At 46.8% G+C, this 1153433-nt stretch overlaps 1 protein-coding gene and 1 long non-coding RNA gene across 2 annotated transcripts; both read right to left on the reverse strand.

Annotated features, from left to right (window-relative positions):
- Positions 1-49933: 49933 nt before the first annotated feature.
- On the reverse strand, positions 49934-51973 carry LOC138504217 (nuclear apoptosis-inducing factor 1-like). The gene is made up of 2 exons (XM_069624543.1): positions 51144-51973; positions 49934-50819 (listed from the first exon to the last, which is right to left on the reverse strand). Exons 1-2 carry the CDS (start codon positions 51562-51564, stop codon positions 49978-49980), a joined length of 1263 nt encoding a protein of 420 aa, XP_069480644.1. The 5' UTR covers positions 51565-51973; the 3' UTR covers positions 49934-49977.
- A 118749-nt stretch (positions 51974-170722) lies between these two features.
- LOC138504218 (uncharacterized) lies at positions 170723-752051 on the reverse strand. The gene is made up of 5 exons (XR_011279807.1): positions 751971-752051; positions 751757-751845; positions 643216-643308; positions 171818-171983; positions 170723-171588 (listed from the first exon to the last, which is right to left on the reverse strand). It is a non-coding gene; the product is annotated as an uncharacterized lncRNA (long non-coding RNA).
- Positions 752052-1153433: the final 401382 nt, after the last annotated feature.

The raw sequence follows: 1153433 nt of genomic DNA on the forward strand, positions 1-1153433 counted from the left end.
AGGCCAAACTGAGAGGACCAACCAGACCTTTGAGCCGTATTTGCGGTGCATGCTGCACCATGAATTAAGAGATTGGAAGGATTTACTGTGGATAGCCAAGTACGCATATCACAACTCTGTACATTGTAGCACAGGCCAAACTCCCTTTTACACCTTGTATGGCAGACATCTACGTACGTCAGAACTGGACCTTCCTGCCAGCTTGGAAATGCCCACAGTAAAGACTCTTCATACAACCATCACTCAAGCGTTCAGAAAGGCAAGGGAACATCTTATTCATGCTAAAGAAAAACAAAAGCACTTCGCCGATCAGCATCGGAAAAAGGCTTCAGACTATCAAGTAGGAGACCAGATTTGGTTAGCCGCCAAATACGTCCCCATCAAAGGGACCCAGACCTTCCAACCTCGATATTTGGGACCCTATACCATCAAGGCAATTATCAACCCAGCAGCTGTCAAGTTAAATCTACCACCTAATCTACAAATCCATCCGGTATTCCATGTATCCCTCTTAAAACCAGTACAACCCGGTACACAAATCAAAACACCACCTCAACCTATAGTAATAGATGGAGAACCAGAATTCGAAGTCAAAGGCATCCTGGAGTGTAAGTACTCTAGAGCCAAATTGTACTATCTCGTCGACTGGAAAGGATTTGGGACTCAAGATAGGTCCTGGGAACCCAGTGAAAACATTCATGCACCACGTCTGATCAAGAAGTTTCATCAAAACTTCCCAACCAAACCTGGACCAGGCAGAAGACACACCTTGGGAGGGGCCTTGGTGGGGGAGTGCTGTCACGACCCTCAGCCCTGACCCCCATTGGCAAGCCCACAAGCCAGGTAGAATTAGGGCTTGGATCTTTAATAAGGCCAGACTTCCACTTTTCAAGCCCTCTTGGGGCCAGTCCTGGCACCTTTGGCGCCAGGCTCATCAGTTGGTAGAGGCATCTGCTTAAGGGACTACTTTATTAAGGCTTTCAGCCAACATGGAGGCATCCACATAGCTGGGTTCCTAGAACCAAGCTACGCGCTCCAGTGCTTTGGGTGTGGTGGCCTAGGGACTACTTTACCTGGACTACTTTAGAGTGGCTATTTAAACCACACCCGAACAGGAACACACGCTTCGCGTTACTTTGCTTCTAGCAACGTGACGATCACCATGTCCAGCTTCTCGCGAACCCGACGAATTCCAGACCTGCAGAAAAAACAAAGAAACATCGTTAGCAGCAGAATCTTACCTGCAATCTTCATCCATCTCTGCTCACAGCTCCTGGGCATCTCTGTTGGAGGAGTTTGCCGCCCGGATCGAGGGACCTGAGAAAAGGAGAAAGACATTATTAACAGAGGTACTAGAGACATTACAACCATAAAAGCGCTTAAAGACTTGCCTGGCCGGTTACTTTTCGACCGGCACTGCTCAGGAAAACCCATCTGCGCTGGGTACTCTCCGTAACCTACGAAAAGGGAAAAACACAGGTCAGTGAGGACAAGGCATCGCTGCGCTACGCAAAGCGCCTCCTTACCGCATCATAGCGCTATAGCACGCCATCATCTCCTGGTGAGAACCAGCACATCCCGTTCTCCGAGTGGACACTCCACACCCCTAGAGGAGATAAAAAGAGACATTAGAACAGACAAAAGGCATGCAAGAAACACGACGCCATTAATTGCAATAAGACCTACCTGAAAGACACTACAAGGGCCAGAGTCAGTGAAGTAACTGGACCGCCAGCACCCACAAAAGCCAACGCGCCCCTGCCCAGAGAGCAGGATGGAGAGCCCACTGATTCCGGCAACCAGGTGAGAAGAGAACCTGGAGGGGCTGGAAATATAATAAGGTGGGGGATTAAACTGCTTATCTTGGTCGCCCAGTCCTGACATAGGGCCTCATTACGACCCTGGTACTAATGGGTTAACGGCGCCGTAAAAGGCCGAAGCGCGGTTAACCCATTAGCACCTGATTACGAGGTCCCTTTGCGGGACCCGACCTTAACGGCTGGTCTGCACCAACCGTTAAAGTAGGGACCCCCAAAGGGACCTTGGTGCTAAGTACGGTACCGCAATTTGCGGTACCGTACTTAGCGCCTTTCCCCATTCCCATTGAGCCCTATGGGCCAAAAATGGGATTGGGGAAGGGCCATGGAGGAAGGGGGAATTACCGTCCCGCCAACCTTGTAATGGGGTGGTAATTCCCCCTTTCTCCATGGCGGAGTTGGTAAGTTACCGGCATGGACCATGGTCCTATTAGCACCATAGGTTTCCGCCTGGGTCGTAATGAGGCCCATAGTCTTCATTTTCCAGGCAGAATTCCCTCGACACCGAGACCACAGGGGAACCATCAGGAAGGGCATCAGCGACTAGCTGGCTGGGTGGCGTCCCCGTGGATACCAGGTGAGCGTAACACCTTGTTGGGCATCATCAGTGAGGTGGAGCTGTGCCTCTCTAAGAACAGTGAGCAAGGGGTCCACGTCTGGATCGCCCTGGTAACTTAGGGTGAGACCCAAAGTTAATTGTTCCATTTGATGATACCCCTCTGTCTGAATCAACTTTAGAGGAGTTTATTAGATTGGCTCAAGTGGCAAAGGGGTCGTTAGAATCTAGGATCTTGGTTGGCAAAAATTCAATGGAAAAGGATAAGATGGAAACAAAGGATGAAGAGGTAGAATGGATAGATGCCGAAAGACAGAATCACCAAAGAAGGAAAAAACTGAAGAGGAGGGTAGCTAAGAAGAAGAATCAAATGGCTTCTTCTCTGATTCATAAGAAAAAATTGAAAAACCAGAAGAAATTTAAAACTAAGAAATCAAAGGTGACCTCATTCTTGAAAACATTATCAACACAAGATCCTGAATCTCGAGTATTAGTGGACTGACATCGCATGTCTAACCGAGAACAAAGTGATGGGGACCCAAAAGGGCCATCTCACTTGAAACAAAATAAGAAGAGCATACAGAAACCCCAGCAGATCTCACCTCAAATTCCCATAAGAGAGGAAAATCATTTAGCTGATATAGTGAGTGCAAGCATAGGTCTGCAAACAAATAATATTGACGACTTTTCTTCTAAGCTGCCTAATACTCAAGATGGAGCAGGTTGGGATAAGGCGAAGAGAATTGACCTGTCAGAAGAAAAACTTAGCCCATTGCAAATGTCTTCCTCAGTAGAAATGATACAATGGGCACCTATATTCTTAAAGGGAAAAAATGTGTCTAAAAAGATGATGCAAAATACCCAATTACCAACACAAGATACATAAGCAAATGAAATAAAAATAGCATCAATCTTTCTAACCCAAGGAAATCAAAACCCGGAGGTACCAAAGGCCACCAATAATATCTCCAGCAATCGGATTCATTTACCAGACCAGCAGATTCAACCTTTGGGACCCTGGAAAAAAATGGTATGAGTAAATCATATGAAACTGTAACTCGGATAATTAAGCATGAAATAGTTAAAAAAGAAAGAGAAGGTGATTCATTACTCGAGAAGAGGAGAGAAGAGGACATTAATGCTTTCGCGATTCCGAGAGTTTGGCTTAAGGCCTCAACAAGGAACATACAATCTAACTCCTTAAACAGAGGAGCAATATTGGAAACTTTTAAGAAGGTCCCAAATCTCTATCTTTTTTAGAAATAATGACATCATACTTTTCCAAGAAACGTGGTTGGTTAGCCCCATTGAAATTGAGGGTTTTACTATAAGTCACCAAGCCTCCCAACAAAAAGCAAAGGGGAGGCCTTTAAAAACCAGCTGTGGAAAAAATTCCCTGATGGAAAGAAGAGACAAAACTTTTCAAGGCTGTGATTAAATCTGATACAGACAGGCGAAGTTCTCTCTAAACAAGGGAAGGGGGACTTGGCCGTAAAAACTGTGTACAATCTGTTTGACCCCTCAGAAACAAAATTTAAAACACATTCTAATGGAATGTGAGGGTACCTGGCTTTTAAGAACAGCTTTACTTCACAAACATGTGGTTAATGCCGAGGGAATACTCACTGATACATTTTGGGAAAGAATGATATCAGGAAGAGAACTGATCCTGGCGATAAAAGTAACACAGGTCTTGGAAAGTGTAAACATCTGTGTATAGAGTTAGAAGGGTATCTTCTCAGAATTTCGCACTGATTTAAGTAAGTTGGTTTTCTAATGAAATGGTGTTGGAACTACATCAGAAGCGAATAACTCAAACGTGAATTAATTGTGGGAAATGTTCTCAGGTACAGAGTTTTATTTTTTCTCATTTCTCCTTTCTCCGTAAAATTTTTATGATCTTAATTTTTTTTTCTTTTTTTCTTTCTTTTTTATATAGGGGGACTAAATGGACATTTTTAAAGAATGAATGAGAATGAAATGTGTTGAGTTATAATATATGTTTTTATCTGCAATATCTTGCTAAATTCTATTATTTTTTTGTAAAGGTTAATTGTAACCATAATCAAATGAAAAAAAAGTGAAGAACTTGGAAGTGTCAAGCCTTTTTCTGACATGTGGGTTATAGCTCCTGTGGTGGTGGAAAGGCATGGGCTAGTATTATCCTGGACATTTTCTCCTTAAAAGCAGCTGATGTCCGACTGCAGTTTAGGTTAGTAGGTGTGAAAAGGGACTTGGAGGCTTTAGGTTTTTCGAAGGATTTCAACATTTCAAAAGCTTTCCATTCGAGTTTGAAGACTGTTGAATTTGGGAATTAAAAAATGTTTCTTTGTGTCTAAAATTAGTTTTATATGATTTATCCATATGTTTCCACTCTGTCCTGAAGGCGTCTGAAGGATGTTTTATCCAGTGATGTTCCAGCACACGTTTTTTCTTTTTCAAGTCTCCTAACTCTGGTGTGAACCAATTTTGGTGCCTTGGGTTGTCTCTAACTGATTTTCTTTTGTTGGGAGCAGTAATATCTAACATTTTGATGAAGGTGTTAGTAAAAGAGGACATTAAGTGATCCACTTGATCAGTGGGGGAAGAGTTAGACATAATAGACTGTAAACAGAGCTGGAGATCGGAGGGACATACCTTTTTAAAATTTCACCCTGTGACAAGTTTAATGGTGTTAATAAGCCTGGGCAACGGTTCCGGGAGTTGCAATGTCTTGATTATGTGGAGAGCTATGTCTACCTTGGTCTTGAGATGAGCAATAAGAAAGAATACATTGACATAATTGAGACCAAGACAAGAAAGGTGAGACAACTAACTTTGCTCCTGCGTAAGTTCATTAAGAAAGACGAAAGCAGGCTATATCATTAAGGGAACCCTAATACTTTACAAGCAGTGCTTCAGCCGCATGCTATTATACGGTCTGGAGGCCTTGACTATTAAGGATATTGCCTGGCTGGACCGTTTAGAGGGTCGCCCTACGTTAAACTTAGCATCCTTAGTGTCCATGGAATATTTGAGGCTTGTACTTGGGATCGTCTCATGGAGTAACCAACTAAGGAAAAAAAGAAGAGCGTTATACATAAAGTCTAAAACAAATCTACAATACCCTCTTTTAAAGAAACAGGGGGACAACTATGAATATGAGTGTGGGTCTCAAGGGAAGAGCTTTGAAACACTTAAATTGGACTTCTTCCAGGATATTGATTGGTCACAACAGCAAGATTCTCGGTGCAATTTTGAGGTGGTAAAGACCTCCCTTTTCCATAAGGCAGACCTATGGGATTGGGCCAAGAACTATTCTCACTTGGCAACATTACATACCATAAGGCCGGTAACCAGGTTCATGCATATGTACAAGAAGCACCAAAGGTATTTAATGCTCTGTCCCAATCCGGTCGTTCATTATTTTATGCTGAGACTTAGGACTAACCAGCTCCCGCTGTTGACAATCAGAGGCACGCTCTGGGGGATCCCGAGGGACTCAAGGAATTGACGATTGTGTCAATCCCCTGGTTGTCTAGAAACAGCGTGACATGTTATAACCAAGTGTCGTGCCCTTGGGTCCGTTTACATGTGCTTGATGGGGGACAGAGTTAACAATTATGAAGCAATTCAAACAGAGGACTTCTGGATGGATTGGGCCTAATCACGAGTTGGGCTGTAACGCCGGTGCTATTAGCGCCGGCGCTAATAGCCCTACCGCAAAACCCCCTGGCGCTTTTAGCGCCGGATCACGGGTTTGGCAGAAGGGTTATTGCCCATTCCCCATTGGGCCCATTCGGGAATTCCTCATTCCCCATTGGGCCCAATGGGGAAAATTCGCACTGTTACAGCTCAAAGCTGGGGGGAAATACGCCAAGGCCATGATCTGGCGGACCCTTAAATGCAGCGGTAATAGCGCTACCACCTGTTTTTCAGGGTTACCGCCAGACTCGTGATGAGGCCCATTGTCTGAACTCAGAATCCAATGAAATGCACTTGGCCCTTTACTGGGTTTGGAAACGAGCGAAAAAAGATTTGAAGACAAATGAAATCCTGAATTGAGTACCAATATGGATAAGCTGCTACTTTCAAGCATTGGGCTTTGACATTCAAAAAAGGATGATCTTAGAGTTTTACATGGGGTTTTTAGAGTATAGTGGCTACATTTCTGGACGTATATGTATGAAATGATGTTTGTATTTATTTATTTATTTATTTATTTTTTTATTTACTTGTGTATAATCAATATTAAAATGATTTTTACAAGAAGTTGCTAATAGCAGTTACTGTACATCAAAAAGGAGAGTACACAGGGAAAAGTCTCAAAGTATTGAGTTCACAGATGTTCACAGAAGGGATGGCCATTAAACATCCAAGACCGGCCGGTCGCTTTCAGTTGCGCCACCAAGTTTGAGGAAGGCTGCTTCCAATATTTTAGCCGTGACTACCGCCCATCGGGACTTTTCGCCAGATATCAGACGGCACCACCACGTATACTCATCAATCTGAACCGACTCCAGCCCTAGTGGTATCAAAAATGGGGCACGGATTCCATTCAAAGTCGGGCAGTTTAGGAGAAGGTGTCGGATGTTCTCCACGGAATCAGGGTCATTACACAGTCTGCATGTGGTTAAGCTGACCAGCCGTCTTCTCCCTAAGATTTCTTGAGTGTGGAGCAGATTTAAACGAGCCCTTAAGAATATTGAGCGCAATTCTTTATCTGGAAATCTTAGACAGTATGCCATAGGAAGTTTTAATTTGTTGTAGGTTGGAGGGAGATGGCTTGAGCACTTGAAGGACGCTGCTTTGTCAATAGTATTAATCCAATCCTGCAGTTTTAATTTTTCACTTACTCTTTGTGGGTTAGTTATCAAGTCGTTGAGTGAGCATTGCAGGTCTTCTAATTTGGCTTTTTGACAGTGAACCCATTTTAGGACCGTCTTGTTGTTAGTTGATTTTAATTCCTGCCCAATAATTTGAAAGATTGGCAAGCTGTCCTTAATTAAGGTTTTCCTGAATAGGGCAAGTGCGGCCCCACTGACGGTGGCGCTTAGCGACAGAAGACCCAACTCTCGTCTGATCACTTCAATAGGGATTGCATTTGGAAGGCCTAAAAGAGACTTCCATATATAGGCCTCTAGTTTACGCCATAGTTGGAAGGGTACGCTGAACATGGCATCCATGCCGTAGGTCAATGTGGGCACCATTTTTCCCTTATAAAAATTAATGGCCGGCAATAATGAGAATTTGCCGAACTTCCTGTCAAGAGCTCGTAGTTGGGCGGTCAGTTGTTTCGTTTTAGCCCAAAGATGTTCCTGCATTTTGAGTTCTTTGGATGACCCATCTATGAGCACGCCTAGATATTTAAATTGTTGGACCACTTCGATTCGAGTTTCGCACAGTGACCAAGGCCGGATAGTTTTCGGAGGGTGTCGAGAGGCAGACAGGACCATTATTTTGGTTTTGGACCGATTTATTTGAAGGTTGTTGGAAGTCATGTAGGTTGCCAAATTGTCCAGCTGCCTTGGAAGACCAATCGGAGTTTGGTCAAACAGAATCATATCGTCGGCGTACAGAAGGCGGGACAAAGGAGAATTGCCGAACTTCGGCGGAAAGCTGCGGACCATACCTTCTGAGTCATTGTAGTCCCCCAAAAAAGCCACAAAGAGTGCTGGAGCCAGAGGACAGCCTTGTTTAACACCTCTATACGTTTGGATATTTCTGGACAGAGCACCTTGTTTGTTCAGTCGGACATTAAGTGAGGTATTGATGTACAGGGCAATTATTGGCTGCAATACAGGGGCTGGGCACTTCCAGTTTTCCAACTTTCTCCACAATCTTGTCCGGTCCACTTTATCAAAAGCCTGAGAGAGGTCGATAAAAGCTACATACACCGTAGGGGCACCCTGCTTTATATTAGCTTTTAAGATGGTAAGTATGAAGATATTCAGTGCGGTGCTGCCATTTTTCTTGAAACCCAGTTGGTATGGGTCGCTGCAGGGAGCAGTTTTCTCCCAGTGGTGGAAATGATCTAACAGAAGAGTGGCGAAAAGTTTACCCATAATGTCCAGAAGGGCAATTGAGCGATAATTTTCTGGGGCTTCTCTGCTTCCATGCTTGAAGATTGGAATGATGGTTGCTTTACACCACGATGCTGGGATCTGTCTGGTAGTTCTACAGTGGTCAAACAAAATGCTCATAAAGGTAGCACATTCATGACTATGTTTCTTTAAATCAGTGTTCGACAAGCCGTCCGGGCCCGGAGCTCTTGATGATTTTAGCTTTTGGATGGCTATGCTTATATCTGATATTGAAGAAAGATCAATCCAAGGGGCTGCGGGCGATTCACTGGACGAGCTCGGCTCCTGGGTCGGGATGGCGAACAGGTTGGTGAAGAACGTGACCCAGACTTGTTCCGGAACTGAATTGCTCATGTTATAGGTTGTGGAACCTTGCGAAGCATTTACCAAGGACCAAAAATCCACAGTTTTTTTTGCAGTTAGGACTTTCATCATTGATTCAGCGTCTTGTTGGTATAGAACAGCTCGACGTGCCCTGATCCATGATTTATAGGTTTTTTTTGCAGTTCTCCAGCGATCCCATGCCGCATCGGTGTTGTCAGCCTTAGCACGCCTTCTGAGAGTTCTCAAAACGTTTTTCTTCCCAGCTATTTCCTTATCGTACAGATGTTTCCGTGGTTTGGGGATAAAAGATCCCGCTGCCGAATAATTCCTATATTTTAGGAGCATGGGAAGGTAATCCGGCCTAGTCGGTGGAGCAAGAGGTTGATCAATCCTAAAATCCGCCACGTACTGAACGGTGATAGATCTAATATTGTCCACCGTCAGTCGAAGGCGTGAGTATTGGGGATTTGTTTCAACCGATGGTAGATAATAATTTGTAGTTCTCGCAGAAGAGCTCCAAGAAGTAGTGAGCATGTTGTGATCGCTGGATACCGTTTTAACCACTTGGAAGTCTTGAATAGCTGCACAGAGAGCTTGTGAAGCAAAAATATAGTCCAAAGTAGCTGTCGACCGGCCCCTCTCCCAAGTCGGGAGCTGGGACTGCCCTTCACGGATCCATGCAACATTGTGTAAATTCCTGGATGACATGAGAGACACCCATGCTTGTCCTCTCTGTTCTGCTTCTGATACCTCTGTTGAATTTTTTGAGACTATCTTCTGCTGGACGCACTTCGCATTGAGATCACCACAGACGAGAATGAAGGGAGTGTTCCATTCAATAAGGATCTCGTCAATGATCTCTGCCATGGTTTGGCAAAAAAGTGGCGTGGTGGTTCTTTGCGGATTCCAGTATGTAGTGATCAAGGCGAGTGGCGGAGGTGAAGATTGCTTTGATCGTTGATTCGACAGTTCAGAAGCGGGGGTCCATTCAATTAAGACCGCCAGTACCCCATATGATCTGGCTATTGTCCTGATCAATTTTAAATTTTGATCTGACCGTACTCCGATGAGAAGCCCTGCTGAAGGACGGCCTAAAAGCCCTTTTACCGCTGGCGAGATCACAATATCATACCCATCCATTGAGGGTGTGTCCTGTAGCCAAGTTTCTTGTAAACAGAAAATATCGAAAAGACCCAGGTCGAGAGTGTTAGGATCAGTCAGATGCATATGGCCTCTGGTATTCCAAGAGGCCAACGACAAGGGTTTTTGCCACTGGTGAATGTCGGCTTCTTTTGGTAATTGCTATCTAAGGCGGTGTGACAATAGAGCCCCCTTTATCCATTCCCAAGGGCCAGTTTTACGCGCTTTTTTTTTATAAACTGGCGATGATGGTAGTTCGAATTGCCCACCAGAGCTGTGGGTTATATAGTCTCTACGTGGGGATTGGTCTCTCCAACTTGGCTTTCTATGAAGCGTGCGGGATCGCTGATTTGGAGAGTACCACAGGCGATGTCTAACTGGTTCTTGCGTGTATTTCGGCCGCTGGAAGGTTTGCGTTTCTTTTCGGGGTGGGTCAGGAGAGCCCCCGGTGGAACTTGTTGGGCATTCTGGTGAGTCTTGCCGCGGCTTCCGGCTTCTTGATGGATGAGAAAAGTGCGCCTTCAGTATATCTCTTCGATCACTTAGACGTTGAGAAGGACTGTGGACACCAGTTCTTCCTACTTTAGATTCTCGTTCCTGGATGCGATTCTTAGGGTCCAGAGACTTTATTTCAGAGAGCAGCAGGCCTTGTGTTTTGAGTTCCTTGCAGGCTAAGCGGCATATATCTTGAATTGAAGACGAGTAAATGTGCAAATATGCTTTAGCTTTGTTGTCTTTATGATAAGGCTCAACCCATTTAAAGTCTTCTGAATTTAGTTTGCTTAGCGAGGGTGTAGCCGCTGTGATCTTTAACACAGTTCTTCTATTCAAGATGATGTACTTTTCTTTGCTGGAGATTTGTTCAATTTTAAATAGGCGCGTAGAATTTCCCCTCAAACAGCCAGTAAGTTTTACTGTTCCAATTTTGGCTGGCCGCGTCTCTTGCTGGAGCGGCCTGGATGACTGCATTCTCTCCCTCAGTCTAATTTGGGAATCCGACGAGTATCTTGCTGGCTCTTCAGTATGTTGAGTCAGAGCCGATTTATTCAGCTCCGGGGCCTCCATTGGGCATAAGGGTGGGTCCACTCTGGAGTTCAAGACACGACTAGAGGGGGGAGTTGTCAAAGTCGCACGAGAGATTGGACCTTTCTCGGGAATGGCTTGCACTTTGCCCGGCGACATTGCCACTAATAAGCCAGAGTTTCCACCGGCTTCTGTAGATCTAGGGGACTGGGTAAGGTCCATCACAGAATCTGAACGCGTAAGATTTTGAGCCATGCTTCCGGGAACTCCGGAGTTTGAAGGCCGGCCCTCCCGAGGGGGGCTGCGTTGATTTGATGTATAGGCTGAGGGCATAGATTGGTCACTCCCGGCTAATTTCAAGACTTTCTTTCCGTTAATCGGATTTTGGGGCGGGCCCGAGCTACTTGCCAAGGCCAGATTTGAAGTCGGTATAGTCATGTTAGCCGTTTGAGGTAATTTTGCTTTCTGTAAAAATACTGGAGCAATTTCGTTTAGCTGCTTTGACTGGGTTGTCTGTGTAGATTTATGCACTGTCGATGATGGTAACGAGCCTTTTGTTGTTGAAGATGCCATGGCGATGTCTGGGGCTAGGGCTGCCACCTCTTTTGTCAAGTGTGCAGTTTCATACTTCAGATCAATGGCTGTTATATAGCCTTCCAGGTAGGATAACTTCGACTGTATCGTTTTTAAAATAGTCGTGTTATCTTTAGCAACGTCGCTTAGCGTTTCGTACAGCTTACAAAAGGGGGCCATAGAGATGGTAATTGCCGACATAATTGTTGTCAGATCTTTTCTAGTGTTAGGTGAGTCTTTCTGAGATGATGAGGCGAGGTCCGATCTGCCGCTCACTGTCGACTCCCTGGCTCCTAGAGCCCCAGGATTCGCCAGTGAGTGCCTACGCCTGTAGTTCCCGTCTCCGGGGTCCAGCATGCTGAAAGGCCTTGGAGTTGGGTCCCTTATTTGGGTCCTAGGATCATCAAGATGAACTGAATGAACCACGGCATCTTGGTGCCTCGCCTCAGGGAACACAGTCAATGGGTGATTCTTTGCCCAGCGTTGAGGAGACCTTTCTATCTGTGTGGCCACTTTGGGCTGCAGCAAGTCAAAGATGTCCGAAAGAGGCTGATATGAGTCCCTTATATTACTTAATGGAATGCTCGTTGTGCGAGCCTCCAGCCTTGGAGGCGGTAACAATGGAGCCTTGTCCTGATGGTGCTCTGGTATAGTTAGAGAATGGTCCTCCCGCCTTGACGTGGCTAGCGGCAGTGTATTCGATTGAACGACTGCTGGGACTGTAGGGGTCAAAGTGACCCGATGATCAAGTTCCAGATCAGGCCGCGGAGGGGAATTAGGTAGAAGTCCCAGGGGGGGTCTGGCTGGGGCCCAGACTTGATTGTCTAGCGGAACTTGAGGGTTGGCGGGGCTGGTAATTTTCCTGGCCTTAGAGACCAGTGGCGTCTCATCCACAGCTTCAAGGATTTCCGCATCCGAAAGTTCCGAGTCAATGGAAAGTTTCCTTTTGCCTTGCGTCTGAAAAAAGTTCAGCAAAGCGCTGGACAGAAGTGGAGTAGGTAGAGAAGATTTTGTGAACCTCTTCTTCTTTTGGCCTTGTTGTAAAACAGCCTTTTTGGTCTGTCTATAGGCTTTTGACGCGGGAGCTGACAGATACAGCTGTTTTCCTGTGGTGGCAGCCATGGGTTTGGCTGTGGAATGAGTTGCTAGGGACTTGAGTATGGAATTGCCCTTTTTGGAAGTTGATCTTTTTTTCCTTTGATGTGGAATCACTTTGTGGCCACCCATGTCCGAGGATGCACTGCCAGGGTCGGACTCTATCTCACTAAGCTCCTCTGCCAGAGGGTTCGAGGAGATTGAGTGGTTGAGCAAGGCTGGGGACGATGTATCAAACTCCCTTGTTTCCCCGGTGTCTGAAATGTTGCTGGGAGGGGCTGGTGCCACAGCTGACCCAATTGCCGTACGAGCGTCCCCAACAGATGAGTGGATGGCCTCATCCGGCGTAGCAATAACCGGTGGATTCCCTGGAGGCCCTGCACCAACGTGGTCAAGGTTGCCTGGTATACCCGCCACAGCCGGGTGTATCAAGACCCTGATGGTCTGGGCGGCTGGAATGGAGTGGGAAATAGAGGGCTGGGCCTGGGCAGATGAATTGACAGCCAGGTGAAGAGGATGGTGTACGACTTGGGCTTGCTGAGACAAATTGGAGGCAGATGTACTTTCTTGGGAGTTGGTTGGCGGTCTGGGATCCAGGACGGCGTCCGGAAGTGAACAAAGATGAGACGTGCGTGTAGCTCCACTTGCCGCTGGGCCCTCCCCCAAACCCCCTGGCGGGGGCCCTCCGGCCCCCGCACAGGACTGGTCACTCGCCGAGGCGGAACGAGGGCGGGCGATAGCGGGTTCTGTTGTCACAGACTGACAGTGACCCACGAGACCTCCAAGGGCTCTGCCTTTGGGCTCCTGTAAAGACTGAGAAGTCCGTGGTTCCCTAGACAGGGAACAAGGAGGTGCTGCATGCCTGCTATCTTGGGCCGCCGAGTGGGGTACTGGTGTTTGCCCGTAGTCAGTGCCTCTCCCGGACAATGTCAATTCTTTAAAAACCCCAGCATGAGGTTGGTCCAAGTTTGCTCGAGGGAGCGAGGTAGTGTTCTCTGAAGCACTCACTGGAGACAGTAGCGGGACGGAACCCGCGGCACTGCCATACCTCAACGAAGGCGCAGTCAATAAAGTTTTCTTTGTGCGGCTCCTTAGGAGACGCTGATCCAGATCGTCCTCCATCGCAGGTACGGTGGGGAAAAGAGAAAGGGGGGGGGAGGGAGAAGCAAACAGCAGGTCAGCGGTGAGGCAGGAAAGAGCGGGGTCGGAGGTAGGATAACAGTAAAGTAAGAGAGGGGGAAAAGGGGTAGGGACGGAAAAGGGGGGAGTTGGCGGAGGTAGAAAAAAAGGGTAAGGGGGTAAGGGAAAGCGAAGGTAGAGCGAGGAGAGGAAAGAAACAGAGTCAGTTGCTGGCCGCTAGGTAGATTGTGGGCCGCCGATTCACCGACACAAGTATCCGGGAGGCTCAAACCAGGAGGGTCAGAGATGAAACTGCCTGCTAATCACCGGCTTGCCAAAAGATGCCAATCGTCACAAGAAAACGCCAAAGAGCCTACCTCTTGGACCCTGAGTGCACGATTAGCACAGGATGCCTCTTAAGTCCTTGCGGGTCTTGAAGTTCTTGATGGAGCCGTCAGCCGACACCCCTCAGCTCCCGTGGCAGACTGGGGCAGACTGGAACTCAGCTCGGAACTCCGCGCGCGCTCCGCGCGGCCACAAGCTTTTTAAGGGCCCGTTGGGCTTGTTTTCTTTAAAGGTGTACACCACGCACACAGTAGATGTGGATCACCGCCACAGCAAAACACGTCCTCTCACAGCAGAGCTCTGGGGCACACTGGAACTCAGCTCGGAACTCCGCGCGCGCTCCGCGCGGCCACGAGCTTTTTAAGGGCCCGTTGGGCTTGTTTTCTTTAAAGGTGTACACCACGCACACAGTAGATGTGGATCACCGCCACAGCAAAACACGTCCTCTAACAGCAGAGCTCTGGGGCAGACTAGAACTCAGCTCGGAACTCCGCGCGCGCTCTGCGCGGCCACGAGCTTTTTAAGGGCCCGTTGGGATTGTTTTCTTTAAAGGTGTACACCACGCACACAGTAGATGTGGATCACCGCCACAGCAAAACACGTCCTCTCACAGCAGAGCTCTGGGGCAGACTGGAACTCAGCTCGGAACTCCGTATTTATGGCTGATTGTGTACTAATCTTGTGAAAGAATGATGTCAACGTTTACTGTTTTATTGTTCATTCAAAAGTTTGTTAAAGTTTGTTGAAGTTCTTTTGAACTATAAACAAATAAAGATAAATAAAACAAATAAAGGATTTATGATTTTTGAAATGCTTAAAACTGCTATCGAGAGCGAAATCTGTTGAACCCTAAGAATTATATTCCAGAACTGTTCTGTCTGTAAACTTGTCTCATTGTGTACACATTTCATCAACCATTGTTAATGCTTTGCAGATAAAACACATTCAATAAGTAAATGTTCAAGAGTCTCAGTAAGAATGTTTTCCGGCGCCCAGGAATGGGCAAATACCGGGTCCGGCAATGCCGTAATGACCCGGTTATTGCCGAATCCTGGGTGCCGAATAAATAAACTAACGGCGGCAGCTACTACCGCCAGCCTCCTAATGAGGCCCATTGTATGTTGGCACTAGGGATCCTGCTTCTAGCAACTATGATTTCATTCGTTGAAAATAAATGCATTTTTTTGTCCAATAAACACGTTTCTAAAAACTTGGGACTGGTATCGAAGAAGATAGCAGGAAATCCCATTAAAAGGTTTCACTTCAGCCAAGGAATGATAAAACAAAGGATATCTCATAATGCACTCTCTATTATCAATCCAGTCTCGTAAACACATTTTTAGTTTGACTTTATTTGAATTTGGAACTAATTCCTCCACATTAGAATCAATATAAGATAATTTGTTGGAGCAAACCACAACCCTAAATTGAATAGTCAACAGGATGTGTTTGTCAATTAAACCTGAAGGTCCACAAAAAGTATTTTTGAGGGAGGGGATAAAAGCTTATAAAATAACAACATCCTTTTCCAATCTACCGAAGGTTGTATAGATAAGAGGCTGAGATCCTGCCTAATTACAGTGATAGGAACCCCATTTGAGGCAGCTAACCATCTCTGCCATTTCAGGGCCTCAAATGTTCCCTGCTCCATAGATGAGGACAAGGTTTCAACCCTATAAGTTAAACAAAGCAGTATTTTCAATGCACAGAGTCTAATTAGCGGAAGAATGGAAACAACCCCGATCCGTCTGTCTACCGTTTCATTCTCTCCACTTCACAGTTGGAACTGCGACCTCGCCTCTCAGGGTGCGGCAGCGTAGGAGCCGCTGATATTCACACTTCAGCGACAGCCACGTTGCTTGTTTGGTTGGCATTTTGTTCAGTGGTGTAATGGCGCCCTGTACAAGGCATCCAGTGCTTCCGTCGGCCTGATAACTACGTGGATGATTTGATGATGCAAAGAAACGGTTTATTCTGGAAGAAAGATTTCTTATGTGATACCTTTGGGAAGTGATGTTCTAAGATGCATGCTTTGACCCTGCTGCTTTAAATATTTTCGTGGGAGGCTGTTAAGAATCTACCCTCGCTCACTATACTTTGGGGTGGGTATTTACAGGCCACCAATTTGGAAGTTCGTAAACGACTTCAAAATTGTCAGAATTGGAGGACATGGAGCCGGTAAGATAGCTCAGCGGGTTGAGTGCTCGCTGCTGTGATCTATGTGTGATGTACAGGTCGCAGGTTTGAATCCTGGCTAAATCAACTCAGTCTTTGTTCCTTTTGAGGTCGATAAATGAGTACCAACTTCTGTTGGGATGTTAAGTGTATATAAATAGGTTATTTGTAAAGTGCTTTGGTTTAAGGTGCTGTATAAATAACACATAATTATGGAGCATGATTGTAATGTGATTGGCAAAACGTTTGTTATTAACTGTGTGCTTCAAATTAAAAACAAACCCTTGTAACACCACTAACCCCCAACAGTTTAACCTTACGGCCTTTCGCAAACACACCTTTTGTTATGTAGGGTACCCTGTGTCTTTATTCCTTGCTTAAGATCCACAATGCATTTTCTGGCATTGCACTTTCATTTCTTCTTCCTGCACAGCAACCAATAGACAGCAACCAATAGACTGTGGGGGTCATTCCGAGTTGGGCGGTAGCCATGGTGCTATTAGCTGAATGGCAACTTATCGGGTCATTCCGACCCTGGAGGACCCGGTAAATCCACATTCAACCAACCATTCCCCATTCCCATTTTAGCCCCCATAGGGCTCAATGGGAATGGGGAAGGCGCTAATAACGGGCCAGCGAATAGCAGGCCCGTTATTAGTGCCGCGGTCCCTTAGCGGGACCCATAAAGACGTGTGGTCAGACCACACGTCCTTTACGGTTCCCGCTAAGGGACCTCGGAATTGGGCGTAAGGGATTACCGGCACCAGTCTCCCTACCGGTGCCCGGTATCCCTTACCGCCCAACTCGGAATGACCCCCTATGAGCTTGAGGTGGAAAAGCTCCAGCTGCGAGCGTGCTGTCAAAAGAAAGAGTGATTTAGTTTGCCACTTATAATTATAGGTATATGTTAGTTTATAAGAATTGCGACTTAAAGTTGCATCATCTGCTCTTAATCTGCTCTGCATCCTGCCAAGCAAGTTTGCAACCGTGGCCAGATTTGCCAGTAGCACGAATCTGAGTATTGCCAGCAGACAGCAAGGGAGCCACATTTAAAGGGAACGAAAACATCCCTGTCTCTACCCTGTGATGAAACCGTTGACTCAGGGGGCCAGTTGCCATCTCTAGCCAGTGGGCCCACAGGTGGCAGGGGGCAATATAGGTGACATTGCAGACCTAGCCAAAGGGCCCTACTGGGAACCAAAAGAGGCCCTGGAAATCATTTTGTAAGTCGCCCCATTTTGCACATTTGCAGTAAGACCAAATCATTTTGTAAGTCGCCCCATTTTGCACATTTGCAGTAAGACCAACCCTTTTCCTAGTAGACAATTTGGAAATACCACACGAAAGGGGCCCAGGGTAGAGGCCTACCGGGAAATCTCCAGAGTTCCCTACAGGGCAATCCACCCCTGTGAGTGCCACATATACAATGTCTCAAGTTCATGGCGTTCCAACTGAGCATGGCATCATGCAGAAATGTAACCAAATTATTGTCTCCTGGCTCAGCGTTCTTCACATACATATTTTTAATTCAAAAGGGAGCTCATTTTGCTCCTGTGCGTAATTTGTTAGTGGGGACCCGTTACGTTTACACTCTAACGTAAGAGGATCCCCGGCTGTCAAATTTTAATCATTTGCACTGCAGGATATGATATGATATGGCATTTATCACGCGCCTATACACAAGTGTTTCAAGGCGCGACGAGACAAGGGAGGGGAAAACAGTGGAAGACAGACAACGATCCTACTATGCCATGTATCATTCAGATTGCGCAAGTGCGAGGGAAGGGGAAAAGGGAAGAGTTCCAGGGGAAAGGGGAAAGTGCAGTACATGGGATAGAAGAATAAATATGCTAAATAAGACGGCCTGATGGTGGCAAGTGCAAGGTAAGAGCAGACATAAGTGCTGGGAGGGGGACTGTAGGGATACAGAACCAGTCCCTAAGTGCAGGGGGTTGCCAGGGAGGCAGGGCAGGTGTGCAAAAGGTGGGACCTGGCCCCAAGATCAGAAAGGGTGGCCAGATAACCAGTCCAGAATCAGCAGGGAATTTCAGCAGGGGAGAGGGGCAGAGAAAGCAGAAGCAAAGAGGAAGGTTTTGAGGTGTTTTCGGAACCGGAGATGGTTCTCCTCAAGTTTCAGGGAGGCAGGAAGGCTGTTCCAGAGGGAGGCCCCTGCCGAAGAGAGAGATCGACCACCAACTCGTTGCTTGGAGAAACGGCTAACCCTGAGGGAGTTGGAGGCAGATGAGCGAAGAGCCCGAGAAGGAAGGTATTTAGGAAAAGAGAGTTGAAGGTAATGTGGCCCCAGGCCCCAGAAGGTCTTGTGGATAATGCAGAGGGTTTTGAACTTAATCCTTGCAGCCACTGGGAGCCAGTGCAGAGATTTCAGTCCTGGAGAGATACAACCTCATTTGCAAATGTAAAGGGCAAAAGGCGGTGTACCTGCTTATATGCCGCCTTTTGCCCTTCATATATGCACTCTACAGTGCAAAGTGTGTACACGCTGCCTGGCATGCCGTGTTTACTTTCCATTGTGAGCACTGCTTGCCATTCTTGCATGGAAAGCAGTGCTCGGTTAAGCAGTTTTCCCAATTGAAATGCTAGCATGTTGGGGAGTGTTTCATTTTAATTGTACACACTCCGATTGTGTAGAATGGATCCCTACGGGCGCCTCCTGCTTTATGCTGGTGCTCTGGAACACTCTGAAACACTTGTGTCCGAGCGCGATAGAAATAAAATATCAATAGGGAACTGAAGCATTTGCCCCAGAATGAAAATGCATGCCGGAGCAGATGCTGGAGCATTTGTATGGCGGAGAGTGTGGGATACGCAACTTGCATTACTCCCCTCCTGTCCGCCATGCAAATCCTTGAAAATGAGCCATGCCGTGAATGTAAGGCATTAAACACTACTCAAGGCTTGCATTCACCTTACAACTCAATTGAACAGGAGCCCCAAAAAGTGTTTACCAAGCACTTAATACAAACACTGGAGGATAGTAAACTCTGGGATAGTGAGTACCTGCACTTCTCAGTTTCCATTAAAAGCATTGTGTAGCAACAGGAGGAAAGAGTGAAAGTCAAGCCTAAAAGTCCATATTCAGTGTGTAGTGTGGTGAAACTCAAAGGGGAGGAAGGATTGACATCAGAGGCCAGATGTGTTACAGAGGATGTAGTAACAACAGGTGGAAATAGTGACCCAGAGTAGGTGGAGGGGTAGTGAAGGTGTTCCAGAGGAGGTGGGGAGTGCAACATTGAGAGAAGAAAATACCCTGGAAGCCCAGGGTTCCAATTTCATCGGCAGTAATTTACAATGAAGTAACTTTCTTTGAAATTTTACTTCACATTTATATTTTTTTTATTTTGGGGGCGTCCCCCGCGTTCCCTCCCTTTTCCTCCATTACTACCCCTCCTGAAAACTCTCCCCACACCCTTGTTACCCCTTAACCCTTAAAAAAAGTACATTTCGAAGTAAATATTTTGTAGTAAATAAGCACTAAGTAATTACTGTCGATGACTGAACGGGATACCAAGCCCAGATGAGCAGGAGGTTTGGAGGTCCTAACACCAGGCAGAGAAGGTGGAACAGACCAGAGGGTGACAACACGAGAGGAGGAGGACAGGGTAACATTAGGAGGACTAGTAAAGGCAGACTGGGGAACATCAGTTAGCAAAGGAGGGACCAAGGATAAAGTGGAGAGCAGTCTTAGAAAGAATAGGAGATTCCAGTGGACCCAGTTGGCCATAGGCTTGACCAGATGGTGGGAGGTGGACACGACTGGGTGGCAGTTGAATATCTTAAGATAAAACAGAGAACAAATCAGGAAAAAGCCCAGTCAAGGCAAAAGATTGAGTGCCCTCTCCAGCTCTCCCTGCCAGCTACTCACAATGACCCGTCTGCTTGAAAGACTTGATGCTCGAGTGAGTCTTGGGGTATGGGATCCAGAAAACCTGCATCTGGGCCCACTCCAAAGGAAAGCTTTTGGCATGGGCGTAATTATAAGGGTGGATGGGGGAAGGCCCCCCCAACTTTTGTGACATGCCTTTTTGTCTCCCCCATCTTTTGGTGGGATGGCCGGGGGGGGGGCACATTTTGGTCACATTTATTGATCTTGTAATGGGACAGCTTGAGCCTGGCTGAGGTGCCCAGCCAGGCTTGCGCTGTCTCATTACATAATTTGCATATGGATTGCACCAACAGTAGTGACTTCACAGAAAAGGACATTGCAAGGAGCATCATTAGTCTTTGATACGTGGAGGCACCATGGAAGTGACTTTAGAATAAGTTGCAATAAGTAAGCCAAGTGGCAAATAACTTTGTGGTGTACAATACCTACATTGCACTAATGTTATATATGGAGCAACTCGATAGTGATTAGGCTTTTTTTTTATAATAGCATGAGATATTACCATGAGCTTTGAAGTTAATCAGAATCATGTACAGAGCTTCAGATAAGACACAATGGCCCTCATTCCGAAGTTGGCGGTAAGGGATACCGGGCACTGGTAAGGAGACTGGTGTTGGTAATCCTTTACCGCCCTACTACAAGGTCCCTTAGCGGGTCCCTCCAGTAACGCCTGGTCTGACCAGGCGTTATGGACGGGACCCGCTAAGGGACCAGGGCGCAAATAACGGGCTTGACATGCGCGAGCCCGTTATTTGCGCCCTCCCCATTCCCATTGAGTCCTATGGGGGCTCAAATGGGAATGGGGAATGGTTTGGTGAATTGGGACTTACCGGTCCCGCCAAGTCGGACTAGACCGGTAAGTCCCCATTGCACCAATCCGGACACGGTACCGTTATTGGTGGCAGCCTTTGCGCAAATAGCGCCATGACTACCACCAAACTCGGAATGAGGGCCAATGTGATTAAATGAATTGCCCAGGATCACACACTTTGGTTAAATGGTGAAACTGATTTAAGCAACTGTGCACATCTTCCCAGGTTTAGTTGATATAGATTTTTATTGAGGTTTTGCTTTACATTTCATGTGCTTAAATAGTTATTTCTGCCAATGCCTTGGAATCAAACCACATTACATAATAAGCTAGCCTTTCATAGTGAAGTAACTGTACACTACATACATTGGGCCTCATTACACGTTGTGTGCTAAAAAACTCAAATTACCGGCATGGCGCTCTTAACGTGTCCGCCCTCGCAAGAGGGCGCTAATAGCGTACCATTACGAGTATGCGGACACGAGCATAGCGCCATGCCGGTAATGACCCGACCGCTATGCCGCTAAAGACCCCAAAAAGTCTCTTACCGCCTTCGACGAAAGTGCAGATAGCACCTCCGCCCTCACGCTGCATGCAAATAGCGGTCACCGCTATTAGCGGTGATCGTTAAATTGCGGAACCGGAAATAGCGTCAACGCACAGGAACGGGAAAGAGCACGGCGGCCATCTTTGAAAACACAATCCATTGCCATCCTCTGCCCCCTGGACCTGTTTGGAGTAGCTTGCAGTTGGAAATCACCAGGGACACCCTCAACATACCCAAGGCATTGAAAAAAAACACGGACCGGTAGCGGAAAGAAAAATTCTCCTCAGAGGAGCTTATCATGCTGACCCAGACCATAGCTGACAATGCCGCCGTGGTCTTTGCCTGCGACATGCGGCGGGAGAATCTCATGAAAAAAAAGGCAATCTGGGCTGAGGTTGCATTAAAAGTCAGTGCTGTGGGCACCACCACCCGCAATGTGTGTGAGTGCCGAAAGAGGTGGGATGACCTGAGACTCCGGGTGAGAAGCATCCTTGCCGAAAACCTCCAAATTGACACAGCAGGTGGATCTGGGTTGCCCATAAAACTTAAAGAATGGGAGGAGACATGCGCCAACCTCATTGGCGTGGAATGCATAGAGGGAGTTGGCACGATGGAGCATGGCATGGCAACCACTTCAGATGGAGGTGAGTGTACACATGAAAGCATGCAATGTGAATCTACTGGTCCCCTCAAATGTGAGCCCAGAATCACCTCATGGATGGGCAAACATCCACACATGCATCACACCCTGCCCATGTCAGTGTCAGACCCAAACACACACACATGCACACATCACCAGAGACAAGTGCCACACACAACCATGCATGGATGAGCCACTGCACTGACACATCACCTGCATCCTTTACAATGTAGTCCAAATGCCCACAACTGCATCATTGATGTATACTGCATTACGTACATTGAACCGTAACCAATAACATCCCCCTTCTTGTCCCCGACAGGCTCAGATACAGACAGCGAGGATGCTGGCAATGCATCACTAGCACCCCCTGCACATAAGAAACAAAGGGCTTTGGACACAGAGGACACCCCCACAACCTCAAGTGGCAAAGGCAGAAGGGTCCAGAGGCAGAGTGCGAAACACAAGTTGCCACACCACCAACAACTGCCCCACCTCCGGTGGTTAACCCACCACCACCGATCCCGGCCACAGAGGGCCCACCCTCAGCTCCAGCTAGTTCATCAGGAGAGGCGGCAGCCACTGCCCCACTATCAGATGTGGAGGACCCCACCGTCTTCCACATGGAGATGCACACCCCAACCCCCCCTGGAACCTCTGAGCCATCACCTCAGCACACACCTGGGTCAAATGTCACTGGCGATGAGAACATGGGAGCTTTTAGTAGCCCCCCGGTGGCTTCATCTGTTGACCTGGTCCCATCACAGGCCACAGCAGCCACACCACCAGGACCCAACACTGCCCTCGACCTGGCCAGCATCAGCCAGCGGCAACAAGAAATAACTGTGCTGGTTGGGCAGCATGTTGAGGGGGCTGCCCGTCTCAGGACAGACATCCCGGAGACAGCAAGGCACTTCAGGGAGGGGATAGAGGCATGTACAGACAGGCTGTGTGGGGAGATCATCCGAATCAGGGAGGTCCTCACACGGATAGCGGACGCATTGGACCGCCAAATTCCCACCACCAGGACAGTGTGCCACATCCTCATCTGCCAGCTCGAGGCAGACAAGCCCCCTCCGCCGCTCCTCACGCACCACCAGGCGCACCTCTAGTCAGCCTCCCAATGCTGGTGTTGGCAATGGCCAATAGGGAGTGCATGGTGAAGCCTCTGCGTGCATGGCTGGAGGGAAACATTGTGCAAGACACATGTGGAACTGTTTTGGGGGGTGGGGGGAAGGGTGTTATGGGACTGTTGTGAGGGTGGGGGGAAGGGTGTTATGGGACTGTTGTGGGGGGTGGGGGGAAGGGTGTTATGGGACTGTTGTGGTGGGGGAGGGGAAGGGTGGTGGGATGTTTGGGGACATGCACTTTTTCTTCTTTACGTTCCTTAATAAACTGGTGTTTGAACAAAACACAGGCTTGTACTTCTTCATTGTGTATGTGTACTTTATTGACGCCATGGTGCATTGTGCGCTTCCAAACAGACACCAGTGCACTACTACCCATATCCATGTGACAGTATGAAACCATGTTACTCAGAATATTTGGTTGATCAGATGCTGTCTCACAGCACGTCCCTCCTGGCCATCCCCTCTTGCATGACCTGCATCCCCTTCACCTCCGTCCTCATCACCATCATCATCCTCATCAGGTGCTTCTATTTCAACGTCAGGGAGCAGTGGCACATTCCGTCTGATACACATATTGTGCAGCATGACACATGCCATGGTGATCTTGGCCACCTTCTCATGGCCATACAACAGAGCGCCACCAGACCTGCTAATGCACCTAAACCGTGTCTTCAAAAGGCCAAAAGTCTGCTCGATCACAATGCGGGTACGGGTATGTGCACGATTGTATTCCTCTTCGGGCCTGTTCTGTGGGTTCCGTACAGAGGTGAGGAGCCACCTCTTCAGGGGATAGCCGGCATCACCTGTATGGGGGGACGAATGGGGTCCTGTTTCTGTTCAACTCAAGAGCAGCCTGCTCATATCAAACAAATGGACTTTGCATTGTGATTGAAGTACACAATTAACAGCATACATACAGATGGTCTGTGTGACTGCAATGTGCAAAGGTGAGCTCGACCATGCAAGTAGACATGCCCCATGAATGCCTCCAACAGTGATTGACATGTCCTGGGTGAGGCCAGGTCTCGGGTGTCCCTGGGCCCAGGCAGATTTGGTACCACACTGCTGGTGTGATGCCATTCCAACATTGATGTTCTCATTCTGCGAGGCACCACTTCAGTGGTGCTATAGGTGGGTGGTGCTATGCTATGGTTAGGGGTGATCCCTTTACATGCTTTCAAGGGCACATTGCATTATTGTTGTGTGCTGGACTAATTCTGTATGACTATCTTGACGGCATGTATGACATTTGTGTATTTGGTGGCGTGGAATGTTTTGCAATGTGGATGTGGATGGATGTATAAGGTTTGTAGACCTGGATTGTCATCTATGTTGTGTAGCTTATACTTGCATGTCCATTCATCTGAAGTACGTTGCGGGCTTCCCAGATGGACATTGGCGTACATCTGTATGTGCATTCGTCCGACGGATGACAAGCTACACCCATTTCGAGTATGTATATCCCCCCCCAATCGCACCCAGTTGGAGTATGTATCCCCCCCCCCCCATCACAATGACATGTGCTTGTCCTGCAACTCACCAAGTAGCCACAAACGTTGTCCGGCTTGTCGCTCCATGTAGCGGGATAGTGGGATAGTTGAGTTCCGCAGGACCATGGAATCATGGGTTGATCCGGGAAAACAGGCACAACAATGTGTGATTACCTTGTTGGCATCACATACCATTTGGACATTGATGGAGTGGAATTGCTTCCTATTTCCGTAGACTACTTCATTGTGATGTGGTACAACCAATTCCACATGGATACAGTCGATGGCCCCGATGCAACCTGGGATGCCTGCCAGTGAATAGAAGCCAACTTTGGTGTTTGCAATCTCCTGGGCAGTCCGTGGCATGAATATGTGTTCAGGTGCATGCTTCAGGAGGGCATCGAGTACCTGGTTCAGCGTGCGTGAGAATACTGGTTGTGAGATGCCATGCATCTGGCCCACTGTATGCTGGTAGGTGCCTGTGGCCAGGAAGTGAAGCACAGTCACCGCCTTGAGTAGAGGGGGATGGCAGTTCTGATGTCTATGAGGCTCACAATGTCGTTGTGTATCATGTCCACGATGCTGGTGATGGTATCCCGGTCCAGACGGTACAGGGTGTGTATCTGCTCTGGGGTTAGATTGAATGAACTGGCTCTGATCCTGGGGATTGGTGGGTGCCTCTGTGGTATGATTAGGTGCCGTGGTGGTGCTTGCTGTGGCTGTCTTGCCCTCCTCCTCCTCCTGCGTCTCCTCTTTGCTGGCTGTTGTTGTTGCTGCTGCGCTGCAATCATGTCCTCCAGCCCATGTAATGCTGCAACTATTGGAACCATCTTGGTGTGGGAAGGGGTGTGGTGTGCTCTTTTTGGGCTGCCACAGTCTCCATTGCCTCCACCTGTGCTGATTGTGTCCACCTGTGGCAGGTGGGAACCCTGCTCAGTTCTCTTAATGGGTGGTTCGCGATGGCGATATTAGCGCAATGGCGGTAAGGGGTTTTGGGGGCTTTACCATGCCGCTATTGGCATGTCCGCTCTCCTTGTGATGCTGTGCTATTAGCGGCATGGCGTTATTTACGGGATGGAGGGTTGCGCGCACGCGGACTGCCCGCTATTAGTGGCACCGTACTTAGCGGTGCCGCTAATAGCAGTGAGCCGGGTCGTAATTAGCATGGGGATTTAACGTTACCGGTATTCCATTACCGGTAACGTTAAATCCCTACCGCCTACCGTGTAATGAGGCCCATTATCATAGAAATATGTTGAGGACTGAAAGTATGGCTTTAGTTTTATTCTCCCCATCCTGAATGCAAAGTCAAAGTAGCATCATGCAGATTAACGTAAGCCTCACAAACCCCCCTTGGGGTTTAAAAACATTGGGCCTCATTACAAGATGAACGGAATGGGTTTAACGGTGCCGGTAATGGTGCCGACGCCGTTAAACCCACTCCGAACAATTATGAGGTCCCCTCGCGGGACCCGCTCTGGACGTCTGACCCGCTCTGGACGTCTGGTTTTACCAGACGTCCAGAACGGGTCCCGCGAGGGGACCAGGGAGCTAACAACGGGCTGGTCGTAATCGGCACCCTATGGGGGCTCAAACGGGAATGGGGAAGGTCTGGGCCCAGGTTCCTTGAAGAAGGAATTACCGGGCCCTCCGAACTCGGAATGGCCCAGTAATTCCCCATTCAGAGAACCCGGACACGATTTTGGAGGCAGCCATGGCGCCAATAGCACCATGGCTACCTCCAAAGTTGTAATGAGGCCCATAGTCATTAGTTCATAAAAAATGCAACATTATGCACCCTTTTCACTTCTGATGACTCCCTCCCATACACATTTCTAAAGGGACAAAAGTCCCTGCTAATAGTCACCCCCTCCGTCTCATCAATGACTAGTGGCTCACAGTGTAATGCTCTGTTAACACAGAGCAATGTAAGGACCCTCTGCTTGCTAAAGCTCCTTGGAACCTTGTTTTAGCAGCGGGACACCTGTACCGTCTGGAAAGGATAGGGGGCCTGTTGCCAGGACAATAAGCGTGCTGAGAAGGAATTGCTTGGCACACATTGTCCTACCAGTTGGACACCTTTTCCGTTGGACACCCCCTTTTGAGGTGCCGAACGGGAGTGGCATCCCACTGACCAATGTCCCGTCTGACCTTCTGCTCGGTGCGCTACTGTTTGGGGTTGTTTGAACACAAGAAAACATACCTTAATATTAATGAGTCAGATTGTTGCAAGTAATTAATGAAATCAGAATAAGCAACCTAACGTGTTGTTTTAAAATCTTGCAGGCATCCATTTTGTATCCATTTTGTATTATGTCTATATGCTTGTTTGAGTCAGTGCCCTGGTGGCAATAATCAAACACCAGCTCCCTTCAGGCTGCTTGCAGACCCTCTTTAGGTAGGGGGGCAGAGGCTTTTGTACTGTTGTCAATGCAGTGAATTCTAAAGACTAACTGTAGTGTTATATGTTTCAGAAGACTGGAGTGTCTGTAGAATTGAATTTTAAAGATACGCCACCAGTCTTATGACATTTTTAACAGAGCGTCAACAATGGACTGGTGTAGTAGTTTAGTGTTCTCCCTCAGAGCCACCGTTCGCCCTTCCTCTCCTCCAACTGGCTCCTTTCTTTCATTTGTCATGTCCTCCCCAACATTTTCAGCAAAGTTACTCCACTGGCTTTTGATCACTGAGAAGTCCAGGAAGATGTCAGAACCCCTTTTTGAACTGTACGAACTAATAACTGGGACAGGCAATCCAGGGGCCAGGAAGTCCAATTTACCTGAGAACGATGTAAAGGACACTGTGAAGTTGGGTGGGTTAGCAGAAAAACAATCCTGGCCATTGATTTTGAAGTATGGACATGCTGACATTCATAATTCCATCTAGGTGCAGCATTAGCTAAGCTTCACAGTCCTGTCTAGATGTGACTCAGGCCAATGCTCACAATTCTGTTCAAGTGCAGCACATGCTATCATTCACAATTCCATCTAAGTGTGGCACATGCTAACAATCAAAATTCCATATAAGTGTGGTGCATGCTTACAATCAAAATTTCCATTGAAGTGTGGCACCGGCTATCATGGACAGTTTTATCGAAGTTTAGCGCATGCTAACCTTTACATTTCTATCTAGATGCGACATAGGCTAATGTTCAAGATTCCCTCTAAGTGTGGCACCGGCTATCATGGACAGTTTTATCGAAGTTTAGCGCATGCTAACCTTTACATTTCTATCTAGATGCGACATAGGCTAATGTTCAAGATTCCCTCTAAGTGTGGCACCGGCTATCATGGACAGTTTTATCTAAGTGTAGCACATGCTGACCTTTACATTTCCATCTAGATGCGACGTAGGCTAGTGTTCACGATACCATCTAAGGGTGGCACTTGCTATCATTCCCAATTCCATCTGAGTGTGGGGCATGCTAGCCTTCACATTTCTATCTAGATGCTATGCAGGCTAATGTTTATGATTCCATCTGAGTGTGGCACATGCTGTCATTTGGAATTACATCTAAGTATGGCATAGCTAACCTTCCCATTTCTATCTAGATGTGACTCTGTCTAATATTCACGATTCCATCTGAGTGTGGCACATGCTATCATTCACAATTCTATCTAAGTGCGGCATATGCTAACATTCAAAATTCATCTAAGTGTGGCACATGTTAACAATCAAATTCCATCTAAGTGTGGCGCATGCTAACCTTTACATTTCTATCTAGAAGCAATGTGGGGTAATGTTCACAATTCCACCTGATTGTGGCACATACTGTCATTCGGAATTACATCTAAGTGTGGCATTGCTAACCTTCACATTTCTATCTAGGTGTGACTGAGGCTAATATTCACAGTTCTATCTAAGTGTGGCATTTGCTAACATTCTGAATTCTATATACGTGTGTCACATGCTAGCTTTCACAGTTCCATCTAAGTGAGGCACATGTCGACATTCACAATTTCATCTAAGTGTAGTGTTTGCTGACCTTTACATTTCTATCTAGGTGCGACGTGGGCTAATGTTCACAATCTCATCTAAGTGTAGCGCATGCTAACCTTTACATTTCTATCTAGATGCGACGTAGGCTAGTGTTCACGATTCCATCTAAGGGTGGCACATGCTATCATTCCCAATTCCATCTCAGTGTGGGGCATGCTAGCCTTCACATTTCTATCTAGATGCTACGCAGACTAATGTTTACGATTTCATCTGAGTGCGGCATATGCTGTCATTAAGAATTACTTCTAAGTGTGGCATTGCTAAACTTCACATTTCTACCTAGGTATGACTCGGGCTAATGTTCATGATTCCATCTAAGTGTGGCAAATGCTATCATTCACAATTCTATCTAAGTGCGGCATTTACTAACATTCAAAATTCCATCTAAGTGTGGCACATGCTAACAATCAATTTTCAGCTAAGTGTGGCACATGTTAACAATCGAATTCCATCTAAGTGTGGCACATCGTATCATTCAGGATGTCATCAGAGAGTGGCTCATGCTAACCTTTACATTTCTAGCTAGATGCGACGTGGGGTAATGTTCACGATTCCATCTGATTGTGGCACATGCTGTCATTCGGATTTACATCTAAGTGTGGCATTGCTAAACTTCACATTTCTACCTAGGTATGACTCGGGCTAATGTTCATGATTCCATCTAAGTGTGGCAAATGCTATCATTCACAGTTCTATCTAAGTGTGGCATTTACTAACATTCTCAATTCTATGTAAGTGTGTCACATGCTAGCATTCACAGTTCTATCTAAGTGGGGCACATGTTGACATTCACAATTTCCTCTAAGTGTAGCGTATACTGACCTTTACATTTATATCTAGGTGCGACTTGGGCTAATGTTCACAATTTCATCGAAGTGTAGCGCATGCTATCCCTTACATTTCTATCTAGATGCGATGTAGGCTAGTGTTCACGTTTCCATCTAAGGGTGGCACATGCTATCATTCCCAATTCCATCTCAGTGTGGGGCATGCTAGCCTTCACATTTCTATCTGGATGCTACGCAGGCTAATGTTTATGATTCCATCTGTGTGTGGCACATGCTGTAATTCGGAATTACATCTAAGTGTGGCATAGCTAACCTTCACATTTCTATCTAGATGTGACTTGGGCTAATGGTCACACTTTTATCTGATGTGGTACTTAATAACCCTCAAAATTCTATGTAAGTGTGGATCATGCAACCATGCACAAATATGTCTAGATGTGATGTAAGGCAAAATTACAATCCTGTCTCGGATAGACTTAGGCTAATGGTCACAATTCTATCTAAGTAAGAGTTTTGTAAGTGATGTTTGCCTGGTGGTCTATATTTGGTAAGGTAATGTAGAGTGGCAGGGCTTTTTGGAGTAGAGTGATTGCTTTACTCGCCACCCATGCCACACTTACTTATTTTTGCGTTGTTGGTTGGTGGCTGACTTCGATGGCTTCCCCTGCTGACACCTGCAGACACTTTCTGGAGCCCCCAATGTGGGGGCCACCCTTAGCCTTGGGGCCCTTCGCTGCAGGGGCTGTCCGGCAGAGGGCTGCCCTTGGAGAGTCCATTAAAGCCAGAGAGCTAACCAATTACGGATGGAGGAGCTCACAGGAAGGCACACATCCAATCACAGGTGGAGGGAGGGTTGGGAGGTGGACGGAGGGAGGGGAAAGGGACAAAAGGAGCTGGGAACCAAGGTTAAATGCAGGGGCTGGGGGCAACCGGCAACGCAGCCACAGATATATTTGGGCCCACAGGGGTCAAGGCACCCAACACTGATCACCTGGTGGATGCCGGATGGAAGTGGCACTCTCCCACGGTGCAGCAGTACGAAGGAACTCCCAAAGAGGCACACAGCCAATCACGGGTTGAGGGAGGGTTGGAAGGCGGGTGCAGGGAGGGGAAAGGGATGAAAGGAGCCAGAAGCAAGGTAACACGCGGGGCCTGGGGGCCACTGGCAATGTGGCCACAGATATTTTTGGGCCCACAGGGGTCAAGGCACTCAACACTGCTCACCTGGGGTACGCCATCATTCAGGCATGCACCTGGGCGGCACTGGATATGGTGCCAGGGGGAAGGGAGGATAAAATACAGTCACGCTGACCCAGACATTCAGGTCTTCATTGATACCGCAGTTCCCGCACTGAAGGTCTCCACCCGGGGTTTTGATCTTTAATTTATCCCTCCCAATACGCAAGAGACATATTTTCATGCTTGAAGCAATACAACCACGCATGCCTATATCTTCTGTGTACTCTTGATTTGTGTTGGGACAGGGGAGTTGCTTGCTTACCAGGGAATGCAACGGTGTGGAGGTCGGGTCAGTGATGTGGGGATGTCTCCGGACTGACTGGGTGGGGGTTAGAGGCCTATTGGCAGTTTAGTGGAGATTAATGGATGCAGCGCAGATTCTGATGTTGTCTCATGCTCTTGCAGGGCACATTGCTCTGAAAGATACTAAATGTTTTCAACAGTGAAGCAACAAAGGGGAAGTGAACTTCTGTGAAAACTGGCTATGCGGATTCATTCTGTTTTACTGAGATTGGGCCTAGTGAGCTGGGTTCGCAGATAGCACAATCGTGTAAGCCTAGGCTTTTTAGGCCTAATACAAAATGTAGTCATATGCTGCATGTTTTTCTAATGCTGCGCATCTACTATTAATGTTACAGTGCTTCTACATGGTGTTTACTGGTGCGGTTTTGCTCCCCTCTTATACACTACATCACCTCATATGGTGTTTGCATCACCTGAAAGCGCCTATGGGGGTGCAATAGGCTAATTTCCATCCCAACATTCCCCTCTTTTGTTACTTCTACAGTAACAAATTCACCCCCACCATATTTACGCTCATTTGCATGCTTTTCCAATTCGTCCCATGCAGATGGTCCCTTGATTGGCATCCATGCTCTGCATATGTGCTGTAAACTCTCTCCCCTCTGCGCATACTGCTCTGGGGTACATATCATGTCGATGCACTCTCCCCCACCTGCCAGGTCCACCCACACTTCTGTGTAATTCTCGGGATCAGGGGGAGGAACAATGGTCGTGTGGTACAAGTTATCTACTACATCGCCAATAGGGATTGGGACCATGTTGTGAACAGGGCGGTCATTTTGCTCAGTTTTTATTTCCACTACCTTTCTATCACGAGGTACCTTATTATTTACAATACTGACCATCATCATCGCGCTATTAGGCACAGCTTTGGCACAACATCGGAGACACCATTGGCACATGCAAAAGATCACTAGGATAACCACGATGATAGGGACTATCATTTTCACCAATGTTCCTAGCAGCATTATGGGACCCAGCTGATGGCTAGGGTAAACCAGACCTCTTCTTGGACCCCAGCTTCTTTTTTTCATTATCACCCCTAGTTCATGTACCACAGCAATGACATGTGACAATGTCCCGTTTTCAGCGTCTTCAAAAAGTATGAATGTGCAACATGAACTGCTGATCTTTTCGCAAACACCTCCTTCCCGAGCGGTCTGGAGGTCTAACACGTAGCGGTTCTGCATTGTCATTATTCTGAGGGCTCTTAGTTCCACCTTTATGCCGCTGTCTCCTTGTTCCGTATCATTAGCCAGCTAGATCAGCTCCCATCGAACTATCTGGAGCCCTTTGGCATTGGCTCGTGTCTTGATGCTGGATACTAAGGTTGCAAAAAATGTCTCTGCTGAATTGTAGAGTTATATTCTTCAGGTATTTGTGCAAGCAGCTCGTAAGAGTCATTGGCTATGTAATTCAATGCCATTTTTCTTCTACGTAGTTGGTCATAAGGCTCTTTTTCAGGGAGTATGCAAAAGTTTGGTGGTGGCACCAGTGCTTTAAGTGGGCCGGGGCCTGCCGGGGCCGGGCCCCAGCATTCTCCAGAAAGTGGGGCTGAGCCGGGGCCCAGCCGGGGCCCCCCCGTCCCACACAACATTGCGGGATGCATTATCCCGCCGCAGCCGCGACGGGAGATGCGCCCGTCATTATGTTGGCCAAGCTGACAGAAGTGCCAGCCAGCCACAGCGACGCTGAGGCTGGCGGCACCTCTGTCAGTTAGTGTAACTCCCTCTGATGACCCCTCATCAGGGTCATCAGAGGAAGTTACTGTCCCTTTGTTTTCCCTCCCCAGGTCACTGACCCCCGTGGGCTCCGTGATCTAATATGCAGATTAAATCATGGAGCCCGCGGGTTCGCAGAGGGTGAAAGACACCTCGGGCTCAGTGATAGCAGATAGATCACAGAGCCCGAGGTGCCTTTCTCCGTCGGCAAAGCTTTATAAAAGATGCCTTGAACTGTGTACGTTTCAAGCCATCTTTTATAAAGGTAGAAATATTTCTATGTTTATAAAAGACGGCTTGAAACGTGCACAATTCAAGGCATCTTTTATAAAGCTTTGTCGACGGACAAAGCCACCTTGCGGTTTGTTTTGTCCGTCATGCCTTGAATTGTTTACGTGTCAAGCCATCTTTTAGAAACATATAAACATGTTACAAATATCTATGTTTATAAAAGGTGGCTTGAAACGTACACAAACCATAGTAAGGTAAGCACACAAGTGTGCATAACTTACTATGGTTTGTGCACTTTTCAAACCACCTTTTATAAACATAGGAATATGTAACATTGCTATGTTTATAAAATATGGCTTGAAAAGTACACACACCATAGTAGTACGCATACAAACATATAAATGCTCACATACATTTATATATTTGTTTGCGCACCTTACTATGATTTGTGCACTTTTAGGCCACGCCCACAATGAAAGCCACGCCCCCAAACGAGGGCCCCCCCTCAATTTCTTACCCCACTTAAAGCACTGGGTGGCACTGTGTGTAGGAGTAGGAGTCCCCCCTACAGGTGCTCTTCTGCTACAATCAGCAGGGTGAAGTGCAGTGTTGCTCGCAAACAATAGCCCCTCCAAGAAGGCAGGAGGTGCAAATACGCTTGCTGGCTGCAGATCAAGTAATAATCCATCAGCACAGCTGTACCTTTCTTGAGGTTGGGTACTATGACAGTTAGATTACAGTGTTCGTTTGACCCAACAGCCACTGTTCCTTCACTGAAAAAACAAAGTTCGTAGGATTTCTGCTGGTGCACCTTTACTGGTCGCTCTAAGGCCACAATCCAAGTCAGTTTTGTGATATGTTCTGCCCATGTTTGCTCACATGTTTTTTCTACGAGTGTTGCACATTTCTCAGACAGCCCTAGAAGTCCTTCAGCCTTGCATGTATGTTTTGTTTCTTGCCACTCGTTGTTGACATATCTCACCCCTTCAATTACTAGATGCGGTTCTTTGAGGCAGTTGGGGTTATTAGAACTCGTTTTGCACTTTCGGTGGTCAGGATTGTTGAGTTCTAGATGAACATTGCATTGCCTGGAAAGTGCCTTTGATCCTACATAACGAAAGATGAATTGGGCATTGGGTCTCTATCATGGGTACTTCTTGTGGAACTAAGATCTTGGGTGCCCTGATGTGTGCAGTATTAAGGAACAAACGTAGCAACTCCCATTAGTCGTTCGCCTTCCCACTGCACTCAGAGTACCAACTGTTGGATTGTTCAGGGTGATGAATATCTTCCACTGCATATAGTGCTAAACCATGATATGCATATATATTTGTATTGGCGTGCTTGCCGTTGCCTTCTGCTACTACGTACTGCATACCTTTTCATTATTGTACTTCTACTGCCAGTGATATTTACATTATTACACAAGTTTTTTACATTCAACATTAACATATGAAATATTTTTCAAAAAAGGTAGCAGGCGCCCCTCTCCAGAAATAACATGGCATTATAACCTGTTCTGTGGTTTTTCCCACTTTGAGAGTTCGCAGTCATCGCTTTTTGCTCACTTTGCCTTTCACAGATGGGAAATATCAGTCTTTGTCCCGCCCACATGGGCAGTTCAGCACCAAAATCCTATTACAATTCCCTTCTGAACAAGAGTACCAACAGCAACCGCATACACGTGTATCAGCCTTGCGGAGCCATTTGTTTCGCAATACTCCTTATTGCACATGTCAGGTGGGACAGGTATTGGTTTGAATTCTTCCCCTAGAATTGCTGCAGCTCTATGAGCATCTGATGCTCTTCATGCTGGTGACAGGGGGGGTTGCATATATCGGCCAGTCACTGTTTCATGGGGGGCAGGTGGGGGTCCTTACTGGGCTGTGTGCGCGAAAGAAACCGAGCCAGGGGCAGTCAGAACATCCAATTCTTTTTCAGGGTGTTGCATAGTTTGTAAGTCTGCTTTTAAGGAAGCCATTGATACTCTCAACCTCTCTATTTGCTTGTGATAAATGGAGCACATACAATGTTTAATTCCTAACAGGGTGGTTATTTCTTTGAACAGTTTGTTGAATAAATGTGTGCCATTATCTGACCTTAAGACGTCACACACTCCCCAGCGGGGGAAGACCTCTCTGATGAGGAATTTTGCAGCGCACTTGGCATCTGGGTGGGCACACGGACCAGCCTCAACCCACCTTGAGAATGTACACACCACCACAATCAAATACTGTGCCCCATTACATAGCTCTCCCTGTCTGCATAGTCAATGTGTAGCTCACAGAATGGACCGATGGGGTGGGGAAAATTCCCTCTTAGTGTTCAGTGTCATTTCTGTACATTGTTGCAAGGTCCTCTTGTAAATTTGGGATGAACCAATCTTCCTAAGGTCCACTGCAATGTGTTGTTTAGAGGTATGGGATGGGAAATACAATTATTCGACTGCTGTATGCAGCAGTTCCACGGGCATTACTACTTTGTCTGTGCTCTGCTGTCTCCACAAGGGATCTGTGGGTGATGCACCCATGTTTGAGCCATAAACCCTGTTCTTTTGGGGGTGCTCTGCGCTAAGTTCAATGATTTGTGCTATAGGGAGTGCTGTGTATGCATCTGTGTCTGCCTCATGTTGGCGTGGTTCATGACGTATTCTGCTGATGATGGGGTTGGAAGATATGCTGCATCCTTTACTGCCATGTCGGCGGCTTCCATGCGTCTGTATTGGGTTTATGTGCTGCGCATTTGACAACCGCCACCACAGAGGGTTCTGCAAGGGCGGACATCAATGTGTTGAGTAGGGCAATGTGCTGTACTGGTGAGACATCTGCTCTTCTGAACCCTCTCCTTCTCCAGCGCAACAGACCCGCATGCACCGTTGTGGTGATGTATGCAGAGTCTGAGTAGATGGTAACACAGCACCCTTTAGAGACCCACAGGGCCTCTATGAGCGCTACTAGTTCAGCTGCTTATTCAGAATAGTGCAGGGGTAGTCTTTTCATGACCAGTGTTTCATATTCTCCCTCTTATAGGAGCACCACTGCTGCCCCAACATGTCTTTCCCCTGGTCCCTGATCAATCGACGCTGACCCGTCAATGAAGAGCACTTCTCCCTCTTCTAGGGGGCTATCTTTAGCTTGGGGATATCATCATCTCCCCCTTCATATGATGCACAATCATGTTGCTGTAAGTCTTCAGTCGTGCATGGCTGAGTGAGAAATGTGGCAGGGTTTACCATCTTGCACCTTACAACATGGCTGTTGGGACTAGAACATATGATCTCATATGCTGATGCTCTTTGTGTTGTGAGTGTGGACTTGGAACGGTCTAATACTGCAAAAAGTGAGTGCTCCACGTATAGTGTTACAAAGTACCCCATGACAATTGTTGAGCTCTTTTCAATCGCAAAGGCTGCAGCAGAAAGAGCTTGTTCGCAGGCAAATTGTCCCTGCATGACAGAATCAAGTGTACCACTGTAATAGGCCAGTGGTTTATGACCCATTGTGTTCTTCGTGTACAAGCTTACAGTTTGAGTGGAAGAAAATGTAAAATGCTTGTGTGTAATCAGGGGTGGCAAGAACAGGAGCTGTTGAAATTACCTCTTTTAAGTCATTAAAACTAGTTATCATCTCTGCTGTCTACTCGATTTTGTTGATCTCCTTTTGGGCTTCCTTGAGGCTCTGTAGGAGTGGTCTTGTGAATGCTGCATAATCTAAGATCGAAGCTCTGCAATAGTTGCATAACCCTAGGAACTTTTGCATGTCTTTCACTGTGAGTGGTTTGGGAGAGGTACGTACTGCAGCTGCCCGGTTAGGAATTATATGCTTACCATCTCTGGTAATGAGATGCCCTAAGTAAAGTACTTCCATTTGGTAGTAGTGGAGCTTGGCCTTGTCCATTTTGTACCCTTTTCTTGCTAGTCGGTGCAGTGGAGTCCCTTCAACAGTTCTGCTTGCTGTTGCTGCAGACCAGTATGTCATCTATGTATTGAATTATCATGCTGGGCACTTGGATGTTCCCTAGATCTTCATGTAGTATCCTGTTAAAAATACAGGAGCTCTCACAGTACCCCTGGGCAGGTAACAATGTTCATACCTTTTTCAGGGTGAATGCTGTAAGGTACTGCGAGTCTGGATGAAGGGGTGCTGAGAAGAAGGCATTTTTGAAATCGAACCACAGTGAAATGGGTAGCCTCCTTCGTGATACGACACAAAATGGATGCCAGGTTAGGACAAGTGGAAACTCTTTCTGTACAATATCATTAAGGGGTCGTAAATCCTGGATCATCCTCCAACTGCCCCTGTTGCCTTTTTAATGGGGTAAATAGCCGTATTGCATGGAGAGGTGGAGGGCACTATGATCCCTTGGTGCAATAGGGTCTGCAGTGTTTCTTGAATTACCTCCTGCGCCTCTCTCAACAGGGGGTATTGTTTCTCTCATGGGGGTATTGCTCCTAGTTTGAGTGTTATTTTTATGGGGTTACCTCGTGCAACATCCCTACATCGTGCGGCTTAGTTGTCCATAAGTGTATGGGGACGTATTGCAGATCTGTTTCTGTTACGCTCACCTGTTACGCCCACCGGGGATGCCATCCAGCCGTATGGACACTGGTGTCCATCTCTGCGGTTCCCAGATGTGGCCAGTGGGGGAGATTCTGCCTGTAATACAGGAGGGCTATGTTCAAGACTGGCCAACTGGGGTAATTAGCCTCCCACCACCCCGTATGACTTCAGCCCCCTGGGGCCTCTCCTCACCTTATTGTTGATTCAGGTGTGCTCTCCGTCCTGCCTTCATGTCAGGGGTGCATTGTCCTTTGTGGGCAGATGCGATCTAGTTACTTCACTGATGCCGGCCCGTTTTAAGTCTTTCAGGTAGGTTTTATTGCTGTTGTATATTGTTGTTATTCCTGCATGCCTTTCTTGGTTTAATAATGTCTCTTTCTCTTCCTTAGATGTGCGGAAGTCCAGCATGGTGCATTGGCTGAATTGGGTCTCACCGGTAAATGATGGCGTCTAATGACCACTATGATGCGGTAAGTAGGCGCTATGCACAGCGCAGTGATGCCTTGCCTTTGCTAACCTGTTTTCTTTTCTTTTCCCATAGATCGCGGTGTTCAGGGTGTGGAATTCCGAGGCAATGCTGGTCGAGGGACGACCTGCTAGGTAAGCTTTTCGGCACAGTTCGTTATGTTGTAATGTCTCTAATACCTAGTTTCTTTCCTTTTTGCAGATCCGTCGGTCTGGGAGACGTGCTAATACTAGGAAGCTGTTTGGAGGAGCTTTGGGCAGCTAAAGATGAAAATTGCAGGTAAGATGCTGCTGCTAACAATGTTCCTTTTGTCTCCTTACAGGTGCTGTTTCTCCGAGGTTCACGGGTATAGCTGGATACGGTGACCATCACGTTGCTGGATTGCAAAGTAACGCGAAGCGTGTTATCCAAGTCAGGTGTGGTTTAAATAGTTTCAAGAAAGTAGTCCAGGTAAAGTAGTTCCTGGGCTACCATACCCAAAACACTATACCGCATAGATTGGTTCCTAGAAGCCAAGCTATGTGGATGCCTCCATGTTGGCTGGCAGCTTCAAAATAAAGTAGTTCCCCAAACACATGTCTTCGCTGTGTATGAACCTGGTGCCATAGGCGCCAGGACTGGCTCCAAGAGGGCCTAGGCAGTGGATGCCTAGGTTTATTGGAGACCCGAGCCAAGACCTCTCCTGGCCCATGGGCTTGCCAGAGGGTTTTTTGGATGTGGGTCGTGACAGTTTCATTGAATGGAGTGGTGCCACTGACAACTCCATGAGGGGGCTCTGCACTTTCCTGTATTGCACCATTATATCACAAGGTACACAACTCTCGAGTATTATTTCTCCATCATTGTAACCATCCACAAAAAGCTCTTCGTCAGACAATTCTCACATTGGGATTGATACACAACACAGTGTGCCAATGGCACCTGTGCAAGTCTGTGCCCAGCACTACAATCCTTTTGGCAGACACAAGCAGCCCTTCCAAGTCTAAGGATAAATTGGCGCCAGTCACTATCTCAGGGAGCACTACAAGTTGGAAAATAAAATCAGTGGGTAACCTCCACTATTTTTGTGTAATTTGGGGCACCGCTGGGCCAGTACCTTGATGCCATAAATTAACATGTTGGGGTTGACAGGGATACCGCTCACTGCCACTTCACTGGCCACTACATGTAATACTATATTTACTCTTAGAGAGAACATGCCAGGTGTGGCGCAGATAATTCCTCTGTCTGTGAAAGAGATTGTCATGTTCAACTTGCTAAGCAGATCTGTACTGAGCAAGTTGACAGGAGAATCCTCTGAATAGAGGAGGGGAGCTTGTACAACCTTCCCTCCAACCTTGACGTCTAGATCTTTTGTGTACGGAACAGTCAAAACAGCCCCAGAGAATCCCTGCGTGTCAAGAGTTTTTCCTGATAGCAGGAAGTTTCCCTCACTAATGCACGACTTCTCTGCTCCTGGGTCCACCATGAAGATGAATTGTTTGTTCCCCATCTCTGCCCCCACCAGTGGTTCCTCTTCTGGATGTAAAGTCATTGACAGGACTGGACACACAAGTGCTCTCAGTGGGCTGTCCTAGTCAGGGTATGTGTCTGTCCCTGGGAATGCGAAAGGCTTTCCCCCTACCACTGTTGCTTCTTGATATGGGGCCGCTGCTCCATAGGGTGCAGTTGCGAAGGGGTGTCTACTCTCGGCATGCAGCAGGTTGGGAGGGGGCTGGTGTGACTGCATTGCTTGTTGTTGGTGTGGTGGGTGGTAAGGGTTAGATATTTGGGGAGGTAGATGCGTATAGGACTCTTAAATCTGATATGGATTTGATGACATTACCCGAGCAGACCCTTGGGGAGTTACCTGGGTCCATAGGCTTGTTGATTGTAGTTATAATTCCGTCCCTGCCTCCTGCAACATTATCTTTAAAAGTGTCCCCACCTCCCGCAAGACCAGCACTGTCCTTGTCCGCCACCCCTCAGTCCTTGGCCTCCATACCACCTCCCCATGAGCCATGAAACCCAACAAATCCTCGTTGTTGCCCTCCTTGCCACAGGGATCCAGAGAAATGCTGGTTTCCTCTCCACTGTCCTTGTCTGCCGTCAGCCCACACGGCTGCTATTCTTGCCTGGGTCGTAATTGAGGCGCACCCCTCCTCTTCTGTCTGCTTTTGCGGCAGCCCTGTCGATACTGCTGCGACTTTCACTAGTTTATTTTGAACTAGTTTTGCTTCCTCTGCCTGTCTCCTCTGAACTGTTTCCTTCTCTTGCTCTTTGATCCTCCTACAATAGTGCACTGTGATGCTTTGAATCTTGGGCCACCCCTTTGCTTCCACTCTAGCTATTTTATCAAGCGCTTTCTGCACTTCTTTGGGGAGTCCCCTTTTTACAATAAAATAAAACAATGATGTTGATCGATCCCAGGCGCTGCCAGTTTCTGCTCTCCACATCTCTTGAACTCTGAGATTATACTGTACATCATCTTCCTCATCCCCAATGTACATTGCATTATTCATTGTAAGTCTGGATGTCTGGGAAAGTGTGTTGCAGCGCATCCCATACTTGCACTCAGATCTTGTTGAATGATGCTCCATCATGGGCATTGTTACTCAGTGTTACTCCCGGTTACCCAGATTTAATCCACACCGTTTCTGCCTGATCTTCCACCGCTGCTACCAACAAGCTCTTAATGTCCCCTGTGGCTAAGGGTACCCCTGCTGTATTTTTCTCAAATGTATAGATCCATTTCCCCGCCCTAGCTGCGAGTTGTGGGAGGGCTTTAAGGAGATTATATTTGTCCATTTGTGCCCAGGGGACATAATGTGGTTGCCATGCGCCCTTCTGTATTAAAGGCATTTGTGTTTTCACCATACCTTTCCAGCTCCTACTAGCACTTCCCTTCTTCTGCACCAATGCTATCCTCCCAAACCTATCCCTTAATCCTCCGTCCCATAAGCGCTCTACTCTCTGTCTAGTCAGGGGCGCTTGTTTGGACCCTCCCTCTGCATCATTTTCTGTGTCATCAAAGTCATTCCAATACTCCTCGTCCCCTCTCTGGGACCCTACATTCTCATATCCATACTGTCTGTCTCCCCGTCCTTCTCCACATGAACTGTTCTCATGGGTTTACTGTCTATTCTGACCAGGAAGTCGCCTGACTTCCATTCATCCCCAGCTGGCTGTGGAGGGGTTCCTGCGGGCAACATCGGAACCTCTGGCACCCTTGTTGCTTCACAGGCTGCCCGTAATCTCGCAAGTTCTGTGCGCGTTGAGGCTAGTGCTACCTCTAGGTCACTTGCGCTCACCCCAGTGTGGCCCGATACCTCTGGGGTGAGACGTACGGTGGGTTGGGGCCGTACCTGCGGTGGCCACAATAGTGCCCGCCGACACATAGGTTGGGTTTGTATACCCTTCTGCTGGGCGTTTTGCAAGGGTGTATTTACCTTTTTTGGGTCCCCTCCTTTCCACTCTCCTCTATATTTGTTTTATGTTGCTGTCAGATGTTGCCTCATCCCCTTCTGGGACCTCTGTTTCTTCAAACATTCTCCAGAGGTCTAATGTATCCCTTCTGTTTTGCAATGGTCTCCCCTTATACCTAGCTGTAAAATACGTGGAGATATGGACCAGGGCACATCGGTCAAAGACTCATGCTCTGGCCAAAAGTGGGGCATTGCTTCCCCTTTTGCCTCTGTCACCCATTGATTGTGCTACTTTTTAATTTTCTCACAGTAAAGGGGCAAGGCTTAACATATATGGACTAGGGGTGTTCCTGTCCCCATAGTCGTGTCCGGAAGGTTTCAGGTATCAGGGTTATGCTTACAGTATTATGTCACAGTCAAAACAAAATTCGTACAAGCTAGTTAAAACATTTGTAACTTGCTTGTGTCTTTAGCACCAAATCAAAGCTATCAATAATTTCACAAATAAATCATCAAATTAATGTTCCTCCTCCTCTCCAAGCCACATGCTTCCCTGATGTACTCACACACACACTGTACATGCCCCTCCTGTGCCTCATCAGTACATGTTAAAATACACCAAAATAAAAACTGAAATAACAAGCTAAAATAACAATCACTACTCTTCCCAAGCTCTCTAATTATACAGAGCTCCTATATTTTTCTACTTGTATTTATCTCTCTCACTGGTCGAGACTGTGCAATGTGGCACCACCCTCTGGGCATAAAAAACCTCCATCTAAAAACCACCATACACTCGCACTTGCATTTGCTGCATGCTGACCCTTTTCACACTGCTCTATGCATCAAACCCTGTTTTGTTATCTCTTGAAGGCTATACTCACGTGTTCACATTCTTCCAAAAGCCTCCGTTCATGGGGAATCCACAACCAGCCTGGGCCTCTCCCTGGGGCCCTACACCGCTTCAACGAGCAGGCTGGAATTCTGCAAAGACGGCTCTCCCAAGGGGCACTCAGTGTATGCGTTTTGGGACTGGTCACCGTAGATGGGCACTGCCCTTCCGGAGAGGCCACCTGGATACCTCCACAAATACGGGTTCGATGGAATCACGTTACAAGGGTCACCAAATGAAGGCAAGTCCCCTTTTTACGCACACGCCAGAATAAAGACATCCCTCTAAGGAAATAGGCCAGGAGATAGTGTTGCAAGGATAACAATGTTTAATTGTACAGAATATAAATATCAGCAAAGGACTCTGCTGCCGAGAGCGCTCTGGCTCTTCCTGATACAAACAAGGGCTTCAAAAACCCCAAAACGTCATTACATAAAGTACTAACTGGTGGCACCCTACACATAGACCTGATCCATGGGGGATGCCAGGCTACAATTGGTTGGCTCTTTCCCGTCGATCAGGATACACGTGGGTCAGCTAGGCTCATTCTCACGGTGAAGGTCAGGGAAAACGTATACAACATTGTTTCTTTCTAAACTAAACATGCTAAGCCTAGTTTCAATATCATTGTGGCATGCACCTGGGCGGCACAGGAAATGGTGCCAGGGGGAAGGGAGGATAAAATACAGTCACACTAACCCACACAGTCAGGGCTTCATTGATACTGAAGTTCCCGCACTCATGGTCTCCACCCGGAGGTTTTAATCTTTAATGTATCCCTCCCTGTACCTTGTGTTACAAGAGACGCGTTTTCATGCTTGAAGAAATTCGGCTGCGAATGCTTAGATCTTCTGTGTACTCTTAATTTGTGTTGGGACTGAGGGGTCGCTTGCTTTCCAGGGAATGCATAGGTATTGGGGTCACGTCAGTGGTGTGGGGCTGACTTCGGAATGACTGGGTAGGGCTTAGAAATCTATTGGCAGTTCAGTGGAGATGAATGGCCGCAGCACAGATCCTGGTGTTGTCTCACGCTCTTGCAGGGCACATTCCTCTGAAAGATACTAAATGTTTGCAACAGTAAAGGGACAAGGGGGAAGTGAACTTCCGTGAGAACTGGCTATGCGGATTCTTTCTGTTTTAATGAGATTGAGCCTAGTGAACTGGGTTCGCAGACAGCATGATCGTGTAAGCCTAGGCTTTTGAGGCCTAATACACAATGGAGTCATAGGCTGTGTGTTTTCCTAAAACTGCACATCTACTATTAATGCTACAGTGCTTCTAAATGGTGGTTACTGGTGCGGTTTTGCTCCCCCCTTATACACTACATCACCTCATATGGTGTTCGCCTCACCTGAAAGCACCTACGGGGGTGGGATAGGCTCTTTCCCATCCCAACATATAACACAAATTATTTGTAAATAGAAAGACGTTAACTGCTGCCTGATGTCTATCAGTTATAATACATTGTTAAACCCATTGTTATATTTCATGTTGTGCATGCCCTTGAATAATCTACAAAATAAATGTTAAAAGTAAGTTGGATTTCTCTATTACAGAAAATGCATCTGCAGTGTAATTTGGACTATTAGCCATTTTGAAAACTAATCATGCAGTTCTTGGATATATGAGGGGACCATGTAACTGTTGGTTGTTCACAGTGCATATTAAATGTTTTTTCTTAAAACACAATGTCAAGCTATGGGAAAAGACCACCTAGCTGGTTCACTTTTGAGTGTCCACTTGTTGAGTTTTCCTTGTGGCAACCTGAGATTTGCTGTAGGATGGCTCTGCCTTTCTGTGGGAGGAGACCTAGATTAGAGCCATGACATCATGCTGAGATACTTTTCCACATTTTGTTTTAGAAAAATGCAATGGTTGGTGTGGTTAAGGGATTAGGACATGTCAATTCTCAATGTACGCACCAAAGGGGATAACCCGGCGAGGCCGACTTGGGCAGGTGGTTGTAAAAGTGCTACCTTTGATTATTTTGCCAGTAACAACAGGTCGTTTTGAATGTGTTAAAGATCTGGTGATCAGGCCCACAGATTTTAGTGACCATGCAATGTAAATCCTGGAGTTAGAGTAGGAGCAGGCTGAGTTGAATGTTCCCAAATGCTGTTACGTTTCTATAAATTAAGCAGGTAACCGGTTGAGTTGGTCTAACAGGCATAATGATAAGATCTGTTTGCGCCTATTTGAGGAAGGTGAAGAGGAAAGGATCTTGACTCCTTTATGCACAGCCAGTCAGATTGAGGATGGGCTTTGCTATTGGGCCTTTAAGGTGGGGCGTATTGCAGCCCAGGTGGATTTGGTGTCGGGTGCACACCACATTAAATCATTTGACATTAACACCTGTGACACTAAATGCATGATCCGGAGGGAGGTGCGTAGGGCGATGAACAAATCAGAATCAGCGAGTGCTGTAATGCAATCACTAATGGGATCAAAAGGGAGTATCATAAATGGTTAATGTGCTATAAGCGGTCTATCAAAAAGGGTAACTGGCAGCATTTTGTGAGGGCAATGTGAAGTCGTAATACCGCGAGATTTGGCAAATTCGGGGCTCCGTTAAAGGGGACAAGGGAAAAAGCCTGATAGACCCAATTTCCAAAGAGTCCTGGTTGAGCTTTATAACTTCCACTAAGTTTGATGCCACCTTGATTAATGTGTATGGTGGAAAAGATTTGGTTCCCTGGGATCTGACGATGGGGCTAGAGGAGATAGTGGGGGCTATAAATAATTTGAGAAGCTCATGTGCCCCTGGCCCAAACGGTCTTGCCAATGTGATTCTGAAAAGAGACCCAGACCATTGGGCTCATATTTGATGCCATCTGTTTACGAAGGTCTGCAAAAAAGGAGGATCCCTTCCTCATGGCAGCAGATGGTCTTGATACCGGTTCACACAAAAGGTGTTCTTTTTTGTACTCAGAACTACATACTACTGTCATCATTAGATGTGACGGGAAAGATCTTCACATCCCTGGTACTGAAAGAACTCCAGAAATGGGTGTTACAGCATGATGTTCTGTATCAGTTTCAGGCTGGCTTTCGTGCTGGGTCTACCACGGTGCATAACATCAGAGCACTCGATTCTGGTATTCGTGGAGCTTGGAGGAAGAGCAAGGGCTTGAAAAGCTCACCCCTGTACATCACTTTTGTCGATTTCAAAGCCGCTTTTGATCTGGTAAACAGGTACAGTTTATGGGGCAAATTGAAAAGACTGGGCTGCCCCCTCTGCCTATTATAGATAATCATGGAGTTTTATAGTAATAATGAAGCGTGTGTGCACCTGAATAACTCAGGCAGTGTCTTGGAACTGGCGCTGTTCCATAGGAGGATCAAACAAGGGTGTGTTTTGGCTCCCCTTTTGTTTAACTTATATCTAGTGGATTTACCCAGGTGTCTGAGAGAAAAGGCCAGTTGTCCTCCAAAATTGGAAGAGACACTGTTAGCAGCCATGCTATACGCTGACGATTTGGTGCTATTTGATCAAACCTTCTTGGGTGTGGTGAATATGTTGAATTAATTGGCTGCTTATGTCGCAGAGAATTAATTGATAATAAACATAGCTAAAACAAAAGTCATGGTGGTATCCAGTAAGAAAATGAATATGTCTTTACTGAAGACAGTACTGGGAGAACTGGAATATGTGGACCGTTACCTCCATCTGCGTCTGGAGATGGGATGTGATGGCACATATAGATATATCATTGAGATGAAAACTAGAAATGTTAAGGTTATTATTGCACTGGTATGTACATTCTCTGCTGGAAATGCTGGTTATTCTCCTGAAAGTGTACTAATGATATATAAGCAATGCTACTGCCCAATGATCCTATGTGGGATTGATGCCCTTACTATGGGTGACCTAACCTGGTTAAATAGCCTTGAGGTAATGCTTTGGTGGAGATGTTTAAGATTGCTTCAGTTATTCCCCATGGAGTACCTTAGGCTCGAACCGGGGCTCATTTCCTTACATGGAATGGCGTTAAGGAGAAGGGGAGGCTACATATTAAATTGGCACTCCATCCTGGTTGCCGTTGTTGGTCAAATTGTTTGAGCGCCACGAGACCAAAACGTTTTGTAGAAGGAAAACCTTCAAAGCTTTGAAGATGGAACTGTACAAATTGTACTGTACAAACTATACGGAATTGGTTGGACTCGCAGTTTAGCACTAGGTGGGTGTTATATTGCTACCAAATTGGTTTTTGACAAGAAACTTTAAAATTGGGATTGGGCCAATGATTATGTTCATCTTTCAGGTCTTAAATCATATTTGGCAGTAACATTTGTGACACACCAATTCAAAAGGCTCAACCTTACCTACGTTTATGCCCCGATACGTGTCAGAATCCGTGGCAGTTGAACCCGAAGTGTAGCCGTCGAGTTCCTTCTACCAATGTACCCCTGTGAACACACAAAGTTAAATACAGAGGAGTCAATTAGTAAAAAGATAGAACACAACACAAAAGGTCAGGCACTGCAAGGGAACACAGGTTAGGTTACTTGGAGAGGCAAGTCAAAGACACAATGAACAAGAAATATTGATAGGACACTGACCAGTGGTAATACAAATCTTTCTATCTGGCCCGAGGCTAACTCCTAAGTCCAGCTAGTTGGGTAAACAAGAGGGTACTCTAAGGAAACATAACATGAGCCATAAGACTAGAGAACAAGACTAAGCATCAAAACACAATGAGGATCAACAAACTACTGGCACTTGCCCAGGTGGAAAAATTGATACGAGTCTGGAAACCAACGGGGCACCCAGTGTATTCCGATTCTAGCCCTATACACAACAGCACACGGACACCTAGGCGGATACCAGCAGTCTCTAGTCTAGTTCATACCCTGACGGAATGAGGACGCCTAATGGAATACACTGGTGCAGTGTTGATTTCTTTTGGATCTTGAGGATGGTGGTAATACAGGTCCGGACTGGACTTGAAGCATAGAAGAGCAGCAAAATAACAATCCAGAAATATTGTAATATTGTGGTGAGTGTTCCATATGGAGTTCTGGTCAAAAGAGTGGTCAAGGAGCATTCCGGCTTTGGCTTTGTGCAGGCAGAACAGAGGTTTCAATCAGCAAGCGGAGGCATAGAGCCTCATTACGACCCTGGCGCTAAGCGAAAAACGATGGCGGTAAATGCTTACCGCCATCGTTTTCCGCCAGGTCCGATCATGACCCGTGACCGTTAACTACGATGCCAATAGCGGCATCGTAGTTAACGCTGCCGCAAACTGCGCTAAGGGTGCGCGCACGCGACCGCCCACACCGTACTTAGCGCCATGGCGGAAAGGCACGCAAATGCCGACCCAAGCGGACATGCACCTAACGCCATCATTGAGGCCGCTAAGTACCTTACCGCCATGGTGCAAATAACGCCATCGCGAACCAACCGTAAAGGGCCAATTCAAGTGAATGCAGCTGCCACAGGTGCACAGAAACAGCACAGGTGAAGGCAATACAGACTCAGGGGAGTATAAAAAGAGCACACCCCACCCCTACCCACACCCAGTCACACTCCACAATGATGCCAATACGACTAGCAATGTTGGGGCTGGAGGACCTGATAGCAATGCATGTGCTACTACAACAGCAACAGCAACAACAACAACAACAGGCAGCACAGAGGAGACGCAGGAGGAGAAGGAGGGCAAGGCAGGCCCAGCAAGCCCCACCAGCACAGCCAGTGCCACCACGCAGGCAGCCCCCAATCCCACGCATCAGAGCCAATCCAAACAACCTCACTGCTGAGCAGATCCACACCCTGTACCGTTTGGACAGGGACACCATCACCGCCATCGTAGACATGACACACAACGACATCGTCAGCATGATAGAAAGTCCAACCGCCATCCCCCCCCTACTGAAGGTAGTGGCTGTACTCCACTTCCTGGCCACAGGCACCTACCAGCACACAGTGGGGCACCTGCATGGCATTTCACAACCATTATTCTCACGAACACTCATCCAAGTGCTCGATGCCCTCCTCAAGCACACAGACGACCACATCTCATTACCACGGACTGCCCAGGAGATTGCAAACACCAAAGTGGGTTTCCATGCACTAGCCAGCATACCCGGTTGCATTGGTGCCATCGACTGCACCCATGTGGAATTGGTGGTTCCACGTGCCATGGAGGTACCGTACCGCAACCGGAAACAGTTCCACTCTATCAACGTGCAAATGGTCTGTGACTCCAACAAGATCATCACACATTGTTGTGCCCGATTCCCCGGATCAACCCATGATTCCATGATCCTGAGGAACTCCACAATACCACGCTACATGGAGCGACATGCAGGCCCAAGATCCTGGCTACCCGGTGAGTGCTATGTCATGGAAGTGGGCATGGGAATGACGTACCAGTGCATACTCCACCTGGCAGAAAGGGGGGGGGGGATGATGCATACTCCACCTGGCTGAAAGGGGGGGGGGGATGATGCATACTCCACCTGGCTGAAAGGGGGGGGGGGATGATGCATACTCCACCTGGCTGTGAGTAACACAGAGAACGGATACAGAGGAAGGCCACTCACAATGCACTAAACCCCTCTGCATACATAGGGTGATGGCATGCTAAACAGGCCATGGCAGCAATGGGCATATACTGGTTGCATAGTGTGAATCAATTAGTGCATGTAGAAGTGAGCCAAGGTAACAGTTCCATGCCAGCCATGGTGGGACATCATGTTCCTGGACAGACAACATGACTGACACATACATTCTCGCCTACATACAGGTGATGCAGCCTACCCCCTGAAGAGGTGGCTCCTCACGCCAGTCCGGAACCCGCAGAACCAGCACGAGGAGGACTACAACCGTGCACATACACGTACTCGTGTGGTCATAGAGCAGACATTCGGCCTCCTGAAGGCACGGTTCCGAAGCCTCAGCAGGTCTGGTGGGGCACTCCTGTATGGCCATGAGAAGGTGGCAAAGATCGTCATGGCATGTGTCATGCTGCACAATATGTGCGTCAGACGGAATGTGCCCCTGCCCCCTGACGCAGAACTGCAACCACCTGACGATGAGGATGAGGATGAGGAGGGTGCAGAAGGGGCGCCACCACATGGAGGAGGCGATGCACAGGAGGGGCGTGCCATGCGCCAAAGTATCATCAACCACTGCTTCTAGCACACACGGCTGGTGTTCATCGCATGGAGACAGCACTTGGGGCACTGTGTGACTCTGGGGCATGCACACTGAGGACTGGACACCAATAAAGCACACATACGCAATGAAAATGTCCACACGTTTCCTTTTGTAAAACGAATAAATTGTATTTGAACTATGTACTGTCGTGTCACACCCCCTCCCACCTCCCACCTCCCCCCTGCACACCCCCCCCCCAAACTCCCCCCTTAACTCCCCAACACACCACCCCGCCACCCCCCTGCACACCCCAACACACCCCCTCCCACCTCCCACCTCCCCCCTGCACACACCCCCCCCAAACTCCCCCCTTAACTCCCCAACACACCACCCCGCCACCCCCCTGCACACCCCAACACACCCACTCCCCCCTCCACCCCCCCCCCCCCCTGGAATCCCAACAAAGGTGTGAGTTGGTCTGTGCAGCAGTGTCAGTAGTAGGATTCCTACACTGTCCGGCCACTATTGGCAGCCCCCTCCACTGGCCCCCGGGGCACCCCTGCCTGTGCTGCGGAGGTTCCTCCCCGATCGGCGGATGGGGCTGCTCGGTGTCGAGCTGGCAACCGAGGAGGATCCTGCCTGCTCATTTGGACGCATGGCCCGTATTGTCTGCACAAGGTCAGTGATGGCGTGCCGCACAGCAGCTAGTTCCGCGCAGATGTCCTTTGTGGACGACTCTATAGCTGCCTTCACAGTCTCAGCACATTTATCCATTGCTGCACTTGACCCCCCACATTCAGCAACATGTTCTTCGAGCAGCGAGGAAAGTTGCTGCTGCCGGGTGGCAATCGCCTCCAGAGAATGGTTGGGATTCTGGGCCATGGCTAATGGCAGTGGCATTCCCATTGGGCTGATCTGCCCCTGCAGCGGGGATGGAGTGGCTGGCCAATCGTCATCCTCTGGCTGACCCTGTGTGGCATCCACATGCGGGCTGCTTAGGGACAGGTAGGGGGAATGAGGGTGGCCTGTGGGGCTCCTGACATCACTCTCCTCAAAGGTCCCTGCTTCACTATCGGAGGAGGCAGCAATGGCAGCAGTCTCCCCAAGTGTGCTGCTTGCAGCAGAGGCTGTGGCTTCTGTGGGCATGATTGGTGTGATGTCTGCTGCTGCTGCTGCTGCTGCTGTACTGCCTGCTGGGGTGGCTGTCTGTGCCCTGTCCTGTTTCCCTTGCATGGATTTTGCCTGCTGTGGTGTTTTCCTCGGGACGACAGAGGTGGAGGGTTGTGGCGTTGGCACAGTTGGCCTGGCCCTCTTGGTGGGTGTGGAGGCTGTGGTGTCCTCTTCCTCAAGGTCGGAATTTGAGCCTGTGGTGGGACAGAGGAGGGAGAGTGTTATTGATGGGTCTGCGGACATTGGCCGGGCATTGTGGCGACTGGCATCTCATCAGTTAGTACATGTGGCACATTTCATGCAGGGGAAAAAAGTTGACTCCCTTTTGTGTGGAAGTAGCATGGAGGTATGTGGGTGCCTGCAGTTAGGGTGTGCATGCTGCATGTGTACAGGGTGCAGATCGGATGTATCTGTGGGCAGTCTCCTGCTGATGTGTTGCATTCACACTATGGGCCAACATTGTACTTCACATGAATGGACTTAGGTGAGATTTGCATGCCTTGATTTGAGCCACCTACCTGCATCGCCCGATGTCGGGGCTCCTCTCTCCATTCCTCCTACTCCTTCAATGCTCTGCATTCCGATTGTGGAGGCACAGATTTCCTCCCATGGCTGCAATTTTATAGGGGACTCCGATCCTCCCCCAGTTGCCATTGCCAGGTTCATGTTGGCTGATAGTATGCTCCTGACTCTGAGCCGGAGATCGTCCCACCGCTTGCGGCACTGTTTGACATTGCGGGGTGTCGTTCCCACGGCACTGACCCGCTGAGCTACCAGTGCCCATATGGCCTTCTTCTTGGTTATGGCCGGTCTTGTCAGTTGGTTGGAGAATACCACTGCAGCGTTCTCCTGTAGGGTCTCCGCTAGAATGGTGAGCTCCTCTCTGGAGAAGCGGTCTTGCCGCTGGCGGTCACAGGCTTTTTTCAAAACTTTAGGCATCTTCCTGCAGGTAGAAGGTTGAAGCCGGTATTGGCGGGGTCTCAGGCTCGGATGTCCAGTGGTTTCGGAGGATGGCAATGGATTGTGTTTTTAAAGATGGCCGCCGTGCTCTTTCCCGTTCCGCCGCGGTGACGCTACTTCCGGTTCCGCTTATCTACGGTCAACGCTAATTGCGGTGACCGCTAACTACGGTCACCGCTATGTACGGCGGTGGCGGTGGTGCACCTTGCGCCGCATACGATGCCGGTAGGTGCCGTTTTGGGGGCATTACCGCCATGGCGCTGTTTACATTACCGCCATGGCGTAATGCTCGTGCGCGATGGGTCGTAATGTGGCGCACTTTACACCATCGTCCCACGGCGTTAACGTTCATTACGCCATGGCGGTAATGACGGCGGATTACCGCCAGGGTCGTAATGAGGCCCATAGTCCGATACCGTTCCAGGTCAGTTAACGTTCAGGTAAATTCAGGGATTAAATGAGCAGGCAGAAGAGTAATCAAGTAACGTACCAGGTTTGTTCACGTGTAAACAGTTCAAGATTTAAATCAGCAAGAAGAGGCGTAGTCAGATAGCGTTCTGGGTTATTGTTGAGTCACAAGGGTTTCAGGAGGTAGAGGCAAGGGCAAGAAGTATGGGGCAAGAACAAAGCGAAAACAAGAGTGAAGCCACGATTTAATTCAGAAGCAGCGCCCAGAGCAACCCGGAAGTGTTTTATAGGGTTGTCATGGAAATACAAATCTGCCACTCCCGGCGTCATGCTCTGCAGCGGTAGTGTAATGGACGCCAGAGTTGCCATGGCAACCCGCATCCATGGAAACTAAGAGGTCGGGTGAGACAGAAATGGGGATAATTACTGGAATATCGTGATATCAAACCCCTCCCAGTATGTAAACATTGCCCTAAACTTGGATTCGTTTTCCTGCTTATTGATGAAGGGTTCGGCCGGAACCCAATCCTGACAAAACGTCAGTTCGACATTTGGTGTTACTGCTACAAACTAATCACTTACCTTTGCTGGCTGTGAGAGGTGCTCAACTTAAACGGGCAAGAGATGAAAGATTTTGTCGTATATGCAGACTGGGGCATGTCCCGGAGACTGCGAGACATATTTTTACAGAGTGCATGGAGCTTGGCTCAGTTTAAATGTGGACGTTGGGGCACCTGGTGCATTACTATGAGGCAATCAGATCGGCAGATTATTGGCACTATTACCTAAATTCCAGACTCACTTCAGTCCATACGGTCTTATATTGGCTATGGTGTATAATAGAGAAGAGGCTAACTCTAGTTGAGGACATGATTTGGTAATTGGTTCACATAGTAGGCTGCTGGCAGTATACAATTGGACTGTTAAGTGAAACCTGTATTCTGTGATGAAATGGTTTGCACAATAGTACATTTATAATTATATGTATGATGCTTCTTCTTTTTTTAATAATTGTATTTGTATTCATTTTTTTTGTTGAAATTCCATTTTTATTGATTTTACAAAGAAGACTTCAACATTTTCATACATACATTACCTCCAGAACATAATATGAAGATTGAGGTGGCCTCATGTATATTACAAAATATAAATCGAAATATATATAACTTAATACCCGACCCCCCTCCCCTTCCTGTATGTCCGTTGGCGAAGCAGGAATATTTCTCTTGATTCGCGTTTCGGTCTTCAGTGGAACCTTGTCCTTGTGAATAGACAGGGGCGCTTGTAAAAAAGCAGACAACTTTTACAGGCACAGTCAGCAAGTTAGTAGCATATTTCGGATCATTTTGGCACATTATGCACACATTTGTTCATGTCTTATATTTGGCACGGAATTGGGACCATTCGTTTTCAAAAGAAGTGCGGTCTCCATGAAGGGCGGCTGTGAGACTTTCCATTCTAAAGATATTGCGGGCAACGCTTATCCATTCAGTTTTGGTGGGAAGGGTTGGTCTTTTCCAGGACATCATGAGGCAGGCCCTTGCCGCTAACAGTAATCCCAAGACCTTTTTAGGAGCTCTAAGGATTGTCTCTTCATCTTCAATTAGGCCGAATAGAGCCAGGTATTCATTTTTAATATCTGTAATATATATGTACGGTTTATGAAATGTGTGAAAAGTTCAAATTGAACTAAAACACAATAAAGAATAATATTAATATTTTTAGATGGACTGGACTATTACCATGAAATGCATCTCTTCATTTATTTTATAATGTGAAGCCGAAACATAGCAATAAACTGAACTAAGCCGAACCTATAAAAGACCACTTAAAGTAATTCTTGCGTCTAACATATCCAATATTAATAAAAATAATACAAATCATTTGAGTAATAAAAAAATAAACCTATCTTCACTAGCAAGAATCTTATGTGCATCTCTGAACAAGGTTTGACAAAGACAATAGGTGCATCTGACTTTTTTCCTAGTGTGGCACTTTCGTGCATAGATGTTTTCCTTTTTCAGCCACACACAGGGGCCTCAGATTTCCCGCGCCCTATTACATGGACCCAAAAAGTTTGTGGACTCAGGGAGGCAATGAATCACAATTAGACCAATAATTAGAGGAAAATGGCTTGTTACAGGCCCTTTATTCACACCCAATACACATACACACAACTAAAACATAACATAGAGTCAATTATACATTAACACAGAAAAAGAGCATCACCGTCAGTATGGTTGCAGAAGACACCTTCATTTCAGCCAACACAACACTGCTTAGTCCCAGAGCAGGTAAGCAGAGAGATCACTCGTGCTAATGGGGTCTGGAGCGTGGCGTCCTCCCTCTCAGCGAGACTGCATCACCCAGGGTCCAACTCTGTCTGTTTTCCATGAGGAATGCCTCTTCTCTTTATGGGGAAATCCCCGCCCCTTCATGGTTACCAGACTGCCCTCGGCCGAAGGGCAGACAGCAAGCATTGGGAGCAAAAGGTGGAAAAATCGAGCTAGAAGTGGAAAAACCCAGCTTCTCGCGCTCGCCTTCGATTCCCAGCACCCCTTATCACTGCACCTGCAAAGCTTCGACACCCTTTTTGGATCGTCCTTCAGCAGACAATACAACTATCCTCCACAGTTAGCTCATCTAACATCATTATGTGACCTCACAACCATTGCAAAAGTCATGTTTGCTGAGCCCACGAAAACATAGGCTTTCATTGTGGTAATGGAAGTGAATGTCCAAAATCCCTGCGCACCGGCAGCATGCTATTTAGCTAATTTTCGCACACGCACTACAGTAGAGTAGGGAGATGTAACATGTATTTGTAAGATGGTGTAAGGGAGGACATTGATTGACTGAGCATCCGTTCTGACCAGTTATTTTACACTCATGGACATTTTAACACTGTTGGCACATTTTTCACAATGTTTCCCAAAGGTAGGTGAGTTTGGGAGTCACATAGCCATCACAAACCGCCACCCATTTATGTACACCCGCGTGGTCGTGCGCAAATTAAGGTAGCAGAAGGGTTACATTCACACTGGTACGAAGTGGGGCTACTAACACTTATTGGGGCGGCTACCATAATTTAACTAGGATAGTAACTGCAGTTCCCATTATGGCTACTATAGTTTTAATAATGCAGTACCAACACTTCTCAATGGGACGTGAACTTTTACTGGGTTGTTGCCAGCGCTTCTCAGATACTTTCAGCACATCTCTGCCAGGCTTCACATCCTTTAATTGGGTGGCTCTTGCACAGCTCAAAATGGGAGTAATGGAGCATGCTTGAAGAACTACTTTATTTTTATTGGAATCATGACACCTTATTGGGGAAGAAGTTCATGAAGGTGAATGTTTCTTTTGTATTGTTATGCTGCCAAGATAAGGTAAACTGTGTGAAGATGATTGGTATGCAAAGGGTCTGCCAGCTATTACTCCTTTCTGCAAAGGACCCTGGCACAGACTTTAACTCCTCTACCACAGTTTCCAGGCCAGCAACGTTTTTTGTGCAGTGATTTCTCTATTGCAAAACTTCATGCGAACTTGGACAATTCAGAAAGAGAACTGAGGAGCAGTGTAAGTTTGTATGCTATGTTATGGTATGGCATTGTGATGCTGGAAATGCATAGGGGGACAGGGCCTCCGCATCCTTGTCCTTTACTGCTTTTTATCATGTGTTCTGTCGTGTTTTCCACGCAGGCGTTCATGTGGGACTCCTGGCAGTGCAGCTCTCTCGTTTGGTTTGGTGTACAGACCCATGGGATACCCTTATGGCACCCATGGGTGGGGGTACAACCCTATGCACTAGTGTATGTTTTTGGGCACCTGTGTGTTGCCCACAGAGCAGGGTTTGGGCTGGTGGCAGCTCCATGCTGAATTGACAGGTGCCCTGAGCGTCCTCCATTTTGGGATGCCCAGGCCCTGTCATTGGAATCAGTAGATTCCTGATGGAAACAAGATGGCCCCCGTGGGCTCTTGCCTTCCATCGCCTGTTACCTTGGTTTTCACCAAGTCCCAGGAAGCCCTGACTCTGTCCCTTCCCCCTGACTGTGTTGGGTGGGAGTTCCATATATGGTAGTATGTGGAAGTGCCGACCAGACTGTCTGAAGCCTTCCCAACGACCGTATGTTGTGGGTACGCCTGTGGGTGAGACCAGGGTGAGTGGAGTGTGTGACGAATACGCATTCTATGTTGTGGATGTCTAGTATCTGGTGTTTGACACAATGGCCCTTATTATGACCCTGGCGGTAAGTGGCAAACGATGCCGGTAAAGGATTACCGGCATCGTTTACCGCTCCGGCCGATTATGATGACTTGACAATGCGCTATTAACGGCACCGTAATTAGCGGTGCCGCTAAAAGTGCCAAGGGCGCTGGCACGCAACCTCCCATACCGGCATGGCGCAAAGTGGGGAACATCACGAGTCGGGTGGACATGCAATTAACGCCATTGTGAAGGGTGTAAAGTACCTTGCCGCCATGGTGCTAATACCGCCATCGCGGACCAACCGTAAACGGCCATGTGCAGTGTTCCCAACTGCCACAGATGCACACAATCAGCACTGGTGGAGGCTATACAGACTGGGCAAGCACAAAAGGAGCACACCCCACCCATTCCCACACCCAGCCACACTCCACAATGATCCCAATACTACTAGCAATGCTGGGGCTGGAGGACCTGATTGCAGTGGAAGTGCTACAACAACAACAAGAACAACAACAACAGGCAGCACAAAGGAGACGCAGGAGGAGAAGGAGGGCAAGGCAGGGCCAGCATGCCCTACCAGCACAGCCAGTGGCACCACGCAGGCAGCCCCCAATCCCACGCATCAGAGCCAGTCCATTCAACCTAACCGCTGAGCAGATCCTCACCCTGTACCGTCTGGACCGGGACACCACCATCACCACCATTGGGGACATGATGCATGATGACATTGTCAGCCTGAATGAAACACGCAGCGCCATTCCACCCCTACTGAAGGTAGTTGCTGTGCTCCACTTCCAGGCCACAGGCACCTACCAGCACATAGTGGGGCACTTGCATGGCATTTCACAACCATTATTGACACGTACGCTGAACCAAGTGCTTGATGCCCTCCTCAAGCACACAGATGACCACATTTCCTTACCACGGTCTGCCCAGGATATCTCAAACACCAAACTAGGTTCTCACTCACTGGCTGGCATACCTAGTTGCATTGGCGCCATCGACTGCATCCATGTGCAATTGGTGGTCCCACATGCCATGGAGGTAGCGTACAGCAACCGTAAGCTATACAACTCAATCAATGCGCAAATGGTATGTGACTCAAACAGGATCAGCACACATTGTTGCGGCCGATTCCCCGGATCTATCCATGATTCAATGATCCTGCGGAACTCGACAGTACCATGCTACATGGAGCAACATGCAGGGCAGAGATCCTGGTTTATCGGTGAGTTGCATGTTGCCCATGGTAATGCAATGTGGGTAGGTGATTGACGTATACATGCATACTTCACCTGGCTGCGAGTGCCAGAGGTTATGGAGCATGCTCATGCCCCAAAGCAGCCCAGACTGGACCTGGCACATGACCACATAATTCAAGATGTAAGCAGCCCTACCATGTAAATGAAGCAGTGTCACAACCATTCCACAGCCATCTGCATGTGCACTGTACGAAATCAGATTGCATCCCCCTCATCAAAATGCAGCTACAAGCAATAACAATGGCCAATACACAGCACCAAGCACCATCAACTGAAAGGACAGTCCCCATTACTGCGTACAAAGGAGTCACATGAGGTTCAAAAACATCAATACACCACTACACTGACACAGAGGCCCAACTGAATTGAACAACACCTTTTGTTGTGCGTAGTGAGAGCATCATGAGGCTGACATCAACGGTGCCAGGATGAAAGCAAACAAATCACCGGACATCTGCAACATCACAGAAACAACCACTGTGGACTAACACAGTGCATGGGCACTCACAAGGAACTTGACCCCCCTGCGCCCACTAGTAGATGGCATGCAAACCAGTCCATAAGAGGAATACACACATAGCAGTCACATCGTGCGTCTCCATCCATGCATGGAAATGGGCTTGAAAATAAGAAATACATACATGCCATGTTGTCACTCAATGAGGTAAAATATGATGTGTTAACTTACACATGCATCGTTGGCCACATGCAGATGATACAGGCTATCTCTTGAAGAGGTGGCTCCTTACCACAGTCCGGAACCTGCAGAACAGGCACAAAGAGGACTACAATCGTGCGCATACACGTAGCCGTGTGTTGATTGACAGACATTTGGCCTTTTGAAGGCACGTTTTCACTGCCTCAGCAGGTCTGGTGGGGCACTCCTGTACGGGCATCAGGAGGTGGGCAAGATCGTCATGGCATGTGTCATACTACACAATATGTGCATCAGACGGAATGTGCCCCTGCCCCCTGACGCTGAACTGCAATCACCTGACAATGAGGATGAGGAGGTTGGGGATGGGGCAGCACCTCAGTGACGTAACGATGCACAGGAGGGACGTGCCATGCGTCAGACTCTGATCAACCAATGTTTCTAGCAGACATGGACGTGGGGGGTTACATGGAGATGGCACTCGGGGCACAGGGTGTGTCCGGGACATGGACACTATAGACTGTTAACCAATTAAGCACACATACGCAATAAGCAATGTCCACACATGTGAATTCTGATTAACCAAAAAGTGTATTGAATAAACAAAACTAACTGAACAGGCTCTTCACCCCACACACTCACACCCCCCTCCCCCCTCTACTCCCCAACACACCCACTCCCCCCTCCCCCCTCAACTCCCCAACACACCCACTCCCCCCTGCCCCCTCTACTCCCCAACACACCCACTCCCCCTCCCCTCTCAACTCCCCAACACACCCACTCCCCCCTGCCCCCTCAACTCCCCAACACACCCACTCCCCCCTCGCCCCTCTACTCCCCAACACATCCACTCCCCCTCAACTCCCCAACACACCCACTCCCCCTCCCCCCTCAACTCCTCTACACATGGTGTGCAGTACTGTGCACCAGTGGACTACCTGCACCAGTACACAAGGTTGTGCCTACTGGCATCCCCCTCTTCCAGCACCAGGTGCACCCCTGTCTGATCGCCGCAGGTTCCTGCCCGACCTGCGCACGGGGCTGGTTCTGGTGGAACTGGCAGCCGAGGATGTACTTGGTTGCTCGGATGGACGCATGTCCCGCATTGCTTGCACCATCTCGGACAGTTACGTGCCGCACTGCGGCCAGTTCTGCGCGTATGTCCTTTGAGCTGGACTCAATTGCTGACCTCAGGGAAGCAGCACATTCACGCATGTCCTCCCTTGCACTACCACATTCTGTAATGTGCTGTGTCAAGAGGCCAGTGAGCTGCTGCTGGTGCCTTATAATGTCCTGCATCCCCTCTTGGGTGTTTTGGGCTGGGGTGGATGGTTGAGGGGTGGCCAAAATACTGTGTTCCGCCTACACAGGTGTGGTTGGGCTGGGAGTTGCCGGCCACGAGCTTGCCGGAGATAGCCCGTGTATGCTGGTGTCGGGCAGGCTGCATGGGGACAGGTGGGGGTATTGCAAGGGGCCAGTGGGGGGAGTATCAACATGCAGCACATCCCCTTCCTCGTCATCTGAGATTGCTGCTGTGGCAGCTGTTTCCCCAATGGCGCTGCTTGCAGCCGATGCAGTTCCTTCGGCCACCAACACTTGGCTGATGCTGGCTGTTGTTGGTGCCAAAGGTGTGGACGTGGAGCACATTGGTGCTGTGGCCTGTGGTGTGCTCTTGGCCATTTCGTGTCATAGGGGTTTCCTTATGCCCCTTGAAGTGGAGGGCCGGTGTTGTCCCTCTTCGGCCCTGGCCTTCTTAGCTGGGGTGGCACCGGTGTCATCATCAGCGCTGTCTGATTGTGTGCCTGTGGGGGACCAAAGGAGGGAGAGGGTTAGTGATGGGTATACGGGCATTGAGCATGCATTGTGGTGGCTGCATTGATATGGATCGGTGGATGAGTCACATTGGAGGGAGTGACATACAGGCTGTCTCACTCTTGGGTGGGTGATGCATGGAGGCATGTGGGTAGCAACAGAAATGGGGTGCATTATGCATGTGGACAAGGTGATGCTCTGCACTGCCTGTAGGCAGTCTTGTGCTTATGTGTCTGGTGGACCCTGATATGCATCATTGCACTTCCCATTCATCTGGACATGATTGTGGTGGTATTGGCATAGTTAGATCGGAGACACCTACCTGCATCGGCTGATGACGGGGCTCCTCTCTCCATGTCCCCAACTCCCTCTATGGACTCTGTGCCTATGGTGGAGGCACATATCTCCTCCCATGGCTGCAGTTTTAGGGGCGACTCAGCACCTCCACCTGTCGCCATCCCAAGATTCCTGTTTGCCGCCAGTATGCTCCTCACGTGGAGACGTAAGTCGTCCCATCGCTTGCAGCATTGTTTTGGGGTGTGGGATGTTGTGCCGACAGCACGGACCCTCTGGGTGACCATTGCCCAGATCTGCTGTTTCCGCAGCAGCGCAGGTCGGGTCATCTCTGTTGCAAACACGACGTCTGCATGCTCCTGAAGGGTTTCAGCCAACATGATCAGCTCCTCTCTTAATAAGCACTCCTGGCGCAGCCGATCTCCACTTTTCTTCACAACTTTTGGCATCCTGATGTCAGACAGGTGGTGGTTGAGGTGTGTGGGAGTTATGGGGGTCAGATGTCTCCTGGTTGTGGTGGATGGCAATGGATTGTGTTTTTAAAGATGGCCACCGTGCTCTTTCCCGTTCCTGTGCGATGATGCTACTTCCAGATCCGCCTATTTACGGTCACCGCTAATAGCGGTGACCGCTAATGCCGATAGCTAGGATGCCGGAGGTGCTATTTGCACTGCATACGATGCCGGTAAGTGGGAATTTTCGGCCTTTAGCGGCATGGCAGTGATTTCATTACCGGCATGGCGCAAAGCTCGTGCCCGCGAACTCGTAATGGGCCGCTTTTAGCGGTCTATTGCCAGCACGGACACGATAATTGCGCCATGCCGGTAATGACTGATACTTACCGCCAGAGTCGTAATGAGGGCCAATGACTGAGACAGCCCTGCCCGAAACTGGTATGAATGCAGTGTGTAGTGTTGAATGCCGTGGTACTTGTCCGAATCCACATCCGGTGTTGTGAGTATCTGGATGGAGAAGAATGGCCTGAATGCACCATGCGCCTAATTGGCTGACTGCCTGAATGCCCTTCTGAATGATTGGTTGCCTGAGTGTGACCCAGTAGAGTGAATAGGAGATCAACTAGTATATCTGGGGGCCTCTCACTGCTAGAAATTGTTCAGAAGCTGGAGTTGAAACTGACATTGAAACTTAATCTTGAAGCCCTGCTGGAAGAGAAGTATTGCTGTTGCTATACCTCGTTGATCTGAAAGCTGCTGTGTCTCCGAGAACTGATCCAGAGTGGATCTGCGAGGGACCATCGTGCACCGCTAACCTTCACAGGAGCGCCCTGGAAGTTTGCCTATGAAAGACTGTCAGCCGGAGACGGTGACCGCCGACAAGAAACGAAGAGAAGCACCGGACACCCGTCCACTGTTGTCGACCAGGTTTAGCAGATTTGCTATAACCGCTAGAGGCCCATTGAAGCTAGTTGCCCAGAAGTGGGGACTGCTTGACGCTGTGCTGTCGATGACTGGAGCCACAACGCTGCTTTGCCTAAGACATTTGATTCCCGGACTCGCTCGTCCGTATCGACGACCGCCTTATACCGCTGGAGAAGGCCAGGGTTTCGATGCACCAAGGAGCATCTGCCGGTGGTTCTCCCGCCACCCAAAGACCATAGAGGCGCCGGACGACTCAACGCCCTTGCTGGGACACAGTTCTTCACCAACTCTTTGCGGTCCTGAACTATTGACATTGAGATGCCCCGCACACCTCATCCTTGCAGGACGCCTTCGACTCGTCGTCGACCAGCACTGTCAGGATCGAAGCTGCTACCTCGACGGCACCAAACTTTCCATCGACGATCATCGACGCCAAGTTCACCTTCTTCAAGGCCCATCGACGATCCGTGGCTCTTGCTTTAAAGGGAGTCACTCAAGAAGGATCCATCATCGCCTCCTCGCGGAACTCTGCTATTCCGGGAACATAGGGGTAGTAGAAACAATTTAGAAGGAAATAAGACTCATTGAACAATATCTGGACTGGGCTTGTAGTATATCTTTATTTTACAAGTTGCCCAGGTGGGGGGATGTCTACACAGAACTGTGTCTAGTGGTAGGGGCTAGTATTCTTCCAATTGTTCTAACCAACTGCTTTCTTCCTATGTCTATTGTTGGTTACCTTTATTAATTGATTTGTGTGACATTTGACCAGAGTACAGTTGATGCACTTTAATGAAATCTGATAATAATTGTGGTACCACTTAGAATTGTATATATTTGCCATTGTAGATTAACTGAGCACAAAGTGAGTTATTGTGATTTTTTATATAACCTTGAACCTTAATTATATAAAGACTGTGTTTTAACTAATACAGTGTGCGGACATACCTTTGTGGGTGCTTGGGGACTACACTGTACTTAAGAGCCAGCCTGCATCACCTCCTCAGAAGTTAGGCCTTGATTGCTCGTCCATTGCTACCATAATAGAGAATCTTGGCTGGGGTCCTCTGTGCCTCTCCTCTACCATATAGAGAGCAGAAGTACAGACACCCCCTTTACAGGCATGTAACTAGGTTTTATGGCGCCCAAGGCTGACATTTCCTGGTCTCTTGATGCTCTGGTAGATTCCGAAAAAGATGGGGAAGGGTTAGGTTAGTGGGTAGAGAGCGAAAACGCAAGATAGCTTTACTTTTGTGTTGATGTGTAGAGTTCAGAAGTGACTGGGGACTATGTGCAGGTCTGTTTCTGGGTGTGTTTGGCCAATGGCATTGAGGCATGAGGGACATTTGAAAAATAAGTTGGGTGTCATCTGCCAAGTTATAGCAAGTGAGGGTGTGTCTTTTTATGCAACTCCCAAGTGGGGCAATGCATTTGATATTTGATGAAGAACAGATTTGATCAGCTCGTTCCTTATGGTAGTCCACATGATATGTTGAACAGGTTTACTCTCTTCGTGTAGACAAGACAGCTCTGTCCTCTCTGTATGGAGTGGCCTTGTCCTCTCCTGCATAGTGTTGCACAGTCCTGCTTCCTGGAATCTCTTGATTCGGGAAGTGTGGTTTACTGTCTGTAGTGCTGCTATGTTGTCCAAGAGTATTGGGGCCCCGTATTGACCTTAAGGTTGTTCTATATGGCCAGGAACATAGATTCTGTTCCTCCTATTGGTCGGAATTCATTAATTAATGTATTCATTTTAATCATGTTTATTTCAGACGTATTCCACAAATAAGTCGATACAAAGAGTATTCCAGGTAATTACATTTATTTAAAACATAATAAAACTCGTCAGTTCCATAGAACAAATACATAATGCAGTTTACAACATATACCAAGAAGATATTACAAATAATACATAAATCAACAATATGAGCTAGCACACATTCAATCCAAACTGACACTTCAAATAAAAAGGCAACAATGGATTAAATGGTGCTGTGATAAATCATGCATAGTGCATGATATACATACATACCTCCTTAAACATGTTATCAGTGCAATTACATTCTGAGATACTTTTAAATTCAAACTATATAGCATCACTTTATTAAGATAAAATGGGTCAATTCTACATCCTTATGTCTTATTGTCGTTGCTGACCAAATGGTGAATTTGCCATCAATAAACAATGCCAGATTGGCCTACAGTGTGCAAATCCAGATCATGTAATATAGGTAGAAGTGTATTCTTTCATATTTTTGCATATGCTGGTCAAAAAAGATTAAAGTGCATCCAGTTTTCATTTGCATCCTTACACTTTGGGCCATTCGTGTGCAATGTTGCACTATTCTTCCAAATTGCATAGCAGCTCCCAACGGTAAGGATTCAAATCAAATCGTACTCCAGTGATAAGCACCTTTTCATGTTTTAAAATTTTCTGTGAAAAATAATTCTGCACACCTCCTGTCACCCAGAGTTCATGTGCTCGGTTTGTTTGCTTCTGTAGTTCTCTAGATTCCATTTCACTGAGGGGATGTTCCATTCGTTGTTTTGGTATCCAGTGTGAGAAACATGATGGTGTCTCCCTAACTAGCCCACGGGGATCTGTCATCCAGGTGGCCAGGCCATGGCCATCGCTATTGGATCGAGTTCCTGGGGTTGGACCAGTGCGGGAGGATCAGCTGGATGGGGGGGTCCTCGGGGAGTGGAGCAGGAACACCGGTGAGATACAGGTGAGATACGGTATTCCTCTTCTAATATCTCCTCTTCCCCATCCTACTGCAAAGGATACTCAACCTCTCTACCCCCCAATGTTTTATACAAACACTTGTGCACACCACGAGAGACAACAGACTAACATTAGGGCCCTTTATCTGATATGTCCCAACACAAGGGTCAGGCAAAGTCAGGCAATTGACCAGAATCACTCACACCTGACAGCCCTTTCCCTTCCCCACAGGGATGAAAGGTGGAGCACGAGTGCATAATACGAGCAAGGCAGACAGCACAACGAGAGAGCAATACCAGGGCGGCAGTACAAGAGGTGGAGAAAGGCGGGAAGAACCAAAGGGGTGACAAGGAGAAAAGCGACCTTGCCTTTTCTGACCCAGCCCCGCGATTCCTCTGTGGAAGAAATCATAAGACTGTGAACAAAAGCTAACGTGTGCTGCAACAGATGTCCACGGAACATGGAGCGCGCCTACACTGATAAGCAGGAGAACAGAAGGTGCTTGCTACCGTGGTACTGTCCTTGACTCCCGATACAAGGAAAGCCAAGTGGTTATTCACAGTCGGTGAGTCGAGGGGAGAACCGATGAGAAAACGAACGGTGTTGAATGAAAGTTGCAAGTTAACGAAAGTTCAAATAACTGTGAAAGTCGCAGGGGAAAGCCAGCTGAAAGGGTCCAGCACCATGTGGGTGTACGGTGAGAGACTCTAGTTGGTCCCCCATGTTTGTTGAAACTACCGCTATCAGAAGGCCGTGTGAGGGCCGTGAGAAGAGTGTCAAAGTGGTCAGACAGAGGTCTAGCAATATCCGCTGTACAGTCGAAAGTCTTTCATCAGCAAATAATGGAAAGCTAAGGAAAATGAATACTGCATCGTAACGAAGTAAGAGAAATTGTGTGATTGGCAAAAGTTGGCAAGAGTGAACCTGACAGAGGGATGCCGATGGAAATGGGCGAAGCCTAAAGTCCTGATGAATAGTGTGTTGACAAAGGTGAACCCGGAAGAGGGATGTCCACAGTGAACTGTTTAAAAAGATATTGAGATTTGAGAAGGGTCTGAACCCGGAAGAGCGGGATCCAAGGGTGAAAAGTCATCACCCAAAGATTTATGGAGAAAGCATGTGAATGAGAGCCATAGTGAACCCAACAGAGGGAGGCAAACATCCGAGAAGGGTCTAAGCCCGGAAGAGGGGGATCAAATAGGTGAAACAACATCATCCAATGACACTTGAATGTAGCAGATGAAATCTTTTGAATTCAAGCTATGGTGAGCCCAACGGAGGGAGGCTGACATTCAAGAGGGGTCTGAGCCCAGAAGAGGGTGACCAAGGGGTGAAGAATCATCACGCTAACAGAAATCGGAAAGGAACTTTTTCTTTATTATTTTGAACCTATCGGGCCCTCGGAAACAAGAAACTTAACCACCAAAGGTCCTGATATCGCAAATAACTTATGTGGAACTGAGCCTGGAAGAGGGGGATCCAGGGCGTGAAAAGCCGTCACTCAAAGTACATTTAGGATGGTACTTTTTGTTTGTTATTTTGAAAACATCAGGACCTCGGAGGCAAGAGACTTTTTGTAGAAAAGAGACTTCACCACTGAAGGTCCTGATATCTGGAAACAGAATTGTTGTCTCATGCTGGGAAATCTCAAGAGTGTGCTGTGCTCAGGAGCCCTACCGTGTCCCGTGCTCAAAACATGGGGAAGGGAGCCCCCGGCTACCACATCCTGGCTTATCATTTGTAAACACTTCTTTCTTTCTCATGAACATTATCCCACACTCTTTTGTATTTAGTTGTAAGGATTGGCAATAGGTTTTTCTTAGTATAGGCCCTTTTTATTTGACAAGACACCACTAGGACTGCCTTATTATTATTTGATGGTTGTTGCTTGCTCCCATCTTAGATTTAGGTTTAGATTAAGCATTTTTCCAACCCATTTTTACAGTTCAATAAACACCTTTGAACTGTTATCACTTCTGTCTGTCTTTACTGTTGCCTCCATGAGTTCCTTACATATGGTGTCAGTCGTGGGATATGATTCAACTGATAAAAACTGAAACCCATGCTGATAATTGTGGTACCTCAAGAAGGGGAAAACAGAATTGTTGAACTCCTCGACTATAACCACGTATTCGCACTGAAAGAGGTGTTGTTCTCACAATTACATATCCCTACTGGTCAGCAAGATCTGTTCTTTAAGACTCACGTATTTCTAGACACATCCAGCAGTGGGATCGAATAATATTGAAGGTTCGACACATTTTTTCTTTTGTTAGACCTAGTGGCCTGAACCCTCCTCCCTTTGAACCTTTTTTTTTGGTACCCAATCACCATCCATCGCAGGGCCATCAGGGCTGGAGATTTACCTACTGAAGTCCATTCTTTCGGCAGATTCAGACTCAGAAGAATCTGGAGATTTTGAGACTTTATCCGAAGGGTTTGAGACTTGTTTTTTTCTGATTCAGAGCCATCCACAGAAGGGACCCTTACACCCCTGAAGGAAATGGCCGATCCAACCGTCATTGCCCAGTTCGCGGCCCATCAGATACAAGTTGAGATTAGACTCCAAGAGAATTTTTCTAAACTAATTGAGTTGCAAGTGAGGCCCTGACTACCACAAGGGGTACTTCAACCGTATCTGAAAGGTGAAGATTTAGGAATTTTGTTTCTAAACTACGAGCATCTAGCGGCACAACTGGGATGGGAAGAGAACCCTAAAAGATGTTATTTGAGCCCTCTGTTGAAAGGCGAACTATAAACCTCATATCAACTACTGAATCTTGCCCAAGGGGCCACCGTCCTATCTATCAAAGAGGGGCTGTTGAATAGAGTGGGGCAAGGTGTGGCCAGCAGCGCCATCGATGTGGCTGCTCTGCTAATGGTCCCCGTCTGAAGCCCATCCAAAAGCGAGGAAACAGCATTCCAATCGAAGCACTGAAGCACCTCTACGCTCGCATCTAGAGCGGAAGATAAGGGGAACAGAATGCGCTAACTCTCACCATCAGGCAGCCTGGAATTCGTCCCTGAGCAGTGGCAGAGCAGCCCAGCGGGATGCAACATCCCCATAAGATGGCGAGCAGTGGCAGCGGAGAGCCCCTGTCTGACACCGTCTGCTCGTAGTGTTCCGTTTCGCCTGTCGTGGGTTTGGTTTGTTCTCAGGACTTTTGCCAGTCAGTAGTGGAGCCCCCCCCCCAGTCAGTCCCAGCCCATCCAGAGCCTGCGTAGGACACTTGCAGGTGTGACCAGTGTTTGCCCTGGTACGGGGCCGAGGGAATGCTTGGTGCAGTGTTTCATATGTTTACAGTGAGACTGTGAGTGACCTCAGCCCCTCCCTCCACCCTGCAGCATTCATTACGGTAGGTGAAGCCTCTTGCCCCTGAATCTCTTTCTGCCCAGTGGCCTTTTCCTGACCGGTGACTCCACAGCGGGAGGAGAGGCGAAGCCCTGCCTTGCCTGCAGCTCCTTCGTGGGAGCAGAACTACGCAGCCATTGGCCTGCCTCCAATGTAGCGGGCTCTCTAACGTGGCTCCACAGAGACGTCCTGGCAGTCCCATCACAGACAAGTGTACACTGAGCCCTATGGCCCCCTTCTTGCAGGGGCATAACATATGTGCAACACTGCTTCTACACCCCACTAGGAAGTAAACTGGGGAGAGGAAGATCTGCAGCTACTCCAGCTACTTGGGACAGAATTGGGTGTGTCCAGATTGGAATGCTTCTCGGCAGTGGAACTGTGGTGGCCAGCCCCCTGGATCCAGCTTCGGACCCGTGCCTGCTCTCCTCGAAGCGGGATGTGCCTAGTCCTGGTAGCCCATTTAGAGGATATCAGGTATTGAACAGCATAGCCCGGTCTGGTGTGCAGGGGTGATAGTATTTCGGGAAACGCAACACCACTTCAAGTGACTCTCTGACGTAAAGTCATACGGAATCTCCTGGCCATTAGCCCTACTCTCCAGTGTGCTCACAGAACTGCTTTCTACCATGGCTAAACACGTAAAGGCATTGAAAAGTGGTGACATCACCACCATGCTGCTCCCGGCTGAGAACGGGAAGAGACAAGAAACGGCGAAATCTCCCTCCCCAAATCGCCCAGGTTCATCGGGGCAACTAGCCACCAAGGATGATATTCAAGCATTCATGCTTGATATCAAAGCATAATTCTGCAGCTGCATGACCGTGCTAACATCCAAAATCGATCATACGGATCAACGAGTTACGGAGATGGAGCAAAGACTGGAGGACCTGGAGGATCAATCCCGGGAGCATGCTGGAAGTCCAACAGAAGGTCCGAACCTTATCGAATCAGAATGAGATCCTGGAGTATAAGCAGGAAGATCTGGAAAACAGGGCTAGGAGAAATAACCTCCGGATTAGAGGGATCCGCCATCGGTTCAAGATCGGGAGCTGCCAGAGTACGTGAGGGGGCTGTTCCAGTCCCTTCTCCCACATTTGGAGAGGCCACATCTGCAGCTTGACTATACCCAAAGACTATGCCCTCAAAGAGGTCCAGACCTCGACAACCCACCAGACGTCATTACCAGGGTCAATTTTTACACCATGAAGCAGGAGATCCTTTCGGCGGGTCGGTCTCAAGAGGAATTGACGTTGCAAGGATCCCCCTGCAGATCTATTAAGACCTGGCGACAGATACAATGCAAAAGTGGAGATACAGTCTACTCCTGACTCTCTTCATCCAGGACCGGAAGATCAGGTACTGCTGGCTGCTTCCCACAACAGTACAATTCTCCTAGAAGGGGATGTCCCAATCCATTGCACGCTTGGAGGGTGCAGAAGAGATCCTCAAACCTTCCTGCCCTGGGGAGGGGGATGTCAGTTCACCCCAGGACGCTCCGACGGCCAACAAAGATCCCCCACCGAAGGCAAAGTGGCCACTGTGGTCTAAGGTCCACAGGAGTCAGAACTTCAGCAAGCCACCTGCTCACTCCTAAAAGGCAGGCACTGAGTGATACGAGAGTGTAGCCTCCAAATGCGGGAAACATGGCAGATAATAGAATTTCAAGGAACAGAATCTACAATGGCAGGATGGGCTTCACAAGGCCCAAGCCTGGCTCCTAGGTGGATGACATCTATGATCCCTTGGGGTGCTATCCTGACAGTGTGTGGCAGTTGGACAGTTCGGAGTCCATGGTTGGGACTCGGTCCACATAGTTCACAGTTGAGTTTGGGTTATAAAGTTAAAACCTCGGTTGGAGCTGATCTACAGCTTTCTGCAGTCTTGGGATGGCAGCCTTTGCTCACTTGACCCGGAGACTTCCCAACACAGTTCTTGGCCTTGGGAGGTACTAAAAAGGGGGGCTGAGCTATGTGAGGGGGCTGTTCCAGTCCCTTCTAGGCCGCAGCTGCAGCTTCACTATACCCATAGACTGTGCCCTTGAAGAGGTCTAGACCTCGACAACTCACCAGACATCATTACCAGGGTCCATTTTCACACCACGAAGCAAGAGATCCTTTCGGCGGGTCGCTGACGAGGGATGTTCCTTTTGAGGAGTTGGACACGATCAAGGATCTGGCAGGTTGATTCATTGGGATAAAGGGACTACTTTATGGCCAGCTGTACTCCTTAGTGTCTTTTTATGCACCAAATGAGGTCCAGGATCCTTTTTTGACGGCCTGATAGCTTCTCTTCTTCCCTTTCTAGAAGGCCTGATTGTGATTGTGACTGCACCCGGGAAGACAGGGATTTCACGTTCTTCTCTCAAGTTCACTGTTCTTCCTCCAGAATTGACTTGATCCTCGATTCTCCCCAATTACTGTCCTATACAGATGAGGTAATTATTGCCCCTAAGGTTCTCTCAGATCATGCTTCAGTATGCCTGCAGCTCAGGACCTGGAACCCGGCCCCGGTACCCAGACCACAGTGGCGGTTGTACAACCTGATTTTGCATGACATGGCCATAAGGGTTGAAGTGGCCACAGCTATCCAATTCTACTTCCGAGAGAACCCTGCAGAACTCACCTCTCCAGTGATTACTTGGGACGCCATTAAGGCGGTCATTAGGGGTATCCTAACCTCACACTCATCATCCTACCACAGTCGAAAGAAACAGACAAGGGAGCGCATGGAACCTGGAAATCTGCAAGCTCGAGAGCAAATACAAACTGGGTTGGTCACCCAAAACTCATTCTGCGCTTCGTATTACCCGGATCAAACTAGAGGCCCTCTACGCCGAGGAGACGGCACACTCTTTATCAGCGGTCAAACAGGGCTATTATGCAAAAAACAATAAGGTCAACCAACTCCTCACCAGGAAATTAGCGCAGGCAAAAAGGCGGAACATTATCATAGGCCTCAAGGACCGGCACAGAGTCATTCAATATGGGGAGCAGGACAAACTCCGACTGGCGCAGGAACATTTCTCGTAGGTCAGGGGGAAGTCCGGCTGGATGATGTCAGCACAGACGAGATATGTGGCAACTGCGGCTTTACAGCATCTTTCTAATGAAGACATGGAGACACTGGAAGACACTGGAAGCCCCTATTCGTCAAGAGGAGGTGGAGGCAGTTATTAAAGCTCTGTCACCCAGAGCCCCTGGCCCAGATGGTTTCTCCCCCAAGTTCTACAAGATCTTCAGTGCCCAGCTGGTTCCCCATCTGAAGGCCCTTTTTAATTCATTTGGTGCAATAGGTAATGTGACTCCATCCATGCAAGCCTTGGTTGAGATTTGGATTTCGAAACCAGGTAAAGATGCCAAAGACTGTGCCTCCTACATGCCTATTTCAGTTCTGAACATTGACGCTAACATTGACTCAAAGGTCCTGGCAAACCGGTTAGCCCCCCTTCTGCCTACTCTAATAGACACCGATCAAACAGGGTTTCTCGTGGGGAGAAAGATCGGGGACAATATTAGGCGGGTGTTGAACCTCATTGGAACCACAATGCGGAGTAATGGGAAAATGGCCCTATTAGTGTTAGATGCAACAAAGGCCAATTGATAAAGTTGACTGGTCCTTTTTGCACCTAACATTAGAAGCAGTTAATTTTTGTCCCCAATATAGGAGCATGACCTTGGCTAATTATTCTTCCCCAAGCACCTGCCTACAAGTGAACCAGATGCATTCACCCCAATACCCTTGACATGTGGAACACGTCAGGGTCAGATTTGCCCCTTCTTCCCCCTCTTATTCGCCCTACTTATAGAACCGCTGAACCAGCACATCCGACCTAACAGCCCGATCCAGGGGGTCGAGACCTGGGTCGCCTCGCATAAGGTAGCTCTTTATACTGATGACGTGCTTCTCACCATCACTAATGTCCAATCATCTCTTGAAGTGGCCCTTCAGGAGCTCCAAATATTTGGTGGTGTAGCAGGCTTCGAGATAAACTATGGAAAGTCAGTTGTCTTGGGGGGTGGGACTAACTCCGCAGGACATCTCTTCCTTCCAACCTATGTGCCCGATTCATTGGGATACTAATGCAATTGAATATTTAGGGGTCTGGCTTACGGCTTCACTGGCGGACCTCTACGCAGCCTACTCCCCCTCTTTAAGCAGCTTGAGAAGGATCTAGATAGATGAGCTAAGCAAGAGATATCCTTAATGGGCCGTATTACGGCTGTAAAAATGAACCTGCTCCCTCACCTATTATACTTTTGTGCCTCCCTCCCGGTGGTTATCCCAAAACAGCTCAAGACCAATTACAACGGAAAGTCTTTAAATTCAGCTGGCGGAGTAAAAAAGCTAGAATCCCCAGAAAAGTTATGATGGGAGGAGCCCGACTAAGGGGCCTGGGGGTGCCTAATCTACGAAAATACACAGAGGCAGCTCAACTAATACATCTAATGGCATGGACATCTGGAGCCTCACTGCCGAAATGGATTGAGGTCGAGCAATCACAATGCTCTCTCCGCCTCCGCTTTCTAACATTCGTCCCGCAAATGGTGCGTAAACAATGGCCACTCCTTCTTTCCTCGATGAAGGTGACCCTGAAATTTGGGACGAGTCCCTAAAGGGGAAGAAAATACCAAGGGGTTTAGGGCCACTCTGCTCTATCTTTGGCAATCCATCCTTCACTCCGGTATGTCCTTAAGGGCATTCGGGAATTGGAAACAGGGAGGGCTGCAAACGTCAGCTCAATTGTATGTGGGAGGACAACCCCGCACTTTTGAGGAGTGCAAGAGTGAATTACACCTATCTGAGATGGACAGGTTCTCTTATCTCCAGCAGCACTGGATTACAAACCCTGAGATTAAACAAAAAGCCTTGCGCACGTTAAGCCCGCTGGAACTGACAATCGGGAAGAATGGGAACAAAGGGGGCATCTCGAAACAATATAAACTCTTGGGGGTGAATCTTTTAACCCCCCACAGACCAGACTTTATGCCTCGATGGGAGACGGATTTAGGCCAGCAATTGGGCAATACAGAATGGTTAAACATTTGGTCAAGAGCCCAGTCATCTTGCAGATGTGTTACGAATACTGAATGTGCCCTAAAACTTCTATTTCGATGATACTATTCCCTGACACAGATTCATCATTTTCAGGCATCTTTCCCCTCTACCTGCTAGTGGAACCATGGGACACAAGGGACATATTTCCAAATGTTGTGGAGCTGCCCCCGGGTCCACATGTACTGGGAGGCCATTGTGGGCTTGATAGAAGACATAACTGGAAGCAAACACCCGATGTTGTCCTAAAACCATACTGCGGGGGTCCCCAGTGGAGGGTGTTTATCCCAAGATCGGGGCTCGAGCCAAATTATTGACACAGCTGCTCTTAGCAGCACGCATTACCATGGCGTGACTCTGGAAAGCCTTGGAAAGCCTAGATATGATGTTATGGTGGGTAAAGGTTTGGGTTGTCCTGGTGTCGGAGAGAGTGACCACAGCAAGGGAGGGGAGGTTCCACCTATTCCACAGGATTTGGGCACCCCTTCTGGAATATGATAACAAATATCCAGCCCTAAACTTTAAACCATGGCTGGCACGGCTATAGCTGGGTCTGGTTGAGTCGAGAGATCGAGATGAAGAGGATGATGTGTGAGGACTACACGTGCAGAAGGGATTTGAACGTAATGGGGGAAGGGGCATGATTTACAATGATTGTCTCATCTATGATGTTGCCCTCTCATGATGCTATGTTACTGTATTATGCGTCAACCGTTTAGTAAAGATATGTTTTAAAAAAAAAGAAAAGAATGGGGCAAACCTGCAATTTTTATCGGCAGACGTTAAAAACTATTAAATTAAGTACAGGAGAAACCCCCTTAGAAATAGGTGAACGGGTTAAAAATAATTTGGCTCTGTGGAGCAATGGGAAAACCAGAGACGAGCTAACGGAAATGATCACCCTGGAACAGTGTACTCATCACATACCCCCATTTCTGCAAAAAGCTGTTCTACAGTTAAATCGACCTACCCTGGCTATGGCCATTGAGACTGCGCAAAACCACTCAGGCGCAGCTAAACATTTCCATTCGGCCCATCGTTGGGAGGAACGAAAGGATCATAGACTGATCCACCAACCTCATCCTCAGGGAATAGAGAAGCCAGGGGGATCATATAGAGGTAAAGAAAGGCTACTACGAGAAAGAGTAGCCATCAAAAGAATTGACCCCCAAGATGAAAGAAAAAATGAGGAAACAAAAGGGAGCAGACCATCTCCTCCTATCTGTTTTTCCTGTAGAGGAACAGGACATGTGGCATGACACTGTCCAAAGAATCGAAGGGATGAACCTATGGAAATAGATTGCCTAAAGGGTGAAGAATAGGATGAACCCAAAGAAGAGATAGAAACCTTTAGTATCTGTTTATGTCAATCATCTACAGATTTTACATACGAGAAGGCTTGGATATACGGAAGACAAGTAAAGGCCTTGATCAACTCGGGTATAAGCAAACTGCTATCTCAGCCGATTTAGTTCCAACCAAGGGCCTAGAAAATGCGACCCTTGTTAGAGTCACCTGTGTGCATGGCAATAACGAAGTACACCCCAAAATACGTGAACACGTTAATATTCGGGGTGAATCTTGTGAAATATGGCCAGCTATAATATCAGGGCTCCTCGAAGAGGTTATCCTGGGACGGGACTTCCCTACTTTGTCAAAATCTCTTACAGGAAAGCCCACCTCCATTTGGAGATTTTCTACCCCAGAGTAGCTGGAAAACAGACTATTACTCCCAAAGTTGTCCAAAATGGGACTGGGAGAATGTAAAGTCTATGAAACCTTAAATCCAAGTTCATAGGCTACTGTAGAGAGACCAGTAAAACCTATAGCCGTCTACACAGACCAACCAGTGCCAAACAATGGGATATGCGAGAATTCATGGATATCTCTCGTCCCTGTTCTCTTCCAGGTCTGAACAACTTGGAACCTGGACAAAGAACAGATATATTCATCCCACATAGGGGAAGGGTATGTGAGAAACCTAACAGTGTCTTTCTAACTAGTCCCCGGGGATCTGTCATCCAGGTGGCCAGGACACAACCATTGCTATTGGATCCAGTTCCTGAAGGTGGACCAATGCAGGAGGATCACCTGGATGGGGGGTCCTTGGGGAGTGGAGTGGGAACACTGACGGGTGAAATGCGGTATTCCCATTCTAATAACCCCTCTTCCCTATCCTACTACATAGGATACTCAACCTCTCTACCATCCCCCCGTTTATTGATATGAACACTTTTGCACACCATGAGAGACAACAGACTAACATTAGGGCACTTTACCTGATGTGTCCCAACAGAAGGGTCAGGCAAAGTCAGGCAATTGACCAGAATCACATACACCTGACGGCCCTTTCCCTTCCCCACAGGGATAAAAGGTGGAGCACGAGAGCACAATAAGAGCAAGGCAGACACCACTACGAGAGAGCTATCGCAGGTTGGCAGTACAAGAGGAGGAGAAAGGTGGCGAGAACCGAACGGGTGACAAGGAGAGAAGTAACCTTGCCCTTTCCGACACAGACCTGCAATTCCTCTGTGGAAGAAATCGTAATACTGTGAACAAAAGCTACCATGTGCTGAAGCAGATATCCATGGTACACAGAGCGCGCCTACACTGATAAGTAGGGGAACAGAAGGCGCTTGCTACTGTGGTGCCGTCCTTGACTCCCAATACAAGGAAAACTAAGCGGTTCATCACAGCCAGTGAGTCGACAGGACAACAGATGAGAAACTGAACTGTATTGAATGAAAGTTGCAAGTTAAGGAAAGTTCAAAGAACTGTGAAAAGCGCAGGGAAAAGCCAGCTGAAAGGGTCCTGCACCATGTGGCTGTACAGCGAGAGACTCTAGTTGGTCCCCCATGTTTGTTGAAACTACCGATATCAGAAGGACGTGCAAGGGCCGTGAGAAGAGTGTCAAAGTGGTCATACAGAGGTCTAGCAAAATCCGCTGTACAGTCAAACGTCTTTTACCAGCAAATAATGGAAAGCTAAGGGAAGTGAATCCTGCATTGTAATGAAGTAAAAGAAATTGTATGATTGGTGAAAGTTGGCAAGAGTGAACCCGACGCATGGATACAGATGGAAAAAGCAAAGTCTAATGTCCCGATGAATAGTGTGTTGTCAAAGGCGAACACAGAAGAGGGATGTCCACAGTCAACTGTTTAAAAAGACATTGAGATTTGAGAAGAGTCTGAACCCAGAGGAGCGGAATCCAAGAGTGAAAAGTGATCACCCAAAAATGTATGGAAACAAAAAGGAGAAAGCATGTGAATGAGAGCCGTAGCTAATCCGAGGGAGGGAGGCAAACATTAGGGAAGTGTCTGAGCCCGCAAGAGGGGAATCCAAGGGGTGAAAAGCCATCATCCAACGACACGTGAATGTAGCAGATGAAATCTTTTGAATTCAAGCCATAGTGAACCCGGTGGAAGGAGACTGACATTCGAGAGGAGTCTGAGCCCGGAAGACGGGGATCCAGAGATGAAGAACCATCACCCTAATGGAAATCAGAAAGGAACTTTTTGTTTATTATTTTGAACCTATCAGGTCCTTGGAAACAAGAAACCTAACCACCGAAGGTCCTGATATCGGAAATAACTTTTGTGTGGATCTGAGCCTGGAAGAGGGGGATTCAGGCAGTGAAAAGTCGTCACCCAAAGTACATTTAGGAAGGAACTTTTCGTTCGTTATTTTGAACACATCAGGTCCACAAGAGACTTCACCACCGAAGGTCCTGATGGCTGGAAACAGAACTGTCATCTCGTGCTGGGAAAGCTCCAGTGTGTGCTGTGCTCAGGAGTCCCGCCTTGTCCCGTGCTCAAAACATGGGGAAGGGAGACCCCGGTTACCACATCCTGACTTATCACTTGTGAACACTTCTTTCTTTCTCATGAACATTATCCCACACTCTTTTATATTTAGTTGCAAGGGTTGGCAATAGGTTTTTCTTAGTATAGGCCCTTTTTATTTGACAAGATGCCAGTAGGACTGCCTTATTGTTATTTGATGGTCGAAGCTTCCTCCCATCTTATATTTACATTTAGATTAGACGTTTTTCCAACCCATTTATACAGTTTAATATACACCCTTGAACTGTGATCACTTCTGTCTGTCTTTACTGTTGCCACCATGAGTTCCTTAGACCAGTGATAAAATTGCTGGGGAAAAGGTTGCCACGGGGTAACATTTTCCCAACGGTGCACTCTTAATAAAATCAATCACTTTCCCCAAATGGTTTAGAAGATGGAATACTAAATAAAACCATTCCTAGAATATGTTGGGAAAGGGTTTTCCCCAATGACTGTTTCACACAGAACTGTTGTTTTTTTATTAACCTATGGATCTCATGATTGCATAACTCTGGGTTAACAAAATACTGAAATGCATTAATTTTCTCCCAAACATTCTGTACATGCCTTAACCATGTGACAGCAAGATGGTTTGTAGAATTCAATAAATGCTGAAGAATTCCCTATGTTTGTGTAAATTATTTGTTTCCCCAAATTCGCATCCATAGCAAATTGGCACAACAAATAGTTCATCTTCTAAGAAACACATACCAACTTCTCAATGGGTTACAGATTTGGGGGCGGACATTGGCAAATCCAACAGTGTTCTAAAGCATGTATTTTCTTGGGTTTGCAATGATGCAGTGTTAGTGAATGCCCAAATGGCAGGTAGGTCTATAGCTAACCACTGTGTTTGCCTTTCCTTCACATACTCTCAACAGTTGTCCACTTTTTGTTCCCAAAGCGTGTAGTACCCTCAAAAGCTTGGGACATTTTCAAAATTGGCCTTGCCACACGCCCTCCCCCCTTCAATCTAGTGCCGAATGTTACACCCAAATAATCAAATGTTGATGTCACTTTAATCATCTCATTATCTACATTGAAAGCTGGTAACTTCACTTTTTTGTTGCTTTTTTGAGTGACACATCACTGACTTAGAATCGTTTACTTTTAAATATAGGTTTACAATAAAGTTTGTATAAATATCAATCAGATTTTGGAGGGAATTTGGTGTTCTAGCAATGAGGACGGCATTGTCTGCATAAGCCAAAACCGGTATCTATGCCCCTGCTAAGCAGGGAACGTCACCCCCTACTTGGGCATGGTCAAGGATGTTGTTAAATGCTGTGTGTTTCAGGACCTGAGTATGAACACAGATTTCTAGGATTCATGTGTTGGAGACGGGCCAGTAGCTTGTGTGGTCTTTCGGGTATCCAGTAGTATTTTTGAGCAGTGTTTTAATGTAGCTCGTCTTGAAGTATCAAGTTACTATTCAAGTTGCCAGGGATTCATTAATTAGTTCCAGGTAGAGATTGGCCAGTGTTTCGTTGCTAAGATTGCCTTTTTCGATGTCTGGTGGGCGGGGTTTTTTGGCAGGCAATTCCTCTGCAGAATGTGTTTGAATTGGTTAAGCATCTGTGTGGCTGGTACAGGTTCATTGGGAAAAAGGTCTTCTTTCCTATGTATTTGTGCTGTGCATATGGCCTGCTGTATGTTCTGGACCTCCTTTTGAAAGTGGTTGGTGATGTTACTGTATAGTGTTTGGAAGGGTATCAGTGTTCGAATTTCTTAACTCACAGATTGTGAATCTCTTTTTGCAGATGTGTTGCCCTTATGATGTGTACGGGGAAGCCTCATTCCTTTGCACCTGGGACGACTGGGTAGTGTTGGAGATATCACTTATATGCTGCTTTGTTTTAATAACTCTAATGTTTCCTCTATGCTTCTTCCACTTTCTGGTTTGTATCGTTCAGGTCAGTGGGACGTATTGGTGCACTATGAGATGCAACACATGCTTTGTAGGGTTGCATGTATGTCAATGATCTAATGAGGGGGTTTTCTCTGGGATGAGCTGGACCTGTGGGCTGAGGTCCAGAGGTAACAACAGAAAAGATATATGGCAGGGGGTAGGATACAGAGGGGCACAGAGGAGGAGTATAGCTGAACGGGGTGGTGAGGTGGAGAGCGAGGATGACGTCTAGGCAGTCAGGTGGTGTGGGGGGCCACATGAAAGCCTAGGTGTTGAGGAGGAGAGACTTCTTGAAGAGGTGGGTCTTGAGTTCTTTTCTGAATTGTAGGAGCGTGGGGGTGAGTCTGATGCTGACAGGGAGGAGGTTCCATAGTGTTGGGACTTAGGCAGAGAAGCTTGTTTTCTGGTCCTTTACTTTTTTCAGAGGCGGATTTCAAGTCTGCACATGTCCTGGCTTCTGGTGGTGCGCTGCCCGCCAGCGATGCAGTGTTTCTTCATGAGGTAGCTGGGTGACTTGAGGGTAACTGCCTTATAGATGATGCAGCAAGACTTGAAGGTGATTTGTGCATGCAAAGAGAGGCAGTGAAGGTCAATGAGGGTCACATTGATGTGGTTGTATCTATGTAGACACTTTTCTGGGGCACAAGGGAGGATAACGTGAGGCATTTGAGGAGGGCATTGTCCCCAGGTGCGATAGGACCAGTGCTTGAAAGGTGGATCTCAATCAGTCCGGACGGGGTAAGGGCTTGACTTTCCACAGGAGGGAGAGCTTATACCAACCCATCTGAGTTTTCTTAGTTATAAGTGTCTAGAAGGAGAGGTGTTTTTTTTATGTGGATCCCAAGGGACTTGGCGCAGGAGATGAGCTTGGGTGTGAAGCCCTCAGGGTTCATGGCTGATAGCCAGGTCTGCATGTATGGGTGTTCAGTGATGGTGGCGAGGAGTAGGAATTTGGTCTTGGAGGAGTTGAGCTTCAAGTATGCACTGGACATCGAAGACTGGATCAGCCAGGGATGGGTTTTAAGCCTGTGGATGTCCTAGATGGATTTGATCTTGAGGTATAGCTGTGTGTCATTGGTGTATTGGTGGATGTGGATGTTGTGTGTGGCTAGGAGGGCTTTCAGTGGCTCAATGTATAGATTGAAGATCACTGGGGAGAGGATGGAACCCTGCAGGACTCCACAGGTGATGGGTATGATATGGCATTTATAACGCGCCCATATACAAGTGTTTCAAGGTGTTTCAAGGTAGCACTGGCGATCAAGTGGAGTCCATCTGGACAAACTGCTGGCGGTTGGCGAGGTAGGACTTGAACCAGCGTAGGACAAGGTTGCTGATTCCCTTCTTGCCAATGTAGGGTGTCCGTGAGCGCCTTGTGGTCTACTGTGTCGAGAGGTCGAGTAGAACCAGGAGGCAGGTATGGCAGGGAGGCAGGGAGGCAGGGATGACTGTCATCAAGGATGTTGAGGGCGTAGCCAACCACCTGTATGGTTGCTGTCTACATGCTGCATCTGGGTCTGAACCCGAATTGGTAGGTTTAGAGGAGATTGTTCATGTTGATGTGTTGCTGCAGTTGCGTGGCTACCTCTTTCCTGATGATATTACCTAGGAAGGGAAGATGGGTGATAGGTACCTAGGCTGTCGGGATACAAAGTGGGTTTCTTTAGTAGAGGGAGGATTTGTCCTGTTTTTGGGGTTAATGGGAAGGTGCCTTTAGTTGGGGAGCTGTTGATGATCTCCAGGTAGGGAAGGAGATCTTCTGCTGAGAGGGTCTTGAGGGTGGATGCTGGGAGGATATCGCCTGTATGCCATGTGGCTTTTAGGGCGGCCAGGGTTTCTACCAGGTCCTCTGTATAGAGTGTCTTAAATGTTGTCCAGGGTGCATAGATTCTATGAGGATGGATGTGAGATGGGTCTGTGGATGCAGAGCTGGAGTCTATGTGGTGAAGAATCTTGCTGATTTTGTTGATGGTGGTGGATTTTTCGATGGAGTGTGGTATGTCAGGGTCGGGTAGCAGGTTGACGCAGTTCTTGACCGCTTTGAAGAGGGCTCTGCTTTTGTTGTCGGCTTCTGCTATCGTGTTCTGATAGTAGGAGGCCTTGACTATATTGATTAGTTGTCAGCGGGTTGCTCGAAGTTCCTTGAGGAGCGCCAGGTCGGATGCGATCCTGGAGCAGCATCAGATTTTCTCTTGTTTGCTGATGACTCTTTTGCTGAGGTTGAGTTCTTGCGTGTACCATGGTGTTGACGGTTTCGGTTTGCAGGTGCGTTGTTTCAGAGGCACGTGTCGGTCGATGGCAGCTGAGACATGCTATTGAGTGCTTCTAGTTGAGAGTTGCAGTTCGGCTGGGGCTGTTCGGTCTATGTGAGGTGGAGGTTGGCGAGGTCTTCTGTGAGGACTTCCGCTGGGAAGTTTTTGAAGGACCTGAAGGTTTATCTGCTGGGTTTCTGCTGTTAGTGCTTGACTACGGGTGTGTGCAGGATGTTGAAAGGCACTGCCAGACGGTCAGACCATTCAAGTGGGAGAGGAGAGCTGTAGTGGAGGCAGGGCAGTGCAGTGATGATTAAGTCAAGGATATTACCTTTCTCTTTTGGGTCTTTTGTGTGCCGAATGAGGCGGAGGGTGTCGAGAAGGCCAGCAAGAGCTTACTTCATCAGTTTGGTGGTCTTGTTGTCTGGGAGGTTGAAGTCGCCTAGGAAGATGTTGTTGGTGTGCATGATAGACATGGCGGTGGGCAGGTCAGTGAAGTCTCTGATCAGGCAGTATTAGATTTGGGTGGTCTGTAGATGATATATAAGGTGAATTTGTCTGTCTGGGAGAGCGGGACGTGGCAGGAGAGGACTTCAAAGGAGCCAATGTTGTCAACATCCAGTGTGGTGCAGGGCCACACGGTCATGTGCATGATTGCAAGGCCTCTGCCTGTCCTTTTCAGCCAGTCTCTGCATTGGATGATGTAGCCATTGGGAACATGGATGTGCAGGACTTGGGTGGAGGTGGGTGTCTGCCAGGTTTCTACAATGAAGATGGCGTCAAGGTCGTGTGTTGTGATGAGGTCGGCGATGTCTGCTGCATGGCTGATAGCTGAGCAGACTTTGGTGAGCATCGACTTCCACTGTTGTGGATGGTGAGGGGGTGCTGATGGACTTGAGGCTGATGTGGGTGAGGTTGCTGCATTGTGGAGTCCATGCTTTAGAGGAGGGGTAATGTTGGAGGTGCCTTGTGATGGTGGGGATGGCCTGTGCAGACGGAGGGAGAAAACACATGTCGGCACGTGCTTCCCAATTGTCTGAGCAGGGGTTCATGCCCTGGGTCCTCCCGATCCGAACAGGAATTGCCCTTTTCTTCATCTGCCCTTCAGTTCGGACACACGGGCGAGAGACACCCTTGATCTAAGAGTTAAGAGCAGAAAGGAAGAAGCAGTTCTAAGAAGGTGGGTACGGTTTAGGCCATGAGACGTAAATCCACTTGCACCTGCTCACCAACTACAAAGAAACAGAGGCTGCAGGGCTGCTTAAGTAGGGAAAAATAGCAGGAAGGCACCAACAGTAGCAGTGATTGACAGGTGGGGTGTGGCTTAGGCCATGTGACCTAGATCCACTTGCACCTGCTCACCAACCGCAAGGAAAAAGAGGCTTGATGGCTGCTTAAGGGGGAGGCAAAACAGGAAGGTGCCAACAGTTTAGCAGTGATTGACAGGTGGGTGGGTCTTAGGCCACGTGACCTAGATCCACCTGCACCTTCTCACAACTGAATTTCACAATGGTTCTGAAGATAGCTCAGTGTGTTAAGCATGCCAGATGATGGCTCTGTGTTTGTATGCTGGATCAGAGTTACAAATCGCAGCAAGGCAGACCTAGCCTTTTTTCTCTGAGGTTGATAAACTTGAGCATATCAACGTTGATGATAGTAACACCTACCTTGCCACTACAAAAATGTGCATGTACCAGAAATGGCTAGTTATAATAACACAGCACCTAGTGTCTAGTGATTGGTGCCACCAGACTAGATATGTAATCACTGGGAAGCCACCCCCAATGAAGATCATAATGTACTAGTCAGAATAGGTGATGAGATGCCAATTAGAGACAGTGGAGCAAAGTGACAAGTCTCATATCTAGCTTTGCCACAGGACTATACTGTGATCCTGGACAGATCACTTTATCTCGGTGTATAGTACTCTGTTGTCTTCGGTGGAAGAGTTTGCTTTCTCACATTCTGACGGCATTGTTTAGCTCATAGACTGCACTTTCTTCTCATGTAGGCAATTTGAATGAAAATAAAGGAGAGAGTTAACCAAACGTCGCAGGGCTCTGGGAAGCTTATTCTAAGATCAACTGACTAAAAACAGCTTTCTTTTTCTGCAACTTTAAAAGTTCTTCTTCAAATCATAAATAACAATTTGCTGGTCTGTGCCAAACAATGAATTTAAGCAGGTAAACCTATCACAAATGTTCTTTCAATGGGTGTGTTTAAATCTTTAAAATACAGCAGACAACCCAGACAACATCTTTTAGGTTCACATCACATAGTATTCTGATACTTGCAATGCTTCCATTTATGATTGAGAAAATAAAGCTATAATTGGTACCCCTTTTGCGTAGCATGTTTCTACACAGCTTTTTTTAAAAATAGTATCATGTTGGTTCATCCTGTGATTTATATGCTTTCCGAGTCCGGTCTACAAAAAGAGCATTATTTTTAATTCATTAAAGTTAAACACTCAAAAATAATTACACCCTGTCCTTTGACAGCAATTGGGAAATAATGTGGTTAAGTGTGGAAATTGCAGACTCGGGTTAAGTGTGTGATCCTGGACAACTCATTCAATCCCCTAGTATCAAAATTGCCAGTCCCTAATATTTTTAAATTGTCAGTCCCTAAAAGTAGTTTAGTTCTCAGCGGAAACACTCACAGTTAAATTTTGCTATTGTGTTGTTTCATATATATTAATAGCTCCCATTGGTATATTGCACACTAAACCACTCCCAAATCCCTGTCTTCTTCTAACTCAGTCTATGTTCAGGTACATGCACCTTTCTGGTAGCCTCTGATCTTCATGCTATCTCTAAGCTGCAGCATTTGTACATTGCTTTTTGCTTCCACCCCTTCTCCTTCATCCATGCTTCAGCAGTTGTACATTTATTCTTGTATGAGTGCTTTAAAGCAACTTAATTCTGACCTCTTCCAGCTTTTAAACACTGGGCCATGGGTCAAACTTGTGTAGTACAGCATCACCTTGCTCCCAAAGTGAGCGTGTTACCCTCCTGAACTATCCTTCCAGCCTAATTTGGTTAGGAAGCATATCTAAGTTCTATACCTGGGATGTGGTATGAGTACGTTTGTCATAACGGCTACTGATCTGTGTCCTTCATCTATACTATAGGCTGTTAATGTTAAATGGTGTCCTTTATCTATGCTAGAACACAAGTACCCTTGTGACCAGTTCATCTTGCCCTTGTAATGCCAATTTGTTAATTATTCTCATTCCCAAATGGAGGATGGGGTAAGTGAACTTCAAGGGAGCTCCCACACTTATTTGAATCAGTAGCCAGGCAACCTATCAAGCTATCGGTTGTGAATGTGATGAAGGGGTTGGATGAGCGGATAAGCTGAGAGTCCTGGGTCCCTTCATGTTTTTAGTTCTGGGGTACCCCAAAGTTGTCTGTATCCCAGGCCCCGAAATACATTAAGATGGCCTGCATTAAAAAGGTCAGACACAAACTCACAGGGAACAGAGAACAGGCCGTGACAGGAATAAACCATCTGAGTCCCATCTGCACCAGGGCTCAGTCTGGAGTTATGTTCTCCAGGAGGTGAAATCAAATCATTGCACCAGAGTCTATCTGATTCTGTCTGTATCTGATTCAAAAGAATTGTTCTCACTCCTAAAAGAATTGGATAATCCAGCCCCAGCCACTAACTCTACCAACACCAGCAAAGAGTGGTGCACTACGATCCAAAATGCTCTAGCTGCCAAGATTGACTTACTTCAAAACAAAATGATGACCAAAAAACAACTTCTAGCAAATAAGACTGTCATGGACAATCACCTACCCACCCTTAATGTGAACACCAAGCCCACATTCTATTTCACTCCTGTATCACAAGAATTAGTGCTCAACACTATATCTAAGCTCAAAGCATCTAACTGCAAAGAAGACTCTGTCCCAGCTAAAGTAGTCAAATCATGTGCCCATACACTGACACCCATCATAACTAAATTAATAAATGCATCCTTCAATACCAGTCGGCTTCCTGCCAGCTTCAAGCAAACCTGGGTCACACCTCTCCTAAAAAAAACACCCTCGATCCCACTGTACCCACCAACTACAGGCCAATAACAACAGTTCCGTTTCTACTCAAAATTCTTGATAAAATAGCATACAACCAAGTCCAGGCACACCTGGAACAGAACCAACTCCTGGGCACAAGACAATCTGGTTTCCGTCGTCCTAACCACAGTACGGAAACAGCCCTCCTAGATCTCAAAATCCAGATGGATTCCATTAGAGACTCAGGAAAACTCTGCATCCTCCTCCTCCTGGACCTATTCGCAGTGTTCAATCTTGTTGATCAAAACAAACTCTGCTCCACACTGGCCAGAGACTTCAACTTCTCCTAGGACGCAACCACGTGGATCAAATCCTTCATTGCGGATCGGACTTCCAGAGTGTCCATAGGCAAAGAGGCCACAGACTCCATACCAGTCCCTATCATTGTTCCTCAGGGGTCCTTGACCCCACACTCTACAAAGCATACACAAAACTGCTCTTCACAGCACTGAATGACATGGGTGTCATCTACACCAACTTTGCTGATGACACTCAGATCCTTATCCCACTCTCAGGGAACTACACCCAAGATACCCTGACCATCAATAAAATCTTGGATGGCATTAAATAGCCTTTGCCTCAATGATGAGAAGACAGAGATTCTCATCGTGGACCCCCAATCCAAAATAAGCACTCTTCATCCTGACTATTCTGCCATCAGCATAGATGGCACCACAATACCAGTACTGAAACATGTAAAAATGCTAGTAGTTTACTTGGACACAAACCTCTCCATGACTAAACATATCAACGCCCCCTCATCCTCCACCTCCTACACCTCTAAACTTATCCCTCTCAGTCGTCAATTCCTGACCCCTACCAACTGCATCACACTAGCCAGGTCTTTGATATTAACAAGGCTCGACTATTGTAACATTTTATTACTAGGAACCTCCACTTCCAACATCAACAAATTACAACTCATACAAACCTAAGCCCTTCGAGCCACCCTCGGAATAAGAAAAACGGACCACATATCCAAAACAAGAAGAGAGCACCACTGGATTCCTATCAAAGCTAGAGTGATCTTCAAAACTCTGTGTATCACTTTCAAATGTCTCCACAAAAATGTGCCCACCTACTTAAACCATGCTATTGCCAAAAAAGAAATCACCAGATCCCTAAGATCTAACAACCAGTCGCTATTAGCTATTCCCCGGTACAGAAACTCCAGAGGAGGGGGCAGCAGCTTCCAATACCTAGCCCACAAACACTGGAATTCCCTTCTGCTCAACATTAAAACGAGGAAACATTCACAGGCTTCAAAAAACTGCTAAAACTATGGCTATTCAATCTATATTAACAACTAGCTGTCCCCGGCCATGCGTTGCTGTTGTTCAGTCTGGTTAAATGGAACAGAAAGAAAAGAGAAAGCGCAAAACAACCCCCCCATAATCCAGGAGTCAGGTATATAGTCTTTCCCCCTCTCAGTGGTGCCAGTGGCGTAGGCAGAGAGTGCAGTTCCATTCCCTCCTTGCTTGTTGTCTGGGTTTTGTGCCCCCGCTTATCCGTCTTCATGGGTCAGAGTTTGCATTGTACTACCTTGCCTGCTGGAGGATACACACAGCATGGAATGATAATTAGCTCAGTTAGTGTTCCTCATCCCTCTGCCATGAGCATTATAGCTCTTGGCAGTTGCTGCACCCATCAGCCAAATTAATACATTCTTAAATGAGATGCGCGTGATAGGCGTGCTCGCAACCGTGCATCCTCAAGTCTGGCTGCACGTCGCTTTGCTGCTTCCTCGGCACGTATTTCAGCCATTATAAATCGGAAACATTGAAATGGAATCGTAAAATATTTAGTATAGCGTGTGTTGCTTTTACGTCCAACAGATGGTGCTGTTTTTCCCAAAAAACATGCTTTTACCTGTCACAGGTGTGACATCTATGTATAGTAGGTATATAAAAAGACACACCTATTCGAAGGCAACGTTGTGTCAAAATTTCAAAGCAATCGGTGAAGAACTTTCGGAGATTTAAGATTTTGAAGAAAAGAACATTTACATTTTTATTATATAGATAGCAGCCAGCAGAACATCTGTAAATATTTCCGTAATTGTATATACCTCTCTGTATTGTAAATAACTGTTCCTCTTCTCTCTTATACACTTTTTTCCTGTAATATCTATTAATGTAACTGATTGAATGTATGCCTTATTAAGCTGTCTGTAACCTCGCCGTGATACCTAAGGGTTGTAAGGATATTTGGCGTGTTACAGCACAGAGTACAGCACTACTGCACAGGTAGCAATTTTTTTTTTGATGCAGCACCACCACATGGGTGTGGTGCATTGCTATATGTGTTGCCAGATTAACATGGACATATAAGTAAAAACAGGCTATTCAGTCAAAAACGATTTTTACATATAAGATGCAAATCTATTTTCACAGTTAAAAGCACACGTGCCCATTCAAAAATGCACACTATTTTTCACCTGAAATGCCTATGGTGCAAGAGACACATTTGAAAATTAATAACTAACCTTATTAATAACTAACCTCACTAATAAATCTGCATTTAACATAACCCACTAATAAAAATGTGTCTCCACTGCAGAATTAGGCCTACTCTGAAAGTGAACTTTTAAACGCACATTCATTTTTTTTTTCTTTTTCGCTGCTGCTCTGTCCACATAACTACAGGAAGCAAAGGGCTCGAAGGAACAGGAAATCAGTTGGTTACAAATGGTTACTGCAGAAATGAGCCATTGTGTAGTGAGGGAGGAGATGGCATGATTGATTCTGATTGGAGCAGCATCATAGCAAGTATCATGCTAGAGGCAGTGATTAGAGTTTTGCTGGGGGAGCTTGAGGAGAGGGGGAGAACAATCGAGATTTGGCAGAGCTGGGAGAAGGACCTGTTTCCTGGCTGAAGCATTCCTGCTGCAAAAGCTGAGAATTCCAGGCAATAACCCCGGTTTGAGAACGAAAGACGCTTGTTTTCACTGGGGTTAATCTTCAAGGGAGCCAAATCCAGAAAGAGAACAGCTGGAGAAAACTCATGCTGAACAGAAGTGTGGGGGCTGAGTGTGTATGAGAATATTCAGTCAGTGTAGGAAAAGAGATTCCTGTGCTTTACTCACATGTTTAATGTTGCAAATTGAGTTCTTGTCTCCGCCACTCTCTTTTCAGTGTATCACAGACAATGCTGTTACTGTGCTATTTTAATTATTTCTGTAAAGAGTGAGATCGTGTTTAAATGCAACTTTTATAATACACAAAAATATTTGAAAGCAGACGGGTGGTGTGTTTTATATTTACCAATACAGTGCTGATGATGTGGGGAGATGTTTAGACAGTGCAATTGTCATTTTCAAGGTAGCTAAACATCAAATTTGGCTGCAGCTGTGTGCACAATGTAATTCAGTATGAGCAATTATAACTAACTGTGTGTGTTGTAGTTTGTCGGAGGTCTATGAGTCGGCAAAAAGGGAGGCTCGGGACATAGTTCACTACCGTATATAAGATAGTGAAAATACCACATGATAGCTCGCTGCCATAGATAAGAGAGAGAAATTGCCCATGGTGGCACACTAAAAATGAAAATGTGGTGTTCCTGAAATGCAAGCCTGAGGTCTCTCTAGTGATTACACGAAAAATCTAAACAAAAATAAGGGGTTCTGGATATTGGGGCCACAAATAAAACAAGGGAATTATGCTCACCAAAATACCACCAACCACGCATACCAACCACGCATACCAAATATGCATGTTTGTGTGCTGAAATAATGCATGTCCACTGTATTATTGTTGTACATGGCCCAATCTGAATACAAGGAGTGATTGTTGCTAAGTTATTTTTCGGCGGTAAGAAAATACCGTCAGGCCCCAAATCTCCACAAAATACCCTACAGGGTCTGGGCATGTAACAAATGCAATAAATAATAAAATAAATATGCCATCCATGTTTACAAATGGAGCCTGGGAACAGAAGTACACATCTTGTTAGGAAGTATTTCCCTTCTCTGGCTGCAGGGTGTCATGCTGCAATGTACAAGTATGCACAGCAGCTGCACATCCATTTTAAGAGCCATTTCCTGCCAGGAGTCCTCAATCATAAAGGAAAACACACCATATTGCTAATGCAAACACAAATAAAGCCCAGTAATACCTGTTACATTCCCAGCTCTGACCCAAGCAGGAGGCTTTCACTCACCATCTGTTGTTAGGGAGTTAACACTTTTTTTCACAAATGCTGTGTGTAATATGCACAGTACCAAAATGCTTGCTTGCGCCAAACAATAACTACAAGCAGGATACTATCACACAGACTCTTCCGGGTTGTAAGTCTGGAAGAAGTACAGCCATACGTGGGGCATTTGGCAGAGATCTCATGTTGCGCCATGTCAAATGTGAAATAATAAACCAGTTCGGACTATCAGGTTCACTTCGGATCATTCAGCAGTTACTGTGCACGCATTTTACTGCTCTGCACCAGAAAAGAACGTGTGTGCATGCATGAATTCTGCCAGATCCAACTCTTTCTTGTATCTTTACATGAGTACGATGTAGTTGGGTAGTAATAGCATGCATTATTTATAATGTTATGAAGATGGCGTTCACTTTGATGGAATGACTTTTACACCTTTGTCTGTGACAATTCTTTCTAGAGAATTTTAATGTTTGAGTTGTTTACGCTGCAGTGGGTGAACTGCTTTCAAGAACCCTTTAAGAACTCTTGTAGTCAAAAACAAAGAAATTGAATAGCAAAGTAAACCCTCTTTCCTTTTGCTTCAGCACTTCGAATGTGTAACACAACACACAACAACAAGCTCCATGGTCTTGTTAATCGCTACAAGCAGGTACCCTTATCACACTTTATTTTAATGTGAGTACAGTCTTGCAACTCAGAGGGCGATGTAAGTGGCTATTTGGTTGAATTGCATCTTTTAACTTCAGTATTCAATGGACTAGAATGGCTGAAACGTTCCCATGGTTTTTGGAAGCATCTCAAAGAAAACACCCTAATAAAGGAAATGTCCTTTAGTTGCGAGGGCCAGCGCCTTGGGCCAGAATGTATGATGTGCATGTCCGCCCTGGAAAGACATCCTGGCTACATCACTGGCCAGGAGGCAAGGGTGCATTTAGCGCAGTGCAAGCAACTTTCCCGGGGGGATCCCTGAATAAGGTCACTTCAGAGCTTCTGAATGCTTGAATAAATGAGCAAGAAGAGCCTGTCCCTCTGGGAAGGAAAATGAGTCCAGGAGTGAGGTTAGAATATTTCAATGTGCTGCCCAGTATGGGTCATGTAAGCGATGTGTACTCTAGCATGAGTGTTTCGTTTGTGTGTCCTATTTTATTTATAAGAAGGCACTTTGATGTTCTCTCCTCTTGCCCCTCACCCCCCTCCGCCCCCACTCAGGGAATGCAAGAGGTTGTCCCGCCAGCAATTAGATTTCTAGCCCACTCAGACAGCCATCAATGCCAAGAGGTCCTTCAAATGGGACATGTTGCACTTTCCAACGTACATATTATACGATGACCAATCTTAGGAACTTGAGGTGGTGGATATGTCAGTGGCTGGAGCATTTCACCTTGTGCCAGTTTAACCGCCAGCAGCCTGACATCCATCGAAACTGGTGTGAGACATCACACAGGTCTGACTCTAGAACAACACACTGTTAAAGGATTGTCTAGGGCACCACCGGAAGAGGGCACCACATTAACTGTGCGTGCAACAAGTGTTGCTAATGTGGCAGATAAATGAGCAGCATAATGCCACTTTGACTAGGTCGATAAGTCCCTTCCCTTACCGCGTGCCCAATTCTAAGGCTAGCAATCAGATGGCTGGCTGGCGGTCCAATTTGCATCTAGGTACGATAGGAGGCGTTTTTGCTAAGGACATCGAAGCTTTATATACATGTTCTTTTCATCCATTTGTCTTTATTTGGGGTGCCTATGTTTTCTTTGCACTTAGTAAACTGTTATTTAGGCACAGCACTGCACATTTGGGCACGTCCCACATCTCTTATTTATGAATGTATGGAATTGATGATTTTCTAAATGTAGAATAATATTTCCGCAAAGATTTGTTTTTTCATAGTAAAAAAAATATATATATATATAATAATTTATTGTGATTTAGTCCAAATATTAGAACTTTACACAAGGAAACATTACAGAATTCCAAGACAATAAAATAATAAAACACATCTTCCATAATTATACAAAATTACAAAAGTACAAAACTTCATGATTCTTCACACTGAGAAAAACCTAAAAGTAATATAATACCAAGAAAGTTATGGTGGATTTAAAAAGGTTTGAAAAAAAAACCTTTCACTTGAAATGTGAAAGTAGGAAAGTCCATTTGAGCTAAGTCACACATTCCACAACATCACCTAGTAGCCATTGCTGGAAGTTCACCTCCAGTTCTGAGTCACAACAGCAAGGCATTGTGGGTATGCAAATTGCACAATGCATTTCTGCTGTGACTCAAAACTGAAGGTGAACTTCCAGGGATGGCTGCTATGTGATGTTGTGGAATGTGTGACTTTGCACTTTGCCACTTTTGCATTTCAGGTGAAAGTTTTTTTTTTCCAAACCTTTTTAAACCCACCATAACTTTCTTGGAGTTGTGAAAACATGGCCAAATTCTCCAACCACAGGGCTGTCAGACTATACTGCACTGATGATCCCTAATAAGGGAATGTAGTCGTCCTGGGCTAGCAGCCTTGCAAATGTCTGTCTGGGGTTGAATAAGCTATATATAAATTAGCACTGCCCTCTTAGAAAAACACAATTTCCTGGAGAAAAAGGTTTGCAGTTGAGCTAATTTGCATACCAACAATGCCTTGCTGTTGTGGCTCAGAACTGGAGGTGAACTTCCAGAAATAGCTACTAGATGACGTTGGGGAATGTGTGACTTGGCTCAATTGGACTGTCCTACTATATCTATATATCTATCTCTCTCTCTATATATATATCTATATCTATATATATATATATATATATATATATATGCAACGTGTTCGAGTGATGAATGTATAGGCTGAAAATCTGCTCTCACATGAAGAATTGTACAGCAGCCTACTTACTGCCTGCCTATCTACTGTGGTGGCATATATCAAAGCCAATTGTGTTAGCAGCTAGTAGCCAGCTGCCTGTATAACATACGTGCAGAAACCACCACTAGTAAAGCAGAAATCACACCAGGGGCCAGCTATCTGCCTTTTATGCTGCCAGAGACGGTGTTTGCTAGCTATACCTTTAACATACAAATGCAAGTACTTTGTTAATCGTTTTAGATTCTGGAAGGTTCAGACACTGGTACTTGAAGAAGAAGTCGTTCAAAGGCATATCCCTGGGCTCTAAGTACCTGTCTGACCACGAGCTATGTCCCAGTCAGGAACCTCAGGCCGGCAACTGGAGGTCTACTGCCCCATACTGGGCAAAGAAACAACAATGTGAGGTGAAATTGTTATCCCACATTGGCCATGGTACGTGCCCAAGACGTCAGGATAGCATCTTCAGTTCGAGAAGTACTATTTTAGCAATCCTTCCAGGACGAACATGGGGTTTTATCGAGGGCTGGGCACTGAGAGGAAGGCCCCTTTCCATACTCTATTCTTGGAATATCCTAAACTCCCAGACATTCTCAAGATCACCACAACAGATCCCTTTACCTGCAGCACATACTACAAAGTTTACACAAAGTGTGTACTTTGTGGATTGGAATGCGACCAAGAGTATTGCTGTGATAGATGCCTGCTCCTTACTCCCTGCACTTCTCCCTTTGGCTTATGCAAATGGCTCAGACACCTGTGCCACGTCACAGATCACCAATCAGATAATTGTATGTTATTATGTTTAGCATGACCATAATGGATCTACCGTTGTGTAGGTTAAGACTCTCTTTGAGATACCGGCTTATTATCAAAGGCTGATCTAACACATTCGCTCTTGCTGTGTTGCTCTCTGCCACTTTGTCTACGATCTCTGTTTTGCTATCTGTCCCTCTCAATGTCGCTGTCTCTTTCTGTGGCGGTGAGAGTGTGTTATCAGGTGCGTTTTTCCTCGAGCCACCCCGGCCGGGGGAAAAACAGAGGGGGCGTCAAGGACACTATGTTTTTTTTTTTTTTTGCAAAAGAAGCTATTGAAAAAATAAAAAGTAAAGGATTTCATTGTATTAACGTTAGTAACAGCCTCTTTTTTACATTTTACAATGTTCATTATTTAATTATCACTTCCAGTATATATTTTAGTTATAATGAGAATGTTACATGTGTTTTGCTGAGTAAAGCACATTAACAACAAATTGAATAATGATATAAATTGTTTTCTGGTAGAAGTTTAAGTTATTCCAAGATGGGCAGTCTAGTAAACGCCTATTGTATTCTTTCAAAAAATACCCCTATGAGAAGAAGGAAGGGGCCAAATAACACCTGTGAGGATTTCTGGCTGCTTTGCATAAAATTAAAGACCATTATGTGAACATAAGAATGACCACAGACCTTCAAATCCTTCACATATGTCGGCAATAAAAGAGTTGTATGCTTAAGTCACTGCATCACTCAAGTACATAATGACCTGGGATTGGTGCTCATTTCATTTTTCACAACAGCACCCACATCAGTCCTGAGAGTTAGTTGTGGCTCTGTTGGGGGCTACCTCAATTGGTACAGCTCAGGATGGCCAAAATAAAAAATAAAGCTGACTCGTAGTAAACGTGTTTAATGTTTGCGCGAACGGCAAGCTCGTTTGTGGCCAAGCCCATGCTTAATTTATTGGCTGAGTATAGTTGTTTGCATTCTGCCTCCGAAAATAAATTTGAGTCCCGGTTGTTCGGTAGCTAATGATTTCTCGCCCCCAGGCTGATCCTGCTGCGCCTGTCTCTATCCTTGTCTTCTGGAGTGCCACCAAGGACACGTCGTGTCCCGATGAATGCACGCGGCCGTGGGTCACGGGGCTGGGGATGTGTCGCGAGGTTTGTTTTGGAAGTTGATTCAGGTGGTGTTTGTTAGTCACCGGTTAAACCGTGTGACCAGCGCTGGGAGAGAAGGCGTGCGTCCACACGGGGCAGCAGAGGCAGCAGTCTAGCTCTAAAGTTAGCGAGACGCACCTGAAACTGGTGTCTGTTCCGAGAGGCACGGGGCTCAGCGCATGCGTGCTCTTTATCATGAGTCAAACGCACACCTCTTTGACTTTCCATGTCGGCTCGCTTTGATAGGTTGACTGGGGTCAGTTCAGGCTGCAGCTTGATTAGTGACAATGGCGATAAAAGTCCACATTTTATATTATGATGGCGGCATTTTCATAGCGCGCAGCTAATGGCTCTCACATGGGCAGTACAGCTACAGTGCTTCCTTTGCACTCCCTCCTTGGGTGTCCTGCTTTGCCACTCGCCTTTTCTTGCTAGCCCCTGCTCTCCAATGGGTATGTTACCCTTCCCTCAGACGTGAGGTCTCGTCGCAGCTCCTCCAATCCTACCTGTAACCCCCTTTCACCCATGCTAGTTCGAGGTAGTGCTATGCTTTGGGGTGCTTCTATGACCAGTCCATATAATGTTCTAGTGCTTTGCTATAGGACAGAGTATCCTCGTCCCTCTCCTCCTGATTAATGTCCTATTTCCTGTGAGCTTTTATGCAATTAGGGGGGAATCGGCCAGGATGAGGGGAGGGCATTGGCCCAGGATAGGGGCGATCAACGTTCCTCTCTTCGCCAGGGCCATCTTAACCGTTTCTGGGACCCAGGGCACAGGCAGCCTTCACCCCCCGCCCCCTTCGAAACTGCTGTCCTACTCCCACCACCCTCGAAATCCATGTCACCTTAGCGGGGGCATCCCAGTGCCGCCCCCCCTCCATTGACTTGTTCCCTCAGGCCACCGCCCCCCCACCCCCACCCCCAGCGCTACCCCGACCCAGTAGAGGTTTGTCAGCCAGAAATAACACACCAGACACTTTGTAAAGTTGGAAGAGTAAATGCCACAGCAGCTTTATTTGCATAAAGTCTTGGAGTTATCTTACAGGCGATCCGTAATTCACCACACCACCGGTTCTTCTATGCCGTGTGGGGTTACCTAGGTTACCCTTGCCCTCCCCCACCCCCTCCCTTACCGTCCTCGTCCGGTGGACGCCTCGGGTAGAGCCCAGCCCTTGCTAGCAACCTCTCTCTACCCCTGGCCATTTGATGCTTCCCGTTTGTCATACTTCCCGCCAATATTCCTTATACATTCTGGCCGACACCGCCCTCCGGTGCCCCTATGGGCCTGCCAGTTCTTTGCTAAAGGGATCGACCTGTGACTCCTCCAAGACTCTCTGCTGGCTGCCGGCGGCGGAGAGTTCCCCCCAAGCATCCACAGGACGCTCCCTTTCCCGTGCTCCTATACCCTGTGCGTCCCTTAGCGGGCCGCCCCCCCTGCCCACGGCGGCCTGTAGCCACCGACGCGTGCACACTACTATGTACCCACGGCTTGGCCCCCCGAGCACCCCGCTCCCCAGCAGCTTTCTGCTCAGGGTGAGGGGGCTCCCAGCGTGTGGTGTTGCTTCCAACCGGGGTAAAGCGTCCACCAGCCGTGTTGTAAACAGCACGCGCCAATCGTTAACAGCCATCCCCCATGGGCGGAGACCAAGGACCGAGGCATCTGAGCACACTGTGTGCTCCCAAAATGTCCTCCCACCAAGTCCAACAGCAGATCCTGTCCCTGGCCTAGCATACCATTGCCCATGCCTGGGCCCTGGCGATAATAGAGTGTGTTCCCTTACCACGCCACCATAACTACTCTGTAATCACAACTTTAACTCCGACAGGCTTGCATGTCTCTTTTGGGGAGGTAGTAAGTAAATGGATTATGTAGACTAGTGAGGCCATCACTTACTCTTTCTTCTGTGTCAAAGTGTAAACATAATCTAATATTACAAGTCAATTTTATCAATTCGATTCTCTCCATGAAAGGGTCATGACTATGGTGGAGACGTGTGTAAGTCCCTTTTGTAGAACCTTCTTTCTACATCACTCGGTTCTCTTTGACAATTTGACCGCTAATTGTTTTGTAGAGCAAAGTGCTGTCTCCGTCCCCAAGTAATGCTTGAAGTCACCATGTCCCAATTTTGGCCACTTCCTGCTCAAACCCTGTCTCCGATTAAAACGGGGGCATTGTTGTTATATACGACTCCCAAGAAGTGAACAAAATGTTAGCATCCACTTACTGATACTGTTGGAATATTAACATTTTGGATGATACTTTTATGAGGGAAAACATACTACAGGTTTATTGACGAGCTAGTAAGACTTGAGGACATGCTTGAATTTAATAAAATCATTATCTACATTTCTAACAGATCCAGGGCTTAAACTTGTAACAGTTATGGCCCACCAAGGAACTGTGCTTTATAATCTGTGGGAGCAGGACCACAGACACACTAAATGCTTCTTGTCCTGATGCAGGCAGCTAGAATTGTTCTCGCACTGCTGAAACCGGTAGACCTCCCATTGAAAGCCATTGTTTTTACCTCTGGGCTATGCTTTTAAGCATGAGGGATGCTCACTGCTAGCAATTTATACCTACATTTCCGGCAACTTTCAAATAAACCACCTCGTTTTATCAATGCTACTTAGCATGTTCAGAGTTTGCAAATGATGACTTGCTTGGTAATGATAACTCATAGGCAATAACTGTTTGCCACAAACCCTGATGCCCCTGAATACCCCAGCACCTGTGGGGTTCCACCAATGGGATGTGTTACTCAAGTGGCACACCACTGCAACGTATGGAAAATCTTGTTTTCTGCCCTGGGGCGTTTTGCTGTCACATCCCTGTTCGTACCCTCCTCAATATGAATACTTGTGGCTTAGAAAATGTCACCCGGCCAATCATAAATGGTTCCTACTAGATCCACTTGATAGTATATGGGTTTTTGAAGCTCTACTTAACTACAGTGGAGTAAATTGCTTTCTAAAGACATTTATTACTGAGCTGGGTACCAAAAAGACAGAGGCTCATGCGAGCTGCGTTTATATTCCCTTTAGAATTTTAAACTACTAATTCTACTCACACAGTTTGAAAATAGCAGCATCTGCTTGGCAGCCTGTGGATATGTTTCATTGGCAAGATATGCATTTTGCGAATACATTAGGTACAGGTTCATTTTTTTTTTTTTTTGGATAGTATCTGTTCTCACTACTACTCCTCTTGCATTCTCCTCATTGCCATCAGTCCCCCCTCTTCACCCCTCCTCCGTATTCCCCCTCCTTCTCCTCACTGTCACACCCTGTTAATCAATCGAGCATCCACTAAGAAGGGGTGTTTCTGCCTCGGCTTTCCTGCGAGCTGGTAATCTAACACTGGAAGCAGGAGGGGGCCCGGGTGATGTCACAGGAAGCGCGGGTGCTTCCTTGCTGCGGATCTGCCAAGAGCACTGATTCCAGTCACGGCGAAAGCCCTCTCTGCGCCCGCGGCTGGAAGGCAGGCAGCCCGTTCCCATCTCCTCAGCGCCAGCCCCCGAGAGCGGGTTCACTTCCAGCCAACGGGATCCAGTGACAGCCCCTCTCGTCGCTCCTCACGGACCGAAATAAACCCCACAGGCAGGGACAAACATGCCTTTTCCCACTAATGTGCTATGCTTGGCTCAACACGGCATGATTGATCGTAACCAAACTACATGCCCCATAATGCACTACATATTGGAGTCCTTTGATTATCCACACCCCCCCCGCCTGTGACCGCGTTACATCATCGCTGGAGTAGCCACATGGCCTGCGGCCAGAGTCTCCGGAGGAGACCGTGCCCCATTGCATGCGCATTCATGATTGATGCTAAGGCCCGTCCTATAGATGCAGGCAACCCAACCCCATGTAAATGTTTCAACACGTTGATACGTTCCTAATTGCTTGCATCAGCCTGTTCCCTGACCTACTTCCATGCGCCCCCCCGCTACCCATAAGCCCCTTATATGTACAAGTTAGTCCATATTGCCCAATTGATATACCCCTGCATACTGCCACCGTGGTTTCCTTATATGTACAAGTTAGTCCATATTGCCCAATTGATATACCCCTGCATACTGCCACCGTGGTTTCCTTTTTAAGTCGTGTCCCGAGTTGCCAGGCCTCCTTCGTAGGCGCGTTCGCCCGCCATTCCTCCCCCAAAACCAATGCCCCCATCCAATCTGAAAAATGATGGAATTACATACCCATAGCTCTCAACTCACACGCGTTTGGCGGGTGTGACCCGCCTTGTAAAGAGATGACTTAACCGCCAAGCCTCCTGCACACTCATTAATTTCAATGGGCTCTCACCCGCCAAAAACAAAATTAGGCGTTTTCACCCGCTTTTGCGACACAAATGGTTGAGAGCTATGCATACCTTGAATCAAATTCAACAGATACTTGTCTAAGCTTTAAATGGATTATCTAGTTAAAATCTAAACATTGCACCTGTTTCCCCAAGAGGATGCTTTATTAACAGCATTTACAATTAGCTTTTTTCGAAGAATATTTTGTAACATGGACGCTTATGTCCACCAGCGGAACACTCAGTGCCGCGGCCCAAGATGCTGCTGATTTCCTCTGAATGATGGGTGGCAATGGCTGGCCCACCTCTTCGTATATTGTGGAGATGGCCACACAAATGCAGCGACACCAGATGCTAATGCCAGTTTACACCCTCTCTTTTACTTGACAAAAATGACAAACAAGTTGTCCCATGATCTGACGGATGCAGTTCTCTTTACATAATCGAACACTGTCTTCAGTACATTTAAGAGAAAGAGTTCCCTCTCCTCTGGCTGGGGACCCATCTGCTGAACCCAATGCTGATGAAAGTCAAATCCTCATCTAGGTGCAATTTGGAACAAATATTGAGTAGGAACCGGACCCAGCCTGAGCACCAGTGCTTGCGGCATGATTCTCAGGTAGGCGGTACTGAAAGGGCATTTTTGACATAAGTGGAATATAATTCACACAGTGTCATTCTGCTATCCGTAGAACATTCATGAGATTTCAATTAGCCATGACTGGAATATCCACAGATTGGCAGCTTCTTGGTTATTGATTTAAAGTCAATATGTAACACCAGTGGCACCAGTGCAGAGATCAGTGAGAGGACATTAGTGGGCCACAAAAGGGTCAACAAAGGTAGTTAGGTGCAGAGTTAACTCTCAAATTGGCCATTAATGGTCCATACATGGCCCAACACAGACAGCGAGGAAAGGGTAATTAAGAAATATTTATGGAGCTGTCCCCGACAGTCGTGAAAAGGGGCAACACTGTGGCCCATTAATTGGACAGCGCTGGGCTGCACTACAATGCCCATAAGCAATGCAAGAGAGCATCTCTGACTGCCCCACTTGCAATACCTGGCTCATACAATGAAATGCCCCCCAGCTGGACAGAGATCAAAGATTAAAATCCTGCCCAAACACCCAATTAGTGGAACGTCAACTGTCCTTTAAGTAACCATCATTCAATAGAGCATTGCCTTACCAGGAATGGAGATTCAATGGAATAGGCATTGGCCATCCATGACACTCGACCCCAAGTTCCTATCTCAATGCACAAGCGATGTGTGGATAGCAGTAGCATTAATTCATGCACATGTAGAACGGCCTGCCCGCCTCATGGGATGCAGCCATTGTTTTCCTATCAACAGGCCGTGTTGGGTGCGTTTCTCACTGGGAGAGATCTTGGCACACACTCAGAACTTCAGAAGACTTAAAGACATTCCGTGGGGTTAGGCCAATGCCATGGGAGGCAATGAGTCCTGTAAAGGTGAATCGGTCGTTATTGTAAATTATATTTGTTACAAAGTGGAAACCTTTACATGCCATTTCTTAAAGCGCACCAAAGCGCATACAATATGAAGGAACACCAAGAGCAGTGTTAGTAGTACCTGTTAGGGGAGTTTTACTAAAGTCCACGTGAGGTAAGACTTCATAAAACTACCCCAATGGTATACATGTCTCCAGCTCTTATTATCAGTCTGTACTACTCATGGAACCTTGGTAGAGTGGCAGAGCAGTCAGGCTTATCAGAAGAGGAAGATGTGAGCTGTAGGTAATAAACTGAACCGAGATAGTAAAGCAGATCAAAGAAACACAAAAATACATTTATATAAAATATGTATTTCTTATATTTATATAATGAATGTTTCAAAATGCTAAGATAACTTAACCAACATACAAAGAAATACGTTTAGAGGCTTTTCAAAGGCCACTGCATATTTGGTAATTGCTTGCGGTTACAATTGGGACAGAGTTTTTATTAAACGTGTTTTTATTTGCATTTCTTAAACATAAACATTGGGACTATACCATCGTCCTTCCCCCCTTCCCTCCCTCACCCCACCCTCTTCTCCCCACCTCCGGCCGCTGCATTCTTATTATTCCTTTGGTATTCCCTTAGGGTCTTAGCCTCTTCATGTGAACATGTCCAAAATTCGTATTTGGTGTGGGCACCATTGCAGCATATAGTCGCTTTGTAGGTATTCTAACGCCATTCCCCATCCGTAATGAAGTTTTGGCGAGCCCCCTGTATGTTATATGTGATGTGCTCCATCGCTATATACGACCATACTCTCTGCAGCCATTCTAAATTGGACGGAGGCGTCTTCTGTTTCCATTTTTGGGCTATAGCTAGCCAGACAGCTATAGAGAAGCCCATGAAGTTCCTCTTCTGTGTCTTTGTTACTGTCCTGTCTGTGGGATTCTACATTCCACACATCCATACCTCTTCTCCCAGGTCTTCTATGCCTGTAAACATTTCCAGCATTTGGGCCTTTATCTCCCCCCAGAGGTTTTGTCATTTTGGACAGTCCCATCATATATGTCTCCAGTTGCCCTGCGTGTTACAGCCCCTCCAGCATTGATTTTGTGTGGTTTTATACATACTGTGTATTCTTTTCGGGGTGTAGTGCCATTGGATTATTATCTTTGTCCATGCTTCTCTTGTCTGGATCGCCCTGGTCCACTTCGAAATTATTTGCCATATATACTCTTCTCTTGTGATTTCTCTTCCTAGTGTCGTTTCCCATTTCTTCGTTTCCCATTTCTTCATATAATGCCATTTTGTTTCTTCTGTTTAGGCATTTAGAAAGTTATGCATTGTTGAGACACATTTTTTTGTCCCAGGTTGTGTCATAATATATGATTCAATTGGGGTCAGGGCTCTGGTTGCCGCTTGTGTTATTCTCTGGGTGGATAGCCAGTGGTGAAGTTGTTCATATTTGAATCTGTCCTTTTCTGTGTGGCCTAGGAGTTCGGTGCATTCCTTGTACGTTCTGATGCATGGACCTTCGTACATGTCCCCCACCTTTGTGCAATCTGCCTCTTGCCATCTCTGGAATGCTCCTGTCTCCGTGCCCAGTGGGAATTCTGGGTTCTCGAATAGTGGCATGAACGGGGCAGGGCCTTTTGTCAGCGTTTCTTGTTTGGTGGCATTATTCAATACTTCCTGGGTGGCGCTCAGGATTTTGCTTATCCAAACGTTCAGGTGCCTGTGTTGCGTGCTTAACCAGAGTAGGTGTTGCAGGTTTGTCCTTGCCACTGCTCTGTCTTGTGCTTCCCATAGTTTCTCTGATGTTTTCAGAATCCATTCCTTCAACACCCACAGTTGGGCAGCCTCATAATATTTCCGAAAGTGTGGGAGTGCCATGCCTCCCATTGATTTTTGTGTTGTGAGAACTAGGTTTGAAAGTCTTTGTGTTTTGTTCTGCCATATGTATTTAGAGATCATTTTGGTGAGTGCGTTGAAGAACAAGGGTGGGATTCGTATCGGGAGCGCCTGGGAGTAGTAGAGTAGTCTGGGTAGGATTGTCATTTTGATGACCGTTATCCTGCCCCACCATGTGATTGATAGCGGGTTCCACCTTTCTAGGTCTCTTCTAACCCTTTCTGGGAGGTTCGGGTAGTTCCATGCATATAAATCTTTGATTTTGCTGGTCATGGTGACTCTGAGGTATTTAACCCCTTCTTCCTCTACCCGCAGCTGTAGTTGCACTGCTCTCCTGTGGATTTCAGTTTTGTCTTCGGCTAATACTATTACCATTGATTTTTGCCTGTTGATCTTGAGTCCTGAGATGGCTCAGAATTTTTCTATTTCTTGAATGAGATGGGGGAGTGTTCTCACCAGGTCCGCCATGGTCATCATCATGTCGTCGGCATATGCTGCGGTTTTATGGGAGATCCCTTCCATTTTTATTTCTTTTATGTCGGGTGATTCTCTTACTTTTATTAGCAGTGGCTCTAGGAAGACTGCGTACAGGAGCGGGGACAGGGGGCATCCTTGTTTTGTGCCTCTTTCTATTCTGATTGTATCTGACAGTTCTCCATTCACCGCAATCCTGGCCTAAGGCGACTTGTAGTTGGCGCGTATCATGTTGATATATGTTTCCCCCATGCCCATTTTCTTCATTGTGCCGAATAACACTGACCACTCGACTCGGTGGAATGCCTTTTCGGTGTCTATCGCTAATATTGCTGCTGGGATGTTTGCGATTCCCACCTTTTCGATCAGATTGGTAATTCATCTGATGTTGTCATGTGTTGTTCTGTTTGTGATGAAACCTGATTGTTCCTGATGTATCAGCTTGGGGAGTAGCAGTGTGATTCTATTAGCTAATATTTTGGTATACAGCTTGGCATCCAGATTTATCAATGCTATGGGGCCATATGCGCTCGGACTCTCCGGGTCTTTTCCTTTCTTGTGGAAGACCAGTATCTTTGCTTCATTCATCGAGTTTGTGATGTTGGCTGTGTTTTTGAAGGTATTAAAGAGGTCTGTTAGTATTGGAGATAGGGAACCCGCATAGGTTTTATAGAATGCAGCCGTGTAGCCATCCGGTCCCGGGGCTTTGTTTTTGGGCAATTCTCTGATTGCTCTTGTTACCTACTCTTTTCTTATTGGTTCGTCTAGTTGTTGTTTCTCCTCTGGTGTTATGGACGGGAGTGTTACATCTTTCAAGTAGGTTCTCTGTTCCTCTTCCTTTGGTTTGCCAGATGAATACAGTGTTTGGTAGTAGTCTCTAACTATTTCTTTTATATCCTTTCATAGCGTTCTCGTCTGATTGTCTTTGTCTCTCAGTGCTTTTACTGTTTGCCTTTGTTGTTTTCCTTTTATTTGCCTTGCCAGGAGTTTGTCTGCTTTATTGGCTTTCATTGAATACCAGTGTTTCATGTGGATCAGTTGGTTCTCTGCTCTCTTGGTTCGGATGGCTTCTAGCTGTCCCTGTACATGTCTGTAGGCTCTTTTAATTTTAGGGAGTGGTTGTTTGACATTTCCTCCCTGATCTCTGCTATGTTGTTTTCCAGTTCGTCTTCCCATTTTCTGGTTTGTCTATCCTTCTGTGCTTTAACGCAATCATCTGTCCCCGTAATACCGCCTTGAAGGCTTACCATATTGTGGATTTCGTCATTTCTGGTGTGTTGTTCTGATCAAAATATTCCGCCATCTGATCCCTGATTGTCTCTCGCATTAATGGGTCTTGTATTATTTCTTTTGGTAGTATCCATCGCCATAGGCCTGATTGTTTGCGGAGCGTTGGAAGTGTTATCCATATTGGGGCATGGTCTGATATTGATATAGCCCCCACCTCTGCTTTCTGAATCTCCCCTTTTAGACTCACTGATACCCATATGTAGTCTATTCTAGAGCTCGTACCATGTACATGAGAGTGGTATGTGTAGCCCGGAGTCGAGCCCCTAATTCTCCGCCATACATCTTCTAGCGCCAGCTTTTGCATAGCTTTTCTTAGTGATTGTGTCAGGGACCCCTGTTGTGGCTGCTTAGGGTTTGAGCAATCTTCCCTGAGGTTTCATGCCATGTTGAAGTATCACTTCCTCTTTGGTGAAGTTTTCTAATTTGTTCAATATATCCTTCACAAATCCATCCTGACCTGTGTTTGGGGCATAGATTGTTGCAAGTGTCAGTGGGTGGTTCTCGAGCTGTATTTTGAATAAGAATCGGCCTTGTTTGTCTGATTGCGTTTCCCGGATTTGCACATGGAGTGAGTTGGCGAATGCGATCAGGACCCCTTTTTTATTTTCTCTGTCGTTGGCTTGTAGTATCTGGTTGAATCCTTTCAAGTGGAGCTTCTCCTTTCCTTGTTCCTTTATATGTGTTTCCTGAAGCATTATTATGTCATACCTCTCCTTGTGCAGGAAGTGTTCCATTTTTTTCCTCTTGACAGGGGAGTTTAATACCCTGACGTTATGTGTTAATATTTTCAGCCCCATCCTGTTCTTTGTGCCTCGTTTCTTTTGTGTCTCTTTTGGGTTAGTTTGTCCCTTTGGTCGTGAGTGCCAGAGGTTTCCCTTTTTCCCTCTTGTGATTGTCCTGTAACTTCCCTCCCCATTTCTCCCATCCCTCCCCCTTCCCGACTTTCCCCTCAACATACTCCCTTGACCCCTGAACTCCCCCCTTTCCCTCTAACTTCCCTGAGGAGGGCACTGGGCCCTATGATCGCTATGGCGTATTGCCCTTCGCGTCATGCCCTCTTCGACACAGGTAGAACTTGGTTGTGGGGAATCCTAATCCCCACTTGAAGGTCTCTGGAGATCCTTGGGCGATTCCCAGCTGTCTCCGCTCTGTGTATTTGCCGTCGACCACTTCTTCTTATTTTATATTTTTTCATCGGTTCCTGGTGGATTCTTTCCTGCTTTTTCTTCACATTGAGGATGGTGTCTACTTGGTTTCCTGATTCTTGGTGGTGCGCTTTCCTTTGGAGTGTATAGTTTGCCATCCTCTCGGGGCTCTCTGTCTTTGTGAATAGTCTCCATCCCGGGCTTTCTCCCCCCTCTTCCTGTTGTATATTCATGATTCGCAGGCCTTCCTCGTACGTGGTGATTCCCTGTTGGTTGCCCTCCCATGTGAAAAGAAGGCCAAATGGAAATGTCCATTTGTATCGGATTTGTTTAATTGTGACAGAGTTTGACACTAATGACAGTTGTACTGTATTATCGGTAATAACATGCACTCACACACAGACAAAGATATACAGTAATTGTATTTAGTTAGCAAATCTACATAAGATAACGTCTTTTAGGAAGGAAACCAGTTAGTTTGTCAAGCAGTAGCAGAGCTTAAGGTTCTAGAAGCAGTTTTTGTGCAAGTTAAAACTTTAAATGTCCGATCCCCAAATATATGCAACTGTCAGTTTGGAGAGGGCTCGAAGTCTCACGAAGCAGCAGAACAGCAAATGTTCCTGTGGATACTTTCAGTCTCTAGGTACGGATACTAGAAAAATAACTCAGTGGTGGAGACCCTGTTAAGGACTCGCAAAAGAGGTACAAGCTGGCAGCTTAGGTGAGAGGTAAGAGTGGATACCCCAGACACCTCTACGTGCACTCCACCACTCTGGAGCGACTTCTTGGATTAAGGTAAGCAATACCTTTTCTCCCCACACTACCTTAGATTAGAAGACATGTTTGTGGCTGCATTCCCCTCTGGATAGCAGCACTGGACCCGGTCTCCGGATTCCTGATTGCCTGATGACAAAAGGCTGGACAGTGATCATGATTTGTCAGCAGCAGTCCTGTTGGAGGACCTCTGGCACAGATTTCTTCAGCTTATTTGGCCAGTCTGCGATTTTCTTTTTCGATTCCTGGAGGCCTGCACTCTGATGAAGGGACTTGGAAGAGTCGGATTGTGTCCCTGGAGGTTCACCTGGAGCTCACCAAAGACTTGGATGGATTCAGCTTTAGCAAGATGATGCACTACGATTGGGTCAGAGGTCTCTTGGTATTCGTGGTTTGTAGCTCTGGAACACCAGAGCACCTCAGGAGATAGCTCAGATTGTCGTTCGTGTCAGGGCTGGTTGGTCCCACTAGCCAAAGGGAAGGAGTTCTTCTGTCGCATAGATAACAGGGTCAGGACAGCAGTGTTCGCTTCGCAGTGTTGTAAATGGTGTGCAAGCATCTCTGGTCATCTTCTTCTTCAGCTGCTTCAGTTTCCAGTGGTTGACTTGCCTTTCACTTCAGGAACGCACCTTTTATTCAGTTTCAGCACACACTCATCTGTATCTCTGTCAGCAGTTTACAGAAAAGGGCGGGTGGCTGTCCAATCAGTGGGAGCTGGTCCCATTCAGGCACTCAGGCAGACAAAGGACAGGGGTGTGAAACTCTCCTCCCCCACTTCCTGCCTGCCCAGACACACTGGAGCCTAGGCGGGGACACCCAAGGGTTCCCGCCAAAGGCAAACACACACACAGATCTCCCACTTCCAGAATGGTAGAAGAAGGGCTATCAAAGAACAACCACACTAGAAATGGCAAAAACAACAAAGGAGCCACCAGGTTAGTACTTAGTTGACCCTATTGTGCACAACCGGGACTGTGAATACAGTCTGCGGTAAAATATAGCACAATATTTGGTAGAACATGCCCACTGCCACCATCCTTAACTAGAAGGTTGTCTATGTGACTAAAAAGTCACAGGATCAGAGGCGAGGGGGATACTAGCTATGCCCTTGGCACTCCACATAAGGTGGTGTGTGCCATTCTCCCAGAATATGTATCCCCCTATCTTTAAGAACAGTAGATTGTAAGGATAAAGAAAGAATCTCAAAGGAGAACACAAAGGGTTCCCAGCTACACCGCCCATAAGGAGCCGTGTGCTGCAATAGTAAAATACAGATATGGGGGAAAGTAGACTCCATAGTAAAGGTTGAACACGGAGAACAGAGTTCCAAAAGACAAGAGCCCATAAGAATGAATGAGAGGAAAAAGGCTCCACTCATTCAGCATGTAATGAAAAAGGTCCAGAAGTCCAGCAAAAAGTGCTGGGGGTCCCACTAGGAGAAGGAGTGAAGCATAACAATGATAAATCTCCCTAACAGTACCAAGAGCAGAAAAGAGGTTTGGGGGTCACTGCGATTGCACAGAGTTTTAAAACAAATGGAGGTGGCAGGACACATGCATCTAGCCCACTTGCACAACCACTTGCAGCTTTGTCAGGGCAAGTACTGTGCTCCAGGACAGCAGGGACTGAGCCTTGTATCTCAATTCACCCTCATGTGTAGGGTCACAGTTACTCAGCTCCCTGCCTGTCCTGGCTGTAATGTCTGTGGAAGACTCTGTGGTTTATGGGGCGGAGCATTGGCATAATGCTCCGCCAGTCTTCCCAAGAGCCACTGTCCGTGCCTTCCACAGACTTTACAGCCAGATGCATATATCGCGTCTGCCGGGTAAATTGCACCCTGGAGCCTCTTTGTACTTAGTACACAGTTCCGCCTGAATCGAATCCTAGAGCAAGAAGCTTATTCGCTTGGCATGGAATATACCAAACCTGTCCTCAAACAACCTCAGTGACCTCCTACCGGCCCCTGGGGAAAACATTATGGAGCAGCGGTACTACGTGTGACAAGATACCTTCGACTTACATAACCAGCCACACACCTAATGATAATAGTTAGAAGATAAGCTCCTCAAAATTCTAATTCTGCACATTGTATGCAATTTGAATATTTTGCTATGGTTGTATCTGTTTTTATATTCATTTTTTATTTATCTGGTGGTTTTGCTCTTGTAATGCCCTTATTGGCACATCGCTGCAATACTCATGGGCATATATCACTGAGTGAATAGCACACGGGTTAAGTGCTACCCTCAGACAAGCTGGCAAGACTGCACTTCGCAAAATGTAATGCCGGCAGAACCGACTCAGCCCCTTCATCCCTCAGAGATCGATAAATTGAGCACCATTACATAGAGTGACAATAGTAGGCTTTATTACAGCTGTTAGAAAAGTGAAAGGAGTCTGGTATGGAACCCCTATATTACAAGCTATTTTTATTATACATTGTGTGTCAAAAAACATTGCTTTCACAAATTAACTGACCAGGGTCCTCACATTCATGCATGCCCGAAGAAAATGAAGAGAGATTAGAATTTCTAAAATACCAATGAAAAAGAACAGCTTTTTTGTTTATTCGTTTTTTCAATTGAAGATTACGTGAACGCTAAGTAAATATGGGCATGTTTGTGTGTGTGTTTCCCTATTCAGGTGCTTCACAAGGACTCGTTGTAGATAGCACTATAAAACAGGCCAAAATAAATAAGCGTAGGGGCAAGAGCGCGCATTCCAATAAACATCTTGAGTGTGCATCACTATCGGAACTAGGGCTGGAGGAAAGTGCATGTTTGTGTGAAGTGAAAGTCAGGTTAAAGTTCTGAAAGTGCCGCCATTTTGCCACACAGCGAACCAGTGCATTTACCTCAGCTCTAAATCATCAAAAAGCCAATCGCTCCTTTTTTTTAAACAAACACATGCATTTTTGTAGAAAAATCATGTTTTTTGACGAATCGTTTTGTTTCCACAACAGGGTCACTCGTTTTAGGTCTTCTCCCCGTCCTGACCCCCCTCCAAAGTGGCCGGGGGCCCCCTCAAAGGATCGCAGGATGAGGTCCCGGGACGTAAGCCCAGTTTGCCCTCCCAAAAAGACGTCACTGTGCTTCCCCCTTCCTAACTTCAAAATATCAGGCTTAATAGTTATGCTGCGTACTACCCTCATGGACAAGCAAGGCAGCTAACTCCTGTATGGAAGGAAGTCCGCTCGTTGGGATTAGAATTTGCCAACTTGTATTAATACCTCATAAATAGTGCCTTTCACAAATACAGGTTGCATAAGTCATGGCTTTGTTCTTTCTGTACGGAGAATGTTGTACAATTGTATCACTTCATATTGTGTTCAAACTAACATCTCTTTCACTCTAGGTAGAGCCCCAGAGCGATGAGTGTGCAAACTCATTGGCGCATGCAACCAGTGGACCAGCTGCAACTTGCATAACCTGATTTTAGAACAAGAAAGCCATTATACCCCCGCCCCCTCTCTCTCTCTGCCTTTAACCCCTTGCATTCTACCTCTCTGTGTCGTTCCCTACTCTCCATCCTCCCCTGATGCTCTCCTCCCAACGCTGTCCTGCCTGGAACCTTCTCAATTAAACCTGCCATCTTTCCTAACAAACAACAGCCACAATAAATAAGTGTGTTGCTCCAGTGTTTTGTTATTCTTCCCCAACTTCTATCCTGGGGGGCCCCTCGTCCCTCCTCTTCTCCATTGTCCCCATATGATTCGGAAATACCTGAACCGGGCCATTCCCATCCAGAAGTGAAGGGGGAGAGCAAGGACTAAGAGCAACAGAATGATCGCGAGCGTCATTTTTCTTCCTTTGTCCCATGGGGTAGGCAATCGCTTCTGCCAACTTACTGATTTTTTTTACGTGGCCCTTCTTTTTCATTGGTTTGACTCACTTCGGTCATTCGAAGTCCTGTGCAAGTGAAAAATTAGTAAAGAATATCACGATTGCTAATTTAAAAATGCATCAGCCCTGCAATGTGACTGCACGAGTAAAACAAAGATATATCTGTGGTGTGGTGCCCTTTGTGTGTTGGGTTGAGCAAACAACCTTCCCCCGCTTCCCCACTGATGTGGTGTAATTTCATGTCGGTGTATTGCTTCACAAATAATGTTCACAAACATTCTTAGTAACGGAAACAGAGTGTTCCCAATAAACAAATGCCATATTGTTCTACGGTGCCTTCATAAACAGATCTCAGAAGCAGCAACCATCCTTCAAATCAATTTCTAATGTTTGCGGTTTTTCAACTGAAGTTAGTCTAAGTTGACAAGAGAGAAACCGGAAATTATGGCTTCATAACCAATAATCTTGAGTGGCATTATACTCACACACACACACACACACACACACACACACACACACTGGTGGTGGTGGAAGGTGTTGCTGCAAATCCCCTTTCAATTTAGCCCAAACACACATCCATGCTGTGCTGTACCGCATGTGTTATAAATAGCACACACAAGATGCATGTTCTGGGACAATAATCTTGCGCGTTGGCATTATGCGCAACTTGTCCCATTCTTGTTGGGGGTGGTAGGTGCTTATTCGCCTCCCCTATCAACCACATACCAAACATACACACATTTTGTGCCGCAATGTCCGTGATTTGAAGACCATAAAAAGATGTATGTTCGGGGGGCTACTTCAACACCTGGGCCAGGCGCTCTCTATATAACGTGTCATTTCTGCAATATATGTCCAACCTACCTTTTTTACAAACTGTCAATCTTAACTGCCTTGTGAAAGGCAACAACCTGGACCTACAGTTCCAGTTAGAACCATCCTTTACAAAATCTAACCCTGCAAAAGCCGTTGGACAGATGGTAAACAGTTCTCTCCCAAATACAAAAGCTGCCTGAATAAGACAAGTGCACTCCCTATTGAACTTATCCCTGCATGGCCCTGCCAACAGAACACTTTGATCCCTGCTTCTCTTCCCTTCTTCCACAACTTCTCAGCAGCCTAAAATACACACCTTAGCAATATAAGTATTTACCATTCCACCAACAGCCCTAGATCAGTTCTACCCAGCAAAGAAAATCCCATAAATCAGGATTTCACCCACCACCAACATGCAAAGCCTAGTAAGAAGGAATGAAAAGAACTTGGAGGACAGATGGCTTACTTCATCGCTTCCCTTGAAAGGCTTTAGGACTTGCAAATAAAAATGTTGGGTACCCAGGCCAATCAGCCAATAAAACAGCCAATTAAAACCTATTCAGTTCCCAGTACCTAACCACACTTTAGTGGGTTGTGTCCTCAAACACCCTAATTCAAAACCTCTGTGATAATCCTATCAACTCCTGTACCCAAATGTTGGAAGCACTTTGAGTACATTTGAACTCTGAGGACCAATGCAAGAAAAAAATCCTGAAATCAATAAACAGATCAATTCCACTCTATTATTCAACTTAGTTGACCATTAGAAAAGGGATGTGCAAAACAGACGTCACCTCCGCCTTCTGATTGAAAGACTACCACAGAATTCTTCTCTGCTACCACAAAGGTAAATTCCATCCATCCTCAATCCCAAGTCTGTGGCTAATTATAGACAGTTATTGCAAACATAATGGAATCGCAACATATGATCACTCTCTCTCTCTCTCTCGGACCGGGAGGGAAGTGCAGGACAACTGCTATCAGCAGGTCAACAAGGTGCTCCTTTAAGGATAGGGCCTCCCAGTCCTTGCAGTGCAGAAGGGTCAGGGCTAATCTGATGTCAGTATGTCATTCCAGAGTCTGGGCGCATTACAGGTGAAGATCAGTTTTCTGGTTCTTTCCTTAAGTGTCTCTTAGATTCTAGTCTGGTAATGATGTGGCTTCTAGTTCTGTGGTGACCCCCCAGTGACATTGAGCATTTCAGCCAGTTAGGACTAGACTTTGTCTGTCATACATAACCTTGTTTGTGATGCAGGCTATTTCCAAGGTGATGCAGGGTTGAAGAAGTTAGCAATGTAGTTCTATGAGCATGGTGGCAATGAGGTCATATTTCTTCAATCCTTGTGATGGAGCCCCATGTTTAATGATAATAATGTGTTATTTATATAGCGCCTTAATCCAAAGCACTTTACAGAGCACATATTTACATACAATATCACCCAACCGAAATTGGTACTCATTTATCAACCTCAGAAGGATGAAAGGCTGAGTTGGCCTTGCCGGGATTCAAACCTGCGACCTGCAGATCACGCTCAGATCGCAGCAGCGAGCGCTCAACCCGCTGAGCTATCTTACTGGCCTGAGGCTTTAAATTGGAAGGATCTTACTAGGGATACCCTGGTGGCGGGGGACCACCACTACCTTCATTATATAGACCATGGAGGAGGTATATGATGGATCCCACAAGCACCCGAGTCTATCCCTAGCCTAATGTGTCTTCCACACCATCCTGTCACCAGACCCACTTTGGAGCAGCAGGGTATTTTACAATGGAAAACCTATGAGAAAGGCAAACAAAGATCATGCAATTTGCAAAGCCACTAACTCGGTAGTCCACAGATTGTCTAAGAGTGAGGTGTGGTTTGCTAAACAGCAACAGTTTGCGAGCATGGCTCGCTCCAGGGCCTATGCAATGCTTTCTTGTGCACCATGAATGCAATTAGAGTCACTATGGAAAGGAGAGAGAGGTAGGCTCTGAGCCACAGACACGGCAGTGACAAGCCATGTACAGAAAGTAGAACACACTGTTTCAGTGGAGGGATACATAAGAATGAGGCTCACAGGAACCAAGGGTGTGAGGATTACAGAGAGCACAGGAATTTTGGAAGCATGTTGGTGCTGCAAGCAGGGCTGAGAGCGAGAGTGAGGCAATGGTGGAGAAGGGAGAAAGCAGAGCAGAGGTGGGAGGGAAAAAAGCAAACAGGTGGATAGAAGAGAGTGGAGCTATGGCCTGGAGCTTAAATCTGACAAATTGTGTACATTTTTTAACAGGATTGAGGGCACCATTTGGAGGCAAATTCTTGGGGTCCCTAATGCGGTACCTCTACCAGCTATCTGCTATGAATTGAGGATTGTTTCCCTTTGGGCGCGGGTACAATGGGCTTGCCTGTCTTTATATTCGAAAATTAAGGCCCCTATCCCTAACTCTCTGTACCATTTAATGGGAAGGAATCTAAATCACTCTCATGTACTATCTACCCTGAGAGCAAGATCAGAACATGTCCTCAATGAAATTGGGGTGACTTTGCAGACCCTGATTATGAATCTGATGAAGGCTAAACAATCTCTATTTCATTTAGCTTGGGCTTAGACCACTGATGACTTCCACTCGTATTCTTCCCTGAGTCATTTGAAACATGAACACAGGCGCAGAGGGACCCCAAAGAAAATTCTGCTTCAATTCCCAAATCCATTCTATAGAGGCATCCTTCTTAGGGTATGGTGGAACCTGCTCCCTACTAGGGAGATTCAATGAAGGAGGTCATTAATTCTGGTGGAAGCAGCCTGCCTGCTGTAGGTTCTGTATGGGGAAATTGGAGTCCTTAAGGCACCTGGTTGTTCAGTGTGTAGCTATAGACAGCCTAAGAGCTAAGTACCTGGTGCCTTTGGATGTAAATTCAATAACGTGTGACAAAGACCGGATATGGAACGCTGCCTTGATATGCATAATATTCACGAGGGGCTGGCTCTATCAGGCTTTATTAAATGTTTGAATCTGTAGATTTGGAAATATTTACTGTCTACTTCGGGGTTGATGCTTATGGAATATGTAATGTGTATCTTATTTTCTCTTTTTTTAGATTATGCTACCATTTTTTGTATTAAATATCCTTTAAATGTGTGAATTGTATTTCTCTTCTTTTTAATTATTAGATTGGTTTTATTGATGTACTTATTTCTGACTTTTGTATTTGTAAAGGTTTACACCGAATACAATAAAAAAAAGAGAAAAGAATAGAGAGGGGAAGAAAAAGGAAAAAGGAACATAGATGGAGGGAGAAGCAGAAATGGGAGAACAAGGAGTGGAGGTGGAGAAAGGAGCAGCAGTTGGTAACAAATAAGCAGAGGTGGCGGATGAGGAAGCCACGAGAGAGAGCATGAGAGAGAGAGGAGCAGGGAAAGAACGAGCAGATAAGGTCAGAGGTGACAGAAACAAGGGGAAAGGGGGATTGAAGGTTACTGGGTACATTATTTGGGAGGATCAAAAGGAGGCAAGAAATAGAGTGAGGAGGAGGGGGGGGTGAACAGATGCAGCCTGAGGGAAGAGATAGGAAGGAATAATGAAAAAAGAGGAGTGGAGGAGGAAAGGAGTGAATATGAGAAGAGAGGGGAAGAGGGAAAATCCCCAGAAGCCACCAACCCCCAGCAGAATCATGCAATGGTAGAAAAGGGTAAGGGGGGCACGTGAATGCCTGGAATAAGAGCCGAGTCAAGGCCGTACCACCGATACAGGGAGAGAAAAAAGCTTGCCAATCCTGAGATTTAACAACAACAAAAGAGTCTCATGCCTGATTCAAAACAAGGGATGGTGGTGACAAGCAGTTCAGAAGTCCACATAGACCAACACAACACCCTGACCAACCGAAGCCAAGAAAGAAGTGTAGGTTACTTAAAACCTAACGTACTGTGACCAACTGCTTACTGCCAAGAAGGTGTATGGGTGCAAGGGAGAAAGGCTGAGGACCATTGCTCTAAGGAAAGAAGTTAATTTGACCCTATTCCAGAATCCCACTTGTAAGTTCAATCAAACCTAATACTCTTGGTAGTCTGTTATATCCAATAAAGAAAGTGAACTAATACTTTGGGGTTAAGTTTTCTGTTCATCCTTCAGCTGTGACATCCTGTAAAGAGATGGGCTGAGGCTTAGCGGAGAGCATTCAGGGGCTGCTCTTCAACTTCCATCAACTTGCAACTCTGTTGATTATGGTCTTTCTGGGCAGAATGACAACATCAGTTCACATCTCTGAAAGAGCCTAGTCTAAAGATGGGCTTTTGCCAAATGATAAAAAGACATCCGTGCTATGTTCAAAAAATGTTCTACTATCTGCATGTCTTAATCATTCAACCTAGGTTAGTATTTTATCAGTGTTGGCAAGGGCTTGTGTTTCTACATTCAAATTTACATAAACGAATTTGAATGTGGATATATTTTTGAATTCTTTGTGTCCTCTGCTGGTTTATTGTAATAATAGTTCATTGAAGTTGCACCACGGTCATTAAAACACTGCACAGTGATTGTTTTGAAAATAATGCAGCAAACTGGAATACGTTTGCTCATAAATGTGTTGCTTATGCAATTTCTTCTCTTATAGATGTAGCATAAAAAGAAAGAATGTGTTTCGTAAACGCACCAAGATTTAGGTTTCTGGTGAATACAATGCATTCTGAAATGTTTCAGTAATGTTCCCTATATTTCAAATTGTGTTTGAGAAGTGTATGCTGGCAAAGTCAATATTTGGAATGTGCATCTGTGAAATATATCTCTGTTTAACAGGAATGTTTCATATATGACTACAGGCTGATGTGGCCTGGCTTGGCATTTACAGTATTTTCATATTATAGGCCTTTAATGCAGTTTATGATATCTCCCCATTGCAACTCTATTGTGCGCATTATAAGTACCCTGGTATCCCGCCGGTAATTCCAGTGGGATACCAGGGGATTCCACTGTGAAGGATCCGGCCACAGTGCGGCTGACAGTGTGAGACTTAATAGAAGAAAATCTGAAGGAGGAGATACAAGAAATCTTTCATCTAGTGTCTCATGGTCCAGAAATAAGCAAACGGGTCAACTAGATATCTGTGAACTCAGAACATGGACAATCATCCTACCAAAAATTAAAAGAAGCTGGGATGCTCTAAAACAGCCCACCTAAGGGATTTAGGAACACAGGAATTCATTAATTCGACTTCACCATCAAAATACCTTTACTGTCTTGATGAAGGTCGTCCATACTTGGTGCACATGAACTGCTCATTATAGGCTGAAACACAGTGTGTCAACTGTTTGTTTTGGTTCCAAGGAAATACATTGTATAATAGATATAAGTGTGAGAATAAGAAATACATTTGGAAACCCAGGAACCAGAAAGGGTCGTCAACTACGATGTAATCCAGCGTATGGCTTTATGCAAACTTATAGTTTAGTTTAGTTTATTATTTGTATAGCGCCGCCTGGCCCTAGGGCATCCGGGCGCTTGCGATGAATACAGCAAGAATAATGAATACAACAAGAATAATGCAGCAGAAATGTACAAATCGATTACATATTTACAAATTTACAGTCTTGGTGCATGCTTATGCAAAGGTAATTTCATTTTTCCTGTCTGTATATATGTCATCCAGTAGATGGGCTGGTGATTGTGTTGTATTTTTAGTGTTCTATTTATGTTTATTTAGTTTCCTGTTTGATATGTTATTACACTATGTGCAATATACATGTGATTAGATATTGTTTTAATTATCTTCATTTAATAAAATGAACATGTATTTTTTGATACTCAGTCGTATGGGTGTAACATAATCGAACTACAGTACCCAGGTCTATCTGAATTGCGGGCCCAGATCACTTGCTCATGCTGTATTTTATTATAATGTATAATGTATTCTATTTTCTTTTATAATGTGGCTTACTTGTTTTAGTTCCCTTTCCCACGTATTCCCCACTGTAATATTTTGGTGCTCACCTTTTGCACAGATGCCAGTTGCAGTCCAAGATGCTTCTTCAACCTCCACATCATCCCACATGACCATACACAGAGTGAAATGCCATTACCAATGGCATCATATTGACTGTGGTGTTACAAATGAAATGAATTAACTTTGGCACAGTTTGACATTGTGGAATGTCTTTTTCTTAAGGGCGTTGTACCAGTGCTAATTCGAAATTAAATATATTTTTTTTGGGGTACATCTTTTGTTTCCTCTACCTTGTATTGGGTGCTGCCACTGTGACTTTCACCTCTTACCCTGTGCTTGTTTTCCCTCTGTGCTAAGCTAGCTGTTTTATGTTCTGCTAGCCACCATATTATCTTATTGCTTATTGCTTTGCATACCTCTTACGGCAAGCACCATGTCAACCAGGCGCCCACCGCATGTCTGCCACCCTTGCTTGCAAAATTATCAACCAGGTCAATGATGCACCATTCCGAACGATTTGGTGTCATTGGGCCAGAAGCACAGACATCCAAACTAGCTAAAGGAGAAATGAGAGAAGTGATGCCACTAGAATATTAAACGGTGTCTATGGTGAGGAAATGCAAGATAAGAAGTTCCATGGGCATAACTGCCATCTGCCATGGTCCCCCCCCTAAGTGCCAAGGCCTTTTTTGGTGATTTTGGTATTTCGCCATTCAATGCCTTCTAAGGTTTCTGTTTCATTAAGCAGACAGTTGGTAATGGTGTCTCATGCTCCCGGAAATGGGATCTTCTAACTCCTTTTTCTTTCACCATTCAATGCCAGTGAACTTGACCCTGACTTTTCCAAGACAATCCTTATTTTGGCCACATTACATGCGCTCTGTGTACATTATAAGAAACAGGACTGTGAGCAAATTAGCTGCATCTGCTTAGTGAATCACCAACTCCTCTGAGGGTTTTTCTTCTTTGTGGGCATCAGTGCCACCTGCGAAAAGCATCATAGTCACACCTCACATCTGGGGGCCATTAATAAAAGGCCTGCCCTGCTGGATGCAGACAGGGAATAAGATAGTACTGCTCCTGAATAGTTGTGTCAAGTGACTCCCTAATCTATATGAAGCCTGTATACTGCATAACTGGTGACAACGCGGTTGGTATCCCACTTAAACAGAGATATTGGACCTTCGCCGCTCCCATCACCAGGGCAAGCATTCTGCAAGTGATGTTTTCGCTGAAGACAAGGAGAAACATATTTTGGCATTGTTCGGTAGGCCCCTGGTCCTGTTCACCTGTGAAGATGCTGCCAGCTCTCATCCTCACAAGAGGTGATGCTTGTGCGTTAGCTCATAGTGAAGTACATCTTTCCTCCTCCCCCACTGCAATTGGAGGTTTCTTTGTGACTGGCACTTACCTGGCTTACTTCCCAGCTCCCTAACCTGAGTGCCTCTGCACACCTAAAGAGCTCCACATGATATCCATTGCTGAGCGCATCTACTCCACACAGTGGCCCATCTTTCATCTGTGAGCCTCATAGCATCATGGACAGTGAAGGCCTAGGTGGTGACAACATTGTGTCTTCATCATTGGCACGGGACAGGAAAAATAGAAGTATGACCTCCCCAGTCCCCAGGTGATCTCTAATGACCTTTTAAGGTAGACTAATGTCAGAGTTTGGTGTAGGGCACTCCAGTGACTCAAGGCCTCCGCTGGGAACTCTATTCAAGATAGTGTGAGTAATCTGATAGTACCATCCCTCCTTTCCCGTTGGTGACCTCCTCCGATGTGGCCAGGGGATGGCAACTGATACCTGATCCTGGGGGCTGCTACATGAGGGAGGAGCACATGGAGGGAAACAATCTCCGGGAGGGGGTGATGGTATTAGAAGGTGAGACATGGTATCCCCTTTCCCCTTGCAGCATGAACCTCCCATTTACAACACTCCAATGGCCTATTGTAATACATCCCCTTGTCCCTCCATAGAGGATATTGAATCATTTTTGTTATAACCTATAGACCAACTCTCAAACATGGACTTGCCTTGTAAATCTGCTAAATCCATCTGCCATAACTCCACATACCAATCCTCCATGACTGACTTGCCAGCAAAATCCATTTTGGACATTCATCTAACGTTTTCATGCAAGTTGCAAAAAAGGGACTATTGTTCCCATAAACACCACAATGGTGCGACGAGGAAGAGGAGTGGAGGAATGCAGAGCAAGAAAAGCTCCGAGCACAGTCAGTGCTCTAGTTGCTGGGAGCACACAGCTGTGCCTGGGACATTTAAATCAGGACTGCAAGAAACACAGGGAGACTGCTGGTGGGAGCGGGCTTGTTTGTTTCTTTTATTATTTGTTGTTTCTTTTATTATTTGTAATGCGCGGTCATTCCCTCAGGTACCAGTGCGCAGCATTTAAAAGAGATTGCGAGGCTTAGTTACAGCAGCAAAGAAAAGAAATTATACATATACATAGTAAAGTAATAACCGGAAAAATATACATATATAAAGATGGGCAATAAGTATAACAGTAAGTACAATCAGTAAGCATTGCATTATATACACCTGGCAGTTTGGAGGTGATTCATAGGCCTACGTTTTCAGCCATAAAACGACCTTAGAACAGAAATTCTGAAAGGGAAGGTCCATTCTGAGAGTTGGCAGAAGGGGGTTCCACAGTTTAGCTGCTTTCACTGGGAAGCTGTTACCTCCTATAGTGGAACGTTTGAAGTTGGGGACTGAAAGGCAGTCTTTGTAGGCCAATCTTATGGGTCTCAGAGAAGTCTGTCTATGAAATCTGTCGATCAAATAGATAGGGGCAGCGTTTTTGAGGGATTTGTGCATGAGAGAAGCAGTTTTTAAGAGAATTTTGTCTTTGATAGAGAGCCAGTGATTCTGTTGGGAATGTACTGTAATATGCTCTCTTTTGGAGATGCCTAGTGCTGCTCTAAGAGCGTTATTCTGGAGAGTTTGCAGTTTGCTGGTGGTGGCTTTGGAGAACCCGAGATAGAGAGCGTTACAGTAATCCAGACGGGACAGTATGAGGGCTCTAGCCATGGTTAAGCAACTAGTGTCGGATAGAAAGGGTTTGGCTGCACAAATCAATTTGCACGTGTAGGCCATGGAGGAGGCTAGAGAGTTCACCTGTCTGTTGAAGGAAAGGGTAGAGTCCAAATAAAGGCCTAGTGTTTTAACCTCTTGTCCTACGTTGATGCTATGGCCATCGAACGTGAAAGAACAATAGCCAGGGCCTAATTTCTTTAGGCTGGTGGTAGTGCCTAAGATGATGAGCTTCTCCTCTCTGTGCGATCAACGGGCTGGAAAATGGTTGGTGGAGCCAACCGGTGCAAGAACTCAGAAGATAACACATTGCAGGAACGCCAGAAGTCAGTGAAGGACTCCTGGGCATTTGCCAGTGTCGGAAAGCAGCAGTTCACTTACCGGAGCCCCGTGTGAAGCAGGCAAGCCCAGCTGGAGCTCGGGAAGCAGAAACACGAAAAGCAAATGGTCTTGTATTTGTAATTTATTTTATATAGCGCCTTACACCAAATCGCTTTGAGGAAGAAAACATCTGAATACTGTTACTGGCGGGCTGTGAGATGAATAAGGAATGGCACAAAGAGCTGGTGAGTCAATGCTGGGACAGAGGGAACACCGGGGCGTATATGCGGCCATGCCAAATTTGAATAATTAAACAAAACCGAACTGATAGAGAAAGAGAGCTGTTTACAAAACCTGAGAGAGAGAAAGTGAAAGTGCATTTTCTAAACAAGGGAGACTTGGAACTTTGAAAGTATGTGCCACATATGCAAATAAGAAATGCTAAACAGGCAATATACAAGGGCCAGAGTGTTTTAGTCAATAAGGCTAGCATGGAGAACTATCAAGAGTGGAAGTGTGAGCCAAGGCACATCATTAGATCGTCCTGGCAGGAGAGTACACCAGCAGGTACAAGTGGAAACATACCAGGCAAGGACAAATTGAGGAATATATAAGAACAACCAAAGGGTAGTCTCAGAGACTAAGCCAAACAAACCTGGCAGGAATGTACATGAGGTATCCTGACAAGATAAAAAGGCCAACCAATTTTTGTGTATGATTTTGTTGTCGATCATGAGAATCATGAGGAAAAACAAGAACTGTTATGTGTAAGAAAACGTGAAGAATACAGGGCAAGGGAGGCACCCTCTGGAGCAAGGAGCCATTTTCTTGAGAGACTTTTTGTTGGAGTTACCAATTTCATTACCATTTGAACATTTCTAGAATAATGAAGGCCAAAACCATCGAGCCTCATTACGAGTTCGGAGGCTTTTCAGAGGTAAATCCTCAGAGATACCACCAAACAGATTTACAGTTACCACCACTTGGTCCTGTGGATCTACCACGAGATTACAAATGGAGGTAGGCAGTGTAAATCCCCATTTTCTGGAGTCCATAAGACTCCATTGGGGAGTTTTGGTGGAATTACCACCGGCAGAATTATGAGTGGTAATTCTGCTGATATTTGAGAGGAAAAGTGGAGAATTCACCTCCAGCATCCTCCACTGTTCCTCCAACAATCGGTGGAATTACCACTCATAATTCCACCACTGGTAATTCCTCCACTTTTTTCTGCACCCCCAAACTTGTAATGAGGCCCATTATCCTTTTCATCTTAGAGTTCATTTCTTTAGAATGTAAGGGTCAGAATAGTACATTGGGCACAGCATGGTTTTGTTTTGTACGTTCTGACATTGACAGATCCCTAGTTTTGAGTTCAGGTAGGGAAACAGCTCTAGTGCAGGGACAGCAAGGAATTTTCCCAACTCCTTTTTATTTATCAATAAAAGTATTTTGTCAGAATCACTGTCTGAATCAGGGGTAGTAGCCTTTCTTATCTCTTTGTCATGAACCATCGGACGCGTCCTTTCTGGACTTCCTGGTCCCTGACCCATAGGGGCTTGCACTCAGCAGTCCTCCCAACATGGCCGCGGAACGCTGTTTACCAGTTTCCGTGTCATACACACTACGTTCTATAAAGCTGACACGCCCCCGCAACCCTGCGCATCTCAATGCTACCGCTTGCAGTGGCTAGATGTGTGCTGCCGTAGTTCGTTCTGCAAATTCCTTTGATTCCTGGTTCCCGGTCCCCTAAATTCCTCCTCCTTCATACCTTCCCTTTTGTCCTCTGTTGCTTCCCGGATCTCCTTTCACTCATTCCCCGAGTGCACTTATAGCCGTTTCCTGGACTTTTCCCAGACATCTGAACGTTCCCAGGAGACGGGACGCTGAACGCACGCTGGAACCCGAGGACCTACGCACAGGGTTATACAAGACCCAAACTGTGCGCAAGAAGACTCCATCGAAGAACTCCGACAAACAACACAGACAGGTGAGAAGGGGGAAACCTGTGACACTCTTGCTTCCTGCAACTCTTAGTTTCGAAGAGGTAGGGTCTATCTCTTGAGGTGGCTAGGCTGACACCCGTGACCAACTCATAAGATGCAAAACGAGGCCACTAATAAGGTAGATTGGGATTCCAGAGGGGAAACCCTCTGGGGTAGAAAACCCCTCTGGGGATGGAACACAAGGACCACGCTCTCCAGATGTCTGAGGAAAGTAGTAGCAGTAGGTATATTGGAGAGGAGGAGCCACAGTAAAGTATGGTTCGTAGGAAGCTGATATCAGAATACAAGAACAAACAAGAAGAGCAGAGAGGGGATGCACAGAAGCAGGAAGACAAGAAAAGGCACTCGAAGTGTCAGCAGGAGATACGGACCACACCCTGTAGCGGAGAGGGCAAGGAGGGAAGAGTCAACCTGGTACAGAAACAGAGCTGGTCGGAGAAATGAATTAGCGCCACTACAGCTTAACGAAAAGTTGCGACGCGAGGACTCCAGTGATTGCAAGCTCTAATGTTTCGGGGTCTGCAGTTGTAAAGCGCAGGGATTGGCTGCCACAGTTCCAAAAACTAGACCATCAAACGCGCCTTCCCCACACAGCGAGACGGTACCATAAAGCACAACGAAAACATTGCGCTCAATGATTCATGGCCTCTTTGGCCAAAACCATGTTTAACTTGTGTCTGAGTTTCATTCCTGACTCCTTACAATAGATAAATTACATTTTTTGGTGCCACCAGAGAAACGGGCGATGCCTTAAAGAAATCCATGCATCTCTTTCTCACCAAGGGCCCTGTGCAAAACATTTACAAAACCATATCTGCAGGCGATGGCTCATCAAATGCAACAAAGAAGTTATCTTATGTTATATGGTATTTCTATAGTGCCTGTGAGGTTGAACGCCCTTTGGAAGATCATAGTCATTGGATTTAGAGGTGAGGAAGGAGTTGTAGAATGTGTGTGGACATTTGTAGTCCACTGGCTCCCCATCAGAGAAAGGATCAAAATCCTTGCCATCTCCCATCGATGCCTCACGAACACAGCACCAAATTACCTATCCCAGAGACTGACAAAACCTGTCACCACCAGACCAACTTGATCAATCTGCAGCTATCGCCTCACAGTTCCCTGGTTCAAGCATTCCAAAGCTGGTGTGTCCAGATTCCCTGTCAACGCCACCCCATTGTGGAACTCGCTTCCTCTATTACTACGAGCAGAGCCATCCTACAACACCGTCGGGAAGCAACTACAAATTGTCCTCTTTAACTAACTTTCCCCATTCAGTCCCTCTCTCCCCCCTCTATCTGCAACTAGAGCCTGAACGCCCACGGGTTAAGTGTACTTCTACAAATGCCAAAATAAATACATAAAATAGCCACTACGAATGTAGCTAGATTGGGAGTGGTTGCATCCCTGAAAGCAGTCTGTGAAATGATAGAGGGGGGACTGGTGCTATGCAAAGTATCAGAAAAAGCCAGAAGAGCCGTAAGAGACAACCAATGTGACCCGCTGGACCAAATATAGCATGGGAGTTGGCTGTATTCTATTAGAAGAACCACTCTGGCGGATGGTGATCTATCTGTAAAGTGGATGTAGTCTTGCAGTGTGTATTGCAGTTGTTTGTGGCTGTATGTTACAAGCCTCCGGAGGGACACAGCTGTATTCCTTGGGATGCAGTGCATGAGGGTCTGGTGGCGAAAGACCAACACCTAGTTGGATTTAGTCATGCAGAGCATATCATAGGCCCTGTTAGGAAGTGCTTTGTCATACTTGTATGTTTCTCCTCTGCGCCCAGTTTCCTCGAGGTGTGGGTGAATAGTTTGGGCCCGAGAAGCGATCCATGCTATGTCCTTTAGGGTAACGATGATAAGAGACAGGTTTTGAGAGCCTTCCTGAAGGCGAGGTGGACTGCTATGCAGCGGATAGTTAATGGGAGTGAGTTCCAGATGGCGGGTGCTTGGACTGGGAAGGAGGATCCCCCCCAAAGGGGTTGATTTTGTTGCAGGACAGAGGAGGAGAAATGCTGCGCCTGATCTGAAGTTTCTGTTAGGCCTGTAGTGTATAAATGTACTCTGCAGGTATTCCAGTCTTTGGTGTAAAGGGCTCTATGGGTGATGCACATCGCCTTGAAGGTGGATCATCTCCCGATCAGAAGCCAGTTTAGCCCGAAGGACTGCTTCAGCCTGTTCACCTTTGCAGGTTATGAGAGGGTTCTACTCTGCCAGATGAGCCAAAGTACCCAGGAAATACTCAATTCTTTCTACACCCATTTACGGCACCTGGCCATGTACTGCATGCTTAATGATGAGGAAGAAAAAGGAAAGGCACTGTTGAGCCAGAGATGGTCTTACAGTCAACTACGCCGTCAAATCTGGTGGCAACCCAGCATCTCCCTCTAGGGCATCCACGAATTTGGCAGGTTTCACAAATTGGCTTCTGCCAGAGCCTCACACATGGAAGAGACATTCAAGTCTTTACAGGAGGAGTTCATGAAGTTCACGCTGTCAAGAACAAGACAACATCAAGAGGCTGTTCAAGAGGTGCCAGTGGGCCGCAATACATAACGCAGGTCAAGTCAATCGAATAGAGGACTGTGCGACTTGTGCAGTGGCTTCTTTCCTCACACCAAATGTTGTCCAGCAAAAGGTCACACATGAGGCAACTTTGGAAAATTCAGCCACTTCTTTAAAGTGTGTCGAGCACCATGGCCTGCCACGTCTAATAAACTGACAAATCAAACACAGGTGTGCTCTACAAGGGTGGGAGCACTCACAGAGAAGGCCCCCACTGACTAAGAAGAAAACATTTCATCTCAGTCATCTGCCAAGAACAGAAAGCAAAAGTTGACAGCCTCCGTGCACTGTCACAGTGCAATCTGAAAGATCCTGTGTTAACAGACATTGGGGCGTCAGTCAACATTATCAACACTGACCAATTCCTTTTCCTCACGGCACGCCCAAAACTGGCGCGCTCCAAGATACACATGTACACACATAGTGGCACTCACCTGAATGGTGCATTCCACACCAGGGCATTCTCTATGTGATAGGGATACGAAGGTCACATACACTTTGGGCCTCATTCCGAGTATGGCGGTAAGGGATAGCGGCCACCGCTAACGAGAGCGGTGGCGGTAATCCCTTACCGCCATACTCCGAGTTCCCTTTGCGCCATGGAGGTTTTAACACCTGCTTTTAGCAGGTGTTAAAAACCATGGCGCTAAGGGACCTTGATGTTAATTACGCCACCGTAATTTACGGTGGCGTAATTAACGCCTTCCCCACTCCCATTATGCCCTATGGGGCAAGAATGGGAATGGGGAAGGGTAAATGGGGATTGGGGAATTACCGCCCCGCCAACCTTGGAATGGGGCGGTAATTCCGCCATCCACCAAGGCGCTGCCGGTCCGGGTACGGCGTCAACCAAGGCGTTAATAGCGCCATTGGTTAGCGCCGTACTCGGAATGAGGCCCTTTGTGTTCGGTGTAAAGCAAGATGAAGTGGAGTCTCTGTTACTGGAGAGCCGTGACCTGTTTGATGGTTTCAGCTGCCTCAACAGGCATGAAGTAAGACTTCATATAGAGCCGACAGTCCAACCAATAGCTCAAAGGCATCGGAGGATACTTTTCCACATGCACTAGAAGTTGGAACAGGAGCTCTGAATGTTGGAATCCCAGGACATCATTAAAAAGGTAATGTTTCACCCACACCATGGGCCTCCCCCATCTCCATTGCCTTTGGGCACCACTGTCAGTGAATACGTCAATATGGCTCTTGGGTGGTTTATGTCTGATGACTCTCTAATTAATATCCAGAGCGAAGCTCCCGCTTACATATCCATTGCCTGCTCTTTGCCACTGTCTGGGACACTACCCCAGTATTGCCATTTATAATGCAAAATTGGATGATTTGCATGTCACACAGTCCTTTGTAATGTCCACTTTTCACACAGATTTATAACATCTGCGCGCTCAAGTTACGCAGTTGTACGTAATGTACGCTCACATAACAATGGCCTATTAAACATTCTTTACAACTTTTTTGGTTCATGAATTGTGAGGGCTTTACGCATTCACACTTTACCACTTATTCGCGGGATATTGGGCCTCCCTATGAGTTTGGCGGTATTTTGGCTGTAAATCCACTGAAATACTGCCAAAACCGGTTACCGTTACTGACATTTGCTCCTGTGGATTTACTGTGGGATTACAAGTGGTAGTAAAGTGGTGTAAATCCGCATTTATCGAGTCCATAGGACTCTGCAGGGATGTTGGCAGAATTACGGGGACGGTAATGCTGATCATTTTTAACATGAAAGTGGAGGATTTACCTCTAGCATGATGCTGGAGCTAAATTCTCCACTTTTCCTCCAAACTCGGAATTCGGTGGTGCGGTAAAATTACCACGTCACCACCGTACTCATAATAAGGCCCTTTGTCTTTTGGGGGAGCACTTTATGCGTTTGTGATGCGCCCCTTGGTGTTTAATCCGTATTGCTTTTCTAAGCTATCAGTTGATGAGAATCCTTCTCTGCAAAATAATGTATTCATCTTTGTATGATCCGTCATGCAGGATTTATCACTTCTTGCTGAGAAATGCGGCGTGAAAACAATCACAGGTGCCCGAAGGCACTTGATGAAGAATCAAACAATAATCTATTTTTTCAAAGCCGAGCTGTTTTCACGCTTTTATTACTGTCTACCAGGGCTTACAAACATCATGAGGTAGAGACGTGTGTTGCCAACATTATTGAACACAGCGGTACTTGATTTCAAAATGAGATGGTTGACTCCTAGAAATCTAAATTAATATTTCAATCATTACTACATTTGATTACAAAACATACTGCCCTCGATACTAATGCTTCGAAAGTTAAGAAGCGACTCGGATATTCAATGTTCAAAAACAGAAGCAATCATAGCAGTCACAAGGGAAATAGACGAGGAGTGGACAGCGCTGACATCGTATGACTCTGTGCTAAATATGCAGGGGAGGGCAATGTCTGTTAATGTTCCAGCTGCTACTTATTAAATGACAAAGTTACAATAATGACGAATAGAATCAAATGCCGCAATTGTTCCCCAGCCATAACTTGCTGCACAGACACACACCTCTGACCTTCCTGGAACATGACCCTAGCTCAAAATCGAACGAACTTCAAATTGTCCCAATTCCAAGCGGACTACCCTAAACTATCAAAACTCCTACAAGCCCCTAGTGATATACTAATGACCAATGAGAGTATCGCCAGGCTGCTTGGCCTAGGCAGCTTGGAATGCAGTAGCAAAGGATGTCGTTTCCTAGATGTTCTTGCACTAATGTATGTTCCGACCTGCATCGGCTCCAGGTTCAGGTGTAGACTGTAAAGAAGAAGACGAGGAGAAGGTTTCCATATATACTCGAGACATCTTGTGTTTTCTTCATTCTGGCTTGTGTTTCTGTAAGCAATAGTTTAACTGTAAAACCAAAGTTACCAAATCGGCAAAACTTCTTGGTCGAGGAACTCGAGCCAATTTGTCCTTTAATTCCTCGTGCAAGCCTCTTCAAAATAGGGTGGCTCGTTTTTCTTCAGGCCATCCTGTTTCGTCTGCCAGCTGGTTGAATTGAGTCACATATGCCATGATGTCTAAGGACCCTTGTGCAAAGTCCAGTAAATGCTCCTGGGCGGTGTAAGCAGTCTCTGGTATCTCAAACGTTCCTTTCATCAGAACCAAAAAGGTATCAAAATTATCCAAAGCCGGATTTCTTGACGTAACAAGTGAGGTAACCCAAGCCAAGGCGCTTCCAACCATGTTTGTAGGTACATAGCCCACCCTTGCACAATCAGAAAGGAAGTGCTGTGGACGAAATGTGAACTGAATAAAACAGGGATCCAGAAACTCCTTCAGTTTCCGAGGGGAGCCATCATACTTCATGGCACCATGGCCGCTTGATGGAATATCCAAGGAACACCTCCACGTGCGACGAGTGCCTGTCGTGTTTGGTTTTCGTGGCGAAGAGCCTGGACTTCAGCAGTGAACTTTTGTACTGCTTCCATGACTTCCTGTAGTTGAGCAATTGAACTCTGTGGTGGTGGGCATTGCAAACTGTCAGAATCACTGTCTGAATCAGGGGTAGTAGCCTTTCTTACCTCTTGCTTCCTGCGACTCTTAGTGTCAAAGAGGTAGGGTCTATCTCTTGAGGTGGCCAGACTGACACCCCGACCAACGCACAAGGTGCACAACCACGCCACTACTAAGGTTGATCCGGACTCCAGAGGGGAAGCTCTCTGGGGTAGAAAACCGGCGATGGAACACAAGGACCACGCTCTCCATTTGTCTGGATGTCTGAAGCAGTAGTAGTAGTAGTAGGTAGATTGAAGAGGTGGAGCCACAGTAAATTATGGTCTGTAGGAACTGAAATCAGAATACAAGAATGAACAAGAAGAGCAGAGAGGTGAAGCACAGAAACGGAAAAGCAAGAACAGGCTCTCGGAGTGTCAGCAGGAGATACGGACGACAACCAGTAGCGGAGGGGGCGTGGAGGGAAGAGTCAAACTGGTACAGAAACAGAGCTAGTCGCGAAATGAATTAGCGCCACTACAGTTTAAAAGTTGCGATGCGAGGACTCTGGTGATTGCAAGCTCTAATGTTTCTGGGTCTGCAGTGGTTACGCGCAGGGAAAAACCATATCCGCAGGCGATGGCTCATCAAATGCAACAAAGAAGTTATGTTATGTTATATGGTATTTGTATAGTGCTTGTGAGGTTGTACACCCTTTGGAAGATCATAGTAATTGGATTGAGAGGTGAGGAAGGAGTTGTAGAATGTTTGTGGGCATTCGTAGTCCACTGGCTCCCCATCAGGGAAAGGATCAAAATCCTTGCCATCTCCCATTGATGCCTTACGGTGGGAGATGTACCTCTCCCAGAGACTGACAAAACCTGTCACCATTAGACCGACTCAATCAATTTACAGCCATCGCCTCACAGTTCATAGGTTCAAGCATTCCAAAGCTGAGGTGTACAGCTTCCCTGTCACCGCCACCCCATTGTTGAACTCGCTCCCTCTCTTACTGAGCAGAACCATCCTTCAACGCCTTCAGGAAGCAACTAAAAACTGTGCTCCTTTCCCCCTTCAGTCCCTCTCCCCCCTATATCTGCAACTAGCGCCTAAACGCCCACGGGTTAAGTGTGCTTCAACAAATGCCAAAATAAATAAAATAAATTAATAAAATAGCCATTACAAATGTAGCTAGATTGGGAGTGACTACGTCCATGAAAGCAGGCTGTGAAAAGACAGAGGGGGAACTGGTGCTATGCAAAGTATCGAAAAGAGCCAGAAGAGACATAAGAGACAAACAATGTGACTCGCTGGACCACATCTTGTGTGGGACTTAGCTGTATTCTATTAGAAGAACCACTTGGACGGATGGTGATCTTTCTGTAAAATGAATGTAGTCTTGCAGTGTGTATTGCAGTTGTTTGTGGCTGTATGTTACAAGCCTCCGGAGGGACACAGCTGTATTCCGTGGGATGCAGTGCATGAGGGTCTGGTGGCGAAAGACCAACACCTAGTTGGATTTAGTCATGCAGAGCGTATCATAGGCCCTGTTAGGAAGTGCTTTGTCATACCTGTATGTTTCTCCTCTGCGCCCAGTTTCCTCGAGGTGTGGGTGAATAGTTTGGGCCCGAGAAGCGATCCAGGCTACTTCCGTTGGATGACGATGGTAAGAGACAGGTTTTGAGAGCCTTCCTGAAGGCGAGGTGGACCGCTATGCAACGTATAGTTAATGGCAGTGAGTTCCAGATGGTGGGTGCTTGGAATGAGAAGGAGAAGCCCTCCCCCCCCCCCCCAAAGGGGTTGATTTTGTTGCAGGACTGACAAGGATAAATGCTGTGCCTGATCTGAAGTTTCTGTTAGGCCTCTAGCGTACACATTAACGCTGCAGTTATTCCAGTTCTTTGTTGTGAAGGGCTCTATGGGTGATGCACATCGCTTTGAAGGTGGATCATCTCCCGATCGGAAGCCAGGTTAGCCCAAAGGACTACTTCAGGCCGTTCACCTGTGCGGATTATAAGAGGGTTTCACTTTGCCAGATGAGCCAAAGTCCCCAGGAATCACTCAAAGCTTTTTACACCCATTTACGGCAGCTGGCCATGTCTTGCATGCTCAATGATGAGGAAGAAAAAGTAAAGGCACAGTTGATCATCTAGCGATGTTCTTACAGTCAACTACTCCATCAAATCCTGTGGCGACCCAGCATCTCCCTCCAGGGTATCCTCGAATTTGAAAATAAAGAGATGGATCCAATTATTTTGTGCCAGAACATAATTTATTGGACTTAGTTGTCTGAATTTTACATAGATTGTCAAGCTTGTTTGTTGTAATTAATCAAACATTAACTTCTTTTGGAAAGTCCAGTGCTAAAGGAGGCTGGTGAAAACATTGAAGATGCAATAACAATAAAGTAACATCACATGTTGGATAAACCAAAGTAAACAGACAAATTACATATCAATGCAAACTGATTATAAACAATGGCGCATCTCCATATCTGTGTTTATTCCTGTAGAGCAACTGTCCATTAGACAGATTCATGATGCTTCTTTGCATCAAACTAGCTTTTGATGATTACCCCCTCTTGGGGGCATAGATACCTTTTCTAATCCAAGAAATCTGATTTTGTCAATAGTTACATCATTGGGCCTCATTACGAGGTGGGCGCAAAGGGATACCGGGCACCGTTAAGGACATTGGTGCCAGTAATCCCTTTGCGCCCTATTCCGAGGTCTCTAAGCGGGTCCCTTCCTTAACGCCTGGTTTTACCACGCATTATGGAAGGGCCCGTTAAGGGAGTTCAGAGCTAATAACGGTACCGCAATTTGCGGTACCGTTATTAGTGCCTTCCCCCTTCCCATTGAGCACTATGCGGGCTGAAATGGGAATGGGGAATGGCTTTTTCAATGGAGACTTACCGGTCCCGCAAAGATCGGAATACACCGGTAAGTCCCCATTGAACGAGGACGGACTTGGTACCAGTATTGGAGGTAGTCATGGTGCTAGTAGCGCCATGACTACCTCCAACCACGTAATGAGGCCCATTATGATAATGTTGAAAATGAAAAGCTAATGGGAAACATATATCTTTGTTTTTAATCGACCTTAAATGTTCTCCTATTCTGGTTTTGAGAGATCGAATGGTGCTACATATATATATATATTGGAACAAATGCATTGGATACCGGAAACCACATGTTTTGTGTTGCAGTTAATAAAATGTTGAATCTTCAGTATATCACTGTTGGGCATCTTGATGTCTTTCTTTCCATTTTCTGAGAAAGGACACATTTGACATTTTCCACATTTAAAGTTTCCTTGCAATGGTGTTTGTGTCCATATTTGTGTGAGCCCAGTGTGTTTTTGTTTTAATAAAAAATTAGATGGACTTTGAGATTTTGGGCCTTCCTAAAAGTCAAACTCAGTGCGGTATCCAAAAGTTGTAAATCTGCATCTAGTTGCAATATGTTCCAGTGTTTGGCTAGAATTCTCCTAATCATCTTTACATTTGAGCTGTAGGTAGTTAAAAATCTTACTTTGTCATGTTCCACCCTCATGTAAGGTCGTTGTTGATTAGTAAGCAAATCTAATCTGTTTCTAAACTTAGTTTTTTGGTATATTTTTGTCAAGTGTTTTTTGTTGTATCCTCTGTCTTGAAATTTACTAATTGATGTTTCAGCATGTTTCTCAAATTCCATAGTGTTGGTGCAGTTTCTTTTCATCCTTAAGAGTTCTCCATATGGAATATTAGAAATCACATGTTGCGGGTGGTTACTTGTAGCGTGAAGGATGCTGTTTACTGCTGTAGGTTTCACAAATAGTGTTGATTGAATAGTGTTGTTTTGTATATACAAATGTAAGTCCAGGAAATCTATTTCTGAGATACTTTCTTGGAGGGTAAATTTGAGGTTGTAATTGTTCACATTGAGATATTGATGAAATTCTTGAAGTTGTTGTTGAGTTCCATTCCATATTATGAGTATATCATCAATATACCTTCCCCAGTAAACTATGTTGTTGTCACTAGTGAAAGCTGGGTGTTTCCAGGCAAATTCTGTCTCAAAGTGACCAATGTACAAATTAGCATAGGGTGGTGCACATTTAGTCCCCATGGCTGTGCATGGCTGTTGGCGATAGAATTGGTTATTGAATATGAACATGTTGTTATGCAATGTGAAATTGAACATTTCTGTTAACATCAGATTGCGCTGGTAGAAAGAAACTAATGTTGTTTTATGAAAGTGATAAGTGGTATCTATACACTTCTTATGTTGAATACTTGTTTGTAGGGCAGACACATCTAGAGTCACAAGTCTATAGTTGGGTTACCATATGACCAATTCCAGTTATTGGATCACATGTTTTGTGTCCTGTATAAATAATGAAAGACCTGCAGCTAAGGGTTGTAAGTGTTTGTTAATGTATTCTGAGATCGGTTCTGTGAGCTATCCTATTCTGTTAATGATGGGTCTGCAGGAAGGTAGAGTATGATAAGGCTTATGTATCTTAGGAATTAAATAGATTGTTCCTACAGTAGGATATGTTCATAAAGTTATGTTCTTCTTCAGTGTTAAGACCAGTTTCTTGCCAATGAGTGCTCATAAGCTTCCAATCTTGTATGAGTTTCGTCAAGGGATTAGTTTTTAGTTTTTCATAACATAATTCGTTATTTAGATGCTCTTGTGCCATTTTGATGTAATCAGAGGTGTTACCTCCTTTATCAGCAATTTTCGCTGTTATCGCAGGGTTGTGTCTTAGTTCTGTTAATGCACTTTTCTGTTGTAGTGTCAAATTGTGGCAAATTTTTGGTTTGGTTCCTAGCATGTGTTCTTTTCTTAGGTTTTGTTGTACCACTTTGAAGAACATATGTAAATTGCATTTTCTGTAGCTAAACTTGGTATAAACTTAGATTTTTGTCTTAATGTTGCCTGTTCAGAGAGATCCACTGTGATATTAAGGTCAGTTGCAAGTGTTGGTATAGTATGGATATCTTGTGGTTCTTTTATGTTAAGTAATGTCACTGTATCTTCTGCATGTTCGACTGACAAGTCAGAAGGTTTTTCCGGAGTTGGTTTTCTTTTACTAATAGCCATGTTGGAGAAATATTTGTTCAATTTTAGCCGATGGCAAAATTGAAAGACATCTATGTTTGTGACAACGTAGTCTGATACATTAGTTGGACAAAAAGATAGGCCTTTCTTCAGGGCTGTAGACAATTCTGGTGTGAGTTGCACATTTGTGAGATTGACTACTAAATTCTCCTGTTGAGGGTTATATTCCTTGAGTGGGTTTGCATCCCTTTGTTTCTTATTTCTTGATTTGGAGCGGCTGTCCCTCCTTCTCCTCCTTGTCCTCTTCCTTTGGTAGGGGGACATTGTTGTTGACCAGGTCTCTGTTGGTTCCTTGATTGTTGAGGTTGTGAGATAATTCTTGAGTTTTTGTGCTTTCTGAATTCTTCTAAAAAAGAAGAACTGAATTCTTGAATATCTTTAGTTATTGAACACTCCATTGTAGCTGTTTCTTGATCAGTGTCACTTGCTGACTCAACATCAGATGATTGTGGGGAAATTGGTATTTGTGGTGGTGGGGTAAACTTAGTTTGAGTTGTTTGTTTGGCAATTCTCGTGGTTTGAGATATTTGAAAAGAGTATACTTTTTTAAATTTATAGTCCATTTCGTCTCTGACCAATTTTCTTTGTTTTTTATTTTTAATTCTGCATTATAATTTGATATGATGTAATCCATAATTTCTGGAAGGTTAAGGAAATCCAAGTGGTTCCTCCCATTCTTTTAGGCCTGTCAGGTCTTCATCAAAGGGAGAGAAAATACAAATCATTGGTCCTCGTGGAATTCGGCACACTTTTTTCCAAAGATGTTACCTCCCACCACTTAGAGAGTTCATTTTTGTGTAATTTTTCTAATTGACAAATAATTTGCGTAAACATTTATTATTGGTGTTGTTGGTTGTAGATGAGGGAAGTGTTTGCCCTGAGAATAGCTGTTCAGCCTCCTTTTCTCAAGTTTGATAGTTTTTTAACATTTTGGACAATTTGTTGTAAAGTAAAGGTATTGATGCCAGAATGTTTACTGGTTTGGAATCGGTCTCAGCTGTGTGATACTCAAGTAGACAAAATGGACGTACAACCTTAAGGCAGCTGTTGGCGAATCCCAATTTTTTAGATGATTGTGGAGGCAGCAATGTTGGATCCTATGTTGCTGAGGCTGTCCAGTACCTAATTTATTGGACTTAATTATCTGGATTTTATATAGATGGCCAAGCTTGTTTGTTGTAGTAAATCAAACATTAACTTCTTTTGTTGAAAATATTGATAAACATTATTAATTCTCTTATTCCCTCAACTTGTGTTTCCCTGTCCCTTAGTTATTGATGGTTCATCAGGAGGGGTTTAAAACAGAGATTTTGTATGTAGAGGTGTTTACCTGAAACCAAATGAATATAGAATAATATCAGTGCGCGTGCTACCAGATCTCAAAATGGTAAGAGTAAGTTATTAATTCAAAATATTTAGAATTGGATTTGCAAAAAATGGATACTCACTTGTGATTTATAGATAGAACATTCTCTATATTCTGAATTTCTGTACACAGTCTTGTCCTCTGTGAAATAGTTAGACTGACATTCATAAGTTTGGTGTGCTGAGATTTTCTTTCTAGAACAGAAACAATAGAAAGATACCCCTTATCTCTGTTAGAAATTGGTATAAATTGTCTAAGTATGCCACCTAACCGTTAGTTTCGGCATCCATATTTTTCTTTTAAAAATGTTACCTTGTTTTGATTTCTGTTGTGATTTCTCATTGCTTTCGCAGTATCCTCGCGGCATTTCGGCCGCGGACAAAACCAAAATGGCTGCTTTATGTATGTACGTGTAGGGGAAACGCAAATATGTCATGAACTGTTCTCCATTTTGTATTGGGGGATTAAAGATAGACTGAAATTAGTACGCATATATCATAATAATTCCTCGAATTTGGCGGGTTTCACAAATTGGCTTCTGCCAGAGCCTCACACATGGAAGAGGCATTCAAGGCTTTACAGGTGGAGTTCATGGAGTTCACACAGTCAAGAAGGAGACGACATCAAGAGGCTGTTCAAGAGGTGCCAGTGGACCACAATACATAACCCAGGTCAAGTCAATCGACAGGAGGACTGTGCGATTTGTGCAGAGGCTTCTTTCCTCACACCAAATTTTGTCCAGCAACAGGTCACACATGAGGCCACTTTAGAAAATTCTGCCACTTCTTTCAAGTGTGTCGAGCACCATGGCCTGCCACGTCTAGTAAACTAACAAACCAAACACGGGTGTGCTCCACAAGGATGGGGGCACTCACAGAGAAGGCCCCCACCGACTAGGAAGAAAACATTTCATCTCAGCCATCTGCCAAGATCGGAAAGCAAATGTTGCCAGCCTCAGTGCACTGTCAAAGTGCAATCTGAAGGGCTCCTGTGTTAATAGACACTGTGTCGTCCGGCAAAATTATCAACACTCATCAATTCCTTTTCCTCACGCCACAAATGAAACTGGCACACCCCAAGGTGCACAGGCACACACATAGTGGCACTCACCTGAATGGTGCATTCACACCAGCGCAAGCTCTATGTGATATGGATACCAATGCAACTCTGCTAAGCTGTGACACAGTAAGGAGAACTGGGTCTCATACACTTTGTGTTTGTTGTATAGCAAGATGAAGTGGAGTCTCTGTTACTGGAGGGCTATGACCTGTTCGATGGTTTCAGCTGCAGCAACAGGCATGAGGTAAGACTTCATATAGAGCAGACAGTCCAACCAGTGGCTCTAAAGCACCAGAGGATACCTTTCCACATGCATTAGAAGTTGGAACAAGAGCTTTGAATGTTGGAATCCCAAGACATCATTGAAAAGGTAACGGATCACCCACACCGGGGGCCTTCCCCATCTCCATTGCCTTTGGGCACTGGCAGTGAATACGTCAATATGGCTGTTGAGTGGTTTATGTCTGATGACTCTCTAATTAATATCCGAAGCAATGCTCCCGCTTACCGCTACTCTCACTGTGCAACATATAACAAACATATACATTGCCTGCTCTTTGCCACTTTTTGGGATACTACCCCAGTACTGCCTTTATAATGCAAAATTGGATGATTTTCATGTCACAGTCTTTTGTAATATCAACTTTTCACACAGATTTATAATATCTGCGTGCTCAAGTTCCGCAGTTGTACGTAATGTACGCTCACATAACAATGGCCTATTAAACATTCTTTACAACTTTTTCGGTTCATGAATCGTGAGGGCTTTATGCATTCACACTTTACCCCTTATTTGCAGGGCATTGGGCCTCGCTATGAGTTTGGCGGTATTTCGTCTGTAAATTCACCCAAATACCGCCAAACTCGGTTACTAGTACCGACACTTGATCCCACGGATTTACTGCGGGATTACAAGTGGTAGTAAAGTGGTGTAAATCTGTATTTATCAAGTCCAGTGGACTCCGTGGGGATGTTGGCAGAATTACCGGGATGGCATTGCTGATAATTTTTAGAGTAAATGTGGAGGATTTACCTCTTGCATGATGCTGGAACTAAATCCTCCACTTTTCCTCCAAACTCGGAATTCGGTGGTGCAGTAAAATTACCACCACACCGCCGTACTCGTAATGAGGCCTTTTGGGGGAGCATTTTATGCTTTTAGTGGTAGGCCCCTTGGTGTTTAATCCTTATTGCTTTTCTAAGCCATCAGTTGATGAGAATCCTTCTCTGCAAAATAATGTATTCATCTTTGTATGATGCGTCATGCAGGATTTATCACTTCTTGCTGAGAAACGAGGTGTGAAAACAATCACAGGTACCCGAAGGCACTTGATGAAAAATCAAACAATAGTCTGTTTTTTCAAAGCCGAGCTGTTTTCACGCTTTTATTACTGTCTACCAGGGCTTACAAACATCATGAGGTAGAGACGTGTGTTGCCAACATTATTGAACACAGCGGTACTTGATTTCAAAATGAGATGGTTGACTCCTAGAAATCTAAACTAATATTTCAATCATTACTACATTTGATTACAAAACATACTGCCCTCGATACTAATGCTTCGAAAGTTAAGAAGCGACTCGGATATTCAATGTTCAAAAACAGAAACAATCATAGCAGTCACAAGGGAAATAGACGAGGAGTAGACAGCGCTGACATCGTATGACTCTGTGCTAAATATGCAGGGGAGGGCAATGTCTGTTAATGTTCCAGCTGCTACTTATTAAATGACAAAATTACAATTAAGAAGAAAAGAATCAAAAGCCGCAATTGTTCCCAAACCATAACTTGCTGCACAGACACACACCTCTGACCTTCCTCGAAGGAACTTCTAATTGTCCCATTTCAAAGCGGACTACCCTAAACTATCAAAACTCCTACAAGCCTCCAGGGGTGCCCTTGTGACCAATGAGAGTGCCACCAGGCTGCTTGGCCTAGGCAGCTTGGAATTCAGAAGCAAAGGATGTCGTTTCCTAGATGTTCTGCCACTAATGTATGCTCCCCTGCATCCAAAAAACGTGTTTATATCAGGTCTTGAAAATATAATAACTTGCAGCAGAGAAAACAAGAAACAAGTCCACTAGTTCACTGAAAAGCCAAGTAAATAAAAAGACAGCAGAGAAGAAGGACCAGGTATGAAAAGAGAGAAAAAGAAGACGTTGGAAAACTAGATAATAGATATTGGCCCCTTTTGAAGAAGAGACAATATAACACTTTTGGGCTGTAACTACGGTTACCACCACAGGGCTCATCATCGACTAGTTCGGGGAGACACCCACCCAGAAAGTCACGCCTCTGACTCCAGGAACCACCATGCAGGGAACTATGTTACATGTCTCCCCCTCTTCCCTTTGACCCCCTATCGGGCTCTCATTGGAGTTCTGACTTAAATAGTCTACATTATCTTGATGTCGACCCTCTTGATGTACTTCAGAGAAGGTATATTACTGGAGGATTAGGAGCCATGTTACCATCTTCTAGTTTGTGTCTTTTGCCCTCTCCCACCAAGTGAGTGGATTACAATCCAAGGCAGAGGACATTTTGTTTCCTGTCAAATAGTCCTTTTTTAAGGAATCCACTGCCCACCACTGATAGGCTAGACACTCTTATAACTCAATTGTGACATAATTCCCCTGCAGGTTGGAGCTTCCTACTGATGAAAAATATTGGCTGCTTGACTCCATGTCTAACCCGTTACAGGTCTTCCCTCAGACCCATGTGTGATGCATCCATCTGAAGGATGAAAAGGCATAATCAGAAGGTGATTTTGGTATAGGAAGCACTTTAGTACATACACAGCCTTCTGAGTATTCTAAGTCCATTGAATTTGATCTTATTGAATGTGGACCTTTTTAGCGGATCTTTATGCTGTCCGGCCATTGGGGTTGGGGGGCTAGTGTAAATAAACCGCAGTAATAACCATCCAGGCCCAGAAAGGCTGTCAATTCTTTCATGGTCTTGGTACAGAGATTATTATTATTATTATTAAGGTATTTATTGAGTGCAAACCTAGCTTTGGGAAGCAACAGAATGCTATACAATCATAGGGGGAAGAATAGGGTTAGGGAGCAAAGAAACAAGGGAGTGGGGAACTAACAACAAGAGAGGGAGGGCAATAGTCAGCAATGGATCTACAAGTAACCAGGGGAGGAAAGTTGGGATCAGATTGCCCAGTCTCAAGTTAGGTTGGGAGTGGATGCTGCATGGATATAGGTGTTAGGGAGGAGCCATTACTTGAAGAGGAGGGTCTTGAGCGCCTTCCTAAACTGTAGAATTGAGGGGGCAAGAGGGATGTTGATGGGGAGGAGGTTCCAGAGTCTTGGGGCGTAGACTTTAACAGCCTGTCTTCAGTTTTTTTACTTCCTGGACCAACAGAGTTAAAGTCCGCACATGTCCTTACTTCTGGTGGATTGCAGGTCTCCGGAGATGCTGAGTTTCTCAATGAGGTAGCTGGGGACTTCAGGGTGACAGCTCTATAGATGATATAGCAGGAGCCGGTGCAGATCGAGGAGGGTCGGGTGATGTGGTCAACGGATGTTTTGTATGCTGTGAACCTTAAGCGCCTGTGGTCATGTGGCTACCTTTCTACGGGGAAGCTCAAGAACTTGACCAAAGACAATGCCAGCCATCATTTGGCTGGATTGCAGTGAGACCAGCTGTCCGAAGACTTCAGGTCACCAGCTACAAGAGCTTCACATGGTCAGGTAAATATTGATGTCATCCAAATGATCCCCACTTAAGGCTTGATGGGGTGCAGGACAACATCCAGGTATCTGGGGTACCATGTAGGCCAAAGGGGAACACTGTGATCTTGAATAATCCAGGAGTCTGAAAAGGGCTGGCTGGTCTTAGTCTTCAGGAGCCAAAGGAATTCACTAGTATCCTTTTGTAATGTCCACGGTGGAAAGCTATTTAGCCAATATGTTCTATCAATTCAACTCTTCTGAGAATGGGTTAGGCATCAAACGGGGAGGATTCAGTAACTTTATGGATATCAATCCAAAATAGTTTCCATTGGGCTTGGAAAACCAGCACAATGGATAAAAAACAATGGGGCTCATTCCAAGTAAGGTTACCGTCACCAGTGTTTCTGGACCGGCATACTGCGAGTCTGCCTGCCAGAGCCGCTGTGCCCAACAAAGCAGACCCTGCCAGACACAGCATCCATGGTAGGCAGACCGTCACGGAAGCACCGTCACCGTTAATAACGGTGCCGGTGCTTCTGTGGTCCCGATACCTGTGGAGTCCTCTGGGACTCCATGGGAATGGGGACTTACAATTTACCGTTGCCTGACTTTCCGGAACGCCAGGGTTGTAATATCCTGGTGTTTCCAGCAAGTCTGGTGCCGGTAAATATTTACGGGTCCGGCGGCAACCTGCCGGTACTACCGGCATGATTAACAAAGGGTTTACAGGATCACATGTGACTTGAGGGAGTTCTGGCTGAGGAGGCGGGGCTGAGCCCTTCGCTGGATTCCTAAGTTAGCTTTGGGATGATAGAGAGGCTAAAACCTCGCTTGAGCCCTCTCCATATCCCCAAGCTCGGGTGTCTTCTAATGTTTTGCAAGGGTGTACTGCTGACACATTAACTAAGAAATGAGGAATTGGACCATAACTGATAAATTGTCACTGTGATTAGAGAACCTTGACTACCCCTCTATAGTCCTGGACTGTGACAACTGCCCCCATGTCGATTCCACATTGTGCTGCCAATCCAGACTTAGGATAAAAGCCACTGGAAATGAAGGGCTGTCCCTTTCTGCGGCAGTCCACCTAGACAGTACTGTATAAGTCCCATCCCATGGGCCCTGGGGAGGCTTGGTAGGTAGGTGAGCCATGGGAATGGTGCAAACTGTTTTTAAAAATAGGATGGGGCAGACTTCCATGACATTCATTGTACATCCCACTCTGACACCATAGACCTTGTGGAATGTACAAAAAACTTGACATGACAATATGTTACAAAATACTAGTTTTATTCACACCAAACAGGATAGAAGGATAAGGCATACCCAAAGTTCAGACCAAAAAAGAGTCCCTCTCACTGATTGGACGAATGTCTCACTTCCCAGGGGTGTTGCTGGTTTCGGTGTGTTGCTGGTTTCGTAGGATTTACCCAACTCGTACAGTCTTAAGAAAGTATTTTATGCAGTCCATATAGTGAAACAAAATACAGGCTGACTCATTTTACATGGCATGTGAATTGCATACTGGGGACCACCAACACTAGCACGTACCTGTTCATGGCTTCCCTGCTTGCAATTCCAACACTCACGAGGCAGAGAGGGAAAAGAAAGAGTCAAAGTGAGGCAAAGTCGCTTTTACGCTTCAATTTCCCCCGTCTCATGAACAGGTAAGTGCGCAGGCAAATTACGTTTTGCAGACAGCATTTAATAACAGATTCCTAAGGACTCCTTCTGGTTTTGAGCAGGTGCAAAACGGTGGTGGATCAGTAGCAGTCCATTTGTTTTATGTCTGCAAGAAAATCTCAAGGCGGCGTAAAACAAATTGTCCATACAAGGCTGAGTAGGAAAGTGTGGTGAAGACCTTATATTCGCTCCATTCCTTTCCTCTGCCTTGCGTAAGCACGGAAATAAAATGGAGAGTTTAATGGAGGTGTAAAAGCCATGCGTTTCCTCCTCCATTAAAACATACCCATTTTAAAGTGAGCCAGATAGACTCTACTTTAGTCACCCAAAATCAAATGTGCTATGTGTACAACCTAAGCATGGTCCATGCATGCTGCAGGAGGGGGAGGTGGGGTATACCCTGGATTCGGTTATCACATGTGAGTAGCCTTGCCAGTGCATGCAGCCTGGTGGTGCAGGTACTCTTGACGTCTTCCCTGGCTGCTAGTAGCAGCAACTGTCTCACCGCAGACCATAGGTAAATGCAAGGCTATGTATAACAAACGCTCTTTGTTCTTTCAACCATTTCTGCCATTCTACGTTGACGGATTACATGATTGTGGCTTAATTGGGGAGTTCAATATGCACACATGTATTATTCTTTCACATATAACGACTAACGTCGCTTGACTTCCTTTTACCGTTTTGATTATTGCCTTTTTGTTGTGTTATTATCAGGATGTTTAGACACCATGATGTCGAACTATCGGGGTAACGTACATCCTTTCTTACATTTCACATGTGTTCTCTTGTTCTATGTAGTCTTTATATTCATATTTCTTTTGTTTCTTGCAGGACATTTTCATTACGAGTTAGGCAGAATTTCGGAGGTAAATCCTCAAAAAAATACCCGTCAGAAGTTACTGTTACCGACGCTTGGTCAGGCGTAATTTCCGCCTGATTACAAGTGGCGGTGGCAGTGTAATTCCCCATTTATTTGAGTCCATTGGACCCAATGAAGCTTTTTTTGTGGAATTACAGCTGCAGTAATTCCACCAATTCTGCAGATTTTCTGCAGCTGAGTGGGAAGATTTCCCTACAGGGTTTTGCTGGAGGAACATCCTCCACTCAAAACCAAAACTCATAATTTGGTGTAGTTACCCCAATTTGACCACTTACCACCAAACTGGTAATGAGGTCGATTTTTTGTTGATTTTCTTTTCTGCTCAGATGCAGATACATTCAACTAAGAAGGACAGGTGTGATCTACTCACTGTCATTATTGTTGAGGGGGACCACTTTAGCTTGTACTTTTCTTATTTGTTTTAGATTTGCCCTGATTAAGGATTTTGAATCCGAAATGCACTGGCCATTTTTATTTGACTGCTCCTACATTTGAATAATGGAGGTATGGATAATTAAAGACTTATTTTGGAATTCTGAGTGTGTGTGTGTGTGCGCGTGCGCACGCGCGATTTGAGTTCCCCAGAACCAATGTGGAAAAAAAACAATTATCATTAGTCTGTTGAAATCGCATAGTCAAAATGACCCTGCTGGGCATAAAATAAGCATAATGTGCCAGTGGGGGTTTATTCAGGGACAGTTGTTTTCTCTTCTAAAGCAGGGTTGGGCTGGCCTATGGGGAACTCTAGAGATTTCCCGATAGGCCTCTGCACCCTCATCCTCTTTTGTGTGATATTTCCCCTTTTTCCCATAAGAAAAGGGTTGGATTTGCTGAAAATGTGTACCATGAGGCCACTTTGACATTTTTTCCAGGGCCTCTCTTGGTTCCCATTTCACAGCTGTGTTAAAGTATGTTTTCATGTCAATCACCAGAATGGCTAACATTAATTCCAGATAGTAAAATGATGTGACCGGTCGCATGATCTTCTTGCCAGTGACAATACATTTCTTCTTAGGTTTAGGGCCCAAAAACGTGTTCTTGGGTTTGTAGTATTTGGCTTCCGGATCCAGAGAATGTATTTAGCTCGTGGATATATCTATCATTTATTGTTAACCTTAAGGCATTCTTGACGTCCGCACTGCACCATCCACCTATAATAAAATGGTCACTAGGCACGTGGGCGGGTGCATACGGGCATGTGGGATGAGTGAGCGCATTTGCACTGGAGAGCCAACACTGAGAATGCTATGTTGTACATTCCCGCCTTTGGACGGGAGGTAAGAATGGAAAGAAGAATGAACATTCTCTTTGGCAGAGGCCTGCAATGCCTGCAGTGTTTGAGGAGGCCACTGGCAGCATCGGCCTGCACTTGGCTTCTGTCAGGGAAGACCAGACGCAGGGGAATAAGCATTGAGACTGCTGCGTCTCTTTATGATGCTCCGCTGATTTATGAATCAGTGGTGCGCTTTCATCTGCAGTAGCCGCTGCCCACATCAGGCTGGGGCGTTGCTTAACAACAGGGAATCTGTATGCACATAGACATGTGAGCCTGCATAGTCACTTTGATTGAGTATGTGTGTTTCCTCTTCATGCATGTGCCCTGCAAACATGCAAGTGGTGAATCCTTAGTCAATTGGCCCCTTATCTGGAGCGGCACCTGCTGTCATATGCATATATTTCTGTTTGACAATAAATATGTTGACTTTTTTTGCATACTAACCAATTTATTCTGTGGCAGATTTATCAACAGATTATTTCAAAATGCACTTACTTCATACAGCATTTATCTGTTCACTCCATAGGACTGTGCCACAATATAGGTGATTCTGTGGAATTCAGGGTGGCCATGGCAGAGTTGTTTGAAGTACACCTCGGTTTGTCCTGTGTTCTGGGTGGTGCTTCCCAGTCGAGATCCTGGGAAGGACTGCCCAGAACAGAGGAAGAAACAATAATAAAATGCTACCAAGCCAAAGCAAACAACTCTCCTGAAGGAAATACTGATCAAACTGTCAGAGGACAAGATGTAGAATATGTAACAAGGAGACGTGGTTTACAGCCTGCCCAAATCACCCAATATGTGTAATTCTGTGCACATCGCATTATTTCTCTTTCTCTGCTTCAACCCACTTATCTGGCAAAATTGAGTTGCTTAAAACAGTGACCGTTATACTAAAGAAGGGCTAAATATAAACTGGAAAAACTGCTCCATGTTGTTCTGCCTTAAATTATGTATGGGTAGTTCAGTTTACTATGCTGAACGATGGGGACGTCTCCTCACCTTCTTGTAGCTCTTTCTAATGAGCCAGATTTGTACGGGGAACACTGAGGATACTGAATGTGGTTGTACAAGGGTTCCAAACTCTGAACAGACGACAGCATTGGGGCCACTTATATCATGAAGATTTAAGCCAAGGACGAGGTACCTCGTCCTTGGGATTACCTCCCCAGTGCCAAGGACGAGATAGCTCGCCCTTGGCACTTAAGGGGTTAATGAAGGAGAACATGTTAGAAGGCTTTGAATGGTGAAATGCCGAAATAACCATAAAAGGCCTTGGCACTGGGGGAAAACCCATGGCAGTTAAAAGGTTAAATAATACTGATTAATTATGGATAGGCCATGCCTCTCTCGTATGAAGTGCCACCCCCTGCACGATGCTTAGGGTCCTCCACCTTTTCATTCCGCTTATAGGACTGAGAAGGTCCGTCCATTTAAGAGCAACAATCCGTTTTATTCCTACTTTTTCATTTTGTCTATGACCATGATAATTTTGTCTATTTGCATTTATTTGATTGCAGCGTCTCAAAATCAGTTATGGCCTCAACATCTTAAGTGGATACTTAAAAATCATTAGGTCACCACATGTTTCTAGTGTTGGAATTCTAGGCAGTTGTACATCCTTTTAAAATGTGCATTAGTAGATACGTGTTTTTCCCACTGACAGAGGATGCTGCTGTTCAGGGCACTACAGAGTTGCCTGCATGCCTCATTACTGAAATAGCAGGGGGTGCTGAAGGTCAGGTTTGGGGTGCATTGTTAGAGATGTGTGTTGTTTCCAGTGCTGGAGCAGAAAAGGCTGGAATATTATCAGAGGGAGTTACCTGTAGAAAGCCCTATTTGATTGGCTCTGTACACCTCACCATTGGCTTTTTAACATTGACACACAGACACACACACCATACTGGATGTCATTGTTTTGCGGTTTTGGAAAATAGCTGTCCCTTTAGCGGCACTTAGTGGAGCAAAAGCTGATGGTATGGATAGTGGTAAATGATAAACGTGTATATGAAGATAAACTGTCTTAGTGACCTGTCATTATTCCACCTTTTTATTTTTGCTGGAGTTGTGATTTGATGAAATGTGAAGAATCTATATGGGCGGTGACAAATCCAGGGAATTCGTCCCCTCTCTCCCTTGGAGGAGCCAACACCTTTGGGACTAGGGAGGTAAGCCTGCTAAGCTTAACACCCTCTAGGGGACAGGGCAAGTTGGATACCCCCCCCAAACCCCCTAGAGGACAGGCAATCTCTAAACAGGAATATGTGATATCCTCCCTTCTCTCAGGAAGCTAATAGTTTTGTTGGTTATACGGGAGCTAACTTATATAATAACTTACAACTTCCTACCCAAAGGGCTGGTATAGTTTCTGACTCTTTGCAGGCACCGCCCCAAATCGTAATGGAGTAGTCTTCGTTATTTCATTTCATTGTGTAGTCCCTCCACCTCACTTTGGTACTTTATGACCCCAACCAATGAGGTGGCAGGGCTTAAGCTCCGCCCAGGACAGCCATCTTCAGATTTTGAACCGTAGGAATTACAGTATGATGGAAGCTGAGCGTAGGAGCAGCCTCTGAGGGGAAGCAGGGGTGCATATGTGAATCTATGAAAGATACCAATGCTGGAGAAATACAGTTACAGGTAAGTAACTAAGACTTCTCCAGCATTGGATCTTTTATGGATTCAGATGCTTGAATAGAATACCAAGCAGTTAAAAACATGCCACCATCATTACATATATGCATAAATACAGAACACATATTTCTGATCTAACCCTTACCATGCAGCAACACAACAGTTACATACTCAGGGAAAAGTGGGAAAGGGAGGCTGGTCCTACCTTAAGCAAAGAGATGGTGGAGCACTGCCTGTCCAACTGCTGTTTCCTTGTTAGTATCTTCAGCCAGGCAGTAGTGTTTAGCGAACGTATTTAGGAAGGGTGTCGCCTTTCGTTTGATGGCTGTGGGTGATGCAAGAAGAAAGCCAGCGCGCCAGACCTTGCTTGGAAATATGCTGGCCCATTGAGTGGCCAGAGAAAGCGATGAACAGTCTATTCAAAGAATGGAACTCCCTAGTTCTTTGCAAATAAAACTTTAGTACTCTTGCTATGTCCAGGGAATGCAACGTTCATTCTGCTTCCGAAGAATGATTCTGGAAGAAAGTTGGCAGGACAATGCGTTCTGTGAGTGCCATTTCCGATACTACCTTCGGAAGGAAGTTAGGGTGTGGTCTTAAAATGACACTGGCCCTCATTACGACCCTGGCGGAGAGGGGTTTACGCCAGCGTAATGCATGGCGTACCTCTCCGCCAGATTCCGACTTCCCGTAGCGCCATGGTGATTTTTACGCCTGGATTTTCCGGGCGGAAAAATCCATGGCGCTACGGGACCTGTTGTTAATTACGCCACCGTAATTTACGGTGGCGTAATTAACGCCTTCCCCACTCCCATTATACCCTAAGGGGCAAAAATGGGAATGGGGAAGGGTAAATGGGGATTGGGGACTTACCGCCCCGCCAAGGTCGGAATGGGGCGGTAATTCCGCCAACCCCCATGGCGGAGTTGGCAGCTCTGCGCCATGGACCATGGTGCAAATTGCACCATGGTCCTCCGCCAGGGTCGTAATGAGGGCCACAGCGTTTATGGAACAATGTAAAGGGAGGTTCAGAAGATAAGGCTTGTAACTCACTGATCCTCCTGGCAGAAGTAATGGCTGAAGTAATGGCTATCAAGAAAGCCGTTTTCCATGACAAGAATTTTATGTCGCACCTGTTGATGGGCTCGTAAGGAGCCTCCATGAGGGCTGTTAGCACACTGTTCAAGCTCCAGGTTGGAACCAGCATGGGCATAGGTGGGTATGTACACAAAATTCCTTTAAGAAAGTCCTTGACCGCCAGAAGGGAGAGGAAGGACTGCGTCTCCGGGGCCGCCGTGTATGCGGTACTGGCTGATAGGTGAACCTTGATCGAAGACAGTGGGGGGCCATTATGAGTTTGGAGGCAGCCATGGTGCTATTAGCACCATGGCTGCCTCCAAACCCGGGTCCGGTCTGACTGAATGGGGATTTACCGGGTCATTCCGACCTTGGAGGACCCGGTAAGTCCCCATTCTGTAAACCATTCCCCATTCCCATTTGAGCCCCCATAGGGGAAGGTGCTAGTAACGGGCCCGCAAATTGCGGGCCCTTGGTGGTCCGCAAGATGAGCACCCCCAGCCCGAAAGAGATGCGTCCGTCCTCAAGAGAAGGGTTAACGTTGGTGCTTGAAACGGCATCTCTTGTAACAGGTTCTGCAGAGCGTTCTACCATCGAAGAGCCTTGTGCAATGTCACTGGAATCTGGACGATGTCCTCCCAGGAGCCGAGAGCTTGTTTCCATTGGTGGTCCAGTGCCTCCTGGACAGGCCTCATGCGAAGCCTGCAATTTGGAATGAGGAATATACATGAGGACATCATGCCCACGAGGGATTTGTAAGAGCGCACCAATGTCGTCTCTCTCACTAAGAACCACGAGGTCAAGCGGAGAATTGCTGCTGCTCTTTCTGCCGACGGTCTCACCCTGGGAATGTTGGTATCTAGTTCAGCTCCCAGAAAAGAAACTGTCTTGCTGGGAACTGGGCAGGACTTTGCGTTGTTTATGGAGAAACCTAACCCTCTTAGGAGATTTGTCATCTTTGCAACTGCCAAGCGTGCGCTTGAGGCGGAACTTGCTCTTATCAACCAGTCATCCAGATGTGGAAATACTTCTGTTCCTGTCCTCCTGAGTTTTGCAGCTACTGGTGCAGGCATTTTGTAAACACTCTTGGTGCTGATCTCGGACCGAACGGGAGCACTCGAAATTGAAAATGAAGATCGCCTACAGTGAACCTGAGGAATTTTCTGTGTGCTGGGTGGATTGGTACGTGGAAGTATGCGTTCTCGAAGTCTAGAGTGGCTAAAAAATCATGCATGTTTAGCCAAGGGAGCACTCCTTGCAAAGTTATCATCTTGAATTTGATGCGTTTGATATATTTGTTCAGCGCCCTGAGGTCCAAGATGGGTCGCCATTGACCATTCTTCTTTTTGATGAGGAAGAAACGGGAGAAGAAACCCTTCACCCTTAGAGAGTAAGGTACCTGTTCTATTGCTGCTTTGTGCAGCAGTTTTTGGATTTCGGACATGATTTGCTTTACCATGTGCACCTTGCACAGAGTCGGGGGCAGGGAAGGGGGCTGGACTAGAAATTCTAAGGTGTGTCCCTCGCAAACCACCTGTAACACCCATTTGTCTGACGTTATTGACTGCCAGTGTTGAAAGAACTGGCTCACCCTTCCCCCCACCGGGGTGTGACGTTGAGGGGGAGGAGCTGGACTGTCAGTTTTGTTTGCTCTGTGATGTCCCATGAGTGGAGCCCCACCTCCCTCTCTGGGAATACTTGTTGAAAGACTGTACTTGGTGTCCTGGTATGAACTACCTTGCAACTTCTGACCGTAGGAAGAACGGTTAAATTCTCTGTACTTTGAGGATGAACCTCGAAAAGGACGAAAAGACCGGCGATCCTTGTCTTTATCTTTCAAGGAGCTGATGGCACGTGACGTGTCCGTGTCCATTTTGATTCCTTTGAGGTGGTCATCAATCTTTTTCCCTAAGAGTTCTTGACCATCAAAGGGCATGTCCAATATCTGAGCTTGGACCTCAGGCCTGAAATTGGTAGACTTCATCCAGGCCTGTCTTCTCAGCACTGTGCCGTGGGCCATCTGTCTGAAACCCGACTCCTCCACATCAACTGCTGTGTCAATCATATGATCCGAAGCTGCTTCCCTATCGGCGATAATCGACCTGGCTTCTTCCTGGAGTTCTACAGGTAGCTGTTTGGCCAGCTTGGACATGCAGAGTCAAAGCTCACAGTCAAATCTCGCCGTCATGGCCAGCGCATTACCCGCTCTAATTGTAAGCGATGCTGATGCAGACACTTTCCAGCCCATAGCCTCTAGTTTGCGACCGTCCTTGTCCGGATAGAGGTGATGCTGGATTGGTCAACTTTTCCTGGCTGCTACCGTGATGACCGAGTCCGGATTTGTATGACCTCGTAGACAAAGAGGTGCAGACTCAGGAGCCTTGTCTTCTCAGGCCTGGAAGCTCGAGCCGGAGTGGATAAAGGTGTGGCCAATATCTTGGGTTCGGACTCCCAAATGGTGTCGAGGAGAGGAATGGTAGTAACAGTTCTCCTACGTTTATCCATGTGCTCATAAAGCACCGAATTCTTCTCCTCTGATGTGACCTGTAACTGGAACAATTCTGCAGCATTGCTGATGATAGTATGAAAAGATACTAGATCATCCGGCGGTGAAGAGCCACCCAGGGAATCTTTCTTTCTGGGCTTTTCAACAATGTAATCATCCCATTCACTAGTATCAGGCTCTTGCATGATCTCGCTTTCTTCCGGTTCAGAAAATTCTCTGAAAGGATCTTCCTGCCAGTCTGAGACCGAAACAGAAGATGGCACCATCGTTGGATCTCGAGCTGGAGATCTTGTCCTATGTGACAATACTGGAGAAGGGACCCTTGTCGGTGAAGCACTGAGTGTCCTGCTTCAGGACCTGCGCGGTGGCTCCGGTGAATGCACTCTTTTCTCTGGCCTACTCCTGGAAGGTGAATGTCTTGGCATGCTTTGTCGAGGTGAAAAATCCCTCTGCAGAAGGTTTGGCTCCCTCTGCACAGCTGATTTGCTCTTTTCATTTTGATGTCTGTTGAACTCCTCAATGATCTTTTGCATTGATAACATGAGTACAGGGTCATAAGGATCAGCTGGTACCTCTGTAGTAGGTTGCCAAGGAGGGCTGTGTTCCTTAGGTGTAAGACAATGCTGTTCTTCAACTAACTCAGTGTCTGAAAACTCCTCCTGTAGGATGACGTCAGGTAGCTCTGGCATTTCTCCTAAGGGAGATAATTGTGTTCTCTGTGGTTCAAGAGCATCTACAAACTGAGGCGATGCTTCCATAGACTCAGGAAGACTGCCTTCATTGGATGGCGTAACAGTGGCGTCAGCGAGGGGCGTTTTTGGGCCCTAATTCTTCTGTCAGTAAAGACGCTTGTGGTGCCATCGGTGAATGTCTCATGGACGAGTGTTTTGTGGACGAGTGATGAGCTTCCTGCGTCGACGATTGCTTCTTGGATGATAAACTCGCCGATGAGGACTTAGTCGTGGACGATGCGGTTTGTCGAGCGGTGGTCGTCGATGAGGGTTTCGTCGACGTCTTGGCGGATGACGGGCCTCTATCATTACTGCCGCCCGTAGACGGCTTCTCCATGGACGACTGCTCCCCCCCAGTTTTTTGCAAACTCCTCCTTACCTTTGGAGGTAGTTTTTGCCATAGAATGCTTCATCTTATGGCTTGTAGAGTCCAGGGGAGGTAGGAAAGGTATAATTTCCAGCTTCCTCTTACTCTTGGTGTGGGAGAGGAACTCCTTTCCACTGAAGAGGCCCTTCTTTTAGAAGTCTGCTTCTCAGATGATTTGCTGGAGTGAACAGGGGCTGTCTTTGCAGATTCCTCGCCAGAAGAAAGTCCTTTGGCTTCCAAATGTAGAAGAAGTCTTCTATGTCTGTCCTGTAGGGTCTTAGTCAAAAAAGACTTGCAAATGTGACATTTGTGGATGTCATGGGGACATAGACAGTATATGCAGTGATCATGGGGGTAAACCACCTTTCTCCTGTACCTCGTGCAATCCCTGAATAGAGAAGGCTTCTTGGTAGCCTGAAGTTCAGCCATCTGAAGAGAAAGTTCACTCGACGAATTCTGGGTCAAAATAAGTTTTTTGAAAACCCCACAAACTAGTGGAGGAGCCGCTAGCCAGGGTAATGTGGAAGAGTATATTAAAAATATAAACTACTGTTGGAAATATAAGAAAAATCTAAAAAGCTCAGAGAGCTTGAGGATTCCCTGTGTCAATTAGACTGCAGTGTAAAATCTGAAGATGGCTGTCCTGGGCGGAGCTTAAGCCCTGTCACCTCATTGGTTGGGGTCATAAAGGACCAAAGTGAGGTGGAGGGACTACACAATGGAATGTCTCATAGGCCATAATGGACTATGTACATGTAGTTCTATGTAACAATGCCAATGCATGAATATTGAAAAAAAAAAAATCATAATTATTTTATCACTGAGGATTCCCAGTCTGATGACGGGGAATATTCAAGCATCTGAATCTATGAAAGATCCAATGCTGGAGAATTGGAAATAAACCCACCCCCTCATTGCATGGAAGATAGAGACCAAATCAAGCTGGTACCTGGGGAGGAGAGAAGACTGGAGAGTTTCAGAGGAGGAGAGACCTCCTCCTGGTAGGTGTGCAAAGGAAACCAAATACAGGCGCGGTGTGGTGGATCTACCCATGGCCAACCCCATGGAATGCTCAACCATCCTGCTGGCACCAAGACCAAAGAAAGTGGGCCATGAGAATCTCCAGCAGCAGAGAATGCCTAAGCGGCGAATGGGTGGTGAAATGTGGATCTGGCACCGAAGCCCAGCAGGAACACAGCTGGAAGGGAGCACCAGCATATGTGGAACATCTGGAGGACACCAGAATAGAGAAACCACATTGGTCGCTCCAGGGAGCTGGAAGAAGGGCGAAAAAGCCCATCCAGACCCCAAAGCAGGGTTACCTTCTCTCAGCTCAGCAGAAGTGATTGTGTCTCTCTCTGCCAACCTCTTTCAGTGTTTCCCAATCTAATGCAGTACAGTGATAGTATTTCACAGATACCCGGCAGGTGTAAGCCGTGGAATGCCCTGACAAGCTAAACACCATCTGTTTCTTATGGGAGCCGAAATAACTGCTTTTGGTGCCTTGCGGAATTCAAAACAGTAACTAAAAACAATCCTTGACCCAGGCAAAACTGGCCTAGGCAAAACCAATTATATGTTTCCAGTGTTTCCGAAAATGCTGACGGTGCTCAGAACGAAGCTTTCACTGAGGCTTGGCGTCAAATGTACACTGCTGCACCCAGCATGCATTTCACAGAGACTCCATATATGAGTCAAAGACATTACATTCTTAAATGCATTGCATTCCACCCTTGGACATTTGACTTCCATAGACCAGTGGCACTATATTTGGCTTTTGAAATCTACGAAGCATTATAGCTAAGCTAGAAATACATTGCAAACAACAATAAAATAGAATCAAAATAATAAACATGCAAGCAAGGGCATAATATAGGGTTTCACCAATGTTTGGGATCCATGAAAACAGCTAATCTCACTAGTTCCCAGAATGATAAGAAGTAAACTCCTTTGTTAAATCCTTCAATTACTTTTATGGGGTTTTGCACAGACTCTGAATGGTCACTCAGGTTAAAGGAACACATTCCTTCAAAAGCATTGCACCCTAAATTATGCTTCAATAAAAAGTAATCAATAGCAGCTCTATTGTGAAAAACTGCTCTTCTCATATGCTAGCTAAACCCAATTCTTCTAAGGCTTGAGAGGTATGATTCAACCCTTTCACTACTAAACATGCTAACTTAATTAGGGATTTATCGCCCCCAGCAGCTAATCACCAGACTCCCACCAAAGAGTAAGCAAGAGCTAATACTTCAGATTCAAACAATAACCTTACATTTAAATAACAATGTGGGTGTAGCCCTATAGATTCAAAAATGTATCTCTTTACTCTAGGTAATTCTGGCTGCAAAGGAAACAAGGTAAGTGCTAATCGTGTAACTGCACATGGACCTCCAGAGACGTTAGCAGGAATGTAGGTAAAAGTAGTATTCCCAAAGGAGAACAGCCATCCTACTGGAAGTTTAACATGGTTCAAATCAATAGCCGCTACAAGTGTATGATTACAAGTCCATGGGCCTCATTATAAGGGTGGCAGTGACGGTATGAATGCAGGGCCATCTTAAGCACTTTTGGGGCCCGGGGCACGGACACCTTTGGGGCCCCATGCACCAAACCAAAGGGATTGAGGGATACAAATATCTGTAACGCTCACCTGATTCCCACAGAGGCGCAGGTCTGGCTTCGAGTGCTGATGCTTCTTCAATGGTGAAGCGCAGGACTCTAAAGATGGACAGGAAAGGCCCCTCTAATCTGGCTTCTCTGGCTCGCAGGAATATTCCCCTGTGCGTGAAAAGGGAGTATTACCTACTGACTGAGTTATGCTCAAGCCTCCCACTCTCTTCCAACCCTCCACGATTCCCTGTGAAGTCTCACCTTAGGGTCAGGAAGGATGAGCTCTCCATCCTGCTTCTGATGCAGGGGCGCGTTGAAACCCAGTTACTTCACTGGATTGAGGATTGATGGGAGTTCAGGTAAGCTTGACTATTCAGGTAAGGCGCTGCAAAAGTTCTGCTGCAAGTTCAAAAGTCCAAGCTTAATAATAATGTTCATTGTCTTGTTGCAGCAAGCGCTAATGCTTATGTCTTTTTCCCCTTAGGGGCCGGGGTTCGGAATGCCGGAGATATGGCGCCGACCCAAAGTGAAACGTGCAGTTCCAGTAAATGACAGGTAAGTTCTGGATGAGCGCTCGGGTAATGTCTTTGCATTCACTCATTCAATGTCTTTGTCTTTTTTCCCCATAGGGGCCGGGGTCCGGAAAATGCCTGGAAGCGGCAAGACCCGAAATGAAATGGGAATGACCCAACAGGTAAGTCTTAGAAGGAAACTGAGCTTTTCCTATTCCTTTCCTTCTCTCACCTTGTTCTTGTCTTTTTCTCTCTAGGCTCTGGGAAGTGGCTGTGGATCCGGATGATCGCTGCTGAAGATGGAGGCGTCCAGGATAGGTGAGTGAAATGCAGCGCTGCAGCGATCGTAGCGAAATGCTTTTAAAAATTATGTCTTCCTTTTCAGGATCGTCCGTGTGATGTCACCGTAGTGCTGATTTAGCAGGTAAGGTCTTTTGTCTCCCTTTGCAGGTGACCCAGGATACTGACAAGCGTGGCTGAGGTCCAGATGCAGGAGCTGACACGGTGAGCGTCCAGCGGAGCAGAACAACGCGAAGCGTGAGTTGCTGATCGGGTGTGGTTTAAATAGCTTTGGTAGAAGTTCCAAGTGTGTATCCTTCCACCGATCAGGTATGTATCCTTCCCCGACCACACCCGGGTGGAAAGTAGTCCCACAGGTAAAGTAGTTCCATTCAGGCCTCAAGAGGGCCTGGATGTAGCAGCATGGTCTGCATCAGGTAAGTGCACATTAAAACACTTGAACACATGTCTAGCTTTATGAGCCTGGCGCCTAAGGCACCAGGACAGGGGTCCAACATGAGCCTGGCGCCTAAGGCGCCAGGACTGCGTCCAAAGGGCCCCAGCTTGGGCCCGCTGGCACTCCCCTGGGGGAAATGATGCCTGCCTCTGGGGTTGCTGGGTCCGACCTGGCTCCTTGGAGGTAGGCATCATGACAATATCCGGTCACATCCCTCTCGCGATGACCACCCATAGCTTGATATGCAGGCTTGCAGCGATCAAAATAAGCATGGTTAATCCCTTTATCCTCTACAGTCTTGCTGTAATAAGACCAATTTCTGGACCCTCACCATATTGATGCTGTGTTTGTTTTTATATTGGCCACTATCTGGTGCAGGTACATTTCTGATAATAGCACCTGATGTGCTACCAAACAAAGTACATATAGATGCTGGTTGTCAACCTCAGACATAGGAACGTCTAAATTTGCCTTCATGGAACTTGGTTTTGTAATCTTGCATATGAACAGAGATCTCTGCAATGAGTGCTTAACACACTGAGCTATGTTCTGAACCATCCCAGCAATCGAATGTATCAATATGCATTTCAACTTTGGCTATTGCACATGATCACTATGATCCCCACAAAAAGGTCAGAATGCTACAGGAGTTGTGCAGTAGTGAATGCACAAACTATGTATACCACAGTGAACACAGAAAGCATTAGAGAATTAATTAATCCTAGCAGAATGTAACTGTCAACAACAGACAGGCAATAGGTTTGGCCTCAGCAGCATGCCACAAAATATCCCGATGTGTATCATTTATGTTCGGTGAACGGAAAAGGATTTCTTTACATCAGGCAGCCTTGAGGGGCCCCTCTCCAAGGTGGGGGCCCGGGGCAATTGCCCCTTTTGCCCTCCCTAAAAGACGTCTCTGTATGAATGGTGCCGGTAAGGCACCAGCACTGTTCATACCGTCCCACTGCATTACGAATTTTGCTTGCGGGTTCCTGAGAGCCCACCAGGTCTTACCTGGCGGGCTGTGCGGCATCTGCGAGCATAACTCGTAATTGCGCTGGCACCGTTATCAACGGTGCAGGCGCAACCATGCTCCCCACCCCCATTCTGCCCAATTGGGCAGAATGGGGATCGGGAGCCCGGCAATACTGCCACCCACGAATGGTCAATTACCAGCCCATTCATCTCGTAATGGGCCGGTTATTGCCCAATCGTGGGAGGCGGTGCCGGTAGCGAGCATGGCAGTAGCCATACCTGCCATACTGGCACGGCTACCATCATGCTCGTAATGAGGCCCCATGCTTTGGTCACATTGGTGCATATGCTTCAGGCACATGCACATAGTTGTTCTTCAAACACAGTCTGGTTGATTTCTTTATTTATATTCAATTGCTGTCGTTTGCCAACCTCCTCTGGCAGACAAGTTAATAAAAAGCAGATATCTCCTTTAGCAATATTATAGGTGTGGATTTTAAGGAGGTTTTTCCATGTGTCATGGTCTCCTGACAGAGCTTAAAATATTCATAAACCGAGAATAACTGATGGACATCATTATTCACTGCTGAAGAGTCGTTATGCATCACACTAAAAATATGTCTCAAAGTTGAAGCAGGTATTGGCACTGCTACCTGACAGGTTGTCAGTAGGCCCATTCCATTACGTGAGTTTGATAAACAAAAGTAAGCAATATTTAAAATTTACTGAGCCGGGTAAATCCAGACATTTTCTGTTTGAGCAGTTTGTATTTGGGTGATCCTCAAGGCTTTCCAAATCAATTTCTTCATGCCTGCTTTGGCTGGTATATCGGTGTCGGCATCAAGGAACTAACAAACATCATTCCTCATCATCCGACTCCCAGTGATTGGCTGCACAAACATGTCCCTTTGCTTTTGCTTGGTGTCGTTTTACTCGTTCAAAGGGAGTCCATTTAAAATGACACTCACATCAGCCAGGCACAGAATCTGTAAAGCAAACCCAGAAAAAGCATATCAGTGTTGCTAATCATTCTCTTGAGTAAATTTTTCAACAGGAACAAAGTACAATTTTTCCTTGCCAGGCTCGATTACGAACACCACTTGGTCTCTTACTCATGCTATGACATCTGCGGTACAGGTGGGCCACTAGGCTTCTCTACCCACACTTTTGCACCCGGTACAATGCGGTCTAATAACCCAAAAGCATGCCCCCCCTCGAGTAGTTAACATTATAGGGGGTTCTCCCTTTTTGATCATGGACAGTTTAACAGGTAAGATAATCAATTGGGCTATCCTGTCTCCTACATGGATAGGCAATATCTGATCTCCACTGTTCCTTAAAATGACTTTGATCTCTTCTTGATAGTCAGCATCTATCACTCCTTCCAGTACTTGGATGCCCTTCAATGCAAATCCAGATCTAGGGGGCAATCAATCCCATGTGTTCTGAGGGAATGTGTACTCCAATATACTTCTGGGTTCTAATCTGCATGCAAATCTACTCATGCAGATTCTGGAGTTGCTCGGTAAGGAGCTAAGCCACCTGGCATAAACTCCCGCTACAACAAGGTTTCTGTAGCTGAATTAGGTTGCATCTGGCCTATTATTCAACATTTTACAGTATCAAACACAGCTTACAGCAGCCTACCAGGCTCCCATTCCCTGTCTTATGCAATTGTTCTTTCAACAACCCATTAATTCTCTCAATCAGGGCCGCCCCTTGTGGATGGTACAGGACATGTTACAGCCACTCAAAATTGATCTCTTGACAACACTCCAATTGATGTTGCACACTGTGCTTATCTTTGCCCTAAATCAGATTATCATCAATGTAATGTGACATTTGTATGTCAGGCTTGCATGGTATTTTGTCTTAGTGTTGTTTTACCACCAGCAGGTGGCAGAGTGGGACTATGCATGTACCCCATAGGCAATCTTGTGAAGGTGTACTGACGCCCAACCCAAGAGAATGAGAACTGCTCCTGGCACTCTTCGGCAATTGTCACAGAGAAAAAAAGCATTTGCCAAATCTAGTACAGCGTACCAGGTTCCCTCAAACTTCTATATGTTCTCAGTCAAGGTATTAGTATCTGGCACTGCAGGAACTAAAGGGAAAGTGTGTTTATTTAACTCTATTGTCCACAGTCATCCTCCAGCTGCCAACCTCTTTTTTAAGTAGCCAGATGGAATTGATCCAAGTAATAGAGTATGTCCTCAATACTCCTCCGTCTACATATTCTTTGATTGTGTCTCAAATGTCCTTATTTCCCCAGGGAGTGGAGTATTGTTTCATTGACACACGTTTCACGGCCAATGGAACATGCACCAAAGGGATCTTCAATTTGCCTACAATAACTGGTGTGCAAGTCAATGCATTCACTCCAAATTGACAGGTTTTACCTCCTAACCCTTAAGTCAACCCTACCAAAACGTCAAATTCAATAATATATTCAGGTATCAAAACAATCAACACTTGATATTTCTGTTTTTTTTAAATTGCCTATCTTCATTTCCACACCTGTCTGTACTGCAGGTGTCTCTTTTGCACCCAGTCCAGAAATGGTAAAATGCCGACCTTTAAATCTTGAAGGATTTCCATGAATTAATGAAACCTCCGCCCCGGTGTCAATTAAAGCTCAGACCTCCTGTATGTTCACAGGTTTCCAAAATATCTTTACATTAACATGAGGTCATCTGTCAATTTTTTATGCAAGCTGACACTGCCGGTCATAATCCTATTCAAATTTAGAATGGGTGTGCCCAGACTCAGCCTCCAACATTGCACTCACTGTTTTTCTCAACTCAGCATACGTTAGCTGGTTTTGGGAAGGAATCCCCATAGATTTTTATCCCTGCTCATCCTCAGGAGGCGCTGAAGGTGAAGTGTCACCAATCTGCTTAGACACCACCTGTCTCTCGATTTGTTTATAGCGCTCTTTCCCAGCAAGCCGTCTCTTTTGTACAACTCATACATTTCTCTGGTTTCAATACCATCAATTTCTTCCCGTGGGACACCATTGATATTGATATTTATTTGTATTGTGCTTGTACACAAGTGTTTCAGAGCGTGACAGGGCAAGGAAGAGGAACAAGGGAGAACAAAAACAACAAATTTACTAGACCCAGTGACATTGAGAATGCACTAGCGCACGAGAGAGGGAAAAGGAAAAAGTGCATGGAAGAGGGGAGAAGTGGAAAGTGCGAAGCAAAGGACAACAGATACATATTAAAATAAATAAATAATAAAAGGCAACAGTGGTAGTGCAGCCAGCAAGTGACAAGTGCTGGGTTTAAGGCAGCAGACAGGGTATGTCTGATAACTGCTGGAAAAGGGGGGGGGCTGTGTGGTTACAGATACAGACCCCAGTGCAAGGGATTGCCCAAAGGCAGTGCGGGTGGGTGGCAGGGTGAGCAGGTACCTGGGCCCGGAAGACAGAGGGTAGGCCAGGTGCATGGTGCATAGAGAGAGAAGATCAGCAGGGGAGAGGAGGGGCGAAGGCAGAAGCAACGAGGAAGGTCTTGAGGTGCTTCCGGAACCAAAGATGGTTCTCCTCAGGTTTCAGAGTGGCAGGGAGGCTGTTCCAGAGAGAGACCCGAGCCAAAGACAGAGATCTACCACAGCTTGTTTATTTGAATAATGACTGACCCAGAGGGAGTTAGAGGTAGAGGAGTGAAGAGCTCAAGAGGGGAGATATTTACGGAGGGATAGCTGGAGGTATTTTGGACCCAGGCCCCAGAAAGCCTTGTGGACAATGCAGAGGGTTTTGAATTTATTCCTTGCATCCACTGGGAGCCAGTGGAGAGATTTCAGGGCTGGAGAGATACAATCCCAGGGCTTGAAATAAGGACAAGTCTTGCAGTCCTGTTCTGGATGAGTTGCAAAGAGCGGACAGTAGAGGCAGGTATATTTAGAAAGAGGCTGTTGCAGTAATCCAACCTAGATAGAACCCGGGCTCGATAGACAGTGAGCTTCTGGGGGAAGGAGAGGAAAGGCAGAGTACCTCTGAGGAGGTGCAGTAGGAAGTTTGACTTTTTAGAACCTCAGAGATGTGGGCAGAGAAGGAAAGTGTAGAATCAAAGATGACCCAGAGGTTCTTAGTTTCACAGGTGGGGATAGGAGGAGGGCCAAGGGAGGCCGGCCAGAGAGTGAGGGGAAAGGAGTGTGACGGTGTGCCAATGAGGAGGATCTCTGTCTTGCTGGCATTCAGGCAGAGATTATTGGCGGCACACCAACCTTGAATGGAATCAGAGATGAGAGAAGCAGAGGAAGTGGCCGAGGGAAGCCTGAAAGTGAGTTGAGTGTCATCAGCATAGCACTGGAAATTGGAGCAGAAAATGGCAATGCAGTGGGCTTAAGTTGGCAGTTATTGGTTGAAAAGCCATGGCGAGAGGTTAGACCCCTGGGGAACACAACTGGTAGAAAGAGAGATAGATGAAGGAAGGACCCAACTTGGACCTGGGAGGGTTGATCAGAGTGGAAAGAAGTCAGCCAAGCCAGAACCTGATCGGTGATACCCAGGTTGTCATGGAGACGGTTGAGCAGGCAGGTATGGCTGACCGTGTCGAAAGGCAGAAGAGAGATCAAGTAGGATGAGGACAGAGGGAATGTTAGAGTCAAGGTTGGAGAGCAGATCCATCTTTCAACAATGCCAAAAACATGTCTATCCTGTACACCCGGGAAACTCTGCTATCTTGCCTCCTGCCCTCTGTTTTCCTCTCACTGCACCCTTCCCTCTCTCGAGAGAGGCTTGTCTTCATCTTTGTCCCATTCACCAAGATCTGACAATTGCCGTATAGCATCCACCACTTCATCAGTGGGTTTGCCCATCATGCATACCAGTTAAAGCATTGGATACTTTTATATGTGGGTGGAGCAGTTCTGATAACCATATTTCTGGTAGACACTGACAGTGGTGCCACCCCCATATGCCCTGGCTCCTCTACATGTAATGCTTCTTTCATAGAATGTTCATTATATTTTGTACTGCCTCTTTCAAAACATACCAGTTCTTCTTCTCAGTTGGCCAATCGGTTGTAATAGGATGCTTCCTGTTACACCCCTGTGCTGCTAGGTGCAACAAAGATACCTGAGAGGCCTTCCCTTTTGCATCTGGCAGCAGCCCAGCTCCCAACACCTCCTGAATATTAGTATAGATGGACAAAGGCAAGAAGCACGGGAAGTCAGTGGAATCAACTAACAAGCCTCCAGCTCTGCCATCATACTGCGCAACATCCAAGCCAATAAAGGCGCACCTGACTTCTACCTCAATCTAGTGATCATTTCCCCCACTTTCTGCTAAGTATTTTCCTCCAGTGTGGTTAAATTCACAACACAACCCACTGGATTATGCGGATGCTGGCCCGCACCCCACTTAGTAACCGGCTTAGCAGTAACCTTCGTCCCATCTTGTTTCACTACAAATTCTAACATCAATTAATGGCTAGAATCAGAAGAGGAATGCCAAATATTCGCATTCCAAAAATCTATATTCCAATTTGCATCCACAGTAGAAATGACAGTAGCCATTTTGCATTTGTCAACCCATCCTGTGCATTTTCTATATTTAAATTGAGCCACCATAATTGCTGCTTTCTCTGCAATATCCTTTTCACTCAACATCTTTAATTGCAACTGTTGCATCAAAGAAGCTCGTCTCTCAGCTGCTAATTCCCTTTCCAAACGCAACACGTCTGCTTCTAACTGTACACTCTTTTGATGCTTCCTCTGGTAAGCATGAAGCAAAATCCAGCCTCTTCTCCCTAAAGCAGCTGCCTCACTCTGTTTCAAAATGGTGACTTTCTGTAAACAAGACATTACATCAGCAAGCTCTGCCCTGAGCAGTGAATCATTCCATGGCTCACACAGACCGGATGTGCAAGCAAATTAATTTGCTAATAAATCGTACGGGGCAGCAGTCCAACCTGGAATAATTACATCATTAGAGTCTGTAAGAGGATTCAATTCAGCGCTACAGCCAAGTCAACGCCTAGTCTAGAATACTGAATGAAAACCCTTATTGATATATCTTTATGTCCAGTTCATGTGTTCTGGATGACTACCCCTATATAACACCCCTCTGTTGGAATCCCCCTGACCCCACTGAGCCAAGAAGTAGTTCTGTTTTGCAAGTTAAAAGGTTTATTTGAGACTTTAAACAATATAGATATATATATCACACTTTATAATAAATTAATAATTGAATATCACACTTAATCTGATATGATAAAGATTAACAACGGAGAATCTGGCACTAGCACACTTCTTTATAATCACTAAGGAGTTGACATGAAATGGATAAGGTAGCACACTGGTAAATAGGGACAGAAGAATAATGTGGTAGAGAATGCTTTATAGATTTCAAATGGATGCAATGTTGAATGAAATGCAGTACAGAAAATACTCAATATGATTTCAACAAAACAATGTAATCACTTTTCTCTGGCAATTCACCCCCCCTTTTTATGCAATGCAAGGAAATGGAGGGAAGCACACAGTTCTCAGAAATGCAATCAAATGTGATTCAGTTCACCCCAGCAACTTAGACTACAGACATTGTAAACACAGGCAAAATGCTTTGATATGTGCTGGCAATGGAGTGAAAAATATGCTAAATTTGCTTTTAATTCCCTTTAGAGGTTCAGGGTGAGTGAAATCAAGTTAATATTAGCTCAGGCTCACTCTAGCAATGATTCAGGGATGATTAGCAGGTTAAACGAATTTCTGGCAAATGGAAGGCAAGCAGCAGCTGAGTTTTACACGTGAAGAAATTTGCAAATCGCGGTAAAATTCGCGAGTGCGTTTTTCACGATTACGGCAAAACTATAGGGGGTAGGTTCTAGGTTCATAGGAAAGCCACGATTCTCAGCTTTCAGGGGAAAGTTACTGCAAGTCTCTAGCACAAACGGTCGCGGAGATATGAGCGATTTAGTGAAGGCCGTTTTTCAGATTTGAAATTTTAAAATTCAAAAAGACAAGTGCAGCTTGCAACTAGAAAATGACAAGTGACAGCTTTACAAATGACAGGTGACAGTTAGGAGGCAGTTCTACTTAGATTAAAATAGCTTGGATTATATTATTTTAACTAAGAGATTGGGTTCTGCACAGTTTTCTAGGTACTCACACTATATTCTTGAGTGAAATGGGCCTCGCCATGGATCTGGTCAGGTTTTAGACGGGACTCTGGTCTCTGCACTTCACAGTGATCTGGATCTGCTCTCTCTCTGGATTCTGAAGATTGAGGGATTTAAAGTCTGGATCTTTCTGCACAGCTTTCTCTGGAGATTTGATAGATTTGAAGTCTCTATGTCTGCTCTCTGAAGGTTGAGGGAGGTAAAGTATGGATTTTCCGGCAGAGCTTCCAGCTGCAAATGGATTTGAAAGTCCCTATCTGTCCTGTCTGTCTGCTTTTATGTGTTTAGAGAGTGGGTGTGTATGCAGCATCACTAGACCCTACCCCTCTCCACTTGCCATTGGTCAAATTTCCATTTCTCACTTGATTGGGGAAGGAACTGTCAGCGTGATGTCATTTTATGGCTTGCAGAGAGGACACTCCCCAGTCAAATTGCACACATTCTATATTTGATAACAAAAGACATATTTGCACAGGTAAACATTGGTTTAAAATTACATGCACACATCACATATCACAGGAGGTATCTCCTGTTCAAACTCTGCTCTTCCTGGGGGCTTGCATTCAGAAATGGCACATATTTCACTTTTTAACTGATTTTGCAATTCCGGACATTGACCCAAATTTACACACATGTGCGCAAGGAGTATGGACATTAGTTGATGAAGTGTCAGATTTTTCACATGCACACATTTTGAGTAATATCCTCTTTTCCGCTAAAACCCCCCTGAACATGCCACCGGTTCGAAAAACCTCTTAAAATGTGGGCAGAAAAATCACAAGAATTATGGTATCATTTAAATAATTTTCACAAGTCTGTACTATGAGTTATTCATCTTTTTCTAAAACCATATTCTGGCTATAGAGGTGTGTCTTTTCATGTCACATGGTACAGAAACCAGTCTTTCCAGTTTCTGGCAAGCTCAGAGACCCTGCCCCTCCCAGCTTCTGCCAAGAGGAAGCTCCATTTACGACTCCCGCCAATAAAACATTTGCCTGAGTCAGGACAGGGCTTTGTTCAATTTCCTGCAGAGCCCAGGTAATTCAATCAGGGAAGTGTCATATCCCTTTTGGTGTGAGCAGCAAAAGGGCAGCTAGGCCTGGGAACACAGCTGTGACTCAAGTTTCACTCCTGATGGGGGTAGTTGCCAGGCAGAATTCAGTTCCTTAAGCCAGGTTTCAGATAAAATGTCACTTTTTGTTTCCCAGTTTAAGTCAAGACAAATTTTTTACATATGCAGCTAGAATGCTGATTCTAAGTTCAAAACTATGACATTTAAACAATTGCAACCTATGTGACACTCAAAGTAGGTCACTCATTTCTCTTAAACCTTGAGATTTTTAATGCCTTTCAGTCCAAATTTACTTAAACTGCTGAAATCCCCAGCTCAGCCAGTCTTGTTATAAACCTTCAAGTCACTTCAGAATATAACTTTACATTGGATCCACCTCTCAGTAAGTCTTTCTTTGGCTTGCTTTGGGTTCATTTATTCAGTTTTCTACAAAATCTGGTGGTTTTAAAACGCCAGCTTTTGGATAGTGGTGAGTACTGGTACTGCACCCCTTTTTGGGATTTAAGAAAATGAATTCCCAACAGTTATGGGTTTGCTTTTGGCAATCAGCATTGCCATTCCCAATGGTTTCAGGCTACTGTGTGGGTAGTCCAATGGGGTTTTTAGGCAGTGTCCTTCTGTGCCCATAACATCGGCAAACATGGGTGGCCGCCTATTCTTCATGCATTTCCCTGTGCATTTTCTGGGAAGCTCTGGCCATCATGATGTTTTCCATGTCAGTACTGCACAGTTTTGAGGTAGGGCTCGGATGCATGGGTAAATACATCCCACAAGTCCCTGCTAGCAGAAAGACCCTTATCTCGCTTTTCAAACAAGCAATGCATCTTACAAAAACTCTGCACTGGTCTAGGTACAATGATTAAATCACTGCCATCAGTTCAAAATGCTAACAAAACAATCTCACACAACAGCAGTCAGCACACAGCAAAGCTTCTACTTGCACAAACTGATCACACATGCAAATGAAATCCAGTGTTTCAAAGCACCAGCACAGATTAGAATTGCCCAGCCCTTAAACAGCAGAAGACAGCTGTATCATAATGCCAATTTGTTCAGCTCTCAATCCTTGACCAAGGCGAAACTGGCCTAGGCAAAAACAAGATAGTTTTCCAGTGTTTTAGAAAATGCAGACGATGTTGAGAACTGAGCTTTCACTGAGGCTTGGTGTCAAATGTCCACTGCTGCATCGAGTATGCATTTCACACACACTCCATATTTGAGACAAAGGCATTACATTTTTAAATGTATTACAAATAGTTACTGTCGTCCTTCTCCTTAGGAAACCTGGTCTAGGAGTAGTATTCAATCGACTCATGGAGTTACTTGATACTCACAACCTCTGGGACCTTCTTCAATCTGGCTTCGGACCTTTGAATTCTATCGAGACAACTCTCCTCAATGCCAGCAACTTCATCTCTTATGCTCAGCATGCAAAGCTTTCATCTATTCTTATTCTTCTCCACCTCTCTGCTGCCTTCAATACTGTCAACCATTCTCTACTTGATCTCTCCTTGGAATTGGAGATAAGGCCCTTGCTTCATTTGTGTCATACCTTGCCACCAGACAACCCCCTTACTGTTGGAGTTTGTTTGTTTGTGTTTATTTATTTATATAGCGCACCAAACCTGGAGGTATCTGGGCGCCTTACAAAGTTGCAAGGTTACATATAGAACAAAAATAAAACAGTCAAAAGTATTTACAAAACAGTTACAGATAATAACAAGTGTTACATGCAGATATATAGAAGGATAATGAGCTGAGATAAGATTTATACATCAAGGGACAGGAGTCAGGATTTTGTGTTCTTCCTGAAACTATAGTAGGAGGGTTCAGCTCTAAGGTTAACAGGTAATGAATTCCAAAGTTTAGCGGCCATCACTGGAAAGTCCCCCAAGAGTCTGTGCTTGTTTCATTTCTCTTCATTCTGAATACTTCAGCTCTTGACACCCTGATCTCCTCTTACGGCTTCTCCTATCAACTATTCACAGACAACCCTGAGGTTTTCTTCTCATTTCGCTCCTTATCAAACAAAGCTGTTGTCAAAAATGTCAAATTGTCTCTCCGCTATCATATATTGGATGGCATCTCACTCGCTCATAGTCAACTCCACTAACACTGAAGTTATCTACTTCCCGCCAAACAGGCTATCTCTTCCTCTCCTCCTATTCTTCTATTCTGACTACCTTCCTTACTCTGCTTCTGCTCATAACGTTGGTGTCGTCTTTGACACATCACAAAACTTCTCGCTTTTCATCTCCAAATTTGCAACTGCAGCCAGGTGCAACCTTCAGAGAAATCTGTCATCTTCTTCCTTTCAATACTGCTGAACAACTCATCTTCTCCATAGTCCTTTCTAGATCTGACTACTGTGCCATTTCTCCTCTGTGGCCTTCCGAACTATGCTTTTTCACCTCTGGCCAAAGTCCCCAAATTTGCGGTCAGCACTCTTTTGAACCTTTCTCGCTTTAACTATATCTCCTCTGCCTGTCACCAGATTATAAGGCTATCTAAGAAACAAAGTGCTAACTATACACTTCTTATCATCTTCAAAACTATCCATGGACTCGCCCCCCTCACCTATCTGCTCATTTCACTCCCTACACTCCTCCTCGCTCAATAAGATCATCCTTACCTTACCTCCTTGCCATGCCTAGTGCACCCTCTGCTCCTTCTCGTTCCAGCTCTTTCTCTCTCCTTGCTCCCCTACTCTGGAATGCTCTTCCTTGCACTACTCCTACTCTACCACTTTTTAAATCCAACCTCAAAGCTCCTCTTCTTTCTGAAGAACACTCTACACTACTGCATCACACTGTTTTCCTCTCTGCCTATCCTTCATGAACAACCCAACAGCATTTTTCCATCACACATCCATCCTTAATTAAACACTTTCTCTCCTACTGCATTGCTATGTCATTCTGTCCTGTCCTCGTCCCTGGTTTATGTTTTCACATTCCCCTGCAACATCTGGTCTTCAAATCACATCCTCTCACCCCATTGTAAAGGACCATTGTCCTGAGTTCTGTTATCAATGGTACATACTGTAAGTGTTTTTGTGCCCCAAATTAATTGCTTTCCCTGTGATTGTTATGAATAAATACATATACCAAATAATACAGACATAGAAGTGATAATAATATATTCTATCTTCCATCTGTCCGATTGCATGGGACAAGGAAAGTCTCTTTTAGATGGTTGTTTATCTGTTCCAGGAGTAGAGAACCCATCCGTGAATTAAAAATGCTTCACTATTATTTTTGCAAAGATCTGGCTGCCAAAGGCACAGGGAACTGATTATCAGTAAGTCATTAATTTCGATTTGTAGTTACCCTGCTGATAAATATGCAGTTGGGCACATGCCAATCTCCCTCATATTCATTGGCTTTGTTCACATCATGAGGTAGAGGGTCAGTGGCTGATTGTGACAGCGGGTTTAAACCTTTGCATTTCAAAAGCTGAAATACTCAGCAGGCCAATGCAAGTTCACCCTGACAATTTCTGCTGCAGATGTCCAAATATTTATTTTATCCCTGTTGAGTGAGAAAAAGACATATTCTGGAACTGCTCACATGTTGGATATTAGAGTAACAAAGCACACAAAGTGATGGATGGAAGTTCCTTGGATTCCGGCCTTCCCCCTGTCACTTTTTGGTTTTTAGCATATACGAGCAACTCAAGTGCAAGCCAAAGGGGAGTCATCTTGCCGGTAGTGCAAGTTATTTGACAATGTGGACAGGAGATCGGTGGACACACATCAATTTGTAAATGAGAGAGTTGCCTTCACTGAGCCTGTGCCTCTTTTTTCCACCTCCCTGTGTTGTCAGCTCTTGCTGTCATCCTGTATAACCTGATAGAAACTCTGCCTTCCTGTGGGTTCCTGTGGGTTCCACACATGGGTCTCATTACATGTTTGGTGAGGTGGCTGGATTTACCTACAGCTCAGAGCTGCTGGTAATTCCGCCACCCCACCACAAAAATGCCGGTAATACCGGTACCAGTAATACTGGCAATTCCACCCATGTAGTCCTAAGAGACTGAATGGAATGGGTAATTCCAGTACTTACAATTTGCCGGTAATTCCAGCAGACTAAGTGCCGATAACCTTAATACCGTCTGTGGTATCCCACCCGATTTTCCTGCAGGATGCCACCAGACTTCTAATGAGGCCCCATTTTGGTACATCTTTAATTCGTCTGGTTTCTTACCTGTGTCTTAAGTTGTTAACTCTCTGTATGCGTCCTCAAGTATCTGCACCTCCGTTAGACATCCAGCCCTACACAATAAAACGCAGGTAAATAGGCGGGACTATGCTCCTTTTGTGTCCTGGTCGGTTCCTCCTGTCTCACTTTGATTGTCAAGAATGATCAAATGAAACTCAGAGACAGTATAAGCATTCCAACTGCAGTCCTTATTTCATCTTACTCTGTGAATTCTTCCATTCCAGTCCTCCAAGAGATGTATTGCCTGCTAATTCTGAGCTAATTTAGGAGCACTTGTACATTGCCTGTTGTGTTCGCTGCGTCTAGACTATCATCTAGATCAAATGACAAGATTAACTTGGATATTTAAGTTAAAAATGTTTGTGCAAAGTACTAACAGGGTTAGGTATAAGGCAATATTGAAGTGTCAGGATTAGTCTGATGGCATGACTAAGTAAAAATGTAGGGAAAACTAAAAGTTCAAACATGGAATCTTTCTAGCATGAGGTGGTTCCTGGGGTTCCCTTTCTGTCGAAAGTTTGCAGTGAAAGTCTTATAGCAATATGTGTGGTCCTCCTACGTGCCTTCCCCTTCCATTTCAAAGGCGTGAACAGGCATAGCCGTGAGGCGTGGATCCACCCTGCTGACCCTACACACAGTGCTGTCCACTTTTCTGGGCAGTCGGGAGCAGATGCCTGCACCTGCTTTTTTCTATCTGTTAGTTGCAATCTCCTTGCATATATTAACTGTCTTCCTTGCTTCTGGCATCTCCCATCGCCCCCAACCTATTTCTGTGTCTCCTGGCCTCTCTCGCTGTACATTGCGCAACTGTCTCTTTCTGGTTACGGTTGTACCCAGCACTCTGCTTAGAGTTCCTGAGGTCCAAATGCTAGTAGGATGCATGAGTCACTTGCAACATGCTCCTTCCAAGAGCTTTAAAGAACCTTTCACAGCAGTGGAGGGAGATCTTTTCTAGGGCCCTGACAGTCCATATTAAGGATTTGGCATGCAAGCAGACAAGGCACCTAAGCTAAGTAGCTTCTCGTTTTTTCAGGCAACCCAGCAGGGACTACTTCCTGGTGAGTTCCTCTGCTGGGAGTGGCCCATAGGGTGGGTTCATCTCACCTCATTGGTCTAAAACCAAAAGCCCCCAGGGCTGCACCCGACACTCATGCTTATCGGCTTCTGAGTTCTTTGACTTGGCCTAGGCCTGAGGTGGTGCCTTCACATGTGAAGACTTCCAGGGCTTTAGGCTCCGAGGGTGTTGCACCTACCAAGGTTTGTCTCGAGATCTCCATGGCCGCCACCAGGATGTGTGCTGAGGCTCCTTCAGAACCTAGGGCTGAGCGCTCCCGCTGAACAACTGTTTCCTGCTCATCTGCATGATATCTCCTCTCACTTGACGGCCTACAGACAGCGAGCTGAGGTAACACCACATAGTCAACCCTTGGAGACAGGGGCTTCTTCTTGTGGCTCAACCAACTGAGAATCATCAGCAACACCCAAAGAATGGCTCATGGATTGGAGACTACGCCTTCAATGGTGTCCAAACATGATTTTTTGGCCAGTATGGATGAAGCCTCAAAACAAATAACATGGTGTACTGTGTACCCATAGCCTTCATTAGCAGCGAGGTAATCACACCTGTGGGCTACACCATTCAGGCAATCAGTGTGCCCAGCGACTTTCACATGGATGCTGGCCTCCTCGACTTCTGCAACTGGGTGGCCGAAAGCCTCTACTTAGCCCTGCGAAGACAGGTTTTTAAAAATCTGTTCATAGTGTTGATGAGGTTTCCAAAGATTCCTGCATCTGAGACAAGCCACCTCTGATGGGCCGTTGGCAGCAACTAACCAGTGACTGTGGAGAGAAATTTCAGACTTTGCTCTTGACCTTCCCCAAAAGACCAACAGCTTTAAAGTCAGGGTAGATGGCACGCGAACAGATGGCTCAGAGTTTGCTGGAATTGTAACTACTCCATTTCACACTGCAAGCAAGGAAATGTGCGTTGGAGCTGGCACACGCCATGATGCTCTTCACAAGGTTTGCAGCTGATGTTCAAGAGTGAATCATTTATATTCCATTTGATGGAACAGAGCTGATCCACTCCTCAACTGATGAGGAATTGATTAAAAAGAGAAATGCTAGAGCAGACCAGATCTCTCGTCCCAGGCTTTTGGGGTTTCATAGGTTACCAGAAGAGATGAGCCTGCCAACCAGACACGTCTCCAAGCACACATAGCAGGAAGCAGAGTCATCCTGCAGCAAATGTTTTTACCTCCACTTTTGGACACCTGCTGTCTACACTTAACCTTGCAGCTGCCACCTGTTGGCTGCACTTCTTGTTATTGTTTTGATCCTATGCACAGCACTGCCCCCCTCCCCTTTGCCCTGGCACTTTTCCTCGTCCTCCTCGTCCCCTGCACTTGCACAATCTCAATGTCACTTGGCCTTGTAAGATTGTTGTCTATTTACTCCCTATGCTCCCCCTTCCTTGCCTCTGCGCTCCTTGAAACACTTGTGTATAGGCGCATTACAAATGCCATATCATAGCATATCATATCATTGTTACTCTCCTCCATGCCAGCTTCAGACACAAAATAACAATGAGGTTGGTGTCTGGGTCCATGAGTCTCCAGTTGGAAGCTGTCTGCCACTGCATTTAGAAACCTGACGCTGATAATTGTCGATTATTTCAGGGGGTGTCACCTACCACCTCCGGTGTCCCTCCCCATTGCCTTCCTCTCCTGCAATGCCGCTCCCCATCTCTTCTGTATATGGAGTGTCGAAACTGCTCCTTATGCAATATGCCAATGAAAATGTATGCCTTTTTTAAGCAAACTGGTCAATGGAAGTATCTTTTCAGAATAGCCGGATATAAACTTCCTATAGAAATTTGCAACCCCCAGAAAAAGCTTTAGCTCCTTCAGAGATAGTGGGGCTGGCCAGTCAGCGATGGCAGCAACCTTGCCTTGGTCCATATGTATACCAGAGTGTGGTGAGGAGTGTGTTTTTCGTGCACTAGAGGTTGCTGGAGAGTCTGTTCTCCCTTTCTACAATGTGGCTGAAAGCTACTACTAATGCGTCGTGGAGTGTGGTGAGGATATTGTTTTTCGTGTTCTTTGTGCTTCTTGTGCACTGCTTTGAACGGATTATTAAGGCTGACTTGTCTGCCAATGGTATCGGAGCAGTTATCTACAGAGTTTCAGCGTCTGACGTGAGGGCGAGGTAATATGATATGATATGGCAATTATAGCATGCCTACCCCAGTCAAAAAGGAAGATCATCCTGGAATCATTCTGGAGTCATCCGATGACTTCATTCTAGAGTCATCCATGGATAGTTCAGGAAGATCATCCTGAAGTATGTGTACAGGCCAAAATATTTAATGGGATGATGACTCTAGAGTTATCACAGAAACTACTCCAGGATGAGTTCAGATTACTTCCAGTGATGATCTTGGATTACTCTAGGATGGCTCCACGACAACTTCAGGATGAGTGGGATTACTCCAGGATGAGTTCAGATTACTTCTAGTGATGATCTTGGATTACTCCAGGATGATTCAGTGACAACTTCAGGATGAGTGGCGATTACTCCAGGATGACTTCAGATTACTCTAGGATGACTGCATGACAACTTCAGGATTACTCCAGGATGACTGCACAACAACTTCAGGATGAGTGGGAATTACTCCAGGATGACTTCAGATTACTCTAGGATGACTCCATGAGAACTTCATGATTACTCCAGGATTGTTCAATGAGAACTTTAGGCACCTGAAATATGTTAATTAGAATGCAATCCCAAAATAATCCTACAAAAATGTAATGCAATCCACAAACAATCGTGTAGAAATCTCAAAAAAATATTAATTATTACCCTGAAAAGAAACCTTCCAAATGTGATTACACTCATTGGGTCTTAGTCATTTGGGCACAATGGCATGAAAGACGAGCAAGATTAATGGGAATAAAAACAAACACACAAAACCTGTGTTTTAGTCAATTGTATTTATTAAAAGAGGCACAATGAGGTTCAACCTAAAACTGTGTACATAGGACACAAGCATCACTGTATGGCAGTCCCAGACTGGGTGCTTTACAAAATGCGGACATAATAGATAAAAAAAAAATACACAATACCAGCCAGGGAGTCCAATGTGGACCCAGGCTAAACCCAGAGATCAAAGGAATCAGGTGGGGACCCAGCCCAGGGAGCAAGGGTGAAGGAGTGACACAGAACCAGCCCAGGCATCCAGACGGGTACCCAGCCTAGGGCAGTCAGGTGGAGACCCAGAAACAGCCCAGGGAGCAAGGAAGTCAGATGGAGACCCAGAACCAGCCCATGGAGCAAGGGAGGGGGGGCAACAGACTCAGCCCAAGGAGCTGAGTGGTGGGAGGGGGGCATGACCCATCCCAGGGAGCAAGAAGAAGGTGGGGACACAGACCCAGCCCAGAGAGTAAAGGAGAGGATGACGAAAACCCATCCAAGGGAGCAAAAGGGAGGAATACCTGCCCAGCCCATGCAGCAAGAGGGTCAGAGAGGGGAGAACACAAAAGCATGCAAGGGAGTAAGGGGAAGAGAGGACCCAGCACCAACGCAGGGAACACGCAGGCCTGTGAGTCGGAGGCAGAATAAGCCCAGGCAGCAAGGCAGATCCCTCAAACGAGCCCAGGTAGCATATTATAATACAGTAACTAAATGTTTTGAAAAATAAGATGAATTTTGCATTCCCTAAATTGCAACTAGACTTGCATAGAAAAAGACAAGTCGGGTGCCTGCCGCTTCAGTCTGTAGATCCCAATTTTGTTTGCCAGTGCTTTTCAGGTTCTGCAACGTCCAATTCCGTTGCTTCAACTGATGAATTCTGAAATGCAAAAAGCTAGAATTCTGTAGAAATACCTTGAAAAGAGCTAGCAAAAAACACGTAACCAACACGGTAGATCTTGAAAGGAGGTGCTCAACAAGCATTATAACTTTGCTGAAGATGTGCGTGGCACAGGGATGCATGGACGAAAGGAAGCACGGTAGACAACTTGCACTGTATAACCTCCAAATAAATACATTAAACATGTGTTCTGAATGGCATTATGTACCTTTTTATAGCTTCTTGTCGATTACAATCCAATGTTAATCGTCCCTTTTCTGCCATTTTGCTACATTCACGGTCCAGCAGTTTTTTCAGCAGGTGCCAAGTTGCTTTTCTGTCTTTTTTTGCTGTCATCACAATCTCCCTTGGTTTCACAGGGTTCACCATGAAGCCTGTAACAAGAAGAATTTTCCTCTGTGCATATAATAAATGAAAAATTATTAGATTTCTCAAAACTGAAAAACTATATCACGATATGGAAATTTTTCAGATTTCAATATTTGCTAAAGCCACATCCACAAGTATATGCTCTCTTTTTGATGTTCTGTTTATCTGTTTATCTTCCTTTTCTTACTGCTTTTGTGCCTGACTGGTTATTTATTCACATACTATCGTGCTTTGGTGAAACAGCTTTGTAAGCACAATACATACAATTATAGATCTATAGGCTCAGGCATATAGTCGATTGCAAATTTTACAAGGGTATCAACCCCAAGATGTCTTCACAGGAATGCCAGGGGAAGAGGGGAGAGATGAGGCAGGAGAAGTGTAAGATTTCACTTGCATATTGACTGAGAAAATAAAGCATTACTTTTAATAGGGGTGTCAACCAACTTGCTTTTTACTCAAGGGGTGCTTACTTCTGATGCTGTTGCCGGACCAGGATCAGGCACTCTGTGGTTCCGGTCCCCCTCTTTTTCCACTGAACAGCCAGTTCCAGGCACTTTCGATAGCCAGCTTCCGATGCAAATGTATATCGCACTAAACAAACATTAATATTACACATGACCAATGACCAAATTCCCTTCTACCACAACTGCCCCCACCACTGCACCAGTGCTCTTCTGATAGAGTAAGTGCAGAGTGCATAGAGTAAAGAAGGGAGAGGAGAGAGGGAAAAGGAAGAAGGGGAGAAGAGGAGAGAACAGAGTGAATAGTGAGAAAGAGTGGAGAGGCAAGTGGGGAGAGACTAATGCAGTTGCAGAATCAGTGATTAACACATGATGTTGCAGGGGTGCCACTTCGTTACAGTGACAGAGTACATTGATCCAGGAAGCAAATCTAACTGCCCCCTTCATACCAGGCTGGTAGTTGTATTCCTACTCTTATTGGAATTTGACATCCCATTAGGTTGCGGGAATTGACATTTTATTCAGGATCTGAGTCTTCCTATCACACAAAAAGTGTAGGTGTTGGTGGCACTGCATATAGTGTATGGCTGGCTATCCTACACTCCCAGATACCCAAATGCTGGGAGAAAAACAAGTGCATGAGGGAAATCCCCACCAGGTCACCAAGAAGACTATTAAGCAACACATTCGCAGTCACAGGCAGAGACAATGTGAGATGAAGTGAGTGCAGCTACGGTGGCCCTCGCCCCGGGTTCTCACCATGTTCAACCTCGCCAAAACAACAAACACCCAATCTCCAAGTTTCACTAGATAACCCCACCCTCACCCCCGATCCCAGCTCTCCTCACCTGCACCAGCCAGACCTTTGTACCACCCATGCCCAATGCTATCTGGACGTGGCTGTGCTTTCACCCTGGCATTTTGCAGCCTTCGCTGCCTGCTGTTTGCTTCCTGCAGCCTCCATCATGCTCACACATATTCATGTTGCTTTCAGTAAGTACTAGTGATAGGACAGAAGTGTGAAGAACTTAAATATGAACACATTTGTTCTCAGGTCTACGTTAATAAAAGAAAGTGTTACATGCTTGTCTTTCAAAAATACTTTGTTTATAGAGAGGGATCGAAAAGTACATGAAATATAAATCCCTAAAAAAACAGTGTGATGCAGTTTTATCATCCACATGGAACTAATTAAACTGCAAGTACCACAATGCAAGGTATTGGCTTTACTTAAAAACATAAGTCTCTACAACACAATCTTAACACTCTGAGCTATCTTTTGAACCACTGGGACACTCATATCTATTTCATGTGCAAAGGACTTTCTTCGCCTGAATTTAAGCTGCAGGGTGATCAGCAATTGTTATAGTAACATTTCCGGAAAACCCATAAAATGGCAGCACTTGGGGAAGAGAAAACATCTTTTTTTTTACTTAAGGGGTGCTTACTGATGTTGCCGGACCAGGACAAAAGTCCTTGAGTGGTTCCACCCCACTTTTTCCACCGAAGAGCCAGTTCCAGGCAGTGTGCGATGGCTAGCTCCTGATGTACATTCATTCTATCCGAGTACACTGAAATAGTAGCACAAACATTAATATTGGACTTTCTAATAGCAACAAATGGCACTTCATACTGGGCAAGGAAAGTCAGCAAAAAAATTAAACTCACTACCTATGATGGCTTTTAGTTTGACACAAATTGTTTCATTTTACCTCCAGGCCCTTCAAAGTAGTCTTCTGAGAGTTAATTACTTAATTTGAGTTTTAAACCCACTACTGGTGTAATAAAAATGTGTTAACCAGGTCTGCCTTCAGCCACTCGATTTAGAACTGGTGCAGCAAGCTTCAGCTAGTTTGCATCGAGACAGGATGTGAGGTGAATAGCGAGTGCTGTGACCAGTGACAAAATTCCCTTCTACCCCAACTGCCCCACCCCACTTCTCCTCCAACTGCCCCTACCCTTCTTACACCCCATACATAAAATATATCCTAACAACGCGCAGACAATATCTTCTACCCACACTCATACTCCCACAACCTCTCCCACCCTCCTGCCCAGCTACTCGATCACTCCCTCTATGCAGTTGAAGGGGTCAAAAAGTACAATATAAAATACCAAAATAAAATGACCAAGAAAAAATAAAAACACATTTTAAAAGAAATACTAAATTTAAGATACCATTCTTAAAAAAAGGTAGCATTTTCATTCACTCCTTCACTTAGCCAGTCAGTCAGCAAGTCACTCACTTCGTCTGCCAGTCTGAGTCACTCAATCACTCAGCCACTCATGTATTCACACCACCACTTAGTCACATTCAGTCACTCCTCACAATCCCAGTCATTCAGTTACAAGCGCTTGGCTGGACTCAGTCACGCTTACTCTGAAATAGTCACTATAGGTTACACTAAGCCACTGATTAAAAACACAGTTATGCTCACTCCGGCACACAGTCGGTCATGTCCAATCAATCCCAACAGGCCCAACTCACCATCACAATGTACTAAAATAATTAAATGCTACACCCATTCCCAGCAGCACTAAAAGCATTCAAGCCTGTGTGTGTGCTGCATATTGGCTTGATTGTTTGAGCTGTTTTACTCCACACTAGTTGACCAGAGATGTTATGTTATTTGGCATTTAAATAGCGCTCTCTATATCATTGGTATGACCTCAAAGCGCTGGTAGGTTTTGGGGACCGTAGTCCAGATCAGTTGAGAGAAGAAAGTGTAGTAGGATGCATGGGAGTTGCTGCAATGGCACAACCCGTTCTGTTCAGCGGTGGGATGCAAGAACTAAAAACTACTGTGAGAACTTGGAGGGTGGCATAGACTGCATTCATTTTTATTAGGTGACAGAACTGCTACCAACTATTAGTGTCATGGGATACTCATTTCCATCCCATATTAGTTGTGTGGTCAGGCCTAGTATTGCTAGCAAAACCAAAAAGGCCAAACTAGGAAAGAGCTGGCCACTACAGACAGCTTCCATTTGGTTCTCAACTTGCAGCTATCAAAGCCTGTGAAGCTGGGGTTCCACTCATTACCACAAGCAGGGAGCCAAGGTTACAGGAGGCATGCATTGTTTCAGTAGGGGGCTGCCTGAGATCGTTATGGTGCAGAGTGGCGGGAACAGGGTGTGGGGGCGCGCACCATGCTCAGCAGTATCGCCCTGGGGGCATGCTTTCACAGGCCCTCAGTATCTGCTCTGCCCGTGGCCACCCCTCCCGGATGGCATCAGAGTGTCAAAGGGCAGTTGGGCTAGAGCCTGGCTGTCCATCCCCACAAACGCGGCAAGATCAGGGGAGACAATTTACCACCATTGTTCAAAAGAAGCGCTTTGATCTCTGGTGTTATGCTAGCATCAAACTTTCTGGTTTACATGTTGACGATTAACTGTGGTCCCTATACTTGCCTAGCTTTGCTATTGTCCTTTCATTTGTACAAACCCATTCAAATTCCCAAACCAGTTGTAGGATGGCATGTTTTTAAATAATGAGACGACTTGGAGGAACACATTGGCGTGGTTGCCAGGTGATGAATGCTAGAAAATCCCTGCGTGTGTGTTTAAAGGATATCCGGGCAGAGTCTTGACTCAAGCAGCTCTTGTGTTCTAATCTCTCCAGCAGTGGTCTTCAAGTGCTCCTCAAGTCCCTCAACCTAGTCCTGATCAGTATAGAATCGACAGACCCCCAGGAAGCAATGGAACGCGGTCCTGTAAAGCAGGCGGCTGCTTCATGCCATTTGGCTCAGTCCCCATGAAATTAAATGTCTCTTTTGTGGATATTAGGTTAGGCGGGTTGAAATCACCTGTGCCTCTGTTCCATTAATTCCTTTAAGGGGAGCCTGATTCTTATTATATATACACGACCAAGCCCAGATTTCAAAATCTGGTGCAGACTGGTACTGGTAGGCCGGCATTTAGATGGGAAAGGAAAGCCTAAAGAGTGTAGGATGGGAAGATAAGGCTAGGACATGCCTGTCCCTGGCATCGGACTGATGGAATACCTGGGCTCACCTGAGAGGTGCGTTCACGTGGAAGGCTGCACTGCAGCTGGTGTGCGCCGAATGCATTTCCAAAGACTTTCGCAACTCTGCTGGGCAAGTCGGGCGGGCATTTCACACAATTCGTCTGCACTTGGAGATGAATGTGTTGAAAAATAGCAACGTCAATACACTAAAGCCGAGAAAGTGAGGTGGCTACTGAGCAAGGCGCCAGGGCTGTGCGGACGGGGCCCTTTGTTCCCGCCGTCACCGCAGCTCCGTTCTGTTCAAGCCCTAAACATCCACTGTAATGTGCAACAGTAGCTGGATGGGAACAGAATTAAAATGAGCCTCCTCGCCCCCATCCCCTGCACATTAGCCCCATCCTTTTAAAATTAAAAAGAGGATTGAGAATGCGCTGATGGATATCATAGATGTAGGCCAATCTGGATTTGTAAAAGGCAGACATGTTTCAGAAAATGTGAGAAGATTGTTGCTGACACTGTATGAAAGCAAAGAACACCATAATGATGTGGTGGCGTTGTCCTTGGATGCTGAGAAAGCTTTCGACCGTATTGAATGGACATATTTTTTAAGTACATTGAAAGGCTTTGGTTTTGGAGATACCATGATCGGATGGATAAGACTGCTGTATTCCCGGCCGACTGCTTGTGTTCGGACTAATGGCATGGACTCAGGCATTTTTGAACTTGGGAGAGGGACGAGGCAAGGCTGTCCACTGTCGCCGATTCTGTTTGTGATCGCCATGGAATTGCTGGCTGTGAGGATAAGAGAAGAGGATAGAATTGAGGGCGTACGCTTTGGTGCAGCCTCCCAGAAAGTTTGGTTGTATGTGGATGACATGCTGGTGGTGGTTCAGAATGTGGAGAGCTCCATTCCTGTGCTGATGGAGTTGATCGATGTGTTCAACAAGGTTTCTGGATACAAGATCAATTGGACCAAGTCGGAAGCGCTGCCGGCATCAACCACTTGCACTGTTTTGAAGATGCAGGGCTTTCTCTTTAAGTGGTGTCCGAATAAGATGAGATACCTTGGGATTTGGCTAACGAATGATGTCTCGAAAATAATGGATGTCAATATTACACATGTGATTCAATCTTTGGAGGTGGACCTGAAGAGATGGAATGCACTTAAATTGAGTCTCTGGGGGAGAGTGAATGCCATCAAAATGACATCAACACCGCAAATCAACTATGCTCAGTGTGCTTCCCCTGGACGTAAAGAAGGGCCATTGGCGGAAAATTGAGAGTTTAATCCAGTCTTTTCTCTGGGAGAACAAACAGCCACGCCTCATCTTGTGGAAATTGCAGCTGCCCCAAGACTGTGGAGGTTTGGGGGTTCCTGACTTTGAGAATTATCATTTGGCCTTTGGAGCCAGGCATCTGGTTCCATTTATTGAAGATTCGGAGGATGTTTGGACGCTGGCGGAATCAAGTAGTTCTTCTCCGTTGCCGCCTCGGGCCATACTGTCCACGGTGGATGGATCTGGTTATCGCTCATTTCCGCCGACAAGATTCCTGAGAACTTGTTGGAGGGAACTATGGAAGAAAAGTAAGCGCAAGGTATGTGATAATGATTACATCCCTATCTGGTTGAATCCAGGTATTTTGCTGAATGGGAGGCCGCTATTGTGGTTGAACTGGCTCCTGAGTGGTGTACTATGGTTGAGTGATCTGATGGAAGAGGGCAAATGGATCAGCTATAGAAGACTTTCACAAATTAAAGATCTCAGAGACTGTACAATGGGTGAATACAGAAAATTGAGAGGTTTGCTGCGGAACCAGAGAACTGTTGATGGCGGTGGTTGGCAGTTATGGCTACCTGAATATAAGACATTAGGTGGTATAGCGTCCAAAGTATATAGAAATCTGAGCCAACAGTACACGCCAGCAGAGGGGTTGTTAACTAAGTGGTCTGAGGTCCTTGGCTCTGATATGACTGTGGAGAGGTGGAGGTTTCTTTGTAAAAACGTAACTCTGACATCCATTAATCTTGGAGAACAATGCCGCCAAATCAAAATTCTTAATAGAGTGTTTTGGACTCCCTAGAGACTTTATGCGAGAGGGATGATTGACTCAGAGGCCTGTTGGAGGTGTAAGCATGATGTCGGCTCCTTTGAACACTTGATCTGGGACTGTTATGAACTGAGGACATTTTGGAGGAGTGTCACTGAGAAGATTAATGAGGTTCTATTACTGCAAGAGGATTTTGATTATAACACTATCATCTTGGGTGAGGATGATAAAGTGGAAGATCTCACTTATCCACAGAAATGCTGTTTTTTAGGGCTACAAAATCTGCGAAAAAAATTGTTTTGAGAAAATGGAAATGTGATGAGAGGCCGACCTGTTCAGAATGGGTGGAGGACTTGAGGCAAGAGGCCAGAATTGAGAAGGTTATCCTTCGCAGGAACAAAAAGTTGAAATTGTTTGATGATATGTGGGGTGGGTTTTTGGATGACGTGATAATAAGTTGGTGTGTTTTGCTTTTTAGATTCTGTGAAGGTTGGGGGTGGTTATGGGGTGTGGATTCTATGCAATGAGTTCTACGATTACAATGCTGATAAGTTTGTTGTTTGTATGTTTTCTATAAAATTCAATAAACTTAATAATAAAAAAAATTAAAAAGAGCATGGCTTGGCTACCATTCCCACTTCACTAAAAGAACAGACATGGAGGAAAGGCACACAGATGGCCAAACAGGGCTACTCGTAATGCAACAGACGTTTCTAGGAAGCATGGGCGAGGCAGGCCTTGGAGCTGGTTGATTCCTATGCATAGCATTTGGACCCACGCGAGTACGAGGATGACGAAGCTCGCATTGAGGGCCACCCAAGGTGGGCCTTGGGGGGAACGCCTCCTTGGGGTATTTAAGGTTCCAGGGAAGGTTCGGGAGGCAGGCGACGGTTGGGCGGGGGTACCGTAGATAAAGTACCCCCTCTTACCTCATCCATCCTTCCTCAGATAGTGGGCGTGGTCGTGGGTGCAGGGTCTCTCGTGACAGGCTTGAAGTGTTGTGGCTGCCTGTAGAATGCAGAAAGGACGATACGTGTGTTTTGGCAGGAGCGGCTCGCGTTCTGTTTTAGCCTGAGCCCGCATCTCCCTTCCCAGGGTCCTCGTTGTGCTGGTGGGTGAGGTGTTATTTCAGCCTCTGTCTGGGGCCCATGGGGAGTTGCTGTGGGCTTCGTGGATCAGGCGCGGTGGTGGAAGTAGGACAGAGGGGGCAGTGTGAGATCCTTAAAGGAACCGCTGCAGTTATCTGCGCCTTTCAGTGCGGTCGCCCCGCTCGATAGTGGGCAGTGTGTTTCGGCCGTTTATTGGCCTGAAGTGATACTGGGCTTCTGTTTTTGGGTTTTCTGGCGCCTGGGGCAGTCTAGGAGATAGGGAAGGGCTTGTTACAGGGCAAGGGTACTTTGGTGGGGAGCATTTATAAAATATAAAAAAAATAAAAATAATAAAATATATATAAAATAAATAAATAAATAAGCTAGTGGAATGTAATTAATCTCTTTGCGGTAGCCGGCGTTTCGGCAGAGGGGGCACTGCAGTTCCCTTAAAGGGACAGCTTAATTTCTTCAATAGTGTGGTGCGGCCGGCAAACCACTAGGGGGCAGTGTGATATTTTCATTTTTGACCCCATGTGAGTGTGGGTTTCTGGTTTTGAGTGTTTCATCTCTGGGGGGCAGGTCAGAAGCAAAGGGGGGGGCTGTTGAAGGACAAGGGTAAGTGTGGTAGGGGGTAAATAAAAATAAAATAAAAAAATAAAATAATAATAATAATAAATAAATAAATACATTTAGGTTTATCATTGTTAATGTTCCCATATTTTTGGGTATTATAGAGTTAATTACTCTGATGTGGGTGATTATCTGTTAGAGCTCAATTTTCTTGGCTGGGTTTCACATACCTAGGGGTATTTGTCCACGGGTAGGTGTTGGCTCGGGGGCTTAGCTTAGCTAGTGGTGCTGTCAAGGGGCATATTTATAGTGCACATTAAGAGTATTAGTGCACGATGGTGGGCCAGGGAGCTAAGACGGGTCTAGTGGATGCTAGGGCTCTAAGGGAGGCCCTGGAAATTATCAGCAGGGCATCTAATGCCCAGCTGGAAGGGGCGGTGGTGGAGGTCACTGGTGAGGCAGAGTTAGGTGGTGGTAGACCGCAGCGTAGAGCTGCAGCAGATGGGGCTCTCGCGGCAGTGGTGGCTTGCACCCCCGCGGCGGGGAGAGGGGAGGTTTGGGAATCCAGGGGTAGGAAGATGAGGAGGGAGACCAACAAGAGAGCATCCAGGGGTGAAATGATTTCGGGGGGGAGCCAGAGAGGGATGGAGTCAATGATGGCCGAGGGGAGCTAGGGGATGTCAGGAGTGCTCAAAAAGGGGTGGGTCAAGGGAACCACGGTGGTGTGGCTGATGGGGTGCAGAAGGGGGCGACAGGGCAGAGGGGAAAAGAGGGTAAATACCTGCGTAAAAGTGCAGGTGGGAGAAGGAGGGAGAGGTCCCCATCAATTGAGGAGGTTAGAGTGGGGTGCGGAACGGCCCCCCTAGGTAGGAGGAGTGAGGGCAGAGGGCGCTGCGCAGCCCCCGCTGTTGAGGTGGAGGTAGAGGGTTTTAGAACGGCCCCTCCCCAGTCAGTGCAAGGAGAGCCTAGAGGGTGCAGCACGGCCCCTAGCGATGAGGATTCCAGGGTGGAGGATGGCACGCCTCGCCCGAGAGAAGAGGACCAGGAAGGGGTTTCTGCGGCACCACCGAGAATACGTCAAAGGAGTGGTGGGGCGGACGCCCCGGGCTCGCAGGAAGAAGATCAACTCAACTCGGGCACAAGCTTGCATCCAAAATGGTATTTAAGGGGTGATGAAGTTGGATTGGAGGATTATGTGGTGCAGGGGGAGGTAGAAGGTTATAGGGCGGTAAGGGAAAGGGGGAGGAGAGAAGAAGTTTGAGGTGGGATCGGAAAAGGCAGGTGCAGGGTGGTTGGGGGGCAAGAGGTCGGGGGAACTATTGGCTGGGTGAGTCTGCTGATATGTTTTGTCCCTGCAGTAGGAGCCATCTAAGAAAAGAGATGAGGAGCATCGGTGTGGACGCCAGACCACAGACGGGCTGTGCGGAAAGAGGTGAGTGGGAAAGGGAATGGTCATCTGCATGGCAGAGAAGGGACACGAGAAGGGGAAGGGAAATGAGGTGTCTGGTCTGCAAGGGGTAAGGAAAGAAGTTGGTGTACAGGCCATTGGAGCCTTGGGGGATGAGAAGAGCATTTGCTCAGGGGAGGTTCAAACGGACAAGGTGGGGGAGCCAGTGGTGCTCGAGGTGCAAGTTGAAAAAGAAAAGGAGGTTGAAGTGAAAGGTAAGGAGAAAAAACTGCCTTACATGGGTATTACAAAACCTTTGGGGGCGCACTTGATGGCAGCGACCAGGGAGAAGATTCAGGCGGGGGAATTTGTAGATGTTTTTAAGTTGCTCCATAGGGAAGTGAGAGCAAAGGAGGGGTCTAAGGAAGAAGAGAGGGAACTGGCTTCGCGCCCAAGGGTCCCAGTGACTATTGAGAATTGGACGTCGGCATTTATCATTTATGGCAGTGTATATTGTGAAAAATTCCCGGAGCGATGCGTGGCTCTGCTTAAATATATGGACGTAATTAGGAAGGCTTTCACGAGCTTTGGGGGTTTTGCCTGGGTACGCTATGATGAGGAATTCAGAGCAAGAATGGTGGAGGACAGTCAGGCTGTCTGGGGGGAGATAGACATGGATCTTTGGCTGCAATGGATGGCTCCAACAAGGCCTGCCCCGACATTGCACACAGCAAGTGGGCTGCCTGTGCCTTACTGGCCCTTTCTTGGTCGCCCCGCCCATGAGGGGGTGAGGGGAGGAGACAGAGGACAGCCCTTAGCAGCATGTTGGGCGTTCAATAAAGAAGCCTGCATGAGGTGGATGTGCAAATTTAAACACGAGTGCAGCAGGTGTGCGGGTCGGCATCTGGTCACAGATTGTTTTCAGGCAGGGGACAGTGGGTCAGGGCGAGGAGCGGGGCAAGGAGGTGGGGGGGAAGGACCGCATGCCAGGTAAATTGGGGTGTTCTGGTAGGTCGGGCTCAGTTTATCGGAAAAGGAGGGGGGGGCACGAGAGGTTTTGGGATGATCCAAAGGGGGTAGGAGAGGGGTGAGGAGGAAGACGTTTAGGTGAGGCAGGGAAGGGCCGCAAGGGGGAGGTAACTGTGGAAATTGTTAAGGGGTGGTGGACGTCGTTTGGAGGGCATGGGCGATGGTGGCAAAGCCCTCACGTTTGCCGCACGACAAGGTGAGTAAGCTTTAGGCTGCATGGACGGGGGTGCGGGTCTGCCTCTGGTGCTGCAGGGGGAAGTGAGGAGATGGGTCTGCATGGACGGGGGTGCACTAGGGCCCCTGGTGCAGCTGGGGGAAAAAATTGAGCAACAAAGCAAGGTGGGAAGAGGAATTTATATGGAATGGACTGCATGGACGGGGCGCAGGTTTGGCCCCTGGTGCAGAGTGGGAGAGGAGTAAGGCAGAAAAGGGGCCTGCATGGACGGGGGTGCACTAGGGCCCCTGGTGCAGGCGGAAAACAGGTGGTAATGGACGCAAGGAGCTTGAGGATTAGTTATATGGCATGGACTGCATGGACAGGTTTGGCCCCTGGTGCACTGGCGAGGAGGAGTGATAAAGAAAAGGGCCTGCATGGACGGGTGTGGACGTGGGCCCCTGGTGCAGGATGGGCAACGCAGGGCCATATTAGTAAGGTGAGGGAAGGTGGGGGGCAAGGGTGAGCAGGAGGGTAATAGGTTAGAGGGGAAAGGGGGTCTAAGAGGTATGGTTTAAAGGTTAGGTGAAAGGTATGAAATATAGAGGGACAGGTAGGAGAGGACCGGGGGTGTTTCCGGAGAGGGATAAGGAGAGGGTTAGGAAGGATAGGTTATTCAGGAAGGTGTTACTAGGGGTGTGGGAAAGGTTAGGAGGTTGGAACTCATTCATTTAGGAGGGGTGCAGCATCTGTAGGTAGCAGTCTGGGCTATTGAGAGGAGTAGGTGAAAAGTTGAGACGCTGGAAGTAAGGGAGATACAAAGGGTATGTCAGGGACCAGGGCAAACGGGATGTCTTCAAGGAATTTTTCATTAGGTAGCAGGAGTGTTGCATTTAGTAGGATGTTGTTGATTTGTAAGTGATTTTGTAATTTCTTTTTCAGATGCTGCTAGGAGGTCGTGTCAGATGTCAAAAATCTGGTTTGTGGGACATGCTATGGTTAAGTGGGCAGGGAAAGAAGCTGAGAAAAGGGTTTTTTGGCAGGCAACTGGGTTTCAGCTATAAAGATGTTGTGGTAAGATGGTCCGGGTTTGGGGGCTGCGCTGGGATCAGTTGCTTCCTATTTTGGCTTGGTTGAGGGAAAGCTATGGGCCTACAGATGGGGTGATTATTGAGGGTGGGGAAAATTATCTGGTAAGGAATACGGGTGTGTCTCTTCTTAGGAAAATATAAAGGGATTTTGTTATGGGTCCGAGAAGGGTGGCCTCAAGCATCTGTAGTAGGGACTAAGTGGTTGACGCTGAGAGTTGGGAGGGGACCGAGAAATTAGGGAGTGATAGAGCGGGCAAGGAAAGGGATAAACAGAGAGATGGTAGAGTTTTGTGCATCGGTGGCGGTACAGGTTTTGGACTGTAAGGAAATAGTCTATGAGGGATTCATGATCTTTGGAGAGGATGGTTTACACTTGTCGCTTTATGGGAATAATCATTATCTGGCGGACGTGGGCTCTTGGCGGGCAGATTGGTTAAGGAGTTGGAGGTAAAGAGAACTGGTGTGGGGGGTGGGGCAGAAAGAACACCTCGGTGGAGGGTTTTTCTGGTGCCGGGGGCATGGCCCCTTTAGATGTGGGGGGAGGGAAGCACAATGGGGGAATGGCACGGGAAAGGATGGGGTGGTGCTGTTTGCACAAGCGGGCCATCCCGGGGGAACAGGTATTGAGCCTGGAGGGGCATGGCCCCGGGGAGAAAGCGGGACGCCTGGAAAAGGGGTAAGGAGACGGTAGGGTCCAAGGGATAGTTAGGGAGGAAGTGGCTTTATTTAATTATTTAATGGTTGGGGGAAAATGAAAATGTTTAATTATTTAATTGGTTGTTTAAAATAGTTCTTTAGTCTGTAAGGCCATGGAGCCAGGTAAGCGTTTAATTGTAAGCTTTGGCCTGTCACATTAAAGCGACCTTTTCCACTTTTAAATGAGTCTGGGATTTTGTGCAGTAAGCCAAAAAGGCGCCGAGAGCAGGCACAACAAAAGCCCCACTCACAGATAAATAACACCAAAACAGTGTGCAGCCTCCTTACCTTGCACTGTATTGTTTTTTTATCCAAAGCCCCACACTCACTTGATCTGCCATTGCTGTTGGTGTGTTGCCAGGACAGGAGGAAAAAAATAAGCTGAATTCAGCTTAGAAACAAGCTCAAAACAAGCTGACTCACCCAAAAAACACAATAAAGCAAACAAAGATACAACACAGACATAATATTTTAGAACAAAACGCATTTACTTCTGGCAATTATTATTTTCATTTCTTATATGTGAGTAACTTGTGAGTAACTTATAAAAGTACATCATTGGGTTTTGGTCCTTCACTTCTGTTCCTTTGTCCAACTCGTCCTTGATTAGTATGCTCTGGTAACGGTTAGTGGGGCCCCCAGCAACTGCCCCCATGTTGTAGTCAGCAGTCTTATAACACAGAAATATATTCCTTTCTATATTACTTTCATTCTGGGGCTTTAAATGTGTGCTTTTCAGCGCTTGCCTTACAAGCTGCGTTTGCTAGAGCCCTTCTGTCAAATCCCTTGGGCTACAAAGAAGTGTTCTTATTACCTCGTTGCCCTTTAACACAGGTTTCACCACATCAGCATTTGCTGACAAAGAAGGATTTATATCTTTTCAGTGGGGATTTAGTGTTTCAGCACCCTCTGGTTGGCCATCTATTGTATTGTATTGTATTGTTTATTTATATAGCGCCTATACACCGGAAAGTGTTTCAAAGCGGTCAAGTAGGGTGGGAACATGGGAAAAACCAAAAGTCGCTCAGAGCCCTTGAAATTCTGAGACAATAATAGTCTGCACAGGCAGACTAAGTGCGTAATATACATTTAACAGTTGATACACTGCGAGTAGGCCTGACGGCTATTCTACAGTTTTACCAGCCAATTAAGGGGAGAAGACAAGGGAGAACAGACCGAGGGTCTTCAGGCATGTTGCATTTGGATCGTGCAAGTGCATGGGAAAAATCAGCGGCTATTAACCCATGGCTGTATTTCTTTCTCTCCATTATAATGTATGTACCCCACAGGTGCCTCAGACTGTTTTCCACTCTAACTAGGGGTCCCCCAACCATCATGTTGAATTAGGTCATCATTGGCCTGACGATTAGACTGGCCTACATTGTGAATCCAGTTTCCTTGTCTCCTCTGGGGTCCTGATATCTCCCTTCATGTGTGGGGGTTTTCAGTCCCGATGCTGACGCCGGCAGGTGGACATCGGCCCTCCTCCCCAAGGCCCACCTTCTAAGGCCCTGTTTGTTTCCCTGTTCATAGCCCAGATCGTGAGGTGAGTGCCCCCCATTGTTGCCAGTATGCCTGTATCCCTCTCCCACCCCCCGTTGTTGTCAGTATGCCTGTATTCCTCCCCCTGCCCCCTGTGGGTCGCTTGTGCATCCTTGAGTTCCCCCTTCTCCTGTCTCACCCCAGTAAGTGTGTGAAGCTGCCGGCACCACCTAGAGATTTGCTCCACGTTACTGCCCGTTGATATGAACCTCTGTACTGGTATGTACCTGCCACCCTGCAACATGGGGCTGGCACCATGCTATTCAATGCTGACATTAACCATGCATTTATGCGTAGCTTGCTTCCTCTGTATTCTGTGCCTGGCACCATGCACCTACCTATTGACTCCTACCTTCCATCTATGTGTTGTTGCTGCCATGCAACATGTGGCTGGCACCATGTATATGCCCACTAATTTTGACCACGCAATTGTTTGTAGCTGCCCCCATGCAACATGTGGCAATCACCATGCTTTTGCTTATCGATGCTGACCACGCACCTTTATGTAGCTGCCACCGTGTAAGATGTGGCTGGCACCACCTCACCCCACACAGAACCCCCTACACACAGCAGTAGCCACCCCCCTACACCCAGTCCCACCACTCACACTCAGCACCCAGGAACCACCCACACTCTGCACCCAACCTGCCCCGCCCACACACGTTGCACCCAAGACTCCCCTCCACACATGCTCCCAGCACATCACACAAAGCCCCTCCCACAAATACACTAATAACCCAGGCCCCTCCACACAAACCCAGCCCCCTCCACACAAAGCACCCAGAATCCCCCAACACTGACACTGAGCCCTGCCACACACTCTCTGCACTTCGCCCCCACAGCACAAAGCCCTCCCACTCACGCTCAGCACTCAGGCACCCCCACACTCAGCACCCTTGTGCACCCAGCCCCCTTCCCTCCCTCTCGAAAACACACATACACATGGCACCTATAATCCCCCCAACACCACTGCCACACACATGCAGACCCCCACCTACTCAGCACCCCCACACACAGCTTACACCCCCACCACACCTCGACTGTGCCCATTCTACCCCAGCAGCCTTCAACTGCCTCCCCCATCTGCTTCCACCCCTCTACTCCCCCAACTGCCCCCACCCCACCAACTGCCCTCCTTCTACCCAACTGCATCAATTGCTCCCTTCTCCCACGCTTAGAGACTGCTCTCCGGTATTAAGCGTGTTAAAAAAGATTTTAACATTTCTCCACCCAACTGCTCCCACCATTGTGCCCCCATATGCCCTTCATCCCCCACCCCTCTTCTCCCCAAATGCCCCCCTCAACCCCTCCACTTTCTTCTCCCCATCCTTCTTCTCCCCAACTGCACCACCCTATACATAGTACACAGAATGGTTAAATACAAATATTTTACTATGATCTGCTGCTCACCCAGCAAATTGAACCCCACTCTCCTCAGAAACACTATTTTTTTTAAAACACCCTTTGTTATGAGCAGCACAGCTAAGTTAAATCCTCTTTATTAATCAGCTGCACGTCTCTGTCAAACAATGACTAAAGGTAGGAGACATTATTACAAAGGTTATGTTTGTCAGCTTGGTTTATCATGTGATTTGCATACTTTTTAAGTTATCTCCATCAAAACCCAAACATGTCCTCAAACTGTAGCTGGGAAGATATGTGGTTAAGTACTTCAGTTGCAAGACTTGGCTCAAGGTCTGATTTCACCATTTCCCTGAAGCGTTTTATCATTGGAAATTCATTTTGATCTTGCTGTCGCTAGTCTGAGAAAATTTAAAGTGGTCCCTAGGTGTGATTCAGTGGTCGAAGTGGGCGGGAGCAGTTGGGAGCGGTACTCCTCTACATCTTTTAATTAAGTTTTACTGTTCCTATACTTTTATTTTATAAATGAACCGTTCTGGAATGGTTTCATTTTAAAATAAAAGTATAGGAAGAAGTTGAAATGTGCACTTTCAGTGCAATGCACTGAACGTTCCCTTAAGCAGCAGGCGCATGTGTTTGTGGTTTTTTTTTAATTTCATTTTTTCTTTTATTATAATGTTGTTTTTGATAATATATCTTTACAACAACAGTTAAAAACAGAATAAATACAATACTAAAAATCAAGAATAAACAATATATAACAAGGAAGAACAAGAGAAAAATTAGAACAATGAACAAAGCTTGGATCAACCTACTCAATGAGAATGGCAAATCAATTATAAACCTGCAACAAAGGCCAAAGTGCCTATGTATTATTCAGTCACAATTTACACTCAATTTCAATTAAACTTTGTTAACATTCTATTCCAAACCTCTAATTAAGTCCATTTATAAGTTTGTAAGATTTCCCAAGTTCACTCTATGATATATAAAAAATGATACAAATCAATAATCAAATGTTGCCTGTGTCCCCACATACATTGTGTCCACAACAATTCCAATTTATAAGAGACTGCTACTTCGACATATTTCCCTAAATGTTTTTCATTTGCAAAATAAGCCCAATAAAGGACCAGATGTTTCAGAGTTTCATTTACATGTGTTTTACAAAATCTACAACCCTCTTCAGCTGGTAATAAGGTGTTTTCCCAGTTTTTCGTCCAGGATAATGTTGTAAAAAGATTACATTTAAATTGCATATAGAGTGTGCGTATCTTTTGACAAGGTACCTTGCTAATATACTCAAGAAGGGGCTTCTGTTTATGTCAAAATTTTGCATTTCAGGCCTTCTCCAGCAGGATCCAGCAGCGACGATGCAGACGAGAGCGTCCTTGGATTCAAAAGTTCTTAGGCAAACCGGAGCATGGCGGCTCCGGTCGGCGATGGCGGTCGGCGAAAGTGGCGGACAACAGTCCGGGCGCTTCTCCTTGGGATTCCACAGCAGTCCCTGTCCCGGGTCGGCAGCCTGTCGAAGGTCTGTCTACCAAGGAGCTTTGGCAAAGATCAGCTGGTGCATGATGGTCCCTCGTAGCTCGAGAAGAGGGCGCCTTACCAGGTCCTCTCTGGGTCAGTCCTTGGAGGCACAGCAGCTTTCAGATTGTGAAGGAGAGCAACAGCAATCCTTCTCGTCCAGCAGGGCTTCAAGGTCAAGCTTCAGTTACTCCAGCTACTCGTCATGGTGATACCAGCCTACATTAGTGCAGACAGCATGGGCATGTGTTTTTATAGTTTCATTACTGGCATTATATGCAAAAGAAATATGAATTTGGTCTTAGCCAGTATTATCACACATGGGCACAGCCACCAGGAAAATGTTTCCTTACACTGGCAGAATACTGACATACATGGTGGGCAAAGACACCATGTAAATGTATTGGAAAATGCCCCTGTGCAATGTGTGCGACTTGGCAACTATTGAACCTTTCCATGTGTTTCCCTACAAAACCGATTGTAAACTGTGTCTTTTTACAAAATTTTTCGCAGGAAGTGTGCTGTCATATGCACATGTAATCCATTAATTTAAACAGTGTCTCGTGGGAAAATATGTCTGTGCATCCAATGAAAAAATTGTATTCTGCAAAGGCTGCTACCAAGAATTCGGCCTGAAGAAGTCTAAGGAGAGGGGTTGCTTCAAAAAACGTGAGGACAGAGTCACAAGGATGAGAGAGGAAAGAGCAAGATTAGTGTTAGACGGAACTCTAAACCTAATTTAGCATTTGAAAATATTAATTAGTTTTGAATGCACTTTATGCTCAGTCTCTGTGATTTCGGTTGGCGGATGTCACTTTGTGGTATTTCGTCCTGGTAGTGTGGCGGAACGTCAACGTTCGTGTAATCACATTTATTGTTATGTAATAATGGTGTTCAAAAACATGTGAAGTCACTCCAGATATTCGTGTGATTTTGGTAAAATCCTCCTACCCGTGCAGTATTGAACTGTATTATAGTTTTATTGCGATATTATGGTCTGCTGTATCACAACTGTCCCAAGCAAGAGGAAAGACCCATAGATGAGTCGCCTGCTCAGTGCAGAGATATTGGCAATGGCTCGACTCAGTAGTGCCCAGGGCCTTGTTTCAAGAACCTTTGCTGCTCCAGAACGAATGCCATTTTGGGCACGCCTTCTCCCTTGCAATGTGGCCAAGTAAAGCACTCGGGCACCACTGATGGTGGCGCCCAAGGCAACCACTGAGAATAGTCTTTAGAGTAGAACTGACCTTGTGTTGCTTACCCTTTTGCACAGCAGTCAGGGGCCTTAGAAATGGACCAGTGTTCCATTCTATCAGACTCTATAAAGAGACATATTGCAAACCGTCAACTAATATTGCTGTGAACAATCCTCATCTAACCTTGTTTACTTTTCCTACACCAATATTGCCTCACCAACCCCCAAGCTAAGAAAAGGAAGCCTGTTGCCAGCTGGAACAGCCATTGGCTTAGAGTGTGGCGCGGGCACGTTCATAGGCCTGTGGCGAGGGGTATTGGAACACAGATCCCAGGGAGAACAGGTTTTCATTGTCGAGCTTTCGTTTATTTTAATTGTGCAGCCTTTTAGTTCGACTCATTTGTGTGCTATTTACCACACTTGTGGTTATCATTTTTGCATGGAGCCATTTACTGTTTATGGATTAAGTGTACCAGAAGCGACATGTGGTTGTCCACAGTGAGGTATTGCAGAACAGGGCTGCGTGTCAAAGTGACACTGGCCCTTTCAAGAAAGGACCATTCTGAAGGAAGGAGGAAGCGGAGGAGTGAGAACAGGATGTGGGCAGACAGAATAAAGAAAGCGTTGGAAACCCTGTCTCCTGTGTCCTGATTTGCAACATAGATACATATATTACACAGCCCGTGGTAGCGGGCATGTAGTTATTGTTAAATTGCTAAACTCATAGGAAGAGAACTTTCTCAGCGGCTTCTAATTTAGCTCCCCCTGGACTTTGCAAAAAAAGTATATGGTCGGCTCTGAATTGTTTCGCCAAGTTGGGCGAGGTTTCGTGTGTGGGTGGCAAAGTTATAGGGGGGCTCCCAAATTATTATTTTTTTCCATAGACTGAATGGGGAGAAACTTTGCGTATGGCTACTGCTCGAACGGTTGGATGGATTTTCACCAAATTTGCGGCAGGAGCGGGGCCTTGGGCCAGAAAGCGTGCTTTTGTGTGTTTGGTGGAAATCCGACCACTACTTTTGTTGCAAAGAACTGAAATGTATGTCCCAAAAAATTAGTGATATCTGGGTCCACTCCACGGACCCATTTCCCTGTTCACTCCGTGGACAGAAGTGTCATTGGCTGGTGGTACGGCATGCTGTCGGAGAAGTTTGGACACGGCCGGTGGTTGGCTGTAGGGAAGCGTGGTGTGCTTCAACATTTTCTGGGAAAGCTGCCATGGTGTATCAGACGACAGGGTGGCAGTGGAAGGGTCTGGAAAATGTACCTTATGGAATTCGTTGATGGCAATAAAGGAAGGAACGGGTGGGAGAGTGAGAAGTGGTTCATGTGACATAGGTAGGTAGATGGAAGAAGATGGAGGATTGCCTGCAGGTTTCGCGCGCACTGCGTGAAGTCGCGGTTAGCTAGAGAGGCGACTTCTTTGTGTGGTGATTGGAGGCAGGTGTCCTAACGGCCCGATAGCTTGTGCCGTGACCTGTTTGCACAGACCTCTTCATGTGGTGAGTGGTGGTATAGCTATTTTAGAAGGGGAATGAAGTGCACATGACATAGGATGCGAGCCGATTGTGGCTCGTTTGGCAGTGACACAATAGTTTGGGAATGGAAGTGGGGACGGCCATGCTATGTGAATGAAAGTGTAGAGGGGTGCAGGAGAGAGTGTTCTCTTTCTACATTATGGTAACTGGTGCAATTTGTTGCTACATAGTTACATGCCGGTGCGCAGGTTGGGTAGGAGTGATGTTGGTAGTGCTCTGTATGTGGCTAGTCGAAGTTGGTGACATGGTGCAATGGATGGTGCCATTCTGTAACAGTGACAGTGTTGAAGGCCTAGACTGTTGGGTGCATGGCCAAAGGCCATGCACTCAAGAGGCTAGGGCAGTGTTGCGAACCGATTGTGGGCACTTTTGCAGTGACACAATAGTTTGGGAATGGAAGTGGGGACGGCCATGGTATGTGAATGAAAGTGCAGACGGGTGCAGGAGAGAGTGTTCTCTTTCTACATTATGGTAAGTGGTGCAATTTGTTGCTACATAGATACATGACGGTGTGCAGGTTGGGTAGGAGTGCTGGTGGTAGTGCTGTGTATGCGGGTAGTCGAAGTTGATGACATGGTGCAATGGATGGTGCTATTCTGTAACAGTGAGAGTGTTGAAGGCCTTCACGTGCACTCAAGAGACTAGGAGTTTCCGAAACACTCGGCAGTACTGCATTTTGGATTGTGCACCAGTTAGCGGGTGGTGACCTGTAAATAGTGGGTGTAGAGCATATTTCAGACGCAATAGAGTAGGAGAAGTGAGCTGCCATGCGTATATGTTTGGTTTTGCAAGTGAGCACACAGTTATAACATGGTAAGGGAATAGTTTCTTACCTGTAACTCCATTTCTCCAGCATGGGTATCTTTCATGGATTCACATGCTTAGAATATTCCCCGTTGTCGGACTGGGAAACCTCTGTATATTTCTAAAGACATTTTCCATAGGAAAAACTTTCGACACTTCTGTGTCCTATCTATGTCGTTTTGGGCCGCTAACACCTGCCCGAATAGGACGTAGCGGTATAAATAGCCCCGCCCCCACGGCTCCCTTCAGATTTCAACCCCCAAAGTAGTATGGGGTATATATATATATGTAGTTTGCATGCAGGGAGGCCGGCGGGTGCATGTGAATCCATGAAAGATACCAATGCTGGAGAAATGGAGTTACAGGTAAGAAACTATTCCCTTCTCCAGCGTTGGATCTTTCATGGATTCACATGCTTAGATTAGATTATATAGTAGTACCCCTAATTCGGAGGTGTGTAATGCAAACTAATATCATCATAGCCAACATGCATTTAGCCATGGAAAAAACTTACAGTCATGGTACATTAACAGTAAAACCAAATTAAGATACATTGATAGAAGGAAAACACCCCTCTATGGGGCTTACCTTACTGAAACAGGTGTCGTAGGACTGCTCGTCCCATCTGCATATCCTCTGCATGTTGCTGCTCAAGGCAATAATGTCGGGTAAATGTATGCAGCACCGACCAGGATGCAGCTTGACAGATATCCCCAGCGGGATTCTGGATCAAAATGCCGCCGATGACGAAGTGGATCTCGTTGAATGGGCCTTTGGGCGTTTTTCCAGTGGCTTCCCTTCTTTCGAGTGGCAAAAAGCAATCGTCGACAATACCCACCTGGCAAGTCCTCCCTTTGCCGAAGGGCCATAAGTCACAAATAGTTGTCTTTTACCTCTAAAGTCTTGAGTACGATTGAGGCAAAACTTTGTAGCTCTTTTTACATCCAACGTATGGAGAGCTTTTTCCGAGAAAGACGAGGGTGTTGCGAAGAATGTCGGCAGTACAATAGAAGAATGCTTGTGGAATATAGTTGGAACTTTTGGTATAAAATGAGGATTGGTTGCCAATACCACTTTGTCTTTGAAAAACCTCATGTATGGCGAATTGATAACTAACGCCTGTAGTTCCGAAAGTCGTCTTGCTGAAGTAATAGCCACCAAAAAGGCTAATTTCCACGATAAGAATTTGAAAGATGACGACGACATAGGTTCAAAAGGCGCCTTCATTAGTCCTGCCAGTTCCAGGTTCAGACTCCAGTTCGGAGGAAACTTTTTGATTTGAGGAAATGTTCGAAATAAGCCTTTTAGGAAATGTTTAACTAATCGATCACTAAACATTGGTGTTGAATGTCTTTCACAAGTGAATTTCGAAATGGCCGCCAGGTGAACCTTTATCGAAGAAAAAGATAAACCCCTTTCTGCTAAGTGCAGCAAGTATGGAAGAAGCTGCTCAGCCGCGATATCCAGGGGTTCTAATCCTGGTTGATCCTTGCACCACATGCAGAATCTCCTCCACTTACATGCATACGAAGTATTCGTGGACGGAGCCCCGGCTGCTTGTAAAATTCGACGACAGTCTGAAGAAATGGTCTGAGCCCCAAATTCGGAGAAGTCAGGAGCCAGGCTGTCAGGCTGAGGCCGTCCGGGTCGTGATGCCAAACTGCTCCCTTGTCCTGAGATAGAAGGTTCGGAATCTTCTGGAACCTCACTGGTTGCATTACCAACAGCTGGAGTAGGTCGTAGAACCACGACAGCCTCGCCCAGTAAGGGGCCACTAGGATCACATGACATGGGTATTTGTGAATCCTTCGGATGAGTGGAAACGGAGGAAACACATACACAAACTTGCCCGTCCACGGGAAGGAGAATGCTTCTCACAGTGAGTCGGGTTGTGGCCATCTGCTCGCATACTGTGTGCACTTCTTGTTCTCTCTCGTCGCAAAGAGATCTAGGGAAGGATGGCCCCATTTTCTGAAAACTTTCATCAGTTGCTGGTCATTCAAATCCCATTCGTGCAGTCAATTCTTCTCCCTGCTGAGAGAATCCACCTGTACATTTTTTACTCCTGGCAGGTGGTAAGCTAATATGCTTATTTTCTGTTCGAGAGCCCAATGCCATATTTCCTGAGCTTCGGTTGAGAGAGTTCTGGAACGAGTACCTCCCTGTTTCCTCAGGTAGAACATTGTCGTTGTATTGTCCGTCAATATTCTTACGACCAATCCCTTTATGCGAGGCAAGAATGATTTTAGGGCCCAACGTACCGCCCTCAACTCCAGTACGTTGATATGAAGGGTCGACTCTTCCGGTGTCCACTGACCTTGCACTTGCAGGGACTCCAGATGGGCTCCCCATCCAATCAGAGATGCATCCGTCACCACCGTCATCTGAAACTCTGGTTCCTGCAGGGACATTCCTCTCGTTAGATTGTCTAAGAGCTGCCACCACTGAAGCGCTTGCTGGACCTTGTTGCTGATAGTCAATTTGTCTGACCACAATCGGTCTGCCAGAAATTCTTGTATTGGTCTCATGAAGGACGACAATTGTTTACTAATGGGATACACAACGCCATGGCCCCTAGCAGTGACATGTATTTTCTTACTGACTCCCTGGTGTTGGCTTTCCACTCCTTTGCCTTGTGCCTGAGTTTGTGAACTCTTTCCAAGGATGGTTTTACCAGTCCTGATTGCGTCAGGAACTCTGCACCCAAAAACACCAAATTCCTTGAGAGAGTTAAGGAGGACTTCCCGAAGTTGATCGCAAAGCCTAACCGCTGCAGAAGTTGCATAGTGGCTTCTAGACTTGCTTGTGCTATTATCGGAGATGACCCCCTTACCAACCAATCGTCCAGATAAGGGTGTCATGAGCCATTGGACGCGCCCCTTCTGGACTTCCTGGTCACTGACCCATAGGGGCTTGCACTCAGCAGTACTCCCAACATGGCCGTTGAACGCGGAACGCGGATTACCAGTTTCCGTGTCGCACGCACTACGTTCTATAAAGCGGACACGCCCCCACGGACCTGCGCATCTCAACGCTATCGCTTGCCATGGCTAGACGTGTGCTCTGTAGTTCGCTTTGCTAATCCTTTGATTCCTGGTTCCCGGTTCCCCTAAATTCCTCCTCCTTCATTCCTCCCCTTTGCTTTGTCCTCCATTGCATCCCAGATCTCTGTGCACTCGTTTCCCCGAGTGCACACTTCGCCGTTTTCCTGGACTTTTCCCGGACATCTGAATGTTCCCAGAAGACGGGACGCTAACCGCACGCTGGAACCCGAGGACCTATGCACAGGGTTATACAAGACCCGAACTGTGCAAAAGAAGACTCCACCGAAGAACCCCAACAAACAACATAGACAGTTGGGAAGGGGGGAAACCTGTGACAGATTGAGTCGCCAACCAACTGATACAGATACTGACATGGAGGCTGCAGTTCAAGATCTCATGCGCGGCATGCAAGAGTTAACCACAGAAGTTATGAATCTCAAAGCTGAGAATGCTGCATTAAAACAACTTGTCCTGTCACTTGATTTCGCGACCAAGGAAAGTGTATTGCTGGGCGGAGTAGTGGATAAATATGATGGCTCAACAAAGAACCTTCGTGGCTTCCTTGATTAGTGTTTAGTGCACTTTACCTTTAAGCCCTACTACTTTTCCACCCACAGGGCAAAGGTGGGTCTTATGATTTCGCATCTTTCCAGGAATGCATTGACCTGGGCTACGCCTTTGTTTAATTCCGGAGTTGCCCTCCTGGAAGATTATGATGGGTTTGTACGGGCTCTAAAGACCATGTTTGACTGCCCAGAACAGGTTTACAGTGCCCAAGAACATCTATTGGATTTCCAACAAGGTTCCCAGGATATGCTTACCTATGTAACACGCTTTAAGCAACTGGCCAAGGAAGCAGATTGGTCCTCGGAGGCCTGCTTTACCCTACTTCGGAGAGGACTAAATGAAGAAATAAAAGACGAGCTAGCCAGGGTAGCTCACCCAGGTTCCTTCCAGGCTCTTATGGACCTCTCATTACAATAGACTTTCGTATCCAGGAAAGAAAGACGGAAAGGAAGAAGACAAAAATACCTTACCAAAAGACCTCTATTGAATCTTCCTCTAAACCCGAGCCCACTCCTGCCCCGACCACAGACCCAGAACCCATGCAGCTTGGGGCTTATCGTGGACCTATATCCCCGCAAGAAGGATTGTGATGGATTCATACCGGGCTGTGTTTGGCCCCTCCACAGTGTTCAGGAATCGCCAGCTCCCGATCCTAGATGGAGCACAGCTTCGGGAGAGAGATGTTTGCTCCACATCTATTCCATCGTTGAACTCTCCTGGACAAAACAACCTTGTGGTCTTGCAGACCTTTCTATCGCCATCCAAGAAAGAAACGTACCCATTCTGGCATTAGTGGATTGTGGAGCCATGGGGATTTTTATAGATCAGGATTGGGTCACTACCCACCACATTCCATATGAAACTCGAGACATCACGCAACCCGTAGAGGCCATCGATGGAAGACCTCTCTCTTCAGGACCCATAACTCTGCAAACCAAAGAGATCCAGCTCTCGAAAAACCATCAGCAAGAGCTGATCAAATTTGACATAATAAAATCTGCCCATTATCCAATGGTACTGGGTATGCCCTGGTTGCAGAAGCGCAACCCATACATCAACTGGGTAGCAGGATCCTTTTTTCTTGGCTCCGAACATTGCATGTCTCACTGTTTATCCCTGGATTCCTCGTCAAGACCCTCTGAAGGTACGCTGACAGACCAGCAAGGCCTGTTCACGGTCTCCAATATTATCCAGGTCCCCAGGGCCTATCAGGATTACACTGATGTGTTTTCAACTGCCATAGTCCAAGCCCTACCCCCTCACAGACTTGAAGACTGCGCTATTGATACTGCACCTTCAGCAGTGATTCCCTTTGGAAGGATGTTCATCTATCAGAACCAGAGAAAAGGGCCCTCCGAGAATACTTGGATACCAACCTAGAAAATTGCACCATACGACCATCCAAATCCCCGGCGGGAGCTTTGTTGTTTTTCGTTCCCAAAAAAGATACTAAGAAGCTTAGACCTTGTCTTGATTATCGTGGTCTTAATCAATGCACCCTCGAGGACCGCTACGCATTGCCCTTAATTTCGGATATCCTGTAAGAGGTGAGAGGAGTTGTAGTCTTCACAAAATTGGATCTCAGAGGTGCCTACCATCTGATCCGTTTAAAGGAAGGTGACACATGGAAAACAGCCATTAGAACACCCTTAGGTCACTTTGAATACCTGGTTATGCCTTTCGGACTCACCAATGCTCCAGCGGTTTTCTAACGTTTTATGGACCGGGTGTTCTCGATATGCTGTTCCTCTTCATCATGGTTTACCTGGACCATATACTGATATACTCCAAGGACCATCTTAAGCATGAAGAGCCATGTTAAGGCAGTCCTACAGCGGCTACGTGAACATAAGCTCCTGGCTAAACCCGAGAAATGCCTTTTTCATGTCTCTACTGTTCACTATCTCTGATTTGTCCTTAGCCCAGAAGGAATTGGAATGGACCACTCGAAAGTAAATTCCATACTATCCTGGCCTGTTCCAACTACTGTGAAACAGATTCTATCCTTCCTGGGGCTTGCCAACTTCTACCAGAAATTCATACCTTCCTTTTCGGAGATAGTTCAACCGATCATTACATTATTGAAGAAGGATACCCCCTTCCTCTAGACAGAAGCACAAGACGAGGCATTCCAACGATTGAAGTCGGAGTTAACACAAGCGTCCATCTTGGCTCAACCTGACATTGACCGACCTTTCCTAGTGGAGACGGATGCCTCCAACTATGCCATCGGAGCAGTCCTAAAGCAGGAATTTGAGGACAAGTTAGAACACCCCATTGCTTATCTCTCGCGAACCCTAACTCCTAGCGAGACCCATTATTCTGTTCTGGAAAAGGAACTGCTAGCCATCCGTCAAGCCTTCACAGAGTGGCATCATCTACTCCTGGGAGCTAAACATCCGGTTCAGGTCCATACGGATCATCGGAACCTTCATGGTCTACAATCCCTGAAATGTAGGAATAGTCGTCAAGCCCGTTGGGCTTTTTTCTTTGCCCATTACCAGTTCCAAATCCATCATGTTCCTGGAACACACAACATTATTGCTGACGCCTTATCCCGGCGTCCCGACTACGAAACTCTTGAAGACCGACCCTTCCCAAAGATGTTTCCCCATACAATTTTCGTAGCCCAAGCAATCACTCTCCTGGAAGACATTCGGCTTCAAACTCAGTCCTCTGAGATCTGGAAGGAATTTACTGGGAAGAATCGATGGAATCTTAAAACAAAAGATGGGTATTTGTTCAAGGATAATGGCCTGGTCATCCCCACGCATAGACTACGACAAAGGATTACAAGCCTCTGTTATGATACCCTTCATTCAGGACATCGCGGCATAACCAACACTCTTCGTTTGATACAAAGACAGTTTTGGTGGCCAAAAATGAAAGTTGACGTCCAGCAGTACACCCAAGCCTGTGCAGTCTGCAATCAAAACAAGCATGATAACAAGAGACCGGCGTGTCCCCTACTCCAACCAACGCTACCAACAAGACCCTGGGAATTCATTGCTACTGACTTTATAGTGGAACTACCACCTTCCAGGGGATACACAACTATCATGGTTACCATTGATTTATTCACTCACATGGCTCATTTTACACCCTTGTATAAAGTACCATCTTCCTCAGAACTCGCTGGAATTTTCCTGGAACACGTATTCCGACTTCATGGATTTCCTTCCAAGATCATATCAGACAGAGGACCTCAATACATATCTCAATTCTGGAAACACTTATGCCGTATACTAGGAATCCAACGTGCTCTCTCCTCAGGTTATCATCCACAGACCAACGGAGCTACAGAACTTGTGAACCAAACCATGGAGCAATGTCTTCGTTGTTTCGCCACCAAGGTCCAGGACGATTGGTCACTCCTAATACCTGTGGCTGAATTCGCCTACAACAATTCGGATCACTCGGCTGTCAAGACCAGCCCCTTTTTCTGCAGCCAAGGATTCCACCCTGCGGTTCTGCCATCCATTCGCCCACATCCCACACCAGTTCCCACAGTCGACTCCTGGATAGAAATCCTCATCAACTTGCACAAGGAAACCAAAGAACACCTTGAAAGGGCCAGAACTAACACCAACCGCTATGCGGACTCCAAAAGGAGATCAGGACCTTCCTATGCAGTGGGTGATAAGGTCTGGCTATCGTCAAAACTACTGCCTCGACACTTACGACCTAATAAATTGGCTCGTCGGTACTATGGCCCCTTTTCCATAAAGGAAATCATTAACCCAGTGGCCTTCCGAGTCAAACTGCCAGACTCCTGGAAGAGGATCCACCCAGTGTTTCATACGTCCCTAATGAAACCATACGTCCAGACCTCCCGGTCTGCTCCAAGATCTACCCCTGTGATTGTTGATGACCAGTTAGAATACGAAGTCTCCAGAATATGTGACTCCAAGAACAGACGTGGTCAGCTACAGTATCTGGTTGAGTGGAAAGGGTACCCACCCAGTGAACGCACCTGGGAACCAGTCTCAAACCTAAATGCCCCCAGACTACTTCAAAGGTACCATTTTATACACCCGGGCAAACCTGGAGGAACAGGCCTTCGGAGGAGGCATGCTGTCATGAGCCATCGGACATGCCCCTTCTGGACTTCCTGGTCCCTGACCCATAGAGGCTTGCACTCAGCAGTACTCCCAACATGGCCGTCGAACGCGGAATGCGGATTACCAGTTTCTGCGCAGACGCACTACATTCTATAAAGCGGACACGCCCCCGCAGCCTTGCGCGTCTCAACGCTATCACTTGCCGTGGCTAGACGTGTGCTTCGTAGTTCGCTTTGCTAATCCTTTTATTCCTGGTTCCCAGTTCCCCTAAATTCCTCCTCCTTCATTCCCCCCCTTTGTTTTGTCCTCCATTGCATCCCGGATCTCCGTGCACTTGTTTCCCCGAGTTGCTCCTCGCCGTTTTCCTGGACTTTTCCCCGACATCTGAACGTTCTCAGAAGATGGGACGCTAAACGCACGCTGGAACCCGAGGACCTATGCACAGGGTTATACAAGACCCGAACTGTGCGAAAGAAGACTCCACCGAAGAACCCCAAAAAACAACATAGACAGGTGAGAAGGGGGGAAACTTGTGACAAAGGGTAAACATGACCTTTTCTTCTTAGCCAAGCTGCTACTGGAGCCAAGCACTCTGTGAACGTCCTGGGAGATGACTTTAGTCCGAATGGAAGTACTTTGAACTGACAGTGGGTTCGTCCAACTACAAACCTTAGAAATCTTCTGTGTCGTCGACACATTGGTATATGAAAATATGCGTCTTGCAGGTCTAACAACGCCAGAAAATCCCCCGGCTGTATAGATCGGATAACCTCCTGAAGCGTAAGAATTTTGAACTTCAGACTTTTCAGTGTCTTGTTGAGATCTTGGAGATCTAGAATGGGTCGCCACTTGCCGTTGTGTTTTTTGACAATGAAGTAACAGGAGTAAACTCCCTGACCTCCCTCGGCCACCGGGACCAATTCTATAGCCCCTTTTTTCAGCATAAGCACCACTTCTTGTTGTAATATTTGAAGATGGGGTTGTGCCAAAAACACAGGTGGAATGTGCGGTGACACGTTTTTGAACTGCAAAGAGTGGCCCAGCTACACTGTGTCTAACACCCAACAGTCCGATGTTATTTTCTCCCACTCGTCGACGCAGCAAGACACTCTTCCTCCCAGGACATCCTGAAGCTCGTCATTGTTGGGTCTTCGACTGCTTGTCTTTCCTGGACGATGAATAACCTCCTCTTCTTCTAGAAGCCTGATAGTCTCTGCCTCTTCTAGTCGCCTGGGCAGCTCGCCTATAGCCTTGAGAGGAGTACGATGGCCTGCTGAAACCTTGGTCCCTGGATGACACAAATCGGGAATTTCCTGATGCTCCTCTGATGGGGCGAAAAGATTGAAATCTTCTGCCACTCTGTAGGGCTCCAAGAGAGTGTGCTGTGTTCAAGTCTTCTTACATGCCTTTTAAGGCCTTGTCCACCTTCTCCCCAAACAATTTCTCCCCTTCACACTGCATATCAAGCACTTTGTACTGTACCTCTGGCCTAAAGTTCGTACACTTAAGCCAGGCTTGCCTTCTCAAAACCACTCTGTTGTTTATTTGTTTGAAACCTGCTTCCGCCAGGTCTACGGCGATGTTAATTGAGTGGTTTGACGCCTCTTCCATCTCACGCACCAGCAACATAGTAGATTTTCTGTGCTCATCCGGCAGATGTTCCAGGATGGGGGCTAAACAGTGCCACATTTCTCTTTTATATCTCGCCATTATAGCCAGTGAGTTAGCTGCCTTCACCGTCGTCGCTCCTACCGACAACACTTTCTTGCCAAAGGCATCCTGCCTCCTGGCCTCATTGTCCGGGGGGGTTGTGCATTTATGCTGGGACCTCGCCTTTCTTGCAGCAGCTGCCGATACCACTGATTCCGGGGAGGGCTGCGAAGACAAACATTTTGGAGTAGACTCCGGAATTTTAAACTTCTTTTCCAGTCTGCCTTTAACCGCAGGCTCTGAAAACAGATGGTGCATGGTTCGTAACCCTTCTTGCCAGACGTGGTCTAGAATGGGGACCGAGAATACCGACTTCCTCCTCTTCCCCATATGATCAAACAAGAAGCAGTCTTTCTTCTCCTCCTCCAGGGGTCAGGCCAAACACGACACATGCTTTACCCATCATTGCGTGGAAGGAACCAATGTCATCCGGCGGTGATGGTTGCGCCAGACTTCTTGGAGCTTCCACCTCAGCCCCCGATTCCCACGTCAGATCTCTTGAAGGGGACAACGATATGTTTGAAAAAGACTCTCCATGTTCTGAATCGGAATCCGGTAACTCTCCTTCCTCTGGGTGTGAGCGTGGAGGATCCTCGCTAACCGGATGGGCTGGTGGTACCCTGGCCGTTGACCGCGGGGCCGGACCTGGTTCGTCATCGGCTGGCGTAGTAGGTACCACTGCAGGTGCACCAATATGAGGCAACTTCGCGTCCAACCGGCTCAATAGAGTCTGCAATGTGGATAACACTTCCGAGGACAACACCACCTGGGGATTCAGTAATGACGATGTAAGTGGGATACTTCACCCACTCGAGACCATCAACGTATTAACACTCTGTAATCCCAGATCCGTTTGGCCTACCACCGGTTTACGGTCGTCTTCCAGAGATGATATTGAGAAGGCCGCTTCCTGTTGTAACAGGGCCTCTGGTAAGATTGGATCGTACACCTCCGGTGGCCAGCCCTCCGGAGTGGCCACCGTCGACGATGCCACCTTCTCAATCATCGTCGTTTGAATCGACGAAGCGATTGTAGGAATAATCTGCGCTGATGGTAATGAAGGCATCGACGACCGAACTCCTGTCGACGACAGCGGTGGTTGTGGTGCAGGCTCCTGAGGTGTTCCTGCCTTTTTATAGCTTGATTTATGCTTCGACGAATCTCGACTCGAGGATGACCTGTGATGGTCTCCTGAGGAGGTCTTAAACAGATCTTTTCTATCCTTTTTTGACGAAGAATTTTGACGAAGAAGAAGAAGCTTTTCCCTTTGATGACGATTCCCTCGTAGAATGTTTCTCAGAGGAACGCTTCTCTGTCGAATGTGGCTTCTTCACCGGCGGCTCTGCAGATACAGAGCGGCGGGGAGCTACCAGAGATTTTGATCTCGAGGCCAAACTATGTGTAGAGCCTACCTCCGAAGGAGGGTACGCTCCCGCGCCATCATTCACCCACATCACCAGACGACTATTTCGGTCTCTCAGGGTCTTCTGTGAGAAGCCTTTACAAATCTCACAACTGTCTGCAGAATGATGAGGATGAAGACAATACAGGCAATCCATATGCCCATCTCCCTCGTAAACCTTTTTCAATGCGCATGTAGCACACGGACGGAACAACGCCTTCCCAGACATTGGGAAAGAAACAAAATCAACCTTGTAAAATAGCAGATAACACAAGGTGATCCCACTACTTTGGTAGACGGTTGAAATCTGACGGGAGCCGCGGGGGCGGGGCTATTTGTACAGCTACGTCCTATTGGGGCAGGCGTAAGCGGCCCAAAACGATGTAGATACGACACAGAAGTGTCGACATTTTTTCCTATGGAAAACGTCTTTATAAATATACCGAGGGTTCCCAGTCCGACGACGGGGAATATTCTAAACACGTCAATCCATGAAAGAGCCAATGCTGGAGAAAGTTTGTGATGTGAACTTGGCGATGGTGCTGTGAAAAGTAATGGAGTGTGGGAACAGGGTGCTGGGTTTGCATAATTTTAGTATGGAAAAGGATATGGTAGAAGTGCACCTTCACTGTGCTTGGTAACTATAGTGTGTGCTGAATTGTTTAAGTAGGGCCAATGTGGTGAAAAAGTTGCGGGTAGATTGGTAGTGACACAATACTTTGTGAATGGGTTGTGGGTCGGGGTGGTGGAGGTTGTGGTATGTTTGTAGATTGCCCGGATCCCGACCTGTTTTTGTGATTGGGTGCAGTATGTGATTGGTGGGTACGTGTACAGGTTGGGTAAGAGTGCTGGTGGAAGTGGTTTGTTTGTGGATAGGAGTAGTTGGTGATATGGTCACATGTATGGTGACATTATGTTGTGGTGCATGTTTTTAAGGCTTAGCCTATTGGGTGAATGGCCGTAGGTCGTAAGCCATGCATTGAAGAGCCTAGCACTTGAGGAAACCCACGCCCCTAATACAATTTTGACTTTGTATCTGGTAGAGGTTGATGACCTGTAAAGAATGGTTTGGAGTACATTTCAGATGCCATAGAGAAGCAGAAGTTAGGTGCCAGGTGTGTATGTTTGGTTCCGCCAGTGAGGTCGCTGGTAGGAGATGGTAAAGTTTTGGATGTATGATTGGAGATGGTGCAATCAAAAGTCATGCAGTGTGGGCACTGGGTGCAGTGTGTGCTTACTGGCAGTATGGCAGAGGGTACGGTTGAAAGGTAGTTTGTATGGGTTCTATATTATGCTTGTGCAGATTTGTTGAAGTAGGGCTAATGTTGTGAAAATGTTGTGATGGTGGTTCAGTGTACAGGTTGGGTAAGAGTGCTGGTGGAAGTGGTGTGTATGTGGACAGGGGTAGTTTGTGATATGGTCACATGCATGGTGGCATTACATTGCGGTGCCTGTGTTCAAGGCCTAGCCTACTGGGTGAATGGCCGAAGGCCGTAGGCCATGCATTGAAGAACCTAGCACTCGAGGAAACCCACGCCTCTAATGCAATTTTGACTTTGTATCTGGTAGAGGGTGGTAACCTGTAAACAATGGTTGTGGAGCACATTTCAGATGCCAAAGAGGAGCAGAAGTGAGGTGCCAGGTGTGTATGTTTGGTTCTGCTAGTGAGGTCGCTGGTAGGAGATGGTAAAGTTTTGTATGTGTCATTGGAGATGGTGCAATCAAAAGTCATGCAGTATGGGTACTGGGTGCAGTGTGTGCTTACTGGCAGTATGGCAGAGGGTGTGGTAGAAGTGAAGTTTGTATGGGTTACATACTATGCTGTGTGCAGATTTGTTGAACTAGGGCCAATGTTGTGAAAATGTTGTGATTAGTTTGGTAGTGACACATTATATTGTGAATGGCAGCGGGTAGGGGTGATGGAGGCTGTGGTATGTTTGTGGATGCTGCTAATTCCGACATGTTTTCGTGTATGGGTGTTTTATGGTGTTAGGGAGTTGGGTTGAAGTGCCGCTACATAGGTTAAGTTTTATGCAGAATGTTAGCTGCCCACATGGTCGCATGCATGGATTCATAGTGTTGTGCTGGGTGTGGGCAAGGGTGGACAGTTGTGTGCATGGTGAAAGGTGTGCTGGGTGTGCCGCACGATCATTGTGGATGCTGAAATAGGGTATCCTGTAGGAAACGTTTTTGGTGGAGGGGCTTTGGAAGGAAAGGGAACGTGCTCTCAGAATGTGTAACAGGAAAAATGGAGTTGTGTACAGAAATGATAGTGTGCAATGCCGAGGTACAGTATGTGATTTGTGCAGGCGTTTTTGAAATTTCATATTCGCCAATAGGTGGCACTAAGTTAGTGTTGGAAAGTTTGAGTGCAAAGGGAAGAAGTATTGTGTCTGTTTTACTGGGGTGTGGCCCTAGCTGTAGCTGGAAATGCACACGTGCCACATAATGACATTCTGAGCATGGAAGCTTCGCAAATGGAACTGTGGGGATTCTCCAATGAGGATTTGAGGGTGTGGTTGACCGGAAAGGGCAGTGACACATTCACCCAAAGTTCGAAGCAGTGAGGTTGGCAGAGATGGACAGACGGCAAATTCTTATAGTCGGTGATACATTTGTGCACGATCTGCACAGGTATGCGTGTAAAGAAGCTTCGATACTGACTTACAGTTGGAAGGAGTGCAGGCTTTTTGGGGCACATTTTATGAGTGGGGTTTCGGGTGCATGGATCTCCTTTGCAAATGTGTGGCTTCTGTTGGTACTGTAGATGTGGTTGTCGTGCATTTTGGAGGACTACATTTGGCGCACATGTTGTGCTCTCATTTGCTGGCTTACTTAAAGAAGTTAATGACAGCTGTGATGCAGATGTTTCCTACTGCAAAAGAGATTTTTTCATCGATGACAACAAGAGGACAATGGGAGAATGCCTGTGTAAATTTTGCACAGCAACAGTTCGGGAGATGTTGGATAAACAGAAGCATGTGCAAGTTTATGTGCAGTGCTGGGATGTTCTGCACGGACTATGAAAGCATTAGTAACCAGCCAGATTTCCAGTGGTTTTGTTATACTGTAAAAGTAATCACATAGCCTGAATGATATGAATAGTATGTTGGCCATGAGCGAATCGCATCATGTGATAAACTTTGCAAACCAAGAAACCTGAATGTGACCATATGGAGTCAATTTTGTAAATACCGGCCATTTTGTTTTTCTTTTTAGTAAAACGCTTTGCAAAGTATATTATATGCTTTGGACTCACACACGGTGCAAGGCCACAGCCTGAACTCTGAAATACTAACGTAGGCAGGAATGTAGAGCCATGCAGAAATACATTGTTTTCCCTCTCACTGAGGCCTTGAAGTTGTGCAGAAGCAAGCGCCTAATCAGTAGTCCAGGTGCCTGCTTGTCTTGCCAACTCTGTTGTAAAAGGCAGTTAAACATGAATTATATGCAACTAACGGTGCTCCTTCATGTAGAATGGTATTTCTGCCTCAGAACTGTCTGACCTTTAGCTCATGAGCCGCGGCAAACAGATAACGTTGTATGGAATGTTTCTCTGCCAAGAACAAGATATCCTTTCTGTGCCAGTGCCCCATGTTCCTCATAACAGAAAAGTGACTCTGCAGCCTTTGCTAGAATAACTAATGTTTAGACTAAAAGGTAGACGTGTCATGAACTGTCAATTACCGAACCCTACCCTCAATGACAGGTATAAGGGGGGGACGTACCGCATTAACAAATTAACAAATGATGATGTGTTATGTATATATATATATATATATATATATATATATATATATATATATATATATATATATGACTGCTTAAGCTCTGCCCTCACTCTCTTGCATCTCACAGTGTCTGGGAACACACGTCATGACGCGTTGAGACCCAGTCGACCAACTGAAATACTTTGAATAAAACCAGACTTGTTTGGAAATTCGAACTTCAGGACTGACGTCTCATTGGGTATATGGTTATTGTGCCTTATTTCCATGTATATGGTCTAACAAAGATGGCGCCCAAACAGGGACCCTCTCTGTGATGCTCCATCGCATACGTTGAAGGCAGTGACGAGGTCGAGGACGAAGCTGTCGGACCGGAATCGAAGGTGTTCGGGGCCCCCCTGCAGAAGTGATTAGAGACTCCTCTGCAGATCTGTACACAGCCGATCCCTGATCGACGAGCGGCAGCCACAGAGCATCGAATTGAGGGTCCTGGAAGTGAGGCAAATTGAGCCAGACACGTGGTTGTGACGATTCTCGGTTGCGCCTGTAGACGGGCAAATTGAGTCCTGAGAGACAAATTGGTTGATCAGGTGAGTCGTGCCCCGATTCTTAAATGTCCTGATATTGGTCGAGAGTTGCACTTGCAAGTACAAACGCCCAGGGTAAGAAAAGGGTAAACTTTAACCATGCCTGTGAAATTGTCTTCCTGTCTAGTGAGTTTTTTTCACTGCGGTAGACAATCTTTGGAAACTGGCCAGGTCGTTCCACCCGAGTGGTCGCCGGCACATGAGATGTACATAAAATACGGAATAGGGGCAATAGTGTTTAATGCGTTTGGCATAGGCAGACCAGACGTGTATCAGACTTTCAGTGACCGAATAATAGGAGCTTTGAATTAGCGCGTATAGAACATTTAGAAACTGTTTTGCTACGGAAAAAGGCCAGACCTGCAGTGTCCGACGTTGTAAGAGAATGGAGGAAGGAAGCGAATCTATGCTTGAAATCTAGAGAAAAACATGCACATAGACATATATCAAACAAAGAAAAAGCACTAGAGCATGATCAGCAGAAGCATACATAAGCTATTAGGAACATGAATAGGGCCTTCCAATTAGATGTACAGAAAATATATCCTTTACAAGATTTGCATACATCAGATGAACTGATAAATAAGATATTGAATGAGCGAAGGAATGAACATTTAAGCACTGACCCAGTTGCACTGCCTCCTTATGTAGCCCCTCCTGTTGCTATTACTATTCCCACGATCCCATCTGCACCTGCAGTAGCCGTCCCATCTGCACCCGTGACATCATTTCCTCCACCTCCTTCAGAGCATGAGTTATACGCTTTAGCTGGTGGTTCTGTATCAATGGGGCCTGGAAAGGAAAGTGTTAGACTGAATCGAAATACGATTAGCAAGGAACGGAAAGACGAACTGAAACAGTGGGCTGATACCTATATTGATAATAGCGATGAAGTGGCGGTGCAAAGTTCTGTATGTGATCATAGAGACCTTGGCGAACAACAGGTATTGTTAGAATGTATGGGAGATTATCTTGTTAAAATATGGAGTGATTTGACTAATACAGTGGTACCACAAGGGTTGCGTGATTTGATTGTCCTTTCCAATATACGAGATAATGCGGTGAAAGTACAAGAACATGTAGGGTGAATATTTGTGTTCAAGCGAGAACTTGATCGATTGCATAAAGAGATAATGAGTAAAAGTGAACCGCATATGTCATATGTTCAGCAACGGTTCCTCCCGCCGTTGTAACCGGTCAGAGAAGAGATGCGAGACGCGCACAGATGGAATACGGATGCCGCCATTTCACTGATTGAAGTGCATGAAACCGATAGTCAAAATACACCAGAGATGCAGAGAAAGGTCTTACAAGTTATGGTGGAGTATTTGCAGGATGAATGTATGAAGAAGAAGGTGTGTTGTCCTGCTAATTTAATGACGATTTATAAAAGAGCATTTTCTCCTGACACCAGAACAACTGCTTTCTCTCTTGATTTGGCTTTGCTGCTTAATAGACGAACAGAGGTAGAATCCCCTACTTTGCAATTACCCATGAGGGAGGTGCATCCCACATCTGTCCCGAAAGTAGAGGTTGCCGCTGATGGAGCGATTCCAGCGCGAACGATAGAAGCCCATTATATTGCAGAGTTTGTACATGTTCCCTTTTCCAGGCAAGAAGTGAATACGATAAAGCAGACCGTTCCTGACATTAGAAAAAATCCGGTGGGATTCTATAAGGAAATTGAATCAGTTTTAAATTCGTCTGTTTATACTCTAAGTGACATTGGGGGTCATTCCGAGGCTGGAGGTAAGGAATTACCGGCACCAGTAAGGGTGTCGATGCCGGTAATCCCTTACCTCCGTATTCCGAGGTCCCTTTGCGGGTCCTTCCTTACCTGCTGCTTTTGGCAGGAGTAAAGTACGGGACCCGCAAAGGTACTTCGGAGGTAATTACGGTACCGTAATTTACAGTGCCGTAATTACCTCCTTCCCCATTCCCATTGAGCCCTATGGGGCAGAAATGGGAATGGGGAAGGGCAAAAGGTGAATGGGGAATTACTGGTCCCTCCAACCCTGGAATGGACCGGTAATTACTCCATTCACCATGCCGGATTTGGGACGGTTTCGGAGGCAACCATGGAGCTAATTACTCCATGGTTAGCTCCAAACCCGGAATGAGGCCCATTGATTTATTGTTACCTGTGATTCTTCCTCCAGACATATGGAAACAGATTAGAAGTATATAAATGATGCGCCGATACATGGGAGAACCTGATTAGAATTGATAGCGAAAGAAAGGCGGGGGAGAAGCCTCTGCAAGTACTTTTGACTTTGCCTTTATGGATAGTAGAGAAATTGAAAACTTTAGTGCCTGAGAAGAGAATAGTTTGCAATTACCCACGAGGGAGGTGCATCCCACATCTGTCCCGAAAGTAGAGGTTGCCGCTGATGGAGCGATTCCAGCGCGAACGATAGAAGCCCATTATATTGCACAGTTTGTACATGTTCCCTTTTCCAGGCAAGAAGTGAATACGATAAAGCAGACCGTTCCTGACATTAGAAAAAATCCGGTGGGATTCTATAAGGAAATTGAATCAGTTTTAAATTCGTCTGTTTATACTCTAAGTGACATTGGGGGTCATTCCGAGGCTGGAGGTAAGGAATTACCGGCACCAGTAAGGGTGTCGATGCCGGTAATCCCTTACCTCCGTATTCCGAGGTCCCTTTGCGGGTCCTTCCTTACCTGCTGCTTTTGGCAGGAGTAAAGTACGGGACCCGCAAAGGTACTTCGGAGGTAATTACGGTACCGTAATTTACAGTGCCGTAATTACCTCCTTCCCCATTCCCATTGAGCCCTATGGGGCAGAAATGGGAATGGGGAAGGGCAAAAGGTGAATGGGGAATTACTGGTCCCTCCAACCCTGGAATGGACCGGTAATTACTCCATTCACCATGCCGGATTTGGGACGGTTTCGGAGGCAACCATGGAGCTAATTACTCCATGGTTAGCTCCAAACCCGGAATGAGGCCCATTGATTTATTGTTACCTGTGATTCTTCCTCCAGACATATGGAAACAGATTAGAAGTATATAAATGATGCGCCGATACATGGGAGAACCTGATTAGAATTGATAGCGAAAGAAAGGCGGGGGAGAAGCCTCTGCAAGTACTTTTGACTTTGCCTTTATGGATAGTAGAGAAATTGAAAACTTTAGTGCCTGAGAAGAGAATAGTTTGGGATAAATTGACTGCTTGCTTACAGGGCAAATCGGAAGGAGCGACAGATTATTTTAACCGATTTGAAGATGTATTTGCAGACTTTAGTGGTCAAGATCTAAGTACTGAACCTGGTAAGAGATTATTTGTTCATAAATTTGTGCAAGGATTGTTACAGAAAATTCAACATTAATAATGCCATCTGAAAGTGCATGGCAAGCAAAATCACAAAGCAAAGTATTACATATGGGAACCAATATTATGAGAATCGAGTAAATTCAGAGAAGGATAAGGAAATAAGGGGAAAAGGAGATTTGAAAACCAGAGTGTTATTGCAACAGGTAGCAAACAATAATAGAGGTGGTGGAAACGCGCCATCTAGAGTTCCATTTGCCTTAACATCCAACATGCAAGGGGGTCCAATAAGTATAAATCAATGTGCTTATTGTAGACAATAAGGCCATTGGCGAGCACAATGCCTGTACTTACAGAATAGAAATGGGACTATTTCGAGAAGACCATTTACAGGTAGGCCAGGAATAGCAGGTCCGAATAGAAATCAGTTGAAGTCACAATTTCAGGATAATCAGGTTAATCAAAATGAACAACGGAACACCATGAATGGTGGAAATGTTTTTGATAATCCCTCCAATGCATACTACTCTGGAGACTTTACATCTGATGATGTACTGTTCCATTAGGACAGCCCGAAACAGGGGTTGGAACCAGTGCCTATTCCCGTTGACCAGACAGGGCCCTATGTAGAAATGAAGGTTGGGAATAGGGAGCTCGTTTTTCTAGTTGACACAGGTGCACAAAAATGTTCGATTGATCATCAGCGGGTTCCAAACATACCACTGTCAGGGCATAAGAATGTCTCAGTAGGGTTCTCAGGTACACCAGTAATTAGTCCAGTTTCACAACCAGTGCCAATTACACTAGGTCCATTTACTGAATCATGCCTGTTTGTCTTGACGACAAATTGTGGCGAAAATTTGTTGGGATTGAATCTATTGAAAAAATTGAATGCAGTAATTAATTGTTCTCCTGATGGAGTGTACTTGACGATTTCGCCACAAAAAACTCCTGTATCGCAATTTGTATCCATGCCGTTGCCAACTGAATTGTGTTAAGTACCAGCTTGTATATGGGCAGTGAATGATAATGATGTTGGATGTTTGAAAGTAGAACCAGTAAAAATAGTTTTGAAGGAAGGAATTACATTACCACGTATTCCGCAATAAAAAATTTCGAGTGAAGGTGAAAAAGCATTGAAATCTATTGTGTCAGATTTAATTGCTGGAAATGTAATTGCAGAAATTTCTGGTAGTGTTTGTAACAGCCTGATTCTTCCAGCTTACACAAAAGGAGGTAATGATATTCCTTACCGTTTTATAATTGATTTAACCGCCGTTAACAAAGTAGTTGATCCCGAAGTCCCGTTAGTTCCCGATGTAACCACGATATTGACTATGATTCCTGGTTCACCATCGCACTTCAGTGTGATTTATTTGAATAATGTTTTCTTCAGTATTCCCGTACACCCAGACAGTAGATATTTGTTTGCCTTTACATTAGGAGGGCGCTCATTTCCAGTGTATAAGGCTACACTGAAAGTCACAGTATGTATAGTAGGGCATTAAAAGAACAAATGGATATGCTTGAATTACAATCAGGATGTATATTGTTACAATATATAGATGACCTGCTTATAGCAGCAGACTCAGAGGACATTTGTAAAAAAGGAACTGTCACACTATTGACACATTTGGTGGCACATGGTCACAAGGCATCATTGAAGACATTTCAGTATTTTCGAGCGGAGGTGGCCTATCTTGGCCACTTCCTATCGAAGGAGGGAAGACGATTGACACCAGGACGAGTAGAGAGCACCTCTGATATGCCTATTCCAAACACGCAGAAGGAAGTCAGGGCTTTAATTGGCATGGCTTCACATTGTAGGCAGTGGAGATCGAATTTCTCGATGATTGTAAAACCGATAGTGGCATTGACAAGAAAGGATGTTACCTTGCCCTTGCCATGGAACATGGAGTGTCAAGAAGCTTTTGACCTGCTCAGAGCTGCATTAATTTCAGCTCCAGTTTTGGGCATGACATATTATGAGAAGGGTTTTATGTTGTTTGTGCATGAGAAGGATGGATGTGCTTTGGCTGTTCTGACTCAGGAACACAGGGACGGAAATAGACCATGCAGTTATTTCTCTTCCACGCTGGATCCTGTTGCATGTGCTTTGCCATGTTGCTTGCGAGCTGTTGCTACAGCTGCAGCGTCAGTAAAACAAACCGAAGGGATGGTTTTAGGTCACACTTTAAACGTGATGGTACCCCCTTCAGTAGGCATTCTTTTAAATGGAACGAAAAAACGCAACATCTCACATCCGCCTGACTAACAAGAAATGAAAATGTCCTATTTGCACCGCATATTCAAATTAAGAGATGTTGCGCTTTAAATCCGGACGAGTTATTGCCCCCTCCCAGTGAAAAAGGAAGTGAGAAGCGAGTATCACATGATTGATTAATCACTACTGAGCAAGAGACAAAAGGAAGAATTGATTTAACTGATACTCCCTTGAAAGAGTCAGATGGAAAACTGTTTTGTGACGGTTCTTGTTTTAAATTACTGAATGGCACATCAACTGCTGCTTATGCCATTACTATACTGAAAACTATTGTAGAGAGCAAACGAATCCCATGTAACTCAGCTCAAGCTGTGTAAATAATAGCATTAGCTAGAGCCTGTGAAATTTCTGCAAACCTTAGTGTGAACATTTATACTGACAGCCAGTATGCTTTCGGGGTGGTCCACAATTTTGGCCGACTATGGGCTGGAAGAGGCTTCCTGACGTCACATGGAATTAAGATTCAACATGGCACTTTGATAGTGAAACTGTTGTCAGCACTTGCACTTCCTAAGCGGTGAGCAATAATGAAATGTGATGCACATAAGAAAATAACGTGTAATGTAGGAAACTGAAACGCATTTGCTGACCGAATTGCGAAGCAAACTGCCATTGATTTACACACAAAAATGTATGTTGAAACAGCAGAAAAGGTGTCATGCATGATAGAGGACGGAATTGAGACAGTCAGAGAGATACAAACAGAAGCCACTTCAGAGGAAATAAAACAATGGTATGAGGGTCCAGCAGAATTAGATCTTGAGGGTTGTTGCGTGGACTAAGAGAATAATAGATGTATGTTGGCAAATGCATATGTTATGGCAATGGTTACACACATATGTGAGAATAAAATGTCACAGCACCTCGATTCTGTATGGTGTAATGGAAACATAAAGAAAACTGCAGAGAGATTGGTTCAGAATTGCATGACTTGTTTACAATATAACATTGGAAAAGCAGCAGCGACACCAGTAGGAAGTTTTGGCCCCCCTTCTATGCCTTTTCAAGTCATTCATTTGACTTCATAGAAATAGAAAGATGCCAGAACTATAAATATGTCCTCGTAGTGGTGTGTGCATTTAGCAAATGGGTGGAGGCCTATCTCCTGAAAGATTGTTCAGCCATGTCAACAGCGAAATCCATGTTAAAAGAATATATTCCCCGATTAGGGCTGCCCCGTGTTATATGGTCCGACATTGGTCCGCATTTTATAGCGGCCGTGATATTACAAATTTGTGCAGGTCTCCGAATCAATAAGTGATTCCATTCAGCCGGACACCCGATGAATGCCGGCTTGGTAGAAAGCCAAAATGGTATTTTGAAAAACAAGTTAGGGAAAATTTGCGCCGAAAGCAATTTGAAATGGCCAGATGCATTGCCACTAGCTTTGCTATGTATGCCTACATCAGTGCAGGTAAGGATTGGCCTCTCTCCATATGAACTAATAATGGGGAGACCAGCGAATGTCTGGAATGTGCCACGTCCAAAAAGATTGAGGGAAGTTGAATATCCATTGCTCATTGACTATTGTAAACAGTTGACTCAAAACTTGTGTTCGATTCATCAGCAAGTGCAGGAGGCTCTTCCTTTCATACATGCAGGCCCAGGACATTGTCTGCAACCAGGAGACTGGACCCTGGTTAAGAACTTTGAAAGAAAATCTTCACTTGCACCGCGCTGGAAGGGGCCCTATCAGGTGTTGCTGGATACACAGACTGCGGTCCGAGTGAATCGTTGAAAGCATTGGATCCAAGCAACACACACAAAAAGAATCCTGTTTCCTTTGCCACATGAAAAAGAGATTGATAATCCTGACGTCGAAAGTAAGACATCCTTGATCGATCACAAAGACATCGCTGAATTTCAGCCAGAAGTCCTTCCTATGCCCGAGAAAGGTCCTGGGGAGAGTGCAATGAAAATTGAAACATCAGTATTACCTCAACATTGTTCAACTGCTGCCTCATCATCACAAATTGCATCACCAACTGGCACTGTCTTTGCATCTGCTGCAAACAACGACAGTACATTGTTCATTGATCATACTGTAACTGTAAGGTACAATCTGCGTTCACAAAATCGGAAGTAATCAGCAGCTTTTGTTTCGCCTTTGTTTCTAGCTCACGGATAGAGCTGGGAATGGAGGCCTAAGGAAACGGAGCTTATGAGCTGTATTGGATGAGAGCTCTGACACGCGGTTTCCCAGTGCTATCATTGAAAGTGAAGGCCTTTGCAACCTTGTGTGGACAAGCAGGGGCAAATGGTACCGACATTATAAAATTGATACTTGCTCCTGCCTTTTTGGAGCTGTCGAGGTAAACACCGACCTTGCTGTCATCATAAGCAGGCTGAACCAAACTCGTTTGAACTTTGCTGCAAACGTGTGTTGCTGTGGAGAACTTTTTCCGACGGACACTGAGAAACTTTCTTCGATCATGTCTGTATTCACTCCTGCTGCCACCTGTACTGATGCTGCCATTGAATTGATGGACATAAAGACATTGACATTAAGCCTGCATTAAGAAAGACTTGGTCTACAAAGACTAACCTGCTCCTGATTACCATTCCTATTTGTATAGTGGTTACATTGACCTCAACGTTTTGGTAGTTGGAAAATATGCATCCCTTGAATACTCTATTTCCAACTGTAAATGCTCCCACTACGTTTACCCCAGCTCATGTGCTTTCTTACACTCTTCCGTCACGAGATGTGACACACCAAAAAGGATATGGCAATAACACTTTATTGCTGATTATGAATATGACCCATGCTATTTTGAATAGATCCAATGGCTAGGTTTGCTCTCATTTACCTCAGCACGGAGAAAGAGGAATGGGTTGGTATATACATCCTCTAACTTAATACTGCCTGTTATGCATCATTAAGAGCGTTATTTATTGGAAAATGGAACAATAGTGTCACTGGAAACTTTGATGGAACAAATATAAATGAATTTGAAAGATTGGTATTAACCCAGCTAGGTTGTTCTTTGTTCACAAACCAAAGCAAAATGAACACTGCATCGACTAGTCCTATAGATAGACTGTCTAGGCCTTACCAGTCCCTGATTACTTTCAAAATGGCTCCGGTTGGAAAAAGCAAGGATGCCATGCCTCCCTCCTATACTATTAATCACAGTCCACATTCTGTTCCATTTTGCTTGCGTAAAAAAGGTTTCCACCCGGTGGGAACATTTACTAGGTGTATGAATACTGCTATACTTGAGCAAGAAGAGAAACCATTATATATAGGAGGTTCTTTCTATTTTGTGTGTGGAGACCAAGCTTATCCATGGTTACTTAGAAATTGGGAAGGCACCTGCTATTTAGGGATACTCTTACCTGGTGTGTTCTTTGCCAAAACTCCTGAAATAGCAAAAATATCTAGATCTCGGCCACGACGAGATGATACTGCTGGGCAAATCTTTGGGGACATAGCAAAATCGTTTACACCTTTTTGGGGACAAGCAATAAACTCATGGAATATAAGAAACTATCCAGGGTATTAGAGAAAACAGTAAATGGAACCACTGACATACTTTACAATATGACATTGGAACAAAAAGCAATTAAGACTAATTTCCCTTCAGAATAGAATGGTTCTTGATATTATTTTGGCTGACCGTGGAGGTGTATGCAAATTAGTGGGGTCAGCGTGCTGTGTATTTGTAAGTGACTCCTCCCCTACAATATTTGAAGCAATCAAGAAATTACATGTCCTAAGTTCTGAAATTCGTGTTCCCGCAGGTGGCTGGAATCTAAACATAGGTTCATGGTTCTGGTAACTATTACGATCCTGGGGATGGAAACTAATTGCAATTTTTATTATGATAGTCGGTATCCTCATATTCTGCTGTTGTTGCAAACAATGCTTGCCATCCATTTGTTCCATAATTCCGAATTAATGTGTACAAACAATTAATGTGACTATTGTGAAACCTTCTCCCAGAATGATAAATGATGGTCCAAAAGGTGAAATGAAATTATTAAGAAATTTATGGCAATCAATATTTCTGATGATAATAGTGACATGGGTAGTTCAGAAATGGACACCTGGTCCGATGAAGACGAGATGTATGGATAATGATGCTATTGGCTTGAGGCCAAAAGGAGGTTTTGTTATACCGTAAAAGTAATCACATAGCCCGAATTATATGAATAGTATGTTGGCCATGAGCGAATCGCATCATGCGATAAACTTCGCAAACCAAGAAACCTGAATGTGACCATAGGGAGTCCATTTTGTATATACCGGCCATTTTGTTTTTCTTTTTAGTAAAACGGTTTGCAAAGTATATTATATGCTTTAGACTCACACACGGTGCGAGGCCACAGCTTGAACTCTGAAATACTAACATAGGCAGGAATGTAGAGCCATGCAGACATATTGTTTTCCCTCTCACTGAGGCCTTGAAGCTGTGCAGAAGCCGCGCCTAATCAGTAGTCCAGGTGCCGGCTTATCTTGCAAGCTCTGTTGTAAAAGGCAGTTGAACATGAATTATATGCAACTAACGGTGCTCCTTCACGAAGAATGGTATTTCTGCCTCAGAATTGTCTGAGCCTAAGCTCATGAGACGCGGCAAATAGATAACGTCGTATGGAATGTTTCTCTGCTAAGAACAAGATATCCTTTCTGTGCCAACGCCCCATGTTCCTCATAACAGAAAAGTGTCTCTGCAGCCTCTGCTAGAATAACTAATGTTTAGACTAAAATGTAGACGTGTCATGAACTGTCAATTACCGAACCCTAGCCTGAATTACCTGTATAAGGGCGGGACGTACCGCATTAACAAATGATGATGTATTATGTGTATATATATATATATATATATATATATCACTGCTTGAGTGCTGCCTGCGCTCTCTCGCATCTCACAGTGTCTGGGAACACACATTGTGAGGTGTTGAGACCCAGTCGGCCGACTGAAATACTTTGAATAAAACCAGACTTGTTTGGAAATCAAACTTCACGAATGAAGTGTCATTGGATATATGCTTATTGTGCCTTATTTCCACGTATATGGTGTAACAGTTTCTAGGAAATGGCATTTTTTTTAACCTCCATTAGCAATGTTGTTGTGTTTGCCACTCTGCACGAAGCGTTGCTGAGAATTCTGTAAAAATGTAAGATAAGCGTTCATGTTCAGGTGAGAAAATAGGGAGGAGCAGAAGCTAATAGACAGTGAGCAAAAGAGAGAAAAATAAGGGAAAAAATTGTATGAATGCAAGTACATAACAAAACCTCGATAAAAAGAAAAAAATAAGTGTTTTTAGAGACAATCCTAAAGACACAATCCCCACCCTTGTTTCACATTCCTTCCTCCCCCACAGCCCCCCAAATGCCCCCAAATCCCCCTGAACCCCCTACTCCTCCAGTTTGTAGCATGTTAATGCTGCGGATTTCATAGCACTTTGAGGATTAGATGTGGCATTTCCGGCTGTTTTTAGAATGGCACCTATGGCATTGGCCATGTGCAGGCTAAGCCATTGGGCAATGTGATGGGAGGTTGTGTTGTATACATAAACACTGTGACAGACGGTTTGTTGGTACCGATGAATGTAGGAGGCTATAGTGAAAGTGTTTAAGGTAAGGGGCATGCATCCTGTGTGTATGTATGCACTGCACACACTTGCTTAACACTGCTAATATACATTCCCTGCTGCTTTTGTGGGTTAACATTTCCAACATTTGTAGTGCATGCATTGCAGTGGGAAGACCTTATTCTGAAGTTTACAAGGGACGTGGCAGGCATCATGTTGTTATGAGTGTAGTGTGCATATTATATGATATGATGTGCTATGGTATTTTGTGCCATTTGTATCACGCCTACATGCAAGTGTGTGAAGGCATGCTGAGGAAAGGTAGGCGGAACGGAAGCCACACAGAGACATTGATTCCTCTAGGACAGCTGACATTGAGAGTGTGCAAGTGAATGGGAAGGGCGAGGGCAAAGTGCAGTACATAGGAACAATAAACAATCTAAATACATGCAACTACGGCTGGTGCTGGCAAGTGCAAGGATAAGCGTAGACATGGAGTGGTGGCTGCACTGTTAGGGTTATAGAAAACAGTCCCCAAGTGCGGGAGTTGGTAGAAAGCCAGTGGAGGGGTGTAACTGTAGAGAGGGAGGTGGCCTGGGGCACATATTATAGGATGGGTAGGAAAGCAGTACAGAATACCTTTCAGCCAGGAAGTGAGTAGGGTAAAGTAGGGGAAAAATAAGAAGCACATGAAAGGTGTTCAGGTGCTTTCAGACACTACAATGCTTCTCCTCAAGGTCCAGGGAGACATAGAGCATATTGCACAGGGAGGCCGCAGCAGAAGAAACACATCGACCAACATGTGGTTGTGTGTAGAAGCAACTGATCCTGAGGGAGTATAAGGCAGATGAGGGAAGAGCTGGCCAAGCAGATATTTAGGAAGTCACATAGCAAGGTATTAAGGTCCAGGGACCAGAAGTCCTTCTCTATAATGCACAGGGCTTTTAGTTTCTTGTTCGCAGCCACTGTGAGGTATTGCAGACATTTTAGTCTAGCAGAGATGGGATCCCTGGCGTTCGGGCCAAGGACAAGTTGCGCACTCCTCTTACGGATGAGTTGCTGAGGGTGCTGAGTGGAAGATGGCAGATTTAAAAAGGGCCTGTGGCAACAGTGCCGTGTACACAGCACCACAGCCTTGCACAGACTGACCTTCTGGAAAGTTACTGTAGGTTACTAAGATACATTTAGTGTGCGCTTTACTGCCTTCTTTTTACAAGTTATGTAGTAGGTGGGTTAGTGGGGAACAATTTTTGTAGCATTGTCGGAAGGAAAGAACAGAGTTCCTGCTTCGCTAATATAGTGTATGCTATGGGTAAATTAAAACGTTGCACGCACAAATACGAACAAATTGTTACTTTATGAAGGAGATGGGAGGAACATCAGTATGCTTTTTAAACACATAGTGGACGCTTAGAGGAAGATATTGTGCGAAGAGCCACTTATAACAGAGTTGTGCACATACTGCAAAAAATCTGTCCATAACTTTCTTTTGTGGTGAAGAGTGCTTATGTGGATGAATGTGTATGTATAACTCATGCAATGTTTCACTGAAATTTCCACCGAATGTTCTTTCCAATAACAGCGCACGTGCAGGATGATTTTGTAACGGTACATATGAAGTCTTGTGGAGAACTGACCTTGTAAGATGCTGAAGTCTTGGAGGCCTTTGGTGGATGGATGTGTCAGTACTTAGCAATACCTAAGAAGGGTGTGGTAGGAAAAGGATAGTGGAAAGGGAAGAAGGACTGGTCATGATTTAGTGGGGCACGGCCCTTGCAATACGTTGTTGTCGCACGTGCTACATTCTGCGCTTTTGAACATGCTGGCCAATGGAAATGCGATTGTTGCAATTGTCCAATCAGGTGGTTAGAGTGTGCGTCACAGGAAACAGTAGCCATATTTTGTTTAATTACTTTGTGTACTGAGACAGGCAGAGATGGCCAGACGTACAGTTTTCATAGTGGGTGATCGCTTTGTGCTAGATCTTCTCCAGTATGCCGTGGAAAGAGACCTTAATGGCAATTTGAATTTGGAGAGTGTCGACGAGTGGCCATCGGTACTTTACGCGTTGTGGTAGTGCATTATGGAGCATTGCTTTTGGGTTCCATAGCTTGTGCAAGTGTGTACCGTTAACTCAAAAAGATGATGAAAGAAGTGCAGCGCATTTTTGCAACTGTGAAGGTGCTTTTCTCATGTATACCACCAAGTCCAGTATATAACTATCCCAATGAATGTTGTCGGCAGCCAGAGGTGGGAAGATGTCTTATCAACAGAAGCATGTGTAACTTTTTGCGTGCTGCTCGGATGTATTCCTGTGACAATGACAATGTTGGTGATCCATATGTGCACCTTCTCAATGGAAATGGCATTTAATTGTCGCACAGTGCCAATGACATTTGGTTTTGCAATGTACAGGCTGCACTGAAGGCGGTATTGTTAGAATGTGAGGCAAAAAAAGAGTTATTAATGTAGAAGTTGTTTAAAAACTTAAAAACAAAACAGCTTTTTTCAGAGCCAAAAGGACATCCCCTACCCTGGTTGACTTTTATTCCCCTAATCCTGCGCGCACAGACCTGGAAAAGTCTTTGCAAATCGACAGTTGCAGGGTTGTACGTGTAATATACGCCCCTTTTGCACATGGCCACCTTACAATTGGGACAGTGGAGGACACGAGATTGCGCAGTAAGCTTTCTGGGTGTGGAGTGCATGCACAGACTGTGGTATACGGTATATTTGTCAACCTAAATTCAGAGGGTGAGCTTATGACTGTGTGTTGTACAAGCCACAGCGTATGCTTTGTGGGTGAATTGTACATACATTACTTGACAGTGTGTGGAAACCAGAGTCTGGTGGAAGTTATGTGTGGAGTGTATCATGTGGGTTTGTACACGTATGGAGCAGCTACACTTAAGTGATTGCTTTTGGTTTGCCTGTGTGAGACTTTGGTAAAGCTCTATCACAATGATATTAATGTTGTTGATTTTCGGAGGGACAAATGAACACCATGTAACACGATTTTCAGTACTGTTTGTGCTGAGGGAGGCAGTAGATCAGGTAATACTTCTGTTTCCAATCTCCTACATAATTGTGTATCCCATTATGCAGACACCCATTTAGCCGCTTTCTTTTTAATTTGGTCCAGAAATGGAGTACATTGTGAAGAAGTGTATTTATGTCTTTTTATAACTTGTGCCATTGTCGTACTGTACAAACGGTAATCTATGGTTTCACAGCACTAACACCTTTCCCCACAAATAGTGTTCCTCTTGATATTACTGCATTTGCGATTTGTGCACGCTCTACACACATTGCCTTGCAGCCCTTTTTGGAGTATAGGAATAATGTTTGTGCTTGCTGTTGCGCACTTGCGCTCTTGAAAACGCACTGCAACATGCAGAACCATCTGTTTCAACAGCCGCACATTTCTACCTGTTTCTACTGCAGGGTTTTCCACAGTACCACAGTTCCTTCCATTTAGCATACAATTGTCTGGCGGGTATACGATGCGCGTCGCACTGCCTGCCTTCATTGGCACTTACATTCTGACACTATGAAAGGTGTTTTATATCATAATCAGCCACAATAAATATTGCTAAAGGGACAAAGGGACGTTATGGTGAAGGTATGGTACTGCAAACATAGCATCATTGTTAAATACACTATGCAAAAGCAACATTATATTTATAGTGCGCTAATAAAAATCTGTGAAATCCACTAACAAAAAAAGTTGTTAAAAGGACGTTATGGTTAAGTTGCACTAGCAAAAACCTATGAAATTCATAATGATATTTGTGATGTCATCTTTGATGTCATGGGTGTTAGTCCTTGCAGTGCACAGTGGTAGCGCGAGTTATGGTTGCTTAGCTTACCATAACTGGCGAATTTCTGGGGGTTTTCGGTTTTACTTGTAACCATAACGTCACTGTAACAATGTTTTTCTATTGAATTTCATAGGTTTTTGCTAGTGAAACTTAACCGTAACGTTCCTTTAACAACGTTTTTTGCTTTATATATATATATATATATATATATATATATAGATATATGTAGATCTGTGAGGTATTAACAACCGGCGACGACTGATACGGCCCGTGCTGTTGTTGCATATCACTGCACTATGCAGCTCGAATCCATCCAACAATCCTTCCGTCTGCTGCACTCTGCAGCTCAGATGCATCTGGTGATCCCGCCGTCAGCTGCACTCCGCAGCTCGACCTCATTTTGTGATGATGACCGCCACCTCCATCTGGCGATCTTGCCATTCACGAGCCGCATTCCGCATGTGCTGGCAGTCCCACCAGGACCGTTAGGCGATCCCGCCATTTTTGTCTGCTACAGGCAAATTCAATCCTGCGCACCACAGAGAGCACTGGACTAGCCCACCAACACAGCGAGAGCTGTGGAGACATTCTGACAGTTTATGTTGCCTCTGCCCCCTCATGACATCCTGTGAGCTGGGAGCGTAGGGCATAGCCCACGGCATGGCAGGGGCCAAAGGCCTGGTGTTACAAGAAAGGCCTGCATCCATCAACGCCAATCCACCACCATCTCCCAAGCAAACATAGTAATTAACTGGAGCCTAAGAGAAAAAAAAGTTGAATGTGCATAAGACTGTGGGGGAGTGCAATGGCGTGGTGGATGTGAGATCCTGCACATTATCCCATACATGGCAACATTCTGAGGCACCTGGGAGGGAGATTTCACAAGAGAATTAGGGAGAAATTAATTTCTCCGTAGGAATGCATTAGGGCTAGAATTATTTTAGACGGAAGAACGTGAAAAATAGCAATATTTTGTAATATTTTTCATTTCAAAATCAAGAGTCTTCCGCCTAAATTGGGAGGGATGGCATGTCTTTTATCCTGCGTTGTCAAACAATTGTAACCACTGGCAATTCACTCAGCACTTACCTGTATTAATATGTACGCCGCCTATTCTGTAAATCCGAGTAGGCTTGCCATTGTACTATTCCTGCCTGTAATTTCTGTTTGCTTGAAACTATGTATCAAGTTCATGCGCCCAGTTACCCTAGGGTTAGGTGCGCTTTATAAATAAATTAAACTAAACTAAACCGCAGGGGTGGCCCGACAACTGCAATCAGGCACGTGAGGGTTCAGCACCAGGCTTCTGGGAGAGAAGTGTCCCACTACAACGCCACAACTGTAAGGACACCTCCGGCCCACCAGGACACATTCCACAATGCTCACCCACCATCCACCCAATTGTCTCGGGAGGATAGCTCAGGGGCAACGTGCTCACTTTGGAAGCAAGACAACATGGAGCAACACAGGTTTGATCCCCGGGCCGGGGCTTAGAAACCTTTGGGTATTAAGCACGTTATAAATAACCTATCATATGATATCAGTCCACCTGCTTTGGTGGATGGCGAGGCTGTGGTAAAGTTTCAGGGCCCAGGTACGAGAGCCACCATCCACAGGAAGCACACGCCTTTCCAATTGCAATCGCACCATGATAAGGGTCCCCGGTGCAGTGATTTCATACAGGCTGTGGGGGAGGATAAAGTGCCCGCCATCTCCGCCATCTTTGACGGGGAGAGAAATAAAGGGCATCATAAAGACAATTCCTGATGCAGAGAAGAAGTCCTATGGACCACTCATCGAAGCACTAAAAAAGAAACTGGTCATAGAACCCAACAGAGACTATGAAAGGTACATCTTTAACCAGTGTTCACAGCTGCCACACAAAATGATTGATGAGTTCATTACCAGACTCCAAATTGGTACACAGCCAGTTTGCAAATTCTTCAGACGACAAGCCCATTTGTCTCTTTGTGATAGAAGGATGCATATCCTCCACGTCCAGGAAACATCTGCTGAGGACCCCTTTGCAGATAGTTGAGGTTATTGCACTGGCGAGGGTGCAAGAGTGTTTAGACATAGCAGAACAGGCCATAGAAGCTCCTAAGAGGAAATCGTTAAAGGGAGGAGACGTTTGCAGCTCTTTCATCGGCAGAGGGTCAAGAGAGAACCCCAACCAAGGGTACCTACACACAAAAGGGACCTAGCCAAAAGACAGTACCAGCAGACAGCACAAGCACCCAGACCATAATGCACATGCTTCAGATACGTATTTGCATTCCCTGACACAGGGAGCTGTCCTGCTATCAGCCAAAGATGCTCCAGATGTGGCAGGAAAGGACATTTCCACGATGTGTGCAGGGTGGGTAAACTATTTCCAGTGATCAGACTGCCCACGACTGACATATGGAGACCGCAACAGTCTCCGTGGAGACCATTGCAGGAGTACTCTTAGATGCCGCATCAGATGATCAGGGCGATGGAACAGTGTCCGGAATTCACTGAGGACCATTACAAGGAGCAGCTCCGCCAGTACATGGAGTATGGCGAACAGTATGAAAACTCTCAGGAACAGTACCAAGAATATGAAGAGGTACCATCTGAACTTTATACCGATATCACAGACAAGTATGTTAACATCATTCACGGATGACCGGAGGTTGACAAAGCTCTGAGGGTCATGATTGACATGAGAGGCGCCAACCATTGTTGCCTTCTCAACACAGGCGCTAGAGTGAACATGATGGGTGAGCAGGAGACAAATACTGCTTAGTGGAGTCAACAAGTGGTATATTTCAGTGGGGTGCCAGCACGCCACTGGTGTCCGTGGGACAATTTAAGCGCTACCTATCAAACAAGGGGGAGGGGGGGTCAACATCTGCCACCATCTATGTGCTCAGAAGTCCCACCAGTGGTCGATGCCTGCTCAGCTAGCAGACACCCAGAGAGCTAGGACTGATAGATGTCCATTACCACACAGATTAAGTGGTGCTCTGCAGTGCTAGACCGAGTCAGGATCCATCACAACATCTGCGACACACAATTGCTTATTTATCTTTAGCGAGTTATGCAGCGCCCTCTTGACCCCCACCACCTGAGACATGCATATACCCCACAGCATCAACTTGAATGCCTCCTATTGTGTCCCCACATCTCCTATCAATCCCTCATTTAATTCAAATAAGGTCGTTATTGTATCCTGTATGGACTTTGCATTTGCCGGTCTTCCAGGAGGCCCGCCCTCATCCTCCACATCCCTGCAGTGCAGATGTACCAAAGTCGCCACTAGTGGAGAGTGATCAGAAATGGCTTTTTCTAGCTATGTGGGCTTGGCAAACCCGTGATAGTGTTCCGTCCCTGCCATCAGATAGTCTAACCTGGAATACATGTCATGGACCCCGGAGTGGTACGAGTAACCCCTCTCCGTCCTGTGTGACTCCCGCCATAACTCCACCAAAGCCATCCTGTCCATAACCTGACATAATGCTGTCCTTGCTTGGTGTTTCATGGGACCTGCCTGGCCCATCCGATCTAAGTCCCAATCCAGGACACAATTAAAATCTCCCCACAGATGTATAGACCTGATCTATGACCCCCTGTCAGTTTCAGCACCGAAGCAATCCTTGTCGTCTGAATTCGGGGCATTTGAGTTGACCACACATGTGTCCCACCACAGCTATTGTCCTACCATCCGTATCCCCTAATGTTCCCTCCACCTGCAGGGGGATCCCCGGGGCCACCCATATCAATACACCTCTAGCGAACATGGAGTATGAGGAGCCAAACACCTTCCCTCCCCATTTAGATTCCAGTTTTTTCAGTTCTGTGTCCTGCAGGTGAGTCTCCTACAGTAATGTCAGCTGTATGGCATGCCTCTTCAAGTATTGCCCCAACCATAGCCGCTACCCGCCGCTACCCAGGCTCCAAACATTATATGTGCCTATCTTAAGGTGGCCTGTGCCAGTGCAACAAATCAAGTTGAGTCTGCATCCCACCGCCCGCACCTCCTAAGTCCCTTCTCCTTCCTCCATTGAGTTTGCCTATTCTCCCCCATGTCCAGTGAAAACTCCCCCAGCATCCCAGTGCCCACCTTCCACCTCCCTCGCTCCTTTGAGCCCCCACCACCCAAGCAACCCCCCTCCCTGTCCCCTCCTCGCCCCCTCTCCCCTCCCCTTCACCCCTGCCCCTCCCATTCTCAACCTGTACCAAACCAGATGGCCCCCAATCCCAAACCTTCCTTCAGGCATGGTCTGCGTGGTCCTGGTATTTGGGGTAGGATAGACTTTCGCCCACTCTGGCCACTTCACCCAGTTCTCATCTTCTTTCGGGAACCAAAGGAAATCCTACAAAGGGCCTTCAACGTGTGATGTGTTTAACTTTCCGCCTCCTCGACTACCTCCTTTCAGGTCTCCTTCCAAGGTGCAGCTGCTCCTTGCAGGATGATGCTCCCCAGTCCCTCGTGGCACCACTTAAGTCGTCCTGTGTTCTAGCCACTCCCATGCCTTCCTCTGGTGAGGTGAAAATGTATGATCTGCCATCATCTATCACTCGAGGTTTCGCTAGATAAATAGCCATATAACGTGCATTCCATCCCTTTGCCACCCCCGGATCAAATCAAACAATCTCTGCTGCTTCTGCACCTCCTGTGTGAAATCCTGTGGGAATATTAGTATCTTTGCGCCAATGACCTCAAAGTGGCCAGGCTTTCGACCCGCTTGCAATATTGTGTCTCTGTCCCTGAAATGAGTAATTTGGCCACCATTGCCCTGGGCTGCCCTCCTGGCAGTGGGGGCCTGCCTGGTACTGTGTGCGCCCGCTCCACCATGAAAAGCTTCCACGGGCCCCATATGCGTAGTGTATCCAGCCTCTCCACATATAGCTCAGCGCTCTGCCCTTCCTCCCATTCCAGCACCCCCACCAGGTGGATATTGTTCCGGGGGACTGGCCCTCAGAATCCTCTGCTTTAGTCTCCAGCACCCTTGTTGCTCCTATATATATAATACTTTATTGTGTTATAATCCAAGAAATGGATTTTACACAACACATTTTAAATACATTCATTCATTGTTACATCAATTATCCATATATAAAATTCATACTAATATAGGTTATATAAGGGAATAAGTATAATAAAAATATATGCGAAAATATCAAATACAAAAGTTAAAATATAAAAGCACAGGACAGCGTAATGTCACAACAGTATACTATAATACCATTATAATCACATTTATAATCATAATTACAATACGAAAGGTGCGTTCTAATTCTACTGATGTTATTGTTATTATTATTTATTGTTGGTTGATGTCCTTGTTACTGCTATTCCTGTGTTGGTGATAGTAAGGGCATAATTTGTGTCCATACTCTAAAAAGGGACAACTGCAAACTAAGAGATTCAGTATTTACACACATATACCAAAAATCATCCTCAATAATTGCCTCATAATTATGGACCCATTTATCATATGCATTCATGTATATAGGGCCCAATTTAGGGCACAGAGTTAGCACGTGTCTAGTGGTTTCCGATTTTCCTGCCCCTTGACAGATACGGCATATCCTGGCCTCCCTTGTTGCTCCTATGACTCTGCGTACCTGGTTCTTCAGTGTGGCCAGATCATCTTCGACCCTGCTTACCGCTGCTTCACTTCCGTCACTCGTTCACTCACTTTCCACAAGTCAGCTCGCAGCAGAGATACATCGATTCCCACCTCCTGTATCTTTCCCTCCACGGATATCCTTGAGTACTGTATCGCTACCATCAATCCTTCCAATGTGATTCCTCTGCCTGTCTCCTTGCCTGCCCCTCTGTCATCGTTTTCCCCACACGCCGCTTTGGTTAACTTCCGTTTGGAAGCGGCAGAGTGCTCAGTCTTTTGGTGGCCCTTCCCCATGGTGCTGACCCTCTGCTCTCTGACCTATAGAGCTGAGTGTTAGGATTTGGCTTAGCAACAAGATGTGCTATGTTGCCAGCGTTTTATGCAGAGGCCACAATAAGTTCCTTTCCCATGCCAGCAGGGCTTGCACCTCTTCTCACCATCTGGAGGCATGTACCCTCCCCTTACTCTACCACTCCGGGAGGTGTACTACTGGGGCTACCTCGCAGCGTTCCCCAGGTGTCTCTAAAAGGGTTTGAGACAGTGACAATGCAGGTCACTGCGCACATCAGCCACTTGCACTGACACTCTTCTCCCCATGTCTCCTCAACACCTCCACTTGCACAGCCCCCCTCATGGCCAGGGCTCTCCTTTCTGTGTGGCTCCTTGCTCTGTGCTCTAGTACAAGGTTCCAGCCGTGCAATCTCCCACACTCCTTGTGCTTCGCTGGCCCACCAGATAGTGTGTACGGCCGCAACAGTGGATGTCCCCCTTGATCCTCCGGTCACTTTGGCTGTCTGGAGGGAGAAAGCAGCCCACTACGTGTAGCTGTTTCTGTCCTTGCACGAATCAGTTCCCCTGCAATCCCCCTCAGGCTGGCAGTCCGCTAGTGCCCCCAGCACCCTTACCGCAGTATCCATCAGCGTTCCCTCCTGCTTGGGTTCTTCTTGCCTCTGCATCCTGTCATTGCTCTGGTGCTTGCCACTCACTGTGGGTCCTTAATTGCAGATCCCAGCCATATGTTTGATGTGGAGGCTCCCTCTGGACTCCCTGGCCTCTGCTCCGCCCGCCGGTGGCCATCTTGGGGTTCATCCCAGCTTTTTTGCCGCTCTGCTTTTGTTCGAGCTGGCAAGATGTCCAGACTTGGTCACCGCTCGCTGCTCCCTGATTCCAGTGCCCAAGTCGTTCCAACACCCGGCGTGCAGTTCCTGCGCCCCAGAAGTGCTTTCTATCAGGATTTTAACAGGATATTAGAGCGGCCTGGAGCGGGAGCCACAGAGCGTCACTCATTCATCCGTCGCTCGCTGGACACGCCCCCATCATGAAAGTCTCCTAGGGCCTGTCCTCCTCTTCCTCGTGATCGCCTAAAGAAGAGATAGCATAAACAAAATTAACCCCTTATCCAGAACCAAGGCTCTAGTTGAGGTTCTGTTTCTGCCACCCTTGCATCCTACAAACAACAGAAAGTATTTTTCCACAAATAGTCTCCCTAGGTAACCTAGAGTCTCTTGACACAAATTGCCAAGGTTATGAGAGGTTTTCTCCCTGTGGCCATATAATGGGTTGTATCCCTGGGGTTGGCCAAGCATTCTCCAAAACATCTGGAGAGCTGTAGGTTGTCTTCCAGAGTTGATGTATGCCCGAAGGTTCTCTATGTACTATGCTCTGAGCTAGGTTGCTCTGGCTGCTGAAACCGATCATGTCACCCTGTCAAGGCTTACTTTCCTCCTTGTCGAACCAATGCTTACTTGTCTCTAGGCCTGGCTGTTGACCTAAAGCTATCTGTTGGCTGACCATGCCATTCTGCCACAAGCTCTTTCCTCCTCCCACTCCCACCAGACAAGGTTTTGATGACTGTCATCTCACTGTCTCTCTGTGGCCAGCTCTACACTTCCAAGCCCCACCTCAGTCTCTACTTCTCCTTTCAACTCCTCCTTCCCCCCTACTGCAACATTCTCCTTCTGTAATAGGGCCTAGTATGGCCCAATTTGTACTTGCCCCTCCTCCTTATCACCCTTCTAAAACTGCTGTTTTCTCCCTTTCTACTGAGTGCACTCTTCCAAGCATTGTCCTCTACCCTCCTGCTTGATTTTCCCCTCCGTCTGCATGCTTGATCTTCTCCTTCTCTTGCCTCTTCTACTTATCCCCTCTTTACACTCATACACCATCTGTGCTTCAAGTCTCTTCCCTAAACCTCTTTCTGCTCCACATTTTACTCTTTACTTCATCCTTCTGGACCGTCAACGCTCTCTTCACTTCCTCCAACTGCATCTTCAGCTCGATTTCCACCTCCATCTGCACCTCTGCCTCTCCATGCCTAATCACTCCATTACTCCAAATAGCCTCACTCATTAACACTTCCTCCTCTCAGCCTTTATAAACCCCTGATTTGTTCCCCTGTGCTGGGCTATCTTTTATGGGCACATGAATGTATATTACAGATTCTGAGATGGAGATTGGTTATGCAGTGAGTAATCAGAGGATTTGAAAGTGCCCCCTATCGGGGTGTCCATCTGGCAGCCCAAACCTCTTTTTTCTGTTTGGCCTTTAAAATGCGGAAATATCACATAGAACCACAATAGGCTGGTCCACCGTCTTGGATTTTCTACTCAAGTACATTTGTGGCAGAACGCAGGTGCAGCATCTGCATCTGAGCAGGGCCAGCAGGGACGATGGTTCCTGCATGCTGGATGCAGCACTTGGAAGAGCAACATTTCTTTGAAGTCCCAAGTTGGTAGTTCCTCCATTTTCTTCTCTGGGGACTGCATCACTGCAGGTGGCAGTGACCTCTCACTCACATATGAACTGATTTAAAGGGCCAGCAATTCCAATTTCCTAATTTAGTTGGTCCACATGACTGCAGGTCATTCAAATGATGCCTTCCTTTCACATGCATTGAATCAGGGGGTTAGCAGTGGTAATAGTTCTCTTGTCCCAGTCCCCTGTTCAGTTCCCTTTGTGTTGTTGGGAATCCATGGCTGCTCCCGAGACCACTCCTGGGACCCACATAAAGGAACGGGTGGAGTAGCCATGTCCATTCAGTCACCCACACACACACTCTCAGGGTAAAAGTGGGGAATACAATTCTATATATTTCTTTTAACACATCCGTCAATATAATGCAGAATTTCATATCCGCATTTTAAACCAGCATTAAAGTGTGCTCTTTCACTACACAATAACAAACTATCCCTGTAAATGTTTTCCACTGGATGAATGATGTTCATTTTGGATACAAAAAGATGTCTAGGAGCCCCTCTACCAAGAACAAACACAGCCAAATAACCCCTTCTCTGGGAAGGTACCCACTTGGGATGTTCTGCAACCACGTTTTAGCTCACAGTACCTTTCACAGAGGAAAAATTTCAATTTGCATATCAGTCTTTGTGCCACCCACTTGGGCAGTCCAGTACCGAAATGCCAGGCAATTCTCCGCTGAACAAGAGCACCAACAGCAACCCCAGACACGTGTTTTGGCCAAGTCGGGCCTCATAAGTGAGGTGAAGCTGTACCTCTCTAAGCACAGTGAGCAAGGGGTCCACGTCTGGATAAACCTGCGTAATTTACGGTAAAACCCAAGTTCCTAAGCATACAAAAAGAGGTCTGGGAGCCCCTCTACCGAGAACGAACACGGTCAAATAACCTGTTCTTTGGGAAGGTGCCCACTCTGGAGATCCTGGAACCACGTTTTAGCTCACTGTACCTTTGACAGAGGAGAAATATCCATTTGCACATCAGTCTTTGTCCCACCCACGTGGGCAGTCCAGCACCAAAATGCTAGGCAATTTTCCTCTGAACAAGAGTACCAACAGCATCCCCAGACACGTGTTTCGGCCAAGTCGGGCCACATCAGTGAAGCGAAGCTGTGCCTATCTAAGCACAGTGAGCAAGGGTTCAAGGTCTTTATAACCCTCTCCCGTCATTTTGGAGGCAGCCTTTCTTTGTAGTGCAGAATCATGTACCACAGCTTCCTGTTCCATGTCTCAGTGTGTTACTATATTGTAGTCAACATCGTTTAGCACAAAGACTTCAATAGCCACTGTCTATTTTTTTGTTTCTCTCATCCCCTTCTACTTCATGTTAAATTGTTATATTGAGTCCAGCTTTTACCAAATCCATTACAACTCATAGTATCTCATCATCCTCCAATAGAAAATAGAAGAACATATTTACAAAAATGCAACAACTTTTTCTCAGGTATTCGGCGGTCCAAAGAATTCCATCCAATAATCAGGCTAGAAGAAAACAACGAAAATATAAATGTATACATAAAACAAGTTCACTGTATTACAACCTCCATCTTTAAATTTTCAATTGCAAATCTAATAGCAAAACATGGACTTCAAACCCCATTGAAAAAATGTCGATGCCCCCTTGTCACTGTTAGAGGGCTAAACAGAGGACCAAAGAGGCAACAAGAGGTCCATTGTGCTGTACACTCTTGGGCCGGGGTAAAAGGTGAAAACGAATTGGGCTGTGCCTCCTTAAAACAAAGCGAGGGACAGTAAAACTAAACAAGTGCAGGGAATAGTCACAAAGTTTAGTGCCAGTCTCTGTCAGGCCGGTCACCTGGAAGAAAAGTTAAACAAAAGTTACAGGTCAAGATGGTTGTCTATTATAGATCCCATGAAACCTAGTCCGTCCAAGTTCCTTGAGGCTTACAGTTCCAGGGGATTTTTTGATGAAGATTTTGATGAGGCATCATTTTTTTCTATTACAGTTGGTAACTGAGTTCTTCCCTTTCAGTCCCTGGTACATTTTTAGGCCATCACCATAGTAGTTCCCTGCCAAGGGCGATGTGGCACGTGAACATCTCCTCCCATTCTCTGGGCCAGCAAATGTTCTTTAGTCTGGTTGGTGGGCTTGCCACTCCCATAAACAAGTTACAGATATGGCTATCTTGTCTGATCTATTTGCTCTCTCAAAAATCTGTAGGATTGAACCCTTTCAGTCTTCGGTGCCAGGTCCACAAGCCTTTAGCTGTCTTAACCCTCGTAACTTGACTCCTTTGCAACTTAGGCCCAAGTGGCTCAGCCTTCTACCTCTTGTTGTATCCCTTTGTATTTTGGCCCTCTTGGGTTGGCCAATAACAAGTGGCTTCTCTTACTGTAAGCTACATGTTTCTACCATCCTCTTCTGATAGCGCAGCCTATCCATCCCTTCCCCAACTTCTTTCACTTGTGTGAGCTTATCATTCAGGCCTGAGTACTGTTTTGTGGTTTAAGGCCCGGCCCCAACCCCCGGTAGGGTTAATGTGCTCACAAATATCTTTGAGCGGTCTCCAGCTCCGTGGGTCAGGAACATAAAATGGTTGACTACCACATTGAAATCAGTGAGTAGCTGCCTCATTCCGCCATGGCTTCTGTAATCCCAGGATATGCTTCCTTCACTTGCACTGCCCAAGCCACCTTCACTAGTTCTTTATACAGTGGGTAAGGAGCGGTCAAGGACTGCAAGCATGAACTCGCCATTTATCCATGGTTGTGATCTGCATTTGCACATGCACTGGTGATTGCCGGTAAATGCTGCATTTCTTCCTAATCTGTGGTTGACTGTCAGCTCTTATGCAGGGGCTGGAAAGGAGGCAATGCCCCTGGAAAACTCCGTGTTAGGCAGTATGTTGTTGGTTGCCTCCCCTGCTCCCCATGGTACCTCTCTCCCAAATTTCGTACCACAAGTTTGGGATTCTGTCACTCATCACTCTAAATAAAATGTGTAAATGCTTGCCTAATCAGAAAGATAGGCCAAAAGTACGTTCCACAGATACAGATAAGTACAGTTTACCGAAAAAGAAACATGCAAAAGATGCCTCCCATTGACACTATAGTTCTAGCACCCTGTTCTAAGAATCAACCTATGTAGAACTTGCTTGGTGAAAACAGTGAACTAAAGATATGCACTTATTACCTACCAGTGCAAATAAAAAGCCTTTGACAATCTAGTCACAAATAGAAAGGTTCACCTTTTCCAGTGGAGATTAGTTTCACAAGTGGGCCTCATCATGAGCCTGGTGGTATTCTGGCGGTAATTATGCCAGGATACCGCCAGCGCAAATAGCATTACTGCTATTCAGTCTGGCGCTATTAGTGTCGGATCATAAGTAGCGGTTGGGCGGTTAAGCCCCATTCCCCATTGGATCCATTGGGGGTGTCCTGGCGTTATTAGCGCCGGCACAATTAGTGCTGCACTATTAGCGCCCAAAACGGCGGAAAAGCCAGATTTTTACCTTCAGCTGGAGGTAAAATTCCAAACTTTCCACCCAACTCATAATAGGATGAGCCCTTAAATGCAGCTGTAATAGCGTTAACGCCGCATTTAAGGGCTACCGTCCAACTCGTGATGAGGCCAGAGCCTTTGTTTAATCAAGAAGCTTACCATCAACAACAGCAAGACACTGTTGCTATGTATGTTGATGGCGTGTTCTACAAAATGGCCTATTCAGCAAAAAACTCTCCTTCAAAGGGTATGTCTAGCAGACATTAATGGGCCTCATTACAAGTCGGCGTTAACCGGTTGGTGCTACCAGCGGGTTGCCGCCGGACTTGTAACACCATTTCTGCTGCCTGAGATCCCAGTGCCACCGGGACATCACAAGTCTCAGCAGCCGGGGATATCAGGCGGCAGAAAGTGTAAGTCCCCATTCCCATAGAGTCCCATTGGACACGGAAGCACCAACACTGTTGCTAACGGTGCCAGTGCTTCCGTGAAAACTCTGCAGGCGGGTGTCGTTACACCCGGCCGGTCAAACTTGCCCGCTGCTACGGCCCCCGCACGCAGAGTTGTAGTGTGGCGGTCCGGAAAGCCTGCCGGTATGGTGCAACAGGCACCCTTATTTCCAGACCGCCACCCTTGTAATGAGGCCCATTGACCACATTTCTCTTTCTGAATTACCACCACATCCACTATATATGTGGCTTTGCAGCACACAATGCAAAGTCCATGCACAGTCCTTCAGGCGCTATGTGTTCCAGCATCTAGCAGTGCCAGTGGGCACGTTTGGTAGAGGAAGAGGTGCAGTAAGACGTGAGACTCTGTAACCTCCTGGATTCTAGTGGAATTATCCTATTCCAGCACACACCCACCTCGCTCCACATACTGTCGGACATCAGACAGGATCAAAGCACAGGGAGGAGGAAGGGGGTGGTATGATATGATATTTTATTTGTATTGCACTCGTTCACAAGTGTTGCAGAGCGCGAAAACACTTGTTGTCACTTGAAAACACCAGCGCTGCCATGCACAAGGAGACACAACTCTGTGTCTGAGTCTAAGGCACTCCTCTTGGTTGTGCCCGTTGCCACGGATCTCACTGAACATCTCTCAAGGCAACTTACTGATGCCAGTGATTCTGGTGGTTTTTTGCCAGTGGCGGCCTGATTTACCTTCAGCTCTTGGTTGGCGGTAAATCAGTCACCCCACAGGCAAACTTGTAGTTTCCTGGTGCGGGAAAAGTGCTGGTGGCAGTATTACTGCCACTTTTACCAGCATTTTACCTGCACCTGGAAACTTATAATGACCCTCTTAGCCTCAATCACTTGCCCTTATCTCTCTGAGCTCTTCAACCTCTCTCTCTACCTCCTTCAAATCTGCAACTGGCTTTGCCCTATTGAATAAACCGTCTTCTGACCCAAATGTCCCATTCTACTGTGCCAAAACAAAGTTCAAACTTGACAAAAGCTCACGGCTGGTGCTCTGTCGCCATGCCTTGTTGCTGTTGCGCCGAGACCAGTTTTATACCCATCAGCAGTTCAGAGACAGGAATAAGGCAAGGAGCGAAGTATTTACACAAAGGTTTTTTTTGTTTTGGTTCTTTGTTTCTGGAGTGGCTGGTTTCCTGGTCCCTACAGCTGGTAAGATAGCTCAGTGGTTAGAGTGCTCATCACTGCAATATGTGTGTGTGAGCTGCAGGTGGGAGGTTCGACTCCCGGCAAGGTGAACTCAGACTTTCTTCCTGCTGAGGTTGATAAATGAGTACCAACACAGATTGGGTGATATTGTATGCATATTTGTACTATATGAAGCGCTTCAGAGTAAGTGCTATATTCTAACACATCTTTATCGTTTGGCCTTGGACGTCTGCTTGCATTCAGTCATTTGGAAAATATGGGCCTATACCACTGATATTAACGATATGCATACTGTAACCATATTTTTCATTGTGTACTTAGAAACAATGCTATGTGATGCCACTTCCTGTTTTGTCAAATGGTGAAAGGTCGTGTTCCATTGCTTCCCGTAATGTCACTTCGGGTAGGGCCAGATGACATAATTGCCTGTGATGTCATCCGAGGTCAAGAGTCGTGTGGTGTCACTTCTGCCTGGCATTTTGGTGAAAAGACGTCCCTGTACTCTGCTGTCAGTCCCGTATGTCAACCTATCCCTGGCTATCAGGCTTAGTGATGCTTGCAGGGTATATGTGGTGGTCGCCAAACAGGTTCAAATTATTTGTGGACCGCATATTTTTAAAACAAAAAGAAAGAGACAAAATACCCCCCTCCATCGATCTAGGCAATGTTCATGCGAAAATAGCAATATTGATTTCCTACAATGAATCCGCTTTAGTTTAGTGCAGGCATGAGGTTCTTTTCCAAGCAAACAGTTCATTATTTTCAGTTGGGCTTCATAAGGGCACTCGACCACTACAGACCAGTTGAACACTATAACAGAAAGACCCAACGGATAAAACAAACAGCCCGGTCTTTGATTTCTGAATTGGCTTTAAATATTATTTCCCAGTTGTCCGTGGGCCTACCTCTGGCTACGGGTGTTCCCTCCTGCGAGTTTCCACTAATAGGCAAAGTTGCCTGAACTGTTTAGCTAGCACAGGCGAAGGTGCAGAAGGACATCGCCTGGATCTCCAGGGTGCCTGTTCTGGTGAATACGTCTGTACTACCTGTACCTGGCCCCAAATTGGTATGGAGATCAGTATAGATAAGGCCAAGTTCTGAAACCTGTAATTCCACAGCGTGGTTGGAGACATAACTCAAACGGACATAGTATTCCCATGTGTCAATGAGAATGGCTCCCCCTCCCGCGATTCTACAGACTTCTCACAGGTTTGTGATTGTATGCTGTTCGATACAAGAATGCACTGGAACTTTCTATGACCTCATCAAAGTGGGGATGAGTGAAAACATTATGTGAGGTAACCCTCGCACTCAAGGCTGTGAGCTTCGTTAGTAAGTAGTTAAGCTTGCAGCTGGGTAGGAGAGTATAACAATAATTGGACTTTGAAGCTGTCGTTGTGAGGTTGGCAGAAGCAAGGAGGCATACAAACAGGTGCTCTCCCTAAAGTCTCAGAGTGGAAGTGGTCTGCATTACTAATTCTGCTAACATGGCATATATAAACCTGCACTACACAGTTTTCTTTTCCTCTTTTCTCTTACTTTCGTTTCCCCCTTTATCATGCACCAGCCAACATGGTTTCTGGCTCATTCAATCGTAACAAACCTTGTGCTTTTACCAAAGATCCAATTACATTGCATTATATTATTCAAATGTTATTTTTACTCGACACTTCCAACCCCCAGTTATGCCTAGGGTACACAATTAGGTCCCCCTTGGGAATGGTTATGAGGATCTGATGATGATGGAAGATAATTATTGACCAAAAATGAAGATTGCCAAGTCCATGTAATAACACTCATTCAAATCAAGCAGAATAAATTGGATTGTGGGTAACAAGTATTGCCTCCGCCCATTCACCCTCCCCACCTGCAGAAGAGATGTTAACTAATGCATATATTTCTTTCCCATAGATACTAATGGGCTTAGAAGGTCCGGGGAGGGGCGAGGGGGGCTAGTCAATTGTCGGCGGGTTGTGGGGATGTCCCCTCTGATGCCGTAGACTACACAAATGTATTGTCACCTGGAACATTGCTGGTTTTACAAATAAACGTGCTGATCCCATTGAGAATATTTATAACTAATAACAGTTTTTTTACAGGAGACATGGATTACCAACATCCCACATTTAGAGGGCATTTCACCTCCTGGTTCGAAGGCTTTTCAAAGTCCATGAAGATGTCATTCCATTGGTCTTTGTATTTGAGGTGCAAGTACTTTAGCATGTTCATCACACACATAGAGGCCAACTCTAATGACCACACTATTATTCAGCTGGTAACCTTGGGAAAGGAACCTCTATGATAGGTACAGTATTTTAATGCCCCACAAATTAATGCAAACATTGCCCCTCTAAAGCTTCTCCAAGATGGTTTAGTGTAGATTATGATTAGCAAAGCTATCAAACCAGCTTTGTCGTTGGTGGGAGGAGGATTTGATATAAAACCTTGGAATAATAATTCAATACATAGCACTTTTGCCAAAGCACTGTGCATCAAACATTTTCAATTCCAATCATTACACATCCTAAGTTGGTAATCATTTACCAACCTTGGAAGAATGAAAGCTGGAGTTGGCCTTGCCAGGATTGGAACCTGCAGATCACACACAGATCACAGCAGGCAGTACTAAACCTTTTGAACTATATTAGCCGTGTGGCTAGAAGAGGGAATGGCAGCTGAGGAAGAGGAGTTGGTCTGATATGTTCCATCACCAGGCATGAGGGAACCCTGTGTGGATTGTCTACAGTTGGTGTTATCGGGATTTGTAATTTTGGACTCTATTTCGCGGCTACCTTGACTCTTAATGACACACCTTGTATCGTCAAATGTCTTCCGGCTGATTTATTAATTTTTTCCTTCAGCAATGGGTGTGTGGGCAAAATGTGTGCACCTCTCCACTCCCTCCAAGGTGTGTTACCTGAAACGACTGGGATGCGCGACCCGTTCTGTATACGGTCGCAGCAACAGACAATGTATTAGGCTTTGCAGAGCTGACCCACGACAAAGAGACAGAACCCTTTTGCATCCATAACAGGAAATGCATGTGTTTTCCACTACAAGTGCACAGTACTGTTTTGCGCACGCTTGGGCATGTAACTATGGGCCCCGGGGGGCATTACCTGGAGTGGTATTGGCCCGCTGTCTCGGGGCTTATTGCTACAGTAGAGTTCAGTATACAGTTGATGCCTTATTACATTTTCAATTTAACAAGCACCTACTAAGCTCCAAGTTAGTTCAAGGTCGTTCTGGGTCAAGTTGACCATAGAGCCCTGCAGGAAATTATAAAGCTCAATAACACTGATTGCAAGCCGTTTCACAGGTCATTTATTTAATTTATTTAATGGACAATGAATCTTTGAAGATTGATGGGGTGAAGCAGGGCATGTAAAAGTCTACAGCTCGCACGCATGGAAACGTTAACTACCAATAGTTCTGTTGGGAGCCTTTGAAGTGCAAATTCGTTTTTATAGAACTTACCATTGGATCGTATTTTGGCCTGGATAGGCTTTCATCATGAGTGGCACAGAACTGTCCACACCAGGGTGCCTTACAGCCAGTGACACTCCCTATGCTTATTCAGTGTGGTGTGAACAAGTGCTACACAATTCATGGGGCCTTCCTCGAACTCAGCAAGTAGCAGGATTCACTGTTAATGTGACGTTTAATGGTGGCACCATGCGTACATGCTCCTCTTTATTCAGTGCTTGATTAAGCAATGGTCTAGCAGATTCATTCATTCTCATGCACCCATTTGCTCATCCTTTGTAGCAGGAAACCCCTTTTTAAGTCCACCTTGTTGAGCAGACCATAAGGTTACTTGTGAATTTCATGTGTATTATACTGTACTTATGTCCATCACTGGTATTGCTGCTTTCCCGGGAATGAAAAAGCACCATCACTTCAATGATAAGCGAGAAGTTGAAGGAGCTTAATGGCACAGAGTACACCATTCGGCAGATGCATCAATGGTGACTGAATCTCGAGATTGCTATAATGTCATCCACATTCTTCTACCACATTCTTCTACCAAGAATGTGCCATCCACATTCTTCAATGATAAGTGAGAAGTTGAAGGAGCTTAATGGCACAGAGTACACCATTCGGCAGATGCATCAATGGTGACTAAATCTCGAGATTGCTATAATGCCATCCACATTCTTCTACCACATTCTTCTACCAAGAATGTGCCATCCACATTCTTCAATGATAAGTGAGAAGTTGAAGGAGCTTAATGGCACAGAGTACACCATTCGGCAGATGCATCAATGGTAACTAAATCTCGAGATTGCTATAATGCAATCCACATTCTTCTACCACACTAGCGGAAAAAGCCCACCTGCAGAAGATAATTTTCAAGCAAATAGAGGTTCATTTTGGTATAAAGTATTTAGTACTTTCTTTTCAGTCCTTCCCGTCAGCTGTCTAGGTATCCTTATAGGACAGCTCCTTCCACAAGATGATGAGATGGTAGTCTGGCAGCTCAAGCCAACCTTATTGCTTAAGCACAGTGTCAAGCCAACAACAGGAGTAATTATACAGCGCAAGTCAGGGATTGAGGTGTAAATGAAAAACAGCATGGTGCTTCCTGTTAATGTAGAGTACAGTATGCATGGGTGGGCCTTCCCTGGTTCAGGGCACAGATAGAGTGTATTCTTTGCCTCATTTGTGTCGAAAGTTAATTTTGTGCTCTTAACCCCCTTATATTTTTTATTTATTTATATTTGTATTTCTTTTTTGCATTTATAAAGTGCACACAAGCCATCGGGCATCAGGGCGCTAAAATCCAGTTACATGGAGCCCAAAGGCTGGAAAAGTCCTTAGATCAAGATTGGGCAGTGGGACATATGAATAGGCAGGTACATAAGAATAGGTAAACATACAGGACATGACAATGTACTGAAATTGAGTTTTGTGCTCTTGCTCAAGTGCATGTGTAATTTTGCATATTTGTACCGCAAGTTTTAAGCTCTTTCCGCAGTACATGCTTGGACATGTAGTCAGTGTTAGCTATGTGCCCACTGCATTAACTCAGTGCATGTTGTAACAAGGCTAGTACTCTGGCCTTGTCAAGAGATGATGGGAACCCCTCTCAGGCAGGATGGGAGGCCTACAAGGGAGATATCCAGAGCCAGCCTTCCCCCTAAGGGAGACGTTCGCAATTGAGGGGGCCCCAATTCCTATACCCTCTCTTGTAGAACCATATCATCAAATGCCATATCATATCATAACCATGCTTCTGTGCAGTCCACATTTTTTATCATCATCTTAATTTATTGTTTTCAATCAAATTCATACATGGAAGGATAATAACACAAAAAGAGTAGAAAAACAAAACCTTTAAACCTTCCCATAAATCCCAATAAATCAATCATTTCTCAAAAAAGATAAATATTAAAAAGAATAGTATAAACAATAAACAAGAACCAACTGAGAATTAAATGTAGACATTGGGGGTCATTCCGAGTTTGGAGGTAAGTAACTGTCCTTACCGGCATGGAGCAAATACTGTGTCCGTGTAGTCAAGAGCCCGCTAATAGAGGGCTATTACGACTTTGCGGGCGCAAGCTTTGCGCCATGACGGTAAGGGCATCACCGCCATGCCATAAAAGGCTCGAAAAAGGCCCTTAGCGGCATCATGTGAAGCGTAGATTGCACTACTGCATGAACCAATGCGGCATTAGCGGCCACCGCTAATAGCAGTCACCGATATTAGCGATGACCGCTAATAATGGTCACCATAAAAAAGCAGAACCGGAAGTAGCGTCATCGCACAGGAATGGGAAGGAGCATGGCGGCCATCTTTAAAAACACACTCCATTGCCATCCTCAGCAGCCAGGACCTGTATGATACTGCTGTTTGTGAAATCTCATTCTCTACCATACCACAATGCCTAAGGCTGTGAAGAAGGCCGCCTCCCACCAGCGCAAGGAGTGCTTCAATGAAGATGAGCTGACCATGCTAGCTGAGACCCTGCAAGAAGATGCAGACGTGTTTGCCCAGGGCATGAAGAGGGAGGCCATAATACGCAAGGAGATCTGGGCACTTGTGGCACAGAAAGTAAGCGCGGTCGGTAACACCCCCCGCACTATGAAGGACTGCAGGAAGCGGTGGGACGGCTTGCGGCTGCAAATCCGCAACATACTCTCTGCCAACAGGAGCCAGGCAATGTCAAATGGCGGAGGAGCAAGCTCCCCCATAAAGCTGTCCTGGTGGGAGGACGTATGTGCTAGCCTGATTGGCATGGAGTCAATAGAAGGTGTTGGAGACATGGAGTGTGGCGCCACGTCATAGGCAGACGGAGTTGAGTGTCCTAAGAAAGCACTGTAATGCAGAGTCTGATGATAGTCCACTAATATGTCTGTCTAAAGAGGCAAGCCATGGCCCAATACACACACATTCCCAGCAAAGTTGTGGGACTCAGCTCAGACACATGCACATGCCTGCAGCAAGGCAATGCCATACCGTACACAAACCACACTAAGATGTCGATGGCATGAGTCACACTGCATGCAGGCCCCAAGAAATATGCATGTCACATACCATACGTCTGCCCCAACATGAGTGACCACTGACGGATGCCTGCATTACCCACCCATGTAGCAAGCAAAGTGATCGTCCAAACTCAACTGCCTATTACCCTCTAATGTGTAGATGAGCAATTATATAAATGTATGCATGATGCTTCTCAAACCATCACTCATGCCATCCCTCTCTTCGACCGCCACAGGCTCAGACCATGACAGCGAGGTGCGGGCCTCACCCCCACACACAACCACACCCCGGAAGAGTGCCCGGGATGAGGCCAACAGGCCTTCCACCTCAAAGGCCCAACCCAAGGCCCACCATGCACCACCAAGGAAACCACCTACAAATGCCACGGCACTGGTGCCGCCAAGGGCAGTTGAGACGGAAGCCGCAACCCCTGTCCCACTGCCACAGGACACAGCTGATGCTCCACACTCAGCAGAGTCCAGCTCAGTAGGGAAGGTGGCAGCCACAGCACCCCTGGTTTAGGAGGAGGCGCAGGAAGAGGTGTGGGTGCCTGTGGAGGACGAATCCTCAGAACAGCCCTGCACACCAAGTCCAGCACCATCCCCCCAGATCACATCTTTGGAGTCAGACCACGCCGCCACCCCGGAGCAGTCTGGGGGCAGGGAGTATTACCAAGGGGCCATGAGTCCCATAGTGGAGCCCATCCAAGTCCAACATGACACCCAAGCACCCTCCTCCTCCTCAGTACCGGCGGAGCCGCAGCGTCATGAGGAGATGACTGCCCTTGTGCGTCAGTTTGTGAATGACAATGCCCAGGCAAGGCAGGAGTGGCGTGAAAACACCGCATCTCTGGGCAAGATAATTGCTGATAACACCGCCTCCCTGGGCAAGATTTTTTCAGACAATATGAGCCGACTCTGTGAGGAGGTATCCGCCCTGCAGCAGGTCCTCAGCCGCATCGCCGATGCTATGGAGGCAGAACGTCCGGCACCCCAGATGGAGCAGGCGGCCACACCATCGTCCTCCAGCTCAACCCAGACCAGCCCACTACGCAGGTCGTCATGCATGCTGTGCTGGCCGGACATGCCGCCACCAGGTCCAGAGAGTGCCAAAAAGTAGACTGGCCAGCCTGATGAAGGCATTAGACACTTGTTGGGACATGTGTGGGGGCGTTGTGGGGGTGGGGGATGGGGGTGAGGGTGTGTGGCGGAGTTGTGGGGGGAGATGGAGAGGGGTGAGGTTGTGTGGGGGAGTCGTGGGGGGAGGGGGAGGGAGGTGAGGGTGTGTGGGGGAGTTGTGGGGGGAGAGGGATGGGGGTGAGGTTGGTGGAGAGTTAGTGCACTTTCGCTTTCATTGTATATTTCAATATCCCCACACCCAGTGCCCTCTGTCCAACTATCATGCCACCCTCTGCAGCCATGTGTGTCAGAAATATTGTGCAATCACTGACTGACACAGCACGTCCCTCCTGTGCATTGGCACCGCAATGATGTGCAGCACTTCTTCTCCATCCCCTTCACCATCATCAGGTGGTTGCAGTTCAATGTCAGGGGGCAGGGGCACGTTGCGTCAGATACACATGTTGTCCAGTATGACACATGCACATGCCATGATGATCTTGGCCACCTTCTCATGTCTGTAGAGGAGTGCCCACCCGATGGGCTAAGGCAGCGAAACCATGCCTTCAACAGACCAAAGGTCTGCTCAATGACCACACGTGTACGGGTGTGGGATCGATAGTAGTCCTCCTCATGCCTGTTCTGTGGGTTATCGGACAGGGGTGAGGAGTCATGGCATCAAGGGATAGCCACTGTCACCTGCATGGGAGGCAAAAAAAGGTATATGTCAGTCGATTGATGATGGACAGCTGTACTAGACATACATGCCGGCAGTTTCTCGTTGGTCACATGCACATGTCCCTGGTTGTATGCACGCCATTTTTAGGCCCTCAATGTGTCCTGGGCCATGGAATAATGGTGCGGGTTGCATCTTCAAGATGATACACAATGTGCTCTGCCGTCTTGTAGCTCATGCATTGTGTACGCATACAGCTGTGTCTGTGTCAATTTAGTGATGTGTTGTGTTCTGTAGGATTTTCTGATTGGGAGCGTTGGCAGTAGGCTCTGCAATATTAGGCATTCAGCGCTGATTTTTCCCATGGTGACATGCAGCATTCCTGTGGTTGTGGCACCCTGTGACAGACAGTTGATTCCCTTGGTGGTTCAGTACAATGCTCTCCCATGGATGCTTGTCCTGTGTGGTGATTCGCTGGAGACAGCAACATAGTGCATATACACTGCATGTTGCTGGATGGTGTTACGGAGGGTGAGGTCCGCTGATGAGTGGTGCACGTGTTTTGGGATGTGGGGTGGTTTACTGTTAGTCATGTTGTGATAGCTGTCGACCGTACTTAATTCCTATGGGATTTGGGTGTCATGTTCTGTTTGGGATGCTTTGGGGCACAGTGTTTAGCGATGTGCACATCGTGCTGTCACATCAACATTGACACCATGGTGGTGTGTGCATCTCTCCCCCCATTTCACTGCCATGTGCCTGTCATGCAATTTACCAAGCAGCCAGGCACGTCTTACAGCATGTCGCTCCGAGAAGCGTGGTAGCGTGGAGTTCCGCAGGACCATTGAGTCATGAGTTGATCCGGGATATCTGGCACAACAATGTGTGATGATCTTGCTGGCGTTGCATACCATCTGCACTTTGATGGAGTGGTATTGCTTGCGGTTGCGGTACACCACCTCCATGGCATGCGGGACCAACAACTCCACGTGGGTGCAGTCGAGGGCACCGATACAATTTGGCATGCCTGCCAGTGCATGGAAGCCAACTTTTGTTTAAAAAATCTCCTGGGGAGTCTGTGGTAGGGATATGTAGTCCCTTGTGTGCTTGAGGAGGGCATCCAGCACTTGCTTCAGTATGCAAGAAAATATGCCATGTCCCACTGTGTGCTGGTAGGTGCCTGTGGCAAGGAAGTGGAGCACAGAAGGTACCTTCAGTAGAGGGAGGATGGCGGTGCATATTTCAATGAGGCTCACTATGTCTTTGTGTATCAGGTCCACGATGGTGGTGATGGTGTCCCGGTCCAGACGGTACAGGGTGTGGATCTGCTCAGGGGTTAGGTTGAAAGGACTGGCTCTGATGCGAGGGATTGGGGGCTGCCTGCATGGTTACGCTGGCTGCACTGGTGGGGCATGCTGGGCCTGTCTCACCCTCCTTCTCCTGCTGCGTCTCCTCTGTGGTGCCTGCTGTTGCTGTTGTTGTTGTTGCTGGTGTTGCAATGCAAGCATGTCCTCCAGTTCCAGTATTGCTACTACTTTTGGAATCATCTTGGTGTGGGAAGGGGTTTGGTGTGTGGGTGTGCTCCTTTTGTACAGGCCCAGATTCCATTGCCTCCACCTGTGCTGATAGTGTGCACTTTTGGCAGTTGGGAACACTGCACATAGCATTTTACAGTTGGTTCTCGATGCCGGTATTTACGGCATCCACTATTTGCGCCTTCATGATGCCTGTATTTGCTTGCCCGCCTGACTTGTGATTTACTCCCTTTATGGCATTCCGCTATTGCCGGTATGATGGGCCGCGTGCCCGTGCCCATGCTGCTATTAGAGGCATTGTTATTTACGGTGCCGCTATTAGCGGGTTGGCAGGTCGAAATAGCCGGAGCGGTAAGCGATGCTGGTAATACTTTACCGGCATCGTTTTTCCCTTACCTCCAACCTCGGAATGACCCCCATTGAGTTAACAAAGCTCATTGTAAAAAAAAACATGTTCGCATACATTTTTTACTAATTCCCATGACATACAGACAAGAGGACAGAACCAAAAGAGACATCGGACACAAACCCACAAATACAAAATTTACAAATAACACCAAACACCCAACAAAAAAAAAAACCTCATCACATTCTCCATCTTTCGCCTCACTATCATACAAATAAACGAAAGAATTCCATAACGACCAATATTCCCCTTCTTTACCCTGCTTCTTAAACATAACTAATTCAAACTCAGATAATACAATCACATCATTAATCCAGTCCTCTACTGTTATTTTTTTCCTGGATTTCCACACCTTCATGATCCGTTTTACTGCTGCTACTAATATTTTATCTATCCAATGTCCATACAAACGAGCTTTCAGAAAAACGCTCCCTTTTATCCAATAACAAAACCTGAAAAGGTTCCCTTGGAAAAGAAATTGACAAAGTGATATCCAACCTATCTAACACGTCCCTCCAAAATGCCAACACTCTTGGGCAATGCGACAACATGTGAATCAATGCCCCTCTTTCTCTTCCACATCCCCAGCAAAAATCTTCAGTAAGTAGTCCCAAACCACACATTCGCACCGGAGTCCAGTATAACCTTCTCAAAATCTTCTGATGTACAAGTCGTAATTTAAGATCCATTTTACTATTATACCCAAACTGCCACACATACTTCAAGGCCGTATCACTGACTGCATAAACCAAATCTATCTCCCATTTCTGTTTCGATGTGTCCCAAGATTGCGACACTGAATCATTTTCCCGCATAAGTTTCAGATATGTGGATACATTACGTGGCAATAAGCGAAACATGATCCAACCCACCGACTCCTTCTCAATTGGCAAATTCCTCAAACCGAATACTTGGGTCAGAAGATTTTCTAAATCCCTATAGCTATTCCTTTCTGCAGTCCACATTTTTTAATTCCATACCTCTTCGACAAGATACTTGTCTGTTTTTTTCTATCATTCCCAGAGACTCAACATCAAAGCAGGAAACCAACAGGAAGCATCACAGGAAGAGCTCATTTCAAGCCCCCCACATCAGGAGCAGAGAACCGATACTCGACTGTAAACCAGCAGTTCCTAAATCTCCCACGTGGTCTGTCCTATAGAGAGAAAACAACAAAGAGAGAGGAATGAAATCACAATGCTGGCATGCAGCGATGAGATCAGCCACAAAGTGTGTAGCAATGAAAGCGGTGGGCATACACTGCTACCACCGGCTACCCTAGACCATCAGGGACTTGTAATCCTACTATCGGGGCACCCTGAATGAGACCCTCTAACACAAAGAGAGACATTGGACTTCCCGGACGTCATAGACCTTCCACAGTGGGCCAGCGCAAAGCATGCCAACCATTTCTAACTTCACATAACATATCACCTGCCTCGGTGGGAATGTCAGGTTGAGATTGGCCATGGAAAGAAGCCCAAACCCAGGAAGAAGGGAGAAAAAGAAGACAGGAAGTGTGGCTTATCTGGGTGAAGTCAGGAGGAGGCGGAGATGAACAATCAAGAGACCAGCAGGAAGGAAAAAGGAACAGCGGGCTGTCAGTATTTTAAGAAGACGAGGTATTGGTTATTGAGTAAAACTAGTACTGCTGTATGAGGGAACAAGTTTGTGTGGTGAATGTGGTTATAAAGATTAGTATAATTAGTGATTGTGAAGTGGATGGTATGGAATAAAAGAAAGGTGTAGTTGGATAGAGAGAGTAGTGTGGAGCAAGGACTAGTGTTGTGGAGGAGGAGGTTGTAATGCTCACCTTGTTGGTCCACGGGGGCGCCTCTCGAATAGCTGGAATGCTCTCGGGAACCCTTCGCCTCTCCTGGGATCTGGATAATCGAGGGGCAATTCTAGAAGACAGGAAGGGAAGATAAGCTTCGGTTCTTTCCTTGCAACCCACTTCCCGGGTTCCCCTCGTAGTTCCCCAGGGAATGTCTCTCACCTTGTTCTCTATAAAGGTGCACTCTCCATCCTGCCGCGCTGGGCAGGGGCGCGCCGAAAGGTGGCACTGTTCCGCTGAGTTTCTTCACTGGCGAGGGCCGGAGTTCAGACCAGCTGCAACTCCTTCTTTCAGGTAAGTCTTTCAGGCGAAAGCAATGTCTTTTAGATGCAAGCAAAGTCTTTAGTTGAATTTGCAATATTGTCTTTCTCGCTTCTTGTTGCAGGTGGCGAGCGCTGCGGTAGAAGCCGAAGCCTGGTTTGAACAGGTAAGAAGAACACCAAGTGGCGCTGGGAGCGTCCTAGCAAGAGGCCAACCTGTGATTTTGCTTTGTTCTGTAGGCCGCAAGAACCTAGAGGAGGGTGTTTCCTGGGAATTCGACGAGATGAAAGATGTCTTGAAGATGTTGGCAACCGGTGGAGCTGGTAAGGATGGCGATGATTCGTGCCTCGGAAGAGTTCGAAGCTGATGGATGCTGCAGAGCAGGTAAGGATGGCGATGGTTCTTTCCTTGGATAAGTTCGAAGCCGATGGATGCTGCAGAGCAGGTAAGGATGGTGATGGCTCTTGCCTTGGATAAGTTCGAAGCCGATGGATGCTGCAGGGCAGGATCAGATGAGCGTCACGCTGCAAGGCAGAATAACGCAAAGTGCGTACCCTTGGTTGGGTGTGGTTTAAATAGCAAGGCGGTATCCCAGGTGTCTTTGGGGTGGGCCTACCCTGAAGGCTAGACCGCAGAATGCAGTTCCCCAGAATTCCATGGGGGCGGTCATGCTTGTCCTCTGTTCATAGAAACCCCATCCCAGCAAGCGTCTCCTATGCCAACAGCGCCAGGACTGGCTCCAAGGCATCCAAGGGGATCCGAATAAGGTCCTTTGGGCCCCGTGAGCCCTTGGTGGGGATAAGGTTGTGACAGAGGTGGAAGTGTGGAGGAGGTAGTAGTAGATTGGTGGATGGAGTAGTGGTACAGAGGAGGGAGTAGTGGTGTGGAGGAGGAAGTGGAAGTGGAGAGGAAGGAGGAGGAACTTCAAAGGGCGGAGGCAAGGCCTTGAGGGAGTGAGACAGATGGGAGGGATGAAAGATTGGAGGGAGCAGTACAACGAGGTGGGTAAGAAGAAAGAGTAGGAAAGGGAGAGGTGAGAGCAAGTATGATAGACGGAAGACTGAATCCAACAGAGTATCTGTAAGGCACCATTTCAATATCCCAGTAGAAAACTAAAAACTGGATAGAGTTTGGGAAGGTAGGCAATCCTTGAGGAAGTTTAGAGAGATAAGTGTTCTGCCCTTAGGCCCTCCCAACAAGCCGAAGACGGCACTAGACAGTAGGGATCAACCTTCTGTATATACTAACCTGGGGTAAGGGATGCCTGGGTTAGTGAGGACGTAAGGTACAAGATGAGAGAGGGACAGCCCTTGGGCCCACATATAATTCAGTAAAGACCCTTGAAGTTTTTAGTAATTTGTGTGCTATCTGTGACAATGTCTAATTTTCTGTGTTTGTATAACGCATTATGTGCTCAAAACACAGTGCATGCTCAGATGAGTAGTATTTGCCAGATATGCACCCACATTATATTTCATGCTATTAACGTAGTGCATGCTCAAATGTGTAGTCTCTGTCAGATATGCATCCACCGTACGTTTTCTGCTATTAATGCAAGGCATGCTGTCATCTTTAGCCACTGCCACATATGCTTCCACTGTGAGTTTTATGTTATTAGAGCAGTGCCTACTCAGATGTGTACTCTCTGTCAGATATGAGCCCACATTGAGTTTATTAATGCAGTGCATGCTGGGATATGTAGTCACTGCCTGACATGCCCCCACAATGACTTGTGATCTATCAATGCAGTGCATGCTTGGATGTGTAGTCTCCAACAGAAATGCGCCCAGAATGAGTTTTGGGCCATTAACACAGTGCATGCATATTTTGACAGTACTCCTATTTAGTTTGAAGCGCCTGCCCCTTAGCTCAATGTTACCTTTGTAAGTCATCTGTTCTCTTTATCTCTTTGTTTTGGTCATATTTTGTCCGCAGCCTATTACCATAATAATGGCAAATTTTGTTCATACTGTTCCACTCATCAAGGCCTGACATGACTTGCTATTTGTCCACAGGATTTACCAGATGCTCCATGATATCAGTACAGAAAAGCAGGTTGCCCACGTTAAGGCCTCAATGGAGACCTGGGAAGTCTTTGAGCAGGTCCTTTTCACAGATGCAGACCAGACTACGGTTTCCCTCCAAAGGTTTAACTTGGAAGGCGTTCGGGAGGAAAGGACATTAGTCCCAGTGCCAGTGATGAAGGGATAATAGACACTACCTTTTTCAAAGGAAGCATTATAATGCAATGCCTCTTGCCATATGCATAACCCATCACCCCGTAGACACATGCAAATTGTGGGTCATCCACGACAATGCTCTAAACATTCTAAAGAGACTGTGTTTATGGGGGAACAAGGACTCAGCAGGGTTTATGCCTTACCCGAATCTCCTGACCTGAAGCTCACAGACATGGTATGGGCCCAACTCAAGGGGTACCTGAAACATGCCCATAAGCCGACCAATAAGGCAGATCCGGTTCATGGGATCAATAAGTTGTGGTACAAGGTACTGGCTCCTGAAATCTGTCTTTGGGCTATAGACCACATCAAGAAAGTACTCTCCATTGTTGTGGAGTGGAATGGTGGAGCATCAAATATGCAATCTGATTAGTGATTTTGATCTATGGACTTTGTGTAGTAACCTAGAATTCTGTCCATGTACCTGCACTGTCCTCTCGTTTCAGGTCTGTTGCTGCTACTCCACACAAAACTTGTCATATGATTAGTAATAGATACAGGTACTTTGCATCAACAAATGAGTAGCACTGAAGATACTGCCGATACCAAGAGGGCTGAGAAATAAAGGTGGGGCTCTAAAGAGTCCTGAAAATCAATTTATTTTGATTTTGCAACCTAAAGATTGTCAGGCGAGGCTGTTGACGAGGAATCAGCTCATGCTTCACTCAGTGTGCTGCCAATTTGGTCAACGGGTGGTGTATGACTGGGGAGGTGTGGTCATGCTTCGATAAGAAGAGGTCCTCCAAGGTGGGGTCAGTCAACATCACTCCCATGATGCTCCTTGACTGCATTCAAATGTAGGGTGGTTGCAGGTGCTCGCCACAATCATATGTATTTCAGCACAACCTTTTAAGGTTGTGTTGGGCCGCCACAGACCATTTGCATGCTTAATATGAGACACAAGTGGCCATTGACAAGCCGAAGTGTTCAGAACAGCAACCAAACTGTGCCCCAGTTTCACCTGAAAGTCATCATTTGAAGCAAAGGTATAAACTAAAGTACAAAATATAGTGCGACACTTTACAAATATAATATTTTAGAAGATGCGTCCAGCAATGTCAGTATTTCCATAGAAAATGTGTAGGGAAACAGTTACAGTATCCATGGGTGGGTGAAAAGATTGCAGTACAGCAAAAACATGTGGTCTTGGGCAAACAATATTCCAGAATTCGGCACAGCGTGTTACAGTATTTGGTGGACTGCAAGCAGTGCTGCCCAGGGGACTGCTCGCGGGAACCAGCTGAAAATGTCTATGCCCCCCCTCCTTATATATTTTTATATATATATTTTTTTATTGTGTTCGAGTTTATTACAAACTTTTTTTACACATTTGATAAAACTGTTGCAACATTTCCAACTTTCAAATTGCCCATTTTATTTACTTTTTTCTCTTGATCTTCTTACATCTACTGCTCAAGCACCTTACCCAAAAAGTCTATGCCTGCACAGTTTCGCCCCATATTCTCACCAGGTAGAGTCTCCACTATTCATCAACTGATAGCGTGTGCGGGTCCATCATTCATTTTTTTAGTTGGTTTGTCCTTTTGTTGTTAGTCCCGAACAGCTCGCCAGGAAGTGTTTTGTAGATTCGACTGCATATGATTGTTTGCAGAATCTGCATTGGTTATCCAAGACTTCTTCATGATTTCTTCTATAAATGATCTCTTTTGTGTGATATAAGTTAGTTTCAACCTTAAGAACTGGTTCCGACGATAGCAGCTTGGAAATTTCTGTAGATATTTTGGCAATGTATTAATTTTACGTGGCTACCAAGTCAGTAACCTAAGGGATTTATATTGTGCTCTGGACTTTTGTGATTCTATCCAATCATTCTCTTTTGTTTTAGTTTTGATCGCCTCTGGATTCTCTATTAGCATCTTAAGCGTTACATCTAAATACACCAGATTGTCTAGGCATCACTTTTGCCACTCTCCTACAGGCCACAACAGTGAACCACAACCTTTCCACCTTAGTATCTTGTAAGGAGGAGCCGAGTTTTGCATTGCCATTTTCCTGAATAGGACAAAGCATTTCCAGAGCAATATGGATTGCAGTGACTGTAATCCCAATTCACATCGAATATAGGTTTATAGACCTGCAGCGAGGGCTGTACCGGGCATTATGGGCCCTGAAGACGGAGTTAACGAGGTATGAGGGACCATGACGCCCGGTACGGGCCGAGCTGCAGGTCTATAAAACTATTAGAACACCCTCAGTGTTTAATTAAAGTACAATAAATGAGAACTGTTTAAAGTAGAAAAAAATGCAAAATGATACATATCTTTTAATGTATGCAAATATAGAGTTGAACTACTTACAAATTACTCACATCATTTAAAAATCAAAACTGTGCAATACAGCTATTTTACCCATATTTACTAAGTAGCTGTAGCTTTTATTACTAACTGTGCAGTACTTCCATTTCTCTAGTGCCTTCGTAGCATTCTCCTGCAGCCCAATGTGTCTTTTCTTATAGCGTGGCTGTTTCAGTGCAGCCATATAATGCTGGTCGGGGAACGCTGGGATGAAGCGTTCTGAGGGGCAAAGTGAATGTTTCAAATCCCCACATTTCATACGGGATGAAGTTGTGCCGGTTGGCACACGGTACTGAGGGATATTCTACCGGCAACTGAAAACAAAAGGAGGTTTGCTTCCTTGATGGGGCGGGGGCACGCTGCGAAGGCAACACGGCACACAGAACTTTAACTGTTTCAGTTCTGTGCGCCGTGTTGAAATCAACGGCTACAAGTAAATCTGATTGGGCGGTGGCCGCAACGTAATTATTTAAATTACGTGCTACGACGGTGCTGCCGCCTCGTAGGTAAGCTTTGCTTACATTTTTCCAGGCTGTAATCAATCTGTGGGCTATACCAGTTTGTATAGCCCACAGATTGACTAATCACGAATGTCAAACACCCTCTGGGGTGTTCTAATGGCTGCTATTGGGACACTCTTGGGTAAGTGAAGAACTTGTTTTCAGAAGATTTCTTCTAGGGTATTCCATAAATCTCGCTGTATGATTGGACCTGTCTCACCTCCATAGATCACTGCAGGCACTACTTTCTGTTTGTAAAATATTATTAGCAGTTGCAACGTAAATTTACCATATCTGGCATGAATGATGGCTCCTTACGTTGCAAGTGTTTTCATTTTCGATTTTGACATGTTTACCCAGGGCATTTCCCCCAATGATTTGGAGAAATGAATACCCAGATATCTTATAGACTCAACTTGTTCAAATGTTTCATGTGCCAACATCCATTTTAAAAAAAAAATGCTCTTAAGTCTTTCATTTCGTTGTGGTAAGCTTATGATTTTAGATTGTTTGATGTTAATCACCAGGGAATTTGCATTCATATATTTTTGGAGCTCTATTAATTTGCGCTGCAAACCTATTTGGGTTTGATCGATAAGGACCAGATCATCTGCATAAATGACCCATGATATTTGCTGTCCCCTGATTTTATTGGGAAAGTCATTCACACTGTCCAAAGCTTCAGGTAGATCAGCCAGCTATACATTGAACTGTGTCACAGCAAGAGGGCATCCCTGCTTTACTCCTTTCTCTGGAGCAATTTTAGTTGATAAAACTCCCTGCTTATTTAACCTTATTTGAATGGTAGTCTACAGAGCTTTCATTGCTAACATCAGTTCTTCTGGACAATTCCATATTTCTAGTTTTCTCCACAAGTTGTTTCAGTCGATTGTGTCGAAAACCTGTTGAAGATCAATAAAGGCGAGATGTAAGTTACCTTTAGTTTTAATCGCGTAGAGTTTTAGAGCGTTCAAAACAAATAAGTTTAAATCTGTCCCCACGCCCAGTTTGTCTTGGGTCCTGTATAATAACTGAGTTGGCCCAAGTTGTCAGACGTTTCTGTAGATTAGTTGCAAACATTTTTCCTATGATATCAAGTAGTGCTATCTGTCTAGAATGTTTTGGTTCAGATCTTTCTCCTGATTTGAAAATTGGAACAATTATGGCATTCATCCATGATTCAGGTATCCTTCCCATTTTTGTTATCTGCTCAAACAGTGATGTTACAAAATTGCTCCATAACTCTGGGTGTTTCTTCAGGATATTATTTGTTAAACTATCGGGCCCAGCAGCGCTTCAGTCTTTCAGTTTCTTGATTGCATCACATATTTCATTCTTGTCAAAGTGTATTTGCCAGACCTCTGGCTCATTCTCTTTTATTGATATTATGGGTTTTATACTCTTCTCCTTGAATACATCTGTGAAATGTGCTATCCATTTCTCTTCTGGGATTACACTACTTGCTTTGTTTAGAAGTAACCAAATATCATTTGTCTTGGCTTGCCCGCTCTCCCTGTTCTTGTTCTCGTATTAGTTGAAGTCCTTTTAACCAATTACGGTACCGTTGTTTTCTTTTCTTCATGTCACTGCACATTGTCAATGTGTGTGCCTTCTTTATGGTCTTCAAATCGGCTCTCAGTTGTTTTTTTCCTTCTATCAGGAGCCTGCTGTATGGATAACCATGTTGCAGGTTTGGATTTTTGAAACCTGTTTGCGTCACTTTGTAACTGGCCTGTAATGCAGCATAGCCACATTCCTCATCTAAATGCTTAATCATTGCATCATATTTTGCTGTCAACTCCACAATATTTGATTTGTTGAATTTTAAGCATGTTTTTCCTTGATTTATGGCAAGTCCGCCCATTGTATGGGTCTTTGACACATTAGACCACAGCTTCTATGTCAGGATCAGAGAACTATGATCACTGTCTTTTTCCACCATGATGTCTAGGCACTCGATAAGATGGAGAGAATTACGGGAGCTCCAGATATAATCTATGGTTGACAAGGAGTTTACTCCTGTCCATGTTGGCTTGTCTGGAATATCTCCCACCGTTTGACCATTTAACATATAACAGTTCTGTTGTGTCAGGTCTGTATACCAACTTAGACTTCTTTGATCTTGTGCTACTGTTATATGTGTGGCGAAGTTAATAAGGTTACCCTTTTTGTTTAAACATTTCATGTTGATGTCTCCACATATTAACACATGAGGATTTTTATGTTCACTATAGCAACTGTCAAGTTGCTTATTTACTTCATTGATAAATGTATTAGTGGTGATCATTATTGGGTTCCAATATGTATTTAGAATTACGGTGGTTTCTGGGTATTCCTCATCACTTTGCTTGTGTTGTATAATAGTGAGATGCATGAATGGATTGGGGTTTACGTTTTTAATCATTTTCACCCCAGAACCAATCTTAATTAGTGTTAGTAGACCTGCGAATGGTCTTCCTTGAGGGCCCTTTAATGCAGGATTTAAAAAGATTGCATAAGCATCTTTTGCTGGTAACTTGCAAAGCCATGTTTCTTGAAGACATATCACCAGATGGTCATTCAATTCCCCTAGGTCTGGACTAAATAAGTGTTTAAATCCGCTGGTATTCCACGATAGGAGGGTGCCTCTTTTGCTGGTTTCTTTTTGCTATTTTTTTTCTTGGATACCAATGCTCTTGATATCCACGTCCATTGCTCGTCTTTATCCCTGCTGATACTTGGGACATGAATCTTTTCAACTTGATTCACCTGTCTCACTGTATTTTCAAACCTAACAGTAAGTAGCCCCTCAGGGTATACTTTCTTCACCTCTTGCAGAACTTCGAACACTTGTCTATTTTCACTTCTGGTGACATTTTGTTTGTTATTAAACTCACTCTTTGCGCGTATCTTATATTCTCTTAGATCAAAGCCAAATGGTAACGAGGCTGTTTTTGCGTTCAGTAGCACTTTTTGGTTTGCACTTGACTTTAGGTGTAAACAAACCCAGTCTAGCCTAGATGTTTGCATATATTCAACTATTGCAATAGCATCTGACAAGATCACTCTTAGTGCTGGCACGCAGTGGAAAAGCTGCATGACATTCCTTCTATTAAGATTCACTTCATTTTTTCGGTCAAGATGTTTTCTAAATAGGCCTTACATTAATCATTTCTGGGACTTGTCCTGTTTGTGCCTCTAGGCCCTAATTCAGATCTTTGATGCTGAATGTTGTTTCTTGGTTTAGTGGGATTCATAGTAAGGGCACTGCTTTTATTATTATCTCTATTTTCCCATTCATTGTCCTTGAGTCTCTTTTGTAATGCCTGTCTTTTTTTCTGATAATGTCAAGAAATCAGGAGGTTCAATACAATGATGTTTTCTCATAGTCGGACTCTATTAGTGCAACCCTTTTGCATGATCTTACCACTGCTCAGTTTGGAGAATACACAATGGTCTGTATGAATGATGTATGTGAGGCTCCTTGCCAACTTGCAGCTGGCTCTTTGTTCTCTTCTAAAAATTCTGATAGATCATCTAGAGGATCATACTCTTCACTATTGATTACCTCACCAATGGTTTTAGGCGAAAGGTTTGTTTCTGTTTTGTGTGTCTGATATTCTGTATTTTTCTTTATTGCCACTGGTGACATCGTTCAATCAGTATTTTTTAAATTTCTCTTATCACATTTTGTCGATTGCTCTTTTCACTTGATTTGCACATAGGATGCGAAGTAGGTAAGCTTCGCAAAAACGTGCCTTTTGATTTTACTTTCCAACTTCCTAGTAGATTTATTTATTTATTTTTACTTGCCAAGATATCCTTTTCTTTCTGGAGGGCTGTATTTCCACGTCGGTTAACTTTGTTAAAGATTTCAAACATGTGGCGCGAGTCGGTTAACTTTGTTAAAGATTTCAAACATGTGGCGCGAGTCCTTGCTGGAACTACTATTACAAATGTCATTTTCTTCAGTGATTTCCTCATTTCATCTGGGGCTATTGAACAGGTCTGTTTCAGACCAATCTTCTATGTTTTCCTCTTCTATGTGCTCTTTTTGGTCCACTTGATTACTTTCTTTATTAGTTTCTTTGTTCGTTTCTTGAACATTATCTAATTTAAGCCATGTGTTATCCTTGTTTAAATGTTGTTTCTCCATGTCACTGCCTTTACATTTACTTATTTTTGTACTTTTTGTGTGCTGGTATTTACTCCTTTTCTGTGTTTCCGCATTCATCTTGTGTGTGTTTCCCTGGATGATGCCTTTACCTTCATTCTTGTCAATCATCCGTGTGTTACTTACAAGATTGCTAGGAGTTTTATCCTGTTCCACATTAAGGTTCATAATATCTGTGATTTTTCGCATCCATTTAATTGATTCCAGTAATGCCTCCATCATGTTGTTTCTGTCGGCGTGTTCACTCTGGGCCAGATCACTAAGTCTGGCTTGCCACAAGGCCGATGTTTCCGCCCCTCGATTTAATCTGAATTGTACATTCAACATAAATGCTTCCAAAGGTATGAGCTTTGCTTGTACCATTGCCAGTAGTGTTTCCTGGTCCTTCATGGTGGTATGGATGTTCTCATACGGCGCCAAATATATTGTTAAGGCTGCCATCATATTATTTTTTGTTTACAGTCCCAGGTCAGACCGGTACTGTGCACTTTGGGACAAGTTCTCATTCCCTAACGCCAGGTCCGATAGAAACGAGGATATTGGCAAGCACTGCGCATTCGAGTTAATTGACTCACGATTATGAGAGTCAGTTTTGTGCAACAGATTTGTCCTAGCAGTTTCCACCCCTCTCATTTGCCCCATGAGCTCATCCTGTAGATTCAAGGTTACACAATGGTGAGATTGTACAGATTGTACATCATCAGCAGCTGGAGTAGATACGCACTGCTTGTCGTAATTGGACCGCTGTCTTCATTCAAAGGAGCAGCAAAGTGATTGTTTGTAGATACGTTCTCTAATATCCGCTACGTCTTTCCTTCGTCTGGCTTCTAATCTCTTTTCACGTTCTGCATTTACGCTTTGCAGTCATTCGAAACTCTTCCTGTATCTCATCAATCCTTAGAGGCATTTTTTCCTTCCCTAATGATTTCCTGACTAGAGCAGCATTTGGCATGAATATTTTGTTTCCATCAATTAACTCATCTTCCACAAGTTCCTGTTCACTCCTCACTTGAACAGTGTAACCTAACCGTTGTATAATGCCTACTTCAATCACTCGAGCCATATCTTTCTCGATTTTGCTTAGGCACGGCACCAGAGATGCACGGGTGTTCATTAATTGAAATCGTGATGTTAGTGCTGTTTCTGTTCTCACACTGTCAGCTGTAGTAGTCATTGCAAGGTCTATGTCACCTCACCCTTCAAGGATGTTGCCTCTCTCTGTCTTGGTTACAGACTCAGGCCTGTCCACCTGCTTTCCTAAAATGCCCTTGTTATTTTCTATGTGGGCAACCGCACACTCAAGTTCCAGTAACTCTGCGTCTGTAATGTCATGTCTTAATGTCGGCGAGACTTCCTGCATTTCACTGCTACTAGCCACACCCATAGCAGCCCCCTCACTAATTCGAAAGTCAACAGAGAGCTCCTATTTAGATGCAGACCTATGCAGTACTGATACTGCTTTGTTTGTATAACTCGCCTGCTGTGTACTGTAGTGAACAGCAGACCTCTTTGGCACCGGGGGATGATGGCAAAGCAGCTGTTGCTGCTGCTGCTGCATTCGCGGACCCAGCTGCTCCATGGTAATCGTGGGCAGGCACCCAGCCACCCAGCCAGGACGAGAACACTCTGTTTCACTTTGCAGAGGTGAAGGTATTTCAGGGTTAAGCTCCTCCCTTAGTAGCAGAAATGGTAGGCAGACTGATCCAAAAAGACAGCACAGCAAATCACAGAGTCACACACAGAACACTCAGTTTCACTCCGCCCCCCTCATTTTTGGCTGCTTGCATGGCTTCATCTTTCACGCCCTTGCACTGCCTTACTAGTATGCCTTAAGGCCCAAGAGCGTTATTCCCACAAGTGTGTGTCTTGCCTTGGAGGCGAGAGACCACTAGACCAAGAGAACTTCAGTTCCCAAGAAGCTGGGCTAGAATTGCCAGCAGGAAATGTGCTGATGACACACACGTTACATGCTGAGTTCCTGAACTCCCAAGTAAAAGCCTTTACAGTCTGCCACCACCCACTTTCCAGCATGCTCGGTCAGTTGTGTGGGGTTCTTGCTCCTGTTTTCAACAGCTTTGATTTTCTGCTCCTGACTACAGTGACGAACTGAATGAATTCTCCCGTTTGGCATTGGTGTAAATCTTCTGGTGTGATTCTTGTTTTCCAACTCTGGCTTGCGAAATTGACTTTTTGAGTTCTCCTCTGTTGTTATTGTAAACGTTTTTTCTTTTTAGATTATGGACTTTGATGCTTGGTACCCTTAGATTTCTCTATGGGTCCTTCAAGGGTCGGTGTGAGCTTCTTGAATGTGAGGAATTTACCCTATTGCACTGCTGGATCTGACTCTGAACTACTCATTTGATTTGGTGAGCTTGTGCAACAATATTGCTACTTTGGATTTATTTTGTGAACCATAAACTGTGATTAAGAGTGACTTTCATATCTTCCAAGGACTACTGAGACGTATGTGCCTGGCCTCCCTGCTTTCCTCCTACCAGCTTGTTAAAACAACTCAGGTACAAGGGTACTGTAGGATTGGGAAAGAATAATATAGGCATTCCTATTATTAACACCATATCCCTGATTCACCATACTTCCCTAGCTATCTCCTTTTCTTGCAGCCTGGGAAGGGAACCTGGTTGCTATTCCTCCGCATTTTTCAGTGACCTTCAGGAAAGTTTAGATTCCAGAGGTTGCGCGGTTGGTGGGACTATCCATCTGCCTGGGTAGTCTATCCGCATATGGCTCGACTGAGCCTGGCAGTCTCCATTACTATAGTCTGGTGGGTTGATGGGCCACAAGAGTACCGATTAAAGCATCACAAGCTATTGTGATGCCTGGGGTGTTGTTTCCGTTATTACAGCTGGGTGGGTTCATTGGCTGCGAGAGTACTGATTGCTGCTTCCCATTCATTGTAAGAGCTTACAGTACTGCATTGTAGTAGGATGACTATGGCTGTTAGGTATTCTGTTGTGTGTCGGAGGTAGATAAGTGTTGGTGAGGAGATATGTAAATTACTGAAAGGAACTTGAATGAAATTGAAACCCCCATCCAGTAGTTGTAGAAGTCTAATACCATTCCCTGATTTCTTGCCACCCTACTTTGGGTATTTGATTATCTTGTGCAGATGCTGCTGGATGCAATTTCTGACCAGGGGCTTTCCAGCATGTGATGATGCTTCAGCTACCAAGACAAGCCAAAGCAATAATTCTTGATTCTCCAGGATTTGATCTTTCATAGATTCACATGCTGCGATTAGTCTGCATCGTAGGCTGCACATCCTCGGTAACATATTCAATTGAAACTGAAAAACTTCAGTTACTTTAGTGCTCTAGCACAGTCATTTTGAGTCATAATGCCGGTATCGCCTGAAATAAAATTAAGTTAAAAATAGTGAGGCCGAGGGGGCGCTGTTGTGCACGCAGGACATGGCTGCCTAGACTGAGAGCTCCGACCCGAACAACATCCTTATAGAAAATTGATCCTTTCAGGGGCCACCCAGACGTTCAATACATCAAGGAACCGTACTTGGAAGGTTTGAGGGTCATCTCCCGAAAAACGCCATCGTGATCTGTCATCTACACAGGTAGAAATCGGCCCCGGAACCCCAAGCGCGGTGATACTGCCTGGAAGTGCCTGAGCGGCAGTTCCACGGAATAACAACACTGAACCGTGGTCTGCAACTGAAGGAAGGCCATGCGGGGGAGGGGCGGAGTAAAGACGCCAAGACACCAGTGTAGCCGTTCTACGACGACAGAAACTGTGCCACACAAGAGACCAGCTATAATCTGCAGTGCTTGCTGACCCCTGCCCTAGGGGAGGTCCGAACGACCCGGTGCTGGCAACAGGGAGACTGCTCTAAAACCGGACACGTGACCATCATCCGAAGTTTACGACAGCAGCCTGATGATCCCGGCACCCTTAATGTGATCCTGAGAGCACACCCCAGGAGCGGACGACTGCAGCCACCAACGATACAGAGCCGACAGCAAATAGAGGCAGATGAGGCGCTGTGGGCCTCATTATGACCCTGGCGGTAATCTGCCGACATTACCGCCATGGCGTAATGAGCTTTTACGCCGTGGGTCGATGGCATAAAGAGCGCCACATTACGACCCATCGCGCATGAGCATTACGCCATGGCAGTAATGTAAATAACGCCATGGCGGAAAAGGCCCCTACCGGCATCGTAGGGCGAGCAAGGTGCACTTCCGCCACCGTAAGTAGCGGCCACCATAATTAGCGGCCACCGTAATTAGCGGTGACCGCAATTAGCGGTCACCGTAAAAAGCAGAACCGGAAATAGCGTCATCGCGGCGGAACGGGAAACAGCACGTCGGCCATCTTTAAAAACACAATCCATTGCCATCCTTCCGAACAACACCAGAACCAACCCTGACACCTGTCCCAACCCATCACCCACCCATCCAACCACCCAAAAATGCCTAAAGTTGTTAAGAAGGCATGTGACCGCCAGCGCCAGGAAAGATTTAGCCGGGAGGAACTCTGCATGCTTGCGGAGACCCTGCAAGACAATGCAGCTGCCGTTTTCTCGCCGGAAATGACCAGGCCAGCGATAGCAAAAAAGAAGGCCATATGGGCCCTGGTGGCCGAGCGCGTCAGCACGGTGGGGACCGTACCCCGCACCCCACAGCAGTGCAGGAAGCGCTGGGATGACCTTCGCATACGGGTCAGAGCCGTCATCTCTGTGAACCGCAACCTTGCCCTGGGTAGCGGTGGAGGTTCGGAATCCCCACTGAAACTCCAACCGTGGGAGGAGATTTGTGCAACCACGATTGGCATAGAAGGCATTGAAGGCGTCGGAGGGATGGAAAGGGGAGTTCCGACATCAGGCGATGAAGGTAGGTGCCTCAAACAAGACATGCCATAGTCACTGCAGACCATTCATGTGTAGCACAATATTGCCCTAGAGTGTAAATGCAACACATTAGCTCGACACTGCCCACAGCCACATGCGAGCTCCACCCTGTATACACTGCTGGCACCCACATACCTGCATCCACATACCACACAAAAAGGAGACAACCTGCATGGTCCTGCCTGAAATCTGCCTCATCTACTGACCAGATTCATGTCAATCATTGTCATTCCAAAGTCCGCAGAGCCATCAATAACGCCCTCCCTCCTTTGCTCCACCACAGGCACAGATTCACACCCCGAGGACCAGGACACCCCTGCGACGAAGAGAGCCAAGAAGGCCAATAATACCATCCCCGCACCCTCAACCTCAGCTGCAGTGAGGCAGACCCCACAACAAGCAGAATCCACTGCAAGCAAACCGGACGGCCCACCGGCAAGCACCCCAGTAGGCAGGAGGCCAGCAGCAGCAGCACCACCTGTACCAACATTGCCTGCCACAGAAGGTACCGGGTCTGCGGCCAGCAGCAACATGGATGAAACACCTGCAATTGCTGCATGTTCAGACTCTGGCATTGAGGAGCACGAAGTCAGAAGCCCCACTGACCTTCTACATTCCCCCTGTTTGTCAAATGCCAGCCCCCATGAGGATCACACACAGGGGCACACAGAGGAAGAGGAGTGGCCTTCTACCCCATGCCCAGTCCTCAGTCCACAGGAGGGGAGCAGCCCCTCCATCACACCACCAGCACTGGGCATGGCCCAGCAGGGGCAGCAGTCCCTCGAGGACATCATAGAACGGCAGCAACAACTGTCCACGATGCTGACTGAGCATGCTGCGGAATGTGTGGGGGCTAGGGCAACCATTGAACAGGCCACGGAGACCCTAAGGCCGAAATAGCGCAGAGCACTGCCACCCTGAGGGATGCTATGCAGGCCATGTCTAGGGACATTTGTGGTGAACTTGCCGGGTTGCGTCGTGCGGTCACTGAGCTCAACCACACCCTACAGGACGTGCATGCACGCGGGCAGGCAGGGACATCCTCCGCTGCCAGTTCTGCACAGAGCAGCCCCGTCCGACATTCCGGACGGAACCTGCGCTCCACAGCCAGGGGTGCCCCGGGGGCCTGGGAGAGGGGGCTTGTAACAGCCTGTGGCCACTGTCAGAGGCATCTGTTGACACTTACATGGGGTGTGTTGGGGTGTGCAGGGGGGAGGGGGGAGTTGGGAGGGGGTGTGTTGGGGTGTGCAGGGGGGAGGGAGGAGATGGGAGGGGGTGTGTTGGGGTGTGCAGGGGGTAGGGGGGAGGTGGGAGGGGGTGTGTTGGGGTGTGCAGGGGGGAGGGGGGAGGTGAGAGGGGGTGTGTCACGACGTTTTATGATTGAAATACACTTTTTGCTTTTCCGAAATGAAATGTGTGGACATTTTCATTGCATATGTGTGCTTTATTGGTGTACAGTCCACAGTGTGCATGTCCCAGAGACACACAGTGCCCCAAGTGCAGTCTCCATGTGATACACAACAGCCGTGTGTGCTAGAAGCCGTGTGATATTTTGGCGCATTGCACGCCCCTCCTGTGCATCGCCTCCCCCATGGGGTGCCGCCCCATCTGCACCCTCCTCATCCTCATCGTGAGGTGGTTGCAGTTCTGCGTCAGGGGGCAGAGGCACATTCCGTCTGCCGCACATATTGTGTAGCATGACACATGCCATGACGATCTTTGCCACCTTCTCATGGCGGTACAGGAGTGCCCCACCAGACCTGCTGAGGCATCGGAACGGTGCCTTCAATAGGCCGAATGTCTGCTCTATGACCACACGGGTACGTGTATGTGCACGGTTGAAGTCCTCCTCGTGCTGGTTCTGCGGGTTCCGGACTGGTGTAAGGAGCCACCTCTTCAGGAGATAGCCTGCATCACCTGTATGTAGGCGAGAATGTATGTGTCAGTCATGACGTCTGATCAAGAACATGATGTGCCACCATGGCTTGCATCCAACTGTTACTTTGGCTCACTTCTACATGCACTAATTGATTCACACAATGCAACCAGTAAATGCTCATGGCTCCCATGGCCTGTTTTGCATGCCATCACCCAATGTATGCAGAGGGGTGGAGTGCATTGTGAGTGCCCATCCACTGTGTCCGTTCATGCCGTTTGGTTAGTTGGCCTGGCACATGTCCTGTGATGGCAATGCGCACATCATTGCAACATTGCTGTGGGCCTCATCATGACCCCAGTGAGCAATGCTGATGTAGACAGGGACATTTTGGGGGCCCTGCTGTCTGTGTAATGGTGTGTTGATGTTTCTGTCCGTCATGTGCCTCCTTCGTGGGCAGTTATGGGGGACAGGCCTATCGGTTGATGGTGTTTGGTGACGTGCATGTAGGTGCTTTTCATTGTTGACAATGTGGTCTGATTTGGTAGAACGAACTTGCAGATGGTTGTGTCATGGTTGGGACACAACCTCATTCACATGGTAGGGCTGCATACATTGGGTATTGGCTTTACTGGTGTTGGGTGGAGTTTGGGTTGCTTTAGGGTATCATCTGTCTCCGTTCTCTCTGCTACTCACAGCCAGGTGGAGTATGCATCACCCCCCCTTCAGCCAGGTGGAGTATGCATCATCCCCCCCCTTTCAGCCAGGTGGAGTAAGCATCACCCCCCCCTTCAGCCAGGTGGAGTATGCATCATCCCCCCCCCCTTCAGCCAGGTGGAGTATGCATCATTCCCCCCCCTTCAGCCAGGTGGAGTATGCATCGTCCCCCCCCTTCAGCCAGGTGGAGTATGCATCACCCCCCCTCTTTCAGCCAGGTGGAGTATGCATCATTCCCCCGCCTTCAGCCAGGTGGAGTATGCATCATTCCCCCCCCTTTCAGCCAGGTGGAGTATGCATCACTCCCCCCCCTTTCAGTCAGGTGGAGTATGCATCATTCCCCCCCCCTTCAGCCAGGTGGAGTATGCATCAACCCCCCCCCCTTTCAGCCAGTACGTCATTCACCTACCCACTTCACATTTCCATGGTCATGACATTGGACTCACCGAGTAGCCAGGATCTTGGGCCTGCATGTCGCTCCATGTAGCGTGGTATTGTGGAGTTCCTCAGGACCATAGAATCATGGGTTGATCCGGGGAATCGGGCACAACAATGTGTGATGATCTTGTTGGAGTCACAGACCATTTGCACGTTGATTGAGTGGAACTGTTTCCGGTTGCGGTACGGTACCTCCATGGCACGTGGAACCACCAATTCCACATGGGTGCAGTCGATAGCACCAATGCAACCAGGTATGCCGGCTAGTGCATGGAAACCCACTTTGGTGTTTGCAATCTCCTGGGCAGTCCGTGGTAATGATGTGGTCGTCTGTGTGCTTGAGGAGGGCATCGAGCACTTGGATGAGTGTTCGTGAGAATAATGGTTGTGAGATGCCATGCAAGTGCCCCACTGTGTGCTGGTAGGTGCCTGTGGCCAGGAAGTGGAGTACAGACACTACCTTCAGTCGGGGTGGGATGGCGGTTGGAGTTTCTATCATGCTGACGATGTCGTTGTGTGTCATGTCTACAATGGCGGTGATGGCGGTGATGGTGTCCCGGTCCAAACGGTACAGGGTGTGGATCTGCTCAGCAGTGAGGTCGAATGGATTGGCTCTGATGCGTGGGATTGGGGGCTGCCTGCGTGGTGGCACTGGCTGTGCTGGTGGGGCTTGCTGGGCCTGCCTTGCCCTCCTTCTCCTCCTGCGTCTCCTCTGTGCTGCCTGTTGTTGTTATTGCTGTTGTAGCACTTGCATTGCTATCAGGTCCTCCAGCCCCAACATTGCTAGTCGTATTGGTATCATTGTGGAGTGTGACTGGGTGTGGGAAGGGGTGGGGTGTGCTCTTTTTGTACTTCCTGAGTCTGTATTGCCTTCACCTGTGCTGTTTCTGTGCACCTGTGGCAGCTGCATTCACTTTACATGGCCATTTACGGTTGGTTCGCGATGGCGTAATTAGCACCATGGCGGTAAGGTACTTAACGGGCTGGGTGATGGCGTTAAGTGCATGTCCGCTTGGGTCGGCATTCGTGTACCTTTCCGCCATGGCGCCAAGTACGGTGTGGGAGGTCGCGTGCACGCGCCCTTGGCGCAGTTAGCGGCAGCGTTAACTACGATGCTGCTAATGGCATCGTAGTTAACGGTCACAGGTCATGATCGGACCTAGCGGAAAACGATGGCGGTAACCATTTACCGCCATCGTTTTTCACTTAGCGCCAGGGTCGTAATGAGGAAGTAGCCCGTATCAAGGGGACCGTGAACATATGCGCCAAGAAAGAAGTTAATCCCAGCGAAATTGAAGCCCTGCAAAGTTCGCCGCACTGCACGGGAACACCTTGCTGAATCCCGCGAGGCTGAATGACCAGCTGTACATGGGACAACGGTCCTCCAGACAGCTCGTGATAGAAAGGGATTGGACTCCAGGGACAGCACCTTGCGGGCAGCAAGCGGTGCATACAGAGCCAGATATCTGGCCCGCAAGGGCCCCAGATTGCAAAAAACAACCACCGATGTAAGCAGCTCTCCCCTCACAACATGTGAATCCAATGTAAAGTTTAGGATCACGGTAAGCAATCTAAGACATTCTCGAATATTATGGGGGCCGACATAAATGAAAGGATGGGATCTAATCCAGTTGTGTGAGACCAGTGGAAGTTGGTGGGGGTCAATCCGGACACTGGAGGCTGACCATAGTGTAATAACAACGCCTGCACATATTAGAAAACAGACACACACTGTGGAAATGATGTGCCTCACATTGTCCAAGTCAAATAACAACTGTGCAGGAATTATACTAGAGTACGCAGCACTATACCCACTTCTAGAATCTCTTTTGGCAAGACACTGATGCAGTCCTGAAGGACAGGGCGGCGGAGCACGACAAGGTACAAGCAACAGAGTGAGGGTAAAGGGACTATACTGGCCTATCTCCACATCCTTGTAGAAATCCTACCAGGGCTGTCTGAACAGAGCACTGTAACGGAAGGAACACGGACAGCAGCAGAGGCCGTGAGTATACATAGCACAACCCTACCCCAGCCCAGCGTCTGACACCAGTGAGGCCCTCTCTGGGGATTGCTCATAATAACCCCTGGGGCGCATATAAGACACAGCGCAGGTTGAGTCACCATCCATTCTATAGTAATCACTGTGGGCCAAGTAGTGAAACATTAATACCAAACTTGAAAGAACTGTGGTGAGGCCAAATACTTGGTACACAAGGGGTATTGTGGATGAAACAACACCATTGTAGACGGTTGGGACAGCCTATAACGACTAGTGGCAAAGAATGCATAATCTACCTGATTATAGGAATACCTACCCTACGCCAAGAACGTCAGAACAAAATAACTCCTTATTGGCACAAATACGTGGGAGAACACAGTCCACTATCGTGTGGGTACCACACTATATGGGCCAACACGAGAAGAAAGGTTCAGGTGCCAAGAAGACTGGCCCAATGGACTCCCTTGCCAGCTCCCAGCCCCATGGGGCAACCGCAATGTCACCAACCCCGACTGAAAAACAGGCCGAGACCCCCGTCGACTCAAGAGACGATTGCCTAATGACGATGGTACAAAATAGCTTCTTAGCAGTGAATGTCAAGCTGGATGACATAGTGGCAACCATCGGTTCCCTGAAGGCAAGGGTCGAGAAGGAGAGTACACATCACGGAAACAGAAAATAGGATCAGTGCAAATGAAGACACTGTAGCTCAGCACAGTCGGGACATAGCACAACTCAAAAACGACCTACAAAAACTCAAAACAAGTGTGAGGATCTCGAATCAAGATGCAGCAGGAATAATGTCCGGATTGTTGGGATATCGGAGTCCTTTTGTAAAGGCCCGATGGAGAGGCATGTGGAAAACCTCCTGAAAACCCTGTTGGGGGCGAATCATTCTCTGAGCATTTCCTTGTCGAGAGGGCCCACCGAACCCTTGCACCGCCTCCCAAACCCGGAGCACCACCTCGCACAATAATAGCCCGCCTCCTCAACTATAGGGATAGAGACGTAATCCTTAGATTAGCCAGAGAAAAAGGCAGACTGCACTATGAGGAGAACAGAGTGCACATTTATCCAGACTTCTCGGCCAATGTTCAAGCACAGAGAAGATCATATGAATTGGTCAAGAAGCAACTTAGATTGCGCAATGTCCCCTACGCTCTCATCTTCCCAGAAAAGATAAGAATCCAGCACGGGGGAAGAGCACACTTTTTCAAGAACCCGGCAGAAGCCATGGTGTATGTAGAAGCGTCCATTCCTCTGCCTCCCAGAGACCGGGACAACAGAGCCCGACCTACGGACTAGAGACACGATTTGGCCGACTGCATACAATGCTTGAATATATCCTTTATATTGGCTAATGTGCAGATTCGATTTCAGTGGGCGGCCCTACACACTACCCTTGAATAGGGTGGAGAGCCCGGATCTGGCGGTCATGTGATGCAACATGGCTACCCCTGGAGAACTCCACAAGTTTGTGATGGAGCATCATCGAGTTGGGGTAGATGATGCGGGGGGGTGGGAGGAACAAGGAGGGGAGGGAGGGTGATCCACTGAAGCCGAAACAGTACGGCTTACAGCGGGTGGACGGTTGGAGGTTATACGTTTAAAAAGTTCTAATTTCCATGGTCTTGCAGATGAAGACAACACTCACGCTAAATTCTTTTTTTTTAACAATCTTTTTTTATTTGACTTGACAGCACAACAAAGAAAACAGATGGAGGGGCCACATGGCACCAAGGAGTGGTACATACAAAGCAAGAAGTAAATGATACATATTAATTAGCGTGAATAATATTAGTAAACAGAGCAGGGAATCAACGCATTGATACATACTCCAAAGGGGAAGGGGGGGGCATGGCAGATGGGGAGGACACAGTCTAGGGGGAGCTGCCCGGGGTAACAGAGGGAGACACTGATGGCGTGGCTAGGGACGACATGTAGGCACGAAATCTCGGCCAGATATCCCTCGGTCTGGAGTGAGAATGCTGCAACGTGCTCCAGGACTGCTCCGTGTCGTGGGCCCAGGAGACCGATCTGAGCCACTGCGTGTAAGTAGGTGGTCTAGGCCGGAGCCAGCAGAGGAGTATACAGCGAACCGCCAAGAGCATGCACAGCCCAGCTAGTCTCCTAGAGTCACGGTGAAGCTGAGGGATGTCATGGAACAAGCAGTGTAGTGGAGTTGGAGTAATGGGGTGTTCCAGGACATCTGACAATGTGGCACAGATATCTAGCCAAAACTGGGTAAGTCGGGGGCAAAGCCACAGCATGTGTATATAGGAGGCCTGGTCAGCACCACATCTGGGACAGAAGGGAGGGGAGGTATTGTACATGCGATGTAATCTTATAGGGGTATGATGGTACCTGTGCAGGACTTTGAACTGGATAAGTTTTAATTTAGTGTTATAAGAGACCTCATGAGTCCGGGCGCACATGCGAGACCATCTCTCATCAGTAATATCTGAGCCAAGGTCCTCCTCCCACTTGCGACGGAGTTCGGTGAAATGGGGGGCCGCCTTTGTCTGGAGTAAGGAGTAAAGTCTGGACACCTTGCCTCTAGGGGAGATGTAGGAGCAGAGCTCTTCCAGCAGGGGCTCGTCGGGAGGAATAGCGGGGAAGTCTGTATATCTGGCTTTGAGATGTTGTCGAAGTGAGGAGTATTGCAACCACGCCGATGGACGGCGTCTAAGCGGCGAGGGGAGATCAGGCCATTCGATGAAGTTACCCTGGTTGAAAGCATCACGTAGTTTCAGGAAGCCCGCAGCGGTCCAACGGGTGACTATGGAAGGTGAAACGTGTGGGACTTCGGGGAGAAAATTCCACAGTGGCAAGTCGCCGTGGAAGGGGTGAGGGGTGTGTACCATGGACCAGAGTTTGGTGAGAGCCAAGGATGTGCTGATCACAGGGTTAGCAGAGTTTACGTCTGGGGGAACTGGTTGGAGGATCAGGGAACCAATCTCGCGGTCGCATACGGATAGCTTCTCTAGGTGGACATGTGGTGGGGGGGTCGGTGGTGTTGAACCAGTATGCGGAAAACTGTGACTGAGCTACTATCCAGTATCTAATAAAGTCGGGTGCGGCGAACCCGCCCAAGGCTTTAGGGGAGGTGAGTGTGGACAATTTGAGACGGACAGCACCGGAGTGCCAGAGGAAAGTGTTACATAACCTGCGAAGTGATTGGAAAAAGCTATCACCAGGCCACAGCGGCAAATTAGTAAAACGGTACAGTAGTTGGGGCAATACAATCATTTTAAGAATTCCAATTCTGCCTGCAAGTGAGAGAGGGAGCCTAGTCCAGCTGGAGGTTTTAATTTCCAGGTTAGTTAGGTAATTTTGGTAGTTATCATTTCGTAGTCGCGATGTGTGGCGGGAGACCACTATCCCAAGATAGGTAAAGCTGACGGGGGACCAGTTAAACCCATGCAGATCGAGGGGGGGTCGTTTAGATTCCGTGAGCGGAAATAATGTGGACTTGGAGCAGTTAACCCTCAGACCAGATATGGATCCAAATCGAGTAACATCTGACAAAATAGGGGGAAGGTTGATTCCGGGTGAACGGACATATAGCAGGGCATCATCAGCATACAGGGAGACTATGTCCGCCTGGCCGGACGTGCGTCGCCCCCTGTGTGAGTGTGATTGGCGAATCATATCCGCGAAGGGCTCCATTGCTATGGCAAAAATGAGTGGGGAAAGGGGGCAGCCCTGGCGAGTACCCCTGGATATCTGTAGGGCGGGAGATAGTCTGTCCTCCGTGCGGACCTTGGCTGACGGGACGGTGTACAGCAGTTTTATCCAGGAACGGAAGTTGGGGCCGAATCTACATTTCTCGAGTACACACCACAGGTATCTCCACGAAACTGAGTCGAAGGCCTTCTGCATATCCAGTGTAGCCGCCACTGCCTGTGTGGCTGGTTCTATTCTGCTAAGTACATTGAAAAGCCTCCTTAAGTTTAGGGACGTAGACCTCCCCGGAACAAATCCAGCCTGGTCTGGGTGAATGATGTGAGACATGCTCGGGGCTAGGCGGTTGGCTAGTAGTTTAGCATATATTTTAATATCGCTATTAATAAGTGAGAGGGGTCGGTAGGAGCTACATTGCGTGGGAGTCTTACCAGGTTTGAGGAGCACTGTAATCAATGCCTCTCGCAAGGACGGGGGAAGTATGCCCCTGTCGCATGATTCTTCCCAGAGGGCGAGTAAGTGTGGCGCTAGTTGGGTCTTGTATAACTTGTAGAAGTCCATTGGTAACCCATCCGGGCCGGGAGCTTTTCCAGATGCCAGCGAATCGATGGCATCTACGACCTCCTGGAGGGTAAAGGTCCCTTCGAGGGCGGCAATGGCGTCCGGTGATAGGACCGATAATGGTAGGCTCTCTAAGAAGGATTCAATTTCAGGAGTCTGGGCACCATCGGCCTCCTTGTACAGGTCGGTGTAAAAGGAATAGAATTCTAGGTTGATATCACGGGGGGATATGGCGAGGGTACAATCAGGTCTGGCGATGGCTGGGATGCTAGGTGCGCTGAATTCGCGGCGCAGCAGTCTAGCCAACATCCTTCCGGGGCGCTCGCCCTCGCCATATTTCCTGGCGATCTGGGGGGAGTCCAGGAACTTGACTTCACGGTCAGCAAGGTCTCAGAATTTGTACAGCTCAGAGCTCAATAGCGCTAGAGTAGCAGGTGAGTGATCGACGGCGTACTGGGCTTCGTAGACCGATAGGGCCGACTCGCTAGTGGCGATACCGGCACGAATGTCTTTCAGCATGCCATTGCTTTTGGAGATGACGATCCCTCTGGTGTGTGCTTTGAAGGCCTCCCAGAGTACCGCTTGTGTTGTGACAGAATTAGTGTTGAACTCAAAATATTCCTCAATGGAGGATTCAAGCTCGGAGGCAAAGATCTGGTCGAGTAGTATATTAGGGCTCATTCTCCACTGCCTAGTTCTGTTGGCGTCTGGGCCCCAGTTTAGGGAGATGAGGACTGGTGAGTGGTCCGATAATGTTCTGGGGAGGATGGCTAAGTGAGTTATGCATCTGATCAATGTGTCTGTGACAAGCCATCTATCAATTCTCGAGTGTGAGTCATGTGCAGAGGAGTAAAAGGAGTATGTACGGTCCATGGGGTACATTAGTCGCCATGCGTCGATCAGGGATAATCGGGGGAGCGATCTCAGGATGGTATATGCTGCCCTGGACAGTTGCCGGGGTCGAGAGCCAGACCTGTCCAGGTCCACATCAAAGATTGTGTTAAAATCACCTCCCCAGAGTATAGGAATCAGGGGGTAGCTCTCAAGTACCGTGGCTAACTGTAGATAAAAGTCAGGATCGTCGACGTTTGGTCCATATATGTTTAGGATGGCTATCTCCTGTCGCTGTAATATGCCTGTAATGAGTACGAACCGACCCAGCGGGTCTATATGGGAGTGTTGGCATGTGAACTTTAGACTTCTATGTATTAGGGTGAGGGTACCCCGGCTCTGGGTGGAGTAATCGGTGTAGTATCTCTGGGGTCCCCATTGTTTGGAGAATTGCTCCGCCTGTTCCGAGCGGGCGTGCGTTTCCTGTAAACAAAGGATCTTTACCCCGTGGCGTTCGGCATGGAGTTGGATTTGACGCATCTTTTTGTGATTGCCTAACCCTCTAATGTTCCAGCTCATAAAGGTCAGGGTATCAGCAGCCATATCTGTAGAGGTGATAGTGAATTAAGTGGAAATGATGGATAGTAAGATGAAAGGTGTGTAGCCAGGGTGTATGCTGGAATCTCGCTAAATGAATGAGCTGGTTGTGCATGATGTCAGTGGAACCTCCGGGGGCTGTCAAGACTTTTTTAGAAAACCAAACTGTTCCCGTACCGCCCCCCACCCACATCCCTCCCCCAAATGGAGGGGTGAAACCCAAACAATCCCAAATCAACATTAAACTTTCTGGCATCAGCGCCTGGGGGTCTGTTGACAGCCGAGCGACGGCGCGTCGGACTGGGGAGAGCGCAAGGGGTATGATGCTGCATAGTAGGATATATTATGACATATATTGCAGCAGGTATGAACTGTAGAGCGCAGATATAGATGACATTGTAGAGATGAACATAATGCATTGGGACACACAGTGGATCCTGTGAAGGGAGTGAGCTAGTGGTCATCAGCATATGATTACATTATAATAGCAGGCATTAGAGACCACTCAGAGTGACAACGGAGATTGAAAGACCATTGTGAAGAGAGGGGGGGATTGCAAGGAAGTCCTCTGTGCGAACCAGGTGTAGTGAGAGAGGTTGAAGCATATGAGATTCATATCAGGGGTGCTTGGGTCAGCCAGGGAAGTGTTCGTCCATGAATTTCGAGGCCTCTTCTGGGATGGTAAAGACGAATGTCTGATTGTCATGTTCAATCCTCAGCTTAGCAGGGAAGAGCATGGAGTATTTAACTCCCAGGTCGCGGAGTCTCCTTTTTACCGCCAGGAAGGTCTTGCGCTCCTGTTGCACCGCCACCGAGTAATCAGGGTAGAGGTGTATCCTCGCGGCTTCAAGACGCAGCTCCCCTTTGGTTCTAGCTGCTCGAAGCAGGGCATCTCGATTGCGGAAATTCAGGATCCTGGCTATGATGGGATGGGGAGGGGCACCAGGTCTAGGTTTTTGAGCCAGGGAGCGATGGGCTCTCTCCACGGCAAATTGTGGAGAAAGCTTGGGGTTGTCAGGAAGCATTAGGAGAGTACGTTCAATATAGTCCTCCATGGTCTCCCTGATGTCATCCTCTGGTATGCCAACTATGCGGAGGTTATTACGCCTGGAACGGGATTCGAGGTCATCGTTCTTCTTCTCGACACTGGAGACCCGGTTGGTCAGTGCAGTCACAGCGGTGCGAAGGGAGTCCAAATCGTCCTCCACGGGTCCGACCCTCGCCTCGACCACAGCCACCCTGCCGTCTGTTTTCTCAATGTGAGCTTTTATAGACGAGATCGTGCCATTCATGTCGTCTAATTTGGTGTGCAGGGTAGTGAAGCCCTCCCGCATGTACTCAAGCATCTTCTGTGCGTCATCGGGGGATGAGGACGCCATGGCGGAAGATGATTCCTCCTGGTGGTCCGCGAGTGGCTTGGAGGGTGTCTTGGCAAACATATTTAATGAGCTTTGCTTCCTGCTCGCACCGGCTCCCTTAGTCATGGTGGCAGGGCGATTCCAGGGCGCCGGGCCTTGTCTGTATGCTGTGGGGCTGAGTACCGGCCTCCCTCCGCGTGAGTGCCCCGGCCGGGAGACAAGGCGAGGACACAGAGAGGATAATTGGGTATCCAGCCGACGTGGACTCCTCAAATAATACCGTGGTATGGCGGGTGTAGTAGGCCGCTGGGGTGACGCTGTAATCTTCCAATAGTATATTTAGGAAAGTGAACCGCACAACCGCGGCAGCAGGGAGAGTCAATGCTTATGGCGTAGCGATGAGGGCGCGCCGCTAGGGTTTTCACGGCGGGCCGCTCAACTCGCAGGCAAGGAACTGTGAGACGCCTATTTGGGGCGCAAAGTATATGTGCAGGGGAGCGACAATGGCGCCGCACAGGCCGGCGCAATCCAAGTGGCTCCCATAGCGGGCCGCGGACCTCCGCCCTGTAGTTGTTCGAGTTGTCGGTGTGCGGGTGAAAGGGGTCAGCCGCGGCAGCCAGGAAGGCGGCGCAGGAGCTCCAGGGTCTCAGGATCCAGCTGGTGTCATGAATGCGGCGGTCGCTCTCAGGATTGTCGAGCAGGTAAGCGGGACCAAGCAGGCGGAAAGAGAGAGGGTGTGCCCCCAGTCCGTGGAAGGGTGACCACAGGGGCCACAACAGCTAGACCCACCCTCCCCGCCTGCACCCCCTACCTTGCTGCACTCCGATGTTGATGTCCGTGTGGAGGAGCGGCGGGGGTGGGGGGGAAGGGAAAGCGGGGGGCCGGGGGGCCGCCAGGCGAAGTGGAGGGGGCGGCGATCACCACTGATCCGGTCGGGTCGTGAGGAGTATCTAGGCCAGCCGCGATGATCCGGAGCGCCTCGCAGGGCAGGCGCCCCTCCCCCAAGGCGGCCCGCAGCGCCGCGGTCTCAGGTGGGCAGGCGAGCTGATGGCGCCGGAGCCGTGGATCGGGGAGAGCAGGAGGTCACAGCCGCAGCGGGAGGAAAAGGGCGCAGCTCCGTCCTCGGGGCGCATAGAGGTTCCAACTTCGCACGCCCGCTGGAGGAAGGTCTCCGAAGGATTGTAGGTAGCCCTGCAGGGTTACATGCAGCGTTAGGCGGTGTAAAATAAGGATTAACTGCTCTGCCCGTCCGGAGCGCAACGCTTAAGCGGCCATCTTGCTTCAGCGCAACAGCGCCCCCCACTCACGCTAAATTCTATCTCTTTACCAGTACATCCGTAACCAAACGAAAAACATACACAAAACCATCACGGGCAATGGGCTAAGAATTAAGCTCCTATCATGGAATGTTCGTGGACTTAACAACCCCACAAAATCTAGAAAAATCAGTTCCTATGTAGGCAGAGCCTCTCCTCACATAGTAATGCTACAGGAAACGCATGCACAGGGACCCGGTAACACAAACATATTAGCATCTTGGGGTAAGCAAAAATATTCAACTGATTACTCTACCCAGGCTAGAAGTGTAATAACAATAATACACCCTGTGCTGGGATTCCAGGTCCAAGGACACAAAGTGGACTCCATGGGGAGGTCTGTAATTGTATGGGGGAAATTGGCAGGCAGATCACCACATTAGTCAATACATACGGCCCTAACATAGACGACCCTGGCTTTTATTTGAATATCCTGGAAATACTCATCTCCGTAGATGACTCTAATATTATATGGGGGGGGGGGTTTAACTTGGTCCTAGACACACTGCTTGACAGATCCTCCACAACCACCAGGGCGCCAGCCAAGGCGGGGATAACGCTGAACCAAATCATATCACAACTGTCACTTATAGACTCATGGAGGGAACTACACCCCGATGCGAGAGAATACACTTACTACTCCACGGTACACGATTCGGAATTGCGTATAGATTATTGGCTTCTCTCCGAGGCCCTCTCTGACTCACTGGGGAAATGTGATATCCATTCTCACACGCTATCGGATCACTCTCTGGTGACACTAGAACTGACATTCAAAGATGCCCCGAAACCCATAAGACGATGGAGAATGGCCTCCAACATACTAACAGACCCCAATGTAGTTGAGTCCCTACATGTGGAAATTGAGGAATTTTTCGCAAACAATGTAGGAACGGTTGATAAATGCTCCACACTCTGGGAAACGTTCAAAGTGTGTATCAGGGGGGCGCTGATATCCAAAACAACGGGCTTGCTGAAGTCTATCCGGCGCGAGCTAGCGGATGTCGAGAGTCGACAACGAAAGCTGGAAAACACCTATAGCAATACCCGAGACAGAGTAACCCTAGAAGAAATAAATAAACTCATAAAAGAGTTTGACAGATTAGCAACCATGGAAATCCAATATATTGCGACTCCAACCCGAGCACGTAGATATGGGGAAAGCAACAAGGCAGGTAGATCACTAGCCAATCTCATCAAGGCCGATCGCCAACGGACACTAATCCCAAGTATCAACTTAGCGGAGGGAGGGGTGATCAGAGGGGAACAGGCCATAAACAATGAATTTACCAAATTTTACAAGGCATTATACTCCAACCGAGATGAAAAAACTGAGTTGGATATACAAGAGTACCTTAGTGAACTAGAGTTCCCGACGCTCCCCCTAGAAACTAAACTGACCCTTGAACAACCAATAACTGAGGAAGAAATTATTTAAGCAATAAAGGCACTAACATCTGAAAGCCCCCGGGTCTGATGGCTTGGGGATCAAACTCTAGAAGGAGTTTTGTACGTAACGGGTGCCAATAATGTCGAAGGCATGGGAGGAATCACTGGAACGGTGCATACTCCCGGAAACTATGAGAGAAGCAATAATAACAGTGCTACCAAAACCCTGACGCCCCCCACAGGACATGTCGTCTTATAGACCACTTTCACTAATTAATGCAGACACCAAGGTGTTTGCGAAAGTACTTGCAAACAGGCTACTGCCTAGCATGCCGACACTGGTCCACTCAGACCAATGCGGGTTCATCCCCACAAGATCCACGGCACTAAACTTACGCAGGTTGTTTGGTATAGTGGCGCAAATAAACCCCCAAGCAACCGCGATGGCAGTATCTTTGGACGCCGAAAAGGTATTCGACTCGGTTTCATGGGTATACCTACTCTCAGTACTAAAGAAATTTGGAATGGGCCCCAACTTTCTAAGATACGTCCAGTTGCTATACACAGCGCCGGGCACCAAAGTCCTCACCAATCACACGATCTCGGAATTATTCCCGTTGGGCAGAGGTACCAGACAAGGCTGCCCGTTCTCGCCTATACTATTTGCACTAACTATCGAGCCTATGGCACTATTTGTCAGGCAGAAACACGGGGACAGAGGGATACGAATGTCCGGTCTGCCCCAATCCATCTCCCTATATGCAGACGATACCCTTTTATATATCCGAGATCCCGAAACCAACCTGGCGCCTGTCATAGCGGACATTCACAAATTTGCTGAATTCTCAGGCTATAAAATTAACAGAGGAAAATCTGAGATTTTTCCCCTGACGCCAGCCACCACATGCCCAATGACAACCTCAGAGCTTAAACGGTCAGCCCAACATATACGATATTTGGGCATACTAGTATCCAGGGATAAACAGGCACTATATACAGACAATCACGAACAAGTCCTACAGTTGCTCGCGCTAAGCTACAGACCTGGGCAAAGCTCCCCATGTCCATGTATGGCCGTGCTGTCATATTGAAAATGGTTGTCCTTCCTAAACTGCTCTATCTATTCGGGAACATACCTATATGGCCGGGGAGAACCTTTTTTACACGGCTACGTTCGATGGTTGTAACGTTCCTCTGGAATGGCAGAACCGCTCGGATGAAATGGGAGAAAATTATTGAACCGTACTGCTCTGGGGGAATTGCAGCACCAGATTCTGAACTGTATTTCCAAGTAGCACAGGCGCAGTTTGCCAAACATTGGTATGACTTGTCTGATCGTTCACCCCACATCTGGCTAGAGAAATTCGCTGCATCCCCTATTGACCTACGGTCCACTATTTTCAATTCCAAATATAAAGATACATGTCTCTATGACCCTGTGAGAAGTATGGTTCGAGCTTGGGACGCACTTTATAAAAGATTAAAAATAGACACCCCATATGATCCAGATGTCCCTCTCTGGAACTACCCTGATATCCCACCAACATTAGATAAAACTTTTCAACGGCTGTGGGACCCACATAAGGTAATAAAAATGCGAGACATGTTTCCGAATGGGAGGTTTGTGAGCATGGAGGAATTCCGTGACATAGTGGGAGGGGGGGCGCTCAGAGCCCTCCAATACTATAGAATGAAATCAGCATTTAGCGCACGGTGGCCACTCTTCCCAGGTGAACCTCCCGTACACCCATGCATACAGGCAGTAACGTCCGACTCGGGACTGGGAATCTCTAAACTGTATGCATTGACACAGACAAACTCCCCCACACTGAATGATGTTAAGAACAAATGGGGAAGGGACTTGAAGATGACCATTACAGATGAGAAATGGTCCAAATACTCTATGCTCACCAAAACCGTATCGATGAATGCAGGCCTACGTCTGATACAGTTTAAGATGCTTAACAGACTTCATTATACCCCTGCCAAAATAGCTAAATTCACAAATGAAGGCACCGGTGACTGCCCTAAATGTAAAGCACTTCAAGCAGGGCCATTTCATATGTATTGGGAATGCCCGGTAGTGGCTAAGTTTTGGGGAAAAGTGGCAGAAGTAATAGATGAAATAACTCAGATTCCGGCCTCCATGACTCCCCAAAAATACTTGTTCGGGGATATCAGCAAGAGTGCTGAGACTATTAGTAGATTGTTTAATGTTTCATGTGTAATTGCGAAAAGATGCATTTTAAATTGCTGGAAGAGTTCTTCTCCACCAAACATTGAACATTTTCTACGAGAACTGTCATATGTGAACGAGTGCAAAGAACAATATACGATGACTGTATCTGCAACTAACCGCCCCAAGGACATATGGGCCCCGTTTCGGGTGTATTCATGTGAAATGTCCTCAGACGATGATGCCATCTTGTAAATGTTAATATATTACGATATAACTCTAAGGTATCGAACATATATGTACGGTACAATGATTGCGAAGTGAGTTGTATCTACTAAGACCATCAATAAACAGAAGTTTTAAAAAAAATAGTGAGGCCGAAAAGGCCACATTTTTGTAATTAAATTCTCTGATTTGTGTGCACCTTTTTTCCCCAAAAAAAAAAAGATGGGAGGTAGGGTAAGGGAATAGATAAAGGTAGGTGGGGTGTGTGGGAACTGCAGGGGGCCTCCCCCACAATTAAAATGGTAATAAAGTGCAAAGAAAAAAGAAAAGGCATTTTCAGAATTTGATTAAAAAATGTTTTTTGGGCATTGTTATTTTTTTCAGTATTACAACGTAGATCCATACTGCCCACAGTCACTTGCAAGGGCTCCCTTAGCCCCACCCCTTGAGGCCAGCTTCAGATTCTTTATTACGTGTTACGTGTTGGGAGTTCTCAATAAATCTCTCAACAAAAATTCAAAGTTGTTCTTTTATAACTACATTATTTTCAAACGTTGACAATGAGTCAAGCATCCTTAGCCCTTACATCACCTGGTTGTCATTGCGGTCCTGTCAATGTCTTTCCCGCAAACATATTCCCGCCCTTGTTACTCTCTGGAGTTGGAGCCTGCAGCTATGACTGAAGCCAGGAGAGAGTCTGTTCAAGGCCTGTGCCCGATGCGGCCTGAAGAACGTTTTTGTGGAGGATTTCTACAACTCCCTCTTCTGCCTCCACCCAAGTCATGTCATCCAAGACTGTGAGATCTGCCAGTTGTGTTCTAACAAACCGACATCAGAGGTTGGTGGTGTGGCTCGACGATGCCAGGGGGGCCTCTGACTCTGACTCAGGAACCACGTCATGCCTCGCTCAGGCAGGGCACAACAGCTCGGTGAAATTCCTATAGTAAGAGGTATAGGTTGTACGAAGTGGCATCACAAAGCAGGAAAAAGACTCATGTGACAATCCCTGCCAAGGGGTTTTCTTCAGAGACAACAAATGCACCTTCAAATGTGACGGAAAGATCTCCAAGACAGTCCACGTCTTCAACTCAAGTCAGGCCTTCCTCTTCATCCTCGTTTTTTAAGTACAGACAATGTCAGCGTTGGCACAGGTGCCAAGAACATTGTCGTCGTCGACGTCTATGAAGACGACCCTGTTGAGGAGTACAAAGACCTCATCGATGAGCAATACCAAATGGTCTGTCATGACTCAGTCGATCACGTTGTTCACTATCTCTACCACAACACCATCAGCTCCTCCACTGTTGACACTGTCAATGTCACAACCTTTTGCAGTGGCAGCACCACCCAGGCCTTTCTGTCCTCTTCCACTGGCTTTTGAGCTCACCCCAGAGAGAGCGTGTCTGTTGACTGACACCAAAGAGGACACCCCGCAACTGGATAGCGAGCTGGCACACCCCTTCCCTGTGTTTTCAGATCAAGAGGTGGGTTTAGAGCAGATCCCATCCAGCCCTAAGCTGGACATGCCTCCACCCAGGGCAACCCCTGCACACGCGCCTCCTCATCAGGCAATTCCCTCATCAGGTTTGATGCCTCTATCAGTACCTAGAGATGTCTCATTGGACATTGAATCCACCGTAAAAGCTTTAATAACTGAGCGTCATCACAGGTTTTCTTACCCTTCTGTGCTACAGACACCTCAGGGGCCACAAACAACACAGCCAGGCATCAGTGGGACAGCTGCTCCCCTTCGTCCTATGAGGGAACATTGTCTTCAAAGGCCACTTCAGCTGAATGATACTGAGTCAGAGGAGGAAGCCCCAGGCGATTAGGTCTCTGGTCACACCACAGACACAGGGATGGATGAATTTAATTACATCATCCTGGAGGACGGCAAACCACATGACATCCCTACCAGGGATTCCCCGCCAGACGAAAAATGACTCTTTTCACGTCTTGATGTCTAGGGCCACAAAGATGTTGGGCCTGACCCCAGAGGAGCAAAGGAACGATAGCTTGCTCTATAAAAGGCTAGAACAGCACAGGAAATCTGTCATGGCTATACCACTGCTGGACATCTGGGAAGAAGGCTTATTAACCAAGACCAACCCCTCCTCTGAACCTCCCAAGAAGGTGGGGTTCGACAAAAAGTGTAAAGTCCCAGACTCAGCACCAACATGCCTACAGACACAACCAACTCTGCTACACAGATTCGAAGAACCTCCTGACAAGGTCAGCCCAGGGTATGCGTGCTCTCTTTATATGCAGTTGTGCACCAACATGCTGAAAGTGGCATCCTTTACGGCCAAATGGAAGTCTACCACTGACTCTGTGTGCCCGGCCTGCAGTGCAACTGAGGAAACAGTAATACAGTTTGTTATTTTGTGTTGAGTTCCCTTTCACCTTCCAGGGATTCAGAACACCAGGACAGGCTCCCTCAGCAGGGAACTCCACTCCTGTCATCATCATAAACAGCCTTTATTGGGAAAAAAAGCCTTTTAGCCGCATTGTACATTGGTAAATACCATTTTTAAAACACATATACTCCAATACACATTCTTTAAAATCCCAAGCCAAGACACTCAGTTAACACTTGTCCCATTCCAATGAGTACATGTCAGGGCGGCACTATACAATACTTTTTCCTTCTCCACCATGCCCTGTGAATATACTTTGAAACAAAATAAACCACATTCAAATAATTAGTCATTTTACAAAACTGCAATGCATCCCTGGCTGTCGTGATATGAAATAACTGGAACAGCGGTTTCGAGTACCTCACTCTTATCTCTTTTAGAGTTCCACAAGTTAACTAAAATGGTCAATTGTTTCTGTGCCTTTGCCACATATTGGCATTCAGGGCTACCCATCCCATCCAACTTCCTCGTATTTGCCCGCACTGGTAGGCAGCCTAGGCGAAGCCTCATATATAACACACAAGCATAGGCTGGCTCAACGGTATTCAGGTATGATTCCGTTCTCTTGGAGATTTTAAGCTCTAAGTAGCTGGGGCCAGTGGCCAGGGACAATGAGATTGTCTGTGCCCTGGTCATTTGGTATCTATAAAAGGCCACCTTAACTCTCTCTTTCGCGTCACCCTCCATTGTTTGTGGGTATTGCCAGTATACAGATAGACCCAATACAGGACCCGCGATTGGATCCTGTGGCATCCCCCCAGTCGCATAACATGCTCTAAAGCTTCCCAATACCTCACTAGCTCTGGATTACCCGAAACCCAGAGCCACGAGGTCTTATTGATAAGGGAAAGACCACACTCCATGCGCACTGTGCTAGTTGGAGTAGTTTGTGGGAGCAACAAGATCGATTTCAAAAATGTTTTCTCTGTAATCGCTAGGGTGGTAACATCAGCATGACCCCAGACTACTGCCCCATATATTGTCGATGCCTTAACCTGTGGTTGGTATAGTTTAAGGGTGGGCCTATGGTGCCCCTACCCTCTCTGGCATGATGAGCCTTCAGTGTCCCACTATTCTTCTGTAGAACAGTATTGGCCTTGGGGATCTGGCCAACTCAATGACCCCAACTAGAGAAATGAATCCCCAGATAATCATACCAGCCAACCTGTTCTAAGACTTTGCCCCTCCACCAAATTCAGTGGTTTCCTTCCTGAGGGCTTTAATGAAAAAAACATAACTTTGTTTTCTGAGGGTTTATCTCTAAACACAGTCTACCACATTCGTCCACAAGAGTGGACAAAGCAAGGTACAGTCCCATGGGTGCGGTGGACAACAGAACTGCGTCCTCCGTGATAAACAAAACTGGGATGCTATCCCGCCTCATTTTTGGTGGATCCATACTCGCTATCAGCCTCTCAATGATTGAATGAATATACAGACAGAATAATGCCGGGGCAAGAACGCATCCCTGGTGAACTCCTCTGCCCACATGGAAAGGGTCTGTAATTTCACATCCCTTCCACAACGGACACTTGGCATGTTATTATTATACAACAGCTGAATTGCTCGCAAAAGTTCACCAGGTATGTTTTTAACACACAGAATTTCCAACAAAGTATCTCTGAGGACACTATCAAACGCTGCCCTGAAATCCACAAACAACCCATATAATTTGGTGTTAGCAATCTTCAGTTGCTTCTGGACCACTCACTGAATGGAGCCTAAAACATTGATATATCATACTTCTACTAGCTTGGAAGCCAGTAAGAAAGTGCTCAGTTGTTTAGTGTTGTCCACCCAGGCCACAAGGCACCACAGCAAAACCTTAGCAAAGGTTTTCCCTGCGACATCCAGCAAAGATATGGGTCGATGTTTTCCTGGTTCAGCCCGGTCTCCCTTTTTATATATGGGGACTAACACCACTGTAGTCCATGTTGTAGGCACCCAGCCAGTTTGCATAGCAGTATTAAATGCCATTGTCAACATTGGGGCCAGATAGCAAGCTCGCTTTTATAGAGGTCCACTGGCACCCCATCAGGTCCTGGCGCTTTCCAGCCTTCTGTGCTCCTATTGCCTCCTCCACTTCAGCCACTGTGAATGTTAGATTACAAGGTTCCCCATGATTAGCACCTATGCCCTCCCCCTGCTTAGGGCTCCTGCACACTCCCTCAACCTTGCTTTCAGAAGAATACAAGCCTTTGAAATGGGCATGCCACCTGTTCGCACTTGTGCTTTCAGGGTCGATTACATCACCCTTTATGTCCATGTCCGTAATTAACCACCAAAATCCAATCTGGCCCCTTCTATACAGATTCAGTTAGAGTTGTCCACCGCCCATACAAATATCGGCCCCTTTTCCTGGCTGTAATCTCCTTATACTGTCTCCTTAGTTGCTGTCATGAGTGGGAAATGCAAGAGGCTCAACTCCACCAGACTTTCTGCTGTTGGGGAACTTTGCAAATATACCTTTTTGCCACCTACGAGAACAAGAGGTGCAGGGCCTTCACCAGCTGGTTCCCACATCCAGAGAGGTTGGGGGATACTTTCACGTTCCCCTGGGAGGGGAAGATACTTTCCGCCTTTTTCCCCAATACAACTGGTGGCGCAAGTGTTAAGTGTCTTCAGACAACATCAGTGCAGACTGATCTTAGTGGGCCTTGCCTATCCAAGACAGTTCTGGTACTCCGAACTCCCCGCCCTCTCCACCGCAGACTCAATGAGACTTCATCCTGTGCATTATCTGCTTTCCAGGTGCTAAGGGGAAATTCTCCACCACAACCTATCCTCTCTCAACCTGATGTCCTGGCTCCTGTGCTCCTAGAATTTGACTTTATGCCACTACCTCAAGACCGCAAAGACATTCGGACACAAGTCTGCACCTCATTTACCCTCGCCTGGTCCAGGAGCAAATTGACACGCTTTACTATGTGGTGTAGACCATGGAGTTTGCATCACTTTGACATTCACCCAAAGGACATCCTACGTTCCCTATTGTCGCTACCACAGGCAGGTGTAGCACATTCCTCCATCAAAGTGCACCTTGTGGCACTATCACATTACATGTGTTACTCTTCCACATCTTCTCTTTGGTCTAACAGACTGGTGAAGAGTTTCCTGAAAGGCCTCTTTAATTCCTTTCCACCTACCAGATGTCCCGCACCAGCTTGGGAACTAAATGTGGTCCTGTCCAGACTTATGAGACCTCCGTTTGAGCCAATGCACAAAGCTTTGCTCAAATTTCTCTCTTGGAAGACTGCCTTCCTAGTTGCCATTATATCTGCGTGAAGGATAGGATAGATCCAGGAGTTTTCCTGAAAGGCACTGTGAGGGATCAGTAATAGACTCACAACTGTGTTTAGGTTTCTCAAGCTTTTACATTTTATTTTAAACTAAATTAGAAACTAAATCCTAACTAAACCTACTCTACCAGGGGATTGCCTACCTAGTCTTGGATCTTAGGGAAAACCTCTGAGCATACACAAAACTAACCCTCACACTAAACAGAAACATTCAAAACAACATAGAAATACCATAAATAAAAGGTTACCAAACAATCAGGGTCTTGGATGACTTCTACTTGTCCTGGGCAGATATTGCTCCCCAGGAATGTCCCACAGTCTTTTTTTTCCAAGGAAATAAAAATCTTAAATCAGGTCTTGAAAAGTTACAGAGAAACAAGTTCACACAAATAAAGAATCCACTGGTAACAGTTCCTTTTTTGCCTGACGAAAAGTTTCCTTTTCCAGGCTCCACAAAGAAAACAGCAGCACCAATGGTATTCCTGGATAACCTCCTTCCCGGAAAGAATGGGTAAAGTTGACAACAAAAGTACCACCTCTGCTTAACAACGACTCTTCTTCTTGCAACTTCTGCAGCGTCTTTAAATACAGTTGTTAGGATGCTTCTGCTTAGGGTTTGCTCCTTTTCTATCAACTCCCTTTTGCCAATGAAACTGTGCGAGCAGGCTCCCTTGCTCCACAGTTGGCTTCTCCATCTACTACATTCAACTGATACAGTTCTGACAAAGGTATCGCCAACCACAATTTTACTGCTGCAACTTCCACAAGACTCTTCAACCTCTATAGGTGGGCTAGGAACTCTTCTCTATTGTATGGCAAGAGACGGCAGCTTAAACAGTTTCAGTTCTACAGATTTTATTAAAGGGAAGGTTCACTCAAACATTATATTGGCTAAAAAGATGGCCCATAATCAAAAATATATATAACAAATATTTCTAAACAAAGTTCCTATGTAAAGTTTCGGGGGGAAATTGAGGCTCAGACTCAAAAATTTCAAGCACTAGGAGGCAGCCATTTTATGAAATTGATGAGCCTGCTGTGCTTCTGTTAAGCTCTGCCCTTGCAGCCCTAATGAAGCAAAAACCGGCCAGCTGTAATAAACAAAAGCTACCAGTAGGTGGCTTTTGCTTCATTATTGCCAGAGAGCAGAGAATGCAGGCGGGAAGGCTGCATGCCGGCAAGTGCTTATTTTTTTTTCTTCTTACCAAATCACTGCAATTATAAATACAACCGGGTGGTATTTATGATTGCCGTGGTTTTCTTTCTAAGTTTCCCTGGCTCCCCCGGGCCGGAGGAGCCCGGGAAACTTAACGAGAAAACCACGGCAATTATAACTACAAATGTGTTGTATTTACGACTGCGACGGCTTTCGCTTTGAATCTCCTGGGCTCCCCGGCCCGGGGGAGCCCAGAAGACTCAAAGCTAAAGCCACCTCAATCATAAATACAACATTGTTGTATTTATAAATGCCATGGTTTTCTTTCTAAGTTTCCTGTGCTCCCCCGGCTTTCAAGATTGAGTATCCCGGGCCCCCCACGGCCCGGGGGTGCCCAGGAGACTCAAAGCTGAAGCCACCACAATCATAAATATAACAACGTTGTATTTATAATTGCCACGCCTTTGCTTGTAGGCAAGTCCAGGCAATTATGAATACTTCGCTGGCATCCGGCAAAGTTTTCATAATTGCTGCAACTTTATTTTTTAGTTTCCTGCACAGGAAACTAGAAATGAAAGTGGCAGCAATTTTGAAAACTCTGCCGGCAGCCAGCAAAGTATTTATAATTGCTCTGCCTTTCATTTTACATTTTCTGTGCTTCCCCAAGCTTGGGGAGTACCAAAAACGTAAAATGAAAGTGAAGGCAGCCTCCTCTCCATGTTCAGCTTTGCTCTGGCTGCAGTAAGCAAAAGCTTCCAGTAGGGTGCTTTTGCTGCTTGATTAGAACCACCAGAGCAGAGCTTAACATGAACAGAGGAGGCTGCTTGAAATCACAAATTGGATGCTCCCATGTAAACACTTTGAGCCTCATTTGCTCAAAAGTTTACATAGGAACTTTCTTTAAAAAGATGTTTGATATATGTTTTTGATTATTTCCCATCTTTTAATACAATTTTTTTGAGCGCACTATTCCTTTAAGATTCTTTTAACAAGTACCAGCTCCCTTCACCAGCTTCATATGTCTTTTACCTCCAATAGTTGCCCCCAGGCTGTAGTGTCACTCTTTCAGCCTTGGACAACCTTGTCACCCTTGTATCAGAGGACTTTGGGGTTACAACAGCTTCAACAACTTTAAAGTAGTGATGGTTGGTTCTTAAGTTAACTGGTTTCACTTTAAGAGGGTTTGGGCTACTGGCTTGGGTCGTACTTGTTCTTAATTCAGCTCCACCCACTTCTACAACTTCTACAGCAATGTTCATTATATTACAAGTAGCAGGTTTCTTAATGGAAACAAAATTAGGTGTACACGATTTCGGTCTGATGTCAAAGTTTCACTTCAAAAGGATAAGCGTGTCCATCTTTCAGTAAGCGTTAAGCTTCCATGTCAATTGAGGAAACACTGTTTCATGTGTTACCTCTTCTGAAGTTAAATACACTTGTAATATTGCAGGGAAGTCAAGTTCGGCTTCATTAGGTTTACCAGCAATGTTCTCTTCGTGAACAAGAGACACATGACCGCTCAGCAACAAGTTATATCTAACAATAGGGAAAAGAGATGCTTTTTCTACATGCGGGTACTTCAGATTTGTTAATATATGCATGGGATACAATTCCTTTGTTAGAGTGACTTCCCACTTCTGCGAACAACTTTTACTTGCTTTTATGTGCACTTGAGTATGAAATAAGCTGATTACAGTTACCGGCATGGTATTCTTGATGATTTGGAGTACAGAGCTTCCTTTTACCAACTCCACAATCACAGCGACTGCATGCTGCCTAAGCTTCCCGGCTTAGTTTCAAATACTTTTACTGCTACAAACAATCTTGGGACTCACACCCCTCTGCTGCAAGGGTGTCCGATCTGGCCTCATCAATGGAGAGTCTTCCACTCTCCAACTTCCCTCAGCTTGCTTCTGCACACAGGCCTTGAGTGGATACACGACTTCAGCTCTGCATTCACAGCAATTATGTGCACATAGAAAGACTGCCTGTTTCTTCCAGCCTCTTCCAATGCTGCCACAGCCTTTCAGGGTGTTTGAGCACAGGACCAACTCAGAGCCTGCAGGTGAAATCTCCTCTTCCTCTGCATCCCTTCTGTGGTCACACTTCCTAGTGAACTGCCAGCCTCGTGCTCTGCTTCTTCTGCTAGTACCTACTTTCCAGCTCCTGCTTCTTTCTCCTGCTCCTTCCTGCTGCACCCTTTTATGCCCATCAGGTGGGTTAATTTGCTTCAGGAGCACACTCTTAGGGTTAATTGCCTGACCTTGCCAAAAGCTATTAGGCCTTCCTGCCTTTCTTTGGCTCCTGCGTGCCTCCTCAGCCCTCTTCTTTGTCCCATTCCCTAAAGGATTATAAATAAATAAATAAATAAATAAATAAATACATGCAGTCCACCTTAAAAACATTCAGTTGTCTTACTTCTTTAAAAGGTTTAAGAATAGTTTTTCCTCCCTTGATATTATTGAAAGTGTAGTTTTCAGGTTTAACCTTTTGAGAGACAGATGACCAGAAAAAGATACATATTTGTTGTTCCTTTTGGTATACTTTCGACATGGAGGAGGATATGGGATTTTAGGGGGAAAAAGATTGGTTCTAGAGAGGTGGTAATATTTTATTTATTAGCTTGGTTTCAACCATAGTCTGACATTCATATGAATAGCAAGATACTATAACTTCTCTCAAAATCGATTTTACATGCATTTGACGGATGATACCATGTCTCACCCTGTGAAATTACCCCACTGCACTGGGCCTTGTCTTCACCAAGGTGATCCTCCCACAGTACACCACCCCCAGGATTGGGCTCAGGAGGCATTTGCCCTCTCCTGGCCACCAGGGAGGAGACTTTAGGCAGGGTTTTCATGGGGAATCCGTAGGATTCTCCAAAGCACCCTACCTGATGTTCCACAAGTCCACAGTGGTTCTATGCACTAACCCATCTTTTGTGCACAAAGTGCCTTCTACTTTCCATCTCAATGAGACAGGGTTGTTACCTGTTTTCTTCTGATCCCCGGTTTCTCCAGCAGAATATTTGTGACATTCCTTGGACGTTATACATGCTTTAAAGTACTTTGTTTTTGGCACCAAGTTAATGCATAAGACCTCTCAGCTCTTTGTGACGTTTGGTCTTTCTAGGGTTGGCAAAGAAATCTCCAAGCCTTCCATTCCCATGTGGATTTCTTCCTGCATTTCCTTTTGTCATCAGCAAGCTGGCAGGCCTTTCCCTGGCAGACCTTAGGTGCATTCGACCAGAGCAGTATAGCCGCCACTACGGCTTGTCTATCTGCAGTTCCAATGCTGGACATCTGCAGGGCCGCGAACTGGAGGTTGGTGCACACGTTTAGTAGGTTCTACTGCATCGACAGGGATTCTGTGGCAGAATCCAGAGTCAGCCAGTGTGTAAGGTCATTGTCTCCTGTGGTAAGTGTTGCTACAAAAAGCTGACCTCCGCCCATTATGGTTATTAGTACTGCTTTGTAATCTTTTCACAGAATGTGAATCGATGAAAGAGCCAATGTTGGAGAAGGAATAAATTACCTGTAACTTATGTTCTCCAGCATTGGTATCCTTCATAGATTCACATGCGACCCTCCCACCTACCTCTCTGGCTCTTCTTGGCTCATACTGCTACTTTACGTGCTGTGGCATGGTAGAGTGAGGAGGCGGACAACGGGATGGCATTTTGGCTATAGACTTTTATCATCAGCAAAAGGAAAAAAAAACGATCTTTCCCTATGTCTACAAGGTTACCAATACCTCAATAAATAATAGCAAGGGTGCTCTGCGTCAGGATGTGTGTCAAAACCAAAACACTGTCCTTTGTCCAAACCAACTAGTCTATCCCTGACACTAGTAAACAAACAAAATGATTCAATAAGCTCTTGACAAAAATACCAGGAGAATCACTCCCTTCTCCTGGGATAAGAATTCAGTCTTTGGGTGGGTTAACAGCAGTATTTTGCCATAGGGTCCTATTAACCAATCTGACCAGGAGAATGACTCCCTTTGCCTGGTCCATCTGGTGGAATCGGTTAGTCTTTTTCACAAGCCTTTAAAAGTCTCTTAACTTCCTCCCAGGGGTTCTTGATTGACAATCATAAGGTTTATCAATTCTTCTTCTTATATTATTTTTACTGTCAGGGCTTCTTGGGCTTTTTGTCTGATCTTGATCGTTGGGGAGTTTTGCACCTGACAGTTCTTGACTTAACAGATGTTTTTCAGTCTTATTAGGTTCATCACTGTGGCGAGGGAGTTCACTCCCGAGGCACTCTGTACTTTGGCTGCTTTGTAGATTATTTTTGAAGCAAGGTAGATTCCTCCCATGACTTCCTTGACTCTTGGTTCTCTGAGTGTCACCACTGTGACAAGGGAGATCACTCCCTAGGAATACTTGATTCTTGTACCTCCCCGGACCCCATGCGGCTTGCCAACAACTCCCGCTACCTTCGCCTTGACTGGGTAGTGTGGCCAGTTCTTCCTGGGGTCTCAGGTTAGTATTGCTTCTGCATGCGCCCCCTGCATGCTTTTCTGCTGCTTCTTTTTGGCTGATGCAGCTCTGCTGAGCCATTTCCATGGCGGTCTCAGTGTTGTAAATGGACCACCGGTCCACTTCTCAGAGGTCACGCCACCACCGGATTCTTCTCACTTCAGTAGCGAGTCGGTCTCCCATTGGCTCGCGCAGCTCTGCTCTACTTCTTGCCCGAAGACAGAAGACACTTTACCACAACAAGTTATCAGGTTGGATGTTATATGGCTTTTTACCAGGGTCATGGCTTCTGGGCAAACGGGTATAAGAAGGTCCTTCACAGGACGGGAGTCCTTATCTCCCTGTGAAGTCCCACATTCCACCACCTCTAGGGGTACTATTGGGTAGCAGCCTCACCTTCCTAGACTCACAGGGAAGGGCTTCTCTATGGTGAAAAGTGACGAGATCCTCTGAATCGTCACATACCCGTCCCCTAATGGATGTGGCTCCACCATCTTCCTCTAGGGAAAATCTGGATAGTAAGTCTACATTTCCCTATTCTTTACCCTCCCTATGTTCATCGGAAAATCAAACGTGTTAGAGATCTAAAAACCAACGCATTATACATGGATTAGTACCCTTCCTCAAGCTGAACCGGGTCAGTGGAGAATGATCAGTTACCAATTTGAATTAGAAACCAGTCAAATAATACCTAAGATAAACTATGGCCCACTTGATGGCAAGGTCCTCCAGCTCGATTGTGGCATAGTACTTTTCGCAAGGAAAAGGTTTTCTACTCACGTGCAGAATGGGATGCTCTACCCCATCATATTCTTGGGACAAGACCACCCCAACACCCACTTCTGACGCATAAGTCTGCAATATAAATTCTTTGGGTCAATGCAGAGGATGTGCTTTGGAGTGTCAAAACTGGCCTGATCTTGTTCCATCGCAACTTCTGGGGCTCAGCATTTTTCAATTTATCTGTTAGACATGATGTTATCGTAGAGTATTTAGGAATACATCTTCTATAATACCCAGTAATTCTCAGAAATACCTGAAGATCTTTCTTCGTCTTAGGGGAAGGGGTTTCCCGGACAGCTTTGGCTTTTTCTGCCAGTGGTTGTACTAATCCATTCCCCACGATGAAACCAAGATACTTCACAACTGACTGAGCCAGATAGCACTTCTTGGGGTAGACCGTCTGTTCTGCCTTCCTAAGGGCACATACGACTTTGTATAAACGGAAAAGATGTTCCTCCCAGGTTTGGCTGTGGATCAGGATATTATCCAGGTATGCGCTGCAAAAGTGTAAAAAGAGCCACAATACCTGGTCCATCAACCTTTGAAATATTGCTGTGGCTCCATGAAGCACATAAGGATGAATTTTAAATTGAAACAACTCCCTGGCGTGGAGAAAGCCGTCTTTTCTTTGTCGGAGGGATTTAATGGGACATGCCAATAACCCTGGGTCAGATAAACGGTGGAGAAAGAGACAGGTGGCTCCATTCAGTCAATCAGATCGTCAATCCTAGGCATCGGATAATTGTCAAACTGGGAGATGGAGTTAAGCTTCCTAAAGTCGATACAGAACCTCCACAGCTGATCTGGTTTGGCAACTAGGACTATCGGCGAGGACCACTAGCTTTCTGACAGCTCTATGATGTCTGCCTGCAATATGCTGCCACCATGCTGCCACTGATCACGTTCAGCATTGACATGCAGCTGCTACAGGCTCACCTGGCGCTGCAGGGTCTGGAGGACCACCAAAGGGAATAATAGGCAGTGGAAAGGAGGAGGGGGATTGCGAGGAAGAGACGCCATGCAAAGTGTGCATCCATACCCCGTTTAAGAGCCACACCATCGACCCTCACTGACATGCACATCCTTAGCCTGTACCGCTTCGACAGGAAGATAATTGCAGATCTCTACAACCTGATCCAGGAACACATGGGGAGCAGGATCGGCATCAAGACAGCCATACCACCGCTGGTAAATCTGGTGTTGGTCCTGCACTTCCTTGACCCGGGCCCATCCCAACACAGTGAGCCAACTGTATGGCATTTCACAGCCTGCGTTGTCCAGAGTGCAGAGTCAGGTGATGGACGCACTCCTGCGCCATGTGGGACAGCACATTGCACTCCCCACCACCCTGGCACAGGTGAATGCCATGAAGGCAAGGGTTCATGTCATTGCCCACATTCCCAACGTGGTGGCATCCCTGTATTGCATACATGCAGAACTGGTGGCACCCCAGGCCTCCGAGAAAGCCTACAGGAACCAGAAGCAGTTCCATTCACTAAATGTCCAGGTCACCTGTGATGCCGACCTCATGATCACCCACTGCTGTGTCCGGTTCACAGGATCAACCCATGATGCCATGGTCCTGTGAAACAGTATGCTGCCAGTGTACATAGAGGGGCATAGAGGCCAACAGACATGTACATTGGGTACATGTACCATCACAATAACCTTGCTGTACAGGTGACATGCAATGGGAGGAACACACACACAGATATTTATTTTGTATTTATTTTATTGGACATTTTTATGGCGCCTATACACAAGTGTTTCCAGGTGCCACAAGACAAGATGGCGGCCGAGGGGGACAAGGGAATAACAATCAATTGGCCATGTTACAGTCCTACTGTGCAAGTGCTTGAGAAGGTGGTAAGTGCAGGGGATCAGAGGGTAGAGGGAGAACTGCATGAGTCGGGTGCCCCCAGGGAAGGGGGCAGGGAAGTGCTGGGGGGCAAGAAGGCAAGTGCCAGGGGGAAAGGGAGGATGAGTGCAGTGGGCAGGGTGGACCAAGTTGGGCTAGTCCGGGAAAGGGAGCCCGATGGCAAGTGCTGGCAAAGGATACAGGGGAGACTGGTGGAGGTTGGGCTGGCCCTTGTATGACTCCAAAGGGACCAGTCCCCAGTCATAGCGGCAGAGGGTGAGTTAGCACGGGAGGGTGAGAGGGAAGGAAGAGGAGAAATGGAAAGTCTTGAGAAGTTTCTGGAACTTTAGAAGATCTGGCTCAAGCTGCAGGGGGGGGAGGAAGACCATTCCAGAGGGAGGAGCCAGCTGCAGAAAGGGATCTAATTCCCACTCTCTGCTTGGAGAAATGTTTGACCTGCAGGGAGTTGGAGCCAGAGGGCTGAAGGACTCTGGTCGGGAAAAATGTAGGTAGGGCAAAGCTGGATGTAAAGAGGTCCCAGGCCCCAGATGGCCTTGTGGATGATGAAGAGGGTCTTGAATTTGATCCTTGCGCTCACCAGGAGCCATTGGAGAGATTTGAGGACAGGAGAGGTGCATTCCCTGGGCTTGAGGCCAAGGATACGTCTTGCAGCCCTATTCTGCATTAGTTGGAGGGGGGGAGTGAGGAAAGAGGCAGATTGAGGTAGAGGATGTTGCAGTAGTCAAGCCTAGAGAGAACAAGGGCTCTGGAGACATTGAGTTTCTGGGGGAAGGTGAGGAAAGGTAGAATGCCCCGGAAACCGTGGAGCTGAAAGTTGGACTTCTTGGCAAGGTCCATGATGTGTGGAGAGAAAGAGAGAGAGGAGTCAAATATGATCCCAAGGTTTCTTGCCTCACAGGTGGGTGAGGGGATGGGACGCAAGGAGTGAGGCCAGCAAGAGGGGGGAAAAAGGTGCAGGCATCCCAATGAGTAGGATCTCTGTCTTACTGGCATTAAGGCAGAGATCACTGGCAGTGCACCATGCCTGAATAGCAGTCAGGCAGTCAGGTGTGAGGGAGGAGGAGGTAGAGGATGCCAGCTTGAAGGAGAGCTATGTGTCATCGGCATAACACTGGAAATGAAGTATGAAAGTGGAGATCCGGTAGGCCAGAGGGGCCAGGTAGATATTGAAGAATGATGGAGCCCTGGGGGACGCCACAGTTGGAGAGTGTGGTGGGTGAGAGAAAATGACCCATTTGCACTTGGGAGGGTCTGTTTGAAAGGAAGGAGGTATGCCACGCCAGTGCCCTGTCCGTGATGCCTATGGTATCACAGAGACAGTTTATGAGGATAGAGTAGCGTACAGTGTCAAAGGCAGTAACGAGATCAAGGAGGATTAGAACAGAGGGGGAGGTGGAATCCATCCTGGAGAGTAGGTCTTCATGGGTGTTTAGGAGAGAAGTTACCGTGCCTCTGGCACCCCTAAAACTAGACTGGTGATCGTGAAGGCAGCCATTTCAGTGTGGAGGGTCTTTTGGAGGATGAACAGTTTCTCTATGAGTTTGCCCGACAAAGGGGTGATGGAGTTGCTGGGCAAGAAGGGTCAGCAGACAGCCTTTTTAGGAGAGGGTCCACAAGAGAGTGCTTGAGGGGTTGGGGGAAGGAGCCAGTGGCAAATTAGTGGTTGCAGAGGTCAGCCAAGACTGGAGCGAGAGAGGCAATGTTGTCCTTGATGGTTCCAGAGTAGCAGAGGAGCACCTGTTTAGAGGAGACTTTCACAGATCAGCCGACTCTAGAGATCTCAACTGGCACACTGGGAGAAAAAGGGGAGAGTATGCGGGGCAAGTGGGGGGAAAGGGAGGCAAGAGAAGGGGTGAGGGGTGGAGAGGGGGAGCAGAAGACAGAGAGGACAGGAGTTCCACATTTTGGAGAATTGGGCGGCCTGTGCAGAGCAGAGGGCCTGGGAGCGGGAGGGGAAGAGGAGACTGAGGTATGATTGGCAAGTTAATTGCACATTTTAAAGAGTTCAGCCGTGTTGTTGGTGGCTCCACAGGTACGGGCTTGGACATGAGCCCTCTTCTTGGACCAGATGGACAGGCGGTATTGCCTTCAAAGTAGGTGGCAGGCCAGTTTGTCAGAGGATGAGCAAGATGCCAGCCACTTCCACTCTGCAGCTTTGCACTTGCGTTTCAAGGCAACCAAGTCAGAGTGATACCAAGAGTTGCATTTGGAGGCAGGCTTCATGCAGATCCTCATGACAGGTGCAAGGATGTCCAGGGTGTTGGTGATGGAGAGGTGGAGGTTTGTGAGAACAGAGTCAGAAGGGGAGACCAATGAGGGGGCGGAGGAGGGATGAAGGAAGCAGCAAATGCAATGACTGACAGACGCTTCATCGGTCGAATTTAGTGGAGTTCAAGCACATCAGAAGGAGACTGGCAGTGCTGGTGGGGGCAGGGAAGGTCAAGGTGAGAAGAGTGGAGGGAGGATAGAGAGGGAAAGAGTGTTGTGGAAGAGAACAGTGGCCCCCAAGAGAGTCGAGGTGGATGTTGAAGTCCCCAAGGAAGATAGGTTGGGAGAGGAGGCAAGAAGTGAGGAGGGCCGGTTGACCCATTCTGAGTGGAAGAGGGAGGATAGTCTGGGGGTTTGTAGATGGTAGCGAGAGTAAGAGAGACAGTAGGTGAGACAGACAGCCTGCAGACTAGGCTTTCAAAGGATGAGTAGGTTTGAGTGGGGATGATATAGGCAGGAACCCACTCAGGGAAGATCAGAACCACTTCACCACCAGCCTGTGAGGGCTTGGGATTGGACAGGATTGTGTAGCCTTCAGGGAAAAGAGTGTCAAAAACAGTGACAGAGCTGGCCTTGAACCACTTCTCAGTAAGAGCAAGGGCGTCAAGGTCAAGGTCTTCAAGGAGGTGACAGATGTCGGAGGAGTGGTTGATAGCAGAGCGAGAATTGAGAATTGCATGCCCTAGCAATGCCCCATGCATGAAGGACCCGAACGCACACCCAACACATGACAGCCAGAAACCCACAGCAGTAGGGCATGACCTACAATTCATCAGTGAATGGCCAAGGCATGCTTTCCAACAGGCCTGCTCCACACAGTGTACTACAGGTACCAGAACGCAACATCACACATAACACTACACGCATGGACTGTCAATTGAGATGCTGCGTTTACAGGCAATGCTTCCACGGATCACCATGATGTACACCAATGTCTACCCCCGTTGAACGTTTACTCTGCATACCCACAGCTTCCGTGTCTTATGACTCCTCTGAGGACTCCCCTGATGGCAAAGGGGTGGCATACAACAAGGCCCATATCTGCACTAGTGTGTCAATTGAGCGCATCTCTGGCCTGTATAAGGCCTGCTTCTGATGTCTACATCAGACTGGGGTGTGCTAATGTATAGTCCAGACAATGTGGGCCAGACAGTGCTGGCATGTGCTTTGTTGCACAACATATGCATCCAGTGCAAAATTCCCCTTCCCCCCGTTGTGGATATGCCACCCCTTGAGGAGGCTCACTCGGTGGCTGCGAGTGTGACACATGCATGCTCTGAGTGTGTAGAGGTCAGGCTCGGGCGACAGGCTCACCAGGAACTTACTGACAACTTCTTCAGGTGAAGCCACCAAACTGCACTCCCCTTGCACCTTTGGGAAGTCAAATCTTTCTGCGCACATCGAACACATGCACTCAATAAGGAATGTCCCATTATTGCTTCAAGTGAATTTTTTTTAAATCTTCCAATGTACAACGTGTAACTGTGGGCTTGCATTACACTCTTGCAACATTTTGTGTGTCCCAGAGTTCCACATTTCATGTGGATCACTTGGGTTGTATTGCTCTGATGGGTGCTCCTGCATGAATGTGGTGTTGCCTGCTGAATGTGTACACAGTACATGCATGGGCACATTGCCTGTTGGCCTGCCAAGGTGGATTTTTGTCATGGTTGTGGTGGGGCATCGTTTTCTGACATGGGCTATCATGGTACACATGGGTGCTTCTCATGTGTCCATGCGCATGCATGCATGTTAGGCTACACTGCATGTGCATCGGTATAATTACTCGGCATCCCATTTGCTGTGCCTGCCATGTGTGGAACCATTTTCCATGCCCATTCTGTTCATCTATGCTGGTGGATGCATACAATTGGAGACTACATGCACATGTACATTACCATCACCTTAGGTCCCTGCTCCACCCTCTGGGCTCCCTATCCCTTCAATGCCCTTGATGTGTATGATGCTGTAGGCCGTCTCCTCTTAGGGCAGTGGTCTTCAAACATTTTGGCCCTCTGAGCAAAATAAGGGCAGGCCGGGCCCTCCCCTAAATGCCAAATGGAGAGTAAATCCAAATGGCTATGAACTACTGTGCACCGTTGCCGCACCCTGTCCCCACTACAGTCCCTGGGCTCCCCCACCTGCTCCCATCACAGTATCTGGACTCCCTCATCCCACTCCAAGCCCAGTCACTGGGTTCTCTCCACCCCACCCCACCAAAGACCCTGGGCTCTCCCCACTCTGCTCTCACTGCTATAATTATAATGCACTTTATACCAGAGATTGGTTTCTAAGCGCAGGATCTGGATTCAAACCTGTGCCGCGCTGCACTGTCTTGCTCCCAAGACAAACGTGTTGCCCCTGAGCTATCCCCCCTCACAGGCTATCCCATGGCTCCCCCCATCCTCCTCCCACCACAGTTCCAGGTCTCCCCCTACCCTGCTCTCAGCAGAGCCCCAAGGCGAGTGGCAGCTGTGGAATTTTCTAAGTGGAAGAGCATACATATTTCCCCCAGATATGGAATAGCGTCAGAGTGTAGTGAGGGAGCCTGAACCAATCAAGGGGGGTTTGAGGGGTTCTCCCCATCGAAATTTTAAAATAATGGGTTACAATGCTGCACTCTGGAGCACACTTAAAAAAAGAATTGTGTAAAAAGCCAAACCGTTTGCAATTGGGGCTGGGCGGCCCAGTGAGGAGGTATGGTATTATTGCGGGAGTCCGTCCGAGTCTCAGCCGCATCTTATTGAGAGTTATTTATTTTGTTTGTTATGAAAAAGGAGGCGTGTGGTGCTGACCGCTTTAAGGATGTGTGGCATGACTCCCAATAAAAGGAGCGTGTTGGCACGTGCGTTTAGAACGGCAGCAGACTCCATGAATGGCACCTTTGTCTCGTATCTCTTTTGTTGGGCCTGCAGACTGATGATACGTGATCACAGCCCTGCTGCCCTGGTCTGCAGGTAGACTCCGCGTGGCCACTGTACTGCAGCCCTCCTAATCTGGCTGCCTCCAGATCAGCATGTGTTACCTGGGTGCCCCAGGCCACTATCAAGCTGTGCGATCAAAGCTCAGTTGCAAGCCCAGGAGCCCCCGTCAACTAATGTCAGTCGTGTGACCACGGCAACCAGAGAAACTGCTGGGTGCCCCTAGCACTGATTGGGCTGACCTATGTCACCACAGGTCCAGCCCACAACAGATGCTAGTATTATACAAATTATAATGTACACAACAGCCAGTATCTGTTGAAAGCACACCAAAGTGGGAATATGTCTTGAATTGTTTACCTTCTTAAATAAATTATTTTGCTACATGTTTAACACCTCTTCATGGAAATTAAAAACAAATGTTTTCTAATTGTGCTAATACATCCAGATATATTAGTTGGTGATCAGACGGAATCCATTTGTATGAACTGTTGGCCATTAGCAATTCAGGCTTGCTAATTAGCTTTTTTAAACTCAATCCCTGCCATTGTATACTGTCAGCGGAAGGTTATCTGTGTTTTGTGGGCTCTGTTTTCAAGTACAATTTCACATTTTAACTGAAGATTAGGCTCTTTAAAATTCTGTTGCTAGCCATGCAAACATTCATTCAAGGACAATTTACCCTGGCCAAGCCGTACATCAGGCTGAAAACGAGCACGACAGTCGCCCCTGTCTGTAATTATCCATTGCTTCTTTTCCAATCTACTATAATGTCTACCCCTCTCCTGAAAGCGCCCCAAAGTAGGCCCTTAACTGCAAGCACACTATGTAAAAACAATAAAACAAATGTATTCTTATATGCCCTAAATTTATATGTGCGCACATAAAAATATGCTTCATAAATGGTAGTGGCACTAAAAAAGGGTGTGACACGGAGCTGCACCTGTGATGTGGCTCATGAAATCTTCCCAGACAAGTGCTAATTCATAGGAGGACTGGAAGTAACTTTGATTTATTACTGGAAAGAAAAGAGTAAGGCAGCAGTAATACGGGTTTGCTATCTGTAACAACGTTGTGATTCGGCCCGTCTCTCTGCAGGAGCAATTGTTACACGTTGCTAGGAGGGGCAGGGGGAATAACGGGGCTATGGCCCCTGGTTTTTTGGTTGTAGCCCTGGATAGAATCTCAGGCGCTACAACCAAAAGGATAGCTAGCGCCCCCCCCCCATCCCCCATTAGTGTAGCCCCAGATCTTTTCCAGACCTAGCAACACCCGTGTGACACCTTTCTGAATGCACCCCAACACCTCTGCCACGCAGCCTCTTACAAAGAACAATGCACAAGCAGAAGGAACACGTGGCCAGAGCAACGTTCTACACGTTTTTAGCGACGGTGATCGGGGCTTGTTTGTGCTCTCTTTTTAGCATGACCACATCAGCATTTTTCGTCACTGTTTTTCTCATTTCAGATTACTCGGAAATTACATTTGCACAGAGAGTGTAGATTGTGCACGAGGTGGTTGGTTGGACAGAATAAAGAAAGTCTTTGTAGTAGGAGCAGCCCTTCTGAGATTGCATTATCAGGCAGAGGCCACTGCCTAAATCTGCGAACTAGGACACGCATCTAATCAATTGTGATCTCACATAAATTCAGTCCATCGAAATAAATAAGCAACAGCTAAAAATAAAAACTGTAATGCAGCGTCCCTGTTAGAATTCCCCTTTTAATGCGGCTTCACTTTCATCCCTTTGGTTTCACCTTCTTCCCTTTGACAATTAGGATTGTTATGCTCTGAGCCGTGCTTGCGTCTGGCTGGCACGTAGATGCCAATAAAAAGCGATTCTGTTGACAGTTAAAAGGTGGGCGCATCACCTACCTGCACATAATCAAAAATAATCACGTTCGAAGCGAGGTAGAGGGGATAAAGTGGGATGCAGGCGTTCTCCATATCATTTCTCACGAAAAGTAGGAGAGGTGACACTAAGGACTAAGGCGGCTAGACAAAAAAAAGTGTTTTCTTTTTTTGTTTCCAGACTGGGGGAGCGCGCCCCCCTGGACATGAGGCCATGGCCCCTCAGAGGGTCGCGCCGCACAGTTTGAATACCGCTGTCCTAGGGCATGAGGTGGAGGGGGTCTACTGTGCCTCCTCCTGTGATGGCACAGGAGGCGTAAACAGGATAGGGCTTGAGCGGGCAAAGCCCACCCAAAATCTGTAAATGCCCACTCAGCAGCGCTGTGCGGGCATTTGCCGATATTAATGTCAGTGTGGTGGGACCAACTACATTAGCTTCAATCCCCACTTGTTAGAGAATCCTGGCTACGCCTATTGATGGCACACTCCCTCCTCTGCTTTGCAATGAGGCTACGGACCCTTGCCTTAAGATCGTCCCAGCGTTTGCGGCAATCCCTGGTACTCCGGGGGACAGTTCCCAAAAACGTCATCCTTGCCATGAATTATGCCCATATGGCACTCTTCCTCTGCACACTGGTCTTCCTGTGCTTACTCCCAAAACGTTTGTCAGAATGCTGCCACTGAAGATATCGGCTTGGAGAGCCGGAGATCTGGTGCCTGTTTTTTTTGTTGATGATGGTACATGTTTTACCAGCACTTCTGTGACTGGGTGGCAGCAATAACTTGGGGATTTGGGATGTATTGTGCTTTTAAAATAGCTGTCACCGGCCTTCACATTCTGGCAGTGACGCTATTTCCAGCACCGGTTTTACCAGCAGTTTGGATGGCGGTATCAGTATTACAGGCACTAGTCGGCAGGTAATAACTGCAAATTGCTGTTGTCGCCGGTATTACCGTTTCCAGTGGGGCAATGTGCGCGCGCCCACAGACTCATAATATGCTGGGTTATTCCTGCGATCACCCCATCGGTACTGGTAATATCGGCAGGCCAGTATTTCTGTTGTTTGACCGGCGTACTCGTAATGAGCCCCAATGTATGAAATCCCAGACCCTGCCCGGCTCACTGCTAAAGACATCCGGAAATTGATATACCAGATATTGGATGACTTGTTGTTGTTGGGATGTTAAATCTGGGGAGAATAAGTTGGTTTCTGGTACTCCCTCCTTCAGGAGGTTTATGTGATATACCTAGGTTTTTAATTTCCAATTCGGTTGGGCTACCCGATAATTGTGTGGTCCTGTCTTCTTCAATATCTCGTAGGAGCTATTTCGAAAGCAACTTGTGCTTTGAAGTGAGCAAAAGAACAAGCACCTTTTGGCCAACAGAAAAGGAGCGGTGGACAGCCTTTTGGTCATATTGAGCCTTCTGGTTTTCTTGTGCTCGTCCCAGATTTGCATTCACTATTTCTCTCACAACAGCCAGGTGTTCTTTTAGGTTTTGTTTGGTTTTGTACATGGGAAGGTCTGCATCCTCTCTCTTCTCCCAAATTTCCCAGAGCATATCTAACATATCTCTTGGGTCATGCCCATAGAAAAGCATGAAAGGAGAGAAGCCTAAGGAAGCGTGGGGAGATTTCCGGATGGCAAATGGTGCCCATGGGATCGCTGTACCCCAATTGCACCCATCAGTTTCAATCAGCTTCTTGTGAATGTTTTCCAAAGTCTGGTTGAAGCGCCCCACTAAGCCATTGGTCTGTGGATGGTACATGGAGGTACACAAGGACTTTTTCTGGAACACTTCTATAACCTCTTCCATCAACGTGGACATAAAACCACTGCCCTGATCTGTTAAAATGTCTCAATGAAACCCCCCCTGGGGACAGGGAGGCAGAGAGGCAAAGAGGGTACTGTTACAGTAACAACGTTTTTGAAGTTCCAGAGCGGAGGGGCAAAGGTGTCATGCCCTGCGTAGCACAGTCAATTGAACAAGCATGTTTTCAATTGTTTTCTGAAAGACCAGTATCGAGGCTCGACCAGCAGGTAGGGGAGAAGGTTGTTCCACAGGCGAGCTACTGTGACCAGCAAGCTGAATCCCCCAGCTCTACTGCGTTTGAATCGCAGGGTGGCCAGTTGGTCGCAGTAGGGCATTCTTGTACGTCTGGAGGAATTGATCTTAGAGATCCTCTGTGAGAGGTACAACGGTGCTGTATTGGTGAGACAATGGTGTGGTATGGATAGAATTTTGAAGTTGATCCTCTCTTTGACAAGTAGCCAGTGTGAAGCTTTTCTATGGACTGAGACATTTTTATGTTTCAATAAGCTTAGTGCAGCTAGGATGGCATTGTTCTGATGAACTGGAGTTTGTTGAGATTGCGTTCTGATTTGCAAGCAAAGAGGGAGTTAGTGCAGGACAGCCGGGAGCTAATTACTGCTCTGGCAATGGTCATATGGTCTTGTGGGGAGGGGTGCTTTGTGGCGTTCAGTAGTGTAGTGGTGTGGGCTGTTGAGGAGGCAATTGAGTTGACTTGGCGGGTCATGCTGAGGCTGGAATCCAGGTAGACGCCAAGTGTTTTGACACATGTAGAGACCGGGATGGAGCAGATATCAATGGTAAACGAGTGGAAGGCAGAATCGAGTTTGGCAAGACGAGAAGGGGGGTCCACTATCATGATTTCCGTCTTGTCGTCGTTCAGACAGAGCTGATGTGTGGCCATCTATGCTTGGATGGTGTCATAGATATTATGGATGTAGCTGGAATCTTGGCCATACATTCCTAAGAGGGGAATGAGGATTTGTGTATCGTCGGCATAGTTGATTTGATTTTGGATTCATAAGGCATCGAAAGCCCACAGGCATCAGGGCGCCGAGAACCCATCAAGAGTGAGAAAAAGTCAGAAGCAGATAGTCCTAAGCGACCGTGGGGCTACTCGAACAGAATGGTCTTTAGCCTCTTCCTAAATCTCAAAAGATCTGTCTCTGAGCACAGATCCTTAGGCAGCTGATTCCACAATGTAGCAGCATGGACAGTAAATGATCTGCCCATGCCCCTCGTTCTTCTACTTATTGGGAAGGAGAGGCATACTGATTCACTTGCTCGAGTGGATCTAGAGTGGTGTTGAATTTTAACACAGACTCTCAGATAGTCCGGGGCCCTACCATACAGACATCTATGGACGATGGTCAAGGCTTTAAAACAGACTTGTGCTTCCACTGGAAGCCAGTGTAGACTCCTCCTATGCACAGTAATAGTCTGATGTCTAGGAATCCCCTTAACTATGCGCACAGCATAATTCTGGAGTACTTCGAGGTGCCTCATACAATTTTTGCTATCTCCAATCATCAGGGCATTACAATAATCGATCCTCGGCATGATTAACGCATGCACAAGGATCTTGCAATTAGCCTCTGTTACATATAGTTTCACTCTCCTGGGTAACCTGAGAAGATATTGTGCTTCATTGCAGACCTGATCAATATGCAAATTAGAGTTCAAAGAGGAGTCAAAAATGACACGTAGTGTTTTGACTCGATCTACCATTCTGATAGTATGATTATCGATGGAAAAACTCTCATACTGGCTACCGAATGTAGATCTGGTCTAGGGGGAACCGAATGGCATGAGTTCAAGCACATCCCATTGTTAGCCATCCAATATTGGATTGCTGTATACACTTTTTTTATGTGCTCCACATCCTCTGTATACATGCCACTCAACTCAAAGACAAGCTGGGTGTCATCCGCATAATTAATAAAATGCACACCCAGCTTGTCCAAGAGTTCACAAAGGGAGCAGCAGAAGAGATTAAATAAAGAGGGGCATAGACATGCACCCTTTGGGACTCCATATTCCAATGATTTGTATGGGGAATGTGCATGACCCCACACTATACGAGATTTGCGGCCAGTCAAAAAAGACTTTAACCAAGTCATGGCCTGACTGGAGTAAGAGCCCTCTAGGGCCAGACCCGCCAACAGCTCCCCGTGGACGACAAGGTGCCCTTGTCCATAATCTGAAGCATTTAATTCTTCATATTCAAGAGTGTACTCTCAGTCCCGTGACCAGTTCTAAACCCAGATTGATTTGGGTGCAGTTTTCCAGACAGTTCCAGATATTCTTGTAGCTTGGAGGTTGCCACCCTGTCCAATATTTTTAAAAGAAACGACGCATTAGAGATAAATTTGCTGGCATGTTCTGATCAAGGCCCGGCTTTTTCAACAAAGGGGTCACGGAAATCTTTTTTAGCGCCACAGGCAGACAAGGTTTCCTGAAACTAGGGTTTATCAAATGAACTAAAAAAGGTAGAAATAGCCGTCTATTATTTAAAATGATACTAGACGAAAGCAGTTCCCCTTCACATGTCGAGGGCTTCATCTTTTTCATCATATTTAGAAGCACTTATTCTGATATGTCCATGAAGGAGAAAGTTGGAGACATATTTTGACCAAATCCACACTCAAATTCTGTTTGTCTATCGAGGACATATTGTCTAAATTAATAGAAATTTGCAATAGAGCAGATGATATTTTCAGAGCAAACTCTTTCTGTATAGCTTTGCAATCTATATCTGAGCGTTCCTTCTGTTGGAACATAACTTAGGTTTCTCCAGTTCTCTAAGAGTCAGGAAAAGTTTAGCCATATTATTTTTATCTTTGGCAATTTGGTTGTCCAGATAATTGCCTATAGCTAGAATAATCTACTTTTTGTATGACTTTCTCTAGAGATTTCCATTTGTCTCTGTTTTCCTCTGATTGATCTTTCAGCCAGGCTCTTTTGGCCCTTCTCTTTTCTCTATTTCGGTCCAGCAGGGCAGGGGAATACCATTTTTGTTGTTACGCTTCTCCCTAACTGATTTTAGTGTAACCGGCGCAACTCGGTTAAGGAGTATGGTGAAATGATTGTCAAATTTCAATACCAGATGATCAGGGTGGTTAGTATCCTGTGTATGAGCCATGAGAGCATCTAGACATAGCTTTAGATCTAATTGCTGTACTTTTCCGAGGTTACGACAAGAGACCTGGTGGAATGGGTTATTTTCTTTGACTTTAAAAGATGGCATAAGAAAGGAGTGGTCCGACCAGACACACGTGCTGGAAATCCACTCACCTTAGAGGAAGGTTTTTACTAGCCACCCAGTCCAGAACATTCCCTTGTTTGTGCGTGGGGTTGCTGCCATTCCCTACAATGAATTGGTTGAGTGTAAGTAGCTGTACTAGCCTAGTGGCTTCTGGATCAAGTGGGTTCCCCAACCATCTGTTAAAATCCCCTAATATAATGGTAGATGTGTTAGGTTTGTGAGTTGATGCCAAGATGTCTGCTAGGTCGTCATAAAAGGTGCCTATTTCTTGAGGTGGCCTATATAACAAAATTATATGTAACAAATTATTGGGTGTAGGGGTAGTCTTGATGGATAGAATTTCACAGCCCCTCCAAACAACAGGGGTCTGGAATAACTTTAGATCAGTGCATGCAATAATCGCTACTCCCCCCCCACCCTCCTCTCTATTCTATGTGAAAAATGTGTATCCAGTGGGGACAGCTAAATAAATGTTTGGGCCGCTTGCCTCCGACAACCAGGTCTCAGGGATCGCCATAACATCAATAGCTTGGTCCACAATATGATCTCTTACATCCAAGAAGTGTTTAATCGAGAGATCTAGTGTTTAGAAGACACACTTTCAATAGTGCAGAGTCTGAACCACAAGTAAAGGTTTTCCCAAAGCAATAATTCACCCCATTCATAATCGGCCCTAGGTTGGTGCAACCCCTGAGTACGGTCATATTATCCTTAGTCCAATTCGGCGCACCAGGAGTATAACACCTACCTCTCCATTCACGCCTACTCCTAGTAAGAAACGTTAACAAGAATAGGCCAGTGCCGGCGCGTCAGTGCAGACTTTCACAGACTTGCTAGTCCCTAACGCGTCGGCGCTGACGCGCCTAAGCGTAGATAAAAAGAGAAATTAACTACAACACTGCTGGGAGTTGTAGTTCGCAAGCAACGAGAACATGCTGAAGCAGGGAGGGATGCGGGAGCAGCAACCAGAAAAATATATGGTACACGGAGTTAACACAAAGCCAACAGTTAAAACAGTAAAGGGCAATGTGCTGGTAAACCGAGGGCAGCAATTATTTTAAATCTCGGCAATTCTGGACAATTAATATGCACAATAAAATAACCAAAAGTTCTAAGAACAATGTTAAAAACACAAAAGTTCTAAAAGCTACGGCTAGGTATGCTACAATTGTAAATGAGGCGCCGGCGCGAGGGACAGTGTCTTTATACTAGCAAAGACTTGCTAGTCCCTGATGAGCTGGCACTGACGCACCTGAGCGTAGATAAAAAGAGAAACGAACTACAACTCCACTGGGAGTTGTAGTTTGTAAGTGACAAGAACGTGCTGAAACAGGGAGAGATCCCGGGAGCAGCAACCAGGAAAATATATGTTACACGGAGTCAACACAAAGTCAACAGTTAAAACAATAAAGTGCAATGTGTTGGTAAATCGAGGGCAGCAATTGTTTCAAATCTCAGCAATTCTGGACAATTAATATGTACAATAAAATAAGCAAAAGTTCTAAGAACAATGTTAAAAACACAAAAGTGCTAAAAGCTATGTCTAGGTACAGTGTGCTACAATTGTAAATAAAGCACCGGAGCGAGGGGCAGGGTATGTATACTAGCAAAGACTTGCTAGTCCCTGACGCACCAGTCTAAGCGTAGATAAAAAGAGAAATGTACTACAACTCTGCTGGGAATTGTAGTTTGCAAGCAATGAAAACTGTTTTGATCCCAGTCAGTGAGCATAGTCCTCATTCAGGCATTCAGGCTAGGCAGAGCACATCATATCAATCGGCAGGTCAAAGGTGGGTGTTAGCCTGGCACATATGGCATTTACACCATTCACAGCATCTACTTCCATAGACTGCCGTGATGTTCAATAGTAATCTCATACACTTAAGATGGCTGCCCGCAAAACCCATTTATTCATATTTGCAGAGGGAGCTACTTAAGCCCCGCCTCCGCTTGAAAGCGCACTTCGCGTTTGCTCTGCTTACAGCAGGTAACACTACCGGCATTTCTCCTTACAGAACCTGTTTTACAAAAAGCTACAGAGTACCATAGTTCACAGAAGAGACTTACCCGACAGAAGTTATCTCTGACGCTGTTATATTCAGTTAACAATATTTATTCGCTAGCAGTCGCAACATCTTCAGTCAGAAGTTTCACTCACAGCCGCAGTATCTTCAGTCAGCAGTTTTCGCTCACAGCCGCAGCATCTTCAGTCAGAAGTTTCACTCACAGCTGCAGCATCTTCAGTCAGCAGTTTTCGCTCGTAGTTGCAGCATCTTCAGTCAGAAGTTTCATCCGCAGCCACTGCATCTTCCGAAGGTTTTTTTCCTCAGCTTTCCGAAAACCTGCAGACAACACAAGAGGTATTTAATAAAAAAATGAACTTAACAGTTTAACAGAGAAGACATTTTATAAGTGTTTACCTACCTGAAGGTTCTTCGAGTTTTCACCTCACAGTTGTTACCGCACTCTACCTTGAAGGCTGCAGTTACTCTTTATTGGCAAACCTACGTTTAAAACGTTTTCTCATCCTGAGTAACTCTGCAGCCATCCGCAGCCATAATTATTTTCCCAAATTCCTGCAACCTGCAAAAAAGAGAAAAAGACAAAAGTAATTAGAAAGAGAGATCTCTCGAACATAGGAATCAATTGAAGCCCTTAAGGATTACAGTATAGTCACCTGCTTACTTACCTAAAGACTCATTCTTAAAAGAATAGATATTTCAAGACAAGAAGCATCATCAGCATCCCAAGTTACCATTGTTTACCATTGTTTCTCCATCTCAATGCAACCCTGTAGAAAAGCAGGATGGAGAGCTCCACAATATAAAACACAGGTGATAAGAGAATTCAGCCCTACAGTTAGAAGGGAGTGATTTTAGGGGTATACACATCTCATATAGTATTAGCTCAGTTAATAGATTTTATAGCATTTCTATTGTTGTCATTTATTTGTTCAAACAGAAAAATAATCCTAAAGGCTCCAAGGTATCAGGTCCACAGGCTGGGAAGGTATTACGCTCCCGATGAGTCCAGGTAAGCGTTACAAGAACGTGCTGAAACAGGATGGGATCCCAGGAGCAGCAACCAGGGAAATATATGTTACACAGAGTCAACAGTTAGAACAATAAAGTGCAATGCGCTGGTAAATCGAGGGCATAGTCGTTATATGAAATGCCCAAAGTGTCTAGAAGGTCAGAAAGGGGTTTTGTGTAAATGTTGTATAATGTCGGGGAGAGGCAAGAGCCTTGAGGGACCCCATAGGGGACATGGGTAGGGTGGGCAGCTGCACTTCCGGCGTAGACACGGGCTGTTCTGTCTGCAAGGAATGAAGCAATCCATTTGGCGGCCTCCGATGAGAAGTTGGGTGCAGAGGCGAGATGGTGCGGTTTCTAATGGGTAAGGCCTCCGTGTACTGGGTAGCGTAGTCTAAGATAACTAATATGTACTTATTCCCCAAATTCGAAGGCTCCAATGGATCCGCAATGTCCATTGCAATCCTTGAGATTGGCAACTCCATAACAGGGCAGTCAAAAAATAGTCCATAGGCACCCCTCTTTGCAAACGAACACGGCTAAATGAGAAGCACAGCTCCACCTTACTGATGAGGCCCAACAAGGCTGAAACAGGTGTAGGTGTGGCTGCAGACTCTCGAGTGGGTAGCTTCCCAAAGAACAGATCAGGGCTGTGTTTGTTCTCGCAGAGGGGTGCCTATGGACTATTTTTTGATTATTTAAGGGACTTAGGTTTAGTCACCCTAAGTTTCCTAAGGTCATCCAGACATGTCCCCTTGCTCACTGTGCTCAGAGAGACACAGCTCCACCTCACTGATGAGACCCAACAAGGCTGAAACACGTGTATGGGGTTGCTGTTGGTACTCCTGTTCGGAAGGGAAATGCCATAGAATTTTGGTGTTGGACTGCCCATGTGGGCAGGACAAAGACTGATATGCAAATGGCTATTTCCCATCTGTGAAAGGTACAGTGAGCTAAAGTGTGGCTGCAGACTCTCGAGTGGGTACCTTCCCAAAGAACAGGTCAATGGGCTGTGTTTGTTCTCGCAGAGGGGCGCCTATAGACTATTATTTTATTTTTCAATAACAGGGCAGGGTTGTAGCAGAGCTTGTGGTACAGTGTGGGCAGCAGTCGTTTGGCATAGGGCACAGGTGATGACAACATTCTTAATATCTGCATGAATTCCTGGCCAATATAAGTGAGGAATGGCCATGCCTGAGTTTTCATCACCCCCAGATGTCCAGATGTTAAATGGGCATGGGCCATTTCTAGAACTATCCATCTGTGGCTACGTGGAACCACAAGGTCAGTCCGAGAAATGGCTTCAGGTTTCACATTACCTTGATATTACAGCCTTGTTTGAGAAAAAAGAACGGTCCCCCTTGTGTCATGCCCTCAGCCTCTGTGATAACTTTTCAAAAGGCCTCTGTCAAAATTGGGTCATTGCGTTGGGCAAAGGCCAAAACAGGAATGATCTCAGCTCGGCTAAGGCTCTCAGTGTTCATGGTGTAGTCAGGTTATCTTCCTTGGCTAACTACCTTGCTGTTTCTGAGATATTTGGGTTAGTTTACCCAAACATTCTGGTACTCTTTCAGTGAGATCTTGTTCCTGAATTTCAGTAGGTATGAGAAAGACAGCACTTTCTAAAATCCTTTGTGTAATCTTTTCCCCCGTTTTCACATGCTAGGCTTGCTTTCCATTGTTATGAATTAAGATTTCTATGACATATAGGCCATCCTGACTTGGAAACCAATTGAATATATGTGTCTTTTGTGGGAGATAGAATTAACACTGTGAGAATTAACCGCCAATCCTCTACCTCAATGGTAACGTCACTGCTGCTGTTAAGGTCAAACCCAATGGACTCTTAAGAAGCAAAATACTGAGGGGTCCCAAATGTATATGAGTTTGGATGGATCCCACTCCTAAACCGTATGTGGCGTGGTATTTGTATTTTGTATTTGTTTAATATTAATATCGCGCACCAAACTCGGAGGTAGCTGGACGCTTGAAAGCTTGTGGTTACATACATGCAATGGAGGCAGAAGCAAACAGGCATGAGGACAGTAAATAAATGAATTGGACCCTTGTTACATATGGATCAGAAGAAAACGTGTTATACAGTGAGTCGACGGAATACAATGCAATGAGTAACAACTGGGTAATATTATCTTAATGGTGTTTGGAAAGCCAGTTTTTTATGTTGGCTTTGAAGGAGAGGGAGGACGGTTCCTGTCTAAGCGGGATGGGGATGGAGTTCCAGCGTTTGGCAGCCTGGACCGGGAAGCGAGTTCCTCCAGCGGTTTTGAGATTCAACCTTGGTGTTACCAGATTATGGTCAAGAGCAGATCTGGTTGAACGAGTAGGTTTGTGCAAGCAGATTTTATCTGCCAGATATCTTGAGGCAGAGTTCGTAAGGCATTTGAATGTGATGGCCAGGGTGCGTAGTGTGATTCTATCACGGATGGGCAACCAGTTGGCATTCTTTCTATGGGTGGAAATGTGGCAGGATCTGGGTAGACTGAGTGCAGCTCTTAGTGAATTATTTTGGAGTACCTGGAGTCTATTTAGATTCTGTTCAGACGTACCAAGGAATAGTGTGTTACAATAGTCCAATTTAGATAGAGCGAGTGCTCTAGCTAGCGTTAGACAACCGCTTGTGGAAAGGAACGATTTGCAACTGTAAAACAGTTTGTTAGTGTAGGCCGTGGAGGATGCAACACTGCTGACCTGTCTTCTGAGAGAGAGAGTTGAGTCAAGATAGACCCCCAATGTTTTTATCTCTTTGGAGACGTTGATCATATTGCCGTCAATGACGAAAGAGGAGTATCTGGTGTCGAGTATGTTCAGGCGTGCATGTGTACCAACAATCATTACCTCGGTCTTGGAGTCATTGATGCAAAGACTGTTGGTAGCCATCCAAGCTTGGATTTCACTGTAAATGTTATTTAACAATTTTGAATCGTGCTCATAACAGCCAGTGAGGGGGATGAAGACTTGGGTGTCGCCAGCATAGTTTGTATAGCCGACACCCAACTTATCTAAGCGGTTGAAAAGTAGCTTAGTAAAAATATTGTATAATGTGGGCGACACACAGGACCCTTGTGGGACGCCACACAGTATTGTTGGAGTGGGATCAACAGAGACAGAGGGGGAGAAGTCTCTTGTAGTCTGGTTAGAGAGGAAGGATTTAATACAGTCCGATGCATTGGTGGAGAATGCTGCCGCTGTTTTGAGGTGCTTAGTGAAAATTTGATGATCGACAAGGTCGAAGACAGCGGAAAGATCTAGTAGCAAGAGGACTGCTAGCCTGCCTTTGTCCTTCGCCTTGTCAATTTGGATCTTGAGATCTAGCAGCGCTGTCTCAGTTCTATGTCTAGGTCTGAATCCAGATTGTCTGAGCCCGAGGAGTTCATTTTTCTCTAAGTTCTTCTGGATTTGCAGGTAGGCCACCCGATCCAGGATTTTTAGTAAGAACGGGATAGTGGTGATGGGCCTGTAGTTGGTGGGGACATTGGCGTTGAGGTTGTTTTTTATTAGTGGCATAACCCATGCTTTCTTGAGGTTGTTGGGTACCTGATTGGATGAGAATGAGGAGTTTATTAGTGAGGTGATGAAGGGGGCTAGGTCTTTAGCTTCCTCTTTAACAATGGTGGCTGGGCAAATATCTCCTTGGCAATGGGAAGGTTTCAGACTCTTTATGATGTCTTCGACTTCTTTAGGAGTCACTTGCGAGAAGGAGAATAGGCCGTAGGTTTGGATGTTTAGTGGTGGGTCAAGGGAAGTGAGCGGGCAGGTGGAGAAGCTTGCTTTTTTTTAACTTTGATCTTGTTTTGGAGTTGGGTGATTTTGTCTGCAAGGGCTTTCTGGATTTCTGTGCACCATTGTGTGTTTTTGATGCAGTCTTGTAAGGGTGGTGCAGGGGATTCAAGCTCTTTTAGGATACTGAAGAGTTCCTTAGTACTGAATTTGGCATTGTGGATTCTTGAGTTGTAGGTTTGTTTTTTTGCAGAGAGGATGGCTGCTTTGTAGATAGTGGTGGCTGTGGTGAAAGCTATTTGTTGTTGGTAGTAGGAGATTTACGCCATGTTGATTCTGTAGATCTTTTGATGATTCTGAGGTGTTTTAGTTCTGGGGTGAACCATTTATTAAGGTGTGCTAGGGGTTTGGCTTTCCTGAGTTTCAGTGGGGCAGTCGAGTCTAATGCCGACCTAAGAGTATTGTTGAAGAGGTCTACCAGGTTAGAAGGGTCAATCTCGCGAAATTTGGACTCGTTGAGGACATCGCCAATGAGAGGTTGGAGGTTGTCAATGGTGATGTTGCGGCAGTTTCTGGAGAGTGAGGGGGGTGCTACTGCTACTTTGGGCGAGGAAGTTCCAGGGATGGAGAATAGTATGAGGTGGTGGTCTGACTAGGCTACTGGTTCGTTTTGGGTAATAGCGACTGTGCAATTAAGGTCAGATACCCAATCTAGTGTTCTACCTTTGGCGTGTGTGGGTGTTGTAATTTTTTGTATAAAGCTCAGGTTATAAATGGCATTGTCCACTGCTATGGCGAGATGGTTGTTGGGGTCGTGGAGGCCAAGATACAGATCTCCGTGGAGGATTTTTTGGGAGCCCAATTTGGTGTGCATGGAAAGGAGATTTAGGATGTCGTCCTCAAAAGAGGGGGAGGGGCCGGGTGGTCGATAAATGAGGTGCAGGAGTATAGTTCGGGTGGGCGAAAGGTTAAGTTTCACTGACAGGATCCCGGCGGAGGAGAGGCTGGAAGGGGCAGTAGCTCTGAGGGAGAGGTGGGTTTTGGCGATGAATGCTACTCCACCGCCTTTACCTGATATTCTGTCTGCTCTGATAATGGAGTAACCATCTGGTAGTGCTATGGAGAGTGCCAGGCCTGCTGCTTGGTGTAGCCAGGTTTCTGTAACAGCCAAGAAGTCTAAGCTGTTAGCGATAATGAGATCTGCGATCTCTGAGGCATGGGCGACGATGGATCTAGCATTGATGAGAGCACCTTTGATAAAAGGGGCTGGTGGGGGGATTGTGTTGGGGGTGGGTGAAAGGGTCTGGGAGATAGGGCAAGTTGTGACTTTGATGGTATCAGTGGGGTAATTTTTAGTTAGGGGCGTGCCTTTGTGTTTTGGGAGGCGAGAGCCTAGACTCTGGTTCCTAATATGGACTGGGAGAGGGATGAGTGGTGTAGGTGGTGTGGTGAAACAGAGTAACCATTCAAGGGGTGTGAGTGGGTTGGTGGTTGCTGTGGTATGGGGTAGTGTAATGGAAGGTTTGGGGTCGAGGGCGTGGGTGTAGATTGGAAGTAGGAAGGGGTGACTGTCTGAACTAGAGGGAGGATTGAAGCTAGGGCTAGGGTGGATCTATGGAAGGATGACATGGTGGTGCGACACGTATTGGCAAATCAATGGGCAATGTCGGAGACGAGATCAGTGGATTCACAATGTAATACAGGGTGCGCAGTAGGTTAGTTCAAAATAGTGCAAGGGCACCATAACAGGCAAAATCAATGGGATCACAATTTAATACAGGGTGCGCAGTAGGCTAGTTCTAAACAGTGCAAGGGCACCGTAATAGGCAAAATCAATGGGATCACAATTTAATAGAGGGTGCGCAGTAGGCTAGTTCCAAACAGTGCAAGGGCACCATAGCAGGCAAAGTCAATAGGGTCAGAAAGTAATACTGCATGCACTGTGAACTATTTCTAATCCGTGCTATAGGTGCAGGGTATGCAGTGATAATTGTCTCATTGATAATAGGAAGTACTCGCTTGGCCGCTCATGCTGCACGTCTTGTCTTGGATCCTGGACTTTTCCGGGAGAATCACTGCTAAAATACTGTTTCTATTTTCATTTAGGTGCCTCTTAGAGCATATTTGCTCTTTAAATACCTGAGCTCCGCCTCTCTGCCGTTTTTTTCTACAAAAGGCAGCAGCCGCGTGCACCCGCGCGCGCGCGCACCCAAGTGAAGTACCCGGAAGTACCCGCGTGGCCGCTCATGCTGCACGTCTTGTCTTGGATCCTGGACTTTTGCTGCATCTGACTAACTGTATTCATCTACTCCTCAGCCTCTCTCCCTGGATTTTTCAAGTTCAGTCAACATTTCTGGGAGGATCACTGCTAAAATACTGTTTCTATTTTCATTTAGGTGCCTCTTAGAGCGTATTTGCTCTTTAAATACCTGAGCTCTGCCTCTCTGCCATTTTTTCTACAAAAGGCAGCAGCTGCGCGCACCAGCACGCATGCACTCAAGCGAAGTACCCGGAAGTATGAGCTTGGCTGCTTTGCCGCGCTTCCTGTGGTGCTGCAGTCGGGTGGCTCTTCCAGAGTGATATCTTTGCTTGGGTTTTCGGCAGCTCTAACATCTTGGCAGCCTCCTAGTCTGTTAGTTTCCTCTAGGTGAGTGACAGCATTATGCCTGACTTGATTTTTCCGTTCGGCTGCCATCCGATGCATCGAGGCGCATTTACCTTGAGAACTGGGATGCCCCCTCCAGCTCTCATAGTTAAAAATTCCTACTCAGAGACCTCTATTGCCCTTGGAAAACGGAAGGGAACATCACAATTCTGCTCCACACCGCAAATTCGCTCTTCCAAAAAAGTGACATTATCAACGTTCAAAGCGATTTCCAAAACAGACATTTGCTCCTTTTATAAGGACAAGGACTCAAGTACAAAACCTTCCTCTCCTTCCCCTTGCACCTCTTTGCCTCACCTTGAAGTTTTACCTGTAGCCTCTGCTTCAATCCCTATGGACTTCTCAGGCCCAGGCAACGAAACTGCATCAAAGCTCGGCACTCTGCCACAATCTGTTGACAACCTGCCTTCTATGGTGCCTGTAGTCAGCACTACTAAATTTTTCAACACATCGTTAACGGACAGTGCCATACTAAGTAATCTTCCAACTGCCCCAGACACCATGGCCGACATCACTTTTGAACCCCCAGGGTCCATTGACATGCTGGTGATTGACCTGGATCTGGATGGTTCATGCTTCTCTACCCACGACTCCTTCCACAATCTATCCAGGTCTCTGGATCTATTTCTCAATTGCTCTCATACAAACTCAGGTTTGGCCGTTTCATAAGTAGCTCTGACTCCTCGCAAACCGTGTCAATCTTCCGTTCCGTCCACCTTGCCGGAAAAACTTGATTCCTCATCAAGATTGTTAGAAATTACCCTCACTGTGATGAATATATCTATACAATCTATGACCAAACTCTCCGACACATTAGATGCTAAATTGGGCATCCAAGCTGCCCAACTTGACCGCATTCTCCTTTGGCAAAAAAATGTTCATCAACTATCTCAATCGGAATCATGTGAGCCCTCTACTGCTCCTGGTTCAATCACCGGCATGACATCAGCCGCTTGTCAAACCTCTATATGTGTGCCGGGTATAATTTGTGATTTTCCTTCCACAGGTCTGTTGATGTCACATAATTCTCGCTGATTCTTCCGCACTTTGCTGATGTTATTTATGATGGTCCAGTCTCCATTCCCGTTCTGGATGTTGTTCACACACCACCCATTGTTAATTACAATCCTGTCTCTGTAATCCCAAGTTCTAGTGTCAAGACTGCCTATACGATATTTCAGGCAAACAAATCCCTTTCTGATGCTTTCAAACCACCGTCTACCATGCAAACAAAATCCAAACAAACAAAATCTAAAAACATGAAAGGTGCAAATATCTCCACAACCAAAACCAAACAATTTATCAAAACCCCAACTCGACCCAAAAGAGCACCCTCCAAAGCCTTACAAGCTGTTATTCAGAAGTATGCTCGTATTGCCCACGCCAAAAAGAAGCAAAATACTGACAATTTAACTCATTAATCCCTGTGCCCCACTAGGTCAACTTGTGGCTGCAGTCTCTGTAGTATCTTCTGTTGGTGCAAATGCTCAATCGATCCCAAATGATCAACTGATTGCTGCAATACCAACGCCAATCATCATTGAAAAACATCTCCAAATAACCTTGGGTGAAGCTACCACTTCACCTGAAGTCTTGTCTTCAAATAAAATTCAACATGATTTGTTTAGACAAGAAATACGCAAAGCAGTTGATTTATACATGGCAACCCAACCTTCCCAACAATGTATTTCACCTCCAGTGATCTCCAAAGAGACTCACATGGACCAGACAGCGAGGCTGCAGAATATGCAAGTGAATTCTGACACTGTCGCTTCTGATAGCGGCAGGTCGAGCCTTGCAATTTGTGGTACATAACGGCATCCCACCACCCTTGGGCAGGCAAATTTGATTATCTAACGTTACCCAAAATAAGTTCACCCCTTCAGTGAGCTGTACCCCAGCTCCTGATCCCTGTCAAAAAATAGTTTGTCCGCCTCACTTGGCCACCCAACATCAAAACAAATCAACCACCTTATCGGCCCTCACTCCAGATAGTTTACGTCTAATTGACTCTGTTCTAAAAAACAATCGAGACATTTGAAATTCTCCACAGGCCAAATCCCTGTGAGCACGCCCCATAATTGAACAAAAAAATACTCAATCTCTTCGATCCTCCAGACGTCCAGTCCCTTTTCTTTGCTACTATTTTGCAGACCATTACCATTCACACAATACAATCTGAATCGACACTCCAGTGTGGAAATTGTCTCCGATGTACCAGCACTTGAAGACATCGTCTCTTCTGACATTGAGCTAGTTGAATTCACGCAGAAAAGCAAGCTATCCTCTGTTGAAATCTGGATGAAATCCAGGCTAGTACACAACACTATCTGGCTTGCTAAATCCCAACTGTTCTTCATGGGTTTCATCTTTTTTTGCTGGTTCAACGCCTTCCACTGCTGCACATCCTGGACCAATCTATCCCCCAGCTCTTCCTGTCCAAACTCTAGCCCCCAGACCAAGTCCAAACTCTGCCACTCAGGCTGCCTCACAGCGTGTGTGTAAATGCTCTGGAGCACAGCGTTAACTAGAAGGCGATTACCTGCACAGTTCTTTTTCCTTACTGAGCTGGAATTCCCAAGGCTTCAAGCATCTGTTAAATAATTCCACCCTGGAGCTAAACTGCTATGACGTGATCTTTCTCCAAGAGACGTGGCTCACTTCAATTCCTAGTTGGGATAACCATGATGTATATTTGAACTCAGCACTTAAAGCCTCATGAGGTCGTCCATCCTCAGGACTATGAATTGCTGTTAAAAAGCAATCATACATCTCTACTGAACTATGGCTGTCCCCAAATGCTTTCCTACAGAGGATCAAACTCTGAATTTATGACACAACATATGCATTGATAAACGTCTACTGGAACCCAATAGGGATTTCCAATGCTCGTTTCTTAAAGATCTCAATGCTATGATGGATCGTATATCTCTGAATTAAAATGTCTCCAAAATAATAATTGCAGGGGATTTGAATTTGCATTGTCTGAAATCAAATCCCTCTCATTGTGTAGGAAGGCTGGCCAAATGGCGTCATTTTGTGGAAACAAGAAGTCTTCAGATGCTCAATGGTGCCTTTGAAGCCGATATACCACCTCGTCCCACCTGGTACAGAGAAAAGAGCTCAGCAATCATTGACTTTATATATACTAACCCCCATTTAGTTACTCAAGTCACTGACATTCGTGTCTTGTCAACACACCTGAGTGACCACAACATGTTACAAATGACATGTCTCATTGACAATGTGCTTACTCCTAGTGCACAAACCCATTTTAGGAGCTCCCTGAGTGTCAACTCCATCTGTAATCGAGTGCGTTGGTCAGAATACTCATCGTTGCAATTTCACAATTACTTAACTTGAGCATTTGATAAAGCAAGAAAAGGTGAATTTGCTCAAGAAGTCATATATTGTGATGCTATCCAGCTCTTCCAATCAAATCTATGCCCTCAGTCTAAACCCACTGTCAAACTGCACACATATAATCAAGAGTCAAGAGAACGAAAAACCCTATATCGTCGTCAAAAACGCAAAGCTCTTAATTTAACTGATGGCTCTCGAAGTGCTGTTTTGATACAGCTCAAAACTAGGTACAAAAATTGGCTTTGCAGTCGTAAGTCTATTTTGTATCAATGCGATGGAGCCAAAATGTTGAGTGCTCTTTTGACCAAACATACAGCTGAAATCTGGTCAGGCATTAATAATACCCTAACTGGCCCACAGTGTGCGTTACAATCTCAAGGAGTCTTACAACAAGAATGGATTTCTTACTACTCTGATCTATATGCAGTACCTCCTAATCGATCGAACTCGCCTGACATTACACTTGCCTCACATTTTCAGCTGTCTTTTGATAAGGAAGATGTCTTATTTTTTATTCATAATGCAAGTAGGTCTCGAGCTCCGGGACCAGACGGCCTCTCAAACTATCACTTTAAACAACACCCAGAATTATGGTCCGAAATACTGTATAACATTTTTTGTCACGTAATCTCCTCTCAGTGTGTACCTCAATCACGGAAGCACTCAATAGTTCTTCCAATTTACAAGAAAGGAGACCGATGTAAACCGTCTAGCTATCGACCAATAGCTTTACTGGATTCTCCGGGTAAGATATTCTCTCTGATCATCCTACGCGATCTTAACAATTGGTCCTTATCCAAAAACATGAGAGATCCATTTCAGTCTGGATGTGTAGCTGGCCTAGGCACCTCTCTTAATTTGATTGCTCTGAACATGATTAAATCGTCCCATGCCGCTTGGAAACAGCCACTTTATCTATCTTTTGTAGATTTCCGAGTGGCCTTCGACTCGATTGATCGTTCTTTACTCTATGAGAAACGTGAACGCTATACATGTCCCAGCTCGCTCCTAACCCTAATTAAATTGTTACACACTAACACGACCATGCAGGTGAGACTCTCCCTAGAGGGGCTTCTATCTTCCAGTTTTACAACTGGACGTGACCTCAAATAGGGGTGCATCCTGGCCTCCATCTTATTTAACTTGTTTATCCTCGATATGACTGAAACATTTACAGCCATTTTGTCTGATGCCCCAAAATTGGGTCTCCAACGCATCATATAGCTTTTATATGTGGACGTACTGGTCCTACTTTCCCAGACCCCAAGAGGTCTCCAAAACCTTCTGGATGGTCTCGACAAGTATGCATTTGACAACAATATGACTATTAACATGGACAAGACTCAAATAGTTGTTTCTAATGGTTCCCTATCAAGAACTGACCGTTCAAGACACAAGTGGATGCTGCAAGATGATGAACTCAAGGTGGTCGCTCAATATAAGTATCTGGGAGTCCCTTTCACTAATCTGCTGTCAGATGCTTGTTATGATCAAGTTTTGGAACCAAAACTAGCAACGCTGATTTCGCAGGCCAAAATTCTAATGTTCAAATTTGGCAAATTTTCATGCAAACATGTGATGACTATTGTATGGGATTGAAAACAGAATTCCATGTGGACAAGCGTTTTGGGATCGTTTAGAGGCACGTTTTTGGAGAAAAGTTTTGAGCCTTCAGAATCTTTCGTCTCTTCCCATTATACGTCATGAACTAGGCTCTCTTTCCCCATATGTACAGGTATTATGGAAAATGTCTGCACTATTACATAAATGTCTTCTAGGACTTAATTCAAACAATATTTTAAGTGTGGTTGCTTTTTATTTTCTGGCATCTGATCATAACTTCCTAGTAAGTGGAGGAAGTGTGTATTGGACGCTCTATCTGATGCCTCCATAACTCTAGATCTTTTATTACAAAAACCTTTGCGAGCAAAAAACTATATGTTTTAATCTGACTGGATCAATAACCGTGCCAAAGGCGTATCCTTCCAAGACTTCAATAGGGCACCTTTTGGACATAAAAAATGTCGCCTTATGGCAGATTATTTAGTTAAATGTTCAGTTCCATATCTGTGACATAAATTCTACCGATTTAGGTTGAACCTTTGGCCAACCACTGCTGTATTGGCAAAGAGGGGTCTCATTCCACATGATCAGAGTTTCTGTCGGTTCTGTGCTGATCACCTGCAGCAAGAATCCTTACAACATCTAATTGTAGATTGTTCAGCATTAACGAAAGAACATCAATTATATTTAAAAAATGTGATCTGTATTCTTTGACCTGCAGAGTCTGACACCATATGGCAGCTTATATTTTCTAATCCTAAAATTACTGTTAAAATTGCCATAATTCATTTTCTTGATGCAATTTTTCCATCGCAACCAACTGATTGATCATCATGATACTCTAAACCAGAGTATTTGGTGCTGTTTGAGCATAAATAGCGATGGAGTTTCCTTGGTACTAGCCTCAGTGCAAAAAGTGAATTGCTGGTATCCAATTGTATCGATAATCTTAAATTCTCTTATGGAGCTAGACTTAACCTTTCAGGAAACGTATTGCTCATTTAATGTACCTTGAGACCCATTACCTTTTATTGCATTGCTGTCCTAATTTTTAAGCTCCAAAAGAATGTTTATCATTTTTGTTCTATGGAAAAATGTATTTTATATGTTTATACATTGTATTTTATTTATAGATTGTACTGAGATATGTAATATGTTAATTTTTTTGAAAGGTTGAATTTTTCAGCCAACCAAAAATAAAAAAAAAAATAAATAAAAATAGTTAAAGTGCTGTTAATAGACAGCAGTGGCTGCTGCGATATGCCATGAGGGCACAGTAATTTTCAAGGGAGGTGTTCCAAAGCATCAACGGAAGAGAAGGCACTATATCATGTTGGAGTGACGAGGCAGACAATGCGATGACGTTTTAGCTATAGATCTTTAATATCCGCAAAATGTAAAGGAACATATCTTTTCCAATTTCAATAAGGTGATCCCTACCTAAACAAATAAAAGCTAGGGTGATTACTGTCAGGATGTATGTCAAAACCAAAACACTGTCCTCTGTCCAAACCAACTACTCTATCCCTGGCACTAATAAACAAACAAAAGGATTCAACAAGGTCTTGACAAAAATAACTGGTATAAGAATTCTGTCTTCGGCTGTGTTAACAGAAGTCTTTTGCAATAGTTTCTGATTTACCAATCCAACCAGGAGAATAACTCCCTTGTCCTGCTCTATCTGTTGGAATCTTGAAAGCTGTTCTGTTACGGACTTTTGCACAAATCATTAAAAGTCTCTTGACTTCCTCCCAGTGGTTCTTGATGAACAATAGCAGGGTTTTATCAATTCTTCTTCTTATATTATTTCTACTGTCAGGGATTCTTGGGCCCTGTGTCTGATCTTGATCATTGGGGAGTTTGCTCCCATACAGTTCTTGACTTAATAGAGGTTTATAAGGCTTATTAGGTTCACTACTGGGACAAGGGAGTTCACTCCTGAAACACTCTGTACTTTGGGCCTTTGTAGATTACTATTGTAGCAAGGGAGATTCCTCCCATGACTTCCTTGACTCTTGGTTCGCTGGGTGTCACTATTGTGACAAGGGGGATTACTCCTGAAGAAGGCTAGACTCCTTATTCTCTGGGTATCACTACTGTGCCTCCTTGAAGCCACATCATCACAATCTCTTGATAACACAGTCTGTGGTTACTCAGCCTGGTTCCTTGGCTCTTTCTCGTCTCAGTCAAAGCAGATATTGAAGGTGAGATAGAAGAGACAAATAGTACCACTATCAGGTTGGTTGTTAGACAGAGGTCGGAGTGGGTGGGAGCGGCAGGGAGCGGTGCTCCCATACTTTTCATTTTTAATTCTCACAGTTCCTATACTTTTATTTTAAAAAAGAAACCGTTCCGGAATGGTTTAGTTTTAAAATAAAAGTGTAGGAAGAAGTTGAAGCTTGCACTTCAGTGCACTGCACTGCACTGCACATTGCCATAAACAGCAGTTGTTTTTGTTTGGGGGTTTGGATTGTGTGGGAGGAGGCGCAGGGATAGGATTTGTGGGGAGCGGGGCAGACCAGCAGAGAACATAGCTCCACTACTTCTTTTCGTACACTTCAACCACTGTTGTTAGATTGCTTTACCAGGGTCATGTCTTCTGGGGAAACGGTATAGGGAGGTCCTTCACGAGACAGGAGTCCTATTCCCCAGGTGGGGAGTCTCTCCCCATGAAGTCCTGCATTCTACCACTGCGATGGGGACTATTGGGAAGCAGCCTCACCTCCCTAGCCCGTGAATCACCACAGTGCGTTGTGCCAACATCTGAAGATGGCCAACAGGTATAAGGGAACCCTTGCTATTGGCTGTGGGCAGTATGACCCAAAATGACTCTACTAGAGCACTAAGTAACTGAGGTTTTTCAGTTTACATTTAAACTGCTATATGTTCGAGAGGATTCCCAACCTGACAACGGGGAATATTCACAGCACATGAATCTAAGAACGATACCAATGCTGGAGAACAGGAGTTACAAGTAAGTAACTTACTCATACTGATTGTGGCAGCCCACCTTGTCCAGAAGCTGTTCTCGATATAATAGCCAACACTGCTATCTGACCGCTCTGAGCATCAACAAATGCTCTACAGCATCTGTTGCAACACAAAGTACAGAGTCATTAAGTAGGCATTGGCTACTGTAGTTCTGTCTTACATTATGTAGCCACCCTGTAATAAAAAGCATTATGAAATGCATGAACAATCGTGTATCTGAGTACTCCTTCCCTCCCCCACCTCACCAGTGACGTTATGGCCCACTGTATGAATTAACTCCTTAGCAACACACCTTGTGCATGGTCTGATCACCAATGCATCACCTTCACCAAACAGAAGGATGCCAATATCATCACTAACACAACCTTGGCCCCTCAATCCTTATCCAGAAATAATCGTAATATGACCCTAGACAACTTATTACCCATGTTTCGGCCCATCACCGATTCAACCTATAATCCAGATGTGGACCCATCCTCATTGGTAGACCTGTACAACGACACCATTGAACAAGCTCTCAACAAAATAGCCCCTCTCAAACTTAGAAAGGCCAAACCGGCAAACCACTTAAATAAGTGGTTCACAGCCGACTTAAAAGCACTCCGCAATTCCAAAAGATCAAATCAAGCCAACTGGAGAAAGACCCCTTCTATCCTAAACAAGGAAACGTTCTTCACTGCTGCCCCCACGTACAAAGCTCCCTTTGTCAATACCAAAAGAGAGATCTATAATGCTAGAATCCAAAATGCTAAATCTGGCACTAAAGAGCTCTTTTCCATTCTCAGGGAACTTGAGTCCCCGGCCCCTCCTACAGAGGTCTGCGTTAAGGACAAGGTCTGTGTGCTAACATCCAGAAAGCCTTATCAGACAAAATAGCTCTGCTACAAACTAAAATCAAGACAAAAAAAACAGCTTAGCTCCAAGTGCTGACTCACGCAAAATACCTGCCCTTCAACCGCCACGTGCCAGAAGTTCTTCTTCTCCCCTGTCACCACAATTGAAGTGGAAAATATCATCATGGGGCTTAAACCATCACAATGCCAGGGGGATATCTGCCCAACATCAGTCATCAAGGATGGAGCAAAAGAGCTAGCACCATTTATCACCGCATTGATTATTCCTCTTTTAAAAGACGTTCAGTCCCCAACAATCTCAAAGAGGCTTGGGTCATGTCTCTTCTAAAAAAAAAAACAACCTCAACCCTAACGTATCCACCAATTAGAAGCTTATAACAACAGTCTCCTTTCTCCTAAACATATTAGATAGAGTAGCCTATCTTCAAATTCAAAAACATCTGGAAGATAACAACCTTCTTGGCTTGCGACAGTCTGGCTTCAGACCGTGGCACAGCATAGAAACTGCCATCCTGGATTTAAAAATCCAAATGGATGAAGCCAAAGATAAGGGTACCTGGCTATCCTTCTATTGCTTGACCTATCAGCAGCGTTTGATCTCGTTGACCATCAGATCCTGACCAAACACCTGTCCATAGCTGCTGCGTTATCTCCCAATGCCGCAACTGGACCCAGTCCTTCCTATCTAACAGAACTACCTGAGTCTTAGCTCCCACAGTGTCTGCTGATCCAGTACCTATCTACTGTGGCATCCCGCAGGGATCCTGCGTATCACCCACGCTTTATGATATCTTCACGAAGCTCCTCTTTGATCATCTTCATAACATGGGTGTCACACGAATTACGCGGATGACACCCAGGTCATCATCACACTCACTGGGTGGTACGACATAGACCCAAAAATAATAAATGAGATTTACTTGGAAATACAGGCTTGTATGGCAGGTCACAGCTTTTGTCAAAATGACAATATGACAGAACGCCTTATCGTTGGCTCCCAAGCACGCCTGAACAGACTTGATCCACACTGTAAAACCTTTAACATCGATGGGAACATCATCAAAGTCAACTTACACAAACAAACTAATTAATGCATGCAAGCCCACCTTGTCTACGTTCAGCTGCCTTACACTAGGCCAGCGCTATGATCTTATCCAAGCTGGATTATTGTAACACATTATTCATTGGTACCAGTGAGCGTAATCTGAACAGATTACAAATTCTGCAGAACAATGCCTTAAGATCCGCCCTGAATATTCCATGCGCCAATCATATATCTGCCATCAGACGGGAACTACTTTGGCTTCCAGTACGTGATAGAATCCTGTTGCATACTTGAATCATCACGCATAAATGCTTTTCAAACACAGCCCCAAATACCTGATTTACAAATTCTCGAGGAACCTACCCTTGAGACCCACCAGATCCTCATACCTACACTGCCTCAAAATCCCCAAGTATAAACGGAAAACTGCAGGGGGATCCAGCTTCCGGTGCTAGTGGCCAAGCACTGGAATGCACTCCCCTCTATTATCAGAGCCGAACCCTCTTTATGGACATTCAGATCCAAAGTAAAAGACTGGCTCTTTGCCCAGCAACACTAACTTACACCTCAGCTTCCTTTATTACTGTTGTGAAACTAATTCTGTTGTACTTGTAGTTTAGCTACTTAGCTCACGTTGGCCTCTGTACTCTCCACTCATTATCGGTGTAGTGAGGACTGTTCCTTAGTTTCTTGTTTGGTCAGCATGACAGCAGTGATATTACAATCTGTAACAACGTCTTCATGATTTTACTGCTTGCCTTGTAACTATACCTGTAACGATTCAACTACGCTCAAGCGCCCCGATACCTCAGAGTTAGGTCCCCTCTATAAATAATAAACTAAACTAAACTAAACTAAAAAAAACTAGGTTCAAGCATTCCCTTCAGCCAAACAGGTATAGGGTACATTAGTCTGTGTAGCAATTAGTCATGTGTATACTACTAGACTGTGTGGCTTAGGGAGTTTCCCACATGAACGGAAGTCCTTGTCCCCTAAGAGGGAGTCTCTCCCAGTGAGGTCCCATTTGCCCAGACCCCTAGGGAGGCTCTTGCGGAGCCAACTCACTTCCCCAGCCTCAAAGGGGCATGCCCCCCCTTGGGGACAAGGGACGAATATCTCCAATTTGTCACAGTACGCAAACAAAATATTTTTAAAATGTTATAGCAATGGGTCATCGAATACTGCAACCAATTGTTTTGGGCCACCCAGTTTATGAGGCATTCACCCAATTGTTTGGCGAGCAGCAGCCTCAAACTCCTGTTCCCATATCCATTGAAGGGACCAATCCAACCGTACCTCAGAGCCAATATCACACAGATCCCTCGACGTCTGAATCCCTGCATGCTTGAATGGACACCTAGGCCACACTGTCCTCATACTGCTACCGCTCCTAGGGCAAGCACCATTAAGGCACTGGTGCTTGGGTACCATTCAATGGCAAGGAGCCACAGAATGGTGAAATGAGAAACATCATCATGAAAGGTTGTTGTGTATCACCAGCATCGGCGGTAGACTAGGGCCAAATCATTGCAGAAAAGAGTAACCAATGCAGTTTTTTCAACCGATAATAACAAGATTTTAAGAACTCAGTGGGCTTCATTACAAGTTTGGCAGTAGCCGTGCCCTTATTAAGGGCACGGCTACCTCCAAACTCGCTACCAGCCCCAACACCCGCGAATGAGCCATTACCGGCCCATTACGAGATGAATGAGCCGATAATTGCCCATTCGCGGGTGCCATTATGACCGGCCTCCGGATCCCCATTCTGCCCCATAGGGCAGAATGAGGGTCGGGAGCATGGTTGCACCGGCACCGTTAATAACGGTGCTGGTGCAATCACAAGTTCTGCTTGCGGGTGCTGGTCTGCACGCCTGGTCAGACCACGCGTTCAGTCCGGCACCGGCAAGCAGAGCTCGTAATGTGGCAGAGAGGTAAAAACGGCGCCAGTAGCACTACCGGCACCGTTGTTGCTTTTCCGCCACATTCGTAATGAGGCCCAGTGACATGTACCATAATTCAGAATGCCTGGAAAATATAACTTTTAAGGGTGCTAGACCATACTCTGCAAATTATTATTTTGTAATCGCCTGCAGTGATTACAAACATAGTAGGCCATAGACCTAAATCACCAGAATGGAAACTGATCACTATCCCATTGAGTAACTACTTACAGTCACACATGGCATTCCAAAGGCTCAAACGTCAGTCCATATAAGTGCTAGATAAGCAACAATTAAGAGAAGGGCATCGGAATGGGATAAGTTAGAGCATCCGGCTACTTTCCACAACATTCTCAGAGGAGCGATAGAAGTTTGAACATGCCTCCAGCCCAACATTGATCAAGAAGTACTTGATGTATTTGTCTCTATGGCGAATGTAGGCATTATAGTAATGCAGCCATGGTCGAAATCCTCTCAAAGAGGCTGGTTTTATCTTAAAGGTGAGAAATTCAAAAAAAGTACCCTATTAGAGAACTTACATCAGTCCTAATTGATAAAAGTATTTTGAGGGAAAAAAAATAATAAACCCTTTTCAGCTCATCTGTATAGAATATAAGGCACAAACCCTGAGCAAGTCAGAGAACTGATAAAAACAAAAGCCCACCCTCAAGATTGGACACAAAAAAAACACAAAGATTTAGGCTCCCTCCCTGTACCTACAATTATGGCCCTCCCTGCTGATGGCAAATGTCTTAATATTCTCGCTTGTTAGTATAATGCAGGAACTTAAAATGGAGGCCAGTAACACAAGTCTGGGATTAGATGTGTTGCTTATCAAGCCTGGCTTTTGGTTCCCCTAGCTTAACCCTATGAATGCTTTAGTAGCTGGTGGGATTATACCTCCAAGTTTGAAAGGGGCTGTTATTGTTCCTCTCTAATAAAAGTGCTGCATCTCTCCCTGAATCATATCGACCAATATCGTGCTAGATAGCACCATCAAACTTTAAGCAGCCTAATTTACTTTTGGTTGTATTATGCAAATGGCTGGTTTAACGCCTTCCACTGCTGCACATCCTGGACCAATCTATCCCCCAGCTCTTCCTGTCCAAACTCTAGCCCCCAGACCAAGTCCAAACTCCGCCACTCAGGCTGCCTCACAGCGTGTGTGTAAATGCTCTGGAGCACAGCGTTAACTAGAAGGTGATTACCTGCACAGTTCTTTTTCCTTACTGAGCTGGAATTCCCAAGGCTTCAAGCATCTGTTAAATAATCCCACCCTGGAGCTAAACTGCTATGACGTGATCTTTCACCAAGAGACGTGGCTCACTTCAATTCCTAGTTGGGATAACCATGATGTATATTTGAACTCAGCACTTAAAGCCTCATGAGGTCGTCCATCCTCAGGACTATTAATTGCTGTTAAAAAGCAATCATACATCTCTACTGAACCATGGCTGTCCCCAAATGCTTTCCTTCAGAGGATCAAACTTTGAATTCATGACACAACATATGCATTGATAAACGTCTACTGGAACCCAATAGGGATTTCCAATGCTCGTTTCTAAAAGATCTCAATACTATGATGGATCATATATCTCTGAATTAAAATGTCTCCAAAATAATAATTGCATGGGGATTTGAATTTGCATTGTCTGAAATCAAATCCCTCTCATTGTGTAGGAAGGCTGGCCAAATGGCGTCATTTTGTGGAAACAACAAGTCTTCAGATGCTCAATGGTGCCTTTGAAGCCGATATACCACCTCGTCCCACCTGGTACAGAGAAAAGAGCTCAGCAATCATTGACTTTATATATACTAACCCCCATTTAGTTACTCAGGTCACTGACATTCATGTCTTGTCAACACACCTGAGTGACCACAACATGTTACAAATTACATGGCTCATTGACAATGTGCTTACTCCTAGTGCACAAACCCATTTCAGGAGCTCCCTGAGTGTCAACTCCATCTGTAATCGAGTGCGTTGATCAGAATACTCATTGTTGCAATTTCACAATTACTTAACTTGAGCATTTGATAAAGCAAGAAAAGGTGAATTTGCTCAAGAAGTCATATACTGTGATGCTATCCAGCTCTTCCAATCAAATCTATGCAATCAGTCTGAACCCACTGTCAAACTGCACACATATAATCAAGAGTCAAGAGAACGAAAAACCCTATATCGTCGTCAAAAAAGCGAAGCTCTTAATTTAACTGATGGCTCTCGAAGTGCTGTTTTGATACTGCTCAAAACTAGGTACAAAAATTGGCTTCGCAGTCGTAAGTCTATTTTGTATCAATGCGATGGAGCCAAAATGTTGAGTGCTCTTTTGACCAAACATACAGCTGAAATCTGGTCAGCCATTAATAATACCCTAACTGGCCCACAGTGTGCGTTACAATCTCAAGGAGTCTTAGAACAAGAATGGATTTCTTACTACTCTGATCTATATGCAGTACTTCCTACTCGATCGCACTTGCTTGACATTACACTTGCCTCACATTTTCAGCTGTCGTTTGATAAGGAAGATGTCTTATTTTTTATTCATTATGCAAGTAGGTCTCGAGCTCCTGGACCAGACGGCCTCTCAAACTATCACTTTAAACAACACCCAGAATTATGGTCCGAAATACTGTATAACATTTTTTGTCACGTAATCTCCTCTCAGTGTGTACCTCAATCACGGAAGCACTCAATAGTTCTTCCAATTTACAAGAAAGTAGACCGATGTAAACCGTCTAGCTATTGACCAATAGCTTTACTGGATTCTCCGGGTAAGATATTCTCTCTGATCATCCTACGCGATCTTAACAATTGGTCCTTATCCAAAAACATGAGAGATCCATTGCAGTCTGGATGTGTAGCTGGCCTAGGCACCTCTCTTAATTTGATTGCTCTGAACATGATTAAATCGTCCCATGCCACTTGGAAACAGCCACTTTATCTAGCTTTTGTAGATTTCTGAGTGGCCTTCGACTCGATTGATCATTCTTTACTCTATGAGAAACTTGAACGCTATAAATGCCCCAGCTCGCTCCTAACCCTAATTAAATTGTTACACACTAACACGACCATGCAGGTGAGACTTTTCCTAGAGGGGCTTCTATCTTCCAGTTTTACAACTGGACGTGACCTCAAATAGGGGTGCATCCTGGCCTCCATCTTATTTAACTTGTTTATCCTCGATATGACTGAAACCTTTGCAGCCAGTTTGTCTGATGCCCCAAAATTGGGTCTCCAACTCATCATATAGCTTTTATATGTGGACGTACTGGTCCTACTTTCCCAGTCCCCGAGAGGTCTCCAAAACGTTCTCGATGGTCTGGACAAGTATGCATTTGACAACAATATGACTATTAACACGGACAAGACTCAAATAGTTGTTTCTAATGGTTCCCTATCAAGAACTAACCGTTTAAGACACAAGTGGATGCTGCAACATGATGAACTCAAGGTGGTCGCTCAATATAAGTATCTGGGAGTCCCTTTCACTAATCTGCTGTCAGATGCTTGTTATGATCAAGTTTTGGAACTAAAACTAGCAACACTGATTTCGCAGGCCAAAATTCTAATGTACAAATTTAGCAAATTTTCATGCAAACATGTGATGACTATTGTATGGGATTGAAACCAGAATTCCACGTGGACAAGTGTTTTGGGATCGTTTAGAGGCACGTTTTTGGAGAAATGTTTTGAGCCTTCCGAATCTTTCGCCTCTTCCCATTATACGTCATGAGCTAGGCTCTCTTTCCCCATATGTACAGGTATTATGGAAAATGTCTGCACTATTACATAAATGTCTTCTAGGACTTAATTCAAACAATATTTTAAGTGTGGTTGCTTTTTATTTTCTGGCATCTGATCATAACTTCCTAGTAAGTGGAGGAAGTGTGTATTGGACGCTCTATCTGATGCCTCCATAACTCTAGATCTTTTATTACAAAATCCTTTGCGAGCAAAAAACGAATTGTTTTAATCTGACTGGATCAATAACCGTGCCAAAGGCGTATCCTTCCAAGACTTCAATAGGGCACCTTTTGGACATAAAAAAATGTCACCTTATGGCAGATTATTTAGTTAAATGTCCAGTTCCATATCTCTGACATAAATTCCTCTGATTTAGGTTGAACCTTTGGCCAACCACTGCTGTATTGGCAAAGAGGGGTCTCATTCCACATGATCAGTGTTTCTGTCGGTTCTGTGCTGATCACCTGCAGCAAGAATCCTTACAACATCTAATTGTAGATTGTTCAGCATTAACGAAAGAACATCAATTATATTTAAAAAATGTGATCTGTATTCTTCGACCTGCAGAGTCTGACACCATATGGCAGCTTATATTTTCTAATCCTAAAATTACTGTTAAAATTGCCATAATTCATTTTCTTGATGCAATTTTTCCATCGCAACCAACTGATTGATCATCATGATACTCTAAACCAGAGTATTTGGTGCTGTTTGAGCATAAATAGAGATGGAGTTTCCTTGGTACTAGCCTCAGTGCAAACAGTGAATTGCTGGTATCCAATTGTATCGATAATCTTAAATTCTCTTATGGAGCTAGACTTAACCTTTCAGGAAACGTATTGCTCATTAAATGTACCTTGAGACCCATTACCTTTTATTGCATTGCTGTCCTAATTTTTAAGTTCCAAAAGAATGTTTATCATTTTTGTTCTATGGAAAAATGTATTTTATATCTTTATACATTGTATTTTGTTTATAGATTGTACTGAGATATGTAATATATTAATTTTTTTGAAAGGTTGAATTTTTCAGCCAACCAAAAATAAAAAAAATAAAAATAAAAATAGTTAAAGTGCTGTTAATAGACAGCAGTGGCTGCTGCGATATGCCATGAGGGCACAGTAATTTTCAAGGGCGGTGTTCCAAAGCATCAACGGAAGAGAAGGCACTATATCATGTTGGAGTGACGAGGCAGACAATGCGATGACGTTTTAGCTATAGATCTTTAATATCCGCAAAAGGTAAAGGAACATATCTTTTCCAATTTCAATAAGGTGATCCCTACCTAAACAAATAAAAGCTAGGGTGATCACTGTCAGGATGTATGTAAAAACCAAAACACTGTCCTCTGTCCAAACCAACTACTCTATCCTGGCACTAATAAACAAACAAAAGGATTCAACAAGGTCTTGACAAAAATAACTGGTATAAGAATTCTGTCTTCGGCTGTGTTAACAGAAGTCTTTTGCAATAGTTTCTGATTTACCAATCCGACCAGGAGAATGACTCCCTTGTCCTGCTCTATCTGTTGGAATCTTGAAAGCTGTTCTGTTACAGACTTTTGCACAAATCATTAAAAGTCTCTTGACTTCCTCCCAGTGGTTCTTGACTTAATAGAGGTTTCTCAGGCTTATTAGGTTCACTACTGGGACAAGGGAGTTCACTCCTGAAACACTCTGTACTTTGGGCCTTTGTAGATTACTATTGTAGCAAGGGAGATTCCTCCCATGACTTCCTTGACACTTGGTTCGCTGGGTGTCACTATTGTGACAAGGGGGATTACTCCTGAAGAAGGCTAGACTCCTTATTCTCTGGGTATCACTACTGTGCCTCCTTGAAGCCACATCATCACAACCTCTTGATAACACAGTCTGTGGTTACTCAGCCTGGTTCCTTGACTCTTTCTCGTCTCAGTCAAAGCAGATATTGAAGGTGAGATAGAAGCGACAAATAGTAGCACTATCAGGTTGGTTGTTAGACAGAGGTCGGAGTGGGTGGGAGCGGCCGGGAGCGGTGCTCCCATACTTTTTATTTTTAAGTCTCACAGTTCCTATACTTTTATTTTAAAAAAGAAACCGTTCCGGAATGGTTTAGTTTTAAAATAAAAGTGTAGGAAGAAGTTGAAGCTTGCACTTGAGTGCACTGCACTGCACATTGCCATAAACAGCAGTTGTGTTTGTTTGGGGGTTTGGATTGTGTGGGAGGAGGCGCAGGGATAGGATTTGTGGGGAGCGGGGCAGACCAGCAGAGAACATAGCTCCACTACTTCTTTTCGTACACTTTAACCACTGTTGTTAGATTGCTTTACCAGGGTCATGTCTTCTGGGGAAACGGTATAGGGAGGTCCTTCACGAGACAGGAGTCCTATTCCCCAGGTGGGGAGTCTCTCCCTATGAAGTCCTGCATTCTAGCACCGCGATGGGGACTATTGGGAAGCAGCCTCACCTCCCTAGCCCGTGAATCACCACAGTGCGTTGTGCCAACATCTGAAGATGGCCTACAGGTATAAGGGAACCCTTGCTATTGGCTGTGGGCAGTATGACCCAAAAGGACTCTACTAGAGCACTAAGTAACTGAGGTTTTTCAGTTTACATTTAAACTGCTCTATGTTCGAGAGGATTCCCAACTTGACAACGGGGAATATTCACAGCACATGAATCTAAGAACGATACCAATGCTGGAGGACAGGAGTTTCAAGTAAGTAATTTATTCATACTGATTGTGGCAGCCCACCGTGTCCAGTAGCTGTTCTCGATATAATAGCCAACACTGCTATCTGACCGCTCTGAGCATCAACAAATGCTCTACAGCATCTGTTGCAACACAAAGTACAGAGTCATTAAGTAGGAATTGGCTACTGTAGTTCTGTCTTACATTATGTAGCCACCCTGTAATAAAAAGCATTATGAAATGCATGAACAGTCGTGTATCTGAGTGCTCCTTCCCTCCCCCACCTCAATGTTTTGACTTGGTACACCTTGAAAAGAGTGAAATGCTTAAAAAAGATTAGGCGTGGACTCAAAAAGATGTGGATTGACCATTGGAAGGCTGATCGCACTGTTGAGGAGGTCAAATTGAATGCATGTGGTGGTGGGGTTCTGGCTCAGACACATGACCAAGACAGTGGTGCTTTTTCACAAATATAATGTTCTCTGGTATATGTGCTATACAGTAGTCCTTTTGGAATGGGTACATAGGTGCAGGGATGTATGCATTACAGTATGCATTTAAATTTCACTGGGAAGCGGGCATTAGAACAATCCAGCACACTTGCTTTGCAGTAAATTGCCCAGAGCAATTCCAGAGGTTAACATTAATTCTAAATCTTCCAGCCATCACCTCTTGTTTTGCTATATACAACACAGAAGTAAGCATGCTGACTATATGTACATACTGTACAATAGCAAGCACCAGTGACGTTATGGCCCACTGTATGAATTAACTCCTTAGCAACACACCTTGTGCATGGTCTGATCACCAATGCATCACCTTCACCATACAGAAGGATGCCCATATCATCACTAACACAGCCTTGGCCCCTCAATCCTTATCCAGAAATAATCGTAATATGACCCTAGACCACTTATTACCCATGCTTCGGCCCATCACCGATTCAACCTATAATATAGATGTGGACCCATCCTCATTGGTAGACCTGTACAGCGACACCATTGAACAAGCTCTCAACAAAATAGCCACTCTCAAACTTAGAAAGGCCAAACCGGCAACCCACTTAAATAAGTGGTTCACAGCCGACTTAAAAGCACTCCGCAATTCCAAAAGATCAAATCAAGCCAACTGGAGAAAGACCCCTTCTATCCTAAATAAGGAAACGTTCTTCACTGCTGCCCCCACGTACAAATCTCCCATTGTCAATACCAAAAGAGAGATCTATAATGCTAGAATCCAAAATGCTAAATCTGGCACTAAAGAGCTCTTTTCCATTCTCAGGGAACTTGAGTCCCCGGCCCCTCCTACAGAGGTCTGCGTTAAGGACAAGGTCTATGTGCTAACATCCAGAAAGCCTTATCAGACAAAATAGCTCTGCTACAAACTAAAATCAAGACAAAAAAAAACAGCTTAGCTCCAAGTGCTGACTCACTCAAACTACCTGCCCTTCAACCTCCACGTGCCAGAAGTTCTTCTTCTCCCCTGTCACCACAATTGAAGTGGAAAATATCATCATGGGGCTTAAACCATCACAATGCCAGGGGGATATCTGCCCAACATCAGTCATCAAGGATGGAGCAAAAGAGCTAGCACCATTTATCACCGCATTGATTAATTCCTCTTTTAAAAGACGTTCAGTCCCCAACAATCTCAAAGAGGCTTGGGTCATGTCTCTTCTAAAAAAAAAAACAACCTCAACCCTAACGTATCCACCAATTAGAAGCTTATAACAACAGTCTCCTTTCTCCTAAACATATTAGATAGAGTAGCCTATCTTCAAATTCAAAAACATCTGGAAGATAACAACCTTCTTGGCTTGCGACAGTCTGGCTTCTGACCGTGGCACAGCATAGAAACTGCTATCCTGGATTTAAAAATCCAAATGGATGAAGCCAAAAATAAGGGTACCTGGCTATCCTTCTATTGCTTGACCTATCGGCAGCGTTTGATCTCGTTGACCATCAGATCCTGACCAAACACCTGTCCATAGCTGCTGCGTTATCTCCCAATGCCGCAACTGGACCCAGTCCTTCCTATCTAACAGAACTACCTGAGTCTTAGCTCCCACAGTGTCTGCTGATCCAGTACCTATCTACTGTGGCGTCCCGCAGGGATCCTGTGTGTCACCCACACTTTATAATATCTTCACAACGCTCTTCTTTGATCATCTTCATAACATGGGTGTCACACGAATTACGCGGATGACACCCAGGTCCTCATCACACTCACTGGGTGGTTCGACAAAGACTCAAAAATAATAAATGAGATTTACTTGGAAATACAGGCTTGGATGGCGGGTCACAGCTTTTGTCAAAACGACAATATGACGGAACGCCTTATTGTTGGCTCCCAAGCAGGCCTGAACAGACTCGATCCACACTGTAAAACCTTTAACATCGATGGGAACATCATCAAAGTCGCCAAGGAAGTGAAAACCCTAGGTGTTTACTTAGACGCCACTCTCTCCCTCAAAAAACAATTTAATACTACAGCGTTCATGACAACTTACACAAACAAACTAATTAATGCATGCAAACCCACCTTGTCTACGTTCAGCTGCCTTACACTAGCCAGCACTATGATCTTATCCAAGCTGGATTATTGTAACACATTATTCATTGGTACCACTGAGCGTAATCTGAACAGATTACAAATTCTGCAGAAAAATTCCTTAAGATTCGCCCTGAATATTCCATGCTCCGATCATATATCTGCCATCAGACGGGAACTACTTTGGCTTCCAGTACGTGATAGAATCCTGTTGCATACTTGAATCATCACGCATAAATGCCTTTCAAACACAGCCCCAAATACCTGATTTACAAATTCTCGAGGAACCTACCCTTGAGACCCACCAGACCCTCATACCTACACTGCCTCAAAATCCCCAAGTATAAACGGAAAACTGCATGGGGATCAAGCTTCCGGTGCTAGTGGCCAAGCACTGGAATGCACTCCCCTCTATTATCAGAGCCGAACCCTTTTTATGGACATTCAGATCCAAAGTGAAAGACTGGCTCTTTGCCCAGCAACACTAACTTACACCTCAGCTTCCTTTATTACCGTTGTGAAACTAATTATGTTGTACTTGTAGTTTAGCTACTTAGCTCACGTTGGCCTCTGTACTCTCCACTCATTATCGGTGAAGTGAGGACTGTTCCTCAGTTTCTTGTTTGGTCAGCATGACACCAGTGATATTACAATCTGTAACATGGTCTTCATGATTTTACTGCTTGCCTTGTAACTATACCTGTAACGATTCAACTATGCTCAAGCGCCCTGATAACTCAGAGTTAGGTCCCCTCTATAAATAATAAACTAAACTAAACTAAAAAAAACTAGGTTCAAGCATTCCCTTCAGCCAAACAGGTATAGGGTACATTAGTCTTTTAGCAATCAGTCATGTGTATACTACTAGGCTGTGTGGCTTAGGGAGTTTCCCACATGAACGGAAGTCCTTGTCCCCTAAGAGGGAGTCTCTCCCAGTGAGGTCCCATTTGCCCAGACCCCTAGGGAGGCTCTTGCGGAGCCAACTCACTTCCCCAGCCTCAAAGGGGCATGCCCCCCTTGGGGACAAGGGACGAATATCTCCAATTTGTGTCAGTACGCAAACAAAATATTTTTAAAAAGTTATAGCAATAGGTCATCGAGTACTGCAACCAATTGTTTTGGGCCACCCAGTTTATGAGGCATTCACCCAATTGTTTGGCGAGTAGCAGCCTCAAACTCCTGCTCCCATATCCATTGAAGGGACCAATCCAACCGTAACTCAGAGCCAATATCACACAGATCCCTCGACGTCTGAATCCCTGCATGCTTGAATGGACACCTAGGCCACACTGTCCTCATACTGCTACCGCTCCTAGGGCAAGCACCATTAAGGCACTGGTGCTTGGGTACCATTCAATGGCAAGGAGCCACAGAATGGTGAAATGAGAAACATCATCATGAAAGGTTGTTGTGTATCACCAGCATCGGCGGTAGACTAGGGCCAAATCATTGCAGAAAAGAGTAACCAATGCAGTTTTTTCAACCGATAATAACAAGATTTTAAGAACTCAGTGGGCTTCATTACAAGTTTGGCAGTAGCCGTGCCCTTAACAAGGGCACGGCTACCGCCAAACTCGCTACCAGCCCCGGCACCCGCGAATGAGCCATTACCGGCCCATTACGAGATGAATGAGCCGATAATTGCCCATTCGCGGGTGCCGGTATGACCAGCCTCCGGATCCCCATTCTGCCCCATAGGGCAGAATGAGGGTTGGGAGCATGGTTGCACCGGCACCGTTAATAACGGTGCTGGTGCAATCACGAGTTCTGCTTGCGGGTGCCGGTCTGCACGCCTGGTCAGACCATGCGTTCAGTCCGGCACCGGCAAGCAGAGCTCGTAATGTGGCAGAGAGGTAAAAACGGTACCAGTAGCACTACCGGCACCGTTGTTGCCTTTCCGCCACATTCGTAATGAGGCCCAGTGACATGTAACATAATTCAGAATGCCTGGAAAATATAACTTTTAAGGGTGCTAGAGCATACTCTGCAATTGATTATTTTGTAATCGCCTGCAGTGATTACAAACATAGTAGGCCATAGACCTAAATCACCAAAATGGAAACTGATCACTATCCCATTGAGTAACTACTTACAGTTACACACAGCATTCCAAAAGCTCAAACGTCAGTCCATATAAGTGCTAGATAAGCAACAATTAAGAGAAGGGCATCGGAATGGGATAAGTTAGAGCATCCGGCTACTTTCCACAACATTCTCAGAGGAGCAATAGAAGTTTGAACATGCCTCCAGCCCAACATTGATCAAGAAGTTCTTGATGTATTTGTCTCTATGGCGAATGTAGGCATTATAGTAATGCAGCCATGGTCGAAATCCTCTCAAAGAGGCTGGTTTTATCTTAAAGGTGAGAAATGCAAAAAAAAGTACCCTATTAGAGAACTTAAATCAGTCCAAATTGATAAAAGTATTTTGAGGGAAAAAAAAGAATAAACCCCTTTCAGCTCATCCGTATAGAATATAAGGCACAAACCCTGAGCAAGTCAGAGAACTGATAAAAACAAAAGCCCACCCTCAAGATTGGACACAAAAAATACACAAAGATTTAGGCTCCTTCCCTGCACCTACAATTTTGGCCCTCCCTGCTGATTGCAAATGTCTTAATATTCTCGCTTGTTAGTATAATGCAGGAACTTAAAATGAGGGCCAGTAACACAAGTCTGGGATTAGATGTGTTGCTTATCAAGCCTGGCTTTTCGTTCTCCTAGTTTAACCCTATGAATGCTTTAGAAGCTGGTGGGATTATTCCTCCAAGTTTGAAGAGGCTGTTATTGTTCCTCTCTAATAAAAGTGCTGCATCTCTCCCTGAATCATATCGACCAATATCGTGCTAGATAGCACCACCAAACTTTAAGGCAGGCTAATTTACTTTTGGTTGTATTATGCAAATGGCAATAATATATTGGCAGATAGACAGCACAGCTTCAGGCAAGGACACAGCACTACAGATCATGCCCCAAATGTATATTTTCTCAAAACCAACTCTTTAATTGCTAGCAAATCTCTGATATACTTAACATTCATGGAATTCTGAACAGCATGTGACTCTGTTTACGGCAACAAGCTGTGGAAAGCTTAAGGCCAATTGGGAGGGCCATCTAGTTATCTATCTAATTAATCAAAATAAAGCGACAGTATAGACGGGGAAAGGCATGCACGGATCCTGTTTAATGTATGTATTAATTCCCTCAAATAGACATTGGAGAAAGTACAGGTAGATGCCTCCACTATGGCTAATAGGACAATTATGATATTGCTGTATGTGAACGATTAACTTGCATTAGCCCGGGCCTCTTTGCATTACAGAAGCACTTAGATGTTTTCGCATCTCGCATGAATGAAATAAATCTACTAATAAATGCACATAAATCTGCTAACTTAATTTTAGGTACAGCTACAACTAAAAAATATTCCTCTTATGTAGCCAGTAATCCAAATTTGACTGTCTTGAAAAATAGTTTCCAAACAGCTTAAGAGGATGCATACACATTACAAAGAATCTACAGGCACACAACCACGCTGCGCTGAACAAACGAGAATTAAGCAGAAAAACTAAATTTTAATTGAAGAGGAACAGCTGTTACTTTTCGATTAATATTTATTTTTTCTGACTAATGCATAGTCAGATGTATAGCAACTGTCCATGTGCATATTATTACAGAGGAGGATACTAGGAACATGTGCTCTCTCTTTTGGTTATAGTCAGAACATGAGAGCTGGGTTTCAACGGCAAGGCTATAAGAGAAAGAATAGAGGATAAGAAAGCAGACGTGTGGTAATGGTAATGCCATTACACACCTTACATATAGAAATAGAAAAAATAGTGATGGTCCTTGTTTTTATGATTCCCCTTTTAGGGTACTGAAAAGAAATGATTACAGAAAGAAGACTGACGAAGAGAGATAACTTCTGAGGAATAACATGGAGCCCTTGACATAAAAGAATGTTGTTACTTTTTTTAAATCTGTGACCCCAATTAATTCGTCGAGTTCTAGTCCTGAAGAAAGCGGGTACACTAACCTATAACACTGAAACCGGTAAACTTAATAGAGGTTCAGTGTGATGACCAGAACCCCCAAGCATTTTACATGTATTGAAAACTTGGCTCAAAAACATCGTTTTTAGCTATGTAAGCATATTAGATCTGCATAGGCTTCTGTGGAATAAAATAACAAGAAACCTTTTTAATAAAAAAAATTCTTGATATAAGACACACTAGAAAGAATGATGAAAAGTAAGAATTACTTCCTGAAGTATACGGTTTTGTCTTTTTTATCTTTGAGGAAAGAAGTGAGTGAGTTGAGGGTCAGTCTCTCTTCTCTATCCCCTACCCTAGACAGGCGGCACAACAGCACTGACTAGGGACATTGCATAATGTTTGGGGGCAGTTAGTTTCTTATAACAGGGATTTTAAGTGAGTCGCAGTGTGGTAGTGTACCTGTATATTCAATTGTTACTTAGGACACTTGGGGCATAGGGTCCTTCACTGCAAAACCACATGCAGAAGACAAAGTGCATCCTACTGTTGTATATATATATATATTTTCTAATTTACTGATGTACGCAGCTGGTTCAAGCTTAATTGCCCTTTCCATGTCACATTACAAAGCACATAATGTGCATGGGTCAAGACATAGGAGGGATTTTCGAGGGTGCTAAAGAAAATTGTATACATCCAATTGAAATGATGCTGAGAGCATATCAGGTCAATGCTCAGTAAATATATTTGATTGGCTCAGGAATTCAGGGAATCAAAAATACCAAGAACATCTAGTTGATAGAAAATGTCTTTTTTTAAAAGATTGTTAAGTCGGCCAATATCAATGCCAGAATGGGTATCCCACAGGGAGGGGCAACTAAAATATATTGGAGACTCCACAAGATCAAGCCTAATACGCCATTTGTTGTTAATTTGTGCAAATAGGAATGCCAAATTGACCAGAAACATAATGAAGGATGTCAATTCCTGTGATCATTTTCATCTGATTCCATGGTTGGCTCATGTGTAATAGCTTCAGGAGGTAATTACAGCCCATTCGTTTTGACAGTTGCAAGCTCTTTACTAAAAGTAAAAAAGGCCTAGTGGAGGTCAACCAGTTTATACCCTATGAATCCAAAAAAGCAGCCTGGAGATATTGAAACTATAAACTACAAAAACGACCAGGATCCATGTGGCAGTGTGCAGAGACGAGACCATCTTGACTCCCATTAATCAAATAAAACCACATTTACCAGAACAAATTAATTCAATAAAATATAAAATTTTAATCAATATCAAGCCTTTCTAAATACAATATCAAGGCAAATACAATATACAATTTTAATCAATATCAAGCCTTTCTGAATACAATATCAAGGCAAATACAATATACATGTTTTTACTTTCATTAATCACAACTTGCATTGTATATAAACACATCTTCGGTTAAGCTGAATTTGTGTCCATGAACTTGATTCTATACTCAAGCACCCACTATTTAACTGTGTACTTCATTGTACACATTAGAGCCCGACATAGCATGTCATGTTTCTGTTCATAATTGCAAGAATGCTGAACATTCATCAGGGGCTGTTTTGCAAGATTCTTATGACTGGACTGAGAATATCACACATAAAAAATCACTGGGTTTGATAATTGTCCCAATCTGCAACACAAACCAACAAGAATCCATTGATGCTTAAACACAATGGAATATATTCAATGCTTCTCCCCTATTCGGTTAATTACCTTATTGTTCCAGGAGATTTTTTTTAGTGCCCACATAATATGTGCGAAATGCAATGATTAATACTACATCTGTAAAAGAGCAGAAAATGACTGCTAGTCCCTGGTCACTTTGAAATCCTCAAAAACCATAAATTGTCCACATGCTTATTGGCCACGATTAAAACGCATTCACTAACCTCAATTAGATGATTGGGAAGCACAATCTGGTAACATTCGTCCTCCGAATGTACTGTGTGTTCCTGTAAAATATCAGCAACACGCCATCACTTATACAGTAAACACCTAACTGCTGCATGAATTCCAAGGGTTAGCATTAGAGTGCGAGGACCCATACCTTTTTTCGCAGAATGGACACCAAAATGAAATGGTCAAAAGATATACAAATCCCACGGCTGGACGCCAGTATAATACTTAACCTGCCATCCTCAGTTTCCACTTCTCCACACGAGTGTGGATTCTGTGTGACAACCTGACGTACATTCTGGCCTAGTCAAAAGACCCTAGCCCAAGAGATATGGACCTCCGTTATCTCGACTTGCCACGCACATTTAGGGCTGCAAAATGGAACAAATTATACCACGTTTGAATGTATTTAGTTTAGTGAATACATGCACCCTGGATGTCATTTTGGTTAAAACTAACTCTTTAACTTTTGTGATTCCACTTCTTCATTGGGCCCCCTAACATGTATATCTGTAAGGAAAATAAGTTGTTGTTCAGCCCGTATTAGTTTGTTTTCCCTCGCTTTATTTGTCTTTCCAGATATTTTTTTTATCACTGTCAATCTGAAGTCCTCAAAATCATGTTTCATTTCATTGAAATGCTCAGCTATGCAGGGCTTTTCTATTTTGTGTTTGAGACAGCTTCTGTTTTCTATTATCCGGGTCCTGACTTTCCAGAGGGTCTTGCTAATATATTGGCGATTGCAGGGACACACTACCCGATATACAACACACTCCGTGTTGCATTTTGTGAATTCCGATTGGGTCCAAGAAGTGGTAAGGCCTAAATCAATCTATCTGATGTTGGTAGTTAGATTACAGAAACTACATCCTCCACAGGGATAATGTCCCATGGTGGGAGGAAAACCCCATAGCTGAGGTAATGATTGAGCTGATGGCGTGATCCTTTGAAATGTATTATTGCTTACCATATTGCAAATTGAAATACTTTTCTTATAAGCAGAAATTGGTCTCTGTATACCCTTGCAGCAAAACAAAGAGGTGATGGCTGGAAGGCTTAGAATTAATCTTATCCTCTGCTGTTGCTCTGGGCAACCCTCCAGATCATCGTTCTTCAGCTGCCAAGCCATTACAGAATGGCAAAGACCATATGCTAATCAGGTTTGGTGCCATCCCAAAAGGGGCAGTCCATCCTGAACTGCTAGGTCACATCCCTTCTGCAAGAGAACACAAGCATCGCCAGACATGTTTCAGCTTTGTTGGGCCTCATCAGTGAAGAGTAGCTTGGGTCTCTAGGCCCAGCAGGCACAAGACCCATGTCTGGGCATACCCGTCGCACTCGGGGTGTCTATAGCAAAATAAAGAGGTTATGGCTGGAAGGTTTTAAAATTAATCTTAACCTCTGGCATTGCTCTGGGCAACCCTCCAGACCATCATTCTTCACCTGCCAAGCCATTACAAAAGGGGCAAGACCATATGCAAATCAGGCTTGCCCCCACCCCATAAGGGGCAGTACAGACCGAACTGCTAGGATACATCCCTTTTGCACGAGACCACAAGCCTCCGCAGACCTGTTTCAGCCTTGTAGGGCCTCATCAGTGAGGAGTAGCTTGGGTCTCTGGGCCCAGTAGGCACGTGACCCATGTCTGGGCATACCCGTCCCAATCAGAGTTACTATAGCAAAACAAAGAGATGATGGCTGGAAGGTTTAGAATTAATCTTCGGAAGAGATGAGGGCGGGCATCACTTTGTTCTGTTCAATCTTGTAGTACTGATGTTTACAAGTTCACACAGTGTTGTATCAGAGCATACCACTGAGGCCTAGGCTCCTAGGTATAAGAATATCCAAAAAGATGAACTAGGAAGACTTCCTAATTCGTGGTTTGCTCATGGTGTGCTCTTGTAGAGCTACGCAAAATACTTCTCTTAACTGTTTATATCCTTCCACAAAAGAGTTAACAAAACCACTTTTAATCAGTTTTGTATAAAACAGTTCCACATGCTTTAATCCTTTCAAAAAGCAGTGTGCAAATTCAGATAGTTATCGTGGCACGAGAAGCACTTTTTCATTGGGCCCCCTAACATGGATATCTGTAAGGAAAATATGTTTTTGTTCAGCCTGTATTAGTTTGTTTTCCCTCTCTTTTTTTGTCTCTCCAGATATTTTTTGTATCACTGTCCATCTCAAGTCCTCAAAATCATGTTTCATTGCAATGAAATGCTTAACTAGGAGCAATAGGGGGGCTTATCTATTTTGTGCTTGAGACAGCTTCTGTGTTCTATTATCCGGGTCCTGACCTTCCGCAAGGTCTTACCAATATATTGGCGATTGCAGGGACACACTATCCGATATACAACACTCTCTGTGTTGCATTTTGTGAATTTCGATTGGGTCCACGGTGTGGTAAGGCCGAAATCAATCTCTGTGGTTTTGGTAGTTAGTTTCCAAACACTACATCCTCCACAGGGATAATTTCCGCTGGTGGGAGGAAAACCTCATAGTTGACGTAATTAATGGATTCTATGTGATCCGACCGCGGCTGATTTTGCCGTGGCCAGAATGTTCGCATGAGAAAGGTGCGAACTACCAAAAGTTTGCACCTTTCTCATGTGAACACACTTACATACTACGGGGGCTGCAGGGGTTTCCCCCGCAACCCCCGCTCACTATACTATATAGTACTATACTATACTATATAGTATAGTGAGCGGGGTGTTGCGGGGGAAACCCCTGCAGCCCCTGTTTTTATTTGTGTGTGTGTGCTGTGGGGGTGTCCCTCGCAACACCCCGCTCACTATGCCACACAGTATAGTGAGCAGGGTGTTGCGGGCGCAGCCCCCGAAGTCATTTTCTTTTACTTACCTGCAAAGCTACCACCAAAGGTTCAAAGTTTTGGTGGTAGCATTTTTTGTTCGTTTTGCACGGTCGAACCTTTTTTTTCGGTCCGATCGTACAAAACCAATGATTGAGCTGGTGGTGTGATCCCTTTTAATGTATTTTTGCTTACCATGTTGCAAATTGAAATGCTTTTCTTATCAGCAGAAATTGGTCTCTGTATAACCTTGCAGCAAAACAAAGAGGTGATGGCTGGAAGGTTTAGAATTAATCTTATCCTCTGGCATTGCTCTGGGCAACCCCCCGATCATGGTTCTTCACCTGCCAAGCCATTACAGAATGGGAAAAACCATATGCAAATCAGGTTTGTTGCCATCCCAAAAGGGGCAGTTCAACCTGAACTGCTAGGTCACATCCCTTCTGCACGAGACTACAAGCATCCCCAGACATGCTTCAGCCTTGTTGGGCCTCATCAGTGAGGAGTAGCTTGCGTCTCTAGGCCCAGACGGCACCCTCACCTTCCTTGTGAAAAATTCTCACGTTTTTAGAAATTATATTTTTTATTCGCCACCTTAAATCTGTGAAGGTGGTGACACACACAATTTGTGGTGGTGGCGGTTCTTTTTTGCTAGAGTCCAACAAGGCTTCCCTATGATTTTTATAGGCACCTTTGGTTATTTTCTGACCAGTTTCTTAGGATAAAGCCTTTTTCAACAATTTGGCAGTAATGACCATAACTTCCTCTTCAAATGATTGCTTAGTGCTGCTGTTCCTCTTTAGCCTCAAATATTGACCAAAGGAAAGATTTTCTCACAGATGTTTTACATGGTGGCTGGAATAATGAGGCAGCAAGTTTTTGTCGGTGCTCTTATGAAATGGTTTGATCAAGAGGATACCGTCTTGATGGTAGATTGTACTGTCGAGAAAGTTGAGTTGAGACTGTGTGTGAACTTTAGAAACATGTTTTGTCTGTTAAGCCAATCAATGAAAGCTTCTGCTTTTTCTACGGTCCCCTTGCATAGTATTATCATGTCATCAATATAAATTTTCCAGATTGCAATGATTTGGCAAAATGTATTGGTCTCAGGAAAAATTACATATTTCTCAAAATCGTTGACATATACATTTGCCAAGTTCGGGGGCATAGTGGCCCACACGGCAGTGCTTTCCACTTGTTAGAAACATGTTCTATGAACACAAAATAGTGGTGTGTTAGAGCTAATTTCATGCACCACACATGGAATGAGTTAGGGACATGATGCCCATCTGTCCTGTTCCACAGTACCTCTTCTACTACCTCTAGAGTTGCCCTGTTGAGGAATTATTGTGTATAGGGACACAATATCTAGCCATATCAATAAGTTCTCACCAGGATTGAAATCCAAATTATTAAAACAAAGATTGATAGCATAGCCAGTGTCTTTAATATATGACAACATGTTTTTTTACCAATGGGTTAAGGTAATGATCTGCACATTATGAGCGGGGTTCCAAGATTGAGTCTATGCCCGAAACAATCAGGCAGACAATAAAAATAAGGCATATTGGGAGTCTCATTGATCAAAAAGTCTCCCTCTTGTTTTCTAACCCACTGTCTGCCAATGGCCTTGTGTACCTTATTCTGAATACTTTGTTTAAGGTTATCCGTAGGATCCAACTCCAGTTGGTTGTTACTACTAGTGTCAGATGGAATTGACATTCCCCAATATAGTCACTAGATTTTAAAATGACTATTGCTCCTCCCTTGTCTACAATTTTTAGAATAACCTCAGGATTGTTGGATAATATTTCTAACACAGATTTCTCTTCTAAACTGCGATTACAAAAAGATTTGCTATGGGTCCGTTCCAATTTGTCCACATCCGTTAACATGTTTTTTATCAAAGAAAGAGATTCAGGAGAGAATGAATGGGATGGTGGCATAAACATGTATGGTTTCCTCAGACCGTAAGGATACTCAGACTGGTAAGGACCCTCATTAGAATAGATTTGGGAAGAAATTCCTTAATACGAGGTTTCCTCATAAACTCCTTGAATTGGATCCTGAATTCAAAGGTATCATGTCGTTTGGTAAGCACGAAACCTAGACCTTTGTTGAGGGCTCTTTGAGGTAATGCCGCTACGTGTCTGTCTCGGTTCAGGTTCCCACTCACTTCAGTTCGGCACTGATGCAAAAAAGGCCTGTTTCCTCAGCCTCTGTTTCTACCATCTCGTCCTCGATATTAAAACTGTGGCATTCTTGCCACAAATAAATGAGCAAACTAAATGATATCCGACTTGCACTGTTTCCTCAGCTCAGAAAGTTCAATTAACTCGACTGTGATTTAGTGCTTTGCTAATCAACACAGTAACAAGAAGGCGGGCTGGACTAGATATCCGTAAATACTATTTTCCTTAATTGTCCAGCAGAAATTGAAATAGTAATACATTTTCTGTTTTTTTACCCAGGATTTCTGGAGACATGAATGAAATCGCAGATTCTACTAGTAAAAGTCAGGGCATACAAGCAGCAGTATGCTGTTTTTTAATTGGGTTAAAGCAAAACCATAAAACAACTCCCATACTTCAAAACTGGATGAACATCCAATTTGGAAACAGAAAAAATACATATTTTTGGTGGAAAAGGGTGGGAGAAGTCAAGGGGAGCTCTCGGGGTTCCCCCACAAAGCAAGGGGTAAGGGAGCTAGAGTAACGTGCTGAATTGAAAATGGAGAGGTAGTTGAAAACGTAATTTGACAAAACAACATAGATCATTTGAAGCATGTCAAGCCAGATTTTTTTAATTTTGTGCTAGTCCTAGCTGTGCCTGTTTCGTGGTCTCTGAATCTCTTTCTGATAAAAGTACTGAATATTAGCCAGAGCTAATTCCCCCCCCCCCCTTCGATTTAAATAATTCTCCCCTGTTTGCTACCCTTATTTCCTGTATTAAAAACGAATTATGATGGCCATTAGTATTAATAGACACAATTCAGGTCGTTATTTCACAAGTGATCATTTTGAGGAGTATAGCACAATTATGTAACATGTAGAATCATTCCTGTGTTAGTATATGCATTATACGGGGAATGCATTAAAGAATAGGCATTGATGCCTAGGGAAACCACACAGCTATATTTAAGATGAAACTGAACTATAGCCTGTTGAAAAGTAAACAAGCATCTCAGCAGCATCTCACATTCGGCTCCCTCTAGCAAAACACACCTCATATGCCCTAACCCAAGTTACTCACGATCTTACCTGTGTGCATAGAAAGGGTTCCTCCGATCTTCACACATTAAGACATAATGGGTTGCTCCTTGGTCCTCCCTCTTTTCTCCACTAACTCCAACCCTTCGTCTCTCTTACAGGCATTGGTGATAAGAGGCTTCCAAAATAGCAGAAGATGTGCAACACAAGACCCTGTTGCATCACGTTCTTCACCCTAGGCTCTCCATTGAATTCATAAACACAGAATATCTCTGCCCAAGTGGGGTATCTCAGAACTCGTGATTAAATAACACTCTCTTTCTTAAATAATCATAATATCCATAGAAAATTAACAAAATGTTAATCTATCTTCTCATGTTTGTCCAATCTTCAGAATACATGTGTGCCTACAGGGTTTTCCTACATAGCAAGCATGAAACAAAGATAAACTAGGAGCCACAAAGGCAGATTTGAATGCAAAGTGAATACACGACACTGCTTCTTTAAGTCAGCTAACATTTCCTGAGATCCCATTATGCTCAGCACTGGCAATAGAAAGCAATGATTTGTTTCAACCCAGTGAACAGGATGTAGGGACACTTTCACATAGCTCTCAATCTTTTTATTCCCCTGGTCGGGTGAAAACAGCAGATTACATTTTAGGTGGGTAAGAGCCCATTAAAGTGAATGGGTGTGCAAGAGTTTGGCAGGTGAAATAACTGATTCAGTGGTGGGTGACATCCGCCAAAAGCGCGTGAGTTGAGACCTATGCTTTCAGAGGCATTTCTTCATGTGACACTTAATGCCCCTTACTGTTAACCATCTCTGTAGATTGTTTTTAAATCAGGTACGTATTTCTGCTCTTTTTCTATCACTTTCTAAATTCTTAGTTGGGAAGATGTCACTTTTGACGATCTGCTGCGGGTGGAGGCAAGAAATCTGTGAAAGATTATGTTTTTTTTCTCCATTGGTTGCCTCATGGCAGTCAAACCCAGGAATAATGGTCAATTTTTTTTTTAATTATACAGAAAGGTTGAAGGATAGATCGGGATAGAGCACAACTTGAAAGTGCAAAGGCTCATTCTCTGTCTGCTTCTGTGTGCTTTCCTGCCCTTAAAAAGCAGAGATTGGAGGTATCTAGAACTGCTATTGTCAAAAGACCTTTTTCTGACAGCATTGGGTGTCCCTCAGCCGGTCCAGGACTAGAGCCATCACTGTCATGTGAGCAGCAGTTAGATTTGAGGCACTCAATGGCAAAGGCGTCAAAATGGAGAGCAACAGCAGCGACATGCTCGCCAGCACTGTAATTCTCAACGGTGTGTGCCGCACCATCAACAGTCACGTTCTCATCTTCAACATTAAAGACCTCGCCTTCAAGAGGTTCACAATGATTATATATGATGTCGACCCTCATCACAACGTTGGTCATGATGTTGAAGTATTCAATCTTGATGTTAAAACATGGAAAGCCGCTGTCAAAAAACAAGAAAATCACTGCCAAGCCGAGGAATCATTGTCCTACTCCAACAGGACTAATAGAGAAGCCATTCTTACTTGCAAAACCTGCTTCCTCTCCTAGGAAGTCACCCACTGGACACTGACACCTCACCTGATTGGTCAGATGTGTCTCTCCAATCACAAAACCCTTTACCTAGGAGAATGTGTGCCTATAGAGGACATTCTGATCTTTGCAAAGGTCCGGAAGTGGAAGTTCTGAAGCTAAACCTCCCTGTGGACCGTCCAAGGGCAGAGACCACAACTATTATTCAGTATTTACAGCATAGGAAACCCACAAGTTCTATTATACCTTTACATCCAATACTCCATCAGCTCATGATGGATGCAATTACACCACCTGTTCAGAGTACTGATATTGATATATCAGTCGCTCGTACACAAGAGTAAGCACAGAGGCGGCAGAATAAATATTGTGCCCCAGATGCTGACCCACTTCTCCTCAGGAGGTATCCTACCGCAGAATCTTAAATAGTGTCAGTAGCCAGGCAAAGTTTCTTGTATGCTTTTTCTCAATTTCCCTTTTCCAACTTTTGGATGGATTCTACAGGAAGAATTCTGTTTTCGATTCTGCCCATCGCAGGGCAGCAAGTTCCTTGGCATTACTAAGCTGGTACGACCAGGCACTTTGGAAATCTAGGGAGCGAACGGATCAATTCCTACCTGCCGATGAGCAACAGGCCCTGCCGATGAGCAACAGGACCTGCTGGAAATACTGAAAATAATTAAAGATGCCCACCTAGATTTTATGTGCAGCAAAGAAGGTAGCGGAGCTCTCCACTAATGACTACTGCCAAAGTCTAACTATGAGGGATCATCATGAGAAGACTTACAGGCCTTACAGTGTAATTCCACCACAAAATCATTGGCCTCCCATTCTCAGGCTACTGTCTCTTTAGGGAACGTTCAGGTGAAGAGGTCATGAGTGTGAAGACTGAGTTTGAGATCTTCAAATATCTTATTCTTGATCTGAGAGAGGACTTCCGGCCATCTTACAAAAAGAGCAGGTACTCATAACAGTGAGGTCATTTCATGGTACATCGAGAATCTGCAGCAATATCATCAGCAACCACATCATCAACAATGCTTTGAAAGTCAGCAAATGCCTCAGGACCAGAAATACAAGCCTAAAAGAAGCAGGCAACAACCACTGAAATCCGCACATAAACCCCTGCTGCCTAAACCATTGAGATCTATGGATTTTCCCCACTGGTGAGTGTCGAGGTGGCACCTGCACCACCTGATTCAAGAGACAAGAACAGCTCTTTTGATAGGAGTCACAGAAAAGGTCCCAAGATGGCAAAGAGGGTAATGTTTTATTCAAGGAATGTTCGTGTGGTGAAAAAAAAGGCATAGATCAAGTGGGACAGATCCTTCACCTTCGAGTGGTAACAATACATCAATTAGAAAAATAAGGCTTATTGCCGTACATCAAATATTTCCACACCTGAGGAAAGGGGTCTGGATTTGTGCAATAAACTTACAATAGGCCTACCTCCATGTTCCACTAATGGAAGAGCACAGACACTTTCTGCATTTTAAGGTCTATAACTACCACTACGACAAGGACCTCCTTTTTGGCGTCAGATCGGCACCAAGAGTTTTCTCCAGGAGCATGGCTGTGGTGGCAGCTTGCTTAACGAAAGTAGGGAAAATCTTTGCATACCTTTATCTGCATGAGTGGGTATACAACGTAAACTCCCCAGAGAAGACCCAGCTAAATTTCATATTTACATTAGTAACTCTGTTAGGGTTGATGCTACATGTCAATCTTACGTAATCAACAGCTACTCCAATTCAGAGAATACATTTTCTGGGAGGCACTCTAGACAGAGCAAGGGCAAGTGTGTGGTCTTCGGAGAAAAGACTTTGCACTGTCTGATAGAAGAGTCATGCGCTAAGGAAGTTCAATAGAGTGTCTGAACATAGATGACTTTCCTCCTACAGGCAGTGGCCTCCTGCGTCTTCATTATGCAGCCTCTGACTCTACAAATGAGGCATCTCCAAAAGTGTGTGGAGGATAAATGGTCCCAGAAGACAGGTCACTGGAAGGAGATTCTTTCAATAACCCGGGCTGTGAAGGATTCCCTGTCTTAGAGGTGAAAGGAAGCGAACATACTTCAATTAATGCAGTTCCAGTCTCACATAGCAGTTCAAACCATTATGATGCACCCCTGCAGAGCTGGGGAGCATATGGACCAACTAACCACATGGGAATGCGGTCAGAGAAAGTGAAAACGTATCATATAAATATGTTAGAAAATACATGGTCGTATAAACGTTCCTGACCTTAATTCAGTGAACTCCAGTACAAGTTCAGACAGACAAAACAACCACAATGTATTATCTCAACAGCTAGATAGGCAAGGCCCAGGACTCTTCAAAAGAGGCCAAACCATCTGGAACTGGCTTTTGGCCAGGTAACTATCCAACAAGGCAACACATCTGCCAGGTATTCAGAAGATGCAAGCAGACCTTCTGAGTACATCTTTGGGATGGTAAAGGAAAGGGTTCTGAATGGTAAGGTCACAGACACCATTTGTGCAAAATGGGGCAGGGCGCAGTTCAGCTACCTTGTTTCCACTGGCAATGCAAAATGACAAAGCTTCCACTCCAGGGGGAATTCCCTTTCATTCAGTTGGTCAAGAGTCTTGACATATGCCTTTCTCCCAATTCATCTCCCCTCAAAGTAATTCTGAAGTGTAGGCAGCCAGACATGACTATGATCTTCATTGATCCAGCTTGACCCAGCCAATGTCGATACTCAGTCCTGCTCTGCTTGTCCATGGAACCACAGTGGTGTGCAGAGGCGACTTACTAACCGGGATGAACAGCAGAATACTATATCTCAGGTTTTCATCGTTCAACGTGACCACATGACATCTGAGTTCCTCCATTCTGGACACCGAACCCTTACAGATGAACACATGATAATCTTAAAGGAAGGACATTGGCCCTGGACAAGGACATTCTATGCATTCAAATTAAAGATATTCTATATGTAGTGCTTAGTGAGTGGTGTCAACCCGCTGTCGTGCAGAGAAGATGCTCTCCTGCTCTAGCTCCTGTATCTGGTGAAATCAGATTTGCAGTTGTGGTCCATCAGAGTAAGTCTGTCTGCTATTTCAGCCTACTGAAAACAACCCTCTAAAGAACCATTTTGTGTTATTCCAGTAATAAACATTTTTTTAGCAGGATTGAAGAAAGTGTACACCCAGTCAGGAGGTCCTCTTTTTCCTGGGAGCTTAACAATGTGTTGTCCAAACTAATGGGGCCCCTTTCAAGCTCATTCATACAGTAAAGTTATAACGTCTTACACGGAAGGTTGCTTTCCTGTTGGCCATTATCTCAGCTAGAGATGTTACTAGTGAAATTCATACCATCTGCAGCAATGAACTTGCACGTTCATTAACAGGAATAAGGTCTCTTTGAGAAAACATCAATACTTGTTACCTGAGTTTATCTTGGATTTTCACATAAATCCAACAATTCCCCTATCTCCTTTTCCCCAAATCCTTCTAATCCAGCATAGCTTTACAGACTCTTGATGTCAAGAAGGCCCTGCAAAACTATATTGACAAATCAAAGATGGTGAGACAGTCTCATCATTTTGGTGTCAATTATGGTTCCCTCAGAACAGGTCTTGGCTCATCCTGTTGCCCAAGGGCTTTTGTGGGCTATATAAATGCAAAAATAAATGAATAATAAAAAATCCCAGCAGTCCATTTTCAGACTCATAGTTTCATGCATTCCCCTATGTTACCTGAAAGCAAACGCATAGCTCGCCAATAGACCTAGGGCCCATTCCACCAGAGGTAGGGCGACCGACTGCTGCTGCACTTCTGAGACTCATCCTGTTATCGGAAATCTTTAAAGCAGCCACATGAAATTCTATGTATCGCTTTGAATGGTACTCCTGCCTGGACTCTGATTCGAGACATGATACTCAAGTGCATCACAGCTATTTGAGGAATGTGTTTTGACTACACAAACTTAAGGTTACATCATTGTAGGCCCCGAATTTTGATGACTTCCTTTACAATATGGTTAATTGATATGTTACTCCATTGATTATATGAGTTTACTTTCTCAATTTATTGGCTTTCTTATGTCTGGTTGTCCTCTTTAGCCATGCAAGGAGATGAGCTAGCGTGTCTGTTAATTGTTTATGAATATCAATGAAGATCCAGGGTTGAAGGAGGGCAGTTAGTTAAGTGTGAATCCATCCTGGGTAACCTATTTGAATTCATAATCAACCTGTCCACCTCTCCTTCTCGACCAGGAAGTGAATTAGGGCGAGGGTTTCAAAGGGGAAAGCTGGTCCCTCTGTTCACAGTTTATCTGAAAAAGAACTACCTTTAACTGCCAGTGCTCAACATGGCTGGAGTCAGAAACTTCTGGATGCCTTAGAGAGGCAGTGTCATTTTTAGTTGTGTCTTCACAGTGGCACTTCGGTGCCACCTATAAACTGAAACTATTGCATTGGAGTACAGGTAGGAATGAGATGGCACTGAAGGTTTCCCACTGCAGGAGAAGACACTGTAGGCCACAGATGTATTCTGCTGGGTGAAAAGTGAAAAAGACATGAACCAGATACTTTAAAACGTTGCTAGCATCCTTTTACAGTTATTATTATTACCGAAAATGAGTTTCCTCTCTGTTATTTAAATAAGTGTTCAGAGATCCTATGCATGTACATGGGCAGAGATATGGGGGCTTATTTGGTCAGGGATGTAATGTAAGAAACATGCTTAAAAGGCTTGTGTAAGGCTTTTTCACATGTTTCTTATGTCACACCGCATTTTCCTGCATTTGTATGGTGGACAGGGGGGGGTGAAACGCAACTTGCTCCTTGCCCCTCGCCATACAAATACTACCAGCATTTGCGCTGGCATGGATTTTCAGTCCTGCTTTTGACTGGACTCACATTTTAGGAAGTACCCGAAACCAACTGGTTCTGATTATTCCTCCCACCTTCAACACAAACAGGCACTAGCAGCCTGCGACCTCTCCCTTCTGCACTTCAACAGCCACCACCCTTACCCCACCCGGATGCAATGCTAATGGTTCACCAGTGTAATGTATACTAATGTTTTTAACTTAAATCTTAAATGCACGCCATGTAGTCCTCTCAGAACTCAATTTCTCCAAATATCATGTGGTCACCCGTTGCTATGCCTAGCACTCTACTGCCCGCAGGGACTAGGTTTACTCTTAACACATCCCTTAACTAAATCATATTAAGCAATAAAAAATTATGCCCAAGGCGCATGATGCGGAGGATTGTAATTTTATTTTGTTTTGAGTACTATAAGGCGCAGCTTGACAGCTATGCATCACTGTACATTAATGGCAGGCAAGCAAAAGTAGATCATTGCAGGAGACACACAAACACCCACAGGCTGAATATGTGCTATGTTAGCAAGTCATGGGTGGATAGAGGAATGAATGTTTATGGGGGTGTACCTTGCGAATGGGCACTGAGGATCAACAGGTATGTGCTCCTATTTTCATTTTTTATTCTCTCACATATATTCTAATGCAACACAGTGGGCCTCATTACGAGTAGGGCGGTAAGGGATACCGGGCACCGTTAAGGAGACTGTTGACATAGGTGGCGACAGTGGCGTAACCTACCCTTCTTATCGCTTGCTAATATCTCCTTTGGGCCACACTTGTGCATGTCGCTGCGTTTCAACTAATGACAATGTTTGGAACTTCTGGATTGGAGGCTTGAAGGAAGAGCAAAAATTCCATGACAACTTCCTTGATGACTTTCGTAGCACTCCTAAACACTAGTCACAAACCTGTTTTTGCAATATTTGGTAGCCATTAAGCACATTTAATCTAAGGAATGAGTGCAATGTGTGCATCCAATTACATGGCAAAATGTCCTTTGACCATATGGGATGCTGCATGGAACACATGTCCCGTAATGGTTAGGTATGTGTCTGGTGGGCATGTTATCTTATGTGGATTTATACCGCACGTCTCTGCCATTTTCATGGTTACCAGCAGAGGCGTTGCTAGGGGGCACTGAGGGGGTTATAGCGCCGGATCTTTTGGTTGTAGACCCGGATAGAATCTTATGAGCTACAACCAAAATACTAGCTAGTCCCGCGTCTCGACAGTCCCGACATTAGAGTAGCCCCAGACCTTTTCTAGACCTAGCAACATCCCTGGTTAACAGGAGCTCTCATGGATCTGAAAGGGAAGGTGGGGATAGGTTAGTTATGGGAGAAGAGGGAAAAGACTTGGGGGGGGTGGGGTGGTTTAATTACAGTTTTGGTGGTATCCTGACGATAAATCCAATGGGATGCCACCAAAACCGTTTCCACCACTTGGAATGCAGTAACTAGCGGTATATTCCAAGTGGTGGAAACGCGGGTAACTCCCAATTCCATGGAGGGGATTGCTGGAATTACCGGCACCAGAATCACAGGTAATTCTGGCATTTCTTCTGCCGGTGGGGGCAAAATTTACCTCCAGCTCTTGACTGGAGGTAAATCAGTGCCCCCACCGTCAAACTTGTGTTTTGCCGGTGCAGTAAAAGTGCTGGTGCCAGAATTACCGACAGTTCTATCAGTACTTTTACCACAGCAGCAAAACTGTAATGAGGCCCTCGGCGCTGTGCTTGGCTGTTGGTGTGGGAATACCCAGGCGAAACTGACATCTGTGCGAGAGTGCTTTCTCAGTGGGTTTGGTGTGTATCCCAGAGTCGTGTTCTTTCCAGATGGGAGACGTCTGGCGTATGTGGGAAGTGCGGCTGAGAAGGAAATTGTTAGTGGCTTTATAGGGGTACTGTGAGAATCCTCAGGGTGTCCTTACACTTACTCCCCATGGGTCCTCTTCTCAGGTGGCCAGGGAATGGCCATCGCTTTTGGATCCTGAGGGTGGAGAAGCGAGGGAGGATCACCTGGGTGGAGGGTCCTTGTGGATTGGGGAGACGACGTTCCTGAGGGAGATGCGGTACTCCCCATTCCCATTCCATGATGAACCTGTAATCCCAGGAGCCTTTATGGGGTATTGTTACCCCTTTCCCTCTAGCCAGGGTAACATCAGGAAATATAATAAATCCAGGAGCCACAGAAAGAGGATAAAAGAGAGGAGGGTTAATAATGAGCTATAGTATCCCCCTTTCCCTTATGAAGACCAGTCTAACTCTCCTCTGGCCTTTGTGGGTTATCGCAACACATCTCCCCACATTTTCCCTCATTCCACCCTCTATGGTATTTGGATGAGGAAGAGGCGACTAGGAATAGTGAACACTAGTAAGACATTTCATCACTTTAGTACTGCGACTAGGAAGAGGCCTGCAGAATATTGTAAAGGTCAGGCATGTCCCAACTGATTCACTAGTTGCAACCAGTCAATTCCAATTTGGGTCTCACACCTGCAATCAGTCAAGTGGTTGCATGTGTATAAGAAGGGAGGAGACCAGCAGCAAAGAGACCAGCAGCGAATCCTGTGTGTGAGGAGGCAGCGGGGTTGGTTCTGTGGGAGAGCCACGACACTGGCAGACAACCCCAAGGAACCGTAGAGTCCAGGGTCAAGCGGGCCGCGAGAAGGACACAGATAGAAGAGAAGTTGAAGTGTATGCAGGGCTCGCGTGTGAAGATAAATGGGTCGGCCTGCAAGCGGGGCTCGTGTGTGAAGTCAAACGTCCCGGCGGAGCCGTAACCAAAGACACAGCTGCCCAGAGGCGACGCCAGGGACTGGTGAGTGTAGTGGGAAGACAACTCGAACCGGGGCCCTCCTGGGGCACTGTGTGAATGCCAAATTGGATGCAGAATGAATGAGAAAGCATAAGCCAGTAGACATTTACCGAAAGCAACTGGTTGATAGGAAAATACAAGGACAACATAATATGCAAGCGTGAAAAGTAACACCGATTGAATACATAACTAAAGGAAGGTTTTGGCAATGATGTGCCTTGATGATAAAAGTCGGTGTGAAAGTGAAATATTGCCTATTGAAAGCAAAGGATGAGTCGCATGAAGCTCAAAGGAAAGCAGGTATGGAAGATTGCGAGAGAGCATGACATGAAAGCAAGGTGATGAAGGAACCAAACCACCACAAAGTGAACTATAGATGAAAATACATTGTGGCAAATCTGAAAGGCTGACAAAGAGAAGCCAAATGAGTGTGAACCAGCGCACAGGTACAAATAAAGAACAACCTCTGTGGGCTAGAGAGCCTAGGGCTCCTGGTTGCAGGGCCTGTAATCGGTGGACCATATGGTCTGACAACTGCGCCTAGACCAGGAAACCCCAACTGTGAAAGCTAAAGAAATTACTGAAGTGAAACAGGAAAAAGCTATCTGATTGAACTGTTGAGAAACTAGAAAGAGAATAAAATAGGCCTGGTGCTGCCTTAAAAAATTGAAAAATTGACAATAAGTGCAAGTTGACTTTCTTGAACTTGGGGAAGGGAACCCTAAGGTTTTGTGAAACTGTTTTGAACTTGAGGATGGGAACCCCAAGGTTTTGTGAAACTGTCTTGAACTTGGGAAAGGGAATCCAGAGACCTTTTGTGGAGCTTTTTTGAAGTTGTGGAAGGGGAGCTGAAAGGTAAGCCAGGAACTGGAAGAAGCTCAGAACTTTGTTTGGAACACTATTTCTTTTATTACTGACATCCCTACACATTGTTTAGCTTTAATTGTGAGAGCAAGTATAGGTTTTGGACACAGACAGACTTTTAAACTGAACTTTCTGACTAAGACTTTCCTTAGTTTCTTTAGGTAGAGAAATCCCACCTTAGGATAGGGCAAGTTAGGCCTTCAACCATCCTGACATTTGAGTTAATAAAACTTTTTTGTTTGAAGTTTGAATCTGTTGTCTGTATCTTGCTTCATGATGCCTTCTCAGTGCATAGTTCAGTAACACAAATAGGACACACTACAACCTTACGATTTGCCTTTGCTGGGACATCGTCATGCAAAACACGTCATTTCACAGCTCAGGGACGATGTCAAAAAATGACACATAAAACGATGTTAAAAAATAGCATGCAAAATGCTATTTTGCAAGGCCTTCTGTTGGGTATATCCAGATGTGAGCCTCTTACATGTCAATATAGAGCAATGCACTCACAAAGACATACCCAGTTAACAAAAGAAAACAAAATAAAGTTTGGAACAACTCAGTCCGCCATCATATGCACCTAGGTTTGAGGTGCCTCGAGAACTGTCTTGGGTACCGTATTGAAAAAAGCAACATGCTCACAAAAAGGCCCCCAGGTGATGATGCAATGCACCCTCTTGGTAAAGCTGAGCTGGGTTGGAGCAATACATGCATACCCTATAAGGAAACCAGTGCAGTGTGTCTTTGAACCAATACCCAGAAAGGAGACAAGAATGTAGAGCACAGCATACTGGCATTGAAATATCAGAAAAGGCAAAAAGAGTTGTGCTTACATGTTGGTGCCGGTAGAGCCATGATCAACTGGGTGTCTGTGTGGGTGAGTTATCTCTGTGGTTTGTGTTGCTTTCCCCAGAAGGTCTTTGTTTCTCGATGGGAGGTCTGAGGAGCAGGAGGTATGTTTGTTGTGGATGGCTTTTGCAGTTGGTTTGTGTAAGCGTAGATTATTGTTCAGTTGAGATGATCTGAATGATCACCTTTAGTCTATAGCCTGTCTTACGTTATTGGATTGGTCTTTACCCCAGTGTGTAGAATAACCAGTATATGGTTGTAGTGTTGATGTCTTTGGGATAGCTTGTTACAGCCTGTATCCTGTGTTAGGTTAGGGGTCTTTCTCTACCCCGGTGGGTTGAATAGCTAGGTTTTTAATTGTTTCTGAAATGTCAGGTGATCTTCTGTCATTCTGGTGTAAGACGAGGAAGAGCAACACAGGTTCGATATCTGTGGCCATGCTTAGAAAACTCTGGGTATTAAGCATGTTATAAATAACCAATTATAAATTATGAGCATTTCGTTACTTGATCCCAATGTCCTTGTTGGGTGGTACTGGGTGTTTTTTGATTGGAGAAATTATTTTGGTTCTATTTTGTTTGGGTTTAATTTTAGGTTCTTATTGGTCATCCAGTCGCTTATGTCGCACAGACATTTATTGAGGGGGTTTTCAGGGTCGTTGATGGTCATCATCCGGAAAATTAGTTGGGGGTTGTCTTCGTAGTTCTAAAGTTTAAGAATGTGTGTTTTAATGAGCTTCATGGGAAGGTCTTGTAAATATTAAGAACTGCTAATAGACTTGATCCTTGTTAGACGCTGCAGTTGGCGTTTCTAATTGTTGATGTGAAAGGATTCTTTGTTTTTCTCAGTAAGGAATGATTGTAGCCATTGTAATGCAGAATTACGGATGCTGAGTTCATCTAAACCTTTGTTTAAGGTTGTGTGTCTGTTTGTGCTAAATGCTGCTGCTATCACCAGTAATATAAGAATCGGTTATGTGCTGTTGTACGCATTCGTCTTTACGTCGTCTCCTCTTGAGAAGAGTGTGGATTATGTTCCTCTTATTAGTCGGTTGCCGACCTGGGATTAGTCTAGTAATCCATTTGATTGCACCTCGTTGAGGATTTGTTTGTATATGAAGCTCTCCAGGATTTTGGCATCATAGTGTATGTTTGAAATGGGCCTGTAGTTAGCTGGGTCATCTGTTTTATCTGTCTCATTTTTTAGAAGTGGTTTAATGACAGTTTGTACATTTTCATTACAATATGAGTTTTCAGGTTCTTTAATGTTTGGAAGTAGATGGCTGGTGTTGATTTGACAAGTAGATTTTAGTAGAATGTCTGGTGGGCAAGGTTCCAGCCTCATCTTTGTCCTTCAGTAGATTGTTGAAGGTTTCTTCAGAAATTGGTTCCAAATGGTTGAGTGCTGTAAGTGGTTATCGAGCTTCCTGCATCTGGTCGAATGTTGTTTGTGTTCGAGGTGGACACGTCAATGGCCTGTTGGATTGTGTTTATTTTGTTTCCGAGATGATCCGCAACTTTGTTACATAATGTTTGCAAGGGTTTGGGATTAATGTTACATGAGATTTATTTTTTTTTATTTCCTTGATTATTTTGAACATTTACTTCTGTGGGTTTGTTGCTGACTGATTTCTTTCAAAACATATAAGGGGCTCCTCTACCTTACAAGCTAAACAACACACAGCTGTTCTGGTTATTAACAATCAGTAACTTAGTCCAATCAAGCACATTAGCATATGACAGAATACCATCTAGACAGTGTTTTCTACCTATTTTTAACATTTTTCAAACAAGTTTGTTCTCACAACAAAGTGCCTCATAGCACAAATAAAGGGCAAGATGCTAGACATTTACTCACATAGACGAACAAGTTACTTACCAACTGTAACATTCTTTCGACTGGATGTTCCTCCCACATATTCCTCATCTTGTGATATTTGTATCCTGCCAGCTTTGCTGCTTTGGAAAAATGTTTTTGGCAGAGGGCGCTTTGCATGAGGTCGTGGCGTTGATGTCCCTCGACGGGCTCCGTACCGTGTCGACGTCACCATCAGTACAAATAGCTTATGCCGTGCTCGTTAGCTTCAGTTCTGTTTTTTTGAGGAAATATTCGAAGAACACCCAGGCGTGCCTTATGACTGATAGACTCTTCATGAGAGGAAGGTGTAAGAAAAGTAAACTGTACTGCGGGGTACGATGGGAGGGGCAATGAGGAATATGCGGGAGGAACATCCAGATGAAAGAACGTTACAGTTGGTAAGTAACTTGTTCTTCGAATGGATTGTGTCCTCCCAAGTATTCCTCATCTTGTGATAGACTCCCATAGCAGTGGTAATTTTGGAGGTGGTAGTACTAGTTATTGTTCTCATGGACGGAATGAAGTACCGCCTTGGTAAATAAACCTGCATTGGAGGAAGAGGCATCTAAGCAATAATGCTTGATGAAGGTATGCTTTGATGCCCATGCTGCAGCTGAACAAATATCTGCTGCAGGGACTCCCCTCTTCAAAGCCACAGAAGTAGCCATCCCCCTAGTGGAATGGGCTTGTAGCCCATCCGGTGGGTGTTTTCCCACCAATATGTAGCACTCAATTATAGCCAGAATGATCCAGTGGGATATAGTTTGTTTTGTCACCGCTAATCCCAATTTATGACCTGTATAACCTACAAAAAGTTGGTCATCTTGACGTAATTTTGACATTCTTGAAAAGTAAAAACTGAGAGCCCTTTTGGGGTCCAGTCTATGCAGTGTCTCCTCTTCTTTGCCCAAATGAAGAGGAGGATAGAATGTTGGTAATGTGATTTTTCGTGACAAATGGAAGTCAGAAACTACTTTTGGTAAGAAAGATGATTTTACCTTAAGAACCACTTTGTCCTTGTAAAAAGTAGTATATGGAAGTTTACAGAAGAGAGCCTGTAGTTCACTAACCATGCGGCTGATGTTAAGGCTACAAGAAGGACAGTCTTCAATGTTAAAAGCCTCAAGGGACAGGAGTGCAGAGGCTCAAAAGGTATACAAGTTATAAACTTGAGTACTAGATTTAAATCCCATATTGGGACATGAAAAGGTACTGGAGGGTATACGTTAGTAAGCCCTTTCAGGAATTGAATTATCAATGGAACTTTGAAGTAAGATACCTCTTCCGAAGAGCGCTTGAAAATGGACAGAGCTGCTAGATATCCTTTAATTGTTCCGATCTGGAGCCCCAGATTGGCTGGATGCAATAGGAAAGAGAGCACCATTGGGGTGCCACATTGAAAAGGGTCCACATCCTTATCTTTGCACCAGTTACTCAACTTGTTCCAACGACATCGGTACAAAGATTTCGTTGCTGGCCTTCTGGCCGAAAGCAAAATCTCCATTACGTCATCCGGAAGATCCCAATTATTGTATCTCAACCTCTCAGAAACCATGTGTAAAGGTTGAGTGTATTGACCTCTGGATGGAGAACCCGACCTTCCTCTTGCGAGAGAAGATCCTCTCTTTGCGGGAGACGTATTGGAGGGCAGATGGACATGTCCACAAGTTCCAGGTACCACGTCCTCCTGGCCCAATCCGGGGCAATCAGGATTATGGTTTTCCTGAACTTTGTCAACCTCTTGATTACTTGAGGAATCACGAGGACTGGAGGAAACGCGTACAGAATGGGAAACTTCCAGTCCACCACGAATGCGTCTCCTAGAGCTCCTCTCGGAGGAAATTCCCTTGAACAGTACTGTTCGCACTTCCAGTTTACCTTGGTCATGAACAGATCCACTTGAGGGGTTCCCCAAAGGGCGAAGATCTCCAGAAGGACTTCCTGAGCTAGCTCCCACTCATGGGAGACTGTACTCTGCCTGCTCAGAGCGTCTGCCGCCGTGTTCTGCTCTCCGGCTAGGTGAACTGCCGATAGAGAGATTTCTTCTTGTATTGCCCAGCACCAGAGCTGCATTGCCTCTCTGCACAGTGGTAGTGACCCTACGCCTCCTCTCTTGATGAGGTAGTACATGGCCACCGTGTTGTCAGTCATTATCAGGACATTCTTTTCCTGTATAGAGGGTAGGAAGGTCTTCAGCGCTAGTCTGATTGCCCTCAGCTCCAACAGGTTGATGTGTAGTTTGGACTCCGATGGAGACCAACGACCGCTGATTGTCAGATTGTTGGTATGGGCTCTCCAACCAGTGAGTGAGGCATCCGTTACTACCGTTATCTCCGGCCATGGTTGCCAAAAAGATTCTCCCTTGAGGATGTTGTTGTTGCAAGTCCACCATAGTAGATCCTGAGCACCTGCATTCGGGACATGCAGAAGATCCGACATACTCCCCAAGAACTGGGGCCACTGAGTTCTGAGGGCTCATTGAAGGGATCTCATTCTCAATCTGGCCTCTGGCACCAGAAAGATGCAGGATGCCATGAGGCCGAGCAACCTCAGAAAATCGAAGGCCGGCAGATGCTGGGCATTCTGGAACTTTGTTACCATCTGCAGAATGTGGAGAGCTCTCACCTCGGCTTTGCCCGAGGAAGTATCCAAAACTGCTCCGATAAACTGGAGCTTTTGGGATGGTATCATGTTGGACTTCTTGAAATTGAGGGAGAAGCCCTGTTTGTGAAGGAAGTGACAGGTGATCGACAGATGTTTCTGAGCTTGTTCAGGGGAACGTGTTCTGATAAACCAATCGTCCAGGTAGGGGTAGACGTGAATCCCCACTCGCTGCCACAACCGCCACCAGCTTGGTCAGCCCGAATGGCAGAACTCGAAACTGATAGTGATAACCGCCAACTGTGAACCTCAGGTACTTTCTGTGCTTGTGATGGATTGGCACATGAAAGTAAGGATCCGGAAGGTCCAATGATACCAACCAGTCTTGGAGTTGGAGTGCCTGAAAGATCTGAGAAAGGGTTACCATCTTGAACTTGTCCTTCCTGAGGAACTTGTTCAAGCTTCTTAAGTCCAAGATGGGTCTCAATCCTCTGTCCTTCTTTGGGATGAGAAAGTAAGGGGAGTACCAACCTGTGTTCCTCTACGCTACAGCTGTCATGATGCCTGCCCTCGGAAGACCAGACCAGGCCCAGCAGCCCCGGAAGCAGGCATCATGCCACTTGGAGCATGCCCAAAAGCCCCAGTTAGGGGCTGTTTGGGTGCAGTCCTGGCGCCTATGGCGCCAGGCTCATAAAGATAAAGTCAGTCCTGGCGCCATGGGTGCCAGGCTCATTATTGATAACTTACCTGAAGCAGACCATGCTGCATACTCACCTGAGGCAGACCATGCTGCATGAAGACTCAAGACAAATGAGGCTTAGGAGGGACTATTTTACTGAAGGGACTATTTTGTTACTTGGGTGGGGCTGTGGAAGAATACTTACCTGGATCGTCTTCCAAGGCTATTTACACCACGCCCGGACAGCCACACGTGCTTCGCGTTATTCTGCTTGCTGCAGCGTAACGCTCACCGTGTTTTCAGCAGCTCCAGTCTTCAGCCACGCCCGCTTCAGTCCTGGGACTCCTGAAACAAGAAGAAAAGAAGGATAAAGGTTAGAACAGGAGTTTTAACTTTAATCCTTACCTGAATCCTGATCCATTTCGCCACGGAGCTGAAAGACAGAAGTCTTTGAAGCATTGCTTCGCATTCCTACGGCGCCGCGCTGAACTCACCTGCTTGGCGGTACTTCAGCATTCCATCACGCTCTCTCCATCTCGCGGCCGCCCTCCGACACCTAAGGAGACAAAGACAGCAAGGTGAGCAAGGGGACTCTCTAAGGCTATACAAGCTACCCCCAAGGACTTACCTGATTTACCACGGGGGGTACTCACCTCATCTCGGGTCGGCGCAGTCAATTCTGCTTCATCGCCGTACCCCGGCCCCTAAGGGGAAAACCACAATAGACTTACCTGAATCTTACCAATTGCCATTTGGAAATCTTCGAGTGGATTAATCAGCAACCTGAAAGGAATCGGACAGAGTGAAGATCAGACATTTGAACTCTTATGAACAATTGGACTTTAGAGTCAATACTGGAAATCACCAATTCCTCTACGCCAGTGAAGTAACTGGTCATCAACGTGCCCCTGCGGTCGACGCAGGATGGAGAGCTCATCCTTCCAAACCATCAGGTGAGACTGTGGAGGGGACATCAAGAGTGATCTGTGGGAAGACAACGGGAGTGGGGAAGGTGGGTTGACACTCAATTCCACGGGTGGTTAATTCCTCTTCTCCTTTGCAGAAGAATATTCCTGCGAGCCAGACAAACTAGGCTGAGCGGGCCAGTCCAGTCAGTCATCTCGGCGCTACACGTCACGCTGGTGGAAACAACAGCGGCCCAGTTCCGGTCGACGCCCCCGTGGGAACCAGGTGAGCGTAACAACAGGTACATGTTCTGTTGCACCTTTCTCTAGCAGGGTTAAAATTTCCTGCAACAGGAGCGGGTCTGGAATTTTGACAGAGTTGGTTCCCGGTGGATGGTCCCGAGGCCTTTTTATGAAAGGAAGGCAGTAACCTTGAGCTACTGTCTCCAGTGCCCAAGCATCTGAAGTAATGCCCTGCCATTCTTTCAGATGCTGAGAGATTCTGCCTCCCACTGGGGTTTTGTGTGATAAGGCCTCAGAGAGATTGGGAGGTAGCTGCAGGAGCGGCTGAGGGCAAAGATGCCATTCCTGAGGCTGGCTTTGCAGTCTTTCCTCGTCCACCACGAGCAACATTTCTCTTGCCTCTTTGAAAGGCATGTCCTCTTCCTCTACCAAAAGAGGAGTAGTACTGAAAAGAACGACCCCTCCAGGAAGATGAGCCCAAATAGGGTTTCTGAGGCTGTTGCATGGAGGCGCTAAGAGATTTAGCTGCCGCTTTTGAGGTCTGTAGTCTTTCTAGGCTTTCATCATCCTTACTACCAAACAGCCTCAAGCCATCAAAAGGCATATTGAGAAGTCTGGCCTGCACATCTGGTGCGAACCCCGACTTCCTCAACCACGCAAATGTGCGTGGCACTGTGCTTGCAGCCATGGATCTGCTGATACTTTCAGCAGTATCCAGTCCAGACTGGACACATTCCCCCATTGCCTCCTTTCCGTATTTGACAATATTCAGGAAGCCTCCCCTTTCCTCGCCTTCCGGAATATGTTCAGCCGCCGCCGAAATGCAGTGCCACAGGGTATGGGTGAACCTGGCCAGGGTACAGGTGACATTAGTTGACTTTAAAGCCATGCTACCTGAAGTAAAAACTTTACGGGCCCAAGCATCTACATTCTTATCCTCTCTATCCGGAGGGATAGATGTATATGCAGACTGTCTTGAGGCTGTTGCAGCCTGGATAACCAGACTTTCTGGAGTGGGATGCCTGTTTAAATACTCAGGATCAGAACTAGAAGTTCTATACTTCTTGGGAAAATTACTGTTTACTGCAGCAATGTTGTCAGGAGCTTCCCAGTTCTTTTCTACCGTTCTCCGAAGTGCCCTATGGAAAGGAAGAACTGGATCCTTCTGGGGGCCCCGATCTAGTATGTCAGTCATGTCATCCTGATCAAAAGTGGGTGAGGCTCTACCCCAACCCATGTATTCCACCACTCTATTCATTAAACTCCTGTACCCCAAATCTGCATGTTCTGCAAACTCTAGCTCAGGTGACATATCAACGCCACTAGCACAGTGAAGAGTGTCACACAGGTCTCTCATTTTCGATTCTGGATCGATTAATTCTTCTGGGACCTCTCTAGTACCATATTGTACTCCAAAAGGAGAAACCTCCTCATCTTCAGAGCCACTTTCTTCAAATATAGAAGACATTGGGGGTCATTACGACTGTGGCGGTAAGGGGTTAGTGGCGCTGGTAAGGATGCTGGTGCCATTACCCTCTTACCGCTGCATTACAAGGTGCCTTAGCGGGTCCATTATTAACGTGCCAGTTATTAGCTCGCTCCCCATTCCCATTGAGCCCTATGGGGGCTCGAATGGGAATGGGGATGGGTATTGTGAATGGGGACTTACCGGGTCCTCCAAGGTTGGAATGGCCCAGTAAGTCCCCATTCAGGAAACCCAGACCCGGACACAAGTTTGGAGGGAGCCATGGCGCTAATAGCACCATGGCTACCTCCACACTCGTAATGAACCCCCATAGACTTAAAGAAGTCTGATTTTGGTAAAGGAGTAAATCTCCTGTCTTGTTCATAAGTTTTGTTCGAAGGAATCGAAGGAACCAAAGGAACCTTCAATGGTATCGAAGGAGTCTTCGAGGACACCGATGGTGTCTTCGACAAAGGTGTCAAAGACACTTTAGGCTTCGATGTTGAAGCCGTCGTTGCCGGTGGCGTCAACAAAGTCGCAGATGTTTTCAACAACTTCTGTTTTTATACGTGTCGGGGAAACACTCAATTCTCGAGCAATCTTCGACGACTTGGCGTCGATTCGAGTTTTACGAGTTTCACCCATACTACTGGGTTTTACCACAGTAGTTCCTGACTTCCCTGTTTCGTCCGATGGAGCGACCGGGGTCTGGCTCTTTTGAGGCTTCTTTGAGGGGCTTGAGGCTGCATTCTCAAAGACCTCTATCATCATCCTTCTAAAATCTTCCCATTTTCTTGGGGAATCCGACTTAGTCGGGCATCGTACCGATTCGGTAGATGTGTCGGATGATGAAGAGGGAGATATATGTCTCCTTTTAACTCTTTTTGAAGAGGAAGATGAAGAGCGCCTCGATCTACTACGAGATCGGGATCTCTCAGAATGTCTATGACGATCTGATTCTTTCGAATCCCTTGATTGTTTATGTCTTTTAGACGAGGCCTTCGAGGAAGCCTTAGAAGCTTCCCGCCCCACCGCCAGTTTACATTTCCTCTCATGAAGGTCCTTCTCCGTCATCGACTAACAGGAGCCATAGTCGCTGGTTCGATGGTCTGAACCTAGACACCAGATACAAATGCGGTGAGGATCTGTGATCAAAATCTTCGAACCGCAGTCAACACATTTTTTGAACCCCGTCTTGGGTGTAGAAGGGGTAGATGAAGACAACATTTTCTGAAGAAAATTCCGAAGTGCGCCGTTCTCGAAAGCAAAGCAATCGGAAAAATTGAACTAAAGCTAATGGGCGCAGCACAAGCTATTTCTACTGATGGTGACATCGACACGGTACGTAGCCCGTCGAGGGACATCGACGCCATGACCTCATGCTCAGTGCCCTCTGCCAAAAAAAAAAATTCTGAAGCAGCAAAGCTGGCAGGATACGAATATCACAAGATGAGAAATACGTGGGAGGACACAATCCATTTGAAATATATATCCATTATTACGATTCATTCTAAAGAACGTGAAGAACAAAAAACAAAACTGATGATTATAAAATTAATTTTGTCATCGGTGACTGCCTAGTTTCTTACTACTTTCAATCGTGCTGATTGCATTTATTACCATGCATCTAATGCACATGCTGGGGAGTCCCTTATCTTTCTTAGATTCCTAAGGTCGAAGTCAGTGCAATTATTAATTCTTGACATTCAGTGCAACGTTTCAGCATTTTGTAAATTAACCTGCATTCTTCTGGCCCCAACAAAGACATACAAAAGTGCATAGTGCTTTCAAATTAGCTCCATCTTCTTTTAGCCGTGTTCCGGTGTTTTTTTGCACCTCTGACATTCATTTTTTGCTTTATTATTGCCTTTCCATTTTCAGAGATTCCACTATATACATTGACAGAATACATAGATATTAAACGTTGGCCCTTATTTAGCATACTTAGATGGAAGACAGGTTCTCCTGCCATTCTATGCTGAGTGTGAAACAAAGGTGTCCCAACTCACCCTTCTCTGTAGACCATGTCCCGGTAGCAAAAATGACTTAGATGTGCTTCTCAGCCTGATGAATTATGTAGGGCAGCTATCTAAATGAACAATGAAAAAAGCACAAGTGGCTCTATATATGATGACTAAATGTATACCTTCGGGGATGGTGGTATTCAGAATTATCCATTCCTAATTACCTGTCTTGACCACTGCTTCCTAACAATGCTTGTGGCACTCCCAAATGTTTTCTCAGTACATGCCGTTCTACAAAGTAATGGGACAAGTATCACCCATGAGTGCCAGTTGTTATAATTCTGACTTGATATAACTAGATGAGACCATTAACAAAGGAACTATATAGTCAGAGAATTCCAAACTTTTTGTGTGTAATAAGCACCATATTGCTTAAACCTTAAAACAGTATTTATGTTCCCGAAGTGAAGAATCTACTTATAGGTAAACGGATTACACCCTCGTTACATCCCTTCATTCAATGTTTGGGCAGTGCCATCTTTGCGTCGCTCAACTGTTAATAACAACATCATATACATAGTGTGTGTGTGTGTGTGTGTGTGTGTGTGTGGGTGTGTGTACTTTTCAGTTGTTACGAGTGCTCTGCTATACATGCACATGTTTTCTTTAAGCGTACTTGCAGTGTTGAGCAGATTTCAGATTTGAAAGTTCATACTTGTGTTACTTTCGTGGGGATATTAGAATTCCTAACCTAAATGATGCATGCAAGTAGCTGGAAACTTGCTTTTGAAGCAGCCTGACCTAGAAAAATTAGAAAACCAGCAACAGATGTAACTACACTGGGCAGGGAAACACCATCTCCCAGCATCCCCGGCTTTCCTCATATTGGGTGACCAGGCGCACTAGTGTCAGTGCACCAGAGTCCAGCCCGGTCTTCGCCGATCCACGCCGGACGCACTGCGCACTGCAGATGAACTGTTTGTTGTCTAATTTCTTTTTCTTTTTCTTTACAACTATGGGATTCTCCCTGTAATTTACCTTACTACTAGCAGAGCAGAAATTAGGCCGGGAAAGATTAGCTCAAAATTATATTGTGCAAATGCATCATGATGCTGGAGTAGGAGAAACGGCTCACTATACTGGCTCATGAGCAAACAGTGAGTCCTTTGACTACTTCTCCCCTCCTCGCCTCAGCCTCCAAAAGCGATTCTGGTGGGTCTCCTTTTGTGACACCCCTCCAGTGGCTCGGAATGCAAGCACAAGTAAACGATTCCTACTCTAGGCCGCTTTTTTCACGGCCAACAACAGCATTTCAAAATAAGGACACTTCTTCCACGCCACCTACTGTTGTCCCAGATATCACCATCTTTGAGAGATGCTCGATGCTCCTCTATCAGAGACGGTTGATAAAGGAAGCCTCTTTTCCAGTAGAGAAGAGGAGAAAGATTAAGAGTGCTCCAGGGTCTTTCCTGCTCATAGCACGGCTAGACAAACAAACAAATATGACATCACTTAGAAATCAACAGACTAAAAAAACAGACATTAAAATGGGCCTTATTACGAGTCCGACAGGTTGCCGCCGGACTCGTAAAATATTACCAGTGCCTGACTTCCCTGTGCCACCAGAGATTACAAGTCCGGCAGCCCGGGAAGTCAGACGCCAATAAAATATAAGTGCCCATTCCCATAGAGCCCCATAGGGATCTAAGGGCGTGAGGACTCGGAAGAGATGGCACCGTTGTTAGTGGTGTCGGTGCTATCATGAACGGTCTGCCTGCCGTGTCTGCTGCAACCAGCAGGGTCAGAACTGTCGGGTAAAGCGGCCACGGCAGGCAGACACGTAGTTTGCAGGTCCAGAAACGAGGGTGCCGGTGAGCATGCCAGCACCCTTGTTTCTGGACAGGCAAACTTATAATGAGGCCCATGTCTTTACTTTAGTACTCGATCCTTTGCGAAGAACACTATTGACATACATTACTATATCACAGATAATAAGCTAGACCTCATCTGCCACCAAAACATGGTTAAATGACTCATGTGGACCTAAAATTAGCCTGGCTACCCCACCGTGTTTAAGCTTTCTTTGTAAAAATCGGATCAGGGGAAGGGAGGCTGGTGTTGCATTCTTGGTTAAATCTGACTGGCAAGTTTATGACTGTCCCATGGAATGTGACAACTTTGAGATTATCTACATAAAGCTAATTCCAAATGAAAACTGCTGCATCAACTTTATCATGGTTTACCGCCCCCCTGAAATTATGAACAATTTCGAGGAAGATCTTATGCATTTACTTACCCCTATAAACAGACCAAATAGTTCCACCATTGTTCTGGGGGATGTAAATTACTGCCTACATTACTCTAGAGATAGAGACACCAGTGCTTTGGAAAAACTGCTAATAGGCATGGATTTTAAAATTCATAGCACAGAACCAACACACCTAAGAGGCAATACCTTGGATTGGATTGCTGCAAGAAGAATCACTATGGAAATTACTGATACAAGAGCTTGCCCATGGCCGGATCACCACTTTGTGGAATTAATTCATCTGCCTAGTAAACCATTAAAAAACATCCTCTGCTAAAAATAATAATTAGAAGAAACCTAAAAGGAATTAACTCAGGAGACCTAGAAACATGCCTTAAACAGATCATGGAGCTCACCCATGATTTAGACCCCCCTGAAATACTAGTCAATACCTATAACAATCAGCTGCTTAGTGTTTTGGACAGAGATGCTCCACTGAAGTGCAAAACAATCTGAGATAAAAGTTGCAAACAAATTTAGTAAACCCCTGCTCTGTTTCAGGCTAAAGTTAAGAAAAGACAGCTTGAATGTAATTGGGTAAAAGTCCCTTCTTGTGAAAACAAACAAGCTTGGAAACAAAAACTGTATACTTATAAAACTCAAATTTATGAAGCTAAACAACATTTTTATAATAATGAAATTGGGTCTGCAGAAAATGACTCTAAAAACGCTTTGAAATCTATCGGAATCTTAAGAAACCCAAACTTCAACACCTACGAATGAGGACTGTAACCTGGTGCAGCAGGCGTTTGCAAATAAAATTGCATTAGCCCGCATAAAGATCTCTCACTCCCTAAAACTGCACCCCACTAAGCAACATCTACTTTCAGAATACAAAGTCCCACAAAATACCTGTTTCTCTTGCTCACCCATATCCAAAGAAGAGATGCTTAAATATATGGAATTTATGCGTCCTAAATCATGTTTTGGGGAGATCTTACCATTCAGAATCACTCTACAAAATCCCAGTATCTTCGCCCAGTTCCTAGTGCATTTTGTGTATTCCTCTTTCAGTCACAGAAACATGCCAGAGAGCCTTAAGTAGGTTGTGGTCACCCCTCTTCCTAAGAAGCTTGGTCCAGACCAGAACAATTCACGTAACTTGTGCCAATTACTAACACACTTTTCCTGCTAAATGTGATTGACAAAATCACCACCAAGCAGTTTCAACAACACCTGGAAAAGTCCAATATACTGCACCAAAAACAACTTGGGATTCTTGGCTTTTCACAGAACAGAGACATCATTAATAGATCTACAAACTCATATGCTAAGCACTATGGATGATGGGAAATCAGCCTTACTGATGACCTTAGACTTATCTGTGGCGTTTGACCTGTTGGAGCACTCTCGCCTCCTGGATTGTCTAAACTTTCGGGCAATGACCTGAAGAAACAACCGAATGGATTGGTTCCTTCCTTGGAAATAGGAAATCAAGAGTGTGCTGGGGAGAGGCAATCTCTGCAGCTGAGCCTGTGTGTGATGGTGTTCCCCAGGGGGCCTTCCTATCCCCCACATTATTTAACTTATACATTAAGGGCCTCTGTGATCACCTGGCGGCATTACATTTACATTTCTCAAACTATGCGGATGACACGCAGCTTCTTATGGAGCTGAGCGGAAACCATGACTATGATTTGTCTCAGTTAAACCGCATATACAGCCTGATTAACGACTGGATGATGCAAAATTTAATGTTCCTGAATCCATCGAAAAAAAGAGTTTATGATTTTTGGCTCATCACCAGCCAGATCCAAACTTGGACCGGAATACTCTGACATGAAGATTGGAAATAACCACATTAAGATTCAGGACAAAGTTAAAACATTGGGGGTATACATGAACGCTGCAGTGAGTTCAGAGGCACATGTGTATAGGGTAAACAACAGTACTTAATACCATCTGAAAGTACTGCAGCAGGCCAAACCCTCCTTATCACAAAAAAACAGGATGCCTTTGACAAGAGCAATCATTATGCCCTGTATTGATTACTGCAATGCCCTCCTGGTTGGGGCAAATAACTGCAATATAAAAGAACTGCAGATAATACAGAACAACGCTATATGCGTCATCTATGATAGCTCTAGGAAGGAACATATTACCAGTGCTAGAAGAAATCTATATTGGGCACCAGTGATAGCCAGATTACGGTTCAAAGTACTTACTCTAGCACACAGATACATTCATAGAAATTCCCTGTTATACCTAAAAGAGAAGATAAAGCTTACATCCCGTCCAGGCCACTCCACTCTAGTAACAAGGGCTTGCTGGTGCCCAAAAGTAAAATAAAGTAGAGGCTTGGGTCGATCCTTTGACAAATTATCCGCTCAAGCCTGGAATTCTCTGCCAATTGCATTAAGATTGGCAACAAAACAGCATGTTTTCAGGAAGCCACTGAAAACCTTCCTGTATGATTGATCATGCCCTATCTCAGATTGGATGCATCCCCCATGGATTATATGTTTTGCCCTGTCTTTCCAGTCTGATGTGTATATGTAGCGCCCTGATGCCTACAGGCTTTGGTGCTCTTTAAACGAATAAATAAATACAAATAAAATAATAGTATACTGCAAAGTGAGGCCCTAGAATCCATTAGAGAAACATTAGCAGAGCTTGAAAGAATGGACCATGTACCGGATTAAATCATTACAGAATTTATGCAATTGGCCCTAGAATGTTTTTTTTTTTATTCAAAGGTACTTACTACTTGCAAACTAGTGGCACAGCCATGGGTGTAGCCTTTGCCCCGAGCTTTGCCACTTTGTACATGGAAAAATTTGAAGATGAATTTATTTTCTCCAATAATAACACTTTCCATGAGAAAATATGAATCTGGAAACGATATACTGATGATGTGATTATGGTCTGGAAAGGAGAGGAACAAGACTTACAGGGATTAATTACTTTGTTAAATAAATGTAATAATAACATCCAGTTTACTGATTAGCCGTACAAAAATCAATTCCCTTGATTTGGAAATCAAGGTAGAAAATGACCAGATATTTTTTTAGAAAACCTACTGACTGCAATACGCTGCTTGATTATAAAGACTTTCATCCACGACGTCAAAGAGATAATCTGCCCTATGGACAATATTGAGTACGGAGAAACTGTACAAATCTAGAAAACTCAAAGTATGGTGGGTCATGGCGATGGAAAACATTTGTGTTACTAAAGCTGGGAAATACCTGAAGTTCTTGGCAATATGGGATCAATTCTAGGACTACGTAGGAGAGAGCGAAGCCCGTTTCTTCAAACCAAACCTGCTCAAGACGATACATGTTCAATAAGAGTCAAGGAGCGCCCATGTCCCAAAACGGGCTCAATGAAGGGAGCGAAAGGTCTTATTGAAAAATAAAATTGTTTAAACAAATCTAGAAAACTATTACAAACATGCTGACCCGTTGGAAAAGAGACTGAAAGAGAGGGGATATCCATGAAAAATAATCCAAGAAAAATTATAAGACATTCTAAAACGCGAGCCCACTTTACTACTTGTGAGACACGATAGAACGTTATAACGTCATTACGTAGATGATGTTGTTATTAACAGTTGAGTGACACCAAGATGGAGACTGCCCAAACACTGAATGAAAGGAAGAGAACAAGGGTATAATCTTCTACCTGTAAGTAGATTCTTCACTTCGGGAAGATAAATACCATTCTAAGGTTTAAACCATATGGTGCTTATTAGACACAAAATGTTTATAACCCTATTCGACTATATAGTCGCTTTGTTAGTAGTAGTAGTATTAGTTGTTGTAGTTAGTCATTTATATAGTGCCTTTATCCCATTAGTATGGCCTCATCGCACTTGTGGTGAGAACACCGTTGGGGGACAGAAGTCTAAGGTATGGGAACATTGTTAGAAGGATTAGAATGTGTGTATGCATTTGGCCAAGATAGGGAGTTAGGTGGGCTGTTCCGAGCTCCAGTAAGCTACCCATGAAGGTCAGGCATGTTTGGAGGCCAGGAGAGAGAGACTCATTATGTGTCCAGCTAGGCAGAATTTTTCTCGTAGGTCATAATGTATTCTGATGCATACAGGTGTGTCAGGAATAGGGTATGGGGCAAGCCCAGGAGACACTATAGGAGAAATTGAGGTAAAGACTACGATTCCCAGCATGTTTAAGGGCGAATTGTAGTCACTGGAGTTTGCGCCGTGAGACAGCTGGAGCCCATCAGGGGAGTATTTAGCCGTTGACTGCCCGTGCACAGGTGCTGATAATTGATGTTGTGCAGCACGGGCGGTTAGGATGGCGTGTATGTGGCTCTGGACGAACTGATGGCTATCTGGGTAATCAGGCAATCACGGCGGCGAGAGAGAGAGGGGTCGGCCCGAGTCTATTGATCCTTGCAGACTACGGCAGTGACTCTTGGAGGCAATGCGGGTCACTCGGCAGCTTTCCCCGGCCGCGGCAGTGAACCTTCCATTCGGCTGCTTTGAGCTTCAGGCTATGCGCGGCAGTGGCTCTGGCTACGGCGCTCCAACTGCGGCATGTCCTAATGTCCGAGTGTACTCTCAAATCACCCGGACCCTAAGATAAGTACATTCAAGTATTTACGTTAATGCCTCAAGCATGGTGTTTAAGTGCTAAATTCTGAGCTATTTCCATGAGCTACTAGCGTTGGGTCAGTAGGTGGTTGGTAACTTTGTTTATACCCAGAGTATGAGGCAACACTCGCAGTAAAGAGAGGAATCTTTACTAATTCAGGAATCCAACTACAGACAAGTCATGATCTATGTTTTCGCTTATGTTTGCTCACGTTCAATGTCAGTCCACGGGACCATGTGTCATGTTGAATTCATGTAGGGAAGAGCCCCTTGTGTGTGTCGCACAGTTTATGTTGCTTCATGTTTGCTATGTGTTATACACGTTATACACACACGTACATGGTCATGGGTATGGTATAGTAGAATTAAGAACCCTAGGTGCTACATAAGTAAATTCAGGAGTTGAATAGGACAGGCAGTATCGAGCATGGAGTGCAGGATTATGAAGTTTCGGTATTAAGTGCTGTGTTAAGAAATGCATGTTTTCTCTTCCCTACCTTCCCTTTGTCATTCCACACCCTTTCCCTAACTCTGTCTTCCCCCCATTGGCTGCCACGTGGTTATCTGTGTATTTACATTCAGATGAACATGCCAACCACGGTGGGAGGATCAATCTATTCGGCTTCTGTGGTTCGGGAGAGGGGGTTGAGACTCTTTCATCCCTCATTTGACTTGACAGGTGGGTAGCTGTGCATCCGGCAAATGTCCACCGAAGTGACGCCTAAATACGTACTTTGAGGCTCAGATGGAGCTTTGTCTTTGATGTAGCTTTGTGATAATAGGCTACCCTCATAAAGTCTTCCAAGTACAATATACAGGCTGCCCTCATAAATATTCTAGGTGGAATAGACAGACAATCCTAATACATCTTCTGAGTGCTATAGACAGGCTACCCTCAGAAATCTTCTATTGTAATAGATAGGCTATCCCTATAAGTGCAGCACATTGCCCACTGCCAAGGTCCCTATAAATGCAGTAAATTGACCATCCCCAGAATCCATCTAATTGCAAAACATTGACGGTGGGCAAAATCCATCTAAGTGCAATACACGGCCCATCCCCAAAATCCATTTAAGTGCAACACATTGCCCACCCCCGAAATCCATCTAAGCACAACACATTGCCCACCCCCAAAGTCCATCTAAGTTCAATAAATTGCTCACCCCCAAAACTTGTATAATTGAATTATAACGACAGGCACTCATAGGTCATACTTGACCCATTACTTTGTAGAATGGCATCTACTGAGAAAACATTTAGGAGTACCACAAACATCATAAGGAATCATCGGTCAAGACAGGTAATTAGGAATGGATAATTATGAATACCACCATCCGCGTATGTATACATTTAGTCATCCTGTATATAGCCACTTGTGCTTTTTCATTGCTCATGTAGATAGTTGCACCACATAATTCATCATGCTGAGAAGCACATCTAAGGAATTTGAGATACCAAGACTATCTATCAGTCATGGTCTACAGAGAAGGGTGAGTTGGGACATCTTTATTTCACACTCAACATAGAATAACAGGAGAACCTGTTTTCCATCTAAGTATGCTAAATAAGGGGCATCTTTTTAAAATCATATGTATTCTTTCAATGTATATAGTGGAATCTCTGAAAATGGAGAGGCAAAAATAAAGCGAAAAATTAATGCGAATGTAAGCGGTGCAAAAAATCCCATGAACACGGCTAAAAGGAGATGGTTCTAATTTGAAAGCACTATGCACTTTTGAATGTCTTTGTTGAGTCAAGAAGAAGGCTTGTTAATTTACAAAACGCTGAAATGGTGTACTGAATTTAATGAAGTAAAAATTGTACTGACGTCAACCAAAAATAAGCCCGGTCACCCAAAAAAAAGTGGCCTACCCCTCGCCGCAAAAAAGTGGCCCATCCCTTGCCTCATGACCCTTCACCTCTTATGATATCACCGGAAGTGATGTCATTTGACCCCACCCCAAAGTGACATCCCAGGAAGCGATGAAGCATGACTTTTCACCCCTTGACAAAACACGAAGTGGCATCAAATAGCTTTATTCCTAAGTATACTACGAAAAATATGGTTATGATTTCACTAATGTGATATACATTTCATACAAGAATGGATCACCATATGTATCATTAATATCTGTGTGCATAGATCCATATTGTCAAATTACTGTGAATTCAAGCAGACGTCCAAGGCCAAATGATAATATGTTATTGTATAGCACTTATGCTTAAGCTCTTTTTATAGAACAAATATGCATGCAATATCACCCAACATGTGTTGGTACTAATTTATCGACCTCAAAAGGATGAAAGGTTCTTTGAAAAAAAAATACTTTTTTTTTCATTTTCTTTTCCAAACCGGCCCAGGCATGGCCAGAAACCGGCCCCCACACCCCAGGGACGATTTCGGCCCGGACACGGGGCCAATGCGACCCTGGCCACGGATAAAAGCTCAGGGGCTACAACCAAAAGGACAGCTAACACACAATTCTGACATTAGGGTAGCTTCGGAATATTTTCAAGACCTAGAAACACCCCTGCTCACATGACAGAGATAGAGGCATACAGGAAGTGAAGATAAGGGGTAAAGGACCCACTGGCAGAAGGGGAAATATTTTTGGGAATCATAAGATCTGCAGTCAAGTCTGGCAGGCTAGTGAACCAGACTTGACATTACATTTATGTACTGGAGAAAAAGAACAGGAGAAGAGACTCCCCGTTACTTTTGAGAACTGTATTTATGAAAGAAGAACCTCTGCAGTCAGGTCTGGCAGGAGAGTAACCCATAATTGAGGTTACATTTGTGAATTGGAGAAAGAGAAGGGGAAGAGAGCCCTTTTTTGATACTTGGAAATTGTGTTTTGTAAAATATGAAAACTATGGAAAAGAAGAGTAGGGAAGACGAATCCTCAGTAATCCTGTTGTGTTTTTGTTTACTTTTGGAGGAGCATCCAACATTAAGAACGTTTAAGTCAAAGGAACACTCATTGTGCCTCTTCGCCAAGAACTGAACATTTGACTTAATTTCCAGATTGGAAGGAACATCCTTCTGGATATATGAGAACACCTATTTTTCGTTAGTTAATATAGAGTACACCTGACCGCAATAGGTTTTGACATAGGACGGTGGACACATTATTTGGCTGAACATCCTGACAGAATCCTTAGTCTTTTTTGTTGAGGTCAGGCAACCCCTCTTAGAAAACAGGCCTAGATAAGTTTTTCCTTTTTTTTACCTCTTTGATAAAAGTCTTTGCCAAAAAAACATGCCACCACTGTGTCAGCCTTGTACTACTGCACCATTACACTGTGTATGGAGAGTAGATTTGGTGAGATGGGTCTGTTATGTGCTTCGTGTTACGGCAGTTATAGTAAGAATTGCCCAAACTATGTGTTAGGTGTGTAGTCAATTATAATACCTGCTCTGTCGTTTTGTGTTATTTATTCAGATTGGATGGTAGAAGGTAGTCCATTCGTGTGTCAGGTACATAGGCAGCTAATATAAGGACAGCTCATCTTTGTGCTGGGAATTCAGAGTTATAGTGGAGGAAAAACAGTCCAACTAAGTGCTTGGTGTGCAGACAGTTACAATGGAAGAAAAAAAGCCCAGCTTTGTTCTGGGTATGCTGGCAGTTATGATGGAGGAAGTACAGCACAGCTAATTTGTAGATGATAAATGTTGAGAATCAGTGTCTGAAGACAAGAGAGGAACCCAGGATGTCCTTAAAAACAAAGTTCTCCACTGGATCCGCCATGTTAAAGGATGCCTGTTGGTGATTTACTTGAATATTGCCACAGTGTCCAGGCACCTTGACCCCACACATGTAAGGTATGATTATTTTGAAGATTCCTTCATTTAATATGTCCTGGCCTTCTATACATAGAGTATCAAGTGCATTCTCCACTAAACTCTGCTATTACCCTGAGACTTAATCCCCCATACCATCAATTGCAACTCCTGCGGCTGACTCAGGACCAATCCAAGGGGACCTCATTGATCTCATGACGGTTTTTCCCAAAACAGCTAGATTCAGTGAAATCCCACTGTCAAACCCAAGCCCCAGTTGGCGATTTGCTTCCAAGAGCGACCTCAGACAAAGCATTCTCAGGCAAAGGGCTAGAATTGATCAAGAGTCAAAAATGAGGCTTTGAACCCAGCACCCCCCCTTCCCGGTGACCGCCACACTTCCCTAGATCCCTCTTTTCTTCCCACAGTAGCCAACAATGGCCCAGTAGGATTTCTTTCATAGAATATAAATTGACTTTCCACAAAACAACTCGTTGTTGATTGGCACAAGATAATTGATAAAAACATGCTATAATCCCTTCAGGAAACATGGTGCTTGGAACCTACTCACAAAACAGGCAATCACACTTTCCAATGTTTGGCTACAAGATCATCTAGGGGTAGACCGAAAGGTGGACTTATAACGTGGGTTCATATGAGTCTGGGTATATCCTGTAAACAGATTCTTATTGAGTCCCCGGATCTACTAGGTGTGGAGATAGTTCTAACAGGGGGTTTGAAAGTCCTTGTCCTGAATGTATACCTAAGACAAAGCCAACCATCAATTTGCTTCTTGGAGGAGACCCTGATAAAGATCTCCAAACTTATGGCCAAATCTCCTAATAGTTTTCTATTGTAAACAGATTCGTATCGAGTCCCTGGATCTACTAGGTTTGAGATATGTCTAACAGGGGGTTTCAAAGCCTTTGTCCTGAATGTATAACTAAGACAAAACAAACCATCAATTTGCTTCTCGGAGGAGATCCTGATAAAGATCTTCCAAACATATGGCCAAATCTCTTGATAGTATTCTATTAGTGTTGGGAGACATGCACAACCAATTTGAAGACAATAGTGTGACATAAGCCGATATGGCTTTAGAGGATGAAGTCCGGGGGATCCCGGCCCTCATCCGTAAACTTTTGCAGGGGAAATCAACCTTATTATGTAAATTTCAGGCCTTTGGACATCTAATGGGCATTTTCCTGATGACTGTCTAGCCCATCCCACTTTGCGGTCAGAGAAAAAATCCAGTATTATAGACTATGCTTTGATATCTGTCAATGGCAGGGCCCAAATTTACAGCTTTAAAATAATTGAACGTGTTGAGAGTGATCATGATTCACTGTCCTTAAGTTTCATTGCAGGTGCTGTCTGGTTCATTGTCTCATGTCCTCGAATAATCTGTCCAAAGCAAAGTACCAACTTACCTTTGAAATCTCTAAGATGGACAGCAATTTGATGACACTCTCCAGAAACGTTATCAATCCATAATTCCCCTTTTAGAATACTATGCAAATCCAAAAAGTGGTTTTACCCACATCGACTTCTATAAATCCCTGATAGACATGCTGTCCCCCTTTCTAAGAAGAATATGGCTAAAAAAAACAGAAACAATAATTCTAGTGGCTGTTTTGACTGAGTGCAGAATCGCCAAAACATCTCTTGTGGAAGCTATCCAAAAAAAAAAGATGGAAGAACCATTGATGAAGTTGTCTCCCTGAGACATGAATATAAGCTCCTGCTATCCACCAAAAGGTTGAAATACATGGAGGATCAGTGGGCAGCAATGCTGCAAGCAGCGCAGACACAAAGCACCAACAAGTTTTGGCGTCTGGTTAGATCAAGCCCAATCTCAAAGAAGAATTAATGTATGGGCTTCATTTCACAAGAGGCAGGGTAGACCATTTTGGTTGCATATGTTTGATTAACAAAGGCATAAAAGAATGGGAAGAATTGATCATGACACCTAGTGATCGGAGATAATTGAACTCCTGGGTTCCTCTGCCCAGGCTACACTTCTTCTTTCTATGACTGAAGTTGGAACAGCTGGTATTTCACAGCGTCCTGGCAAGGACCTGGACCAGATTTCAGCACAGTCGATATTTTCAAGAGCAATTTGGGCAGATGAGTCACATTTCTAACTCAATTATTCAATGAAGCTAATAGTTCGCTTGTCATCCCTTACAGTTAGAAGGGAGCGACAATAATTCAAATTCATAAAAAAGGAGACATGCACCACCCATCAAATTACAGACTCATATCCCTAATTGACTCACTTACTAAGATCTATGCAAATGTCCTACTTCACTCCTTTGAAAGTTGGGTGGAAGAACATGAAATCAGCTCAGACACGGTGTAGAAAAGGAGTATCAACTGTCGACCAGGTAGGCTGGTACAGGTACACTATGTGTAGTCCCTGCTCCCCTTCCATGGTGGCCATTTTCCTAGCCACTTTTAGTTTTTTCGGCTGCAAAATGCAACGCGTCTCGGAACTGAAAAAAAACACCATAACGGGCCGGGGTACTAATGGCAATAAGCCCCTTGCTTTAACTATGGGCCCTGGGGGCATTACCTGATGCGGTAATGGCCCGCTAGCTCGGGGCTTATTGCCTTATTGTGTTCAAAGGACCCGAGATAACAATGCCGTCAGGGGCAGAACAGAAACACAAAGCTGAAAAAACATGGGCGTTAGACAAAAAAATATTATGAGAGGAAATCTAAGCACTTCCAAACACCTGGTCGTCCTGAATCTGAGGGTCAATACTCCCTGCACATGGGCAAAAACTGCAAGTAATACGCTGATGCCCTAAGCCACTCTGATGGTGGTGTGCTAACTTGCAATCACACTCTGCAAATCAGTGCAGATCTCCTGCTCTTGCTTTCACCCCAAATGCTGCTCCCTGCCTGGCACTTGTTACAGCATGGTGCCGGCAACACCTCGCTACACCTCCTCAACCAATGCCAGACTTGCAAGTCTGTGAACAGCCTCTGGTGAGTGGCCTGGTCTAGATTCTAGCAGATTGGAATCCTGACAAGTAACCTCTGTGACAGTCTTGATATCATAATAAACAAACGCTGCAGATGAAATCAAACAAAATCTTTTTTAGAGATATATATATTGGTTGTCAGGTTTAGCCCCCTTCGTTGGGGTCAAGCTGTCACTAGGTCTATAGTCTGAATTTAAATAGCGGTCTCTGGTCTTGGGTGTTTTAGGATCACGAGGCTCCTACACTCAGCATTCAGTCTACTGTTCAAGTCTATCTGCAAGTGGAATTCCGTATCCTAGCATACATCTGGTCAGTCCATTTTTCTTTACTCAAGTGCATATAGCTATTGACAACTTTTTACACTATCTATCTAAAATAATTATTTACAAATCATTTTACACTTCATACATTACAAATTGTGCAGACACTTATGGAGATAATTTGCAGTGCCATTTCTCAATACAATCAATGCATTAAAATGCATTAAAAGCTCCTTGAGCTGATAAAAAGAACCTTTGTCAATAGTTCTGTTAAACCATAGTACCGTCCATAGCACACAATCTCATTTCTCCATCTCAATTAATAACAATAAGAGAGCTTTATGAACTCGGGGCCTAGGAGAATCAGCCCTTTGCCTTGTGCCAAACATGATGCGCGGCAGAAAAAACACCACGTATGACTCAGCTGCAAAGAGCATACTTTACAATAAAAATTGGTTGCTCTCACACAACCTAAACTTTTCATAAGATTTTTCATAGTTGGCACTCAGGTTTGGACAAGATGTCAAGATATGTCTTATGGTTTCAGTTTGCCGCTCACAGATCTGGCAGAAGAGCTGCTCAAACGGGATACCGTGCCAAACTCCCCTGACGTGAACATCTGGCAAGATGTCTAGGTGCAACTGCAAGGCAAAATAAATCAAGACAGGAAAGCGCCACTTGATTAGATACTTCCTTGGGTCCTGAGAGAACCCCCTTGTTTGACAAAGTATGCATATTTGCGCCTTCCATCTAGGGGATGCAAGGGTCAGGATCCTGTCATGGTCCCTACTCACAATGTCAAGTTTTCCCATGAAAACAGGGACCTCATACTCAGAGGAACATGACAGAGATATCTCAAAGCAATGAGCTTTACAATTCCTTAAAGCATACACTGCAGGAATATCGTTTATCGTGAGCCACGCTAGGGTGCAGTAGCGATAAATACATGTCTCCCCCAAATCTTTTACTGAACCATAATTTACAAGCTGCCACCGTCCAGGTTGAGGCAAGCAATTGTAGACCTAGTTCCAGTCTTATCACTTCCATTATTATGGTACCTGGTAAACTCAGCAAAGACCTCAAGATTTTTCCCTCCAATTTTGCGAGCCAATTAATTGCTCTCATAGGAAAGGTCTCCAGAGAGTATAGGATCCCTGGCACAATTACTATTTTTATAAGCAATTAGTTTTGCCGCCAGTGATCACCCCCCCCACATGTCAATCACCTTCTTAATGGCCAGCCACTTAGCCCTAACCTTTGGTTTTATGGTGTCACGTAGGTATGCATGAGATGGGGACACCCTTACCTGCATCCCTAGGTACCTATATTTATCTGTTAGTTCCAATTTGTTTGGACCCAGGTGCCAGTTGAACTTAATTCTCCCCTGTATTTTCCTACCGAATATCATTATCTTTGTTTTTACCAGCTTTATACTAAGGCCATTTTTCTCTGCTTATGTCTCTAAAACGTTCAGAGAATATTGTAGGCCAATAGGTGTTCTATCGAGGATAACAATGCCATTGGCATATGTGATTGTGTTTACTGCTTCTTGCCCATATCGCGGGAGGTGGTTGTGGGTTGCCTTCATGGCCTTATACAAATCAACCACCTATAGATTATATAATAGTGGGGCCAAGAAAAAATCTTGCTTCAGGGCCACATTTGTATCAATAGGCTGTGATAGGCTAGCATCCTGCGATAAGTGAACCTTTGCTGTTGTTTTATGGTGCAGTTGTTTAATGTAAGAGGCAGGGATCTATCCCCAGCTTCTCCACTCTCTCCCAAATTTGCTGAGGTTAACCGTATCGAAAGCTGAGCTAAAGTCAACAAAACAGACATATAGTGGTGTACCAGGGTACCTATAGGCATCAGAAATAAGGTTGTTGAGTACCCATGGGGCATGCTTAGTGCCAAAGCCCTTTCTGAAGCCAAAATAACCAGGTTACTCACCGTAGTGACCACCTTACTCCTAGTCCATAGTCCCCTTTCCTCCATACTTATGGGACATCTCTTCGTCCTGTGGGACGGGACCGGAGCACTTTGTAAAAAGCATCCCAAAAAAAATAATTCCAAAATGTGTCCTTCCTCTCTTTCTGCGCGGGGCCCGGCACGCGGCCGTAACCCCGCCCACCTTGGCTTCGCCCCGCGCATCGCCCATCAGTCCTTTTCTATCGCCAGGTCAGAGACCTATTAGCAATAACAGAGGAACCTTATTAGAGGGGACGGCGGGCGGGCGTATGGAGGAAAGGGGACTATGGACTAGGAGTAAGGTGGTCACTACGGTGAGTAACCTGGTTATACTCCTACGTCGCGTCCCCTTTCCTCCATACTTATGGGAGATTCCCAAGCACTCCTAACAGGAACTACGGGTGGATGGAAATACCCCTTATTGAAAAAGGTTCTTCAGCACAGCCTGACCAAACTGAGCATCAGCTCTCGAACTCATGTCAAGACAATAATGCTTACAAAAAGCAGATGGGGAGACCCAAGTAGCTGCCCTAGCAATGGTCTCCTAGGGGACATATTTCTGAAAGGCAACCGCGGCTGCCTTGCCCCGCACCAGGTGTGCATGAATGCCCTTAGGAGGCTTCAGCCCTTGGACAGTGAAAAACTCTGTAATGCAGGGGCGATCCACCGGGAAATAGTCGCCTTAGACACCTGCTTACCCTGAGGGTTACTGAAAGTCACAAATAGTTGTAAAGAACTCCTAAACCCGGAAGTCCTGTCAAGATAGAACTTAAGAGCCCTTCTGACATTGAGACAATGCAGAACCCTTTCTGCCTCTGAGGTAGGGTTCGGAAAAAAGACCGGCAGGGAGATCGACTGATTTAGATGGAATTCAGTTACCACCTTTGGTAGGAAGGCAGGATTTGTCCATAGAACTACTTATCCTTGTGAAAGACCAAGAAGGGATGCTCCACCAACAAGGCCTGGAGCTCACTCACCCGCCTTGCTGAGGTAACGGCGACCAGAAAGGACACTTTCCAGGATAGGTACTTGAGGTCCACCGTGGCCATGGGTTCAAATGGCTTATGGCACAGCGCCGTCAGGACTACATTTAGATCCCATGGCGGGTGCGGACTACGAACTGGAGGGTAGAGGCGTATTAAGCCTGCAAAATGCCTCTTAACCACTGGATTACACAGAGAGTAGGAACATTGGTCTGTAGAAAGATAAGCGGAGACCGCTGGAAGGTAAGTTCTGCATGACAGAACGTGAACACTCGACTCTGCTAGGAAGAATACGAAGGACAGCACCGTGTCAATCGTAGCTTCCCTTGGGTCCAACTGCTTTCCCAAACACCAATGACAGAACCTGAGCCATTTACTCCTGTATTGGGATCTGGTCGAGGGTTTCCTGGCTGCCTGGATAATATGCATGTTATCCGCAGACAAGATAAGATGCTCTAAAGACCTGAACTCAGGCTCCATGCCGCCAAGCTGAGTGATTGTGGCGAGAGGTGCCACATCTGCTGTTCCCCTTGATGAAGAAGATTGGGGGTCACTGGTAACCTGATGGGCGGATACACCGAGAGGTGTTGAAGTTCTGAAAACCAAAACCTGGCTGGCCACCAGGGGGCTATGGTAGAAGGGAACAGTTCATCGAGTTCTTCAGCTTCCAAATTGCTCGATGGACTAGAGGCAGAGGCGGGAAGGCATAAGCTCTCATGTTGTGCCATGGAATCTCGAGAGCATCCACCAGAGAGGAGGCTCCCAGCCCCCCTCTGGAGGCATACACAGGAAGCTTCTTGTTCACCGCCGTAGCGAAGAGATCCACCTCCGGTGTGCCCCAACGCAAGATCCATGAGAGGACCTCCGCCTTCAACTCCCACTCTTAGCTGACCGCTGTCCGCCGGCTGAGGGCATCCGCTGTAACATTCAGCTGGCCTGGGATGTGCACTGCAAGCAGCCAGATACCATGAAACACGGCCCACTCCCAAATCTGGATGGACAGCTCCACGAGGGGGGAGACTTCGGTCCTCCTTGCTTGTTGATGTAATACATCGACACCACATTGTCCGTGTGTATACGGACCACCTTGTTGGCAATGATCGGTCTGAACGCCCTGAGTGCTAGGAAGATCGCCAGAGCTCCAGATTATTTATGTGAAGGAGCTTGTCCTGAGGCGACCAGAGATCTGAGACCTGGAGAAGATCTAATGTCGCACCCCACCCCAGGAGGGAGGAGTCTGTCGTGATCGTCAACATAGGAGCTGGGTCCTGAAACCCCACAACCACCGACAGGTTGCTGAGAGATGACCACCATTCCAGGTCCACTCTCATGGAAGCCGGAATCATTATCAGCTTGGAATCTGGGTCCACAGTCTGACGCCAAGAACTCCGAAGAGCCATCTGGGTCCATCTCATCTTGAGACGAGCAAGAGGAAGAGCCCGCACACACGAGGCCATGAGGCCCAGAAGCCTCTGGAACCACCAGGCCGACATGCTCTCCGACTGCGCAAACATCTGACATGTGGCTAACAGATCCGCCATTCTGTCCCCGGTCAGGTACACTCTGCAGTCGATCGTGTTCCAGCGAAAACCCAGGAAAATCAGGTCCTGCGAGACCGTCATGGAAGATTTCCGCCAGTTCACCGACAGCCCAAGATGGAACAGGAGCTGAAGGAGACTGAAGATTGCCCGCTGCTTCCAGCGGACAAGGGCTGCGTAATAGCCAATAGTCCAAATATGGATACACATGGATACCCTGGAGACGAAGATAGGCCGCAATCAACGACATCATCTTCGTGAAGACACGCAGCGCCGAGCTGAGGCCAAAAGGAAGCACTCGAAACTGGAAGTGTTCCTCTCCCAGAGAGAAACGGAGATATCTCCTGTGTGGGTTCCAAATCAGAATTTCCATGTACGCATCCTGAAGATCCACCACATTGAGCCAATCGCCCATCTGCAAGGAGGACCAGATCTGGCTGGGCGTGATCATCTTGAATTTCTCTTGGGGTAGGAAAAGATTGAACTGGGAAAGGTCTAGGATGGTGAGCAGGCCAGCCTGGTTGGGTTTGGGCACTGTAAACAGCTGGGCATAGAAGTCCTCCCCTCGTTCCCCGAGAGGAATGGGTTCCACAGCTCTGAGGTCCAGAAGTTTCTGAACCTCGGCTTTGAAGGAGGGCGAGCCCGATACCTGAAAAGGAGGGTTGACGGGTGGGGTAGGGGGTAGGGGTAAGCGGAAGCCCGCCTGAGCAACTGACAAGACCCATCTGTCTTCTGTCGTGGTCTACCACGCCTCCAAATGAGACGCAAAGCGTCCTCCCACCGGTGTCTCGTGCCAGAGCGGAAAACCCTCATTTAGTAGGTTTTTCGGTGGTGTTGCCACCTGAACCTGAGGAGGAGACTGAGGAGCGGGAGAAAAACCGCGTCCGTTGTTGCCTACGGCGGTTGTTCCTCACATGGGTATCCACTCTGCGAGATTTTCGGTCGAGGAAGCCCCTAAAGCTAGAGGAAGGTCAACTTTGCGACAACGGTCTCTGGGTTTTTAAAAGGAGTCTTAACAAGGACCGACAAGGACTTAGCTGTCTGAGTGCTATCCTTCGTCTTGGTGAGCTCAACATCTGTTGTAGAATGAAAGAGCTCCTTCCCATCAAACGGACGGTCCAGTCCTGCACTTCTTTTGAGAATTTAGTTGCATGCAATCAGGCCTGCCGTGAGGTATCAACCCACAGCATAAGGCCCCGAGCCGAGGTGTCTACGTGATGAGCCGCAGCCTCCAGGAGATCAACAGGGCCACCGCTTCCGAAGAATGCAGCCTGTATCTCGCGTCAATTTTCTTATAGTCAAAAAGTCCAGAGTGTGGCTTTTCCCAGACCCTGCGGACCTCAGCCAGAACGTCCTTCTGCAAGAACAGGCCGGTACGCTCCAAAGGAGAGAGGGTGAATGCCCCAGAAAGCACGCCCTCCTGCGGAGCGGGTGCCTCGGGCACCGGAACATCTAAGAAGCACATCATGCCCAGTACCCGGTCAAGAAAAGCTCTAATAGAGCGGGGCAGGTCCTTGTTGTCCTGATCGCACTGCGCGTCATCCGACAGGTCAGGATCCTGCTGAGCCATGTCAGGCGCTGCCTTGTCCGCAGGGGACAATGGAGGCAAAGGCGGAAGAGTCGGGGGAGGCACCGCAGGCAAGGGAGGTGCCGGCGGAACCACTGGCGGAACCACCGGAGGAACGGGTGTAGCCGGAGGCGCGGGCGGACATATCTCCCTGATAAGCCCTTTGAAATACTCCCTCATGGGGTCGGTACGCATTGGCGTTTGAAATTTACCGGAAAAGGCATCCTCCGGGGATTGTTTCGGAACCTGAGGAGGCCTTTCATGAGGTGGACAAATCCAGGGACGTAATGGGGAAGGGTGCCACACTGGCCCCTCCACCGACGTATCCACATAAATTAAAGGTGCCAACCCCGCAGGCAACGAAACATTGTGCGGAAGAGGCATCCGGGCATTCCAATCGTAAACTGGCCGATAAGGATGCGCACAAGGGACTCTATGTTCACCCAAGGAACCAAGCCCTACACCTGAGGCCGATGGCGTAGTTGTAGGGGTAGCACCCAAAATAGCCGCGTCCATTTTGTCATCACCTGAGAGGAACTGCGGCACGTGAGGAAGTGAGGCAGGGGTCCCCGTCGATGGATCAGGGGTCTTAGTTTTAGCCTTGACATAAGGAACCTCGGCAGAGCCGGTACTATGAGGCCTGGAATGTTTCTGTGACATACCAACCGCCAAATTAGCCTTCCCAAGAAGGACCTCGGCACTGCCGGTAAAAGAAGAACTTTCCTTCTTTGCCCCCTCAACAGATCTGGTATCACCGCAAGAGCGGGAACGGTGGGCAACTGCCTTCGCCGATAAGGCCTTGTCAGGCCTCTCAGAAATGTTGGTAACTTTAGCCTCTGAAAGAGGGACCTCGGACCCACGTCCGGTAACAGCCTTCTCCGCGCGGGCCTCGAACAAGCGTTCGGAGACAGCAAGCCTCGCAAAGGCCTCGGGGCGCACCCCGGTCTTATTTTTGAGGGAAGCCGACAGAGGGGCCTCAGAGCGAGCTCCGGTATCCCACGATTCAGTAGAACTGGGTCTACAAACAGCCCCCATAGGAAGGGCCTCAGAGTGTGCTCCGGTATCGACAGGCCCCTTACGGAGACCCTCTGAGAAAACTCTGGTACAATTATTAGGCCCAACGGGCACCTCAGGGCGGACCCTGGTGACAGAACGATCAACGCTCCTCCCGGCCCGAGAGGAACCTGGAAAGGTATCCCCCGGCCAGGGTGCTCTGAAAAGTAAAGAACTTACCGGGCGTTTTTTCTTCTCATCGATGAACGCCTGAAAATGTGAAGGAGGAGTTTGTCGGAACACCTCCTCCCACCGCTCCAACCGACGTTGAAGTGCCTGGACCGAAAGGGAGTGGCAGTAAAAACAGGAGTCCCAACGGTGATCCGGACCCAAGCACTCTAAACAAAGAGGATGGGGATCCGCCCTCGCGAAACGACGGTGACACGATGAACAATCTGGAAAGTCTAGTTTGAACGACATAGACAGACTAGTACACAATCACTAGCGAGAGCCAGAGAGGAAAAAGGGAAGAAAATCTTCCGAGGATGCAAGTGCGTCCAGTCCCGAACGAGCGGAGAAAAGGACTGATGGGCGATGCGTGGGGCAGAGCCAAGGTGGGCGGGGTTACGGCCGCGTGCCGGGCCCCGCGCAGAAAGAGAGGAAGGGCAAATTTTTGCATTTTTTTTTTGGTTAGCTTTTTACAAAGTGCTCCGGTCCCGTCCCACAGGACAGAGTGATGTCCCATAAGTATGGAGGAAAGGGGATGGGACGTAGGAGTATGTTGCTTACTTAAGAATTGATTTTCATCTGACCACCAGGAAAGCATATCAAGCAAAATACCAGCAAAGATTTTTGAACTACAGTCTAGGATTGCAAGAAGTCTACAGCAGCCAGGGTCACTGCGGGGGCATTGTTTGTGCATTGATTTGTGCAATGAGTTTTGAATAACACCAGTTATGCATATGAGGAGAAAAAAACATTTTCAAAAGCTTTGCCCACATGGCAGGATCCTTCTTCAATGCAATATTGGAGAGCCCATCCAGTCCCATTGCCCTTGAAGGCTTGGTTTTCTTAATTAGGGCCACCAGGTCCACAGCCTCTACTTGAGACAGTACACTTGAGGTTCACATCGGGCAGTCCTTATCACTAGTTGTGCAGGCTCCCTGAACCCAGAAGCACTTATTTATATAAGAGACCCACTCCTCAATAGCAATAAGGCCAGTTGTCCACCTCTGATGGAACGAATCATAAACCAAAACTTCTTTGAGTCATGGGTGCAAATTATCCTGTTTATGTGCTGCCATTTAGCTGTAATATCTCTGTATCAATGATCACTGAGCCACCATTTGTATGACCTTCTTAAGGCAGACAGCTTATTCTTAATGTCCACCGTAGACATGGATGGACTCCTCTTTACTTAGGGCACTCAGTGTTCATTATACGTTTTTTATTTGCAATGGCAGCATCATATGGTACCCAGGGTTTGTTTCCCTTTAGTTTGACTATCAATTGCCTCTTATCACGATCCCTTATTGAAATGACCACGGTTTTTAGGTCCCAAGCGTACTCCGCAAGTAACTCCTCACCTTGATAGTCATAGTTTTTAATTTCTGCATTCAAATCGTCTATATTTCTGAGGCACCAACAAAGGCAATTTCCTTATAGATTAACAGAGGGGTTTCGCTTCAGTCTTTCTGTGGAGTAAGATTCCGAAGTTTTAATGGTCGTTCTTAGTGTGACATGATCATTCATGGTCATCACTTTAGTCTGCAAAGTGGGCTTTAGGTCACGTATCGCCTGATTGTCAAATATGAAATCAATAAGGGAGGAGTTAGTACCGTTGGACCAAGTATAGTTTGGCCCTGTCTTGTTTATGCGGACTGGGGCAAGATCGAACTCTGCCAAAACAGCCGTCCAATCTGGGCCAATACCCATGCCAAGGGAACTCTCCAAACCATTTCCCCCACTTAGCAGACAGTTCACAATGAAATCCCCTGCCAGCAAAATGCCTCCCTTCGTGTGATAAGGAACCCATAAACACAGGGTGTCATGAACTGCGCCCATTTATTTATTTATTTATTTATTCATATTGCGCCGGTAGCTCTTGAGCTTCGGGGCGCAGAGACAAGAGCACGAAAGACAGATGACAAACAAAATACACGTAGCACCAGAGATTAGAGCTGCATATTTAACTGGTCAGGTTGTGTTATGTATGTTACTTAAAGATGTGGGTTTTCAGTTGTTTACGAAAGCGTTAGTAGTTGGCTTCCATCTTTATCTGGCCAGGGAGGTTGTTCCAAAGGCCTGCTACGGTTATAGGGAAGGATTTACCCGCCCCGTTTTTGAGTCTGAAAGTCTTGTTCGGTCGATCTTAGCTCTCTGGCGGGCTGGTATGGAATGATTTTAGTTTTCAGATATGCAGGAGCTTTACCAAAAATACATCTATGTGCGAGTGTGAGGGACTTAAATTGGACTCTCTCTTCAATTTTTAGCCAGTGAATTTCTTTCCTGGCTTCGCTGATGTGCTGATTTCTAGTTTTTTTGCATTGTTTTGCAGGACTTGGTAGCTGTGGTAGCAATTTTTGTTAGATCCTAGTATTAAGGCGTTGCCATACTCTAGGCGAGATAAGATGGTAGCTCTTACGACCGTGGCGCTGTTCTCTTCAGATAGGTAGGATTTTATGGCTTTCAGTAAGCGGAGGTGGTAAGAGCACATTTTTTTTACGTAGAGGGTTTGGGAATCTGATCACAGGGATGCTTCTAGCTTCATCCCCAAGGTTTTGACCTTGTTTAGGACCTTAATTTGGGTATTTTGGATGGTGAAGGTGTTGTATGCGGGATGGAGCTTGGATCTAACTAGGCTTAGTTTTTTGTTGTCCTTTTGATGGTCTCCACTTAGTTCAATTACCAGCTGAGTGTCATCAGCATAATTGGTAATGAACATGTTGATGTTAACAAGGACAATACAGAGAAACCTAAGGTATAGGTTAAACAGGAGTGGGGACATGCTGGCGCCCTTTGGAACTCCACATGTGATTTCTTTTTCTATAGAGAATAGATTTCCCCAGTGAACTCTAGATGTTCTGTTTTGTAGGAAAGACATGATCCAGCTTATTGCTTCATCTCAGCAGTTTGCTGTTTTTTTTAGAGCTGTCTTAAGTAAATTGTGATCTAATAGGTCGAAGGCAGCACACAGGTCCAAGAGTACGAGCAAGCCGGCTTTCCCCTGATCAATGATGTTGAGAATCTTAGTCTGTAGATCCAGCATAGCTGTTTCTGGGCTATGCGCTGGTCGAAAACCAGACTGTTGTTGGTAGAGGAGTTCTTGGCTTTCAACGTGTTCTTGGAGCTGTGTGGTGGCAATCTTGTCCATGATTTTAGTATAAAGTTGCAGTTGGTTATGGGCCTTAGATTGTTTGGGTCCCTTTGGTCTAGGTTAGGTTTTTTAACAAGGGGAGTGACTGTTACCCTTTTTATACTTTTAGGCACGATTTGATTGCGGAAAGATGTATTTTATCACTTTGGTTAAGACTGGTGCAAAGATGTCAGGGTGGTCTAGGATGATGTTGGCCGGGAGTATGTTTTCGGCGCAAGTGGTGGGTTTCATGGATGCCAGAGCTTTTATCATGTCATTGGCAGTAATGGGCCTGAACCTAAATTGGGCCGTCTGGTGGGTATGTTCCTCTGGTACGTCTTGAGTGGATGACTTGGTGGCTGCTTGGGATTTGGATATAATATCCCAGGCCTTATCGATTTTGGTAAAAAAATGCTATCTGGGTTGCGTCACATTCTTCTTGGGTGGGTGAGAAGGTGGGGGTGATGCCTTTTGGTTTATCAATAGATTTCAATATATTGAAGAGTTTGCTGGTGGAATTAGCTGCCGCTGAAATCTGTTTGTCATAGTAGTTTTTCTTTGCCTCAATTATCATTTCTTTATAGGTTTTTTCACTGGTTTTCCACAGTGGTTTATTGTCCTGCATGGTTTTTTTCTCCACTCGTTTTCCCTTTTTCTTTTGTTTTTTTCTGTTCGAGGAGTTCCTCTGTGAACCACTCTTGTTTTTTTCTTTAGCTCTAGAGGTTTTAGTTTGGAGTGGAGCTTCTAGGTCCACTAGGGCCTGAAGATGGCTCAGTAGGTTGGACAGGGTGGCCTTGCATGAGTCTGCATTATTTCCCTCTGTTTCACAGGCATCTAGACATTGCCTCAGATGTTCTTTGCTGATGTTTTTATAATTCCGCAATTATTTTTTAATAGGGAGATTGGGAAGTTTGGGTTTTTGGGTGGGGGAGATATGGAAGGTCACACTATGGTGGTCCAACCAGATGCATGGGTCCGTTTTATAGTCTTGGGATATGAGGTTGTTGGTAACGACCCAGTACAGTAGATGACCATTGTCCATGGTAGGATCGGTGTTCATCACTTGATAGTGGATGTTATTCAAGAGTTTCTGCAGTTTAATGACCTCTCTGTCTTTAGGGTCTCCCCGCCACTGATTGAGATCTCCTAGGAGTAGAGTGGTGGTGTTGGGTCCTTTGATCATATTGAGTTGGTGTGTTATTTCTTCGTTGAAATTGGGCATGGTGGTGGGTGGTCTGTAGACAACAATTAACTTTAGACTACTATTATTGGTTTGGAGGTGTTTAAGGTGGAGGATTTCTGTACCGTTACATTGTATTTTAGTCGGGAACAGTTAGATGGTGTCCTTGGCAATTACGGCCACGCCACCCCCTTGTCCTGATTCTCTGTTGGTATAGTATATAGTATAGCCTTCAGGGACCGCTAGGTCGCAAGTGGGACTGACAGGCTCTTTTAGCCAGGTCTCAGTGATACACATGATATCGATATTTTCCACAAATATCTTATCATGAACACTGATGGCATGTTTGTTGAGTGAACGGGTATTAAGGAAACAGATCTTTAGATCTGGATTAGATTGGGAGGGCTCTTTCTTATTGTTAAGGTTCTGTGACGGTCTTTTTTCACGTCTCCCAATTGCAAGTGTTTCTGTAGTAGGAGTTCTTGTGTCAGGGCTGATTCTTTCGAGAATTGAGTCAAAAGCTGCTTTGGCGAGCTTTGTGTTTTGGTAGTTGCGCATGATGGTGGCAGCTATGTTGAAGGATAATTGCCCCATGGTTGTTTTTAATTAGCTGCGGTTCCTGGGCAGCGTGGTGTGCACCAGACGCCGTGGATGGCGAGGACCGGCGCAAGACCGGCTTGGCCCAGAAGCGCCGGCGCTGAAGCGCCTGACGTTCCATTAAGAGGGATGTTGGTGCTTCTGGGAGTTGAAGTCCCCATAAGTCTTTCAGCCAATGGCAGAGGCTGTAACAGCCTTCTATTCACGTTATCTGTATTAAAGAGCAGGTTAACACGCGCCGCAAAGCGGCTTGTGTTTGTTTGAGTAACTCTACAACTCGGAGCCCCAGAGTCAGCAGGGCGTTTGGCCTGAGTTTCATAAGCTCTAAAAGGACTCACGCTAGCAGGGACTCGCAGGTAAGTTGTGTGGGAGCGTCTAATAGCTAAAAGTGCTTGGACTGAATTTAGCACTTAGAGGCTTGAACAGAAGTTTTTTTTTCTAAACAGGTCAAATTGTCAGCAAATCTATCACCTAGGCACTGCAGTTCCTGTTAGAATTGCAGTTTCTGTGGCTACAAGTTAAGCAATTATTAAAGAGCAGTCATTTGTCGCTTCATTCACACAAAAGGTATCAGGCAGGCAAACAGCAAGTTAGTTCCTCTAAGAGTAAAAGCAGTTTTAACCCCTGCAGTGACTAGCACTGTACCTCCCACCTTAATTGCTAATCCAGTTTGGCTGTGTGTTTATGGCCAGGACAGTCACCCAGAAACAAAGTGTCACCAGGAGCGTGTGCAAAACCCCTAAATGGCACTGCCAATAAATTGGTATGTTCTCTGGTACACTTATATGGTCTAGGCCTGTGGTCAGCTTTTGCCCCTATGCATAAGCCACCCGTCGGGTGGCCCCTGAGGACAGGAGAAGCAAGCCGGAAGATTGTAATGTAGCCGTTCATGTAAAAGGGGCCGTTAGCCAGGTTTCCTGCAAAATGAAAAGATTAGACATCCTAAGTTCCTTCCTGCCTAGTGGGTTTACCAAAAAAGATCTGCAATCGTGGGAGTTCCGAGATAGAACAGAAAAGGAAGTCTCCAGACCAGCTGGTGGTCATTCTTCAGCATCATAAGCTTTCAACTAACTTCCCTGTATTCTAAGAAGATTGCCATATTCTTCCACTCCATACATGGGCCTTGTGCTGGTGACCCAATTATTGGCTTAAGAGATATATGATATGATAGGTTATTTATAACGTGCTTAATACCCAGAGGTTTCTAAGCGCGGACCCGGGTATCGAACCTGTGTTGCTCCGTGTCGTCTTGCTTCCAAGATAAGCACGTTGCCCCTGTGCTATCTTGCGAGATGCCCCCATTGTGCATGCTTTGGCTCCTGTGTGGCATTTTTTTCTTCACACAGTACTTAGACTCAAACAAGAAGACTTCCAAACCAGGTTCGTGGAAAACCTTAGCATTCATGCATAAGCTTTCTATTATCATAGGAGAGATAAAAGTGATCAGTCCTCAGTTGGTCTGGCTGAAAGAATTTGGGAGTGCTACTCGCTCAATCTACTTGGAGGATATTCTTTCTAGGTCCGGTATTAAGTGAAATAAATCCAACAAGCGGGACCTGTTGAGGAAGGAACAAGAAGCAGTTGGCACTGTTTCCACAATTTTTAGTTACTCAGAGGGGGACCCAAAACCTTTCCTGAGCCATGAGCCGGGTAGCCACTGCTTCACTAATAGGTGCTATTGAGTATCACTGGCATCTGCCAGCCTGGGCTCCCCCTGCATGAGTATCTTTATTTTTTTGCCCAGGCTGACAGAGGTGGTGTTTTTTACAATGTCCACCATGTTTAAGTCTGCAGGGTTCTGGCCTATGGTTCTTATGACAGGAGGTTTAATCCCCAGGCAAAAGTTGTTTTGTTTTGCCCCCGTAAAGTCAGTTTAGTTAGCCCTAGTGCGTTGGTTGTGTTTTCCAAGCAGATCCAGAGAAATCCTTGTTTGTGGGAGTTGACCTGACCCCACCACCAACTCTCGATTGTGTGACATTGGCCTAAATATACATTGGACCCCACAATATTACTTCCCTTGGTGTACCATCTGCCAATGTGTTGCTGACATTATATCCATCAATTCCAGTGGCCCTGTGGCCAGTGACTCTCACTAGTCGTTCAGCAGCATTGTTGTTCTGCGTTTTCTAATTTGGTCGAGCGCCCCCACCTTCCTGCAAAGACTGTGATAATGGAGTAGTTTCCTTTGGGGTTGGTCTGCAGGTTCCATTTGGTGCATTGAAAATAGCCTGCTCTATGGCAATAGTTTTGAGGGCTTGTTCCCTGGTGCTAGCCGTAACGGTTTCTGCCGCAGTGTCTTGAGTTACCAGGTCGACCACCTCGCTGGTTTCCGGGAGCACAGTAAGATGTTTGACCTTCATACTTATGTGAGGAGCATGTTGCCCTTTGGGTTTTTTTCCACAGCACTCCCGATGATTATTGATGTTCATGCACCCCTGTTTGTTATTAGTGTTTGATTAATTCCTATTTGGCGCTGTGGCTATGTTAGCAACAAGACAGAGCATACGATTGGTTTCGCACTGGGCGTCTGCAATTTTTGTACAAAACAGAAAGAGAGAGTCAAATTTGCTTATTAGGGAATTCCCAACCAGAATCCCTTGGCCACTGTTTTCTTGACAAGTTTGCTCGGGTTTCATTCGTCATACACAGACAAGTTCAAATCGCTATCCTCTTCTCCCGAAGAACTCTCCAAGGTAGTGACCAGCTTCTCTAAGTCCGGACTAGCAGACAGGTCCACATCAGAGACAGAGTTCTGATGGTCGCTCCCTGATGATAGTGAGCCACGTTTAAGGCCCTTTCAGAGTTTCAAGAGGGAACCATTGTTGTCGATGGAAAAAGAGCTGTCAGATTCATCAGCCATTGCAGCAGAATTTGAGGTAATGTCTGGATTTAAGATTGGCAGAGGTAACCACACCCGGTGCCTGAGCTCTTCGGGGCTGTATTGTTGGCAGCATATGAGGCTGCAATTTTTTTCTATGCCCCACCCCTCAACCCCTGGGTGGCTACCTTATTGCGGCCAAATGCAGAGATGTCTCTTTGAGTCACCACCTTGTTGTATTTAAAATCTTGTTTTCCCTTTTTAGTGCACAGGGGCAAAAAGGCGCCGGTTTGTTCATTGGCCCGGCTGCATGCCTGTTTGCTAGAACTGGGCCCAGCGCTGCGTAGAACTGTCCTGCAAGGTTACTTTCCTTCGTTTTTGCGGGCATGGTGCAATTAGTTCTTAGGAGGAATGCCAATGACAATCAGAACAATCCCGAACAGGGAGGTACCTTGCCTGATCGGATGGATTTGGTAATTAATAATTATTAATGAGTCTGCTTGGCTGTATAGTGGGTGAACCCAAACTGATGGGTGAATTGTGTGCAGTCAAAAAGGTGCGCCGTGCAAAACCAAATTTGTCTCCTAAGCCCAAACATTACAGCTTTAGCATTAAGCAAAGACGTCGCGTTGCTCAGCAGGCAGACCACTTCCTCTCCACTTCTCACTCTGTGTTCCGCGGGACTGGAGGATGTTAAGTCCTGCTGGGTCTGTGCAGTCAATAGCCACGCCTCCAAGAATAGCACTGTAAAAAGACTCCTCCAGTAACGCAGCGATGGCTGACCACTTCCTCTTCACTTCCCGCTCCGTGTTCCGCAGTACTGGAGGATTTTAAGTCCTGCTGGGTCTGTGTAGTCAATAGCCATGCCTCCAAGAACAGCACTGTAAAAAGACTCTTCACTGTAACGCAGACATGGCAGACCACTTCCTCTCCACTTCCCGCGTATAAAACAGCAATTGTGCCAGGGATCCTGTACGCTCTGGAGACCTTTGCTAGGAGAGCAATTAATTGGCTCCCAAAATTGGAGGGAAGAATCTTGAGGTCTTTGCTGGGTTTACCAGGCACCCTACCAGTCGAGGTGATAAAACTGGAACTATGTCTCCAGTCGCTCGTTGCAAACCTGGAAGGTGGCAGCTTGTAAATTATGGGTCATAAGATTTGGGGGAGACGGTTATTTATCGTTACTGCACTCTAGCGTGGCCTGTGCAAAAAGATATTTCTGCAGTGTGTGCTTTAAGGAATTCGAAAGCATGGTACAACCTCATTGCTTTGAGATATCTCTGTCAGGTTCCTCTGAGTATGAGGTCCCTGTTACCTTGGGAAAACCAAAATAGCTGGACGACCTACACAATGAAAGAAGCGCAATACTTTGTCAGGCCTTCCCGCTGGTCAGTCAATTAATACTTCCTCAATTTGCTCTGGGAGTTTAAAACTCAGTTTCCCCACATGGAACTTTTCAGCAAATGAATCTCTGCTCAGATCACTGTGGTATTTTAGACTCCCATCGGGCAGCATGTCAATCAAGCAATGCTTTCTCAGTTTGCTTAGGGAGGAGAGACTTAGTTTCCCTGCAAGCAGTTTATCAATCAATGTATGCTTTCTCTGTTGGCTCTGGGAATTAGGACTCCGCTTCAGAGAATTCAAAGTGTCAGTTAAGGAAAGTTTTCTAGGTTCCCTCTGGCTGATAATACTCGGTTTCTGAGCATCCATTGTATCAGGGGAGGAATGCTTTCTCCAATTGCTTTGGAAGTTACAACTCTGGTTTATGGCCCGCAGCATGTCAGTCAGTGAATACTAAAGCAGTTAGCTCTGGGAGTTAAAGCTAATTTTCTCAGCGTACAGTATGTCAAATAAATAATACGTTGTCAGTTTACTCTGGGAGTTCAGAGTCATTGTCCAAGTACTGAGCGTGTCAATCAGGGAATGTTTTCTCAGTTCTCTATACAAGTTGATGGAGCATTCTTCCAAACAGCATATCACACTTTAAACTTTGCTTTGCTAATTGGCTTGGAGACCCTTAAGCTTGATTTCATTGTTCAGCTTCGCTCCCTAGACTCTTTGAGAGCTGTTTCACTGTTCTTGGTTTTTCCCCATCCTCTCCTTCTGGTTTCGGTTTGTGTCTGTAGACCACTGATTACCAAAGTATAGCTCAGGGGCAGCATGTTGCTCGCTGCACCCTAAAATGTTGCTCACCAGTTGCTGTGGGCTATGGTCAAGAAAGAGGTGCTGAAGGGATGAGACCTTGGTAGCAATATAGCCAGGACAGAGCGCTGAACTGTGCCAGAATGTTAGCCAATGAACCTGCTTTGGTTTCAGTTGGCCAGTTTTTGTAGATGCAAGATTTGTTTTTGTTGCCACCGTGCAAATAATTTTTCAGATAATGAGCCTCATTACAAAGTGAGGCGGTAAGGGGTTAACGGCGCCGGTAAAGGTGCCGGTGCCGTTAACCCCATAACGCCTCATTACGAGGTCCCCTCGTGGGACCTGGTCTGGACGTCTGGTCAGACCAAACGACCTTTGCGGGTCCCGCGAGGGGACCAGCATGCTAACAACGGGCCCGACATTAACAGGCCCGTTGTTAGCATGCTCCCCATTCCCATTGATCCCTATGGGGGCTCAGATGGGAATGGGGATGGTCCGGGTTCCCTGAATGGGGAAATACCGGGCCCTCCAAAGTCGGAATGACCACGGACCCGGACCAGAGTTTGGAGGCAGCCATGCCCTTCTTAAGGGCATGGCTGCCTCCAAACTCGTAATGAGGTCCAATGTCCTTACTCATGGCAGTGTCATTGTTAAAATGTTTTCATGTTCTGATACTTTGCCCACCTCACAAATGCATTAATGAGCAAAATAATTGAACCATGTGCCCATGTTTGTTTCCTGGAGAAAATTGTCATATACTGTTCCTTTGTACAGCTAGTAAGAGTAAAATGGACAAATAGGTTGCATGTATACCCAACTTCCCTTTATTAAATAATTTGCATATGCTACTTTTTGTACAAGCGATATTTTTGATTGATTCCATGCATTACATTTACCAGAAATATTACGTTTAGTGTCACCTACATTTATTGTCACATGGTCGAAAAAAATTGTCAACATCTGATACTCCATCACCCGTTATGGGCAGCAAAGACAAATGCATGGCACATTTTTCATAATTAAATAATTTGCCTTATATTCCAATCAGTTAAGTTACTGTTAATATGTTTTAATTAACAAGCCAATTGAATAATCAAAATACCTAGTTAACACCACCAGTGGTGTCCCTCTATGAAGTGGTCCTCAAATGCTCAAAGTTTTGGCCACTACATTTTGTGACAAATCCATGTTGTGCAGGCAAGAAAGGGCCTAAATCCTTCAAATAGTATTTGTATTCCTAACCACTTTTTAACCAATGTAACAGGGCCCAGTTAAATGCTACTACTTTCAATATTATATCAACTTCCTTTACATAGCTTGTGGTCCTGTCGCCAAAGAGTCCCACTTGCACTGGGAGACAGGAATACTATGTGATAACTTCCCTTAGGTATACAGAACCAAGGAGTTGGAAGGACCTCTTGTGTGATTTTGTAGCTCAGTGTATATTCATAATGAACATTCAATTATTTGACAATGATTTCACATACTAAAATTAAATTCTTCCAAATTCTTGTTTTCATAATAAGATTCTTATGATACTCTAGATAAGGACACAGAAGCAAAGAGGCAGATTATGGTCCCTGAAGATGTTCATTGGACTGAAAATGCATTGGATGTCAACATTGCCCGTGTCTTTAGATTAAAGAATCTTTCTATGAAAACAAGAATTTGGAATGCTTGAATTGTATTATGTGAAATCATTGTCAAATAATTGAATGTTCATTATGAGTATACATTGAGCTACCAAAGGATTTGTTGAAACATTCCGTGTGGGAATCACACAAGAGGTCCTTCCAACTCTTTCGGTCTGTATACCTAAGGGCAGTTATCACACTTTAAAATCTTAATTGGTCCGACACCTTCAAACTAAGCACCCCCCAATTCAGCTCATAAGGTGCTACCAGGTGTACCTGGAGAGAGCACTAACACAAAAGAGGGCCAAACATGAGCTACTGGAACCTGCCCTAAGCTCTAAGTATTCTTCACATAAAAATTGGACAGGTAACCTAAAAATATATATGTCTCACATATGTCTACCACACCAGTGCTTCTTTACAAAGGAGACAGGGAGACTTAACTGTCCGTCAAAGTGCCTGTGCCTTTCCTTAGAGTGCACTGGTGAGCCGCCTGTCTATGATGGTGGATAGAACAAAAAAGAGAGGGATAAACATACATCTACACAGCAACAATGTCACTCACTTTCTTTTTTCTTTTTCTCTTAAGTTCCTTTTTGTTCAAAAACTCAAATACACCACTCATTATGTCCATCTATCAGACTTCATTCATCGTTTCTAGATCAACAATTCCCAATCGACAACTAAAATAGAAGAATTCTATAGAAAACAGTAGAGATGTGATATAAAATGTGAACACCACTGATTCAAAGAACACAAAACAAGTTTCTGAATTAATTAGTTGCTAAGGGAAAAAAAGGGGAAAAATATGTGAGGCATTTAAAATTAATTCACCCTCAAATGTGGTTCCCTAAGGGGTATCTCAAACTCATTTTTCAAAAATTATTTATTTTCATGAAAAAATGGAAAACTGGGAATATCGCTCAAACTTTGAATCCTATGGAGATATTCAAAGTTTGAGCAATGCCCCCAGTTTTCCAAGATATTGTTACTTTGAGCCCACTCCTCCCGTCTGAGAATCATATATTTGGAGAATAACATACTGGCAATGTCCAGTAAGGAAATTGGCCTATAACAGCGGTGGAACCCTTTTTAAATGTAGGCAGGACCAGACTGTTTCCATGAAGATGGCAAAATACACTACTTTCCATGAAGATGGCATAATGTGTGTCTGGTCAACTGCATTAAACCGGTTTCCCAATATAGGGGACCACCAATATGGTAACTGAGTGCATTTCAAAACAATTTGTTATCATTCAAAATCACAGCCATCGCTAAAAGTTCCCATTGTTTCTCAATACTTATTTTTTGTTCTTTAGCAATTTATACTTGCCCTTTAGAATCTATAAATCTGGCCAGCCGTCCAGACACCACTAGTCATGGTTCAATTTTCTTTTTCGAGATCCTGCATGGATCCTTTCTATAACATGGTCCTCCTGAACTGGGGGCTGCCATTTGCCAATATTTTTGTCCTGGATAGTTTCAACCAGAGCCTCAAAGAAGGGTACACTTTCCTTTGTGGCCTCTGCACTGCTTTATAGATTTAAGAGAATATGTTAAGGTTCTTGTGAATTAGTCATTCTTTCCAATGCCTCCTTGTCAGGCTTAGGCATTGCCAACCAGCCCCTCTGGCTGCCGGGCATCTTTGCAGTGCCTAGCCCTGGCCATTAATCACTCTCTGGTTGATCAGAAATACATAATTTTATAACAGTCCTGGAGAAAAAAACATTGAGGAACAGTATTACTGGTCATGTCTGCTTAAGAATGCACCATTGCCACTAAAGATACCAGAAATTTCTTGTGCAGAACCCCAGAGTACACCTGAAAATCAGTGCCCCGTTTGAGATCAATTTTACTGTCCAAACATTTGCACTTGCACTATGCTTCGTGAAAATATTCTGTGCAAGAACCCGAAGCCTCTGGTAATATTTATTTAGTCCTATTATATTTTTGAATAACGTTCCTGGCCCCATCTGTCTACAAATGTCCTACTTACCAGTCAACATTTCCTGTAAACCATTTAATGTCAAATGAAGTTAAACGCCACTGCAAATGTCCTTTGCTAGAATTACACATGGTCTAGATAACGGTTAAATCCTACAAATTAATATGACCTTTTAGCAATCTTAAGTTTGTTACATTTATAATCTGTGTTGCAATCATTTTTCCAACAACTTAGCACCAATATGTCCAGTTGAAGAGTGGATGTTACTCACCATTTCATTTGATATGCACACTTTGCTCATTGCGCACAAAAGCTCAGGTACCCCTGCCGTGGTATATTTAGGCACACTGGCCTTAGTATTTTTTCAATGTATATGTGAATGACAACTGCATGTCAGTGGATTGGGCAGTAAATGACTATAAGACAGTGGCCATCCTTTCTCAGATCCCCCTCATTCTTCTTTAAACCACCCTGCTTCCTCTGTTCTTCTGTGACGATAGCAAAGATGCTAGGAATGTAGTTGTTCGGCTTGATTGTCTATTAAACATGCACTCACAAGTAAACATTACCACAAAAGAAGCATGTTTCTGGATATTTCAGTTCTGCAGAATCCTGCCCTACACTCTCTGTTCCCCCTATGCCTAATACCAAAAACGATACTATCAGCTTTGTCTATGCCAGCCACATATATCCAGGACTGCCATTATGATCGCTGGACCAACTCCAGAGGTCCCTTTTGCTTGCTTCTTGACATATCTCAGCTGTATGTATGCATGTACTGAGCTTTATCTAGTGAAAAACTAGGTGGGAAGCAAACAAGCACTGTGTAATAAGAGGATATATTATCTAAACACAAACCTATGCATACAATTAGGTGGCTAGAATAATATGGGTACACTTATAGAGGTATGAAGACAGGGAATACAGAGGGTATTGTAACAGGGTATAGGTCACATGAACTTCCAACTCCTTTGCATAGCAGTAATTCATGGTCCAGCACATTTATCCCAGTCCCTGTAGTGTGTGAGGTCCCCGAGAGGATAAGGCCCCCAGAATTACAGGGGAGGGCAGACAGCCCTCAGGCACTCTCACAAGGGGGCCAGGGGCTTTACTACAGAGCCCAATAATGGAGACACACACCAGACCATGCCTCTGTTACCACTGAGTCTGTGCACTCGTGCTCAGCCTTTATTTCCAGGTGACACTTCACCGCTTCACGACGTGAATGCTGGCATGTCAGCACGTGGCACCCACTAACATTGCGGGACTGCATCGGAACACTAGAGCACTGCTGCACGCTCTCACATGCCTTCTCTTCTAAAATAACTAGCTAGTTTATGCCTCCCCCAGGCGACATGCCCTTTCCTTAATCACATACATAGTCTTTCAGCCTCGCTGGTATTCTCACCACTCTCTTTGGCTGGTATTCTCATCACTCTGTTTTTGTCTCTCCAGTGACATCTGGATCTCTTCCTCGGGTGGCAGTGCAGGGATGTCTTGGTCCTCATTGTTCACGACCTCTTGATTGTCCCTTGCATTGTTCTCTTCCCTCAATCCTGCTGAATGCGGTGAGGCTCTCAACGTCTCTTTTGGAAGACATGCCAGTTGTTTGAAATGGCAGATGTTCCTATTGATTTACAACGACCCTCTTTGTAATCATACATCCATCCCGCGCAACCGCTCTCATGGGAGAATGGTCAAACGGTAACAGCGAACTTTCTCTGCGGCCTGCTGTTCTTTACCAGTACCACATTGACTACTTCTGGTCACGCGTCGGTGACAGAGCCCCTCTTCGTCTGCATTCCTCTTTGTTCATGTGTTGCCTTTTGGCCAGGTATGCCTCATTGCCAAATTGGCTGGCCTCCACTGAGAGACTGTAGGTATCAGTGTCCGCTGGGCTCTCCGCATTAATGCTGTTGTGGTAGTGAACCCTGTCGAGGCATGAGGTGATGATTGATACTCCCTCAAAAACTGATAGATAGCTCTTTCCTTGTTTGTTTGTTCCTCCCACGCAATGCGCAAGATTTTGTTTAAGGTCCTCATAAACCCCGCTGCATCCCTGTTTGCCTGGGGCCAACCGGGTGTGGTTCTCTTATGGTGAACCCACAGCTTTCCCAGGAATTACTTCATATCTGACCCCTGGAACGGGGGCCCTTTATCGGACTTCATCATGGCCAGCAAGCAATGCGTCGCAAAGATCTTCATAAGTTTTGGAATGACAGTTGACGCCACTGTTGACTCAATCTCCACCTCTGTGTAGTGTGCGTACTCACCCACGACGACCATGCTGCACCTCCCATCGAGGAGGGACCCAAAATCATTGCACACCTGCTCCCACAGATATTCCCCCTGGGCATAGACTGGATGGGGGCTGGAGGCCAGGCAATTCCTGTCGACTGACATGGAATGCACCTTGACACAATCGCTTCTACAGCTGGTTCAAGCCCCGAGAAGCAAAACTTTCTCTGAGGCGAGACTTTGTCTTCTGTACTCCCTGGTCTAGGGGCCCTTGCGTGGCGTGACAAAACATCAGCTGGGTTACCCGTCCCGGGTCGGTGTTCTAGGACAATATCATACTTTTGGCCAGGTATGCATCATTACAAAATTGGCTGGCCTCCACTGAGACACCGCAGGTATCAGTGTTGAGGCATGTTGACCAATACTCCCTCAATAACTGATAGATAGCTCTTTCCATGTCATTTGTTCCTCCCGAGCAATGTGCAAGGTTTTGTTTAGGGTCCTCATAAACCTCTCTGCATTCCCATGTGCCTGAGGCCGACAGGGTGTGATTCTCTTATGGTGAAGCCCCAGCTTTCCCAGGAATTCCTTCATAACTGACCCATGAAATGAGGGCCCTTCAACAGAGTTCATTGCAGCCGGCAGGCAATACTTCGCAAGGATCTTCTCAAGTTTTGGAATGACAGCCAATGCCACTGTTGACTCCACAATCCCCATCTCTGTGTAGTGGGAGTACTCATCCTTGACGACCAGGCTGCACATCCCATCCAGAAGGGACCCAAAATCAATGCAAACCCGCTCCCATGGATATTTCCCCCTGGGTATTGACTGGATGGGGGCTGGAGGCATGGCAATTCCTGTCGACTACCATGAAATGCACCCTGATACAATCGCTTGTACAGCTGGTTCAAGACCCAGGAACCAAACCTTTTCTCTGAGGCAAGACTTTGTCTTCTGTACTCCCTGGTCTAGCAGCTCTTGGGTGGCATGACAAAGAATCAGCTGGGTTACCCGTCCTGTCCTGGATCAGTGTTCTAGGACAAAATCATACTTTTGCTGCTGAAGAGTAAATTTTTTGATCCATGGCGAGGGGATGAGCCTGAAAAGATCGGGATCTGCGGCTTGTGGTCAAACAGTACCTTGAGCGAACACCTGTACAAATATAGGTGGAAGTGTCACAGCCCCAGAGAACAGCAATTTCTTCCTTCTCAATTTGTGAATACATCAATTCCACCTGCATCAGCGCCCTGCTAGCATAGGCAACTGGCCAACCTCCCTTTTCGGGGTCTGCAAAGGCAGTACTGCGCCCAAACTATGGGCTAACATCCACAACCATTGCTGTTTGCAGAGTCGGATCGAAGTATGACATGGGACCAATTGCCTCAAACGCTGCCTGGAGTTCTTCGTTCTACACACACAGCATCAACAAATTCGTCAGCCGCCACAGCAGTTTGGATATCGAAGCTAGATCTGAGATGAAGCAGCAGCAATGGTTGATAAGGCCTAGGAAACTATGCACTGCTGACTGGTCCCTCTGCGGCTTTGGCCGCCTTAATGTTCTTGATTTTCTGCAGATCTGCCAACACACCATCTTTGTGGAACACAAAGCCGAGAATTCCCGGAAGTCCTTCAGGAACTCACCCTTGTTATTATTCAGTGTGAAGCAATTTTCCCAGATCCTCATCAGGATCGCATGCAGCCGCGACACATGTTCACTGTACGTGGGCGCGAACATCAGAATGACATCGCTGACATTGAAGCCGACGGGAATGTCAGACACAAGTCCTCACATGGTACTCTGAAAAACCTCTGTGGCTGAAGAGATGGCAAAGCCGAGAAGCTTATATCTGTGCATGCCCACATGAGAACAGAAAGTTGTGATGTGACGTGACTACTTGTGGAGCGGGAGCTGGTGGTAGCCCGCTCGCAGGTCCAGCTTTGAGAAGCATTGGGAGCCCTGGATATCAACAAGTCGTGTATGGTGGCGGTGGAATGTCTTTCCCTCTTCAAGGCCTTGTTGGGGAGACGCGTCCAAAACTTAGTGTGGGTTGTTTGGAGCCGCAAGCCAAAATGATGGGGGACACCCACGGCTTAGGACCAACCACCTTCTAGATGATGCCAGCCTCCTGCAGGTTGCGGAGCTCTTGTTCAACCATCAGCCTCATGTGAAACGGGACTCTACACTGTTTGCACGCCACAAGCTGGTCCGTGGTGTCGATGTGGAGGCATATTTCATGCGACCACAAAGAGCCAATTCCCTTAAAAAAATATCAGCAAATTCCTGCAGCAGGCCTTCAATGTCTTCTATGTGTACCGCAAATGCAAATTTGACAAGTTCCAGTTCTTCTGTGGTGTCAGAACTGAGCAGAGTGGCAGTGGCAATGTCCATCTCAGTGACATACATCTTCCCGTGTGTCATCGCACCATGTGTTGAAACTTCATCTACGCAACCCCTTTCAATGGTATTAGCGTATCACTCCCATATGCAAAGATTCACACTCTGGTGGGCCCAATTGCCGGGCGGCTCCTCATCACTGCAAACTGATCTGCGCTCATGACATTCACTGCCGCACGTTGCGATCATCATCTGAGTCTTCAGGGTCAGGATTTTCCTCCATGTCGACTTGCTGCACGTGTGCCGGGCATTGTGCTTGGTGTATGGATGACGCTATGAACGTATCCGCCTTGCATAGCTTGGCAAAGTGGCCAATGATATGATATGGCATTTATAACGCGCTATAACAAGTGTTTCTAGGCGCATCAAGACAAGGAGGAGGAAACAGAGGGAGAACAAAACAACAATCTTACTAGACCTTTTGTCATCCAGATGGCGCAAGTGCAGGGAAGTGGAAGGGAAGAAGTGCTGAGGGTGGGGGTGGAGAAGTGTAGGTAACTCAAAAGTGCAGCCAGTGGGTGCCTCAGTGCAGGTAAATCAGAAAGTGCAGCCAACGGGTGGCTCATAAGTGCAGAGAGAAGGGACTGTAGGGTTACAGACACAGACCACAAGTGCTGGGGAGCCAAGAGGCAGTGCGAGGTGCAACTGGACATACAGGGACTTGGCCCAAGTTCAGTGACCAGTGCGTGGAGCAGTCGTGCCATCAGCAAGGGAGAGGAAGCGAGAAAGTGGACGCAAAGAGGAAGGTCTTGAGTTGTTTCCGGAACCGGAGGTGACTATGCTCAAGTTTGAGAGAGGTAGGGAGGCTGTTCCAGAGGGAGGCCCCAGCCGAAGATAGAGCTCTGCCCCCAAATCTCTGCTTGGTAAAACGACTGACCCTCAGAGAGTTGGAGGTGGATGAGCGGAGAGCTCAAGAATGGAGATGTTTAGGAAGAGAGAGTTGGAGGTAGTGTGGTCACAGGCCCCAAAAAGCCTTGTGGATGACGCAAAGGGTCTTGAACTTGATCCTTGCTGCCACTGGGAACCAATGAAGAGATTTCAGAGCTGGAGAGATATGATTCCTGGGCTTGAGGACAAGGACAAGTCTTGCAGTACTGTTCTGGAAAAGTTGTAGAGGACGGAGAGTAGAGGCAGAAAGATTTAGAAAGAGGCTGTTGCAGTCTAGAGAGGACCAGAGCTCTGGAGACAGTGAGCGTCTGGGGGAAAGTAAGGAAAGGAAGAATAGCTCTGAGGAGGCTCAGCTGATAGTTTGACTTCTTAGAGACGTAGGAGATGTGAGGAGAGAAAGAGAGGGTGGAGTTGAAGATGACCCCAAGGTTGTTAGCCTGACAGGTAGGAGCGGGAAGAGGACCCAGAGTGGGCAGCCAGACAGAGAGAGGAAAGGAGGGAGCTGGTGTTCTGATGAGGAGGATCTATGTCTTACTGGCATTTATACAGAGCTCATTGGCGGCACACCCTTTCTGAATTGCGGACAGGCAGTCTGGAATGAGAGAAGGAGAAGAGGCGGCCGAAGGGAGCCTGAAAGAAAGCTGGGTGTCATCCGGATAACAGTGAAAGTTGGACTAGAGAGCAGAGTTGCGGTAGGCAAGAGGTGGCAGGTATTGGTTGAACATCCAGGGAGAAAGGTTAGACCCCTGGGGAACACCACATGTAGAGAGAGAGGTAGAAGAGAGGAAAGACCCCAGTTGGACCTGAGAGGGTCGATCAGTGAGAAAGGAGCTCAGCCAGGCCAGGGCCTGATTAGTGATACCCAGGTTATCACATAGGCGATTGAGAACAATGACATGGCTAAACATTTCAAAAACAGAATAGAAATCGAGGAGAATGAGGACAGAACGAAGGTTAGAGTGAAGGTTAGAGAGCATGTCTTCACAGATGTTCAGGAGAGCAGTTCCTGTGCTTCTGGCCGCTCTGAAGCCATACTGGTGGTCATGGAGACAACCAACAGATTCAGTGTGCAAATGAAGCTGGGAGATGAGCAGCATTTCCAATAGTTTGCCCAGGAAATGAGTGATGGAGATTGTGCAATAGTTAGCCGAGCGGAAGGATCGGCAGAGGGCTTCTTTACGAGGGGGTGCACAAGGGAGTGCTAAAGGAGGGAGGGAAAGGTTCCAGTGGCAAAAGAGGGATCACAGAAATCGACCAAGGCTGGAGCAAGGGGGTTGATGTTGTCCTTGATGGTTCTGGATGAATAGGAAAGAATCTGTTTTGATGAGACTTTCATAGTTCGGGCTTGTCTAGAAACATCGTCTGGGGTGAACAAGGGAAAGAAAGAGAAGGGAAGAGGAGAGGCGACCACAGGCAGGCCGGGAGTGGAGGAGGGGGAGGGGGAGGAGGGGGAGCAGTGATGAAATGAGAAGCCAAGGCCATACAGAGAGCCTGGGAGGGAACAGGAGAGGTAGAGACTGCAGCAGGATTGGCCAGCTCCTTGCAGATTTTGAAGAGTTCGGCTGACTTGTTAGATGCCGCAGAGACGCAGGCTTGGGTGTGGGCTCTCTTCTTGGTGAGGACAGAGAGGCTGTACTGCCTTTGGAGCAGGCGGCAAGCCAGTTTGTCAAAAGGTGCGCCTGCTGCTCTCCACTTCCTCTCAGCCACCCTGTACTTGCGTTTGAGTGTGACGAGATCGGAGTCGTACCAAGAGTTGCACTTGGATTTGGGCTTCAAGCGGATCCTCATGACAGGGGCAAGTACATCAAACGTGTCAGAGATAGAAAGATGAAGGTTAGATAGGGCTGTGTAAGGGATGTGAGTCAGCCAAAGTTGCAGAAGAAGGAGAGAAAGTAGCACAGAAGCCTAAACTGACCCACGCTTCATGGGTCGGATTGTAATTGTAATGGGTTACTTATAATGCGCTTAATACCCAGAGGTTTCTAAGTGCGGACCCGGGGATCGAACCTGTGTTGCTCTGCGTCATCTTGCTTCCAAGACAAGCGTGTTGCCCCTGAGCTATCCTCCCGAGACAGGCAGGATGGCCGAGAAGGTAGGTAGGTAGGTAGGTAGGTGCTAACTTTCTTAAACGTTGTGAAACACGTCAATTGTTTCTAGTGCAGCTTGCCTCGCCTGACGCAGCTGGAAATGCTTGAAGTCAGCATTCGCCTGTAGAATTAAACATTTGGCCAATGCTCTCTTGTCACTATCCTAGAATTGTCATTCGTAGGCAGCATTTTGAAGACTTTATGTACACCGGAACCTGCATAGAAAAGGGCAGACTTTTTTCTCGTGCATTGTCAAAATCAGCTCTGGTGTCGAAGTACAGTTAAAGCCTTTCTGTCCAGCTGGCCCATTTAGGCCCAAGTGCTGAGGGCATCCCTTGGATGTCAAACCCCTTCAATTGCGATTTACTCACCCCTATGCTTGCTAGCTGCACATAGCCGCGGATTGGACACACGAGGGATGGCATCATATCCTGAGTCAACCATCCTCGTCGCCAGTTGTGGGGTTCCTCAAAGGACAAGGCTGCCAGAATTACAGGGGAGGGCAGACCGCCCTCAGGCACTCTCACAAGGGGGCATGGGGCTGTATGAAAGAGCAGTGGCAGGATCACACAAGCCGAATAACAGAGACACACACACTAGACCATGGGCCTCATTGCAAGTATTGCGGGCCAGGAATAAGGATGCCGATAGCAACGTACCGGCCCCCTTTACGGACCGCCACACTCTGCTGGCGAGGGCCATTACGCCTTGCAGGTCTGACCGGCTGGGCGCAACTGCCCCTTCCTCCCCTGCAGAGTTGTCACAGAAGCATCAGCATCGTTAACAATGGTGTCAAAGCTTCTGTGAACCCATTCCCATGGAGTCCTATGGGACTCCACAGGAATGGGGACTTACCAAATACACTGCATGAAGTCCCGCTCCTCCGGGATCTGTGATGTCCCGGTGGCACCAGGAATTCAGGTGCCCAATACAGTGTTACGAGGATGGCGGCGACCTGCCAGTAGCACCGGCGGGTTACCCCCATCCTCATGATGAGGCCTCGTGTCTGTGATGCCAATGAGCCTGTGCCTAGGTTTTATTTTCTGTGGTGGCACTTCACAGCGTCACTACATGTGTGATTTTATGTGTGCAGGTCAGCATGCGGCACCCGCAAACTTTGCAGGGCTGCATTGGAAACCCTAGAGCGCTGATGCATGCTCTCACATCATGGTTTCTAAACAGACTTTTCCACACATAGTCAACAAAGCCCTATGATTCACCAGCCAGATGCTAATTAGCCTCCTATGCTTAATACATGGACTGGAATGCCAACACTGGAGTACCACACTCAGGAACTAGCACTTTCTAAAAATTAGGTCTTTCCCTCCACTAGAAAATCCCTGAAACTCACCTGTTCACTTTGGTCTGCTGTAAAGACCAGCCTCATCCTCTTAGGGCCATATTACAGGTACAGAGCTCACAGTAAAAATCTTACTCTTACGTCCCGTCCCCTTTCCTCCATACTGTATGGGCGTCCCACGCTAGGGACAGGAAACAGAACCTTTTTCACCAGGGAAATTGGCTTCCCCTTTAAATGTAGGTGCGTGTGGTGGTGCAGCCCTAGGAGCATGCGCTCCCCTGACTCCGCCCCCGGCGCCATGCCCCAGTCCTATTTTTCACGTCAACAGGAACGGACCGCTTTCACCAGTTCTCTTGGGTTAGGCCTCGGGCCTTGTAATTCCACACACTCTTCCCTGGAAGACTTTCTTGTCTCTTCTTCCTTTTTGATTTCTCCCATAGCAATGGTCAGAGATAATACTCTGTCCTCTGGTCCCACGCTCCTCCCTGGCGCATGACGACGGCGGGTTTCTGCAGGTGTCCGGCCTGCGAGGGTTCCTTCTCAACGTTGCATCCTCACGTGCTCTGCCTTCGGTGCCTTGGCCCCGACCACGGCTGGGATCGCTGTTCTGCGTACTATGCATTGACCCTGCAAGCTCTGAAAAATTGTTTGGCCAGGTGGAGGGAGCTGTTCGAAAGATCTCCTCCAGAGAACATCAAGACAGACGTGAGGAGAAAGACCAGGCTCAAGGCTGCACCCTGCAAGGGCAACTCCTTACCAGGGAAGCTCCCAAGTGGGAGGTGTATTCCAGGTCCTAAGACCAGCAAAGAGACAGAGGCTGCCAGAGCTACCGGCCAACAGGCCGAGGGGTCACAAGATCCTCCCGGTCTCAACGCTGAGGGGCTGTAAGGGTCTGGTACCGGTGACCTCCCTAAAGGGCTTTTCTCCAACACAGAGCTTGTGCCTATAGGGGGTGCCTACACCCAGCAGTTGCACTACCGGTGCCATGGCTGAGGGTACTCTGCATCCCAGGTCTCTACCTGAGGTGCAGAGAAGATCTGAGCCTTTGTTTTTAAGCGTGCAGGCGGAGACTGGGCCCAGCTCTTCAGGCACCATGCAGCAGGCACGTGGCGCAGAGCATGACAAAATGGCTGGCAGGCCAGACAAGACGGCGGCTCACCAGAAGCCTGCTCCTTCTGGAGAGCAGGAATGGGAACGCATGTCTAGGTGGGACTGTACATCGCCAGTTACCTGGTCCATGTCATACCCGACCACATCATTACACGGGTGGTACGCAGCCCCTAGCTTGGTGAGACAAGGACCGCCAAGACCTCAGCATCCACAGGGTCCGGCTCCTATGCCCTCAGGCCCTTCCCCTGCATGAGAGCATAGGTTCTTCTAAAAGTTCCTTACCCTCATGAAATCATTGCAGATGGGCACCACCCTCAGGGTGTCATCAAACACATGCTCCCTCCGGTACCATCTCAGGCTACGACCGTGGTCCAGACCCTGGTCCGAGTTCAGCCTTTAGTTCCCACGCTCACACCAGTCACAGTGGCTCAGCCTCCAGTGCAGCCAGTCAGCACGCCACAGCAGCCTGCACCCAGCACGCCTCCGAAATGTCCCGACCTGCAAGACACAGTGGGTGACACGGACGAGGATGAGAATCAGGATACTCCCTCGTCAGCTAAGGCTTTCCACAAGAGGCTGGCGGGTGGGGCAGAATACCTGGGGATTCCGCAGCCACAAGTTGAACAACCTGAGGCTGTGGTTCTGGCCGAGTTGCACAAGTACTGGCATCCCTCTGCAAAAGGATGTAGAATCCCTGGCCAAGAAGGGATGGGCAAAGCCACACTCCACGTAGCCTACCAATAAACGCCTTGATGCCAAGTATAGGCAGGCAGAGGGGGACTCTCTCATTCTGTCGCATTCATCAGTTATAGCTGTGGCCTCCCTTTATTCCAAACCACAGTCTTCTTCATCTGCACCCACCTCAGCACTCTTATGGAAGGGAGAAAAGCCGTTGGAGTCCTATGGCAAAAGGATTTATTCTAATGCCACACTCCATCTGCACCAGGCCAACGCTGAAGCGATGTTAGCAGCAGTGAATCAAAAGCTGTGGCAGGAGATTGTGGACTTCCTCCCAGAGCTCCCTGCGCATAGTCAGGTGCAATTCAGGGATGGGTTGGCAAAGGCTAAAATTGTTGCCCAAGATATCCTGGAGTCTACAGTGGCTCACATCGACACTGCAGGTAGAGCTATCTATAACGCCACTGATATGAGGAGGACAGCTTAGCTTAAGGCGACCAAGTTTAATCCGCATGTGCAGTACCGCATTCTCAACCTGCCATTTAAGGGGGGGACTTGTTTTACTCGACCACGGATGAGGAACTTGACAAGAAGAAAAATAGCTCGCAAACAGCCAAATCCTTGTCAATCCTGGAAAAATTGGTGGCCAAAGCCTATAGCCAGAGTCACCAATGCTCTGACAGAACCCGTACCTTTGGTGGATTCAGGGGCTTTCAGGAGCAGTGCGCTAGACAGCCCGACTGGTCCCTTATCCAGCACAGGCGCAAGCAGCACAAATCCTATCACAAGGGGTTTTTCGAGTCCCCCTCCCAGGCATCAGCCTCCGAGGGTAAAAAGCTGTGACGATGCCATCCAGATCCACAAGTCTCCGGTGGGGGGAAGGCTTGTCCTTCACATCCATTCCTGGAGGGCAAGGTTTGCGGACCAATGGCTCCTCTCAGTAGTTTCCACTGGCTTCTGTCTGCCAATTCCTCCCCTCCAGTCCCACAGATTGGGACGGCAACTCTTTTGGCGGAAATCCACTTGCTCATCGCGAGTCAGGCAGTGGTTGAGGTCCCAGCTTCTCTGCGAGGCATGGGCTTCTATTCCCGGATATTTGCCATTCAGAAAAAGAACCAGACTGGCCTGAGAATTGTTCTAGACCTCTCCTCCTTGAACCTTCCCCTACCCCTTCAAAAGTTCAAGATGGTTACTCCAGCACTTATTGCTGAAACACTGTGTGGGGGAGACTGGATGTGCTCCGTGGATCTGAAGGATACTTACCTGCACGTCTCCATTTGGGAGCCCCATTGTTCCTTCCTGAGGTTCAGGATCATCGGCTTTCATTTTCAATACAAGGTCCTCCCTTTTGGCCTCAACTCGGCCCCACGGGTCTTTACAAGGTTAATGAACTTGGTAGCAGACCTGCTCAGGGCAGAGAGCCACTGCCTGTACCCATACCTCGATGACTGGCTAGTCCGAGCAAATCTCCTGAGGCTGCCACAGCAAGCTACTCTAGAAATGATAGAACTCCTATTAGCCAAACAAACAAATGGTGTCACCCCGAACTCCTTCATCTTATGGTGCACAGAAATGGCACTCATAGAGAACTATTTCCAGTTCAACAGCAGATTCTCCAAACAAATACATGGTACAGTGATGGGCTCGTCAGTAGCACCCACCCTCGCAAATCTGTATGTAGAAACGCTAGAAAAGAACATTTTAGCAGTCACCAATCCTTTTTCAGAACTGATTATACAATGGAAACGTTATATAGACGATGTGTTCCTTCTCTGACATGGCAATGAGTCAAGTCTTGATGCGTTTTCCAATTGGGTGAATACATTAAACCCTTATTTACAATTTACACTAACGAGTAGCCATACAGAAGGGAACTTCCTAGATGTTACAGTTTACAGTGATATTCATACAGGCAAGCTAAAAGTGAAACCATTTCACAAACCAACCGATAAAAACTCATTGCTATCTTTTGACAGCTTTCACCCAAGACACGTGTGTGAAAATTGATCCAATCAGACAATACCTGAGACTGAAAAGAAACAGTACTAACCGCGACAAATTTGAAAAAGAAAGAAACATGCTGAATACCAATCTACTTAAACGAGGCTACCCAAATAAATGCGTGAAGAATGCTCTCAAGAGGGTGCATAATAACAATAGAGAGAGCCTACTAGAGTAGAAACCTCAAGTTAATGAATCAGACAGGTTGGTATTTGTAAGTACTTACAATGCCATGTCTAACCGTATCCAACAGATAGTTAAGAAAAATTGGCATATACTATCCAAAGGCAAAAATGCAGTTCTACCACCTAGATGTGCTTTTAAAAGAAGTAAAAATCTAAAAGAACTAGCATCCAGGAATAACGTGTCCGAACCCAAGACCCACCAGAAGACCATCACAGAATTATGGGGATTAGAAAAACTTAAAGGACACAACTGCTGTAGGAATTGCAGATGCTGTAGCTAAACCAGCAAAACTACAACACTGGATTTAGGTCTGAAGACACCTTGGCAACAGAGATCTTTAAGAAATTGCAATAGACCTTGGGTAATGTATGCCATTTGTTGCCCCTGTAATCACCTATATATAGACAAGACAGAAAGACCAATCAAAATACGGATCGGTGTACATAAGAGCTGCATCCGGAATCGAACTCTGACAGCACCCATGGTTGGCCATTTCTCTAGTGTTGGATATACGTGTGATGACATCAAGTGGTCAGTAATTTTCAAATTACATCTGAGTGGTAACATTACTTATCATAAAAACAAACTTTCAATGGAAGAGACACGCCTTATTTTTCGGACTAAAAGTTATGAACTAGGCCTGAATGATACATTAGATTGGAACATGGGTCACTTGTGACCTTGACCGGTTATCTAGCCCCATTACAAATGCTTTACAATACATTAGGCTCAATCCTAGTTTTACTAGATTTACAACAATGCGTAGATTAACACTGTTAATACAATGAGCCTGTTACCTGTATTTGATATATTGAAAATACACAACAAATGATTATCATTTCACTGTTATTTCCAGTTACAATGCTTGACAAGCTTACAGTATCAGATGTGTGCCATCTCAATATTTGCAACTTCTTGACTCATAATAATAACATCCATCTAATTATATTACCCAGAACTGTTGGTACTATAACTATGGATATATGAGTAACATCATGAGCCAGCGTGCGGCCATATCTACCTAAGGATGGTTTAGAGAAAAGAACGCATTTATAACAGCATTTCACATTATGGAATGCCAAGTTATTTATTGTCGTACATTTACAGCGTTCTCTACATGCTTGTAACTTCTACAACATTACATGTGTGCAATTTCGACAACTGTGCCACAGACGAGCTATTAATTTGGCTTACCAAACTACATTACCCACAATCCTGTGGCATCGAATCTATGATTACGAGAACCATGTAGACTTTCGAAATACTATTCACTACCTCGCGTTCAGAATCATCTATGCCGGATGAGAACAGTCACGGCTGTACTTCTCACTCAAGGAGCTGGTGAGTAACAGTGCTAGAACAGTGGTCATTGTCACGACACACAGAGACAGTAACGTGCTGAGCGACCTGATAAGGAGGACCCTAATAGTTGTTCTCTGCGTTGAACCACACGCAGGTATATCAACTTTTCCGCTATAACACCATGTAGGGCAATGGATCTTGCTAGACACACATAAACACAAGCGTCATTCCTCAGCTGACACTGACCACAAACAAGAGTCCAGAGCAGCACCTTTCACACAACGTGAGTACCACTTTACACACGCTGTATTGAGCTGCACTCTATCAGGGTAATTCATAGAATTTCGCACAAAAGTGGCGCACGCGGCTGGTGCACAGTGTGCGCCTGTGAATGTCTGCGCCAGCCGCGTGCACTAAAATCGGTTTCCGCGCACAGCGTATTCATGGATTTTTGCCTCCAAAACCAGCCATGGCGCAGAGTGGCGCAGCGACCCTGCAGCAGCGCCAGTTACGCCCCCAAGAACGCCCCTAGCGCAAGAAAAAGCCATCAAAATCCCCAATCCAGCGCAAAGGGCTGCGCTAACCCTGGACCAGTTTACAGGGCTGCCAAACAGCAAACGCCAAGCAGGGAACGGGTATTACTGGGGTTCACGTGAAGTTTCACACGCGAAAGGGCCTGTGCGAGTGTGGTACATGTATAACTGGGGGTTGTGGGAAGTTTCACACGTGAAAGGGCCTGTGCGAGTGGGGTACGTGTATAACTGGGGTTTGCGGGAAGTTTCACATGCGATTTCAGCAGGGTACGTGTATTTCGGGGGTTCGCGGGAAGTTTCACATGCAAAAGGGCCTGTGCGAGTGGGGTACATGTATAACTGGGGTTCGCGGGAAGTTTGACACGCGATTTCAGCAGGCTACGTGTATTACAGGGGTTCGCGGGAAGTTTCACATGCGAAAGGGCCTATGCGAGTGGGGTACGTGTATAACTGGGGTTCACGGGAAGTTTCACACACGATTTCAGCAGGGTACGTGTATTACGGGGTTTCGTGGGAAGTTTCACACGCGAAAGGGCCTGTGGAAGTGGGGTACATGTATAACTGGGGTTCGCGGGAAGTTTCACACGCGATTTCAGCAGGGTACGTGTATTACGGGTGTTCGTGTGAAGTTTCACACGCGAAAGGGCCTGTGCGAGTGGGGTACGTGTATAACTGGGGTTTGCGGGAAGTTTCACACGCGATTTCAGCAGGGTACGTGTATTTCTGGGGTTCGCAGGAAGTTTCACACGCGATGTTGCTGTCAGAGCGGGGTACGTGAATTTCAGGGATGCGTGGTGGGTCCTCCCAGGTGTTCCCTCTACACCCCCACGGCACCTACAGCCAGCCCACACCACAGGGAACTACCCCCCACCCCTGGTCATGTTCCGCAGGCAGCCCATCCACCATGGGCATGCCCCCCAGCCAAGCCACATGTCAGCTTGCACCCCCACCCCCCAGCAGTCAGGGGCACCTGCCAGCAGGCCCCCACTCATGTCCCACACATGTCCCCCTGCACCCCCACCCCCCAGCAGTCAGGGACACCTGCCAGCAGGCCACCACACATGTCCCCCTGCACCCCACCCCCCAGCAGTCAGGGGCACCTGCCAGCAGGCCCCCACACATGTCCCCCTGCACCCCCACCCCCCAGCAGTCAGGGGCACCTGCCAGCAGGCCCCCACTCATGTCCCACTCATGTCCCCCTGCACCCCCACCCCCAGCAGTGCAGGGCACCTGCCAGCAGGCCCCACTCATGTCCCACTCATGTCCCCCGGCACCCCCACCCCCCAGCAGTCAGGGGAACCTGCCAGCAGGCCCCCACTCATGACCCCCACCCCCAGCAGTGCAGGGCACCTGCCAGCAGGCCCTGACACATGTCCCACTCATGTCCCCCTGCACCCCCACCCCCCAGCAGTCAGGGGCACCTGCCAGCAGGCCCCCACTCATGACCCCCACTCCCCAACAGTGCAGGGCACCTGCCAGCAGGCCCCCACTCATGTCCGCCAGCACCCCCACCCCCCCATCATTGACAGACACCTGCCAGCATGCCCCGACACATGTCCCTCAGCCAACACGTCATCACAATCCAGATCCCTGGCTCTTATGGCCACACAAATCCCACCCCACACCACCCCAGTCCAAACACCCAACCAAGCTTTACATCCACTCCAAATTGAAATCACCATTACATGATAGATCACAAATAAGCAGTATGTGCATGAGTACAAGTCTGTCAGACCCACACAATGGCAACACATGACGGAGAAAATCCACATTGTGACATGCATGAAACCAATGAGAGAAGACCACACATTGAAGTAAGAAACAAAAATGTATTCAAGTCAAAATGAAGGGAATAAAATAAAAACACACAATAATGCCAATAATAATCAAAATGCAGCATTTCCCAAAAAATGATAAATAAATAAAATGAGAATCCAAATTAATCCAAATGAAAATGTGTCCAAAGTCACCGTCCAACAAAGCAAATCCAAAGGGAAAGAAAAGCGTAATATCCATTGCTCCATGGTGAAGAAAAATAAAGATGAAGGAGAAAAATCCACTGTAAAACTATGTACAAATAGCAAATCCAGGGTCCATGAGCCCAACAACATAAATGAAACCTACAATGAAACCTACCTAATTACTAACTATACACAAACATGTGGGGCATAGTCCATGCGCCCCAAATGAAAGAAAAAAGAAATTAAACTTAACACTAATGAACTATATACAATGGTGGCGGGCAAGTCCAACGGCTCACTTGTTGATGTCATGGGCCAGGGCATCATCGAACTCCTGTTCAATGTCTTGGAGGTGGGCCTGTTCTCAGTCCCCGAGGTCTCGCAGGGATAACGCCATGTCCACCTCCAACTCCCTGCGAATTCCCTCGAGGCATTTAGCCCGCCTCAGCGCCCTGCGCATGGAGTTCTCCGCCCTGACCATTGTGAGCCATGCCTCCTCCGCCCGCCGCTGCTCCGCACCTATCTGCTGGCCCAACCGCTGCCACACAGAAGACACTCCCATTCCAGGGTCCTCCTGCCCTCCGGCCGATGCCTGCCCCTCTGATGTAGATGGCCCCGAACCATGATGCCTCCCACGTTGAGCCTGCCGCTGCCTCCGACACAACTGCCTCTGCCAGCACGACGGCATCCAGGCTGATGGAATCCACCGACGCCGTCGTGCACGTGCCCTGCTCGATGATGCTGGCACATCCTCCATCTGCTGGGGTACAGTTGATGTGGTGTCCACCCCTGCTGGACCTCCGACTCCCGACTGTGGCAGGGATGGGATCCCCACCGAGCAGGCTGCGTTGGTCAGGGCAGGTCCACAGGGGGCACTGGTGGCATCTGGGCCGGAAGACGGCATGGAGAACGACTGGTGCATAGTCTCCACAGAGGAGGAGAGGGCCGCCAGAGTGGCCGACACATGTTCAAAACCCCCGACCATGGACACTCTCAACTGGGCCACGTTGGCACGCTGCTCTTCGTGATGACGTGCGTGCTCCCCCCGGGAAGCACGCACGTCATCACGAATGTCACGCGTGCGCAACGCGACACAAATCAGGACCTTTTCCATACGGCCAGGGGTCCCCTTGTCTGCAGGTAGAGGAGTGTCAGATGACATGGACATCCCCCCTGCCTGCGGACGGGCCTGGGATGGGGCATCCCTGCTGGTGCATGGTGGTGCAGTCACAGGGTCAGGGACAGCGACATGCACAGGCCCCTCCGTGGGGACCTGTAGCTGCCTCCTGCCCCTGGCCCTGGACTGGACCACTTGCACCAGTGGTACCACCCCCACCAGGCCCCATGTGCGGCTCAGTAGTGGCCTCCTCCTCCTCTGTGGAAACCACCAACCTGGATGGCTCCATTCCGTCTTCCGCCGTTGCTAGCCCTTGTGGGGGCTCACCCACCCCTTCCGCTGCAGCCGTAGTGGCAGACGCAGCACCAGTCCCCTCACTCCCAGACGATGGTAAATTCTGGGAGGGGGACTGGGCCTTGCGTCGCCGGCCGGTGGGGGCATCCCCGTCGCTTTGCTCCACAGCGCCGTCTCCGCCCTCTTCATCACTTGCCGCGGTGTAGAGGGAGACATAGAACACAAGCATCAGGGTACTGTACAATGGTCCCCTAGACAGGAAGCAATAGCAGATGAGTGGCACTGTCAAAGATCACTTCCATCATGTCCCTCCACAACACATGGGTCAGTGCAGGCAAAACACATGCAGTAACAGGCATGGCGCCTGCTATGAACATTAGCATACATGTCCAAGGGACTCTTGAAACATACAATGCTGGTTTGAAACTCACATGCATCATGGGTCATGCCTATCACATGCACACACTTTACCCTAGTTTCATCCATCTGGCCTTGTACACCCCAGACACAGTGGATACAAGGATGAGTAGGCTGCATCAGTGAATCTGAACATTGTCACAGACATGTGTCATGCATCCATGGCATTTACAAGTCACAGACACGCAAGTCAGACACACAGAAATGGACACCATACATGTCCATGACAGCAGCACCCATCTCTCACACCCCATCCATGTCCAATAACAGAGACAGGCATGCATTAATGAGTGCATTCCACATGCTGCTCCGCATGTTGCATTGTAACACATGCACCAACCATGTGGTTCACACATTACTGGTCTCACATGCATGACCATGATGTCCCTGCACACACACACGTACATGGCCTATGTCACACATACAGGCAAGTATCAGACAACCAGCACCCTGCAACATGCCCTGTCTCGCACAGCAATGCTTGGCCACTTACCGCTCAACTCCGGACGGGTCTGCCTCCGAAGGATCTGGGTGTGGAGCGCTGGGCCTACGCGTTCCAGGACCCTCATCTGGATGATACTCATGCTGCCCCGGCCCCCCTCCACGAGGCGCCGGGCCTTGTTGAGGGTCCTGGACCTCAAGTCCTCCCAGCGCTTCTTGACTTGCTTGATGTTGCGGGTTGCCACCCCCTCCGCGTTGATGGCAACCACAAAGTCGTCCCAGATCCTATCCCGTCCTCACTTGTTGGCGCGTGATGTTCCGAAGAGGGCATCATAATGCCCCAGGACATGCTCCACCAGGACACCAACTTCCGTCTGACTGAAGCTGGTGGCCTTCTGCCCCTCTGGCTGGGGGTTGCCAGTGGTCTCAGATGGTGGTGTGCCCGACATGGCAACCCCAGAGGCAGGTGTAGGTGTGCAACTGGGTCCTGGGGCTGGGCTGTGGAGCGATGGTATCCCAGTCGGGAGTCTTCTGTTCCAGCAGGGGTGGACACAGCAACTGGACCCCTGCAGATGGCTAATGTGCAGGCACCAAATAGCAGGGCATGTGGGCAGAAGGCAGTCAGGCAGCAGCAGATACGGAGTGATTTGGCACGTGAAAATCTTGCACGTCAGCGTGTAATTCGAGGAAAGGGCCTTAGCGCGTAAGCGCGTCAGCACACGCACTCGATTCCATTGGACCAAAGGCCCTTAGTGCGTAGGTGCGTAAGTTACATTAGGCGCACGGGCGTTTCCCTCATAGCACGTGATGACAGAGCACACGTGGAAAAACTGCACGTCCGAGTGTCATCGCATGTAATTGGATGAAAGCGCCCGCGTACACGTATCTCTGATGTGTAGATGTGGGCCTGTTTAAAAGCTGCGTGTAGGACGCCATTTCTTTATACGTGCTTTTCGTGGCGAGCGAGTGGGTGAAATCTGTACTTCTTGTCGGTTCACACGCGATTACTTCACAGCGTTTCTAGTTCGTACTCCCTGTTACCTCTGACAGCTCTTTTCTGATTTTTTGTTGGGCCTGTTTCCTCAAACAGAGTTCACTTCTCCTTTTGTCCTGTCTCCTCAGACAGCATACAATTCTTCTTTTGGCGGGGGTGTTGCCAACGCGCACACGCATGTATTTTTCACGTTCTTTTTCCAGGCAGACGGTGAGTTCCGCACGTACTTAGCAATTGTGCTTGCCCCGTGTGTCGCGTTCCCCTTCAGAGGTCATTGTAGGCTGTATTACACGTACGCTTATTATTGTGTTTCTGGGTGCCACAGCGTATTGCGAGTTCATTTTTTCACGCACGTGGTCTACGAGGGGTTGCGTGCACGTTTATTTTTGATTTTGGGCTGCCTGTGTGTTGCGTGACCCATCATCTTCCCCCAGGGGTCACAGACAGCCTTGTTAGAGCACTAGGGTACGAATTCCATCTGGTATCCTACCCCTTTGACCCCCAATTGCCCAGGACAATACTTTACTGCAACTCCCACACGCACACAACATCAGTGCCATGGCTGGGAGGCGAACAAGCGGTAAGGGAGGCAAAGGTGGCAGACCCTCAAAAGGTGGGCGTGGTGGGCGCGGTAGGGGACGTGGCCGGGATTTGCAGGGTGCCCCTATGCCCCCATGTGTGGAGGAACAATCAGGGACACCCATGCCTCCCCCATGGTTGAGGGAAACGTGGCTGACACCATCCAAGCTCAGCCCCTGCTGGACCAGCCCATTGTGGCACCTGACCTGGCACAGGATGACTCCCTGGCTGACTTCCAGGTCAGCAAGTCTAGGCCACGTGTGGCGGTGCAAGTTGTCACCAATCCACGTGGATCTGGGGCAGCTATGTCATCTGCTGCCCCAAGTATGCAGGGTGGGGAGGCTGCAGGGGCAGCTGCAGCTCCATCCGCCCCAGCTCTGACTCTCCCAGCCAGGACAGTGTCAGTCCCAGTCCATCAAACTGACGTTCCCCCTGCCAACATTACCCTGAAACCAATGCCTGCATCAAGACCTATGGTCATTGTGCATTCCCACACTCCTACTAGCCAGTCCACCAGTGATTCTGCCCCTACTGACCAGAGCGGCGTAAGCCACTCTGGCTCTGCTCCACCTTTGAAGAAGAGGAAGAAGGGTGCTCTGGCACGACAGGATGAGACCCCAGACACGGCTACACACTCCGGTACCTCAAGGAAGCCTTGCTTCAATGAACCGGAACTTGATGCACTTGTGGGCTATGTGTCGGCACATAGCCACGAAATGGTGGTGACTGCAGGGTGCAAGACTACACCTGGTCAACGTAAGGCACACTGGCAGACCATCGCCGACCGCATAAGTGCTGTTGGATTTGTGAGGCACTCAGCTGATGATTGCTACAAGCGGTGGAATGACCTGAAACACAGAGCAAAGAACAAGCTGGCCTCAAATCATGCCGCTACTCTGGTGACTGGCGGTGGGTATCCACAAGAGGACAACAAACTCAATGAACATGAGTCTGTTGCTGGGGCCTTCGTCACAGAGGAACATATCCAAGGTATGGGAGGACTACCTGATTATGATCCATTGTCCGGTTAGTGCCCATGCATGTGTGTGTAATGCACGTGTATGTTATTTGGGTGACGGGTTCTGATTGAGTGCCAGGTGAGGGTGTGTGTGTGGTATGGGTCACCCATGTGCTCCACCCAAAACATTCAGCGGCCTTGGATTTGGGTGTGACAGTATCCCTTCTGCCCACATTAGTAATTTGGCTCAACATTACGGCAGTTGCCCTTCAAAGTGGCATCTTGCAACAACATTGTTTATATTTTTCAGTGTTCGTTCAGGCTGATTGTTTCAATTCTCCCACTTTTGCTACGCATTCCTCAGCCCCATTGTCACATTTGTGACATGCTTCTGTCATTGATGAACCCCACATTGTACCACATGTGTTACCTTGTTAGATGAATGATTTGACCATTCAGGCTAATTGAGTATTGGCCTGATCACAGGAATTTTTGGGGCCTGTTTGAATGTGGAACATGATAGTTGTTTCCTGTCATGTTGAAGTGACAAACCATTGATGTGTACATCGGCCTGCAATCACTGTATTTTTGTACACTGGATGTGTTGCAGTGTGTGGCACATGCCTATTTTGTCACACTATGTAGAATTTTTCATCTCATCATGTCCATCTCACATGGATGGCTGACAGTATTCATTCACTGACATATGGATGTACTTGTGGAATGTACCATGGCTATGGTGCATGCCATCTGTGTGATGGCATGTTTCATGTATGTGTATTGGACATGCCACTCACAGCCCAATGTGTGATGGCAGTGCTACCCAGCATGCAGCAAATGTGTTGCTCTTCCATGTAGGTGTCATCAGTGTATGCCTTTTGGCTCCCCTTCAAACTCAGTGACAGTGCATTCTTGGGAGGGTTATAGTCATGTGGGACATGTGTAAATCATGTACTGGTTATGCAGCTTGTCAGGCCTATTTGTGTGCTATGGTGCTAATGCCTGTTTCTATTTTTTGTCTTTCATGTTTTTGGAGGGGATGACGCACTTGATGCTGTTGAGGTTGAGGAGATGGTGCAGACCCAGGAGGAATCTCAGGCACGACCGAGCACCAGTGGGGGACGTGGTGTGGTGGTGGGTGAGAACCCAATCTTGCTGCTGAACATTCTGTCGAGGGGTGCCTCTGGGTGCACCTCCCCAGACCTCTATTCCGGTGCTGATTCGGATGATGAGACCTATGTGGCGTCGCAGGTAAGTGTTTTTGGCAGGGATTCTGTTCTGTCCAACCCACCTGTACCAGGGGTAGAACCCTCTATGGGGATGACAGTGTTGGTAAGTCCGCCTTTGGCGGTTACGGATGCAGGGTCACACTCCACAACATCTGATCCTGTTCCTGGGCCAACAGATCAGAGGGGGAATGCAGACCTGCAGCCTCAGGCAGTGCCGGCACAGCAAGGCACAGATCGCCTTGCCCCAAACAGGTGTGGAGCCTGCCGACGTGGTGGCCGTACGCCACCAGGCAATACCGCATGGGAACAATCCATTTATGGTATGGCAACCCAACAGGCAGCATCAGTTAAGATGATGGCTCAAGCAATGGAGAGGGAGGCCACTTCCACTATCCCCCTGAAAGGCAGATGGAGCTACTACAGCAGGCAACAGACTCCATTTGCCAATCACACAGGGAGGACATGTTGGCGTCCAACAGGGACAGACGGGCGGCACTGGAGACTCTACACCAATCGATATCAATAGAGTCCCACGGCCACAGTAGAGCCCTGAGGGTAGAACTCCATCACCTCAGGGAGACTCTTGTTGACCTTGAGGCTTCCGCTAACTTGAGGACAGAACAGCAGCTGGAGCGGCTCACACGTTCGCTCTCCATTGAGATGCAGGCAACTCGGGAGGAGATCCGTGCATCACGTCAGGTGCTGCATGGGGATCTCCGCACTATAATCCTCCAAAACGAGACCTTCCACACCCGCATGCTTGCTGCCATGGAGGACCATACCAGGGCTTTGTGTGGGCTGCCTCCCATAGTACCACCACCTCCTTTCGCAGCACCACCTCCTGCAGCAGCAGCAGAGGGTGATGATAGCAACAGCAGCAGTTCTCTCACATTGGCATAGCCTTGCAGGCCATAAGCCCATTGAGGTGTTTTTTTCCCCAACATCCACACAGGTGGATGTTGGTGCGCACCCTGTCCTCGGACCTCCTGGGTGGCCCCCCCGTGGTCCCCACATGGCCATTTTTGATTTTTGATTTTTTTTTTTTGCAGTGTGTTGCCTTGTGTGGCTCCCGTGGGCATCCACTGTATTCCGGCTGTGCATATGCAGGCTTGTCCTGAGTTTGGGTTAGATGCTTGGGTTCGTGAGACACACACCCCTCCTGCTTCCCGTTTCCATGGGCTTGCAAAGGGTGTGCCCAAGTGACATTGACTTACACAGTGATGTAGGACTCCCATGAGCTGTGTGGGCAGTCTGTAGTCAATACTGTGTATACATTCCTAGTGGATATTTTTGTTGAATTGTACACTGCATTGGTGTATTACTATGTGCTTGTGCATCCATGTCTTTCGCCTAATTTGCAGGTTAATTCCTCATGTCTTCACAAGGCCGTCTACTTTGGAGATGGAGTTCATATTGTAAGCAGTGCACTTGGACATTTAGGTGGCAGCAACACTGTACAGTTGGAAGTGGCTGATGTGCTGGCATGATCAGGTTGTAAGGCTAACCACTACTTTAACTTAGTACTGTCATGTTTATGCTATGTTTGAGGTTGTGTAGCTGCATTGTATTGTTGGTAAGTATTTGGTCATGTCTGTTATTAGTTCTACATTACTGGGAGCATATTGTGTGTGGGCAGTTTCCATTAAGGACACTGTACTTTGACACTTGTGTCATTTTTTCGGGGATTACTTTGTTTGCTCTCACATAGCATGACATGCCATGGTGTGTTGGGTGGCGGTGCTGGGGAGGGGTTGGGTAACATGGCACTGTTGTCATGTTGTATTTTGCCAGGGGGTAATGATTTTAGCAGCATAGAAGTGTGTCTTTTGATGACACAGCATTGGTGGTGTTTTGTAGGTAGGGATGCACACAATGTAACACTTCCAGGTGACCAATCCAAGGCTGGTATGGTTGTGACAGTTGACTGTCCCTTATGTCATCATCATTGATTGTCAGCTGGTATGTGCCAGGGCTGTGTGCACTCCACAGGGGTGTGATTTTAGGTGAAGTAATTAGCCACCAGCTGCGTACGGGCTACCTCACCCTGTGCCCTTTCCCCTCCCATGCGCAGCGGGCATGCATGTGGTTGGGCATGTCGGGGCACCACCATGTCCACGGGCAGGCCCCGGCGTGTTGCAACGTTGTGCAGGACACATGCTGCCACTATGATCCTGCACACTACTGGGGGAGCGTATAACAGCTGCCCGCCAGAACGGTCAAGGGAGTGAAAGCGTGACTTGAGCACTCCGAATGTGCGCTCCACTATGCCCCGGGTTGCAATGTGGGCTGTGTTGTATCTTACCTTGGGTGGCGTGGTGGGGTTCCGAATTGGCATCATCATGTGGGTTTCTCAGAGGGTAGGCACTGTCCCCTGGGGAGGTGGTGATGGGTATCATTAGTGGGGTTGTGACATTGCTCAGTATCTGACATGCATGCATGTGCTGTGGCATTTATACTCACCGCGCAGCCATGTATCGCCATGCCGCCCAGCTTCTAGGTCCCGGTTTAGGGTTGACATTCTGTAAATGAAACTGTCGTGGGTGGACCCTGGATAGTTGGCATATACTGAGGTGATGATTCCCTTGGCATCACATACTACCTGTACGTTGATGGAATGCCAGTGCTTGCGGTTTCTATAGATGTGCTCTGATGCCCTGGTGGGATGTAGAGCCACATGGGTGCAATCAATGGCACCTAGCACTTTGGGGAAGTTTGCCACCCCGTAAAAATCCTGGACGACAGCCTGCCTTTCTGCAGGTGTTCTGGGCATGTATATGTGCCTGCGGACTGATGGGCGTGCAGTCATGATGGCCTAGACCTGGTGTAGGCAGCGTGACTGCGTGGCCTGTGACACCCCCCCACTATAGCAGTTGTCCGTTGAAATGATCCAGTGGCCAAGAAGTGCAGTACATTGAGGACCTTATGCAGGGGGCTGAGTGCTTGGGAGCACAGGGTGGGTGATGTGAGGTCATCCTCCCACTCACTGACCAGGTCGAGTATTATGTGAGGTGGAAACCTGTACCTCCCATACACCTGGTCATCAGGCATCCCAAAAAGGCTGGTTCTGGGTGTAAAAATTCTGGGCCTGACTATCCTCCTCCTCCTCCTGCGGTATCCCACGACCACTGCTGCTAGGAACGGTATATTCATCCTGGCGTCTGTGCTTGTTTGTTGTTTGCGCGCACTTTTATGCTGCGCGGGTCCACGTACGCCTGCTTCCTGCTGGCGTTCGTGTTTCCTGATTAGCGCGTCTTTTTTGGTGCACGCCTTAGCCCCGTTCGATTCCATGAATACGTGTTTTGAACGTGCGTGTGGGCGTTCCGCGCACTTGCCTCCTGTACTTCCCCCGTGATGCCCACATTTTCATGAGTTGTTCCCCATTCCGCGTGTCACGCCCCCTGTTCCTCCTACTTTTGTTGTGTGCGCCGCGCTATGTGCGATTTCGCTGTGCGCTTAGCGCGTGCTGTTTGGAGACGTGTGCACCAGCGTACGCCACGCAGAAATTTGGCGCACATCCTGGGATTTTCACGCGCACGGACTTCCATGAATCGCTGTGCGCGGGTTTCGCTGCAATTTTCGCACTGGCACTGCGATTCGCACGCTTTCGCACGCTTGCGCTGAAAATTTCAGCGCACATTAATTCCATGAATCGGCCAGTAAATATGAGAGCATCCGTGTGAAACAGTGAGGCAATGACGCCAGTAGGTCGAGCTGAGTAAGAATATGCGGTTGACAATTTTTGTATTTAAAATACCTTAAGAGCAAATAGAATAAGGGAAATGCATAAGCTGTTGTTTACGAAACACCACGGTTGCCACATTCACTCTCTCTTATCTAAAAGCCATTAACCTCCATTACATAACATCTGGAAATAGCATGTTACGAAGTCCACCGCGGGTAGAATATAATAAAAGATTGCACACGATCTAACAAATTACCTGGGCCAACATCTAATTAATGGCAGTTTAATTTGTCATTTTTTCCAGTCCAATTGATGACCAATATTCACCTAGCGAAATCTACATGATGATAAATCATGACTTCCACTAATGCGTGGATGAGGATTCCAATTACAATCGAGAACATGAACCCATTGTAAGTGAGTTTTTAACTACATTTATTCTAACATAATGGCCCACCTAGGCTCATTGATATAGAATATTTTTTTAAAATATTTTTTATTAGTTTAAAGTGCCTTTGATTGCCAAGCAACCTTTTCACACTATTGCATTTTACACTTTTTAAAATTAACACTTAAAAGTATAAGAACCGTATACAATAAAACGCACAATATCATCTAGTGCACAATAACAATTATCATGAACAATAAGCAACCGAAGTGACTTAAATTAATACAACCTTAGATCTGAGTCACAAACAGCAGCGGTAGGTTCAGATTCTACATCCACATTCTATTATTATCCCTTTATTGTACAGTTGTGGCGGCGGTGAGTTTCCCATAAGCTATTTCCCAGACGTGCATGGCGGCAGCAGTGATCATTAATGATTCCACCCCTAACAGAGTGCTCCAGAACTGTGCAGAAGCATAGTTTTGAACTTTTGTTTATGCACGCTCATATAACATTTCTAGAACATGACACTGTGTTAGAATTTTTTCGGCCTCATTCATTATCTTTTCCGCACAATATGCAGAGTCTACTGTCACATGAGATCCACGACCAAACTCCTGTGTTTTCCAGTACCGGGGATCGTCTAAACTCTAAAGGAGAGAATAAATCTTGTCAGGCCCAGACATCACCTATTTATTAAATACTATTTAGGGTGCCCTATCATAAAGGCCTGCTGTGTGTATTCCTTTGGCTCATGAGCTTTTGCTTTGGCCGGAATCTTAGCTATATTGCATTCCATCCAGGATGTTGGGACAGGGGTCACCCCTATATCTTCCAGATATTGCATAGTCTGTGTGTCTAGATTAGAGAACCATTTGCTCATGGAATACAGATGAGTGTGTAGGAGTGAAAGTATGACTAGGGAGTCTGGCCCTCGGAGCTCAGACTTTATCCTGGCCCATAAATTACCAGAAGCCAATGACCATGACGCGAACAGGGAGAGCACTCCTAGTTCGTGTCTGATTGCATGTACCGAGTCTGATTGCATGTACCGGGGTGGACGGTGGCAGGTTTAGCATTGATTGTAATATTTTTCCGGCAGGCCTGCCCAAGGTGGCAACCCATTTCCATGGGAAGACTTCTAATGCATACAACATGGAAGGAACTATAGGTCTTGTAAGCCAGAATCTTAGCCTCCGTAGATCTCCCTCCTTGTGAGTCAATAGATTTCCTTAAGACTAGCCACTTCTTCCACACTTTTTGGGTTACCTCCTCTAGAAGTAAGCCCCAGAGAATTTAGTCCTAATGATATTCCCAAGTACTTGTACTCAAGATCGTTTCCACTTTTTGTCCCCCGAGAGACCACTCCGGCCTTTTGCTGGATCAGGCCTCTTTCCCGAAGGCCATGATTTTCGCTTCCTTGATGTTTGGTCTTAGACCAAGAGTACTTACGTACTCCGACAGTGCCTGCAGCGACCTTTGTAGGCCAACTTTGGTTCTATCTAAGACCACCAAATCATCCTCATATGCAATGCAGATCTAGCCCTTGTTCCCATATTGCGGGGGAGAGGTCAACACTTCCCCCAGATTCCTTGCGAGGAGGGACAAATAAAGATTAAATAGCCAGGGGGCTAGCGCATAGCCCTGCTTCAAACCCCTCATCGTTTGTATGGTATTTGTTAACTCCCCATCCTGTGAGACACGGATTCTAACCTCTGTGAAGCTATAGAGGGCTTTGATGAAATAGAGCAGCAATGGATCAATTTGCCCCTCTTCCAACATTTCCCAAAGCTTGTCTCTCTGCATGCTATCAAAAGCAGCTGTGAAGTCTACAAAGCAGGCATATAATGCTGTATCAGATTTGAGCTGAGTGTCAGAGATTAGCGTCACCAATATCCAAATAGCATGGGTTGTGGCGCATCCCTTCCTAAAGCCAATTTTGTGGTCACCCAGGAGTCCCTTTTCTGCCACGCAGGCCGAGAGCATTTCCAGCAAAATGCTAACAAATATTTTCCCACTGCATTCTAGCATGGCTAATAACCTGTAATTTTCTGGTCGCTCACGCTGGCCCTTATTGAAGACTGGGACTAAGATGGAGCTCGTCCAAGTCTCTGGGATTCTGCCAGTTAGACAGACTTGAGAGAACATCCGTTTTTTTAAAACTCAATATTGTATTAGCATTTAAAAAAAAACAAAAAAGACAGACATCCGACTGCAACATAAAACACATGAGAAACTAGACACAACACGCTTGTACCAAGAGGACCCCCAGCGGATTCTGAGCCCAGTAATGTGCGTTCCGAGGCACTCGGGTAAACGATGCTCCAAGTAGTGCCAGTTCCTGAGTGCTCAGCCCATTCCAGCCAGCGGGTTAACAGGGGCCTTGGTGTGAGTCCGGGGAAGCTTGCTGCATAGACCATAAAGGGGGCCCATGTAATTTCGATAGGGGTTTAGTTTGCCGGCCCGCATTGCAGTAATATCTTCGGCTGCTACGATATCCCAGCACTTAGCCCACCATAGGTGAATGGAGGGGCCCTCAGGGTGTTTCCAGAGTCTCGCCAGAGCAATTTTGGCCGCTGTCAGCAGATGGGTGCATAAGCGTGCTGGGTGGCCCGATAAGGGTAGGTCCCCGTCCCCTGGGTCTACCAGTAATATAATCCCCAGGTCCCAAGGAATGATGAGGCCAGTGATCGAGTTAATGTGGGCCAGTATCCCCCTCCAGTAGCTCTCTGATTTCGGGCAGGCCCAAAGAAGGTGGAATAATGTTCCTTCAGAGGGGCAGCCTCTCCAGCAGTTTGGTGGGATATTTGAGTTAGATTTGTGTAGTTGCGCCAGCGTGATATAGTATCTGTAGCAGACCTTGTACCCGCCCTGTTGGCAACACATGGGGCACCAGCAAGTGCACGCAAGTGTACTGTTTATTGTGGCAAATGTCTGCTGTGGATTTACCTTGCTGTTCTTCGAGCTGGAATGCCGTGCTGCGGATGAGAAAGCAGGAGGAAGCCTTTCTATGCGACACAGAGCATAGCTGTTACACGCTCTACAATATTCTGTGGCCTGGCTACATGTTTGTGGCTCCGTCCCTCTACTTCCTACCAGAAAGGTAGAAATACCCACAATACAGCGCACCAGGAAGTCCACGCAAGTGTACTTTTTACTGTGGCAAACATCTGCCGTGGATTTGCCTTGCTGTTCTTGGAGCTGGACTGCCATGCTGCGGATGAGAAAGCAGGAGGAAGCCTTTCTATGTGACACGGAGCATAGCTGTTATGCGCTCTACAAGTAACTATCTCTCCATTACCCTTCTGAAACCCACATGTCTTTAGCAGGCTGAGTCTTTTGCTGGGTCTGTTATTTTGCTAGAGACCTATGACAAGACTGATGCTTACGGCCAAGTGCTGACATCTCTTTATTTCTGTATTTGTTCTAGCGTTCTGTGGCATGGCTACGTGTTTGTGGCTCTGCCCCTCTACTTCCTACCAGAAAGGAAGAAATAACCAGGTTACTCACCGTAGTGATCACCTTACTCCTAGTCCATAGTTCCCTTTCCTCCATACTTATGGGACATCTCTCCGTCCTGTGGGACGGGACCGGAGCACTTTGTAAAAAGCATCCAAAAGCTTTGCACAAATGTGTCCTTCCTCTCTTTCTTGCGCGGGGCCCGGCACGTGGCCATAACCCCGCCCATCTCGGCTCCACCCCGCGCATCGCCCCTCAGTCCTTTTCTATCGCCAGGTCGAAGACCTATTAGCAATAACAGAGGAACCTTATTAGAGGGGACGGCGGGCGGGCGTATGGAGGAAAGGGGACTATGGACTAGGAGTAAGGTGGTCACTACGGTGAGTAACCTGGTTATACTCCTACATCCCGTCCCCTTTCCTCCATACTTATGGGAGATTCCCAAGCACTCCTAACAGGAACTATGGGTGGATGGAAATACCCCTTACGGAAAAACGTTCTTCAGCACAGCCTGACCAAACTGAGCATCAGCTCTTGAGCTCATGTCTAGACAATAGTGCTTACAAAAAGCAAAGGGGGAGGCCCAAGTAGCTGCCCTAGCAATGGTCTCCCAGGGGACATATTTCTGAAAGGCAACCGCGGCTGCTTTGCCCCGCACCAGGTGTGCATGAATGCCCTTGGGAGGCTTCAGCCCTTGGACAGTGAAAGACTCTGTAATGCAGGCGGCGATCCACCGAGAAATAGTCGCCTTAGATGCCTGCTTACCTTGTGGGTTACCAAAGGTCACAAACAGTTCAGAAGAAGTCCTAAGCTCGGACGTTCTGTCCAGATAGAATTTAAGAGCCCTTCTGACATCGAGACAATGCGGAACCCTTTCCGCCTCTGAGGTAAGGTTCGGAAAAAAGACCAGCAGGGAGATCGACTGATTCAAGTGGAACTCAGATACCCCCTTCGGCAGGAAAGCAGGATTTGTCCGTAGGACCACCTTATCCTTGTGAAAAACTAAGAAGGGATGCTCCACCGACAAGGCCTGGAGCTCACTCACCCGCCTTGCTGACATAACAGCATCCAAAAAGGACACTTTCCAGGATAGGTACTTGAGGTCCACCGTGGCCATCGGTTCGAAAGGTTTATGGCACAACGCCGTCAGGACCACATTCAGATCCCACGACCGGGGCGGACTACGAATTGGAGGATAGAGGCGTGTCAAGCCTGCAAAATGCCTCTTAACCACTGGGTTACACAGAGAGTAAGAGCATTGGCCCGTAGAAAGGTAAGCGGAAACCGCCGAAAGGTAAGTTTTGCATGACAGAACGTGGACACCCGACTCTGCTAAGAAGGATACAAAGGACAGTACTGTGTCAATTGTAGCCCCCCTGGGTCCAACTGCTTTCTTAAACACCAATGACAGAAACTGAGCCATTTGCTTCTGTACTGGGACCTAGTCGAGGGTTTCCTGGCTACCTGGATAATGTGCATGTTATCTGCAGACAAGTTAAGATGTTCTAAAGACTTGAACTCAGGCACCATGCCGCTAAGCTGAGCGATTGTGGGGAGGGGTGCCACAGCTGCTGCTCCCTTGGTGAAGAAGATCTGGGGTCACTGGTAACCTGATCAGTGGATACACCGACAGGTGTTGAAGTTCTGAGAACCAAAACCTGGCAGGCCACCATGGGGCTATGAGTAGGAGAGAACAGTTTGCCGAGCTCTTCAATTTGCAAATTGCTCGGTGAACCAGAGGCAGAGGTGGGAAAGCGTAAGCCCTCATGTTATGCCATGGAATCTCGAGAGCATCCCCCAGAGAGGAGGCTCCCAGCCCCCCTCTGGAGGCATAGTGAGGAAGCTTCTTGTTTGCCACCGTAGCGAAGAGGTCCACTTCCGGTGTACCCCAATGCAGGAAAATCCATGAGATGACCTCTGCCTTCAATTCCCACTCATAGCTGACCATTGTCTGCCGCCTGAGGGCATCCGCTGTGACATTCAGCTGGTCCGGGATGTGCACCTGCTAGCAGCCGAACACCATGAAGAACAGCCCACTCCCAAATCTGGATGGACAGGTCCACGAGAGGGGGAGACTTGGTTGCCCCTTGCTTGTTGATGTAATACATCGACACCACAGTGTACGTATACGGACCACATTGTTGGCAATGATCGGTCTGAACGCCCTGAGCGCTAGGAAGATCGCCAGAAGCTCCAGATGATTTATGTGGAGGAGCTTGTCCTGAGGCAACCAAAGATCTGAGACCTGAAGAAGATCCAACGTCGCACCCCACCCAAGCAGGGAGGAGTCCGTCGTGACCATCACCGTAGGGTCTGGGTCCTGAAACACCGCACCCACCAACAGGTTGCTGAGAGATGACCACCACTCCAGGTCCACTCTCATGGAAGCCGGAATCATTATCAACTTGGAGTCCGGATCCACAGCCTGAAGAGCTATCTGAGTTCGCCTCATCTTAAGACGAGCAGAGGAAGAGCCAAAACGCACGAGGCCATGAAGCCCAGAAGCCTCTGGAACCACCAGGCTGACATGCTCTCCGACTGCGCAAACATCTGACACGTGGCTAACAGATCCGCCATTCCTTCCACTGTCAGGGAGACTCTGCAGTCGATCGTGTTCCAGCGAAAACCTAGGAAAATCAAGTCCTGCAAGACAGTCATGGAAGATTTCCGCCAGTTCACCGACAGCCCAAGATGGAACAGGAGCTGAAGGAAGGACTGAAGATTGCACGCGGCTTTCAACGGGCAAGGACTGCGTAAGAGCCAGTCATCTAAATACGGATACACATGGATACACTGCAGAGGAAGATAGGCCCCTATCACCAACATCATCTTCGTGAAGACACGTGGCGCCAAGCTGAGGCCAAAAGGAAGCACTCGAAACTGGAAGTGCTCCTCTTCCAAAGAGAAACATAGATATCTCCTGTGTGGATTCCAAATCAGAATATGCATGTACGCATCCTGAAGATCTACCACGCTGAGCCAATTGCCCCTCTGCAAGGAAGACCGTATCTGGCTGGGCGTGATCATCTTGAATTTCTCTTGGGGTAGAAAAAGATTGAACTGGGAAAGGTCTAGGATGGTGCACAGGCCAGCCTGGTTGGGTTTGGGCACCGTAAACAGCCGGGAGTAGAAGCCCTCCCCTCGCTCCCCAAGGTGAACGGGTTCCACCGCTCTAAGATCCAGAAGCTTCTGCACCTCGGCAATCAGGGAGGGCAATCCTGACAGCTGGAAAGGAGATTTGAAGGTTGGGGTATCGGGTAGGGGTAAGCGGAAGCCCGCCCGAGCGACTGACAAGACCCATCTGTCTTTGGTGATAGTCTGCCACACCCCCCAGTGAGACGCAATGCGTCCTCCTACTAGGGTCTCATGCGAGTGCGGAGAACCCTCATTTTGTAGGTTTTTCAGTGGTGTTGCCACCTGAACCTGAAGAGGAGGCTGAGGAGCGGGAGAAAAACCAAGTCCGCTGTTGTCTCTGGCGGTTATTCCCCGAAGGGGTATCCACTCTACAAGATTTCCGGTCAAGGAAGCCCCTGAAACCTGAGGAGGGCTGACTTTGCGGCAGGGGTCTCTGGGTTTTAAAGGGGGTTTTAACCAGGACTGACAAGGACTTAGCTGTCTGCGTGCTATCCTTCGTCTTGGTCAGCTCTACATCCGTTGTAGAATGAAACAGCTCCTTATCATCAAACGGAAGGTCCAACACCTTGTCCTGCACCTCCTTCGAAAACTTGGTGGCATGTAGCCACGCCTGTCGTGAGGTATCAACCCCCAGCATAAGGCCCCGAGCTGAGGTGTCTACGTGGTGAGCCACAGCCTCCAGGAGATCCTGGGCCAAGACCCTGGCGTCGGATAAGCCTGCCTTAAAATTCTCCAGCTTTTCGACCGGAATGAACTCCTCAAACTCCGACAGACCTTTCCACATCCGCATATTAGCCCCTGCTAACACTAGTTCGGCATTGGCCTGCCGGAGCTGCAAGGCTGAGTTAGCGAAAATCTTCCTCCCAAGGGAGTCAAGAAGCTTGTCCTCCTTTCCTAGAACCTGAGTAGCCGTCGTGGAAGAGGATGCTGCAGGCCTGGACTATAAGGTAGCCGCAGCCACCACCGTGGAGGAGGGGGGCGGACAAGATGACAGGGCCACTTCTTCCGAAGAATGCAGCCTGTATCGCGCGTCAATTTTCTTATTGACGAAAAGTCCAGTGTGTGGCTTTTCCCAAACCCTTGGACCTCGGCCAGAATGTCCTTCAGCAAGTACAGGCCGGTACGCTCCAATGGAGACAGGGTGAACGCCCCAGAAAGCACACCCTCCTGCGGGGCGGGTGTCTTGGCACCGGAACATCCAAGAAACTCATCATGTCCAGTACCCGGTCATGGAAAGCTCTAATAGAGCGGGGCAGATCCTCATTGTCCTGATGGCCCTGCACATCATCCGATAGGTCAGCATCCTGCTGAAACGTGTCGGGCGTGGCCTTGTCCACGGGGGACAATGAGGGCAAAGGTGGAGGAGTCGGGGAAGGCACCGTAGGCAAGGGAGGCGCCGGCGGGCCCACTGGAGGAACAGGTGGAGCCAGAGGCGCGGGAGGACATATCTCCCTAAAAAGCCCTTTGAAATATTCCCTCATGGGGTCGGTACGCACGAGTGTCTGAAATTTGCCAAAAAAGGCGTCCTCCGGGGACTGTTTTGGAGCTACCGGAGGGGGCCTCTCATGAGGAGGATAATTCCAGGGATGCAACGGAGAGGGTTGCCACACATGTCCATCCCCCGTAGTGTCCACAAAAATCAAAGGTGCCGACCCCGCAGGCAATGAGACATTGTGCGGAAGGGGCATCTGAGCGTTCCAGTCATAAACTGGCCGAAAGGGATGCGCACAAGGAATTTTATGTTCACCCACAGAACCAAGCCCTACACCTGAGGCCGATGGCATAGTTGTAGGGAAAGCGCTCAAAATGGCCGCCGTGGTCGTGACGGGAACAGCTGCCATTTTGCCATCACCTGAGGGGAACTGTGGCACGTGAGGAAGTGAGGCAAGGGTCACCGTCGATGGATCAGAGGTCTTCACTTTAGCCTTTACAAAGGGAACCTCGGCAGAGCCGGTGCTATGAGGCCTGGAATGTTTCTGCGACATAACAATAGCCAAATTAGCCTTCACAGGAAGGACTTTGGCGCTGCCGGTAAAAGAATAACTTTCCTTCTTTGCCCCCTCAACAGTTCTGGCGTCGCCACAAGAGCGGGAACGGTGAGAAACAACTTTCACCGGTAAAGCCTTGCCAGACATCTCAGAAATGTTGGTAACCTTAGCCTCTGTACGAGGGACCTCGGACCCAGGTCCGGTAACAGCCTTACAAGCGCGGGCCTCAAACATCCGTTCGGTAACACCAAGCCCAACCAAGGCCTTGGAGCGCACCCCGGTTTTATTCTTGAGGGAAGCCGATAAAGAGTCCTCAGAGCTAGCTCCGGTACCCCGCGACTCAGTAGAACTGGGTCTGCAAGCCGCCCCCACAGGAGAGGCCTCGGAGCGTACTCCGGTATTCACAGGCCCCTTACGGAGACCCTCGGAGAAAACTCTGGTACAATTTTTAGGCCCAGAAGACACCTCAGGGCAATCCCCGGTGACAGAGCGACTAAAGCTCCTCCCGGCTCCGGAAGAGCCTGGAAAGTTATCTCCCGGCCGGTGTGCTCTAAAAAGTAAAGAACTTACCGGGCGGTTCTTCTTTTCATCGATAAAAGCTTGAAAATGCAAGGGAGGAGCGCGTCGAAACACCTCCTCCCAGCGCTCCAACCAACGTTGAAGTGCCCGGACCGAAAGGACAAAGAGGATGGGGGTCTGCCATCGTGAAACGTCGGTGACACGATGAACAATCTGGAAAGTCTAGTTTGAACGACATAGACAGACTAGTACACGATCGCTAGCGAGAGCCAGAGAGGAAAAAAGAGAAGAAAATCTTCTGCGGATGCAAGTGCGTCCAGCCCAGAACGAGCGGAGAAAAGGACTGATGGGTGATGCGTGGGGCGGAGCCAATGTGGGCGGGGTTACGGCCGTGTGCCGGGCCCCACGCAAGAAAGAGAGGAAGGACAAAGTTTTGCAAAATTTTTGGATGCTTTTTACAAAGTGCTCTGGTCCCGTCCCACAGGACGGAGAGATATATCCCATAAGTATAGAGGAAAGTGGACGGGACGTAGGAGTATACCCACAATACAGCACAACCGTGCGCGCACCAGGAAGTGCACACAAGTGTACTGTTTACTGTTCACTGTGCGCTGTGTGCTGTTTGTGGTAAGCAAATGTTTTTATGTGAAATCTAATCTATGTGAAGAATTAACTGATAGAATCTATGGAAATGGAATTACGCTCCACTAAAAACCCTCAAGGGGGAACGAGTGCCTCAGTGAAACACAATTTAGCGCATTTACACAACAATAATGCTAAGAATGCGCATATTGGAAGGACTAATCGTGCGTGTAAATGCAAGATAATAACACATCCAGGGCTGCTTACAGAGTGTAAGCTAGCCAAAATGACTACCTTCTTTAGCAAAATTGAGAATCCAGGTATCCATAGAAACAAGTGAGTTAACTATGACCCAAAAAGAGGTCGAAAGTAGTACCCAAGAAATTATGGACAAATTATCGGTTGCTTTTCCCTGTATTGGAAGTAAACTAATTTCACAAGTGTTAAAAACAACACCTAAAAAATGTGATAATTATGTAGCTGATTGTCAACATGAACTGCTAACCAAAAGGATGCCTAGCCTAATCTAGGAAATGGTATAGAAGCAAAGAAGAGCTGCTAAACCCAGGCAAGAGATTTGAAATAGATCCTACTTCTGGACTAATAGTAATCAGACAAGCTTGACTGGCAATCGATAATATCATGTTGTACAAATCCTTGGCCCTGACACCAGATTGTCATTCAAATGTTCTTATGCCAGACATTTTAGACAACACGAGTTTTATGAGTATGAATACTGAGGAGCTATTTCAAGCTCTTGAAAATGTTTTAGTAATCTATAGAAATTATAGAAAATAAACTAGCAATACATTCCCTTCTATTATGTGATATTAGCAAAAGAAGCAAAAAAAAAGCTTTGCGATAATAGTACAAATACTGAAACAGAACTTGATAGAGTAAATGTGAGCGCCCACCCAAAAGTAAATGACTTGAGAGAACTAAGTGATTCCCAAGATAGAGATAATGAATATACAATTTATGAACATCTACCACTTGAAAAGAATGGAAGTAGTAATAAGGAGAACATAGAGCGAAGGAACTCCAAAAGACAACTAAAACAGAAAACGTGTAATAAGAAAAAAAGATATGGATAAGCAACCATGTATAGCACCAATAAGATAAAAGCAATACATAATGGCTGTATAATTAATGTAAAGTGCTCTTCAAATATAAATAATAAATAAGATAGAAATATCTGAACCTGAAAAAAGTATGCAAGGAAATATTAGAGAACCTAAAACTCAGTCGATATATAAAGAATCTAACTATGTTGGCAATCATACTGTCGCGATCCATGAACCTCATTTGAAAGACAACAGTAAGAATAAAGGTAAAAGACAAAAAATGGCTAATGGCTCAGATATTAGAGAATTCTTAATAAATCCAACAAAGATTATATCTGCAAAGTCTAGTGAAGTATGGCAAGGCTTACCTAAAAAGGTGGCAAAGCGGAGAAAGACAAATATAAAAATTCTAGAAATAACAGATGTAATACTGACTGATTGTCATCCGCTGCCGCAGAGATTGGCGGATTCTTCCACATTGGCGTTTGCGGCATAGAGGTAGAGAATTGTAGTCCTCTCTCTCTGTTGCTGCCTGAGGAGCCATTCTAGTTGTTGTGGCACAGAAGCCCGCCGGGAGTACATATTCCTCCTCTTCCCCGGCGGACCTTGCGTTGCAACCCACTTTGGATGTTTCCGGCTCCGGGCCTAACGCTCCTTTGAGACTGACGCTCCGCTTCTGGAATTTTCAGTCTTCTTGTTCCTTTTCCTTTGGCTTCGCTTCCTCCACGAAGTTTTCGCCTCCCCGCCGTCCCGCGGCGGCTTACCTGCTCCTACTATTCTCGGGCCCACGTCTTCCTTAGGCACGGCGTCCGCTCTTTTTTCTCAGCTCTTCCCCATTTCACTTTCTTGTAGTCTTTCCGCTCGGCTACCAGCCCTCCAGTCCTTCCTTTCTCTCTCTCTCTCTCTCTCTCTCTCTCTCTCACTTGCCTGGTTGTGTTTCCTGTGTTCCTGTCGGGGTCTGCGGACTTAACCACTCCTTCCTGCCCAGCTGAGTTCTCCTGGCTACTGCATCCTCCATTGCCATCTGCTCCACGGTTTTCCTCTGTGCAACTGAATCTACATCGACATCGATTACTGCACAAGGGCAACGTCCGCAAAGATTGAGGAGGAGTCTTTTTTGTGCCACAAAGGGTTTTTTCTGCCTCATTGGCTTTTCCCCTTATTCCGGCTTGTTCCCGGAAAAGGAGTCACAGGTCTGCTGTCTCACAAGCATTCACTTTGGCTTCCTTCCGTGACAAGCATATCCCACCAAGAAAGGAGAAAGACTACCTAACAAGACGGCACCTCCAATCAACAAACAACAACTCCAGCAGTTCAGGTGAGGAGAGTGTAGAATTAAGGGGAGGAGAGGGAACCGAGGGATTGAAATCACAACACTGATGTACACAAGCTATATGAGAATTCACCTTGCTTGCTTGGTGAGGGTGTTATTAAAGAAATAACAAAGAGCAATAAACCACCGAAGTGTAGTGATAACACTCATCAAATAACGTAGTATGTAGAAAAATGAATAGAAAATAATGTGGAAAATAACAACAAGGAGGCTGCAAATACGAGTAATTTGATAGGTGCCTTACAAATTGTAAAAATAGACTCCTCTAAAGTGATTGTTCTAAATAGATGCCAAATCCTCCAAGTATGTGCATCAATTGTTCCTCTACGGATGATTGTATCAGATGATTTCAAAATTGTCCATCTACTGGTAAGCTCAACTAGAATTATAACTAATATATGGTGTAAAGAACCAATGATTCATGAATTTACATTGAGCCATAGAAACCTATTTGAGAAATTAGGATATAAGTGTAATGAAACAACTATGTTGAAAGTAAAGTATGAAACGAAATTTCCTAATCAAGCCGACAGAAAGAATACTCAAGAGTATAAGAAAAAAAATGAGAACAATATGTATAATAAGAAACCATATGTAGATATACCTGACAGACCGATTGATAAAGAAATACCAGATGGATATTGGCAGTGGATGCCCGCTGCGTTTAAATCCAATTTTGAGCATGCTCCTGATGCTCCCGAGATAATACTATCTTGGAACACCTGAGGCAACGTTCACTACATAAGTGAAGATGTATTAATTGATAACATGACTAAGTTCTGTCTAGTAGCCTTACTAGAAACGTGGCTCACCAATGAGTGTGAAATTGATGGCCGTAGTAATCACGTAAGTAATGCTATACGAGGACCTAGGGGACGCCCCAAAGACAGATTATTGACCTCTATTAAACAACCGTGGAGTGGGATAATAAACAAGGAGTCCACTAATATGGTCTTAGCTATTACTGTAACATTCAGTTTATCCACTATAGAAAATTTTGTACTAGTTAACGTATATAATCCACCTAATGGTAGGTACAATAAAGATAATATATCCACAGTCACGAAAATCCTTGTGGAGATTAGCAGTGAGATGGCGAAAATTAATGTAGGAGACCTCAATGTTAAAATTAACTTTGTGTCTGAGATTTTAATAGAGGAACACAACTCTGAACCCATTACCAATTTTCACCATAATAAAGAGGGCAAAGCATGGATTTCACTTTTTAATAAATTTCAATTAATAATCTTGAATGGAAACACACCTCGGGATCGTGAGAACAATGTGACCCGTGTATGGAGCACTCTTGACTATATGATTGTGAATAAAAGAGCTCAAGTGCTTGTGCTAGATATGGCAATAGGATGTAGGGAGGAAAGTGAACATCTCCCTCTGTATCTCTGGCTGATCGCTAAATCTGCAACTAGTGGTTGTGAATATTAAAAGAATGCAGATATGGGGTAAACACTGCAGGCAATAGAATAAAATGGAACCCTAGGAACATAGAGAAAGGGAATATTATAGCCAAACATGAACTGGAAAACTTAATTGAAACTTTTGAAACTTGTGCATTGAATCTGGAGAGCACAATGTTTAGTGAGTTTGAACAACTGACAGATAAAATAAAATCTGCTGTAATGATAAAAAGAAGTTATAGGCCTGTCAATGAAAGATGGAATTTGGAACAGCAACAGAATAATAAATTTGATAACGAAATCCATATGGCAAAAAAATACTTAGACAAAATATTTGTAAATGCATAAAGAATAATAATATAAATGCTGTAGATACAATATATAAACCTAAAATGCATCATAAAAGATGGCTTAAAAACCACTTGAAAAAGAAAAAGGAGGAAATATGGCTTACGCTGGCACAAGTGTCTAAAAATAAAAAAAATAGCCAAGCCATGTGGGATATAATAAATAGCAAAAAAGAAAAGACCTCCCTATGTGTTCCTGAGAGCAGCTGAATTACCCATGTCAAGAATACATTGGGAACATTGCCGGGAGATGAGCTAGGCAACCAGAATGAAGTGATGGTTTGGAAGAGAATGCACATGGTAGCATCCCTGACAAACTTGATTAAGAACCTACGTAAGTCAAGAGTAGCTGGACCAGATGGTACTTGTAATGCCCTGCTGCACCAGTCCCCTGAAAAATGGGCCAGGGCATTGAATATAATTTTTCAGTGGATTGGAGCTTATGGGAAGATACCTGAATCCTGGATGAAGAGTATTATACTTCCCATTTATAAAAAAAAAAAAGGTGTGCCAAAAGATCCAGCCAATCACAGGATGTTGACCATGCTGGATATCCCCGCAAAATGTTTTGCTAAGATCTTACTAAGTGAGCTTAATCAGTGGATATCATGTAGTGGGATTTTGCCATTATACCAATCAGAATTTAGAGTGGGGTCATTGACATCCCATAACATAGCTATTCTAGTTAGCGGAATTAAATCTTCTTGGAAAAATCGAGGGCCACTGGTATATGTTGCCTAAATAGACTTTTCAGTTGCCTTCGATACTATCATACAAAGCATATTATGGGCTAAGTTAAAACAATGGGGAATACCTTCTGGCTTACTCTACATGATACAACTGCTATATCAAGATACATCTGTTAGAGTTTGCCTTGATATAGAGGGGAGATTGTCAGAAGCTATACCCACTTTACGTGGAGTAAAACAAGGCTATACATTAGCGGCCACACTTTTTAATTTATATCTGGCAGACTTTCTAAGAGATGTGGCCCATCACCAGATGAATGATATTAAGATTGGAGCAATCAAACTGGGATGGCTAGTGTATGCCGATGACATCCTCTTACGGGACTATACACCCAAAGGACACCAAGCAAAGTTAGGTGAATTAGAAAAGTTTGCTGTGTTGAACAATCTTGTTATTAACATAGGCAAAACCAAAATAATGAAGTTTGAGAATAAAGCCCTGGATAACAAAACCAAAAATGTAAAATGGGAGATAGCCAAACAGCAGATTGAAACTGTAAATGAATATAAGTACTTGGGAGTAATAATCAATAATACGCTTAATTGGAAAAAACATAGGTGTGAAACCAAGAGAAAATGTATGATAGCCACTATGGCACTAATTAAATTCATAGGGCGTCAAGATAACTTCTCAGTAAATACTATATTGAAATTATACTCTGCTAAAATAGTTTCTTGTATAGTATACAGTGCTGAAATTTGGGTTGGCCATTTCAAATATGAGCTGGATAAATTTGAAGTGAAATTACTGAGGATATTAATGAGGATGCCCAACAATCTCTCGTATGAATATATCTTATTAGAGTGTGAGCTAAATAGTGTTAATAGTACAGTGCAATATATGACGGCTGTGCTGTATGTTAAATTGACAAGACTAACTAACGGTACCTTTATGGGGAAGTTAATGGAACAGTATGGACAGTTAAATAACAAAGCAGACTTATTGACAGTACATAGATGGCGAGGAGTCCATCATAAATGGATCAGTAATGATGTTTCTTGTTGGCTATTGAATTCCATCGCTCACGTTAAGCGGAAGTTGGAAAACATGATATATGATTTAGATAGAAAACAAAAAATGGTTAACCTGGTGACAAAGGCTAATAGTAGAAAGTTCTTAGAACATTGGAATGTTAGAGAGTGTAAACCATCATAATAACTAGCCTATCCTGATTGTATAACCATTCGTTGGTATTTGATGTTCAGATTCAACATATGTAATGTTTTAGAAATACTGGGTGCAAACGTTGGTATTCAAAAAGAACATAGATATTCCCGATTATATGGAATAAATATATTAGAATCATCACAGCATATTATATGTGAGTGTGAAAGCCTAATAGAGCTACGCAGTAAATATCTTTTGGCGTATGATAAAACCATGCATAGCTGTAATATGAGTGATATTTGGGTAAGATTGTTAGAAGGGAATGATCTGAATTTAATTTTTTATATGATGAAATTTTATCTGATGATATTATCTAAAAGAATTATCAAATGGAATCTTGGTGTTTTAACACAGATGTGTCTATTTTATGGAAGCTAATAGAATTTTTAGATATTGATTGATAAGGAGTTTATTGAGATGAACAAGTTACTTACCAACTGGTAATGTTCTTTCGACTGGATGTTCCTCCAACCTATTCCTCACCTCAGATGTATTTGTCCAGCTTTGGCTGCTTGGAATTTTTTCTCGGCAGAGGGCGCCGTGCGTCGATGTCGTCGAGTCGAGGTTCCTCGGAGGCCTCCGTTGAGTGTGATGTCATCGGGTATACAAGTAGCACGTGTGCCGCCCTTTGGCCTCAGTTCTGTTTTTCCCCTCTTGATCTGTAGTATATATAGTGCAGGTAGCCAGGTGTCAGCCTTGAGATAGTTGAAGTGGTAATAACACTGGAAAAATCTACAGAGGGGTAGGAAGGGAGGGCGATGAGGAATACATTGGAGGAACATCCAGTCGAAAGAACGTTCCCAGTTGGTAAGTAACTTGTAGAATTTAGAAAATGTGTGCAGCGAAGACCAAGTCGCTGCATCACAAATAGATTTGATGGGAACACCCCTTTGAAGGGCTGTGTAAGAGGCTAAACCTTGGTTGAATGGGCCCTCAGGCCTTCTGGTGGATCTTTGCCCGCTAATCTGTAGCATTTTGAGATCCAAAGCACAATCCAACGTGATAGGGTTTGTTTTGCCACTGATTGACCCAATTCCTTCCAGTGTAGCCAATGAAAAGTTGATTGTCCACTCTAAGACTGTAGAGCCTAGAAATGTAAAAGCTTAGAGCTCTTCTCGGGTCCAGCCTGTGCAATCTTTCCTCCTCCTTGCTGGGGTGAGATGGAGGATAGAGCACGGGCAGAATGATCTTCTGATTCTGATCTTCTGATTCAAATGGAAATCAGACACAACTTTAGGTAAGAATGAGAGTTTAACCCTCAATACAACCCTGTCCATGTGGAACACAGTATAGGGTGGCCCAGAAGACAGTGCCTGCAACTCACTCACTCTTCGTGCAGATGTTAAAGCCAAGAAAACGGTTTTCAACGTAAGTAGTCTTAATGTGCAAAGGTTCAAAAGGGGGACACATCAAAAATTTTAGAACCAGATTAAGGTCCCAAACTGGAACTTGGAAAGAAGAAGGAGGGACACATTGGTGAGGCTTTTAAGAATTGTATTATCAAAGGAATTTTAAATAGGAACATTCTTCCGAAGAGTGCTTGAAAATGGAAAGCGCTGCAAGATAACCTTTAATGGTCCCAACATTGAGACCTCTATGTACCAGTGATAAGAGGAAAGATAACACCTCTGGGATAGAACACAGAAAGGGATCAACATTCTTTTCCCTGCACCAGTTGCAAAACTTCTTCCAAGGCAACGGTACAAAGATTTTGTTGCTGGCCTTCTTGCCGAAAGCGACACCTCAATGATGTCACCTGGAAGGTCCAAATCCCTGTATCTCAGCGTTTCAGATACCAAGCATGAAGGTTGAGAGTCCTGACCTCTGGATGGAGAACCTGGCCCTCCTTTTGTGAGAGAAGGTCCTCTCTCTGCGAAAAGACGTAACGGAGGGCAGATGGACATGTGTGGAAGGTCTAGGTACCACGTTCTCCTGGCCCAATCCGGGGCAATTAAGATCATGCGGTTTCTGAGTCGTCTTAACCTCCTGATGACTTGAGGAATGAGGGGAATCGGAGGGAATGCATATAGTAGTGGGAAGTTCTACTCCACCACAAACGCGTCCCCTAGGGCTTCTCTTGGGGGAAATTCCCTTGAGCAATGCCTTTTGCACTTTTGGTTGATTGAGGGGTTCCCCATAGGGCAGAGATCTCCTGAAGTACTTCCTGAGCCAGTTCCCACTCGTGGGACACAGTACTCTGCCTGCTCAGAGCGTCCGCCGTCATATTCTCCTCCCTGGCTAGATGAACTGCCGATAAGGAGATTCCTTCGTAAATTGCCCAATACCAGAGCCGCATTGCCTCTCTGCACAGAGGTAGTGACCCTACACCTCCTCTTTTGTTTAGGTAATGCATGGCCACTGTGTTGTCGTCATTATCAGGAATTCTTTTCCCCTGACAGATGGCAGAAAAGCTTTCAGCGCTAGTCTGATTGCTCTCAGCTCCAAAAGGTTGATGTGTAGTTTGGACTCCAATGGAGACCAACGACCACTGATTGTCAGATCGTTGGCATGAGCTCCCCACCCCATGAGTGAGGCATCCATCACTACTGTAATCTCTGGCCATGGTTGCCAAAAATGTTCTCCTTTTAGGATGTTCTCTGTACAAGTCCACCACAGCTGATCCTGCTGAACCTTGTTCAGAATCTAAAGAAGATTTGTCATTTGTCCTGAGAATTGGGACCATTGAGTCTTTAGAGGCCACTGAAGGGATCTCATCCTCAGGCATGCTTCTGGCACCAGGAAAATGCAGGATGCCATGAGGCTATGCAACCTCAAGAAGTCGGAGGGCGGAAGATTTTGGGCATTTTGAAATTTGGAAACCATCTGAGGAATGTCTTGAGCCCTCGACTTGGGAGGCAAGCTCTTTCCCAAGGATTTGTCTAATACAGCCTCGATGTACTGGAGCCGTTGGGAAGGTTTCATTTGTGACTTCTTGAAATTGATGGAGAAGCCCAGTCTGTGGAGGAAGTGGCAGGTGACTTTCAGATGATTCAAGGCTTGCTCGGCCCTGATCAGCCAATCGTCCAGGTAGGGGTAGACGTGAATCCCCCCTCTCCTGAGATGCGCCGCAACCACTACCATCAACTTGGTGAAGACCCTCAGGGCAGAGGTCAACCCGAATGGTAGGACTCAAAACTGATAGTGCGAGTCGCCAACCGCGAACCTCAGGTATTTTCTGTGCTTGAGATGGATTGGAACATGAAAATAAGCATCCTGAAGGTCCAATGACACCAACCAATCCTGAACTTGAAGGACCTGAAGGATCTGACAATGAGTGACCATCTTGAACTTGTCCTTCCTGAGGACCTTGTTTAATTCTCTTTAGTCCAAGATGGGTCTAAATCCTCTGTCCTTTTTGGGAATCAAAAAATATGGGGAGTACCATTCCTTGTTCCTCTCCACTACAGGAACTGGTTCTATAGCACCTTTCTCTAGCAGGGTTAAGACTTCCTGCTGTAGGAGCGGGTCTGGAACTTTCAAAGAGTGTCTCCCCGGTGGATTGCTTTGAGGCTGCGTAAGAAAAGGAAGGCAGTAACATTGGGCTATTATTTCTTGCCTTTCTTGCAGATGCTGGGACAGCCTGCCTCCCACAGGTGTCTTGTGATGCAAGTCAAAGTGGTTTTGTGGCGGATGCTGCGGCTCCTGATGGTAAGGAAGCTGCAGCTGGAGCTGGCTTAGCACATTTACCTCATCCACCACGAGTGATTTTTCTCTGGCCTCTTTGACTGACCATTCCTCTCGCCTTTCATTATGAGGAGTAATAACGATAGGATCGTCCCCTCCAAGATTGTCCTGATGCACGAAAATGCTGAGGTTGCCTAATAGCAGCTCCTAAAGACTTGGCAGCCGCTTTCGAGGTCTGCAACCTCTCAAGGCTCTCGTCAGCCTTGTTGCCAAAATGGTGAGACCTGTCAAAAGGCATGTTCAAAAGACGGTTTTGCACGTCTGGTGCAAAACCCGACTTTCGCAACCACGCATATCTGCGCATCACTGTGCTAGTGGCCATGGACCTGCTCACACTATCTGCAGTGTCCAATCCAGACTGAAGGGATTCCTGCATGGCCTCCTTTCCATCTCTAACGATGGCTAGGAATCCTTCCCTTTCTTTTTTTTTTCAAAATTATTTTTATTGATTTTTTTGGTTTTCAACATACAAATGCATAACATATAACAATACATAACAAATCATTCTCCTTCTCATTTCATTCCCTGTCCATTTCACAATGACTCATTTAATTACATAAATTGATCAAATAGTCTTGAAATTCATTATTCAACAATAACTGACAAAGGGAAGATTAATTCAAAGACAAGAATGTCAAGGAGAGGAAGTATAACCAGGAGAGAAAGGGGGCAAACATAGCACAAGGGAGAAAAAGAGAAAAAGAGAAAGAGAAAAAAAAAATAATCGAGTCGGCAAGCCATCAATTCATAAGGTCGGCATCAAGTGTCAAGGATTTATAAAGTGTCTCATCAGTTGTGGTTGGAAGTAGTACATATGTTCTCTATCGGAAACATATTCCAAGAATGGGCTTCATGTTCTTATACATTTTGGGAGTTTCCCTTCGAGCATGGCTGTAAGTTTCTCCAGTCCTAGCAACTCCCACATTTTTACCCACCAATATGCTATTTGTGGTCCTTCCACAATTTTCCAAAAAGACCGGGCTCTTGTGATTCGAGCAGCAATAAGTAATTGTGAAGTCAGAGCAGCTCTATGACCCGTCATTGGAAATGACCCATCTTCTGGAGCATCTCCTAACAGCAGCACTCTTGGATCCCTGGGGAGCAAAGAGCCCGTGAGGTCTTTAATCTTTGACCTCACCTCCAGCCAGAATGTTTGCATAACTGCACAGTGCCACCACATGAGAGCCAGATCTCCCCGGTCCCCACACCATGCCAACATGTGTCCGGATATTCTGGATTCATTGCATGAAGCCTACTTGGAAGTAAGTACTCCTTCACTATGGTACATCGTGAACTCCTTTGGGTCGTATGCCAAATCCGCTGCCACGACTCCTCTGAAATTACCAGGCCTAGTTCCCTTTCCCAAGTCAGCATATAAGGGGGTTTCTCCCCCAATAGAGCATTCTCTAAAAGCCTATAGCATGCGGCTACTTTGTGAGATTTCTGCTCCTCTAGGATCTTAAGTTCTATACCAACTGGGGTTCTCGAAGCAGCCTGGCGAGTGTCCTTATTAGTCAGCCAATCCGGAGCTGTATGTACCTAAACCGAGAATCCTTCCCTTTCTTCCCCTTCTGGTATGTGCTCCGCCGCCATTGTAATGCACTGCCACAGAGTGTACGAAAATGTTGCCAAGGCACATGTGTAGTTGGCCGATTTTAATGCCATACTCCGAGCTGAAAATACCTTGCATGCCCAACCATCCACACGCTAGTCGTCCCTATCCGGAGGGATGGTAGGGTATGCCACGTTATTTGATGTGGCTGTGGCTGCCTGGACCACCAGACTCTCGGTAGTGGGGTGTTTGGACAGATAGCCAGGGTTGCTACTGGAAGGGCGGTATTTTCACGTGAGGGACTTATTCACAGGAGGAATTGAGTCCGGGGTCTCCCAATTTTTGGACACCCTATTTTGTAAGGCTATATGGAAGGGTAAAATCGGATCTTCGGTGGGGCCCTGATCTAGTATGTCAGTCAGGTCATCCTGGATGAACTGAGTTGGTGGTCTACTCCATCCTAAATAATCCACCACCTTTATCATCAGTTGTCTATATGAGGGACTGGCATGTTCCCCTGGTTCTGGTTTGCCAAATTCTGTCTCAGGAGATGTGTCAACTCCACTTGCATTATGCAAAGTTTCCATTAAATCCCTCATTGTGCTTTCCTCAGAAATTAGACATTCTGGGACATTAGGGCTGCCATACTGTAGGCCAAAAGGAACATCCTCCTCCTCCTCAGACCTTTCTTGTTCTTCAAAAATTGAAGACAAGGAATTAAAAAATGTGTTCCTTGGCAGAGGTTTATACATTTTTTCTGGAGGGGTTGTTACAGTGGAGGCTGAAGGCTTTGTAGGCCTTGCAGCTTTTTCTTTTGCTGCTGTTTTGTCAGTTTCTGACTGAACAGAGCCTTTAAAACTATGGGCACTGAAGGCTTTGGGGTCGACGTCGACAAAGGCGTTGGTGGCATCGACGAAATAACAGTCGTCGACAGAGCTGTTTTCAAAGACGTCGAGACGCTCTTCGAAGGCTTGTCCTTCGAGGTGTATCGGCTTCCGAACAGCGTTGATGACCTCGAGTGGTCGACTCGACTCGAGCGATCTTTATCACTCGAGGTCCTTGAGGGTTCCCGATCTTGTCTCCTTCGATCACCCGGGCTCGAGGGAGCGCGAGTGTCGGAACAGTAACGCTCTTGGCCGGCTTTCGTTAGGTCACCCTCCAGCCTGGCTACACCTACCCAAGAGCTTTCTCATTAAGTGCTTGTGTCTTGGTTGTCATGTATAGATTACATGCTAATCACTTGTCACTAAGGTGGTGGTTTCACAGTGTTTCTTTTTAAACACTATTTTGTCATGTTTTCAAAATTTACCTTGTCATAAACAGATGCTTAAGGAAAAGTCAAGATTAATAATTAATCTCCTTATAAACTCTGTATTTTTTAAATGAACCCTCTGTGCATTTTCTGATTGTGTTCTTTCAACAAATGTTTTTCCCTTCTCTTCTTTTATTTTTTTAAAAAAATGCAGTATTACCAATTGCATCCAGCAGCAAAATAAATTATAAAAGCTGTAAAATTGCTATCTATGTGTTTCTGAAACTCCCTTTGGTACATTCTCACATTTATAGTGTTTGTGTATCTTTCCTGACATAATAAAAATAACCCAGGCCTACTTAAGTCAAATAATAGGCCCTAAAAATGTTATACGACAGAACAGCCCCCCACTGTTGATCTAGTATATTTAGCCCTTTGTTCTGCCTTAGTCGGGCTATCCCTCCAGTTACCAGCGGACCAAGGCTTAGCCTTTTCAAAAACCTCCATCATTTTAATTCTAAATGCTTCCCATTCTTCGGAGGAAGAATGTTTTGTGGGGCATTTCATTTTCTTGGGGGATTTGTCAGAAGATGAGGTGGAAGGGGATGGGTGGCGTCTCTTTTTAGACTTTTTTGTCAAAGACAAAGAGTGGTGGGAACCACTTCGGGACCTAGACCTATGTCTTTGCCTTTCACGTCGAGGAGATTTCTCCTCATGGGTTCTCGACTTGACGCTTGAGGCTTTTCGGTCGGGTTTTCAACCTACCTGTAGCTTTCCCTTCCTCTCTCGCAAGGCCTTGCCCGTCATAGCCTAACACTTTGCACAGGCCTCCGTGTCGTGGTTTTCGGCGATGCACCACAGACTTTCTCGGTGCAGATCCGTGATTGACATTTTGGAACCACAAGTTTTACATTTCTTGAACCCCGAACACGGGGTAGTCGGGTCGACGATGAGGACATCTTGAATATCTTCTCAATGATAACTGCGTCACAGAACTTTCGTGGCGCGCCGAGTCTCTGAAAGCAACACATACTGCGTAAAAACGGAACTGATGTCAACGGGCGCCGCGTGTGCTACTTGTATACCTGATCACGTCACCCTCAACGGAGGCCTCCGAGGAACCACGACTCGACGACAATGGCATACGGCGCCCTCTGCCGAGAAAAATTTCCGAAGCAGCCAAAGCTGGACGATTACATCTAAAATGAGGAATACGTTGGAGGACACAATCCATTCAAAGTATTTTTATGTGTTTATATATGCAAAGCTTTTATTGTTGTAAGCATATTATTAATAAATAAATACATACAAGGCATGCTTTTGTGTAGTCTAGCCCAAATTTTATTCCATGATGCAAGGTCCATTGTTCGTCTCAGGTCACGTGCCCAGTTGGTCACATATTTCTCTTTAAGTTCAGGGTTTGATTTCTCCAGGAGTCGATACAGGGTGGAGACTTTCCCTCTAGGGAGGGTCGATGTCAGAGTTAACTCTAGTGGTGTTAGATTCCTAGAGCCTCTCTCCTTAACCACCTTCCGGGAGATCCAGTGACGGATCTGTGAGTAGCAAAATCTTTCCCCTTCCGAGACTTTACATTTCGTCTTGCAGGCTTCATATGTTAGAGGGTGACCCCCCCTCAAGGAAGATGGACATTTTCTGAAGGCCTCTGACTTTTCAGGCTGCGAAGGGTTAGGAGTGGAGTCCCAGGGAGAAGCTGGGGTTGTCCCATATTGGCATGAGAGGGCCTAAGGTCCCTGTGCCTCCCCATTTCTTGGCTGCCACTTTCCAGCTCTTGACCGTGTTGCGAGTTGAGGTGAGAGGATTTAAGTTGGGCTGAGTGATCCAGGACTGCATATGCAGGAGGTCACACAGGGAGGACCTACTCCAGGCCTCCTCTATTTGTAGCCAACAGGGCCGGCCCGTAGTCTGGGACCAGGTGAATGCATGCGAAGGTTGAGCCGCTCGCCTGTACCTGGACATGTCAGGGACCCCTAGGCGCCCCAACCTACGGCTGCAAATTATGATCTTTCTTGCAATTCAGGGTTTTTTCCCCCTCCAGATTAATTTCATTACGGCTCTCTGTAGGGCCACGGGGGCACTTTCAGGGATGTGCGCTGGAAGCGCCAAACATTGGTACATTAGCCTGGGAGCAGGTTAATTTTTAGTGCCACGATGCGGCCCAGCCACGAGATCTCCTGATTGTTCCAGCGTCTAAGATCCCCCCGGAAATCCCTGAGTAACTGTGGAAAGTTGCACTGCTAGACCTTGGCATGATGTAATTTTTGGGAATACGGACCCCCAGGTAACCGATTGTGGTATACACCCATGGAATAGGGAGCTTGGAGGAGAGGAGTTCTTTCTGTTGCTTTGTGAGGTTGACCAATAGGGCAGAGGATTTATCGTAATTCACTCTGAATCCGGATGGTCTACCAAAGGCGTCCAGCTCCTCCAACAGGGGCTTTAGGGAGGTGTTCAGACAAATGATGATCAGGAGGACGTCGGTAGCGTATAGTGCTGCATTGTATTCCATACCCCCTATCGTGAGCCCTCGTATACCAGTGTTTTTCCAGATCTTTTCGACGAACGGCTCCATGGACAAGGCGGACACTAGGGGGGACAGCCTGACATGTGCCCCTGATTATGTCTATGTGCTCTGATCTGATGCCGTTAATTCGGAGCTGGGTGGTCGGGGATTGGTAGTTTGCCATTTCACAAAGTTGGGGCCTAGTCCCATGTGTGCCAGTGTGTGTCTGATATAGTCCCAGTCCACCAGGTTGAACACTTTGTGTGCATCCAGGGAGATGACCAGTAGCTCATCCCCTCTTCTCTTGGCAGTTTCAATTAGGTTTAGCGTTCTTCTGATGTTATCATGTGTCCCCCGCCCTGGTATGAATCCCGATTGGTTCTTGGTCACCATTCCATGGAGGACACTCACCAAACTAGTTGCCAGTACTCTAGAGTAGATCGTTCCATCTGTGTTCATGAGTGTTATGGGCCTGTACGAGGTCGCCAACTCGGGGTCCTTCCCTGGTTTGTGAACTAATATGGTGAGGGATTCCGACATGGATTTGGTAAGCCTCCCAGACCCCAGGAAAGCGTTAATTACTAGTGTTAGTTGCAGAGCCAATATATGTGCGAATACTTTATAGAATTTTGGCATCAACCCACCAAGGCTTGGGCAGTGTTTTTCAGGGACTTAATAGCGTCAGATACCTCTTCGACATTAATGGAGGCTTCCAATGACTCAAATTGGGATGTGGTAGCCGGCAGTCTAGGGGCTTGTTGGTACTGCCAGTGTGGTGGTGGATGGTCTCCCGAGGGGGCAGCTGGACCCGACATGATTGCTCTGTGGTGGGCCAACAGGATCTCCAACTTATCAGGGTCAAAGTATCGGGCCACGCCGTACCCCCCGGCCAGCCGGGTTATGTTGTTTCGGTTGTGTACCTGCCGCAGTTTGTAAGCTAGTATGTAGTTTGCCTTATTATTTTTATGATAATAGAATTGTTTTGTGTATGCTAGAGCTTTAGCAGAGTGATCCGCCAAGTGTATTCCTAGTGTGCTTCTAGCTTTTTTCAACTCCCTCTCTGCCTTCCTCGTTCGGTGTTCTTTCAATTCCTTTTCCAGATCTGTGACCTTTAGTTCAAGTTTAGTTATCTTGGCTCTTAGAGACCCGGTACGGCTCAGCAGCTACGCTAATGAGTGTCCCTCTTACTACTGGTTTCATAGCCTCCCATAATATTTCTGCGGTTGTGTCAGGGGTGGTGTTTTCCCTGAAATAATTATCTAGTGAGTCCCCCACTTCTGCCTTATTCATGCTGTCTAACAGGCGGGAATCGTTCAGCTTCCAATATTTTGGTGGGGGGCGCTGAGGTGCCGGTGATTGAGAGAACAGCTGATACTGGAGAGAGATCATGCAGGGGTGGATCTCCACGTTTCGGAGGCAAGGGAACAGCGCTCCCGTGATTAAGAGAAGGTCAATTCGCGAGTGACCTTCATGCGCATTAGAGTAAAAGGTGTAGTCCCTATTCTCCCCATTCGCCAATCTACATGCAATCACTGTTTCAGTCTCCCTTAGTAGACTGGAAAGGGCCAATGCTCGAGTAAAATCGGGGTTGGATGGGGGGAGGGTTTTATCTTTCAATGGGTCAGGGACCAAGTTGAAGTCTCCTCCTGTGATAAGATGCCCTGTTGTGAAGGTTAGTAATGTCGGGAGTAGTTCCGCTCTGAAATTAATGCTGGTCAGTATTGTGGGCATATATCCCAGCAATGGTGGTCAGTTTCTCTACAATGTGTCCTTTTACCTCCCAGCAGGATCCTTTTTTACTGAGGGGTTGGTTAGTGGGAAACTGTTGCTGAGTAGTACTGCTACCTCCCTCTTTTTCTCCCCTGAGGTGGCAAAATAGGACTTTCTAACCGCTCAAAACGAACCCGGTGCTCATCTACCGCTAACGGTGTGTCTCTTGGAGAATTACTATATCCCTGCCCACCACGTTAAGCCTACTCTCCACCGATTTGCGTTTCCTGGGGGAGTTGAGGCCCTGGATGTTCTACGTAACTATGTGGACTTCTCTATCTTCAGCCGACCCCATTGTGCTGTAGGGTGATAACCATGGGTGCCTGGACATTGGGTATTGTGTTAAGCTTCTGGGGTACTCCGTCTGTTTCGTCTGAGGATGTCTGAGTTGTATAATTGTTAATTAATTGGGGGAGCGGGGAGTCAAAACTAAGCCCGATCCCTGCACCCCCTACCTCCCTCCCCTACCTCCCTCCTGTCCCCACACCCCCAATTCTCTAGGGATGAGAAACGACTCATCCAGCGGGGATGCTAGCCAGCCCTTCCATCAAATTACTGAGGCCAACAGACCGAACCTGCCATCGATGGGATGGCAATAACTGGAGAAATACCCAATGAGGTGGACCTGGGCATCTTGAGCCAAGCGCTCTACTTGGAATGTGTGTGTGTGCCCCCGACGAGGCCGGGAGATTGTTACATAATTGCACGCGCCTCTCAGTCTTGCCCCGACAACGGTGCAGAGGAAGCCACAGGTTGCTACGAGCAGGTTGCGCAAGGTGCGGGAAATACTGACCTGCCATGAGCTAGCTGCGGAGGCGTTGGTTAATCCGGATTGGGAGGCTTCAGGGGACCCCGGAACCTGCGTGGCCTGCTGGTCCTGGAGCAGGAGCCGGCCGAGGACGACTTTGCTTGATCCTGGGTTTGAGCTTCAGATTTAGAACCTCCACTGTCCGCCCTTTCCCCATGAAGTGCTCCGCTTCTTTTGGTGTGAGGATCTGCCAATGAGTCCTTTCCCATGTAAAGTTCAAAGCAGTTGGTAAGCTCCATCGGTATTGCACCTTTCGTTCTTGCAGCCATTCTGTGAGGGCCCTGAGAGCTTTCCGTTTCTGCAGGGTTGCTTTGGCTAAGTCTTGGTACAGCAGGATGGTATACCAAGACCATTTGCTTGGATGCCGTAGCCTCCCTCGTTATTTCTTCTTTTACTTTGAAGAAATGAATTTGCGCCAGCGCATCTTGAGGGGATGCAGAAGCTTGTCTTGGGGCTGTACGATGGACACGGTCGATCTCCAGGGGGGAGCTGTCGGGGAGAGTTAAAATGAATCTGAAAAGGTCCCTTGTGAAGCTCTCCAGCTCAGAGTCAGGGATCGCCGTATGTATTCCATGTAGGCGTATATTATTCCACCTTGAGCGGTTTTCCACGTCCTCCTGCTTAGCCTCAAGCGCCTCACATCTTGCTTCGAGGGCTGTGATTCGGTCCAAGCCGCGCTCTAGCTTAAAGGCATTATCACACAGGCTGTTTTCCACGCCTTCAGTGTGCTTTTCCACCATCATCCAGCGAGGCGATCTTCCGCGTGACCTCATCCATCCCTTTCTGGATCTCCTTTGTTAAGGCAGACAGGAGTTTTTTGAGGTCGAATTTGGTGGCAAACTGGATTGGGTCCGGCGACTCCGGGGTCCGGGTGATTTCAGCGGAGGGGGCCATTGCCTGCTCAATTTTCTTCTGCTTTTCCTGGCTGGGTTGTTCATCAGGGTCGCAATGTCGGCTTGTTTTAAATGATTTTGCGCTTTTCGCCATGATATCTGTGATGTGTGCTGTAGATGCACACGGGAGGAAGGGACCCCCCACACTTGGGGAGGCTCTGCTGGTGATCCGGCTACCTGCAGGAGTGGGGCGAAGGAGATCAGGCCCTAGATGGACCTTATAGGTGAGCTTCCTCAGTCCCCCCCCCTGAGCACAGAGTTTTATCATAGTGCAGAGTCCAGCGACTTCTAATAGGAGGCACCACTAACCTTGTGTGCTCGGTATCTTGGAAGGGAGAACGAGTAGAGAGTTCACATGCTTCTGCTTAGTCCATGGTGAGATAAACAAGCACTACAGGGCCTGTGCCACCACAGTTGCCCAGGGCAAGTGGAGGGTCTGAGCTGCGCAGGTAAATTAGGAGCACACTGCAAGCGGTCCACGCTGATGCAAAACTGTGTGCTCGCACTGCAAGTCAAACAGGAGTGATGGGGGTGTGCCCCCTCTCCACCCGTGAAGAACATGGACAAGGATCATACCAAACCTTGTGCGCTCCGACTGCGGAACCGGCAGTGGATGCAGAAATTGCACTTTGCGAGCGCGTAGGGCCAGGGCTGCCTCTCTGCTCATGGTTGCTGCTGTGAGCGCTTCGCCCGCCCCCCATTGAGGCCAGGTGGGAGGGGGAGGGAGTGCCACGCTAATTGAAGCAGTAGGTTGACTCATAGGCATGTGAAGGACTTGGGGCGAGATGCGTTGCTGCAGGGGACAAAAGCGGTATGCTGGCCCTTCATCGGGCGACTCACCGCTGTCTCCGCACTCCCGGGACGGAAGAGGCTTAGGGACTGCTCTGGCCTGCATGGTGCCGGACCGACCATGCAGGGCTTCTCTCCCGATCAGATGGGGGAACACCATGGAACGGAGGCTCACAGAGAGGCCGCGGTAGGCAGGATAGGTCCTCCTCTGGGCACAGGGCTAATCATTCAGCTGGGGTCATTGCTTGCTTGGGGCGCTTGCTTCTGATAAAGCAGGCACCCTCAGGTCCCAATGTAACCACCGTTACTGGTGCTGGAGCGGTGCTCTGACAGGAGCTCGGGGCATTGGTGAGAGTATGGCCCATACCCCCACAGCGGGCGCGGAGCTCCGAAGACAGACGTCTGACAAAATTGCCTTCCTCGCTAGGGACGGGACAGAGCTTTTCACAGCGGTTATCAGCTTGCTAGCAGTGTCTGACCGCTCCGGACCTGGCACATTAGACGCGGCTGGGATTTATATCGCCCACAGAAGGATTTTAGAATGTGCCGTGGGCTCCAGCCTGCTGAATTTCGCTCAGACGACAGGGCTGACCAGGAGCATTCACAGAGCCATGCTGCTCAGTCGGCTCTGCGAGAACATCCGTTTTAAAATGAAAGCCCACGTTTCAGGATCTTCCCTTAGTACCAGATTTGAGAGGGCATATGGGCCAACTGCGGAGGAGGCTTTTAATTGTCTAATTTTAGCCTCCATGTCCACCGTTTCTGGATCTTTACTTACCTTAGTGTTTACCATAGGTCTGGGATTTACCTGAGTGCTGCGGGAACCCTCAAAATGTTGCTTTATACAGTCCACCCACTTCGCTTCTGTAACCACCACTAACTCCCTGGTTGAATTGGGGTTTGTCTGGGCACTGCCTAGCCAGTGGCAACATTTTCTGGCATCATTGGTCCTGATCATTTTGTTTATAAATTTCCACACCTCATCGTTTAGCGAGAACCAGTGACTTTTTACCCAATTTATTTATATCTTCTCTTCAGGATTCTCTTTTTAGGCCAAAAATAGGAGATGTTTTCACCTAAAATTTGGAGGGCGGAATTTAACTCTCTCTTTCTTCTGGCAATCTCTGGGTCATATGGATGGCCAGATCTAGGGGGGGGTCACTTTAAGTTGTGACCTGTTTACATGACCTCTTAATCAGCATAACTTTTCTGACCATTGTCCCTACCAGATCCTGCATCTGAGTCCCATTCCCCAGCCCTTCATGGCCTCTCAACTGGACATTCAGTTTTTTTATCCTGCTTACTGACCAACATAGGCAATATCCACCAGGGTTAAACCCCAACCTGCCCGTCAACCAAGCTCTAGCTGTTTGTGTGAGCTTCTCCATGAACATTATCAGCATAGTATGATCGCTGGCTTCAATTGTTCTAATCTCCAATAGAGGAGTTAGCCTACCCGCCTCAGCATTAATGAATACAAAATCTATTCGGGTATTGACCAATGTTTCCTCTTTTTTTTGGTTGTGTTCACCAAATAATAGTTGCCACATCAAGCGTTTAGTGATCCACTGTGCAAACAAGTAATGCAACTTTGTAGCACACCATGCTTGTTAGACCTTCATTTACATAGTAAATCCATGGTGTCCAAAGAGTTTGCTCTTATCAGTTAGCAGTGCACGATTCCATATTCCATTTCAGATACTACCCTTCACACTCTATAGACGAGTACATGGGTGTGTTGGAGAAGGGGACAGAGGCAAATTAAGGCTACTGCATGGGCTATACAACATAGTGTGATGATAACTGCAAGTCAATATCATAAAGTGGCGCGGGAACCACGTGCATCAAGACCAACAGACACCAACCTGTGGAAAGACTGCTTTAATTTTGCTTGGAGGCATTAGCTCAAATGGAGCTCCTGCACAACATACTGCCTCACAGTTCTTCGTCAAAGTGGCATCAGCGGCATTTGTGGAATCGGGGTGGAGGGCTCTGTCTGGTGACAATTCCTGTTGATTGCCTAATAGTTTTACACAAGCCAATACTGCTGTTTTGTCAATGCTTGTTTAACAGTACTTCAGTGAAGGACACGCATAATGCTTATAAAGTGAGTAGCTGAAGACAGATATTGTTAAGACATTTTTATTACAACAGTAGCAGGGTTCATTACCTCTCAGAAGAATGCTTTGAATAAACACTGCCAGGCACTTCAAGTGCACAGTTTGATGGTATGACTGGATTAAAGTAAGCTCAAAGAGGTTATGTTATGGTATGTTATCTGCACTTGTAGAGTGCACGGTCGCCCAGGGGCATCATGGTGCTGGAGAGGAAAACTGCTCAGAAAGGAGGAGAAGCCATAAGGAGGAGAGTTAAAACAGAATGGTCCTAAGTGCTCTTCTAAAACCAAGGTGGTTAGGGACAGTCCACAATACAGAGGGAAGGTTGTTCCAAAGTTTAGCAGCTGCTATGGAAAAGGCCCTACCAACGACCCTCGCATGATTGAATCTTGGAACAACAAGAAGATTTGCGGTGGAAGAGCGTAGATCGCGTTCAGGGAGGTAGCGGGAGAATTTAGTCCACAGAAACTCAGCTCCTTGACTGTGAATCCCCCGATGGACAATACACAGAGGGCCTCATTACGACCCCGGCGCTAAACCATGGTGCTATTAGCACCATGGTCCATGCCGGGGTCCGCCATGGTGAATGGCGGAATTACCGCCCCATTCCAAGGTTGGCGGGGCGGTAATTCCCCATTCACCATGGGCCCTTCCCCATTCCCATTTTTGCCCCAGTGGGCTCAATGGGAATGGGGAAGGCGCTAAGTACGGTGCTGCAAATTACGGCACCGTACTTAGCACCAAGGTCCCTTTGCGGCACCCTACTTTAACGGCTGGTAAAACCAGCCGTTAAGGTCGGGTCCCGCAAAGGGACCCGTAATTAGGCGCTAAGTGTTTAACAGTGCCGCAGCCTTTTACGGCGCCGTAAAACACTTAGCGCCTGGGTCGTAATGAGGCTCAGAGAATTAAAGTGAACACGCTGGCCAACCGGGAGGCAATGAAGTTGGCGAGGACTGGGGAAATATGAGCTCCATATGGGGTGCCTGTGGCTAGCCTGGCCGCCAGATTCTGTATGCACTGAAGCCGCTGTATTAGGCCGGCTGCGACAGATACAGAGAGTTGCAGTAGTCCAAACGAGAAAGAACTAACGCAGCCACTACAGGAGGGTGAATGAATTCCGGTATCATGGGTAAGACCCTCTTCATAACCCTGATCTGATGGTGGGCGGCTTGGCACACAGCTGTCACTTGGTTAGACATAGAGAGAGAGGCAGAAAGAATAACACCCAGGCTTTTTACTTTACTTACTGGACTGGGAAGGGGGCCCAGAGAAATGGGCCAAAAAGCAGAAGTCCAAAGTAAGGGATCCGGGAGGCAGCCCACCACCAATACCTCAGTCTTGTCACTGTTGAGCTTAAGCCAGTTCTGGTCCATCCAATCACTGACGGCCCTCAAGCAGTCATGAAGACGCGACGACACCTCGGCTCGATCTTGATCTAGCCGGATTAGAATTTGAGTGTTATCGGCATAAGAGTAACAGTTGAGGCCGTGGGCACGGATGAGGCAGACCAGCGCCCAAATATAGATGTTAAACGGGATCTGGGAGAGTGAGGAGCCCTGCAGGACACCACAAGTGAGAGAGCAGGACGAAGAAAGAAAAGGGGGCATAGCAAGAGTTTGTGTGCGGTCTGAGAGAAAAGAAGTGAACCACGCAAGGACTTGACCGGATATCCCGAAGAGGTCGCATGTGGAGGTATTTTGGCTGGGGACGGGGGATGCATGAACTGGGTGGGAATGGCCATAGGGATTAGCACGGCCATGGCCAGTCAATGGGTGGGCAAAATAACCAAACACATACTGTGTGTCCCTCCTTATATGCCATTTCTCACTATTCTGTACTTTAATGTCATAATTGTGGCTTATATGTGACACAAGCACCACCTAATAGCCCAAGCAAAAAAGTAATAACTAAGCAAAGTGGTGAGAAGAGTATCAAAAGTGACAGGTTTAATTTTGTCCCACCCCTCTCGCCTCCAATACAATATTTGTTTTTCTATGTCTTTAAGATAAAATGTGGTGGAGTCTGGCGAAGGGAATGGGCATTACGTAGAAAAGGGGCATTTTAAAGTGGAGAGCACATGCTGTAGGTTGGACCTAGGGCAGCAAAATGTCTAAATAGGCCAATGGGTGCTCCTTTCCTGTTTCCACACGGTCTGAGGAATTTAATCAAACGTTTGTTAAGACCATAAACCGACATCTATTAGGAAAGTCTCACTTCGCCTATTCTCAATGTGGCTCATTGGAAGCAATGTGCTCTGATCAATCTGGCACAGAGTCTTTGGCAGATAGGTTTAGCATGCTTGTACTGGTTTTCTTATTTTTAATGCTTGTACTGTTTTGTGAGTATTTTGCACTAGCGCTCCTATGCAGTTTTGTATTGTGTACTTTTAACATATATATATATACATTAAACCAATTGTGGAGGGGCTTCTAGTAGTCCTGAATAAGTGGAACAGCGGGTTAATGATTCATTTTCTGAAAGATTGGTTCTAACTGTGGCCTAGAGAGATGAGGGCTATACGAACTTCCTCCTGCATAGATGCCATAGGCATGTAGCTCAGTGAGTTAAGCCATGAACATGGAGAACTGAGGATCGCAGGGAGACCGGAAATGTCATGGACTTTGGGTCTGCTGTCCATTTAGGAATGCCTACTCAAAACAGGGACAAAACACTGTTACTGGAAGGTTATTAATGGAAGAAGGCACTCCAGTACAGATCAGCTATGGCCTTTATAAATATCAGGTAGGTTATGCAATACGCCTCCAACCAACATTTTTGTAATTAAATGCTACACAGAATTTTTGACGTCTAAATAGACAATATGCTTCTGAGGCACAATACATGTAAAAGGCTCTTCAGCAGCACTAGAAAGATATCTTGCATGCTACACTCAAAATAATTTGCATTGCATGCCACCACAGACCACAGTGCAATTGATGGAGTCCGGAATGGAGCCAAGAAAAGTGGAGGCCATCATACAATGGCCTAACTCAAACAAAAGCGGTCAAACAACTGTTAGCCTCTAGAGTAGGCTTCTCATTCTCGTGCGCATTCACTCACAGAATCTCAGACACTGAGGTATTGCAACCTTCCCTTTATTCCTCTAACCGTAACTGCCAAATCTTCCCTCCCCTTCAGCCCCCTGGCGTGCTCTCCTTTCTTAAAGGGGCCGCTTCGCTTTATTCACCCGCAACATCTCCCCCATGCTTAACATGAAAGCTGGGAGTCTACATTTGCTCGATGCGCCTAGTGGGTTTCTGTACTGTTCTTTGGGGTCTGTCCAGGTACTGACTATCTATCTATCTATCTATCTATCTATCTATCTATCTATCTATCTATCTATCTATCTATCTATCTATCTATCTATCTATCTATCTTCTTGTATAGCGCCACTAACCCTGAGGCCTCAGGGCACACACAAGAGAGGGGAAAAGACAGACAACCAAAAACATGAAATTTAAGAAGGACATGATAGGAGGATAGTACTCACCCTACAAAGAAGGAAATAATCATGTGATGTTATACAAAGATGCCAATGTAGGGATGAGTATAAGTAGCAAGTGGAGAGGAAGCATTACCCATGAATTACATCAAACAAGAAAGTTTTTAGTTGTTTCTTAAAAACAGTGATTGAACTAATGTCAGCCAGATGTTTTGGCATGGAGTTCCATAAGGCAGGAGCCCAGGAATTAAAACTGGCTCCTCCAAATCCCTTCAAAATAGACAGGGGTTGGATCAAAGAGATATTGCCATTTGATCGTAGTAAATGACCAATGTGTTTCTTTTTTAACCTAGTCCCAAGATATGACGGGGCCTTGCCATGCAGGCATTTGTGCACAATGGACAGCCCCTTATGCTGCAACTGTTGTTGAACAGGCAAGCAGTGCAGACTGCGCCTAGCTTCAGAGACATGCATATTGCGCCTCTGGTTTCACCGGCTGTTTCTGTTGGTGGGCTTGTACTTCCTTCAGGCTCTGGTTCTTCTGTTGTAGTCTCTGGTGTTTCTGGATCGTCTAGGTACAGTCTTCTGAAGAATGAGGCATTCCGGGTTATCTCGCCTTGCTCTCCCATTGCTGTTATCATGGGTCCTTTAACGGCGGTGCTCACTCGGGGCTCTAGGCTGTAATGAGTGTCCGTCTTCCTGAGTTGTCTTTGTCGGACCAGAACTGTCTGTCCCACTTCAAGCTGTGGTTCTTTTGCCTTCCTTTTCTGATCGGCCCATTTTTTTGCACGTCTCTTCTTCTCAGCGTCTCGTTCTCTTATGGCTGCATCTTGCTCTGGGGTTTAGTCTTCCCACTGGGGAATGCAGGTTCTTGGTTTGTACTTTATCATCAGCTCGGCCGGTGTTTGTCTTGTCAGGTCATGCAGTGTATTTCTGTAACCCCTGAGCATGCGGCAGATTACCTGTGGATGTGGCATTTGATCTGTGAGGGCCTTCTGTCGTGTTAGTTTGATGGTTGCCATGAAGCGTTCCACCATCCCGTTTGCCTGGGGCAATAATGGTGTGATCTTTTGGTGGTGGAAGCCGAGGTGGTCGGCCAGTTTTGTGAACTTGCTCGCCCTGAAATGGGGGACCATTGTCTGTTTTTACGATGGCTGGAATACCCCATTTGCTGAATAGTTCATCTATGATTGGTGCTACCTCATAGAACGATGTTGACAGTGTTTGCTTGACGAATGGGAATCCTGAGTACTCGTCAATCGCTACGAGCAAGTATCCACCTTCCTCTAAGGCTCCGTAGAAGTCTATTGCAATTGGTTGCCATGGTCTTTCTGGTAGCGGTATTCTAAGTGGGCCGCGGTTGGTGTAGCCCCTAGTAGCCTTTTTGTTGTGCGGGTTTGGTTGTGGCAGTGCCGGGTCTCCCTTATTGCTCGTGTGTGGCTGGGTGGCGCTGTAGTTAGTGGTTAGGTTGCCCTGTTGGTGGCATGCACCCTTGCTTCTTTGCAAGGCTTGTACTCCTGCCTCCCTGGTGGCGTGGATATTTCCGGTGTTTGTTCACTCAAATTACCTAATGTTCGTATACCTTATTCAAAGTTCCCACACGGGGTCACTGTCAGCGTTGACCTCTAAGTGTAGCCCACACTGTAATGTTCTATGGTATTTGTGCGAGCGTTGCAGAGTTTTGGGCCCATGCTTGGGCGGCAGGTTTTGGCGCGCTCTGGAGGGGACAGGGCTCCTTACAGGTTTGTTGCCTTCCTTCGTGTATGGCCGTGGATTCCTCTAGATCTTCTTTTTCTTTTGGCAGGTGCCTCAGTCCTCCTGGATTCTCTTGTTCGTGGCATGGTTCTCCAATGGCTGCCCACGTTCACCCGGTGTCTGTTTTGCTGCAGCAAGGCTCTCCCACGTGGTTGGCTCATGGTCCGCTTCTTCTCTTTGTTTCACCAATGTCTGCAGCTTCTGTGTACTGCTGGGCTCCTCACCCGTTTTGTGAACTGCTGGACTCCTCACTTGTCCTGTGTACTGCTGGGCTCCTCACCCGTCCTGTGAACTGCTGGGCTCCTCACCCGTCCTGTAAACTGCTGGGCTCCTCACCCGTTCTGCAGCACGCCATGGGTGTGGCAGCAGCTTTCCCTCTCTGCTGGGCTCCTTTCCCTTCCTGCAGCACGCTGTCGATGCGGCGGCCTCTTCCGTGCTCTGCTGGGCTTTTCGCCCGACCTGCAGCATGCAATGGGTGCAGCGGCCTCGTCGCCAGTTGTTAGCCTCTAGAGTAGGCCTCTCATTCCCGTGCACATTCACTCACAGAATCTCAGACACCGAGGTATTGTAAACCAACACTTTATTCTTCTAACCGTAACTGCCAAACTCTTCCCTTGTCCCTTCCCTTCCGCCCTCCTCCCGTTCCCTGCTGCCCTGGCATACTCTCCTTTCTTAAAGGGGCCGCTTCCCTTTATTCACCCGCAACATTTGGGTTTGAAAACCATTATCAGCAGTTCATAGAGGTTTTTCAGAAATGTGTAACCCATATCAAGAAACACCCTTTCAAGTGTTTGAAGCACAGTCACACCAGCCCCTGTGCTATGGCATCCAAAGTTTATGGTCCACACACACACACTTGTCAGATTAGTTGATGGTGGCACTGAAGTCTGGTTCGATCAACTGTCCCATAGACATACATTGGAATAGGCCGTGGAGGAACCGACTGAGTCTGTGAGCTGTGGTGGAAGTACAGGATACCGTCTCACTGAAGCGCCAGCTCCGAAACGGGCCCAAGCACACTGAACTACCAGGTTGATGCTCACTAACAGGCATGTTTGTTGGACAGAGGGGCACCGCATGCTCGGGGCAAAGACACACTGATATTAATGTGCGGCCACCGAGATGCTGCAGTGCAGACACACACTGGTGTGGACTGCGGAGTGGACCGGAGGCTGAAACCTGTTGTAGACACACACACACGTACTGGCATGTTATGAAGATTTAGACACCCACAATCTGATGCTGACTGGCACGTGCGAAGGGTAGAGGGACACAAGCAGTGTGGCACTGAAGCTGAATTACAGTTAAGAAGACAAAGACACACTGATTCATGACGTCATCAGGGCCAGCCCAAGGCACACCCACATACTGGTGCTGAAACATGGTGGGCCACTCACACGGCACTGATGTGTGGCAGAGGGAGACACACCTGTATCTGGGTGGGACAATGAAGTAAAAACACTTTGCAACCAGACACTGACATGTTCTGAGGGGAACATACTGTGAGTGCATTGTTTCAATGATCCGTGACAAACATACTGGAGAGGCTTGCTCAGAGTACCCACAAACTATTGTGGGTTTCTCTGGGTCTCTGGCTCTTGAACGCAGCAGCCAACAACGGATACTGTTGTGATAGATAGGGCAAACCCCTTTCCAACTCACAAGCCTGCATCACATGTTACACAGCGCCAGATGCGCTCACCTACTTCTCTGCTCCCCAAACTCCTGATACACTCCCTGAGGCAAGAGCACTGAGAGTAATTCTTCAAGGAGCGCACCTTAAGGGTGGATTGCTGATCCCAAAGCAGAGCAGGCATCACACAGTGTAGACATGCAGCCACACACAATGCAAAATGAGTGAGTGTAGGCAGAACGGCATTGGCAGCTGGAACGGCAGGAATTATCCATAGAGACAAAATACCAGTTTACAAGAGGAATAAAAGGTACACAAACATGGGGAGAAGGCAGAAACACTTATGGCATACACAAAATTAAACCAAGGTAACGTTCCCCTATGCACTTCTTGCTATGAATTCTGAATTTAAGGGCATCATTCTCCTTTTTGCATGCACTAATTATTTTGCGCAGTGAGGCATTCAATAGAAGGAGACTCCCAGACCGACTCTCAAGCCAACCACCAGAAACTTGTCTGACCGCAGCTATAATGGCACTCCGTGCAATGCATGCCTGTGAACTAAGAGCAGGCCACTCTCATGCTGTCGCTGGTTGTAAAGGGCCTTCCCATGCCCACCACCAGTGGGCCCGAAAAAAGGCTTGGTCTGGACTGGAGCACGGGTAATCACACAGCCACACCATGTAGAGATCCAACCATGTGCCACGCCTTACGCACAAGGTTGGGACGACTGAGTGGGAACAACAGTGTTTCATTGGTTGTAGCAGCGTGCAGCCAAGCGCTGCTACAGCCAATCATATTAAAAGCATATTGAAAGCATGGTATGCAGCAGAGGTCCGTGACGTGATTGGATGAAGGATCTCGTGAATCATACTGATGAATGATAATGAAGGGAGGGCAGGAAAATGAACGTGCTCTGCAAACAAAAAGATATGTGCGGCTTCAGAATCAAAGGTGTGCGGCCGCAAAGCTGCGCATCTTACAGGGAACATTGGTATTGACCTGACCATTTGACCAAGTGGTCGATTCCAAACCCAAGCCCACCTACATGGGCCCGAGGTCAAACTCGACCATAGCTCTCCGCCATTCCTCTGCCCACACCCTCCCCTTCAATCTATTACTCATGCTCGTTCCCTGTCTTTTTCGTTGGGTTTGTGCACAATCAACATTGAAGTCCCCTGTAATGAAAACCATTGTGCTAGGCTATTTTACCACCCATACTCTCAACATTGCTGACATGGCATTCATAATCTTTGATGAATTGGACCCACCTGGCGGATCGTAAAGTGTTGCCATCAGAATTGGTGGGGAGGTCTTTCCAAGATTTGTCAGGATGGCCGCTAAATAAATGTGGGTATGGAGGACCCTGAGTAAATCCACCAGATTGAAAGGGGCTCGAGCTCCAATGCACATACCTCCTTTGGGTCTGCCTATCACAGGCGGCTTTGCTAATCGGAAAATCAATGTATAGCCATCCATCATAAATGGTTCACATAGCCATGTCTCCTGTAGACAGAAACAGGACATAGTTCTTAAAGTGTTCATTGTTGCTGTATTACGAAGGAAGGATCCATGCCCTCTTGAGTTCCAAGATAATATTGAGAAACCTGTTGTACCAGACCCCGATGACCTGTCACTGGATTTGTGTGAGTATGTCCACCCATCTTCCCCTTTGCCTCTTGCGGGCAGTAGCAGCCTCCCGGTTCTTATGACCAAAATAATGGACTGCAGGGTACCTTCCCTCCGAATTCTCAGTTTTGTAGAATTCTGGTAGGAAGACCTGAATTTCAAAACCCAGTTGGCTTAAAGCTCCCACAATTTTACAAATTCTCCCGACCACCACGGGCGACACAAGCGTTACCACTGCCCAATTATCCCAACTATCAAATTTGGGCAGTTCACTTCTTAAAAGATCTGTGGTCGTAAGCAGAGCTAGGTCAGGTATCATTTGAAGTCATTTCAACAACCATGATCTATCAGGAAGGGGATGGATAACGTCATGTTTTTCTCCATAAATTTGATGTGAGTCAGGCCGGCACACCAAGCTGGATCACTCATTTGGGTCTCCTTGCTCTTTGGGTCTCCTTGCTCCCGATGGATGGTCTCAGATACTCAAATCAGTCCGCCCAGGTTAAGGGGATACCACCTTTGGGTGATCTGAGACTTAGGGTATCGCTCCATTTGCAATTTTTGGGTTTGGCGTTGCATGAAGTTTAGCCGTCTTCAGTAGTGGCAGAGGGTTTTCCTCCAAGCATTCCACATGCGGATCTAACGGATTGTGGCGCTCCTGCTGCTTGCCGTCAATCCGAGGTCTCTGATCCTCCCTAACCAGACCTTCATGCATACATTTTCCTTTTTTTGCGGGTGGGGACGATGTTTTTTAACCTAGCCATCCATTGGGCCTTGAACAAGACCTGTCTGCTCTGGCCATCAGGTAGAATATTTGTGGTGACAAAGGCCCCCTTTTCTCTTATTTGCTGATTTTGCTTGGGCCTGGCTTCCAGCTTTGCCTCATTTACCGGCCTAATAGTACTCCTGTTGTGCTTAGGACCCCTCTTTATATGCCTTAGCTTTCTAGGCTGTGATTCAGGGGCGTTGAGCAAGGATAATTATGCGCAAATTGCTTCCAATGCACCACTATCTGACCTTACCACCACGTAGGCATTTTCTTGCACTGTTGTTTTCTTCCTCGGTGAAGATTAACAAGTTACTTACCAACTGTAACGTTCTTTCAACAGGATGTTCCTCCCACGTTTTTCTCATCTTGTAATATTTGTATCCGCCAGCTACGCTGCTTCAGAATTATTTTTTCGGCAGAGTGCGCTGTGCACAAGGTAGTGGCGTCGATGTCCCTCGACGGGCTCCGTACCGTGTCAACGTCACCATCAGTATAAATAGCTTGTGCCGTGCCCTTTGGCTTCAGTTCAGTTTTTTCGAGGAAATATTTGAGACACACCCAGGCATGCCCCGTGACTGATAGACTCTTCGTGAGAGGAAAGTGTAAGAAACGCAAGTTGAAAGAACGTTACAGTTGGTAAAGGATTGTGTCCTCCCACATATTCCTCATCTTGTTATAGACTCCCATAGCAGTGCTAAATTTGGAGGTGGGAGTACTAGTTATTGTTCTCATGGACAGAATGAAGTACTGCCTTGGCAAACAAACCCTCATTGGAGGAAGAGGCATCTAAGCAATAATGCTTGATGAAGTTATGCATTCGAAGCCCGTGTTGCAGCTGAACAAATATCTGCTGCAGGGACTCCCCTCTTCAAAGCCGCAGAAGTAGCCTCCCCCCTAGTGGAATGGGCTCGTAGCCCATCCGGTGGGTCTTTTCCCACCAATCTGTAGCACTAAATTATAGCCAGAATGATCCAGCTGGATATAGTTTGTTTTGTCACAGCTAATCCCAATTTATGACCTGTATAACCTACAAAAAGTTGGTCATCTTGACGTAACTTTGACATTCTTGAAATGTAAAAACTGAGAACCATTTTGGGGTCCAGACTATGCAATCTCTCCTCTTCTTTGCCCAAATGAGGAGGAGGATAGAATGTTGGTAATATGATTTTTTGTGACAAATGGAAGTCAGAAACTACTTTTGGTAAGAAAGATGGTTTAACTTTAAGAACTACCTTGTCCGTAGTATATGAGGGTTCACATGAGAGAGCCTGTAGTTCACTAACCCTGCGGGCTGATGTTAAGGCTACAAGAAGGACAGTCTTCAATGGTAGAAGCCTCAAGGGACAGGAGTGCAGAGGCTCAAAAGGTATAAAAGTTAGAAACTTAAGTACTCGATTTAAATTCCAAGTTGGGACATTAAAAGGTACTGGAGGGTATTTCGTTAGTAAGCCCTTTCAGGAAGGAATTGAATGATTAATGGAATTTTGAAGTTGGAAACCTCTTCGAGGAGCACTTGAAAATGGACAGCGCAGCTAGATAGCCTTTAATTGCTCTGATCTGGAGCTCCAGATTGGCTAGATGCAATAGGAAAGAAAGCACCATTGGGGTGCCACATTGAAAAGGGACTACATCCTTATCTTTGCACCAGTTACTGAACTTGTTCCAACGACATTGGTACAAAGATTTCGATGCTGGCCTTCTGGCCGAAAGCACAATCTCCATTACGCCATCCGGAAGATCCCAATCCTTGTATCACAACCTCTCAGAATCAATGCCTGAAGGTTGAGTGCCTTCACCTCTGGATGGAGAACCCGACCTTCCTCTTGTGAGAGAAGATCCTCTCTTTGCGGAAGACGTATTGGAGGGCAGATGGACATGTCCAGAAGGTCTGGGTACCACGTCCTCCTGGCCCAATCCAGGGCAATCAGGATCTTGGTTTTCGTGAACTTTCTCAACCTCCTGATTACTTGAGGAATCACAGGGACTGGAGGAAACGCGTACAGCAGTGGACGCTTCCAGTCCACCACAAACACGTCTCCTAGAGCTCCTCTCGGAGGAAATTCCCTTGAGCAGTACTGTTCGCACTTCCGGTTTACCATGGTCACGAACAGATCCACTTGAGTGGTTCCCCAAAGGGCAAAGATCTCCAGAAGGACTTCCTGAGTTAGCTCCCACTCGTGGGAGACTGTGCTCTGCCTGCTCAGAGCGTCTGCTGCCGTGTTCTGCTCTCCGGCTAGGTGAACTGCTGATAGAGAGATTCCTTCTCGTATTGTCCAGCACCAGAGCTGCATTGCCTCTCTGCACAGTGGTAGTGACACTAAGCCTCCTCTCTTGTTGAGGTAGTACATGGCCACTGTTTTGTCTGTCATTATCAGGACATTCTTTCCCTGTACAGAGGGCAGGAAGGCCTTTAGCGCTAGTCTGATTGCCCTCAGCTCCAATAGGTTGATGTTTATTTTTGACTCCGATGGAGACCAACGACCGCTGATTGTCAGATCATTGGTATGGGCTCCCCACCCCGTGAGTGAGGCGTCCGTTACTACTGTTAATTCTGACCATGGTTGCCAAAGAGATTCTCCCTTGAGGATGTTGTCGTTGCAAGCCCACCATAGTAGATCCTGAGCAACTGCGCTTGGGACTTGCATAAGATCCGACATACTCCCTGAGAACTGGGACCACTGAGTTCTGAGGGCCCACTGAAGGGATCTCATTCTCAATCTAGCCTCTGGCACCAGAAAAATGAAGGATACCATGAGGCCGAGCAACCTAAGAAAAATCGAAGGCAGGCAGATGCTGGGCATTCTGGAACTTTGTTACCATCTACACAATGTGGAGAGCTCTTACCTCGGTAGGCGAGGCTTTGCCCGAGGAAGTGTCCAAAACTGCTCCAATAAACTGGAGTTTTTGGGATGGTATCATGTGGGATTTCTTGAAATTGAGGGAGAAGCCCAGTTTGTGAAGGAAGTGACAGGTGATCGACAGGTGTTTTTGAGCTTGTTCGGGAGAACATGCTCTGATCAACCAGTCGTCCAGGTAGGGGTAGACGTGAATCCCCCCTCTCCTGAGATTCGCTGCCACCACCGCCATCAGCTTGGTGAAAGCCCTCAGGCGGATGTCAGCCCGAATGGCAGAACTCAAAACTGATAGTCAGAACCGCCAACTGCGAATCTCAGGTACTTTCTGTGCTTGTGATAGATTGGCACATGAAAGTAAACATCCTGAAGGTCCAATGATGCCAACCAGTCTTGGAGTTGGAGAACCTGAAGGATCTGAGAAAGGGTTACCATCTTGAACTTGTCCTTCCTGAGGAACTTGTTCAAGTTTCTTAAGTCAAAGATGGGTCTCAATCCTCCGTCCTTCTTTGGGATGAGAAAGTAAAGGGAATACCAACCCTTGTTCCTCTCCGCTACAGGTACATGTTCTATTGCATCTTTCTCTAGCGGGGTTAAAATGTCTTGCAACAGGAGTGGGTCTGGAATTTTGGCAGAGATGGTTCCCGGTGGATGATCCTGAGGCCTTTTTAGGAAGGGAAAGCAGTAACCTTGAGCTACTGTTTCCAGTGCCCAAGCATCTGAAGTAAAGCCCCACCATTCCTTCAGATGCTGAGAGATTCTGCCTTCCACTGGGGTTTTGTGTGATAAGGCCTCAGAGTGATTTGGAGGCGGCTGCAGGAGCGGCTGAGGGCAAAGATGCCGTTCCAGAGGATGGCTTTGCAGTCTTTCCTCGTCCACCATGAGTGATTTCTTTTGCGTCTTTGAAAGGCCTGTCCTCTTCCTCTAGCAAAAGGGGAGTAGTACCGAAAAGGATGCCCCCTCCAGGAATATGAGCCCGAATAGGGTTTCTGAGGCTGTCGCTTGGAGGCGCTAAGAGATTTAGCTGTCGCTTTTGAGGTCTGTAGTCTTTCTAGGCTTTCATCAGCCTTACTACCAAACAGCCTCAAGCCATCAAAAGGCATGTTGAGAAGTCTGGCCTGCACATCTGGTGCAAACCCTGACTTCCTCAACCACGCAAATCTGCGTAGCACTGTACTTGTAGCCGGACCTACTGATACTTTCAGCAGTGTCCAGTCCAGACTGGAGGCATTCCCCCATTGCCTCCTTTCCATCTTTGACAATATTCAGGAAGCCTTCCCTTTCCTCGCCTTCCGGAATATGTTCAGCCGCCGCCGAAATACAGTCCCACAGGGTATGTGTGAACCTAGCCAGGGTACAGGTGACATTAGTTGACTTTAAAGCCATGCTACCCGAAGTAAAAACTTTATGGGCCCAAGCATCTACCTTCTTATCCTCTCTATCCGGAGGGATAGTTGGATATCCAGTCTGTTTTGAGGTAGTTGCAGCCTGAATATCAGACTTTTTGGAGTGGGATCCCTGTTCAAATGCTCAGGATCAGAAGTAGAAGTTCTATACTTCTTAGGAAAATTAATGTTTACTGCAGCAATGTTGTCAGCAGCTTCCCAGTTCTTTTCTACTGTTTTCTGAAGTGCCCTATGGAAAGGAAGAACTGGATCCTTCTGGGGGCCCCGATCTAGAATGTCTGTCATGTCATCCTGATCAAAGGTGGGTGAGGCTCCAGCCCAACCCATATATTCCACCACTCTATTCATTAAATTCCTGTACCCTGAATCTGCATGTTCTGCAGGGTCAGATCTCACGAACTGTAGCTGAGGTGACGTATTAATGCCACTAGCAGAGTGAAGAGTCTCACACAGGTCTCTAATTTTCGATTCTGGATCAATTAGTTCTTCCGCAACCTGTGTAGTGCCATATTGCACTCCAAAAGGAGAAGCCTCCTCATCTTCAGAGCCACTTTCTTCAAATATCGAAGACATAGGGCCTCATTACGAGTCCGGCGGTAACCTGCCGGTTTTTCCGGCTTGGTTACTGCCGGACTTGTATTACCATTCCGCCTTCGTGATTCCTGGAATTACCGGGGCATTACAACCCCGGTGACCCGGGAATTCCGGAGGAGGAATTCGGTAAATCCCCATTCCCATTGAGTCCAATTCTCAATGGGAATGGGGACCATGGAAACACCGGCACCATCTTGTGATGGTGGCGGTGTTTCCATGTCTGCCTGCAGGCGCGTGGTGTTAAACCCGCCAGGTCAGACCTGGCGGGAATGACACCTCCGCCTGCAGAACTTGTGATCAGGCGATTCAGAAACAACAGTGGCGGCGGGTTTACCGCCACCGTTATTTCCAGACCGCCTGACTCGTAATGAGGCCCACAGACTTAAAAAAGTCTGATTTCGGTAATGGAGTAAATCTCCTGTCTTGTTCATATGTTTTAGTCAAAGGAATGGAAGGATCCTTCGATGATATCGAAGGAATCTTCAACGACACCGATGGTGTCTTCGACAGCGTCGAAGACGCTTTAGGCTTCGATGTCGAAGCTGTCAGCGCCGATGGCGTCAACAAAGTCGCGGATGTTTTCGACGGCTTCTGTTTTTTATGCGGTGTCAGGGAAACACTCAACTCTCGAGGATTCCTCGACGACTTGACGTTGACTTGAGTCTTAAGAGTTTCACCCATACTACTGGTTTTTACCACAGTAGTTCCTGACTTCCCTGTGTCGTCAGAGGGAGCGACCGGGGTCTGGCTCTTTTGAGGCTTCTTTGAGCGGGTCGAGGCTGCATTTTCAAAGACCTCCATCATCTTCCTTCTTAAATCTTCCCATTTTCTTGGGGAATCCGACTTAGTCAGGCATCGTAACAATTCGGTAGATGTATCGGATGACAAGGGAGATCTATGTTTCCTTTTAACTCTTTTTGAAGAGGAAGATGAAGAGCGCCTCGATCTACTCGAGATTGGGATCTCAGAGTGTTTTTTATGGTGCTCCGATTCCTCCGAATCAGACGATTTGTTATGTCTTTTTGACGAGGAATTCGAGGAGGCCTTAGACGCATCCCTCCCCACCGCCATTTTACCTTTCCTCTCACGAAGCGCCTTCTCCGTCATCGACTGACAAGAGCCACAGTCGTCGGTTCGATGATCTGAATCTAGGCACCAAAGACAAATGTAGTGAGCATCTGTTATCGACATCTTCGAACCGCAGTCGATACATTTTTTGAACCCCATCTTGGGTGTAGAAGGGGTAGATGAAGACGACATTTTCTGTAGAAAATTTCGAAGCGCGCCGTTCTCGAGAGCGAAGCAATCGGAAAAAAATGTACTGAAGCCAACGGGTGCAGCACAAGCTATTTATACGGATAGTGACGTCGACACGGTACGGAGCCCGTCGAGGGACATCGACGCCACGACCTCGTGTACAGCGCCCTCTGCCGAAATCATTTTTCCGAAGCAGCAAAGCTTGCGGATACAAATATCACAAGATAAGGAATACGTGGGAGGACACAATCCATTCGAAGTGGCACTTATTGTATGATCAGTCTTTTGGCTTATCAAGTCCTCAACAGCTGGGCCTTTGGAATTTTTTAGAAATAGCGACAATTCCGCCAGTTCATCCCTTGTGGATTTTTGTTCCTCGACCATCTTAGCGTATAATTGGAAGAGAGCGTCAATTTTTGCTTTCAGAATATCAAGATCTTTCTTCTTACTAAGAGACTGGCTCCCCTCCTTGACAGGGTCCATTTCACCTTCTCCACCTTCACTACCTTCGTCTTCATTCTCGCTTTCCCCAAGTGCAGATTCAGATGAGGTCATAAAGTTCTCCAGATTGGGCGCTCGGGAGAGATTGGAGGACATCAAGTTATCCAATTCAAAGTCTGCTGGGGCCATAGAGTTCGTTTTGGTGACGCGACAAAGATTCAAAAGTGAACCATTGTTGTCAATGGATGTCATTGAGTCCTGCTCTATGCCTCCAGTCAGGGCGAGGTTAGCCACATTGCCAGGAAATTTGCCACCCTGCTTATCTCTGTGAAATATGACTTGATTTTCAGCTGGATTGCAGGTGTTGCCGGGGCTGAGATTTTAACCACCTTTTGCTTCCTAGAAGCTGCTGTTGCTCCTGACTTGTTCATAGTCATAGTAGGGCTTCTAATTCGTTTTCCTCTTGTTTTCATCTTTTGGTCTGTTTTTTCACTGAACTTTCTTACTTTCCCTGCTTGTAGCACCCTGCACAGGCGGTCTTTGCCTAAGTTAATCCAATTGCATCTGTCAATATATCAATTCTGGAACAGGGTGGGACAGAGCTAGTATTTATTTGCACAGGTGCGGATGAGAACGCAGAGCCTCTTCACATGCACGCGCCTGTGTCCTTTTTCCCCAATGCACCAGCGTTTTTCATCCGCAGTGTTGAATTCAGCGTGTGGTCACCAGATAGGGCTCCAGGCAATCTTGCCAACAGTCACTCCCGAGGTATCCTTAGGACCAAGTGCAAACAAAACCACTGTTTCGCAATGTTCTGAGTCACAGCCGGACCACGTGCCTAACCAGCATCCTTACAGAGACAGGGCTCAGCATAGCACAGCCACCCGCTTTCCTCTCTGCTAGAGTCGATGAGCGGCAGGCTCCACGCATAGATACCTTGACTTTAATATTAATGAATGTTATGATTAGGTTGGACTTAAGAATGGCACACAGTTTCCTCAAATCAGCCGTCTTGGCACAGAGCTAATTCTTACCTTGATGAGGTATCATGGTCAAGGTAACAGTACAACTGGGACTTACTTGGGAGCGCTGCACCGCCTCACCACGCCACACCCAAACAAGACCAAACACTTCTGCCACACGTCCTCTACGCTCTGCGTAGCCGGAAGCTTTTGAGTGTTTGCAAATGTCTGTGTAGTTAAAGGGGAAGCACTGGAATTGCCCGCTGTCAGGACACACAATATATCCAGACAGAAAAAATATTTCTCAGAGTTCCAACGCAGCTCGAACTCAGCAACTCCTCTGTAGCACGACCAAACACTTCTACCACACTTTCGCTATGCTCCGCTTAGCCGGAAGCTTTTGAGTGTTCGCAAATGTCTGTGTAGTTAAAGGGGCAGCACTGTAATTGCCCGCTGTCAGGAGACACAATATATCCAGATTTACACTGTGTAGGTTTGGTTAGAACATTTAGTCGTCTGACTTGGTTGTATCAGTTATTTGTACAGACTGTCTTTTTGGGTCCAGCGGGTTTGAATTTTGTATTTTTAATTATATGTCACAAGTACATTATTGTTGGTATAAAATGATGAGAAAAACAAAAAAAATGAACTTTTTGATATTCATTTTTTAAGTAAAATATTTCAGCAAGAGACAATAATAATAAACACTTGTGAAACTAACCAAGATGTTTAGTGAGATTATTCAATTGTTAATCTCTCAGAAATAAATTTGCTCTCTTGTGAGTGCATGCTCTACTAAAAGGAAGGAGACTAGGACAGCGGGTCTCATTGTTTGTTGTTGTATTTCGAATCCAGGGAAGACCAGTTTGTCTTTTGCATACCCTGGTGTTCCTCATTAGTTAATTAGTGCCCTTTAAACTGTCCCTCCTCCGCAATTTTTGTAAGCAACGTGAGGGATCTTTTTATATGTTGTGCCCACCAAGATGTGAGCCCCAGTTGCAACCTAATTACACTAATAGGGATAGACCTAGGAAGAGCCAAATTTCCCCTTCCATTTTGTCAAGAAATCTTCTATTGGCGAAAGGGAATAGCCCACACCCATAGAGTACCCTTGATGTGATCATTAACTTATAAAAGTCAATTGACAGGAGTAATGAGTAAGCACAGAGCTTATTTTTCAGGACCTTCATCAGCAAAATATAAGGGCTAATTTCCGATTTCATTTTCCTCTTTTGTATTAGAAAATGACTCTTGGTTGAGATCGGAAAACCTAAATAATTTATAGTAGCTACTTGCTTATATCTAGTCTGATTCCCTTTCCACATATATGATTTTAATTTGTGTTTAGTTGAATAAGTCAATGTGCAGGATTTGTGAGGTTTATTGTCTAGATACTTTTTCCTTAGGAAGGTTTGAACGCAGTCTAGGAGTCTTTGTACGTCTGCTGGGGTGTAATCCATAAGTATTAGATCACCCGCTTAGGTGATAATATTTACTGTACGGTCTCGCCATTTGGGGGTATAGCCGTTCCAAGTTAAACTCTCCGTCCACATATCCGCTAGGTAAAAGTTAAAAAGGGTAGGCACCAATACACATCCCAGTTGCACACCTTTGGTGACTGGTATTCTGGAAGAGAGAGAACCCCCTGAGTGGTCAGTCTTACCCTAACTGAATTGTTCCTATAAAGTAGCTGAATCATTCTCAGAAGACCCTCCCCTATTCCCCACTTTCTTAATTTGGCCGATAGGATGGAAGTGTCGATGTTATCGAAGGCTGCATTTAGGCCCACTACTGCCACATACAGGGTTCTCCCAAATGTAACACCTATATCTGAGGTGCTGTTAAGCTGGGTATCTCGTGAGTGAAGGGTACCTGAAGACTTGGAAGAAGATCTTGACGTGGCAGCCAGACTGACGATGAGCGTATGACGCCAGGAACCGGCCTCTCCGCCACCCAAGGTTTAAACAGGGTGGAAGATGGACCGACTACCAACGCCACGGGACGCACTCTCCTGATTTGCGTGGCGTCAGGACAGTGCAAGCACTGACAGGAGAGGCAGATGTAGTAAGTCCAAAGACTGCGAAGTCCGAAGTTGGTGGTAGAGTCGAACTTCCGCAAACACTGGAGGAACAGGGATCGCAGGCAGATGGTAGATCCGACTGAAAGCAGCTGGGAGACTCAATGCTTCAAAGGAAACAGGCGATGACTCAGGCAGAGTGTGGGAACCTGACCCCCAGAACAGGACTGGGAACCCAACCCAGGAACTGAACTGGAAAACCAAACCAGGAACAGGACTGGGAAACCAACCCAGGAACAGGACTGGAAAGCCAACCCAAGAACAGGACTGGAAAACCAACCCAAGAACAGGACTGGAAGACAACCCCAGGAACAGGACTGGAAAGGACTGAGAAGGGGAACCCAGGGAAAACTAAACAGAACCCCAGGGAGAACTCAGAAGCCCAACAGGATCCCCAAGATCCCAAAGGGAGAAGGACCAGAAAAGCTGCAGGGGCAGGAACCCAGGGAAGGATGCAGGCTGAAGCTGGAGACTGAGCAGAGCCAGAACAGGTAAGTAGCGTAATGAGCGTAACCACGATCAGGGCAAACCGCGTTGAGACGCGACTTGCTCCTGATCGAGGCTCGCTTTATAGGATGGCCGGCACCCAAGAGAGGCTTGAAACGCAAGCCGCCTCGTTACTGGGTGCCGGCACATCCAAAGCGAGGCTCGGAACGCGAGCCCTTGCTGAGGAGAGAGCCCAATCAACTGCGCATGCGCGGAATCGAGACCGTGGTCTCCCGCGCATGCGCAGAGGACTCCCGACAGGAACCACAGAAGCTCTCCCCATGGCGGATCCCCGCAAGCGGAAGCGCGGGTAGATCCGCAAAGAGGGAGGAGAGCGAGTTGGAGCAGAGGACCCCGGTCTCCAGGTAAGTGGCGTGACACTATGACCCCTCCCAGGAAGACCCGGGGCCCCAGGCTTCCAAGGGAACTTCTCGTAAAAAGCATGCACTAGACGAGGTGCGTGTACGTGCTGTTGCGGTTCCCAAGTGCGGTCACAAGCTGAGTATCCCTTCCAATCCACTAGAAAGTGCAGTACCCCTCTACGATAGCGGGCATCACAAATCTCCTGAACCTCAAATTCGGGGACACCCTGAACTAAAACTGGGGCCGGACGAAGGGGGGAACGACCAAAGGTGTCATTGACGTGAGGTTTCAGAAGGGAAACATGGAAGACTGGGTGAATATGCCAAGAACGTGGGAGCTCAAGGCGAAAAGCTACGGAGGACAGGCGCTTGGTTATTCTAAACGGGCCGAAATAACGTGGAGCCAGCTTAACCGGCAAATTGTTAAGTGGCAAATTCCTAGATGATAACCAGACCTTATCCCCCACCTGGAGATCTGGTTCCACACATCGCCTTCTGTCAGCCTGAACCTTCATACGACTCCTTGTATACTCCAAAGTCTTACGTGCCACTTCATGTTGTCTCTGAATGGAAGACACCAGGTCATCAGCAGACGGAACCGTACTAGTGGGTACAGGATGAAAGGGCATCAGTTTCGGATGCTGGCCAGAAGAACAGTAGAACGGACTGATTCCAGTAGAGGAATGGATGGAATTATTGTATGAAACTTCGGCAAAATCCAGACACGCCTTCCAGTTGGACTGAGTAGCGTTGGCAAAGCAGCGAAGATACCCCTCTAGGGTCTGATTGGTCCGTTCGGTTAGGCCATTGGTCTGCGGATGATAACCAGAGCTCATGGCCCTGTGAATGCCAAGATGGCCACACACCCTACTCCAGAAAGACGACACAAACTGCGATCCCCGATCAGAAATAATCTTTTCTGGAAGGCCATGTAAGCGGTATACTTCATGCAGGAAGGCTGATGCCATCTGAGAAGCCGTGGGTATCTTGCTAAAGGGAATGAAATGAGCGTATTTAGTAAAGCAGTCAATTACCACCATTATGCAGGTACATCCGTCGGAGGGAGTTAGGTCTACAATAAAGTCTGTGGCTATGGTGTGCCACGGGTACGGTGACAATTCCGTAGGAAGAAGCAGTCCTAGAGGCTTTCTTCTCTGTACTTTCGTCTGGGCACAGACGGGGCAGCTCTCCACATACTTCTTGACGGAACTGGCCCAACCCGGCCACCAGAATTGTCGGGACACTAGTTCTTGCGTAGCTTTAATTCCTCGATATCCCCCAATCAAAGAGTCATGAAAACCATGTAGTATGCCATCACGGATTGGCCCTACCGGAATGTACAACCTCTTCTGGAAAAACAGCAAACCGTCTCGTTCTGACACCAATGATTGCTGCAGTAGGTTCGCTCGTTCTGGATCCGCTTGGGTAGCATCAAAAATGGCTTGCATGTGAGGAGACAATGCCAGCAAGAAATGGTGTGGAGAAATCAATGGGGAACTCCCACCAACCTCTCTCTCCACCCTCTCCAGAGAACGAGATAACGCATCTGCCTTCAGATTGGCGGTACCAGGGATGTAAGTAACATGGAACTGAAACGGAGAAAAAAAGAAAGCCCATCTAGCCTGGCGAGGCGTACGGCACTGTAAGGAACGTAAATACTGCAAGTTCCGGTGATCTGTACGGACCTCTACAGAAAAGCGTGCCCCAAGCAGGAGATGTCTCCATTCTTCAAAAGCCATCTTTATGGCAAGCAATTCACGCTCAATAACCGCATAGTTCCTTTCGCTGGAATTCAATTTTCGTGAATAATAGGCTACTGGGTGTTCAACAGAGGTCTTAGGATCACACTGCAGAAGGACCGCTCCAATGGCGAAATCGGAAGCGTCTGCCTCCACAATATAGGGCAATTCGTCCTGGGGGTGACGCAGAATAGGGGCGGTGGTGAAAGCCGTCTTTAAGGTGGCAAAGGCTTGTGAAGCTAGAGAATCCCACTTGAAAACAGTCTTGTTGCTGGTCAACCTTGTGAGTGGCGCTGTGATTTGGGAAAAATGAGGAATAAAGCGCCTATAAAAATTGGCAAAACCCAAGAAGCGCTGCAGAGACTTTACATCATGTGGCTGCTTCCAATCTAGGACGGCCTGGCCCTTCTTGGGATCCATCTCAATACCGGTATGATTGATCACATATCCCAGGAATTCGATGCTGTGTTGATGAAAAGAACATTTCTCCGCCTTGGCGAACAGCTGGTTAGAGGATAAACGGAGAAGGACTTCACGAACGTGTCTCACATGTTCCTCAAGAGATCTTGAAAAAATCAAAATATCGTCTAAGTAGATCCAAACCGAAATTCCTATTAAATCACTGAAGATTTTATCCATGAATCTCTGGAAGACAGCTGGAGCATGACGTAGACCGAAAGGCATCACCCTGTACTCAAAGTGTCCCAAGGGGGTCTTAAATGCGGTTTTCCATTCGTCTCCATCTTTAATGCGAACCAAATGGTAAGCCCCTCGTAAGTCAAGCTTAGTGAAGATCCGAGCTGTGTGGGGGGTTTCCAGGATGTTACGAATCAAGGGTAAGGGATAGCGGTCCTTAATAGTTATATCGTTCAATTGACGATAGTCTATGCAGGGTCGTAAAGCGCCTTCCTTTTTCTTTACGAAAAATAATGGAAAGCCCGCAGGTGACTTCGAAGGGGCAATATATCCCTTACTTAAACATTCTGATAAGTAGTCTTGTAGCACTTGCCTCTCTTCCTGGGTTAACGCATACAGCCATCCATGAGGAATTTCAACGTCTGGCAACAAATCAATTGAACAATCAAAAGAGCGATGTGGGGGCAATGGTATATTTCCTGGTTCTGAGAACACATGACCAAAATCGGCATATTCCTGAGGAACATGAGATATGGAACAAAGTCTCGGACTTCTGCCAATTGAATCCAAAGGTGTAGAAGAAACAAGAGTCTGGGTTGGCAGGTTGCAGTTCAGGGAACAGAAGGTGGAAGAGAAAGACAAGGTACAGGTTCTCCAGTTAATCACCGGATTGTGGCATTGCAACCATGGTAATCCCAAAACCAACTTGTAGATGGGTGACTTGATCACGTCCAAGGCCAGAGTCTCTAAGTGATCATCAATCTTCAGTACCAGTCCCACAGTATGAAGACGGACGGGTCCAGAGGACAGAGGTGAACCATCGATGACTTCAACCGGTAGGGCTGCCTGTTTGGAGAGCAGGGGCATACCGTTGCTGTTGGCAAATGATTCGTCGATGTAATTACCAGAAGCTCTGCTATCCAGCAGTCCGTGAACTTCCAGAGTCTTATCAGGCAAAGATATCTCGATCTTCAGGGTCAATAAGACAGCTGGTTGCATGGGGTGAGAAGAAAAACAAGATGCGGAAAGGCCTGAGAGAGAGGCTGGACCTGTTGCTGCCCTTCCATTACGCAACAGGTCTCCTAGTTTTCCGCCTTCTTCTTCTGAGGTCGTAGAGGGCATGAACCCAGATAATGCCCAGCCGCTCCACAATAGAGACATAAGCGCAACGTTCTTCTTCTTCTCCTTTCTTCTTCAGATAGAGGTCCTCTCATGGCCCCTAATTGCATAGGTTCAGAACCAGACTCTGGAGAACCAAAAGATCCGACTGGTAAGTTAGGCATCTTGGAATGAAACTTCTCGGACCGACGTCTCTCTGCCCTTCGCTCCGTAAGTCTCTGGTCTATCCGGAGCACTTGTTCAATTAGACGTTGGAGGGTCTCGGGCTCGGGAATATGGAGTAACTCGTCCTTGTATTCATCTCTCAACCCTCGACGAAACAAGGTACTTTGTGTTACTTCTGGCCATTGGGAGTCGGTCGCTAGTTGACGGAAGCGGCTTATGTAAGTTATTATGTCAGCACTTCCTTGTCTCATGTCCATCAACTGGTTCTGGGCTACAGAAGCCAGGTTTGGTGATTGAAACACCTCCAAGAAAGCCTTTTCAAAGGCCATGAAGTCATTCAAAATTGGACTATTGGTGGCCACCAATGGAGTGGCCCAAGCAAGAGCGTTTCCAGATAGATTCCCCAGGATATATACAATCTTGGCCTTGTCGCTGGTAAAATGAGATGGTCTGAAGAGAAAATGGACTCGGCAATGATTGCAGAATTCTGCTACACGTCGGGGGTCTCCATCGAACTTGATCAGAGTAGTATGTGCCAGTGAACTCTCTCCTTGTGATGCACTCATAGCCCTGTGCAATACCATTTGACGTAAAGTCTGAATTTCTTGACATAAAGCCGTCATCTCAGCACGAAGAGCTTGAAGTTCTTCTCTGATGTCTTGACCGTCTTCCATCTCCAAATCCGAAGGTAGGAGTCTCAATCTGTTAAGCTGGGTATCTTGTGAGTGAAGCGTACCTGAAGACTTGGAAGAAGATCTTGACGTGGCAGCCAGACTGACGATGAGCGTATGACGCGAGGAACCGGCCTCTCCGCCACCCAAGGTTTAAACAGGGTGGAAGATGGACCGACTACCAACGCCACGGGACGCACTCTCCTGATTTGCGTGGCTTCAGGACAGTGCAAGCACTGACAGGAGAGGCAGATGTAGTAAGTCCAAAGACTGCGAAGTCCGAAGTTGGTGGTAGAGTCGAACTTCCGCAAACACTGGAGGAACAGGGATCGCAGGCAGATGGTAGATCCGACTGAAAGCAGCTGGGAGACTCAATGCTTCAAAGGAAACAGGCGATGACTCAGGCAGAGTGTGGGAACCTGACCCCCAGAACAGGACTGGGAACCCAACCCAGGAACTGAACTGGAAAACCAAACCAGGAACAGGACTGGGAAACCAACCCAAGAACAGGACTGGAAGACAACCCCAGGAACAGGACTGGAAGACAACCCCAGGAACAGGACTGGAAGACAACCCCAGGAACAGGACTGGAAAGGACTGAGAATGGGAACCCAGGGAAAACTAAACAGAACCCCAGGGAGAACTCAGAAGCCCAACAGGATCCCCAAGACCCCAAAGGGAGAAGGACCAGAAAAGCTGCAGGGGCAGGAACCCAGGGAAGGATGCAGGCTGAAGCTGGAGACTGAGCAGAGCCAGAACAGGTAAGTAGCGTAATGAGCGTAACCACGATCAGGGCAAACTGCATTGAGACGCGACTTGCTCCTGATCGAGGCTCGCTTTATAGGATGGCCGGCACCCAAGAGAGGCTTGAAACGCAAGCCGCCTCGTTACTGGGTGCCGGCACATCCAAAGCGAGGCTCGGAACGCGAGCCCTTGCTGAGGAGAGAGCCCAATCAACTGCGCATACGCGGAATCGAGACCGTGGTCTCCCGCGCATGCGCAGAGGACTCCCGACAGGAACCCCAGAAGCTCTCCCCATGGCGGATCCCCGCAAGCGGAAGCGCGGGTAGTTCCGCCAAGAGGTAGGAGAGCGAGTTGGAGCAGAGGACCCCGGTCTCCAGGTAAGTGGCGTGACAGGTGCAAGCAGATAGTGCCATTGCGCTTAACAGGGTCCCCACACCCTTCCTAAAGCCTGTCTGTAGGGGACTTAATATCCTTTTTTCCTCTACCCAGTTTGTGTTTCTAATTCCAGATGCCTGACCCTAAGGATTCATTACAGTATCTTCCCCCTATAATAAAAAGTCTTGGCCATATATGCATACCAACCTTCCTCCGGTACACAACTAGCTTGCAGGTTTACTTGTTTACTATCCGTGCCATTCAAGATGCGCCAGATTGAACAGGTATCTTTGTCCACATTTGTTTTTAATAGACGCTGATTTCCGTGATATAAGATTGCAGTCTATAATTTTTCAGCCACATTCTATATGTCTATTTAATAGTGCATTTCCCTCTAGCAAAGTTATCCGTGGTTAGCCTCAGAACTTTTAGCCTCTCCCTTATCTCATTCTTCTTATCATTGATGATTATATCAAAGGTATTCTTATGGGTCGTAACAAATGGGGGCATGTCAATTGAACTTGGCTCCAAAATAGTCGTAACCAATTTAGCTAATATATGAGAAAAGTCTCTAGGGTGTGTCAGTTTATTTGTATGCTCATCGGAACATGTGGCCCACCAACTATTTAATTTGGAGTTGGCTTTATGGACATTCCCAAGTTTCCATACCCTATTATTGTTTCTAGTGATAACCAAATGTGTTGGGCCACTGGTATCGGGTACTAAGCCCCCCCCCCACTTAAGTATGAGTTGGAGCATAGAATGATCACTTAAAGGCATCTTCAGTATCTCAAAGGAACAAACGTTTCCTTTATTTATATTACCCAGAAAAACATAGTCAAATGTAGATTCAGTGCCTATGTTCTGCCAGGTAGGTGTTTTATCGCAGATACCATTGAACGAAAGATTAGATTGATCAAACCCCCATCTAGAGAAGAACGAGGTCTATGTCCTGCCATGGTACCCCCTCTTCCCTGATCTCACAGGTAGATCTGCCATAGTCGACCCAGATTCCTTTCCAAGTCCAGGATCCTCCTTGGATACCTGACACTCACAGTCAAAGTCCCCCCCTTTCTCCATTGGGGTGTGCGGCTACTTGTTCTGCCATTTTAACAACAGGTTTTCCAATTCATTGGTCACCTCCTCAATTTGGGAACCTACTGATTTGAAGTAAACATTCACTATCATCATGTGTGATATGGCCTGTGCCAATTTATCCGTAAGTTATGTGGCCAAAAGAGCTTCTGATTTGCACTTCGAGTTGCTTATGGAGTGCCCCTGCCTTATGGTAACTGTTATTAAGAGACTTCCCCTTGGGCAGCCCCTTACACCTTTTGTGGCCTTTTTGCAATGGATAAGGCAGACATCCATCACTCGACTCTCAGATAACCGTGTTTCCTGTAGGATTAAAATATTGTGCTGTAGCAGCAGCCGTCACTGATCCCCTTGCATAAATGAATTATATCCTCTTGTGGTTCCAACATAGGATCTCCACTGTAGAATCCTGGTTGGGTGGATGTGATTGGTGGCAGAGTATTTGCAGGTCAGTCCCATACTACATCTGAGTGTTTTTTTATGGGTTTGCCACCAGCAATCGTGTTCAAAGTGGCAGGTCACTGTCAAATTGTTATAAGGATGGTCCATCGGTGAAGACCCCTTATCCATGTAGTAGCTATCGGAATATAAAAGCAGAGTGACTTCTTGATGCGAATGGACCAGTTTTTCAGTTAGTTTGGAGCCTAAATGAACCGCACATTTACCCAAATGGGCTCTATCCAACAGATGGACACATTTGATATCTTGCGTTGAGATCGAAGATAGCTCTGGAATTGAGGCAAGTAGTGTCATGGTTCTTGACATGTTCGGCGGAACACTATAATCCTCCTCAAACACAGATTCAAAAAGCAGGGGGATCGACAAGCCTTGGAAAATAGGTCTGTTGTCATTCCTTCTGCACCTCAGGTCCAGTGCCATGGAGCACCCTGGGAACTCTCATGTTGTACTGGATCTCCGAACAGAGTTATTAGATTGATAGAACCTTGAACCATTTGGCATCAGGATTTCTGGCCAGTGCCGTAATATGGGGGTAGTAGCTAATTTTCCCTGGCTACTTCTGGTGCTGGGTGTTTGTTCTGTGACCACTGAATTTGACCTAGCCTCTCCACCAGTTGTCTTGGGTTTTTTCCTGGTCACTAGCTGCCATTTCGGCTTGTTTGAGCCCATACACTTCAAGTTTTTGCCGGGAATAAATTGTGTTCATGATGTTTTCTACGTGCTTCCGATGACGGTAGCAAGATATTGTCATTGCCACTGTTACTATCCCTGATTAGAAGCATAGGCCGCTTTGTGCTAGTCTTTGTTATAATTTGATTGTTGGCTACTTTAAAAATAGTTCTTAGAAATGTCCTAGACCCTCTGTTATGTTGCTGTGTGGGTCCTTTCAAGTGTTTTGATTTTTTTCTGGCCTCCAGGTTCTCCCCAGGTTTAGATGATGTGATTGCAAGTTTGGGCACAGGTGTCACTACATATAAAAAGAACTATAAAAAATTACTTTACAGGGCCCCAAGAGGAGAGGGTTTGAGGGAGACAAGATGGGAGACCACGGTAAGCTGATCATTCACAGGTCATGGTATATTCAGATCAGTGTGACCACCATAGAGAAGGGCAGGGCTTTAAGTGGGCCAGGGCTAGCTGGGGCAGAACCCCGGTGGGCTCAAAAATATGGTTCTGAGATGGGCCATTGCCAGGGCTCCCTCTTGTCCCCTGGCAGCCCCACCCGCTAGAGCCCAAGGCTTTTTTTTCTAAAGCATGAAACTTTCGCTCATGTGCAAATGCTTCAAGCTTTAGAAAAATAAATACTTTTTCCATATTGATGGCGACGGCACCAGAGATGCCTGTGCTCTGGTGTCATCATTATGAAGAAAAGGTGAGGCTCTTGGAAACCAAGGCCTTTTTTCTAAAGCCTGAAGCTCACCCTGATTCGTGGGAGCTTCAGGTGGATGACATGCAGCCCTCTTTCAGGCTACCCTCTGCCTCCTCCTCCTCCTTGCTCATCCCTGAATGTCTATCCGCAATTCAGTCTTGGGGTGCTGCTAACAATCTCAGCCTGAATGCTAGTAAGACAGAGATTGTCCTCATTGAGACCCCTGCTCTCACTTTCCCACTTTCCCACTGGCCGGCCTCCCCTGGCCCTGCGCCCTCATCCAACCAATGAGGCAAAAACTCTTGGAGTATTCTTTGACTCCACTCTCTCCTTCTCTTCGCACATCTCAGACATCTCCAAAAAGTCCCACTACCACCTCAGAGGTTTTCTACCTTTTCTCACTTTCACCCAGAGGCTCAGTACTTCAAGAGCCCTGGTTCCCTCCAGGCTGGTCTATTGCAACAGCCTCTTTCTCAACCTTCCTACCTCTACTCTCCGTCCTCTACAACTCATTCAGAATAGAACTGCAAGACTTATCCGTGGACTGAAGCCCAGGGACTGCATCTCTCCAGCGCTTAAATCACTGCACTGGCTCCCCGTGACTGAAAGGAACAAGTTCAAGTCCCTCTGCATAATCCACAAGGCTTTCTGGGGCCGGGGCCCGCCCTATCTACAACGCTTTCTTCTTAAATAATCTCCCTCCAGAGTACTCTGCTCATCCTCCTCCAACTCTCTGCGGTTGAGCCGCTTTCACAAAGAGAGATTTGTGGTAGATTGTTATCCTCTACTGGTGCCTCCCTCTGGAACAGCCTCACTGCCACTCTCCGTCTTGAGCAAGAGCACCTTAAGTTCCAGAAACTCCTCATGACCTTCTTCTTCTCTTCCCCCTTCTCCCTCCCTCTACCCTACTAACCTCCATTCTTTTTTTCCACCCACCTTCCTACCTCTCTTCCCTTACTCTGCTCAGTTTGTGCTGACTGGTTACCTGGTTTCACCTCCTGAGCTTACAGGTCCAAGGCCTCCCACCAGTCTTTGCACTTGCCTCCGTGGCATTGCACTATGTTCAGCATTACTGCACTTCTGCTTATGCTGTATGAGTGTGGCAACCTCTCTGCACTAAACCCAGGGCCCTGTTGGACTAAACACATTTGTTTCCCCTCTACCCGCTCTTCCTCGCACCTCTGTCTGTACGCATGCACTTACCTAAATGTACTGGGACTAGTAAGTGTGTCTGTCCTGTCCCCCCCCCCGCACCCACCTTTTTTCTGTCCTCCCACTCTAGCTGAGTCGAAACTGTAACACCTCTTGCACTTGCACTAGGAGAAATGTTGTCAAGCCTAGTAATGATTACTGTATTCCCTTGTTCCCTTCCCACCTTGAAGCGCTTTTCAGCACTACACCTGTGTATAAGGGCTACATAAATAAACAATTACAAAAGGTGGGCCGCTGTCCCCTGCTAGGCATCCCTTTTGTCAATAGATGCAAAGATCAGCACCCTCTCCCCTATGGGGAGAGGGTCCCGATTTCTGCAAAGGGATGCCTGGTGGGTGTCTATAACCCATTAGGCCGGGACCTGTTAAGGGTGTGAGGCCTAACGGTGGGCAGGTGACCCCCCCTTATGCCACGCCCCCTTGATGATCCTGTCTCGTTTTCTTTGCCCACTTAAGCACAGATGTAAGTGTAATATAAATCACTGGTACTCCCACCACTAGTTCTTTAAATTTTGACAGAGAGTACTTTTAGTTCAAAGGCTCAAGAAACGCGTCCTTGACGCTTTGTCTTTCTCCTGGGCCAAATATAGAATCGGCTCAGGCCGGACATTCAAGCAGTGCAGTTTCCCCAAGTCACAGCTAGGCTGACACACACACACACACACAGCGTCCGTGGCTCTGCAGGTCGTTACTGTGCTCAGGTTGCAAAAGCATTTCTTTTATTACTGGCAGAGCCTTTCATATGCATAATGGAACATTTTCAACACAAAGAGCTCACAAAGCATGTCTGTGATAGTTAAAGTGAGCAACACAAAGCTCTCATTTAAAGATTTGTTTATATCCAGGATGTCTACTATATTGGCATTCAAAAAAAATAAAGTTGGATTAAGTCACTAATCAAATGTTTTCAACATCATGAATAACAACGTGCTGGAAGTTTGTGATAAATAGTATGCATATCTATTTTTGTTTATTATGAAACTTTTATTACACGTCTTAAATCACTGAAAGTACAGTGGGCTTAACTAGGGTTTTCAGGTTGCCATTATCTTGTATTCTGGGACTTATAGTTTACCATTCAGGATGTGAAAATGAAAGCCACAATTAAATTGTTTTGGCTCAACATGCTGCTATAAGGATTTACATGTTGTTATGGGCTTTATTATGCAATGTGTTTTGTTGTAAGTAAACTCTATATAAGACATTATTACTGTAGAACTTGAAATCCAACAATTTGAGCCAAAGTTTGTGATCCTGATCACTTGTGCACCCACTAGCACCTGACCCCCTCCCAGTGATGTGTCTAGCCATCCCATGGCCTCCTTTTGGATGCAGCCATAGTACTCCTTGTTCCTTTTTTCCACTTCCACCACTGCAATCAAGGCACTGGAGAAGGGGCAATGGTGTACGTAGAAAGCATTGCATTGTGGAAACGACTACTATTTACTCTGTGCAGTATTTTCGATGTACATCATGCGACCAAACTGATACTCAGGTGGTGTTTTATAATGAGGCCCTAACCGACCATTCAGGTTGTACGTGCATCATCAACCTAGCGTGTAGCGTTCTGCGTATGTTCATCAATAAGCCATTCTTTTAATAATCAGAGGCCTCTGGTACAGCAGGTGATTGTCCTGTCCAACTGGCTGTCATCAACGGAGCCCTGGTGACGCACCAGCGCGCGATCCTCTTCTCTCGCTGGAGCACTGAGACTGGCTGGGTGGCGGCGCTACCCACTGACTCCCGGCTCTCCCCTTTTATGTGCTCTGCTCGCGGGGAAGCTCTGCCCCGAGCCATCCCCGCCCACACTTCCCAAAGCATCTAACCGTGCCAAGGCCCGGGGCACTGTTTGTTTTGAACTGTGAGTTCAGAGTTGTGGGAGATTTTCCGTGCTTGGTTATTCTAGTAGTGCTTTTTGGGACGTTGAAAGACGAGGAGTGGTGAACATCCCTTTTCCCAAACAAAACCATAAATTAAGGCTGATGTGACTGCTACAGGACATGGAGGCTAGAAAACGTATTGAAGCCCCCAGACCACAATGATGACCATGCACTACACTTAACTCTTTATCAGTGCTTTTCACTTAGAATAGGTCGGCGGAATGTTTGGTTATTATAATTTTCAGGTTGACGCCGGAATGATATGATATGGCATTTATAACGCGCCTATACACAAGTGTTTCAAGGCACGACGAGGCAGGGGAGGGAAAAACAGTGGACAGACAGACAAACGATCCTACTAGGCCAAGTGTCATTCAGATCGCGCAAGTGCAAGGGTAGGGAGAAGGGAAAAGTGCCTGGGGGAAGGGAGAGGGGAAGTGCAGTACAAGGGATAGAGGAATAAATACGATAGGTAAAAGCGGCCGGATGGTGGCAAGTACAACGTAGAACAGACAAGTGCTGGTGGGGGGGACTGAAGGGATACAGAAAAACAGTCCCTAATCTTGTCATTTGCACCAATAATTCAAAAGAAACTGCCACAGTAGTGTCAGATTCTAAAGGAGCCACGAACAGGTGTGGGCCCACACTTACATCATCCGATCCCACGAGTGGGGTGCAGAGCTTTGAGGGGGAGGGGATTGTGTTGAATGAAGCTATGGGGAAGTGTTGTGGAATGTTTATTTTCTACCAGGCCGGTCTGATGTGCTGGTTGCAGACTCAGATCGTAGCATCTTGGAAAGCATGAACTAGTCCGTTTTCCGTTGTTCTTCCTCCGTTGGCTACGGCCTAGTTACCCTAGGTAGGGGGCACAGCACACCATTTTGTCGGACAACGTCCTGGCGCCGAAGGACCACAACGATAGTGATTGGCGCAGCATAGACGCATTATAGTAACATTTCAGGTCTTGCACTGTGATGGCCTTGCCCTTGGCCCTTCGCGCTCGTACCTCGCTGTGCATAAATGAGGGATGGACATGGAGCAATTCAATGCAACGTCTTCTTTATCCTTAGTCACGATACCACTGCCCTAGCCCCACCCTCCCGCGTCACTTCCCTCCCTGCCTCCCACCTCACATGCCCCGGAAATGGAGTGTGAACTTGACATCCCCTCAATTTAAACAGTCACCCAACAGGGGTGATGAACACACAGGAACACTGTTCACTAGGCCATCTCCTCGATAAGGCGGCAAGGCTTGTTCCTGGCTCTTTGTGGTCGAGTGTTGAACCTTTCAGCAGATCCGGTGGCCCCAGATCGCTCACCTGGATCCTCATGATTTGACGCTTCAGAGTCCTATTGATTTCTGTGGTAAGGCTCATCGGATACATAGTCAAGGGGTATATCCACTCTCCCAGTGAGTCGCTGTGACCCCGAAAGGGGAACTTTCTTGAAATGCGAAGAATTTCACGTGGTCAGTCCCTTGTCTCCTTGAGCCGTGATCATGGAGCCCTTCTTCTCCAGTATGATCAGCGGTTCTTCCTGAAAGGCCGCCATGTGCTTATGAGTCTGTGGTGGCCTTACAGCGACAACGTCCCCTACCTACAGTTGGGGGTCTCGAGCCTTTCGGCGACCATCCGCCTACTCTTTCACATGCTCTTTCACAGCCTGATCTCTTTCTCTCCCTTCAGTGTCCACAGGTGATCGGTCTTCCTGGGGATGGGCCTGGGGCAGTCGGGTCCTGATGTCTATCCCGAACTTGACCTCCGCAGGAGTTTTCCCCATAGTTCTGTATGGCGTGCTGCGATAGTCCCTCAAAAACTGGTGAAGTACTTGCTTATAGGGCTGCCCCATGAGCCGGGCCACCTGTAGTGCTCTCTTCAGATTGGCCATGAACCGTTCAGTCATACCATTGGCCTGAGGCCATAATGGGGTGAACTTGTGATGGTGGAACCCCATGTACTCGCTAACTTTGTGAAGCAATGTCCGTTGAACGGAGGCCCATTGTCTGTCTTCACTGTCCGAGTGACCCCGTAGGCCGTGAAGTTGCGGTCTAGAACTGGAATAATGTGGTGGGCTGCGATCAAGGATATGATTTGACCTTCTGGATATCTCGAATATTCATCCATGACAGCCAGTACATGTCTCCCCCCTTCGATAGGACCGAAGAAGTCGGCCGCCACTGCTTCCCATAAACCCACCAGCAGTTCAGATATTCTCTGTGGCGCGGGGTGCCGATTTGGCGTGAGCATGTAGCATGTAGGACACTGTTTCAGGAGCTCCTCTACCATGGCATCCAGCTGCGTAAACCATACCTTTTGACGCAACATGCGCTTCGTGGAGACCACTCCTCGATGTCCCTTGTGTGCCAACTCTATCACCTTCCTTTTTAGGGATGTTGGGATCACTACCTTGTGACCATTTAGCAGGAGGTTGCCCTCAGAGAGCGCTAGCTCTTCTTTTACATGCAACAGCCTGAAAACCTCCTGTCGTACCTCTTCCGATGCGAGGCAACGCCGTTCTTTGGCCCTCCTCCGATTTGAGCCCCTCTCGCAAAAAATCTGGCAGGCCTGATCTACTTCCACTTCCTGAGCCAGCGGGGTTGGTTCAATGCCCTCGGGCATGGCTTGTTGGATTAGGTAACGGAGGTATCGATCTGCCACCTATGGTTCAGGGGTACACCCTGTTCTGGGATGACGGGACAGAAAATCAGCGGGGTTGTCTTCTTTTCCTGGTTGGTGTATGATTTCAAATGCATAGTCCTACAGCAGGAGCTTCCACCTCGCAATGCAGGGGTGGCATTTTGGCTTATGGGTTGCCATAGAGAAACAAGAGTGCTTCATGGTCAGTCATAACTCGGAATGGCTTACCATAGAGAAACAAGTGAAAGTGCTGGCACGCCCACACCACTGCAAGACTTTCCTTTTCCGCCTGAGAGTAGGCCTGCTCGGTGACTGAGAGGCTCCTATCGGCATATCCAATGATGTGTGTGTGCATCAGGTCTTTAGAGTCAATTTGGGCCAGGATGGCGCCCAGCCCCACTGAACTTGCGTCCACTGTTAGTTCTGTCCTCCGGTCTGAGTCATAGTAAGACATGTTTTCAGCTCGCGCCACTCTTTCTTGAATGATCTCAAAGTTGTGTTGGACTCCTCCGACCAGCTGAATACTGCATTTTGTTTGGTCAGCGCTCTGAGGGGTTCACTGACCATGGCAAAGTCCTTTATGTACCTCGTGAAGTAATTGGCGAGGCCCAAGAACGATCTTAGCTCTGATACATTGGTCGGCGGTGGTGTCTCATTGAGCGCAGCGACTTTGTCCAGATCAGGAGTCATGCTGTTCTCTGAGAACACATGGTCGAAGAAATGCAGCATGCTTTTCCTACACTCACATTTTTCCTGGTTGAGGGTGAGGTTGGCCACTTCAAGAGCCATGCAGACTTTGGCTAAGGTTTCGTCATGTTTTCCCACGTCGGTTCGGAACACCAGGATGTCATCGCTGTAGTTTATACAGTTCGGGATGTCCTTAATTACGTTGTGGACTTCTGCCTGAAATATTTCGGACACCGACGAAACCCCAAAGCTCAGTCTTTTATACCTGTACAGTCCCAGGTGAGTGACGAAGGTTGTGATGTTCCAGCTCTCTGGGCGTAACACCAACTGGTGGGAACCCTTCTTTAAGTCCAGTTTCAAAAAAACCCTGGCCCTGTTTAACAAATTATTCATATCAGTGATACGTGGGGCCATGTGTCTTTCCCTTCGGATTGCCTGGTTGGGCCTTCTCATGTCCACACACAGTCTAATTGCATCAGGACCTTTCTTTGTCACCGGGACAATGGGCGAGACCCATGTGGTGGGGCCCTTGGCCGGCTCTATGATGGCTTGTACTAAGAGTTTATGCAGTTCATCCTCCATCTTCTTCTGGATGTTCACCAATATGCCTCTGTAGTGGTGGGCTACGGGGCACACCGTTTCGTCAATATGCAGTTTTATTTTCCTGTTCCGCAGTTTCCCTAGGCCTCGGAACAGATGGGGGTACAGGTCCTTTATCATACGCACGGGGTCTATGTACTGCTAGACCATGATATGGGAATAGTTTCTTACCTGTAACTCCATTTCTCCAGCATTGGTATCTTTCATGGATTCACATGCTTAGAATATTCCCCGGCGTCAGGCTGGGAATCCTCGGTAAGTTATATAGACATTTTCCATAGGAAAACTTCCGACACTTTTGTGTCCTATCTACGTCGTTTTGGGCCACGTACGGCAGCGCCACTAGGACGTAGAGGTATAAATAGCCCCGCCCCCGCAGCTCCCTCAGATTTCGGCCCCCAAAGTAGTATGGGGGGGATCTCTGGTTTGCATGCATAGGGGAGGCTGGTGGGCGCATGTGAATCCATGAAAGATACCAATGCTGGAGAAATGGAGTTACAGGTAAGAAACTATTCCCTTCTCCAGCATTGGATCTTTCATGGATTCACATGCTTAGAATAGATTGTGTAGCAGTATCCCCCAACGTTGGAGGTGTGTATGCAAACCAATATCACAATAACCATAATGCATATTTATCATGGCAAAACATCACATTATAGTATGTTAACAGTGAAAACACCACACTTAAAAGTACATTAGCTGAAGGATGTGACCCCTTAATTGGGGCTTACCTTATTGAAACAGGTGCCGTAGGACTGCACGACCCATCTGTGTATCCTCAGCATGTTGCTGTTCGAGGCAATAATGCCGGGTAAACGTGTGTGGCACCGACCAGGAAGCCGCCTGACAGATATCTCCCAGTGGAATTCCGGGCCATAATGCCGTCGACGAAGAAGTGGATCTCGTCGAATGGGCCCTTGGACGCTTCTCCAGCGGTTTTCCGGCTTTTGAGTGACAAAAGGAAATAGCAGACAACACCCATCGGGAGAGTCCTTGTTTTGAGATCGGTTTACCTTTAGCCGAAGGGCCATAAGCCACAAATAGTTGTCTCGTGTCTCTGAAGCTTTGAGTGCGATGGAGGTAACATTTTAAAGCTCTTTTCACGTCCAATGTATGGAGAGTCTTCTCTGCAACCGACGAAGGTGTTGGAAAAAACGTCGGCAGGACTATAGAAGAGTGCTTATGGAACATGGTAGGCACTTTAGGAATGAAATGAAGATTAGTAGCCAACACAAATTTATTATTGAAAAACCTCAAGTACGGTGGATCGATCACTAAAGCTTGTATTTCTGACAGTTGTCGAGCCGAAGTGATAGCCACCAGAAAAGCCAATTTCCACGACAAAAATTTCAATGATGACAATGACATTGGCTCAAAAGGGGCCTTCATCAGTGCTGCCAGAACCAGGTTAAGACTCCAGATTGGAGGAAACTTTTTCGTGGGAGGAAAGGTTCGGAACAATCCTTTAAGGAAATGTTTAATCAGCCGGTCACTAAATAACGGAGTTGAATGTCTCTTCCGAGTAAATCTCGAAATGGCAGCCAGATGCACTTTTATGGATGAAACAGACAAGCCTTTTTGAGCTAAGAGTAGCAAGTATGGTAGAAGCTGTTCCGGTGTGATATTAATCGGGACCAAACCTGGTTGACCTGCGCACCATATGCAGAATCTCTTCCATTTGTATGAATATGAAGTGTTCGTGGACGGCGCCCTCGCCGCCTGCAAAATGCGACGACAGTCCGCTGGAATCTCTAACGTACCAAACTCGGAGAAATCAGGAACCAGGCTGTCAGACTGAGGCTGTCTGGGTCGTGATGCCAAACAACCCCTTTCTCTTGAGACAGAAGGTTCGGGATTTTCTGGAACCTCATTGGTTCTGCCGCTGAAAGATGGAGCAGATCGGAGAACCACACTTGTCTGGCCCAGTACAGGGCCACCAGGATCACCCGACATGGATATCTGTGGATCCATTGTAGCATCCGACGTATGAGCGGAAACGGGGGAAAGGCATACATAAACTTGTCCGTCCACGGGAAAGAGAACGCTTCCCCTAGTGAGCCTTGCTGTGGCCACCTGCTCGCGTATTGTGGGCATTTCCTGTTGTCTCTCATCGCAAAGAGATCGAGGGCCGGACAACCCCATTTCTCGGAGACACGGTGTAGTTGTTGGTCGTTCAGTTCCCATTTGTGTAGTCGATTCATCTCCCTGCTGAGAGAGTCTGCTTGCACGTTTCTGACTCCTGACAAGTGGAACGCCAATAGATCTATGTTCTGCTGAAAGGCCCAATGCCAGATCTCCTGGGCTTCGGTCGACAGAGTCCTGGAGCGAGTTCCTCCCTGCTTTCTTAGATAAAACATTGATGTTGTGTTGTCTGTCATAATCCGTGCAACTGATCCCTTTATCCGTGGAAGAAAGGATTTCAGGGCCCAACGCACCACCCTTAACTCCAGCACATTGATATGAAGGCCGGACTCCTCCGATGACCAACAACCCTGGACCTGTAGGGAATCCAGATGAGCTCCCCATCCAGTTAGAGAAGCATCCGTCACCACTGTCCTCTGGAACACTAGTTCCAGCAAGGGCATTCCCTTTGTCAGATTTATGGAAACTCTCCACCATTGAAGCGCCTGCACGAGCTTGCTGTTGATGGTCAATTTGTCCGACCAACGCACTTGACTCTGTGTCCATCGATCCACCAAGAATTCCTGAATCGGCCTCATGAAGAGACGACAATTGTTGATTAAGGGTATGCAGGACAACATGGTCCCCAGTAGGGACATGTACCTTCGCACTGACACTCTGGTGTCGACTTTCCAATCCGATGCTTTTTGCTGTAGTTTCAGAACCCTTTCGACAGATGGCTTTACCAGTCCTGACTGCGTCTGGAACTCTGCCCCCAGAAAGACCAAGGCCCTTGATGGCGATAAGGAGGACTTTTCAAAGTTTTTTTACGAAGCCCAAACGTTGTAGGAGGCACATGGTGGCATTCAGACTTTCCTGTGCTCTTTCCGGAGACAATTCCCTCAATAGCCAATCGTCCAGATAAGGGTACACATGATGACCTTCTTTCCTTAACTAGGCTGCTACTGGAGCCAGACATTTCGTGAACGTCCTGGGGAACGATTTCAGTCTGAACGGGAGGACCTTGAACTGATAGTGGGTTCGTCCGATGATGAACCGTAGAAACCTTTTGTGTCGTCGACGCATCGGGATATGGAAGTATGCGCCCTGAAGGTCTAGCAACGACAAATAATCTCCCGGTTGTATCGAACGGATCACCTCTAGGAGTGTAAGCATCTTGAATTTTAGATTCTTGAGCAGTTTGTTGAGAGCTCGTAGATCTAGAATTGGACGCCATTTTCCATTGGGTTTCTTGACGACAAAGTAACGGGAGTACACTCCCTGGCCTCTTTCTGCCACCGGGACCAGTTCTATAGCCCCTTTCTGCAGCATAAGCGCCACCTCTTGCATTAGTATTTGAAGGTGGGGCTGCGTCGAGAACACCGGTGGAATGCGTGGTGGCTTTCCCTTGAACTGTAGAGAATGTCCCAGATGTATCGTGCCCAAAACCCATTGGTCTGTTGTTATGCGCGCCCACTCGTCGACGTGACGAGTCACTCTGCCCCGCAGGACGTCCTGTAAGTTGTCATTGCTGGCTTTTGGCCTGTTTATCCTTCGTCGACGAGGAGTAGGCGCCTGGTCGTCTGGAGGTTTGGTAATCTCTGCCTTTACAAGTAGCTTGGGCTGCACGTCTGTAGCCTTGGGAAAAGTAGGAGGGTCTGCTGAAACCTCGGTCTCTAGATGATCCAAACCGGGAGTTACCTGATGCTCCTCTGAAAGGACGAAAGGAACAAAAATTCCTACCAGTCTGGAGGGCTCCAAAGGAACGAGAATCTTCTTTCATGCCCTTCAAGGCCTCATCCACTTTCTCCCCAAACAGGTGTTCTCCTTCGCACGGCATATCCATTACCTTATATTGTACCTCTGGTCTGAACGTCGTGCACTTAAGCCAGGCTTGCCTTCGTAACACTACGCCTAAAGCCTGATTCCGCCAAGTCGACAGCAATGTTAATGGAATGATTGGAAGCCTCTTCTCCCTCACGTACGAGCAGCATGGCAGATTTCCTGTGTTCTTCCGGCAGATGGTCCAAGATAGGAGCCAGCCGATGCCACATCTCCCTATCATACCTGGCCATAATAGCAAGGGAGTTGGCTGCTTTAACTGTAGTCGCTCCAACCGATAGCACTTTCTTCCCAAAAGCATCTTGTCTCCTGGCTTCGTTGTCTGGCGGGGTCGTGCCTTTCTGGCCGCCGCGGCGGATACCACTGATTCCGGCGAAGGTTGAGACGTCAAGCACTTGGGAGTCGAATCCGGAGACTTGAATTTCTTTTCCAATCAACCTTTTATTGCCGGCTCCGAAAAAGGATGACGCATGGTTTTCAGTCCCTCCTGCCAGACATGGTCTAAAATGGGGATTGCAAATATCGACTTTCTTCTCTTGCCCATATGATCGAAAAGAAAACAATATTTTTTCTCTTCTTCTGGGACTAGGCCAAACTCTGCACATGCCTTACCCATCATGGCATGGAAAGCACCCACGTCATCAGGTGGTAATGGCTGCGCCGGACTCTTTGGAGTTTCCATCTCCGCTTCAGAGTCCCATGTTGGGTCCCTTGAGGGGGATAACGAGATGTCTGAACCCGACCCTTCATGTGCCGACTGACAGTTCTCCTTCTTCCTGTGGACGAGAACGATCTTCCTCAACCGGGTAAGCGGTAGGAATTCTGGATGGAGGGCGAGGGGCCGGGCCTGGCTCGTCGACGACTGGTGAAGCCTGTAACACTGTCGGGTCACTAAGCTGAGGTAACCGTGTGTCCAACCGCTCCAACAGCTTCTGTAATGTGTTCAACACCTCCAGGGACAGAACTGTCTGGGGATTCAGTAAGGAAGAGGTAACTGGAATGGCACTTCCACTCGAGAGCGACACCGAACCAGTTGGTTGTAATCCCAGATCGGTTGGATGTGCGACCGGACCACGGTCAACCTCCGCCGACGAGATGGAGAAAGCCGCTTCTGGTTGCAGCAAAGCCTCAGGCAGGATCGGATCAAAAACCTCCGGTTGCCATCCCACCGACGGGGCCACCGTCGACGATGACATCTTTTCCATAGGCGCTGTTTGACCTGACGAAATAGCCATAGGAAAAGCCGTCGCCGAAGACAAAGCAGGCGTCGACGATCGGACCATCGTCGATGAAGTCTGTGGCGCAGGGCCTTGAGGCGTTTTTGAACTCGACTTGTGGGACGAGGACTCTCGACTCGAGGTAGACTCATGACGGTCTCCTGAGTAGGATTTCGATGAGTCTTTTCTCTCCTTATTAGATGAGGAGGAAGAAGACGAAGCCTTATGTGAAGAGGAGGACCTCGCAGGATGTTTCTCCGAGGGGAAACAAAGTCGCAATGTTTTCAGATGAACGTGATTTCCTCGCCGGCGGCTCCGCCGACACTGAGCGACGAGGGGGCACAGGAGACTTAGATCTCGAGGCTGTAGAGCCTACCTCCAATGCCGGGTATGCACCCGCTATGTCATTGAGCCAAGTACCCAGGCGTCTGTTGCGGTCTTTTAGGGTCTTTTGTGAGAAGCCCTGACAGATCTCACACGTGTCCGCCGTATGATGAGGGTGAAGACAGTAAATACAGTCCATATGCCCGTCTCCTTCATACACTTTCTTAAGACCGCATGTAGCACACGGACGAAATAACGCCTTTCCAGACATTCTTCGAAAAGAAACAGTCGAAGAAGAAGAAGAAGAACGCACAACCTAATAAAATAGTAGATACTCAAGGTAATCCCACTACTTTGGAAGACGGTTGAAATCTGAGGGAGCCGCGGGGGCGGGGATATTTATACCTCTACGTCCTAGTGGCGCTGCCGTACGCGGCCCAAAACGACATGGATAGGACACAAAAGTGTCAGAAGTTTTCCTATGGAAAATGTCTATATAACTTACCGAGGATTCCCAGCCTGACGACGGGGAATATTCTAAGCATGTGAATCCATGAAAGATCCAATGCTGGAGAATTTAGAGTACTACGTGTATCAGACCCATTTCGACGGCTGTCTTAAAGCTGAGTACGCAGCCGCTTTTGCTCCCAGTCTCCAGTACATGTAGCAGCAGCTTTTTCTCCTGTCCCTTATAGCGGCATGAGCCGAATTGCATTATGCACTTGAGGGGTGTTGTGGCTCCATATGCATATATTTTGACTGTGGCTGGGCTTAACTTCAGACTTTGTGGCAGCTCCTTGAATACCTTCTCACTGACCATGTTCACCGTCGCCCCAGTGTCTATGGGCCTTTAATTCAGTTTCATTATCAGCGTTGGACTGTGTTTGGTGGCCAAAGAGTTGCCCAGTGCGTATACATGTGCCTTCTTTTGTTGTTCGCTCCCTGACGGGCTGACTTCGGATTGTGACGAGGACTGCTCAACCAGGTACCACACGTGGCATCTGGATCTTTGTTCTAGCCTCACATGAGTGACGTACCTTCTCCTTTCTCTTCTCTCTCCTATGTCTTTCATCCCCCGATTCCCGCTCTTTCGCTTCAGGGTCCATTAGTCTCGGTGAGGGATGCAAATTTGTCCCTGAAGGTTGCGACGCAGAGAGACGAGGCTTAGGTTTATATCTGGGGAATGCTTCTCTGCCTCCTCCCCTTTTCTCTGTTCAATCAGCACACTGCCTTGAAGTGTCCCTCTTTACCACACGTGGCACAGCGCTGGCCAATGGCGGGGCACGTCCCTTCATGAGGGTATTCAAAGCCACATTTGAAACAAAATGTCTCTTCTTGCCTCCTTTCCTGTTGAAGCCGATGCACTTTGTCCACTGTCGCTGTGGTGTTGAAACGTTCTACTTGCGAGTCTATGGCCCTTTCCTCCCTCGCAAGCGTCAGATTTTCGTACAGCGTGCAGGCTTTATGTCGCAATTTTCTCCGGTAAGTCTAGGACTCACATCCTGCAATGATCTGAGACTGCATCGCTTCTGTGTTAGAGTAGTTTGCAAAGTCGCAATGTTTCATTTTGATTCTAAGTCTCATGATGTAGGCGCCCATCTTTTCACCCTTTGCTTGTTTGGTGCTGTGGAGTAGGTGGCACTCATAGTACACGTTGGTGTGCGGGGCAAAATATGCTGACAAAGCTGCTTTCAAATCTTGTATGGAGTCAATGGCTGTTGCAGGCATCTCATCTGTAAAATCATGTGTGGCCGGTCCTACCACCAGTTTAAAGAGTCATTTTTGTCCATCCTTGTCAATGGGCTCCATGGCCCCCATGTATAATTAAAAGTACCTTATCCATCTGGCCCACCTCGGCCCAATGTTGCTGGTTTGTGCAACATCAAAAGCGCCTGGTATCTGGGCCGCCAGGGAGTCTGGCAGTCGGTAAGGGGCTTGCTCTTGCTGAACAGCTGTGTATCCTGGGCCCACATCCCCCTCTAGATAGCTGGCCTGTGGCCTCTCCAATGTTCCACATGGCCGCCTAGTGCGCCTCCAATGTGTAAGGCTTTAATTTCAATGGATGCTTCACGGCACAAGCACCATTGCTTGGTCCTTCCTCTCCCTCACTCACCGCCGTACAGATGATCACCACTGTGGCCCAGGAAACATGATCGTTCGCCTCGAGCATTCTATTGTGGGCGGGGCACCATTTCACTGCGTGCAGCCCGGGTCTCTGGAACGTTACAGTTTCTTCCGTGCGGCTGGGTAAGCGGTTGTGTCTCCGTACTTGTGTACGAGCGCGATAGAAATAAAATATCAATATCAATATCCAGACACCCGCTCCGCTCCATGCTCCCCCATGGGTTCACGCACTGCCTGTGCGACCCCTTTGTTGCCAGTGTGATGGCCTTGACCTCGGCCCTTCATGCGCATCCCTCGCTGTGCAGAAATGAGGGATGGACACGGAGCAATTCAATGCAATGTCTTCTTTATCCTTTATGCCAGGATGCCTTCCGGGCTGCTGCGTGCTCAACAAATGTGAATAAATAAAATAAATCTTTAGTCACGATCCAACTGCCCTAGCCCCGCCCTCCCTCGTCAATTCCCTCCCTGCCTCATGCCTCCCACATGCCCAGGAAATGGAGTGTCAACATGACATGGACTTTAAAACAGACTTTCTGGAAGTGTTAATCTCTGTATAAGGTAGTAAACATACACAACATAGATTGTTGCAATTTGTGTTCCTCTTCACTTGTCTCCTTCATCTCTACCACTCACTGCCCCACTCCCTGATTCCCCTCAGCTCTGTGAATAAAAAGTCCTTGTAACCTGGATTAGTTGTTAATTCCTTCCTTAATTTAGCTTGTCCTACTCCTACCCAAGCAAGTGACTCGAAGTATGGGTCGTAACTTCGGAATCCACCAACCTCAACCAGACAGCATCTCTAACCGCATGCAACTTTGATATAGGCGGACTTTTATATATGCCATGGAATCCGTCTTCTTATTGCACCTGCGCACAGCAGGTGGATTGCATAGGAATCCCTATAAAGGCCTGTTGGAATATAAATATATATAGTGGGACCGATTTATGATGGGTAATGATCACGTGTGTATTTTGTACTATATTCTGTTTTGGAGGAAAGCATTTCGGAAATTTTAATTTGAGGAAGGCAGAATGGTGCTCATGCACCTTTTATTTTGTTTTATCGGATTATGTTTTCAGAATGAATTTGTGAAAAGTTAAATAAACCAACACAATTAAAAATATATATGTATATATGTGATATTCTTGTGATAGTCTTTTTTTAACATAATGGTTTTGTAGCTTATATATATATATATATATATATATACAATCAGTTTTGAAAAAATTCAAACACATAAACCCAGCTATGACTGGATTTTACACCATCTGTCAAAACATATCGAAGTTACATGAAGTGAGCTGCATGTACGTGAGCGCATTTGTATGCGATAACCTCAGTGAAATTTCTGGGTTCCAGCAAAATGAGCCCCAAAGACATAACTGCACCTTAGGGAAAGATTGTGCAAATGTGTGTTTCCAGCAGGCAGATTTCCAGATCAGTGCTGCATTGGCTTAAGATGTGTCCCGACTTCACAAAGCCATTGCTAACGAAAAGGTATTTTGTAGGTCTTGACGGTTTCAGGGATAGCAGGCACACACTCTTCACTTGGCTCGGAATTTGCAGACTGAAGCCCAACCTCTCTAAGGTTCACATAGTTCTCAATCCTATTAAAGGTTGCCTATATGGACATCCCGGAATGTCTCAGGGGCCCTGGTCCAGTGTCTTATCTTTTGTAAGTTAGAATAGCATACTGACAAAAGTCTAGTAGAACCTGTGTGCCCTGCTTAATGGGGTTCTGTAATAGAATAGGTTTGGCGTGTTAAGATAAAGTATTCTTATGGAAGTGGAGTAAATTTGGCATGTAAGAAGTCAGTATTGGTAAGGCAATGCTGTCAAAACAGCTGGGTAGGTTGATGTATTCCCAGAGAAATACTGTAGAGGTGGCATTTTACAATACAGTACCTATGAGGTAATGGAGGGCATATTGCATGCTCTGCTACAGTATTCTCACCCTAGTGCAGTTCATTTGGGATTTGACCACTGTTATTATCATGGCAGTGCTGTAAATCCAGCATTTTACTGTGCAGTACCCTATGGTATTACAATACTTTTGGGCCGTTGCAACGCAGTATTATTTAAGCAACCACACTTTTATACATGCATACAGTATTGTATGAAGATGCAAGTATAAGCCTTGCTCTGTGTTTGCCAAACCTCGTGGGTCCAACAAGGTGAATTCAATATGGCATCAGGCTATTTGATCACTTCCTGTAGATGCCTGCCGTCCCTTTTGGATGAGGAAAAAAAACGACCAATGAAATCTTACCTTGAGTAGAAATCAACCCATAGCAGATAGGGTCATGTCATTTGGTAGGTGCAGATCACTAAAAAAAAGAGCTCCGAAACCTCAGCCATGGTCGATGGCATGCAGACATTGGAGCACTGTCAGAGCTGAGACTTAGAGATGCTGATCCCAGAGGACATTTGGATCTTGCTGGTGAGGTGCTGCAACCGTAAACCTGAGGGTCTGTGAAACCCAGAGAGTCCTTCATTTCAAAAGGTGCAGACACTTTAAACCTCATGAAGGATAAAATTGTGAGGGAACCTGAAAGGTGATGAGGCATTGAACCTCAGGGATGATGAAACTCCAAGAGAGCCTGAGACGTAACACTACATTTAACCTGAGAGTTGCCGAAACCCTGTGTGATGCTGAGCGGCGATGAGATATTGAATTGGACGGGTGATAAAACCAGAGAGGATCAGAACAGCGACAAGGCATTGAACATGATAGGTGAAAAACCTGCAGAGAACTTGAGAGGTGACGAAACCCTAAACACGAGGAGATGATGAAACCTGTAGAGAGTGTGAGACATAACGAGCGCTTGAACCATAGGGGTAATGAAACCCAGAGAAATCATAAGAAGTGACGAGATTAGATTAGATGTGTGATGACACCCTGAGAGAACCTGAAAAGTGATGAGAGGCTGAACAAGAGGGATGATCAAATGTGAGCGAACAGGAGGGATGGTGAGAATCTGAAAGAAATTGAGACTGGGAAGGGAGGACATGTAGAGCCTAGGATGCACCATAACCTCAAATCCGATAGATGATGGTAAACTGAGCTTTTAAAAGGCAGACACCTCAAAACATGAGCGATAATGAGGAACTGAGTTGGAGAGGTGTGGAAACCTCAAGCATGAGCGAGGCAGGAATGCTGAGCTGGAGAATTGTGGGGGCAGGCTAAACCTAAGAGCTGTGCAATTATTGAACTTGAGAGAGGAAGAAATGCTGAACTTGAGAAGCATAGCACTCTGAAACTGAGTGGTTGCAGAGCTCTGAATTCAAGAGGTTTGTACACAATGTTGTTAAGATATGTGGAAAAAGTTGAACAACGTTACTTTCAGAAGTTTGCAGAGGTCAACCTCTCCTGAACACTGAGGAGGTGGTAAGAAACATAGATCTAGGGGCGTGGCCTGGAGCGCCACCGATGAGGCAGCTCCATTGATGGCCTCTGCGTGAGTCTGCGGCTTTTCCTAAAACTTTCCGGTTCCCACTATCCCTGCCGCCGGCGACTCATACAATGAGGCAGGGGATCTTCCCCTGCACCCCCGGCTGCAATCTGGGAGCCTAACGCCCCCTTGATCATCACAAACGCAGCATGGAAAGCTCCCCCTGGGGTCCCGCTCTGCAACCAAGATGGCGCCCGCAACAGTGAGTCTCCTCCCCCGCAGCCCGCCAGCTTCGTCCTGCCTGCCTGGGTCCAGCTCTGGGAGCCAGATCCCCTCTAACGCACACCATTGGTGCACGGTGATCGCTTGCTCCCTCCTGCCCGCCAGCCACTTTTAACACCTGTGTGTGAGCCGCCCGCACCACCAGCTGGCCCAGATCCCCCGAGCCGCCAGAGTGGCTGGATGATCTCCGCACTGCCGGCACCCCCCACTCAGACTCACTTGCCTGCGGGAGCCGCGGGAGAGGCCCCGCATTACCAGCGCTCCCTCATCTGACTCGGCCCACCTACAGGAGCCGCTGGATGGGCCCCTCCTCACCAGTGCTCCCCACCTGGTCTGATCTGCCCGCCTGAGCTGGGTCTCTCCATCCCTGCTCCCCCGCTGGGACCTCCCGACCTGAGGAATCCCGCCGTGGCTCCTCCAAGCCCTTTGCCTCCCTGGAAGTGAGTCCCCCCACTGAAGCCTGAGCTTACCGGCCCTGCTAACGAGGCCTCGTGCCTTCCCCGCTGGTGGTGGGGGAGGCAGCCTGCGACCACTGGGCGCCCCCCTGGAGAGGGGCTCCTGGCCAATATCAGCGACACGCCCCCAGGGCCTGCTGGACCTGAGGATTTGGCCTCCTATCTCACCCTACTGCAGGGTCTCCTGCTCTCTGCCACGGCCCAATCTGCTGCCGTCCTCCCCCCAGGGGCCCCTGCTGCTGAAGTGAATTGGTCTCCTCGGGGCCCTCTGGAGCGTCCCCCAACCGCCCCCCCCTGTTAACTAAGCTATCCCATCAGCTTCCTGGGGCGCCCCTGCCCACCTTCTACTGACACCTGCCGGAGAGTGCCTGCCCGCAGCATCTGCAACCTGGAGCCCTATGGCAATGGGCGAGTAACTTGCCCGCAGCATTTCTACCCTGTGTCTCTTCTCCACTAGGGTAACTTCATCTCCCCTCGAAGGAGCAGTTCACTCCCCGCTCGTACAACCTCCTGGGGCGCCCCGGCCCACCCTGCCGCCCCGGCCACTGTCAGCTCCGGATCCTGCGGTTACTGGCCGGAATCACCACTCTCTGTCACTGGTCCATCTCCCCTTGAGCCGCCCCCCCGCTTTGGAGCCATGACCAAAGCACTGAAACCCTCCAAATCTGCGGACATCTCCACCATGCTGCTGGCCCCGGAGAAGGGGAAGAAAACTGACCTCCCTAAACTCACACCTCAGAAAACCACCGAAGACAGAGGGACGCTCGCAACCAAGGAGGACCTCCAGGCCTTTATGGCTGATATTAAATCGGAATTTAGAGTCTGTATGACTGAACTCACGACCAAACTAGAGCAAACGGGGCAACGGGTCAGCAGTATTGAGCAAAGGATGGGGCAGAGGACCTAGCCATGGATCACACCAACACACCAACAGAGATGCAACGCACCATCCAGACACTAATGGAGAGAACCGAAATACTGGAATTTAAGCAGGAAGACATGGAAAATCGCTCGCGACGCAACAATCTGCGCATCCAAGGGGTGCCCTCTTCAATCTCTGATAAGGAGCTCCCCGAATACATAAGCACCTTCTTCCAGTCTCTGCTGCCGGACCTGGATGAGGCTCAACTCCTACTTGATCATACCCACAGATTGCGCCCCCGCCAGGGAACTGACACAGACCCCCCCTGCGGACATAACCACAAGAGTTCACTGTTACACCACCAATGAGGCCATTTCAGCGATAGGCCGCTCAAGAGATGAACTCACTTTCCAGAGTTCCCTTCTACAGATCTTCCAGGACCTCTCCCCTCTAACGCTCCAGAAGCGCAGAATGCTCCGTCCACTCTCGCTCTTCCTCCGGGATCAGCAGATTCGCTACCGGTGGCTGTTTACCACGGCACTTCAATTTTCATAAAAAGGTACCCCCCGCACCATCAGCCACCTTGATGACGCAGCATCCATCCTGCATCCGAACTCCCCTGAGTGCGCAGACCCGCCCTCCCTGGGTAGAGCAAGCCCTGCTCCGAATGCAACCTCTCCCAAGCCGAAACGGGCCCCATGGTCAAAGGTAAAAAGGAGCCGCAAACCCAAATGATGAGGGAGGATTCTCGTGAAGAACACATACCGTTGGAACCACCTAACCCTTTGAGCTTGCTGCGGACCCCATGCGGTCCATACCCTCCTCCAAGGTGGATGCCACCATGTTACCCTTGGAGAGATTTTCAACTATGTTGGTTACGCCGATGGATGACAGCCTGGGTGCCTAGGGGAGGTACCGATAGTTCAAAATCGGATCCCCCTGGTCACAGTTTGGTCCTCCTGTTGGAGGCCGATTTTGGAAGTTCACATCTCCCGTTGGAGACTACTCTTAAAACCTTCAGCCACAGGAGAGCCCAAAACACCTAACCCCACATGGCTATGCCTGACTTAAGTCCCCTCCACCCTCCCCCCCACAGCAAGTATGCTCGGGAAGCCAGCCCCCACATCTAAAACTGAGGTTCACCACTCTGAACGTCAGGGGCTTAAACTCCCCCCAAAGAGAAAATCCATTCTGCAAAGGCTACAAAATGATGGGACCTCAATCGCTTTCCTACAGGAAACACATTTAATCCCAGCTAACTTTTCTCGCCTACGAAACAGACTCTTCCCTCTTCAATTCTTGGCATCCAACGGAACCAAAAAGGGAGGCACTGCTATTCTTTTTGCAAAAGACCTGAAACCCCAGATCCTGGACTCACTACGGTGCCAGGAGGGTCGTTATATTGCTATCAAATGCATCATATTTGGCCAACTTTATACCTTAATTTCGGCTTACACCCCGAATGAGCACCAGGAAGGGTTCTATCAAGACCTAGAAGACTCCCTCCTCCCATTTATTGAGGGAAAAGTCGTCATCGGGGGAGATTTTAACAGGGTCCCGGACCCCGTCAAGTATAGGTCCTACCCCCCAACGTCCAGGGATCTGAAATTAGCTACAACCCTGCACCATCTGTTCCGCACACTGAACATAGTGGACACCTGGAGGGTGCTGTCTCCGGAAGAGAAAGACTTCACCTTCTATTCGTACGTGCACCGTACCTTCTCTAGGATCGACCTGCTGCTGGCCTCCCCTCAGATCCTGGCCTTCACAGACGAAGTGACGATTGGCCCCCGAATCCTCTCGAATCACGCTCCAGTCACGCTAACCCTGCAGTCGCACGACCCAGACCCACCCCTTTACCGCCAGTGGAGCCTCTGTGACCCAATTTTGGGGGACATGACAGTGAGAGACTCGATTGCCAGAACGTTTAAGTATTTCTTTGTGGAAAACCATGACGATGACACCTCCCCGGCTAACACCTGGGACACCATGAAAGCAGTGCTTAGAGGGGAACTGATCGCCCAGGGCGCCGCATTCCAGAGAAAGAAACAAGCGACCTGTGCTGTACTGGAAGCTGAAGTTCGTGAAGCTGAAGCCATTCACAAATTAAAGGGCTGGTCCCCGAAATCCTACAGGGCTTTACAGATGGCGAGGAAGAGGCTCGAAGCGCACTACACTGATGGCACAGTGAACCTGCTAACCAGAACCAAACAATGTTATTACGTCCATAGCAACAAGGCTAACAAGCTGCTGGTCAATAAGCTGGCTAAAGAGAAGAGCAGAAATACCATCTTGGGCCTTCGCGACTCACAGGGGGTGGTCCGGCACTCGGACCACGAGAAACTACGTCTAGCGGTCGCCCACCAGTCGGAGATAATGACAGCAGTCCTGAGAGATCTGGACGAGCAGCGCTCATACATTCAAGAAGCGGCCCTCCCGCCCCTGACCTCGACGGCGAAAGAAGAACTTGAAACGCCTATTACAAATGAGGAAGTGGAGGTAGCCATTAAAAGCCTGAAGCCTAGAGCCCTGGGCCTGGATGGATTCTCCACTCGCTTCTAATAAACTCTTCCGCCCCCAATTAGTGGCCCTCTCGACCCACCTCTTCAACTCATTTGCGGCCAGTGGAACGGTTACCTCAACGATGCAGGAATCCATCACGGTTCTCATTCTCAAGCCTTGGAAAGACCCCCTGGATAATAGTTCATATAGACCCATCTCCTTGTTGAACTTGGATGGCAATATATACTCCAAGGTTCTGGCCAACCGCCTCGCACCTATACTGCCAAGCATCATAGACCCGGATCAAACTGGGTTTATAAACCACAGGTCGACAAAAGATAACATTCGCAGGGCACTGGACCTAATAGAGCTCACCAGTCGGGACACCAAACAACTGGCCCTGCAGGCGCTGGACGCCACCAAAGCCTTCGACAAGGTGGACTGGTCTTACCTGCGCCTCACTCTTGAGGCCTTCATCGTTGGCCCGACCTTCAGGAAAATGATCCTTGCGAACTATCAGGCCCCTATGACCAGGCTGAGAGTCAACGACCGCTTATCAGACCCAATCCTTCTTACATGCCGGACGAGACAGGGATGCCCACTATCCCCCCTGCTCTTCGCCTTGGCCATGGAACCGTTGGCCCAGCGAGTTCGCAAAAACCCGCCGATCAGCGGACCGAGGATCGGCGCCGCACAACATAAAATCGCCCTCTATGCAGACGAAGTATTGCTAACTGTTACGGACATCAAAGCTTCCATGAGGACGGCCCTGACCGAAATCCATGGCTTTAGGAGGGTAGCAGGATTCACAATTAATTTTCAAACGTCAATGGCTCTCGGAGTAGGTCTGAGCCCAGGCGAGAGGGAGGCCCTGGAGGAGCAAAGCCCGTTCCTTTGGAGCACCCAATCGTCCCATACCTGGAGATGCAGATCCCCGCTCACCCAATGAAAGTCTACCAGGCTAACTTCCCCCCACTCTTCGAGTAGAAGGGTCTCATCCGTTGGCAGGCGCAGGAAATCTCTTTGTTGGGTCACATCACGACATGCAAGATGAACCTCCTCCCTCGCTTTTTTTATGCTTGCGCCTCTCTCCCAACCTTACTCCCGCTGCACCCCCATACAGCGGCTCCAAAGGAAGATGATTGACTTCATCTGGAAGGGCAGGAAAGCACGGATCCCTCGAAGAACAATGATGGCCAGCACGAGGCTGGGTGGTCTCGGGGTTCCAGATCTCCAAAAATACCAAATAGCAGCACAGCTGGCCTACCTTCAGGCGTGGGGGCTCGCCACAGGCCGCCCAAAGCGGGTAAAGATCGAACAATCCGGCCTCCCTCTCCCCCTTCGCTTCCTCCCGTTCATTCCTGCCGCCCTATGCAGGAATTGGCCAGGACTATTGGCCGCTACGAAAAAATCGATAAAGGCATGGGAATGGGCCTGCAGATAGCGAGGTATTCCGGGAGACCTAAGTGCATTATCCCCAATCTTCCTCAACCCAGCTTTCTCCCCGGGAGCGTACCCCAAGACCTTCCGGAATTGGGTCGCAGGAGGTCTTGAAACGCTGCGGCAGCTCTGGGACGGGGACACCCCCCTAACCTTCGAACGCTGTAAAATGACATTCCAGCTAGTGGAAACAGACAGATTTACCTACGCCCAACTTAGGCACTGGTGCTCCCACCCCCACACCCGAGCAGCGGCAACGCGACCCCTCACCCCACTAGAACTAACAGTGAATGACCTGCCAGCCCGGGGAAAGATTTTCGGCCCTCTATAAACTATTGCAAGAAGACCCCTTTCAGGCTAAGCCTTTCAGGCTAAGCCCTCCTATATGTCCCAATGGGAGATGGACCTGGGTCACGCCATAGAGGATCACACATGGGTGGACATCTGGACAAGTACGCGCACAGCATCCCGCTGCATCACTAACTGGGAATGCGCCCACAAATTGCTCCTGCGCTGGTACTACCCCCCCATGCGCCTTCACCACTTTCAGCAGGCCCTGGATCCTCACTGCTGGCATCTCTGCAGCCTCCCAGGATCCTACTTCCACATGTGGTGGACTTGCCCCAGGATGAAGGAGTTCTGGAGCCAATGCTTGGCCACAATAAAGGACGTCACTCAAGTGTCCATTCCGCTTACGCCCAAACAGGTCCTCCTGGGGATCCCGTTCCCAGATGCTTACCCGAGATCAGGGAGGAGGGCGACGCTCATATCCCAATTTCTACTGGCAGCCAAGACTACGGTGGCCCGGACCTGGAAATCTGCAGAGGGGCCCCTGATGACCCTCTGCTGGGTTAAGCTCTGGGACATTCTGATTGCCGAAAAGGTCACAGCAGCTAAAGCGGAACTGCTTCACCGGTTTACCAATATTTGGGCACCTGTGCTAGACTATGACCAGAACTATCCGGCCCTGACATATAAACCACGCCTGATCGCGAGTGCTCTCCACTCTATGAGCGATCCCCCGCTGCCAGATCAAGCCGACTGAGGCCCACGTACATTGCCCGTTGGGGAACACAAGGGGCGAGAAGAGGGGACACTGTGCCTTACGTGATGTGGGAAGTCACAAGCTATGTTATTGTATATACTCTCCTTTGTGCTGATTAATAAAAAACAAATAAAAAAAATAAAAAAAGAAACACAGATCTATTAACAAGTTTGACCCAGTGCCTCAAAGCACTTCCTTATCATCATTACTGCTATCCTCACTGAAAGGTGATTTCCAGATGCCCGCAAGACTGATCTCATGCGACCTCTTTTGAAATAAACAAACCTAGACCCAAGCGACCTGGCCGACTACGGGCCCATTACGAACTCCTGTTTATCAGCAAACTTTAGCAAAAGATTGCTGCTTTACAACTACTCTCCAGAATTGAATAACTACACCTCCGACACTACTATGAGTCAGGGTTCCATCCCAAATGTAGCATCAAGACAGCCACCATCCAGTTAGTGGATGATGCCATCCAACTCATCGATACTGGTGACTTATGCCTCCTTGTCCTTGACCTCCCATCTGCATTGAACACCGTCATCCACCGCATCCTCCTCTCCCTGCTCGCCAACAGGCTGGGATTCTCTGGCACGTTCCTGAATTGGTTTACCTACTAACTCTCAGGTAGGCACCAGGCATACAGGTGAACACGTTGCATTTTATCTGACTCCTTGTCTCCTGGGCAGTCCCCCAAGGCTCCATTCTCTCACGGACGCTCTCTAAAGTTTACCTGGAGCTTCTCAGAACGCTTCTCAAAGATCTCGATATAGCCATTCACCAATTTGTGGATGAAACTCAGTTGTACATGACAATTACAAAGCCCACAGGACATCAGTCATTGCCATGATTACCTAGCCATCATCCATTCCTGGATCCCGAATGCCTACCTCAAACTTAACCCCTCCAAGACTGAGTTCATCCTCAACAGTCCCCTGCTAAAGAGCAACAAGTTCAACAATGGCTCAGTGATATGCATAGTAAAAGGATTTGATACACAGCTCTACAATTTAGCAAGTTCCTTAGCTTCACCAACGACACAGCCTGTCCTTCTAGAAACACATAGCCGAAAAAGCCCAAACTGTCTGTATTAAAATCTCCACCCTTCACAAAATCAAACCCATCTTACCGCTGCAGGACTGCTGGACCGCAGCAAAGGCTCTTGTGGTCTTGCATATCGATGGGTGAAGCATCCTCACTCTAAAAGCATTCCACCTTGCTGCAGCAAACCCGTCTTTTTACGGATGAGCGGACATTTGTTCGACTCACTATGCAAACTACACTGGCTGCCTCTCCAGGCCAGGATACTCTTCAATAATACATATATTATCTACAAACCAATCACGAGTATCAGACCAACGTAGCTAGCAGCTAAACTCCACATATCTGGTGGCACACACTCCTTGCGCATCAAATCGACTAACTGGCTTCAATCACAACTCGCCCACAAAGAGAGGACACTCAAACAATCCTGCGTTTGTCACTCACCCACCCTCTGAAAATCGATCCTGGTATTGGCTCGGAATGCCCTCACAATTCTCCAATTACAGAAAGCTCTGAAATCGTTACTTTTTCAACAATACCTTACTAATGACTAATCCCGATGGATGGACAGACTGTCACACAAAGCACAACTCACGGTACTGAGACACTGTTAAAAGACACCAGCCCAAACACTAGCCACCCACATCCTGTACAGTGCTCCGCTGATCTCGAGCTCAGTCGGTGCTGTAAACAATAAAATAATAAATAATAATGCAGTACATATGGCATAAAAAATACAGGCTGGCTGCAGATTTTGAATTCGAGAAATCAGTTTGCTCATGATGAGGGAACATATTTGGTATTTTATTATAGAATTCTGTATTCCTATAATAATGCAGTGGATATGGCATGTTAGGGCTCTATTACCATGGTAATCCTATACACTTGGCATGATGTTAAGCAGTGCTCCTTTGAGAAAGCTGCTGTTTGGTCTGTTACATTGCTCTGATTACTTACAGGTAATCATAATTACACAACTCTTCCTTGGTATTTTATGAGGTTGCGTCATTTCTGGGAAACAGGAAACCACACTAGCCCTTAAAATGCATCATAAGGGTAGCCTCTCCTGCTGCTTAATGCACATGGCTAATCACACATAATCCTGCTATTTATCTCCAAGCATTACCAAAATGTTCAAAGGCAAATGTCACATAGAATGGTGGGACAGAGGTTTATCCGGTATGGTGACAAGGAATAGTACAACTCTGTGTTATGAAGACTATTTATTTATTTATTTATTTAGTTAGGTAGTTATATTTACATTTGTAGAGCACACAAAGCCCAGGGGCATCCAGGCACTATTGACTTGACCAGTTAATTACAAGGTAGTACAGGCATACAAACATACAGTGTGCTTGGCTTGACAATTCTTGAGGTGATGATCGTCTGATGATGTTAGTTGAACAGCATTGTTTTTAAAGCTCTCCCGAATGCCCAGTACGACTGTTCTGCTCGCAAGGAAGGTGAGAGAAGGTTCCATTGCTTGGCTGCAACAGCGGGGAAGCTGGCACCTCCAGCTTTTACCTGTTTCAATATGGGCTGAGTGACTTGGTTTGCATAGACCGCCCTGGTGGGTTTGAGGGAGGAAGCTTTGCTGAATGTTCGGGATAGATAAGGGGTGGCCTCTTTGGACAAGCATTTGTGTGTGATGGAGAGAATTTTGAAGCAAATTTGTTCACGAACAGGAAGCCAGTGGGCCTTTTTTCTTGCTCCAGAGATGTGTTCAATTTTGGGGGTATTTAAGGCTGCTCTTAGTTCCTTCTATTGAATAACCTGTCATTTCTGAATGTTTTTGTTAGTAGTACCTGCTAGAAGGGTGTAAGAATAGTCAAGCCGAGAGCCCATGGTTGCCCGTGCTATGGTAAGGCAGCTATCAGCGGATTGAAAGGGTCTGGATGCATTGTTTAACTTGGTAGTGTAGGCGGCAGAGGAGGAAATGGCACTGACATGTCTTAAGAGTGAGAGGGTGGTGTCCAGGTATACTCCAAGGGTTTTCACAATGGGGAGACCCTGATAGGGGTACCGTAAATTTTAAAGATGGAGGATTGGGGGTCAAGCTTTTTGGTTACTGACGGGCCCACAAGGAGGAGCTCGGTCTTCTCATCATTCAGACATAGACGGTGAGTAGCCATCCATGACTGAATGGTAGAATACAAACAGTTGATGGAAGCAGCTTCTGTAGAGTAGTTGCCAGTGAGTGGGAGCATGATCTGTGTGTCATCTGCATAGTTTGTTTAGGTAACACCAATAGAGTCTAGAAGGGCAAACAGAGAAACAGTGCATATTTTGTACAAGGCTGGCGATACACAGGATCCTTGCGGCATTCCGGAGGTAATGGGTGCTGGGGGGGCACTGGAATTCTCAGAGAAGACTCAAATGGATCTGTTACCTAGGAATGAGGTGATCCATGCTGTGACCTTGGGCGAGAAGTTAGCTGAGGAGGAAAGGTACCGGCCTGCAATTTCGTGGTCTACTAGGTCGATTGCAGCAGATAGGTCTAGGAGCAGCAGCATGGAAGGCTTACCTTCATCTCTGATTTCATCAATTTCTCTCATCAGATCCAGAAGTGCAGACGCTGTCCCATGACCAGGGTAAGCCTAGTATATGGTTAGCTTATAGATATTTTTGGATTTGCAGATAGGCTGCTCTGTCCAGAATTTCCAACAAGATGGGGACTGTAGTGATGGGGCAGTAGTTGGTGGGGATATCAGGGACCACAGTGGATTTTTTTATAAGAGGGAGCACCCATAGAAGGGATTGTGCCCGTGGCGCAGGATGCGTTGATGAAAGAGGTGATGAGGGGTACTAGTATGTCAGCACAGGATTCGTCAAGGCTCACTGCAAAGGTATCCCCTTTGAATTGCGAAGGTTTAAGGCGTGTTAGGGTAGTGATAGCTTTGTCTTCTGAAATGTTGGTGATGTAGAACATAGGGAGGACATTTGGACTGAAGGTGGGAGTGGGTGGGGACATTAGTGGTGCTAGCAGGGGTTCGATCAGGGAAAGCTGGGAGTCTATTTTTTGTGCAGGGAGTCGATTTTATTGAGTATGGCATTTTGGATGTTCAAGCACCATGTCTCATCTTTAGTTATAATCGTTAGTGGGGAGGTGGGTGTTTCCAGTTCCCTGAAAATGTTGAAGATCTCTCGGTGTTGGATTTGGCCTTGTCAATGCAGTAATTATAAGTTGTGATTTTCGCAGAGAGGATGGCTTTTTTGTAGTGTTCTGCTTCTGCGGTAAGCAGTAATTTCTTGGACGTGGAAGGTTCTTTCTCTCAACTCGATTCAGCTAAGCGTTTGTTAGCTCAGAGTGTTTAGCGTTCAGGGGTGAACAAGGAGTTTCTGTGAGCGGATAGCTTGAGTTTGCGAGGTTTGAGAGGTGCTATGGTGTCAACTGCTGCTGTTAGTGTTGTGGTATACAGGGCAGCAAGTGAGTTAGGGTCTTTGGCTAAAGGGGGTGGGGGTAGTAGTGTAGCGATTATGGGATCAAGGTGTTCCTTAGTGAGGTTTCTGGTGCTAAGTGTGTGCGTGGAAGGTAGTGGGACAGCAACTGGTGTAGTTCTTCTCCTGGGGGAATGGGGAACCGCACAATGTTGTGAACCGAACACGGGCAGGGGATGTTGGAGTGGATGGATACTTGACAGTTAAGGTCCACAATCCAATCTAGAGTGTGCCCTTTGATATGGAGGGAGTCACTGATGCCCTGGTGGAAGCCGAGTGTGCTAAGTGAGTTAAAGAGTGAGGGAGCTGCAAGGTCTTCAGGGTCATTGTAACCCGGTTAAAGTCTCCTAGGATGATCGATTTGGAAGAGGGCTTTATGTAGGTCCCTAAAGTGTGAAGGAAGATCTCATCGAATGATAGGGCTGGGCCAGGACGGCATTAAATAGTGTGGAGAAAGATAGTGTAGAGTTATGTTTTCTGATGGGCAGTGTGTCCTTAAATATGAGAGCTACACCTCCACCTCTTGCATTCAGTATATCCAAGCATAGTGTGGTATAACCTGATGGGATGGCTAGCAATAAGGCAGGGCCAGATGCGGCACACAGTCATGTTTCTGAGGTTGCTAAGATGTCAAGGTTTAATGTGGTGATGAGGTCATTGATGTTCAGAGCATGAGGTCAGACTGCTGACTGGGAGTGGATTTAGCTCGGTCTCTATGCTCGATGGCAGGCTTAGAAGGTTTAAGGTTTCTGCGGGTGGCAGTCTGCTTGTGAGTGGGTCTGCTGGAGATAGTGCACCTATCACCTAGGCGGTAGTTTCTGCTGTCCGTGGTTTGTGTGACTGACGTGTGCTGAGTGTGGAAATAGCTAGGTGCAGCGAGATTGGGTAGAGCCTGTAGATGGGGGCTGGGCTGGGAATTGTGGATTAGCCTAGTGTTGACAATGATGCTTGAAGCGGGAGGGGTGGTCTTAGTGATGGGAAGGCAGATATTGCATGGTTGTGTGCTGTAAGCTTTTTGCCTGGGACAGGGGAAGTCATGTGGCAGATGCATTTTGGACAAGTTGCTAGGGGGAAGTAGATTAGGTCTGTGTGAGTAGGTAAGCTGTGGGATACGAGGGAGACATAATGTGTGTTCAGTGGGAGAGTGCGAGCTTGTATGTGTTTCAGTCTAAGCGAGCCTGTGCAATGCGTAATCAGAGCATTACCGTTCAGTTCCATTCTCTGGTCACAGTCTTATTTTATGAGAATTTGCCAAAATGCGCCCAGTCTTTTCCCACCACCCATGTAACAACCACAATCCACTAAGGAACAAGAGTTGCCGCAGAAAAACCTGGAAGAGAAAGGATTAATAGAACAACCATCATTCTATGGGCATGGAGGGACCACTACCATAAATCAAACTGTGCACCCACCCGACAGCGGCCCGCAGCACAACAATGTCACACAAAAGAAAACACAAATCATTCAAGCTAAAAAATGAATGAACACAAAGAACTAATGTAGCCTAGATATAGGCCCATACAACTAGGAATTGACTTCCAAATCAGGGCCTGTCCAGCCAAAACACAGTGAATGCAGAAACACAGTGAATGCAGAAAGTCACACACATACATATACAGGCCACAGAGGTATCTCAAGCCCTCTCGGATATAAAAAAAAAAGGGGGACGGTCAAAGGAAACTAACTTAGAAACTGTACGATTATAATGCAACATGCTTAAACATTCCATAGAAAATCTGCAGACACAATGTCCGCGGGATACCAAAGTGGATTCAATAATTAACCTTGCACCACCAGCAAGGGAAACCACACACTACCCTGGGAGGCACACATTTGCAAACCACATGAACAATCCCAGCATAGGAGAGAGTCCACTAACCCAAGTCAAACAAATCATCTGAACATGGCAAAAACCACTTTGCGATATTAATCTAGTGATATGTACAGGCTGCTCCAGCAGGGAGCAAGGCCTCCACCCGCCCTCTGTGCCAAACAGAAACTACCCACAGGAAAGAAATATAATCTCAAGCCACAGAATCATCTGATCTTCAAGACTTCTTGGCTCCTTGTGTCACCCGGACCAAAGAGGCCGTACCTGTACGGGACAAGCACACACTGAATTAGGTCGGGTAACTATGATCAGCCAGCGTCAGAAGGATTCAGTCAGATATACATACCTCCAGCTAGCTTAGTACATGATTTGCAAACTGAGGAAAGTGATTGGTAAAGGACCCCTTCTTCAACGGGTAAAATATATATGTAACCACGGACTAAGACTCTGCCAGTACACAGGAGTACAGGGAGAGAGGTAGTTTAGCAACTCAGGGGCTGCAACCCAGCGCAACACATGTTTGAATCCCATCCCAAGCTGAGAAACCAATCTATGGTATTAATCGCGTTATAAAAGAGCAATTATAATTATCTTCAAGAGTATTCAAAACATTTACCATATTGGTAGGGAATGGAAGGCTTGACAAAACTTGAAGAATCGACTGATGTAGCAGCTGGACAGGAGTAGAAGGCTGTAATTGGCTGTGGCCTGCCGGGTTAAAGCCCAGTAAAGCTAGTCAGATAGTTCTGGCAGGAGCAAATAGAAGTGGTGAGCACAAGAGACCAACCATGATTACATTATATGTTATTTTCTCTGTGAGTGTAATCTACCTGGAGGCTTCTGGGTGAACAGAAGTCAAAGTGCATTAATTTGCTATGAATCACCCAGCCTCTCTATGTGACAACTATGCTCTATGTATACAAGGCATTATACAACTCCACTGGAACTTAACTGAGGCCACTCTTTGAGTGAACTAACATCCTTGTAATGGACTAACCAGCACCGTCAGAACGCCTTAATCAACACCCTAATGGCCACCCTTGAAAGAGACTCAAACACAGAAAAAGACAGATAGAAATACTCCTGAAGCAGAGAAAGGCAGAGAAGAAAAGAATACAGAAATGCACTAAAGTGAAAAGCTGGACTGGGCAACTGAAATGAACCTAGGAGTATGGGTGACATCAGGCAAAGGAAGGCCTTGGCATTAGAGAACAGACTGGAACAGTAACACTAGCTCTCACAAAGGAACATACCATGGACATTGATGAGCTAGAGGACTGGAAAAGGAGAACTAGATCTAACAGGCATATTGTAGCTGAGGAAATTAACAAGGACTCAAGCAACAAGCCACATGTTGTTACACATAAAATAGGAAAATCCACACAACAAAACATCTTGAAAAAAAATAGCTAGAGCATGTAGCGTAAATATAGACTTTCTATGCCAAAAGCAGAAGGCTGGGGTCAGGACGGTACAGAGGAGAAGATTAACAAGGAAGTAGTTTGGTTGTACAGAGGAGCTGTACACTAACAAGATTAATCAGAGAATTGTGACAAAGTCCCATACCTGAGGCTGGTTGTCATCACCATATGGCTCTCAGAACCTATCACCCTATAGAGGAATTGACTTTGCCATTGTAGAATCCTGCAGCTCATCACCAAATAATCTAATAGGAAACCTGGCAGCAGAGGCAGAGACACTGTTTATTTCAATAAAGCTGTGCTGAAATGGATCAGGAAAGCAACATTGTATCCCCTCTACAAAAACGTGGCCCCTGAGCACAGAAACCTTGCAGGGTTTAAAGTTATGTCCACAATGAGCCTTATACAGAAAAGTCAGCATGATACATTTAGTTGGTTATATTACCAATGGATTCCCTAACGATACACCCTCCAGCCTTGGAGTGCAGAGGTTTACAGCACCTTGGGATACCTGTGCATTTCTGTTCATCTTACCCACATGCTATAACCACCTCTTCTAACAGGTCTTTTCCATTACCCGTAATAGGTACAACGTCCTTTCACCGCGGGATGTTTTTTCGTGGGTTTTTTTTGCCGCAAATTTCTTTTCGGAAAAACCCATCTCATTTTTTTGAGGGGGTTAGTAAATTATATATATGGGGTGTAGGTGTTTGGGAATGAATACAAATTAAAGAAAATGAGGGGCTTGGGGGAGAACCCCCCAAAAATAATTTTACAAAAAATTCGATGGGTTTTTTTGTAAAAAAAAAAATCACGGTAAAAAATCCAGTGAAAAAACATCCCGCAATGAAATGACATGGAACCCCGGAATAAAGCCTGATCCTGCACCTAGTGCCCAAGTTACTTTCATTCCACTTCTCAGAGGGGGCATGAACCACCTTCATTGATGACACTGAGCTGGGAATTGAGCATACCTGTGCCCGGGACAGAGCCTGGCATAACATTTGCACATCCTTATAGTGTCCTGTTAATCAGCTTCTGCATGGTGCCACCTTCCTAAACATGGCTCCAGATGCTGTGTCATTTCATATCATGGCTGCAGCTTGGCTCTGCCCATGGCTCATGTTCGTTAACGGCTCATATATAAATAAAGTGCTGTTGGCTTGGACACCCCTGAACTAAGAAAATCCAAGCATAGGCAATTCAGTGAATTGGTAGAGGAATGCCACCTGGCTCTCTCCCACGGCTGTACAGTGAATCAAGCAAACACATGAATAATTATGAAGCGAGAACGAGTCTGCAACCATTTCCCGTTCCCGTCCTCCTGACAAAATACCTTAGATAGGACACAATGAAAGAGGTACACCTAAGAAAAACTTGGCTTCTTACTGATGCTGTGAATGTCCTTAGTTCAGAGATGCCTGCCCTGATTGGTAGTTGCCCAATAGATGCTACAAATAGGGGTCAAACAACAAATAATCAATAACCATTCGCATGGACCTGTCCCAAGAAGCACCGGCAAGCAACTCTACTGGAATCAGGGGCATACAATCTTGGCAATGAAGAAGTGTCAACATCAATTTACAGAATAGAACAGAATACAGGGGATGGATCCCACAAGGAAGACCAATCCTTTGCAAATCCTGGAGGAGTCCAAACAAGTAAACGCATTCATAGTCTTTTCTTCAGTCCAAAAGATCAGAAGGCAGAGAAACAACAGTGAAGTCAAATGCAAAAGTGAATGTTTAATACAAGTGAATAGAGAGGAGCACGGATGACACACAACCAGAGTTATGCAAGACCACACTGAGTTCATCAACCGCATAAAGCCAATCCCAAATCAGTCAATGTGGAGAGAAACAGTCAAAGTAAAACATATACAGGAGGGGCCAAAATATGTCAAATCCACAATGCAATCAGCGTTGCAAATTTCAAGTTGTAAGCTACTAGCCACCTAAAAAAGTCATGTGCTACAGCAATTCTGCACATAGACACAGCACACCATTTCTTACTCGCCAGGAATGGCGAATGTTTGAACCCTGATGTAATCCAATTTAGGTCATGAGCAACACAAGCCAGATCACAGCAGAAAAGAGTAGAGACATTAGAAAAGCTGAAAATAGCAAGCCCCACTCATTAGAAGATTTCACAGTTGAAAAGCTTCATGAGGGGAGCTTGTCCTCCGAAGCAGTCAGATTGGTTACGTTGTCTGCGTTACAGTATGAATGATGTGTGCTCAGGAGATGACGGAATCTGATGTCACCACGGCCGTCTCCATGTTTGTGTGATGGAGACAGCACTTTGTTTCTGTCCACTCTCCCCTAAACTATTTATGCCTTTATTTCTTCTAGTCTTCGGTCCCCTGGCACAAGTCGGTATTTGCCTCACTCTCTGTGTGTCTCCTGTGAGAGCTCCTTCCTAGTATCGAGACCCACAGACACTGTCTGGAATGCAAGTGGGCTGATCACCGGGAGTGGACGGGGGTGCTTGTGCATTATGCAGTGCACTGACATTGAGAACTTTAAAGAAGAGTTTACAGTGCTGGAAGGAGATTTTGTCAGCCCCCTTGAAGGTTTTTACTGGAAGGAAGGTATCGTATGTGAGTACCCCTTTTTTTCTAGACCACCCCAACAGCAGACTAATTTCCTAGGAGTTTGTTAGCTGGGAGGGATTGGGAAGGTCCTTCAATGAGTTCCTCACATCGTATCAGTGGCTCTCCTGAGCCCTGCAGGGCTACTACTGATGCCCATTCCAAAGAGCTGTTAAACTCTTCTAACGGGTCCAGGCCCAAGGTGACGACTTTATATCTGGGACTCCAAGATCCCTTCTCTTTGCATGAAGCACAGCCTACCCACAATCCTCCACTACATTGAGGTACTGCTCCAGTGCACCAACCTCTGGGTTTTGCAAACTTCTACATGGACCGCCTCAGTAGCCTCTTTGTCAATCCAAACTAACAAGCCCAGTTAGGCTTGTGAGGAAATGCCTTTTCAGTGCGTATGGGCTCATGAGGTCTCAATAAATGATGGACCTCTTAAAAAATCTTATAAGGAGGTCATGCATGCTACTCGAACACTTCCTCACCAGTAGGGTCTCTGGATCCTTTTCCCATGCCTCCTCCCCCAGTTTCTTCTCCCTGTCATTATTCACCAGGCGCCAGTGGATCCAGCAGCAGAGCCAGAGGAACCTTCTGCTTTGGGAATATCGCATGACAATCAGGTCCAAGTTGTCAAGGACACTGATGATGAGGAAGATGAGGACGTTCCATCATCAACTTTATCATTCCATAACAGAATATTGGACATAGCTATGTTTCTAGGCATTCCGGCTCTCCCAGAGACCACACAAGAGAATGGTATTCTGGCAGAGGTTTTAACCCTTCAGTCAGTCAGGCTCTTAGGCATTTCTCTTCATAATGATGTTCTTGCAATTGCTACCAAGAACTGGCAGAAACCTCATTAAAACAGACTCTAGTAGCAGTTTGTTGAAGCGCAGCGAGGCTACCAATAGTGGCAGACAGGTGCTATACAAGACCACTTACAGTACATTACATTTACCATCGTTTTCATCAAGCTCCAGTACTTGATAATCTCCCATACTCTCAGTTTCTTTTCATTAAACAACTAGTATCTGCTGATGCAGACCTTTGTAGATAACACAGTTGATGAGACCGAACATTCACAAAAGAGGGTGCTCTGTCCCTTAATTTCACAAATGCTTATAAAACAAATTTCATGACACAAGATCCATTACTTGCATCATGCCCACCTTATGGGTCATCTTATTTATTTTTTCATTTATAAAGTGCACAAACAGCCTTGGGGCATTGTTGCGCTGACGTCCACTAACGTTTACAACTACCTACTCCATGTAAACCAAGATGATAACTTGAATCAATCATAAAAATGGGTAGATCAATTTTGAAAACTGACAAACTGCTGACCTTTTTGTGGAACTTCCTACTTGTACTTATAGAGAGAGTACCAACATTCTGAATATTTTGATCCAAGCTGTTCTTTACGCTACAGGTAGCATTTTCTTTTAGCCCCAATGAAAGACAGGTAAGTTCCCCTGCTTGGGGTTTGAAAATTGATATTACCAAGGGATATGTAGTGATACATCCCTATACTGGTCAAGCCATTTTGCTTAGAGGCTTTGCAGCTTACGATACAACTAACATGTTAAATGCTTGAAGATGCCCTTGCGTACTATATTATATTGGTCAAATATCTAGGCAAGTGATGGTTCACTGGAATGGACATAGATCTTTTATATGCAAAAATATATTAGGATCTTATTCCACCACTTTTTTTTCATTTTAAAATTAATAGAGAAACTTCATCCCTGAGGTGGCAATATTGAATGTGCTCTATTACAAAGATACTCTTATTGGATTGAAATGCTGTCTCCATTAATATCTAAGTGACTGAATGATGAGCACAATGTATTATGTTTTGTTTTTTGCAATCCTGTGGATTATAGTTTTTTTGTTTGTGTTGTCTTTTTGTAAACAAATGTTCACCAGTTCTCGCATGAATTATTCTTAGTTTGTGTTGTCTTTTTTAGCTCTTTTAATAATTCTTCTGTTGATTTCTTTTTCTTTTTTTGGATGATTTATTTTTGTGGTATTCCTGCATGTTCCGTTTTATGAGTGGTATGTTGAATTAGTATTGGTTGTTTGATTTTTCCTTATATGTATTATTTTGCTTTATACTATTTATTTACCTCTGTCTGCATTGTAAAATGTGTTGTTTGTTTTATTTGTGTTTTTTATGTTCTGTGAGAATGATATTTAGTCCCCTTTTCATGTTTACAACCATTGTGATGTGGTGTGCAAAGGGACATCATCATGTTCTGAGTTTCCCTGTGCTTTTTTGGATTTGGTGAGGTTTTATTGTTGAGGCCAAAGGAACGCTTGATAATACTTTATCTGTTGGCAATTCCCCAGCAAGTCTGCAAGGACATTTGTATTTTTTGATCAAGAACTTTTTTTTCTTCTTTTCTTGACTGCTTTTATGGTTATCTTTCATTATTATATTTCTTGTTTTATATTTTCTCTTTTGTTTAACTTTTACATTTTTAATTATTTGCTTCCTTGAACGTTAGTGTACAATACAATCTGCTTTGTATTTGGATGGTTATTCTGCAATTGGCTGTATTTTATCTTTATCACTGTATCGTACACGGAAGAGATCTTTAAAGTCTTTAATTATGAATACCAGAGTGCCATTTATTATGTACGTGTTACTCACCAGCTAGCTGATTAGCTTTGCCATATAAATTAATTGAACAGTATTTCTTACGTAAATGTGTACATACATAGTTATGATTACACCATATTTATCTTTATTGTTAGTGACCGACTACTGAAGATGGTCTGGTTAATCAACATCCCTTAGGCATTAATTTTGTTAATTTTGACGATATTATCACTGTGTTTGTTGGATTTGATTGCACTTACTCCATGTGACAGTACCATGCTGATCTTCGGATCTCTTATTTGAGCTCACACATTTTTTGTGGTGAAATAATAATGTTCAAATACAATATTTAAGTTGTTTGACTGTTAGACTTTATGGATTGTTTTGATTTCTGGATTTGAGTAGTTTTTCTTTACTTTAGAACATGTATCGTATCTAAATACAAATGTACACACTTTGCAATGCGTATTGAGTCTATGGTTTTTGGAATATTATTGATTTTTTGTGGTTTAGCACATTATAGAGTGTGCTGTGTGGCAAAGCAGAAGAAGGAGTCAGACTAGAGGTTAACATTTGAAAGGTCTTTATTTAAACACAAAAGTAAACATGCCTAACTGTCCCTGTTGCTACATGGATTTTCCCTGCCTACAAACTAACCTAAGGGTGCTCGTCAATTGTCAAAATCAAAATGTAGTCCCCAGTCCAAATCCTATTCACTACCTGGCCCTACCACTTTAGAAAAAAACATAAAAAATGAGCTAAAGCCATAGCCTCCCAGCTCTTGCTTTGTCTGGCCAATGTTATTTGGATATCTCCCAAGTACTGGTCGTAGAACAAATTATTGTTCTTAATAGTTCAAAAAAGAAAGGTGTGCAAGTCTCTTTTAGAAGTCCGCATGAAAAATTGCAATTCTTTACACAAACCAAATGTCTCATATGCTTGAAGGGGAGGGATTCTAACCAGCGCTCCAGGTAAAATTTTGAAGTGGGAGTATTTTACGCCTTATTTTTAAAAGTTGGGAGTAAAATGGTTTTTAGAGAGTAAACTTGTAAAACCCATTCCCAGTTGGAGTATTTAAGTGAGTAAAACTTTTTTACCTGTAAAATAAAAATGTTTTGTGAGAAATATTTCTGTGAACCAAATTATTCATGAGTTTTTTCCAGTGGCTTTACGTGTACTTCTTTTCGAAACATGTCCATGGAGCTGTGTTGATGAAGGCAGGAGGACATGCTCCGATGTGTCTGTTTCCCATTTTTGCTGGGAGTATTTTTACTCCCTATTTTAATTTTTTGGTAGTATTTGCCTATTTGTAGGGAGTAAAATCTGTGGGGAGGAATATACCCTTATTCGGTTTTCACCAACTTGTATCTTTTATTTCCCCTAATATTGCACCTCGTATAGATTGATTGAGCCCCGCAGCTTCCCTTATTGTTACAATTTCTCTTATCTCTTTAGGGCTCTCCAAGTCCCTGTGGACCTTTGGATTACTTATGTATCTCTCTCCATGTAACTCAACTCGCCTCCCTCCACCCTGGGCAACCCGTGTACATTCTCTGTTTTTGGGTGTGCTCCAGTGGGATGGCGTTTCTGGCACATATGTCTTTTCACCTACTTCTGCCCGTCTCGCCAGTTTCAGGGATCCTCGCCCTGAGGCCAGAGGATTTGTTTCTCCCTTGTTCCCTCGTCTCGGTGTCTGTCCGTGGGCCCCAGACCCAGCACGGTTGCAGTGTGGTCACGCCACCAGGTAAGAATGTCTGTCTCCTGCCCTTCTCTGCAGTTTCTGTGCTCTCCACATTAAAAGCAGACGATTCATTCCTCTGATCGCTGCGCTTGTTTGCATGTCCCAGATCCACCACAGCTGCAGCGTGTTCATGCCACCAGGTAAGACAATTCTTCTCCTGTCTCCATTTTCTTCTCAGCAATTTCACCCTTCTCAGTGCCAACATCCCGGCATCTAATTTTCATCTCTTTGGTTCTCCACGCTACAGCTGGCTCTGCGATGTAGCATGGCTGCGCCCCTTCAGGACAATCTCACGTCAGAGGCTCGCCTCTGCGTAGGAATCTTTCTCCTCCATTAAAGTTTCCTCATCTCTTTATTCGTGCTACCATACTTCAAAGGGGCGTGCTGTTTTTCTTCAGCTGCTAGGTTCAAGGGGATGCCCGCATTACCTTGAGCCAAAGATATGAAATAATGCCAATAGAGTTTGAATGTAAAACAGAAGCAACAGCAGTTTTTTTCCACTGGCATAGAGAGAGTATTTTTCACAGGGAGTTCCTTATAGGAGTGGGAGTCCTTGTCCCGTAGAGGGGAGTCATCCCAGTGAGGTCCCGCTTTCCCAGACCCTTTAGGAGGGTATTGCTTAGCAGACTCACCTCCCAAGCCTCACAGGTTGCTCCCCCTAAGGGTGAAGGGACGAACTTCCCAGATTCATCACAGCTGCCAGTCAGTGTTAATATACATTGACATATGTGGCATACCATAAATGAGACTCGTACCAAAGGACATGTTTCAACATGTTTATTTAAATAAAATCGAAAATACCTTGCACGCCCTACTGCTAAAAGGGGCTGCCCTTCCTAATAAAATGAAAACTAAGGTGCTTGTCAGGTTTTTAAATAACTAAAAGTTAGTCCTCGGTCCTACCCTGTCCAAATAACTAGCTCTACCACTCGGTGAAAGGGAAACAAAACAAGAGAACGTATTTTCACTCTGAAGGTCATCAGCGCCTCCTCACTGCACCCTCCCCATTCCTGCAGACCAGCTTAAAAATTGAATGTTCATTCTAGGATATGATTCCTGGCCTGGGCTTCCACAGTGTCTTTGAAAATAACAAATCAAATAGTTCAAAATCCAAGTCTGTAAAGTTCAACATCCAAATCTGTCTCAGCTTCCTTGTTTCCTAAGTCACTCGGTTCATGAAAGGTTTTCAAGTGTTCAAAAGGGATTAATCATTTCAACAAATGTTTCAATGCTTGGCTCCAGTGTGGTACTCGACTTAGTCCCCTCCAACAATGCTGCATCTTGAGGCCCAACTTGCTCACTCGAGTCTTCACCCTCCTGGGTAGCGTGTGTGTTTTACTTTTCAGTTGCCTTTTGTGGCTTTCTTAGTCTTCAGTATTGATATCAGTCCTTGTGTCTCTCGGGACACCTCGTCCTTGTACACGGTATTCGAGGGTTCTCTGACCCCTGGCCTTCCCTTATCTATCTCTGGAGCGGTTTGTGTCCCTTCATCTTTATTGGACCGTTCAATATGGTTCTCCTGGCTTTCCCAGTTACTATTACTTTGGACGCTTCGGTCTTTGCTCAGGTTGATCACAGGCTCGCTAGCCGGTGAACGTTTCAGGGTTTCAGCTTCCATGCAGCTTTCAACTGCCCGCTTCCCTTATTCTTCTGTGACCCGCATACCTGTTCTCTTATGGAGCTTGCACCATGGAGAGTCAGGTGATTCCGATATCGGCAGCGTTTGCGTCCTCCTTCTGTGTTGTTGTCTCCTGTCGCAGCGGCCTTCTCTGGGTCTCGTAGGTGCTCAGGGCCCTCTCCCCATCAGCAGTTCTCTGTACAGGGGTTGGAAATGTTTCACCTCTGCCGTTCCTAGGTTCAGCTATGTTTGACGGACTCTGGGCCCACCATGCCCTATCTGTGGTTCTGCCTGCAGACCACTTTCGTTCCGTGCTCCAGCAGCAGCATCCACTCTACCTGTCTCCCTCCCTGCTATTTCGATTTGCGTCAGTGAATCTCCTCCTCCACGTAAGGGTTTAGTTGTTTTGAAATGAGTCTCTGCAATGAGAGGCGACAATCAGTTGCTGATAAGATAGTGTGTCTGTGGAGGGTTCAGCAGTAGTGTCTGACATATAAAAAGGCCTGATCACCTTTACAACTTCTGAGGTTCCCATTCAGGCAGAGAGTACAGATTTCCCAGAGTTTTGCCTTACAAATGGCGTGTCCTCGCCCCTTAAGGATGTGTCACTTACAGTGAGGTCCCACTTGCCCAAACCACTAGGGAGGCTCTTGCGGAGCTGGCTCACCTCCCTAGCATCCATGTGGGTGATTCCCCCTTGGGGAAAGGAAATTACTTCCCTACATTCGTCAAGCATCCCATCTTTGTCAAGACATCCACAGTCAACTCAGTGGTTGCAGCTGCCTCTTTGTTGCCAAGCCAATCGGCCGCAGATTCTTTGATGGCTTGCTCGGCCATACTTCTTAAGAAGGAGGGCAAAAGTGTAGAAGCTTGTGGACAGAAGGTCTATTCCAATAATGCTCTTTATCTGGGACAAGTGAAGACTTAAATGTGTTGTTAGCAGTTGCAACTCAGTGTTTACGGTGTGAAATCTTTGATTTTCTCAATTACTGACAGTTTGCCTTTAAGTCAGGCTTCGGGATGCTAAGCAAGGGCCTAAGGACCTTTTAAGACTCATTATTCACCACATTGACATGGCCAGTTTTGGAATTTGTGTGGCAGCTGTCATGATGCACACCGCCTTGATACACTCCACCAGGGTTACAACTGTTGTGGAAAGGGTAATTCTTGATCTCCCTGTTCATAACACTGATCTCTTTTGCTTGCCGACTGACTAAGAACTCAATAAAAAGAAAAGAGTCTGCAGACAGACAAATCTTTGGCAGTACTAATTAAACTGACTGCGAAGTCCTTCTCACAGGGACAAAGAAGGGAGGACTCAATGGTCTAGCATGCTCAGGGTATTTAGAGAGCTTGCATTGCTGCATGCAGAGCAAGCCTTTTACCAAGGGATTCTAGTTTACCACCCTCCTCCCTACTGGCATTTCACACCAAGAAAACAATTAGATCAGCACACCTATTGAGTTGCAAAGAACACTGGCACTGTGTGCCTGTGATCCAGGCGGCAGAGGTTAGTCAATATGTCTTTAGAGGGGAACCAAACAGGTTGACTGTTGGTCCAGGGATGCAGCCCAGCACTTCTGCCGCGGCACAAATCATACGGCAGGGGAACTGCCTTAGTACCCCTGTCCCATGGGATGACACCCTGGGTTTTACATGGTACAGGGCTAGTGCAGGAGTCTGAACTGGCAGGTAAATGACTAGGAGGCTGGCTAAATTGGATAAAGATGCATTGAGCACAGCGAGAAGCCAGCCCAACTGGGAGCGACCAGAGACAGAAAACAGGTAAGCCATTTGCAAGACAACTGTCGTACAGAGGGGCTGGGAGAGGAAAATATGGGAAGGAGTTCCAAACTGAGAATGAGGGGACCAACAAAAGAAGAGGAAGAGAGGAACCACATAAAACAGGAGATGGAGAGTATGCATAAACAGGAGTGAACACAACGGGAGTATTGAGAAACTCAGAGCTTTGGTATCCCTGATTCTTATGGCAGCGGGCGAAAACAAGACTCTTGTGAATGTTGCCCAAGCAATTTAAGGACACCACATAGAGTGCATTCCCCATGACTGGCCAGTGATTTCCTGCTCATTCACCATGTCGGCAAAATGGTGGTATCTAGGGTAACACAGTGCAAACACTGGGACATTCCAGTGAAGCAATGGGAGGCCCCTGTTCCATGCCCGAACAAGTGCTACCAGGGGTACCAGCCCCAGGCATGAAGTAAGGTGGTGCGGCGTACATGTGCACCCAGATGGAGAGTGTGGGGCAGACAGCAACACTCCAGCCTCTGTGCCCCCAAGAAGACTGGGGCTCCAGGTTTCTCTGGGTGTCGATGATAAAAACGCTTCATCAAGAGTGTGGCATGAACATGAGAGGCTAATTCCCATGTCTGTCCGGTGGTTCAGAGCATACACCTTTCAGTAGATCAGGTAATGTAGGCAGCCAGGCTGGTATGGGAGTCACAGATGGATCTGACTTTCTACACCTGTTCACCATTAACGAGCTCCAATAGTGGTTGAATGCCCAAACTGTGCAAGCAGTCTGGTACAGTGCACTGGAAGAAGGGGACGTTAAACACCAGGTGGATGTGTCAGGATGATGGAAGCTGGAGGAGAATGGCAACTGAAGAAAGCAGCTCCAGGTGCAATTCCACAGGTGAAAGTTAACCACTGAGGACCATATCCTGTCTTCTACCTGAAAATGAGGTCCTGGAATCCATTTCTTATTAGAATGGTATGCTTGATCTTCTTTCGTTTTGGCCAGTACGGTGGTCACAGTCTTATGTATTTTCCGAAACCTTTGGATCATGTCATCGGCAGAAGGGATGGTTGTAGACGGAACAGGAAGCATAGTCAACAACTTACGGCGAAGAGTGCATACACAAAAGAAAGGGCTGTAGTCAGTAGCTGAATTTTTAATATTGTTTATGCCACTGTCCAGATGTTCACATGTGTTGGACTGGATAGCATTGGTGAAACAGCGTAAGTAATATTCTAGTGTCTTATTGATCCTCTCAGTCTGCCCAATTGTCTGGGGGTGGTATCCAGAACTGAAAGCTCTCAGGATACCTAATGCCTGACAGACAGCAGTCCACAAGTAGGACACAAACGGTTGTCCCCGCTCGAAGACAATGTTTTCCGGCTGAACTTTGCAAAATCTGCAAGGAACTTGCCAATCCTACAGCAGTCTCCTCTTCTCTTTCCTACCAGGCCCTCTGCACTGCAGTGGCCTCCCACCTCTCCACCCAAACTCAGGAAATCCTGTCCTCTCTCTCCTCTACTCCCCTCCCCACCCCACTTCTGCTCCTACCTCCCTTGGCCCCCTTCTCACACTCCCCATTCTCTCCATCTTCTCTACCACTGTACCGGACGAGGTCTCTAGACTAGTTTGGTCTTTGAAGGTCTCCTCCAAACAGGTGCTCCCCTGCTATGATATGATATGGCATTTGTAACGCGCCTATACACAGGTGCTCTTCTAGAAATATTAAGGACAACATCTCCTCTCTTGACCCTGCCGTGGCTGACTTCTGTAACCATTTATTTGCCACCGGTTCTTTCCCACAACCCCTCAAGTACTCCCTTGTGCACCCACTCCTAAAAAAGCCATCTGCTGACCCTTCCAGCCTGGCTAACTGTCACCCTATCTCCATCACCTTTTTCTTGGGCAAACTCCTGGGGAAGTTGGTTCTCTCCCAACTGACCCACCACACAAAATCTGTTGGCTGTCTCCCTGACCACCAGTTTGGCTTCAGAGCAGCCAGAGGCATGGAAACTGCTCTTCTGAACACCCATGAAGACCTGCTCTCAAATCTTGATTCCAACTCTCCCTTTGTTCTAATCCTTCTCGATCTTTCTTCTGCCTTTCACAGGGCCAATCATGCCAGTCTCATAAATCATTTCTGTGATACCGTAGGCATCACAGACCGGGCTGTGGCCTGGCTGACCTCCTTCCTTTCTAACCGACCTTCCCAGTGCAACTGTGCCCTCTCCTCCACCTCACTCTCTATCTGTGGTGTTCCTCAGTTTTCTATCCTATCCCTGTGGCTTTTCAATATTTACCTTACCCTTCTGACCCACTTGATCTCCACCTTCTCTCCTCACTTCCAGTGCTATGCGGATGACACACAGCTCTCCTTTAAGCATCCCCTCTCTACCTCCTCTTCTTCCTCTCTCATGCCTGACTGTCTGGCTGCTGTTTAGGCTTGGTGTTCTGCTAATCATCTTTGCCTTAATACCAGTAAGACTGAGATCCTTCTCATTGGGATGCCTGCTCCCTGTTTCCTTCCCACTCTCTGGCTGCCTTCCTTGGGCCCCCTCCCCTCACCCACTTGTTAGACAAAGAACATTGGAGTCATCTTCGACTCCTCTCTCTCTTTCTCAGCTCACATCACGGACCTTGCTAAGAAATCAAACTTTCTTCTCTACCTCCTCAGAGGCATTCTCCCTTTCCTCACCTTTCCACAGAAGCTCAATGGCTCCAGAGCCCTGGTTCTCTCTAGGCTGGACTACTCCAACAGCCTTTTCCTCAATCTGCCTCTTTCCTCCCTTTGCCCTCTTCAACTAATCCAGAACCGGGCCACAAGACTTATCCTTGGCCTCAAGCCCAGGGACTACATCGCTCCAGTCCTAAAATCTCTCCACTGACTCCCGGTGGCTGCAATTATCAAATTCAAGTCCCTCTGCATCACCCACAATGCTTTCTGGGGCCCATGATCCTGCTACATCCAACTGTCTCTCCCTAAATACCTCCCTGCTAGAGTCCTTTGGTCCTCTAGCTCCAACTCTCTGCAGATCAGACATTTCTTCAAGCAGAGATTGGGGGGTAGATCTCTTTCTTCGGCAGAAGCCTCCCTCTGGAATGCCCTTCCTGCTCTTCTCAGACTTGAGCCGGATCTCCTTAAGTTCTGGAAACTTCTCAAGACTTTCCTTTTCACCTTCTCCTTCCCTCTCCCCCTCCCTTGCTAAACTGTCCCCCTGCTGTTGTGATTGGTGCCTGGACCCTTATGTGCCTTACTGGGGCCAGGCCCTCCTTGTCCAGTCTACCCCAGTGCTCCTTAACAGCACTTGCCCACGGGCACCCTTCCCTGACTAACCTGAATCTGGTCCACCCATTCCCTGCACTAGCTGAAATTAACCCCTGGCACCCCCTGGCACTTGCCCAGTCCCTGGGTCTCCTGTATTCTTGCACTTCTCCTCACCCCAGCCCTTCCGCCCTGACCTGCCCCCTCACAACTGCACTTATTGTCACTGCACTTGCACGCTCCAAATGTCACAAGGCCTAGTAGGACTGTTTCTTATGGTTATTGTTTTTTGTCCTCCTCTGCACCCCGAACCCCCACACCCCATTGTCTTGTGGCACCTGGAAACACTTGTGTATAGGTGCCTTAACAAATGTCCAATAAATAAAATAATATACCTTGAGTTTATAAATGTATGTGTGTGACCGTAGGTATTTTGGCAAATGGAATAAAATATATCATCTTGCTGAAGCAATCAATCACAACCATAACACAGGTGTTCCCTGGGATTTCAGCTCCAAGATGAAGTCCACGCTATTGCAAGCTAATGATGCAGGAGTATTTCAAGGGGCCATAGCAATCAGATGGGCTTCTAACAACGACTTTTAGCCTCAGCACTCTGTGGTAGGAGGAGTCATACTTGACCACCTGGGCTGTCATGTAAGGCCACCAGAACTGTCAGGAAATTAACTCACTGATAGCCTTTTGTGCTCTCTAGCCAGTATACCTGGAGTCATGAAAGCCCTGTAGTATGGCTGTCTGTACGATAGCAGATTGGATGTGGAGCCTGTTGCTGTGAGGGACGTCATTTGACCAAAATGCCAGGGGTAGCAGAAGTGATATCACACGACCCTTGACCTCTGATGACATCATAGGAAGTGATGTCATTTGACTCCACCCTGAAGTGACATCACGGGAAGCAATGGAACACAACTTTCACCGACTGACAAAACAGGAAGTGGCATCACATAGCATTGTTCCTAAGTACACTACGAAAAATATGGTTATATCACTGTAATGTGATATACATTTCATACACGAATAGATCACCATATATATCGTTAATATCAGTGAGTATAGGCCCATATTACCAAATTACTGTGAATGCAAGCAGACGTCCAAGACATCATGTTATTATTTAGCACTTACGCTTAAGCACTTCATGTAGAACAAATAAACATACAATATCATCCAACCTGTGTCCGTACTCATTTATCAGCATCAGAAGGATGAAAGGCTGACTTGGGCTTGCCGTGATTCGGTCTTGCAACCTGCAGATCACAGACACATTGCATCAGCGGTTACTCAACCCACTGAGCTATCCTACCAGCTATAGCTAGCTTACTGGCTATGGTAAAATGACATTTCGGAATTTTCTCAAAGTCAGAAAGCAAATTACACTTTGTAGTGGATACCATTGCACTGGTAACTGAGCTTGCAGGCCAGTTTATTTGCAGGCCTGGTGCAATGTTGGCCACATGTCAAGCCTGCGTGGATATGCTTTTCAGGCTTCAGAGGTTAGCAAAATACATGCCATAGGGAGGGTTCGTAACTGTGTATTAAAGAATTTAGAGTAGCGCAGGGAAAGCAGTGTGCTCACACGGCATCCCGTACTCTGGGAATTCATTGCCTGATACATGCAAACAAACATCCTGAACAGCATGCTAGGGAGATAGGAAAGATAGACACATTACAACAAAGCATTAATTATGACACAATTAAATCAAGGGCCACTTTATGTGCTGTGGCCAAACATTTCTACACTATACACGGGCGTTTAGGCACAAGGATTTTGTTAAGTGACCTAGGACACCGAGATGGAATATCTTGTGATGATCGTAACGGAGACAATGGCAGAAAAAAAACATACTATAACTGCAATTTGCGAAAAAGAAAATACATAGGGCCTCATTACAAGTGTGCCGTTCCGGTAACAATGGTGCCGGTAAGCTTACCAGCCCTGTTGTTACCAGACTGGCACTACATGTCTGAGGGCGGATGCCGTCCTGCTCGCCAGGCTCAGACCGGGCGGACGGAACGGCACCCGCATGCAGAGTTTCAAAGAAGCACCGGCACCGTTATTAACGGTGCCAGTGTTTCTGTGGCCCCCATTCCCATTGAGTCCTATGAAATGGGAATGACATTTTCTGGCGCCTGACTTCACGCACCACCAGGGCTGTAATGCCCCAGTGTTTCCGGCAAGTCAGACTCCGGAAAAATGTGCAAGTCCTTCGGCACCCTGCTGGTTTTACCAGCACGGTTACCGCCAGACTTGTAATGAGGCCCATAGTCCGGAATGGATGCTTATTCTACTCTAAATGCTTTTTGGAAGTCTTTGGGCCTCATTATAAGCATGCCGGTACCGTAGTTCCCGGACTGCCATAATACGAGCTGTGCTCGCGGGCACCTGTCAGCCCACCAGGTCTGGCCTGGCAGGCAGAGCGGCACCCGCGAGCAGCGCATGTTGGATGCTCCGGCCCTGTTGTTGCAGGAATTAACGGGTCCGGCAATGTCGGAATTATCCGGTAATTCCTCATTGACGGGTTCCGGAAAAAATGCAACTCCGGCGGCCGGCTACCGCCAGGGTTATAATAAGGCCCTTTGTCTGTATTGTGAATTTGAGATGCTTAAGAACAGACTAAATCAATGACTCACCCCCTGAAGTGTGCCTGAAATAAACTTTTACTCGGTCTAGCAATTATTGTATAGCATTCCAGAAAGAGAAATGATTAGTTATTCCTATTATTTCTTATTTATGGCCACTGCTTAAAGTGTTACACTTGTGGAATCCATCGTTTTTTTAAGAGGCCTGAACAAAAAAGCCAGCCACTCTGTAAACAAAGAGCTGCAGCCCAGGAGCTTCAATTACAAAAATGTTACAAAACCCCAGCCCCTTCCACTTTTTAGGGGTAGCAAGGAAGACCCCTGGTGACCTCCAAATGACATACCTGTGATGCTGCCATTCCCAGACACACTCTTTTATGACCAATAACTCTTCTTAGACAATTGGAATCGTTCCATTCGTTATCAGGTAGCTGGAAGGAATAGTATGCAATCGGATGTTCTTGTCTAATAGCCAGATTCCATTGCAAGTGAACTGCCCCTGTGAGGTGGCGAATGCATCCACTTCCACTACAAAAGGCTGTGCATCATCTGAATGCAGGTGTATTGCGGTTTTAGCAAATTCCTTTTTGAGGGACTAAAAGGCATCTTCAATCTAAAGTATTCCAGACAATGCTATGCGTTTTATGTAGGAGCTGGGTGATGTCTGCTGTGAGCTGAGCAAAACCTTGGATGAAACGCAGGTAGAAATTGGCAAAGCCTGAAAATCTCTGCACTGACTTAACATTGCAAGGTCTCAAGCATTCCACCACTGCCTTGATTCTCCTTGTGTCCATATGTACTCCATCTTGACTGATGACATAACCCAAGAATTCAATATGGATCTTGTTCTTGTTGAATTTACATTTTTTGGCTTTGGTGTATAGATGATGTCTACTAAGATGCAGCAGGATCAACAATATATGCTTGACCTGGTCCTCAAAGGTTGCTGAGAATACTAAGATATCATCTAACTACACCCCGACAGTTACCACCAGCAGATCTGCAAATATGGAACGCATGAATCCCTAGAAATTTGCTGGGGCATTATGGAGCCTGAAAAGCATTACCTGATACTAGTAATGCCCCGAAAGGGTCTTAAAGGCAGTCTTCCACTCGTCTCTAGGCTTAATATGCACTACAAAATACGCTCCCTGCAAGTCGATCTTAATGAATGTTCATGCTTTCTATATAGATTCCAGTATATTCCAAATTAGTGAGAGAGGGTATCAGTCCTTTGCTGTGATGCCATTGAGGTGTTGTAATATAGACAAAGCCTCAATGTACCCTCCTCCTTCGGGACCAAAAACAGGGGTGCCCCTGTGGGAGAGCATGGCATATCCCTGAAATTTCTCTCTCTCAGAGCCAGTCAAGGAGTAGATGCCATTGTGGGGTATGGGTTTCTCGAGTTGGAGTCTAATCTCACAGTGGAAATGCTGGTGAGGTGTAAGTGGAATAGCTTCAGACTTTACAAAGCCTCTGAGTAGTCCTGGTTTTTCCATTTGAGTTCCTTTGCAACATAAGACACCCTGGTTGCCTTCAGGAGTAGTCTGGAGAAATGGGGCTGATATGGGAACAGAGTAGGAACAACATCAGAAGGAACAATTATCACATCCAAAGATCAGTTGTGTGCGGTCCAATTAATCAAGGGATTATGATGGATCAACCATGGTGGACAAATTCCGACCGAGGTAGGAAGATGATGTGGTGACATCAACTGCGATAATGTCTTCATGGTGATTAATAGTGACAGCCAAAGGAACCGACTGCTGAAGAATAGGACCTGAGGGCAACAGTGCTCCATCTATGTCTTCAATTAGTGTAGAGTGCACCTTCCGTTGGGTGGGTATACCACTTTGTTCAAGGTATATTTCGTTGATGTAGGTGCAAGATGCCCCCTAATCAATGCAGGCAGTTGCTAGACTGTGTTTTACTACCGGAATCGGGTATAATTCAACTCAGAGAATAAACAGCGGTTGGGGTATCATGGATTACAGGGCTCTGGTCGGGAAGGCTATCTGGCTATCTGGGCTTGTTGTCCCTTCCTTCCCACCAAAAAGCCTCCTGGTTTTATTCGATTTGGAAGGCTGTACTGAGCAGAAACGTAAGAAATGGCCACTATCCCATGTGACGAACCTGGGAAATGTGTCACTTCTCCCTCAAGGCGAGCCACCCTGTGAGGCTAGGGAGGTGAGCCTACTAAGCAAGACCCTCCTTAGTGAAGTGGGACCTCACTGGGAGTGACTACCCTCTGGGGGACATGGACTCCCATTCCTATAAGGAACTCCCTATGAAAAATACTCTCTCTGAATATATGGGCGTGGAAAAGACTGCTTTTGCTTCTGTTTTACATTCAAACCCTATTGACATTATTTCCATATATTTGTCTAAAGGTAGTGCTGGGATCCTCTTGAACCCAACAGCTGACGAAAAACAGCACGTCCCTTTGCAGTATGACAGCAAAAATAGAGAAACAAGGAACCTTGAATGGAGGAGGAAGAATGTCCTGGAGGGGCAGAGCTGCGCAATACTGCAGAGCCAGCGGTAGCCTGGAGAACTCAAGAGAGGAAAGCGAGATGCCAGAAGGCCAGCACCGCGAAGGACGAAATTGCCAAGACGGAAAAGGAGACGTGGGAAGAACTGTCTTACCTGGTAGCGTGACCACACTGCAGTCATGGTGGATCTGAGACCCGCAAACCAACACCAAAACCTGGGGACAACGGAGGAATTAATCCTCCACTCTTAATGTGGAGAGCACAGAAGCTGCTGAGACGGGCAGGAGACTGAACGTCATACTTGGTGGCGTGATCATGCTAGAACTGTGGTGGGTCTGAGGCCTGCAAAACCAATGCAGAGACCAGAGAACAACAAAGGAACTAATCCTCTGCTCTCAATGTGGTGATCACTGAAACTGCTGAGACGTTGTCAGGAGTGGCACTCTATTAAGAGTGGCACAGGACACCCAGAAAGGGTTTGGGTGGTTGTGCCAAATAAAGTGGACAGATAAGAACACATACAGCAGAAAGGAAAGAGAACGAAGAGTAAGCAAGAGTAGCAAGGGAAAAGATACAGAATGAATACCCTCTTGGGGTGTATGCAGATATAGGAAAAGAGTATTCCACGAACCTTGGAAATACTCTAGCCTTCTGCACAGTTTGCTATAACAGAGGCCCACGCTGATTGCTCATGACTTGGAACAGCAGTTCTGGGTGTCTGTAATGTAGAAACAGGACAAGGGAAGGGGCAGAGGTTGACTGATGGGAACCAACAGACAAGCTCTGTACAAAAGGGTCTACAAACAGTACAAGAGAAGATACTACAGACAAATCCAGTAAATGAGGTGATAGCAAACTAGCAGAAGGAAATGAAAGGAAAGTCGTGTAACAGGATAGGATAGCAGAGGACAGTAAGGAACAAGGTTGAGAGCTCAGAGGAGCAGGAAAGCAATGAGTAAGCCCACAGGGGTAGGACTGTAAGGTAGAACGCCCAGAGGAAAAGGGCTTAGGGCAGCAGAGTAAAGCAGACTGCACGGCAAGGATCCCGTAAGGGCCGGGCAGTAAGGAGTGAACCCTGAGGGACAGGGCCGATGAACGTAGAAGGTAGCAGAGGACTGTAGAGAGCTGCTAGGCCGAGAACCCAGCGAAAAAGGTAGGTAGTAGGCAGCGAAGTGGGATAAGCTGCAAAGTAGGAAGGCCCAGAGGACAAGTGCTGTAGGTAGCCAGAGAGAGGTAGGCTGCAGAGCAGGGAGCCCCAGAGGACAAGGGCTGAAGGCAGCCGGAGTGAGGCAGGCTGCAGGGCAGGGAGCCCAGAGGACAAGGGCTGAGGCAGGGAAGCAGCAGAGCGTGATCAGCTGCAATGTAGAGGGTACGCAGGGCAAGGGCGGAGGCTGGAAGGCAGCAGAGCGTGATCGGCTGCAATGTGGAGAGCCCGGCAGGGCAAGGGCGGAGGCTGGAAGGCAGCAGAGCATGATCGGCTGCAATGTGGAGAGCCCGGCAGGGCAAGGGCGAAGTCTGGAAGGCAGCAGAGCGTGATCCGCTGCAATGTGGAGAGCCCGGCAGGGCAAGGGCGAAGGCTGGAAGGCAGCAGAGCGTGATCCGCTGCAATGTGGAGAGCCCGGCAGGGCAAGGGCGGAGACTGGAAGGCAGCAGAGCGTGATCGGCTGCAATGTGGAGAGCCCGGCAGGGCAAGGGCGGAGACTGGAAGGCAGCAGAGCGTGATCAGCTGCAGTGTGGAGAGCCCGGCAGGGCAAGGGCGAAGGCTGGAAGGCAGCAGAGCGTGATCCGCTGCAGTGTGGAGAGCCCGGCAGGGCAAGGGCGAAGGCTGGAAGGCAGCAGAGCGTGATCCGCTGCAATGTGGAGAGCCCGGCAGGGCAAGGGCGGAGACTGGAAGGCAGCAGAGCGTGATCAGCTGCAGTGTGGAGAGCCCAGAGTAGCAGGGCTGTGAGGCAGGGAGCCTGGAAGGCTATGGCTGGAGGCAGCAGGGTGGAGCAAGCAACAAGGCAGGGACCAAGCAGGAGTGAAGGTAAGCAGCATACAAGATCCGTAGAAAGAAGCAAAAGGTGGAGGAAGAACTAGGACCGGAGGGGCCTGGAGAGCCCTAAAGGGATGAGACATTGTTACAAGAAGGGAACCTTCAGGGTTCAATCAATCTATGCAAGGCCCAATATTAGGCAAAAGAAAAGGTTGTTGGTGGAAATAAACTAAGGGTATAATGCCTCCCCTTCAAAGATATGAGACATTTGGTTTGTGTAAAGACTTGCAATTTTTACTGAGGAATTTAAAAAGGGACTTGAAAACCTATCCTTTGTGAACTTTTAAGTATGATGACTTGTCCTAAAACCAGTACTTGGGAGAGATCCCACTAACATTGGCCGGACGAAGCAAGAGCTTGGAGGCTAGGGATGTGGCTCAATTTTTGTGGTTTTTGTTTCTAAAGTGGTAGGGACAGATAGTGAATAGGAATTGGACCGAGGACTGATTTTTGATTTTGACAATTGATGAGCACCTTTAGTTTATTTTGTAGGCAGGGAAAAATCCCCTGTAGCAATAGGGACAGTTAGACATTTTTCCTTTTGAGTTAAAATAAAGACCCTTGAAATGTTAATCATGGGGTTCGGATATATTGGCTGGCCTGGATATCTGGGAAGAGGGCGACCCAACACACTGGAAAATTCTTGGTGCCTTTTCTTGACCCCCCGCCCCCTCCCATTCTGTTAACCTATGGTGGATCTTGATGACCAATTCAATCAAGGCCTGCAAGATGTCAGGTTAAGGAGCAAGGATTAAGTAATCCTTGTTTACTTCACAAATCCTGTATTTGAACATGGTGTTTTGTGTCATTTTCGACCAGAAGCATTCAGCTGCCAGCTGCAGAAACCAGCTAAAGTATTGAACCAGTTCTTGGGATCTCTGCTTAATGGAGGCCTTCTCAAAGTCAGCAAAGCTTTCCAGAATCAGACTTCCAGGAGACATGCAAAGGGCAGCCCAAGCCAATGTGCTCCCCGTCAGATTAATCAGGATATATCCGATCTTGGCCTTGACACTTGAGAAATGGACTGGGCAAAACAAGAATTGGAGTCTGCAATGGTTGCAGAAGTCGGTCAGCTGTTGTTGATCCCTGTCAGACTTTATTGAGGTGAATTGGGCAATGTAACCCTTTGCCACTGGTGCAATAGTGTGCTGCGTGATAGTCTTTGTTTTCCTGCTTTAATGCTACTACTCCCAGATACAAGGTGTGTAGCTCATTGCAGAGTTCTTGGATGACCTCCATTTTTAGATCCAAATCTGACATAGGCTTCTGAATTCATCAAGCTGCACGGAGCCCTGGTGCTGTGTACCTGAGATCCAGGTGGGAGGTGGTCAAGGAAAGTCCACGCTTTTTTGTTCGATACGATCTAAACAGGATGGCTGGTGGTGCAGGAATCCAGTTCAGCGCTTCTTTCTCGGAAGGCACTGGATTAGTCTTCCTGCACCACGGGATGGCACCCTGGGTTTTATGTGTCATAGTGACAGTGAAGAACCATTTCATGGGGTGCCGGAGTCTGTACTAGCAGTCAAATGAATACGAGCCTGACTGAGATGGATCCAAAAAAATGTAAGGAGTAGATAGTCTAGCAGGGATCGACCAGAGCCAGATAAGAATTAACACACCGGTGAGACAATTGACCTCTTAAGGAGGGAAGCAAGAAAAAAAAGAAAGGGATGTCAAAAGGAGAAAGAAGAGGCCAGACACATAAAGAGGAAGAAAGAACTTTTGTAGAGCTGGAGAAGGAGAGCAGGCAGAAACAGGAGCAAGCGTAATTGGAGCTGTTGAGACGCTCCGAGCCTCGGTGTCTCTGTTTCATATGGGAGTGGGAGAAACTAAGGCGCTTGTGAGCGTTTCCCAAGCACCACAAGGATGCCACTTATTGTACACACCTCTTGAGTTGCCAGTGGACACCCGCGCGTGCGACATGCAGTCATGATGGCGGCGCACAGGGGGGCAGAGTGCGGATCATGTTGTATGCGATTCGCATAGCCCTCAACTCATCCGATTTTGGCAGGCATCTCCCGCCCTGCAAGCAGCTGAACCACCCGCCAAGTCCCTCATACGCCCATTCACTTCTATGGGCTCTCACCCGCCAAGAAGAATATTGGGTGTTTTCACCCGCCTTGCTGACACAAAAGGTTGGGAGCTATTCCATTCGAGGAATGTGAGACGCCTTCTCCGTCTTAAGCAAATCAAAGCACAACCATCAGGGAGATTCAAATATCTGTCAGGAGTAACTGAAGTTAATGGCCAACCTCAAACCCTGAAGCAGAGCAAGGATGGCCCCAGCCAATCCGAAAGGGCTCAAGCAAGTGTAATACCCTCAGAAGCACTATAAAAGAGGGTTAAGAGGAAAAGCATAAGGAACTGGGAGTGATGGAGGTGGAGGTTATTTTAAAGAAATGTGTAAATTGGTTGGAGGGAACCGGTTCCATTTGCACATACATGGAAAAGGTCTCCTTACGATTTTCATGCTTTGCACTAAAATGTGCAAAAAAAGGTGTTAAAAACAAGCAAAATTCCTTCACGTCTTGTTTTTGCAAATTATAGTGGACATTGTGGGGCTCATTTTATAACAAATGCAAATTGCACGTAGAAGGTCACCAATGTTTGCACTCGTGTGCTGTTAAAAACGGTATGCCTAGGGCACAACATTTACAAGTTGCAATGTAAAACTGAAGGGTAAAACAAAGCAAAATCACCTTTACTCTTCACTTTCAAGCTCTGTTTGGCAAAAAAGTAAACACTTCATCAAATTACGCTTAGCAGCCGGTGTATACCTATGGAATCTGTCTGCTCATTAGTTGGTACTAATTTGAGACGCTATATGTTTTATGCCTGCCTTGAAATCTCAAGCAGGCATAAAACGAAGTACTCACACAAGACGGAGGAGGAAAGCACGCGGAAAGGTTAACTCCACTTTGTACGACTCCTTCGCCTTGTTTGAGCATGAAAATGGGTTGGAGCAGAAAATGGTGGCATGAAAGCAATACACAATGCTTTGTAGATTATATTTCCCGTACAACCCAATTGAAAATGAGCCCCAGTGTAAATGTTGCCTGGCATTTACACATTGCAGATATAATTCACATGGATTTCTATGGAAAGCAGTTGGATTGCATAGGACACCAATGCATTTGTGCCACCATGTAAATATCATGCTGGCGTAAATCTATTTGGTTTGCTGGCTGAGACTAGGCACAGGCGGAAATGGCAATCCTGTTGCATGCCCCTGGTCCACCAGAAAAAGGGAAGAAAATGGCCCAGAGTGGGATTGATGCATAAAACAATACATGCATATTGTATGCATTCTTTTTACAGCTCGAAGAACGCTCCGGCTACTTAGAAAATAAAGCTGGTGACTCGTTCAAGAAAAATACTTTCCATGAAGAATACACCCAAAATCGCATGCGAAATGCAAATGCAGTGCTCCACAGGCCCAAAGCACTAGCTCTGCCTTGTACTGGAGAATCCGGTCTCAAGTACTTTCAGAGGTTACCCTGCTTGCCGTATTTCATGCCAGGAGGTAACTTCAGTGCAGAGAGAGTTAGAGAAGTTATTGTATATATGTAGATTATTTCAAAAAGAGCCAAGCACTGACTGGAGGGGGGTATGTCTTCACAACACCAGTGGACCCCAATGGAAATTGGCAGGATAAAGGGGACTGCAGGGCGAACAGTCCAAAGGCACTACACTAAATTGGGAAATTATCATTTGAAGGCAGGCCTCATTTATAAGATAAATATTTTCTTCCCTTCCCTCAACATCAGTTTATGTTTGCCTTCCAACGACGCCAGTAGTATGTTAACAGTTGAAATCTGTGTCTACTGATTTGTAAAAGGGGCTTATCTTTGACCTTTACTAATCATGTTTGGTTACAGATCTTCCAAATGAAATGATGCATATCTATTACCACACATGTTTGCATATTGTGCCATGATCTACTGCCAAGGTTTCTTTATTTGTACATCTTGTTTTATGCATTGTGATTTATAACCAATTATCGGTTTGCTGTACTAGCAATTAGGATCTGAACTATGAATATTACAGCAATCTATATGTTGTTTGTTATAACATGTTTTGTTCAGTAAAAAGAAAGTTTAAAAAAAGAAGAGAATCCTAAGGGTTTCCCAGCCATCCTGCCTACAGAACAGGGTGCTTGGTGATGTTGAGAATCTTCAGCATTCTCAGGGTCTTAGGGCCCAGTGCCCCTTCCCAGGTTCTACTTTGTACATATGCTTGTTCGGTTTTCTGCTGTTCATTAGACCTTGCCTTTTTTCAATTAATAAATACGTTTATTTGGCTATGACATCCAAAACACATCACAAATAAGATACAGTCAATAATCATGTTGAATTGAACTTTAAATCAATAAACGTACCACAATTAATTATAAAAGAAACAATTCAAATGCTGCTGACGAATGGGCCTCATTACAAGTGTGGTGGTCTGGAAAGAAGGGTGCCGGTAGCACTGTACCGGCACCCTTTCCGGACTGCCACACTTCAAGTCTGCCTGCAGTGGCCCTTGAGCCCGGCACGTCTGACCTTCCGGGTGCAACGGTCCCGGTAGAGAGACTTGTCATGGAAGCACTGGCACCGTTAGTAGCGGTGCTGGTGCTTCCGCCTCACTCCCATGGAGTGTTATGGGATTCCACTGGAATGGGAAACAACATTTTCTTGCAATGTTCCGGTGGCACCGGGATATCAGGCGCCGGAAAAAAGTGTTACGAGTTTACCACCGGACTCGTAATGAGACCCACTGTCCTTATATTCACTTTATTTTACATATTTTGTCCAGCTAGTACAGTTCATAAAACTATCCATGCAATTTGAATGTGTCCGTTATGTTATTAAAATGAAGATACAATCTAAGCCAAGACATATTATTAAGAATTCTCATTCATAAATCAGTATTGTCCTCACATTGCTAACAGCAGTCAGAACCATATACTTTAGTTATGTACCAGGAAGTCTGAAGAAGGAGTCGGCAGCGGCCGGAGCTCATGGTGCAATCTGCTGCCTGGTTGTCCATTATTTGGTCTGCACATCGGTGCTCTACCAACGTACCTGCTGGTGTTTGTGCTAAAACCCAACCCGCAGCACGGAACGCACGCACGGTCAATGCGAGGAAGTCTGAGGAGGCAGTCCGCAGTCAACTGTGGGCTTTCGCTATTCTTTCGTCTGCAATGGGTGTGCGCGACAAGTGCTGAGTGGAGAAACTGGGGGACTCGCAAGTGTGATATTTGGAGTAAAGGGGCCAATGTATGCTCTAAGAAGTCGTTCGAAGCACTGTGACATTAATATTGTGAACCAAATGTTACACATGGCCTGTGAACTCCCCCTGCCCTTATCTCAAGGGAAAGAGGGAAGTAGTTTAGGGTGCTTGGTATTACCTCCTCCCGCGATGGAAAAACAAGAGGGGAAAATAACTGCTTTCTTTAACTCTTTCAGAAAGGAGGGAGCTAGCAACACCATGAGAGTGAACCAAATCGAATCAGTTGGTGTGTCGCTCCTTTTGTCAGATGCAGAAATGCTGAAAACGGCTGCTGGGCTCGAGTAGCCGGGGAATAGCTTCTATGATTCCTGCCCGAATTCACCTCCTATCTTCTCGGAAGAGGATTGCAGGGACAGAGATCTGTCTATTTCTTCTTATTTTTTAGCTCTGCATCCGAGGAAATCTAGAGCAGCTCATTCACTGGTTTGTCAGACTGGCCCAGATACGAATGGCAATGCAAAAAAGGTGCTTCCTCACTGTACGAAAACATTAAAGTCTGAGGTTGAAATGCATACTGTGATTCCTAATGCCATACAAAACAAGCTGAACAATGCAGCCAAGGAGGTAGAGTTGAAGTCTCTATTTAACTTTGAGCTGACCTCCAAGAATCTGATCTAACCCAAGCTATTGAATTATTACAGAACTATCCTGGCATGTCCAAGCAGGGCCAGTCAGGACAAGTTAACCCTTCTATTGATGTTCAAGAATCCTGTGAAATTATTTATGTACCAGACTCTATTCCTGAGAGACCAGTGGACGATATGGTTGCTATGCCGCCTGTGTTAGTGCCTTTAATAACGAAGCCAAAAGGAAAAACTGTTAGCATCCAGGAACCTTCTGTGAGGAAGGCAGTACAAAAAAGTAAGAACATTGTCCCAGGTCCGCAATCTAAAAAGCCGAAAAAGAATACAAAATACTTCATCTAGAAAGTTCTTAAGTAAGCTGACTATTCAAGAATCCTTGACTAAAAGTAATAAGGCATTAACAAAATGTAGAGATGCTTCAGCTTCTCCTACACGGCACCCTGCCATGGATACCTCGGTTGAAGAGGAGTCTGCGATAGATTGCAGTATTGCTGAATGACAATGTGTTGATAAAACAGAGTATAGCACAAGTTTTACTCAAACATCATATAAGTTGGACAATCAAAATCTAGAATGTCATGTTGTCTTTAAGTCCAGTAAGGGAGAATATATGTCTTCAACCATAGTGCAGAGAAGAAACCACTTTTTACTGTCCCCAATATTTAAATTGCAGAACAAAATGTCTTATGACTAATAACAAGATATTCTGCCGTTCAAACAGAGAACTTCAGCTTTTCCTCGAATGTTGCCGTTCCCATGATGATGATGCCAAATACTTGTGGCTGCAGTGCAGGCTAGGCTGAAAGTCATTCCATGGGCAAGCTCAAACAATCTACTGCAGTATATAATGAGGCAGAGATGCGAGGCAGAGAATCTTCCAAGAATCATTGTCCCCTGTATTCTAGAGGAACGAGAAGGTTGGAGTCTGAGGGCAAACCTATGTTGTATAGCGTGCTTCGGTATCTAGTCATAATGTTAAAGTCAACTCAAGCAGAGAGACTTTTGATAATCGGGTCAACGCGAGATGGCGTCCTAGTACTGAAAATGGGCACTTTGGGAAGACTTGGATGAACCGACTGGGGGAGTGCTTATTCAAGGAGGACAATCAACTGGTCTTAAATAGATCGAATATATTGGCCCTCTTTTCAGAAGTCCCGAACCTCCATGCCATCTCTACCAAAGATTGACAGAGTTCATTTTTTAAAAGAAAACTGAACAGATATGGTTGTGCTGGACATTGGTTCAAAAATAGTTTTTGATTCAATCCTGAGGGAGTCCTTACCCCCCAGGCAAATGGGCTTTGACATAACAGTATTTAATTCTAAAAATATACACCAGGTGACAGGTAATCAACAAGCAATAGGGGTCCCCTATATTAGGAACATAATGATTTCTGTTTCACAGGGGAGAAAAAGTCCTAGAGAGGTGCAGTTTGTTCTTTCTAATGGCATTACTTCAGAGCAAAAGCAGGATTGGTTATGGCTTGCGGGTTCATTGCAAAGTAATCCTAGAAGCTCCTTAGCACCCATTGACCTTTAGCGAAATAGGTTTGCTGGAACTCTTATCTTGGAACTTGCGGGAACATATGCGCTTATTTACGAATGTTGACTTGTGTGTCTTCCTGATGGGATTTGTGGTGGTATTAATTCAAAAAGTGGGTTTATTATTTGCCATCAACCAGCTATTAAAGGGAGGCGTGGTAGGCCTGCTGGTGGCCTACTCACGATTATTAAATCCTGGCCCAAACTCTCCGACATCACAACATTCAACATTCAGCAAGGTGCTATTTATTGGCACACTGGAGTAGGCCTATTCGGTAACTTTTTGGATTCAGTTATCAACTTTTTCAATCTCTAGGTTAAAGAAACAAAGAATGGGACAATTTTATTGGCCGGGGTCCTGAATTCTAATTGTCCCCTGTTGGAGGAGAATGATAATAGCTCAGAGTGTCTCCCCTTTACAAACAAATTACAGAGATGGTGCTGCCCTTCCTGCTTGCAGGGGTTGGACCTTCAAATGTTAAATGGGACTGTCAATGGTGGCATTCCGGGTCAACCCACCTGGCAGATAGAGAGTAGCACTTCAGTCCTGGATTATATCTTTGTTGACTCAAGGCGGTGTATTCTGAACTGAGTGATCATAGCATGATGGTGAGTGTATTTTACTTGTTTTTTAAGGGACGGAAGGGAGCTCCCTTGGATCTGGCTGTGACACCAGGCAACGATAGGATTGTCTGGCACCGTAGGGTAATGGATATTTATAGTAGGAAAATGAAGTCTGTGATTAATGAATGTACCTATAATTGGAAATTAAAAACGTTGGACTTAGACAACTTTGAGTGTTTTATGGACTATAGTATGAAGGATAACTAAATCATGAATATGTGGCTAACTTTAAGGAGGTGAGAACTGGAAAAGCGACTCAGGCTTTTGATCCTTTGGTGGCCAAGGAAAAAAGAAACTTGAGAACCTACATAAAAGAAGTATTCCAGAGTACCTTGCTAGTGTCTGAAATAAGCGCACACATAAAAATTATTAGGCTAAAATATATACGTCAGAGGGCTCGCATTCTGCAGGAAAATGCAGAATCAATGTCAAATATCTTAAAAAACAACGACTCGAGAAGCTTCTGGTGCGTAATCAATTCACTGTCTGACAAACAAATGAATGCTGTAGCCGAGGCTGACTGGGTTCAATTTTTTTGAAGCTCTCTATTCCTTAGCGAATGAGTCCCCAGTTAACTATGACATTTTGCATTTTCGTTACATTGTGAACCTAGTAATGTTATTTTATTTCATTTAATTTACACTTTATTTCGATAAAAGGAATTTACCATAAAAGCCAACATGTACATAGACAGATAAAATCACGATCACAGTTAATAACAGCAAGAACTACGCATTTTGACCAATTAATAAAATGCAATTTACAAATACTAATATAAAAACAATTGTTGATCAGTGCCAAATCAGAAGAGAAAAGTGCTCATGTACAGGCAATGGGCCTCATCACGAGTCGTGCGGTAGCCCTTAAATGCGGCCATAATGGTATTAACGCCTGGAATAACGCTCCGACCGATCATGACCATGAAAATTTAGCACCAGACCTAAAAAAGGGACCAGCGTTAATACAGCCTGCGGTAGCTCAGCCGAAGTTATTACAGCCGGCGGTAACAGCGCTGACAATACAGCGCGTTATCACAGACCTATCTCAAACCCACTCCCAGCGGTATTACTGCCAGAAAACCGGCGATAATACAGCTGGAATTATCCCAGCCTCCAGCTGGAGGTAAATGAGCCCAGGTGCCAGGAATAAAGCCACATGTGCATACCATGCACACCAGAGGGCTACAAAAGACACACACAGGCCCCAAGCACACTTTTCAACACCATGCTGCCATTCTCTGCTGGGAGCTTTGACATGCAGTTCCACATGCTGAGCCTAGAGCTACAGATGCTGGGCAAGCAGGGCAGGGCACAGGGAGCACAAGCGGGGGAGAGGGTTGGTCTGAGGAGGAGGAGGGGAAGGAGACCAGCCCCAGCAAGGGTCAAGCTATCACCCTGGACCCTCAGTGACGTCCGGATAGTAACTGAGCAGCAGCTGGATCGGGCGACCATCACAGAGCTGCTGGCCACAATACAAAATGACACTGGGAGCAGGATTGCCATCTGCACCGTGGTGCCACCAGTGGTGAAGCTGGTAGCAGTCCTGCAGTTCCTGGGGACAGGCACCTTCCAACACTCTGTGGCCATGATGCATGGCATGACCCCATCAACATCCAGTGCAGTCCTGGGCCAGGTGCTGGATGTACTGCAGCACCATGTATACCTGCACATGGCACTGCCCACCACCCAGGCACAGGTGAATGACCTCAAGGTACGGTTATATGCCATTGCACAGCTGCCCAATGTATTTGCAGCCATCGACTGCACCCATGTTGCATTGGTAGTGCCTCAGGCGCATGATGCTGTTTTTCGGAAACGCAAGCACTACCATTCATTGAATGTGCAGATGACCTGTGAGCCTGACCTAAACATCAGCAACTGCTCTGCCCGCTACCCTAGATACACCCACGACTCCATGGTGCTACGCAACAACACACTGCCGACCTACATGGAGAAGCACAGTGGATAATGGACCTGGATAGTGGGTGGGTACAAACCCTGACAAAAATGCGTGTTTAAGCTGACGTAAAAAAAAAGGGGGGGTGTTGCCACAGGAAGAATTGCATGGCATGAGGAGGCACCGTCAGCACATCTGCAGCACCTGCACCATTAACGGGGTGCATCCAAGGGCGCATACACATGGCCACCTCACCTGGACCTACACATGGTGATGGACACACATCGCTGCAAACACAACTACACATCAGACCACAATGACCAGAATGCACCTGGAGTGTGCTGCAGGGCAGATCCACACCCGATCACCCAACAGCGAGTCCACCCATGGCCCCAGACATGAATCCAAAGTGAGAGGATACCACTCCCTATTCCTAAAAGTACTGCGTTAAATTAATGCCGAGGAGTAAACATGTACATCAACATCACAGAGAGAGTATCCCATTAGTGCAATCAAACATGTATCCACTGTTAAAACGAAATTGTTGGTGCAATGAACATTTACCATCATATAGTGATACAGGCACATCAAAGAACAAATGCCTACTTCCCCTGATCAAGCAGTTATAACAGTAGCACCATCCTGTGGGACCCCATGCACCACTGGCCCAGCCATATCCAAAAAGCAGTGAAGGCAGAACCCGGGACACGGCTCCCAGTGCCCCTTGCACGATAATGAAGGGAATATTCCTACACCCTATTATAGGTCCAAACTGTGAGTGCATGCCTATTCATGAGTAAAGGGGCCCATGCACCCCCCCTTACCTATAGCCACAGAAGCCATCCCATGTGCAATCAACCGTCATCCACCACAGGAAAGCCACCTCAACAACACAGGGTTCATGTACAGGACAAATAATGCATGTCATGAAATTGGAAGGACGACACCCATCACACATTGCATGGGCCTGATGCTTACAGGAATGGCAAAAAAGCGTTATGGCTGAATGTTATGAATCTTCAGACCCACGCATGGCACAAATACCTGATGTTATCATCCCATCCCATGCAGGTTACTCAGGATACCCGCAGCTCACCTGGCTGATGACCACTGTGCGTGACCCTAAAACACCACATGACCATGCTTACAACCATGCCCACAGCCGGACACGCATCTGCATTGAACATGCATTTGGACTTTTGAAGGCACGATTCAGGTGCCTGTATCGAACTGTAGGGGCCCTCATGTATGCACCGGACAAAGTAGGCAAAATTGATTTGGCATGTGCAATGCTTCACAACATCTGCTTCAGGTGGAATGTGCCCCTACCCCCTGATGTAGAAAGGCAACCCCCAGTGGCTGCTGATGATGAGGACCAAGTGGCCGGAGCCAGGCCTGATGCACACAGAGATGCTGTGAAGGAGGGGAGGCTGGCCAGACAGGCACTGACTGACAATTATTTTTAGCACGGTGAGTGGACACATAACACAACCTGCACATTTTGAATGAAGAACACTAGTACACAATCATGATTGTCCTTGCATTTTGTCAGTTTTCAACGGGCTCTAATGTATGTGAAACTAAACCCATCCCCTCTACCCCCACCATCCACCAACGCCCATGCACACACTCCCAAACCACCAACGGCCCTGCACACACTAATAACGCTCAACGTTAATAACGCCCAGATACCGCCCAACTCGTGATGAGGCCCAGTGTATAAAGATTTGGGTTTTGGCATGCGTCAGACATAAATATCAATACATCTCTTCAGGCCCTCAGACCGGGCAGTCATTCTTTTGTACATAAACTAGCATGGGCAGAGATACAGATGAACAAATATAATTACAGTTTACGGAAGAAGATTAGTTAGTTTTGTTCTCCTACACCAAGCCCGTATAAAAAAATCAACCTGTGGTAAATGTGGCCAAGGGTACCCTATCTCCCAAACAGAGTCTTATGGCCTCAATAACATTTGAGACCTGATTATGCAAAAAAACATATATTTTAAGGACATTCTAAACGGGGCAGAGAAGTAAAAAATGAACTTGATCTTCTCTGAACCCTGGGCAAAAAGGACAGTTTATTTATTTATTTTATTTATTTATTGCATTTATTATACGCCCGTAGGTGTCACATAAGCAATAACATTTGCACATGAATGCAGTGAATACAGTTGAACATAATATTTACAGCTGGCGCCAATGGGTTGACTGTACGGCCAGTTAGATAACAGGGCCGGTGTAGTGGCCTAGAATTTATTAAATAAGAACGTTTCTAATGACTTCTTGAAGCATTGATGGGAGGGCTCATTTATGGTGAGTAATGGTAGAGTGTTCCACATTTTTGGTGCCGTACCTGGAAAACTGCTTCCACCAGCTCTAGAGCATTTGTAACGTAGGATAGAGAGGTGTGCATGTGTATTTGATCTGAGACTCTTGCTGTCTTGTTCAGCGAGACAGAGTTGTTGAGGTATGCAGGTGCCTTTTTAGCGAGACATTTGTGAGTGATAAAAAGTGATTTGTATATGATTCTGGCTTTTATGGGTAGCCAATGGGCTTCCCTCCTGGTAGTGGATATGTGGTCTGATTTTGTTTGTCTGAGGGCTGCGCTCAGGGCTTTATTTTGCAGTAATTACTTTTTGGCCCAATTGGTGTTTTTGGTGCCTAGCAGTAGAACATTACAGTAGTCTAACTTCGATAGAATGAGAGCCCTGGCTAGGGTAGTGCAGTTTTGTGGTGTGAGGAATTGCCGACTTAATGCAATCAATGTGGCTGTGTAGGAGGTGGCTGAGGATAGCGCATTAATATTTTTGGACATTGTTAGATTAGCTTCTAGGTAGATACCTAGTGTATTGATCTGCTTTAGGACTGAAATGGAGGTACCATCGATATTGATTGCTGAGTAGTCAGCATGGAGGGCTTTGATTCTGGCTGGGGAACCTACGATGAGTATCTCTGTCTTCTCGTCATTGAGACATAGGGGGTCTTTACGAGGTAGGAGGTAACCATGCCGCTATTAGCGGCATTGCTACCCCCTTACCCGGTACCGGGTCCAGGTTCCTTGAATGAGGAATTACCAGGCCATTCCGACCTTGCAGGGCCTGGTAATTCCTCATTCAAGGAACCCATCCCCATTCCCATTTGAGCCCCCATAGGGCTCTATGGGAATGGGGAGGGTGCTAACAACGGGCCCGTTAATAACGGGCCCGTTGTTAGCACCCTGGTCTGCTCGCAGGACCCACAAGCAGAACTCGTAATGAGGCGGTAAGGGGTTGATGGCTCTGGCACCTTTACTGGCGCCGTTAACCCCTTACCGCCTACCTCATAATGACCCCCAGAGACTGTTAATCGCCATCCAGTTTTGGATTATTGCGTAGATTTTGTTGATCAAAATAGTATCCTGCTCGTAGTTACCAGTGATGGAGATTAGAATCTGGATGTGATCTGTGAAATTCGTGTAGATGACACCCATGGCATCCAGTGCAGCAAATAATAGCTTGGCGTATGCATTGTATAGCGTGGCCGATAGACAGGATTCTTAGGGGACTCCTACTGTAACTGGGATGGGGTCTGCAGCCTCCTTACCAGTAGATACACAGGATGTTTCATCAGCGAGGAAAGATTTGACCCAAGAGGTGGCTTCTTGTGAGAACTGGAAATCCTTAGCTAGAGATGCACAAGGTTTGTCACGATCGACTAGGTTGAATGCCGCAGACAGACCTAATAGCAAGAATATGCATAGTTTGCCGGCGTCTCTTATGGAATCCATCTGGATTTTTAGATCCAGAAGTGCCGTTTCGATGCTGTGATTTGGACGAAAACCAGATTGTCATGCTCCTAGTAGGTGGTTATGTTCAAGGTGCGATTGAATTTGAGAATAGGCTATTTTATCAATTATTTTAAGCAGGAACAGGACAGTCCTCATGGGACAGTAGTTTGTGGGGACTGTCGCATCCAGAGATGTTTTTTCAGGAACGGTGTAACCCAAGCTTCCTTGATGCAAGTAGGGACAGTGTTTGTGCTGAAGGAGGCATTAACAAATTTGGTGATGATACGTGTGAGAGTGGGGGCACACAGTTTGACTAGATGTGCTGGAAAGCTATCTCCTTTACAATTGCAAGGTTTCAATTTGGAGATGGTGTCTAGCACTTGGGCTTGGCTTAATAGGGAGAATTTGAATTGGGTGTTGGTATTGTAGCTGATGCTGTCAATGGTAGGTGACTGAGAGTTTTTGTTGGCCAGTAGTTTTCTTTTGGTGGCGATTTTAGCTTGGAACACTTGTATTTTGCAGGCTAGAGCTTTTTGTATGATAGTACACCATGCTTTGCTTCTGTTACTTTGTGTAGGGGGTGGGATAGTATTTCCACCTCTCTGAGTATATTAAAAAGCTCTTTGGAATTTGAGGCAGCATTACTGATACGTGTGTTCAGGGCATTAGCTTTATGAGCTATCATGGCTGCTTTATATATTTGGTTTGCTTTTAGCAATGCATTGGCAGTGTCCCAGATTAACAAGTTACTTACCAACTGTAACGTTTTTTCGACTGGCTTCTCCTCCCACATATTCCTCATCTTAGATAATCTGCCAGCTTGCTGCTTCTTCTTCGGAATTTTTTTTTGCCGGGGGCGCTGTGCTCGAGTCCGCGTACCCTTAGTTCCTCGAGGGCTGCCGTTGAGTGTTGACGTCATCCGTTGTATAAAGGGCTCGAGCCGCACCCGTTGGTCTCAGTTCCTTTTTTTCAGTGTTAATGGTTGCATCAGTTGTATCAGGCATCGAAGGATGTCAGGCTCTTAAGGAAGTACAAGTGCAAAAAGCGTAAAAACTGTATGGAGGGGTAGGTTGGGAGGGTCGATGAGTAATACGTGGGAGGAACATCCAGTCGAAAGAACGTTACAGTTGGTAAGTAACTTGTTCTTCGAATGGATTGTGTCCTGCCACGTATTCCTCATTTTGACTCCCACAGCAGTTGTAATTTTGAGGAGGGAGTACCAGAGTTTTTAATTATGTACTGAATGAAGGACGGCTTTTGCAATAAGGCCTCCTTGGTAAGAAGTGGAGTCCAAACAATAAAGTTTTTTCAAAGGTGTGCATGGATGACCAGGTGGCCGCTGCGCAAAAGTCCTGCACAGGAACACCCCTCTGAAGAGCCGTAGAAGTTGCTATGCCCCTTGTTGAATGAGCCCTTAATCCATCTGGAGGCTCTTTCTCAGCCAATTTGTAACATTCAGATATTGCTAGAATTATCCATCTGAATAAGGTTTGTTTGGACAGACCAAGGCCCAATTTGTGTCCAGTGTAACCGACAAATAACTGATCAGTTTGTCTAAATCTTTCAAGTCTAGAGATATAGAAGCTGAGAGCCCTTTTAGGGTCCAGCCTGTGGAACTTTCCTCCTCTTTATTGGCGTGCAGAGGAGGGTAAAAAAAAGGTAAAGTAATCTTCTGTGACAGATGGAAATCAAACTATTTTAGGTAAGAAAAAGGGTTTGACCTTCAAATTAACTTTATCCTTGTGGAAAATAGTGTGAGGAGGCTTACAAGAGAGCGCCTGCAACTCACTCACCCTGCGGGCTGAAGTTAAAGCTACTAGTAAAACTGTTTTAAAGGTTAGGAGCCTTAAACAGCAAGAATGTAAAGGATCAAAAGGGGCACGCATAAGAAATTTTAAAACTAAATGTAAGTCCCAAATGGGAACCTGAAAATGTGTAGGAGGGAACACATTTGTTAACCCTTTAAGAAATTGGATAACTAAAGGCATTTTAAAATACAAAACTTCTTCTGAGGAGCACTTGAAGATAGATAGCGCTGCTAAATATCTTTTAATAGTACCAACTTGGAGCCCCGAGTTGGCCAAATGTAAAAGAAAGGAAAGCACCATGGGAGTGCTACATTGAAAAGGATCCACATTCTCATCCCTGCACCAGTTACTGAATTTCTTCCAACGACACCGGTGCAAGGATTTTGTTGCTGGCCTTCTAGCTGAAAGCAAAATTTCCATAACGTTGTCTGGAAGGTCCCAATCCTTATATCTCAGCCTCTCAGAAGCCAATCGTGACGGCTGAGAGCTTTGACCTCTGGATGGAGAACTTGACCTTCCCTTTGCAAGAGTAGATCCTCCCTTTTGGAAGACGTATTGCAGGGCAGATGGACCAGTCCGGAAGGTCCGGGTACCACGTTCTCCAGGCCCAATCCAGGGCAATTAGGATCATGGTTTCCCTGAACTTTCTCAACCTAGCGATTACTTGAGGAATCACTGGGACTGGTGGGAACGCGTATAGGAGTGGAAATATCCAGTCCAGCACAAACGCGTCGCCTAGAGCTCCTCTCGGGGGAAATTCCCTTGAGCAGTACAGTTCGCACTTTCGGTTGGTACCGGTCACAAACAGATCCACTTGAGGGGTTCCCCAAAGGACAAAGATCTCTTGAAGGACTTCCTGAGCTAGTTCCCATTCGTGGAAGACTGTGCTCTGCCTGATCAGAGCATCTGCCGCAGTGTTTCTCTCTCCGGCTAGAAGAATTGCAGATAGAGAGATTCCTTCTTGCATTGCCCAGAACCAGAGTTGCATTGCTTCTCTGCACAGTGGGATAGATCCTACACCTCCTCTTTGGTTGAAGTAATACATGGCCACTGTGTTGTCCGTCATTATTAGGACATTCTTTCCTTGTACAGAGTGCAGGAAGGCCTTCAGCGCTAGTCTGATTGCCCTCGGCTTCAAAAGGTTGATGTGTAGTTTGGACTCCGATGGAGACCAACGACCGCTGATTGTCAAATCGTTGGTTTGGGCTCCCCACCCCGTGAGTGAGGCATCCTTCACTACCGTTATCTCCGGCCATGGTTGCCAAAATTGTTCCCCCTTGAGGATATCCTCCTTGCAAGCCCACCATATAAGATCTTGAGCTACTTTGGCCGAGACTTTCAGAAGATCTGATATCTCCCCCGAAAAATGGGACCATTGAGTCCTCATGGTCCATTGAAGGGATCTCATCCTCAGTCGAGCCTCTGGCACCAGAAAAATACAGGATGCCATGAGACCTAGCAACCTTAGAAAGACGAAAGCCGGTATATGTTGGGCATTTTGAAACTTCGTTACCATCTGCAGAATGTGGTGAGCACTCTCCTCGGGAAGCAAAGCTTTCCCTGAGGTAGTATCCAGGAGTGCTCCGATGAATTGGAGTCTTTGGCTTGGAATCATTTGTGACTTCTTGTAAATGAGGGAGAAGCCCAATCTGTGTAAGAAGTGGCAGGTCATGGTCAAATGTTCCTGGGCTCGTTCTGGTGAACTCGCCCTGATTAGCCAATCGTCCAGGTAAGGTAGACATGAATCCCTCCTCTCCTGAGACTCGCTGCCACTACAGCCATCAGCTTGGTGAAAACCCTTGGGCAGAGGTCAGCCCAAATGCCAGAACTCGAAACTGATAGTGAGATCCGCCAATTGCAAACCTCAGGTACCTTCTGTACTTGAGATGGATTGGCACATGTAAGTAAGCATCCTGAAGGTCCAATGAAACCAGCCAGTCCTGAAGCTGAAGCGCCTGAAGGATTTGAGAAAGGGTCACCATCTTGAACTTGTCCTTCCAGAGGAACTTGTTCAAATTTCTTAAATCCAAGATGTCTCAACCCTCTGTCTTTTTTGGGGATGAGAAAATAAGGGGAGTACCAGCCCTTGTTCCTCTCCGCTACAGGTACATGTTCTATTGCACCTTTCAATGGCAGGGTTAAAATCTCCTACACAAGAGCAGGTATGGAATTTTTACAGAATTGGCTCCTGGTGGATGATCTTGAGGTCTTTGATGAAAAGGAAGGGAGCAACCATCTCTAGCACCCAGGCATCTGATATAATGCCCCGCCATTCATCCAGATACTGAGTGATTCTGCCTCCCACCAGGGTTTTGTGGGTTAAGGCCTCAAAGTGGCTTTTCAGCGGCTACAGCAGTGGCTGAGGAGGTAGTAGACGCTGCTGTGGCTGATCTAGCACCTCTCCCTTTTCCACCATGAAAGGGTTTTCTCTGTTGGCCTCTCCGACTGGCCTGCCCCGTCCCTTTTCCAAAGGAGGAATAGAAGCAAAAGGGGTGACTCTTCCAGGAAGATGATCCTGCATAAGAGTGTTGTTGAGGCTGCCTTATAGCGGCGCTGAGTGATTTTGCTGCTGCTTTTGTGTTCTGCAGCTTCTCCAAGCTCTCGTCCGCCTTGCTGCCGAACAGCCTCAAGCCGTCAAAGGGCATATTGAGTAACCTGGACTGTGCATCAGATGCAAAACCAGATTTTCTCAGCCAAGCAAATCTGCGTAAAACCGTGCTAGACGCTATGGACCTGCTCACACTATCAGCAGTGTCCAGTCCTGACTTGGGGCACTCCTCAATAGCCTCCTTTCCATCTCTTACTATCGCCAGGAAACCATCCCGTTCCTCACCCTCCGGGATGTGTTCAGCCGCTGCATTCATGCAGTCCCACAGGGTGTATGTAAATCTAGCCAAAGTACAAGTCACGTTAGTATATTTAAGGGCCATACTGCCCGAAGTGAACACTTTCCTCGCTCAAGTATCAACCTTTTTATCGTCCCTGTCAGGGTGCATGGAGGGATAAGCTGATTGCTTATTTGCAGTCGCAACTTGAATCACCAAGCTCTCAAGTGAGGGATGCTTAGACAGATACTCTGGATCTGAAGGTGAAGGTCTGTACTTTCCCACAAATTTTTTATTTACAGCTGGTAAAGATTCTGGGATTTCCCAATTTGCCATAACTCTCTTTTGTAGAGCTTTGTGGAAAGGAGGGATCGGATCCTTCTGAAGTCCTTCATCAATAATATCTGTCATGTCATCCTGGTCGAAACTCAGGGACACTGTCTTCCACCCCATGAAGTCGATGACTCTTCCCATGAGGTTCCTATACCCAGATTCTGCGTGGTCAGTGGGGTCTGGTCTTTCAAATTCTACCTCAGGTGAGGTATCTAGGCCACTGGCCGATTGTAGGCAGTCATAAAGGTTGACCAAATCTAACACCAGCTGATGTAATTTCTTCATCAGAGTATTGTTTTCAAAAATAGAAGACATGGATCTAAAAAATTCCTGCCTGGGCTGTGGATGGAAGATTTTTTCTGGTAAAGGTGACGGCATTGACCTAGGTTTAGCCATAAATGTCGTTTTGTGTATCGGTATTAAAGATTTCCCCGATGAAGGCGTCGATGGAATAGACGCTGGCTTCGATATGCTCGAAGGAATCCTCAAGGTCATCGAGGAAGGCTTTGATGTCGTAGAGAGAGGCTTCGACACTGTGGTCGAAGGTATCAACGCCATCTTTGGCTTCGACAAAGTCGTCGAAGGACGTGTCAAGTCAATGCCTGACTTTGACGACGAGGACGCCATTTTGTCCTCTGTTAACCTCGATTTGTGCACCAAAGGTTTTTCTCTTGTTTCATGAGGTGCTGGAGAATCATCCTCCGAGGACGCCCTAAACTTTTTGTCGGATTTCGCGTGTACAGTTTTAGATTTCCTTCTGTCACTCTTGGAGTGGACAGGGGCATGCTCTTCACGCAACTTTTTTGAGGGGGTCGGGCCGCCTTCTCAAAAGTCTTTAGAATTGAAGTCCTAAAGGCCTCCCATTTTTTGGGGAATCATGCTTAGAAGGACATGAAATGAACCTTCTGTCAGGCGAGGAGGAAGAAGAGGATGACGATTTGTGACGTCGCTTCTTCGATTTTTTAGATGAAGAGGAGGAAGATTTCCTTGAGCGACTCTTCGACCTCGACCGCCTCGACCAGTGACGAGATTTTCTACTCGACTCTCCCGGGTCTTTTTGTCTTTTTGCAGACTTAAAAGACTCCTCTCCCATTGCTTGCTTAGCTTGGCGTTCGTTAAAAGCCTTATTCGACATCGCCTGACACGAACTGCACTCGTCGACCCAATGGTCAGGGCTGAGGCACCAAAGGCAATTACGGTGAGGATCCCTAATGGACATCTTCCTTCCGCACTTCAGACACTTTTTAAAACAGTCTTGGTTGTGGTAGGAGTTGAGGATGAAGACATTTTTAATGAAAGAACTGATGCGCCGTTTCGAAACACGAAGCAGAAGCTCGGGAAAATGCAACTGAGACCAACGGGCACGGCACAAGCCCTTTATACGACTGATCACATCGACACTCGACGGCAGCCCTCGAGGGACTAAGACTACGTGGCCTCGAGCACAGTGCCCTCTGGTGAAAAAATGTTTTCTGAACAAGAAGCAGCAAGCTGGCAGATAATCTAAAATGTGGAATACACAATCCATTCGAAATGTTTTTTTTAATGGATATGTTCCATGGACCTTTTGTTTCGCCTAAGAACTACAAGTTTGTCATTGAATCAAAAGTTAGAGCGTTTGTCTGGGTGTCTTGTTTTGGTTGTAAATGGGGCTAGGGTGTTAATGGTGGTTGTTAGGCATTCATGGTAGGTGTCTGTTAGGTCGCTGGGATTGTCGCTCAGGAAGCTGTTCAAGGAGAGGGCATCCTCCAGAATGGGTCTACTGATCTACTGAGGGTCTACTGTTAGTTTGCTAGTATTTCTTCTCTCGACCGTGTCCATTTTAATGGATGCGAGGTGAAGTTTCTAATTATAGGAGAGCGTGAAACAAATAAGATAATGGTCTGTCCAGTCAACTGGTACAATGGAGTCTTATGAGACAGGAGTGGTTAATGTGAGTATCCAGCCTAATATTCTGCCCTCATTGTGGGTAGAGACGTTGACTAGTTGAGAGAAGTTCATGTATGTGAGCAATGTGTAAAGGGCATTGGCTTTGTGGTCTAGTTTATCATTGAAGCGTAAATTCATATCAGCAAGAATTATGATTTTGGTTTTAGATTTGAGGTAGGGGGAGAGGAGAAGTGGGATGTCTGATTCAGGGTGGGAGATATTAGGTGCTCTGTAGATAACCAGAATGTTGATAGTGGTATTCGGGTTTGTGGTGAGTTTGACAAGGAGCAGTTCGTATCCTTCTACTAGGTCAAGTGGGCAAGATCTGATTTGCGGGTTGGATTTAGCGATAATAGCCACTCCGCCTCCCAGTGCATTAGGTCTATCGGTTCTAGTAATGTTGAATCCTGGTCGGGATGGCTTGTGCTAGTAGAGGGCCTGAGGCTTGGTGTAACCAGGTTTCAGTTACAACTAGTAGATCCAATTGCTGATCTAGGATAAGGTCATGGGTCTCAATGGCATGAGCTCCAAGAGATCGTTCATTTAGTAATGCACCTTTGAAGCTATGGGGTGGGGGGGCTGTTGACTGGGACAGTGGGGACATGGGCAGCGTGTGTCATTCAGGTGCAGCATTGTGGTGCACGGTTAATTTGTTAGGTTGGGGTGTGGGGTTGGCCTGAATTGTTTCTCTTTTGGTAGAGCTGATAGGGGCTGGTGTTGGCATTCCATCCTGACTCTACAGATGCCAGAGGCAGGATGCCAAAACGAAGCTTAAGGAACAAAGAGTGCATTGCTTTGGGGCTCATAACGTTCAGATAGTCTTTGTAGCCCGGACTTGCTTAAGAGCCCAATAGGTACTGAACTGGGATGATATTTCCCTTTTCCTGGCTATTTCTACCGCACTTTCCAGCTTAAGTGCATGTTGGACTTTGGCTTTTCAGTTTAGATCAGTAGTCGTAGGATGGGCCCAGAGATCCAAAAGACCTAATGCTAGGGATTCAGTCTTGACATGCAGCAGCCATGGAAGGGCTAGTGCACCCTCCTGGGCCATTACATCTTCCAGAGCTCTCCAATATTGCACAAGATTTTCATGTTTACCCCAGTTAAATCCAGTATAGGAGCGGTTTGGCTCTAACTATCTGTTTGATGGGCTGTAGGTATAGTTGCAGAATAATTTGAAAAGACAGGGCACTATTTTAAAGCCCCAGTACATTTTTAGGTAAGACATTCTCACCCACAGAAAGATGTGTTGTGTTGCTCCACCCCCATAGTTTTGCGCCGTAGACAGCTGTTTGCCTCGCTTGGGCCTTGCAGGCCTCTAATGACACACGCATTGCACCACCCCAATAGGATTTAGCAAAGCTAGCAATTGAGCCACTGTATCTGGATAGGGTCAGCCCTGCCTTTTTGGTTTGTTCACCCCAAGAACAATCTTTATGCACTCTTATACCCAGGTAGTCGTAGGTTTTAACCTGTTAAATTTGTGACCCATGAAGGACCAGGTCCAATCATGGCCTTGGTCTTGCCAGTGTTTATTATCAGGCCATTTGTTCTACAGAAACCTGTAAAGATGTCCAGCTGACGGCCCAAACCCCCCAGAGTCAAAGACAGGAAGATGGCGTTGTCAGCGAACATCAGGACTGGGATCCTATTGTGCGCCAATTCTGGGGCATCAGTTGGTGAGGCCAAAAGTTCACAGATGACTCCATTTATGTATAGACAAAATAGAATGGGGGCCAAAACACACCCTTGACGGACTCCTACCTCCACATTCAGTTTTTTGGACAATGCCCCACCCATACCACAGCGCACCCTGGCCCCATTCTCTCAGTATAGCATCATGATAGCTCTGAGTAGTGCTGCCGGAATGCTTAGATCTGACAACATTTTCCATAATCTGGCCCTAGGGACGGTGACAAAGGCTGTCCTGGGATCTATGAAAACTGAAGAGATCGCCATTTTCCTCAGGACAACATAATTATTGCAAAGCAAGCAAAGCCGTAGGGACTGGTCCACCCTGCTGATGCCCCTTTGCAACCCCGCCTGGAGATGATTCAGGGCACCAGCCTCGGTAACCCAAGTTTCCAAGTGGACCAATAATGTCTTCGCAAACATTTTCCCACCAACATCAAGAAGGAGATTGGCATATAATTGACCCCTTCATGAAAACTGGGATGATGATTGCCTCGGTCCAGGACGTTGGTACTCGTACTAGATACAAGACTGCATTGAAGAGTCTGGTCAGGTAAGGTACTCAAACAAGGGGTTTGTTGGCCAAAAAAATCATCCAGGGTCATGTCAGGGCTGGGGGCTTTACCCTTCTTTTGGTAGGTCAACGCCACTTTTACTTCAGCCTCGCTAAGGATTAGTCCTTGGTTTGTGGATGGGTCAACATTGTCTCAGGAGGATAGCTCTGGGGCAACGCACTCGCCTTGAAAGCAAGACGACACGGAGCAACGCAGGTTCGATTCCCCGGGTCCGCGCTTAGAAACCTCTACCTATCATATCATATATCATAACATGATCAACTGCATCCCAGTCCTTATTTTCCTTATACAGATTTTCAAAGTGAGTGGTCCAGGCATCCTCAGGGATAGCACCCTGGACTAGGTCCTGCTTTGGTGGTTGCCCTTACTAATTCCCAAAAAACCTTGGTATCATCATTTTTTTTAGCACCGAGGAGAGAAGTCCAAAGATTTTCTGGGAACTCAGCTTTTTTTAATTTTCAACAGCCACGCATAGTTGAGATGTGCTTCGCAGAGCGGTAAAATCCACTCTGTGGTCACTTTACTTGCTTGGGTTATGACAATTGCCTTTGCATTTGCCCTACGGCAGTCACCATAATACCAAGGATTTTTATGAAGGGTCAACTTCCCCACAGTATTTACAGGCTTGGAGAAAAACCATCCTACCCTACTCATTGGTTCAGTGTGGGTATCAATTATATCCATTAAACCTGCCTCTGAATCCCCAAAGAAAATGGTCAGCTCTGGTAAAAAAGAATTGTATATTAATGGGAGGGTCAGCACTAGGTCCACGTGTGCCCATTTCAGCAGCGCACGCCTAGAGTGCCCAGTAATAACCACCCCAACTGTTGGTAACGTCGCCACATCTCCAGGTGCTCCCAAAAAAGTTGGTAATATCTGGAGTGAGAGGGGGTTGTGATCACTCTCCTGCCTACTGGGGACTCTAGCATCAACAATATATTGCCAGGCCTCAACGCCTCTGGATCCCCAAAGAAAATGGTCAGCTCTGGTAGAAAAGAATTGTATATTAATGGGAGAGTTAGCACTAGGTCCACTTGTGCCCATTTCAGCGCACACCTAGCCTGCCCAGTAATAACCACCCCAACTGTTGGTAACGTCGCCACATCTCCAGGTGCTCCCAAAAAAGTTGGTAATGTCTGGAGTGAGAGGGGGTTGTGATCACTCTCCTGCCTACTGGGGACTCTAACATCAACAATATATCGCCAGGCCTCAACGCCTCACTAAAATATAGTAAATCAAGCTTTAGCGGTTTCGCCGCTTGGAATGTTTTGTGTGCTGGCAGGTCCCCTGCAAAGCGTCCATTACAAGCTCTTAGATTGCAGGTCAGGAGTATCGATGCCACTTTTTCTGAGTTTGTATACTTCCTCTTGGGTTACGGAGCCTCTAGTTCTGCAATGGGTTAGGCAAAGTACTGACCTCACAGACTGAGCTCTAACATCCTGTCATATTTGTACATTTAACCATTCAAGTGATTCATGGTATGTTATCAACTCAAAAGAATTGTGGAAAGAACACATGAGTCATGGTAAGTATATATACACTTCTGTATTATTATTCATACAGATTGACATTATATTTTTTCTGTATCATCATTCATACAGATTGACATTATATATTCCAAAAGAGTTTTTATTTAAAATTCAACATTCAGCTTGGAAGATGTACAGAGTACAACGACACGCCAACACGTGTTTCAACCTAAGAAAAGGTTGTCCTCAGGGAGTATAACCAAGTGATCTTAGAGCAAATTGTATCACAATCATTAGTCAATAGCTTTGTTTAGAACATTTTGAGAATTATTTTTCCTTAGGTGGAGAGTGGGGTGACAAAAACCGGAGAGAGGGGTGGGGAAAACAAACACAGAGAAAAAAACAGAAAAGACATTGTTAGATGAATCTTATTTTTACCACTAGGTACTCGAACTATGAATTTTCAACATGTAGTACTGGAATAGAATCTGTTTGATTACAACAATTATAAAAAGAGTCACTAATCATGTTTTGCATTAACAAAAGTGCCAATGTGGGCACTCCATGTTGAAAATTCATAGTTTGAGTACCTAGTGGTAAAAATAAGATTAATCTAACAATGTCTGTTCTGTTTTTTTCTCTGTGTTTGTTTTTCCCACCCCCCTCTCCTCTGATTGTCAGATCATTGGGGTGAGCTCCCCACCCCTTGAGTGAGGCATCCGTCACTACTGTGATCTCCGGCCATGGTTGCCAAAAAGGTTCCGCTTTTAGGATGTTCTCTGTACAAGTCCACCATAGAATGTCCTGTCGAACCTTGCTCGGAATCTGGAGAAGATCCGTCATTTGACCTGAGAACTGGGACCATTGAGTCTTTAACGCCCACTGAAGGGATCTCATCCTCAAGCGTGCCTCTGGCACCAGGAAGATGCAGGATGCCATGAGGCCGAGCAACCTTAAAAAGTAGTAAGCCTGGAAATTTTGGGCATTTTGGAATTTGTAAACCATCTGAAGAATGTCTTGAGCCCTACACTTGGGAGGAGAGCTCTTTCCCAAGGATGTGTCTAATACAGCTCCTATGTACTGAAACTGTTGGGAAGGTGTCATTTGCGACTTCTTGAAATTGAGGGAGAAGCCCAGTTTGTGGAGGAAGTGGCAGGTGACTTTCAGATGATCCAGTGCTTGTTCGGCAGAACGTGCCCTGATTAACCAATCGTCCAGGTAGGGGTAGACATGAATCCCCCCTCTCCTGAGGTGCGCTGCCACCACTACCATTAACTTGGTGAAGACCCTCGGGGTGGAGGTCAATCCGAATGGCAGGACTCGAAACTGATAGTGTGAGTCGCCAACCACGAACCTCAGGTATATTCTGTGCTTGAGATGAATCGGCACATGAAAATAAGCATCCTGGAGGTCCAATGACACCAACCAGTCCTGAAGTTGAAGGGCCTGAAGGATCTGAGAAAGGGTAACCATCTTGAACTTGTCCTTCCTGAGGAACTTGTTCAAGTTTCTTAAGTCCAAGTCCAATACGGGGAGTACCATCCCTTGTTCCTTTCCACTGCAGGTACTGTTTCTATAGCACCTTTCCCCAGCAGGGTTAGAACTTCCTGCTGTAGGAGCAGATTTGAAGACTTCAACGGGTGTCTCCCTGGTGGATTGCTTTGAGGTTGCGTTAGAAAAGGAAGGCAGTAACCTTGGGCTATTATTTCTAAGGCCCAAACATCTGAAGTAATGGTTCGCCATTCTTGCAGATGTTGTGAAAGCCTGCCTCCTACAGCTGTCTTGTGATGCAAGTCTTCAAAGTGGTTTTGTGGCGGTTGCTGCAGCCGCTAATGGCAAAAAGGCTGTAGCTGTAGCTGGCTTCGCACGTCTTGCTCGTCCGCCTCAAGTGGCCTTTCTTTGGCCCCTTTGACTGGCCATTCCTCTCGTTCTTCCATATGAGGTGTAGTAACGATAGGATCGTCCCCTCCAAGATTGATTTGTCGCACAAAAGGACTGAGGTTGCCTGATAGCAGCTCCCAATGCAACCTCTCAAGGCTCTTGTCAGCCTTGCTGCCAAAAAGATGAGACCTGGCAAAGGACATGTTCAGAAGACGGTTCTGCACGTCCGGTGCAAAACCTGACTTCCTTAGCCATGCAAATCTACGCTTTACCGTGCTAGTGGCCATGGACCTGCTCACACTATCAACAGTGTCCAAGCCAGATTCAAGGGATTCCTGCATAGCTTCTTTTCCAGCTCTAACAATGGCTAGGAATCCTTCTCTTTCTTCCCCTTCTGGTATGAGCTCCGCCGCCATTGCAATACATTCCCAAAGAGTGTACGAAAACTTTGCCAAGGCACAGGTGGAGTTGGCTGATTTTAATGCCATGCTCCTGGCTGAAAATACCTTCCTTGCCCAGCCATCCACACGCTTATCGTCCCTGTCTGGAGGGATAGACGGGTACGCAAGTTTGTTTGAAGCGGTGGCTGACTGTATAACTAAACTTTCTGGAGAGGGATGCTTAGACAGATAGCTGGGGTCGCTACTAGCAGGGCGGTATTTTGAGGTAAGGGATTTATTCACTGGAGGAATAGAATCCGGCGTCTTCCAATTTTTGGCCACCCTATTTTGGAAGGCCACATGGAAAGGTAGAATTGGTTCTTCAGTAGGACCATGGTCCAATATGTCTGTAAAATCTTCTTGAACAAATTAGGTTGTAGGCCTGGCCCAGCCCAAATAATCCACAACCTTAGTCATTAACTGACGATATGATGGATTGGCATGTTCACCTGGCTCTGGTCTACCAAATTCGTTGTCTGGGGACGTATCAATACCACTTGCATTGTGTAATGATTCCACCAAATCCCTCATCCTGCTTTCCTCTGAAATCAGGCATTCAGGAACATTTGGAGTACCAAATTCAAGGCCAAAGGGAACATTTTCTTCATCAGATTTTTCTTGTTCCTCAAAAATTGAGGTCAAGGATTTGAAGAACTCCTTCCTAGGTAAAGGCTTAAAAACCTTCTCTGGGGGTGGTATAGGAGGAGTGCTACTGGGTCCTAAATGCAACCCAGGTGCTTTTGCCTTTTCTTTCTCTCTTCCTGGCTGATCTTGTCGAGCTGGAAGTTTTGGCGTCGAGGGCTTCGGCGTCTATGTTGACAAAGGCGTCGAAAACTTCGACGTATTATCCGACTTCGACGGCGTCAACTTCGACGGCGTCAACTTAGAGGGCGTCGAGGCATCCTTCGATGACTTGCCCTTTGAGGTGTGTTCGGTCTTGGACGGTGTCGATGACCTCGATCGGTCGACTCGAGCGGCTTTTTTCGCTCGAAGACCTAGAAGGTTCTCTAGCCTTCCTCTTTCGATCACCCGGGCTCGAGGGCGCGTGAGTGTCGGAGCGATGGTGCTCCCGGCCGGCTTCCGAGGAAGGCACGGACCGAGGCTTCGCTTTGTCAAAAACCTCCAACATTTTCATCCTAAAAGCTTCCCATTCTTCGGATGATGAATGTTTTGTGGGACATTTCATCATTTCTGTGGATTCATCCGAAGACGAAGTGGAGGGGGATCTATGGCGTCATTTTTTTTTCGAAGACGACGAGTGATGGGAATCGCTTCGTGACCCCGACCGATGCCTTTCGCGTCAAGGAGATTTCTCCTCACGGGACCTCGCTTCAACGCTAGAGGCTTTTCGGTCGGATTAACGACCTACCTGCAATTTTCCCCTCCTCTCGTAAGGCTTTCCCCATCATCAATTGACACTTCATGCAGGCTTCCATGTCATGGCCCTCTCCAAGGCACCATAAACACTCTCGATGCGGATCGGTAATCGACATTTTTGAGCCGCATTATTTACATTTCTTGAAACCCGATTTCGGGGTTGTGGTCGGCGTCGATGACGAAGACATATTTCGTTATTTATCTTTCATCACAGAACTCGAGGCGCACCGATTCTCCGAAGCAACGTACACTGCGGAAAAACAGAACTGAGGCAAACAGGCGCCGCGCGTGCTACTTATACACCTGATGACGTCACCCTCGTTGGAGGCCTTCGAGGGACCATCGACTCGATGACATCGATTACATCTGCCGAAAAAAAAAATAATAATAATTTTTCCGAAGCAGGTGAGCTGGCTGGAATACATCAAAGATGAGGAATACGTTGGAGGAACCAGTCCACTCGAAGTGTATATATACTTACCTTGACTCATGTGTTCTTTCCACAATTCTTTCGAGTTGATAACATACCATGAATCACTTGAATGGTTAAATGTACAAATATGACAGGATGTTAGAGCGCAGTCTGTGAGGTCAGTACTTTGCCTAACCTGTTCACTATATAGGCGGTAGTGGAAAATCGCCTAACTCACCACACGGCTGCAGCTAGCCATTAATCCACGTTCACATAAGACTTTATTTCTTTTAGATGTGCGTATACCCACCTAGGGGATCTTTTTGTTTCCACAAACCATAATACTTATCTAGTTCTGCAATCCCCATAATTAATCCTCCTCTTCAGTAAAACCTATCATATCATCCAATGGCTCGTATTGAAGATTAAAGTGAGCAATTACAAGAATTGCGGATACTTGTCCCTGTGTCGATCTCCAGCTCTCTGTAGAAGCATGTACATAAGAAAATAGACCCGGCAGTTGTAAAGATTTATTAACATGCTACTGGACCCATCCAGTCCTGTTAAATGTAGCTCAGGCAGATCTATGTGAGCACTCTCAATAACCCTTATGTTACTATACTTTTCACTACAAATCCAAAAGAGGAGCCCCCCACTAGGTCTTTCCCCCCTATCCTTGGATGCAGGCCGCTGGAATGTTGTATATCCTTGAATACTGGGTGTAGCCATTGTCCATGTCTCCTGGAGCCCACTGATGTCATGGGCCCGGACGAATGATAACCATTCATCGTATTCCATGTGCTGGTTTGACCCTGCAACATTCCACAAGAGTATGAAGGTATGCTCTAATGTGATCACCGCCACCCGCCTCCCAAGGACCAAACAGTCACCCCACAAGCTGAGGGAACAGCCAGAGGGAGGTAGAAAACATCAGTAGTGTTATTAATATCGGCCAGTGTCTTGTCCAGAACATCATAGCACGTTGGAGCAACTTGCAGGTTCCGTCCCGAATAAGATTTGTAATGGGTTACTGAAAGGTGATCCAGGTGAATGGGCTACCATTTTAACATTTTTATTTATTTATTTTAGTGGTAGATAAAGGGAGATTTCCTTATTCCTGGCAGATGTCTTATGTTGTTCCAGTGTACAAAAAGGGTCCAAAAACAGTGCCGAAAAACTACCGTCTGATCACTATACTCGATGCGGACAGCAAGGTATTCTCTTCCATTCTGCTTTTGCATCTGGACAGTTAGGCAAGGAGGCGGGTCGATTTAAAAAAAAACATGGTTTTGGAAGGGTCACAGTACCAACTTAATTGGCTTTGTTTTGAGATGAATGCGGGAGTTGGTCTGGAATAAGGAGTGCAGCAATATATATGTGGCATCCATAGACCTTTCATCTGCATTCAACATGGTCGACCAAAGGTGCCTTGAGACAAAGCTTAGCAAGTGGGGCATTCCAGCATGCCTTCTTAAATAAATGATTGGTCTGCATGAGCACTCTAACATTCAAGGGCAGCTAATCCAAGAAGGTGCCCTATCCAGGAAAGTGTTTACAGGGAATGGATTTAGGCAGGGGTGCATATTGGCCCCATGTCTCTGAACAATCTCCTTTTGTCCCTTCAACGTTGGGGCCACTTAGGATAATTTGGCTCGCCTACGCTGATGACTTCCTTTTGTTTGATCAAACTCCTGTGGGTATGCAGCATTTGATTACTGCCTTCTTGTTGTATGTGGGTACCAATTTCCTACTTGTTTCCTTTAATCCTAGGAAAACAAAGGTGCTGCTAGTCAACAGGTGCAAGAAGTTGCCTTCTTTTAAGTGGAAGCTTAACTAGGAAACCATAGGCATAGTTGACCACTTCATTTATCTTGGATTCCCAGTGATTGGTAAAACAAATAAAAAGTTAATTTAGGATCATCTTCTCTGTGAGACTCATGTTACACATGATTTGTATTAGAAATAAGTATTGCAGGTTTTCTTTGAAGCTTCTTATAAAACTTTACGAAAGTAACGTGATTCCTAAGTTAAATAACGGCTCAGAAATGTTTCACCCACGGGTATCTGAGTTTCTTCAGAAGTTAGAAGGAATTATTTGGCGAAACGTATTGTGAGTCCCAAACGCTGTTCCAACTCCTGCAATTCGGTTTGAGCTTGGACTGAATTATTTTTGTGTGCAAGCCACATGGAAGTTTCTTCAGTTATATGGTAAACCTCTGAATCCATTAGAAAATACTTTATATGAGGCTATTGGTGAAGTGATGCAGTCTGGTACATAGTCTTCATTAAATCCCTTTCCGGCCTCTGTGGCCAAATTATGTCGGAGTCTAGCATTTGTTGTACTGACCTAATTGAGAACCAGGGTAAGGTGGAAAAGCTTCTGTACCGGTATGACTGGTGCTGTACAGTAGATTCATTTCATGGATTTAAATAGTTAGAACATTTGGCTCATATGCACAAATCGTTGGGTGTACTACCACCATACTTAAGTTTGTTTCCCAATCAATTTGTGCAATCTGAGTTTTTGAGATTTCAGTGGAATCTGTACCTTACAAAGGAGATTTTAATTAGATAAACAATTATTAATCATGATCATTCCTTTTGCAGATTTTGTAAGGATGAATCTGTTTTGGAGACCCTTTTAATCTATTGTCCTATTTTGATTGGTAAATGCACTTTAAAAATATTTTGAATAGCATTCGCGATAGTGAGGAAGAAATTGTGTGGTTAAATTGTCCAAATAGTCAATCCACCTCTGTTGCCCTTGCAGACATTTGGATTTTTTAAAAGTTTTAATCTTTGAAATGTGTAAGCAGAGTTTTAATTTTTTCTTTTAGCTATAGGAACAGTAATGTATTTTATCTTTGTATTCTTGATGTTTGCAGCATTCTAGTTATTATTTATGTTTGGTCCTAGTCCCCGTCCATGTATCCCAGGAAAGGAAACACGCGACAAGAGAGACGGAAGGGGAGAACAGTGAGGATGAGTAATAAAGAAGACACATTTGAACCTCACTCAGTGTCGACTTGAAATTATTGGGTCGACAAGTCTGCATGTGCCTTCTTACAAAGCACGCCTTGCAGGACATCATTTTGGCGACGAGGACAAAAACGAACATACACGCTTCCTCCGACTGCTCCATCAACACGGGGTCAGAGGCCCCACGCACAGCAGACATGTATCTGTGCCATCCGTGCCAGGAGCCGTACACCATGCCTTCATCATCCGCTCTACATAAGCGCATCCGCAGCATGAGAACGCAGCAGACACCATTTTGCATCCAGTCCTGCTGCTCCACGAAGGCCGGCATATCCAACAGGGGCCTGGGAGCGCAAAAGCATGCCACAGGAGCCACGGGTGATACCAGGTAGCGGTAGTTCTCCTGAACTTGCCAAGCAGGTCATGCCCAAAGGTACCCACTAGACACACCGAAGAGGCGACTGTCTCAGCTGTAATACCAGCAGGTAAGAGAGTACAGGAAGAGCAACATAGGAGCAATGCAGGCAATCACCACAGAAGCAGGTGAGAGACATCCTTCATCATGTCGACCAAGGAGTCTACAGTGTCCATGCCAGCCACGCCATACACATTCTCACCCATAACTGCCGCCCTCCATGAGGCTACACAGGAAAATCTACAGCTGCAAGTACTGCCGCCCTTCGACATCACAGGCACTAGCACCTCTGGGCCAAGATGGGCCAGATGGCTAAAGAACTTCTTTGTATACATAGGTTCAATGGGTATGCAGGAGCCAAGATGCTTAAGAAATATATTGATGCACTCGCTGGGCCCCACTGTGTGACACATAGTTTATGAAATGCCTGAAGATTGCCACAGACACATACACTGGTGTCATCGACTCCCTCAATGCATATTTTGCAGCACATTGAAATATTGACTATGAGAGGCAGATTTTTCCCACCACCAACCAAGAGAAGGGCGAAAGCATGGACATGTTTGTCATGTGGTTGAGGAAAAGGGTGAAATACAGTGATTTTGATCATTATTCTACAGAGGAAGCTCTCAGATCTCATGTAATTGTCGGCTATGAATCGGCTGAGTTTTGCAAAAAGCTACTTCAGAAGAGGAGATCCTAATGTTAGCATGAGCTAACATAGCCATCAACATGCAAGCGGATTCCATGGGGAAGATAGCTATATCACAAGCCACTCCCGCCCTGATATGCCAGGTACAGGACACACAAGAAAGAATCATTACAGGGTTTCAGACGTAGCTATGACTTTCCTCATGAAGGAATGTGTCCAGCCGTGGGCCACAGGTGTGATGGGCGTGGAGAAGAAAATCATTTTCGATCCATGTGTAAAACATCAAAATACGGATCATATAACTCAGAGAGAAGATACTCAGGACAAGGTCCAAAAGGGCATCAAGCAACCAAACAAAGGTCCCCAACTCAAAGAAGAAGAGGATCGCCGGACAAATATCACTTCTCGCCTAGGAGCCCCAAACACTCGACAGGACGATGTCCAGAACGTTGCTGTATGGCAACCCCAGATGATCACAGAGATCGACGCGTCACAAACTACGCTACATAAAGGCATCCCCAAGGTGACAGATGGACTCGGACTCCTCATCCAGCAGAGAGAGAAAACTAGGGTACATACATGCCATAGGAAACAAGATGGCATTGGAACTCAGTGCTACACTACTACTACTGGTTAATAGAAGCAGTCCTTATTGACAATCAAGCCACTGTTAATGTAATGAGCCGGAAACGTATGCCAGTCTAAAACATGCTCCCAGATTAAGGGAACATGACATTGGCATATACCCATATGGCTCAAGTATCCCACTTTCATGGAAAGGCATGTTTGTGTATTCATGCTCCTACAAGGACAAAGTTGAGAAGAACAAGTTACTTACCAACTGTAACGTTCTTTCGATTGTATGTTCCTCCCACGTATTGCTCATTTTAGATAATCTGCCAGCTTGCTGCTTCTTTCTTCGGAATTTATTTTTTCGCCAGAGGGTGCTGTGCTCGAGGCCGCGTACCTTTAGTCCCTCGAGGGCCGCTGTCGAGTGTCGACGTCATCCGTCGTATAAAGGGCTCGAGCGCGCCTGTTGGTCTCAGTTCTGTTTTTTCAGTGTTAAGGTTCGCATCAGTTGTATCAGGCATCGAAGGATGTCAGGCTTAAGGAAGTACAGGTGCAAAAAGCGTAAAAACTGTACGGTGGGGTAGGTTGGGAGGGTCAATGAGGAATACGTGGGAGGAAAATCCAGTAGAAAGAACATTACAGTTGGTAAGTAACTTGTTCTTCGAATGGATTGTGTCCTCCCACGTATTCTTCATCTTAGATAGACTCCCACAGCAGTAGTAATTTGGAGGAGGGAGTACCAGAGTTTTTAATTATATACTGAATGAAGGACAGCTTTTGCAAAAATGCCTCATTGGTAAGAAGTGGAGTATGAACAATAATGTTTTACAAAGCTGTGCATGGATGACCAGGTGGCCGCTGCACAAATGTCCTGCACAGGAACACCCATCTGAAAAGCCGTGGAAGTTGCTATCCCCCTGGTTGAATGAGCCCTTAAACCATCTGGAGGCTCTTTCCCAGCCAACCTGTAACATTCAGATATTGCTAGGATTATCCATCTGGATAAGGTTTGTTTGGACACACCAAGGCCCAATGTATGTCCAGTGTAACCAACAAATAACTGATCAGTTTGTCTAAATCTTTCAAGTCTAGAGATATAGAAGCTGAGAGCCCTTTTAGGGTTCAGCCTGTGGAACCTTTCCTCCTCTTTACTAGCGTGCGGAGGAGGGTAAAAGGAAGGTAAAGTAATCTTTTGTGACAGATGGAAATCTGAAACTATTGTAGGTATGAAAAAAGGTTTGACCTTCAAAATAACTTTATCCTTGTGGAAAATAGTGTGAGGAGGCTTACAAGAGAGCGCCTGCAACTCACTCACCCTGGGGGCTGAAGTTAAAGCCAGTAGTAAAACTGTTTTAAAATTTAGGAGCCTTAAACAGCAAGAATGTAAAGGATCAAAAGGGGCACACATAAGAAATTTTAAAACTAAATGTAAGTCCCAAATGGGAACCTGAAAATGTGTAGGAGGGAACACATTTGTTAACACTTTAAGAAATTGGATAACTAAAGACATTTTAAAATACGATACTTCTTCTGAGGAGCACTTGAAGATAGATAGCGCTGCTAAATATCCTTTAATAGTACTAACTTGGAGCCCCAGGTTGGCCAAATGTAAAAGAAAGGAAAGCACCATGGGAGTGCTACATTGAAAAGGATCCACATTCTTATCCCTGCACCAGTTACTGAATTTCTTCCGACGAAACTGGTACAAGGATTTTGTTGCTGGCCTTCTAGCCGAAAGCAAAATTTCCATAACGTCGTCAGGAAAGTCCCAATCCTTATATCTCAGCCTCGTAGAAGCCAAGCGTGAAGGCTGAGAGCTTTGACCTCTATATGGAGAACTTGACCTTCTCTTTGCGAGAGGAGATCCTCTCTTTGTGGAAGACGTATTGGAGGGCAGATGGACATGTCTAGAAGCACCACATTCTCCTGGCCCAATCTGGGGCAATTAGGATCATGGTTTTACTAAACTTTCTCAACCTCCTGATTACTTGAGGAGAGGAGCTCTAGGGGACGCGTTCGTGGTGGACTGGATATTTCCACTCCTATATGCGTTCCCTCCAATCCCCGTGAGTGAGGCGTCCGTCACTACCGTTATCTCCGGCCATGATTGCCAAAACTGTTCCCCCTTGAGGATATTCTCCTTGCAAGCCCACCATAGAAGATCTTGAGCTATGCTACTTTGGCCGACACTTGCAGAAGATCTGACATCTCCCCCGAAAACTGGGACCATTGAGTCCTCTTGGCCCAGTGAAGGGATCTCATCCTCAGTCGAGCCTCTGGCACCAGAAAAATGCAGGATGCCATGAGGCCTAGCAACCTTAGAAAGTCGAAAGCCGGTAGATGTTGGGCATTTTGAAACTTCGTTACCATCTGCAGAATGTGGTGAGCTTTCTCCTCGGGAGGCAAGGCTTTCCCTGAGGTAGTATCCAGGACTGCTCCGATGAATTGGAGTCTTTGGCTTGGAATCATTTGTGACTTCTTGTAAGTGAGGGAGAAGCACAGTCTGTGTAAGAAGTGGCAGGTCATGGTCAGTTCCTGGGCTCGTTCGGGTGAACTCGCCCTGATTAGCCAATCGTCCAGGTAAGGGTAGACATGAATCCCTCCTCTCCTGATGCTCGCTGCCACTACAGCCATCAGCTTGGTGAAAACCCTCAGGGCAGAGGTCAACCCAAATGGCAGAACTCGAAACTGATAGTGGGTTCCGCCAATTGCAAACCTTCGGTACTTTCTGTGCTTGAGATGGATTGGCACATGAAAGTAAGCATCCTGAAGGTCCAATGAAACCACCCAGTCCTGAAGCTGAAGAGCCTGAAGGATTTGAGAAAGGATCACCATCCTGAACTTGTCCTTCCTGAGGAACTTGTCCAAGTTTCTTAAGTCCAAGATGGGTCTTAACCCTCCGTCTTTTTTGGGGATGAGAAAGTAAGGAGAGTACCAACCCTTGTTCCTCTCCGCTACAGATACATGTTCTATTGCACCTTTTTCTAGCAGGGTTAAAATCTCCTGCACAAGGAGCGGGTCTGGAATTTTTACAGAATTGGCTCCTGGTGGATATCTTGAGGTCTTTGATAAAAAGGAAGGCAGAAACCATGGGTCAGTATCTCTAGTGCCCAGGCATCTGACATAATGCAGCGCCATTCGTCCAGATACCGAGTGATTCTGCCTCCCACCAGGGATTTGTGGGTTGAGACCTCAAAGTGGCTTTGCAGCGGCTGCAGCAGTGGCTGAGGAGGTAGTAGCCACTGCTGTGGCTGATCTAGCACCTGTCCCTTTTCCACCACAAAAGGGTTTTCTGTGTTGGCCTCTCTGACTGGCCTGCCCCCTCCCTTTTCCAAAGGAGGAATAGAAGCGAAAAGGGTGACTCTTTCAGGAAGATGAGCCTGCGTAAGAGTGTGGTTGAGGCTGCCTTATACCGGCACTGATTGATTTTGCTGCCACGTTTGAGGTCTGCAGCTTCTCCAAGCTCTTGTCCGCTTTGCTGCCAAACAGCCTCAAGCCGCAAAGGGCATATTGAGTAACACGGACAGTACATCAGATACAAAACCGGATTTTCTCAGCCAAGCAAATCTGCATAAAACCGTGCTAGACGCCATGGACCTACTCACACTATCAGCAGTGTCCAGTCCTGACTTGAAGCACTCCTCCATAGCTTCCTTTCCATCTCTTATTAGCGCCAGGAAACCATCCCGTTCCTCACCATCCGGGATGTGATCAGCTGCTGCATTCAAGCAGTCCCACGGGGTGCAGGTAAATCTAGCTAATGTACAAGTCACATTAGTAGATTTAAGGGCCATACTGCCCGAAGTGAAAACTTTCCTCGCGCAAGCATCAATCTTTTAATCGTCCCTGTCAGGGTGCATGGAGGGATAAGCTGATTGCTTATTTGCAGTCGCAGCGTGAATCACCAAGCTCTCAGGTGAGGGAGGCTTAGACAGATACTCTGGATCTGAAGGTGAAGGTCTGTACTTTCCCACACATTTTTTATTTACAGCTGGTAAAGATTCTGGGATTTCCCAATTTGCCATAACTCTCTTTTGTAGAGCTTTGTGGAAAGGAAGAATCAGATCCTTCTGAGGTCCTTCATCAATAATATCTGTCATGTCATCCTGGTCGTAACTCTGGGACACTGTCTTCCACCCCATGATTCTGCATGGTCAGTAGTGTCTGGCTGATTGTAGGCAGTCATAAAGGTCAGCCATTTTGGTACTTGGGTATATTAATTCTTCAGGAACTTCTCTTGTCCCAAATCTAACACCAGCTGATGTAATTTCTTCATAAGAGGATTGTTCTTCAAAAATAGAAGACATAGATTTAAAAAAATCCTGCCTGGGCTGAGGATGGAATATTTTTTCTGGTAAAGGTGGCGGCACTGACCTAGGTTTAGCCATAAATGTCGTTTTGGGTATCGGTATTAAAGATTTCCCCGACAAAGGCGCTGATAGAATAGACGCTGGCTTCGATATGCTCGAAGGAATCCACAAGGTCATCGAGGAAGACTTCGATGTCATAGAGAGAGGCTTCGACACTGTGGTCGAAGGTCTTTGAAGTAGTCGTCAAAGGATGTGTCGAGTCAATGCCTGACTTCGCCGACAAGGACGCCATTTTGTCCTCTGTTTACCTCGATTAGTGCACTGAAGGTTTTTGTCTTGTTTCATGAGGCGCTGGAGAATCATCCTCCGAGGGCGCCCTCGACTTTTTGTCGGATTTTGCATGTACAGTTTTAGATTTCCCTCTGTCACTCTTGGAGTGAACAGGGGCATGATGTTCATGTGACCTTTTTTAGGGGGTCGGGCCGCCTTTTCAAAAAATGTAGCATTGAAGCCCTAAAGGCCTCCCATTTTTTGGGGGAATCATGCTTAGAAGGACATGAAATTAACCTTCTGTCAGGCGAGGAGGAAGAAGAGGAAGAAGATTTGAGACGTTGCTTCTTCGATTTTTTAGATGAAGAGGAGGAAGATTTCCTCGAGCGACTCTTCGACTTCGACCGCCTTGACTCGTGACGAGATTTTCTACTCGACTCTCCCGAGTTTTTTTGTCTTTTTGCAGACTTAAAAGACTCCTCTCCCACCGCTAGCTTACCTTGGCATTCCTTAAAAGCCTTATTCGACATCGCCTGACACAAACCGCACTCGTCGACCCGATGGTCAGGGCTGAGGCAGCAAAGTCAATTGCGGTGAGGATCTGTAATGGACATGTTCCTTCCGCACTTTAGATACTTTTTAAAACCCGTCTTGGGTGTGGTAGGAGTTGAAGACATTTTCAATGAAAGAACTGATGCGCCGTTTCGAAACACGAAGCAGAAGCTTGGAAAACGGAACTGAGACCAACAGGCACACTCAAGCCCTTTATACGACGGATGACGTCGACACACGACGGCAGCCCTCGAGGGACTAAAGCTACGCGAACTCGAGCACAGCGCCCTCTGGTGAAAAATAATTCTGAAGAAAGAAGCAGCAAGCTGGCAATTATCTAAATGTAGGTATACGTCGCAGGACACAATCCATTTGAAATGGTTAATTTACGTGGTGAAAGGTGGTGTGCCTGGAAGGAGCATACTTAGTTTTAAGTCGGCCATGAAAATGGGCCTGGTACACATTATTTACCAGTTGATGTCTGCCTAAATTTCAAGTGCCAAAGACATGGTTGTGAAACTGTTTCCGTTGCTGTTTAAAGGGTTAGAAACGCTGAGAGACAAACACATGGGGCCTCATTACGGCTTTGGCGGTAGCCATGCCGCTATTGGCAGCATGGCTGCCTCCAAAACCGGGTCCGGGTTCCCTGAATGGGGAATTACCGGGCCATTCCAAATTAGGAGGGCCCCGTAATTCCTCCCTCAGGGAACCCAGGCCTGGACCTTCCCCATTCCTATTAAAGCCCCCATGGGGCTCAATGGGAATGGGTGCAGGGAGCTAACAACGGGCCGATTACGTCCGGCCCATTGTTAGCTCCCTGGTCCTTACCGGGTCCCGCAAGGGGACCTCGTAATCAGGCGGAATGGGAATGACGGGTCCGCATCCATTAGCGGACCCCGTTAACCCATTCCGCCTGACTCGTAATGAGGCCCATTAAGTGACATATCAAAAAAGATATCAAGCCGATAGCCCAACATTACAGAGCCATTCCTCTAAACATTCAGTCCCAAGTATAGGATAAATTGAAATCACTAATCTCACAAGACATAATTGAACATGTGATAGGGCCGACGCTCTGGGTCTCCTCAATTTTACCTGTGCCCAAGAAAGAAAACAGTGAGAAAATACACCTCTACATGGACATGCGGATGCCGAATCAGGCAATACAAAGGGAAACACATCTTTCCCCCAGAACGACAGACATGATGCACCTGTTGCATGGAGCAAATGTATTTTCAAAGTTGGACCTGAATAAAGGATACCATCACCCTGAGCTACATCTGGAGGTTGATACATTACCACCTTCACAATGATATAAAAGATATAAAAGATTAAACTATGGTGTGTCCTCAGCAGCAGAAATATTTCAGAATGAAATACACCAATTAATTTGGCATATACCCCACTGTTTAAATTTGTCATAAATCACCAATGTATCAATTGAAAAGGATACGGTAACCAAAAAAGGATACAATTGGTAGGGCTCTTCCGGATCCTTTTTTCACACGACTTGATTGTAGGTAGGTCAATTTAGACCTTCCAAATGATACGACTCTCTGACTGGATGAAACAGGCAGAGAAATGGATCACTGGAAAGGGCGTGGGAATTGTGTAGGAAGTATGCCTAGGATAGATAAAGTATCATAAGAAACTGTCCCAATCGAATTATTAAGATAACACAGTTTAGCATTAATTCAGTGTCATGATGTCTACCCCCGGAGCACCAGGCCAGGCCCAGCACCCCCGGGAGCAGGCCTCACGCCCCCGGGTAAAAGCCCAGCGGCCCTTTATAGGGGCTCTTTAGACTCTGTCCTGGCGCAGTTGGCGCCAGGCTCATGTTGGACATCAGTCCTGGCGCCATAGGCGCCAGACTCATAAGGGGAAGTGTTTGGTGCACTTACCTGAAGCAGACCATGCTGCACACTCACCTGATGCAGACCATGCTGCATGAAGAACCAAGCCAAATGAGGCTTAGGAGGGACTATTTTTCTGAAGGAACTATTTTGTTACTTGGGTGGGGCTGTGGAAGAATACTCACCTGGAACTTCTTCCAAAGCTATTTAAGCCACGCCCGGACAGCCACACGTGCATCGCGTTGTTCTGCATCCCAGCAGCCGAACGCTCACTGTGTCTGCTCCTGCACCTGGACTCCAGCCACGCCCGCCTCGAACCTGGAACACCTGTAAGGGAATAAGAGAAGAGAAAGGTGAAAACCAAGAACTTATTCAACCTTCTTACCTGCATCCGGAATCTTCACGCCAGCATTCCTGAAGGAAGACTTCCATTTAAAAGCACCGTGTTGCTCGCTGCAGCGCCGCACTTCACTCACCTGTTCCCGAGACGCTGCCCGGCTCCATCGTGGCTCTCAGCACCGGTCGCCACATCTCTGCAACTAGGGGAGAGAAGAAGAGACAAAAGGTGAGCAAGGGAACACAAGAGGAAAGCCGAATTTTCAGCCATATTACTTACCGGCTTTTCTTGGTGAACCATTCCACATCTCGGGTCGGCGCCGCATCTTTGGCAGGCATCGCACCCCTGCCCCTATGGGGAAAGGACAAAAGACATTACTGGGGAACTATAAAGACATTTAGAGGGGTCGCCCTCATCACTAACTCACCTGATTTTACCACCGGCAATTTAACCCCTCAACGCATCGCCTTTGTTCAGCACCTGAAATAAAGGACAGAAAAAACCACATAAAAGGAGGCTCACACTTGAAGCTTTGCATCTTCATACTTACGGCGTATCGCTCAGAAAAGTCAAGTGGATGTGCCAGCGCCATTCTGAAAACCAGTGAAGTAACTGGACGAACGCGCGCCCCTGCACCAGAAGCAGGATGGAGAGTTCATCCTTCCAAACCATAAGGTGAGCTTAAACCGGGGGTTTTGGAGGAAGTCAGAGAAGAACGAAGGGAGAAAGGGGGGAGCAAGCACACTATTCAGCAGACAGTTAATCTCCTTTCTCATCTGTAGAAGGATATTCCTACAGGCCAGACAAGCAAGATTTGGGGGTCCTGTTCAATCGGTGGTCTGAATTCTGCGCATCACGCTTGAAGAGGCCACAGCAACCCAGACCAGACCAGCGCCTCCGTGGGAGCCAGGTGAGCGTTACAGAATGCGAAGCCTTCCTACAAATTCCCACCCAGGCGCCATGGAAACTTCCGAGACTGACCAGTTGGCCCAACTACTGGGGGAATTACGGGCCGAAGTACACGCTGCTCGTCAAGAGACTAATGCTCTCAGGAGGGAAGTGATTGTAACAAAGGAAAGAGCTGATGACCTGGCTAGACAGCTTTTGCAAGGTCAAGCTGGACAAACTCCTTTACCCGATGCCGGAGGGTACCCCGCTCCTGTGCTTTCCAGTAACCCGGTGCAGATTAATCTACCTGGAAACATGCCGCTGGCCCCACCCGAACACTTTGCTGGGGACCCCAAACGATTCACCGTATTCATGAATCAGTGTCGTTTGCATTTCCTGTGCAGACCTGGGGCCTTCCCTAATGACCAGACCAAGGTAGCCTTTGTATTGTCATATCTCAGTGGCAGTGCTGCCAATTGGTCAGTTCCACTGGTAACTCAAGATGACCCGATTCTTCGTGATTTTCAAGGATTACAAGCAAGCATGGAAAGGTTATTTGCTCGTCACTCCCAGGGGCAGGCTCTAGATGACAAACTTCTATCTCTGCGACAGGGCAATCAAGACCTCCTTTCCTACATTGCAACCTTTAATAGACTAATTGTGGAAACTGGGTGGCCTGAGGATAAAAGAATCACGTTATTTTATTGAGGTCTACGCGGAGAACTTAAAGATGTCCTGGCCCAAGTTGTAAATCCGCCCAAGAATGCTCAGAATATATAGACATAGTGGTCCAATTGGATCACAGACTGCAAAACAGAAAAGCAGATCGGTCCAAGTTTGAGACCCGGGTGTTAGTCAAGACCCACGCTAACCTCAAGGGGGCTGAAGCCTCTGAGCCAATGCAAATCGGACCTTTAACGCAAAAGGAACGTGAAAGAAGATGGCAGATGCACTTATGTCTTATTGTGGATCCTCTGGACACTTTCTACGAGATTGCCCGGCAAGGCCGCCCAGAAAGGTGGTAGGAGCCGCTGATAAAATCCATGAAACCTCTGTATCGGGAAACGACCCCACCCGACAAGCGTAGGGGTCCGCTTGCCGAGCTTGAAAACGAACTCTCAGACCTCGCATTTCACTGTGCCAATGGTCCTCGTAGATCCGGAACAGCCTAAGCGGTTGCATGCAATAAAGGCATACATTGATAGTGGGGCTATAGGAAACTACGTGGATCGTGAATTGGTCTCCAGGATTAACCTTCCCCTGCGCCCCAAAACCAACAAAGATGTCATCACCACAGTTGATGGAACCGAAATTGCCTCGGGACCGGTAACACATTTCACAGCTGAGGTGACACGTGTAGGTCCGGACGGCCATCGGGAGGCAGTTGTGTTTGATGTAATCAAGGCTCCACAATTTCAGGTTATTCTCGGAATCCCTTGGGTAGTGACAAATAATCCTCAAATTGATTGGCGAGCGAAGAGAATAACCTTTCCGGAGTGTGCACGAACCTGCTACCCAGAAAATCTGGAGATCAGTCTAGCGTCAGTAACCTCTGTCTCCATGCAACTACCTCTGGAATACCAAGACTTTGAGGATGTCTTCCAAAAGGAAAAGGCCAACACGTTACCTCCTCACAGATGGTACGATTGCCAAATCGATCTGGTGCCCGGTGCACAACCCCCTTGTAGCAGGATTTATGCCCTTACTGAGTCGGAGAATCTGCATTTGAGACAATATTTAGATCAATACCTAGCCAATGGTTTCATTCGCCCGTCAAAGTCTCCGGCATCCTCGGCTTTGTTCTTCGTGCCAAAAAAAGAAGGCGACCTTAGAACTTGTATCGATTACCGCGCATTGAACCAGATAACTGTTAAAAATCGTTACCCTCTGCCTTTGATCCCTGAACTCCTTGACCAGGTGAAGGACGCTTGCATATACACCAAGTTAGATCTCTGGGGGGCTTATCATCTGGTACGAGTAAAAGAAGGCGACGAATGGAAAACGGCCTTCCGTACAAAATATGGACTATTCGAATACCAGGTGATGCCTTTCGGGTTGTGCAACGCGCCTGCTGCCTTCCAATTCTTCATGAACGATGTCCTTCGGGAACTCATCAATGTCTATGTTGTCGTGTATATCGATGACATTCTGGTGTACTCCTCTTCGGAATCTGATCACAGAAAACATGTCAGGGCCGCCCTTGAGAAATTGCGCCAGCAAAAACTGTTTGCAAAGCTGGAAAAATTAGTTTTCCATACCACCGAGGTTGCGTTTCTTGGATTCATCCTGACACCTAAAGGGGTCCGAATGGACTCACGGAAAGTGGATGCCATCCTCAAATGGCCATCACCTAGTTCGGTGAAAGATGTCCAAAGCATGCTTGGTTTTGCCAATTTTAATCGGTGGTGCAACCCATCACTGCACTCTTGTGGAAGAATAAACGTTTTGAATGGACCGAGGAAGCTGAACAGGCCTTTCAGGAATTAAAAGCTAAATTTACGTCTGCACCTATTTTGAAACACCCGCATCCTGATCTCCCATATATAGTCGAAACCGACGCATCCAGCTTAGCCATGGGAGCTGTCCTGTCTCAGAGAGACCCCGAAACCAACCATCTGCACCCCGTAGCATTTTGGTCCAGAAAGTTCTCGCCGCCGGAGATAAATTATGGAATCACCGATAAGGAATTATTAGCCATTAAGTCCGCCTTTAAGGCTTGGCGGCATTATCTTCTTGGCGCCAGGCATACCATCACCGTGATCACTGATCACCGAAATTTACAATATTTAAAAACTGCTAAGGCTCAGTCTTCACAACAGCTCCGATGGGCTTTATTCTTTGCTGAGTTCGATTTTGTAATGACCTACCGTCTCGGCTGTAAGAATGGCAAAGCGGACGCGCTATCTCGAATTGGAATGGGAGAAATGGACACAAACTCAGATCCTGTGCCGATAATTCCCGAACAAAGAATCTTGGGGATAACCACTTTACAAACCCTTGAAGACATTCAAGCACGGGTAAAACTATTCTTGGACTCTTCAGCCTTGCAGTATTGGATCAAAAGGGGGTCTGCCTTTTCAATCAACGATGGCTTACCTTACTTCCAAGGACGTTTATTTTTGCCAGAAAAGGAATTGCAAGAACTGGTTATTTCCCGTCATCACGATACTCTGATGGAAGGACATCCTGGCATTGCCAAAACAGAGGAAAAAATTAAACGACAATTCTGGTGGCCGTCCCGGCGAAAGAATATTAAATCGTTCGTGATGTCCTGTGGAGTTTGCGCCCAAAACAAAGGTAAAAAAACAAAACCCGCCGGTCTTCTTCAACCCTTAGACATTCCACCAGCACCTTGGCACACCTTGTCACTAGATTTTATCACAGACCTGCCCTCTTGTAATGGATACAATACTATTCTGGTTGTGGTGGATTTATTTTCCAAGATGGCCCATTTTAGTCCGTTGAAAGGATTACCTTCAGCTTTTGTTCTTGCCAAGGAATTCCTCGAAAATATCATCCGTCTGCATGGATTCCCGTCCATACTAATCTCCGATCGGGGAAGCCAGTTTATTTCTCATTTTTGGAAAAAGTGTTGTCAACTGGCACAAATCGACGTAAGACTCTCAACCAGCCACCACCCACAGACCGATGGTCAGACGGAGAGAACGAACCAGACCCTTGAACAATATCTACGATGTATGTTGCACCAATCGGAGGGTAATTGGAAGGATATTTTATGGGTGGCTGAATATGCATACAATAACTCGATACACTCTGGAACTGGCCAGAGCCCCTTTTATACCCTATATGGACATCATCCTCGTACTTCAGACTTGGACTCACCTTTGAGCCTCGAAATGCCCGCAGTGGACCATTTGCATTCTACGATTACTCAAGCCTTCAAGGATGCTACTGCACACTTACAACATGCGAAAGGGAAATACAAAAAGAATGCGGATCTGCATCGAAAGGAGGCGCCGCCATACCAAATAGGGGATCAAGTATGGTTGGCTACCAAACACTTATCGCTCAAGGGACCTCGGACTTTTAATCCAAGGTATTTAGGCCCTTACTCGATCAAAGCTATAATTAACCCAGTGGCAGTCAAGCTAGATCTACCAGCTAACATGCGGATTCACCCCGTTTTTCATGTGTCGCTTTTGAAACAAGTGCAACCAGGAACCAGATTAATAAAGCCACCAGAGCCAATCCAGATAGATGGGGAGCCTGAATTCGAGGTGAAGAACATTTTGGACTCTAAGATCTCAAAATCAAAACTTTTCTATCTAATTGATTGGAAGGGGTACGGGCCTCAGGAAAGATCTTGGGAACCCAGCGACCACGTACATGCACCTCGGCTAGTAAAAAGGTCCCATCGGAATCTCCTGAACAAACCGAAACCTCCTGGGGAAACGACCTTGGGAGGGGCCTTGTGGGGGAGTGCTGTCATGATGCCTACCCCCGGAGCACCAGGCCAGGCCTAGCACCCCCGGGAGCAGGCATCACGCCCCCGGGTAAAAGCCCAGCGGCCTTTTATAGGGGCTCTTTGGACTCTGTCCTGGCGCCATAGGCGCCAGGCTCATAAGGGGAAGTGTTTGGTGCACTTTCCTGAAGCAGACCATGCTGCACACTCACCTGATGCAGACCATGCTGCATGAAGAACCAAGCCATATGAGGCTTAGGAGGGACTATTTTTCTGAAGGAACTATTTTGTTACTTGGGTGGGGCTGTGGAAGAATACTCACCTGGAACTTCTTCCAAAGCTATTTAAGCCACGCCCGGACAGCCACACGTGCTTCGCGTTGTTCTGCATCCCAGCAGCTGAAAGCTCACCGTGTCTGCTCCTGCACCTGGACTCCAGCCACGCCCGCCTCGAACCTGGAACACCTGTAAGGGAATAAGAGAAGAGAAAGGTGAAAACCAAGAACTTATTCAACCTTCTTACCTGCATCCGGAATCTTCACGCCAGCATTCCTGAAGGAAGACTTCCATTTAAAAGCACCGCGTTGCTCGCTGCAGCGCCGCACTTCACTCACCTGTTCCCGAGACGCCGCCCGGCTCCATCGTGGCTCTCAGCGCCGGTCGCCACATCTCTTCACCTAGGGGAGAGAAGAAGAGACAAAAGGTGAGCAAGGGAACACAAGAGGAAAGCCGAATTTTCAGCCATATTACTTACTGGCTTTTCTTGGTGAACCATTCCACATCTCGGGTCGGCGGCGCATCTTTGGCAGGCATCGCACCCCGGCCCCTATGGGGAAAGGACAAAAGACATTACTAGGGAACTATAAAGACATTTAGAGGGGTCGCCCTCGTCACTAACTCACCTGATTTTACCACCGGCAATTTAACCCCTCAACGCATCGCCTTTGTTCAGCACCTGAAATAAAGAACAGAAAAAACAACATAAAAGGAGGCTCACACTTGAACTTTTGCATCTTCATACTTACGGCGTATCGCTCAGAAAAGTCAATTGGATGTGCCAGCGCCATTCTGAAAACCAGTGAAGTAACTGGACGAACGCGAGCCCCTGCACCAGAAGCAGGATGGAGAGTTCATCCTTCCAAACCATAAGGTGAGCTTAAACCGGGGGTTTTGGAGGAAGTCAGAGAAGAACGAAGGGGGAAAGGGGGGAGCAAGCACACTATTCAGCAGACAGTTAATCCCCTTTCTCATCTGCAGAAGGATATTCCTACGGGCCAGACAAGCAAGATTTGGGGGTCCTGTTTAATCGGAGGTCTGAATTCTGTGCATCACGCTTGAAGAGGCCACAGCAACCCAGACCAGACCAGCGCCTCCGTGGGAGCCAGGTGAGCGTTACAGAATGCGAAGCCTTCCTACAAATTCCCACCCAGGCGCCATGGAAACTTCCGAGACTGACCAGTTGGCCCAACTACTGGGGGAATTACGGGCCGAAGTACACGCCGCTCGTCAAGAGACTAATGCTCTCAGGAGGGAAGTGATTGTAACAAAGGAAAGAGCTGATGACCTCGCTAGACAGCTTTTGCAAGGTCAAGCTGGACAAACTCCTTTACCAGATTCCGGAGGGAACGCCGCTCCTGTGCTTTCCAGTAACCCGGTGCAGATTAATCTACCTGGAAACATGCCGCTGGCCCCACCCGAACACTTTGCTGGGGACCCCAAACGATTCACCGTATTCATGAATCAGTGTCGTTTGCATTTCCTGTGCAGACCTGGGGCCTTCCCTAATGACCAGACCAAGGTAGCCTTTGTATTGTCATATCTCAGCGGCAGTGCTGCCGATTGGTCAGTTCCACTGGTAACTCAAGATGACCCGATTCTTCGTGATTTTCAAGGATTTCAAGCAAGCATGGAAAGGTTATTTGTTCGTCACTCCCAGGGGCAGGCTCTAGATCACGAACTTCTATCTCTGCGACAGGGCAATCAAGACCTCCTTTCCTACATTGCAACCTTTAATAGACTAATTGTGGAAACTGGGTGGCCTGAGTATAAAAGAATCACGTTATTTTATCGAGGTCTACGCGGAGAACTTAAAGATGTCCTCGCCCAAGTTGTAAATCCGCCCCAAGAATGCTCAGAATATATAGACTTAGTGGTCCAATTGGATCACAGACTGCAAAACAGAAAAGCAGATCGGTCCAAGTTTGAGACCCGGCGGTTAGTCAAGACCCACGCTAACCTCAAGGGGGCTGAAGCCTCTGAGCCAATGCAAATAGGACCTTTAACGCAAAAGGAATGTGAAAGAAGACGGCAGATGCACTTATGTCTTTATTGTGGATCCTCTGGACACTTTCTACGAGATTGCCCGGTAAGGCCGCCCAGGAAGGTGGTAGGAGCCGCTGATAAAATCCATGAAACCTCTGTATCAGGAAACAACCCCGCCCGACAAGCGTAGGGGTCCGCTTGCCGAGCTTGAAAACGAACTCTCAGACCTCGCATTTCATGGTGCCAATGGTCCTCGTAGATCCGGAACAGCCTAAGCGGTTGCATGCAATAAAGGCATACATCGATAGTGGGGCTATAGGAAACTACGTGGATCGTGAATTGGTCTCCAGGATTAACCTTCCCCTGCGTCCTAAAACCAGCAAAGATGTCATCACCACAGTTGATGGAACCGAAATTGCCTCGGGACCGGTAACACATTCCACAGCTGAGGTGACACTTGTAGGTCCGGACGGCCATCGGGAGGCAGTTGTGTTTGATGTAATCAAGGCTCCACAATTTCAGGTTATTCTCGGAATCCCTTGGTTAGAGACACATAATCCTCGAATTGATTGGCGAGCGAAGAGAATAACCTTTCCGGAGTGTGCACGAACCTGCTACCCAGAAAATCTGAAGATCAGTCTAGCGTCAGTAACCTCTGTCTCCATGCAACTACCTCCGGAATACCAAGACTTTCAGGACGTCTTCCAAAAGGAACAGGCCAACACGTTACCTCCTCACAGATCGTACGATTGCCAAATCGATCTGGTGCCCGGTGCACAACCCCCTTGTAGCAGGATTTATGCCCTTACTGAGCCGGAGAATCTGCATTTGAGACAATATTTAGATCAATACCTAGCCAAGGGTTTCATTCGCCCGTCAAAGTCTCCGACATCCCCGGCTTTGTTCTTCGTGCCAAAAAAAGGAGGCGACCTTAGAACTTGTATCGATTACCGCACATTGAACCAGATAACTGTTAAAAATCGTTACCCTCTGCCTTTGATACCTGAACTCCTTGAACTCCTTGGGGCAGTGGACCCAAGTCCGATTTGATTAGGGGCCATTCTGGTTCAATATAACAGAGGATCTATTAGGGACGTCATTTGGGGGTCACAGTTGCAACCCCTGAGAAGTGACGTGATGTGTGTTTTTGAATGTTCTGAGTGGGTGGGTGTGTGCCTGTGTAGGGAAAGCAATAAGTGGGTGCAAAAGAAGGTGTGCGTGACTGGTGGGTGAATGAGAAGTGATGTGTGTCTTTGAATGTTCTGGGTGGGTGGTATGTGCCTGTGTAGAGAAATCAATGAGTGAATGTAAGAGATGGTCTGAGTGAATGGTGGGTGAATGAGAAGTGATGTGATGTGTGCTTTTTAATGTTCTGGGCCGGTGGGTTTGTGCCTGTGTAGAAAATGCATGAGTGGATGTAAGAGAAGGTGTGAGTGACTGGTGGGTGAATGAGAAGTAATGTGATGGGTGTTTTTGAATGTTTCCAGCTGGGTCAGTGTGTGCCTGTGTAGAGAATGCATGAGTGGATGTAAGAGACGGTGTGAGTGACTGGTGGGTGAATGAGAAGTGATGTGATGTGGGTTTTATAATGTTTCCAGCTGGGTCGGTTTGTGCCTGTGTAGAGAATGCAATAGAGTGGTGGTAAGAGAAGGTATGAGTGACTGGTAGGTGAATGAGGAGTCAGGTGATGTGTGTTTTATAATGTTTCCAGCTGGGTCGGTTTGTGCCTGTGTAGAGAATGCAATGAGTGGATGTAAGAGACAGTGTGAGTGACACGTGGATGAATGAGAAGTGATGTGGTGTGATGTGTGTTTTTGAATGTTCTGGGTGGGTGCATGCCTGTGTAGAGAATGTAATAAATAGATTGGTGTGTGCCTGTGTAGCGAATGCAATGAGTGGATATGTTGTGATGTCATTTATAACAGGTCTGTACACAAGTGTTTGTAGGCGCGACAAGGCAAGGAAGGGGAGACAAAGGGAGGACAGAACAATCAATCTTACTAGGCCTTGTGTCATTCAGATTGTGCAAGTGTAAGGGAGAGGGGAGAGGAGAAGTGCCAGGGGGAGGGAGGAGGGCGGGAGCAATGGGCAAAGCCCAGGTAAGGGTGGCTGACTCTGAATAAGTGCTAGGAGGCAGGGGACTGCGGGGTTGCAGATACAGTCCCTAAGTGCGTGTAGCCCGAGGGCAGTGCAAGGGGCTACTGGTAGTGTAGGAGCCTGGTGCCCAATAAGGTTGAGAGGGTGGTCAGGTAACCAGTTAGCACAGCAGACAGATCATCATCAGGGGACAGATAGAGAGAAAGCGGAAGCGAAAAGGAAGGTCTTGAGTTGCTTCCAGAACCTTAGGTGGTCCAGCTCAAGTTTGAGAGAGGCAGGGAGGCTGTTCCAGAGGGAGGCACCAGCCATGGAGAGAGATCTATGCCCCACTCTCTGCCTGGAGAAGCGTCTGACCCTCAGGAAGTTGGAGGTGGATGAGCGAAGGGCTCGAGAAGGACAGTGCTTAGGAAGAGAGAGAACCTTGATTCCTTCCTAACAACTTCAGGGAGCAAATATAAAGAGATATTACTTATGGGGGACTGGAATATCTGGCTAGATGATCCTTCAAGGCCAGATTCAAAAGAGCTCTGAGAACATTTAGGTAATCATGGACTACATCCTTTAGGGACACAGTCAACCCATGTAAACGTTTTTCACCCTGACCCTGTCTTTGGGGCATAAGGCCACAATCAAGAAAAGATCCTCTGCTGTTTCCCAGAAAATTAAAGACTTGGATAGGATCGCTGGTGCAAAAGTCAAGAATGCACTCGCCTCTATTGACATTCTGCTTCTGAGCGAAGAATTCCTTATTGCAGGAGCTTCGATCTTGGATGCTATTTGCTCTAAGAAGGCCCCTTTTAAACCTAAGAAGATGAGGACTTCTAAACCCTCGTTTACAGAGAGCCTAATCCCTCTAAACAGGTCGAACATGGCAAGAGACAAAAAACTCAGACAGCCCCTGTAGGGCATGCAGTGCCTTGACCCGCTGCAAACAAGCTATTTTTCGAGCAAAAAAAGATTTTCTTCACAAAGAAATAAAGGCAGCAAATAATATTTCTAGAGAACTTTTTTCTATTGTCTCCAAATTCTGCCAAGCTAGCCGTAAGGTCGCCTCGATTGAATCTTCATTGGTACAGGCTAATCTTTTTAACTCTTTTTTCATTGAGAAAATTGAACTCATCAAAACTGATATTGCAACTAAAACTCAGGCATCAGCTTTGATTCCATCAAGACAGGCAATTGTGGGGGGTGTGGCCAACTGGCGAAGCATGGAGACGTGATCTCTCGGTGCTCCCGGGCCGCCAACAGTATCCTGACTAAATCCTGGCAAAATATGAGAAAGCAAGCATAGAAAGAACTCTGCGGAAAGCGTGAATCTCTCACCAACAAATCGCTGAAATAAGAAGGTGAATCGGTGACTACAGCCCGAGGAATCCTACAAAGAAAATATTGCGGACGGCATCGCGGCAAATCCAAGATGGCCGCTGCACACTAAGAAGGGGAGAAAGTCGCGTAGACGAGAGACTGCTGATACGGGAGGTGAGGGGGTGAAACCAAGCACCTCTGAAGCCGTTGGATCAGCAAATACACAGACCCCTTTGTCATGCTACAGCATCGCTGAAACGACCAGCGGGTGCTGAGAGGATGACCCTCCCCCAAGCCCCGACATTTTCGAGAAGGACGAGGAGAGGTGGGGGAGAGACGCCGGTGTCCAGGCGTGAGATGGAACGACTCGTGAAGGCGGATTAGGATAAGCGGAATACCACGACGCATCGGCGAATCGAGTATATCCGAAGAGGAAAGCGTTGCAGCTGAAGTCGAGCCCTGTTACGTCCCCTCGTCCAGGCGGATCACAGCCGATCGCGGGCGCTCCGTACATCATTGAGCGCTCGCGCAGTGCCGACAAGCTGCTAGAATCCGGCAAACACACGACGGAGCAACAGGCCGGTAAGGAGCAGGAGAAGGGGAGGGGGAAAGCGCCAGACACTGAGTTGGACAGGCTAAAACGATACGAGGGAGGGGAAGAGCAGGGCCTTTCCCCCCTTTTCGCCCCCCCACCTGACTGCAACAAGGATAAGGCTAGCATAGCCCATGGGCTAGCAAACAGAGACCCGCCGCAGAGAGGGAAGAAGACAAGGTCCCACAGGAGGACAGGAAGTGGCAACAGCCCGCTCTGAGAAGGCACGAGACAAACAGAGCTAAACAGACCCAGGCTGTGGCACGAAGAGCAAAGGGGGTCTACAGGCCCGAAATTGAAAGGCCAGAAACAGAGAGAGACACAGGGGCAAGAAAAGGAAGAGTGTACATCCAACACTAACAACGGGGGGTAAATAATCAGCATACAATACCAGCAGAAAGACTGAGAAACTCCCCATAAGCAACCCTCTGCACCAACAACCAGCCCAGCAACCGCAGACACCCGCTGGTGGCGCGGCGCAAAAACATAAAACGTAAAATATAAGAAGCCACACAGTGCATCACCCATCTGAGATAGCAATCTCCCAGCTTAGACAACCAACATCGAAAGCATCACCTCATAAGACAATACGGCATACTAAAGTCCACATCCTACGCAAAACCAAACAGGCAAGCAGCTGCCACAAAGGGCAAGGATAAGGTGATTACAAAAAAGGTGGGCAACCAGAGCACTATGGAGCAATTCACAACTGCTACCCTGCCTCCGCCAACTGAACCAAATAGACCGGAAGACTTGCAAAATCCGGAAGAAACTCTCTCCCTAAGGGACGTGATGAACGCCATTGGCAATTCACTGACTTCCATGGAAGTCAAAATGGATGGCATCTCAACAGAAGTCTCCCTGTTGCGGCATGATCTTCAGAAACTATCGTCCCGCACCGGAGAGGCCGAAACCTGCATATCGGTTGCAGAAGACGAGCTGAGAGGTATGAGCCAGCAAATGAACAGAGCGCTAGAACGCATAAAGGTACTGGAGGGCAGAGTGAAGGAGGGAGAAGGCAGATCAAGAAGAAATAACATCCGCATTCTTGGGCTGCCCGAAAAAACTGAAGGAGAAAGCATGGAACTCTTCCTGGAACAATGGCTTGTCGATCTGTTTGCTCCCAAGACCCTGTCGGCACTGTTCTCAATAGAAAGAGCACATCGAGTCCCAACAGGCGCCCCGATCCCTGGGAAACAACCGAGAACTGTAGTAGCGAAGATCCTTAACTACAGAGATCGGGACGCAGTGCTGCAGATGGCCAGGACAAAGGGAGAGATAACATACAATGGCTCCAGGATTGGCTTCTTTCCAGATTTCACTAGGGAAGTGCAAAAGATGAGACAATCCTTTGACCCCCTCAAAAGGCGCCTACAGACACTGAATGTAAAATATGGCCTCCTGTTCCCTGAGCAATTGAAGATATATCAAAATGGCACCACAATACACTTCACTGACCCCAAAGAAGCGTGGACCTGGGCCGAAAGGAACCTGAAGGGGGAATGGAACCCACACAAACGACAAGAAACAAGAAGGAATAGACCACGCCGAAATGAACCGCCGGATAGGCCAGACCATCAAGAACGGCAAGTGATGCTCCAGAGAGAAGATGAATAACTGCAACGATAGATGTACAACGACAGAGCACACGGCGAGCATGAAAAGTAGCTTGCCCAACACAGACAGCATCCGGAAACGAAAGCTGGCGGCCCGAAGACCAATAAGGCACGATCCCCCACAGCAGGAAGTGCATAAGGAGGTACTCTCAAACTAACGAGACCTAAGCACTTTAAAATTAGTTAGAAAAGTTTAATGTTTTGTTCAATGGGCGACAGATGCTTCAGTTGGGGAAGGAGTATAGGGAGGGGGAATCCGGAGTTACACAGGTATCCAAATAACACCTGGTCCATCAAGGCCACTTCGAAGATGACATATATGTAGATCACAAATGTCAATTATCCGTATACAGTGAGGAACTCAGTGAACAATGGCTACAGCTGCACATAGGGGGAAAAAGCTTGCCTTCATGACATGGAATGTGAATGGCCTGGGAAACAGTATAAAGAGAAGACTAGTAACGCAATATATAAACCGGCAGGATCCGGATATAGTGATGCTTACCGAAACACACCTGGCAGGCACCAACTGCAATTTTTTCAAGAGAACAAAGTATAAAACAGCAATCCATGCAGGTTTCTCCATGGGTTCGAGGGGAGTGTTAATACTGATAAACGAACACCGATGGACATAACAAATGTAATCCAAGATCCGGGGGGCAGATTTGTGTTCGTGCAAGGCACACTATGGAACCAAACCATAGCTATAATGGCGATCTACTCACCCCCAGCACTAATGACCCCTCTAATTGAGGAAATCACGCCCATAATAGTAAACAACCCTGTGGATACACTAGTGATGGGCGGAGACTTCAATGAAGTGATGAGCATTATTGAGGATCGCACACACCAAAGGGGAAGAAATCCGACACTACTGACCAAGCTGGCCAGCTTTGCAGCAGCACTGGGCCTGAAAGAAGCATGGAGGGACCTCCATCCAGAGGAGAGACAATTCTCTTCCCACTCAGGTGCACACGGGTCGATGTCCAGGATTGACTACATTTTCCTCCCCGGTGAAAATGTGCATAAAGTCATTGAGGCAACTCTTCAGCCTCGAGGAATATCGGACAACTCCCCACTCACGATGCTGCTCGAGACAGACAGACCCCAACCTCCACCGAAGTGGCGATTGAATGCATACTATCTAGGATTCCCGGAACTTACAGAGAAAATTCAAGAAGCAACTGCAATGTACTTTATATTAAATCGGGATTCCGTAGACGATGCCGGAATAGTATGGGAAGCGTACAAGGCAACTCTAAGGGGTGAAATTCTGAGCTGGACTGCAGCACACAAAAAAGCACACCAGCAAGAAGTGGCAGAAGCAGAAGTGGGAGTGAAGCGGGCTGAGGAGAACTTCATAAGCTCCGGAACGGAGGAAGACAACACATCCCTACAAGTGGCACAAAAGAAACTAAACAATGTTGCGCTAACATGCGCAAAACAAGCACACAGAACTATGCGTGCAAGGATATATGAAACGGGAAACAAAGCCAGCAAGATACTGGTATGGCTGTAAAAGAGAGAGGAGAGCCACCCCCAGGTGCACCGGATAGGCATCACGAGCACTGAATGGGGCTCAACCGACCCGGGCATCGCGGAGGCCTTTGCAACCTACTATGAAAGACTATATGCCCCGCCGACGACCCCACTGGACCCCAGCATATTGGATACAATGACCATCCCAGCACTAAATGAAACCCAGAGGTTGAATCTTGAGGCCGTAATAACAGAGGAGGAATTAACGACTGCCATCTCCCAGCTTCAGAGTGGAAAAACCCCGGGGCCTAATGGCTTTAAAGTGGAAATATGGAAAAAAATTGGCACAGGAGAAGTGGCGCCAGACATGCTTAAAATGTTCTTACAAGCAAAGGAGAAAGGCATACTACCACCGGACCTAAGGAAAGCCAGCATAGTAGTGATACATAAGGAAGGCAAACCTCCAGATGCATGCAGTTCGTACCGACCAATCTCTCTCATTAACACCGAAGCTAAAATACTGGCAAAAATACTGGCCAACAGAATGCAAACAGTAATACCCTCCTTGGTCCACCCGGACCAATGCGGCTTTATGCCAGAAAGGTCCACACGAATGAACATCCACAGACTTCACGCTGCCATTGAAAAATCACCCAACCTACAGGACCCACTAGCATTGCTTACTATTGATTTCGAGAAGGCCTTTGATTCGGTCCACTGGGAGGCCCTGTGGCTCATTATGGGTAGAATGGGATTTGGAGAGCACTTCACAAACTGGGTTAAACTCCTGTAAAATGCACCGATGGCAGAAATTAGAGTTAATGGCTGGTCCTCACGCACCATAGCACTTGGGAAGGGTACTAGACAGGGATGTCCCCTCTCGGCGATGTTATTTGCACTCGCAATTGAACCACTAGCAATAATGCTAAGAGACTCCCTAGATTGGAAGGGGTTCCACTGGGCACAAAACTGGGAGGACAAGGTGTCCTTATATGCAGACGACCTCCTAATCTACCTAAGTGACCCAGCAGTCTCCTGTCCCCTTGTTATGAATATACTAAACACATACGGAAATTTTAGCGGGCTAAGAGTGAACTATGATAAATCCCTGCTTTTTCTGATTAAGGGGCTTGATGCAGCAACCCTAGATACTTGCTTATTTAAGACAGTGGAAGAGCAGTTCCGATACCTTGGGATACAAATCACGACCGACCTAACACAATATATAGAGAAAAACCTGCATCCGGTGAGGGATAGATTCGTAAATGACATAAAACACTGGATGAACCTCCCGCCGACCCTGCTAGGGAGAGCTGCCTTATTCAAAATGTTGGCCCTCCCCCGGTTTCTATATGTCTTGCAGAACGCACCACTACATATACCTAAAATAGAATTTTGCAAAATAGATGAACCACTTAGGAAACTGCTCTGGGGAGGTGGGCACCCCCGAATTGCACTAAAAACCCTACAGCGCTCAATATGGGAAGGAGGAATCGGACTCCCACACCTGCAGACGTACTACTGGGCAACCCAAATGTCAGTGGTGAATGACGTCCTGCATGGCGATCCAATGTTACCACATAATAGAGCAGACACCCAGGCAGACCATGGGATCACCCCGCTAGAAAGCCTCTATCAAAAGAAAACACGACAAGCCACACCTACAATGATTGCCCAAAGAAAGCAAATATGGTTAGATGCACATAGATACCTGGGATGGGAAGGGAAAGTCACACTGAAACAACCCCTGTGGTATAATAAACACCTCCCAGAACTTAAAGACATCCCCAAATGGGTAACCTGGGAGGAGCCGGGGATAAAGACATTGGAAGACATGGTACGGGATGGTGAAATCAAGACATTCCAAGTCCTGAGAGATGAATTTAATCTCCCCATCACAGAGCACTTCCACTACCTGCAGATAACACATGCACTCACGGCAAGCGAAATAGATATCCCAAATGTGCCAGAATGCACCCCGATCGAGAGAAACATTGTGATGGATCGAATTGAACACAAAGTAACATCTACGATGTACAACGCCATCAACTTGTTTGCCACGAAGGAGCTCATAGGGCTCAAAGAGAAATGGGAAAGAGATGTGGGTCAAATACAAGCAGAGGACTGGACAGTGGCACTTAAGTACCCCCGAGAATCAGCAATCTCAGCCAGAATTAGGCTGATCCAGCTAAAATTCCTACACAGGATATACTATCCCAGAGAGGCCTTGCATCAATGGGGAAGGGCGACGGACCCTAACTGTCTAAGATGCCACCACCCAAGAGGAACCTTCTTCCACACACTATCGGAATGTCCGCAGATACAAGACTTTTGGCAACAATGCTGCGATAGACTATCAACAGTACTTGGCCACGAAATTCCGATGGATCCCAAACTCCTGATACTGGGGATAGATGCGGAAATAGAGCTGTCAAGATTTGAAAAACTCATGTTCGCAACAACCACAAGTCTTGCAAAAAGAAATATCGCTCAATTGTGGGGCTCACCACACCACCGCGATACGACAAATGGGTAACAGATGTAGACGTGAGTGTGCCAATGGAAGTGAGAGTGTATACCACAAGGGGTTGCCCAGAGAAAGCGGCCAAGATATGGCAGAGATGGGAGGATAACTGAAGGCTAACAAAGAAGAGCCATAGAAACACTGAATGCTATACAATAAACTGATATAAGTGATCGAAACGAACTCAAGATCTATTAGATGTAACAATTGTATAATGTATGCAAAGATAAGCCAGATGCCAGGAAGAAGTGTATACCTGTGTGGTTATCTGCCGCGCAGCTGGCCCACTTTCAAGCATGGGACCTCATTTCCGGATGCCCAAAATGGGTAGAGATTGAACAATCCCACCTCCCTCTCCCTCTCCGCTTTCTCCCGTTCATCCCTACCGCGTTACGCCGCAGCTGGCCAGGGGTGCTAACCGCTACAAAGCAACTGATAAAGGCATGGGACTGGGCCCGCAGATGGGGAGGCATCCCAGGGGGCCTTAGCGCACCCTCCCCGATCTTCCTCAACCCCGCTTTTGCCCCGGGAGCCCGTCCACGGAACTGCAGGAACTGGGTGGCGGGAGGCCTTGAAACTCTGTGACAACTTTTCGAGGGGGATGCCCCCCTCACCTTTGATCGCTGTAAATCAGTCTTCCAACTAACGGAGGCAGACAGGTTTACCTATGCTCAATTGAGGCACTGGTGCTCCCATCCCCAGACCCGGGCAGCCGCAACTAGACCCCTGGCCCCGCTGGAGTTCACAATGAAGGACCTGCCAGCCCGGGGTAAGATCTCGGCCCTCTACAGACTGTTGTTGGAAGACCCCCTCTGCATCAGACCCTCTTATATGGGCCACTGGGAGTCGGACCTGGGTCACGCAATCGAGGACCACACATGGGTGGATGTCTGGACTAGAACACGCACGGCATTCCGATGTGTTACCAACAGGGAATGTGCCCACAAACTTTTGCTGCGTTGGTATTACCCTCCGTTACGCCTCCACCACTTTCAGAGCGCCTTGGACCCTAATTGCTGGCGCCTCTGTGGCAACCCAGGCTCCTACTTCCACATGTGGTGGTCCTGCCCTAGAGTGAAGGAGTTTTGGACCCAGTGTTTGGCCACCATTTAGGACATCACCCAGATCGAAATCCCTTTGATGCCCGAGCAGGTCCTCCTGGGAATCCCATTCCCGGGCTTATACCCAAGAACTGGGAGGAGGGCGGCACTGATATCTCAACTCCTGCTGGCCGCCAAAATCACGGTGGCTTGCACCTGGAAATCACCGGACGGACCGCTGATGACCCTATGGTGGCTCAAGCTATGGGACATATTAATTGCAGAGAAGGTCACGGCAGCCAAAGTGGGTCTGCTTTACCGATTTTCTGACATTTGGGCCCCGGTCCTGGACTATGACCGGAACTTCCCGGCCCTGACTTTCAAACCACGCTTGATCGCTAGAGCCCTTCATACGATGGGGGAGGACTCGCCGCCTGTCCATGCCGAATGAGACACGTACCAGTGCCTTCTGGAACTTGGGGGTGGGAGATGGGACACTGTTGTCTGATATGCCTTGTGAGATGTACCCATTGTTAATGCTCTGTTAACCTGTGTGCTGATTTACAAATAAACAAGTTAAAAAAAAAAAACATATTTACTTCTTTCACTTTCAGTAGTGCATGCCCCCGCAGTGGCATAATCATCATGGACATTGCGCACATGTGGTGGTCCGGACCGGCCCGGGTGTTGCGTGCCCTTTGCTTTGTTAAGGAGCTTGGGGGCCCCCCACAACATGGCTTGCAGGGGATTCACCAAATGTTGTGCTACGCCATTGGGCACCACTGGGTCTCACAAAGAGGTAGTGTGCAGTGCGCACCTTGAAGTCTGCCAGTGAGTCCCCGGGTGAGAAGCAACTTGTGGGCGTTTTCAATTTAAAATAACTTTCTGGTGCCATGGATTTATGTGTGCAGCATTGATATTACATTAAATTGTGTTTTTTTCAAGTCCTCTGGCACTCAGTATTAAGCTTAGATAATAAAAACAATGGAGGGTCTTGGGTATATTGAAAGAATATTTCCCAGGTATTACACTCCAGCAAAGATAGCATTAACAGGTGCACTCCCCTATGTGCACTCAGACAAGTCTAATGAGTGTAATCTATCGTAGTGGTAGCTGACTCATAGATACATTTATACTCAGGGAATTTTGTTGATACAAATCCTTTTTGAATGATTTAATTTTCAGGCCATGCTCATGCAGCATTTTTCTCCTGGGTAAACAGCAGCGCACGCCTCCCCAGGGCAGTGCTTTTTTGGCTTGTTTACTTTGCGTACTTCTGTGTCCATTGATCTATAGATGTTTCATACACTAGCAGTAGCCCGCATTCGAGACTTCGGTTACCCTGTTACAAATACTGCATTATGCATTTTTTACATATGGCCCGCATGTAGAATCTGGAAAATGACATTCCCCAATAGGTGATCGTGGCTCAGTTCTTATATCTGGCTGAAATGAGAGCGCCTGGAAACGGGTGCTAGACGCATCTGAAAAATCTGAAGGTGGTTTGCCATCACTTCCCGTGATGTCACTTGGGGGTGGGGCCAAATGGCATTACTTCCTGTGACGTCATCAGGGCATCAAGGGTTGTGTGATGTCACTTCCGCTACCCCTGGCATTTTGGTAAAATGACGTCCATGAGATCTAGTTCACCTAAACGTATTGTCTCAAATGCCAGTTGAAGCCTTTCCGCTACACAGCGTACCTGTTCACAGCCAGAGAAGGCTGTGGTGTGGGCCTACGAACAGTACCATCTGTTAAAAAGTTCACAATAGTAACCAACCATCAAGCTCTTACCACCATCTACGGGAAACCTAATGCAAAAATGCCTCTTACGGGAATACTGTTTTGACATCATTCATAAGCCGGGGAAAGAGATAATCCTGCTGATTTCCTTTCCAGTTTGCCACTACCAATGGTGGAAGATGCGTAAACATCCAAAGCTGATCAATATGTCCATTATCTCATCAGCAAAGCATTGCCTAAAGCCTTAAAAATGTAGGAAATAGTACATGCGAGATGCCCTGTTATTGCAAGTAAAAGAGAAAGTACTAACAGGGAGATGGCGTGAACATGTAGACAGCGGATCAGAACTTCCTGAAGAGAAGCAGAAGATGATGCAAACTTTTGCCCTCATGAAGGACGAGCTGTCTGTATCTTCACAGGGTCTATTGTTAAAGGAAAATAGAATAGCAATTCCTCTCTCACTACAAGATTGCATAAATGGCCTTGCACACGTGAGACACAGATGTATTATGTCCACAAAACAACAGCTGAGAATGAAAGTGTGGTTTCCAAAAATGGATGTCAAAGTACAGAATTCACTGGAAAACTGCCTTATTTGCAAATTGTAATTGTAATTGGTTATTTGTAACCCGCTTAATATGCAGAGGTTTCTAAGCGTGTACCTGGGATTGAACCTGTGTTGCACTGCGTCGTCTTGCTTCCAAGGCGAGCGAGTTGCGCCTGAGCTATCCTCCCGAAATCAGTAGCACCACACACTTTTCCAGAATCCCTGAAGATTACATTGATGCCACTAAAAGTGTGGGATAATGTGGCCATTCATTTATTTGGACCATTGGCAAATGTTAAATACATGCTAGTTGCTGTGGATGAGAAGTTGCGCTACCCAGAGGTACATTGGGTCTCATCCACAAGTGCACATGCCATGATTCCCACACTTTACAAGATGTTTGCGGACTATGAGATTCCCACCATTGTGGAATCCACCAATGGTCCCCCATTAGGCGGACAGGACTTTACCATGTTTGCAGAACATCTTGGTTTTCAACATCGGAAGATCACTCCACTGTGGCCACAAGTCAATGGTACCATTGAACGTTTCATGTCTAATATTGAGCGCACATTACAGGTATGCACCATCAACAATGGATAGTTCATGCAAGCAATATGTACCCTCCTGAGAGAATACCATAACACACCACACATAGTGCTACGAGTGTATGTCCCTCTGAACTCATGTTTAATCGGAAGGTTCAGACCTACTTGCCCCTTGCCCGGAGTGGACTGAGAGAGCGCCGTGACTCAGTCTGTCAGGCAAAGGGATGATGTCAACAAGCAGAAGATGATGACCTACGCACATAGGCGGCAATAGGCTAGAGAGTCTAGTATCATGTGGATGACATGGTGATGGTATGGCAAATGCAGTCAAAAGCAATCTCAGAAGGATCTATCTGCTTTCCATTCCCGTCTGTTGTGAGTAACAGAGGTGATGGGTTCCATGATAGCGATTGAGGATCAAGATCACTCCATTTCTCGAAATTCATCTTTCTTTCCGAAAATTGGACAGTATGCTGTTGACACCGTCTTTTCTATAAATGAATCTAACTGTTCTAGCTAACATGAGTGCTGCTATGAGTACATGGATGGTTATGTAGATACAACTGATAGTAGTGACAGCGTAACAGAAGAATAGCCGAGGGCCCGGAGTCCATCCAAGAGACTCGTACACAGACCTGTGAGGTGGATTGAAGACATTGATAAAATTGTAGTAAGCATTGATTTATGTGGTGGGGGGTGTAGCATTCCAGTTGTTATGTATGTTTGGTTCTGTTTCCCTGTCCATGTATGCCAGGACAGGTAACATTTGACCAGAGTGACGGAAGGGGAGAACAGTGAGGACAAGTAATAAAGAAAACGTTTTTGAACCTCACTGGATGTCAGCCTGAAATTTTAGGTCGACAGGACTTGAGGGGGTATCTGTACTTCTACCAACTATATAGTTGGGGTAGAGGCACAGATCACCCCAGCCAAGGCTCTCATTTGGTAATGTTGGGCGTGCAACCAGGCTGCGACTCAAGGGATGTAATATAGGCTGGTTCTTAGGTACAGGGATTCCCCAAGCTCCCCAAAATGGAATATCCATACACTTGCTAGATGATAACACAGCCCTCTTATTAAAGGATAAAAGTCAGGTAGATATACACAAATAAATAAGACTTTGTACTAGAAATCTAAACAGGTAACGTAACTTAATGTATATGTGATACCACTATTACCTTTAAATTCACTTGTAATGCACCAACTTCAAACAGTTATTAAAAGGCATTTAAATTATTAGGCACGGGTTAACTCATAAAACATTACTGTAGAAAGACAGGTAATAATTAGAGCATAGGCAGAATCCTTTCTTTAGGATCAAAATGTAATGTAATTGTTATGTTACACTTTATTGTGTTATAGTCAAAGACTTTATACATAAAGAAGAAAAGAAACAACCAAAAGCAAAATACAAAATTTAATATTATGAATAAATATACATAAAACGGATTTACAAACAAGATTTCAAACGCAATGTCCATGATTTCTCACTTTTTACAAGCTACATACACCCTAAGATCCATTTAAGAGGAGAAATGTAATCGTTAAAATAACATTAGAAATATCTGACAATTCCAGCCATCTAATAATTCCAAGATTCCAAATATCCACGATATACCACGATGTCCAAGTCAGGAGTCCAAAATCAAGAGAGCAGATATCACAGATCAGAAAGCAGGAAAAATAAAACAGCAATAGGACACAGACACAAGTACAAGCAAAGACAGATACAAGAGCCTCAGGCCTCAAACATCAGCCAACCCAGAATTCTGAGGAACTTATGCAGATAGGTCGTTCCTATGGCGCTCTACAAACTCAATTTCAATTTCATTTCCCCTATTTCCCCCCTCTTGCATTTTCCAAATGTCCCCATTTTCTTTCATCAGCTCACAGATAGCAGACAATTCTGCGGCTAGATCAATGGCTCTGCAGATGTCAAGAACTGCCTAAAGGATAACCAGACACGATAGAGGGCCGACTGCAGGCTCTAATTACTTGTATTCAAGCACCGGAGTCAAAAGGCACTCTTGCTGATTGAAGTCAAGTTATAAACGCAATATCTCAGATTTAACATAATTGCTGCTGCCATAGAAGATAAGCTTTCCAGTTTCTGGACAACTTTGTTTTCTACAAGCACAGCAGAATCTTGTGCTGCACTTCATTTTCTTAGCCGACCGAATGTCAGCTAATACTGGCAATCTATTTATTCAAAGGATCAGTATGAACCTACGGAGGATTCTTGATGGGCATAGCATAAGGTAGTGCTGCGCTATTCCTGAGGTGTACAACACATGTGATGTGAACTGATATGATTTCAAACTCTGAAGGTGTAAGTGATTTTGATCCTATCCCAGTCCAGTATTTTTATCTTGAACTCCTCTAGGAGCTCCCAATAACCAAGTTCCCAAACAGGCGACCAATTGATTGAACTGAACAGATTTGCAATGGACTTGACATACAAGCAATTTTCTCTATTTTCCATGTCCAAGCCAAACAATCTTACAAGATCACACTGAACGTTTGTTTTACGGCCTTAAAGTATACTAGGCAGTGCCTCAGCGAGAGCATGGTAACCATTGAACAGAGGCCTAATTCAAGACAGATGACCTCCATCGGAACACAAGATGGTAGTCCCAATATGGCAACCCAGGACGTAACCGCTAAAGTAAGTGATTCTAGGCCATACAGCACGGCACGGAAGAAGCATTGTTTATACAGCTTCTGGATGCCCTCAAGGCTAAACCCTGCAGAATTCTTACTGAAGGCAGCAATCAACGTAGTTAATTGCATTGCTTTCCTTTCTCTAACGGCTTCACATATTGAATAATCCCTTTTGGTCTCCAGCTCTACCCCGAGGTACCTATAGCTTTCAGTGTCAATTCTCATCTCCTTGTTCAACAATGTAAGACGAGCCACGCTTTTTTGGTTGAATAACATTATCTGGGTGTTTTGCCTATTAATAACGAATAGGTGTTCCATGGCATAGTTCCATAAGCCCTCTGCAAGCTTTCTCATACCAGCGAATGTCACGTCCATAAATACCAGCTCATCGGCGTAAGCAAGGTATTTAACAGGTGATGAGCCGATCCTAGGCGGACAAGTATACAGCTTCTCTAGATATTATGGTATGTCTTCCGAGTACATGTTAAACAGAAAAGGTGCCAATCTAAACCCCTATTTGACCCCTCTAGAGTTGGCCATAGACTGATAATCTCCCCTCATTATCTAGCCTGACCTGCACAGTTTTTTCACAGTATTATCAGTGTAAAGCAGTTTTACAAAATGTAATAGTACTGGTGGATATCCCTTTGCTTAAAGTTTGCCCATAGCCTCTCTCTAGGGACCAGATCAAATGCGGACGAAGAGCGCATACATACTAGGGCCACTCCTGATTCTTATACCCCCAATTAACAGATGCATAGCCCTCAGACTGTGAATTGTGAAGGAGCCCGTGCAAATACCCGTCTGAAAGCAATCAAAAATCTTGTTGGAATCCGACCATGCCTGTAGACTATCCAAATACGAAGGAGGCAAACAACTTTCCATGTAGCATGGCCTAGAAGCGGAAATTACCCAGAGGAATCCGTCGCCTTTCTTATAGATTGGGATTAATATTGCCGACAGCCAGAGGCAGGAATCCTGCCTTCCCACATCAGTTTCCCAAACAGTTTATAACATTAACGCCCAGTGCTCAGGAGTGTTTTTTAACAGTACTGCAGCCAGCCCATCAGAGCCCAGAGCTTTAGATGTTTTAAGTTTCTTAAAAGGGAGATATTTTCCCAGTGAATCCTAAAGGGACACTCTCGCCAATTCCCTGTCCCGACATGGGTCCATTCCAATGGAATTGTCTCTGCATGGTCAATCCATTGGGCTTCACTCACAGGGGTGACAACTTTTTCAACAACATTTCCCTTGGCCACCCCCAATGCCTGCCATATCTTCCTTGTATCACCTGAGCAAAGCACTCAATCCATCGTTTGCCGTCCTTCCTGCCTTAAAGAATAGCGCCACCACTTGACCCAGCTTCGATATCGGTTTTTAATTGTTTTAATTTGCTCAGAGGCACTTAAAGCGTAGGTCTTATTTTTTACATGGCGGATTTCCCATCTCATTTCTCTTTTCCAATCTCTGTGTAATACTGTGTGAGTGTTTCCTGTCTTTACTCTAAAAGAGCCCTCAAGAATGGACCTCCCTTGGAAGAAAGAGTTACTGGGATGTTGATATCGAGAAGAAGAAGGGAACCAAGCAGTGTCAATAAGGCAGCAATGCAGGACTTTTGCAGTGGTCTCCGATATTGGGTTACTACGCCGACTGTGGATGTCCCACGCAAGTGAAACTTGCTGTGGACCTCAACAAGGCCTGGCTAAATAAGATAAGACCCTTGATGGCCATGGATGACTTTTGGTGGCAACAGGACAGTGGCAGAAGCAGGTGTTGGGTTTTGGGATTTCCTGGTTCACCACCTTTTGGCTCTTTGTTTTTGCAGCCGCAGCACACAGCTCAGGGTGGCTTCTAGTGACCTGGACATGACCACTGGACTGGACTACGGACCTTCACCAAGTCTGGACCCTCTGGATGTTTTCCTTCTAATTTGGTGGCAGGAAACCTAACGGTATACACTCTTCTGCAGACAGCGACCCTGGATCTTTTCCAGTGTGGAAAAGTGGACAGACCCAGGGCTTCTCAGGACTTCTCAGGATAAATGAAGGGGTAAGGCAAAAGAAACCAATGCCCATCTTGCCTCTGTATAGCAATCCATTGATTCCTATTACAGGGCCTGGGTATCCCAAGAATGAAGGATACCCAGAGCCATTGTCAAGTCAGCATGTAGTGGCCACCAGCCCAAACCCTTCTCTGTGGGCAACACCCATGTGTCCAAAACATACACTAGGGGTACAAGGGTATCCCATGGGTAATATTCCCAAAAGGTGAAAAGGAAGAGCGCACTGCCAAGGGTCCAAACTGGACTCTTGTATAGAAAAACTCACAGAAAACACCAACAGAGAAGTGGTAGGACAAGGGCGAGGAGGCTGTGTCCCTCTAAAAGCATTTCCAGCATCACAGTTGCCCCCTCCCCCGCAGACTGAGGTTAGGGTAGGCTGATCTCCCACGAGATGGTCAACCTCATCCAGATGGTCAACATACCTTCTGGAAAGGCTATCTGTATTATCATGAATCTTCCCTGGTCTGTGCTCAATAGTGAAGTCTAGCCATTGCAGGTTGATGAGCAGTTTGGGTTATTCACTGTTCTTCTGCATATGCCACTTTAAGGGCTTATGGTCATTTTGGACCATTAAGGTAGACCCACAAAGGTAAGGTCTAAAATGCATAAGGCTCCAAACTATACTAAAATATTCCTTTTCAACAGTGGCCCACCTAACATGAATATTGAAACCTTAATTCTAAATCCAGACAAGTAAAAAATACACTTTGATTGGATTGTAAATTTGGAGAAATTGCATAGTTATCCCTAAATGACACATTTAAGTCATGAATCTAAAAAACGAGGTGAGATTGCTCCATATTTTGCACGGTTTGCTGACAAACATCACAGATGGATTTTTATGCAATTACGTTGGAATCGGCTGTACTCGAAAAAGAAATTCTTGCACAACGCTCCCTAATTGAATCTAAAGAGTTGTTTTGCCGATTTTGCCTTCAGGAAGGAGCTGTTGAGCCAACAAGACACCTACTATCCTTTTGGGAGGAACTGAACACAAAACGGCAACGTTACTTGACAAAAATGTACCCTAATCATCAATGGGCTAACGAACAACAAATATGGCATCGATGTCGGAGTGGATGTGACACATCTGAAACCCTGGCCGTAGCTTCCTTTTTTAAATCTTTGAATTTGAATGAGGGTTATGTTAAACCGAATACCGAGCTTCATATAGTAGCACTGTAGTATGAAATAATGACTTTTGTGTTTTTTACAAATTACACATTTCATTTCTGATGTATAAGTAATTAGAAGTGAATTCTGATCGTAACAGGCTTAGGCTGAATACAAAACAGATCCGGCAACTAACTTCTGTTTTTCAGTTAGAAAACAAAGAAAGCTCAGATTTCATAAATTATCCAGCAATCCTTCTAAATTTGAGTACGCACCCCTCAAGAAATCCTCCTCCAGTACCTAATCACAAACACACGTGGAGTACCAGCTTGAAAAGTGAAAAGAAGAAACTGAGGAAAGACCTAAAAGATCTGCGATCCAGATTTGGCACCAACAATGCAAGTATAATCAAACAACGTAAACAAAGGTACCGAAACTGGTTAATAGCTTTCGCACACCAGCGGGATCAAGAACGCGGTGAGGCGATGCTTTCCTTGATAAGAACACATAACACCAGAGATATTTGGAAAATCCTAAATCAAGACCATCTAAATCAAGCCGCAACCATGGCAAATGGAGTACCCGAGGCGGCATGGGTGAGTCACTTCCAGAAAGTATTCTCATCCCATGGCTGTTTGACGGAGGAAGAAAACAACTCTGCTGATTCGGGCTGGGATACAATAGAGACGGTGGACAACATAATCTGTGCCATAGCAAAGCTAAAAAATTCTAGAGCAGCTGGCCCAGATGGCATCACATACATAATGCTAAAACAACATCCTTATGAATGGGCCAAGTTCATAGCCGAATTGTTCGTGATAATAGCAAAATCTAGGAAAATTCCATCATCCTGGTCTGAGGCAATAATCGTCCCAATTCATAAGAAAGGCAACAGGGACGTCCCTGCCAATTACCGACCAATTGCCTTACTGGAAACCATTGGAAAAGTATTTGCAGCCTTCTTACAGAAAAACATCTCAGCTTGGGCCCTTCAATTTGGGCTAAACGATGTAAGGCAAACTAGTTTCACCAAGGGAGTTGGAACTGAAAACAATCTTTCCATACTGAACCTTCTGAAACTAGAAACCCTGCGAAGAAAAGAAACACTGTTTCTCGCATTTATAGACGTGCAACAAGCTTTTGATGGAATAAATCGGGCAAAGCTCTGGGGAAAGATGAAGAAATGGAACTGCCCAGACAACATACTAAATCCCATAAAGGCCCTGCATGATTTAACCTCTATAAGAATAAGGCTAAACGAAAATGTCGACCTTTCTGTACCGATTGCAACAAACAAGGGAGTGAAGCAAAGCTGCCCACTGGCAGCGGTTCTTTTCAAACTATACATCGCGGATTTATCAGGAACGCTAGAAAAAACTCATTGCTTCCCTCCCAAAGTCAACGGAAATCCTGTAGGTTGTCTGATCTATGCAGACGATCTTGTATTGATCGACAAAACGCAAATAGGCTTACAGAGGAGGTTATTAAATACCCTGAACATATACATGGTGGAAAATGACCTGAAGATCAACGTGGAAAAAACAAAGATACTGAAGTTCGGCCTCGTTGAGGGTCACAGAAATAAGAACTTCAAGTGGACAATAAATAACGTCCCGATTGAGGTATTGAATGTGATCCGCTATCTGGGTATATTCTTCAGCACGTCGATAAGAGAATGGAGTTGGGTGACTGAACTTGAAAAAATAATCAAAACATTAGCTCTACAAGGAGCTAGAATTCACTCACAATATGGGAAATTTCTTTTTGATTCCAGTACGAACCTTCTACTTACAAAAGGTGATACCAGCAATAACGTTCAGAGCCGAGACAGGCTGGAACATTGACTGCAAGATATGGTCAAAATTTGAAGGTCTGTTTTGGCGACGTGTGCTAAGACTGCCTAAATACTTATCAGTGACAGTAATCCGTCATGATTTGGGACTGGAGCCTATGTATGGAGCAGTCATTTGGAAATCGATGGCTTTATTGCGAAAGATGTCAATCGAGAAGCCAGAACCGGCATTTAAACTGTTTAGCTCACAAAAAAACCCAAACATGGAAACCTTACAGGGACTGTGGTCTGAAAAAAGTAAAAGCAAACATGCAAGCTGCAATTGTCCCCATGGAGATGCTATTAGAACGTCCTCAAAATGGCAAAAAGAAAACAGAGACAATGGCTATTGATTGATAACTTGCAAAAATATCACGAATTAAAGACTGCTTTGGATTTGGGGCTGACATCGAACAAGCTGGACCAACTGGCAAAATATTTGAGTAAATTCCCGTCTCGATATCACAGAGATGGTTTTCTGCGTTTAAGAACAAACATTTACAAGACCAGGCAATCATGTTTTGTCCGGCACATTGACAATGTAAAGGATCCTCTTTGTAGGTTCTGTGCGACTCATCTGGAAAGGACAAAACATATACTGACTGAATGTCATTTGCTTAAAGACCTAAGAACTCTACACTTGTTCAAGTTCGCTCCACTTACTGACAGTATGGATGAATTGTGGTTGCGAATTTTAAGTGGGAATTCAGTTCACCTGACTTGTGCAGTCATAAACTTTCTGGAGAAAACGGTAAACTGAATGGCCTCCAGAACTTCGAAATATGATAATTCACAAATGTGAAATGAAGAGACCGATGAGGAAAGCTGATAATAAAAGTTGTAATAAAAGTTTGTAAGAAACTAGATATTACAAATAAAAAATAAAAAATAAAATAAAAAAGATGTATAAGTAATCAAATTTGTTTACATATGTTTTAGTGACTTTAATTCTCTTTTCTATTGAGTAGTTTAAAGTGTTTTATATTTGTCCAAGTCAATTTCTTTTAACCCTGTTATTGTTCCTCGATTTTTCTTGTTTTAACATTTATTGATCTATTGGTTTGTATTACTTTTGAATGTATAGTGGAAATGTTGTAAAGGTTTTTTTAACCATAAACAATAAAAACATTTTTTTTAAATTAAGGGGTTGCCCTATTACAGTCTTTAGTCCAATTAACATTCCTAGGTTGCTTGGGTGATGTCAGAGCTGTCAGAGTGGCAGCTATGGTACCTTAGTTCCTGTAGTATCCAGTGAGGCCAAAAAAGCTCTCACCTGGGTTTGAGTAGTGGGAGTCTCCCAGTCATATACATCTTGTACGAAGAGGGAGAGGTTGGATTTGACCCCCTCCTACCTCATGACCAAGGTAGGTGACCTTCCCCTGGACTATCTGGCACTTAGTGGCCTTGATAGCAAGGTTGGCCCTTGTTATGGCCTCCAACACTTCATCCAAATGAGTCAAATGTTCTTCCCAAGTGTAACTGTAGACAGCAATGTCATAGAAATAGGCCACGCAGAAGGCCTCTAGTCAACTGAGGGCATAATTGACTACCCTTTTGAAGGTGGCAGGGGAATTCTTCAACCCAAAACGCATGACTCTAAACTGGTAGAACCCCACAGCCGTTTTCTCCTTGGCCTGGACAATCAGAGCTATTTGCCAATAGCCCGATATGAGGTCAAAGGTGCTTACAAACTTGGCAGAACCTATGGTGTCCACGAGCTCATCCGCCCTGGGTAATGGGTGAGTATCAGTCTTAGTGACTGCCTTGACACCTCTGTAGTCCACCCAGAACCTCCAATCTTTGGTACATGGCTGGCAACTTGCCTTGGGAACAAGGACTACAGGGCTGGACCATGGACTGGTTGAGGGTTCAATTACATCCAGATCTAACATCTTGGAGACCTCTTCCTGAATGTGGTTCTTTACAGTGTCTGACATCCTGTGGCATCTTCTTTTGACAGAAACCCTGTCACCAGTGTCAGTGTCATTCCTGCACCATGGGGTGAGGCCTGGTGTCAACGAAAACAGAGGGGCATCCTGCTGGAGCAAAGCCCTGCAGTCCCTCTGCTGCTTTCATGTCAAATCTGGCGAGAGATGCACTCGCTCCACTGAGCCATCCTGAGGGTTGCTATGCAGCAAGTCAGGAAGGGGCTCACTCTCATTCTCCTCTTGCCCCGAAGCTAGCAGAAGGCATGAGACTTCCTCTATTGTGTGGTATGGCTTGAGCCTGGTAAAATGGAAGACCTAAGGGGCTACCGCAGGGGTACCCATGTTAACCAGATAGTTGACTTTGCCCATCTTGGAGATTATCCAGATTGTCGAGTCCACTCGTCTTCCAGAGCTCGAGGCTTGGTGGGCTCCATTGCAAGGATCTCCTGTCCAGGAGTCCAGTCCACTTATGAGGCTTTAAGCCATGCCAGTACTTGTTGAGTACTTGGCTGGCCTTAAGGTGTGCTGGTGCCTGGCTCATCATTTGTGCCATCCTCCTTCTGAGCCCTCACACATAATCCCCGCTTGCTTGACAGGACCTGGAAATGTGATTTGCAAGCCTTCTCTAACTAAGGCGAGGGGCCCCCCTCACTGGATGTCCAAAGAAGAGCTTGAATGGGCTGAAACCAACAACCTTCTGAGGCACCTCCCTACAGGTAAACAGCAAGCATGGTCATAGACGTTCCCAGTTCTCCCCCAGGGGCTCTTCCAAGGCACCCAACATACCTTTGAGAGTGTTGTTAAATCTCTCAACTAGACCATTGGTCTGGGGTGGTAGGATATAGAGAACGTGTAAGTTACACCACACTCCTTCAACATTTCTTGCATGTAACTAGACATGAAGTTGGATACCCTGTTAGAGGCTGCGGACCTTATTACAACTCTGGCGGTAGCCGTGCCGTTAAAAACGGCACAGCTATCGCCGGAGTTGCATCTTTTCCGGGCACCCGTGAATGGGCAAGAACCGGGTCATGCTGAGTCAGGTGAACTTGGTAATTGGCCATTTTCGGGTGCCGGAATCAAGGGCCTCCCCACTCCCATTCTGCCCTTATGGATGAATGGAAATGGGAATGTCGGATGCACTGGCACATTCAGAGTTGTGCCGGTGTATCCGAGGTGCTCTGCTCGCTGGTGCCGTTACACCCGCCAGGAAAAACCTGGCGGGTGAAATGGTTCCCGCAAGCAGAGCCCGTAGTATGGTAGTCCGGGAAGTATGGTACCAGCATGCTTACCAGTACCGTACTTCCCAGACCACCATGCTCGTAATGAGGACCTACCTCTTTAGGGAAACCCACTCTGGTAAAAATGCCAAGAGAGCCCTGCCAACCAGCTTGGCAGTTATGGTCTGAAGGGGTATAGCCTCAGGGTACCTGGTGGCATGATCAACCAGTACCAGGATGAATCTGTGTCCACCGGATGTATGAGGGTCTAAGGGACTGACTATGTCGATGCATACCCTCTCAAATGTTGTGCAGTGGGGCAATGACACTGCCTCCAGTCTTGCCAGACAACTGACAAGTGGGTAAGGTCTTGCAGTGTGCTTCCACTTTTTTTCCCTTACTGGGCCAGTAAAAGTGGGCTTAGAGCCTTTGCTTGGTCTTTTTAGTGCCAAGATGGCCAGCCAGGGGCACCTCATGTGCCAACTGCAGAAGGAAGGGCCCGCAGACCTGGGGTACAACCACCCTTTTAACTGTACCAGGTGCTGGCTCAGTGGGCTCACCACAGTAATGCATCTTAAAAGATCTAGGCACTTCATCTTGTTCCTGGGCCTGTCTTTTCAGACCCTCACGATAGTGGCACTCTCTTTGAGCCTCACAAACATCCCCCCTAGAGGGCCCACCTTTAGCCTGCAAGCATTGAAAGTTAGGGTGATCCTCTGGGTTGAGTACCTCTCCATGAGGAGGGCCCTCAGGCTCTTTTCCATCATGAGTTCAGTCTAGGGTCACCACTGGGCCCAGTCCCGCATCAGCTCGGTCCACAGTGGGCACTGCAGAAGCAGCAGGTAGAGAAGGGCCCCTTCACAGAGGTGGCCTTCTTGCTCTTCCTTCTTGCCTTGGGTTTCCCCTTTCGCTTGGGTAACTATCAGTGAGACCCGGTTTGGCATGTGATCTAGTGACTGCAGCAGCATCCAGGGCTGGCCCAGCAGAGACCAACCCCAACCGAGCTAGGTCATTTCCCAACACCACCTTACTTTTACATATACATTTTTATATTTGTACCGCGCACCACTGGCCCGGACGCCTTCAGGCGCTATCTGATGTTAGAAGAACAGACAAACAGTCATCTAAACAGGGATGCTGTGGGGTCCATTATTGACTGCCATTTACGCGAAGCCTATACTTATCGAAATAAAAACGTTTTGAGTTTCTTTTTGAATGAATTAAGGGATTTAGTATCTCTCAAGTCATGAGGGATGGCACTGCAGGCTCTTTGTGCTGCTGTAAAGAAGGCGCTTTTGCTGACTTGGATCAGCTTAGCTCTAGGAACAACCAGTAAATTGGTGTTGTTGGATCAAGGGTTTTCAGCAAGGATTTCCTTTTTATAGTTTCGGCAAGGTACTGTAGGTTAGATCCATCCAGACACTTATGAGTTATTATTAGCAGGCGGTATTCTATCCTGACATTGATTGCTGCCAATGTAATTTTTGTTATTGCCTCTGTTATGTGTTTGTTTTTTTCAGTCCTACTATTGCCCTAACGGCACTGTTCTGAATTATTTGAGTTCTAGCACAGTCACCTTTTCCGACCCAACCAAGAGACTACTGCAATAGTCGATTTTGGAGCGGACAATGGCCCTAGCCACTGTCTCACAGCTTTTGTCTGTGAGATACAGATGGATCTGGGTTAGTGACCTAATGTAGTAAGCTGAGGTTGACACAAGACTATTAACTTGGGCTCTCAGGTTAAGATTTTTGTCAAGAAATAACCCCAGAGTTTTAACCTTTTGTTTGGTAGCGATTTTGCAACCTGCTAGCAGAAAGAAAGAGTATTCAGGTCCCAATTTTTGTACTCTAGAACTTGTGCCTATTACCATCCATTCAGTTTTGTCATTGTTTAATGCTAGCCCGCTTTCTAGTATCCTGGCTTGGATCAGTCCCTACATGTATCCTAATTACAGTTTCCTGTTAGGGGAATGAGCACTCTGTGTCATCTGCATAGTTAACAAGGCGTATTCCCCTATCCTCAAGTATTTGAAACAGGGGAGCAGTGCACATTTTGCCTAACGATAGCAACAGGCAAAACCCCTGTGGGACTCCATATTGTAGTAGCGCTGTGCTAGCTTCCCCAGTACTACTGCAGACCCTGATATATCTACTTTCACCCATGCTGCTGCACTGTCACTAAAGTTTGCCACTTCCTTAAGTCTATTTATCAGTAGTGTGCGTTAGACCAGGTGGAAAGCAGAAGCCAAATCCAGCAGCATGAGTAGTATGGTTTGTCCGTTGTGTATGTTTTGTAGCATGCTAGACTTGAGATCCAATAGGGTGGTTTCAGTTCCATAACCTAGTCCAAAGCCTGATTGCCATTTGTTACTGATGTTGTGACTGGACAAGTGTTCGAGAATTTGTTTGTATGCCATCCTGTCCAGGAGTGTTGGTAATTCGTTGTAATTAGTTGGTATAAGGGGGTCAAGTCCGGGTTTGCTAAGCAGTGGTGAAATCCATGTGCCTTTTAGTTCATCTGGCACATGGCTTTCCTTCAATGATGCATTTACAAACTTGGTGTGAATGCCTATCAGAGACAATGTGCATGTTTTAATAGAGATGGCCGGGCATATGTCTCCCTTACAATTAGTAGGTTTCAGATTACTGATGATGGAGGTAAGTTCAACCTCTGAAATGGGTCTGAAGCTAAAAGGATTCCCTGTCTCAGTCTGCTTAGTATCACTTATCCTCTGTATGTTGTTATCTTGTTTGTCTTCGGGACCTTCCCATTCCTTTGGATACATATATTCAGTTTAATCTTATCAAGTTTGACAAGAATGGCTTCCTAAATCAATGTGCATCAAGCCATGTCCTTTGGAGGGCCTTTGTGTTTATTAACACAAGGATTTTCCAGCTCGCTGAGAATCTTAAAAAGTTCTTGAGAATCGTGTTGAGCGTCGGCTATCTGTGTTTCATGCAAGGATGTTTTAGCCTTTATGATGGCTGATTATTAGCCTTTTGCCACAATGCTATATGCTTCATCAGTTCCAGTGTGTTTCCAAGTATAAAGTTTTTCCTTTTATGTACTTTGAGTTTTTGTAGCTCAGGTGAAAACCAGGAATTCATTTTCTTGCAGGGCACTGGTATAGTCTTTAATGGGGCAATAGTATTGATTGCTTTTGTAATTATCTCTTGGTATACTTTTATAATCTGGTCAGACGTTTGGAAGTTAGCTAAATTGTTTGTCAGCAGGGTAATCCACACTTCCATGGCCTCAGGCTTAGGTTTCCAGGTATTTCTTGAGGTGGTCCAGATTTTTACACTGCAATGTTAATTCTCTTTTTTGAGAACAAAATTTCAAAGTGGCTAAAGAAGTGGTCCAACCAAGGACACAGGGAGATTACCTCGGCAGACACATTGTCTTGTACAATTACAGGTAGTTTGGCTGGCTTGTCCCCAATCTTCATGGTGACTAAGGCTACAGGGGCAAGTTTAGGAGGCCCACCAGCTAACTTGGGTCCTGTCCACCACTGTCATGCTAGCCCCAGTGTTTCTCAAACCAGTGGAAGGCTGGCAATTAATGAGGACACTACGCATAAAATAACTCTGGGTATTCAGTGGGATAGCATTCAACACTTCCGAGTACTGATCCCAGACCCATGCCCCAGGGGAAACTAAAGAAATCTCTGAAGGAGCACCAAAAGTGATTCCTGGAGAGATGGTGGGGACAGTGGCCTCCACCCCTTTCATGATATAAAAGTGCCAATTTGCCTATCAGGGCTTCAGATGACAGCATTAGCCGCTGACAGCCAATAGTTTATTCAAAGTATGTGCTAAATGCTGAAAGTAATGCTGAAAGTAATGTGTGATAACGCCTCCATTACGCTTTAGGGAGCTACAAGGAATATGCAGGCCTAGTATGGGTGGCAGGTCACATTATATAATGTGCATAGGCAGGCAGGGCGGAGGCCTCAGTAGTGTAGCTAATAGAGACATTATTGGAGGGCTTGGAGCATTATAGCACCTATATAACGCTTAGATCTTTGAAGCGCTATGGGCACTAAGCTATGAGTGCATTCCTTTTAGAGCTTGCTCACATGGGGTTAATTCATCTCGGCTTCTCTTACAATATTCTGCCTTTCTAACTGTGCCCTGCATGGCTTCGTAAACAAATCCTGTTTCCCTGAGAAGGCCTGGTACGGCCTTGCCCACACGCTGATAAAGACATTCCAGTGCTTTCGTAGAGAGGGCTCCAAGGGAGGGGTAGGAGCGAGCAGGGAGCATCTCAGAGAGAGTTGGGTTTTTCCATGAGCAAGCTTTGCACAGGGAAAGTTCTGGAACTGTGCGTCATGGTGACTGACAGCACGAGATTACAAAAATACATGCCCACATGAATCAGGTGGGGGATCGATCCGTGGACTTGGTTCAAGCAAGATCGAGTGTCCGGAACCTGATGCTCTGTCGGCACCCTGCAGCGCTGTCATCTGAGCGGGGCTGGCAACAGCTAGCTTATGAAGGCCAGGGTCTCCCAGCACTGATTGAAGGGGCGTAAGACTGTGTTTCTCTATGTTTCTCTAAGTTCTATGTTTCTCTATATTTTGTATTTCTCTAAGCTTTGTGTTTTGTAATCTTCTCTAACTTGAATTCCAAAGTGCTGCTAAATTTTACTGTTTATGCTTTTTGTCAAATAAATGGTAAACATTTTGAAGGTGTCATTTGTCACTAGCATGAGTTCACTGCTCAGCACGATAGAACCTGTATTTTGGGCTGAATTGGGTAATTATTGCTCTCAAGGGCTGGTCCCGAGGAAGATTTTCCCCTTTTCAAGACAACTCCAGGCATAGGTTAAGGGTCGGTCAGGCTGACAGTCTGAACTCCAAGTGCCTTACCTTTGCACCTGGCATCACCCTTCTTGTGATCCTTGACCCCACATCCCCAGCAAGTGTCAGGTATGGGAGGAACTGTATTAGGATCACTGGGAGTAAAGCAGACCCTTTACAGCAGGGGGACCACTACTCTTACTCACACCCCCATTAGACGAATCCCGTCTAGATGTTTGGAACTTAGAAGAGGGAGGTTTTTGTTGGTCCCTTTTTCTTTGTTCTTGTCCATCCCGCTTTGTTCTTTATGGGACATCGTGTGGGAGACCCACTTGTCAGCCAGCCTGGCCAACTTAAAGGGATCTAAAAGGTTCTGATGAGCAATAAACTGACACAGCTCTGTTGAACAAGCTTCAGAAACATGCTAAAAAAACAAGATGTGAGATAGTTCAACAAACGTTTTCACTATATAGCCATCAATCCACCCCATCAGGTTCATATGGGCAGCACTCGGCCCAAGACACACTCTCTCTCTTCTTCTGTTCCCTGAACCTTGTAAGGCACTGGGTAGGTGTCTTGCCAAACTTGGCAATCAAAGCAGCTTTCATACACTCATACTGGCCTATTTCTTCTACACTCGGCTTCACAATACAGTCATAACCAGTCTTAAGCACTCTACTCAATAAACACTTTGCCCAATCCTTATGTCCAACATCATGGATCCTCTGTCCATTGGGGAATATCAAAACCCTCCACATACACACCAAACAAATCTTTCATAAACATGGTAGAAGTCCTGACACTCTCAACTGGTCTAGCTGAAGTCTTCACCTTAGCTTTGTCCAGCTGGAGTATTTCATGTTCAGTGACTCTGTCTTTGAGTACTACTTGTTGTGCGTAGTTCTCCTTTTTTCAACTCAGCTTCTGTTTCCAACTTTTTGCACTGAAAGGCTAACATTTCTCTTTGTAGCTCCAATTTCAAAAGTTCAAGCTTCAGGGTAGCCCCCTGAAAAGCAATGCTGGGTTTGGGAATAGAAGTGTCAGGGGAGGTGTCAATCCCAGCAGTAGAATCCGTAATAACCCCAGGGGCAAGGTCCCCATTGGAATCTTCCCCCTTCTTTATCAAGAGTATCACAATCAGTCTGGTAATCCACAAGGGCAGCTATAAGCTCTGCCGTAGACTTATCCTCAAAGTCTAATTCTCCCTCTTCACAGTACTCTGTAGAGCCTCTAAGCTTGTTCTAGTCAATTTACCGTTAACAACAGGTTCCATTGTTTGTAGTGATGTCTTTAGTATATACCACTAAACGTTTAAGTGTAGATATATTGTAAGTATCAAGGTTAAACACGAAGTCCTAAAACCAGTGATCTCACTGCTCTTCCACCAGTGTAAACACTGGAGGGCGGTATATGTACTTCTGCCCACTATACAGTTGGGGTAGAGGCCCAGAGCACCCCAGCCAAGGCTCTCAATTGGTAACGCTGCGCGAGCAGCCAGGCTGAGACTCAAGGGAGGTGATGCAGGCTGGATCTTTAGTACAGTGATTCCCCAAGCTCCCCACAATGGAATGTCCACACACTATGTTAGGTGCTAACACAGCCCTTTTATTAAAGCATACAAGTCAGGTAGATATACACAAATAAAAAAGAGGTCACTTTGTACTAGAAATCTAAACAGGTAACTTAGCTTAATATATATAAAATATACAGTCCTGTGTGGTAGCACTGCTACCTTTAAATTCACATGTAATGCATCAACTGCTGACAGTTATAAAAAGCATTAAAATTATTAGGCAAGGGTTAACTGATAAAACATTACTGGCAGGTAATAATTATATCATAGGCAAAATACTTTATGATAAAAATCCAATACTGTGTGAGGATCCCTGTACCTGGGCAGCCTGTAAGGAAAATTTAAGGTGTACCATATGTTGTATATTACAGCCCAGTCCAAATATGTTCATTAATAGCCTGCTTCTCTTTCTACGATCGCACTACCTCAAAGTACCTTGGAAGCCACAGGAGAACAGGATCCAAGACAAATCTGGGGCCCCTTGATGAATCCTGAGGATGGAAGATGTTCTTCCTCGTCACAGTACGTTGGGTGCGTTGGAAAGCGAAGTGATGAGTTTCTTGGCTTTCCTCAATGATACCCCTCTAGGATGCACCCCTCCTTGGATAAAGGAGTCACTGGGATGTCGGTGTTAAGAAAAAGAAGGGAACCAAGCAGTGTCGGATATGCAGAAATGCATGACTTTCGCATTGGTCTTCAATGTTGGGTTGCTAGGCCCGCTGTGGATGTCCCATGAATGTGAAACTTGCTGTGCACCTCAACAAGGCCTGGCTGAAGAGGATAAAACCATTGGTGGCCATGAATGACTTTCAGTGGCAACGGGTGCAGTGGCAGAAACAGGTTTGGGATTTCACAGTTCATCGCCTTTCAGTTCTTCGGTGCTGCAGCACAGACCTCACGATGGGTTCTGGTGACCTGGACATGGCCACTGGACTGGCCTACATACCTTCACCAAGTCTGGACTCGCAGAACATCTTCTTCGGATTTTCGGGTGGGAAACCCACAGACGGACAAACCTCTGGGTGTGGAAATGTGGGCAGATGTCGTGGCAGAGGTGCCCCTGGAAGATTTTTTGGGATGGTTGGAACCTACACAGCTCAGGTGTCAGGCAGCACTATGTCAAGGTAACCCCTCTTCCGGATAATACTCAGCAGCTTGTCTTCAAGCAGTTACAAACCCGCCTCCGGACCCTGGGTGACACAGATGAACTTCTTGGCTTCAAGCTGTTCAGGCCTTCCTCTTCTGGGCCCACAAAGATCCCTTATCTGGACGGCAGGCACACAGGACTGGCTTCCAGGATACTTTGGGTCAAGAGCAGCAGACGCACAATGCTCCCTAGTAGCTACAGGTCCTCTTTGGTTCAGTCCTTGAATCAGCATGGCAGCTTTTGGATTTGATGAAGAGATGCATCCGCAGACTTCTTCCTTCAACTCCATTCCAGGATGCAAGTTTAAGATGACTTCAGCTTCTGCTTCAGGTTTCTTGTTTCAACTTGTTTCAACTTGTTTCCGGAGGTGAGTGTGAGGCCCCCTGTTATACAAAAACTCCCCATTCACTCAGGCCACGCCAGGCAACACCCAATCAGGATCACATGCATTCAGGCCATTCACCAGAAACCAGACAACACAAGATGTGGATTGAAGGCTACTTCCCAGCCTTTCAGTTCACTACACTGCATTCATTCCAGTTTCAGTTAGGGCTGACTCAGGCATTGTGTCTCACAACCAACCTCAGACACCCACAAAACAGAATGCATATTAACTACTCGCTCCATACATGCAGGTTCCACCCCAAGAGCGTACCCACAACAACCTGTTTCTGATAAGCTTCCAGCCAGTCTGGCAGGAGGCAGCCCCAGAGCCATATATGGTTCTTCCACCCAACAGCCATTCAGAGGAAGGGAACATTTGAGGACTTTGGGAAACATACAGGGAAGGCAAAGGAAACCATGAGGACACCAGTGGCCATCTTGCCTTTGTGTAATTGATTCCTATTGCAGGGCCTTGTTATCTAAAAAATGAAGGATACCCAGGGTCACTGTCAAGCCAGCAGGAAGCTACCACCAGCTCATACCCTCCTCTGTGGGCAACACCTATGTCCCCAAAGCATAGACTAGGGGCACAATGGTGTACCCCTACACATGGGTGCCATAAGGGTATCCCATGGGCACTGTTCCCCAAAAGGTAAAAATAAAGAGCTGCACTGCCAGGGGTCTGAACTGGAGTCTTGTGCAGAAAAACACACAGAAAACACCACCAGAGAAGTGGCAGGACAGGAATTACTAGGCTCTGTCCCTCCAAAAGCATTTCCAGCATCAGACACACCCTGCAGGACATAATAATGTTAATATTCTTTTTTGCTCTGTGCATGAGTTCATCGTGTAACTTTGTAATTTTGTTTATTATTTATCTGTATTTGACTTTCTTTTATATTGTTAAGTTTGAACTTGTTTTATTCAAAATACAATATATATTTTTTAAACAAATAATTTTTTTACCAATCAGAATCAAATTAACAATGTAATTTGTTACATAATATTAATAAGTCGCTACAATAAATTATATTCTAAGATGGCGACACAGGAATGTATATAAATAATTCTTATTCCTACATGACATACTTAGAATGGGAATCATTTCTAGCATCTAGATGTTAAAGAAATCCACTGTTTGTAGCAATTTTTCCTTTTATTGTGTGCCATTCTGACAATGGTGTCCAGTGACCAAGATAAAGTTTTATGTACCATTAAAATCATACGGAATTTTTTTTCAAAGCTGGGAATAATCCTACCCTCCAAATATCACTAAATGTGGGCAAAAAAATACAAATTAAGTTGAAGTTTCTATTTCCTTATTGCAGAATGGGCAGAAAGTATCGGGTATGGGACAGCTCTGCAATTTACCAATCACTGATTTAATTCGTAAGAGGTTCAAAAATAATCTTGTTAAAAAATAAGCTCCTTCAGTGAAAGGCACTATGTTCGAAAAAAGGTTGGTCCATTTATTTAATGTATTTATTTAATTTATTTATAAAGTGCACTACAAAAGCCTGTGGGCATAAAGGCGCTAAAACAGAACAAACACTCAAAAAACATAAGGGGGGTCATTCAAAACCATGGAACTCATGCCAAGAAGCAGGTCATTAAAAAAGCCTGTTTTTCGGTTTCCTTTTGGTTTGAAATCCGTGAAAGCCGCACATGCACGCAAGTCAGGAGGAAGAGCGTTCCATAGAACAGAAGCTGCATGCGGGTAGGACAGTTTAGCGTGCGAGATAACCAACAAGCAAGTGTTATTAGAGCGGAGGGCTCTGTGAGCTGGAAGCCGGGTAAGATGTTTAGCCAGATAAACGAGAACTTGTCCATAAATGCAGCGATGGGAGATGCAATAGACCCAAAACAAAATGTGCTTGCTCTCAGGGAGCCAATGTAGGACTCTACGTGCAGGGGACACGTTATCAGTTCTGAGAGGACCTTCCACAATGCGCACTGCATTGTTCTGAATGATTTGGAGCCGAGATAGGTCCCCACTGGAAATGCCTAGCAGGAGAATGGCACAATAATCGAGTCTAGAACCTATAATGGCGTGAGCCACCAAGGCGCAGTTGTTAACCTTCAGGTGTGGCTGTATTTGAGCAAACAGCTTCAGATGGTATGAAGTGGCTGCCACCAGGCTATTTGCCTGAGCCCTCATTAACAGGTTCTGGTCTAGTGTAACGCCCAACATTTTTAGTTTGGGTTGCATTTTAATCAGACTCCCTGCCACATCAAGTTGCTCATATTCTTTCCCTAGTTTCTTAATTTGGGGCACAGTACCAACCACAATGAGTTCGGTTTTGGCATTATTTAGTGCTAACTTATTCACCAGCATCCACTTTTGATCAGACGGAAAATGTTATTTAGGGATGTGGAGTCAACATCATGGTCGCCTGACAGTGGCACCAGGCACTGCGTGTCATCGGCATAGTTTCCATAAATATTAGCAGCATCCAGTTGGTCAAATAGGGGACACGTGAAGATATTAAATAAAGTAGGGGACACACAGGATCCCTGGGCACCCCACACCAAATCAGGAACTCCTCTGCACAGGCGTCTTGGAGACAAAGTCTGGCCTTATGCTCAAATAGAAAAGAGTGTACCCATTGAGCCGCCTCCAGTGAGAAGTGCGCTGTGATACAGAGCCTATCCACAAGGATGGTGTGATCAACAAGATCGAATGCCGCGGAAAGATCTAACAGAACCAGCAGCGCTGTGTCACCCCTATCGAAGATGTTTAGATTTGAGATCTCTGAGGGTAGACTCTGTACTATGTGCACGGCAGAATGCGGATTGTTTATGTCCAAAGATATGAAATTGACATAAAAACTCTTTTTGCTGTTGGGCTATTTTGTCCAGGATCTTGAGAAGAAAAAGGACGTTAGTGATTGGCCGATAGTTCCCAGGTACCTTAGCATCCAAGATAGATTTTTTTTATCAATGGGAAAATCCAGGCCTTTTTAATTGTTCCTGGGGACGAACTTTCCCTAAAGGAGGCCTTAATACATTTTGTGATGACTGGGACCAATTGAGGACCACACTCCTTGACAGTCAGGGCTGGACAAATATCTCCATTGCAGTTCGTAGGTTTCCGCTGCCTAAGTAAGTTTGGGAGATTATCCTCTCTAATGGGTTGAAACTCAAACTGGGGGTGTTCCACACAAGTGGCAGAATGAGAGGTGATTAGGAGATTTCCCTGTTCATGCTTAGTTTTAACAGAAATGTCCTTTTGAATATTCTGCAGTGCATTAGACACAGTGTCTTCGGTGGTCTGGCACCACTGATCATCCTTTGTGATCTGCGATGTAGTAGGTCATGGGTCCTCCAGCTCTTTAAGGATCCTAAACAATTCCTTTGACTTGAGTCCACATCCTCAAACCTCAAGTTGTAAAAGCAATTTTTGTTGCTGTTAAAATGGCATTTTTATGTTTTTTTGTTGCTGCAGAGTATGTAGATTTGTCTGCAATGGCCTGTGATTTTTGCCATTGCTTCATGGCTCTTAACTTAGCTAATTTAAACTTTTGCTAGAGAAGGGAATAGTTTCTTACCTGTAACTTCATTTCTCCAGCATTGGTATCTTTCATGGATTCACATGCTTAGAATATTCCCCGTCGTCAGACTGGGACCCCTCGCTACACATATATAGCCTTTTCCTATAGGAAAACTTCTGTCACTTTTGTGTCCTATCTACGTCCTTTTAGGACCCGCCTACGCATGCTCCGTAGGCCGTCCCAGTATAAGAGGCCCGCCCCCGCCGCTCCCCTTCAGATTTCGGCCCCTCCAAAGTAGGAAGGGTCAAACCTATCAAGCATATACATTGCATTCCGGGGAGGCTGGCGGGCGCATGTGAATCCATGAAAGATACCAATGCTGGAGAAATTAAGTTACAGGTAAGAAACTATTCCCTCTCCAGCACTGGATCTTTCATGGATTCACATGCTTAGAATAGATTGTATAGCAGTAAAAACTGAAAACGGCAGTGAGAATATAATGTAATATACTCTCACCACAATACACAATGCATAGGTACACCAGAAATAATGTTACTCATATAACTGTACCTCCATAAAGCATACGGTCACCAACAGGTAGAAAAAACAAAAAACACTCCACAGTGTGGAGCTTACCTTATTGAAACAGATGGCGCAGGACTGCTCTTCCCATCTGCACCTCGTCCGCATGCTGCCTGGCAAGGCAGTAGTGGCGGGTAAACGTGTGGGGCACTGACCATGCCGCAGGCTGGCATATGTCTGTTAGCGGAATTCCTGCCCATAATGCTGCTGAGGAGGATGTTGATCTTGTAGAATGGGCTCTAGGATGCCCTTGCAGCAGCCTTCCGGCCTTGGAGTGGCAAAACGCAATCGTCGACGAGACCCATCGAGCCAATCTTTGCTTAGAAATTGCTTTTCCTCTCGTCGACGGACCATATGCGATGAACAGTTGTCGAGTAGACCTGAGTTCCTGTGTACGATGTAGGTAAAATTATAGGGCCCTCTTAACAACCAAGGTATGAAGAGCTTTTTCTGCTGCCGATGATGGAGTCACGAAGAAAGTAGGGAGAACGATGGACGAGTGTTTGGGATACACTGTAGGAACTTTTGGGACGAACGTAGGATTAGTTTCCAGAACCACCGTGTCTTTAAAGAATCTTCGGTATGGCGGGTCTACAACCAATGCTTGCAGTTCCGAGATTCTCCTAGCTGATGTGACAGCAATCAAGAATGCCAACTTCCACGATATGAATTTCATGTCCGACGTGCCCATAGGCTCATAGGTTGGTTTCATTAAGCCTGCCAGAACTATGTTGAGACTCCATGTTGGTGGGAAATGTTTTACCGGGGGAAAAGTTCGAAATAAACCCCTCATGAAGTGTTTCACAAGTCTGTCACTGAATAGAGGGGACGACTGTCTCTTACTTGTGAACCTAGAGATGGCCGCCAGGTGCACCTTTATCGATGTGAAAGATAAACCCCCCTCTGCCAAGAGAAGCAGGTAAGGTAGAACTTGCTCCGGAGTCCCCTTCAACGGATGTAGGCCTTGTTGTCCTCGACACCATTCACAGAACCTCCGCCACTTATAGGTGTAAGATTTGTTGGTAGAAGGGGCCCGAGCCACTTGCAGAATTTTCTGACAATCCTCTGAAACGTCTAAGGTACCGAACTCCGAAAAGTCAGGAGCCAGGCTGTAAGGTTGAGACTGTCTGGGTCGTGATGCCACACCGTGCCTTTGTCCCGGGACAGTAGGTTCAGGATTCTCGGAAACGCTATTGGATGTTCCAGCGACAGGTGAAGGAGGTCGGAAAACCAGAGTTGCCGCGGCCAGTACGGTGCCACTAGAATTACCCAGCAACTGTACCTGCGTATCCACTGTACTGTCCTCCGTATGAGGGGAAACGGAGGAAAAGCGTAAAGGAACTTGTCCGACCATGGGAAGGAGAATGCCTCCCCCCTGGTACCCTCCTAAGGCCATCTGCTTGTGAATTGCTCGCATTTCTTGTTTTCCTTGGTTGCGAAAACGTCCAGTGGGGGGTGACCCCATTTCTCAAAAACTTTCATCAGCTGAACTGTGTCCATTTCCCATTCGTGTATCTGGGCCATCCTTCTGCTGAGGGAATATGCTTGCGAATTCCTCACTCCCGGGAGATGGTGAGCCACGATGGAAATCTTGTGCTTTAATGCCCAATGCCATACTTTCTGGGCCTCTATGGAAAGAGTCCTTGATCGCGTCCCTCCTTGTTTTCTCAAATAAAACATGGCCGTCGTATTGTCCGTCAGCACTCATACTCTCGATCCCTTGATGTGTGGTAGGAACGCCTTCAAGGCCCATCGTACTGTGTAGGAGTGACTCAGTTTGAGACCAACGACCTTGCGTTTGAACAGTGCCCATGTGAGCTCCCCATCCGGTTAGGGACGCATCCGTGACTATGGTTCACTGGAACTCTGGTTCCTGTAGGGGTACACCGTTGTTCAGATTGTGGAAACTCTGCCACCACTGAAGGGTCTGAAGCAGTTTGTCGTCGTTGATGGTTATCTTGTCTGACCACGATCCTTGGGCCTGTGTCCACCGGTCCGCGAGGAATTCCTGGACTGGCCTCATGAATAGGCCATGGCTCCTAGGACCGAAACGTATTTCCTAACTGAGAGCCTTGGGTTATTGCCGTAGTCGGCTTGCCAGTTGATTGAGTTTTGAGGTTCTGTCGAGGGAAGGCTTCACTAGCCCCGACTGGGTCTCGAACTGTGCCCCCAGGAACACCAACGTTCTCGATGGCCGCAGAGAGGATTTTTCAAAGTTTATGGCAAATCCCAGCTGTTGTAGAAGCTGCATGGTGGCTTGCAAACTTGTGTTGGTCGACGCTGGGGAGGATCCCCTCACCAGCCAGTCGTCGAGGTATGGGTTTACGTGGTGGCCTTGCTTCCTTAGCCAGGCCGCTACTGGGGCCAGCATATCGTGAACGTTCTGGGGGACGTCTTGAGCCCAAAGGGAAGAACCGTGAACTGGTAGTGAGTCCGCCCTATTACAAACCTCATGAACTTCCTGTGTTTCCGACACATTGGAATATGGAAGTACGTGTCCTGTAAATCCAGGGACGCTAGAAAATCCCCTTCTTGAACGGCTCAGATCACTTCTTGCAGCGTGAGCATTTTGAATTTTAGGCTCTTTAAAGACTTGTTGAGATCGCGTAAGTCTACAATGGGACGCCATTTGCCATTCGGCTTTTTTACGACAAAGTATCTTGAGTAGACTCCTTGACCTTTCTGTGATGTTGGAACTAATTCTATCACGCCCTTTGCTAACATGAGTGTTACCTCTTGTTGCAGTACCCTCAGATGGGAATGAGCGGTGAATGCAGGTGGAATGTGCGGAGGGCTGTGCTTGAATTGTAGAGAATGCCCGTTCCTTATTGTGTCCAGTACCCATTGATCCGTCGTTATTCGTTCCCATTCTTCGACATAGGCTGATACTCTTCCCCCAGAACGGTGTGTTGCTCGTCATTGCTGATCCTTATTTTGCTTGTCTCTCGACGACGACGGATAGGATGGTCTCTTCCTGGACGTCTAGAAGTTCTGGCGTCGGTTTGCAGTTTGGGAAGCACGCCTGTATCCCTGGGAGGGGTAAGCCGACCTACCAAAGGATCTGTCTCCTGACGCAGAGAATCTGGAATTACCTGAAGCCCCTTTAAAGGGATGAAAAGACTTGTAGCTTTGGCCACTCTGGAGGGTGCCCAATGAACGTGCCGTGTCCGAGTCCTCTTTTATTCCCTTTAGGGCTTTGTCTACCTTCTCTCCAAATAGAAGGTCTCCCTCAAAGGGCATATCTAATACTTTGTATTGTACCTCTGGCCTGAAGTAGGTACACTTAAGCCATGACTGTCGTCGTAACACGACCCCATTATTGACTTGCTTGAAGCCCGACTCAGCGAGGTCAACCGCGATGTTTATTGCATGATTGGAGGCTTCCTCACCCTCTAGGACAAGTAACATCGCTGCCTTCCTATGCTCTTCCGGAAGATGATCCAGCAACAGAGCCAGCCTGTGCCAAATTTCTCTGTCGTATCTGGCTACAATAGCCAGAGAGTTTGCGGCCTTTACTGTAGTTGCTCCCACGGATAGCACTTTTTTGCCAAAGGCATCCTGACGTCTTGCCTCGTTTTCAGGCGGAGTCGTGCACTTGTGCTGGGCCTTCGCTTTCCTCGCCGCTGCCGCCGACACCACCGATTCCGGCGTTGGTTGGGAGGATAAGCACTTGGGAGTAGACTCTGGAGCCTTAAACTTTTTCTCAAGGCGTCCTTTCACCGCCGGCTCCGTAAAGGGGTGACGCATGCAAACCCTCCTTCCACACGTGGTCTAGTATGGGTATTGAGAACACTGACCTCCTTCTCTTACCCATGTGGTCGAACAAGAAACAGTCCTTTTTCTGTTCTTCCTGGGACAAACCGAACTCCTTACACGCCTTCTCCATCATAGAATGGAATGATGCAATATCGTCCGGAGGGAAGGGTGAGCTGGGCTTCTCTGGGTTTCTAACTCCACCTCCGACTCCCAGGTTGGATCCCTGGAGGGGGATGATGAGATATCCGACATGGCTCCCCTGTCAGACTCCGAATCTGGCAGCTCACCTTCTTCTTGGGGTGGCAGTGGTGCTGAGACTGGCGTGCGTGAGTGCGTCGGTGGACGGGACGGGCCCGGCTCGTCGACGGGTGACTGTGGCAGGTTTACCTGAGGTAGTCTCTGGTCCAAAGACTGTACTAAAGACTGAAGCGTGGACAGAATCTCCAACGACAAAACAGATTGAGGATTGAGAAGAGGGGCAGACACCGTAATTCCGGGTCCCCTCGTCGACGACTTGTCAACCACTCGTAGCCCGAGGTCTGCTGGGCCAGCTATTCTCCCGCTCTCGTCCTCCCCCGAGGACAGCGACACAGCCTGTTCCTGCAGTAAAGTATCCGGAGGGATCGGATCAAAAACTTCAGGCCTCCAGGCTTCCTGTAGAACCTCTGTCGACGAGGCCACCGTTGCAGTCGTTGGGACGGTGGATAGCACATGCGTCAGAGGTAGGGTGGAGGCTGATGACTGGACCGCCGTCGACGACGGTGGCTTAGCAGGTGGTTTAGGCGGTGCCGCCTTTTCCACACTTGGCCTGCCTTTACTCGACTCTCGACTCGTGGTCGATCTATGGTGATCGCCCGAAGAGGATTTCGACCTTTCCTTGTCATGCTTTTTTGATGAAGATGACTATTTTCTCGACGAGGATTCTCTAGCTGAATGACTCCGAGATGACTCTTTTTCTGTCGGTCGAGATTTCTTTGACGGTGGTTCCGACGAGGCAGCGCGGTGTGATGTTTTCGCCGATTGTGTGGAGCCTACCTCCGAAGGGGGTATGCCCCCGCTCCATCATTCAACCATGCCACCAGCCGTCGATTTCGGTCTTTGAGGGTCTTTTGAGAAAACCTTTTGCATATGTCGCAGTTATCAGCCAAATGATGAGGGTGGAGACAGTATATACAATCCATATGTCCGTCCCCCTCGTAAACTTTTTTCAAGCCGCACGTCGCGCACGGACGGAACAGCGCTTTTCCTGACATGGAGGAAAATTTCACCTAACTCCAACTCCAGGTACACAACCTTGTACAAAATAGTAAGACGACGCGAGGAGATCCCACTACTTTGGAGACGGTTGAAATCTGAAGGGGAGCCGCCGGGGCGGGCCTCTTATACTGGGACGGCCTACGGAGCATGCGTAGGCGGGTCCTAAAAGGACGTAGATAGGACACAAAAGTGACAGAAGTTTTCCTATAGGAAAAGGCTATATATGTGTACCGAGGGGTCCCAGTTTGATGACGGGGAATATTCTAAGCATGTGAATCCATGAAAGATCCAATGCTGGAGAAAGGTAGTTCACTGGACCCAATGGCCCAAATGGATCTGGTGGCAGATGATGTGGCTCAAGATATGCCCTCTCTTAACAGCAGTGCTTGGAGTGAGAACATGATAAATATGTGCTCAGGTAGCAACTCTTTCCTTCGTTTGACTCCACTGAGAGAACCCAAGCAAACCACTCAGTATACTCGATCCAATCCTGTCTTATCTGTCAAGGAGGATGCAGTGCTCAGGGATGAACTTGTGAACACGTGCTCTCTGAACTTGCATATATTAAAATGTTACTACTGGTCCTGATAGAAGTCCAAGGGAGCAGAGGTGGGGGGCCCGTTGGGGAGCTTCTTATTGGCCCATCAGATGTAAAGGAGTTTTACCAACCACCCCTGGAATGCCCTGAGAAATTAAACATAGATGGTACATTGACTCCTGAAGGCAAGGCTGATTCCTGTAAACCTGACAATGTAGACAACCACATGCCACCATTTACTGTGAGACTTATACGCATACTAATGTGACACAGCACCAAGTTGACTAATTTGTCCAGCAGAATGTACCAAGGGAAGCTATAAAAGTTCCCAATCCCGATATCATGCATACTACACGGGAGGGCTGGGCCATAAAACATAGCGGGAACCCAATGTCCGAGTAAGGTTGGAAACAAAGTATGTAGACCCTGTCCTATCAAGGAATCAAGGGATGCTCTCTCAAATAAATGCTTTCCACTGGCTTTGCACAGCAAGGGGCTGGGCTTTTGTGACCAGGGAAGCCATTGCGAATTGTCTCAGAGTGTGTAATGAGGGTGACAAACTGGAATTTGGGTTTGGGATCAAAGAGGGGCCAATGGTGTTCTGCGTAGATTTCAGAACCCTGGCTGGACAGCAAACAGCAGGATTGTAATCAGTCCCTATTCCCACTTGGGTTCTGTTGGCCGATTTGGATATTTCTCACATCATTCTGTCTTTGTCTGGTGCAAATTTAAGATTATTGGGGAAAAGGCCAAATGGCACAAACCATGGCTTTATGTCTGAGGGATCTTGATTTGCTCAGTGAAAGTAAAAGTTATACTGATCTCCTTGTGTTTTTCTTTTCCTCTTCCTGACATGATGTATTGTTAATTTAAAGTAATTGTTTTGCTTTATTAGGAAGTACGTTGATGGCCTGATGGCCGAATAAAGTTTTCATGATGATTATCATCAGCACCAACGTTTATTCAGATTAGTAAAAGAAATCCATAAAATATACGGTACAATAAAATACATTTGTAAAATTAAACCACACACATACAGAGACTAATGCTAATTGAATAAATATCACATTGCTTCCTGCAAGTTGCTTCTGATTCTCAATGCTACCCTTGGATAAATCAACAGTGACCAGACAACCAGCAGTGTTTTGGCTAATGGTACATAATACATATTATAATAATACATAACCAGTCTACATTGTAAAAAAATTCAGATTTCCCAGTAAAGAAAACAAAGGTCCTAATTTTTGCTTAAGCTGCCCAAAAAAATAAAAAGAGCAATAAACACTCAATGCAGAGGTTACAAAGTAAACAGTTGAAACGAGCTAGTTGTAAGGAAGAACATTTAACTGTAACCCCTCCTAACGGTAAAATATTAAATCTAGCTCTGGTGATAGGTTTTCATGCATACATCTTAAATATTTAGGAAGATGATTTGTTGACAGGATCATGTGATTGATTGCTCCATATTCTCCAGATCTTGCCGAGCTCAGAATATTGGCTCTTGCAATCTTTTCATCAAAATTTGAAGGGATGAGTCTCAGACACTTTTTTGCTTATCAAATAAATGTCTTGCTTTGATTTTAAGTAGCATCCGGTTGATAAAAGATAGACATGGAGTTAGGGAAAAGTTATGCTCAGATAAGATAATATGTGTTAAATGTTAGTTACCCTGAGTTAGGGTAGCATTTTTATTTGGTCATATTTTACACCAAAGTAAATGCAACTAATCTTCTAAATATGGCAGATTTAATTCCATATGATGCTTAGCCCCATTGAAAGAAGAGGAGAATGTTAAATCTAAATAATCATAGGTGTCAGTCATCTTTATAGTCTCTCCCTTTACAAAATAAGTTGTTAGTCTATCTGGATTTTTCCTTTGGACCAGGAGAACATATCATTACTGCAGACTTAGACACATTAATGCTGATTTCTAAATCCTTAAATATAAAGGCGGAATGTATGTACGTGTGTATGTTTGTCCGGCTATACAAATTTACAGCGTTAAACCGACTGCTACCAAATTTTGCATGTATTCCTTATTTGTCTGGGGCAAGATTGTAGTCTATGGGGGTCGTTACGAGTTTGGAGGTAGCCATGGAGATATTAGCGCCATGGCTGCCTCCAAAGTCGTGTCAGGGTCTGGGTTCCCTGAATGGGGACTTACCGGGTCATTCCAACCTTGGAGGACCCGGTAAGTCCCCATTCAAAATACCCATCCCCATTCCCAATCGAGCCCTCATAGGGCTCAATGGGAATGGGGAGGCAGCTAATAACAGGCCCGTTAATAACGGGCCCGTCATTAGCTCCCTTGCCCCTTAGCGGCTCCCACTAAGGACGGATGGTTTTACCAGCTGGCCTTAGTGGGACCTGCTAAGGGACCTCGTAATGCGGCGGTAAGGGGTTAACGGCACTGCATCCTTAACGGCACCATTAACCCCTTAACGCCGCACTCGTAATGACCCCCTATGTTTGGATGCAAGAAATTCACTGTGGAGACACCCTCATTTACTGATGCTCACCCTGATTCATTACAGTAGGTACCAGAAGGAGGTAACATTTTGAAAAGTGTCAGAAGCAAAATGTTCGATGTGTTGGTTATTCCTTTGAAATGTGTATCTACGAATGTGTTTATTAAAGCATTCTTAAAGGGAATACATTTTTTTTTTAAAAATGTTTCATCACGCCACTCCAAATATGGGAAATGATAAGGTTACAGTTAACTTAAGTTCATTCACAAGGAGAGAGCATAATCAATCAATCTTTCTTGCCATTTTCTCAAATGTGCTGAAGTCACTGAGTGACTGAAACATGCCGCACAAAAAACAAACATCACTTGGAAAAGCTCCATCTGATGCAAAGTGCAAAATCAATATCAAGAGCTTTTGGAACACAACAAACAGCAGCATGACTTGCCGACCAGAGGACAAGAGCAACTTTCTCCAGGGCAAATGAGATCAGAGCAAACTGAAGCAAGGCTTGCTGACATGAAGATAAGAGCAACATCCTTCAGGGCACATGAGACACCAGAGCAAACTGAAGCAAGACTTGCCGACAAGAGGACAAGAGCAACATCTTCCAGGGCACATGCGATACCACTCTATCAGGACACAGGCAACACCAGGTACCCCAGATAGTTCTATATAAATTCTGCATAGGTATCAATCAATATTTGTAGAGACTGTGGTGTTCTTGCCAATAAAACGCACCACCGGCAATGCCCAGTGGTGTTCAAACAGAGAGGCCCGAATGCTATCCAACGCAGGCAGGAGACTCTTCTAAAAGGCGGTCCTTAAATGCTTTTAATAGTAAATGTAAGCAGTAGGGAATATCGGAGGGGGCAACATAAAAAAAGTTAACCACTGACACAAGACAAGAGAAGTATACCTATCTTACCAAAACATGGTACATCAGCAAGTATGCAAGTCCTTTGATATAGAAAAAAATAGTAGCTGGGCTGATAAAGAGCCCTGTCTTAGACCGGCCACTATGGAGAACTAGGAATTACACTGGCCATCCCTACCAGAGTGAACACATGTGTGTGTTTCCTGCTAGAGAAGGACTAATGTATAAAGCAAATCTTCAGGACAACTCATCCTTCTCAAGCACTGCCAAAGTTTCTGCCTTTTTACTTTGTCAAAGGCAGCACTCAAGTCCATAAAAGTAAGAACACACTTTTGATTCTATAAAGAATTTGCAATAATCAGTTAGTGCTGTTCTTTCATTATTAGATCTAGTTGACAATGGAATGAGCCTTTCATTATACAACCCTTCTTCTTAGGGCCATTAGTTTGTGCATTCAACCCAGTCAGAGGATAAAAAAAGATAGAGGTCGAGCAATTATTCCTGAATGGTGTCTCCATGTTAGATTTGAATTTAATGTGATGTTCACCAATGCTGGTTTCTGATAATGTTATGGTGACACAATCACCACTTATCGTTTTGTTAGTATTCCCCAGGATTGTCTACGGGCCATTAACACTGAAGCACGATTAACTACAGAATCCAATAATGTTGTGTTGATTTATGTATTATAAATACAGCGGTTTCTACTTGGTTATGTCTAGGTTGAGGGACCGCTGTCAAGACTAGGACCAAATAGAGCCTCAGGGGTAGCTTTAAAACTTGATTGACATTTTGTATACTTTATATTGGTTTGTTATTCGGATGGCCACGAAATATTTGTCTAGGTACCCCACCCACGAGGGAATGAAGGAAGAGCAAAGGTTTTGTAGAAGGGGGAACAAATCTTTGAATAAAAAGTGAGCACCTTTTACTAACTGGCCTATAGAATCTTTTTACACTTTACCTTGACTATTCTGATGTACTCATCGATGTTGGTATGGTGCATGAGTAGTTTGGGTACATGGATATGTGCAAGTCTTGTGATATGTTTTCGTTCTTCCACCTCATTGATCACATCTTTCTCATGGCCTGCTGTTGCTCGCTAGAATGCCTTTCTAGTTACTTTATGCCAGTGCCAGGATTTATTGACTTTTTGCATGCCTCTAAATGCATGTTTGTTCCCTCCATGCCTCTTGCGACCATTGCCATGTTGCAAGCTGTTGCAGGAGATGATTCCTCTAAAGCCTCCTAAATTATTGCTGTGATCAAATATTATAATATTTATAATGGTTCTTTTATAACGCGCAGAATTGGGATTCGAACCTGTGTTGCTCCCCGTTGTCTTGCTTCCAAGACAAACATGTTGCCCCTGAGCTAAAACCCCCATGCATCCCAGATATTAAAACCATATTTCCTACCCCTCATCCCAACCTGCTCTTTCCCACCTAACTGTCTGTCTACCAATTAATTCTTCTCTCCCTTCCTCATTTCCTATACTTTCTTACCCTCAGACTAGGGTCTGATGACACCAAGGTGGTGTCACAATCCCCATCTATTGGTCGAGGCTAGGCACCATAAGACTGCTACGGTAGTGATGGGTGTGGTATAAAAGCTCAATAACATGACATAACATAGTTCCATCAGTAATACTTTCCTTAAAATTCAAATGATGTGTGATCTTGGGTGTTGTTAATTCCCACTACAAAATTAGTTAGCAGATGAAATTTGTTGTTGTCCCGTACTTTTGAGATTTTCATGTCACCTGTTGTCACCCTTCCTGCTAATGCCAAATATTGATTTAGCTGTACCAAATCCGACAAAGCCTGCTTAAAAAGAGTTAAATATGACTTGTCTAGTTTTACAAGAATCAATTCAATTCCTCTGAATCTTGATTCCAGATTCAATAAAGTGGATTCTAGGAAGACGTCTGATTTAATCATTGCTTCCTTCAATGGTTTCAATTGATTATTTCCAAGTCCTGGTGTAATTGCCTGTCTACTCATTTTATGTATTATATTACTAGCAGGAACAGCTCTCATTAGTGTTCCTCTGGCACTCATATTTTTTATTAATTTTGGTTTTAATGTTCAGCAGATGACTCATTTTGCCTTCCAATGTATAATGGTAATACACAAAGCTTAATGTGGCCAATAGATCTTTTACCATCCTTCCAATGTACAGGTGATCTATGTGTATTACTCCTACTGTATGCACATGCAGCATGTGAAATTACATTATTCGTTCGCTTTGGCAAATTGCCCAATGTGTCATCAATATTTGCTTCATTTTTGCTTAATATGTTTTTTTTCCTCAACTGTGAGAATGTCTTGCTGTGTGCCAATATTGCAGAGACAGTTAATTGTAATACATTGATTATTAAGTACAAAGTGCAAGTAAGACTCTAAATTAAAACTATTCAGGGTAAGAGGCACCATTCTATGATTAAAAAAAAGTGGGTCAATCAAATCAGTCCTATTATTAATAATCAGCAGCAGAAGTCGTCGCCAGTGCCAGGGACCAGATGCTTGTGAGGCACCTTTAGTCTGACTCATCACTTCTTTGGCCTAGAGGACAACAACATTTATGTGCAGCATTTATTTTAAAACTCTTTTCTTTAGCATGTGTGGGCAGGTTAGGGGCAGGATCTTAAGTTTTAAAGTCCTAAAACGCTTGTTATATGTGGATACAAACACAATGTGCTTATAGCGTGCTGTATGTGTCCTCTAAGCTTAATCCAATCCAGGCCAATTTGATCACATATAGCAAATTAGGTCAGGCAGGCAAAATCAGAATAGGTCGAGCAAACCAACAGAAAAAGGCGCGATCAATGCTACAGCTCTGCATCCTGATTTATTGGTGATTGAATATCCCCTTTGCATTCTGGAGAGTGAAAATTAAAATCAAATACAGCAGGGTTCTTAATAATTAAACTTGATAAATAAGCATAAAATGACACCCAAAAGAAGCATCCGTCATCAGCCAGGTATTATATATTCAAATAACTATAAAAGCCTTGCTGTAACCATGACATAAAATGCAGGCGGGATTCGCAATAGGGATGCTGGTGGAATGTAATGTCATTGTCAAGGTAATCTTGTTTAAGACGGTGATAGAACAAAGAGTGTGTGGAGTAGTTAATAGGTGCTGTTTTCTTTGGTCAAGCATTAATGAGAAGGAAACTTACACTGCAGGTGCTTTCTGTCTGAGCTGGAGAATGGTGCTGTTCAGTATCTAGTGTGTGTTGGAGTTCGTCCTGCAAGAGGCTATAAAAGTTTTATTTAGCGTTTTAATTGTCTTCCCAGCTGGAATTATTTTGTTATGAATGTTATTTCATTAAGTTACTGTGAATTACACCTAGCACTTAGCCTACGGAACTGAATATTACTGGACACAAGTCCACCATGTCTCCTCTTCCCCTCCCCTGCCACTTACTCCATGTTTTCCCCAGGCATACATCTATACCTGCCCATCTCTTGGCACCAACACTTCTGTCAGTGGCTTTGCAAAAACCAGTGCTATATTTATTCAAGGATTGTTTCTCACAAACTAACCTGGTGAAATCCTCCACACTGGTCGGGCTCACTTGAGTCCTTCATGCAACCACTGTCCAACTAACTAAATCTACTATCATGCTTTGTCGAGTCTGGATATTGTCATCACAATAAAACTCTGCTCTAAGCCGAGCTGTTCTCTCCTGAGTCCTTCAGTCATGCTTACCAATAACTCATCACAATTAAGTAACACGCATCCCTACTTCGATAAGCATATCCCTTCCCACTCATCCCAATTGTTTTTCCTCTCTGATTTAGTCATTCTATTGTCTAATTTCTCATTGCTCACACCTCCTCCCCATCCCTTCCCTTCATTTCCACAGACTAAGGTTCACAATATGTCAACCTTTCAGATTCAGGCAGTGCCAGGTGCTGTAAAACCACCACAGTAGTGACTGCTGCACTCTACATATTGGATAACAATAATACAATTGTATACAGGGCTCCAGAAAAACGCTTGAAGCAGGGACATTTTACTCCATATTTATTTTGAAGCTGGGAATGCAAATCTTTTATGGGAGTAAAAATGGAAATCTTCTTCCAATGGTAGTACTTTTTAGATGAGAAAAGAGATATTTTTTCTTCTAATACACACCTCTCTTTGTATTCCATAATACAAAGACATTTGCCCCTAGTAATGTAGTAGTTTATGCAAATTAAAAGAAGCATTTTTATCTACAAGTTCCACTTCACATCAGGCAGGAATAATAGTAGAGCTTCTACTAGTGGCACTGCGATGAACAGTGCTCAGAATATATCTAGGAGCAGTTTTATTTTTTTAGCCTTATTTGCATGTTTTCCGAGCGTAAAAGTGGCTTTTTGTCACTTATCTTTCGAGCAGTATATATATATATATATATATATATAGTCAAAAAACATTGGCCAAATGCAATACCGCCCTGCCTCATATAGCCGGTGCTCCAGTCCAGGGCTAGAGTTGGCAAGGCTCATGTAAATATGAAATCAGTCTCCAACAACCATGTAGACATTAGCATAACTATCTACACAGGGAAACAGAAAAATGCCCAGATACTTGAGGACCGTACTTGATAAGAAATAGACTTTATTAGTTACAATGCATCACAACGATGTAAAGCAAACATTGGCAAACAACCAATGGGAGCAGACCAGAAAAGAAATGCACTCACCCCCGCAGGTAGAAAAAAGACACGCGTTCAGCTCTTGACTCGAGCTTCCTCAGGCAAGGATAAAACATGTTAGTTCGCATTCCAGTTTATTTTGGTTGAGCTTCACATCCTATAAGCTTGGAGAGTGTTGATTAGGGAATTGTTGTAAACATCCCCACCCAACCAGTACTTGCTTTTTTGCTCACAACTCACTACTACTAAGCTTCCAGGTGTGAGCCTAGGGGTAATGGCGGACCAGGTAGAAGCCAGACGGAGAGCAGCAGCACCAGTCCTTTTCAACAACGACAAAGCACCTGTGCATGCTACAGGTGACAATTGCCTTCCAGCGAGCCTTACTATACAACAGAAGATGGATAAATTAGAAAAGATCAAAAAGAAAGAAATATCTAAATGGTGGAAAGCAATGACACTGCAAACGTATCTTGAGGTACAGAGAATCCCCAGAGGTTTACGTATATTAACCAGCCCCACCTTGGAAGACATGGGTCCTACGCTCATAGAAGAATGGGCCAATCATACCAATACCTGCTCTTTCGGAATGATTGCATGCCTGAGTAAATACACCAAACTAGACAGAGACAAACTCCTCAAGGACAAAGAAGATATGGAAGAACAGCTGTTGAATTCCGAGGATGCGGACAAGTGCAAAAAACGCATGTTTAGACTGGAAAAGAATCTGGAAATATTTGAAGTTGAAATGGGCTAAGAAAACAGTTGAAATTCAAGAGAGACAGGTTGGACTATGAGCAGGGGTGCATTTACACATTCACCAAAAGGTATGATGGCCCCATAAAGGCGAGGCTGGACAATACCCCAGCAGACAATACACTAGCAGAAGCCCCTCCAGATGATCCAAATAGCTCAGAGGTTGACACATCAGATCAAGATGCGACTACTTCAAAAAAGATAAATTATTTAGACGAGTTCAAGTACTCCACATGGACAGCAAAATGGACAAACGAGGATGAGGCAAATTTGCAGGTCAAGTAAGAGGAACAGCATGAAAGGCGGTCAAATCAAATCAAGGCAAGGATGTCGATCCAAGTGGAGACAACTCAAACAGCAGAACAACTCGATCTGGGAAAAATTAGAGAGGGAGACAGAGAGGAAGGAAGACTTACAGCTGAAAATCCTCAATATATCCTCAAGGACAGACACCAATTGAAGAGTCAGTCCTCACACTAGGACTCTATTCCTGTCCTACCCACGCGTTTGATTTTACCTATACCAGGATTGACCTAGTCACGTTCACCAGGAAGCATAAGCTTACCAAGTTCTATGCTACCAAGGTTGATGAAGGGAAAATCATAACTACAAAGGATGAAAGAGCTCTGTCCCACTTGTCAGAAACTGATCTTACAAACCTCACTTGTTTGACAACCCTCCTGGATGACCCCTCAGCCGTGTCAGAGTGCACTGAGCAGTTAGACAATTCTGTCTTACTTAACCGCTACGACATCCATACAGATATGAGATTTCCTAGCAAATTGAAACCTAAATCCATGTTCTGTCCGAATATCATCTGCAACCCCATTGAAGTTTTTGAAGAACTAGTGATCAAAGATCTCAAGAAACTGCCTGAACACATTATGTCTAGATATAGAAATCTAACCTACGCCTGAAATCTGGCCTTAAACAGTCTCAAAACAGACCCTAAGATTATTATACGTAAGGGAAGAGGAGTGGTCATTATGGAAAAGATCATGTACAAGAATGAGGCATACAGACAATTGGGCGATGACAGGAGTTATGAGATAGTACAAGAGTCCATTTTGACAGAGATCATGGAAATATTCTTTACACTACTCCAGCAATGGCTTGAAAAAGAACTGATCATTAAAGACAAATATTTCTTTTTGAAGAACAAGCATCCTACAACGCCTATGATATATTTCACCCCGAAAATACACAAGAGTCTGTCTCAGCCTCCTGGAACACCTATTGTGTCTTCCATTAACAGTCTTCTTGAGAACACCTCCACATTTTTAGCCAAGTTTTTTCAACGGTTTGTTATTGGTTTGAGTTCCCACATGCGTGACACTTCGGATTTACTTAGAAAATTGAATAATATCAATTGGGAATATCAATACCTACTGGTATCTCTTGATGTGGTGTTCCATTATACTTCAATCAAACACCAACATGGTTTGGATGCATGTCGATACTTTTTAGAAACCAGATTGAGTAGTTACCGTCAACACAACCAGATGTTGATAAAGATGCTACAATTTTGTGTGGAACACCTATTTTGTGTATGAAGATCACATTTATAAACAAACCAAAGGCACGGCATGGGCTCATGTATGGCACCCACATATGCTAATCTATATATGGGATGTTGTAAGACAAAATGGCATGGAAAGAGGAATTGGAGCATCACACTCAGCACATAGTGATGTGGTATAATTATATAGACGATCTATTCATTATATGGGATGGCTCGCATGAGTGCCTTTCAAAGTACATCCACATTCTAAATGACAATGGGCCTCATTACGAGTCTGGCGGTAACTTAGCCGGAAAAAACGCAGGTTACCGCTGGACTCGTATTGCCATTCCGCCTACGTGATTCCTAGAATTACCGGGGCATTACGACCCCGGTGACCCTGGAATTCCAGAGGTGGAATTCTGTAAGTCCCCATTCCCATGGAGTCCTATAGGACTCCATGGGCATGGGGAAGTGGAAACACCGGCACCATGTTGTAATGGTGCCGGTGTTTCCATGGCCGCCTGCAGGCGGGTGGTGTTAAACCCGCCAGGTCAGACCTAACGGGAGTGACACCTCCCGCCTCCAGAACGCCTCCAGAACTCGAGATCAGGCGGTCCGGAAAGAACGGTGGTGGGGGATTTACCACCACCGTTCTTTCCAAACCGGCGGACTCGTAATTAGGCCCAATGTCTTGAACTTACAACTTATTGCCACCACCAGTAAAGAGGAACTGTTGTTCCTAGACCTTAAATTCCAAGTAGTCAACCGCACACTCAAGTCTACGTTATATAGAAAAGAGACCAGCTTCAATTCCAGCCTTAATGCGAGTAGTCATCATCCATTGGCTCTTGAGAAATCTATACCAGATGGTGAATTCCTTAGAGCTAAACACATCTGTAGCACCAACCAAGACTTTCAGACAGAAGCTAAATGAATTGGCCAAAGATTTGTCAGAAGAGGTTAGAGACGTAATACTATAGAACAATTGTTCAATAAGGCTGAACAGTGTTCTAGAATTGATCTCTTCAAGACAAAGCCCAAACCCTGAGATGAAAGCATTAGAATCATCACAGGCTTCAACCATCAAGCGAACAAAGTGAAAGCAATTATGCTCAAAAATTGGAAAATACTTACAGTGATAGAGATCTTGGTAGAATATTGGGTCTGCGTCCTCAGGTCACTTTCTACAGAGCACCCACTCTCAAAAACATCCTATCGCCAGGTATGCTAAAAACGGATAGTGAAAACAATGGTTGGCTCCATACTAGAATGCAGACATCTGGGTTAAGCAAATGCTTCCAATGCAAAATGTGTGCTTTTGTAACTAAAGAGCCCTTCAATGACCTAGGTGGCAAAATATGGACATACAAACATAGTATCAACTTCCTCACTAAATGTGTAGTATATGTCATTTCATGCAACTGCGGTTTGAATTATATTGGGTCCACCATGGGCACACTTAAGCTACGTATACTCCAACACTACAGAGCCAAAAAAAATGTTGATCTTAGCTACCCTCTGATACAACATTTTATAGAAAGACACAATGGTAATGTTGAGGAAATTACTTTACGTGGCTTGGCCCACAACACAAGAGAATGGGCAACAGAAAACTCAAGTTGAGTCAACTTGAAGCCAAAAGAATCTGCAAATATAATACTCTAAAACTGTTTGGCCTTAATGCTGATTCAGAGCTGTATGTTTCTTAACTAAATCTTTCCATTTTAGTAATAAGGAACAGTATGGAAATTGTAGGAGTGTCGGATATTATATTGGTATGTTTTTAATCAGACTCAGTGTTGACTAGAATGCACCAACAATCTCCATTTGAAAGCCATACCTGGATTCTTACCTTTTATACAGACACTTCTTTTTTTTTTTCCAAATATATATTTATTGGTTTTGTACACATATTGCATCGAGTGGTTGTCGGTACATAAAGAGCACTGCAAGCAACGCGGTTGAGCTTAGATGTGCAAGTAGTAAAACAACAAGGACAACGTCCTTCAAAACAAACAACATTAATAACAGGTCAGAGGGCAGTTCAAGGGGAGAAGCAAGCGATTAGTCTAGCCCTAGTGGGCAGTGATGGGTTACAGGCGGGCGAAAAGGGGATCCTTATATATTCTTTAGGCATTGAGTCATACGCGGGCCGCGGCGAGCGTCAGCTTATCCGGGCCTTGATGCCTCACTCCCGGGTTTATTAGCCGGCGGGACCCTAGGCCAATCTGTATTCCAGCTCTGCATTGTCCCCTTTGTGTCTATTCAGTTTTGTCCATCCATCGCAGGGAGGGGGGTTGCCGTGCTAGGCCTGGGAATTTCTGGGTGAAGTCCATAAAGGGAGCCCATGTTTGGGAGAATTTGTCTCTATTTCCGAACCGGAGGGCAGTTATTTTAGACACTTCTGAAGCACAAGATGCTTTTGCAATACGGCACTTGCACTTTTTGTATGTTCATATTGTACTGGTTAGCGATTTTTTGCACTATAATGCACATTCACTTTTTGTGTGATTTGAGTTCACACTCTATAGGATCTTCATCTTGATATGCACTTTAGTAACTGGCTGCACCTTATGTATAGGATGGCGATTGTACAGGTATGATATTTTATCATTCTCCTTTGTCCTCATTAGAGGTCTCATTAGATACAAATTACGAGACATTAATGATGGTGTAAGCCAACATTTCACCTTGCACTGGAACTTTAGCCATTATGGCATTACGTCTGCAAATAGATTATACTATCTTACAGAAATCGTTTGGGAAACTATTCCACAATGTACTTCATGTAGATTTCTGTGGTTGGTAGGCACACTACACAATCCAGATATATTGCTGATGTAATTTTACTATTATGCACATGCACTTGAGCCATTGCTGCAGTGTTTCTGTATCTAAGAGGCAGTGCAACAAAATGATCCACTGCGTCAACACGTACCATCTGAATGTTCGTTGGATGTTATTCAATGTTGCTGATGCATTTATTGTGTCTTTTAGGCTACTGCTGCTCTTTTTCTGTACTGACCCCTATTGGGACAGCCGCTCCTGTGCTGATATTTCTATTAGACAGTGCTGACAATTTACTATGGAAATCTACAATGGTACACAATGCTCCCATTATTTGTCAAAGTTGTCAGACGTCTATGTCAGGATGCCTGCTCCCGGGGAGCCGGTTCAAGCCCTGCGTCCCCGAAAGCGGACATCCAGTCCCCAAGGAAGGACCCAGCAACCCCATATAGGGGCCCTTTGGACAGTGTCCTGGCGCCTATGGCGCCAGGCTCATAAAAGACATCAGTCCTGGCGCCATAGGCGCCAGGCTCATTATGGGAATGCTTGGGTGCACTTACCTGATGCAGACCATGCTGCAGGATCCCGGCCTCCTTGAGTCCTGAAAGGAACTACTTTACCTGTGGGACTAATTTACCATCTGGGCGTGGTCGGGGAAGGATACATACCTGATTGGAGGAAGGATACATACCTGGAACTTCTTCCAAGGCTATTTAAACCCCACCCAAACAGCCACACGTGCTTCGCGTTGTTCTGCATCTAGCAGCTGGACGCTCACCGTGTCTGCTCCTGCATCCTGACTTCTGCCACGCTTGCCAGCCTCCTGGATCACCTGCAAAGGAAGAGAAGAAGAGAACAGAAGAAGGAAAAGTCCTTTCCTGCTAAATCCGCATCCCGGAGACATCTCGCCGACAATCCTGAAAAGGAAGACTTTAATTTAAAAGCTCATCGCGTCGATCGCTGCAGCGCCGCATTCCACTCACCTTTACAGGGCGCCTCCACGTTCAGCAGCGATCATCCGGATTCGCAGTCACGCCCCAGCGCCTAGGGAGAAAAACACCAGAACAAAAGGTCAGAGAGAAAAGGGAATAAGGAAAGCTAAATCTCCCTGTAAGACTTACCTGTTGATTCATTCCCTCTTCATTTCGGGTCCGCGCCGCATCCTGGCATTTCCGGACCCCGGCCCCTAAGGGGAAAAGAGACATCAGCATTAATGAGCGAATGAAAAGACATTACCAAAAAACGCTCATTAAAGACTTACCTGATTTCTACAAGGATTTCACCTCTCATCTCGGGTCGGTGCCTGTTCCCCGGCATTCCGTACCCCGGCCCCTATGGGGAAAAAGACACTAGCATTAATACATTAATGCATGGACACAAGGGGAACCTCTTATCAAAAAACTTACCTGGAAGCCAAGCAAGTTTGGTTCTCACCAATCTGAAAATCCAGTGAAGTAACTGGATACCAACGCGCCCCTGCATCAGAAGCAGGATGGAGAGCTTGTCCTTCCAGACCCTAAGGTGAGACGCTACGAGGAATCACAGAAGGGTTTCGAGGAGGGTGAGAGGGGAGAGTGGGAGGCCGATTGCATTACCCCGCAGACAGTTAATCCCCTATTTTCGCCTACAGAAGGATACTCCTGCGAGCCAGATAAGCCAGATTTGGGGGGCCCGGTCCAGTTCGTCTCCCGAACCTTGCGCATCACCTTAGAAGAGGTCACAGCAGCGCGAACCAGGCCTCCGTGGGAGTCAGGTGAGCGTTACAGTCTACTAGCCTCAGCCACTCATGTGCTATACAGCTTTAGTATAAAGTTATATGTATAACTATACATCTGTTCACTGTGCGCCGATCGTTGGTTTTACTAAATGTTGACTATTCCAACATGGCCGAATACTTAGAGACAGATACCTATTAGCGGTCACATGACCAACTACTAGAGAGGTGTAGCTTGGCAAAAGTTTTTTTTAAAGAAACTGGGATGCAAACTAACATGTTGTTTTATCCTTGTATCAGGAAGCTCGAGCCAAGAACGGACGGAACACGTGGTGTTTTTTTACCCGTGGGGGTGAGTGCATTTCTTTCCTGGCCCGCCCACATTGGTTGTTTGCCAATGTTTGCTTTACATCATTGTGATGCATTGTAATTAATAAAGTCTATTTTTTATTAAGTACGGTTCGCGAGTGCCTGGGCATTTCTCTGTTTCCCTATGTGGCTGGATCGGCTAATGCCTACATGGTTGTGGGAGACTTACATTTGTTGTGCCAAAGTACAAGGTTCAGAAAGTACAATTAATTGTTGGAGTGCCACATACAATATTCCTTCTCTGGCTAACCTGGGACAACTGCGAGGCACTTCAGTGCATTTCATGCACTTCATGTAGGGAGAATTACAAAACTTACACTGGATGGCATGACTGTGGACAAAGCAGGACACTTTTGCGCTTTTTTCGTCATTTCTGCATTCCATAGTGTCTCAAAGTACTCGTAAACAACCGGAAGTCAGAAATGTGGCACTATATAAACCCCGCAAAAATAAAAGATTGAGCAGAACACTTTGTGTCAGCAGTACTCCACTTCTCGTTGTTATACTTCCATTTAGCAAACTACTGCATTCTGGGATTTGTAATCTTGGTTAGCCTCATTTAAGCACCTACTACCAAAAAAAGTATGCCTTGTGACTGGGAAAGTTGGGACCGTTTTCTCTGAAATTAATAACTTCCACAGGGCTACTTTATGACTTGTCATTTCAGTTTAACAATGATTGTCGCGCAGGCTATAGTTTTCTTATATGAACTGTGACAAAGTCCCCAGCCTAACACTGGTTGTGGCCATAGAGGCAGTGATCCTCCCCAAGCTAATGTGTAATGGGCCTGGGGCAGTATGGGGGAGGATACCCTGCACACCCTCCCTTGTTGAATGGGGCCTGGGGACCCCACATGGCAAAACACCATAGACCCCCTCCCGAGGTGAGGGAGCCTAAAGCTCATACCACCAGATCCACAGTCACGAGAAGAAAACCAAATGTATTTATTGAAGCACTACATTTGGTTTTCTTCTCGTGAATGTGAGAGTATTCTAAGAAGAATAAATACTTCAAGGACTCACACTGATAATGGTCCCAAATCTCCTGCAAGCAGAGTGGCACCAGACTCACTCACTCCCATAGGATAACATTGGGGATTGGACTTGTAGTGCATTGATGGGGACAAGATGGATGCCCCCACATATTTCGGTTCCCAGAACTATATGTGCAGTCTAGTCTTACTCACTGCATTTTTTCTTCATAACATGTATCCACGCTGAAAATGTCGCGGCACCTAAAAGACATAGAAAAATATCTCAGTTCAATACAAATACGAAAGGGTCACATCACGTATCGCGCTCTCACTCACCTTCAGCGCTACTCATCTCAGCAGCACGTCGCCATCCCCGGACGCCGGCAATCATCTAAGGAAGGAAAGGAACAAAGTTAGAGAACTGTTTTAAAGACTCATTATACTTACCTGTCGGACTCTTGCCGACAGTAACTAGGCAGCAACGAGCCTGCATCAATCAACGTGCCCCTGCACTGAAAGCAGGACGGAGAGCACACTTTCCAAGAAAACAAGGTGAGCTGTGGATCAAAGGGAAGAGTTGGACCCCGGGGAAGAAGGGGTTCAAGCACAAAGAGACAATAGGGAGTTAAACTCTACCAATCCTGTCTTTCAGGCCCAGTCTTCAGTCGAGCAGACTCCAGGGAAGGGTTTGAGGTCGTAAGAGGTCAGAACAGGCTGAATGACGTCCCCGTGGATACCAGGTGAGCATTATACTATCACTGCAGGATTTTGGAGAAAGAGGTTGAAGGAGGCAGCTGGAGCAATTTATAGAACAGTACGACAGATGGCAAAAAGGAGTACTAGGGGAGATTGTTAGTCAAAGAGGGAGAAGCAGGGGGTTGAAAGCAAAATAATGGGGAGAAGGTAACGTCAGGATGCAGTTAGGAGGAAACAAGGGAGGTGGTAACATCAGGAGGGGGTTGCAAGAAAAGGTTGGAAGAGATGGTAACATCAGGACATGGATAGAATTAGACCAAGGAGGAGGTTTTAACATTAGGAGTTGGCTGGGAGGAAAGCAAGGAAGAGCTGTTAGTAGAAAAGGTGGTTGGGAAAACAGTAAGGAAGAGAGCCAGCGACGACGAGTCCGAAGATCAGATGGTTATACAGATTAGCAAGGTACAAGGAAGCCCAGTTGGCCTGAGACAGGTTGTAGAAAAAGGAGGAACAAGTTGGGTCCAGAGACGCCAGTAGGAGTGTAAAAAGCTTCAGGAAATGGGGAACATCAGGATTCCAAGAGGGAAAGTTCATGTGACTCAAACAGAGGAGGTAGTACAAGATGGTTCTTGGCTCTAGCTATATCCCACTGCTGATAAAATGCTATTGTATCAACAGCTGGTGGGGTAGACTGTGAGAAATATTCAGGACGTTTCATACGGGGAGGACCTGTGATAGGGGTTGGAGACCCACTTAAACCCACAAAAGACAATAAAGAAGAAGGTGGTGCGATCCAACAAACCCGGGATTCGTTTTGAGATACAAAAGAGCATGTGGGATCCTCTTTGAAGCCCACCATGAAGCTAGTATATGAGACTGTATTACACTAGAGACTTAGGGCCTCCTTACGACTATGGAGGTAGCCATGCTTCTTTTAGCGGCATGGCTACCCCCGTACCGGGTACCGGGTTCCCTGAATGGGGAAATACCGGGCCATTCCGACCTTGGAGGGCCCGGTATTTCCCCATTCAAGGAACCCGGACCCGGTACATCCTCATTCCCATTTGAGCCCCTATAGGGCTCAATGGGAATGGGGAGGATGCTAACAAAGGGCCCGTTAATGACTGGCCCGTTGTTAGCATCCTGGTCTGCTCGCGGAACTCGCTAAGGAGGCCAGGGTAGTAATGATGTCCTTGGTGTCGTTTTTCCTTTGATTCTCCAAAGTTACTTTCACTATATGTTGTTTCAATAAAGCCTTTTAACCATGCATTTGTGTCCGGCATGCTTGTGCATCCCATCCGTCTATATGACAGTACATACATCCCACGTGCTGTAGACCACTTGAGAGCTTTATTGTAGATGACAAATGCACTGCTGGGTTTTGCTCCGGCGTTCAGAGCGCTAGAGGATACAGGAAATGTTTGGCTTTTCTGATTAATGATTCCTCTTGGCATGGTTCCCGGCTTTCCTATCCAAAGGGTGTGTGAGTCCTGGTTGGAGTATTGCTTTCAAATCCAGGTCTCTGAACCACAGGTTGGCCAGGCTCCATCTGTGGTTAACACTATTTGCATAACCTTTGCTTATAGATAAAAAAAATATTGATAGACAACAGTCCCATCACCATCAACACCGCCCCCTCCCCCGAGAATCGTGTGAAAATAAGATGTTTTCTTCAATATTGCATTTAAATGCTTTAGAGATGTATTATAGCAACTAACATTGACCCAGGTTGATCAAATCCCAAGAGATTCTTGTGAACATTCCTAATCCTCAAGACATAAACCACTGGGTTTAACCCAAAATTGAATCTGCCCCACATTTTAGAGTTCACAAAGATGCGTCTATGCTGTGATTTTAATAAATGATGTTCTCAATGTCTTTCAGGGGTCAACTAACATTAAGGTGCCACCTGGGAGAGTTTAATCTTGGCAGAGCCCACAAAGAGAATAATCGAACTGAAAGAACTTCCTGACTGCTGCATGGTCTGGGGTGAAGGTTTATACATTTCGTTTTTTTCTATTTTTTTTAATTTGCTTATTTATTTTGGTATGTGGTCGTTTCACATACTGATGAATTCTTGAGTCTCTAGGATAGTAGACCTAACGTGTTCACTCAGTGTTATTTAAAGTATGTCGTATATGCACACCAGCTATGTTTTTGCAGTGTTTGTTTTGCAGTGTGCATCAGCTGATCAGACATTCAAGGCGGTTAACCATCATCTGAAGACTGAGAAGTGGCAAATATGTAGTGCTTAACAAAGTACCTAAGTTATACATATATAATGCTTCCTACAATTAACAAACACACACACAGGGTATGCAGGCAAATAAACGGGAGTGTGAGGGGAGGAGGTATGGGTGAATAAATGAGAATGAGGATAGATTAATTAGAATGAGGGAGGAAAGATGGACGGATGACTGAGTGTGAGGAATTACAAATGTGTGAATTAATGGGTGGGCGGGCTGGTGGGTGGATGAATAAACTATGAGCGATAGGATGATGGATGAATGAGTGCATCGGCTAGAAGAATGAGTGACATCATTTCAAAATGAATTAATCAATGAATTAATGGGAGTTTTTTAGTGTTTCGGGATGAAGTGATGGAATGAATAGAAACCTGAATGTTAGATGATGTGGGTGAGTGAATGAATTTGAATGCGAGGATGGATGCTTTGATAAGTGAATATATGTGAGGAAGAACGACTGATGGCGGAGCTAACACACAGAGAAACGTAATCAAAGGAAAAGAACAGAGATTATATGGAGGAAGAGAGAACATAAGGGGAGATAAAGAGTACAACAAGGGACAAGATGGAGCACCTGAGAAGAAAAGAGAGAACCAGAGGAAAGGAGAGCACAGCAGAGGGAATTGGGCTCATGGGTCGGTGAGGAGCATGGGGATGAAAATATGGTGAATGCGGGAGGAACTGAGCACAGAGCCGAGTGCGGGAGAGAGAAATGGGGAGCTCGAGAGGAATAGAGAACAATGGGTAAAGAGCATGAGGGAGCGACAGCACACACGGGAGAGCACGTGAAAAATAGTGAGCACAGCAGGAGCTGGCGGGAGACAGCATAGATGGAGTAAAATATATGAGATGGCAGGGAGAGAGAGCAGTGTAAGATGAGGGAGAACACAAGTGATAGCATATGGGAGGGAGAGGGAGATAAAAAACATAGAGGTATGTCATGTTGGGTAATTAATTAGCCTCGTTATGTGAGAGGTGGGAGTTAGGATGAACGTTTTAGGAGAAGTAATGTGGCAGGACTGAGGGTCTGCAGTGAAGAAAATAAAGGAGTTGAAGCTAGTAGCACTGTGTGGGCCTTGTTGAGGGGGACTGCCCCTTTAAGACAATACGCCAGAGGGAACGCCTCAAGCGGAGGTGACGGAGAGGAAAAGGGAGGGGGGAGGAGGAGAGGGCACTTCCTGTTGTAAAGTTAAATAAAGAAGACGTAGTTGAAATAAGCTGGTATACGTTTTTGATTATATGCAGCCCAAGGAGCTAACAATTGGCGACGAGGAGTATCCCGTGCACCACCGTCCTCCTTCATTCTCGACAGCAATCCTGCTGCGCATCTGACGTCCATGCCAGCGATCCCGCTGGGCTACCAAGCCGGCTTGCAGTGCCGCGCTCCTCATCCTCGTGATAGCGATCCCGCTACACGTCTGGGCCAGTCCGGCCCACAAGCACGAGCAATCCCGCTGTCCGCCTGACACCTGGCAGCGATCCCGCAAAGCCGCAGCGCCGACATAGAGTGCCGTGCTCGGAACGTCCGTGTCAGCGACCCCACTACATATCCAGGCCGGCTCAATCCTGAGAGTCTGCCCCTTCTCCCACCTTCTAACAGACCGCTCCGGTCCCCACACGAAACACTGGAGGATTGCTCAAGCCACACCCCGTTGAGTGCTCTCCAAACACGGCAACGAGCACCGCAGGAGCCAGCCCAAAGCCAAGGGTCCCCCGTGAAGGCACTGGATTACACGTGCCACTTCCCAGAACAGCGCTGCATGTGGGGATTCGCACGTGCTGCCCAGAGAAATGCTACAAGCTGCCTACAGCAAAGGGCATCACAAGCAACTCCCAGGTGGGTGAAGGGGCATACCCACATTAAAGTGCCTTAATCCACCACCATAATAGAGGTGGCTCAGAACATCAGCTACTGCTAATCGACCACCATAATACAGGTGGCTCAGAACACCAACTACTGCTCACCCATAAGCCGCCCACACCACACGTGGAAGGTGACAACCGCCCCACGACACTCCACTTTGTCCCGAGAAGAGACGTCCCATCTTAAGGCAGCCCAGACCACCAAGAAGCACCCACTGCCCACGCCAGAATGAGTTCCTCCCCTGATCATGCTGGTCAGGCCCCGCCGCCGTCAAAGTCCACGGCCACAGCATGGCGCATGCCTCCGCCATTCTCCATGACCCCGCAGGCAGACAAGGCCCCCCGTTGGTTTGAATGGCTCGAAGACTTCAACAACTTTATAGCAGCTGCAGGCGAAGAGACATCCCCACGCCTAAGCAGCATGTTCATCAACACGGCTGGTACCGAAATAAAAACATTAATCAAAACCATTCCGCCAGCAGAACACACGGATTTCGCAGCTTTGATAACAGCCCTCAACAAAAGACTGGTCATAGAATCCAACAGGGACTATGAAAGATATATGTTCAACTAATGCACCCAACGCATTGATGAAACTGTGGATGAATTCATTACTGGCTTCAAATTAAAGGGGCGCATTGCCAATTCCACGCATTTTCTCTGAAAGGAAGCCATTCGCCTAAGAGTAACAGAAGGATGTCTCTCACCCACACTGAAAAAACAGCTTCTCAAAAAGCCCCTCACCAATGAAGAAGTTAGCGAAATGGCCAGAAGCTTCGAAAGGGTTGACAAACAAGCAACGCAGATGACCAGCACGACAACGTTTATGCAGGAGAGAAGTGACCTGATAGCAGCAGTCCACACGAGTAACACCAGAGGGGGCGAAAGGACCAGTGGACCAAACTATGCATTGACCCCACAAATGCAACGGCAGTGTTACAGGTGCGGGATGGCCTTCCCCCAAGGCGGATCATGCCCTGCACTCACCCAAAAGTGCAGAAATTGCGGTAGGGAAGGACACTTCCAAGCTGTCTGCCGAGAGGGTAAACCTTTCCCCAGCTGACTGATGGGCGTCCCGGTGGCTGCTATCTGCCAAGGAGATCCAGAACCTACTCTCTGTGATTGACTGCCCTACAGCCTACTCAGACCCGGGGCGTTGAATTTGCCCCTAGACCGGGTTGAGGTATTTCCGTTTTTGAGGCTACTATAAGGAAAACTTCTTACCAACCCATGAAACTTTACACCTCCTGCCCTGAAGATGGGTTCACTGGAATCACCTTTAGGAGTGTTTAGGATAAAGCGTAGAGCACAAGGAATTACACTGCTCACACTGATATACACATTGTGGTGTTAAACTGTGAATTGATTATCATTTGGCTTAATGCTCAACCTTAATTGAACATGTTTATGAAAGATGTAAAAACACAGCTCTGCTTTCTGTTTCTGTTTGTTTAATCTGATGTTTGAATTTGCTTCTTTTAATCTGAATTCGAGTTTTGAATTTGTGTCTAATTGCATTCATGTACATTGATTTACTTTGCATACACTGGAGTTTCACACTGTTACTGAAATATGCATATTGTTTACCCACACTATGTATGGTCTTGGTGGCTCTTGATTGTATTGGATCAGGTGGACATCACAATTAACTTCTTACACAAATGTGTATCTATTTAATAACAAAGAAAAATACATACTTACTCTTCCAGTATAACCAAGAAGACGAGCTATACCAAAGGGGACTGTGTTTTCTATTTTTTTTGGGGACCCCTCCCCACTGCTGGAACGTTAACATACTTGGGACTGTGTCCCAATAGGAGTGCAGCATAGGGCTATCGAGTGGTAACACCCGATGTATGTTTTGTAGACCTTTTCCCACGCCACGAACGCCCTCATCACCACAATACAGATCGTTTCCACAGCCATCTCAAAACCAATTGTACTAGGTACGCCCATACCAACAAGGGCCAAGGAGATATGTGAGAGTGGTGGAAGAACTCTATCCAGAAGATGAACTCCAGGATTAAGAGCCACAAGAAGTGGTTCCACAGATTCATGATGAATATGACTGTCCACCTCCACCACGACCAAATTACCAAGCCATGTCACAAGTCTACCAAGACTATGAAGGTGAACAATATGACTTATACGCACAGGATGAGTTTGTGAACCTCATTGTGGATGAGGGTGAGGCGAGAGAAGCACCAAAGATACCAGTTGACATCTGTGACAAACAATTCTGCCTCCTTATTGACTCAGGTGCCACAGTGAACATTATGGAGGAAAAAGAATTTCAACAAATCCAGAACAAGCCCTCACTCACACAGACCTCCTCCAGAATATTCCAATGGGGTGCTGACACTCCTCTGCAGAGTGTCAGGTCATTCAAAAGACAACTCATCCATGGTGACCACTCGACTACGACCATAATCCACGTAATAAGGAGCCCAACCAAAGGGCGATGCCTGCTGAGCTACAAGACAGCCTCTTGCTTAGGCCTCATCCACATTCATGTACAGGAAGGTGACAACATCCACTCAACGGCACCCAGAGGGGAAACCCAGGGACACGTCTACAACATGGATCAGGCACCACCCATGAGTCCAAACATCACCAAAGATGTCATCCTGAAGGAATACCCACTTCTATGCTAAGGCCTGGGCAAGATGAAGCGTCCCCCAGTAAAGCTACTTATTGACCCGACAGTCCGCCCGGTACCACAACACCCGCATAGGGTTGGATTCCACCTCCAAGAGGCAGTGTCAAACAAACACAATCAGCTTCTGGGGAGGACATCGTTGAACCGGCTACGGGACCGACCCCATGGGTCTCTCCACTTGTGATTGTCCCAAAGGAAGGAGGTCGCCTACGACTGTGTGTCGACATGAGGGTGGCCTACACAGCCATCCAAAGGGAACGCCACCCAGAACCCAAGATCGATGACATGATTGTTCAGCTTAACAAAGCCCTCTTCTTTTCAAAACTAGACCTGAACCAAGGGTACCATCATATGGTACTCCATCCCGAATCGCGGGTGATCAACACATTTGCATCCCATGATGTGCTGTTTCGCTACAAATGATTGAACTTCAGAATTTTGTCTGCGGCTGAAATTTTCCATGAAACCATCAGGCAGATCATCAGACCTATGAAAGGGACGTTGAACTACAGCGATGACATCCTTGTACTTGGGAAAACTCGCAAAGAACATGATGAAGCCCTCCGCGCCGCCTGTGCAACAGTGCAGGCCGCAGGGCTGACCTTAAACAGGGAGAAGTGTTGGTTCAGTAAGTCCAAGCTCAAATTCTTTGGACACATTTTCTCGGCTGACAGGATGACCCCTGACCCAGACAAAGTCGCCACCATCTATAACCTGCAGAAACCCAAACAGGCTGCGATGTATAACCAGGTTACTCACCGTAGTGACCACCTTACTCCTAGTCCATAGCCCCCATTCTTCCATGCTTGTGGGACATCCCTCCGACCTGTGGGACGGGACTGGAGCACTTTGTAAAAAGCATCCATAAATGTTACAAAACATGTTTTAGTCCTTCCTCTCTTTCTGTGGGACGGGACTGGAGCACTTTGTAAAAAGCATCCATAAATGTTACAAAACATGTTTTAGTCCTTCCTCTCTTTCTGCGCGGGGCCCGGCACGCAGCCGTAACCACGCCCATCTCGCCTCTGCCCCGCGCATCGCCCATCAGTCCTTTTCCATCAGTCCTTTTCTATCGCTAGGTCAGAGACCTCTTAGCAATAACAGAAGAACCTTATTAGAGGGGACGGCAGGCGGACGAAAGGGGACTATGGACTAGGAGTAAGGTGGTCACTACGTGAGTAACCTGGTTATACTCTTACGTCTCGTTCCCTTTCCTCCATACTTGTGGGAGATTCCCAAGCACTCCTTACAGGAATTATGGGTGGATGGAAAAACCCCTTACTGAAAAAGGTTCTTCAGAACAGCCTGACCCAACTGAGCATCAGATCTTGAGCTCATGTCGAGACAATAATGCTTACAAAAAGCAGATGGGGAGGCCCAAGTAGCTGCTTTTGCGATGGTCTCCCAGGGGACATATTTCTGAAAGGCAACCGCGGCTGCCTTGTCCCACACCAGGTGTGCATGAATACCTTTAGGAGGCTTTAGCCCTTGGACGGTGTAAGACTCCGTAATGCAGGCTGCGATCCATCGAGAGATAGTCGCCTTAGAGGCCTGCTTACCTTGTGGATTGCCAAAGGTCACAAACAGTTGAGACGAACTCCTAAGCTCGGATGTTCTGTCCAGATAGAACTTAAGAGCCCTTATAACATCGAGGCAATGCAGAACCCTTTCTGCTTCTGAGCGGGGTTCGGAAAAAAGACGGGCAGGAAGATTGACTGGTTCAGATGGAACTCAGAGACCACCTTCGACAGGAAAGTAGGATTTGTCCGTAGAACCACCTTATCCTTGTGAAAGACCAGGAAGGGATGCTCCACCGACAAAGCCTAGAGCTCACTCACGCGCCTTGCTGAAGTAATGGCGATCAAAAAGGACACCTTCCACGACAGGTGTTTGAGGTCCACTGTGGCCATTGGTTCGAAAGGTTTATGGCACAACGTCGTCAGGACCACATTTAGATCCCACGCCGGGTGCGGACTACGAATGGGAGGATAAAGGCGCGACAAGCCTGCAAAATGCCTCTTAGCCACTGGGTTAGACAGAGAGTAAGAGCATTGGTCCGTAGATAGGTAAGCGGAAACCGCCGAAAGATAAGTTCTACATGACAGAACGTGAACACCCGACTCCACTAAGTGAGATACAAAGGACAGGACAGTGTCAATTATAGCCCCCCTTGGGTCCAACTACTTGTTTAAACACCAATGATAGAACCTGAGCCATTTGCCTCTGTACTGGGACCTAGTCGAGTGTTTTCTGGCCACCTGGATAATACGCATGTTATCCACAGACAGACTAAAATGTTCTAAAGACCTGAACTCAGGCACCATGCCGCCAAGCTGAGCGATTGTGGGGAGGGGTGCCACAGCTGCTGTTCCCCCTGGTGAAGAAGATCAGGGTCACCGGTAACCTGATCGGCAGATACACCGACAGGTGTTGAAGTTCTGAGAACCAAAACCTGGCCGGCCCTCACGGGGACATGAGTAGAAGAAAGCATTTCACTGAGTTCTTCAATTTGCAAATCGTCCGATGAACTAGAGGCAGAGGCGGGAAAGCATAAGCCCTCATGTGCCATGGGATCTCGAGAGCATCCCCCAGAGAGGAGGCTCCCAGCCCGCTTCTGGAGGCATACAGAGGAAGCTTCTTGTTTGCCGTCATAGCGAAGAGGTCCACCTCCGGTGTGCCCCAACGCAGGAAAATCCATGAGAGGACCTCTGCCTTCAACTCCCACTCATAGCTGACCATTGTCTACCGGCTGAGGGCATCTGCCATGACATTCAGCTGCCCGGGATGTGTACTGCAAGTAGCCAGACACCATGAAGAACCGCCCACTCCCAAATCTGGATGGATAGGTCCACGAGGGGGGGAAACATGGTTCCCCCTTGCTTGTTGATGTAATACATGGACACCACATTGTCCGTGCGGTTACGGACCACTTTGTTGGCAATGATCGGTCTGAACGCATTGAGCACTAGGAAAATCACCAGAAGCTCCAAGTGATTTATGTGAAGGAGCTTGTCCTGAGGTGACCAAAGATCAGAGACCTGAAGAAGATCCAACATCGCACCCCACGCCAGAAGGGAGGAGTCCGTCGTGACCGTTACCATCGGGGGAGGGTCCTGAAACCCCGCCCCTACCGAAAGGTTGCTGAGAGACGACCACCAGTCCAGGTCCGCTTTCATGGAAGCCGGAATCGCTATCAGCTTGGCGTCCGGATCCACAGCCTGAAGCCAAGAACTCTGAGGAGCCATCTGAGTCCGCCTCATTTTGAGACGGGCAAGAGGAAGAGCCAACACGCACAAGGACATGAGGCCCAGAAGCAACTGGAACTACCAGGCCGACATGCTCTCCGACTGCGCAAACATCTCACACGTGGCCAACAGATCCGCCATGCTGTCCCCGGTCAGGTACACTCTGCAGTCGATCGTGTTCTAGCAAAAACCCAGGAAAATCAAGTCCTGAGAGACAGTCATGGAAGATTTCCGACAGTTCACCGACAGCCCAAAGTGGAACAGGAGCTGGAGGAGAGACTGAAGATTGCAGGCAGCTTTCAAAGGACACAGGCTACATAAGAGCCAGTCATCCAAATACGGATACACATGGATACCTTGCAGACAAAGATAGGCCGCCATCACCAACATCATCTTTGTGAAGACACGCAGCGCCGAGCTGAGGCCAAAAGGAAGCACTCGAAACTGGAAGTGCTCCTCTCCCACAGAGAAGCGGAGATATCTCCTGTGTGGATTCCAAATCAGAATATGCATGTAGCATCCTGACGGTCCACCACGCTTAGCCAATCGCCCATCTGCAAGGAGGACCGTATCTGGCCGGGTGTGATCATCTTGAATTTCTCTTGGTGTAGGAAAAGATTGAACTGGAAAAGGTCTAGGATGGTGCGCAGGCCAGCCTGGTTGGGTTTGGGCACCGTAAACAGTCGGGAGTAGAAGCCCTCCCCATGTTCCACAAGGGGAACGGGTTCCACAGCTCTGAGATCCAGAAGTTTCTGCATCTCTGCTTTTAGGGAGGGCGACCCCGACTGCTGGAAAGGAGGGTTGAAGGGTGGGGTAGGGGGTAAGGGTAAGCGGAAGCCCGCCCGATCGGCTGACAAGACCCAACTGTCCTCGGTGATGGTCTGCCACGCCTCCCAATGAGGCGCAATGCATCCACCCACCCGGGCCTCGTGCGAGCGCGGAGAACCCTCATTTTGCAGGATTTTCAGTGGTTTTACCACCTGAACCTGAGGAGGAGGCTAAGGAGCAGGAGAAAAACCGAGTCTGTTGCTGCCTCCGGCAGTTATTACCCAAAGGGGTATCCACTCTACGAGATTTCTGGTCTAGAAAACCTCTAAACCCAGAAGGGGGGCGGCTTTGCGACAACGGTCTCTGGGTCTTAAAAGGAGTTTTAACCAGGACGGCCAAGGACTTAGCTGTCTGGGTGCTGTCCTTCGTTTTGGTCACCTCCACATCCGTTGTAGAATGGAAAAGCTCTTTACCCTCAAACAGAAGGTCCAACACCTTGTCCTGCACCTCCTTTGAGAATTTGGTGGCATGCAACCACGCCTGTCTGGAGGTATCAAATCCCAGCATAAGGCCCCGAGCCGAAGTGTCGATGTGATGAGCCGTGGCCTCAAGCAGATCCTGGGCCAAGACCCTGTCATCGGATAAACCTGCCTTAAAGTCTTCCAGCTTCTTGACCGGAATGAACCCCTCGAACTCCAACAGACCTTTCCACATTTTCCTATTCGTCCCCACTAACACCAGTTCTGCATTAGCCTGCCGGAGCTGCAAGGCCGAGTTAGCGAAAATCTTCCTCCCAAGGAAGTCGAGGAGCTTGTCCTTCTTCCCCAGAACCTGAGTAGCCGTTGTAGAAGAGGATGCTGCAGGCCTAGACTGTAAAGTAGCCGCAGCCCCCACCGTGGAGGAGGGGGAAGGACAAGATGATAGGGCCACCTCTTCCGAAGAATGTAGTCTGTATCGCGCATCAATTTTCTTATTGATGAAAAGTCCAGTGTGTGGCTTTTCCCAGAACCTGCGGACCTCGGCCAAAACGTCCTTCTGCAAGAACAGCCCGGTACGCTCTGAAGGAGACAGGGTGAACGCCCCCAAAAGCACACCCTCCTGCGGAGCGGGTGCCTCAGGCACTGGAACATCCAATAGGCACATCATGTCCAGTACCCAGTCATGAAAAGCTCTAATAGAGCGGGGCTGGTCTTCGCTGTCCTGATCGCCCTGTGCATCATCCGACAAGTCAGGATCCTGCTGAACTGTGTCAGGCACTGCCTTGTCCACAGGGGACAATGGAGGCAAGGGCGGAAGGGTCGGGGGAGGCACCGTAGGCAAGGGCGGCGCTGGCAGAGCCACCGAGGGAGCGGGTGGAGTCGGAGGCGCAGGCGGGCATATCTCCCTAAAAAGACCCTTGAAATACTCTCTCATGGGGTCGGTACGCATGAGCGTCTGAAATTTGCTGAAAAAGACATCCTCCGGAGATGGTTTTGGAGCTGCCGGAGGAGGCCTCTCATGAGGAGGATAATTCCAGGGACGCAGAGGGGAGGGTTGTCACACAGGTCCATCACCGAAGTGTCCACAAAAATCAAGGGTGCCGAACCCACAATCAATGAGACATTGTTTGGAAGGGACATCCGAGCGTTCCAGTCGTAAACTGGATGAAACGGATGCGCACAAGTGATTTTATGCTCACCCACAGAACCAACTCCTACACCTGGGGCTGATGGCGTAGTTGTAGGAGAAGCACACAAAATGGCCACCGTGGTTGTGGCGGGAACGGCCACCATTTTTCCATCACCTGAGGGGAACTGTGGCACGTATGGAAGTGAGGCAGGGGTCCCCGTCGGTGTATCAAGGATCTTAATTTTAGCCTTTACAGAAGGAACCTCGGCCGAGCCGGTACTATGAAGCCTGGAGTGTTTCTGCGACATACCAATAGCCAAACTAGCCTTCACAGGAATGACCTTGGCACTACCGGTAAAGGAGGAACTTTCACTCCTTGCCCCCTCAACAGTTCTGGCATCGCCACAAGAGCGGGAATGGTGAGAAACAACTTTCACCGATAAGGCCTTGTCGGGCCTCTCAGAAATGTTGGTTGCTTTAGCCTCTGTACGAGGGACCTCGGACCCAGGTCCGTTAGCAGCCTTACAAATACGGGCCTCAAACATACGTTCGGTAACACCAAGCCCAACCAAGGCCTCGGGGCGCAAACCGGTACTTTTGAGGGAAGCCAATAAAGAGGCCTCAGAGCAAGCTCCGGTACCCCACGACTCAGTAGAACTGGGTCTACAAGCAGCCCCCACAGGAGGGGCCTCGGAGTGTACTCCGGTATCCACAGGCCCCTTACGGAGACACTCAGAGAAAACTCTGGTACAATTACTAGGCCCAGAAGGCACCTCGGGGCAATCCCCGGTGATAGAGCAGCTAACGCTCCTCCTGGCTCGGGAAGAGCCTGGAAAGGTATCTCCCAGCCGGGGTGCTCTAAAAAGTAAAGAACTTAGCGGGTGTTTCTTCTTTTTGTCTATAAAAGCTTGAAAATGCAAAGGAGGAGTACGCTGAAACACCTCCTCCCAGCGCTCCAACCGACGTTGAAGTGCCCGGACCGAAAGGGAATCACAGTAAAAACAGGATTCCCAATGGTCGTCCGGACCCAACACTCAAGACAAAGAGGATGGGGGTCCGCCCTCGCGAAGCGTCAGTGACACGATGAACAATCTGGAAAGTCTAGTTTGAACGACATAGACAGACTAGTACACGATCGCTAGCGAGAGCCAGAGAAGAAAAAAGGGATGAAAATCTTCCACGTATGCAAGAGCGTCCAGTCCCTAACGAGCGGAGAAAAGGACTGATGGGCGATGCGTGGGGCGGAGCCGAGATGGGTGGGGTTACGGCCGCGTGCCGGGCCCCGCACAGAAAGAGAGGAAGCACTAAAAAATGTTTACAACATTTTTGGATGCTTTTTACAAAGTGCTCCGGTCCCGTCCCACAGGACGGAGGGATGTCCCACAAGTATGGAGGAAAGGGGATGGGACGTAGGAGTAAGATCGTTCCTGGGGATGGCAGGATACAGCGCCCAATATGTGCCCCAATTTGCCACCATCAGCGAGCCTCTGAGACACCTGCTACAAAAAGAAGTTCCATTCGCCTGGACGGATGACTGCCAAAGCACATTTGACACTATCAAACAAGCTCTTGCTAAAGCCAGGAAGCTTGCATACTTCGATCCCAACTGGCACACTGAAATTGGTGTAGATGCCAGCCCTGTCGGCCTAGGAGCCATCTTGCACAAACCAGCAGCCCTGATACCAACCCAAGATACATAGTGGCATGCGCCAGCAGAGCACTAGCTCCCCAGAATCAGCATACTCCCAGGCAGAGAAGAACAAGTTACTTCTTACCTTGTAACGTTCTTTTGATGGGTTGTTCCTCCGACGTATTCCTTATCTTGATAGATTACATTCCAGCTTGCTGTCCTCAGAAATTTTTTCAGTAGAGGGCGCTGGGCATCGACATCCCTCGAGCTGGTGTCCCTCGACAGCCTCCGTCTCGGCTCCGATGTCATTGTGCGTATAAATAGACTCGCACAGCGGCCGTTGCTCAGTTCCATTTTGAAGCTTGAAATTAGCTGTGCATGAATTGGTTATTGACCTTGAAGGAGCGTAAGCTGCAACTACAAGGGAAGTTTTACTGCGGGGATGGATGGGAGGGGCGATAAGGAATACGTTGGAGGAACATCCCATCGAAAGAACGTTACAAGGTAAGAAGTAACTTGTTCTTCGAAGGGATTGTGTCCTCCGACGTATTCCTTATCTTGATAGACTCCCATAGCAGTGGGGTGAAAGAGGAGGTGGGAGTAAAATTGGAATATTCCCCTTTAAGAATGAACAGAATGTAACACAGCTTTGCCAAATCTTGTCTCCTGGCTAGAGGAAGAATCCAGACTATAGAATTTTGTAAAGGTATGTGCGGACGACCATGTGGCAGCCGCACATATGTCCCGAATCGGTACCCCTCTTTGGAGAGCCGAAGAGGCTGCGATACCCATGGTTGAATGAGCCCTAAGGTGTTGAGGGGGCTCTTTCCCTGCCAAGTTGTGGCATTTTAAAATGGCTATAATAATCCATCTTGAAATGGTATGTTTTGTAATTGGCAATCCTAATTTGTGTCCTGCATAACCTACAAACAGTTGGTCTGCTTGCCTTATTCAAGAAAGTCTGTTGATATAAAAACTCAAGGCACGCCTTGGATCCAGCCTATGTAGCCTCTCTTCCTCTTTCCCTGGATGGGGAGGAGTATAGAATGAAGGTACGGTTATTTTCTGAGTGATGTGGAACTCAAGGACCACCTTTGGGAGGAAATTAGGCTTCACTTATAAAACAACTTTGTCTTTGTGAAAAATTGTATGAGGAGGTTTGCAAGATAGAGCTAGTAATTCGCTCACTATTCTGGTAGATGTTAGAGCCACTAGGAAGACTGTTTTAAGGGTGAGAAATGTTAATGAACAAGAATGGAGTGGTTCAAAAGGAGTACCCATCAGAAAATGTAAGACTAGATTTAAGTCCCACAAGGGAACTTGGAACGGCTTTGGGGGATAGACATTAATTAACCCTTTCAGAAATTGGATTACTAAGGGTAATTTGAAATATGATGGCTCCTCCGCAGGGCGCTTAAAGATTGACAGCGCTGCGAGGTAGCCCTTGATCGTACCAACTTGAAGACCTGAATTCGCCAAATAGAGCAAAAAAGATAACACCATTGGTGTACTGCATGAAAAGGGTTTGATATTCTTTTCTCTACACCAGCTGCAAATTCTGTTCCAACGGCAGCGGTATAAAGTCTTTGTTGCTGGCCTTCTAGCTGAAAGCAACACCTCCATGATGTCATCCGGGAGGTCCCAATCCTTGTATCTCAACCTTTCAGAAACCAAGCGTGAAGGTTGAGGGTTCTGATGTCTGAATGGAGAACCTGACCTCCCTTCTGCGAGAGAAGATCCTCTCTTTGCGGAAGACGAATCGGAGGGCAGATGGACATGTCCAGAAGGTCTGGGTACCACGTTCTCCTGGCCCAATCTGGGGCAATTAGGATCATAGTCTTCCAGAATCTTCTCAACCTCCTGATCATCTGAGGAATGACAGGGACTGGAGGAAACGCGTATAGAAGTAGAAACTCCCAGCAAACTACGAACGCGTCCCCTAGAGCTCCTGTCGGGAGAAATTCCCTTGAACAAAACTGATCGCACTTCCTGTTGATACTGGTGGCAAACAGATCCACTTAAGGGGTTCCCCAAAGGGTGAAGATCTCCTGAAGGACTTCCTGAGCTAGCTCCCACTCGTGGGAGACTGTGCTCTGCCTGCTCAGGGCGTCTGCTGTCAAGTTCTTCTCTCCGGCTAAGTGAACTGCCGATAGAGAGATTCCTTCTTGAATTGCCCAAAACCAAAGCTGCATCCCCTTTCTGCAGAGTGGCAGTGATCCTACGCCTCCTCTTTTGTTGAGGTAGTGCATGGCCACTGTGTTGTCCGTCATTATTAGGACATTCTTCCCCTGTACAGATGGCAGAAAAGTATTCAGCGCTAGTCTGTTTGCTCTCAGCTCCAACAGGTTGATGTATAGTCTGGACTCTGATGGTGACCAATGACCGCTGATGGTCAAGTCGTTGGCATGGGCTCCCCACCCTGTTAGTGAGGCATCCTTGACTACTGCTATCTCTGGCCTTGGTTGCCAAAAGTGTTCTCCTTTCAAGATGTTCTCCCGACAGGCCCACCACTGAAGGTCTCGAGCCACTCTGTCCGGGACTTGAAGGAGATCTGAAATTCTTCCTGAGATTTGCGACCATTGGGTTCTTAGTGCCCACTGGAGGGATCTCATTCTCAGGCGAGCCTCTGGCACTAGGAAGATGCAGGATGCCATGAGGCCTAGCAACCTCAAAAAGTTGAAGGCTGGTAGAAGTTGGGCATTTTGAAACTTGGTGACCATCTGTAGAATATCTTGAGCCCTCACCTCTGGTGGCGAGGCCTTCCCCAGGGAAGTGTCCAGGACTGCTCCAATGAACTGGAGTCTCTGTGATGGTATCATCTGAGACTTCTTTAAGTTGAGGGAGAAGCCCACCTTGTGAAGGAAGTGGCAGACATAATCTAGCTGGATCTGAGCTTGTTCCGAAGATACTGCTCTGATCAACCAATCGTCTAGGTAGGGGTAGAAGTGGATCACTTCCCTCCTTAGACTTGCAGCCACTACTGGCATTAGCTTGGCGAAGAGCCTCGGGGCGGAGGTCAGGCCAAATGGCAGAACTCGAAATTGATAGTGAGAGTTGCCAATTGTGAACCTCAGGTATTTCCTGTGTTTGAGATGGATTGGCACATGGAAATAAGGATCCTGAAGGTCCAGAAATACCAACCAGTCCTGAGGCTGGAGGGCCTGGAGGATCTGGGAAAGGGTTACCATCTTGAACTTGTCTTTCCTGAGGAATTTGTTCAATTCTCTCAAGTCCAAGATGGGTCTCGGTCCTTCGTCCTTCTTTGGTACTAGGAAGTAGGGAGAATACCAACCCTTGTTCCTCTCCGCTAAAGGTACCGGTTCTATGGCACCCTTCTCTAGCAGGTCTACAATCTCCTGCATAAGGAGCGGGTCTAGAAACTTCAAAGAGTTGTTCCCCGGTGGATGACTCTGAGGGGTGTGTAGGAAGGGCAGGCAGTAACCTTGGGCAACTGTTTCCAATGCCCAAGCATCTGACGTAATAGCCTGCCATTCTGCCAGATGTTGAGTTAACCTTCTCCCTACTGGTGTCTTGTGAAGGGAGACTTCAGAGGGGTTTAGAAGCGGCTGATGCAGATGCCGAGGGTAAAGCGGCACCTGCTGCTGTGGTTTTTGTACCTTTTCCCCGTCCACCACGGGTGAATCGTTTCTGGCCCCTTTGAGCTAGCTGTCCTCTGCCTTTTCCGAATGCGGAGTAAAAGCCAAAGGACTTACCCCTCCAAGAGGTTCCTGAGGAGCGATTCGGAATCTGTCGGATTGCAGCCCCAAGAGATTTCGCTGCTGCCTTGGATGTTTGTAACTTCTCCAGGCTGTCATCAGCCTTCTTACCAAATAAAGAAGTGCTGTCAAAGGGCATCTTCAAAAGTCTGGCTTGTACATCTGGAGCAAAACCAGACTTCCGCAACCACGCTAATCTGCGGATTGTGGTACTTGCCGCCATGGCCCTGCTGATACTGTCAGCAGAATCAATGCCAGTTTGAAGGGACTCGCACATTGCATCTTTCCCATCTTTGATGATGTTTAAAAATGCTTCCCTTTCCTCTCCTTCCGGGAGACAGTGAGCCGCAGATGAAGCACACTCCCAAAGTATATGGTTGAATCTTGCAAGCTTGCAAGTTGCGTTAATAGATTTAAGTGCCATGCTACATGCCAAAAAGACTTTTTTTTGACATAGCATCAAACCTTTTATCGGCCCTGTCCTGTGGAATAGTAGGGTATGCAGATCTACTATTTAATGAAGTTGCTGCTTGTACAACCAAACTCTCTGGAGATGATGTTTGCTCGAGTATTCAGGATCTGTAGCAGATGCCCTGTATTTGGCAGATAGTTTCTTGTTACCTGCAGGGATAACTTCAGGGGTTTCCCAATTAGCAGAGATCTTTCTTTGCAGAGCAGTATGAAAAGGAACAACAGAATCTTCCTGAGGACCTTTAACTAAAATGTCAGTAAGATCATCCTGCTGAAAAGAAGGTGTAGGCGTAGACCACCCCATGAATTCTATTATTCTAGCCATCAGAACGCTATAAGAGGTCTCAGCATGCTCCCCAGGGTCTGGTTTAGCAAACTCTACTTCTAGAGAAGTATCTAAACCACTTGCTTCATTTAAAGAGTCTTGAAGATCTTTTAACCTGTTCTCTTCAGAGATAAATTCCTCTGGTATAGGTGTTGTGGTCCTTTGTAAACCAAAAGGTCTCTCATGGTCGGAATCCTCCCCTTCCTTATATATAGAGGACAAAGCTCTAAAGTAATCAGACCTAGGGTATGGTTTAAAACCCATTCCAGAGCAGAGGGGTCCAAATTGGTTGTCACCGGTAGAGAAAACGTCGAAGTTGTCGACGCGGAAGTCAAAGGCTTCGACAAACCCGAAAAGGGCGTCAAAAAAGTTAGAAGAGGCCTCGAAGTACTCGAGAGGATCGGAATCCTACCCGGAGTCATTGAGGTTGTCGACGGCATCCTTGAGGTAATGGTCGAGGTCCTCGACACCTCTACTGTCTGAGATGTAGTGACAGCTGTAGGTCTGTCTTTTATCAGTGTCGACATAGGCGTCGAAGACGGTGTCAATGCAACCGATTTATGCGTCAACGGACCCTTCGACAAAGGCGTCGATGACGCAGATTTATGAATCGAAGAAACCTTTGACGACGGTGTCGATGACGCAGATTTACTGCCTTTACTCGAGGGTTCATGACGCTCTAGTGTAGTTTCTTTCGCCGAGTGCAACGACTTCCAGCGTTTTTATTTTTCGGGTCTTTCACCCAAGGTATCACCTTTAGCCGTCTCCGAGGGGGTCGAGGCCACTTTCTCGAAGACGCTAAGCATTTTCTTACGGAATTCCTCCCACTTAGCTTAGGAGAGCTGTGTTTCGTGGAGCAGGTGACCCTTTCCGGGGACACAGAAGAAGACGAAGAAGAGGGAGATCTACGACGCCTCTTCTTAGAGTGTTTCGATCTCGAAGACTGATGGGAATCACTTTGAGACCTTGAACGGGAATGTTTCCTGTGACGGCGAGGAGACGAATGTCTCGACTCTGCCGAAGAAACTTTCGAGGGAGTAGAAGTTTTAAGAGTCTTACCTCTTTCAAGCTTCCCCTTATGCTCCTTCAAGGCTTTCGACGTCATGGACATACAGTCCTCACATTCCGAACAGTGATGCTCCGATCCCAGGCACCACAAACAGATCCTGTGAGGATCCGTCAACAACATTTTCTTTCCACAATCACAACTCTTTTTGAAGCCGCACCGTGGGGTCGACGGTTCGGATGAGGAAGCCATCGAATAAAGATGATATCTTCGAAGAATAAGTTGAATCTTCTTGAAGAAATAACTGAGCAGCACGATTCCGAGGCCCACGAAGTACGGAAAAATGGAACCGCTGCACGAGTCTATTTATACGCACAATGACGTCGGCGCCGAGATGGAGGCTGTCGAGGGACACCAGCTCGAGGGACGTCGACGCACAGTGCCCTCTACTGAAAAAACTTCCGAGGCCAGCAAGCTGGAATGTAACCTATCAAGATAAGGAATACGTCGGAGGACACAATCCCTTCGAAAGAAAGCTTGCCAGCCGTCTGGGCCTGTGAACATTTCCACAATTTTGTAATCGGGAAAAGGTTCACACTCATCACGGACCATCAGGCCCTATTGCCCTCTTCGGGAACCCAAGGACGAAAATGCCCCAAAGGATCAAACCATGTGGCATTTGCCTAGAGGAATATGATTTAGAGATCATTCATCGACTGGGGCGCGAGAACAACCCCGCTGACTACCTGTCAAGGCACCCGACTGGCAAACCAGTCCCCAGACCCGGTGACACTGAATATGTCAGTTGCATAACAGCCAACGCGCTGCCACCAGCCATCTCCATTGAAGCTATTGCCGCTGCGTCAGCTGCAGACCCCTCCATGGCTTTAGCCATAAGTTTGACAGAGAACAATAGGTGGAAGGACTTTCGCCGTGCAGTTCATGGACATCCTGGGGCTTGCAGAGATGAGTTTGAGAGGCTCGACAAAATACACACCAAACTAGTTGTCCATGACAAAGTGATCTTACTAAGGGGATGTTGACTGGTTATTCCAGCAACACTGAGGTCTGAAATCATCAAGACTGCCCATGAGGGCCACATGGGTGCTGACAACACCAAACGACAACTCAGGTGCCATGTCTGGTTCCCCTTTATGGATGATATGGTCGATCAGTGGGTGAAGAACTGTGTAGTTTGTCAATGCACCGCAAAAGCAGAACCCCCAAAATCCCACACCACCCATGGGAACGAGTCGCAGTAGATTTCTATAGGCCACTTGAGACGGGTGAGTACTTGTTACTCTTCATTGACGAACACTCCAGATTCCCCATCGTAAAGAAGGTGAAATCCACAGCATTCGCCCATTGAGCTACCACATTCGATTAAGTTATCAGTGAATGGGGGATCCTGAACACAATAAAGTCGGACAATGGTCCGCCTTTCAGTGGACACGAGTTTGGAATATTTGCAAGACACATGGGGTTCACCCACCAAAAGATCACGCCTCGCTGGCCTCAAACCAACGGGATGGCAGAAAGGTTCATGGCCTCAATCAAAAAGAGGATGCAAAGAGCACGAATCGAGGGTTCAGACCCCCACTAGGCGTTGTGTAGAATGTTGAGAGACTATCGCAACACACCCCATGAAGCCACCAACAAAACCCCAGCTGAACTCATGATGAAATACCAAGTTAGGACCAGAATCATCAACAACCCAACAACCCAGCCCGAACCAGACCGAGAGGTCATCCGAAGGGATGTTGAACGAAAGGAGAAAGCCAGAGCTGAAACAGATGGCAGAAGGAGAGCTCGGACAAAAGAGTTGCAAGTTGGAAATGAGGTTTGGGTCCAGAAAAAACATGACCAGGAAGACATACTCACTGCTTGCACCCGAGCCCCTAAAAGTAATTGCTGTCAACTGAACAATGGTAACAGCAGCAAATCACTCAAAGGAGGTTACCAGGAATAGTTCTTTGTTCAAGCATATCATGAGAGGAGAGGAGGAAAGACCTCTGCCTGTTAACCCGGACCCTGAACGCTGTGACTTGCATAATGAGGAGTGGGTCCCTCCCTAACCGCAGGTTCTACGTCAGTTGGTTCCTACTGAAAATACTGACGGTGTCTCAAGTTAAGAGTCACGCGGACGACCCCAAAGAGTTATCAAGAGACTCCGAGGTTAGTGGAAGAATGTTAAGAGACAGTTAGCACAGTTCAAGTTAGAACCCTTGCAAGGACATTTGTCCGGGGGTGTTGGGTGTTGTTGAGGGGGACTGCCCCTTTAAGACAATACGCCTGAGGGAACATGTCGAGCGGATGTGACGGAGAGGGAAAGGGAGGGGGGAGGAGGAGAAGGCACTGCCTGTTGTAAAGTTAAATAAAGAAAACGTAGTTGAAATAAGCTGGTGTACGTCCATGATTATATGCAGCCCAAGGGGCTAACAGGCCTCCTGTTTTTTAAGTGTGCTGTGCCTGCCACAATCGGCCCCAGCGTCTTTGAATGGCGACGACGGAAGTGGAACCCAACATGCAGGCGGAGTCCTGGAGCTGACTACACGCGCAACATGCTGGTCGCAGTCGCGGCCTGCAAGCATTCACTCCAACTGCGGCGGCGCTGAGAAGCCAGAGGACGCTAATCCACAAGGGCACGCCAATATACTCGCCACTTGGCTCGATGCGGGAAGCTGACCGTGGCCTACCAATTTCATTATATGAGCGCACACCAAGATGGCGCTGTGGATTAATGCGAGGTGTGCAGCCCGCGGACCATGGAGCAGAAGGGGGCATGGCTCATAACAGCCGGGTGCACCCTGAGCATCCACAGCTACAGGAAGTCCCGTCAGTACTAGAGCCTAGCCAGAGGGTGAGTCTTCTGCCCAGGAGGCATGCAGGGCCGCATGTGGGGTCCACCTTGACAGGAATAAGATGGTGCATGTTACAGAGTGTGCCTCTTGTATGTGTTACCCCTTTAAGGGGGTGTGTCCCTCCCAACTGGGTAGCCCTTTTAAGATGGGCCATGACTATGTCATTATTAGAGGGGACGGCGGGCATATGGAGGAAAGGGGACTATGGACTAGGAGTAAAGTGGTCACTATGGTGAGTAACCTGGTTATACTCCTACGTCCCGTCCCCTTTCCTCCATACTTATGGGCGATTCCCAAGCACACCTCACAGGAACTATGGGTGGATGGAAAAAAACCATTACTGAAACAGGTTCTTCAGCACAGTCTGACCACACTGAGCATCAGATCTTGAGCTCAGGTCTAGACAATAATGCTTACAAAAAGGCGATGGGGAGGCCCAAGTAGCCACCTTTGTGATGGTCCCCCAGGGGACATATTTTTGAAAGGCAACTGCAGCTGCCTTGCCCCGCACCAGGTGTGCATGAATACCTTTAGGAGGCTTCAGCCCTTTGACGGTGTAAGACTCTGTAATGCAGGCAGCGATCCATCGGGAGATAGTCACTTTAGAGGCCTGCTTACCCTGTGGATTACCAAAGGTCAAGAAACAGTTGAGAAGAGCTCTTAAATTCGGATGTTCTGTCCAGATAGAACTTAAGAGCCCTTTTAACATCCAGGCAATGCAGAACCCTTTCCGCCTCTGAAAAAGACCGGCAGGGAGATCGACTGGTTCAGATGGAAATCAGAGACCACCTTTGGTAGGAAAGCAGGATTTGTCCGTAGGACCACCTTATCCTTGTGAAAAACCAAGAAGGGATGCTCCACCGACAAAGCCTGGAGCTCACTCATGCACCTTGCTGAAGTGACAGCAACCAAAAAGGACACCTTCCATGACAGGGGCCTGAGGTCCACCGTGGCCATTGGTTCGAAAGGTTTATGGCACAATGCCGTCAGGACCACGTTTAGATCCCACGCCGGGTGCGGACTACGAATCAGAGGATAAAGGCACGTCAAGCCTGCAAAATGTCTCTTAATCACTGGATTGGACAGAGAGTAAGAGCATTGGTCCTTAGATAGGTAGGCAGAAACCGCCGAAAGATAAGTTCTACATGACAGAACGTGAACACCCGACTCTGCGAAGTGGGAAACAAAGAACAGTACCATGTCAATTGTAGTCCCCCTTGGCTCCAGCTGCTTGTTTAAACACCAATGACAGAACCTGAGCCATTTGCTTCTGTACTGGGACCTAGTTGAGGGTTTTCTGCTGCCTGAATAATGCGCATGTTATCCACAGATAGGCTAAGATGTCCTAAAGACCTGAACTCAGGCACCATGCCGCCAAGCCGGGCGATTGTGGGGAGGGGTGCCACAGTTGTTGTTCCCCCTGGTGAAGAAGATCGGGAGTCACCGGTAACCTGATCGGTGGATACACCAACAGGTGTTGAAGTTCTGAGAACCAAAACCTGGCCGGCCACCACGGGGCTATGAGTAAAAGAGAACAGTTCACCGAGTTCTTCAATTTGCAAATCGTCTGATGAACTAGCTGCAGAGGTGGGAAGGCATAAGCCCTCATGTTGTGCCATGGAATCTCGAGAGCATCCCCCAGAGAGGATGCTCCCAGTCGGTTTCTGGAGGCAAACAGAGGAAGCTTCTTGTTTGCCGCCGTAGCAAAGAGGTCCACTTCCGGAGTGCCCCAACGCAGGAAAATCCATGAGAGGACTTCTGCCTTCAGCTCCCACTCGTAGCTGGCCATCGTCCTCCGACTGAGGGCATCTGCCGTGACATTCAGCTGGCCCGGGATGTGTACTGCAAGTAGCCAGACACCATGACGAACCGCCCATTCCCAAATCTGGATGGATAGGTCCACGAGAGGGGGAGACTTGGTGCCCCCTTGCTTGTTGATGTAATACATCGACACCGCATTGTCCGTGTGAATACGGACCAGCTTGTTGGCAATGATCGGTCTGAACGCCTTAAGCGCTAGAAAGATCGGCAGAAGCTCCAGATGATTTATGTGGAGGAGCTTGTCCTGAGGCGACCAAAGATCCGAGACCTGAAGAAGATCCAACTTGGAACCCCACCCCAGAAGGGAGGAGTCTGCCGTGACCGTTACCGCCGGGGCTGGGTCCCGAAAACCCGCCCCTACTGACAGGTTGCTGAGAGACGACCAACAGTCCAGGTCCGCTCTCATGGAAGCCGGAATCGTTATCAACTTGGAGTCCGGATCCACAGCCTGAAGCCAAGAACTCCGAAGAGCCATCTGAGTCTGCCTCATCTTGAGACGAGCAAGTGGAAGAGCCAAAACGCACAAGGCCATGAGGCCCAGCAGCCTCTGGAACCACCAGGCCGACATGCTCTCCGACTGCGCAAACATCTGACACGTGGCCAACAGATCCGCCATTCTGTCCCCGGTCAGGTACACTCTGCAGTCGATCGTGTTCCAGCGAAAACCCAGGAAAAACAAGTCCTGAGAGACTGTCATGGAAGATTTCCGCCAGTTCACCGACAGCCCGAGGTGGAACAGGAGCTGGAGGAGAGACTGAAGATTGCAGGCGGCTTTCAACAGGCAAGGGCTGAGTAAGAGCCAGTCATCCAAATACGGATACACATGGATACCCTGCAGACGAAGATAGGCCGCGATCACCGACATCATCTTCGTAAAGACACGCGGTGCTGAGCTGAGGCCAAAAGGAAGCACTCGAAACTGAAAGAGCTCCTCTCCCACAGAGAAACTGAGATATCTCCTGTGTGGACTCCAGATCAGAATATGCATGTACGCATCCTGAAGGTCCACCACGCTGAGCCAATCGCCCATCTGCAAGGAGGACCGTATCTGGCCGGCGTGATCATCTTGAATTTCTCTTGTGGTAGGAAAAGATTGAACTGGGAAAGGTCTAGGATGGTGCGCAGGCCAGTCTGGTTGGGTTTGGGCACCATAAACAGCCGGGAGTAGAAACCTTCCCCTTGCTCCCCAAGGGGAACGGGTTCCACAGCTCTGAGGTTCAGCAGTTTCTGCACCTTGGCTTTTAGGAAGGGTGGTCCCGATTGCTGGAAAGGAGGGTTGAAGGGTGGGGTCAGGAGTAAGGGTAAGCGGAAGCCCACCCGAGTGACTGACAAGACCCACCTGTCCTCGGTGATGGTCTGCCACGCCTCCCAATGAGACGCAATGCGTCCTCCCACCGAGGTCTTGTGCGAGTGCGGAGAACCCTCATTTGGCAGGACTTTCAGTGGTGTTACCACTTGAACCTGAGGAGGAGGCTGAGGAGCGGGAGAAAAACTGAGTCTGTTACTGCCTCTGGCAGTTATTACCCGAAGGAGTATCCACTCTGCGGGATTTCCGGTCTAAAAACCCCCTGAAACCAGAGGAGGGCCGACTTTGCGACAACGGTCTCTGGATCCTAAAAGGGGTTTTAACCAGGACGGACAAGGACTTAGCTGTCTAGGTGCTGTCCTTCGTTTTGGTGAGCTCCACATCCGTTGTAGAATGGAAAAGCTCCTTACCGTCAAACGGCAGGTCCAACACCTTGTCCTGCACCTCCTTTGAGAACTTGATGGCATGCAACCACGCCTGTCGAGAGGTGTCATCTCCCAGCATTAGGCCCCGAGCTGACGTGTCGACGTGATAAGCTGCGGCCTCAAGCAGATCCTGGGCCAAGACCCTGGCATCAGATAAACCCGCCTTAAAATCTTCCAGCTTCTCGACCGGAATGAACTCCTCGAACTCCAACAGACCTTTCCACATCTTAATATTCGCCCCCGCTAACACCAGTTCCGCATTAGCCTGCCAGAGCTGCAAGGCAGAGTTAGTGAAAATCTTCCTCCCAAGAGAGTCAGGAGCTTGTCCTCCTTTCCCAGAACCTGAGTAGCCGTCATAGAAGAGGATGCTGCAGGCCTGGACTGTAAAGTGGCCGCAGCCACCACTGTGGAGGAGGGGGGCGGACAAGATGACAAGGCCACCTCTTCCGATGAATGCAGCCTGTATCGCGCATCAATTTTCTTATTGACAAAAAGTCCAGGGTGTGGTTTTCCCCAGACCCTACAGACCTCGGCCAAAACGTCCTTCTGCAAGAACAGGCCAGTACGCTCCGAAGAAGACAGAGTGAACGCCCCCGAAAGCAGCCTCGGGCACCGGAACATCCAATAGGCACATCATGTCCAGTACCCGGTCATAAAAAGCTCTAATAGAGCGGGGCTGGTCTTCGCTGTCCTAATCGCCCTGCGCATCATCCGACAGGTCAGGATCCTGCTGAACCGTGTCAGGCACTGCCTTGTCCACAGGGAACAATGGAGGCAAGGGCGGAAGGGCCGGGGGAGGTCCTGCAGGCAAGGGCGGCGCCGGCGGAGCCACCGGAGGAGCGGGTGGAGCCGGAGGCGCAGGCGGGCATATCTCCCGAAAAAGACCCTTGAAATACTCTCTCATTGGTCGGTACGCATGAGCTTCTGAAATTTGCTGAAAAAGGCGTCCTCCGGAGACGGTTTTGGACCTACAGACGGAGGCCTCTCATGAGGAGGATAATTCCAGGGACCCAAAGGGGAGGGTTGCCACACAGGCCCATCCCCTGATGTGTCCACAAAAATCAAGGGTGCCGAACCCACAGGCAACAAGACATTGTGCGTAAGGGGCATCCAAGTGTTCCAGTCATAAACTGGGCAAAACGGATGCGCACAAGGAATTTTATGTTCACCCACAGAACCCACTCCTACACCTGAGGCCGATGGCGTAGTTGTAGGAGAAGCACCCAAAATGGCCACCGTGGTCGTGGCAGGAATGGCCGCCATTTTACCATCACCTGAGGGGAACTGCGGCACGTGAGGAAGTGAGGCAGGGGTCCCCGTCGATGGATCAGGGGTCTTAATTTTAGCCTTTACATAAGGAACCTCGGTTGAGTCGGTACTATGAGGCCTGGAATGTTTTTGCGACATACCAATAGCCAAACTAGCCTTCACAGGAAGGACCTCAGCACTGCCGGTAAAGGAGGAACTTTCACTCCTTGCCCCCTCAACAGTTCTGGCGTTGCCACAAGAGCGGGAACGGTGAGAAACAACTTTCACAGATAAGGCCTTGCCAGGCCTCTCAAAAATGTTGGTTACTTTAGCCTCTGTATGAGGGACCTCGGACCCAGGTCCGGTAACAGCCTTACTAGCGCGGCCTCGAAACTCCGTTCGGTAGCACCAAGCCCAGCCAAGGCCTCGGGGCGCGCCCGGGTACTTTTGAGGGAAGCCGATAACAATGCCTCAGAGCGAGCTCCGGTACCCCATGACTCAGTAGAACTGGGTCTACAAGCAGCCCCCACAGGAGGGGCCTCAGAGCATACTCCGGTATCCACAGGCCCCTTATGGAGACCCTCAGAGTAAACTCTGGTACAATTATTAGGCCCAGAAGGCACCTCAGGGCAATCCCCGGTGACAAAGCGGTTAACGCTCCTCCTGGCTCGGGAAGAGCCCGGAAAGTTATCTCCCGGCCGGGGTGCTCTGAAAAGTAAAGAACTTACCGGGCGTTTCTTCTTTTCGTCAATAAACACCTGAAAATGTGAAGGAGGAGTATGTTGAAACACCTCCTCCCACCGCTCCAACCGACGTTGATGTGCCCGGACCGAAAGGGAATCGCAATAAAAACAGGAGTCCCAACGGTGGTCTGGACCCAAACACTCTAGACATAGAGGATGGGGATCCGCCCTCGCGAAGCGTCGGTGACACGATGAACAATCTGGAAAGTCTAGTTTGAACGACATAGACACACTAGTACACGATCGCTAGCGAGAGCCAGAGAGGAGGAAAAAAAGGGAAGAAGATCTTCCACAGATGAAAGCGCGTCCAATCCCGAGCGAGCGGAGAAAAGGACAGATGGGCGATGCACGGGGCGGAGCCGAGATGGGCAGGGTTACGGCCACGTCCAGGGCCCCGCTTAGAAAGAGAGGAAGGACAAAAAATGTTAAAACATTTTTGGATGCTTTTACAAAGTGCTCCGGTCCCGTCCCACAGGACGGAGGAATGTCCCATAGGTATGGAGGAAAGGGGACGGGACGTAGGAGTAGGATGTAAGATAGTGTTGCCCATGTCATTGCGCCAGCAGGTTATAGACTTGGCGCATGAAGGACATAGGGGAGTTTTGTCCACCAAGAACCTGGTCAAACAAAAGATATGGTTCCCGCGGCTGGACAACAGAGTAGAAGAGACACTGAAGAACTGCACCATCTGCTGTGTTACAGCTCCGGCCCCCGATCAAATCCCCTACAGATGTCCTCGCTGCTGGAGGGCATATGGGAGGAGCTGGCGATTGACTTTTTCTGGCCAGTCAGGGATGGCTCATATTTTTTCATAGTAATGGACGAATACTCAGGGTTCCCAGAACTGCAACTCATATCCTCCACTGCTGCCACATCGGTAATACTGACACGGACCACATTCTCACTGCAAATGGAATCCCGAAAACCATAAGTCAGACAATGGTCCACCGTTTACCAGTCAAGACTTTGCCAACTTTGCACAGTACATGGGATTCAAGTACCGGAGAATAGCACCCTGCTGTCCCCAGGCCAATGGTATGGTCAAACGTTTCATGGGACATGTCAAAAGGGCGCTGCAAGTGGCCCAAGTTAGAGGCAAACCATTTGAGCAGGTGTTATACCAGCTCCTGTGGGACTACTGACACGCCTCAGAGTACCATGTGTATGTGCCCGGCAAACCTTATGTTTGGCAGGTGGATCAGGACTTGGATCCCGAAGGGTCCAAAGCGAGGTGAGCAGATGGGCTGTGTCCAGTGGGTTTGTGAGAAAGACATGGTGGAAAGGAAGAAAATGAAAGTGATTGCTGATTCCAGAAGGGGTGGCCGGGAAGACTCTCTCACCATTGGAGGTAGGGTGGTGGTGGTGCAATCAGAACACCGAAAGGAAGACCCCACGTTTGCTCCGGACATCCTCACAATCACACAAAAGAAAGGCACAATGATCACGACAGAGGCCAAGGAAAGGAGGACAATCCTGAGAAATGTGTTTCACTTCAGGCAATGCCGGGAGGATAACGACGTGCGGAACATGCCCGAAAGAAATCAGAGGGCGTGGGACTCTGAAGAGCCATAGCAAATAGACAGTGAGGCATCGGATGGAAAATGGAATGTGCCAGAACATGCCTGCTGAGAAGAAGCCTGGAATGGCAGAGTGAGGCTTGGCCTATCAGGGCAAAGATAACATTTGTTAGACTAATCGAACAGATGGGTTAAGTTGCAACTGATTGTTTAAAGAAAGGGGGAGAAGTCACCTTGGGTAATTAGCCTCGTTATGTGAGAGGCGGGAGTGAGGGTGGGCGTTTTAGGGGAATTAACGTCGCACGGCGGGGGTCTGCATTGAAGAGAATAAAATAGTTGAAGCCGGCCGCACTGTGTGGGCCTCCTGTTATTTAAGTACACTGTACCTCTGCCGTTAATGTCAGACTTTCCCCAATCGCCCTCGCGCCATCGCCCTCGCGCCTTTGACACCAGGAAAGAAAAAGAACAAGAATGTACAGGAGGGGAGAGCAATTGCAGGTAATACAGAGCAAGGAGCACAGTGATGGGAGTGAGGGCCGAGGGCAGAGGGGACAGAGAAGGGGAAGAAAACACGAGAGCTCAATCTGGAGGGATAAAGGACAGAGAGAGAGCATAGGAAGAGAGGGAGCACACTGCAAGAGAGTGCACATTGGCAGAGAAAGAGTACAGAAAGGAGACCAGGCTTGCAGTAGCAGGACGCTGGAAGTTCAGTGTGATTTTGGTTGCCACTCTGGCAACTTAAGGGCTGAGGACAGGCCCATGGAGTGCTTTACATTCTCCTTAGCAGCTCCATGTCTTTCAACAGGAGCAGCTAGGCAGCAAACTGCAGGCGATTAATGGGGGTCTTGGGAGGACACAGTGGGAGAGAAAGAGCCCAGTGGAAAAAGTCAGGAAGAGAGAGATTGACAGTGGCAAAGTAAGAAACTGAGATGGGAGCTGTCTACAGGGGCCAGTCTTAGTACCATGGAAAGGATACCATGTTAATTTGCCTTACATAGATGCCTTTTCTGCCAGCTATGAGTTATGGATTTGCTGGTGACCTGGACAGTTGGTTTCCTGTGAACAGAGGAGTGAGGCAGGGGTGTGTCCTTGGCATGGCCGGTGCAAAGCAAAGCTAGTCGTTGGCCTGGGTGGAATGATGAAGGTTTGCCAGAATTTATACTAAACAATTGTTTTCTGTTCTTTTTCACATTATGATGTAATTAAGTATATCAGGTGATTGTAGGACGCAGCAGCATCATGCTGTCAGAAACCTAGTCCCTTCCGCCCCCAAGCCGTTTAACAACCACCCGGTTTATGCTGCACTCCCAAAACCTAGACACAGGGAAAATGCTAATAGGCTTTACGTGGAATTGGCAAAGTCAAAGCACATGAGACACGGACTGGATGGTGGGGAATCTATAATAGTATATTCCGTTGTGCGTTTTTTTTGCTAGAGTAACATCTGTAAAAATGTCAAGGCAGAACAGATAAAAAGCTGAGATCATGCCCAGATAGTCTGTTTGGTGCTTTTGAATCTGGAAAGGTGGGATCCTTCGCCTGGGCATGTTGGAGCTTAGAGTGCTCCTTCCATCACCCAAGTATATGTCATAGCCAGAATCTCCTGCGTGATGTATAGACTTGGCACTAGAGTTACACTCGTAAAACATTTTACAAGTCATTTTCAACTGGTTCAACTCAGTGTGTACCATCGAGCAGCAGAGACACGCAGGCCTTTAAATTGCGTATATCTTAAGTGCAGGGCTTTAAGTGGGACGGGGCTAGCTGGGGCCAAGCCCAGCAGTCTCAGAAATACCACCCTGGGCCAGGGCCCTGCCGGGTTTCACTAATTTCTCATGACATCCCCGGCCGTTAGAAGGCGAGGATTTTTTTCATGAGCTTCAGACTTCAGAAAAAATTCCTTTAATCCATAGTGGCGGAACCAGTACCTGAGAGGCATCCCTTCAATCAAAAGATGCCACCATTATCGATGAAAGGGTGTGGCCACTGGAAGCCGATGCCTTTTATTTCTAAAGCCTGAAGCTCCCGCTCGTTTGCGGGAGTTTCAGGCTTTAGGAAAAAGGTCTTGGCTTCTAGCAGCCTCACCTTTTCAGTCTTAATGACGCTGTTGTCCCTTCCCAGGCATGATGCCTGGCGAGGTGCAGAGCCAGCATTAAGGCTGAAAAGGCCAGGCGCTGTCCCCTGCCAGGCAAGCCATTAGTAAATAAATGCAGAGATCAACCCCCTCTCCCCCATTGGTGAGAGGGTGCTGATCTCTACAAAGATCTGCCTGGCAGGGTTGACTATAGTCCATTAAGCCAGGGGCATGTCAATGGGGCTTGGACTAATGATTCAGCAGGCGACACCCTGCTTAGGCCACACCCCCTTGATGAGCCCCGGCTCATTTTCCAGTGCCACCTAAGGCACTGCCCAAATGGCAATGATATACTAGTTTTCATGGGTGTATTAGTGATACGTGATGTACCATTGCCAAGGTCAATCAGTGTGTTTCCCCCTGCCTCTTAATAATCAAGACCTCCTTAGTTTGGAACAACATCTTTAGTTGTACACATCACCTTGATTGGTTGTTGTGCAAGGGAAAGTTGTCCTTCATCCACATAACTGTTTATCAGGGGTTTGAAACAACTTTGTTTGGTGGATTGTGGGCATACTAAACTTTATACCAAATCACAGTTTAAACAGAGAGCTTTCTGACTAATTTTGCCATCCTGATGTGTTTCTTTATTTATGTATTGGTGATGTATAAGGCGCCAACTGCAACAATATCACTTTGCAAGGCCTAGCGATTCTGGGTGCTATTGCCACAGCAGAGTCCATAACATTCACAAGAGTTGGTTGAGCAATTTTCAGTACCTGATTCAACACATTTGATCAGAATCATAGGAGGATAACAATGAATGGTTATGTAGAAAGTTAAGATCTTTCAAATTATAACTGTTCTGAATCAATCTCATGAGCGGTCAAATATCTTATTCCATCTTCCAAACTCTTGTCATGGTATCTAAGATTAGAAAGATAATAGCAAGACATGTATTTGTGTTACCCTCACTGTTTCATAACATAAACCATATATTTAAACATCCATCGATAACAACGCAAATTTTGTGTGCAACACTACATACAAAAATGGCGATCGCTAGCACTACTTCTGGCATATAAATCTTCTGCTAGGGTGCAGTAGCTTAGCATACAGAATATTGCACAGTGATATTTGTCAAACTGATAAACAAGGTTCTCCAGCATTGGATGTTGCATAGATTCACAAGCTGTGAATATTCCCAGACGTCAGGCTGGAAATCCTCAGTAACATAGAGCAGTTAACACTTAAACTGAAACGTTTGTTCAGTCACGTTTATGCTCTATCATAGTCATTTTGGGTCCTACTGCCCACAGCTAATAGGAATTACTCCATGTTCTCCTCCCGTGTCGGCCATCTTCATATTTCTTACTGCACGTTAGTGTAGGGAGTCCTCAAAAATCATCTCTTCAACTTTTCTACGATAAAAGAAAAAAATTAACATCTTTTTCACGAAAAATAGATATTTTTCTACATCTGATTAACGTGTTCAAGGCCTGTGCCTGCTGTGGACAGAAGAATGTCCACATAGAGGATCACAGTGTCCAGTTAAAGTTTCAAAAACAGAAGGATCGGATGCCAAAGGGGAGAGTGCATTCGACCGAAAACAAAAGGATAGACATTTTTTTTAAAATGTATATATTTTTTTTGCTCTAGTTTAGCTCAAAAAAGGTGATTTTACACCAAAAATGGTGGTTTGGCGGGGGGACCCCCCAAAATTAAATGTCGATCCTTTTTTTCGGTCGAATTGACTCGACCCTTTTGATTCGATACTATAACCTATAACCGAGGATTACCACAACGGCTGCTTCTACTGCCTTCATCCACACCATGCCATCCAGGTCTGTGAAATTTGCCAGCCGTTCTCCAACAAGACGCTGAGGAATCGTCGCCACCATCTCGTTGCTTGGCTCGAGGACGCTAACCTAGCATCTGACTCTGCTTCAGTACAGAGTCATGCTTCGTTAGGCCAGGGCAGGTCGACCCAGCGGGCCACCTCTAGCAAGAGGTCTAGGTTGCCACACCTCCAAAAGAGGTACAAGGATTCCTCAACCAACGAGCCCGGATCTTCGCACAAGGACTGGTCTTCTACAAAGGTCAGTGCCCAAGGGGTATCAACCGGGGATGAGAGCCGAAGCTCCTTCCCTCACCCCAAGGACGTAACGTCCCCTAAGTCCATGTCCAAATCTGGAGGCCACTCTTCATATTCAGGTTCGAAGGCAAGCTCCTCGTCCTCTAAATCTGCAACGAAAACATCATCGTCGATGATCAAGCATCACTCCAAGTCGTCTACCCCGAGGCCTTTGACACCGTCCACGACTGGCTCGCATCGATCGTCAACAAAACCGTAAACTGACACAACTCCCTCATCATCAGCTAAGCCCTGATCGGCTACGACTACCAGGTTGTCGAAGACTACCCCGACGGCCACGAGGATCTCGTCAACGCCATCTTCCTCCACGCTGTCACACACTCATCAGAAACAACCTCGTTGACTACTCTGTTGACAGACAAAAATGACCAAAGGCCATTGTAACCACGACCATCGTCACTGGCGTTTTAGACACTTGTACAGTGTCTGCATTTACTGCCTTTCTGAGAGCATCTTTTCCTAACCTTGGGATAGCCTTGCTGCCTGGTGGCATCATTGTGTCAGAGCCAGCTCTCTCCGGATCGGAGGCGGAGGAGGAAGAGGCCATCATATCAATGCCGTCCTTTCCAGAGAAGAGGTCATCACCTCCCAGAACGGGGGTGGGGGAGCCGAATTAGGCAGCCATCTTTACCCCCTATGCATTCAGATCAAGCTATCACTCCTCCTACAGAAAAAGACATGCTTTAAACATTTTATCTACTCTCACCACTCTAGTGGCAACCCTGCAGCAACGCCTGCCTGCACTGGCCCCGGTTACAGCACCGTTCGAACAACCTTGCACCGATAACCCTGGCCCTTCCATGGAGATGGGTGACATCCCCACCAGGGGGGATAACCAGCAAGGGGGTAAGCACCAGGCAGCTCCACACAGGTTGTCGGATACTGGGACGAACATAGATCCCAACGTCAGGGCGTCCACACACACAACCCAGACAGATGAATTTGATTTCATCGCAGCTGACGGGGGAAAAAGATGAGGTTCCACTCAGTGACTCACCACCAGATGAGGTAGGCACATTCCATGCTCCCATGTCCAGGGCGGCCACCATATTCAGCCTTGCGCCGGAGGTACAGCGAAAGGAAAATGTTCTGTACCAGCGCAGGAAATCCATCATGTCTATCCCACTGTTGGAAGATGTCTGGGACAATGGCCTAATCACCTTAGCACTTCCTGCAACAGCACTGGCTAAAAAAGACTGGTTCGACAAAAAATACAGAGCCCTGGAGAGCGCTTCCTCCTGCCTACGTACTCAAACCACACCAGACTCCGTTGTCTCCACTGCACCCAGAAAAAGGTCAGCTAATCCATCCTCATCTTGATATGTCCCATCAGACAAGGAAGGAAAACTTCTTGACACCTTTGTTAAGAAAGTTATCACCACCGCAGCCACGACTACCAGATGACAAGAAGCAACATTCCTTAAACATATTCCATGAAGGCGAATTGACTTCCGACTATGCCATTATGGTCTCTCTAGACATCGCAGACACAGGTTTTCGCCAGGTAGGGAACAGAGTGGTCCTGTGCCAGAAGTGTTGGCTCAAGACGACAGGTTTTCGAACAGACATCTAGTCCAGGGTCATAAATATGCCCTCCAATGGATCTGCCCTCTTTGGAAAAATGGTGGACGAGACCCTGCAGTCCATAAATACAGACACGGAAACCACTCGCTCCTTGGGCACGCTTCAGCAAAGGTGCCAGTCCTTTCGTTCAGGAAAAGGTTGCTATGGCAGGAAATTGCAGGATAACTGCACCACGCACCAGTCTTCCTCCTCTTACAAGGCCCTGTATTCACCAGGGGATCAGTACAGGAAACAATCCCAATCTTACAGGGGTTCACAGTGATGTTCTGGCTCAGCCCAGTCAAGGGGCCAGTACGGCAAGCAAGCATGACCAGCCCAGGGCTAGGCCCTCCCACTTCAGCACCCCAGTGGGAGGACGCCTGTCAAAGTTCGTCGACGAATGGACACTAATCACAACCGACAAATGGATGCTATCCCTCCTCCAGCAGGGCCACTCGCTGGAATTCATGGACTATCCACCAGACATTCCTCCCAAGCACAAACTAGAAATACTACGAGAAGTGCAAGCTCTGCAGCGGAAAGGCACAGTGGAGAAGGTTCTGAGAAGCGAGTGGGGCACAGGAGTTTACTCCTGCTACTTCCTGGTAAGGAAACAGGCACTGCACAAGAAGCCAGGGGGTTGGAGACCCATCTAAGACCTAAGGGTGCTCAACAATTTCCTAAAGTTGCAAACATTCTGCATGGTCATGCTGCAGCAGGTGTTGTCGCAGCTACAGCAGGGAGATTTCTTGGCATCGCTCGACTTCAAGGACACCTACTTCCACATCCCTATTCACCTCTCACACCAACTATACCTACGCTTTGTGGTGTCAGGAGTACATTATCAGTTCAAACCTCTTCCATTCGGCCTGCGGTCTGCCCAGCGACTATTTACCAAGTGCCTTGCACCAGTGGTGGTTTACCTGCAACGGAGGGGCATCCACGTCTACCTATACCTGGATGACTGTCTGGTAAGGGCCCCCTCTTCTCCGCTGGCAGAAACCAACACCGCCATCACCATCCGGGGTCTACAGCAACTGGGATTTTCCGTCAACTACCCAAAGTCATGTCTGGTGTAGGGGAGGACTGGTCCAAGAGACCCCCCCTCGCCTGCGTTGTCTCCCCAGGTGAGGGCTATGGCTCATTGGGCGTCCCCTCATGCCACCCGGGCCCAGGTGGTAGAGGGCTCACCCGCTGGAGGCATTGCCCACACGTATTGATTGCCCAACACATATTGACTGCCCACATGTATTAAAATTTATCTAGGCCCAGAAACCATTTTATCTGGTAAAGATGGTGTGAGCTCAGCGCACTGTAGCGCGGCCCCCACCCTTGGAGAGTCTCAGTCATCCCTGTCGCCACAGCACCCTGGCAGATCCGCTGCGAGCACGTTCCCACGAACAAGACGGACATGAGCTAGCGTAATACACTAACATTGTATCAGTTCACCTCCCGCAGTGTATCATCGCTCCCAGCATGACCCGGCCAGCAGGCCTGGGAAATGAAAAGAACAGTAAAATGGTCATCAGATGGCAGACAGTCTTTATATACTAATGTCAAGACCGCTCGCAAAGTATGCTTTCTTCCACAAAACCCCTTATAGTACAAAAGCCTGTAAAATGCATAAACATAAGAAAGCATGCTTCCATGATATAAGCGATGGCGAGCCCACACCATTGCAGTTGGGTGCTAATAACAAGGGAACGCACCAGGGATCTATTTGTTACGTGTATCACTGGGAAACTTACACTCTATGGGCTTGCGCCATAACTGAACTAATGCTGCTAGAGGACACGAGAAGATGAATGTAACCATACAGAGGGCTTATGTGAAGGATGCACGAGAAGGCGCTTGTCATGTGTGCATGTCTAGGCCCCACATGTGCCACCACCGTCACGAACAGTGGCAGGTTATTTTCTGTGTACTCCACCAATTCTAATTCTACCTCACTTACTGCAAATATATATGCATATAACTAAATACTGTAGTTGTTAAAACATAATGTATGAATAAGGTGCTCAGACTGGGTATAATCGAGACGCATCCAGCAAAGTTTAAATGCATGTTTTGTATTGATTTGAATAAGTATCATAGAGTGTTCAAATGTTTGTGATGTCTTTACCTAAAATCGGCAACACACGAGGGAGATACCTTTGTGAAATACGTGCAAGGCCATTCCCCCTCCCACCCTGCGAAGACTGCCAAAGCATGAGAGCAGAGGCCGCGCCACACTGCTTTACCTCCCCCAACCAGACTGGAGCCGCTTCAAAGACTTGTAATCCCCTCCGTAGCACCCAAGGCCGCGGCCCGACACCTGCATTATTTACAGCTCAGCAGTAAACCTCTGCTTGGACACACGCGCCCCCTCGTAAACCCCACAACCCACCGGACCATCTTAGACTTATGACCCTGTGCAATCTGGACACCCAACACTTTGTTATGGATGTTCCTCTGTGTGTTGTCAACTTCTAACAAGGCAGAAAGACCTGTACCGCCCGTCCCAGGCCCTGAAGCTTAGCCCCTCGACCTATGGCCCCGGTCAACAGGACACTGGTAACCATGTCCTGACGTATTACCTCCAGACCCCTCACAAGGTACATTCCTCCTGTGTTGCATTAACCTGTAGTATAACCTATTGGAAGATTTACTAAAGAGAATAATATTGAACTGACTGAATGACTGCGGTGTGCATGGCATAGGGCAACCAAGTCAGGAAAAGACATTCATCTCTGACATTGGCCACAATGGCACAACAACACCGTCCGGATGAACTCAGCCGACCTGTCAGGCCCAGCCCAACCCACGCGGCTGACCAGTGACGTCGTCCAGCCGAAGCCAACCACATCGCAGCAGCACCTATAGTTAGTCATCGCCACCCAATCCCATTAAACTTGTGCCCCCTATAGTGTGTAGGTTCTTATGACGTTTTTTGTAAATATATACGCCTGTCTTTGCTATTGTCAGACAGAGCGCTCTCGGAGTTTTGCAGAGTTCTTTGCATGCCCTATTCTGATTGATAAACTCATTTACGCTCACCCGCACTCTGTCTTGGCCTTATTCCCATTTTGGGAGAGTCCTTCATTCTCTCTCATTGCGGGGAGGATCGTGCTGTTTGGGGACGCTTGCCTTCAGTGGTGACCCCGAAAGCGTGATTATTATTATTATTTCCCGATCCAACATTACCGTCCCCTTTTGGCACGAGAATCTCCGGTCGAAAAGGGATACGCACGGTGAGCCGGCTCCGGGAGGCTGCCCGCCAACGGCGACCGGTACACTAAGAAGTGCGCACTCAATAGAGAGAGGGTACGGGATCCCGGTTGAAAAATCCCCTTTGAGTACCGCTCGCCGGAGCCGGGGCTGACTGTTGAGCTGACGGCGACACTGCCTGGACGGACCCAGTTTCGGAGACTATCGGTTCAAGACGGGCACGTGAGTACTGAGTGCGAGCGATTGTAAGGGGAGCGGGGAGAGAAGTGTAGGACAGGTAACGAAGAGGGGGTATGCAGATCTACTAAAGATCATCTTAAACTTTCTTTGCTTTTTCTTTGCATATGGCCATTAGGATTACGAGGTGAATAAGAGATAAAAGTGACGGGAACCTAGCTCCGAAAGGGGGTGGAAGGCGGCGCCGCATAGTGCTATCTTGACTAGTACTGGGAATATATGAAGAAGTGGAATATGAAATAAAAGTGCTCAGCAAAAGGGGGCACTGAGAATATATTAGTGATCGCTATTATTTCTTTCTTTCTTTCTTTCTCTTTAGGGGTAGGGGGAGAATAAAAAGTGAGGTTAACACAAACTTAGGGGAAGAGTAAGAGAAAAAGAGTCCTACTGAAAGGGGGGAGAGCAGGCTAACATATACATATATCCATGCGCATCCATAGATTCAAGTAAGACGGACAGGGACAGCCGGCTGGGGAGGAAAGGGAGGGCAGCTTGAATGGTGAATTGAGTGGTACCAAGAGGTGTGTGCACCTCGTATGTGTCAGAAGACAATTTGATGCTGCCTATGTGTAAAACGGCTATAACTGTATAATAGTTAAATGGTCATGGTAAGTGTGACCGGATAAAACTTTTTGAAGAGAATGTTGATACAGTGAAGTGAGTGGGTACCTTTTGATTTCCGGGTTGATATTGTCAAAACAAATGATGGGTTGCTCTTGTGTGTGCCCCCCAAGGAGAACAGAGTAGAAACTGTGTACAGTCAAGTTTTGTATTGTGCAGTAAAGGGGGGGAGAGCCCGAACGAGCATAACATTGAATGTGAAGTAGAATACGAAAAATAATATTGATACTACATTTACATTGTAGTTGCAGATACACAGAGATACACAAGCACTAGGAGGGCACAGAGATGGGGGCTGAAACACCTTTATCACATATTTGTAAGAATCTCCCAGGGTACGCAGAACGGATTAAGAAATATCACGACCAATGGGTAACTGAGCTGAAAGGAGAGGGGTTACCCCAGATATGGCCAGAGGGAGGGTCATTTGATAAGAGTGTTCTGGATATGGTGACCACATGCATTTGTTTGAAGTACAAAGGAAAGCAGCTGCAAAATAGGAGAGAAATAGTAGATCTTTGGAGGTTATTTTAAGAGATACCACCGCCCAAAACACCAGCATTAAATACTGATCTCCCATCCACCACAGACAATCCACTACTGATACAGAAAGATGTCAAAGCATTGCCAAGTGTAGCGCCACCAGTAGAGGTAATAAGTTTGTATCCGATATTAAACAAGCCTGTACCCGCAGAAGGATACAGTGACCCCACATATGTGCCTCCCCCGACAACTACTACACCCCACCAGCCCACGGCACCCCCACCATATGAAAGTACGAGAGAGCGAGGCCAGGCGAGTACACAAAGGGTGGACATAGAGAAGCTCACAGATGATTTACAGTCAAGACTGTCAATAGCAAAAGATGAGCTCTCAAGGATAAAGGACATGTGTGGGCAAACAGCACTTAATGCGCCTAGATCAGGGCGCGCGTCTAGAGCGCCAAGTGAGAATAGAAAACCTGAAGAGGGGTGGAAAAAAGGTGAGATACTGTTCAGAATTGAAGAAGAACCGACACGAATAATTGAAATAGGGACGCGAGAGGAAGATACTGACAATGAAGAAAGGCCTATGGGGGACAGAGAGGAATTACTATGTGACATAAGGGACGAATTAGAAGAAAGCGACAGGTTGAGCATGGCAATGGGAGGGGGAAGCGAAGGGGGGGATGGTACGTGTTCGATGAGAACACTGGATGATGAGTGGACGGGGCGATTAAGGAACAGAGTGGGGAAAATGGCATCACTGGGAACATCAGCAGGTAAAACGGGTCCGGATGGAACGACGAAAGGAAAGCTACAGCTCCCGTTGATACACAGGGGAGGAGGGAGGCCTAACTATATCCCATGGGCGCAGATGGATAAAGCCAATTTATTAAAGCTATTGCCCCCGTTATCAGGAGGGGCAAGTAAGTGGATATATGCCTTTGAGAAACATACTGCTGGGGTACCCCTAGCTATAGGAGATGTGAAAAGTCTGCTCATATCAGCAGTGGGCGATCAGGCTGAAAAAGTATGGGTAAAAGCCGGTTTCCCGGGAGTAACGTTAGACTGTGACCGCCATGATGGGGCCTCCTTTAACACAGTGCGTGCCAGGGTGTGGGATGCCTTACGCGAAACATTCCCAGACACGCCAGACTTACAGTCAGTGATGCAATGTACAATGAATGACGGGGAGGAGGCTATGGATTACATTTTTCGGGTCCAAGAGATGTGGAGAGCAGAAACGGGCACGCCCTGGTATCAATCGACATCTTTATTTTACTTCATTATAAAAAGAGGGCTCCCAAAGGAAGTGCAGAAAGCGCTCGACAAGATAGCGGGTATTGAAGCAAAGGGATGGCCAGAAATTCAGAGCATAATAGTACACCATTGTAAACGAATAAAGGAGAGGGAGAAGGAGGTGGCGCAGAAAAGATTGGCAGACGAGGCGAAGTTAGTACAGACAAAGTTGGTGAAGGTTGCAGCAGCAGTAGCCGCGCTCCCACACAGCAGAGAGGGAGATGAGGAGGAGGAGGGGCTGATAGCACTACAAGGAAGGGTGGCAACTAATTGGGCGGGAACAGGACAGCGGCAGTGGAATGAGCAGGAGCAAGGCGGAGGTCCGCAGTGGCAAGAGTGGACCCCTCGAGGGGGACGAGGTGGGTACAGGGGCCGAAGAGGAGGTGGACCGGGGTACGGGGGAATGGGAGGAAATGGATGGCAGGGTCCTAGAGGTGCACAAGGAAGTTGCTGGAACTGCGGGCGGTGGGGGCATTACTCTAGAGAGTGTAGAAGCAGACCCAACAACGGGTTCCAAGAGGTAGAACAGTATGGCCATCCCCACCCGGGAAGCCCATATGGCCTTCCGATGGGACAACAGCAACTGAGAAACCCAGGCCAGGGTAATGCTGGCCAGCAACAGGGACCCCAGTACAGAACACAGAACAACCCACAAAACAATGACAGCGTGCAATACACGCCAGGTAACCCTTTCGCGGTACATGTAAACGGGGCCCCCGCGCCAGCACCTTACAACGGCGTGTCAGTGGTTTCCGGAAGTGTATTTAATGAAGGGGGGGCAATGAGACACCCCGCATAGGACAGCCCACAGAGAAAACTTGCGTGTCCAGTTCTATCCACCACCTACAGTGCAGCAGAGGAACCATTGGTAGGGGCACAGATAGGAGACAAGCAATTCATATTCATGGTTGATTCGGGAGCGGAGAAATCATGTGTCAGAGAGGGCCGATTCCCGTTATCTAACAGGAAGTTAGAGACGCAGGGGTTCTCTGGGGCTGTAATTGAAGTTCCTTACACAGAAGCATTGGATGTAACAGTGGGGGGTAAAACTGTAAAGGCACCCTTACTGTACTATGAAAACTCACCAGTAAATTTATTAGGGAGGGACCTCCTGAGTAAACTTAACATGACCATATCATTCACCGAGAGAGGAATAGTGTGTTCTACACCCGGGATATGCCCCTTGCGTGCGATGCTGGTAGTGCACGCCTACACAACCACACAGGAAATACGAGGGCTGCCACAAAATGAGGAAATGTTCATTGAAGGGCTAAAAACTTTGGCCCTCATAATTCCAGAGCTAAGAAGCATGGACTGGAGGATTCCAGCGGAATTCCTCTTCCGCCCCATAGTATGTCCCAACGCAGCACCAGGATCAGTGGTATCATTGGACTTGCACGCTGTACAGGTATCAGCGAAAAGGATCGCTGTGATTGGGGTGGACGGAGAAGGATGTGAGTGGCGCACAGTGCTGTGTACAAACGCCAACATCGCCCTACGAGAGGTAACAGATGAGGATCTCTTTTCTGACACAGAAGGGGATGGCGAGGTAGTGATGGAAATAGCGATGCCCTGTGACATTTTAATACAAGCCAGGGAGACCCCCGTCCAATTAATGACAGTGGTAGGAGCACCGCCGTCATTTTATGATGACGACATGAGGCTCGTACCAAACAATTTATGGACAACAGGCCCCCATGATGTAGGGCTGTTGCACGGAGTACAACCTGTGGTAATAAAACTAAAGCAAGGAGCAATTTTACCCCGAGTTAAACAGTATCCATTGTCCCGTGAAGCTGAAGAAGGGATAAAAGAAACAATAAATGCACTACTAGCACAAGGGATAATAGTGCCTTCAAACTCCCCATGTAACACGTGTATTTATCCAATCAAAAAAGCGAAAGGAGGGTCTTGGAGGATGATACAGGACTTACGCCCCCTCAATGATGTAATTCAGAAGGAGTTCCCTCTAGTTCCGAACCCTGCCTCAATACTATGCAGCATCCCGAAAGCGGCATCACATTTCACAGTAGTAGACTTGAAAAACGCATTTTTCTCAATACCCCTGGCTGAAGAGAGTAGATACCTTACAGCCTTCACGCTGGGGGGTAAGAGATATGAGCACTGCAGACTACCACAGGGATACTGTGAGAGCCCGAGCATATTCAACCGCATATTGCATGAAGACTTGGGAAACCTATCAGTTGAGAGTACGATTATTCAGTATGTAGACGATCTATTAGTGTGTGCACAAGACGAAGCAACATGTAGAAAAGATTCAACAACGCTACTGACTTTACTGGCCAACAAGGGATACAAGGTAGACAAGGAGAAGCTACAGTACTGCCTGACTGAGGTCTTATACCTGGGACAACTCATATCAAAGGATGGAAAAAGAATAATTCCCGGCAGGGTAGAAGCAATAAGATCAGTAGGGGCACCCACAACAGTGAAAGATATGCAGAAATTTTTGGGGATGTGCAACTATTGCCGAGCATGGATATTAGATTATGCAGCATACACGAGGCCCCTCCTACAAGCACTCAAGGAAGCACAACAGGAGAATGAAAAAATACAATGGTCAGAAGAAATGAGCGAATCATTTCAATCATTGAAAGAACTAATTTCAAGCGCTCCAGTACTAGCAAACCCCGATTATGGACGCAAATTTTACCTATTCTCACACTGCAAGGAAACGCTCATGACAGCAGTACTGACACAAAAAACATCCTTAGGACACAAGCCATTGGCTTACTATAGTGGTACTTTAGATGCCGTGATGCAGGGCCATTTCGCGTGCGAGCAATCACTCGCTGCAACCGCGTTCGCGATTGAAAAAAGTGCCACAATAGTAATGGGTTGCCCTGTGACATTGTTTGTGGAACATTCATTATTTGCAATACTTGAAAGATCAAAAAGCACACTGACCACACAGCGGGCGACCGCCTACGAGATTATATTGTCCAGCGCCAATATCCATATAGTGAGATGCAAAAAAGTGAACCCCGCCACATTCATTACAGAAGCGTGCACACTCGAAGACATGCAGAACCACGATTGCGCAACTTACACAGGAGAAAGAGGGGAGGACACAGTGGTGTGTGAGAACGCTCTAAGTGAGGGAGAAGTGTACTTTGTGGATGGGTCTGCATCAATTGACGTGGACACGGGAGAAAAACACGTTGGCATGGCAGTAGTGAGGTTAGAAGATGGTGAGTATGAAACACTAGTACAATACCGCCTCCCATCACATTACTCTGCACAGGCAGCAGAACTGATTGCGCTCATAGAAGCATTACATGCAGCAAAGGGGTGTGCAGTGACAATATACACAGACTCAGCTTACATGACGACGACAGTACATGGAGGTCTAGCAAGATGGGGGCGTAGGGGATTTAGACGGGCAGACGGAACACCAGTACAGCATGCAGAATTGTTGAAAGAGCTAATTGAGGCCCTACAAAACCCTACTGCAGTAGCAATAGTAAAGTGCCAAGCACATACATCCAACACAGATGTTGTGTCTTTGGGGAACGCGGCAGCGGACGCTGCCGCCAAGGAGGCTTCCTATTTTCAGAAATATGACACAGGTGAGTACATACTAAAACACAAAAGAAATGAAGAGCCCCTAGAAGGATACAACATGATGCCCATATCACAAATACTAGAATTACAGGAAGGAGCTAGTGCAGAGGAAAAATTGATGTGGACAAAACGGGGGTGCAGCAAGTCGGGAACAGACCTGCTGTGGCGGCAAAATAACTCAGGGAAAGTGGTAATGCCAATACAGTTACTAGATATTGCATTTCAACAGTTACGCTTCCCTGCACATAACACCAAACAGCACATCGCAGCAGAAATACAGGAAGAATGGTTCGTGCCCTGTCTCCAGGAGCATGTGTCTCGGTTGGCAATGGAATGTACAACATGCCAAATATACAATTCAGGAATGACATTACGCACTCTCCGGGGAACAATTCCTAAACCCATTGGCCCATTCAGAGAGCTGCACATAGATTATGCAGACATGGGGGAAAGGTGTAATGGCGCACGGTACATGATCCTGGTTGTGTGCCCATTTTCAAGGTGGGTGGAAGCAGGACCCTGTGCGCGACCTGATGCCAAAAGCGCCGCCAAGTTCCTAGTAAGGGCAGTGTTCCCGCGCTGGGGAATTTGTGACGTGATTCGCTCAGACAACGGCAGCCATTTTGTAAATGAGCTTTTCAAGGAAGTCACTACATTATTGGGAATAAAACATAAATTGGTTCGATTTATCATCCTCAAAGTAATGGCGTAGTGGAAAAGATGAACGGACTGTTAAAGGGCAGGTTATCAAAACTATGCTTTTCATTAAAGAAGAATTGGATTTACTGTCTACCCCTTGCGCTATTTGAATTGAGAAATCAGCCAAGCAAAGACCACCATTTGTCCCCGCACGAGATCGTGACTGGGAGACGAATGAACACAGCACACTCTCCACTGCGCGAACACTCAGATGCTCACAGAAGCGCCGCAATATTGGGAGATGAGTTCACAGACTATTTAAGGAAATTGACAAGGGCAGCGCGCGTGATATCTAAGCAACTCTCCCCACCCTTCACTAGAGAGGAGGGTAACGTAACAGGATCTGCCACGGAGCCAGAGCAACAGCTACAGCTGATGCCAGGCGACTTAATTTATGTTAGAAGCTTTGTGCGTCGGTGGAATGCACCACGATTCCATGGCCCATACGAGGTAATATTTTGCACACCCAGGGCAGTGAAGGTGAAGGGCTTGAGGTACTGGGTGCACTTGACCGATGTACGGAAGGCATATAGCAATGTACAAGAGGAGGTAGATGAGGAGGCACAGACAACAGCAAACGATGCAACTGAGCAGAATGACTGAATATGAACTTGTGTGTGTATGTTGGTACTAGACTTGAATGGGAGAATAACTAATAAGGATACTTAAAAAAAAAATGTGTTTTCTCTTTTTATCTTGTTGAATTGTATATACTTAATGAAATGACCAAATTATGGCCTGTATACACCCTTGTCTGTGAATACCCCTCCCCGCATCCCCACCCGCCTCCATTCCCCGTCAAATATATATTGGCACTGATGGTGTTAGCAAAATGTTTACATGCATGCATTTAATGCACTTTTATATCTCAAACAGGAGCTTCCATGGCATCTAACGGGCAGCCTGCAACGGATAGAATTAATAGAATGAGAGAAATAGTACATGAGAGATGCAGATATTCGTATGAGTGTGGATTATCTGTATGCATCACATTGTTTTTTATGCTAATGTTTGGCCTGGTTACATATTGGTTTGTAGCGTTCATCTTTATCGAGATGAACGAGGGGGGAGGGATCAACAGCACTACTGGACCCAATACAACTACAAGGGTCAATACAAGGGAAGGTGATTTTTTGATATGGGACGGAACTAAATTTGTATGGGGGTATCATACCACACCATCCAGTGCTGTCATCTTACAAGGTGGAATGCAGAACAACACAGTGTCTCCACCAGGGGTATCTAATTACAATGCCCACAGTTTAAATGACCGAAACCCGTCTGCCATATCGTGGTTGTATAACACCCCCACCAGCCAGCCTGCCCCCATACTAAACAACAACTTGCCAGATAATGTCAGGAAGGAAGAGGAAAAGCTACTAGCAATACACAAAATATTATATGATGTATGGGCCAAGGGGGGCGGGAATGAGAAAGGGGGGTCTAGTTTGTCCCTTGCCCAGGGAGTTGGGAAGTACATGAGGAACAAGAACAACAGACGGAAGAGGGAAGCAGGGAGGAGGAAGTATGATGAGTACTATGGGGTAGGTCTGGATAAGATGGAAGACCCACGACACCCCCACCAAACAAATAAGTGGTATGCAGATATGAGTGCCACAGCTAAACAAACAACAAACGAGAGTTGTTATGTTTGCTCCCTCATCCCTCACGCATCAGGTACACCCAAAGTACTGTTACCCAAAGAGTTGCCAATTATAGATGCCCAATGTCTCCTTCATCTCACGTTATGCAGAATTAAGAACACCTTCCAGGCACATGAAGTGACTTTTCAAATGCTGCAGAACGAGAAAACGTGCTACCCAAAACCGGCAGGGGTGGTCTGTCTGAAAGAACCATTTTTTGTAATTGAAGGGACACTTTTTTCTGATAACAAGCGGAAGGATGAAGAAGTAGTGTGCAAAGCGGAAGCACTGAGAGGTGTGGCACCGGAGAAATTGCAGTGGATAGAAGAAACATGTACACCAGTATGGAAGGAACACATTTCAAAACTAACTTGGGTAACCGCCATCGAAAAACCTTTCAAACTACAGAGCGAAATGGACTATGAACTGTGTTTTAAAGGAGAAGGGAGAACCTCCACGGGAACAAACAAGAGCTGTAACAAGACCCTCACCATCCCAGATCTAAGAAAAGGGACTGCGGCCCTTATGGACACGTACTGGGTATGCGGCAACCAGGCATACCTACACCTCCCCCCGTCATGGAGTGGCAGTTGCTCAATGGCCACTCTGCATTCAGCCCTAATGGTGATACCCGAAAGCCACATTGATGGGAGCAAAAGGACACAGGAACGCATGCAGCAAAGTGTGGCGCAACCAACTGCAGAGTCACAAATGTATGTCCTGTCTTCCGGAAGCAAGGGAGAGGTGCTGACCCGTAACAGAGGAGCATCAAATTACATATCAAAGGCATCATCAGAACTATTGGCTCAGATCCCAGACAAATATCGATTATTCAGCTCAGCAGAAACATTTTTTGCCTCGCTCGTCTCAAGTGTCCAAGCAAGGGCAAACGCAAAATGGCTCCAGATAACCCGCTGGGAATTGATTCAGCTGGCAAACGACACTGAAGAAGGGTACAATATAATAAAAGTGAAACTAAGGGCTTTACGACTGATGACCATGCAAAACAGGTATGTCCTGGACCTGTTGACGGCGATAGACGGCGGTGTTTGCCGAAAAATAGGAAGTGCCTGTTGCACTTTCGTACCTTCCGAAGACGCAGGGAACGGCTCCCTGTCCCATGTGATTGAAGCAGTCCATAACCTAGGAGAAAAAATGAAAATGGAAGGTGGAGCAGAAGACAGTACCTGGTTCGATAACATTTTCTCCTGGGTCCCTTCATGGCTTGGAATAACTGTGAAATTTTTGATGCCAGCTGTGGTGTTCCTCCTTTTAATTTTTTGCCTGTGCCAGGTGGGTCTTCGAGTTTGTGCTAACGCAGTACCAAATGGTGCAATGATGATGGTGACAGTGGGCAACTCACACGGTACAATAAAAACGATGCAAGAAGCACAAGTACAAACAGGGATAGATAACACACCCAGGTACCAACTGGTGCCTATGTACCACGATAAGGATATTGTAGATAAGTTATGGCACACCACCATCAAAGAGCCCCGTATACTAGAATGGTATGAGGAAGTTTGGGTAGATTTGGAAGGAGACGGTGGATGCATATATCTAACGTGTACTCCAGATGAATATGCCAGGAGAGGTGAGAGCTTAAGGGGGGTGTGCAGAGCATGGATGCCCATCAAGGGAACTCTTGCATGGGATGAGCCAGTGATGGACGAAGCAGAATGTAGGAGGATAGAGGATTTAAAGAATTCGTTACTTAAGTAACGAAAGGGGGGAAATTTAGGGGAGGACTGGTCCAAGAGACCCCCCTCGCCTGCAATGTCTCCCCAGGTGAGGGCTATGGCTCATTGGGCGTCCCCTCATGCCACCCGGGCCCAGGTGGTAGAGGGCTCACCCGCTGGAGGCATTGCCCACACGTATTGATTGCCCAACACATATTGACTGCCCACATGTATTAAAATTTAGCTAGGCCCAGAAACCATTTTATCTGGTAAAGATGGTGTGAGCTCAGCGCACTGTAGCGCGGCCCCCACCCTTGGAGAGTCTCAGTCATCCCTGTCGCCGCAGCACCCTGGCAGATCCGCTGCGAGCACGTTCCCACGAACAAGACGGACATGAGCTAGCGTAATACACTAACATTGTATCAGTTCACCTCCCGCAGTGTATCATCGCTCCCAGCATGACCCGGCCAGCAGGCCTGGGAAATGAAAAGAACAGTAAAATGGTCATCAGATGGCAGACAGTCTTTATATACTAATGTCAAGACCGCTCGCAAAGTATGCTTTCTTCCACAAAACCCCTTATAGTACAAAAGCATGTAAAATGCATAAACATAAGAAAGCATGCTTCCATGATATAAGCGATGGCGAGCCCACACCATTGCAGTTGGGTGCTAATAACAAAGGAACGCACCTGGGATCTATTTGTTACGTGTATCACTGGGAAACTTAAACTCTATGGGCTTGCGCCATAACTGAACTAATGCTGCTAGAGGACACGAGAAGATGAATGTAACCATACAGAGGGCTTATGTGAAGGATGCACGAGAAGGCGCTTGTCATGTGTGCATGTCTAGGCCCCACATGTGCCACCACCGTCACGAACAGTGGCAGGTTATTTTCTGTGTACTCCACCAATTCTAATTCTACCTCACTTACTGCAAATATATATGCATATAACTAAATACTGTAGTTGTTAAAACATAATGTATGAATAAGGTGCTCAGACTGGGTATAATCGAGACGCATCCAGCAAAGGTTAAATGCATGTTTTGTATTGATTTGAATAAGTATCATAGAGTGTTCAAATGTTTGTGATGTCTTTACCTAAAATCGGCAACACACGAGGGAGATACCTTTGTGAAATACGTGCAAGGCCATTCCCCCTCCCACCCTGCGAAGACTGCCAAAGCATGAGAGCAGAGGCCGCGCCACACTGCTTTACCTCTCCCAACCAGACTGGAGCCGCTTCAAAGATTTGTAATCCCCTCCGTAGCACCCAAGGCCGCGGCCCGCCACCTGCATTATTTACAGCTCAGCAGTAAACCTCTGCTTGGACACACGCGCCCCCTAGTAAACCCCACAACCCACCGGACCATCTTAGACTTATGACCCTGTGCAATCAGGACACCCAACACTTTGACAACACACAGAGGAACATCCATAACAACTTCTAACAAGGCAGAAAGACCTGTACCGCCCGTCCCAGGCCCTGAAGCTTAGCCCCTCGACCTATGGCCCCGGTCAACAGGACACTGGTAACCATGTCCTGACGTATTACCTCCAGACCCCTCACAAGGTACATTCCTCCTGTGTTGCATTAACCTGTAGTATAGCCTATTGGAAGATTTACTAAAGAGAATAATATTGAACTGACTGAATGACTGCGGTGTGCATGGCATAGGGCAACCAAGTCAGGAAAAGACATTCATCTCTGACATTGGCCACAATGGCACAACAACACCGTCCGGATGAACTCAGCCGACCTGCCAGGCCCAGCCCAACCCACGAGGCTGACCAGTGACGTCGTCCAGGCGAAGCCAACCACATCGCAGCAGCACCTATAGTTAGTCATCGCCACCCAGTCCCATTAAACTTGTGCCCCCTATAGTGTGTAGGTTCTTATGACGTTTTTTGTAAATATATACGCCTGTCTTTGCTATTGTCAGACAGAGCGCTCTCGGAGTTTTGCAGAGTTCTTTGCATGCCCTATTCTGATTGATAAACTCTCATTTACACTCACCCGCACTCTGTCTTGGCCTTATTCCCATCTTGGGAGAGTCCTTCATTGTCTCTCATTGCGGGGAGGATCGTGCTGTTTGGGGACGCTTGCCTTCACTGGTTCCATCGCAGCAGGTGTTCTATCTCAAAGCAACACTCGACACCCAGACCTGCACAGCCAGACCCTTGGATAAAAGGGTAGCAGCTCTTTTACACAAGGTGCTCTACCTCAATAGCACCTGAGTGACACCAGTCCGTAACTACAAATCCCTGCTGGGAATGTTGTCATACATCCAGTCAGTCTCCAATTACATATGAGACCGAGTCAGGAATTCCTCGAAAGCCTGCTGGGTCCACTCCTCAGGGCCCTGGGATTATCGCACTAGTCTAACACCAGTTTTCAGACAAGATCTTCACTGGTGGTCAGTAAGGGAACCCCTGGTGCAGGGATCCCTTTTATACTGCTGGACCACGAGGCAACCGTCACGACCAATGCTTCACTGGAGGTCTGGGGTGCCCACTGTCAAGGCCAACACACCAGAGGGCTTTGGTTGGAGGAGGAGCAGAGCGAGCATATCAATCTGATGGAGCTACAAGCAATCTTCTGGGCCCTGAAGTCTTTTTCCCCCCTCCTGAAAGGGAAGGTGGTGTGCATTTACACCAACAACCCATCGTCAATGTTTTATGTATGCAAGAAAGGTGTAACAAGGTCCCCACAGGTTTTCAATGAGGCCCAAGCCCTATGACTCTGGGCCCCACAGCAGGTCATGTTTCTCACTCCCCTCCATCTACTGGGAATTCAGAACACTCTGGCAGACTCTCTCAGCAGGGAGTTACGCTTCTGCCACGAGTGGGAACTGCACAACAACCAGTTACACCGGTTGTTTCAGGCTTAGGGCACTGCAAAGATCGACCTCTTTGCCACCCAGCAAAACAGATGCTGCAAGACCTTTGCCAGCCGCTTTTCCCATCTGGAGAATGTGGGGGACGCCTTTTCATTATGCATTTCCCCCATTCCTTTGGTCCCTTGAGTCCTAAACACCTTCAGACTGTATCGGTGCAAACTGATATTAGTAGCCCCTGCGAGGCCGAGACAGTTTTTGTACTCAGACCTCCTTGCACCCGTGTCGCCCCCACACATCAAGCTTCTTCCTCACCAAGCACTCCTGTCCAGGAATCAAGGAGCAGTACTGCACCAAGACCAGGCCTCTCTCAATCCGACAGCCTGGCTCTTGTCTTCATAGCGTTCGGAGCACTGTCCCTTCCGCAAGACTGCCAAGCTGTCCAGGCCAAGGCCTAAGCCCCATCCACCTTGAAATGTTACAAAAGCAAGTGGAAACATTTTCAAGAGTGGTGCAGAAGCCAACAACTGCAACCTCAAACCATCCAACCGGACAAGCTCTTGCCATATCTACTGTCCCTGGATCCATCTGGGTTAACGCATTCCTCCATAAAGGTGCACCTAGCAGTGATTTCTAGGTACAACCGTGCAGTGGGTGTGCCTTCCCTGTAGTCTCACTGGCTGATGAAGGAGTTTTTACGGGGGCTCTCCCGGTCTTTTCCAGCGGTCTGCCGCCCAGCACCAGCATGGGAGCCCAATGTGCTACTCTCAGGACTCATGAAGCCACCCTTCAAGCCCATGCAGCAAGCATCTATTAAACACCTTTCCTGGAAAGCTGCATTCTTGGTGGCCATAACTTCAGCCAGATGAGTGAGTAAAATCCAGGTGTTTTCTGTGAAACCGCCCTATCTAAAGTTTCATAAGGACAAGGCAGTTCTACGTACCAACCCAACATTTGTGCCATCTGCTTTCCGCCTAAATCAGCAGGTGGTTTTGCCTGTATTCTTTGGCACACTCACGTCTCCAGTTTAACGTACTCTGCACACACTGGATGTGGTCCCCGCCCTAAAGTACTACGTTGCACGAACAAAATCTTTCTGCACAACGGATCAGTTGTTTGTTTCATTTGGACCGTCTGGTCCTGGGAAGGCTATCTCAAAGTCCTCCATTGTAAGATGGATTGCTACCTGTATCTCGTTCTGCCATCAGCAAGCCGACACGCCTCTTCCCGGAAGGCGCCTGGCTCATTCTACCAGAGCAGTGGCTGCAACCACAGCTTTTCTCTCCGGAATTCCGCTGCCTGACATCTGCCGTGCAGCCACTTGGAGATCGGTGCATACGTTCACCAGGTTCTATTGTGTTGACAGACATTCTGCAGAAGAATCTAGAGGTGGGTAAGTCTCCAGTGTTAAGTTATGCTGGGAGCTTGCCTCTGCCCATGGGTATTGTAATACCGCTTTGTAATCTATTCACAGCATGTGAATCTATGAAAGATCCAATGCTGAAGAAGCAATCTATATTTACATCAATAGCCTCGTACACATAGAAACCTGTGAATGTAATACTGCAAAAGGGCAAAATGAGCACCTGTATATGATGCAGAAAAGATGTGCTTCCATCTTGAGCAGATGAACAAGTTGCTTACCAACTGGTAACGTTCTTTCGATTGGATGTTTCTCCAACGTATTCCTCATCTTAGATGTATTCCAGCCAGCTTTGCTGCTCTTCAGAAATTGTTTCGTCAGAGGGCGCCGTGCGTCAGTGTCGTCGAGTCGATGGTCCCTCGAAGGCCTCCGTCGAGGGTGACGTCATCGGGTGTATAAGTAGCACGCGTGGCGCCCGTTGGCCTGTTTTGTTTTTCCCCCTTTTTTTGCCTGTGATCTTGTACTGTGTAGATTGTGCCGGCAGACAGGTATCAGCCTTGCGAGATTTGAGATGGCAATAACCCCCAAAAAATGTACAGAGGGGTAGGTTGGGAGGGCGATGAGGAATACACTGGAGGAACATCCAATCGAAAGAATGTTACCTGTTGGTAAGTAACTTGTTCTTTGAGTGGATTGTGTCCTCCAACGTATTCCTCATCTTAGAAAGACTCCCAAGGCAGTATATTGTTAGTTTCTCTGGAGGAGGGGTCAGATTTGTTTCGCCATCAATGCCTTTAGATGGCAGAATAAAGCACTGCTTTTCCAAAAGTCAGCTCCCTGGACTCGGAAGCATCCAGGCTATAGAATTTTGAGAAGGTGTGAAGTGAAGACCAAGTTGCTGCTTCGCAAATGGACCTTATTGGGACACCTCTTTGAAGGGCCGTGGAAGAGGAGATGCCTCTGGTGGAATGAGCCCTCAACCCTTCTGGTGAGTCTTTTTGTGCTAGTCTGTAGCATTCTGAAATGCAAAGTACGATCCAGCGTAAATTGTCTGTTTTGTTACAGATTGACCCAATTTCCTTCCTGTGTAGCCTTTAAACAATTGGTTGTCCACTCTAAGCCTAGAAAGTCTAGAGAAGTAAAAGCTTAAAGCTCTTTTTGGATCCAGTCTGTGTAATCTTTCTTCCTCCTTAGAAGGCTGAGGTGGAGGATAGAATGAGGGTAAAACAATTTTCTGACTTAAATGAAAATCAGATATTACTTTTGGTAAAAATGATGGTTTAACCCTCAATACAACCCTGTCCTTATGGAACACAGTATAGGGTGGCCCAGAAGACAGTGCCTGCAATTCGCTCACTCCGATGTTAGAGCAACTAAAAAGGCTGTTTTCCATGTTAGTAATCTTAATGGACACGTGTGCATAGGCTCAAAAGGGGCACACATTAAGAATGTTAGGACTAAATTTAGATCCCAAATCGGTACTTGAAATGGGTGAGGAGGAAACACATTAGTGAGACCTTTTAAGAATTGTGTTATCAAAGGAATTTTGAAGTAGGAGCATTCTTCCGATGAGCGCTTGAAAATGGAAAGCGCTTCAAAGTAACCTTTTATTGTTCCGATATTCAGACCTCTATGTGCTAGGGTCAGAAGGAAAGATAGTACTTCCGGAATAGAACATAGAAAAGGATCGACATTCTTTTCCCTGCACCAGTTGCAAAACATTTTCCAACGGTATAGAGACTTTGTTGCTGGCCTTCTTGCCGAAAGCAACACCTCCATAGCATCATCTGGAAGGTTCCAATCCCTGTATCTCAGCCTTTCAGATACCAAGCATGATGGTTGAGTGTTCTGACCTCTGGGTGGGGAACCTGACCTTCCATATGAGAGAGAAGGTACTCTCTCTGAGGAAGACGTACTGGAGGACAGATGGACATATCTAGAAGGTCCGGATACCACGTTCTCCTGGCCCAATCCAGGGCAATTAGGATCATGCGGTTCCCGAAGCGTCTCAGCCGCCTGATGAACTGAGGAATGACGGGAATCGGAGGGAACGCGAACAATGTGGGAAATTCAAATCCACCACTAACGCGTCCCCCAGGGCTCCTCTCGGGGGAAATTCCCTTGAACAATACCTTTCGCATTTTCGGTTGCGAATAGGTCTACCTGAGGGGTTCCCCAAAGGGCGAAGATCTCTTGAATGACTTCCTGAACCAGTTCTCATTCGTGGGACACCGTGCTCTGCCTGCTCAGAGCACCTGCCGTCATATTCTCTTCCCCGGCTAGATGAATTGCCGTTAAAGAGATTCCCTCCTGAATCGCCCAATACCAGAGCTGCATTGCCTCTCTGCACAGGGGTAGTGACCCCACACCTACTCTTCTGTTTAGGTAGTGCATGGCCACTGTGTTGTCCGTCATTATCAGGACATTCTTTCCCCTGACAGATGGCAGGAAGGCCTTCAGCGCTAGTTTGCTTCCCCTCAGCTCTAAAAGGTTGATATGTAGTTTGGACTCCGATGGAGACCAACGACCGTTGATTGTCAAATCGTTGGCATGAGCTCCCCACCCCAGGAGTGAGGCGTCCGTCACTACTGTGATCTCCGGCCATGGTTGCCCAAAAGGTTCTCCTTTTAGGATGTTCTCTGTACAGGTCCACCATAGAAGGTCTTGTCTGACCTTGTTCGGAATCTGAAGAAGATCGGTCATTTTACCCGAGAACTGGGACCACTGAGTCTTTAGGGCCCATTGAAGGGATCTCATTCTCAAGCGTGCCTTTGGCACCAGAAAGATGCAGGATGCCATGAGGCCGAGCAACCTTAAAAAGTTGTAAGCCTGGAGATTTTGGTCATTTTGGAATTTGGAAACCATCTGAAGAATGTCTTGAGCCCTCGTCTTGGGAGGCGAGCTCTTTCCCAAGGATTTGTCTAGTACAGCTCCTATGTACTGAAGCTGTTGGGAAGGTGTCATTTGAGACTTCTTGAAATTGAGGGAGAAGCCCAGTTTGTGGAGGTTGTGGCAGGTGACTTTCAGATGATCCAGTGCTTGCTCGGCAGAGCGCGCTCTGATCAACCAATCGTCCAGGTAGGGGTAGACATGAATCTCCCCTCTCCTGAGGTGCACTGCCACCACTACCATTTGTCTTTCCTGAGGAACTTGTTCAAGTTTCTTAAGTCCAAGATGGGTCTCCGTCCTCCATCCTTTTTGGGGATCAAAAAATACGGGGAGTTCCATCCCTTGTTCCTCTCCGCTGCAGGTACTGGTTCTATAGCACCTTTCTCCAGCAGGGTTAGAACTTCCTGCTGTAGGAGCGGGTTTGAAGACTTCAACGGGTGTCTGCCTAGTGGATTGCTTTGAGGTTGCTTTAGAAAAGGAAGGCAGTAGCCTTGGGCTATTATTTCTAGAGCCCAAACATCTGAAGTAATGGCTCGCCATTCTTGCAGATGCTGAGACAGCCTGCCTCCTACAGGTGTTTTGTGGTGCAAGTCCTCAACGTGGCTTTGTGGCGGATGTTGCAGTCGCTGATGGCAAAGAGGCTGCAGCTGGAGCTGGTTTAGCACATTTTCCTCGTCCACCACAAGTAGCCTTTCTTTGGCCCCTTTGACTGGTCATTCCTCTCGTCTTTCCATATGAGGTGTAATAACGATAGGATCATCCCCTCCATGATTGCCCTTGCGCACGAAAAGGCTGAGGTTGCCTAATAGCAGCTCCTAAAGATTTGGCTGCTGCTTTTGAGGTCTGCAACCTCTCGTCTGCCTTGTTGCCAAAAAGGTGAGACCCGTCAAAAGGCATGTTCAGAAGGCGGTTCTGTACGTCCGGTGGAAAACCCGACTTCCGTAACCACGCAAACCTGCGCATTACCGTGCTAGTGCCCATGGACCTGCTTACACTATCCGCAGTGTCCAATCCAGATTGAAGGGATTCCTGCATGGCTTCCTTTCCATCTCTAACGATGGCTAGGAAACCTTCCCTTTCTTCCCTTTCTGGTATGTGCTCCAAAGCCATTGCGATGCACTCCCACAGAGTGTACGAATATTTTGCCAAGGCACATGTGGAGTTGGCAGATTTTAATGCCATGCTCCCGGCTGAAAATACCTTCCTTGCCCAACCATCCACACGCTTATCGTCCTTGTCTGGAGGGATAGACGGGTACGCAAGTTTGTTGGAAGCTGTGGCTGCCTGTATGACCAGACTCTCGGGAGTTGGATGTTTTGACAGATAGCCAGGGTCGCTATTGGCTGGGCGGTATTTTGATGCAAGGGACTTATTTACCGGAGGAATAGAATTCAAAGTTTCCCTATTCTTGGCCACCCTGTTTTGTAAGGCTACATGAAAAGGTAGTACTGGGTCTTCAGTGGGACCATGGTCCAATATGTCTGTTAAATCGTCTTGGACGAATTGGGCTGGTGGTCTAGCCCATCCCAAGTAATCTACCACCTTGGTCATTAACTGACGGTAAGATGGACTGGCATGCTCTCCTGAATCTGGTCTACCAAAGACATTCTCAGGAGAAGTGTCAATGCCACTTGCATTATGTAAATACTCCACCAAATCCCTCATTCTGCTTTCCTCTGAGATCAAGCATTCTGGGACATCTGGGGTGCCATATTCCAATCCAAAAGGTACATTTTCCTCCTTGGATCTCTCCTGTTCCTCAAAAATTGAGGTCAAGGATTTGAAAAACTCCTTCCGAGGCAGAGGCTTGAAAACCTTCTCTGGGAGAGGAGGAGGAAGAGGTGAAGTACCAGGCTCTGAAGAAATTACATGTTTTGTAACATTCTCCTTCTCTTTTTCTGGCTGCCCTGGCTTGGTTGGAGCCTTTGGCGCAGAGGGTTTCGGCGTCGCCGTCGATAAAGGCGTCGACGGCGTCAACAACATAGTGGTCGTCAACAGGGTCTGCTTTGAGGGCGTCGAGGCAATCTTTGACGATTTTCCCTTTGAGGTGTGACAGGTCTCGGACGGCGTCGGTGACCTCGAGCAGTCGACTCGACTCGAGCGTTTATCGCTCGGCGTCCTGGAAGGTTCCCTATCCTTCCTTTTACGATCACCCAGGCTCGACGGCGCACGAGTGTCGGAGCGATGACGCTCCCGGTCGGCTTCCGAAGAAGGCGCGGACTGAGGTTTTGCCTTCTCAAACACCTCCATCGTTTTGACCCTGAATGCTTCCCACTCTTCAGAAGACGAATGTTTCGTGGGGCATTTCATCCTTTTTGGAGACTCGTCTGACGACGAGGTGGAGGGAGATCTGTGGTATCGTTTCTTCGATTATTTTGACGAAGACGACGAGCGATGAGGATCGCTTCGGGATCTAGATCGATGCCTTTCGCGTCAAGGAGATTTCTCCTCATGGGGTCTCGACTCGACGCTAGAGGCTTTTCGATCCTTCCCACCTACCTGTAGCTTTCCTCTCCTTTCTCGCAAGGCCTTCCCCGTCATCGCCTGACACTTCGAACAGGCCTCCATGTTGTCGTCTTTTCCGAGGCACCACAAACACTCGCGGTGCGGGCCCGTGATCGACATTTTTGAGCCGCACGACTTGCATTTCTTGAAACCCGATCTCGGGGTCGTGGTCGGTGTCGATGACGAGGACATACTTCTTCTTGTTTATATATATTTTCTTCACAGAACTCGAGGCGCGCCGAATGTCCGAAGCAACGTAACTGCGTAAAAACGGAACTGAGGTTAACGGGTGCCGTGCGTGCTACTTATACACCTGATGACATCACCCTCGACGGAGGCCTTCGAGGGACCATCGACTCGACGACAGGACGCACGGCGTCCTCTGCCTAAAAAATTTCCGAAGAGCAGCAAAGCTGGATGGAATACATCTAAGATGAGGAATACGTTGGAGGACCCAATCCACTCAAAGTTACAGAGATTTCATTGTTCACCAAGTAGCCGCCACGGATAACATTAAAGTTGAGGTAAGTTCCCGGCTGGCTGAAACAATCAGAAAGTTGTATCAATTTTGCTGAAATGCTCAGCAACGAAGCAGCTGCTCTGACAGACATTTTACATTTATATCCGTAGCACCACATCCAAAGAAGCCAGCGACTACCACAAGCGAAACATAGCTCTAGGAAGAGTTTGGCGTCCATATATAAAGTGGTAAAATGTGACTTTGCATTCTAATAAGTCAACTGATAAAACAGGATGTCAATGTAACATTGTGATACTATATATGCAATATGTTTTTTACAGTCTAGCTTGCGATACAGAAAAGAAAAGGGAGGCATAGAGGCACTGCATAAATAGGTGGAACACGACAAAAGATACATAGATGGCTCCTCAAAATACAGACATTGTGAAAGAGCAGGTAGGCAGACATTAATATGTCCGCCATTAAAATAACAATAATAAATAATACACTCAGAGATTTGTGATTAAATCACCTTGTACACTAATCCATTATGTCGCAACAATATAAACCATAAAATCCAATTAGTTTCAGCATCAATCTTTTGCTGCAAAAAATTAGCATTTGTAATATATGTTTAAATATGTGGTTTCTGTTATGAAACAGTGAGGGTCACACAAATACATGGTTTGATAGTTTGCTATTATTTTTCGAATCGTAGACACCAAGGCCCTGATCCAAGGAATTATTTGCGTGTAAAACAGCGATTTGCATGGTATTCTGCCCGCTAATCCATGTTTGACGAATGGGGATTTGTGGGCAGAATGGCACGCAAATCCCCGTTTTACACACACATAATTCCATGAATAAGGGCCCAAGACAAGAATTTAGATGACATCAATGACATGGTAGCCTAGCAGCTGAGACAGTTTAATATCCTCATATGCCACAACACGCAAAGGGAGCAACACACAGTGACTTCGATAAGGCTGGAACACAAAATGTCAAAAAGTTTGTAAATAATTGTTTGCTCAATGTGAACTAAAACAATGTTCTGTGAAGTAAATGAAATACCACGAATAGGTATTCATAAATGTGTTTTGTAAATTTCTTTGACACACCTTATTCTCACTTTTCCAGTCTCATTCCTGTGCGTTGTTTAATTGGTTGGCATCAAATAAATATGATGGAATAAGATATGTTTGACCACTCATGAGATTGTTCAAAACACTCATAATCTGAAAGATCTTAACTTTCTACATAACCATTAATTTTTTATCCTCTGTGAGGAGCCAGGAATGAGATGCAGACACAGAGGGCTCATGTTTGTTGCTACAAACCTTTATTAAATAATAAAGGGTTTGGAAAATGCCTCAGTGTCCCCAATCTAGGAGGTATTTCCCTACCTCAAACAAAACTAAGGGTCTGTCCTGTGCCAAGATGTCCAAAGCAAAAACTTCCTGTTTCCGATATTGTATCCTAGCCCTCTCATCTAAAAGTAACTCTAATGTGTGAAGGATAATGTCTTTGGTTTTCAGAAGTGCACAAATGTTCAAGTTCAATCAAAAGATGCAAATCCACGTAAAGGTTTCAACTCGACAATGTTCACAATTCCAACGGGGCACTCCCTTCCCCAGGTTTCGCTCCACAAAACGAACAGTTCACAAAATGAGCATCCATGTTCTTTACAGCCTAAGAGGTTAACTTCCTTCTCGTGGTAGTCACTATTCACTTCACCAACTTGGCTTGACTTGATATACTCTCCTGCCAGGAGTCTCTTAGCCAATTCACTCAATTCACAACTCCAAGGGTCTGAGGTTTCCTTAGAATTCCTCCCATATAATGGGCTCTACCTGGTATGCTCCCCGGCCAGGACTTCCTCTCATAGTAAATTCAACTCACAATCCCAAGGGCATAGATCGTCCTTAGAATTCTTCTCATATACTGGGCTTTGCCGGGTACACTCTTCTACCAGGAAGTTTTGATACAATTTGTTTGATTCACAGTCCCAAGTGCATGGGTCTTCCTTAGGATTCTTTAAATACGTTTTCTTGGCAAAGGTCACTTAATTCACAATCCCAAGGGCATGAGCCTTCCTAAGGATTCTTTTGCCCACTTGGCTTTGCCTGGTATACTCCCATGCCAGGACTTTCTTGTTCTTACACAGACCATTTAGTTCACAATCCCAAGGGTATGCGACTTCCTTAGGAATCTTTCCATACATTTTCTTGATGCAATTTAGCAGTTTGCAATTTCCTCTCCAACCCATCAAACTCAGCGTGGTGGTTTCAACACTTGCTGGGACTCAGTACAACACGATAGACTCAAAATGAGGCGCATTCAACTTCAATTAGCGTCCTCATGGGACCAGGAAATGGGGTCGCAGTTGGACAAGCTGCTCATCCCTTCCACTCTTCACCCCGACCTCTGTTGGTGGCTCCTCAACAGCATTGTGGCCGTGGGTGCTGCATTCTCCCAGCCGGAGCCTTCAATTGTGGTGATGACAGATTCCTCGCTTCAGGGCTGGGGGCAACTGTGGGCGACCACTTCATTCGTGGCTCATGGTCGGGGGAGGAGACCTTCAACACATACATAAATCTCCTACAGCTCAGGGCAGCAGGCCTGGCACTCAAAGATGTTCCGCCATTAGTCAGGGGCAAGACGGTTATGGTCAAGACTGACAATTCAACCACAATGTTCTATCTGAACAAACAGGGTGGGACCAGGTCGCCATCACTATGCGTGGAGGCGGTTTTGATCTGGGTATGGGCGCTGTCACATGGCATTTGGATCAGAGCAGTTAATCTCCCGGGGGATAGCAATGCAGAGGCAGACAGGTTGAGCCGGCTGACTACAACACGTACGAGTGCGAATTGCACATCAACTCCATGGCCCTCATTACGACCCTGGCGGAAAGTGACTGACCGGACCGCCACAGCGTAAATAGCGTTTCCGCCATTGCACGATGGAGCAAAGTGCGGCCCATTCCGACCCATCGGGCACGAGCACCACGCCACGGCGGAAGTGCAAAGTCCGCGTTTGCGGAAATGACCCCAAAACGGCCCACACCGCCGCCGTACGGCGCCCTAGGTGCAATACCGCCACCCCTCTTAGCGGTCACCGCAGTGTGCGCCTACCGGAAAGTACGGTGATCGGAAATATACGGAAACGGAAGTTAAAACATGGGCCCGGAACGGGAAACATCCCGGCGTACACCTATAAAACCACTAAAACCACACAACCACTAAAATCACTACCCTGAAACACACCCCAACCCGTCACCCACCCTAGCGAAACCAAGACAAATGGGAAAAGTAGCGAAGAAAGCGTGCGACCGCAAGCGCCAGGTCCACTTCTCCCGTGAGGAACTCACCGTGCTAACAGAGACCCTCCAGGAGAATGCTGCCGTCGTCTTCTCCACGCAAATGACCAGAACGGCACTTGCAAACAAGAAGACCATATGGGCTCTGGTGGCACAGCGGGTAAGTGCGGTGGGGACCGCACCCCGCACCCCCCAGCAATGCCGCAAGCGATGGGACGACCTGCGGATACGCGTCCGCAGCATACTCTCTGCCAACCGCAACATTGCCACAGCCACCAGGGGAGGTCCTGAATCACCCATCAAGTTGACCCCCTGGGAAGAAATCTGTGCCTCCACCATCGGAATGGAGAGCATAGAGGGAGTCGGAGGGATGGAGAAAGGAGTGCAGACATCCGAAGATTCAGGTAGGTGGGCCAGATAAAACAATGCCAAATCCACACAGTCCATCCATGTGAAGTACCATGCGTCCACATAGTGCAACAGAAACACATGTCCAGGAGAACGTCCACACACATCGGCCTGATAGCGCACGTTAAAACCCACAATAAATACATAAATAATTAAAAACCCCTAATACACGCACTACACGTGCAGCAGGCACACCCAAACTGCAGGCTGCCAAACAACTGCACCCTCACTCCACACACAAATCAAAGCACCTCCAAGGACCCTACCCAAATCACCCTCAGGTACCACCCCAATGCATGTGATACAATGCCATTCCAATTCCCACAGACCCATCAATAACCCTCGCCCTCCTTTACTCCACCACAGGGTCCGATCCAAACGACGAGCTACAGGACACCCCTACCAGCACACCTGCAAAGAGGGCCAAGACCAACGGCCAGAGACCCTCCACCTCAGCTGCACGCATCAAGACACGGCAGCAGCACAAATCAGGTGGCAGCACAGAGGAGGGAACATCAACAGGCACCCCAGCAGCCAGCATGCCCACAACACCACCACCACAGGTCCCCCCAATGGATGCCACAGAAGGCACTGCCTCTGGTGGCAGCAGCACCATAGGTGACACCCCATTGATGGCAGCATGCTCGGACACAGAAAACGGGGATGTCGAAGTCAGATCCATCCATGACCTGTCCCAATCCCCCTGTCTGTCCCATCCCGTACAACATGAGGATACCACGCAGGGGCACCCACAAGACGACGACTGGCCATCCCCCACAAGCCCTGTGGCAAGGCAACATGAGGACAACAGCCCCTCTGTGACACCCCCGCAAATGGCCATGGCCCAGCAGAGGCAACAGTCCCTCGACCAGTTAATCGTGCAACAGCAGCAAATGGCCACGCTCCTCAAGGACCATGCCGATGAATGTGGGGGCACTAAGGCAGACATAGAAACATCAACTGAGACACTTAGGGCAGAAATGGAGAGAGGTACAGAGACGCTAAGGGCACAAATGGAGAGTAGCACCGAGAGCCTGAGAGTCCAAATGGAGAGTAGCACCGAGAGCCTGAGAGTCCAAATGGAGAGTAGCACCGAGAGCCTGAGAGTCCAAATGGAGAGTAGCACCGAGAGCCTGAGAGTCCAAATGGAGAGTAGCACCGAGAGCCTGAGAGTCCAAATGGAGAGAAGCACCGAGAGCCTGAGGGGGGAACTGCATGCGACGTCCAAAGACGTATGTGCCGAACTTGCCGCAGTGCGCCGTGTGCTCACTGAGCTCTCGCAAACCCTTAGGGACATGCATGGACGTGAGCAGGCAGACACATCATCCGTTGCAAGTTCCGTCCAGGGCAGCCCCCAACGTAGATCTGGAAGGAACCTGCGCTCCACAGGCAGGGGTGCCCCTGATACCCGCAGAGGGGGCTTGCAATAGCGACAGCCCACTGACAATGAGCATCTTTGGACACTGGTGTTCGGGGGGGAGGTAGGAGGGTGGAGGGGGTGTGTTGGGCTCACTTGGGTGGCGGGTCGATAGGGTGTTCAACATGACATCACATATGCCATAAAAAATGCACGATCAACCAATGAGATGTGTGGACATTGATCTTTGTGTACTAGGCCATCATAGGCGTACAGTCCATATTGTGCATGTCCCAGACACACACAGTGCCACGAGTCCCGTGTCCATGTATCAGCCACCAGGCGTGAGTGCTAGAAGCATACATCAATGAGATGCTGACGAATGTCACGGGCCTCCGGTGCCTCGCAGACTCCATGAGGTGCTGCCACATCCCCACCCTCATCATGACCATCATCAGGTGCTTGCAGTTCTGCGTCAGGGGGCATGGGCACATTTCTACGTACGCACATGTTGTGGAGCATGACACATGCCATGACCATCTTTGCAACCTTCTCATGGCGGTACAGGAGTGCCCCGCCAGACCTGCTGAGGCAGCGGAAACGAGTCTTCAGTAGGCCGAATGCCTGTTCAATGACTACACGGGTACGTGAGTGGGCATGGTTGTAGTCCTCCTCATGCTGGTCCCGTGGGTTCCGGACTGGTGTGAGGAGCCATCTCTTCAGTGGATATCCAGCATCACCTGTATGTGGACGAGAAACGTATGATGTGGAATGCCATTGCTACGTACACACACCCCCGCCCCTTCCTGCCAGGTCATTGCCAAATCACATACCCCACATAATCATGCATGTAATGAGACTCACCGAGTAGCCAGGATCTGTTCCCTGCGTGTCGCTCCATGTAGCGTGGTATTGTAGAGTTCCTCAAGACCATAGAATCATGGGTTGATCCAGGGAATCGGGCACAACAATGTGTAATGATCCTGTTGGAGTCACACACCATTTGTACATTCAGAGAACGAAATTGTTTTCGGTTGCGGTACTGGGCCTCCATGGCATGTGGGACGACCAATTCCACATGGGTGCAGTCGATGGCACCAATGCAACCCGGTATGCCGGCAAGTGCATGGAATCCCACTTTTGTGTTGGTAATTTCCTGCTCCGAGCGTGGTAGAGAGATGTAGTCGTCTGTGTGCTGCAGGAGGGCATCGAGCACTTGCAATAGTGTCCGTGAGAACAGTGGCTGAGAAATGCCATGCAACTGTCCGACTGTGTGCTGGTAGGTGCCTGTGGCCAGGAAGTGGAGTACAGACACCACCTTCAGTAGGGGTGGGATGGCGGTTGGGCTATCTATCATGCTGACAAGGTCAGCCTGTGTCATGTCCACAATGGCGGCTATGATGTCCCGGTCCAAACGGTAGAGGGTGTGGATCTGCTCAGCAGTGAGGTCGAACGGATGTGCTCGGAGGCGTGGGATTGCGGGCTGCCTGCGTGGTGGTAGTGGCTGTGCTGGCGGCCCTTGCTGGCCCTGCCTTGGCCTCCTCCTCCTCCTGCGTCTCCTTCGTGCGGCCGGTTGCAGTTGGTGTTCGTCTTCTTCTTGGAGTTGGAGTACTTGCAGTGCTATCAGGTCCCCCAGGGCCAACATCGCGAGTCCTGCCGGTAGCATTTCGGTGTGGTTGTGGGAGGAGACTGGCTGTGCAATTTATGTGTTTTCAGGCTGTATGGCCTCCACCTGTGGTGATGCATTCCACCTGTGCAAACTGCTCTCCCCTTTGGCCGAGCACGTCCCGCGCACAACGCTGCAAATCGGGGAATGGCATCTTGCTATTGCAATCATGTATTTGTACCCGATGGCCGTGTAACATTGGTTGACATGTTCATTCTGCTGTGGTCCCATTGTTGCACATACTATCTGTGCAGTCGCGAACAGACTTGTGAAGGGTCAGTGGAACGTAGTACTCGAGTAACGGTGGGCCCTCATCCATCACTGTACCGAGTTGCAACGACGGGCGGGGCGTCCCATTTGTGGGTGAAGGCAGTTGCCATTTTCACACACAGCCGCACTCGATGGAATAATTAGTGATTACAAATGGCCACAGATGCCTTTTCGGCGTGATGTTGCAAATGAGGAATTCGAAGGGCGGCGCTTTCGGTTTCCAGCTAGCGGCGAGGAGATGCCCACAGGTCTGACTGCAAATATAACGTTCTATTGTTCAATGTCCTTGAGACAGGGCCCATGGCGAGGAAGCAATGATTGATATGAATAGTTTGGGATGCGCAATTGCTACGTGGGCGATGAGGCCGGACGTTCCCAAATACATGTTACTTCACTACACTGGAATTACGGGCTGGGGCACTGTGGATTTTGCAGGCTGCATAACGCACGGACTCAATGGATGTTTCTAATGTTATGTGAGTAATTATTCAGGCGTTTTGATTCCGGGATGAGGGAATGATGAATGGATGCATGGGCAGGTGATTTGATACAGAGTTTGCCATGTACAGGGCTTCTTGGGATCTATCCGCCTCCCCTACGCTATGTGATGCAGGGCTGCCATAGTGGGACCATCGTCTATCTGGCCTTGTTGAGCCCTCCCTGTCTCGACGCGCCCTCAGACACTTGTGTCCATGCACGTTAACATTCCCATCTGATGGATTCTGTTTTGACAGACGCATGCACAGGTACACTCGTTTGTGATGGTGTTTGCACCTCGATATAGATGGTTATGAGTCGCAAGTGGTTTTGGGGTGGTGATGATCCTTTGGAGTGGGCTAGCATGCATATGGCTGTGGATTTCGTGTGATCATTGAAGTGAGTTGTTGGAATGTGGTTCTGATGGCCATTCTGTTCTTTTTCTTTTCTTTTGGTTGACAGGTATCTCCTCCCCTTTTGCCACTGCCATCTGTATGCCACTCCTGCAGATGGGTTTTACTCCCGACACCTGCTGCTTCGTGTTAATCAGTGGAGCAGCATTACGATCTTATGGGACGATCGCCAATGGCCCACATGCCCTTACGCAGTACTGGTGGCTCGGAGCAACATTTCGGCCTTTCAGCTGGACTAGTGCCTCCCCATTGGGACGGCCCTGCGGTTCTGTGCGTTTCCATGTTGCCTTTTCGTACGTGAATGTGGCTCTGTGTACCATGAGGGAACAGGGCGACACACAAGTAGTGGCTGGTCATTTCTTGCGGATGCAGCCCACAATGGCGATTAGTGTTTTGGAGTTCATGGCCTGATGGCTGTATGGGCTTGGTGACTTTGATGTGCATTAAATTTCTATTCTGATTTGGCCCGTGTAGCGTTTTTCTTTGCAAGTGATGTGGCATATGCCTATTTGGTGGGCGATGTATTGTGAGGAGATCTGCATTGGGTTCCGGCTTCGGAGTTTAGTTGCGTGGTACTGTACTGGGCGCGTTTGCCTACTAAGCCCGTGAGGTCAGGGATGGGGGCTGCCAATATGACAGTTTGAATGTTGTCATGCTCAGGGGCGGGGGATTGGGTTTTGTGTAACAGATGCCGGTCAGCCAGGTGGACTGGTGGAATGATGTGATTCTCGGAATATTGCTGGTCACAGGTGCCTGTGTTTGCGTGCGTTTCTTGGTGGGGGACTGTGGTCATGTCCATTGGATTGGCTTCTGTATTCCTGCCATCTGTGCCCTGCAGCTCCCATTGGCCCCTCTTGTGTTTCTTTTGTTCGTTGCCATGCATGGGTGACTTGTACATTTCACTGGTTGCATTGTGACTTCATTGCACCTACGGGGAGTTGTACTTTGTGGGCAGGGAGCGGTGTACAGGCACTCAGTGGGGCCGTTTACGGTTGATTCGCGATGCCGTACTTCTCACCATGGCGGAATGGTACATTACGCCATGCCTGATGGCGTTAGGTACATGTCCGCTAGGGTCGGAATTGGCGTACCCTTGCGCCATGGTGGTGTTTGCGGTTTGGCATGGCGCGCGCGCGCGTGCTTGGTGCAGTTAGCGTTGGCGTTCACTACGGTGTCGCTAATGGCTTCGTACTTTGCGGTGACGGGTCATAGTCGCACCGAGCGCTATTCGATGGCGGTATTGCATTTCCGCCATCGTTTTCCGATTTCCGCCAGGGTCGTAATGAGGGCCCATGTCTCCTCTCTTTTAGAGATGGGGCTTCATGGATCTTGACCTGTTTGCGTCTCCACAAAACTCCAAATGCCCCCTCTTTGCATCATGGGCAGGGTCAAGGCTCCTTGGGGGATGTGTTCCAGCTATGCTTGAACGGCCACAATTGCTATTACTTTCCTCCCACTCCTCTACTACAGATCTCCGCATATTTCCCTAATTCTAATTGCCCCCTCACTGGCCATCAAGGGCATGGTTCTCGGACCTCCTAGAGCTCAAATCACATGGCCCGGTCCATCTTCCGGTCCTCAACAGGGGATTCCTCACGTAGCTGCACGGTGCAGTGGAGCCACCCATACCCGGGTAAATTGGCGCTCTCAGCTTGGCATGTAATCAGCTAAAGCTTCGCCCTATGCACTTCTCAGCTAAAAAATTGGGATATTATCGAGGAAGCCAGGAAACTCCCCACTCGCTCATGATACAAAAGTAAATGGTCCAGATTCTGCCATTGGGTTTAAGAGGAGAGCGTGGACCCACTCACTTGCCCCCTTGACGATGCTTTTACTTTCTCTGAACATCTGGCCCACTCCGGGGTCCAAGTGGCTACTTGCTGCACTTATCTAGCGGCCATTGGGCCTACAAAAATGTAAAGAATGAAACAATGAGACTTTCTCAGCAGCTAACCAGTGGTGAAAGCTCACCTCAAGGGCTTGACAAGATTGTTTTTGCTGGCGCACAGGCCCCATCCTATCTGGGACCTAGATGTGGTGCTAGTGGCCTTTTAGCGCACGTCTTTTGAGCCAATGGCTCAGCCGACATCTAGTTGGTCACAGTGTAGTGATACACAAAATTGCAAATTTGCCAATCAGGGCTTTAGATGACAGCATTAGCCGCTGAAAGCCAATAGTTTATTCAAAGTATGTGCCAAAAATGCTGACAGTAGTCTGTTGTAGCACTTCCATTATGCAGTAGTGAGCTACAAGGAATATGCAGGCCTAGTAGGGGTGGTAGGTCACATTATGCATTGTAGATAGACAGGCAGGGCGAAGGCCCCAGCTCTATAGCTAATAGACATTATTGGAGTGTTTGGAACATTATGGCACCTATATAGCGCTTAGATAGCCAGTCTTAAGCGCTACGAACACTAAGCTATGAGTGCATGCCTTGTAGAGCTTGCGCACATAGGCTTAATTCATCTCGACTTTCTAACTGTAGCCCTGCACGTTTCGTAAACTAATCTTCTTTTCTCTGGGAAGGCACTGATAAGACATTCCTGAGCTTTCGCGCAGATGGGCTCCAAGAGGGGATGGGCACAGGAAAGGAGCACAGTGGAAATTCACAGAGGTGGGTTTTTCCATGAGCAAGCCTATATTTTGCACAGGGAAGGTTCTAGAACTGTGCGTCATGGACTGACAGCACAACATTATAAAAATGCATGCCCACATGCCTCAGGTGGGAGATCGATCTGTGGACTTGGTTCAAGCAAAATCGAGTGTCCGGAACCTGTTGCTCTGTCGGCACCCTGCAGTGCTGTCCTCTGAGCGGGGCTTGTTACAGCTAGCTTATGAGGGCCAGGGTCTCCCAGTGCTGATTGAAGGGGCGTAAGACTGTTTCTCTAAGTTCTATGTTTCTCTATATTTTGCATTTCTCTAAGTTTTGTGCTTTGTAATCTTCTCTAACTTGAATCCCAAGATGTTGCTGAAATTCACTGTTTAGAATAAATACTAAAACTTTTTGAAGGTGTCATTTGTCACTAGCATGGGTTCACTACTCGCCACAATAGAACCTGTATTTTGGGCTGAATTGGGTAATTCTTGCTCCCAAGGGCTGGCCCCGAGGAAGATCTTCCCAATATCAAGACATTTGGTGGCAGCGGTGGGATTTGTGCAGAGCAGTGCCTTGCTGTGAAATGACAAATTGTGTGAGAGAACACAGTGCAGAGTGGTGAGCAGGCTGTCGCATTTCCTTGGTGGTCTCACTGCAGCTCTGAGACACAAAAGACAGCAACGTTGTGCCGGCTTGCCGTGGCCGATAGCTTGTGTGGTTAAGACTTTCCCCTTCAGTAAATCAGTCGTGGCTGACTTATTGCTTGGGAATGAAGCCAGGGAGCACAAGGCGATAAACAAGCGGGAAATGGCTTTGTTTAAAGCGCTCCGATGAATGGTCAAGAAAGATTTATGTTCAATTAGGAAAGAATTTTATCATGCGGTTTCCCCATTTAAAGTTGCAATTTGAAATGCAAAGTGAGACGGAGTTCTCAACTCTATTCTGTCATGAGGGCAGGAAAATAGTTGCGAGAATTTGACATGCAAATTGTGAATAGTAATTCAACCATTGAGATTCAGCCCCAGTGTGCTAGCGAGTGGGGGGCTGTAATGTAAGGAGGTGAAGGTTCGCTTTTTTAATGTATGCTTTTGAAGTGCTCACATTCCTGAAGATAACGTGGGGGATGAGCCGTGTTTAGGAGAAAGAGTAACATCTGTGTTGAGAGCCTAAAGGGTTTGTTTGTTTTGGCAACTGTAAATTCCATGTGCTGGTGGTGCATTCTGTTTAAGGAAACACACTAAAATGGCTACATTACATTTTAGCTGTGCCATGCTTACAATGGGTGAGAGACTCACTTAAAAAAGAAAGTGAGTGAATGGTATTTGGATTTTCGATTTTTGTGTATTGATTTGGAATTGCAGAATCAGTTTGCAATGGTTTGGGGGGAAAAGACAATTTCTATTTTTCTAAATTGCCCCTAAATTGCCCCTAAAGTATGTAACTATTCCCACGGTATGCCATGGATTTGTACTGTTGCGTTATAAGTGATGTATGTTTTGGAAATAGTGACATGTTGACTGTAATACATGTTGAAAAATGTTGTTGACACATTAACAGCTCACAAGCAATATAGAGTGTGGGTTGCACTTGTAGGAAAAACGTGCAGGGAGCTGCACTACACATGGCATGTTTTAAATGCACTGAAATAATTGGTTTTAATTTGGCAATGGTACAACAGAATGAAAAATCTGTGTGTGATAAGACAGCACAAAGATTTAGTGGGTTGCGGGTTCTTTTGAAAGATCGCACATTGCATTGGAGTGAGTTTGTGAAGCCAAACTACAAGGTTACAAGGAAAAAGAAAAATGTATGCCTTTACATGGAACATTGATCAGTTTAAAACAGGCTAAAAAGACGCTTTGACATTTTGCTAAATTACATGGAGTAGAATCTGATGACAAGAATGTGCCTCTTTTGAAAATAAGAGTCTTGCTGTGCAGAGCTTGCGCCTTGAAAATAACTTGCACTGTCTTGGGCGAGGTGCGCAAAGAAAAAAAAAACTGTTGGAGGAAGGCAGGAAAGCAGAATGCTGCACTCCTATTCAGTAAAATGGTGTTTATAAAAGCTGGCAGATATGGGAGCTTTTCTGAGTTGCTGAAGCAGTGCAGGAAACAGTTAATCTGAATGAACTGTCTGAAACGAGTGCCTTCCATTGAAGCCGCCCCAGTTTATGAGTTATTGGCAAAGAGATAAACTTGCTGCGTGGTATGGCGCTGCCATGTGCACAGGAAAGATAAATAATGACATTCCTGCATTCCATCCCCTGTGAGAGACACCGTCAGTGTGAGCAAAAACTGAGGAGGGGGTGCAAAGACAGAATGCTGAAACAGAACTGAAGGCAATAATTGCTGTGAGTGAGAAAAATGAAAAAGAGCGCAATCTACTTTACACATGCTGATGTACGCATGCTTTCTGACACTGGCATGCAATAACACAGCTGATCAGAAGTAAAGAATTTGCCCAGTATCAACACTGGAAGGAAAACAAATGCTACATGCAGAATGGCAGACGGGCACATCGCATCTGAACATTTGGGGAACCTGTGCATCTGTGAATGGGCTAAGAAAAGACAGCTGCCCATTTCAAGAGACATTGCCGTGCAAGCTGCATCCCAGTGCGCCATGTGATGTGAAGTAAAGCGACATTGCCGTGCAAGCTGCATCCCAGTACTCCATGTGATGTGAACTGAAGTAAAGCGCTGTGCACTGGAGAAGAAACCTCTAGGCACTTTGAGAAGTGAAAATACACAGCTGGCAAAAATGCAAGCTACATTGCCAGGGCTGGAGTAACTGACAAAGACGTTATGGTGTTCCAGATGGAAGCAAACTGACAAAGGTAGCCGTTTTGCAAGAAACAACATGCAGAGTGGGGCTTTGGAGTATAACATGAACACTGCACATTAGCCATGATCCAGAAGCCTCACGGCTTAGTGCAAGAATGAATGATTTGTTGAAGCAACAAAAGGAACTGATTCAGACTATCGCGCTCAAAGGGGTGGCCCAAGAAATCAGCAGACACCCTTTGGGAAAATGACAAGTGGAAAACCAGAGGCTTGAAAGACACTAGCTGTATGGAGAAAAATAAACAAAGCTGCTTGTGCAACTGCAGGCAGTATGGGACTGAAAGACTTACAGGCCGATTCATGGAATAATTAGCGCGGCGCAAGTGGGCAAAAACGTGCGAATCGCAGTGGAATAGCGAAAATCGCAGTGCAAGTGCGAAAATCGCACCAAAAGCAGCGCACATCGATTCATGGAAGGCCGTGCGCGAGAAAACCAGCGGATGTGCGATAAAAAAGTGCGCGGCGCACGTTGGCGCACAGGCACTCTAATAGCGTGCGCCAGGTCACAGCGAAAATCGCACAGGCCACAGCGAAATTCGCACATAGCGCGGCGCACGCAACAAAAGTAGGCGGAACACGGGCGTAACACTCGGAATGGGGAACAACTTGCCAAAACGTGGGCGTCACGGGGGAAGTACAGGGCACAAGTGCGCGGAACGCCCACACGCTCGCCTACAACACGTATTCATGGAATAGAATAGGGCAAAAAAGCGCACGCTCAAACCAGCGCACAGGCACAAACACGATCGCCACAAGAAAGCAGGCGGTAGCGTCTCTGCGGCTGTAAGAAATGTGCGCCAAAAGGTGCGCCAACAAATAGCACCTATATACTGCCATGATGAATGTCCTACACTGTGGCCCTCCAGGACAAATGACGTGCAAAGGGGTACCCACAAACACGGACACCCGCTGACAGAAAATACGTGTGCGTGTATACCGGGGTGCGCGGGAAGTCTCACACGCGATTTGGCCGGGTACGTGGATTTCAGGGGTGCGCGGGAAGTTCCACACGCGAATTCAGCAAGGTATGTGTATTTCAGGGGTGCGCGGGAAGTCCCACATGCGATTTCAGCAGGGTACGTGTATTTCAGGGGTGCGCGGGAAGTTCCACACACGATTGGCCCAGTGCGAGCAGGGTACGTGTATTTCAGGGGTGCGCGGGAAGTTCCACACGCGATTTCAGCAGGGTACGTGTATTTCAGGGGTGCGCAGGAAGTTCCACACACGATTGGCCCAGTGCGAGCAGGGTACGTGTATTTCAGGGGTGCGCGGGAAGTTACACACGCAATTTCAGCAAGGTATGTGTATTTCAGGGGTGCGCAGGAAGTTCCACACGCGATTTCAGCAGGGTACGTGTATTTCAGGGGTGCGCGGGAAGTTCCACACACGATTGGCCCAGTGCGAGCAGGGTACGTGTATTTCAGGGGTGCGCCGGAAGTTACACACACGATTGGCCCAGTGCGAGCAGGGTACGTGTATTTCAGGGGTGCGCGGGAAGTTACACACGCGATTTCAGCAAGGTATGTGTATTTCAGGGGTGCGCGGGAAGTTCCACACGCGATTTCAGCAGGGTACGTGTATTTCAGGGGTGCGCGGGAAGTTCCACACACGATTGGCCCAGTGCGAGCAGGGTACGTGTATTTCAGGGGTGCGCGGGAAGTTCCACACACGATTGGCCCAGTGCGAGCAGGGTACGTGTATTTCAGGGGTGCGCGGGAAGTTACACACGCGATTACAGCAAGGTATGTGTATTTCAGGGGTGCGTGGGAAGTTCCACACACGATTTCAGCAGGGTACGTGTATTTCAGGGGTGCGCGGGAAGTTCCACACGCGATTTCAGCAAGGTATGTGTATTTCAGGGGTGCGCGGGAAGTTCCACACGCGATTTCAGCAGGGTACGTGTATTTCAGGGGTGCGCGGGAAGTTCCACACACGAATGGCCCAGTGCGAGCACGGTACATGTATTTCAGGGGTGCGCGGGAAGTTACACACGCGATTTCAGCAAGGTATGTGTATTTCAGGGGTGCGCGGGAAGTTCCACACGCGATTTCAGCAGGGTACGTGTATTTCAGGGGTGCGCGGGAAGTTCCACACGCGATTTCAGCAGGGTATGTGTATTTCAGGGGTTCTGGGGAGTACCACACGTGAATTGGCCGTGTGGGCCCTCCCAGGTGTACGCTCCACAACCTCCACGGACCCTGCAGCCAGCCCACACCACGGGGGACTACCCTGCACCCCTGCCCATGTCCCCCAGGCAGCCCATTCACCATGGGCATGCCCCCCAGCCAACCCACATGTCACCTTGCACTACTGATCAACAATGCATGTCTACCACCACCCCCACCCCCCAGCAGTGCAGGGGCAGCCTCCACCAGGCCCCCACTCATGTCTCCCACCACCCCCACCCCCCTGCCACCATGGGCAGCCTCCACCAGGCCCCCACTCATGTCCCCCTGCACCCCCACCCCCCAGCAGTGCAGGGGCAACCTCCACCAGGCCCCCACTCATGTCCCCCTGCACCCCCACCCCCCAGCATCCAGGGTCACCCTCCACCAGGCCCCCACTCATGTCTCCCACCACCCCCACCCCCCTGCCACCATTGGCAGCCTCCACCAGGCCCCCACTCATGTCCCCCTGCACCCCCACCCCCCAGCAGTGCAGGGGCAGCCTCCACCAGGCCCCCACTCATGCCCCCCTGCACCCCCACCCCCCAGCATCCAGGGTCACCCTACACCAGGCCCCCACTCATGTCTCCCACCACCCCCACCCCCCTGCCACCATGGGCAGCCTCCACCAGGCCCCCACTCATGTCCCCCTGCACCCCCACCCCCCAGCAGTGCAGGGGCAGCCTCCACCAGGTGCTCACAATCCCCAATCATGTGCGTAATGGACAGCCTCCACAGCCAAAAAGCCCTACCAAGTAACCCATTCACCCACATGGAAATGGAAATCACATGTTACACCCCCAATGTTCATGAAGCTAATGAACCCATGTCCGTCACACACAATGGTTGCAATTGAATGGGAAAACACACAACATGACATGCATGAAACCAATGAGATGATACCACACAGTGAAGTATGCAAACAAAATTGTATTGAAAAAAATAAAGAATGCTAAAGAAAGAAATCAAACTACAATGTGAATGAGAAAAAAAAAACATGCATGTCCGTATAAAAAACTACCAAGGGTCCATGAGCCCAACTGAACAAAGGAAACCTACTAAAAAACCTACCTAAAAATCAACTATATACAAAAAGTGGAGCACTGTCCGTCGACTCTAAATCATAATAAGAAAGAAAGGAAACCTAAAACTAAAGAACTATATACAAAGGCGGTGGGCTAGTCCAGCGGCTCACTCCGTGGTGTCCCGGGCCAGGGCATCATCGAACTCCTCTTCGATGTCCCGGAGGCGGTCCAGTTCCATGGCCCCGAGGGTCCGCAGGGACGACGCTGTGTCCTCCTCCAACCCCCTGCGGATTGCCTCGAGGCACTCGGCCCTCAGGGCCCTCCGCATGGAGTTCTCTGCCCTGACCATTGTGAGCCGCGCCTCTTCCGCCCGCCGCCGCTCCGCACCTATGGCGTGGCCCAACCGCTGCCACACAGAAGACACTCTCTGTCCTGGGTCCCCCTGCCCTCCGGCCGATGCCTGCCCCTCCGATGTCGAAAGCCCCGAGCCTGCATGTCTCCCACCATGTTGCTGCTGCTGCTGCACTGCCTCTGCCCGCGCACTGCCTCCTGCTGCCTGCACATCCTCCGCCGGCTGGGGTGCACTTGTTGATGTGGCCACCCCTGCTGGACCTCCGACTCCCGACTGTGGCAGGGATGCCTCCTCCACCAGCCTGGCCGCACCGTCAGAGGCAGCTCCACAGGGCACCCAGGTGACTGATGGGTGGGAAGATGGCACAGAGGACGACTGGCGCATAGGGGGTCCAGTTGAGGAGGGGGGTCGGAGCAAGCCCCACCAGACGGAGGAATCCGGCCTGGGTGACCTGTCCCAGCAGGCTGACGTGGTCAACGAGCCATTCGAGATGACGTGCAGTCTCTCCATGAAAAGACTGGAGGTCACCTCGCATGGCCCGTTGACGCAACGCCACACCAGCCAGGACAGGCTCAACCCGGACCTGGATGGCCACGTCCGCAGGCAGAGGAAGGCCAGTTGACGTCAGCTCATCCCCTGCCTGAAAACGGGTCTAGACGTAGGCATCCCTGCTGGTGCAAGATGATGCAGGGAAAGGATCAGGGACAGGATTGCACACAGGCACCTCCGCGGCCGCCTGTGCTGCCTCCTGTCCCTGGTCCTGCACTGCACCACTAGCACCAGTGGGATCCCCACCTCCAGACCCCGTCGCTGGTGCTTGCGTGGCCCCCTCCTCCACCAAACCCCCCACCAACCTGGATGACTCCGTGCCATCTTCCCCTGTTGGGCCCTGTGGGGTCCCAGCTGCCCCTTCTGCTGCCGAGGAGTCCAACTGCAACCTCCGCCTCTTGGACCTCCCCCCGGCAGCTGCGGCCTGGGACGCGGCACCAGACTCCTCACTCCCCGACGAGATGACAACACGGGAGGGGAGCCGGGCCTTGCGTCTCCGGCTGGCGGTCGGATCCCCGCCGCTGTGCTCCACAGCACCTTCTCCGCCCTCTTCATCAGTTGACGCTGCAGACAGGGAGAAACAAAACACAGGCATCAGGGCACTGTACAATGGACACATACACGCATGACAGTTGCACATGAGTGGCATTGGCAAACCTCAGACATGTCATCACAATCCCCAACACACATGTCATTGCAACTGGCACACATGAGCCATACCACAGCCATATCGCAACTGCCACCACCATCCCTACACATACAACAGCATCAGCAGCCAAAGGGGAGCCAGACATCACATGCAACACAGGAAGTGCACCACACATGTACACACACCACCACACTTGCATGCATGTCTACACCTCTGCCAAGTGTCGCACTGTTCAGACGGGCATCCATGTCACATCTGCCAATCAGGCTTCCACATACCGCTGTCACATGCATCCATGTTGCATCACTGTTGCACCCTTGACAAATACACACACATGCACATGTACACAGTGCTCATACATGCAGGCGAAAACAACATACATGCCTGACATCACGAACATGTCTACTTACATACGCATTCATCCAAACATGTGTGCACGCACAACTGCATTTGCCATGCAAGCCCACACACACAAGCACCATCCATGTCTCACACATTACAGCCCTCGCATGTGTCAGCCCCACGGCCCTGTACACCCCCACCCATACTCGACCCCATACAAACAGATGTGCAACCGGCACAATGGCGAATGATCACCACACGCACTGCTCACAATCAGGATGCATGTACACTCACCGCTCGACTCCAGACCGGTCTGCTTCTCTAGGACCTGGATGTGGAGCGCTGGGGATATGCGTTCCAGGACCCCCATATGTTCTTCCGACAAGTGGCCCCGGCGCCCCTTGGCATCCGCTGCCTTCAAGAGGCGCCGGCCCTTGTTCAGGGTCCTGGACCTGAAGTCCTCCCAGCGCTTCCTGACATGTTGTAAGTCCCGGACTGCCACCCCCTCCGCGTTGATGGCAGTCACGATGTCAGCCAGATCCGAGTCCGTCCTTCCTTGTCGGCGCGGGAACTTCCGAAGAGGGCATCATACTGCCCCAGGACTTGCTCCACCAGGACACCAACTTCGGTGGCACTGAAGCTGGTGCCCCTCTGCCTCTCTGGCCGGGGGTTGTCAGTGGTCACAGATGGTGTATGCCCCGACATGACAACCCCAGAGGCAGGAGTGGGTGGGCAACTGGGTCCTGGGGCTGGGCTGTGGAGTGATGGAATTCCAGTCGGGAGTCTTCGGTTCCAGCAGGGGTGGTCACAGCAACAGCACCCCTGGCTGATGTGCAGGCAGCAAATGGCAGTGCACGTGGGCAGCAGGCAGTCAGGCAGCAGCAGATGGCAGGTGGGAGCGTGCTCGGGGCTCTGGGGGGCAGTAGTTCGGCCTTCTGGGCAGGAGCGTGGTCTTCCGTGTGCTTACGCGTGGCCAGCTTGGTACGGAGTGATTTGGCACGTGAAAATCCTGCACGTCAGCGTGAAAACCGAGGAAAGGCCCTTAGCACGTAAGCGCGTCAGCATGCATACGCGAATCTATTGGACCAAAGGCCCTCAGCGCGTAAGCGCGTCTGTGACGTGACCCGCACGGGTGTTTCCCACACAGCACGTGATGACAGAGCACACGTGGAAAGACTGCACGTCAGAGTCTCATCGCGTGTAATTGGACAGCACGTCAGAGTCTCATCGCGTGTAATTGGACAGCACGTCAGAGTCTCATCGCGTGTAATTGGACAAAAGTGCGCGTACACGCGATTGGCCTATGTACGTGTATATCAGGTGTGCGCGGACACTTACACACGCAAGTACTTCAGCGCACCTGTATCCCGGTGTGCGCGGCAATTTCCACACGCTATTGGACTGTGCACTGGATTTCAGGGGTGCGCGGGTCACACGCTCGCCTACAACACGCGCAACGCATTAATTTGCGCGCTAACAAAATAACTAGCTCAGACCCAGGATGAACATACCGTTCCTAGCAGCAGTGGCCGTGGCCTAGCAAAGGAGGAGGATAGTCAGGGCCAGAATATTCACACCCAGAACCAGCCTTTTCGGGATGCCTGATGACCAGGTGCATGGGAGGTACAGGTTTCCACCACACATCATACTGGACCTGGTGAGTGAGTGGGAGGACGACCTCACATCACCCACCCTGTGCTCCCAAGCACTCAGCCCCCTGGAGAAGGTCCTCAATGTACTGCACTTCTTAGCCACTGGATCATTTCAGCGGACAAGTGCCACTGTCGCTGGTGTATCACAGGCCACCCAGTCACGCTGCCTACACCAGGTCTTGAACATCATCACTGCATGCCCATCAGTCCGCAGGCACATATACCTGCCCAGAACCCCTGCAGAAAGGCATGCTGCCGCCCTGGATTTTTACGCTGTGGCACGATTCCCCAAAGTGCTAGGTGCCATCGACTGCACCCATGTGGCCCTACGTCCCCCCAGGGCATCTGAGCACATCTATAGGAACCGCAAGCACTGGCATTCCATCAACGTGCAGGTAGTATGTAATGCCAAGGGAATCATCACCTCAGTATATGCCAACTATCCTGGGTCAACCCACGACAGCTTCATTTACCGAATGTCCACCCTAAGCCGGGACCTAGAAGCTGGCCAGCATGGCGATACATGGCTGCTTGGTGAGTATGAATGCCACTGCACATGCATGCATGTCAGATACTGAGCAAGGTCACAACCCCACCAATGATACCAATCACCACCTCCACAGGGGACAGTGCCTACCCTCTCAGCCCCACATGATGACGCCAATTCGGAACCCCACCACGCCACCCCCGGTAAGATATAACGCTGCCCACATTACAACCCGGGGCATAGTGGAGCGCACATTTGGAGTGCTGAAGTCACGCTTTCGCTCCCTTGACCGTTCTGGCGGGCAGCTGTTGTACGCTCCCCCAGTAGTGTGCAGGATCATAGTGGCAGCATGTGTCCTGCACAACGTTGCAAAACGCCGGGGCCCGGCCGTGGACATGGTGGTGCCCCCCCATCCCCAACCACATGCACAGCCGCTGCGCATGGGAGGTGAAAGGGCACGGGGGGAGGCAGCCCGTACACAGCTAGTGGCTAATTACTTCACATAGAAATCACACCCCTGTGGAGTGCACACTGCCCTGGCACATTCCATCTGACAATCAATGATGACTCAACCTGACACTGATCCTGAATGTCTGGAGAAAGAACCGTGAAAACCATATCAGCCTGAGATTGTTCACCTGGAAGTGTCACAATGTGTGCATCCCTACCCACACTGACACCACCAATGCAGTTTTGTGAAGTTACACATTCAAGCAGCTAAAATGAATACCCACTTGCAAAATGCAACAAGAGGACAGTGCCATGTCAGCCAACCCAACCCCAGCACCGCCACACGACACACCGTGCCATGTCATGCTATTTGCAGGTAAACAAAGTAATCCCCACAACATGACACTAGTGTCACAATGTACAGTGTCCCTATTAGAAACTTGCAACACCTGAAATGCTCACAGTAATGGCGGACCAACAACAAACTTGAGCACGTACTACCATTAACTTGACATCACTAATGTTTAATATTAGTAGTCTCACCACCTGGAAATGCCTGCACTCCCACCACTAGCAACTGTGCAGTGTTGGCGCCTGTAGAGTTGTAGGTGCACTGCTGCCAACATGGACCACATCTCCAGACTAGAGGTCCTTGTGTAGACATGAGGAAGGGACCTGCAAATTGGGAGGTAGACACAGAAGATGAGTTACACATCAATGCAACATGCAGTGTACAACACAACAGCAATATGCACTAGGAATGTATACACAGTATTGACTACAGACTGCCCACACAGCTCATGGGAGTCCAACGTCACTGTGTAATTCACTGTCACTTGGGCACACCCTTTGCAAGCCCATGGAAACGGGAAGCAGGAGGGGTGTGTGTGACTCAAACCCAAGCATCTGAACCAAATACATTACAAGCCTGCATGTGCCCAGCCACAATGCAGCGTATGCCCACAGGAACCACGGAAGCCAACAAATCGTCCCAAAAAAATTGGGAATAAAAGAAATAAAAATAAAAACAAAAATAAAAATAAAAAAGAAATAAAAATGGCCATTGAAGGGCCCGGGGGGGTTGGGGAGGCCACCCAGGAGGTCCGAGGACAGGATGCACACCAGAACCCACCTGCGTGGATCCTGGGAAAAAAAAACACCTCCATGGGCTCATGGCCCACACGGCTACCCTATTGTGGGAGTATCACTGCTGTCGCTATTATCACCCTGTGCAGCTGCATCGGGAGGTGGTTGCACTATGGGAGGCAGCCCACGCAAGGCCCTAGTCTGCTCCTCCATGGCTGCAAGCATGCGGGTGTGGTAGGTCTGGTTCTGGAGGATGAGTGTGCGGAGGTCCCCATGCAACAACTCACGGGATGCCCGGACCTCCGCCCTCGTTGCCTGCATCTCAGCTGAGAGCGTACGGGTGAGACGCTCCAGCTGCTGTTCTGTCCTTTGGTGTGTAGAAGCCTCAAGCTCAACAAGAGTCGTCCTGAGGTGAAGGAGCTCCTGCCTCAGGGCTTCCCTGTGGCCCTGGGACTCAATGGAGATGGCCTCCTGCAGAGTCGCCAGTGCCGCCCGCCTGTCCCTGTTGGACCCCAACATGTCCTCCCTGTGTGACTGGCAGATGGAGTCGGTTGCCTGCTCTAGTCGCTCCATCAGCCTTTCAGGGGGGACAATGGAAGTGGCCACCCTATCCATGGCCTGAGCCATCATCTCGGATGATGCTGCCTGTTGGGTTGCCATACCGTAAATGGATTGCTCCCATGCAATGTTGCCAGGTGGCGTACGGCCACCACGTCGGCGGGCACCACACCTGTGGCAAGGCGAACTGCGCCTTGCTGTGCCGGCACTGCCTGAGGCTGCAGGACTGCATTCCCCCTCTGATCTGCTGGCCCAGGAACAGGATCAGATGTCGCGGAGTGTGACCCTGCATCCGTAAGCACCAAAGGCGTAGCTGCCAACACTGACATCCCCATTGAGGGTTCTGACCCTGGTGCAGGTGGGTGAGACAGAACAGAATCCCTCCCTGGAACACTCACCTGCAACGGCACGTCGGTCTCCTCCGAATCAACACCTGAGTACAGCTCGGGGGAGGTGCAGCCAGAGACACCCCTTGTGAGCACGACCTGCAGCACTTGTGGGTTCTCACCCACCACCACACCACGTCCCTCACTGGTGGTTGGTCGGCCCTCGGACCCCTCCTGGGTCTGCACCATCTCCACAACCCCAGCAGTATCAGGTGCGTCTTCCCCTGCAAAGACATAAAAACAAAGAAATGGAAACAGGCATTAGCACCATGGCACACAATGAGGGCTGAGAAGCAAGAGAACCAGTACTTGTTTGACACATGTCCCACATGACTAAAACCCTCCCATGCATGCACCCTCAATGCGTATGAAGGGCAGGCAAATGGCACACACTGATGAGACCAAGATTGAAGATGAACACATTTTCTGCATGCTGCCTGGCAGTGGCATCACACATTGGCCTGTGATTGGCAGGTGAAACACACATGCCATCACACAGATGGCATGTACCATTGCTATTGAGTGAAGATGGAGAGGAGGGCAGCACCTATTCATTCTGTCCAGTTCCCGCATGTAATAGCTTTTCTAATTCAAACAGGTCAGATTCTTCACCTGGAGCTGCCAGTCCGAAATGGTGCAATTGCACAGGGACATGTTTGAACAAATGATATCCAGGTAACAAAGTCACTCCACTTTACCATAGCCATGTCAGACATGTGACTAGAGGACTGCGACATGCCTAGTAAAAGTGGTGGAATGTAAAAAATCTGACTAAATGAACAGTGGAAAATTGTGCAACAATGTTGTGGCAAGGTGACACTTCAAGGGCAACTGGCGTGCAGTTGGGCTAGATGTCTACTGTTGGCAGAAGGGATACAGCTATGGCCAAATGCAGCTGCGCAGGATGTATTGCATGAAGCACATGGCTGACCCATACGACTCAGGCGCACACACTCTCACCTGGCACACAAACAGAAGCCCTCACACACGCCATGCACATGGATGACACACACATGCATGTGCACTCACCGGACAATGCCTCGTAATCAGCCAAATCTCCCACGCCTTGATCTGTTCCTCCGTGACGTAGGTCCCAGCGACTGACTCATGTGGAGTGAGTTCCATGTCTACTACTGGAGACCCACCTCCAGTCACTAGAGTTGCGGCATGACTTGAGGCCAGCTTACTCTTTGCCCTGCGCTTTAGGTCATTCCAGCACTTATAGCAATCATTGGCTGTGCGCCTCACGATTCCAAGGGCACTTACGATGTCCGCAACGGTCTGCCAGTGTGCCTGGCGTTGTGCAGGTGTGGTCTTGGATCCTGCAACAATGACCATCTCGTTGTCATGTGCGGACACATACTCGACAAGTGCATTCAGTTCGTCATCCGTGAAGCTGGGCTTCCTGGATGGGCCGGACTGTGTAGCCGTGTCTGGGGCATCAGCCTGTGCCGGACGAGCACTCTTCCTCTTCCGCTTGGAAGGTGGTGGTGATCCTGAGTGTCCTGCGCCGCTCTGGACACTAGGGGCAGGGGCCCTGGTGGACTCTGTATCAGGAGTGTGGGATTGCACACTCAGCATGGGAGTTGGTGCAGGCACTGGCTCTAGTGTGATGGTGTCAGGGGGTATATCAGCAGCATGGACTAGGACCGACACTGTCCGGGCTGGGTGTGTGAGGGCTGGGGTGGATGGAGCCGCAGCTGCCCCTGCAGCCTCTCCGCCCTGCCTACTTGGTGCAGCAGATGACCTTGCTGCCCCAGCGCACGTGTCATAGGCCTGCTGACCTGGAAGTCAGCCATGGAGTCAGCCAGGTCTGGTGCCATAATGGGCTGGTCCAACAAGGGCTGAGCATGGATGGTGTCAGCCACATCAGCCTAAACGGGAGGGGGGGGGATTATGGGTGCCCTTGACTGGTCCTCCACACATGGGGGGACAGGCTCACCCTGCAAGTAACGACCACGTCCCCTACTGGATCCACCACGGCCACCACTTGTGGCTCTTCCACCTTTGCCACCCTTACGGAATCCTCGCCTCCCAGCCATGGCACTGATGTTAATGTGCGTATGGGAGTGGCAGTAAAATATTGTCCTGGGCAATTGGGGGTCAAAGGGGTTGGGTACCAGATGGTAATTGTACCCTAGTGCTCTTGCAAGGCTGATTGTAACCCCTGGGGAAAGATGACGGGTCACGCTATGCACAGGAGCCCCAAAAAAGGGAGATGACGTGCACGCAACCCCTCCTAGACCACGTGTGCAGAAAGAAAAACCTGCCCTACGCTGTGGCACCCAGTAACACAAGAATGAACGTATGCGTGTCACACGCAGCCTAGAATGACCTCTGAAGGGGTAGGCTACACACGGGGCAAGCACCGATGTTAGATACGTGCGTGACTCACCGTCTGCCAGGTAAAAGAGCGTGAAAAAGGAGCACGTTTGGTTGGCAACACCCCTGCCAAAAGAAGATATGTACGCTGTCTGAGGAGACAGGACAACAGTAGAAGGGAACACTGTTTGAGGGAACAGGCCCAGGTAAACCAGTAAAAGAGAAAAAGGAGAAAAATCTGTCAGAGGTAACAGGGAATACGAACTTGAAACGCCGTGAAATAAATCGCGTGTGAACCGACAAGAAGTACAGAATTCACCCACTCGCTCTCCACGAAAAGCACGTACAAGGAAATGGTGTTCTACGCGTACCTTTTATACAGGCCCACACGTCCAGCGTCACTTACGCGGCGTCTACGCGCTAGGGCCATTTCCACCAATTACACGCTTTGTGACTTATGCGTGTACGGCCATTTCCACCAATTACACGCTTTGTCACTTCTGCGTGTACGGCCATTTCCACCAATTACACGCTTTGTCACTTCTGCGTGTACGGCCATTTACACCAATCACACGCGATGACACTCTGACGTGCAGTCTTTCCACGTGTGCTCTGTCATCACGTGCTGTGTGGGAAACACCCGTGCGGCTCACGTCACAGACGCGCTTACGCGCTGAGGGCCTTTGGTCCAATAGAATCACGTATGCGTGCTGACGCGCTTACGCGCTAAGGGCCTTTCCTCGGTTTTCACGCTGACGTGCAGGATTTTCACGTGCCAAATCACTCCGTACCAAGCTGGCCACGCGTAAGCACACGGAAGACCACGCTCCTGCCCAGAAGGCCGAACTACTGCCCCCCAGAGCCCCGAGCACGCTCCCACCTGCCATCTGCTGCTGCCTGACTGCCTGCTGCCCACGTGCACTGCCATTTGCTGCCTGCACATCAACCAGGGGTGCTGTTGCTGTGACCACCCCTGCTGGAACCGAAGACTCCCGACAGGAATTCCATCGCTCCACAGCCCAGCCCCAGGACCCAGTTGCCCACCCACTCCTGCCTCTGGGGTTGTCATGTCGGGGCAAACACCATCTGTGACCACTGACAACCCCCGGCCAGAGAGGCAGAGGGGCACCAGCTTCAGTGCCACCGAAGTTGGTGTCCTGGTGGAGCAAGTCCTGGGGCAGTATGATGCCCTCTTCGGAAGTTCCCGCGCCGACAAGGAAGGACGGACTCGGATCTGGACTGACATCGAGACTGCCATCAACGTGGAGGGGGTGGCAGTCCGGGACTTACAACATGTCAGGAAGCGCTGGGAGGACTTCAGGTCCAGGACCCTGAACAAGGGCCGGCGCCTCTTGAAGGCAGCGGATGCCAAGGGGCGCCGGGGCCACTTGTCGGAAGAACAGATGGGGGTCCTGGAACGCATATCCCCAGTGCTCCACGTCCAGGTCCTAGAGAAGCAGACCGGTCTGGAGTCGAGCGGTGAGTGTACATGCATCCTGATTGTGAGCAGTGCGTGTGGTGATCATTCGCCATTGTGCCGGTTGCACATCTGTTTGTATGGGGTCGAGTATGGGTGGGGGTGTACAGGGCCGTGGGGCTGACACATGCGAGGGCTGTAATGTGTGAGACATGGATGGTGCTTGTGTGTGTGGGCTTGCATGGCAAATGCAGTTGTGCGTGCACACATGTTTGGATGAATGCGTATGTAAGTAGACATGTCCGTGATGTCAGGCATGTATGTTGTTTTCGCCTGCATGTATGAGCACTGTGTACATGTGCATGTGTGTGTATTTGTCAAGGGTGCAACAGTGATGCAACATGGATGCATGTGACAGCGTTATGTGGAAGCCTGATTGGCAGATGTGACATGGATGCCCGTCTGAACAGTGCGACACTTGGCAGAGGTGTAGACATGCATGCAAGTGTGGTGGTGTGTGTACATGTGTGGTGCACTTCCTGTGTTGCAGGTGATGTCTGGCTCCCCTTTGGCTGCTGATGCATGTGTAGGGATGGTGGTGGCAGTTGCGATATGGCTGTGGTATGGCTCATGTGTGCCAGTTGCAATGACATGTGTGTTGGGGATTGTGATGACATGTCTGAGGTTTGCCAATGCCACTCATGTGCAACTGTCATGCGTGTATGTGTCCATTGTACAGTGCCCTGATGCCTGTGTTTTGTTTCTCCCTGTCTGCAGCGTCAACTGATGAAGAGGGCGGAGAAGGTGCTGTGGAGCACAGCGGCGGGGATCCGACCACCAGCCGGAGACGTAACGCCCGGCTCCCCTCCCGTGTTGTCATCTCGTCGGGGAGTGAGGAGTCCGGTGCCGCGTCCCAGGCCGCAGCTGCCGGGGGGAGGTCCAAGAGGCGGAGGTTGCAGTTGGACTCCTCAGCAGCAGAAGGGGCAGCTGGGACCCCACAGGGCCCAACAGGGGAAGATGGCACGGAGTCATCCAGGTTGGTGGGGGGTTTGGTGGAGGAGGGGGCCGCGCAAGCACCAGAGACGGGGTCTGGAGGTGGGGATCCCACTGGTGCTAGTGGTGCAGTGCAGGACCAGGGACAGGAGGCAGCACAGGCGGCCGCGGAGGTGCCTGTGTGCAATCCTGTCCCCGATCCTGTCCCTGCATCATCTTGCACCAGCAGGGATGCCTACGTCCAGACCCGTTTTCAGGCAGGGGATGAGCTGACGTCAACTGGCCTTCCTCTGCCTGCGGACGTGGCCATCCAGGTCCGGGTTGAGCCTGTCCTGGCTGGTGTGGCGTTGCGTCAACGGGCCATGCGAGGTGACCTGCAGTCTTTTCATGGAGAGACTGCACGTCATCTCGAATGGCTCGTTGACCACGTTAGCCTGCTGGGACAGGTCACCCAGGCCGGAATCCGCTGTCTGATGGGGCTTGCTCCGACCCCCTCCTCAACTGGACCCCTTACGCGCCAGTCGTCCTCTGTGCCATCTTCCCACCCATCAGTCACCTGGGTGCCCTGTGGAGCTGCCTCTGACGGTGCGGCCAGGCTGGTGGAGTAGGCATCCCTGCCACAGTCGGGAGTCGGAGGTCCAGCAGGGGTGGCCACATCAACAAGTGCACCCCAGCCGGCGGAGGATGTGCAGGCAGCAGGAGGCAGTGCACGGGCAGAGGCAGAGCAGCAGCAACATGGTGGGAGACATGAAGGCTCGGGGCTTTCGACATCGGAGGGGCAGGCATCGGCCGGAGGGCAGGGGGACCCAGGACAGAGAGTGTCTTCCGTGCGGCAGCGGTTGGGCCACGCCATAGGTGCGGAGCGGCGGCGGGCGGAAGAGGCGCGGCTCACAATGGTCAGGGCGGAGAACTCCATGCGGAGGGCCCTGAGGCGGGCCGAGTGCCTCGAGGCAATCCGCAGGGGGTTGGAGGAGGACACAGCGTCGTCCCTGCGGACCCTCGGGGCCATGGAACTGGACCGCCTCAGGGACATCGAACAGGAGTTCGATGATGCCCTGACCCGGGACACCACGGAGTGAGCCGCTGGACTTGCCCGCCGCCTTTGTATATAGTTCTTTAGTTTTAGGTTTCCTTTCTTTCGTATTATGATTTGGAGTCGACGGACACTGCTCCACTTTTTGTAAATAGTTGATTTTTAGGTAGGTTTTTTAGTAGGTTTCCTTTGTTCAGTTGGGCTCATGGACCCTTGTTATTTTTGTACATAGTTCTTTATTGCATGGAGATTTTTTTACATTTGACTTTGGACAACATTTTTTTCGATTTGGATTTCCAGTTTTGTGTTTTTATACGGACATGCAGCTTATTCTTTCTCATTCACATTGTAGTTTGTTTTCTTTCTTTAGCATTCTTTATTTTTTTCAATACAATTTTGTTTGCATACTTCACTGTGTGGTATCATCTCATTGGTTTCATGCATGTCATGTTGTGTGTTATCCCATTCAATTGCAACAATTGTGTGTGACGGACATGGGTTCATTAGCTTCATGAACATTGGGGGTGTAACATGTGATTTCCATTTCCATGTGGGTGAATGGGTTACTTGGTAGGGCTTTTTGGCTGTGGAGGCTGACCATTACGCACATGATTGGGGATTGTGAGGACCTGGTGGGGGCTGCCCATGGTGGCAGGGGGGTGGGGGTGGTGGGAGACATGAGTGGGGGCCTGGTGGAGGATGCCCATGGTGGCAGGGGGGGGGTGGGGGTGGTGGGCGACATGAGTGGGGGCCTGGTGGAGGATGCCCATGGTGGCAGGGGGGTGGGGGTGGTGGGAGACATGAGTGGGGGCCTGGTGGAGGATGCCCATGGTGGCAGGGGGGTGGGGGTGGTGGGAGACATGTGTGGGGGCCTGGTGGAGGCTGCCCATGGTGGCAGGGGGGTGGGGGTGGTGGGAGACATGAGTGGGGGCCTGCTGGAGGCTGCCCCTGCACTGCTGGGGGGTGGGGGGGGTGGGAGACATGAGTGGGGGCCTGGTGGAGGATGCCCATGGTGGCAGGGGGGTGGGGGTGGTGGGAGACATGAGTGGGGGCCTGGTGGAGGATGCCCATGGTGGCAGGGGGGTGGGGGTTGTGGGAGACATGAGTGGGGGCCTGGTGGAGGGTGACCCTGCACTGCCGGGGGGTGGGGGTGGTGGGAGACATGAGTGGGGGCCTGGTGGAGGGTGACCCTGGATGCTGGGGGGTGGGGGTGGTGGGAGACATGAGTGGGGGCCTGGTGGAGGATGCCCATGGTGGCAGGGGGGTGGGGGTGGTGGGAGACATGAGTGGGGGCCTGGTGGAGGGTGACCCTGGATGCTGGGGGGTGGGGGTGCAGGGGGACATGAGTGGGGGCCTGGTGGAGGCTTCCCATGGTGGCAGGGGGGTGGGGGTGGTGGGAGACATGAGTGGGGGCCTGGTGGAGGCTGCCCCTGCACTGCTGGGGGGTGGGGGTGGTGGGAGACATGAGTGGGGGCCTGGTGGAGGATGTCCATGGTGGCAGGGGGGTGGGGGTGGTGGGAGACATGAGTGGGGGCCTGGTGGAGGATGCCCATGGTGGCAGGGGGGTGGGGGTGGTGGGAGACATGAGTGGGGGCCTGGTGGAGGATGCCCCTGCACTGCTGGGGGGTGGGGGTGCAGGGGGACATGAGTGGGGGCCTGGTGGAGGCTGCCCATGGTGGCAGGGGGGTGGGGGTGGTGGGAGACATGAGTGGGGGCCTGGTGGAGGCTGCCCCTGCACTGCTGGGGGGTGGGGGTGGTGGGAGACATGCGTGGGGACCTGGTGGAGGGTGACCCTGCACTGCTGGGGGGTGGGGGTGCAGGGGGACATGAGTGGGGGCCTGGTGGAGGCTGCCCCTGCACTGCCGGGGGGTGGGGGTGGTGGGAGACATGAGTGGGGGCCTGGTGTAGGGTGACCCTGGATGCTGGGGGGTGGGGGTGCAAGGGGACATGAGTGGGGGCCTGGTGGAGGCTGCCCCTGCACTGCTGGGGGGTGGGGGTGGTGGGAGACATGCATTGTTGATCAGTAGTGCAAGGTGACATGTGGGTTGGCTGGGGGGCATGCCCATGGTGAATGGGCTGCCTACGGGACATGGGCAGGCTTGCAGGGTAGTCCCCCGTGGTGTGGGCTGCCTGCAGGGGCCGTGGAGGTTGTGGAGCGTACACCTGGGAGGACCCACACGGCCAATTCACGTGTAGTACTCCCCAGAACCCCTGAAATACACATTCCCTGCTGGTATCGCGTGTGCAACTTCCCGCGCACCCCTGAAATACATGTACCCTGCTCGCACTGGGACAATCGCGTGTGTAACTTCCCGCGCACCCCTGAAATACACGTACCCTGCTCCCACTGGGCCAATCGCGTGTGCAACTTCCCGCGCACCCCTGAAATACACGTACCCTGCTCGCACTGGGACAATCGCATGTGCAACTTCCCGCGCACCCCTGAAATACACGTACCCTTCTCGCACTGGGACTATCGCGTGTGCAACTTCCCGCGCACCCCTGAAATACACGTACCCTGCTCGCACTGGGACTATCACGTGCGGAACTTGCCGCGCACCCCTGAAATACACGTACCCTGCTGCAATCGCGTATGCAACTTCCCGCGCACCCCTGAAATACACGTACCCTGCTCGCACTGGGACTATCACGTGCGGAACTTGCCGCGCACCCCTGAAATTAAACGTACCCTGCTGAAATCGCATATGCAACTTCCCGTGCACCCCTGAAATACACGTACCCTGCTCGCACTGGGACTATCACGTGCGGAACTTGCCGCGCACCCCTGAAATACACGTACCCTGCTGCAATCGCGTATGCAACTTCCCGCGCACCCCTGAAATGCACGTTCCCCGCTTGGCGTTTGCTGTTTGGCAGCCCGGTAAACTGGTCCAGGGTTCGCGCAGCCCTTTGCGATGATTTAGCGATTTTGATGGCTTTTCCTTGCGCGAGGGCGTTCTTGGGGGCGTTACTGGCGCTGCTGCAGGGTCGCTGCGATTCTCTGCGCCACAGCTGGTTTGGGAGCCTGAAATCCATGAATACGCTGTGTGCAGAAATCGGTTTTCGCGCACGTGCCTGGCGCAGACAATCGCAAGCGGACACTCTGCGCCAGCCGCTTGCGACACTTTTCTGCGAATTTCTATGAATTACCCTCTTAACCTTTGAAAAATGGAGTGATGCCAGCAGGGCAACCTAAATCAAAATCATGAAACACTGGAAGCAAGTTGGCGCCTGGCATTCGTGATCGCTTTGGAGACAAAGAAAAGCATTTCCGTATGGTTGAGTGCAAATAAGCCCCCAGTAACATGCAGACGGGTGACAAATATTTGTGTAGCAATGATAAAGTGTGTAGTTACCTGAGGAGACTTCTGCTCAAGGTGGGGGGTGGTGTTAAGGGAAGGGGTGGATAACACTGATATTGTAGTTTTGATGACATCCTAATGTGAAGAACAATGACATTGTACTTTTGATGAAATCCTAACATTTCTGTTTGTATTTTGCCTAGGCAAAAAACCAAGACAGTTGCGTGCCATGATTGGGGTAGATGTGTGCAATTTGCGGGTGACACTGATCAGTCAAGCAGACGCATTCAAAGAGAAAGCGAGTCACTGCGAGATGATATGTGAACTTTGAACCTGTCCTGCACCGCACTCAATGCTGCTAACATGCATGACGTATGAGGACACTTGTTCTGCATCCTGCGAGAGGTGTTCAACAGAGTAATAACTTTTGCTGAACTGGCACGGTGCAGACTTGGCTAGTTATCAAACATTTGATGCTGCACATTCAAATGATTCAATTGCTGGAAATAACTTGGTTGATATGTTTTGCCTTTCTTGTTTAAAGGCCTGTGGACAATGAGTTGTGGACTGTGACATCATGCACCACAAACAGCTGTGTGACACAGCACTTCAATGCTAACACATTGAAAAATGGTTTTTAAATGCACTTTTTGAGATGAATCTGAAAAAACGAAATGTTTGCTCTTCCAACTGAATTGCTTTAACCAGAGATGTTTTGCCTTTTCTAAAACTACTACGTTGCACGTAGGCAGGAAAATGATTTATGAATTGTTGGGGCAGCAGGATTATGCAAGCAGGAGCGTAATATATTTTGAGATAAAATGAGTGCGCACACCAAAGTCAGCTATGCGTAGGTTAAGGTTCTTAATTTGAAGTAATGCTGCCAAGTGTGTGAGCTCCAATTTGAGATGGTAATCTTTGAAACACTGGATACTTTTACAGCCAGCCTTAAGGTGGGTAAATGAAAACATGACTGACTTGATATTTGATTTTATGACACAGTGTGTGACACGGTTTGTGTTAAACCAACCAGTTTCATGTTTCTGTGGGGACAGCTGTCTCCAGCACACTAATGCAAAGAGTCACCTTTTGATTGTAGACATTTAATATAATTCCTTGGAAAAGCGCTACAAATGAGTATCCACATGGAATTGCTAGCGTACTGGCGTGGCACATTGTCGGGCATCTTTTGTCACTGACTCATATGACTGGTGCTCATGAAATCCTAGGCCCAAATGTTTCAGTGAATGGATCCAACGATTTGTTTTTCTGACCAAGAACTGCAGCGAGTGTTCTCGCCAAGATTTTATGGACTATAACTTGACTAAATGCAATTCACACAATGGTGTGATGAAACAGCCACTGCCAGATGGTAGTATGATATTTGTAGCTAAAACTAATATTGTATGTGGTAGACATCCCACTTGGAGAAGGGTATTCTCCAAGTCACACAAGGTAGAAACTGTGAACATGTTAGATTTTCCAGTAGTAATGCAACATTTAAATTGTAGGCTGGTAATGCACACCTCTATTATTACAGTGATACACTTAGACATAGATTTATCACGAAGCAATGTTTCCTTAGTACTACCAAGCTGCTACAAATGGAGTCCATTCCTATGGCCCATCACTAGAGTGTGCGTAGCTAGGGAGCTAGATTCATTAATTGCGGAAGCAGCGGGGGGTAACAGGAGCTTTATACGCTTTTGACATAGAAACTGTGCGCAATAAACTAGCCACTATGGGTTCTGATGCCAGCTCTGCTATAAAACCTCTGGCCTAGTGGGGTCCATTGATACGCCCAACACTGCTACAAGTATTGACAACCACTGCAGATGGCAAAACTTTAGTTATGAAGACATTTTTTCTGCCATAAGGCAGGTCAACAAGACTGCTAAATACGCACAATGTATTTTATGGCAAACGTTTAATCAGCGGGTGTTGGCTTTTCGCTCCGAGTGGGGGCGACCATCCTCAACCCACTGGCACACAGAGCTAGTTACCAGCAAACATATGGATCAAACCGCTTGCTTTTGATTGCATGAATAACACATGCCATGCTTTGATATAAATTAGTAGAATTGATTTCATTTAGATAACCTGGTGCCCATGGGTCCACCTTGCTCATGAAATTAGATGGTCTCTGGTTGGGTTCCAGATACATGGGGGAAGTGTCTAATCACACAGCCCATACTCACGTTGAATGCCCTGGGATCAGGGGGAGGGTAGGCCCCTAGAGTGAAAGGCTGCCAGGTTTAGAATTGGTAACCATACATAAATGCAATAGTGCATTGTAGATTAGACTACACCGGATTGCCTTGACATTCTAACTGCATGCTGCTTTTTAACTGACAATCAGTTATATAATAATTATTTAGGTATTCTTGTGTAGGCCAGGTTTTGGCTAGAGTAAATGTCCATGTTCACTTTGTGTAGGTTTTTTTTTTTTGTGTAGGCCAGGTTTTGGCAAGGGTATATGTCACTGTTCACTTTGTGTACATTTTTGTTTAGGTAGTGTTTTTACTAACCTTGCATGCCACGCTGACTAGCCGCTAGAAGATAGTTTGCTTAAACCTCTTGCAAAGCCCCGAGGTCTTTATCACTGCACTACATACTATGTTGATGGGTATTAGTCAGCATTGTCGCACACACTTTGAATAGGGGTGGAGTGTAGTGATACACAAAATTGCAAATTTGCCAATCAGGGCTTTAGATGACAGCATTAGCCGCTGAAAGCCAATAGTTTATTCAAAGTATGTGCCAAAAATGCTGACAGTAGTCTGTTGTAGGACTTCCATTACGCAGTAGTGAGCTACAAGGAATATGCAGGCCTAGTAGGGGTGGTAGGTCACATTATGCATTGTAGATAGACAGGCAGGGCGAAGGCCCCAGCTCTGTAGCTAATAGACATTATTGGAGTGTTTGGAACATTATGGCACCTATATAGCGCTTAGATAGCCAGCCTTAAGCGCTATGAACACTAAGCTATGAGTGCATGCCTTTTAGAGCTTGCTCACATAGGCTTAATTCATCTCGACTTTCTAACTGTAGCCCTGCATGGTTTCGTAAACTAATCTTCTTTTCTCTGGGAAGGCACTGATAAGACATTCCTGAGCTTTCGCGCAGATGGGCTCCAAGAGGGGAGGGGCACAGGAAAGGAGCACAGTGGAAATTCACAGAGTTGGGTTTTCCATGAGCAAGCCTATATTTTGCACAGGGAAGGTTCTAGAACTGTGCGTCATGGACTGACAGCACAAGATTATAAAAATGCATGCCCACATGACTCAGGTGGGAGATCGATCTGTGGACTTGGTTCGAGCAAAATCGAATGTCCGGAACCTGTTGCTCTGTCAGCACCCTGCAGTGCTGTCCTCTGAGCGGGGCTTGTTACAGCTAGTTTATGAGGACCAGGGTCTCCCAGTGCTGATTGAAGGGGCGTAAGACTGTGTTTCTCTATGTTTCTCTAAGTTCTATGTTTCTCTATATTTTGCATTTCTCTAAGTTTTGTGCTTTGTAATCTTCTCTAACTTGAATCCCAAGATGTTGCTGAAATTCACTGTTTAGAATAAATACTAAAACTTTTTGAAGGTGTCATTTGTCACTAGCATGGGTTCACTACTCGCCACAATAGAACCTGTATTTTGGGCTGAATTGGGTAATATTTGCTCCCAAGGGCTGGTCCCGAAGAAGATTTTCCCAATATCAAGACACACGGTCAGGTCGGTTCTGCTGGTGGCTCTCATATCTGCACATAGGATTAGTTTGCTGCGGGCGCAGTTGTCGTGAGAACCATTCAGTCTTTGACAACAATAAAGTACTTCTGCGCACCCATCCCAAATTCCTGGCCAAGGTGCTTTCCCCATTTCATCTAAATCAGGCCTCAAAGCTGGAGTTTACTATTAGCTTGTGATTTGTGAAAGTGTGAAATGTCCATCCCCATAGGAAATATCTGAAGTGTTGTGCCACCCATGAACAGTCTACCATCTTTTTCCTAATCACTAAGTAGTTGTGAGTGATTTTGACAAGTAACACACTATGGGCTCACACTGCCCTTATCGTTGTGCATCATGGCCCCTAGGCAGGGCTTTAAGTGGGTTGGGGCTAGGCTGGGCAGAGCCCCTGCTGTCTTCACAATCAGCTTCTGAGCCAGGGCACTGTCGGTGGTCACTCTGCTCCTCCTAACGAGAATCTGACGTTGCTTTTGCTTTGTGCACATTATGAATTATTTGTCTCCATTTTCAGAAGCAGTGCAAAATGGATTCTGAATCCACACGGGCATCTAGTAGAAATCAGTGGTACTGCATTCCACAGCTGATGACTCTGCAAGGGCATCTAGTTATGGACTGAGGTATTGCACCCTATTGCTACTTGCTCAGCAGGGACTTCTAGCAACAGTATGTATCAGTGCCACCATGTGCCTCCAACGTCTAGTGGTAGTTTTGTATCACTGCATCAATGAGCTTATGATTCCACAGCAGTGGTCTGTATCACTACTTCTTTCTGCAGCAACCTCAAATGGCTATCCCCCAGTAAACAAAAAATGGTGATCTTGCATATACACTGTAGTATAACGCACAATGAGATGATTCATCTCCTATCTGGAGAGCTTCAGGCAGTAGAAAAAATGCCTTTGCTCTTAGCAGTGTGAGCTATTGAGTAGGGAGGGGGGTGAAAGTGTGATGATTGCTGCCTCTCTCTAATTAAGGGGAGGACTGGCAGGGGGTTTGGCGCCGCAATTATGGAACAAAAGAAGAGGCGTTTTTAAAAGGAATGATAACAAACGCATCCACTTATTCAACTGAAGGCCCTGTAGTCATTTTGGCATATAAAATGACAGCCATAAAGACCGACAGAGTGCCCTGATGAATAGTAAATATTTCCAACCAGACATTAAAGAACTTAGATTAGCTTTTTGGAGAGCAGGGTGCTGTGCTGCGTCGCTCAGTACCGTTTTATTTGTCACTGGTAAAGTGAATGAGGCTTGGGCTGTGGCAGAGAGGTCAGATAGAGGAGGCAGTGAAAAAAGAGATTTTAATCATGGAGGGAAGGAGTTGTGATGAATCCTGTGGAGTCATCACTGAACCCCAAAAGTCTCTTCCCATGTGGCCAGGGAAAGGGATCCGCTACCTGATCTTGCTGACCCTGGCGGTGGTATCCTGGGGGTGGATCACATGGGAGGAGATGGCTGTTGGGGGTAAGTGGTAACTCCAACAGGAGAGATGCAGTAGTCTTCCCTTTCCTGTGAAGAAGAAACACTGATTCCGGAGTTTCTACTGGCATGTTGTCATTATTCACAACCCTGTAATTGTAAATCCCTGAAACCCACTTCTAAAATTCCAAGCAGAACTCTATTCAACATTCATATGCCCATAACACCTCCAAAATACATTTAAAAGTATCCAACACTGTAACATAAAACAGCCTACACTTCCTTTGGACTCCAAGTCCCAGAACGTCTCAAGTACTGAGAGGAAGAAGAGGAGCAAGGACTCAATATGGAATGAAAGTAATACCAAGTATAACCTGTGGTCCATTTGTCAGGTTCATAATCAGCTGCATGGGACATGTAAACTTGAAAATCACCTGCAAGCAGTAGGGAGAGGACAGGAGAGCTGTAGAGATTGCAGAGCAGAAAGCGCACCCAGAGGCGGAGGCAGATTCACTGAGACGCAGTGGCGTAACACAACATTTGGGGGCTCCCCTGTGAGCCATGCTGAGTGCCCCCCCAGCTCAGCAACAAATCACGCGCCGGCCTACATTACCACGCTTGCGCAATACGCACCAACGTGCTGCTGCAGGGGAATGCCGCACACTGCACTAGGAGAAATGTATAAATATGTGTTTTAATGCATTATACAACACACTTTCTGTGAAAAATTGGCTATAAGGCCACAGTGTTTGCAATTGTTTTGTAGGATAACACCAATCTAAAAATCCAATAGATGCAAGTCATCAACAGTGCACAGGAACATTAATGCTTTAATTAATATAATGCTTTGCTATTAAGAATTCCATGCCACAATGAAAACATGTCCAACTGGCTTCACAATGTAGACCATGTAGTGCCTCATACACAAGTACTGGGACGAGGAAGAATAGGGCTATGAATAATAAAGATCACCAATAAGTAACCAAGGGATTAAACACAAGTAGTGGCGCAACACCATTGAGCTGGCTGGACTTCAGCCCTCCCCACCTCCCCTTGAGATTTTGGGCTATGTTGACTCCGGACAGAACAGGACACAGATGTTAAACGGCACCTGGGTTTTACTGTTAACAAAGGCCCAGCAATTACTAACATAAAGCATTTTACTGTTAGTACCTGCATTCAAATGCATAATTCGTAAGGCAATTGAAATCTTGAGGTGGGTTTAGTACTTGCATGCCAGGGAAGTGATTTGAAGGGTAGCGAGGGGACAGGAGACCACTAATTCTCACAGCAGTCCATAAGTGGGTGCTTTATTTTTTATTTCATTATTTGTATTTAGTTCAAAGAACTTTTACAAAAACTTACACTAAGAAAATCAATCACATCAATTACAATTACAATGCATATACAGCGTTTACGTGCCAAGTACGGTATAAAACAAATTGTTTTAAAATATGTTATGTTGTGCAAACTCTGCAATGCAATACGTTTAAAATACAGTTAGAATACATTTAAAATACGGCCATCTAAGTCCAAATACAATCAATTCGACTAGGAATAGGAAATAAATACAATAATAATAATTATTCTAACATTCTAAAATGACACCTTTATCATCCATGTTAGGTACTTGATTGAAGCTGAGAGAATGGCTAGTAGTCCAAACGTAAATCAGCTAGTCAATTATAATTGATTGTAATTGATTAAACATTAAAAATAAGAATGTATTACTCAATCCCCTCTCCGTTAGTGTTAAATAATGCTTTTACAATAACACGCCATAATCTGTGTAATGCAATTTGCACTCTTTCAGACTTCGTATTAAGGCAGTCATCCAAAGGTCCACCTGTTTTTTTGAGTCATAGTCGTGTACAAAAGTACCCAATATAGTCATGTATGCCGGGCCAAGCGATTTGCACTCGGTAAATACATGTTTTGCAGTTTCCAGAGCCCACAGGACTTTACATAGTTGACAAAGCCTAAGTGAAACCGGGATCTTCACCGTTGCACCAAGAAAAACTTGCAGCCGTAATTGGTTTGTCCGCAGTCTAAGAAATACTGTAACCGCGGGTCTAGGACACTGGCGCAGCTATCTTTGGGTTTGAAGAAACCGATGAGAGACTTTATATACGTACTTGTAAGTGCCCAATGTGGATAAATACGTGTAATTATTCATCCAATGCCATTTGTGAAGTTTACTTTTGAATACATATTTTAATGTGGAAAATCTAGTACCTCGTTTGAATTCGGGTAGCCAGCCAATGCTCTCATACATGATGGTAATCATCTGATAGAATTCCACTCCGTTGCACCTGGGGCCAATTCCATTGCAAGGCCCCAACACAGCCAATAGTTGGCATTTAGGTTACAAGTAGGTTTTTATATGAAGCACCCTTGCCTAGCCAACAATTGGCCCTTCAGGGAGACCAGCCCCAACTCCAATCTGTGGTACTCGACGGGAGTCGATGGGAACAATTTTAATATTTGTTTCCAAAAATATCCCTTGATAGTGTCCAACCATTTAAGATCTTCCATGGCTAGGCCCTCGAGGCTGCTATATAGAACCATGGGGCAAAAAAAATGGGTGAATATGTGAATTATCCCTTCCAGGGAATAGCCGGCCGTTTCATTTGCTAATTTTCCTAAAAAGTGGGTCAGACGGCCAGCCTTTATTGCCTTGGCCTCTTTTATGTGGATATATTACATGTTAGCGCTCATATGCAGAACCAAGTATGGGTACGACTCCACATATTCTAGTGTCCCCAGGCTAGTATCAAAACTCGGTAACTTGACCTTTTTTAGGTGCAACCACCAATACCTTTGTTTTTCCTATATTAATGGTAGGCTCATTTTCATTTGCATATTTTACTAAAATGTCAAACATGGCTCGTGGCCCCCTGGATGTGTGGTTGAACATCACCAGGTCGTCAGCATAGAACATACAGAGTATCACAAATTGCTGATTCTTGGAAAACACCCAACCACTGAGTTAAAACACAGAGGGAGGTCTGCCATATATATATTGTACAAAAGTGGGACCAGAGTACAACCCTGCTTTACCCCCCTAAGGACCCTGATCAAATTAGTCATGTCCTCCTGTTCGTCTAATCGCACTCGTGCTTGTGTGTCAAAATGTAGACCCTTTAAGACATTCAGAAGCCACCTGGGACACCACCATTTTAAATTTTTGCCCATAGTTTTCCAACTAGATGGGTGCTTTCAGAGTTAAAGGAGAGAGTTAACTGCTTGTAACATTGAAGCTGCACTAGAATAGTCTTATTAGAATGCATAAAGAAGTTAGACGCCCCACACAAATAAGTTTGCCCCTCTCCCACTGCCTGTGAAGTTATCACTTCTCCCAACATTTGACGGGTTAGCACTCCCCCCTGAAATTTAGGTTTAGTTGCACCCCTGAACACAAGCACACACACCATTCAACACACACACAAACACACACACGCACACTGACCCATACATTTAAGTGTGTACCCTTTCACCATTCACCATATAGGCATACCCAGGCAGCCACCTGTACATTTAAGTGTGCACCTGTTCACCATACACTCACACAGGCAGCCACCCATATATTTAAGTGTGCACCCTTTCACCGTACACTCGACACGCACACCCATACATTTAATTGTGCACCCTTTCACATGCACTGACACAGGCAGCCACCTATACATTTAAGTGTGCACCCTTTCACCATGCACTCACACACATCATGGGATTTGAGGGAAGCCTTATAACTTCAAAAATAAATGGTTTCTTTTTATAGTCACTCCGACTTCATACAGAAATTATTTCCATTAAGGACCGAACCATAATAGAAATAATTTCTTTATGAAGCAGAGGGACTTCAAAAAGAAACTAAGAGCTCCCCCATTCCATGACATGGAGGTCTCCAGCCTAGGAGCTTCCAATTATTGTGGTGGGTGGAGCCCTCAGACTTCAAAAATAAATAGTTTCTTTTTGTAGTCACTCTGCTTTCATAAAGAAATTATTTTTGTACAGAAATCAGAAGGCCCCCCTCCCAGGACATGTGGTGGCGAGGCCGCCTGCACCAAAGGAGTGCGGGGGCGCCTGTTACGCCAGTGCTGAGACGAGCCTTGAAGGAAGAAGATGCCTGGAGGCGTTCCACACCGGAGGAGAGGAACTCTGGTAAAGTCTCAGCGGGTGCCCAGGTGGGACTGCTAGAAGTGAGACAGTCGCTGCAGGACCGGGGGAGATGTGGTCTTGTGGAATGGCAATGGTTCCATCGGTGAAAGAGTGAAAAGCTGATGTGGGAACCGAAAGAGACTCTGCCTGGAAGGGTAAGCCTGCCCCACGGAAAGCAGTTGCCGCAGCTGCACGTTATTTTGGGGAGTCAACCCAGACGAGTTGGGGGCCCCGGGATGTGCCAACAAGTTAACAAACACGTGGGGAATTATTTTAAATACTAACCAAGTAGAATTGAAGGAAAAGGGAAAAGTGGTACAAATCTCCTTATATGAGAGGCTAATTTGGGGAAACTGGTAATCTGCATTTCCATAAGGTAAGAGACACTACAGAAGAAATAAAAGGGAAGAAGTTGTGCACTTCTCCTTTTATGAGCTGTCAGTTTGGGGAAACCTGGAACAACCATTGTCCAAAGACATAAAGAAGTTGACAGACAGAACTTGAACAAACCCCCAATTGTGGAACATCAATAAGGGGGAAGTTGGAGTAAGTGATACCTGGAGTCAACAAGCAATAAACAGTGAAGACGTACAACTGCGTTATACTTTAAAGGAAAGTGAACATTGTAGAAACAACCTGGTGAAAGATACGCATCAGGCAGTGAGCGCTTTTCGGAAAGGGATACCTGGCAGGAGAGTACACCAGGGGATCTGAGAGAACCATAAAGGGGTGATTCCTGGCAGGGAAGTATAGCAGGAATCCATAAGGTAGAAGAACAGAAAATATACAGTGAAAGATGCCTGGCAGGAGAGTATATCAGGATATATAGAAGTTCATGAATTTTGTGGAAAAACGGCCCAATAATCGTGAATGCGCACGACTAGAATAGAGAAATACCTGATATATAGGGTGGTTGCATAAGTGGCTGCAGCCGTGTGGTTAGTCTGGTGATCTTCCACTATCACCTTTGTTAGGATTGTGTGTATGGGAGGTGCTAACCTTACAGACTGCGCTCAGGCAATCCTAATGTTTTACCACATTTGGATATGTGCTTGGGTTGATTTGAAAACATTGCAAGTTGGAAACGAAATAGTTAAATAAAGTTTTGCATTGACATGCAGACATATGTCTGGTGAAAATCAAAATTAAAAGTAGTATTTCATTCATACACTTGGAATATTGCTGATCAAAGTAGTATTTGAATCATACACATTTGATCATATCCTGCTTGATAGCTGTGTTATTGCAACATATACGTTTCTAGGTAACTGTGCCTAGTCACAACCAAAACATGAATATCTTCTTAATAGCTGTACATTGCCACAATCAAAAAATAAGTATCTAATAAGTATCATATACAACTGTGAATTGCCTCATTGATCACAAAGAACACTACGTCACGTCAACATGTGTTTCAACGCCAACATGTGTTTCAACCTGACTAGGCCGTCTTCAGGGCGTAATAGTAGTACTGAATTCATACAAAAATTATATTGGTTTTGGCCGTATTGCTTGTTAGCAATTCCTATTAAGGAACAAGAAGGGGGGAGCAAACACAGAGAGAAAGGACAGAGTGAAAATAAAGAATTAAAAAATGCAAGAACAACGTCAAAGTTGATAAACATGTTCAGCACAAAATATGTAAAATGCTTACATTCAATTGATTAGAAATACATATTATAGCATCCTCTTTCAAAAGAAAAGATTTTGCACCTGGGTGTTAGTTCAGTGTTGGACTGAAACCATTTCAGTTTAGACTGACCATAGGGGCAGGATAGTATGCATTGGGTTAGTCGGATAGTGCCACATAGCTTTATAGTAAGTAAGTGCTATTTCAAGAAAATACATTGGGCCTCATTACGACCCTGGCGCTAATGGGTTAACGGCGCCGTAAAAGTCTGCCGCGCCATTAACCCATTAGCACCTGATTACAAGGTCCCTTTGCAGGACCCGACCTTAACGGCTGTTCTACACCAGCCGTTAAAGTAGGGACCCGCAAAGGGACCTTGGTGCTAAGTACGGTACCGCAATTTGCGGTACCGTACTTAGCGCCTTCCCCATTCCCATTGAGCCCTATGGGGCGAAAATGGGAATGGGGAAGGGCCATGGTTCAATGGGGAATTACCGCCCCGCCAATCTTGGAATGGGGTGGTAATTCCCCATTGAACCATGGCGGACCTGTTACAACACCGGCACCAACCATGGTGCTAATAGCGCCATGGTTTAGCGCCGGTGTTGTAATGAGGGCCATTGAACGTTACGTGCTCATTGGCAAATGAAAAATATGTACTTGATACATTGGCCCTCATTACGACCCTGGCGGATTTCGCGGTGCTAAATGCACCGCGAAGCACGGCGGAAAGCCGTCGATAGCGCCATGGGGATTGGCGGATTTACCACCCCATGCCGACCTTGGCGGAGCGGTAAATCCCCAATCCCCATTTTACCCTTCCCCATTCCCATTCTTGCCCCATAGGGTATAATGGGAGTGGGGAAGGAGTTAATTACGCCGCCGTAAAATACGGCGGCGTAATTAACAACGAGGTCCCTTAGCGCCATGGTTTTCTCCGCCCGGCAAAACCAGGCGGAGAAAACCTCCATGGCGCTAAGGGAACTCGTAGTACGGCGGACGGGTCCGCCGCGATTAGCGCTGGCGGAAACCCACTCCGCCAGGGTCCTAATGAGGGCCATTGAGTGATCCTGGGTCTGTACGTATTGCTGGTTTTATTGGTCTTTTGAATTACGGTAAAAGTAAGTGCTCTCTTAATGGCGCTTGTGAAAACCTCTGAGCCAACCTGGCATTTGAAGCTTAAGCTTGGTTAGCTGTAAGGTGATTGACATAGATATGAGCAATGTTATAGTCTCTAAATGAAAATGGTATGCAGTTATCTGCACATACCTCCAAGGAGATTTTTTTAATGTGACTTTGTGGTTATTAAGCCTTTAAAAGCATTTACCTGAAAATAAGTTGTCGTACTAGAGAATGTAGAGTATTCGCCATGGATAGGCAGCAAAGTAATTTCTTCTCGAATAATAGCGCCGTAATCTGAAGAATATTCAAACATGGTGAATTAATGTGGGTCATACCCCGGTCCAATCTACGTTTTTTGCATGATCTCGTTAGAGCTGTTTGTAAAGGGCGCACATACTGTGCGTCAGTGCGTGGCTTACCGGCAAGATTCCAAAAGAAAAAGTAATGGTGGACGCCGTCGGGCAAGTCTGTTGCATTGGCAGACAGAGTCCATAACTATAACAACGTATTGGTTACCTCCTAGTCAGGTGACACATCACGTGTCCTGAGTTGCTAGGAGATCAAGGAGAATCCGGAAGTCTTATCAGTTGAAACTGAGCTTGCTGCCTAGCATTGTTATTGAGGTGATACGCGCAGTATATTTAATGGTATATAACTCGTAAATAGACCGATCTGGCCCTTGTAAGTCTGTTTTCCACAGTGGCGCTCGTCTGCTGTATCGGCTGACTAAGTCAGTATGTATGACAACGTTAGTTCCACCTGGTCATGTGGCACATCACGTGTCCTAGGTTGCTAGGAGACCAGAAAGTGTAAGGAAATTATAGTTTAAGAGCTGTGTATCTTGCCCATATGCATCTAGCTGTAACATACATATTCCGTTGCAATCAACTCGAAAAGGGTGCATATAGTCTATGAAGCACTCAGCCTGTTTAGCATGTGGTGCTGGTGGGAATTAGCCCATTGGTCAGTGAGCGCCCATGTCACTATGCCAGGAGTCTATCACTATTTAGGGTGGATGTATTTATAATCATGGTAAAATGATGTAATATAATGTATGGTGTACTAACACATATCTCCTGGATTATGGGAGCTTTATCTATATCCTAGTGCTTGTTATTGCTAGCATGCACGATGTAAGGCGTATTTGGATTATGAAAAGTGCCGCAATTTTAGTAAACCGAAAATTACACCATTTGAGCATATGTAGCTCATGTATTGAAATAGTATTACATATTCATGCCCTGGTTGATACTGATATTTAAAAACAAACAGATTAACGGTATCTCGTGCTACTTTATAAAAAGACATTGAGCTCATGTTCCTTATTGAGGCCGAGTGAAAGACAACGTAATTTGCAAATCATTTTAGCTTCCTGTTGGTGTAGTTTCAACTCTCTGTCACCACCTCTCAGATGTGGTTTGATCAATTGTAGTCCAATATATCTGATGTCTTTGGCATTATCCAATTGATGATGTTCCTGCCAGTGTGTCAGGAATGGCACTCTGTCAAGAGTGGCACAGGGCACCCCGGTAGGGTTTGGGTGGCTGTGCTGAAGTAAGGTAGCAGATAAGCACACACAGCAGGAAGTTCAACAAGAAAGAAGAGTAGGAAACTGTAGCTGGGAGCCAAAAGGGGCAAAAGATGCAAAGGTACAAACAAACTGGATTCCCTCTTGGGGTGTATGCTGAAATGGGAAAGAGTGTTCCACGAATCTTAGGAAACTCCAGCCTTCTGCACAGATTGTTATCACAGAGGCCCACGCTGTATGCTCATGGCTGGGAACAACATCAGTGGGTGTCTGTAACACTGAAAACGGGACCAGGGAAGGGGCAGAGGTTGCCTGCCGGAAACCAACAGGCAAGCTCTGTACAAAGGGATTACATAAGACACATGAGAAGACAAGAACAGATATATCCAGCGAAAAGGAAGTCAATGAGCAATCTAGCAGAAGGAAATGAAGGAAAGGCAGTTAGACTGAAGTAGATAACCTAAGGTGGAGTACAGAGGACTCTAGGAAGAGAACAAGGGAGCAGCAGTCAGGAAAACAGAAGGGCTGCAAAGTAGGAAGCAGGTCTGCAGTCAAGAGTGGTACTAGGTGCAGGCAAACTGTAGTGGACTGCGGAGGTCTGTAGTAGGCTGCAAGGCAGGGAGTCCAGAAGAACAGGACAGAGAGAGATTAGTAGTAGGCGACAGTCAGAGAGCCCAAAAGAATAGGGCCGCGAGGTAGGGAGCCCAGAGGAGCAGGGCCGTAGGTAGCTAAGTGTAATACAGGCTGTAAGGCAGAGGAGTGTAGCAAGCCACAAGGCAGGGAGTCCAGAGGACAAGGGCTGTAGGCAGCGAAGAGGTGCAGGATGCAAGGTAGGGAGCCCAGAGGACAAGGGCTGTAGGCAGCGAAGAGGTGCAGGATGCAAGGTAGGGAGCCCAGAGGACAAGGGCTTGGAGACAGCAGAGGGTTGCAAGTGCAAGGTAGGGAGCCCAGAGGACAAGGGCTGTAGGCAGCCGGAGTAAGGCAGGCTGTAGGCAGGGAGCCCAGAGGACAAGGACTGTAGGCAGTCAGAGTGAGGCAGGCTGCAGGGCAGGGACCCAGAGGACAAGGACCGTAGGCAGCCGGAGTGAGGCAGGCTGCAGGGCAGGGAGCCCAGAGGACAAGGACTGTAGGCAGCCGGAGTGAGGCAGGCTGCAGGGCAGGGAGCCCAGAGGACAAGGACCGTAGGCAGCCGGAGTGAGGCAGGCAGCAGGGCAGGGAGCCCGGAAAGGGCACTGGATCAAAACAGGATAATGCAGCAACAGGAACAGCATACAAAGAAGTGGGTCTAGGCAAACAGGAGCGCAGAGATCTCAAGATGCAAGACACTGTGCTCCTGCAGGCAGCTGCTTATATACAGCCCTGCCCTGTTCTGAGGCAGGCTAATTGACAGCACCTGTAGCAGCACACCTGAAGACAATCTGCCTCCTCCCTCTCTGGTTCTGAGCAGGTGGAAGCAGCACTGGCTGCTAGGGCTTCTGGGGATTGTCGTCCCAATAATGATGAATGAGAATAGCCAGGAATTGAGGACTGCAGCCAGGTGCATTATGGTAAATGTAGTAAATTGAAGGGAATAAGAAAGAACCAAAGTTGAGCAAATGGAAATAAAAGACCAAGGCGTGAAAAGGAGTTGTTCAAGGAGTATTAGGAGGATAAATGAGTACCAAGTAGTCCATGATGGTTGCCAATGCGTGCGCCAGCGGCGCGGGCATGAAACAGTGTAAGGCGAATGATAATCTGATGTCTTGGCTGCTGAGATTATTGAAGTGCTTGCGAATTCATAAACGGACTTCACGGATGGTGCTGCCAATATACATCTTCTTACAAACGCATTGGATGCCATATATGACGTATTTGGAGCGGCAGTTGATGAAGTCCTTAATTGTGATTTGAAGTCCTCCATGGCATTTAAACACTTTGGTTGGTGATAGGGCATACTTGCAAAAATTGCATGAACCACATTTATGAAAGCCTACTGGTTTAGTGCTAGAAGTTAACCAATGGTCCTGTCTGATTGACTCAGGTTTGAGAAAAGAGGGACTTAAAAGATTTCTCAGAGTGGTAGCCTTGGTAAAGATGATATTTGGCTGTTCTGCAATGTAGTGGTCAGGTGTGCGTCTAGGAGCAGAATATGCCAATGTTTATTCAAAATCTGATTAAAAAAATGTGCTGTCTTGTGAATATTTGGTAATAAAGTTCACAAAGACGCAGACCTGACCAACTACATTGCAGAACGGCCAAATATCATCTTTACCAAGGCTACCACTCTGAGAAATCTTTTAGATCTAAGCTGAAATGGTTTCAGTCCAACACTGAACTCACACCCAGGTGCAAAATCTTTTCTTTTGAAAGAGGATGTTATAAATGTATTTCTAATCAATTGAATGTATGCATTTTACATATGTTGTGCTGAAAATGTTTATCAACTTTGACGTTGTTCTTGCATTTTTTAATTCTTTATTTTCACTCTCTCCTTTCTCTCTGTGTTTACTCCCCCCATCTTGTTCCTTAATAGGAATTGTTAACAAGCAATACGGCCAAAACCAATGTAATTTTTGCATGAATTCAGTACTACTATTATGCCCTGAAGACGGCGTAGTCAGGTTGAAACACGTGTTGGCGTGACATAGTGTTCTTTGTGATCAATGAGGCAATTCACAGTTGTATATGATACTTATTAGATACTTATTTTTTGATTGTGGCAATGTACAGCTATTAAGACGATATCCATTTTTTGGTTGTGACTATGCACAGTTACCTAGAAACGTATATGTTACAATATCACAGCTATCAAGCACGATATGATCAAATGTGTATGATTCAAAAACTACTATGATCAGCAATATTCCAAGTGTATTTTTCAAATCAACCCAGGCACATATCCAAATGTGGTAAAACATTAGGATTGCCTGAGTGCAGTCTGTAAGGTTAGCACCTCCCATACACACGTATGTAGAAATTCAATTGAGCAATTCCTAGCAGAAGAATATACCAGGAAACCATATTTTTGAACAGTTGTGTGAAAAAGAAACAGTATCATTTGAAGCTATTTTTGAAGTTAAACAGATGTGCCACCCTGAGAACAGTGCTTTTATAAAAAGGCATTTCGTTTGCCATCTTGAGAAAAGTGTTCTATTGGAAACCAAGCATTAACGAATAGTTGAACTAATAAGACCTTGAATTTAGCTAATCAAATACTTACATTGCAGGTGGGGCTCAAATCGTGGCTTCTCCAGTTCACCAGTATGTGTGTGATCCTTGGCAAATGACTTAATCTCACTGTGGCTTCCCTTCCAAACTTTGATACCCATAGAAGTGAAACTGTTGGTTTATTAGACGACAGGGTAGCATATTTTTTTATAACTCTTTTTATTTGGTTTACAATAAAAAGGACTTAATAAACAACAAACACTACACAGTCGTTCTGAAAGTGGGTTTCCTGGGACGTCTTCCCATTGTGCATGCAATGTTACAATCAGAATGCTAAAGAACCTCAAGCCCCCAGTACAAAATAACCAAGATTTCTTCACCCTGGTGAAACTATACCACAGTTCCCCATGCGCCCCAAATCTTATAAAACTTTCGTATACAACCCCAGGACCTATAGATTTATTCTCTAATTGCCATGCAGTTGTCCATGTCGAGCTCCCACCTGGACCACCCTCTGGGAGAGTCATGCGCAACCCCCGTAGCATGGCTATGTTCCGTTTTGCCACAATCAATGTAATAGCAACAAAAAACGTATCATAGCGGGAGAGGTCAACCTTCCCTCATATTCCTAACAGCAAGAGCTTTGGGTCTGTTAAGATCAGTTGGGGGACAACCACGGACACCCTTTAAAATACACCTGCCCAGAAACCTGAATTTTGCTGCATCCCCAAATAGGGTGGTAAAACGTTCATTCTCCTGTATAATACTGCAGGGAATGGAAGCCTGGTATGCGACCCCATGTGAAGAGCAACTCTCTTTGTAATATGTTCTATACAAGATCTTTAACTGTATAAGACGATATCGAGCTTGGGATAGCTATTTCTCCCTGAGTCAGTTGCACCTCCTACCATTCTTCCTCCTCTAGCTGACCAATGTGCGTTACCATCTCTATCGGAGGTCCACCAATGGATGTGTCATGTAATTGACAAGTATCTGGTGTAGGGTTGAAATCACCTTTCTGGTAAGGAGGTCTGTTTGAGTGTAAGCCTCCAACAGGGAGTGCATCGGGCACTCATAGCGCCCTCAAATTTGCAACCACATAGTACGCCTGAACAGAATATAATCATAATTATTTAACCCATCTAACTGGAAGTCCTGTTCCATATCAGGACAAAGACTGAAATGTAGTGGAAAAATGTCTCTTCTGTGAAAGGATGGTGAGCTAAAGACTCTGGTTGAGACTCTAACCCGGGATATAGGCCAGTAGTAGAGAAACTCCCAGAACCCCCCTTGTTTTTGCATAGTAAGTAGCTTTGGGTTTTCACCCTAAGTTATGAGGGTAATCCAGACGTGGAACCCTTGCTCACTGTTCTTAGAGAGGCACAGCTCCACCTCACTGATGAGACCCAACCAGGTCGAAACACGTCTGGGGTTGCTATTGGTACTCTTGTTCAGAAGAGAATTGCCAGGCATTTCGGTGCTGGACTGCCCTTGGGCCGGACAAAGACTGATATGTAGTGGAAATGTATCTTCTGTGAAAGGATGGTAAACTAAAGACTCTGGTTGAGACTCTAACCCGGATAGAGGCCGGTAGTAGAGAAACTCCCAGAACGCCCCTTGTTTTTGCAACTCTTGAAATTACCATGTCCGGCCAGCTACCAGCACATCCCCCATAACTCTGATTTTGTTCCCATGCCAATGTCTCATAAATTATCATTTCATTAGTTCTTGTAGGTTTCGATTGTGCAATATCAGGGCCATCATGATCACTACCCCTTCCCATCCAACTGCCCTTGTGGCCACCCTGTACACCTGTACCACTTGCTGCAAGATTCGGGGCGTCTCGCCCATTTTGACTACAGGGCAGCATTAACGAAGACAACAGTTATGGCTTATGGATATTGAAAATGTTTTTGTATTCAGTATGCAAAGAAAATCAAATATTGTTTCTAAATGTGTGGACTGCCTGCCTTAACCCTCCCAAAGAAGGGCTATCTGTGGGTACAGGTGGCCATTGTCGAAGCTGCACACCGCCCTTTAGGCCATGCCCAGTGATCTTTGAGCCATACCCCTTCTCAGAGCCCCCCTCAATTTCGCATAATACTTAAAGCACTGCGCCAATGCCATACGAACTGGCATCTACAATGGCACTCATTTCTATGTTGTTGGCAAATGATTGGATGCATGGGGCATTAGGAATTTCATGCTTGATGCATTCCCTCCCCCTTCTCCCCTCTCCCCCTCCCTCTCTCCCTCATTTTGTGTCACAGCACTTGCACTATCTGAAATGTGGTAAGACCCAGTATGATAGTTTTGTCCTACATTCTGTCCATTTGTTCTGTATTACAGCATGTGTTGTCCCATATTTGTACTAATATAACTTGTATAGCACTTGCCTATTCTGAATGACTTAAGGCCTAGTAAGAATGTTCTTTGACTACTTTTTCCCTTTGTTCCCTCCCCTGCCTTGAAGCGCTTTGAAACACTTTTTCGGTGTGTATACTAACCTGTTTTTGCTGTGTACTGCGCTGTGTTCTGCTTTGTTTTTTCCCTCTTGTAGGTCTTCTTCCACCGTCTGTTCCGTTTTTTGCTGTGAATTGTCTGTTGTACTGTTGTGCTCTTCCTTCCTCCAGGTTCTCTTTCATTGACTGCTCTGGTTTCTTGTTGCCCTGCTAACTTGGTTGTTGTTCATAATACTGCCCTGTGTTCTTTTATACTCTCTCTCTAGCCCTCCATCTAGTTTAGCTCAGTTTATCTATTTACCACTTGTTCTTGTCTCGTTCGTCTCTTCTGCTTGCAGCCCCCTGTGCTCTCCTTCAGTGTCTCCCCCACCCCTTCTGTTCTTCTCTCACTCCCCACCTTCACCCCTCTCATCTCTCCTCTTCCCCCTCCTCCGCATCATCTATGGTGCTCTCTATTTCTCCTATCTTCTCCAACTGCTTTCTATTGACTATCCTACCCTTTTCACTAAGTCTGATAGTAAGAAGTTCAAAAAGGATATCATGGTCTCCATACCCAGGCCTCCCTATCGCTGATACCTACACCAGCACTTCCTCCACACAGACCCTCACCGACATCCTCTTTTTTGTTCCTTCGCCAGACCTATGGACTCTTCATATGGTCTCTGTGTGCTCTCTCCTTTCTCTTCCTCTCCAATTAATGGTGGCACCCTGTGGCAGTCCCTCCTGGCTTGCTTCCACTCCTCGAAGGTTATCAATTTCCTTTCCTCTCCCACTGTCCCTTCTCTCCCTTCTTCGGCTTCATTGCCTCCCTCCTCTGCCACTTCTCTGGCGTCCTCTTCTTCCTTCTTGGCTACCTTGCCCACTCCTCCCACCTCCTCTGCCGACCCCCGGGCTCCTTCTACACTTCTGCAGGGAGTACCTCTGATTTGTACCCCTCCCTGGAAGTCTTTCAAGGATGGTAACCTTCTCCACCTTGCCACTCTTAACTCTCGCTCAGCTGTCAAACACTCCTCTGACATCTGCCTTCTCCTGGAAGAACTTGACCTTGATGTCCTTTGTCTCACCGAGACATGGTTCACGGCTAGCTCTGTCACACGCCTTGACACTATCCTCCCTGATGGCTACAGGATCCTCTGTGCACCCAGATCCAACCGTTCTGGTTGGGGGTAGCCTTGATCCTCCCAGAGTGAATTCCTGCCTATATCATTCATATGCAGGGCTACTCCTCCTTCGAATGCCTGGTTTGTAGGCTTTCTCTCTCTCCTGGCCACTCTCTCACAGTGGCTACTATATACCAGCCAACTGGTCAGATCCCCTCCTTCCTCTCTGAGTGGGCAGCCCTGTCTTCCTCACTCCTGGCATCGACCACTCAACTCCTCCTCCTTGGAGACTTCAACATCCACCTGGATGCTTCCTGCCCCGCCACGGGACTCTTTTGCATTCTTTGCGATCTCGATCTCTCTCTCTCTCTCTCTCTCTCTCTCTCTGTTCTCTCTCTCTCTCTCTCTCTCTCTCTCTCTCTCTCTTCTTCCCTCTGGCCCGACTCACTCTGCAGGGCACACTCTTGGTGTTCTGATCTCCTCAAACCTCCCCTCCATAACCCTCTCACCACTCCTCTCTCTTGGAGTGACCACTTTCTCCTCTCTTCTCTACCTCTCAGGCCAAGCCTACCCCCACATTGCCACCCACCTTCTCGGTCATTCGACCCCTGAAGCATGTGTCAGTTGAGGCTTTTGCTGCCTCTTTCTCTCCCCCTGCAGCGCCTCTGGCTGACTCACACCCTGCCACAGCCCTTTCCATGCTCCACTCTGACACTCTTGATGTACTTGCCCCTGTCATGAAGATCTGCATGAAGCCTAAAGCCAAGTGCAACTCAAGGTACGACTCAGACCTTGTCACCCTTAAACGCAAGAGTAGGGTGGCTGAGAGGAAATACTTGGCATCTTGTACATCCTGTGACAAACTGGTCTGCAGCCTGCTCCAAAGGTAATACTGACTCACATCCCAGCTTGCATCTCTGCGGCATCCAATAACTTGTCCGAACTCTTTCAAATGTGCAAGGAGCGGGGGACGTGGCCTGGAGTTCCAGCGATGTGGTCGCTCTCCTAACGGCCTCCGTGGGAAACCTGCCGCTTCACCTTCAAATGCGGTGTCTCGGCGGGTGATTTTGGAATAAAAATACCGGGTTCAGCATCCGGAAAGCTCAGGCAGCAGATGGGAAAAACCTGAGCTGCTGGAATCGATTGGAGCCCAGGGCTGGAGCGGAAGAGTATGCAGAACTGCTGCCGGAACATTTAAAAATGGCGGATGGGTCCTGCAGCGCTGAGGGACTGATGACATGCAGACTCAACTCCGAATAGCAGCATGGGGGAGGTCCGTCCGCCTTTCAACCTGCCCACATCGCTCCCGTGGAACCGCATCGGGCCATCACCCGACCGCCATTCCGTGAGCGGTGGAGCTCCCGCGTCAGTGGCCCGGGGAGGGGTACGCGCCCGGCCCCTATGCGTCGCTGGGAGACATGTCGCTCTCGGTGGATCCGTGCCGCCGACAGAGGCAGGTATGGGCGGCCTGGCTTGGGGGGGCGGCGCAGTGGATGCTGGGCCACCCGGTGGGGCATAGCGGCTCTCCTCACTCACTAACTCCGTGCAGGGGCTCCTCCCCGGCGTGTGTTCCTGTTCCGGGACGCATTGGCCCTGCGGAGCCCCCCAGCATCTCATGTTAACAGCCGCCGAGATTGAGCAGCGAAACAAAGCCAACAAAAGAACACCAGCTTGCCAGTGCTCCCAGGGGCTCACCGGAACAGCGGGGGCCGCCTGGTAGTAAAGGCCCTTATTGCACAGTCTGTCTCCCCCCCCTCTAATTCCAGACCACTTCCAAGCAGGTATTCACCTATTGGGGCACACCGGCCCACAACATAACCATAATTAGGTCCCCTGTGGAAGGGGAGAGGGAACATTCACCACTACCAACAATTGAAAACTCCTGGGTCCATATATGAAGAAAGAAATAGGATGTATGCAGACAACTGAGGGAGCTACCTAATAAGGACTCAAACAGCAGCAAACTCTCAGGGAAAACAGTTTCCTCCCTTCTCCCCCCATGCACTGAATTCTTGGCTGCCCTGCTTACGCTAGCGGGGGCACATGCAACTAGGAGCCTGATGGGTTAGCCACATCACAAGCCCAACACGGAACGGAATACAGCCCACCTCCAGCTATGGCCACATCCTAAAGACTGCTTATCATCACCCTATTCCTAAGGCGCCCCGGGCCAACCAGCAGAGCTCGACGGACACCTCCGCGCCCCGGAAAGGTCACACTGAGGACCACAACGACAAGGCCAAAGGGAGCCGCACCAGCGGAGGTGGGACATCCCGCCTAAAGGTAAGCCAGCACCACCTGTCCACCAACGTCCCTTCTATAAGGCCTACTTTGATACACAGCCAGCAACACACCCCTAAATAGGGGTTTTCCCCCTCCCATCTCTCTTCCTGGGGTGCCCCGGCCCATTCTACGACTCCCCCCACCCCCTGGCTATCAGACAACCAGTGGCTATGGGCTACTTCTGCAGTGCTCGGCCACCCGCTGCTAGAAAGACAACTTCCCGCAGCTGCTTTCTGCCCAACAAGACCATCGACCGAAGGCACAGTGCACTCACCTGGCCCCTCCTGCTAGTCAAAAACAAACACCTCAACACTTGCCCCCTCCTCTCAGGAATCCACCATGGCTAAGCAATCAAAGGCCAACAAAAATGCGGACATCTCCACGATGCTACTGGTGACCGACAAGCCCAAAAAACTGATACCCCTCTCAAAATAGCCCCACAAAAGACAGCAGATGACAAAGAATCCCTAGTAACCAAAGAGGGCATCCAGGCCTTCATGGCAGACATCAAAACAGAATTCAGATCATGCATGACGGAACTCACCACAAAACTTGAACATACCAACCAAAGGGTTACAGAAGTGGAACAGCTTCACAGGGGAAATTGAGGATCGTTCTCAGGACCAGTTGACATCAATGGCGGAGATCCAACGCTCGATCCGGTCCATGCAAGACAGGTGTGAGATTCTAGAGTTCAAACAGGAGGACTTGGAAAACAGGGCCCGTCGCAACAATCTCCGAATCCGGGGTATTCCAGCCTCTATCCCGGACAAAGATCTCCCTGAATATGTGGGGAACTTTTTTCAAGCCCTCCTCCCCCACCTAGACAAACCGTTGCTTCTACTGGACCGCACCCATAGACTGCACCCTCGACGAAGGGTGACAACAGATTCCCCTGATGTTATAACCATAGTGCACTTCTTTACTTCTTTACAACCAAGGAAGCCATATCAGAGATAAGTCACACCCGAGACGAACTATCCTTCCAGGGGTCCCCTCTTCAAATTTATCAGGACCTCTCATTACTCACTTTACAAAAAAGAAAATCTCTCTGCCCTCTCACCCTTTTCCTTCAAAACCGCCAGATTCGATACAGGTAGCTCTTTCCCACAGCTCTTCAGTACACCCACAATGGATCCCTCCATAGAATTACCCATCTGGAAGGCGCTGAGAAAATCCTACACTCGGGCTCCCCAGAAGGCACCACAGCACGTACAATAACCGACAACAGTGGTGAAGCTCCAACTTCCCCAACAAAATCTAAAGGGACTTCCTGGTCCCGTGTCCCGAGATACAGAAAAAGGAAATGACATCCGGCATGCTCCTCACACGCATATGGCGAACCCTCGCCCTCATCGGGTCTCCCGGAATCCCTGGATTGCCCTTCCGAGCACACCAACTCCTCAGCTTCCTAAGATAAGTCCATCGGCAGCCCCCCCACGGCTCATGCCCATTTCCAAGGCACAGTTCACCAATAAGTCCTTGGAATGACTTTTTCATGCAGTTGCCAGACCCTGCCACACTGGCCATGGGGGAGATGTTCCTGAAACCCTACCTCCCCCCCCACATTGTATAAATTGGGACCATCCCTAAGGAGGCCCCGTTTAAAAGTTCAGAGACAGAGTGACCAGCAATTGCAGCTCCTCTATAATAGCGGCTAGTCCACCTCCCTCCCCAGCAGTGGACCCACCGGGCTCTCGAACTCTCCGATTCATTTCCCTCAATGTCAAGGGCCTGAACTCCGCAACTAAATGTAAATCGATGATCCAGCGACTCTTAGATGAAGACACAGGTGTGGCTTTGCTACAGGAGACCCATCGGCTCCCGGAGGATTTTGGCCGCCTTAGATCCAAAGACTTCACACTGCAGTTCCTGGCCTCGGATGGCACCAAAAATGGAGGAACGGCAATCCTCTTCAGAAGGGGCCTGGACCCGCAAATCCTAAATACCAAAATAGACCCGGAAGGCCGCTATGTGGCAATCAAATGCCTTCTACTGGGCCAACTCTACACGCTAGTCTCCGCCTACGCTCCTAACGTGAGCCAGACGGCCTTCTACGACTGCCTGGGCGCAACCCTCTCAGCCTTCTCAGGTAATACTGAAGGTAATAGGAGGTGACTTCAACGGAGTCCCGGACCCTACAAAAGACAAGTCTCATCCTCCCTCCTCCAAAGATCTTAACATAGCCCTGGGAATCCTACACCTCTTTGGGACCCTGGAAGTGGTAGACGCCAGGAGGGTGCTCCATCCCACAGAAAGGGACTTTTCATTTTACTCATACGTCCACAGGACCTTCTCCAGAATTCACCTCCTCCTAACCTCTCTGCAAACTCTAGCTTACACCAATGAAATCTCGTAACCCTGGAACTCCGAGCCCACCAGGCTACACCCCCTCCACCGCGACGCTGGGCTTTATTTGACCCAATCCTCAACGATATGCCCCTGAGAGATGCAATGGCCTCCACGATTCGTAACTTCTTTAAGGAAAACCGCAATGAAGACACCTACCCGGCGAACACATGGGATGCTATGAAAGCGGTGATCAGGGGGGAACTCATTGCCCAAGGAGCGGCATACCACAAAGCCAGGCGCCAAACCCATCTCTCCCTGGAGAAGGAACTCCAAGAAGCAGAAAAAACACACAAGCTGAAGGGATGGTCCCCAAAGACACAACGGGCGATCCGCACAGCCCGAAACACAATCGAGGCGCATTACGCCGAACATACAGCTCATCTCTTGGCTAAGGCAAAGCAATTTTATTACGCCAAAAATAACAAAGCGAATAAGCTATTGGTGAGCAAGCTAGCCAAGGCAAGACAGACCAACACCATCACCGGGCTACGGGACTCTCAAGGTAGAGTCCACTACGCACAACGGGAAAAACAACAATTGGCGGAGACCACTTGGCCCAGGTGATGTCGCCTACTCCCAGAGATCTAAGCAAACAAAGGGAGTACTTACAAAAAGCGACGCTACCCCACCTGAAGGAGTCAGCCCAAATAAACCTTGACACACCTATCACGAAAGAGGAAGTTGAAGAAGTTATTAAAACCCTCAAAGCACGGGCCCCAGGACCCGACAGGTTCTCAGCAAAATTCTATAAAATCTTCCGACTGCAACTGGTGGCCCCTATGATCGCCCTCTTTAACTCCTTCAGGGACTCGGGCACTCCCTCGATGGCAGAATCCATCACAACCTTGTTGCCCAAGCCAGGGAAAGACCTGAAAGACCCAGCCTAGTGCAGATCAATTGCCCTGATGAACATTGACACTAACATTTATTCGAAAATCCTGGCCAACAGCCTTGCAGCCATCCTACCCGATATAATCCACCCAGACCAATCAGGCTTCATCGTCAACAGATCCACGTGAGATAACATCCGCAGAGCCCTGAACCTGATCGATTTTACATCCTGGAAATCGCAGAAACTAGTCCTGGTGGCCCTGGATGCTGTCAAAGCGTTCGACAGAGTGGACTGGACCTTCATGAGCCAAACCATGGAAGCCTTTCACATCGGACCCATGTTCCAGAAGATGGTCCTAGCGAACTATCAAGGCCCAAAAACCCTTCTTCAGGTCAATGGTGCCCTCTCCACCCCAATACCGCTTGGCTGCAGGACCAGGCAGGGATGCCCGCTATCCCCATTACTCTTTGCCATGTGGATGGAGCCACTCGCCCAGAGGATCATAGTCAATCCCAACATCAAAGACCCTCAGATCGGCCTCACCCATCACAAAATAGTCCTCTATGCAGACGGTGTCCTGCTTACTCTCACGGATCCCGCTCGCTCCCTCCACTACGCCTTGACAGAAATAGACAACTATGGGAAAGTCACAGGCTTCTCCATCAACTACCACGAATCAGTAGCCCTTGGATCTGGTCTGTCGCCGAGCGACCGAGAGGCCCTCTCCTCACTATGCCCTGCACAATGGAGTGAAAACACTATCCCCTACCTGGGAGTCCAGGTCCCGGCGGACCCTAAAGCAGTTTATCAAGCAAACTTCCCCCCGCTCTTTCGCGAACTAGAAAAAGACCTGAAGAGATGGGCGACGCAGGAGATCTCCCTAATGTGACGCATCACAGCGAGCAAGATGAACCTCCTTCCCAGACTCCTATATGCATCCTCCGCTCTCGCCGTAACAATTCTGCCAGCCACCCTCCAAGGACTCCAGAGGAAACTGCTCCTATTTATCTGGAAAGGCAAAAAGGCCCGAATCCCCCTAAGAACAAAGCTGGGAAATGCTCGCCTGGGAGGACTGGGAGTCCCAGATCTTCAGAACTATCAAATAGCGGCCCAACTGGCCCACATTCAGGCCTGGCAACTGTCCTCGGGGCGCCCCCGATGGGTGGAAATAGAACAATCCCGGCTGCCTCTTCCTCTACGTTTCCTTGCACACACGCCACCCCATCTCCGACAAAACAGAGAGGAACTCCTACTTTGCACCAAACACACGTTAAAAGCATGGAACTGGGCACGGCGGCGACAAAAGATCCCAAAGGGCTTTAGCCCCTACTCCCGGTCTTTATGAACCCCTCTTTTGGCCCCAGAACCAATCCCCATAACTTTAAGAACTGGATAAGGGGAGACTTAGAGTCACTGGGCCAAATCTTCATGGAAGGTCATCCGCGAACATTTGAACAATGTAAAGAGGCCTTTCAACTGAAAGAAACGGACAGGTTTACCTATATTCAGCTTCGACACTGGTACTCCCACCCACAAACCCAGGAAGCAGCAACGCATACAACAGAGCCACTTGAACTAACGCTGCTAGATCTCCCGACCCAGGGAAAGATCTCGGCCCTATATAAACGCTTTTCTGGAGACTTCCTCAGTTCCAAAACTCGAGCGATGGCCCAGTGGGCGGCAGACCTAGGGCACCCATTAACTGACCAGAACTGGGTGGATATTTAGTCACAAACTCATTCAGCGTCCTCCTGCATCACAAACCAAGAATGTGCATACAAACTCTTATTACAGTGGTATTACCGCCCCCCTAAGATTTCATCACATAAATCAGGCCTTAAGCCCCGTTTGCTGGAGACAATGTGGACAGCAAGGTTCTTTCTACCATATGTGGTGGTCGTGCCCGAACGCACAACTTTTCTGGTCTCAATGTGTGACCACGTTCGCAGACATCACCCAGAAGGCAATCCCACTGGAACCTGAAACCATCCTTCTGGGGGCCCCAATCCTGGGATGCTACCCAAGATCGTGAAGAAAGGCCACACTCCTGACTCAATGCCTCCTGGCAGCGCGGATCGTGGTGGCTCGTACCTGAAAGACTGTTGTGGGGGAAAATGTGGGACATTCTGATCGCAGAAAAGATTACAGCGGCTAGAGCCGGACCTCTGCACCAATTCCAGGAAACCTGGGCCCCATTTCTAGACTATAACCAGAGGTTCCCGGCCATAACCCTCCTACCCCGGGACACTGCGGGAGTTCTGGAAGGGACAGAAACGAAGCAAGCAGAAGAAGAAGAGACATAGGGGGGCTGGGCAGGGGAGTGGGGCGGGAGGGGTTCGGCATCGGCTGTCATGTACTGATTCTGTGTGTAATGTTTTCACTCTGCTCTGTTGCAAAAAATAAACACAGTTTAAAAAAAAATGTGCAAGGAGCTGGGCAATCCTGCTGCAGTCTCTACCTCGCCTGTCCCCTCCCAGGCCCTCTGTATGGCCCTGACTTCTCATTTCCTCTCTAACCCCCAGGACATCCTGTCCACACTCTCGTCCTCTCCTACTTCTCTGTCCACTCTCTCCTCTTCCTATGGCCCCCCTGCATCCACCCCCCTCCGTTCTCTGCCTTTCCTCTCTTCTGAAGAGGTTTCTAGACAAGTCTGGTCTATGAAAGCCTCGTCAAAACAAGTCAAACTACCAACTGCACCTCCTCAGAGGTATTATTCCATTCCTCTCGTTCCCCAGAGGCTCTCTGTCTCCAGTGCTCTGGTTCCCTCTGGGCTTGACTATTGCAACAGCTACTTTTTTAATTCTTCCTGCCTCTACTCTGCGCCCTCTACAACTCATCCAGAACAAGACTGCGAGACTTGTCCTTGGCCACAAGCCCAGGGATCGTATCTCTCCAGTCCTAAAATCTTTCCATTGGCTCCCAGTGGCTGCAAGGATCAAGTTCAAGACCCTTTGCATTGTCCACAAGGCCTTCTGGGGCCTGGGACTGCAATACCTCCAACTCTTTCTTTGGAAATACCTTCCTACTCAAGCTCTTTGCTCCTCCACCTCCAACTCCTTGAGGGTCAGGCGTTTCTCCAAGCATAGAGTCGGGGCAGATCTCTCTCTTTGGCGGGCGCCTCCCCCTGGAACAACCTCCCTGCCTCTCTGAAACTTGAGCAGAACCGTCTCTGGTTCCAGAAGCATCTCAAGACTTTCCTCTTTGCCTCTGCCCTCTATCTTCCTCTTCCCTGCTGATCTCCTGTCTGATGCTGCACTGGTCACCTGGCTACCCTCTGAACTTCCGGTCCAGGTCCCTGCCTGCCCAGTTGCACACCTGCACTGCCTTCTGGCAACCCTTGCACTTGGGTCTGTATCTGTATCCCTACAGTCCCTTACCTGCACTTATCAGACACTTTTTGTCTGTACTTAACCCTTGCATTGCCACCTGCTGGCTGCACTACTTGTTTTTGATCCTGTATCCTGCCCTTCCTCACCTTCCCCACCTTCCCCTGGCACTTTTCCCTTTGTCTCCCCCCTGCACTTGCACAATCTCAATGTCACCAGGCCTGGTAAGATCGTTGTCTTTGTCCTCCCTTTGTTTCCCCTCCCTTGCTTCGTCACGCCTTGCAACACTTGTGCATAGGTGCGTTATAAATGTCATATCATATAGGCGCTATACAAATAACCAATAAAATAAATAAATAAATTCAAACGAACTTTGGCATTCCTCTGTCGAGTTAAAGTATTTGCCTTATTTTAACAGTCGCCCCATGGGTTTCGTTTGTACCGGAAAGGTTTTATACACATTTAGAATAATATTCTGTTAAGCACATTAACAATTTGAGTTGATCCTAATTGCAAGGAGCTGGTGCTTGCTGATCACCAGAACAAGAGTATCTTTTGGTGTGATGCCAACTGTTAGGGAGAATTCTCTGTTTAGGCTGAATTTCCTAACCTAGAGAGTCCCCCAGCAGCTTTGCTGGATTTCTGGAGTTTGTTTTTTCTCATGCCAAGAGTTAGACTCTTTTTCTCCCACTCTTGGACATGATTTATGGTGTTCCTTTGAATGTTCATGTATTTCATGGGCTCTGGGGTCTTTTACTCCATAGGGTCTCATATGTTTTTTATGTGTGTTACACAGCACACTCCGTGCAGTAACACCGGGGTGTCATAGTGACCCCCCACCATAGACTCCATACCCTGGGACTGACTACTGTCTCCCAGGCATGTAAAGTCACCATTGGCTTTACTAGTCCCAAATTACTAACAGAACCAGTACAAACCATCATATTGTGGACATACTGGTCGGGGCAATTCGATTGCCCCTGGGTCTGTTATTCGAGGGGGCACTGTCCCGTCCCCCCTCGTCGAGTTTTGGCTGGTGGCAGTGGATACTACTTTTTATATTCAACCGCAAATATAACTCTATGGGATTTTCCCATTGTTCGAGGCTAATACTTTTTAACATAGCCTCTAACATACCGCCGGTTTATTTATTTAATATTAATTCACCGGTTGGTATTTTCTGCCAGAACTCAGTTTTAAAATGGCGTTTGTGTTCGCCTCTGTAACTCCAAACCAAAGGTCGAGCCCTTTGTTCCACTTTTTGGTGGGCTTCTCCACAGAAGCCTCCAAAAGTGGTGCCACTCTGTCTGGGTACCACAGGGTGTGTGGGAGGGGGTTTAGGCACCCTGGACTGAGTTACCTTGGTAACTCAAGTCGCACTCTTGTGTGATTGGCCCAAGTGGTGAGCCGGCCGGCTCACCACTTAGCATGTTTGATTGACAGCTAGGCTGAGTGAATGGGGGTGTGCTGCATAAAAGCAGGGCTTTTGGGACTGGAACTTCAGAAGTCACCACAGGACCTGAAAATCTGACAAGGGAGAAGCTGAGCCGACCTGCTACGACGACACCACCGGTGGAGCCCCGCTGAACCGACTCACCACTTCCCAACGACAGAGGAGATCTCCCGGCTGGAGAGTCTTCTTCCCTTGACTGATGGGCACAACCAGTTTACCTTCTTTTCTCGCATCCCAGGATGTCGTGTGGTCGAATTGCCCGTGCCAAGCACCCCCGCAACCGGATAGCCACTTACCACTGGACCGCGAATAAAAGGACCGCTCCTTTTAATTGAGAACTCTGCGGCTGGTTTCTTCCCTGGCAGTGCAACGGATGCCTGCTTTCCTCCCCGACGAGATCCTCCCTTCCCCCGGACGAAGCACCGACTTGCACCCGCTGCCAGGAACAACTGCGCCCGCTGGAGCGTTCTCACCATTTTAAGGTACCGTGTCCGCCAGGCCTCCCTTTCTAAAGATTGCTACATGGTAACAATAATCCCATAACTTTCTGGACTGGGCTGGCCGACTTGACCATCTAACTGGTCCCTTTCTTGTTGGTCCAACTCTTTCTGAACTTTTTGCAAGACTTTTGGGCACTTTCAACCGTGTGACCTTGGACACATTTCGTCCGGAGCCTCTTAAAGTGGGTCCGGCCTTTTTGACTTTGACTTTACGGTTTTAACCTGCCTTCTTCTCCTACTGTGTTCTTTTCCGAAAGTGTTGGGATCTGTTTCTATCTTTGCTCTGCCTTTCTCTCCCTTTTAAACCGATTGATTAGAGTGCCATCTTCGTTAAGCGCTCACCGCTGTCTGAAAATAAGTGTTGCTTTACTTAAGACTTGTCTAATAATGGTTGAAGGCAGTCTATATCTTTTAGTGACCGTGTTTTTGAACTGCTTGATATTAGTGCCAGTGTTTATAACTAGGTGTGTTTTAAATAAATAATTATATCTCTTTTACACCAAGATCTGGTCAGTGTTTGATTGTTCTACTGTGTTCTTTTGACCTATTGTGAATACTCTGTATACTGCCTAACTCTTCTTGAGAGAAGTCTGACTGCTCAGCCACAGCTACCAGGTAAATCTGGGTGGTGCAGACTGCTACCAATTGGGTTTACTGCCAACCACCTGTAGTCTTAAATCGTTTGCAGTGGTCCCAGAGGGAACTGCACAGGTTTCTGCCTAACACCAACTTAAGATATCACATATTCCAAGTATTCAACCAACGGTATCCAAAAGCAATACTTTTCAGGGCAAGGTCTTTGGCCTGCTCCCCTCAGTTTGTGCTTGCCTACACCAAGGTCATATTGTATTATTTGAGTTCACTGGAAAACACAAATATATTATCCTGAAAGTAGATTACCCTTTCCACTTTACTTAGGTGATCTGTCACGTGCTGAAATATGGAGGCCACAGAGGAAATGCCAAAAGGCATTCTGGTGAAGTGATACACACCTATCGGTCTAATGAGAGATTTGTGGTCCTTGGATTCATCATGCAGAGGCAGTGGGTGCTATGTGTTGCACACGTCAAGTTTGGTGAACACGCAGATGCATCAGTTCTGATATGTGATTCAAACCTGTGCGTTGTCTTGTTTTCAAGATGATCGCATTGCCACTAAGCTGTACTACCCGTGCAGGTTTGAAAGAGGGTATCTGTCAGTGACTACAATCTTACTTCTATGCGCTTGACAGTCTTTTTTGTAAGCACTACCAGGCACAACCAGCTGGTGGCCTCGGCAGACGTGATGGTGCAGTCCCCCTCCCTATCTTCTAGTCATTTATTCAGTGATATCTTCTAGTCATTTATTCAGTGATGGGAACAGTGTGGACACTGTGTTTGACAGGGACTTGATCCTTCTTCAATAGGATTGTGTGCAGTCTTTCACACAACCAAGAATCTTGTTGAGCATTTCTGCACAACTATCAAATATGTCTTTCGGAGATTTGGAGATCCCCATGTACACTTGATCCTTCCTGCATGGATCTAGATGAATTTGAAGTCTCCTTTGCCATGCCAGCCTAGAATCAGGTTGCCCACCTATACTCTACGACAGGTTTGTCTGCCCTTAAAATTCAGATCACATTTGGTGTATTCAGCAAGTGTAATTTATTTCTACCATATGCTCCCGGTTCAATATCTGAAGGCCTAAGACGTAACTCCTCTTTCCCCATGCAGGTTTTTAGGGTGTAAATTGATGGTACATCTCTGTATGGTTTTTGTTTGGAACATTTTTTTTTGTGTTTTTACTGCGAGAACTGTAGGTTGTTCGGACTTGTTGGTGTCAGAATCACTGGAAGAAGCCACTTTCCATGCTGACTTTTCACCTTTTCGTGAAAGTGCAGCTTTTTTGCAAAAGGTCTACGTTTCTGTGTTGGAACATTGTTCAACTCTTGCCAGACAGGCAGGATTGTTACTAAGTGTTGACTATCACTGCACCTATAGTATTTTATTTTGTGCACTCTTCTGATTCAACAAACACTGCGGTTTGTTTCTTATTGTGTTTGTAGTCTCTATGGTTGGTTGGCGTTTGGAGGACGAGAGGACACCTGCGCTAACTGGTGGTTGATTTGTTGCTGTGATATATCCTGCAGCCTAACACATGACTTGTCTAGGAACCAAAACTCTGAGATTCCAAATTAATGTTTGTAGAAGATGTGGGTTGACAAATCTTGTTACGTAGAGGCACTGGTGGTTAATTTTAACCCTGGAATATAGCCATTGATTTCTTACTTTTTAGTTGTTGAAAGAATTGAGCCAGTCTTGATTTGTTGTCATCAGTGAAGGTCAGGGGCGTCGCTAGGGGGGGGGGTAAAGGGGCTATAGCCCCTGATCTTTTGGTTGTAGCCCCGGATAGAATCTCAGGAGCTACAGCCAAAAGACTAGCTAGCCCCCAGTCCCAACAGTTCCGACATCAGCGTAGCCCGGGTCTTTTCCAGACCTAGCAACTCCCCTGGTGAAGGTTAAATGCTGGTTATAAGAGTAAACCAAACAGCCCAGCAGAGTATACTAGGTGCATGTGAGAGGGGAGCCAACACGTGTTTCGACCGTAGTCTTTGTCAAGGCGTGGGCAATGTTAAGCAGTCCTGTTTAGGGTTTGTGTCGCCTGGTAAGCAGATCGCCGTCCCTTCTGGGCGATCAGCTGAATAGCAAATCTGTGGGAGCTGGATCCAGCTTTATCTGATCCTATCTTTATTTGTGGTACCAAAGTTGCAAGGAATGGCTAGGTCTTGGCCAACCACTACCAAAGTTGCAAGGAATGGCTAGGTCTTGGCCAACCACTAAATAGTCATCAATGGTCTCAGAAACATTTTGTTTTCTCCGGTGTAGAACCTAACCTCTGCAACATTATATTTTGTGCATCTGCACACCATTTCTACATGCGTAGTTTTGCTTCTGTAAACACATCTAACGTATTGTCTGCAGCAATAGGTGCAGGTATAGGTTAAATTACCAATTACACAGTTTAAGGGTCCTAGGGATCGGTTATATGGCTTTAGCGTTACTTGTTTCTTTTTCGTTATACTCATTGTTTCCACTCTTCTTCCTGCTCTTTGTCTGTTCCTGGCCCTTACAGGATGTGTCTTAGTGAAATACGCATATGTATATTATCTGCATTGAGATTGGCACAGTGAGATTGTTGGCAATGCAGCTACTTTTAGGAATATTATTGATGGTGGGTATCAACTTTTAAATGAGGAAATAATGGAATTAGAGGCAAAAAATGATTACCAATCAGTTAATCCACCATTCTTTTCATCAGAAGTAACACTGCGACTAAAAAAGTGGCAAGATTACCAAACAGTAATTCCGGCAGGGGAAAATAGCATCAGAAAGCAAACGGGAAGCAGCACAGTGGCCATATCTAAAATATAATCCACTTAAAATCACCACTTTGGAAGCGCCATCCAACCCTGAAACACAGAAAAAACATCTCAGGAGGCAGACAAAAGGCCAAGGTTATGGAATGAGGTTTAGAAAGTCACAATTCTCTGAGGCAGAGCTCACTGTACTTGCAGAGCAGCTGGTGGCCCATGTGGATGAGCTCTATTGGGCACAACATTGGAAGGCCATCCACCAGAGGAAAAGTGCAATATAGGGCGAGATCAGGTACAAGGAGGCGGCCGTGGGTACAGTACCACTGCACTGCAAGGACCTAATGGAGAAATGACCAAAAGCCAGGGTTTGCACCCTAATAGCCCACACGACCATAAGGAAACAGCAGCTTTTTGAAGAGGGACAGAGGCGCCTATAAGAATGACACCCAGGGAGGAGACTGTGAACAAGGAGCGGCAGAGGTCAGAGCAGGCAGACACGAGGGCCAGTGAGTACATGATTGGCCCATGGCCCTTTGTCCACTTACCCCAATTAAATGTCATCCTACACACTTGCGGTCATCCTGCAGAGCTTGGGGCAGGTGAGGCACAAAAACAATGTACACATCCAACATCATGGAAAGTATATTAGGAGACACAGCAGGTGATTGCGCGAAATGCTGAGAGAAGAAGGGCAGCAAATGACCGGGCAGGACACCACACGTGGGACAGTCCATTTAAGGAAACAGTCATCCGGGTCAGATCATAGCATAGCTTAAGCTTGAGAACAGTTTTCCCAGTAGTGTAGGTCGTAGGCAGCAATAGATGGAGTGAAAGAGGCAGGTAATGCACTGAGGACGCAAGCTGAAGGGCACAGGACAGCAGTTGTTCTCCGGCGTCCTGGATGCACGTGCTGCACTTACGTTTGATTTGTTTGCACACACGTATGTTGTTTGTTAATGCGCATGGCCTTTTGCTCTGGAAATCCTCACGTTTGAATGTGGCCCAAGAATGAGGATGTCAGTCTTTTCCGCAGTGATATGGATTTAAAAAGAGGTCCACGCCATAACAAATGGCCCTTGTGGACCATGCTGCTACACATTGTTCCTATTTTGTGTAAAAATACCATAAAAATACACAATCCTTTGCTTATTGTGCCACCGCTGTTAAAACAACTATTAGATTGTACAAAGAATACAGCTGGTGCAACTTTCCCAAACCCTGGGTGACAGTGATGGTATTTTCCACAGTCAAATGGCTTTAAAATAAGGGTCACACCATCATAATGAAGTATCCCATGCAAGCAATGTTATGATATGATAGGTCATTTATAACACGCTTACTACCCAGAGGTTTCTAAGTGCGGAGTCGGGATCGAACCTGTGGTGCAATGTTGCACTTGTTTCTTATTTTCTGTATTTACACTTTGTAAACACACTATACTTGGTTTATTGGGCCACCACTATACACATAAATAATAGGTAGATATAAATGTAACCACGTGCGTATCACCTGGAGGTGGGCTCCATCAGGGGATTTATTTTAGTTCACATTTACTACCAATTAGCAATTGCCATGCACACAAATGGTGGCCAGTATTTTAATTTAATTTTAGTTTATTGACCATCATGAGTGGCAAAATGTAGTTTGTTCGGGGATGTGTGCAGTATACATTTTGGCATAGTAACTATGAAATATTAAATACATTTCCAAGCATATGTTGTGATGAGTGACCTTGGAATCTCTGGTTGTAAGGGTTCTGAAGCTTTGTAGCATGTTTAACCCAGATGGTAGGATCTGAACATGTTTCTCTCCTCTTGACTCATATTTGAACCTAAACTAAAAATATTCAGCACTTGAAAGTATGTCTCTTGCTTTGTTCACCATATACATAATCTCACTGTTTAATGGGCCTTGTTTGTGTAGACTTTATAAGTAGAGTTTGAGCCTAAGAAATTCTTCCAATGACTTTTCTTCTGCTATAGACTCCTTTCTCTTTGCCATCAAAAGCACCATCAAATCTTATTTTATCACAGATTTAAAAACGCCTTCCTTCCCCCAATCCATACTGCTGTTTGAGACAAACAATTGGTTCTCTTTGAGAAAAGGTTGATTCTGACCAGATGTTCTTATAGACCAGTTGATCTTTTAAGAAGACACGTGTCTGTTTCCAAATATTTGACAAACCCCCTGAACATGAAGGTCCAATGCAAATTTCGATACTGATTAATGCACCCGTGTGTTGTGCAGGACACCTGAAAAATAGTCAAGCCTTCGGTTAGTCATAAGTTTATTTATTACATTCATATGCCCGTCTATGTTGACAGTGTTTCAGCCACAAGGTCTTTCTCAAAACCGAGCTGTACATTTCCAAATTAATCACATATGCCACAAGCTATATAGAGATGTCAACATTATGCAATTACAAAATCATTGTACAAATTAGACAGAGATAAAGGATATGTATTCAGGAGGATTGGTTAGGAGAGAGAGAGTGCCATTCAACATTAGTTATCAGGTTTGTTGCACATTTCCAAACACGTTAATTACAATGTTCAAATTTATTTATGCATACATTTATTATATCCAGGAAAACAGCAAAGGAGAAAACCGCACTCCGGGATGAGGCACTTCACAATCCCAAAGATAGAAACTCGAATCAGATCAGAGAAGCGAGTTTATTATAAGCAAAATCACGGCAAAAACACACAACAAACAAAACAGGACGCCAAGGGAGAATCCTGAACGACATTTATTATATCAGTGATCCTTTTCTCTATTAGCTGATTGCATGCTATGAATTGATGAGTAGATTAGGGTATTTGACACCAAGTATACACCAATTATACCTCCCAAAGTAATTTGTGAGCCTAATTTCCAATGTGATTACAAGCTGTGTACCAACTTTAGTCCATTGGTTTTATTTTCCCCTCATGTGACACCATGATTGCCATAATGTTCTTGCATTATGTTTTTAAACCTAATTATTAGTCTTAGACGTCTACTACAGACCCACTATTTTCTTTTCACACCATATGTTCATTGTTATTAGTTGTCCTACATTATTTTTTTAGGGAAAGTTCCCTTATTCCTGTAAGGGAATATTATATTCATATTCACGTTATCTCCTCTCTAATGTTATATTCTTTTATATTTTGCTATTAATTGTTTAGGCTTTGTAAGCTTCTTTCTTGTTGGATCTGGCTGCCCGCATATCCTGGAGGTGAGGGTCTCATGGAGGTAAGGACGGGCCTCTTCAGACGCCACTCTCTCTATGGCAGCTAACCTAGAGTTCAGTGTTCGACTGATGAATTGTCTGGCCCGGTATGGCGGTCCGAAGGCAACTGCAGAAGTCCTGGAGGGAGTGCTGTGGAAGGTGGTGAGTCGCAGTCGAGATTCGGAATGCTCCGGGAATCCTGGGTATGAGGTAAGGCAGTCCGAGGGCAACCGTAAGAGCAGTCCTGGATGGAGAGCCGGGGAAGGCGGTGAGTCGCAACCCCGGTCGAGGCCCAGAAGTCTCCGGAAATCCTGGGTAGAGGTAAAGCAGTCCGAGGGCAACCGCAAGAGCAGTCAAGGATGGGCAGCCGCGGAAGGCGGTGAGTCTCAGCCGCAGTCGAGGTCCGGAAGTCTCCGGAAATCCTGGGTAGAGGTAAGGCGGGCCGAGGGCGACCGCAAGAACACCGTGGCAGGAGGAAGACATGGTCGCGGAGAACCAGGAAGGCACAATGACGCGAAGGGAATTCCTAGGAGCGAACGCGAGGAACAACACTCGAGCAAGGAATTGTGAGTGCATTGACACGTGCCGAACCGCAGGAGCGGGGCGCTTATTTAAGCACGCTAGAAACTATACCGCTGATCAAGGAGCGGCGTCTGCCATGTTGGGAGGGTGTGGGGAGCATTCTGGCACGTTGTTGAATGGACCAGGAGGTCCAAAGGGGGCAGTAGTGTGATTTCATGACAGTATACCCCTTCCGAAGCCACGTACCCCCTGGTTTGCCAGGATGTACCCGATGGAATCGTTGCACCAGTCTGGGGGCATTGAGTTTGGAGACCGGTTCCCAGGTACGATCACTGGGTTGATAACCTTTCCATTCCACCAAGTATTGTAATTGTCCCCTTCTGTACCTGGAATCGCAAATTCGGTAGACTTCGTACTTAATTTGACCCTGGGTGAGTAGAGGAGGAGGACGGGGGCATTCTTGGTAGAGCGGTGATAAGGTTTTAACAGGAAAATATGGAAGACAGGATGAATTCTGTTCCAAGTTGGAGGCGATCATAGTTGTTAGGCCACTGGATTGATTTTCTTGGATACAACGAAGGGGCCGTAGTAACCGGGTGCCAGCTTGTTTGGTCTTAAGTGTCTGGGCAAATATCAGGAGGATAACCAGACCTTGTCCCCAACATCATAGTCTGGAGCTGGGCGTCTCTTGGAATCTGCAAATCTTCTAATGTTTTCCCTAGCCTTAGATAGATGGTTCAGAGCTTCTTGATGAACTGAAACCAACTGAGCAGTCCAGGAATCAACAGAAGGAACAGGACTAGGAGAAGGCAGCAATGAAGGAAGTACAGAAGGATGAAAACCTAGGTTGCAAAAGAAGGGACTGGTCTTTATTGAAGAGTGTTCAGAATTATTGTAAGAAAATTCTGCGACTGGTATGAGAAGAGACCAGTCGTCCTGAACCTTGGTGGAAAAACAGCATAGATATTGTTCAAGGGTCTCGTTTACTCTTTCTGTAATGCCGTTGGTCTGGGGATGGTATCCGGATGAAAGCGCTCGTTGAATTCCTGACACCTTACAAAGGTTTTTCCAAAACTTGGAGATGTACTGAGGTCCACGATCAGAGATGATTTTAGATGGTAGCCCATGTAGACGGAAAATGTGTTTTACAAAGGGTCCGACCATTTCTGGGGCCGAAGGCAGTTTAGATATTGGCGTAAAGTGAGCCATGTGAGAAAAGAGATCGATGGTTACCATTATGACTGTATGTCCCCTGGAAGGGGGAAGATCAACAATGAAATCCGTAGCTATGGCTTCCCAGGGTCGGGAAGGAGGAGCAAGTTGGAGAAGTAGTCCTGCAGGTTTTTTGCTATCTGTCTTGTTCTGTTTGCAGACAGCACATGCCCGGACATACATCTGAACATCTTTCAGCATCTTGGGCCACCAGAAGTTTCTTTGAATGGAAGGAAGGGTACCACTGACCCCACGATGTCCAGAGTAATAGGTCTCATGGCATAGGTGTAATATGCGTTCCTGTAACGACTGGGTAGGTATAACTAGTTGGGATTCCCGAAAAAGGAATCCATCCTTGAACTTAAGACCCCAGGGATTGTGTCCTTGGAAGTCCTTCCAAAGGTCCGAGGTAGTAGTCTCGTTCTTAATGGACTCGAAGATGTCAGATGCTTGAGCGATGAACACAATCCTAGGAAACATTTTAGGCAGGATGAGCCTTTCCTGAGTAGGGTAGTCAGGACGTCTGGACAAGGAATCTGCAATGACATTTGAGTTCCCTGGAATGTGACATATCTGGAATTGGCATTGAGCAAAGAAAAAGGCCCATCGAGCTTGTCGACTCCATGGATTGAAGGACTTGAAGATTCCTGTGATCTGTTTGCACTTGTACAGGATGAGTAGCACCCAGGAGGAGATGACGCCAGTCTTTAAAGGCTTGGCGAATGGCAAGCAGTTCTTTTTCTAGAACTGAATAGTGTGTTTCACATGGGAGCAAGGTCCGGGATACGTAAGCCACAGGATGTTCGAGCCCATCTTGAGCTTGTTGTTTCAAAACCGTGCCTATCACATATTCAGATGCGTCTGTCTCTACCAGAAAGGGCCTTGTAACGTCAGACTGTATCAAGATGGGTTCATGAGTAAACATTTCCTTAAGTTTTATAAAGGCGGCTTCTTGAGAAGAGGTCCATAAAAAAGGCGTGTTCTTCTTGAGTAAACTCACGATGGGTTAAACGATGGCTGAAAACGAAGGTATAAACTTCCTGTAAAAGTTTGCAAGGCCCAGGAAGGATTGGACTTGTTTTACTGAGCAGGGGACTGGCCAGGATGTGATAGCTTCGATCTTGGCAGGGTCCATAGCCACCCCTTGGGCGTTCAAAACAAATCCTAGGTAACGTACCGTTGAAACATGGAATGTGCACTTCTCTGGTTTGGCAAATAGGTGATGTTCTCTGAGTCGTTGTAACACGGCAGTGACATGATCTTGATGCTGTGTTGGGTTCCTGGAGTACACCAGAATGTCATCCAAATACACAATAACAGAAAGGAACAGCATGTCCGAAAAAACCCGATCCATGAACCGCTGGAACACAGCCGGGGTGCTGGCAAGTCCAAAGGGCATGACCACACACAAAGTGTCCAAATGGTGTTCGAAAGGCGGTCTTCCATTCATCGCCTTCCTTTATTCGCACCAGATGGTAGGCTTCTCTAAAGTCCAACCTGGTGAAAATCACAGCGCCTCTGAGTGCTTCCAAAATGTCAGATATCAGTGGTAAAGGGTATCTGTCCTTCCGGGACAGATACCCCTGTAATTTAGACCCCTGTAATCTAGACAGGGTCGTAGCTCCTTAGTGTCTTTCTTGGGTACAAAAAATAAGGATGCCCCTGCGGGGGACTTGGAAGGACGGATGGTGCCGCTAGCAAGGTTGGTATCCAAATATTCTCATAGGGCATTCTTTTCGCGTTCTGATAGAATAAACATCCTGCCAAAGGGAATTATAGCATTTTCCTCGGTATCGATGGCGCAATCTTCTGGCCGATGTGGAGGCAGGGTTTGAACAATGGCAGAGGAGAAAACATCAGAGAACTGCTGGTAGATCTCAGGTACATGATTGATATTGGAGATGGAAAGAGAAGAATTAGTCCTCTGGTCTACCCTGGATACGTCTGGATTGGTGACAGACATCAAACAGTGCAATAGGCAATATTCAGAGCCCAAAAATAAAGAGCCGGCAGGCCATTTGATGTATGGATTATGATTCTTTAACCAGAGAATGCCCAGGACCACTGGATAGTGTACGGCTCTGATTATGTTGAACTGTATGCTTTCTTGGTGGTTGTGGATTGAAAGCATCATTTTCCTGGTTTGTTGGGTGATAGGTCCCGAGGACAGGGGAGAGGCATCAATCCCCTCTACTGTCTGTATGATATGCTTTTGTTCTCTGGGTATATCATGCCTGAATGCCCATTGGTCATCCATAAATATACCCATAGCACCACAGTCAACCAAGGCCAGAACTGTCTGTGGTGCTCCGATGGAGGGAAGTAGAGTAACCTCAAGGACTACGAGGTTGCATCTTGATGAAGGATCCAGGATCGGAGGGATGGAGCGGTCCCTGGTCTCCCGAAGCTGGGCTCCATTCAGGATCGGGAGCTGGCGTTTCCCAAATGCCTGGGTGGTGCTATGGGACAATTCCTAACCAGATGTTTGTCTGAAGCACAGTACATGCACAACCCACTGTCAAATCTGCGGCTTCTCTCCTGGTTTGAAATAGGGCCTCTCATCGCTCCCAATTGTATGGGTTCGGGTTCAGCAAGAGGGTTTTCCTTTGTGGAAAGAGCGAACGGAGAGATCTTGGGAGGGGAGTTTCGTGTTCTCTTTCTGCCTTTCTTTCTTAGATTCTGAAGTCAATTTGCAGGGACAAATCCATAAGGGCCTATAAGGAACTTGGACGGGCAATTCTGGCTAGCTCATCCTTTACTTCATCATTGAGGCCACGACGAAACAGGGTAAAGCACGCCTCGTTAGACCAATCAGCTTCCTTGGCAAGTTGTTTAAATCTGGTAACATAGGATAACATAACCTGAGATCCTTGGTGGAACTCCAGCAGCCTTTCTTGTGCAGTATACACCTGGTCAGGGCGATCAACCATTTCCTTAAAGGCCTTGATAAACCCGTCATAATTGTCCAACAAGGGATCTCCTGCTGAGACCTGTGGTATAACCCAGGCCAGGGCATTGCCAGTAAGATGGGCTATGACTAACCCCACCTTAGTTGTGGGGGTGGAAAAGTAGTATGTCTTAAACGTGAAGTGCACCAGACAGGAATCCAGGAACGAACGGAGCATTTTAGGGGAACCATCGTATTTATCCACAACTCCACTCGTGGGAGAGCTATCCTGATAGGCCGAATCTCGGGACAGGACCAGTTGCTTCAGGGTGGCGTTCTCTGCCTTAAGATTCTGTACCTCCTTGGAGAGTTCTTGCATTCCTCGTAAGAGATCCTGCATGGTAGGATCCATCTCTGCTGCCTTATCAGATGGTGGGCGTTTCAAACTGTCCTGACTGGTTTGAGGGCTCACCTGTTTAGGCTTTGTAAGCTTCTTTCTTGTTGGATCTGGCTACCCGCGTTTCCTGGAGGTGCGGGTCTCGTGGAGGTAAGGACGGGCCTCTTCAGACGCCACTCTGTCTATGGCAGCTAACCTAGAGTTCAGTGTTCGACTGATGAATTGTCTGGCCCGGTATGGCGGTCCGAAGGCAACTGCAGAAGTCCTGGAGGGAGTGCTTTGGAAGGTGGTGAGTCGCAGTCGAGATCCAGAATGCTCTGGGAATCCTGGGTATGAGGTAAGGCGGTCCAAGGGCAACCGTAAGAGCAAGGGCAGTCCTGGAGGGAGAGCCGCGGAAGGCGGTGAGTCGCAACCACGGTCGAGGTCTGGAAGTCTCTGGAAATCCTGGGTAGAGGTAAGGCGGTCCGAGGGCAACCGCAAGAGCACTGTGGCAGGAGGAAGACACGGTCACAGAGAACCAGGAAGGCACAATGAAGCGAAGGGAATTCCTAGGAGCGAGCGCGAGGAACAACACTCGAGCAAGGAATTGTGAGTGCATTGACACGCGCCGAACCGCAGGGGCGGGGCGCTTATCTAGGCGCACTAGAAACTATACTGCTGATCAAGGAGTGGCGTCCGCCATGTTGGGAGGGTGTGGGGAGCATTCTGGCACGTTGTTCAATGGACCAGGAGGTCCAAAGGGGGCGGTAGTATGATTTCATGACACAAATTCCCTTATGTCAGAATAAATTGACTCCTCACATACTTCACATTCTATACGGGTGACACACCACCTTTGCCTTTAGTCGTCGCTTATTTGCCACTTTAATGCTTACCTTCTAAATGTGGAAGGACTTTTATCAGCATCCTGCATCTAAACTTCAAACTGCCAGTGCCATTTTGGATGCTTTATCTGCGGTAAACAGGAAGTGATGTCACATGCTTTACGCGTTGTGTCATCACGTTATCGCGCCCATATTTTGCAATAATTTTCACATTAAACCTTAGATTCCCGTCGTTAGTTATCAACGTCAATCTATATATAGGGTTTTCTTCATGGATCTATTACTATTGATTTGTGATTATGCATGCCTACAGTATTCATTTACTTCATCTACTTCAATACCCCATTGACAGCTACAATCTATCTCTCGTTTTTATATGGTAGAACCATGTCCAAAGGCCGAAAAAGTTAAACGTGATTAATCTATTGTTAACCTTATGTTTATCTTCATTCCAGCTTTAGCCGGTTTCTTCATGTTATATAAGGTTTTGAATCAGTTTGCCTGTGAATGCAATATATTGGTTGCATACCAAAATGTTATTTTGCCTCTTCAAATTACACATGTAAAATCTTGTGCACCCTTTCTCACATGTCTGGCTTGCTGCACTAGGTAGAGTACTAAAGCAGACCTCATAAGAATGAAACCATCTCATGGTCCGTGTTCAGACCGAATTCTGTTGCCCGCATTTTGCATATTGTTCTGCCTTCCATTTGCCTTAGTAATCGCTCTCTGTCGCCTCCCCTCTTTCCCAGGGAGATCTTCCTTAGACCAATACATCTCAAATCTTTCTTGTTATGGAGGTGGTGTGCAGATTGCCAATGTTGGGCCAATTGGAATTTGGAGTCCTGGCTCCCAGCAGTAGTAATATTTTCCCTGATTCTGATTCCCAATTCTCGAATCGTACTACCTATGTATATTTTCTCACATACACATATTATCGCATAGATAACAACTTTGGATTTACAATTAATATTATCGTGTATCCGTATCTTAGTTCCTCTTGAGTCTAATAATTCTTGTGTACCTATGTGCGCATATTTGCACATGGTACACATCCCGCATTTGGGAAAACCTTTTCTTGTGGGTTTCAACCAAGACAATACTGGTTCAGTAGTTACAAATGGTAAGTAAGATGGGCTCAGTTTGTTCTTCAAAGTTTGCTCCCTTTTGAATATTAATGCAGGTCTATATTCCAGATGCTTGGTGAGGTCCTCATCTAAATAAAGTAAATGCCAGTGTTTCTTCAAAATGTTTAGAATCTTATAGTGGTCCTTGCAATATTTAGTCACATAGTTGATTGTGTATGCCTCTATGTTGGTTCCCCTTATTTTTTGTTTCAGCGTTTCACTTGTTTGAATTCCTTGTGCCTTTGTTTGTGCTTTGTTGATACTTTGCATTGAGTATCCCTTTTCCCGGAATCTGTCCATTCATAAATTGCATTCTTTCTCAAAGTTAACCAATTCTTCACAGTTACGTCATGCCCTTATATATCCTCCAGTTGGAATATTCTTAATTACATACTGGTGGTGACAGCTGGTTGCATAGAAGGTCGAATTTCTTCAGTTGCCTTCCTTTATGTTCGTGTTCGGAGGTTGTCACCAGATACATAAATAGTTAAATCCAAAAAGTCTATTGGGTTCTGATTATTGGTGCCAGCCAGTGAAGGAAATGCCAAAACCGTTAAGGTTTATTCTTCCTATGAAAGAGTCCAGTTCCTTCTGACTTCCTTGCCATAATAGTAGAATGTTGTCAATGTATCTTAACCATAACAGTACCTTTTCATTAAATGCCTGATCCGTATAGATAAAGGTGTCCTCAAATAGAACCATAAACACATTTGCTAGTGCTGGTGCATATTTAGTGCCAATAGCAACTCCTTTTGTTTGTTGATAATAAATATAATTGAAAATAAATGTATTGTGTTACAGTGTGGCTTGCAACATTTCCTTAAGCATTTGTACATGTTGATATTAGGAAGCTGAACTCTCCCTGAAAGTGTACTCCAAGGTACTAATAGCCAGGTCATGTTGGATTGATGTATAAAGTCCCCGGACAACCAATGTGGCCAAGAGATAGTCTGATTTCCATTTTATGTCCTTTATAATATTTAGAACACTCGTAGTATATTTCAAAAGGGACACTAATTTGCTAACCATTGGTCGGATGATATTGTCCAAATACTTGATAATGTTTCTCTTGGTTCTCTTGAGTTTGTCAGTGCTTCCTGTGCTATCATCATGGAATCTTGGAACCACACCACTCAACATGTAGTTCTCTTTAGGCCAGTCAGCACTTCCTGTGCTATGGTTGTGGAGTCCTAGATCCACAACCTCCAACATACACTTCCCTTGGTTCGGGTGGGCTAATCAGCAGTCCTGCCCTATGGTTCCATTCTGTTAAAACTGCAGCACTCTTGGTGTTCTCCCAGCCCTTCCTGTTCTTGGTCATTGGTTTAAAATCATAGCACCAAGAATGCATTTCTCTGAGAGCTCCTAGGTTATAAGTGCTCTGTGTGCCATGGTTATGGGGTGTTAGATCTACAACACAAGCATGCACTTCTTTTGTTTCGCTGTAAGTGGTTCAGCACTTCCTGTCGTATGGTTGTGGAGTATTTGGACCTCAACACCCAGCAGGTAGTTCTCGTGATTCTCTTTAGGCCAGTCAGCACTTCCTGTGCTGTGGTTGTGGAGTCCTAGATCCACAACCCCCAACATACGCTTCCCTTGGTTCGGGTGGGCTAGTCAGCAGGCCTGCCCTATGGTTCCATTCTGTTAAAACTACAGCACCCATTATGCTGTTCTCTTGGTGTTCTCCCAGCCCTTCCTGTTCTTGGTCATTGGTTTAAAATCATAGCACCAAGAATGCATTTCTCCGAGAGCTCTTAGGTTATGAGTGTTCTGTGTGCCATGGTTATGGGGTGTTAGATCTACAACACAAACATGCACTTCTTTTGTTTCGCTGTAAGCGGTTCAGCACTTCCTGTGGTATGGTTGTGGAGTATTTGGACCTCAACACCCAGCAGGTAGTTCTCTTGATTCTCTTTAGTCTGGTCAGTCCTTCCTGCACTGTGATTGATCAGTATGAGAACCACAACTCCGAACATGTACTTCTGGTCATTCTGTTTAGATAAGTCAGCACTTCAGCTCTATTGCTTTGGAGTTTTAGAATCATCACACTCAGTTTACAATAATTTCATTTCCATCATATCTTTCTGAGGGTCTTGCTGACCTCACTCTGAGGGTCGATGTCCAACTTCTCTGTTCACCCCCACTTCCTCGCATCCCATTTGGTACTTCTTAGAACGTCAAAGTTTGATGTTTTCTCTCATGTCTCTGTCAGCGTTTTTCTCTCAGCGTCCTCCTACGACACCTCTTCTGTGTAAGTGGCTCTCTGGGAATAATGGCTTTCCCTTGTTCCGTCCGGGCAGCCAAATATTCAATCATTGTTTTTCTGGTAGCAAGATCTCACTTGTTTATGCATCAGTCGTAACCCTGGCAGCTTCTCTGCACTTTCCCTCAGCCAGCACTTGTTCTTGGCGACACCAGTTTCTCCAGCATTGGATCTTTCATAGATTCACATGCTTGAATATTCCCCATAGTCAGACTGGGAATCCTCAGTAATTTAATATATATATATATATACATATATATATATATATATATATATATATATATATATATTTATTTATTATTTTTTTTATTTGTATTTATTTATTTATAAGATTTACACAAAGATAAACAAGCAAATCAATTAATACAATTAAAACAAAGCAATTAAATACACGCAGAATATAATATACAAATAACCATCAAAGAACTAGTACAAACTCAGAAAATCATCCCAAATCTTTTCATGCAATCTCAACTTCCCTTGTCGCGTATAAATCACCCTCTCCATGGTTGCAAGCCCAGACATCCCCTCAATCCAGTCCTCCACAATTGATGCAATCCGTGTTTTCCAGCCCATCAGAACCAGTTTCTTGCCCAAACTAGCACCACGGAGCAGAAACTTTTCCCCTGAAACAGAGAGATCCTCTGGCAACTCACCTCCCCCCAAAATCATCGTCATGAAATCCAACTCAACATCCAAATTCAAAACACGCAAACAGACACAACAAACATCATGCCAAAATCCCCGCACACGCACACACTCCCAAAGCAGATGTTCCAAACTTCCCAATCCATTTCCACAACACCAGCAATCATCCGAATCAATCATCCATCTCTTGAACATTCGTTCTGGACACCAAAACACTCTATTGAGTATCTTTACTTGTCTCGACCGTTCCTCCAAATGAATAGCACAAAGCTTAACATTCGCACACATTTCAGACCACATCTCAGGCGAAATATCACACCCCAATCTCCTCTCCCACTCATCCCTCAATCCAGAATTCTCCTCATAAGCAGACACAATACTTTTGTAAATCCTGCTAGCAATTGAACAACTACCTGGCTCCCTCTCCTTAAGAAAGAGATTCACCAGTGCACCCCCTTGCTCTACTACATCACCTATATATCTTTTCAATTTTCTGAAATCATTAGTTCGGAAATTGTCAATGTTAAATCTCGCCTGTAAATCTCTTTCACCAATCCACTCACCATCCACAAAGACATCGTCAATCCAGTAAATTCCACTCAAAAACCAGTCAGGCCAGAATAAAGACCTACCTCCAACAGAAATCAACGGATTCAACCAGATGGATGCATGGGTGGTTTTCATAGCAACCGATCCTAGCAATTCATGTATATGTCTCCACGTTTGTCACAGAAAAACTGTCAAAGGTGATTTCTTACACAACTTGTTCGTAGCCGCGAGGATCGCCCTAGGAGGAAGCGGGCCCAACAAACTCGCCTCAGCAATTGCCCATTTATCAGGTGAGTCTACCAAAAAGGGTACAATGAAGTGACTGGAAAAAGCTAAATGATATGCTTTAAAATTCGGAACTCCCATTCCTCCCTTTTCCACGGGTAATTTAAGTTTCCATAACTTGAGCCGTGTCGGCTTGTTATCCCATAAAAAGGACTGCAACAAACCATCAATTTTCTTCCAATAGTGTTGACCAATTTTCACCGGAAGCATACCCAGAATGTAATTCATTTTCGGAGCCGCATTCATCTTAAGAGCGTTCACCTTTGTCATGATGCCTAACCCCGGAGCACCAGGCCAGGCCCAGCACCCCCGGGAGCAGGCCTCACGCCCCCGGGTAAAAGCCCAGCGGCCCTTTATAGGGGCTCTTTGGACTCTGTCCTGGCGCCTTTGGCGCCAGGCTCATGTTGGACATCAGTCCTGGTGCCATAGGCTCCAGGCTCATAAGGGGAAGTGTTTGGTGCTGACCAGACCATGCAGACCATGCTGCACACTCACCTGATGCAGACCATGCTGCATGAAGAACCAAGCCAAATGAGGCTTAGGAGGGACTATTTTTCTGAAGGAACTATTTTGTTACTTGGGTGGGGCTGTGGAAGAATACTCACCTGGAACTTCTTCCAAAGCTATTTAAGCCACGCCCGGACAGCCACACGTGCTTCGCGTTGTTCTGCATCCCAGCAGCTGAACGCTCACCGTGTCTGCTCCTGCACCTGGACTCCAGCCACGCCCGCCTCGAACCTGGAACACCTGTAAGGGGATAAGAGAAGAGAAAGGTGAAAACCAAGAACTTATTCAACCTTCTTACCTGCATCCGGAATCTTCACGCCAGCATTCCTGAAGGAAGACTTCCATTTAAAAGCACCACGTTGCTCGCTGCAGCGCCGCGCTTCACTCACCTGTTCCCGAGACACCGCCCGGCTCCATCGCAGCTCTCTGCACCGGTCGCCACATCTCTGCACCAAGGGGAGAGAAGAAGAGACAAAAGGTGAGCAAGGGAACACAAGAGGAAAGCCGAATTTTCAGCCATATTACTTACCGGCTTTTCTTGGTGAACCATTCCACATCTCGGGTCGGCGCCGCATCTTTGGCAGGTACCGCACCCCGGCCCCTATGGGGAAAGGACAAAAGACATTACTGGGTAATTATAAAGACATTTAGAGAGGTCGCCCTCATCACTAACTCACCTGATTTTACCACCGGCAATTTAACCCCTCAACGCATCGCCTTTGTTCTGCACCTGAAATAAAGGACAGAAAAGACAACATAAAAGGAGGCTCACACTTGAACTTTTGCATCTTCATACTTACGGCGTATCGCTCAGAAAAGTCAAGTGGATGTGCCAGCGCCATTCTGAAAACCAGTGAAGTAACTGGACGAACGCCCGTCCCTGCACCGGAAGCAGGATGGAGAGTTCATCCTTCCAAACCATAAGGTGAGCTTAAACCGGGGGTTTAGGAGGAATCAGAGAAGAACGAACGGGGGAAGGGGGGAGCAAGCGCACCATTCAGCAGACAGTTAATCCCCTTTCTCATCTGCAGAAGGATATTCCTACGGGCCCGACAAGCAAGATTTGGGGGTCCTGTTCAATCGGTGGTCCAAATTCTGCGCATCACGCTTGAAGAGGCCACAGCAACCCAGACCAGACCAGCGCCTCCGTGGGAGCCAGGTGAGCGTTACAGACTTGCCCCAAAGAGACAAATGAAGTAACGACCACCGCAAAAGGCTCACTTTCAAGTCACTACACACCTCACTCATGTTCACCACAACCATCTCATCTACCAACAGGGTCAACCATATACCCAGATATTTTAATTTCCTTTCACACCACTGAAATCCATGTCCCGTAATCAAATTCTTATCACAGTATACTGAAATCGGCAACACCTCGGATTTAGACCAATTGACCTTAAACCCTGCCACTGCATAAAATCTATCCAAAACATCTAATAAGGCCGGAAGGGACACTCTCAAATTCCACAATAATATTAGCACATCATCTGCATAAAACCACAATTTTTGATCGGCACCATGAAAGTTCAATCCCTGTATCTGCACATCGCACTTCAAGGTCATCGCTAATGGCTCCATTGCCAAAACAAAGATCAGAGGAGACAAAGGACATCCCTGTCTTGTGCCCTTCTGTAGCACAAAAGAATCCGATGATTGTCCATTAGTTCTGACAGTGGCCGTTGGACAAGCATAAAGCAGGGAAACCCATGAAATAAATTCTTCCCCCAGGTTCATAGAACGCAGTATTGAAAAAAGATACTCCCAATCAACACGATCAAACGCCTTCTCCGCGTCTAAAGAAAAAATGGCCACATCATCCAAATCCTGTGCATGCATCATAAGCAGTAACAAATTTCTAATATTACTAGAAGTTCTTCGACCAAGAACGAAACCTGATTGGTCTGTGTGCACCAATTTCACAAGTAAAGTCTGCAAACGCATAGCCAACAACTTCGCCAATATCTTGTTGTCCGTATTAATCAAACTGATCGGACGATAATTTGAAGGCAAACTGCTATCCTTACCCTTCTTGAGAAAAACCAAAATAGTGGCATGGTTGGTAGAAGCAGGAAGCAGACCCCCCACCCTACACTCCACATACATATCTCGTAATAGCTCCACCGCTGAATCCGGCAAGATTTTATAAAATTCAGCAGGTAGACCGTCGGGACCAGGAGACTTGCCTGAGTTCAGTTTTCCGATCGCCAACTTCATCTTATCCACAGTTACACTCTCACCCAACATGCACTTCTCCAAATCATTCACTCTAGGTATATCCAAACCATCCTAAAAGGACCCATCCACACCACCGACACCCAATTCATTCTGGTACGATTTCTCATAATATTCCTTAAACGTCCCATTAATCTGTTTTGGATCAGAAGTCACCAAACCACCTGCCTTTACAATGGAACTGATTGTACCGTCCGACTGCCGTTGCCTTTATCTGTACGCAAGCCAGCGGTGGCATTTCTCACCATACTCATAATAGGAACATTTCAGCCTGAACAGATCTTCCTCAGATCGTACTCTCAAAATCTCATTCAGCTCTCTCTGCATATTCCTTAGAGTCCTCTTATTCTCCAGGCTTGCAGGATCATTCATCAAGGCATTGGAGCATTGTTTAATACGTTGTTCTAAATCTAAACTTTTTCTCTCCAAATTTCTTCTCCTGCTACTGGACTAGCCCAGGATCAAGAACATTGTTAAAGGGATGTTATGGTTAAGTTGCACTAGCTAAAAACTGTGCTATTCGATGGACAAACGTTACAGGGACATTATGGTTACAGGTAAAACCAAAAACCCCACAAAATTCGACAGTAATGGTATGCTAAGCAACCATAACTCGTGCCAACAGTGTGCACTGCAAGGACTAACACCCATGACATCAAAGATGGCATCACACATCTCATTCATGACATCACTCATGACATCACATGTGTGGCTCCCTCTGTTTTGTTCACTACCCTAAGTAGGGCAGGTGCTTTTCTTCACTAACACACATGAACAAACAATTGAAAAGGTTCTATATTTGTGTATGGCAACCTTCTCATATGTTCTTAAACACCTTTCTTAACGGTTCACTCACATTATATGATACATATACATATAGGGGAAGAGGAAAGTGTAAAACACAGCACTGGTTTCTGTGCATGAAGATAATCAGTTATGTTATGAACAGTTTCTAGTAATACTGCTGCTTTTTAGCTTACTGTAAGTCCCTTGTATATATATGTTCATGTTTGTATGCATTATGCTGTCTTTATGGTTTCTGTGCAGTAGGGCAAATATATAGTTATAAAGGCAATGGTAGCTACTTCTTACATGTTTTACGGTACCCAACACTCTAAAACGAATGCATTAATATTCTCACTATGTAACATGGAAAGATTTTGAAGGTTACACTTCCATGAGCCATGGTGCAGACAATGGCTACGTTTGCACATGAGTTCCTTCATATACAATGAAAAAGTGTGTAATACTATGGTGTGTAGAGCAATACATTCCTCCATGACATAATTCTCTCATGATAGTTCTTTCAATATTCTTTTATAGTTTTCTGCCACCATTACAATAACAATCCCTTGAGGAGGCTTCCTAAGTAAATGCACATGTGATGTCATGAGTGATGTCATGGATGAGATTTGTGATGCCACCTTTGATGCCATGGGTTTTAGTGCTTGCAGTGCACACTGGTGGCACGAGTTATGGTTGCTTTGCTTATCATAACTGTCGAATTTCGTGGGTTTTTGGTTTTACCTGTCACCACAGCGTCCCTTTAATAAGGTTTTTCTATCGAATTGCATAGGTTTTTGCTAGTGCAACTTAACCATAACGCCCCTTTCACAATGTTTTTTTAGTGAATTGCATAGGTTTTTAGTAGTGTACTGTAAGCAGAACGTTGCTTTAGCATACCGTTTTTTCTAAAGAGGATAGGTATTTGGTACGGCAACATAACCATAACGTCCCGTTAACAACAGTGTGTTACTGATTCCTTGCCTTCCCTCATAATAAGCATGTGGAAAGGGCAAATTGTCTGGTGTTTGTATTCATTTGCGCTACCCCTTACTTTTCCGAGTGGAGTTGGTGTATCGTACCAAATACAGATGTACATAGTAAATGTTGTTTAGTGTATCAGGAGGCTCTTTTTTTGTGTTAACAGTGCATGATAAATCTGTACCCCACACTACTGGTCGAGATAACTACAGATGAGCAATATGGATGTTTCCTAGGGACACTGCACCTAGTTGTCGTATGTGCAATCACACTGCAGCTATCCATAGGATTCCATTAGTGGCCGCATGTCCGCATCTTCGAATGTACTTGTAAGTACTTGGGGAAGGGCACACCAAGACCCATGCATAGGTCATCCATTGTATGCTGGTAGCATCGCCCCTGTCGCTAGCCCTATGGATTCGTGCAGTAGGCTACCGCATTTAAAGTACTGCAGCCGACTTGCTGGGTGGCTCTGCAAACCTACTAATGTGTGGCTAAAGTACTCTTAACTGTATAACGGCCACTTGTAAACAAGGAAGAGCAACCTGCAATGTCATGTGGGCGTGGTAAATGTTGCATTACTTTGATTTATCTGCTGCTTGCCTTTCCATGACCCGTTGTACAGATGCATAGTTTGTGCACTCAGCAGTGTGTCTGACAGTAACAAGAGGTCGCCTGCCGGTCATGCAGTTGACGGAACATGTAACTGCAGGTGGGACAGTTTGTACTTACTAAGTCTGCAAAATAACAAAGCTTGTGCACCTTCCTCGTGCACATATATGTGCATGTAAAGGCAAATAAAAATGACAGCAGAATATGCAGAGCGCAAACAACCTTAGTGGTGGTTAGAAAGGCGTGTTAGCTGCGTGGGTGGCACACAATAAATGGCTTCCTGCTGTACGTAATGAATCTGTGTTTCCCGTTGTTGTAAACATTCTCATATTCCTCAATGTATGCATATCCGTGAATGCTACCCCTAACACTAATGGTGTAGCATAAAGTGGTTATAATGGATGTGACGACAACTGAAATGAAAACACAGGGGACCAGTGGGCAGGCTACCGCCCTTCCAACAATTATGTTTCCTACTTTCATGTACAGCATTGCCCACAACTGCTACGTGCAACGAGAGAGGCACTCCTGTAAGGCAGCGGGGCTCTAAAACAACCTTAGCAAACCATCTGCTACACTATAGACCCTTACCCGGCAAAGGGCATTGTATTGTGCATGTACTGGAACGCACCACTGTACAGAGGGAAGGTACTTTCGAAGTGCGTGGGAACGGTCCTTACGGGAGAATTACAATGACTGGTGCCTATGTACGTGACGGCCACCCAATAAGTCCCCTATAGTATCCAGGTAGGTGCTGCCCCTTCTGTACCTGACCTTTGCTGTTGTTCCTTCTGTGGCGTGTGTGAGAGCAGCATGATAAATGAAAATGAACTGGGAAAGGAACAGAAGGTAAATAAAGAAAGCTCCTTTCACAGATCAACAACGGAATTGCCAATGCGCACATGCACAGCTAGACGTGTGGCAGTGTGGGAAACAATGTAGTGGAATCGGTTAGAAAACGGGTCGCTGTACAAATAGGTTTGTTTACGTGCTGCAGAGCGTTTTCAAGAGAGTTGCAGCGCAACACTAACTACAAATAAGTATGAATACTTTCAAGAAGGGCACCAAAGCAGTGTAGAGGCAGTGTGCAAAAATCAGGATGGCTGGCATATTAAGATGAACTTTATAGCTGACGAAAAGTATTCGTGCTGTGAAACATCATATTCCCAGGGGCAAAGTATGTCATTGGCACATGTCAAAGAAAGGCAGAAATACACTTCTTTGCAATGTACCGCGCTGTCTGCATTCACGGACCAAATAGAAAATGACGCTCCACCAACGGTGACTGCATAATGCGGTAAAAACATATGCAAAAGATCGGAAACAAACGCATGAACTGGACAAGTGCCTCCTTTATCGCAAAAGTCACTGAAACTCGTGCAACACGCTGTGCAATTTTCCCTGCACAATCAACAACAATAATATCGGCATGATTGCTTGCACCAAAGTGTGACACAGACAAACCAAAATCAGTCACGTCATTGTAGCTACTCCATAGCACTACACATTCACATCATAGATTGCAAAATGAGTAGCCACTGCACAGTGTTTTCCATTCACTTTCAGTCATTTCAGTCAATGTTTGTCAGAATCACCTAAAACCTGCACACTGTGCCTCGTGCAACACACAGCCATAGCTGCACCCTCTGCATTTCTGTCCACAAATACACCGTCTAGCACAGTCTGTCTGTACACATCACACCCACAAACTTTGTTACCCAATCCCGTGGTGCCTGCAGGCCCATTTCTATGAGCGTCATCTGCAAAAGGGGTGTATGTAACACATGCCACCCTGCAACTATATCACTATATTCGCTAACTTTTCATTCTGGGCGCACGCAGGAGTTGGGGAATAACTTTGAACCAGGGGAGCAGACGTTAGTTGTGCTGACTCTGAAAAGAACCTTTGCGGCGTTTGATGGTGTTTTTTTTTTGAAGGTGCTTCCTTAGAAACACTGTTTTTGCTGTTTTTATATGTAAATAGTGTATTTTCAATGTTAGCTCACATTCTTACAATAGGCTCTTAGTGCAGTGTGTAGATTGCGAGACAACACCATTGCCACTGTACGACAAAGCCATGCCATTTGTTGTGAAAAGGTGTATGTATCGCGAACCAATGTTCTCATTCTCACAGTAGAACATCCCAGCAGCACTTAAGAAGTCACACAGGCTACTGTTGATGAGACCCCTTCCAACCTTTGGCTGGCGACAGGAATCATTGGAATACTTCCGCACTATTCTTGGGGATATACATGAGAAAAGCACCTTGGCAGTAGGAAAAAAGCGCTGCACTGCTTTCATCATAATCTTCAGTTGACGGAACACACGGGAACAAGGCATGTAACCCATAAAGAAAGCTCCAAAGTGCACAATCACCACATGAACTGTTGACGACGAGGCCACGCATCGACATTCAAGAAGCAGTCTGCCGAAATAGCACAATTCGATACTACTCCACAAAGCGTCCACTCCCCCCAAACCAAAATTGGCAGACATGTCTTCTTGGAGGGCATACACGCACAGATCTTCCACAAAGCTATCACCCACGACGAAAACTGTACATCTTGCCATGTTTTCCAACTGCAGTACACAAAGTAATGGGGAATGTGAATGCCTCCCTTTCGTGTGACACACACCCAAAGCACCTGATTGGCCAAAGGCCATAGCCCCATTTCTATTGGCCAGCATGCTCACAAACGCAGAATGTGGCATGTACCTTTCTCCAAGTACCGCAGGGCTGCGCCCCAGTACATCCGGAGGAGTCCTTCTTCCTTTTGGCGCGTTTTCCTCTGACACACACCCTGAGCAGCACATGATAGGACAATCGCTACAGTCCCATTTCCATAGGCCAGCATAGTGAGCAGCGTCAAATGTGGCACGTGCGGATCTCCAAGTACGTCGAGGGCCGGTCCCCAATGCAGCAGGAGTCCCTCTTCCTATTGCCGCACATCCTAAGCAACTCATGGGACAATCCCCACAGTTCCATTTTCGCGGCCGCCACCCGCAAAATCCATGCATGTGACGTTTGTGCTGCGTGCGGGAGTGGGGGAATAACGTGCAACCAGGGCAGGGGGAGTTCGTAGGAAGGGGCGACTCTTTAAAAAGTCTGTTTTTTCTTTGTGTAGATCCTTCTACAAAAACACCTTTTTTGTCTGTTTTAGTAGCTTTTCTGTTTTCTTCTACGCACATTAGTTCAGTAAACTCTTCACCACATCTGTAGACGAGCAAACAAAACTGCATTGACAACGGATGACAACAAAATGTAATTTTCTTGGAAAAACTCTGCATTTCCACAAATAATAAGGTCATTGTTGCAGAAGAACATTCCACGAGCTGACAAAAAAGTGTACATGCTTCTGTTGATGAGACACCTTCCTTCGTCTGGCTCAGAACAACATCCATGAGCAGTAGGCCATACTCTTTGTGGTATTACAGATGAGAAAAGCACCTTGGCGGTGGGAAAAAGCATCCTCATGACATCCAGCAACCTCCTCAGTCTAGGGAACAAATGTAAGCAAGGCAGGTAACCCATCTGCATACCGCCGTAATGAATTACGAAAACATCTACTACTGGAAACGTGGCAAGGCCCTTGCAAAGTCCACGCGTATGCAGAGTATAAAGTGCAACCGTTTCACCTCCCCTTCCTGTTAACCACACCCACACTACCTGAGTGGCTAATCCCACACTGCCATGGCAATTGGGCAAGGTGGTGTAAAGGGCAGATTTTGGCACATGAGCCTCCAAAGTAGCATGTGGGCTGCACCCCTGTAAAACTGGAACAATCCTTCATCCCTTTGCACTAACTCATCTGCAGCTCTACTTCATTAGTTTACTGGTAAATAGGCACACACGCATCGCCAATCGCATTAAAGCCACCATCATCGAACACTGTCAGTGCTGTACAACACTTGAAATGTACCATTACACATTTACAGTACACATTTCGTGCCATTCCAAAGCACCTCCACTACAAAGTTCAATGAAAGTATGCACAATTTCTCCATCCGCATACATCCACATAGCCACCCAGGATGTGGCACGTGCCATCCTTAAAGTACCGCGTAATCCACTACCTTTTCACGATAGTGAAGGTGGGGGTGGTTGGTAAACAATATGAAACTGGACAGGGCCTCAGTCTTCCAGCGGATATGTATAAAGTGTTTTTTTTCTGTTTTTTCTCTTGCGTGCGAGCAATTTATTTTTGTATTTTCTCTTTATATGTGTTTCTGTTTGCCTGTCCTCACATTTTGACAACATTCTGGTCAATGCTTCTTGCACAGTGTGAAAGAAAACAGCATTGCCAATGGCGCTCAAATAAATGCAATTTCTACGGAACCACTGCATATTGTACATCCTCATGATCTCATAGTGTGTGGAGAACATGCCAGCAGTCTTCATAAACTGACGCATAATTCTGTTTATAACACACCTTGTGACCGCTGGCTGGGGACAAATTACACCGTCATGGACCCACACTGCTGTTGGTGTTATGCATGAGAAAACCACCTTGGCAGTAGGAAGAATATGCATCACTGCGGTCGTCAACCTCATCAGTAGACAGATTAATCGTCCACATGACATGTAACCCAAATGTGCACTTCCATAGTGCACCATGACACAGTCCACGTTCGTGACGGACGCCACATATCTGCAAAGGCGAACCATCCCACTGAATCTGCAGTCACCCTGACAGGCCCAGAAAACGTCCACTCCTTCCAACCCAAAATTTCCAGCAACGCCTCTTTGCACGCAACACCTGTGCAGATGGCGCACAAAGGTATCACCGACAATAAGCACTCTGCGACTCTCCATGTCGACCAACCTCACGACATAGTATTGGGACGAAATGGTACCGCCCCTTCCTATCAACCATGCCCTAAACTCCTAATTGCCTATTTCCCACAATTCCATTTCCATTTCCACCCTGCTCATAATGGGAGGATGTGCACGTGCGCTTTCCCATCTACAGTGAGGGACACGGCCCAGTAAAGCTCTGACAATACTTCTTCCCTTTGAACTGTCACTTTTTGCAGCACTCCCCAAATTGGGTGCTGTCACATTTCAAAACATGCATGCACCAATCACATACAAAACCTCTGCATTGCACTCTGTCATTTCTATACACCACAATTTATTTACTGTTAAACACTCTCAGTACACGTTCCGTTTGATTGTAAAGCCCCTCCACCAGAAATTTCTGCTAAAGAAGGCACTATTGCAGCATCCACAAACATCCTAACACGCCCCAAGCACACCTTTAGCTATGTACACAACATGCAACCCTTTCCACACCCACTACAACACACATCCTAGCAAGCGACCATGTGGGCACCTAACATTATGCACAAACGTTACATACGTAGCAGCAGTTCTACCCATCTCCCCCAAACCATAAAACATCCATTCACAAAAGCGTGTCACACTTAGCAGAAGCCACAAACATAGCGCAGCCTGCACCATCCCTAGGCACTACCATTCACACTCTATTGTGTCACTGCCAACCTATGCACACCACCTCCACAACATTGGGCCCCCTTCAATAAATCTGCACACAGCAGAGTAGTAACCAACCACATATAAACTGACCTTCAACCATACCCACTTCCATACTCACATTACGTACGCAATGCATCCTGTGGCCACACTACCCAACTTCTTACTGCACCATCTCCTGCCACACACCAAATACTGTAGCATGTTCCAACTATCACCACAAACATAGAATGCATAATACATGCTTTGCAACTCCCTTGTGCTGCTGTAGCACATCAACAATGTGCTCCAGAGGGGGCGTGGCCAACGATCACGTGATGCAGACGTGATCTATCGGTGCTCCTGAGGCTGCCAGCAATATCCTGTCTAAATCCTGCAAAACAAATGACTATTCTTTTTAAAACAACATCTGTGCGCAGCGGAATCTGGACGGAACAGTTCGCTGCAACGTGGAGCTGAACCAGACTGCAGTTCCGAAGATCTAAGCAGTGGAAGCACCGCAACTGTAGACGAGGACTGACCAAAATGTCCAACGTGACCAAGAGGCGAGGCGGAGTGGCATGTGAGGGCCAAGACTATGCCGAGACACTCACACAGTAACCTCCCCTCTAGAGGCAGCGCTGCTGTGGAGACTCACTGTGGGCGCAATGTGATGCACTGCTGGGGGGTCTGAGTGTGAGCACAGTGAGCCTCCTGAATGCCATCGGGCGCATACACCTTGTGTATCGAGACGTGGTGACGAAGCCGGCAGCGCAGACCTCAGCGGAGGAGATCCTCGAGGATGCCCGCCAACCGTGAGTCCCGTAGCGGTCTGTAGGTGCCCCTTTGGGTGTTCGTGGCCAGCAACAACGGGTGGCGCATGCCTGCACCTAAAAGCCCGGGTGAACAAGGATCATACGCATACCCCCTGCACCTGGCACGTTTCCCTACACCAACACTGCTGCCCGAGGTGCGTTGTGGACTGGCGGACTCACGCAGACGTCGGGCAGCAGAGACTCGCTGGAGGACCCGCCGGCTCTCTTCCCTCTTCCGCATTCCCCCCACTGCCACCCGGGAAGGGAGGGCGAGACAGAGGGGCAGGAGCTGCCGCAGCTGCGAATTTCATAGGTTTCTATTAGTGCAACTTAACCATAACGTCCCTTTAGCAAAGTTTTTTCATTGAATTTCATAGGTTTTTATTAGTGCAACTTAACCATAGCGTCCCTTTAACAAAGTTTTTTCATTGAATTTCATAGATTTTTATTAGTCCACCTTAACCATAACGTCCCTTTAACAATGATTTTTCAGTGAATTTCATGGGTTTTTACCAGTGCATGCTATTTTCCTACAACTTACTAATATCATACTTACCAAATATAACAATATTTGTGTCCAATTTACAAAGTGTCACCTTAAAACTCTGCCATTTCCCACCTTCTAGAATAATTTTTAACACTTCTATATACTTTTTGCAACTATTTCAACTAGTTTTGCATCCATAGACGTCTACGAACATCTGACTTCATTGCGGACCTTCTGGACAGTGCCACATGACCATACGCAGGCGCGCGGCATGATGACGTGTCCGAGAACCCGTCCGCACTTCACCATAAGATCCATCCTTCACGGACAGTTCGGAACTGCATTTTCTACTGATCTAGGAACTTTCAACTTCAAAATTTCCCTTGCACACCCCCTACACCTTTTCGTACTCATTATCCATTACCAATCTAGTACACAGTACATACTTGGAAGAATTTTATCAAAACTCCTATTCATCTTTAAAATGGCATCAGTTATTGCCGTCCCTCCTCCCCAAGAGCCACCACCACCACCAGCTGGATGACCTTCACAACAAAAAAAGCGCAGTACTTTCAAAGACAATGAAGAGGACCAAGAAGATGAGGTAGAGGAAGTGCCTACTTCTAGCACCAAGATCAAATCATGGGTGTGCCAGTTCTTTGCTACGGTTGGGAGTGTACCAAAGTCTAAAGCTACCAAAGTGAAATGCACTGAGTGCAATACTCACTCTCAGACTACCTGGACAGTACTCCTATGGGACCACCTCCATGCGCTGCCACAACAAATCCAATGACCGCAATGCTCTCAGAAAGGTTATTCCTTTCTCAGCAAGTAGTAAGCTGTCTTCCTCCACCTCATCTTCCTCAACAAATACTGTAATCACACAGTCTGATGTCTGCGGGCATTGGTGCATTATAAATAAATAAATAAATAAATAAGGAGGGCTACGGACCATTATCGTCCATTGCAGCCCCTGAAATGAGGGATAAAGGCCATTAGCACCCCTGGTTCCCAAAGAGGGAAACCAGGGTGCTAAAACATAGATTTTTCTTCCCATAGCGGAGCGCCTGCAGCGTCTCGTTGTAAGAAGGATGGATTATTCTTCCTGTAGGAAGGAAAATCCTTTTCCAAGACAGCCAACATGGAAAGAGAAGGCGGGGCTCCTTACACAGCCCCTCTTCCCTTGCCATGGCAGCCTGCAAACCCCTATGAACATATGAACAAGCACTTTTTTTCCCTTTCAAACCTATCCTACCTTCGAATAACTTTACACACAGGGCCGGTCCCAGTTAGACATAGCCACTTTAACACCATTTTTCGTCCCTAGTGGTCATTGCCAGTAGCCAGATTGTCTGTGTTATAACCTTATGCCATGACCCAGACAATCTGGCTACTGTCCACGGCCACAGGCTGTACCTCAGTCACCAAAGGTATATGACTATTTTTTGTACCTACATTATTACACTTGTCAAAAAATAAAATACGGGCACATTTGCAAGTCCATGCTTTAATGTCCTTGCCAATGCTCCTTACGAGTTTGCTCGAAATTCGCCCATGTTTTATTTTTTAAAAAGTGTCAAAATGTATGTACATATAATAGTCATATAACTTAAGCCCCCACTTGACAAAATCCATTCAGTCTTTACACAAACATTGAAAGTTGGGTCTATAATCTTTCTCAAAACTTTTGTCCACATTCGTCAAATAGCAACAAAGTTATAAGCCATCAAAAAATGTTGAGACCCCCCCTCTAATTTCGCCCCCTCTTGAGAAAATCGCACCAAACATTAGAAAACCATTTATATCTAGATCCAAAATCGTTTTGCCAAATGTTGTGCAGATTCGCTTTTATATGCCTTTACAATATTTTGGGACCCCCTCTCTAATTTTGCCCCCTCTTGACAGAATCCCAAAATATTTTGCAAAACCATTCAGGATTAGTTCTAGAATAAAATTGCAAAATTACATAAAGTTTCATTGAGTGGCGCAAAAGTTAAAAGCCATCCAAAAACTGCTTTTCCCCAATCCTGTAATGCAGAAATAAATACAGATGTCCTAGGACATCTGAAGTGTCCGTGAACACCACAGGACTGCCCCAGGACATCTGTAGTGTTCGCGGACTTTCGGGGGGTGAAACAACCCATTTTTGGCTTCTTATGGCCATATCCAATCCAATCCTCACCCCCCCACATCCCCAGAGAATGTTTGTTGAGTTTGACAAGGGCAATGCTGTTTTTTTTTTTAAATGTTTTCGCTGCGCTGTCCGCAGACTCCAAAAATGTCTGCGAATCCAAGAAGGCGGGTGTTTCAGGAAAACCGATGCATTTCACTTTTTCTCACCATCCAATCTGCGGCCGCGCCAGATGTCCGTGGACCACGCAAAAGTCTGCACATTTTTTTGGACCAATCAGAGGCCAGTCCACGGACCGAACAGGCAAGTGAGTCCGCGGACCGGACATATATATCACTCATTTTTTTGCCTTACGTTTTGGTAGTTTAAAAAAAACTACTGGACGGATTTACACCAAATTAACAAAGGCACGCTTTTGGGACCAAGCCGCCGCTCCTGGCGCACATTTTGTGAAAATCCGTCCAGCAGTTTGGGCTGTAGGCGTGAGCAAAGTTTTTTCCCATTATGTCTATGGGAAAAAATACATTTTGGGACCCCCCCTATAACTTTGCCCTCCCTTGACCAAACCTCACCAGACTTTGCAAAAAAATGTATTCCCCATAGGAAAAAAGAATTACATATTGCCCATTGTGCCCGGTGTCCAGTTAAAGTTTTGAAAACAAAAGGATTGAATGCAAAAGGTGAGAGTGCATTCGACCGAAAACCAAAGGATCGAAAAAAGAATTTAAATTTATTTTTTATTTTTTTGCTCTAGTTTAGCTTTAAAAGGGTGTTTATTCGGTCGAATTGACAAGACTCTTTTGTCATTCGATCCTTTTGATTCGGTACTATGACCTATAACCAAGGCACTCCCTTGTGTAGTCCCTCCACCTCACTTTGGTCCTTTATGACCTCAACCAATGAGGTGACCGGGTATAAGCTCCACCCCAGGCAGCCATCTTCAGAATTTTCACTGCAATCAGTTAGACAAGGGGAATCTTCTTCAGCTCTTTAAGCTTTAATCTGTTTTTGGCAAAAATTGGACAAAATGTCAGTCTTTTTTTGGACTATTTCAATCAGAAGTGTGTCTGTTACCCACTGAGAGTGTCCTGGGTCCAGGACACTCTTTCTTTCCTATCAAGTCGTCAAGATGAAGTTTCCTCAAAGCACCTCATGGCAGAGACACTCATGGAAGATTATACAAAATGGAAAAAATCCCTGTTTGGAAACTGCAGTAGGTACAAAAAGAAGTTAATCTTTCTGAGGGGCCCGCATGAGTACTGTATTTATTGCTTATACCCTCATGATATCCAAGCCTGTCAAATCTGCAAGTCCTTTTCACAAAAGATGTTACAGGACAGACACAGGAGGCTCCTGCTTCATCTGGAAAGCAGAGAACAAGCATCAGATAAGGATTCATCCAAGACAGCCCCTGTCTCCTCTCATAGGAGTACTGCGGAACAAGCTTCTAGAAGAAGAGCTTCTTCAGTGGAAGAAGAAGAGGAACAAGGGTGCTGTCATGCCCATAAAAGGGTCTAAGAGTCATAATTTTAATTCATTTCATTAGCTTTATTCGGTATAGACCTTCAGCACGATTCATCACATTAACATCTCATTACAAAAACAATTCCCCAATGGCCAGTAAACTTAAAACCTTAAAAACACATAACAATTAAAATCAAACCATGAACAGTAATTACCTTACAATTCCCCCCCCAGGCCCCGTGAGGAGAGCAAGTTTGCAGCCTCACAAGAATTCCAGATTGTTATATTAAGTGTTGCCCTACAGCCTCCTTCTTAATAACCAAGTGCAATGAACATATCTAGCAGAGGCAAACACCATTCTCCACTCCACCGTACAAGTTAAAAACTGCATGGCTACCGGTGAGTTTCTATCCTCAATTCAATCAATACAATTTTTACGTACCTTCGCCTGCAGGCTAACGAGGCAGGACAAGTTAACATAAAATAGGTCAATGTTTCATTTGCTGATTTACAGAGGGGACATTCCCCAGATCTCGAGGATGAACACGAGCGGGTATACCATGCTATATGCAGTATACCCAACCTGAAACGCACATATATAGAGCGTCCGTACGGTGGTTGGATTTCATCTAAGATGTTTTTACATTTTCCCATCATAATACAAGGAAGACATTCTTTGCCATTCTTCATTGATACCCTTATTGCCTCTAGCTTTAGCATATATTGTCTCTTTGCACTTTTATTTAGATCAACTTTTAATGTTCTATGGTATTCCTGGGGATTATCCTCCAAAAATGTGGCATTCACCTTAGTTAGCCCTTGTTTCACATACACTACCCATCCCCAACTTTTGGCTCCTTCCAATTGTAGAAAATTGGTCAGTGCCTCTCTATAGGGAGCTAGGCTCAGTAAAACCAAAGTCTTACCCAATATAATACTGGGTTCACGGCCATCTAGTCGACTATAGGCCAGGTTTCAAGGTCCCTAAGGACCAAGGAAGTAGGGACCCTTTTCGGTAACAATAATAACCTCTTTCGGAAATTATTCTCTATTGGAGATAAGGCTGCTATATTGGTATGACCCCATATCCCAGAGCCATAAAATGCAGTCTGAAAAGCTTGTTTTTCAAACAGTTCTGCAGCCAGCAAAATTGCCCCACTACCGTGTTTCAGAAAGAAGGAATAAATGCCTCCACTATATTTACTTAAGCTAGTTTTTACTTTGAGGAGTTGATTCGACCAGCCACCAGTTTCGCTAAACCTGATCCCTAAGTAATCAAAAAACTTGACCTGCTCCACCTTTACGTCACCTACCTCTACCACCATGACTTTGGTTTGGTTGGCATTTAATTCTAACCCAAGGTCCTTGCACTTTCCCAGAAAAATATCAAGAGATGTTTTCAACCTCTTTGGTGATGTTGCGAGGATCACCACATTATATGCAAAGAAAAGGGTTGACCACCTCTTTGATGCAATCCTTGCACGTCAGGGAACCCACCTCTAGTGCATCCACTATTCCCTGGATGTATCTTGAAAAGAGAAGCAGGGCCAAGACGCATCCTTGGCGGACCCCCTTCTCCACCTCAAATGGTTTTGATTGTTCTCCAGTAGGCCCATAGCGGACCACAGCCTGTTTATTCACATAGTAGTTTTATTGCATCAAGTAGTGGAACCAGTGCTTCCCTTCCTTCCATAACATGGTACTTGGTATTTGGTACTGAATCGAAGGCAGTTCTGAGATCTAAGAAGATGGCATATGAATTTCTTTTGCACAATCTAGTGTATTTCTGTATTATTAAGAAAAGCAAAAAGCAGTGATCTACTGGGCCCCTACCCCCACGCAATCCCACCTGGGCATCACTGATGATCTCTGAATCATCTACCCACTTTCGTAATTTAATTTGCAGGACTTTCCCAAATGTTTTCCTTACACAATCCAATAAAGAAATAGGGTGGTAGTTTTCGGGGTTGGCTCTTCCACCTTTTTGTATATTGGGACTATTATTGCCTCCCTCCATAATCTAGGGGCTTGCCTCGAGCAGATAGCAGCATTAAAAACCCTGTTCAAGACCAGGTCCAGCTGGTCAATTCATCTCTATAAAATCTAGGGGTATAAAGTCCAGACCTGCTGCTTTTCCTAATTTCTGTAAGACCAAGTGCTCTTCCACATCGGCTCTAGAGATGAACAATACCTTTATGGGGTGGCATAGACAAATCGTTGGTTTTAGCCAACCCGTATGTATTTCCAAGGCCTGCATACAGACTAGAAAAATGGCACCTTCATTCATCACCCGGGACACAACAATGGAGACTCTGCTCGCCATCCATCTCACCCTGGGTAGCCAATTTCCAAAATTGCGTCCTTTCCCTATACTCCAAGGCCAAACATAAGGCCTTCCAGGAGGATTTTACATAGTCCCATTTTTCTTTTTTAATAGCACCCTATGTTTGGCTTTTGGATTAAAAAGGGATCTTTTAACCACTGAACTTTGAGATCTTGTGCATAAAACTATATCCCTCTTTGCCCTAGAACACTCTTCATCATACCAGGGATTTGTCACTGCCATCGAGACCATCGAGAGCAAGAGGGTTATGGTCGCTCTCGCGTCTATCAACTTGTCACGCTCACCTGAAAACTCTGCAGGAGCGATGGATTCCCTCGACCTCTGCTCTGCTCTTCCCTTGCCTGAATCCTACTTTATCTCCTGTGGTTCTTCCTGTAAGGTAAGTTAAAGTACAGGTTAAGAATGGTGCCAGACCCTGGTTAAACCCCCTTCCCAACTCCCTAAGTTTAAGCACTTTGTTTAGGGGCTCACCTCTTAGTTTGGTGAGGTGTGCTCTCCGTCCTGGCTCTGCAGGGGCGCTATGGTGCGGGCCGAATGGCTGCTGTGCAGTAGTGATGCTGTTCTCACTAGTCGTGGTTATGCTGCGGGAAAGAAGACAACGCCGCCTCCTTAGCTTGAAAAGTTCAGGCGATCCCAAAAATGTGCAGGGGCAGTTAATTCACTGGACCCTTATGCGGTGGATCTGAGAGTTCAAATGTTCAAGTGTCCTTGGTTACCCAGTTACTTCACTAGGCGCTGGTAAGAGAAAGTGTGGAGTTGTCGTTTTGGAGTTTGCACCCCGAATTGTCTTTAGTGTCTAATCTCTCTTTCCCTTGTTTTTTCTCCTAGCTGGTTTGTCAAGAAAATACCTCTTCGGAGAGGAATCCATCGAGCGGGGAGTGACCATCGAGAGCAAGAGGGTTATGGTCGCTCTCACGTCTATCAACTACAACTAAGTCCCCCATTCTAAACCAGCTGCTGCTAGTAATGAGGATGTTGTCGATTTGAGAGAATCCCATAGGACCCCTAAAAGTTGTAAGAGCTGGTTGGTCACCTACCAATCTCCCATTACAGGCTCTAAGAAATGTGCTAAAATACACGCAGATTCTACCGCCACTTTATGAATTCTTTTAGGGGATTAGGTCTGCAGAGGTGGTATCGACCAGGTAATATCTTGATCTTCCCAAAGATCTTCAGTAGTCTACAGTAGTTCAGCTGCAGGTTCATGTCACCTGCAACCAGAATAAATTGGCTTCGTGAAATCAGAGAATTATTTGTAATACTCAGTTCCTACAACTTCAATAAGGTCTCCAAGTCTGAACCCATACTCGATCTGTTATATAGACTAAAGAGCTCAAAGCACTCACCCATTTTTGTAGATACGGCCAACAATTGGAGATCAAGTAAACCAGTGTCGAGGGAAACCACCTCCCAACCACCTCCCAATCCAAATTGACATCATACCAAATCTGCAACCACTCGGGCCTTTGGTTGCAGAGACCGTAAAATGTACATAACCTTGAAAATCAATAGGATCCAGAGCCCATGTTTCCTGGAAAAAGACTGGGTGCTTCCTAACAAACCTGCACCAATCTGTGTCCATAACTACACGTTTTAAGCCTGCTATATTCAATGAAAGAATTTTTAGTGGGCTGCTGACAAAACCATTTCTCGCCACCACCTTCAGTCAATCCACCTGCTCCAAATCAGAATATCTCCTCTCACCATGAGATTCTCGGCCCCTTGCGGTCTCAACATTCCTATTCACACCCTGATTACTCGTGTGCTTCCATGCTAGGGAATTTTGTCTCAGGTTAGAATCAAAGTATTGCTGGGATCGTACCAATATACTGACACTCCTCGGAGGGATTACAAGCAAGTCAATACTCAAAATACCCTCACCATTTCCCAGGAGGTCAAATAAACCTCAATGTAGTCAGTACTGGAATTCGGTAGGGTGCCCCTAACACATTTTACAAAATCTTTCCCAATGACTGATAGGCATCTCTTAGTTTCCCTAAACCAATGTAAACACTTGTTCTTGAGGCCTTCCGCATCCTCATAAGAGTCATAATAATCTGAGATCGTCCACAGACATCCCGACAATGGGAAAATCATCTATGGAAGAAAGAAAGTCTATATCACAGGATCAACCATCCACGGTCGACAACGAGAGATCATCCCCATCCTCGGCAGGTATACAGGAGAAAAACACAGCAATATCAGGCAACCTTGAAAAAAACAGACAGCTGTCCCCAATTAGGGAGATCATGGGACTCCCAGATATCATCCTCCAGGAAGAGTTCTCAGATAATGAAGAAGGGGTTGGAACGCTCTTACATAGACCAAAAGAACAAAGCCCACCTTGGCAACCCACAACAGAGGACACTTCAGACCCCTTTGATCCTGCACTCATGCATTCAATGCAAAGGATCATTGAAGAATTCTAAAGGCGTCAAAGAGCTTGACTCACAACTCCATCAACTTCAGGACAAGAAAGTGTCTCACCGCCACCAAGAAGAGAAGAAAGGAAACGCAGGAGTGCATCAACTACAAGAGTAGGTGCAGAGTCACCACGGCGAGACACACCTCCTCGACACAGGCATTATACCTCTCCACAATGATCATCTCGGTGCAGACTGCCACCACTGCCTTGAGGCAGATCATCACTGCTTAGTAAGCCTCAAAAGTGGAAGCGTTCCCCTACACCACGGTCAAGGTCCTAAAATAGGTCATTACCAGGAGGTGCATCGCCAAGGCAATTGTTACCACCTCCAAGGATCTGGGAAACTGCTGCGCCATCCACAGTGTCAGTCTCAGGATCCGTATGACCAAGTCCTAGGGATAATCCATATAGGAATTTCGCTGAACCAGATGCACAGGATGATGAACCAGAGGAAGGGGAGCTTCTAAGGGATACACCAGATGACTGTGCTGATGAATGGGACACAAATATTGAGAAACAACAGAAGTATGACTCCCTAGGGGGGTACTTCACCACTGGATGATGTTGTGACATTTCACTCTCTAATAGCTATGGCAGCTCAGCTGTTTCAGCTTCAGATTTCCTGTGAAGGAAAGAAGTCTCTGCTTTACAAACATAGAGACAAACGCAGATGATCAGTGACAACCATCCCAATTCTCGACACTATATGGGAAGCAGGGAAGAAAATATTGTCTAGTCCGTTATCCACCCCAGCTCTGATTGCCCATCCAGAATAGAAATATAAGGCTCCTGATACAGCACCCTTTTGCCTAAGAGGACACCCTAAGCTTGACTCTGTAATTAGGGTTGCGGCAAGGAAAAAGTAAGCTAACCTATCCTCACCATTGACATACCCTCCAGATAAAGAAGGTCAAAAACTGGAAACTATGGGCAGGAAAGTGTCATCAGCAGCCTTGCTCACTGTAAGAGCAGCTAACGCGCTGGCAATGACAGCAAGATTTGACAGAGAACTGACAGTGTCTAAGCTGGCAAAACATCTGCCAGTAGAATTCAAAGATGATGCAAAGGCCATGTGGTGGATGGTGAAGCCACATCCGATCACATGATCGATACAGAGGTAGACATGGCTGAATGTGGGTTCCGTCAGATGAGCCACGGTACGGTGCTCAGAAGACAGGCCTGGATAAAAGCAATGAACTTCAGGCCGGAAGTGCAGAACCAGATCGTGGACATGCTTTTTGAAGGGCAGGACCTATTTGGCAAAAAAATAGATGGTCACCTTAAAGGGATCAGATCTGATACGGACAGAGCAAGGGCAATATGTTCACTGAGGGATAAAGGGAAGTACCGCCATCCCTTTCGTGGCTCCACCGTGAGGTACAGAGGGTATAACAGATATTTTAACACCCAGTGATCCTCCACCTCATACTAAGCGGGCAACAGGTACCAACAATCAACGTCAGGATACCACACGCAAAGAGACAGGTGGGGGTTGTGCCAAGCGAGGGCCCAGTCTAAGCAAAATTGACAACAGATCTCTGCGCCCCCAATTTCCACCCCTTTGGGAGGGTGAATAAGCCAACACGTACACCATTGGTAGAAAATAATGTCTGACAGATGGGTGTTACAGGTGGTGCAAACAGGACGCACAATCGAATACCTGAGCAGCATGCCTTTTATACCTCTGCTACCTCGAAGGGGCCATCTGCTGAAGCATCTAAAGGTAGAAGTGGACATGCTTCTACAGAAGGCGGCTATAGACCTTGTCCCGCAAAACCAGAGAGGAAAAGGCTTCTATTCTCGGTTCTTGCTCATTAAAAAGAAAAACAGACAGCGGCACCCAATATTAGACCTAAGGGCCTTAGACAAATGTATCAGTTCAAGATGGCATCTCTTCAACATGTGCTCCTATGGTTGAATAAATACGAATACCTGGCGACCCTGGATTTGGAAGATGCGTACTTCCATATTCCTATTTGCCCAGCGCAATGGCAGTATCTCAGGTTCTCAATGGCAAACGCACGCTTTCAATTCTGCATGCTCCCTTTCGGCCTGAAATCAACCGCAAGGGTCTTTACAAAAGGCCAATTGCCAGTGGCAGCACACCTCAGGTTGAACAGGGATAGAGGTGTTTCCATATGTAGACGACTGGCTTATAAAGGCAAACGCACAGAGGTTTGCAGCCGCGGCAGTCGCAAAGACAACATCTATGCTCGAAAATCTAGGCTTCTACATCAATGAGACCAGGTCAACTCCTGGACCTGCCCAAACCACTCTCTTCCTCGGTGGGGAGTTGGATAATCGCATCCCCAGAGTATGAACATCAGCAGAAAGGTTATCAGTGATGCTGGGGCTGGTCTCATGGTTTCTTGGTAATGCCGTCACCACAGTACGTCGGTTGAAATCCCTCCTGGGCATGATCTCCTCCTGTATATACATGATTCACAACTGCAGGTTAGGAATGAGGCCAATACACTGGACCACCAAAGGACACAAGGCTACTGCTCTTAGTAAGGCGTTGTTCTCCTCACACCACCTTTCCACAGGGAGCTGCAGTGGTGGGGCAAGGAGCAAAATCCAACGCAAGGCATGCCGTTTAAGGCATCAGCTCCACATTGTTCCTCAGGACGGATGCATCCCTCTCAGACTGGGGAGTGCATCTGGGGGAGCTTCAGGCAAAATGCACATGGTCGCCACAGGACTCTCGGCTCCACATCAACATTCTAGACCTCAGAGCTATCAGTTGGGTGCTGAAATCATTCCAGCCAGTATAGCAGAACAGGTAGTCACAGTCCAAACAGACAATACAACCTCCATGCCTTACACCATCAAGGAGGGAGACACAAAGTCAGCAATTCTCTCTACGGAAGCACTGAAGCTATGGAGTTGAGCCCTCAAACACAAGGTTCAAGTACGCTGGAACATCTGCCGGGAAAAGACAATGTCTTAGCAGACAAACTGAGCAGAGATCATTACAAAAAAAAACAGCCGCCCCTCCCTAGAAAGAACATGGCATGGTAACGTGTTCTGTGTTTGTCTCCCACTTTGAGAGTCTGCAGCGATCACTCATCATCCCACGACCGGAGTTGGACGACAAAGTGAACTGTTGCAGGTGGAACCAACCATAGTTCGATCTATTTGCAACATACAGCAATGCGAAATTCCCTCGCTTTGCGTCCAGATACCCAGAAAAACAGTACCTGGGAATACATTCTCCCTATCTTGGACAGGGCGATTCCTCTAAGGGTTCCCTCCGACACCGTTGATAGCATGATTTCTGTGGAGGATGAAGGAGCAGCCATGCTAAATGGTTCTCATAGCGCAGGTATGGGTACACTAAGTTTGATATCCAACCCGCCTGCGCCTGTCCAGAATGTGCCTATTTGTCTCAGGCTGCATCAGCACCTGTTAACTCAACAGAAAGGCAAAATTCTCCATAATGACCCGGCGATTCTGACGCTCAAAGCCTGGTTCCTGAGCAGCAAAAACGGGCAAATCTAACACTATCCACAGAATGCTGTGATGTCGTCAGAGCCTGCAGGGCGTAATCCACCCATTTTACTTACGCCAAGAAGTGGACCTGCTTCACCACATGGTATGCAACGTCGCAACTAGACCTGCTGACCGTATCTATAGACCAATTGTTGCCCTACCCACTACACCTCGCCAAGAGCGGATTATCTCAGTTACCCATTAAAGTGCACCTTTCAGCCATTTTAGCCTATACCACAGCCCATCATCAGGCCTCACTGAATTCTGACCCAGCGGTCACGGTTTTTGTCAAAGGATTATCACCCACTTTCCCTCCAAGACCCAAACCAGTGCCCTCTTGCAGTTTGAATATCTGACAGTCAGCACTTATGGCAGCACCGTTTGAACCCATCTATAGATGTGATTTATGATTCTTATCCTGGAAAGCCGCCTTTTTAGTAACTATAATATCGGCGAGAGTGAGCTACAGGCTCTCTATACAGAAGAGCCATTGACAATTTTTCAGAAAGACTGCGTGATTCTCAGACCGCATCCCAAATTCATTCCGAAATTGTTTTCTGAGTTGATGTCATCGGAGTGAATAGTACTCCCTACATTTTTCAGCGAACACTCATCAGCGGCAGTGCACACCTTTCACTTGTTAGATCTCTCACGGGTGCTGAAGTTCTACATTCAACAAACTAAAGATTTTCCTACTTCTTCCAGATTTGTGTGGCTTTCTCAAGTCGCGCTAAAGACAGTGCATATCAAAGCAAGGTCTTTCACAATGGCTGGCAAACTGCATCAGCCACTGCCACCAATCCAGAGGCGACCCAATCCCTGGCCAACCTACTGCACACTACACCAGAGGGAGGGCAGCAACGGCAGCGTTTCTAACGGGAGTGGCAATAAAGGACATCTGTAGAGTGGCCACATGGAACCCGCTCCATAAGTTTGCCAAGCACTACTGCTTAGCAGAGAATGTGCGAATGGAGTCAGCTGTCGGACATACAGTCCTCCGCCACCTGTTTTCGAAGGTAGGAGCAGCCTTTATTCTACCCATCCCTGTCATGGTTATCTAGCATGGGTAAGAGTTTCTAGTGCTCTGCTTAATACTAAGGTTAAACCTCAACTGTGTTTTACAAGTGCATTGCATGTGTCACTGCTTGGTATTTTATTCAATCATGTGAATCTATGAAAGATCCAATGCTGGAGAAGTCTTTGTTACTTACCTGTATTTCTCCAGCATGTGTATCTTTCATAGATTCTCATGCGCCCACCCACCTCCCCGTGGAGGCTTCTCCAAGACCAGCCAGTCATCGTATATGCAGTCACTGCAACTCAAAATCTAAAGATGGCTTCCTGGGCTGGAGCTTAAACCGTGCCACTTCATTGGTTGGGGGTCATAAAGGACCAAAGTGAGGAGGAGGGACTACACAAGTTAGTGCCTTTCAATCTGTATTGCTTTTTTCCTATGGATACATATATATATTTTAAATTACCGAGGATTCTCAGTCTTAATATTCAAGTATGTGAATCTATGAAAGCTAGCAATGCTGGAGAAATACAGTTACTGGTAAGTAACAAAGGTTTTCCAGTCGAGTAGCAATGTTGTTGTGCCCAATGGCATCTCTAACCTTGTGCGTCAGTCTGACTCCAGCACTTCTGACCTTGGTCTCATTGAGGAGCTCCTTCATCATTTGATCTACCTGGCTTTCTGTTGTCCTTGTACCGCTCCATCAGTCACGTTTCCATGATCAAGGAGGAAATACTTGTGTCTTGCCGAATCATGCAACAAATAAACACTCACTTCGGCCCAAGATTTTTTTTTATTTTTTATTTTATTTTATTTTTATTTGTTTTTTTGCAAACCTTTAAAAAATACAGATTTACAGATCTTTCAGGACAAACAACAACCCACATCTCTTAGAGTCTTAACACATGTGTTTGGTCACCGCACACATCAACAAGACCAGACCTCAAACCGTCTTGCCCATCTGATCAGCCAACGTAGCATGTAGACGCTCTTTTACGCCTGAAGAAAGGAAACCAAAGCATACACCACAGGTCTATTAGACCCGTCAAACAGGGTTTTCCACCAATCGTCTCGGGTTAGGAATTGGTAGTTCTTTGTGACTGTGCCGAAGATGCTGTTTCTTTCATGCTCTAAACCGGGGCATGACATTGTCAGATGTTTGAGCGTTACGTTTGAGATGTTACAAAAGCGACACATAAGGTCTGAATCAGATGAATGGGACCAATAGCAGAGCCGTTCCTTGGTCGGCAGAACATTAAGCCTGAACTGCAAGTATAAGGATCGCATCCACTGGTCCGGGAAGCGAGACAAGTATGCTGGCACGCAGCCATAGGCTCTCGCCTCTCCAAGAACTTCTTGCATAGACCTAGATGTTGCTCTTTGGTTACAGGTGTTAATCCAGTCATTTCTCCAGAGCTTCAGTTTAGCAGCATCAGGGTTTTCGAGCAGCATTTGTGTCGTGATGTCATATGAGGTGAGAACCTCATGACATAGCTCATTCCATTGATATAGGATTGTGGGAGCTTTCTCGGTCTCTGGATTATGAAGTATTGCAATTTGGGTCATCGGATTCGTTAGTTTTAGTTTCCTGAAAGGATTTAGGAGATTCCAGGCAACCCTCGCTTGTATAGAGTTGTACCCAAGCTCATATCTAACGCAGACCGTAGAAGTACCTTTGGGAAGGTGTAGAACTTTAGGCCAGAAAATGTTTTCGAGCGAGTTCCACACTTCATTCCCGCAGCTGAAAGCATTTTCACCGCCGTAGATCAGTGAGGGAACCACCTTCTGCTGGAAGAAGTTTAGCGTTGGTTTTAGGGAAAATTTTCCAAATTTTTTGTTAACTAGAGACGCTTGACATGCCAGTTGTCGGCATTTTCTCTTTATTGCTTCAACCCATGGTGCGTCGTTTCTACTTGCACTTATTCGCATTCCTAAGTAGCAGGTGTTTAGCACACACCCAGATACCATTTAAAGTTCTGCCGGTTTGTTTTCGAGCCTTGCAGTTTTTCGAAGACGATGATTTCGCATTTCCCCCTGTTGATGTTCAAGCCGTTCTCTGTTAGATATGTTTCCACGGCAATTAGTTTACATTGTAGACCTATAGGTGTTGAGTCTAACAGAATGATGTCATCCGCGTAAACTAGATAATCAACATGAGAACCATGTATTTTTGGTGGAAACGTGCGTAAACCATCAAAGGCGTCTTTGATGTCTGATATAAACAGGTTGAATATACTTGCTGCTAGAGGGCAGCCTTGTTTTACGCCCCTAGAAGTGATAATAGGAGCTGATAAGTTGCCCTTTTGGTCCAGTCGAACTCTGATTAAGGTGGTTGTGTGAAGTTCTCGGATGGCAGCCAACAGGCTAGACGGACAGTTCCATTTGGACATTTTTCCCCATAGTAGCTCTCTGTTTATATTATCAAACGCCTGGGATAAATCTACCAGCGCAAGATAGATCTTAGAGTTTGACCGGAGGGCTTCTATCTTCAGTAGATTTAACAAAAGGAGATTAACGCAGCAGCCCACTCCCTTAACAAAACCTGTCTGTCTTGGATCTACCCGATGGCTATTTGTAGACCACTCCAGAAGTTTTTGTTGGAGAAGGGTGGCGTACACCTTTCCCAGCACATCAAGGAGTGTGATTGGTCTGTAGTTCTTAGGGTTTCTGCGATCTCCTTTTTTAAATATTGGAATATTCACCACGGATTTCCATGAGATGGCGGTCTTACAGCACTCAATGATCCTGTTAAACAGCAAAACACAGAAGGCGGCCCATTCTTCTGGCTGGTGCTTGATCGTAAAGTTCGTTAGCCCGTCTGGGCCTGGTGCTCTGGAATCGTGCACCTTTTTAATGACTCTCAGGATGTCCTCATATTCAAATGCGAGATCCCAGTGTGATAGGTTTGAGTGTTCATAATCGTAAGTGTGGTTACCCTTATGAAAGAGATCAGCATAAAAGGCTATTCAGTCGGACCCAAGCACCAGGTTGGCCTGAAGGGCATGTTGTGGAGCAAGATTGTCATTTATAAGTCTCCAATAATCAGCTGAGTTAGAACTCTCCATTTTTCACAGCATAAGCTCTGCGTCGTTTTGCAGCATGATGGCCTTGTGAGACTTGAGCCAGTTCTTATAGCCCTGTTTGCACTTCCGTGCTTGAAAGCTGACATCTATGGGAGGTTGTTTCCGTGTCGTTCTCAGCTGCCAGCGTAGAAGGCGTTTTCGTTGTTGCACCTCAAAATCGAATTTATGTTTAGGTGTGAATTGGGTATTTCTTAGTTTGTTCTTCCCTTCTTGATATTGCATCAGAAGATGATCATACTCCAGGGATTCAGAGGACTGGAAGCCCATCAAGATGTAACTCACCTCACTGGAGTCAAGATTTAATCGAATCCGGCCGGTTCCTGTTCTAACTGAGTAAGCCCATCGATCCTGTGAAGGTAGGACGTTTGAAGTAAATTTAAGAACCACCATATCGTGGTCGCTGTGATGCATTTTTGTGACAGCGAAACTATTGGTTCTCATGTGTATCTTTCCAGATACGAGAATATAATCAAGTGTGGAACTTTTTTCCCCTCTTATCCAGGTCGGGTCAGCCGGAATATCTCCCGGAGTTTGGCCATTTAGCATCGTCAGCTCATGTAGCTCCATTTCCAGGCACCAGTGAGTTGTCAGTTGATGCTCCAGGTTGTTGAGTCGCTTCTTGTGGCCAGGTAAATTTAAATGGCTAATACAGTCAATGTTAAGATCGCCACAGATGATCAGGTCATGTTGCAGGCCGGTTTCCATGAGGTCATCAAGCGCCAATGTAACCTCATCTATGAAGTATTTAGCATCGGTAGCCCCATGGTTCCAGTAGAGGTTAAGAATAAAAAGATTTGAAGCCACGCCATTGGCTGCCCCTCCAATACCAACCTTTACCACTTGGATAAAGGGGGAGATGTTGGCAGAACTCAATTTTCGGAGACCTGAGTCGATCTTTACTGCCACCAGGAGACCAGCCATAGGTCTACCCTTGGTCTGTTTAATTGCAGGGTTATGGGCGATTTCAAACCCCTCCAAAATTGGTCTTTCACACAGCCACGTCTCCTGTAGGCAAACAAGATCCAAATCAGCAGTCCAAGCAGTGTTAAACAAGTGGCTGAAACCCCTGGTGTTCCAGGATCCTAATGTGTAATTTTTACATGGGATAGGGGCCTGGCGTTAACATGACTGTTCGTTGTTTAGAGTTTCAGCAACCCAGGACCAGTCATTTAAATTCGCTGTTTGTGGCAAGCAATGCTCGATGGAATCTGCTTTAGAGGATGCTGGGTTCGCTCCTTGCATTGTTATCCTTATGCGATTATTGCTAGTTGCCTCAAACGGTATCTTCTAGTTGTTAAGTGCAGTACATTGTGAATTTGCGAGGGAAGTTGGTTTGGCAAGTTCACTCGTCCTCGACATGTATGCTTGGTTGTTTTTACTATCGTCTGCCATATTATACACTTCTTTCATTCCACTAGTTGAAACACGAGACAGGGCTAGGGAAATGTCAAAACCCAACGACAATAGCACCGGGCCAGCTTGAAGAAGGCCCAAGATTTTGGGAGATTGATGGTGGTGCTTTGTTACAATTGCTATTATGAAAAGATATTTTCATGCTGTCTGGGCTCAATATATTCCAGCGTAGCACTGTAAAAATACATTTTCATTTATGGCAACATGCCACTGTCCATACAGAACACATAAGTTAACGTTACTCTTTAAAAAATAATTGCTATGCTGCAAGTGTGTAAACCCCTTCTGCATGACCGTGCCTCTTCCCCACCAAACACACACACACTCCCTCACAACTCTGCACACATTCTCTTAAATTATTTCACACACACCTCACATACATTCACAATAGAAATGCGCAGTAAAATACGCTTTCATTTTTGCTCACGTGGTGGAACCGTCCCCTCATTTGGTGGCAGGCAGTGGTAGACTGCAGCACACATGGCTCAGGTCAGGAACCTCACTTAACCTCTCTGCTTCCCTAATTATGAAAGAAGCTTGGGAGGGGGGCGGTATTACGACCCCACACCTAGCCTGAAACAAGAGGTGAACAGACTTTCATTGTGTCCAACAAGGCTGCGATATTTATTTAAGACTGATCGGAAACAATGAAGGCCATGGTATTACCGTCACTGGCACTCGGGTCTACCCGACTCCCTACACAATGCTATATATACGTCAGTGTTGGTGGCGTTTTGGAATAGCCATGGCCAATTGCCAGTTCCATGAGCAACACCATGCAGGGTGACATGGAGAATCAGTCTTTGCACTTTTAAATAATCTAAATATTTTACGGGTTTTTTTTACAGGCAAAGACTTTTCAATGCAACACCCTGTCTCATTGCATTATGGAAATCTATAATGCATAAGTAGTTCAGGAACGTGCGACTTAGACCTGGAGGATTACGAAAAGGGGATGGGCAGCACAGAGCCACCCATCAGACTCCCACCATGTACAGCTGCCACTTTGTACCAATTCTCTTTATATAGGAAACTTATGGTACATAAGAATATAGTTTAAACACAAAAGAGCTCATGTTGTACAAGCCCTTAAATAGCATGGAGGGGGACCGCTTAAAATTGCACCTGTGTGCAAGCAGTCCCCTGCATTTGCTATGTTACTTGTTTTAATGGTGATGTGTAATATATTCACTGAAATCTGTGTGGTTGCAGGTTTTCTTACATAGTTACACCGCTGCATGAAATACAAACATCTGTAAATACCCCCTGCCATGTCTGTTCATGTCAGACAGAATTTCCATGGATTTCCCTGTGACAGAATGCCATCTGCCGACGGTGTGAAAGCCCTAACTTTTTAATGTTTATTAAGTAATAAAATGGTGCGATTAACCCTGTTTCTCAAAGAGTTTGCTAAACACACCCACATTTCATAAAGCGCCATGCCAAAAAAATAGTGCATATATGTCCCCCCTGCTGCAACACTCTCCTGGCAAGCACAGCACCTGCTCTTCAGTGACATAATGCACATTCAAGGTCACATGTGCATTCCTGATATCTGCTGTGACCCAAAGTCACTTCAGCCAGATGTGACATTTTAACTTCTGCACCTCTTATTCAAAATGTAATAATTGTTACCTCATCCGTCTGGTGGCAGGTTAATCTATAAGAATGAGCAATAACTGGTTGTGGTATCGTGAAGGATAAGAATAAGCACACAATTATTAAAGCCACGCCAATCTGATATCACACAATTGTCAGCTCTATGAGCTCAGACCAGCTATGTTAGAGCAATGAGTATTCATGGTAGCCCGGTTGGCTGCACCTGCTCCAAGTGAGACAATAAGCAGGATGCTGGCTTACTTTTATTCCATGGTGGAAGGATAACACATCCTCTCAGGCCACAGAAGCTCCCACCAGGATATCTCCTGGGAACTCAAAGAGGCAGTCATATAACCAAGGCCAGACTCACACTAGGGAGCTGCACACCAAGGGGCATTTGACTTTGCAGGCATAGCAAGGGGGTGGAGTTTGAGTAGCCTAGGAGGGAAAGGTGGACCTAAGAAAAGGGTCCACCATCTTGGATTACTGTGGGACTCTCTTTCCTATTTGTCCCCTCAAGTTCCTGTAAAAAAGGCCCTCTGATCACGATACAAGAAGGTATGGGTACTTCTTCAGTGATAGGGTGCTTGCTCCTTAAAGCAGACTTGTTTTTGTGCAATCCCCAGCATCAATTTGCCTTCATAAGCAAGAGGTCTCACACTAGGTACTTGATTCTTTCCTGGACTCCAAGTATAATACATCTCTAAATACCTGTTTGGAGTGATGTCCATTCGCAAGTCCTCTGGCGTAGAGGTGAAAAGAGGTACTATCCAAGGCAGAGGGAAAATCTCAGCTTCCTAAACATCCCCAGGACACATTTGGGGAGAATTGCTGTGGACCAAGGCCTGCCACTCTGCCAGCTGCAATGGAACCAAGTTTGTGACTGGAGGTGAATGACCCCCTGCAGGTTACAGCCAAACTCCATGGACTGGGAGAGCAGAATAAGAAGAACTCACCTTGCCCTGGAGCCCCTGGATTGGGACTCCCAGGAACTAGAAGCCCAACAGCAGCTGGTATTCTATTTGCACAGCAATGAACCACCAACAAACGGCATTTGTCACCCTTCACGCTGATTGTACTCGCTCTGCTGCTTTTGGCACTCAATAATTTGGGACTTCTTCCCTGCATATTGGAACCAGCACGACTCCACATTACAGCATCAGCGCTCATTGTCACTTTGGTTCGAACACCGGCTCACTGCTTTATTTGTTTTTTAATCGCTGCATCTTCAAGCAGCACATCGAACCAACAGGACTTTGCCTCGACCCGACTCGAATCTCAACTAGAAACAGTGGAAACCATTGTGTCACGCATCAACTCGACCCAGCGGTAACAGCGTCTCAAACAGGCTCGACCCAAGCCTGTTGAACCCTTCGATCGTCATTGCTTCGTACGCCATACTGAACCACATTTGGAGCCCTGTCTCGAAACCGAGTCGCTCCCATGATCAACACAACTCGCTGCATCTTGAACCCGGTTTGACTGCAAGGACAGCACAGAGACATGCAATCCTAAAATGTCAAACCACCTAAGAGCAACAAAAAAGTACTTTTGAGAAGCCATGTCCCTTTTGTCCACTTTATGGTAACATAGGGATTTAAAGCCCATTTTTGCTCCTTTTTTTTACAAAAGACATGCTTTAAAGTGGCTTTGCTGCAATTCTTGTCCAATCACCCCTGTTCAAGCAGCCACAGTGCTATCATCTACTGTTCTTTCCAAGGGGTGGGTTTTAGTTTTTGTTTTACTAGTTAGTTATTTGAATTCTGGATTGTTTAATTAAAGTATGTACATTTTTATAGAATCTTGATTGGACATACTTTTATTTTGGAGTCTCTGTACAGTTGCTGTTTGGGTTGCTATTGTGATCACTGCACATCCCTCCTGAGAGGATAGCCTGGCCTTAGCCTACGTTACCATAAAAGGCCAAGGAGATATATCTGTTGTGCTATGTCTATTTTACCTTAATGATTACGATTACTGCCGATTTAGTAGAGCGTGGGGTTGAACAGACCGTTTAGCCACTGCTCATTCCTGTGCTTCTGCAGAGCAATAGTCATTTCATCACACCTATAGAAACCGTCTGATTGTTGCAGGAATCCAATGCATCCTGGGCAAAAATGTGATGGATTTGTGACATGGAGCAGATTGTGGCAGTATAATCGTTCATTCTGATCCATTTTATGAACCCTTTAAAAAGTCTAGGTGCATACAAATTATGCTTTTACATATTGGACCTCTCCCTCACAACCTGCAAAATGCCCTCCAAAGTCAATTGAGGATGAATCCCAAATTGCCTATAGTGAAGGAAATTAGGTTAGAAAAGCTGCAAAAATAAGGTCATATTTGAAATGAACATGAGAAGCATGTAGGTGGATAGCATATGAAGGAGGTTGTTTACAGAAGTTTGCGGAAATCAGGCGTAGGGTTTTGGTGTAGATGTCCATGGAACTCACTACAGGTACTACAGTAGTAGCCAAAATTAATGTGAAACTTGTGCAAGCCACATGCTAAAAAACCGCCTCTTGTGTAATATGGTGGGCAGTCACTCTTTAGCTCCCGCATTAATGGTAATTGAGTTTTGCGGCACTAGCACTGCTAATACTGCCAAACATGTAATGAGGCCCTATGAGTCCCGCATTAATGGTAATTGAGTTTTGCGGCACTAGCACTGCTAATACTGCCAAACATGTAATGAGGCCCTATGAGTTTTGCATTACACCAGGTTCAGCATCGAATGCAAAACATGCTTTGGGTCTTCAAAAAAAGCGCCCAAAATGAAAATGGCACAAATCATGAGCATACGGCTGCCTAAAATAAATACACTGAAGTAACACGTCAGGTATAAATATTTGCATCAATGAGGAACCCCAGCGTCTTCTCTACGTGCCAATCTAAGCTGCATGTGAATGTCATTTTGTGGCAGACATAATAGGGGAAGTCACGCTATTGTTTTCAATAGGCTTATGGAATCTTAATAAATCGGTACCCACCTGCCATTAAATGAGTTATAAGTTTAGCATCCGTTGGCAACCCATCTCCATCTATGAGGGGACCATAGACCTGAGATGGAAGTGTAATGTAAATCATTGATATGCTGTACCACTAACACGTTTGGACACTTTTTCTTTCTCCTGCGCATATATAGTATCGGCTCAGGCCGGACATTCAAGCACTGCCACTTTCCCAAGTCTCAGCTAGGCATGGACACACACAGCATCCTTGGCTCTGCAGGTTGTTAAGGTGCTCAGGTTGCAAATACATTTCTTTTATCAGTGGCAGAGCCTTTCATGTGCAATGATGGAACATTTTCAACTCAAGGAGCCCGCAAAGCACCAGTTACCCTGCAAATCTGTCATAGTTAAAGTGAGCAACACGAAGCGCCTATTTAAAGCTTTGCTTATATCCATGATGCCTACTAGCCTGACATGCAAGAAAAGAAAGTTGCTTCATGTCACTAATCAGATGCATTCAAGATCATGAAGAACAACGTGCTGGAGGCTTGTGATAAATAATCTCCATACCTATCTGGGTTTATTTCACAACTTCTTTTATTACATGCCTTAAATCACTGGAAGTACAGTGGGGTTAACTAGATTTTTTTAGGGTGGCATTATCTTGCATTCTGGGACTTACATTTTACCATTCAGTATCTGAAAATGAAAGCCATGATGATATTCTTTTGGCTCAGCATGTTGTTATAAGGATTTAGATGTTGTAATGTTGCTTTATTAAAAGACATTATTACTGTAGGCCTTAAAATCCAAACCATGTGTACTGCTTGGAAGATACGTGGTCAGATACGTGGTCAATTCTGCACAGTGGATTACAATCCGTGCTTCACTGTTCACCCAAGGTTTGTGATCCTGGTCTCACCTACCCACACCTCCACCCGCTCCTCTTACACCCCCTACTCAAATCTGTCCGACCAGCCCACTGCCTCCTTTTTGGATGCAGCCAGAGTACCACTAGCTCCTTTATTCCACTTCCACCAATGCCGTAGACTGGCCTTTTTTACTAAACGTGTACGCTTGCATATATTTGTATATGTCTATATAATGCGCAAATTGCTAGGTTGCTTGTGTGAAATGCAGTATTTTCACGTTCCTAGGATAGTAAACAAGGCCATTGGGAGGGTGCACTGCCCCCTGTGACCGAGCGCGTGCAATCCCGTTCTGGATTTTCATCAGGATGTTCATTAGCTCAGAGGGGGTTGATGCGATGCCTCTGCCTTGGCGTCTCTGCTCCTGTTTGCACTCTGAGGCAAGTCTCCAGAGGAAGGTGCGTGCCTGGAGTGGCCTGGAAACTGGCTGCCTGCTCCCAGGGTGCCTCCTGGCAGCATGGCGCAATGCTGAGTTTTAAATCTATATATACTCTACCCGCAAGCACCCACAGGCTCGAGGCAGTTTAGGCACGTAGGCAAAATGCTTGCCTAGACACCAATAGACCGTACTTAGGCTTTGAGGGCACAAAAGAACAATCTCGGCTGTGCTAGATGTGATAGGGGCCGCATTACAGCTAAATCCTTGTTCGTATCACCGTACATCCCTACAATGTCCCAAGACTGTGCACTAATACATGGTAATTCATATTCCTATCTGCTCACCTAAACAAATCAACCCTTCCTCATTACATTGTCGCCCACACCTCCTGGGTTTTCTGTCATGCCGTGCTTTCTGTTCAGACTTTCCCACCAGGACTGTCTTGTCCCATTTTCTGGCCCCCACAATCCCTATCGGTATCAGGGCTCCCCGTCTAGGTTTTATAAGACCGAGTTGGATATCAAACGAGTGCCTTCTAGGAAAGGTTTGGCTGAATCCCATCCCAAAATCCAAAACCACCTTCCCCTTTCAACCACTGCTTATCAGCTCCTAACCGAAATCCCTCCTAGTTATGTGACCTTCCTGTCTGAACTGCTATACTAGACCACCTTACCTTACAACCATTTTTAGTAGCCCCTTTTTAAAGTTACCAAAATATAGCTGTATCAGGGTAGTAGTGTGAGCCAAACTTGGTTGGGGGCTGGAGGAGAAATGTCTTTGTGACCCAGTGTGCATTGATTGGTGAGAGAAGTCAGCGATTCAGAAACCCACGTGCCCCATCAGGTGTTGCATTTGCCCCCAATGGCCATGAGAAACATTGAGATCTCCCTCCTGACAAGACCATTTAAACTGAAGACCATGCAAAATAACTTTGACCGTATACCGCAAGATGCATGACTACACATTCAATTCAAACACTCTCAGAAAGCGGAAGTCAAAAGTGGAATGACACATTTAATGTGTGAGTGTATGGGGACTTAGTCCCGTGCCAGAATATCATTCTTCATGGCCCCTGACCCATCCTGAGATATGATATGATAGGTTATTTATAACACGCTTAATACCCAGAGGTTTCTAAGCGCGGATATTCCATATCACCACTTACCTGCTTTCGCCTTCAAACTTTGCCTTCCCACAGGACCTTTCCACCGAAGGTGACAACCGTAGACTTTTGTCTCTCCTTCTGCACTACACTAAAGTTCTAGAAGTTGTGCTTTTCAGCAGGATCACATCCTACCTGGAAAATAACCCCCTCCAGTCTGGGTTCCCACAGCAAGCACTCCACTAAAACGATACTCCCCTATAACTCTAACTCTTACCATAGTTTATCACTCTACACTCTCCTCCATCTTCATCTCCCTGAAGCGCTCTGCTGCCTTTGGCACTGTCGACTTTATCTCTTTGGTACACTATTGCTCCTACACTTCCAGGAAACTGCTCTTCAATGCATTACTTCAAATCTGTCAAACTGTTCCATGGGTATTTCATAGAACATCGGCATCTCCTCTTCCACGCATTTTGGTATGGAGTTGCCCATGGATCATTCCGAGGTCACCTTTTTTTATACAATCTGCACCTCCTCTCTAGGCAAACTGACCACATCCTCTAGCCTCTAACACCACCTCTTTGCTAATCATGCTCAAATCATCATCTTCTCCTCCTGCATCTCAGAGCTATCTTCTCACATCTCCAACAGCCTTTCCACCATCCGTCACTGTGTCAGATCGTAACCTTTCTGTTGGCAGCGGTAGCGAAGGGATGCAGAAGTGCCGCTTCGGCGCTTCGCGCAGTGCAAGAAAAACCAACATTCTAGTTTTTCTGAAAGGTGCCATTGTTTTAGAAGATGTAACGCATGGCGTACATCATCCGTAGAAGCCGTAGTTGCTTCAGTTCATAAGAACGCTCCTGTGACTTAGTAAGTCACGTTGCAGCTCCTATTGCACTTACTCTTGCTGGCTTTCTCCCTCTTCTCTACCCGTCCCTCTCCTGAGTATCTTCTTGTGCTTGTTAAGGGGCCCGGTAGTCCCGGGCCCTGGTGGTGGAGGGCCATGATGGGCAGGCCCAGTACCTAGTACGCAGCACTGGTGTTGCGCTAAATAACATGCATCAGGCAGGAGGCATGGTGGCATAAGACTGCCGAGCGGGAAGCTGATCGTCCCTTTATTGAGCACACCACGTGGTTTGACCCACATGTGCACAACACATGACTGCATGGGTCCAGGAGGAAGAATACATTTTGCTATGGAGGCGGGCACTCACAAGACAGACTTTCATACACAGGGAAACATACGTGCATCAGAAGCTCAATGACATTTTACTGTATCCACTTTAAGCACACATGATGTTGCAGGATAACAGATCAAGACATGCCTCATTGCTCACGGGCGATGCATAACTGGTAATGCATTCAATTGGGGCACTTCATGTCACCTACATGTAATGCTCAGTCAGTGGGGCGCAGGGTATTACACACAGCGCCCTTTATTAGCCCCAGAGGAATGTTGCACCTTCTTCTACTGAGCCCAGATTGAGCCCACAGGCAGTTCACAGGCACACAGCTTCTGGCGAACCCTTCACAGTGACCACTTTAAATGTGCCACCCCTGCACGGCGATCAAGCACTGCAAAAGTATATCAGCGGTCTCTGGTCTGGGCACAGCATGTGCGATATCTCCACGTTCGTTACTGCTGCCAGAGAGAAGCTTGATGGTACATCTCACTTATTTTCTGATCCTATTTTGGTGTGGATGCAGCAGAGGCTTTACCTTGCTCGTGCTCACCCGGCAGGAGCAGTAGACATTTTCCTTGCAGGCAACACCCCACAGTTTACCTTCCTGGGCGGCTTTGTGCCGCCTGTTCCCGCACGGCTACGCTGTTCTTTCTCCACCACCGGCGGTAAATCTCCTCCTTGATCCCATACCAGCGGCGGATACTGCTTCGACTCTCTCCATTCTCCAGGCGATGGATTTCTTCTCACGGTGCGGCATCAAACTCAGAGCTGCGGCCAGTGGAATGCCGCCGGCAGTATTTCGGAATGCCGCCGGCAGTATTCCGGGGCAGTCAGCACGGCACTACGGCGATGGTTGCGACCACTTCACATGGCAGGAGTTCTCCTACCTTTGCAGGTGCCCCATCCTCTATCCCCAGTCGTGAGTTCATTACTTGGGGTTGGGACCAGGTGTAGGCCAGGGGCGTAGGAGACACATAAAATCAGGGGGTATGGGGGACACCGTGGGGACTTTTTTAAATTCTTGTATATATTGTGTTTTAATCAAAGAACTCAACTTTTCTCAAAATTAAAATAGCATTATGTATTAAATTACATATATCATCACTGTATAAAACAAGAGAAAAGAAGAAAAGAAAACAAGAAAATTGAGAAAAAGAAAAGCAGTTGAGAGTATAACATCCTTCAATTTGGCGTCTCACTTCAGAAGGCTCAGATCACGTAAAAATGTCACCATTTGAAGTCATTTGAAGTCAAAAGGCTTTCATGGCCTGAGCATAGCTGGTCCCAAAAAGATTGGGAGTCCACCCACAATTCCTTGTCCACAAATCTCACAGACATTACAACCCTCTTGACAGGGACTTTGCTGCAGCCACAAACAACATAGTTAAATGATTTGCCAATTATTTTGTAGTGAGTGATGATCATGAGCATTTGTTAAAAAAAAACATTTTTCTCCAGCGTTCGGTAAGCATGATACATTCTGTTGCAATTGTTTGTATGTCAACTAGATCCATTATATCTTTGTGTATATTGCACACACAAACATGATTGAGTCGTTTCTGAGTCATAATGTGCAATGTCAATATATTGGAGAGGTGGCTCAAGACAGACACCCAATGTTACAACATTCTTTTTGTATATCAACCAGATCCATTATGGCGGTAATTCATAGAATTCCGCGCACAAGTGGCGCACAGTGTGCACGTACGAATGTCTGCGCACAGCGTATTCATGAATTTTAGCCTCCAAAACCAGCCGTGGCACAGAGTGCCGCAGCGACCCTGCAGCAGCGCCAGTTACGCCCCCAAGAACGCCCTCGCGCAAGGAAAAGCCATCAAAATCCCCAATCCAGTGCAAAGGGCTGCGCTAACCCTGGACCAGTTTACAGGGCTGCCAAACAGCAAATGCCAAGCGGGGAACGTGTATTACTGGGGTTCGTGTGAAGTTTCACACGCGAAAGGGCCTGTGCGAGTGGGGTACGTGTATAACTGGGGTTCGCGTGAAGTTTAACACGCGATTGGAGCAGGGCACGTGTATTACAGGGATTCGCGGGAAGTTTCACACGCGAAAGGGCCTGTGCGAGTGGAGTACGTGTATAACTGGGGTTCGCGGGAAGTTTCACACGCGATTGTAGCAGGGTACGTGTATTATGGGGGTTTGCGGGAAGTCTCACACGCGATTGGATCCGGGTGCGTGTATTTCAGGGGTGACCGGGAAGTTTCACACGTGAAAGGACCTGTGCGAGTGGGGTACGTGTATAACTGGGGTTCGCGGGAAGTTTCATACGCGATAGGCCTTGTGCGAGCAGGGTACGTGTATTACTGGGGTTCGCGGGAAGTTTCACACGCGATAGGCCCTGTGCGAACGGGGTACGTGTATTACTGGGGTTCACGGGAAGTTTCACACGCGAAAGGGCCTGTGCGAGTGGGGTACGTGTATAGCTGGGGTTCGCGGGAAGTCTCACACGCGATTTCAGCAGGGTACGTGTATTTCGGGGGTGCGCGGGAAGTTTCACACACGAAAGGGCCTGTGCAAGTGGGGTACGTGTATTACTGGGGTTCGCGGGAAGTCTCACACGCAATTTCAGCAGGGTACGTGTATTTCGGGGGTACGCGGGGAGTCCTACACATGAATTGGCAGTGTGGGTCCTCCCAGGTGTTCCCTCTACACCCTCCACTGCCCCTGCAGGCAGCCCACACCACAGGGGACTACCTTGCACCCCTGGTCATGTCCCGCAGGCAGCCCATCCACCATGGGCATGCCCCCCAGCCAAGCCACATGTCAGCTTGCACTACTGATCACCAACGCATGACCCCCTGCACCCCCACCCCCCAGCAGTGCAGGGCACCTGCCAGCAGGCCCCCACTCATGTCCCCCTGCATCCCCACCCCCAGCAGTGCAGGCCACCTGCCAGCAGGCCCCCACTCATGTCCCCCTGCACCCCCACCCCCCAGGAGTGCAGGGCACCTGCCAGCAGGCCCCCACTCATGTCCCCTTGCACCCCCACCCCCCAGCAGTGCGGGGACCTGCCAGCAGACCCCCACTCATTTCCCCCTGCACCCCCACCCCCCAGCAGTGCAGGGCACCTGTCAGCAGGCCCCCACTCATGTCCCACTCATGTCCCCCTGCACCCCTACCCCCCAGCAGTGCAGGGCACCTGCCAGCAGGCCCCCACACATGTCCCCTTGCACCCCCACTCCCCAGCAGTGCAGGGCACCTGCCAGCAGGCCCTCACTCATGTCCCACTCATGTCCCCCGGCCCCCAGGTCATGACGATCCTCAATCAGGGCCCTTATGGCCAGCCACCCCAGCCCAAAGATCCAACCAAGTATTGCATCCACCCACATAGAAAAGGCAATTACATGATACAACCCCAATGGCAAGTATGTAAATGAACACATGTCCGTCACACACACACACAATGGGTGCAAGTGAATGTGAAAACCCATATCATGACATGTATGAAACCAATGAGATAATACCACACATCGAAGTATGAAGAAAAAAATGTATTAAACACAACATGAATGTAATCAAAATCCAACACACAACAATGGGAATAATAAAAGAAAAGCTGCATGTCCGTAAAAGAATAAAAAACAAGAAATCATAATCCAAAGAAATCCAAAAGAAATGGTGTCCAAAGTCACAGTCCAACAAAGCAAATCCAAGGGAAAAAAGAAAGTGAAAACCATTGCTCCATGGTGAAAATAAAAAAAAAGAGAATAATCCAATGGTGAACTATGTACAGATGAACAATCCAGGGCCCATGAGCCCAACTGATGAAATGAAACCTATCAAAAATACTACCTAATAAAAAAAACTATATACAAAAACGTGGTGCATTGTCCAAGTGCAACCAAAATAAAGAAAAAACGAAAGGAAACCTAACACTATCTAACTATATACAATGGCGGCGGGCAAGTCCAGCGGCTCACTCTGTGGTGTCCTGGGCCAGGGCATCATTGAACTCCATGTCTATTTGCCGGAGGCGGGCCTCTGTCCTGGCCCTGAGGTCTCGCAGGGAGGCACTCATGGCCTGTTCCAACTCCCTGCGAGTTGCCTCGAGGCACTCTGCTTGCCTCAAAGCCCGACGCATGGAGAACTCTGCCCTGACCATGGTGAGCCGCGCCTCTTCCGCCCGCCACCGCTCCGCACCTATCTGCTGGCCCAACCGGTGCCACACGGAAGACACTCCCATTCCTGGGTCCTCCTGCCCTCTGGCCGATGCCTGCTGTCCATGTGCCGTGTCTGATGGTTCCTGCACATCCTCCATCAGCTGGTCTCCAGTTGTGGTGTCCACCCCTGCTGGGCCGCCGACTCCCGACCAGGGGGCCCTGGTGGAATCTGGGCCGGATGACGGTGTGGAGAACGACTGGCGCATAGTCTCCACAGAGGAGGAGAGGTCCGCCAGAGTGCGCGACACATGTAGGAACCCACCAACCAGGGCCCCTCCCAGCAGTGCCACGTCACGACGCTGCTCTCCGTGACGGCGTGCGTTCTCCGCCCAGGAAGAACGAACGTCATCACGAATGACACGGGTGCGCAACGTGACACCAACCAGGACGGAGCCCATACGTTCGTGGAACCCTTCGTCCGCAGGTAGTGGAGAGGCAGATGACATGGCACTCTCCCCTACCTGCGGACGGGCCTGAGACGGGGCCTCCCTGCTGGTGCATGGTGGTGCAGTCACAGGGTCAGGGACAGCGACATGAACAGACCCCTCCGCGGTGACCTGTGCTGCCTCCTGACCCTGGCCCTGGACTGCACCACTTGCACCAGTGGTACTACCCCCACCAGGCCCCATGTGCGGCTCAGTAGCGGGCTCCTCCTCCTCTGTGGAGACCACCAATCTTGATGTCTCCACACCGTCTTCTGCCATTGGGAGCCCCTGTGCGGGCTCACGCGGCCCTTCTGCCACATCCGTTGTGGCAGACGCAGCACCAGCCCCCTCGCTCCCGAATGATGGTAATTCCTGGGAGGGTGGCTGGGCCTTGCGTCGCACGCCCAGTGGAGGCATCCCCGCCGCTTGGCTCAACAGCGCCGTCTCCGCCCTCTTCTTCACTTGACGCTGCATAGAACACAAGCATCAGGGTACAGTACAAAATACCCTAGACAGGAAGCAATAACACATGAGTGGCACTGTCAAATGTCACTTCCATCCTGTCATTCCACAACACATGGGTGAATGCACACAACACACATGCAGAAACAGTCCCGGCGCCTGCAATCAACATCAACATCCATGTAGAACGGCCCCTGTAAACCAAGATGTTGCCTTCAAAGTCACATGCATCCATGGCATTTCAAAGTCACACACACACTTCTCAGGCACACACGTGTGCACCATACATGTACATGACATCAGCACCCATTCCTCACCCCCCCTTCATGTCCAGGAACAGAGACAGCCATGCTTTCATGTGTGCATTCCGCATAGAGCTCCCAATGTTGCATTAAAACACATGCACCAACCATGTGGTTCACACATAACTGGTCTCACATGCATGACCATGATGTCCCTGCACACACACATCCACACATGGCCTATGTCACACATACAGGCAAGCATCAGACTACCTGCACACTGCAACATGCCCTGTCTCACACAGCAATGCTTGGCCACTTACCGCTCAACTCCAGACGGGTCTGCCTCCGAAGGATCTGGGCGTGGAGCGCTGGGCTTACGCGTTCCAGGACCCTCATCTGGATGTTACTCATGCGTGCCCGGCCCCGCTCCGCGAGGCGCCGGGCCTTGTGGAGGGTCCTGGACCTGAAGTCCTCCCAGCGCTTCTTGACGTGCTTGATGTCGCGGGTTGCCACCACCTCCGAGTTGATGGCAACCACTACGTCATCCCAGATCCTCTCTCGTCCTTCCTTGTTGGCGCGTGATGTTCCGAAGAGGACATCATAATGCCCCAGGACATGCTCCACCAGGACACCAACTTTGGTGGCAGTGAAGCTGGTGGCCCTCTGCCTCTCTGACTGGGGGTTGCCAGTGGTGCCAGATGGAGATGTGCCCGACATGGCAACCCCAGAGGCAGGAGTGGGTGGGCAACTGGGTCCGGGGCTGGGCTGTGGAGCGATGGTATCCCAGACGGGAGTCTTCTGTTCCAGCAGGGGTGGACATAGCAACTGGACCCCTGCAGATGGCTGATGTGCAGGCACCAAATAGTAGGGCACGTGGGCAGCAGACAGTCAGGCAGCAGCAGATGGCAGGTGGGAGCGTGCTCGGGGATCTGGGGGGCAGAAAAATGGCCTTCAGGGCAGGAGCATGGTCTTCCGTGTGTGTACGCGTGGCCAGCTTGATACGGAGTGATTTGGCACGTGAAAAAATTGCACGTTAGTGTGTAATTCGAGGAAAGGCCCTTAGCGCGTAAGCGCGTCAGCACACTTACGCGATTTCATTGGACCAAAGGCCCTTAGCGCGTAAGCGCGTCTGTGACGTATCGCGCACGGGCGTTGCCCTTTCGCATGTAAAACTTCATGCGAACCCCAGGAATACACGTACCCCACTCGCACAGGGCCCTTTCGCGTGTAAAACTTCATGCGAACCCCAGGAATATTGGCCCTGTGCGAGTGGGGTACGTGTATCCCTGGGGTGCGCGGGAAGTTTCACACGCGATTTGAGCAGGGTACGTGTATTACGGGGGTGTTCGGGAAGTTTCACACACAATTTGAGCAGGGCTTGTGTAGTTCGTGGGTGCGTGGGAAGTTTCACATGCGATTTGAGCAGGGTACGTGTATTTCGGGGGTGCGTGGGAAGTTTCACACGCGATTTTGCTGTCAGAGTGGTGTACTGAATTTCGGGGGGGTGCGGGGAGTCCTACATGTAAATTGGCAGTGTGGGTCCACCCAGGTGTTCCCTCTACACCCCCCACAGCCCCTGCAGGCAGCCCACACCACAGGGGACTACACTGCACCCCTGGTTATGTCCCGCAGGCAGCCGATCTACCATGGGCATGCCCCCCAGCCAGGCCACATTTCAGATTGCACTACTGATCACCCACTCATGTCCCTTTGCACCCCCACCCCCAGCAGTCAGGGGCACCTGCCAGCAGGCCCCCACTCATGTCCCTTTGCACCCCACGCACCAGCAGTCAGGGGAACCTGCCAGCAGGCCCCCACTTATGTCCCTTTGCACCCACACCCCCCAGCAGTCAGGGGCACCTGCCAGCATGCCCCCACTCATGTCCCTTTGCACCCCCACCCCACAGCAGTCAGGGGCACCTGCCAGCAGGCCCCCATTCATGTCCCACTCATGTCCCTTTGTACCCCCAGCCGCCCAGCAGTCAGGGGCACCTGCCAGCAGGCCCCCACTCATGTCCCACTCATGTCCCCCCTACACGAAATAAAGATGCACAGTCATGGCCCACTTCACCACCAAAAAATACCACATCACGCCACCCCATTCTTGAGACGCAATGATTTCCAAATCCACAAACCAAAAATCAACTATGTACATCAACACATGTCCATCACACACATACACTGGTTGGCATTGCCTGTGTAAACCCACAATTTCACATGCATCAACCCAATGAGCAAATCCCACACATGGAACTAAAATATGAAAATGTATTATGTACATAAATAAATAAATGAAATGAAAGCATACCAAAATATCAAACATGAAATGAAAAGCATGTTAAAAAGATGAAAGAATGAAAATGATAAGCAATGCAAAAGAATTTGAAAGAAAAACAGTCCAAACTCTCCCTCCACCAACGCAAATCCAAAAAAAGGTAAAAAAAAGATATCAATTGTTTCATGTTCATAATGATGAATAAAAATGCGAAATCAATCCATAGTCAAACTATTTACAGTACATTGTCCTGAAAAAAAAAACATTACTCCATGTACATAATGAAAAAAAATCCAAATGAATCCATGATGTAACTATATACAATCCATTGTCCAAAATAAAAATCCATTAATCCATGTGCAAAAATCCAAAAAATAAATCAATCCATTGTCCAACGATGTAAAGGGTCCATGAGCCCAACTAAACAAATGAAACCTACCTAAGAAACTACCTAAAAATATAACTATATACAAATGTGTGTGGCATTGTCCATTGACCACAAATAAAAGGAAAACGAAAAGGAAACCTAACTATAAAAACTATTTACAATGGCAGGGGCTAGTCCGACGGCTCACTTTTGGATGTCCCGAGCCAGGGCATCATCGAACTCCTGCTCAATGTCCTGGTGGCGGTTCTCTTCCACGGCCCCGAGGGTTCGCAGGGACGACAACATGTTCTCCTCCAACTCCCTGCGAATTGCCTCGAGGCACTCGGCCCGCCTCAGGGCCCTCCGCATGGAGTTCTCCGCCCTGACCATAGTGAGCTGTGCCTCTTCTGCCCGCTGCCGCTCGGCATCTATAGCATGGCCTAATCGCTGCCACATGGAAGACACTTCCAGTCCTGGGTCCTCCTGCCCTCTGGCCGATGCCTGCCCCTCCGATGACGAAGGGCCCGAGCCATCATGGCTCCCACCTTGTTGCTGCTGCTGCTGCTGTGTCTCTGCCTGTGCCCTGGCTCTTGCTGCCTGCACATCCTCCTCTGGCTGGGGTGCAGTTGCTGATGTGGCCACCCCTGCTGGACGTCCGACTCCCAACTGTGGCAGGGATGTGTCCTCCACCAGCCTGGCCGTAGGGTCAGAGGCAGCTCCACAGGGTACCCAGGTGATACCTGGGTGGGAAGATGGCATGAAGTACGACTGGCGCATAAGGGGTTCAGTTGAGGAGGAGGTCGGAACAAGGTCCAGCAAATGGAGGAATCCAGCCCTGGTGAGCTGTCCCAGTAGGTCAACGCGGTCAACAAGCCATTCGAGATGACGTGCAGTCTCCCCATGAAAAGACTGCAGGTCACCTCGCATGGCCCGTTGACGCAACACCACCCCACCTAGGACAGGCTCAACCCGGTCCCGGATAGCCACGTCCGCAGGGAGAGGAAGGCAAGTTGTTGTAAGCGGATCCCCTCCCTGAAAACGGGTCTGGACGTAGGCATCCCTGCTGGTGCGGGATGATGCAGTCACAGGATCGGGGACAGGAATACACACAGGCACCTCCCTGGTGGCCTGTGCTGCCTCCTGTCCCTGCCCCTACACTGCACCACTAGCACCAGTGGAATCCCCACTTCCAGACACCGTGTTTGTCCCTTGCACGGCCTCCTCCTTCACCAAACCCCCCACCAACCTGGATGACTCTGTGCCATCTTCCTCCGTCAGACCCTGTGGGGTCTCAGCTGCCCCTTCTGCTGCCGAGGAGTCCAACTCTGACCTCTGCCTATTGGACCTTCCCTCGGAAGCTGCGGCCTGGGACGCACTCCCCGACAAGATTTCAACCTGCGGCCTGGGACGCACTCCCCGACAAGATTTTCAACACAGGCATCAGGGCACTGTACAATGGGCTGATACACACATGACAGTTGTACATGAGTGGCATTGTTTAACTACAGACACGGCATCACACTCCACGACACACATGTCATTTTAACTCACACACATGAACATTTCAACAGCAATATTGCACCAGGTAGCACCATCCATACACATACAACAGCATGAACAGCCAAAGGTGAGCCTGACTTCACATGAAACACAAGGAGTGCACTAGACATGCACACACGCCACCACACTTACATGCATGTCTACATCTCCTCCAACTGTTGCAGTGATGGGATCGACATACATGTCACATCTGCCATTCATCCTTCTACATATCAGTGTCACGTGCATCCATGTTGCATCACAGTTGCACACTTGTCAGATACACATACATGCACATGTACACAGTGCAGATACATGCATTATGAACCACGATCCATGCCACAACCATGCCAATGTACATACACAGAAATTCAAACATGTGTGCTCCCACACCTGCATTTGCCCAGCATGCTTACCAACAGTTACACCATCAATGTGTCTCACAACTGAGAGGACTCACATGTGGCAGCCTCACACCCATGTTCATACACATCCCTAAATGGCCCTACATAAACACATGTGCAACCTGCACACTACTGACACACCACGCCACGCACAGCGTACTATCAACATGCATGTACACTTACCGCTTGACTCCAGACGGGTCTGCCTCTCAAGGATCTGGACGTAGAGCGCTGGCCATATGTGTTCCAGGACCCTCATTTGATGGTTCGACAGCTGGCCCCGGCGCCCCTTGACATCCGCTGCCTTAGCGAGGCACCGGGCCTTGTTGAGGGTCCTGGACCTGAAGTCATCCCAGCGCTTCTTGACATGATGTAAGTCGCGGACTGCCACCCACTCCGCATTGATGGCAGTCACGATGTCCATCCAGATCCGGGTCCGTCCTTCATTGTCGGCGCGCAAACTTCCAAAGAGGGCATCATACTTCCCCAGGACTTGCTCCACCAGGACACCAACTTCGGTGGCAGTGAAGCTGGTGGCCCTCTGCCTCTCTGGCTGGGGGTTGCCAGTGCTGCCACATGGTGTTGTGGTGGACATGGCAACCCCAGAGGCAGGAGTGGGTGGGCAACTGGGTCTTGAGGCTGGGCTGTGGAGCGATGGAATCCCAGTCGGGAGTCTTCGGTTCCAGCAGGGGTGGTCACAGCAACTACACCCCTGGCTGACGTGCAGGCAGCAAACGGCAGGGCACATGGGCAGCAGGCAGTCAGGCAGCAGCAGATGGCAGGTGGGAGTGTGCTCGGGGCTCTGGGGGGCAATAATTCGGCCTTCTGGGCAGGAGCGTGGTCTTTCGTGTGTTTTCGCGTGGCCAGCTTGATACGGAGTGATTTGGCACGTGAAAAAATTGCACGTCAGCGTGTAATTCGAGGAAAGGGCTGTAGCGCGTAAGCGCATCAGCACACACACGCAATTTCATTGGACCAAAGGCCCTTAGCGCGCAAGCCCGTAAGTTACATTACACGCGAGGGCGTTTCCCTCATAGCACGTGATGACAGAGCACACGTGGAAAAACTGCACGTACGAGTGTCATCGCCTTAGCGCGTAAGCACATAAGTTACATTACGCGCGCGGGCGTTTCCCTCATAGCACGTGATGGCAGAGCACACGTGGAAAAACTGCACGTCCGAGTGTCATCGCGTGTAATTGGAGGAAAGGGCCCGCATACACGCGTATCTGACGTGTACGTATGGGGCGGTTTAAAAGCTATGTGAGGATGCCATTTCCTTGTACGTGCTTTTCGTGGAGAGTGAGTGGGTGAAATCTGTACTTCTTGTCGGTTCACACGCGATTACTTCACAGCGTTTCTAGTTCGTACTCCCTGTTACCTCTGACAGCTCTTTTCTGATTTTTTGTTGGGCCTGTTTCCTCAAACAGAGTTCACTTCTCTTTTTGTCCTGTCTCCTCAGACAGCGTACAATTCTTCTTTTGGCGGGGGTGTTGCCAACGCGCACATGCACGTATTTTTCACATTCTTTTTCCAGGCAGACGGTGAGTTCCGCACGTACTTAGCAACTGTGCTTGCCCCGTGTGTCGCGTTCCCCTTCAGAGGTCATTGTAGGCTGCGTATATGACGCGTACGCTTATTTTTGTGTTTCTGGGTGCCACAGCGTAGTGTGGGTTAATTTTTTCACGCACGTGGTCTACGAGGGGTTGCGTGAACGTTTATTTTTGATTTTGGGCTGCCTGTGCGTTGCATGACCCGTCATTTTCCCCCAGGGGTCACAGACAGCCTTGTTAGAGCACTAGGGTACGAATTCCATCTAGTATCCTACCCCTTTGACCCCCAATTGCCCAGGACAATAGTTTACTGCAACTCCCATACGCACAACAACATCAGTGCCATGGTTGGGAGGCGACCAAGCGGTAAGGGAGGCAAAGGTGGCCGACCTTCAAAAGGTGGGCGTGGTAGGCGCGGTAGGGAACGTGGCCGGGATTTGCAGGGTGCCCCTATATCCCCATGTGTGGAGGAACAATCAGGGACACCCATGCCCCCCGCACGGTTGAGGGAAACGTGGCTGACACCATCCCAGCTCAGCCCCTGTTGGACCAGCCCATTGTGGCACCTGACCTGGCCCAGGATGACTCCCAGGCTGACTTCCAGGTCAGCAAATCTAGGCCACGTGTGGCGGTGCAAGTTGTTGTTACCAAGCCACGTGGATCTGGGGCAGCTATGTCATCTGCTGCCCCAAGTATGCACGGTGGGGAGGCTGCAGGGGCAGCTGCAGCTCCATCCGCCCCAGCTCTGACTCTCCCAACCAGGACAGTGTCAGTCCAGGTCCATCAAACTGACGTTCCCCCTGCCAACATTACCCTGCAACCAATGCCTGCATCAAGACCTATGGTCATTGTGCATTCCCACACTCCTACTACCCAGTCCACCGGTGATTCTGCCCCTACTGACCAGAGCGACGTAAGCCACTCTGGCTCCGCTCCGCCTTTAAAGAAGAGGAAGAAAGGTGCTCTGGCATGACAGGCTGAGACCCCAGACACGGCTACACACTCCGGCACGTCAAGGAAGCCTTGCTTTAATGACGCAGAACTTGATGCACTTGTGTCCTATGTGTTGGCACATAGCCGCGAAATGTTGGTGACTGCAGGGTGCAAGACAACACCTGGTCAACGTAGGGCACACTGGCAGACCATCGCAGACCGCATAAGTGCCCTTGGATTTGTCAGGCGCACAGCTGATGATTGCTACAAGCGGTAGAATGACCTGAAACGCAGAGCAAAGAACAAGCTGGCCTCAAATCATGCCGCTACTCTGGTGACTGGCGGTGGGTCTCCACAAGAGGACAACAAACTCACTGAACTTGAGTCTGTTGATGGGGCCTTCGTCACAGAGGAACAGATCCAAGGTGTGGGAGAACTACCTGATTATGATGCATTGTCCAGTGAGTGCGCATGCAGGTGTGTGTAATGCATGTGTATGTTGTTTGGGTGACGGGTTTTGATTGAGTGCCAGGTGAGGGTGTGTGTGCCTGGGTGGTATGGGTCACCCATGTGCTTCATCCAAAACATTCAGCGGCCTTGGATTTGGGTGTGACAGTATCCCTTCTGCCCACAGTAGTAACTTAGCGCAACATTACGGCAGTTGCCCTTGAAGTGGCATCTTGCAACAACATTGTTTGTATTTTTCAGTGTTCGTTCAGGCTGATTGTTTCAATTCTCCCACTTTTGCTACGCATTCCTCAGCCCTATTGTCACATTTGTGACATGCTTTTGTCATTGATGAACCCCACATTGGCCCACATGTGTTACCTTGTTAGGTGAATGATTTGACCATTCAGGCTGATTGAGTATTGGCCTGATCCCATACATTGTTGGGGCCTGTTTGTATGTGGAACATGATAGTTGTTTCCTGTCATGTTGAAGTGCACAACCATTGATGTGTACATGGGCCTGCAATCACTGTATTTATGTACACTGGATGTGTTGCAGTGTGTGGCACGTGCGTATTTTGTTACACTATGTAGTATTTTTCATCTCATCATGTCCATCTCACATGGATGGCTGACAGTACTCATTCACTAACATATGGATGTACTTGTGGAATGTACCATGGCTATGGTACATGCCATCTGTGTGATGGCATGTGTCATGTATGTGTATTGGACATGCCACTCACAGGCCAATGTGTGATGGCAGTGCTACCCAGCATGCAGCAAATGTGTTGCTCTTCCATCTTGGTGTCATCAGTGTCTGCCTTTTGCCTCCCCTTCCAACTCAGTGAGAGTGCATGCATGGGAGGGTTATAGTCATGTGGGACATGTGTAAATCATGTACTGGTTCTGTAGCTTGGCAGGCCTATTTGTGTGCTATGGTGCTAATGCCTGTTTCCATTTTTTGTCTTTCCTGTTTTTGCAGGGGATGACGCACTTGATGCTGTTGAGGTTGAGGAGATGGTGCAGACCCAGGAGCAATCTCAGGCACGACCGGGCACCAGTGGGGGACGTGGTGTGGTGGTGGGTGAGAACCCAATCTTGTTGCAGACCATTCTGTCCGGGGGTGTCTCTGAGTGCACCTCCCCAGACCTCTATTCAGGAGCTGATTCGGATGATGAGACCTATGTGCCGTCGCAGGTAAGTGTTTCTGGCTTGGATTCTGTTCTGTCCAACCCACCTGCACCAGGGGTAGAACTCTCTATGGGGATGTCAGTGTTGGTAAGTCCACCTTTGGCGGTTAAGGATGCAGGGTCACACTCCACAACATCTGATCCTGTTCCTGGGCCAGCAGATCACAGGGGGAATGCAGTCCTGCAGCCCCAGGCAATGCCGGCACAGCAAGGCGCAGATCGCCTTGTCCCAAACAGGTGTGGTGCCCGCCGACGCGGTGGCCGTACGCCACCAGGCAATACCGTATGGGAACAATCCATGTACGGTATGGCAAGCCAACAGGCAGCATCAGTTAAGATGATGGCTCAAGCAATGGAGAGGGTGGCCACTTCCATTGTCCCCCCTGAAAGGCAGATGGAGCAACTACAGAAGGCAAGAGACTCCATTTGCCAATCACACAAGGAGGACATGTTGGCGTCCAACAAGGACAGACGGGCGGCACTGGAGACTCTACGGCAATCGATATCAATAGAGTCCCAGGGCCACATGGAAGCCCTGAGGGTAGAACTCCATCACCTCAGGGAGACTCTTGTTGACCTTGAGGCTTCCACTAACTTGAAGTCAGAACATCAGCTGGAGCGGCTCACACATTCGCTCTCAGCTGAGATGCAGGCAACTCGCGAGGAGATCCGGGCATCACGTCAGGTGGTGCATGGGGATCTCCGCATTATAATCCTCCAGAACGAGACCTTCCACACCTGCATGCTTGCTGCCATGGAGGGCCATACCAGGGCTTTGCGTGGGCTGCCTCCCATAGCACCACCATCTCCTGATGCAGCAGCAGAGGGTGATGAGAGCGACAGCAGCAGTTCTCCCACATTGGCATAGCCGTGCAGGCCATGAGCCCATGGAGGTGTTTTTTTTCCCAACATCCACACAGGTGGCTGTTGGTGCGCACCCTGTCCTCAGACCTCCTGGGTGCCCTTCCCCCAGAACCCCCACATGGCCATTTTTGATTTTTGATTTTTGATTTTTTTTTTACAGTGTGTTGCCTTGTGTGGCTCCCGTGGGCATCCACTGTATTTCGGTTGGGCACATGCAGGCTTGTCCTGAGTTTGGGTTAGATGCTTGGGTTCGTGAGACACACACCCCTCCTGCTTCCCGTTTCCATGGGCTTGCAAAGGGTATGCCCAAGTGACAGTGACTTACACAGTGACGTTGGACTCCCATGAGCTGTGTGGGCAGTCTGTAGTCTATACTGTGTATACATTCCTAGTGGATATTGTTGTTGTATGGTACACTGCATGGTGTATTGATATGTGCTTGTGCATCCATGTCTTCCTCCTAATTTGCAGGTTCATTCCTCATGTCTTCACAAGGCCGTCTACTTTGGAGATGGAGTTCATGTTGTAAGCAATGCACTTACACATTTGCGTGGCAGCAACACTGTACAGTTGGAAGGGGTCGATGTGCTGGCATAATCAGGTTGTAAGACTACCACTACTTTAACTTAGTACTGTCATGTTTTTGCTATGTTTGAGGTTGTGTAGCTGCATTGTATTGTTGGTAAGTATTTGGTCATGTCTGTTGTTAGTTCTACATTACTCAGAGCATATTTTGTGTGGCCAGTTTCCATTAGGGACACTGTACTTTGTGACACTTGTGTCAGGTTTTGGGGATTGCTTTGTTTGCTCTCACATAGCATGACATGCCATGGGGTGTTGGGTGGCGGTGCTGGGGACGGGTTGGGTGACATGGCACTGTTGTCATGTTGTATTTTGCAAGGGGGTAATGAATTTAGCAGCATAGAAGTGTGTCTTTTGATGACACAGCATTGGTGGTGTTTGTGTAGGTAGGGATGCACACAATGTAATACTTCCAGGTGACCAATCTCAGGCTGGTATGGTTGTGACAGTTGACTGTCCCTTCTGTCATCATCATTGATTGTCAGATGGTATGTGCCAGGGCTGTGTGCACTCCACAGGGGTGTGATTTTAGGTGAAGTAATTAGCCACCAGCTGCGTACGGGCTGCCTCACCCTGTGCCCTTACCCCTCCCATGCGCAGCCGCCGTTCATGTGGTTGGGGATGTGGGGGCACCACCATGTCCACGGGCAGGCTCCGGCATGTTGCAACGTTGTGCAGGATACATGCTGCCACTATGATCCTGCACACTACTGGGGGAGCGTATAACAGCTGCCCGCCAGAACGGTCAAGGGAGCGAAAACATGACTTGAGCACTCCGAATGTGCGCTCCACTATGGCCTGGGTTGCAATGTGGGCTGTGTTGTATTATACCTCAGGTGGCGTGGTGGGGTTCCGAATTGGCGTCATCATGTGGGTGCTCAGAGGGTAGGCACTGTCCCCTGGGGAGGTGGTGATGGGTATCATTAGTGGGGTTGTGACATTACTCAGTATCTGACATGCATGCATGTGCTGTGGCATTTATACTCACCGAGCAGCCATGTATCGCCATGCCGCCCAGCTTCTAAGTCCCGGTTTAGGGTTTACATTCTGTAAAAATAAACTGTCGTGGGTGGACCCTGGATAGTTGGCATATCCTGAGGTGATGATTCCCTTGGCATCACATACTACCTGGACGTTGATGGAATGCAAGTACTTGCGGTTTCTATAGATGTGCTCTGATGCCCTGGGGGGACGTAGAGCCACATGGGTGCAATCAATGGCACCTAGGACTTTGGGGAATTGTGCCACCCCGTAGAAATCCTGGACGGCAGCCTGCCTTTCTGCAGGTGTTCTAGGCAGGTATATGTGCCTGCGGACTGATGGGCGTGCAGCCATGATGGCCAAGACCTGGTGTAGGCAGCGTGACTGTGTGGCCTGTGACACCCCCCCCTACTATGGCACTTGTCCGCTGAAATGATCCAGTGGCCAAGAAGTGCAGTACATTGAGGACCTTCTCCAGGAGGCTGAGTGCTTGGAGCACAGGGTGGGTGATGTGAAGTCATCCTCCCACTCACTCACCAGGTCGAGTATTATGTGAGGTGGAAACCTGTACCTCCCATACACCTGGTCATCAGGCATCCCAAAAAGGCTGGTTCTGGGTGTGAAAATTCTGGACCTGACTATCCTCCTCCTCCTGCGGTATCCCACGACGACTGCTGCTAGGAACGGTATATTCATCCTGGCGTCTGAGCTTGTTTGTTGTTTGCGCGCACTTTTATGCTGCGCGGGTCCACGTAGGCCTGCTTCCTGCTGGCGTATGTGTTTCCATATTAGCACGTCTTTTTTGGCGCACGCGTTAGCGTTAGCCCCGTTTGAATCCATGAATACGTGTTTTGAACGTGCGTGTGGGCGTTCCGCGCATTTGCCTCCTGTACTTCCCCCGTGACGCCAACATTTTCACACGTTGTTCCCCATTCCGTGTGTCACGCCCTCTGTTCCTCCTACTTTTGTTGTGTGCGCCGCGCTATGTGTGATTTCGCTGTGCGCGTAGCGCACCCTGTTTGGAGAAGTGTGCGCCAGCGTGCGCCAAGTAGAATTCTGGCGCACATCCTGGGATTTCCACGCACACGGACTTCCATGAATCACTGTGCACGGGTTTCGCTGAGATTTTCGCACTGGCACTGCGATTTGCACGCTTTCGCACCCTTTTGCACGCTTTTGCACGCTTGCGCTGAAAATTTCAGCGCACATTAATTCCATAAATCGGCCTGTATATCTTTGTGTATATTGCACACACAAACATGATTGAGTCGTTTCTGAGTCATAATGTGCAATGTCAATATATTGGAGAGGTGGCTCAAGACAGACACCCAATGTTACAAACATTTTTTAAAATCAGGCCCTCCGTGCTCTAAGCATGGCTTAATGAATACCAGATGCCATTAACAGTATGTACTGCAGTCAGGATCAAACTATTGGGGTAGGACTGAAGGCATCCCCTCGCTTGGCACAGTGCCTATTGGGTGTGGCACCAGACCATACAGAAGCATTATGTTAAAAAGCCCTCTCTCCTGTATAGCGGAGCAGGGCGTGCAGCGGGCTGTTGAGTGAGAGCTCTGAGTGCTTTCAGTGACAGCCCAACCCAGCCAGCCAGTGCACCGTGTGACAACGGTCCACAGTTTGTGACTAAGGAGGTACATAGGTATCTTGGCCAACGTTGTATAAAACACAGGAGGGCAGGCTGTACCTCCCCAAAGTAATGGGGTGGTGGAAAGTGTTAATCGCTGCCTGATGGATGCGGTGCAAATGGCTAGTCCAAGTGATGCGGACAAGAAGGAGGCGATCCATGGAAGAGTGAGTTGATTGCACCAATCTCCCCACAAGGTCATGAGAGTCTGGGATTGTTGGTTGCTGGGAGATGAGGCTGAGGCTTGCCATGCAGGGGCTTTTTTTGATGTATACGGTGTGGAACCTTTAGAGGTGGTCAAAGTGCATGTGAGACATCGCTCAAATATGTGTACGAAGAGGAGGTGTGAGTTTTTGTCATTGCTTGAGCTCATATGGCTCCCTCATTCCAAGTCCTTCCTAGAAGGGTGTCAAATGCAGAATCCCGTCCTTGTTGGGTATTCTATGTCCATAAATAACAAAAGGCCGTGCTCCCATATAAAAGTAAAAGTTCCCTTCCTCTTTGCGGTGCCTGAGCACCACCAAACCACAGTGGTTGAACCACTGCAGCTGGTTTCAACCTCGGATCCTGTGCTAGCAGGCTCAATCCAACCAAAATACATGGTCTAGGCTAATTCAATTTCCTACACTCCAGGCCTCTTGTTGCCCACACCCGTGAGCAGAATGCATCAGCCCACCTATTAGCCAAAAGCTGATTAGCGTCACATAAAGTAGGGCTGCAAGTGCTCCCGATATAAAGGAACTGTTCTGTTCAGCCTCAGGTTCCCCTATACCTGCATTCCCTATCCCACAATATATAAAGCCTCTTTTATTATGAGGATTTCTTTTGCAGATGTTTATTCTACTATCAATAACTTATTTTTGAAGTCCCACGTCTACGTGCTTGCATCTTACTTTCACTAATAGAATACACATACTCACACAATATCTTATTCTATTGATTTTTATCCTAATTGATTTGAAAAAGAACAAGCATTGACAATGCCAACAGTTTGAGCTTTTGAGTCAGCAAAGACACTTTGGTGTGAGTACCTGGGCATCTTACAGCAGTGCTTGGCAAATGCCTAATACCTGTACACAAGCCAAAACTGCTGGCTTTGCCAATGTTTGTTTTTACCGGGACTTCAGTGAAGGACACACATAGTGCTTATAAATCGAGTGGCTGAGCATGAATCTGGTTACGACATTTTGATTACACCAATAGAGCATTGGCAGCCGCAACATCGATTTCTCAGCTTTGTGCCTAAAATCTGTGGGAGCTGGCATAGGCTGGTGTAGGCAAGCATGTTTTGCCAGCATTCTGAGACGTGCTGCGGCTGAATGGGACAGAACTTCAACTGAGTAAGCAGTGATTAGAGAACCTAAAGAACCTAGGTTCCGGACTGGTGAGGCTCCATGGGGCTGAGTGGAATTTATAATTAAGGTTGCTTTGGATACTTCTCTCTTTCGAGCCTACTGGTTGCCCAACCATGTGCATGTGCAGTTGCTTCACCGAGATATTTTAAGAGAAGGAATCAGGATATGTGAATAAGGGTCAGGAGCTACTGACTTATTATCACACGGACGTCTGACAGACAGCAGCCTCTAGCTGCTAAATGGTTAACAGCAAGGCCTAGTAGGACTGTCATTGGTGTTTTCCCCCTGTCCCCCACTCCCTTTATTGTCTAGTGGTATCTGATATTGCCCTAGTAGAATTTCCTAATGCACCTAGGTTAAGCAATGTCAGACTCTGGACAAACTCCAGAGATATACAAAACACCATATGGTTAGCTAAAAACCAATTATTTGCCTTGGGCTTTGACATTTTTACAGACTCGTCACCTAAAACTAATCTTGCGGCCTTAAAACTAATTCCAACAACTAAGGGACAGGATTTTTGGCAGTCTGATACAAAAACCTAAATTTGAATCGCCAAACTGGGTGTGTCTGTAAATGCTGCGAAATTGACAACTAGCTAGATGTACATTCTCCAGATTTGGAAATAGCTCTGCTCAGCTGGAACACCCAGGGTTTTAAGCACCTGTTGAATAATAATGAGAGTTCCTTGCACAAATTTAACATAATACTCCTGCAAGAGACGTGGCTCACTGATGTCCCTATTTGGGCCTCACATGATATTTATTTAAATGCCGCGAACAAAACGATCCGAGTAAGACCTATATCAGGTCTACTCATTGCAGTGAAACAAGATTCTGGCCTTCAATCCGAGCAATGGTTATCACCTAACAAATATATGCAACTGATAAAGGTTTATATAAACTCCTTTACATGTGCTACTGTAAATATTTACTGCAACCCAGTGGGCATGTCTGACTCGTGCCTTTTTAAAGATATGACTGAGCTGTTCCTTACAATAGCGCTAGCCGCCTCAATTACTCACATACTATTAGGAGGAGATCTAAATCTGGACTGTATTTCCAAAAAACCCACAGTCAATAAAACCAGATTGACTCAATGGAATCAATTTATAAAATCTCAAAATCGACAGCGATTGAATGGAGCATTTAAATCAGACATCCCACCTGGGCCAACATAGCGTAGAGGTACTAGCTTCTCCACGATCGACTATATCTATGTATCCACACATTTATTTTCTCTAATCTCAGATTTTCGTATCGTGGAGTCTACTAGAAGTGATCATAACCAGTTGTTAACCAAATGGACGCAAAGTAAAGAAACTCAGACTTATTACAAACATCAACAAGGTTCTATTGTTATTAACTCCGGCCTAAATAGACTCTGATGGTTGGAAAATGCTTTAGGAAACTTTAGCAAATTGATGTTGGACTTACATCCAGTGAGCTTAAACAATAACATTCAAAGTGTTATGTACTGTGATATGATGCACTACTTTCAACAAACATCATTTAGCCCATACAATCGTCAAACCCCTACTCCAAAAACTGTAACGCTCACCTGGTATCCACGGGGATGTCACTCAGCCTGTTCTCACCTCTTACAACCTCGAACCCTTCCCTGGAGTCTACTCGACTGGAGACTGGGCCTGAAACACAGGATTGGTAGAGTTTAACCCCCTATTGTCTCTGTGTGCTTGAACCCCTTCTTCCCCGGGGTCCAACCCTTCCCTTTGATCCACAGCTCACCTTGTCTTCTTGGAAAGTGTGCTCTCCATCCTGCTTTCAGCGCAGGGGCGCGCTGATTGATGCGGGCTCGTTGCTGCCTAGTTACTTCACTGACAAGAGTCCGACAGGTAAGTATAATGAGTCTTATGAATAGTTCTCTAACTTCGTTCCTTTCCTTCCTTCGATGATGGCCGGCGTCCGGGGATCGCGACGTGCTGCTGAGATGAGTAGCGCTGAAGGGGAGTGAGAGCGAGATGCGCAATGCGACCCTTTCGTATTTGTATTGAACTGAGTTATTTTTCCGTGTCTTTTAGGTGCCGCGACATTTTCAGCGTGGATGCCGGTTATGAAGAAGAAATGCGGTGAGTAAGCGCGGTATGCGGCCCCTCTAGATGTTTCCACGCTAACCTGGAGTGTCTTTTCTCTCTTGCAGATGGGTGAGAAGTTCCGGAGACAGAGTTCCCCCAGAGCGGCTGGGATTCAGGTAAGCATTTGAAGCTCGTACAGTCTTTAAAAATAAGCGAAGATTTGCTGAATGCTTACTAATGCCTTTTTACTGTCCTTTTCCCTTTTCCTTAGGAAGCGGCGTGCCGGGATGGGAATGACACCGCCAAAGATGCCCGCTGAACAGAAGGAGCGATGAACGATGGGCAGAAGCGCCGCAAGTTAAGGCTGTTCCTAACAGTGTTCTTGTTCTTGCAGGAGCTGAGCGCAGAAGAAAGATGCAGGCCTACTGGAGACCGATCCGAACACGGTGAGTGTCACGCTGCAGGGGCATAAAACAAAAAGTATGCTTCTCAACCTGGGCGTGGCTTAAATAATCTCTGGGTATCCCAGGTGTCTCTGGGCTGAACCACACCCAAAAAACGAGACTGCACATGCAGTTCTGGGAACCGAAATATGTGGGGGCATCCATCTTGTCCACATCAATGCACTACAAGTCCAATCCCCAATGTTATCATATGGGAGTGAACGAGTCTGGTGCCACAAGCGCCAAGTCTGACTCCAAGTGGGTCTTTGGAGGGATGGAGAGGCCCTTGAGGGCCATGTAGGTGATCGTGGCCTGGCTCCAGCCTGACATCTTGGAGGGCTGCGGACATGAGGGGCAGGAATCATGACAGCAAAAACGCACAACTATAATCAGGAGGTGAGGAAGCAAAAAACATTACTAGGGGCCCACAAAAGAGCTGCTCGAAGACAACCTCTAGAGATAAGATCAACGTTGTTAACTAGATTGCAAATTAGATATAGGAATTGGCTTCGCACCATGCGGATTAAGCTATATCAAGATGATGGAGCTAAAATGTTGAATGTGCTCCACACAAAAATACATCTAGAATTTGGAGAATTTTACACCAAGCGTCCTCAGGATATCAATGCTTAATCCAAGCAAATAATGTAATTGAACAACAGTGGATTGAACATTTTTCTGAGCTTTGTTCTCTCCCAGAAGGTGGCGTGAATGTGGATTCCTGTAAATTGAAAACCTTTCTCCTTGAGTTTGATCTGGATGACATCCTCATCTACATTAAAAGAGCCAGCAAATCCAGAGCTTGTGGTCCGGATGGACTTTCAAATCAAGTCTTAAAAAGAGATCCCGAAATGTGGGTCAACATATTATTTCACATATTTTCAGCTATAAACAAGACACAGGTACTCCTGCCCACATGGAGGCATTCTATCGTTGTCCCTATTTATAAAAAGGGTGACCGTCAACTTCCCATGAGCTAGAGGCCCATCGCGCTTCTGGACGCACCAGGTAAAATATTTGCCCATTTAATACTAAGAGACCTCAATGATTGGACGCTTAAATTAAAATTAAGAGACCCACATCAATCTGGTTTTGTTTCGGGATTGGGAACGATACCAAATATCATGGTGTTAAATGCAGTAAAATCTGAAATGGCAACCAGAAATCAAGTACTCTATTTAGCGTTCATTGATTTTCGTGTTGCCTTCGACTGAATAGATCGACATCTATTATATCAAAAGATGATCACCAACAAGTGTCCACCCTCATTATGTACACTAATTATGCTCCTGCACACTAATACGACCATGCAGGTGAGACTAAATATGGAGGGTCTATTAACAGTCTCATTTTCAACTCATCGTGGCCTTAAACAGGGTTGTTTACTCGCCTCAGCCATTTTTAACCTGTTTATACTGGATATGGGTAATGCGCTTCACGATGTGATAAGTGACCCTCCAAAATTGGGACAATACTTATTGTATACTGACGACCTTGTGTTACTTTCTCAAACACTGGTAGGCCTTCAAAATATGCTCAAAGCCCTTGATAATTTCGTAGATCAAAATAGACTCGTAATAAATACAGAAAAACACAGGCCCTAATCTGGAACACAATTGGGAAACCCAAACAATTGTCCTTTAAATGGTACTTGAATAATGTGACATTGGTAAATGTGATGGAATACAAATATTTGGGGTGCACAATATCTGGTAAATCGAAGTGTGAAATCAACAACACAAAACTTCAAAGTAAAGTACAAACTCTGACAGCTCAAGCAAGAATTCTGTTGCGTAAATTTGGTAAGTTTACATTAAAACATACTATGTTATTTTATAAACAAAAAGTAATTCCCATCATTGTATATGGAGTGGAAGCACAAAGGCCAAAAGACCAATGTTATTGGGATAAAATCAAGTCAAGTTTCTGGAAGCAAATCTTGAACTTACCCAAATGCACCACTCTTCCACTGATTCCTTTCGAAGTCGGCCTAATATCAATCCACGGTCATGTCCTATGGAAAATGTCAGCGTTTTTAAGGAAGTGCTTACTGTAACGCTCACCTAATTCCCGTAGAGGCGCCGGTCTTGACTGGGCGTATACCGTATCTTCAAAGATGATGTGTAACACACGGCTGGCTCTTTGGGCTGGATCTCTGTGCACTGTATGTCTGACTCGAAGGGTAAGATGTCTGCAGATAGAAAATATGGGATTAATGAACTGGGCTATTGAATGTCTCTCTCTTCTTCCCTTTCTCTTCTCCTGTAGAACCCCAAAGGTTAACGCTCTCACCTTAGGTAAGTGAACGCCGTGCTCTCCATCTGCCTCGGGGCAGGGTGCTGTAACCAGTTTCTTCACTGGATAAGGGGAGCAGGCCTCTTGACTTCAGAGGACTGCTGTCCGTCGTTTACTGCACGAACGGTAAGTTTCGAGTAATTCTAATGTCTTTAAAAGTCTTTAGTAATGATGTCTCTTGTTTTGCAGGGTTCCGGCGATGGCGGATGACGGGCTGAAGTGAGTTGAAGATGGAGCCCGTGTGATGAATAGAAGCGCCTGGAAGCACGTAAGTAAGCGCTTGTTGCCTGCTTCACGATGCGCTCTAACTGTCTTTTTATTTTGCAGGTACAAGTTCAGAGCGGCTGCAGGGTGCCGGAATACCCACTGGGTTAGATGTGGAAAGGAGTAATGGCACGTGAGTATTAAAGTTCCCCAATGCCTTTAAACGCACCTTGTTTTGTCTTTCAGATGCGGGATGCAGCTCCGAAGGCCTCCGGAGCGTGCAAAGAGTTGGTAAGCTTTTGTCTTTCAGATGCCGGAATGCAGTGCGAAGACCTCCGGAGCGCACGAAGAGTAGGTAAGCCTTTGTCTTTCAGATGCTGGAATGCAGCGCGAGGCGTTGGTGACAGCCGATGGACCAGGTAAGTGAAGCGCTGTCACTGAAGACCGTAATGCTAACCTGTTCTTTCTTGTCTTTATAGGTGTTGCTGAAGACTGGATTCAGGATGGTAAGCCTTTTTCCTTAGGCCCAGGATCAGATGCAGAAGACACGATGAGCGTTCTGCTGCAGAGGATGCAGAATAACGCAAAGCAAGATTCATCCATCGGGTGTGGTTTAAATAGCCTCCTGTAGTGCTTAGGTGTCTCCTTCCACAGCCACGCCTAGGTAAGAAAAGAGTTCCTGCTTTCCAGAAGAGTTCCAGTGTTCTGAACCTAGGGAGTGGCTCCTGCCCCACCCAACAGGAAAAGTAGTTCCAAACAGAAGAGGATCAGAGGCTCAACTGGCAGGCAAGTAAGCAGCATGGTCTGCTGCAGGTAAGTCCACCCAAGCATTATGAGCCCGGCGCTTCCAGCGCTGGGACTGGGCATATTTATGAGCCTGGTGCCACTGGCGCCAGGACTGGGTCCAAAAGGTCCCAATTGGGACTGGTTGGCACTCGGAACCTGGGTTATGGATCTGCTTCCAAGGGAGTTGGGAAAACCCTGACCTTTTGGAAGCAGAGATCATGACACTTACTGAGCATTAATGCTCCTAATATAATGGGAATTATAGCCCAATATTTATTAGTCTCTCAGAAACAGCTTCCAAAAATGTGGCAGGGCAGATGCTGCGGGCGATCGGGCAGGTGGGCAGAAGGCCAGGACCGAGAAGGACACATAAGGGCCCAGGCCACCAATCACAGCTACTGTGGGATTTAGCACGGGAGGGAGAGAGGGAATGAGGAGGAGAAGAGGAAAGTCTTGAAGTGTTTGCGAAACTTGAGGAGACGCAGCTCAAGATAGAGAGAAAGGGGGAGGCTGTTCCAGAGGAAGTAGCCAGATGAGGAAAGGGAACGGCCACCTGCTTGACAAGCAGAGTTTGTTTGTTTCTTTGTTTATTTATTTGTAATGCGCAACAGACCCAAAGGTATCAGGGCGCAGAAGAACATGAAAGGACATGCATACTTTCAGCTTATGGTTACACAGTTACATAAAAAGGATTACAGTTTACAGGTAAAATCAAATAGTGTTACAAATATACATGCACAGGGAATAAACAGTGTGAAAAATTACATCATTACTAACTAAGCAGTATCTATATACAGTGAGTTCAGGTGGGTGATGCTGAGAGGCATAGAGATCGTGGTCGGTTCTGGGCAAGTTAGTGGTCATTATCTCTGAGCCATTTAATGGTGTTACGTGTGAAGTTCAGAAAGGTTTGATCTGCCCTCAGTGGAGGAGGGAGAGACTTCCATAATTGGGCTGCTTTGACCGAGAAGCTACTCTCTCCGGCTTTGGTCAGTTTAAACCTGGGTATGATTAGACAGTCAGTGTTAGCTGGCCTAGTGGGCCTATTAGATTTCCTTCTGTTAGGTTTCTCCACAAGGTAACGAGGAGCAGCGTTATTCAGACATTTATAGGTTGGAGATGCAGTTTTGAGTAGGATTTTGTCACTGGTGGACAGCCAATTGTCCTTTCTCCTTAACTCTGAGATGTGCTCTCTTCTAGTAATGCCCAGAGCTGCTCTCAGCGCATTATTCTGGAGGATTTGGATCTTGATGACAATATGCTTGCTAGCACCCAGGTATAGTGAGTTGAAGTAGTCCAATTTGGACAAAATTAGGGCGCGGGCCAATATGGTACAACTATTCTTGGATAGAAAAGGCTTGGCGGGTCTGATAAGCTTGCATGTGTATGCGGTGGCCGAAGCCATGGAGTTGACCTGTTTAGTAAAGGTGAGAGTGGAGTCCAGGTAGAAGCCTAGAGCTTTTACTTCTTTAGCAACTTTAATGAAGTTGCCATCAATGTTAAATGAAGTATATTTGTGGCCAGGTTCATTAATGTTAAGTGTGGTCCCCAGAATGAGGAGCTCAGTTTTGTCCTCATTCAGGCGTAGACCGTGGGCCGCCATCCATGCCTGGATGATGAGATAGATTTTATTTACCAAGGCCAAATCCTTGTCGTAATCCCTGGTAAGCGGTATGATAATCTGGGTGTCATCTGCATAGTTAGTGTAGGTGACACCAAGATGGTTCAAAACATCAAAAAGGGGCTTAGTAAATATATTGTACATTGTGCGTGAGACACAGGAACCCTGTGGCACACCACATGTAATAGGAATGGGGCCTGCTGATGCTGATGGCGAGAAGACTGTCATAGTCCTGTTGCTCAGAAAGAATTGGATTCATGTTATGGCCTCCTGTGAGAAGTGAGCTGCAGAGTCGAGGTGATTGCATAGAACTTTATGGTCCACCAAGTCGAAGGCGGCCGAAAGATCCAGAACAAGTAGCAAAGCTGTGTTCCCTCTATCTTTGAGTTCGTCAATCTGAGTTTTAAGATCAATGAGTTCAGTTTCGGTGCCTTGTTGCGGCCTAAAACCCGACTGGCGAATACCTAGGAGCTAATTGGACTCTAGATACTTCTGAATCTGGAGATAGGCCACCCGATCTAAGATTTTAAGTGAGAATGGCACTGTTGTGATAGGCCTATAGTTGGTGCGTATGGTAAGATCCAATTATTGTTTTTTTGAGGAGAGGGAGGACCCAGGACTCCTTTAAATTGTTGGGGATGGTGCCGGGTGCAAAAGAGGCATTGGTTAGCTTGGTTATGAAAGGTGTGAGGTCTCTCACGGTATCTTTGATAATTTGGGCTGGGCACTTGTCTCCCTAACAATTTTAAGGTTTGAGGGATAAGATGATTTTTTCGATCTCAAGGATTGAGACTCATGAGAAGCAAAAGCGTTGTGCCGGTTTAAGGGGGTGCGTGGAAATACTGTCAGATTTGTCTACATTGGGTAAGTTAAATTTTTTTCATCAGCAATTTTATTCTGGAGAAGGAAGATTTTGTTAGTTAGTGCGTTATGAATATTAGTACACCACAGTTTGTCCTTCACACAGTTGTCTGACACAAGTACAGCGGTTTCTAGCTCTTTTGGGATTACAAAAAGCTCCTGTGTACTTGAGTTAGCTTGAATAATTCTGTTGTTATATTTTTCCTGTTTGGTAAGTATTATTTCTTATATCTAGACGGGATGTCAATCAGGTTAGTTTTGTTTTCCTCAGAGGGTAGGTGTCTCCAAGCGACTTTGCATTTTCTTTTTTCAGCTCTCAAGGTTTTAAGGTGTGGAGTGAACCAAGAGTTCAGGGGCCAGATTGCAAAAAACTTTGAACCGGTACAAGTGAAAAATTGCACGGTATTAGCACTAGGGTAAAGTTTGCCCTATTTTTAAAAACAGTGGGACATATTAAAAAACCACTGCACCTCGACAACTGCAGTTTGGCATATTAAAAGAACCAACGCTAAAATTGCTTTAGTGCAAAAAAGATGGATTTTCACTACATGTTTGCACCTGGGTAAAGTTTGCCCTAGTGCTAATACGGAATGGTGTTAGCACTAGGGCAAACTTTGCCCTGATGCAACAATGTATCAAAAAGGTCAAAAATGTATCTTTTTAGCACTAGGGCATTTTTAGCCCTGGTGCTTTTCATATGACAAACTGTTTTTTTAATGTGTCCTAGGGTTTTTAATAAAAGGGCAAACTTTGCCCTAGTGCTAATACCGTGCAAACTTTGCACTTGCACATGTGCAAAGTTTCTGTAATCTGGCCCCAAGTGAGCTCTGGGCTTACTTTTCCTCTTTTTTAGTGGGGCAATGGTATCAAATGCTTTGGTCATGGCATTATTGTATTTGTCTACTAAAGCGGTGGGGTCATTCGTAGCTGGCAATTAATTGAGGATAGGTATTATTAGAGGGATGAGCTTGTCTGCCGTGATATTCTTATTATTCCTGATGGGAATAGGGGGAGCGACCAGATTATTTGTAGTGGTGAGGGGTTTAACTGCTAATGTGAAAGATAAGAGGTAATGGTCTGTCCACAGCTGAGGCATTATGGAGGTGATCGAGGCATTGCAGTTGAGATCTGCCACCCAATCTAGTTTTGCATTTGTTGTGAGTGGGCAGTGTGACTTTTTGGGTAAAGCCTAATTCAGTGAGCACATTAGAGTTAGATGAGGCTTGCTGGTCATTCGGGTCGTTAAATGCCAGAATGAAGTCCCCCAGTAGAAGTATTTCAGATGTTGTTTTCAGGTTATCGGATAGGATAGTAGAAATATCCTCCTCAAATGCACCAATGGGGCCTGGAGCTCTGTAAATAAGATGAAGGGTGAGCGTTTGGGAGTCAGATATGGGTAGTTAGACAATGAGCTATTCAGAGGATTTTGTGTCTGGTGACGGGGCTAGTCTGGTTAGATTTGGCTGTGAGAGCTATGCCTCCTCCTCGAGAGTCGACAATGTCTGCTCTGAGTATGGTGTAGTTATTGGGGACTGCGAGCAAGAGGACAGGGCCTGCAGCTGCATGTAACCATGACTCGGTTATGGCTAGGAAGTCGTAGTCTTCGACCAGTATTAAGTCTGCTATCTCGGTGGCGTGTGCCACTAGGGATCTGGTGTTTATTAGGGTGCCCTTGAGGTCCGGGGTATTATTTCTGGGCAGAGGGTGCGGTGGTTTGCACATACTAACTTCTTTAGCAACAGGTATCAAGGTGGTTATCAAAGGTTTACATTGTGGTAGTTTTCTGTAGGTTGGTCCATCGGTATTGGGTATAGAAGATATAGTATATGCCTTACTCCTTATTTTAGCGTTAAATTTGTAAGGTGTTTGTAAGGTTTGACATTCTTTCAAGCGGCGTGTGTTATTTATAGTTTTGATCGGTGGTTCGTAGAGTCTAGACAGTCTGGAACGGAGCCTAGCATTTCTTAATAAGGTGTGGGAGGGCAGGTTGGTTTTGGATAAGCCCTGGGCAAGATTATGAATGGTGGGCAGTTGTTGGTCTGGGTTGGTATAATGGATGTGGTCAGTTTGAGATTTGGCATCTATCATGATCCCTGCAGGATCTCTGGTGGGTGAGCAGTGCTGAGCGTTAGAATTCAGCAGGGGTTCAGGTGAGTGCAGTGTGAACTCCATTATAGGAGCCATGATACTTGTCGTGGTGTAGTGTAGTGTGATTATATTAAAATAACCTGCAATGCTAGTCTGTTGACCTAGTGCCAGTAAGGTCCACAGTAGGTAAGGACAAAGGATGGTGGTGGCGTACATATTGTACTACAGACTCTTACTGTAAGGTGTTTCCAGGGTAAGGGTTAAGTGTAATACAATAAAGGTATGTCAGCAGTGGTGAACATATGACATGTACAGTAGAAATCTCAATAATGCAAATACTCTGCAATATACTGAGGCAGATATCTAAGTAGGCATTGGTATCTAAGGGCAAATATTCACGTGTGCGCATGCAAGCAGTGGGAATAATGCAGATAAACAGTGGTATACTGTAATAATAATTCAAATAAACAGTGGTATACTGTGGCAGGTGTTTAGGTAGGCACAATCATATAATGTCAAATATCCACAAATTCGCAGGCATACAATAGTAGGTGTACTATGCGATCACAATATAGTCAGTGCACGTGATAAGTAACCCGTGTCCGAGGCTGCCATTGACGTTGGTGCCACTAGCAGCTTGTGAGAAGTAATGCAGGTAATGCACATACTTGGGTGGCATTATGTGGATACCAATGTTGTAGGTTCTAGGAGGGTGGAGGGTGCTTAGATGGTAACTATGTGTCAACGGGAGTAGATGGGTTGAAGCCCGCAGTTAATCATGATGAGCATGAGCAGTACAATGGTATATGATAGTCTAGGTTAGGCGTAAGTGTTGATAAGACTGAGGTCCTATGTTTCGCAGGTGAGCAAGCGGTAGTGGACCTTCCAAGTAGTGTGCAGCAGTTAGTAGACGGGGCTCGGTTATGAAGATGCGAGGACTACAAAACATGGGCCGCCGTTAGTGGTTGTTGTAGTACAATCAGGTAGCTAGCTGTAGGGTTAATGAGAGCCCTGTTGGGAGTAAAAAGAGGAGGTATGAGGAGAAAAACCAACACAGTACAACGGATATGGAGTGGTGTAGCCCTTGATATGTGCCACAGTGTTGTGCATATTGAAATGGTTACGGGTAGCGAATGGAAGCAAAATATGCAAAATACAATGGTTTTCATTTTGTACAGATAAGACAATGTGTAGCCCATAGTAAATAGTGGGGGAGAACGGGGAGCACACGGTGAAGGTGCAGTGCGTGAGGGGTCAGACCTTGCAGACAAATCTTAGATGGTGAGACATGGCTCTGCACCTAATGGTGCGGATCCAACAAATGATAGGTGGGAGTGAGTCAATTCCACAGCGGTTGTATTAAGTTACGAGAGCGACAATGATGTACTTACATCTCTGGATGCATAGGTCACCAGCCGAAGGCAAAGAGTGGTACTGTTGTCAGCCCACGGTCCGGGCAGTTCCAGACAGGTGTGGGCCGTGGTCTTAAGGGCCCTTCGTGGTGAGGGGCACGGCTAGCTCCTTACAGTTGGTTACAGTGGCCTATCAGCACGCTGGCAAGTGGTTGCTTAGCAACCTTGCTAAACAAAGCTACGGAGAAGAAGCGGCGGCCATCTTACATTGAGGTTGGGCCGACAATCAGCTGTGTTTCTGACTCCTTGTGTTGGGTGGCGGTGGGGAGCTGCTGGGCTTCATTAGGGTTCTCAGCTGCTTCACAAATATAAAGGCACACAGCAGTGTTGGAGTCAGAGGATTGGAGGGATCTGGAAGGGGAGTATTTGGTGAGAGCAATTGCAGATAGCATGGTACTCGGCCCCAGACAGCCTTAGGGATGATGCAGAGGGATTTAAATTTGATCCTTGCAGCAACCAGGAGCCAGTGTAGAGATTTTAGGGCTGGAGAGATATGGTCACTGGGCTTAAGGCCAAGGATAAGTCTTGCAGCCCTATTCTGGATTAGCTGGAGGGGGCGGATAGAGGAAGAAGGTAGATTAAGGAATAGGCTGTTGCAGTAGTCCATCCTGGAGCGTATCAGAGTCCTGGAGACATTGATCTTTTGGGGGAAAGGGAGAATGCCCCTAAGGAGGTAGAGTTGGAAATGGGCCTGCTTGGCAATGTCGAAGATGTGAAGAATGAAAGAGAGAGAGGAGTCGAAGATAACTTCCAAGTTTATGGTCTCGGAAGAATGAGGGTGGGGAGAGCCCATCGAGTGTGGCCAGAGTGAGGATAGAAAAGGGAGCAGGACTCCCAATAGGAAGAATCTCAGTCTTGTTGGCATTGGGACAGATGTCATTGGAGGTACACCAAGACTGGATAGCGGACAGGCAATCAGGAATGACAGAGGAGGTCAGAAAACCTGCAGAGGGTAGTCTGAAGAAGGGTTGGGTGTTGTCTGCATAACATTAGAAGTGTGGTGAAAAAGTGGTGATAAGGTGAACAAGAGGATCGAGATAGATGTTAAAGAACCATGGTGAAAGGATAGAGCCCTGGCGAATGCCACAGGTTGAGATAGAGGTGGGTGAGGAGAAAAGCCCTGGGAGGGACGGTCAGTGAGGAAGGAGGTCAGCCATTCTAGTGCCTGCTCCAAGATACTAAGGGTATCATTGAGTCATTTTATGAGGATGGAATAGTTAACTGTGTCAAAAGCAGAGGAGAGATCGAGTAGAATGAGAACAGCAGGTGAGTTGGTCAAGAGATGCAAACCCCAAAACTCAACTTTCCCCATACATCTCTCACTCAAAAACCCACACAACCACTTCTCGGCACAGCAAACCGCACGTACTTCACAACACTGCAACAACAAACAAACAACACATAACTTGCACCAACAGCACATGACAACCCACATCGATCCGATAATCGCACCCAAGCTCAGCATAACAGGACACCACCGTTGTCACTTTCCTACTCCTAATTCACCCTACTAACCCCTCCACCCCTCCTTTTTTTTCAGATCCGCCAGAGCACCTGGGGACCAATTTCGTTGGTGACGGTGCACGGTACAAATACCTTTAACAATAACATTAACAGGTATTCAGGAGAGCAGTTTCAATGCCTCTGGATGCTCGGAATATAGATTGACGGTCATGCAGGCAACCAACAAGCTCAGTATGCTGTGTCAGTTGTGGGTAGACCAACTTCTCCAATCATTTCCCATGGAAGGGAGTGATCCAGATTGAGCGGTAGTAAGCAAGACATGAGGGGTCGGCAGAAGGCCTTTTCAGGAGGGGATGCACAACAGAGGGATGAGGGGAAAGACACAGTGGCAAGAGAGTGATTACAGAGGTCTGCGAGGGCAGGGGCAAGGTAGCAGATATTGTTCTTAATAGTTCTGGAGGAACAGGGGGAGACCTGTTTGGAAGAGACCTTCATAGGACAAGGTGAAAGCACAGCACGCTCAACAAAAGAGAGGCCCCCGCGCTAGTTTAAATTATAGACACATAATTCACTGGATACTGATGGGATTATCACATCTGTAAAGACAGTGCAAATCTAGAGGGCAGAAGTTCTAGGAAAATACAACCTGACTTCATCAGTAATTCTGTTAAAAGAAACACATTTTAATATAAATAGTAATTGTAAAAAAGCACATAAAAACTAACATACAAAACTGGCAAAAGTGACAAGTGCTTCAAAGATAGTGCTTAGTGTTCATCAAAAAGGACTGGTTTTGTGCAAAATTCGCAATTAATCTATATCTCTTCTCTGAGATACTTTGATAACATCAAGCATGCAGGTCAACATGTAAACAGTTTTAGATACTTGTAACATTGGTTCTTCACTGACCATTAAACCACACAATATGTACATACAGAGACCATCATTATATAATGTCTCTGATTATGATGCCTAAGTCAACATATACCTAGATTGCATCAAGGTTAGTTAGTACTCGTTTAGATACTGCTCAGTTGTATATGTGTAAGCCCAACATGTTTCATTCGTTCCATAATTCAAACTAATAATAGGAACTTCTTCAGGGGAATAGTTGAACCAGGGCCATAGGGCACCCTTAGCCTAACTAGTGGTGGTATCAAATGGACACTTGAAGAGTTGATGTTGACATAACAGTGTGAATTTTTGGATGGTATATCCTTTTCGGCACATAAGTGAAGTGCCAATCTCACTTCGTTGGTGTTAAATACAGAGAAGTGGATCCAGTGTCAACCTAATAATAAAAACAACAAACCACAAACTAGTTAGTGTGGTTGCTTTAAGACGAGTACATCATTCATCAATTAACTAAGTTAGATGTATATGGGAGCTTAGCGTTTCTCAGTGTCGGTTAAGCATCCACGAGATACTGCACTGGGTTTCCAAATCGCAGTTCAAAAAGGGGACCCTGTGGACATACAAAAATGACAGGACACTCAGTCCCCTAAAATGTAATGATAGAGAAGGGGAAGATCAACAACATAGGCTAACAGCCTTGTGTTCAAATAGTTGCAAGTCGATACAAGTAGTAATTGCTGGTTAAAAAATCATAATAACTTACTTGACTCGTGTCTCTAATTTAAATACACAGGTTGTTATAGTAGCAGTAATAGTGATGGTTCATGGGAGACATCGGATGGGCAGGATGGTGGATCAATCTGAAAGTGAATAGATACTAGGCTGAGTGCCCAAATAGTATGCAAAGGTCTAATTTCGTTTGTGCATCTGTACAAATATAAATCATGCTGAACAAGGCTAAAAGCTCTCTGAACGCGTAGGGGCAGATGGTAAAAGATGGAGCTCGGTCTCCCCAAGTATATGGTAGTAAGGACGAAGAGGGGAACGTAGCACCATACAGCACACAATTGTTGCGTGGATCTGGGAATATCGAAATTTAAATCGCACAAGTATACGGTATTGAAAAGAGTGAAACGTGAGGAATACCTGTTAATGGTTGATCTCAGCAAGCACTCGAGTATTGAGACTTCTCGTGGTCCTCTCTCCCTGATGGTTTGGAGAATCTGTGCTGTCGGACGCCCGATGGAAAATGAATATTCATGGACCCTATGTGCGCATGCATGCAGCAAAAGGCACTAATTCCTGGGTTACCACGCATTTGGAGGACAGTACATAGCGCATGTGCATATGTGTATATGTAACACTACTCCCCTTAAAAATGCTAGCGCGATGCGTAGGCATTCGGAGAAAAAGGGAATGAGCATCAATTAACTCACTTGTGGGATGACGAGTCCATGGGAAGGTCACATTTTGTGGCTTGTACAAAAAACCGTGTAGATTTTAGACCCGCAATAGGAAATGGAGAAGACAGTGTTGTGCGCATGTGCATAGCTGGGTATACTGATCCTTCGCGTCCACAACGCGTCGGGGTAGAGAGTGGAAAAGCAGTGATGTTATGTACTGGCACGATGTGCATGTATTAACGGGATGTGGAACTCCGTAAAATCACGATACCTGCAGATGTGTGAAGTTTAGAAATGATGAGCCCCACGATTGGGAGTATACAGAGGTGATGATTCAATTAAGTACAAGTATAAATTACGGGCACAAAACATTTATGTCCAATGAATGGTAATGTAGTCGTGTGCCAGCAATCTATCAGGATTTAAAAGACGTCATAGGGTGCCAGAAATATAGGCACAAATCCGGATTTAAACGGGGTCATCCTTCTAATGTGGGATATTAGGGAGGTAGTGATACATAGGTACATAAAGAGCCTCTTTTTACAATCTAAGGTGTATATGGAGGCTCCAGTGTCGTACTAAGGGGGCAAACTCTATCACACTTATCGTGTGTCATGTTTGGTACAACGGATACTCGGTAACGAGAATGGAGTATGTAAAGCATTTACATGTCAGATGGATAGATTGAGCTATCTATGCTGTGGTGCAATGTACACAGTGCTGGGTCATGATAAGAATTGCCCAGAATGGGGTGGCTGTATATTAATTAATGAAGACATTCCAATCAATATTTTCATTAAGACCAACAGGATAACTTTTAGTGAAAAAAATCATTTTTTGTTCTTGTATACTTAAGGTGCGTTTGTCTGCACTAGGGTCTTGGGTTGATTCAATCTTCATAATTACAGTCCATCTAAGTTCTTCAGGTTTATGACCTAGACTAGTAAAGTGTCCCACCAAAGGTGCATTCGCTGTAGTATTTCTTATACAGCTTTTGTGTTCTCCTATTCTGACTTTAATCTTCCTGTCAAAGAGTTCCCCCCTTCTCACCTGGGTCCGTTGTTTGACGGTTTCTTCGATCACTGCCTTCTTGCGAACGGACCTGGTCTTGAACAGTGCTGCTCGAGTCTTGTCTGGTTCCAGGTTGCGTTTAGTTCTGGGAACGCGGAGTCCAGGAATCCGGGAGTCTGGGAAATGCTAATTAGGCTCGGAATCAGGAAGGGGGAAAGGGTCAGGAGTGGGTAATAGCCCTGGGACAAAGGAAACAATACCGCGAGCTACGAAGACACGTCTGAGGGCTACTTTGCAATACCATTGAGACGCGCAAAGCCGCGGAAGGCGTGGTCTATAAATAGATCATGCCGCATTCAGCGGATGGAGCGAGCAAGGGCTTCAGCTCTGGACGGCCATGTTGGAAGTAGTACGGAATGTAAGCCCCGTTGAGACAAGGACCAGGAGGTCCAAAAGGGGCGTGATCTGAAGTTCATGACAGCATGCCTCCTCCGAAGGCCTTTTCCTCCAGGTTTGCCCGGGTGTATTAGGTGAAATCTTCTGAGCAACCGAGGAGCCTTGATATTCGAAACAGGTTCCCAGGTACTTTCGCTAGGAGGATATCCTTTCCACTCCACTAGGTATTGAAGATGGCCCCGCTTATACCTGGAGTCACAAATCCGGGGCACCTCATATTCCAGTTGGTTGACAACCAGTAGAGGAGGAGGTCTACTGTATTTTCGAGAGGATTGGATGTAGGGCTTCAATAGGGATGTGTGAAAAGCTGGATGAATTCTTTTCCAGGAGTCAGGTAGCTTAATGCGATATGAGACAGGATTGATAATCTCCTTGATGGGAAATGGACCATAGTAGCGGGGAGCCAGCTTGTTTGGTCGCAAGTGTCGGGGGAGTAGTTTTGATGACAACCACACTCGGTCACCGACCGTATAGGAAGGACCTGGTCTTCTCTTGGAATCCGCATACCTCTTGGTCTGTAATCTGGCTTTCTCTAAGTGTTCTTTAGCCTCCCGGTGAATGTTGATAAGAGTTTCGATCCAGGAGTCAACAGTAGGTACTGGTGTAGGGTAAGGAAGAACCGAGGGTAAAACCGATGCATGGAACCCCTGACTACAATTAAAAGGGCTGGTCTGTAGCGCTGAGTGTTCAGAGTTGTTGTAAGCGAATTCCGCAACGGGTATCAGGAGAGACAAGTCATCCTGGACCTTGGTGGCGAAACATCGGAGATATTGTTCCAGGGTCTGATTTGCATGTTCTGTGGCTCCGTTGGTTTGGGGATGATATCCTGAAGAGAGGGCACGTTGGATTCCTAAAATCTGACAGAAGTGTTTCCAGAATTGTGAAATGTATTGGGGACCCCAGTCAGATATGATCTTGGAAGGAAGCCCATGTAGTTGGAATATGTGTTCCAGAAATATTCCAGCTAGCTCTGAAGAGAAGGGTAGTTTCATCAGTTGCGTAAAATGGGCCATATGGGTGAACAAATCTATGGTGACCATGATGGTAGTATATCCTCGGGAAGGTGGTAACTCCACTATGAAGTCTGTAGTGATGATTTCCCATGGTTTAGTGGGTAGAGTGGGCTGCAGAAGAAGACCCGCCGGTCTATTGTTATCATGTTTATTTTGGGCACAGATCACACAAGCCTGGATGTATTGCAGTACGTCAGACTTCATTTTAGGCCACCAGAACTGTCTCTGTATAAGACGGAGGGTGTTGGTGATACCTCGGTGCCCGGAATGGAGTGTGTCATGACAAAGGTTTATTATTTTCTGCTGTAACTTCCGTGTAGGAATGAGCAGTGCATTGTCCTTGAATAAGTAGCCTTCCTTGGCTCTTAATTTCCACTGGTTTCTTCTCGAAATGTCCTTCCATATTTCCGAGGATTGGGTTTGCGATCAGACTTTTTCCATGAGGTTAACTGCTTGGGCTACGAAGATTGGGGGAGAAAACATTTTAGGATATGCCTTATCTTCAGTGGTAACGTAGTCAGGACGGCGAGACAAGGCGTCAGCGATCAGGTTCTGTGATCCAGGGACATGAGTGATGTGGAACTGATACTGGGCAAAAAAGTAGGCCCAACGTGCCTGACGTGTTCCTGCACTCCAGTGACTGTAGAATCTGAAGGTTTTGATGATCAGTACGGACTTGGACAGGATATCTAGCTCCCAGAAGTAGGTGTCGCCATTCAGTGAAGGCTTGGCAAATGGCTAACAGTTCCTTTTCCAGGACGAAGTAGTGTGTTTCACTCAGAATTAAGGTTCTTGAAAGATAAGCAACGGGGTGTTCCAAGTCGTCCTCCATTTTCTGCTTCAACACTGCTCCTATAGCGTAACTAGAGGCATCCGTTGCCTCTAAAAAGGGTCGACTTGTATCGGGTTGAGCCAAAATAGTAGCTTGTGTAAACTCAGTCTTCAAACGCTGGAATGCAGTTTCTTGTAATGTTGACCAGACAAAAGGGGTATCCTTCTTTAGCAGAGCCACTATAGGTTGTACAATCTCGGAAAAGGTGGCTATGAACTTTCGGTAGAAATTGGCTAGTCCTAGGAAGGATTGGACTTGTTTCACGGACATGGGTGTAGGCCATGCGAGAATGGCCTTTACTTTTGAAGGATCCATGCCAATTCTCTCTGGACTAAGGATAAATCCCAGATAGTGCACAGAGGTAACGTGAAACAAACATTTTTCAGGCTTGGCTAAGAGATGATGTTCCCAGAGTCTTTGTAGAACTGCCTTTACATGTCCTTCATGCTTCAGAGGATCCTTGGAAAAAATCAATATGTCGTCCAGATAGACAATGATGAAGAGAAACAACATGTCAGAGAACACCCTATCCATAAAACGTTGGAATACTGCTGGGGCGTTGGCTAGTCCAAAGGGCATGACCAGGTACTCGTAATGGCCAATGGGTGTTCTATAGGCGGTCTTCCACTCGTCTCCTTCCCGGATACGGATCAAATGGTAGGCACCCCTGAGATCCAATTTGGTGAATATTACTGCACCTCTCACGGCTTCCAGGATATCCGATATCAAGGGTAGTGGGTATCGGTCCTTAAGAGTGCATTGATTTAGGCCACAATAATCGAGGCAAGGTCTGAGTTCCTGGGTATCTTTCTTAGGAACAAAGAACAACGATGCGCCTGCTGGTTATTTTGAAGGTCTTATGGTACCGTTTTCAAGGTTTGTATCCAGATATTCTTTGAGGGCCTTTTTCTCGGGTTCAGAAAGGATATACATCCTACCGAAAGGGATCACTGCCGAGGGTTCCGTTTCAATTGCACAGTCTTTGGGTCTGTGTAGGTAAGGCCTGGACTATGGCAATTGAAAATACATCGGCAAATCCTTGGTAGGCCTCTGGAACCTGTATTATATTGGAAACCATGAGTGGAGTTTCTTGCTCCTTAGGTGGTTCCTCGGGAGGTGTTAAAGAAGGTTCCAGGGATAGACAATGAGACATATAAAACTCAGAGCCTAGGAATAGTGATCCTGCTGTCCAGTTTATATACGGATTGTGTTTTTGTAACCAGGGCATACCCAATACCATGTGGTAGTGGGCGGACTTAATGATATCGAATCTGATTAGCTCTTGATGGTGGTTTATTGAGAGCTGGATTTCCTTGGTCTGTAGGCTTATGGGCCCTGAACTGAGGGATCTTCCATCGATGGCTTCCACAGGCTGCATGGTGCTTTGTGCCTCATATGGGATTTGATGACTGACAACCCATTCCTGATCTATGAAGATTCCCATAGCTCCGCAGTCAACCAAGGCCAGAATGGGACAGATCTTACTCTTTGAGGGTGAAAGAAATGCCTGGAGAATGACCAGTTTGTTTTGTCCAGGAGAGTTCAAGGATGGAATTGATGTGGAGCAAACATCTCTCTCCCGAATCTCTGCTCCATTTAAGATCGGGAGCTGGCATTTCCCGAACGCCGAGGAGGTGCCAGAGGACATTCCCTGACCAAATGTTTGTCTGAAGCACAATACATACACAAACCCGTATGAATCCTTCTCAACCTTTCTTGAGGTGATATGGGTCCACGAAAGGCTCCAATTTGCATGGGTTCTGGTTCTGGGGCTGGAGCTGCGCTTGGGTTTGCGTCCGTTCTGACTGTGCTCTCACAGGACGTCTTGGGTGGGTTTCCCCTGGATTTCTTCTTTTCAGCCTTCCTTTCCTGGATGCGAAAGTCTATTTGCATGGCAAGGTCCATTAGTGCTTGGAATGAATTTGGTCGAGCCACCCTGGCCAGTTCATCCTTGATCTCATTGTGCAGGCCTCTCATGAACAGGGTAAAACTAGCCTCAGAGGACCAGTCTGCTTCCTTAGCCAATTGTTTAAATCTGATCACATAAGTGAGCATATCTTGGGAGCCCTGTTGAAAGTCCAGCAAACATTCTTGGGCAGTATAGATGCTTTTAAGCAGTACAATATGCTTTTAAGGGCCTGTATGAACCCATCATAGTCATCTAGGAGGGCATCGCCGGAGTTAACAAAGGGTGTTGCCCAAGTTAAGGCGTTGCCGGAAAGGTGGGATATGATGAAACCCACCTTAGCCCTAGGAGTCGAGAAATAATAAGGCTTAAAGGTAAAGTGGACCAGGCATGAATCCAGGAATCCGCGAAGTGTTTTTGCCGAACCATCATACTTGTCAACAATACCGCCCAACAGGACACCCTCCTTTGTGGCAGAATCCCAGGATAAGACCAATTGTTTGAGCGCAGCGTTTTCCGCCTTAAGATTTTGGACCTTGGTTGATAATTCTTGCATGCGTCGCATCAGGTCCTGCACGGCGGCTTCCATCTCGTTTTTAGGTTTGATCGGGTGGCGTCTCAAACTGTCAAGGAGTTCCGCCCTTCTCACCTGGGTCTGTTGTTTGCCGGTGTCTTCGATCGCGGCCTTCTTGCGAACGGACCTGGTCTTGAACAGTGCTGCTCGAGTCTCGTCTGGTTCCAGGTTGCGGCTAGTTCCGGGAACGCAGAGTCCAGGGATTCGGGGGTCTGGGAAATGCTAGCAAGGCTCGGAATCAGGAAGGGGGAAAGGGTCAGGAGTGGATAATAGCACTGGGACAAAGGAAACAATACCGCGAGCTATGATCACACGTTTGAGGGCTACTTTGCAATAGCATTGAGACGCGCGGAGCCGCGGAAGGCGTGGTCTATAAATAGATCACGCCGTGTTCAGCGCATGGAGCGAGCAAGGGCTTCAGCTCTGGACGCCCATGTTGGAAGTAGTACGGAATGTTAGCCCCGTTGAGACAAGGACCAGGAGGTCAAAAAGGGGCGTGATCTGAAGTTCATGACACTTCCTTTCTGTTTTTCCGATATAAAGTCTATCACAGGGGCACCAGATGGCATATACTACCATCATGGAATTACAATTGGTGAGGACTCTTTGTTCCCATCTTTTGTGCAAACCCAAATCAATGTCTTTAGTTCTACACGTTAGTGCACAACAATGGCAATGGCCACATGGACTGTGGCCTTTAGCTCTGGGGAGACCCCAACTTTCTGTTAGTGTCGGTTGTACATTCAATGTTGCTGTTACATTATTTCTGGTTATTAATTCTTTTAAGTTCTTACTTCTGCGAAACGCACATTTCGGTGTAGACAAGGGACATTCTCCTTTTTCCAGTACATGCCAATTGCGTCTCACAATCTTAAATATTTCATTTGACAATGGGTTATATGTACTCACAAATATGATCTTGTCATCATTAGTTCTTTTTTCCTTGTATTCCAGGATGGCATCTCTATTATTGTTAGAGGCTCTTTTATATGCATTCTCGACCACTTTTTTAGGGTAGCCCCTCTTTAGCAGATTTTGTTTGAAATTTTCAGCTTCTTCCACAAAATCCTTTTTCTCACTACTATTTCTCTTCATGCGTAGAAACTGGCCAAAAGGCAGATTTTGTCTAGTATGTTGAGGGTGAAAACTCGAGTTCAATAACATCGAATTTTTGTCAGTGCTCTTATGGAATGGTTTAACCTGAAGTATTAGTTGTTCTTTGTTAATAAATATGGCTAAATCCAAAAAGTTAATGGCATCATGGCTTACAGTACTAGTAAATAGCAAAAAAGGATTTTGTAAAAGCACGCAACTGGCCACAGCTAAATTCGTTTTTCAGCAGGACAAAATGAAAGCAATGCTGCAACTGGGCACAACTAAATTGGATTTTCAGCAGGGCAAGGTGAAAGCACAATGCAGAAACTGGGCACAGCAAGATTAGTGGGAGTCCAGATGAGATGGAGAGAGAGGTGGGACACTCTCAGGTGTGAAGAAAGAGGATCGATGAAGTTAGTTGAGGGAACTGACCTTCAGAGAAATGTTAGATGATCCATTGATTACAGTCTGCCGGAAAGTGTGGAGTTCTCCTCAGTCTCCATGTGCAAGTGGGTGTGTGTGTGTCAGATTCGACTTCCTCTGCTTGTAGAAATCTCACATCCTAAACCCCCTCCTCCTCACCTGACTCTTCGGGCGTGGATCCTTGTTTTTGGCCTTTTTTCTTTTGACCCTTGAGTTTCTTTTTGGTGAAGAAATACGGCCTCCCTCGGGTGGAAGCCACTCTGACCCCTTGCGTAAAAAGGAACACAGAGCACCCCCTCCCGAGAGCCCCTGGGTCTTTTGTAGCCCCAGATAGAATTTCAGGGGCTACAACCAAAAGTCTAGCTAGCCCCGAGTCCCAACAGTCCTGACATTAGTGTAGCCCCGGATCTTTGCCAGACCTAGCAACACCCCTGCCCAGAATTGTCATGGAGTCCACCAAAATTTAAAAAGAAGACTGTCTGTTGTTTCAGGGGAGAGTAAAAGGGTTTCAGAGCAGGAGCTTTGTGGGCAGAATTTTTTTTTTCGATCCAAGGATCGGTCTGGCTGCAATGCCTTCCTCTAACGTCTGTGAGCAACCAGCACATGTATGCAGCTCCCAAATGATGAGAGAGACAGAGAAAGAGAGGAATGGAGACAGAAAGAGGGAGAAAAAGAGAGAGAAACTGAGATTAACAGTGTCAAATTGAGGAAGTGAGATGGGAGCAGTCTGTAGGGGCCAATGGTAGCGCAGGTTGATTTGACTTTTTAGGCCTTTTCCATGTGTTGCTGTGGCTGGCAAGGCTTTGTTATGACCGTAATGCTATGCTATGCCATTTTATGATCTGCTTCATGTGACTTTTAGATGATCTTCACCCCTTTCCAAGCTGTCCATTGAGGTCTCTGACTCCTCCCTGCACTAACAAAGTCAAAGTCTACGTTTCAACACAATATGCATGCCAACTAAGCCACACACACAGCAAATTAACTCCCCTAGAAGAAATCAAACATCAGACCGCTACACCTCTATACTTACATAGCACAGCTGCTGCAAATGCATCTTAATTCCACAAATGCATCCTAATACTACATATACGCAAGCCTCCCTTCCAGACACAAATGCCTCGAGAGAGAACATCTTGAAATTGACTTGCATGCACAGCTTCGGGTACTTCCTGTCTGCATGCATCAATGTAACCGTAGCCAATAGGTCTATCATATATGTTCCCTCTAACCCAACCTACCCCCTTCCTTTCAGATCCACCAAATCACCTTAAGATAACAGAAATGTCAGCAGAGCGCAGTATACATCCCAGTGTACAACATAAAAGAACATAATAGAAAAACAAAAAAATTATCAAAGAGCCAAACTTAAGAACAAGGACGAAATAGAGACAGGACCAACCCAGGTCAGCCTGACTGCCACATGCAATATGCATGAAAACATTGCTCAAATCAAACAAAAGCTTGAGCTCGGACCCAGTTGGTTCAGTCGCCCCAACCTTTTCTCTCCATCAGACATAAAACATTGATACCACCTTCCAATCATCATAAAATGGAACTAAAAAACGGAAATACATCAGAACGGATACAAACACAACAGGACATCTGATTTCAGCCCAATGGCAGACTGCAACACTTCTGATTCCTTCTAGCACTAATATTCAAACAACAGGACTCCTCAAGAGCCCCAAATACCTTCTCCCTTTCCCAACTAACTGACTCACCTTTCAATCTAGCAGCACACATACACTACACACGGGCCCATACCTACACAGCGCCTTAATGCCTGCTATCACCAAACCCGCCCAACCGGAATCAGAGCACGGTCCAAAACATTTTTAAAACCACCTCCTTCCAGCTCTAAAAGCGTCCCAGTACTGGCATCTAATAAATCCTAAGTTTTTCCCCTTCTGGATAAACACATGCCCAAGCATCACTGCCACAAACTACTGTGAGACAGGCATGGTGACAAGAGAGACACAGACTCAGAAAGTAATATTTCAAAACCTTTATTTAAAGTTTCATGGTTGGTGTAATACCTAACTCTAAAGGGATGTTCCCCTGTAATGATGCTTCTAAGGGCCGTCAATGTCTGAAAGTCCAAATAAAACGTTTGTCTGTGTCTAAATCTATGCTTGCCCTCACTCTATGCACAAATGTGTAAGGGTGTCCTTGTTCAAAATTAAAAAGGGGTGGTTTGACTAAAAGTCGGAAAACCACGGTTGGTTTTCGGTGGCCTTCCGGCCTAGCATGATTTCAGGCTCACAAAATGAGTTTAGATAACAGGGGTGCGTGCAGGACCTTCGCCACAGGGTCCTCCCAGCAGTCTCTCAGTCTCACTGGTTTGGGTTTCCCTTCCCAAAGCCTCAATTATTCAATTGTAACATAAACCTATTTAACACAGTTCTCTTTCTTTATCACCCAGGGTTCCCTTAACTAAGTTTCTTGCTCTCAAATGGTTTTACACAACAGTTCCTCTTTGGTAGGGTTCTTAGGGTTTCCTTTCCCAAGTATCAAGCCTCACAGGTATTCCAAAACATATTTTACTTTGTCAGGATATGCCTTCAACAACTGTCTTTCATGGGGCTAGTGTCAAAGACTTTTGAGAACGCTGGGATATTTGCTCCTCCCAGGTGCGAACATTCTTCTATTCCCTCTCCTTATTCTCTACACCTTTCTTCTGGCACGTTGTGCCTCTGTAACTTCTTCCTTTTCCGTCGTGCACACTCGCACCTTCCTTTCACTTTACTGTGCCTCTCTCCCATCCTCAAGCTCAGGCCCCTTCCAGCTTTCAAACGCAAAGTCAATTTTATCAGGATGCACTTTGATTTCTTAGGCAGGCCTCTCAAGGTTCCCTTCCCCAAGCTTAGGTCTCTCTCAGCTTTAAAACAACAACAAAATATATCACAGTTCCTTTTAGGTTTCTCAGGGTACCCTTCCCAAGTGTAGGCCCCTCTAGTTCCAAACACAAGTACAGCTGGTCAGGATGTGCCTTTTTCTCATATACAACTTTTCCTACATACAATCCTCTCATTGGCCCTCATTTCGACCCTGGCGGAAATCGAAAAACGATGGCGGAAATGCAATACCGCCATCGAATAGCGCTCGGTGCGATTATGACCCGTCACCGTAAAGTACGATGCCATTAGCGACACCGTAGTGAACGCCAACGCTAACTGCACCAAGTACGCGCACGCGCGCCATGCCAAACCGTAATTACCACCATGGCGCAACGGTACGCGAATTCTGACCCTAGCGGACATATACCTAACGCCATCAAGCATGGCGGAAAGTACCATTCCGCCATGGTGAGAAGTACGGCATCGCGAACCAACCGTAAAAGGCCCTACTGAGTGCCTGTACACCACTCCCTGGCCACATTGCACAACTCCTCGTAGGTGCAATGAAGTCACAATGCAACCAGTGAAATGTACAAGTCACCCATGCATGCCAACGAACAAATGAATCTAGGGGCTACAAGTGCCTTGTGAGTGGGCATCCATATTTGCCATGGCACCATTGCCGTACTGATGCAGCACAGGCATGTGAAGGTTCAAGTCCAGCAACATGAACTGAAATATGAGACAAACAGAAACAGGCCCCCCATCGCTTGACACCAGTGTAAGGCAACATTCAAAGCAGTATCCTGAGGGAGACTGCACCAGCCCTGTACTCCTGCCAGTAAACAAACCAACCATCAGCATAAGCATGTACCACACAAGTTGGCAGAGTGACTGAGCAGCCAGGCTCATCTCAAGAGGGGCCAATGGGAGCTGCAGGGCACAGATGGCACGAATACAGAAGCCATTCCAATGGACATGACCTCAGTCTCCCTCCAAGAAACGCACGCAAACACAGGCACCTGTGACCAGCCATATTCTGATAATCACATCATTCCACCAATCCACCTGGCTGACCGGCATCTGTTACACAAAAGCTAATCCCCCGCCCTGAGCATGACATCATTAAAACAGTCATAATGGCAGCCCCTATCCCTGACCTCACTGGGCTTCGTAGGCAAACGCGCCCAGTACAGTACCACGCAACTATACTCAGAAGCCGGAACCCAATGCAGATCTTCTCACAATACATCGCTCCACAAATAGGAATATGCTACATTACTTGCAAAGAATAACGCTACACGGTCAATATCAGAATCAAAATTTAATGCACTACAAAATCACCAAGCCATACAGCTATTAGGTCATGAACTCCAAAATATATTTCATTATTGTGGGCAGCATCCGCAATAAATGACCAGCTTCTTCTTGTGTGACGCCCTGTTCCTTCATGGTACACAGGGGCTACATTCACGTTCAAAAAGGCAACATGGAAGCGCCTAGAACCGCAGGGCCGTCCCATTAGGTAGGCACTAGTCCAGCTGAAAGGTCGATATGTTGCTTCTAGCCACTAGTACTGCGTAAGGGCATGTGGCCCATTGGCGATCGTCCCATAAGATCGTAATGGTGCTCCACTGATTAACACGAAGCAGCAGGTGTCGGGAGTAAAAGCCATCTGCAGGACTGGCATACAGATGGCAGCGGCAAAAGGGGAGGAGATACCTGTCACCCAAATGAAATGAAAAAGAATAGTATGGGCATCAGAACTTCATTTGAATTACTCACTTCAATGATCACACTAAATCCACAGCCATATGCATGCTAGCCCACTCAAAAGGATTATTCCCAATCAAAAATCACTTGCGAATCATAACTATAAAAATCGAGGTGAAAACACTATTACAAACAAGTGTTTGTGTGCATGCGTCTGTTAAAACAGAATCCATTAGATGGGATTAGTAACGTGCATAGACACAAGTGTTTGAAGGCGCGTCGAGACAGGGAGGGTTCAACAAGGGCAGATAGACGATGGTCCCACTATGGCAGCTCTGCATCACATAGCGCAGGGGAGGTGGATAGATTCCAAAAAGCCCTGTACATGGCAAACTCTCCATTAAATCATCTGTCCATGCATCCATACATCATTCCCTCATCCCGGAATGAAAACGCCTGATTATTTACTCACATAACATGTGAAATTTCCATTGAGTCTGTGCGTAATGCAGTCTGCAAAATCCACTGTGCTCCAGGCCGGAATTCCAGTGTTGTGAAGTAACATGTATTTGGGAACGTCCTGCCTTATCGTCCACTACGCTATTGCGCATCCCATACTATTCATATCAATCATTGGATTCTCGCCATGGCCCCTGTCCCAAGGACATTAAACAATAGAACGTTATATTTGCAGTCAGACCTGTGGGCGTCTCCTCGCCGCTAGCTGAAAACCGAAAGCGCTGTCCTTCGAATTCCTCATTTGCAACATCACGTCGAAAAGGCATCTGTGACCGCTTGAAATCACAAATTCATCCATGTAGTGCGGCAGTGTGTGAAAATGGCAACTGGCTTCACTCACAAATGGGATGCCCCGCCCGTCGGTGAACCTCGGTACAGTGCTGCATGTGGGTCCACCGTTAATCGAGTACTACATTCCACTGACCCTTCACAAGTTTGTTCGCGACTGGAAAGATAGTATGTGAAACAATGGGACCATAGCAGAATGAACATATGAACCAATATTTCACTGCCATCGGGATTAAATACATGATTGTAATAGCAAGATGCCATGCGTCGAATTGCAGCGTTGTGTGCGGGACGTGCTCGCCCAAAGGGGATTGCAGCTTGCACAGGTGGAATGAATCACCACAGGTGGAGGCTATACAGCCTGAAAACACATAAATTGCACACCCAACCCCCTCCCACAACCACACCCACTCCAAAATGCTACCGGCAGGACTAGCGATGTTGGCCCTGGGGGACCTGATAGCACTGCAAGTACTCCAACTTCAAGAAGAAGACGAACACCAACTACTACAACAACCGGCCGCACAGAGGAGACGCAGGAGGAGGAGGAGGGCAAGGCAGGGCCAGCAAGGCCCACCAGCACAGCCACTACCACCACGCAGGCAGCCCGCAATCCCACGCCTCCGAGCTCATCCGTTCAACCTCACTGCTGAGCAGATCCACACCCTCTACCGTTTGGACCGGGACACCATAACCGCCATTGTGGACATGACACAGGCTGACCTTGTCAGCATGATAGATAGCCCAACCGCCATCCCACCCATACTGAAGGTGGTGTCTGTACTCCACTTCCTGGCCACAGGCACCTACCAGCACACAGTCGGACAGTTGCATGGCATTTCACAGCCACTGTTCTCACGGACACTATTGCAAGTGCTCGATGCCCTCCTGAAGCACGCAGACGACTACATCTCTCTACCACGCTCGGAGCAGGAAATTACGAACACAAAAGTGGGATTCCATGCACTTGGCGGCATACCGGGTTGCATTGGTGCCATCGACTGCACCCATGTGGAATTGGTCGTCCCACATGCCATGGAGGCCCAGTACCGCAACCGAAAACAATTTCATTCTCTTAATGTACAAATGGTGTGTGACTCCAACAGGATCATTACACATTGTTGTGCCCGATTTCCTGGATCAACCCATGATTCTATGGTCTTGAGGAACTCTACAATACCACGCTACATGGAGCGACACGCAGGGAACAGATCCTGGCTACTCGGTGAGTCTTATTTCATGCATGATAATGTGGGTATGTGATGCGGCAATGACCTGGCAGGAAGGGGGGGGTGCGTACGTAGCAATGTCATTCCACAAACATCCTTTATTGTCCACATACAGGTGATGCCGGGTATCCACTGAAGAGATGGCTCCTTACACCACTCCGGAACCCACAGAACCAGCATGAGGAGGACTACAACCATGCCCACTCACGTACCCGTGTAGTCATAGAACAGGCATTCGGCCTACTGAAAACTCGTTTCCGCTGCCTCAGCAGGTCTGGCGGGGCACTCCTGTACCGCCATGAGAAGGTTGCAAAGATGGTCATGGCATGTGTCATGCTACACAACATGTGCGTACGTAGAAATGTGCCCATGCCCACTGACGCAGAACTGCAAGCACCTGAAGATGGTCATGATGAGGGTGGGGGTGTGGCAGCACCTCAAGGAGTCCGCGAGGCACAGGAGGGCCGTGACATTCGTCAGATTCTCATAGATTCATGCTTCTAGCACTCACGCCTGGTGGCTGATACATGGACACGGGACTTGTGGCACTGTGTGTGTCTGGAACATGCACAATATGGACTGTACGCCTATAAAGGCATCGTACACAAAGATCAATGTCCACACATCTCATTGGATGATTGTGCAATGTTTATAGCATATGTGAAATTATGTTACACACCCCATCGACCCGCCACCCAAGTGAGCCCAACACACCCCCTCCACCCTCCTACCTCCCCCCCGAACACCAGTGTCCAAAGATGCTCATTGTCAGTGGGCAGACGCTATTGCAAGCCCCCTCTCCGGGTATCAGGGGCACCCCTGCCTGTGGAGCGCAGGTTCCTCCCAGATCTACGTTGGGGGCTGCCCTGGACGGAACTTGCAACGGATGATGTCTCTGCCTGCTCACTTCCATGCATGTCCCTAAGGGTTTGTGAGAGCTCAGTGAGCACACGGCGCACAGCGGCAAGTTCAGCACATACGTCTTTGGACGTCACATGCAGTTCCCCCCTCAGGCGCTCGGTGCTTCTCTCCATTTGTACTCTCAGGCTCTCGGTGCTTCTCTCCATTTGTGCCCTTAGTGTCTCTGTACTTCTCTCCATTTCTGCCCTAAGTGTCTCAGTTGATGTTTCTATGGCTGCCTTAGTACCCCCACATTCATCAGCATGGTCCTTGAGGAGCGTGGCCAGTTGCTGCTGTTGCACGATCACCTGGTCGAGGGACTGTTGCCTCTGCTGTGCCCTGGCCATTTGCGGTGGTGTCACAGAGGGGCTGATCACCTCATGTTGCCTTGCCACAGGGCTTGTGGGGGATGGCCAGTCGTCGTCTTGTGGGTGCCCCTGCGTGGTACCCTCATGGTGTACGGGATGAAACAAACAGGGGGATTGAGACAGGTCATGGATGGATCCTACATCGACATCACCGTTTTCTGTGTCGGAGCATGCTGCCATTAATGCAGTGTCACCTATGGTGCTGCTGCCACCAGAAGCAGTGCCTTCTGTGGCATCCATTGGGGGGACCTGTGGTGGTGCTGTTGTGGGCATGCTGGCTGCTGGGGTGCCTGTTGAAGTTCCCTCCTGTGTGCTGCCACTTGATTTGTGCTGCTGCCGTGTCTTGATCCGTGCAGCTGAGGTGGAGGGTCTTTGGCCGTTGGTCTTGGCCCTCTTTGCAGGTGTGCTGGTAGGGGTGTCCTGGAGCTCGTCGTTTGAATCGCACCCTGTGGTGGAGTAAAGGAGGGCGAGCGTTATTAATGGGTCTGTGGAAATTGGAATGGCAATGTATCACATGCATTGGGGTGGTACCTGAGGGTGATTTGGGTCAGGGCCTTGGAGGTGGTTTCATTTTTGTGTGGAATGAGGATGCAGTTGTTTTGCAGCCTGCAGTTAGGGTGTGCCTGCTGCACGTGTAGAGGGTGTTTTTAGGATTTTTAATTATTTATGTATTTAATGTGACTTTTAAAGTGCGCTATCAGGCCAATGTATGTGGACGTTCTCCTGGCCATGTGTTTCTGTTGCACTATGTGGACACATGGTACTTCACATGATTGGACATTGTGGATTTAGCATTGTTTTATTTGGGCCACCTACCTGATTCTTCGGATGTCTGCACTCCTTTCTCCATCCCTCCGACTCCCTCTATACTCTCCATTCCAATGGTGGAGGCACAGATTTCTTCCCAGGGGGTCAACTTGATGGGTGATTCCGATCCTCCCCCGGTAGCTGTGGCAATGTTACGGTTGGCGGATAGTATGCTCCGTACGCGTATCCGCAAGTCGTCCCATCGCTTTCTGCATTGCTGTGGGTTGCGGGGTGCAGTCCCCACCGCACTTACCCGCTGTGCCACCAGGGCCCATATGGCCTTCTTGTACGCAAGCGCCGTCCTGGTCATTTGCGTCGAGAAGACGACGGCAGCATTCTCCTGGAGGGTCTCTGTGAGCACGGTGAGTTCCTCACGGGAGAAGTGGACCTGCCGCTTGCGGTCGCACGCTTTTTTCGCTACTTTTCCCATTTTTATTGCTTTCACTAGGGTGGATGACGGGTTGGGATGTGTCTCAGGGTAGTATTTTTAATGGTTGTGTGGGAATTCTGATCTTATAGGTGTACGGCGTGCTGTTTCCCGTTCCGGGACCATGTTTTTACTTCCGTTTCCGTATATTTACGGTCACCGTACTTTCCGATTGCCGCTCATTACGGTGACCGCTATGATGGGTGGCGGAATTGCACCTAGGGCGCCGTACGACGGCGGTGAGGGGCGTTTTGGGGACATTTCCGCCATCGCAGACTTTGCACTTCCGCCATGGCGTAGTGCTCGTGCCCGATGGGTCGGAATTTGCCGCACTTTACTCCGTCGTGCAATGGCGGAAACGCTATTTACGCTATGGCGGTCAGGTCAGTTGCTTTCCGCCAGGGTCGTAATGAGGGCCATTGGGTAGAATCAGAGGATTTCAAAAATGCCAGGCTCTTTGCTTTTCCTAAGCATGACCACTCTGATCATTTGCCCCTCTCTTTATTTCTCATTCTTGCTTTCCTTTGTACTTTTTATCTTCAGGTGCTTCCTGCACCACTTTCATATTCTTTTTCTGCACAGGTTTTGTACCTCTTTCACTCTGCTTATTCTTCTTGCACTTTTCTTTATTTTTACTTGTGCACCTTTACACCCTTTTACACTGTTTTTGCTTTTCATGTGCACCCTTGTACCTTCCTCCACTGTTCACCTTGTTTGTGCATACTTTTCTATAGCTTAATACTTGACCTTCAGTCTTTTGGCTTTGATAATCCGAATCTCCTTAGTTTTGCATATGTTAGGTTTCTTCACTAAGAATCCCAAAATGCCTTTCTTCTTTTGACAACGAGGTTCCACAGTTCAATTTACTATACATCTCTGAATGCCTTTCAACTTCAAAATTAACCTCAATTGCCTTTCACAATTTCTTCTGCTTAAAGAGTTATGTAGAACGTCGTTTTTGCTCACTTTTCACTTTGAGATGTCTGCCCTGCTTCAGCCACACGCACGCCACTGGGTTTCTCGCTCTTTAACTCTCCGAGGTATCGCAGCGCTGGTGGGCAGCACGTTGGGATCTGTGGGCTGAGGTCAGGGTCTCAACACCTGCCCCTCAGACACCTCTGGGACCAGCAAACGTCCCAGAGGAACAAGCACTGGCCTGGACACAGACAACAATGTGCAGCTCGCCTTACTCCGGCTCCATGGAGACACAGCTCCCTCGCCAGGCTGCAACCCTCCAGCCACAATGGGTTAGCGTCTCAGCGTCCTGCTCTCCTCTGGTCCTTCCAGGTTTCCTGTGCTGCAGCTTCCACGTTCCAACAAGCATCCCCAGCTCGCTCATTCAACTGTGAGAAGTCACGCCTTATATAGCTGAACCCACAGTCAAGTGGAGTCAGGTGTGAATGGTTACTTACAATACCTGACTCTGCCTGACTCTATTAGTGGGACAGTGTTTTCTCTAAAGTAGGTTTTTCCTACTTTCGCCATGTTATTTCTATGGGTAATCTTTGCTGATCTTAGTTGCCTCCTCCTTGTCTCAGTAGTTGTTGGAAATGGGGAGGGGGTGATGGCGTAAGATTGAAAATTATATTTATGGGTTTAATAATCATAGGATGACTGACAGAAGAAAGAGGGGAGTCCCCTGGCCCTGTTTTCATTCCACTGGGGTGATTCTCTTTTTGATAAGATGTTTCCTACTCCTGGTCCCCTGCCATAAAGGTACTGATCTTGACGACCTCCCGTTGATTCTAAAAGGTGTGGAGATAAATAGGTGTTAGGTTTAAAGTCATATTATTGTTTCCTCTGACCCACCTCCCTGCATGCTTTTGTTTTAACACAGTTTTCCAGCTTCTCTCTTAGATCAGGGACAATGTGACCTGCATATCCGATAAAGGCTTCAGGGACTTCTTTCTCCTTGTCTATCATCCTGTTGGGATACCGCGTCGCATCTGGGGTATTTCCACAATGACAACTCGCACTCGCCTACCCAGGTGATCCTTCCTTCGCTAGTCCACCCCCAGGGTTGGGATCCGAAAGCGACAGCCCTCCCCAGGCCACCTGAATAGAGGATTCTCGCGGTCTACATGGGAGAATGCCCCTAGGTTTCTCACACTACATAGAACCATACCAACACCCAGGATTCAGGTACTTCCCATCTGCATTCTTCAAACGCCATGTTTCAAACTGTCTCTTCCTCTACCCCACTAAGAATTCCACCCGTTTTTTTACTTATTTTGCAAAAGCACATGCTATCTCATACAACAATTTCGTATTTATTTTCTTATAAGGGCCTTATTATTTTTTTTTTTTATTTAAACAGATTGTGTGGTTTCCTTATTTGAAACCTTTAACCTGAGCATGCCCGTTCTTTCATCATGATTCTTCGTTTGGGATACACTATCTTAGTAGCAGTGCTTGGTAGCATCTTATTAGTCCTGGGTTATGTTGTTGATCTCCTCTGGTTTCTTAAGGATTAAAATCACTAATTTTATGAGTGCTAATGTCGTTTTAATTTTTTCTCCTTCTACAAGAGTCCTCCACCACTCATCGACATTCCTTGTCGTGTAGCTTCTAAGGATGTCCCCCAAGCACTGCTCTCGCTCTTTTCTTAAACCGGTACACTGTAGTATGAGGTGTTTCAGAGATTCTATCTCTCCTTTTTTTTGCACATTCTGCAGCTTTCCCTGATGTCCAGCCTTTTTCTTCTTTGTAATATTTCTCCTGTTGGTAAAATGTTCAATCTGAATCTCAGGAAAAGGTCTCGGAAGTATCAATTGGGGAATAAAGTCAGATAGCTCAGGATCTGATTCAGTTTTCGTGGCTGGGCCCAGAAGTCTTCGTAACCTTTATATTTACAGTTATCTTCTTGGGTTTCGATCCAGTCTGCCATGTATAGTTTCTTTTTAGTTTTGTCTGGGTTAATACATAAGTCATCCTCTGACTCGCTGAGGTTCACTAGGATCCCTCGACATGACTTTTGCCAGTCTGTTAGGATTACATCGGATTGATCTTTTAGGGCTTTTTTCAACACCCCAAATCCAGGCCTTATTCACATCTTTTAAGATCTTACATAAATCTTAATTCAAATGTATAAGACTGGGTAAGAATTCAATAAGAATTTGGGTGTCATGTACGCTCTTATAAAGTTCTTATTGTTGTTCCCAAAATCCCACTAGTTTCTCACAATTTCTTATAAGCTACTTATACAAATCTTATACAATCTTATAAGTAATTCATTTTTGTAATGGATGAGGCCACAAACAATGGGGGGGGAGTGCTGTACAAGAACTCTCTTTTATATTACATTATTTTTAAACTGGGTACTAATAACACTTATTACATTGCTTAGAAGGGGAAGGTATAAGCAATGAAGCACTATATAAAAGTCTGCCATATTTATCTTTGTTAAACTTGTAATAATTTGATGAGATACACCGAAATGGGTTATTTGTATACCCAGAGGCTGCTTCAAAGTACTGAGGGGCACTTTAAGGAAGAGTACTTGAAATGTCATGTTGGAATTGTATCTTGTAAGTGTGGCTGGGGTGCAATTTAGGGGGCTGTGTGTTGGACTTTGAAGTTATCTGATTCTATGTCGAGACTGGAGGCTTCATATTATGCTACAACTTCTTTACTCTCGAAAGAGCAGCAAAGAAAATAACATGCTTTTAAACATGAAATCTTTCTTTAAAACCTAAACAATTGTAACAGTTTGGGAGAGGACCCCATTCCAAGATGGCAGCCACATCCCTCTCCACCAATGGGGGGTTCGAGCTCCACTATAGAGCTTTATGGACGTAGTCCCTAGCCCTCTTCTTTGCTGCTCAAAACAGCAGATAACTATTTTCTACTGTAACGAGCTAATATGCTTAATGTATCGTTCTACTGTTATGGAGTTGTGTATCTTTTAATGTTGTAATTAGTGTCATTTCAGGCTTGTAACACAGTTCTTTCGCCTTTATAGTCCTGGGCGTTTGACCACAAGACATTTTTTATCTTAACACCAGTGCAGGTGCTTGCAAGTGTGGGGGATCACGCTGCGCTGTTTCGCGAGTGCCTCCGGTGTCTTTCTTTCAGAGCGGACGCTTTTCCTCTCAGCGCCTATATCGTGGCGTTCCCAGTGATTTGTAAGTTTGTTTCTGAGGTGATGCCCCACACGCTGGTGTTCGTGTCGGCGTCCCGGGCACGTGCAGAAGTGAATATCAGTATTGGCCACATTAACGGAGCTCCGCACGTCTATTGAGGTAGTGCCTGAGGGGCACGTGTGGGCGACAGTTCGCTTACTTGAGAGGTTGCCTACTAGGCTCCTCAGGGTTTTTCAATGCAATCACGCTGTGAAAAGGCCTGCACAGTCTTTCCTCCTGTCCTCTGAGGTATGGCTATGGCCTACTGAGGCAAGGGAAGCCTCTGCTCGAGGAATCCTTTTTAGACACAATAACTAAGGCAATGTGTCCTGTGTTTTTTTCCCCCTGAATATTATGCCAGCTCCTGGAGGTTCTGAGTCAGGTAAGTGTGTTGGTGGAAGATGGTAGCTCCTTGGAAGGGGTTCCTAGTGGCCATGTTCAGATGGGTCCCGGGCCATAAGAAATCAGTAGAGATATTTGTAGGGTGGTTCAGGAGTCGGTAGACCGGGCCTTGTGGGAACTTAACACCTTGTTAGCTTCTGCCTTTGACCAACTTATTGTGGGCATTACTGATTACTGTTCAGGGGATACTGCTGCTCTATGGGGTAGTTTGAGGGCTAAGGTTCCTACTCAGTGGAAGTGTGTGGCCAAGACTAAACACTTGGATAAAGGGGTCAGTGGAGAGGGGTCTAAGGAGGATCTGGGTTCCCGGCCCCAAAAGAGGCGCAGAGCTAGACACAGGGATTCCCCTTCTTCCTGATTTTCCTCCTCATCCTCAGAGGAATCCAGTCTCAAAAGGACTAGGGCTAAGATAACAGAAGTTAGAAAAGAACAGGGGGTGCTGAAAGACATTATGGGGGAGCCCTTCTTTGATCCGGGCAATATTCAAGACCCCTGCTCTGTGGAATGGAGACCGTCACGCCAGAGTTGTGCCAAAGTTTCGTCCGTCTGAACCCGTCCGGGCTCAATACGGGCAAGAACCGGTAATAGTGAGGTATACACGTGAGGCTCACCTGCAGCTTGCACCCCTAGATACAACCTTCCCCCCAGCTTTTGCACATCAATTCCTTTTGGCTCAACTTATATTGAGACTGATGTTAGCAGCAAGTGCTCTATTAAGGCATGCCTACTCAATAAACAATCATTAGTGGCACGTGCCATTTTCATTCATGAATTTTTATCTGAAACTCTCCCTGACCTGTTCTGCCTAACTGAAACATGGCTCATGACAAATTCCCCCCTCTGTTGTGCAAGCCCTCCCTGAGGGTTACAATATTTAGCATATTGATTGAGTAGCTCCCCAATCAGGTGGTGGAATTGCGATAATTTTTAAATCCAGTTTATCTTTTACGCTAATTTCTTTTTCGCTAATTTAAAAATGGAAGCTCTTTTGGCGTGCTGCGTTGTCTCTTCCTCTGAGACTATACATTTTTTAATAGTATAGGCCAACCTGGCTGTTATGCCGATTTCCTTACGCTGTGTCTGGAGCTGATTGATTCCCTTCAAATCAAGTTTTCTAATCTAATTGTGTTGGGGGACTTCAACATTAGATTCAAGCTACCCCATCCTCTGGTACTGGCCCAATTCTTGAGTTCATTTGAGGACCTGGCCCTGCCGCAGTTGCTCACTACATCCACTCATGTAAAAGACAGCATCCTCAACCTTATTTTTGCACCTACATCTTAAGTAGTTGTTGCTGCAGCTCAACAACTCTTATGATCTGGTCATTGTATCATCCCATTTGAGGTCTCAGCTGCCTTTACTGCTCATCTTGCCAAACCCCCTCCAACTAAGAAACGTAACTGGCGGTCGATTGATCCAGCCCATCTCTCACGGTTAGTTAGTGAGAGGTGACAAGCGGTTCCCAAAGTGGATCTTTTGCTTCTGGTTAAAATACTCCTTGCTGTAGCAGATGAAGTTGCACCACTAACATTTTCCTCGAGTAGGAAACGCCCTTCACCCTCCATGGTTTAATGAAGAGTAAAAAACCTGGCAGTTTAAGGCAAGACAGGCTGAACGCAGATGGTGTTCGACCTATCAAACTTCTCTAAAAGCTGCCTTCTGGCTGGCTACTCATGACTATCATGTTGCCATTAGGGATGCCAAAAAAGGGTTTTATTCATCTAAAATAGAGCTTGCTCTAAACAACACGAAATAACTATTTTTAGTGCATCATTTTCCTCGGATGTGCGCTTCATTCCTTGTATAACCCCTTTCAGGCTCTATGTAATTCCCGGACTGAATATTTAATTAATAAAAACTGACAATATTCGCTCTGGTATCTCTAAGGATAGTGGGCTAGGCAGTTCTTGACCCCAGTCCACAGCCTGAGCAGCATGTACCTCGTATATGGATGACTTTTCCTGTCTTCCCTTCTGAGGATATACTTAAGGCAGTTAAGCTTCTTAAATCCTCTTCTCCATCTGATCCTGTGCCTTTAACGGGGATTAACAAAATGATGCCCTCTTTGGCTGCCTGTCTTACCCAGGCAGTAAACCAGTCGTGCCAGATTGGCGTTATTCCGGTTAAACTTAAGCAGGCACTGTGATTCCCCTCCTAAAGAAACTCTCACTGGATCCTTCTGTTCTGGCCAATTACCGTCCAATTTCTCTCCTCCCCTTCCTGATGAAACTCTTGGAATCTCTGGTCTCCCTGCTTCTCTCTTCCTTTCTGGAAACCTTGTTTTTTTTCCGATCCCTTCCAGTCGGGTTTCCTGCTGGGATGTGGAACCGAGAGCATCCTCGGGTCTGTCCTTGATGATCTAGCCATGTTGGCTGACCAAGACGAGGTAGGATCTCTAATATTTGATCTGTCAGCAGCTTTTGACACTGTCGACCTCTCTATTCTTCTATACCGCCTGGCACTGGCAGGTCTCTCTGGTCCTGTCCTGGCATGGTTTCCTCTTTCCTGACAGAAAGAGGCTAATCATTCCTTCATTCTCTTTTTCTCTCTTCCCTCTGCTCACTTTCATTAAGTCTTCCTCAAGGCTCAGCCTTATCCCCAACTTTGTTCAACATCTATGTGCGCCTGCTGTGGATCTTATCCGCTCTCACGGGTTCCGTTGTTATTCATATGCTGACGACACCCAGATCCTTGTCCGTTTAGATCTCTGCGGGGCTGTGTTGTCTTCAAACCTGTACACGTGCTTGGAAGACATGAAAAGGTGAATGTATCTGAACTAGCTAAAACTCAATGGGCACTGAGATTCTGGTGGTGGGTACCTGTCATGATCACATCCCAGATTCATAGCCCTGAGTCAAGAATCCAGGTCAGGAGGGATTCATTGCAGAGATCAGTAGGTCTGAGGTGGGTGCTAGCTTGGCACACCTGGCATGCACACAATACACAGCAATGAATAATCCATAGGAATGCAATAGTTTCCCAATACCCAAAAGATGGCAGCCCAAAGGGTCAGAGACAAAGCAGAGGCAGTAATCTAGACATTGAACACTGTGGACTACTTAAGCCCCGCCTCTGCTGTAATGCGCGCTTTGTGTTTGATCCGCTGACAGCGGTGTAATGCTACCGTCGCCTCAGCTCACAGAACCTGTGAAAACCAAAGAAAAGTAATATCAATAGTTTGAAGAACTTACAGAAAATCTATCGACCGCAGACAAGAGTTACCTGACTGCAGTTTTCCTTCATTGCAGCTTTCCAGTTAAAGAATTTCCTTTCATCACAGTTCCTCTTCAGTCAGCAGCCTTGGCTCTCGCAATCGCATCATCTTCCAAGTGTTTTCTCCATATTCCGAAGTCCTGCAAAAACAAAGGTACATAATTAAAGCAATAACATTACCAGTTAAGAGAAAAGATAATTTCTAAAGCATACGTACCTGAAGCTCCACAGAGTTGATGTTTCCTCACAGTTTAACCGTGCTTTAAAGTAGAAGGTTGTAGAGTTTTTTTCTGTCAAGACGAACTTACGCTAGTTTAGCGCTCTCTAACGCACTGATGAATTAGGTTGCCAATTGTTACAAACCCAGGCAGGACAGGCGCCCCTTCCCACTACTCTTCCATCAACTCAAGGTTCCCCTTCAGGTCCTCCTCTTCAGGTGATTTTGCCAGGAAATATTCCATTAGTCCCTCCAGAGATATTTATGGGGGATCCGAAGCGCTTTGCAGTTTTTATGAATCAATGTAACTTGCATTTTTTATGTAGACCCGGGATCTTTCTCTCAGATCAGTCCAAGATGGCATTTGTGTTATCATATTTGGGCCGACATGCTGCAGATAGGCCCATTCCATTGGTCAAAAGAGATGACCCTCTATTAAGAAATTTCCCTGGTTTTCAACAGGAGTTGTAAAAGCTTTTTGCCCGTCACACACAGGGACAAGCCCTGGGTAATGAGTTGCTCTCTCTACGCCAAGCTGGTCAAGAATGGCTGGCATACGTTATGTTATATTATTTTGCATTTATATAGCACCTTATATACCATTGGTATGGTCTGAAGGCGCTGGTAGGTTGAACGCCCTTGGGAACCGAAGTTCGGGTCAGTAGAGAGAGTAGAGAGAGTACAAAGGTGCGTGTGTGCACCAGGTATGTGTGCAGCTAGTGCGGAATTCACATGGTAGCTGCTTCTTAGCGGTAGGTGTGGTGGTTGAGAGATCAGGAGTATGTGTTCGCTCTGGCAGGATTTATCCAGACCGAGTGTGGCTGCGTTAGGCCTGAGGAGAACGCCTGGGTGGGGGGTGTGAAACCAGCAGTGTTTACTCAGGGTGATGGGGAGTGAGCGGGAGATGTTGATATGAGAACAGTTATACCGAATGGTGACATAGTATCTCTGTGTTCTAGTTGAGTGGTGGTGTAAAGAAGAGAGTAAGCGTGGGGTGTGGAATGGTATATGCTCTTTCAAATGTTCCCTGCATTCCAAAGCATATTAATTCTAGATGCAACTTTCAGAGAGAGGCTATTGGGCACACTTCTAAATTCACAGAGAGACTATTGGGCACACTTCTAAATGCAACTTTCAAAGAGAGGCTATTGGGCATACTTCAAAATGCAACTTTTCTCAGAGAGGCTATTGGTCACAACTTCTAAATGCAATTGGGTACACTTCTAAATGCAACTTTTCAGAGAGACTATTGGGCACAACTTCTACATGCAGCTTTCTCAGATAGGCAATTGGTCACAACTTCTAAATGCAATTGGGTACACTTCTAAATGCAATTGGGCACACTTCTAAATGGAACTTTTCTCAAAGGGACTATTGGGCACAACTTCTAAATGCAATTGGGAACACTTATAATGCGGCTTTTCTCAGAGAGGCTATTGGTCGGAGCTTCTAGATGCAATTGGGTACACTTCTAATGCAATTGGGCACATTTCTAAATGCAACTTTTCTCAGAGAGGCTATTGGGCAGAACTTCTAAGTGCTATTGGGTACATTTCTAAATGCAACTTTCTTCAGAGAGGCTATTGGTCACAACTTCTAAATGCAATTGGGGACACTTCTAAATTCAACTTTCCTTAGAGAGACTATTGGGCACAACTTCTTCCTTACCTGGAGTGCCGCACTCACCTGCAAAGCCGAGATAGAATCCTCTAGCTTCTTTCAATCGACTGGTAGCGGAAATGAATTGGCCGGAAGAAAAAAGGACAACAATCTTTTATCGCGGTTTACGCGGAGAACTCAAAGACATTTTGGCTCAAGTTGTGAACCCTCCTACAAGTTGTTCTGAATTCATAGATCTTGCTATTCAACTGGATCATAGATTGCAAGATAGACAAACAGTCCGTTCCAGATCAGAACATAGATCATTTCATGTCTGTGCAAAAGACAGACGTAATCGCCAAGCTCCTGAAAACCATCCAGAACCAATGAAATTGGGAGGTGTTTGTGGCCCCCATTTCCAAGAAAGAAAGTGAAAATAGAAGACAACAGAATTTATGTCTCTACTGTGGTTCAGCTGGTCATCACCTTTGTACCTGTCCGGTAAAACCTCCCTGGAGACCTATGGAGGCATTGGACAAGACAGAAAAAGGTGAAAAGAAGGAGGAATTGTCGGAAAACTCCAAATCCTGACAAGTTTAGAAGTCGGCTTATCGAGACAAAAAGAGGAATAGCAGATCTCTAATTTCGTTGAGCTCATTATCCTAAGTAGTGACCTTCAACCTTCCCAGATACATGCTCTAGAAGCATATATGGACAGTGGTGCGATTGGAAACTACATGGATTATGAACTTGCAGGCAAGATTGGTATTGCTGTGAACCAAAAGTCTGTGGTGGAGAATGTCACAGAAGTAGATGGTATTCAGCTAATATCCAAACCAGTGACAAAGTGTACTGAAGTCTGTACCTTGCTCTGCCAGGATGGACACTGAGAAAAGATCTTGTTTGACCCAATAAGTGCTCCACAGTTCAAGATAATCTTAGGTATTCCATGGTTAGAGAAACATAATCAACAGATTGATTTGCATGCCAACCTTAGTATTCATCAAAGAATGACAAAACTCATGTTATTGTCAAGAAAGAGATTCAGGAAACAAGGTCCAAGCGGTTTCTAGAGACAGTCTTGCCCTGGAGCTAATAGGAATTCTACCACCGGAATACCAGGATTTTCAGAAAGTATTTTAGGAAGAACAGGCCAACGTGCTGCCGCCACATTGGCCCTATGACAGCCAAATTGACTTAATTCCAGAATCTAAAACCCTGTGTAGTAGAATTTATGCCTGAACCGAGCAAGAGAATATTCATTTGAAGACATATCTGGATAAATATCTAGCAAATTGATTCATTTGACTATCCAAGTCTTCTATAGCCTCTCCTCTGTTCTTCGTACCAAAGAAGGAAGGGGACCTTCGCACTTGCATAGACTATCGTGCATTAAACCAAATCACAGTAAAGAACCGATACCCACTTCCACTCATTCCAGTGTTAATGGACCAAGTCAAAGATGCAAAAATGTTTATAAAATTAGATCTTCGGGGAGCCTATCATCTGGTGAAAATTAAAGAAGGAGATGAATGGAAGACCACCTTTCGCACAAAGTATGGATTATACGAGTATCATGTTATGCCCTTTGGTTTATGCAATGCTCCAGCAGCTTTTCAGAACTTCATGAACGATGTCCTACGAGAATTGTTAGATGTATGTGCTGTGGTGTACATTGATGACATCTTAATTTATTCCGCATCTGCCCAAGAACACATAGATCATGTTAGAGCAGTACTTACGAAGTTACAGCAACATCAGTTGTACATCAAATAGGAAGCGTGAACGGCAAAACGGCGATACCGGGGAAAGATAGAGGAGGCAGTGGAAGCTCCGGGGCCACCGGTGGGCAATCAGATTTTGAAGGCGTCTGAATTGGAGGTGTGGGGGGTTCCCCCCAGGGACCCTCTTACAGAAGCAGTAGTGGCGGCCCACGGAGGACCCTACTGAAAGGTGGGTGGCCTGGGGCACCCCAGAGGAGGGGTTGACAGAGCCCTATAGCCGTCAGAGCCACTGGTGGGACATTTGGTGCCTCACCCCGGGAGAGGTACGCGTACAAGCAGCGGCTGGGACCCGCCGGGTGCCTCATCGAGAGGCTGGCAGTAAGAGGGCCCCAGAGGAGGAGTCAACAAGAGTACACCAACAGACTGGGCCTCTGATGGGGACAAGGTGACAGAAGAACAGACTTCTGGCTGACTGGTGCACCCCTGCCTGCGTCAACCACACTCCGGGCCGGAGGTGAGGAGTGTGGTAGTGAGAAAGTAGGGGTGAGGGGAGGTCTGAGTGCACCCACCAGGCGAAGTGCGCAGGCCCCTGCCGGAGGAGGAGTGAGTGTGTGGGTCGGGGGTTGCCCAGAGGGGTAACTGGGAAGGAGTGGGCAACTGCCGCCCTCGAGGTAAAGGGAGAAGCACTGACAAGAGCAAAGCCCTGGCTGGGCAGAGGACACCCGCTCTGCTGGTCTGGCCCAGGACTTGGAGGACAGTGAGGCCCCCCCACTCGTGGGAAGGAGCGACAGCACAGCATACGACATCGGAAGGGCGGAATAGGCCCCGGGCCAGAGGGGATAAAGTGGTGGAGGTCCGCCCTTGTCCCCTTGGGGGCAGACGGAAGAAGGTCCCCTAAGCAATAGAGACACCGAAGAGCCCGACGGCCGGTGTTTCAACACCGCTGAGCCGCTGGGGCGACCCACCATAAATGCCTTCCAGGTCCAAGGGGAGGTGAGGAAATAAGGGCTCCAGGCAGCAGTGATGAAGAAACAGTAATTTATTTCATTACAGCGATAGCGGCCTATGAGAGCCGAGTGCCAACATGGCTCTCTCCCTGCAGTCTCTACTGTCTCTCATCCACATTCTTAGAATAACATTCTTAGAACTTAATGAGCTCATAGTGCAGCTCAATGTTTAACTAGGATCTGGTAATACATTTTTATGAACTTGTTTTAACTTACACTTACATCATAACACATCTCATCCCTTATGTGCATACAGCTGTTTACTCCACATAATAATCCTTAAACCAGCCGGGTTTGTTCTTGACTCTATTTGAATGTGTCTCTGCTGCAGACCTTGAATTGTTGTCATCCTTGGAGCACTTATCTATGACACTAGAGTCTCTGATACTGTTATTAGCAAATTCACCATTGTCATGTTCACCATTGTCATGTTTATCATGTGCATTGTCCTTCATGCATTCTGGACATTTCACAATTCTGGACATTGACCAACACTCCCCCCCTTCTACAATTACGACATTGTTTCTTACTGCAGATATTTTCTTGGAACCAGTGTATTTGCTTTCTACACATTTGGGAGTGAATCTAGGGTTCTTTATGAGAATACAATCTCCCACTTTCCAGGTATTACTTTTGACACTCTTGTCCTCATCAAATCTTTCTTTGTACACATCCTGTGCTTCTTTGATGAGAGTCATAATTCTCTCACGATCAATGTTGGAACTCTTGGCTAAGTCCATCCACCCTGGACATAGTTTTGTTCCAGGTTGTCTCCCTTTCAATGACATGAACAGAGATACATTTGTAACTGAGTGTGGTGTGGTACAGTAGTTCCATATCATTTCTCTTACTACACCAAACCATCTTAGATTAGAAGCCATGGCCAATTGCAAACCACCCTTTATGAACCTATTGGCTCTCTCAACGAGGCCGTTTGCCCTTGGATGATATAAAGCAGTTCTAGTGTTGTAACGCTCACCTGATTCCCGTAGAGGCGCCGGTCTTGACTGGGCGTATACCGTATCTGCAAAGGTGATGTGTAACACACGGCTGGCTCTTTGGGCTGGACCTCTGTGCACTGTATGTCTGACTTGAAGGGTAAGATGTCTGCAGATAGAAAATATGGGATTAAGGAACTGGGTTATTGAATGTCTCTCTCTTCTTCCCTTTCTCTTCTCCTGTAGAACCCCAAAGGTTAACGCTCTCACCTTAGGTAAGTGAACGTCGTGCTCTCCATCTGCCTCGGGGCAGGGTGCTGTAACCAGTTTCTTCACTGGATAAGGGGAGCAGGCCTCTTGACTTCAGAGGACTGCTGTCCGTCGTTTACTGCACGAACGATAAGTTTCGAGTAATTCTAATGTCTTTAAAGTCTTTAGTAATGATGTTTCTTGTTTTGCAGGGTTCCGGCGATGGCGGATGACGGGCTGAAGTGAGTTGAAGATGGAGCCCGTGTGATGAATAGAAGCGCCTGGAAGCACGTAAGTAAGCGCTTGTTGCCTGCTTCACGATGCGCTCTAACTGTCTTTTTATTTTGCAGGTACAAGTTCGGAGCGGCTGCAGGGTGCCGGAATACCCACTGGGTTAGATGTGGAAAGGAGTAATGGCACGTGAGTATTAAAGTTCCCCAATGTCTTTAAACGCACCTTGTTTTGTCTTTCAGATGCGGGATGCAGCGCCGAAGGCCTCCGGAGCGTGCAAAGAGTTGGTAAGCTTTTATCTTTCAGATGCCGGAATGCAGTGTGAAGACCTCCGGAGCGCACGAAGAGTAGGTAAGCCTTTGTCTTTCAGATGCCGGAATGCAGCGCGAGGCGTTGGTGACAGCCGATGGACCAGGTAAGTGAAGAGCTGTCACTGAAGACCGTAATGCTAACCTGTTCTTTCTTGTCTTTATAGGTGTTGCTGAAGACTGGATTCAGGATGGTAAGCCTTTTTCCTTAGGCCCAGGATCAGATGCAGAAGACACGATGAACGTTCTGCTGCAGAGGATGCAGAATAACGCAAAGCAAGATTCATCCATCGGGTGTGGTTTAAATAGCCTCCTGTAGTGCTTAGGTGTCTCCTTCCACAGCCACGCCTAGGTAAGAAAAGAGTTCCTGCTTTCCAGAAGAGTTCCAGTGTTCTGAATCTAGGGAGTGGCTCCTGCCCCACCCAACAGGAAAAGTAGTTCCAAACAGAAGAGGATCAGAGGCTCAACTGGCAGGCAAGTAAGCAGCATGGTCTGCTGCAGGTAAGTCCACCCAAGCATTATGAGCCCGGCGCTTCCAGCGCTGGGACTGGGCATATTTATGAGCCTGGTGCCACTGGCACCAGGACTGGGTCCAAAAGGTCCCAATTGGGACTGGTTGGCACTCGGAACCTGGGTTATGGATCTGCTTCCAAGGGAGTTGGGAAAACCCTGACCTTTTGGAAGCAGAGATCATGACAGTACCCCCCCTCAAGGCCCCTCCCAAACCGGGCTTCTCCGGGGGTTTTGGCTTGTCAGGAAATGTTCGGTGAAATCTTTTGATTAGGCGAGGAGCGTGGACATATTCAGCAGGTTCCCAGGATCTCTCTTGGGGGCCGTAGCCTTTCCAGTCAATTAGGTAAAATAGTTTAGATTTGGAGATCTTGGAGTCCAGAATGCTTTTGACTTCAAACTCGAGTTCTCCATCAACTAGGATAGGTTTTGGAGATTTAGTTAGTCGGGTTTGAGGTTGCACGGGTTTTAATAGAGAGACGTGGAAGACCGGATGTATCTTCATGTGCGGGGGCAAGTCCAACTTGACCGCTACTGGGTTTACTATGGTAGTGATAGAATAGGGACCAAGGTATCTTGGGTTGAATGTGCGTGGCCCTTTTAGAGGTAGATATTTGGTGGATAACCAGACTTGATCCCCTACTTGATATTGAGGGGCTTCCTTCCGATGTTGATCTGCTCCTTTCTTGTATTGTTCTTTAGCCCTTTGAAGGTGAGAAACAGCTTCCTTAAAGGCTTGGGTGATTGTAGAATGCAGGTAGTCTACTGCTGGTGTTTCAAGATCTTGGAGGGGATCCAACTCCGAGGTTCGAGGGTGACTGCCGTACAAAAGAAAAAAACGGGGTTTTCCCAGTTCCCGAATGGACAGAGTTATTGTAGGCATATTCGGCTATCCAAAGGATGTCTTTCCAAGTTTTTTCAGTTTGTTGCAGCATGCAGCGTAAATACTGTTCCAGAGTTTGATTGGTCCTCTCGGTTTGTCCGTCGGTCTGAGGGTGGTGACTGGTCGATAGTCTCACATCAATTTGAGCCGACCGACAGCAACTTCGCCAAAAATGAATAATAAATTGACTACCTCGATCCGAAATTAGAACCGAAGGAAAACCGTGCAGTCGGACGATGTTTTCGAGAAATTCTCGGGCCAGAGTTGCTGCTGTTGGCAAGCCTTTGAGCGGAATGAAATGCGCCATCTTGGAGAATAAGTCCACGATTACTAGAATCGTATTGTATCCGGAGCATGGAGGTAGATCGGTGATGAAGTCCATAGAAAGCGTATGCCAAGGGCGAGGTGGGATGTCAATAGGGCGTAAGAGGCCTGCTGGTCTTTCCTTTTGACTCTTGTTTTGGGCGCATACTCCACAGGACATTATAAAGTCTCTGATATCTTTTTTCCAAGACGGCCACCAGAAGTAGCGCTTGATCTTTTCTGAGGTCTTGGCCATACCGGGATGTCCTTCCATTAAAGAATTGTGATAACAAGGGATTACTTTTTTCTGTAAATCTGTGCTGGGTAGGTATAATCGTTCTTGGAAATACAATAAGTTGTCCTTTACTGCAAAGTCATTTCCCTGCAGATGCCAATTCTGTATGTCTGCTGGAGTTACAAGTTGCCTGGCCTTATCCTTAACTTCCTCCATGGATTCTGTGGCGATTACACCCAGAATTCTTTGTTCGGGAATGATTGGTACATGTTTAGGGTTGATCAAGTGTTCTTCCACTCCCATCCGAGAAAGGGCATCAGCTTTACCGTTCTTTGTACCAGGTCGGTAGGTAATTATGAAGTCAAACTCGGCAAAGAATAATGCCCAACAGAGTTGTCTAGAGGATTGGGCTTTTGCGGTTTTCAAATATTGCAGGTTTCGGTGATCCGTAATCACAGTAACGGTGTGTCGGGCCCCCAGCAGATAATGCCGCCAAGCCTTAAAGGCAAACTTGATAGACAGATGTTCCTTGTCAGTAATCGTGTAATTGATTTCAGGAGGCGAGAATTTGCGGGACCAAAATGCCACGGGATGCAACTGATTGGTTACCGGGTCCTTTTGTGATAGAACTGCCCCCATGGCAAGGCTTGAAGCATCAGTTTCCACGATGTAGGGGAGTTCGGGGCGAGGGTGTTTTAAGATTGGTGCAGAGATAAATTTAGTCTTCAAATCCTGGAAAGCTTGTTCCGCCTCGGTAGACCATTCAAAACATTTGTTTTTCTTTAACAAGGCAGTGATGGGCTGGACTATTCGAGAGAATTCGGGGATAAACCTGCGGTAAAAGTTAGCGAAGCCTAACATGCTTTGCACACCTTTTACGGAGGATGGTGATGGCCATTTGAGAACTGCATCGACCTTCTTTGAATCCATATGCACTCCGCCAGGTGATAATATGAATCCCAAGAATTCAACTTCAGTCACGTTGAAAACACATTTTTCCAACTTAGCGAAAAGTTTGTGTTGACGCAATCTTTCGAGGACCATTTTCACATGTTTCCGATGTTCAGATTCCGATGAAGAATAAACGAGGATGTCGTCAATGTAAACAACAACACACACATCTATGAGCTCTCTGAGGACATTGTTCATAAAATATTGAAAGGCGGCCGGGGCATTGCAAAGTCCGAAGGGCATGACCTGATATTCAAATAGTCCATACTTGGTGCGGAAGGCCGTCTTCCATTCATCGCCCTCTTTTACTCGTACCAAGTGGTAAGCTCCTCTAAGATCCAGCTTTGTATATATGCATGCTTTTCTGACTTGGTCCAGGAGTTCAGGGATCAAAGGTAACGGATATCTATTCTTAACGGTGATCTGGTTCAGGGAGCGATAATCTATACAAGTTCTAAGGTCTCCTTCCTTTTTTGGAACGAAGAACAAAGCTGAAGAAGCAGGGGACTTGGAAGGACGAATAAACCCATTTGCCAGGTATTGATCCAGGTATTGTCGAAGGTGAAGGTTCTCAGGCTCGGTGAGGGCATAAATTCTACTACAAGGAGGAGTAGATCCAGGTATCAGGTCTATCTGGCAGTCATAAGACCTATGAGGAGGTAGAGAGTTAGCCTGATCCTTCCGGAAAACATCTTGGTATTCTAGGTATTCGGGAGGTAACTGGGGAGTCTCTGAAGAAATTGCTGCCAGTGCAACACCAGGTGGAGGGTGACAAGTAGAGACACATTCTGGAAACTGGACCGTTCTTGCTCGCCAATCGATCAGAGGATTGTGTTTCTCTAACCAAGGTATTCCTAGAATAATCTGAAACTGAGGGGCCTTGATCACATCGAACACGATCTTCTCATGGTGTCCATCTTGACTTACTAGCGTCACCTCTTGAGTGGTATGCGTTACTGGCCCGGAGGCTATCTCCGTACCATCCACCATAGTAATGACGTCCTTTACAGCCTTGGGACAAAGAGTTAGATTCATCCTCCAAACCATTTCATGATCCACATAATTGCCGATGGCACCGCTGTCGACGTAAGCTTCAATTGCATGTAATCGATCCGGATTATCAGGGCTAATGAGGACCATAGGTATCACGAAATGCGAGGTCACGGAACTGGTTTTCACGCTCGGCAAGAGGACCTCTATTTTTGTCGGGCGAGGTCGTTTCCCTGCTCAGAGTTTGTAACTTTGGTAACTGCAGCTCCTACTGCCTTCTTGGCAGGTTTCACCGGACAGTCTCGAAGAAAGTGCCCTGAGTTTCCGCAATAGAGGCATAATTGCAACTGTTTTCTCCTTTCCCGCTCCTTTTGTGTTAGAGGACCTTTCAGACCCCCTATTTGCATGGGTTCCCCGGGGTCTACTCCTTTGGAAGGAGTTGGCGGTTTGGAAAATACTCGAGCATCAAACTTGGAACGATCGGCCTTCCTGTTCTGCAGTCTGTGATCTATTTGAACGACTAAGTCTATATAGTCCGAACAATCTTGTGGGGGATTCACTACTTGAGCTAACACATCTTTGAGCTCTCCACGTAGACCTCTATAAAACAGCGTAATCCTTTTGTCCTCAGGCCATTGAGTTTCCACTATCAGTCTGTTGAAAGACGCAATATAAGCCAAAAGGTCTTGATTACCTTGTCGCAACGAAAGAAGCTCATTGTCCAAGGCCTGCCCCTGTGAATGTCTTGCGAACAGTTTTTCCATACTGAGCTGAAAAGCTTGAAAATCATGGAGGACCGGATCATCTTGATTTACTAGAGGGATCGACCAGTCTGCCGCATTGCCACTAAGGTACGAAAGCACGAAAGCTACTTTAGCTTGATCAGTTGGAAAGGCTGCTGGCCGGCATAAGAAATGCAACCGGCACTGATTGATAAATACTGCAAACCTCTTTGGGTCACCAGAAAATCGTTCAGGCGGAGCCAGAGGTACATTCCCAGGTAGGTTGATCTGCACTGGATTCATAGAGGATGTAGAAGGAAGATTTCCCCCAGATGCGGGTAACGGGGTCTGTCCGGCTTGTGACTGTAGCAATTGTCTAGCGAGATCATCTGTTCGCTCCTTGGAAATAATCAGTTCCCTTCTTAGAGCGTTCGTTTCCTGACGGGCTGCATGCACTTCTGCCCTTAGTTCCCCAAGTAACTGGGCTAGCTGGTCGGTATCCGAGGTTTCCATAGCGCATGGACGGGAGTTTTGTGGTAGGCTTTGCGTTCTGTAACGCTCACCTGATTCCCGTATAGGCGCCGGTCTTGACTGGGCGTATACCGTATCTGCAAAGGTGATGTGTAACACACGGCTGGCTCTTTGGGCTGGACCTCTGTGCACTGTATGTCTGACTTGAAGGGTAAGATGTCTGCAGATAGAAAATATGGGATTAAGGAACTGGGTTATTGAATGTCTCTCTCTTCTTCCCTTTCTCTTCTCCTGTAGAACCCCAAAGGTTAACGCTCTCACCTTAGGTAAGTGAACGTCGTGCTCTCCATCTGCCTCGGGGCAGGGTGCTGTAACCAGTTTCTTCACTGGATAAGGGGAGCAGGCCTCTTGACTTCAGAGGACTGCTGTCCGTCGTTTACTGCACAAACGGTAAGTTTCGAGTAATTCTAATGTCTTTAAAGTCTTTAGTAATGATGTTTCTTGTTTTGCAGGGTTCCGGCGATGGCGGATGACGGGCTGAAGTGAGTTGAAGATGGAGCCCGTGTGATGAATAGAAGCGCCTGGAAGCACGTAAGTAAGCGCTTGTTGCCTGCTTCACGATGCGCACTAACTGTCTTTTTATTTTGCAGGTACAAGTTCGGAGCGGCTGCAGGGTGCCGGAATACCCACTGGGTTAGATGTGGAAAGGAGTAATGGCACGTGAGTATTAAAGTTCCCCAATTTCTTTAAACGCACCTTGTTTTGTCTTTCAGATGCGGGATGCAGCGCCGAAGGCCTCCGGAGCGTGCGAAGAGTTGGTAAGCTTTTATCTTTCAGATGCCGGAATGCAGTGTGAAGACCTCCGGAGCGCACGAAGAGTAGGTAAGCCTTTGTCTTTCAGATGCCGGAATGCAGCGCGAGGCGTTGGTGACAGCCGATGGACCAGGTAAGTGAAGAGCTGTCACTGAAGACCGTAATGCTAACCTGTTCTTTCTTGTCTTTATAGGTGTTGCTGAAGACTGGATTCAGGATGGTAAGCCTTTTTCCTTAGGCCCAGGATCAGATGCAGAAGACACGATGAACGTTCTGCTGCAGAGGATGCAGAATAACGCAAAGCAAGATTCATCCATCGGGTGTGGTTTAAATAGCCTCCTGTAGTGCTTAGGTGTCTCCTTCCACAGCCACGCCTAGGTAAGAAAAGAGTTCCTGCTTTCCAGAAGAGTTCCAGTGTTCTGAATCTAGGGCGTGGCTCCTGCCCCACCCAACAGGAAAAGTAGTTCCAAACAGAAGAGGATCAGAGGCTCAACTGGCAGGCAAGTAAGCAGCATGGTCTGCTGCAGGTAAGTCCACCCAAGCATTATGAGCCCGGCGCTTCCAGCGCTGGGACTGGGCATATTTATGAGCCTGGTGCCACTGGCGCCAGGACTGGGTCCAAAAGGTCCCAATTGGGACTGGTTGGCACTCGGAACCTGGGTTATGGATCTGCTTCCAAGGGAGTTGGGAAAACCCTGACCTTTTGGAAGCAGAGATCATGACAAGTGTGTTTGATGCAAAATTTCTTCAAGAAAGTTAACATCCTTTAAGGACAGAATTGTACTCCGTTATCAGTGATTAATTCTGTCGGGAAACCCTCCCTGTAAAACACTTCCTCGAAGAATAACACCATCTCTGCAGTGGTTGCCTCACGCAAAGCCTTCCATTCAGTCCATTTGGAATGGTAGTCTACTAACACAACAATGGGCCTCATTCCGAGTATGGCGGTAAGGGATAGCGGCCACCGCTAACGAGAGCGGTGGCGGTAATCCCTTACCGCCATACTCCGAGTTCCCTTTGCGCCATTACGGTGGCGTAATTAACGCCTTCCCCACTCCCATTATGCCCTATGGGGCAAGAATGGGAATGGGGAAGGGTAAATGGGGATTGGGGAATTACCGCCCCGCCAACCTTGGAATGGGGCGGTAATTCCGCCATCCACCAAGGCGCTGCCGGTCCGGGTACGGCGTCAACCAAGGCGTTAATAGCGCCATTGGTTAGCGCCGTACTCGGAATGAGGCCCAATGTATTTATACCCATTGTCAAGGTTTTGTAATGGTCCCATCAAATCAACTGCAACTTTTTGCCATGGTTCACTCGGTACTTTGACAGGATTTATTGGTACTTCTCTAACCATCTTGGTCTTGTCACTCTTACCACACTCTCTACAACCCCTAACACACTTCTCTGCATCGCTGTCAATCCCGGGCCACCAGAAATATTGCCGCAAATATCTCTTTGTTCCTCCCATGCCCAGGTGACCTAGCATAGTGTTATGATGTAAGTGTAAGTTAAAACAAGTTCATAATGGCTGGCTCCTGAAACTTGCCAGAACTGCATGGGCAGGTTGCTCAGCAACGATAATGTCAATGCTAGTGATCATTGAAAGTAAACACTGTTGCTTTGAGACAGAGTCAATACAGTAATGGGGAAGGCAAGATTACCCCCCAGGGGACGCGCCTGCTGACGTGTTGTTCCGCTCCTCCTGACCTTCCTGCAGCGTCCGCTGTCGCACGGGAGTGTGGAATAATGCAGGCTGCGATATGACGAGACTTCAAAGGAGTAGGGAGACACTGCTGAGAGCCATCCTCATCGCCAATGAGGAAATAAGGGCTCCAGGCAGCAGTGATGAAGAAACAGTAATTTATTTCATTACAGCGACAGCGGCCTATGAGAGCCGAGTGCCAACATGGCTCTCTCCCTGCAGTCTCTACTGTCTCTCATCCACATTCTTAGAATAACATTCTTAGAACTTAATGAGCTCGTAGTGCAGCTCAATGTTTAACTAGGATCTGGTAATACATTTTTATGAACTTGTTTTAACTTACACTTACATCATAACACAAGGGCAGGGAAAGATGTCCATCCTGTGAGTGAACCCAAGGGAACTTTAACTTCACCAGTAATGGAGAGCAGAGGGCAGAGCGAAGAAGGGGGCAAACGGTCTAGGGCGGCATGAGAGAAGGAAGGACCGGAGGCGTTGATGCAAGTGACGAGACAAGACCTCAGAGAAGAAATGCAGAACCTGAGGGACTCCCTGGCCAAAACTTTTCAGGAGCAATTTCAACTGATGAGGAGCGACCTAAATGCGACCCTGGGAGAATTCCGACAGGAGACGGCTCTGTTGGGGGGGAGGGCAGACCTATTGGAAAGGGGCCTCCAAGAATGCGAAAGAGATACAACAGCAAACAGCGAGGCCATAGATAGGTTGGACATTGCAACAAGAAACTTGCAGGTAACGATTGAAGACTTGGAGAACAGATCCCGAAGAGTCAACATTAGGATCAAATTGTTGCCAGAGGCCGTTTCCGAGCAACAACTGAGGGGGGAGATCCAGGGGATCTTTGCGGGCCTCCAGGGGAAGGATTCCCCGGGGGCGATTGAACTAGACAGGGTCCACACAGTGGGCCGTGCCCCAGGAGGACGAAACACCAGGCCACGGGATGTGTTGGTGACTTTTGCTCGGTATAGCCAAAAGGAGGCAGTATTGAGAGCGACGAGGCGGAGTGAACCGGTGCTCTACAAAGGTCAAGAAATCTCCCTGTTCCAGGACCTGGCCGCTAGTATGCTGGCGAAGAGAAGGCAAATGGACCGGTCCTGAGGGAATTGGTCAAAAAGGGGATAAAGTACAAATGGTCCTTCTCTTTTGGGTTGGTGTTTGAGTGGGAGGGGAGACAGAGGCGGGCTACCATCCTTCAGGAGGCAGGCGGTATAATCCGACTGAACATGGAAAACGGAGGGGGGTCAGGAGGGGATTCGCTCAGTCCGGGGCAAACAAAGGGAGAGAGGAAGACCATGGGAATGGTCCACAGTGGTGGAGGGGCCTCGAGGTTGCCAATGGAGTTGTATGGATCCGGGGGGATGGCACGATGGAGATGGGAGGAACAGAAGGAGGGGGAAGATATCGGCGCCCTCCCCAGGAAGGGAGGGCACGGGGGGTATGTTGAGGGCAAACCCGGGGTAGGCTTGGCAAGTTTGCTAGGGAGGGTTCACCATACCTTAGCGCAGCTTTCAGGTGGCTAACACATAATGTGAGGGGGCTAAACTCCCCCCTCAAACAAACAAAACTGAAGCAATTCACTAGGTCTCATAAGCTGGATGTGCTGGCATTGCAAGAGACTAATTTACTACGACAGGACCAGAGCCGGCTGCGCCTAAAGGACTTCCCACATATTTTGTTTGCATCTGGCCCTACTCTGAAAGGGGGGGTAGCCCTGGCATTCGGGAGGGGGATTAACTTCATACCCCAAGATATCCTCAGGGATAGTAATGGAAGATACATTATGGTAGGGGGGAGATATTGGGCTCGTGCTATACCATTGCATCGGTGTATGGGCCTAATGTGGGCCAAGACCAGTTTTTGCGTGAAACCCTGGGCATCTTAGAAAACTTTGTGAGGGGACAAGTGATATTGATGAGAGACTTCAATCTTGCTTGGGCCAGGAAGCGGGACCGATCCCGGCATGAGAGCGAAGGGGGCGGTGTGCTGGCTTCTCCCCAATTGAGGGAGAGATGGGAGGATGCCGGGCTACGAGATGTATGGCGTGCACTACGGGGCAAGGAGGAGGGGTTCACCTTTCTTTCTGATGTCCACAGAACCCAGTCCCGAATTGACTACATCTGGGTTTCTGCCAGCCTGATGGGGGAGGTGGAGACGGCAGAGGCGGGCCCCCTGGGGATAGCTGACCACAAGGTAGTGCAAATGAAAATGTGGCTTGGGTGGCGAAGGCCGGGGGTGTGGAGCTGGAGATTCCCAGGGGAACTCCTGAGGGACCGAGTGATACGGGAGGAGATAGGAGGCAAGATCCGGGACTTCTTTGAGAGGAACAATAGCTCGGACACAAGTCAGAGCACAAGGTGGGAGACCTTTAAGGCGACTCTGAGGGGGGATCTCATCGCTATAAAGGCGGAGAGAAATAGGCTATTGAGAGGTCTAGAAACCCAGCTGGAAAGGGAGGTCGAGGCTGCCAGGGCGCAGGTTCGGGAGACCCCTACAAGGAAGGCATACAGGGAGTATAGGTTGGAGGAAGGCCAGCTGGGGATCCTGAGGACCAAAAAAGCGGAAGAAGCCATGCTTAGGGTGAGGCAAAAATTCTACGCAAAGGCCAATAAGGCAGATTCACTCCTAGCTCGTCTCCTGAGGGGAAAAAAGGAGCAGAAGGTAATAACAGCTATCAAGGATGAGGGGGGAAAGAGACTTACCCGGGCCAAAGAGATAAAAGGGAGACTAGCTGAAGTTTATGAAGCCTTGTACTCTTCACAGGGCCCACGCCGCTGCCTCTTCTGCGATTATCTAGGGAGGAAGGTGAGGAGCTGGGCCGACCTATCACAGAGGATGAGGTGAGGGCTACCATAGTGTCACTCCCCCATAACAAAGCTCCTGGACCCCATGGCTACCCGGCCTGCTTTTATAAAACCTACTCACACCTTCTGGTCCCGTATTTAACACAATTATTTAACACGTTCGGATCTGGGGGTGGAATTACTCCCTCGATGGAGGAGGCCAAAATTACCCTTATCCATAAAGTGGGGAAAGATCCAGAGGAATAAACACAGAGGCAAAAAATGTTACCAAAATATTGGCGAAGCGCTTGGAAAAGCACCTACCCTCATTGATCCACCAAGACCAGATGGGTTTTGTGCTGGGAAGGCAAACCGCCGATAATATCAGGAGGGTGGCTCATTTGGTGGAGAGGTCCCGCAAGACGACCACTCCGGCGATCCTCTTGGCGCTTGACGCTGAAAAGGTGTTTGATCGGGTGGAATGGTCGTTCTTGTTCCAGGTGATGGAAGGAATGGGCCTGGGGACGGGGTTTATAAATATGGTCACTGCAAATTATAAGAATCCCACGTCTCGGATGTTAGTGAATGGGGAAATGTCTCAGCCATTCAGACTGCAGTGGGGGATGAAGCAGGTGTGCCCCCTCCCCCGTTGCTCTATGCAATATACTTGGAGCCACTTCTCCTGGCAATACAAGAAGCGGAAGATATTCAGGGAATACCATTTGGGGGGGTGCAGCATAGAGTAGCAGCCTTTGCCGACTATATGTTGCTCATGCTAATGAGCCCAAAGGAGTCAATCAAGGCATGCATAGAATTACTAACCAAATTTGGGGAGTTCTCAGGTTTATGGGTTAACTTCCAGAAGTCAGAGTTAATGAATCTGTCCTTAGGGGAGCAAGAAGCGAGGGAAACGAGGGCAATCTCCCCGTTCAAATGGAGTCTGTTGGGGCTGCGCTATTTGGGGGTTAAGATCACACCCTCACTAGCGGGCTGGTTTGGGGCAAACTATGAACCCATGCTATTGGCAATCAAAAAAGACCTAAGGAAATGGGGTGCTCTAAGAATATCCTAGTTGGGAAGAGGGGCTGTTCTCAAAATGGTGGTCCTCCCCCGGGTACTTTATCTTTTTCAGGCTATCCCCCTGCCGGTCCCGGAAAGTTTTTTTAAGAAATTGGATCGGGCGGTCAAGGAATTCGTCTGAGAGGGTAAGAGGCCGCGTTTGTCTAGGCGACTACTAATGGCGTCTAGGGGGGAGGGGGCCCTGGCCTTCCCCGACTTTCGCCGCTACCATGAAGCAGCACAACTAAGGGTAATCAGGGAATGGTACTCAGAGGGCTATCTTAAGCATTGGGTGAAAATGGACAGAGCTGTAGCTCGGCACCACTTGGGGGAAGTACTGTGGCTCCCACGGAGGTTGAGAACACCCCACCTTTACTTAAGTGTTATTACGAAGGGAGTGGTGGACAGCTGGGACAGGGCGGTGGAGAGATGGGGGATTACGACCTTCCCATCACCGTTCACTCCAATCTTCAATAATGGGGACTTCACGCCGGGTTTGGAGAGGGGGGCGATTCTGAAGTGGGAAAGAGGGGGCTGTAGAACTTTGAGGGACATGTTCAGTGGTGAAAGGCTGAAAACATTTGTGGAATGCAAGAAGGAATTCAGGGTAGGAGAGAGGGAGAGGCACCGATACTTCCAGATTAGGCACTGGGTAATGTCTGTGGAGGTAAGGAAGGCCGCGACTCGGGCCCTAACGCAATTTGAACGTTTTTTAATAACCCAAGAGGGTTCCAGAGGGTTCATCTCGGACCTATATAGGCAGCTAGAGTACGCGGGCCCGAAAATCACCTGGGCGTACATGAGGAGTTGGGAATAGCAGTCGGGGGTTAGAATGGGACAAGAGGACTGGGAGAGGTTATGGAAGCAGATTCAAAGGTGGCAAAAGCAATCCAGTTACAGGAGGCTTGGTATAAGTATATGTATGGCTGGCATTATACTCCGACCGGTCTACACGCGATGTATCCGGCAACCTCGGGGAAGTGCTGGAGGGGCTGTGGGGAAGAAGGTTCGGCAACTCACATATGGTGGGACTGCCCCATTATCCGGCCCTTTTGGCGCGATATCGCACGGGCCCTATCTCAGGCACTGGGGGGGGGGACCAGCCTGGATCCCCGGGAGATACTACTAGGAAGAGAGGGCAGGGGGGTGAGGGGGAGAGGCAGGGAAGTATGAAGGCTAAAGTGATTTTTACTTTGGCTGCAATGGCCCTCATTAGACAGAGGTGGAAGAACCCTACAATTCCGACAGAACAATATTGGTTAAGGAAAATGTGGGATATAGTCTCAATGGAATGGGCATTTTACGCAGCTAACAATCAGATGGAGAACTTCTCGGCGGATTGGGGGGAGACATTGGCCTATCTGAAAGGGGAATTCAGAGAACAATGGTGCCCTCAAAGAGTAAAGTTGTTGGACATCTACAGTCAAAAGGTCGGAAGGGAAGCGACTGGGGGGAAAGGACCATTTGCGCTCTGGCAAAGGTTGGGGGGGTGGGTCTAGTTTGATGCGGTTTTTGATCTGTTTCTTTTTCTTCTTTGCTTATTATGATGACAATAATAAAAAAGAAGTTTAAAAAAAAAATTAGCATGGACCGAAGAAGCAGAAGAAGCCTTTCAGACTTTAAAGAGACATTTTACAAATGCCCCGGTATTAAAGCACCCGCAGCAAAATTTACCGTTTGTGGTAGAGACCGATGCTTCCAGTGCTGCCATGGGAGCAGTATTGTCACAAAAGGATTTGGAAACCGGACATCCAGTGGCTTTTTGGTCAAAGAAGTTCTCAGCAGCTGAGTTAAATTACACTATCCCAGATAAGGAACTACTAGCAATAAAGAATGCCTTTAAAGAATTGAGACATCATCTATTAGGGGCTCGTCATACGATCACGGTTCTTACTGATCACTGAAACCTGCAATATTTACACAGTGCTAAGACTCAGTCTTCATGGCAACTTCTTTGGGCATTGTTTTTGGCAGAATACGATTTTGTCATAACCTATCGCACGGGAGTACGCAATGGCAAAGTGGACGCATTGTCTTGTATCGGGGAGAGAGAGGATGTTCTAATCAGTCAGGATCCAGTTAGTATTATTCCAGAAGAGAAGATGCTGGGAGTTACTGGGTTTTCAGAAGAAGACCTGAAAACACAGAATCGACTCAGTGTGACCACTTCTGAATTAGAGGCCTGGAAGTCAAAGGGATCTAAGTGTACAATTGCAGAGGGTTTACAATATTTCCAGGGTCGTCTTTATCTACCCACACAAGAATTACAAACACAGATCATAGAAGATTACAATGGGGTGATGCTAGAAGGTCATCCCGGGACTGCCAAAACTATAGCCAAGGTCAAAAGACATTTTTGGTGGCCTACTTGGTACAAAGATATCATAGATTTCATCCAAACTTGTGGCATTTGCGCTCAGAATAAAAGTTCTAAGCAGAGACCAGCAGGACTCCTTCAACCCTTACCGATTCCACCCGCACAATGGCATACCTTATCAATGGACTTCATCACTGAATTTCCCCCTTGTTTGGGTTTTAATACTATTTTAGTGGTGGTGGATTTATTTTCCAAGATGGCCCATTTTATTGCCTTGAAAGGACTTCTATCAGCATCAGTCTTGGCTAAAATATTTCTGGAGCATACAGTACGTCTTCATGGATTTCCATCCGCAATAATCTCCGATACAGGGAGTCAACTTGTATCCCAATTTTGGAAAAAAGATTGTCAGATGACTAAAATAGAGGTGCGATTGTCTATGATTCATCACCCACAAACTGATGGTCAAACTGAGAGAACAAATCAAACCTTAGAACAATACCTCTGATGCCTCTTCCACCAAACAGACCAATCCTGGGCGGATGTGCTTTTAGCAGAGTATGCCTACAACAACTCTGAACATACTTCTACAGGACATACTCCCTTCTACATCCTAAATGGTTGCCATTCACGGACCTCAACCTTTGATCCACTAGATCTTTTAGAGATGCCAGCGGTACATAGTCTTTACGAGAACATTTTTCAAGTACAGAAGGAAGTCCAAGAACATTTAACTGTTTCAAAAGAAAGTCAAAAGAAATTTGCAGACAAACTCAGAAGAAAACCTCCAGATTACCAATTGGGAGACAAGATATGGTTAGCCTCCAAATACATTGCTCTTAAGCATCGCACAACTCTCAACCCAGATTTCGGGGGCCCATTTGCAGTGGAAACTGTCATCAATCCTGTAGCATTAAGATTAAAACTACCATCTAATCTGCAAATTCATCCTGTATTTCACGTTTCCTCATTAAAACCAATGACTACAGGAACAAGGTTACAAAAGTCCGCCAAGCCCATGATTGTAGATGGAGAAACCGAATTCGTAGTGAAAGAAATTTTAAATTCTAAGATTGTCAGAAGATAACTATTTTACTTAGTGGATTGGCAAGGGTTTGGTCCACAGGACCGAACTTGGGAACCCAGCTCTAATAGTCATACCCCTCAATTACTCCAGAAATTTCAGCAGAATCACCCAACCAAGCCAGGGCCGGAGGGTCTATTCTTAGGGTGGGCTTGGGGGGAAAAACTGTCACAATCACATCCCAGATTCATATCCCGAGTCAAGAATCCAGGTCAGGAGGGATTCATTGCAGAGATCAGTAGGTCTGAGGTGGCTGTTAGCTTGCACACCTGGCATGCACACAATACACAGCAATGAATAATCATAGGGCCTCATTACACGGTAGGCGGTGGACCAAGGTGCTATTAGCACCTTGGTCCAAGCCGGTAAAATACCGGCACCGCCTTGGCGGAAAGGGGATTTACCGCCCCATTCCAAGGTTGGAGGGGCGGTAAATCCCCTTTCCGCCATTGCCCTTCCCCATTCCCATTTCTGCCCCATAGGGCTCTATGGAAATGGGGAAGGCGCTAATTACGGCACCGCAATTTTGCGGTGCCGTAATTAGCTCCGAGGTCCCTTAGCGGGTTGGATATTAACGCCTGCAAGAAGCAGGCGTTAAATCCTCCAACCCGCAAAGGGACCTCGTAGTACGGCGGTAAGGGTTAACGGTCACCGTTGCCATTAACGGTGACCGTTAACCCTTACCGCCGTCCGTGTAATGAGGCCCATAGACTCCCATAGGAATGCAATAGTTTCCCAATACCCAAAAGAAGGCAGCCCAAGGGGTCAGAGACAAAGCAGAGGCAGTAATCTAGACATTGAACATTGTGGACTACTTAAGCCCCGCCTCTGCTGTAACGCACAATTCGTGTTTGATCCGCTGACAGCAGTGTAATGCTATCGGCGCCTCAGCTCACAGAACCTGTGAAAACCTAAGAAAAGTAATATCAATAGTTTGAAGAACTTACAGAAAATCTACCGACCGCAGACAAGAGTTACCTGACCGCAGTTTTCCTTCGTCGCAGCTTTCCATTTAAAGAATTTCCTTTTGTCAAAGTTCCTCTTCAGTCAGCAGCCTTCGCTCGCAACTGCATCATCTGCTGAGGGTTTTCTCCATATTTCGAAGTCCCGCAAAAACAAAGGTACATAATTAAAGCATGAGCATTAACGGTTGATAGTAAAAATAATTTCTAAAGCATACGTCCCTGAAGCTCCACAGAGTTGATTTTTCCTCACAGTTTAACCGCGCTTTGAAGTAGAAGGTTGTAGCGTTTTCTTTCTGTGAAGACGAACTTACGCTAGTTTAGCGCTCTCTCTTCATTGTTAAGCGCACAACCAGTCTTCAGGCAAAATTCATTTCTATGCTAAAGTCACCTCTTCATTTACTGTGCGTTTCATTTTGGAAGTAAGCGCTCCAACTCCCATTGTGAAAAGGTGTTAATTATTTTCTTTATAATACAAACTCTTCAGTTGAAGTCTTCTTTCTTCAAGAATATCCCTAAGAAAGAAGAAAAATGTATTTAGCATGAGATCACTCCAACTTAGAAAGCACGTTCATATTCAAAGAAAAAACGAAATAGCAGCTTGCGCATTGGTTCATTTAAGAGACTCATGAACTTTAAAAGACATTTACATCAGAGTCTTGCTGCGTCTACGCCATCCAGACTTCAGGGCCATTACATCTACGCACGGTACGATAGCAGGATGGAGAGCTATCAAAACATAAGATACAGGTGAGGATAATTTGGGTCTCAGTTTTAGGAAGAAGATAGACATAGAGCCTCATTACACGGAAGGCGGTGAGCCATGGCGCTATTAGCGCCATGGCTCATGCCGGTAAAATACCGGCACCGCCTTGGGGGAAAGGGGATTTACCGCCCCATTCCAAGGTTGGTGGGGCGGTAAATCCCCCTTCCGCCATTGCCCTTCCCCATTCCCATTTCTGCCCCATAGGGCTCTATGGGAATGGGGAAGGCGCTAATTACAGCACCGCAATTTTGCGGAGCCGTAATTAGCTCCGAGGTTCCTTAGCGGGTTGGTTTTTAATGCCTGCAAAAAGCAGGCGTTAAAGCACCAACCCGCTAAGGGACCTCGTAGTAAGGCGGTAATGGTTAACGGTCACCGTTACCATTAACGGTGGCCGTTAACCATTACCGCATTCCGTGTAATGAGGCCCATAGAATCCTAACAGTCATCATTTCCACTCATTTTATAGCAGCTCCTTTCTTGTTGTATTTCTTTCCTGACAAAAAAGGAATTCCAAAGCTCTCGTTAGCAGACCAAAAGGGGGTCGGAAGTCATTACGCTTCTGTGGAGTTTAGGCAAGTGTTACAGTGCCCCCTCTGCGTCTAGTTCCTCCTTTCTCTCTAGCTGGCCTTCTTCACTTGGTGCGGTTCTGGATCCAGTGATGGAGGTAAAACACCTGGGAGTTGTTTTCTCTGCATCCCTCCCTATGTCCTCACAGATTGATACAGTGTGTAAAACAGGTTATTTTATACTGAGAACTCTCTGTAAGATACTGCCCTTCCTCCGTGCACACTTGCAGCCTTTTGTAGTGGCTTCACTTGTGAATAGTCATATCGACTATTAAAACTCCCTCTACCTGGCCCAGCCGCAGGGTCAAATCCATCGACTCCAGCTTTTACAAAATATGGCCGCCCGGGTTGCTACCTCCACTCCGTATGAGGCCAACATTAGTCCAGCGCTTAGGTCCCTCCACTGGCTTCCAGTGGCAAGCAGAATTGAGTTTAAATCCCTCTGTCTAGTCCATCGAGCCTACTACTATCAAGGTGCAGAATATTTGCAGGATACATTTCCACACTACATTCCTGAACGCACTTTGCGTTCCAGTAATGCCCATTTGGTAGTTATCCCTATATTTCGCCGTGATAGAATAGGTGGCCTACAACAGGTTCTTAGGTGCACTGAAAACCATCTAGCCTTCAGACATCTTTTGAAAACCCTACTCTTCTAAGCTTTGCTTCCGTGCCTTTCTTCGCGCCAAGATGCCATTGGCGAACGTGCGCAATACAAATGATCTTAACATACTATAACAAAACCTTCTGAGTCAATTCGGTCATTCATGAGACACAGGGTCAGGAAACCTATGTAGAAGGATGCATGTAACAAGTTAAGAGGGGCACCCTGACCTCTTTTTAAATGTAAAAGGAACTTGGGGTTGGTCACCCTAAGTTACCTAGGGTTATCCAGACGTGGACCCCTTGATCACTGTGCTCAGAGAGGCACAGCTCCACCTCACTGATGGGGCCCGACTAGGCTGAAACACATGTCTGGGGTTGCTGTTGGTACTCTTGTTCAAAGGAGGATTGCCTAGCATTTTGGTGCTGGACTGCTCAAGTCGGGACAAAGACTGATATGCAAATGGGCATTCCTCCTTTGTGAACGTTACAATGAGCTAAAACATGTGGCTGCGGACTCTAAGTGGGTAATTTCCCACAGAACAGTTTATCCTGCCATGTTCTTTCTTGCAGAGGGGCACCCTGACCACTCTTTTAACCGTTACAAGGTAAAGGCGGTATGTCTGTGGCCATGGTCCCCTGATAAGGTAGCTATTACTCCAGTGGTAGACCAGTCCATGGTGGTTTTTCTATCAAAAAAGAGCAAGGACCCTAGGAAGGGCATAGATAAGGCTATTTGTGCGTGTCAAGATAAATTGCTGGATGTACTGGAGCCCCTCATGCAGATCATTCACATGTTGGAGGAAAGTGTAGTGTTACAAACCCCTGTGGATGTGCCAGTTCTCAGGGGCTGGTTTCAGAGGTGTGTGTGCTTCAAGGGTAATGTCAACACTGCCTTGTCTACTGAGCCCAGGAAGGGCTTGCTTATGCTTTTGGATCCTAAGTTGGCGGATATGGCTCTGTCTGATGCAGGCCCCAGAGCACAGGGATTGTTGTTTGGGGACAAGTATGTTATACAATTGTCCTTTTTTTGTGCCCAGATATACAGCCTTGGATAAGCCCCACACCAACATCTAAAAAGCCTTGTCGCCTGTTGTTTTTCTCAGGGCTGTAAGAGGTAGAGCCTGCTCCTCCGGCTGCCCCTTTCAAGGCTCTGTGCATCCGGCACAGTTTGCAACCAGAGGTATGTGAGCGGGGTTGTTTGCTGCCAGGGCTGTACAGATGGCTTCTATGATATGATATGATATAATATATGATATTATATGGCATTTACAAGCACCTGTCCCAATCGAGTAACACATTGGAGTGGTCATGCAGAAAGAGGGGCAGGGCATGGTAGATCTACAGCAGCTGAGCAGTTTCAGTGTTTCTTCCCAGGGAGAACTTTGGGGGTGGATAGCACGTTTTCTCCCCTACTGGGCTGCTCTTACTTCAGACGGATAGATTCTACAGACAGTGCGCAGGTTTCGGATAGAATGGTACTCCCCTCCCTATCAGGAGGTTCTTCTTTGTCCACTAGTTTTCAGTCAGGACAAACAGAATCTAGTGGACAAGAAGGTTTGAGACTGTGGGATATTTTTACCCATGCCAGCGCGTGCCCACTACACCCCTTTGGCAATGGTGGAAAGGAAACTGCCAAAAATGGTTGTGCTAAACCCTGTGCAAAACTGCGCATGGTTCACAATCACAAAAAGCTGCACACCCTCCCACACAAAGTCAAAGTTGGTGTAAAAACAGGACTCACTGAATGCCAGTGGGTGCTGTCGCCTGTCATATGAAGCAAGGCCACAGAAGTGGGCTAAAAATCCGAAATCGCCTTTAAAATACAGTTTTCCCAATCAATTGCAACCTCCAAAGTGCTGTTTTAGTGCTAATTTCAGTAATTTTCCCAGTGGACTATGGAAGGAACCACAGATCACAGAAGGGGCTTTGTGAATATTCGGCATCTCCCCCCCACGTGGAGTCGTACTCCGTGGCCTAGTGCATTAATATGGCCGCCGCCCGACGTTCTTGTGAATGTTTACTATGGTTGCCTAGCAACCTCCAACAACGCGTGACCGGAGGCGGAAGCCGGCCTCACACGTCTAAGGCCTTCAGTACAAGGCCTCTCCTGTCCGTGCCTCATTACCCCAACACCCCCTCCAGGGCAGGAGCCCCAATGCACCCTCCAAGGCTGCAGGAGCAGCCCTACAAGCAAGGCAGCATCGGAGCAGCAGAGGTAGCGTGATGCGCGCTGCCCTCTCACCTGACGACCCCCAGCCTTTTGGGACGCTGCTGCGACCAATATCCGAGTAAGAAGGGGCTTTGTGAATATTCGACATCTTCCCCCCATGTGGAGTCGTACTCCGTGGCCTAGCGCATTAAGATGGCCGCCGCCCGACGTTTGGGTGAAAGTTTACTATGGTTGCCTAGCAACCTCCTCTGAGCGGCTATACAGCCAACAACATATGACTGGATGCGAAAACCGCCCTCACACATCTAAGGCCTCCAGTACAGGGACTCTCTTGTCCATGCCTGTCGGTGCCGGGTGGTCCGCAGGTCCATATCCTGCCCAATCCAGCTCCTTATCCGCCCCACTACAACCTACTTGCCGATGTGAGGAACCCCTACGCGAGAACTGATCTGCTTGCAACAATTCCATGAAAGACACATAGACCCCTTTTGCCCTGAGGCCCCACTGAACCTAATCATTGCTGCATGTTCCGCATGACCAGCGCCAGCACATACTGTAATTTGGATGCGTGCACACAGCAAATTTCTACCTGTTTCAATAATTGCCTAATACAACAAATTTGCATCCAAGAAGGCCGCTGCCCTGAGCCCTGCCTTTGCCTGATCTTGGCACTACCATGTACCTGACCTCTCTTTGTTTGGATTGGCTGAGCTCATCAACATCAGCCAATAGCCGGCAGGCTATCAGCCGGCCCAGGAAGTAAGGCCAGGAAAGAAGGCTCCATGCTGACGGAGCTGACAGAGCGCAACAGGCGTTAGGTGCCGTGAGGCTGCCCATATTTACACGCATCACCATGCTGGACACTAAGGTGAGTGTATTCCACGCATAAACTCAAACATAACTTTCTGCAAGTCCCGTATGACATATGCTCACCGAAATATGCTCAAGTCTTATAACTACAATTATACTGTACTTACCAGCATTCTCTGCACACCCTTCCCTTGCAGATACACATTCCAATGTAACCTTTGATGTAACTATTACTCTTGTATGCCTGATAGAGTGTAAAACGGTAATTGCTTCTATGCCATATTTTGAGACTGAAGAATATTTGCCTACTAAAAGTGTCAAATATAGCTACGTTACATAACAGTTTTCTATCACCTGTCGACCTGAATTGGAATGCCTATCAAAAAGCATATATGAACTGTACTTTTGATAAAACTGTATATTTCACACTATGGGCCTCATTACAACCCTGGCGGATGGACCATGGTGCTAATAGCACCATGGTCCATGCCGGTAACCTTCCGACTCCGCCATGGCGGAATGGGGAATTACCACCCCATTCCGAGGTTGGCGGAGTGGTAATTCCCCCTTCCGCCATGGCCCTTCCCCATTCCCATTTTCGCCCCATAGGGCATAATGGGAATGGGGAAGGCGCTAAGTACGGTGCCGCAAATTGCGGCACCGTACTTAGCACCAAGGTCCCTTTGCGGCATGGTTTTTAACGCCTGCAAAAAGCAGGCGTTAAAATCACCATCCCGCAAACGGACCTTGTAATCAGGCGTTAAGGGTCGGCGCTGTTTACGGCGCCGTAAAACCCTTAACGCCTGACTCGTAATGAGGCCCTCTGACTCATGTCTGTTAGCATATGTCTCTAATAATGCCACAGACCTCATATAGGAGTCGTCACTGTCTTACAATAAATATAAAGCTAACTGCCTGTTGTTAACCTAGTGAATTACCAACCACACCATAGTTAGCCAAGGTATTGCCCACTATTACAATGCCGGAAACCTTGCCAAATTAAACCTGCCTAGGGACTTATCTAGTCAGCACTGCAGCTCACCTCCAGAAACTGCCACTCACCCCTAAGACAGAATGCTCATTATTCTCTTTTATCTGACCACTCTCTGGTCCTCACAGGCGCTAACAAGCCTCCCACTGCAAGTTATGACGACTACAATGTTGCACCATGATACAAGCCCACCTGCAAACACCCTAGACACCGACCACCTATTAGACAAGTCACCCATTCCTAACTTCGTTATAACTAACACTCCAAGTGACATTACACGTAGAAATTCCAAATTACGTTCAAGACTACCCAAAATATACAAACCATTAGCTAGGAATCTTACTGCTTGTGGCAACACTAGAAACTCTCACAAGGTTACCACTAAACAAAACATCTCCTCTACAAAGGTTGACATCAACCATAACCGCAAGACTAAAAAATATTGAAAATTATGCACTAGCCCAACCAAAAACAGCAAACATGCCTGTCCCTCGCCACCCAAACTGAACACTTTCCTCAAAGGATCACTTATTAATGCCAGGTCATTAATAGCCCATGCCACTGAAATTGCTGATATCATCCAAACAGGTGATTATGACTTCTTAGCTATAACCGAAACCTGGCTACACCAAGCGGCTGGCCCGGCCTTGATGCTCGCTATGCCCCCTAATTACAATATCTTCAGAGAAGACAGAATTAAATCCTGAGGAGGAGGCATAGCTATTATTGCTAAAAACAACCTAACCATAAAAGTAGAAACACCTCTGCATACCAAATCATGCGAGTCTTTAACTGCCAAACTCCTAACATCCACCTCTCAAACTATTAACACACGCCTTATCTATAGGCCACTTGGCCCAATCAGATCATTTGAAGAGGACCTCTCTACGATCCTTTCAAACAACCTAAAAAATTCATCACATGCCATCCTACTACGAGATTTCAACTTAGGCTTCGATGACCATAAAGATTTGCAGGTGACTAATGTAGCCAATGTCCTCTCAGAACTTGGTTTTACCCAAAGAGTTTTACAGCCTACCCACGAGAACGATCGTACACTTGACTGGGTAGCTGACCACAAATGTAACATAACTATTACCGCTATCAGCCCACAAGTATTGACTGATCATGCTCTTATAACCTTTACTATAGACGCTAAAACCACCCAACCTCAGGATAATACATTAGCTCCACCCATGCCAACAAGAAATACAAAAATATAACCACGGACAGGCTATTACCACTGATCCTCCCAACCTTAAATGCACTACCTGACACTCTTGATCCAACTTCATTAGTCAACAAATTCAATTCAGCCATGGCCAATGCCTTGGATACTATTGCCCCACTGAAACTGAGAAACAGTAAGCCTAGAGCACATCTAAATAACTGGTTCACTCCATACCTCAAATCACTAAGGAGCGAAAAACGCAGAAGTGAGTCCTCGTGGAGACTGACACCATCAGAGGTAAATAAAGCAGCTCTCATCAACGCTTCCACTAAATATAAAATTGAACTACGGAAAGCCAAAAAAGAAAGTTTTGACAACAGAATAATGCAAGCAAAATCTGGTACTAAGGAGTTATTCTCAATACTAAATGAACTAAATAACCCTATCCCAGTACCTGATAATTGTGACAAAAACAAAACGTGGTGCTCCAATGTTCAGAAAGCCCTCAATGATAAAATTGCTACCCTCCAACTCAAAATTGACAGGAAAAAACAAAACATACCTCCCGCTACTAACCAGCGGGGCGAACCACTTACTACCCCAAAACCTGAAAAAAGATTCAACTTCACTAAAGTATCAATTTTAGAGGTTGAGAAAATAATACTTTCGCTCAAACCATCAAACTACAGAGGCGATATCTGTCCAGCACAATTAATAAAAGGTGCTGCTAGAGATCTAACAGCATTTATATCCAAACTCATCAATGCCTTATTATCCTCGGACATAATACCGAGTAATCTTAAGCAATCGTTGGTCCTCCCACTCCTTAAGAAGCAAACTCTAGACCTCGCCATACCCACAAACTACAGGCTGATCACTACGGTGCAATTTCTACTAAAAATTTAAGATAGAGTGGCTTACCTACAGATCCAAAAATTCCTGGAGCTTCATCAACTCCCAGGTACCCAGAAATCAGGTTTCAGACCACAGCATGGTACCGAAACCGCACTAATCGGTCTTAAAACCCAGGTCGATGAGCTTAGAGACCAGGGAAAAACTGGCTTGCTTCTCCTATTGGATCTCTCAGCGGCGTTTGACCTGGTGGATCACAAAGTGCTCTGTGCTCACCTAGAATCAGCTGCACATTTCTCCTCACATGCCATATTGTGGATCAAATCCTTCTTAAGTGAAAGAACTATGAGGGTCTTCTCTACCTCAGCAGCTGCAGACCCCGTTCCCACTACATGTGGCGTACCCCAAGGATCTTGCGTCCCCCCTACCATGTATAACATTTTCACTAAGCCCCTGTTTGATCATCTGGACCTTCTAGGCGTCACCTACACTAAGTATGCAGATGACACCCAGATTCTCATCCCACTTTCGGGGGATTACAAACAGGATTTGGCCTTGGTGAATAAGATATACCTCATCATCCAGGCATGGATGGCACAACACGGTCTATGCCTGAATGATGATAAAATGGAGCTTATCATACTGGGGTCTGCACAAAACATCAAAAAACTGTACCAAGACTACTCATCCTTTGTTATAGACGGCCATACTATTAAAGTAGCTAAGGAGGTAAAAACTTTAGGTTTTTACCTTGACTTCTGTCTTACCTTGACAAAGCAAATGAACGCGATGGCTTCTGCCACCTCCTACACTTGTAAGCTGATCAGAGCAGCAAGACCATATCTCTCTACGATCAACTGCCTCACACTGGCAAGAGCACCGGTGCTATCCAAACTGGATTACTGCAATGCTCTTTACCTGGGTACCAACAAACATACTACTCAAAGAATCCAAATATTGCAAAACAATGCCCTTAGAGCAGCCCTAGCAATCCCAAAAAGAGAACACATATCATCAGTTAGAAGACAGTCTAACTGGCTCTCTACAGTGGACAAAATTAAACTGAAAACAGCCTCCCTAACATTCAAATGTATCAATAACTTAGCACCAACATACCTAACAGATAGGTTAAAAAGAAGAGTCACAGCGAGACCCACCACAGAAGCCTACAAAAACTGCCTAGCTGTGCCCCCATTCAAAATGACTACAACCGGAGGAAATAGTTTTCAAGTCAAAGTGGGCCAATTGTGGAACTCCCTGCCGACTACTCTAAGATCTGACCAGTCCTACACTTTAGACTAAACCTTATCAAGTGGCTCAAAGAAAACGACTGATTAGTTCTAGCCTCTTTGACCATTTGACTCGCAACTAATCGAAACCCTGCTTTTTCTATTGTACATGGCCTATTTGTAAATATATACATACCTTTTGCTGTACTTATTTCATCATGCTGTTTAACTATTACTCTGTAACTATGTGTCTATGTAACCTGCAATTGTAACTTGTAACCTGTAATGGTAACTTGTAAGCTTAAAGTATTCTTGCCTTCGGGTCTGGCGCGCGCTACAAATAAACAAACAAAAAAACAAACTTCATTTGGTGAAGGCAGAGAAAGCTGAGCCTCACTAACTGACAGCTGCATAAGAAAATTAGATGTCAAACCCAGTTTAAATGTATTTCTTTTTCCTGAAGAAATTGCTAAATTCGCCTATTTAAAGCATGTTTGTGAAGGGCTTAATTCTTTCAAATGGTCAAATCCCTTGTAAACTGTGCTTATTTTTATATGTGTGAAATGAAAAGACTAAAAAGTGAATTTAAAGCAACCCAGTATTAGAGTTAAGTAAATACTTAATTCTGACCCGACAGTGCAAGCCTGGGAAAGATTAACACTTCCAAATGGACACTCCTTTGCTACAGGAAACCCTAAGGGTTCCCGCATATTGACAACAAGGAGCACAATGGACTCATCAGACTTTCGTCTGTGGCTGAGCCAAGAACATAGGCCATGCTGAGCATTGACCTCTGCTGGGGAGGGGCAGGATGCTTCCCTCTACACCCACCCTGATCAAAGGGAGCTGACAGCTGTTGTTTGTGGAAAGGAGAGAAGAAAAGAAACTCTGTTCAAAGGAACTTTTGGTATTTAAATCTTTATTTCTGGTTACGTTTGAAACTCTTTAACTGTGCAACCTGAAGGAGGACAAATCCAAAAATATGTTGATGTTAACCTAATTTTAGGCCTGGGCTTTGAAGACATTACTGGACTCTGTATCATCTCAGGAATCAAAATTACAGGAAAACCCGAATTGTAGCAAAACTATGAATGCTGCAAGTCTAAGATTGTATATACAGGCTCCAGTAATAATCGCCTAGATATGTACTGAATTAGAAATTAGTAGTCTAAACTGTTATGATGAAAATTGATAAAAATTCTATAGAATACAAAGACAGCTTGCACAGAGATGGGGATTGAATGTGAATATAACCCATCAAATATATAATATATATGTCCGATTTCATTAGGAGACATGATTTTAGAAATGTACATTTATGCAAAAGTTAAGTTTTGGGTTAAAATCAATGTGGGAATTCCTAAATCTCATCATAAAGATGACAGCTCTGTTCTGACTGCCAACCAGAACAAGGCAAGTGCCTGTGGCCAATCACAGCCATGGGGGTGTGTTTTGAAATTCTGCCCACACCATAAAATGTGTGATGTCACTTGGTAGCATACATATAGGAACTTCACCACACATAGGGACTGCTTCCTGAACACACTGCTTCTTGAACACATCCAGATTTCTGTGCCACGCTTTGTTCCTGACTTCTTCATTCTATCCAGAACTCTTCACCTTGCAGCTGACCCCAGATTTCTTGGCAGCAGAATCCAGACTTTAGCATTGCTAAACTCTTGATAGCTAGACCCAAATACAACCATCCCAAACTTGAAGGGATTTAATTCTAATTCAGCCTGGCTTGCTACCATTAAGGCTTGTCTGCTGAAACTCGCATCCTTCTCTCTAGCGTGTCCAGTTACCAGAAGGGCCCATCCAAATCCAGTCTGAACCAAAAAGTGCCTTTGCGCAGACCACCAGGAGGGTGCGCACAGACAGTAGGGAGTTCAATAATACCTTCTTTCATGCACTCCCTAAGTACATCATGACCCATCTGGTGAGGGACTTTCACGAGAAGAGATCACTAGACTGGGTCATTGAACAGGCGACTCGTATTTATGAAGTGCAGAAACTGGTAGAGAATAAAAATACTAATAAAAACCCCAAACCAGCCAACACCCCTGCTGCTGCTAAGGTGGCGGAGGTGAAGGTAGCCCCCATTTTAGATCTGGAGATGGGGGGACCTAAAAATATTCCTGTACAGAATCCATCTTCTAACCAAAGAACCAGAAGGCCATCGGGCCAATCCCAAACAGCTAGTCAAGGAGGTAATCGCACAAATGGGACCCCTAATTCCCCTAATTATATCATCCCCCGTTATAAAGGCAACATACCCATCCTGGGGTATGTGTGGATTCCCCCAGCCCTAGGGGGTTGGGGGATCCAGCCAGGTAGCTACCAACCCAGGAAACTTCCCTCCTAACTTTCCCCAGGAGGGCAGTAACCCCCAAAGGCCGGGTTGAGCTTCATTCTCCGGTACCCACCAAACTTCAACCCACAAAACAACCCTCCTTTCTTTCCCCACTTTCCTGAGCCCAGACAGCCTAATCCGGTAGAGGGGAGGCCAAGGGTCGAGGGATACCAGCACTATCCCAACCAAGGGTATTATGGGAGAGGGACAGTTACCCTTCCCGTGATCCACCTAGGATGGACCAGAGACCCCCGTACCAGACAGAGCGGGTGTCCCAACTGGAGGGCCAGGTCCAGAACTTGTCACAGGATCTGGGTCGCATGTTGAGGACTCAGCAGAACCCTCAGATGAGCATGCCGGCTCAGAACTCCACAAATCAAGGGTCTGGTACTCCAGAGCAATGACGGGGAGAGTACCCCGACAACCCTCCAGTTCCAAGGGAGGAGGCACAGAGGCAAGGGGGTGTAAAGCCTTAGAGGAAGCTTCCTTCCCCACTTGTGAAAAGTCCCTGGAAACCCAGGAACCGGAACCAAAATCTCCTGCCCCCGAAAGTCTGCAACCTAAGGAACAGAGGGTGGGTAGGAGAAATAAAGGACCTAAAAAGACCCATTTTGTGGAGGAGGTTAGTGTCTTCCAATTTGAAGGGGAGGGGTCCTCATAGGACTCTGGGAAAAGGATCTTCTCCTTCAGGGATGGGGGAACTCCTCCCAAAGAAAAATGGGTCCCGAGAGATCCTAATCAAGACTGGGTAAATGCAGAGACTGAGTTAGAACTGCCCATCATTGACCCCCAGAATGACAAGCCAGAAAGCCACCTTGCCCAAACATTTTCTGGGGACTGCCTCCAAAAAGGGGGGGGCAGCCCGAGTCAGAACCAGGGGAGCCCAAAACTCCCCCAATATCCAACAGTCACTTTTTTTACAGATCCCTACTACTCTTGTGTCAGAATCAAGAGTAAAGAAATTAACCCACCAATTGCCCAAAATGCACATTATCTTTTCCCCCTTGAGGAGAAGGAGGGAAGATTTTATGCCCCGGTCCAAATACAAGGGCAATGTACATTTTTGGCACTGGATCCCAAGCCACCCTTCTGTCAAAAAGGGCCTTTGATCAGCTGAATTCAGGAAGGGGGAGAGATACCAGATCCCTCTTACCCATCTTCCTGGACAAATTCAGAACTTCGAACTTCGATGGGAATGAAATTCCTGTTGAGGGGACTGAAGATTTAGAAATTAAAATTGGGTGACACAAGGTGAAACACCCGGTCATAGTTGTGACTCCAGAGGCACACTCTCACATTCACAATCACAAAAGGCTGCACACCCTGCCACACAAAGTCAAAGTTGGTGTAAAAACAGGACTCACTGAATGCCAGTGGGTGCTGTCACCTGTCACAAGAAGCAAGACCACAGAAGTGGCCTAAAAATCTGAAATTGCCTTTAAAATGCAGTTCTCCCAATCAATTGCAACCTCCAAAGTGCTGTTTCGACGCTAATTTCAGTCATTTTCCCAGTGAACTATGGAAGGAACCACAGATCATTCAGAGCAGGCAGAGAAAGCTGGGCCTCACTAACCGACAGCTGCATAAGAACATGTCAAACCCAGTTTAAATGTGTTTCTTTTTCCTGAGGAAATTGCCAAATTCGCCTATTTAAAGCATGTTTGTGAAGGGCCTAATTCTTTTAAATGGTCAAATCCCTTGTAAACTGAGCTTATTTTTATATGTGTGCAATGAGAAGACTGAAAAAGTGAATTTAAAGCAACCCAGTATTGGAGTTAAGTAAATACTTAATTCTGACCTGACAGTGCAAGCCTGGGAATGATTGACACTTCCAAATTGCTACTTTGCTAAAGGAAGCCTTAATGGTTCCCGCATATTGACAACAAGGAGCACAATGGACTCATCAGACTTTTGTCTGTGGCTAAGCCAAGAAAAAAGGACAGGCTGAGCACTGACATTTGCTGGGGAGGGGCAGGATGCTTCCTCTACACCCACCCTGATCAAAGGGAGCTGACAGCTGTTGTTTGTTGAAAGGAGTGAAGTAAATAAAAACTCTGTTCAAAGGAACTTTTGGTGTTTAAGGGGGTCATTACGACCCTGGTGGTAGGGGGTTAATGGCTCCGGTAAGGATGCCAGTGTATAACTCCCTACCGCCATATTACGAGGTCCCTTAGCGTGTCCCACCAGGACTGGCTGGTTTTACCAGCCTGTTTTAGCAGGACCCGTTAAGGGACCATGAAGCTACCGTTATTAGCTCCTTCCCCATTCCCATTGAGCCCTATGGGGGCTCAAATGGGAATGGCGACTGGTTTTCGAAATGTGGACTTACCGGGTCCGCATAGTACGGAATGTCCCGGTAAGCCCCCATTCCGACACCACGGCTGCCCCCAAAATCAGAATGAGGCCCTAAATCTTTATTTGTGGTTAAGTTTGAAACTCTTTAACTGTGCAACCTGAAGGAGGACAAATCTAAAAATTGGTAGATGTTAACCTAATTTTAAGCCCTGGCTTTGAAGACATTAATGGACTCTGTATCATCTCAGAATCAAAGTTACATGAAAACCTGAATTGCAGCAAAGCTATGAATACTGCAAGTCTAAGATTGTATATACATGCTCCAGTAATAATCACCTAGATATGTACTGAATTAGAAATTAGTAGTCTAAACTGTTATGATTAAAATTGATAAAATTCAATAGAATGATAGACAGCTCGCACAGAGATTGGGATTGAATGTAAATATAACCCATTGAATATATAATGTATGTGTCCAATTATATTAGGGGACATGATTTAAGATATGTACATTTATGCAAAAGTTAAGTTTTGGGTTAAAATCAATGAGGGAGTTCCTAAATCGCATCATAAAGATGACAGCTCTGTTCTGACTGCCTACCAGAACAAGGCAACTCACAGCCGTAGGGGTGTGTTTTGAAATTCTGCCCACACCATAAAATGCGTGATGTCACTTGGTAGTATAAATATAAGAACTTCACCACACATAGGGACTGCTTCCTGAACACACTGCTTCCTGAACACATCCAGATTTCCGCGCTGCGATTTGTTCCTGACTTCTTCTTTCTATCCAGAACTCTTCAACTTGCAGCTGACTCCAGATTTCTTGGCAGAATCCAGACTTTAGCATTGCCAAATTCAACCATCCCAAACTTGAAGGGATTTAATTCTAATCCAGTCTGGCTTCCTACCATTAAGGCTTGCCTGCTGAAATTTGCATCCTGCTATCTACTGTGTCCAGTGACCAGAAGGGCCAATCCAAATCCAGTCTGAGGTGCAGTCCAAAATTGACCAGAACCGTGCCACTGATCCAATCCCTCCAGAAGTGCCCTGTTGCCGGTAGACCTGACCCGATCCTATAACCAAAACCTGACGGTCCAATTTTAATCACAAGGGACTGTAAGTATCAATAGGAAGAACAGTGACCCATAGTATATTTACATTGTCTTATCCCAATCTCAACCCATCCCATCTTTAACTTCAGAACCCTAGTATTGTCAGAACCATTATTGCGCTGATTTTCTCTCATTTGTTTTACAAAACCATAAGTCATTAGTGATTTTGAGAACTAAAGTAAATCCCAGAAAGAAATAAAGTATCCACCACGTGAAGGGTTACGCTGGCCACGTAACTATGGAGATTCCTGGGTGGCATTCTCTGTTTCATAGTCATTAATATAGTGTAATAAAACAAATCTGTCATTTTTAAAACCAAATTTCTGTTTTCATTTTTGCGCCTATTTTGCAAAAACACCTCTCACTAAAACTTCTATAACTTCTTCAAATATATAGATATAAACGCAATTTCAACTCTCACTGATACCTAAGACCCTTAGCTACGTCCACAACCAAACAGTGTATTTGACCAGTTTTCATAAAAAAACGCATAGTGAAATTTTGCCACGAATTTGCAGTTTTCAAAGGTTTACACGTTTCTTTTTCCCTATTCAAAGTGTTTCTTCAATCCCATCCTGATCTAAAGTGTGTACTGTTGTTTATCTTGTAGCTCATGTTAGTTAGGACCTGTTCAGTGTTGCTTTCATCAGAATTTTTATCCATTTAAGCATTTTTGCTCACTTTGCATTGTGTCACAAAGCCATTTTCACCTGTCAGTTTAAAAGAGTAATTTCCAAAAACGGTGTTCTCTCTTGTTTGGGGAGGGAAGATTGCATTTAAACTGTAGACATTGGGTCTCATTACGACCGTGCCGGTCCGGAAGGAACGGTGGTAGTAAAACCGCCACCACTGTTCTTTCCGGACCAGCTGATTAAGAGTCCTGCAGGCGGTAGGTGTCACTCCCGCCAGGTCTGACCTGGCGGATTTAACACCACCTGCCTGCAGGTGGGCATGGAAACACCGGCTCCGTCATAGACAGAACCAGTGTTTCCATGGTCCCCATATCCATGGTGTCCTATGGGGCTTCATGGGAATGGGGACTTACACAATTCCACCTCCGGAATTCCCGGGTCACCGGAGACGTAATGCCCCGGTAATTCCAGGAATCACGGAGGCAGAATGGTAATACGAGTCCGGCGGTAACCTGCCATTTTTTCCGACTCGGTTACCGCCGGACTCGTAATGAGGCCCATTGTCTTTCATTCCTGAATACCTGCTGATTAATTGCATCTGTGTAGGACTGCTCATTTGTACATTAAAGAACCTTGCAGGGGGAAATATTAACCACAACGCTATCTGTTCACAAACCAAAACTATTCTTGTTCCTGTGTTTTCTATTCTACATTACAATAAGTGAATTCAATTGCTTTACTTATTTTCTGAATTGTATTGTCATCACTTGGTGATTGCTGCCCCATATATATAAATATATATATGGGGCAGCAATATGATCCAGCTACCTGGCTGGATCCCCAACCCCCTTGGGCTGGGGGACTCCACACAAACCCCAGGATGGGTATGTTGCCTTTATAATGGGGGCTGATACAATCAGGGGAATTAGGGGTCCCATTTGTGCGATTACCTCCTTGACTAGCTGTTTGGGATTGGCCCGAGGGCCTTCTGGTTCTTTGGTTAGAAGATGGATTCTGTACAGGAATATTTTTAGGTATATATTTATATATTTTTTTATATATTTATATATATATATATATAAAACGTATGCATGATTTGAATATTAAATAAATAAATAAATCTTTACCTGTACAAACTACCCTGATTCCTGATCCAGTGCAACCAGTGGGGTATTTTGAGAAGGGTGTGATATGAGTGGTATATGATTCAGAATATTGAACTTATAGACACAAATAAATATTTCATTGTGCACTACATGCTAGGCGAGACCTGGGTGTGTGCCTGATTGAAATCCTTAACAAGACCTTATTTTCAAAGGCGGTGTAGCTCCCGCCTCCTTCGTTCATTCCCCCATCCTCAGTTCAATTTTTCTCGTACTAAAACCGGATGGGGGATTTCGTTCAGTGATAAATCTCAAAGCCCTAAATGTTTTTGTAGTATATTGCTACTTCAAAATGGAAGGGATTCATCTCCTCAGAGAATCTCACCTGCCGGGGGATTGGATGTGCATAATAGATCCCAAGGAAGCTTATCTTTTCATTCCGATTTACCCTCCCCATCAAGAGTAGCTGCAGTTTGAGTGGCTAAGTCGCAGCTGGCAATTTGCCTACCTTTTATTTGGGCTACCCTCTGCTCTGTGGTGCTTAACAAAGCTTTTGCACCCGGTGATGGCGTTCTTGCGGGTGAGGTGAGGATAATAATATATCTGGACGACATGCTCCTTTTGCCCTAACAACACGAGCTGCTTCATGTCAATCTTCAGATGACAACCTTTCTCCTAGAGGACCTTGGGTTTGTTATCAACCTAGACAAGTCGTTCCATATCCCTTCTCAATGCATCCAGTTTCTGGGCTTCATTATAGATTCCCGGTCTAGGTAACAAAGTAGCGGGTTGGAATTCCAGATTTCTCTGGGATGGAAGCGACTCGAGACTGGATGAGGAAGTCTTTCACCTCCTGTCAGAGGTTTGGGGTCCGTTTTGCACCAATCTCTTTGCTGCTTGCCTCAACTGTCAGGTGTCACGGTTCTTCAGTTGGCGTCCGGTTCCGGAGGCTCTGGCATTAAATGCGTTTCTCCAGGACTGGGTGTGCCTCAAGGTTTATGTGTTTTCCCCTTTCTCACTCATCCCTCAGGTTCTCCTTCAGGTTTGCAGACTGCATGCTTCTCTTGTACGACTCACCCCATTCTGGCCAGCCCAGGTGTTGTTTCCGGCCTTGTTAGAACTAGCGGTGGATGTTCCCTGACTGCTTCCGTCCTTCCCCCTTCTTCTCGCAGATCCGGGGGGAAGTCTGCACAAGCTTGTCCTGCAGGGACAGTTGTCTCTCATCGCTTGGAAGATTACCACGATTCCGGGGCATTCCCTGGAATTTTGGGAGATGCTGTCCAGGTTCTCAGGGACTGTTGGTCTAGATCCACTCAGGTTTCCTACTGTTCTACATAGGCGTGCTGGGTTGGCTTGTGCGTTGACAGTGGTGTTGATCCGGTTTTTGCCCCTCTGGTAGAAGTGGCCAATTTGTTTGTAATAATTTTCAAGGAGGGGAAGCGTATAGGACGATTAATAATTTCCGGTTGCCAATTTCGTCAGGACACGTGCTAGTTAAAGGGGGACCGGTGGAAAAGCATTTCCTGCTCAGGAAGGCATTACGGCCCATTAGGATTAAGATACCTCTAGCGCAGATCACCAATGGAGGGCAAACAGCAGCCGCAAACCCCCATCCTCAACCTCAGCCTCCCCACCTCATGCTGGGATTACAGGCCCACACCACCATGCCTGGATTAAGTTCCACCTAATGCTAAATAGTCTAGCTTTTGGGTTGTTAATTCAGTTTTTTTCCGCCAGTTTCAGTCCTGGCCTGATAATGAGACTTTGTCACATCAACAGCTGTCTGCCAAACTAGCTATGTTGTCATGTCTTATTTCCATTAAAAGAGTTTTGGATGTGAAGGTGTTAGATGTGGACAATAAGGTGTATTTTTCTGGAAGTGTGACCTTCTTTGTCACTCATAGAACCAAGAACTTCACCACCTCGATTTCTTATACTTCAATCTGGGAGGATTAGAAATGATGTGTGGTTACCTGTTTGCAATGTTATGAATGTATGACTTCTGTTTACCGACCTTCCTCTACCTCTCAGTTGCTTATTTCCATTAGGGAGACCTTTGGGAAAGTCTCCTCTGCCATATTGGTGCACTGGGTTATGAAGGAGGCGGGGCGGACGTCTCCCTCTTTGGGGCCCATTCATCTAGGGGCGCTATGTCTTCTAAGTCAGTTTTCCTTGGGGCAGTTTGCAAGATATCCTTAAAAGGTCCAACATGTTGTTAATGTGGTTTTGCAAGAGCTTTGAACTTGCATTATATGTAGCCTCCGGTCTTGACATAGAATTGCTACCCCCCACTGTCGTGATCAGTGGTTTAGATTCGTTTAGGAGACACATAGGCGCACATTATCCCTTCCACCCATCCTCGCTTATCATGTGTTTGCCTTTTTGCAGCTCCCTTGTGAGGATTTTGTTGGTGCAGGGGTTTCACGGAGCGTCTCAAAGGAGTTCCATAGGAGCTGGACATCGCTAGCTTGTATGGGTCTCAGTGCTCGTTTGGACTGTTTTTGCCTTGCAATAGTGTTAAGATAAACAAAGTCTCCTGGGCAAACACCCACTACAAAGGCAGAATGAATTGTGTTACAAGCCTGAAATTACACTAATTACTACATAAAAAGATACACAACTCCTTAACAGTAGAAAGATACATTAAGCATATTAGCTTGTTACAGTAGAAAGTACTTATCTGTTGTGATGAGCAGCAAAGAAGAGGACAAGGGACAACGTTCATAAGGCTTTATAGGGGATCTCAGACCCCCATTGGTGAAGAGGGGTGTGGCTGCTATCTTGGAATGGGGTCCCCTCCCAAATTGTTAAATTTGTTCTACATGTTTTAAGGAAAGATTTAATGTTTAAAAACATGTTATTTTCTTTGCTGCTGTTTCGAGAGTAAAGAAGTTGTAGCATAATACTTGCCTCCGTGTCTCTTAATAGAATCTAAACCCCCCACTCACGACAGTGCAGTGCGGAAAAGAGTGGGGTGATTGCCCACTGTTAATTTATTTTATGTATGATTTCATTAATTTATTTAATGGTACAGCAGCAAATGATGACAAAACTCTTTTTCAATCTAAAATGTACATTAAAACTCTTGTATTTGGATTGTATTGACCTTTTTGCAACTGTTTACGCGGTAAGGATGTATTACTTTATAGATGAGGCACATGACCTGGTGTGCTGTGACAGACGTGAGGTAACCAGGCAAGAGCGTGATGCCACACAGCCCGTGTCTCATCTACCTGCCTGAACTCTGCTCTTATGTGTTTCCTTCAGTGACTGCACTGCAGAAATTTGCTTTCCATCTGCTTACACAGGGCCGTGTCACATGCTGTCTGCCATGACATCTCAGTTATTGTTATACATGACGTGTAGAACATTTACACAACAAACAAAACTATTTACCACTTAACCCTGGTGGAAACCTTTGAGAGGAAAAGACCCCCTACAACTGCTGTTTGCTGCAGCTGATAAACTGCTGCCCATTACCAGAAAGTTAATGAAGAAATATATCATCCTTGCTGGTATGTTTTAAGAAGAAAATATGTTTTAGTGTGGTAAAAGCTAGGAACAGTGCTCAGAGGCCACTCATAAGTATTATTACATGGCTATACTGTCCTACTTTGGTGCAACGAGTCTGGATATGTTTTCTAATTGTGACATGGCATTTTCACTGGCAAAACCAACATGGCGGGTATTCGTACGTGGGGATAGTGGCATATTGTGGTGCAGTCAGAATGGACATGTATAAGCACAACCAGCATGAAAATGTATTTTTTTGTACTAGAATATGTTGTGGGAAAAGCATCAGGAAAATGCTCATGTGCATGGTTTGTGACTTGAAGCGGTTGGATTTTTTATTGTTACCCTATAAAAAATGATTGTAAACTGTGCGGCTCCATTTTTCAGAAAGTAAGCTGTAAAATGCACCATTTTCACCCTTTATTTAAAAAAAATTCTTGGGGCCAGAACATGGTACGCTGTCCTTTGCTATGCATATTTGTGGGAAACCCCTCTAATTAAAAAATTCAGGAGCCACTACTACTCATTTAGTGATCTGATTTCTTGTGATCGCTTAGAAGATGTAAGATAGACCATGCCACGCAGTCATTTACTCTAATCTGGTCCGGAGCATATGCCAGGTGATGTTATTTCCTGTGATGTCATTAGGTTAGAGGTCATGTGATGTATTTTTAGGTCATTCATAAGTAGGGTGGCCAACTGTCCCGCATTTTGCGCGATTGTCCTGTATTTGGGGACTCTGTCCCACAGTTTGTAGAGTGGTTGTGCGGGACGCAGGTTGTCCCGACTTGCTTTGTTACCTGGAGTGTGACTCTCGGGAGACAGCAAGTCGGGGCAACCTGCATCCAGCACAGCCACTATGCAAACTGAAGTGGCCGTGTACACACACTACGGCGCTGCCACCTGCTGCTTTCTTTCTCTGGGCGGCTCCGCGGCCATGGCTCCTTTTGAGCCTGCAGGTCAAGCAGCTAACGTTCTGACACCTGCTTCATTCATAGCTCTCAACCATTTGTGTCGCAAAGGCGGGTGAAATCACCCGATTTTCTTTTTGGCGGGTGAGACGCCCATTGGAATTAATGGGCGTGCAGGAGGCTTGGCGGGTGAGTCAGCCCTTTACAAGGCGGGTGACACCCGCCAAAAGCGTGTGCGTTGAGAGCTATGGCTTCATTCTAATGCTAATGCTTTGTTCCTGGGGTCGTGATGGTCATGTTTGCAGTTAAAAAGACAAACCATTTGCATTGCAATTAAGCAAGGTGTTAAGCGCCATTAACAAATTTAAATTACAAATGGGGCGAACCAGACGTGAATGATGCTGTGACATCATCACCGCCTTGTAGGCAAGTGTTCTGCCAAAGGATATTAAAAAGTTGCCCACCCTATTCATAAGCTAATTACTATTTTTGAAACTTCAAGAATCCTACAGCTTTTTGGTCACAGAATGTTGGCAAGTATTCACATGCACCTGTAACTAGACCCATGCCACGATTTTACATGCCTTTTAGTCAGGAACCCTGCAAACAAATACTGCAAAAGTACCTGAATAACATATTTTCTACATGCGTCATGTTCCCCAATTAGTAAGAAGACTGCCCGTCAAGTGACGTACACGTGTGGAGCGTCAACGCAGCACGTGGGATATTGCGCACTTTACACAATCCAGCGAGCAGTCCAGTCCGGCGGAAGCTCCGTGGCACCAGCTCTGCTAAGCCCGCCGAAATATGGCTCACTATGCAAGCTGTAATAAACTGCCCACTTCGCGAGGAAAGGTGAGGAAATGTGTCTTTAGTTTAAACTCACCGATAGGACCCAAACAGTCGGTTATTTTACACTCGCATTCTGAGAGTGAGTAGTTTTACTGCAGGCGCAGCAACCAGTGGAAGAAGAGATTACGAGATGTTAAGACCCCCAGTCCTCTGCGTTTTGGGGACGCTGGGAAATATTTTTCTGATGCCACCAAGGCACCATATTGCATCCCAAAGAGCTCAAGTTGCGTGGGTTAGCACGTGTACTATACTTTTTCAGTCAAATAACTAGTGAATACATCCGAGCTGGTGGTCGGACACGGGCAAAAAAAGACCCGCCCGAAAACCGTGAACTAGATGTATGCATTGCAATTGGTGTTTTTTCCACGAAAACTATTTGAGTAGTATTTGAGAGCACTTTTTGGGAAATATTTGTTGGGAAATATGCATATTAAAGCATATTCGTCTTTTAATGTACCAGCTGCACAGTGTAAAGTCATTGTTGCCCCCATTGACCCAAACAACTGGACTTCTGTTGGGCTGGCTCTTCGCCCATACTACGCTGTATGCTAGCACACAAGCCCCTTTTTGAGATTTTCCACTAACAAATTAGTTAATCTCTTATACCACAAAGGCCTTAACGGAAACCAAAGAGCAGCAGTAGTCCTCAAATACAGAAACGTTGAGTCTGGAGAAGAGGGAGTGTGTGTCACTCCAATATCTTTCTGGGGACATGCTTCCTTTGGCGTCCTGTTTCTGCCGGGTTGCATCATTATTTTTTGCAATAGTATGTTTTGCTATTTGCCTGCACTAATTGGTTTTATGTGAAAACATCCCTTAGGAAAAATTCGGCAGCTAGGCAATGTGTTTCACTGCAGGACTTAAGCCTCCCCCACATATTCTAGGATGGTTATTATTTACTATTCTAACTCCAGTCCTAGAATATTTAGGGAAAGGGCTTGATTTTCTTGGGAGTGCACATTTGGGGAAATGTCGCCCCCTCGCTTTTTTATCTGCAAGCGACTTTATCACTGGATACCCATTTAGCTATATTGTCTATGTTTTGCCCTGTTTTGAAATGCTACACTCAAGTTTGGCTTGCTAAACTGAGTTATGTTAAGCTGTGGCATGTTATGTTATTAAGCTACAGAAGCTTGTTGTGTAATTTCATGTTCTTTTGTAGTCAGTGTTTTCTTTTCCCAATGCCAAATTCAAGTTAATGTACCTGAGTGTTTTTTAAACTTCCATTTGTATGTGCTCATTCACTCTTTTGGAAGTTGAGGGGGGGAATATGATGTTGGTTCCATTTTAAACTAACTGGTTAGGTCATATTATATTATGTTGAGGTTTCATTATAATGTTTTGCTTTAAATGTCTAATGTTCAAGTGCATTGAAGCAGCAATAAGGCAGCAGGTAGCACCCCCCAAACACTCAAATAAAAAATATTAAAAAACAGGAACATAAGGTAGACCTGGAAATCTAATCTGTTAACTAGACCCTATGCCCTTCTTTCGACCTAACATTTGCACGATGCCCTCTATTAACAGGACACAGTAAATTCGGCCCAGGGTGGAAAGGCTGGTCAGACTGGATTATGTAACTCCCATAAGCACCCAGTCTCAGCCTAAAATTATTTCTGCTTGACGCAACCAATATAATCATTCCCATAAAGGTCCTAGCAGGACTCCGGAATCTCCAGAAAGACCGGACCGGGGCTTCTGCTCCTAGGGAAGCTGTGGTCAGAATCTAATTTTCAGTTTAATGTGTGTCCATATTTCCTTATAACTTTCTCATCTAGAGAACCTGGCTGTTCGAGTCCTTGGGAAATAAGTAGAAGAGCTTTGCCCACTGTGGTTTCTTGAGGATGGTTTCAAAATGTGTTGGTTCATCATATGACACTGTGGAAGGCTTGTAACCCTGACCACTGATGAGCCAAAGACAGCCTTTGTGACCTTAAGCACTTTACCCAGAAACACAAGCCTAGGGGTTGTTTAAGTATAAAAGTCCAATTGAGGTTGTTTTGCTCACTTTTCAGGAACATTTGCAAACTTGGCAAATTCAGACCTCTGACATATAACCACTCCCAAATGTTGTTGGCGGCCTATGGAAGTAAGTAGAAGGGCTTTGTCTTCTGTGATTTTTTGGGTGTGGTTTCAACATGCCCAGGCTCACATGACACAGTGAAAGGCTCATATGTCTGACCACAACTGAGTCAAAGACAGGCTTTTTTGTCCTTAAGCACTTAACCCAGAAACATAAGCCTAGGATTTGGTCCCCTCTCACGGCGTCTAAACCTAATTGTGCCCCACCCTTGTGTTGACTCTATTAATTCTTCCTTTCCAAATTGTGGTCTTGTAACTTGATTTGAACTTTTTTGTTATTTATGGAAGATGTGCTCATTGTTGGTTTTCATTATTGTTTTATTTATCCACCCCTTCATTTTATTTGTTGACACTAGATACTGGTTTTGGTATGCTAGCTCATTACATTGTGTTATGTCAGGTTATACTATGTCATGTTTAGTTATGTGATTTCACATTAATGTCACATGTTAAGGGCTTTGAACAGTAAGGTGGCAGGTAGCACTCCAAAACATACCCCATTAAATAACTTATTTACATGAGCAACACTCAGTTCAAGAAAAGGACCTGCAGATGTAGGCTGGCAAGCAGACTCTACACCTCCATTGGCCCAGAGAGCCCTGTGTTGCCATTTAATAACAGGACAAGGTAACTGTAGCCTAGCTTGTGAAGGGTAGACAAGGCTAGATTAAGTCCCAGAAGAGCCCGGCCTCAGCCCAAGAGGAGTCCTGCCTCATACACCACTATAACCATCTCCATGTAGTTCCTAGCAGGCCTCAACAACCCCCAGGGAGCTTGGTCCAGGGTGTTGTTCCCAGTTGTGCCATAGTTTAAAACCCACACTCATTTAACCCATAGTTCCTTGCACTTTCCCTGTCTATCCGACATGGGCACCCATGGTTAAGAGAGCAAATAGGTGTTTGCACTTGTACATGGTTTCAACACGTCCTGGCTCTCAATGACACCCAAGTGTTGTGGAAGGCTTAAAAGCCTGACCTTCATATGGCCAAAATCATTCTCAGAGCTTTAAAATATTTTGCACAAAAGGATGCCAGATGTCAGTGCATAGAGAAGAACAGATATCTATCCATACTCTGCATCACAAAGTGTACAGCGTTTTTAGATCCTGCGAATCAACTTCTCATCAGTATGAGCTACCTTGCCCTTGGATGAGCTACTAGTCCTGCTATTGATCCTGCCATGACAGTCTCTTGCCTCAAGGACTGAACTCCTCCTTGTCCATCTTTACTTTTCTGTGAAACCACTGCTTTCATCACGTGTTTTGAACTTCCTTGAAATGATAACAATCAGGGGCAAACCTTGAGGGCTACCCGTTGCCTGTCTACAACACTATTCCATCAGTTCACAGTTCCAACATTATTGTCATGATTCCTGCCCCTCATGTCCCGAGCCCTCCATGATGTCAGGCTGGAGCCAGGCCATGATCACCTACATGGCCCTCAAGGGTCTCTCCATCCCTCCAAAGACCCACTTGGAGTCAGACTTGGCGCTTGTGGCACCAGACTCACTCACTCCCATAGGATAACATTGGGGATTGGACTTGTAGTGCATTGATGGGGACAAGATGGATGCCCCCACATATTTCAGTTCCCAGAACTGCATGTGCAGTCTAGTCTTTTGGGTGTGGTTCAGCCCAGATACACCTGGGATACCCAGACACTATTTAAGCCACGTCCAGGCTGAGAAGCATGCTTTGCGTTTTCTGCACCTGCAGCGTGATACTCACCGTGTTCGGATCGGTCTCCAGTAGGCTTGCATCTTTCTTCTGCACCCAGCTCCTGCAAGAACAAGAACACCGTTAGGAACAGCCTTACCTTGCGACGCTTCTGCCCATCATTCATCTCTCCTTCTGTTCTGCGGTCATCTTCGGCGGTGTCATTCCCATCCCGGCATGCAGCTTCCTAAGGAAAAGGGAAAAGAACAGAAAAAAGGCATTAGTAAGCATTCAGCAAATCTTCGCTTATTTTTAAAGACTGTACGAGCTTCAAACGCTTATCTGAATCCCAGCCGCTCTGGGGGAACTCTGTCTCCGGAACTTCTCATCCATCTGCAAAAGGGAAAAAACACTCCAGGTTAGCGTGGAAACATCTAGAGGCGCCGCACACCGCGCTTACTCACCGCATTTCTTCTTCATAACCGGCATCCACGCTGAAAATGTTGCGGTACCTAAAAGACACAGAAAAAGAACTCAGTTCAATACAAATACGAAAGGGTCGCATCGCGCTCTCACTCACCTTCAGCGCTACTCATCTCAGCAGCACGTCGCCGTTCCTGGACGCCGGCCATCATCTAAGGTAGGAAAGGAACGAAGTTAGAGAACTGTTCAAAAGACTCATTATACTTACCTGTCGGACTCTTGCCAGTGAAGTAACTAGGCAGCAATGAGCCTGCATCAATCAAAGTGCCTATGCACTGAAAGCAGGATGGAGAGCACACTTTCCAAAAAAACATGGTGAGCTGTGGATCAAAGGGAAGGGTTGGACCCTGGGGAAGAAGGAGGTTCAAGCACACAGAGACAACAGGGAGTTAAACTCTACCAATCCTGTGTTTCAGGCCCAGTCGAGTAGACTCCATGGAAGGGTTTGAGGGCGTGAGAGGTCAGAACAGGCTGAGTGACGTCCCGTGTATACCAGGTGAGCGTTACAATTATCCCACACAATCTCACCATTGTTCTGGCCTGCACTGCATCTCAGCACTTTAGCATTCAAGCAAAGTCATCTCTTTTCATTGTGCCAGCAGCCCTAAAGGTGGAATTTCCAAATATTTTGTCTGTTAGAGTTCCTGTTTATCTATGATTAAGTGCACATGCTAAAAGGGAAGAAGAAACATAAAATGGAGGAACGGTTTTATACCCTTAGAGTTCCCCTTTTTGTGCTTCTTGCACAACCATCGTTATTTAAAAAAAAATAGTGGACTTCTTGCCCCGTTGCATGATATTGAATTTTTGGGAACTAATTTGATGCAAACTGGCCTTTATTAATCCCTTAGTACACTTACTAAAACATGTTTTTCATCAGGACATCATCTTCCATTGGTAAATCACTATCCATGACAACTCTCTCATCATGAAATTAGAACATTAATTTCTATGGAATTTCACACTGTCTCGCAATGATATAGACATTAACTGAAACTGTATTAGAAAAATGCCTGAAACAACAGTAGATCACAACACTCAATATTATAAATAATACAAGTAGGGCAGCTAAAGGTTGATTTTAATATAGCCCATAGCTGTATACAGCATCTCTGAAGATGTGCACAAGGTCACAGACTATGCTGTTTCAAAAGGCCCCTCTATCTGTATCATATTTGTTTTGGTGTGATGTGAGTTTATCTACTTATATCAGAGATCTGGTGAACCAGGTGCATGATGTTGAGTCAATTCAGGAAACGATGCAGCAGATGGGCTAAGCAATTAGATTTGACATCCTTTTCCTTTAATTTGGCCAATAGATAGTGTGCGTTCTAGTGCATGTTGGTGGTGTGAAGTGTAAGTCTGAGTAGGGCATTCCACTTACCGAAATGCAACTGTCATTTGCCCTGAATCCCTCTAAGCCACCACCTCCCACCATTTTCTATCACCTACAACAATTATCTGGCCTGGATTCTATTTTTAATGCACTGCAGTTGGGGCCGTTCCAATGGCCCTAAGTGCCAGTCAGTTCCAAGTCCTATCCATAAATCCAGCATTATCTCTGGGCTGCTGAGCACAATCGGTTGAGAAGCCCAATAGTCTTTATCTGCCATATATCTCTATGGATTATCCAATCCCCCAGACATCCTGGGGGCCAGGGCAGTATGTGACTGGTAGGAGCCCAAAACGGTTCAATGGGTCAATAACCTTGAAAGGATCACTGTGATCATTGACAGCCCCAACTGGATTAATTCCAAAACAGCCACTATTGCTATACATAGTTCACGAGGCTTCTGTGAGTTCTCTAGGTCAGACTTGGTGTTGCACATCCTCACAACTTCTCAGCAACTGCTTTTTGACGAAATCCTTCACCTCTGAACAAGACACCTCCCATTCCATTGCTTTGCCAGCCACTGTGCGAATGCAGATCAAGCTCACCAGCAGGTCCTTGGTGATGGTGCTCAGTGCAGGAACAACCTAGAGGTTGCTGGCTTTGGCACCAATATTCATAATTTTGGCCGCAGGTAGAAGGCTGGTTCCTTTTTTCTAGCTGGCCTAAATGGTCAACAAGTGATTTGCCCCTGAACAGGCTGCAGGATTCAAGTGCTGAATTTGTTCTACACCTGATCCTCTACATCCTGCTAAATTCTCGTAATGAACAATGCTGTCTGCTGTGCTAGACAAATGGCTTGCCCCGTTGGAACAGTTCAGGAACTGTGAACTCACCTGGTTTTCAGACAACCATAATGAGAAAATGATAGTGCCTGATCCTTCCTTGCTATAGTAATACAGCAGAGACATGTGGGTTCAGCCATGACATAAGAGCTACAGTACAGAATCACTGTACAAGACAGAACATTTTCTAAATATTCCTTCATGCAATATAAACAAGGCCTCTCCGAACATAACCTTTTAGTGGTGGATTGTTTTCTGTTGATCAGTGTGCCACTGGGGAACAGTAGGTGCCCTTATTATCCATATTTCAGTCAGTATAGTAAAAACCAGGGGAAGCTACCATATTCACTGCTTGAAAGAGAGAACATTAGACATGTATCCTGACAATGAACATTAGCTGTAATGTCTGCAGTGATTGCTTGTACCTAACCATCAGCATACCACTTAAATCATTCTTTCATAATACCTTCCATGCTCAGAAAAATACAAAGTATAAACACAATACCTGGGAAGATTGCCAACATGAAATGGTCTAGATCACATCATTTCATCTGACATTGATCCCTTTAGTTAGTGTGGACAGCAAGATCTGTGGGGGTGGATTGTGGGGACGTTTATGGCTAAATGCTGGTATAGCAAAGTGATTATGATAATCTTCATCTAATATCTATTTTGAGAGGGCTGTACATGGAGGGATAACCTGTCCTACTTTACATTTCAATAAAACCCACTCAACAATCCCAAGATCAAAGAATCACAGAGTTCCCGCCCTGCCATGCCATGTTGTACCATTTTTTTCACTGTGGCCAACTACTCAATTTGGCCATTGTGATTACACTGCTCAGATTAAACCCTTTCGGTAACCTTTTCGAATATTTTCCTTGTTCCCTTCGAAATTTTTATTTTCCAAATTCTCAAATCACAGATTAAAACAGAAGATAAAGAAAGAACAGCAGAATACTAGCTGGCAGTAGCTAGCATCTGAGCCCTTGGAGCTCCACTTTTCTTACGCTTGGTGGCATCAACTCTGATGGGTACTTCCTGTACTTTAACTGCTGCGTGTGGCTGTTATTAATGCCTAGTAGGGTTCCCTCCATCTGGTGGCCAGCAGCATTTTACGCTGGTGGACCTTCACATAAACAATCATCTGGCGCCAGTGAATGGCGCACTTCCTCTGGCTCTTTTTGGAAAGCTTCTCATATATGCAAATGTGGCGACTGATAAAGAAATGAAAACGTAAACCAGTTTTCCTGTTCATCGTACTTTAAATGCTAAAGAGTATCAGTGGTAAGGCATCTGGCCACTTGACGCCTGTTTCAGTGCACTATTTAGGTAGTAAACTCAATTTTGTTTGTCCGATTTTATTTTAGGCTTGTACAAACAGAACAGCAAGTAAATACAATCAGGTACAACACTATGAGTCAAATGGGGTGTTCGTCGTCAGGGTGGAAGTCAAAATGAATATCCGTCCTCTGTCCAGAAATCTCCTCTACTCTAGCCCTACCACTAAACAACAGAAAGAAACCTAAATAGTACCAGGAGAATGACTCCCTTCTGGTTCTGTAGAGTTCAGCCATAGGGTTGATGTTCAAGAGTCTTTATTTCAGCTCAGTTCTTCTTTTTTTCCCCTCCTCATGCCTCTTCCTCCATTCCCCCCTTCCCATCTCACCCCCTCCCCTCCCTTTCCTCCTCCTCCCACCTCCCTCCCTCCCTCTTTCACATCGATCTACTCCATTTCTCTCCCCTTCCCTCCATCTAATTGCTCTACATACTGTTTTGTTGACTGATTCATGTTAGTAAGGTTTCTATTGTTACTGTTATTATTACTTTAATTGTATACTGTTGTTATATGTGCATCGCTTTGGTCTAAAGCGCTATATAAGCCTAATAAATACAATACAATACAATACAAAATACCAGGAGAATGGCTCCACAACCTCAACCTTCTCTTGACAGTCCTTTACAACCTTTAGCTTTAGCATTTGATTCAACAATAGCAACACAGGAGAAGGAACCCCCTCTCCTGGTTCCCGGGACTCAAAGTGCTCTTCTTTCTGCTTTTCACAATAGTTCTTATGAGCCCTTCTAGTTCCCTCTAGGCTTCTCTGAGGTCTCTCTTGAATGTATCACACTCTTTATCTCTGATTTATTTGAACAGTCTTGTCACACTTACTGAGACGAGGGATACTACTCCCCAGGTTCTGTTCACTTTAGCACAGTTATTGAAATGAAGGAGATTCCTTCCGAGGCATTCTTCCCAACTGTTCTTGTTCTTAGTGCAATTATTGGAACAAGGGAGATCACACTCGAGGCTTTCTTCACAACCCTTATCCTCAATGCATTCACTGAGATAAGGGATATCAGTCTCCAGACTGTCTTCACAATTCTTATTCTCAATGCAATTACTGAGATGAGGGATATCACTCTCGAGGCTTTCTTATTATTCTGAATGCAATTACTGAGATGAGGGAGATCACTCCTGAGACTTTCTTCGCCATTCTTATTCTCAAAGCAATTACTGAGATGAGGGAGATCACTCCTGAGGCTTGCTTAACAATTCCTTTTCTCAAAGCAATTACTGAGATGAGGGATATCACTCCCAAGGCTTTCTTCTTATTCTGAATGCAATTACGGAGATGAGGGAGATCACTCCTGAGACTTTCTTTTCAATTCTTATTCTCAAAGCAATTACTGAGATCACTCCCGAGGCTTGCTTCACACGCCCCCCCCCCACCCGCCCTACAAGGTCTCATGTAGCTCCTGTTACCTTTACCTTGGTTGGAGCATGTCATCGGTTCTTCTTGGGATGTCAAGCTTCTGTGTTCCCAGTGAATGCTTGTTTGGCTTTGCCTTTCTCTCTCTGCGGTCCCGCTATCTCTTTGGGCGTTTCGGGCAGGCGGTATCAGTGTAGTTGTGGTACTACTCAGGTACCTCCCTGAGGTCACACCACTGTCTCCCTAATTCCAGCTTCCAGTTCGGCTTGCTGTCACTCTGCCATAGAAGGTCTCTTTTGGTCTGCGGCTGGCATCCTTCCTGCATCTGGTTCGCTCCTGAAACTTCCCGTCTTCTCTCTCGGTTCGAATTTCCCAGGCTGACCAGGCTTCACACCTGTTGATCCCTTTAGTGAGTCCTTCTTTGATTTTTATCTTGTTGGGCTGGGACCTCCCAGCGGAGTGCCATAGTCCATCGCCGGGCTTAGTTGTGTACTCCTCTTGCCTCCTTGGGGCCATCTCATCCCAGTATGTGTCACATGAATGTTCTGCATGACTCTGTGAATGTTCTTCTTCTTTTTAGTACCTTCATAGTACAATTCCTGTTTAGACTGAGTGTTCATATTGATGTTGTCTAATTTTACAGGAAGAAGAGAATGAGTATCACAATAGTACACAGTGGTGCTGTCAGCCTGAACCTCAACAGATCTTAAGGGTTTCATAGTTTTTAGGGAAGACGGATTAGGAAGTTCCATCATGGAATGGAAGTCCTTGTCCCCATAGGGGGAGTCTCTCCCCATGAGTTACTCCTGCTTTTTTCCAACCCTATGGGGACTATTCCGTAGCAGCCTCACCTCTCTATCCTCACAGGGAAAGGCTCCCCCTCTGGGAGAAGTGACGTGATCCCATTAATCATCACATACCTGTGACAAGGCGGTGGAAAGGAAGGAAGATCAGAGTGAGCCAGGACAAGACCTCTAGCAAGAAGCCAATCAGACCTTGGGGGATGAGGTCATAATGGAGGGAGGCTACAACCTGGGAGACCTTGGGGGATGAGGTCACAATGGAGGGAGGCTACAACCTGGGAGGGACGGACAATTGGACCAATGGTAATGCTCTAGAACAAGAAAGATTCCAAGGATGTCATACTAATACAGGTCTCTGGTGTTTGTCTTTTGAATTAGAGAGAAGAGTTGGAGGAGGGCCCGGGGCCTGAGGAGGAGGTGGCCTATGAGCGGGCCTATTGACGTCCGACCATAAGGAAACAGTAGTCCAAGTTGCACAGGTTGTGCCCTATCCTGTTATAGCCCATTTATAGAGACTAACTAAGACATTTATCCCCAAAGAAGAAGTTAGCCGTGAGAGAGTTTTGCTGCTGACGGCCCTAACGGCACTTGAGACCTAGCTGGAGGCCTCTGTCATCCGGAAACAAAGGTGAGCGTCGAGTAAATGAGAGGAAGACTGAATGAACAGAGAGGCAGATGACTATGCTAACAGTTGTCCAGGAAGCCTTCCCAACAAGGGGAGGGGCTGGGCCAAGGAGGCTGGAGTACAACCAACACCAGTGAGGGTGTGAGCTGGAGACCTCCTCTCTGCAGAACTATAGAGAAATGAATAGAGAGGCCTGAGAGACAATACAAGACTTTAAGGAATTGATGATGAATGATCCCTAGGAAAACAGTTTCCAGGGAATAAAAGGCAACAGAGTCTCATCTCCTGGAGAAGACTCCCGAACACTGTTAGCCCCAACAGAATGATTTGTGAACAGTATCTTCACCTTTTGAGAAAGAAAAGCAAACGGCATGCTGTCCCCCATTTTCCCCAGAATTAAAGAAGCTTGTTGTTTCTGCAAATAAAAGTCAGTAGGTCTAAAGTGTTGAAGGCTGGTCTTCTCATTTCCAAATACCTACATTTGGTGGCAGCAGTGGGATGAAGAAACACAATGGAAGAGTTGATAAAGTCACTAACAGAGGGACAACAACTGCTGCAACAAGCCCTTCAGATACAGAGCCAGCAAGCCCAGGCTGACCGGCAAGCTTTCCAGCAAGCTATTCAAATGCAACAGGCTCTGCTGCTAGAAGCTACCGCAGTTAGAGCCCAGCCACAAGTACCTGCGTCAGTGTTGCAGAAATACTCCCCCAGGGGAAGATCCTGCCCATTTTTTTGTTAACTTTGAAAGGGTAGCCCGAAACGCTCAATGGCCAGTCGAGAGGTGGACGCACTATATTGCTCCCCTTATGATGGGGGAAATGCAGAGTGCATACCGGGCCGCTAACCCCATAGGAGACACTACATACCCTGAGATGAAACAGGCCGTCCTAGAGAGAATGGGCCACGATGAAGAAGCCTACAGGATCAAGTTCAGAGATACCAAGCCGTTTCCCGAGGAAACCCCACGACAGTTGTTTTACAGAATCAAGGAACTTGGGGACTATTGGTTGCAAACCACTTTTGCTGCTGTGAATGAAATGGCAGAGAAGGTGGTCCTCGAGCAATTTGTGGAGGCCCTTCCTCCTCCAATGCAGAGATGGGTGCGACAACACCATAAACCCACCCTACTCGAAGCAGTGGACATAGCTTCTGCCTACCAGAAAGCGGGACAGGGGAGATTGGCCTCCTATCCTCATCAAGTTAGGGCTGTCGGAGTCCCTAATAACATAGGCTCTAGACAGGCCAACAATCCACGCTGGCCAAATTCGATGTTCCGCAGAACAGACTGGGACCCGTCAAGACCCGACCTAACCGTGAAACTCCTGGATCAACCTTCCCTTCCCGAACCACAAGCGCCCCGCTGCGGGGCCCCCAGTGTTTTGAATGTGGAGAATGGGGGCACTTGGCGAGGTTATGTCCAAAGAAAATCAAGTCAGAGCCAATGGACATCAGAAGTTTTGAAAGAGGTGGGGGTAAGGAGGTAGATCCATGCAGTTCAACCCCAAGTCACAAGATCACCTATCCATTTGTTTGTGAGGCTGAAGTGGAAGGTCGGCCAACCAGACCCTTGTTGGACTGTGGAAGTCTACAGACAGCAGTCCAACTAGAACTGGTAAGAGAGGTGAGAAGTTCAAATGAAAATATACCCATTCGATGTGTTCACGGGGATGTTAAAATATACCCACTTAAGAAAATCAAGATAAAGTTAGCAGGTGAGCAAATGGCTGTAAAAGCCGCTGTGATGCCAACGTTGCCTGAATCGCTTTTGATTGGCTCTGATGTCCCAGATCTTCCCCTCCTTATCCACAAATTGGAAAACCACTGGCTGACAGAAGCCCCCTTTAATGACCAAGACCTAAACACCGGAAAGCCTAAGTGGAAGAAGAGTAAGTCTACGAAGAGGCTAGAAAAAAGGGGCTGGATAGAGAGAAATATGTGTCCGGTGGCGGTAGATTGGAGGATTGATGAACAGGGGGACAGCTTTCGCATGGCACAAGAGCTAGACCCAATCCTGAAACACGCAAGAGCCTCAGTAGTCGACAAACCGGATGGAAGAATGCCATGCTTTGTGAAAGACAACGGCTTATATTATCACCTTACAGAATCTACAGAAAAAACCACATGACAACTTCTGGTCCCTAGCAAATACCATCAAACTGTATTAGAAGTGGCTCATCTTCAAGTGGGAGAGGGACACCTCGGGGCGGAGAAGACCACTCAGAAGATCCTGGCGAGATTCTACTGGCCAGGGATTTATGGCCAGGTGGTACGCTTTTGCCAGCGTTTTCCTGAGTGCCAAAAGAAGAACAATCCCAAAATTTTAAAGGCCCCCCTCCAAACCATGCCGTTGATATTGGAACCCTTTCAACATATAGGGATGGACATAGTCGGACCTCTGGACCCTTCAAGTCGGGGCCACAAATACTTATTAGTAATAGTAGATTATGCCACCAGGTACCAGAGGCCTTTCCCTTGCGTTCTGTTAATGTTAATGTTAAAGGACATTTGTACCGCGCACTATCACCACCGAAGTGGTCCCCTGGCACTCTGGCGGCTCTGATAAAGGAGAGGAGAGGGGGTGAGTTAGTGGGAATAAGCTGGAAAAGTGCAAGAGAGCAGTGATGTGCTGTTGGCAGGCTCAGCCCGGTGGGTCTGTTGGCTGGGCTTGGGGTGTTTTATGGTCCGTAGTCGTCGTGTGCTGTTGTGCAAGTCTATGTGTGGTTTGTTTTGTTGTTGCATTGTTGTGAAGTTTGTGCAGATTGCTGCCTTTTAGGCTTGTGGTTGTGTTTGGTTATAGTGTGAGAGGTGTATGCAGAGGGATGGAATTGTTAGTTGGTTGGTTAGTTGGCATTGCTGTCCTTGCAATTGTGGGATTCCATCTAGGTGCGGTACATGCTAACAATCACATTTCTATCTAGATTCGACGCAAGCTAGGTTCATAATTCTAAGTGTGGTGCATGCTAAGAATCACATTTCTATCTAGATGCGACGCCAGCCAACGTTCAGAATTCCGTACTAGTGTGGCACATGCTAACAGTCTGCGAATACTCAACAAATATGCAACGTCTTGGTTCCTTTCATGCCAGAGTGGGGCTCCCCAAAGAAATAATCACGGATCGAGGCACTAACTTTATGTCCAGTATATTAAAGCAAGTATGCAACACCCTATGTATCAAGCAAATCAGGACGGCAGTATATCATCCCGAGACGGATGGACTCGTCGAAAGATACAACCAGACGATAAAGCAAATGCTGCGGAAAACCATCCTGCCAGGAGAGAGGAATTGGGACCGACTAACACCATGGATCTTGATGACGCTGAGAAATACCCCTCAATCATATACGGGCTTCGCTCCTTTCGTGTTGCTATTCGGCAGACCAGTAAGGACTCTCCTGGATATCCTAAAGGAGAGTTGGGAGGAGCAGCCAAGTACAGAAGTGTCGTTGACCGAATATGCGGCTCAGCTGAAGTCCAAAGTGGAGAAATTGCGTGAGGTGGCACAGTCACATCTACAACAGGCTCAGGTCAAACAAGAGTGTTATTACAACCAAAGAACGAAGTTACGTACCTTCCAGGTGGGGGACCAAGTCCTTGTGCTACTCCCTACTACAGAAAATAAGATGCTAGCATCTTGGAAGGGTCCATACCAGACAAAAGAAGTTTTGGCCCTGTTACTTTCCGAGTCCATCAACCTGGGAATAGAATTCCCTTTCAAACATGCCACATTAATCTTTTAAAGGAATGGAAGGGGCCGGTGGCCACAATAGGGGTGTTCAAGACCGAAGAGATCCCATCAAAGCAGCTACTAAAGATAGGGGGTCACGCCGTTAAGGAAACTTCGGATATTAATATTGAGCAGGATCAAATAGCTCCAGAATATCTACCCTCAGCGGAAGACCACATAGGAAAAGAAGCCCTGAATGTCAACCCAGACCTTGGCCCACGTCAAAAGAAAGAAATGTGTGACCTAATCAATCGTTACACAGGGATTTTTTCTTCAGTCCCAGGTAGAACATCATTGGCATGTCACCACATACAAACATCCCCAGGTACAAAGGTGAGGCTGAGACCATATAGGATCCCGGAAGCCAGGCTACAAGCGGTTAATAAAGAAATAGAAGAGATGCTACGCCTGAAGGTAATAGAACCATCTCACAGTGAGTGGTGTTCACCATTAGTAATGATCCCTAAACCAGATGGGAGCACTCGCTTCTGTATGGATTTTAGAAGGTTAAATGAAGTTTCGAAATTCAATGCATACCCTATGCCCAGAATTGACGATCTGTTAGAGAAGCTGGGCAAAGCGGAGTACCTGTCGACAATTGACCTGACAAAGGGGTATTGGCAGATACAACTGTTCCATGCTGACCGTGAGAAAACGGCTTTCGCATCCCTGGCCGGATTGTTCCAGTTTACTGTGTTACCCTTCGGGCTACATGGTGCCCCAGCCACATTCCAGAGGCTAATGAACTATTTGATAAAGGGCCATGAAGAATACATTGGAGCATATCTAGACGACATAGTGGTATACAGTCAAAGTTGGCCGGATCACTTAAAACATTAAAAGGCGATATTCCAAACCCTAAAGGAAGCCGGCTTACATGTCAATCCCAAAAAGACCCATTTGGCCAACACATATAACAAATACCTTGGTTACTATGTCGGTCGAGGAGAAATCCGTCCTCAACAAGAGAAAGTAGAGGCCATCAGTAAGCTACAGTTCTTTCTGGGCTTCGTAGGATACTACAGGCGATTCATACCACACTTGTCGACAATTGCTGCTCCCCTGACGAACCTTCTGAAAGCCAATGCACCACGTAAGAGAGAATGGAGGAATGCAGAAACCGAAGATGCGTTTGTGGCCCTTAAGAGTGCCCTATCGGATAAGGCCATTCTAAGGTGTCCGGGTTTCGAGAAACCTTTTTACCTACATACAGATGCCTCTGGTTTAGGATTAGGCGCTGTACTCTTCCAGAGTAAGGGAGAAGAAGAAAGGCCTGTCTTGTTCATCAGCAGAAAGCTCTTACCTCATGAAATGAATTACGCAACCATCGAAAAAGAGTGCCTGGCAGTGAAATGGGCCGTAGAAACTCTAAAGTACTATCTATTGGGAAGAACATTTACTCTGGTTACGGCCCACACTCCATTGTTCTGGCTGTCCAGGAATAAGGATACAAATCTCTGTGTCTTAAGATGGTTTCTCTCACTACAACCATACACTTATAAACTGATTACTTATCCAGATTACATGCCCTTCCCGATCGTAAGGGTTTAAGGGGGAGGATTTGTGACAAGGCGGTGGAAAGGAAGGAAGATCAGAGTCAGAGCCAGGACAAGACCTCTAGCAAGAAGCCAATCAGCCCTTGGGGGATGAGGTCATAATGGAGGGAGGCTACAACCTGGGAGAGACAGACAATTGGACCAATGGTAATGCTCTAGAACAAGAAATATTCCAAGGATGTCATACTGATATAGGTCACTGGTGTTTGTCTTTTGAATTAGAGAAACGAGTTGGAGGAGGGCCCGGGGCCTGAGGAGGAGGTGGCCTATGCGTGGGCCTATTGACGTCCGACCATAAGGAAACAGAAGTCCCAGTTGCACCCGTTGTGCCCTATCTTGTTATAACCCGTTTATAGAGGCTTACTAAGACATTTATCCCCAAAGAAGAAGTTAGCCGTGAGAGAGTTGCTGCTGACGGCCCTAACGTCACTTGAGACCCAGCTGGAGGCCTCTGTCATCCGGAAACAAAGGTGAGCGTCGCCTCCCCCATCTTCTCCTAGAGGAAATATGGATAGGAATTCAACGTTCCCCTGTTGTCTCCCCTTCCGGTGTTCAATAGTAAAGCAATATGGCTGGAGATCTAAAAACCAACCCATAATGCAGGGATTAGTATCTTTCCGCTTGAAGCACTACACTTGTGTATAAGCACTTTACAAATAAACAATTAAAATTACAATCCTAACCACCATTACACTGCTATGCTATGTTGCACTGTTCTCACTTTTGTGTCTGCATTTTGTGTCTGTATTTTTAAACACACTTCTTTGTATATTTCTGTTTTTTATATGATTTTGGCATACTAAGAATTTTATGTTTGTGTAAAATCCAAATTTTTGGTTTATATCACAATAACAATTTTATTATTATAGTTCTTTTCACATGGGAAGAGTTTCCTACAAATGTATAAAATAGGATGTAATACTCCCTCATACTCTTCGTATCTGGTTTAATCTCTCTACCAAGCTGTCTGTTTGCAGATGTTAAACAGAAGTATGCAGGGTCTTGATTTGCATACCTCTTTTACCGCCACTATCACTTTAGATATACAAGTGCTACCTTGGTCCGTCAGTATTTTCCAGGAAAACCCAACCCTTGATAAAAAGGGGATCAGATGTTTTAAGATTTGCTGCAAAGTAATATTCTTTATGGGAAAAGGCTCTGGGCGACGGGTAACATAATCAATTATACCTAGAATATATTTGTTTCCCAACTTAGAAGGTTCTAACGGCCCAATAATATCTGTCCCGAACCTGGAGAATGGTGTTTCAATGATAGGGAGTGGTTGTAACGGGGCCGCAGGGACCCTGGAGGTGGGGGCAGTCTTTTGGTAGAGAGCACAAGTGGTCACCCATTTGTTTATATCCACATGGACTCCTGGTCAATAAAACCAGGTAATTGCCTTTCCCTGAATTTGTCCCAAATGTCCTGAAGTTAGATGTGAGTGTGCCATCTCTAGGAGTACTAGCTGATGGCTGCGAGGAATGACCAATTGGGTTCTCGTTAGACCATCAGTGGTTACTTGTCCTCTATATAAGAGTCCATGTTCCAAAACAAAGACCGGACCCCTTGTGCACTTCCTTCAGCTTCCGGGACAACCTTTAGAAAATCCTCTGCTAAGGTCTTGTTGTGTTGGGCAAATGCTAAGTCAGGAATGATTTCTACTTCTTCAAAGAGAGGCCTTGAAACCTCAGCTTCCACTATGTCTGTGTCCTCAAAAGCTTTACTGCCTCGTTGGGTAATGTCATGCTCTTGGATTTATATGGGTAGGGGATCTAGGTCATATTTCCACACTAGGTCTGACTTAGAAACTAGGCGAATATAAGTGCCATTCGGGGGGCAATAGTCCAGTAGGGACTAGTTGTCTGACTGCCACTGCGATAGTAACCTCACTACTACTACTAAGATCAAAACTTATACAATCAGTCATCGCAACCATAGCTTTTGAGGCTCTGTTAGTCAGTTTACTAAACTTAAGTGTACCCTGATTTTAGCAGTCAGGCCTTATCCCACCTTTGACACCATTCGTGGCACGCTGAAGTGAGGATTTGGCGATAGAGGTGGCCTTTCAGTATGATTTCTATTTCAAGAAAGAAGAAAACACCTACTTTTCCCTAGTTCTAGTGGGTGGTCCCTACCTACTCAAGGAATAACTGGGGTGTTCGAAGTCAGTGTTGAAGTCCAAATGAATATCCATCCTCTGCCCAAAAATCTCCTCCACTCTAGCCCTACCACTAGACAGCAGAAGGAAACCTAAATAGTACCTGAAGAATGACTCCCCTCTCCTGGATCTGTAGGGATAAGCCCTTGGGGCAATGTTCAAGAGTCTTTATTTCAGTTCAGTTCTTCTTGAAGAGAAAATGCCAGGAGAATGGCTTCCTTCTCCTGGCTCCACAACTTCAACCTTCTCTTGACAGTCCTTTACGACCTTTAGCTTTAGCTTTTGATTCAACAAATGCAACCCAGGAGAATGAAACCTCTCTCCCTGTTCGGATGACTCAAAGTGCTCTTCTATCTGCTTTTCACAATAGTTCTTATGAGCCCTTCTAGTTCCCTCCAGGATTCTCTGAGGGCTCATTGAATGTATCACACCCTTTATCTCTGATTTTAACAATCTTGTCCCACTTACTGAGGCGAGGTATACTACTCCCGAGGCTTGTATCACTGGTTACTGTTAGAGCAGTTCTTGAAATTAAGGAGATTCCTTCCAAGGCATTCTTCCCAACTCCAACTGTCCTTGTCCTCTGTGCAATATTGGGATGAGGGAGATCACTCCTGAGGCTTTCTTCACAACTCTTATTCTCAGTGCAGTTACTGACACGAGGGAGATCACTCCGAGACCTTCTTCACAATTCTTATTCTCAGTGCAATTATTGAGATGAGGGAGATCACTCACAAGGCTTTCTTCACTATTCCTATTATCAACGCAATTACTGAGACAAGGGAGATCAATCCCTAGGCTTGCTTCACATGCCTCCAGCCCCCTACCGGGTCTCCTGTATCTCATGTTACCTTTACTTTGGTCGGAGCACATCACCTGTTCTTTCTGGGCTGTCAGGCTTCTCTGTTCCAGGTGAACGTGCGTTTGGCTTCACACTTTTCTTTCTGCGGGCCTGCCGTGTCTTTGCAGGCTTTAGAGCCAGACAGTATCGGTGTAGTTGTGGTACCACTCGGTCCACCTCCTCAAGGTCACGCTACTGTCTCCCTGATTACAGCTTCCAGTTCGGCTTGCTCTCGCTCGGTCATAGAAGGACTATTCTGGTCTGCGGCAGCCATCCTTGCAGCGTCTGCTTTGCTTCTGCAACGTCTCGTCTTCTCTCCTGGTTCGAATTTCCCAGGCTGTCCAGGATTCATACCTGTTTCTCCCTTTACATGGTCCTTCTTTGCTTTTTATCTTGTTGGACTGGGACCTCGTCAGCGAAGTTCCATAGTGCGTCGTCGGGCTTAGTTGTGTACTGCTCTTGCCTCCTTGGGGGCCATCTCATCCCAGTATGTCCCCGACTTTTCATCATATCCGTCGGTGGTGGGAACGCCTTTGGCGCATGTGGGAAGGAAGAGAACATTTCTGTCAGCGTATTTCACATTTGTGAAAACATTCCACATTAATTGATGTACGCCTGCCCCTATTCTTAAACTGCTGCGCCAATAAAAAGCTCCCCTCTACTATTAAATCTCTGAAGGTGTGCAGTTGAAATCTTTCAATCATTCCAAGAAATCGCCTTTCTGTGGTCAACAGAATACCAAGAATGTGACGAATAGGCAGTAGCAGCGCCTAAATCATCTCGTAAACATACAGTGTATACATTGTTACCACATCCATCTCCGCGCCATCCCACTGCAACCTTGCAGCAACTACCCATGTTAGAAGAGATGGGGCGGAAATAGCTCTTTCAAGACTTACATGCAGCTGGATAGCAGCCACGGCATACCAGTATGATAAGAAGTGTGCTTGAGCAAACAATTAATACCTATACAGATCCGGGGCTTCAGGATTGGGATCACTGAGAAGGATGGCAACATTACTGTGTAAACTTTATGCAGGGTCTGTACAAACTGAAAAATCGTATTACCAATCTTCTTTGATGCTATTGGTCTGTGCTTTTACAATGACTCTTTCTAGGGGGCAAACCCTTTTTCTGCTGGGCATAACTGGCACTGGGAGAATCCTAGATAATTAGTTCCACCCACATTCGTAAGAGCGTTGTGTTATGAGTATATCCTACTTCATTGTCTTGTGAAGACCCTAAAAAATCCTGGGGCAATAATTCAGTGAGTTCTTCAGACAAGTGAACATCTACATCCAGCTGCACTGTAAAAAAACAGTACAAAAAGCACACACATATCAGCTATTTGGGTGCACTGGGATAGTGGAAAAAACGGGGATCTATAATAGCAAAGCAGGTAGCTTAGGGTGTACTTAATGAAAATATAGTTGCAGTGTTTGAGAGCTCCAGGAAAGATGATGAAACTACTTGTGTCACAGATGGCCTTAACACTTCTCAGACCTCCAGGAAGATTCAAGGTTTTTTGTTTTGTATTTTCAAAAACAGCTTAAAGTGTATCAACTGTTAATTTGTGCAGATTGTGCACTGTAACGCATCAGGGTGAAAAAGGGATGTCTTACACTAATGGGCGTCCCTCTCTCTTCTTCTGTGGGGTTTTCCTCCTCAGCCCATGCTTCCCAGAATTCCAGGTTTAACCACTAATGATTGGTGACACCTACTATCTAAGGTTAGCTTAAATGAGAGCCTAAAGGCAAAAGCCTTATCTGTCTATCTCCCTCTCAGGTTATTCTAAGTGTACCTATCACCAGTGTGTTTAACAAAGGTTGCAGTTCCTTTGTGTCAATTGCAGACAGAGTGGTCATTTCTTACACTCACCTGCTGCTCTCGCTCTCTCTCCTTTTCCTTGATCTTACTACTCCTCTTCTTTCGGTCTCCTGCACTACTCCAACCTCCCCTTCCCTCTCTCTTATTCTTCTGATATTCTGCATTCTATCTTTCCTTCTTCTTTCACCTTTCGCCTATCCCTTTCCTTACCTTTCACTGTGCCCCCTTATCACCTCTCACTATGTCACACTCACTTTCCACATCTCATACACCCCTCTTCTCACCTCTCACTTCACCCCTCTTCTCACCTCCCATTACACCCATCTTCTCTCTACTACTCACACCCCGCCTCGCACAACTTACACATGCATATGGCGCCTTGCTCAACCTTCCGGGGATATAGGGCTCTGCTCACTCACCTAATACACTCACTCTCACCACCCACCTCATTTCTCTGATGCGCCCTTCTCCTTGCACACCACTCCTGCACTCTGTAGTATCCTTACTCTCTCCCAACAAACGCTCCCTCTCACTCTAGCTACTACCTGTACTTCCCTAATCATATCTAGCTTTCTTCCCTCACTAGTACCCTGGCTCTGCTGCTTTTAGCCCCCCGCCACCTGTCCTTTGGCTTCACTGCCCACTTCACTTTAATGGCCGATAAAGTGAAGGCTGGGTTACACAGCTGGGAAGCTTTAAAACCCTCTATGCCCCTCCCCTATTTCCAGAATGGTTTTGTTAGCAGCCTCTGATTGTTTCCCCGCTGTTTTCCAGGCGTGCTGTGAGTCTGGATGTTTGTTCTTCTGTTGTTGTGATGACTTCTTTCCTTTTCTGAGGTAGTGGACGCTATTTGGTTATGATGAAGGCTCACATTCCATATTAGTTTTAGTATTTCTGTTTGGTTGCAATCTGGATTTTCTTGGTTTCTCCCAGGTACACCTACGGAGTTGCAGTTCTAAAAAAGGAAAAAAAGAAAGATGGCCAGAAAAAGTGCAGGGCACCATTAACAACCTGGACATATGAAGGGGTCTCAGACAGAAGTCCCTCTCCCCCCCCATCTCCCTCTTCCACTTAGAGGATTGTAGCCCTGGCCCTGTCACATGAGTTAACTTCATGGAGGTCCTGAATAAAACAATAAGTATTTATCCCGGGATTCTTTACAGGACAGGTGTATGGCAAGGGCTACTTATTTGTATTCGTATTTCCATCTTTAACAATTACTGTATCATGGGATAATCCCTTTCTCTTCTTATGGGCGTAGCTGGTACTGGGGATTCCTGGGCAATCGCTTGGAGGATTTCACCCGCATTCGGACAAGCTCTGCATTGTAAATAGTCATGTGAGAAGAATCATAAACAGTTTGGTACCTTGGACAGTAATTCAGAGATTTCTGCAGACAAATCAACATCTTTGGAGCCTGAGAATGGGGATGGAACCGTCTGAGGGGTGCTAATATATATCTTTGGTATTGTTAACATCAGGTGTGCAATATATGGGGCAATTCAGTTTACATAAAACGCCACGCTCGTACAAATTAACAGAGGAAGAGTGGCTCGGTAGAAATGCATGTTAATTGGGGATAAGGCCAAGTGAGAGAGACACAGGTTCCGTGACAGGATATGTTACAGGTGTCTTAGCAATACCAATAGTGTTAGTAGTAGAGGACAAAAGAGGAGAGATGAAAAGCTTTTAGAAAGTGTCACTGACGTTCTGGATCCTAGGTCTACAAGACATGAGCAAGATAGCCCTTCTACAACAAATTGCACATAGGGCCATCTATTAACAAGTGCCAGGGGACTTTGACAAAGTTATCTCTCAGGCTAATACTGATCTCTATTTGGGGCACTAGGTGTCTGGCTGTTTGCACCTAGTTTAGCTGGTGCACCTAGTTTAGGGATGGGGGTAGATCTAGGAGTGGGGGCTGAGAATTTTGTTGGAATAGTTGGGGCATTTGTTCTTCCATCGAGTCTACTGTTTGTAATAGTTATAGGCAGTGGGTTCTAAAAACCGGTTTCCTGGAAATTTGGTACTAATCCCCTTTCCTCTCCGTCTCCAAAGCCGTCCCCCATTTCCTTGCTGAAATCCTCTCCCTCTCCCTCACCCGAGACGTGGTGCCAAGCAGTGCAAGCACTGAAGGTCAGGAGAAATCAAGTAATTAAGGAGATGAGGAAAGAGCGAGTCCAGGGAAAGGCAGAAAAGAGATGGTCAAAAGACCAGGATAACTGCAGGATAACCAAGCCACGAGCCCAGGGTAGGCAGAAGGAAAGAATTAAGCTGGTCAGCTGGAGTAACAAGAGACCAGCAACAAGGGAAGCAGGCCAGCAAGAAAACAGGTGGCAAGCCACAGGCAGCCAAGAGCAAACGAACAAGGGAAGGATTCCAGCAACAGCCTATAACCTTACAGAAAAGATTGCGATGCACCAGGCTCAGTGACTGCCGAGTTTATATGCTGAAAAATGGCTAATGGGGACAGAGCACAGAGGCGCCAGTTGCCCGTGGCAACAGACCACGCTGTGCTTACAGTGCATGCTCAGAATGCAGTCTCCGGCACATGCGCAAAACGCGCATCATGGCGGCCTCCAGCCATGAAACATGGCTGGTAGGCCAGCACGGCTGCAAGGACTCGCGGAGCTACCAGTGAGCCCTCCAAGGAAGAGATCCTGCGTGCGAAGTGACATTGCGTAAAGCAAAGAAAACGTTCAATTTTGTAGGCTGTCACACTCCTTACAGGTGCTTTTGGTCCCAGCCAATGGGACATCAAGTAGTAAGACCCTTGGACCCTCCTCCTCTTCATCTCCTCAGATTCTAACCGTGTACCACGCTGATGTGAGTCCTTGTGTTTTCTCCTGTGAGAAAATACATTCTTTGAAAATGTCACCACGTCTAAAAGAAGTCTTGTCTTCTTCACAGATACGTGGGGATGGAAGGCAAAAGGAAAGCCTTAAGGTCTGTGCCACTTGTGTCCTTACAAATGTCTTTGGGGCAGACAGGCACACAGACTGTATCTACTGCTTGTACCCCAACCACACAGTGGAGCAATGTGAGATTTGTAAGGGTTTTAGTTCTAAAACCTTACAAAGACAGGAATGATCGCCTTGTCTGCTGGCTCAATGAGGGAAACTTCCCTGGGTCTAACTACCCCTCCGACGTGGAGTCCACAAGGAGTATAGCCATCTCCAAGGATGAACAACCACAATCTAAAGAGAGAGCAAGATCTGAAGAAAGACTGTTTAAAAAATATAAGCGCCATGATGACCACGGCTGCAAGCTGTTGTCGAGCGGGAGGTCTTGTCGTCGAAGCAAACGAGGCCTTTGATGCCTCTAAAACCCCCTTTGTCATCAGGCAAACGGTCCCTGAGCCCAACGTCCTGAAAGAAAGAAATCAATGGACAAAAAGGTGAGAAAACCCAGCATGGAGTCGCTGACTACGAGCCAGGCAAAGACCGTTCCATCGTCGAGCAAACAACATACATCTAAGGCCTCGCCAGCTTTGACATCGTCATCAATGACAACATCCACTTTGTTGACGACAGCATAGTCAAGTATGCATAAGCTGACGAAGGCTCCCACGACGGATCTAACAAAACCAGTCTTTTCGTCGGACATGCAACACTGGAAAAAATCAGCGTCGACGACCGCATCTACGCCTCTGTCGACGAGTCACCAATCGTCAGGCAAACAAAGGTCAACAACAGCACTAGATCCCACATTGTCCACTAAACAGCTGCACACCACGTCGATGAAAGAAACTATGTAGCAGGTTGGCAAACCTCTGTCTGCAGCACATACAAGGCCTCCAACGAAAAGTACGTCGTTGTCCACCTCATTGACGGAAGCAAACTCTGTCCACCACTAAAGATACTCAGGAGACTTGAGCTACTATGCCAGGTAAATCTACTCCTAAGGCCCTGCCAGAAAGTGGAGAATATTCCACAGTGAGCACTCTACAACAGGCGGACACTCACCAGCATGATGCAGTACATCTAAAAGTGATTCCTTCACCAGTCTTAACCATTGCTTATTCTGAGGTTATCCCGTAAGACATCCAGCAGCATGAAATAAACACCAAGTTTTAAGCTCAGCAGGAGCACAGGCACAGTTTCCAAATTCTGAATTGTCATTGATCATGTAGGATCCACAGTAAAATTCCGATGTCTCCTAGAGTTCCTTCAACCTGTGAGGAGTCAGAAATAGGAGGCAGATACAAAGTGGTAGTGTTTTCAACATCAGACATCTTTACTAAAAGAAAAAGGTTGGATAAAGGCCTCTCTGTCCCTATCCTAAAGAAAGTTTCCCTACCTAAGAAACTAAAACTAAAGATCAGTCCCTGTCTTGTCGTCAAACTTAGGTAAACCGTCCTTGTGTCCAGAACATATATGACCCTCACACTAGAAATGAAACAACTAATAAGTGTAAGGAAAAGTGTCTCTGATTAAGGTTTAGCCAAAAAGCGTTCAAATGTAAAACAAATAGATAAATCCAACAAGAATGATTTCTTCCAAGGATACGTCCTTGAATCCAGAAGATGATTCCCTTGGCCTGGATTATTTCAGAAAGGATATTGAAAGTCTTTTTCAAATAATGTTCTCTTTTGTACAGCAAACACTGTAAGGATGGCAACCGTATCTTTTCCACACAATGGGCCTCATCACGAGTTGGGTGGTTTACCGCCGAAATACTGCCCGACGATATTATCGTTACCGCAACTCGGCCCGGCGCAATTACTGATGGCGCTGTTAATTCCCATTTATTCTGAGTCCGCTATTACCGCCAGCGGTAAAGGCTGCAAAAATAGGCGGAAAGGGGAGGTTTTTATCTCCAGCAAAAAGCTGGAGGTAAACCTCCTACTTTCCACCCAATCTTGGGATTGGACGGAGAAGTAATGCAGCAGTAATAACATTACAGCAGCATTTTTACCGCTACGTCCAACCACTGATGAGGCCCAATATCCTTTCTAACAATGGCAAAAGGGTTTCTTTCACACAATGTCTTTCTAAGGATGTCATAAGTGACTCTTTTATACAACAACTTCAACTTCCTGGTGCACTCATCTGCCAGGAATCCTTCCGTTGATTCTTTAGATCCCCTGGTATACTCTCCTGCCAGGTATCTATTCACAATGTCTTTTCCTTTGATATACTTCACGAGGATTACCTGGTGTACTCCCCTGCCAGGAATCCCCCTCTGGGTTTTATAGATCCCTTGGCATACTCTCCTGCCAGGTATCTTTTCCACACAAAGGCTCAATGGCTGATATACGTCGTTTACCAGGACTTCTTTCAATGCTCTCTTGGTCCTTCAGTATAGCACAGTTGTACTTCTGCACTTTCTATACATCATTGGCTTTAGATACGACTTGTTCCAACTTCCCTGTATTGGCATTTCATATATGGAGACTTGTTCAAGTTATGTTTTTTAACTTGTTCATCAATGTTCATTTGCTTGTGGTAAAACCTGTTCATACGTTCCCCATATTGGCTTCTCAGATATGGAGACTTGTAAAAAATGTTGTCTTTCAACTTCCTCATTAACATTTATCTGCTTGTAATAACATTTGCTCCAACTTTCCCCATCTTGACCTTCCATGCATGAGGATTTGTGCAAATTTTTTTTTACTTGGTCGGTATTCAAAATTAACTCTCAATTGTTCCTATGCCTGTCGGTACACCCTGAGTTTCCCACTATTACTAGGCTGTGGCAAAGTCCTCACTCAGGAATGGCATCTCACGTTTTGCAGACCCACTTTCAGCTTTCCCGCTAGCTCTGCGTTTGCTTGCCGGTGAAGCTGCTGCTATTCGGTAGGTTTGCGTCCTTGGCAGCTTTGCTGTTGCTGCTGTCGGGCTCTTCCCTGGTGCCTGACACACTTCTCTGGGTCTCCAGCCACTCCGGTAAAAAAAAACGCATTGGCTTCCTGCTGCACGGTCTGTTCCCGGGTGCCTGCCTTCTCCAGCGGTCCTGCTTCGCCCGCTTTGCTTCTCTTCTATCCGACTCTGACTCCTGATTGAAAGTGCGAGCCATTTTTTTTTTTTTTTTAAAACTCTTTTTATTAGTGGTCGAGAGAAACACAAAACACAGTTAGAGCTTCATCATACAGATCACAATCATCATGGTACGGTAAAGCAGAGGAACATAGTACATATAATATACATTTTCACGGAGCATTGGGTCTAAGTATCGCTGTCACCGTCGGAGATCATATCACAAAGAAACATTCTAAGGGGACCCCAAATATCCTTAGGTCTGCAGGCCGAAGGGCGTGTGAGAACAAACTGCTCCTCAGCCTCATTCACATAGACCAGCTCTCGGAGGAACTGCTGCACAGTGGGTGGCGACGGATTTTTCCAATGTAGCAGAATGCATTTTTTGGCAACTGCACATGTGACATTAAACAGTCTTCTGGTCTTTTCAGAACATTTTCCGATGTCACCGAATAGGTATTTCTGTGGGGACAGCGTCGGGGGGATTTGTGTGATCTCATCTAGTATATTTGCCACCTCCCTCCAGAACCCAGCCACCACCGGGCAGCTCCAGTACATGTGAAACGAGCCAGCGTAGTCTGCTTTGCACTTTGGGCATTGACTCGGAGCGTTTGAGACAAACTTGGCTATCTTGGCCGGGGTGTAGTTCAATCTATTGAGAATTTTAAATTGGATCACTCTTAGCCCAGCATTAAGGGAAACCTTTTTAGTTAATGAACAGTATCTATCCCAAGTCTTATCATCAATAGGGATCTGGAGATCTTTTTCCCATTTATCTCTGCTAAGACCAGGCGTGGGAGAGTGTGCTTGTACCATGGCATATAGACTGGAAACACTCAAGCGGTCTCCGGCAGTGATCATCTGAACGCAAGGGTGTGTAGGGGGTTCATCAGGGAAAGACGCCCAGTGTTTCTGGAAGGCCGATCTCATACGGTAGTATTGCAGAACCCTAAGTGGGCCCCTGCCCAGAGCCCCGGTTGTCTGCTGGAGGGTCGCGAACCTTGCATCGATAAACATATCACCCAGGCACATCTCGTCATCAGGGTCCCAGGCCGATCGTAAGCAGGCATCGTGTGTTGGGGGGATACCAGGGTATCTCCAGAGGGAGACCTCCGGATTATACAAGCACGAAAGCCTCAGTTTCTTAAATATTGCCCGCCAGGAAGCGACCGTACTACTGACGGGGTTGAAATCACATGTGTCTCTGTAGTGATCGTCAAAAATGACAGACTGTATGTTCGTGGGTGCAGTGGTAAGTTCCTCTACATCAACATGTGGGGGGCCCCCATCCCTGGTATACCAATATTTAGAGAACTGGGCCTGGGATACATGATAATAAAGTTCAAAGTCAGGGGCCGCCAGCCCACCCGAAGAGTATGGTTTAGTTATCCCTTCCCAGCCTATTCTTGGAGTCTGTCCGTGCCAAAGGAAGGCCGTGGCCATGGACCTAAGTTTAGTGAAAAAGAGCCTTCCCGGCCAAATTGGAATGTTTACAAATAGGTAAAGAAGCTTGGGAAGGACTACCATTTTAAGGACTGCTACTCTGCCATGCAATGACAACGGAAGGCGGTCCCACAATAACAGTTTGGTCTTCAAGGCCTGTAACGTGGCATCGTGATTGTCAGCGTATAATCTGTTTTTCCCACGTGAGACGAGTATACCCAAATATCTGATGGACTCGCTGGACCATCTCATCCCGCCCAGAGAAACAGGGCAGTCTGTTGCCGGTGTAAGTGGAAAAACCTCTGACTTATTCTTGTTTATGGTGTACCCAGAGTATGTAGTGAATTCTTGAATCTCTGCCATTATGGGGGGTAGGTTATCCTCCGGTTCACGAATATATAAGAGTGTATCATCCGCGTATAGGGATATAAGTGCGAGCCATTTTTAAATGTCCTGTGCAGCTGATCTCCATTGAAACAACAAGTCTGCATGTTTGGCTTGGGTTTCTTTCAATCTATACTAACTCCTTCCTCCTCTTCTTCGTCTCGGTACTTGAGGCATTATGGGATTTGGCGTCCATAGTATTTATAAGACTTCTAATGTGACTGTGTTTGGGATTTTTGTTTGCGACAAAAACATCAGAGACAATGGATGTTAAATGTTAGTTATTTGTACTTAAGGTGTGAATGTTATTCTGCTCATAGTGTTTTGCAAAAGGTTTCTTTGGGTCCTACTGTGGGAGGAACTTGTAAAGTGACAATCAATCATTAAGAATTCAGGAATTATGTGGTCTTCCCCCTTGGGAAGGAAAGAATACTGTGTGTCTCCTGATGGGATCATCACTTTTCCTCAGTAGCCATCTCCTCCTATATTATCCTCCCTCTTAATATCACCCCCACGGTCAGGATCAGGTAGCGACTGCTGTCCCCTGGCCATATGGGAGGAGATCTTTGGCTGGGAATCAGTGATGACTCCCCAGGATTTATCCCAAACCCCAGGGAGAAATTCAGGAGACCAACAGGGGCAACAGAGCCTGGACGAGGCACATCACCCAAGACCGGGACCAAGTCACCTGGGTGCACACTAATCCCAGGTGGAAACGCAAGCCCTGTGGACAGATCCACAGACGCTCTTGTCCTTGCAAGTTCTGTCCTCATTACAGAGGGTTATTACACAGCTGGATTCCGCTTTAGCTAAGCTGCACCAGCACTCACAGCTTTCATCACTACAATCAACTGTACAAGCCGCTCAGCCATATCGATCACCCTCCCCCTCCAGGGCAAGGTCAAAATCTACAACACGGTCTAGGACACAGTCTTCCCATGGATTTACAAGGGTCAGGCCACGCTCAAGACCCAGGTTACGGCTCGAGTCACAGGGCAGAAGTGGATCGCCCACGCCACACAGGTCTCCAACACCCCTTCAAAAAGGGCTTTCACTTCCTCGAGTGCAAGAAAAGGAGGAAGAAGAGCTCACAGACAACAATGGGGATGCCCCCCAAGACACAACAACATCAACTTCATCACAGTCGCCCCAAAGGGATGACGGCTGGGATACAGACTCGCTGGTCGAAAACCCACCAGAAGAGGCACAAAAACCTTCCTCACCGGACGGCATCTCGGCTTTTCATAGTATTACAAAGGCCTGCCAAGAGTTCGGCCTAATTGCATCATAGAACAAAAAGGAATGCTTCCTCTTCGATCACATGGGGAAACGAAGGAAGGCAGTAGTCTCCATACCAGTTTTAGATAATGTATGGGAGGAAGGTATAGAAACAATGATACATCTGTTTACCGAACCTGTGGTAAAGGGCTGATTGGACAAGAAGTTCAACCCATCCGACTCGACACCAAAGTGCCTCACTTCACAACCGTCCCCAGAATCGGTCATTTCAGCGGCTGATAGTCGGAAAGTTCCGCTCCAACAAAAGTGTGTGGTGCAAGCAGAAAACGAGGGCTGCAAGCAGGATGCTTTTGGGCAAAAGCTGCTAGCGGTAGATGCTATCACAGTCAAGACAGCAACTCCCTGGCCATTGTCGCTCGGTACGATTAGAAGATGTGGCGTAGGCTGGCATTCACACTGGAACATCTCCAAGGAGACAAAAGAAAGGAGGCCAAATCAATATTCAAGGAGGGGCAGAAGGCATCGAATCACAGTATTACCATTGCAGTAGACCTGGCTGAGACAGGTTTCAAGCAAATAGGCAATGGAGTGGTATTATGAGGTAGACCATATACCAGAGGTTCATCCTACTACTCTCAAGGTTATAGGAGAACATATGAAGGGTATCAGAGGTTGAAAGAATTCAGTCAAACGCAGTGGCATAAGCAGATGCTAGGCTCACTGAGAGGACGACAAGGGAAGCAGCAACAATGACTGTTGCCCAAGGCAAAAGCAGGTGGGGGGGACGTGTCACATTATGTCCAAAATTGGTAACACATAACATCGGACAAGTGGGTGCTGAAGGCATAACCCACAAACGTCTACTGGAATTTATATGGCTTAAGCCCAAAATCCCTCCAAATCATCACATACCTGCGCACATAAAAGTGTTATTACAGGGGGTACAACACATGTTGTCAACAAGAGCCATAGAAACGGTTCCACGGATGTACAAAGGGTGATATTTTGTTGTTCTAAAACCAGATGGCAAACAGCGACCCATTTTGGATCTGCGTAAACTGAACAAGTTCATAAAGAAGCAAACATTCACCACGGTAACACTGCAGCACTTCATAAAAGCAGTGCAGCCCTACGACTATCTGGCATCGCTAGATCTCCCGGCGCATACTGCCATATACCGATTCCGCCAAGACACAGGAAGTATTTATGCTTCGTTTTACAAGGTACCCATTACCGATTTCCAGTGTTGCCATTCGGCTTAATGTCAGCCCTCTGTACGTTCATCAAGTGTCTCGCTCCAATAGCTGCGAGCCTGCAAAGGCAGAGCCACCCCTATTTGGATGACTGGTTGGTGCGAACACCCACGGTGGCCAGAGCACAGCACTCCACTTTGCGAACAGTACAGCGTCTCCAGGACCTGGGATTCTTCATAATTAACAACTCCTCACTTCTGCCATCCGACACTTTTATTTTTTCTTGGTGCGAAATTCTCCACGGAAGATTCGAAGATAAGGCCGTCAACAGACAGAAATGACAAGCTTGTCTCTCTGATCCCAACCTTCAAGAAAGGGCGATGGCTAACAGTGCGCCACTGCATGCAGCTCTTGGGAACTATGGCATTGTGTATCCCACAGATACCAAACTGCAGGCTCCATATGAGGCCAGTTCAGGAATGCATTGCATCAAATTGGTCACAAATTTCAGGAACATAAGCAAACAAGGTTCTGGTCTCAGCCAAACAGGGCCAGAACCTTCAGTGGTTTGCAAACAGACCCAACATAACAAAAGGCAATCTGTTTCAGAATCCACCATGTCACAAGACGCCCATCACTGATGCTTCCATGTTAAGCCGGGGAGCCCATATCGACCAGCTACAGGTCAGAAGGCTGTGGACAACCGAGGAGACACGTCTCGACATCAGCGTGCTAAAGCTGAGCGCAGCGAGATGGGTGCTAAAATCCTTTGTGCCAAAACAAAAGTTGCAATCAGTCAGGGTCCTGACAGACAATACTACAACAATGTATTACCACAGAAAACAGGAGGGTACAAGGTCCAGGACCCTGTTCCTAGAGGCACAATGGATTTCGCACTGGGAAATACCTGACGGCATCCTCTCTGCTGGCGTTCCACCTCCCAGGTATCCAGAACCAGGTGGCAGCCGGCCTAAGCAGGCAAGCGACTTAGACGTGAGTTGGAACTCAACGGCAGCCAACTGCAGCTGCTATTTCAGAAGTGGGGTCACCCATCTGTGGACCTATTTACCACCAGTCGCAACAAAAAGGGCACACAGTTTGCCAACAACGCCCTGGAACAAGGTTTGATGGGGGACGCATTATCCTTCCCATGGAAGAACCTATTTGCCTACAAGTTCTCTACCTTCCTGGTCATACCCCGGGTAGTACAAATGATCAGGGCTCATCCATGCCAAGTGATCCTCATCACTCGGAACTGGCCACACCAGACACGGACCTGCTTCAACTCGCACCAGACCAATCAATACGGCTGTGCGATTACCCAGACATCATTTAGCAAAACCACAGAAAAAGCATGCATCACAATCTGCAGTCCCTAAAATTGACAGCGTGGCTTCTGATTTCACAGAATTCAGACGTCTAGCGATCCCTCAGGACTGCAAGGACATTTTGTTGCCCTGCCAGCAATAAGTTGTATAACCTCAAGTGGAAATGTTTCTGTGCTTGGTATGAAAAAGAGCAGGGTGTCTAGCTGCTCCAAGTACAACCAGAACAGGTGCTGCAATGTCATCTCTACTTAGCCAAGCGAGGCATAGCACATGCATCTATACGAGTCCACCTAGCAGCGATCTCCAGATACACCAGACGGAGTAAAGGCATGCCGCTGTATAGCAACAGAGTGATAAAAGGCCTGTTCAGAATGTTTCCACCAACATAAATAACCGCACAAGACTGGAGCCTTAATACGGTCTTGGCCACAACCCAACTTAAGTACCTTTCTTGGAAGGTTGTGTTCCTAGTGGCCATAACATCGGCTAGAAGAGTGTCAAAAATACAGGGTCTGGCAGTAAACAAACCAAACTTACGATTCCGGAAGGATAAAGTTCTGCTTATGACCAATCCATGATTCATCACGAAAGTCCCAACGGACTTCCATAAAAACACGAGCATTGCTTTACCGGTTTTCTTCCAAAAGGCTACATCTCCAGTTGAGGTAGCTCTACACTCTTTGGATGTAAAGAGGGCCCCTAAATACTACATCGACAGGACCAAGCCCTTTAGAAACTCAACACAACTGTTCCTTGCTCACGGACCAACGAACAAAGGAAAAGCTCTGTACGAACTGGGCATTGCTAGGTGGAGTTGATCAGTCATTTCCTTCTGCCATGTGTCAGCAGGGAAACCGTTTACCGCTCCGCTCCATGCTCACTCCACAAGGGCCATGATAGCCTCTGCAGCAGTGTGGGCAGGTGTCTCCATCGCAGACATTTGAGAGGCAGCAACATGGTCAGTCCCACATACATTTACAAGGCACTACTGCTAGGAGAGGCAGCACGCAGCGGACGTTCAGACAGGGAGCAGCATCTTGTTCAAAAAGATACACTTTTAGCTTTAACAACCTCCAATTCTACATACTGCTACTAAGTCTATTCACAGCATTTGAATCTATGAAAGATCCAATTCTGGAGAAGTAGTAAGTTGCTTACCTTTAACTCCTGTTCTCCAGATCTTGCCCAGACAAAGGATATATCCGAGGTAGGCAACCTTCTCTTGGTGGAGCGCACATTTCGAGATCTTGGCAAATCGATGGTGTTTCCATAGTGGGTAGAGGACTTCTCTGAAGTGGGCAACTTGGTCTTGCAAGGAGGACGAATAAATCAAACTATCATATAGATATATCACTACGTATATATCGAGAATATCCCGGAAGATGTCCTTCAGAAAGAATTGGAAAGCAGCTGGGGCGTCACACAACCCGAAGGGCATAACTAGGTATTCAAAATGCCCGTAATGAGTGCGAAATGCAGTTTTTCATTTGTCCCCATCTGCTATTCTTACAAGATTGTAGGCCGCACGTAAATCTAGTTTAGTATAGATTTTGCTGTGTCGTGCCTGGTCGAGTAGGACTTGGATTAAAGATATGATATGATATGATATGATATGGCATTTGTAACGCGCCTATACACAAGCTAAGGGGTATCTATTCTTTATTGTGATATAATTAATTTGCCTGTAATCTCTAGATGGCCGAAATTTGCATTCTTCTTTCTTGCTGTTGAAGAAAATCGGGACTCCCGCCAGAGAAGAGGAATGATGTATGAACCTCTTAGCAAGATTATCATCAATGTATTGTTTCAGGATGATGTATTCCTTTTCAATAAAGGCATACTTTCTCCCATATGGTATTTTAGCACCGGGTGTATCTTGATTTGGCAATCGTATTCGCCTGTGAGGAGGTCGGCTTCAGTGAGGTCAAACATATCCATAAAATCCTTATATTCCGGGGGGATAGCCGATGAAGGAATAGACGCCAGATAGCATGGCCTCTGAGTCTATATGGGGATTTGGCACGAACTAGGGCATCGGTCACCTGACAAGGTAAGTTTTCTACAGGCCCAATATCACTTGAAAATGGGGAGCGGATATGACATTGAACTGTATTTTAACAAACACCCAACCTGTTGTCACCAACAGGTAGCCTGTTGCACTCTATGTGGACACAAGTCCTACTGGCAAATTGAAAGAACTTCACGTGTTTGGGTTAGTGGTGCAGAAAAACTACACCCCACCAACAACCTCTCTGGGTGTATATCTCAAATAGATCTCATAGTTGAAAAAAAAATTAATTTAATGTAGTCTGGGTTCATGTACCCACGACAAACATAAGACAAAAAGGTAAAGTCATAATTACAAGAATGAATTCACTTGTGGTCATACTACTGTTTACAAATCCAGAGAAGATAAACACTTCTCCTCAAATTAAAGAAGTAGAAATAGAAAATAGACAATATTTCATTCACACAGGGGTCTTCTGTGTCATAACCAATAAGCTCCAATTTAAATCTAAAGTTTGCCAACACGTTTTGGATTGCTAATCCATCATCGTGGGCTTGGAGCTTCTTGGTCATTTCATTTGGATGTTGCAATAAACATAAATTCATCTGTCAACCTGTAAAACAGGTAACTATCTTAAAACATGTATCTCGAGGGCTCTATAAGATATGACATTGTACATACACAATTCATCAAAACATAAACCTCAAATCCCATATGGAACGACTTTGTGTGGTTTACAACCTATATGGTAAAAAGAATTGCATGAGGGGCGTGGCTACGCAGCACACGATGAGGACGTGTCTGCTGTGAGCTCCGCCAACGGTGCCCTCGAGTAACGTTATTTTGGCATTTTTGCACCCACGCGATGAGCGCAAATATAATAGAGTGAAGGCTGAACCAGGATGGATTCTGTGGGTCGCGGTCCCGATAGAAATCGGAGCACGGATGCTGGAGATATCGCCGAGACGGACTGGAGCCCCCTGAGACCGCTGAGAACAACATGGCGGTGCGCGCCATTTCGCCTGGCGGACAGCGGAGGCCTCATCACCACGGGTTTTGGTCCCCGGCCTCAGCCTGAAGAGAAGCAAATTTAAGAATCGGGGACTCCCCCTGTCCCTTGGAGTGAAGAGCGACCGAGACGCGCTGACATAGATCGCTGCTGGAGCAGAGGGGCCGATGCTCCATTGGCTCTGGGAACACCGTTTGTCTACCTGTGTCCCTCTGCAGGAAGGAAACTCTCCCCGCCCTCCGGTCATCGCAGCAAGGGTTTTGGAGGAGGAACTGTGGGAGTCCTGTGTCTGGCACAGAGAGGCTGGCGACATGGTGAGCCAGGGGTGAGTCACCTACCTGTGCGAAGGGGAGGTGAGCCACGTCTACTGCGAGCCGCAGGTCCGGGGTGGAATCCCTCGAGACCTCTGGGACTCTCATGGCGACGCGCGCCATTTTACCTGACGGGCATCGGGGACCTCACCAGTCCGGATGGTGTTGGTCCCCGGTTTCACATTGAGAGTCGGCGGATCTAGGAGCCGGGGATCTCCCCTGCCACTCAGTGGAGCGAGCGACTGGGGCTTGAGGTGCGCGCTCGCCTATCTGTGTACCTTTGTGTGGCAAGGTCTCCTCCTATCCTTCGACCATTGTCGGAGGAGAGCCGGAGGAGGTCTGTAGGGACTTGAGACTGGTGTGGCGGGGGGGGTGGCTCGGAGAGCCGAGGTGAGTCACCGGCCCGCCTGGGGTGGGAACGGACCGCATCTGCTGTTTCGGAGGCGGCTGCCTGGAGGTGTGGGGCCGGGCTCCCACTCGTTGAGGCCGGAGGAGGGAGAGGCCCCGCGGGGCCGCAGAGCTTGCTAAGCCCCGCCTGCGGGGGCGGATTGTGACCATTGCGGCCCTGTGCTCCCCCACTTAGCTACGCTCCAGCGTTGGACCCTTCTCTGAGTGGGCTTGGGGTGGTGCTTGGCACCCGTTGCGGCCGACTGCCTCTCACAGGCTTCGTTAAGGGGACTCACTGACCCTCGGGGCACCCACTTACACCTGATGGCCGAATTCTGATCTTCTGCACTGCGCACTCTACATACGTTGTGTTGCCTCTGGGACTATATCATTTGAAGTCTTGCTTTCCCCAGCTATGCCCACGGCTGGAGCAAAAAAGAAAGAACAAACACAGGGTATAAAGGCTTTCTTGGCACCTCAGACAACTCCCGCGTTCCAGGGCCATACAGTGTCAGTGGACATCCACCCGGCCCCCGCTACCGACCCCATTGCGGACATGGCATTTACCAGGTCTGACTTTGAAGATCTGCTGAAGGCCTTCAAACAAGAGATCACTCAGAAAATCAAGGCAGAGATAAACACCTATAAAGACTCACTGGCCAGATCCTTGGCAGAGCTAACCTTCCACCTGGGTGGTCTTGAAACTAGGGTGAACGATCTGGAGAATGTTACCTGTGAGCTAACGCATGATACTGAGGTGCTCTCAGAACGGGTGCGGGTGATCGAAGACCATCTGGAGGAGATCTGGGCTAAGCAGGCGGACCTTGAAAATAGGTCTAGACGCAATAATGTGCGCCTTCAGGATATTGCTTGGCAAATCTCTGATCAAGAACTACCCAGCTACGTCAGCGAACTGTTCCGAAGCCTTCTGGGCCTTCCTCCCTCTGAAACCCTGACTCTCGATAGAACGCACCGTGTATACTCCTCTGCCCAGCAGAGGAGAAATCGTCTCCCAGATTTCCTTACCAGAGTCCATAACTTCCGTCAAAAAGAGGAAATCATGATGGCGGCCAGAAAATCAGAATCTGTCCAATTTCGGGGAGCGCCTGTTTCAGCTATTTCAAGATCTCTCCCCGTATACCTTAGCTTGCCGACGCCGTCTACAGAAGGTCTCTGCATGGCTCCATGCCCAGAAGATCCGCTACCGCTGGGGGTTCCCCTGCAAATTGATTTTTGATTTTCATAATCAACATTATATGATCTCTTTGGAGGTGGAGGCGAGGGAGCTAATGGCTGGGGATACTGCCCTATTGAATGTCTTAAGAACCTGGCAGGGTGAGGAGGTACTGGTGGGCTCACCTTTTGATGGGAGAGATCATCGGCCACACAGACTCAAGCAAACCTGCTGGTTGGTCGCAGGGCTCTGGGTGGTCATGGGCGAGATCCCCTGGGTGAGGTCTATATGGTGTGCAAGAATTACACAAGATTTCAAAGTGGGGCGCCTGAGTCGGAATGCGCCCGATTCTGTTGAAGGTTTATTGTTGTTTAAATGGAATTTGAAGCTCACGAAATCTTTTCAGATCTTGTTTCTTATCATTCTTCAAGCTCTTACATCGCATTGTTCAACAGTGCAAATTATTTTCTTTTACTTCTTTTTGCTTTTGTTGTCGTCCAGTATTATATTCATTATTTTCCCCCTTTTTGGAATTCTGATGTTGGGTCTGTCCCGAGTGTCAACAACGAGGCAACTCGTATAATGCTAATTTCAAGTCTGAAATATTATCAAGGTGCTCTATGGTTTGGGTCATCTGGGGTGAGTTAAGTGCTTCACTGAAGGTTAATTTCCAGGCCTTTAAGATCTGGAGTGAGAGAGTGTTGACGGGTGAATGTAATTGTCATGATCTCTGCTTCCAAAAGGTCAGGGTTTTCCCAACTCCCTTGGAAGCAGATCCATAACCCAGGTTCCGAGTGCCAACCAGTCCCAATTGGGACCTTTTGGACCCAGTCCTGGCGCAAGTGGCACCAGGCTCATGAATATGCCCAGTCCCAGCGCTGGAAGCGCCGGGCTCATAATGCTTGGGTGGACTTACCTGCAGCAGACCATGCTGCTTACTTGCCTGCCAGTTGAGCCTCTGATCCTCTTCTGTTTGGAACTACTTTTCCTGTTGGGTGGGGCTGGAGCCACGCCCTAGATTTAGAACACTGGAACTCTTCTGGAAGGCAGGAACTCTTTTCTTACCAGGAACTCTTTTCTTACTTAGGCGTGGCTGTGGAAGGAGACACCTAAGCACTACAGGAGGCTATTTAAACCACACCCGGTGGATGAATCTTGCTTTGCGTAATTCTGCACTCTCTGCAGCAGAACGCTCATCGTGTCTTCTGCATCCAGTCCTGGGCCTAAGGAAAAAGGCTTACCACCCTGAATCCAGTCTTCAGCAACACCTATAAAGACAAGAAAGAACAGGTTAGCATTCCGGCATCTGAAAGGCAAAGGCTTACCATCCAGAATCCAGTCTTCAGCAACACCTATAAAGACAAGAAAGAACAGGCTAGCATTCCGGCATCGGAAAGGCAAAGGCTTGCCAACTCTTCGCACGCTCCGGAGGCCTTCGGCGCTGCATCCGCATCTGAAAGACAAAACAAGGTGCCTTTAAAGACATTGGGGAACTTTAATACTCACGTGCCATTACTCCTTTCCACATCTAATCCAGTGGGTATTCCGGCACCCTGCAGCCGCTCCGAACTCGTACCTGCAAAATAAAAAGACAGTTAGAGTGCATCGTGAAGCAGGCAACAAGCGCTTACTCACGTGCTTCCAGGCGCTTCTATTCATCACACGGGCTCCATCTTCAACTCACTTCAGCCCGTCATCCGCCATCGCCGGAAACCTGCAAAACAAGAGACATCAATACTAAAGACTTTAAAAAGACATTTGGATGACTCGAAACTTACCGTTCGTGCAGTAAACGACAGACAGCAGTCCTCTGAAGTCAAGAGGCCTGCGCTACCTATCCAGTGAAGAAACTGGCTACAGCACCCTGCCCCGAGGCAGATGGAGAGCTCGGCATTCACTTACCTAAGGTGAGAGCGTTAACCTTTGGGGTCTACAGGAGAGGAGAAGAGGAAAGAGATAGGGACACCCCAATAACCCCAGTTCATTAACCCGTTATTTTCTATCTGCAGACATCTTACTCTACACGTCAGGCATACAGTGCACAGAGGTCCAGCCCAAAGAGCCAACCGGGTGCTACACATCACCTTTGAAGATACGGTAGTCGCCCAGTCAAGACCGGCGCCTCTGCGAGAATCAGGTGAGCGTTACAGAACGCAAAGCCTACCGCAAAACTCTCGCCCAGGCACTATGGAAACCTCGGATACTGACCCCCTAGCCCGGTTACTTGGGGAACTAAGGGCAGAAGTGCATGCAACTCGTCAGGAAACGAATGCTCTAAGAAGGGAACTAATTATTTCCAAGGAGAGAACAGACAATCTTGCTAGACAAGTGCTACAGTCACAAGCCGGACAGACCCTGTTACCCACATCAGGGGCAAATCTTCCTTCAACATCCTCTATGAATCCAGTGCAGATCAACCTACCTGGGAATGTACCTCTGGCTCCGCCCGAGCGATTTTCTGGTGACCCAAAGAGGTTTGCAGTATTTATCAATCAGTGCCGGTTGCACTTCTTATGCCGGCCAGCAGCCTTTCCAACTGATCAAGCTAAAGTAGCTTTTGTACTTTCGTACCTTAGTGGCAATGCGGCAGACTGGTCGATCCCTCTAGTTCATCAAGATGATCCGGTTCTCCATGATTTTCAAGCCTTTCAGCTTAGTATGGAAAAACTGTTCGCAAGACATTCACAGGGACAGGCCTTGGACAATGAGCTTCTTTCGTTGCGACAGGGTAATCAAGACCTTTTGGCTTATATTGCATCTTTCAATAGACTAATAGTGGAAACTCAATGGCCTGAGGACAAAAGGATTACGCTGTTTTATAGAGGTCTACGTGGAGAGCTCAAAGACGTTTTAGCCCAAGTAGTGAATCCCCCACAAGACTGTTCGGATTACATAGACTTGGTCGTTCAAATAGATCACAGGCTGCAGAACAGGAAGGCCGATCGTTCCAAGTTTGATGCTCGAGTATTTTCCAAACCGCCAACTCCTTCCAAAGGAGTAGACTCCGGGGAATCCATGCAAATAGGGGGTCTGAAAGGTCCTCTAACACAACGGGAGCGGGAAAGGAGGAAACAGTTGCAATTATGCCTATATTGCGGAAACTCAGGGCACTTTCTTCGAGACTGTCCGGTGAAACCTGCCAAGAAGGCAGTAGGAGCTGCAGTTACCAAAGTTACAAACTCTGAGCAGGGAAACGACCTCGCCCGACAAGAATAGAGGTCCTCTTGCCGAGCGTAAAAACCAGTTCCGTGACCTCGCATTTCGTGATACCTATGGTCCTCATTTGCCCTGATAATCCGGATCGATTACATGCAATTGAAGCTTACGTCGACAGCGGTGCCATCGGCAATTATGTGGATCATGAAATGGTTTTGAGGATGAATCTGACTCTTTGTCCCAAGGCTGTAAAGGACGTCATTACTACGGTGGATGGTACGGAGATAGCCTCCGGGCCAGTAACGCATACCACTCAAGAAGTGACGCTAGTAAGTCAAGATGGACACCATGAGAAGATCGTGTTCGATGTGATCAAGGCCCCTCAGTTTCAGATTATTCTAGGAATACCTTGGTTAGAGAAACACAATCCTCTGATCGATTGGCGAGCAAGAACGGTCCAGTTTCCAGAATGTGTCTCTACTTGTCACCCTCCACCTGGTGTTGCACTGGCCGCAATTTCTTCAGAGACTCCCCAGTTACCTCCCGAATACCTAGAATACCAAGATGTTTTCCGGAAGGATCAGGCTAACTCTCTACCTCCTCATAGGTCTTATGACTGCCAGATAGACCTGATACCTGGATCTACTCCTCCTTGTAGTAGAATTTATGCCCTCACCGAGCCTGAGAACCTTCACCTTCGACAATACCTGGATCAATACCTGGCAAATGGGTTTATTCGTCCTTCCAAGTCCCCTGCTTCTTCAGCTTTGTTCTTCGTTCCAAAAAAGGAAGGAGACCTTAGAACTTGTATCGATTATCGCTCCCTGAACCAGATCACCGTTAAGAATAGATATCCGTTACCTTTGATCCTTGAACTCCTGGACCAAGTCAGAAAAGCATGCATATATACAAAGCTGGATCTTAGAGGAGCTTACCACTTGGTACGAGTAAAAGAGGGCGATGAATGGAAGACGGCCTTCCGCACCAAGTATGGGCTATTTGAATATCAGGTCATGCCCTTCGGACTTTGCAATGCCCCGGCCGCCTTTCAATATTTTATGAACGATGTCCTCAGAGAGCTCATAGATGTATGTGTTGTTGTTTACATTGACGACATCCTCGTTTATTCTTCATCGGAATCTGAACATCGGAAACACGTGAAAATGGTCCTCGAAAGATTGCGTCAACACAAACTTTTCGCTAAGTTGGAAAAATGTGTTTTCAACGTGACTGAAGTTGAATTCTTGGGATTCATATTATCACCTGGCGGGGTGCGTATGGATTCAAAGAAGGTCGATGCAGTTCTCAAATGGCCATCACCATCCTCCGTAAAAGGTGTGCAAAGCATGTTAGGCTTCGCTAACTTTTACCGCAGGTTTATCCCCGAGTTCTCTCGAATAGTCCAGCCCATCACTGCCTTGTTAAAGAAAAACAAACGTTTTGAATGGTCTACCGAGGCGGAACAAGCTTTCTAGGATTTGAAGACTAAATTTATCTCTGCACCAATCTTAAAACACCCTCGCCCCGAACTCCCCTACATCGTGGAAACTGATGCTTCAAGCCTTGCCATGGGGGCAGTTCTATCACAAAAGGACCCGGTAACCAATCAGTTGCATCCCGTGGCATTTTGGTCCCGCAAATTCTCGCCTCCTGAAGTCAATTACACGATTACTGACAAGGAACTTCTGGCTATCAAGTCTGCCTTTAAGGCTTGGCGGCATTATCTGCTGGGGGCCCGACACACCGTTACTGTGATTACGGATCACCGAAACCTGCAATATTTGAAAACCGCAAAAGCCCAATCCTCTAGACAACTCCGTTGGGCATTATTCTTTGCCGAGTTTGACTTCATAATTACCTATCGACCAGGTACAAAGAACGGTAAAGCCGATGCCCTTTCTCGGATGGGAGTGGAAGAACACTTGATCAACCCTAAACCTGTACCAATCATTCCCGAACAAAGAATTCTGGGTGTAATCGCCACAGAATCCATAGAGGAAGTTAAGGATAAAGCCAGGCAACTTGTAACTCCAGCAGATATACAGAATTGGCATCTGCAGGGAAAGGACTTTGCAGTAAAGGACAACTTATTGTATTTCCAAGAACGATTATACCTACCCAGCACAGATTTACAGAAAAAAGTAATCTCTTGTTATCACGACTCTTTAATGGAAGGTCATCCCGGTATAGCCAAGACCTCAGAAAAGATCAAGCGCTACTTCTGGTGGCCGTCTCGGAAAAAAGATATCAGAGACTTTATAATGTCCTGTGGAGTATGCGCCCAAAACAAGAGTCAAAAGGAAAGACCAGCAGGCCTCTTACGCCCTATTGACATCCCACCTCGCCCTTGGCATACGCTTTCTATGGACTTCATCACCGATCTATCTCCATGCTCCGGATACAATACGATTCTAGTAATCGTGGACTTATTCTCCAAGATGGCGCATTTCATTCCGCTCAAAGGCTTGCCAACAGCAGCAACTCTGGCCCGAGAATTTCTCGAAAACATCGTCCGACTGCACGGTTTTCCTTCGGTTCTAATTTCGGATCGAGGTAGTCAATTTATTTCTCATTTTTGGCGAAGATGCTGTCGGTCGGCTCAAATTGATGTGAGACTATCGACCAGTCACCACCCTCAGACCGACGGACAAACCGAGAGGACCAATCAAACTCTGGAACAGTATTTACGCTGCATGCTGCAACAAACTGAAAAAACTTGGAAAGATATCCTTTGGATAGCCGAGTATGCCTACAATAACTCTGTCCACTCGGGAACTGGGAAAACCCCGTTTTTTCTTTTGTACGGCAGTCACCCTCGAACCTCGGAGTTGGATCCCCTCCAAGATCTTGAAACACCAGCAGTAGACTACCTGCATTCTACAATCACCCAAGCCTTTAAGGAAGCTGTTTCTCACCTTCAAAGGGCTAAAGAACAATACAAGAAAGGAGCAGATCAACATCGGAAGGAAGCCCCTCACTATCAAGTAGGGGATCAAGTCTGGTTATCCACCAAATATCTATCTCTAAAAGGGCCACGCACATTCAACCCAAGATACCTTGGTCCCTATTCCATCACTACCATAGTAAACCCAGTAGCGGTCAAGTTGGACTTGCCCCCGCACATGAAGATACATCCGGTCTTCCACGTCTCTCTATTAAAACCCGTGCAACCTCAAACCCGACTAACCAAATCTCCAAAACCTATCCTAGTGGATGGAGAACTCGAGTTTGAAGTCAAAAGCATTCTGGACTCCAAGATCTCCAAATCTAAACTATTCTACCTAATTGACTGGAAAGGCTACGGCCCCCAAGAGAGATCCTGGGAACCTGCTGAATATGTCCACGCTCCTCGCCTAATCAAAAGATTTCACCGAACATTTCCTGACAAGCCAAAACCCCCGGAGAAGCGCGGTTTGGGAGGGGCCTTGAGGGGGGGTACTGTCATGATCTCTGCTTCCAAAAGGTCAGGGTTTTCCCAACTCCCTTGGAAGCAGATCCATAACCCAGGTTCCGAGTGCCAACCAGTCCCAATTGGGACCTTTTGGACCCAGTCCTGGCGCAAGTGGCACCAGGCTCATGAATATGCCCAGTCCCAGCGCTGGAAGCGCCGGGCTCATAATGCTTGGGTGGACTTACCTGCAGCAGACCATGCTGCTTACTTGCCTGCCAGTTGAGCCTCTGATCCTCTTCTGTTTGGAACTACTTTTCCTGTTGGGTGGGGCTGGAGCCACTCCCTAGATTTAGAACACTGGAACTCTTCTGGAAGGCAGGAACTCTTTTCTTACCAGGAACTCTTTTCTTACTTAGGCGTGGCTGTGGAAGGAGACACCTAAGCACTACAGGAGGCTATTTAAACCACACCCGGTGGATGAATCTTGCTTTGCGTTATTCTGCACTCTCTGCAGCAGAACGCTCATCGTGTCTTCTGCATCCAGTCCTGGGCCTAAGGAAAAAGGCTTACCACCCTGAATCCAGTCTTCAGCAACACCTATAAAGACAAGAAAGAACAGGCTAGCATTCCGGCATCGGAAAGGCAAAGGCTTACCAACTCTTCGCACGCTCCGGAGGCCTTCGGCGCTGCATCCGCATCTGAAAGACAAAACAAGGTGCGTTTAAAGACATTGGGGAACTTTAATACTCACGTGCCATTACTCCTTTCCACATCTAATCCAGTGGGTATTCCGGCACCCTGCAGCCGCTCCGAACTCGTACCTGCAAAATAAAAAGACAGTTAGAGTGCATCGTGAAGCAGGCAACAAGCGCTTACTCACGTGCTTCCAGGCGCTTCTATTCATCACACGGGCTCCATCTTCAACTCACTTCAGCCCGTCATCCGCCATCGCCGGAAACCTGCAAAACAAGAGACATCAATACTAAAGACTTTAAAAAGACATTTGGATGACTCGAAACTTACCGTTCGTGCAGTAAACGACGGACAGCAGTCCTCTGAAGTCAAGAGGCCTGCGCTACCTATCCAGTGAAGAAACTGGCTACAGCACCCTGCCCCGAGGCAGATGGAGAGCTCGGCATTCACTTACCTAAGGTGAGAGCGTTAACCTTTGGGGTCTACAGGAGAGGAGAAGAGGAAAGAGATAGGGACACCCCAATAACCCCAGTTCATTAACCCGTTATTTTCTATCTGCAGACATCTTACTCTACACGTCAGGCATACAGTGCACAGAGGTCCAGCCCAAAGAGCCAACCGGGTGCTACACATCACCTTTGAAGATATGGTAGTCGCCCAGTCAAGACCGGCGCCTCTGCGAGAATCAGGTGAGCGTTACAGTAATGTAATAACCCATGTAATTTGCCAACTATGTCAAGTGTGTGTGGAACACAAGGGAATACTGAAATAACGAACCCAAATATAATCTGTCTCACCCTCAATGTTCAGGGTCTCAATTCCCCACTAACACGGAGGGCTTTATTTCAGCGATTGGCGACATACAACCCCACAATATTATTTTTGCAGGAAACTCATCTTTTGCCAACTGATGAATTTTGCTTGAATGACAAGCTCTATCCAACGAAATTTTGTGCTTCCTTTGGGGCAAAGCGGTGTGGGGTGGCTATTCTTGTTCGGAAGGGGACCCCGCTGAAGGTTCATAGAACCCTGCTAGATGCTGAGGGGAGATATGCTCTGTTAGTGGCCACGTTTTATGGGAAGAAGGTGACCCTGTTGTCGATATATGCACCCAATGTTAATCAAAACCTATTTTTTACCTCTATATCTAGAACGTTGAGTGAACATGCTGAGGGAGACCTTATAATTGGAGGGGATTTTAATGCTGTTATTAATCGTTTGGAAGATAAATCCCTCCCTCCAACTCCAGCTGATAAGAAAAATGTCATGGCTCTCACTACTCTTCTCCGGGAACACTCATTGATGGAGGGTGGCTTTTTTTCAACAAGGGGAACGGGATTATAATTTTTACTCTCCTGTGCATATGGGGTTCTCTAGGTTAGATATGTTTCTTCTCTCAGATACTCTTATCCCACACACCACAGAGATAGAGATCCTCCCGAAGGTCTTATCTGACCATGCTTTGGTATTAGTGTCCATGTCTCCATTTAGCGACTCCCCGGAGCCCCATCGGGTCTGGCGCCTGAACAAGCTCATTTTGCTGGACCCTCAGGCCCGCTCCTGCATTGCTAACTGCATAAACCAATATTTTGCAGACAATGATACTGGGGAGTTGGAATATGCAGTAGTGTGGGATGCGGCGAAGGCTGTCATCAGAGGTCAGGTTATAACTCAAACAAATTAGCGGAGTAAAGTTCGCAGGCAGGCTCAGGCTAAATTGGAATTGGGGCTTCGTGAGGCAGAAGAGGTGCATACGAAGAAACCCTCTAGACGCGCACTTAGGGAGGTTTGCATAACACAGAAAGCGCTTGAGGCTCACCATATGAGCCGAGCAGCCCTCGGCATAATGCGCACTAAACAATACTATTACTCTAGGGGGACAAGGTGAATCGCTTGTTAGCGGCTAAACTCTGGCAGCAGGCAAAGCGCAACCGCATAGATTGTCTAAAAGAAGCAGATGGGAGGCATATTTTCACCGAATCTGGGAAGCTTCGGATTGTCGAAGAGTTTTTTTCGAAGCCACTCATCCCCTCACATATCAGACCCACAGTTAGCCAGAGACTTTATCCAGAGGGCTGATCTCCCACAGATATCTCCTGAATTTCGTGAACGTTTAGAGGCCCCGATAACTACAGAGGGGACAGAAACGGCGATTCGTTCCCTCCCGCTGGGTAGGGCCCCGGGGCCAGATGGCTTTACTAACAAATTCTATAAGACTTTCCAGGCGGAATTGACCCTTCATCTAATGAAACTTTTTAACTCAATGTGGAAGGCGGGAGTAGTCACGGCATCAATGGTGGAATCAGCTACAACATTGGTGCTGAAACCTGGGAAGGATCCTACAGATTGTGCCTCTTATAGGCCTATTGCATTATTAAATACAGACGCTAAATTACTGGGGAAAATAATAGCAAGCCGTCTGTGTCCTACTCTTCCGTCCCTGATAAATAATGACCAGACAGGATTTATACACAATCGGTCCACTTATGACAATGTGCACCGTGCTATTAACCTAATTGCTCTCGCCCCGAAGATTCCAGGTAGTCTGTCCCTGCTATCCCTAGATGCCCACAGGGCATTTGGTAGTATGTCTTGGGGATACCTGGAAATAGTGCCGGAGGGGTTTGGATTCGGCCCGGAGTTTTCTAGATTAATACTCTCAAATTTTCAAATTCCCTCGACCAAAGTCAAGGTCAATAAAAATTGGACTCCTCTAATTAGGTTAGCCAAAGGCACTAGACAAGGCTGTCATTTGTCGCCATTAATTGTTGCCCTGGCAATGGAGCCCTTTGCTTAGCACGTTAGGCTACACCCAGATATCCTGGGTTTTGAGGTGGAGGGGCAACCCCATAAAATTGCGTTATATGCGGACGATTTGCTTTGTTTCTTGTGGGTCGCCCCCCACTTGCTTCCTCCCCTCTTAGACCTCCTAGACAGGTTCGCTGTGATATCCGGCTTCAAAGTGAACCCAGCTAAACCAGTGGGAATGACCCTATCTGAGGATCCCGACAGACTGGAAGAAATGCGAGCGATGACACACTTTTCCTGGTCTCCAACAGAGATTCCGTACTTGGGTATAAAACTGACTCCAACATACGCAGGTCTTTACAGGGCGAATATTCCCCCTCTGTTTAAAGAGGTAAGGGAATGGCTACAGCGATGGGACTCCCAAGAAATCTCATGGTTAGGCCGTATTAATGCGGTTAAGATGACACTCCTCCCGAAGTTGTTGTATGCATTCCACTCTTTGCCAATTGCCATCCCTGAATCTGAACTTATAAACATCCAAAAAGAGATATATTGGTTCATCTGGAAGAAGAGGAAACCTCGTATCTCTGGTAAACTCCTAACAAGGGGAAAGATGTTGGGGGGTCTGGGTCTTCCCTCGATGCCACGCTATTATAGAGCAGCTCAAGTAGCTATAATGCTTTCTTGGGGGGATTCCCTAGATCCCCCTAAATGGCTAAGGATTGAACATGCGGTTGCCTCCACTCCCTTTGGCTCACCTCCCATTTCTCCAGAAAGAAGCGTGTAGTTATAGGGGCGGGATATTGCCAACCACCTTGCCACACTGCAGAATTGGGATAAAGCACGTTCGCAGGGGGGTATCCCATTGGAACTAGGGCCATTGTCCCCCATCACTCAGAACCCGGCTTTCACCCCAGGGCTCACACCCACACATTCTGAGTTTGGTACCAAGATAAACCCTTGCGCCTGAGAGATTTGTATGTTAACCAAGAACCCTTGACCTTCCAAGAATGTAAGGAAAGGTTTGACCACCCAGAGACGGAGAGTTTCCGATACATACAGTTACGCCACTGGCTTGGTAACAAGGGCATCCGCCGGGCAGCTGGTAGGGTCCCTCTGAGGATGGAACTCAAAATCTTTGAGGGTCAGCAATCTCATAAGATTTCGCTATGTTACAGGCTGTTAGAGAAAGCTTCAATAGATGAGAAACTTCCAAATATGAAAGCTTGGGAGAGAGAACTGGGCCTGGAAATTTCGGATGAATCCTGGCAGCGGATCTGGCATAGAACTCAGACCAGTTCTCGCTGTGCTCTCGTAAAGCAAAGTGCCATCAAAGTCTGTTTTAGGTGGTATTTCCCCCCCCAGCAGACTCCACTCGATTAATCCAGAATACCCGGACACGTGTTGGCATGGGTGTGGTGAGCGGGAAGATATGGCTCATATGTGGTGGCACTGTCCGGTTATTCAATCATATTGGCTGGAGGTGCGGTCAAGAATTAAAGAAAACAAGGGCTCCCTGCTCCCCATGGACCAGAGGGTACTCCTGCTGGGGTATGTATCAGACGATGGAACCTTCCCCATGTCAGGGCATAAAGCAATTTTGGTCTCACATTTACTAGTGGCGGCCCGCATCACCAGAGCCCGATTCTCGAAAACGATAGAAGGGCCGCAGATAGCCTACTGGTGGATAAAAATGTGGGAATTGTTAGGCTTGGAAAAGCTTACGGTCATATTGGAAGGAATGCTCTTGAAGTTCCAGAAAACCTGGCGCCCTTTCCTGGGCTTTGTTTCTGATAGAGAAGATATGTTCTTCCAACCACAACTTCTGAAGCACTTCATGAATTCCTAAATTGATTGTTGGTTTGTCAGACTCGCACTTATGCACTTTTAATAGGGGATGCGAGTCAATGAAAGTCATGCCTATGAGCTCTTGATATGTAACATTGACTTAATGTATTCATGTTCATGAACTGTCAAGCGAGATGCAGCTGACCCAATGAATTTAACTTTGTACACTTCCCCTTTTTTTTCTCTTTTCTTTCTCTCTTTCCTTTTCCTTCCCTCTCTCGTTACCCCCAATTAATCAACTGAAGACATATACTGTACTATATAATTTGAGTCAAATACTGAACTGAAAGCCAAATATGTGAAATACTGATTGTTGGGGTCAGGAGGATTTTGATTTGAATATAATTAAATGAATTGTTTGTATAATTGTTAGTAATGCTTCTCATGTTGAAAATCAATAACAATATATATTAAAAAAAAAAGAATTGCATGAATGAAATCAACTCCCCAGATGCATGTCATATGGAGTTTATAAGGAAGGCTCCTACATTGCAGGTACCTTACTCACCCAGCTTCAAGCCGTTAATCTACATAGCGGGAAAGAACAAAGAGCCAACTCAAATGTTGCATGTGTCAACCATAATCACCTCTGCAAAAAAATGGATCTAGTGGTCTAGAAAATGACTTCTAAGGAGGTTTCTTGAGTCACGAGTGGGAAAAACAGATTTCGGCAAAGGGGGAGAAAAAGAATATCTTGCCCTGAGCAAGCCGCTTAAGCGGAACGTTCAATGTGTCCCCAGTCCAAATCAATACACATCAGTATTGCCGGCACCGTGTGCTCCATAGGAAAATCTGTTCAAGTCACTCTGTGTTATTAACATGGTATAGTGACTCTGGTCTAATTCCCCACAACTGCAGTCTAAAAAGGCTGCTGTGCAGCATCAGTGCTTACCTTACGTCTGCGCTCATATCATATCACTAGGGGTCTGGATTCAGCCATCTGTAAGACGAACGCTCGTGTCGCCTGAGTGTTTAGAAAATATTACCATGACGACCGGGCGCATGAGCAGAAGCGCACATATCTTGGCCAACATCCATCTTGGTGTGGGAAAGGTTCCCATGGAGATGGATACGACTAATGGAACAGTAATGTACCGTCTGAATTGGTGATGCTGTACATGGCAGGGAAACTGGAACTCAGCAACTTAAGGGTGTCTCTGCTGGCTGAGCATGAGCCCAATGGGGTTCATAGCCGACTATGGGAGAACCCACCTTGGCCATGGATATGTAAGGCACAGAGAATGTAAATTATAATATTGATGAACCCAGGGCAAAAGCCCAAGAGGGCTCATAGTCAGCTAAATTGAAAGCCCACTTAGCACTGAGGGTGTCAAACTATGGTGGAAAGCAGGGCAGCACACCGGGAACCGAAGTTACGGCCTAGCGTCCCCCCACACACCAGTACTGGATGACTAACAAGAGTACTGGTGTGTAGAAGTGGGGCGCTAAGCCATAACTCCGGTTCCCAGCGTGCTGCCCTGCTTTCCACCATAGTTTGACACCCTCAGTGCTAAGTAGTTTTTCCACTTAGCTGTTTAGCTGGCTTTGAACCCTCATGGGCCTTTGCCCTGGGTTCATCAATATTATCTTTTACATTCTCTGTGCCTTTCATATCCATGGCCAAGGAGGGTTGTTAGGACAGTTTTTTCTGAAGTCCAACTAAGGGCTTAGTAAAACCATTCAACTGAGGCAGTACAAGACTCCATTCTTAGTATAAGGCTGTACCACCTGAGTTCATAGTAGCGTAGACAAAGCAGCCAGGCTTATCTTAGGAGGGAGGGCTGTAGAATCAGTACACATGAAATTGTAATAGAAATGGTCCAAAGACCTATGGGACTCCACAGGAATGGGGAGTAATGGAATGCCGGCTCTGGAATTACCGGACCACCGGGGCTGTAATGCCCCATTGATTCTGGCAAGTCCGGAGCTGGTAAATCCCCGAGCTAGCAGCTTGCTGGTTTTACCGACACGGCTACCGCCGGACTCGTAATGAGGCCCGTTGTCTAGACCATTATGGTGACCAATACAGTCAACCATATAGTGTATACATTGAGCAATACAAGGTTTTCCAATATCCATTTTTTTGCAGAGGTGATTATGGTTGACACATTCAACATTCGAGTTGGCCCTTTGGTCTTTCGCACTATGTAGATTAACGGCTTGAAGCTGGGTGAGTAAGGTACCTGCAATGTAAGAGCCTTCCTATAAACTCCATATGACATGCATCTGGGGAGTTGATCTCATTTATGCAATTCTTTTTACCATATAGGTCGCAAACCACACAAAGTCGTTCCACATGGGATTTGAGGTTGGTGTTTTGATGAATTGTGTATGTACAATGTCATATCTTAAACAGCCCTAGAGATACATGTTTTGAACATTCAATTTAAGATAGTTTACCTGTTGTATTATAGGTTGACAGATGAATTTATGTTTATTGCAACATCCAAATGAAATGAACAAGACGCTCCAAGCCCTGATAATGGATTAGCAATCCGAAACGCGTTGGCAAACTTTAGATTTAAATTCGAGTTTATTGGTTATGACACAGAAGATCCCTGTGTGAATGAAATATTGTCTGTTTTCTATTTCTACTTCTTTAATTTGAGGAGAAGTGTTTATCTTCTCTGGATTTGTAAACAGTAGTATGACCACAAGTGAATTCATTCTTGTAATTATGACTTTACCTTTTTGTCTTATGTTTGTCGTGGGTGCATGAACCCAGACTACATCAAATTCAAGTTTTTTCAACAATGAGATATATGTCGATTTGAGATATACACCCCGAGAGGTTGTTGGTGGAGCATAGTATTTTTTGAACCACTAACCCAAATACTTGAAGTTCTTTCAATTTGCTAGTAGGACTTGTGTCTACATAGAGTGCAACGGGGTTACCTGTTGGCGAAAACAGGTTGGTTGTTTGTTGTTTTATATCTAGTACCCGCAGGCCTGGAGACTATACCCTGTTGCACCAGAAGCAGCACTTATGTTTTAAAACACTTGCCACTTATATGGTAATTTTGTTCTTTTTATGTGCATTTCAGTTACACATGTAGTGCCCCTCTCCCTTGCGTTTTCTACATAATGCTTCATAATGTCTCTGAGAAAATACCATCCTTAGAGGACTAGTGTGGTGTGTCCAGACACTAAATCAGATCCTTCGACCAAAACGATGGGTTCCTTCAGTTTTTTCTGGAGCAGCAGTATCCGTAATTCACTGGTAAAAGAAGCGTTGATGACGCTACCAGTGGCACCATTGTCTATCATAGCTAGAACGTCTACCCATTCTTGGGTGTATCCTCTTACGTTAGCCTGTATGACGAAATGCCGGTGGAATTCTGTGACTTGGGTTTGACGATAATGCTATGGGGGAGATGGCATGTACACTCTTTGATTTCTCCGGTGCAACTGAAGAGTGGATTAGTTTCCCGATTTAGTGATAGGTTGTTTTGGGCATGATCGCACTGAGTGCCCAGGATTCCCACAATAGAAACATAGATTCTCCTTTCTCCTTTCTTTTTCGTCTGGTGTAACTGGTCCTCGGGTGCTCCCTAATTGCAGCGGTTCTTGTACTCCTGACTACAATGATTGAGTCCCTCTGTCTGGGAAATATGGGTTCTTCGCCATTCTTAACATCCGCGTTCTCCTTTTCGATTTTGCCATCTTTCGTCCAGTCCTATCATCAACTCAGTGCATTCTTGTATGGTGACTGGTGGGTTTACTACTTGGCTCAGGGCGTCTTTGAGTTCATCTCTTAGTCCGCTTTGGAAGATGGTAAGTTGTACGTCATCAGGCCAGATGGGTTGTGAGGCTAGATTCCTGAAGATGGTTATGTAGGCTAATAGTTTGTTGTTCCCTTGGCGAATGTCCATAAATTAATTCCTAAGTGATTGGGCAGCATACTGCCTACCAAACATAGCCTGGGAAGCCCTATAGAATTTCGCGTAGTTGCTTAATATAGGATGATCCGTGTCAACATACAGGTAAGCCAAGCTAATGCTGTTTTATCTAAGTTAAGGAGGATAAACAAGACTTTGGCTTGGTCAGAGGCATACAACCCAGGTCTGCTGAGGAAATGGAATTTACATCGTGTGATAAAGGATTTGAAACCTTTAGGGTCGCTCTCATATTTGGTGGACATAGGTGGGGGATGTTTGATCTTACACTAGGGGACGCAAGGGTTGCTGGGTCAGTACGGGACGTTTCACCTGTTTTTGACCTGCTTGGTTGAGCATTAATTCCACTCCCTAACCCCCAGGGAGTCCCTGTCCCTACAGCAGGACTTTTACTGACCATGGGGTCCACATGAGCTTGTAAAGAGGTGCACAGGAGCTTGTAAAGAAATGATGGTCTGGAACAGCATAGCATTTTTCTGTCCAGACGTATTGACTTCGACTTGTAATTTAAGCATAGACTCTGCTAATTCCTTGCGGAAAGTCTCTATGGTCCGGAAAGGTGGTAAGGTCTTTCAGTCTGTCAAATTGGCAGTTTCTGGATACTAACCTGGCCTTCGGAAACCATAAAGATAGTCAGCAAGTAAAAGACAGATCAACCAAACCAAACCCCTTCTCCCCCTCACCTTGATGATTCAACGATTTTCTAGTGCTGGAAATTCAGGTGGGCAGGTCTTCGGTGACTGAAGAGCTTCAGCAAGGGGGAGACAAGAATATGTTTTAGTTTTTTCCTTGGTTTTATCTACTTTAACTACCCTGTATGTGAGTAATAGTACCTGATAAAGGTGGTTAGCTCTCATAAATGGCAAACCACCGAAGACTTCTAGTATCAGTCTTCAGTTAACCTCTTCTGAGTGTTGAGGAGCTGGCTAGAGTGAAATAGCACTTTTTACTGAGGTTTATTCTATGAAAGCGTTCAGAGAATGAGACAGGCGTTCCCAGCATGGCATGCGAACGATTCTTGTTAGATTCCGTCCATGACTGTAACAAGATCGATTTAGTGTGTAGATTGACGCGAGTACACGGAATGTGACTGCTATAGCTAATTACCTAATAAATGTCAAGCTGCGTTCCTTGTATCTCACAGATAGTGTTTCTGAGGCTTCCACGCCTCGCTTGCAGGGACTTGGAATGGAAACGGTGACGGGCAGGATTTCGGATCATAACGGGCATCCATGAAGTCTTGTCTGCAAATTGTTTGAAAGTCGAGTGCGTCTTTGATTCCGGAATGTAAATAGACAGATCGGATGCAGCTACGGGTGATGCCGGTTCTCAGGATTATATGGTGTCCATTTTACAGTGGTAATAAACCTCATGGGGACCGCAGCTTTTAGTCCAGTAAAGTTGCTATAACCTTCTGGGCAAAAGATAAGGTGATGTACTTTTGATTATGTGACAGATTTATCAAACCTGACACAGGCACCCTGTTCGGAGCATAGGCTCCAGATCCCGCAGTGGGCATCTCACCCGGGCTATACATCTGGGTTGAAAGCGGGTACAGAGTGGGGGCATATACTGGGCATTGGACTTTTGAGTAGAGTGCAGCTGCTGAGCGGGTTAGGGTGGGGTCTGACCAGTTTTCTGGTGAGCAGTGTGTTGTGTGGTAGATGGATGAAAAGACAGATCAGTTTGTTGCAGATTAGGTTGGATAATCCTCAAGAAATTGATTATATCCTACGCTGCCCTTTTCCTCTTTAATATTTTGTTCTAAGTGAGCATGCAGCAGATCTGGTGCCAGTCCAAATTTACATATTTGATAATGTACACTTTCATTGTAGATTGTCAATTTGGCTTGATAGCATTTCCTTCATATCCTTTCATCCTTGAAATTGGGCCTCATTACGAGTTCGGCGATGTGTTGAAAAACTCTTACCACTGCATTACTTCCACATTACCACAGTGCCGAACTACACGTTTGGAGATAAGGCAGAGAAAACACTGCTGGAGGTAATCCCTCCATCATACTGCCCAATGATACCACAAAAATTCCCATGGAGTCCTATGGACTCTAATGGGGATTAATACAGCCTACCACCACTTGTAATCCAGTGGCAATATTGCTGGTGGTAATACCATGGGACCAAGTGGTGGTAATGGTAATACCGTTTGGTGGTATCTCTGATGTCCAAGGTACCTTTGGGTAAGTATTTGTTATAACAATTTTCCCGTGTTAAGGCTTGCAATTCCTACAAGAAGCCACTTGTTCTACCATGATATGAGCACACCTTTTGACTGACGAGTTCCATTATTCTGGCTAACTTTCCTATACTAGCCCATATGTGGCAAAAATTCAAAGTGGGCCCCTTTCTTCAACTATTCTATCCAATCCACTCACACAAAGAGGTAATCTCTGAGTGAGGAATATTTGGGATATTGAGAAAGTGAAAACTCCCCTAAGTGGACCTGAGATGGGAGAGGGAATCACACACCCATGAAAAGCTCTGCAGGCAGGGAAGGATAGAAAGAAAGCTGTCTAGTCATGGTGTTTCTCCGGCTTCTCCTTCCTTTTAATACCTAGTGGCAGGATAGGTTCTCATTCATTCGGGAAGCCAGAATAGTCCCAGACCGGAAAATGTTGTACACACTTATTGACACAGCTGTAGTATATGGTGTTATCCACATCTTCCCACCTTCTGGCTATGAAGAACTGACTGTACATCTTAATGATAAAATTACCTCACTTTCACGACTTACAAACTGATTACAGTTTCCCCAACTGGCTAACTGCATGCATCTGACACAATGACTGGGAACGTTTCCAACAGAGTCGCGCTGTGTATTTTGGTATTGTACACATGTGCATTTTCTGACCGAGTCCAGATCCAAAACACATTTTATAGGTCACAGATTACAAATTACTAACCCAACAACAAACAAGCCCTTGAAAGTTACAATTCTATTACAAAACACTGAAACCAAGTCCTATCTCTTCTTACCACACCCAAACTGCATCTGTCCTCACTATTAGATACACATACGGTCCCTTTGTCCTTTGTAAACCCAAAATAGGAACACCACTTACAATCAGCCCTCCCTCTGACTTCTCCGATAGAGACTTAGATTGGTCTCCAACCTGTAAGATGATGTGCATTGTGGTTCAGAAGGAAATGGTCCACCGGTGTGCCGAAAGCTCTATTTTGCAGCACCAAATTGTGGAAGAATTTTGCTGTTTTATCTCCCCTTCTCTATGACCAAAGCCATGGACCTCCCATTTAAAAAAGACCCTCCATTCATCCCTTTTACACTTTTTCTTGACCTCCTCATCCCCTCCCTCAAGGCTTACAATCATAAGGCCCTCTTAGACATTGATTGGAAGCTCCTGAGTTTCATCAGCTTTACTGCTTCCAGGAGCAGCCTGTTAAACATAAGGAAGATCTGCCCTCTCCTCTTTTGCTATTCTATGCTTCTAAAACTGTCATTCCTCACAGGTACTAAGCTATCATAACTACTGATCTAGCCTCCTTTTCGGTCTTCTTCTCTACTAATTGAAAAGATTCTTCATTTGCCTCTTGCACTTTTTATAATCTCCCATGGTTATCACTCACCTCTTCCAACTCTATCTGCCAGTTGGCTCCCTTTGCGCAACCAATCGCTTTTCAAATTCTGCTTACTTGTATTTCAAATTACGCCTTACTTAGCCCCCATCCAACCTGGCTGTTTCTATCTGCCACTACTCTCCTTCTAACAACTTTCTTTCTAGCAACCTTCTCAGTCTCTGTCCTTCACCCGCCCTAGGCATCCTCTCACTTCTGCTCCTTCTCATGCTCACTGCCCACCAATGTAACTCCCAACCCTTGAAATCAAATACACTGCCAGCATTGAGTGATTCAAGTTGGCTTTCAAAATACATACCTTACACCTGAAAGGAGCACTCTCCCTAGTCCGTCAATTTCTTGCTCCCAACCCCTCTCACAACTTTCATTGCATATTTGCTGTCATCTGTCTAAAAACTGTAAGAGCAAGGGCGAACCAGAGTACTAGCGCAAAGCTGCATTATATGTCTTATTGGGTAATAGGTTATCACAGGAGGAATGGGTCTGAGGAAGAGGTAAGTTCAGGGCCTCCCTCTCTGCTTCCCGATGTGTGTTTTAAAATTGTTGCAGGGTTTAGAGCCTTGGCGCTAGTGTACAAGTTCTTCCCTTGCAGCCCCCTCCCCTCACCATCCTCCCAATGGGCGCCTCCCTCCCCCTGAGACCGCTGATTGGGCCTGCAACCCACTTTGGGTTGCGTTGTGGACTGGCCTACAATCTCCCTGCCTCTGAACCCTCTTTAGCTCTGTGTCCAAGGCAGAGGTAAGTTCAGGGCCTCCCTCTCCCACCTCTCTGCTTCTCAGTGTTTTTTAAACATTTTTTACAGGGTTTAGAGCCTCAGCGCTATGGTGCGCGCCCTCCCCTTGCAGCCCCCTTCCCTCACCATCCTCCCAATGGACGCCTCCCTCCCCCTGAGACCGCTGATTGAGCCTACAGCTCACTTTGGGTCGTGTCGTGGACTGGCCTGTCTCGGAACCCTCTTTAGTTCTGGGTCCAAGGCAGAGGTACGTTCAGGGCCTCCCTCTCCCCCCATATGCTTCCCAATGAGTTTTTTAAATCTTTGGGGTGTTTAGGGCCTCAGCACTAGTGCGCGCGCTCTCCCCTCCTAGCCCCCTCACCATCTTCCCAATGGACGCCCCTCCCTCCCCCAGAGACCGCTGTATGGGCCTACAGCCCTATTTCAACTTCCAGACCAGGGCAGCCCTCCTGCCTGGCAGCCCCTCGGCGAAGGACCCTGAGAGAAAGGACGGACCCTGCAGGAACAGCTCCAGATGGTGTCTGCCAGTGCCAGCAGGGAAAGCAGACAGCCATTACCCAGCAGCAGCAGACAAAGTAGATGTGGTGGAGACAGGGGGCACAGCCATCACTGCATCCCACTAAACTGGCCCACCGCTCTCCTACCTATCTTCCCCACCACCGATTAGCTTGAAGCTTGCATGAGGTAACTATCCCTTATGGCAACTGTTAACCACATATATATCCACTAAGCTGTAAACTGTATTGTCTAGCCATCTCTCACATCTAGAGAACTGCAAGCATAAGCCAAGGACACATTCAGATATAATTGTGAATATTAGCTTGCGTCCCATCTAGACAGGATTGCGAATATTAGCTTGAGCCAAAACTAGACAGAAATATGGAGATATTGACGCACCACATCTAGAAAGAATCTAGAAATTAGCATGCATCACATCTAGATAGAAATGCCACTAACCAGCCTTCTAAAAATCTCACCCTTCTGCAAACAACTCACGAACCCTAAGCAAACACAACCACCCCTCTAAAGCGCAGCAAACCGCATGTACTTCACTCCACCACAACAACAAAACAATTCAGACATAGCCTCACACAACAGAACACGACAGCTACCAACCCAAAAAGCACACCCAGGCTCAGCGAGCAGTGTTAACCGAACTGAAGCTGCCAACAGCACATCACTCCTCTCTTGCACTTTTCCTGGTCTCTCCTGCTAACTCAACTCTCTATTTCAGATCTGCCAGTGCACCAAGGGACCACTACGGTGGTGATAGTGTGCGGTACAAATGTCCTTTAACATTAACATATACCACAGCTAGATAGAATTGTGAGGTTTAGCATGCACCACATCTAGATAGAATTCTGAAGTTTATCATGCGTCAAATCTAGATAGAATTGTGAAGCTCAGCATGTGCCACATCTAGATAGTGATGCCATCAAACAACCTTACAAAACAAATCTCACCCTCTGCATACACATCTCAAACTCTAAACACAGCCATACCTCTAATGCACAACAAACCTCACACACTTAACTACACTGCAACAATCAAAACATAACACACATAGGCTCACACAACAGCACATGACAGCTCCCAACCAAAAAGCACACCTAAGCTCAGCGAACAGTGTAAACAGAACTGAGGCTGCCAACAGCACATCACAGCTCTCTTGCCTTTCTCCCGCTCAGTCCTACTAACCTTCCTCCCCTCTTCCATTTCAGATCTGCCAGGGCGCCAGGGGACCAGCCCGGTGGTGCTAGTGCGCAGCATAAATCCTCTTTAACATTAAAATTAACATTGTCAAGCACTTGGTGAAATCCAGGCCTTTTCTTCCACTATCTAGGAATCTCAAATCTAGGTGTGTTTTTATCATTGTCTACCATTTTGTGAAACATAGGCCTTTTTTCCCACTATCTAGTAATCTCAAATCTAGGTGTGTTATTCCCATTGTCTACCATATTGAGAACCAGAAGGAAACGACCAGGAAGCATAGACCCAGAGGGAAAAACAAGAATCCCAGGGTGGAACCCATGACCCCTAACTTAATCTTCCCTAAGCAGAAGTTGGGTACACCACCAACCACCCATGTCCACATATCGCTAGCCCACAGAGGAAATTTAGGTAGGTAAGAACAGCACACAGGATGGGCAGGGAGGGACAAGAATCCTCTTACTTAAACATCACCAACCCCAGGGTGGGTGAACACGCCCACAGCAGTCAGGTAGACATACTACTAGAGTAATACAGACGAAAACGGACACTCCTCAACATGCCTGCCAACTAGTCGGCCAAAATAACAATTCCAATCACGCAGGATGATCATAGATGTTGGGTGCAGAAACGCAAAGACAAAGTGGTAAGGAAAACCTGCTAACCCAATTCTAAAACCTCAACATTCTGCATACACGTCTTATACAGAAACTCACACAACCACCTCTCTGAACAGCAGTCTGCACATACTTCACCACATTGCAACAACAGACTAACAAAACATAACCCGGCACCACAGCACATGGGAATTTGCACCGATCCGAAAACCGCACGAACGGTGCAAACCGAACTGAAGCTGCAAACAGGACATCACAACTCTCACTTCCCTATTCCCACTACACCCTACTAACTCCCCCACCACATTTCCCCCCTTTTTCACACCCTCCTTTTCAGATCCGCCAGAGCACCTGGGGACCACTCTGGTGGTGACGGTGCACAGTACAAATACCTTTAACATTAACATTCCAATCATATATGGCAGTGAAAACAATGTAATGATCTATATGAACCAACACGTGGTGTCCAAATAATTGTAACATTGACAACACAATTAATGTGTGAAACGCTTGTTGGTAAATATAAATATTCAATTGTGTTTACCGCCATATTGATTGGAATGGGATCATTGCTGTGATAGCCTTCTACTCAGTAGAATATAAATCTCATGTTTCTGCTAATATACTGAATCACCCTTGTTCTTGTATTTTACACTCTACGAGTGGCTGGCAATCAGGCTGAATCATGTGCACAGCAGCATTACTCTATACTCTGACAACATAACTCAGGACTTACACACTGCTAAATACGATCTCCCTGTTAACGCTCCATTTTGGTCCCCTGTCTTTCTGTTCTCTCTTCCTGATACTTCTCCTGCTTTTCGCCTAGCATCACTTGGTTCTTTGTACATTGTTGCAAGTAATCTATTTGCTGGCTTACGAAGATGTCCTGGTTACTTCCTGGCTCCCTCTATGCATTTCTTTTTTTAATACCATGTCATCAGTAAATACAATAAGTGTAAAATACAATGAAAATATGTTGGAACTTCACCATCCACATAAGTTTTCCTCCTCTGGCCGTCAGTTCAAGAATAGAGGCTACCTGATTCCCTTCTTCTTAGACTGTTATGTTATCCAATATTTATAATTTTCCCCTCACCACCATAATGGTTTTACCTTGTATGGGAGGTTGCCTATTGTGACCTCCTCAAGGTGCCTTCAGACCTCATATAGAAAAGAAAACGGTCAAGGGAAGAGATATGAAAGGGGGAATTAGCCAATAAACAAACAAATTTAGTAGGGCAAAAACAAGTGCAGTGACGGGGAGGCAACATGGTAGTGGTAGAAGGGATGAATTGTTTTAACTGTGATTTAGTTATCGGGTATGTGAGAACATTTCTGGAATGTAACACACTGTTGAAAGCAGAGGCTTTACTGTGATGGCAATGTTTAGATCACACGAGGCCTGAATTTACGTAGTTGTTTGGTTGGGAATAGCCTTGATGGTGCGCAAGTGGGCATTTGAAGCTTGGAAGCTATCACCCGCTTTATTTTTAAGAACAACTCCCTATGTCCGAGGAGAGAACTGGTTATGCCAAGCCAGCTGATAGATGTGTCAGCGCCAAGAGTTGAGCATGTACAGATGAATGTAATCAGAGTTTTTACTTCCCTTGAGGCAGTGCTGGGCTGGAAGTATTTACCCCCAAAATGTTGTATAGCTTGCTTTTTTCACAAGGAACGTAAGTGTCTGACACATTGCTCATCTGCAGAATTGCAAATATGCCCAAGTGACTTCTAAAGCTGGAGCTGCTATATTTGTCACTCACAGGTACAACTCAGTACCAATACCCCAACCCTCCCTAACAATGCAACTACTCTAAAAGCCATATAGCACCCAGAAGAACAAGACAGTACAACATGCACTTTCATCCTATATGCGCCCTATGTTATAGTGCCTGGAAGCACAGCACAAGGCAGTCAGTACCTAACACTTTATAACAAGAAATGGTCCAGAACTGTGACAAGTGAAACTGAGTAGTGTTTCAACGCAGTGCTGCACATCCGTATAAAGCTGCAATCGATTTGAATAGTTACAGGACATATATCGGTTTTCAAAAATTGATCAGTCGAGTTTGCTCATTAAAATTGTATTGATTAGCAAACAAACGTCTTTGATTAGCAATTTTGTACTAATATTTATTATGCCACTAGGGGTTATTTGTACTCAAGGCAGAAAGTGAGAAACAATACAGCATTGTTGTGCATCTCTAGAGATTAGTGAGAGGAGTGTCTGTAAAATGTAAAGGTTAACTGTAGTAATTCACACAAATAAATATATATGATAAAAAGTCTCTGAAAACAGTTTTTCAGTGCAAGGCTCTGTGCAGTCGGTGACGCACAGGCAGTGCCCTGTATACATGGTTGTCCCATCATTTGCTTTGTAATCTGAGGGGTCAGAAATGTGAGGCGGACAACGTTGTAAAGTTTTCTCAACAAATGCCATTTTATTGTTTTACAAGGTTGTATGAACGCCTCCCTATCTCTACACACAAGGATTTCCCTGCCTAAAATAAACTAAAGCAAACACTCTAACAAAGGATATCTCTCCTTCACACTTATACATGTAACAAATAAACAAGGAAATGTATGGCAGTTCAAAAATAATAATGTTTGAATTCAAAATGTAACCACCGTCCTTCATAACCTGGGTGAATTACACTTCCCCATGTTTAAACGTAGTTAAGCTTCACAGTTCAAGAAATAACACAATGAAATCCTGATTTGCAACAAAAGTTCCATTACAGTTCGCTGCAACGTCCAATTGTTAAAAGAAAGTTCCAACACAGAAGATACCTTCCTCCTTAAACAGGTACTCAGTTCCTCACTAGCAACATTGATTGTCTCAGCCAGGATGATTTGCCACTTTAACAACTCAAAGAAAGACAACTTCTGTGGAACAGCCTGGCACAGCTCTTCCTCCAACTCCACAACAACACAAACATGTTTCTGTCAAAACCACTTTGTCGCACTCCTTCAACTTCTTCTTGTGCTGCTTCCCCGCCAGACCTCTTATCTCCAAAAGTTAACGTTCCGGATATACTCCCCTGCCTGAACAGCTTTGCACTACTACAAGTGCTTTTGTGATCAATGTCAATTGATGAGAAATGACAACAGTCTAGCAGCATTCAAAAACTAGCAGCTTCAAAACCTTCAGCAACTTTTCAGAGAAACCGTCATGCGGCAGCCTTGGAGATTGTGGTAACAGTGGAAGATGTATTGTAATCCCTGCTGGAAGCGATACGAGGCGAGCACACCAGTAAGCAGATTACGCGGTCTAGTCCTCTACAATCATGGCCGTGGCCTCATATGGCGTTTCCATAACTACCAGCCGTGCTTCCTGTTCAATGCGTCGTATGTATCTCGTTCTACCTGGTACACCAGTGCTGCGTCCCTCACAGTTTTGTTCTGTTATCCCAGCCTTCTGTACATCTTCCAGTCCTCTTTTTCCTTGCCCTCTCTTGGCCTTCGTAATCTTATTGCACTTTCCTTTGCTTAGTTTCCTCGCTTTGGGTTCATCCGAGTTTTCGGCTCGGCTGGTACCTCCCTTCTGCAGGTACGCCTTCCCTGTGTCGCATCGACTTGCCGCTGCTCTGTATTCCGCCCTTGTTTACTATTTACTTACCGGACTGTTCCGCTCTCCGGATCTTCCTTTGGTCGGCCTTTTCTGTGCCCCTGCCTCCGCTGTAGCCGCTCTGGCGTTCTGATTCCCGCTTTATCAACACACTGTGGGCCTGGCTTATATATCTCTTACTTCTTTCGGAGATCACTCCTCGTTCTTCCTGCTGTATCTTCACTTCAGCACAGTTTGTGAACTACTGGAATACAGCCATCTTTATACTGGTCAGAGACTTGCATCTTCCCTTGGGAAATACTACTTTGACCAACGCCATCTGAAGACTGAGTACTATCATCTGTTTCCCACTGGATACTCAATTGCTGCAGGGTTTTTTGGTGCCTAGAAGCTTTTTCCCTGCTCGTTGATACTGGCTCCCCGGAATTCCCCTTGGTCAGGAATTTATACCCTGTCAAGGTGGCCTCTGGTGGAGCCCGTCATTACCTACAAGATAAGAAGAAGAAGTACACAAAGGAGAAGAAGATACGGAGAAGAGACACATGTGAGACCCAGTCTTACTCCTCGGAGGATAGAGGTGAGGAGGAGTCACGGGAGGGTTCCCCAGTTGATTTGTTGGACAGTGGGGCAGCCGGAAACTTTATCGATATCTCTTGGGTCAAGGAGCAAGGCATGTCTGTATTGAGTAAACCACAATCCATTCCGGTGGAAGGAGTGGATGGTACCCCACTCTCGTCTGATGGAAACAGGCGCTATTCCCCACACATGGAAGCAGTAGTCTTTGATATCATCTATGCTGCACACTTCCCGTTATATTGGGAATCCCATGGCTAAGGAGGCACAATCCTCACATAGACTGGGCTAAGAACACTTTGAGTTTTGATTACGATTTCTGTCAACATCACTGCTTACAGCATCCAGTCAAAAGTGTCAAAAGACCCCAGGAGGGCCAGGAGTTTAAGATCGCTACAGCTGTGGTTTCTAGCGTACCCTTGCAATACAAACAATACTCATAGGTGTTTGAAGATAAGCTGCCATGGTTGTTACCCCCACACAGACCTGAAGATTGTGCTCTGGAACTGCAGGAAGGCACCACCGTGCCATTCGGAAGAATGTTCCCACTTTCTCTTCCGGAGAGAAAGGCACTCAATGAGTATCTGGAAGCTAACCTACAGAATGGACTCATCCAAGAATCAAGGTCATCAAGCGGAGCATCCCTGTTTTTCATACTTAAAAAAGGGACATCTGAAATAAGACCCTGTATTGATTGTAGGGGCTTCAACCGCATCACCCTGCGAGATAGATATCACATGCCCTTGATTTGGGACATACTATAGGCTGTTCAAGGTTCCCAGATATTCACCAAATTAGATTTTAGGGGTGCCTACCATCTCCTCAGAATCAAGGAAGGAGACAAATGGAAGATTGCTTTTAGAACATCTTTGGGTATTTTTGAATATAGGGTCATGCCCTTTGGCCTGGTGAATACCCCGGCAGTCTTTCAAAGATTTATCGACAAGATATTTTCGGACCTTTTATGCCTCTCAGTGGTCATAATTCTGGACGATATCTCATCTTGATAGTCTATGCTAACCATACTGAGCATCAGCACCATGTCAAGGAAGTACTCCGTCTGCTTCAAAGAAGCCAGTTATTTGTCAAGCCTGAAAAATGTCAATTTGATGTTACTTCAGTTTCCTATTCAGGGTATATCCTGTCTAAGGACGGCATAAGGATGGATCCCGGTAAGGTGGAAGCCATACTAAGGTGGCCTGAGTCCCAGGGTGTCAAGGACATACAGAGGTTTCTTGGACTTGCAAACCTTTACCGTAGTTTTATCCCTCATTTTTCCAACATTGTTCTACCCCTAACCACCTTACTAAAGAAGGGAGCACAATTCCAATTGGACCAGGCGCAGTACAGGCTTTTCAGAAGCTCAAGGGTCTATTCACGTCAGCCCCAGTCCTAGTGCAGCCTGACCAGAGATGTCAATTTATGCTGGAAACTGATGCCTCAGACGGAGCAATGGGAGCAGCTCTCCTGCAAAGATCTTCGGATAATCAGGAACACCCTTTACTTACCGGATTGTTCCACTCTCCGGATCTTCCTTTGCTCTGCCTTTTCTGTGCCCCTGCACCCGCTGCAGCTGCTCTGGTGTTCTGATTCCCACTTTATCACCGCACTGTGGACCTGGCTTACATCTCTCTTACTTTTCTTTCAGGAATCACTCCTCGTTCTTCCTGCTGTATTTTCACTTCAGCACAGTTTGTGAACTACTGGAATACAGCCAGCTTTATACGGGTCAGAGACCTCCATCTTCCTCTGGGAAATAGTCGCCATCTGATGACTGAGTACTATCATCTGTTACCCACTGGATACTCAATTGCTGCAGGGGGTTTTGTTGCTTAGAAGCTTTTTCCCTGCGCTTTGAGGCTGGCTCCCCGGGATTCCCTTTGGTCAGGAATTCATACCCTGTCAAGGTGGCCTCTGGTGGAGCCCGTCATTACCTACAAGATAAGAAGAAGAAGTACACAAAGGAGAAGAAGATACGGAGAAGAGACACATGTGAGACCCAGTCTTACTCCTCGGAGGATAGAGGTGAGGAGGAGTCACGGGAGGGTTCCCCAGTTGATTTGTTGGATAGTGGGGCAGCCAGAAACTTTATCGATATCTCTTGGGTCAAGGAGCAAGGCATGTCTGTATTGAGTAAACCACAATCCATTCCGGTGGAAGGAGTGGATGGTACCCCACTCTCGTCTGATGGAAACAGGCGCTATTCCCCACACATGGAAGCAGTAGTCTTTGATATCATCTATGCTGCACACTTCCCGTTATATTGGGAATCCCATGGCTAAGGAGGCACAATCCTCACATAGACTGGGCTAAGAACACTTTGAGTTTTGATTACGATTTCTGTCAACATCACTGCGTACAGCATCCAGTCAAAAGTGTCAAAAGACCCCAGGAGGGCCAGGAGTTTAAGATCGCTACAGCTGTGGTTTCTAGCGTACCCTTGCAATACAAACAATACTCATAGGTGTTTGAAGATAAGCTGCCATGGTTGTTACCCCCACACAGACCTGAAGACTGTGCTCTGGAACTGCAGGAAGGCACCACCGTGCCATTCGTAAGAATGTTCCCACTTTCTCTTCCGGAGAGAAAGGCACTCAATGAGTATCTGGAAGCTAACTTACAGAATGGAATCATCCAATAATCAAGGTCATCAAGCGGAGCATCCCTGTTTTTCATACTTAAAAAAGGGACATCTGAAATAAGACCCTGTATTGATTGTAGGGCTTCAACCGCATCACCCTGCGAGATAGATATCCCATGCCCTTGATTCGGGACATACTATAGGCTGTTCAAGGTTCCCAGATATTCACCAAATTAGATTTTAGGGGTGCCTACCATCTCCTCAGAATCAAGGAAGGAGACAAATGGAAGATTGCTTTTAGAACATCTTTGGGTATTTTTGAATATAGGGTCATGCCCTTTGGCCTGGTGAATACCCCGGCAGTCTTTCAAAGATTTATCGACAAGATATTTTCGGACCTTTTATGCCTCTCAGTGGTCATAATTCTGGACGATATCTCATCTTGATAGTCTATGCTAACCATACTGAGTATCAGCACCATGTCAAGGAAGTACTCCGTCTGCTTCAAAGAAGCCAGTTATTTGTCAAGCCTGAAAAATGTCAATTTGATGTTACTTCAGTTTCCTATTCAGGGTATATCCTGTCTAAGGACGGCATAAGGATGGATCCCGGTAAGGTGGAAGCCATACTAAGGTGGCCTGAGTCCCAGGGTGTCAAGGACATACAGAGGTTTCTTGGACTTGCAAACCTTTACCGTAGTTTTATCCCTCATTTTTCCAACATTGTTCTACCCCTAACCACCTTACTAAAGAAGGGAGCACAATTCCAATTGGACCAGGCGCAGTACAGGCTTTTCAGAAGCTCAAGGGTCTATTCACGTCAGCCCCAGTCCTAGTGCAGCCTGACCAGAGATGTCAATTTATGCTGGAAACTGATGCCTCAGACGGAGCAATGGGAGCAGCTCTCCTGCAAAGATCTTCGGATAATCAGGAACACCCTTTACTTACCGGATTGTTCCACTCTCCGGATCTTCCTTTGCTCTGCCTTTTCTGTGCCCCTGCACCCGCTGCAGCTGCTCTGGTGTTCTGATTCCCACTTTATCACCGCACTGTGGACCTGGCTTACATCTCTCTTACTTTTCTTTCAGGAATCACTCCTCGTTCTTCCTGCTGTATTTTCACTTCAGCACAGTTTGTGAACTACTGGAATACAGCCAGCTTTATACGGGTCAGAGACCTCCATCTTCCTCTGGGAAATACTACTTTGGCCATCGCCATCTGATGACTGAGTACTATCATCTGTTACCCACTGGATACTCAATTGCTGCAGGGGGTTTTGTTGCTTAGAAGCTTTTTCCCTGCGCTTTGAGGCTGGCTCCCCGGGATTCCCTTTGGTCAGGAATTCATACCCTGTCAAGGTGGCCTCCGGTGGAGCCCATCCTTACCTACACGATAAGAAGAAGAAAAAGAAGTACACAAAGGAGAAGAAGATACGGAGAAGAGACGCATCTGAGGCCCTTTCTTACTCCTCGGAGGATAGAGGTGAGGAGGAGTCACGGGAGGGTTCCCCAGTTGATTCCAGGGCCGACAGAAACAAAGATTCACATTGACACTCTTTAATACATTTCTGCAAATTATGCTCTCTCCTTATGGATACCTTTATCCAGAAGGGCAGCCTCTCTTCAATTCTTGGTTGCCCACTTCATAAACCACTACAGACGGATAGGGATAGGTTCTCTTCCTGCCTCTCCCGAGGGTTTAGCAATGTGTGTCTTTTCCACCTTGTATCAGATGATGTATACAATATGGGCAACACGTTTCAGAGTTTGTTAATCTTGCATTAACCCCTTACTTCTTTTGGCAATACTGGTTTAGTTTAGTTTCTTTATTAGATTGTGTTTGACTTAGTTTCTTTTTGCTTGGGCAATGCTTGTTCCAGTTAACTCTTAACAAAGTTAGCCCCACGGGTGGTTGGGATTTTCTCAAACTTGTACTTTCAAAATTACAGTCATATGGCTTAGGTATATCAATGTTCTGCTGCTTTTCCCTCTTTCGGTGTTCAAAATCAATGGGGGAACCTCTCTCACTGTTGATTTGTAACAGTTTTGCAGTCAAACAAAACGTGTGAACCCCTTCCATTCACACGTGAGCACTTTTGCTGCTGCTTTACCTCAGTTCTGCTTCTGCGTGAGTGCTTTCTGCTCGCCTGCAGTGTCCTTCCAATGCGCAAGCAGGGACAGAGTGCTCCGGGGTCACTGGTAACCCATGAACTCACCAGATCTGACGCTTGCCTCGGCTCCTCTCGCCTCTCACAGAACTTCTTCCACTGTGGCTCCTCGCAACCAGGCAAACTTCTCCAGTAAGTCTGTATTCGCCAACGCCACTTCCACCCGACCAGTATGTCCACAATATGATGGTTTGTACTGGTTTCTGTTAATAATTTGGGACTAGTAAAGCCAATGGCGACTTTACATGCCCTGGGAGACAGTAGTCAGTCCCAGGGTATGGAGTCTATGGTGGGGTGTCACTATGACACCCCTGTGTTACTGCACGGAGTGTGCTGTGTAACACACATCGTAAAAACACATGAGACCCTATGGAGTAAAGGACCCCATAGCCCATAAAACACATTAACAGTCAAAGGAACACCATAAATCATGTCCAAGAGTGGGAGAAAAAGAGTCTCACTCTTGGCAGGAGAAAAAAACAAACTCCAGAAATCCAGCAAAGCTGCTGGGGGACTCACTATGTTAGGAAATTCAGCCTAAAGAGAGAATTCTCCCTAACACTCGCCCCCCCCCCCCCCCAGACTAAGGGACAGGAGGATTTAATCCATTCCTGGATGAATCACATACCTCTAGTCGATGACATACATCCTAGAGAGACCATCAGCATTTTGGTGGTGACACCCTGACCTGTGCCCAATGGTGAAATCAAACCCTTGCAGGCAGATTGACCATCTCAATAGTTTTGGGTTTTCCCCTTTCATTTGCATTAACCATCTCAAGGGTTGGTGGTCAGTCTGAATGACAAAAGTAGAACCATACAAGTATGGCCTAAACTTCTTCAGAGCCCACACAATAGCAAAACACTCTTGTTCAATGGTTGCCCACCTTGTTTCAGGATCCTTCAGTTTTCTACTGATGAAGCAAATAGGGTGCTCCCTACCTTTCCCATCCAGTTGACTGAGGACTGCACCTATTCCTACATTTGAAGCATCTGTTTGCACAATGAAAGTTCGGTGGTAGTCAGGAGCTCTGAGTACTGGGGCTTGGCAAAGAGCCTTTTGCAGGGTTTCAAAGGCCTGATTGCATTCCTCATTCCACCTAACCTTTTTAGGGAATTTAGGAGAGGAGATGACATTCAGTGGGGAAGCTATGGATTCCTGTAATACCCAGTGAGACCTAAGAAGGCTCTCACCTGGGTCTGAGTAGTAGGTGTTGTCCAATTTTGCACAGCTTCAATCTTACTGGGCAAAGGTCTTATTTCTCCACCTCCTACCTCATGTCCAAGGTAGACCACTTTACTCTGTCCAATCTGGCATTTACTTGCCTTTATGTTCAGATTGGCCTTTCCAAGAGCCTGCAAAACATATCTTAGGTTGTCCACATGTTCTTCCCAGGAATTGCTGAACACTGCTATGTCATCCAAGTATGCCATGCAGAAGTCCTCCATCCCATTCAGAACCTGGTTTACCATCCTTTGAAACGTAGCAGGTGCATTTTTCAATCCAAAAGGCATAACCTTACACTGGTATAAGCCGACTGGGGTAGAAGATACAGTTTTCTCCTTGGCATGGTCTGTCAGGGCTATTTGCCAATAGCCTGACATCAAGTCAAATGTGCTGAGGAACTTGGCTGCACAAAGTCTATCCACCAACTCATCTGTCCTGGGCATAAGGTGGGCATCAGTCTTAGTGACTGCATTAAGAGCTCTGTAATCCACACAGAATCTAAGTTCTTTAGATCCTGCCTTTGGTACTAACACAACTGGGCTAGACCATGGACTAGTAGAGGGCTCTATTACCCCGAGATCAAGCATCTTGTTGACCTTACCTTTGATGTGGGTTCTTACATTTTCTGACATTCGATATCCTCTGCTTTTGACTGGCAGACAGCCACCAGTGAGTATGTCATGCTGTCCCCAAGGGGTCAAGCCTGGTGAAAGTGAGAACAGAGAGGCAAACTGATTTAACATAGATTTGCACTCTTCCTGTTGCTCAGGTGTCAGATTTGAAGAGAGATTTACTCCTTCAATCTTTTCGTCCAAAGGTAAGCCTCTGAGGAGATCAGGAAGAGCTTCACTCTCTTCTTCTTCCTCTGATGATGCTAGAAGCAAAGCTCCTACATCAGGTCTGGAGACATACGCTTTTAGTCTGTTGGTGTGGAAGACTGTTGGAGCCTCCTTGGGGTTGCCCAAGACCACCAGATAGTTGACCTCTCCAAGTATACCCACAACATTGAAGGGTCCCATCCATTTGCATTGCAAGGCCCTCTGCCTTGTTGGAATCATAACGAGAACTAGCTGGTCTTGAGTAAACTCAACCATGTTAGCCTTTTGGCCATGCCAGTGCTTGACCAATGCTTGTCCAGCTTTCAAGTTATCACTTGCTTCTGCCAACATTTGTGACATTCTCCTTCGGAGACCTATCACGTAGTCAGTCACTCTGACTGGCTTGGGGGAAGGAGCACTCTCCAACCCCTCCTTGATCAGGGCCAATGGACCTCTGACCGGATGACCATAAAGAAGTTCAAAGGGAGAATAACCTACTCCCTCCTGAGGGACTTCTCTATAAGCAAAGAGAAGGCATGGCAGTAGAAGGTTCCACTTTCTTTTAAGGGGGTCCTCTAAAGCACCTATCATGCTCTATATGGTTCTGTTGAACCTTTCAAACAGCCCATTTGTCTGAGGGTGGTATGCGGTTGAGAACTTGTAAGTAACTCTGCAGGTTTTCCACATGGCTTTCATGTAGTGGGACATAAAATTTGACCCCCTGTCAGAGATTACTTCCTTAGGAAACCCAACCCTGGTAAAAATACCAAGGAGGGCCTTAGCCACAGCCAGAGCTGTAACAGTCCTCATAGGAATTGCCTCAGGGTACCTAGTAGCATGGTCTACTACAACAAGTATAAACCTGTTGCCTGAGGAGGTTGGAGGATCAAGGGGACCAACAATGTCAATCCCTACTCTCTCAAATGGGACTCCCACAACTGGGAGAGGCACTAAAGGTGCCACATTCTTGGAGCCAACCTTACCAGAAGTCTGGTAGGTGTGGCAGCTCCTGCAGTATTTATCTACTTCGGCCCCCATCTTTGGCCAATAGAAGTAGAGTGAGAGCCTTTCCTTAGTCTTCTTGAAACTCAAGTGACCAGCCAAAGGAATCTCATGGGCTAACTGCAAGAACTGTGGTCTGTTCTCTTGGGGTACTACAAGTCGTTTGTTGTCCCCAGGTGCAGACTCGGTTGGTTCACTGTAGAAGAGGCCATCTTCCCAGTGTAACCTATATTTCCCAGGCTCTTGCCCTTCCGCCTGAGCATCTGCCTGGTGGCGAAGACCTTCCAGAGTTGGACATTCTCTCTGTCCCTTACTGAAGTCTGCCCTGTTGGGTCCACCTTCTGCCAGTAAAGACTGCAGCTCAGGATGGTCAACAGGATCCAGATCTCCAATGAGTTCCTGGCCTTCCACTAGTTCTTCTTCAGAGTCTAGTTCAACCACACAGGGTTGTACCTCCCTCTCAGCCTCAGCTGGAGGGGGAGTTACTGGTGTAACTTTGGACAACCTAGGGGAAGTCCTTGTTGGCTGCACTGGAGTGCTGACTGCTGGTTTCTTGTTAGATGTCTTAGGTTTCCCTTTTGCTTCTTGTTGCTTAGAGACAGCAGCTGACATCTCCAGTGGAGCAGGAGTGATCTCTTTCTTCATCATCTCCTTGGGAGTACCTCTCATGGTTCTCTCCCTTGCAGGTCTGGTGAGCTCCTGTAACCTTTTACTAGGAGGTCTGGGGGTATGTGACACTACTCCAAGAGTTTTCAAGTCATTACCCAGCAGAACCCTTCCTGGCACCTCACTTTGTATGCTGACAGGTATCTTCACGGTCATGTCATTACACTGGATGAGAACTGGTAATTGGGGAAGCATCTGCACAGGCCCTCCAGCTAACTTGGTGAGGCGTTTGGGTGCCCTAGCAACATCCTCAGCCTGAAAAAACAATTTGTCCACCACAGTTATGCTGGCCCCAGTGTCCTTAATGGCAGGAGTCTCCTGACCATTCGCCTGGACACTGTCCTTATAATAATCTTTAGTATTATCTGGGATAGAATTATAGACATCTAAATTCTGTTGTTCCCACAAACCCAGAGACACTAAAGAAACACTGGCTGAGACTCCAATGGGTTCATCAGTCAGTAATAGAAAGTTTCCACTTGCCATTTGTACTTCCTCCTCTGGAGCGAAGGCTAAGGAGTCAAGCTGGACCCCTGAAGGTTTACCCTTACATCTGGGATCTCCTTTCACATGGTCAGTAGAGCCACAAACAAAGCATTTACCAAATGCTTTCTGGAATGGTGGCTTGTTCTGAGCTCCTTCTGGTTTGGCACCAGGAGGTACACTAGCCTGATTTGGTTTCCCTGGTGGCTTACTCTTTTGGTTCTGTTTGGGGCCCTCTTTGGAATTGGAATTATTAGAATTGTCTTTGGAGTCCTTTTTTGGCTGTTTTCCCTCATCCTTTTTCTGAGTAGCCCCAGAATCCTTGTGAGTGGCCCTGTTGGCAACCCACAAGTCAGCAGCCTTAGCTAACTTCCTGCAATCTAATTCCTTTGAATCAGCCAAGTGCTGTCTTGAGCTCGGGAGAGCAGGCATCATAAATTGACTCCAACATTACAAGATTCTTCATTACTTCATAAGTGTTAACTCTGTAACCCTTAATCCATCCCTCTAAGTTTTTCAAACTTTCACTCACCCAGGTAGCCCAAGGGGTACCATCATCCTTTTTGAGGGTCCTAAACCTCTTAAGGTACTGGGAAGGGGTCTTCCCAAATCTAGCTATCAAAGCTAGTTTCACACTTTCATAATCCTTCTCACCTACCTCCCCCAACTCCATTACCACATCAGTTGCAACAGGGGGAAGCCTAGAGAACAACCAGGGAAGTAACTCATTCCCTGTGATGTCCTGGAGCCCATGATTATACTCAAACATGTTTAACCAATCCAACACATCCAACTTAGGTTCATAGATACCCACCAATTCCTTAGGCATCCGGGGTCTTTTGGGACTGGAACTCCTAGAGGAACAAGAGGAGAGAGAAGCATTTTCTACAGCCAACTTTTTCATTTCTAGTTCATGATTAAGCTCTATTTCTCTGAGTCTTAACTCAGCTTGCTTCTGCTCAGCCTGGGCATTCATTCTTCTGAACTCTAGCTCTTGGTTTCTTTCAGATTGAGCAATAAAACGTTTGTACTCTAATTCAAGCTTCATTTTTTCAAGTTCAAAATAAGCAGGGTTACATGTGGGACCTGGTATAGGCCCAGTAGGTACAGTAGGTAAGGCAGACAGAGGCTCAGAGTGGCTAACTTCATTAGGTTCACTTTCCTCTTCTGACTCATTATCAAGACTTTGATTCAAATCAATACCATCACTGTTTTCTACATTTGCTGGGGGGGGGGGGTAGATTCCTCTGTACTACCCAGACTTTGGTTTTCTAACCATCTTTCTATAAGTTCCATTTTCTTGCCCTTCTCAGAGAGATTCTTATGTCTACACAATACTTTTAAGCAATCAGCAGTTTTGGCAGACAATGATTCTAGGGTATAACTCTCCATAGCAGACATAATTAGAAAATCAGCTTCTTAGTGCTACGCTCTGTGGTTAGTTGTCCTAAAGTGTTCAACAAGCACTCTAAAGTGTATACTCAATACAAATCCCACTGCTGTACACCAGTGTTAGGCAGAAACCTGTGCAGTTCCCTCTGGGACCACTGCAAAAGATTTAGTACTACAGGTGTTTGGCAGTAAACCCACTTGGTAGCAGTCTGTACCACACAGATTCACTTGGTAGCTGTGGCTGAGCAGTCAGACTTCCCTCAAGAAGAGTTAGGCAGTATACAGAGTATTCACAATAGGTCAAGAGAACACAATAGAACAAGTAAACACTGACCAGGGCTTGGTGTAAACGAGATATAATTATTTATTTAAAACCACATCTAGAAATCACACAGGCACTAATAGCAAGCAATTCAAAAACATGGTCACTAAAAGATATACACTCCCTTAAAAGAATATTAGACAAGTCTTAAGTAAAGCCCCACTTATTCTCAGACAGCGGTGAGCGCTTAACGCAGGCGGCACTCTAATCATTCGTTTTAAAAGGGAGAGAAAAACAGAGAATAAATTGAAACAGATCCCAACACTTTTTCACAAACACAACAAGGGAGGAAGGCAAAGTAACACTAGGAATTCAGCGTCAGTAGGCCGGATCCGCTTAAGAGGATCCAAACGAAATGTGTCCAAGGTCACACGGTTGCAGTGCACGAAAGTCTTGTAACGGTTCAAAAAGGAGTTGGGCCAAAGAAAGGGACCAGTTAGAGGGTCAAGGTGGCCAGCCCCGTCTAGAAGGTTAAGGGGTTATTATTACCTTGTAGCAATCTTTAGAAAGGGAGGCCTGGCGGACACGGTACCTTAAAGTGGTGAGAACACTCCAGCAGGGGCAGTTGTTCCTGGCAGCGGATGCAAGTCGGTGCTTCGTCCAGGGGAAGAGAGGATCTCGTCGGGGAGGAAGACAGGAGTCCGTTGCACTGCCAGGGAAGAAACCAGCCGCGGAGTTTCTCGGGTACAAGGAGCGGTCCGTTGATTCGCGGTTCAGTGTTGAGTGGCTATCCGGCTGCTGGGGTGCTTGGCACGGGCAGTTCGACCACAAACCGGTCTGGGGTGCGAAGAAAGAAGGTAAACTGGTTGTGCCCACCAGTCAGGGGAAGAAGCCTCTCCAGCCGGGAGATCTTCTCTGTGGTCGGGAAGTGGTGAGTCGGTTCCGCAGGGCTCCACCGGTGGTGTCGTCATGGTAGGTCGGCTCAGCTTCTCCCTCGTCGGATTCTCAGGTCCTGTGGCGACTTCTGAAGTTCCAGTCCCCAAAGCCCTGCTTTTATGCAGCTTACCCCCATTCACTCAGCCTAGCTGTCAATCAAACATGCTAAGTGGTGAGCCGGCCGGCTCACCACTTGGGCCAATCACACAAGAGTGCGACTTGAGTTACCAAGGTAACTCAGTCCAGGGTGCCTAAACCCCCTCCCACACCCCCTGTGGTACCCAGACAGAGTGGCACCACTTTTGGAGGCTTCTGTGGAGAAGCCCGCCAAAAAGTGGAACAAAGAGCTCGACTTGGGTTGGAGTCACAGAAGAGAACACAAACGCCATTTTAGAATCGAGTCCTGGCAAAAAATACCAACCGGCGAATTAATATTAAATAAATAAACCGGCGGTATGTTCGAGGCTATGAGAATTAAATAATTAAAGTTGGTAGCCTCGAACAATGGGAAAATCCCATAGGGAAATATTTGCGGTCGAATATAAAAAGTAGTTTCCACTGCCACCAGCCAAAACTCGATCAGGGGGGACGGAGACGTGCCCCCTCGACTAACAGACCCTGGGGCAATCGAATTGCCCCGACCAGTACGTCCACAATATGATGGTTTGTACTGGTTTCTGTTAATAATTTGGACTAGTAAAGCCAATGGTGACTTTACATGCCCTGGGAGACAGTAGTCAGTCCCAGGGTATGGAGTCTATGGTGGGGTGTCACTATGACACCCCTGTGTTACTGCACGGAGGGTGCTGTGTAACACACATCGTAAAAACACATGAGACCCTATGGAGTAAAGGACCCCATAGCCCATAAAACACATTAACAGTCAAATGAACACCATAAATCATGTCCAAGAGTGGGAGAAAAAGAGTCTCACTCTTGGCAGGAGAAAAAAACAAACTCCAGAAATCCAGCAAAGCTGCTGGGGGACTCACTAGGTTAGGAAATTCAGCCTGAAGAGAGAATTCTCCCTAACAACTACTAAGAATTCCGGAGTCTACCCCTTTAGTAACTGCAGGTAATTTGGTATGGAAAATATGTTATGTTATGTTGATGTATGGTGCGCACCACTGCCATTTCCTTGTTCTCCAGGCGGTTTTGTGACTATATGGTAAAGTGGGGTGGATTGGTTAGGGAGGAAGAGAGGAATCAGACAGGTGTTGTGCCCATCTGTTGATGTGTGTAGAACCAGGAGTAACTGGCGTTTGCACATCTGTGCTCTCTGGGTGTGCTTTGTTTTATGCACTGGATGTGGATGGATGGGCGGCGGCCACTGATTGTGTTGTTGGGTGTTGGACGCTATTTGGGTTTGTGAGTTGGTTTGAGAGTGATGTTCAGTTTGGCTGTTTTAGCAGGGTGGTTTGGTAGTGACGTGGGTGTGTGTGGTAGGTGTGTGGTGGAGAGGCTGGTCGAGAAAAGGAACAAACAAACAAACAAACATGTTCCTGGCCCCCAAGACCTGGAGTTGCCTCTTTCAATTTTACCTTTGCTTCCCTGCTAATGAGTTCTAGGGCTTCCCAGTAGGATAAAAGATCTAAAGTTGTGAGCCATTTTTTAAAATGGCTAAGCCAGGGTAACTCGGCCCTCCTCTAATGAAATTACATGGACTAAAGCTTTGCGATATTTGGCGAGGCCAGGTGAACTCCATATCCTTACCCACTAGAACGTAGGCCTCAGACATACTTTGATGTTAATTAGTCTTAGGTCACCCTCCACATGAACGGGTGAACTAGGGGAATCTACTGGAATTAATAAGATGTTTTTTTTCAAACTTATTTTCAATAGAGACAAGACTCTTGACATTTGCATACCCCTATAGGACGGCTCCATATAATGCTGATGACTTTGACTGGAGATGGTACATTTCCAGCGCTGGGTTAACAGCACCCGCCCCATGCTGGAAGTGGAATTTCTTTACAGCCCGATGTTTTTTTCTAAAGTAGCACCAGTTTCAGTAAGTTGTGGGACCCACAGACAGTTATCAGCAAAACGGATGTCCAGGTAGTTATACCATGGTACTTGTTGCAACCGATGGTCGTTAATGGAGATGTTAATATCTCGTCTATTGGTGAATCAGGACCTAAAAACTATCACTCTGGTTTTGCTCACGTTCATTTTGAGTTTGAGATCTTTGCATTTAACGGAGAATGCTATTTAGTATAGTCCCAAGGCCCATGGGAGATGTTGACAACAATACAGCGTCATCTGCATAGAATAAAGCAGTGATCTAAAAGTGGGGATCTTATTGTGGTCTGAACGGGGGTCTTGGCAGCACCTCAATATCTCCCTAATGATATTGTTTATGAAAATACTAAAGAGCAGGGGGGGCTAAGACGCACCCCTGTTTAACTCCTTTGGTCACCCCAAAAGGGTCTGTTGCCTCTCCAGAAAGTTCCCAATGAACTACTGATCCGTTCTTTGAGTATAGAAGGCAAACAAGCTTCAGTAACTGACTTCAGATATTGTTTTTTATTAAGGCCTGCCATAGCAGTCCTCTCGAGACTGCGTCAAATGCAGTTTTTACATCTATGATCATTGCATACAGTTTCATCTTCTGTAGCCTACATATTTTTGTAACATCAATAAGAGTCGAAGCCCTGATCTAAAGTACTTCTGCCGGCATGGAAACTGGCTTGGGGGTGACTGATTAGATCACCTATATCTGCCCAATCTTGGAGGTGTATCAACAGAGCTTTCAGAAAGATATTCCCTGCCACATCTAAAAGTGAGATGGGGCGGTAGTTGGCAGGGTTCTCCCTCCCGCTGTTGTTGTACACAGGTACAATCTCGGCTTTCTGACACGAACCGGGAACTGTGTTAGCTGTAATCAAAGCATTAAATAACTGCATTAACGCAGGACCCTAAATTAAGAGCTCACTTTTGTATAGATCTATCAGGATTTTATCACTGAGCGGAGCTGTCCCCCCGTGCCCCTCCTTTTTGGGCAAAGATTGCTGACATAACTTCCATCTAGTGAAAAACTAAAGTGCCTGGCGGAGTGGTCGACGAGTGGAGCAGTCCTGCAGTCACTCTACTCTATGCTGTTTTGAGCAGAGTCTTTCTACTCTGTTACCCTGCTGGCTGACAGGAAGGAGCTGGTGTTAAAAGCCCAGTCTGGCCGCGGAGCGGCCGCGGAGTGGTCGACGAGTGGAGCAGTCCTGCAGTCACTCTACTCTATGCTGCTTTGAGCAGAGTCTTTCTACTCTGTTACCCTGCTGGCTGACTGGAAGGAGCTGGTGTTAAAAGCCCAGTCTGGCCGCGGAGCGGCCGGGAGTGGTCGACAAATGGAGCAGTCCTGCAGTCACTCTACTCTATGCTTCTTTGAGCAGAGTCTTTCTACTCTGTTACCCTTCTGGCTGACTGGAAGGAGCTGGTGTTAAAAGCCCAGTCTGGCCGCGGATTGGTCGACGAGTGGAGCAGTCCTGCAGTCACTCTACTCTATGCTGCTTTGAGCAGAGTCTTTCTACTCTGTTACCCTGCTGGCTGACTGGAAGGAGCTGGTGTTAAAAGCCCAGTCTGGCCGCGGAGTGGTCGACGAGTGGAGCAGTCCTGCAGTCATGACAGGCAAGACGGCAACGGAGACCGAGGAGCGTCGCCTCAGAAGCATTAGATGCAGACGTGACGGGGGGCCGTTACAAAATAAGGAGAACGAGGACCTGGTTGGTCGGGATGACTTTCAAGAGTCTAGAGGTAAAAAGAAGCTAGGTACAGGCTCTGGGCCATCTCCGGTTACACTAAGACCAAGACAACTGTGTATACCTGTTCTGAAGCCCCCATTAAAGCTACCTCTAAACATCTCCAACATCCCTAACACCACTAATAACACTAACATTACGAATAACCCTACCGAATTGTTGCACTCTCCAAATAAATTAAGCACTACCCCTGTTAGTGCACCCCCTATCCTCTTCAACATTCGGGACTCTGAACCCTTGGCTCAACCTGCATTGGAGGACAGGCGAACTTTTAAGAGCCTTGTGCAGAGGGGGGAGAAGGAGGTGGGGTGTGTACCACATGTTGAATTTCCTGAAAATGAGAAGAAGTCTACCAAAGGAACTAGCGAAGGTGCCAGCAATATAGACCCCATTGTTACTGTGGTGCCCTCTGATGTAGATACAGTGACTACCCTCAAAACTGGAACCATCGTCCCCATCACCAGCCTAAACACCACGTCCAAGCTCCTAAATAACATTAAAGAGAACGACAACAACCCCCCAACCAAACCCCCACCGGCCCTACTCACCGCTCCGCCTCATGACCCGGGAGACATGGGAGGCATTCTGAGGCCGCTGTCTGCCGCAGAAGCGGTGTCTTCAGGTGGGTCGGTGCCGGCTGCGGCGAGTCTCGCCCTTCTCGGGGGGGTGGTGGTTGCGGCGGTCGTCCACGCGCCAGAGGAGAGACGGGGCCGTGGAGAGTTGGGCAAGGGAAGTGGAGGGGAAGCGGGTTCGGCGCCGTGGTTGGAGCCCCGGCGGGGAGAGGACGCGGCACTCTGCGATCCTGGCGCCTCCACCGCGGCGGGCGTGGAGTTTGTGGGGGACGCCGTTGGCAACGGTGCGGGTTGTGGAGCGCTGGAGGAGGAGGGGGCTCCCTGCTCGGTTTGGCCGATGGAGCAGCCAACATCCCCAGCGGAGGAGGGGGAGAGGAGTCAAGCCGCGACAGAGAACGGGGCTGAGTTCGCTGGCCAACAAACAGCAGGAGTGGCCACTGACACCTGCTGGCGGCCCGCATGTACTGCGGAGGCCAGGCAAGTCAAAAGAAAGGAACGTGCATTAACAGCACTAAAACAAAAGAATCTGAACAGGGGGAAATCTTCCACCAAACCCTTTTACAGAGGATCAAGTAAAAAAAGTAAATCACTCAAAGTACTGCCTCACCATCAGGTGACACACTTTTTTTAAAAAAAGGGTGTAAGCCCCCGCACACCACAAAAATAAATATCGGATGGAGAGCTTTTGGAGGGGTGGGTGGCGGTTGAAGAGTCTATTTTAAAAGAACAACCATCCAATAGTCAAGAGGAGAGGGGAGCTGTTAAACAGAGGACTGGGAACATATTGCCACAACTTGAAACGCCAGTAAGGTGGCACTTTGGGAAACCCTCCTTGGCCCCTCCTATTCCGCACCTCCCTGCACTGACGGCAGGTGTGCCGCCCCTGGGGCCCAACCAGACCACTAACAACTTAAAGAGTATCCACGAGTCTTTGGAGGTGACGGAGGAATCTAACGTGTGGTCTCAAAGTGGGCACCCGCAAGAGGAAACCTCTAGCCAGATCCATCCTGGCCCCCAGAAGGCTTTGGGAAGTCCCCTGGGTTGTAGTGCGGCCTCGAATATACCTGAAAAAGGCCTGGCAAAGACACCGCCCAGAGGCGCCACGGGAAAACCAACACCGGCCCACGAGGCGTGCCTTACCCCAGGTAGAGTGAGGACCGACAGAATCTCATTACACGGGAGTGTAAAGGAAACGCTGCATAAGAAAATAGACCTAATGGGTATAATGTCCACTGTGACGATCGCCCTAACTCCTTTTAACCAACTATACGAAGCACTGAATGACTCTGTGAAAGATCAAGCTGCAATCACGGCCCTTATACACACCAAGTTATTATACTTGGAAAAATACATATTGGCTAAGGAAGTGAGACAAGAAAACACCAGAGACCAAGGATCATCGTGCTCTCTAGACCTAGAGCGGAATGCACAAGGAACACAGACCAGTGCCAACTGTTGGAACAAAAATAATGACTTGGCACTGAACATGGAGGAAAAAAAACACTAGTGCACAAATGAGTATGAACGGCCAAACTAAACCTAGCGATCTGCCGCCTGGTGGAAAGAAAGCTACGGCCATGTCAGAAAATGGATGTATTAACTTAGACTGCTCAGGAATAACCCCGATCGAAGCGGAAAAGGGGTTGAGGGGCAAAAGTAAAACTAAATGTACAAATACAAAACAGAAAGAACTTGGAAACTTCTTTAACAAGAAAGTGAAACCAGTGGAAAAATTAAATTTAAAAAAGGTATTAGTGCCGGAAAAAATAGAAGCCAAGAAGGTAGTTCTAAAGATAACGACCCCACCAAAGTTGCCAAGAAGAACAGCAACAGCGAGACGATGAATGGGAACGAGTGAAACCTCCAACGCAAAACCACCAGGAAAGGGTGAATCAAGAAAAAGAAAATTCTCGGAGGAAGAGAAAGTGGAGGAAGAGTTTAACTCTATAGAAGCCTTATTAAATCTAAGTACATATACAGTGGAAGATTCAGAAACAGACATCCCATCTCATAAGACTAGATCACATACTGAAAGAGTGGCTGAGAGTGTGTGTAGAGGTGAAGTAACCCCAGCCCCCCACCTAGGGAGCCAAAGAGGAAGACTGCACAGTAAAGATCAATACAGACATACGGAATGGAAGAAAAGGAAGCCCTCTAAACCCCTCACAGCTAACGTCCTAAAGACACGAAGAGGGAGCAACTCTCCTTATGACAAACGCAACGATGATCTAAGTACTGGAGACAAGAGGTCTCGGCAGAAAGAGTCCAAAACCAGGAGGACTCCAGAGAATTTTTCAAGCAATAGTCAGCGAAATAAAGAGAGAGAACGAAGCAGGGGACGATCGCCGCACGAGAGCAATAAGGTATGGAAAAGGAGTAGAATGAACAAACGCATCAAGACGGATTATGCCATCTTCAAACTGCAGAGAAGGTGTGAAAATCCAGACGACTTGAGGTTGAGCAGGAACACTATGCTGTATATCTTTGAGCAAATCCCAAATTTACGACTCTTGACCTCTCAAGACTTAAAAATTGTCGAACCATGTGAGAAAGGACGGAACGATCAGGCCTATATACACATATCATCATTATTAATAAACAACATCTTGAAGGCTGAGAAAGAAAACCTCTGGTATTTGGGATATGAACTGAAGGAAATTCAGGCCATTCAAAATCAGAGGTACCATCGGACGCATAGCACCTCAGTGACGAGATCCCTAATAAGAAGAAAGAGAATACCGTCAGAACAAAATCACCACAATAAAGATAAAGGAAAGCGTCTGCCGAGTCATAAATCTTACTCGACTCAAGACAAGCAAAACACACACGGCCCCAATAGGTCGAGGGAAAGGAAGAGGAGAGAGGAGTCACGACACCTAGGTCGTAAGAAATACTCCGATGGTAACCGAGCAATAAACCCGGAAAGATGGCCAAAAGGACCGGGAGAAAAAATAAGAATCACAATTGCTGGAAGCCCCATGAAATTCTCTCGAGCGGAGAGTGGCACCGAAGCCAGAAGCCCGGTTAGACAGCACAACAGGAGGTGGATGTCAAATACACAACAATATGCAAACAAAATCTAGCAATTAGTGGACAGAAAACCCCCGCCGAGCCAACTGGTGAAGCAATCGCCCTTGATAATGGGCTCATGGAACACACAAGGGTTTTCCCACTTGACGGTAAGCTCTGATGTTAATCTAGGAGACTTTGATATCTTGTGTCTACAAGAAACATGGCTGCTGGTGACAAATACACTTTGACCTTCACCCCGGCAGAGAAGGGAGCCACAGGAAGGCCAAGGGCTGGTCTTATGACCGCTGTAAGATCGGGATGTGGCTTAGTGCCCAGGGCAGAATTACATCTCTCCCCGCTTATCCAAGGCACTAGATTAGAGTGGCAATGGGATGGCGTCGGAACAGGGAAGGAAAATTCTCTACAAAAACTGCTAGTTATCAATACATACTGGAATTCGGTAGAGACTACTACAGATCAATATCTAGAGGCTATCGACAACCTCCTGGAGAATGAAAGCGAAAGACAACAACCGAGCCTCATCATTATAAATGGCGACCTAAACTGCACAATGGAGGTTGACGAGACTCCCACATGCATGAGATCTACAACTGATGGGGACAGAGCTAAACGATGGGGTAACCTGATGGATAAATGGGATCTGCATAATTTGCATTGGTTACGCTCTAAAGAGAACAAGAAGATCCCAACATGGCAAAGAAATCATCAAAAGGGAACTATTGATCATACTTTTGTATCGAAGGCTTTACTGAGCATGATAAAGTCTTTCAATGTGGTGAAAACGGACAAAAGCGATCACAATATCTTAAAAACGACCTGGCACCATTATAGGCCGTCGCAAGAATCCATGCTACAAGGCTTGGAAGCTGACCCGAGTGGCAATCGCCTTAGATTAACGGCAAAAGCCATCAGTGAAATAACAACGGTTTATAAAACCATCAGCAATAAGCTTATTGATAAGACAGTTGGATCTGCTAATGCTGATTACATGCCGCTATTGGAAATTTACTGCAGATCGAAGCAACAAGGGGGCCCTTCGCACTCAGTCCACAGACACAGTTACAATAAGGAACTGGTAAAGCAACGAGCTGCCTTGAGAAAAATCCAGAGAATGGCAAAATCCAGTGATTCAATAAACTTGCAAGCGAAATACCACCTTGCGCAACGCAGGTATAAAAATTGGGTGAGACATCAGCGTGCAAGTCTTCTACAGTAAGACGCAGAACAAATGCTGCGTATACTTTCAAAGAAAAGCAGCAAAGAATTCTGGTCTTTGATTCATACGAAAACAACAAGTACCCAGACCAGCCTCCAGAATAGCGTCAGCGAAGAGAAATGGGTGGACTTCTTTGCGTCGCTATATAAAAAGGAGGACAGCTGGATATCGAACATCCGGAGGTGCCAAGTGACAAACTGGGAAATACCCTGTGATCATGATACTATTACATCAAAAATTACGAAGCTAAAAAACTCTAGAGCGCCAGGACCGGACGGCATCTCCAACATAGATTTGAAGACCAATGTTGTAACTTGGGTTCCACTAATTAGCCAGATTTTCCAGAACTGTAACACTTCTAAATCTGTGCCTCCCTCTTGGAAGACTTCAAATGTGGTCCCAATCTTTAAAAAAGGAGCGAAAGAAGATCCGAGAAATTACCGTCCTATAGCGCTCCTGGAAGTTATCGGGAAGTTATTTGGCTCTTGTGCCTTGGACGGCCTGAACAACTGGCTAAAGGAATCCAACTATAGAGATCAATTCCAGACGGGGTTTGTCAGAAACATCGGCACCTCAGCAAACATTCTGGTACTATGCTCCTTGAAAGCAAGAGTCCAACAAGGAGCGCCGAGAATATTCATGGCCTTCGTCGACCTAGTGCAGGCATTTGATCGTGTGAGCCGTGAGCACCTGTGGCGCCAAACTAATTGGCAAGAACTGCCTAGGGAAAATCTTATCCCCAATAAGAGCTCTCTATGAAGATACCACCATGAGAGTCCGGCTGAATGGGGCAGGGGCACTGTCAAAGGTTATCCATACCGCCCGAGGAGTAAAGCAGGGCTGTCCCTTAGCTCCAGCTCTGTATAATGCCTATATAGCAGACCTGGAAGACGACTTTGCCAAACCTAAGTGCTTTCCCCCATCATTAGGAGGAGAGAAAATACAGAGACTCCTCTATGCGGATTATATCATCCTATTAGATCAGACAGCGGTGGGGCTCCAAAGGCAGTTGAACAGTCTTCTTGTATATCTGGGAAACAACCATTTAGAACTAAATAAAAGCAAAACCAAGATCATGGCCTTCGAAACTACAACTCGAACAGCAGGCAAAGAAAAATGGAGCCTAGAAAACGAAAAAGTTGAAATCGTAAAGAGCTTGAAATACTTGGGAGTGACGCTAAGTAACAGCCCCACGGAAATTCCAATGCAGGAGATGCTAATAGCCAAAACAAAGACCTTGTCATGCCAGGCACGGACAATCGACATGAAATACAGGAAGTTCTCATTGATTCCAGTACTGTCTTTCTTTAAAACCAAGGTCATCCCGAGTATAACGTATGAAGCGGAAGCAATGCCACAAATCCCGAGGCAGTTTTGGGACAGGTTGGAGGGCCAATTTTGGAAGAAGGTGCTAGGACTGCCAATGTCTGTTCCCATATATCACATCAGACAAGAACTCTGCCTACCATCTGTGAAGGGGACGGTGGCGCGGAACACCCTGATGCTCTTCAGGAAAGTGATCATGGACTCGTCAGTGCCTGTATTTGAGATTCTGAAGAACGAACTGGCCAGCGGGAAAAACAAAATACTAGCATCATGGGAAGAACACTGTGAAAACCTGTTACAAGAGGTGGCCCTCACTAGAGCAATCCTAATACAAAATCCAACGAAGGTGGTGAAAAAGCTGACCGAATTGGACTGGATCAGAACGCAGGATAACGTTGCCGCGTATAAATCAAGTAAAACCCTTCCGAAAAGCCAAAAGAGAGTCAACGAAGTGAGAGGGTACTTGAAAAAATTCCTGGACAAAAAGCTGCGTAACACCTTCCTCAGAATCAGATTGAACCTCTTGAAAACAAACAAGATCTTGGCCAGAAGAGGAGAGGTAACCACGGATAAGTGCCGGTATTGTAATACCTAGCAGGTGGAATCCATCAGACACCTTCTGTTAAAGTGCAAGGGTACCCACGAGGCAAGAGAAATCTATTTAATGAAACACCTGAGCAGTGTAACTACAGCTGACGAAGAGGATTGGTGGAACAGCTTACTGGGGGGGGGAACGAATGGTCAGTGGCAGTGACTCTGTTCTTTAAAAAAATTGGACTAGTACAGGAGTACAAAAAAACTGTTCAGGTGCGAAAAGGACAGTAACGCAGTAATAGAGACAGGCGTAAGCTGAAGCCTAAACTCTTGCTCTCTTAACTAGGAACTCCTGAATTTAACTTTGATGGAACGCATTCTAATCTAATTTGGAGGGATGAACCTTCATCTGCTTGTCTGTTTTGTAAAAATTGTAAAATTGTATTACAATTAAATCAAATAAAAAAAAATGTTTTAAAAAAAAAGCGCCTGAACTGAAATGTCCTCCTGTAAATCTTTTACTGTAACTTTATTTATTGACTGCTTAGTATTATGCAGTTAGAATAAATACATTTGTATTACATCTCAACCACATCTTTCATATTACAGATCGTAAAAACAATAAAAACATCAAAAAAAGAAGAAAGTTTTCCCCAGGTTCCATCTCACTAAAATTCCTGTGGCACATCGTCAACAGACCAATAAGTCCAATATTATGACTATTCTTCTCCAAAAAATGGTAACATTTATAATATAGCCCTCCTGATTCCCATTCATAAATGTATGCAACAGGACTTGCGTTTTGGTGTCGGCGGCAATGCCTGCAGTTCTCAATGTGGACTGCCTAAGGTGTGCAAGAGATAAGCACTCCATTAAAAGATGTTTTGCAGTTTCTGTTTGATCCTCTCCACAGAGGCAACACGATCTGTGCTCTCTAGGTGTATTCTGCCATGCTCTCGTTATCTCCCGGGATTTTACAACATTAAACTTGATTATGAGGTAATCCCACACTAACGCGTTTCCCACAAAGTGTTTTATGAAACTAGGATATTACACTTGTGCATGGATGTACTTGATGAATAAAGCAGAGTTACTTTTAGAAGACGGGTCGATGCTAAATTGTTGTTGGCTATAGTCGAGTATTTTGTTTTCATAGTTTTGTTAACTATGTTGTAAGGCAAACTAACAACGTTCACGGGCGAACTCCCCAGCCATCTGTCAGCTGTTCTTACGATTTTCAAAATGCAGGTAGTCAGTATTAAGCCAACCCCTTAAGTGCCAAGGACGAGTATGCTCGTCCTTTTTGCATAGACTTGCATAATAGCCTGGGTTAAGCATCAACGAACCATAGATTAACCCAGACAGGTTTGTACCTACTCCATTTTTCAATTTCCGTACATGTTGAGGTAAGACAGATAGAGTTTCATCATGATGGGGGTGACATTAAATACTAACAACAACCACTCAACAGGAGTTCGGGGAGGCAAACGAGTTAGTCTTTTTAAGAGACTACGTTCGAGCCTCATAATCTCAGTTAGTCATTGGCCCAGATTTCAGCCCCATAGAAAATGGACGGACAGATTTTAGCCAGATAAAGCTGTATCACAGCACCCACTGAATAACCCCTGCCCTTTCGTGCAAGGGAACCAATGGCGCAGCTATTCCTAGCGGTATGGGTGGTCAGGGTCTCGAGGTGCTTTCCACCACTCAATTTGGAGTCAAGATTGATACCTAGATATTAGGGATGTAACGGTATTACGGTATACCGTTAAAGAAACCGTCAATATTAACCGTCACATTGTTTATACCGGTATACCGTTCATACCGTTAAGTGTGCTTTTCAATCTGATTTGGAAAGGCTGCAGTAAGCAAGTGCTGCACAGTCTTGGTCTTGCACTGTTGGATGTGCCGTCTGCCAAGTAGTTTCAGTTTGAGCAGTTTTTAATGCCATTCCATAAACCACACGTGCCTGACACAAAATCAATATGTTAGCACTAGGAAGAATAAATACAGTACCAAGAAGGAAAAGGCTTTACTCTTTTTTTAAAGCGCTCACACAGCCTGCTGGCATCAAGGCGGTGTTAAAGAAATTGTTTATTTAGTTGTGTAATTTGCGTATTTATAACACGCTTAAACACCCAGAGGTTTCTAAGCGCTGACCCAGGGAAATCGAACCTGTGTTGCTTCGTGTCGTCTGAGCTATCCTCCCGGGACTTTGGGTTGGCGGCTTTGGGGTTTATATATTTATAATGGATAATATTTTCTAAACATATGACGATGGGGGATGTCCCTGGTTCCATCATTGAATTTACATATAAGTCACACTGCGAAATGTACTCATCTCTGTGGGTATTCCCTGCTGCCATACCAAAGGGTAACATGTCTGTGATTACTGAACACCTTTTGGCCCGGAAGTAAACTAAAGGCTGAGAGAGAGAGACAGAGAAAGAGAGAGAAAGAGAGAGAAAGAAAGAGAAACAGAGAGAAACAGAGAAAGAGAGAAAGAGAGAGAGAGAACAAACATATACTACCATCAAACGCCATTGATCTGTGGCATGTAGGTTATCAAGATGGCAACATGTTCATCTTCACCAGTAGCCCGTGGGGGAGCTAAAAGCCTTAATAACCACTTAAGAAAAGCTATTCAGTTTGCTTTGCCAGTTGCAGCAGGGCTTCCCCCCCCTCCTCCTCTCCACACGTGTGTTTGGTGGAAGCAAGGGGTGGCATTTCAGTGGAAAGTATGTTGAAAAGCCCAATTCTAGCCCTGGGTGCCTGGTTTTGTTTGTGATGATAAATCTGCCAATTTATGACCTTTTAGAAAATATTTGTTAAAATTAGTTAACTCCACCTACTATACCGCGATAACCATGATATACCGTCATTTGGCAAGAAGGTTATTGTACCGTCAAAAACTAATACCGTGACACCCCTACTAGATATTTATATTCAGGAACCACTTCCAGGTCCTCCCCACCCATCTTCCAACTCAGCCTCTTTATCTTTTTCGTGGTAGGCGTGAAGACCATTATCTTGGTCTTATTAATATTTACTGCCAGAGAGTTGGATTCTGTATACGTTCCAAGGCAGTCCAAGGTTGCTTGCAGACCTCCAGGAGTGAGCACAAAAATAACAAGGTTGCCCACATAGCCTAACCATTGCAGGGGGGGTATGCCCTAGTTGACGAGATATGGACAGTTGGTTACGGATACCTTCCCCTAAGTCCGACAGATAGAGGTTGAACAGGGTCAGGGCAAGTATACAGCCCTGTTTATGACCCTTATAGGTGTAAATCCAGCCAGTTGTTCTACCTTGCTGGTCCAAGCAGACTTTAACCCTTCTATTCTCGTGCAACTGGATGATTATCTTTAGGAGCCCAGCTGAAATATTCCAGGATTTCAACTTGCACCATAGCTTGCCCCTGGCGACAGTATTGAATGCTGCACTTAAATCGATATACAAAGCATACACAGTGTTTTTTTCTAATGGCCCAAGTTTGTTGGATGGTGGATACCAATGCCAGACCATTTATAGTGGTGTTAAAGCCCTTCCGAAACTCTGTCTGATTGAGGGGAATGATGTTTGCTGATTCTGCCTATTCCCTTAACTCGTCCAGCAATTCACAGGCAAACATCTTGGATCTTAGTGACTCCCCTGTTTAAATACTGGCACATTGATACTGTCTCTCCAGGAAGAATGAATAGCCTAAGACAGGCCGATCGAGCGGTAGAGCCAATGCAAGGACTGAGCCCATAAATCTACATCGGCCTCAATCAGCGCATTGCAAATCCCATCTGGTCCTGGAGCCCTAGATGACTTACTTGCACTGATTATTTTAGAAATGTCGCAGACAGAATTTTTAAGCACCCAACTCCCTTCACCCAGAGTGTGTTGAACTGACCGCTCATCTTCCCACCCAAAATACCCTACAACATGCATTGCACAGGCCACTTCAGTAACCCCATTTGGCTTGTAGGAGTTGATAATTTTCCACAATCCAGCTGAGTTGTTAGTGTTGGACATTAAAAACAATTCCCTCCATGTCATGCAAATGCTCCGGTATTTATATTGCCTTAATCACCGATAAGTAATTATTAGATGTTTAGTCTTGGAGGCATGCTCACTAGCTGTTATGTCCTTGGAAGCAATAAAACACAAGTTTCTGCACAGCTCCTTCTTTTTATCTTTGATGTTTCCATCGAAAGGATGATGATGGAGGTTTTTTGCGCCCACACCCATACAACACTTATAGATGCTATAACTAGAGCACTTGTATTTTCTCTATGGAGCTCGCATCATTTGTGATGTCCTTTTCCGCTTGATCCACAATAGCGGACACTTCAAGCAGCCTACACGTTCTTCAGTAGTTGGCTAGCTGGCCTACTGCTTAAAGCCTTGCATCACTTTGTTGTCATTCCAAGATAGCCAGTTTTGGGCTATGTTTATGTGTAGTGTCCCAGATTGGATCGGAAAGGTAATTGAGTGGGGAAATTAAGAGTGGCAACCAAGGACAAATGATCGCCCTCCTCTCTCAATGCGACACAAATGTTAGTTATCACCGGTGTAAAACCGGAGTAAAAGATATAATCTATAATACTTCTGTTCTGATGGCCAACACAAGTATACTTGGGGGGGGGGGGCGAGTCAGAGGAAAATGCTCCATTTGCCATAACAAACCCAGCGGAGTTTAGTAGCCTCACCCAGCTCATGCCTCGCCTACAACACTTTCCCAAGCCATCACCCACCACAGGAGATGACGTTCATCCCCCATCCTGTTTCTCCAAGAAAGTATCAGAGGGGATTCTGGAATTCAGATCCCCACTAACTAAAACTGAGGAGCTAGCCGACAAGTTGTTTATCAACACTTTTTAAGAGTCCCCTCATGTTCACGATTGTTCAGAGGATCATAAACGTTAGTGATGGTTACTTCCCTTCCATTTGACTTGCCTGGACCACATGGAGTGGCAATCCTTCCTGCAACAACATATTCAGTCCAGCTAGGAATTTCAATATTGTGAGCAAGTTTTTTGCACCCAGTATTAGGCCACCGTCAGGCGGGCCCCTCGGACCTTGAATAGCCACGGAAGACAGAATGTGCCACCCATCTATCAGCAGCGTGTCAGTATGCCATGTCTCCTGGAGCACAATAACATCAAGTTTATCAACGTGCTCCAGGAGTTCACCCTTGGTGAAAAGATGCGAGTTCCAGTGCAGCAGAAGAAGGGTAACGGCCGTTGATTATTAGGGAAACCACTTCCCCCCCCTTGCTCTACCAGGTTTGCCAGCCATGCACAGTGAAATTCATTTCCCCTCTCCCTCACCATCCCACTCCCGGTTCCCACCCCCGCTGTTGTGGTTCACCCCAAGTCCATCGCCTTTAGGCATCCCAACTACAGGAGAGACCACCACAGGCCTGTGTTTCCAACCCTCTCACACCTCTTCCATGCACCCCAAATAACTTGTTGCCTCTTAGCGCTTCGGTTTCTACTGCTACATATTAGTAGCCTATTCTGTTGACAAGGGGACAATGATCTAAAACATATTCCAAGGTACTATTTGCACAGAAATAGACCATTGATGTAGCCTGGCCATCATCCTTATCCTCAGCATCCTCACAAATATCAATGATTTTAATGTTGCTACTTTTTATATAGTGCAAGGGTATGTAAGGGAGGCATGGTATCACAAGTATGACACTGACACAAAAGGTACAATTTATAAACCTTTATTGAAGTTTCAATGAGGTTAGAGAAACTCCTACTTTGCCCTGCAGCTAAAATTGGAGTAGTGTCGACCATAAAATAATAAATAAAACAGTCCTAGATGAGTCCGTCAAATCAAAATGGCCTACACTAACAAAACCAAATGCCTGCCCTACATCTTGTACAAAAAGTGCAAAAAGGAGAATATGTATGTAAAGGAAAATCAGTGTTAAAATATAAAGACTAAATGTGGCTGAGTCAGCTCTCCTCCCCATGTTGGACAGCACGGAGTAAGGCGGTCCCTGTAGGCACAATGACACATCCTAGCTCAGATTCTTAACACAAAGGCAGTTCAAAACATAGATTGAGGCCTGCCTGGCCTTCCAGGTTAAAGTCTTACTTTCCGAAACACAGTTCACCATTAAGTTCACGTCGGTCCCCCTGTGTCGGGCTTAGACCTCTTAAAGCAAAAGTTAATGTCGGTCTCCCTCAGGCGGGCTCAGACCTTTTAAAGCAAATGTTCACGTCGGTCTCCCTCAGTCGGGCTCAGACATTTCACAGCAAAATAAAACACGTGCAGAGGATCCCTTCCCCAAGCTTAATTCACCTGCTTTAGGGGTTGCCTTCCCCTAACTTATTACATGTCGGGCTCAGACAGTTTTCCTGATGTCAAAGACTTTTGAATGTGCGTGGCGTTTTCTACAGACCTCTCTGCAGGACCACTTTGACTTTCCAGCTTTCAACTCACACTCGTATGTTGTTTGCCCCAGTGCTTCCTGGTCTGGGTCGTTCACTGTCTTGTGCATCAAAGTTCAACATTCATTTTTACTTTTCCCTTCTCTCTGGGTTAATTTTCATCACCTAGTTTTTATAGTTAATTCACTTTATCGTTACAAAATGTTAACCTTTCCCAGAGACTTTCGAGTGGGCTACTTCCTTTCGCCAGAGCACTCCGTTACTCAGTATAGCTGGATTTCCAGCTATCGTTACTTCAGTGTTAATTTGCAGGTCTGCCTTTCGTCGAGTCTCACCCACACGTGTGCAGCGTTCATTTGCGCAACATAATGTTGCCACTTCAATCTTTTTTTAGCACACACCAGTCTCTGATTTCGCTTTCCAGCTTACTGGCTGTGTGGGTTTCTTTCTTGTCTTTACTTTCTTCCAGTTTGCAAGTCAAGGTTAGTACCACAGGCTTGACGTCACCTCCTCAACTCTGGCATTCACCCGGGAGAGTCGATGGCATCCTTGAAACACAATGCAGCCTTCCTATTTGGGCTTTGGCCTTCTCCACATGTCTTTCGCAGCCTTTCAGAGGCAACGACTTCCTGCAGGGAACTCCTGGGGTTCTCCATCCATGACTCTCATCCCTCGGTCCGTTGCTCTGCTCCAGTAGGTTTGCCTTTACCCCGGAAGCTCTGCTCTTACTCGTGTTCCACCTTGCTCAGAGTGTGTCTCTATGATCCGCCTTTTATCCGTGTGAGGAGAGCTAATTGGTATCAGATGTATGCACTTGGAGTCAAGTGCCTGACTTTGCCTGAGCCAATTAGCAGGACATGTCCAATGCGATTTGTAAGAGTTAGCATTGTTTCTCTCAGTCGCCCTATTCCTCGGTCCAGTGATGGGACATCAGAGAATCCTATGAAATAGGATGGATCATGGGCACGAGAAAGGTGATCCTCCCACACTGGTACACCCCAAGGGTATGGATCCAAAGGTGATGGCCATGCCCTGGCCACCTGAGAGAGAGATCCCCGGGGACCAGCAAGTGAGACACCCTTTTGTTTCTCACAGGTATTACTGATTGTGGAAATGTTCCAGTAGTCGCTGCCAAGCGTTAGATTACCTTCCCGCAGAGGTCATTTGTATCAGCGAACGGTCAGTCACAGCCTAGACCTCTGTAGCTCTTAACGTTGTGTTTATTCAGCACAGTGCAGCTTCTGTAGCCTTATCAGATTACCCTCATGGGTTCCCCGCATAAGCTGCTGTCAAGGTTCAGCCCGCCAGAGACTGGTGCACCCACACACCCATGCACGTGGGTCAGACTTGGAGTCAAGCAAGCACAGCAGCCAACAGCCAGTGACCACACGTCCTCACACGGGCCCCTGCTTTTTGGCTCTCTGACCTTTGGGACTCACCGACAAAGTTCAAGTTTGTCGGTCGGCTGTAGGAATTACCTCCAGCTTTAATCTGGAGGTAATCCAGACACCCTACCAGCAAATAATAGCCAATATCGGTGCCCGTAATACCGGCAAATATAGACTCCATGGAATGGGGATTTACCACCTTTACTGGCACTCATAATCAGGCTGTAATTCTGCCGGACTGAGTGCTGGTAACAGTAATACAGTTTACTGGTATCCTGATGAATTTTCCGCCAGGATACTGGCAAACTTGTAATGAGGCCCGGTGTCTTTCTATTTGGAGGTCAGTGCTAGATCTTAAGGTTTTTCTGGGTATGTATTGGGTGATTTTTGTTTGGAGGAATTTGTCTTCTTGTCTGTGCAGTGATCTGGGGACAATGCTGAGGGCTTTGAAATAGATGTGTTTCTTGACTGGTAGCCAATGTAGACTTCTTGGGGCTGGTGTGATGTGGTCTCTTCTATTTAGTCTTAGGAGTATTTTTGTCGCTGTGTTTTGGATGTGTTGTAGTTTGTTGGTGAGGTGTTCAGGCATTCCTAGGTAGAGACTATTTGAGTTGTCTATTTTGTGATAATTCCAAGGAAATGATAACAAGGGTTCGGTGTGGGAAGTTGAGGTAAGGCAGGATACCTCAGTCAAAGATGGTAAAACACGTTTTTGCTTTTGCATTGACCTGTGGTTCCAGGGTAAGACACCAAGTCAGGTTATACCTATAAGACCCCAGACGGAGTAAGATAGATAAGGTGGCTATGTTTTGGCCCTCACACCTGGCCCTCATACCTAGCCGGACAGATTCTAGATAGTAGGGGTTACAGATCTGTAGTGACCATCTTGATGATCATGGAAGCCTGGGCAATGGTGGACAGAAACACAGGGGCAACAAGAAAGAGAGGCACAGTCCTTAGTTGACCACCTTGCAATTCAGCAGAAACCCGTGAACTATCTTTGGGAGCTGGAGTTTTGTTGAGGCCATGACCTCCTTCCAATGGCAGAAACCGACTGTCTGAAAAGAAGCAAGATTCTGGTCTAATACTGTGTGGGTGAAATGTTGCCCTGCTGGCAGACATTGGTTTTTCCATGGGAATTTCCAAAGAGACAACGCCACTCAATAGCATTTCAACCAACTGCTTTCAAATACTCTCATGCAAATAATGAATTGCAAGAATTATTTCTTGGATGTTGCAGCAATTATTGTGTCCTTTTTTCAGGTTCTCCTTTTTAGGGTCACAGTCACAAGTATCTTCTACTGGTTGTTTGTCTTAATTTGTTTTCTCTTTTTCATCCTTTGCCAATATTGCCTTGTTTGTTGACTGTCTATATTTACTATGCTCGCACTGGGTTACAGAGGTTCTTTGTAGGTCTGTCTGATCTCAAATTCAAATAAAAAGGAAGGGAATGTATCACATGAAGTTTGTAAAGGTTTGTCCTGTTCTTTATTAAATGTCAGGATTAAGGTATTTGGTGCTTTGATTTCTGTGTATCACTTTTATGAACCCATGTCAACAAACCCATCAGGGGAGAATGGGGGAGGCCTCTGACAACAGCTAACGTGCTTACAAACCCAAGGTGCCAAATAAATCCTTTTTCATTTAAAGCACTTCTGTAATGTATTCCTTTCACGCTGCCTGCTTGGGTTTATTGTTTCAAGGACCTTTTCCTATCCCAGGACGATATATATATATATATACTAGTATGAACTGATGCCTTCTTCCTTAGTCAGTCCCCATTAAATCAGCCCACAATGAAGCCATTTTCCATAAAGATGGATTCTTTTTAGAAGAAATCCTGTTGAAAAGTACATGATTTCATTGGAGTGGTAGCAACATAGAAGAAGCAATTTCACCAAGAAACAGCCACTTCCTGTTGGATGATCTGGCTGCTATCTTATCTTTTTCAGTTGGCCCCACAGGGTCAAGTACCACTCTTCCAACACCCTCTTCAGTAGTTCTTCCAGAGTGGCTTAGCCTTGCATCCTGACCTTAGAGTAGACAAAGGGGATTCCATGTATCACCACCTGATTTTCTTAGGTTGACTTATGTAACCAGTCGGAATCAATTACTCACAACATTGCCAATATTCAGAAGTGGATGACTGCCAGTAACATGCACATGAATGGCGATAGAAAGGAGTTTGTTCAATTTGGCAATGTGCTTATCTGCAGCCACCCATTCTCCTGGTTGGAGTGTCTGGGCCCTACACATACTCTGAACAAACAAGCAAGAAACCTATGCATGATCCTCGATTTTGACCTGCCCTTTGCTGCCCTGATCAACATAGTGGTGGAAAAATCAAAATACCAACTTCATAACTTAAAATGTATTATGAACCCCTTAGATGTCCAGCACAAATTGGACTTTGTCAGGTCAATGAAACAACCTAATTTGAATTACTTCTAGAGCTCCAAAGTTCTTCATCAAATAACTGCAGCTGATCCAGAACATGGCAGCCTGCTTGATCACATTCACTGGGAGATCAGAACATATCTTCCCTATCTTAAGGAACCTACATGGCTCCTGGTGCGCTACTGCACCATTTTTACAGTTCTCTGCTTGACCTTCAGGGTTTGTCCAGTAAATAACCCCAAATACCTGATCACCACTGCCTCGCCAAACAACCCGAAGAGGATCCCCATTCTCCATCAAAAGGCTTCATGTGCAACATGCCCTTCAGAAAAAGGGATTTGGGGTAGATTTCCACACTTGCTCTAGAATAAATGGCCACCCAGAAGACATAAAACATGAATCAACTGCAGAGGTTCAGGAAGAAATTTAAGACTTTCCTTTCATCCAAGATTTTACCAGCATCCTCCACATAAATTACCAGGTTACTCACCGTAGTGACCACCGTACTCCTAGTCCATAGTCCCCTTTCCTCCATACTTATGGGACATCTCTCCGTCCTGTTGAACGGGTGGGACGGGACCGGAGCACTTTGTAAAAAGCATCCAAATATTTTTCAAAAATGTGTTCCTCCTCTCTTTCCTGCCCACCTTGGCTCCGCCCCACGCATCCGCCCGCGGTCCTTTTCTATCGCAGGGTCAGAGACCCATTAGCAATAACAGAGGAACCTTATTAGAGGGGACGGCGGGCGGGCGTATGGAGGAAAGGGGACTATGGACAGGAGTAAGGTGGTCACTACGGTGAGTAACCTGGTAATATTCCTACGTCCCGTCCCCTTTCTTCCATACTTATGGGAGATTCCCAAGCACTCCTTACAGGAACTATGGGTGGATGGAAATACCCCTTACTGAAACAGGTTCTTCAGCACAGCCTGGCCGAACTGAGCGTCAGCTCTAGAGCTCATATCGAGGCAGTAATGCTTACAGAAAGCAGATGTGGAGGCCCAAGTAGCCGCCTTAGGATGGACTCCCAGGGAACATACTTCTGAAAAGCAACCGCGGCTGCCTTGCCTCGCACCTGATGTGCATGGATACCTTTAGGAGGTTTCAGCTTTTGGACGGTGAAAGATTCCGTGATACAGGCGGTAATCCATCTGGAAATAGATGCCTTAGACGCCGGCCTGCCCTGAGGCTTACCGAAGGTCACAAACAGTTGGGAAGAGCTCTGAAGCTCTGAAGTCCTGTCCAGGTAGAACCTAAGAGCTCTTCGGACATCCAGGCAGTGTAGAACCCTTTCCTCCTACGAGGCAGGGTTCGGAAAAAAGACCGGAAGGGAAATCAACTGATTCAGATGGAATTCGGTCACTACCTTTGGTAGGAAAGCTGGGTTCGTCCGAAGGACTACCTTGTCCTTGTGAAAGACCAAGAAAGGGTGCTCCATTGACAATGCCTGGAGCTCACGCACTCTCCTTGCTGACGTAACGGCTACCAGAAAGGACACTTTCCAGGACACGTACTTGAGGTCAACCGTAGCCATTGGCTCAAAGGGTTTATGGCACAGCGCCGTCAGGACTACATTTAGGTCCCAAGGCGGGTGCAGACTACGAACCGGAGGGTAGAGGAGTGTCAAGCCTGCAAAATGCCTCTTAACCACTGGGTTACTCAGAGAATAAGAGCATTGGTCTATGGCAGGATAAGAGGAAACTGCTGAAAGGTAAGTTCTGCATGACAGAACGTAAACACCCGACTCTGCTAGGGAGGACACGAAGGACAGCACCTTGTCAATCGTAGCCACCCTTGGATCCAACTGCTTTTCCAAACACCAACGACAGAACCTGAGCCATTTACTCATGCATTGGGATCTGGTGGAGGGTTCCTTGGCTGCCTGGATAATACGCATCTTATCCGTAGACAAGTTAAAAAGCTCTAAGACTTGAACTCAGGCACCATGCCGCCAAGCTGAGCGATTGTGGGGAGGGGTGCCACATCTGCTGTTCCCCTTGATGAAGAAGATCTGGGGTTACTTGTAACATGATCAGCAGAAACACCGACAGGTGTTGAAGTTCTGAGAACCAAAAACTGGCCGGCCACCACGGGGCCATGAGCAGAAGGGAACAGTTCACAGAGTTCTTCAGCTTCCCAATTGCTCGATGAACTAGAGGCGGGAAGGCGTAAGCTCTCATGTTGTGCCATGGAATCTCGAGAGCATCCCCCAGAGAGGAGGCTCTCAGCCCCCCTCTGGAGGCATACCGAGGAAGCTTCTTGTTTACCACCGTAGCAAAGAGGTCCACCTCCGGTGTGCCCAAGTGCAAGAAAATCCATGAGAGGATCTCCGCCTCCAACTCCCACTCGTAGCTGACCACTGTCCGCCGGCTGAGGGCATCCGCTGTGAAATTCAGCTGGCCCGGGATGTGCACCGCAAGCAGCCAGACGCCATGAAGCATGGCCCACTCCTATATCTGGATGGACAGATCAACCAAAGGTGCCCACCCTGTAGGCAACAAAAAATTGTGCGGAAGGGGTATCCGAGCATTCCGGTCATAAACCGACCGATAAGGATGCGCACAAGGCCGAGAAACCAGCCCTACACCTGAGGCCGATGGGGCAGCTCTAGGGGTAGCGTTCAAAATGGCCGCCGCGGTCGTGGCGGGAACGGGCGCCATTTTGTCATCACCTGAGGGGAACTGCGGCACGTGAGGAAGTGAGGCAGGGGTCCCCGTCGATGGATCAGGGGTCTTAACTTTAGCCTTAACATAAGGAACCTCGGCAGACCCGGTACTATGAGGCCTGGAATGTTTCTGCAACATACCAACCGCCAACTTAGCCTTCTCAGGAAGGACCTCAGCGCTGCCAGTAAAAGAAGAAGTTAGGCCGCAATCACCGACATCATCTTCGTGAAGACATGCAGCGCCGAGCTGAGGCCAAAAGGAAGCACTCGAAACTGGAAGTGCTCCTCTCCCAAAGAGAAGCGGAGATATCTCCTTTGTGGGTTCCAAATCAGGATATGCACGTACGCGTCCTGAACATCCACAACGCTGAGCCAATCGCCCATCTGCAAGGAGGAGAGTATCTGGCTGGGCGTGATCATCTTGAATTTCTCTTGGGGTAGGAAAAGATTTAACTGGGAAAGGTCTAGGATGGTGCGCAGGCCAGCCTGATTGGGTTTGGGCACCGTAAATAGCCGGGAGTAGAAGCCCTCCCCTCCCTCCCCAAGGAGAACGGGTTCCACAGCTCTGAGGTGCAGAGGTTTCTGAACCTCGGCCTTGAGGGAGGGTGAGCCTGACAGCTGAAAAGGAGGGTTGAGGGGGTGGGGTAGGGGGTAAAGATAAGCGGAAGCCCGCTTTAGCGACTGACAAGACCCATCTGTCTTCTGTGATGGCCTGCCACGCCTCCCAATGAGACGCAATGCGTCCTCCCACCGGGGTCTCGTGCGAGCGTGGAAAACCCTCATTTGGCAGGCTTATCGGTGGCAGTGCCACCTGAACCTGATGAGGAGGCTGAGGAGCGGGAGAGAAACCGCGTACGCTGTTGTCTACGGCGGTTATTCCCCGCAGGAGTATCCACCATGCGAGATTTGCGGTCGAGGAAGCCCCTAAAACCAGAGGAAGGTCGACCTTGCGACAATGGCCTTTGAGACTTGAAGGGAGCTTTAACCAGAACAGACAATGATTTAGCCGTCTTAGTGCTATCTTTGGTTTTGGTGAGCTCTACATCAGTAGAAGAGTGAAAAAGCTCCTTACCATCAAATGGAAGGTCCAGAACCTTGTCTTGCACCTCCTTCGAGAACTTAGTGGCATGCAGCCACGCTTGCCGTGAGGTATCAACCCCAAGCATCAGTCCCCAAGCCGAGGTGTCTACGTGATGAGCCGCAGCCTCCAGGAGATCCTGGGCGAAGACCCTGGCATTGGAAAGGCCTCCTCTGAAATCCTACAACTTCTTGACCGGAATGTGCTCCTCAAACTCCGACAGACCTCTCCACATCCGCATGTTAGCTCCCGCCAAAATCAATTCTGCATTGGCCTGCCTAAGCTGTAAGGCCGAATTGGCAAAGATTTTCCTCCCTGGGGAGTCCAGGAGCTTGTCCACCTTTCCCAAGACCTGAGTAGCCGTTGCGGAGAAGGATGCTGCAGGCCTGGATTGCAACGTAGCTGCAGCCACCACTGTGGAGGAGGGGGGCGGACAAGACGACAAGGCCACTTCTTCCGAAGAATGCAGCCTGTACCTCGTGTCAATCTTTTTATTGACAAAAAGTCCCGAGTGTGGCTTTTCCCAAACTCTTCGGACCTCGGCCAGAACGTCCTTCTGCAAGAACAGGCCGGTACGCTCCAAAGGAGACAAGGTGAACGCCCCAGAAAGCACGCCCTCCTGCGGAGCAGGTGCCTCGGGCACCGGAACATCTAAGAAACTCATCATGTCCAGCACCCAGTCATGGAAAGCTTGATAGAGGGGGGAAGGTCCTCGTTGTCCTGATCGCCTTGAGGGTCATCTGACAGGTCAGGATCCTGCTGAGCCGTGTCAGGCACTGCCTTGTCCACTGGGGACAATGGTGGCACACGCGGAAGCGCAGGGGGAGGCACCACGGGCAAGGGATGCGCTGGCGGGACCACCGGCGGAACGGATGGAGCCGGAGGCGCGGGTGGACATATCTCCTTGAAAAGCCCTTTGAAATATTCCCTCATGGGGTCGGTGCGCATAAGCACTTGAAATTTACCGAAAAAAGCGTCCTCAGGAGATTGTTTCGGAACCTGAGGAGGCCTCTCATGAGGTGGATAAATCCAGGGACGTAACGGAGAAGGGTGCCACACCGGACCCTCCACTGACGAATCCACATAAATCAAAGGAGCCGCCCCCACGGGCAACGAAACATTGTGCGGAAGAGACATCCGGGCGTTCCAATCATAAACCGGCTGGTAAGGATGCGCACAATGGACCTTAGGTTCACCCGAAGGACAGAACCCTACACCAGGGGCCGATGGCGTAGTTGTAGGGGTAGTACCTAAAATGGCTGCCGTGGTCGTGACGGGAACGGCCGCCATTTTGTCCTCATCTGAGGTGAACTGCGGCACATGAGGAAGTGAGGCAGGGGTCCCCGTCGATGGGTCAGGGGTCTTAATTTTAGCCCTAACGTAAGGAACCTCAGCAGATCGGGTACTATGAGGCCTGGAATGTTTCTGCGACATACCAACCGCCAACTGAGCCTTCGAAGGAAGGGCCTCGGCACTGCCGGTAAAAGAAGAAACTTTCTTCTGTGTCCCCTCAACAGATCTGGTGTCGCCACAAGAGCGGGAACGGTGCGCTTTCACCGACAGGACCTTGCCCGGCCCCTCAGAACTGTTGGTATCCTTAGCCTCTGTACGAGGGACCTCGGACCTAGGCCCGGTCGAAGCCTTATCCGCACGGGCCTCGAACATCCGTTCGGTAACCTCAAGCCCAGTCAAGACCTTTGGGCGCACCCTGGTTTTGTCTTTGAGGGAACCCGAAAGAGCGGCCTCAGAGCAAGCTCCGGTACCCCACAACTCAGTAGAACTGGGTCTACAAACAGCTCCCACAGGAGGGGCCTCGGAGCGTACTCCGGTGGACACAAGCCTCTTACGGAGACCCTCAGAGAAAACTCTGGTAGAATTATTAGGCCCGACAGGCACCTCAGGGCGAACCCTGGTAACAGAGCGATCAACACCCCTCCTGGCTCGAGAGGAACCCGGAAAGGTATCCCCCAGCCGGGGTGCTCTGAAAAGTAAAGAACTTACCAGGGGTTTTTTCTTCTCATCGATGAATGCCTGAAAATGCAAAGGAGGAGTCCGTCCGAACACCTCCTCCCACCGCTCCAACCGACGTTGAAGTGCCCGGCCGAAAGGGAGTCACAGTAAAAACAGGAGTCCCAACGGTGTTCCGGACCCAAAAACTCTAAACAAATAGGATGAACAGTCTGGAAAATCTTGTTTAAAAGACATAGACAAACTAGTAAAGGAACGCTAGCGAGAGCCAGAGAGGGAAAAAGGGAAGAAAGTCTTCAGAGGATGCAAGTGCGTCCGGCCCTGATCGTGCGGAGAAAAGGACTGATGGGCAAGGTGGACAGGGTTATGGCCGCATGCCGGGCCCCACACAGGAAAGAGGAGGGACACATTTTGGGAAAAAATGTGGATGCTTTTTACAAAGTGCTCCGGTCCCGTCCCACCCGTCCCACAGGACGGAGAGATGTCCCATAAGTATGGAGGAAAGGGGATGGAACGTAGGAGTAACACTCTTATATCATTCTTGTCTCATTTATACAATGCATCATTCATCCTGTCAGAATGGGCAGTGGGAATAAACAGATAGCCAGACTCGAATATAAAGTGTACAAAGGGGTTTATTTGGGATTGTGTGCAGGCTGGGACCAAAATAACAGAGTGGATAAAAGGTAACACAATTGTCTCTCCTAGGTTCCTGAGCTGAACCCGTACTGGAGTCAGAGTGCACTTTAGTAAGTCTTTGGTTCTGGTGTATCCTTCCATGTCTTCCCAAGATGCGCATCAGCTTCTTCTCAGGAAGGACCTGGAGCCAGTTGGATTTACTGGGGCATTGGAGCCCTGCCCTAGCCACATGGGTTCCTCATTCGTTGTGTTTGCGTAAATGGCTCATTCCTCCTCCCAGCTCTAATGCCTGGTTAGGGCCAGAAATTACCCTTCCAAATGTTCTTGCGCTGCCTAGTTCATTCTGGAAGACCTTTTCTGCTGCCTGACTTTCTCCCTCTTCAGCCCTTGTTTTAATTCCCCAGCCTGCTCCAATTCTGCCTTCCAAATTCAAATGTCTTCCTTGTAGGAGGAGGCAATATGGCCTACCCACCAAATCACAGCTGTCCCCAGCAACACACCAATCTTTGTAGACAATTCAAGGGTTTTTATTGTTAGAATAGTAAAGGGCCTCACTTGGGGCCGTCACTCCCTATGTTCTCCCTGTGTTGTCTGGTAAAGGCCGTTCCCTCCCTAACCCAATTGTCATTAGAGAGTGGTAACCCCAACTATCTAAAACACTGCTTTATCTATTAATATTAAAGCCCCCTCGGGAATATTCGAGGTGGTATTTTCTCCAAGCTCCCCACTGTGATGTAACGTAAGGGTTTGTACCTTCTAGACACACAGGACCGACTTAATATTATTCTTCTGCATTCCCTTTGTCTCTCTGTTGCTCAACCATTCCTCATCCTACTCCGCCCACCATTTCTCCTTGCTCTCCCTGACACTTCCTACTCTATCCCACCAATGTTCCTCTCTCTATCTACCTTCACCCTTTTATCTTACTCATTGCTACTCTCTCTCTCTCCCTTCCAGACTACTTCCCTTGTCCACACTAATGCTACCCTCCCCTCTCTACACTACTTTTCTCCCCTCTCCACACTGCTACTCTCACTCCACCCAAACCTTCTTCCGCAGTCACTCTTTTCACTTTCCCACTCCCCCCTTCATTCTCTCTCTACTCTGTAGTGCTTTCTCTCAATTACCTTACATGCACATTCAAATCCAACCAATACCTCACATTGCACACTCCTAAAGAAATGTTCCTCCATGCTCTTCTGCTCTGTCCTTCGTCCGCCTGGTCTCTTTGTCCTCCTTCTCCTCCCTTGACCTCACCTGATAAACCCACACCTTCCTGTCCTCCCTTTTTGTCCTACCCCTTGTCCCTCCATTGGTTCTCTCCCGTCTGCTGGTTCCCTGTGCCAACCGATTGCTGGTCTTCTCCCCCAAGGGAAGTGTTGAAGCAGGGAAGCAAATGAGGTTAAAAGGCCCACCCCTTTTTCTTACGTAGGTCCACCAGCCTCCAGCAATGGCTGCCCAAAGCATTCAATGTCGCAGTTCATGTGAGGGCTTTCGGGCCGGTCCGAGATGCCGTCTTGGGGGCGGTGCCACTGCACAGTACAATGGCCCTCATTACAAGTATGGCGTTAATTCCGCCAGACTAAGTGGCGGTAGCAGTAATTCAGTTTGGTGGTATCTGGGCAGATTTACCACCCGGATACCACCAAACTCGTAATGAGGCCTAAGGTCTATGTGCATATAAATCTAGTTGGAGTGCTCCACGCTCTGACTTAAGGATGGCATTGTGTTGGTGCGAGCCACTGTCTGAGTGTGTGAATCATGCTGGAGTGCTCCGCGCTCTGGCTAGTGCTGGAATTGTGCTGATGTGGGTCACATAGCTGCACAGTCTGCTCTGCCTCTTGTCTGCTTGTCTCTCTCTCTGGGCTTGATTGCTTACTGGTGGGCCTACTGTTAAGACGGCTGATGCTGTACGACCTGAAGGACAAAGAGAAAGAAACTGGTCACAATGGTGCAGTGCAGCCATGGGGTGAATTGACAGTGGTACTTTCAAGCATGCTGGCACATGGGTCAGGACCCGGGGCCCTCCAAACCCCTTGTATGGAAATCTATACAAAAGCAAAGGATGCAAAGTAAAACTCTACATTTAAAAATAAATATATGGGTTACATCCTGTGCAAGGCATTTGAAAGAAACACATGAGAGAAAATATTATGATTTTAGAAGCTCATCTATAACAAGAGGGTGTTTGTCCACAGTAAATGACAACACCCCAAATAAATCCTTCCAGTTATATTAACATATCCAGCAAACTTTATCAAAGGGAGAACAGTAAAATCTGGGATGAAAAAGCACAGCATGCTATAGAAAAATAAAAATCAAACTGAGGCCTACATTATTTCTGCTTTCATCTTGGCGGGATTGAGAATGAACATTCCAAAATAAAAAACTTAATGAGACTTAAAGGGTAAATCTTTGAAAGGAGTTAGATTGCAAGTATTTAATCATTTTGCCATGTTTTAAGAAACAATTAGAATATTGCAAAATGGGAAAAAAAGTAATTTTAAAAGCTACATTTGTGAATGAAGCTGCAACCTTTGGCTAGACAACAGCATTGCAATTTGCAATTTCTCTGGCCACCGTAACAGTGCTGTTGGATGTTTCCCCCAAAGAATTAAGCCCAGTATTTGACACTGGGCTATACACTTTATGATATTGCCTGGCTTCACAAAAGGGCCACATTTCCTCTTTGTTCTTGGACCATACCCTGCAGAAACACAAATGCAGCTCATTAAAAAACTCATTTGCCACTGTGTCTAACCAACAATTCATTAAAAATACAAGGAATATACTCTGAGAAGCAGGCTTCCAGTGGACTTGCCCCAAGTAAACAGAAATTCTCATCAAACAGGTTTTCCAGGAAGGATGCAATGCACACCTGCAGATACCTGGAGTCTGGCATCTGCAGCAACAAGTGCTGTAATAACTCAAAGGCCAGAAAACTGTCAACAAATGGCCCTGTGCAGCCTAATTTCAAATAACCTTCAGACAATGATGCCATGACAACCAGGCTCCTCAGGGGTCATAAATGACCCAGCTCTGAGATTCAAAGGTCTGTAGTCTCAAATATCTGTACATAATAAGTACTTCTTGCCTGCTCTGTAATCTATGCTCCACAATGTTGATTTCCTGTAACTAAGCCTTGCATTATCTTGTATCTGTTGCACCCTTTTACTTCCGGGTCTGATGCGCATTGTAAATAATAAACAAACAAACAAAGGGACCAATATTATATGGCCTGTTGCCAGGCCTGGAACTGGAAATGCTACTGATATTTTGTAAACTCGACACAAACAAATGCATCCTTAAATGTTTACATAAGGGATCAGATTTCACAGGATATCACTTGAGGAGTGTGATAGCAACTTACTTTGGTTTAATTGTGCAGGGTGAAAACTGTTGCTATTTAATTTAGCAAATTAGACAAATGTAGATATTTTTCTGCAGAAACGTTGCACGTAGTGATTCTTATATATTAGCGCATATGCCAGCTAAGCCGATATTCCGACAGGCAAATAGAATCCTTGTGTGAAAGTATCAGAGAATAAAAAGCAAAAGTCTGTCTCGCACGCACATGTTAAGTAATCCCAAGATGAAAATTACAATATTTGATATGCCCGAGTGAGAGTAATCTGACAAACCAATTGGTAACTTCATCACATGTGAGGAACATAACTTTTTACAAAATTACAATTGTTTAATGAAGACATGTCCAAGATGAAATCAAAACAAATGGGAAGGGAACTAGGTTTAGAAGTTAGTCCCATCACACTGCCCTCACCATTAATATGCCCAATGAGTACTAAGGGTGTGGTTTAGTGTGATCTGTGAAGAACCTGAGAGTATTCTCACTCCTATTCCCCTGGATCCTCTGCGCAGGTGGACAGGGAAAGGCCATCAATCTTGGATCCCGACCCTGGAGGTGGACAAGTGAGGGAGGATCACCTGGCTGGAGGGTCTTTGGGGACTGGGAAAGGGATGTCCTTGGGAGAGACATGGTATCTCCCTTTTCTTACTAATGACCAACCCAACCTTTCCCCCACCTTCATGGGGTATTATGAGTCAACTCCTCTGATTTCCTCATATAGGACTACTAACTACTATGACAAAGAAGAGGTAGCCAGGAGTAATGAAGACTAGGTGCTCTTAGTACTCTGGTACTGGGAAGAGGAAGAGGCCTTCTCAGAGTAGTACAGGTCAGGCATTTTCCCCTAATGATGGTCAGGCAGGGCTAATTGTACACCCACACCTGAAGCTTGTTAAAGGGCTGCAGGTGTATAAAAAGTTCAATGAAATGATGTCAAAGAGAGAAGTTATGGTGGCGAAGGTGGAGCAGCAGCAGAGAGGCCAAGAGAAGCAGCGGGGAGCTGTACGTGTGGAGAACATAAACAGGTCAGGGGAGAATGGCCTGGGAGCTTAGGCTCTGTGGAGCCGAATGAACATTGAAAGGGGAGCTGTGCAGGAGGCTGTCCCTTTTTCTAGTGTTCGACGTGCTCGTTCTCCTGGAGACAGAAGCCGACCCAGGCATGCCTGTGGGGCAGGAGGTGGAGCCCTGAAGCTGAAACCTTAAGACCGAAAGATCTGCCCTGCAGGAACTTGCAACAAAACAACCTGTGAGTTTCTATAAAAGCAGAAACACGGTATGCTAGTGTTTGATCTTACGCGCAAGATTATTTTGTATCAGAGTGGTCGCGTGAATGATGAGACATGTTTTCAAAGGTCTCTGATCCAAATCATTGCTAACCAGTGAACAATGCAACTTGTTAACCATTGAACAATTGAGAATACTTTGTTACGGAGTAGTCGCGTGTACATGAAAGCCCGTTTTCAAAAGTCTCTGAGTGCTGGGCACGTTTAAAGGTAAACTACAAAGACATATTGCAACGAAATACACTGAATATAACAACAAAGTGATTTAAATTAAAACCTTTGACACTTAATGAATTTCGAACCGAATTCAAAGCTACAAAGCTTAACAAATATATCTTCATACTTATTGAATATCGCAGTGAAAGAAAACTGTTATCTATGAGGATTATAAAGGAATTAGGCTTTACAATTTAACTCAAATCCTGTGAACACATTACAGTCAAATTTCAAACCTCCCCTAAAAGTACTATTACGCTGCACTTAATTTACCGACCCCCGGGCCCTCCTGGCTCATTTGAGGAAGACATCACTTCACTAGTTGCTGAAAGTTCCAAACCATCAGCACAATTGATTATACTCGGAGACTTTAACCTTGGGTTTAACGACCCCCTAGACACCCCAGCCACTGCCCTGGCCATGGCATTAGAGGAGCATGGCCTCCAACAACTTTGCTCCAAACCTACCCACTCGAAAGGCAGAATCCTTGACTGGATAACTACCCTTAACTGCAACATTACTACGAAAGATCCCACACAACTTATCTGGACTGACCACCACCTCCTCCCGTTTGACATTCTTACCAGCAACTCAGCACATAAAAGGCCTATCATGGCACCTGCCTGCCCTACTAGGAAAAAGAGCAATATCACAGCGGAAGCCCTAATACCTCTGGTGATCCCTACTTTAAACGCACTACCCGCCACAATGGACTTGAACCAACTGGTCAACGCCTACAATGAGTCCATGGCCAAAGCCATTGACATCATTGCCCCACTGAAACTGCGCAAAGGAATACCCAAAGCGCACCTGAACACATGGTTCACCCCGGAGCTCAAAACCCTGCGTCAACAAAAAAACAAACTTGAAGCACTCTGGAAATCAGTGCCTTCTATAAATAACAGTACCAATCTCACCAACATCTCCACCCTCTACAAAAATGAGATTATACGGGCCAAGAAAGAATCTCTCAATACTAGGATCTCCCAGGCAAGCTCCAGTACTAAGGAGCTCTTTAACATACTAAAGGAATTAGAAAACCCCATTACCCCCACTGACTCTTGCACTAAGGATAAACCCTGGTGCACAGGGATCCAGAATGCCCTAGCTAACAAAATCTCAGGGCTCCAAACTAAAATCAACAACAAACGACAACAACTCACTCTCAAGCCCACCTCCTTCCCCACGCCCCCTCCACCTACTGCCACTAATTCAGGCTTCACCTTCAAAAAGGTATCCATATTGGAGGTTCAGAAAATTATAGCATCCCTTAAACCATCGAATTGCAAGGGGGACAGCTGCCCCGCACAGATCATAAAAGATGCAGCTAGGGATCTCTCCCCATTTATCACCAAATTAATAAACCTGTCCTTCGCCAACAACATGGTCCCCAGCAATCTGAAACAGTCCTGGGTCCTACCGCTACTAAAAAAAACTACTCTCAACCCTGACATCCCCACGAATTACAGACCCATTACCACCGTCCCATTCCTACTAAAAATCTTGGATAGAGTGGCTTATTTACAAATCCAGGACTACCTTGAGGCCAATCACCTACTAGGAACTCGCCAATCTGGCTTTAGACCACAACACGGGACAGAAACGGCCCTTGTTGATCTCAAATGCCAGATAGACGAACTCAAAGACAAAAACAAGGCTGCCATCCTTCTACTCCTTGACCTCTCCGCTGCCTTTGACCTGGTCGACCATAAAATCCTGTGCAACCATTTATCTCTGGCAGCACACTTCTCCCACTCTGCAGTCACATGGATCCAATCTTTCCTGGACAACAGAACCATGCGGGTCTTCTCCCCCCTAGCAGCGGCTGACCCCATCCCCATCACCTGCGGTGTCCCACAAGGATCCTGTGTCTCACCTACCCTTTACAATATTTTTACCAAGCCCTTATTCGACAAGCTGGACAATCTGGGTGTCACCTATACTAACTACGCAGATGACACCCAGATACTCCTCACCTTATCAGGCAACTACAACAAGGACGCCAAATGGATCAATGAAGTCTTTTCCATCATTCAGGCATGGATGGCCACACATGGCCTATGCCTGAATGATGACAAGACTGAATTGCTTCTTGTCGGCTCACCGAACACTATCAGTAAACTCTGTCCCGGCTACACTAGCGTCACTATTGACGGTAACACCATACCCATTGCCAAGAGCGTAAAAACCCTCGGTTTCTACCTAGACACGAACATCAACCTAGCTAAACAAATCAACATGACCGCCTCAGCCACTGCCTACACCGGTAAACTTATCAGGGCCTGCAGACCACTGATCTCCCCTAGCAACTGTCTCATCCTAGCCAGAGCACTCATTCAATCTAAACTGGATTACTGTAATAGCCTCTATGTAGGTGCCAACAAAACAGTAATCAATAAATTGCAAGTTTTACAAAATAACGCACTCCGTGCCGCCCTCAATATTCCTAGAAGGGAACACATCTCCGCCACCAGAACTGCCTGCAAATGGTTGTCCATCCAACAGAAAATTGATTTGAAAACCATATGCCTTACTTACAAAGCCCTCAATCATCTTGCCCCACCCTACCTCTCGAACAAATTTACACTAAGACAGAACACTAGAACCACCAGATCGTCCAACTCATTACAACTAACAGTTCCCAAATACTCCCTCAAAAGAGCTGGAGGATCCAGCTTCCCAACCTTGGCATCACAACTCTGGAATTCCATCCCACTGGATATTAAATCCACACCTACTTTCCAACCTTTCAGAACCAAGGTCATTTCCTGGTTAACCAACAAATAACTGTCCTACCACATATGTATGCACTCCGAATGTCCAATTTTATGTATATTGTTTGAATACTATTATCTATGCCCTATCAATACTGTACTATTGTCTTTTACCTGTAACCTGATGTTCAAAGCGCATATATACCCCTGGGTCAAGAGCGCTATATAAATAAATAAACAAACAAACAAACAAACAAACAAACAAAAGTAAGCCCACTGTGTGCTAAGCTGAAAAGTGAATTAAACTTTAAATGCAAGCAAAGTTCATATATGTTGAATCTACAAATCAATCAAACTTTGAATTAAAGAAACCAATACATATTGAACCTTAAAGTGAATAGAACCTTAACAATGCAAGTGAACCGAATGTATATTTTTGTCACGACCCTCACCCCGAAGCTCCCCTGGCCTACCTATGGGCCAGGGGGAGCCTTGACCCCAGTCCCCACTAAATCCAAACTTAGGCCTCCAAACTATTAGCGCCATGGTTGCTGCCAGTATTTTACCGTGTCCGCCTTGGTGGATGGTGGAATTACCGCCCTACTCCAAGGTGAGCGGGGGCGGTAATTCCCCATTCACCAAGGCACTTCCCCATTCCCATTTTTGCCCCCATAGGGCTCAATGGGAATGGGAAAGGCGCTAATTACGGTACCGCAAATTGCGGTACCATAATTAGCACCAAGGTCCCTTTGCAGGCCCGTACCTTAACGGCTGGTAAAACCAGCTGTTAAGGTCGGGTCCCGCCAAGGGACCTCGTATTAAGGCGGTAAGGGTTTACCGCTACCGGTGCCCTTACCGGTACCGGTAAACCCTTACCGCCTACCGTGTAATGAGGCCCTAAACATCAGACATTTGCACAATTAACGAACTCCGCCAAAAGGCTTACCTTGCCACTCGCACTTCTTTCAGCAACACCTCTGGAATTCTACACTCCGGCGGAGCACCGCGACCTGTCAAGATAATAGATAACAAGTTAGCAAAGGCAAGGCACCTTAGCGCTGCGTAAAGCGCCTACTCGCCGCGCCAAGGCGCTCCAAAAAACGCTAATACTTACCAGCGATCCCCGAATCTAATCTTCGCCACGAATTAGACTTCCACGTACCTAAGGAAGAGAAAAAGACATTTTTAATTCCAGAAGGCATGCTAGGACAGCAAAACACCAAGCAATAAGACCTACCTGAAAGACTCACGTCGGACCGGCATCAGTGAAGTAACTCGACCGCCATTGCCCGCAAAGCACTACGCGCCCTTGCTGAGACAGCAGGACTGAGAACCCTCCAACATCAAGAACAAGGTGAGAGGAAGCCCAGAGGGGCCGCAGACATACCGGGTGGTGGGAGGCTGTTAATCCCAGTTGCCCAGTCCTGAACATTGTTTACCTGTATTTCTGGCAGGAATGTTCCGCTGGTCACTACTGGGCATCGCAGGGAGGGATACCTGGACCCCGATTGCTGGGTGGCGCCCCCGTGGAACCAGGTGAGCGTAACAGAACGCAAAGCCTCCAAACTAAAATCCACCTGGGCGCCATGGAAACCTCAGAACTAGACCAATTGGCCCAACTGATAGGAGAATTACACGCCGAGGTTTATTCTGCCCGTCAGGAGACCAATGCTCTCCGAAGGGATTTAATTGTGACTAAGGAGCGCACAGAAGACCTTAGCAGACAATACTTGCAATCCCAAGCAGGCCAGACACCTCTGCCAGGAGGCAACCCAACGATGCAGAACCCTACTCTGCCTTCCACTTCTTCAACTCCGGTCCAAATTACTCTACCAGGAGCAGTTAATTTAGCTCCACCGGAGCGATTTACAAGCGATCCATGGAAATATGCCTCTTTCATGACTCAATGCCGCCTTCACTTTCTTTGCAGGCCAGGAGCATTTCCAAATGACCAAGCTCGGGTGGCCTTTGTTCTTTCGTATTTGAGCGGTAGCGCAGCAAATTGGTCAGTACCATTGGTGACCCATGATGATCCTATATTACATGACTTTGGGGGATTTCAGAGGGGGATGGAGAAACTGTTTGCCCGTCACACTCGAGAAGAAGCAGTGGACAATTAACTCCTTTCCCTCCGACAGGGAAATCAGGATTTGTTAACATACATCGCGACTTTCAACAGATTGGTCGCAGAAGCTAGGTGGCCTGAATACAAAAGTACCGCGTTGTTTCATCGGGGGTTAAGGGGTGAGTTAAAAGACGTTCTAGCTCAAGTAGTGGACCCTCCTCGAGACTGTTTGGAGTTCATAAACTTAGTCGTGCTATTAGATCACCGGCTGCAAGACCGAAAAGCAGATCGCTCCAAAGTGGATCCACGGTTAGTGTATGTTCGGTCAAGAGACAATGTATCTCGTGCACAAGAAAACCCTGTGGAGCCCATGCAACTTGGGGGAGTACAAACCCTGTTAACCAAACAAGAGCGAGACAAAAGAAGGCAGCAACAACTATGCCTGTACTGTGGAAAATCAGGACATTTTCTGAAGGACTGTCCTTAAAACCCCCTAAGAAAGTCGTCGGGCCATTGAGAAAGATGAGGAAAAAGAACCTAAGTCGGAAAACTACCCAGCTCAACAAACCTCGAGGTCAGTTTGTCGAGTGAGAGAAAGGAGCCATCGACCTCACACTTTGCAATACCAGTGATCCTAATCAACAACTAACGGTCCTCAAGAATGCATGCCAATGAGGCTTACATCGACAGTGGGGCAGTCGGAAATTATATTGATCAGGATCTGGTTGCAGAGATGGGACTCCCCTTAAGTTCCAAGCCGACTACTGACAAGGTGACTACAGTTGATGGAACTGAAATTGCTTCCGGACCCGTTACCCAATGCACAGCCAAAATAACATTGCTGTGTCAGGATGGGCATAGAGAACTCATTTAGTTCGACATCATCAAAGTGCCTCAGTTTCGGTTTATACTAGGTATGCCATGGTTAGTCGCTCATAATCCTTTGATTAACTGGCGAGTCAGGAAATTAACCTTCCCCAGTGACTGTTCTCTAACCTGTTATTACCTAGAACAGAAGACAGCTTGCAGTAGTTTAACAACTCCCGGAACAACAACATCTGTCTTAGGTGCAATCAGTACTCTGCCGGAAGAATATCGCGATTTCCAGGATGTATTCCAGAAGGACCAGGCAAATACCCTGCCATCCCACAGGCCCTATGACTGTCAAATCCACCTTGTCCCTGGTGCCCAAGTCCCCTGTGGGAGAATCTATGCTCTAACTGAACCCTAAAACCTTCACCTGAAGTCATATTTAGACCAATACCTCGCAAATGGATTCATCTGTCCGTCGAAGTCCCCCGCAGCCAGTCCTTTGTTCTTCGTACCGAAAAAAGAAGGGGATTTAAGGACCTGTATTGACTACCGCGCATTGAACCAGATCACTGTAAAGAACCGTTACCCTTTGCCACTCATTCCGGAAATGCTGGACCAGGTCAAAGATGCTCAAATTTACACCAAATTGGATCTTCGGGGAGCATATCACCTGGTTCGGGTCAGAAGCGGTGACGAATGGAAGACTGCTTTCCGTAATAAATATGGCTTGTTTGAATATCAAGCTATGCCCTTTGGGTTATGCAACGCGCCTGCAGCATTCCAATACTTCATGAACGACGTCCTGAGAGAGTTAATTGATGTTTGCGCCTTAGTGTACATAGATGACATACTGGTGTACTCAACTTCCAAACAAGACCATGTCAAACATGTCCGTTCAGTCCTCGCCAAGCTCCGGAAACATCGTTTATTTGCCAAGATGGAAAAGTGCTTTTTTCACGTAATCGAAGTAGAGTTTCTAGGCTTCGTTCTTACTCCCAGAGGCATCAGGATGGACCTGCACAAAGTTGACGCCGTTCTAAAATGGCCATCACCAACATCTGTAAAAGGAGTACAAAGCATGTTAGGCTTTGCAAACTTTTATCGCGATTTATACCAGACTTCTCCCAAATCGTACACCCAATCACCGCATTATTGCGAAAAAATAACAAAAAATTTGCCTGGACTGAAGACGCAGAAAAGGCGTTTCAGGAACTAAAAAAAAGATTCACCTCAACATCAATCCTGCGACATCCACGTCTAGACCTCCTGTACATCGTGGAAACGGACGTTTCCAGTATAGCAATGGGAGCTGTCCTCTCTCAAAAGGATCCCGAAACTGGCCATTTACATCCTGTGGCCTTCTGGTCAAAGAAGTTCTCACCCCCAGAAATAAATTATGCCATAACAGACATAGAACTCTTGGCAATCAAGTCCGCCTTTAAAGCCTGGTGACACTACCTTCTGGGAGCCAGACACACCATTACAGTAATCACAGACCACCGAAACCTGCAATATCTTAAGACAGCCAAAGCCCAATCTTCATGCCAGCTGCGATGGGCTCTCTTCTTCGCCGAATATGATTTTGTCATAACGTTTCGACCCGGCGTCAAGGATGGAAAGGCTGACGCACTTTCTCATACTGACACTAATGACTTGGTTTATACGACTCCAGATCCAGTCCCCATCATACCAGTAGACAAGCTCTTAGGCCTTACTACTGCCTTAACCCACACGGAACTGAAAAAAGAAATTCAACAGAGCATGAATCCGGATGCCTACCTTGCGTGGCAAGCGCAAGGAGAACAGTATTCCGTCCAAGACCACTTGCCATTCTTCAAGGATCGCCTATACTTACCCACCAGGAACTTACAACAACAGGTTATTTCAAATTACCATGACTCCCTAATCGAAGGACACCCCGGAATTACTAAAACCTTAGCCACGGTTAAACAGAACTTCTGGTGGCCTACCTGGCGAAGAGATATCATCCAATACATTCGGTCTTGTGGAGTCTGCGCACAGAATAAATTGCAAAAGCACAAACCATCCAGCCTTCTGAAACCTTTGGACATTCCTCCAGCGCCGTGGCACACTCTTTCCCTCGACTTCATCACTGAGCTACCTATCAGTCAAGGGTTTAACACCATTCTTGTAGTTGTTGACCTATTCTCAAAAATGGCCCACTTTATTCCATCCAAGGGCTTTCCAGATGCAGCCACGTTAGCCAAGATATTTCTGGACAATATAGTTAAATTACATGGCTTTCCATCAGTCCTGATCTCCGATCGACGTAGTTACTTTGTTTCTAACTTTTGGAGGAAGTGCTGTGCTATGGCACAAATTGATGTTCGGCTATCCACTAGCCATCACCCTAAAACAGACGGCCAGACCGAAAGGACCAACCAGACCCTTGAGCAGTACCTGCAGTGTATGTTACATCACAAGCTCAGAGACTGGAAAGACTTGCTATGGATAGCCGAGTACGCTTATAACAACTCCTTACATTCCAGCACGGGACAAACGCCCTTTTATACTCTTTATGGCAGATACCCGCGTACCTCGGAATTGGACCTCCCAACCAAATTAGAAATGCCGCAGTAGTAACCGTTCACATCAACATCACCCAAGCTTTTAAAAAGGCCAAAGAACATCTAATGCACGCCAAAGACAAACAAAAACAATTCGCCGACCCACACAGGGCTACGGCCCCCACTTATCAAGTAGGAGACAAGGTCTGGTTAGGCACCAGATTTCTACCCATCAAAGGAACCCGCACCTCCAACCCAAGTATGTCGGTCCCTATACCATCAAAGCAATTATCAATCCAGTGGCCGTCAAATTAGATTTGCTATCCAATCTATGTATCCACCCAGTATTCCATGTGTCCCTGGTAAAACCGATGCAACCAGGCACACGAATTGGAACGGCACCTAAACCCATTCTTGTCGACGGGGAACCAGAATTTGAAATTAAAGGTATACTGGATTCTAAGTACTCTAGGGGCAAGCTATACTATCTAATAGATTGGAAGGGTTTTGGACCCCAAGATAGATCCTGGGAACCCAGTGAAAATGTTCACGCACCACGTCTAATCAAAAGGTACCATCGAAACTTCCCGACTAAACCAGGACCGGACAGAAGGAACACCTTAAGAGGGGCCTTGGGGGGGAGTGCTGTCACAACCCTCACCTCAAATCCCCCCTGGCCTACCTATGGGCCAGGGGAGCCTTGACCCCAGTCCCCACTAAATCCAAACTTAGGCCTTCTTGGGGCCAGTCCTGGCACCTTTGGCGCCAGGCTCATACTTAATAATGAGTTTGTGCTTGGGAACTACTTTTTGTTACTGTCATTCAAGGTGGAAGCATCCACAGAATCAGGCTTCTTGGAACCTGGCTTGCAGAAGGATGGTTTCGGTGTGGTACCTTGGAACTCTTTTACCTGGACTTCTTTCTTGAAGCTATTTAAACATCGCCCGACTGGACTGACACGCTTCGCGTTAGTTTGCAATTCAGCAACGTGATGCTCACCGTATTCAGCATCAGCCACGAACCTCGGAGGAACAGCATCTGCAGAAAAAGAAAGAAGACATTGTTAGAAAAGGTTGCAGCTTACCTGAATTTCATCATTATCGGTCCTCAGCTCTTCCAACCGGTATCCTGGAACCAGCGCTCCTTCGGATCGACGGACCTGCAGAAAGGGAGAGACTAAACATTAGACATTTGCACAATTAACGAACTCCGCCAAAAGGCTTACCTTGCCACTCGCACTTCTTTCAGCAACTTCTCTGGAATTCTACACTCTGGCGGAGCACCACAACCTGTGAAGATAAAAGATAACAGGTTAGCAAAGGCAAGGCACCTTAGCGCTGCGTAAAGCGCCTACTCGCCCACCAAGGCGCTCCAAAAAACACTAATACTTAGCAGCGAACCTCGAATCCAATCTTCGCCACGAATTAGACTTCCACGTACCTAAGGAAGAGAAAAAGACATTGTTAATTCCAGAAGGCATGCTAGGACAGCAAAACACCAAGCAATAAGACCTACCTGAAAGACTCACGTCGGGCCGGCACCAGTGAAGTAACTCGACCGCCATTGCCCGCAAAGCACTACGCGCACCTGCCGAGACAGCAGGACGGAGAACCCGCCAACATCAAGAACAAGGTGAGAGGAATCCCAAAGGGCCGCAGACATACCAGGTGGTGGGAGGCTGTTAATCCCAGTTGCCCGGTCCAGAACATTGTTTACCTGTATTTCTGGCAGGAATGTTCCGCTGGTCACTACTTGGCATCGCAGGGAGGGATACCTGGACCCCGATTGCTGGGTGTCGCCCCCGTGGAACCAGGTGAGCGTAACAATTTTGACTCCAGAGTGAATGGAACTTTGGAGATGAACTTTAACAAATGAACCAAAATGAACTGCACTCTTCAGACAAGACCTTTTTGTTGTACAAAGACTAACCATATGCAGAGGGCGCACGTGTGATGCTGAACTTTATGAAAACTGGAACCTCTCAGCATACCATTGAAAATTAATCTTGTGGAAAGGAACCCTGAAGTTTAACTCTTTTATGGACTTGAGGGCAGAGCCTCAAGATATTTTGTGTTTTGAACTGTGTTTTGGAACTTGGGGAAGGGAACCCCGAGTACTGGTTAATTCTATATATACTCCTATGTCCCGTCCCCTTTCCTCCATACTTATGGGACATCTCTCCGTCCTGTGGGACGGGACCGGAGCATTTTTGTAAAAAGCATTCAAATATTTTTCAAAAATGTGTCCCTCCTCTTTCCTGCGCAAGGCCCGGCACGCGGCCGTAACCCCGCCCACGTTGGCTCCGCCCCACACTTCGCCCATCAGTCCTTTTCTTCGCACGATCGGGGCCGGACGCACTTGCATCCTCGGAAGATTTTCTTCCGTTTTTCCCTCTCTGGCTCTCGCTAGCGTTCGTTTACTAGACTGTCTATGTCTTTTAAACTAGATTTTCCAGACTGTTCATCGTGTCACCGTCGCTTCGCGAGGGCGGATCCCCACCCTCTTTGTTTAGAGTGTTTGGGTCCGGAACACAGTTGGGACTCCTGTTTTACTGTGGCTCCCTTTCGGTCCGGGCTCCTCAATGTCGGTTGGAGCGGTGGGAGGAGGTGTTCGGACGGACTCCTCCTTCGGATTTTCAGGCGTTCATCGACGAGAAGAAAAAACGCCGGTAAATTCTTTGATTTTCAGAGCACCCTGGCCGGGGGATACCTTCCCGGGTTCCTCTCGAGCCGGGAGGGGCGTTGATCGCTCTGTTACCGGGGTTCGCCCTGAGGTGCCTGTCGGGCCTAATAATTCTACCAGAGTTTTCTCCGAGGGTCTCCTTAAGGGGCCTGTGATCACCGGCATACACTCCGAGGCCCCTCCTGTGGGGGCTGTGTGTAGACCCAGTTCTACTGAGTTGTGGGGTACCGGAGCTTGCTCTGAGGCCTTTCTTTCGGCTTCCCTCAAAAACAAAACCGGGGTACGCCCTGAGGTCTTGGCTGGGCTTGAGGTTACCGAACGCTTGTTCGAGGCCCGTGCCGATAAGGCTTCTACCGGGCCTAGGTCCGAGGTCCCTCGTACGGAGGCTAAGGCTACCAACAGTTCTGAGGGGCCGGGCAGGCCCTGTCGGTGAAAGCGCACCGTTCCCGCTCTTGTGGTGACACCAGATCTGTTGAGGGGGCAAAGAAGAAGGTTTCTTCTTTTACCGGCAGTGCCAAGGCTCTTCCTCCGAAGGCTCAGTTGGCGGTTGGTATGTCGCAGAAACATTCCAGGCCTCATAGTACCGGCTCTGCCGAGTTTCCTTAAGTTAAGGCTAAAATTAAGACCCCTGACCCATCGACGGGGACCCCTGCCTCACTTCCTCACGTGCCGCAGTTCCATTCAGATGAGGACAAAATGGCGCCCGTTTCCGCCATGACCACGGCGGCCATTTTAGGTACTATCCCTACAACTATGCCATCGGCCCCTGGTGTAGGGTTCGGTCCTTCGGGTGAACCTAAGGTCCCTTGTGCGCATCCTTACCGGCCAGTTTATGATTGGAACGCCCAGATGCCTCTTCCGCACAATGTTTCGTTGCCCGCGGGGGCGGCTCCCTTGATTTATGGGGATACGTCGGCGGAGGGGCCTGTGTGGCACCCTTCCCCGTTGTGTCGCTGGATTTGTCCACCTCATGAGAGGCCTCCTCAGGTTCTGAAACAATCTCCTGAGGACGCCTTTTTAGGTAAATTTCAAGCGCTTATGCGCACTGACCCCATGAGGGAATATTTCAAGGGGCTTTTCAAGGAGATATGTCCACCCGCGCCTCCGGCTCCACCCGTCCCGTTGGTGGTTCCGCCGGTGCCTCCCTTGCCCGTGGTCCCTCCCCCTGCGCTTCCGCCTGTGCTGCCATTGTCCCCAGTGGACAAGGCAGTGCCTGACTTGGCTCAGCAGGAGCCAGACCTGTCAGCTTTCCATGACCGGGTACTGGACATGATGAGCTTCTTAGATGCTCCGGTGCCCGAGGCACCTGCTCCGCAGGAGGGCGTGCTTTCTGGGGTGTTCACCTTGTCTCCTTTGGAGCATACCGGCCTGTTCTTGCATAACGATGTTCTGGCCGAGGTCCGAAGAGTTTGGGAAAAGCCACACTCAGGACTTTTTGTCAATAAAAAGATTGGCGCGAGGTACAGGCTACATTTCTCGGAAGAAGTGGCCTTGTCGTCTTGTCCGCCTCCCTCCTCCACAGTGGTGGCTGCGGCCACATTGCAATCCAGACCTGCAGCTTCCTCCTCCGCGACGGCGACTCAGGTCTTGGGAAAGGAGGACAAGCTCCTGGACTCCCTAGGGAGGAAAATCTTTGCAAATTCGGCCTTGCAGCTCAGGCAGGCCAATGCAGAATTGATTTTGGCGGGTGCTAACATGCGGATGTGGAGAGGTCTGTCGGAGTTTGAGGAGCATATCCCGGTCGAGAAGCTGGAAGATTTCGGAGGTGGCCTTTCGGATGCCAGGGTCTTGGCCCAGGATCTCCTGGAGGCTGCGGCTCATCACATAGACACCTCGGCTCGGGGTCTGATGTTAGGGGTTGATACCTCGCGGCAAGCATGGCTGAATGCCACTAAGTTCTCGAAGGAGGTGCAAGACAAGGTCCTGGACCTTCCATTTGATGGTAAGGAGCTTTTTCACTCTTCTACTGATGTAGAGCTCTCCAAAACTAAAGACAGCACTCAGACGGCCAAATATTTGTCTGTTCTGGTTAAGCCTCCCTTCAAGACTCAAAGGCCGTTGTCGCAAGGTTGACCTTCCTCTGGTTTTAGGGGCTTCCTCGACCGCAAAAATCGCAGCATGGATACTCCTGCGGGGAATAACCGCCGTAGACAACAGCGTACGTAGTATTTCTCCCGCTCCTCAGCCTCCTCATCAGGTTCAGGTGGCACCGCCACCGATAAACCTGCCAAATAAGGGTTATCCGTGCTCGCACGAGACCCCGGTGGGAGGACGCATTGCGTCTCATTGGGAGGTGTGGCAGACCATCACAGAAGACAGATGGGTCTTGTCAGTCGATCGAGCGGGCTTCCGCTTACCTTTACCCCCTACTCCACCCCTCAACCCTCCTTTTCAGCTGTTGGGCTCACCCTCCCTCAAGGCCGAGGTTCAGAAACTTCTGCTCCACAGAGCTGTGGAATCCGTTCCCCTTGGGGAGCGAGAGGAGGGCTTCTACTCCCGGCTGTTTACGGTGCCCAAACCCAACCAGGCTGGCCTGCGCACCATCCTAGACCTTTCCCAGTTCAATCTTTCCCTACCCCAAGAGAAATTCAAGATGATTACGCCCGGCCAAATTCGCTCCTCGTTGCAGGCGGGAGATTGGCTCAGCGTGGTGGATCTTCAGGATGCGTACATGCATATCCTGATTTGGAACCCACACAGGAAATACCTCCGTTTCTCTCTGGGAGAGGAGCACTTACAGTTTCGGGTGCTTCCTTTTGGCCTCAGTTCGGCGCCGCGTGTCTTCACGAAGATGATGTCGTGATCGCTGCCCATCTTCGTCTCCAGGGTATCCATGTGTATCCCTATTTGGACGACTGGCTCCTACGCAGCCCTTGCCCGTTGGCAGCAGCGGGCAACCTCCAGTCTCTCCTTCCGCTCCTGTTCCATCTTGGGCTGTCGTGAACTGGCGGAAATCCTCCATGACGGTCTCACAGGACCTGACTTTCCTGGGTTTTCGTTGGAACACAATAGACTGCCGTGTATATCTGACCGGGGACAGAATGGTGGATCTGTTGGCCATGGGTCAGATGTTTACGCAGTCGGAGAGCATGTCGGCCTGGTGGTTCCAGAGGCTTCTGGGCCTCATGGCCTCGTGTGTGCTGGCTCTTCCTCTTGCTCGTCTCAAAATGAGGCAGACCCAGATGGCTCTTCGGGGTTCCTGGCGTCAGGCTGTGGACCCGGATTCCAAACGGATAATGATTCCGGATTCCATGAGAGTGGACCTGGACTGGTGGTCTTCTCTCAGCAACGTGTCTGTGGGCGTCGGGTTCTAGGACCCAAGCCCCATGGTGACGATCACGACAGACTCCTCCCTTTTCGGGTTGGGTGCGACGTTAGATCTTCTTCAGGTCTCTGACCTCTGGTCACCTCAGGACAAGCTCCTGCACATAAATCAATTGGAGCTTCTGGCGATTTTTCTGGCGCTCAAGGCATTCAGACCTCTCATTGTCAACAAGGTGGTCCGCATAAGAATGGACAATGCGGTGTCAATTTATTACATAAACAAGCAAGGGGGAACGAAGTCTCCCCCTCTCGTGGATATGGCCATTCAGATTTGGGAGTGGGCTGTGCTTCATGGGGTCTGGCTACTTGCAGTGCACATCCCGGGCCGGCTGAATGTCACCGCGGATGCCCTCAGCCGTCGGACAGTGGTCAGCTACGAGTGGGAGTTGAAGGCGGAGATCCTATCATGGATTTTCTCACGTTGGGACACACCGGAGGTGGACCTCTACGCCACGGTGGTAAACAAGAAGCTTCCTCAGTACGCCTCCAGAGGGGGGCTGGGAGCCTCCTCTCTGGGGTACGCACTCGAGAACCCATGGCACAACATGAGAGCTTACGCCTTCCCGCCTCTTCCTCTGGTTCATCGAGCAATTTGGAAGTTGAAGAGTTCTGTCAACTGTTCTCTTCTACTGATAGCTCTGTGGTGGCCGGCCAGGTTTTGGTTCTCAGAACTTCAACACCTGCCGGTGTGTCTGCCGATCAGGTTACCAGTAACTCCCGATCTTCTTCACCAAGGGGAACAGCAGATGTGGCACCCCTCCCCACAATCGCTCAACTTGGCGGCATGGTGCCTGAGTTCACGGCTCTAGAACCATTTGGTTTGTCTGCAGATAACATGCGCATTATCCAGGCAGCCAGGAAACCCTCGACCAGATCCCAATACAAGAGTAAATGGCTCAGGTTCTGTCATTGGTGTTTGAAGAAAGAATTTGACCCGAGGGTGGCGACGATTGGCACAGTGCTATCCTTTGTCTCCTCCCTAGCAGAGTCAGGGGTTCATGTCTTGTCCTGCAGGACTTATCTCTCAGCGATTTCCGCCTACCTCTCTACAGACCGGTGTTCTTATTCGTTAACTAACCCGGTGGTGAACAGACATTTTGCTGGTTTGACACGCATCTACCCTCCGGTTCGTAGTCTGCACCCGCCCTGGGACTTAAACGTAGTCCTGACGGCGCTGTGCCATAAACCTTTCGAGCCAATGGCTACGGTTGACCTCAAGTACGTGTCCTGGAAAGTGTCCTTTCTGGTTGCCGTTACGTCAGTGAGGAGAGTGAGTGAGCTCCAGGCATTGTCGGTGGAGAATCCTTTCTTGGTCTTCCACAAGGACAAGGTAGTCCTTCGGACGAACCCAGCTTTCCTACCAAAGGTAGTGACTGAATTCCATCTGAATCAGTCGATTTCCCTTCCGGTCTTTTTTCCAAACCCTGCCTCGGAGGCAGAAAGGGTTCTACACTGCCTGGGTGTACCTGGACAGGACTGCCGAGCTTCCGAGCTCTTCCCAACTGTTTGTGACCTTCGGTAAACTCCAGGGCAGGCCGGCGTCTAAGACATCCATTTCCAGATGGATTGCTGCCTGTATCACGGAATCTTTCACCGTCCAAAAGCTGAAACCACCTAAGGGTATCCATGCACATCAGATACGAGGCAAGGCAGTTGCGGTTGCTTTTCAGAAATATGTTCCCTGGGAGTCCATCGCAAGAGCAGCTACCTGGGCCTCCCCATCTGCTTTCTGTAAGCATTACTTCCTCGATATGAGCTCTAGGGCCGACGCTCAGTTTGGCCAGGCTGTGCTGAAGAACCTGTTTCAGTAAGGGGTATTTCCATCCACCCATAGTTCCTGTAAGGAGTGCTTGGGAATCTCCCACAAGTATGGAGGAAAGGGGACGGGACATAGGAGTATTACCAGGTTACTCATTGTAGTGACCACCGTACTCCTAGTCCATAGTCCCCTTTCCTCCATACGCCCGCCCGCCGTCCCCTCTAAAAAGGTTCCTCTGTTATTGCTAATGGGTCTTGGACCCTGCGATAGAATAGGACTGATGGGCGATGCGTGGGGCGGAGCCAAGGTAAGCGGGGTTACGGCCGCGTGCCGGGCCCCGCGCAGGAAAGAGAGGAGGGACACATTTTTGAAAAAAATGTGGATGCTTTTTACAAAAGTGCTCCGGTCCCGCCCCACAGGACGGAGAGATGTCCAATAAGTATGGAGGAAAGGGGACTATGGACCAGGAGTAAGATGGTCACTATGGTGAGTAACCTGGTAATTCCTGAACCTAAGGCAATCCTGAGACTTTTGTTGGAACTGCTTTATAATTGGGGAAGGGAGCAGAACGAAAGCTGGACAGAGCTCCGAATTGAGTGTTGAAAGCTGTTTTGTTTCTTGCCAACATCCCTAAACATTGTATAGATTAGTTGTGAGGGAAAGTATAGGTTATGGACACAGACTTTTGACTTTCTTTAGTTTTGGTTTGGTAGGGGAATCCCACCTTAGTATGGGGCAAGATAGACCTTTTTTCCATGCTGACTTTTAAGTTAATAAACCTTTTAATTCAGAATCTGTTGTCTCTGTCTTACTCCAAGTTTCCTTTACAGATGTCACTTTTGCAACACTGTCCAATCACATAGCCAGACAAATCAACATAGAGAAATGATACACACAAAAAAAGGGGAGTGGTTTCTAAACTATGAAAGTCCAAACTCAGAGATTTAAAGGGACTCACACTCTCACTGGCTGGGATGGACTGTCTGACAGATTGGGAGAAGGGGATAGAAAGAACAATTGCTAAAAGCAGCAAGGAGAACAAAATATAGCCTATTTTCCCTTGGGCGCATTTTGAATTACTGACAGACCACTGTCAGAGAGGCTTACATGGCATTTAACCCCAGGCCTTCCTCAGTGGAACAAGGAAACAGACAGGCCCAATACAGATGGAGAGAAGCTGACCCATCTTGCTGACTGATACCCACCTATTACCAAAGGGCAAGAATAAAGATTTATTCTTGCCCTTTGGTAATATAACTTACTAGAAAGTCTTAATTCTATTAAAGAATTAATAACTTACTAGAAAGTCTTAATTCTATTAAAGACACAAAGGCGAACATTATGCTTTTATTTCTATATTTCTGGGGTTTCTGTTGGTACTCTTGTTCAGAGGAGAATTGCCTAGCATTTCGGTGCTGGACTGCCCCGAGGCAGGACAAAGACTGATATGTTTGGGATATTTCTTCTCTGTGAAAGATAGTGAGCTAAAGACTCTGGGTAAGTCTCTCGTAACCAGGACTAATGTCTGGCAGAGGGACTCCCAGGACCCCCCTTGTTAATTAGCATATTTAATTAACTTTGGGTCTCACCCTAAGTTACTAGGGGAATCCAGACGTGGACGCCTTGCTCACTATTCTTAGAGAGGCACAGATCCACCCTACTGATGAGGTCCAACCAGACCGAAACACGTGTCTGGGGTTTCTGTTGGTACTCTTGATCAGAAGAGAATTGCCTAGCATTTCGGTGCTGGACTGCCCCTGGGCAGGACAAAGACTGATATGTTTGGGATATTTCTTCTCTGTGAAAGATAGTGAGCTAAAGACTCTGGGTAAGTCTCTCGTAACCAGGACTAATGTCTGGCAGAGGGACCCCCCTTGTTAATTAGCATATTTAAGTAACTTTGGGTCTCACCCTACGTTACTAGGGGAATCCAGACGTGGACCCCTTGCTCACTATTCTTAGAGAGGCACAGATCCACCCTACTGATGAGGTCCAACCAGACCGAAACACGTGTCTGGGGTTTCTGTTGGTACTCTTGTTCAGAGGAGAATTGCCTAGGATTTCGGTGCTGGACTGCCCCTGAGCAGGACAAAGACTGATATGTTTGGGATATTTTTTCTCTGTGAAAGATAGTGAGCTAAAGACTCTGGGTAAGTCTCTTGTAACCAGGACTAACGTCTGGCAAAGGGACTCCCAGGGCCACCCTTGTTAATTAGTTTATTTCTTTATTAAACATATAAAAGAAAGCTCAGCAGCAAGATATTTTATGAACCTGAACAAGAAAAGGTAAACATAACACGAGGTGCAGTAAAATAATGACAAAAGCACCATAAAAATAAAACTTTAGTCCAAGTAACAGTATGTGAAGAAGAAAAACTTCATTACCCAGGAGCCTTAGTCCAAGAACAAGTAGGTCATCAAAACATGTGACCTAAGTTCACCAATAACAGTGTAGTTGTCCCTCTAAATAGACAGAAGATGATGTAACTTCCTCTTTCAAGGCTGTGAACTTGGCAGTCCAAACCATGCGAAGAAGGCCGTAACTTGGGGAGTCCAACCAATTGTAATCTGAGCGGATCCGAAGGTCAGGTGGACTTATCTGCAGGCACTGTCGAAAGGAAACAGAAATAGCTATAGTTACTTGAGGTATATGACAACCCTATTCCTCTTGCGAGGGTTGGAGAGAAATCCATATGTTATTATACGAGTACGCATAACTTATAAACGAGTTCGATCAAATGCAACGACATTGAACAAATTAACTTTAAGCGTATTCTGTGTTAGTATTTCTCTAAACGGGGCGGGATAATGCTCGCCTACGTGTCTTTAATAGAATTAAGACTTTCTAGTAAGTTATTGTGGAAAATCTTTATTCTATGTCAAGACCGGAGGCTCACGTTATGCTGGTTTAAAGCTTACTTACCACAATGGATGCAGGCTGCTCTACCGGTTTCAGGTAGAATTGCTTAAAAATTGACTCACCTGCCCAATCTGCCATGTTCATGATGTCTTCCAAACAAACACCGACCTGAAAGGCTTTGGAAGCCATGGCACCTCTCACAGAGTGGGCACCAAAGTGAAGAGTATCTACTCCTGCCTGTGTTAGAGTCCAACACACCCAGCGTGCCAGTGTCGGGGCGTAAACAGCTTTGTGCGGTTTATGCAGTGCTATCAATAGCTGGCCATTAGGAGAGGTTCTTAGAGGTGCTGTTACTTCCTCGTAAACCTTCAGGCATCTGACTAAGCAAAGCTTGGGCTGCTCCCTAAAAGCTGGGTAAGAAATCACCCTAGAGTTGCATTTCGCCCTCCTGTGTATATGGAAAACTATACCATCAGGAGAAAAGGTCCTGCCGCTAGATCAAGAGCTCTGACATCAGAGACCCCCCTGCTGGAAACCAGGCAGAGTAGTGTAGTAAGTTTGCCGGACAGAGCAACACGGGATAGATCCTCATCATGGGGCCATGACAGAAATAGATTGAGCACCTTGTTAACGTCCCAAAGCTTGTCATAGCGGGACGGAGGCAGCACTGTAAGCCTAATACCATTGCGTAACCTGCAAATGAGGTGGTGTTCTCCGGCCGGAACTCCCTCAATGAGGTCGTGGCTGGCAGAGATTGCTGAACGGTAGGCGAGACCTTTTTCGGCTAATAAGGCTAAAAAATTCCGGATTTCCTCTATAGGTGCTGGAACCGGATGGAGCCCTCTGTTCCGGCACCAGGTCCTCCAGGCGCTGCAAGAGTTGGAGTACCTCTTGAGAGTAGCAGGGGCCCAGCTCTCCTTGCTTGATGAGGCTGACTGCCATGCGCGACATGCCAGGAACTCTCCATCTTGACCTGAAATCCTCCAGGCTACCAGGATCAGAGTTCCGCTGAGGAGAAGGAGGTGATGTTGCCCTGCCAGATCCAGTAGGAGATCTGGAAACTGGGATAGAAGGATTGGAAAATCCGAAGAAAGTTCCAGAAGAACTGGATACCAGGTCTGAGAGGTCCAGACCGGAGCTATAAGGACCAGCTCTGCACGTTTCTGACGGGCCTTCGCCAGGGTCCTCGCTATTATGGTGAATGGGGAAAGGCGTAATGGATCCCCCGAGTCCATTGTTGCAGAAATCCGTCTGTCGCAGCCACTGCTGGATCTGGCCTCCAGCTGTAAAACTCGGGTAGCTGGGTGTTGAGACGAGATGCGAAGAGATCCATGGACATGGGGCCCCAAACCCATTGGAGCCGGAGAAAGATCTCTCTGTCGAGCCTCCAATCGATGTAATCTGTATAATGACAGGAGTGCCAGTCCGCTACCACGTTTCTGAGACCTGGAAGATACTCCGCCGTGACGGAGATATGATGCTCCAGACAGAAATGGCAAAAGAGTTTGGCTAACTCTGCTAGATGCCTTGATTTGGTGCCACCCAGATGATTGATGTACCTTACTGCAGAAATGTTGTCCATCTTTAGCAAGATACGGCAACTCATTCTGCCTCTAGCAAAAGAGCGCACCGCAAAAGAGCCCGCGAGGAGCTCCAGGCAGTTTATATGCATTTCCAGCTCCAGAGGAGACCAAGTCCCTCCCATGACGACTGAACCGTATCGCGCTACCCAACCGGAGCGGCTGGGGTCCGATTCAATGACAATATCTGGTGGATCCGAAGATGGCTCTGCCATTACAGGCTTCCATGTGCGTGAGCCACCAGTTGAGTTCTGTTCTCGCAGCGGGCGCTTGTGTCAGACGCTGAGAGTAGGGGAGACTCTGTTTCAGTTGCTGACTCTTTAGCTTCTGTAATTCCCGGCAATGAAGAGGACCGGGAAAGATTGCTTGGATAGAAGAGGATAGGAGGCCTATTACTCTTGCTAGTTCTCAAAGAGATATAAGGTCTCTCAGCAGAAGGCTGCGATTCTCCCGTCTGGTCGAGCGAATCTTGGCCACAGGGAGACGGAGCTGGGAAATTTGAGTATCTACCAGAAAGCCAAGAAATTCCAGATTCTTGGATGGGCAGAGGATAGATTTTTCCCAATTTATGAGGAAGCCGAGACTGTGTAGTAGGTCTATGGCAAAATTGGCCTGTTGTTCTACCAGTGCTTGAGAGTGAGCCATTAAGATAATGTCGTCTAGGTAGCCAATAAGTCTGACACCCTGTTCCCTTAAACGAGCTACCATGGGCCTTAGGAGTTTGGTAAAGACCCATGGTGCAGAGGAAAGCCTCAAGGGAAAACTCGTGCAGTCTCGGTTTCTCTAGGAAAACATCAGGTAGTTTACGTGCGCCTGGTGTATGGGTTCCGCGAGGTAAGCATCTTTCAAGTCTAGGCGCACAAGCCAGTCGTTTGGTCTCAGGATGTCCCTGAGCATGTGAATACCTTCCATCTTGAAATGGCGGTAGACAATGAAGTCGTTTAGAGCCCTTAAATTTATCACTGGGCTTCCTGTGAACCAGGAATATGGGGCTGAAGAAGCCGCCCTCTCTTGAGCAGGGACGAATCGCTTGTTTGAGGTATAAGTTGCGCTGCCTCATCCGCTTCTGACATTATGATCGGGTTGGGGCGATGGGTCTGAAAGGGCTGGGCGAAAAATTCTAAGTGGAGGTCGTGAGCCGCATCCCTGACCCAGGCGTCTCCTGACAAGGAGTCCAATGCTCACGCAAAGAGAGCTAATCTCCTTCTTATGGGCGTTTGCGGCGCGGGGACTGCTATGGGTACACTGACCTTTGGATTGTTGCTGGGCTGGGTGTCTTTCTCCTCTTCTCCAGGCACAACCTCTCCCTCGCCCTCTTGACAGGAAGAAGGTGTCCAAGCGGTCTTGCCAAGTGTTGTACTGGTCCGTGGAGTGTTGAGGTCTTCTATCAAATGAGAAACGGCCGGAGGAGCGACCTCTGCCTCGTCCGGCCCTAGTGAAAATGCTGGTAGAGAACACCCTTTTGATGGAAATTTGATTCTTGTGCAAGGCTGTAAAAGTGCCCACAAAATTTGACATTTCTTTCATGAAAGGATTGCTGAAAGGCAAGCCCTGAGCTGCTGCTCCTGATTCAGTGTCTGCTAAATCGCCAAGTTTAGCATCAACCTTGAAGAGGATGCCCTTCTGGCGCTCAGCTGATGTGGCGCAGCTGGCATTTCCCAGAAGACAGAGAGCTTGTTGAGCCCAACCTGAAAGAATTACCGGGTCAATGGCGTCGCCAGAATCAATGGCCGCTTCAGCAAGGTATTATTTTCGCCAGGGGCCTAGTGACGTCCCGGAGTCTGTCCTGGCAGGACTTTCAGGCACAGCCGATGCCCTTCCTTGAATCTTTCACATTTTTTCCCAGAAATTTGATCATTTTGGACTCTAACTCCGGAGTTAGAGCCAACTTCCCCGGAATCTCTGGGCGGGGACATTCGGCTCTCAATCTGGTTCTGACTTCTTTGTCCAGAGGCTTACGAAGCCTGGCCTTGATGTAATCTGTTGTTCTTGATGACGGTTCCCAGTCGGTAGATCTGGGATGTACTAGATCTTCCGGCGTAAACATTCCCCTGGAAGAAGACCGTTCCCCGGCTGTCTTCCTGGGGATGGGGGCTGCCGCAATCCCCGAGGTTGAGGGTCGTGACCCTATGGTCTGAACGTCCTCGTCCGAGGAGGAGGGGGACTGATCAATGTCATAGACCCCTTTGTCTTGGTCCTCAGTGCCCTGTCTGTATCCCTCCGGGCTTGAGGGTCTAGTACCCCTGTTGTCTTCCTCAGGGTGAGAGAGTCCATCAAGGGAAGGGGTTTCCTTCCTATTCATAAAGGCTTTCTTTAGCCTGGAGAAGGCACCTGAGACATCAGCGGTGGCTGTTTCTGGCTCGCTTGGGGGTTCGGGGGGTCGGAAAGTCTTTGCTCTTACGAGCTGGAATATACCCCCCAGTTGAAAGGTGCTTCCTTTTTTGTGTCTTTTTCCTCCCTGGCAGAGAGGTGTCTTGCAGATGTTCCTGCATGGTATCTAGGCGTTGCTGAATAGGCAAGAGCATAAGCCGGTCAAGTGGCACAGCGTAAGCCGGTCAAGTGGCACAGCGAGTAAAGCGCTCGCTTTGACATCTGTGCAGAGCCTGCTAACGCAGGTTCAAATCCTGGTGGGGCCAAACTCAGCCTTTCATCCTTCAGAGGTCGATAAATGAGCACCACACACCGTGGGTAATAATAAGCAGTGCTCAGATACCTGAGGGTTCGTAGCGCTATATAAATGCCAAATTATTATTATTATTATTATCTCTGACACGGCCCTCTTGATGCTGGTCTCGACAGAGGATCCCAGTACCTTTTTGAGGCTGTTTGCCATTGCCACCTCATCAATCTGATAGGCCTCCTCCTCATCCTCAGACCAATCCTGGTCTGCCTGAGGCGAGTAGTGAGTACTTAATGTAAATTTAAAAGCACCTATCTGATACTTATTTTTTCTCTGTGGGCCAACAGACCACCTTCTCTCATGCCCACTGCAATCACCTGAAGAGGGAGTGTGTGTAGAACACAGCTGTCTTTCTTAATAAATATTATGAGGTATTCAAGTCCAAATATACTGAAGAGCTGAGAGAAACAACACTGCTGGCGCTCGCGTTCGCTAATGAAGATTGCCCATGTTGCGAGCGCTGGACAGTCTTGATTCTATTAAAGACAAGGAGGCGAGCATTATGCTTTTCTTTCTTTATTACTGCATGTCAGCAATTTCAAATCTTGAACATTTTTAAACTTCTTAACACTTTAACTGGCCAAACATTTTGTTTCCTCTGTATTGAAACCAAAATAGGGTTGTCAGTTCAAGTCTTTTAAAATGTTCGCCTCCAAACCACAACTCCCATGGGTCTTTGTTTCCCCGTAGGCTTCCACTGTCCCCAGTATCAAATCAGGCTCCGGCCCTAGGTATATATCATCCCCCTCTGTAATCATCTTCCTCTTTCTTTGGTGTTAAAGTCTATATAACTCTCAATTCAACTGGAAACTTTGCCATAAGATCAACTGGAACTTCCTTCTCGTAGCCGCATGCTCTGGCGGAACTGTAGAACAAAACACTCGCTCTCGAGCTTAACTGTATTCATGTTTGCTTCTGGTCTTCCCCTGAAACCAATAGATAACAAATTATAAGGGGGGTTTTCACACAGTCTGACACATGTATTGTCACCGCAAAAATAGTTTGTGTTCATTATATGCATATTTATATCATATATCCCTGGGTGGGATATAATGCTCGCCTCCTTGTCTTTAATAGAATCAAGACTGTCCAGCGCTCTCAGCATGGGCAATCTTCATTCTATGGCTACAGGAGGCGAGCAGTATGCTTGTTCAAAGCTGTTCATCACTGTATTCGCTATCTGAGATATAGACTTGAAATGGAAAGTCTTAAACGTAGTCTCATTTGACCAATCTGCCACTTTCATAATGTCCTGCAGTGGTACGCCTGCTAAAAACGCTCTAGAAGCCATCACGCCTCTTACTGAATGTGCTCCAAACTGTGATAAATCAATGCCTGGCCAATGCATCACTTCTCCCACCCATCTTGCTATTGTAGCTGTTGCAACAGCATGAAAAGGCTTCCTACGTGCTATGAAGAGCTGTGTAACCCCTCTCGAGCTGTAACTACTTCCTAATCTTTAATGCATTGCGCCACACATAACTTGCTGTTATTGGGGAAGTATGGATAAGATATTACTGCTGAATCTGATTTTGTTCTATTTGCCACATTAAATGCTACTCCTTCCGGGTAGAACATTTTCCTGTCTACTTCTAAAGCCTTCACATCTGATACTCTCCTGCACGCTATGAGGCAAAGCAACATTGCTTGCTTCCCGGATAACTGGTATCGAGAAAGATCCTTATTCTGTGGCCAGGAAAGGAATAATCTAAAGACTGGTTGCACTTCCCACAAAGCAGAATATCTGGGAGCTGGAGGTTTACGCATCTTCATTCCTTTCAATAGTCTCAAAATTGTAGGATGCTCTCCTTTTGGCTTGTCCTTAACTTTGACGTGGCCGGCTGAAATGGCGGACCTGTACAAACCAATTGTTCTGTAGGCTGCTCCTTCCGCAAATTTCTGTGCTAGGAAGTTTAACACTTGCACTACAGGGGCCGAAACGGGATCTGAATTAACTCCTGTGCAGAAAGCATTCCACTGCCTCTACGTGGCACCATAGCTCCTAATGGTTGATTGTGCCCACGAGTTTCTGATGCAATCGGCATCAAACTGCGAAATGCATGGCAGTTGCCATCTCTGCCCGAAATCCTGCAGGCCATCAAACTCAGTTTTCCTCCCAGCACTAGTGGATGCAGCTGCCCGTTCGGCCCCTGAAGAATGTCTACTCTGTGAGGAATCACTCTCCGAAATACCGTAGAAAGTTCCAGCATTACTGGAAACCATGGTTGCGATTTCCATATCGGGACTATTATCGCTAGCTCCGCCTGTTCTCTGCGGACTTTCGCTAACGCTCTCGTCAACATTATGAACGGGGAAAGGCGTAGTGAACCGCTCTCGTCCAGTGCTGCAGAAATACGTCTGTCCCTGCTTCAGCTGGGTCTATTCTCCAGCTGAAGAATTTCGGAACCTGAGTGTTCAGTCTGGACGCAAATAGATCTGTGTCCAGAGGGCCCCATAATTCTTGGAACTGCTGGAACACGTCTGCCGGGAGTCTCCAGTCGCTGGAGTCTACCAAATAGCGCAAATTCCAGTCCGCTATCGTATTCTGACTCCCTGGCAAATACTCTGCTGATACTGATATCTGGTGATCGAGGCAGAAATGCCAAAAATCTTTCGTCAATTCGGCCAACATCCTGGAGGAAGTACCTCCTAGTTTGTTGATATATCTTACTGCCGAGATATTGAACATCTTGAGCAGCACACAGCATTTCACTCGCTCTTTGGTAAAAGCTTCAAGCAGTTTATGTGAAGTGACAATTCTTCCTCAGACCATTTTCCTCCTGTTTCTAAGGAACCGTACTGTGCCCCCCTCCCGGCCCTTCTCGCATCTGACTCGATCACGAGGTCCGGGGTGTCTCCAAAGATGGCCCTGCCGTCCCAGGCGTCTATGTTGTAGCCACCAATGGATCTCTGTGATGGCCTCCTGATCCAACGTTACTAGTTGGTGATACCCCATACCTCCTCTGAGACGTATCTTCAACTCTGGAGTGCCCTGTAAAGGCCCGGAAATATGGCTTGTATGATGCCGCAAGCAATCCTACTAACCAGGCTAGGCTGCGAAGGGAAACTACTTTCTTCGCTGCTGTAGCTCGGAGCTCCTTCTTTATACCTTTTATTTTTGCTGGCGGGAGCTCTAACGTGGCTTTCCGGGTATCTATCATGAAGCCCAGGAGCTCCATCATCTGAGATGGTCGTAGGTCGGATTTCTCTTCGTTCACTATGAAGCCAAGGGAGGACATGAGTCGACATTCCCAAGATGCCTGCTCTTGCAGGCTCGCAGCGTCTTGTCCTAGAATGAGGGTATCGTCTAGGTAGTGGATCATCCTGATTCCGCTCTCCCGAATAGCTGCTGCTACTGGACACATGATCTTGGTAAAAGCCCAAGGAGCTGATGCCAAGCCTAATGGGAGACATGTGAACCTTCACACCTCCGCTCCCCAACGAAAACGAAGGTATCCCTGATGCTGTACTGCGATTGGAATGGTTAGGTAGGCGTCCTTTAGATCCAGTCTCACTAACCAGTCTCCTGCTCTGAGCAGGTCTCGTAGAAGGTGTATGCCTTCCATCTTGAAGTGGCGATATACTACCCATTCGTTGAGACCTTTCAGGTTGATAACTGGCCTTACTTTCTCCCCTCTGTGTACCAAGAACATGTTGCTCAGGAAACCTTCTTCCCCTGTCTGATATATCCCTATCACCTTTTTGTCTGCTAAACTGCACAGTTCGGCAAATAGCTGTCGTTGTTCTTCTAACGGTATATGTATCCTCGCAGGTACTCGCGCTTGCGCAGGTGTGCCTACGAATTCTAACTGCATCCCTGTTATCACTTGCAGTACGCAAGCATCGCTTGACAATTTTCGCCATGCATTCAATAACCAGCGCGTCCTGCCTCCGATCGTAGGGAAAGGAGGTGTCTGAACACTCACGGTGTGGTGCGTTAGCTTGTCTGTAGGCTCCCATGCCTCTGCAATTCCTAGGAAAGCGGGCTCTGGATGGGAAGAAGTTATCTTGCTGATGATTCTCCCAGTATTGGGCTCTATGATTTTGAGGTCTTCTGAATTGCCCAAAGCGACCGGACGCCGACCTCTCTGCCGTCCGGTCCCAGCAAAACCTCGTCCTGGGAATATTCATCTGAAAGAACTCTGCGCATTCTCAAGCGCCGAATACGTCCCCACAAACTGGGACATCTCCTTTGTGAACGTGTCGCCAAACAGCAGACCTTTGGCTTCTCCTCCCGCCTCGTGCGAGGCGAGATCACTCAACTTTCTGTCGATCTTCAGCAAAACTCCCCGGCGTCTCTCGGCCGAGAGAGCGCAATTAGCATTGCCTAGAAGGCAAACTGCTCTTTGTGCCTAGTTACCCAGGGCTACTACTTCCACTGGTTTCCCAGTGTCTGCCGCTTTCTCCGTTCGGTCCATTATCTTGGCGAGTGGGCCAGCCAGGTCTAGGACCCTGTCTTGGCACCCTCGCCAGGCTCTGTCAACCCCTTTCCTTATATCTTTGGTCGCTTTTGTGACAAACGTCACCATTTTGGGGTCTAGCTCCGGGGTATCTGTGAATTTCCCTGGTAGGTGCGGTCGGGGGCATTCTGCTTTCATCTTTGCCCTTACTTCTGTGGCCAACGGCTTTCATAGGTGCTGAGCCATATATTGGGCTACCCTCGGTGACGGCACCCATTCTGAGGATCTAGGATGTGCAATGGCCTCCGGGTCAAACATATCCAGTAGGCTCTCTTCCTCCTCTTCCTGAGGCTGTGTAGCGGGTTTCGGCTGTGGCATTATAATGTCTTCCTCGCCTTCATCGCCTGGTGAGTAACCTGGATCCTCCTCATCCCCTTCATTGTGCACCCCTAGGGCAGGGGGTCGAGAGTCTGGCACCACCATCCTCATCATAAAGGCTTTCTTAAGCCTGCTCACCGGGTCGGAAGACTCTTGGGGTGTTGGGTCCACTCCTTCTGCTGTGCTCGGGGGCATCAAAGAGGTAGTTCTCTTCCGAGCCTTTTTACTGCCCTGTTCCACCCCTGCATCGGGTGTCTTCCTGATGTTCCCTCCCCCGGGCTCAAAGTCCTCTTACTTCTGGGTGTCTCGTCCTCTGCTTTCTGTTTATACAGTATGGCTTCTAGGTGATCTAGCCTCTGTGCTAGGGGCATTATGCCCTGTGACACTGCTTGTGACAGTGAATCACCCAGGACCCTCTTTAAACTGAGTGAGAGGTCCTCTTCTGGTGCAGGTTGTTCTTCTCACTCTTCAGCACTCCATTCAGGTGAAGTACTGTGTGAGGCTGTGTGGCTTATTTATTTTGCCATTTCACTTCTTGAGCTGAAAGCTGATAGAGGGAACACAGGCTAATCTCCACACGTAGTGTGTAATCAACGTTCCTCTTTTTTTTTATAATGCTTTTGTGCAAGCCTCTGTGATCTGAAGTATGTTTCCCCTTTTGAAACGAGCGCGAATGAAATCTATGGTGAGATACATTGCATTGTCGTAGTGTCAGAGGAGATTCCCTGCTGGTGAGTGCAGGGTCCTAAAGCCCTACACGTGCCGTGCCTGTGAGGGAATCCCTCTGCTGGAGTCTGCGATGTCCTAAAGACTTACGTGCGCCGTGTGTGGTCCGTGAGGGGAATCCCTCTTACGGTGCTCGCGGAGTCCTAATGCCCGTGCTCGCCGTGCGCTGCCTGTGAGGGGAAAACCTCTCTCACGGCCTCTGCACGTCATGCTGAGGAGAAGGAGGGGCCGGTTGCCTAACGCGGGTGCGTTCGCCCGTGACTCCGGCCCCTACCTCCGAGCGTTCTGGAGAGAAATCTCCCGTCTGGCCCGAGCGCAGTGTAAACAAATTTGCACGCTTCTCTTGCTTTATTATTTTATAATTGCCAGCACGCTGCGCTTACTTCTTATTAAGAAAATACGCATATTCAAATACACATAAAGGCATACGCATATCTAAATATACATAAAGGCACTTATCTCAACTTGCAGCAACAAAGAAAGACGAATATGATTACAGAGGGGGATGATATATACCTTGGGCCGGGGCCTGATTGGATACTGGGGACAGTGGAAGCCTACGGGGAAACAAAGACCCATGGGAGTTGTGGTTTGGAGGAGAACATTTTAAAAGACTTGAACTGACAACCCTATTTTGGTTTCAATACAGAGGAAACAAAATGTTTGGCCAGTTAAAGTGTTAAGAAGTTTAAAAATGTTCAAGATTTGAAATTTCTGACATGCAGTAATAAAGAAAGAAAAGCACAATGCTTGCCTCCTGTCTCTCCATAGAATCCGTTGTAATACTGAACGGAAATGCGAGCCGCCAGCGCCACCAGCCGAGAAAAGGACCGAGTTGTCTGGCGCTCCCTCTAGTGGCCACGGGGTGTTACCGCGGCCACAGCGATGCTTCATGTGGCCTCCCCAGACCTCGGAAGACCTGAGACGGGTCGGGGAGGAGAGCGTGCGGGTCCGCTAAGCGGACGTGAATATATAAAATATATATTAATCAACAATACAAACAAATGAGCTGCGCAGAGAAACGCGAAGGCTCTGAATTTACCCGAACGTTCTCTGACGCCAGCAGGAAACAGCTGGCATCGGAAAACGCTGCAGGGAGATAAACAGAGGACGTAATAAGCGATCCTCGGGGTAAAGCAAAAAACACGGCTACTATGACAATCGCGCGGTACAGAAACAAAAATGAACGTTCAAAACAGATGTCACAAGACATGAAGCCCAATTACATTATTAAGAAATAATTCTATTGGATTAATATATTCAATTATATTATGAAATACATTAGCAAATGTATTAGAAAATTATCACAGAAATACAATTTAAGAAGATGTAGAGTACTTATCTCTTGCTGTGAGCAGCAAAGAAAGAGGAAGTTACATCATCTTCTGTCTATTTAGAGGGACAACTACACTGTTATTCGTGAACTTAGGTCACATGTTTTGATGACCTACTTGTTCTTGGACTAAGGCTCCTGGATAATGGAGTTTTTCTTCTTCACAGACTGTTACTTGGACTAAAGTTTTATTTTGATGGTGGTTTTGTCATTATTTTACTGCATCGCGTGTTATGTTTACCTTTCCTTGTTCAGGTGCAGAAAATATCTTGCTGCTGAGCTTTCTTTTATGTTTTTAATAAAGAAAGAGAAGCATAATGTGAGCCTCCGGTCTTGACATAGAATTTAACCAGTCCTTAAGAGGGTGTCCTCCTGTCTATGAGACAGTCAAAATGAAAGTCTGGTGTGCGTATACTGCTAAGGGGAAATATAATATATAGGGCAGGTATACTGTAAAGGGGAATAGATTACATCTGAGCCCCTTTAATTTGTGAAGTACTGATGGGCGGATATATATATATATATATATATATATATATATATATATATATATATATATATATATATATATATAGTACATCCTGGGAATTTAGTAAATATTTCAGAAGTGTAAGTGCTTCTGGAAACCTTGAATTTGATTAAATGGACCCAAATGGTCTGTGTATTGGGAGATCCTGGACTTCTTTCTTGTGTAATGGCATAGTACAGAATGGGAGCCATATAAAATCTCATTTTGTACATGCCTAGAAAAAAAACATAATTGAATTCATTCCCTAGTTATATCATGGAGCTGGGTATGGTTACTAGCTCTGAACCACTCAATGAAATAGCGAAGGGCTTTTAAATGCCATCCATTTTCCCACTTTAAATTTCCCATTGAAAAATGACAAATGTATACTTTTTACACAGTTATGTAATAGAAACCCCTTTGGAGGGAATCTAGCAAATATACACTTTAAATATACAATTCAAAGGGGGGTCTGGGAGTCTCTACCAGCACGAACACAGCCCATTGACCTGTTCTTGGGTGGATGGCCCCTGGGAGAGTCTCAACCAAGTCTTTAGCTCACTGTCCCTTTCACAAAGGAGAGATATCCCTGCATATCATTCTTTGTCCAGCCCAGGGGCAGTCCAGCACCGAAATGCTGGGCAATTCTTCGCTGAACAAGTGCACCAACAGCAACCCCATACACGTGTTTCAGCCTTGTTGGGTATCGTCAGTGAGGTGGAGCTGTGCCTCTGAGAACAGTGAGCAAGGGGCCCACGTCTGGATTACCCTGGTAACTTAGGGTGAGACCCAAAGTTACTTTATGTGCAAATCAAAGGGGGGTCTCAGGGTCTCTACCAGTACGAACACAGCCTATTGACCTGTTCTTGGGTGGATGGCCCCTGGGAGAGTCTCACCCAAGTCTTTAGCTCACTGTCCCTTTCACAGAGGAAAAATATCCCTGCATATCAGTCTTTGTCCTGCCCCGGGACAGTCCAGCACCGAAATGCTAGGCAATTCGTCTCTGAACAAGAGTACCAACAACAACCCCATACATGTGTTTCAGCCTTGTTGGGCATCATCAGTGAGGTGGAGCTGTGCCTCTCTGAGAACAGTGAGCAAGGGGTCCACGCCTGGATTCCCCTAGTAATTTAGGGTGAGACCCAAAGTTACTTGATACGCAAATCAAAGGGGGCTCTTGGAGTCTCTCTTCCAGCACAAATCCAGCCAATTGACCTGTTCTTGGGTGTATGGCCCCTGGGAGAGTCTCAACCAAGTCTTTAGCTCACTGTCCCTTTCACAGAGGAGAAATATCCCTCCATATCAGTCTTTGTCCTGCCAACCGGCAGTCCAGCACCAAAATGCTAGGCAATTCTTCTCTGAACAAGAGTACCAACAGCAACCCCATACACGTGTTTCAGACTTGTTGGGCATCATCAGTGAGGTGGAGCTGTGCCTCTCTGAGAACAATGAGCAAGAGGTCCACATCTGGATTCCCCTGGTAACTTAGGGTGAGACCCAAAGTTACTTAATATGCAAATCAAAGGGGGTTCTGGGAGTCTCTACCAGCACAAACACAGCCCATTGACCTGTTCTTGGGAGGATGGCCCCTGGGAGAGTCTCAACCAAGTCTTTAGCTCACTGTCCCTTTCACAGAGGAAAAATATCCCTGCATATCAGTCTTTGTCCTGCCCACGGGCAGTCCTGCACCGAAATGCTTAGGTCCGGGAAGCCCATGAGACTCAAAGCTGAAGCCACAGCAAACATAAATACGTTATAAATGCTGCGGTTTTCTTTAAATTTAGAAAGACAACCGCAGCATTTATTTTGCAGTGCTTTGAAAAAAAGAATGACATTTAAAGCACTTACCAGCAACAGCTTGTGTTAATCTCTGCTCTCCGGCAATAATGAAGCAAAAGCCACCTGCTGGTAGCTTTTGTTTATTACAGCTGGCTGGCTTTTGCTTCATTAGTGCTGCAAGGGCAGAAATTAACACAAGCACAGGAGGCTCATCCATTTCACAAAATGGATGCCTCCGAGTGCTTGAAATGTGTGACATTTAGCCTCATTTGCTCAAAAGTTTACATAGGAACTTTCTTAATAAATATTTTTTATATATATTTTTTATCATGGCCCATCTTTTGAGCCAATAACATTTTTGATGGCATTATTCCTTTAGCAACAGGAAACAAATCACTTTCCTCCCCCCTTTTTACCTCCTCCTCTCGCTTGGTGAACACCGGAGTACCCCAAGATGCCTACCTCTCATCTCTGCTTTGCAATCTCTACATGACTCTGCTGCCAGGGATCACCTGCTCGCGCAACCTCACTTGCTATAATTACGCTAATGACACCTTATAATCCCCAAAACGATCTCCGATCCACAACCCGACCTAACAGCCTGCCACAGAGATATAGACCAGTGGACTACAAGAATCCACCTCCTTCTTAACCCAGGGAAAACAGAGATCATGGTGTGTGGCAACACAGCTCTACTCCCATGACCACACCCCCGTACCTTCTGCACCGCTTACCATGTCCAAAAACATAGGCTGCACAATGCACTCGGGTATAAACCTGTCCTACCAAATCAATAACGTATCAAAATCCTGTCCGGATCAAAATCCTTTCTCAGACTTCTGAGGCGCATCTTCCCTTACCTCAGCTACCCCAACAGACGGGCATCAATTATGTCCATTGTTATCTCCAGTCTGGATTACGCAAACTCCATGTACTTGGGTGCACCGGCCTACCAACTTAAAAAACTCCAGAGTCCAAAACGCGGCTGCCAGACTTCTTCTTGCACTAGGACGAAGGGACCAAATCTTGCCTGCTCTCCACATCCTCCACTGGATCCATATTGGATGAAGGGCCACGTTCAAAATCCTTTGCATCACACACCGAGCAGTGCGCGCAAGGCCTGCCTCACATACCCTCAAGAGAAGATTATACCCAACCTCCCAACACGCACCCTAAGGTCAAGCAGGGCCCTCCTACTAGTGATTCCAGCCTCCAATTCAGCCTGGATTGGAGGGTCAGCCTACTCTACCTTGGCACCAACACTGCAGAATGCACTGCCTCCCGACATTCGACACAACCAGAACTAGATAGCCTTCCGCAAAGCACTGAAAACATGGCTTTTCCAATCCATGAAAATGTCTGCCTAATGCCACCAATCTGTCCACCAATGGCCAGATTTCTAGAAAGAACAGCATTGTCTTAAAAAAAAGAAAAGGTCTTGCCAAATAAAACGGCTAACAAGACATAGGCCCTCATTCCGAGGTTGTTGGTAGTCATGGCGCAATTTGCGCCATGGCTGCCACCAATAACGGGTCCGGCACCGGTATAGTTCAGTGGGGACTTACCGGTGTAGTCCGACCTTTGCGGGACCGGTAAATGCCCACTGAAAATGCCATTCCCCATTCCCATTTGAGCCCCCATAGGGCTCAATGGGAAAGGGGAGGGCGCTAATAACGGGCTCGCGACTTGCGAACCCGTCATTTGCGCCCTGGTCCCTTAACGGGTCCCGTCCACAACAGCTGGTCAGACCAGCCGTTAATATTGGGACCTGCTAAGGGACCTTGTAGTAGGGCGGCAAGGGATTACCGGCACCTGTCTCCTTACCGGTGCCTGGTATCCCTTACCGCCCACCTTGGAATGAGGGCCATAGCCTCTGAAAGGTAAGAACTATCGGTGGGACGCAAACCGGCATTACAGACCAGCAGGCTCTGGGCCAAGCACCCACATGGGTATCAATTTACAGAGCCACCATGCAGAGCCTTCAAGCACTTATGGATTAAACGCTACGGTTGGGTCGTATCATGCCACCTATCAGGCACACTCTGTTATATGATCAAATGAGGAAACCATGGCCTACCTAGGAATAAGGCCATGTACTCCGGCACCAGAGGCGCAATAGCGACGAAGCATGGCTGGACTCTACAGAGAATCATGCAATAACTACGATCATGTCTGGAACTACCCAGCCTCATGCCATAAACCATGACTAGGGACCCGGAAAATGAGCCCTCTAACACCTACAACAGAGCCTCTGGAAAAGGACCGTTCAGCTGGCCTAACACATCAGACTCAGCACCAGCCTCGATCCACTGACGCAAACCTCCAGGACATATACGGCCTGCCTCCTACCAGGGGCCTCCTACAAGTAATCACAGACACTCCTACCAATATGCTCACTCTCCACTTTACACCAATAAACAATAGAATTCAGCTATACTCCTTGATCAATTTCAGCCTACCTGCACACATACCTACACTACTCTGTGAACACCTCCACAGTCTGTTAGAACGCAGTTATAACACATGAAAAGAATCGGCCTAGCTGCACACATAATCTCTTACACGGGCCCCACGCCACGGCAGCCAGAATACAGACTTGGAGATCATCTTCTTTGCAGCACACATTACACTGATCTGTCACAACTACTGCACCACACCTAGCATTAGAATGCAGCCAACCCCACACAAACCACTCTGGCTGCACAAATACCAACTGCACCCAATCACTATGTTAACCTACTCTTTCCACTGACCTGGAATACGGTCCCCAGGGGGTTCAACCTCCAAGTGCTTTGAGATCATACCAATGGCATATAAGGCGCTATACAAATGCACCGTAACATAACATAACATGAAAGGCTGTCAGAACTTCTTAATCCTGCTGCTCAAACGTTTGAATTGTAGGCATTGCAAACAGGCTCTTGTTTTGTATTCTGCTAAAGGTACTTACAGCATACACATTGTTGAGTTTTCTTAGATCCTCATTGAGAATTAGAGAGTCTCTGCTAAAAGAGGCATATCCTAACTGGCATCTCCAGAATATTTTTATATTAGCTGTAAATATGTGTGCCGTTGAAACAGTGTTCTTTCGGGTTTTTGATATCATTTTATTTATGGGGACTTGTGTTTTTGTTTGTGCAGTTACAATTATTGTATTGTACTGTAAGTTTGATGGAATTCATGTTCTACAAATTCTTTATAATGACTGACTGACTAATGTTTTTTGATTCTGGGACTTTGAAGAAATATTGTTTTTAAATCAACATCTGTGACCATTAGCAACATGTTTTGCCAAATTGTTTATTCCGGAGTACCTAGTCTTTATCCGGGTCTTAAATAATTGTTCAAGTCATCTTTTGGGGTATCTGGTATACCCTAGAAAAAAAAGAAAAGAAAAAAAAATTATATATATATATATATATATATATATATATATATCAAAATCATGATTCCCTGGTTAGTTGGTGGAATTATGAATAAAGTATAAGAGTTTTTATATGGTTAACGTTTCAACATAGCAGCAAACCTACTGAACATTGCCTTGAGTGGTTTGTCAGAAGAAATGGAAAGTAATACATTTTCAGAGAGCAGGACTGAATCTTTGCTCCTCTATGTGGTTAACTCTGTCTGAAACCAAGGTATAATAATCAAGTTACAGATTCATTTATCGTTATGCGCTTCCTATGTTGTGTACAGTGCGTTTTGCTACTACGTCTTACCTAGTGTAGTGAACTTAAGTTGCAGTTGGATGTTTCTCTTTGCAAAACCTGTGCTCTCTTCTCTCAAACGTTATCTAGGTCTCCTGCAGAAAAGAGGCTTGCTTATTAATGCACCAGAATTCTGAAAGATAGAATGACCACCGATGTGGCCTTTTAATAGACAGTTACTTGGCTTTGACATTACATCTATTTTGTATGTTACAAAAAATTTAATTGGTTTCTTATATTGCGCCTCATGCTGGACTCCAGCCTCTAAGCGCAGGACCAAAAATGGCAACGGATCCTGTGGTGCTGAGTTTCGTTTTGTTTCGAAGACAAGCGTGTTGCTCTAGAGTTATCCTCCCGGCAGGCAGATTTTTAGACAACCTGTGGAGATGGGGGTGGAATGAGGACTATTTTCCCTTTCATGTGGTTCAATTGACATCATTTCTAATGGGCATAGAGCAGGCAAAGCAGCTATGTAGATCATCAGTTTGACTCAATAAGTTGTCCTCGCATATTCAGTGTTCCTGTAGTAGAAGAACACGATTAGAGGTTTAAATGTGGTTGATAGGTGGTCGTTTTACCTTTTTTCGAAAGAGCACTTAATGAAGCCAATTCGGCATTCACAAAGTCTCTGTAGTTAACAGTGAGTTTAAATAGTGCTGAGAGATGGAAAGTCTAGACCAATAAAAAAAGTTATGCTCATCAGCATTGAAGGTGATTTTGGAACATGTTACTTAAGCCATTTCTTGCAGAAAATTGCTCTCCTTCGGCAATTTAAAAGTGGATCCTCCACTATAATGCACAGTATGGACATAGATCCAGTCATGTTGTACTTTGCCCATATCAGATATGTATAAATATTAAGGTCATAGGTGATATAAATTGTTGCAAAATGTATTGTAACGCAAGATTTTTAGCAACGCAGTTATGGTGTCTTTAAAGGCAATTTAAAGTCAATTCCAAAGAAAAATATATACACAAGTTCGCTGATGGGAAACGGAATGTAACTGTTCCAAAGGACTGGTCATCCCACCTGTTCATTTAATCCTGGAGTGCGGCTTTTCAAAAGAAGGAGCCACATCTTCTTCTCGTTTAGCAGTCCCTTAGTATCTAAATGGTTGGAGTTCTTTTTCACTTCTTGCAATATAGTCTAATATAAATTATTTTCAGAATGTTGTTGTGCAACATAGTGCGTGACAATTGGGGCTTGTAGGACTTTTTCTCTCATTTTTTATCTTTGCTCAGAAATTCTTATGCCCATGACCCTAATAACATTTCCACAAATGTGGTGTTTTACAGTCGGAACTAGCTTTTTGGGCCCCACATTTGTTGTCCATGTGCGAACATTTTACTTTTTGAGTGAATGAGCAGACTGTACATCTACTACAATGGTGATGCTCTACAAGGCCGGGTAAACCTCACCATCTGATGCTCGATTGTGTATCTGGAGTTATTCTCAGAGTTTGCTTTAATGAGAAAGCTGTCAAATGTTTAGTTCTTTTGAAGACAAACACTGGGCTTGTCTGACAGACCCGCCTGATTCTCATTGAGATAGATAACAGATGTAAGTCTATTGAAAGTGGTCACACAAACTGTCCTGTTTAGTTTCTCTGTAGTGGGGAATCTTTTGAGCAGATCTTTACTAACTTAAGTCTTTTTTCTTTTTTGTGATAGTAGAAACTTCCCCAGTGGGAGATTATCCCTCAAATCTTTGTTGACTGTGACATAGAGTGGAAGAGTGTGTAGTAATCGCTTATTTCCCAAAAGAATGAAGACCATAAGGAAATCTGATCAACTGGTTGTGAACTATGGTGAAAAATACATATTTTGCTGCTAAGCAATCCATAGCTAGATGGATTGTCTCATCTATGTCTCCCCTACCAGGTAACCCTAGAACTCACACGATAAGAGGAAAAGTGTTCACTATGTCTCACCTCAGGAATGTCCCAAAATGTAAGCATTAAAGGTGTTCAGACAGATTGTACCCTGGATTGTACCAAATGGAACAGCCCGCTCCTGTGATGTTAGGTCCTGAGAGAAGATAGGGCCTTGTTGGCGGTGGCGGCAGGGACGTCATTTCATCAAAATGCCTGGCGTAACAGAAGTGACATCACAGGAAGTGGTGCCATTTGGCCCCACCCCCAAGTGACATCACAGGAAGTGGTGCCACACAACCTTTCACCACTTGACATCACAGGAAGTGGCATCACATAGCATCGTCCCTCAGCACACTAAGACAAATATGGTTACGCTATCACTGTAATGAGACATACATTTCATACAAGAATGGATCATCATATGCAGCATCTATTATTGTTTCAAGGCCCATGTCACCACAGGAAGTGTATGAACCCAAATCCACGTGGATCCGCCCTGTTATTTTGACCTGACTACAGAACAAACTCACGATCTGGGGCACAGAGGCAGATAGGCGGGTTATAGGTATAGGGGAAAGCCAGGAAAGAGGGGGTGAGAGGGAGAATATTTTACCACAGAACATGTGTTCTTAGGGTCGATGGCATCCGCAGTCTTCAATGATATTTACCTTCAGAATGTATTTCCTATTCGACAAGTTACCTTCAGGGTTACCTCTCAGTAGGATGCGTTGTGTTGTACTGTTTGCAGTTGTTTCATGGACTTCATTATTCCTGCAAAAAACGGCCAGACGTCTCTGATATTCATCTCCTTCAGAACCTACAAGTAAGTTTAACATGGGGTTGATTAGTGCCTTGGCAAATACTGCCACTTGATCCTCTTAATGAATCTCTTCAAAGTGCTTGCATAACTCAAGAGGAACAAAACATTTCAAGTTCTTGTTTCGATACATTACTGGTATCACAGTTTCAAACAAGTTTATTTGTTTAGTTTCATGTACACATCCTACCATACAAGGTCTGTAGAAGTTTTAGTCTGTTACAAAACCTGATTACAAACATTGACACCTGTTATTCCACTTATGGAGGGCTTCTGCATTGCCGTCCTAGTGCTGCATCCTTACCCAAAATCTGGAAAGGAGAGTATGTGCAGTATGCTACCTGCAAACCTGCCATGCCCAGCACACAATTGAGGTTGGATAGGTATTATACTCACATCCTGTAGGGCGCCCTGGATTGGCGCTAGGTTGGCACTTCAGTTAATCAACACAACTTTCGGCCAGGAACACCGGTGGTGATCTCAAGATATGGCGCTAGGTTAGCACATCAATGCCAGGAAATAGTAAAGCCACTAGACTCACAGCCAGGATAGCTTAGTCATAATCACCCAAATGGTGCCGAGCGTGTCTGCTGAGACCCACAAGGAAAGGTAACAATGAATCAACATTTATATAATTGTTTAGGGGTTGAAAAAACCTGAACGCATTTTCCCATTCAACTGTACAAAAAATATGCATTTCAATTTGGGTAAAGTAAGATCCCCAAGCCACGCAATACCCCAAGCTAGACACTTGCATGCGTTTCATTTGGGCATGTTTCCCTTTCCCTGCAGCCGTATGCGGACACAGGGCGATGCTGGTATTACTGTTGCTTCCTAAAAGTGTATCAGACTAATTACTTCCCTGCTTACGTCGGTTTCAGTTGGAGCACAGTATGTGGAAGAGGGTGCAACTACATGCAGAGTAAAGTCTTGTTTCACAGAGCACACTTTGGTAACTGAGTACCTTTGTGGTTTATAAAAAAAAACAAAACAGAGTGAGAGGATGAACCACAGTGAATCCAATGCACCACTCCATTCTAGAGCCTGAGGGACCCAAACAAGAGCCCCTTTACCCCTCTGGAGATTCTTGTGCTGTCGTGTTACAAGGCTTTGTTGCAAGCAGGTTTGCAAACTGCAGTGCATTCTGTATGCAATTATTTTAAAGCATCTTGTTTAGTACATTGATATTTGCAAAACGTATCTACTGCCAGGCTTATTTCAGTGCCAGACATGCTGGCGCCATCGCCAGACTTCAGCAAGCTCATGCACAATGTGGACTAGACAGGAAAGGCTGTCTGGTACAGTTCCATTTGGAGAGGAGAACATGAGGAACAGACAATGGGAGAAAACTTTGGGGTGAACGAGAGAGAGTTGCAGGGGAGAGAACAGCAAGCAGTTGGAAGTTTGCAGGTCAGAGTGGAGTGCAGGGAAATATTGATAAAGAAGAGAGAATGAATGAGGTACAGTGAGATAGAATGCTGTATGGGAGCAAGGTGTTTAAAGGAGAGGGTAGCAAGATAGTGAGGGTATAGTGAAGTGCAAAGAGAAGAATTAAGAGGAAATAGGTGCCAGGCGAGATAGGGTCAATGATGAGCAGTGCACATGGAAAGTGGGGTAATCAAGAGGGGCATGCAGAGAGACAGGGATGCATCGGGAAGGAGGTGCAGTCCCATGGAGAGAGGGAAGAGCAGTGATAAATATGCACTGGAATGGTGGTGCATTGAAAAAGTGTGGTTCAGCAATGGAGGGATGTAAAGAGAGAACTGCAGGCGGAGAGAAGGTTTCGGGAAGCTGGGAGAAAGAGATGCACTTAAAAGGTAACTGTCTTTTCGTAAGTTCGATTTACAAAATGCAAGGGAACTCACTGATCACTGCCCTGGGTCTGAACTGTTCTGCTTGCTCCAGAGAGCGGAAGTGTTTCCTGTACTTAAAACAAAGTTCACTTTTGTTGTTCAAACCATTTTGTTCAAACCATTTTCACAAGGTGAAAAGGGGCACGAAACAAGTCATGAGTAGTTTCCGCAGGATGCGAATCAGAGAGGGGTGATAATGTTTTTGTAAATGTATTAATATCTGCCCTTATCTTGTGGCTTCGAAGCACTGTAATGTATACCCTCCTCCCGCATTCAATGGCACTCATTGTATACCTTTTGAAATTATGCCTGTTGAGGTAGAATGGTAGAATTCACATCTGTGACCTGCACGTTACGCACAAGCCTCTGCAGCAGGTGCACTCTTCTCTTGAGCTATCACACCAACAGGGACATTTACTAATCTGAACTGCTCAGGAGGGTGTTCATGATAATAGCTAGTTTTGTTTCCTGAAACCCTTATTGCTGTGGTGTCACGTGCCCGGAGAGAAGGGTCACGTGACACAAGGAGTGGGAGGAGAAATAAAGGAATCACCGGAACTGGCGGTTTCGCGCCAGTCCGGGTTTATGCACGCAGCCAACGAGTCGCGTGTCTTTTGTTGCGCAGCGCGCTGCATGCTCCGCGCGCTGGGATTCCTTGCTGGGGGCCGCGAACACGCCGCTACCGCGGCCCGCTCCAGAGGCGTCGGAGCGGACATCACACTGGCGACGAGGCGGGTGTGGACTGCACGCCTCCCAGCACCAGAGGGAGCCGAGGCGTCCACAGACCCACGACAACTCCGCGGAGGCCGGTAAGCGCTTAGCCCGGCTCCGCCCACGCCCAAAAAGAGAAAAAAAAAAAAATGTTCTCTGTCTTTCTCTCTCGCTTCCCACACCAATCAAAAAGGGAAAAGAGATATCTGGCCACGCCAACAACCCCAGGATAGCCACTGCACGGCCCACCACGGCCCGAGACCGCAGCGCTTCACTCGAAGCCACGTGCCGTCACACCAGGCAGCCAAAATAACATCACCAGCTACGCTCAGCCCCAAGAACCCATCCCAAAGAACAACATGTCGAGCCCAAACACCAGCCCAACAAGAATCAGCACCGGCTCCTCATCATCGAGGAGAAGCATCACCGAGGAGCGCAGAGACCCCTCACTGACAACGTTCATGCCACCATTCGATCCTTTCACCAGTGGAGCAGCCATCCGGTGGGAAATATGGATTCAACAATTTGAGATGCATCTAGAGGCACGAGAGATCGCCACACCCAAAAAGATGCGCAACTTCCTCCTGCTCAACGTAGGGTCGGCTGCCCTGCGCCTTTTCAATGCCCTACCAAACCGCGGGGGCGACATTGACTACGCAGCGGCGAGGGCTGCGCTCACCAACATGTTTAAGCCTGACCTCAATCCAGACTATGAGCGGTTCCACTTCTGCATGGCACGTCAACGCGAGAGGGAGACAGTAGACAAGTTTCACGCTCGCCTTCGCGAAATGGCCGTAAGCTGTGAATTCCCGGACGAAGAATTCGCCATTCGCCTCCAGATCATCAATGGAATCTCTTCTGAAAAACTAAGGAGGGCAATCCTGTCAGAGAAGAACATGCGACTATCACGCATTCTCGAGACTGCACGCCTCCGGGAACAGACAGAAGACCAAGTAGCGGTAATGGAAGCCGCCATCCAGAGACTACCGTTAGACAGCCCCGGACCCACAGAAGACGTAGCAGTTATCTCCAGACAACAATCAACTCGCCCGAAACAGTACCAGAAGCCGCACCAACCACAAGGACGTGATCAAACCTGCAAATGGTGCGGAGGCCCATGGCATAAAGGCGACTCTTGCCCCGCCTGGGGGTCCACTTGCAGAAAATGCAATCGCCTCAACCACTACGCAGCAGTCTGCCTGAATCCGCCAAACAAAAATGACAAAGACCCAAGCTCCCGCACAGCGCAAGAACAACGGAGGAGATTTGCACCGAGAGAACACCCCCGCCAACAAACGAGGAGAGGTAAAGCGAGGGCAGTCGACGAGTCCCAAAGATCCCCGAGCTCAAGCGACAGCGATGACAGCGACAGCAGCTCATCCCCCGACAGACAGACCAAAGGGAAGAAGAAGAAAGGGAGAAAACCAGTACACCGTGTACACTTAATATCGGCAGTCAAATCAGGCCGATCGCGCCAAAAGAAGAGACCGTCGTGCACAGTCCTATCCAACGGAGACCCACTCAAAGTGATAATTGACACCGGCGCGACAGTCAACGTCATGCCCGTGACAGCTTTCAACAGGATTCACCCGAAACCAAAACTTCACAAGAAGAAAGTTAGACTATACGCCTATGGATCCAAGAAACCCCTACCAGTGCAAGGGTCGTTTAAATCCAACTTTGCGCACAACACAAACTGCCGCACACGGATCTACGTCGTAGATGCTGGTTGCGAAACCTTACTGAGCTGCAGAACTGCGGAGAAACTAAAGCTGATACACTTTGCGTTCAGCGTCCAGCACGACGAACTCAGCAACATCCTAAGTCGGCATAAGAAACTATTTCAAGGCATCGGATGCCTGAAAGGGAGGTCTATCAAGCTACACATAGACCCCACCGTCGAACCCAAGGCTGTGCGCCATCGACGGATCCCGTTTCACCTGCGAACAGCCGTAGAAGAAGAGCTATCCAAACTCGACGATGCTGGAATCATCGAGAAAACATCAGGCCCGACCCCGTGGGTCTCGCCTATGGTGGTAGCCCAGAAACCGAAACAGCAGAACGCGGTGAGAATATGCATCGACATGAGGCTCCCCAACGTAGCCATCGGCCGAGAACGACACGTGACTCCCACCATTGATGAGCTTATCGTAGACCTCACAGGGGCAAAGGTATTCAGCAAACTCGCTCTCCGATCAGGATACCACCAGCTAAGACTATCCAAAGAATCACGGTACATCACCACGTTTTCGTCCCACCTCGGCCTCATGAGGTATAAGCGGCTGAACTTTGGGATTTCATCCGCCGCAGAAGTTTTCCAGCACGAGATCCGTAAAGTCATCACGGGACTAGCTGGTACCACCAACATCAGTGACGACATCCTGGTATACGCCGCAGACAAGGACGAGCACCACCGACGACTAGCAGCAGTCCTAGAAAGACTCGAGAAAGCAGGCTTGACGCTAAACGCTGAGAAATGTGAATTCGACAAAGATGAACTATGTTTTTTCGGATACATCTTCAGTGCCGCAGGCGTATCCCCTGACCCATCCAAAGTACAAGACATCAAAGACTTCAAACCTCCCCAGTCTGCATCGGAGGTGCGAAGTTTCATGGGGATGGCAACTTACTGCGCGCGTTTCATCCCGGATCTCGCAAGCCTCGCGAGTCCCCTCAGGGAACTAACCAAGAAAGACCAAAGATGGGAGTGGACCGAAGTCCACCAGCGAGCATTTCAACAAATCAAGGATGCCCTGTCGGCTACCACAACCATGGCGTTTTTCAACGTAGAGCGGCAGACTGAGCTCCTCGTAGACGCCAGCCCCGTAGGCCTAGGGGCCGTACTAACCCAAACAGATAGCGAAGGCAGAGTGTTCCCCATCGCATTTGCCAGCAGGGCCCTCACGAAGCCAGAACAAAATTATGCCCACATCGAAAAGGAAGCCTTAGCAATACTGTGGGGGTGCCGCCACTTCAAGGTGTACCTATTAGGAAAGCAAGCGAAAGTCTTCTCGGACCACAAACCCTTAATACCGATATTCCGAGGCTCTGCTCCACACCCCCCGGCCCGCATAGAGAAGTGGATGCTGCAACTGCAGCCGTACAACATTGAGGTAGAATATCGGCCAGGTTCAGACAACCCGGCAGACTATCTGTCCCGCCATCCGCGGCCCGCCACCGACAGCGAACGACATCATGCTAAAGAAACAGACGAGCACGTCTGTCACGTGGTGGCGTGTGCCAGGCCACGAGCCCTGACGCTGCAAGAAATAACACAGGAAACAAGGGAAGACACAATCTTGCAACACTCTACCTCGGCCATTCAAACAGGAAGCTGGAAGACCTATCTCATGTCTGCATCTCACCGCACCATACCAGCTCAAACCAAGCTCAGAGCACTGTTCGGGATCAGACATGAACTCTCGATAGCACCAGAGGGAGTGCTCCTGAAAGGCCACCGCATCATCCTGCCGGAGTCCCTCGAAGAGAGAGCACTCAAACTAGCACACAGTGGACATCAAGGGATCATCAAGTCCTCGGCGTACCTCAAGTCCCGGATGTGGATGCCAAACATGCATCAAAGAATCACAGAACTAATTGAGTCGTGCGCGGCTTGCCAAGCGTCCAGAAGGCCAGAGAACTCAGAACCGATCGCCAGCGCACCACGAAGCTGCAAAAGATGGGACGCGGTCAGCATGGACCACTGCACCATCGCAGGTGAAGGATACTTGCTTGTAGTGATAGACGAATTCAGTAGATACCCCGAAGTGGAACATGTACCATCCACCAATGCAGAAACCACCATCCTCACGCTGGAGAAAATATTCGCCACGCATGGGATCCCAAGGAAAGTGAAGAGTGATAATGGACCGTCATTCACCAGCCAGGAGCTACGAGAGTTCTTCAAAGAGGTAAACGTGAAACATCAGCGAATTACCCCACGATGGCCTCAGGCCAACGGAGATGCGGAACGCTTTATGGGGTCGCTGAACAAAGTCATCAGAATTGCCAAAGAGCAAAAACACCCCTGGCTGAAGGCAGTCTACCGATTTCTGAGGACACACCGGCAAACCCCACACTCAGCCACTGGGATCAGCCCGGCAGCCCTTATGTTTGGAGTACCAATACAGGCGGAACTCCCCATACATCCACACTGGGTCGCACCCGAGTTAGACATCCCAGAAATGGATGCGAGGAGGAAAAGGCACAACGAACAAGAGAGCGCCGCCAGGCGCGCACACCATCGGGAACTAAACCCCGGGGACACCGTCCTCGTCAAGAACCGGGCACAGCCAAAGAAGATGTCCCTAAACTTCGAAGTCCATCCATGGACAGTTCAAACCACCAACCACAGCATGGTCACTGCCACCCGAGGAGGGGAAACGGTAACCCGGAACATATCCCATTTCAAGAAAGTACCCACGGAAATGTGGGAAGAACACCCCCTGTCCCCGAAGGAAAAGACTGTTGAGACGCCCCAAAGACCCACACCGCCAACCAGCGAAAATACGCCGGAAGAGTCTAACAGTCCGTGCCCACCAGGGGTCGAGACAGAAGAAAGAACCACCACCGACACCTCGCCCAAAGAACGGAACACCCGCTACAGCCTGAGAGAGAAACCCAAACCATCATCCCGCCTCAAAGGGTATGTCATAGACGGGGTATATCGTAAAAGGGACTAGCAGAAGAGACAATAATCCATACTAAAATGTATTCTGTGAGATATGTGAATTTACCTCCAATTTGGGGAGGAATGTGGTGTCACGTGCCCGGAGAGAAGGGTCACGTGACACAAAGAGTGGGAGGAGAAATAAAGGAATCACCGGAACTGGCGGTTTCGCGCCAGTCCGGGTTTATGCACGCAGCCAACGAGTCGCGTGTCTTTTGTTGCGCAGCGCGCTGCATGCTCCGCGCGCTGGGATTCCTTGCTGGGGGCCGCGAACACGCCGCTACCGCGGCCCGCTCCAGAGGCGTCGGAGCAGACATCACAATTGCGGAAGCATGGCCTGAGCTGTGCAGCAAGTCAATAAAAATGCAGCTTCTTCTGCAGCTCACAGGTACCTGTACACAGAGTTGCCAGAGACATGTATTCACTCGATTGGTTTACCTTTTCGGGTGCATATATTGCGTGCGTTGTGTCTATTGCACTGTTGTTCAAATGCATTTGAACATTCCACCTTACTAAACATATATCGGTGGTGTGTTTTTCATGGCTCTGAATCAGAGAAAGTGTACTGCCAGATCAATTTTCCCCAAGGATAATTTACAGGGCCCTGCTAAGTGGGACCACTCTAAGTGTGTACTTTCTACAATATGTTTCGCTTGGACTCCACAGTTAATAAAGCGGAAAGCTGCTTCTGTGAACACAAAACTCAACTCTGCCATCGGAGTTGTTAGCACAGGTACACACTTGTGCAATACTATATATATATATATATATCATGCTGGCAAGGAGTTCTCACTGCAACACACGTGCTGATTGTGTGTGGACACTTTCATGGGCAGATGCAGGGATCAAACCCAACCTCCTCCGTGATTGTTCAGTTTAAATGTCTGAAAGGGGCTTGTTGCGCTCTGCCTGTTTGTGTAGATGTGCCAGCCCCCCATAAAAAATCAACCCAACAGGTTGCCACATTCAGCGATTTAATTGCCTTCTGTGCAAATACATTTGTTGGGAGTACTGAGGCGGGGGGGGGCTGAGTTTCCTCTCCCCCTCACCTGTAAGAGACTTCATCCAGCTGTCTGTACATGGTGGGCAGACAGAAGGCACTCTGTCACAAGCTAGGCCTACCGTGTTGCACTGGGGGCTTCCAGGATTCGGGACGGTGCAGTGTGCCCCATTGAGCGGCGCACCATAGTGTGCAGATTTTGCGGGATTGGTGCCTTCTTGGGGATGAGTTGTGTACAGCCACACAGAAGAAGCCGCGCTTGCGTGAGCAAACCAGAACACTGTCTGCTGCCATCCCAGACTCGATGGGTGCGGAGGCGATGACACAGATGTCGAACTGACGAGCACACGGTTGCTTAGCAACCATGAACTCGAGAACACACTGAACACAGACACAGTGGAGCCCGCCGCCTTACCGGCCCAGGCAAGAGCTTGCGGTTTAAAAAAAAATTGTTCTTTTTTTTTTTTTCTTTCTTAGCTTTTATTCGGCAGAGGTACCATCAAAACAGATAACATTGCATACAAAACAGTGTCTACATTTAAAATTACAAATTAAAACATGTATTTCATATATCACACTTTAAAACGCTTAAGAAGATTTAATCAAACTCAACCTCAGGAGCCATGCCCTGTGCAAATATTTGGCCACAAAGAACACCATATTGGGATCATCACTTTTCCTACATAAGTCCAAGGCTTGCACTGTGCCTCGGATGCCCTTTAGTTTGAAAATTGGCTTACGATACTTGGCTCCAAGAGCTTTGTATTTAGGGCAGAGTAACAAAAAGTGGAGTGCAGACTCATACAGTGCCCCACACGACACACATGCTACTTTGTCCTTTCCAACAGCATCCGGGTATTGCTCATACCCAAAAGTCACCTTGACATGGATGTATTGCTGACCACAGGAAAGCTTGGTGCAGGCCACCTCCATCATTCGCCTGCAATCCTGCTGCATGCCAATTTTGCCACAGTCTTAGAACCGGCTTGCATACTGGTCGGGCTGTCCCAGAACGATTTGACACCCAATCTCTTGCACCAGCATTTTATGTGTTTTTAACCACAGCGTAGATCGTCTGCCATCCAGCGCCAAGTAGTTGGTCAACAGCTCTCTAAATATCTGTAATCCCGGTGTTGTCCATACCCGGACCCAGAAAAGAAATGGTTTGGTGGATATAAGTGTTCAATCCTCTCAGATCACACTCCATGTGCAATATTGCATTGGGGGCGCTTCTAGGTTGCAAAAGAAGAGATTTTAGGAAGGCATTTTCGGCTACACATATGGAGCCGATTTCGGTGTGGCCCTAGATTTCCGCTCCATATGTTGAGGCCAGTATAGCTTGTATTTTGTACAACTCTAGGGCTGAAGTCGGCACTCATCCCAGGTGAATGGAAGAATTTCCTAATACCCCCATTGTACTTCCTCATGGTCAGCCCAGCTTTTGTAGCCTGCTCTTCCCAGGTTCCATTCTCAGTGAAGCATAGGCCCAGGTAGATATAAGTAATGACCTGCTCTAGTTTAACTCCTTCAATTTCAATATCGATCTTAACATGCTTAGCCGTCTTGTGTCTGAACACCAAGCTTTTGGTTTTAGATTTGTTTATAGTTAGTTGTTTTCAACAGGGGACCCAGTGCCCTGTTGAAAATAATGAGCTAATTTAATTTTAAAAAGTGGCGGCCCATTACGAGGTGGTACATCCCATCCCACCTGGAAGGGCATCATCGCTATTAGCAGGCGTCAGTGTGGCTGAAATGAGGGCGTAAATAGAAGAAAATTGAAAAATAGATGCTCGCATAGATCGTGAACCACGGGTTCTGTGCCACGTCTGAAATGTTAGTTGTGAGGCACGGAGAGAGAAGAGCTGTGAGTGCACACGTCTGGTCAGCCAAAGGAGAGGCGAAACACGATGGGAGAGCAGGGCTAGCGAGACTGGAGCTTTTAATTTTCATTTAATCATTACAAATATTAATGACAAACCTGCAATGAGAAAGGTAAAGCTACTTTTTTTGTTGTCCATCATGAGTATCTACATTAAATACATAAGCAACCGCCCACTTCTCCAAGAGGGAACAGAAAGGTGAAATATGGAGAAATGGTGATAGAGATTTTTTGGTTCCATGTCTTAAAATCATGGCAAAAATGGCCGTGAATACAAAATATCACGGCAAAAATGCTGTGGTTTTTTGCACCACAATCATGTAAAGGATACAAAAGGAAGCAGGGGACACCCCCGCAACCCCCGGACCCGTGAACCCCCGCTCCCCTTTAATGGTATAATGGGGTACACCTTTACTGGGTTAAACTACAGCATTTTTGCCGTGATGTTTTTTAACGGCGACATTTTTGCCGCGATTTTATTACCTGATACCGACTTTTTTTATATCTGTTATGTTGTAATTGCCATGGTGCGGCATAACAGACCAGTCATTTCAGTATGTTAAGAAGTGACAAGCAATGAATGCTGGTGTGCCATTAGCTAAATTTAAAGCAGATTTGTTTGCTGTTCAGACTGCCCATGTGAAGATGCGCCGAGAGTTGTTATTCATGAAGGTATTTTTTTCATGAGCCCATCTGCAAGGAAAATAGTGAAGAGGCAGTGGGAATTGCAGAAATGGGTCAGTGTTGGATTATCTCAACCAGAGAATATTTTTGTAAATAACTTGGGAACTCGTTCTGCATGTCAAGTTCCTGTAACTTCGAATGTGGAGAAGTCAGTGTAAAAATCTTGAAATGTTATGAGTGATTGTCATCATATGGCTATTAATAAGTGCACCTCATGCAAGCGTGTCAGGAGGAATTGACTACTGTAGTATCATGTTCGCAGTCGGCCAGGTATTGTGTATTATATTTTGCAGATATTCCGCCAATGGAATAAAGAACATAGAAAGGAAGTAAGCTTAGCATCCACATCTTTCATGCATTAACAAAATAGTGTGATCATCATAAAGTGTGCAGCATATTTGGCCAGCATATCGCCACTGAGAGATTATCAAAATAAAATAAATGGCGATGAGTATGGGATCTTGGTTCTGATGTTTTTGGCCGAACAAATAAATATGGATAAGGATGGAGAGATGTTTATATTAGGCTCTCCCAAAAGCCACATCTCAAACTGGGTTTTTCTAGATACAGTGACAGTCGTGGTTGTTTTGAGTCAGTTTGCTGCATCAGCATCATGCTGCCTCGGAGTTGAGAAATAGGTTTTGCCAAGTGTATAACGTGTACAAGGCTTCGAACATAACTCTAAATGTTGAAGGCATATTACAGCAATGAGGCAATGTGACTGCCCTCTGCTATATTTCAGGGACCAATGAAAGTGACCAGGGGATCCTCTCATACCTCCCCGGGGCCAACATCCACTCGCTTCTGGTGGCACCTGGCTCCCAATGCCACTGCCCTGCTATCATAGAGCCTTCATGCCATTCAACTTTAAGCTAAATTGTTATGTCAGTCCTAGCATTGACTCAAATGATTATAAAGAACTGGAACTGGGATGGAGTCATGACCCACCACCCACATGCTTTTAATAAAAACAGATATCCTGAGTTTTCGTCTCATGTGTTTTCGTCTCATGTATTGCACATTCTCATTGTGATATTTACTCCAGCATATTTATGAAACTATACTTTGTGCAATTACTCTACCTTAACATGTTTTGCAACCACTCCGTCCCTTTTTCGAGTTTCCTACAAACAAGGCAAAAAATAGCTTTTCATTACAGATAACATAGCTGCAATTGAACTGTTTATGCATCACGCTCTGTACGATTTGGTCATTTCCTTTGCCTCTCTTATCTAGTCTAGTAGATTCTTCTTTGGTTCTGCATCCAGGGTGATGGCTCTTTTCGGGCAGTCAGCTTTGGTTAGGTTGTTGTCGGACCCGATGGACTCCCAAGAGTCTTCGGATTCTTCAGGTAGGAGATCAGGTCTTAAGAATTCCAATTCTCCTTGTAACTCCCAGATTTTCCAATCGGGACGTACTAGTGGTTGCCCAGGAGTCTTCAGCCTTATAGTTCTCGTCTGTTTCCTCTCACTTGGCTGCCTCCAGATTGGGGCTTGTTGGTCCCACTTCTGACACCACTTATCACAGACTATCTCAAAAACACATAAACATACAAAAACAGTTCAAGGGGTTTTATTATTTTAGTAGTAAAGGGGCTTACTCCTACGTCCCCTTTCCTCCATACTTGTGGGTCATTGCGTCCTTCAGGACAGGACCAGAGCACTTTTGTCATAAAAGCATCAAAAATTTAAATGTTTGTCCTTCTCTTTTTACGTGGGGTACCGCACGCGGCCTTATCCCCGCCCTCCTGAGCTCCGACCGCGTACCGCCCTTCAGTCCTTTTCTCTGCGCGGTCGTGAATAGAAGCACTTGCATCATTGGGAAATATTTTTTTCCTGTTGTCCTTCTTTCCTGCTCCGGTTCTGCGGTCGCTTAGTCCTCTGTGTATGCCCAAGCATCTGGGATTTGTGTCCTGTTCTTCATGCAAACGTCGCTTCGCTAGGGCGGATCCCCATTCTCTCTGCTTGGAGTGTCTGGGCCCGGATCATCGTTGGGATTTGTGTTTCTACTGCAACTTCCTCTCTGTCTGGGCACTCCAGCGTTGTCTTCTTCGGTGGGAGGAGGTCTTTCAGTGCGTTCCCCCACCTCCTTTTCGGCTTTTCCATAGATGAAAAGAAGAGACGCCCGGTAAGTTCCTTACTTTTTAGGGCGCCCCAACTTGGGGATTCCTTCCCGGGGTATTCCAGGTCCGGGAGGGGCTTGAGCAGCTCTGCTACCAAGGTTTCCCCTGAGGTGCCTCGCAGGCCTAACAGGCTTACCAAAGTTTTCTCAGAGGGTTCCCACAAAAGTTCTGCCAAAACCGGACCACGCTCCGAGGTTCACCTGTCAGGTGTTTAACTTCAGCCCAGTTCATCTGTGGCTTTGGATATCTGGGTTCGCTCCAAGGTTTCAGTTTCTGGAGCTTTCCACACAGACACCGGGGTATGCCCGGTGGTCTCCTTTTCTGGAGCTTACTGTACCAAGCCACACCTTGAGGGCCCCTTTCGAGGGAGCTACACGTACCAGGGGGAAACCCGAGGTTTCTCTTTGAGGCTAAGGTCTGTACTGACAAAACCGAGGGACCTGCTCTGAAAGTCTTGTCTGTGAGATGGATTCCTCAGCATTCCGGTGCTCAGGGACGCAGTGAAACCGGTTCTGTCGAGGGGGCAAAGAGGGTGGTCATAAGCAGTAACTCCTCTGTTTCCGGTTCTGCCGAGGTTCCTCCTCTGGAGGCACATTTTGGGGCCACCTCCAAGATGTCCAGTAAACATCTGAGACCCCCCAGTACTGCAGAGGATCCTTGTGTCAAGGCTAAGGTGTTGCTTAAGTCCCCTGACCAGCCTGAGGAGACGGTTGCCTCATCTACACATATGACGCAGTTCTCTTTAGGCAACGACAAAATGGCAGCCCAACCCCCATGGTCCATGGCGGCCATTTTGGATTCTTCCCTTACACCTGCGCTCTCGACGTCGGGTGCTGGGAACCTTCTTTTTGGGGCTGAGCAGCCATTCCCACATCAAGTGGACAGTAAAAATCTGTTCCACCCTTCTTATGACTGGCGCTCCCTCCTGCTTCTGCTCCACTGGTCTATGTGGACCCGGTTGGTGGAAGGCCTTCCTGGCAACCATCCTCATTACGTTCGTAGGGGTATGCCCCATATGAGCGGCCTCTGCCCGGTCCAGTGCCTAAACCTTCATCAGAGGATGCATTTTTTGGGAAATTTCAGAGGCTCATGCACTCTGACCCCATGAAGGAGTATTTTAAGGGTCTTTTCAAGGAAATCTACCCTGAGCCTCCTGTTCCACCTTCCACTCCGGCAGTCCCGACAGCTCCTGCGCTGGTGCCACCTCTTCATCTTGGCCCGCCTCCAGCTCTTCCTCCCCTACCTCTGCTGTCTTCCATAGAGAAGACACCGGCAGAGCGAGATAGCACTTTAAAACCTGAGACGGTCCCGCCGCCTGCTTCCGATTTGCTGGATGTCCCACAAGCAGATCAGGATAGCGATGAGCAGCCCCGCTCTGTCAGAGCATTCCATGACCGGGTCCTGGATATGATGGCCCTCCTTGACATTCCAGTACCTGAGGCTCCCGCTACACAGGAGGGGGTGCTTTCTGGAGCATTCACTCTGTCACCAAAGGAGCGCACCGGCCTGTTCCTCCAGAAGGACGTTTTGGCTGAGGCCCGTAAGATCTGGGATAAGCCCCACACCGGGCTACACATCAATAAAAGAATTGATGCATGTTACCAGCTCCACACCTGTGAGGAGATAGCCTTGTCGTTTTGTCCGCTACCTTTCTCAACTGTGGTAGCTGCGGCCATGCTTCAATCCAAGCCTGCCTCAGCAACCTCGATGGCTGCGGCTCAGATTCTGTCCAAGGAAGACAAGATGCTGGACTCCTTGGACATGAACGTCTTTGCCAACTCAGCACTTCAACTTCGCCAAGCAAATACAATGCTCCTCCTGGCAGCAGTTAATCTGGCGCTGTGGAGGGAATTGGCTGATTTCCAGGAGTGTATTCCTGCGGATAGGCTAGACAACTTTAAAGCCGGTTTGTTGTTCGCCAAGGTGTTGGCACAAGGTCTGCTTGAAGCTGCGGCACACCATGTAGATACCTCAGCTCGAGGCCTTATTGTGGGAATTGACACCTCCCGCCAGGCATGGCTCCATGCAACAAAGTTTTCGAGGAGGTGCAAGACAATCTGCTGGACCTTCCCTTCGACGGCAAGGAATTGTTCCATTCTTCTACGGATGAGGAACTTACAAAGATCAAGGCGAGTAGCCAAACCGCCGAATCTTTGTCGGTCCTGGCTAAGGTCCCAGCTAAGGCTCCTTATACACAGAGGTCAGGGTCTCATACTCGATCCTTCTCTGGCTTCAGGGGGTTTCAGGACCACCAGGCGCGCAGAACTGAACCTCCAGTTGGCGGCACCTGTCGAAAGCAATAACATGGTCGGTTTTTCTCTCGGCTATCAGCCTCCTCTCCTGGGACAGGTAGTCTCCCCGCCGACAAATATACATAATTATATTTTTTGTTGGTCGCGCGAGACTCTGGTGGGAGGACAAATCTCGTCTCATCTGGATGTGTGGCAGACCATCACTGAAGACCGGTGGGTTTTGTCCATCACTCGGGCAGGCTTTCACTTGCCCCTCCCCACCTTTCAAACCTCCCTTCCAACAGATTGGGACACCCTCCCTCAGAGCCGAGGTTCAAAAACTTCTAGACCTCAGGGCGGTGGAACGTGTTCACCTTGGGGAGCAAGGGGAGGGCTTCTACTCATGTCTGTTCACAGTGCCCAAACCCAACCAGGCTGGCCTGCGCACTGTCCTCGATCTTTCCCAGTTCAATCTTTCTTTTCCCCAAGAGAAATTCAAGATGATCACGCCCTGCCAAATACAGTCCTCTCTTTGGAAGGGCGACTGGCTCAATGTAGTGGACCTTCAGGACGGGTATATGCACATCCTGATATGGAGGCTGCATTGAAAATATCTGCAGTTCTCCCTGGGAGGGGAGCATTTCTAGTTCTGTGTACTCCCGTTTGGTCTCAGCTCGGCGCTGTATGTCTTTACGAAGATGATGTTGGTCATCACAGCTTTCCTTCGGCAACAGGGTCTTCATGTAAATCTGTATTTGGACGACTGGCTCCTGCGCAGCCCCTTTCCATTGACGGCTTTGAGCAATCTCCAGTCTCTCCTCCAGCTCCTGTTCCATCTGGGGCTGTCGGTGAACTGGTGGAAATCTTTCATGACGGTCTCCTGGGTTTCCGTTGGAACACGGTCGACTCCAGGGTGTTCTTGATGGCGGACAGGATTGTGGATCGATTCGCCACGTGTCAGCTCGTCATCCAGTCAGAACACATGACGGCTTGGTGGTTCCAGAGACTTCTGGGCCTCATGGCTTCGTATGTACTTGCTCTTCTTCTTGCAGTCTCAAAATGAGGCGTACTCAGCTGTCTTATCGGAGCTCTTGGGGTCAGGCTTTGGACTCGGATTCCAAGATGATCCCAGTTCCATCCTGCATCATGACGGATCTTCTATGGTGGTCTTCGACCAACAATCTTACAGTAGGGGCCTCCTTTCAGGAGCCCTACCCACAAGTGACGATTACCACAGACTCCTCCCTCCTGGGTTGGGGCGCAACGCTGGATGATCTCCAGGTTTTCGATCTATGGGCGCTGCAGGACAAGCAGTTTCATATACATTATTTGGAACTCCTGGCTGTATTTCTGGCGCTGAAAGCTTTTCAACCGTCCATCATGAACAGGGTGGTCCGCATCCGCACGGACAACTCTCGAGTCGATGTTTTATATCAACAAGCAGGGTGGCACCAAATCACCACCTCTTGTGGACCTTGCCATTCAGATTTGGGAATGGGCCATCCAGCATCCAGCACGGCATTTGGCTACTGGCGATACACATTCCGGGTCAATTCAATGTAACTGCAGACTCACTCAGCCGACAAACAGCAGCCAACTACGAGTGGGAACCGAACACGGAGGTTCTCTCCTCCATCTTTCGGCAATGGGGCACTCCAGAAGTGGACCTCTTTGCGACTTCTACAAACAGGAAACGTCCTCTTTATGCATCCAGGAACGGTCTCGAGGCCTCCTCCCTAGGGGATGCTCTCGAAATTCCATGGCACAACATGAAGGCCTATGCTTTCCTGCCTCTACCTCTGATGCATCGGTCACTCTGCAAGCTCAGGAATTCATAGAATTGCACTCTCCTGTTCATAGCTCCTTGGTGGCCAGCCAAATTCTGGTTCTCGGAACTTCAGCATTTGTCGATTTGTCTTCCGATCAGACTGCTGTTGATTCCCAACGTGCTTCACCAGTGCGATCAGCTAATGTGGCATCCCTCCCCACAATCATTCAGCTTGGCGGCCTGGTGCCTGAATTCAAATCCTTAGCACAGTTTAACTTGTCCGAGGACAATATGCACATTATCCAAGCAGCCAGGAAACCCGCTTCGTTCATATCTCATCTGGTAACTTCGGGCATTCATGTCTTGTCTTGTAGGACTTACTTGTCGGCTATTGCCGCCTACCTGTCCACTGACAACTGTTCCTTTTCATTGACGCGCCCAGTCATTCAAAAACATTTTGCAGGTCTATTACATCTTTTCCCACCAGTATGTAATCCTCATCCAAGATAAGATTTGAATGTGGTTCTCACCGCCTTATTCCATAAACACTTTGAACCTATGGCTACGGTTCATCTCAAATACCTTTCGTGGAAGGTTGCATTTTTGATTGCAGTCACTTCGTCAAGGTGAGTAAGCGAGCTTCAAGCTTTATCTGTGGAACATCCTTTCCTCACCTTTCATAAGGATACGGTTATACTCCGCACTCATCCTTCTTTCCTACCGAAGTTATTGACTGATTTTCATTTGAATCAATCTATCTCATTACCTGTCTTTTTTTCTGAATCCGACCTCAGATGCCGAGAGAGTTTTATAGAATTTAGATGTCAGGTAAGCCATGAAGTTCTATCTTGACAGAACTACTGAACTCAGCGGCTTCTCACAACTCTTTGTTACATTCGGAGACCCAAAAGGGAAACCTGCTTCAAAGGCTGCTATCTCCCAATGGATTGCCTCTTGTATTTCAGGAGCATATACCATTCAGGGATTTCAACCTCCGAAGGGCATTCATGCCCATCTTGCATGTAGCAAACCGGCTGCTGTTGCCTTCCAAAAGTATGTTCCCTGGGAAACCATTGCCAAGGCGGCTACGTGGGCTTCCCCATCAGCTTTTTGTAAGCATTATTGCTTAGACCTGAACTCCAGGGCTGATGCCCAGTTCGGCCAGGCTGTTCTTAAAAACCTTTTTCAGTAAGGCGTTTCCATCCACCGGTATTACCTGTGAGAAGCGCTTGGGAATCTCCCACAAGTATGGAGGAAAGGAGACGGACGTAGGAGTATAACAAAGTTACTCACCTTAGTGACTACCTTACTCCTAGTCCATAGTCCCCTTTCCTCCATACGCCCGCCCGCTGTCCCCTCTGATAAGTATCCTCTATTATTGCTTAAATGGTCGCAGACCTGGCAATAGAAAAGGATTGAAGGGCGTTGCGCGGGGCGGAGTTCAGGAGGGTGGGGTTAAGGCCGCGTGCGGTACCCCGTGTAAAAAGATAATAAGGACAAACATTATCATTTTTTATGCTTTTTTGACAAAAGTACTCCGGTTCTGTCCCGAAGGACGGAATGTCCCACAAGTATGGAGGAAAGGGGACTATGGACTAGGAGTAAGGTAGTCACTACGGTGAGTAACTTGGTTATTCTAAAGGCCATCCCTCTCTATTTCATCTCGAGACAAGCATTCTCTCCCTAACCCAGGTTTACCTCAACCCCAGGATTGTTGCTAATGATCGGTAACCATTCCTACCTACCGAACTGTCTATATAAGCATGAAGGCCCAAAGATAAACACCATATCTATCTAGGACTCCCTATGGGACAAATCAAGGGGGTCCCTGCTCTAAATTTCCCTAAGTGATGTAAGTTATGGGTTTGTGCCTTTCAGATACTCAGGCCCCACTTGATCTAAACCTCTTAGTCCCGAGTTTCCTCTCCCTAGAACAATTTATTCTCCAAAAACGGGCGGGGGTAAGATCCCGCAAAAGGGTTAAATTAATAGACTCCCACAGTGAGGAAACATCATCATACACTTGTAGTGACTTGCCTGATTTCTTGACATTATCAGAAAAGCAACAGTTATTTAAGGGTACAAGACAGGGCTGTCCTCTATCTCCTTTACTTTTTAATTTGGCTCTGGAACCCCTGTTGGCCTATATCAGACAGAATATTAATGTAAGAGGATTGTGTATAGGAGATGGTGAAATTAAGATCTTGGCATATGCAGATGATGTAGTGGTAGTCTTGAATAATCCAGGGGAAGGTGGACTTGCTTTGAAGAATATGATTGAGGAAGTAGGGAGGATGTCGGATTATAAAATCAATTGGGGGAAATTGTTTGTTTTTCCAGTGAGAGTTATTGCTAATTGTGATCGATTGTTAGGTTGGGATTGTAAATGGGAAAATGACTATGTGAAGTATTTGGGGATTTATTTGGTACGGGATATTAATAAACTTGTTGAATATAATGTGAATAAAATAATAGAGATTCTCCAAAAAAACATTAGGAAATGGCGTTGTGCTATCTTAAGTATCTGGGCAAAAGTTAGTGCAATTAAAATGATATTACTCCCGAAGGTATTATATCTTTTGCAATCGATTCCTCTAAAGTTCACGAAGAGGATACTTGGGCGTGTTGACAAAGTCTTTCAAGAATTTCTGTGGGGTGTTGGGAAGAGAGCTAAGATTCCACAATATATTATCATTCAAAAGGTTCAGGATGGTGGGTTTGGTTATCCTATCCTGGGGAATTATTGTAAGGGTTTCCTGCTAAACAAATTGTTTATTTTTTTATAATGATGATTTAGACCTGGTGCCTTGGTGGGTACAGATAGAGAAGAAAATGTTGGAACCACATCATATGAAGAGTTTATACTCCCTTGGGCAGCTACCTCGACAAGCTATGAATATAAAATCAATTGCTGTTACGAAGGATGCATTGGTTTAGCTGATAACAGATAATGGTCAGGGGTTGCATATGTATAAAGATGATTCGCTATGGTGTAATCCGGGATTGAAGGTGAATAATAAGATGTTGAATTGGAGAAGATGGAGTAATAGAGGTGTTCTGATGATTGGGGATGTCGGGAATGATGATGAAGGCATCTGAGAAATAAATATGGAATGGGAGGGAACAGGGAAGGTATAGAATACTGAAGGATTTACTTTCTGAACGGCAGCAGATGTTAGAAACACGGTTTGTGCAGAAACCAGAGATATGTGGGTTGTTTTCTGTAATGCAGCAAAAAGTGTCAGATATCATGCGCCTTATAGCTTTGGAGAGTACTTGGTTGTTCTCATGGGAGAAGCTAAGAATCACATGGTCGAAAGTTGGGCAATGACATTTCGGTGAAAGAATGGGAACACATCTGGAAGGTCCCGGTTAAGGCAAAAATTGACTTAAACTTGCGTTACATTCACCAAAGGGTATTGGGTAGAATTTATTGGACTCCTGTACGTATGTGTGGTCTGGGATTGGTGGAAAATGATTGTTGCTGGGGTTGTCGGAAGGTAAAAGGTACTCTGTTGCACATGTTATGGTACTGTGATAGAGTGATGGACTATTGGAAGGATGTGCTGGATAGGATTGACGCAGTTTGGACCATCAATTTTCCACGAACACCTTTATCTGTGATTCTACAATCTGCAAGATGCGGGCGAAATGTTGATTATGTAACTAGAAATTGGATTAACAGAAGCATACTGGTGGCGATTAGACAGGTGTTGAAGGTGTGGAAAACAAGGAAAAAACCTCTTGTTGAAGGATGGCTTTATGATATGAAGATTCTTTGAAAATATGAGAAATGTTTGTTGTGTAGGCAGCAAAAGGAAGCAATATATGAGGAACTTTGGGGACCTTTCAATGAATTTTATGGAAATTGATGAATGAATATTGAGGTGTGAGCTATGTATTTTTGTAAGGAAGAAAGGGTAGGAATGTTAGGGATGTGGGTGAGTTTATTTGTTGTCCTACGTCTTGTCTTATTATGTTGTTTGTTATGTAGTATTAAGTTGTACTTAGAGAATTAGGGTTTGATGTTTAGATATTGGATTTACTACTGTAATTCTATGATTATATTTCTTGTATATAATTTTTTTTAATCTAATGTAACTGTTTATTGTTCAAGCTCAGTATTTGGTTGTAATATACTTTGTTGAAAACTAGAAATAAAATGTATAAAAAAAAAAAAAATGACAGGCATTATAAAAGAGATTCAAGGACAATGAATGGGAAAACCAAGTTAATAATAAAAGGGGTGCCATAACTATGAATCCTACTAAACCAAGACATAATAGCAAAAAAGACCAGAACCATCATTTAGCGGTTCAAATAGGAAAGTCCTGGAAATGACTCATGTAAGGTATATATAGACAACATCTTGACCGAAAAAAACAAAGTGATCCTTAATGGAAGGAATGTCATGCAGCTGTTTTATTGCATGCCAGCTCTAAGAGTGATCTCGTCAGATGACATTGCAATAATTGAATATAAGCAAACATCTAGACTAGACTGGGTTTGTTCACACCTAAAGTCAAGGTCAAACAAAAAAGTGCTATTGAACGCTAAAGCAGCCCTGTTACCATTTGGCTTTGATCTAAGAGAATATAATACATGCACAGAGAGCAAGTTTAACACCAAACAAAATGTCACAAGAAGTAAAAATAGACAAGTGATCCAAGCACTCCAAGAGGTGAAGAAATTATATCCTGAGGGACCACTTTCCGTCACGTTTGAAAACACAGTGAGGCAGGTGAAGCAAGTTGAAAGGAATCATGTCCCAAGAAGCATCAGTGATAAAGACAGGAATTGGACTTGGATATCAAGAGCTCTAGTAGCCAAGAAAAATAATTAGCAAAAAGAAAGAGGAAAACATACAAGAGGTACCCTCCTATCGTGGAACACCAGAGGATTTAAACATTTATTCAGTCAAAACTTAAGGGAATTGAATGACCACCCAACATGAACAAAGTGATGAGGAATATCCAGAAACTACAGTGATTCTAAATACTCGAATCCAATAATGATAACAACTAATATGTTTATTAATGAAATAACTAAGAAACTTGACAATTGTTATAGTGAACAAAAACATCTTCATGTGTTAATATGTGGAGACAAAAAGGGTAACGCTATTAACTTCGCCACACATATAAGAACAGCACAGGAACAAAGACGTCTGAGATGGTATACAGAACGGACACAACCGAATTGTTATATGTTAAATGGTCAAACGGTGGGAGACATTCCGGGTAAGCCAAATTGGACAGGTGTAAACGCCTTGTCCACCATAGATTATATCTGGAGCTCCCGTCATTTTATGCATCTCATTGAGCGAAAAAAGACAGTGATCATAGTTCTCTGATCCTGACATGGAAGTTGTGGCCTAATGTGCCAAAGACCCACATAACGGGAAAATCGCCATAAATCAAGGAAAAACATGCCTAAAATTCAACAAAACAAATATTGGAAGTTGACAGCAAAATATGATGTAATGAATATGCATGAAGAGGAGGAATGTGGCTATGCTCCGTTACTAGTCTGTTACAAAGTGACAGAAACAGGTTATAAAAACCTGAACTTACAACATAGGTATGCATACAGTAAGCTCCTGATAGGGAAAAAGCAACTGAGAGCCTATTTGAAAACCATAAAGAAGGCGCACACACCGACAATGCGCAGTGATATAAAGCAAAGAAAACGATGGTACCAAAATTGGTTAAAAGGATTTCACCTAATACGAGAACAAGAACAGAGTGAAGCAATGCTTAAAGCCATCAGGCAAACAAAGTCAAATGATATTCGGGTGTTTCTAAACAAAACTAGCTTCAACCAGCAACCCTGCTTAAGTAGTTAAGTCCCAGAAGAGAAATGGATAGCACATTTGACAGAAGTGTTCAAGGAAAAGAGTACAAAACCTGTAACAATAACAAAAGAGAATAAGCCAGAGGCCTGGCTAATACATTTTGATAAGAATGGAATTTGTGACGCAATCAAGAAACTTAAAGACTCAAACGCAGGTGGCCCAGATGGATTAACAAATACCATCTTGAAGGAACACCCAGAGTTATGGAGTAATTGTATAACAATACTGTTTGAGCAGATAACAAAAATGGGAAGGATACCGGAATCATGGACGAATGCCATAATCATTCCAATCTTCAAATCAGGAGAAAGATCTGAACCAAAAAATGATAGACCGATAGCACTACTTGATGTTATAGGGAAAATGTTTGCAACTAATCTACAGAAACGACCGACAACATGGGCCAACTCAGTTAACATACAGGACCCTAGACAAACTGGGTTCACTAAGGGCGTGGGGACAGATTTAAACTTATTTGTTTTGAATGCTCTAAAACTCCAAGCAATTAAAATGAAAGGAAACGTACATCTCACCTTTATTGATCTGCAGCAGGCTTTCGACACGATCAACAGAACCAACTTGTGGAGAAAACTAGAAGTATGGAAATGTCCAGTAGAGCTGATATTGGCAATGAAAGCCCTGTATACAAATACTACTATTCAAATAAGATTAAATAAGCGGGAAAAATCGCTACTGAGAGAGGAGTAAAATGTGGATGCCCCCTGGCTGCAACGCTGTTCAATCTTTATTTGGCCGATCTACAGAAAGCAATGGACAGCGTGAATGACTTTCCACCTAAACTCAATGGACAGCAAATATCATGGGTCATTTCTGTGGATGATCTGGTACTCATAGATAAAACCCAAATAGGAGTGCAGTGCAAATTAATAGAGCTCCAAAAATATACAAAATCAAATTTCCTGGTGATTAACATCAAAGAATCTAAAATCATAGGTTTCCACAACGAAACGGAAGACCTAAAAAAAAATGTTTTTAAAATGGAGGTTGGGCCATTAAATATTGGAAAAGCCAAGACTATAACATATCTGGGTAATCATTTCTCCAAATCATTGGGGGAAGTGACCTGGGCAAACATGTTAAAATCGAAAATGAAATTACTTGCAACGCAAGGAGACATCTTTCTTCCCAGATATGGTAGATTTACGTTGCATGGTAGATTTACGTTGCAACCACTAATAATTTTTTACCAACAGAAATTAGTGCCTGCAGTGATTTATGGAGATGAGACAGGTCTAAGCATACCTTGACACTTATGGAACATCCTAGAAGGAATCTTCTGGAATCAAGTTCTATACTTGCCCAAGAGTGTCCCAATAACTGCTATTAGATGTCAATTGGGATTACAGTCATTGCAATCCATAAAGCTCTGGAAATGCTTTGCCCTATTCAGGAAAATGGTAATGCAAAACTCGGCACCTCCCTATAAGATACTATGGTGGACAGGTAGTGGAGAACTGTTTTGGCCAGTAGGAGAGTGGCAAAAGCAATGCCTTAACCATTTGGCACAGTTAGGTGAGGTGCTGAAGATGCTACTAGAGAATCCAAAGGCAATTTAAACTAAAACAAAAGAGAATGATTGGATGGAACAATATAAATCCCTTAGGTCACTGCCTTGGGAGCCACGGAAAATGAATACATTGCCAAAATATCTACAGAAATGTCCAAGCCGCTATCATCGGCTTGCGGTTGAAACTAAATTTATATCACACAAAATAAATCATGTACATGAGAGAAAAAAGATTCTGCAAACAATCAAATTCCATTGAATCTACGAAGCACTTAATGACGAGCTGTATGGGAGTAACAATAGAAAGGACAAGATATTTTAAAAAAAAAAATGATGGATACGAATACGCTATCAGTTGATGAATGGTGAAGACTCTTTCTACTACTTTCTGGATAAGGTGCTTGAGCAGAAGATGTAAGAAGATCAAGAGAAAGATGTAAACAAAATGGACAATATGGAAGCTTGAAATGTTGGAACTGTTATTAAATGTGTAAAAAAGGGTTTGTAATAAACTAGAACGCAATAAAAATAAAATGTATTGTTCTTCGCTGCCTTCTCCTATTTCCCCCCTCTTACTCTACCCACTGTCTTTCCCTCATAATGCATCCTGTGTCCTGCAGATGTTCCTCCCTCCATTATATAACTCCACCCTCAGATCTTACTCCCTCCTACCGCCTCGCTCTCTCTTCTCCACAGTACTCCTAGCCTCCTCTCCACACTACAACTACTTCCCTCTTCACACTACTACTGCTCCTCCACATTACCACCACTCTCCACAGTACTGCTACGCTCCTCTACTCCCACACCTACTCCCACAGTCACCCTTGTTTCACTTACCCAGTCACCTTGTCATACCCTCCCTTCTCCCCCCTATAAATCTCACACACACGCCTTTCACGCTCACTCAAAACCAAGTACCAATATGTCTCTCTCTCACCAACCAATACCTCACCTTGCACACCCTTAATAATTCTCCTCCATGTTGCCCACTCTGTCATTCCTCCACTTGGTTTCTTGGTCGGCCTGCTCCTCCCTTGACCCTACCCGAACAACTAACACTTCCCAGCTTCCTGTCCTCTATTTTATCCTGCCTCTTCACACTTCCATTGGGCAAAGCCTCAGCTGGTTACCCGGGCCAACCAGGGCTTTCCTTTCCCCAGGGGAGTTGTTACAATCAGAGATACATTCAAAAGGGGTCTTGAGCCCCAACCCTTTTTCAAACTCATTGCACAAAAGACTGTCGCAGGACTCCACCAGCAGAGGAAGAGGTGTTAATGCCATTTTATTCCTTTCCATTTTATTTGATTAAAACAATTGTAAATATCGAGGTGGGTCAAGTAGCGACTTGCTTGGTTCAGGCTGTTCAGGCTGCTTCCCGGTTATGTCTGCATGTTGCTTGCTTTTCTTTCTTTCTCTTTGTTGTCTGCTGGCTGTCCTGTTGTCAAGGCTGCTAACATTGTAGCTCCAATGAACAATAGAGACCACTGGTCAGAGTGGTTCTTTGCAAGCATATGGTGATAATAGGCACAGGGGAAGGGATATGGACTTGGGCTCTCTCAACTCCCACACGCCTACTTTGGGGTAGGATTTGCTCTGGTGTAAAATCTAGTAGACCTTCCACTAGAGGCTGAGGGGGGTCCTTACCCCCACTTGTCAGGGACAGATCTCTGACTTTGTTACAGACTGCTATTTGATCATCCATTCAGGGCTATGAAGTGCAATGGGCCTTGTTAGCTCTAACGTGCATATCTCCAGGTGGCTGAGGCTGCTTTATACGGCAAACATAGACCAGTCATATCAAAATGCTTTTCACTGTTTAATCACATGTGTAACTTCCTTTTATAGGTTGCTTAGTCAGGCATTATGGGCAGGTATTTCATGTATAACATGTATGCTTCGGGTGCCTTGATGTGTTGGAGTGTGGTCCTCCCTTGTTGATGGGCCTTATAAGTGCCAAGGGTCATTCACAGAGCACTGGAGCATGGAGGATATGATATACCAGTTCACACAGAAACACTCTACTTTCAAAGCTACTTACCAGTGTTTCCAAAACTGCATTTGCCATGAAATTGAACATACAACACAACTCTCAAGGGCTTAAAATAATTATTCCATTGGAGCCCTCTGCTCCAAAGTCTATGGTGAAGGAGGCGGCATTTGAGCACAACCCATCTATTCTAGAAATAATATTCATCCAGTATCTCTTAGCTCACCCCTCCTCAGACCACCAGGACAAACAAACACATCCCCATTGCCACGTATACAGGGGTTAAAATGCATGGGACTATATGGATTGAAGTGCCAAAAACAATAGCTGGTGAAGCGCAGCACTCAATAAAATGCCTTGGTAGGTGATGGCAACGGCTCCATTCTTACTTGAAAACATGAAGTGAAGGTTCGACAACTCTAAACAATGAGAGGGTTAGCATGCCATTTTTGCTTTAATTCTACGGTGGTAGGAGCAGCTGAGAACAGTGCACCTGTGCAGCTTTTGCATTGACATATGTTAATTGCTTCACTTCTTACCTATCAAGTGCGACTATACAGGTACCATCATCACAAAAACAAATGAGTAAACCCTGACCACAATACCTTAGTCAGTAAAAGCCCAAATAGTTGCCTCAGCATTAGTAATGTATTTATTTAGTGGCGTTTTGTAAAGCACCACTTGTGAACAGGCTACTTCATACTAGCCCAAGCACAAAAGGAGCAGAGACAGGGAACTGATCTTCAAAGCTTCTGAACATTCATATTAGGTAAGTGCAATATGGGGGAGCATAGGGATAAGTGCAGGCCACACATACAAAAATAAGGAAACAACTGCGAGCGCACGTAGATGTTGCCTGTGCCACTGGGCCAAGACAGAAAGTGCAAGAGTACAAGATGACTTGGGGGTAATTCAGAGGACCAGGTCACTGAAAACAGAGCTGCCAGCAAATAAGTGCGTGAAAAGCTGGGGTGGACCCAAGGGACAGCCCTAATGCCAGTTCTTGTGTGGAGTGCCAGGGGACCATGCTCGCAAACAGCATACGCATATCGCATATAAGTCAAAGGCTTTTATTTTTTAATGAGGATGGTCTTGAGGGATATTTGTAAAAATTAAGATGGTCCTCTTCCAAGCTAAGAAGGGTAGGGAGCTTATTCCCTGGGCTGGCCTCCCCTAGGGCTCATAGACTTGCCTTTGTTCTTCCTTCTCTTTGGCCACCAACCAGTGAGGGAACTGGAGGAAGTATACCTTAAGAGCCTGGTTGGGCAGTACTTGGGCACTTTCTTCTGAAGGTATACTGAGCCTGCATTCCAGTAGGCCCACTGAGTGCATTGGAGGCCTTTTCTTGAGGTGGCAGATGCACACAAGCTACTCATCCTTGGAATTCATTCTACCCCAGCGGCTTTCACGGGCTCTATTTTTCCTCTTTATAAGTGCAGTCAGTATCCAAACATTTGTATTGTTTTTCTGTTTTTTTTTCTATTTGATGACGGGTCAAGCTATTACTGAACCTACTTAAGAGATTGGCAAGCAGAGTTTCTGGGAGGTTTGACAAGGCATCAGAGCCAGGCAGATGGCAGGGTGTAGTTGACAGCAAAGGTAGCCGTGTGCAATCCCCTTTATGGATCTTAAGGAAATGTACGAGTGACAAAGGCTAGAGGTTTTTTGAAGATCGGTTTGGCCAAGTTGGCTGGAAGCAGGTGACTGTCAATCCATGAAACGGACATGATGCAGATCTTGGACATTGGGAAGGAGGTGGGAGAGGAGGCCTAGACCTTCACAGACAGGCTTTCACATAAATCAGAAATCTCCTTTTGCCAATTTGCCAACGCTTAAGCCAGTATCTTTAATGCTTCAGAATTTTTTTCCAACAAAAAAGGCTTGTTGATCTCCAAAGGCTATTATTGTTTGTGTGATGAGGGTAAGGAGTAAACCCTATTTCCAAACTAAGTCGGTCTCATGCATTCCCCTAAGATAAACGCCCACATCAGGGTTTTTATCCTAGTTCCAGCGATCAGTAAAATATGTTTTGAGGGGATTGGGTCCTCCGACGTATTCCATATCTATGACAGTAATCACCAGAGCTGTGCTGTTTCGGAAAATCTTTTCGGCGTCTGCATCCTGCGTCGATTGCGTCGATACGCTGTCCTCGAGGGCCTCCATCGAGCCGACGTCACCGGATGTTATAAGTAGGACGCACAACGCCCGTAGCCTCAGTTCCGTTTTTTCCGCGAACGTGTTCGCTTCGGAGATCTCGGCGTGCCTCGATTCTACTGAATCCTGTTCTTTCGGTTCTTCTAACCTGTTTCTTCGTTGCTACTTGTAAGCATGATGTCTTCGGCTTCTTCCACCCCACGGTCCAGGTTTAAGTGTTGGGTGTGAGGGTCCAAGATGTCGCTCACGGATATGCACAACGCTTGCCTATGGTGCCTCGGGGAGGACCATGATACGGACGACTGTGTCGACTGCCAGTCGCTCACATTGAAGGCCTTGCGGAAGCGTAAGAAGAAGCTGTCAGTCGGTAAGGTGGCCTAGCCCCGGAAGTCGCGTTCCACTGGTCTTTCGACGGACGATTCGAGGGGCGACTCTCCGCATCGTCGTCGTGAGTCTGGGGGTTCTCCATCTAGGAGTCGGTCCCGCCATTCCTCTTCCTCGTCGAGGCACTCCAGGAAGCACCGTCACAGGTCGCCTTCCCTGTCCTCTTCTGAGGACTCCGCACGTCGGCGGGTTGCTTGTCCCAACAAGCATTCCACTCCTGAGGAATGGGATTCCTTCCGAAAGGAGATGTTGGCAATTTTTCAATCGCAGGGCTCCGGTCCATCCGCGGCGTCTGAGGACGGCAGTCATGGCCGTGCTAGAGACACCGCTCGTCCGCCTTCGGGCTCGAGCAGTCGTCGCGACCACCGGGCGCCTTCGAGGTCCCGGTCGGACAAGGATGGTCACTCTAGGCATGCCCGTTCCAGGTCCTGGTCCTTGTCGCCCTCGAGATCGCGAGAACCTGTGCAGTCTTCGAGGAAGACTTCGATGCTGGCGGTGCCGAGGTCGTCGACAGACTCTCTCGAGGCCCCGCCTCCGAGGAAGTCGTCAACGCCATCGGCGCCCAGGCTGTAGAATGACACGTGCGGGGCTCCGCCCTCGAGGCCTGTGTTAACGCCGTCGAAGCTGTCGGCGCCGCGCTCGACGTCGACGCCGATTCCATCGACGCCTTTCGAGGCGGCTTTGTCGGGGATGCCTCGTGGTACGGGGGAAGCCCCCAGAAAGGCTCTGGCTAAGGCAAAGCATGTCTTTGTTCCTTTTTCAGTTCCCTCTTTCCAGCCTCTGGATTATATTTCTGAGGTGGATGAGGGGTCTGAGGAAGGTGAGGTTCCTGCAGAGTTTCCTGATGGCCTCCTTTCTGTGCATAGCCAGCTTGAGGACCTGCGCCAGTCATTGCATGACGCCAGTGGGCTCGACACCTCTCCGGAGTGGAATTTGGGAGGCCTGAGCCTGGCACACATGCCGACTCCTCTTATCGGCGCCCGATGTCGAGGGTCACGGATTACCTGGGGTGGTCTGCCCCCCCTGGGGATTTTCAGCAGGATGATCTGACTTATATCCTCCACCAAGGTCCCCCAACTGACCCAGTACTGCCATTCCTTATGGCCTTGCAGAGAAGGGTGGCTGCGGCTTGGACTTCTCCGGAGAGTCTCCCGGCAGTGAGCAAGTCCTTGCAGAAGAAATATCGCCCAGCAAGTGGCGACCCCTGCTACTTGACCAGGCACCCAACTGCAGAGAGTTTGGTGGTGCAGGCGGCTACGGCCCCAGCAAAGCAGGCGTCGTACACTACCATCCCTCCTGATAGGGACGACAAACGTTTTGACGGCTGGGCGAAGAAGTTATTTTCTTCTGGGGGTATGGCGCTTCAGGCTGCCAACTCCATTTGTGCCTTGTCTCGTTTCACGCACACTCTGTGGAACTGTATTTCCCTAGCGGCTGATTATATTCCCAAAGGGGAGGAACGGGATGGTTTCCTTGCTATTGTGCAGGATGGCAAGGATGCCATGCGTGAGTCTGTTCAGTCGGGTCTGGACATGGTTGATTGCAGCAGCCGGTCCATGGCGGCGAGTACCATAATACACAGGTTTGCATGGTTACGGAAGTCAGGGTTTGCTCCTGATGTGCAAGCCCGGCTCCTCAACATGCCCTTTGATGGTGACTATCTGCAGCAAAGTCGTTGGGCGCTGCAGTTCGCCAACCTCTGCCTTTTCCTCCTAGGGGACAGCAATGGAGGGGAGGTTCCTTTCGATATTACTCGTCCTTTAGTAAATCGAGAGGAGCTGTAAGTCAAAGGGGCAACCGTAGGAGTGCCAGAAGTGGAAAACAAGGTACTCGAGGTGCCAAGGCCGCGCGAGCAGTTGCCTCTTTGCCCTCAGGCACTGCCGCAGCCGCTTCAGCTCAGTCATGAGGCCCATGCTTCTCCGGTTGGGGGAAGGCTAGTGCAGCATCTTGTGGAATGGCGTGCCATTACTTCAGATGTGTGGGTTCTGGAGATCATAGCCCACGGCTACAGTCTTCCTTTCCGGCAGAGGCCTCACGACAATCCACCAGGGAATCTCTCTTTGAAGAGTCCGGATCTGCTCCTTGCGCAGGAAATTCAATCCCTGCTGGCGAAAGGCGCCATAGAACTGGTGCCTGTAGCGGAGAGGAACAAGGGATGGTATTCCCCTTATTTTTGGATTTAGAAGAAAGACGGGGGCTTGAGACCCATCATGGACTTGCGCGGTTTGAACAAGCTCCTCAGGAAGGACAAGTTCAAGATGGTTACTCTTTCTCAAGTCCTCCAGGCCCTTCAACTTTAGGACTGGTTGGTGACTCTCGACCTCAAGGATGCTTGTTTTCATGTGCCGACCCATCCAAAGCACAAGAAGTACCTGAGGTTCACGGTTGGCGACTCGCACTTTCAGTTTCGGGTCCTGCCGTTCGGATTGACCTCCGCCCCGAGGGTCTTCACCAAGCTGATGGTGGGGGTGGCAGCGCTTCTCGGGAAAGGGGGGATTCACGTCTACCCCCACCTGGACGATTGGTTGATCAGGGCACTCTCTCCCGAGCAAGTCCTGGATCATCTGTCTGTCACCTGCCACTCCCTCCACAAGCTGGGCTTCTCCCTCAACTTAAAGAAGTCCCAATTGACGCCAACACAACGGCTCCAGTACATCAGAGCGGTGCTCGACACATCCCTGGGGCAGTGTTTCCCTCCCCAGGTAAGGGCTCTTCACATTCAGCAGATGGTGCACAAGTTTTGGCTTGCCCAGATGCTCCCGGAGTTCGAGTTCTTGAGGTTGCTCGGCCTCATGGCATCCTGAATTCTTCTGCCAGAGGCCAGATTGCGGATGAGATCTCTGCAATGGGCCCTCAAACTTCAGTGGTCACAGTCCTTCGGCAGGTTGTCGGACCCCGTTCAGGTGCCGCCTTCGGTCGCCCAGGACCTTCTGTGGTAGGCCGTCGAAGGCAATCTGATGAGGGGGGCTCCATTTTGGGTGCCCTGGCCGGAGGTGACGATCGTGACGGACGCATCCCTCACGGGATGGGGAGCTCATGCCAACGAGCTGACAGTCAGCGGTTGTTGGTCTCCGTCGGAGCCAAGACACCATATCAATCTGTTGGAGCTGAGGGCCGTCAGGCTTGCCCTGAAGGCTTTTCTGCCGACTGTGCGAGGAAAGAATGTCCGGATTCCGACGGACAACACAGTGGCCATGCACTACCTCAACAAAAAGGGGGGGGGGCACCCCTGAAGTGGATCTCTTCGCCTCCAGTGTCAACCGGAAGTGGGAAAGATTCTGCTCGAGGGAATTTCCTCCAAGAGGAGCCTTAGGAGACGCGTTTGTAGTGGATTGGTCCTTCCCACTGCTGTAAGCGTTTCCTCCAGTCCTCGTCATCCCGCAAGTGCTGCGGAGGCTACGGAGGTTCGGTTCCCGGATGGTCCTCATTGCTCCGGCATGGGCCCGGAGGACGTGGTACCCAGACCTTCTCGACTTGTCCATCTGCCCTGCACGTCGTCTTCCCTACCGAGACGATTTGCTCTCACAGGAGGGGGGTCAGGTTCTCCATCCAGAGGTCAGATCCCTCAACCTTCAAGCTTGGCTTCTGAAAGGTTGAGGTATAAGGATTGGGACCTCCCTGAAGAGATGATGGAGGTTTTGCTTTCGGCCAGACAGCCGGCAACAAAGTCCCTGTACCGTTGCCGTTGGAGAAAGTTCTGCGACTGGTGTGAGTTAAGAATTTGGATTCTTTTTCATGTGACATTCCTGTGGTTCTGTCTTTTTTACTTTCTTTAGCCCACAGGGGCTTGCAAGTGGGTACCGTTAAAGGTTACCTGGCAGTGCTGTCCATATTTAAGCGTTCGTCTGAGGAGTGTTCTTATTTTAAAATTCCTTTAATTTCTCAGTTTCTGATGGGCTCGCTAATGTGTTCCATCCGTCACCTTTCCAGATGCCCGGTTGGGATTTGAACCTTGTTCTGAAATTTCTTATAGGTGCTACTTTTGAGCCTTTGCATTCTTGTCCTTTGAGACTGTTGACCCTGAAAACTGTATTTTTAGTTGCGGTCACTTCCGCTCGCAGAGTGAGTGAGTTACAGGCACTTTCAGTTAAGCCACCCTTCACTGGTTTTCATAAGGACAGGGTTGTCCTTCGAGTTCGTCCTTCTTTTCTTCCGAAGGTGATGTCGGAATTTCATTTAAGCCAGAAGGTTATTCTTCCGGCATTTTATCCTCCTCTGCATCCTGGTAAGGAAGAGGAGAGGCTCCATAGGCTGGGTCCTAGGAGAGCTTTGAGTTTCTACATTTCACACATGTCCCGGGTCAGAGTGGACAATCAGCTCTTTATTGGTTACGCTAGAAGGCGTTTGGGACAAGCTGTGACTAAGCAGACTTTGTCTAGATGGATTATCTTGGCAATTTCTGAATGTTACCCGTCTGGCGGGTAAGGACCCTCTGGTGGGCTTACGGGCCTGTTCAACTAGGGGTATGGCTGCCTCTACCACCCTGCAGAGGGGTGTTCCTATTCGTAACATCTGTGATGCAGCCACATGGGCTTCGGTCCATACTTTTGTACGTCACTACTCCCTAGATTCTATCCATGGGCAGGATCTGGCCTTTGGCAAGGCGGTCCTTTACTCTGCAATTTGATTGGGCATTCTAAATTTGTATATTCTAAATTATTTTCCCTCCTCCTGACGTTGGTACTGCTTTGGGAGTCTGTCATAGATATGGAATACGTCGGAGGACCCAATACCCTCAAAGGACAAGTTACTCTCTTACCTGGTAACGTTCTTTCGATGGGATGGTCCGACGACGTATTCGATATCGCTCCCTCTCTGCCTACCCCGTTTCCGCAAGGCTTTCTGTGGTCATACTGGCAGAAGATTGGTGCCACAAGTTCTGGGAAAAAACTACAACTGAGGCTATGGGCGTTGTATGTCCTACTTATAACATCCGGTGACGTCGGCTCGACGGAGGCCCTCGAAGACAGCGTATCGACGTCATCGACGCAGACGCCGAAAGATTTTCCGAAGCAGCACAGCTGTGATGATTACTGTCATAGATATGGAATATGTCGTCGGACCATCCCATCGAAAGAACGTTACCAGGTAAGAGAGTAACTTGTTCATCTTGCCATTTCAAATAATGTTTAAAATGTTCACTTCTTATTAATAACTAGTATTCAATATAGTGTGTGTGTGTGTGTGTATATGTATGTATATGTGTGTGTGTGTGTCTGTGTGTGTGTGTGTCTGCGTGTGCATGTGACTATTATCGGGCAACGCTAGTTGCCATGTTGTTAAGGTAACACCTATCATCCATAGGAAATGCCAGCATTCTATGTCGAATAACTATTGACTATTACGACCGCCCTGCATCACATTTTCCAAACAAAATGTCTAGCCGAGTCCCCCCATAACTGCAACATCCGGTGAAAATCCATGTTACGGTTCAAAAGACTTTAAGGGTCAAAAAGAGGGTGGGCCTCATTACAATGTTGCTGGTGCAGAAACAAGGGTGCCGGTAAGCTCACAGGCACCCTTGTTTCCGGACTGGCAAACTCCAAGTCTGCCTGCCAGAGCCGCTGTGCCCAACAGGTCCGACCCTGCCAGGCACAGCGGCCACAGGAGGCAGACTTGTCACAGGAGCACTGGGGATTAACAAATGTAGCGGTGCCTGACTTCCGGTGGCACCGGAAGTCAGGCACCAATAAATTATTAGGGGTCCGGTGGCAACCGGCCTGGTAGCACCAGCAGGGTTACCATCGGACCCATAATGAGTCCTGGTGTGTTTTTCACCTTTTGCATTGGTTTTTACATCAGAACAATTTGCAATTTTCTTCCAAGCACACAGCCCAAACCACTGGATGTTTTTTCACCAAATAAGAAATCAGTTGGGCACAAAATACTCGAAGTAAATCCTTTTTTGGTTTGACTTCCAGTACTTTTTTAAATATGAAGGGTGCCCTGCTACGCCAAATAATATTGTCATATCTCCCATGATGCTTTGCTGGACCCACGTCTTTTCATTTTTGAAAACTGCCATATAGAAAATCAGGATTTGTGAGAGCAAAAGAATCTGGATTTTAAACTGCCGTAAAAATTATATAAGAAGAATGAATAGTGTAGGTTTGAGAGTGTGGAGAAAGTGGCCCGGGCATGTGGTGATCGCCATGGCGTAAATCTCGAGACCAAATTAGTTAAAGTTACTTTATTCTTTTGAATACATTTTGATTATTGAAATCCACACTGTCTGTTTCTTGGCCAGAATCGTGGGGTGTGATTGTACAAATGGGGATGTGAGACCAGTATGCCACACCTATGTGAGCCTAGTATAAAAGAAAAATGTTAGTTGAAAAATGGGGGCTTCGTCGAGCCAGGATTTAAGTTGATATGACTGCTGTCCGTGCATCGGAGCATTGAGTAACAGCATACATGTGTGAGAAATGTCAATAGTGGATGCAATTAGATAGGCCCTTTCGTATGGTCTCATAGGATATACAGACCGTTTTGGGAAATGGTGTTTTTAAAATTGAACGTGAGAAATTGTGTTTTTAGAAAAAGAAAAAGAAGTCAAAGTGTATTGTCTATGCTAATTGAAGGTTGGAAAACTGAATAATTAATTTGTCATATTTGTAGAGATACAAAATATCTATGATAACACATGATGTCAGGGCAGAGCTGCACGTGGCTCTTGACATGCAATAACTAGGTATTTTCTGAACAGTCAATGTCAGACCCAAGATCTGGCAAATTGGAGGTCAGAGATGAGACAGATAGCTGAAAGTTTGAGCTCTGACATTTGGACTCCACAGGGCCTGCTAGATGAGACCTTCCAAAAATGGTATCTCACCTCAACAAAAGATGAGAGGGTGACACACTCACATGTTTGGTGCATCTTCTGTTTCACCTTCAAATGGTGGAGAATAGATTAGCAGTAAGCACACATGATTTGCACTTCTTTACACAAAATATGCAAGAGGCCTCTGCAGAATTAGCACATGTGCCTGAAGCCATACAGCACTTAGAGGCCAACATCTCAGACCTTAATTACAATCAGTTAGTTTATACATACACATGAGGAATTAAAATCCAAAATAACTCATCAAGCCATTCATACAGATGGCTTATTAGATGACATTGTGAATATAAAAAATAAATGACGCATCGTCTTGATGAAAATATAAGACTTGTAATGAAGCAGATTGACTTCCAGACAGAATTTGATTAGTTGTATGATTAAAATATCATTAAGAAACAAAGGGCTCAGTTAATTCATGAAATAGATACTGCCATTCAGCAAATACACCAAGTTACCTCACAACTGACACAAGAAATAAAGGATGTATACAATCTGCCCACAAACATTTTGTTGGTGGGCAGACTGCCGGCAGTAAATCTGCTTGGGGCCCTGTTTTGACCGTTCATTGAAAACGGGGGCCTGAGCAATTAAGAAGGCAGGGGACACCCCTGCAGACACAGAGGCCGCAGATACCTGTGCATATGGAGCCTGCAACTCCCGCTCTTCATATTCATGTAAGTAGGTCAAAAGGGAAAAAGGTACACCTAAAGTTAGGTTAAAAAGACCTAACAAACAAAAGTAAATGATCAAATTGGGTAATTCCGAAATAAAGCAGAGAACAGAAGAAATGTATCCTTGAGAGAAAACATAGATGCATTTGCGAAAAATCTTCATGATGCACAGTCGAAAATTGAACACCTGAAGAAAGAATTAAATAGCTGGTAGATTATCAGTCAGGAGCCATGTTTATTTATTTTATTAGTCATTTATTATGTGTCTACACACATGTGTCTCAAGGCGCAACAAAGCAACGAGGGAGGGAAGAACGATCCTACTAGGCCTTATACATTCGGATGATGCAAGTGCAGGTTATTTATATAGCTTTTAATCCTGAGATCTGTTTCAAGCGCGGATCCGGGATTCGAACCTGTGTTGCTCATTTCAAGCGCGGATCCGGGATTCGAACCTGTGTTGCTCAGCGTGGTCTTGCTTACAAGACCCGCGTGTTGTCACAGAGCTTATTATTTCTTATCTAAATGCGGAAATAGAAGGCTTTCATACACACATTATTTTGTAATCTCTACTGACTACCATTTGATGAATATGCCACACTTTGGAAAGAAGCTGTACTAAGGGTCATTATTTTGCTATATAAATGAATGGATCCTGTTGAGTGTGGTTCTTTTGAAGCATTAGCCCTTTTTGGTTTGACATTATTTTTCAATGTGCATAACTAACTAACAAAGGTAAGCCACTATTTTAAAGCCACTTTGTGACCATGCGTAATTAGTGAGCTGTCATCGCCGAAGAGTTTGGAAGGGAATTTCCCCTTCTCGAGTCACTGCAATTCTTTACATATCAGCGTAAAAGAAGCATATTACAGCACTTTGCCATAGCTATCAGCTAAAATATTTATATGTGATTATAAAGAGAGCTCATCAACCCCATTCCAAGACTTCAAGATCTGCCCCACTTGCTAGAAAAAGTTCTCCTATGCAGAGAAATATGGAGTGTATGCATATAAAAATCATTGGGCCTCATTAGTTTGCCGGTCCAGTAAGTACGGTATCGGTTTGTTTGCCGGTACCGTAGTTACCAGACCGGCCATCTACGAGGTCTGCCCGTGGGAGCCTGTCAGCCCGGTAGGTCCAACCTGCCGTGCAGAACGACACCCGTGAGCAGACCTACCCGGTAGCGACGGCACCGTTAGTGACGGTGCCGGCGCTACCGGCCTCCCCATTGAGCCCCATGGGGAGTAATAAATACCGGAAAATAAATGACTGCGGCAGCTGCCGTGCCGGTAGTTACTGGCACGGCTACCGCCATAGTCGTAATGAGGCCCCATTGTATGTAAGTATTTTATTTTAAAATGTTTTTATTGGCATTTACGGTTATATTTCGAACCATTACAATCATGGTTTATGTCAATGCATGAATTACGAATCACTTATGCCTTATAAAGGTATGGATAACATTGAACAACAAACAAAATAAACAAGGAGAGAAAAGGAAGAAACCAAAAGGGGGGGGGGAGCAAAACAAGTAACAGTGGTAACAGTGACTGTCCTTTGAACTCTGAGTTGTTGTAATCCTTGTTTCTGTGGGCGAACCCCAGTCTCTAGTCCATTGGGTTCTGACTGGTCTTCGCGGTACCCGGGGGGGGAGTGCGTGTAGAATGGATGCTACAGTGCATGGGTTAGGCCATTGCGCCGGTTGCAGGGGGTTGATTCAGGGGGGTTTATGGCTCGTCGAGAAGATCATGTCTCTCAGGAGGGTCTTCCAGGCCTCCAGTGTGGTGCTCGAGTCTTCCCCGCCCCGGTTATTCCCTTCCTCCCATGCTCTAGTTTCTGCTGCCGTCCATCTTTCCATGTCCCTGATCCAAGGTTCATACCTGGGGCCTGCTGAGGATTTCCAGGCCATTGCTATTGTTCTTTTTATAAGCACACATGCTATGTCCATTAGCTTCACCAAGTGCTTGATTTTGCTCAGCCTCGGGTAGGTGCCTAGGAGGCACTCTTTCGGTGTCCATTCGTATACCTCTAGGCCAGCTTTCCTACAGGTCTGTTCAGCAGCGAACCATAGCTTCTGAGACTTAGGGCAGGTCCAAAACATGTGGATCATGTCAGCATGGTCAGAGGGGCACCATGGGCATGTCGGGCTGACTTTGTCATTGAAGGTAGATACTCTATGTGGGGACATGTAGGTCCTATAGAGGACGTTGAGTTGTATTAGCCTGAATCTGGCGTTCCTAGATATCTCCTTCGGGTATGATAGGGCTCTCTACCATTCTTCCTCCGTAATTTCGGTCCCCAGATCGGATTCCCATTTCTCTTTCAAACGTGTACTTCTTGGGTTAGGCCTGTCATTTATTTGGGTGTATAGCCTTGATGTTGGTTTCCAGCCATCGCTAACTCCGTGCATCTCCTGGATCAGGGCGTGTGTTTCAGGCTCCTCGGGCCATACATTCCATTTCACCTTGGCGATAAATTTCACCTTTTGGTACCATAAGTAGTGGCTCGGGGTGAGCCCGTCATTGCCTTGTAGTGATTCGAAGTCTCTGAATTGCCCTTCCTCAAACATATCTCCCCACGTATAGATGCCAAAGTTCTCCCATCTCCTCATTGTTGGTAGGTCACCGGGGGCTTTACATACATCGGCTAGAATGGGAATCTCGGGTGAGTACGGGTGCTGCAGTCCCAGCATAGAGCTGACCTTTTTCCATACCTGTCGACCCACCTGCACTATTATGGGCTGGTCAGGAGGCCCCATTTTGTTGTTCCATATTAGTTCTTTAGGATGCAGGGGTGAGGTTAGTTGGCAGAGAAGGTTCGTCTCGGCCGAGGGCTCATCGCTCAGCCATTTGGCTACATGTGTTAGTTGTGCCGCTAGATAATATCTTTGGAAGTCGGGCAGTTGGATGCCTCCTGCGGAGTAGGGAAGTGTGAGGATGTTCAGTGTAAGCCTGTGTCTGGTTCGTCCCCAAAGAAAATCTCTGGTCAGGGATTCCAGCTTCCTGAAGAAGGATGGGGGGATGTAGAAAGTTATATTGGTGAAGTAATAGAGGAATCTAGGTAATATTATCATTTTAGTTATTGCAGCTCTGCCCATCACAGAAAGCGGTAGTTTCAACCAAAATTTGACAGATCTCCGCACCCCCGATAAGGCTGCTTCAGTGTTGCATTCGTGAGTGGAGATTGGTGTGTGCTTGATGGTGATGCCCAGGTAGCGGAAGGACTCAACTTGCCACTGAATCCCAATCTTGGGGAGTTCTTCTGTGCTCCTTCCCCTGAGGCCAGCCAGAGGGAAGGCGGATGATTTCTGTCGACTGAACTTTATACCTGAGTATTTCGAGAAGTTATCTAAGATGTCTAGAGCTATCGGGGCATTCACCTGGGGGTCACGAAGATATAAAAGAACATCATCTGCATACAGGGAGATGATGTTGTCTGTACCACCAATACTTATGCCCGCATCGAACAGCTGTTTCCTGAAATAAATTGCTACTGGTTCCAGACCTAGAATGTATAGCATTGGCGAGAGCGGGCATCCCTGTCTGGTCCCCCTCTGAATAGCCCAGGCCCCTGACACCCAGCCCCCCGTCTTAACTCTTGCCACTGGGTTGTTATAGAGTACCTTGACCCATCGGATAAAGTATTCGCCCATTCCAAACTCTCTCAAGGTTTCGATTAGCCACTCCCAGAAAATCGAGTCAAAAGCCTTAATGGCATCTAGCGAGAGTACCGCTAGGTCCTCTTTGCATTCCTCTGTTTGTGCCATTATGTGCTGGAGCCTTCTCAGGTTGGCTGTAGTGTTGCGTCCGGGGACAAAGCCGCATTGGTCTACGTGTAACAGGGAACCTATCACCTTTGAGAGCCTCTTAGCCAGTATGGTCGTAAGTATTTTGCTATCATAGTTTAGAAGCGCAAGTGGGCGATATGAGTCACATTTGTCAGGTGGTTTGCCAGGCTTGAGCATTGGGATTATGAGGGTTTCTCTCATAGTGCCTGGTAGCGTGCCTGTCTCGAATGCCTCCGCATAGACTTCATGTAGTATGGGAGACAGGATCTCTTCATATGCCTTGTAAAACTCGGGGGTAAGACCGTCGGTTCCAGGGGTCTTACTCGTGGAGAGGGATCTAATCGCCTCGGTGATGTCTTTGATCGTGATGTCTTCTCCCAGCATATTTCGTTGCTCCTGATTCAGTTTGGGTAGGCCGACTTCTTCCAGGGTGTTGCTTATGTCTGCTTCGGGAATTTGTTCACTATGAGCATACAGTTCTGCATAGAAGTCAGTGAAGACCTCATTTATTGCTTGTTGTGTTTTGTGGACTGTGCCATTATCGTCTCTGATCGCTGTAAGGGCCCGCTTCGGATGTTCCTTCCGGCACACCCAGGCTAGCATCCTGCCTGGTTTATCCGCTTCTTTGTGAGTTTTCATGGTGCGAGTGGAGAAGTCAAATTTCGAGAGCCTTTCCCACGCGGTTCTGCATTCTTCCCTGATCTCCCTCAGCTTGGTCTCCGTCTCAATTGTGGGAGGTGAATTGTTTTCGAGGTGCCTGATCTTTTCCTCCTCGGCCTCTAGTTCCCTTCTCAATTTTTTCCTGATTCCACCCGACTCAGCAATCACCTCTCCCCTTGTCACCACCTTCATTGCTTCCCAGAGAGTGCTCCATTTTTCCACTGATCCCTTATTGACCTCTATATACTCTCCTAGTTTCTCGGCCAGGTACTCTCTGAATGCGGGGTCAGTTAATGTCTCCACTGGCATACGCCATGTTGGGATAGGAGGTAGGGGGGGTCGTAGGCAGAGTTGTACTATCAGTGGGGAGTGATCTGAGATTGATCTGCCCAGATACTCTGCGGACTCGACCTGAGGGGTCAGCTCGTTGTTTATAAAGAGGTAATCTATCCTAGTATGCAGGTTGTGAGGGGCCGAGTAGAATGAATATGATCTATCAGTGGGGTGGAGGTCTCGCCAGGTGTCAACCAAGTGCAAGTCCTCAATTGCTCTGTGGAGTGCCAGAGCGGGGAGGTTGTTGATTGATCGTGGCATGGTGGATCTATCCATTTCCATATTAATGACGCAATTGAAATCGCCTCCCCACAGGAGGGTGTGGTCCCTGTGGAGCATGACTTTGGCGCACATCTTCTTGAGGTCGGAAGGTATGCCATGTTGGGGGAAGTATGAGTTCATTATGCATATTCGAGTGCCCTCCAGCATGCACCACACCAGCAAGTACCTGCCTTCATTATCCTGCTCTACCCCCAGCTGTTGAAATGGTGTGTCTGGGCTCACCCATGTGTACACTCCTCTTGCGTACTTCGAGTAGGATGATCCGTTGCCTTGGCCCCCCCAGTAATCTGATAACTTATCTGCAGAGTCGGCAGAGAGGTGCGTTTCTTGTAGGAGGGCAACTGATACCTTCTTCCTCTTTAGGTAAGAGTGTATTCGATTTCTCCGGAGGTAGGACCCCATCCCCCTGACGTTCCATGTGATTACCTTAAGTTTTGGCGCCATTGTTTGGTTGCATCAATTGTCAAGGAGAGGTCTACGCCCTCTCTGGGGCTTGTTCGCTTGTTATTGTGAGTCATGGTTGGTTCTAGTTGTGTGGAGTGGTTAGCTCCAGGGGTTAGTTTTGGGTTCGATTCTGTTCGGTCAAAGGTCCTCAGAGTCAAGGTAGTCAGAACAGTGATAACTTGTGTGGAACAGTTAGAACTGGTGCACCCAGCAACTGACACAACGGTGTAGTGCTCAGGTGCTCTCGCGCTGTCTGTCCCATTCCGGGTGTCTGGCGCGAGTAGGTGTGTGCTGGCAATTGGCCTGCACTGATCTTTCGTGGGGTCGTGGTCTGTGTTCATGCGTGGGAGATCGGGTGAGCCCCGCAGTCATTTAGCTTCTCTCATTGTAGTTTTGCTTCTGAGATTGGAGTTTCCTGACCTCTCAGGTATTTGTGGAAGGGTGCAAGCACCTGTGTCGGAGCGTGCTGCCCTCATCCTTGGGTACCTTCGTTAAGTTTCCCATGTGGGGATTCGACAGGAACTTCAGCCAGGTTATTGTGTTCCATCCACATGTTAGCCGCGGCTGGTGTCTCAAGGAATATTGCTTTTCCTTTGTAAATTACCTTCAGCCTGGAGGGATATAGCAGCATATATTTTAGGTTTAGTTTCCTTAGCCTGGCCTTAACTGGGACAAAAGAGTTCCTCGCTCTCTGTACCGCCTGAGTATAATCAGGGTATATCGTGATTCTCGAGTTGCCTCGCTCTATCTATCCGCCCTCCCTTGAGAACTTCAGGATCACCTCCCGGTCTCGGAAGTTGAGGACCTTCGCTATGATGGGGCGAGGATAGGAGCCCGGGGGGGGGGTTCTTCTGGAGCGACCTGTGAGCTCTCTCTATGGCGAAGCCCTGTGAGAGGTTTGCCACCCACCCATTGTATGTAAGTATAAACATAGTTTTAGTTGTGGCTTTTGTAAAGGTGCAGAAGGAGGAGACTGTCACACATGTGGCATGTTTGGGGCTACAGACTTTTATTAGCCAAATGAAAAGCAAGAGAAAACCTAACTTTCCCTAACTCTAAGGGAGATTTCCCTGCCTCAACTAAAATACTAATGAGTATGTCAGAATGTCTGTAACTAAAAGAGTCCTCCGTCGTGTGTCAAATCCTATCTCAGACCCTTACACTTAAAACAAAAGTTTTAGCAACTCAAAGTTCCATTCCCAGCAGAATGACTCCCTTCTCATAGTATTAGATTCCAAAATGTCACAAATCAAACAAGGGTTTTCCTCTTACAGGCAAAAACCAGGGGGAATTACTCCCTTTGCAGGGCTTCTTAACAATTGTACCTGCTTGGTGAGTACCAGGAGGATGACTCCCTTCTGCTGGCAGGATTTACCACGCTCACCATGTCCAGCAGAAATGACTCCCTTCCACTGGATCTTTCTTTTCTTCTTCTCTTCTTTGCACTTTAGCTACCTGGCTCACTCCTCTGTCCAGTACTGCTACGGGGAAGAGGGCTTCTCATAGTACAGATTATTAGTGTTCGGTCCATGACCCTTGGTTCTCTTATTTTACCCAGCCCGCTTGGTTCACTCTCCTGCCAAGGACTACCACGAGGAAGATGTCTCGAAATAATGCTTCTCTTTGAGATCCCCAACCCCCATTCTCTTGTTTCACCTGGCAGTAAATATGTGTTATGGGTAAACTGATATGTCCTTAAGGTTATCAGTACTGGGAAACAGTGTTTCTCTTAGTCGTGATACTATGTTGCCACTTGTGGTTACTTTTGTTTCACTTGTGGTAACTTTTTATCATTGCACAAAGCATCTTACACGTCAGTGCAATGGGGTGCATATTTGTTTTGCCCTAGACTAACCCTCAAAGGATTTTCTGGTCACTCTAGATGTGCTTAAAAGATGTGCTGGTGGCAGCAGTGACTTTTCCCCACTTTTTGGGGAATTTCGTTGTAGATTTACCGCGTTTGGCTACTGACTGTGGCTACTGGTCAAACATGGCCGTGCCACAAGGTTTTTGCCCAATCTTTTTGCATCTTGTTGTTTAGCCTTCTTCCTGACCTCCAAGGCCAGGAAGATCCTTATAAGGACTTCCAGTACGCGGGAAAGGAGCATCTTTTGGCAGGCTACAGGTTTTATGTGTTTGACAGGCAGGATGTGGGCTGGGTCGTCTGGCCCCAACCCACATACTGGTTTTTGTGTGTCTGAGTGGTATGCATGAGTGTTCCCGTCAGTGGTCCTGATTGGACCACTATGGGGTGTGTGTGGGCTATTTCTGCTATTGGCTAGTGGGAGCTTCGATTCCTACCTGGCTTTTAGGATAAGAAGAGGAAACCTGCTTGCACCTTTGAGAGATCCTGGAAGAACCTGAAGGAGCCAAGTATCCTGCCCAGTAGATAAGACCTGCAAAGAAACCCAAAACCTGACTGAAGGAAGCCTGGCAAACAACTTCTGCTGCAGTCCCGGTGGAGCCCTATCTGCCTCGTGATCTTCAGTAGGCCTGCAAAGGTGTTACGACCCCTGGAGTGGAAGAACCATCCATTCACGACGCCTACTCGGTGCCCAGCACAAAAACCGCCTTCGGAAGTGCCCTGGAATCGTCCTGTGGCCGACCAGCTTTGTTTTTGGGCTACCGGATTAACTTCATCGGCCTTCCGAAACTTGGCACACCCTGGGCTACCACTGCAACGACACCCTCTGCGAAATGTTGGCATCCTAGCACCAAAGGGACCCAAGAAAGACAGGCTATTGAATCCTGTTGCATCGCTGTGCGCTGCGTGCACCGTCCGAAACCTGCTTTTCCGACACAAGTCCAGTCCTTAGAGCAGTGCTGCATCATTTGTTTTTGCATTTCTTCACTGAGAGTCCTTGCACCAGCAAAAGATCCCAACCGGAGGCATTCTCGAACCTGCAACCCCTGGAAATCGAGGACCACGGATTTCGGCAGGAAAAGCAAGCCAGGACACCCTTCCTTTGTTCCACAAAGACTTGGGAAGATTCAGATTAAGGGGGGTAAATTACAGAGCTTTTAACCCACCACTATGCTCCCATTATAATTCAATCGGCTTATAATAATCCTATTTCTTATACTATTGGCTTTGTCATTACTTGCTTTGGCAAGACTTCTGACTGTTGGGGGTCATTTTGGGCACTTGTCTACATTGAACCCTGACTCCATCACTGGATCCCAGAGACCCTACCTACATTTTTTATTGCATCCTAAATTCTGTGGAACTGTATACTGAACAATAGGGCACAAGGCCCCAGACAATTTAGGGTTGGACAATTTTAGCTAGGGATCACCTCTGTGGACCTTTTTGTGTTTGATACTTACGTATTCATTCCAGGAGTATTTTGATTTGTATTGTGCACTGGAAACTGTGAATGTATATATGTATTTAGTTTGATGGTATTGGTTGATAAGTCTACCTGCTTGTATTCATTTTATTATAGTGTGTTTTGGCCATAATTAAATAACTGTATTTTTATACATTCTATCTAAGCGCAATTTGTGATTCCCATTGTGTAACATAATTGTGGACCCTTTACAAGCTCACCTCTCTGAAGAACTTAGTCTAGACCGCCTGTCACTGCTACCTAAACTGGTTTGGCTACAGCTTCCCAGAAGTTGTCCCTGTCACAATATAGGTTGGCCTTCTATACATCTATTCACCAGGCCAGAGTATAGAAAATCAGTCCTAACATGGACCCGTCTACTTCACATCCTGGAGAGCTGCCTTCCACTTCCCGCTGGCGTTCTCTGCTCTCTGGATTTCACCAAGCAACTGCTTCTGCATCTGACAGCTTCCATGCCGGCTGCTACTCCGGGGCTAGCTTGACAACAATGCAAGTCTGTTGTTGATTTTTATACAATGTTGCCAGCCTGGTTTGGGCCCATTGGGCCCATTGTATACGTTTTTCCTCTCTTTCACAAGATCATGTTCATAACTCTGCAAGGCCAACCCGTTCCAGTGCCTGGGTTACTTGGGTTCCTGTAGCTCTTCTTCATCTTAGTGCTTTCAAGGGCACTCATTATTCTACCTTGCAACAATACATTGATCTGCTGTCTAGAAAGAGGTTATTAGAAGAATGAGGTGCCAGAATGTGGGTGTGTGTGACTTTCTTATGAGGTCCCTCTCCATGAGATCCTCCCTCTGTGTACTACCCGAAGGGGGACTGTCGGATAGCGGCCTCACCTCCATGGCCTCATGGGAAAGGACTCCCCCCTGAAGGAGAAATTAGGACATCTATGGAATCATCACACTATTCATTTTTTAACACTGCTCCGAGACCATGCAGAAATTGTTTTATGCAGAAACCCATGTGTATTACAAAAAATAAATATTGCTTATCACGTAACTGATGTGGTTGCCAAATATTCAGACATGTTACTTTATTTGCAAGATGGAATAGAGAATCTAAATGGAATGTGTCCGAAAATGTGCCAAACTAAAGAAGTAATTGAGGGGGCCTGGAGAACATGCATCAGGATAATTGCATTAGAACTGGTGCAGTGAGTATGGTATTCAGAATTCCTGTGGCTCTAACTACCATCAATATGAAATAGTCCTGTAAGGAAGTGACTCAAACATTCCAATGCGAAAGAACAGCTTCCACAAAGAACTTTTGTCAAGAAAGCTAGTTTATTATGTGCTAATGATCGGGATGGGCTAGTCAGTTCCTTGGAGTGGAAAACTAACCCGATTCTTTCTGAATGATAACAAAGTTACAGTTTATACCCAGTTAGACAATTTACATGAGCACATATATTTTGTTACAACGTCATCGCCCAACCCTCCATTGGCTAATTGTAATGCAATGTAATTTAATCCCTCTAGCTTTAAAACCCCATTGGATAGATTCACAAAGTGCAACCCCTTTGACATGTGATATTCTTTCATAGTCAGTATGACATAATCCACATAATACATTTATCATGAATAACTCTTTTTATTATTCAGACCATGTGACAGAAACCCATTAACCCAAATGGTGATTGTGCAAGCCTTTCCGTTAAACACTTAAAGGCAAGGCCCATATTATTTTCCCCGCATTCTTTCCCGTAATCCTATTTGGACAGCCATTTCAAGTCATACAGCCTTTGGCATACATTCTGCTTATTTCCCTGAAAACCCATGACTCATCAGCTCTTAATTTAACCCTCCATGTAACGGACTTTTGTGGTCATCAGAAAACGAGCCTTGTGCATGCAAGGAAATTACTCTTTGTATCTCAGAACCTAATCCGTCCATTCAGTTCTCGCCTTCAGCCCTTTGCAATGTTATCACAACTATGTGCCTTAGAACATCTTGTGCCTATTGCATTTAGCCGGCACTGAAACCTGCATTCACTTGCCTAGTAACATTGTATGCCTGTTTGTAATAAGCCCACACTTAATCTCTGTATTAATTTACCTGATAATATTAAGTGCCTGTGGTATTTATCCCCCATTGAAAGGTGCTTTTACTTTTTACTATTGTGAACTCTGCATCGCAGCTTGTGAGCACAGGGTTTCTTCACCCTTGATTCCGTCCTTCCCTCTCTCTCCCCTCTGCCCCCGTCGCCTGATTGGTGCAGCTGCCACACCAAGGATCGGGAAGAGGGTTGTACCTCTCGCCAACAATCAGTTTGCATTGTTTTGTGAGCGGATGTGGTGAGTAACTTGTGCGCCTTAGAACATCTTGTGCCTATTGCATTTAGCCTGCACTGAAAGCTGCATTCCCTTGCCTGAAAACATTGTGTGCCTGTTTGTATTAGCCTGTACTGAATCGCTGTATTCCTTTGCGTGATAACATTGTATGCCTATGGTATTTAGCCCCCATTGATAGGTGCTCTAACTTTTTACTAATGTGAATGCTGCATCGCAGCTTGTGAGTCAGGTTTCTTCTCCCCTGATTCCCTCCCTCTATCTCTCTTCCACCCCTCCCCCGCTGCCTGATTGGTACAACTGCCCCAACTCTACAACAAGTAGACCCTCCAGGACAGCCCACTGCTTGTTGCAGCCCCTTCCGGCAAAGGGCTCCAGGGGCAAAGCGTGGCCCAGATCGTGTCAGCCAGTGTCAGCTGGGGAAGCAAGAAGCCTGCAGCCATCAACCTGCTGCTACCAATGAGCTAGGATGCAGTGTGGTCAGGGGGGTAGCACTGCACTCCAATAAACGGACCCACCCCTCAATGTATTTCTATTCACTACCACACCACCCCATAACATCTCAGTTAAATGTAACCTTTCCTCTGGAATGTCGCATTGCAGTGCTGCTGTGCTCATAACTAGAACTTTTCCCTCTTTTTAGGATAATCAAATCTGGGTGGTTTTGCATTGTGGTTACTGTTGTACTGTGAACTGTGTCCCAATAGGCTCTCTCCCACTCTCTAGGTCCCCACTCCTGCTGGTGGTACCGTTGTACTGTTGTGTGTCTCCTGTCTGCTCCTCCTGAGTGCTCCTTACTGTGTGGCCCCTACATCCCCCTTTGCACTTCCTGCATTGTGCAGCACTGGGATTTGTCTCTCCATCACTAACATCTACTCTGTCTCCTATCCAGTCCTTCTCACTAAGTCTGGAAGGAAGAAGTTCAAGAGGGACATCCTGGTCTCCAACCCAGGACTTCCTACCACTGATACTTACATCAGTGCTTCCTCGAGACAGACTGTCACTGTCATCCTCTTTGTCGTTCCCTCACTAGACCTATGGACCCGTCACATGGTCTCGGTTCTCTCTCCTATCTCTTCCTCTGCATCTGTCTATCTCCAACGCTCTGGACATCTTTGCTGCTGTCATGAGAATCCGTCTGAAGCCTACCTCCAAGTTCAGCCCCTTCCGACAAAGGGCCCCAAGGGCAAAGCCTAGCCCAGATCGTGTCAGCCAGTGTCAGCCAGGGAAGCAAGAAGCCTGCAGCCATCAACCTGCTGCTACCAATGTGGTAGGATGCGGTGTGGTCAGGGGGGTAGCACTGCACTCTTGGTATGGGTCCGACCACGCCACCCTGAAATGCATATGCAGGGTGGCTGAGAGGAAGTGGAGGGCTTCGGTGCATCTTCTGACAAACTGGCCTGCCACCTGCTACAAAGGCAATACAGACTGTCCTGTCCAAGAAGAGAGTCCACATCCAAGTCTGTGTCTCTCTGGCCTATAACAACAGAACTAAACACTTTAAAAACTGCAAGGAGCTGTCCAGTCCTTCTGCAGGATCTTCCTCTCGTGTTCCCTCCCAGGCCCTCTCTACATCCCTGGCTTCTCTCTTCACCTCTAAAACCCAGGACATGCTTTCCTTGCTCTCCTCTTCCTTTCTCGCTACCGATCCTGGCCCACCTCTGGCTGCTTCCCCCCCTCTTTCTCCTTTCTCCTCTTTCTCCCTGACAACACCCAACGATGTTTCTAGACTAGTCTGATCTATGAAAGTGTCGTCCAAACAGGTGCTCCCCTGCTCCTCCAGAACCATCAAGTACCACATTGACACCCTTGCTCCAGCCTTGGCCAATTTCTGCAATCACTCTTTTGCCACTGGATCCTTCGCATCTCTCCTCAAGCACTCCCTTGTGCATCCTAAAGAAGCCTTCTGCCAACCCTAACTGTGTGGCGAACTATTGTCCGATCTCTAGCACTCCTTTCCTAGGCAAACTCCTGGAAAAGCTGGCCATCTTCCAGCCTGCTCTCCCACTGAATCTGTTGGTTGTCTCCATGACTGTTAGTCTTGCTTCAGAGCAGCCAGAGGCACAGAAACTGCTCTCCTGAAAACACCCGTAAAGATCTGCTCTCTAATCTTGATTCCAGCCTTCCTTCTGTCCTCATCCTCCTTGACCTTTCCTCTGATTTTGACATGGTCAATCACGCCATCCTGATCAATCGACTTCGCAAGAACCTGGGCATCACGGATCAGGCCCTGGAGTGGTTGTCCTCCTTACCCCTTGGCTGATTCTCCCAGGTCCAACTTGGGTCCTTTCTCTCCACGACCTCTCTCTCCACATGTGGTGTTCCCCAGGGCTCTATCCTCTCACCCTGGCTCTCCAATCTATAATTGGCCTCTTTGGCCCATCTGATCTCTACCTTCTCTAACTTTCAGTGTAATGCAGATGACACTCAGTTCTCTTTCAGGCTCCCCTCAGCCTCCTCTCCTCTCTCGCTCATTCCTGACTGTCTATCCGAGATTCAGGATTGGTGCGCCTCCAACAATCTTAGCCTTAATACCAGTAAGACATAGATCCTTGTCATTGGAACCTCCCCAATCTCATTGGGACTCTTGCCCACTTTTGATTATCACAACGGATTCCTCCCTTCTGGATTGGGATGCGACGCTGGATCATCTTCAGGTTTTCGATCTTTGTTCACCACAGGACAGACAGCTTCATATAAATTATCTGGAACTCTTGGCGATATTCCTGGCGCTGAAAGCGTTCAAACCAGGCATTGTCAACAATGTGATCCGTGTCCGCACAGACAATGCGGTGTCCATGTTTTATATCAACAAGCAGGGAGGTACCAGATCTCCTCCTCTTGTGGATCTTGCCATTCAGATTTTGGAAAGGGCCATTCAGCATGGTATCTGGCTGGTGGAAGTACACACACTGGGCCAGCTGAATGTCACTGCAGATGCCCTCACCTGACGAGCAATTGTCAGCTACGAGTGGGAACTGAACACGGAGAGCCTCTCAGATATTTTTCGCCATTGGAGCACTCCAGAAGCGGACCTCTTTGCAACATCTACAAACAGGAAGCTTCTCCTATATGCCTCCAGGAACAGACTTGGAGCCTCCTCACTGGAGGAAGTTCTGGAGATTCCGTGGCACAACACGAATGCCTCCGCTTTTCCGCCCCTTCCTCTGATCCATCTGCTGCTTTGCAAGCTAAGGAACACAGTGAATTGCTCCCTGCTGTTCATAGCCCCTTGGTAGCGAGGAAGCCCTCTACAAGATCTCATTATAGAAGTAAATGGCTTTGTTTCTGCCACTGGTGTTTGGCTAAGCAGCTGGACCCCAGGGAGGCTACTATCGACATAGTCCTGTCTTTTGTTTCACATCTGGCAGAGTCTTGCATCCATGTCTAGTCCTGCAGGACTTATTTATCGGGTGTTGCCCTTATTTGTCCACTGACCAGTGTTCGTTTTCACTGTCTAATCCAGTCATTAAAAGACACTTTGCGGGCCTGATGCATCTTTATCCTCCGGTTCGCAACCTGCATCCAAGGTGGGATTTGAGTGTGGTCCTTACGGCCTTGTATTATAAGCCTTTTGAGCCTAGGGCTACTGTCCATTTTAAGTACCTTTCGTGGAAAGTGTCCTTTTTGATTGCTGTTACTTCGGCAAGGCATGTAAGTGAGCTCCAGGCCTTGTTGGTGGAGCATCCATTCCTTACTTTTCATAAGGATAAGGTTGTCCTGCAGACAAATCCCACCTTTCTTCCGAAGGTGGTCTCTGATTTTCATTTGAATCAGTCAATTGCCTGTCTTCTTCCCAAACCCGGCCTCAGAGGCCGAAAGTGTTCTGCACTGCCTGGCCGTTAGAAGAGCCCTTAAGTTCTTGTTCAGAACATCTGAGCTTAGGAACTCTTCGCAGCTTTTTGTGACCTTCGGAAATCCGCAAGGAAAGGGCCCCAAAGCGAATTCATGCTCATCTTGTGCGGGGCAAGGCGGCTGCCGTTGCCTTCCAAAAATATGTTCCCTGGGAGACCATCACGAAAGCAGGTACGTGGGCCTCCCCATCGGCTTTTTGTAAGCATTACTGTCTGGACCTGAGCTACAGGGCTGATGCTCAGTTCATTCAAGCTGTGCTTAGGAACCTGTTTCAGTAAGAAGTTTCCATCTACCCGTAATTCCTGTGAGGAGTGCTTGGGAATCTCCCATAAGTATGGAGGAAAGGGGACGGGACGTAGGAGTATAATAAAGTTACTCACCGTAGTGACTACCTTACTCCTAGTCCATAGTCCCCTTTCCTCCATACGCCCATCCGCCGTCCCCTCTAAAAAGTTTCCTCTGTTATTGCTTAAAGGTCATAGACCTGGCGATAGAAAAGGACTGATGGGCGATGCGATGGGCGGAGCTAAGGAGGGCAGGGTTACAGCCGCATGCAGTACCCCAAATAAAAGAGAGGAAGGACACATTTTTGAAAAATTTCATGCTTTTTACAACGTGATTTGGTTCCGTCCCACAGGAGGGAGGAATGTCCCCATAAGTATGGAGGAAATGGGACTATGGACTATGAGTAAGGTATTCACTACGGTGAGTAACTTTATTATTTTCTTTCAGCCAATGTTTGACAGTTTTAAAGGACAAGGCTGAGAACCAAACAAGAACTATGCCCCAGGTGAAAGATAAGCCCAAAATGTTTTGAGAGCTTTACTTTCGAGGAAAATTACATACAACAGAATTTGGATTGAAAGCGTATAAGTGTTATGTTTTTAGGAACAAGACCCGAAAACTTGGCATATATTATTCACATATGAATCCAGCCTAGCTGCCCAAAACACTGATTCTCAAATATCTGAAGCTTAAAGATAACTGGATTTCTAAATATGTCATAATTTGTATACTCTATTTAGAGAAAATATGTTTGCAGTTTAAATGTGATTCATATTCAATAGCCATCTTTAATATTTGTTTTGGGGAGCAAAATGATGTAAATTATAAAGCCTACTGCAGCCATATGCAAAACCTTGAGCACCAAATACTAAGCATAGAAAACTATATAATTTCCATGACTTTATTTGCATATGTTTCATTTTACCCCAAATAAGGTGTGATGTAGAGTTATCCAGGAACTAACATAAAAGTCCAATTTCATTCTACAATACATACATTTCACTCTGTATCCTTGCATTCGAGATTTGAAGTGACCTGCCCAAGTATGGTGAATGAAGGGGAGAGTTTGAAACTGCTTAAAATGGAACTGGAAAGTCTTTGAATATTCCTCTTCACAGGCCTACCCAATATCAGGATTTCACAATAACAAAACATGAAGGGAATATACAAAGTTCTTGGTGGTATCTTCAAACCTATTCTGAAAGTTATACAAATTAACCCAGCCAGTTGTCACTAATGGATTTGGGCTCTCGGCTTCAAAGAGCTTGTCATAATTTATCAAAGTCCAGGCCACCCATAAAAACTCCATAATACCAAAAACTCCATCAGCCAGATCAAGTTAAAGATTATTGAATTCTATACACAGCAAAAAGGCATTGGGGTTCATTACAAGTTTGCCGGTCCAAAATATACATGCTAGTAATAACATTTACCGGCATGTAGAATCCAATATCTCTATAGAATGAAAACAAATGCTTGTGTGGATTGATAATAGTGAGATACATTTAGGCAGGCAATTTTGTTTTTTGGTTCATTATTGGTTTTATTATACATAACATTGCGTTGATCTCCATAATGTAACACTGCAGGCCAAATTAGTTGAAATTACTTAAAAATGAAAAAGGTTGTGAAAAGTAGTGTAACAAAAGTAGTGTAACTGTTAATATTAACAAAAAAAGAAATAGTGGAACTCTGATCCCAGCCATTCACACTCACTTCAATCTCTGTTAACAGCCTTACTTAAATTGCTTTTCCTGCACATCGCCGCATGCGGCAGTAGCAGTGGGTCATTCGTGTCTGTGGTGAGCAGTGGTGACTAGGCTACAGGCTACAGTAGTGAACTCTGATGTTGTTTCTTTCGTTCAACAGCATTACTCCTTGCTTTTAAAATTGCTGTGCATCAGCATGAATGGCAGTAGCAGCGGGGCAGTCTTGGCAATGGAATCTAGTCGATGGGCTACAGCACTGAAGTCCAATGTTTTTTGTTTAGTTTAACAGTTTAACAGCCTCCTTTTAAAATAGCTGACACTGCATTTCAGCATGTGTGCAGAAGCGGCAGGTCAGTCTGTCGACAAGCTACAGCAGTGAACTCCAACATCTGTTCTTTTGGTTAAACAGATTTAATTTGAAATTCCTACACTTCAGTGCACACTTCAGTAGCAACAGAGCAGTCTCGGCAGCCCCACTGCATGACACAGGGGATCGATGAGCTGCATTTGGAGCGTAAGTAGCTCTGGCTTTTGCTATGGTAGCTTTTAACCTCTTCCCCGTGTACATGTGGATAGTAGCAAATATGCTTTCTTTCATTGGTTCATCATTCAAAACGATTACATGCAGCATGCAGTGTCTCACACAGCACTCTGGTGTTACCTATAATAGGCCAACTCACTGGTCTCTCCTTGCGCTTCCGTGTTATCTGCTACTGCTGCGACCTCTTCGGTCCCTGCAGTCAGAGACTTTGACAGCTCCGGTTAAGTTTACGTGTCCCACGTCCCTCTCAATAGGAGCCTGCTTTGCTCCTGACATTCTCTGATGCTTGCCAGCCACCAGTGGGAATAGCAGGGAACGGAAAGCTTCTTTCTTCTACAGGGCAGCTTGTCACCTCATTGCTTCCCACTGTGCAACCTCTGCAATTTGAGCTTCTTAATCCTATGTCTCTCTCAAGTACGTCATTTGGGAGTCACTAGGGGTCGCAGCTGCGACCCCTGCTGTCTCCCTTGCTGCCCCTGATGTCTCCCTGGCTACCCTTGGGCGCAGTAAAAAAATATTGTTTAAAAAAATAAAAATTGGCTGCAACTAGTAGCCATTGGTATTCGTCGATGTCCATTGGGCAGACACTTGGCAGGCACTGGATTTCTGTGCTTTGGAGTTTAAGCCTCTTCGAGATGCTCCGTCTGTTTACAGTTTAACCCAAGTGATGTACAATAGGCCAGGTTGTTGTGTTGGACGTCCGCTTATATTCACAGTAATATGGTATCTATACACACTGATATTAACACTACATATGGTGATGAAATCTATATCATATTACAGTGATATCGTAACCATATTTCAAGGGGATTGGGTCCTCCGACGTATTCCAAATCTATGACAATAATCCCCACAGCTGTGCTGCTTCGGAAAATCTTTCGGCGTCTGCGTCCTGCGTCGATGACGTCAATACGCTAGCCGACATCACCGGATGTTATAAGTAGGACGCACGGCGCCCGTAGCCTGAGTTCCGTTTTTTCCGCGAACGTGTTCGCTTCGGAGATCTCGGCGTGCCTCGATTCTACCGAATCCTGTTTTTTCGGTTCTTCGAATCTGTTTCTTCATTGCTATTGAATATGATGTCTTCGGCTTCTTCCACCCTGCGGTCCGGGTTTAAGAAGTGTCGGGTGTGCGGGTCCAAGATGTCCCTGATGGATATGCACAACGCTTGCCTCTGGTGCCTCGGGGAGGACCATGATACGGACGACTGTGTCGACTGCCAATTGCTCACTTCGGAGCATAAGAAGAAGCTGTCTTGCGGTAAGGTGGCCAAGCCCGGAAGCCGCGTTCCACAGGTCTTTCGACAGACGATTCGAAGGGCGACTCTCCGCATCTTCGTCGTGAGTCTGGGGGTTCTCGGTCTGGGAGTCGGTCCCGCCATTCCTCTGCCTCTTCGGGGCACTCCAGGAAGCGCCTTCACAGGTCGCCTTCCCCGTCCTCTTCCGAGGACTCCGCCCGTCGGCGGGTAGCTTGTCCCAACAAGCATTCCACTCCTGAGGAATGGGATTCGTTCCGAAAGGAGATGTTGGCGATTTTCCAATCGCAGGCTTCCAGTCTGGCCGCGCATTGTGGTGGTTTTGCATTGTGGTTACTGTTGTACTGTGAACTGTGTCCCAATAGGCTTTCTCCCACTCTCTAGGTCCCCACTCCTGCTGGCGGTACCGGTGTACTGTTGTGTGTTTCCTGTCTGCTCCTCCTGTGTGCTCCCTACTGTGTGGCCCCTACATCCTCCTTTGCACTTCCTGCATTGTGCAGCACTGGGATTTTCTCTCCGTCCCTAACGTTTACTCTGTCTCCTATCCAGTCCTTCTCACTAAGTCTGGAAGGAAGAAGTTCAAGAGGGACATCCTGGTCTCCAACCCAGGACTCCCTACCACTGATACTTACATCAGTGCTTCCTCGAGACAGACTGTCAATGTCATCCTCTTTGTCGTTCCCTCACTAGACCTATGGACACGTCACATGGTCTCGGTTCTCTCTCCTATCTCTTCCTCTACATCTGTTTATCTCCAACTCTCTGGACATCTTTGCTGCTGTCATGAGAATCCATCTGAAGCCTACCTCCAAGTACAGCCCCTTCCGACAAAGGGCCCCAAGGGCAAAGCGTAGCCCAGATCGTGTCAGCCAGTGTCAGCCAGGGAAGCAGGAAGCCTGCAGCCATCAACCTGCTGCTACCAATGTGGTAGGATGCGGTGTGGTCAGGGGGGGGTAGCACTGCACTCTTGGTATGAGTCCGACCATGCCACCCTGAAACGCATGTGCAGGGTGGCTGAGAGGAAGTGGAGGGCTTCGGTGCATCTTCCGACAAACTGGCCTGCCACCTGCTACAAAGGCAATACAGACTGTCCTCTCCAAGAAGAGAGTCAACATCCACCCCTGTGTCTCTCTGGCCTCTAACAACACAACTAAACTCTTTAAAAACTGCAAGGAGCTGGCCAGTCCTACTGCAGGATCTTCCTCTCGTGTTCCCTCCCAGGCCCTCTCTACATCCATGGCTTCTATCTTCACCTCTAAAACCCAGGACATGCTGTCCTTGCTCTCCTCTTCCTTTCTCGCTACCGATCCTGGCCCACCTCTGGCTGCTTCCCCCTCTCTTTCTCCTTTCTCCTCTTTCTCCCTGACAACACCCGACGATGTTACTAGACTAGTCCGATCTATGAAAGTTTCATCCAAACAGGTGCTCCCCTGCTCCTCCAGAACCATCAAGTACCACATTGACACCCTTGTTCCAGCCTTGGCCAATTTCTGCAATCACTCTTTTGCCACTGGATCCTTCCCCTCTCTCCTCAAGCACTCCCTTGTGCATCCTAAAGAAGCCTTCTGCTGACCCTAACTGTCTGGCGAACTATCATCCGATCTCTAGCACTCCTTTCCTAGGCAAACTCCTGGAAAAGCTGGCCATCTTCCAGCTTGCTCTCCCACTGAATCTGTTGGTTTCCTCCATGACCGTTAGTCTTGCTTCAGAGCAGCCAGAGGCAGAGAAACTGCTCTCCTGAACACCCGTAAAGATCTGCTCTCTAATCTTGATTCCAGCCTTCCTTCTGTCCTCATCCTCCTTGACCTTTCCTCTGATTTTGACATGGTCAATCACGCCATCCTGATCAATCGACTTCGCAAGAACCTGGGCATCACGGATCAGGCCCTGGAGTGGTTGTCCTCCTTACTCCTTGGCCGATTCTCCCAGGTCCAACTTGGGTCCTTTCTCTCCACGACCTCTCTCTCCACATGTGGTGTTCCCCAGGGCTCTATCCTCTCAACCTGGCTTTCCAATCTATACTTGGCCTCTTTGGCCCACCTGATCTCTACCTCTCTAACTTTCAGTGTTATGCAGATGACACTCAGTTCTCTTTCAGGCTCCCCTCAGCCTCCTATCCTCTCTCGCTCATTCCTGACTGTATATCCGAGATTCAGGATTGGTGCGCCTCCAACAATCTTAGCCTTAATGCCAGTAAGACATAGATCCTTCTCATTGGGACCTCCCCAATCTCATTGGGACTCTTGCCCACTTTTGATTGTCACAACGGATTCCTCCCTTCTGGATTGGGATGCGACGCTGGATCATCTTCAGGTTTTCGATCTTTGTTCGCCACAGGACAGACAGCTTCATATAAATTATCTGGAACTCTTGGTGATATTCCTGCCGCTGAAAGCGTTCAAACCAGGCACTGTCAACAATGTGATCCGTGTCCGCACAGACAATGCGGTGTCCATGTTTTATATCAACAAGCAGGGGGGTACCAAATCTCCTCCTTTTGTGGATCTTGCCATTCAGATTTTGGAATGGGCCATTCAGCATGGTATCTGGCTGGTAGCAGTACACATCCTGGGCCAGCTGAATGTCACTGCAGATGCCCTCACCTGACGAGCAATTGTCAGCTACGAGTGGGAACTGAACACGGAGAGCCTCTCAGATATTTTTCGCCATTGGGGCACTCCAGAAGTGGACCTCTTTGCAACGTCTACAAACAGGAAGCTTCTCCTTTATGCCTCCAGGAACAGACTTGGAGCCTCCTCACTGGGGGAAGTTCTCGAGATTCCATGGCACAACATGAAGGCCTACGCTTTTCCGCCCCTTCCTCTGATCCATCTGCTGCATTGCAAGCTAAGGAACACAGTGAATTGCTCCCTGCTGTTCATAGCCCCTTGGTAGCCTGGAAGCCCTCTACAAGATCTCATTATAGAAGTAAATGGCTTTGTTTCTGCCACTGGTGTTTGGCTAAGCAGCTGGACCCCAGTGAGGCTACTATCGACATGGTCCTGTCTTTTGTTTCACATCTGGCAGAGTCTTGCATCCATGTCTTGTCCTGCAGGACTTATTTATCGGGTGTTGCCCTTATTTGTCCACTGACCAGTGTTCGTTTTCACTGTCTAATCCAGTCATTAAAAGACACTTTGCGGGCCTGATGCATCTTTATCCTCCTGTTCGCAACCTGCATCCAAGGTGGGATTTGAGTGTGGTCCTTACGGCCATGTATTATAAGCCTTTTGAGCCTAGGGCTACTGTCCATTTTAAGTACCTTTCGTGGAAAGTGTCCTTTTTGATTGCTGTTACTTCGGCAAGGCATGTAAGTGAGCTCCAGACCTTGTTGGTGGAGCATCCATTCCTAACTTTTCATAAGGATAAGGTTGTCCTGCAGACGAATCCCGCCTTTCTTCCGAAGTTGGTCTCTGATTTTCATTTGAATCAGTCAATTGCCTGTCTTCTTCCCAGACCCGGCCTCAGAGGCCGAAAGTGTTCTGCACTGCCTGGCCGTTAGAAGAGCCCTTAAGTTCTTGTTCAAAACATCTGAGTTTAGGAACTCTTCGCAGCTTTTTGTGACCTTCGGAAATCCGCAAGGAAAGGGCCCCAAAGGGAATTCATGCTCATCTTGTGCAGTGCAAGGCGGTTGCTGTTGCCTTCCAAAAATATGTTCCCTGGGAGACCATCACGAAAGCGGGTACGTGGGCCTCCCCATCGGCTTTTTGTAAGCATTACTGTCTGGAACTGATCTCCAGGGCTGATGCTCAGTTCATTCAAGCTGTGCTTAGGAACCTGTTTCATTAAGAATTTTCCATCCACCCGTAATTCCTGTGAGGAGTGCTTGGGAATCTCCCATAAGTATGGAGGAAAGGGGACGGGACGTAGGAGTATAATAAAGTTACTCACCGTAGTGACTACCTTACTCCTAGTCCATCGTCCCCTTTCCTCCATACACCCGACCGCCGTCCCCTCTAAAATGTTTCCTCTGTTATTGCTTAAAGGTCATAGACCTGGCGATAGAAAAGGACTGATGGGCGATGCGCTGGGCAGAGCTAAGGAGGGCGGGGTTACAGCCGCATGCAGTAACCCACATAATAGAGAGGAAGGACACATTTTTGAAAAATGTGACGCTTTTTACAACGTGATTTGGTTCCGTCCCACAGGAGGGAGGAATGTCCCCATAAGTATGGAGGAAATGGGACTATGGACTATGAGTAAGGTATTCACTAAGGTGAGTAACTTTATTATTTTCTTTCAGGCAATGTTTGACAGTTTTAAAGGACAAGGCTGAGAATCAAACAAGAACTATGCCCCAGCTGAAAGATAAGCCCAAATGTTTTGAGAGCTTTACTTTCGAGGAAAATTACATACAACAGTATGTGGATTGAAAGCGTATAAGTGTTATGTTTTAAGGAACAAGACCCGAGAACTTGGCATATATTATTCACATATGAATCCAGCCTAGCTTCCCAAAACACTGATTCTCAAATATCTGAAGCCTAAAGATAACTGGATTTCTACATATGTCATAATTTGGATACTCTATTTAGAGAAAATATGTTTGCAGTTTGTGATTCATATTCAATGGCCATCTTTAATATTTGTTTTGGGGAGCAAAATGATGTAAATTATAAAGCCTACTGCAGCCATATGCAAAACCTTGAGCACCAAATACTAAGCATAGAAAACGATATAATTTCCATGACTTTATTTGCATATGTTTCATTTTACCCCAAATAAGGTGTGATGTAGAGTCATCCAGGAACTAACATAAAAGTCCCATTTCATTCTACAATACATACATTTCACTCTGCATCTTTGCATTCGAGATTTGAAGTGACCTGCCCAAGTATGGTAAATGAACGGGAGAGTTTGAAACTGCTTAAATGGGAACTGGAAACTCTTTGAATATTCCTCTTCACAGGCCTACCCTATATCAGGATTTCATAATAACAAAACATGAAGGGAATATACAAAGTTCTTGGTGGTATCTTCAAACCTATTCTGAAAGTTATACAAATTAACCCACTGCCAGATGTCACTAATGGATTTGGGCTCTCGGCTTCAAAGAGCTTGGCATAATTTATCAAAGTCCAGGCCACCCATAAAAACTCCATCAGACCAAAAACTCCATCAGCCCAGATCAAGTTAAAGATTATTGAATTCTATACACAGGAAAAAGACATTGGGGTTCATTACAAGTTTGCCGGTCCAAAATATACATGCTAGAAATAACATTTACCGGCATGTAGAGTCCAATATCTCTACAGAATGAAAACAAATGCTTGTGTGGATTGATAATAGTGAGATGCATTTAGGCAGGCAATTTTGTTTTTGGTTGATTATTGGTTTTGTTATACATAACGTTGCGTTGATCTCCATAATGTAACACTGCAGGCCAAATTAGTTGAAATTACTTAAAAATGAAAATGGTTGTGAAAAGTAGTGTAACAAAAGTAGTGTAACTGTTAATATTAACAAAAAAAGAAGTAGTGGAACTCTGATCCCAGCCATTCACACTCACTTCAATCTCTGTTAACAGCCTTACTTAAATTGCTTTTCCTGCACATCACTGCATGTGGCAGTAGCAGTGGGTCATTCTTGTCTGTGGTGAGCAGTGGTGACTAGGCTACAGGCTACAGTAGTGAACTCTGATGTTGTTTCTTTCGTTCAACAGCATTACTCCTTGCTTTTAAAATTGCTGCGCATCAGCATGAATGGCAGTAGCAGCGGGGCAGTCTTGGCAATGGAATCTAGTCGATGGGCTACAGCACTGAAGTCCAATGTTTTTTTTTAGTTTAACAGTTTAACAGCCTCCTTTTAAAATAGCTGACACTGCATTTCAGCATGTGTGGCAGAAGCGGCAGGTCAGTCTGTCTACGAGCTATAGCAGTGAACTCCAACATCTGTTCTTTTAGTTCAACAGATTTAATTTTAAATTCCTACACTTCAGTGCGCACTTCAGTAGCAACAGAGCAGTCTCAGCAGCCCCAGTGCATGACACAGGGGATCGATGAGCTGCATTTGGAGCGTAAGTAGCTCTGGCTTTTGCAGTGGTAGCTTTTAACCTCTTCCTCGTGTACATGTGGATAGTAGCAAATATGCTTTCTTTCATTGGTTCATCATTCAAAACGATTACATGCAGCATGCAGTGTCTCACACAGCACTCTGGTGTTAACTATAACAGGCCAACTCACTGGTCTCTCCTTGCGCTTCCGTGTTATCTGCTACTGCTGCAACCTCTTCGGTCCCTGCAGTCAGAGACTTTGACAGCTCCGGTTAAGTTTCCGTGTCCCACGTCCCTCTCAATAGGAGCCTGCTTTGCTCCTGACATTCTCTGATGCTTGCCAGCCACCAGAGGGAATAGCAGGGAACGGAAAGCTTCTTTCTTCTACAGGGCAGCCTGTCACCTCATTGCTTCCCGCTGTCCAACCTCTGCAATTTGAGCTTCTTAATCCTACGTCTCTCTCAAGTACGTCATTTGGGGGTCACTAGGGGTCGCAGCTGCGACCCCTGCTGTCTCCCTTGCTACCCCTGATGTCTCCCTGGCTACCCTTAGGCGCAGCAAAAAAATATTGTTTAAAAAAATTAAAATTGGCTGCAACTAGTAGCCATTGGTATTCTTCGAGGTCCATTGGGCAGACACTTGGCAGGCACTGGATTTCTGTGCTTTGGAGTTTAGGCCTCTTCGAGATGCTCCGTCTGTTTACAGTTTAACCCAAGTGATGTACAATAGGCCAGGTTGTTGTGTTGGACATCCGCTTATATTCACAGTAATATGGTATCTATGCACACTGATATTAACACTACATATGGTGATGAAATCTATATCATATTACAGTGATATCATAACCATATTTCGAGGGGATTGGGTCCTCCGACGTATTCCATATCTATGACAGTAATCACCACAGCTGTGCTGCTTCGAAAAATCTTTTGGCGTCTGCGTCCTGCGTCGATGACGTCAATACGCTGTCCTCGAGGGCCTCCGTCGAGCGGACGTCACCGGATGTTATAAGTAGGACGCACGACGCCCGTAGCCTCAGTTCTGTTTTTTCCGAGAACGTGTGGCACCAATCTTCTGCCAGTAGGACCACAGAAAGCCTGGTGGAAACGTAAGCTGCAATCGAATAAGAAATTCTGTAGCGGGGAAGGCAGGGAGGGAGCGATATGGAATATGTCGTCGGACCATCCCATCGAACAAACGTAACCAGGTAAGAGAGTAACTTGTTCTTCGAGGGGATTGGGTCCTCCGACGTATTCCATATCTATGACAGACTCTCAAAGCAGTACCAACGTAAGGAGGTGGGAAAATAATTTAGAATATACACATTTAGAATGCCCAATAAAATTGCAGAGTAAAGGACCGCCTTGCCAAAGGCCAGATCCTGCCCATGGATAGAATCTACGGAGTAGTGACGTACAAAAGTATGGACCGAAGCCCAAGTGGCTGCATCACAGATGTTACAAATAGGAACACCCCTCTGCAGGGCAGAAGAGGCAGCCATACTACTAGTCGAATGGGCCCGTAAGCCTACAGGAGGGTCCTTACCCGTCAGGCGGTAACATTCAGAAATTGCCAAGATAATCCATCTAGACAAAGTAGTCACAGCTTGTCCCAAACGCCTTCCAGCGTAACCAATAAAGAGCTGATCGTCCACTCTGACCCGGGACATGCGTGAAATGTAGAAACTTAAAGCTCTCCTAGGATCTAACCTATGGAGCCTCTCCTCGTCCTTACCAGGATGCGGAGGAGGATAAAATGCCGGACCTACAACTCCAGGCTTCGGCCTTCACAGTTGGGAGAGTGGGGGTTGGGCAGAGTGGTAAAAATTATGCTGTAATGCTATTAATGCTGCATTACGGCTCTGCCCAATCCCGAGTTTGGGGGAAACTCAAAGCATTCAACTTCAGCCCATTTTTGGCACAATTACCGCCCCGGTAATTGTGCCAAAAATGCCCCATGGACTTAAAAGAAATGGGGACTTCCCCCGTCACCGCAACTTGCGATCCAGCCCTAATAGTGCCGGACCAAGTTGTGGTAATGCTAATTGCATTGGGTGGGATTCCCGGCAGATTTACCACTAGGATACCGCCCATCTTGTGATAGAGCCGTTATGCACTTGTAGGTTTAAAAAATGTCTCACATTTCCCCTATAATTCTAAATATAATTATCCTGCTTTCCGCCAGCGTTAGCGATGGAGAACACTCCTTTTACATTTTGTTCCACATTGTGAGGAACCAGGAATGAGACATGGACACAGAGGACTCATGGTATTGGTTAAATACTTTTATTAAACACTAAAGATGTTGGAAAATGCCTCACTGTTTCTAATCTAGGAGGTATTTCCCTACCTGAACCAAAACTAACAGTCTGTCCTGTTTCAAGATGTCCAAAGCAAAAATTTCCTGTGTCTGAAATCCTATCGTAGCCCTCGCATTCTAAAACTAACTCTAAAGTGCTAAGGGTATTGTCTCTGGCTTGAAAAGTGCCCAAACGTTCAAGTTCAACAAACATGTATAATCCAGCACTAGTTCCAAATGGATAATGTGCACAGTTCCTGGGAATGGCTCCCTTCCACAGGTTTCTTTGTACGAAACAGAAGTTCTAAAAAATAACCAGGTTCTGTAAGGCCCAAGAGGATGCCTATCTTCCCTTGGTGTTCCAGGGGAAATACCTCCCTTTAGCAAGACTTTTCCATAAACACTGTAATCCAAAACCCCAAGGGCGTGACTCTTACTTGGGATTCTCTTTTCAAAGTAACACAATTCGGGTGCGGGTCCCCATCGCCACTCCATGACATTCAAGAAATGGTCCCAGAACCGTTCTAGAAAACATTCCGGCATTACTAGATTGTGCAAGTGTTACATTCTCCCACTAATACTATTACCAAGGCTATCACTTCCTTACCAGTGGATCTAGTCATTTCATTACTTGAGCAATAGCAGACTTATCAAGAAGTCTTTTCAGATCACAAATGCAAATAACTTACTCCCCGTAGACGGGACGACTGCGCCATCAACCTGATGCCCGAACGACCCATCCCATTTGGCCATATGTTTCTCCAACATGAGGTCTGGCATGGATTCACATGCTCATGAATATTCCCCGTCGTCAGGCCGGGAATCCTTGGTATAGAAAAAAATCAGTATCAGTTTAGTTTCTGATCTGTCTTTCTTAGTAGTAACCAATCACTGGTCTCTGGGTCATACTGCCCCCAGCCAATGACTGCCCTCTCCCTAAGCCCCGCCTCCGGCAGCCATCCTCAGATTTTTACCGCACGTTCAAGTGTTGCGAGTCCTCGTGCTGTAGCTCTCAAGCTTTTGCTGCGTTTTCGCACTTTTTCAGGAGATTGTTCTTTTTTTTCGGTTAAATAGAGCCTCAAGCTCCACCGTTTCTACATTCGATCAACGGGGATCCGTTTCAGAGTTTTCTACGCCCCCTCAAGGGTGAAGATTTCGTCGAGTCACGCTTTTGGAGGATTCCAGAAGTTCCGAGGCCTACCCCGGACATGGCCCAGGAGAAAGGAAGCTCGACGCCCGGGAAGCTGTTCAGGACCTGCCCTGGATGCCAGCTTCAGAACGTTTTCAAGGAGGACGAGCATTTGTTATGCCTCTACTGTCTCCATGAGGACAAGACGCACAAGGAGAAGGACTGCGCGTTTTGTGGGAACATGTCGGAGCGGACCATGAAGGATCGCCACCTCCGTCTCGCCAACTGGCTGGAAGGGAAGAGCCTGTCAGGCGAGAAGAAGAAAAAGAAGTCTGAGCGGTCTTCTAAGTCCTGTGAGGGTGCCCCGGCGACGGGGGCCCAACAAAAGGCTAAGCACCGCGAGTCCGCAGGCACCGGGAGCGCCGAACGGTCGGGCTCCTTGGCTGCCAGGCAGGGCGCATCCTCCCCGGCGCCATCAACCACGAGCCAACGTTCTGGCTCGGGTAAGAGGAAGTCCGAGAACCCGGCAAAGCTTCTGGAGAGGCCCCAGTTGATCTCGAAGATTCCTTAATTCACCCTGCTAAGACCTCGATTGAGGATGTCGCCGCGGCCCTGGCTCAGCCTGTGGAGGCTACACCAGTGGAGGCGCCCTCAGGACCCAGAGTCTCCCTGTCACCGCAGAGGGAGTCGTCTTTCAGGCCCATTGAGAAGACCCCCACGAAGTCCTCGTTGGAAAAGGTGGGGGAGGGGCTGATGGCCATTATGGATACGGACACGACCTCTGAAGAGGAGCTCATCGAAGTCGTGGAAGAGGCCCAGCCCATCGGGAGGGATCCCGACGAGGGCGACGACGAGAGCGACGGTGTCGCAGACAAGGCGCCTCAAGAGCCCTCGCTCCCGTCGTTTCCGGCGCCTCAGGACACAACGGCGGCCATTTTGTCAGCGATTCAGTCCTTATGCTCGGAGATAAGGACAAGGTTGCCCCTTCCCCCGACGGAGGTACCTGAGCCAGACCCGACGGGGGAACCGGAGCCAGGACCTTCGGAGAATCCACCGCATAAGAGGAGGAGGACGCATCCTACGCCACCTCGCCCACCTCTGCGGCCTTCTCTGCCTTCCCCCCGGTCTAATACCCACAGGGATGATACAGGCAAGGACACGGCTACGACAGGCACAGATGACGACGGAGGCGATGACGGGACGTGTCCCCCGTCGCCCCCTGCTCGGGCGTCCCCGCCCGACGAGATTGGATCCTTTCATGCCATGATTTCCAGGGCATCCGAGCTTTTTCAGCTCTGCCCAGAAGAAAAGAAGAAAGAAGGGTTCCTTTACCAACGGCGCGAGGCTAAAAGGAAGACGGTCCTCGCCATACCGCTTCTTGATGACATCTGGGATGAGGGGCTCGTCCTCCTCAAGAACCCTGCCACGGCGCTGGCAAAGAGGGACCGGTACGAGAAGAAGTACCGGGTTCCCGAGGCTGCCCCCTTGTGCCTTCGGGCACAACCTACCCCGGATTCGGTCGTCTCAGCGGCGGCAAAGAAGAAAGCTGGGGGGGCATCGGCCTCGACATCAACTTCCCCGCCGGACGGCGAGGGCAGGAAGTTGGACACGATGGGACGACGGATCATCTCATCCGCAGCGACGACTATCAAGGCGGCCAACGCCCTGGCTATCGTAGCCCGCTACGACAGGGAGTTGTGGTTCAAAATCGCCCCTCTGTTAGACTTCCTTCCGGATGCCAAAAGGGCTGAGGCCCTTGAAATCCTACAGGAGGGGGAGATCGCGTCGGACCACGCCATCACGGTGGCAACGGTCATCGCCGACACCGGTTTCCATCAGTTGGGCAACGGCGTTTGCTTGATACGACGAGGATGGCTCAAGGCCACGGATTTCCGCCAGGACGTACAAACCAAGGTTTTGGACATGCCCTTCGACGGGAACAACCTGTTTGGGAAGGCGGTTGATGAGTCCCTTCAGGCCATCAAGACAGACACAGCGACTGCCCGGGCACTAGGAGTGCTCCAACAACGATGGCCGTCCTTTCGGAGCTCTGGAGGCAGACAAGGTGCCTCCAAGGGATCCGGCAGTGGCTCCTCCACTTACCGCCAAGCGGCAAGATCTTCATCCCAGGAAGCCTACAGGGGACGCGGCAAGTCAGGTGGTGCCCGTCGTCGTCGACAAGGAGGTCAAGGAGGCAAGGTGGCCTCCAAACAAGATTGAACCGACCGTGGGGTCGGGCCCCCGCCGAAGCACCCCGGTGGGAGGCTGGCTGGCGAGGTTCGTCAGCGTGTGGGAGTCCATCTCCACCGACCGTTGGGTGCTGGACGCCCTGGCCCAAGGGCACGCCCTCGAGTTCCAGAAGAAGTGCCCTCGCGTTCCACCCGTGGCCAGGAAGGAAAATCATGTCCCTCAACTACTGTTGGAAGTAAGGGCGATGCTCAAGAAGGGTGCCATCGAGCTCGTCCCAAAGAGGTTTCGGGGCTCCAGAGTTTACTCAAGGTACTTCCTCGTAAAAAAGAAGACACGAGGATGGCGCCCCATCCTGGACCTACGACGACTGAACAAGTACATCAAGGCACAGAAGTTCCGTATGGTCACCCTCCAGCATATGCTGGGACAGCTGGAGGAGGGCGATTTCCTGTTGTCGTTGGACTTGGAGGATGCGTACTTCCACATCCCCATTCTAAAAAGACACCGAAGGTTCCTCAGGTTCGTGGTCCAAGGGCGGCACTACCAGTTCAAGGCCCTCCCGTTCGGATTGAAGTCGGCACCCAGGGTGTTCACCAAGTGCCTCGCACCGGTGGTGGCGCGGCTGCGCCTACAGGGGATCCACGTCTACCCCTACCTGGATGACTGGCCCATCCGGGCAAGGACAAGGGAGCTCGCCGTGGAGCACACTGCAAAGACCGTCCAGCTGCTCACGGACCTGGGATCCCCCATCAACTTTCCAAAATCTCACCTGGTTCCGTCGCAAGTCGCCCTGTTTCTGGGAGCCAAGCTCGACACAGTGGCGCGGCTGGCCTCGCCGTCGGAGGAAAGGACCAGGACCATTCTGGGCAAGGTGCAGCGTCTGCTGGCCACGGACATGGCCAGGGTAAGATCTATCAAGTACCTCCTCGGGATGATGTCCTCCTGCATTTATCTGGTGCGCCTTTGCAGGCTTCGGATGAGACCCTTACAGGAGTTCCTCGACGCCCGCTGGATCCAGTCGACGGGCAGCTTCGAGGACAGGATCCCTCCCAACGAGACGTTCCGTCAGGCGATCCGGTGGTGGGGTACCCGCTCCCATCTGTCGGCGGGCACAGACTTTCAGACCCCAGCTCACCAGGTGACGGTGACGACGGACGCCTCCCTGGAAGGTTGGGGAGCACACTCCGGAGATCTCCATGCGAGAGGCCTTTGGCTCCCAGAGGAGAAGTCTCTCCACATCAACATCTTGGAGCTCCGCGCGGTGTTCTGGGCCCTCAGGTCCTTTCTTCCGTCCCTCAAGGGCAAGGTGTTGAGGATCTTCACCGACAACACCACCACGATTTTCTACATCTGGAAGCAGGGCGGAACCAGGTCCCCGGCCCTATCCAAGGAACCCCAGGATCTGTGGCATTGGGCCGTCGCCCAAGGGATGTTTCTGGTGCATCTTCATCTGGCAGGAATAAAAAACACTATTGCCGACTCACTCAGCAGGAAGCTGCGCTCGTGCCACGAGTGGGAACTACGCCAGGATCAAGTGGATCTACTCTTCCGACGATGGGGCGAACCCCAAATCGATCTCTTTGCGAGGGCGACGAATTCCAAGTGCAGGAGGTTCGCCAGCAGGTTCCCCCAGCCGAGGAGCATGGGCGATGCTTTCTCGTTCCCCTGGGACAGCCTATTTCTTTATGCGTTCCCCCCGCTGCCGTTGCTGCTCCGGCTCATCAACCAGCTCAAGAGGTCCCGGTGCAGGATGATCCTCGTCGCACCGGCGTGGCCGAGACAGATCTGGTTCCCGGTCCTTCTGGACTTGTCAACGTCCCCACCAGTCAAGCTACCGACGGACGCAGACCTTCTCTCCAGAGAAGGAGGCGCCATTCTTCACCACAACCTGGAGTCGCTGAACTTGCAGGCCTGGCTCCTGCAGCACTAGAGTTTGGAGGGTACGACATCCCGGCCGACTGCAGAGAGGTTCTTGCAAAGGCCAGGGCGTCCTCAACTCTCAAGTGCTACGGACATAAATGGAAGAGGTTCTCTGTCTGGTGCCATGCACAGAAGATTAACCCTCTGCGGATTACAGCCCCTCAAGTACTGCCGTACCTACTGTCGCTGGCCAAAGCTGGACTGGCTCACGCCTCCATCAAAATACATCTGGCTGCAATCTCCCGATATACCAGGACGACGGGTCGGGCGTCCTTGTGGTCTCATCGCCTGGTGAAAGAATTCATGAAGGGACTATTCCGATCATTCCCGCCGGTGAAGGCTCCTGTCCCGGCGTGGGAGCTTAATGTGGTGCTGACCAAGCTCATGGGGGCCCCATTCGAGCCTATGCATTCGGCGCCTTTGAAGTTCCTGTCATTGAAGACAGCTTTCCTCGTGGCCATCACCTCCGCACGACGAGCGGGAGAGATCCAGGCCCTATCTTGCAAGCCTCCATACTTGACTTTTCATGACATGAGGGTGGTGCTGATGACACACCATTCCTTTATGCCCAAGGTGCCGTCGGACTTCCACCTCAACGAGCCCTTGGTGATGCCAATTTTCTTCCCGTCGCCTTCGTCGCCGGCCGAGAGGACTTTGCACTCGCTGGATGTGGCTAGAGCGCTGAAGTTCTACGTGGACCGCAAGAAGAGTTTTCGGAAGACGTCATAGCTGTTTGTGAACTTTGGGACTGTGAATCAAGGGAAGGCTCTCTCGAAGACTTCCATTTCCAGATGGCTCTCCGGCTGCATCATGCACTGTCACCGGTTGGCAAACCGACAGCTGCCCGGCCGTCCGAGAGCCCATTTGACCAGAGTGATCGCTGCTACCACGGCGTTCCTGTCTGGTGTGCCCCTGCTGGACATCTGCAGGGCTGCGACGTGGAGGTCGACGCACACCTTCACAAGATTCTACTGTGTCGATCGGGACTCCAGGGAGGAGTCCAGGGTCGGCCAAGCAGTGCAGCGCAACCTGTTCGCCTAAGGTGAGCCTGGTGAGGAGGTAAGAGTTGCTTAATGTTGAGTTGTTGTATTGCTTAATGTTGAGCCTGTTGCCACCTCCCGTGGTTGTGCATGTGTATACTGCTGTGTATTCTCTTATTCATGAGCATGTGAATCCATGCCAGACCCCATGCTGGAGAAGGAACAAGTTACTTACCTATAACTGTTGTTCTCCAGCATGAGTCTGGCATGGATTCACATGCAAACCCTCCCGCCTACCCCTCTGCGGCTCTTCACTTGGTCATACTGCCACTTTACGTGCTACCAAATCTGGCTGCCGGAGGCGGGGCTTAGGGAGAGGGCAGTCATTGGCTGGGGGCAGTATGACCCAGAGACCAGTCATTGGTTACTACTAAGAAAGACAGATCAGAAAAGAAACTGATACTGATTTTTTTTCTATACCGAGGATTCCCGGCCTGACGACGGGGAATATTCATGAGCATGTGAATCCATGCCAGACCCATGCCGGAGAACAACAGTTACAGGTAAGTAATTTGTTCTTTGCCTCATCTAGGTAAGAGCTCTAATGCCAATGCATTTCGAAGTCATTATTCATTCATCAGGGCATAGCCCTCCAAAGTGTACAATAACGCAGTTACTGAAAATTGCATAATTAGATGGGTATGTCAATGTTGTTGTAATAACACATGAAGCAAGTAATAAACACAAGGTACATACCGGATTTCAATTGTGATGAAAAACAAAAAAAAAGGGAAAAAGACAGAAACAAAATACAATATCAGTATACAGTATAACTCAAGTGTTCATCTCAAGAGTTATGGGAGAAAGAATGTTAAAAAAGACCTTAATTCGTGTGCCAAAACGTTCTGTGTGAGCAAAGTAAGCCTCGCAGCTTGTAAAGAAGCAGCTTACCTGCTGCAGCCAAAGGTTGCACCAAGTAGGTGATGAATGCGTGCAAGCGCGCGTCTGTAATACTAATAAGGGGTTGCTATGGCGATTGTTAGGCCGATGCGTCGCTGCCAACCGGTGGGTGTGGTCACGCCTGCGGCGTCTCACGTCCCGATCCCTCCACTGTTGGAGGGATTGGTACGCGCCAGCCGCAATGTAAAAATAAAATTAATTGAATGGACATGTAAAAATGAGGTTTAAACAGAGAAATAAATAGACATACGTATAATCCAGCTCATAAACCGGTCAATAACCATGGTAACTCAAATGGACATTTGCGTAGAGATAACCAAGGCCACTCTCAAGTGTGTCGGTCTCACCATTGAAACGGTGAGATCGGTTAACCATTAGCATTTCACGTTTCAATTGAGCGCAAGCTAAAAATGCAAATGAAAATCAAAAGGAAACATAAACTCAGCATCTGCATAAACAGACATAGATATATTCAGCTCAGGAGTAGGTCAGCAACTATGGTAACTAATCGACGTGCGAATGGAGATAACCACGTGCACTCACTCAAGTGTATCAGTCTCAACATGGAAACGTTGAGCTCTGTTGCCCATTAGCATTTCACGTGTCAGTTGAGCACAAGCTAAAACTGAAAATCAAGCTAAAAATGAAAGTCAAAAGGAAACGTACACTCTGCTTCTGCATGAGTGTTACACTGATGTCTTCTAGGGGAGCTCTAATAAAGTTGTTACGTAGCGCAAAGGAGGACAGAGCAGCTATGCTCCACAAACAATATATTGCAGTGGAGATGATGTCCTCAAGGGAACCAATGCTAATAAACACCATTCTTGAGTGGTAGTGGAGCCAAAGAATTTTACAGTGTATGTGCCAAGACGCGGTGGGGAAACAAATAATGTGGAAATGAAGTAGAACACAACACTTAATAAAATAACAGAAGGGACCTAATCTATGCCCACAATGTTCAAAGTCCATGTTTAAAGAAAGAAAGAGTCAGATGTAGCATTGGTAATTAATTTCTTCGTTCATCCCGTTAGGGGCGAGAGAGCCAATGCAGTCTATCCAAAAAGTCTCTCTTCTATCCAATTTAATGTTTATATCTTCATGGAGACTGGTTTTCTGTACAACTTCTACAATTTGGACCTTATTTGCGAGAAGTTGTATCTTTTCTCTTTCCAGTGCCTGGCCACTGCTGAATTGGGGTTGGAGTTCCTAAAGCACGACCTGTGCCCGTTCCACCTTATTTTTGCAGTACGTTTGGACTTCCCAATGTAGTTTTGGCCACAAAGGCATTTGATTGTATAAATGATATTACTGGTATCGCATGTCGTGACATCTCTTCAGATGGATTGTTTCACCTGTGCAGGGATGATTCATGGTGTAGCCTTTGATAATAAAGCCGCAATTGGAGCAGTTATGGCAAGGAAAGGTACCAGTCTTTTTCGTCATTGGTTCTTTAATGGGTAATTTGGTGGAAACTAGATCGTCCCCAAGATTTCTGCTCCTCTGATAAGCGAACACCGGTGGTGTCCTAAACAAGTGTTGCACTCTTATATCGAATGTCAGAATCTCCCAGTTCTTTCTGATTATGAACCAATGACGAAAAAGACTGGTACTTTTACTTTATCATAACTGCTCTAATTGCGGCAGTAATATCAGTAGCAGTAATATCATTTATGCAATCACATGCCCTTGTGGCTAATACTACATTGGGAAGTCCAAACGTACTGCAAAAATAAGGTGGAATGAGCACAGGTCGTGCATTAGGAACTCCAACCCCAATTCAGCAGTGGCCAGGCACTGGAAAGAGAAAAGACACAACTTGTCGCAAATAAGGTTTCAGATTGTAGAAGTTGTACAGAAAAATCTCCATGAAGATAAAAACATTAAATTGGAAAGAAGAGAGACTTTTTGGATAGACTGCATTGGCTCTCTCGCCCTTAAAGGGATGAACCAAGAAATTAATTACCAATGTTACATCTGACTCTTTCTTTAAACATGGACTTTGAACATTGTTGACATAGATTAGGTCCCTTCTGTTATTTTATTATTAAGTGTTGTGTTCTACTTCATTTCCACATTATTTTTTTCCCCACCGTGTCTTGGCGCATACACCGTAACATTCTTTGGCTCCACTACCATTCAAGGATGGTGTTTATTAGCATTGGTAGCCTTGAGGAAATTATCTCCACTGCAATATATTGTTTATGGAGTTCAGCTGCTCTGCCCTCCTTTGCGCTACGTAACAACTATCAGATCTTCCCTAGCAGAAATCAGTGTAACACTCATGCAGACTCAGAGTGTAAGTTTCCTTTTGACATTCATTTTAGCTTGATTTTCAGTTTTAGCTTGTGCTCATGAGCTAATGAGTAACAGAGCTCACTGTTTCCATGGTGAGACTGATACACTTGAGTGAGTGGGCGTGGTTATCTCTATGCGCACGTCCATTTGAGTTACCATGGTTATTGATCGCCTTATGAGCTGGATTATACGTATTATTGATTTCCCTTTTTAAACCTCATTTTTACATGTCCATTCAATACATTTTATGTTCACATTGCGGCTAGCGTGTCCCGATCTCTCCAACCCTGGAGGGACTGAGACGCCGCAGGCGTGACCACTTCCACCGGTTGGCCGTGCCACGGCATCCTAACAGTCACCATAGCAACCCCTTATTAGTATAACAGACTCGCACTCGTGGGCTTTCATCAACTACTGGGTGCAACCTTTGGCTGCAGCGGGTAAGCTGCTTCTTTACAAGCCATGAGGGATACTTTGCTCGCACAGTGTAATTATTTTACATGCGCCGTCATTCAAAACCTCCTTTGGTTTCTTTACAGCTTGTGGAATCTAGAGCGCTTGCAACAATCAGTTTCTTGTTAGAAAAACTCTTTGATTTTGATCGTTTTGGCACACCAATTATGGTATTTTTTAACATTCCTTCTCCCATAACTCCTGAGATGAACACTTAATTTATACAGTATACCGACATTGTATTTTGTTTCTGCCTTTTGCCCTTTTTTGTTTTTCAGCACAATTAAAATCGGATATATACCTTGTGTTTATTACATGTTTCATGTGTTATTTCAACAACAATGACATAGCCATCTAATTATGCAATTTTCTGTAACTGCGTTTTTGTACACTTTGAAGGGCTCTGCCCTGATGAAGGAGTTTTGACTCCAAAATGCGTTGGCATTAGAGCTCTTAACTAGATGAGGCAACAATTAGCCTCCCTCACTGTTGAACATTAAATCTTTACCTTTTGCACTAAGGAGATTTCGAGAGGTTTTATTTGAAATTCAAATTCCAATTCAAAAACATGATTTTGAGAAGAATATAGAAAAGATACCAATTAAATCTACCCTTGTTTTAATTAATATTAACTCCGTAGGGATTACATGCATAGAGCGACTGGCTAGCTGTGCGGTTCCAACACTGTTTTTTTAGGTTTGCAATAACTTTCTACTTGCCAGCCCCATGCTGCTTTATTTTCCAAGCTTAATTTGGTCTATATTCTGTCTCTGTCTATTTTCGGCTTCTCTTGGCTCTCCCGGCGATACTTTTCTCCTTTCCTTCTTCTGTTTGCCCCATTCTGTCTACATTCCCTGCCGACCGTGCCGCTGTCTGTTCCCGAGCGGCACCACCTGCTTATCATCGCTCTTGCCGTCTCGTGGCACACCTTTCTTCCCGCTGTTCCTCAATGCTCTTTGTGACGCGTAGCAGAGGCCTGCTACACCCCACCTCCCTGCGGCTTACTCGTAATTCCAACTGTGCCGTCCTCCTCATCATGGCACAGCTACAGTTGAGAAGTATAACAACCGCCGGCTGATTCCTTGAGAATCCTGACTGTGTCATGTTTCTTTTTGAGACACAGTGACGGGAAATCTATCATCCGCCTTGCGGCGGCCATGGCATAATTCCGGTTGATACTCTGCTCCTATCTTGGTATAGCGATGGTGTCATGGAACATTTCTGCCCTTAATCTTTATTCTCAATACAGACCAACAAGAATTTGTCCTTCTCTGCCGTTTCTGAATCGGCAGACCACTGGCACTCTTGAAAACATTAGTAATAAGGCACACCATTTCCACGCCTTGCCTCACAATTCTACTACAGCTACACAGCCGCTACAAGCCTGTGGAATTCTTAGATTTAAACAGAGAGGAACACATTCTTCCTTCTCTCATTGGGTTTTATTCCCGAGAGTGTCTCCATCAATTCCTCAAGCCCCTGTATTTATCACGCAATTGCTCCAGGGGTGTTTGGGAGGCCTTTCCCTCGCTTCAGACACCCAGGGTCAACTTTCAGGTCCGTATCCTTGTATTATTAAGGATTCCACTACTAGTTTTCACACCCTTCTCCGTGTTCGAGCAGCGTAGGCACTGCTTCTCGGTTCCCGCCGTCACCATGAAGGGTCCTCTTCTCTTCCTGCTGTAAGCTCAGCATGACAAACCAGCTCCTTCAGTCCTTCTTCTCTCGCCATCTGCCGCTCAACTGTGGGATTCTCACATTGGCTTCCCCAGCAGTAACTAGCTGGCTGCATCTCCCTGTTACCTTCAGCTGTTCCATCTTTAAACTCCTGCTTCCAGGAAGAGAGTTGCTTTCAGCCAATCGGCTTCCTGCAAACAGTACAGTGCTCCTTCACATTACTAGGCCCCTCTTCTTCTTCTCAGTCTTTATTATTCTGTTGGTTACAGAATATTGAAAGATACTATCAGCAGGCTTTAAGGGTTGTTGAGGGGGTGATCACAGTATGCCATTAAGTCATGATTAATGGAAGGGGTATCCCTAAAAGGGAAAGGGGATACCAGGCCTCATCACGAGATTGGCGGTATCCTGGCAGTAATTGTGCCGGGATACCGCCAACGTAATTAGCGTTACTGCTACTCGGTCCGGTGCTATTAGCGCCAGATTACGAGTAGTGGTAATGTGGGAAATCCCCATCATCGGACCTAATGGGTCTATGGTGGTGCTATTAGCGCTGACGCAATCAGTGCCACACTTATAGTTCCAAAAACTGGCAGAATGGGGAACTTTTTACCGCCAGCAAAAAGCTGGAGGTAAAGGTCCCACTTTCCGTCCAACTCATGATTGGGCCAGCCCTTAAATGCAGCGGTAATAGTTTTACCGCCGCATTTAAGGGCTACCGCCCAACTCGTGAAGAGGCTTGGCCCATGTCTCATCTGTTGATGCCCAGCTCGCCCCCTTAGGCTCGCCTCTCCTCATGTAATCCTAAATAGCCTCCGCCAGGGTCAGGAACAGTTAGCGGTGTGCGTCTTCAGGACACATGAGGAGAGGGTACCTTTGGGACAGGAGTGATGACATAAGCATATTCATCACAACGTGTAACGAAAGGTTTCTATGAAAGGACACTCATGAAGTGTGTAACTATTGCCTTCCTCGCGACCACCTGGAAGAGGAATGCTGATCATGTAGGCTCTTTAAGTTGAAAAACACTCAAGGATCGGCTCTCGAAACGCTGGGCGGCTTTCGCGATGCAAGACGAGGCATCGTCAGAGTACCCAACTGGTGCGGAGAAATCAGATACAGAACAGGACAGTGTTGGCATACTATTGGATGCCAAGGATATTTCGAATCGGGAAATAGAAGATTCCTGAGGGCCATTTCCCTGCTATGAACCACAGATGCCTCACTCTACTATGGCACTCCCCCTGGTGACAAGGGTTCATGTGGTGAGACAGTACACAGGTCGGCGCCTCCATTAGAGACGCCAAATAAAACTAAGCACATTGCCAATGATAAGAAAATACTACCCGCAAAGTCGGTTTCGACGCATTTATTGAAATTAACTAAATCTACAATGGAGAATGGTTCCTCAGTGGCTGTGGGTCGGCGTCTCATAAAACATCCCCAGATTGTCAGTCTGAAAAACAAAACCCCTAAACGTCGTGTTTGTTGTATGTTGCGAAATACATCATCTATTCCCTGTTTCTCCATTCTCTCCACTATAGGCTTCACTCTGCATTACAAAATGCTCTTAGGCCCCGTCCCTCTCATACAAAAGCACCTTCTCCCATCTCTCCATCGTCACTCCCTTCTTGGCCCCAACCCTCGGGGTTCTCTCCGCGAAGCACACCAGCCAAGCTGATAAACTTCCCTCTCGGACAAGGGTTCATGTTATCTGTGTATGTCTGCCAATGTTTACGAACAGTGTACCATAACATTTCTTCGCACTGAGCAACTTCTGTCTTTCTCCATCAAAAAATGGCTCATAGGCCTCGTGTCCCATTCTGAATGCTTCCTAGTGTTTACCGCAAATCTCTCGCAATGCAAGCACTAACTAAATGCAAAACTCATTCTAGGTGCATGCTCAATCATACATGCATACATACATGACAGTCTCTAAATGTGTCTCTACAAAGCATAACAATGTGTGAATGGCTTTACGTGCATTTCAAATATGCCAGTGTGTGTAGTGCAAGCAATGCATTTTCTCTCCCAGCCTAAGCACTTTATCTAATGCAAACATAGATTAACAGCAAATCATGGTGAGTATATGTTGTGTCTCTAAAACACTACATGGCACTTCAAATATGTGCAAGTGCAAGTGTCATTCCATTTCAAATGGCAACGTGCACAGTGGCATCATGTTTCTGTATCATTCTAAATGGCAAGCACTATATACATACAGTATCATTCTAAAAGCATATTGCAAATGACAGTGTCTACTTCAGCAATGTACTAATCAGAACTAACCAGAATGCAATAATGGAATGATTCCATTGCAAAGAGTAATGATTGGGTAATGGTGATTCTAACAGATACTAATGATGAGTCTAATGATAATACCAGGCTCCTCATTTTATCAGATTCACAATTTAACACCAAAGATTTTGTCTATGCTGACCGCCTCTGCATGTAGAGATTCTCAGGATCTAACAAGACAATCAATCTCAGGATCTAACAAGAGAAAAGCACAGGTTCCGAAATCATTTGTTTCAGCGCATGTGGAAAAAACAAAACCCACACATGCAGACAGCCCCTTCACTATTATTGATACACATAACAGAACAATGTATGTTCACACACCAGGGCAAGAGGCACTGGAAATGGAAAAATACTTTTCACCACCAGACTTAGCTTCAGATGGCTCTGTGGGTTGTACTAAAGAAACATTAGAGTGTGCTATGAATAAGGTCGCTTCCTTTACCCATTTTTTAAAATGTCATCCGTTCAAACCTCATGGGATTTCTTTGGAGGAGATGGTTCCACTTAAAAGAGTGAGGGTTGGATCCACTGGTCCATCTGAAGAACCAGTGGAGATGGACATTTTTTGTGATGTTGGCGAGGATGAGTTTATAAATGAAAATACAGGTACAGACCTTCCTGTCCCCTTACTGGATATTGAGGATCCAATTTCGTCATTGCCTATTGAGGGCAACGTTTTATATAGTGATTTGCTAAAAAGCAGCTCATTACTTCAAAATAGATACACATTAATCAGAAGAAGACACTGATTGTGTTAATGACATCCTCGATGAAAAGAAGAAGCTTAGTCAAAATATAGCACTTCTAAAATCAGTAAAAAAAGAAAGCTAGACGCTTCTTTAACTGCACCATGGCTAACAAAGCCTGTAGACCTGCATAATGTACGAAAGTTTAAGCCAGCCCCAACAAGTCCTCTTCTCATCAGAGGACACTTATAACCTGATTCCCTAGTTGTCACTACGACACGGAAATGGGCGGGCACGCCTTTAGTGTTGTCTGAAGCCCCTCCAAAGAAAGCAAAAAAAAATATGCTTTTGGCATGAAAGTCGCTACCTCTGCAGCCTTCCAGATGAGACTAGCCAAAACTATAGCCCTTAGGACTAGTTACAATAGAGCCTAATGGGATAATATGGAGGAAATTGTAAATAATGCTCCAGAGACCTTTAAGACTGCTATGCTTATAACATTAGATGAAGGCAAGGAGACTGATAACACAGTTCTTAAACATACCCTAGACGCTGCAGGAATAACAGGTAGGTTGAATGCAGAGGGAACCCTAATTTAAAGACATGCTTGGCTACGTAGTTCTGGTTTTAGAGTAGAGGCACAGGCAACTTAATTAAATGTGCCTATAGAAAAATATGTTTTGTTGGGCAAGGCTGTGGAGGAGGCGCTAGAAGTTTCTAAAAAAAAAAAGAGCACAGAGCTATTACAACTTTAAACCTGATCTCAAATCGACCCTTTCAAAGGGGATCACAGTCCAACCGCTGTATTTTTTGTAGCCAAGGATACTCACGATCACAGTGCCAAATAAACTGCTCCCCAGGAGCAGGTACATCTTCGTGGTTCTCCACCCAAAGACAAGGTGCATGTAGTCAGAACTGATTCCCCAGACATTTTCACAGAGGGTGAGCAAGAGGAAGAGGACAAACCACAAAAGGTTTGGCAGCACCCTCTAAGCAATGACGTAGTTTCAAGTCCCCTCCCATATAACCCTGATAGAGGGTCACATTTCACAATTCGCCCAGGTATGGAAGGGGATCACTTCAGACTAGTTGGTGTTTCCCATAGTAAGACATGGTTATTGTGTGGAATTTCAAGAAAAGCTGCACAATCATTCAGCACAGTACAGAAGAACACTGTTAGAACATCTGCAAATTCTAGAAGAAGAAATAGAGGGAATACTGAAACAGGGAGTGATAGAACACGTCCCTCCGTCACAGGTAGACAAGGGTATTTATTCTGTGTACTTCCTTGTTCCAAAAAAAGAAAAAGACCTCAGGCTAACAAACACATATGTCAAGCCTCAAAAATTCAGAATGAAAACACTACAAGAAGTCATTCCATTGCTCAAAAAGGGAGACTTTATGGCAACATTAGACATGAAAATGCATACCTTCATATTTCAATGCAACCAGCACATCGGAAATATCTAAGATTCAAAGTAGGTCAAATCACGCTACTAGTTCAAAGTACTCCCTTTTGGAATTACATCAGCTCTTTTTTTTCACCAAAGTACTAGCAGTGGTAGCAGCACACCAGTGCAGAGACAGCATTCCAGTGTACCCGTA

The sequence above is a fragment of the Ambystoma mexicanum genome, chromosome 11 (genome assembly GCF_040938575.1).
Source record: "Ambystoma mexicanum isolate Mex_15411 chromosome 11, UKY_AmexF1_1, whole genome shotgun sequence".
Classification (NCBI taxonomy): domain Eukaryota; kingdom Metazoa; phylum Chordata; class Amphibia; order Caudata; family Ambystomatidae; genus Ambystoma; species Ambystoma mexicanum.

Coding starts and splice junctions, on each gene's coding strand:
- LOC138504217 (XM_069624543.1), bottom strand. CDS start 51,564: ATGCCTAAAGTTTTGAAAAAAGCCTGTGACCGCCAGCGGCAAGACCGC. Junction 50,820..51,143: donor CCCGACATCGGGCGATGCAG/GTAGGTGGCTCA, acceptor GTCCCACCACAG/GCTCAAATTCCGACCTTGAG.